The 1,153,433-nt window shown below is 47.6% G+C and overlaps 1 protein-coding gene across 6 annotated transcripts; it reads left to right on the plus strand.

Annotated features, from left to right (window-relative positions):
• The first annotated feature begins 203,116 nt into the window (after positions 1-203,116).
• On the plus strand, positions 203,117-942,741 carry SPDL1 (spindle apparatus coiled-coil protein 1). Of its 6 annotated transcripts, XM_069654303.1 has the most exons (14): positions 429,872-430,037; positions 440,263-440,635; positions 440,743-440,847; positions 445,176-445,355; positions 477,915-478,091; positions 573,865-574,059; positions 661,979-662,128; positions 693,899-693,997; positions 694,951-695,061; positions 695,820-695,960; positions 741,616-741,719; positions 754,472-754,659; positions 841,640-841,988; positions 925,269-926,249. In XM_069654303.1, the coding sequence occupies exons 2-14, from the start codon at positions 440,600-440,602 to the stop codon at positions 925,423-925,425; spliced, it is 1,992 nt and encodes a 663-aa protein (XP_069510404.1). In that variant the 5' UTR covers positions 429,872-430,037; positions 440,263-440,599; the 3' UTR covers positions 925,426-926,249. The 6 variants fall into 6 exon arrangements, with proteins under 6 accessions (XP_069510409.1, XP_069510406.1, XP_069510408.1 ...); XM_069654308.1 differs by lacking the exons at positions 429,872-430,037; positions 440,263-440,635; positions 440,743-440,847 and adding an exon at positions 203,117-203,219; XM_069654305.1 differs by lacking the exons at positions 429,872-430,037; positions 440,263-440,635; positions 440,743-440,847; positions 925,269-926,249 and adding exons at positions 203,131-203,219; positions 939,409-942,741.
• Positions 942,742-1,153,433: the final 210,692 nt, after the last annotated feature.

Raw genomic sequence — 1,153,433 nt, forward strand, 5'->3', positions numbered from 1 at the left:
GGTTATCTAGAAATAGGTCTTACACACCCTAGCAAACACTTCCCATCAGTTTGTGAACCAGTTTAAGCAAGGCAGTGCATCAGTATAAGCAATACTTACATGAAAACTGAGCAAAATGGCATTTCACAAGGTTTAAAAATGGGAAGGAAAGGGTAGTTAAAAGAAATAGGTGCACCACACAGTTCTAGCTGAGCATCAATCTAAAGAAGGCAGATCTAACAAATGTGACCAGAGTCAGTAGGCCTCTGCCAAAGTCAGTTGGTAGAGGGCAAGGGCCCAGAAGCAAAAATGTTCTTGTAGCTGCAGTCAAGTCTCTGGTTAACGAAGTTGAAAAGGTGGATGCAGACGTTGAAAAGACAATGGTAAGAGAGAGGGGCGGCCAACCCAACAGGTAGGTAAAGGATTTAAAACACCTGTAGTGCTACCGCGAAGAAAGGGTGGCCTGGCGGAACAATGTACCTTCAAATGAAGAAGTGGCTCATGCAGTGGCGGTTGTTCCTGGTAGTTCCTGCAGTTCGGGTGATCCAGCAGAGGAAGAGAGGCTCTCATCGTGGAGGAAGGTTCGAGTTACTGCACAACCCAGGGATGAAACAAGCCACGGTGCTGCCCGACGAATAAAAGATGCGCTCCTTAAAATTGCGGTCCGGGTGGACTGGTGCCTGGCTATCCGGCCTCCGAGTACAGGTTATGGGACATTCGACCAAGGCAGGTCCAGGAAGGCGATTGGCAAACTGGTTGGCCCCACCAGTTCAAGGGAAGAAGGCTCTTGCAGGTGAAGATCTTCTCTCGTCATGTGGAGAAAAGTAGTGAGACGCTGCAGCAGGGCTTCACCGGTGGTTCAGTCATTGCAGATGTCTTTGGCTTCTCTCCTCTTCGGCTTCTTAGTTCCAGTGGCGACGTCTTGCTCTTCCAGTTCTCAGGACCCTGCTTTTATGCAAAAAGATCCCCATTCATACAGCCTAGCTGTCACTCACACAGTGGAGTGGTCATCTTGGCGGGAGACCCTCCAGCCTATCAGGATACAGTGCGACATGGGTTGCTGAGACAACCCTGTCCAGGGGTCCTACTCCCCCTCCCTCACAATGGACCCACCCCAGACTCAGTGGCACCGGAAGGAGGGCTTCTCGGCAGAAGCCTGCCAAAAGGACGAACAAAGGATCCCCGACCTGGGTTAGAAGTTTAGAGGAAGACACGAGCCAGAAGTTAGATTAAAGTTCTGGCAATAAAAACCTAACCGAATAAAGTTAATATTAAAATACACCGGCAGTATTTAGAGGCTGTCAGAAAAAAAGTGGTAGCCTCGAACAATGGGAAAATCCCATAGGGAAATATTTGCGGTCGAATATTTATGGTAGTAACCACTGCCACCAGCCAGAAACCTTTGAGAGAGGGACTGTAATGTACCCTCTCGAAAATGAACATCAGGGAAAAACTATTAACCCCTTCCAGTTTCTCCATAGTAAGATGGGTTGTACTGGTTTAGTTCATAGGATTTGACAAGTAAAGTCAATGGGGACTTTACATGCCCTGGGAGACAGTAGTCAGCCCCAGGGTATGGAGTCTATGCCTGGGGGTTGCTACGACACCCCTGTGTCACTGCACTGAGGGTGCTGTGTAACACATGTGAATAAAGATGGTTCCTATGGGGTTGAGAAAGATCCCATAGGCATTAAACACAAAAATAGCCTAGAACACACATAGCAAAAATGCCTAAGAGTGGGAAAAAGAGTCTCACTCTTAGCAGGTAAAAAGAAACAAACCCTTCAAATCCAGCAAAGCTGCTGGGGGACTCTATAGGTAAGGGAAATTAGCCTTAGAATGAGAATTCTCCCTAACAGTGGGTGCAAGATCAAGAACGAGAGAGGGGGAGAATCAGGAAGAATGAGAACTGCCAGGGGGTGTCTGAACATTCCCTGCCTACTAGCTCAGGTATCTCCTCTATGACTGTAGGCAATCCTGAGATCACTGAATCCTGTGCTAACTCAATAGTCACTTCAGTGGGACCTCGGTGCTGTCTCAGAACGGCAGGAGCCTTAGGGGACTTTAGGCCTGAACTCTGAGCTACCGGTGAGACCAGTCTCTTGCACTCTGCAGCTGAGGAAGCCTCACGGACTTCGTCATCAAGCGCTTCCTCCAGTGCTGCTCTTCGGGCTTGCACTCTAAGTACTGCCTCAACTATGTCTGGGAGGTCATTTCCCAAAAAACACCCTATTGGAATGGAGTTCTTGACTAAAACACAGTACAGGGAGGTGCTACCCCTCCAACTAAGCTCTACCATTGCTAAGGGACAGTAAGTCCAACCATCAAACCCTCTTACCAGTTTTTTTGGTCCTGGAATGCACTTCCCTTCTTTCACCCATTGTCGCCTGACAACTGCGATAGTCACAGCAGTATCACGCAAAGTGGGAGACTTTGCTCCATTTATGGACACACTGGCCACAAATATCTGAGTATTGGCAGGAACTGGAGCCCCCCCCGCCAAAGGACGCGGTAACATTCCCACCCAGAATTGTCAGATACTCCCTGGCCTAGCGGGACTTAATCTGCTAAGAGGCCCACATTCACTATGGCCACCTCTTCCAGGAGTCCAACAGCTAAAATTGCTTGCTTAGATCTAACCTTGCAAGAAGTTATCCCTTTCTGTGTGTCATATCCCCACAAAGAAAACAACCTCTGGGTGTTTGGAGTACAGGCTCCTCAGTGCTAAAGGGGTCCTCACTCTTCTTTTCTGTGGGGGCTGACAAACCATGGGACTGAGATTTCCCTTCATGTTTTTGAAGGCCTTTCTTTGAGGAAGCGTCAGAACCTCTGTCCTTTCCCTCTTTGCCTTTGTTATCATTTCCCTTGTCATCTGACTTAGATGAATTAGCCTGTGCATTGTTCTGGACGCACATACTCACATACCTGTCAGCAGCCTTGGCAAGCTCCTTAAGGTCTGTGATATCCTTTCCACTAAATGCTGGTGTAACTCCATCTCACATTTTTCAAGGATACTCTCACATGCAATCAAATTGAACATTTCCTGGAATATGTCAAATTTGTTACCTTTAATCCAGCCATTTAGATATGTTAGGCATTGATGCACAGCCGCCTCAAAGGTGTGTCCTTTCTTGGTGAGCTCTCTAAAGCTCCAGAGATACTGCTCAGGGGGTCTTACAGAACTTGATGAGGATGGTGGCCTTTATTTTCTTATAAATGGGCCTCTCCTCAACTGAATAAGAACATCAGTAGCAGCCATCGGTAGACAGCTCATAAGCTGCACCCCACAACTCTTCTTGCACGTCTTGCATGCGGATGGTGAACTCCGGTCCCTCAAACCAACCAATTATGTCTGACCCCTCCTCATAAGGAGGGATTAAGTCCTTGGAGATGTGGCGCCTAGGCTTCCCTTGGGTGCCACCACTGGAGGTATTCCCTCCCCCATTGGAAGACCAGTGAACCCTTCTCAAGTGATGAACCAAAGATGCTTCAAGATGATTCCCAAGGTGGTTCAAAGAAGTGGTGGGAGACTGCTGTAAATGTAAAATACTTGCCTGTGGAAAGCAAGTGTAGATTCTTATTTAGGTGGCCTAGACCTCTTACTCTCTCACTGGGTCATTATCTGCTGTGTGGATGTTTATGCTGGTAAAGATACTGCAGTGTTTAAGTTATGTCAAAAGAATTCCTCCTCTAAGATACAGTTTCTCTATATGAATATGTCTGCTGTCAACATCTGGCATTGAAGGACACTAAACATTTTGCAGAAGCGACCAAAACTTATATTTTTGGAAAAGTTCACAATGGAGCCAAAATCCATCTTCCTTTGCTGGATTCTCCATGTAAGCTCTGTCCGAGCATGTGGGGGTGCTGTATTACCTCCAGGCAGTCGTGTAGTAATCCTGAGATTCCCATCTATAGTAAAATTCCACTTGAATTTTACTGCTGTGACCACTATAGGTGCCTTTCCACGGCTTACTACGTGTGAGAGAAAATAAAATAGCCGACACAACCCCTTGTCGGGGAAAGAGGCACTGAGACCCGGCTGCAAGAGTTCAAAGGATGGTTTATTTCTCCAGCTAGGAAATAACCAAAAAAACCCTCCAACCCTCATTACATCACACTTATATTTATATTAATTAAAGTAACTCTAACAAAAAATGCTAAATGGACCCGATTGGCCAGGCGGTGTGGTGCTGTAGGTGTGGGTGGCATCTCTTCCTCCTGGTTGGCTGAGTGGCTGACGAGATGACGGACGTCAAACATCTTGTGCTCCACGCAGGTCAGGGTCCGGTCACTGTGGTCACTACCTAAGCTAATATGTTACACACTAAATAACAAATTATTTAAAACATTTTATGCTACTTGTCACATTTCTACATAAGTCACACACAATGATTATTGTCAGTACAATTGGGTCATTCGTGGCTTTAATTGGAGGCCTTGACCTTATTGTGCATGTAGAAGAATCAGGCTGTGTTTCGCATCTTTTCCTAGGTTTCAAAACTCATTAGTACAAATAAAAACATGTATAGTAGTAAAAATGCTTAAGGTTAGTAAGGAGTGTATTGGGTGGGTTTCGCAGCACAGGCGAGGGTCTGGCACTTGAAAGAAATACCTTACAGGGGGTGCAGGGTCAGGATGGCAATAAATTGTTCTAAGGGGGTGGGTGGCTTGCACGTTTATGAGGACGAATCGAGCAGAAAGTGCTTAGCTAATCTTGGTTCACATGCCGGTTTTCAGACGAACAGTGATCTCAGAGGAAGAAAACTGAAGCATATTGGTTGTTGCAATTTTCTCCAGCTTCAGCGTGAGAATGGAAGCGCAAAGCATTCCTTCGCAGGGGGAGTGCAAGGGTGGGGGCCAGCCAGCTGCCTGCACGCCTTGTGTGTGTGTGTCTCTGTCCTTGGCTGCTGCGGTGGAAAGGAGGCTGAGTATTGCTGTACTATCGCAGTGAGGCCTGTTTCCCCAAGATGGAGTCGAAAGGGGGCACAAAAGATGGATGCCCCGTGTCCTGCTCAGTAGTCCCATCTATGCAGCAGTCAACTGTGGTTAACTTTACATAAGGGCAAGGGGCAATCCCACTACCGGAGGCACGTGGTCCAAGCCTTGTACTGAGGAGCGTACGATGCAAGGGGGCCTGAGGACCCCTCGCTCCCATACACCACTCTGAGGAAATGCAAGCAATTACATAACGCAAACTAAATCGCCATATCGTGGGCTTCATTACGAGTTTGGCGGTGCTGGCATAAAGTGGAGGAATTACCACTGGCGGAATGACTGAGTGGTAATTCGGCTGATTTTTTAAAGAAAAGTGGAGGATCTACCTCCATTTTGATGCTGGGGGTAAATTCTAAATTTTTCCTCCAAAAATCTGCAGAATTACCACTCTGTAATTCCGCCATTGTTAATTGCAACAAAAATCCCCAATGGAGTTGTGGGATGTCTTTACCCATGCATCCAATCCCTACCATAAAACTGTGCGTTACTGGCATTGAAAACATCATGATGGCCAGAACTCCCCAGAGAGTGCACAGGGAAAACATGAAGAATAGGCTGCCACCCATTTTTGCCTATGTTGTGAGCACAGGAGGGCACTGCCTAAAACCGCCATTGGGCTACACACACAGTAGCCTGAAACCATTGGGAATGGCAATGCTGATTGCCAAAAGCAACCCAGAACTGTGGGGAATTCATTTTCTTAATGTCAAAAATGGATGCAATACCAGTGCTCACCACTATCAGAAAGCCGGCGTTTTAAAACCACCAGACTTTTGTGTAAAACTGAACAAATTAACCCAAACCAGGCCAAGGAAAGACTTGCTAAGAGGTGGATACAATGTAAAACTATATTCTGAAATGACTTGAAGGAAGTAATTGTTTAATGTATATATAAAAAATAGCTGCATGTAAGTTGGATTTGAATGTAGAAAACTGGGAACTAAAGTGACATTTAGCTGAATTCTGCCTGACAACTACCCCCGACAGGAGAAACCTGCTCAGCCACTCTTCCGAGGCCTAGCTGCATCCTGCTGCCCCTGCCAAAAGGAGATCACATGGCCCTGTTGATTGAAAGGGGAGTGGCACCTGGGGACTGCAGGGAACTGAACAATGGGCCTTATTTGGCTCAGGCAATTGTTAAATTAGGGGGGGTCGTAAAATGGCTTCCTCTTGGGAGAAACTGGGAGGGGCAGTGCCTCTGGGAGCCACCTGAGCTGGAGGCGGGGACAGACAGAAGCTTCCCCCATGTGCTTTGGAACCTAAACCACGCCCATCTGGGCCAGAGCATAATTTTAAAAAGATGGATAATTCATAGTACGGACCTGTCAAAATGATATAATTAATACCATTATTCTTGTGATTTTTCGGTGCACATTTTAAGAGGTGTTGGGACACTGTGGTATGTTCTAGGGAGTAGTAGCAGAAATAAGGTTGTTACTCCAAATGTCTGCATGTTAAAAATCTGACACTTCATCAATTAATGTCCATACTCCTTGCGCACATTTGTTTAATTTTTGGTAAATGTCCGATATTGGTAAACCTACCAAAAAGCGCAAAATGTTGTCATTTCTGAATCCCAGCTCACAGGAACATGGGGCTTGAACAGAGACCTGTCTTAATTCATCTGTAATATGTACATGTAATGTCAACCACTTGTGTATCTGGGAAATATGTATTTGAATCAAATATAGATTTGTGGGCAAATTGACCAGGGGAGGATCCTCGGACCATAAAACCTGCAGCATCACTCTGACTCACATTTCCTTCCCCCCAATCAAGGGAGAGAGGAGGAATTGGCCAATGGTAAGTGAGAGGGGCAGGTTTAGTTATGACTAACGCACACACCTACTTTCTAAAGACATAAAAAGGACCACTGAAAGACAGGCAGGACATTCACTTTCCACTTTCTTGCGGGACGCTTTGCCGGGAGACTCCAGACTTCAAATCCATCAACCTCCAGAGACCAGAGAGACCAGAGATCCAGAGAGACCAGAACTGTGCAGTGTTGTGAGCAGAACCGGTGCTTGACAGACCCAGAGAGCAGAGCTGACCCAAGTAGCCGGGACTTCAGAACCACCCGCCGGAAGTCCCGTCCAACCTGACCAGACCTTGTCGGCTTATTTCAAAAAGATAGTGTGAGTACTCTAGGACTGTGGCAGACTAATCTCTTAGTTTAAAATAATCTAATTAAAACTATTTTAACCTTTTTAGAACTACCTCATAGGAATCGTGTGTGTTATTCTGTCCTTTTTAAAGCTGAAAACTGTCACCTGTCATTTTGAACTTTTAAAATTTCAAATCCGAAAAACTACCTTGACTAAATCAGCCGTATCTCCGGAACCGTTTGTGCTAGGAGCGAAATTTAAATTTAAAAAGCTACGATTCTAGGCTTTCCAGCGAACCTAAAACCGACTTGCTACTCCTTATAGGGCCTCCATAATTACGCTCGACGCACGCCATTAAATTTGCAGCGATTTGACAATTTGCACAATTTCAGCCACGTGTAAAAATCAGCAGCTCCTTGCTTTCCTTTGCTAAAATTCGTTTTAACCTGCTAGTTACTCATAGAACATTGCTAAAGTGAGCCTGAACTAATATAAACTAGATATCACTCACCCTGAACCTCCTACAGGGAATTAAAATCAATTTTAGCATCATTTCACTTCATTGCCACCACATTCAAAGCATTTTGGGCCTGTGTTTTAAAATCATACCTGTTTTTCTCTAAGCTTGCTAGGGGGGAACTGCATTTCGTATTGCATTTTGTTGGGATTCTTGAAGACTGTGTGCTCTCCTTCCATTTCTTACATTGCAAAGGGGGGGGGGGGTGAATTGCCAGAGAAAAAGTGATTATATTATCTTTTGCTAAATCATATCAAGTTATTTCTGTACTGCATTTTATTCATCATTGCATTGTCCTTGAAGACATAAAAGCATTCTCAGCTACTTCATCCTCTCTATATCACTTCTAAGCCATCAAAAAGAGTGTACCACTGTAACATTATCCATTGTTGATCACTATTATCCTCACAAGTGTGCTATCAAATATTAATTTACTATAGAAGTGCGATATATATATATATATATATATATATATTGTTTAATTTTTCAAATAAAACCTTTTAATTTGCGAAACAAACCTACTTCTTGGCTCAGTGGGGTCAGGGGGATTCTAAGAGAGGGGTGTGATATAAGGGTTGTCATCCAGAGTACATGAACTGGACATCAAAATATATCAATAAGGGTTTCCATCAGCATCCCAGACTAGGCATTGACTTAGCTGTAGTGTTGAATTGAATCCGCTTACAGAGTCCTATGGATTCCAGAAAATGGGGATTTACACCAACTATCACAATTTATAATCCCGTGATAAACCCACGGGACCAATTGGCGGTAACAGTAATTCCGTTTGGTGGTATCTCAGTGGATTTACTGCTGAGATACCACCGAATTCGTTATGCGGGCAGTGACTTTTTAAAAAATCAAATATGGTTTAGTCGACCGTTGTAAGGGGAGGTTACAGCACAAGTTGGAAAGGTGCTCCTAACAGGTAATGTGCCAGCGTCTTGCGCCAATGTTCAGCTGGACCTCCTCAGACTTAGAGCACAGGGGGTGGAGCGTGTCTTCTGGTTGAATCCCTATTAAAGAATCTCCATCCCACCCTTGCGTTTCCCAACCGTAGCATCAAGTTATCAACCATATTTTAAGAGCCTGGGTAACATTTTGCCACAACTTGGTTCACACCAGTATGATGGGATAACATTGAATTGCCAGCAATTAATTTCTGAAATATGCATGCAGGTTAAAACCTAAATCTAATAAAAAATATTAATAATAATACGATACCGGTGCTGCACAAAAAAACTGTATGGTGGGCTAGACCTGTTCCATGCCTTAACTTCATCAATATGTTCAGTTTCTTAGGAACAAAAACATCAACTGTCATCCACTTCCGCCTGACTTTTCCAAGTGACCTAAGTGACTCCCACTCCACCTTCCCTGTTTATTCTAGCAGTCTTCTGGTGTCAGGACCTTGCCCTGTGGCTGTTTCTTCTAGTCCAGATTCCCAAGCCACACTCTTGCTGTGGTCTTGATTCATCAAAGGGGATTGCCTTCCATTATGCCGAGGGCAAACGCCCCTGATGAATGAAGTTCTTTCTGTGGTGTACGCTTAGCATCACCTATCGGCTGCATTGTGTACATTGCTGTCTTAATAGCGAACTCCTTAAAGTCGATATAACACGTATGCTTGAGTATGTCACTAATACCGCGGCTGTACGCTGTAAACACGTGTTTCCAGATGTGCTGCTCTGGATGTCTTACTCATTCTTTCCATGTCGCCAATGTGTACACTGATCTTTACACTACTGGTGATGCCTTCAAATAGGAAGTGGAGCTGGGACCACCAATTTCTACTAAACATGGACATCTAGCAAACAGTACAAAGCAGGATCACAAGACACTATCATTAATTCTGTGCCTGCAAGATGCAGGGAGAAAATGAAACCACATACAGGAATGAAACATGCAGGTAGCGAATACAACTACACATGGGTCATTGCCTTTGTACCTCTGATAGGAATATTCTTTTCATCATCGTAGCATGGTTAATGTGCTAAGATTGTACATAACACCCATACACGCTTTGACTTGAAAAGTGTATGTTGGTCAATTGTCGTGCTAAACGTTACAAAGGACAGGGTGGTTGTATTTGTATTGCTGTTTAATCAAAATATTGCATTTCATTATTGTACAAGCTGCTACATTAAACTGGCTAGAAATCAGCTATGCTGGGTAGAGGCTGCATTTTAGCCCCTTATTAAAACATATAATTGATAGATATGCGCATATATACATACACATACATGTATTCATTAATGCACACATTCATTCATGCCTACATACATGTAGTAACGTAAGCAACATTGACGGCAAATCAGCTATGTTGGTGTGTCCATGGGCAGTTTAAGGGCGGGCAAATAACCAAAAAGCATCTACAAGCTTTGTGTCCCTCCTCATTGAGCACATTGAGACTGCCCCTGGGTGGTAGTGGTACGCGGTATAAAACAACATAACACAACTTAACATATGCCATTACTCCCCATCTGTACTCTAATGCATTACTTTCTGAATTCACATGGGAAGAAAGAACCTATTTGGTCAGTCAGGCACAGATAATAGCATTTATGAAGCTCTCAGTATTGCGTTCATGTCTTCGTACGTTTTGTAAAAAATGATCGCTTGGCAGTATGTTTTTCTAGGAAGCTCAGCTACTTCACTGTAATCAAACATCTCGGACAAGATATGTAAATTGGAAGAGTGTTACTCTGCTACCTTCTGTCTTATGAAATACTGTTGTTAACTGATAGGATTTGATAAAACGTTTGCTGGCGAAGCAAGTGTTCAAAAGCATGGCACTGCGTTGTCAGTATCTATGGCAGTTCTTTTTGCACATGACGCCACTATATATATATAAGTGTATATATATATATATATATATATATATATATATATATATATATATATATATATATATATATATATATATATATCCTTACACTTGCTCATGCCCAAGCCATGCTGTGTATGGTTAGGTCCTGTGTGGTAAGCATCACTAAACCAGAGGCCTAGGAAAATAGGCAGCCTCAACACACTAGCATTGTAATTAAAATGATGAGATTCCATGTTAAAAATGTCACACAGGCCACTTGAACTTCATCCATCGCTCTGGTGCTTATTATAGAAGCCAAATCTGTGACCGTCATTGGCGACCGCCAGAGTTTGCGTGCAAGAACCTCCCTGGATTCATAGCATATATCTGAGAAAATGGTTGGGTGTTTGTGCTGTTGGGGCAGATAATGGGCCTCATTACCAGTGCAGGAAAAAAGTGAAAGTAATTATGTTACCTTCATTTTTCCTGCACCACCAAATTACAAGTGTTGGTGGATTTCCCACCAGTCGAATTCCGAGTGGTAATTTCACTGAGTTTTGGAGGAAAATGGGAGGATTTACCTCCAGCATGATGCTGGAAGTGAATCCTCTAGTTCCCTCCCAAGAAACGGTGGAATTACCATTCGTAATTCCACCAGTGGTAATTCCACCAAAAATGCCCAATGAAGTCCTATGGACTCCAGAAAATGGGGATTTACACTGCCTAACACCACTTGTAATCCTGTGGTAAATCTGTGGCACCAAGGGGGTCATTCTGAGTTGGGCAGTAGCCATGGTGCTATTAGCACCATTGCTGCCTCCCATACCGGGTCTTGGTCCGGTCTGGTTCAATGGGGACTTACCGGGTCATTCCGAACCTGGAGGACCCGGTAAATCCCCATTCAACCAACCATTCCCCATTCCCATATGAGCCCCCCTAGGGCTCAATGGGAATGGGGAAGGCGCTAATAACGGGCCCGGCGAATAGTAGGCCCGTTATTAGCGCCCTGGTCCCTTAGCGGGACCCGTAAAGGACGGGTGGCCAGACCACACGTCCTTTACGGTTCCCGCTAAGGGACCTCGGAATTGGGCAGTAGGGGATTACCGGCACCGGTCTCCTTAACGGTGCACGGTATCCCTTACCGCCCATCTCAGAATGACCCCCAAGTGTTGATAACTGTAAATCCATTTGGTGGAATCTCAGAGAATTTACCTCCGAAATACCTCCAAACTCGTAATGAGGCCCTATGTGTCTTTGTAAGAACATGGGGACGGCAGTAATCATAACAAGTTCAAAATAAAAATAAAAGCGTCAGGGAAACACAACATGCTATTTGGAGATGCTGTTCGGCTGCTGTCAGCGACCCGATCGGAAAAACACCTCTGACTACTTGTGCCAGCGGGGGACAGTGAAAATACCCACGCAGTCGTGAATGGCACACAGATTGAGCCTATGGGCCTCATTACACGGATGGCGGTAAGGGTTTACCGGTACCGGTAATTTACCGGTACCGGTAAATCCTTACCGCCTTACTACGAGGTCCCTTTGCGGGTTGGGGAATTTAACGCCTGCTTTTTGCAGGCAGTAAAAACCAACCCGCAAAGGGACCAGGAAGCTAATTACGGTACCGCAATTTGCGGTACCGTAATTAGCGCCTTCCCCATTCCCATAGAGCCCTATGGGGCAAAAATGGGAATGGGGAAGGGCAATGGTGGAAGGGGGAATTACCGCCCCACCAACCTTGGAATAGGGCGGTAATTCCCCTTTCCACCAAGGCGGTGCCAGTCTTTTACCGGCATGAACCATGGCGCTAATAGCGCCATGGTTCACCGCCATCCGTGTAATGAGGCCCTATATCTTTCACATAGAAGAAGGAGTGACGCTCTTAAATAGCAAAGACGGTGCAAAGTGTGCTGCATTACATATAGCAGGGTGGCATTCTACCACTCAAATCCAGATTGATCATGCCTTGTCTGACATAACCGCTGCATTTCCAAGACACTTTCTAGTAACACCTTCTTTGTGGATTGCCCCTCAGGCGGCTGTTTATCCTCAGACGCTCCAACCTTTTTCTCTTAATTTTATGAGCTTCGCCTACGTTACCTTCAGTCTAGTAATCAAATACCGATACACTTGTTATCCCTCCCTTCTCACAGCCTACCAAATGTTGTGGTATCCCACTCGGATATGTTAGCTCATGGATTAAAGCACATGCTGTGAGGAATTCGACCATCCGCACAGTGGGTGTGCTCTCACAAAGTCTTTTTTTTAAAATTTTATTTGAAATTGAATGATGGTAGATCAAACTCTGGAAAATGTGTGGGGATAATCTGCACACATTTTCCTATGCTCACTGCATGACATAAACATAGAGCTGTGTACTCTGGGTGGACACAGTCTACAGACGCAGTCCTCCCTGTCATATTTAGTTGGAAAGTGACACCCAGGAGTACATCAATGCACCTTAAAAGGGGTAGGGCAAAACCTTCTTCCTGCCATGGCCAGGCTAATTAAATAACAAAGGCTCCATGGATCTGCCCTATCCTTTGTTGGCCCTGCTGGTGGCAGCCTGCATAATGATGAGAGTTCATTTAAGCAGCCCACGAGAGGCCTGGTCACAGGGCTAAAAAAAGACAGGAAACCCCAACACCTTTGATATGCACTGTGTCAACCTGAAGCCTGCTCCTGCCCCTCAGTATCAAGGACAGTGAAGTCTTATATCTGGTATATATGTTTACAGCATGCAACCCCCACAGGGGGACCATGTATAGAGGGTAGGAGTATGTGATTTGATAGAGACACAAAGTCTTATCTCGCCACAACTTTAAGGGAGACCTGTTTTTAAGCAGGAACCAAAGAGAGCTTGGTTTACAAGAGATACCCTTTGATCCACAATAGACATAAAGATGGGTGGGACTTAGTAGTACATGTTTTCACCCCTTTACCTTTCCAGTTGCAAAGCCCTCTGCTTATGACCTTTTGCATAACAGAAGATTGTTGGTGGGGACCCAGGATTGGTTTATTAAGTTGGGTTTAGCCTACACCAATCACTGGGGCCCATTTGTCTTTAAAATAGGGTTGAGCCACTCCTTTAGCAGATCATCTGAAGACTTTGGAAGGAGTAACAAGAAGAAACCTTTTGGACCCTGGCTGAAGATACAGTTTGCCTTACATCTTCCACCAGTGAAGGAAGGCCAGGATTTCCAAGAGGGAAGCAAGATCCCTCCCTTAAACCTCTCCCAGGGAACAGAGTGAGATACTTAATCCAGAGGACTTTTCAGCAACTCCAGAACCAGTACCCAGCCAGCACACAGGATGCGCTGCTAGACTCTGCATGCAAGCTTCCTAAGTGGGAAGTGCCAGAGAGTCTCTAAACCAAACCCAGGACAAGACCCATGCCTGTAACACTCTCCTCAGCTTTGGGCTGTCCGCCTTAAAGGACGACACAAGCCCTGTGAAGAAGCTAGGAGGAGTGCATGACAAGCATCAACCAGCATCCACCTTAAGGACATTTTCAAGCCAGTTGAGCCCCTCGAGCTTGCAACTGACTGCATCGCTGACTGTTGTCATGCCGTAGTTGTTCATGCCATCCGAGACGCCTCGACCAGTTCTTCAGACCTGCCAAGCAACAGTGAGACAATGATTCCTGGCCCAGAGCCGCTGTGTAGGCCAGCCTGCAGCCATCCGTCCAGGCTTGCCTGCCAAAATTCCTGCCGCCTGATACCCGCAGCTGTCACCCATCTTAACTCTGTCGCAGAAGCTGTAAAGCGCCTTGAAATGACTCAACGCTGTTGCGCCCCAAGAACTTCTACAAGCACAAGGTACATTGTGGTTCTGTCCCCCTGGTCCTTCTTCAAAGGCCCCTAGTGACATTCTATGACCCATTGCTCCCCTTGTGTTGATACCAGGTATCCTTGAACTATTGAGATAAATTACTTTACCGGATACCCTCCAGTCAGTATCCAGAGTGTATCCCTTTTCCTTCTTGAAACTGTCTGCCCTCTGCATTCCTTTACAGGGTGGGCTGTATTTTGTAGTGTGCTAGAACTGCCTGTTGAATAGTAATGAAGTAGATATGCTTATACAACCTTGATTGGACAGTCCCTTTTATCATTGGGTAATACTTGTTTTTTCCCTGTGTTGCAACTAACCAACAATCCACTACCTTTGCAGAGATAAGCCTGCCGTTCCGTCCACGTTACCAAAATTGGACAAGTAGGTTTATAATTTACTTGTGTTTCCAATCTGTTCGGATCCCTTTTGGTGTACTAGAGGTGTGAGGCTGATTGATGGTTTAGAAGCCAAAGTTCATCCCTGGACCACTGGTGCCCCAGAAGATGATTCGTCACATTGGTGGAAAGCGGTCAGATCTGTTGGAGCCTTGCGCACAGCTTAGTCACTCTGACAATAAAAGTACTGTTGCAGACAACGTTTAGACACTGCTAGGTATTTGTAATAGCCCCTGTTCGCTCCTAGGAGCACCTACAGAAATTGCTGGTAGCCCCTGGACTCACCCTGCACACAACTTAGCCGGAGAGTGGACAAGCATTATAGATGCCTGAGTATTTCTGACCATGCTCTTGCTGTTAACTTAACCCGTTACTATTCCTGCGCATAAATATTCACACGTCGCCTCACTCACAACCAACCACTGTTATCCAGCTGGTTATGACCATACCACCTTGATGACCTTATGATGGTCATTGAAGTCAAATAAGTACAGGCTCACATGAATTAGTACTACTAGATGCTGCTATCGCCCCAGATATCAAGTCAGATGGCATACTGCATTAATACTTAACAAACGCTATATTCTGGACTTACCCATGGAGCTTAACTGTATAACAAACCCCTCAAATGTACGCTAGCCTTCACTGTGATTTTACAATTGTACTGCTTGGCCAACTAGCCTACTTAGCATTGCTGCCTTCACTGTGATATTGCAATTGTACTGCCTGGCGAACTAGCCTACTTAGCACTGCTGACTTCACTATGATTTTACAATTGTACTGCCTGGCGAACTAGCCTACTTAGCACTGCTGCCTTCACTGTGATTTTACAATTGTACTGCCTGGCGAACTAGCCTACTTAGCACTGCTGCCTTCACTGTGATTTTACAATTGTACTGCCTGGCGTACTAGCCTATAATAATAATAATAATTAGGCTTTTATATAGCGCTACAAACCCTCAGGTATCCGAGCGCTGCTTATTATTACCCACGGTGTGTGGTGCTCATTTATCGACCTCGGAAGGATGAAAGGCTGAGTTTGGCCCCGCCGGGATTCGAACCTGCGTTAACAGGCTCTGCACGGGTGTCAAAGCGAGCGCTCTACTCTCTGTGCCACTTGACCGGCTATGTTTGTCATCATCCTCTACCTAACTGTTCCCTGGTCTATACTGTCTTTAACAAGCCCATATATGACCACATAAATGCTGAATAGTATTACTAGATTGTCCACCACCACTCCAGATATTGAATGGCTCCCAGAAAAGTCACCCATTCACAACTACATACCTAACACCCTAAGAACAAACATCCTGTGTGACCTCAAGCTGAGGAATAAAAAAACTATGCTTGAAACTACCAAAAATATTCGAACTGCCTGCTAGTTACCACACTGCCCATCATAGGAATCAACATGTGTGCCTACCTCTACCAAACACAATTGCTCCCTACCAAGCATTGCCACCAATCACAACTACAAAATAGACAAATACTTCAACCCACCAACTAGTCCAGCTGAACGCAATAGCTCTGTCCTACCAACTCAACTAATACCAAGCCCTGCCCTTATAGGAGCCCTAATTAATGCCAGGTCATTAATAGCCCATGCTACAGAAATTGCTGACCTTATACAAATAGGCAACTATGACTTCTTAGCCATTACTTAAACTTGGCTACACCAAGCAGCTGGCCCTGCCTTGATGCTTGTGGTGCCTGCCAACTACACTATCTTTAGAGAAGACAGAACCAACACCCGCAGAGGAGGCATAGCTTTCATAGCTAAAACCAACCTGTCAATAAGAATAGCAACACCCCTGCACTCCAAATCTTGTGAGTCTTTAACAGTCAAGCTTCTCACATCTAACTCCCAAACTATTACCATACACCTTATCTATAGGCCACCAGGCCCCATCGGTTCTTTCGAAGAGGACATATCTATGATCCTCTCGGATAATTTTAAAAACTCATCACAAGCCCTTCTACTAGGAGACCTGAACTTGGGCTTTAACAATCATAAAGATGTACAAGCCACAAGCATAGCCAATGTCATCTCGGAGCTTGGCTTTACCCATAAAGTAACACAGCCCACCCAGGAGAAGGGCCGAACACTCGACTGGCTGGCCGACTATAATTGCAATACTACCATCACCTCCATCAGCCCACAGGCATGGACAGACCACGCCCTTATAGACTTCACTATAGATGGTAAAATTCTCCTGGCCCATAATAACCCATTAGCACCTCCCACGCTAACAAGAAATAAAAAGAATATAACTACAGTCAGATTACTACCGCTAATCCTCCCTACCTTAAACTCACTGCCAGACACACCAGACCCATCCACCCTAGTTAATGAATTTAACACAGTCATGGCCACTGCCCTTGATACTATTGCCCCATTAAAAATGAGAAACAGTAAACCTAGAGCACACCTAAATGCCTAGTTTACCCCATACCTAAAATCCTTAAGGAAAGAAAAACGCATGTGTGAAACCACCTGGAGACTTTCACGTTCGGAGGCGAATAAAGTTATCTTTATTAATACCTCCACAAAATACAAAACTGAAATACGATGGGCCAAAAAAGAAAGCTTTGACAATAGAATATTGCAAGCTAAATCAGGTACAAAGGAGCCTTTCACAATACTAAAGGAACTGGCGAACCCTATCCCAGTGCCTGACAACTGCATCAAAAATAAAATGTGGTGCTCCAACATACAGAAGGCACTTAGTGACAAAATTGCCACCCTCCAAGATAAAATTGACAAGAAAAAACAAAACATACCACCTACTACCGTCCAAATCGACAAACCACAGACTGCTGCCAAACCAGGACAGAGATTCAACTTTACTAAAGTATCTATACTGGAGGTTGAAAAAATAATACTATCGCTCAAACTCTCAAACTGTTGAGACGATAATTGCCCTGCACAACTAATAAAAGACGCGGCAAGAGATTTATCTCCCTTTATTTCTAAACGTATTAATGCCTCATTTACCACAGGTACCATACCGCGCAATCTCAAGGAATCTTGGGTCCTCCCTCTCCTGAAGAAACAATCGCTGGACACAGCTATATCTACAAATTACAGGCCAATCACCATAGTGCCATTTCTACTAAAGATATTAGATAGAGTGTCCTATTTACAGATTCAGACATTCCTGGAGATAAACCAACTCCTAGGCATTCGGCAATCAGGTTTCAGACCACAGCATGGCACTGAAACAGCACTTATGGATCTTAAGGCCCAGGTCGACGAGCTCAGAGACCAGGGAAAAACTACCTTACTACCCCTGGATCTCTCAGCAGCTTTTGACTTGGTGGACCACAAGGTACTCTGCAACCACTTAGAATCAGCAGCGCACTTCTCGCCCCAAGCCATAGCGTGGATCAAATAATTTTTAAGTGATAGAACCATGAGGGTCTTTACCACCTCAGCTGCTGCAGACCCGTTCCCATCATGTCTGGCGTACCCCAGGGATCCTGTGTCTCCCCTACCATGTATAACATCTTTACCAAGCCCCTGTTTGATGATTTGGACCATCCAGGTGTCACCTACACTAACTATGCAGATGACACCCAGATTCTCAACCCTCTTTCTGGGGATTACAAACAGGATTTGGCCTTGGTGAACAGGATATACCTCATCATCCAGGCATGGACGCCGCTTCACGGTCTATGCCTGAATGATGACAAACCAGAACTCATCATTCTGGGGTCTACACCTAACAATAAGAAACTCAGCCATGACTAGACATCCTTTGTCATAGATGGCCATACAATCAAAGTCGCTAAGGAGGTAAAAAAAACTTGGGCCCTCATTCCGAGTTTGGAGGCAGCCATGGCGCTATTAGCGCCATGGCTGCCTCCAAAATCGGTCCGACTCTGGCCTGGTGAAGGGAGTAATTACAGGTCCAGTCCGAGGTCGGCGGAACCGGTAATTCCCCATTCACCAGAGCCATTCCCCATTCCCATTTGAGCCCCCATAGGGCTCAATGGGAACGGGGAAGGTGCAAATAACGGTACTGCAATTTGCGGTACCGTTATTTGCTCCCTGGTCCCTTGGCGGCCTTAACGGGACCCTCAAATGGACCTCGTAATAGGGCGCAAAGGGATTACCGGCCCGGTATCCCTTTGCGCCCACCTTGTAATGAGGGCCTTGGTTTTTACCTCGATTTCAGCCTAACTTTGGTTAAACAAGTGAACGCTATGGCGTCATCCACAGCCTATACTTGTAAGATGATTAGATCAGCGAAACCATACCTTTCCACAAACAGTTGCACCACTCTGGCAAGAGCACTTGTGCTGTCCAAATTGGATTACTGTAACGCCCTCTATCTGGGTTCTAATAAGTACATTACAGAGAAAATTCAAATACTTCAAAATAACACCCTTAGAGCAGCCCTAGGATTGTCCAACAGAGAACACATATCAACGACTAGGAGACAATCTAACTGGCTCTCCACTGTTGATAAAACCGAACTTAAACTGCTTCCCTAACCTTCAAATGCCTACACATCTCAGCACCTAGCTACCTAACAGAGAGGTTCAAAAGAAGAGTCACGTCGAAACCAACCAGAGCAGCCTACACTAACTGCTTATCAGTTCCCCCTTTCAAAATGACTACAATCGGAGGGAATAGTTTCCCTGTCAAAGCGGCCTAACTGTGGAATGCCCTTCCACCCACCTTAAGGACTGACCAATCTTACACCCACTTTAGATTAAACATCATCATCAAGTGGCTTAAAGACACTGATCTGTAATTCTAGCTTTACCTGCTAGCCCTTCTATTTGACTCTGTAACCCAGACCGGACCCCGCTTCTCAGATGTGGACCCTTACCTGTAATTAAATATGTATTACATGTTGTATTGTTGTACTGACCTGTAATTTTGTGACTATGTAACTTTGTAACCATGTAAGCTTAAAGTGTTCTTGTTTCGCGGCCTGATACCTTCGGGTCTGGTGCGTGCTATAAATAAACAAACAAACAAAACAAACATGTATCTTGACATAGCCACTGTGAAAAGCATGACCAAGGATGTCTTGCACGCCCTATGTCAAGATAGGGGACTTCCCCACAGCACAAAGGTTAATAAACCTGAGTTGCTGCTCCAAGCTTGGGTTGTAGCGAGGGCGGTTGGGGAGAAGACCCAAGGCGACGGGCTGGGCCCTGTGTACCGGAATAGAAAAGACCTTCCAGAGGGGGAAGTGGAAGATGACTAGGAAGACCGCATGACTAGTGTTTCTCGCCAACCATCCCCCGGCGGTCAAGCATCGTTTCTCAACACTCTAGAGCAGTGGTCTTCAAACCTTTTTGGCCTGGGTCCCCATGAGCAAAATGTGGCACCCCCCAAAAATGCCAAATGCACAGTATGTACAAATGGCTATGAATTATTGTGTGCAGTCACTGCACCCTACTCCCATCGCAGTTGCTGGGCTCCCCCACCTGCTCCCATCAGAGTTGCTGGGCTCCCTCATACCTCTCCTACCCAGTCCCTGGGCTCTCCTCACCCTGCGCCCACCACTATCCCATGGCTCCCGTCCATCCTGCTCCCACCACAGTCCCTGGGCTCCCTCCACCCCGTCCCCAACACAGTCCGAGGGCCAGTGGCGGCTGGTGAATTTTGTAAGTCGAGGGGCATAAATATTTCCCCCAAAATTGCCATAGCGACCGAGCGCAGCGAGTGATCCCAGACCAATCAAGGTGGGTTCGGGCGTTTTCCCCCATGAATTATTTTAAAATAATCGGTTAAAAGGTTGCATTGTAGAGAAATGGATAAAAAGCCAAACAGTTTGCAATTGGTGCTGGAGGCCCAGGGTGCAGGTGTGACATTTTTTTGCTGGACATCTATGATAGATGTCCAGTAAAAATATACTATTCCTGTCCCCTAGGCACCAGTGGGGTTAACACAATCAACATGTTTATGTGTGTATGCAAGGCACTGGGGTGGCAAGGGGGAAAGAACAGTATTTTTGACTGCACATCTATGCTAGATATCCAGTAAAGAAAATACCATCCCTGTCCTCTGGTCACCACAGCGCCTCAGAAGGAGAGCTGATTTTGGCAGGTGGGTAGGGGGATTGTGTGACAAAGGCATTTAGGCATTTTTAAAATGCCTTTGTTGTACAACCCTCCTTCTCCCCTCTAGCCCCCACTCGCCAAAATCAGCTCAACGAACCAAAACAAACACACACACCCACACATTCAGACAGCAATCACTCTATCATTCATACAAGCACCCATCACCATACACTCACTCATAACACAAGCATACACGCTTCCATACACATATTTAAATAAAAAATAAATGAACATAAATGTACATTCTGCAGGGGCCTGCATGTGGGTGCTGAAACGCCCGACTCCAGGCAGCTCTGTCCATATGTGCGAGGAGGCGCAGGAGCTCCCCCTCGCACATACAGACATACAGTGCCCCAGCCAGCATTTCCAATGAGCTATGCAAGGCTGGCGAAGCAAAACGCCCCCAGCCTTCCATGGCTCAGTGAGCATGTGCGGCTGGGGAACTTAACTGAACTGTCAAAGGGAAACAATGTTTCCCTTTGAAAGTTAAGCCACCCAGGAGCACTCCCTCAGCTGGAAAAAGCAACTGAGGGAGTGCTCAGTGTTTCACTGGGCTGGCTACTTGGCTCCTCCATAATGGCTGAGGGGGCCACTGGGTGGACGTTCCCTCGCCATTATGGATCAGCCAGTGGCAGGTGGGGGGCTGTAGGGTTAGAGATACAGACCTAAGTGCAAGAGTTGCTCAGAGGCAGTGCGGGTGTGCAACTGGGCGGGCAGGGACCTGGGCCCGAAAGCAGAGGGTAGCCAGGTGACCAGTGCAGTATCAGACAGGAAATCAGCAAGGGAGAGGAAGAGGGAAGGCAGAAGCAAAGAGGGAGGTCGTGAGGCGCTTCCACAACTAGAGATGGTTCTCCTCAAGTTTCATAGAGGCAGGGAGGCTTTTCCAGAGGGAGGCCCCAGCCGAACAAAAAAAAAGAGATCTACCACCAACTCCTTGCTTAGAGAAGCGACTGACCCTGAGGGAGTTTGTATTTGTATTTGTATTTATTTTATTTGTATAGCGCAAACCAGGCCTGGAGGCTACCGGGCACATATCTTAGAACAGTGGTTACATAACAGTATGACATTGCAGAGTACCTTTAGGTTGAGCAGTGGAGAACAATCACAATACAAAGAATCAGAGCAGTACATAAGTAAGCAAGATATTTTAACATGACAATTGGTCGTCTGAAGTGACTAGCCAAAGTTTGGCTTTGTGTTTGAATAAGTTCAAGGAGGGCAGGTTTCTGATAGTGAGAGGCAGAGAGTTCGACAATTTGGCTGCCAATACTGGGAAGCTGGCCCCACCAGCAGTTTGGAGTTTGTATCTAGGGATCAGTAGGCTCTGGCTAAGGGCAGATCTTAGAGACCGAGGAGGGGAGTATTGAGTGAACCGTGAGGATAGATAGGTGGGAGCTTGGTTATTCATGCATTTGTAAGTCAGGGCAAGTGTTTTTAACGAAATCCTTTGGGAGCCAGTGAAGGTTCTTTCCAATTTCAGAGATGTGAGCTGATCTCGGGATGTTGAGGGCTGCCTTGATGGCGTTATTTTGTATGATCTGGAGTTTGTCAAGATTACTTTGGTTAGTGCCTTGGTACAGTGCATTACAGTAGTCCAGTTTGGACATGACCAAGGTCCTAGCAAGGGTTATGCAATTCTGAGTAGAGACGAAGGGGCGGCAAGCTGTGATCAACTTGCATGTGTAGGCAGAAGCGACCGCGACTGCATTCGTTTGTCTGTGGAGGGAGAGAGTAGAATCAAGGTAGATTCCGAGGGTTTTAGTGTCTTTGGAGACTTTTATAGAATTTCCATCGATATTGAAGGAGCTGAATATGGGGTTCAGCTTGTTAAGTCTTTGCTGTGTCCCTAGGATGAGGAGCTCTGTCTTGTCGTCATTAAGACAGAGCTCACGTTGTGCCATCCAATTTTGAATAACAAGGTAGATGTCATTTAGAATTTTCGAGTCGACTGTGTAGTCACCTGTGATGGGGATGAGTATCTGGGTGTCATCGGCATAATTGGTGTAGGTGACACCCAGATAGTCAAGCACGTCAAACAGAGGTTTGGTGAAAACATTGTAGAGGGTGGGGGAAAAACAAGATCCTTGGGGGACCCCGCACAGGACAGGTGCAGGGTCGGCCGAAGATGTTGGAGAGAAGACTCTCATATGTCTGTTGTCCAAGAATGATTTAATCCAATTAGTGCCATTATCAGAGAAGTGTGCTGCAGTTTTTAGGTGATGACAAAGGATTTGGTGGTTGACCAAGTCGAAAGCAGCAGATAGGTCTAATAGTAGTAGTAGGGCTAGTTTACCTTTGTCTTTTAGATCCTCCATTTGTGTTTTGAGGTCTAAAAAAAGGGCTGTCTCTGTACCATGCTTAGGTCTGAAGCCGGATTGTCTAGAGCCTAGTAGATTATTGGTTTCCAGATAGTTCTGTATCTGTAAGTATGCTGCCCTGTCTAAGATTTTTAGGAGAAACGGGACCGTGGTGATAGGCCTATAGTTAGTTGGGACCTCAGGATCCAATGTTGTTTTTTTAGAAGAGGGATGACCCAAGCATCCTTCAAATTATTCGGGACCACTCCCGTTTGAAATGAGGAGTTGATGAAGGTTGTTATGAAAGGAGCGAGGTCATGGACCGCTTCCTTGATGATCGGAGCTGGACAAGAGTCCCCTTGGCAATTAGAAGGTTTTAAGTTAGAGATGATTTTTTCGACCTCCAGGGTGGTGAGTGGCATAAAGCTGAACGGCACAGGAGGATCTGGGGTAGTTGTTTTAGGTGGCATGGTTTTACTTGAAGTCGGGGTCTGAAGAGAGTTTTGTTTAGCGTTAATTTTGGATTGCAGAGTGGATATTTTGTTGAGAAGTGCATTTTGTATGTTGTTGCACCAGGTGCTGTCTTTGATACACAAGTCAGGGGCAGGCGAAGGGGATTCTAATTCTTTAAGAATTTTGAATAATTCTTTTGTGTTGGATTTTGCTTGAGTTATGCGTAGGTTATACGTCTCTTTTTTTGCTTGAAGGATGGCTTCCTTATAGTAAAGAGAGGTGATAAAGAGGGAAGCATTATTAGTCGTACTGGGATGACTTTTCCAAAGAGCTTCGGCCTTACGCTTTTCTTTGTGTAAGGCATTAAGCTGCGGGGTGAACCAGGAATTAAGGTGGGAGCGTTGTTTGGCTTTGCAAATTTTTAGCGGGGCTATGGTATCAATGGCTTTGAGCAGAGTGATGTTGAAGGTATCTACTAGGATTGTGGGGTCCTTATGCTGCGTGGCACAGGAGTTCAAGATGGGGAGGATGAGAGGGAGCAATTTCGCCATAGTAATGTCATTTTTATTTCTCGTAGGTATAGCAGGGGCTATAGTAAGTAAAGGCTGAGGGTTGGTGGCTGGCATGAGGAAGGTAATGACCAGGTACAAGCAGTGTTGGAACTGACCGCAGTATTTCAGTTACGTGTTCTGTCCTTGTTGTGGGTGGGATCGTGGATACGCTGCAGGAAACCTAAGTTAGCGAGGGTTGTGGCAGCTTCTGTGGCCCTATGGGCTTTAGGATCGGAGAGGCCAAGGTTGAGGTCACCTAATAGCAGTACCTGGGAATAAGGCTTCGTGTTGGCGGACAATGTAGATGTAACATCATCAATGAATGAGCCAAGTAGACCTGGAGGTCTGTATAAAGGGTGGCGTGTTGCTGTGCTAGTGGGTGAGAGGGATAGTTTCACTGATAAGGATTCAGCAGAGCTAAATTGGGCATTGGCAATAGTTCTCATACTGATCTTATCACTATGTATGAAAGCGACTCCTCCTCCTTTAGACAGGTTGGATTGTCGATCATATCTAATAATGGCGTAGCCCTTAGGTATGGATAGGGCGAGAAGTCTGCCGGACGCATCATGTAGCCAGGTTTCAGTGATGGCTAGGAAGTCGAGGTTTTGAACAGTGATTAGGTCTGCGATGTCAAGGGCATTGATAAGGGCACCCTTGAGTGATGAAATAGGTGTGGTGGATGAGGGGAGGTGAGGTGCCATAGGAGCGATGGGTTGTGAAAGGGAAGTGTGGCTGCGCTGAGTGCTTGGTGGTCGGGGCAATCTAGATCTAAGTCTGGAGTTCCTGGATTGTAATGTGCATGGAAGGTTAGGTATAGGTTTAGTGGCAAAGTGCTTGAGCCACAAAGCTGGGTCATTAAGCTAAGGATTCGAAGGAGGGTCAGTGCAGAGGAGCATGGTAGCGGGATAGGTAAGGTGGAGATCGTGGGTATAAATGTGGTCTGTCTTGGAGATGCTGGCGAGGGGAGTGCCTACAGTAAAGGATAAGAATCCTAAGGTAGCAAAGTGGGTGAGGTAGAGGCTGGCACAGGGCAGCCGCACGTCGTGAACTGGTGGTTCACGTGATAGATATAGTGTGGTGCCGAAGTGAGGAGTTGCCACGGATGTCGCAAGGCTAAATTGCAAGGACACTGTTAGAATAAATGGGATGGATGTTGTATCTAGCTTCGAGGTGTTGCAGTTGAGCTAAATCAACGAGTCTGGACACAATTAAACTCCATACCCTGGAAGTAGCATCTAAGTTCAAAATATCACAATTGGACAAGAATCAACATTGCCAAGAAGGTAATTTAGGCTTAATACAGAAGGGGTAACATCTAAGTTCGAGATATTGCAATTGGCCAAAAATCAGCGCTTTCAAAAGCAAGTTGGGCTCAGTGCAAGGGAGGTAACATCTACATTCGTAATATCACAAATTGACAGAAATCAGCAGTTACAAAGGCAGATTGGGCTCAGTGCATGGGGGGTAACAACTAAATTTGTATTCTCACAATTCGGCAGAAATCAACAGTTTCAAAGGTAGATTGGGCTCCGGATCAAAATGCAAAATGTGCAAGAGAATTCGAAATATTTGAATTCGAAATATTGCAATTTGACAGAAATTAACAGATTCAGAGGCAATTAGACTCCGTGCCAAAGCAGTACAGGCGATACCTAGAATTGAGTCGGAGCGTCGATATAGGCAGAGACAGAGAGCATCTCTATATGCGATGTGTAAATGCAGTCGCACACGCCGGCTAGATACACACGCAATATTACAGCGTGGTTGGTGCTTGTGTGGAGTGGGGACAGTCTGTGGAGCGTCCGATGGGAGTCTGGGGTCAAGACTGTTAGGGTGCTATGCTTACCAAACAAAGCATGTGCGCTAGCCGAGTCAAGCCATATGACGAAAGTGTTGCATGGCGATAAGCATTAATATGGAAGTTCAACTAGGAGTCACAGTACCTTTGGGGAGGCCTTCCAAACGGGTGCACCTTGGTAGTGAGAGGAAGCGTTTCTGGCAGATAGCAGGGGTCGGCAGGGACAGGCTTGGACAGGAAGTGACCTTTCCAATGTGGGCCTTACACAAAAGTGGTCCGACTCGCGCCTCCGGTCTCCCGTTGGTGCATTTGTGTGGCGCAGCAGCCAATCAGAGTAATGGCTGCAGACTGGATATGCAGACTACAGGCTCAGTGGGCTAAGCGGCCATCTTCGAGTGGCTGTAGCCTCGTGGTGCCCAATGGCGAATATTAGTAACAGTTTTAGGCATTGGAGAAAGCGCCGCGTCAGGACGATGCATCCAGAAAGGGGTGCAGGATGTGTGCACGGCCCCGTGCCTGTAATTAGGCGGCACGAAGTACAGAAGCGAATCGTATTGCTTTTTCAGTCGCAGGCTGGTGAAGCCCTATGGCTTACCTCCAGCAGATGCCTGGCCGTGTGAGCAGCATGTCATGGATCTGCAAGCTGGAAGAGCTCCTGCTCGTGCTTTGCAGTGAAGATGAATGAGTTGGGGGTGGAGGAGCAAAGAGCTCGAGTAGGAAGGTATTACGAAGAGAGAGTTGGAGGTATTGAGGACCCAGGCCCCAGAAGGCCTTGTGGACATTGTAGAGGGTCTTGAACTTAAGTCCTACAGCCACTGGGAGCCAAGGCAGAGATTTCAGTGCTGGAGAGATAGATCCCTGGGCTTAAGGCCAAGGACAAGTCTCGCTGTCCTGTTCTGGATGAGTTGCAGAGGGCGGAGAGTAGAAACAGGCTGATTTAGAAACAGGCTGTTGCAGTAGACCAGCCTATAGAGAACCAGAGCTAGAGTCAGTGAGCTTCTCGGGGAAGGAGAGGAAAGGAAGAATACCTCTGAGGAGGTAAAGTTGGTAGTTTGACCTCTTAGAGTTGTCAGAGATGTGAGGAGAAGATGGTGTTGAAGATGACCCCAAGGTACTTAGCCTCACAGGTGGGAGCAGGAAGAGGGCCAAGGGGGCCAGCCATAGAGTGACAGGAAAGGAGGGTGCAGGTGTGCCGATGAGGAGAATCTCCGTTTTACTGGCATTAAGGCAGAGATCGATGGCAGCACACCACTCCTGGATAGCAGGCAGACAGTCAGAGTTGAGAGAAGGAGAAGAGGTGGCAGAGAGGAGCCTGAAAACAAGCTGAGTGTCATCCGCATAGCATTTAAGTTGGAGCAGAGAGCGGCAATGCGGTGGATGAGAGGTGCCAGGTGTTGGTTGAACAGCCAGGGAGAGAGGTTAGACCCTTGGGGAACACCACAGGTAGAGAGTGAGATAGAGGAAAGGAAGGACCCAAGTTGGACCTGTGAGGGTCGATCAGAGAGGAACGAGGTCAGCCAGGCCAGGGGCTTTTTCGGTGATACCCAGGTTATCACAGAGACGATTGAGCAGGATGGCATGGTTGACCATGTCAAAGACAGAAGAGAATTGGAGTAAGTTGAGGACCGTGGGGAGATTAGAATCAAGGTTAGAGAGCAGGTCTTCACAGATGTTCAGGAGAGCAATTTCCATACATCTGGCTGCTCTGAAGCCAGACTGATGGTCATGGAAACAACCAACAGATTCAGTGTGAAGATTAAGCTGAGAGATGGCCAGCTTTTCCAGGAGTTTGCCCAGGAAAGGAGTGATGGAGATCGGGCAATAGTTAACCAGGCAGGAGGGGTCGGCTGAGGGTTTCTTGAGAAGACAGTGCACAAGAGAGTGCTTTAGGGGGGAAGGGAAAGCTCGAGTGGTGAAGGAGTGGTTGCAGAATTCAGCCAGGGCAGGAGCGAGGGTGTCAATGTGGTCCTTGATGGTTTTGGAAAAACAGGGAAGAACCTGTTTTGATGAGACTTTCATAGAGCAGACTTGTCTAGAAACCTCATCAGGGGAGAAAAGTAAGAGAAACAGGGAGGAGATGTGGCCACAGGGGGCCTGGAGGTAGAGGATAGAGTAGAGGGAGGAGGAGGAGGAGGAGAGGACAAGAGGGTGGACAGGATGTCCTGGGTTTTAGAGATGAAATGAGAAGTCAGGGCCGTGCACAGGGCCTTGGAGGGGACAGGAGAGGTAGAGTCTGCAGCAGGATTGGCCAGCTCCTTGCAGATTTCAAAGAGTTCATCTGAGTAGTAAGATGCTGCAGAGACGCGGGCTTGGATGTAGGCTCTCTTCTTATTGTGGACAGAGAGCCGGTATGGCTATTGGAGCAGGTGGCAGGCCAGTTAGTCAGAGGATGCGAAAGAAGCTGGCCATTTCCTCTTAGCCAGTCTGCACTTGTTAAGGGTGACAAGGTCAGAGTAATACCAGGAGTTGCAATTGGCTTTGAGCTGCAAGCGGATCCTCTTGACAGGGGCAAGAACATCAAGAGTATCAGAGATAGAATAGTAGAGCATGGAAAGGGCTGGGCCAGGATGTGAGTCAGCCAGAGGAGGAGGGGGGGGAGTGAAAGTGGCGGCAAAAGCCTCAACTGACACGCTTTATGGGTCGGATGTGTCATGATCACAGCTTCCAAGGAGCCAGGACCAGCCCAACGTCCTTGGAAGCAGGCCCCTAACCCTGATCCTAGGCACCAGCCGGTCCCCACAGGGACCTTTTGGACCTTGTCCTGGCGCCGGTGGCACCAGGCTCATCAGAAGCATCGGTCCCGGCACTGGAAGCGCCGGGCTCATCATTGGTGTGAAGGTGCTTGGGTGGACTTACCTGCGGCAGACCATGCTGCTTACTTGCCAGACTCTTAGAAGTCCTCGGTGAACTGGGACTACTTTCTTACCTGGGTGGGGCAGCTCCACTCCCTGGATACAGCACTGGAACTCTTCTGGAAGCAGGAACTCTTTTCTTACTTAGGCGGGGCCGTGGAAGGAGACGCCTCATCACTCCAAGGCTATTTAAACCACACCCGATTGATGAAACGTGCTTCGCGTTATTCTGCATCTGCAGCAGAACACTCACCGAGTCTGTTCCAGCATTTCTTCTTGGGATCCTGAACCTGCAAGAATTATACTTACCATTCCTGTACCTGAGCAACATCAGCACCTGCAAAAGACCAGAAACAACAGGTTAGCAGAACGAACTTTCACACGCAGTGCTTGCTTACCTGATCCATCGGCATCGGCCGTGTCTAACGCTGCACCTCCGCCGGCAAAGATAAACTATTATACTTACTGGCATGCTGCGCACTCCAGATTCTTCACGCTGCATCTGCACCGGCAAAGATAAACAGTATTATTATACTTACTGGCACGCTGTGCACTCCAGATTCTTCACGCTGCATCTGCACCTGCAAAGATAAACAGCATTATTCTACTTACTGGCACGCAGTGCATTCCGGATTCTTCACGCCGCATCTTCACCTGCAAAGACAACAGCAGTGTCACACTTACCGGCACGTGACGAATTCCGGATTTCTTCATTCTGCATCGTCTCCTGCAAGGACAAAGAAAGAGACAGTAAGAGCGCTGCCATACTTACGCAACTCTAGGCGCTTCAGTGCCACGCATAAAAGACTATAAAGACTAAAGGTGTCCAGAAACTTACCGGTCGTGCAGTCAACGACGGTACCCATCCTCTGAAGTCAAGAGGCCCACGTTTCACCAGTGAAGGAACTGGCAACGGCACCCTGCACTAGACGCAGATGGAGAGCCCAGCATTCACCTATCTAAGGTGAGCACGTTGACCTGGGAGGGGGGTTCAACGGTCAAGCTGGGAGGAGAGAGATAGGGACATTCAGCAACCCAGACCTTTAATCCCCATATTATTTCACCTGCAGAAACCTCACCCTTCGAGTTCGACACACAGTGCGGAGAGGGTCGACCCCAGAAGCCAACCGAATCCTGCACATCACGTTTCGTGTTACAGACACCTTCCTGCCAAGACCAGCGCCTCCGTGGGAATCAGGTGAGCGTTACAGAACGCGAAGCCGACCACTAAACTCCTACCCAGGCGCAATGGAAACTTCAGATACTGATCAACTAGCCCAGTTGCTTGGGGAATTAAGAGCAGAAGTACATGCAGCTCGCCAGGAAACGAGCTCTCTAAGAAGAGAACTGATAATTTCTAAGGAGCGAACAGAGGACCTTGCTAGGCAGTTGTTACAAACGCAGGCAGGACAGACACCTTTGCCCGTTCCAGGAGGAAGTTACCCTTCTGCCTCAGTTTCAAATCCAGTGCAAATCAATCTGCCCGGTAATGTGCCTTTGGCTCCGCCCGAACGCTTTGCTGGTGATCCAAAGAAATTCGCAGTGTTCATCAACCAGTGCCGCCTGCACTTCTTATGTCGACCAGCTGCATTCCCAACTGACCAGGCCAAGGTGGCTTTCGTGCTTTCTTATCTCAGTGGCAGCGCTGCAGATTGGTCGATCCCTTTAGTCACCCAGGATGATCCGGTTTTACACGATTTTCAAGCCTTCCAGGCCAGCATGGAGAAACTGTTCGCAAGACATGCACAAGGGCAGGCCTTGGACAATGAACTTCTCTCATTACGACAGGGTAACCAAGACCTCTTGACTTATATAGCCTCTTTCAATAGACTCATAGTGGAAACACAATGGCCCGAGGACAAGAGAATAATGCTTTTCTACAGAGGTCTGCGTGGAGAGCTCAAGGATGTGCTAGCGCAGGTTGTGAATCCTCCACAAGAATGTTCAGACTATATTGACTTAGTTGTCCAATTAGACCATAGACTACAGAACAGGAAGGCAGATCGCTCCAGATTTGATACCCGAGTGTTTTCCAAACCACAGACCTCGAATAAGGGAGCTGACACTGCGGAACCCATGCAAATAGGGGGCATGAGAGGACCTTTAACCCAAAAAGAGCGGGAAAGAAGAAGGCAGCTGCAGTTATGCCTCTATTGCGGTAATTCAGGACACTTTCTTCGGGACTGTCCCGTGAAACCAGCTAAGAAGATTGTAGGAGCCGCGGATACCTGTACCACAAATTCTGAGCAGGGAAACGACCTCGCCCGACAAGAGTAGAGGTCCTCTTGCCGAGCGTTAAGATCTGTCCCGTGACCTCGCATTTCGTGATACCCATGGTCCTCATTAGTCCTGAACGTCCGGATCGTTTGCACGCAATTGAAGCTTACATTGACAGCGGAGCAATCGGTAACAATGTGGACCGTGAAATGGTGTCAAGGATGAATCTACCCCTTGTCCCTAAGGCAGTAAAAGACGTCATCACTACTGTGGATGGCACGGAGATAGCCTCCGGACCAGTAACGCATGCCACCCAAGAAGTGACGCTGTTGAGTCATAATGGACACCGGGAGAGAATAGTGTTCGATGTAATCAAGGCCCCTCAGTTCCAGATCATTCTGGGAATCCCTTGGTTGGAGAAGCACAATCCTCAGATTGATTGGCGAGCAAAGACGGTTCAGTTTCCAGAGTGTTCTACCACGTGTTATCCTCGACCTGATGTTTCACTGGCAGCGATCTCTTCTGAGGAGATTCTCAAATTACCTCCCGAATACCAGGAGTTCCAAGACGTCTTCCAGAAGGATCAAGCTAATACCCTACCCCCTCATAGGTCTTACGACTGTCAAATAGATCTGATACCGGGAACAACTCCTCCTTGCAGCAGGATCTATGCCCTCACCGAGCCAGAGAACCTTCACCTCAGACAGTACCTGGACCAATACCTAGCTAACGGGTTTATCCGTCCTTCCAAATCTCCAGCTTCATCGGCTTTGTTCTTCGTTCCGAAAAAGGAAGGAGACCTTAGAACTTGCATAGATTACCGCGCCCTGAATCAGATCACTGTTAAAAACAGATACCCGTTACCTTTGATCCCAGAACTCCTGGACCAAGTCAAAGACGCCCGTATATACACAAAGCTGGATCTCAGAGGAGCCTACCACTTGGTAAGGATCAAAGAGGGCGATGAATGGAAAACGGCCTTCCGCACCAAGTACGGGCTATTCGAATATCAAGTGATGCCCTTTGGACTGTGTAATGCTCCTGCTGCTTTCCAATATTTTATGAACGATGTCCTTAGGGAACTCATTGACGTGTGTGTAGTTGTCTACATTGACGACATCCTCGTCTATTCATCATCGGAAGAAGAACATCAGAGACATGTTAAAAAGGTTCTCGAGAGATTGCGTCAACATAGTCTTTTTGCTAAACTTGAGAAATGCGTCTTCAACGCAACAGAAGTCGAGTTCCTGGGATTCATATTGTCACCTAACGGAGTCCATATGGATTCAAAGAAGGTTGATGCAATTATCAAGTGGCCATCACCAACCTCTGTAAAAGGAGTTCAAAGCATGTTAGGATTCGCTAACTTTTACCGCAGATTCATTCCTGAATTTTCCCGGATAGTCCAGCCCATCACCGCTCTGTTGAAAAAGAACAAACGTTTTGAGTGGTCTTCTGAAGCGGAACAAGCTTTTCAAGACTTAAAAGCTAAATTCATTTCTGCACGTGTTTTAAAACATCCTCGCCCAGAACTTCCTTACATCATGGAAACGGATGCTTCTAGTCTTGCTATGGGAGCAGTGTTATCACAAAGAGATTCGGTCACAAACCAACTACATCCGGTTGCCTTTTGGTCCCGCAAGTTTTCGCCTCCTGAGATCAACTATTCAATTACGGACAAGGAACTTTTGGCCATCAGATCGGCCTTTAAAGCCTGGCGGCATTATCTTCTAGGAGCCAGACACACAGTCACCGTAATGACTGACCACCGCAATCTACAATACCTAAAGACAGCCAAAGCTCAGTCTTCCAGACAACTTCGCTGGGCCCTGTTCCTGGCAGAATTTGACTTTATAATTACTTATCGACCAGGTAGTAAGAACGGAAAGGCGGATGCCCTCTCCCGGATGGGAGTAGATGAACAGTTGATCAATCCAGATCCAATACCCATAATCCCAGAACAAAGGATTTTGGGTTTGGTCAGCACTCAATCTTTTGAAGACATCAAGAACACGGTGAAATCGCTCCTAACTCCGACCGATTTGCAGGACTGGCAATTAAAGGGAAAAGAGTTCTCAGTAGATCAAGACCTACCATATTTCCGAGGACGATTGCACTTGCCCTGTGAGAGACTACAAAAACAAGTAATCTCCGGTTATCATGATTCTCTAATGGAGGGGCACCCTGGCATTACCAAAACCATGGAAAAGATTAAAAGAAATTTCTGGTGGCCATCGTGGAAAAGGGATATTAGAGACTTTGTAATCTCCTGTGGTGTGTGTGCCCAGAATAAAAGTCAAAAGCAAAAACCAGCCGGCCTATTACAGCCACTTGACATCCCTCCCTGTCCATGGCATACCCTGTCCATGGATTTTATCACGGACTTACCTCCATGCTTGGGATATACTACCATCTTAGTAGTCGTGGATCTATTCTCGAAAATGGCGCACTTCATACCCTTGAAGGGTCTGCCTTCAGCCTCAGTATTGGCCTGGGAATTCTTGGCGAACATCGTTCGCTTACACGGTTTTCCTTCGGTTTTAGTCTCCGATAGGGGAAGTCAATTCATCTCCCACTTCTGGCGCAGTTGCTGTCGTCTAGCCCAAGTTGATGTAAGACTTTCAACCAGTCACCATCCCCAAACGGACGGACAAACCGAAAGGACAAACCAGACACTAGAACAATATCTACGCTGCATGCTCCAACAAACAGAAAACCCCTGGAAGGACATTCTTTGGATCGCGGAATACGCGTACAACAATTCGACTCATTCTGGAACCGGGAAGACTCCTTTTTTCCTATTATATGGACACCATCCTAGAACCTCCAACCTGGATCCTCCCCAAGAAATGGAAGCACCTGCTGTGGAACACTTGCATTCGGAGATTACCTGTGCTTTTAAGGAAGCCACTGCCCATCTGCAAAGAGCTAAAGCTCAATTCAAAAAGGCAGCCGATCGGCACCGTAAAGAGGCCCCTCACTACGCTGTAGGAGATCAAGTCTGGTTATCCACAAAGCACCTGCCTTTAAAAGGACCCTGCACTTTCATTCCGAGATACCTTGGGCCCTACCTCATATCTGCCATAATCAATCCGGTGGCTGCCAAATTGGAATTACCTACGCATATGAAAATACATCCAGTATTCCATGTCTCCTTATTAAAACCAGTACAACCAGAAACCCGATTGACTGAACTCCCAGAACCCGTTTTGGTAGACGGAGAACTCGAATTTGAAGTAAAGAACATCCTAGACTCCAAGATTTCCAGGTCTAAATTATACTATCTGGTTGATTGGAAAGGATACGGTCCCCAGGAAAGGTCGTGGGAACCCTCAGAACACGTCCACGCACCTCGTCTGGTCAAGAGATTCCATCTGAATCACCCCGACAAGCCAAAGCCCCCGGAGAAGTCACACTTAGGAGGGGCCTTGAGGGGGGATACTGTCATGATCACAGCTTCCAAGGACCCAGGACCAGCCCAACGTCCTTGGAAGCAGGCCCCTAACCCTGATCCTAGGCACCAGCCGGTCCCCACAGGGACCTTTTGGACCTTGTCCTGGCGCCGGTGGCACCAGGCTCATCAGAAGCATCGGTCCCGGCACTGGAAGCGCCGGGCTCATCATTGGTGTGAAGGTGCTTGGGTGGACTTACCTGCGGCAGACCATGCTGCTTACTTGCCAGACTCTTAGAAGTCCTCGGTGAACTGGGACTACTTTCTTACCTGGGTGGGGCAGCTCCACTCCCTGGATACAGCACTGGAACTCTTCTGGAAGCAGGAACTCTTTTCTTACTTAGGCGGGGCCGTGGAAGGAGACGCCTCATCACTCCAAGGCTATTTAAACCACACCCGATTGATGAAACGTGCTTCGCGTTATTCTGCATCTGCAGCAGAACGCTCACCGAGTCTGTTCCAGCATTTCTTCTTGGGATCCTGAACCTGCAAGAATTATACTTACCATTCCTGTACCTGAGCAACATCAGCACCTGCAAAAGACCAGAAACAACAGGTTAGCAGAACGAACTTTCACACGCAGTGCTTGCTTACCTGATCCATCGGCATCGGCCGTGTCTAACGCTGCACCTCCGCCGGCAAAGATAAACTATTATACTTACTGGCACGCTGCGCACTCCAGATTCTTCACGCTGCATCTGCACCGGCAAAGATAAACAGTATTATTATACTTACTGGCACGCTGTGCACTCCAGATTCTTCACGCTGCATCTGCACCTGCAAAGATAAACAGCATTATTCTACTTACTGGCACGCAGTGCATTCCGGATTCTTCACGCCGCATCTTCACCTGCAAAGACAACAGCAGTGTCACACTTACCGGCACGTGGCGAATTCCGGATTTCTTCATTCTGCATCGTCTCCTGCAAGGACAAAGAAAGAGACAGTAAGAGCGCTGCCATACTTACGCAACTCCAGGCGCTTCAGTGCCACGCATAAAAGACTATAAAGACTAAAGGTGTCCAGAAACTTACCGGTCGTGCAGTCAACGACGGTACCCATCCTCTGAAGTCAAGAGGCCCACGTTTCACCAGTGAAGGAACTGGCAACGGCACCCTGCACTAGACGCAGATGGAGAGCCCAGCATTCACCTATCTAAGGTGAGCACGTTGACCTGGGAGGGGGGTTCAACGGTCAAGCTGGGAGGAGAGAGATAGGGACATTCAGCAACCCAGACCTTTAATCCCCATATTATTTCACCTGCAGAAACCTCACCCTTCGAGTTCGACACACAGTGCGGAGAGGGTCGACCCCAGAAGCCAACCGAATCCTGCACATCACGTTTCGTGTTACAGACACCTTCCTGCCAAGACCCGCGCCTCCGTGGGAATCAGGTGAGCGTTACAGGATGACCGAGAAGGTAGGTGGCAGTGCTGGTGTTGGCTTGGCCTGAGGGGTAGAGAGGGAGAGATGGGAGGAAAGGAGAAAATGATCACTCCAGGAGAGAGGGGTCGTGAGGGGAGTTGGAAGGGGGAGGTCTGAGGAGATCAGAACATCCAGAGTGTGCCCTGCAGAGTGAGTCAGGCTAGAGGGGAGAATAGAAAGAGAGTCGCAGAGGTCAGGAAGCATCCAGGTGGATGTTAAAGTCTCCAAGAAGGAGGAGTTGAGTGATCGAGGCCAGGAGGGAGGAGGAGAGGTCAGCTCATTCATAGAGGAAGGAGGTGATCTGATCAGGTGGCCGATAGATAGTAGCCAGGGTAAGAGACTGGCCAGGAGAGAGAGAGAGAGCATGCAGACAAGGCATTTGAAAGAGGAGTAGGCCTGCATAGGATTGACTGAGGCAGGAATCCACTCTGGGAAGATCAAGGCTACACCCCCTCTGGAACGGTTGGATATGGGTGCGGAGAGGATCTCTTAGCCATTAGGGAGGAGAGTGTCAAAGCTTGTGACAGAGCTGGCCATGAACCATGTCTCGGTGAGACCGAGGACATCGAGATCAAGTACTTCCAGGAGTCAGCAGATGCCAGAGGAGTGTTGACAGTTGAGCGAGAGTTGAGAGTGGCAATATGGAGAAAGTTGGCAACCATGAAAGACTCCCGGGGAGGGGTACAAATCAGAGTTACACCCTGCGGATGTGTAGAAGGAGCCCAAGGGGGGGGGGCGAAGAGGAAGGATGAGAGGGCAAGGTGGCCAAGGATGAGGCAGAGGGGGAGGCAAGGAAGCCAAAAAAGGGAGAGAAGGGACAGCAGGAGAAGAAAGGAAATTGATGAGGCATGGGAAACGTCTATCAAAGAGGAGAAGGTTGGCCTGAGGGCCTTGGACCAAGACGGTGCCATTCAGGTAAACATTAATGATGACCATAGAGGAGTGCAAGGGGGCCAGGAGGGCCTCCCACAGGGTACCACCATTAATGGGAGAAGAAGAGAAAGGAGAGAGCACAGAGACCATATGAAGAGTCCATAGGTCTGGCGAGGGGAACGACAAAGAGGATATCGGTGAGGGTCTGTCTGGAGGAAGCACTGGTATAGGTGTCAGCGATAGGGAGGCCTGGGTTGGAGACCAGGATATCCTTTTTGAAGGTCTTCCTACCAGACTTATTGAGGAGAGCAGGATAGTCGATAGAGGAGCAGGTTGAAAAGATAGGAGAAACAGAGAGCACCATAGAGTAGGTAGGGGTAGAGGGGTGGAGGGGAAAGGTGGCGGGGAAGACACTAAGGGAGGCCACAAGGAGGGGTGCAAGCAGACGAGACAGAACGTGACAAGACAATAGTGGATAATTGATTAAGTAGACAAGAGCTCAGATGGAAGAGCAGGCAGAAAACAAGGCAGTCCAGTAACCAAATCAGATTACCAGGGCATCAGGAACAGAGCAGTCATTAAAAAGATAACCTAGAGGGGGGTGGAGCACAGCAGAATACAGAACAATATACAAAAGAACAAAGCACTCGACAAATGTAAACCTAGAAGAAAGAAGAATGCAGCAGAACACAAAGCAATACAATGCAAAACAGGGCAGTCAGTGAGGAAGAGCAGATGGCAGCGTGGGTGCAGGAGGCTAGAGAAGGGGGGCGCGAGGCACACATGACAGGGAGTTGCGAGGGACTACGCGGACTAATGGCACGCAGGCGCGAGTGTGGCCAAGGATGGAGAGGGCACTAGAGCAAACATGATCGTGGGATTGCGAGGGACCACACTAGTAAGGGAGGCGAAGCGCAAGCAATGCTAGGATGGAGGTGGCAAGGGTGTGCATGTAGCAAGCAGGGATAGACGGCTGCAGATGGGAATGCAATCAAGGAATGCGAGGGGCAATGCAGGCAAGGGCAAAGCCTCTGGTCGTTGGCCGATGGGGCTGTCACGGCAGGGGGTGACTTGGTTGGACGAATTAATGGCCTGCCAACCAATGGGAGCGCAGTGGGATGGAGGGAGGGGGGAGTGGACACACATGCTTCAGCGCAAGAATAATACTTTTACAAATGCACAACTTACTGTGCCATGGAGCACCTGTCCTCACCCCAGCACCGGATAAGTTGACGTTGGCGTTGCCTGATGATGGTGGGGATGGCCTGTAGGGACAGAGGGAGTAAACATTGGTTGTTGGTGCATGGTTACCTGCTGTCGGGACAGGGCTTTGGGTCCTGGATCCTCTTGGTCCGAACAGGTCCAAACAGGAATTCTCCTTTTCTTCATCTGCCCTTTACTTCAGACGCCCGAGCGAGAGACGCCCTTGATCTGCTGCTGGGGCTCTGACCGGTGGTCCATTCTTCCTCTGGTTCACCTCGTTTGGGTTCTAAGACGGCTGCTAGTCTTCAAAATGTAAAACAAACAGAATTGGGGGAGTGAGGGAAGGTCTGCCACTAAAGGCCAAAGAGGGAATTAGAGTCAGACCTGACATACGCGTGAGCCCAGCTCTGGCATCAGACGTCTGATGTCAGAACACACCTATGGACATGATGGACGAATGTTAAAGTGAAATCTAACAAGGACAAAGTGATGTCATAAAGAAGATATATGAACCTATACTGAAACAATATGAATATACGTAAGAAGTAATAATGGAAATGAAGCACCAAGACAAACATGTACCAAAAGCTAAAATAATCATGGAAACAAAGAAGATAAAGTAACTTACTGATCAATAACTGTAAATACGCAGCAACGCAAGGTAGAAAGAGAACATATAGAAGCTTTCTATAGTGGAGTATATAACATGGCAAAGACGGCCATACTGAGAAAATGGAAGCCGGCTCACGTTGAACTTAACCAATCTACCTCAGAGCCAGGCCGAGGCTGTAGAATCAGAAAACGCAGAAAAACAGCTCTGTGTGCAGAGCCGACAATGAGTCAAGGTTGCCCCAGAGTTAAGGATGCTATTTTATGGGATAAGAACAGAGCACAAATGGAGTACATGGATAAGCTCTGAATGAGGGATATTCCTTATAGTTGGAAGAAGAAGAAAACATCTGTAAGAGCCAAACTACTGGTCAATTAATAGTAGATACATGTGGTATTAAGGAAAATGTAATAACAACATCTTTTTTAACAAACAGAAAATACTGAAAAAATACTGCATTTTTTATTTTTTTATTTGGGGGTCCCACCCAACCCCGCTGTTTCCCTATTATTATAACCCCACCCCAAACCCCTCCCACCCATTTTAATAAAAAATATGATGTTTTTTCAGTATTTTCTATTCATTAAAAAAAGTTATTTGTTATTTTATATTCGTTAATATCGCTGGATACCATTAAAAGGATACAAAGTTCGTGTGAGATAGAGTGAGCAAGACTCTAGAGGCCAGGAGGAGGCACGGCACTCTGCATAATTAAATCAAATAGCAGTAAATAGAAGGCTGAAATGGACAAATATTTTGTCTTGTGACTCAGAAGTTGAAAACAAAGGCTATTCATTAGAGCCTTACGTTAAGATAGTGGTGTGCACACACTCCCGTAAATGTTCCAGGACAGTGAACAGGCAAAAAGGTCAACTACAAACAGAAGACTTTGGCTTATGTCCTACTGATGAGGGATGATGGACTAATTGGGGAAACGTAGAGTAGTCTGACGGGATTCAAACACCTACGTTTCGCTTCACGTATGTGCTGCTAAGGATCCAAAAGTCCATGGTTGGGATAGTATGCCAACCAATCAGTGGGTTTGGGGGACAACCTAATGTGCAATATAGCATAGTCCAGCCCACTGTTATTTTGTCTGCTATAATCAGTACTATACGTATTTAGAGCTGGTTCAAGTCGTGCCCTTCAGATAAGGGGTAGCCAATGATGTACTAATACTGATATGTCAATAAGTAGATATGTTCCCTTAACCAATCCCTTCCCTCGATAGGTTTTGTATTCTGCCACCTATAATGATGTCATAGATGACGCATAATGAGGTGTATGCCCTCTATCTAATCAAGCTAATGTGAGTGTGCAAGCAACAGTCCAATGTCTCTGAGCTTCCTTCTTTATTAAATGACAATAAAGTAATACTTTGCCATATTCCTTGAGTCTGTCCGATTAGTTGGTCTGAGATCATTATTTGTAATTCCTTCTAGCACAAAAAGACACTTCAAGGTAATAGACCTCTGTGTAATCAAGTTTGTGTGTGAGTGTGCAAGCATCAGTCCGATGTGTGCTAGTTGACCCTGCTTTATTAAATTGAGAGTAAAGTAGAACCTGGCCATACTCTTTGAGTCTGTCTGTTTATTTGGTCGGAGATCTTTATTGGTATTTCCTTTTAGCAAAAGAGACGCTTCAAGGTGCTAGATGGTTCAGGTCTAATCGGCCAAGGCCTAGATCCAGATCTTCTGTCTTTTAGCTGCTCCCACCATTGGCCAGAAGACTGAGGAGCTTCCTGTGGAGAACGGCGCGCAACAAAACACGTGTAAAAAGATACGGTTTGCCAGTCCCCCTTTGAACAAATTCCTGACCGGTCGTCGAATGTGCCCCGTACACGGAAGGTAAACTGGTCGGTTGAGGGAGAGTCAATACCGAGGCACACAAGCTGAGCCACGGACGTAAGTAGAACATTGAAAGTGGCAAAAATAGGGGGGGTGGGAAAGTAACAGGATTTTTTTTTTTTTTTTTTTTTTTTTTTTTTTTTTGTTTTGGCTTAAGCCTTTACAAAAGAGGAAGGCAATACAAAACAGTTTGCGTTAGGTACGAAGAGGACAAAACTTGTGTTAAAGTTTCTTACTGTCCACCAACCCTGCCAAGTTTTTTCTGGTCCTATAAATTACCTGCTTAGGTACCTCTATCCTTTGGATCGTTGTGTTAGATTGTCAAACCACTTTCTATTAGCACCTGGATTGCTGCAAACGTAAGTGCAGCATTTTTCCCTGAGATTATTCTGTCCCAGAGGAAGTCTGTAACTATGTCTTCCTCCCTCCGTACCAGATCTCTGAAGAATCTTAATCGCTGAAGCCAGGTGCCTTCGCAATCCATTAGGATATGTTTTAGCGTTTGTTTGGCAGGGTTTACGCAAATTGAGCATAATTTCATTGCCATGTGCCCTTGGTTACGTCTTGCCAGAACCGCCCCACAGTGGACGAGATTCAGTCTCATTCTGAGGAAGTCTGAACGCAATTTTCTATTTGGAGACTTCAGTAGGTAACATGAGAGTGATCCAAGTTTCTTTTCTCCCTTCAAAAATATATTTTGAGTTGGGTCCTCTCGTACTTTCTCCACTGTTTAAATCCAGTCCCGTTCTTCTAGTCTACATTTAACTTTAAGAGGGTTTAGAGCCAAAGTCTCTTCATTCAGATCCAGTTTTTTTAGCATTTCCAAAGTTTTCCGTTCCAACGAGATGAGAATAGCGGATTTTTTCAATAATGCTTCGTGTTTGAGGTTGCCATACAACGTCGAGTCCTTACTAAGTGTTATTTCCCTAAACAGTGAAATGAGCTTCCAATCAGCCATACAGTTTAGAGATTTTAGGCCTAATTCAAATCTTAGGCTTTTTAAGGTGGCGCAGTTTGGAAGACCCAAAACTCTTTTCCAGAGGCGGCCCTCATAGTTGTCCCAGTTTATGAACCAGAGATCCGGTTTTGCTTCTAGACCGTATAGAACAACTGGAACCACATTGGCGAGGTAGAATTTTACCAGAGGCAAAATAGAGAGCTTGCAGAATTTATAATTTAACTTAATCATCTGTGATGTAAATTGTGTTATTTTAACTGCCACTTCATTTTCTACTTTGTATGTCGCTGGATGTGCATGGATGTTATAACCCAGATATTTTATGGTTTCTACTGTTTTGATCCGTTCTCCTCCCATGGTCCAATTTATGTTTTTTACTTTTGACAATGGATGTTTAAAAATCAAGATGTTTGATTTAGATGGATTAACTGTTAACTTGTTTAATCCTACGTATTCATTCAATTTGTCCAGTAGGTGTTGTAGCCCAATTGGTGTTCTGTCGAGGAGAACTATGTCATCCGCGTATGCCAACCAGCAGATTTTCCTCCCATTTAGTATTGGGCTTATCAAAGCAGATGTTTCTAGAAAGTGGCCCATATCTGCCAGGAACAAGTTGAAAAACAGAGGTGCCCCCAGACACCCTTGTCTTACACCTCTATTAACTTCAACTAGTCTGGACAGGTGACCCATTGCATCGAGCCGTATTCTTAGGTTTGTGTTTTTATGAAGTTCCACCAAAATTGACAGAAGAGATTCTGGTATTCCCCAGTTCCGGAGTTTATCCCACAGTAGGGTTCGTTCCACCTGATCAAAAGCTTTGGACAGATCTATCCAGGCTCCGTACAGCATTTGTTTTTTCCCCCCTCTCTCTTGCTCATTCAAGATGTTTAGAATCAGGCCGTTAATAGATGTTGAGTGGCCTTTGCGAAATCCTGTTTGGAAGCATGATAGAATGTTGAAATCTTCGACCCATTTCGAGACATGAGTTAGTAATAGTCTCATGAAGACTTTGCTTTCAATGTCCAGCAATGCTATCGGTCTATAGTTCGTTGGATTACGACGATCCCCGGATTTAAAAAAAGGAATTATAAGGGCCGTTTTCCAAGATGCAGGAAAGGTTCGTTGCTTTAGTATTTCTTTGAAGAGAGCGGATAATAACTTTGACCACAATAATGGTTCGCTTTTCAGTGCCTGATAGGTCAAACCGTTTAAACCCGAGGCTTTTGATGATGAGGAACTGGCTATAATTTCCTGTATATCTTCTTCACAGAAGTTAAGTTGCCAAGTAATATCTGGTTTGGATCTAAATTCGCGGGTTTCGTTGCTCTTAAATGTCTCTGTCAGGTAGCTCACCCAGCCATCTTCTGACACTAGGTTACATAATGATTGTGCATGATCCCCTTCGAACTGGTTCATTACTTCCCAGAAGTTCTTGCTGTTTTTTTCTCTGAGTGTTTGGAGTATGTGCTCGCCATCTGTTTGCATACGAATTGTGTTATGCGAAATCGACCATGATTTGTAGTTGGCTTTTTGGGTTCTTATTTCAGTTTTCATCTCCTCCACTGAAAGTCCTGCCTTTTTGATGTCTCTTAACGTTTTCCTGTGCTCTCTTTTTCTTCTTTGTGTAGATTCGTCAAAGGAGTGCAGGTGTTTCTGTTTGGCTTCTCCCGCTAAGTATTTGGGTGCTAAAGTTGCCCATAGGAAGTTGGTAAATCGGTGTGGATCGCATTGTGATTTCCATATGTGTTTGGGAATCATTTTAAGTTTTCCATTTAAGTTAGTCCCCCCATCTTTATATTTTACAACTCTAAGTTTTCCTTTCTTCCCCTCTAGCATCTGTAATTCTCGTTCAGCTTCTGTAGTCAGAATGTTTTCGAGTGACAGCTCCAGTCTGCTGTGGTCACTTCCAGACTCCTGTATTATTTTTAATGTATAGGGCAAAGCAAGCAGAGTTTTTGAGACGAAGATATAGTCTAAGGCTGAGGAAGATTTACCTCTTCTCCAGGTTATGTATGGTTCTTTTACACCCTCCTGTAAGCCCACTATCATGTGGAGGTCCCATTGTTCCATAAAATCCTGCCATTGTTTTCCCAGAGTACTTTTTCTCTGGGTTGCTCGATCACAATTTCCTTTTGGGGGATAAAGGCAATTCGTGTTGAAATCTCCAGCTACCACGATCTTACTAGAAACTAGAGTTGTTTTTAGTAGTTCGAATAGAGATGCTAAATTCTCTAAAAAGCAGTCTAGTTTCGATGTTGCTGGGTTCCAGTAAATATTTACAAAGACCCAAGTTGTGGTGGTTTCTTGTGTAGATACTTCAGCTCTGCATGCCTGAATGCCCTGGGGATTATTCCATATTTCCTTTGCATTTTTAAAGACTTGGTTTTTTAATGCTATTAGTAAGCCTCCTGAGGGCCGGCCCAGTGGTTTTTGTGTGGCTGACAGACAATGGACCATATACCCTTCGATGTTTAGCGGATTGACCAACCAAGTTTCTTGTAAAAGAATTGCATCCCCTTGATTGAATAGGTGTGACCTTGCTTTTTTGCCTCTAATGACACTAGAGCCTCTTGTGTTCCAGCTAAAGATATTAACATGGTTCTTTCTAAAGTTGTTGTGTGCCCAGACCCAGCTTCTTCAGAACTTCTGACAGTATATCTGGTAAGAGCATAAGGGTGTTTTCTTTTGTTTTGAAGTCTTTTTCTAAGCTTCCTTGCTTTGTGAGGATTGCCTCATTTTGATATATTGTTTCTTTGTTTGGGCGTGGGGGAATGCAGTGTTTGGCCATGATGTTATTTCTCTTCTTGCAGTATGAGACTTCCAGTCCATAGGATTCCAACTCGATTGAGTTTCGCAAGATGTCATTTTTTGCGGTCTCTGAGGTCATAATGAGTTCAACCAAAAATGGATCGCATGACAATGGGAATTTCACGCTTTCAATGTCATTAGATGTTAAAGAGTGGAGGTCTCCTATTTTTTGTATTAAGTTCAAGATCACTCCCCGGTTCAAGGATTTGTAGTGGCCGTAGTTTGAACGCAGTCTCAGCCAAATCCTTCCATTTACATTTCCCATTGCTGTATTTTCGGATAGTTTGTCGCATATATCGGAGAATGAGTGGGTACCTTCAGCGTTCCCCTCATGGTGCCTCTCAGTATCAAGTTTGACGAATTTCCCTTCTCCGTTTTTGGCTTGGTTAGCATTTATTTCAGGTGTATTTCCCCCCAGCCTGTTTGCTGGAGCAGTTGCATCTGAAGGGGTTATACTTAAGTCCTTGAAAGCCAACGGCTTCTTTGTTAGAAAGATGGGGGCAATTTTCCTATTTTCCTGTTGTTTTGTGGCAGTGACACTCCCACAAGATCTTTTTACTACATACTGCCCTGTTTTTTGTGTGAAAATTGGAGCCCATTTGACTGCTTTGGCTATATTTTCTTTTTGAGGTTGAGCGGCTAGGTTTTTTTTTCTTGGTGTCTCCTCCGGACTTATCTGTTTTTTCAGGTCCTTTCCAATCTCTATGCTTTTCTTTTTTAGATTGTTTTTTTGTCCTGTCAGCTCCTCTGTTTGTAAGCCAATGCTTGCTTTTGTTATTGGAACTGTATCGTCCAATTGTTTGTCTTTGGTTAATTTGGTTTTTTTAGGGATGTCAATTTTGGCTTTCTGGTTTCCCTTTCCTATTTTGAGTTTATTTTTTTTTGTGCCAATAAGAGGGGTTTTAGAGTCGCCCACAATGGTGTCCTGCTCCTCACTAGACATATCGGAATATATTTTTTCCTGGATCTTACCTTTTTCTTTTGCGATTTTGTTTTGCTTCAGCCCTTTGTTACGTTTGCTTTTATTTTTTGACTGTGAGGATTTGGAGCCCTTTCTCTTTGCTGAGCGGTTTCTCCTTTTTCTTCTGCCTCTTGATGTTTGTTCCCCTTGTTCTTGCCATTCCTGAGTTTTTTCTGCCAGTCTGGTTTTTTGGTTACCAGAATTGATTTCTTTTGTGCTTTTTCCAGTATCTGCCTCTTCCTCTAGTACTGTGGCTAGTCTTAAGAATTCTTCCAATATTGAGTCTGATAGTGGGGTATCCTCCAATGAGTAGTGCTGAGTTTTTTCTACAGTTTCTTCTCTTTGAACTGGGGGCAGTTGTCTTTTCAATATTGAGAAAATTTCTTTCAAAAGTGTGTTGTTTTGGTTTTCAATTTGATTTTTTTCTTTCAGCGATTGCTGGATGGAGGAGATGTCGAGTCCTTGTTTTGCAATCTCAATGTTCAGTGCCTGAATTGGGGTGCTCAGTTTTGTGTTCATAGCATTTGCCAGGCCCACTAGAGTAGAGTCACAAAGAGAAATTTCTTTAGTCATTTCTAGCAGTGTCCCATTCTGCGATTGGACCTCTCCTTTTAGCATCTCAAAGACTGAAACCAATGAGCTAAGAACAAAGTTCAGTGCTTTTAATGTGTCTGGATTTGGATTTGTTGTTGCTTCTTCTTCATCTTTTCTTTCTAGGTCCCTTTGTTCCAGCATTTGCTGCGCAACAGTCGATGAAGATTGTATGTTTTGTAGAGTTAGGGTGAATGCATTATCTTCCACAGGTGAGGTACAGATTTCTTCTTCCGGATGTACTGCAACAGTATGTATTTCTGTGCTAGAAGCTGGGGTTTGAGAGTGTCTTGGTTCTTCCCAAAGAATAAGGGATTCTCCTTCGATGTCACTGTGGCTTTTATGTCGCTTATTCCCGAAATGATTTTCTATTTTACTTTGTATTTTTCTTGTTGAGATAGTGTATTCCAACCCTTTTTTCCAGTTGTTCATTATAGCAATATTTGGATTTTTCTCTGTCTGACAGAGAGTAACAGGATTTTCGGGGATTATAAAGAAGAGAAGTAGATAACCTCGGTTCCCGGTTTCAAGGGGACGGAAGGGTACGCACTAAAAAAACTCTAAAAAGGCATTTTAAGGATTCCTGATGCAAGGCCAATAAGAAGAGTTTGTATCAAGCTCCAGGATGGAGCAAAAATGAGATGAGATACATTTACTAAAGATATTAAAGGAAGGCGTACGCAGAAACATTTAAAAAGTGCATGTGTGGGGTTATGAATATGTCCATATAAAGCTTGTGTTGTGTTTAAACTAATAGATATAAAACAATAGTAAAAAATTAAGGTGATTATTAGATTTTTTAATCAAGAGATTGATGTCAATCTGGAGGATAAAAATCAAGGAAACTAATAAAGAGACTCTTAAAATATCAATTATAAAACAATAAGATAATAAAAATTGTTAGAAAGTGCAAATGAAGATACAAAAAGAACATTGTTGCATAGATTTTAAAAGCGGTTAAAAAATTTACATATTTCGTTGATTATTTTGATAAATAAGCAGTGATTGATAGTGCCCACCAAAATTGATCAGTGTGGTATATTTGATAGAACAAAGAAAAGAATAAAAGGTCAGGTAAGTATAGACAGTCAAGATCGACTCATCATCCTGGGAGACACTCTTCTTTTACATTTATGTAGAACATTGTCTAAATGTTTAGGCAATGTTTAGGCATTGCCTAAAGCCCTCGCAGGACAAGGCCGCAGAATTGAGCGGTACAGGTGCGCAGAAGACGCTGACTGATGCTCCGTAGCATTCAACACTACGTACACGCCTCCGAGCCTTTAAGACTGAGGTTCGGACCCTCTGCTGCAAAGCCCTCACAGGACAAGGCTGCAGTGTTGATCGATGCAGGTGCACAGAAGACGCTGCCTGATGTTACGTAGCATGCAGTGATATGTCTACGCCTCTGAGCCTTTAAGAACCGAGGATCGGACACTCTGCGGCAAAGCCCTCGCAGGACAAGGACACAGATGTTTGGTAGCGAAGGGGTTGGGGTGCAGATTGTGAGCGCGGTTGACTTCACCTTCCATCTGCAGCCGCACGGTAAGAAGGGGAGGTTTAGTAACATTGATACACTGCATGCAGCCCCCTGACCATGCACGTCTGTCCCATTCTCCCTCTTGCACGCGTGTCGTCCCCCCTCGCATTGCTCCATGCTTCTCCCATCCGTGCATTACCCTTCTCTCCTTCCCACGCATGCTCCCCATACAACCTAGGCCACGCTCCCCCTGCCTTGTGTGCCACATGCGTTCCCTCGCAACTTAGGCCCAGTCCCCCCTGTCATCACGCCTGCAGCCCCACATAACCTGTCCTGCTCCCCAGGCCTGTGCTTCCCCCTCAGTGCTGCTCTCTCGCAATTATCACTGCTCCACTGGCCTAACGCATCCCAATCTGCGTTGCTCCACATACAACTTGTCCCAGCGCTGCTCCCACACAACTATCCCTGCTCCAATGGCCTAGTGCATCCTTCTCAGCGTTACTCCCCATGCTACCTATACCGTTTCCCTACTCTCCTTCCCCTCGTGGCTTCCCTGAGCCACGTCCAGTGCATTGTTCCTTGCGCGTGCCTCGCATCCTACGCCCTGCGTCCTGTGACCATTATATTGTTTGAGTCCACTGTTTTGCATTACACTACTGTGTTGTCTCTCATTGCATTGCCTGAATTTCTCTTACTTCATGGTTTCCTTTGACTACCAGTGTTATGCTTTGATTTGGTTACTATTTTATTGTCTACGTGCTGCATTGCTTGCATTTCTCTTCTTCCCCTCTAGGGTCCCTTTGACCACCAGCTGTGTATTCTGTACTGTACCTGCATTCCCACACCTTGAGTTCCAATGTATTGTCTATGTGCTGCATTGCTTGCATTTCTCTTCTTCCCCTCTAGGGCCCCTTTTGACCACCAGATGTGTATTCTGTTTGTACTTGCATTCTCATGACTTAAGTTCCACTGTAATGTACTTTACCGTGCGCACTGTTCTCTCTACTCATGCCAGAACCTCACAAGGTCCTAGTGTTCTTGTTCTTTGTTGTTCTTCTTGCTGCCTCTCTTGTGTGACCCTCATGTGTGCCTCTCGCCTGTTTGCTTCTGCTTGGGCTGCCACCTTACTCAGCACCCCCTGCACCCTCTATGGTGCTCTCTGTCTCCCATATCTTCTCTAACTGCTATTCTATCGACTATCCTATCCCTCTCACTAGGTCTGGCAGGAAGAAGCTCAAAAGGGACATCCCATTCCATACCCAGGCTTACCTATCACTGATACCTAAACCAGTGCTTCCTGCAGACAGACGCTCACCAACATCCTCTTTGTCGTTCCCTCTCCAAGCCTGTGGACCTCACATATGGTGTCTGTTCTCTCTCTTTTTTTGTCCTCTCCCATTAATGGTGGCACCCGGTCGGAGGCCCTCCTGGTCCCCTTCCACTCCTCCAAGACCATCATTAATGTCTACTTAAATGGTACCATCTTCGTCCAGGGCCCTCAGGCCAATCTCCTCCTTTTTCATAGACGCTTCCTGCGTCTTATCAACTTCCTTTCTTTGCCTGCTACTCGTATCTACCCCTCTCTGGCTCCTCTGCCACCTCCTTCCTCTGCCACCTCTCTGGCACCCTCTACTGCTTCTCTGGCCGCTCTGCCTTCTCCTCCTTCCGCCACCTCTCTGGCACCCTCTTCTTTCCCTGACCATGCTTCCACCTCCTCCTTCCTCCTCTGCCCATTCTCTGGAACCTCTAACACTTCCACAGGGCGTATCTCATTCCTGTACCCCTCCACAGAAGTCTTTCAAAGGTGACAATCAGTTCCACATTGCTACTCTTAACTCTAGCTCCGCTGTCAAACACTCATCAGACATCTACCATCTCCTGGAAGAGCTTGATTTGGATGAACTCGGCCTTGCCAAGATTTGGTTAATGGCCAGTTCTGTCACGAGTTTTAACACTCTCCTCCCTGATGGCTACAAGATCCTCTCCGAACCCAGAACCTACCGGCCTGGAGTGGGTAGTAACCCTGATCTTCCCAGAGTGGATCCCTGCCTCTGTCATTCCTACACAGGCCTACTCTTCCTTTGAATGCCTGGTCTGCAGGCTCTCTATCTCTCCTGGCCTCTCTCTCACTGCAGTGACCATCTACAGGCCACCTGACCAGGTCACCCTCTTCCTCTCCAAGTGGGCTGACTTCTCCGCCTCCCTCCTGCCTCTACCTCTCAACTTCTACTCCTTGGAGACCTTAACATCCACGTGGATGCTACTAGCCCCTCCACTGGGCTCTTTCGTAACCTCTGCGACTATCACTCTCTATTCTACCCTCTGGCCTGACTCACTCAGCAGGGCTCAACCTGCATGTTCTGATCTCCTCAGACTTCCCCCTCTTCAACCCCCTCACTACTCCTCTCTCTGGGACTGACCACTTTCTTCTTTCCTCTCACCTATTGCTCTCTGCCCCTCAGGCTAAGCCATCCCCAGCACTGCCATCCACCTTCTTGGTCATCCGGCCCATGAAGCTTGTGTCAGTGGAGGCTTTTGCCACTACTTTCTCTCCTCCTCCTATACCTTTGGCTGACTAACTCTGACACAGCCCTTTCCAACCTTCATCTCTCTATCTCTAACACTCTTGATGCCCTTGCTCCTGTCATGAGGATCCGTTTGAGCCTGCATCAAAGTGCAACTTTTGGTATGATTCTGACCTCATCACCCTTAAGCGCAAGTGTAGGGTGGCAGAGAGGAAGTGGAGGACATCAAGCACATCCTCTGACAAATTGGCCTGCCGCCTGCTCCAAAGGCAATACAGACTCTCTGTCCTCTCCAAGAAGAGAGCCTACATCCAAGCCTGCATCTATGCACCCTCTACAAGCTCAGCCGAACCTTTCAAAATCGGCAAGGGACTGGTCAATCCTGCTGCAGTCTCTACCTCTCCTGTTCCGCACCAGGCCCTTTGCACAGCCTTGGAATCTCATTTCACAGCAAACCCTCATGACATCCTGTCCACTCTCTCTTCCTCTACCTCCTCTGCCTCTCCCTCTACCATTGCAGGCCCCTCTCCAGCCGTTTCTCCTCTTCCTTTCTCCTCCTTCCACCGGTTCACTCCCGACGATGTTTCCAGACAAGTCCGATCTATGAAAGTCTTGTCAAAGCAGGTGCTCCCCTGCTCCTCCAGAACCATTAAGGACCACATTGACACCCTTGCTCCAGCCTTGGCTGATATCTGCAATCACTAATTTGCCACTGGAACCTTCCCCTCCCCCTTAAGCACTACCTTGTGCACCCCTGTTTTAAGAAGCCTTCTACTGATCCTTCCTCTCCGGCAAACTATCGCCTGATCTCCATCACTCATTTCCTGGGCAAACTCCTGGAAAAGCTGCCCATCTCCCAGCTTAATCTTCATACTGAATCGGTTGGTTGCCTCCATGACCACCAGTCTGGCTTCAGAGCAGCCAGAAGCATGGAAACTGCTCTCTGACCATCCGTGAAGACCTGCTCTCCAACCTTGACTCTAACCTTCCTTCTGTCCTCATTGTCGTTGATCTAAACACCTGTGTACGAGCACGATCCAAATAAAATATCATATCATATCATATCCTCTGCTTTTGACATGGTCAACCACGCCATCCTGTTTAATCATCTCTGAGACAACCTGGGTATCTCTCATCAGGCCCTTGCCTGGTTGACCTCCTTTCTCACTGATCAACCCTGCCAGGTCCAACTCGGGTCTTTCCTCTCTTCTATCTCTCTCTCTCTACTTGTGGTGTTGCCCGGGGTCTACCCTCTCTCCCAGGCTATTTAACCACTACCTTTGACCTGTGTCCCACCGCATCTCTACCTTCTGCTCTAACTTTCAGGGTTATGCAGATGACACCCAGCTCTCCTTCAGGCTCCCCTCAGCCTCTACTGCTCCTTCTCTCACACCTAACTGTCCGCAATTCACAAATGGTGTGCCACCAATGATCTCTGCCTTAATACCAGTAAGACTGACTTCCTCCTCATTGGGACACCTGCTCCCACCTTCCCGCTCTCACTTTGGCCATCTAACCTGGGCCCTCTACCTGCTCCTTTCAGTGAGGCTAAGAACTTTGGGGTCATCTTCAACTCCACCCTCTCCTTCTCTCCTCACACCTCTGACATCTCTAAGAAGTTACACTAGCAGCTGCACCTGCTCAGAGGTATTTTTCCTTTTCTCACTTTCCCCCAGAAGCTCACTGTCTTCGGAGCCCTGGTCCTCTCTAGGCTGGACTACTGCAACAGCCTCTTTCTAAATCTGCCTGCCCCAACTCTTTGACCTCTACAACATATGCAGAACAGGACTGCACGACTTGTCCTTGGCCTCAAGCCCAGGGATCTCTCCAGCCCTGAAATCTCTCCACTGGCTCCCGCTGGCTGTGAGGATCAAGTTCAAGGCTCTCTGCATCATCCACAAGGCTTTCTGGGCCGGGGACCACACTACATCCAACTCGCTCTTTCTAAGTGTCTTCCTTCTCGAGCCCTCCACTCATCCACCTCCAACTCTTGGAGGGTCAGATGCTTCTCCAAGCAGAGAGTGAGTGGTAGATCTCTCTCTTCAGCTGTGGCCTCCATCGGGAACAGCCTCCCTGGCTCTCTCAAACATGAGCAGGGCCACCTAACATTTCGTAAACAACTCAAGACCTTCCTTTTCACTTCCTCTTTCTCTCTCCCTCCCCCTTGCTGATGTCCATGTTATTCTACGCATACTGGTTACCTGGCCTCCCACTGAATTTATGGGACCAGGCTCCTGCACAACTGGTTGCCCTTGCACTGCCCCGTGCCTCCCATCTACTTAAGGGACTGTGGGCCTCATTACGACCCCGGCGCTAAACCACGGTGCAATTAGCACCATGGTCCATGCCAGGGTCCGCCATGGTGAATGGCGGAATCACCGCCCCATTCCAAGGTTGGCGGGGCGGTAATTCCCCATTCACCATGGGCCCTTACCCATTCCCATTTTTGCCCCATAGGTCTCAATGGGAATGGGGAAGGCACTAAGTACGGTGCCGCAAATTGCGGCACCGTACTTAGGACCAAGGTCCCTTTGCGGCACCCTACTTTAACGCCTGCTAAACGCAGGCGTTAAGGTCGGGTCCCGCAAAGGGAACTCGTAATCAGGCGTTAAGGGTTGAACGGCGCCGACACCTTTTACGGCGCCGTTAAACCCTTAACGCCAGGGTCGTAATGAGGCCCAGTGTCTATAACCCTACAGTCCCCTGACTCCTTGCACTTACGAGCCACCTCCCGGCTGCACTTACCAGATACTTTGCACTCTCCCCTCCTCCTTGCCCCCCTGGCACTTTTCCCCCTCCCCCCGCACTTGCGTTATCTGAATGACACAATTGTCGTGCCTAGAAACACTTGTGTACAGGCGCGTTATAAATGACTTATCATATCATAGCCAAAATAAGCAGCTAAGATAAGGAAGTATGCTTCGGAGTGGGTGTGTGGCAGGACTAATAAAAATGTACCCCGTGGCCTCAGGACGGTTCATTATCAAAAACACTATTATGACATATGACAACATACTTGTATTCCACATATAAGGGAAAGAAGTTACAGAAAAGGTTGGCTATTTTAGAGTTAAGAAAAATGTATCAGAGCAAGAAAGAAGATCCAGCTGAGAAGGAGTGGATGCTCAATCAGCATAAAGGGGAGGATGTAATGCCTTTCGCTCCCCTTTTCCCTCCTGTAAATAAGAGCATAGACACAGTGGAGAAGGGATTTTATCCCTTAAAGGAATTGAAAGCAGCCGGGAGTACATTAATCCAACATATGAGTCCACTGCTTATGGAAGTGAGGACAATGCGGAAGAGAGTAAAAACAGAGAACACAAATATATCTCGACACGCAATTAAATTAAACAGCGTGATGAGAAGAAGGGCAGGCAAGATAGACAAATGGAGATAGGGGAGGAGCAAGGAAACAGGAAGAAATAAAGGATAAAGCTAAGGGAATGACAATAGTATAGAATGGATGGAAGGACACGAATTACTCAAGCTGGATGATAAGGGAATTGGGGTTCGAGAAAGAGAAGAGCAGGATAAGAATGAAAAGGTATAAGAGAGGGCATATGAAGAAGAGAAAGAAAGATAATGCAATGGAAGAACAAAGAAGGTAAGATAAGGAGATAGGAAGAAGAAATGAACAATAGTAGGGGAATAAAAGTTGACGAAATAGAGTATCTTTGTCAAAGAATCATTGTTCCCATAGAAGCACAAGAACAACTTGAGGAAGAAAGAGGGTCACAACAGCCCCATAGGGATCTACAAGGTGTTCCAAGCATACCAGCATGGGCTGATGTGCAAGATACAGAAGGTGTAGAGAAACTACTTGGGGATTTATATAGGCAAATGAGGGAAAAAGAAGGGCATAAACCCAAGAGAAGATAGAAGGATCTCTATCGAGGAAAACTGGAGGAAGGCTTGATGACATCATGACGGATGAGCACAGAACGCTGTCTTTAAGTAGACAAAATGTTGATGTCGCTGAAAAAGATAATAGTTATACAAGCTGGAGCATATTGATGTCAGAGTAAGAAAGGGAAGAAAAAGAGAGCGCAAAGGGAGGGTGTATGCAGATTTTCAAAATAATTGAGTGTAGAAAAAGGGGTACAATGGTCAGATTTAGAGGACCCGAAGAGAAAACACCAAAACCGGCACCATACACTGAGTGAGCTAGATTACGCAGTACAGGGGCTGTATCCCCGCCTTATGTGAGCAGATTTAGGGCACTACCACGACGGAGACAAACAGACGAGACTAGCCCCGCCTGGAAAACAAGAAGTGTAGGCAGATATGATTGCTGACCAAGATTTTCATAATTCCCATTATTAGAGAAAGTGGGAGGATGACCATAATATATACTGTGGCCAAAAATCTATAAAGGCAAGATGTAAATTACTGAGTTTAAATTCTGGTGCGGGAAAATGGATTTATGAGCTTGAGAGAATGACATCAGGAATGACGTTAGTGATAGGTGACATAAAAGGCTTGCTGGCAGCCATTATAGGGGAGAGAGCTGACGACATTTGGAAATTAGCAGGATGTGCGGGTGTGACTGCACAAAACACGACACATGATGGAGCGCAATTTAATAATTGCAGAGCAGATGTATGGTGAGCGCTCAGAGTACAATATCGCGATGCATCAGAATTTGTTGCGATTATGAATAGGAAAATGAGGCAGGATGAAGACCCTGTCGATTATATTCAAGACATTCAAGAGAGATGGTACCTTGAGACGCGTGAACCATGGTATAAAACAGTGGCACTATTTTACTACATTTTGTGTCAGGGACTGCCAGAGCCGGTGCAGTGGCAGATGAAGAAACAGGTGGGAATGTAAGTGAAGCCATGGCCAGAAATACTCATGCACCATTGCCGATTGATGCAGGAGGAGAATAAGAAGAAAGCCAATAGTAGAAAGCAGGAGGAAGCAAAGTTAGTCCAGAAAACATTATCAAAAATAGCCATAGAGGGAGCTATATTGACGAGTAATGAAGGTGAGGTGAACCAGGAGATGCAATCAGTGCAGCAAAACGACATAGTGTATCCCAGAGATCAAAGTGGGTGACATTGTGGGCCAAGGGGAAGAGGAAATGGGCCTAGTGGAGGAGGATGAGGGGATTTCAAAACCCTCAAGGAAGAGGGTGATTTAATGGCAGACAGCCGCAACAATGCTGGAATTGCAGAAGAATAGGACACATTGTTACACCGCACTATAACGCTGGTCTTGGTGGCACTGTGGCAGGGTTAGATACACAGTGGGCCTCATTAGGAGTTTAGAGGTAGCCATGCCGTTTTTAGTGGCATGGCTACCCCAAAAACGGGTGCCGGGTCCGGGTCTCAAAAATAGGGAATTACCGGGCCATTCCGACTTTAGCGGGCCCGGTAATTCCCATTCTCGGGACCCAGTCCCGGTACATCCGCATTCCCATTTGAGCCTCTAAAGGGCTCAATGGGAATGGGGAGGATGCTAACAATGGCCCGTTAATTAATAATGGGCCCGTTGTTAGCATCCTGGACTGCTAGCTGGTCCCGCTCTGCACGTCTGGTCTGGCCAGGCATCCAGAACGGGACCCGCTGCAGACCTCGTAATGTGGTGGCCCGGAATGAACAGTGTCGGTCCCTTACCGGCACCGTTAATTCTGTGGCCGCCACACTCCTAATGAGGCCCAGTGTCTTCTGTTGCCCTTCCCAAGATGGCAGCAAGAATACACTGTTTTCTTTCTCAGCAGCATGCTGCCGAGTTCGAAAGTTATGACTCCGCCCTCGTTGGTTCACGGGATGGTATATCAGTTGCCGGAAGTAATGCCATGTTGCGTCGCTACTCTACAGATAGACGCTCCGTAAGTTTGCCATCCAGGGAACACTGTTCTAAGGATCTATCTTTTCTCTGAGGTATTACTGTTTTCTTTTTCCTTCCTTAGTCAGATCTACGATGCTTCCAAGCCTCCCCACAGTAATCTCCAGTGTGCATGTCATCTCTTTGATGGCAGATTCTTTCCGCGAATGCAGGGACTCTCTTGGCCATAGCTGCCTCATAGTTTGCTTTCTGTGCTTCCAAATCACGGTAAGAACCGAATCATCTCCCACGGGCATACCCTTATCCAAAACAGTCTCCAGCTCTCATACTGTTCTATCTCTTCCAGGAACACAAACCGTTCCACGAGCACAGCGCCATATCACGGTTAAGTGGTTCGGGGAGAGGATAATGGCACTATGTTGTTCACCGTTTCAGGAGTCTCCCGCAAGAATCTCAAGTAGGTTTCCTAAGACACTGTTCTTGAATCCTGAATCTATTGTTCATTCTGACCCTTTCTTTCATCTCACAGAACTACATTTCCGTTCTAAGAACACTTCCAGGAATATACCATCTTGTGATTATTGAAAGGTATAGCCCCATAATTCTCTTAGCACTCTCACAACTTCAGGTTTCTCACCATCTCCTTTTCTTTGACAGACACACAAGGGCTGTGTTACCAGGGAAGTTTCTGTCCTGATAGTCTGAGAATAAGAATCGTCCTGTGACCTACGACCTCAAATAAGAACTGTCCTGAGACCTACGACCTCCAATCCAGTTTTCAGGGTTTGATTCTGAGACCTATAACTGCAAATCCAGTTTGCAGGGTTTTATTCCCCAGAGGGTTTCCCTGGGAATTCTGCCTCAGTTTTGTTCTTGTTTATATGAGACGGAGGGTTGCAGAGATTTCAGGGGGACTTTCCTAGCTTAAGATGACTGACATCTGATTCAGGTTAGTGTACCTCTGCATGTTTTCTTGCTTTCATGACAGATATAGATGCCAAGAAAACAGAGGTAATGGATCAGATGCAGCAGCTAATGGCTGCTATGCAGTCTCTGAACCAGGAAGTATAAGGGCTAAAACAAGAAAACGTGTATCTCTGCCAACAAGTTGCCCGGGTGTCTCTGAATCCAGAAACACCCCCTTCCACAATACCAAGTGGAAAGTACGATGGAAGCCCCCATAAATTGAAAAACAATTTGGACTGCTGTTCGGTACAGTTTACATTCAAACCCCATTTTTTTCCCAACTGACAAAGATAAGGTAGGATTCCTTATTTCTCATCTCACCAGGGCAGCATTAGCAAGGGCCACACCACTGGTGACGACCGGTAATCCCATCCTTGATTCCTATCCTGCCTTTGTCAATAGTTTAAAATCTATCTTCAGTAGACCAGAAATTCCCAGGAAAAGCTGTTAGACCTCCGACAAGGCACTCAAGACCTTTTGACCTATGTCACTAAGTTTAAACAATTGTCAGCAGAAACCGCTTGGCCAGATGACACTTTGCTAACTCTGTTCAGTGAGGCCTTAATGAAGAACTGAAAGACGAGGTATGCCGAGTTCCTAGACCCACAAGTCTTGCAGATATGATCACCTTGACACTCCAGGTCGATTTCCGACTCCAAGAACCATACCAGGAACGCCGAAAGGGAAGATCGCAATGTACCCCGTCCGAAGGATTCGTGTCTCCACCTAAGGCAATTTCACCCAAAGAACCGATGCAATTAGAAATGGCTCGAGGTCCCCTCACGACCGAAGAAAGAGAACGCAGACGTTCCCATGGATTGTGCATGTATTGTGGTAATTCCACACATTTGGTTAGAGAATGCCCCGTGGCTCCTCCTAGATGGAATGAATCCAGAAGAACGGGAAACTCCAGAGTCCCATCGTAAGAGGAACCATGACGGGGACTGGAGAACGGGTTCCTCACAATCGCCTATGTTATCACAAAACACCAGAATCACTGAATCACCCATGGTTGTAATTCTTCTAAAACTTGTAATACAGGAGCAAGAAATCCAGAATATCCCTGCCCTTATGGATTGCGGGGCAGCAGGTAATTTCATTGATGATCAATGGGCTAAGAGCAAAGGCATTGGACGGGTACTCAAAACCATATCCATACCCATACAGTGGGTCGATGGCAGTCCTTTGGTTTCTGGCCCCATAAGGAGCAAACCGTACCACTCATATGTTGCATCTCCTCGCATGAAGAAACTATCTGTTTTGACCGTATCAAGGTTGCTCACTTTCCCATCGTCTTAGGTTTACCCTGGCTCAGGCTCCATAATCCTTACATTAATTGGACAGGAGGCACACTATTCTTGGGTTCTGAACATTGTGTCAATCATTGTCTTTCACATGGTTCCATAGGGGTTCACATTATACCTTCTGGATGCTCTCCTGGACCCTCCACTCTTTTGAACCATCTGAGCGGCATTCCCGAGCAGTATACTCAATTCACCCAGGTATTTACTCATCATCAGTTTTTGTCTCTTCCTCCACATCGATGAGATGACTGTCGTATTGAACTACTTCCAGACTTTCCCGTCCCTTTTGGACACATGTATATTCTTTCTCAAAGGGAAAGGACGGTTCTTAAAGAATACCTTCATACCATTTTACACAACAGACTAATTACTGAATCCACTTCACAAACTTGGACATCTCTATTCTTTATCCCAAAGAAAAATACGGATGAATTAAGACCTTGCATTGACTATAGAGGACTAAATAAGATTACTGTACCAGATATCCCATGCAGTTAATACCTGATATTCTGGAAGCCATCACTGGGGCCACCATCTGAACTAAACTGGACTTAAGGGGAGCCTACCACTTGATTCATGTCTGTTCTAGCGTATAGTTGAAAGTTTGGTTTTCAGCCATCCCTATGACTAAGGTTAAGTGGAAGTATGTGGGCAAGGCAGTGGTCGGGTGCAAGCGTCCACTTTTGTTGGAGATGCGATATTAATTAATTGGAAGGAATGCATGGTATCAAACAGTAAGACCGACACAAGTGATCACAGTTCAAGAGTGCAAGCTACGACCATCAAATAATAATAACGCAGTCCTAGTGGTGTCTTGTCTAAATAAAAGGGCCTATACTAATAAACCTATTGCCAATTCTTACTTCCTAATACAAATAGTGTGGGAATCAACGTTATACAAAAGAAAAGTGTTCAAGAAATGATATGTCAGCATATTCAAGCCATTGGCTTCCGTTGCCCATGTTTTCAGCATGGGACAAGGCGGCACACTCTAGCTTAGCACTGTCTCTGTCTTCTGTAGCATGAGGGTGCAGTTCAAAACTTCAACATCATGGACTTCTGTGTCAAAGGGGGTCATTATGAGTTGGGTGGTAAGGGATACCGGGCACCGGTAAGGAGACCGGTGCTGGTAAACCCTTAACGCCCAATTCCGAGGTCCCTTAACGGGAACCTTAAAGGTCGTGTGGTCTGACCACACATCCTTTACGGGTCTCGCTAAGGGACCAGGGCGCTAATAATGAGCCTGCTATTCACAGGCCCATTATTAGCGCCCTCCCCATTCCCATTGAGCCCTATGGGGGCTCGAATGGGAATGAGAATGGTTGGCTGAATGGGGACTTACCGGGTCCTCCAGGGTCGGAATGACCCGGTAAGTCCGCATTCAACCAGATCGGTACCAGACCCGGTTTGAGAGGCAGCCATGGTGCTAACTGCACCATGGCTACCGCCCAACTCGGAATGACCCCCAAAGACTCTTTGCCATTCAAAGTCTCTTTACCAGAGGGCCTGATTCAATATGACAAACAACAAAGTTATTTCTCCTGCAGGGTTTTACACATACAGATTCTCTGGTGATTTTCTGTTCACCCCGGGTCCCCATCTGCCAGGCTCAGAACCACTTCAACACAGAACCTTCTTGGGTGATTTTCGCTTCACCCCGGATCCCACTTTCAATTAATCGCCCTCTGCTGGGCTCGGACCAACTTTAACAACTTTGCTGCAAATATTCTTACTTATATCAACATCGAAGGGGTTTTGCTTGACCCGTCACAGGACTACTTCAATTCACAGCTCTCTACAACTCTGTCACTTTTCAACTAGATACCTTACAGAGACCTTCGATTGAGCACCCACCTGGTGCTGGACCACTCTGTCAAAGGTAACTTATCTTCGTTTCAAAGGTCAATAACTTATCAGCAGTTCAACTTTACTTGCATCTTTTATCACATGTATTTCAAACAATGTTCGTTCCAGCGCTCACCATATAATGTTGCTGCTTGCAACCTTGGCTTCAACAAAGACTGGTCTTGCATCAGTCTCCCCAACTCACCGGCTGTGTTGATTTCACTGAGGCTGCTTTGTTCTTGGAGTCAATGACAGTACCACGGTGGGTGATTCCCACCACCTTGATTCTTGACGCGGGAGGGCCCCGGGTATCTCCGACACACAGTGCAGGATTCTTCAGTCTGTTTTCCTAGTTTTACACTTTCCAATCTCAAGGGTCCATGAAAGCAACGGGTCCTTGTCAAAAAGTGCAATGGAACTTCCCTGCTTGCAACCCCCTTCTGTTTTGCTGTCTTTCTCCTCTTGTTAAACTGCCATCTTGGAACTGCTGTTTCCTTGTGTGCTTTGCCTTGCTCAGAGTGGGGGCGGTGGGTTGGAGTTCCTAAATATCCTACTTGGTAAGATGGGGTAAAGTTGTTATAAGGAAGGGGATACCTCATCTCACCATCCGGTGTCCCAATCCCACTCCCCAAAGACCTCTCAACCGGGTGATCCTCCTGCACTGGTCCACACCCAGGAACTGAATCCAAAAGCAATGGCCATGTCCTGGCCACCAGGATGACAGATCACCAGGGACTAGTGGGTGAGAGACCTTCTGGTTTCTCACAACACTAGAACAACTCATTCCTGTTTCCGTGAGGGGAAATATCCAATGTTTGCAGGGATTGCAATGAATGCGTTGGGATTCTCTGGGGTGATGAATTTAATTCCTTTAACAGACGAATTATCAATCTCCATAGGAGAACATGACATGTCAATGCCATTACTATATTCTAGGCAAACGCTGGTTAACATATTGGGTCGTGACTTAATGACGAAACTTAACATGACAAAACCTTTTATTAATGTTGGAATAGTGTGTTCCACTCCAGGCATACATTATATGAATGTGAGAGAGTTTATACTAGCCTTTATAGGCCAGAAGGCATTACGAGGAGTTCCCTTAGATACAGAAGTATTTTTGTATGGAGTGACTATTTTATCATCATGCTTACCCAGATTGATGGGTAAACTATTAAGAATACCAGATGGTTTTTTGTTCAGACCAGAAATCCCTATGTATGATGAAGAAGGGCTGAATATCCCCTTGGAGTTATGAGGAAAGTGTGGTTCTTCATGGGACAGATGATGAGGGAGGAGGATGGAGAACAGTGATAACCCTCAGTGAAGGATACAGCTGACAGATTTGAAGAAGAAGAGGCCTCATTATAACCCTGGCTCTCCCGTAATGAAGGGGGCCGGTACGGGACCGGCCCCCTTCATTACGGAAGCGCCGATTACGAGCTTCCCTTTGCGGGACCCTGTAAGGAAGCCTGGTAAAACCAGGCAACCTTTCTGGGTCCCGCGAGGGGAAGAGGGAGGTAATAACGGGCAAGTTGTTATGTGCCCGTTATTACCTCCCTCCCCATTCCCATTGAGCCCTATGGGGGCTCAAATGGGAATGGGAAATGGTTCCTGCAAGGAGGAATTACTGGGTCCTCCTATGTAGGAATGACCCGGTAAATCCTCATTGCAGGAACCCGGTAAAGGAGCCCGGTTTGGAGGCAGCCACGGTGCTAATAGCACCATTGCTGGCTCCAAACTCGTAATGAGGCCCAAGGAGTTGTTTAAGGATGAGTACTCAGATGATGAATTAGTATTTTTTATAATAACTCTCACTTAATGGATTAAAGTAGAGAATAGAGAAATACCGCAGAGAATGGTGTTGGTAAAAAATAATCCATTCTTTTTCAGGAAGATTTAGAAAAAGTGCTAGACATTTTATGAACCACAAGTCCATATGACGTGGGCCTAATAAAAGGAGTAGGAGCAGTTAAAATCAAACTTAAACCAGGAGCCCTTTTGCCATGTGCAAAGCAATACCTAATTTCCAGAGAGGCGGATGAAAGTATATTTCAGACCATTTGTGCTTGAATGAAGCAAGGAATACCATCCGATTCTCCATGTAACACAGCTGTGTACCCAGTGAGAAAATCAACATGGGCGGTCGTGGAGATTTATACATGACCTTCACCCCCTAAACAATATAGTCGAAGCTGAGTTTCCTTTAGTTAAAAATCCTGCGACAATATTGTGCAACATGTCATCTAATGTCATGGCCACTGGACTGGAACCCCAGTCCTCATCCCCTAAAGGGTCCAGCTGGACCCAGTCCTGGCCCGGCCTTTGGCGCCAGGCTCATAAGAAAGTGTGCTTTGCACACCTTTTCCCCTGTACACGTGCTATTTCATTCCATCTCAGTCAGCCACTTGCATCTGCGCAGGGCGTTGCCACAGGAATCCAAGAAGCTGCACGTGCAGAATCATTTGGAAGTGGCAGGGTGGAACCATCTAGCAGATCAAGGGTGCGTGGCCGAGACCAGGCTATTTAAGCCTGCCCCACCCGCAGGCCTAGGCTTTGCGTTATTCTGTCCAAGCAGCGTAGCGCTCACCGCCGCCTGAGAAGCACCTTACCTATGTTCCTGAGCAACCATCTCGACGAAGCTTCCATCCTGTTCTCCAACGACCCATCTCAGAGAAACCACTTACCTGTTGTATAGCAAAACTATCGCGGAGAAGCATCTTACCTGCAGAAACAACAAAACCATCGCGGAGTCATCTTACCTGCAGAGTCATCTTACCTGCAGATTCAGTAAAACCATCACGGAGGCGCACTTACCTGTTTTTTCACCATCAAAACCAGCCGAATCATCGCTGAAGCGCCTCTTACCTGCTCGCCGTGACTCCATCCTTGACCGGCCAGAGCGCACTTACCTGACTCTCTACTCGAGCACCAACTCACCGGTCAGCTTTATCGCGGTCACAGAATTCTTTCACCGCCGTCAGGTCCGCACTCCGCATCTCTTCTCAGGACGCCGCCAGACCATCCCTGCAGGAGAAAAGAAGAAAAAAGGTTAGAAACCTGATTGGGACATTATTTAAGGTCGCGCGCCATCGCATTTCACACTTACCTTAAGATTCCAACTTGTCGTCCTCTTGGGGAACACTTCGAAGTCCTACACCGGTATAACGGCTCTGCTGGGTCACCGTCACCTGTAGGAGAGAAAGAGACATTATAAGGGAATGAACTTAAATCATGTGACATGGAATTAATACTCATATGAACAATAATCAACATGAAAACTCTTACCTTCAAGTGGTTCGGTCACAGCCGGTCTGGACCACCACATCAACAGACCAGTGAAGTAACTGGGTCATCAGGAAGCGCCCCTGCTGATGAGAAGCAGGACGGAGAGCTCACCGTCACTAAATACCAGGTGAGCCTATATGAGTAAACGCTTACTCACCTCATTTTGGCAAGAAAGATCCGAAGAGAGTCACGATACCACCACCCCCTTCTTATTACCTCTCGTGTTCCCGCAGGGACAGTATCAACATCCAGAACAGTGTACTGGGCAGCAGCAGGGGGCAAGAGTTGATCCAGGGGAGCCAAATACAGGGAGGCCTCCAACCGTGCCCCAACGTCCCCACAGAGAAAAGGTGAGCGTAACAGAATGCAAAGCCTCTCTGAATCTCTGCCTGGGCATTATGGAAACCTCAGAAACCAACCAGCTGCCCAATTACTAGGGGAATTGCGGGCTGAAGTCCACGCTTATAGACAAGAGACCAACGCCTTACGAAGAGACTTAATTGTAGCTCGGGAACGAACTGATGATTTGGCAAGGCAAATGTTTCAGGCCCAAGCAGGACAGGTTCCGGTACCTGGGGTATCACAACTTCCTATGTCACCGCCATCACCACCAGTCCAGGTGGTACTTCTGGGAGCAGTGCCACTAGCCCCACCTGAACGTTTCACCGGCGATCCAAACAAATATGCGATATTTATGAATCAATGCCGTCTTCATTTTTTGTGCTGACCTGGGACCTTTCCAAATGATAGCGCACAAGTTGCTTTGTCCTTTCCTATTTAGGAGGAAGCGCAGCAGACTGGTCGATACCATTAGTGAACCAGGATGATCCTCTGCTCCAAAACCTTGGGGATTTCCAACTAGAGATGGAAAAGTTGTTTGCAAGAAACACCCAAGGTCAAGCCTTGGACATCGAGCTGCTCTCCCTCAGACAAGGGAGACAAGACTTGCTTACCTATAGCGCCACCTTCAATCGCCTTGTGGCGCAGACAAATTGGCTGGAAGAAAAGCGAACCACGCTCTTTTCTCAGGTCTTGTGAGGGGAAATAAAAGACATGCTAGCCCAAGTAGTTAATCCTCCAGAAGGATGTGCTGAGTATATAAATCTGACAGTACAACTAGATCACAGACTCCAGAATTGACGAATGGACCGTTCAAGTAACGAAGGGAGGTCCGTCTATATGCAACCTCGGGATAATGCAGCCAAAACCCATGAACCAGTCGAACCTATGCAGATCGGAGGATTACATGCTCCTATCTCCAAGGCGGAGGGAGATAAGAGATGGCAGCAACAACTATGTTTATACTGTGGAAAAGCAGGACACTTCCTTAGGGAGTGCCCCATCAAACCCCTCAAAATGATTGTGGGGGCAACAGATAAAGGGAATGAATAAAAGGAACAAAATCAGGAAAACTCCAGCACCCGGCAAGTGTAGGGGTCCACTTGTCGAGCGAAAAGAAGAAATCTGTACAAACCTCACACCTGGTCATCCCGGTACTTTTGGTCAACCATCAACAACCCACAAAGGTAAATGTCTTGGAGGCATATATTGACAGTGGCGCAGTTGGGAATTATATTGAATAAAACCTGGCCGAACTAATAGGCTTTCCTCTTCAGCAAAAGCTCAAGTCAGAAAACATTACAGCAGTGGACGGGTCTCAACTGTCATCTGGTCCTGTGACGCGACATACTGACAAAGTCATGTTGATATGTCAGGGCGGCCATCGTGAAGACATTACCTTCGACATTATTGGAGCTCCACAGTTCCAGATGATCCTGGGAGGATAGCTCACTGGCAAGGTGCTTGCCTTGGAAGCAAGACAACACAAAGCAACACAGGTTTCGATCCCCAGGTCCGCGCTTAGAAACCTCTGGGTATTTAAGCGCATTATAAATACTCAACTGAGACAAAACTAAGACAACTTAGGTATGCCGTGGCTAGAACACATAACCCAAGGATCAACTGGCGAACGAGAGTGCTGACTTTTCCTCCAGAATGCAGTAACGTCTGCTTCCACCAAGAAGAGAAGATCAAAGAAGTCAACACCAAATTCATTTTGGGACTTTCTGGCTCTCTGCCCTGGGAATATCTGGATTATCAGGACGTGTTCCAGAAAGAACAAGCTAATACCCTTCCTCCTCACAGGCCTTACGACTGCCAAATCGACCTGGTGCCGGGGGCACAAATTCCATGCAGTCGAATTTATGCTCTAACTGAGCAAGAAAGCCAACACCTGAAATGTTACTTCGACCAGTATCTAGCTAATGGTTTTATCCGCCCATATAAGTCCCCTGCCTCTTCAGCTTTATTCTTCTTACCTAAGAAGGAAGGTGATTTAAGAACCTGTATAGACTATAGAGCTCTGAACCAAATCACTGTAAAGAACCGGTATCCCTTACCACTTATCCCGGAATTGCTCGATCAAGTCAAGAATGCCCAAATCTACACTAAATTGGACTTACGAGAGGCCTACCACCTCGTGCATGTAAAAAAGGGGGACGAATTGAAAACGGCATTCCGCACCAAGTACAGGCTTTTCGAGTATCAGGTCATGCCCTTTGGATTCTGCAATGCACCTGCTGCATTTCAGTTCTTCATGAATGATGTACTTCACGAACTGTTGGACGTTTGTGCACTTGTGTGCATTGACGATATCCTCATGTATTCATCATCCAAGGAAGAACACGTCACCCATGTAAGAGCAGTTTTAGACAAGCTACGTCAACACCGGCTGTTTGCCAAATTGGAAAAATGCTCTTTCCACGTCACAGAAGTCGAATTTCTGGGCTTCATGCTTACACCACAAGGTGTTCATATGGATACCCGCAAAGTGGACGCAATTCTACAATGGCCATCACCAACATCCATCAAAGGAGTGCAAAGCGTACTCAGATTTGTTAACATTTACCAATGATTCATTCCCGGATTTTCGCAAATAGTCCATCCAATCACCTCCTTACTGAAAGAGAATAAAAGATTCCTGTGGTCTCCATAGGCAGAAGAGGCCTTCCTGAAACTAAAAAAGGCATTCACTTCGGCACCAGTTCTTCGGCATCCCCGTCCTTACCTGCCATATGTATTTGAAACAGACGCTTCTAGCATTGCCATCGGAGCTGTCTTATCACAGAGAGATCTGGATACTGGACAACTGCATCCCATAGTCTTCTGGTCCCGCAAGTTCTCTGCGCCCGAGTTGAACTACGCAATTACCGATAAGGAACTGCTGGCCATCAAGGGAGCCTTCAAGACTTGGAGACACTATCTTTTAGGAGCCCAACATACGGTCACGGTTATTACTGATCACTGAAATGTACAATATTTAAAGACGGCCAAGGCCCAGTCTTCGCACCAGCTCCGCTGAGTTCTTTTCTTCGCAGAATTTGATTTCGTAATTACCTACAGACCAGGGGTACGCAATGGGAAAGCCGATGCTCTATCCCGCATGGGGGAAGACAAAGAAGCCTTTGCAACAACAGAACCTGTGGCCATTATACCCGAAGTACGAATCCAGAATCAAATCGCTGAAACCTCTTGTTTGGAAGAATTGAAAACTGTTCTTTGATCGCGAATGAATCCAACTGCACAACAGGAATGGCTAGCCCAAGGAAACCAATACTCCATTAAGGATGATTTGCCCTATTTCTGAGATAAGCTACATATCCACGACAAAACCTCGCAAAGACAAATAATAGCAAATTACCACAATTCGCTAGTGGAAGGGCACCCTGGGATCACCAAGACTCGTGCCAAAATCCAAAAGGGTTATTGGTGGCCAACCTGGACAAAGGACGTTGCTCAATAAATTGCCACCTGTGGGGTGTGCGCGCAAAACAAATCTCAAAAGCAAAGCCCTGTGGGGCTATTACGTCCATTGGAAGTGCCGCCGGCGCCATGGCACACACTATCGATGGATTTTATTACCAACCTTCCTTCCTGCAACAGGCTCAATACAATTCTGGTTATTGTAGACTTGTTCTCCAAGATGGCCCATTTTATTCCACTGAAGGGGCTTCCAACTGCTGCCGCACTTGCCACAGTGTTTTTAGAACCAATTGTGAGATTACATGGCTTCCTGCCGGTTTTAATTTCTGATTGCAGCTTCCTGCCGGTTTTAATTTCTGATTGCAGAACGCAATTTGTTTCTGCCCTTTGGAGGAGATGCTGCAAAATAGCCAAGATTGACCTCCGGCTATCCACAAGTCACCATCCTCAAACCGATGGCCAGACTGAAAGGACCAACCAGACCTTAGAGCAATGCCTCTGATGCATGTTGCAACAAACAGAGGAACCTTGGAAAAACCTTCTCTGGTTAAGGGAATTTGCCTACAATAACTCAGTCCACACAAGCATCGGACAGACCCCGTTTTATACAGTCCATGATTGTCACCCTCGAACATTCATTTTTGATTCTCCTGACGATTTGGAAATGCCAGCTGTCAAAACCTTACACGAGACTATCTCACAAACCCTAAAAAAGGCTACAGAATCACTAACCAGGGCTAAAGAACAACAGAAAAAATGTGCGGATGGGCACCGAAAGAAAGCCCCACATTACCAAGTTGGGGATAAAGTTTGGTTGGCATCAAAGAACATCCCTTTGAAAGGACCCTGAGCCTTCCGCCCTAGGTACTTGGGACCCTACCCCATCAAGGCTATTATTAATCCTGCAGCCATGAAGTTAGATTTACCAACCAACATGCGGATTCATCCGGTATTTCATGTCTCCCTCTTGAAACCAATGAAGCCAGATACTCGGATTGAAACACCAATCCGAACCAGCTGTCATAGATGGGGAACCGGAATACGAAGTTAAAGACATTTTGGATTCTAAGGTAGTACGATCCAAGCTGTACTACTTAATTGATTCTAAAGGCTACGGACCGCAAGACTGAACTTGGGAGCCCAGTGAATTCGTCCATGCCCCAAGACTAGTTAAACGGTTTCATCATAATAACCCCACCAAACCAAGGCAAGGGTGAAGGACCATCGTGAGAGGGGCCTTGAGGGGGAGTGCTGTCATGGCCACTGGACTGGAACCCCAGTCCTCATCCCCTAAAGGGTCCAGCTGGACCCAGTCCTGGCACCTTTGGCACCAGGCTCATAAGAAAGTGTGCTCTGCACACCCTTTCCCCTGGGCATGTGCTATTCCATTTCATCTCAGTCAGCCACTCGCATCTGGGCCGGGCGTGGCCACAGGAATCCAAGAAACTGCACGTGCAGAAGCATTTGGGAGTGGCAGGGTGGAACCATCAAGCAGACCAAGGGGGCGTGGCCGAGACCAGGCTATTTAAGCCTGCCCCGCCCACAGGCCTAGGCTTCGCATTATTCTGCCAAAGCAGCTTAACGCTCACTGCTGCACCTTACCTATGTTCCTGAGCAACCATCTCGTCGACGCATCCATCCTGTTCTCCAACGACCCATCTCGGAGAAATCACTTACCTGTTGTATAGGAAGACCATCGCGGAGAAGCATCTTACCTGCAGAAACAGCAAAACCATCGCGGAGAAGCATCTTACCTGCAGAGTCAGTAAAATCATCACTGAGGCGCACTTACCCATTTTTTCACCATCAAAACCAGCGGAATCATTGCTGAAGCACCACTTACTTGCTCGCCGTGACTCCATCCTTGACCAGCCAGAGCACACTTACCTGACTCCCTACTCGAGCACCAACTCACCGGTCAGCTTCATCAAGGTCACAGAATTCTTTCACTGCCGTCAGGTCCACGCTCCGCAACTCTTCTCAGGACGCCACCAGACCATCCCTGCAGGAGAAAAGAAGAAATAAGGTTAGAAACCTGATTGGGACATTATTTAAGGTCACGCGTCATCGCATTTCGCGCTTACCTTAAGATTCCAACTTGTTGTCCCCTTGGGGAACACTTCGAAGTCCTGCACCGGCGTAATGGCTCTGCTGGGTCGCCATCACCTGTAGGAGAGAAAGAGACATTATAAGGGAACAAACTTAAATCATGTGACATGGAATTAATACTCATATGAACAATAGTCAACACGAAAACTCTTACTTTCAAGTGGTTCAGTCACAGCCGGTCTGGGCCACCACATCAACAGACCAGTGAAGTAACTGGGTCATCAGGAAGCGCCCCTGCTGATGAGAAGCAGGACGGAGAGCTCGCCCTCACTAAATACCAGGTGAGCCTATATGGGTAAACACTTACTCACCTCATTTTGGCAGGAATGATCTGAAGAGAGTCACGATACCACCAACCCCTTCTTATTACCTCTCGTGTTCCCGCAGGGGCAGTATCAACATCCAGAACAGTGTACTGGGCGCAGCAGGGGGCGAGAGTCGATCCACGGGAGCCGAATCCAGGGAGGGCTCCAACCGTGCCCCAACGTCCCCGCAGTGACCAGGTGAGGGTAACATCTAAGGCTAAGTATTTCACAGTCGTATATTTAAAGAGCCCGTTCTTTTCAATTCCCCTTCATGAAGACTCACAGGATCTGACTTCCTTTTCGTATAGAAAAATTGGCCGTTTACCCCAGGAGTACAGTGAGTCCCCTTGAATCGCTTATAGAGTCCTTCACGTTGATCTAGGTAATGTTCAGCTAGAAAGTGCAATCGTTCAATATGTGGATGACATTTTGGTGTGTAGTGAGAGTGAAGAAAGATGCAGAGAAGATTCAGTTAGGCTCATGACTATACTCTCAGAAAAAGGATATAAAGTGGGCAAAGAGAAGCAACAATACTGTCAGGAAGAGGTCTTGTATATTGGACAGTTGATTTCTCATGAGGGGAGGAAAGTGATAACTGAGAGAGCATGTAAAGTACATTGACCACACAAAGAGCAACAGGATACGAGGTAATTATATTGAATCCTGCGATTAAAATTGCCAGATGTAAGACAGTGAATCCAGCAATGTTCATAGCTGAACTAGGAGGATGATTATGTACATGATTGCACAACGTACACTGAAAACTATTATGAAATTCCCATAGCTAGAAAAAATGCCCTTGGGAGGGGAGAAGTTGTTTTTATTGATGGTTCTTCAAAAATTGACCAAGCAAATGGTGACGGGCATACTGGACCAGTGGTAGTAAAGCTGAGCAAAGAGGGTGAATTTGAAGAAGTAACAAGCGTGAGATTGCCATTGCAATACTCAGCACAGGCTGCAGAATTAGTGGTGCTTATCACAGTGCTTCAGAGATTCGAAGATCCAGAAGTGACAGTGTACTCTGACTACTCCTATTTGACATCAAGCGTAACGCAGGTTTTTCATATTGGAAAAGGAGGGGCTTTCTCTGAACAGACGGCACTCCAGTGCAACATGCTGCCCTATTGGATTAATGTATTGAAGTACTAGCACTCCCATTGACTCTAGCAGTCGTAAAATGTGCAGTGCATACTAAAAGAGAAGAAGTAATGTCCCCTGGAAACAAAGCCACAGACTTAGAAGCCAAAAAGGCAGCCTATTTCCCAACGATTTCTAATTTTGAAATAGAAAGTGTTAAACAGATGACAGGACAATGGATGTTGGTAAAGGAGGGCTTTAACATGCTGTCTATTGCCAAGTTAATTTAGATAAAAGTTTGAGCAGCACAAGAAGAGAAGGAATTATTGAAAATGCAGGGTTGGTCTTTATCCCCCCACTGAGGCAATTTAGAGACAGGGTAGCACTGGAAAGCTAGTAATGCCTCTAACATTATTGAGGGTAGCGTTGGAACAGCTCCACTACCTTGTGCATGTGACTCGAGAGAGAGTCTAGCTGCTAAAATAGCAGAAGAGTGGTTCTCGTCAAATCTGTTAGTACGTGTAGCACAGTTTATTGTAAATTGCATCGTGTGCCAGACATTTACTACAGAGCACACTTTGCAAACATTGAGGGGAGCAAATCCTAGATCCAATGGCTCATTTCAGCATCTACTATAGATTATGTTGAAACACTTGTGTTCAGGCATGTTATAAATGATTTATCATATCATATATCGTATTCTCCAGACTACAGATATATGCTGATTGTGGTATGTCTTTTTTCTAGATGTATTGAGGCAGGTACATGCACACACCCTACACCACATGCATGGGCAAGTTCCTTGTGTGTGAAGTGTTCCCAAGATGGGGTGTGTGTAAGGTTTCACAGTCTGACAATGGACTGCATTTTGGAAATGAGCTGTTGAAACAAATAGTTCTTCTATTAGGCATTAAGCATACGTTTTCCTCTGCACATCAACCACGGGCAAATGGCAACTGTGAATGATTAAATGGATTACTGAAGGAGAGGATGGCTATATTGCCTACCCCTTGGCTTATATGCCCTAGAAAACCAGCCTGGCTCAGATCACCATCTAACTCCTCATGATTTGGTGACTGGACGCTGCATGAGAACACCCCTTGCTCCTCCAACTAGGTTCAAAACTGATGCCTATAGTGTAGCAAAGCCATTAGGTGACGAGATGCATGATTACCTAACAACAACGACTGCAAGTGTTTCTTTCATGTCTCAACAGGTCAAAAACCAAAGGGAAGATCAAAGAGAAGCAAAAAAGATGATCAACCTATTGAAGCAGATGATTTGTTAAAAACAACCCAGCATGTACCCAGGGGACCAGGTGCTGGTACGAAGGTTTCTACACACTTGGAGCACACCTCGCTTTGAAGGTCCATTTGAGGTGGAAGACGTTACCCTTACAGCTGCCGAGTGAAAAGGAAGAAGAGCTTTGCTGCATTTGCACAACATCAAACCATATAAAGGAGAAACCCAGACCCCTCCTGCAACTACTGACTGGGGGTCATTACAAGTAGGGCGCAAAGGGATACCGGGCACCGGTAAGGACACTGGTGCCGGTAATCCCTTTGCGCCCTACTACGAGTTCCCTTTGCGGGTCCTTCCTTAACGCCTGCTTTCAGCAGTCGTTAAGGACGGGACCCGCAAAGGGACACCAGGGTCAATAACGGTACCGTAATTTACGGTACCGTTATTGCCACCTTCACCCTGCCCATTGAGCCCTATGTGGGCTCAAATGGGAATGGCGAATGGCCCTGGTGAATGGGGAACCACCAGTCCCTCCAACCTTGGAATGGACTGGTAATTACTCCATTCACCAGGCCGGAGTCAGAACGATTTTGAGGCAGCCATGCAGCAAATAGCAGCGTGGTTATCTCCAAAGTCGGAATGAGGCCCACTGTGAAGAAAGAGAATAAGTTCTGTACATGCAAACTCGTTCTATGGCCAAGAGTCAAGACTATCTTTTAACATTTGACAAGGAATGAACAGACTTGCAGTTATACTGGAATGTTTTTATAGGCTAAAGGAACAATGCATTGAATTACCGGAGATGTTACCCATTATAATAAGAATACACACATTCTTGTATGCTGCTTTACGTACATATTACTGTTTTATCCTGCTTTAGCAAGAAGATATGTAAATATGATGACGTTTTTTGGCAATCCTGAAAACAATTATATTATTTTCAGAATAATAATAACAATCATCTTGTAGTTCTTGATATAAAGGTGTGATTCATAGAGACTTACAGAGTTATATAGTAAAAGTCTAAGCAAAAATGGGGAGGTGTCAAAATATAAGAGGCTCATTGCCATCAAGAAAGCCAAAGAGCTTTCGTGGAGTAATAATTGTGATATCATTCTGTGTTATGATTTGTTTTTCATCCTGATCTTTATGGCATTTAGACATGTTATAAGGAACGATACAGACATGGAGGGGAACAATGAAACAGTTACTATTGCCCCTGATGAAAGCACAAACAGTACCCTTTATAATCTTACAATGCATCTATTTCGGTTTAAAGGGGATATTGGGGAATATTATGAAGATATAAACTCATAACTTGATAATTCGGCTCATTTAAAGAATAACCTATGGTATCAGCACATGAAGGAGGTGGGATAGAGAACGTCAGATGAAAGCTTATGTGTGTGTTCCTTAATGCTGTATGCTATGAATGCAGCAAGGACAAATATTGCCAAAGAGATTCCTGCACATGATGCAATATGTCTCAGCCATCTAGCAGCGTGTTCAAACAGAGGACAATTTGAAGGAAAATTGGCAACTTTACGATGGCGATCAAGAGGAACATTTTCATATGAAGATACTTCTGTAAAGACAAAAAGGATGGAAGGGAGGACGAGCAAAAAAATTATGTATCCATCCCAGATTCTAGAAAAAATATAAATTGTCAAAATGAAGAGGGTGGATTGCTCAGACATGACTGAAAGGTCAGCGGAGCCAGGATGCTGGGGAAGACATTAGCTATTGGTATATGGGCATGTTTCCACCAGTAGTTGATGGGAAGATAGGTTATTATCTTGCCCTGCACATTTATTGAAGAAAGAAACAGTAGCCATAGTGCAAATGGTGAATGACATTTGCCTAGAAGTTATTAAAAACAAGGAAGAAGTACCAGTATCTATAATACCATTGAAGAATGCAACAACATGCTTCAAGAATGGAGGCTCTTCTAGTTGGAAAGAACAAAGGATGTGGACAGAAACTTGAGGTCCCAGGGATCAATGGAGAAACTGCTGTCCTGGTGGACCGATATTGGGCCTGTGAATCCAGAGCTTACATGCAGTTGCCTAAAAATTGGGGAGGAAAATGTTCCATTGTATTAATACATGTTCCAGCACTAGTGATCCCTCAAATTGATCTCAATATCAGTAAATTTCCAAAGAAGAATGAACACCAGAGAAGAAAGATATTGCTTATTCTTCATCAGCTGAAAAGGGAGAACTGCTTTTCATCAAAATCAATAAAGGCTTATCAAGAAATTCCAGATGAACACAAACTGTTCAGCAAGTCAGCAATGATAATGACATCCATATTTATGCCTGAACTGCAGACTGCAGTGAACGCCAAGTGGCTACAATTCACCAGAGGGAAGCTCCTGCAGACGATTAATGTAACAATAAAAGGATTCAATGCAATCAGAGAAGAACTGAGAGCCATCAGGTTGATGACTCTCCAGAACAGTATGTCTTGGACTTAATTACAGCAATGCAAGGAGGCATGTTTGCCAATGTTGGGCCTTCTTGTTGTACATTCACACCATCCCATGATGGAGAAAATGGAACCCTGACAGAAGCAATAACTATGCTGACAATCCTGCATACAAAGATGGAAGATGAAGCTGATGAGACAGCAGGAGATGATATTGTCATGGATTCCAACCTGGCTGGTCAATGCTTTCAAAATACTAAGAGCAGTACTTGTGTTGGTATTGCTGGGATTCTGTTGTATCTTGGCACAATGCCAGGAGACAACCAAGAAAGCTATTGGGGTGATGATTACGATTGATGAACCTTTATGTCAGCAAGAGCTACTTGAAGGTGAGGGCCAATAGGCATGAGCTACTGGCGTGAGTGACTGAGCTGGCAATATTCATGAGCATGGGAATTTGTGCCAAGATTTTTTGGGGAGGTTTATTTGCTCTTTATATGGAAAAGGAAAACATGCATTCACCGTTATATTAAAAACTTCATACTTTTTGTATGATTTTGTGGGGGATTGCAAAGGGAAAACAATCCGAGTAGGTCTTCAATCAATGTGTTATTGTGTTTTAAAAACAAAATCACCCATCACAGACAAATTTCCACTTTGTCAAAACAAATATCCACTGCTATGTTAGCTCATCCCTAATTCCTGCAAATTGGAACATTGTGGCACGCTCATATCCGTTTTACAGAATTAAGCCAAGGAAATGTAATTATTGACTACCCTTGAACACTTTGCACGTCAAAATAATGAGGAAGATTGAAATAAATGGAGATGTTGGAACCCGTAGGTTCAGTTTATCACTTTAAAAAGTTAAATGCGTGTGCAAAAAGGCATACATCACAGGGCATTTATAACACTCGGTTGTATAGATATGATTTGAAATGTGCACAAATCATATTGTAGAGGTGGAGTTGAGAACCCCCCCCAAACTCCTCCCCCATGATACCTATATGTTGGGAGCAAGAATGTGAAACACATGCATTCCCAGTAAAAATACCTATTTCAAAGAGAATCCTAGAAGTAAGATTTCCATTGAGAAAGCTGCACATGCACACACAACAATATGACGGGCATTTGAACGAAATCCTGGAGGAAGAGGGAAAAGTAAGCGAGAAAGCAGATTGATGACGTCGTGAAAAGCAGAGTTGATGCACCCAGAAGAGATGCAGAAGACGAGAGAAAATAAAGATTCTATAAGCTCTAAGTTCAAGGTGGTAGAGATGAGCAACATTTCGGGCTCAAGATTAAGATATTCATGCTACATAAATAAGAAGAAGTTATCGAATCATTTTATAAATGTACAGTCGCAGCAACGCAAGTAGACAAAATATTCTTTAAGACTAGCTATGTAGTGAACAGATTGCAGTGATGCGCCAACGTATATACATAAAAAGTGTAAGGACTATGGGTGATTCCACAATATGCTTTAGCAGAGCTGGATTCCGAAAGCAGAAAGACATTTTCAATGTATCGCAGTTAGAAATCGGAAATCTCAAACACGGAGGTGGATCAAAGAAAGGCTTGGTTGGATCAACACCAAGAAGTCAAGGCCACCTTGGCCTGGATGTCCGTACAAACAATTACAGAACATGTGAAAGAACAAAACTCCTGTCTCTAGTGAGGGCGAGAACATTGAAGACGTCAGAGGTTCATCCAATAGTAGTATTTTAAATGCAGTAAGACTCAAACTTGTGGTCTAAAGTCACGTGGTCAGATGAAAATAGACACTATGATGAACTGTATCGAAACCGAGAAGACAGAGTATGCTATACTCCCTCATATTCTTCAGCACCGAGAACAATTCCATGGCTGAGTTCAAAGCCTTAATTGACCAGTAGGCTGCAAGTGTGATGATGGATGCCAGCGATAATTGGTGGGAAGCTATGGTTGTGGCCAGCCGGCTGCCACCTGGATTCCAGCATGCGTGCTGCTTACGTATGTGGAATAGTTCAGAGGGGTACAAGGGTGCCAACCAATTATAGAGGGACACATAATAGAGAACCCTATAGTTTGTGTAACCAATGGAACGTTGTGTATTTGATGACATTCGTAGTGCCCCACCTGATGTTAGAGACCCAATCACTTTCTCTGACCAGTATGGAACGTATACCTAGATGTTCCTTGTAAGCCTATCACCATTCCAAATAGGTTTTTGTAGTTTTTAATGTAGATTGACGTCAATAGTGATGATTTTGTAGTACATAACCTACTTTTTTATGTGTTGAATTGAGTGTGAAGATCGAGCGAACGTGTTGATGTTCGTTGTAACTCCCTGTTTTAGATTACTGACATTAAAACAGTTGCACTTTGCCAACTTCCTGAGTCAGTTTTGATCATTGATGTTTGAGTAATATTCTGCATCCCCACCTGTCTCTAAATATTGCTACCTCGTCTTAAAGGGCTGGGTCGGATGCCCCAGTTCAATATAACAACCTAACAAGACAATATATAAATTGTTACATCAACATGTTATGCAGAAAGAGTATGGTTGTAGTTAGGGGCTTTTGGTTCATAATGGACGGCAACCTGATAATCTTCTGCTTATTATGAAGAAGGCCTTATCCCAGAGAAGAACGGAAAACAACAGACAGGAGCGCTGCCTCTCCTTGCAGGAATCATACCTTCTGCTGCATGCACAATGGGTAATGACTGACTTTTATGTACTGCTGTCTAGGCATATTGGGGGCAGCAGCATCACAAGCACGATATTAAATAACAATGATGACATATTGTGTGCGCGGGCATCAGCAACATATGTTTTACAGTGGCAGTGATGGCACATTTTGTGTGCAAAGGCATCATGAAAGCATGATGTAAAATGTTCCTATTTACTGTTGGTGACCAGGCCTCCATTTTTACCTTGCTTAATTTCTTATCAAAATATATACTTACAAATCACCGCCCACTTTTCTCACCTAATTACTTCATTCATACTCTTGTTTCATAAAAGACATTCTGAAACCAAACTCTCAAATCATGTTCTTTGAGTCATATTTATTTGCATGAATCAGCAGAAACAGGGTGCCTTGCAACATACAAATAGATTACGGCCCCTTTTGAGAACAATCACCAGCACCACCCATTTCCCATTCACTCCTTTTATGGCAACCGTTCTATGTTGATCGCCCTACACATTAGCCTTTGCCACATGGGACACCTTGTATAGACACTGTCAGGAGCCCTTCGGTACCTTTCCCCCCTTATGTGTGTACATACGCAGCTTTCTAGTGACATGTATGCCCATCTTTTTCTCCATCTTTGCCAATGCCTCTTCATTAGTGTCTTCCTTTTGCTTGTGAATGTTCTCCCTTCTTGGGACATGAGGGCCTTAAGGATATCCAACGGCCCTCGTGGATAGACAGTGCTGCTAGCTTGAAAGCCAGTACTGCAAGAGGAGCTTGTTTCATATGGACAGACATTATGGAGGTGCAGGTAGAACAGCAGACAATCCACAGAATTACCACCAAGCTCGATTATCGCTATGACCACTTGGTCCTGCAAATTTACTGCAAGATTACAAGTGGTGGTAGGGCAGCGTCAATCCCCCTTTTCAGAGTCCATAGGACTCAAAGGGGATTTCAGCAGAATATTCTGCTGCAGCAATTCCACCTGTGGTAATTCCACCGATTTCTGGCCATTTTTGGAAGTAAGATGGATGATTTACCAACTTTTTGCTGGATCTAAATTCTCCACCTTACCACCAAAATTGTATTACGGCCATGTGGTAATGTGGCAGCAGTGCTTAATGTGTAAAAAAAGAAGTGCCAGGGCCCAAATATTTTCCAGCCCTCCTGTGACACTGCGGGTGGGCCCCACTGCTGCCACCACCCATAGCTGCTCCTCACAGTGACGACATATTTGGGGTCACACTACAGCTTACACCTACTCATCATGGTGGATGGATGCACTGCCTATCACCACTTCATAATTAAAGTGAGTCTGAGACAATAAGTGGCGGGGCTCAGAAATAAGTGCTGGGGATGTGCCCTGGCAAACACCCCCACAAATTAAGCACTGTGGGGTGGTAACAAAATTATCACCACATTACTGCAGTTTTAACCAACACCACAGCACTTGCAATGAGGCACAATGTGATGAGCAGGAAGGCAGATTGTGTGAGTGAGATGGGGCACATACATAGATGTTGTGATGTGCTTAGACATAGGATTTTATGACAAATAGACTGACCTTGTAAGGAGAATAGGTCACAGTCTGTGTGAATAGTTTGGATTGCAAGGGAGGACTTTAGCCTCCAGCACATTTTATCAGCCGCCATTCACAGGTGCTAAAACCTAAATGTTTGGGTGATGCAACTCCCAGTGGGCCAGATTACATGAGCTGGTTAAATTTGCTGTGGTGCAAAGATGTTTTGGGATTACATTTGCAGAAACCAGCCAGTGCAACCCTTACATTTTCACCCAATGACCATTTCAATGATGACATTTTGCAAAAGCTATCAGTGCTTGTCAGTGATAATGTTGCATTGTCTGGCATTGGTGCTTAGCACTAAATATCTTTGTAAAATTGTAAAGTTGCATTATCAATGACACTTTGCACCAAAAAACGTAAACATTTTACTTTATCAATTCTTAAATTAATATCTTATTGGTATTGCTGCACAAGTGCACATTGGTGCTGACATTCTGCCCATGCAATTTTGTCAATTTATGTTAGCATACGTGTTAAAGCACAAAACATGTAAATTACTAAATACATGTTTACAAGCTGCTGATGTGCTGCGGCCCCTCCTATTACGTGTGACTTCTGCTTGCAGGGAGAGGTGGAGGGAGAGGGCAGGAGACGAGGACCAAGGACCACAGACAGCAAAATAAACACAGTGTCTTCATTTTGGTGTCTGATGTGAGCAAGCCACTGGGAGCTTCAGATGAGCTACCAGTGGCTCGCGATCGACGGGTTGGCGACCCTGGATATAGATGCTGGAACTGGTGAGCCGATGCAAAATTAGGAAAGTACATATGAGAATATAAGGAAAAGTACCCCTGCACATCCAAGAATTAAATTCTACGATCCCAAGGATCAACAAAAATATGTAGGACGTTGGATATTGTGTCCACCATCAGGAGACTGTTGCCACATGACCTGGAGTGTGGATGAACATATAAAGAATGCAGCTCACCCGAGGGGTGACAAAGATATGGGTCCCAAAGAAACAACAGTATGTAGAGATGATAAAGAGGAATGAAGAGAAGAAGGTGGTCGAGGACTCGACCAGAGCGGGGAATGTAGAGGAGCAGGTTGACGTATTATCCATAACTCCTGCCCCCTCCCTGCCATCATACTGGAACAGCACGAGAAGGACCATATATGGAACGCCATGTGTTATGCCTATACCGACTGTATGAGAGACGATAGGAACTCAGACAATCATATCCAATGTATCCTCACACTAAAGGAGTGGAAGGATGTTGTGTGGAGGGATGTCAGCAAGCACCACTGGATATCATGTAGTGCTAAGTAAAATCTGACGTGGGCAGAGTGATGTCATAAAGAAGATATACAAGGACTTGCTGAAACGATATGAAAATACTGAAGAGGTAATGATGTAACTGAAGTGATAAGAGAAACATGTACGAAACGATAAAGTAATCACGTATACAAAGAAGAATGAAGTAACTTGCTGACCAATAAGTGTAAATATGCAGCAATGAAAAGGTAGATGAGACACATAGAAGCTAGCTATATAGAAAAATGTAACGTGGCAAGGACGGCCTTGATAGGAAAATGGATGCAGGTTCATGCACAGATTCAATTCAGCTACCTCAGAAACAGGCATGGGCTGTGGAGACATGAGATTTTGGAGAATTAGCTTTGTGTGCAAAACGAAGTCTAGTCTTTGTTGGCCTGGGATCAAGTATGCTATTTCAAGAAATAGCTGTGAAGCATAAGCCGAGGCAGATGGATAAGCCATGGAAGTGACACATATTTCTCTTAGATTAAAGAAGAAGAAAACATTTGCAAGAGCCAAAGCATTGGACAATTAACAATGAATAAGGCTCCTACAAGCTGGAGTGAGTAAGTCTCTAGAGGCCAAGAGGAGCAATGACACCCAGCATAATTAAATAAAATAGCAATAAATAGGAGGTTGAAATGGACAAATTTGCAGTCTCCTCACACGTGATCCATAAGTCAAAATAAGGGCTATTCATTAAGCTGTGGACGAAGATAGAGATGTCCTTACACTCCCTTGAATGTCCCAGAACAGAGAGCAGGCTACAAGGGCAACTACAAACTGGAAACTCTGGCTCATGGCCGGACTGATGAGAGATGATGGAATAATTGGGAAAGTGGGAAGTAATCTAACATGACTCAAGCACCTGGGTTTTGTTTTACTCACGTGTTGCTAGCCGAGGCGAAAGTCCAAAGTTGGGTGGGGATGCCAACCAATCAGTGGGTCTATGGGGCAACCTGCTACACATTGCTGCATAGACCAATTTGCTGCCATTTTGTCCGCTATAGTCAGTATTATGCGTATTTAGAGGTAGTCTGAGGCGTGTCTCACAGATAAGAGAGAGCCAATTAAGTACTAACCCATATGTATTCGATAAGTAGATATATTCCCCTAACCAATCCCTTCCGTCAATAGGTCTTACATTTTGCCATGCAGGATGATGTCATAGATGTATTGGGGTATAAAATCAAGTTTGTGTCTGAGTGTGCATGCATCAGTCCCATGTCTGCCAGTTGACCCTGCTTTATTAAATTGAGAATAAAGTAGTACTTTGCCATATTCTTTGAGTATGTCTGGTTATTTGTTCTGAAATCTTTATTGGCAATCCCATCTAGCACAAGAGAGGATTCAAGGTGCTAGAACACAATTCCTGTACTTCTGACTCTATTGCTTCTTTGTTGTCAATTAATACAGGCTCTTATTCCCGCCTGTGATCGGAATGTGCAACATATCTCTCGAAGGGTGATCATTTTACACCCTTTTTCTGTGAGGATGGTTGCTAGGTCTGGAAAAGATCTGGGGCTTTGCTACAGTCGGGACTGTCGGGACTGAGGGCTAGCTAGCCTTTTGGTTGTAGCCCCAGAGCTTCTCTCCTGGGCTACAACCAAAAAACCCGGGGCTATAGCTCCCCCCGAGCCACCCAGTGACGCCTCTGGGCCTGTGACCCACTGAAACGTCAATTCACTACACACAATGCACTCCGCGCGCACCGTTATTCACATTAGAGTTACTCTACCCCTCCGCACCCCTCTTACTCCCTCTCCTCACCTCCTCTGGCACTTCACCATCACTGCTCCATGCAAGAGAGAACCCCTGCAATGCCCCCAACTCTGTCCTGCTCTACCCCACCGTCGTCAACATGATCATGTGAGTGTAGGGGAAACCCACTGGACGCTCCTACTCTCACCCCGTTCACCCTTACCCCTTCTGCGGAGTAATGGGTTGCACCCTGCCCATTCGTCCCACACGGCCTTGCTGTATTGCGTTCAGAAAAGATGGCCTCTCAAAAAACAGCCTGCAGCAAACGCCAGCTCTTCCAAATATCTAGTCTCCACGACACAGGTCCACAACATGCAGTTCTCCAGATGTGGTATACCATGACTCCCATGATCCCCCACCATTGGCTGTGCTGGCTATTGCTGAATGGATTTGTACACAACATCTGCAAAGCTCAAGGTTGCAAACCCCTGCTCTACGTGAAGCGATCTGCACAACACACTTAACAATTAAACATTGCTACTATAAATCGCAATTTTTTCAACTCATGTTGCTCTTCTATACATTGTATGTAAAAGACTTTGAAAGTCTAGTTAACAGTAACATTGAGCTATCTTCCAGTGGAATGCCAATACTGCCAATACTGTAACACAGCACAAGAAAACAGGCTTGGCTTTACCACTGAAGGATTGCCCCTAGCTGTTCAATAAGGGAACGTCTTAACATAAATCTTTTCGTTTGAACGATGTGTAACGTCAATTAATATTTCACTTATGGGATCGTCAATTGGTTTTATAGTATTGGGTTCACCTCGTGATGTGTGTGTTTGTGTTTCGTTGTATGTGCAGCATGTGATGTTTCAAACTGAACCAGCATTGCGTGGTTGCCAACAGATCCTCATCACGACTCTGACAAGTTGGGAGACTCGTGCCGCGTCTGCAACTACAGTAGCACGTTAATCTTCGAGTTCAGCGTGTTTTTCTGTGCGTTCCCGATCATTGCTATGCCTATAAGTGCAACAGTTTCAAGGTGAGTGACATCAGTGGAAAAAGACTTCTAGATACAGGAGCACGGATAAGACATGCCAGAAAGAGTGTTCCCGATAGAGACTTTGGCCTTGAGCTTGTGTTTAAATGTTGTGATTTTGCTGAAAGTAATCAATAGCTGGGAGATCTCAGCAGTTAAAGTTTGAGCTACCATTGTTTCCCCTTCTGCATGCACGATTTGTAACTTTAAGTGAACTCTGGGGCATTATTTTGTCAATAAAACATGGTGTGGCTGGCAATAATGAGATAATGGCGAAGTGCATCACAGCAGCCACAATGCAGGCTTATGCCATTGTATTATGTCTGTATGTGAGTAATCTGGCTGCCTCCCTTTGGTGCTGGTATGTTATATAGGGGTCTTTTGTGGACAATGTCAGAAATGTAATAAACCTGCATCTGGGCTCAATGACCCACTGAATGGTAAACTCCATTTAGAATGTTTGTTTGTTTGTTTATTTGGTATAGTGCAAGACCAAACCCATAGGTAGCTGGGCGCAGACATTACAAGGATCCTTGAGAACTTGGTTACAGGAAGTAACAATTATGCAGTACAATTAGGAAGCAAGTACATGTATAAACTGAGTACAAAGATACAGTTAAAGCCAGTTGAACAGAAGCCAGATTGACATAGTTACAATCATCAGTGGTCTCGAGGGCCAGGTGGGATCGTGGCATAGACAGTGGCATTGCTAGATGCTAGCAGCAGATGCCAGAAGCAAGTTTGGATGGACAGAGTGGAACGGGTAACAAGAAGGCAGAGCGAGGGGTCCTAGTAAGGGGAGGTGGTCGAGTTAAATGTCATTGGATCGTATCCAGGTAAGGACCTTCTGCCTGAAGCTAGGGTAAGGTTAGTCCATTCTGAGATCTAGAGGGAGTCTGTTCCAAGTTTGTGCAGCTATGACCGGAAAGCTGGAGCCGCCGGCTGTGCTCTTTTTGTATCTGGGCACAACTAAGGTGTAGGCATTAGTCATTCTTGTGGGACCGTTTGAGATTCTCTTGTTGACTCTGTTGGCCAGGTAGGGGGGAGCTATGTTGTTGAGACATTTGGAGGTGAGAGAGAGGGTTTTGAGGGCAATCCTATCCTTAATTTTTAGCCAGAGGATATTTTTCTAGAGGTGGAGATATGAGCTCTATTAGGAATATTTAGAGCTACTCTAAGAACGTTATTTTGGAGTGTTTGGAGTTTATCAAGGATGTAGTTGTTAGATCCTGCATATAGAGCATTACATTATTCCAATCTGGATATGATGAGTGCGTTGGCTAGTGTGATGCAACTAGTCTCAGTTAGGAATGGTCTACATGCTCGGATCAATTTGCAAGTATATGCAGTGGAAGATGCTAAGGAGTTGGTTTGTTTCTTAAAGGTGAGCACTGAGTCGAGATAGACCCCGAGGGTTTTGACTGCAGGCATCACTTTGATTTTTGTCGATGTTGAATGAGGCATAGTTCAGGTCAAGTTTTTTAATCGGCATCTCTGAGCCAAGGATCAGTAACTCCGTTTTGTCATCATTCGGGCAGAGGCCGTGAGATGCCATCCATGCCTGAATGAGGAGATAAGTTTGTTTACTGAAGCCGTGTCTTCCAAGAAGTTGCCCGAAAGGGGTATGAGGATCTGAGTGTCATCTGCGTAATTGGTGTAGATGACACCCAGTCTGTCCAACTTGTCAAACAAAGGTTTAGTAAAGATGTTGTACATCGTAGGAGATACACATGATGCTTGAGGGACACCGCAGGAAACGTGTGTGGGATCAGCGACTGCTAAGGGGGAGAAGACTCTCATTGTCCGGTTTGCAAGGAAGGATTGTACCCAGGTTATGGCATCACTTGAAAAATGGGCGACGGTGCTGAGATGATTGCATAAGACTGCATGATCTACCAGGTCGAAGGCTGCAGATAGGTCAAGGAGGAGTAGCATAGCTGATTTGCCATTGTCCTTCAACTCGTCAATTTGGGTCTTTAGGTCAATCAAGGCTGTTTCAGTACCATGAAGGGGACGGAAGCCGGATTGACGTGAGCCTTGTAAGTTGTTAGTTTCTAGGTAGTCCTGAATTTGCAAGTAAGCTACTCTGTCAATGATTTTGAGTAGGAATGAGACAGTGGTAATGGGTCTGTAGTTTGTCGGTATTGCGGGGTCAAGTGTTTGTTTTTTAGCAAGGGAAGCACCCAAGATTGTTTTAGTTTATTAGGCACTAGGTTGGACTTAAAGGATGCGTTGATCAGCTTAGAGATAAAGGGAGCTAGGTCTCTAGCTGCATCTTTTATAATTTGGGCAGGGCAATTGTCTCCTTTACAGTTAGAAGGCTTTAGAGAGAGTATAATTGTTTCCGTCTCTAATGTTTTTATTTGTTTGAAGCTAAAGGGGTGAGGGGTGTTGTTCAGCAGGTTTAGAGGAAGCTGTGACTGAAGTGTAGGCTCCGTCGACAAGAGCAGGGAAGCTTTTTTGTTGGCAATTTTAGTTTGGAGCAAGCTAATTTTTCCCGCCAGGGCATTTTGTATATTAGTGCACCAGAGCTTATTTTTAGGAATGTTGTCAGTCGGAGGTATGGGTGATTTCATTTCACAGAGGATGGAGAATAGTTCCTTGGTATTTGATTTAGCCTTAGATATTCTATCATTATAGGTGTTCTTTTTAGTGCTAATAATTTCTTTTGTACCGTTTGGCGAGAGTAGCTAATTTAATTTTGTTCTCCTTGGTGGGCGAATGTCGCCAAATTGATTGCATCTTTCTTTTTTGAATTCTTAGGTCTTTCAGCTGTGATGTGAACCAATTATTCAAATGAGAGAGTTGTTTGCTTTTACAGGTTTTAGTGGGGGCAATCGAGTCAAGTGCCTTAATCATGGTGCTGTTGTAGGCTTCCACAAGTAAGGTCGGGTCTGTAATATTGTCTAGGTTGTCGAGAGTGGGGAGGAGGTGAGGTAAGAGTTGTTCTGCTGTGATGTCTTTTTTACTTCTAGTGGGGAGTGGCGGTGCCAGAAGAATTGGTTTAGGTCGGACAAGGTCAAGTGAGGAAGAGAATGTAATTAAGTGGTGGTCCGTCCATGATTGCGGTATTATGTTGGTGATGCTGAGGTTGCAGTTCCGATCAGCAACCCAGTCTAAGTTTCTACCTTTAGAATGGGTAAGGGTGGCGACTTTTTGTGTCAGGCCGTAATCATTCAATAGGGAAGTGTCTTGTTATCTACAGTGTGTGCGAGATAGAAATGCATGTAATGGATCTCAATAGTGATTATTTGCTTAGTTTATGGTCACAATGAAAAAAAAGATGATTCTACTAGTGGTTGGGTTGGTGAACTAGTCAGAAAAGTGCAAAGCACTGTGCAGCCACAACCCCGTATGCTGACTACATGTCCCAAACATGTTGTTCCTTCATTCACTGGCCTTCATTACGAGATATGCACTAATATGGTGGTAAGTCCACCTCAGCAGAATTACTGTTACTTCTGTGGTGTCTGGTGGAATCACTGCTGAATTACAACTTGGCGGGAGCGCGCACTCGCCATTGGCGTCATCTGCAGAATTACTGGCGAAATGGAGTCCACAACGCTAATTCGGCCCATATTTGGCAGAATTACCATTACCGCCATATACTCAGCACTAATTATGCAGGTGGAATTATTTACCGCTGGCAGAAATAGTGTCATCACCGGAACGGGTTAGCGCAGCGGTGGCCATTTTGAAAAACTCAATCCACCCTGAATCCACCACTTCCTGGAGCCAGTCCAACCCTCCAAGGGTGTGAAAACAGGCTAGACCACGCTGGTGTGGCACTGAAACCCCAAATTTGGCAACTTCCACACCGTTGAGGGGGATGCAAAACTGTTTTGTCTCTGGGCACTGCCAGGGCTGTGTGCAAGGGTAGGTGGGCAACTGTGCACATACCAATACACAGCAGTATGAATAAGCATGTTAACACATGCAACTGTGTGCTGCCACCATGTGTGCTAGAAAGGCCAAATGCCAAAATGGACACCTAGCACAACCGCATGTACAAGCCACATTGGCAGCACAAGCGGCAGAGGGGAGATGTGGATGGGGTGTACACCCTTAGCATACACTACCCCCACCTTTCATTGGCCATTTGCTTTGGCCTGGAATCAGCCATACACATCAGACTCCATGTGTATGATGTCCCACCACCATGAAGCATGTGTAACTAGCAAGCCCACGTACAAGAATGCATGAAGGGTAACAGCATGTCTTTGTCCACCCAACAGGTACACAGGCGACTCAGGAGGAGAAGAATACAGGCCCATCTCCTTCCAATGGCCGGGCCTTCAGGGTATTCTACTGTACCGGGGTGGTGGGCAGAGAGATGTGCTGGGATACATGGAGCAGGTGTGCTTCCAGCACCTGCACAATCAAATTAAAAAATGTTGGCTGGGACATGCCATGCAGCATGCCCACGCTGTGCTGGAAGGTGCCTGTAGCTAAGAAATGCAGGACCGACACAAGCTTCAGCAATGCGGGTAATTATGATGTCGATCCTGCTCTCAAGGTCATCCTAGATCAAAGTGAGCAGCTTAGCTATGGTCTCCCTGTTCATCTGGTACAAGGTTATTTGCTGGTTGTCAGTCAAGCTCCGGAGTGTGGGCCTGATTCAGGGTATGGGTGCTCGCCTTACATGGCGTCTCCTTCTCCTCATCTCTACACCCTGTTCCCTGCACCGTGTGTTGCTCTTCCAGCCTCTGCAGCTCAATGCAGAGCATGAGTAGCTCAATGTCCAAATCCATAACGGCTACAGGCAACATTGTGTTGGAAAGTGTGTGGGAAAGAAGTGTGCCTTATGTACTCCTCCTGAGTGGATTAGGTGCACCCGTGACTTGATTTCCATCACCTGTATGCATTTAACTCCACTTTTTAGTTGTAGGTAACGGCACTGTGTTTTTGGCAATATTACCGCCTATTTTCAGCGGTATTTCAGCAGTATTTCAACTTGGAATATGACGGAAATACTATTTTGTATATCAGTGGTAATTCTGCTGGCGGAATTAGTGCCAGGTCTAATTCGGCTACATCTTGGTGGTAATTTTGCAGGCAGTAATTCCTCTAGCAGAGTTACCACTGACTCATGATTCAAAGGTATGATAAAAGTGGTGGTAATTCTATTACTGCCACTTTTACCTCCAGACTCAAAATGAGCCCCACTATATGGTGTGTGAAGAGTCTCCTCCAATGTTTTTTATAAGGACATTGGAAGTCACAGGGAAGTTTTGTGACCAACTAGACCAGAGGAACAAGGCCTAAGGCAAATGTCACAGAACTCCAAGGATATCCTTTTGCATACAATGGGATATGTTATTACTTATCCCGCATCGCCACACCACCATCTCCTATTGTACATGGTCTCTTTCTTACTATAATGCTAGATATCTTCCAGTTGTCCACACACATAATCAATGTAGATAACATGCAGATAATTTCTGTCGTTCCTCAGCTGTCTACAGCTGTGCACAAAATACACATATTACCATCAACAGTTTCTTATCAATCAAGGGCTGTAAAAGATACAAATAGGTATTTTAAAAAGAGGAGTGATGACAGTACTATACAATAATACAAACATAATTTGCAGGCTTTTGTATGATTTTGCAGGCTGTCATATATAATATGAAACTATTATAACATTGGAATGTTGGCGAGCCATTGCAAAGAATGGGTCAGCACAGGGCCTTAAAGGAATAGTGCCATCAAAAATGTTATTGGCTCAAAAGATGGGCCATCATCAAAAATATATATAAAAAACATTCATTAAGAAAGTTCCTATGGAAACTTTTGAGCAAATGAGGCTCGAAGTCACAGATTTAAAGCACTAGGAGGCATCCATTTTGAGAAATGGATGAGCCTCCTGTGCTTGTGGTAATTTCTGCCCTTGCGGCACTAATGCAGCAAAAGCCAGCCAGCTGTAATAAACAAAAGCTCCCAGCAGGTGGCTTTTGCTTCATTATTGCAGGAGAGCAGAGATTAACATAAGCTGGTAAGTGTCTTAAATGCCCTTTGTTTTTTAAAGCACTGCAAAATAAATGCTGCAGTTTTCTTTCTAACTTAGAAAGAAAACCGCAGCATTTATAATGTTGTATTTATGTTTTCTGTGGCTTCAGTTTTGAGTCTCCTGGGCTCCCCCGACGCGGGTCGGGGAGCCCAGGAGACTCAAAGCTGAAGCCACAGCAAACATAAATAGAATGTTGTTGTGTTTAAATATGCTGCAGTTTTCTTTCTACGTTTCCCGGAGCCAGAGAAAACGAGAAAGAAAACTGCAGCATTTAGAAATACAACAAAGTTGTATTTCTGACTGCGGGTGCTTCAGCTTTGAGTCTCCTGGGCTCCCCCGGGTTAGGGAACACCAGGAGACTCAAAGCTGAAGCCACAGCAAACCTAAATACAACATTGTTGTATTTAAAAATGCTGTGGTTTTCTTTCTACATTTCCCGGAGCCCGAAAAACATAGAAAGAAAACCGCAGCATTTAGAAATACACATTGTATTTCTGACTGCGGCGGCTTTCACTTCTCCTGGACTCCCCCGTGTCGGGGGAGTCTCGGAAACTCAAAGCTGAAGCCACAGCAAACCTAAATGCAACGTTGTTGCATTTAGAAATGCTGCAGTTTTATTTCTACGTTTCCCGGAGCCTGAGAAACGTAGAAAGAAAACTGCAGCATTTAGAAATACAACAACATTGTATTTCTGACTGCGGTGGCTTTCACTTTGAGCCTCCTGGATTCCCCCGACCCGGGGGATCCCAGGACACTCAAAGTGAAAGCCGCTGCAGTCAGAAAGACAATGTTGTATTTGTAAATGCTGCAGTTTTCTTTCTACGTTTCTCAGGCTCCGGGAAAACATTGTATTTCTGACTGCGGTGGTTTTCACTTTGAGCCTCCTGGATTCCCCCGACCCGGGGGATCCCAGGACACTCAAAGTGAAAGCCGCTGCAGTCAGAAAGACAATGTTGTATTTGTAAATGCTGTGGTATTCGTAGAAAAAAAACAGAACATTTAGAAATACAACAACATTGTATTTCTGACTGTGGCAGCTTTCGCTTGGAGTATCCTGGACTCCCCCGACCCGGGGGAGCCCAGGAGACTCAACGCGAAGCCACTGCAGTCAGAAATACAATGTTGTATTTGTGATTGCCGTGGTTTGCCAACCACAGCAATCAGAAATACAAACAAAGTTGCATTTATAATTGCTGCGCCTTTGCTTTTTGCCATTAATTTTATGTTTTCTGTGCTTCCCTGGGCTTAGGAAGCATCGAAAACTTAAAATGAAAGTGAAGGCAGCCTGCCAAGCTCACGTACAGCTCGGCTCTGGCTGCAGTAAGCAAAAGCTCCCAGTATGGGGCTTTTGCTGCTTGTTTAGCGCCGCCAGGGCAGAGCTTAACATGAGCTGAGGAGGCTGCCTGAAATGGCAAAATGGATGCTCCCATGTAAATGCTTTGAGCCTTGTTTGCTCAAAGGTTTACATAGGAACTTTCATTAAAATTATGTTTAATGCATGTTTTTCATTATTGCCCATCTGTTGGGACAATAATATTTTTGAGTGCACTATTCCGTTAACTACTGTTGTAAAGCTTGAAGTTTCCCTCCCAACATTCACCCGCAGTGTCACAAAATGGCAACCTCCAACCAGGGCAATGCTTGCTGTAAGGTTCTGAGCAAACACTCCAACTCTTTCTTTTGTTTCTAACCTGGTTTTTCGAGTTTGCCATATTTTAATGGGATTACAGCCCTAGTGAAAAGGGCTGTAACAGGTGTTATCAGGTGAGGGCCGATACCACCTCTTAAGCAGTAGAGCTGTAAGGACTCATTATTGAGATTTACTGCATCAATTCATAATAGGCTGCTTTTGGAACAGTTTATGTGTTCATTGTCTCATTTAAATCATTTGAACCCCCCTATTAGACTTGGTACAGCACTTTGGAAAAAGCATGAAGGAATTTTTCTAATATCCATATTGAAACAAGCACCAACCCTGCTTAGCATGCATTTGTAAGATTTGACCCCACTGTCATTGGGCAAGTGTCACCTCATTTCTTGCATTGTGTGCACTATCGTCATTGGATCCCACTGCTGCAGAAGTGACCGGGCAGAGCAGGTTTACTGGCACAGTTGTTGCTACTGCAGAAGTGTCCCAGGCACGGTTGCCAGAAATGTATACCCACTTAAAACCTAATTTGGCCCAAAATCCAGCCCTAGTGCTTCAATGTTGCAAATGTGTCAAGCAATGACGTCGAAGAGTAAATTCTGTTGTGTGATTTTACGTGTTGAAAGAACATTTGCAAAACAAAAAGGATTTTTTTTCGACTTGCATTCCTTTGCAATGTGGTACTTACAGCCTTTCATTCAAGATGGGCCGAAGGATTTACAATAAGTCATAAAAAGCCAAAAAGTAACACAAACCCATATTTCTACCAAAGAAGTGAAAAGACATCTTTTCAAGTGTCTTGCAGACTGGTCTTAAATCCCAGCTTCACCATTTAAATAATTATGAGATGCTGGGCAAATTCACTATATAATGTAAACCTTTTGATCATTCTCATGACTTTTAGTTATGGTTCTAAAAGCACATTTCAATATGACAGTGGTGAGGGGGCAGGAACTGGCAAGAAAACGTTTGCTTGCTCCTCTACAATACTTTAAGTGCATGAGTGATTGCAAAAGCCTTCTGAAATATGCTAAATGATTTGTGGAAGAGCAGTTATCATGTGTTATTAACTTAACACCTTCTCTTAAATAAAGTGTTCTTTAGCATTGTGCTTTACACTGTAAGTGATGTGTGGCTTAAATCATTCAGCATACAGTATATACACGCACCTTGCACAACATGCTGGTGTTTTGAATCAGATATGATTAGTGGGAACCCAGTTATCATGTGTTATTGAATTAGCACCTGTCCTCAGTAGAAGAGAAAGCTATATGCTTAATATTTACTTTTATGTGTGTTCAAAGCTGTGATCGAATTAACTGAATTGAAATGTTCGTTTGGTCTTGATTAAGTGACGTTTTACTTTGAGAATTGGCTGAAGAAGTGACTTATATTTTGATAATAAAATGTATTGAAAATACAAAGATAAAAGTCAGATCATTTTCTTGAGTTCATATTTCATTTGATTGATATGCTGAAGTCAGAAAATGCATGCCATCGTATCCAGAATATGTAGTTCACTTTTTAATGCGCCACAAAGTGAAAGGCCTGTCTGAATTAACAGAGCCTTCCAGGGTTGAATGAATGTGCTTAAGGTGGGCTGAATATTATATCCCTTATGAGTACCATGTAACATGATGCTGACTGGTTTCAAGAACTAATGAAAAATAAATATTAGTTGATTGTAAGCATAAGGGATTGTGCTCCCAAAAAGAGATGTCCGTTTGCACCTGGATTCTACAATCTGTGCTTCCTGTCTTTTAGAGAGGGGCTAGTTTTGTTCTGTGACTGAGTTACAGTTGAGGGTACCTCCTGTACCCCCGTAGGAGGCAGCAATCCTCGGCCATGCTTTTAAATAAAACACATGACAGAGCCCTGTGGTCTTCTTACTGTAATCAAGTCAGAGGTGGTCTCAGGAGGAGCGATCAAACAAGCATTACCAAATTATTAATTTAACACCTATAGAATGTATATATAGTCACCACTTTTAACCAATCCCCATACCCCGTAGGTTTTGGTAACTAAGATTACAGTTTAATATCAGTTATGACATATATTGAATACCTGTTGTTTTTCTTAAGCAAGTTGGAAGTGGCGACATTGTAATGCGTGTATGCTGTCCCTGCTTTATTTGTATGATAATAAAGCTGGGTGTTGCCTTACACTTTGTCTATTTTCGTTTTTGCGTCTGTGTTTTTGATCTGGCTCCAGAACCTGTTTGTAATTTGGACTTTCATTGCCACCTTAACATCTGTCTATTATCTCAATGGGTTCAATTAAGACCGCCAGGCTAGACATGAATGTAGACATGAATGTCACTTTGACATCACAGACCTGGACCTACAGGGATGAAAGTTGAATACTACTAAATTGGTGCAGATTTAATAAAATTGTCTGTTCTCATCAGTCACCATTCTATAAACTAGGCAAAACTTATTTTGAGAGATTGCCTTGTCACCAGACTGATAGGGAAACACTTTAGATATTTTTAAGCAGAGTTGCAAAAGTTAAAATGCATCCTATGTCTGCGGTGACTTTGGGTCATAGCAGCTGCCATGAATGTGCATGTCAAATGCACATGCAGCCTTTGAACCTGCCCTCTGCCACTGAAGAGCAGGTGCTGCAGTTGTCAGGAGAGTGGTACAGCAAGGGCACGTGTATGCATTATGCTATTGGCACGGAGCCTTTTATGAAAGAGGAGCCTGTTTAGAAGGCCTCCTTTTCAGAAAAAGGATTACCAGCATAATTGAATAATATAATGAAAATATTAAAACAGGGGTTTCACACCCTCTCTAGATACCATCCCATCACAGTAGAACTCTTTAAAAAGGCTTTAATCTCTAGCACTGGAAGGAGCTTCACAAGCCACTCCCACCTCCTATCCAAACTAGTCGCCTAACCAACGTCGTGTGCATTCTACAATCAGACTACTGGATTTAATTTGTACATTTGTAAATACTACCTCAGGCTCCCAATTTCAACAATGTTTTCATGCTCTACAGACCCTCTCCCTGGTTTATGTTCCTATTCTCACCCCTTCACCATGCATCATTCAATACACACAACAATGCTCTTATGCAAAGATACCTTTAACAAGGACTGCCTCTGTGCTTTGTTATTGCCTACTTTGTAAGTAAATTCTGTTCAAAATGACGTCATGTTCTTGAATAAACACACATGGAAAATCCCCTTGTTCAGTGCTGAAAGAGATGTAAATAAAGGAGATGCGTGTGGGCAAGGACTCACTTCATGTCTCAGTGCCCTGCAAGAGTGCCTGCTTTGATGACAGGCTAGGTAACGATAGCATTTTAGAGCTTGCGCCGGCTGTATATAGGATATTGCACAATGGCATTTCTTCGTAAACAGTATTTCACAGAACCAGCAACAATCACGAAAGGAAACTGCATGTGCAAGCATTCATGCACACATAACAACATACAAAGTAGTATACAAAGACAATAACAAATATAGAAAGCACAAAACTGTTAACACATCAGTGTACCAGGCAGCATGGTGAATCCCTTGGCATCAGGAGCAGCGCAGGCCGCTAGCATGCGAGGGGGGCCAGGGGGGTGTGATGCCTTTGACAGCTGGTGTCTAGACGGATGTCTTGGCCGCTAATTCCTCTTCTAGGAGTCCACCATGTCTGCGGTTCAGGAGGTGAAGTAGGGTAAATAGTGTCCGCAGCATGAACCTCCCAGATCCTAGTGATCACCATAAACACTACTCAGTTTTTCTTGCACAGGAATGAGTGTCCCCAAATTGGTTTCCATTCCTTTTGCAAATGGTTTATCATTATCTTCGCTGAAAAGGTTACATATATTGTGATTGGAAGTCATTTGCAACTCTCCCCTTTCTGAATGCTGTGTCGCCAGGGCAAAGGGTTATGGAATTCATAACTAACTGTTATGGCATCACAGCAGCGGCGTGCATTATTTTCTCTGCCATGTGTTTATTTTATTTTTTCATTTTCAGGTTTTTATGGGCTGTGGATCGCTGGTATTTCTTAGTGTTGTATTTAGTCCCTGCATGCTTTCACTCAACACACCCTACTATGCTGGTCCATGTGGTCAGCTCTGGCGCAGGTGGTCCATATACAGGATACAATTATTGATGACTAGTTTTCAACTCGGGGATACATTCCTCCTCAGGATTCTGAATGACATAATCAACAACTTGAAGACTTGAGCTTTGTTCTCATCTATCAGATGTCACTCAGAACCCCTCATTGAAATATAAGAATACTGCCCTGTAGTTGCTTGCTATCCATCGACACCTCTATATTATGGATAAGAGGTACATTTAAGGATGAATATGTCATGTTTGACTTGACGTACCTGATGATGCGTGTGCTAGAAGTACTGTGGTAGACACCTATGGTTCCCACGCTACACACCGGAAAACTGGGAATGCTTGTGGGTCAAGAGGTGACTGCCAGATAAGGGAGGAAAAAAACAAAGAAGTGAAAAATCCCTTGGTGAAGTCCAACAGTTCAAAGACTAATGCAGTCGGATCCCAGGAAGAAGGACTGGATACTGGTGAAGGCAGCCGGGTCCAATGAAGCGAACAGGAACAAAGGAGAAGGCAGAAGTGTCCAAGTCTCAGGACAAGAAGACTGCAGAAGGCAGCAGGTTCCGAGAAAGGAGGAACAGAAATGTTTTGGAGGCTAGGCACGAGAGAACGGAGGAAGAGAGGGAGAAGAAGCAAGGTGGGATGCAAGGAGAGCAGAGAAGCTTCAGTAACATGTAAGGAAACCTAGGTCTTATGATTATTATTGTTATTCTTATTAATATTTAGTTCTTATTCCGTGCAACATGCATACGAGCCTCCTGGCGCACATAAAACAGAGAAAAAAAGTAAGTAAATTAACAAAGAGAAGGCAAGATTAGAAAAATAGGATCCGCACTGCTCAGCCTAGGTTCAGGTTGAATAGTCGGGTTTTGATTGCTTTTTTTATTTAAAGCGAGCAAGAAAGAAAAAATTTGCAGAGAGAGAGAGCATTCTATCCCTTGGGGGCTTATACATCGAAGCTCATCCCGCCGAATCTCACCAGTTTAAAACGTGGTTGCAATAGTTTGTGATTGTCAATGGAGCGAAGATTTTGAAAAGGGTTAAAATCACCCAAGACAAACACAGGAGATTGAGGTTTAGTAATATCATTAAGGAGGGCAAGTAGATGTTCCTCGAATTGTGGCATATTATTTGGAGGCTTGCATAAAGTAACAATGCTCACTGATATATTATCGTTAACCCTGAAATTAAGAAGCAAGATTTCACAACCCTCAAGATAAACCTTATCAATGGAGTGACAATCCATATGTTCTTTTACAATCAAGGAAACCCCTCCACCTCTATGTCCGGACGGTCTCATCTAAACATCGGAAGTGCCTGAGCGGCCGCATGAGAGGCCACTTTGTGAAGCCGAGTCTCTGAGATGGCAAGAATGTCTAGATTTGTTATAGCGAAATGATGCACAATCTCCAGACCATGTTGTACAAGAGAGTGTGTACTAAGTAGGGCAATATTAAGAAGTGATTCCTGTTGAATATTCTTTAAGATCTGAAAGTCTGATTCTGGAAATAGAGATTCTGTTATGACCATGTCCTCTACAGTCCATGTAGTAATATGATTCGCATGACAACTACTAGACATAGGCGATTTAGAACGAGGTGAGGACGTCGACCCAGGTTTATCCCCATATACTGAGTTGTTACCGGATATCAAATGAGGAAAAGCCTGTGGGTCAGTCCTGCATAGGTGCACATTTTCATCTGGTTCTGGAACTAAGACCATGGCGTTACTAAGGGAGGCGGTTTCAGGAGAGTTTTTAACAGTAACAGACTCACAAAGCCTTTTGTCCTGCTTTATTAGGTTCATCAAGGCCCCTAATAAATAGTCCTAATAGTCCTTTCATGTATTATTATTTATTTTTGAGCCGATGAAAATTCCATGGAAAAGTAACAGGAAACAATCATCTCATGCTTGGTCTGTTGTCCCACAAGGCTCTGGTAATCTGAGGACAAACCTTACAGGGTAGACAGCTGAGAAGGGGATATGGCAAAACGCAAACCGGACACTAACTGGCTTAGACGGGCCAGTGCGAATGCGCTGGGACATAAGTAAGATACAGAAATATTGTTGGGAGATGTAGTCCAGCAACAACCTTCAAACTATATCAGTACACAAATTGCGTCCTATGTATGAAAAACTGGAAGATGCAATTATCAATCAAGAGTCACAAATGCACAGACACGCACATTCCGGAAGCTTAGATAAATTCAATGGCAATCACCGAATGGAACAGCAGCTGTTTTAAAATTACTGCCTGCACAAACCGGCTTGAATGCGCCGACACACAAGTTAAGTACAGATGTAAGGCTGGAAGACATAGTCCAGGAACAACCTTTAAACTATATCACTACACAAATTATGTTCGTGCAGCGATGTAAAAACTAAAAATAAGTGTATGTGAACGGATAATCTCCCTCAATTACAATCTAAACAGAAGTGCTAAAAGAAATGGCTTTCTTGTTCTGAAAAATGATCAGATGCAATTATCAATCCAGAGTCACAAATGCACAGACACGCAAGTGTCTGAAAGCCTAAGTAAATACAATGGTGATGTGTTCTTGACTTGCTTGTGATGACGTCATGCCGTTCCATGCATTCTTGCAAGGGGGCTGCTCTATCTTCGGAAGGTCGTTGGTGATCCGTTGTGGTGGCCACCATGGAATGGGAGGGTCTAGGATGTTGCAGCTATACCATACATGCCAACATGCCGAGGCAGCTTGTCCGCGAAAAATCAGGAGTCTCCCGCCTAAATTGGGAGGGTTGGCATGTATGCTATACGGAGCATCAGTGGTGCGGGTACCAGAGAAACCAGCCTCCCCTGACCGGAGTCATGCGAGTAATACCCTGTATCTTGTATCTTCTGGGATACCTTCTTCATTGGAAGGAAATAAATATTTGCTTGTTCTCTATATTTTGCTGGTTTATTTTTTCATAAAATCCTTCTCGATGTGCATTAGGCTCAGACTGGCCTTTAAGGCAACTGGGTAATACCCAAAGTGAAGGCCCAACATGGCAGTGTTGACCAGTTTTTTGGTCACAGTGGGCCAGTGTTTTGGCCAAAGTGGACCATTCTAATGAGTTTCTTCATCGTGCAGTTTGTAGTTTTGACCACTGCAACTAAACACATTTTTAAAATGCTCTGTTTGCAACACATTTTATCAAAAACTCTCCACTTTAGTACTATGTAAATAGTCTGTTACGAAAAGAGGAAATCGGCATTTGCATCCGTGGACCACTCTTTTCTTAGGGCCTGAGCCAATTGTATGTCCCAGGCTGACTCTGCTGTGCATTTCGTGAATAGGTGAAACCTATGTAACTTTCTGACACCCAGACGACAGTAATTAAGAGGGACAGATGAATGTGTCCCTCGTCACTCCGGTCCCTCCCTCATCTCGATGTTACAGAAATGAAAGGTGTACATAGTTCCTGGCCCCCTCCTCTTCGCCACTGTGAAGCGCTAGTCACTCAGACAACCATATAGACCCTAGTGTAATGAGGTTGTAGAGGAGATAAACTTGCAGACGATGGAGCAATTTGACTGACTGTGACCCTGCAGAGAGCTGATGACGCCATGGTTAAGACCAAGACATGGATGCAGTAGACATGTAGGCACATGAATCCCTGAACGAAGCTATGCAGACACTTAGGTTAAACTACTCCTAGACACAAAAAATATACTTTTGACCAACTTAGATAGAGGACATATGCACTATTGCTATGCCGAAATGCAAGACGCACAAGAACAAGACATGAAGCTTGCTTGACGCTGAACGCAGTTAACGTAAGTAGCCATATAAGAAGATGTAGCCACATTGAAATCAATGGAAGCACCCAGAAGGCTCGAGACTGCATGGAGAGGCCTGACTCGCTGATTTAGCAGAAAAACACAGACCAGTCTGATCATGCAGCCATTGTACATATTTTAGCCAAGGCCATTGCAGATATAGACAAGAACAGACACAAGAAACAGTCTTCTTAGATTAGACCTGCATGTATGAATACTAAAAATCCTCGTAAAATCAAGCCAGTGGTCTCCATACACGTGATCTGAGTCTGGAAGACAAAGTTTATTCATTGGAGCTAGACAGAGACGATTGTTCCAATCCAGCACAGAGTAGACAATAGAAAATAATGCTAGGTTGAAAGCTAAATGTCCTGTCTCAAGCACTAGAGGATCAGTGATGGCAACTTTATTGGTACAGACAGCGCCTTTGGGGCCGTTCTCATCATCTTGAATTGTTGCTCATGGGCTGGTAACCGTCCAAGGTACCAATGCTGAGAAGATCCTCATTGACCAATCCCTGCTTACCTCCCGCAGCAGTTCACACTTTGTTGAACCAACCAGTTATAATGCACTAACCTGACATGCCTTTACTTGCAATGTTTAGGAGGTGGTCGCAGGTGGAGCCACCAGATTATGTGTATCCAATCAAAGCACTAACCCCATATGGAGACTATGGGCCTCATTACGACCCTGGCGCTAAGTGTTTAACGGTGCCGTAAAAGGCTGCGGTGCCGTTAAACACTTAGGGCCTCATTACACGGTATGCAGTAAGGGTTTACCAGTACCGGTAAGGGCACCGGTCAACCCTTAACGCCTTACTACGAAGTCCCTTTGCACACACAACCTCAACGGCTGGTTTTAGCAGCCGTTGAGGAACGGGCCCGCAAAGGAACCTTGGTGCTAATTACGGTACCGCAATTTGCAGTACCGTAATTAGCTCCTTCCCCATTGAGCCCTATGGGGGCAGAAATGGGAATGGGGAAGTGCCTTGGTGAATGGGGAATTACCGCCCCCGCTCACCTTGGAGTAGGGCGTTAATTCTGCCATCCACCAAGGCGGACACGGCAAAATACTGGCGGCAACCATGGCACTAATAGCGCCATGGTTATCGCATACCGTGTAATGAGACCCTTAGCGCCTTACTACGAGGTCCCCTTGTGGGACCAGACCTTAACGGCTGGTCTACACCAGCCGTTAAATTAGGGACCCGCAAAGAGACCTTAGTGCTAAGTACGGTACCGCAATTTGCGGTATCGTACTTAGCACCTTCCCCATTCCCATAGAGCCCTATGGGGCGAAAATGGGAATGGGAAGGGCTATGGTTCAATGGAGAATTACCGCCCCGCCAACCTTGGAATGGGGTGGTAATTCCCCATTGAACCATGGCGGACCCGTTACAACACCGGCACCAACCATGGTACTAAAAGCGCCATGGTTTAGCGCTGGTGTTGTAATGGGGGCCTATGTGTAGTTTGCCTCAATAACCAACCCCAGTCTGTCTTTGGTTTTTGTAAAATAACTTGTCACTTATGACATCACAACCTGTTAAAACGTGTTGATAAGCTTGTCACCAGTTCAGAGAGCATTGGGAATTCTGTGATGTCCATGTCTGTCTCTGTATGTGAGATCTCTTAATAAACAGTGGTTTTTGTCACACTTCTAGAATTTTCTGTCTTTTGGGCAAGGGAATTTCCCCTGAACCAGACCTCTTGCTGTTATATTGGGGGCTTTCCCCACCCCTCCAGTAATAATCATAATAAATGTTGCAGTAACAATGCTAATGTTCTTCCCTTCAACTTGCTAAATCCAGCGGCAGTACTAGAGGAGTTCAACAGTCTACTGGCATACATTTACTACATACACGTGACATCATAATCAATGGCACTATAGGAAATACTAATGCCTAAAGCATGCAGCTTCCTTTTTGAAGAGGGGGACATAACAGGACTGGCAGAAGAGTAGGAGCCAACTCCCTATGAGAATTCATTGAGGATAGTGGATTTCCAAAAAGCAAATAAAATGTTTAAGAAAATGTTCACTTCAAGTCTCAGAATTGAACCTCCTTAATAAGCATTACTAAAGTACACATTTTTGAGCCAATTCTTCTCAACTATTGGAGCTGCCGCTTTGGTGCACTGTGGGCAGCATGCCACCAGTATCAGTTTTGACGTGTGCAGCAAAACTATTGGTATAGAGGGTGTAGATGTTTGGTATTACTGAGGCAGAACATTTCTGTGTGTGACCTTAGGTTGCAGAGTTTTGGCTCATGGGTGGCACTGGGATGCCACCTAGTGAAGCTGCATAATTTTGGCTCATAGGGGACAATTAAGTATAAACATTCATTTTGAACCCTGGAGGCACTTTAATTACAAACCAAGGGCGTCAAGAATATTGTTACAATATGATATGATATGATAGGTTATTTATAACACACTTAATACCCAGAGGTTTCTAAGCGCAGACCCGGGGATCGAACCTGTGTTGCTCCGTGTTGTCTTGCTTCCAAGGCGAGCACTTTGCCGCTGAGCTATCCTCCCACCAATATTGTTATATCTATAAGAAAATGTGGCATGGAACAGACAGCGCATATAGAATCCAACCATGGTGTATCAGGATGTGGGTTTGGGGGTGAATGAGTGCTAAGTACTCTCCTATGACTGTGTTCATTAGAACATGCAGGACACTTTCCAAACCTCTTTGAGTAGGACAGGGAAGAAGGTTGCGCAGATGAATCTGCTTCATTTTGAAAAGCTAAAACTGTTGGGGTTACCATGATTATTTCATATAGATTTCGTCCCAATTAGAGACTTCACATTTTTGTTTTTGGTGCTCCCTTTTTCCATGACACCAGGTCCTTGTGTGGTTGCATCAGATACTGGTTCTTAGCTGTTTCAACTTTCTGGGATTCGCAGTGACTTAATCATAAGGAGCCGTGTGCACTTACTAAAAGCAAAGACTTTCATTTCTATTTGTCGGACTGCATTGAGATGGTAAATTTAAAGATAGCATTAGATAAGCAAGCATGGATTAATGAGTATTGCTGCTTCACAATTGAGTAATATTTCATGCTATTACTGTCAATACATTACCTTTTCGGAAGGGGTTTTATGCTTCACTACAAAACAAACCCTTTGAATTCCATTAACCTGAGAAGCAGATACATGATGGGCCTGCAAACGAACTAGGGCCACACTGCTCCACATTCTGAGAAGTACGAGATGGTCACTGAATTCTGGATTGGGGTCAGTCGTGACATCTACAGAGTTCTATGGGTGGCAGTGACAAGTACATCTGAGGTGATGATAATGGGGGCTGAGGATGCCCTGCTCATGTCATGACCTTGCTGTGTTCGCACTCTGTCTGTCTTCTGCTTCTACACATAGGGAGCCCGCAACCCAGTGGCTCTCTATTCACCTCAGAGCTGCTGTTACCTCTAAAAACCAAGAATCATCCCTGTTTTGGACCTGTTAGCTGTCTTTTAGTAACCTATAAGACCATTCTAGCACAACTTATAATGTACACCTGCTCCTTCTCAGCCAACCTTTCATCCTCTCTTTTCACCCACCCTACCTTTTGGGCTGCACCCTTCCTTCACTATCATCGCTTGCCTATTTCTTCAACCCACCATCATTCACCTTGGCTTCACTACATTGCTTCCTATACTCGCTCTTCTCCTGCCCTTCTTTCATAGCCATCAGCCACAACTCAGTCTAATTTACCTCATTCATCCCCTCCCCATCTCCCTCCTCTCGCCACAGACCCACACCCGGCAAACTCAACTCTCTATTCTCCCAGGATCTCCACCCTCATCATCTATCCTCAACTGGAGCACAGCACCTTCCTCTCTCCCCCACGTTCCATCACTCTTTCACTTGGCCCATGGAATGCACAATCCCTCTGCAACATGTCTTCCTACATCACAGATGACGTCAACTCCCATCACCTTCAACTTTCACTTCTTTCTATCACAGAAAACTCGATCTCTGCTCGTAACTCAGTACAGTAGAGGCTCCCCACACTGACTCTACTACCTTCTCCCACTATCCCAACCTGTTGGAGTGGCATTCCTTATCAATAGAGCCCTCACCACTACCCCTTCCCCTTTTGAATATGTCTCTATTCAATTCCTCCAACCTAGTCCTCTCAATCTTCTGGCTCTCTATCGACCCCCTGCTCTTCTCAACTCATTCTTCCCCGACTTGAACCTTCTCCTTAAGTCATTTCCCACTGACATTCCCATTGTCCTGCTGCTGGACTTTAACCTTTCCAAGACAATCATCAGCCACACACCTTCAACTTATCTATCTCCTTTATGAGCACTCCCTCTACTCCCTGTGTGACCAACCTACCAACTCTTGAACTTGTTTTTCTGTCTACTTTGCTCTCCATTGACCCCAATAGCCTTCTGATCACTGCATTGTTCACCTGTTACTGCCTCTTCCATTAACCATGTTTTTTCTGACTTTCACTATGCACTTATGACTCACTTTGAAAAACTCTATCCTGCATGCAAATTCACACCTCGCCGTCCATGTACTCAGCCCTGCATTACCTCTGAGATTCAGCCCTCACGACAAACATGCATTGTGACCTATGATACTGGTACGAATTACGGACCTCCACCTCACTACTAACCAACAAAAATGTCCTTGCTACCCTCACCTGCGCAATGGACTGTGTAAAAACTGCCTGGTTCACAAACATAATTTCCTCCCATCCCAATCTCCCCTGCAAAATTTCATCTATGCTCCAACCTTTGCAAACACCTTCCAAGTCCATATTCATTGACTGTTCCCTCTATTCTGACTTTGCTCACTACTTTCCTCTATTTTATATTTTATTTAATTTTATTGTTTCACGTGTTAGCCTAGTTCGAGAGCAGTGGAGCACTGTACAGAGTGTGGGTAGCCAGAATTTGTACTGGCATCTTCTAACAGTAGCGTGCTACTGTGGGGTCTGTGCTTTCGTCTGTGCATCCATTGGAATTCTAAAATCTTTTGAATGTGTGACACTGTGTATAGGTGCGTTATAAATGCCATATCATATCACTGTCACAGCACTCCTCTCTCTCCCTCCTGCATATGTTTGAGGTCTATAACCTCTCTCTCTCTCTCTCTCTCTCTCTCTCTCTAAACTGGGCTCATCCCTCACTCCTTCAAATATGCAACTGTCCTAGCCCTTTTGAAGAAAGCCTCTTCTGACCCAAACGACCCAGTGAACTGTCGCCCAGTTTCTCTGCTTCCCCTGTTTTCAAAGGTCCTTGAGCCAGTAGTCTTCAACTGGATCACTAAGTACCTTGAGGATTATGACATTAGAGATACACTTCAATCTGGCTTCCATAGAAAACACTCCACTAAGACTACACCCATGCATGTCTCCAACTTTCTCGGTGATGTTCACCACTCCAAAATCTCTTCTATGCTCATCCCTTTGGACCTCTTTGATGCGTTCAACATAATTCACGACTCCTCATTCCTCCTCACTCCCCATGACCTTGGGTTTGACACATCTGCTCTTGCTTCGATTGCCTCCTGCCTGAAAGTTTGCACCCCTAAAATCTCCAGGAACTCACACATTTCTGACCCCAAAACTTCCCCTGTCAGCGTGCCCAAATGATCAGTCCTTGGGCCTCTTCTCTTCACCCTCTATACACCTGCACTAGGAAGACTTATCTTGTTCTTTAACCTTCACTATCAGCTCTGTTTCTGACAACACTCAAATATGTTTCCCCTTTCCTTCCTTCATCCCAGCCATCTGAAAATGGGTTACCAACTGTTTCACTGCAATTCATCATTGGATGGCTCTCCACCCTGTGGTAAGTTAGACATAGGAGACGGACAAGAAGACATGTTTGAAACAGGTCATTTTTACTAAACGAATGAATGCCTCTCCTATCCCTACTTCTGAGACAATGGTTGCCTAGTCTAAAAAGAAAATAATGAACTGGTGCTTGTCAGGATGCCTTACAATTTCAAAAATCCATCCACTGTCCAAACCTTATTATCTAACCTAGTATCTGTGCCTACCACTAATAGAAAAATGTAACGTAAACTAAGCCTAGAAAAATAGACCCCTTAGCTGGGAAATGGTGACTGGTTTCTGACCTCAGCCACATCGCTTAGTTCTCTTTCAGTCTATAGAGCTGGATGTAAATGTTCAAATATCTTTGTAACTCTTTTCCTGGTGGTGCTTGGTCCAGGCCTCCACCAAAATGTTCTTATCTCTTTCTTTGTTTTTGTATGTCAAACTTTAGATCTGTCCAAAGTATCTGTGTGTTATCTTCCCATCTAGCAAAACCTTCCTTCTGCTTGATTATTTCGGTCTTTAAATGGCAATGTCGTTCACCCTACCTGGGGATAATTTGTATATTGCTGCTTTTTGGGGCCATTCTCCTTTCCTCATTTTGACTGGGGTGGTTGGGTTTGTTACCCCTTTGTGATCTATCACTGTTCTCAGACCAACCTGGGCTACTGGGCCTCTCACCCCTTCTTGGCACTGGTGTAATGGGGACACCCACAGCCCCTGCATTGCGGGGGTCCCCACCAGCACATGTCCTGGGAGAGAGCCCCACTTGGAGAAAAAGACATAAAAAATATGTATTTAATCGAAAATCTATATTTCTTTTTGATTTTACTCTTCATTCATAAAGAAATTATTTCTATAACAGAAAGGCACTCTGCCTCATACACAAGTACTGGCATGAAGTACAGATGCATTGAGGTAATGCCTGACTTAGCTACCTGTAATCTTCATTACTCCTAGTCCGACTCTCCCTCATCCCAGTACTTACCTGTGAGGCAAGGAGCCTCATACATAAGCTCTGGGACAAAGAAGAGGGATGTGGAGGTATTCTGGGCCAAGGAGCTGCTTTTGGAGGTTGGGGTAGGGGTGGAAGGGAGAGGGGATGTGTGTGGGGGGCACGGGATTGTGCAAGAAATCATAATAGTTGTCCATCTCCAGGCTAAGCAGGCATGACATGTGGTATTATTGGCTAGAGAGGCATTTTGGTGCAGCCAGTCTAAACATTCCTCAGTTTGGTATGATTTTTTTTATAACTGGGCATTTCTGATAAAGCAGTCCTGCTAAGTGTGATTACCTGGCTAGACTGGCATTTGGGTGCTGCCACACTAGCCGTTTCTTACTGTGGCCTTGTATATTTTTCTGGCCATCTGTGATAAAATGATATGATATAATTAATGTATAATGTGCTGCGCTAGTGTTTCTAGGCGCAACAAGATAAGGGAGGGAATATAGAGGGAGGACAAGACAAATGATCTTACTAGGCCTTGTGTCATTCAGATCGTTCAGGTGCGAGAACGACAAATGCAAGAGGAAAGGGAGGGGGGAAGTGCAAGGGAGAGGGGAGGGAAAAACAGGACAGCAATGCTCTGAGTAAGTGCAGCCAGGGCAGCATAGCTCTGGGTAGTGCAAGGCGAACAAGAGACTGTAGAGTTACAGTTACAGCCCATAAGTGCATGGTAGGCCCAGAAGCAGTGCAGGGATGACTGATCAAGAACGAGTCTGGACTCAGTGAGACTCTGAGGGTAGCCAAGCAACCAGTTGGTACAGCAGACAGGTAGGTCAGGGAGGCCAGCAGTGGGGGGGGGAGAGAAAGCAGAGGAGAAGAGGAACGTTTTCAGCTCCTTCCGGATCTTCAGGTGGTCCGACTCAAGTTTGAGAGGGGCAGAGGGGCCTTTCCAGAGGGAGGCACCTGCAGAGGAGATAGATCTATCCCCCCCACTCTCTGCATGGAGAAGCGTCTAACCCTTAGAGAGATGCTGGTAGCTGAGTGAAGGGCTTGAGAAGGCAGGTATTTTGGAAGAAAGCATTGGATGTAGTGTGGGCCCGGGTCTAGAAAGCTTTGTGGACAATGCAAAGGGTCTTGAACTTCATCTTTGCAGCAACAGGGAGCCAGTGTAGAGATTTCAGGGCTGGAGAGATACGATCCCTGAGCATAGTTGTTGCTAGTTAAGCAGCTGCTTACTGTAATTGAAAGCTTTTCCAGGCTTTTAGCCAAATCTATGATCCATCACTGTCAGCTTTGCCTGCCAAGAAATTCTAAATATACAATACCAGTCATCTGCCAAAGAAAATTCAACATCAGAATGATTCAGCTATTTTAACATCTGCTTGCAGGCCACCATTTTGTATTCGGCATCCATCTTAAGATTCATCTGAACTTGCTTAGCCTAGAGACTCAGCCACACTACCAAATGACGAACCAATCTACTTTTATGCATATCTCATTTTCTATTCAGTTTACAGATTAAATGTTTGATATTCATGATGTACATGTAATACCTGAGACACTCTCCATCTTCAGAGTCATTCTGACCCCAAAAATATATGTTGCCCTATGTTTATTTTTGTCTTCAAAAAGCTCTATAATTTGGGTTTTTGTAATACTGGAACCATTGATAATCCTGACATATTACCTGAATTCATTATGAGGGGGGTTGGGGGGATAGGGGCCTAAGACCTGCTCTACACTCCCCCCTCTGGTTTGTATTTAAACACCTATTTAATACATGACCACTACACCCAGTGTCCACCCTCCCCCATATTCAGTGTACTTATGCATCCCTGTCCCAATCAACCCCCTCGGTGTGGTGATTTGTCTCAACCTGGGAGGTAAGATATTCCCTCTTGGTTTATATGTGTGTATCCTTAAAGAAAAGCTTTATGTGCTTCTATTTGAATCCTACCTCTATTACTTGATTAAATATAAAATAACTATAAACAACAGGCAATTTCGAGCCACTGAGAGAATTGAGAAAAATCATTCCTTGAAGGATACCACAAGCCCATTTCATAATTAGTCATGGCTTTTACTGCACACTTTTTCCTTCATCCCAACCCACAATATTTCCTTGCTCCCCGCCCTTTCTTCATACATATTTCAATGTTTTCCTTTCATTTTTCTTCCATTGACATGTCTTCCACCCAATTCATATTGGTTTAGCATCCACAGACCGTCTTGTGCATTTTAATTATACTTTTTGGTCTGCTTTTCAGCACATTCTCACAGGCCCTTTAAATGCATAGGCTAGTAGTCCATTGTCTTTTATTTTACAGAGTACTCAGACTCTTAGTTTATCCAAAGTCAGATAGTCAATGTAGGGGGGGCGTTACACTCACTTGATCTCTTTCGGAGGTGTTGGGGCACGATTGCAGCCCTCCTGGGGGTGAGGTCACTCGGGTCCGACTTCGCCCTCTGCGCTTATGTGGTGACTGGTGGTAATTGGTGATGCTGCTCGGAACTGCTCATGCATGGAGAATAGAGGGTGTGAGTATGCCACCTTGAATGTCTGATCCCCTTCCAGATCCCTTCTCCCAAATCGTGGTACCCGTGGGATGCACTGTCCCTAGTAAGCTCACCTGTTGATTAGTTTTGGCGAGCACTCCATCTTGCTGTGTGTGGCAAGGGGAGCTTGTATGATCTGGACCGAGTTCCTTCATTGGTCCCTTTCACGTGGTAGTCCAGTCCTGCTGCGACTAAGCCACAATACTTCAGGTAAGTGTTCCTGTTTGTCTTTGTCTTTCCTCGTCTGTTTTTGTTGTATTGTAAAGTTTGTTGTCTTGTATTGCTGTCTGTTCTGCTTTTTATGCTTGCTCTTTTGCTTTCTTCCCTTGCAGGTGATGTTGCTAGCCCGGCAGAAGCTGTGGCGCTCGAGGCGGCAGCCGGAGGGAACAAGGAATGAAGCTGCAGTGGTACAGTTGCTGGTAAGTTGTTAACTAGGGGTCGCGCGGGGTTCAAATGCGGCGCGCCCCTAGGACGGATGTTCTAACCATGTCTTTCTTCTTCTTCACTGCGTCAAAGTTGTGGATGTGGATGTGGAGCGTGGTGCTGCGGCGTCGGGATCAAGATCACTGGATGTCAGGAGATGAGTCTGCAGATGAAGCGAGGAAGCACCGGTTTCCTGGAGGTGAGTATGCAGGAGAACGCCTGGTTTCAAAGGTAAGTAAACTGGTCCAAGCAGCGGTGAGCGTCACGTTGCACGCAAGTGCACAGTAATGCGAAGCACCGTTCTTAAGGATTGATCAGCTTATATAGCTGAGCTTTTGAAGCCACGCCCACCAGGCTCAGAATGCCTGCCACACCCTACCACACCTGATGAGTCAGCACATGAGGATGTTCTCTGGAATAAAGGCTTTCAGCTACTGGAAAGTTCGTGTAAAATAAAAGCACTCCTGCACTGAAATAAAGTGTTCCTGCTCACATCTCTAAATGAGTCCAGCCAGTAACCCTGTGTTTATGGGTCCCAAAGGGACATACGGGAGTCAAGTGACCCATTGCCCCCATCACTAGATGGTGTGGTTTTTGTGTTCTGAGGCCTGTGGCCATGACAGGGGGGCATTCAACTGCTTCTGGGGAATACAAGGATGGGGGAGTCTCTCAGAATTGTTGGTAAATTGGACACCAAAATCTTCAAGAAGTGCAACTGGAGGCAGGGTATATACCTTAAACAATGTAGGCCAGATACAAGAACGCTGAGGCACTCCGCAGGTGACAAGTTCAGGGGTGGAACTGGCAGTATCCACTGCTACTTGGGCATGTCTGGGACCGAGGAAGGATTCAATCCATTGCAAAGTAGCATGGGAACAATGAAACTGGTCCACTAGTCTGTTGACCAACCGAGAAAGATCAATCAAGTCAAACGCTGCCGAAAAATCGAGTAGCATGAGGAATGCTGGTTTGTCTTTATCCACAAAGCCTGGAATGCTTGACTTGAGATCAAGAAATACAGTTTCAGAGCTTGCTGGAGATTGAGAATAAGACCTTAAGGGGGCAGGTTATGGATCAAGGAAACGGTCTCATCACAGATGTAGAAAAGCCGATAGGCAATGAACCCAGGGAATCCCGACAGAATAAAGTTCTGGATTGGCTAAAGCAAAGGAAGGGCATGGGGCTATTAGAACTTCAGACCTGAAAGTCCTCCAGAGGATTCATCTTGATAGTTGGTGCTAGCTGAACAGTAGGGACTGCATACCTGTAGGGTGTGGGAGTAGTAACTTGCCTTTCTTCCTGAGCATTTGCACAGAAATGTCCACGGGATATTCCAATTTGAAACTTGTAGTCTGAAACAGTGCAGTATTTCACCATAGTATGGAATGCATCAACCTGAACATGTTTAATTGTTTTGTATTTAGTTGCCCATCTTGAGTTATGTTTATTTGCTTAACATTTTCCTTTTCTCTCTTTGCTATATATATAGTTTTAGTGATTGGTCTTACTCTTGCCTTTCTGGCCCCTACCGCGGTTACTTTATTGCTTAATCTTCTGTTCGCAGTTTATATGATTTTTTATCCCTGCACCCATTTCCTTTTTCTGTTATTTAGTTTACTTGCCTTTGGGATTCATGGGTGTAAGTCTTGTCTTGATGTTTGTCCCTGTCACTAGTGCCCGTATACCTAAGGGTTTAAGGCACTTAATAAATATCTAAATAAAGCAATAAAATAAAATAGTGAGTTGGATTTCTGACCATGGCTTAGCCTCCATCCCCACTAACTTCTTCGGCTGTTTTTGTACCTGTTCTGGCAGCCCTTGACATAATATGTGGTAAGATAACCCCACTGTTTCATCCCACTGCTCTTTTGTCTAGAGACGCCAATACTCTTGAATCTCCTGAATATATTGGCGTGTGTCTTCATCTTCTCGCATTTTACATGCCATAAGAAGGCCATATGACCGAAGGAGGGGGGCATTGCCGGTCGGGTAATGCCCCGGGGGGCCAAAGGTAGAAGCCCAAGCAGTTACTGAACGGTGCACCACTCTGTCACTCCGGGTTAACTTGCTCTTGTCCAAACATCGTCCGCGACCTCCCCAAGAATGGCTGAAAGTAGGCTCTTCATGTCGCCCAGTGCTAGTGTCGTCGCTGCTGTCAGTCTTTTAAGTTCGTAAATTAATTTCTCAGCCCCTGTAGTCAATGAAGGTAGCTTGCATCTTAAATGATCCTTATCCATCTGTTGTCATGCTATATACTGTGGTCTTGCGCCACCCTTCTCTAATAATGGAAACTGTGGCAGTCTCATTCCTCTGTCCCGTCTCGCCAAATCTTTAGTGGCTGTAAACGCCCTTGTCATCTTTGGCTGTTTCCGCCCTGCCAGGGCTCTGAGCCTCTGCGCATATGCAATAATTTTGTCTGCACTGTGTGACCTGTCCCTAGGAAGCTCCAGTCGTCCCTCAGATTCTCCTTCTTCTCTTCCCATGTCTTCTCCTCCCCACAATGTGACTCTGTCTGGGCTGGTTTCCCTGGAGCAGCGGCGGTGCTCCCCCCTCATCATCATCACTCTCCCGTTGGTCTTCATCTGATCCCGTGGTCCAATGCTATTCCCTTCGACTTATCTGTAAAACCATTTTCCCCCCTCAACGAGGGTCCTCTTGTACCTCTAGTCATCTGGGGGGCAGCCAAACTGTCTATCCTGATTCCATAAAGTTCCCCTAGTCTTCTTGGTATCCCTTCCCTTTCATCATCATTCAGACGTGTCAAATCCATCTTACTGTCTGCCGCTTTCTTAAAAGGTCTCTCTATACTTTCATCTCTTTCCCGCTCACGCCCACATCCTCCTCTTCCTCTCTGCGTCAGTGCTCTTTAACAAGTCGCTCGACTTCCATCCTTCTTTTCTTCTACTTTATTTGTAATTGTCTCTCCTGCTCTTCTTCAGCCTTCCTCCTCGCTGTTTCCTGTAACTCAGTCTGCTTTTTCTTCTCTCTTTCCTCTTGCTCCCTTTCTTCTGCTTGCTCCCATTCTTTTCTTAACTTATCATACTGCTCCTTCTCTTCTCTTTCTCTTCTCTGTATTTCCTTCATTATTTCTGCCCATTCCTTAGCTTCCTCCTCCGTATCTCTACAATTTGAAGCTTCCTCTCCCATATGCCCCATCTCGCTTGTGGCCTTCCTATCCAGTTTAAGCAATATCTGTCCACCTACCCCTTCATTTGTTGGCACTATCGCCTCATGGCCTTAGCTATGTCCTGTCTTTCCCCAGTCATTTTCCTCCACTTTCACTATTGGTTTGCTGCGCTCCTGGCATCCACCACTGTTATCCTGTGCCTTTGTATTCGCTTGCTTTGCACCACTAAGTGTGCTTTTGCGGCTTCTCTGCAGTTGCAAAGGTAAGATTGGTGTATCCTGCTGCTGCTTTCTATTTCTTTAAGCGGTAAAATCCTTGGCTTTCCGTTGTTGGATCTACATCTGTAGTTTGAGGAGGAGGAGGGGGAGCAAAAGGCAGTTCGCCTTCAATATCACATTGACTCAGCATCCAGTCCCCTTCGTCATCGTGAAACATTTACCATGGTTCTAATATAGTGACCGGTTCTTAATTTCTTCCACTTATAAGCTGCATGTAAATAGATGCAAACATTTGGAAAAGCTCCTGTCTTTGGGCCATGGCTTCACAAGCAGACCCTCGGCATCGCGACTCCACCAAGGGCAAATACTTGCATATTTAGTCTTGATATCGATGGAAGGACTTGCACAAATGTTGAATTGGTGTATCCCTCATTTTGTCATGTTATTTAGTACTTGTCAATACTTACTTGACCTCAAATTTAATCACATTTCTCCTAACCATGAGAATACAAACAATCTTTTCAGTCACTTTTCCGGCCTACCGCCATCAACAAGAGCGTGCTTTGAGCACCAGCCATAGTCTTTTTTCCGCCCTTAATGCCCAAATCACAACTCCACTCACATGCTCCTCAAGCACTGCCTAAATGACATAATACTTTTTATCAATTCAAGCAACAGTTCGACAGATGAAATCCACCATCTTCTGCACACCTCAAGTCCTTTTCAACAACCTCTTGGCTAGAGGAAAAAACACTTGATACCTTATACTTCACTATACATGAATGCTTTAATAACAAAAACACAATGAAAAACATGGCGTAACACACAGCCGTCTTCCTGCCTAACAGGGTATCCTCAAAATCAAATGGTCCCTTTTCTATACCGCCACATATTGGAATACATCTGCAAGAGATAAACTAGGAAACCACCTTTCGTCATATAACTTAGCTTCTTCCGGTAATACCTATACACAGGTAACAATACATAATCATCCATGAACCAAGCTAAACTGCCTAACTCACAGGGATACTTTTTTTTTGTATTTTTTTTCAAATAATTTTCGTCCATGTACCAAGCTGACGCCTGAAATACAGGAAACCTTTTTATAGTATTTGTATCTTTTTCATCTGTAAACCAAGCTAACCGTCTAAGCTAACCGTCTAAGCTGACCGCCTAAACTGACCACCAAAAGAACGGTTAACTTTTACACAAAAAGACAAAACTATAGAATCACAACACTAAAAACGTGTTCCCTTCCCCAGTATGTGCCATAAAGTTGAGTATATACTTACACTCATTTGTTCGCTGAAGCCCCTCGGACAATGACTCTCCCACAATCTGCCATCTGGTCTGCTTTGCGTGGCACAGGGAGCGGGCAGATATTGCCTCCAATGGCGGCTCCTGTCGACATGTTCACATTTTCCACACATTGGTCTTGAGTGTCGGTCCTCACTGGTCACAGCACAGCCCTTCAGGCATGCAGCGGGATGATGCGGGCTTAATGCCAAAAGGCCTTAGTCACTATCCTCTTTCTACCACATGTAAAGGAGTGGCAGCGCTCTCTAGCAGTCACCCCAAATACCAGCAAAAGGATACTTGAGCCCCAACAAAATCCCTACCACTAGAACGGAAGACTCAACCATAGGGCAAAATGTACTGTCTTTATTATCCAACAAAAATGACAGGGATCATACTAGAACAGCATATCGTTTCCAGAGCTCTCATCCTCCAAACATGTGTCACCGTGTTTTCACCATGGGTAATTTCACAAAAACAGGTTATGTCCCCTAAGGGATATGGATTGGTCAGTTTAGAGAAACTACATATGCAATATATAGGGGTTAGTTTGATTATTGGATCACCATATCTGGTGGCTCCTCCTGGGACCACCTCTACATACAACAAATACAAAGTTGCAGGAAAATAGAGAAGCTATTGGTCACTGCAACATAATTTGTCTTAATTTGAAAGGTAACTAAGGATCGGCCAGAACGTGCCTTCCCAGCCTTGGGACCTTGGACAGCTTTCAGACTGGGTGGACCTTTCCAAGGCGATGGGCACGAGAACAGAGGTACTGTGGGATCCATCTTGTTGCCATCTGTGATCACCTAAGCGTGAGAGAGTACATTCAGTTATTAACTTTGCGCAACACTTGTATCTTTCCACCTCAGGTTCAATAGGAACAGCTTCCCTCCATCTACCTTGAATGAATAGACATTGTCCTGCCCTTCCAGACCAGAGACCACGAAATGGAGCTCTTCTGCTTACAATTATGAGGATCTTAAATGGAATTCCTTGCAGGAGCCTTATCGTCTTTGGTAACTGGAATCTTTCCTTCTCCGCTCACCCTAGGCTAGGGTGTGCACCATGTCTGTGCTGGATGCCATGACTGCCTAGATTTAGCTGAATCAGACTGTCCATCCCTCCATGTATTTGAAGTATGTCTCCCATTCCCCATTTACTTCAGTGCACCTATAGCTTACATCCTTGTTCTTATGACATCCCATTTTAGTTTAAATTAAGCATGTGCAAGCAGCGTATATTTATTCTTAGCATCTTGTTGTTTCTGCTTTGGCAAAGGTTATATATATATATATATATATATGTATATATATATATATATATATATATATATATATATGTATATATGACACGTGGACACGAAACAAATGCTTATGACTCATGCAGATAGATAATGGACACACACATATATATATATATATATATATATATATATATATATATGTGTCCATTAAATGCTTATGACTCATGCAGAGAGATAATGGACATATATATATATATATATATATATATATATGTCCATTATCTATCAGCATGAATCATAAGCATTTGTTTCGTGTCCACCTGCAATAATATAATGTATATTCGCGTAGCTTTGTGCATGGATGCCTATATCATTCATGTCTACATGCACCTACGTTGTGATGTCAGTGATGACATCATTAACTTCGAGTTATAGTCAGTAGACCTCTTTGATTGATGACAACTCCACCCCCTCCATATCGTCAGTCGGTATGGTTTGAATGGTTGTCTGAGTGAGTAACGTTTCTCACATCTGCAATACATCGACGATGGTGATGAAGGGCCTAAGAATGATGTGCATCTGTCATTTCTCTGACTTCGGACTGCAAGTCGGGTAGGGCTCACAAGGGCCACACTTGCACCACCGTCTTCAAAGGAGATGGGGCAGTGAAAATAAAACTGAAGAAGAATGCCATTTTACCATGAGTAAAACAATATCCCATGTCCAAGGAAGCTGACGAAGGTAATTATAAAACCATTGCTGCCTTGGTACCCATGGTATATTAATGCCTTTGGAATCGCCATCCAACACAGCAATGCACCCCATAAGAAAGGCACATGGGAGGTCTTGGAGATTTATACAGGATTTACACACTTTGAACAGCATTATTGGAGCTGAATTCCCATTAGTGCCAAATCCAGCTACAATATTACATAATATACCGTCTATAGCCCAACATTTTACAGTAATTGACTTGAAAAATGCTTTCTTTTCTGTTCCCGTGCAAGAGAACTCACATTTTCTTTGCCACTTTTACCTATCAAGGAATCTGATTACAGTACAGCCACCTCCCACAGGGGCACTGTGAGTCCCCCTCCTGTCTTTAATCGAGGGCTGCAAATGGAGTTGGGAAATGCCCAAACTGACAGCACCGCCATACAATATGTGGATGACTTATTAGTTTGCACTGCAATACAAGAAGAGTGCAGGAAAGATTCAGTGATCGTATTGACAGTTTTGGCAGAAAAATGGTACAAGGTGGACAAAGAAAAATTGCAATATTGTCATGAAGAGTTAGTGTACATAGACAAGATAATATCAAAGGTCAGGAGAAAAGTGACACCTGAAAGAGCAGAGGCAATTAGTAACACAGTCAGGCCAAATACTGTGAAGGATATGCAACAGTTTTGGGGACTTTGCAATTACTGCAGGGCATGGGTCTTTGATTACAGCACATATGCAAAGCTGCTTTTAGAAGGACTGAAAGAAGCTCAGAAAGAGAGGAAATATATGGCATGGACAGGTGAGATGATAGAGGCATTTGATGAATTGAAAAGAGCAATCAGAGCAGCTCCCATGTTAGAGATCCCAGATTATAATGAAGACTTTTTCTTGTTCTCCCATTCAAAGAAGAGAACACATATCCGAAATAAGAAGGAAACATAAATGGCTGTCCACCCAAGAAAAAAATCAATCTTAAAACTGCGTACCTCATCCATAAATGCTTAAACAAGAAATCCCCTCGATACCTAACAGAAAAACCTCAATTAGACCTTCAAGAACAGTCAACTCTAACTGTCTTCAAGTGCCACGTTTCAAAATATCTACCATTCAAGGCTCCAGCTTCCCAGTCAGGTCAGCACAACTGTGGAACTCCCTACCTCACACACTAAGATCAGCCCAAACGTTCACAAAATTCAGGCAGAACCTAATCAAATGGCTCAAACAGAAAGACTAGTAATATCTCCTTCCTACACTTCCTCCTCCTTTACAATTTCTGCTTTGCTCGTATGTATCTTTGCACCTTCTAATATATGCTAGACAATAGTCACCTAGTATGCTTGCTATCTACGACTTGATGTCGACACAAGTATCTCTACCACACCTGCTTTGATCCTCAACCTTGAGTTAACTGTTTTAATCTTCCTCAACCTTGTAACCTTGAGGTAACTGTTTTAATTTTCTCCGCAACCTTTGTAACTAAGCTGATACGTATTCTTATCACCTGCACCCTGATACCCTTGGGTCCGGTGTGCACAATGAATAAATAAACAAACAAACAAACAAATGGATTTATGATGTCAGCTGTCCTTACACAGAGAACTTAATTGGGACACAGACCACTGGCATATTATAGCAGGATCTTAGATTCAGTAATGAGAGGACATTATCCAATTGAACATTCATTGTCTGCAGAAGCCATTGCAATTGAAAAGTCAGCTAATGTAACAATGGGCTGGTCAGTTAGATTATATGTGCAACATGCTCTTTTTGCCATTCTCGAGAAGCCCAAAAGCACATCAACTACACAGGGCTATGAGGTCATAACCTCAAATCCATCGATCAAAATTGTTAGGTGCTGCAAAGTGAACCGAGCAAGGTTCATAGCAGAACCATTGGAAGAGGGTGATTATGTACATGATTGCATTACCTACACTTATTTCTATGTTGATGTGCCTCACATAAAGGAAAATGCTTTAGATGGGGTTGTAATTCTCTCTGTTGATGGGTCATCAATGATAGATCAAAGCAGTGGGTTACGACATAGTGGAACAGCAGTAGCGAAGGCAAAAGACAATGGAACGTTTGAAGTTGTGAAAAGTGTGAGATTACCAGCACATTTTTCAGTCCAAGCAGCAGAGTTGGTAGACAGGATTTCAGGGCTTTAGGAGTATGAGGGTGAGGCGGTAACAGTATACTCTGACCCCGCCTAGGTGATAACAACAGTACATTCAGGCATGACATGTTGGAAGAGGAGGGGCTTCCAGCACGCAGACGGCCCACCTGTACAGCATGCACCAATGTTAAAGAGGCTATTGGAAGCCCTTGAATGTCCATTTGTGATCGCCATGATCAATGCAGAGCACATAAACAAGGCGCAGACATGATTTCTCACTGCAACAAAGATGCAGATGCAGAAGCCAAAAGGGCAAAATATTTCCCCAAGATATTAGACATTACAACTGCCCCAAGCATATATACACGTTCCCGTAACATGGTGTGACAGAAGGTTTCAACACACTGCCAATAACGCAGATTGTGGAGTTGCAGGGATGTGTGCCACAAGAAGAGCAGGATTTGTGGAAGAAGAGGAGTGCTCATTATCCCCCTCTGAATTAGTATGTTACCTGGATAGCACAGGGAAACCCGTTATGCCTGTTGAGTTGCTCACAGTAGCACTGAAGCAACTCCATTACCCTGTTTAATGTAAAGGGGGATACCAGGGTTAAACAAGAGGGTAGACCCAGGCTGGTACGTACAAATACCAGATTTAAGGGGCCCTATGTTGAAGTTTGTTTATGATATGTGGGGATCCAAGTGTAACATCATATATGTAAACAAATTGTAACGCTCACCTGGTATCCACAGGGATGTCACTCAGCCTGTTCAGACCTCTTACGACCTCTAACCCTTCCCTGGAGTCTACTCGACTGGGGACTGGGCCTTGTTTTCTTGGAAAGTGTGCTCTCTGTCCTGCTTTCAGCGCAGGGCGCGTTGATTGATGCGGGCTTGTTGCTGCCTAGTTACTTCACTGGCAAGAGTCCGACAAGTAAGTATAATGAGTCTTTTGAACAGTTCTCTAACTTTGTTCCTTTGCTTCCTTAGATGATGGCCAGCGTCCAGGGATGGCGACGTGCTGCTGAGAAGGGTAGCGCTGACGGTGAGTGAGAGCGCGATGCGTGATGCGACCCTTTCGTATTTGTATTGAACTGAGTTATTTTTCTGTGTCTTTTAGGTGCCATGACGTTTTCAGTGTGGATGCCGGTTATGAAGAAGAAATGCAGTTGTAAGCGCATTATGCAGAGCCTCTAGATGTTTCCACGCTAACCTGGAGTTTCTTTTCCCTCTTGCAGATGGATGAGAAGTTCCAGAGACAGAGTTCCCCCAGAGCGGCTGGGATTGAGGTAAGCGTTTGAAGCTCGTACAGTCTTTAAAAATAAGCGAAGATTTGCTGAATGCTTACTAATGACTTTTTTCTGTTTTTTTCCCTTAGGAAGCGCCGTGCCGGGATGGGAATGACACCGCCGAAGATGCCCGCAGAACAGAAGGAGCGATGAATGATGGGCAGAAGCGCCGCAAGGTAAGGCTGTTCCTAACAGTGTTCTTGTTCTTGCAGGAGCTGAGCGCAGAAGAAAGATGCAGGCCTACTTGAGACCGATCCGAACACGGTGAGTGTCACGCGGCAGGTGCAGAAAACACAAAGCATGTTTCTCAGCTTGGGCATGGCTTAAATAGTCTCTGAGTATCCCAGGTGTCTCTGGGCTGATCCACACCCAAAAGACTAGACTGCACATGCAGTTCTGGGAACCAAAATATGTGGGGGCATCCATTTTGTCTCCATCAATGCACTACAAGTCCAATCCCCAATGTTATCCTATGGGAGGGAGTGAGTCTGGTGCCACAAGCGCCAATTCTGACTCCAAGTGGGTCTTTGGAGGGATGGAGAGGCCCTTGAGGGCCATGTAGGTGATCGTGGCCTAGCACCAGATTGACATCTTGGAGGGCTGGGGACATGAGGGGCAGGAATCATGACACAAATATAGATAAATCTAAAAATATTGGTAGAGTCAAAAGAATTCAATTTGTACTCTGTTTCCGAATAAATATCTTGGTCAATGTATTACCACATAAACAAAGGAAAATTGTTGATTAAAAAAACTTAACTGTGTTCAGTGCACCGCAAAGTGACTTGGACTTATTAAAACAAAATATATTTCATTTTTGTTAACATCAAAGTTACTGGACTTATTGTATAAACAATACATTGTAACAGCGGAAAGAATTGTTAAGATTATCATAGGTGTCTTATTTTTTCAATGATCTTTGTACTTTCAGACAACACACTACTGACTGATGTCAGTTTATTAATCAGCCCTTTAAATAGGGCAGTTTGTACAACCTGACATGTTTTGTTTCAACCGATCTATTGCTTTCATTATTGGAACTTCATCAGGGGATTTTTCATGCGCTGTTCAAATGGACGCCAACCTTTCTGGATTGGGTCGAGTACAGATCTTTTACAAGGACAAATTCCAGTTTAATTCTAACTTTACAGGTTTCTATGCTGGAAATATTGAGCCATTTCATAATGTTTTCGATGGTTCCTGTATCATAAACAAACAAACCAGCTCGGATTAAATGTTGTTCTTTAAAATCTTAAGACCTTAAATTAATAAAAAGGTTACTCTGGTCCACCTACCATCATGACTTTTGTGGTTGAGGATAGCGACGGAGAAGATTGATTTCTTTAATGGTCCTTCCCTATGGAAAAATAAATAAATGCACCCCATGGTCATAATATGCCATAATATGGCTATATAGAAACAGACAAAAATGTACTGTTGTCATCCTCCAGTTTTCATCCTAAACACACCAGAGAAAATGTACTGTTCAGGCAATTTTTATGCGTAAATGCAACAGCACTGGCAAGGAAGTATTTGAAAAGCAGGTTACAACCTTCAGCTCAAATTTGATAAAAAGGGGATACCATAAAAAGAACAGTAAGAAAGGCCTTCAAAAGACCTTCAAACAACAATCGTGAAGCCCTGCTTGAATACAGAAGCTTGACTAGTGTCCCAAGTGGTCACAAAGAACACAACATGCATGATAGAATTATCTAAAACCTTAATAACTAGAAGGAAATCCACTCCCAAACACAGTACTCTAACATGTAATCCAGACGTGAATAACACTGGCTATTCATTATAAGCCAAACACAGATAAGACACATGTACACACGCAGACATCAGACAGTACACAATGCCGAGTACAAAGGAAAAGGAAGGCTTCATTGCCTCGGGATGAACAGGTTTATTCTTTAATTGGAATTATGGCAGACTATGGAACTCTCTTCCCCCACTTATGTCTCGATCATATCTTGATGTCTCGTCAAAGTGTCCAAGGTTGGTAAACTAGGTACCAACCAATGGAAAGTTCCCTTGCCACACCGCCTAGTATGGATAATGCCAACCAATTAGCTGTCCCTGTAATGATGTATTAGAAATAGTATCTATAATGGGGTGGGTCCATGTGGAGCCATCAGATAGGCATAGACCAATAAAATAACTAACCCCTACGTATCCTATATGTAGTTTGAAGTATTAATGAACCCAACTTCCCAGTAGGTTTTGTAAACTGATAGTGTAATGTGACATCATCGCTGATGTAATTTTGGTACAAAAAATGCTTGGTATCATTGAAAACGTTGAGAGCTATGAGAATGAGACGCTTGTATGCTGTCCCAGATAGGTGTCCTTGTTTTAATAAAGCTGGGTTTTGACGTGCACCTCAGTCCTCCATCATGGAGTATTATTCTGACTAATTGTGTGATCTTGGGGGAAGCTTAAAAACAAACACTACCAGCATTTAATTTTAATTGGAAGCATAGCAGGCAGCGTTTCATTGTACATTCTGCCTGCCATTCAACCATGGCAGGCAGCGTATACTATGGATTCCTATGGATTCCGTCTGTTAAAGGCTGGCACATAAAGCCGGCGGACTGCATGGGGAGCCCCAGCATTTTTGCGGCAGGCATGAAAACGGTGGGGCAAAACAGTAAAACAGAAGTACTGCACAATGTATTCAGTTTACAATTGAATCTCTGTCAAGGTGAAGGGCAGGAAGGACCATGCTCTTATGACCGAGCCTTCGATGCAGTATTGCACATTTTGTGAGCCTAGTGATGGGCAGAGCATGACTTCTATTTATTGGAAACAGATAAGCGTCTTGTGCCATGGATTTGCAGTTTTAAGAATGGCACAGCCGCTTGTTTTAATGCAGCTCTAAATGCTGGACGAGCTTTTTGCACTGAGGGTAAATCTTTATCCCGTCAATAATCTACTTTGTTGCTAGGTTTAGCACCTCGCGCTCTGAAAATCCACGAGGAAGCTTAGTCAGCACAGGACACTTTTTGACACATTTCATTATAAACGCTTGAAAAATGTCGCTGATCAGGATTGCTGCCAGTTTCGGGTAAAACTGTGCAAACTCATATTCCTCTTATGCGGTGATGTTTCCACTACCTTTTTATATACTCAAACCTTACTGCAGTTATTTTGAAAGAAGCAAAGAAAGGGCAACATTGAGTACCTCTACAAATACAGTAGAATGACTTTTGATACCATCGCGTCTGCAGTTTAACTAAAGAATATTGAATGTACCTTACACAGTAAGTAAAACTCGAGCAAATCTGCAGCTTCACTGCATCTACTCTCGGATTGCATAGGGGATATGGGTGTCTTCGACTGGGGATGCAGAAGCACCAATGCATGGTCTGCACTAACTACAGCACATCCTATAATTAGCACGTTCTGCATTGCCAGAACTATGCACCCAACACACTGCGCACTTGCGGGTACTTCATGAATCAGTATGCCATAAAGAACACAGTGGTCAATCATTACCAGACATACTTCAAATGCATTGTTTACAGAAGAAGACAGAGACATGCGTATGTGAGTGATTAAACCTGCCCTCTGTCTTTTCCCAGTTTCGTTGCTTCTTTATTTTGTATACAATTCTGCTAACCTGCCTGTGCTTCTGTGGAATGGACACATTCTAACTCACTCATACCTAACCTCAGTACTGTGGGCGGCTCTGAACCCCAGGCGGGACTATGCAAGGTATCAAATGTTCACGCAAGGCTTTATTTAATTAAAAGGGCAAACAGAGGCTATCCACATACTCTGTGGCCTAATGCCCTCCAGTGACAAGCATTGTGGAGCAAAGAGGAATGAGGGACGGGACATTTTCCTCTTGAAAGCCCCAATTTTATTTATGTCTGTATCTGTGCAGGTAACGGCAGCACAAGAAACACACATGTGACAGTTCATAGGCCTAAACCTTACATACTGGAGATCAGTGCATTCAATGAACCTCCCCAGATGGCATAGTGTACCAAGCTGAGACAGACAGGCTAAACCACAGTGGTGTGGAAGATTGCACAGAGCAGTGCCAGTGGTTCAGATGAATTAAAAACCTTCCACCCATCACTTTTTTAGTTTCAGATTGTCTCCCTATGTGAGTGAGGGGATGGCCAGACGTTGGTCCCTTGCTCGCTGCGCTGTAGGAGAACCAAGCTGCACCTCACTGGTAAGGCCCAGCAAGGCCGAAACATGTCTGTGGTTGCTTGTGTTTCATGCAGCGGGAACCTGGCCTAGCAGTTTGGGCTGGGCTGCTCCCATGGGTGGAGTGCCTGACTGATTTTCCTATTGCTGGACACCTTTTGCAATGGTGCAGATGGGCTAATAAAACAGTGGTGTGGAAGGTTGCCCAGAGCACTGCCAGTGGTTCAGATTAATTCCTTCCACCCATCATTGTTTTGGTTTTAGTGTAGTGCAAGATAAATTTTCACAAGATGTATTCACGTCTGTAGGAAAGGGGATAATCAGGCTTCAAGGATCAAAAATGCTGCCCAGGATTCAGCTGCACCTATGCGGGGAAGTACTAACCACCTGGAGTCATCAATACACATGAAAAGGGTTTTGTCTGTTGCATGCAGCGCCTAGTGAAAGCACCAACCCAGTCTGCTACCCTTGGAAAGCAGAGTGCACAGAGAACAGACACCTCTGATGACACACCCCAAGAGGGAAATGGCAGTGAAATGCAAGATGGAGTCTTGATGTTTTATAACCTCCCTTTTCTGGACCATGGGACTAGAAGTCAACAACAGGGAATATTGGAGAACGATGAATGGGCAGATAGTGGAGACCAATGAGGCCTGTGCGAACATGGAACGCCCCAGCAAAGGGAGTGCAGTGACAAAGGGGATAGGGAGATGCTGTGGGGACCTCAGAAAGTCAAGAGGATGGCGGTGGCTGAGGAAACACGGAGCAGACATGGCCCGTGGAGTGCTGTTAGCACGAGGCACTCTGTCTGAGACAGGCCTGATCCCAGGTGGAAGACTGTAATAGAGAACCGTGGTTGCTGGTCCTGAGGCCACGAGACAGCGACGAGAAGTCAGCAGAGAATCACATAGACACCATTGCCTGAGGACTAATGGACATTGAAGACATAGCCACAAGAACTGCGATAGGGCCACCAAGAGCTGGAGAGAATGTTATGATATTTGGAGTGGAGAGCAGTGTGCTGTGAGAAATTAGAGAAGCCATTGACATTGGAAGTCCACAGAAAACCTGAACCAGAATGAGAACCTGCACAAGGACAAGAATAAGTGAGACCCGGGTAATGCAAGTTAATGGTTGGAGTTTGCAAAAACGTGTTGGGAAATGCAGTCAAAGGACAAAAGCATCCCGTACAAAGAGGAGAGATGGAAAGTTCAGACACGGGATCCTGGGAATCCTAGTTAAAGTACCGTGTCTAATGACCACGATGGAAGAAGCAAATCTCCGACACTGAATTCCGGGCATTGTTATCAATGTGCCAGAGTGTCTACTGAAGAGCGTGAGAGAAGGAAAGCACAAACACTGTCCAGAAGACATTTTGAAAGAATGAAAGCTCTGACACTGACCTCTGGAAACGGAGTGAAAGTACCAAAGCATCTGTTAGACTTTGCAAGATAAAGAGATAATAACTGACATTGCATTCTGAGAATCCTGTGTAAAGTATTAAAACATCTATAAAACACTGTCAGCAAACGAGTCATGGAATGGCATTCTGAGGAACATAGTTAAGTACCAAACCATTCACAAGACATTGTGCGGAAAAAGAGCCAAGATGATTTGTGAAAGAAAGAGCCTTGATGCTGCAATCTGATGAATGTGGTGGAAGTACCAAAGGGTTGAAAAGGGTTGAAAAGACGTTACGAGAAAAAGACAGGCCTGGCAGTGCATTCTGTAAAATGCACAGAAAGTAGCAATGTAACCAAAAGGCATTATGAGACAATGAGTGGCTTGAGACAAAGAGTGGCTTGACGTTGCATTCTGGCAAAGGTAGTGACTTGACCGAGGTGCTGAAAAGACATTGGGCCTCATTACAGCCTCATTACAACCTGCCAGTCCGGGACCGTGCAAAATCCGTGACGGCGGTAAAAACGTTTCCGTGTCCGCAAGGTTGCGGAAAAACCGTCCGATTACACGCTGTCGGCAGCACCACACGGACTCGGAAACGTTGTTACCGCCGTCACGGAAAACCCCACGGAAATGGAAATAATGAAGCCACAAGTGGCGCAAAACCCGTTTCCGCCTCCGCCACCACGGACACGGAACCGGAAATACCATGATCGCCAAAACAGGAAACAGTGAGGCGGCCATCATATAAAAGCACAATCCATTGCCATCCAGAGCCAGCACAAGCACAATCCTAACTCTGAGAAGCCAAAAGGGACCACCAGCATGTCTGCCAGGATTCCTGCTCAGAGGCAGCGCAAACAGCGCTTCAGCAAGGCGGAGCTAACCGTCTTGGTGGAGCACATTGTGGACAATGCTGAGATGCTGTTCAGCGCAGACCAACGGCGTGCCACACAGCAGCGGAGGAAGGAGGTGTGGGCCGAAACTGCACGCAAGTGCACCGCCGTGGGCATGGCAGTGAGGAGCGTGAAGGACTGCCACAAGCGTTGGGACGACCTGAGGCTGAGGGTACGCAACCTCATTTCCACGCACCGCCAACGCAGCAGTGGGACAGGCGGAGGACCCCCTTCCCCCCTGAGGCTGCAAGCATGGGAGGAGCGTTGCAGCAGCGTCCTTCACCTAGAGGGAATCCATGGGATCGGGCAGGCTGAGGCAGGAGTGAGCCCACCTGCAGATGCCGGTAAGTGCCCAAACATGAATGCCACATGTAAATATGCAGTTGTGAGTACTGGGCCAAAGGACCCATTAACAACCCCCCCCAGGCAGTGCGTGTGTGGGCCAAAGGACCCATTAACAACCCCCCCCCAGGCAGTGCATGTGTGGGCCAAAGGACCCATTAACAACCCCCCCCCCAGGCAGTGCGTGTGTGGGCCAAAGGACCCATTAACAACCCCCCCCAGGCAGTGCATGTGTGGGCCAAAGGACCCATTAACAACCCCCCCCGGCAGTGCATGTGTGGGCCAAAGGACCCATTAACAACCCCCCCCAGGCAGTGCATGTGTGGGCCAAAGGACCCATTAACAACCCCCCCCAGGCAGTGCATGTGTGGGCCAAAGGACCCATCATGATCCGTATGGCAACCAATATCACTGAATGCAGACACCAGCAATCAGATGCATGTGACAAACACTATTCAATGTACAATCTTAATGACGCATGTGATGCACCCATCTGCCACCACAACAACACTAATTGCATGCCCTTTGTGTCCCCACAGCCGTTTCAAGTGACAGTGATACTGCACAACAGGCCAGCCAATCTGCATCGGCAAGTACACTAGCCACCGCCACCACACAGGAGGATGCTGCCGGCAGTTCTGCACCTCTGGCCACATTACCAGCCACTACAGATGTGCGGCACACCACCACCACTGACATCCCCACCGTCTCCACACTGGCTGAGTCTAGACAGGTGCCACGGGAACCTTTCATGGACACCCAACACAACACCGAAGGCAGCAGCACTGCAGAGGGGGCGGCCTGCAGTGATAACAGTGCCCCGCAAGAGCACTCGGAAACGGGGCCACAGGGGGAGATGCCCACATTGGAAGACCTGGGCTCCTCCCATGAGCTGGGGTTCAGCCCCACTTCACTGGGGAGTCCCATGAGGTCGCCCACCCCATCCATGGCCGAACTGAATGCCCGCATGCAGCGGATGGAGGACCAGCAGGCTACCCTCACCCAGCTGGTGGAGAGGCAGCTAGAGGAATCCAGGCTGCAGAGGGAGAGCTACAGCGCCTCAGTGCGTCGCCTGTCGAGGTCCATTGGACGCTTTGCGAGCACCATAGTGACCCTTGCACGCCATGTGTGGGAGGGCAACGACCACACCTCCAGGCTTGTAGAGGCCATGTTGGTTGGCCAACAGGCAAATCTGGCACGGATGCCCTCAATCCCAGGTTCTGGCCCATCAAACACTACCACCCCATCCAGCTCCACTACTGCCAGTCCAAGGAGGCGTTCAAGTAGGCTAACGGGTCCTTCGGGCAAGGTTGCACAGGCACAGAAGCGCACACGGAAGTGATGGCGTGTGTGGGGCAGTGCAGGACACATGTGGACTACAAGGGTGTGAGAGGGGTGGGCACGTTTAGGTGGTGGTCTAGGTAGTTTTGGGGGTTTGGACAATGGGCTCTGGGTGGGGGTGGGCACGTTTGGGTGGTGGGGTAGGTAGTTTTGGGGGTTTGGACAATGGGCTCTGGGTGGGGGTGGGCACGTTTGGGTGGTGGGTGGCCCCGGGTGTACAGCTTCCCTAACCAATGCACCTTCTTCCCTGTTGTTATCACATCAATACATCACCATTACAAATCAAGACATACATGTGTGGACATTGATCATTTATTTTGCAGTGCAACTATTAATTCATTGTCGTCACCATGTTTGTGCATTTCTGTGAATGTGCTGTGACTCAAAAGTAAATGCGAATCAGGGCATCCCGTGCTCTCTGGCCATCATGTGGACCCCCAGGGGGAGGCGGTGCCATCCCATCCCCATCTCCATCCCCATCCCCATCCCCATCCCCATCTCCATCCCCATCTCCATCCCCATCCCCATCTTCCTCATCTGCGTCTGGTGGCATTGGGATGTTCCTGCGCAGGCATATATTGTGCAGCATGGCACATAGGAGCGTGATTTTGCCCGTCTTCACTGGGCTGTACAGCAGTGATCCGCCAGATCTGCTCAGACAGCGGAAACGGGCCTTCAGCAGTCCAAATGTCCTCTCAATCATTCCACGTGTGCGGATATGTGCCCTATTGTATGCCTCTTCAAGCCTGTTCCTTGGTCTCAGTACAGGTGTCATCATCCATGGCGTGAGTGCATATCCCGCATCACCTACATGGGATGTAGATGGGGGAACATGTCAGTGTTTGTGGCATCATGTCCTCATCTGCTGCTGTGCATTCGTGTATCATCATTCATTCATGCATATGTACCATGCAGTGTATGGAGGTATGTCTTGGGCATCACGAGGTATGTCGCTGACTGCATATGGGCCTACACATTAACTTGCATGTTTACTGTGCCCTGCGGGTGACATTTGATTGTGTGCATGTCATGGTGCAGTGCTGTCCACACATGGCAGAGTGACTCCACTGTACGGAAGTAGTAAATACACGTCGTCTCATTTACACGCCTCTCATGCTTTTTGGGGCAGTGTTTCAATTGAGGGTGGGTGTCTGCAGTGGCACAGGGTTCATGGGACAGTGACGGGATTGGCTGTGGCAGCGTGTGCACGGGCACTTTGTGGTGCCCTGTCATGTCTTCCTTCATGATGTTTGGCATCCGCTGTGTATTTGGTAGATGGAAGGGGGGTGATGCATGTGCGGTCACAGCGGCACACTCACAATGCTCATTGGCCTGGACACACACACACCACTCCGACATGGTTGTAGCATCGTCAGCTGTACTCACCCAATAGCCATGTGCTTTGTCCAGCATAGCGTTCCATGTACCGTGGCAACGTGGAATTCCGCAGTACCATTGAGTCATGTGATGAGCCTGGGAAACGTGCGCAGCAGTGTGTAATCAGTTGCATGGCATCACAAACCATCTGGACATTCAAAGAGTGATACTGTTTCCTATTGCGGAACACCGCCTCAATTGCATGTGGTACTGTCAGCTCGACGTGGGTGCAGTCAACTGCGCCTATGCATTTTGGCATGCCTGCTATGGCATGGAAGGCCAACTTGGTGGCAATGACCTCGGGGAGGGTGCGGGGTAGGGCTATGTATTCCGACACATGGCGCAACAGGGCATCCAGTACCTGTACCAGGATTTTTGAGAAACACGGTTGTGATAGGCCGTGCAGCTCACCAACCGTGTGTTGATAGGTGCCAGTGCCAAGGAAATGCAGAACTGAGACAACCTTCAAGAGGGGGGGGGGTGGCGGTGGGGGTGTCAATTAGGCTGCTGATGTTGTCCACAATCATGGCGGTGATGTGCAGGATTGTTGCGCGGTCCAGCCGGTATAGGGTGTGGATCTGTCCTGGGGTGAGGTTCCAGGGTGAGGCCCTGATGCGTGGTATTGGTGGCTGGCGGCGGGGTCGGGCTGGCTGGGCAATGGGGTTTGCCATAGCTGCAGGGTTGGCTGGTTGCCGCCTGCGCCTCCTCCGCCTACGCCTCCTCTTCTGCGCCATTACTGCCACCATGTGCAGTGCTGCCTGTTGGTTGAGTAGGCCCAGTCCCAGTGCTACTAGACCTGCTGCCTGCATGGTTCTGTGTGTGGCCCTTTTGTAGGCTCCCAGTGGCCTGCTAGGTCCAGCTGGGCTGATTTGGTGCACCTGTGCCCTGATTCAGTTCAGCAGGCAGTGTATAACGCCATGTTCGCGGTGGCGGCGGTTCCGCCACCGTGATCACGGTATTTACGCCATTTTTTTGCCGGTATTTCCGTGTCCGCGCTAGTTGTGATGCTCACGGTGTTTCGTGTTGACGGTAACGGAGGGGTTTCCGTGCAGACGGACTTAACGGGAACCCTATTTCCGCGGTGGCGGTTTAGGGTGGTGCTATTACCGGGGCCGCGGGTCATGATTGCGCGGACATGGAAACGGTGCCGGTATGGTTTTACCGGCAGTGTTAATTCCGGACCGGAGTACTTGTAATGAGGCCCATTGTAAGAGAAAGAATCCTGACCCTACATTCACCAAATTGTCCTGAATGTATAAACATGTACCACAAGCATTGTGAGAGAAAGCGAGGGTTCCTGCTGCATTCTGGGAACGTGTCCAACGTGTGTTGTGCGGGATGAGTGGCATGAAGTTGCACTTTGGGAATTGTAATGAAAATACCAGATAATTCAAAGGGCATCGCGAGTGGAAGATAAGCCTGTCATTGCATTCTGGAGAATATAGTTAATTTCCCACAGAATCATTTAAAGGCTTTTAATGATGGGAAATATCTTTCTGGCAGCAATAATAAAAAAATTACATTTTGACGACATAAGAATGTAACTTGTAAGTAGAATCAGCATGGAGGTTTGTGCTCTTTTTTAGCTGGTTCACCACACCGATTTACATTCTCAAGGCATGTAGAGCTTGACGAGTATGCATTGGGGAAGCATTATGGGCCATTAAATGTGTATGTCAGGGTGCTGGAGGAAGCCTTTTCTCTATGGAGGCCATTTTAGAAAACAAGCGCACCCTTCCATGTGCATATTTGCCAGATGGCCACCATTTTGAAATCAAGAGCATGGAGTTTCCTTTTGTTGATAGCTCTTCTCAAAGTCTAAATCCTCAGCCCTTTTAATTTAGGGATGGAAACATTACTATGATCTGCAAGCAGGGGGCATGTAGTCACAGGGCAGTACAATGTGGGTGGATAATAGTTCAGAGTCAGTTAAGTTTGTTCCTAGCCTCGGCATTTGGAAAGGAAGGCTTGTTGGCTGATGGAATCACTAGATCAAAGGAACGCCCACATGGATGAGTCATGCCTCAGACAAAAAAATAAACTTGATACCTAAATTGCTATATCATTTCCTAGCTCTCCTCGTCCAAGTCCCAATTGTCAGTTTACATGTCCTCTAGAGTAAGATACTCTCCTTTATCTGGAAGGGTAGAAGAGCTCAAATCCCGCAGAAGCTCCTGTTGAGGAATCAGGGGTGGGATGCAATGGAAGTCCCAGACATATATATATCATTACTACTTGGCAGCGCGACTATCTCATGTTTTCTCATGGGGTCAATTGCCTCCGGGCCCCAGATGGCTTCAGATGGAGCAACGTGTATCACAGGTCTCTCTTGCTCAGCTTCCCTTTACTAACGCTATGCAGTATCCAATGGTCTTTCCCCGATTGTCATCAATGCGACTCTTGCTATCATGTTGGTATAAAGCGGTAGAGAGATGGGGTATTGCGCAGAGCTTGAGGTCACTATCTCACATTTTTAATAACCTAGACTTTATGCCAGGGATTCGAAATCTAGATTTTGATCAATGGGTGAGGGGTGGACTGAAAGAAATGAGACAATTATAAGTAGGTGGATTCCCACAATAATTTGACGAGTGTACAACTGAGTTTGCCTTGAATGAAAATGAGAGGTTTAGATATTCGCTATTACGTCCTTGGCCCCCAACCCTGAGGTCAAATGGAGGGGGACGAGGGCTTATGTACTCTTGAACTCAAATATTTCTCTGTCCTGGCTAAAGCAAAAGTATCAACTCTTTACGAACTCCTTGATCGTTTTGACCCCCAATTGACCCTCCTTGATCGTTTTGACCCCCAATGGCTGTCTTACAATTACAATGGGAGGAAGATCTGGGCCATCAGATCGGAGATGAATCCTGGCGGGAAAGGAATCGCAGAACATCTTGCTGTTCTTCTGATAAGGCGTGTCAACTAACATTGTGCTATAGATGTTATTTTCCCCCTGATAGGCTTAACTAAATGAATCACGTGTATCCAGCTATATGCTGGAGAGGTTGAAAAGATAATGGAACTTACTTCCATATGTGGTGGACATGTGTGAAAGTACAACTCTTTTGGAAGGAGGTTCTCTCCCACATCACATCTATCGCAGGTGTTAACTTGCCAATGGACCTGACGATAGTACTTATGGGTGATAGGAGTGGCAGGATCTACCCAATCAGGCGTAATGGGGCAATTCTTATTACTTGACTCCTATTTGCAGCGAAGATTACGTTGGTTCGAAATTGGAAAGCATCAGAATCTCAGATAATACAGATGTGGTGGGGCACAATATTGAAGACTCTTGCTTCAGAGAAAATCACTGCATTAGCAATGGGAAAATCCTTGGGCTGCCTTTTGTCAACTATGTTAACAACACACTCCTGATAGTATACAAGCCAAAGCTATACAAATATTTAGCCTTGTTATGAAGGGGATACTGCGGGTGGAAAGTCCAATACCAGGATTGAGGGTTATGCAGTAGCCTTATGGAGGGGAAGTTGGAACACTAGGATTAGGATTGTTGGCTGATGTTGGGGAAGATCACAAGATATGAATCGCAACTATAAACAATGCCTTAATGAACCTGTCATACTGTCTGTCCATCTCATTTTCCAATTAATACAATTATTTAAAAAAACAAAGTAATGTTGATGGTCATTTGCCTTTATAACTGTTTGGTTCTGGACTCTAAGGAGCTTTACATTGTGTCTCCTGACCCTAGAACTTCCTGTTTTACCTGATGTCTTTTTATGACAGTTAGAAAAGCCAACTCCCCAAATTATTAATTTGTATTAACTTGGTTCAGACATTAAAATTCTTGACCCTTTAACTATATATTTGCTTGTTGACTTTTGAACCGGATTCCACCATCTACGCCTTCCATCAGCAAGTCCTGAGCTTGGCCCATGATACACAAGGTGAATGATTGTGAATAACATTGTAATCGGTTGGAATACCTTCCAAGAATCCTTCTGGAACTCCCATTTCAAAGGGGTGGTTTCTTGCAGCTTCTTTGAACAGAATTTAGCAACCATCCATCAATGAATTGAAAAACCTGCACCAGATACTCCAACTACACTAGTTACACATTAGTGCTAGGAAAATGCAGATAGAAGACAAAACATTAGCCATTTTCCAAAAGTGATGCATTGGTTGGAAACCCATACAAGATCTTGCTTGGTTCCATAACTGTGCCCTTCCACCATGCCCCATTACTACTTTCAAAACTAGAGGTTCAATGGTTATTGCCCACTGTAAAGTTTAAGGGTGTACAAAGAGTGTTTTGGGAACAAGCCTTTATCTGCATGATGGGGTCCAATAAAGACGCTCCTGTTTTGTCATTCTGGTCTTGCTATCCTGGGCCATGCAGAAAAGAAGTGGCATACTGTTCAACAAACTGTGTGTATTTGTTGGGGGATACAATAAGAGCTGCTAGAGCTGCCTACCCCTTATATCTGATACAGTATGGTAAATGTGTTCCTTTAATGAAACGTGGCAGGAAAGCTACTAGTCCACACAGATTAAACATGAATGCTTTGTCACCTGGTTGTTAATGAGGGAGTTCAGGGTTATTGAACCTGCGGTTCTAAAGATGTTTTGGACTAGGGCTCCCATGATCCCTAGCGGATAACTATGCTTGCTAGGGCTGATGTGAGTTGTAGTCTAAAACATCTGGCGAGCCAAATATTGCAGATCCATGTAGTAGCTTAAAAGAAAGCGAAGAGTAAGATCCAACACACCAGTTAACTATTTGATGTTTAGGAGTGTCTGCCCTTGGATGGTTGACAGTAAAAGTATTAAGTGCTAGTGAGATGTCTTCTTCACAAGCGAGCAATATGCTGCTGTAATAAACACAGCTAGTAGCATTCTATTTCAGCACCCCCAAACACGGTGGAATTAAAAAGAGGATTAGATGGCAGGGGAGGAATATGTAAGGGGCTATAATGGGGCTACACCCTGTAAAAAATAACATACATTCTGCCATTCATGTATAACGCCTGTTTCATTGCTGTATAACCTATTTCTTATCACTAATGGCATAGGCAGAGTGTGGCATAAGGGAAACAGCTATCATGCCATTTGGGCTGGCCACAACAAACAGGAACATTGGCTCAGGTGTGTGGTGTAGGCCCACCCTGTGAAGAATTGCCATATGTTACGGGTGTAAAAACCATTGCTGTATTACTTACATTAATGATAAAGGTCCACTGGCAATTCTACCTCAGAAAGGGTGGTCTGATAACAAGACCTCCTTTCAACAAACTCCATGCCAAAACATAGTGTACGGCTGTGCCCTGCTGCCTCTTTATCTTGATTTACAGTGCCTGCTCCTCTAGTGGCACTTAGCAGGTTCAGAGGTCACAAGCGCCCTTTTGACTGCTGGGGTGACAGCAAACTCACTTTGACACAGACACTGCATTTAAAGTCTGCACAGCTGTCCCCCAAACTACATAATTATGATGAATGATTATGTTGGTGGCAGTTTAATCTTTAAACATAAGCCATACCTCAGTTTGGGGAATGCTGGCTGATATTTCATACTAAAGCCACATCTGAACTGTAACACACACGTCATCCCTGTGAACCCAGTCCTGCATTGGACAGGCTGTGCATATTCTCCATAGACCTGCTGACTCTGTTGCACCCAGAAGGACCATAGCTAGTGGGGGGGGTTGCCTCTCAAGGATCCTTTGTGAGGTCAGGTAACACCTCTCTCCAGCAAGACCGCCCCTCAGCAGGAGCTGTCCTGAGAAACAGGAGTCAAAGGACACACCCTAAACAAAAGGACTAGCCTCACACCAGGGTGTTGCATAACAAAGGGACTTCGATGCTATGGGTCTGGGAAGGGGGCATGGTTGGCGTAGTGTGAGGAATCGAAGGAATTTGTCACTTCTTCCCAAGGGGGAGCCCCTTCCTGTGAGTCTAGGAAGATTAGCCCAATCCACAAAACCCTCCGTAGGGGTAGAGGTCAGTGGGACCTTACAGTGAGAGACTCTCCCTTACAGACAATGACTCCCATTCCTGTAAATAACTTCCTTCAGTGACAAAAACAATGGCATACATGAGATGTTCTCCAACTCAAAAAAAAAAAAAAAACTCTACGGGAACTCCATTATTTTGATTAATATGATAATGTCCCTTTAAATAGACTTTACCAATTCACTGAGACAAGTACGTCTTATAACGTGAGATCAAGTAATGAGAAGGGAGAGATAAGGGAAAGCAGATGTTGTCACAGGAAGGTCCAGAGTGACGTAATACCTGGAGGAAGCAGGAATCCGAGAGCCTGTGGGTTTCAAACCCATGTAGCAGAACGGTCAGAACGCCAATGCTGCGACGCAGCCTCAGCGAGAGAATTCAGTCGGGCAGTAGCCCAAATGCCAGTGATGGTGCAACCACAGGGAAATGTCTGTGATGGACCGGTGGTCCAAGTAACGTCAGTGAGACCATTGCAGAGTGGGAGCTAGAAGCAGTCTGGTCTCATGTTTCAGGTCCGGAATACTGAGGCGAGCTGAGAAGCCAACAGAGACTGGGAAATCACGAGAAACCCTCTACCCGAGAAGGGAAAACGCCTGCAGTTGATAATCGACAAGAAATGTCCTGAGGTACCCAACTCCAGAATATGCTCTCCATAGAAGGGGAAGGTAACGGGAAGTACGGGGGTCGCGGGTGGCCTCAATGTGGCGATTGTTATTTTGTTGATCCCACTCGACTCAGTATAAAATCAAAAACATAATTTACCTTACAACAAGTCAAGAGAAAGAGTGAGAACCCAAGAGGGGAGATTATTGAGAAAGCCAATATTGTGAGAAAGTAAATAGCGATTTCCGTACCCTGGCAAAAGGGGAAAGACTCTGACGTAAACACAAAGTTTAATAGTGTGAAAACTCAAAACTTACCCTTGGAAAAGGGAAAAGACTCTGAAGTAAACACAAAGTTTGATACTTTGAAAGCTCAAACCATACCCTGGGAAAACGGGAAAGACGTTGAAGTAAATACAAAGTGTGATAGCGTGAAAGCGCAGGCCATGCTCTGGTAACAGGCAAGAGAGTCTAAAGTGAACACAGTGTGTGATAATTTGAGAATCCAAATCCTAGATAAGAAACAGCTACAACTGGGAAAGATACTAATGAAGTGAGGAGGAACAACCCTCCAACCAGGAATATAAACAAGTGTATAGTGAATGATACAGTGAAGGAAGTCAAACCTGCAATAAATCTACAAAAGAGGTCCCAAGCGGGAAAAGAGACTTGTACGCCCGTTGGAAGAATTACAGAGACTGATCAAAGACATAACGAGAAGATATTTGAAGGTCATATATTAAAGGATAGAGTGATACTACCTGACACTAATACTAAGGGGAAGGGAGTCATTCCACAAGTCTAAGTTAATTTAAATAGTGGTAGGGTCAGTTAGGATAGGGTGGCGGATCAGAAGAAGGATGCAGACTCTGTTTTCCCATCTTTTGAAAGTTTTATTAACTTGAAGAATAAATGCCTACCTTTATCTATGAGTTTCTCTACCTAACAAAACCAAATAAGCTGCGTGTCAGTGAGAGTGCAAACCAGAATCTATCCAACGTCCAAACTAACCTATTCTAACCCTACCACTATTATAACAAATAAAAGCACGAGAATGACTCCCTTCTCCTGAAGACTGGTATTTCTGAATGATCAGTTCAGTAAACTATCACCAAACAGTTCATGTGATGGCTTTTATCAGTTTATTTATTTATTTATTTTGAAATGTGTATAGAGCACCTAACCCGTGGGCATCTAGGCACTTTTCATAAGAAGTATGGTTACATTGATTGCTTGAATAGGTATTGGTTATAGAGGTTGTTTGCATAGGTTACATACATTTGTTGCATAAGTTACGTCATACAGAAGTTCCTAGCATGGGTTACAAAAGTTGGTTATGTTACTTACATCATGTAGGTTACATCGTGCAGAGGTTGTTTGCATAAGTTACAGAACTTGGTTATGTTAATTGCATCCTGCATTATACATTAATGCCCAGTACAGATTGGGTATGGTAGAGGTGCAATTAGGTGTTTTGGGAAAAGAGCTAGGTTTGAGACCTTTATGGAAGGACCAGAACGAAGGGACTGGGGGCATGGAATTCCATTGTGTGGCTGGAATTAACGGGAAGCTGCAGCCTCCTGCTTTTTGCCGCCTGAACCGCGGGATGACAAGGTGGCTGGCGTAAGCTGAGCGGGTAGGTCTGGTGAATTGGGCTTTGGAAATTAGTTGGGCCAGGTAGATAGGGGCATTGTTTGAAAGGCATTTGTGAGTTAAGGATAGGATTCTGAATTCGATTCGATCCCAAAACGGCAGTCAATGGATATTGCGTCTCAGTGAGGAGATATGTACTTTTTTAGGGATGTCGAGGGTGGCTATTACTGAGTAGTTCTGAATTATTTGTAGCTTGTTGATGTTTCTGGCGTTGGAGCCTGCAAAGAGGGAGTTGGCGTAGTCAATCATTGACAGAATGAGTGCTCTGCCAAATGTGATGGAGTTGTCGGAAGTTAAGAACGGTCTACTGGCAGTAATCGGTTTGGCAGTGTAAGATGCTGCCAGGGCAATGGCATTGACTTGCCTTGTTAGGGAGAGAGACGAGTTCAGGCAGACTTTTTGTTTTTTTACCTCTTTTGCTACCGTAAACAGGTTGCTGTCAACAGTGAAGAGTTTGTAGGATTGAGGTAGGTTGTTCAGTCTATGTTGATTGCCAATAATGTATAGTTCCATTTTTTCGTCATTAAGATACAGGTCACGTTGCACCATCCAAGCTGGTATGGTGAGATAGATTGTGTTCAGAGATTTGGAGTCTGTGTCCAGTGATCGGTAGAAGTATTCGGGTGTCGTCTGCGTAATTAGTGTATGTGGCTCCCAATTTGTCTAGGAGGATGAATAGTGGATTTGTGAACATTTTGTACAGTGTTGGGGAGACACAGGAGCCTTAGGGAACTCCCCAGGAGACTGGGGCATGAGGGGCTGCCGCAGATGTAGAGAATACTCTCATGGTGCGGTTGGACAGGAAGGATTCAATCCATTTTATATTGTTGGTCAAGAAGTGGCCCACCAGGGCAAGGTGTTGGCAGAGTATATTGTGGTTGACTAAGGCAAAAGCTGCCGAGAGGTCTAGTAGGAGGAGAATGGTCAAGTATCCCTTGTCTTCGATTTGGTCCATTTGAGTTTTGATGTCCAAGAGGACAGTATCTGTGACATAACCTGGACGGAAGCTAGATTGGCGGAGGTCTCGAAGGTTGTGGGTTTCCAGGTATTCATGAATTTGCACGTATGCAACTCTGTCGAGAATTTTCAAGAGGAGGGGTACCTTAGTGATAGATCTGTAATTGGTGGAGACATTTGGGTCCAGTGTAGGTTTTTTTCAGCAGCGGGAGTACCCAAGCTTCTTTCAGGTTTTCTGGGACATTACTAGTAGAAAATGAGTTGTTAATCAAGGTTGCAATGAAGGGGGCAACCTTCTCAGCACATTGTTTGATCAGTGGGGCTGGGAAGATGTCTCCCTGGCATCTAGACGCTTCAGTCCTTTGATGATTTTTATAGTTTTGGCTGGTGTAACAGGGGTGAATTTGAATCTAGAAATTGAGGTTGCTTGCGTGAGGGGTGGGTCTGATGACTGTGCGCCAGAGGAGAGTTTTCCTTTGTTGGCTCGGATTTTAGTTTGGAGTAATGCGATTTTGTCACTAACTCGGACCTCGGTCCTGGGCCCAGCCACTCTCCACTTGCACTGCCTCCCTGGCAACCCCTGCACTGCGGGACTGTCTCTGTATCCCTACAGCCCCCCCTTCCCAGCACTTGTCTGCACTTACCTTGCACTTGCCACCAGCTGGCCCTATTTATTTATTTATCTATTTATTTCTATTCTACTTACCTTGTACTGCACTTCTCCCTTCCCCCTACCCCTGCACTTGCACGGTCTGAATGACACCTGGCCTAGTAGGATCGTTGTCTGTCCTCCCCCTGTTCCCCCTTCCCTGCCTTGTCGCGCCTTGAAACACTTGTGTATAGGCGCGTTACAAATGCCATATCATATCATATCATAACTGCATTTTCGATATTAGTATACCAAGATAGATCCTTGATGCAGTGGTCTGGAGTTGGGGCGGGTGATTCGAGCTCTCGTAGTATGGAGAAGAGCTCTCTTGTGGTGATTGAGTTAGCATTTTCTATTCTGGTATTGTGCCAGTTGCCCTTTGCTTGGATGGTGGCTTTATTGTATTCTTTGGTAAGAGTATTGAAATCTTTTTTTGCAAGGGAGGGTGTTTTTTTCCAGACCCTTTCAGCAGCTCTTTTATTGGTACGCATGTCTTTGAGGCTAGTGGTGTACCAGGAGTATGTGTGCGCTAAGGGTTTGGCTTTACTGTTGCCCAGTGGTGCTACTTTGTCGATGGCATCCTGGAGGGTTTGGTTGTAGAGTGTCACCATGGAAATAGGTTCAGTGGTGGTGTTTAGCTGGGTAGTTATCGGTATTAGCATGGGGAGCATGTTGTCTGGGGTGATATTCTGATGATTTCTAGATAGTGCCGCCGGGTGAGTTGAGGGACAGTGTCAGGCAACGGTTGTGACGCTAATTGAGAATAGTATGACGTTATGGTCTGACCACGGGCATGGGTTGTTGGCTGTTATGTTGGTGAGGCAGTTGAGGTCTGCTAGCTAGTATGCATCCTTTATCATGCGAGGGGTTGTAAATTTGGTGAGTAAAACCTTGTGCTTTTCAATAGTATTAGTGAGAGTGTGGGTGTCAATGGGTCATTGAGACCCAAGTTGAAATCGCCCAGGATGACCATTATTTACTGAGGCTAAGTGTTGGAAGCGAGGAGTGAAGCTATGTCTTCCTCGAATGATGTTGCAGGGCCTGGGGGCCTATAGACAAGGTGGAGGGTGATGGTGGATGTGGCAGAATGGGATATCTTGATTGAAATCAGTTCTCCCAATGGGTAGACTTGGTTGGTGGATTCTCTCAGTTTCAGGTTATTTTTGGCAATGATTGCTACCTCCTTTAGAGATTGTTCTGTCTTTCCTGAGGATGGTGTATCCATCAGGAATGGCCATGGATAGGGAAGGGCCAGTTTCTCTGACTGCAAGAATGTCTAGGTCGTTAATGGAGATGAGGTCTGCAATGTCCATGGCATGTGCTGGAGAGATCTAGCATTGAAAAGGGCTCCCTTAATGCTGGTTGTGGTGTCTGTCTTTGCGTAGTGTATGGTGGAAGCTTTCAGGGAGTTGCGCTTTGGTAAGTTTTTCTTCACGTATGCAGGTATAGCAAGTGGGAATGAGTGACATTTTGTGACATTGCTTAGTTCTGTGTGTGAGTTGGTTGCCTCAGATAGGCTCCCGTGAACGACACAAGTAGGAGGTAAGCTGCTACACATAGCTGAGTGTTGGCTTCTGATCAGTATTGGGGGGTTCGACCTGGAATTGAATAATTAATTTCTCTGTGTGATGGATATTGTAGTGGTTAATATTTTTTTAGGCATAGTAAGGCGGGAGGATAGGTGTTTGTTTCTGTGTTCTAGGGGGTATGGTTTATTAGAATATTGGGTGCGCTTGTGGCATGCAGTAGGGGTGGTAATGGAGGTATATACCATGTGTGTGGAGAGGTGTGGTTTAATTGGCTCATTCTTAAATTCTGGAAGGTTGGGCTTGACCTGCAGTGCGGTGGTCAGATATGTGGTAGTTGGAGTGTATGTAGGCGGGGAAAGGACACCCCTTGGGCAGGAATAGGGAGGGTGGAATGGCATGTGAATTAGGGAGCACCTGCACCATTGGTAGTGAATGTAGGTGTTTGGAATGGAGGATTTGGTGTGGGAGGTGATTGTTAAGGCCGATGATATGGGTGATGGTTGCCATGGTTTGGGTCCCCTGAGGAGGCCGAGATCATATATCGACTAGAGCAAGAATGCAGGAACCACTGGGAGAGGCTCTGAAACCAAAATTATAAAAAAATATGTGGAGAGGTAACACACAGAAGGAGACAAACCAGACCGGTTACTAGCCTGGTTATATAAAAGCGAGACCCCCCGACAAACAATTAGAGCAATGCAAAGGGTAGATGGACAGACACGGGATACCCAGGAAGGAGTGAACAAATGTTTTGTTTTTTTGAACACTATAAGAAACTATTTGCAGATATTGCTGAGGGCGAAGAAATAGACATACAAGGAGCATTAACAGAGATTACTCCCTAAGCTTGGGGCGGCAGTGAGAGAGAACATACAAACCCCAATAACATTGGAAGAGCTAGAACAAGTGATCAAGCCCCAGGGGCAGATGGACTCCCGAGTGAGTTTTATAAAGCTTCTAGGTCTGAATTACTCCCCCTGCTGCTGGCAATGTTGAATGAAGCGTTTAATACGAGCACATTGCCTGTGTCCATACGAGAAGCGATCATCATTCCGCTCCTTAAACCCAACAGGTCAGGCACAGAATGCGGGTCCTATAGACCACTCTCGATGCTCAACCAAGATCGTAAGATACTCACAGCAGTGATGGCGAATAGGTTGAGACCAGTCATAAACAAACGTATACACTCTGACCAAACGGGGTATGTCCCATGCAGATGTATATCTGACAACTTGAGGAGACTCCATCACGTTATAGAACAGACACAGGGAAGTTCCTAGGAGGCGGCAATAATCTCGCTAGATGCAGTGAAAGCTTGGTCCAACTGCTATATGGCAAACCACTAGCTCGTGTCAGTACGGGAACAACCATATCAGAACAGGGGCAGTTGGGCAGAGGAACCAGACAGGGATGTCCGTGGTCCCCGATGCTTTTTATTTTGGCACTTGAACCCCTGGCAGCGTACTTGAGCCAGCAATATGGAGAAGTAGGTATCAGCACTAAGGGTGGGCAGCATTTGATATTAATATACACTAATGACATGTTGCTGTACCTGAAGTACCCCTAGGAGAACCTACATTATATTTTGGAGGTTATGGAATGATACGCAATGCTGTCCAGCATAACAGTGAACCCAAAAAAGTCAAGCATATTCCCCCTGGGTAGATACCTAGGAGTACGACAACATAAGCTGCCGGTACTACAGATAAGATGGGAAACGGAGATGCTCAGATATTTGGGAATAGATGTATACCACAATACTGAAGTTGAATACAAGCAGAATACCGAAAAAGCAGTGTCACAAATTGAAAACAGCATGATATTTTGGGCCAAGCTACACTTAACAATGGTGGGTAGAGTGGCACTGTTAAAGATGGCGGTACTACCCAGGTTATTACACTACTTTGCGAATATACCATATATGATACCCAAACAATTCTTCACTAAGGTACAGAGTATATGAAGGGGTTTTATATGGCATAACTCAAGAAATAGGATAGCGTATGAAGAAGGTGGCATCAGAGCCGAATGCACCCCTTATTTCTTGAATGGATGGACTTGGTTGCCAAAATTGCAAAGGGAGAGAGGAAGTAAATTACTGGGCCTGGGTGGGAAGATGTGGCAAAGATCCTGCCAGTTAATGGAAAACTCGTACCCGTGCTCCCTACAGATACCGCTAGTGGCACTGGAAGGAGTGGATGAGCAAATGAGGAGGACTATCAGGGGGAAATGGGAACCGACAGGCATAGTGACCATGGGGGATGTGTGGCAGGATGGGAAGGTGAAAGAGTTTGATGCCTTGGTGGAAGACACTGGATTACATCAAGGACAATACATCACATATGCTAGGATGGTGAAGATGATAAAAAATACATGGTCCGATGCAGTGTTACCTCAATAGCCTGAGGCTGTCATAGAAACATTTTATGACATATCAGATGGGGGCCATGAGGTCTCTCGGATATATGAGCTGTTGATGTATGAAGTGGGGAAAGAAGTAACCCAGACGAGGCTAAATTGGGAGGAGGCGGTGGGGGAACCGGTGAGTGATGGGTTATGGGTCAGTGTTCAGGGATATCATAAGAAGGTATCAAGGAATGTGTGGTTGCAGCAGGTGCAGCTATACGTCACCCATAGAGCATACATGACCGCCAATAAGATAGCCAAGTTTAAAAATGCTGGAACACAAACATGTCCAAAATGTGGGGAGGTAAACACAGGAATGGCATACATGTTCTAGGCATACCCCGAAATAAGGCAATTCTGGGAGGAGATGGACTGCCTTATGGCAAGAAAGGAGATACATTTAGATGTGAACTACCCGTGGGCATGCATGTTGGGGCAGTTCCCCAGGCCGAGTAAACTTAAGCCTATAAGCAAACTTAAAGACTTGGCATATATACTGGCTAAACGCAGAATAGCAATGAATTGGAAAGCAAGTAGGAGACCGAGAGCAGAGGCTTGGTGGTACGATTCCAGAAATGGGCGAATGCCGAAAACACGGTGTGGGATGAGGCAGCAAATAGAGGTGGGGAGGAAGAAGCGGACACCTTGATTGCCTGGAAACAAATAGTAGCGTCACTGTCTGGATATGACCAAGCAAGCCAGGAGGAAGGTGGCCCTCCAGGTGGGGGAGAAGGAAGAACGCCCTCAGAAATGGAATGAGGAAGATCAAAATGTTTGAAAGGCCTGGGGCGGGTGGGGTGGCTGAGGAAAGGGGGAGAAAATACAACATGGTACTGTACCAGAGAGTTGACATGCAGATTTGTTACTACACTGTATGGTGCACACGTTAGGGAAATTAATAAAAACATAAAAACAAAAAGGTTGCCATGGTTTGGTGGGCCCGGGCAGTAACAGGACAGGCAATTAGAGTCGAGCCTAAGTTGGGGGGAGTGGCTAGGGAGGGCCTCAATTATATGTATAGAGCACGCCTAGGTTTGAGTGGAAGCCACAGGCTTCAAATATAAGTCAAAGCACATCTAGAATTGAAGAGTTAGAAAATGACCTCTAAGACATGAATTAATGTATCTATCGTTGACCAGTGACCAGAGGGCCTCTAGCACATTTGAAGGTGCACCCCTCGATTTGACTGGTAGGCAAAGCGCTTATAACGTGTATCAAAGCACATCTATATTTGAAAAGGGCTTCAAACACATTATAGATAATACACCTCGGTTTGATGGGTTGCCAAGGGCTTCAACACATATGATGAGCACATCAGGAGTTAAGCGGTGGCCGGTGGGCCTCCAGGAAATGTAAAGTGCACAGCAAGATTTGAACAGTAGCCCGAGGGCTTCAAGCACATATGATGAGCACATCAGGAGTTAAGCGGTGGCCGGTGGGCCTCCAGGAAATGTAAAGTGCACAACAAGATTTGAACAGTAGCCCGAGGGCTTCAAGCACATATGATGAGCACATCAGGAGTTAAGCGGTGGCCGGTGGGCCTCCAGGAAATGTAAAGTGCACAGCAAGATTTGAACAGTAGCCCGAGGGCTTCAAGCACATATGATGAGCACATCAGGAGTTAAGCGGTGGCCGGGGGGGCCTCTAACACATGTAAAGAGCACATCAAGATTTGAACAGTAGCCCAAGGGCTTCAAGCACATATAAGTTTATATAGTTCAGTTACAACATTATTCAATTACTGGTTCTTCCTTATTAGATAATTATTCTCTACTTCTTTCTTGGAATTATTTTAATCAGAGTTATTCCTCTCTTTGTGAAAGGTAGTTTTGTCCAACACTTGAAACTTCCTCCTGGGCTTCTCTGGCCCTTGATACATAGCTCATAGTCTCTGGTTTCTCTTTGGCTTTTGCCTTTATTCTCTATTTCCACATTGTGTTCAGGCATTCCTTTTCTATGATATTCCTCTTCTCCGGTTAGACGACCTTGGTCTGTTTGGATCGCAATATGAACATTCCAATCTTGAGGTTTGTTCCTTCTATTATCTTGTATTAGCACCCAGCGTGGGTGTGACCTCGGCCTCCCAGCCAATGAGGAGGGTCAGAACCAGGACTTTACCACATGGTAAAGCCCCCACTCTGAGCCACCTCAGAGCTGGAGGCCGCCATCTACCCCAGCCGGATTATTAGGTAATTCTTCCCCTGCGCCCCCACATCCCCATTCCCCACCCACTTTTTCCACATATTTAGCCGCCCTTCCCCACTTACCTTGCACGGCTGTCCCTCACCAGCACCGGGCACAGTAGTGTTCTCGGCACGTGCCGGACACAAAACTAGCCGACATGGAAAAAGAGACAGGACTACGAGTAGTTCCCTTCTACCCGATCCGTGGCGTCCATCTTTTTTTGTACTTTTTTTAAGTTGAGAAACAACAAACATATTGTTTGCCAACTTTAAAAGAAACATTATTGGGGTACCAACAGCAATGTTACCCTCACAGAGGGGGCCTTACCGGAGCAGGTAATGCCCCAGGCTAGCGTTAAAGCCCTCACTTACCTTTAGCTTCTAACTGCGCTGGGCATTACCGGGCCTGGTAATGCCCCCCTGCTCAGGTAATATTGCTTAAGTTAAGACTTTTTCCTTGACTGGGACGAGTATGAACACTTCCGTAATAATCCTCATTTACTTCATTCAATGACAATGCTTTATCTCGAATGGGATGGGTATAAGCGTTCCAGTTATGATTCTCTACCACTTCACTCAATGTCCATGCTTTATCTTGACTGGAACGTGTAGGAGTGTTCCAGTAATGATTCTCTTTCACTTCACTCAATGTCAATGCTTTATCTCGACTGGGATGGGTATAAGCGCTCCAGTAATGATTCTCTTTCACTTCACCCAATGCAACACTTTATCTTGGCTGGGACGAGTAGGAGCATTCCATTAATTATTCTCTTCTGTCCCCCTCGTGGGTCTCCCGTTTTCCCGTTACCTGCCATGTTCAGGGATAACATCACCAGGTTTTTTCTTCAGCTGGGGCCTTCTCTCCAGTTTGTCAAATTAGCCTCTTGTGATTCCCCTGTTGTTCCTTCGTGTAGCTGTGCAGGCAGATTCCCCGGTTTATCCTCTGCTGCTACGTTCGCATCAAATATGGCAGAGTAGTATTGGTGTAGTTCGGCGGACACAATGGCTTGGTTGTGGTCATGCCACCACTCAACCCTCTCTAAAGATAAGAATGCCTCGCAACAACTTTGGCTTCTCTCTTCCTTTCGGTTTCTCAGCACGGCGCATCTAACACTGCAGATTGCTTCCTCTCACTCACAGGGCACAGCTCGTCCAGTCTCATCATCACATAAGCCGGCAAGCAAGTTTTTAACTCACGAGCTTCTTCTTTCCGCTTTCTCCAGTCTCCTCCCCTTTCTTTTATTACATAGCCGTGGGACTCCCCCGGAAGATCAACATATTCCTTTCTTTGTGTTTGTTCTGTCTTCTATATTCCTCCGCAGATCTTCTTCATCTTAGTTGTAGATGATTGTTCTTGTAAAAGAGAAATCAGAGGTTTTTTTATGGCAATAACACATGTTAGTGTATTCTTCGTACTTTTTTTACTGGAGGTATTTGAAGAGCCATGATTGGAATGTTTCTTAGGGAGTTCATCACAGGAACAAGACTCCTTGTCCCCAAAGGGGAAGTCTCTCCGGGTGAGGTCCCTCTTACCTCGGCCACTAGGCAGGGTGTTGTAGAGGTGGATCACATCCCTAGCCTCACATGAGGGTGCTCGCCTTTGGGAGAAGGGACACATTCTCAGGATTAGTTACATACATTTTCCCTTAGTTTGGTGGCCTCCCCTTCTCCATTGGTCGGAATGCAACTAAGGAAGTGCACATTTACCTGTTCATGTCCCTTTTCGCCGTCCACTCAGAAGAAAATGGTTGTAGGTCCAAGAACCATCTCATGATAGAGGGGTTGATATCTTTCTTATGCTCATCCATGTCAGAGGAAAGTGGTTGGTAACCAGGTGGAATTTTCTTCCAGTTACATAGTACTCTAGATGTGCGGCAGCCAATTTAAACGCCAATGCTTCCAACTCACCAGTAGAGTAGTTCTGTTCGCTTGGGACGAGGTTCCTACTGGTGCATAACACCTGGTGCTCTATTGTGGGCTACATTGTCCCGCTGAACAGAATTCCTCCCATCCATAACAAAGCTGCATTTCAGAAGAAACAGCAAAATGGCTGTGGTGGCTCCTGTGCGCAACATGGCCTCAAAACTGCGTTTTTACAGCAACAAAAATATGGCTGCACCATCTTGCCAAGTACATATTGGGCAGGATGGAACAAGGGGTCAGTGTGTTTTTACATATACAAAGGAAATGGAGTGAAAAAGCAGCGCTGTTTTGCTGCAAGCTCAAAGTTCCATGGAAAAAGGGAATTATTCACATTTAAAAATGGTGCCGCTCTGATGCTCTTTTCCTTTGATTCCTTATCACAACATGTTATTAATAAGACCCTGCTATGCTTATCCACATTCGCATTGCGCTCCAGCATACAAACATGACTTCTGAATGACCAACCCTCTCAAACCAAATCTGAGAAAAATCCACAAAAGTTTTATTTCAGCACCACGGAAAAGCATTTGACTTTTGCTACCAAGCGTCAAAATCACTGTTTGAAAAGAAATCATAGCTTTCTGTGCACATTTCAATTTCATGGAGACCTTTGCCTTGTACAGACTGTTGTGTAAAACAAGCTGGTTACAGCTACAGAACCGTATTGGAAAGGCAGATGCACAAACCGAATTTAAAAAGCAATGCCAGCTTTCACCCAATGTGTCAAAATGGGCTTGTGCAAACTTAAGAAAAAACAATGCACGTTTTAAAAAGTAAAATGTCGAATGAAAGCTTGTCTGTGCCTAGCAATGTGAAGGGGTTGACTGCTGGGAAACACATATGGGCTGTTTATTCAACAGGCTTGTTTTCTTTTTGATTCAGGGCCAAATAAAAGAAAATAAAGGTTTTTAACTGTCTTGGTCGGATTTTGCAAGCTCCCCAAAACAGGTTATTCTAGTTGGCAAAGCTAAGGCTTCCCACAAAGAAAGGGAACAACCATAAACTTTCAGGTTTCTGCTGAGAGGATGACATAGACAAAAGGGCCCCTCCATAGATACTAATACCCCAGTGATCATTATTAGGTTGGACAGAATCTGGTCTAGGCTGAACCCTCTGACAATGGAACTTCCAGGACAAGGACATGTGAAAAGAAAGTCACACTTCCTCGTGATTTCTACAGGAAGCTTCAAAGGAAATCTCTGTGACAACCTGGGCTGAGGGGGTAGCCTTGGAAAGCCATGCCCATACATGGAGAACAATACCGACATTTGTTTCCAAAGACTATTTATAAAAATGTAAAGACTTTTATCTAGGCAGCAAGACTATCTAGAAATGTGAAAATCTTGCAGTTTAAAAGTGGTTTTGTGGTTTATAATTTGAGACATTGTAGAATTCACTGACACCTAGGTGACAGAAATGGCAAAGAATTGGGGATTATAAGGAAAGTTTCCATGATACCATTGTGAATTTGAATACTTACATCCCTTATGATAAATTCTGTATGAAGTTACAGAATTTTAGGCCGAAGCTTTCACACTCAAAATTACCAAAAAGTATTAGAAGGGTGAAACAATTGCTCACAGAGTTCAGGGTTGGAGTGGAATGGTCTGCATAAAATATGTAACCTGTTTATGTAAGTTGCTAAGAGACTTCAACTGTATAAACGTATCATTTGTGGAAAAATCAGATTTTAGCTAAAGTAACTGTGGGAGGTTTTTTAACATTGTAAAACTCACATCATAAATCTGATATTCTGCCTTGAAATCCAACCAGTTGAGAGTGAGCCAGGGACTAGCACTTCGGACCAATCCAGTCGGTTAGAGGTGGGCTTAGTTAAGCATGCCCAGCCATATAATTTTATAATGTCACTATGCATTATAAATAAGAGTCCCTGACAAGACTCCACAGACACTCTTCCTGAAGTTCCTGCGCTGCATTGCTGATCTGCTCCATCCATCTTGCTGATCCCAACTACAAGGCCTAAGCATTGCTGACACTTCCAGCAAGACCTAAATTCTGAAATCCCAAATAACCAAAGGGGAAAGCTATGGTTTTCTATTGGGACGCATCCTGAACCAGCCTGGCTTGCTGCCATTACCTGCATGCTCACTGCAATCCTGCCATTCAGCTGTCCTTTGCCAGGAGAATTACCATCCAGTGACCCGAATTGCCCAGCTGTTTGCTACCCAGTGCCCAGACCTTGCCCAGCTATCTTTTGCCCAGCTGCCTTTTGCCAGGCACGTCAGCCATGTGGTGACCAGACCCTGTTGACTGTCCAAAAATCCCAAAATGCAAAAGTGGACTGTGAGTATATACCCTACCTCATAGAAATACATAGCCTAACTTGTCTTGCCTTGGTCTCTATCCCACTACCTTAGCAATCCTATTTTTACCCTGGTAACTTGTTGAAAATGTTAGAATTATCCTGTCCTTAATTTTTAAGTGCTAGTGCCATCTCTTTTCAATTTTGTCTTGTGGAATCCTAAGCCATTAGTCATACTTCAAGTGATCGGACTGGTTTCCACCAGGGTTGGGCGCTGTGGTGACAGGGTTGAACTTGTGAATCAACCTTGGATCTTACTGTGTCCATCTTTGGTGGTCTAGTTTGAATACTCTAGTTTAAAGTAAAACCGTTCTTGTCACAACTGATTTCCTTTCCTATTTCATGGCTTCATTTTACTCAAATCAACCCTTTTTATATCTTGTTTATCTCATCCAGTTTCATAGCAAGAGACCTATTTTTACCTCTATATCGTACCTGTGATATATATCTATCCCCCAGCTCCGCACCCCAAATCAGAGCATTTCACCTGTTCTTATTAAAAACTGTTTGGGTAATTTAAAGCGGGAATTGAGAAAATTGCAAGTTTTCCCACGTGTCATTTGGCTGCAGCATGCTCTAAACTTTCCAATAATGTTCACATTGTCTGCCCTTTGCTGATCCATTGCCTTGTGATTGCCAGTGATATAACATACATGCTATTGTGATAAAACATATGTATATTGCAATTTAACCACACATTAATTATTTGTAAAATTTGAGTGTTATTTTAGGGCTTTGCTAAGGGTTTAAAGTCCTCTGTGAGGGAAGGTTGGATTTTTGTTCCATCTTCTGCTTCTTATTCCTGATAACCTGTGGCTTCTTTCTATTCACTCAGAATTGATTACTGGTGAGTTGAGGGAACATTGCCAGGGGAAATCCTAACTTGGGTGCTATCTTTCCTAAATCAAAAGGTGTTCCTATTCAACCGTGCTGCATATATGTTCTAGGGGAAGGTTAACCAAGTGCATTGCTTTCATTTCCATTTATCACCCCATTGGAGATTGCTGCCCCATATTAAAAATTGTATGATGTCTTTTGAATTTTAAATGAAATAAATAAATATTGCATTTTACCAGCCAGCCTGGTTCATGGTCCATTGTGACCCGGGGTATTTGAAAAAGGGGGTGTGATACGAGTTGTGTACCATCTCAAATTGAATCTGCATAAAATAAGGAGAAAGGCATCTCAGTCATGCGCTACATACTAGGCCGCGACTAAGGTGGATGTCGCATGATTGAAATCCTTAACACTATGCTATCATGTTCTTGCAATAGCACAATCCCCATGCCTGTTTTGGAAGCATCTGTCTATAACACAAACTCTCGGTTGAAGTCTTGTAACTTTAATACCGGTTCATTACACAAGATACTCTTTTGTCCATTGAAACTCACTTGGTCTTCCTTAATCCATAATAACTTCTGAGGTTGTGCCTTTTTGAGTTTATCTGTGTGGTTGGAGGCTATACTAGAATAGTTGCGTATGAATTGCCAGTAGTAGCTGGTTAACCCTAGGAAAGCACAAAGTTCTCACTTGGTCTTAGGTGCTGCAGTTCGCTGGACTGCTTTAACTTTTTCACTCTGCGGTTCAACTAAACCGTTTCCTACAAAGAAACCCAGGTAATTCACTGCAGACTGTGCTAGGTGAAATTGTCTAGGGTTGGCTGTTAACCCATTTTTTGTTAGAGCCCTGGTAACTTCATATAAATGATAAATATAGTCGGGCAAACTATCGCTATGTATCACAATGTCATCTAAATATGCCCCAAAAAAGTTGGAGAATACTTTCAGGACTCTATCCATAAGGTGCTGGACTGTGGCAGGTGCACCATGAAGTCTGAATGGTAAAACCTTAAATTGAAAAAGTCCTTGAGTCATCGAAAAGGCTGTTCTCCCTCAGTCTGTGGGATTAAGAGGGGACTTCCAGTAGCCTTTGGTAAGAATAACCATGGATACATATTTTGATGCACCCAATTTGTCAATGAGATCACCATCTGTGGCATTGGATAGTTATCAAATAGAGAAATAGAAATTGAGTTTTCTAAAATCAATACAAAATCTCCACAATTGATCGGGTTTTGCCACTAACACAAAGGGAGAGGACCAGGGACTCTCCAATGGCTCAATAATATCGGCTCTCAGCATTTCCTCCTCCTCCATTATCTTTTTCCTAGCTTCTGGGATTCTGCAGGGTCTTAAATTAACAATTTTTCCCACGGGAGCTCTAATGCAATGGAAAAAGTTTAAAACCCTACTGGGTTGATCTTCTACTTATTCTGGGAATTGACTTAACAAATCCCCTGGTGGAAGCCCATCATTCCACCACGTACTCAGTATCCTAGTGCTCTCTAGGATGTGACAAAACAAAATCCAATTCGAAAAGGGCTTGAAATGCTTTGATACATGACCAAACACGGATGCTAAAAATAACCAAATCTTCATGCTAATAGAATTACCACAGCTTGTACTTCCCTTCACATTTAGGGAGATGCACCTGCATCGTAACATTCCCCACCTAATTCATTATCTACCTTACGTGTTTCTTTCATTTTGTCAAAATCGGTCTTTGGTACCCATACCTTACTAACATTACACAGGTTGCCTCCTTGCTCTGCATATTCCTCTGAGGCACCTGTCAAAAAACAGCAACCCCATCCCCTGTGCAGTCAATGTATTTATTATTCCTAATAACTCTCTGGGTCTAGGGGGGATCGGACTGTGTTCCTAGGGGCACCAACGGGTTGCTCTATTCGAACCATGTGATGCTCAATATCGCCATTCCATTTCTCTCTCTTTGTGTACCTGTTTCGAAAGGGGAGTGGCCTCACCTGTTTTAAGTGTAAGTGACATAGCAGGCATTCTCTTGGCCACCACCTTTCTGCAGCAACCCATAATCAACTGGCAGGTGCAAAGAAGGATAAGCAACAGAACATGGACAGGAATCAGCACTTTGAGTATATTAACTATCCACGACAGTCAATCTTGCTCTGTGACCCCCCTTCTTTCTCCATTATAGTGCGCAAAACGTGCAGTGAGTCAATGGCTTGGGTTAAAGTGTCATTGGTCCTCATTACAAGTATGCCGGTCTGGAAATAGCAGTGCTGGTATATCCGTACCGGCACCTTTTTCCGGACCGGCGTAGTCTGAGTCGCGATGCCTGTAACACACCAGCATCACAAGTGACCCACTGCACCTGGCAACACCGTTCCCGGTATCTGCAGAAACACGCAGCACCTGTGCCTCAGATACCGGCATGGCGTAAGTAAGTGCACATTCCGAGGTGCACGGACATGCAGTCACCGTCATGGACATGCCGGTAACAACGTGAAAATGATGCCGAAAACACTGACATCGCGGACCAGGCAGTAAGTGGATTCTGGTGTGTAGAAACATGCAACAGGTACTAAAAATCAGCACAGTTGGACTCAATGGGCTGTGCCACAGCACAAAAGGACCACTCCCACACCCCACACCCCTTCCAACACCAAAATGCTAGCAGTAGCTGTAGCAAAACTGGAGACCATGCCTGCAGAGCAATTAATTGAAAAGGCAGTGGGGCGGAGGATGCAGGGGAGGCGCTTGAGGAGAAGGAGGGCCATTATGCCCCAGCAAATCCCCAATGACCAGCAGGTTTCGGCCCCCAGGCAGGCAACAATCCCTTACCTAAGTGTCATGCGCCTCAGATTCTGTTGGTTCCTATGGCATAGGTGGCGAGAGGTCGGTTATATAGGGAGAGGGACCCCCAAGATGGCGCCCGCTATCTGCTGTAGTGTTGCAGTCTCTCTGGATTCACTGGGTACCTTGTCTCCTCCCACTTCCACAGGATCTGCTCAAGAGGATCATCGGACCGCAGCGTTACGCGTTGCTACTTTTCCTAGCGAACGCTTGTAAATACAATCCTTTCTGTCCTGCTCTCTCATAGTCATTATATGTCTTTTCTGTGTGAATCATTCATATTTGTTCTCCCTTATACGGCTTACACTCCCCTGTGGACGCTTTGCATAACTTCCCGATTCCCAGTGGTGTTCAGCTTTTTCCTGGGTAGGAACGCTTCCTTGTATTGTCATAGTTACAACCCGATCTTGCGATCAGGCGCTTCTAACATTTATGTTTGCACGCTGCTGGAAAGAATTCGAGGACTGAGCCCTTGCTTTCTACAATTGGCAATCTTCTCGACTCCCAGTGGTATTCAGCGTTCTTCCGGGGAGGAACGCTTTGTTGTGTTGCCATAGTAACAGTTAGGTTCCACGATCAGGAGTTTGTAACGCTCTTGGTGTTTCATCTGCAGACGCCTGGCGTACTGCAGGAAGGAGGTCAAAATCTGAATCCCTGGCCCTGTACACGTTCCTGCATATCACGGAGCAGACTCCACAAACTCTTGAGGTCTCCGGTCTAATGCCATAACTGCTACTTCCCTTTGTTGCTTAGCAACACGTTAGTAGGGCCCTTCTTTTTCAGTGGCATACACGTAGAACACATAATTTACAAATCCTGTTACTTTCTCTTTAGACTCACAGCTTCTCAGTCCACTCTTCTGTTCCACTTCGGCTCCTCTGGTTACAAACACAAAATTCAGACAAGGTACACACCCTTTATGGCAGAACCGCATTGCTTGCTTTCCTTTTTGGTAAACTCCTGTGTCCTATCTTCTACAGTACGTAGGATACCGTGAATTAATCTCCAGGACTACAAAGCACCTGAAATGTCTCTGTGCTACGGCGGCCATAAGAACTCCGAAGCCAAGCAGAGAAGAGTCACAGGGTTTTCTTCATCAGAGGGTTTACCTGGAACTCCTATTTCCATGATCCTGTTACGGGAGCAGGGGGACAGGGTAACCAGGGGGATTCTCCTCTCATCACGCTGCTGTCTCTGGTTCAGGTCAGAGCCCTTCATTCTTTATTACAAACTATATTTGGCATGTCTTTGTACATAATGAGCATCACACTAAGAGCCACACCATTCAACCTCAGCCCAGGACAGATCCACACCCTGAACCGGCTAGACAGGGACACCATCACCTCAATAGTAGACCTGATCCATGATGACCTGGTCAGCATCATCAATATCCGCACAACCATCCCCTCCTTGCTGAAGGTAGTGTCTGTGGTACACTTTCTGGCCACAGGCACATACCAGGACACTGTTGGTGAGCTGCATGGAATTTTGCAACCCTGTCTCTCCCGTGTGCTATTCCAGGTGTTTGATGCACTCCTGTGTCATGTACTAGACCACATCAGCATACCCAGGACTGCTGACCAGGTAAAGGCCACCAAAATTGCCTCCCATACACTTGCAGGCATGCTTAACGTCATTGGTGCTGTGGACTGTACACATGTAGATATGGGTCCAGGCATGCTGTGGAGGCAGTGTACCGCAACAGGAATATCTTTCATTCGCTGAACGTGCAGATGGTGCGCAATGCCTGCCACCTTATCACCCATTGCTGCACAAGATATCCCGGGTCAATACACAACTCCATGGTGCTGCACAACTTCACGCTGCCTCAGTACATGGCATGCCATGCTGGACAGCATACCGCGTTGCTGGGGGAGTCTAACTACTAGGCCATGTGCACTGTTGAATTGGGGGGCGGGGGCAGTCAACATAGCATACCTGGCTGCTGGGTGACTCAAACTACTAGGCCATATGCAGTTTTGTATTATGGCCCAGTATGCCAGCCATGACCAGTGGATATGCACGCTGCATGCATGAATCCATTATTACTCCCACAGCAATTAGCTGAAACTATTACAAAACCTTCATGTAAGTGCACAGAGGCCGGATAGGGTGCCAAAAGGGGAAGGCAGATCAAGAACAAGAACAAAGAATATAATTACCGACATCTGTAAAACAAGTACACCTCACACATTGAAGTGGAGATGAGCCCACTCAGTGTTGGGAGTGCATGAAATGTGCAAAAGGGTAGGTGTTACTCAAGGTCCAGCACAGTAGTAGCATGGCAGAGTGCAAGTCCTTGACAGGCGTGCATCCATGCATGAAAAATACCCAGTGCATGCATAAACACATCTATCCTGTACAGCGAAAAAGCTAAAGAACTACATGTACCAGAATGCACCACACCATAGTGACAATGACAGGCACAAACACAGTGAAGTATAACCACAACTCATGTTGCACAGCCCGAAAATACTGAAGCAACCACCCACAAGAACCCTTTTGCTGCACACAAATTGGACAGGTACACTGCCAGTCACAACCACACAATCACACATGTATAGCATAGAAATGCTAAATGTAGCATTGTACATGGCCATATAGCTGGAATTCATTTACAACACATTGATGACATTTCCATCCATTCCATGTGTGTAAGTTCTACAAAAAGGGTTAGAGGTCATGTTGTCTGTGAATGGCCCATCTGAATGCCACTGCACAACACCCCCCACCCCCAACCCACGCATTATGGCTAAGTGCCGTACTGGTACCCGAAAATTGACATATGCTAGCTATTCTCATTTATGCATGTGCATGTTTGACTCCTCAAATGAACACTATACAGCCTGTGCCAACATGAAATGACCACTAAATTGACATGTATACTTTCTGTTGCTCCCGCACAGGTGATGATGGGGATCCCCTGATACCATAGATGATGACCCCCATCAAGCAACACCAAAATATCCACAAGCAGGCATACAACCATGCCCAGGTACGTACACGCTGCACCATTGAACAGACTTTTGGTTTTTTGAAGGCCCGGGTCCGCTGCCTCAGCAGATCGGGGGGAACAATCATGTACAGCCCTGAAAAGGTTGGGAAAATTGTGCTTGCCTGTGCTATGTTGCACAACATGTGCATAATGCGAAATGTCTCACTGCCCCCCGACATGGACATGCACCCACCAGAGGCTGAGGACGACAGTGACCATGAGCTGGCTATTGCACCACACTGCGATGGCACTGGACATCTAGCACACTGGACACTGTACATGAACAAATGCACTCACACTGAAAGATCAATGTCCAGTCATGATTTATTTTTCAACACCAAATACATTGTGATAAAAATAATTATTTACATTAGCGAAAAGCCTTCACTGCCTCTACAATCCCACCCAGCTATCCCTCCCACAACCCCTCCCAAATATCCCCACACCCCCTCCCCAACTATCACCACACCCCCTCCACCTCTGACCCTCCCCACACCCACCCAATCAGTGTCCTATTTCCATCCCCTTTTAGGCTCAGGGTTGCAGCCTTCTGCTGGCAGAGACAGCCGCTCAGAGCGATGCCTTGGGCTGCTCAGAAGGGAACTCCCTATAGTGGAGCTTGTGGAGGGAGCCAGTGGCATGGGCATGTGCCTTTGGTCCACGAGGGCCTGCACCAACAACCCCTCCCTCACAGGCCATGCCAAATGCAAAATGGCACCTGTGGCTCTGCCCTGTGACAGTGCGACCTCCTGTAGCTGGCCTGGAGACCCTCCCACATGAGCTCGGCCTCAAGCAGGTGTTGCTGGACCATTGAGGCTAGGGATTCCTGACGTGCCTCCATTCTTGACAGGCGCCCCTCAATATCCCTGACATTGCGCAGGGTTGGTGGGAGTTGGGGGCTCATTAGGCCCACAGGACTGAAGCCCTCTGCCTCCTCATAACTGTGATCTGTTTCCACACTTCCAACTCCACTATCGTGTCATCTCCAATGTTATCAGCTGGACCCCCTTGTGGACCCCCTTGCAGAAGGGGTACAGGTGCATCCTGGTAGGGTGGTGGCTGAGGTGCAGGTGCCTCCTGGTTTGTGGGTAGCTGGGTGGCAGGTATCTCCGGGTTTGTGGGTGGCTCTGAGGCCAGGAAGAAGGCTAAGCAACAAGGTGCAAAAATAATGGGCAAAAAACCTTGTGGCACGGCCATGTTTGACCAGTAGCCAGAGTCAGTAGCCAAACGCGCTAAAGCTAAAATGAAATTCCCCAAAAAGTGGGGAAAAGTCACTACTGCCACCAGCCCATCTTTTAAGAACATCTAGAGTAACCAAAAAATCCTTTGAGTGTTAGTCTAGGGCAGTGGTCTACCAACTTTTTGACCCCGAGCCCCCCCTAAGAAAAATTTCTCTGGCCCAGGCCCCCCCTATAAACATGGACTCCACAATTGTACTCGGTTGCGAACAGTTATCGCGCGCTGGAGTAGAATGCTGCCCCTAACGAAGGAGTGAATGCCAAACACCACGTTGTTTCAAAATCATTGCTTGCAATGATTCAAATCAGATTAGAGGACAAATATTTGTGAACAAAGCATTCCGATTTTGCTACAATACAGATGACTCAACTAAAAATAGTGTTGTATATTTATTTCACAAAAACGAAAACACCCAATATTGCTGTCCTGTAGTAACATTTGCTATGCAAGTGCTGTAACAATTTGTTTCTCAAGTACAACAATGTACTGTCAATGCTGTCACTTGCAAGTTGGGCAGTGGCATACTGGAGAACTAGTGTGAAGGGTGGGCCTGCCTTTCACCAGCCAGCCTGTCAATGTTGGGTTCAATTTTTCCAATAGCCAACCGCAGGCTTTCTTCCACCTCCAGCTTTGACCGATATTTTGTCTTTAGGGCTGCAAGTGCAGAGAACCCAATTTCGCACAGGTATGAGGTGCTGAAAGGTAACAGTACATTGACTGCACATTTCGATAAAGTTGGAAACTCTGCAGACACATGTTGCCAAAATGCACCCAAAGACAATTTTCTGAATTGGCTCTCTAGTAGGCGGTCACTTTGGAGCTCCATTAGTTCCTCCTGGAGTTGTATTGGGAGATGGGCTCCTACGTCAGCTAGGAAAGGCTGAACCACCCAGTCATTCATGTTGCAATTGTCGTCAGGAAAGTACTTTTCGAGACTGGTTCTGAGAGCATTTAAATGGGTTCCAATTACTTCAGAAACACATGAAAGATCATACTCCATCTCCTCAAGAGCATCTTCTTATAATGGGAACGCATCGGCTATGCCAATATCAACCCTCCTCCTCCAAAGCTCCAGCTTCTTCTTGAATGCCGATATTTTTGCATCCATGGCAAATGATGTGGTTTCTGTGCCTTGCAGGGAGAGGTTTAGAAAATTTAGCTTTTCAAAGATGTCGCCAAGGTAAACAAACAGTATAAGCCAGCGTGGATCACACAGAGGCTCTGCTTTTGTCTGGTCTAACTCCAGGAGAAAGTGTCTCACTTCGTTTCTGAGTTCATAGATGCGATTTAAAACCTTTCCCCTGGATAGCCACCTGACCTCTGCGTGAAACAGCAAAGCATCATGGTCAGCTCCCATTTCTGCACATAAGGTGGCAAACAGAAGGGCTCTTGTGGGGTGCATCTTAATAAAATTTACGATCTTTACAACAGAAGTCAAAACCTGTATCAGTTCATGCCCCATAATGCGCACAGCCAAAGCTTCCCGGTGTATCATGCAGTGTGTCCACACAATATGTGGAGCTACTGCCAATACTTTTGCTTTTAGCCCAGCTCTAGCACCACACATTGAAGGAGCACCATCCGTGCAAATACCAACACACACCTCCCACTTTAGGCAGTTGGAACTTAGGAAGTTGTTTAAAATTTCAAACAGTTCAGGTGCAGTTGCTCTGCCCTTAATTTTCTTACAAAACAAGAAGTCCTCCAACATCTCCTTTCCATGGCAGTACCTCACATAGGCAATCAAGTGAGCTTCTTTTGATATGTCAGTGGCCTCATCCAACTGTAGGGCGAACTGGCTGTCTTTCAAGCGCGATATCAATTCTGTACTGATATCAGAGGACAGATCAGCAATACGGCGGCAAATTGTTGTGTCTGACATAGGGATACTTTTGCATTTCTCTGCTGCACTTTCACCAAGCATTACCCGGTTGACAGCGAGAATGGTTGGGAGAATCACTTTCTCAGCATCTGTAAAAGGCTTCTTGTTTTTGCCAAAAAAGTACGCAATGTGGTAAGATGCTTTCAAAGCATTTGCAGGTACAGATGCCACACTTTTAACAGTCTCCTTTTGCTTTTTCATGCCTTGCAGCTGCCGTACAAAGAAATCCCTGGTCTTTTTTGCTAAATCGGCATGTTTGGTTTCCAAATGCCGCCTTAATTTTGTTGGCTTCAGACTGTCATTTGCTAATGTAGCACCACAAATCACACATTGCGGCTTCACTTCCCCAGCGACTGTGATGCATGTGAACCCAAAGTTCAAATAAGAGTGATCATATTTCCGTGTTTTTGCATTTCTTGTGTCTGTTCCCTCCTCTCCTTCCGCTTTACCTTTCAGATCCCTACCATCTTTGGGCACTAGAAAACGATCCATCGAGAAAAGGAGCCTGAACCTGTCAAACATTGCAAACGGTTTTAAAAAAGTAAAACTGCACCCCCAAAAAAGCGTAAACATGGCAAACACAACATTCAAAGAGTTACACTGAGCCATGTGAAAAGGTTGAGGTTGGTGCGAAACACCCCATGCAAAAAAGGGTCAGAAATATGTGGTGGGGAAAAAAGGACAGGCGATTTTTAAAAAGCAAAAATTCAGGAAAAAACAGTCTGAAAAGTTTGGGAGTGGGGGAGGGAAGCCCCACAAAAAAATGGGTCAGAAACACTAGTTGGATTAAAATACATTGGTACAAACCTCAGAAGAATTACTATTCAGATCATGCAAGCCTAGCTCTAATTTTTTTTTGCAGTCTGGCCCCGGACTAGGTTGCAGGTGCAACCTTGCACAGGGTGGATATAAAACATCAGCATATTTACTCATCCAATGGCACACAGGGAAAATAAATCCTTACCTGCGTGACTGGGGCAAGTGCTTCACTGGGATTTTCTTGCCGGAACACAGGTGGTTTGGTTGATAGACTGACGCTTGGACAATGCTGCTGCAATGAAAACAGAACAGTTAGTCAAGGTTACATGGAGCAATGCTGCTGCAATTAAAACAGAACAGTTAGTCAAGGTTACATGGAGCAATGCTGCTGCAATGAAAACAGAACAGTTACACAAGGATATATGGGTCTTCCTGAGACTTCAAATTAGGATTAGATGAGCAGGAGCTAAACCCAGCTCTTGGGTAAAATGCATCAGAGATAGGTACAGCCCCAGAAATAGATAAGTTTGAAATCCCTGATTCAAATACATGCCCCGCATGGCGCTGCCACCCCTGTCCTCCAGACGCCCTTCCTACCTACTCTCAAATGGCACTGGCACCTACCAGGGAAATACGAAGATCGGACGACGGGCAGGAAAGATCCGTCAAAGTATGGGAAGGCGAGGTCTTCTGGCGCAAGTGCTGCAGGTCTTTTGGGAGGACAGAAGGTGTAAGAGCAGAAGTGGGGAGGCATCACTGTTAAAGACAGGCTTTTAACATGCAAACACAACACCGGCATATCTGAGGAGTGACTAGTAAACACTGTGTATAGCGTAGGCTCGTGCCAGCGACATATTAAAAATTAAATGGCTGTCACATACAACATGTAACCGAGGCAAAGGCAAGGGTAACACAGGCAGAGGAGAGGTTAATACAGGCAGAGGCGAGAGCAGAGCAGTTTCAGTCCCCCACTTGCCTCCATGGGCGTAATTTTAGAGGGGACAGGGGTGTTTGTCCCCCCCACCCCAACTTTCATGGCACACCATTTTATCCCCATTCATTTAGCTGGGGAAACATTTCAGCAGATGTCATGTCCCCCCCAACATTTTCAGCAAAGGTACTCCACTGCTTGCCTCCTCTTCTCCATGGGGCATAGGGTGGGGGAGTGAAGCTGCAAAAAATGAGTTGTCCAAATTGCACACCACTTGTTAAGAAAAAAAGAAAGTATTGCTTAAGGTGGTAAAGACATTTTAGAAGTATAAAGGTGCAGAGGAGAAGACAACAACCCTGGCACAAAAATTGTAAATACAAAAAAGTCACAAGAAATGGTCTCCAAGAATAAAAGATATTCCCGTGCCCTGCACACTAGGACACTAGGATACTTCTTCAGAGTAAATTCTCGAAAGAGGTAAGGATCATTAGAGCAGAGCGGTAATGATCATCACAATATGATAAATTTGAATGAAATATATCATACATTTTGTAAGGATTTTTAGGTAAATAATCAACTTCTTAGCGCTTCAAATGATTTGTAGATGGGCTTCAAGAAGAAACAGAATTTATTCTGCTTTTCCCGCTCAAAGCGTTGCCTTCATCAACAGCATTACTATTCAATTTTTCAGAATCCCAAAACCTGCTCGCCTCCTCTCCCCATGCCCCCTAATGTGGGGGGTTTCAGAGGGGAGAGGGGCGCAGGGGGGACCGGTGCTGCATTAATAACGTGGCTCCCCCCATGGCAGATTGCTGGGCTCCAGAAATCTGCCATGGGGGAGCTGCGTTATTAATACAGTACCGGCAGAGCAGTTTTGGTCCCCCGCTCGCCTCCTCTCCTCCATGCCCCCTAATGTGGGGGGTTGCAGAGGGGCACCTGGGGGACCGGTGCTGCATTAATAACGCAGCTCCCCCCATGGCAGATTGCTGGGCTCCAGCAATCTGCCATGGGGAAGCCGCGTTGTAAAAAACACCGGCAGGGCAGTTTCAGTCCCCTGCTCCCCTCTCCTCCTCCGTGCCCCATGGAGGAGAGGAGGCGAGCGGGGGGCCAAAACTGCTCTGCCGGTGCTGTATTAATAACGCAGCTCCCCCATGGCAGACAGCAATCTGCCATGGGGGAGCTGCGTTATTAATACAGCACCGGCAGAGCAGTTTTGGTCCCTCGCTCGCCTCCTCTCCTCCATGCCCCCTAATGTGGGGGGTTGCAGAGGGAGAGGGGCGCCTGGGGGACCGGTGCTGCATTAATAACGCAGCTCCCCCATCGCAGATTGCTGGGCTCCAGCAATCTGCCATGGGGGAGCCGCGTTGTAAAAAAACACTGGCAGGGCAGTTTCAGTCCCCTGCTTGCCTCTTCTCCTCCATGCCCCATGGAGGAGAGGAGGCGAGCAGGGGACCGAAACTGCTCTGCCAGTGCTGTATTAATAACGCAGCTCCCCCATCGTAGATTGCTGGGCTCCAGCAATCTGCCATGGGGGAGCTGCGTTATTAATACAGCACCGGCAGAGCAGTTTTGGTCCCCCGCTCGCCTCCTCTCCTCCGTGCCCCCTAATGTGGGGCATGCAGGGGGAGAGAGGCGAAGGGGGGACCGGTACTGTATTAATAACGCGGCTCACTTACCTCTCACAGGCGGCGGCGGCAGCAGGAGCAAGGAAAACAGGACACCACAACGCAGCCTGGACGCGCGATCCAAATGCAGGAAAGCCCGCGTCCAGGCTGCGTTTATTTCCTGTTTCCTGGCCACGCCCCCAGCACATCCCACTGGCTGAGCATGTGCATGGGAGCCAGTGGCTCCCCATTGCACATGCTCAGTTCAGTGCAGGAAAAAAGAAAAGCGTTACTCTTCTTCTGCGCCAGGCATCACGCGCCCCCCCCAGGCATGGTGGCGCGCCCCCCAAGGGGGGCGCGCTCCACAGTTTGAAGACCTCTGGTCTAGGGCAAAACAAAAATGCACCCCATTGCACTGCAGTGCAAGCTGCTTTGTGCAATGGTAAAAAGTTACCACAAGTGATACAAAAGTAACCACAAGTAGCAACATAGTAACACAACTAAGGTAAACACTGTTTTCCAGTACTGATAGCCTTAAGGACATATAAGTTTCCCCATAACATGTGAGCAAAGGCCAGTACAGTGAAGCGTAAGGCTTCACTGTACTGCAAAAAGTACAGGTCAGGATCAAAAATAAAAGCAAAAAGTTTGGGGGTTCCATAAAGATGGAAGAAACACACACCCCCTCCCTCCCAGACTAAGGGACATTGGGATCTAATACACCCCTGGATGGGTCCTCCGTTCCAGTCGGGTATCCCTGTTGGACAGCCCATCAACATTGCTACATTTGGGATCTGGCCTATGCTCAATAGTGAAGTTCATGGCCTGCAAACTCATGAACCACCTGAGCCACTTTGGATTCTCTCCCTTAATATCTGACAACCACTTCAAGGTTTGAGGGGGAGCATACACAGTGAAGTGAGTCCCACAGAGGTAGGACCTCAATTTCCTAAGGCACCATACAATGGAAAAACAACTCTTTTCCACCTGGGGCCAACTGAGTTCTCCACTCCTAAACTGGTAGCTGACTAGACATAGGGTGTTCCCTACCTTTGTCATTTAGCTGTGAAGGTTTTCCAACTATCTCAGTGTCATAGGCATCTGTCTGCACTATGAAAGGTCTCTTCCAATCAGGTGCCCTTAAACCAAGGCCCTGACCTTGGGATTATTTCAGGCCAGTGAAGGCATTCTCACACTCAGGAGTCCATAAGATCTCTTTAGGTCCTCTATGAGTAGTGGGGCAGTCAGAGGGACAGCTATATTTCTATAGGATGCCACTTTACTCCTGTATTTCCCAGTGAGGCCCAGGAAAGTCCTCAATTGGGCTAGGGTAGTGGGGGTTGCCCAGTTCTGTACATGAAGTACTTGACTGACAAGAGGTTGCATCTTGTCCCCACATTCTCCAACTTCATGAATGAGGAAGGCCAACAGCTCCTGTTCGGTTTGACACATGGCTGTCTTTCTGAACAAGTTGGCCTAATGAAGGTCCTGACACCCAGTCTCTTGAGTCAGACCCAGTTCCTTCCAAGTGGAGGTTGAATCTGCCATGTTATTCAGACATGTATTGATGAGATCTACTTTCCCATTCAGAACCGGGGCTATGCTCAGTTGACAGGTGTCAGTTGCAGCCACCAATCCAGAAGTCCTGACACTGAAATAGGGCTTTCAAAAGACCGAAACTGATGTCTCCTCCTCGGCACAGACTGACAGGGATATGTTGCCATACCCTGCAGAGAGATCATAACAGCCACTGTACTTTTCAATACAGAGCTGGTCCACTAAGGTGTTACCCTTTAGTGAAGAGTGTTCTTCTGTCTTGGGGAGAGAACACAGAGCTCTAGTGTCCATACAGAATCCAAAACTGGCTTTACCTGTATATCCCTCTAGTTCCTCAGAACTGAACTCTTGACAGCTAGAATGCTCAGACACTCTTTGTTCCAACACAGAGTGGTCGCACACCAACTGTCAGAACTTTGTCTTGGTTCTGAGCCACCACAATACCCAATCTTGGTGGGTTCACTTATTCCCAGAATGCAGTCTGGTATACACCATCCTGTTAAAAAAGGTGCCAGTGACAACAAGAGGGGAGATTGCCTCAGCAAACTCTCCAGTTTACCTTGCTGATGTGGGGTCAGGTGAGGAGAAGCTAGGCCATCCACATTGAAGCCATTAAAAGAGCTGCTTTGACACAGGGCAGGGAGACACACAGATTTCTCTGGCTCCCACTCTATAGCCATAAGCAGGGCTCCAATGTTATCTTTCAAGATAAAATCCACCATCCTATTCACAGGAAACTGTATGGCAACCAGTCCAGGTTCACCAAAGCCTTAGGGATAATTTACCTTGCCAAGCTGTGAAACATGGCAAGGCCCAGACCACTGACAGGTAGTCAGGGATTCGTAGAACAGGTTTGGCAAGAGAAGGTCCCACCTCCTTCTCTGAGGCTCATAGAGAGCTCCAATCAAAATCCTGAGAGATCTGGTAGATCTCCCTCTCAGACAATCCTGTGGATGACAGCTCATTGACACTTGACAGGTCACTTCACCATCTATCCACTGAGTCTGACCACTACTGAGCACAGAAGAGGAGCTACCTATATAGCTGTCAGGTAGTAGGGTGTCAATGACCGAGTTGGCAGTCATTCCCTGTGGGTTGGCATATGGGCATATGGGATTATGATCAGTAAACCCCAATGGCAAGCTATTGCCTGAGGTCTCCAGAGTCAAAGGTCTAATCAAATTAGGCTTTGTTTCTGGTAACAATGGGTTCACTCAAAAGTGAACTCTGGAGTAATTGAATCCTTGTCTCTGTAACGCTCACCTGATTCCCGTAGAGGCGCCGGTCTTGACTGGGTGTATACCGTATCTTCAAAGGTGATGTGTAACACACGGCTGGCTCTTTGGGCTGGACCTCTGTGCACTGTATGTCTGACTCGAAGGGTAAGATGTCTGCAGATAGAAAATATGGGATTAAAGAACTGGGTTATTGAATGTCTCTCTCTTCTTCCCTTTCTCTTCTCCTGTAGAACCCCAAAGGTTAACGCTCTCACCTTAGGTAAGTGAACGCCGTGCTCTCCATCTGCCTCGGGGCAGGGTGCTGTAACCAGTTTCTTCACTGGATAAGTGGAGCAGGCCTCTTGACTTCAGAGGACTGCTGTCCGTCGTTTACTGCACGAACGGTAAGTTTCGAGTAATTCTAATGTCTTTAAAGTCTTTAGTAATGATGTTTCTTGTTTTGCAGGGTTCCGGCGATGGCGGATGACGGGCTGAAGTGAGTTGAAGATGGGGCCCGTGTGATGAATAGAAGCGCCTGGAAGCACGTAAGTAAGCGCTTGTTGCCTGCTTCACGATGCGCTCTAACTGTCTTTTTATTTTGCAGGTACAAGTTCGGAGCGGCTGCAGGGTGCCGGAATACCCACTGGGATAGATGTGGAAAGGAGTAATGGCACGTGAGTATTAAAGTTCCCTAATGTCTTTAAACGCACCTTGTTTTGTCTTTCAGATGCGGGATGCAGCGCCGAAGGCCTCCGGAGCGTGCGAAGAGTTGGTAAGCTTTTGTCTTTCAGATGCCGGAATGCAGTGTAAAGACCTCCGGAGCGCACGAAGAGTAGGTAAGCCTTTGTCTTTCAGATGCCAGAATGCAGCGCGAGGCGTTGGTGACAGTCGATGGACCAGGTAAGTGAAGAGCTGTCACTGAAGACCGTAATGCTAACCTGTTCTTTCTTGTCTTTGTAGGTGTTGCTGAAGACTGGATTCAGGATGGTAAGCCTTTTTCCTTAGGCCCAGGATCAGATGCAGAAGACACGATGAGCGTTCTGCTGCAGAGGATGCAGAATAACGCAAAGCAAGATTCATCCATCGGGTGTGGTTTAAATAGCCTCCTGTAGTGCTTAGGTGTCTCCTTCCACAGCCACGCCTAGGTAAGAAAAGAGTTCCTGCTTTCCAGAAGAGTTCCAGTGTTCTGAATCTAGGGAGTGGCTCCTGCCCCACCCAACAGGAAAAGTAGTTCCAAACAGAAGAGGATCAGAGGCTCAACTGGCAGGCAAGTAAGCAGCATGGTCTGCTGCAGGTAAGTCCACCCAAGCATTATGAGCCCGGCGCTTCCAGCGCTAGGACTCGGCATATTTATGAGCCTGGTGCCCCTGGCGCCAGGACTGGGTCCAAAAGGTCCCAATTGGGACTGGTTGGCACTCGGAACCTGGGTTATGGATCTGCTTCCAAGGGAGTTGGGAAAACCCTGACCTTTTGGAAGCAGAGATCATGGCAGTCTCACTTCTAGCAATCTGGTAACAGAGAGTGAGACCCCTAAATTGGTTTTCCTCTGGGACCCCCATCACGGGCCAGCAGGAATGTGTGTGGGACCACACAGGTTATATCCTGACACTAGGATGCATCACAAAGGGAATGTCACACACCAACTGTAGAAGGAAGGGCCTCACAACCTGAGTAACCTCCAACCTCTCACGGTTTGCTCTGGTGGGCTCTGTGGACTTACATTGCAGTAACCCACCTTCCTAGTGAATCCTTTGCTTCACTGGAGGAGAATCCAATTGGAAGCAGGCCTTTCTCCATAGGCCTAACCATGATGGTTTTCCTTTCTGTTGGGCCATACTTCTTGGTCTCCTAGCACTCTCCTCAACCTGTACACTAGGCAGCTGAGGAGACCCAAAGGACTCAAGGTTTTCTGGGGGTCCCTCTTCCAAACTAGGAGTGTGGACACTTACAACTACCTCAACATGAGTTGTAGGTAAGGCATGAGGAATATCATCCTTTCCTCTGCCTCTGTTTCTGACTCCACTGGCCATGGATTTCCCCTTAGGCCTAGGCTTTCTCTTAGGCTTGGCTAAGACAGCCTGATTTTGTGACATAGTGCTTGAAGGGTCTGGTGAGGGGCTAGCCGGACCTAAGTCTTGAAGACTCATCTCACCCAGCACTCTTCTAGGAACCACACTCCTTACATTGACAGATGCCTTGACAATTTCTCTATTCACAGCTTGAATGACAAGGTGCTACTGGAACATTAAGAGAGGGCCTATCAGCCAACTGAGTATCCCCCCACAGGAACTCTGGCAAGAACCTGTGGGTTTACCATGAAGAAAGCTACATCAGTAGGACTGGGCCCAGTGTTCCTAACAGTAGAGGTAGTTACACCTACTACTGGAACACTATCCTCAACAGAATTAACACTATGCAATAGGGCAGGAATGGGAGTCAATGCTCCAGCACTGCTAGTTTCCAAGGAATCTAGACAAACTTCAGGCTCTTCCTCTGAGGGAATACTGTCTAAAGGGAAGGACACCCCTGCCATCTCGTCTTCCTCATACTGAGTGAAGGCCAGACTGGCAGAGTGGACCCCCAAGGTCTTACCCTTACATCTGTGGTCCCCCTACCTGTGGTCACTTGCTCCACAGGTGTAACATGCCCCACTGGCACTTGACACATAGGGAGGCTTAGTGTAACCACTTACCTGCTCGGGAGGGTTAGTCCCACTACCCTGACCTGATTCTGATGACTTCCCCTTATTAAACATTTTGTGGGCCTTCTGGGACATAGTTTTATCAGTATCCCCACCTTCTTTCTCTTTCTGCTTCTTTCCTTCCTCCTGCTTACCTGAAGCAGGCTTGTCCTTGTGGGACCATCTATGTGAAACCCATAAGTCAGCAGCAATGGTTAGCCTCTTTGGATTTAACTCCTTTGAGTCAGCCAAATTCTGCTTAGGCTCTGGGGAACAAGAGGCAAAAATATGTTCAAGCATGACCACATTGATCATACCCTCAAAGGTGGTTACTTGATAGCCTTCTATCCAGCCACTCAAGTTTTTCATAGAATCTTCAACAAAACTTACATAGATCATACATTCTTTCTTTTAGTATTCTCTAAACGTCCTCAACTATTGGGCAGGAGTCTTTCCAAACTTGAGGATCAGAGATTGCTTCAGTTTTACAAAGTCTAATCTATCAGCCCTTGACATTTCCATAATGGCACCACAGCGAGAATGGGGCAGTATGCGGATCAACCATGCAATCCTGTCAGCATCGCTCACTCCTTGTACCTCACATGCATATTCAAAATTTACAAGCCAGTCAATTATATCATTCTTTTCCTCATACATACTCAGGAGATTTTTAGGAAACCTAGGATGTGAAGAGGACCCAGAACCATCTCCAGATCCTCTGGAAGAACCTTGTGAAGCCTGCATCTTGGCAAGCTCCAGCTGGTGATCCCTATCTTTCTGCTTCTCAACCCTCTTCATTTCCAATTTGGCCATAGCAAACTCAAGTTATTTTTCCTTTGGTGTCTTTTCAAATTGAACAATGCCTCAGCATTAGAGGAGGCCTCAACCAGAAGTGCAAATGATGCACTTCCTCCCTCCTCATCCTTAACACCAGTCACTGGAGTGACAGTAATGACATTACTTGTGCTGGGTCTAGCCCCAGCTCCACTATCAGGACCATTAGTTAAGTTAGGCACATCTTTGTTTCTTTCAAAATCCAGAATTTGTACAATTAACTCAGCTTTTAAGCCAGAGACTTTCAAGCCTCTTTCAACACATAACTTTCTCAATGCTCCACTCTTAAGGCACTCAAAGTGGTGAAAGTGATTGTTTCCATGCTATTCAGTATAGTAGGTGACTTATATCTACAAGGCAATCAAATATTATAGTGTCTTGTGTAAGTATAATATGGACACACCACCAGTGATCTACACTGTGGTACCCGATACAGATCATGTTCACAAAACACCCAGATGTTACGTGGAGAGGATCATCCCACCGGTGTACACCAATTTGGTTGGACTGATTTTCTATACTCTGGCCTGGTGGACAGATGTATAGAAGGCCAACCTATATTGTGACAGGGACAACTCTGGGAAGCTGTAGCCAAACCAGTTTAAGGTTGCAGTGACAGGCGGTCTAGACTAAGTACTTCAGAGGGGTGAGAGTGTAGGTCCACAATGAGGTCACACAATGGGAGTCATTGCACTTAGACAGGATGCACAAAAATACAGTTATTTAATTATGGCCAAAACTCACTATAAGAAATGAATACAAGCAGGTAGACTTATCAACCAATGCCATCAAACTAAAATACATATATACAGTCACAGGTTCAAGTGCACAATACAAATCAAAATACTCCTGCAAAGGAATGAATAGGTAAGTATCATGCACAAAAAGGTCCACATAGATGATCCCTAGCTAAAATGGTCCAAACCTAAGTTGTCTGGAGCCTTGTACCCTATTGTTCAGGATACAGTTGCACATAACTTAGGATTCAGGAAAGAATATAGGTAGGGTCTCTGGGGTCCAGTGATGGATTCTTAGAGTCGGGGTTCAAAGTAGACAAGTGCCCAAAATGACCCCCAACAGTCAGAAGTCTTGCCTAGGCAAGTAGTGGCAAAGCCAATCTTTTTCAGTAGATGATGACTGTGAACACATGTTAGCTAAATATACCAAATCTATGCAAGAGATGATCGACAAATATGCACCTCTTAAAAACAAGCTGGTAAGGGAAAACAGCTGCAAAGCGAAATGGTATAATGAACACACAAACGCCCTCAAACAGCTTAAACGCGCCAAAGAACGTATATGGCATAAGACCCATACTCAGGCGGACCGAGAGAATTGGAAATGTGCCGATCAAACATATCAGAGGCAATCAGAGAGGCTAAGTCGAATTACTATAATACGGAAATCGAGGCAGCCCCAAATTCAACTAAAAAACTTTTCGATATTCTTAAAGACATGGAAAAGCCCAAAATCCTCTCCCCTCCTCATATTCCCTCTAAAGAGGACTGTGAAAGGGTCCAAGAGGGTTTTGCCGCCAAAATAACTAAAGCCAGGAACAACATAATCCTGGCCAGAGATACCACCAGCATAAATCCCCCCGTTGGGGAAAAACCTCTATCCGTAGAAAGGGAAAGTTTCAGTTTTGTAGAGGTCTCAGAGGAAGAACTATGTAGGGTAATGTCAGGCATGAAACCCACCTCCTGCGCTGAAAACATCCTCCCTACTAAGATCATCCTGGACAACAAAGAACTGTTTGCCCCGGTACTGACAAGACTAGTCAATGCCTCCTTCCTAGAAGGTGTAGTCCCTAAGGACTTAAAAAAAGTGACTATCACACCGCTTGTTAAAAAGGCAGGATTGGATCCCAAGGACCCCAACAACCTCTGCCCGATTACCAACTCCAATTTTATCCTAAAAATTCTTGACAAAATTGCCACTAACCAGCTGCAGAAACATGTGGAAACTGCAGACGTGTTACATGACCAACAATCTGGCTTTAGAGCAGCTCACAGCACAGGGTCTGCCATGCTAGACCTACAGACACACATGTTAGAATTGACAGAGAAAGCCAAGACTGGGTTACTCATGTTGCTGGACCTCAGCGCTGCTTTCGATTTAGTAGACCACCAACTGCTACAATCAGCACTGGATAAACTTGTAGGGTGTTCAGCAAAAGCACAGGCCTGGTTGGCCTCTTTCTTGAAGGACAGAATGGCAAGAATACACTGGGGCGAAAATTTCTCCGAAGCAACCCCGATATTGTTTGGAGTTACACAAGGTGCTAGTTTGTCCCCTCTCCTTTTTAACCTTTACATAAGAAGTCTCTGCTCGCTGTTAGAAAACATTGGTGTGATTTTCACCAATGACGCTGATGATATGCAGCTAATTTTTGGATTAACAGGAGACCATGCAGCAGACAGCGCCAAGATCGAGAAAGTATACAATATCATTGACAACTGGATGCAGAGGCATTGGATGTGCCCTAACAACACTAAGACCGAATTAATGATTTTCAGATCAAACCAAGCCAGGTCTAAGCTGGAGCCCCAATATAAGACATTTCTTATCAAAGATGCTGTCATACCAGTGGTACCCAAGGTAAAAACCTTGGGTATGATGGTTGAAGCCTCACTGGGATCAGGAGCACAGGTCAGCTACCTATATAAAAACAACTTGTGCTACCTGCGCGTCCTAAGAGCTATTAGACCATATATCAATGAGACCAATGCAGCCTCTGTAGCTAGAGCGATCTTGTTATCACGCCTGGACTACGGAAATGCCTTGCTACTGGGAGCCTCAAAAAAGGAACTAGCTAAATGCCAAGTCATGCAAAACAATGCAGTTCGCATCATTAAGAAGAAAAAACAAAGGGACCATATATCAGATAGTAGGAGGGAACTACATTGGCTCAGAATTGAGGACAGAGTCAGGTTTAAAGCACTGACGATTGTCCAAAGATGCCTCTTCCGAAAGGCGCCAGCCTACTTTAAAAAGCACTTCTCCTGGTATGCCCCCCGTAGAGGTTTAAGATCAGCAGATACAGGCCTTCTAAATATCCCAGAAGCCAAACAGGTAACGGGAAGGGGCAAATCTTTCCCTTTCAAGGCATCCAAATATTGGAATGAGCTTCCTGCTAATTTAAGACAACAAGAAAACTATTCCACTTTCAGAAAAGCCCTGAAAACCAGACTTTTCCAATAATTAGTGCAGCCTGGTTCTTTCACCCTGCGTAGTCCTACTCCCAGCAAAATACTGTAAGTTACAAACCTCTAGTGGTTTCTCTTTGCTCTTCACCGCGCCCTGATGCCTGCGGGCTTTCGGCGCGTAACAAGCATAAAGTAAAGTAAAGTAAAAAGTAAAGTAAGTAATAGGATTATTATAAGCCCATTGACCTATAATGGGAGTATAGGGGTAGGTTAAAATCTCTGTAACTTACCCCCCTTACTCCGAATCTTCCCAAGTTTTTGTGTAACAAAGGAAGGGTTTCCTGGCTTGCTTTTCTCACCAAAATCTGCAGTCCTCGATTTTCAGGGGTTGCAGGTTCGAGTGATTCTCTGGTTGGGATCGTTTGCTGGTGCAAGGACTCTCGGTGAAGAAACGCAAAAATCAATAATGCAGCACCCCTCTCGGGACTGGACTCATGTCGGAAAAGCAGGTTTTGGACAGTGCACACAGCGCACAGCGATGCAGCAGGACTCAGCGGCCAGCAACAAAGTTAACCCGGTAGCCCAAAAACAAAGCTGGTCAACCACAGGACAATTCCAGGGCACTTATGAAGGCGTTTTTTGTGCTAGGCACAGAGTAGGCTTCGGGAATGGATGGTCCCTCCACTCCTGGGGTCATAGCACATTCGCAGACCTACTGAAGATCACAAGACAGACAGGGCTCCACCGGGACTGCAACAAAAGTTGGTTGCCAGGCCTCCTTTAGTCAGGTTTCAGGTTTCTTTGTGGGTCTTCTCAGCTGGACAGAATACTTCGCTCCTTTAGGTTCTTCCAGGATCTCTGATAAACACATGCAGGGGTCCTCTTCTTATCGTAAAAGCCAGGTAGGAGTCGAAACTCCCACTACCCAATAGCAGAACTAGCCCACACACACACCACACAGTGGTCCAATCAGGGCCACTGGCAGGAACACTCATGCATACCACTCAGACACACAGAAACCAGTATGTGGATTAGGGTCAGATGACCCAGCCCACAACCTGCCTGTCAAACACACAAAGCTCTCCAGTAGCCTGCCAAAATCTGCAGCTTTCCCGGGCACTGGAAGTCCTTATAAGGATCTTCCAGGACTCTGAGGCCAGGAAGAAGGCTAAACAACAGGATGCAAAAACAATGGGCGAAAGACCTTGTGGCACGGCCATGTTTGACCAGTAGCCACAGTCAGTAGCCAAACGCGGTAAAGCTAAAACGAAATTCACCAAAAACTGTCACAAAAGTCACTGCTGCACCCGCCCATCTTTTAAGCACATATAGAGTAACCAAAAAGTCATTTGAATGTTAGTCTAAGGCTAAACAAAAATGCACCCCATTGCACTGCAGCGTAAGCTGCTTTGTGCAATGATAAAAAGTTACCACAAGTGATACAAAAGTAACCACAAGTAGCAACATAGTAACACGACTAAGGGAAACACTGTTTCCCAGTACTGATAGCCTTAAGGACATATCAGATTCGCCATAGCATGTGAGCAAAGGCCAGTACTGTGAAGCTTAAGGCTTCACTGTACTGCAAAGAGTACAGGTCAGGATCAAAAATAAAAGGAAAAGGTTTGGGGATTCCATAAAGATGGAAGGAAAGGTGCAGTAAAGAGAATCTTTCCTAACAATGGTGGGGCCATGTGGAAATGTTTGTGTGGACCAGTGGTCCAAGTAACATCACAAGACCATTTCTTAGTGGGAGCCAGAAGCAATCTGGTCTCACGTTCCAGGACCAGAATACCGAGGTGATACAAAAAGCCAACAGGGAACAGGAAACCGCAAGAAACTCTATCTGGGAAGGGAAAATGACAGCAGTCGATATCCAACAAGATAGGTCCCAAGGTCCCTCACTCCAGAAGATGCTCTCCATTGCAGAGGAAGGTAACGGGGAGTACGGAAGTCACAGCTGGCCTCAAGGAGGGGATTTTTATGTTGTGGATCCAACTCATCTCAATATCAATTCCATTTACCTTACAACAGGTCAAGAGAAAAAGTGAGAACCCAAGATGGGAGATTATTGAGAAAGCCAATATTGTGAGAAAGGAAATAGTGGCTTCACTACCCTGGGAAAGGGGAAACAATTGTGAAGTTAATATACAGTGTGATAGCATGAAAGCTCAAACCATTCCCTGGGAAATGGGGAGAGATTCTAAAGTGAACACAATGTGTGATAATTGGGAAATCTAAATCCTAGCCAAGAAACATCTACAAGTTGTGCCACAGATACAAGAAGGAGATACCCAGCTGAAGTGAACCATCTTCAAGTGAGGAGAAAACAATCCTCCAACCAGGAATATAAAAAAAGTGTATAGTGAAACATACAGAGAATGAAGTGAAACCTGTGATAGGCCTCTCACTTTATCTCAAAAACCCAGGACATCCTGTCCACCCATCCCACTCCTACCCCTCCTCTCCCCGAACCATCTGTGCTTGCTGACCCTCCTTCAGCCAACCCCCCTCGCCCTCCTTCTCATCCTTTCCTCTTTTCTCCCCTGATGAGGTCGCTAGACAAGTCCGATCTATGAAAGCCTTGTCAAAACAGCTTCATCCCTGTTCCTCTAAAACCTTCAAGGACCACATTGACACCCTCGCTCTGGCCCTTGCTGATTTTTGCAACCACTCCTTTGCCTCAGGATACTTCCCCTCCCCTCTGAAGCACTCCCTTGTGCATCCTCTTCTCAAGAAACCCACAGTTGATCCTTCTTGTGTATCGCCCAATTTCCATTACTCCCTTTCTGGGCAAACTCCTGGAAAAGCTTTCCATCTCTCAGCTTAACCTTCATTCCAATTCTGTTGGCTGTCTCCATGACCACCAGTCTGGCTTCAGAGCTGCCAGAAGCATGGAAACTGCTCTCCTGAACATCCATGAAGATCTGCTCCCCAACCTTGGCTCTAACATTCCCCTCTGTCCTCATCCTGCTTGATCTCTCTTCTGCCTTCTACACGGTCAACCATACCATCCTGCTCAACAGTCTCCGTGATAACCTGGTTATCACTGATCAGGCTCTAGCCTGACTGACCTCTTTCCTCTCTGATTGACCCTCCCAGGTCCAACTTCGGTCCTTCCTATCATACATCTTCCTCTTTACCTATGATATTCCCCAGGGGTCCAACCTCTCGCACTGGCTTTTCAACCAATACCTGGCAACTCTCACCCACTGCATTGCCATTTTCTGCTAAAATTTCCAGTGCAATGCTGACGACACTCAACTCATTTTCTGTCTGCCCTCGGTCACCTCCTCTCCCTTTCTCATCTCTGAATGCCTATCTGCCTGCCTATCTGCCATTTAAGATTGTTATGCCGCCAATGATCTTTGTCTGAATGCCAGCAAGATGGCGATCCTCCTCATCGGCACACCTTCACCATCCTTTCCCCTCACTCTCTGGCCGGCCTCCCTTGGCCCTCCTCCTACCCCCACCTGCGAGCCCAAAAACCTCTGGGTCATCTTTGACTCCACACTTTCTCCGCCCACATCTCTGATATCTCTAAAAAGTCAAATTTCGTCAGTGGTCGTATTTTTGCTACAACATTACTTTCAATTGGCCTTCAGAGCCTGTTACGTATTCCCTATTGTTGCTTTTTACATGGGATTTGACAATTTCTGTATTACTGACCTATCGATTTAATTGGATGTGTTAAATCTGACGGACTGTTTATTATTAAAATTTGATACTGGCTTTTTTAACCTTCCTTGGTCCCTCCTAATGTTTTACTTAGAGCGTTTATACCACACACCTCTAGTACCTGCTTCATAACTTTGTCGCACACCTATGCAGCCCATAGCAGTTGCAGGGATATTTAAGAGGTGCGGCAGGCAGGTACGGAGACAGAAAATGTACGATTGCAGACACACATGTCACAGCTCACATTTCAATTAAAAAAATCCCAGCTTTTCTCATAATCCCCACCTTTACCTTTCAGTCAACCTCTCCCATCCACTTAGCGAACTACCCCTTGTCTCCCCACCCTGGTTTTCTCAGAATGACTAAAACATATGTAACACTTTTTACTGTGCAACCTATTCTATTGTAACCCTACGTACTTCTCCCTGTCATTCCACCTTTACCTCACTGCCTGACTAATTATGTTTCAACCTTTCTGTACCTGACATGTATGTGTAGGTGCAGCAGCACCTCAATGCCTCCAGGTTGTATGAGCGCTTTACAAATGAAATAAATAAATAAATTGCCTTTACGTTATATATCGCGTAACTTAATTTATTGTACTTTACTTTACGGATCACGTACCTTCATTTTTTGGGGGTGTCATGTGGGGCCTTGTACTTTACGCATCGTGTACCTAAATCTTTTTGGGGGGTGCCTTGCACTTTACTTCATGCATCACGTACCTCCATGTGTTCTGGGCAGGTGCCTTGCAGGGGCTTGTACTTTATTTTACGCTTTGTATACCTTAACTATTTGGTGGGGTGCTTTGCGGCCCTTGTACTTTACCCATTGAGTACCTTCATATTTTGAGGGGGTATGGGAGCAGGGTTGCCTTGCAGTGGCCTTGCAGGAAGGACCATTTTCTACGTCGACCATCACGTAGCCTATATTTTTTTTGGTTTGCTTTTCGGATTGGCTGCACCATGAGTGGGAAGGCTCCAAGAGGGAGTGGGCTCTGCACCGGGACATGCACCAGGAACAAGACATGACCAGCCTCAGCCTACAGGTGCCCTGCACCCAGGACAAGGACGTGGTCAACCTCAGCCGACAGGTGCCTCTGCATCAGCAAGGTCCACTGGGGCCAAGAGGGGATGGCGTAAAGGGGTACAGAACATGAAGAGGAATGGAAAACCAAGGGCAGTGAAGCCGTAAGGAGAGCCTGAAGAGAGCTCACAGGGCTTATCCAGCAGTCGATCCTCTGCGCCTGGGCTCCAGTTGGATCCTTGCAATTATTAGTGAGGGTCTGGTGAGCACCTACAAGCAATTTGGGGCAAATTGGAGGCTCCGTTCGGCTTCTACACGACAAAGCTTGTGCATGGAGACAGGGCAAGATGGCAGTCGGCTCCACTTTGATGCGCCTCTGGCCGTAGTAAATGGTGCGTAGGGTAGGAGGTGCCCTGCACGTTCGCTTCAGGTCACAGCAGGACGGCTGCGGTAACCACACAGCCGCCTAGCTGACTTTGCAGTGACCCTGCAGAGTTCTTATGTGACGTTGTGGCTGGCTATAAAAGCTCCATGTGGGGACTCCAGAGCGTACTACAAGGACATAGCCGCTGGCATTGCAGTTCGCGGGGGGCAAGACCTGTAGTCACCCAGGCGAGGCTCCATCGGGTTGCTGAAGATTGAAGCCAGATGCTCACCTGACTGGCGCAGAGAGTGCAGAATTACAGACTAGGCGGCTGAGTACCCGACTTGGGTCTACCCTTAAAGTACACGGCTTGCGGTACAGATCCCCATCTGCCCCAACTCTGCCGCATGACTGAAGTTGCTGCGAAGGGAAAGGTGAGTGCTGCATACACCCTGTGCCACTGACCCCGGCAACTTGGGGGCCCTGGGTGCCTTCCACAGGAACAGGAGCTTTCACGGGAGGCAGCACCTGTGGATGCCTTCTTTGTGCGCATGCTAGGCACCTCGCATGGTGGCCTGAAATTGGGTCAGATTAATATAAACAAAAAAGGGAAAAAAAGGAAAAAACTTGTTAGCTAGCTGGGCCATCCACTGCAGCACGTCAGCGTAGCACAGGGACCTGGTTCAGCAGGATATTGGAGTAACCCCTGCAATGTTGTAAACATGCCTGACCAGGGGGACCTGGCCACTGCCTGTCCCTACTGACCCGGTTTGCTGGACAGATTCTAAGGGTGATGCCTGGGGCCTCTCTGAACTGTGCCTGGGAGGTTGGAGGAGACTGCCCTATAGCAGATCATCCGGGGACATTGGGACACGCACTGACTGGGCTATGGCTCTGGGATATCTGCTCTGGGCCAATGTAGGGGGACTGGTGTCCCACCAGAGAGATGAGGCACTAGATCTGAGTCCCCCCAGCCACTAGAAAGACTAAGTCACTGCTGCCGACTTCCTGTAAGAACTCAGGCTCACACACCCAGAGGGGTCAAGCATGCACATCGGTACAACTTGTAGTGGTGCAACGTTGCAGCACCCGCTGTGCTGTCAGTGGGGAAGAAGACACTGAAGCAGATTAAATGGTGGTCATTATGCCTCAGTAGTCCCACACCTGAGGGGTCCTTCAACTTAAATCTTTGGGAGTACCCAGCACTAACAAACATACTGTTATGCTCACCTGGCTCCCACAGGGGGCATCGATCTGAACTGGACAGCTGCGGTCTCCACCAATGTGACGCATAGTGCCGAGATGACGGACTGGACTGGCCCACCTAGCTTCGTTTGCTTGGCCCATAGGAATATTCTTCTGCAAATGGAGAAAGGGAATTAACCACCCGTGGAGTTGAGTGTTAACCCCCCTCCACTCCCGTTGTTCTCCCCACTGATCACCTTTGATGTCCCCTCTTATAGTCTCACCTGATGGTTTGGAAAGATGAGCTCTCCATCCTGCATTGAGCGCAGGGGCGCATAGATAACCAGTTGCTTCACTGGCTCGAAGGAATTGGTGAGTTCCAGAACAATATTGACTCTGAGATTCCCAGCAAGACGCCGTAAGTATGTAGTTAGTAAGAGTTCAAATGTCTGACTTTCACTCTTGTCCGATTCCTTGCAGGTTGCAGCTTGACCCTAGCGAAGAAATCCTCGTGGCAACCAGTAATATTCAAGTAAGGATTTGTATTATCCAACACAGTTCGATAAAATAATGTCAATATGTAACCTGTTGCTTTCTCCCTTATTCAGGCGCTGAGAGAAAATATGAAGGGAATAATGCCTCCGGCGGTAAAATCAGGTAAGTCTTTTGTGGTGAGGAGGTTTCCCCTTGTTTGTCCCTTTGTTTTACCTTGCTGTCCTTTTGTTTCCTCTTAGGGGCCGGGGTTCGGCGAAGATGCAGTGGAAGCTGCGCCGACCCGTGAAGAGGAATAGTACCCCCGGTGGTAAAATCAGGTAAGTCTATGGAGGGTAACTAATATTGCCTCTGTGTATTCCCTTGGCTCACCTTGCTGTTCTTGTCTTCCCCTTAGGTGCCGGAGTGCGGCGGGCACATGCAGAAGGATGCGGTGGAATGTGAAGATGCTGCGAAGGCCGGTGAGTTCAGCGCGGCGCTGCAGCAGGCGAGGCGACGCGCATAAAATAACTTCTTTCTTTCAGCTCGAAGGCGCGATGGATCGGGAATTCAGGTAAGGATCAAAGGTATTGCTCTTGTTTTAACCTTTTCTCCTTCTTTCTCCCTTTTTCTAGGAGCTCCAGACTCGAGGCGGGCGTGGCAGAAGACTGGATGCAGACTTGCAGGCACGGTGAGCGTTACGCTGCTGGATGCAGAATAACGCGAAGCGTGTGCTGCTCTTCGGGCGTGGTTAAAATAGCCTCCAAAGTAGTCCGAGGTAAGTATTCCTCCCCAGCCCTGCCCGAGTAAAAAATAGTCCCTAGGTAAAGTAGTCCCTTCCAAGCCTCTTTTGGCTTGGAGCTCTTGCAGCATGGTCTGCATCAGGTAAGTTTGCAGCATGGTCTGCATCATGTGAGTTTTAATCTATGAGCCTGGCGCCCTAGACACCAGGACTGCACCCAATTAGCCCCTAGCAGGGGTTGTTGGGCTTGCTTGGGATAACTTGATGCCTGCTTCTGGGATTGCTGGACTTGGTCTGGGTCCCCGGGGGTAGGCATCATGACACATACCTCTGGGCGGGGCGTGGGGTTTGCAGCACTTGTTCTATCCCACAGAGACACCCAAGACAAGCTGAATACCTTTGAAAGCAGCCAAACTAAAAGCCTGCCAGACGACTTTGGACACCTAGGCCAACAGCCCACGACAAATACCGGCGGGGGACATGGCGTCAGTGCAAGAGAAAGAGGGGGATGCCAAAGAAATGCATAAACAAGTGATGAAGGCCATTACAGACTTGAAAGCTACAATGGGCACTCATATTGAAGCCGTCAAGATAGATGTTGGTCTGTTGCGCCAAGAGGTCCGTAACCTGGCTGAGCAACTTTAGAAACCCAAGTGAAAGAAAACACTGGGGAGCTCCAAACGGCGTCCACCAATATTCATATTCTGCAGCAGGTCTGCCTACTTGAAAACAGGGCAGAGGACACAGAAGGGAGAGCCTACGGAAACAATGAACGCATTGTCGGCCTGCCGGAGGGAGAAGAAGGCAACGATCCCACAACGTACTTGGAAAATTTGTTTCTACAAGAAATTGGACCCGTGAACCTCACACAAGGCTTTACAATTGAACAATCACACAGGGCCCTGGCTAAACGGCCACCTCTGCGAGCCCCCGCGAGACCTATAATCAATAAGGTTCTGAACTATAAAGACAGAGAAAAAATCCTTTCCTATTCCAGACAAGGCGGTGTGCTACGGAGAGTCTCAGAAGACCTAGCGGTATATCCCGATTACACCAGGTGCAGAAGAATCGTGCACAATTTATAGCAGCCAAGTCAAGATTAAGGTCGGCTAGCCTGAAATATTTGTTGATCTACCCGGCACGCTTAAGATTCTGTACAAGAACCATGCCCTGATCTTTGATCGCCCAGAGGAAGCACACTAATGGATGAACAGAGAGAGAATACTACATGCTACAGGAGAGAGGGATGTTCCGGACGAGCACCAAGGCATCACTGAGCTGGTGGAGAACAATGGATGATGCACCACCTACGTCAGTCACACCTGTATGGTCCCACCCAGTTACGGGAGGTAGTTGTGGACCCCAGAGCACAAGTGTCACTAACTAGACGGTCCATGTAAGCAGCTTGCACCCTTCTTTTTGCTTCAGCCCTACACCTGACAGAGCGATTCTCCCCTTGCTAGGATCTTCACCCCCGTAGAAGCGGACCAGGCCTATAACTGTTTATAACCATGCCCTCTGGGCCTCTTCTTGTCTCTTCCTTTCCCTCTGTTGTTTTTTCTGCTTTTTTGGGGCGCTGTTTTTTGCGCTCACCCACTATGCACTAGCCTCGAGTGTACGTACCAGAGGCAGTTGCAAGAAGCAGATACGCCCGAGCATGAGTAAAGATGCTTGGTGAAGTTTTCTAGTTGGGGAAGGTGGGGAAGTTAGTCAGGGTTATGTTTTGGCTGTACAAAAGTCCGAGAAGAACTTTAGTGTAGCTCTTTTGCTGTAGTTGCCGTCTGGGGTAGACGAAAGACGCTCATGTGGTTTGTGGTGGGGGGGCCTTAACTACTGTACATAAACCCACATGGCCAGCACCGTAAACATACTTATCTGAATGTCAGGGGCTTGAACAACTATCTTAAAAGAAACAGGGTTTACTCCTACCTGAGGAGGAGTAACATTGATGTGGCCTTGCTGCAGGAGACACATGTAACGGCCGAAAGATAAACCTTGTTGTCCAGTAAATGGAGTGGGCAGTTGTTTGGTTCCCCTTATCCTGCATAAGCCTGGGGGTCTTGATCTGGATAGCGCCCACAGTGCCATTTAGGGTCACCCAAGTCAAGTGGGACAACAAGGGTAGAATGGTGCTGGTACAGGGTCTCTTAAAACACATTGACACATGCTTGATAAACATATAAGCGCCTAATCACAATACAGCAGGGTTCTTCCAGGCTCTATACTCAAGGCTTAGCCACTAAAGGAACAGCAACATTGTATTCGGGGCAATTTTAATTGTACTCTGAATCCATCTTTAGACAGGTCTGACACTAGATTCTGCAGGACTACCCCACCTGCTAGGTCTCTGCAGACGCTGCTGACATCATTTGACTTCAAGATATATGGAGGACACTGCACCCTGCATCCAAGCACTACTCACACTTCTCTGTGCCACACGCAGTCCACACCAGGATAGATTACTTCTTTGTAAGTCAGGAGACTACGGACAGTTTTACATTCGCCATGCACCTCTCCGAATGTTGTGGCAGTATATGCCCCTTAGACTCCCGATACCCATGTGGAGACTTAGGAGTGATTCCTTGCGTGACATCTCCTTTTGAGAGCACATTAAGAAAAGCATTGATGAGTATGTTACGCTTAATACGTGCAGTGTCCCCAGTGCAGGAACACTGCGGAAAGCTCTTAAGGTCGTCATCAGCGGTACTGCCATTACAAAATCCAGTAGTGTACAGACGTTGTTAGGCAGGGAACTAGCCTCCCTGGAGGAACAGTTACAGACGTTGGAACAGTCCCATGTGGGCCATGTTTACAGAGATGTAGATGCAGCAGCGTTACGGAAGAGGAGCATGGAATTTTGGGAAAGGTTGGGCAAACATAATTACTCTAAATATGTCGAGAGACAACATAAAGAAGGGGATAAGCCAGGGAGATTGCTAGCCTGGTTATATAAAAAGGAAGAAAACCGCAGCCCCATTCACTCGATACAATTGCAGAATGGTGACCTATGCCATACCCAAGAGGGAATCAATGTGGCCTTTAAAGAGTGTTATCACACCCTTTATCAGAAGGGACCCCAGGTACCACACGCACATATACAAGAAGTGATAGATGAGATAAACCTCCCTTGCTTAAGCCACAACGCGATTGACAGATTGGAAGCACCCATTACACTGGATGAAATACAGAGCATGATTAGATCATTGCCTACAGGAAAAGTCCCAGGTTCGGATGGCCTGCCCAGAGAGTTCTATAAAGAATACACAGAAAAATTGGCCATTCAGCCCCTGAACACTTTCAATGATTCCTATGAAGCAGGAGTCCTCCCTCTTAGCTTGAGGGAATCGATCATAGTTCTCCTTCTGAATCCCCGTAAACCACTGATGGAGTGCAGTTCGTACAGGCCCCTATCCATGCTCAACCAAGACATTAAGATACTGACAGCTGGGGGCGTGGCTTGCAGCCAATGGAATAGGTCACCTGGACAGACTGCTCCCGCCAGATCCTGTAAAGATCTGTCTATGTAGCAAGCGCTACGGAGGAATAGTGTTACAAACTGGAGGAAAACATGTGGGAACACCACAGAAGTGCCTGGCCATGAGAAGAGGAACAGTGAGGCGATCTGAGGATGGGTGTGAGGTGTGCTGGTGCAGTCTGCTAGCAGCGCCTTTGTCAAATATGGTGGCTGCAGCGGGGAAGCGAGAGCGAAGGTGATGCAGCGGCTCTGAAGCTGTGGACACGTTTGCAGAGTTGTGGTGGAGCATACAAGGAGGCGGTTGCTGGGGGAGCAGTCGAGGCTTGTATGCAGTAGCCGACGGCTATCTGGCCGTTGGAGTGTCCGGACCAGTGCAGGAGAGGAACGGAGAGCGGCTGGACCCCTGGGGGTACCGGAGGCTCCATAGAGCAGACCAGGTAAGTGCGGCTGCACCCTTGGGCATCCCAGCCTCCTCGGAAGGAGATCGGGAGTGGGTACACACATAGGCAGGCCTGGGCCACGCATTGGTGAAACGCACACAGAGGACTGTGCCCTGGAACGCAGATAATCACTGTGGGGACCCGGGGCTTTGACTTTAGTTGTGCCCCATGTCCCCACATGAAGTGGGCTGGAGGAGCATCCGGGGGGGAGGAGACCTGGGCCACTGTGTGAAACTTTGCTGCCCTATGAGCATTCCTAAATCCTCAGGTAAAGGGGATGGAATGCGGGCACTGAACGAAGGGACCCAGGCTGCAAGGTAAAATATTGATAACCAAGGCCGAGCCTGGCAGATCTTGTGTACAGAGGACTGCAGGTGTGCCCCACACGACAGGGATCAAGACCACAGGCAGGATAAGAAAGGCTGCCCTGGGGCCACGAACAGGCTAAGACAAAAGCCCAAGTGTGGGGGGTGGCAGAAGGCATGGCTCTGAGGCTGGCTACACATAAGGAACAGAGTTAGAGTCGGTGGTAGTAGGGTGCACCCCTATAATTGCTGCACGCATGTGGAACCCCAGTTAACACTCACTCACAACTTCTGCATGGATACCCAAGCCAGGGCACCTAAATTTAGTGCCGGGGTGGTTAAAGGCCGTGACCAGGCACCAGGAACTCTGCAGGCTCAATGCCTCCCAAGTCAGCAAGCTGAAAACAAGCCAAACTACGCTGGACGGCTTTGCCAAGACCAAGCTACAGTCCTCTGGCAGCGATATGGAACCAGCGCAGGGGAAAGGGAGTGAGACTATGGAGCAGCATAACCAGGTGATGCAGGCAATAGCAGACTTGAATGCCTCTTTGGCCACGCAGATCGCCTTAGTGCAAGTAGATGTCAGCCTGCTGCGCCAGGATGTGCGAAACTTAGCGGAGCGCACTGCCACATTGGAGACTCAATCGAAGGAAAACACAGGAGCGCTCCAAGAGATGCGGGCAGATGGCCACATTGTGCAACAGAAGGTCAGCCTACTGGAAAACAGAGTGGCAGAAGGGCGTACCAGGAGGAATAACATATGCATATAGGTTTGCCATGGGGAGGAGGGTGCTGACCCTACGTCGTACATTGAGAACATGCTACTTCAGGAGATTGGGCCCGGAAACCTCACGCAGGGCTTCACCATCGAGAGGGCACACAGAGCACTGACCAAACGCCCCCTCCGGGAGCACCGACAAGGCCGATCATTGCCAAGATCATGAATTACAAGGATCCAGATAAAATACTGACATACTCCAGACAAGGGGGAGAATTGAAAAGGGCTTTGGCGAACTTGGCGGTCTACCCTGATTACATCTTCCAAGTCCAAACAAAAAAGCGCAATTCACAGCGGCAAAGGCAAAGCTCTTCAAGGCAGGCCTGAAGTATATGTTGATTTATCCGGGAAAGGTTCAAAATCATACATGAAAGCAATACTTGGTTCTTTGACCTCCCAGAGGAAGTGCAAGCATGGATGGACATGGAGAAGATATGCCCTGGAGGTAAAGAAGGAGACAATGCTGCTGATTGACATAAAGGAAGCTCCACGCAACCTGTGCTCAGGAACATCTAGAGCAGCTGGACTGGCTTGAGGCGAGATGTAGTGCTCCAGGTATATGGACGCTGGATGGACATTCTATGGCAGTGGATTTCTTACTGGTAGTGGAATTTTCCCTGGAACACACTTTTGGCACTTGCTGCCTAGGTTTCGTTTCGGTATATGACGGGGCTTCGGTAACGTACAATGTGAGGAGGAAGATTGTACCTCTGGCTGCTGCAGCCACAACCCCTGAGATCTTTCTTTTTCTAGGGGCACTTGTTTCTGTTCCTACCCGCTGTGCACTACCCTCAAGCAGGTAAGCTTGGGGCGAACGCGAGAAGCGGACATGCCTGAGCAATAGGAACATAGCTGGGCATTTGTTTAATGTCTGGGTTGTTGGGACAGTTTTTGCGTGGAGGGGTTTGCCTATATTAAAGCTAATGGAGATTAGTAGAGCTTTATCATTATTTGACACACCTCATACAAAGGAGGACAGGATGTGTGCCCAGCGAGGGGGCGGATAAGCCTGGTAGAGGGGGAGAAAAGTCAATGGCTGAATCTGTGAATGTACTCACGTGGAATGTGAGCGGTTTCAATGCCTATGTGAAGAGAAATAGGGTCTACTCATACCTTAGGAGATGCAACGTGGATATAGCTATGCTGCAAGAAACACATCTAACGGCTGAGAAGCTAACACTGCTAACAAGGAAGTGGGGGTGCAGGGTTTGGGTTCTACTTACTGGGTTTATGCACAGGGCGTTTTGAGATGGATCGCGCCCCAAGTATCCTTTAAGGTCACTCATGTCAAAACAGACAATGAGGGAAGGATGGTGGTAGTACAAGGCCTTCTTGAACAGGTGGACACATGCCTGGTAAATACGTATGCTCCCAAATACGGGGCGGATAAGTTCTTCCAACCCCTATATCCCAGGTTGGGACCGTATAGGAATAGTAACATGATATGTGGGGAACACTTTAATTGTACGCTAAACCCTCACGTGGACAGATCAGATGCAAAATATACCAAACCGGCCCCACCAACTAGGATGCTGCAGACACTTTTATACTCCTTTGCCATGGTGGAGGCTTGGAGAGCTCTACACATGGATCCAAAGCATTACTCATACTATTCAGCACCACATGCAGTGCACACAAGAATAGATTACTTCTTTATAGGATGTGAACTGGCATCCCGCATCACAAATGCGCAGTGCAAAGGCAGAGTTTTGAAGGATCATGCACTGCTTAGTTTGCTGTGGCAATACGTGCCCTCTAGAACCTGGATACCTACGTGGTGGCTCAGGAGTGAGTCACTACAAGCCCCTCCATTCCGAGAGGTGCTGAAGGTGGAGATTAGAGGTACAGCCATAGCAGGATCAAATGGCATCCTCCGCTGAGGAGAACTTGAGGCAATTAGAACAATCCCATGAGCAGATACTGGACAAGAACGTGAAGATCTTTATACAGAGCCAAAAATGTATGGACTGCTGGGAGAGGCTAGGTAAACATAGTTTTGCCAGATATACCGAGAGGCAGCATGTAGAGGGGGATAAATGAGGCCGCCTGCTGGTATGGCTGTATAAGAAGGAGGATAAACAGGGGCCCATAGACTCTATATACACACAAAAAAGAGAGCTGTGCCATACCCAGAAGGGCGTTAATTACACGTTTTTGGACTTTTACCAGGACCTTTATAAGGAGAGATCCCATATATCAAGGGCCCAGATAGAAGACGTGCTAAATGAGATAGCACTTCCAGTGTTGAGCCAGGAGGCGCAGGATAGCTTAGACGCACCCATTTCCCTAGAAGATGTACTTTGCACGATTGGGACCCTGCCGACCGGAAAGAGACCAGCATCAGATGGGCTCCCTGGTGAGTTCTATAAAGAATACACTCAGGAATGGGACCCCCGCTTGCTTAGCACCTTTAATGACTTCTATGAGGTGGGGGTTCGCCCAGGGAGCTTGAGGGAATCCATTCTCATACCACTCCTCGAGCCACATAAGCCCCATGAGGAGTGTAGCTCCTATAGGCCCTTGTCAATGCTCAATCAGGACAGCAAGATACTCACATCAATAATTGCAAATCGAATGAAGAAAGTGATACACAATTTGGTGTTGCCAGATCAAACAGGCTACATACCAGGATGGAACATGTCCTGGAACTTGAGACGATTGCATCACGTGATAGATAGCACGACATCCTGGGATACGCTGTGTGCCATAGCCACGTTAGAGGCAGTTAAGGCGTTTTTTTTCCGTCAGATGGGACTGGCTTTATGCAACTTTGTGCATGTTTGGGTTTGGGCAGACTTATATCAAGTGGGTAAAGCTGTTGTATGCCGGATCGATTGCCAGGGTAAAAACAGGAAACATATTTCGGAGGCATGGCAACTGGAGAAAGGGAAAACACAGGGTTGCCCGTTGTCACAGTTGCTCTGTGTCCTGGCCATGGAGCCTATTGCCCAGTATCGCAGGGTGGAATACATAGAGGCAGGCATTGAAATTGATGGGACTGGGCATCTAATATCTATATATGCGGATGACACGTTGCTGTATATTCAGAATCCAAAGATAATTTAGAATTATTACTGGAAGCAATGGCACTCTTTGCAGAACTGTCAGGGATTACAATTAGCATGGATACATCAGCATTGTTTCCCCTGGCGGGACTGCGTGGGTTAAATGCTGGGGGGTTTCCTGCGCTAGCTCTACGATGGGAAACTACCACGTTCAGGTATCTGGGTGTTAACGTGTATCATGACCCTGCAATGGAACATGCACAGACTACTATGAGGGCCTTGGAGAGAGTTCAGAGTTCTATGAAGTTTTGGGAAGGGCAGCTCTGCTGAAGATGATTGGTGCTGCCCAGGTTGCTTCACTTTTTTGTAAATGTCCCGTTCTACATACCGAAATCCTTTTTTTATTAGATAGTATTTGTAGAGGGTTCGTGTGGCAAAACGGGAGGAATCGAATAGCGGCGTCAATATTGCATAGGCTGCTTGTGGAGGGCGGCCTTAAAGTCCTGCAGTTCGAACTATACTATGTGGCGGCACAGTTGCAGTTTGTCGTAGACTGGCTGACAGACAATCCCACCCCAGATACCTTGATGCTGCAGCCTATAGGGGCGCGTTATTACCTGAAAGAATTGGTGCAGATCAAGAAACGACGGGGAGGCCCATGGCCACACTTAGTGTCACATGCGTTGAAATTGTGGGATAGAGCTCTGGCGGCAATGGGGCTTGCAGACCCAGTCTCAGAGCAAATTCTGCTGGCCTCAGGGGTAGCACCCAACACAAAACAGGAGGAGTCCACGCACTAGATGGGAAACTTGCAGTGTGGCCACAATAGGTGACCTATTGCAATATTTGTCTTTTGTGCCCTTCGCAGAGCTGATAGGATGTACTGGACTGCATAAAGGCCGATAAACGTTATATAACACAATCAAAAGGGAGATAATGTGCAGGTGGCCCACATATAGTGAACTGGTGGGGAAACATGTGGTGGTAGATGTCCTGTATGACATAGCAGAATGAGGGCATACCATATTGCGGCTATACAATCTTTTACTGACTAATGGGCCTTCCTCCCCTCAAGCTATATGGGGTAAATGGGAGGAAGACTTGGGGGCAGAGTTCACAGATACACAATGGGAACAGGTGCTGGGATATCACAAAATAGTGTCGAGGAATGCAAGACTGCAGCTCATACAGCTGTTGGTGACACACAGGGCATATATGACCCCTCAAAAGATCTCGCAGTTCCGGAGAGCTGCGGAACAGGTGTGCCCTCGTAAGGCGGGTGGCGCAGGCTTTTTGTATATGTTTTGGGAGTGCCTATTGGTGGGACTATACTGGCAGGGGCCGGCGAGTAGACTGCATAGAGGGGGTTTGAGTCTGGAGGTGCTTTCCCCGGTGGCATGTTTACTGGGCCGCTTTCCACGCCCCAAGGGCACTAGACATGTGCAGAAGATGAAAGATTTGGCTTGTATCCTAGCTAAACATAGATTAGCCATGGCGTGGAAATCCCCTCAGGGCCCAGCAGTGGAGGATTGGTGGCGGGATCTGAAGCGGTGGGCGACGGCGGAAACAATGGCATGGAAGAGGGCGGTGTGGGGCAGTCAGCGTGAGGCCACAACGGACATCGGGGTATGCGAGACCTTGTTGCATTCATTGTTCGGGGCCGAAGTCACTGATGGAGGGGAGGCGGATCAGACCGGGTAGTGAATCAGGGAGTTTTACATGGTGCACAGCTTACTTTTCTCCAACTTTGGAAGACACCATACAAGTGCTTTAGGCAACGGGATGTGGGGAGGTGGGATGGGTGGGAGGAAGTTGAGGGTAAGATGTAAGCAATGTTATATGTAACTTACGTTGATGTGGTCCTGTTGAATATGGTAAAAAAACAATAAAAATATATTTTTTAAAAAAATAAGATACTGACAGCTACACTAGCGAATCGGCTGAAGAGGGTGATCCGCACAATTATGTATTCTGACTAGACTGGTTATGTGCCAGGCAGAAACATGGCCTGAAATCTGTGGCAGCTGCACCACGTTATAGACAGCACCACGTCCTGGGAGACTCCCTGCGCAATTGCAACGCTTGACGCTGTGAAAGCATTTGATTCAGTGAGATGGGAATGGCTCTATGCAACGTTGCCCTAGTTTGGCTTAGGGCAAATGTCTATAAAATGGGTACGGTTGATTTATACTCAACCAGTAGCTTGAGATAGGACTCGGAAGCACATTGCAGAATCATGGGAGCTGGAAAAAGGTACTAGGCATGGGTGCCCGCTTTCCCCATTGCTCTACACCTTGGCCATGGAACCGATAGTGCAGTACTTTAGATCGGAATTTCTTGCAGCGGGCATTGTCATTGATGATGTAAGCCATCTGATTTCAATGTACACTGATGATACCTCACTATATATTCAAAACCCGAAGGACAACCTGGCGTTGATCATGGAAACCCTAGCACTGTTTGCGGAATTATCATGGATAATGATTAGCATAGACAAGTCCTCCCTGTTCCCAATTGCAGGCTTATCTGAAAAGCGGCAGGACACACTCCCAGTCCTGGTTCTGCAGTGCTCGGTCGACATGTTTAGATACATGGGAGTCAATATATACCGTGGCCCAGAGTCAGAGCATATCAAGATCTCCCTGAACACTCTAGAAAGTATCAAGAACTCTATGAGGTTCTGGAATAAGTTGCCCCTCTCAGTAATGGGTAAAGCAGCTCTGTTGAAAATGGTGGTCTTGCGCAGGCTGCAGCACAGCTTCGGAAATGCCCCATATTATATACCTTAAATCCTTTTTTAAGACGCTTTACTCCATATGCGGGGGATTCCTATGGCAAAACGGTAGGTGTAGGATAGCACTGAACTCCATACGCAGACCTTACGACGACGGCGGAACCAGGGTCCCACACTTTGAGTTATGCTACATAGCATGACAGCAGCAATTCATACTGGATTGGTTAGCGGATGACCCCTCCCCTGACACGCTCCTGCGTACAGAACCACACTTTTATCTAAAGGAATTGCTATGGAATAAGAGGCCTCGGGCCCTTCATTGGTCACACTTGGTATATCTCAGAGTACAAATATGAGACAGGGGAATTAAGCTGTTTGAATTTATGGACCCGATCTAGGCACAGATTCCCTTGATATCGGTGGTATCGTCTTCCACACAAGCATGATTGGGGATACGAGCGAATTGAGAACCCTGTGGTATTGCCACGATATGCGATTTACTGCACAAAACATCCTTTATGCTCGTTAACAAGTTAGTTGAACACACTGGTCTGCATTGTGTCCAATATTTTCTACACTGCACAGCCAAGAGGGAGATCACACACCGGTGGCCCACATTTGGTGAGCTAATGGAAAAACACTCCATTGTAGACATTCTATATGACATCTCAGAGGGAGGACATACCATATCCAGGATATACGATTTGGTTCTAAATGGAGGTACCCCTGCAATTTTGGTGGTAATACGCAAATGGGAGGAAGACCTTGGCACCCCCTTTTCGGATACACACTGGAAGGAAATCCTTGGATATCACAAGAGCATGTCCCGGAAAACCAGATTGCAGTTGATTCAACTGTTCATAACGCATAGGGCATATATGACCCCTTGAGAATTTCACGTTTCCCGTTGCACAACACTGCAATAGTGTCATGATCTCTGCTTCCAAAAGGTCAGGGTTTTCCCAACTCCCTTGGAAGCAGATCCATAACCCAGGTTCCGAGTGCCAACCAGTCCCAATTGGGACCTTTTGGACCCAGTCCTGGCGCCAGTGGCACCAGGCTCATAAATATGCCCAGTCCCAGCGCTGGAAGCGCCGGGCTCATAATGCTTGGGTGGACTTACCTTCAGCAGAACATGCTGCTTACTTGCCTGCCAGTTGAGCCTCTGATCCTCTTCTGTTTGGAACTACTTTTCCTGTTGGGTGGGGCTGGAGCCACTCCCTAGATTCAGAACACTGGAACTCTTCTGGAAGGCAGGAACTCTTTTCTTACCAGGAACTCTTTTCTTACTTAGGCGTGGCTGTGGAAGGAGACGCCTAAGCACTACAGGAGGCTATTTAAACCACACCCGGTGGATGAATCTTGCTTTGCGTTATTCTGCAACCTCTGCAGCAGAACGCTCATCGTGTCTTCTGCATCCGGTCCTGGGCCTAAGGAAAAAGGCTTACCATCCTGAATCCAGTCTTCAGCAGCACCTATAAAGACAAGAAAGAACAGGTTAGCATTCCGGCATCTGAAAGGCAAAGGCTTACCATCCTGAATCCAGTCTTCAGCAACACCTATAAAGACAAGAAAGAACAGGTTAGCATTCCGGCATCTGAAAGGCAAAAGCTTACCTACTCTTCGTGCGCTCCGGAGGTCTTCACTCTGCATTCCGGCATCTGAAAGACAAAAGCTTACCAACTCTTCGCACGCTCCGGAGGCCTTCGGCGCTGCATCCCGCATCTGAAAGACAAAACAAGGTGCGTTTAAATACATTGGGGAACTTTAATACTCACGTGCCATTACTCCTTTCCACATCTAACCCAGTGGGTATTCCGGCACCCTGCAGCCGCTCCGAACTCGTACCTGCAAAATAAAAAGACAGTTAGAGCGCATCGTGAAGCAGGCAACAAGCGCTTACTTACGTGCTTCCAGGCGCTTCTATTCATCACACGGGCTCCATCTTCAACTCACTTCAGCCCGTCATCCGCCATCGCCGGAACCCTGCAAAACAAGAGACATCATTACTAAAGACTTTAAAGACATTTGAATGACTCGAAACTTACCGTTCGTGCAGTAAACGACGGACAGCAGTCCTCTGAAGTCAAGAGACCTGCGCTACCTATCCAGTGAAGAAACTGGTTACAGCACCCTGCCCCGAGGCAGATGGAGAGCTCGGCATTCACTTACCTAAGGTGAGAGCGTTAACCTTTGGGGGTCTACAGGAGAGGAGAAGAGGAAAGAGATAGGGACACCCCAATAACCCCAGTTCATTAACCCCATATTTTCTATCTGCAGACATCTTACTCTACACGTCAGGCATAAGTGCACAGAGGTCCAGCCCAAAGAGCCAACCGGGTGCTACACATCACCTTTGAAGATACGGTAGTCGCCCAGTCAAGACCGGCGCCTCTGCGAGAATCAGGTGAGCGTTACAGAACGCAAAGCCTACCGCAAAACTCTCGCCCAGGCGCTATGGAAACCTCGGATACTGACCCCCTAGCCCGGTTACTTGGGGAACTAAGGGCAGAAGTGCATGCAGCTCGTCAGGAAACGAATGCTCTAAGAAGGGAACTAATTATTTCCAAGGAGAGAACAGACAATCTTGCTAGACAAGTGCTACAGTCACAAGCCGGACAGACCCCGTTACCCGCATCAGGGGCAAATCTTCCTTCAACATCCTCTATGAATCCAGTGCAGATCAACCTACCTGGGAATGTACCTCTGGCTCCGCCCGAACGATTTTCTGGTGACCCAAAGAGGTTTGCAGTATTTATCAATCAGTGCCGGTTGCACTTCTTATGCCGGCCAGCAGCCTTTCCAACTGATCAAGCAAAAGTAGCTTTTGTACTTTCGTACCTTAGTGGCAATGCGGCAGACTGGTCGATCCCTCTAGTTAATCAAGATGATCCGGTTCTCCATGATTTTCAAGCCTTTCAGCTTAGTATGGAAAAACTGTTCGCAAGACATTCACAGGGGCAGGCCTTGGACAATGAGCTTCTTTCGTTGCGACAGGGTAATCAAGACCTTTTGGCTTATATTGCATCTTTCAATAGACTAATAATGGAAACTCAATGGCCTGAGGACAAAAGGATTACGCTGTTTTATAGAGGTCTACGTGGAGAGCTCAAAGACGTTTTAGCCCAAGTAGTGAATCCCCCACAAGACTGTTCGGATTATATAGACTTGGTCGTTCAAATAGATCACAGGCTGCAGAACAGGAAGGCCGATCGTTCCAAGTTTGATGCTCGAGTATTTTCCAAACCGCCAACTCCTTCCAAAGGAGTAGACTCCGGGGAACCCATGCAAATAGGGGGTCTGAAAGGTCCTCTAACACAAAGGGAGCGGGAAAGGAGGAAACAGTTGCAATTATGCCTATATTGCGTTAACTCAAGGCACTTTCTTCGAAACTGTCCGGTGAAACCTGCCAAGAAGGCAGTAGGAGCTGCAGTTACCAATGTTACAAACTCTGAGCAGGGAAACGACCTCGCCCGACAAGAATAGAGGTCCTCTTGCCGAGCGTGAAAACCAGTTCCGTGACCTCGCATTTCGTGATACCTATGGTCCTCATTAGCCCTGATAATCCGGATCGATTACATGCAATTGAAGCTTACGTCGACAGCGGTGCCATCGGCAATTATGTGGATCATGAAATGGTTTTGAGGATGAATCTAACTCTTTGTCCCAAGGCTGTAAAGGACGTCATTACTACGGTGGATGGTACGGAGATAGCCTCCGGGCCAGTAACGCATACCACTCAAGAGGTGACGCTATTAAGTCAAGATGGACACCATGAGAAGATCGTGTTCGATGTGATCAAGGTCCTTCAGTTTCAGATTATTCTAGGAATACCTTGGTTAGAGAAACACAATCCTCTGATCGATTGGCGAGCAAGAACGGTCCAGTTTCCAGAATGTGTCTCTACTTGTCACCCTCCACCTGGTGTTGCACTGGCCGCAATTTCTTCAGAGACTCCCCAGTTACCTCCCGAATACCTAGAATACCAAGATGTTTTCCGGAAGGATCAGGCTACCTCTCTACCTCCTCATAGGGCTTATGACTGCCAGATAGACCTGATACCTGGATCTACTCCTCCTTGTAGTAGAATTTATGCCCTCACCGAGCCTGAGAACCTTCACCTTCGACAATACCTGGATCAATACCTGGCAAATGGGTTTATTCGTCCTTCCAAGTCCCCTGCTTCTTCAGCTTTGTTCTTCGTTCCAAAAAAGGAAGGAGACCTTAGAACTTGTATCGATTATCGCTCCCTGAACCAGATCACCGTTAAGAATAGATATCCGTTACCTTTGATCCCTGAACTCCTGGACCAAGTCAGAAAAGCATGCATATATACAAAGCTGGATCTTAGAGGAGCTTACCACTTGGTACGAGTAAAAGAGGGCGATGAATGGAAGACGGCCTTCCGCACCAAGTATGGGCTATTTGAATATCAGGTCATGCCCTTCGGACTTTGCAATGCCCCGGCCGCCTTTCAATATTTTATGAACGATGTCCTCAGAGAGCTCATAGATGTATGTGTTGTTGTTTACATTGACGACATCCTCGTTTATTCTTCATCGGAATCTGAACATCGGAAACACGTGAAAATGGTCCTCGAAAGATTGCGTCAACATAAACTTTTCGCTAAGTTGGAAAAATGTGTTTTCAACGTGACTGAAGTTGAATTCTTGGGATTCATATTATCACCTGGCGGAGTGCGTATGGATTCAAAGAAGGTCGATGCAGTTCTCAAATGGCCATCACCATCCTCCGTAAAAGGTGTGCAAAGCATGTTAGGCTTCGCTAACTTTTACCGCAGGTTTATCCCCGAATTCTCTCGAATAGTCCAGCCCATCACTGCCTTGTTAAAGAAAAACAAACGTTTTGAATGGTCTACCGAGGCGGAACAAGCTTTCCAGGATTTGAAGACTAAATTTATCTCTGCACCAATCTTAAAACACCCTCGCCCCGAACTCCCCTACATCGTGGAAACTGATGCTTCAAGCCTTGCCATGGGGGCAGTTCTATCACAAAAGGACCCGGTAACCAATCAGTTGCATCCCGTGGCATTTTGGTCCCGCAAATTCTCGCCTCCTGAAATCAATTACACGATTACTGACAAGGAACTTCTGGCTATCAAGTCTGACTTTAAGGCTTGGCGGCATTATCTGCTGGGGGCCCGACACACCGTTACTGTGATTACGGATCACCGAAACCTGCAATATTTGAAGACCGCAAAAGCCCAATCCTCTAGACAACTCCGTTGGGCATTATTCTTTGCCGAGTTTGACTTCATAATTACCTATCGAACTGGTACAAAGAACGGTAAAGCCGATGCCCTTTCTCGGATGGGAGTGGAAGAACACTTGATCAACCCTAAACCTGTACCAATCATTCCCGAACAAAGAATTCTGGGTGTAATCGCCACAGAATCCATAGAGGAAGTTAAGGATAAAGCCAGGCAACTTGTAACTCCAGCAGACATACAGAATTGGCATCTGCAGGGAAAGGACTTTGCAGTAAAGGACAACTTATTGTATTTCCAAGAACGATTATACCTACCCAGCACAGATTTACAGAAAAAAGTAATCTCTTGTTATCACGACTCTTTAATGGAAGGTCATCCCGGTATAGCCAAGACCTCAGAAAAGATCAAGCGCTACTTCTGGTGGCCGTTTTGGAAAAAAGATATCAGAGACTTTATAATGTCCTGTGGAGTATGCGCCCAAAACAAGAGTCAAAAGGAAAGACCAGCAGGCCTCTTACGCCCTATTGACATCCCACCTCGCCCTTGGCATACGCTTTCTATGGACTTCATCACCGATCTACCTCCATGCTCCGGATACAATACGATTCTAGTAATCGTGGACTTATTCTCCAAGATGGCGCATTTCATTCCGCTCAAAGGCTTGCCAACAGCAGCAACTCTGGCCCGAGAATTTCTCGAAAACATCGTCCGACTGCACGGTTTTCCTTCGGTTCTAATTTCGGATCGAGGTAGTCAATTTATTTCTCATTTTTGGCGAAGTTGCTGTCGGTCGGCTCAAATTGATGTGAGACTATTGACCAGTCACCACCCTCAGACCGACGGACAAACCGAGAGGACCAATCAAACTCTGGAACAGTATTTACGCTGCATGCTGCAACAAACTGAAAAAAACTTGGAAAGATATCCTTTGGATAGCCGAGTATGCCTACAATAACTCTGTCCATTCGGGAACTGGGAAAACCCTGTTTTTTCTTTTGTACGGCAGTCACCCTCGAACCTCGGAGTTGGATCCCCTCCAAGATCTTGAAACACCAGCAGTAGACTACCTGCATTCTACAATCACCCAAGCCTTTAAGGAAGCTGTTTCTCACCTTCAAAGGGCTAAAGAACAATACAAGAAAGGAGCAGATCAACATCGGAAGGAAGCCCCTCACTATCAAGTAGGGGATCAAGTCTGGTTATCCACCAAATATCTATCTCTAAAAGGGCCACGCACATTCAACCCAAGATACCTTGGTCCCTATTCCATCACTACCATAGTAAACCCAGTAGCGGTCAAGTTGGACTTGCCCCCGCACATGAAGATACATCCGGTCTTCCACGTCTCTCTATTAAAACCTGTGCAACCTCAAACCCGACTAACCAAATCTCCAAAACCTATCCTAGTGGATGGAGAACTCGAGTTTGAAGTCAAAAGCATTCTGGACTCCAAGATCTCCAAATCTAAACTATTCTACCTAATGGACTGGAAAGGCTACGGCCCCCAAGAGAGATCCTGGGAACCTGCTGAATATGTCCACGCTCCTCGCCTAATCAAAAGATTTCACCGAACATTTCCTGACAAGCCAAAACCCCCGGAGAAGCCCGGTTTGGGAGGGGCCTTGAGGGGGGTACTGTCATGATCTCTGCTTCCAAAAGGTCAGGGTTTTCCCAACTCCCTTGGAAGCAGATCCATAACCCAGGTTCCGAGTGCCAACCAGTCCCAATTGGGACCTTTTGGACCCAGTCCTGGCGCCAGTGGCACCAGGCTCATAAATATGCCCAGCCCCAGCGCTGGAAGCGCCGGGCTCATAATGCTTGGGTGGACTTACCTTCAGCAGACCATGCTGCTTACTTGCCTGCCAGTTGAGCCTCTGATCCTCTTCTGTTTGGAACTACTTTTCCTGTTGGGTGGGGCTGGAGCCACTCCCTAGATTCAGAACACTGGAACTCTTCTGGAAGGCAGGAACTCTTTTCTTACCAGGAACTCTTTTCTTACTTAGGCGTGGCTGTGGAAGGAGACACCTAAGCACTACAGGAGGCTATTTAAACCACACCCGGTGGATGAATCTTGCTTTGCGTTATTCTGCAACCTCTGCAGCAGAACGCTCATCGTGTCTTCTGCATCCGGTCCTGGGCCTAAGGAAAAAGGCTTACCATCCTGAATCCAGTCTTCAGCAACACCTATAAAGACAAGAAAGAACAGGTTAGCAGTCCGGCATCTGAAAGGCAAAGGCTTACCATCCTGAATCCAGTCTTCAGCAACACCTATAAAGACAAGAAAGAACAGGTTAGCATTCCGGCATCTGAAAGGCAAAAGCTTACCTACTCTTCGTGCGCTCCGGAGGTCTTCACTCTGCATTCCGGCATCTGAAAGACAAAAGCTTACCAACTCTTTGCACGCTCCGGAGGCCTTCGGCGCTGCATCCCGCATCTGAAAGACAAAACAAGGTGCGTTTAAATACATTGGGGAACTTTAATACTCACGTGCCATTACTCCTTTCCACATCTAACCCAGTGGGTATTCCGGCACCCTGCAGCCGCTCTGAACTCGTACCTGCAAAATAAAAAGACAGTTAGAGCGCATCGTGAAGCAGGCAACAAGCGCTTACTTACGTGCTTCCAGGCGCTTCTATTCATCACACGGGCTCCATCTTCAACTCACTTCAGCCCGTCATCCGCCATCGCCGGAACCCTGCAAAACAAGAGACATCATTACTAAAGACTTTAAAGACATTTGAATGACTCGAAACTTACCGTTCGTGCAGTAAACGACGGACAGCAGTCCTCTGAAGTCAAGAGGCCTGCGCTACCTATCCAGTGAAGAAACTGGTTACAGCACCCTGCCCCGAGGCAGATGGAGAGCTCGGCATTCACTTACCTAAGGTGAGAGCGTTAACCTTTGGGGGTCTACAGGAGAGGAGAAGAGGAAAGAGATAGGGACACCCCAATAACCCCAGTTCATTAACCCCATATTTTCTATCTGCAGACATCTTACTCTACACGTCAGGCATACAGTGCACAGAGGTCCAGCCCAAAGAGCCAACCGGGTGCTACACATCACCTTTGAAGATACGGTAGTCGCCCAGTCAAGACCGGCGCCTCTGCGAGAATCAGGTGAGCGTTACAAATAGGTGCAATTCTGAGGAGGCGGGTATGCTACATATGTTTGGGTCATGCCCCACGGTGCGTATATATTGGCAAGAGGTAGCAGCCAGGATGAATAGGGGAGGGCTGGCACAAGATGTACTTTCCCCTGGAGCAAGCTTGCTTGGTCGATTCTTGCGTCCCAAATGAGTGAAGCACATACATAAAATGAAAGATTTGGCGTACATCTTAGCCAAACGCAGAATAGCTATGGCATGGAAAGCCCCAAGGGCCCTTATATAGAGGACTGGTGGTGGGATCTGAAGAAGTGGGCGTAGGCTGGGACGGAGGCTTGGAGAGGGGCATCTCACTTTGGCCTCTTTGCCCCATGGAGGAGATTGTAGCATGGGACTCCCTGATACAAAGCTTGTAAGCCCCGGCCGGTACGGAAACAGTTGAAGAGGACATACCCCCATAGACACCACGATCACGGTAGATAATGAGGGCAACCGGAGTTTAATGAGTTGATGTAAACATGGGTTACGGGCTGGTACTGAAGATGAATTGGAGGCGGGGGGGACCATGTTGTTTAAGGAGGGACAGTTGGGAATAGTAGGTTATAGATAGACTATGTTTGACTATTGATGACAAACCCATACAATTGCATAATTAAATGCTTACTGTGTGTATATATTAAAAGCAATAAAACATGTTTTTAAAAAAAACATGAAGAGGCACAGGTGAGGGAGAGGGGGCCATCAAGGAAGAAGCGCTTCCCCCTTCAGGAGCTGCAAATCCTCACAGATTATGCAGAAGAACAACAGGTGCTGCTCTACCATTCGGCTGACAGTACGCATACTCCCACTCAGTGGATGAGAATGTGGCAGGAGGTCATGGACCTCATCAATGTTTGTGATGTGGAAAGGCGCCCACTCGCACAGGTCCGCAAGAGGATGGATTACCTATTGTGACAGACAAAGGATAAGCTAAGTGGCAACCTAGCTTCTGCCCAGGCCACTGGAGGGTGGGTGGGGCTTGCACCATAGGAGGAGGAGCTGACTCCTATGAGATCATCCAAGGTATGTCTGGCAGGAGTCAAAGTGAATATTGAAATCACTGAGGACGAGAAGTTTGGAGGTAGAAGCAAGAAGGAAAGAGTTGAGGTTAGACCAAACAGAGAGGAAGAGGGCAACCGGACCAGGGGTCCTATAGATGGTGGCGAGGGTTAGCAAAAGAGTTGGAGAGACACCTAGCCTGCTGACGAGGCGTTCAAAGGAGGAGTAGGACTGACTGGGAACGAGAGTGGCAGGGATCCAGTCAGGGGAGATCAAGGCCACTCTGCCTCCAGACCGGTTAGGCTTGGGCTTGGAGAGGATCTTGTAACCCTCAGGCAGGAGTGTGTCAAAAGCAGTGATAGAGCTGGCAGTGAAACACTTCTCAATGAGGAGGATAACGCTGAGGTCAAAGTGTTCAAGAAGGAGACAGATATCAGAAGCGTGTTTGACGGCATAACAAGATTTGAGGGTGGACCTGGTTTCCACCTTTGAAGGTTCTTCCGAGGAGTGTAAAGGGACGCGGTATGCCCATTAGAGTTGAAGAAGAGGCAGGGGTGTTGGTCACCGGTGGAGTGGTGAGAGAAGGGAGGAAGTTGGTGATAGACAGAATATGCCTATCAAGAAGGAGAAGGTTGGACTGAGAGCCCTGGTCCATGACAGTGCCATGGTGATAGACATTAATGAGGCACCTGGAGGATGAGAAGCCCACCAAGTGTACTTCCCATCTGGTGCCTCCATTAATGGCAGACGAGGAGAGAAGAGAGAGGGCAGAGACTATATGTGGATTCCATAGGTCCGGGAGGGAGCGACAAAGAGGATGTCAGTGACAGTCTGCCTGGAGGAATCACTGACATAGGTGGTTCCGCTCGCAGCAGATATCTACCCCACAGCCCAGGTCTATTTGAGGGCTCCTCCCAGCACCTCAGGGAATGCTGCCACCACATTTCTGCTCCAGCCAGTCAGGGCAGCTGCTGCCCTTCAAGTAGTCACCCGTCAGGGAACCAGGGGCTCAGTATGGCAAGGTCTCCAATGTACCAGCACCCAACACCCAGCAGTCCAGTGGTGCCACAAAGACAAATAACCCATATCCAGCAGTTCGCTCGAATCAGTATCTGTCATTGTTATGGAACCTTACCTCAAGGAATCACTGCTGCGAGCGCACAGAATGGCAGATCTCACTACCACTGGGGCCACCTGCTGCGGGTCCTCCTTGCTCTCTCCTGGCCCTGAAAAGGAGCTCTGAAGCCCGCACCTACGGACAACCACCTGGCGGCACACCAGCCGTTGCTCTCCATGCTGTCGGTGAAATCACTGCAGCGACTGCAGAACAGAGCCTCCGCTGCGCTCACTGCCCTCTGCCAGCACCCGATAAGCACCTGTACTCTCCAGGGTGAGCAACATACCTCCTACACAGCCACTGGAGTTGGGACGACTCTCCTACTACTGGGGACACAGTGTCCAGGGCAGTAGGGATGCCGACTACTAGCTTTCACACTCCCCACTCAACCTGCAGACCGATGGCAAAGTTCACCAATCTGTGGAAATGCAATGTCCTGACCAGGGGATACAGTTGAGTGAAGGCTCGATGGGAAGTTTCTGTAAAGGGTTTGATGCCCCAAAAACAGGTTATAGCCACACTGTACAAGCCTGTGACTGTGTCGGTAGTTTGTTCACTTGATTTGATGGGTATGGAAACGCACAGTTTGCCTCTCCCAGTCGCACATTCTCAGGGTGCTGTTATGGGCAAGGTGGATGAGACCCATTCCATCATTGAAGGGCATTAGGGATGTGGCTTCACTGTGTGTGCTCCACAGGGGATGCAATTCAGGTGAAGTATGTTTGCACAACCTGATTGTGTGTCTCCTGTCCCTGTGCCCTTTGGCTTGCCAAGGGGATGGGTGGTGACTGTGGCTAAGGGTAATGTCCCTCCTGCAGCTCTACTTTGTGTCACAACATGTGGCAACATTGTGCCAGACACAACATGCCACGATGTACTACTGGCGGGGAATATAGCAATACGCCACCAGAGTGGTCAAGGGAGTGGCAGTGTAATTTAAGCACTCCAAACGTGCACTCCACTATGCCCCTAGTGGCTATGTGTGCTGCATTATACCTAACATCACGTGGGGTGGCAGGATTCCTGAATAGTGTGAGCAGGAATGGTGAGAGCCGGTAGGCATTGTCCCCTGCAAAGGTAGTGATGGTTGTTGTTAGCAATGAGTGTCATTGCTTGATATTCTGCGTGTTATGTGAGTGCTTGCATTTGTGTGATTATTCATACTCACTGATGAGCCAGATGTTACTGATGTCAGGGCCTGGTATAGTGGAGAACGGCAGTAAATGTAGCTATCATACGTGCTTCCAGGGTAATTGTCATTCACATACGTGATGACTCACTTCGCATCGCAGATGACCTGTTTATTGATGGAATGCCAATGCTTCTGGTTGAGGTACATGTGCTCGCCCTCTCAGGGGGCTGTAGTGCTACGTGGGTACAGTCAATGGCTCCCAGTACCTGTGGAAAGTGTGCAATGGTATAAACCTCCTGGGACCCTCTCTGCCTTTCCTGCGGTGGGCGTGCCATGTATATGTGCCTATGCACATGTGATGTTATGCAGCACAATACCAGGTGTAGGCACCGGGATTGAGTGGGCTTCGATATGCCCCCAACAATGTATGAGGTGTGCTGGAATGAGCCCGTAGCCAGAAAATGTATGGCTGTCAGCACGTTCTCCAGGGGTGTGAGTGTATGGCAGCAGTCTAGGGCCTGGTCTAGGATGACATAGGGTGGCAACAAATGTACCTTGCATGCACCTCCTCGTATGGCAGCCCAAACAGCATTGTGTATGGATTCAATATCCGGGACCTCAGTATCCTCATCCTCCTCCTTCATCCTTAAACAATCACTGCCACCACTTGAGCGGGGTTCATCAGGGAGTCCGATTTTGTAATGGTGTGCATTGCGCATACGTGGGCTTTCTTTGCGCTTTGTACATTGCGTCATGATTCACGTGGCGGTAAGGTTGCAAGATTTGCGTTTGCCTTTGGACTCCGGGCAATTGCAATTTGTAATCCGTGAATTGGGTTTGGTTGGTGCTTGACTGGGCATGTTGGTTATTTGCGCGGGCATGTCCCTCAACAGGCCCATGCTATTCCTCATTCTTCCTCATTTTGCACAAATAATGGGGAATATGCGTGTACCGCCCACAAAGCGCTGATGCACAGAGCTGAGTGGAGGGGCCAGCGCAAAGTCCATTCTGTGAATTGCAACTAAAGTTTTGTGCAGCGCAAAGAGCACTTTTTCTGCGTTCTCTTTTTTCTTCACTGTATCACTGTGATGTTAAGCACCCTAGTGCTTTGTGCACACAGAAAGAGCTTCAATACACTGACGAAATGAATAACTATTGGACATACATGCTTGCACATGCATATGTAGTCTATTTTTTATTGCGGGTCATATGTGTCTTGGGCTTTCGTCATACTAAAATCCTGTGTGCTACTGGTCCTCCAAAGCCTCTACTTAATCAGTTGCACTTGTTTAATGATAGCAATAAACTATGCTTCTTTTAGCCTGAAAGTGCTCTGTGTTAATGAACCTGATTTTATTACACTCAGTTGAGGGTAGATGCTTGATGAGGTAAATGTGTAACGTCATCAATTTATGAACCTCCGACGAGCACAAAGTCTCATTGCGGAATCCCTGACGACACGGAAACAATTTTGGCCAAAATTAAGGAATTGACAAATTCAAGAGCACCTGGCCCGGATGGTATATCTAATCTGGAACTGAAGAAAACCCTGGATACCTCAGCACAACCCATGAGTGAAATCTTCAAGAGTTGTAACAAAGCAAGAGAAATAGCAGCCTCATGGAGAAAAGCTACGGTAGTCCCATTCTTCAAAAGGGATGCAAGAGAAGATCTGTGTCAATATCGCCCGATCGCTCTTCTGGACGTGATCAGTAAGGTGTTCGGATCCCTTGCCTTGGACGCCTTCCAGAACTGGTTAAAAGCTGCAGACCTGGCCAACCCATTCCAATCAGGATTTACAAAGAACATGGGGACCACAACAAACATTCTTCTGGTGAGCGCTATAAAAACAAGAACCTTCCAGGATGGCCCCACAGTGTATTTATCACTAATAGACCTTGTACAAGCGTTCAACCAGGTCAACGGAGAAGGTTTGGTGAAGAAACTGGAAAATAACTGTCCAGAAGCAATAATCAGGCCTATTCGAGCACTGTATCAAGAGACCACAATGCGAGTAAGATTGAACAAAGCAGGGGTCCCATCAGACGAGATAAAAACAGCTAGAGGCATTAAGCAGGGGTGCCTGCTGGCCCCCACTTTGTACAATGCTTACATAGCTGATTATGCGGACTCCGAGAAAGAGCTAAGAATTTTTCCACCCACAGTAGGAGGAGGGAAGATCTCCAGAATTCTCTACGCCGATGACATCATCCTCCTTGACTTGACGTCAGTGGTCTTCAAAGACAGATAAACAACTTGGCACAATACCTGGAAACTAACAACTTAGAAATGAATAAGACAAAGACTAAGATCTTGGTTATGGGAAAAAAGAAAAAAAACAAGGAGAAAAGAACAGATGGACTGCTAATGGTACCGCCCTAGAAAAAGTACAGGTCTTCAAATATCTGGGGGTGACTCTAAGCAGCACAGCTCTGGAACAGCCCATGCAAGATGCACTCTTCGCAAAAATAAAAACTTTGACATCCCAAGCAAAGGCCATCGACAATAAATACGGTTGGTACTCCTTGATCTCAGTGATCAACTTTCACAAGTCCAAAGTAAAAGCAAGCATAGCATATGGGTCTGACGCCATGCCACAGCTGCCAGGATCTATCTGGGACACAATTGGGAGCTATTTCTAGAGGAATGTCCTTGGTCTGTCGAAAACCACACCCATGACTCTGATTAGAAGAGAATTGTGCCTCTCATCGTTGGCAGCAATGGTGACACGAAACACATTGATGCTCTATAGAAAAGCCATCACAGCGCCAAAAACGAAGATTATACATATCATTAATATGGAAATGGAAAGCGGAAAGAACATCATCATGTCCAAATGGGCAGCAAAAAACAAGCAAACGCTGGAAGATCTGGACACCTCAGCTGAGGAATTATCCACAAACCCCAACAAACTCATCAAAAGACTAATAGAGATGGACTGGATTATGACCTTGGACCTGGCAGAACAGTATAAAACAACAAGAGATATCCCAACCATCCCAGCGAAGGTCAACACAGTGAGAAGCTATTTGCCAAAATTCCAGGATAAAAAACTGGTCAGATTATTCCTGAGGTTCAGACTAAATCAGATCCTGACAAACGAAGTTAAAGCAAGAAGGAAACAAGCAGACACAAACAACTGCCGTTTTTGTGGAGAGAACGGAAACGAAAGAAACTTCTCAACACCTGCTACTAGCTTGCCCAGGGACTAATCTGCCAGAGTACAACATCTGACCAAAATCTTAGCAAGCAAGGAAACCTATGACCAGAGACCTGGTGGCATGCCTTGGCAAGTGGGCGAACACACATGGGCAACGGGGTAGCTTTATTCTTCCGATCCTTGAATCTCGAACAACATGATGAACATTCAGAAAGATAAAACAAAGATGACTCTTTGCACCAAAAGCTATGCCATAGTAAGACTAATGGTTGATGGATCACACATATTTGTTTTCAAAGGTTTTGTAAAAATTGTAATACAATTAAACAATGTTTTTAAAAAAATTGTAATTTTTAAGTCTTTAAGACTTTTCGGGTGCATTTCTGTATCAACATGCATTCACGCCACCCAAAGGGAACTTTAAAGGTACGTCCCAGTTTCTGAGTGAACCATATGCGAGACTGTGGGGGTTTATTCAAATCCCCAACGCCACCGAAAGGAAACTTTAAAGGTACGTCCCAGTTTCTGAGTGAACCATATGCGAGACTGTGGGCGCTTATTCAAATCCCCAATCATTAGTGAGAGCCTAAACCCCGCCTTCCGCTCGTCAGAGGGTGCTGAACAGTGCCACCATTCATCATTGTTTGGTACTCGGCATTAATGCAATCACTTCGGAGGCCCGAGCTTTCTCGGTTTCCATAGCAAACGGGCCGCGCGACGGAGCCCTTACTTAGAAGCGGTGAGTGATTTGCCCGTGTTACTGCGCGAGATGTATAGTGTTGATTTTTTGTTCAGCATCAGCTGACATATTGTGCAATCTGAGACATGAAGTGCTAGGAGACTCGGTGAGATATTGGGAATGGTGCTGTTGTCGGATGGTGCAGAGGTTCAGCCGCGGCTTCTCAGAGTCCTCTTCTGTACTTACAGCACACGAGATGTGCTCTATGTTAAATGCGCACACAGCATAAGCTGCTTAAAACATACGGGTGCTGAAAGAGGGCGACTGCTCAGCTTAAGAAAAGAGACCAGCCACAACGAAAGGGACGTTTGTTGAGTTACATGCCTTCGTATTTCTGTTGCATTAGAAGACTTCAGGGAGCAGCTTTTTGATTTTAACTTGATGACAAGTTTCTACTTAGGTTTGTTTCTAATGCAATAATTCGCATTACAATAATGTATATTATTTAACGTGCTTCAAGGTGAACTTTTCCTTGGAACACATGTTGAGTCTGTGCATTAGGATGGATCGATAGTTAAACAATTGCATAACTTAAGCACACTACAATTAATGTTAGGAATTACTTTAAAGAATTCAAATACGGTGAACCACAGTTCTCATCCATTGCCAATTACTAAACATATGCTGTAAACATAAATGACTGGTATCTTCTTATAAGGTTATAGCAATTGGTTTCGCCAAGGGGCATCGCGCATGCACAGTAACTGCACATGGGGACGCTTTTTATGAATATTTCTTGTAGCGGCTTATGTTGTCTGTCAATTTAGCGTGTGCGTGCATGTTTACTTTCTCCTTTTCCTTCAGGGGGCGACTGCTATCATGAACTCTAGCGACACTTGAATTGAGTATTTTGTAATTAGCACCCAAAAAAACACATTAGATTAATGCAGACTGAACCGCCTCTTGACGCTGATCATTCATTGGCTATGCCAGAATTGCAGTGGAGTAACTTTTCTGAAAATATTGGGGGGGACATGACATCTGAAGAAAAGGTGCCCCAGCCAAATGAATGGGGACAAAATGGTGTGCCATGAAAGTTGGGGGGGCAAACACCCCTGTCCCCCCTAAAATTACGCCCATGCAGAATTGCGTTTCCTATAGTGAATGAACGTTGGCGTTTCTGGAGTTCCCATAAACTAGCAAAGTCTTCTTGCGGGTAGATGTGAGAGGGAAGAGCACTGCCCTGGATGGAACCCCGGACACTAAAACGTCTCCCAGTCCAGGTTTTGGTTCTAGTCGAGGGGATTGGTTGGAGCAATAAAGATGCAGGTATGGCGTCCAGGATTGGGGTATCTGAAGATTCTTTAGGTGAAGTACAGTTCGGCTCATTGGTGAATGTTTTTATGGACTATACCTAAAGTTTCAAATTTCCATTTTGCTACCAAAAGGGGCCAGTGTTTGTGTATTTGTTGGTGGGGGAGTTGGGGGGGGGTTACAAGGTGTCAGGTAATTGGCCACATTTCTTGAGATTAAGGGTGAGATGTAAATGTTCTGAAATGAAATCATAAACATGGAGACCAGCACAATGAGCACTTGCACGGACAAGTCAGGAGCTCATACATGACCCCACTACTACTGGAAGATCACATGGGGCTCTGGAGGGAGAGGGATGTGGCATGCAGCGCAAGAAGAGATTTGGAGACCCTACTTAGATGCAAACAAAGTGTACGTTTGGAGTACAAGAGGAACTTGGGATTTTCTGAGCAAAAGATCAGGAGGGTTCATGAAGTCAGAGAAATGGGCAAAAAAACGAGGATGTGTCCATGGTGAAAACCTGCTTTGATTTGGTTTAATTGGAGAGGGCTCTCTGGCATACAATGCGGATGGCTTCTAGGAGCACAGAGAATGCAGTGTTTTGTGGAAATCGGCCCACACAGTTTTGTTGCACTGACAGATGATTTCAAAGTTAAGGAAAGGGTGGTAATTAGGTGGAGAAGAATGCAGAGGTATGCCTTAAGAAGTAGGTGGATGGAAAGGGGAAATCCCTGAGGTACTCCCAAGTGGGGACGTAGCAGAAGATGAGAAGGTGCGCATTTCGATCGTTAGAGCTTTCAGGTTAAAATGCAGGAAGCCATTTTAGTGCCCAAGTTGATACATTAGCTCTACAGGTGAGAGAATATGGTGTGAACAATTGTATCCAAAGTGTCAGGCATATCAAGGGGGATGCGCAGAGAGAGGTGGGCTCTTGTTATTTGAGGCAGGCAGTAATGTGGATTCTGTCTCATAGGCAGAATAGAAGCTTACTTGGTTACAATGAAGGCGTGTCTTAACCTTGATATGTTTCTGGTTTTCTGATGTAGCAAGTCTCTGAAAACGTTGCCTGTGCCATGTGTCAGGATGGGAACTAACTAACTGGACTCACAAAGGGTGAAGTTCGATTAGCATGGTTTTACACACATGACAAGGGTTGGATGAATGCCCATGGGACGCAAATGAGGGACAATAAAATGGATGGCCTTATTGGCTATCTTTTGATACTGTGGTCAAAGGGGAGGGAAAGAAACAGAAGAGCAGTGTAGGGCATGTACAATGTATCATATTCTCTGGATGGACTTTGCATGCCCATGGCAGGACTTAGGTGCCTGTGTTCTGGGAGGGTGTCACCTCTTTTCGGCTGAGAATGTTGGGGTTGGATGAACTCCAGCAGGTACTATGGGAATATCAATGAAACATAAGAAGGATATAGCTTTGTCTAATGGACCATGATGGAGGAGTAACAAAAGGAGATGTGTGGGGGGTAATCTAAAGGGGACCCGGGGTCCCAGTCCAAAAGTCCAGTTCCTTTTTCTACACAATCCACACTTCCAGTGTTACAGCCCCATGCTGGCTATCTCCTGACCACTCACAGTCACAGGGAATGCAAGGGCCCCAGCATTCTTCCGCGGCTGTTTCTCATATTGTTCATGGACTCCAGATATGGCTTCTGGACTGTAAGCTTAGCACTGCTTTCCATGCAATATGCAAAAACGTGAGATACCCAAACTGATTATCCACAGGAATGTCACTCCCCCTCAACTCCCCTTCTCCCCACTGGAGTGCTTTCCAGATTGAATGTATTCTTACCCATCAGCCAAGGGACGCCTCTTTGGTCTAGAGCCCACTTCAAGTTCTGTGTGATCCTCATATATTTCTCCAGCTCACCCCAGGATATCCACAATCAGACTAGTGATCCTCTCTTCTCTCCTCCAGGCTCTCCTGACCCGTCCGTATGTGATCAACAGTCCCCAGCAGGCTCTTAGTCAGTCTCCTGATTGCTGAACTGTCCTGCTCAGGCTCCTCACTCCCTTTAGCTCTCATTATACACGCACCAGCCCTCCAATACCTTCCTTATCCCCCATCATCTGCCACTTTTTGCATCCTTATCTACTGTTTTGGCACTTTTAATTGCCCCAGTAAACCTCTTGCCTTGTCAACCCCTGGCAGTTACTGTCATGTGTGGTGGCTTTCATTGTTTGCTGTATTCGCAAATTGTTTGATTGGCTGATTGAAGGCTTAAGGACTGCTGCATCCATTTTGATGTCAAATGGAGCTGCCCTGTAGTCCCTGCCTCTCTGCCGTCTGCCATGGGGCGGACTGGGAACCAAAAGAGGCCCTGGAAATAATTTTCAAAGTGGCCCCATATTATATATTTTCAGCAAGCTCAACCATTTTCTTATGAGAAAATGTGGACATAAAAAATAGATTACCACACAAAATAGGCCGAGGGTGCAGATGCTAACTGGGAAATCTTCAGAGTAACTTATAGGCCAGTCCACGCTTGTGTCTGCTTCTCTTATCTCTGGGGAATGACTCTCTCAGTGTTCCTATCTTCGTTTGGCTTCACCCCCTTCAGGCCAGCCCGCATGGAGTCTGATAATTTCCTGCATGTGTATTTCTATGGAAACACTTCTCATTCTGACTGCTCACAACCTGAGTGCCCCCCTGAATGTCCCCAAACATGGTCAGTCCCCATCACCGTGATACCTTTGCCTAGAAGGCTGGAGAGTGGGGAGAGAGGCTCTGGGAAATGCACCATATACTTGTTGCTGACAAGTGACTGACACATTTACAATGGGAAATTAGCTGGTCATATCTTGTGGGCAGAGACTTCTTTAGGTTTGGCTGGAGCCAGTCAGAAGCTGATAATAAACACATTAAAAAAGAGGCACTGGGCTGGTAAAACGCAGTCACTTCATGCAAGCGGACTATGAGCCCGTTTTGTTTGTGTGTTCAATGTGCGTCCTTCTCTGAAATAGACAGTTTGTTTTTGTTTGTTTGTTTATTTTATATAGCGCTCCGGACCCAGGAGTAAAAGGGCGCTTGCCGTGAACAGGTTACAGCAGTACAATATATACAGGTTAAGCAGTTAACAAAAGAAGGGGTAGTATACAATATACAAACAGTGATATTTAAAGCAAGCGGTTGAACCTATATATGGTCTGTACACAATATACAATTGGTGCAGTGCTTAGTCTGTCTTGGGAATGGTTTTATCCAATAGCCAACTAATAACTAATTTCCTGAACTGTTGGAAGGATTTGGTCGATTTGATGTTCAGCGGTAGTGTGTTCCAAAGTTGAGGGGCAAGGACCGTGAAACTTGAGCCACCGGCTCTTTTAGAGGTATATCTGGGCACATTGAGGCAGAGAGTGTTGGACGATCTAGTAATTCTGGTGCTCTGCTTCAAGGTGAGTTTGTTAGTGAGATAGGGGGGGGGCTAGGTGGTTTAGGGCTTTGTAGCTGAGGCAGAGGGTTTGTAAATCAATTTTTTGTTGAATTGGTAGCCATTTGCAGGAAATTCTTATGTGGGAGATGTGCTCACGCCTCGGGATGTTAAGTGCTGCTCGCAGCGCGTTGTTTTGGAGAACCTTTAGTTTATTTATTATGACTTGGTTCGCTCCTAGGTAGAGGCTATTACAGTAGTCAAGCTTCGATTGTATAAGGGCCCTGGCCAGTGTGAGGCAGCTATTTGTGGATAGGAAGGGTCTGCAGGACCTAATTAGTTTCCCAGTGTAGGCGGTGGCTGAGGCGGCCATGTTGACTTGTTTACAGAGGTTGGTGTTTGCATCGAGGTAAAAACCTAAAGTTTCCACGTTTTTAACAACTGGGATGATGTTACCATCGATGATGAACTTGGAGTAGTCAGGACTAAGTTTAAGTAGGTTATTGGTAGATCCAGATGGTCCAGTTTATCAAAGAGAGGCTTTGTAAATATGTTATAGAGGGTGGGGGAGACACAAGATCCTTGTGGGACACCGCAGGTAATGGGGATGGGGTCTGCGGGAGCCGTAGATGAGAAGACTCTCATGGTCCTGTTGGCTAAGAAGGACTGTATCCACATGACAACAGAAGGGGAGAAGTGGGCAGCAGCTGAGAGGTGGTTGCAAAGTATTTGGTGGTCAACCAAGTCGAAGGCTGCTGAGAGGTCTAGAAGGAGTAGGATAGCTGCTTTATTTTTGTCCTTGATGTCATCAATCTGACTTTTAAGTTCAACAAGGGCAGTTTCTGTACCATGTTGAGGTCGAAAGCCAGATTGACGCAGGACTAGCAATTGATTAGACTCTAGGTAATCTTGAATTTGCACATAGGCGACTCTGTTGAGGATTTTTAGGAGGAAGGGGACTGTGGTGATTGGCCTGTAGTTGGTGGGGATGGCAGGGTCAAGGGATTGTTTTTTTAGAAGAGGGAGAACCCATGACTGTTTGAAGTTGTTAGGTACCGAATTGGATGAGAAGGATAGGTTTATGAGTTTGGAGATGAAGGGGGATAGGTCCCTCGCAGCATCTTTGATGATCTGGGCGGGGCAGCTGTCCCCTTTGCAGTTGGAGGGTTTAAGGGATGCTATAATTTTTTGGACTTTGGGTATAGTGACCATTTTGAACGTGAAGCCGGGTGTAGAATTGGTAGGGGTGGGTGTGTTAGAGGTTGAAACGTTATTGTTGGAGAGTTGAAGTCTTTTGGCCTCAATTTTAGTTTGAAGCCCAGTCATTTTGTTGGCCAGGGCATTTTGGATGCTAATGCACCATGGCTTGTCCTTCACGCAGGTGTCGGTCGGTGGGTTGGGGTTTTCTAGCTCCTTCAAAATGGTGAAGAGCTCTTTGGCGGAAGATTGTGCATTGTTGATTCTAACATTGTAGGCTTCCTTTTTGGTGAATATTATCTCTTTTTTGTAGTGGGAGGAGACGGTCATGAGATTGGTTTTGTTGTCAGCCAAGGGAGTTGTTTTCCATAGGGTTTCCAATTTAGCCTTCTGTTTTCGGAGTATTTTGAGTTCAGGTGTGTGCCAAGAGTTCAGGTGAGCTCTGGGTTTACCTCTGCGTAGCTTTAGTGGGGCACAGCGTTGATGGCCATAGTCATGGCGTCATTGTAGGTGTTAACCAGGAGGTTAAGGTCAGCAGTGGCTGGGATCGTGTTTAGGAGAGGGAGGACCAGTGGTGTCAGGGTCTCCGCCATAATATTGCGCTTGTTTCTAGTCGGGCAGGCTGGTCCGTGGGGGCTCTCCTTGGGGTTGGGGTTGTTGATGTCGAAAGGTATGAGGGAATGGTCAGTCCATGCCGGAGGTTGTGGGGTTTTGCAAGTGATATTGCAGTTATGGGCTTCGACCCAATCAATAGTTCTGCCTTTCTGATGGGTGGGTAGAGTGATGATTTGAGTAAAGTCATACTCAGATAAGGCGTTAGCTAGGGAGGCGGCAGGGGTGTCGTTAGGGTCGTTATACCCTAGATTAAAGTCTCCTAGAATGATGTTTTGGGAGTGGGGCTTAGAGTTCTCGGCAATGAGAGAGGTAATGTCTTCTTTGAAAGTACCTGTAGGGCCTGGGGGTCTGTATATAAGTTGCATAGTGATTGAACTCTTTGGTGTGGTTTGTATTTTAATGGTAAGGTGCTCGCATGATTTTAGTGGGAGGGATGTAATGGATCTAAGGTCGAGTGAGGATTTGTATATGAATGCTACACCTCCTCCGCGAGCATTGGGTCTGTCGGCTCTGAGGATGGAGTATTTGTCAGGAATGGCAAGAGTTAGGTAGGGTCCTGCTGCTTCATGTAACCATGTCTCTGTGGTAGCGAGGAAGTCGAGGTCTGCTGAGAGGATAAAGTCGGCGATTTCGGTGGGGTGAGCAACTAGGGATCTAACATTGAGTAGTGCTCCTTTTAGAGATGCATGTTAGTGGCATTAGCGCTCTTCTTATTGGTGGCGTTAGTCATGGGCATTATGGGCACCTTCCAAGTAGTGGTGTGGAGTCTAAGGCCAAGTCTGCTGTTGCGCGCAGAGAAGGAAGGGTTAGTAGTGGGGTGGTATCCTTGTGGCTTGGGAGGGTTGGTGACAGTGTAGTCTTTTTTAGTAGGGTTGGTGATGTTGGGTATGGTGTTAGCTGGTTGGTCGCTGACAGTTGCAATGTGGTATTGGTGAGTCTATGGGAATGGTGGTAAGGTAGGCAGGAAGGGTGTGTGGCAGGGGATGGGGTGGTGTCTTGGGCAGCCGAGTTTAGCTAATCCGCTATTGTATGGTATGTAGCTGTTGCTGCTACATTGTGTGTTGTTATCCATAACACAAAAAGGGAACATGGTGAGAATGAGCCAAGGGAGCATAGTAAGGAGTGTAGCGTCAGCTCGGCTGCTAGGTTGGGGGCAATTTCAATCAGGCAGCAGCAGGATAGGCATAGGCTAAATTCAAATTTGCTAATAAGTATAAGAATAGGCAATTTCAGTCAGGCAACAGCAGGATAGGCAAAGGCTAAATTCAAATATGCTAATAAGTATAAAAATAGGCAATTTCAATCAGGCAACAGCAGGATAGGCATAGGCTAAATTCAAATTTGCTAATAAGTATACAAATAGGCAATTTCAATCAGGCAACAGCAGGATAGGCATAGGCTAGATTCAAATTTGCTAATAAGTATAAAAATGGGAAATTTCAATCAGACAACAGCAAAGCCAGTTAAGAGCAAGTTGCTAATGTGACACAGGTGTGGGCTGGATACTTATGCTAGTGCAGTACAGGAACCTGACACCGTGGATATTGATAAAGGTTGCACAGGGATAGTGGTTGGTAGGTGGTTGAGTAGATACAGGTTGTGCATTGATACATTATATGGCAGTTCGTGGGCACAATGGTGCAATGTGGACAGTGTTAGTAGGTGCATGTGCACCGGGTCCGTGATGGCCGGGAGCAGTTCAGGTCACTGTAAGATGGAGGGATGGTACTGGGGGGCCAGGGGTCGTGGCCCTAGGCTCGACGGCGTAGACAGGCTTCAGACAGGCCTTCGTGGTGGGCCAGCTCCAAGCCTGCCGGCTCGTGGTTGGCTTAGATGTAGGGGCGAGGGGCCAATCAGATGGCTCGTGGTGCCATGGGGCCGGATGGGCTAATGTTGGCGTAGCGGTCGGCCATCTTGGAAGGTGGAGGAGCCTCGTGGGTGCAGATGGTGGAAAGGTGCACTCCAGGCAGTAGAAGGGCAAGGCCCAAGTCTGGGAAGGCAGAAGGGGAAAACCAAATTAGTTTCCTCCTTATGCAGTTCATCCTCTTTTCCTCTATATCATATCTTTCTTTGAACATATTTTTCAGTTTATCCTTCTCTTCCAATTTTCTATTATAACCCCCTCCTCCTTCTTACTAACTTTCTTTTTACTTAAACTGTGCTGAGTATGAACGCCGTTATAATGATTATCATTCACTTCTCTTTCTCTCACTGTCCCTTCAGTTGACCTGAGCCGAGGCTGCCCTCGGGCTGGTTGACATACAGTAATACGTCATCCGCATATAGAGAGATTCTATCCCCGCATCCGCGTACTCTGTTCTAAGGAAGGCCGCCAATGGCTCCAGTGCTAGGATATATAACATTGGCAACAGTGGGCATCCCTGTTGCTGCCCCTCTGTACCTCCCACACCTCTGATATTTGATTCCGTGTCCTCACCCTCGCGTTAGGCACCATATAAATCAGTTTCACCCACCTCATGTAGGCCTTGCCGACACCCCAAATCGCTCAAAAGCCCTCATGAGCCAGTCCCACCGGACCGAGTCAAAGGCCTTAACTGCAGCCAGGGAGGCCGCTGCACAGCCTATCTCCCAGTGGTTTGTGCCATCTATTACGTGACGTAATGTTCGCAGATTCCATGAGGTACTGCGCCCCAGGACTTATTCAGTCTGGTCCTTGTGAATCAGGCCCCCTGTCACTGTCCTGAATCTGCTTGCCAGTACAGACGCCAATATTTTGCGGTCCTAATTCATCCTAGAGAGCGGTCTGTAGCATCCACAGATTTGCAGGGGCTTCCCTGGTTTCAGTATAGGTACTATTGTGGAGTCCCTGAGGCTACTGGGCAATGTTCCTGCTTCGTATGCATCTGTGTATGCCTCTAATAGTCTAGGCGCTAATGCCTCTGCGTAAGTCTTGCCAAATTCGCCAGGGAAGCCGTCCAGTCCTGGTGTTTTGGCGGTTGGGAGGTCAACCATCACTATCATAATTTCATCCAGTGTCAGTGGTGCATCCAGTGCAGCTGCTTGCTCCCTTTCTAACTGTGGCAGGTCTGTCTGGTGCAAGGCGTCTTCGATGTCAGTATCGTTCATGTCAGTGTCCCTTGAGTATAAGGATTTTATAGAATCTGGCAAATACTTTATTCATTTCCCTCTGCGTTTTAACCACTGTCCCATCCTCCTGTGCTATGGTATTGATCATTTCCCTAGGTTCTTCGCTTCTACATAGCCATGCTAGCAATCTCCCTGTTTGGTGTCCTTCCCTGTGCATATCTGGGTGTACTTCGTGTAATACATTCTTCCTAATCTTTCCCACTCTGCTATGCATTTTTGACGCAGTTCTATCAGTCTTGCCTCGCTCGCATCGATCCCTGCAAATACATTTTGATCCTGTGCTATGTCTCTCTCCATGCTGTCCAGGGTCCTCTGGAGATCTGCCCTGAGGCCGCCCATTTTTCCTATCACTGCACCTCTCATGACCACGTTGAAGGCTTCCCACAATGTCCCTATTTTTGCTCCAGTGCCCAAGTTAGTGTAAAAATATTCTGTTATCGTGTCTTCAAGTTGGTTTTTGAAGACGTCATCACCTAGGGCTTCAGCCCGCATTCTCCAGGTTGGTATCGGGTCCCTATGGGTGTCTGTTTTCCAATATGTTGTCAGTGGAGCGTGGTCCGAGAGGACCATGGCCTTGTATTGAGTTTCCTCAAACTGACCCAGCGTTTCAATGCCTGTGAAAATATAATCTATTCTGGTATGCATTCTATGTGGTGCTGAGTAGTGCGAGTATCCCCGTGTCTCCCCATGTGTCTCTCTCTATACGTGTACTAACTGCAGGTCACTCAAGAGGGCACCTAATATTTTGTCTGGCAGCGCCGGTTTCTTGGTGCTTCTCATCCAGCCTATCTAATCTGGGGTTAAGGATACAATTAAAGTCACTTCCCCACACCCTGGTTGCCTATATGTGTGTGGTCAGTCTGGGGTATAGGGAATTGAAGAATGTAGTTGCATCATGATTTGGGGTGCATGTGTTTATTAAGCATATTTCTCTGTTTTCCAGTAGGCTGTGCATCACAACCATCCTTCCTGCATCGTCTTTTTTTAATTCTAGCACCTGAAAGGGGACTGTGGGGACTGTCCAGACCAGTACTCCTCTTGCGTATGCAGAAGATGTGGAACCATATAGCTCCTTCGATTTCCTAGTCGGAACATACTTTTAATGATTCTCCTTCACTTCTCTTATCACTTCTTTATTAGAACGACAAGTATGAACATGTTTATAATTCTGTTTCACTTCTCTTATCGCTTCTTTGTCATCACTGAGACGAGTAGGAACACGCATGTAATAATCTGCCATCCCTTACCCAGGTCTCCCGCTTTCCCCGTTACCTGACAACCCCGGGGGAATACGTCACTCAGATTTTTCTTCGTTCAGGTCTGGCTCTCGTCTTTGCCTGCCCAACTTCATTTCTTAGTTTGGTTTCTCATCCTTCATCTCTTTGTTTTGGATGGCTTTCCGGTATTCCATATACTGGGATGTCACATTGCTTCGTCCACGTCCTGGTCTCGGTGTTGTTGTAAGGACCTCCGGGCCGTCACAGTTTCTCTGTGGTCACTCCACCACTTGTAGCTGCTCGCGCTTCTTTGCTTAACGGACGCAATGCATCCAGCTCTTAAGCTTTGGCTCCCCAGCTTATTCAAACTTTGCAGGCTTCCTGGAGTTTACCGTCTCCTCCTCTTTGAGTTCTGATGTAGCCGCAGGACTTCCCTAGCTTGTCTCGCTCTCTCTCAGCTTCCTTCAGGTTTTCATTCTCCTTCTTATTTTCCTCGTCCCAATAATATGATGTTTTCCGTGTTAAAGGGATAGGTACAGTTTCTGTTTTTCAATGACATATTCTTGCTCTTTCCTCAAGTAGACATTTGTAGAATATGTCTGAGGGATCCTTAGGGAGTTCCTCACAAGAACGGTAGTCCTTGTCCTCACACAGGGAGTCTCTCCCTATGAGGTCCCCCTTGCCTCTACCCTTAAGGAGGGTGTTGTAGAGCGTGCTCAGCTCCATGGCCTCACAGGGGGCGGGGGGAACTCCTGCTTGAGGAGAAGGGACGAATTCCCTCAATTTGTCACATACCTTTCCAGTGGCTTCCCCTTCTTCATTTGGCCAATCCTTTTTGGATCTTGTTGTTGAAGTAGGGAATACAGTTCTCTATATTTTCTGAGATCTGTCATTTCCCCAATTCCATATTGGGATGTAGGACAGGTTGATGGGCGCTTTCCAAAACTTTAACGAGGAGAAGGGAGCCTTGATGTTTTGAACTTTAGTTGGTTTTAAAATCAGTTGGAAAGTCAGTGCCTATTATGACTTCTTCGGGTAGACCTGGCACTAGTGCAGATCTTAATGATATCTGTTGATTTCTTTCCTCCAAGGCTAAAGATACCTTTGGATAGGCTTCCACATCTCCGTGGACACATGCTATTTTTACAGGCTGACTACCTTGTAGGTCTTCTGGATATAGTAAATCTGCCCGCACTGCAGTTTGTTTACTTCCTGCATCTATGAGCATGTTAGACTTTACTCAATTCGCAAGTATGCTTTCATGAGTCTTAAACTGTTGGAATCTGCAATAATATATTTCTGATTATCAGGCTCCAGCTCCAAGTCTTCCTTTCCATCTTCCCAGGGTTCTGCTGATATTGGTTCGTCCGACTTGTTTGTGGGACAAAATCTAGCTATGTGTCCTGTTTCCCCACAGGGTAAGCATGTTGTAGTGGTGGGGAAGGGAGCTTTTATTTTTCCCATAGCTTCTCAACAGTATAGGGGAACTTTTACTGTTGTTATTGGGAACATTCTGTGATGGGTCGCCTCCTTATTAGTATTTTTTCATGGTGAATTTGTTCAGTTTTTACCCTTTTTCTAGGTTGGGTTTCTTTCTTCCCTTTTCCTGATTTTCCTGGGTGTCTTAAATATTTAGCTGCTTCGCCGTGGGCTTATTTAAATAGCCACATCCCAGGAAGGTTTATGATGTTTCAGGACATCTCATTGTTAGGTAGGAGGAAGGGTGTTAGTACATTTTCGAAGGGCCAACGTTTCAAGCACGTCTGCTAGTGTTTTCCTTCCTAGCATTCGAGTAGTTAATGAAGGATCCACAGGTAAAGAGAAGTTTGAATTGCGTGCACCATATTGGGGACTGGGGTGACGGCGATTTAGCGAATTGGCACAAATATAATGTAGTTAATGTGAATGGGATACATTTTACTTTTCGGGTTATTTGTGTGAGATTAAACATTTTTAGATTTGCATGCGCGCAGCAACATAATGATAACTTTGTTGATATGATATAGATACAATATAAATGCATGGAGTGTCACTCAACCTTAATGAAAAGCAAAGAGTTAAATATGCGCATGCAAGATAGAAGGTTGTGAATGGTGATTGTGATGAGGGGACGCAGTATTCTATAACACACACATTCATGCATTAACATACATAGACAGGAAGCTTTTTGAGGAGATAGTTTGGGGATATTATAGGTAAATGAATCGGTGTGCTGTGTGCCCCCTCATTGTGCTGAGTTTGTGTAAATCACTGGTTCTGTTGCGAGGTAAAACTCTGAATGGCCAGCAAACTGGTTTTATAAGATTGAAGGCTGCGCAGGAGAGATGCGGTCAGTTTTGAGCAAGCCTGTTTTAAGGTCTGCTGTTATTGAAGAAGAGAGATGTAATCTGTGTAAGTACATGGGAGCCTGTTATTGAATGACAGCAGGATTTCAGCCACCTGGTAGGGCTGGGTATAGGGTCAGACAATTAACCTGATGCAAGGATTGCTTCCGGGGAAGGTGCATCAATAGATCATGGATTTTCAATTGAGTTGTCAGAGTGTGGGTTGAGACCAAGTGGGCTGGAATGGTAAGTTGCATAGTTTAGAATGAAACATAGACACCAACAAGTTTGGGAAATAAAACCAGCAACAATAGATCAAAAGGAAGTTTGTTTGTTCCCCTCCTCTTCACATCAATGGAATTTCTATAGAATGTGCATTAAAAGTAGGGTTAAAGGTTTGTAACCAGATGGAAACTGTGATAATTGAAACGGTTTGTATGTTTTGTAAACTGTGTAACTAGGAAAAGGGGCTGTGACCAAATATGAAAGGACCCCAAATAGGTGTGTAGTGTAAATATGAAACATGCAATCATAATTTTAAAGAGGATGGTGCTTAAATGAATGTATCCAATGAGAAGTGTGGGAACTGAAGGGAATATGGTTACATTGTATAGGTTTAACCAATCGTGTGGGGTTGGCTTTGTGACAAAACCTGTGAGAGTGTTTTAATTGTTGCAAATTGTATAAAATGCATGTGCATTGTGTGCTTCAGGGAGACTCTGGCTAGTTTAACCCATTGATGTCATCTAGCCTCTCCCAGCTGTTTTTAAATAAACGTGCTTTATGGACAAACACGCACTTACTCTTGTGGGTGGGGCTAGCAGCTATGCTGCGAGGTCACACGTTCTGTGAGCTCCCGCCATATTCTCTAAAGTTGATTAGCCCTATTTATTTATTTATTTATTTATTCGTTCAGATTTGTAGAGCGCACGTCAGCCCGGGGGCATCGTGGCACTTGTTACAGACTATGGGCCTCATTACAAGTGCTCCGGTCTGGAATTAACGCAGCCGGTATAAGCATACCGACACCATTTCCACGTCCGCCTAATCATGACCTGCGAACCCGGAAATTGGACCACCAGCAACCGCCACCGCGTAGTCAAAGCTCCCGTAAACTCCGCCTGCACGGAAACTCTGTTGCCGCCAATACGAAACACAGCGAGCATCACAACTAGCGTGGACATGGAAACACTGACAATAAAATGGCGGTAAAACCGTGATCACGGTGGCGGTACCGCCGCCACAGCGAACATGACGTTAAACTGTGCCTAGTGTCCTGAATCAGGCCACAGGTGCACCAAATCAGCCCAGCTGGACCCAGCAGGCCACTGGGTGCGTACAAAAGGGCCACACCCAGCCCAACTCAAAACAGAACCATGCAGGCAGCAGCTCTAGTAGCATTGGGACTGGGCCTACTCAACCAACAGGCAGCACTGCACATGATGGCAGTAATGTTGCAGAGGAGGAGGAGGAGGCGGAGGCGTAGGAGGCGCAGGCGGCAACCAACTAACCCTATACCCATGGCAAACCCCATTGTCCAGCCGGCAGCACCCTGCAGGCAGCCTGCAATACCACGCATCAGGGCCTCACCCTGGAACCTCACCCCAGGACAGATCCAAACATTATACCGGCTGGACCGTCCAACAATCCTGTACATCACTGGCCTGATAGAGGACGACATCAGCAGCCACATAGACACCCCCCCGCCTTCCCCCCCTCCTGAAGGTCGTGTCTGTACTGCACTTTCTTGGCACCGGTACCTATCAACACACAGTCGGTGAGCTGCACGGCCTATCACAACCCTGTTTCTCAATAATCCTGGTTCAGGTACTGGATGCCCTGTTGCGCCATGTGTCTGAACAGATTGCCCTACCCTGTACCCTCCCCCAGGTGATTGCCACCAAGTTGGCCTTCCATGCCATAGCAGGCATGCCAAATTGCATAGGTGCAGTCGACTGCACCCACATTGAGCTGACAGTACCACGTGCAATTGAAATGGTGTTCCGCAATAGGAAACAGTACCACTCACTGAATGTACAGATGGTATGTGATGCGACGCAAGTGATTACACATTGCTGCGCACGTTTCCCGGGCTCAACCCATGACTCAATGGTACTGCGGAATTCAACATTGCCACGGTACATGGAACGCTATGCTGGACAAAGCACATGGCTATTGGGTGAGTACAGCTGCCAATGCTCCGGAGCTGTGTAACTGGGGTGTGTGTGTGTGACCAGGGGAATGAGCTACGTGAGTGGGCTGCTGCGACTGCACATGCACCCCCCCGCCCATCGACTGAATAGACAGCAGAACCCAAACTTCACAAAGCAACACATGACAGGTAGCCACAGTGTGGCCGTACACACCCTGCCACCTGACATACACAGCCTGAACTCCCGCTGGCACACACACCTGGAGCCACAGCAAACCCCCCCCATAATATGCAACACAGCACTCACAATGCACATGATGGCTGTACATGAGACATCCTGCACCCACTATATCATCACTGTGGAGTGACCCTGCCATGTGTGCACATCACTGCACAATTCCATACTCACAAGCCACATGCACACCAATGCATTGGTCAATGTCCAGCTGCCAACCCCCACTATGATGGCCATAGAAGATTAACACCCATCAGTGAAAACACTGCATGACACATACGCATGAATGACCAATGACACAAGATTGCACTGCATCTGATGAAGACATGATACTACCAACACTGACATGTCTCCCACATCCACATCCCATGTAGGAGATTCTGGATATGCACTCATGCCATGGCTGATGACGCCTGTACAGAGGCCAAGGAACAGGCATGAGGATGCGTACAACAGGGCACATGTCCGCACACGTGGCATGATTGAGAGGACATTTGGACTACTGAAGGCCCGGTTCCACTGTTTAAGCAGATCTGGCGGATCACTGCTGTACAGCCCAGTGAAGACGGGTAAAATTACGCTCGTTTGTGCCATGCTGCACAATCTGTGCCAGCGCAGGAACATTCCAATGCCCCCAGACGGAGATGATGAAGATGGGGATGGTGACGGAGACGGAGACGGGGATGGGATGGCACAACCACCTCCTGGGGGTCCACTAGATGGACAACGAGCACGGGATGCACTGATTCGCATTTACTTTTGAGAGACAGCACATCCACAGCATTTCAGGGATATGGTGATGCCACTAAATTAATAAAGGGTATTTCCGTGACCAAATTCTAATTGGGCCTACGGGTCGTCCATGTGTTTTCAGGCATGGATCTGTCGTTCGTAGAAAATTTACATATGGACCTTACCCGACTTTTCATCCACTAAACAAATGATAAATCAGGCTGCTGTACACCGACATTAGGTGATAATCCTATCACTTGCCCCATCGCCCTGGCTGACCTGCTTTTGCGGCACTAAATCATATCCCCCGCCCCTGAGCCTGACATCAACAAAGCATTCAAATTCCCCACCTCTCGCCGTGACGTTACTGGGCTGCGTAGCCAAACGCGCCCAGTCGACTTCTACACGACTTCACACAAAACCCGTAAAACAACACAGATCATCTCACAACACAGCGTGCCACAATTTGGAATATGAAACTGTGGTTTAAAAGCAAACAGCAAGATTGTACAATTGGTAAAGTACATTTATTTGACGTCAAATGTTTAGAGAATATTCAGTGATTCGCATTTGTCTTTGCTCTCGATCCGCAAAAGTTCATCTTGAGTCACGTGCTGTTCCTTAGCGGTACACAGGGTGTTGTTTTACGATAATAGAAGCACTATGGTCGCACTGACAATCGCAAGGCTGTTCCAACAACGAGGCACTACACCACCGTAACAGTTGGGATGTTGCTTCTAGCGGCTAGTACCGCGTAAGGGCATATTGGTCCTTGCCGATCGTCCCATAAAATGGTCAGGGTGGTGAAGTTGTTGACATGGAGCTGCACCTGGCAGCTGAAGAACCCGTGGGCCGGGGTCTGGAAATGATGGCATTGGCAGAATGGAAGGATGTACCTGTATCAAAAACATAAATTAGTCTCTCCAGCCGATCTTCATTAAAATTATTCATTTTATTTATTGTGCCTGAAACTATTTGCTAGCGAGGAGAGTGCAACGGAGTATGTTACGTTATTCCCACTAACCCACCCCCTCTCCTCTGCCTTTTTCAGAGCTGCCTGGGCGCCAGGGGAGCACTTCGGCGTTGATAGTGCGCGGTACAAAATGCCACATTGAACGAACAAGTACAACTTAACCGGCCTTTAATGCTACGCTATTGTTAATATATTCCGGTATTAAATCTTCTAAAGGGTTACTTACATTAGATTTGCATTTTCCATTGTCTCGGCGTAATGCAGTCCCTAAATACCACTCCGTCTGTGCCAACGATCTTTCTTTTAGTGAACAAACATGAAAATCGGTCTTGTTTCTGAAATTTCATCCTTATCATCTCTTACGTTATTGCACCCCTCCTTCAAAAGAAGTTTTAGGCACGGTGCCTGTTTGTCAAGGTAAAAAAACAATAGAACCTTATACTGCGAGTCGTGACCCACTCCGGCCCGCGAGCAATAAATCGAAGCAGCTGACCTTCAGTGTGAACGTGCATACATTCTTACTTTGCAACATTCTGTGTGAAGCCATCCCTGAGAACTTGAATTTTACACTCCATCTGTGTATTTTGTCTGCATGCTTTGCAGCCCTAGAGAACCATAAATATAGCGATGATTGTCTATCTAGGTAAAAGTGAGATTTATCGTTTGTTTAGTGGACGAAAGTTCGGGTACAGTCCATAGCAAATTTTACTAAGATCGACCGATTAATGTTTAAAAACACATGGCCGACCCGTAGGGACAATAAAAATGTAGGACCGGAAATACCATTTAATTGTACTGCATATGAAATGAGAGATGTCCACTCATTATGGTACATTTCAAAGGTGTTGTATTTTCGATAAACCAGGTAAGAAAGTGCATTGGGTAGGTAAGCTGTACCCCCGTGCCCACCCACCACCCAAAAGTACACACCCACAACCAGGCCCCAAACAACTAACCCCCTAATGGACCTCCCCCACCACCCAAACGTACCCACACCCCTACACCCATGGTGTCCCCAAATGTCATGTTGACTGGCATCCCCACATGCCACTATTTGCGGGGGCGCTTATGCGGTGCCGTGTCCTTGCTGGCGGCTCCAGTCACCCGACTGGAACACCTCCGTGTCCTGGCAGTGGCAGAGCTGGATGGGGTGTTGCTGGCTGAGGTGACTGTCGGTGTGACTGTGGGCAAGCGCCCTTGAAACGCCTGCTGGGCTACCAACATTGACTGAGCAATGCTGGATTGCACACTGTTCCCTTCCCTGACATGGCGTGCCAGGGTGACAATGGTGGCCGCAAATCGTCCAATCGACCTGGAGAGCCGCCGCACCGACGTAGCATTGCTCTCACGCTGCAGCCTGGCCTCCTCCCGCTGATGCACAGCCTCCGCACGCTGCAGCCTGGCCTCCTCCAACTGACTTTCCACCAGCTGCGTCAGAGTGGCATGTTGTTGCTCAAAGTGCTGCAAGCGTGTACTGAGCTCAGCCATGGAGGGAGTTGGGGAGCGCATGGGGCTGTGCAGTTCTTGGGGGCTGAACTGTAGGCCATGGATGGGTGACACCTCATCCATGTTGTCCCCCTCACCCTTTTGTACTGCTTCGGCCTGCATGGCCAGGGCACTTCCATCACTTGATGCAGCCTCCTCAGCTGTGGCGATGGGCTGCGAATCATCATCCGGGGCTAGGGTTGGTGCCTGCATGGGGATGGTGGCGTATGCTGGTGTGCCTGATGTAGCCGGTGTGGCTGATGTAGCCGGTGTGCCTGATGTAGCCGGTGTGCCTGATGCAGCCGGTGCTTGTGTGCTGGAGCAGCTAGCATCATCCTCCTGGGCAGAAGTGCTGAGTTGGGCGCGTGCAGGTGGCCGCTGCGTTGCCTCCTGGCCGTCGCTGTCACTTGTCTCGACTGTGGGGATACAGAGGGCATGCTGTTAGTTGTGTGATGTTACAAGATGTGTCCATCACATGCATCCAACATGAAAATCCATTACCACTTGCATGTACACACTTGTGACTATTGATGCACTCAGGTGTGTGTGTGTCTGCTTCCAGTCAGGCACGCACTGTGTGCATTTCCAGGGTTCATGCTTTGGGGATGTGTTACTTGTCATCGGCCAGTCAGTGGGTCCATTGGGTCAGTCCTGCCCTGTTGGGGGGGGGCATTGTGAGTGGGTCCATTGGGTCACTCCTGCCCTGTTGGGGGGAGGGGCATTGCGAGTGGGTCCATTGGGTCACTTCCATTCACACGTATGGCTTTGTACTATGTGCACTTACCAGCATGTGCAGGTGGGCTCACTCCTGCCTCTGCCTCTCCTATGCCGTGGATGCCTTCGAGGTGCATGACACTGCTGCAGCGCTCCTCCCACGGTTGCAACTTGAGAGGGGATGCAGGGCCTCCACCAGTGCCAGTGCTGTGTTGGCGGTGTGCAGTCATGAGGTTGCGCACCCGGAGCCTGAGGTCATCCCACCTCTTATGGCAGTCCTTCAGAGAGCGTGTGGTCACACCGACCACTGTGCACTTGCGTGCTGCCTCCGCCCACACCTCCTTGCGCCGTTGCTGAGTAGCGTGCCGCTGATCTGCACTAAAGAGCATTTCCGCATGCTCAACAATGTGGTCCACCAGAACTGTGAGCTCAGCCTCACTAAAGCGCTGCTTTCGCTGTCTGCGTGCTGGTATCCTGGATGCCATTCGATGAGTTGTCGGTCTCAGGGAGGTAATCTGACCTGCGGTGTCTGAGGATGGCAGTGGATTGTGCTTTATATAATGGCCGCCTCTCTATTTCCGTTTTTTTCCTGCGGTCATGCTGTTTCCGCTTCCGGTGTTGGTGTTTACGGTTCCGGTGTTTCCGTGTCGGCTGGGGCAGACACGGGTTTAGCACTGTTTTCTGTGGCATAAAGTCCATGTGTGTGGGTGTTTACATGATGGCGGTGACTCCGTTTCCGCCTCGTTGTGTTGCGCGCGACCCAAATGCCGTGATCGGCCCTTCTTTCCGCAACCTTGCGGTAGCGGAAGTGGAGTAACCGTCGTCACGGAATCACCAGATTCCGGCACGGTCAACTCGTAATGAGGCCCAAGATCTTGGTTACATAGGATACAATGTTTACATACAATACAACATTTACAGTAGAAATGTACAAATTAGGAATGCAGTATATTTACATGGGTTCACGAGAGTTTCCTATTAATTTGCAAGGAATGAGGTTTTCAGTTTCCTGCGAAAAATCGGGAGTGAGTTTTCCGCTTTAATGTCTGCAGGAAGAGCATTCCAGGTCTTGGCTGTAATGTAGGGGAAACTTAGACCTCCGGCTTTGGCTTTTTTGATGCGCGGGATGCAGAGTAGGTTGGAGTATTGCGTCCTAGTGGGACGGGAGGAGGATGGTTTGAGGACGGTTTCTGATAGACAGGCCGGGGCGGAGAGAGAGAGGCATTTGTGTGTGAGGGTGAGGATTTTGAGAGTGAACTGCTCTTTGACCGAGAGCCATTGGGCTGAGTACCTGGCATGGGTGATATGCTCCTTCTTGGGATACTAAGAGCAGCCCTGAGAGCATTGTTCTGCGTGACTTGTAGTCTGTTTAGGTTTTTGGCTGATGTGCCTGCTAGGAGTGCATTGCAGTAGTCCAGTTTTGCTCCAATGGTTGCTCTAGCTATAGAGAGGCAGTTGGGTTTAGAGAGGTAGGGCTTGATGGCGTTTATGAGTTTGGTGGTGTGTGCAGATGAGGAAGTGATTGCGCTGACTTGTCTAGTCATAGATAGTGAAGAGTCAAGGTATACTCCCAGTGTCTTTACAGCTGTGGATATGGGGATAATGGAGTTGTCAATGGAGAAGTTAGCGTATAGTTTGTCAAGTTTGTCTAGGGTGTTCTGTTGACCTAATATCATGATTTCAGTCTTGTCTCCATTGAGGCAGAGGCCATTAACTGCCATCCATGCCTTGATGATGGAGTAGATTGTGTGGAGTGCCTTGGCGTCTTCGTTGTATGATCATGAAAGGGGTAGAAGTACTTGTGTGTCGTCCGCGTAGTTTGTGTATGTGATACCGTATGAGTCGAGTTTTTCAAAGAGGGGCTTGGTGAACAAGTTGTAAAGTGTGGGTGCAGTGCATGATCCTTGAGGGACCCCGCAGTGGATTGTCGTGAGAGTGGCATTGGCGATGTCCGAGAAGACTTTCATGGCTCTTCCCTCTAGTAAGGAGGTGATCCAGAGAGCTGATTCTCTGGAGAAGTTGGCTGAGTGTGTGAGGTGTGAAGTGAGAGTCTTGTGATCAACCAGATCGAAAGCGGCTGAGAGATCTAGAAGGAGCAGAAGAGCAGGCTTGCCTTTGTCCATGATTTGGGTGATCTGACTCTTCAGATCCACCAGGGCTGTTTCTGTGCCATGTCCTTTCCGGAAGCCTGATTGCCTAGTCCCGAGGATGGAGTGGGTTTCCAGAAAGTGTTGGATTTGGCAATCTGCGGCTTTGTCCAGTAATTTCAGGAGGAATGGCACTGTGGTTATAGGTCTGTAGTTGTTGGGTTGTAGGGGGTTGAGAGTAGTTTTTTTTAGGAGAGGCCGGACCCAGGCCTCTTTGAGGTTGGCTGGGATGATGCCTGTTTTAAAGGATGCATTTATGAATGCCGTAAAGAGTGGCGCAAAGCAGTCTGCGCAGTCTTTGACAAGTTTTGGTGGGCAGATATCGCCTTTACACGGGGAGGGTTTGAGATTTTTTAGTAGGTTGATAACTTCTGATTCAGTGACGTCCCTGAAGGAGAAGTCAGGTATGGTGGGCTTGGGCGAGGTGGGTGGGGCGTTGGTAGGCTTAGTTCCTGCCTTTTGGGGAAGTGCTTTGCAGTGGTCTTTGATTTTCTTTTGTAGAAGGTCAATTTTGTGTAGCATGGCAGCTTGAATGCTGGTACACCAAGCTTCATCTTTGATTATTTCGTCCGGTGTATTGGGGGGGAGATGAGCTCATTAAAAATGGCGAAGATCTCTTCAGAGTGTGATTTGGCATTAGAGATTCATGTGTTGAAAGCAGTGGCTTTGGCATCGGTGATAGCTATCTTGTATTGGTGGGAGATTAAATTGAATTTGTTTTTGGTACTGGGGCAGGGGTCAGACTGCCAGTTTTTTAGTGCTGCTCTTTTGTGGGATCACATTGAGGCAGTTCTTCAGTAAACCAAGAGATGGTGTGTAGAGATTTCTTCGCTTTTTTCCATTCGAGTGGTGCTATTTCATTGATAGCTTTGGTGATGATATCTTTGTAGATGTCTACTAGGATATTGGGGTCATTAGCTAATGGGGGTGCTAACTCGGGGGTATTGAGGTATGGGCGCAGGTTATCCTTGGTGAGTTTTTTAGAGCTTCTGACTTGTGCAGCGCTAGCAGGGGTCAGAGCTTTGTGGTTTTTGGTGATGGGAATAGAGAACTCAATGCAGTTGTGGTCAGTCCAAGGCAGTGAGGAGTTTGAGGTGATAGTGGAGAGGCAATTATGGTCAGCAATCCAGTCAAGGATGTGGCCTTTGGCGTGAGTAGGACTTTCTACTTTTTGGGTGAAGCCCAGGTCATTGAGTTCCTTGGTGAGAGTGACTGCAGATTTGTCCTTAATATCGTTGAAACCGAGCTTGAGGTCTCCTAGTAGAAGGGTTTTGGTGGAGCTTTTGATATTATTGCTGAGGGTGTGAATGATGTTTTCGTGGGAATCTGGGGTGTTGCCTGGGGGGCGGTATAGTAGGTGAATGTTAATGGTGCTGTTGGGTGACAGTGTGAGTTTGGCCGATAAGAGATCAGAGTTGTTGGTCAAGGGGTGGCTGATAGGTCGGAGCTGGAGGTTCTCCTTGTAGATGAGGGCTACTTGTAAGAGGATTCAATTCAACACTACAGCTAAGTCAATGCCTAGTCTGGGATACTGAATGGAAACCCTTATTGATATATCTTTATGTCCAGTTCATGAGTTCTGGATGACTACCCCTATATAACACCCCTCTCTTAGAATACCCCTGACCCCACTGAGCCAAGAAGTAGTTCTGTTTGCAAGTTTAAAAGGTTTATTTGAGAAATAAAACAAAATATAGATACCACGCTTTTATAATAAATTAATAATCGATATCGCCCTTATAAATATAATGTTAATCAACAATGGGTAATCTGACACTAGCACACTTCTTTATAATCAATGAGGAGTTAGTATCGGATGGATAAAGTAGCAAAAATACTTTTATGATTTCAAGGGAAAAGCAATGAGGAATAAAATGCAGTATAGAAATACTTGATATGATTTCAGCAAAAGATAAGATAATCACTTTTTCTCTGGCAATTCACCCCCTCCCCTATGCAATGTAAGAAATGGAAGGAGATGGAAGTAACACACACAGTTCTCAGGAATGCAATCAAATACAATACGAAATTCAATTCCCACCCCAGCAAGCTTAGAGAAAACCGGTATGAGTTTTAAAACACAGGCCCAAGTGCTTTGAATGTGGTGGCAATGAAGTGAGAAATATGCTGAAAATGCTTTTAATTCCCTTTAGGAGGTTCAGGGTGAGTGAGAGATACTTGTGATGAGCTCAGGCTCACTTTAGCAATGATTCAGGGACGGTTATTAAGAGGCAAACAAATTTTTAGCAGATGAAAGCAAAAATTTGCTATCTTTTTACAGGTAAAGAAATCAGGCCAAATCGCAAAATCGCGGCAAAATTCGTGAGTGCGTGAATCGTGATTACGGCAAAAGTATAAGGAGTAGCAAGTCGGTTCTAGGTTCATTGGAAAGCTGAGATTCTAAGCTTTCAGAGGAAAGCCCAAACGGTTCCAGAGATATGAACGATTTTGTAAAGGTCGTTTTTCGGATTTAAAGTAAAACTCAAAATGACAGGTGACAGCTTGCAGCTGCAGAATTGACAGGTGACAGTTGTGCAGCTTTAAAAATGACAGATGACACGATTTCGAGGAGGCAGTTCTACTTAGGTTAAAATAGTTTGGATTAGATTATTTTAACTAAGAGATTGGTTCTGCACAGTTCTGCTAGGTACTCACAATATAAAAATTTGAAATAGGCCTCGCCACGGATCTGGTCAGGTTTTGGACTGGACTCCGGTTCTGGTCTCGGCACTTCACAGTGATCTGGGTCAGCTCTGCTCTGCTGGTCTAGCCTCTCTGGATTCTGGATGTAACACTGCTTTCTGGGAACTGCTACAGGTTCTGGAGATTGGTGGATTTGAAGTCTGGATCTCTGGATGTGAAGTCGTAGGTCAGCATGCTCCGCAGCAAATGGAATTGAATGTCTCTACTTGTCTCTTTTTATGTGTTTGGGAAAGTGGGTGTGTGCGTTGGTCATAACTAAACCTGCCCCTCTCATTTGCCATTGGCCCAACTCTCCCCTCTCCCTCGATTGGGGGAAGGAAATGTGAGTCAGAGTGATGAAGTCTGTTTATGGGTCAGAGGATCCTCCCCTGGTCAGTTTGCCCATAAATCTATATTTGATTCAAATACATCCTTCCCAGATATACAATTTGTTGAAATTACATGTGCACATTAAATATTCCTTATGGTCCATGCTTGTCCGCCTCTGATCTTCCTGGGGGCTTGCATTCAAAAATGACAACATTTTGCTCTTTTTAACTGGTTTTGCAATATTGGACATTTACCCAAAATTACACACATGTGCGCAAGGAGTATGGACATTAATTGATGAAGTGTCAGATTTTTAACATGCAGACATTTGGAGTGAGACCCTATTTTCCACTAGCAACCCCCCAGAATACACCACAGGGTCCTAACACCTCTCAAAATGTTCACAGAAAAATCACAAAAATAATGATATTACTTATATAATCTGACAAGTCCGCACTATGAGTTATCTATCTTTTTAAAATTATGCCCTGGTCAAAAAGGGGTGTGGCTTCCCACATCACAGGGTGGAATAACTGGCTTATCCACTTCCCCCAAGCTCAGCTGCTAGCAGAGGCACTGCCCCTCCCAGTTTCCCCTAAGAGGAAGCCACTTTACGGCCCCCCAATATAACATTTGCCTGAGTCCAGGACAGGCCTTTGTTCAACTCCCTGTAGTCCCCAGCTGCTCCACCCCTAATCTAATCAGAGAGGTGACAACTCCTTTTGGCAAGGGGAGTGGCTGAGCAGGTTTCAACTCCTGTCGGGGGTAGTTGTCAGGCAGAATCCAGTTTCATTAAGCCAGGTTTCAGCTAAATGTCACTTTTTGTTCCCAGTTTTCTACATTCAAATCAAACTGACAATTTTTACATATACATTAAATAATTACTTCCTTCAAGTCATTTCAGAATATAGTTTTACATTGTATCCACCTCTTAGCAAGTCTTTCCTTGGTTTCATTTGTTCAGTTTTACACAAAAGTCTGGTGGTTTTAAAACGCCAGCTTTCTGATAGTGGTGAGTACTGGTAATGCAACCATTTTTTGGATTAAGAAAATGAATTCCCCAAAGTTCTGAGTTGCTTTTTTTTTTGCAATCAGCATTGCCATTCCAAATGGTTTCAGGCTACTGTGTGTGTAGCCCAATGGTGGTTTTAGGCAGTGCCCTCCTGTGCTCACAACATAGGCAAAAATGGGTGGCAGCCTATTCTTCATGTTTTCCCTGTGCACTCTCTGAGGAGTTCTGGCCATCATGATGTTTTCCATGCCAGTACTGGACAGTTTTATGGTAGGGCTTGGATGCATGGGTAAAAACATCCCACAAGCCCCCCCTCTTGCGATGACCATTCTGTCCTTTCGCTGATGGAACTCGCAAGATCTGGGATGTTCGCCTCCTCTTCTTCCAATTCCATGGATGGCACAGTTCAGCATCTTTTCCTCCCTCCGGTTGGATCGATCGGTTCTCCTCGCCGGTCCTGATGGGAATATTGGCCGGTACCCCGGGCCCCTTGGGTCTCTGCTCCCGGTCTCCGGATTGTCCTCCTTGGCCAGTCTCCAGGTTTCATCTCTCGTAGGATGATAAAGCAAAGCGGCAATACCTATTCGTAGACATTTCTTCACCACTATTAATGGTGTGGCGAACATATACATTTTATGAATCAGAAGATATGAACATATGCATTTTCTTTTTTAAATTATGAGACAAGAACATATATATATACACGGATCACAGAATTTTATATGCTATATGTGGAATATTTTAGGGTTGGAACTGAATTACTCTGGAGCGGCCCCCTCTGGGATTCCAGTGGATTCCTCCAGTTGTTGCAGAGTGTGCCTGGGATGGCAACACTTTAGCTGATTTATATGTACCCACTTGTCTTCCCCTTCCGCCAAACTGCCTTTGGGGATGCGGATCTTGTATGCAACAGGGGAGACCTTGTCTATAATTTCAAACGGTCCCTTCCATGTAGGCAAGAATTTTCGCTGTTTAGCCTGGTTCCTTTGGAAATTGTATAGATAGACCCGATCACCCACCTTATATTCCTTTCGGGTAGTTTTTAAATCATAGTGGGTCTTCATGCGTTCGGCTGATCTTTCTAGATTCCGCTGAGCATAGGCAAAAGCATGCTGAAGGTGTTTCCTTAAATTCTCCACATACTCATGAGTTGTGGAGGCATTTATCAACGTTTGCTCTTGGGTTCTGTAGAGCAAATGCTGGGGATGCACCATCTTGCGTCCAGCAATCAACTGAAATGGTGACATTTTGGTTGCAGATGAAGGGGTAGATCTGATGGCCATTAGGACCAGAGGTAATCGGATATCCCAACTTGGCCCAGAATCTGCCACAAACTTTTTTAAGATGCTCACAATGGTTCGGTTATATCTCTCCACTGCTCCAGAAGAAGCTGGCCTGTAAGCAATGTGTAGCTTCCTTTTAACCCCCAGTATCTCCCACATCTTTGTCATTACTTCACTGATGAAGTGGCTACCCCTGTCTGACTCAATCCTTTGAGGTAGACCAAAACGGGAAAAGATGTGGTTAATCATCAGGGCAGCTGCTGTTTCTGCCTTGCAGTTTGGGGCTGGGAGACATTCCACCCACTTGGTAAACAAGCATGTAATGGTCAACATGTACTTGTTTCCTCTAGACGAGCGGATAACAGGGCCTACAAAGTCGATTTGCAAATCTGACCATGGCAGTGTCATACCCTCTTTTGGAGAGGTGCACGGTGCGTGAGGGATGATGGCTGAAATTGTGCACACACAAGACACCCCTTCAAGTATTGGTCAAGGTCCTGCCCCATGTGTGGCCAGTATGCAACCTCTCTTAAGATTTCCAGTGTTGTGTGAAACCCCCTATGACCGGTGGTGGCCGCATCATGGGCGTGACTTAACATCAGGCTTCGGAATGAGGTAGGAACCACCCACTGATCGTGGCCAGCTTTGGATTTCCTTACCAGCAAACCATCTTGGATTCTGAACATTTTTGGACATTTCATCAACACTCTTAGGTCCTCTTTCCCAATGTAATCGGTATCCGTCAGGGGAAAGTTCTCAGGGTCCTCAAGGTGTTGGTAAAACTTACCAATAATTGGATCCCCCTTCTGAGCTGTAATTAAATCAGCATCAGGGGTCTCCTTACTCCATTGTGCAGTTGAAAGATCATTGTGAGCATTTGTCTGGGACCTAGTTATAACAGTGACCTGGATTTCCCCCAACAGGGACTATATTTCTATTAGATCCCCTTGGATGGCCCCTGTTTTGGCCAGCTGATCAGCTAAGTCATTTCCAGTTTTGTCTGGTCCCTCTACTTTGGAATGACCCTTGATCTTTTTCCAGTAGATGGTCATCCCATTCGATGTGACCAGATCATCAATGTTTTGGATTAACTTCCCATGTTTCAAGGGTTTGTTATTAGCACATAGCATGCCTCTGGTTTTCCAATTAACCAGGTGCTCCACGAACCCGTTCCGTACATAATCCGAATCGGTGATTATGACCAGTTCGTGGAGTTGATGTTGGACAGCAGTGAGGATGGCCTGATGCACAGCCATCAACTCTGCCACCTGACTACTTCGGGGACCAATTTTGTATCCAGCGGAGGGTTCGGGAAACTCCTTCACCCAGGCATTCCCTACGCCGGCCACCAGTTCTTTCTCCCCGTTGTTGTCAACATGGTACGAGCATCCATCCACATAGACAGTGGGCATTCCCTCACACTTGTCTTCTTCAAAGACTTTGTGTGGGGAATTAAGGTATGCCTCCATGTTGTCCTTGATTTTTAGACTTTCGTCCTCGAGACAGTTTTCTCTGGCACAATCATGCAAGTCAGCCAGACCTTGCGCGAGGGGACTCTTCTTGTTTTGGCCTTATCTGACCTCTACAGGAAAGCCTTGCATTGACAGAATCCAGGAAGTAATTCGGGAATTACTCACATTTCCGGCCCGGATTCTGTCACTTTGGAGATATTGCAGAGGCTGGTGTGGAGTCTCCACTATGATGTGTTCCCCCTGGATAAACGGAGGGTAATTCTTCAATGCCCACACCGTTGCCAGGAGTGCCTTCTCACAATCGTTGAATTTTTCCTCCACAGAGGATAAAGTTTTGCTCGCATAGGAGATTACTTTATTGACCTTGTCATGCTTTTGGTATAATACTGCCGTCAAGCACGTATTAGAGAACCCCGTCTCCAGGAAGAACTCCTTGTTTCTGACAGGGTAAGCTAGGCAAGGCTCTTGTGAGAGGCTTCTTTTGAGTTGCCTTACCACCTCGGATTGTTCTGGACCCCATTCCCACTAGACCCCCCCCAAGAGATGAATCAGGGGTCTAGTGATCTCTGCGTAGCCTTCAATGAACTTTCTGCTGTAATTAGTCAGTCCAAGGAGGCTCCTTAGTTCCCGCAGAGTTGTGGGGTCTTTCAGTTTCTGGAGTGCTTCCACTTTCTTTTCTTGGCGACAGAGACCCTGAGGAGTAATCTCATGCCCCAAGAAATTAACACGGGTTCTACACCACTGTGCTTTCTGAAAGGAAAGTTTTGCTCCGGCGGCCCTCAACTGTGTCAGAACATAATGGATCTCTGCTATGTGTTCTTCCACAGATGAACTTTTGATGAGGACATCATCTACATAAGCCAGGTTACCCCTCGCACCCAGGTCGGGCATGGCCTTATGTAGGAAAATGTTGAATTCATTGCCGGAGTTGAGGTATCCGAAGGGAGTCCGGGTCCATGTGTAATGCTGGCCCCCAAAGGTAAAAGCCAGTTTTTATTGGTCCTCCCTACTGACAGGCACGGTCCAGTATCCATTGGTCAGGTCTATTGCTGTGAATACCTGTGACCCCTGGATCTGGGCCAGCCCTTGGTCAATGTACGGCAGAGGCCATCGGGAAGTATGGACCCGTTTGTTGAGCTCCCTAAGGTCGGCGCAGAGTCTCCACTGGCCGTTTGGCTTCAATATTCCCAGCACCGGATTATTGAAAGTGCTGTGGACTGGACGGATTATTCCCCGGGACTCTAGGTTCTTAATTATTTCAGTAAGGAACTCCATGGATGCGAGAGGCAAGCAATATTGCTTCACAAACACTGGAGTCATTCCAGGGTCCGTGGGAATTGTTGTGGTGTGGATGTCGGTGCGACCACAGTCATATGAGTCTACCGCGAAGAGATCTTGGAAATACAAGAAAACTTGTTTCAACTTTTGCTTCTGTTCCAGAGTCACGCAGGCATCAGCTAGGTTGACCCTCTCTTCCACCATCTGCCTGAAGCCTGGAAAGACTTCTGGTTTGGCTATCTCAGCGGCCTCCTCCAGCTTGGTGGAGAAGTCCCTGGTCAGAGTGCTGATTTGGACTGGAGGCTTCCGGTGGGAAAGGCAGCCCTCATGGACCTGGAAAATCACCTCATCCCTCCTGAAGTCACAAGTTACATCTTCCTTACCATAAGGGCAAGAAGTGTACACCAGGAAGTTCCCCCCATGCCGGGTGAAGATCCTGTCTGGTGTTGTTTTGTCATCACTGTCACTGTCAAAACAGTCCTTGGGGATTGGTCCTAACAGTTCATTTCCTAGATCAATGGAGAAATGTTGGTCATCAACCGCCATTCCAATAATGGTGCCTGCGGCTAGAGTAATACTCTTTAAGTCGCTGTTATCACCTCTATTGGAATGGTGTCATGTTCTATGTTGACTAATGGAGTTGGGTTTACCCCCAACCCTTGCTGTTGGAGGGAAGCATTTAGATGTATATAAGCATCAGGGTTTTGCAATTTTTGTCCTCTTTTAACTTTCACTTCCAGGGAGAATTGTCAGGTCCATTTCTGGGATGGTGACTTCCTCTTTGATCTGAATTTCAACTGCATAAGGTAGCAATTGAGCTGACCTAAATGCTTTTTCTGGATCATGAAAGCCCATGGGATTATCCGCTAATCGGGACCAAGCTTTGAAGTTTATTAGGTCCAAACTAATGGCAAAGTGATTGAGAATGTCACTGCCTAAGTAAAAGGCGGCAGTGACGTCTCGCACGACCCAACAATTATGGACTATGCTCTTGTTGCCAATGGAGATTTTGAGCATACCCCTGCTTGGCAGGAGATGTTTGGAATTAGGTGCTTCCAGGTCCATTTCCCAATTGTCTATCAGTTTGAATGTGGGAATGGCTGGATCTTTTGGGAGATGGCGGAACATGGCTTCGCTGATGAAGCTCTTACCGTTGTTCACACACACTCGAGCGAGAACAGAGTCCTTCCCATCATTTAACTGGACAGGGATGAACAACTGCTCTCCAATTTGCTGAATATCAGCCAGGCTCTGAGCTGATTTCACATCTTTCTGGACTATAGGAGTGGGAGTTTCTGATTGTGGATTAGTAAAGAATTTCAGGGTGTTTCCTTCCAGTGTGGAATACCACCTTAAACTGGAAGGAAGGTTGATTTTCAGAAATAGAGAGGACCCCCCATCACCAGTCTGTTGTCCTACTGCTATTACTGTCACGTCTGGAATTTGATTGTTCTGGAAGTGAAATTCTACTTGGTCAGATTTTTGTTCAACCATGTGGCAGGTGCCATTTAAACTAACATGGTTGACACTCTGTTTTAATTTTATTGGTCGGCTAGTCTGGGCCCAGAGGACCTTGTTTACGCAATCTATTAGGGGTGACAACCTTCTCAGGAGGTCATTCCCTAGTAAACAAGGGGTGCCCTCTGGAGTCACTACTATGACCGGGTGTTTCACCTTGTGTCGCCCAATTTTAATGTCCAAGTCTGCAGTCCCCTCAACGGGAATTTCCATCCCGTCAAAGTTCTGCAGTTGTCCAGGACGAAAGGTGAGAGGAATTCGGTATTTCTCCCCCCTTCCTGCATTTAGTTCCTCAAAGGCCCTTTTTGACAGAAGGGTAGCTTGGGATCCAGTGTTCACCAGTGCCAAAATTGTACCCTGCCCCTGTACTTGTACCGGGGCATAGTATCTTCCCTTCTTCTCCTCAAGGGGGCACAGATAATGCACATTTTTGGACAACTGGTGGGCTAACTTTCTGGTTTTGGACATGGCGAGAGAAGAGATTTGGGCAGACTTCTGTGGAGAGTCTTGGGAATCTGAAAGAAAAAGTTGGCAACTGGAGATCAGAGCCATTGTGGGTTCCCCTGGTTCCGGTTCTGGGCCGCCCCCCCTTTTTGGAGGCAGTCACCAGGATGGGTTTGAACCAGGGGATTTCGGTATTGTCGGTTCTGGGATGAGATGATGGGCGGCGGTAGCTCAGTCTCCACATCTCCCCAGTCTGAATTGACATCTCTTGGGACCCATTTTTCCTTGGGACGAGTTCCCCCATCTCTGAAGGAGAAGATCCTTTTCCCAGGATCTTCTGAGGATCCCTCTCCCTCAAATTGGAAGACCTGTACCTCCTCCACAAAGTGGGTCTGTTTGGGTCCTTTGTTTCTCCTACCTCCTCTCTGCTCCTTGGGTGGCAGACTTTCAGGGGTAGGAGATTTTGTTTCCGGTTCCTGGTTTTCCAGGGGCTGTTTACAAGTTGGGAAGGAAGCTTCCTCCAAGGCTTTACACCCCCTTTCCCCTTGTGCCTCCTCCCTGGGAACCGGTGTGTTACCGGGGTGCTGCCCCCGTCATTGTTCTGGAGCACCAGGTCCAGAGTTTGGGGCATTCTGCGGTGGCATGCTCATCTGAGGGTTCTGTTGAGCCCTCAGTATGTGACCCAGATCCCGTGCCATATTTTGGACCTGGCGCTCTAACTGGGAAACCCGCTCAGGCTGATACGGGGCTCTATTTTCTCCCCTGGGCTGATCCCGGGAAGGGTAGCTATCCCTTCTCTGGTAGTACGCCTGGTTGGGAAGATTTTGGTACCCCTCCACCCTTGGCCTCCCCTCTCCCGGATTAGGTTGTCTGGGCTCAGGGAATTGGGGAAAGAAGGATGGATGATTTTGGGGCTGGAAATTGGGTGGATACCTGGGGAAAAAGTTCTGCCCAGGATTTGGAGAATTTCTGCCCTCCTGTGGGAAGTTGGGAGGGAAGTTCCCTGGGTTAGGTGCTTGGCTGGATCCCCCCCTTGTGCTGGAGGAGTCCACACATAACCCAGGATTGGTCGGTTTCCCTTATAGTGGGGACTTACATGGTCAGGGGAGCGGGGGACCCCATTTGTGGGACTACCTCCTCGACTCCCTGTCTGTGACTGGCCCGAGGGCCTTCTGGGCTGTGAATTATTTGGTGCAGGCAGGTTTTTAGGCCCCCCCATCTCCAAATCTAAAACAGGGGCAACCCTTACCTCTGCCACCTTGGCAGCAGCAGGGGTGCTGTTGGTTTTGGGGTTTTTCGACGCATTATTTTTATTTTCGATGGGCTTCTGCACCTCATAGATCCGGTAGCCTGTTCAATGACCCAGTCTAAAGATCTTTTCTCATGAAAATCTCTCACGAGCTGGTTCATTATGTATTTGGGTAAGGCATGGAAAACGTATTGATAAATTCTCTGCTATCCGTGCGCACCCTTCTGGTGGTCTGCGCAAAAGCACGTTTTAATTATTGCACAAACTCTTGTGGGGCCTGATCCTCCCCACATTGCAAATTATAGGCTGCCTTGCGAGCCTCTTGAGGATTTCTGTGAACAGAAAAATGTTTCAAGATGGCCGCCTTATAGGTGGACCATCTTAAATGATTTTGGTCCTCCAACCCCGCAAAGAAACTGGAGTATTCTGGGGAGAATGTCCATTTGACGTACTGGATGCAGCTACTGCTGTCCTTCAAATGGAAAGTCTCCATCATTTGCTCATAGAGCTCCAGGTGTTCCCAAACGGAATACTTGGCGTTCTTATGATAAGGAGTGATGACACTCCTGATTTCTTTTATTTGTTTCAATGGGTCCTTAAGCAAGGCCCTTTTTGCCTTATTGGCCTTTTTGGTTCGGGTAACCCTGGTCCATTCATCCTCTGACTCAGAAGCACTGCTCCCAGAGGTGCCCGTCTGATCTTCCAGGTTTTCCTGGATTCTGCGAGCCTGGGAATGGCTGGCGCAATGTTGGGACCTGGTCTCCTGTGTCCTGTAATGCTCAGAGGAGTCTTCAGACCCCTCCTTGCTGCCAGGATTTGATGGGTACCCCCCCACTGACCTAACTGGGCCGAGGTTTTCAGGATGCCCTTAATGGGCCTACTCTCCTGGGGTTCCCCACTAAATTGCACTGTGCTTGGGTGGCCATACCCGGATGCCCCCCCATCCATTCCTGGGAGGTACTGGCCTATGAGCCCCATACTTCTAGCTGGATAGTAATCTGCCATCCCCGTGGCCCTGGGCTCAGGTGCGCCAGGGGACATGGGGGTGGCAGAGTCCAGGGGCTGGGAGAGATGAAGGCCTCTGGTACTAGAACTCCTGAGGTTATGCTCAGGAGTTTCTCTTTCCCAGCGAACCTCATCTCTATCCGCCCCTGCTTCCTGTTGCAATGCAATAGCCTGCGCTTTCAGTTCCTCAGTTAAGGCCTTACTAGACTCTATCAGTCTCTCCTGCATGGCTACCTGTTGCTGGAGCCTATTATTGTGCTGGCAGAAAGCCTCATTTTCTCTCTGTGCCTCCTGATTGGTCCTGGAGTACTGGGCCAGTCTCTGCTGCAGGAGGGTTACCTCCTCAGTCCCATCCCTACTGGCCTGCTCCTTTCTTGCCAGAGCCTCCTCCACCCTCCTGGTGTGCTCTAACAAGTTCTGGTGTTCTTTTTGGAGGTCACCCAGTCCCTGGAGGGCTAGGTGATTTTCTTCCATTTTCCTTTTTAAGTGGCAGACTTCCTGGCCTAAGGTATCCCTTTCCTGACTAAGAGCCTGCATCTGTGCCGCCAGGTCGTCCCTTTGCCTTTGGAAGGTACCAGCTTTCTGGCGCTCCTGGTCAAACTCTGCCTGGGTATCCAGGTCTTTCAAAATCAGTTTATTGCTCTCTGCCTTCTCCCTATCTAGGTGGCTTTGCAGGGTGACTACCTGCTCGGCACATGCCCTATTGAAATCTAATTGTTGCTCCAGCTTTTTCTGACTCTGGAGTAGGGAGTCCGAACCTTCTTGGTACTCCTTCTGCAAGGCCAGAAATCTGGTATCCTGGTCCGCCTTTTCCTGTTGCAGCACATCCATATCCTCCTTTATTTTAGTGATGTACTGTCTGCTGTCCTTTTCTGACTCCTGGCTCCTGAGCAGCCTCTGCTCAGAAGAGTCCAGATCAGATTGGGACTTCTCTAACGCTATCTTTTGCCTATTTGCCAGATCTTGGCCTTCAGCACATTTGTCCTGTATGGCTCCCATATATAGATACAAATATGCTGCTATCCTGGCAATCTTATTATGTTCATCTTTGGCTTTAGGGGCCATATATAGTTCACCCAGGGCCACATGTAGGGGACCCTGATCTCCCCATATATCTGACCCTGTTTCAGTGACCTGTTGTGCGATTGCCTGCAACCAGACCGTTTGGTCCTGATGAGTCCACTCACCTCTCACAAATAGCTTATGTAAGAAGTGCTCTCTGGCTATTTTGATGTCTACCAGTGTCGTCATTCTGGAATTTGAGTTCCTTCCTGACTTACAGAAGTTTGTATTTTATTTTTGCAAAACAGACCGTTTCCTTACAGCATTCCTGTGAGGAGTGCTTTACAGCGTAACACAGTGTGGTGATCCGATCGGATGTATGTATCTTGTCAGTTAGCACACTGTATTAATCTGCACAAGTGATAGATCTAATCCGGAATCCCCGGCTATGAGCCCCCAATTTGTAAGAGGATTCAATTCAACACTACAGCTAAGTCAATGCCTAGTCTGGGATACTGAATGGAAACCCTTATTGATATATCTTTATGTCCAGTTCATGAGTTCTGGATGACTACCCCTATATAACACCCCTCTCTTAGAATCCCCCTGACCCCACTGAGCCAAGAAGTAGTTCTGTTTTGCAAGTTTAAAAGGTTTATTGGAGAAATAAAACAAAATATAGATACCACGCTTTTATAATAAATTAATAATCGATATCGCCCTTATAAATATAATGTTAATCAACAATGGGTAATCTGACACTAGCACACTTCTTTATAATCAATGAGGAGTTAGTATAGGATGGATAAAGTAGCAAAAATACTTTTATGATTTCAAGGGAAAAGCAATGAGGAATAAAATGCAGTACAGAAATACTTGATATGATTTTAGCAAAAGATAAGATAATCACTTTTTCTCTGGCAATTCACCCCCTGACCCCTATGCAATGTAAGAAATGGAAGGAGATGGAAGTAACACACACAGTTCTCAGGAATGCAATCAAATACACTACGAAATTCAATTCCCACCCCAGCAAGCTTAGAGAAAACCGGTATGAGTTTTAAAACACAGGCCCAAGTGCTTTGAATGTGGTGGCAATGAAGTGAGAAATATGCTGAAAATGCTTTTAATTCCCTTTAGGAGGTTCAGGGTGAGTGAGAGATACTTGGGATGAGCTCAGGCTCACTTTAGCAATGATTCAGGGATGGTTATTAAGAGGCAAACAAATTTTTAGCAGAGGAAAGCAAAAAGCTGCTATCTTTTTACAGGTAAAAAAATCAGGCCAAATCGCAAATCGCGGCAAAATTTGCGAGTGCGTGAATCGTGATTACGGCAAAAGTATAAGGAGTAGCAAGTCGGTTCTAGGTTCGTTGGAAAGCTGAGATTCTAAGCTTTCAGAGGAAAGCCCAAACGGTTCCAGAAATATGAATGATTTTGTAAAGGTCGTTTTTCGGATTTAAAGTAAAACTCAAAATGACAGGTGACAGCTTGCAGCTGCAGAATTGACAGGTGACAGTTGTGCAGCTTTAAAAATGACAGATGACACGATTTCTAGGAGGCAGTTCTACTTAGGTTAAAATAGTTTGGATTAGATTATTTTAACTAAGAGATTGGTTCTGCACAGTTCTGCTTAGTACTCACAATATAAATTTGAAATAGGCCTCGCCACGGATCTGGTCAGGTTTTGGACTGGACTCCGGTTCTGGTCTCGGCACTTCACAGTGATCTGGGTCAGCTCTGCTCTGCTGGTCTAGCCTCTCTGGATTCTGGATGTAACACTGCTTTCTGGGTACTGCTACAGGTTCTGGAGATTGATGGATTTGAAGTCTGGATCTCTGGATGTGAAGTCGTCGGTCAGCATGCTCCGCAGCAAATGGAATTGAATGTCTCTACTTGTCCCAGCAGTCTCTTTTTATGTGTTTTGGAAAGTGGGTGTGTGCGTTGGTCATAACTAAACCTGCCCTTCTCACTTGTCATTGGCCCAATTCTCCCCTCTCCCATGATTGGAGGAAGGAAATGTGAGTCAGAGTGATGAAGTCTGTTTATGGGTCAGAGGATCCTCCCCTGGTCAGTTTGCCCACAAATCTATATTTGATTCAAATACATCCTTCCCAGATATACAATTTGTTGAAATTATATGTGCACATTATATATTCCTTATGGTCCATGCTTGTCCGCCTCTGATCTTCCTGGGGGCTTGCATTCAAAAATGACAACATTTTGCGCTTTTTAACTGGTTTTGCAATATCGGACATTTACCCAAAATTACACGCATGTGCGCAAGGAGTATGGACATTAATTGATGAAGTGTCAGATTTTTAACATGTAGACATTTGGAGTGAGACCCTATTTTCCACTAGCAACCCCCCAGAATACACCACAAGGTCCTACGCCTCTCAAAATGTTCACAGAAAAATCACAAAAATAATGATATTACTTATATAATTCTGACAAGTCCGCACTATGAGTTATCTATCTTTGAAAATTATGCCCTGGTCAAAAAGGGGTGTGGCTTCCCACATCACAGAGTGGAATAACTGGTTTATCCATTTCCCCCAAGCTCAGCTGCTAGCAAAGGCACTGCCCCTCCCAGTTTCCCCTAAGAGGAAGCCACTTTACGGCCCCCCAATATAACATTTGCCTGAGTCCAGGACAGGCCTTTGTTCAACTCCCTGTAGTCCCCAGCTGCTCCACCCCTAATCTAATCAGAGAGGTGACAACTCCTTTTGGCAAGGGGAGTGGCTGAGCAGGTTTCAACTCCTGTCGGGGGTAGTTGTCAGGCAGAATCCAGTTTCATTAAGCCAGGTTTCAGCTAAATATCACTTTTTGTTCCCAGTTTTCTACATTCAAATCAAACTGACAATTTTTACATATACATTAAATAATTACTTCCTTCAAGGCATTTCAGAATATAGTTTTACATTGTATCCACCTCTTAGCAAGTCTTTCCTTGGTCTGGTTTTGTTTCATTTGTTCAGTTTTACACAAAAGGCTGGTGGTTTTAAAACGCCGGCTTTCTGATAGTGGTGAGTACTGGTAATGCAACCATTTTTGGATTAAGAAAATGAATTCCCCACAGTTCTGAGTTTTTTTTTTTTGCAATCAGCATTGCCATTCCCAATGGTTTCAGGCTACTGTGTGTGTAGCCCAATGGTGGTTTAAGGCAGTGCCCTCCTGTGCTCACAACATAGGCAAAAATGGGTGGCAGCCTATTCTTCATGTTTTCCCTGTGCACTCTCTGGGGAGTTCTGGCCATCATGATGTTTTCCATGCCAGTACTGGACAGTTTTACGGTAGGGCCTGGATGCATGGGTAAAAACATCCCACAAGCTCTGCCTCCTATTCGATCTGGCCTGTCTTGTCTGAGTATGGTGAAGCCAGGTGGTAGCGCAAGTGCAACGGCGGGGCCTGATGCTTCATGTAACCATGTTTCTGTGATGGCTAATAAGTCAATGTTATTGTTAGTTATGAGCTCATGAATATCAGATGCATGAGCTGGGAGTGATCGGACATTGAGGAGGGCACATTTGATGTGAGGTGATTGTGGTTTGTTTGTGGAGGTGCGGTTGGTGGTAGTATCTGATATGTTATGTGAGGTGGTATTGTGGGGTGTGGTTAGTGGGTGGTAGACTGTGGGAGAGCAGGTGTCTCATGCAGCGTTTGGACGTGGTGCGGGAACTCAGTCTATAATTTCTGTATTCTGTGGGAAGGGGTAGTGTGCTAAATTCTGTGGTCTGTGTGCGAGCTCTAAGTCTTTCTAGTCTGTGCATAATTACGACGCAGGGTGTGCGAGGTGACAGGGTTTGTGTGGTATCCGGGGTAGCGAGATGCGTGGGGTAGGGGAGTGGGCTTAGTGGTGTGGGTATGAGGGGATGGAGAGGAATATGGAGTTGGAGAGCAGTGAGAGTTGCGAGGAGAGTGAACAGCGTGGTGGTGGCAATGGTGAGTTTGCAGGACGCTATGGGCATGATTGTATGTTGGGCGGGGCTATGTGTGGAGGAGGACACAGTCAGGTTGGGTGGACCTAGCCTGAGGTGGGCAGGAGTGGACTGCTTCACATGCAACAAATCAGCCCAAAAAGCACTGGAACACAAGCACTAGCATGTGGAGGGCACCTGTGAGGAAGCGTAAGAGACAAGAAGACTGGAGAACCGCAAAATAGAACAGGTCTGCCAGAGAAGTTGAGGAACGAAAAGGGAAAAATGGCAGCCACAAACTGAACGGCGGGCCAGTACACCGCCTCCGAAATAGAAGGAGCACGCCGGAAAGCACAAGCGGCGGAGCAGCTTCGAGTGAACCCCAGCTTTCAATTGACTATAGCAGTGGGTATAGTGCTGCCACTGGGTGTACGCTTTCATAGGAAACCGCAGGGTGTGTGTGCGGCAGCAGTGAGGTGGATGAGCTCGGACGTGGGAGTAACTTGCTGGGAAGTGCCGGAGAGGTGGTAGCCCATGGAGAAACGAGGGAACATCTTGGGAGTGCTTGGCAGAGTGTCTGTTTGAGCGAGCACCTCTTCGTTTGTATTGACTTGGCATCTTTGACAAGGATTTGCAGTCTGTCTACAGTTTCTATTTGGAGAGGAGGAGTAAGAACCTTTAAAAACAATAGCGGAGTGTGGCAGAGGGTTTGGCGGAAGTGGAGCGCAAGAGCCTAGCATGACAACTTGCTGGAAAATCTGAATCAAACTCCTCCAGTGTCATCTCCCCTGGGCGTAGGATGGCAAGGTAAGAGAAATCTCTGGCCGTGTGTGTGACGCCACTCCTCCACTCAGGCGCCTCTTCTTCTTGAACTCTCAAGTTCTTCTTGAGGACCAACATAGCCAAGTACTCTTCTTCCCCTACCATTTCCGATTGTGCAAGTGTCAGCCTGAAGTGTCTTAAGGCACAAGCGATGACCGGTTAATTTGGCTGCTTTGTAACAGTGACTCAATAAATCAAAGATCCTCAGCCTGCTTAGCAAGTAGTACAAACTTCTTGGGCTGAGTGGCAGTGTGAAGGGTCGTGTTATTGTGAACTTGATACATCCAAGGTTCATTTAAAGGTCTTTAGCAAGTTCAACAACCCTCGTGGCCTGAGTACACAGCAGTTAGAAGGGCCGTGTTAAAGTGAATCAAATAGGATTGAGTTTTGTATCCTGTAAATATTTTCAGACCCGGAAATCATTTTGCACCGGAGGGACTGCTGGCTAACTAAGCCTTTGAGCTCTGGCGCATAACTGTTCGCTTATTTATTTATGTTAAACGGGTCATTATTTTGCACCGGAGTGACTGCGGGCTAGGTAGGCCTTTGAGCTCCTTTGACTAATGACCGGTTTTATTAAACAACTGTCATTGCTCAGTGTTGAAGGGTTAGTAAAGCCGTTGAGTGTCTTAGAAAAAAATGGCATGTCTTTTTAGCTAACTAGTCATTGCTGAAGTGTCGGAGTGACTGCAGGCAATTTTAGCCTTTGAGCTCCGACACCCAGCTTGTGAATTATATAGTCAACTTTGAAGTGCCAAGAACCGGAAAGTGGGTGAAGCTTGAACACATGAATTTTAACTCACCAGTGCAAGTATTTCTTGAACTGTAGTTGCGGAACTTTAACGAACTGAAGGAAGATAAAGCTACTCAATGGTGCTAACTTTGGAGGGACTGTTTAAGAAATACATGATTATTTATGTCTAGTGCACTAGACCTTTAACTATAGCTTTGTATTATTGTTTTAGCATTACTGTGTTTTAACTAAACGCTGGATTAGCTGGAATCCCATCACTTGTGTTAAAAAATTTAAGGGGACATTTTAAACAAGGCCTCATTACGAGTCCGGCGGTAACCGTGCCGGAAATTCTGGCAGGTTACCGCAGGACTCATATTACCATTCCGCCTCCATGATTGCCGGAATCACCGGGGCATTACAACCCCGGTGACCCGGTAATTCTGGAGGTGGAATTTTGTTAATCCCCATTCCCATGGAGTCCAATGGGACTCCATGGGAATGGGGAAGTGGAAACACCGGCACCATGCTGTAATGGTGCCGGTGTTTCCACATCCGCCTGCAGGCGGATGGTGTTAAACCCGCCAGGTCAGACCTGGCGGGAGTGACACCTCCTGCCTGCAGAACTCGAGATCAGCTGGTCTGGAAACAACGGTGGTGGCGGGTATACCGCCATCGTCATTTCCAGACCGGCTGACTCGTAATGAGGCCCAATAAGTTGGTTTAGTTTACTCTAGGTGTAGCTTGTTAGCTTACCAAACGAAAAATAAGAGCACAGGTTGTACTTAGTGATTATAGAGGATAGTTATGGCAATTTTACTTACCTCGTGTAGAGGGGGTCACATATTATTTTGCTATCTGCTGAAAATGGTTTAGTTTTAATTGTAAAACCACACCGCTTTTTTCTTGTCTGCCCGTGCTAGGGCAGGGTTGAGGGTGCAAGGTGTGTGTTTTTGAGTGAGTTAGTGGAGTGGGAAAAGCTACACAACGGACATGGCTAATCCCCAGTATATCTCCGAAGCCGAGATGTTACTGGCCATGTCAATGCCCCGCCCCTTGTCCCCGGAAGGGGCCACAAGTTCAAATATTCGAACCCTCCCTGGGTTGAATCATCTGCTCTATTGAGCTATGTGGGAATAATGAACTATAGTGTCCCCCTGGTTACTGGCACCCCCCCTAAGCCACTGAAGGAGAGGGGGAAGGGGGTCACTGATTAAGCTCTTTTTTCTTCCCTTGAAAGAGTTTAAAGGGAAGAGTGGTTATTAATGAAGTCCCAAGGGGGCCACTTGAGGAGAAAATAATATAATCTGAAGAAGTGCCTAGTCAGTCATTTATTACGGAAGAAAATTTCTCGGTGTATGACATATCCTCTCGAGAATTTACCAGAAATAACCAATCAGTGGAGGATAGAGATAAGGGGGTGATCGATTTTGATACATCTTCTTTGTTTCTCCTCCCCCCTTTGAACTTTTAAGGCATCCCTCTCTTTCCAATTCTGCTAAGAAGTTCCGGTGACAGGCACCAACATCCCCCTCCTGGAAATTAATCAAGTTTTTTGCACCTTTGTTTCCTTGTATGAGGGGATAAAAGAAGACATTAGGAAAAATGTCATTGTCCTTCAGTCTGTGGTGGAAAAGATTGAGATTCTGAAGCCGATGCAGAGCCAGGAAGCCAGGCTGTCCAACTTTCACTTAGGATAGCGAGTATGACTGGAAGGGAGGCAAGGTTGGCAAAATTAGTGGAAATGACCACTTAGTAATGGAAATGGATGACAAAGGATCTGAAGGTGCAGGGTGGCAAAGAGGACTTGGATAGTAAAAGTATGGGCCTTTTAGGCAAGGTGGCTATAGATCTACCTAGCAGTATTCCCAACGGTAAGATGGAACCCGGAGGGTAGCCGATGATAGTTTTTTTTACATCCAAAAAAATGAAATCACAGGAGGTCTGAGGAGATCCTGCTACGAAGAAACCCAAGTACTTGTCAGCCCCTAAATTTATTGGGGGCAGGGGCTAAAACCTTTATTTCTACTTTCTTAAATCAACCGCTAGTTAGGGACATATAATTTAAAAATGCCCCTAAAATTAGTCCGGTAAAAATCAGACAACCCTGTGTGGAGATTGCAGTGTCGAAATCGGTATCCCCCACCTGTGGGTACCTGCCGCTCTTAAATGATAGAACTGAACATGGCAAATCTAAGCAAAAGAGATTATTGATTAGTCCAAGAGAGAAAGGGAATAACGCATGTGATTCGGAATGTCATGTGTCGGGGCGAACATCAAGTAGCATCCAGTCTAGGCTTTGCATAGATACGCTTGATCAGTTGGGTGCTACAGGGTGGATTGGTGTTGGTGGGGGGAAATAAGCTAAAGTTATTTCCAAATTGGATGAGGAAAAGCGTATGTGTGTGCCCTCACAAATGCCATCAGTGTTGTCAATCCCACCCCTGCAAAGCAATCTTGAGTAAAACTTCAAAATTCCGGCCAGTGAAGCTCTATCCACTCTTTCCTCTTCTATCTCCTCCACTCTTGATCTACTCAACCCCCTCTCCTCTTTCCGTCCTACCCGTAAACCCTCTCAACCTTGGCTCTCTCCTCAACTTCTCTCCATGCGTCGTCTCCTTCGACGTCTCGAGCGACTCTGGCTCAAATTTCCCTCACTATCCAACCAAACTTCATATTTCTCTTACCATTCTCTTTATGACTCATGCCTTGCCTCTGCCAAACGTTCATACTACTCTAACCTTCTCCACTCCCAAGCCTCTCACCGTTGCCATATTGTCCAAACCCTCTCTCGTCTTCTCTCCCCGCCTACCCCTGACCCCTCAGCCTCTTCCACCCTTTCTCCTGCTGACTTTGCTAACTTCTTCTCCTCTAAGATTCTTTCTCTTTGTCAAAAAATTAGCAGCTCTTCCTACTCCCCCTCTTCCCCTCTCCCTATTGCCCTTCAACCTGCATGTCTGACTTCTCGCCTGTCTCCCCTTCTGATGTGTCCCTCCTCCTGTCCAAAGCCCATCCTTCATCTGCCCCTACTGATCCTCTCCCCTCCCTTCTTATCCCCAAGATCCTCTTCTTATTTCTTACCTAACCTCCTTCTTCAATACCTGCTTTTCCTCAGCCACCTTTCCCACTGCATTTAAGCATGTCACCATCATTCCTATTCTAAAGAAGCCCTCTGCTGATCCCCTTTTTACCTTTAACTTCCGTCCAATCTCTCTTCTCCCATTCCTCTCTAAACTACTTGAACGCCTCACCTATTCCCAGCTCTCAGCCTTTGTCACTATTCTTTCTCTCCTACCCCCTCTCAATCTGGTTTCTGGCCTAAACATTCTCCTGAAACTGCCCTCGCTTATATCCTTGACTCCCTCCATTCTACTCGATACTATAAGCAATCCTCTGTCCTTATTCTCCTTGACCTTTCTGCTGCTTTCGACAAATTGATCACCCACTACTTCTCAACACTCTTTCTTCCTTTTGTTTCAAAGGTTCTGTTCTCAACTGGCTCTCCTCTTACCTCTCCTCCCACTCATTTGCTGTCTCCTGGTGTGGCCGTTCCTAACCTACCCTCCCCTTGGAATATGGTGTACCCCAAGAATCGGTTCTTGGCCCTTTCCTATTCTCCCTCTACACCTCTCTTCTTGCCCCTGTTATATCTTCATTCGGTATTTCTCACCATTTCTATGCTGATGACACCCAACTCTTCCTTTCTTTCTCCTCCTTCTCCTCTGACCTCAACCTTAACTCTCTTCCTGTCTTACTGCCATTAAAAACTGGATGTCATCCGGATTTCTTTCTCTCAATACTGATAAGACTGAAGTCTGATTCTTTCCCTCCGACACTCTTCCCCCTCCTCCACCTTTCATTCACTTCCCCCCACTAATCTTCCTATTTCTGCCCACGCCCACAATCTAGGCATTCACTTTGACTCTTCCCTCTACTTTTCCCACTATATTTCTCTTACCTCTCGCGCCTGTCGCTACCACCTCTTCAATATTCGCAAAGTCCGCTCCTCTCTTACCTTCCATCCAACAAAACTCTTAATTTCCTCCCTTATCTTCTCTTGCCTCTTCTATTGCTCCTCCCTATTCTTTGGACTACCTGCTTCTCATCTTGCCCCTCTCAAATCTATCTACCACTCAGCCGTCCGTACCCTCTGTCTCCTTGCCCCACATGACTCCATTTCTTCTTCACTGTCCTCCCTTGGCTGGCTTTCCTTCCACTCCCAAATTAAATTTCATTTACTCTGCCTAGTCTTTAAGTCTCTCCATGACCTGGCTCCCCCTTATCTCTCCTCTCTCCTCTCTTTCTATAATCCCACCTGCCCCCTCCGCTCAGCCGACCACTTCCTTCTCACCGTACCCCCTTCCCCATGTGCTTCCTCCCATTTCTGCTCCTTTCACCTCCTAGCCCCCCTGCAATGGAACGTCTTACCTCTCTCAATCTGCTCCATTCCTCCATTTTCCTCCTTCCTCTCTTCCCTGAAATCTCTCCTTCTCCATTCCCCGCCATGAAACCTTCCCCACCTCTCATTCTCTTCCCTTCAATCTTCCCTATGATGCTCTCTTCCATCCTCTTCCCCTTATCCTCCCTCATTTCCCTCCCTTCCCCACCTCTCATTCTCTTCCCTTTCCTTGACTCTTCCCTATGATCCTCTCTTCCCTCCCCCTTACCCTTATCCTCCCTCATTTTTACCCTATTCCCCTCCTGTTTTCTCCCTCCTCCTTCCTTCCTCACTCCTTCTCCCACCCCCTACAGATTAATTGCTCTACTTACTGTTTTTATTGGTTCAATTCATGATTGTAAATTGCTTCTACTGTTATATTGTTTATGTATTCTGTTGTTTAATGTAAAGCTCTTTGGATGAAAGTGTTATATAAACTAAATAAATACAAATACAAAATAACAGCATTAGGAAACGGTGCATCATTCCATAACTCTGTGGGCATGAGAAGTAACTGGAACAATAACAAATCAATTAATAGCTTTCAAAATAATTCTAAGAGTCAATCACCACAAAAGCTTCAATTAGAACCCGGCATAGAAGAGGGAAGCTTGAGTGAAAAACTCCTGTGGGATCACAGACCAAAGGGCCCTATAATAGGAAAAAAACTATTAACAGGGCCCTTTAGGAATCTGGGATACTTAAGAAGTACCAGACAGGGTTTAGGTGTAATATGTGCACATTCCTTAATGGAACCATAATGAATTGTCTCCAAACACTTGCTTGGAATGATGCGTGGGTGTGTACGTAGTGTCCCTTGACCTTACAGCCGGTTTTAATGCAGTCGATAAAGGTCTTTTATGGCACAAACTTGCATCATGGGGAATTCCGAGCGGTTTACTGAGAATGATAATGGCTCTGTACTCAGAAACTACATTAAGAGTACACTTGGGCTCTCTCTCTGAAAGTATGTCAGTCAGCAGGTTTGTACAACAAGGGTGTATTTTAGCACCCCTACTCTTTAACATGTACTTGGCAGACACAGAACATTTGTCATCCGCAGGCTTAGAGTCTCCAAAAATATCAGGACTCAGAATTAAATGGCTGGGCTATGCAGATGGTTTCCTTTTAAAACCTTTTATGTGACCGCAATTGGTCTACAGAAACTTGTGGACGTGTTTGTCAAGTATGTAAAGGATTTGTCATTGTGTGTCAACCCTGAAAAGACTAAAATCATTCAGTTGACAAAATTTAGGAAGCGATGCCAATAGTGGTGGTTCATTGGAAAAACAGAAATTCAGAAGGTTAAATTCCTCACATACCTGGGATTCATGGTGAATCCGGGCCCCAATAGTTCTAGTTTAACTGCCTGGTATAAATCTAGAGCTTCTGCTTTCTCAAACCAATTGTCCAGAATGGATGCTAAATTTGGGAAATCCTCCCTTAAACCAGCAGTTCGGTATTACGAGGTAAAAGTAGTTCCAAAACTATTATACAGAGTTAAGGTGTACCAAACAACAATTCTGGAGCTTCTTCCGATTTTAGAAGGGAAAATTTGGAAAAGAGTAATGCTAGCTCCAAAGTGCATCCCATTGCCGTTAATTAGGTATGAGTTGGGGATTGTCTACATTAAGACGGGAGCATATTGGTGGATCCTCTCACTGGTAAGGAAGTTCTTATGTCCACCTTGGAACTCCCTTTTTCTGTATCTGAATAATATCCATCTATATCAGGGAGTAGTACATTTGAAAGAAATCTATGCTTTGTGTAGGAATATCTTGGAGGACATAGGAAGCACAAATGAGGAACTCTGTAACAACCCTATGAAAACTAAACCCTACTAAACTGAGACCAGAGGCTGCTATACTGAACTAAAAAAAACAATACTGCACCAGCGCGCGATGGACAGAGGTATAAGGGTTCATGGTGGGCAGTGGGAATGGAGCTTCAAGCTGAACTGGTCTGTGGGTAGGGGTAGCAGCAGGGTGGGGATCAGTGTAACTGGGCAAGGAGGATCAGCATAGACCATACAGGGTAATCTTACAGCAAGCACACTTTTTGGAGCCTAGAAACTGGAGGCGACCCATGGTCTCGCCTGGCATGCTAAACACAATACTGATACAGCGACCTGCTAGAAGGTGGCGAGGTGCCTGATTAATTCTAGGAGTTCAGGGATAACAAACAGGCCACACCTGATACGTGTTACAGTACAAAGCAGTATTCCTCCCCACAAGATGCTGCAGAACTCTTCCAAATAGGCCCGAACCCAGAATACTACCAGACCACACCTAGGGGGAGAACCTGGGAGTGTAACAGCTGACTGGCTTAGCGGCGTGTGGGAGCCGTGTCAACCACATGCAAGACAGACAACACAAGAACAAAACCAAACAAACCAGGATGGAATACTTTCACGCTTAAAGGCGAGGGAAGACAATGAGGCCCCAAGGGAAGGCAGTTCCTTGCAGATAGACGCCAAAGCAGAAGAGAACCAAATCCTGAAAGCCATTGCAAAGTTACAATCTACCCTGGAGAGGGGAATAGATGAAGATAGAATAGATGTGGGATTTCTGCAGCAGGATGTCTGAGCTTTGGCTGAGAGAGTACAAGCAGTTGCAACACAAGCCGATAAAAATAAATAAAATATTGCGGGGGCCTTATCGGAGGTGCAGGATCTAAAATTAAAGTTGGAAGTGTTGGAGAATAGGGCTGAAGATGCAGACGGAAGAGTGTGGAGAATCATACGGATATTAGGCTTGCCAGTGGGGACAGAGGGTAGAGACCCCACGACATATGTGGAAAACATGCTGCTGCAGGATGTGGGAGCGTGCTCCATGTTGCAGGGATTTACAGTGGAAAGGGCCCACCGGTGCTTGGCTAGAAAACTCCCACCAGGAGCCCCTCCGAGACCACTAATTGTGAAGCTCCTGAATTACAGAGACAGGGAAGCAATGCTTGCATTCTACAGACAAGATGGAACTATATAAAGGGGGTCTGCCAAGATTACGGTATACCCAGACTACACATTGAATGTGCAGAGACAGAGGGCAGCTTTTGGACCTACACAGGAGAGATTGCGACAAGCGAGTTTGAAATATATGCTTATATATCCCTTGAGACTCAAGGTACTGCACAAAGGCGCCTCTCACTTTTTTGACAGCACAGAGGGTCGCAGACATGGATGGATGCAATAGAAGTGGCTCCCCTCCAGAGGAGGCCCAAAGAGTCTCCGTAAGAAGCAGCGTAGCGCCAGATAAACTGGAAGCTCCTGAAACTGGCAGTAGGGCAACGTTTCACAATCAATCAGCAGGAGGAGGAGACAACACCTCACTGGTATTGGGGATACTGGACTAGTGAATGATTCTGCTGGGTTAGCAGCCCACAGGTGGGAGTTGTGCACCCCACTAGTGACACAGGTTTCATTCCATGTTAGAGGTGCCGGGTTAAAGGCACCTTCCCGCTGCATGCGAGACTGGTAGGGTGGGCGGTAAAGTACTGTTTTAGCATGAGAAGCGGCTGCACCTCAACAGCAAAGGAGCTGCTGGGTATTGTTTCTCCCTTCTTTTTCTTTTTCTTTTAGGAGGATGTTCGGGGTTGGAGGTTTGTAATATGCAGGGTTGAATAGCATGCTTACCTATTTTGTGTCCCACCTTGGAGGCCGTTTAGAGGTGGGGGAGGAAGGTGTGGGCAGTCTAAGAGCTGGCTTGGGGTGGGACTCCCACATGTACCCAAAGTGCATGGGGAATGGCGGACCATGAGAGGGTCAGTGGGATGTCCAGATGAAGTAGGAAAATGTGATTGGGATGAGTAATATTAAGGTGGTTTCCTGTAACGTGAGAGCGCTTAACAGCTACATCAAGCGAAACAGGATACATGCATATTTGATCATTAAGGGAGTACAGGTGGCCCTGCTACAGGAGACACATTTTACAACGGCTAACAAGGCCATAATTGCTAAGAAGTGGAGGTCGGGCTAGTGCACGGATCTCCATATTCAGCATATGCCTGGGGTACCCTTGTGTGGGTGGCCCCTTCAGTGCCTGTACACCACTAAAATGCAAGTCTGACAGTGAAGGCAGGCTGACCAGTGTGCATGGTACTTGGAACAAAGGGAGATCTACATAACCAACACATACGCCCAATCATGACCCCTCTGGATACTTCAGGTCATTAGGCCCCTATATAGCTCCATTCAGAGGAGCCCTTTGGCTGTGGGGGAGGAGACTTTAACTGCACCCTGAACCCAGCATTGGACAGGTCGGATGGTAGGAACCAGAAACAGGCACCGCCAGCCAAGGCATTGGGAACATTATTGCAGGAGTTCGGACTGCGTGACACATGGAGGCATCTGCATGGGGAGAGAAGAGGCTATTTCTATTACTCAAACCCACATGGAGTGCACACATGTATAGATTATATGTTCACAGGCACTGAAAATCTGTGCAAATTTGGGGCTGCTGATTACAGAGCAAGGGTTCTTTCAGACCCTGCACCACTTATAGTGACATGCAAAAGAACTGCACAATCACACCCCATCCCAACATGGAAGCTGAGGGCAGAGGCATTGCTTGATTAACAATTTAGGGCCCATATGAGGGAGAGGATAGGGGAATTCTTCAAACATAATGTGGGGAGAGTGGACAGTGCAGGGACCTTGTGGGAATCCTTTAAGGTGGTGATAAGAGGAAAAGCAATCGGGAAGATGGGCAGAATACAAAGGGGGCTGTTGCACAATATATCTTCCACACAGGCACAAATTGAAGTATTGGCAGTGTAGAGGGCCAACCAGAGGAGTGCGAGAAGAAATTAATTGAGCTTAAACAGGCCTGTATTGCAGACTGGGAGCCTCTGGGTAAACACGATTTTAACAAATGCACGGAAAGACTCCACGAAAGTGGGGATAAGCCTTGCAGACTGCTAGACTGGCTATGTTGCGCAGAGGTGGGCATGATCAGTTCAATTAAAGATGAGTGCGGCGAGGAATAGAGAGCCCAAAGTGAGATTAATGCTGTATTCAGTCGGGTTTACCAGCATTTATATGATGCTGGTGGGGAGGGTTGCACTGGGGACCTGGAGGATGTCTGGGCAGAGATAGAACTGACTCATTAAGAGCAGGAGCAAGCAGAGATGCTTGATGCCCCATTCTCTGAAGAAGAGCTGCGGGCAACCTTACTCTCATTGCCCACTGGTAAAACGCCAGGCACATATGGGTTTCAGCGGAATTCTATAGGGAGTTTGTGGGAGATCTTCCACTGCGCCTTCTGCAGATGTTCAAGGGGCACTCAAGGTGGCTAGGCTAGCTTTGGTGAGTCTGGAATAGTGCCTGCACTTAATCCGGGCAAGTGTGGCTCATATAGGCCACTCTCCATGATCAACCAGGACTGCAAAACTATTGCTGAAATGCTGGCGAATAGACTGAAGAGCGTAATCAGTACCTTCGAGAAACACATCCTGGCACCTGCGTAGACTGCACCATGTCATAGATAAAACCAGGGCAATGGAAGGAGAATATACTGTGGTCTCTAGATGCTATTAGGACATTTGATTCTGTAATGTGGGACTGCCTGCACGTGGTGCTACATCGCTTTGGAGTCTGGCTGTGCTTTGCGCAATGGGTGCGCTTGCTGTATGAGAAACCATTGGCCAGGGTGCAAACTGGGAGGCACATCTCTGAGGCACGGGAACTGGGTAGAGGTACCAGAAAGGGGTGCTCACTCTCCCATATGCTGTTCATCCCGGCATTGGAACCCATGGCAGCCTTCCTCAAGAGGGAGATCAAGGAAGTGGACAGACAAACAGAGGGAGATACGCATGTAGTTTCATTGTACACAGATGATATGCTGCTCTATGCACAAAACCCAGAAACTAATTTGCCATACGTAGAGGTTCTAGATAGCTGCGCGGTTGTCGGTAATAACCATAAGTAAAGAGAAGTCAAGGTTGTTCCTACTTGCAGGCTTGGCAGCACTAGGAGAGTGGCATTTACCGGACCTGGGAATGCAGTGGGCTGTGGATACCTTTAGGTAATTGTGGGGAGTTTGACATTTTCCATGATCCTAGGGAGGAGCATGAAGCTAACACGTTGAAAGGGTTCTGCAGGGTTGAAAAATCAATTAAGTTTTGGCAGAAGCTCCCGCTATAAATGATGTGTCGTACAGCGTTGCTCAAAATGGTGGTGCTACTGCGCCTGCTGTATCATTTTGTGAACATTCCCCATTTGATCCCGAGATCCATGTTTTGCAAAATAAATTCTGCAGCAAGTGGATTTATTTGGAGAGGCAAGAGGTGCTGAATCTCCCTGGAGGTTCTGAGAAGAGACTACAGGGATGGGGTTATTAGACTGCTGCATTTTGAGGCGTATTATCTTGCGGACCAGCGGCAGTTTGTTGCATCCTGGCTGGTGGATGAAGCCTCTTTAGACACCGGCCTGCTACATCACAAAACCTCACTCTTTTACCTGACGGAGGTGGTTTGGGTGGAGGGCACTGGCCGGGTGGGTACATCAGGATTGGTGACATTGAGATGGGAATTATGGCAAAGACTATGGAAGATGGTAGGCAAACGAGACCAGTACTCTGCCAATATACTTCTGGTGGCGGTCTGCGAGGAAGGTCAGGAAGGGACCCAGAGCGTTAGGCCCCACTGGGAGCCGACTGGGGTGAACACATTGGGGGGATCTGTGTCGGGATGATGTCTGGCTGAGCTTCCCCGAATTAACAGAGTTATGATATACCAAAAGGTCAGTTCCTAACCTACCACAGGGTGACCAAGATTGCCATGGCCAGATGGTCCTCCCTGAAGATGGGAATCTCGGGGATTGTGCTGCTGGACTCCCAATACGATATATCTGAGGGAGCGTGATATCCATATTGTATGGAGTGTTACTAGAGTTGCTCAGTAAATCAGAGCTTAAGGGGCGGGGCCAATGGGAGGTAGATGCAGGTCGTGACTTCATGGATGGGGAATGGGCTAAGGCACAGTTGTACACAAGGAAAGTATCCAGGAATGCTAGATTTAAATTGATTCTACTACAAGTCACACACAGAGCATACATGACGCTGCAGGCCATTTTGCAATTCCCAGGAGCGGGGGAGCAGGAATGCCCAAGATGCATGAATGAGTCTGCAGACATACTGCACATGTTCTGGACATGCCCGGTGGTCAAGAGAGTCTGGCAAAACATAATGGAAAGGGCCTCTAGAGGGGGGATGGAGATACGCGAATGGCCATCGGAGGCATGCTTACTGGGAATGTTCTCGAGGCACACATGACAATGATGAAAGACCTCATTTGCATCTTGGTCAAGAGCAGGATAGTGCTGGCCGGGAAGTCCATGGAGGGTCCTCACATTGAGGCTTGGCTGGGAGATCTTAGGAGCTGGGCAGAGGCGGAAACAGTGGTGTGGCACAGGGCAGTGTACAGAGGGCAAAGGAAGGTCAGCAACAATGTCATGGAATGGAATATAGCAGTTCAAGAGATGTTTGAACCTTCTGATGACGAGCCACCATGAAGCCCTTGTGCATGGAAAGAGAATGTACTGGGCAAGGGAAGGCACAGGATCTCAGAGGGGCCAGAAGTAACAGGTTGGGCGGAGAGGGATAGGGGTAGCATGCACAATTTTTACCAACCCAGTTTGGGAGTTGGGGCGGTTAAGCCTCGTTCAGTTGAGTGCAAACAAGCCTGGAAGGGATGACTTGGCTTGGAGGGAGGGTGAAAGATACTCGCAGCAAGGGCCTGCAGTTGCACTGTGCACCAGGGCACTGATCACAGCGGGTGCGAACAAAGAACCTTTGGAGTGCACAGTGCATTGGATGGAATCATTAGCTTCCTCTCTTTTCTGCTGTAGCACTCATTTATTTGTTCTTTGTTGTGTTGTTTATTTCTTTTTGTTAAGAAATGCAAATCAGTAAAAAAAAAAAACATACGCACCTACTCTTTAATTGGTGGGCCTACTTTAGGTTATGGTGTCCCTGGGTGGGCCGCAGGCTCTCCACAAAGTTGGGGGTCTCCGGTCCAGCCAGCTTGGCTGCAGTGCTTCTCTGTGGGGCCCAGTCTTTCGTGCACGACAAAGAAGAGGTCTAGAGGCACCATATTGGTTAGAGGTCTGTCTGGCCTCCAGAGGTACTGTACTGTGGCCCAGCTGCACTGGGCAGATTATAGGAGCACCACTTCGAAGCGCTTTGGGGTTCACTTTCATGTGAGTGCATCTTTGCCAGGTAAGGTAAGAGGCAAGAAGAAACAGCATTTTTTTGTTGTTCTTGAATAGGGTAAGATAGGTGTGTTTTGAGTTAGATGAGGTTAAGTAGGTTGGAAAAGTGAGTGTTTGTGGGGGAGTGGATGGATTGTTGTAGGTCATAAGTTCTTTTTACCTAGTTAGTTATTTTAGAGGTGTGGACTCCTGCACCTGCACGTCCATTGTAAGGATAGCTTTGATACCCTTCAGTTTGCTTGTCCGGTTGGCAGGAGCCTTCAGCCTAGGGTGAGGTGGCAACTTATGGTAAGTCCATCTGTAGATACCTTTCTGGACGATATCCTTGGTAACCCCTTACCTTGTATTGATTGTGCGGAAGGAGCCCATGCCCCGCTTTTTCTTGGTTAGTCGAAGTAGTGAAGGGTATCTTCCTGTAATCAGGAAAAGAGAGCACTGATAGAAGTGTTATACTAGTAAACAAGAGAGAGCTACAGCGGTGTTGTAGTGGTAAGCATTGCTCTCCTTTTATGCTCGAGTGAAGGGGAAAACTCAGAAGTAAAGAGGATTTTGGCCAGGGTGTGTTTTGATACTATGCTGTCTTTTGTGTATGCCTGAGGAGTGGATAAGTACCAAGGCAGTTCTGGTTAAAGCGAGTAACGAGAGTGGAGTGCAGGAAATTCCTTTTTTAGAAAAGGGAAAGGGATTTTTGTGCTATGGGTTTGGTTCTTGGGGTTTATATTGTGATTTTTAAAAATGTGTTTGAGTTAGATTGGTTTAAGTATGGAGACTTCATTGAATTATTTATGTCATGTGCATCCCGGATATAAGGTAAAGATTTTAAAATATCATTGAGAATGGTGAGCAAAACAAAAGGCAAAATGCTTCATTCTTGGCCTAACAAACGGTCTTATGATAGGGGTATGTTGGCGAACTTGCATACTTTCCTAGTAACTAAGTATAAAGGTTAAAAATTGGAGAATATATTGAACATCTTCTTGGATTTATGGGGGTTGTATGACAAGGGTGGGAAGACTCATAAAATTATGACCACTGAGGGGATGAGAAAGGAGGGTGTAGGAATTATTTACACACCGCCCCCTTATGGATGCTATCCTTTGTCACCCGCAGAAGGATATACCAAACTGAGTTTGAACATCCATACTATTCAGTTAACCACTCCATTGGTTACAAGACGGACAAGGGTGACACCTCGGTCGGCTCCAATTTTCCAAAGATGGGATGATGCAGTGAGCAGAAGGATGACACCTTCTTTAGTAAACGTTATTGATGGGTCTCGAATGGAAGGTAGAATGAGAAAAGTCTATTAGACGGTTAGACCTGCACTGAATTTGGAGCTGGAGAAAAAAGAGCAAGGGAGAACCATATGGAGCAATGAAGAGCTCAGAAGGGATGAGGTGCCCCTCCATCACAAATAGAAGATAGACTGTGGAAGGCAGAAGAGCGACAAGAGCAACAGAAATGGGAAGAAGCAGTACATTTAGCAGAGAATGAAGTAGCATATTTTACGAGAGAGCAGGAGTGAACAGGAAGAAGGGAATAGGCAAGTGAAGCAGGTTGAGGAGGGGAGATGGAGGCATGGTCAGATCCTCATTAGGTTAGATACATCAGTTATAAAGGGAGTAAATGTAGATCTGGAGGAAGGACATGCCATCACAGGTAAGGAATCAGAACAAGGAGAAAGAGGTGGCAAGCTACAGCAGTGCTGAATGCTCCTCCGTTCCCATAGAACGATTAGGGGATGTGGTAATAGGGACAGCAGAGGAAGAGTATTAATGGGAAACAGATGACTAGCAGGAATGACACCTCCCACTCCCGTAGTAACCAGGGAACACAAACCATGGGGACTTCGGATACACCGTTGAGCTCACATGACGGCAGGGAGAGCCCAGGGACAGTTGGGGAAAGCCCCAGTAAAGGTAGGGGCAACTCAATTCCCACTACTCCAGAAGGGCCAAGAGAAGGCGTATTGTGCCCCATGGTCACACATGGACCGGAATAATTTAATGAAGATGCTTCCTTCACTGACTGCAGGGGCAGGGAAGTAGATATATGCTCTGGGAAAAACAAACTGCAGGTATAATGTTAACGATTGGGGACATGAAAGGCCTTTTCACTGCCTTTTTGGGGGAATGGACAGATGAGCTCTGGACAAAAGCGGGGTATTCGGGGGTTTAATTGCACACAAACAACTATGATGTAGCGGCCTTTAATAATTATAGGGCACGAGTCTGAGGTGTGCTAAGCATGATGTACCTGATATAAACTCAATTTTGATGAAAATGATTATATTAGATGAGGATCCTGCCACCCACATCCAATTAATTCAAGAAATGTGGAGGGCAGAGACAGGAGAAGCATGGGAAAAGAATGTGGCTATCCTTTACCACATGTAAAAAAAGGGACTCCCCAAAGAAGTCTAGCATGATCTGGATAAAGTGGTTGGAATAGAGGACAAGAGCTGGCAGGAGATTCATATTGTGCATTTCTATGGCAGGAGAAGGATTAATGAGAAGATTTCTACTGGGTAGTAGAAGATTCCCACGGGTTGGTGGGTCATTTGGTGGGTGTGGAGGAAGGGGCCCAGGTGCAACGGGCTGATGGGAGCAGGTTATGGAGGAATGTATGGAGTGCAGGGTTGGGCATGTGGGAGGATGGGACACGTGATATGGGACTGTCAAAGCCGGCCACAATATTTCAATGCAGGTCCCCCACAAATGAATCCCCAAACCTTGCCATATGGCCCAACCTCTGTGCCATTGCAGCAGGTCCAGGTTGATCGGAACTCAGAAGCTGGAATGGCACAGACATATGCACACCCCCCATTGGCCCTGCCAGCCCAGGCACTAGTACAGGCTTGGGAGAAAAACCCTCTACCCCCACAAGAGTCACCCACTACACTGGAGCAAGTGTGTTCGGAGGAAATCCTTTTTCACCTCCCGGTGCTCATATGTACCAGGAATAGGAGAGCCCACAGGGATCTCTGATGTGTCCAGTTCTATCGTTTACTACTGATCCGGAAGAGGAACCTCCAATAGGAGTAAAGGTAGGTGAGCAGGCATTTTCATTTATGGTTGATACAGGGGCCATGAATTCATGCATCAAAGAAGGCGAGTTTCCCCTTTCAGGCAAAACCATGTACACAAAGGGATTTTCTGGGCCGCCCTGTCGGTTCCTTACACCAAGGATTTGCGTATCACGTTATTAAGCAAATGTTATCTGTTTCCTTGTTATACTGTAAGTATACCCCAGCAAATCCTTTTGGAAGGGACCTCCAAAGCAAGCGTAATAGGTTGATTACTTTTTCGAAAGATGGCATAGTATGCTCCACTTCAGGATTGTACCCTGTGAGAGAAGCAGTGCTTTCCCCAGCATATTAGAGTGACAGTACGACCAAGGGTGTGCTAGTGCATTCAGAATGGTTTCTGCATGGGGTGATGATAGTATTGAGTTGGGTCCCGGAAATAAAAGATCAAACTTGACGTATACCTCTTGAATTTCTGCGGAGTCACATGAGATAGCACCAGAGATTATTTTTAAATTTTTGTTAAAAGCAGTAGTTGTCAAGAAGGACAGGGTGGTTCTTTCAGGCACCGATGAGGAAGGAGGCGAATGGTGCACAGTGTTGTGTATCGATCCAACCTCATTGTTAGATGTGTCTGATGAGCAATTGTTCGAGAATGTGGAGGACACATCAGAGATGGTCTTTGAGATTGAGGTGACTTTACAGGTAATTATTGAGCAAATGAAGTACCACAAACCATGTTTGTCGTTAGGATAAAATTGTCATATTGGAAGGAGGATTTGGATAAAATGCCGGACCACTTATGGACCAGCAAGCCTCATGAAATGGGGTTGTTGAAAAGTGTAGGAGGAGCACAGATTACATTGAAACCAGGAGCAATATTGCCCCGATTTAGGCAATACCCCATATCTAGGGAGGCAGACAAAGGGATCTTTGAGACCATTATGACGTTATTAAAGCAGGGCATTGTACAACCATCTATATTCCCATGCAATAGGGCCTTAGACCCTGTGAAAAAAGCCAAGGGGTCCAGGATTTACAACCCCTGAACAACATTGTTGAAGCAGAGGTTCCTGCGGTACAGAATCCTGCCATCATTCTCTGTAACATTACTTACTGGGTCAACCTCTTTTACAGTAATTGATTTAAAAAAGTCCTTTTTCTCTGTCCTCTTACACCCCAATTCCCAGTACCTCACTGTGTTTACGTATTGTGGGCAGAGATTTGAGCACACAAGGTTACCCCAGGGGAACTTTGAATCTCAGAGTGTTTCATGGATTTGGGAAACATACAAGCGTCCAGGACCGTAATTCAGTACATGGATGGCATTAGTCTGTAGTGCTTCAGAGGAGCAGAGCCGAGGAGACTTAACCAAGCTCCTCACCCTGCTCGCGGAAAAGGGGTACAAAGTGGACAAAGATAAAATGCAGTATTGCCACACAGAGGTAGTATAGTTTGAACATGTAATATCTTCTGCAGGGAGAAAGGTGATACCTGAGAGAGCCCCGGCGGTCCAGAATATGCCTCAGCCAGTTACGGTAAAACAGATGCAGTAGTTTCTGTGGCTCTGTAACTATTGTATGTCCTAGATTTTTGACTACTCTAGTTATACAAGGCCCCTACTTCAAGCACACAAGGAGAAGGGTTTGATAAAATGGTTAGGAGATAAAATGGTTAGGAGAAAATGAAAACATGTTTCTTTGAAATCAAGATGGCGATCAGTAATGCTCCAGTTTTGGCAACCCTGAATGACCAGAAACCGTTTTTTTGAATTTCACAAACAGATGGAAAGGTAATGACAGTGGTCCTGGCTCAAAAACATCACTAGGCCACAAACACTTGGTTTAATACAGCAGGCTTTTAGATTCAGTTATGCAAGGTCAGTTCCTGTGTGAAGAAGCTCTCGCAGCAGCGGCTTTTGTGATACAATAGTCTTCAAACATTACTATGGGCTGCCTGGTGATGACGTATGTGGAGCATGCAGCTTTTCCTATCTTGGAAAATTCTAGGGCCTCATCACGAGTTGGGCCTTACCCTTTAAATATGTTCGTAATGCTATTACCATTGCATTTAAGGTTTTGGTTCATTTCAAGTTTGCTATAACTGGACACATCCCCCCCCAACTCAGATGTGGAGGTGAATGCACCGGCATAGATGGCATTTTCAGTGCTATTAGTGCTCCCAGCCCCATAGGGTCCATCAAACCCAATGGAGAATTACAGCCATACCGCTACTCATGATCCGGTGTAAATTGCGCAGGACCGAGTAGCGGTAACTCTAATTGTGTTGTTGGTATCCCAGCACAATTAGCGCCAGGATACTGCCAAACTCCTGATGAGGACCCAAGTCAACTTTGACAACACAAAGAGTATCAGGGTATGAAGTTATTTTGTCATATGCTTCCATACATAAGGTAAGGTGTCAACTAGTCATTGCAATGGCATTTCTAGCAGCACCAGTGACAACCAACAACATTGTCCATGACTGTGCAACTTATGAGGAGGAAGAGAGTAATGTTAAGGAGGATGTCTTGAACGGGGGCAAGGTACTCTTTGTTGACGGGTTGTTGACCATTAATCAAGACACTGGTGAGAGTCAAACAGGAGCAGCGGCTGTAGGTGTTGTGGATGGGGAATATCGGGATGGGCTGGAGAAGCAACTGCATTCCCATTACTTAGCACAAGCAGCGGAAGTAGTGGCACTCATCAAAGCGCTAGCGATGAGTAAGGGGAAGGCAGTCACTATCTACTCTGACTTTGTATTTGTCACTTCCCAAGTACATTCTGGGTCATCTAGATGGAAGAGAAGAGGGTTTAAAAGATCTGACAGGACCCCTGACCAGCATGCCTCGCTGCCATCCTGAGTAATCAAAGTGCTAACATTGCCCACAGAGGTGGGAATAGTGAAGTACACAGCGCATATACATGCCTTATACAGAGCAGCAAAGGAAGCAGCCTATTTGCCCTTTTCAGAAACTCTGAAAACGGAAATGGTGTCCCAACAGGTACAAATGCCAGTCCCATATACTGCAGTCCCTTTGGTTCAAATAGTAAAAATGTAGGGAAAGACCTCTCAAGAGGAGGAGTGCTGGGCAAGGAGGGGATGTATGCTCTCACCCACAGATTTGTTGTGGAGACAGGAGCTGATGGGGAAGGAAGTAATACCTGTAGAGCTGCTTCTTGGGGCTCTAGAGCAACTACATTACCAGTCACATCTGTCTCAAAAACAAATAGCAACAGAACTACAGGAGGCATGGTTTATACCAAATATTCACAAACAGGTAAGTAGGTTCATATGGAACTGTATAGTTTGTAAAAAAAACAAAAAAAACTGGTAACATCATGAAAGCAGTGAGAGGGGTAATCCCCCACCCTTCAGGTCAGAGAACTTCATATTGAGATTTTGTCCATTTGATACGAAGGCGTAGCAACTTTAGGTTTTTGAGTGTAATTGTATGTCCATTTTCCTGATGGCCTTTGGTTGGTCCCTGGATGCGCCCTGATACAAAATCAGCAGCAAAATCTTTGGTGAGGTAGGTATTTCCACAGGGGGGGGGAATAAGTGGGGGCCTGAAATCAGATAATGGCACCCATTTTTCGAATGTATTATTTGCCGAGATTGCATCACTTCTGGGGGATCAAGCACAGGTTGTGCTCAGTATATTACACACAAGCCAACTGGATAGTGGAAAGACTTAATGGTTTGGTTAAAATGCAGTTGTCTAAATGATGCAGTGAATTGCAAAATAGTTGGTTGTACTGTCTTCCATTGGCCCTGTTTTACTTAATAAGCAAGCCAGGGAAATATCACCACCTCAGTCCTCATGAGGTGGTGACGGGCCATAGATTGAATACACCACACTTACCCACACGCACAGGTTCAGAGGCACACAAGTGAGGAAAGATTCTTAGAAGAGTTTGAGGAATATCTTAGGCCTTAACAAAGAGCGTCAGGATTGTGTCTTCAAAAGTGACAGCATCACATCAGCAAGCAACGGGAAAAGATGGCAAGGAACAAGAAGATTGGCAGCAACCATTGCTAGACCCCGGGGATCCATCTATGTGCGCTCATTTGGTTGCTGATGAAATGAACGCCATTTCCATGGGCCTTAAACAATCATTGCTACATCAACTGCAGTCAAAGTGGAGGGCAACAAGTATTGAATCCACATCCACGGCATGCGAAGAGACACCGAAGTCCCTTCACTGGCACACATGGGAAGGAGCAGTCCTAAAAACATAAGTGTGCCCTAGGGAATCACAGTTCTTGCCAGTGGAAAGGGGGGTATCGCGCAAAGATCAAGAATTGTTATTCAGACTGTAAAACAAAAGAATGTATTTAAAAATGTGTATGAGAATGTGCAGAGTTATTTATCTCTTGATTTCTGTGGTATATATTTTTAATAGTAGCAATGTAAATGGGTCGGAGTTATTAAGTACTATGGATACGTCAGAAAATAATTAGAAGTACAACAAGACCTTGAAATAGATTTTATAAATCATGATGATGAACACGTAGAAATAGTAAATGATGCACATGGCTCTGCATCAGATAATAAATGGTATCATCATATAAAGAGGATGGGGAGAAACAGAGCCACAGAGTCATGTTATACCCGCTCTCTTATTCTCCATGCTTCTGGTGTCCCTAGATTACTTATTCCCAACAAGTTAGCAATACCTGAGGCACAGTGTTTAGTGCACCCAGTCTTGTGTAGGGTCCGAGGGCAATTTCAGGGGCAATCTTTAGCAGCTTCTATCCTTCCAGTCGAAGAATAATGTTTTATATCAGATGGGGAAAAACAGAAGGATGTCCATTGCATGCAAAGAGTACAGTTGAATCTGGAAAGACTTATCATCGTGAACAATAAATGGGAGCAAGTGGTGAAGAGTTGCAGAGTCAGAGGATTGGTGGGACTCGCCGAAGAACGGGGGGCACAAATAAACCTAGTATGTAGAAGTGCATGGAAAAAGTACATTAACTTTTTACCATGGGTCAGCGAGCCAGAGAAACCTAAACCTGTTAAGATCAAGATACTCACTGTCATGCCTCAAAGGCACAGATGGTCCGTGTGGCGTAGATGGAAGTTTATTGCATTACTAGACTGTCGTTCTTCCAAGATGGCACTGCGTAGTGCGCACAGCATTGCAGGCATTCACAAGGATCCTACAGTCCTGACTCCGCCCCCAGTTTCTGATGGTGTTTATTTGAAGTCACAGACAGAGCAGCTTCACGTTGCTACTCTGTTTCTGGCTATGCTCCTTAAATTCATTGCATTAGTATAGATCTATTTAGATTCCTTGTAAAAAACCTTTCTAACTTTTTGACGTTTCCCCCTGCCGCTTAGGAAACCCTCCCGCAACTCTCTCGCTCTTAGTTCCAGACCAGTCCTCATTGCACAATCTCCAAAGACATTGCAGCTGTCGGTACGTCTCCCTCAAGCATACGGCCTCTTTCATTCTCGTTCCTCTGTTGGAATTGAAATGATATTATGCCTCCTATCGCAGTATTTGAATATGTATTGGCCTACACCAAGTTGTCTAAAATATCATGTAAATAGACTCCGCGGCAAGGTTTTGACCTTAACGAAAAGTTATGTAAATCACCATCTTGGATTTAGCCGCCATTTTAGGTTCTCTTGTAATGTGGAAGTCACCCTGAAACATCAAAATGGAGGCCGACTGACATTCTGAGTGAGATTCTGGCCGTTGTGACCTCCACACACATGAATAATTAATATGCCTGCAGGCCGCTTGTCGGGGTCGCAAACTGAGACCTTGTCCTATCCCTGATCTATGTTTAAATGAACAACTGTATCAGCGGAACTGATCAAAATGCATACATTATAGGATTGACCTGGCAAGGAACCCTAGCCCTGGTCCCGAGAATGGTTAACCCACGAGGGGGTTGGCCAAGGGCTGAATAAAGGATATAAAAGCTCAAGTATTCCAATATACGGTCTCTCTACTAATGCATTGAACCCTCGTTGAAGTTCGTTACGTTACTCTGAGAGCCGAATAGCTATCCGTTTGTCAATTGACTTTGGTAACTGTTGTAGCTTTTAAATAAAGCACTTTGTATGTCCTTCGTAACCTGTGTTTGTGTGTTTCCTTTGGGCTTCCCAGCCTCATATCAATTTTTATGTTTTCACACTCTCCCTCATGAACCCTCGCTTTCCTAAACACACCTGTTCTTTCAGACAGAAATCTTCTGTCTCTTCCTTGCAACCACAGCATCTGGGCTTGATCCCAGTATCCCCGGAAGTTCGCAGACTCCCCTTTCCCTTAGACAGCAGCGGCAACTTTAGCACCCGTACAGGAAAGGGTCTAAGCTCTCCCTCCTTTTGATCTTGATCGCTGACTACCTCTCACAGAACTGGTTACGTTTCAGCCTACCCAAGATCGCAGACCGCCTTCTTCCCCGAACATTGTATTTCCCGTTCTACAGCTCCCAGCATGTGGTCAGCCTTCATCTCCTTTGACACCACACGAAGGGTGATCTATAACTCCTATTTCCTGAAAAGATATTACACACAGTTGCAAACTTACTAATTCTCCTTTTTTGTGATCATAGAGCAGTTAGAAAATACCAGGCCTCTTCCCCACTGCAAGAAGTCCTCCTTCAAATCACTGGCCATATAGCCACAGGGAAGAATAGGGTAATTAGGAGAATTCTTCACTCTACTAGACTGCTGCCTCAGATACAGGTTGGTGCTCTTGATATTTGTGAATATTGTGGTATCATTATTGCTGGTTCTCACATTTACACATTTTGTGTGTGTTTTAAGGGTGATGGCACAGTGCCTGTAGGCACACATCGCATTGCTGATCTGGCTGGAGGTATGGCAACACTTCTGGACTTGTTCTGGTCCTGCAGACCTTTTTCCTACAAGCAGTTACCTCCGCCCTGGTGAGGCGTTTGCAGTCTCACCACCCTGCACGTGCCAGTCCTTGTGGTTTCCCAGAGCCACCTGACACTTGCAAATTCTACATTTGTGCCTGCTTTGTCCCCCATCCCCCTTGCATCCCTTGTGCCATCAGATATGGACAATTTAAGGACTTTACAGACTTTTGGAGAAACAGACTTCCTGAAATGATTGAAAAGATCCCATTCCATTTCATCAGCATCCACTGATGCTCTTATGAACATTCCTGAACAATTTCGACTATTCAACCGGACAGACATTTTTCGCTTCCCTTTTGGCCCCTGGTGCACAATCTTTGGTGAACTCTAAATGGTTGCAAATTGTTTGATACAAGTTATTATTTATGAATTGCTCTGAATCATCATTTAGTGCAAGTAAAGAAGAACTCAGGGCCTTTGCAGCATTGCACAATCGGGTTATCCTCGAGATCCTAACGGCTATGGAGGGTGGGGTCTGCCATAAGATCGGGAGTAAGTGTTGTACATATGTACCTTCCAATGATTTGGACAATGGAATTCTGGCTTGGATGGTGGTCACTCTGCACAACCTGTGAAGAGGAAGGCAAGAATTGCTGATTACTTTTTGGACTCTCTTTTTTCTTGGTTGCCCTCATGGATGAGCATAACTATGAACATTCTCATACATTTTTGTCTTTTTCTTAATTAAACTTTGTTCCTGTCAACTACGTCTATGGTGTTGCTCTGCCCAAATGCCTAGAACCTCTGCTTTGATGATTGTGACCCTGTCTAAGGCTAGGGCCACTGCCATTTCATCTCACATGAGTACTCAAACTGACTCTAAAATAAATGCAGGGGTGGTCTTGGGTCCCCCACCAGGTTGGGGTTAATGTGTAGAATGGATAGATTGCAGAACTAGTGGAAGGGCAAATTGGCATTGTCCAGAGGAGGAGCATGGTCATGGTGGGACCAGTATGAGAGATGGCTATGAGGTTCCATTCCGAGAAGGAGATATCAGTGAATTGAAAATTGTTTTTTAGCTAAAGTATTAACTAAAGGGGGGGAAAGTTGGTGTAGTTAATGAAGGTCCCACGGCTAAAGAAAAGCTTGAATTGCACGCACAATAAGACTTGGGTAACGGCGATGTTGCAAATTGGCACAAATATATTGGAGTTGATGTGAATGGGATACATTTATTTTTAGGTTTATTTGTTTAAGATGATACATCTTTTGATGTGCACATGTGCAACAATATAATGACAACTTTGTATGATATGAGACATATACAATATAAATGCATGGCATGCTACTCGGCCTTAACGAGAAGCAAAGAGTTAAACATACGCATACAAGATACACGGTTGTGAATGGAGATTGTGATGATGGGTCACAGCAGTCTATAACGCACACATGCATGAAAATACATACACAGGAAGCTTTTTAGGATAGTTGGGAGACATGGGGAATATTATGAATAAATGATTGTGTGCCATGTTCCCACCTCATTGTGGGGAGTTTGTGTGAATCACTGAAGCTTGGATCTGCTGTGAGGTGAAACTTTGAATGGCCAGGAAACTGGTTTTACAAGATTGAAGGCAGAGAGGGAGAGCTGTGGCAAGTTTCAACCAAGCCTGTTTTATGGCCTGCTGCTATTGTGAAGAGAGATGCAATCTCTAAGTACATGGGAGGCTGTTTTTGAATGCCGGAGGGATTTCGGCCACCTGGTAGGACTGGGTCTAAGGGCCAGACAATTAACACGATGCAAGGATTGTTAGGGAGAATTCTCATTTCTATGCTAATTCCCTTTAACCTTAGAGACCCCCAGCTCTTTTGCTGGACTTCAGGAATTTTTAATTTTAACTTCTGGAGCAAGTGAGACCTTTTTCTCACTATCTCCTGTGTTTTGACCTGATTTGAATTATGTGTTTTCACTGTTTTTGGAGTCTGACAAACTCCACAGGCATTTACCTTTTGTATGGTGACAAACAACACCTTCAGTGCAGTGTCACAGAGAAATCCTTGAGATTTCTCATAAGGTTTAAAAACCTTATGTTGTGTGAACTGCTGTTCCCAAGAACAGTAAAGGGAAATTCTTACCTTTTCTCTTTTGTAGGCCCAGCACACACCATCTTATGTGGAGTGCTTGGGGTTAACTAGGAGCCCCTTATCCTACATTCTCATGTAACATTTTTATGTTACCCTCACTACTTTAAACAGCTGGTGGCAGTGGTTTAATTTTCCTACCATTGTGCTTTTCTACCACAGGCTGAACCCTCAGCTGGAGTACAGCACCCATGTGTGACCATTTCATCCAAATGGCCCGGTTGTCTTTTTTTGCCATTTTCTGTTTGTGAGGTCTTTCTTGTGTTTCACTCTGCGCGTAGAGCCAGGTTTGAGCCCTTTGTTCGTTTTTGCCTTTGGTGGATTTCAGCCCTGATGTCTCTAGAAATGCCTGAATGCAAGCAGTCCTGATTGGCTGGCTGGCTGGCTGGCTTGCTGGCTGGCTGCCTAGGCTGTGCATGAATGGGAGAAACCTGCTTAAAAGGTGAAGTCTTCTTGGAATGAAGACAGAGTCGACCACTGGGAAGAACAACCCAAAGAAACCATGAACGAAGCCTGCTGCATCCTCCTGGAGCTCAATTGCCCGGTCAAGCCCTGCTGCTGTGCTGAAACTTCTCTTTTAATTCGACAGAGAAGCTCTAGAAGGGATGACTTCTTCCCTTGGGTTAATGGGACCAACTAACCCCAAGACGAACTCCACTGGACCATCTTCCCTGACTGGCTGTACTTCTTTGCTGCTGCAAGAAATGAGTGTCAGGGGTTGAGAAATCTATAGTCGAGTGCAACGTCTGAAATGTGGCCAGAAGCTCCGGAGTCTCCTAAAGACCCTACTGAAGCAGGGCGATCAGAGCTCGAGTCCCCTCACCAGAGTGCAAGACCCAAGGAGTGAAGGAAGCCCAACTGGTATCCCAGATCTGCGACAGTGCTTTATACTAAGCACTTAAACCGCAAAGTGCTGCTGAACCGAAAAGAGCCCATAGCTGCAGACAACCTCCTAAGTTCCGCTGCAGGAGCCCTCCAGACGTCCTCCCTCTTGTCCCCATGACTGAGACTCAGGAACCCAGGGTCTGCATCACTGCAACAGGACAGAAGCCAGCTGGACCACCCTTCTTCTAACCAGAGGTACTGTTTATACTCGGGGTACTTATTTCACTGTCTTTTAGTTGTGCTTTTCTCAGTTGCGAATTGCATTAGCTTACCTTTAAGAGTTGACTCCGACTCTCTTTGCACATGCTTAACAGCTTGTGACCCTACAAGTGATTTCTACAAACTCTAACTTTGTGCAAGACCTGTTATCTAAGAAGCGCCTCAGTTCACTAGACTGTTTCAAATTGACTTTGGCTGGCCTGGCTCCCTGCAGACTCTTCTCGCCCATTGGCTTTGATATTGCTGTCCCTCATAGGCGGTAACTTGTTTTAGATTGTTATGGCTGAGAAAGGCTGGTCTAGATTTTATTGGAAGATTTAGTTGTCCTAACATACACTGAGAACCTGTTTAACCTTTTCCTTCCTTAAACCTTTCCTTTCTGCAACCGCAGAATCTGCCAAGTAAAACATGTGTGATACATAAATGCCATTACTGTCCTTGTTGGAAGCATATCCAAAGATTATCAACTAACTTGTTCTGAATCTGAAAAGTATTTTTAAAGTATATTTACACTGTTACAACAATTGCCTTTTTAACAAATGCTTATTTAAAACCTGATGTTAAATAAATAACTATAATTGAAACCTTGAGTTGAAGTGTTACTTTGTTACTTGCATTGATGAATTTCATTGCTACGGCTCTACAGCTCACATTTACCCCTCTTGAGATAGGCCTGGCTGCTCAGTCACACTAGCAACAGGTGTAGTACAGAACTATAACAAAAGGTGGGTTACCTAATACCAAGCAGATAAGTGGTGTGTAGTCTCACACAGTGTGACTGCACCAATTCTTACCGAACAAGGATTGTTTGCAGGGAAGGTGCAACAATAGATCATGGATTATCAATTGAGTTGTCAGGGTGTGGGCTGGCACCATGTGGGCTGCAATGGTAAGTTGCATAGTTTGAATGAAACATGGACGTCAACAAGTTTGGGCGATAAAGCCAGCAACAATTGATCAAAAAGGAAGTTTGTTCCCCATCTCTTTACATCAACGGAATTTCTATAGAATGGCTGTGTAAGTCACAATTAGGTGTAAAGGTTTCCAACCAGATGGAACCTGCGATAATTGAAACTTTTTGTAAGTTGTGTAAACTGTGTAACTAGGTGATAGGGCTTTGACCAAATATGGAAGGACTACCGAGAGGGGTGTTGTACAAATATGAAACATGGAATTATAAGTTTAAACAGGATGGTGCTTAAATCAATGTATCCAATGAGAAGTGTGGCAATCGATGGGAACATGTTTATATTGTTTAGGTTTAACCAATAATGTGTGGGGGGTTCACTTGTAACTGTCGCAAATTATATAAAATGTGTGTTCTTTGTGTGGTTCAGGGAGACTCATGTTAGTTGGAGTCTTTGATGTCATCTAGCCCCTCCTGGCCGTTTCTTCACTAATCGTGCTTTACAAACAAATGCAGACGCACTCTTTAAGTGGTAGACCTACTTTGGGTTAAGGTGTTCAAAGGCCCACTCCCACACTAGCCACTGTGTGAGTGTATTTTGTACACATCCTGCTAACTCTATTAGAGTTTAGTTATATAAGAGATGATCTCGCAATACTTTAAATCGATAGAAATTTTGGGTCTGACCCACCCGTTCTAATAATACTCTTTCTATTTCTGGAAATGGGGTTGTCCTGTGCAATAGCACCTGGAGCGTTCCAAGTACCGAATGGAATTACCAAATAAACGATCTCAGGCCCAAAAAAAACATACAGACTCAAAGAATATGGCAAGATACTACTTTATGATCAGTTCAACAAAATAGGGAAACCTGGCAAACAAACAGATTGTAGCTCACACACTCTCGATGAATTTCAATTGCACAAAAGGCTTTATACCTCGATGTGCGTCAGCTATGATGTCATCCTACGCGGCAAACTGTAAAGACCTATAGGGTGGCGGGATTGCTTAAGGGAATATATATACCTTGTGGTCATATAAGTATTAGTATCATCATTGGCTGCCCCTTATCTGGTAAGCACACCTTGAACACCTTCTAACTACATAAAACACACATACTAGCATAATACAATCAGCGGATAGGCTTCTGCAACAATGTATGGTTCATCATTACTTAGGCCCTCATGATTGGTTGGCACAGTCTTCCAATCTTGGATATTCGGCTTGTTAGCAGCTTGTAAGCAACGAAACCCAGGAACAGAGGAACATCAGACAACTACCTTTCTTCGCGAATTAGCCTTCCATCTCTCATCAGTTAAGCCCTAAGCCAAGGCTTCTTCTTTGAAGTTGACATTGCTGGCCGTTCTCTTCCTCAGAACTTTAAAAAGGCAGTGAAGGTGCATTGCTATCTTCGTCTGGAGCTTTATGAATATGCCTTGACTCCTGGTCTTACACCACGTGTAAGCAGTCCATGAGTTTGTCCATTTATTTGATGCCATTTGATTCAATTATATCGGGTGATATTACTCCTCTTGGCCTCTGGAGATGTGGTTGCTCCGTCTTGTGCATGCTTTCAGCATCCTTGATTTTTCAATACTTGGCACTCTCAATTATTTATTTATTGTTCGCTTGTTAGGTGGTTATACAGTAAATAAATTCCGTTTCAAAGCACCCACAGAGCAACAGGGAGGGAACATGGGATTGAAGTATATTAAAGAAGCACATAAAATAAATACAGTAGGGGAACCTACTATGCCTTGCGAGTATTCAGAATGTGCATGTGCAGCAAGGAAGAGGGCAGTGGGATAGGTGCTCATGGGTGAGCCACAGATGAAGTGTAAGGTATGTTAAGTGCTACACAGCCAGGAGCAGCTTTGGGTAGAAAATGTGTGAGTCTCTAGGGCGAAGGGTGTGCCGGGGCAGGTGCGGATGGTATACTGGAGCTGGGGAGATTGGGTGTGGGTGGTCAGGGGCCTAGAAGATGCATAAGGGTCCAAGACACCAATCACAGCAACTGTGAGATTAGCAGAGTAGGGAAGGAGGAGGAAAAGAAGAAAGTCTTGAGGTGCTTTTGGAATTTAAGAAGGTCTTGTTCAAGATGCAGAGCGAGGCTGTTCCATAGGAGAGATCCAGCGGAGGAAAGAGAACAACCTCCCGCTCCCTGTTTAGTGAAATGCTTTACACACTAGGAGTTGGGGGGCCAGAGGAACATAGAGGTCACTCTTTTACTTAATCTGAGAGTAATATGTTTTACGTACCTGGATTATCCTCTTCAACAACTTTCGCTCTTTGGAGTTGCTTCTTGCTGTGGCATCCTTGGTCTTAAGCCAAGCAAATAGCCTTTGCTCTTGCACAGAGCTGTATTCCAGCACCCGTCAGCTCTGCAGCCTAGGTCTCTCTCCTCGAGGCTTCTCTCTTACTATCATACGATGCAGATGTCCATTTTCTCAACATCGCTGCTTTACCTACGCTTTACCTGCGTAAAAACAGTAGCAAGCTTCTACGTAGTCTTATCTACCTTGCATTTCTGCGTATGTACATCTGCTGCATTTCTTGTCACTTATCTTCTACGTGTATATGATTTTCTTCATATTCACATATATGTTTACTTTATTGCTTCAGTTACATCTTCCTTCTTCAGACATTCATACATCCAGTTTCGTTCATCTTCTCTCTTTATGATGTCACTTATTTTCTGTCCGACTTTACCAAAGCTCTTTTATGTCCAGTGGTGTCTGCAGACTCATGTCTACAGCATCAGTTTGAGGGTACTTTCAGTACGGTTGTCTGAGCATGGAACGTCTTTCATATGTGGTATTGGGATGATGCCAGGTGTCATGCACAGTGTTCTCTTGCTGTTCTTCCAATATGACCGAAGTAAGGTAGTGGGCTCTACAGATGATGTGTGCATCTGCCTGTCCACATTCCCCCCTCTGGTCAAGTCCTCAACCAACTCCTCAATCTTCACCTTTTCTTCACACTATGGTTTCTTCGGAATCCACATCTTTGCCACACCCTCAGGTCATCTGCATTCTTTATATGTTAATTTGTCCTACTGAACATTTTGTGCCCATCTGGGATGTCATAAGCTTCTATGGATTTTGCCGAAAATACTTCTCTCTGTCGGGTGAGGTTGAGCAGCCTCTTCTCCTTTGTTGTGCACCCACTTTTGGAAATTCGGGGTTGTGGAGATATCTTTGGGTAATCACCAACACAGGAACATGTATTACCAATATGGAACATATTCCTCTACAAGTAGCTTCATAGAAGCTTTGTATTCACAGGCCCAATAGTGGTACATTAGCACGGCAGTTCCTCCATTCACTCCTGGTACATCAATTATTTGCTTGCATTCTTTGTTTTCTCCAACTTTGGTCAGACCACTGTTTCTGAAACACAGTGTCGCATTCTTTATTGGCACTATGGAAACAGACCATGTTTCATTTTCAACGCATGTTAATCATTTCGAATAATTGGCCCATTCCTTAAAGCATTCATCATTCACTATTTGCACTATCTGTACTGGTGCCATCATCAATACATGTGAACTGCACCCTAAGAGTCCTTCTTCCCACCCTGTGCTAGTGGCTGATCGTCCATATATCAATAGCTGTGATCTCTGCCAGCATCCTGACAATCCTGGTGTTTCCCATGTGTCTGCACAATCCCGCCTCTCTTGTTCAACAAATATGTTCTCCAGTTAGATCACTGAATGAGTACAGGAGCATTCCGCTTTTCCTACATGGGGTCTTTTATCATCTTCTGCGTTTTTATACAAGCATTTTCGTATGGCAACATTTCTTTCAACATCCATCGTAGGGTTGCCCATCTTCCTTCAAATTGTCCTCTTGTCATGCATGCTGGTAGATGACTGAGATACTTGCATCATGTGTAGGTATTTCTTTTGCTATACATGTTCTGGCTGTGCTCATGGCACAAGAGAAAACATATATAGCAGCTCTCATCTGACATTGTTCTCCCCATTTCCTTCATGCGCTGATACCACATGTTATTCTTTAAAAGGGCTGAATTATCAAGGCATGTATTTATATTTTCATGATCTACTCCAGGATCCCTCTTAAGTCAGATAATTTGCTTGGAAATATCACCAAAAATATCATATGTGCTTTTGTTAGGGATAGTAATAGATGTCCCATTACTAAACACTCCATCTGTATTATAAAACATCATTTGACGAATTGCTATAATAATACATCTTGCTGCATTAATAGGTCTTCTTGCCCGCAATATGTCTTTCGAAAATTGGAAAATTCCCATTCTCTTTTATCATCGTTCAATTCCGGTTATTCTTTATAAGAATCACACTTTTTTTTTTTTTTTACTTGAACTTTTTATTAACATTTTTAAAATAAGAAATATAGCAAGGACGGCAACTATATATGCAGTCAACAACATATTTTGTCCTTAAGTATTTTAACCTTCCCGCCACCCTCCCTTCAGCCCCAAAAGACTACGGTGGTTCTTGAACATCTAAAGACGTGACATTTGGCGAAAGAATTGCTATAAGTCCACGTCCCACACACGGGCACACCATCCGCAGTACTAGGGTACCATTGAGATTGATCATCTTACTATGTCCTGCTGTCTCTCAATTATAGTTCAACAGTTGTGAGCTCACCCCTTCCCCCGAATTTCCGTGGGAGAGGGAGTCTCATTTCTTGCCCCAGCCCCTGCACAAATGCATGCCCCCCTCACCCAACCTCCAGGCGGCCTTGTTCACTCAGTGCACTTCCCATCTCCACTTTTGTCTAACACCATCCCATGCTGCCCAGAAGGCGCCTGCTTCATCTTTTACCAGGGCCATTAACTTGTCCATTAAGAACATATTCTTCACTTTGGCTGTCCATTCTTCCTTATTAGGAGTCCTAGGGGACTTCCACCTTTGTACCAGGGCAACCCTCCCTGCCCGCAACATCGTCTCCCAGATTCTGGGGTACCTATAGGTATCCGAGTCTCTCGGTGGCAGGCCCAGTAGCATTGTCAATGGGTCTTGGGGGAGAAGTTTCCCTGTCACCTAGGCCATCCACCCCCACAAGTGTTCACAGAAGCTTTCTATCTGTGCACAACACCACCACGTGGGGACTCTCGATCCCACCTGGCTGCATCCCTTCCGGCAATGTGGAGACGCCCCTGGAAACATCTTGGATATTTTATTTTGAGAGGGTCCCTATGCCAACCCTGGAGGATTTTTAGGGGATTCCATGGATGGCTATCTTGAAGACCTTACCCCACACCTCCTCCGTGAGTTCCACTCCGCCAGGTCATTCCAGTATTGTCAGAACCCCCGCCGTTCAAGTAGGTTATTAGTGTTTATGACTCGCAGAGTCAAGCACTTTCTCAAAGGGGGTTAACAGTCTTTTGAGGTGGTCATCCCACTTCTGATCCCATAAGATCCCCTTCAGCCTAAAATACTCAAAAACCGTGATCGAGTCAGGACCCAAGGCTTCCTCCACCTCCTCATATGATAGAAATCCCACCCCCCCCCCCCCGGAATAGGTGCCCAGCCCTCTCCATACCATTATCTGACCATGTCTGTGCCCATAGCGAGACCATTGGGGATGGCCATGTGGATAGGTGCTCTGTTTGTGGACCCTCCTTCCACAGTGACCACAGTACCCCTAGAGTAGGGTGTTCAAGAATCCTGCCTGGGACATCCTCCAGATATGTCCAGTAAGTGTCCTTCCTGTCCTGCATATGTTCCCAGAGGATACGAAGTAGGGCTGCTCTATGCTAGCGTCAGATGTTGGGGAGGCCGCAGCCCCGTTCCTCCCTAGGGAGGGTGAGCACGAATCTTTTGGTTCTCAGGGTTTTATCCTGCACAAATGAAATTGCGCACTGCCATCTGGAGTTCCTTAAAAGTGTGACCAAGTAACTTTAAGGGGGAGGCCGGTGAACAGGTACAGGATTCTCGGTAAGTTATTCATCTTCAATGCCATCATGTGACCGTACCATGACAGAATCAATTTGGACCATCTTTTTAGATCGCTCCTAATGGCAGCTATCAGGGTGTCGAAATTGGCTGTCACCAGCGTAGAGAGATTCCTGGTAATATACACCACCAGATATGTGAGATGATTTTTCAACCTTAACCCCCAGGAATGTGTTTAGCGGGTCTAAGACTGGATTGTGTGCACGGAGGGGTAGCAACAAGGATTTTGATTTATTAATTTTCAACCCAAAAAAGTCCCGAAGGTGTTAATCAGGGAGAAAAGGCAGATGAGTGATGCGTGGGGGTTAAATATATAGGCCAGGATGTCGTTTGCGAAAAGAGAGAGTTTAAATTCCACCAGACCCTGTATTCCTGGGTGGGTCCTCACCACTATCACAAGCGATTCCATAGGGAGGGAGTATATCAGGGGGGGGAGAGGGGAAATCCCTGTCTTGTACCCTGGGAGAGGCTGAACGAGTTTGTGAGTTCCCCGTTCACGTGTACTTTCGCCGTGGGTGCCCTGTATAGGGCAGCCACCCATTTTCTCATGTGCTCCCCGAATCCTATTTTCTATAGGAGGGCCATCATATACCTCTCCACCCTGTCGAAGACCTTTTCTGAGTCGAGAGAGAGGAGACTAGCATTGAGGTCAGGTCCCTGTGTGTAGTGGATCAGGTCTATGGTCTTCCGGATATTGTCTGACCCCTGGTGACCCTTAAAGCCCACTTGGTCGCAGTGGACCAAAGATGGTAAGACCCCCTCCCTTCTTTTTCCCAGTACCATGGCCAACATTTTAACATCGACATTAAATAAAGATATTGGTCGGTAGGAAAGAGCACATGGTCGGGTCTTTTCCCTCCTTTGGTAACACCACTATAATGGCCCCCTTCATTGATTCAGGTAGGGTCGCCCATAGAGGACAGCACTGAAGACTCTGGCAAGGGGTGGGGCGAAGGTGGAGTGGAACAATTTATAGAAATTAACTGAGAACCCATCGTCCCCAGAGTCGTGCCCACCTTCATCGCCTTTATCACTTGGACTATTTCTTCCACCTGCTAAGTCTCTGGCCAGGCCTGGGATGGGTATCTTTTTGAGGAAATCTTCAATTAAGTCCTTATCACTGTCAAATTCAGACTTCTATAAGTTTTCATAATATTGCTTAATGGCTCTGCCTATGCTCGGGGTGTCATAGACCAGCGTTCCTTCCCCGGATTTTGTGGCTTTAACCATTTTACTCTTCTGGGTTTCCCTCAGTTTCCATGTGTTATCTGCCCTATCCCCTTTTTCTTAGCATTTTTGTTTAGCAAATTGAAGGCTCCTTTCGGTTTTGGTTAATAGAAGATCTTTTAGTTGGGTTCTATATTGGTCAAGCACTGTCATTTGCGCAGGGGTGATGGACGTGCCCATTTGTAGCCCTGCGATTTTGTCTGGTTGTCCCGCTCCCTTTTCTTTTGAGCTCCAACTTTTATGAGGGTCCCCCTTATTGTGGCTTTAAATGCGTCCCGCAGCGTGTGTGGGCTAACCTCCCCATCGTCATTGATGTCAAAATATTCTATGTTCTCTAGCACCATTTCGGCAATGAGCGGGTCTTTCAGCAAGGCATCATTGCATTTCCATCTGTCGTTGGCCCCACCCTACCTTCAAGGTGACTCTCACCAAATCGAGATCAGACCAGGGGACTGGGTCTGTCCTTAAGTCTAAAGTGTGGGCGAGCAAAGAACTATCTACCACGATATAGTTAATTTTAGAGAAGGTTTCATGGATTATACAGTAGTACGTATATATGGGGGGGGGGGTCGGCCCTGGTTCAGCTCTAGAGCGTGTCTTTCAGACCAAACTCCCAGTTAATTCTGCAGAAACTCCTAGATGTGGAGTCGTCAGACGACGGAGGAGCGTGGGGGGCCATTCTCTTTCCGTCTCTCGCTGAGTTAATCATGTTAAAATCCTCCCCTATGATCAGGGTTTCCATTCAACAAAAAGTCTTAGTTTATCCTTAACACCTACCCAGAACGTTACTGGACCTTCATTTGGGCTGTATATCAGCCCCAGGGTCAGCTGGGATTCTTGGAGCCGCCCTTTTATAAACAGATAGCACCCTTCTGGGTTTTTGATTGACGCCTCTGTTGTATAGCCTAGTCATCGGCCAATACGATCGCCACCCCCCTTTTTTTGGTTTTGCATGAGACGTGATGCACCACTCCTATCCCTCTACCCCAGACCCCCGGTTCCCTCCCCTTTGCCCAGTGCGTCTCTTGTAAGAAAAGTAGATCCAGTTTGGCTCGTCTGAACTCCCTACTGAGTAAGGACCTCTTTGTGGGTGAGTTCATTCCTCTAACATTGTGGGAGCCTATTTCCAGCACAAGTACTTGGTTAGCCATTAGCTAGCGTATGGCTGCCTCTAAGTGGTGGCCCTAGTACCTTCCCTTGACCAGTATCCCTTTGCCCATTAACTGGGCTTTGTCGTATACTTGAACCCACTGAACCCCTTAATCTCCCTCAATCCCCTTTACCCACCTTTTCTCCCAAGACAGAGCTTAACCCCAACTGCCACACCTCCCCCCAACCAAATCATTTGCATCTTCCCCCATGTAACCCCTCCCCCTAGCGCCCAGCCAATAAGTCGGACCATTCCCCTTGATTGTGTCTCCCTTGATGAGCTTCCCCGTTCCCCCATTCACTCACCCCAAGCGCTGATGATCTGGTTATACACTCATGCACTCCCATTACTTGCTGTTCATCTGGGGAGCCCGATTGTTGAGTGCTCGGCCACTGAGATCACCTTTTCGGCCCCTAAGGGGCCTTCTGTCACCCATCGGGGCGTCCTGGTCCATCTCCTTGGGACGGTGGTGGGGTGTTCAACTTCTTGAACTTTCTGGACGCTGGGATTCGCCTTCTGTCCCTCTAATTGCTTCCCCCGTGGGCAGTCTCTATGCATCAGTAGAGTCTACATGTTCTTGGATTGCGCTTCCGATGTCGTCTTCGGTGACCAACCGTGCTCTTTGGCCCATGTAGTCAAAAGAAATGGGAGAAGGGGTATCCCCATCGGTATCGTACTCCCCTTTCCCGTAACCATTGGGTCAGGGGGTGACACAGGCGTTGTCTATCCAGCGTAAAGGCGGACATGTCTTGAAAGATCAAGATTCTTGCATTGTTGTAAGTAATATTGTGCGCTTTCCTCGCTTCCTCCAGGATTTTTGTTTTCTCTGCATAGTAGTGGAAGCGCACAGAGATGGAGTGGGGTCCCCAGTACGCCCTTCCCCCCCACCCCCCAGCCTTCTGTGTGCCCTGTCTATTGTGGCTTCCGTCGTCGCCTCATTCCCGAACAGGAGGCAGATCACTTCATATATGGCATATATCCCTCTCCGACTCGCCATCCACTTCCGGAATGCGTAAAAAGCAGGTTATTTCTTCTTTCCCTGTTCTTGAATCATCCAACAGCAGGGCTCTTTCCTCGTCTTTCTTTTCCAGGGCTGCCATCCTAGTGTCCATTTGCGTTTCCAGGATGGTGGATGACGATTGATTGTTCTCCAACTGGAGTAACCGGTCTTCTACTTTGTCCACCCTTTGGTCCATTTTCTCCAGTTTTTGCGTTTTGTCTGAGCGCATGTCTCTTATTTCTTGCAACACAGCGGTGAAACTCTTCTCCATGGCCGAGGAGCTCCCAGCCTAATCTAGCATCCTGTCCATCTTTGTGCCCGGCCACAGGGTTTCGTGGAGCCCTGCTGAATCTTTGAACCGAAAACCCTGAAGGGCTTCTTTCCAGCTCATGCAGCTTCGTGTCGGTCGACCTGGTGTTGCAAGTGTGGAGGCGCCCGCCCTGTGGGCCTTCCTCTTAGGTTTTCTACCGAGGTAATTAATAAGTCATCTCAATTTGGTCTCCTCCCCGCGGGTCCAGATCTGCCAGGCGACAACTTCAGTCACTGCGGATACACAACCTAGCCCTGTCCCCCGGGGTGTCCACCCCCCAGTCAGGACTGCCTAACTTTGCTGGGAGCCCCTGTGTGGGAGGAGGGGGTCTCAATTTGGTTTGTCGTGTCCCCGTGTTTTTATCCAATTCCTTTATTTCAGCGGCTAAGGCCCAGGCTTTTAGGGAGTGTGATGCCTCGTCAATCCCTGCCCCTCGGGGAGATCGTGCGAATGGAGGGCTTAACTCTTCTAGGGGGGCTTCTGACCTGAGCGTCCGGGTGTTGTGACCTCCTCTTGCACCCTGGTGTGTAGAGTTGTTGCTTGAGGAGGGCGATCAGATCGAGGGAGGCCTCTCTGGGGGGGCCCCGGCCCCGGGCTAGTCTTCCTGATTTCCTCAGGGCCTTGCTGTGTTCATGTGGGGGGTAAAGATAGGCAGCTCTGCCCCCCCCCGATGGTATGATTCCCCTGACAGTTACCCCGCTTACAGAGTCCGATTGCCAGATCCGTGCTGTAGGATCCACTCCGGGCAGACACACGGCCCGAGCCCAGGGGCTACTACACATGAGGGTCTGCGTCTCTAGAGTTACTCCCCCAAGCTGGATGTCCTGTTCTGGAGGGGGATCCTGAGGGTGTACTTATGACTATGTCTATATTCCCAGGGGAGTGGGCCAGATGTGATCACGGAGGGGGGAGAGAAGCCTCCACCCCTCTCCTTTAGCCTCGCTTGTGGGGTCCAGTCTGGCCATGGGGCCCAAGCCACAGGGGGCCCCAAGGCGAGCACACTACCCAGGTCCGGGCCCAGAGGCCAGCACCCACAAAAGTCTGGGTTCCAGGAGACCTCTCCCACGGCCCAGAACTCAATTGTATTCCTGGCAGGAGGTTGTTACAGTGGCCTTTGTGTTGTCCCTTAGGTGAGGGGTACCACCCCACGGGGCTCCTATCGTGGATATTCGATGTCTTGCCAGGGGGTGTCGTCGGGACTCTCCCGTGGGAGCGTTGGTTGTGCTGGGAGTTCTCCCGTGTCTCCTGACTCCGCCAACAGGGATTTTCTTTTCCCCTTATGCTGGGTCCGCAGCAGGGTGTCCGCATGGGGGAGGGGTGGGTCAGGGTGACGATCTCCGAGTCCTCCTGCTGCTGCTTTAAAGTTACTCACTCGGTGCAGTTATTCGGGGCACTGTGTGGTCTCGCCTGTTGCAGATCCAAGTCCTTTCCATGTGCGGGTGTCCTCCAGTAGAGTGCGGCCCATGCCCTCACCCAAGTTCCTTTCCACGTTCGATGCTCCCCCACCGGTGCAAGGTCTCCCAGTCCTGGTGGCCCGGTCTCCTTCGGGCCCACCTTAGTTTCCGCCGCTCCCCCTCCCTGGAGTCAGCACTATGGTGTCCTGGTGGTGTTTCCCTCCAACAGGGGCTCTCCCCCTCAGGTACAGGATGGGGGGGCACGCCGTCTCCCAACGTGGGTCCAGGGGTGATCTCTGCTAGCTTCTTTCCTTTATCACATCGGGTTGCGGCACTGCCCAGCAGCATTATTGATATTGCAGCCCTGGTTGTATTGTATGATTTGAGAGGGGGGGGTGACCCACCCCTGGCGGGAGACGTGTGATTCGGTACCCGGCCCCTGCTGTGGCCTCTGCCTCCCCCACCTCTCATGGACAGTACGCGCCAGTCCTGGCTTTGCCGCAGGGGTACAGCATCCTTTTTCTAAGCTTTATGCACCTCTGGGTGGGTGGGAGGGGGTCAACTAGGGGGTGCTCATGACCCTCAATGGTCCCTCAAGGTTGGAGCACGGCACTCAAGCTTCCATCACCTGTGCGCCCCCTGGTGGCCGATCCCACACTTTCTTTAACAGAAATATTGCAATGATGATCCTGTAAATAATAGGGACTGTCTTAGGATTTCCCAAAAAAGTGATATGAACGTTTTGTCTCACTATAGCTGGATAAGGTTGTCTCACTAGAGCTGGATAAGATCAAAGTATATAAGTGAAAACCGCATACAAGAATGTGTGTAATGTTATAGGCAACATAAAGTGTTGTGTGCTCTTCTTCCTTTTCTCTTTTCATAACATTGGGCCTCCTTGCGAGTCTGTTGGTCTGGAAATAAGGGTTCCGGCAGCAACATACGGGCACCCTTTCCGGACTGGCAGACTACAACTCTGCTTTGCGGGGCCTACGCGCCCAGCAGGCGCAACGGCACCAGAAAGCAGAGTTTGTTTATTTATTTCTATAGCGTTCCTCACCCAGGAGTATCTGGGCACATTTACAAAAATGTTTCAATACAAGTTACTTAATGATGCATACATAGTACAATGGTTACATTATTTACATAAAAAAGAAAAATATCAGATATTATACAAGGATATATACAGTAGACAGTAAACGTGGATACCAGCAGAGGCAGTCTGAGGATAGTGTTAAATAATCTTTGTCAAATGGCCAATTCCTCATGTTTTTTCAAAAACTAAAAAAAGATTGGTCAGCTCTTAGAGTTGTGAGCAAGGAGTTCCATAGCAAGGCAGCCATAACTAGGAAGCTACTACCCCCAGCTTTTTTCCGTTTGTATCTCGGGACTTTGAGACAAAAGGACTTTGCTGTTCTCATAAGGCGAGTTGATGTATTTTTGACAAATGTTGTCATTAAGTATTTAGGTGCCAAGTTATTTAAGCATTCATAGGTGAGGGAGACCATTTTAAGATGTATTTTGTTCTTAATGGAGAGCCAATTGTTGTTTTGTCTATCCTCAGTTATATGCTGTCTTCTAGGAATGATTAGCACAGTTCTAAGGGCGTTATTATGAAGGATTTGGAGTTTGCTGATGATATATTGGTTGGTACCTAGGTAAACTGCACTACAATAATCAAGTTTCGAGAGAATTAGGGCTCTCGTTATTGAGACTAGCAGAAGCTCCCAGGATCAGTAGTTCAGTCTTCTCTTCATTCAGGCATAGTTCATGAGTGGTCATCCAAGCCTGAATGATGATAGATTTTTTTCACTAAAGGCAAATCATGTCATAGTCACCAGTCAATGGTTTGAGAATCTAGGTGTCATCTGCATAATTAGTATATGTGACACCCGGGTGGTCCACATCATCAAATAAAGGCTTAGTGAAGATTTTGTACATAGTAGGCAATACACAAGAGCCTTGCGGTACTCCACATGTTATAGGTGTCAGGTCTGCCGAGGCCGAAGGTGAAAACATCCTCATGGATCTATTGTTGTGGACGGAATACATCCAGGCTGTTGCCTCTGGTGAAAAGTGAGCTGCGGTAGATAGGTATGGTCCACCAAATCAAAAGCCGCCGACAAGTCTAAAAGGAGGAGTAGGGCTAATTTCCCGTTATGCTTGAGTTTATCAGTTTGGTTCTTCAGATCAATCAAGGTCATTTCTGTGCCATGTTGAGGTCTGAAGCCAGACTGGTGGAGCTTTAGTAGGTTGTCACGGAAGAACCAGCGCCATTAGCAACAGTGCAGGTGCTTACGAGACCCCATTCACTTGAATGGGGACTAACATTTTGCAGCACCTGACTTCCCGATCCGCCGGGACGTGTAATGTCTCGGTGGCAGCAGGAAATCAGTGTGCCAGAAAAGTGTTGAGAGTATGACTGCTGGACTCATAATGAGGCCCATTGTCTGTAAAGTTGGTTTGTTTCCCTTTAAACTTGGGAATAATTGACAGTTCAAATTGTTTTTACTTCATCTGTTCTTGGTTAGCTCTTGGTAGCTGATCTAGTCTGAATTTGCAGAACTTCTTCTCTTACTTCACTGTCAACAGGTGCCAGAGGGGTAAGGGTCTCTCCTTTGTAAGGCTTTACATCATTCAGATGCAGCCAGGCTGGTCTTCCTTAGATTTTCACAGCAGTGGGTGTGACAACCCTCCCCCTTCTACTAGGTACGGTCCTTCAAAGCAGGGCTTATTCCAAGTGCAAATGAAACTACTCGATCCCCTGGATACAAACTAGGTGGCTTTAACAGTTCTACAGGATTGATCGTTTGGCTGTCTTCTTTAATCTTCTTGGACCCTTCCCTCTAATCTGTTGAGAAATAAAAGAAACACTAGCAGTCATATTTGTCAAAAAATCATGCATCTCATCCCGTTTTTGCTACACTATGGGCATCAGTTTCTATTCGAGTGAGAGGTACAAGGTGCACTGTCATGCAGTGTCTAGTCACCAACTCATGAGGAGTCAAGTGGGGATCTGAGCCAAACTGGTTTCTCAAAACAAATAGAGCAAGGGTTAGGCAATGCAGCCATCCCTTCTTCAGAGTCATCTTAATTTTGGCTATCTTCTTAAATGCTCACAAATACCATTTGCTTGTAAGAGATTAGCAGATGAAAACGTATGCTTTATGCCTAATAAAAGAGTAATTTGTTTGAATGTCTCATTTACAAAATGCAGCCCATTATCAGACTGCAGGACTCCACATACACACCATCTAGGAAACACCACACGTACAAGAAACTTGGCAGCACATGTGGCATCAGAGTGCATGCATGGACCTGCCTCAATACATCAGGAAAAATGACAATTCTACTAGCCTATATCTGTAACCATTGCATGTTTGCAACATATCCACATAATCTATATGTAGATGCTGAAAAGGACCGTTAGGGTGGGGTATTGCTGCTCTAACTGTTCGCAAGGTATGACCTGCTTTGAATTTCTGGCAGACAACGCAATTTACAATACACTGAGCAATTTGTTCTAATAAATTTGAAGAAAACCAGTGTTCTGTAATGATGGCAGCAAGATTCTCTCTGGTTGTATGTGCAGTATAGTTTAGCTGATCCAGCACAACTCTCAATAATGCTAGGGGCATAACTGGCTCTCCAGTACTATATTGTCTCCATTATAGCCTCTGTGGGGGGATAAAGAACACCCCCATCTTTTCCATAAATCATGTTCCTCTTGTGGAGCTCAACCCTGCAGCCCAATTAACTGTACAATGGGTACCATATTAAGCCTTCTTTCATCATCATGCAACATTCTGACATTTGCATAACACCTACTTCAAAATTAGAAATATTTTGAAAATATGCTACTCTTTTCGCTTCAATGTCTGCGGCTTTGTTACTGCAAGAAATCATGTCTGCCCTCTTAGTATGGCCTGCGCACTTGACCACAGCAATAGCCAACGCGTGCTTTAGTACTTTGATGACGAAATTTAACAGGAAGATATCTTTAATGACAAAGGGATAGTGCGTTCTACTCCAGCAAGACATTATGTAAAAGTTTGGGCGATCATATTAGCATTTACAGAAAGAAATCTCTAGGCAGAGTACCTCTAGAAGAGGAAGTATTTTTGTATGGAGTGACCATCTCATCATGGTTGCCTAAATTGATCGGCAAGCTATTGAGGATACCCGATACGTTTTTTGTTCAGGAAAGAGATTCCAATGGATGACGAGGAAGGACAAATTATCCCTTTGAAACTAGAAGTAGCAATAGTAAGAGAAGAAAGGGGGATATTTCATGGGACAGACAATGAGAGAAGGGGATTGAGAATGGTGATAGCCCTCAATGAAGGCTACAGGTTGACAGATTTGACGGAGGAGGTGCTATTTAGGGACAACTATATGAATGAGGAGGTAATATTTTTCATAAATCTTATTGGATTAAAGTAGGGAATGTAGAAATACCGCAGATAATGGCACTGGTGGAAAAAGAAACAGCCATTTTGTTTTTAGGTAGACTTGGAACAAGTACAAATCCATATGACATGGATTTACTGAAAGGAGTGGGAGCAGTAAAGAAAGCTCAAACCAGGAGCAATTCTACCAAGTGCAAAACAGTATCCCATGTCTAGAGAAGCAGATGAAAGCATATCCGAAACCATATCCGCTTTAATGAAACAAGGCATTTTGGTATCATCTGATTCTCTGTGTAACAGCTGTGCACCTGTCAAAAAAGCTCTCTCTAGCACAACAATGCAGTTCAGAATCTTAATATCAGGGCCTTCTGTGCCAAAGTCTCTTTGTCATTCAAAGTCTCATACTTCAGAGTGCCTGATGCGATAAACAAACGTTAAAGTTCCTTTTCTTCTCAGGATTTTCACTGATACAACTTCTCGGGTGTTTTACTATTCATACCGCGTCTCACTATCCAATGTCCCACTCACACTCCCCAAAGACCCCTCAACCAGGTGATCCTCCGCACTGGTCCACCCCCAGGAACTGCAATGCTTACACAGAAAACATTAGGAAATGGTCATAAACCATTAGCTTATTATAGTGGGCTCTTGGATCCAGTCATAAAGGGCATTATCTCCTGTGAGCAATGTTTGACAGCAGCTGCCTTTACAATTTAAAAAAAACCTCAAGTATAACCACGGGGTGTTCAGTAACATTATTCGTAGAGCATGCATTATTCGCTATTTTAGAAAACCCAAAAAACACATTTACCACAGAAAGAGCATCAGGGTATGAGGTAATTAGCTCAAACCCTGAAATTAAAATTGCCATGTATAGCAAAATGAATGCAGCAATGTTTAAAGCTGAACCAATGGAAAGATGACGATATGCATGATTGTGCAACATATATTGAGTGTTGTGTTGATATTCCTCAAGTTAGAGAAAATGCTCTAGGGAGAGGGAAAGTGGTCTTCATTGATGGGTCATCGAGAATTGACCAAAAGATTTGGGTGAAACGGACTGACAGTGGTAAATGTGAACCCGAGCAGGTAAATTTGAGATAATGATTAGTAGTAGACTGTCCCCAAATTAATCAGCACAGGCTGCAGAATTAGCCATGCTTATTGATGTGCTGTGAAGCTTTGAGGATGAGGAAGTGACAGTGTACTATGACTCCACTTCTGTGACAAACTGTACATGCAGGCTTGTCACGTTGGAAAAGGAAGAGTTTCCTCCGTGCAGAGGGATTCCAGTGCAACATGCAGGATTATTACAATATATTGAAGCGTTGAGTTTCCCAGCAACCATAGCAATTGTAAAAGGCTCAGCTCATTCTAAAAGATTCAATTTAATCTTTAACATAGTCACAGATTTAGAGGACAAAAAATATAAAGCAGGTAACAGGGAGATGCATGTTGATTAAGGAAGGAATTAATATAACATCCATTGTGCAATTAATTGAAATGCAAGGACAAGGATCGCAGGCAGAAAAAGAGTTATGTAAAAAACAGGGATGTTCTTTATCCCCTATGGAGGCAATCTGGAGACAGGACAGCACTGGTAAGACAGTTATGCCAATAGCATTTTTGAGAGTACCATTGGAACAGCTGCACTCCCCAGCGCATGTGACTGAAGAAAGTTTAGCTGCCACTATTGCAGAACAATGGTTCGTACCGAACCTATAGGACACACTTTGCAAACAGTGAGAGGAGTAATTCCCAGACTAAATGGACCATTCCAGCATCTACACATTGATTATGGAGAGATGCTGCAGACTTGCAATGGTTACGTTAGTTGTAGTATGTCACTTTTCAAGATGGATCGAGGGGGGCGGGGGGTTAATGCATGTACCCTGATGCCACGTGTGCCACCAAGTACCCAGTGCGCAAAGTATTTCCAAGATGGGGGGGTGTACGAAGTTTCGCAATGCAATAGCGGACCGCACTTTGTAAACAAGCTATTTGAAAATATAGTTCTGCTTATTAGGCATTATACACATGTTTGATTGAGCTGATCATCCGCAAGCAAACAGAATTTGTGAGAAATTAAATGTCCCTTTAAAAGAAATGGAAGCAAAACTAAAAGGTCACTTTAAAGAAGGGATGCCTACATTGTCTACCCCTTACGCAATATCAATTGCAGAACCAGCCAGGTTCAGATCATCCGACGCCCGAGTTGGTGACTGGACACCACATGAGAACTCCTCTCACTCCCTCAACAAGGGTAAATACAGATACATGCCCAGAGTGGGTAAATGCCTATAGTGTAGAGAGGGCTTTAGGCAATGAATTGCAGGATTATTTGAAGACTATCATTGAAAGTGTTTCTTTTATGTTCCAATGCCTCAGAACCAACAGGAGGGATCAAGAGAAAATAAAAATGACAATTAGCCCATTGATTTAGAAGAGACACTCAAGCCCTTTAATACCCAGGGGACCAGCTGTTGGTATGTACATTTGTGCATACCTGGAGTACCTCTCATTTTGAAGGTCCTCATGAAGTAGAGGAAGTAAGCCTGACCACAGTAAAGTTAAAAAGGTAGAAGAGCATAGATCTATTTGCATGACATCACACCATACAAAGGAGAAAACTTAACATCTCCTTCAGCCACCCCTACTGAAGCAAGTGAAGAATTTCAGCGTACGCAGACAAGATCCAGGAGAAAATATCAAGACAAGATAAAGGAACAAGAGTCAACACTTTAAGACTAGAGTTTAAGGACTGATGGACTTTCAGTGATCTTGGAACACCTTCCCTAGATTAGGAAAAAGAGACAATGGTACAAAAGCAGTAAAGTCAGAAGAAAAGGAGAATACTTTATTTTCATATGCTACCCATTGTACACTTGTTCTTACTTGCAGTGTTTTCATATATTTTGCAGTCTTACCCAGTTTGATAAGAAGACATACCAATATAGTGACATTTTTGTGAAATCCTAAAAAGAACACTTGTTTTGAGAATTATGTTCATGATTATTTTGCAGTTTCTGCTATCAATTCTTTTTTTTTTTTTAAATGTTTTGGTTTGTCTTTCAAACCTTTCATTTTTTTTTTAATTTTCCATTGTTCACTCTTATTGCCTTCGAGAGATCTTTTCTGATTCCTAACCCATTTGAGCAAGCTCCATGATGTTACTCCAGTATGAAACAACCGCATATATCAATTTTTTTTCTTTTCCAGCTAGAATTGATGCCCATCGGTCTTCTTGCGAGAGCGGTATGTGGTTTTGAATAAACCATCCTACAGCTAAGTTTCTTTTCTCGCTTAGGGCGGGGCATATCATTATTATGTGGTACAAGGTTTCTATTGTCGCTTCATCTCCGCAGAACCTACAGTATTGTTCTTGGGCAGGTATTTTTCTTCTGGCAGCCATGATTTCTCTTGTATGAAGGATGTTCAATCTCATTGGCATGAAAGTATCTCTGATTTTCGCTGACGGGAAGCATTTGAGGTATTGTGGTAGTTTGTTGATTGGTCTTATGTCTCGTATACACGGGACGTCAAAGACGTATGTGGACTTGATCTCATTTGTCTTTATCCAATCGTTTTCTATCAGTCAGTCTCTTTTTTGCCCTCTGAGGTCTTTTCATGAGCTCGTCTCCAGATATGCCTTCAGCTTCGCATTTTGCTTCGATACATTTCTTCCAGATTTCGAGTGGTTGTGCTTTTATCTCGTTTGTTGTTTTTTGGAAGATTTCTAACGGGGGGCATAGTTTTCACTCGAGATCTTTCTGTACAGATCCATTTGTTTCCAGGTGACGAGAGATTGCAATGACTGTAACGTTAGTTCTGCATGTAAACGTGGCATTGGAAATGATGTTGGTAAATTTAAGACTTTCCTCCAGAACAGTCCTTCAATCTGTTGCCAAATGTTGTTTTCTATGTTTAGTAGAGCTTCTGAACCATATGTGAGTATTGCCGTTACTTTTTGTTTATAGAAGTTTATGACCGGTATCAAAGAAAATGTTCCGTATTTTGCATGTAGCACTTTAGCTTGCTGTGCTAATGCCAGAGCTTTTTCTTTGAGAAGCTGTATCGTGCCAGTCTCAACTGCAGATTGATTCAGCCATATTCCAAGGTACTTGACTTTGGTTACTACCTCGATTTTTTCTTTTCCAATACTGAAGTTGTTCGCGGTCCACTTCTTGCATCTTTGCTTCATCAGTGTCATGATTTTGGTTTTCTTTACATTTATTTCGAGTTGATTTTTGACCATGTATGTATGTATGTTTTCTAGCGCTATCTGTAAACCCCGCGTTTTTTTTGCGAGTACGACGATATCATCTGCATACAGAATGCATGTCAGTATTGTGCCATTCAGTTTTGGTGGATTGATCCGGGGTGAATATATGCATTCTTCTAAATCAGCTGTGTAAAGGTGAAAAAGCGTGGCAGCCAAGGGGCATCCCTGTTTCAGTCCTTTGGTTGTTTTTATCAAGTCTGTTAGTGTGCCTTCTTTGGACATTCATATTCTTATGGTGGTGTCCTGGTGCAATAACATGATCGGTTCCAGGATGTTGCTTGGACAATCCCAATCTCTCAGTTTCTTGCAGAGAAGGTCTCTGTTGACTGAGTCGAATGCAAGTTTGAGGTCTATAAAACCTGCATAGATTTGCGTCTTCGATTGTATCGCTTGCTGTTTGAGCAAGTTCAAAATGAAAAGGTTGATGTTCATTCCTATGTTTTTTATGAATCCCGTTTGCCTTCTGGCAAATTTTTTTTCCTTAGGAGCCCAGTTGTTCAAGCTCCTCAGTAGGATTGTTGCGAAAACTTTCCCTAACGGGTCCAGTAAGCGGTAGTTGCTTGGTTCTTCAGTTTTTCCACTTTTATATATAGGGATTATGGTGGCTTGCTGCCACGTTTCTGGTATATTTTTCGTTTTCTCTATAAGGTCAAAGATGCTGTTACATATTAGGCCCCAGGGCTCTGGATTTTGTTTGATGATCATGTTGGTCAGTCCATCAGGCCCTGGTGCTCTTGACGCGTTCAAGCTCTTTATTGCATCAGTAATATCATCTAGATCCCAAACAAGGTGCCATGAGCGAGACTCTTTGCACTTTTTGATCTCCTTCCGCCGTGTCTTTTCACCATACAGGTCCATGAAATATTTTGTCCAACTTGACTCCGGGACATTTGCTATCATGACATCTTGTGTCTGTGGCTTTGCATCCAGCAGTGACCATAATTGTCTTGTGTTCTGGTTTCTTGTGGCATAAAGCATGTTCTCTGCATCATCTTGCAGAATCATTGCTTTGTTGTTTTTCATCCAGTTTCTGTGTTGACGCTTGACCCACTTCACTTTTTTTTACTAAGTCTCGTGAATTCTCTTTCTTTAGTGCATGTCTCAGATCTTTCTTCTTTTGAACTACCTTGTGGTTGTAGGCATGTTGGTGTCTCTTTGTTGATTTTTGAGTTCTTTTCATTTCTTTCCTGTATGGAAGTAGAAGCCACGCATAGCTAAGTTTTTGCTTGTCCTCCAGGTTTGTTTTGGACATTATGCTTGGTAGCTTTCCCACTTTGTGCTGGCTGATCTTTAGTCTGGTCATTCCTTCATTTATCACCATATCAGATAGGGAACAGGTGAGTTTCTTATTAGCCATGGTACTCAGAACTCTTTTCAATATGTAATGGTCGCTGTTGAAGTTTTTAAGGTTGGTAGCAAACTTTGTCTCTTCGTATGGTCCTTTGGACATATAAATATAGTCCATTATTGCAGTTTTGTTGCCGTTTGCCCAGGTTTCAATCATTCGACTTCCTGTAGTGTCCCAGCAGTCTGATCTGAATAGTTGTCTATTAGATGTCTCTTTGTTCCATTTTCTCGCCCGATTTTCTAGTGCAAGATCGTTTAATTCGATACCCTCTTTATTGCATAAATGTATGTTTAGGTCGCCGCAAATTCTACATTCTGAGTCTAGGTATTTTATTTTGGCTTGGTCAATTGTTGTGAAGACATCGTCTATGAAAGTTTCTTCTTTTATTGCTATGAGGTTGCAGTATACGTTTAAAATACACCATATCAGATCTGTCTCGGCGTCCATGTTGGAATTGGTCCTGGCTTGTGTATTCCTTAATTTGAGCATGGTAACTTGAACCCAAGGGGTGATGTTTTCCCACTCAATTATTTCTATGTTTGCTGTGCACTTTATCATAGTCATGAGTCCTGCTGATGGCCGACCCTTTTTCCTTTTTATCGCCGGGTTCATCAGCACACTGTATCCATCACATATAGGTTGTTCTGTCAGCCAGGATTCTTGTATACAGACAATGTCTCCGCCATGTAGCATTTACCATGTTTCTCTAAAAAGATGGCTGTGGCCGCGGGTATTCCAGGCTATCAATTCATAAATCATCAATAAATGTCACATTTGATATATGTGAAACAATCAGAGAAATGGAAATGTTCTAAGAGGTAAGAACTGCAGCTCCACAAGAGAAGATGTGCTATACGTAAAATAATTATTGGAGCTTTTTGTGGTATTTTGATTTTAACTGCTATTCTTATTACTCACACACATAGTCAGTGATGAAAAAGAAAACAAGACATCTCCCATTGTTCATTATCCCCATTGTAAAGTCCAAAAAACCCACTGATTCCTGATATTAAAAGACGTTTTTCCTCGAATAATGAGAGAGGCTGAAGAAGACAATGAAAGCATAAATACATACTTCGATAAATCATCTCATCTAGCTAATAATCTGTGGTACCAGCACATGAAAGAGGTGGGAGAAAGAACCTGAAAGAGTTGTTGTCTGCTCATTAATACCATATGCTATGAATTCTGCAAGAACATTTATTGCACGAAAATGTCTTCCCACAATGTAAAATTAGTCATCTGGCTGCATGTACCACCAGAGGACAATTCAAAGGTAAATTGGCAACTTTGAGATGGCGATCCAGACAGACTTTTAAATATGAAGATACATATGTGAAGACACAAAGAATGGAGACTGGACTAGGATGGACAAACAAAAAACATATGTAATATAGAGAGAAAATACAAACTGTTGAAATGAAAAGAATGAACTGCTCAGACATGACTGAAAGATCATCAGAGCCAGGATGCTGGGAGAGAGCACAGCAGTTTGTGTATGGGCGTGCAGCAACCACTAATCTATGGGAAATGGACTAGTATTATGCCCTGCACACTTACTGAAGAAACAAACCGTCCAAAACGTGAACAATGAATGCCTGGAATCATGGGCCAAGTGTGCAAAACTACTAACCTGGTTTGATAACGAAGCAGGACCAGTGCATATGCTACAAGTAAAGAACACAACAACCTGATTCAAGAATGATGGCCTGGTCTATGTTGGAAGGAATAAAGGTTGTAGAGAAATAATCGAAGTGCCAGGAATGAAGGGAGGAACTGCAGTATTAATGGATCGATATTGGGCCTGCGGATCCAGAGCTTACATGCAGTTGCCCAATGATTGAAGAGGAGTGTGCTCCATTGTAAATGTACACATCCCAGCGTTGGCGATTCCCCAAAGTGACCTCCATATTGAGGAGTTCGCAAAAATTAATGCATACAACAACAGAGATCATTTCATAAATTATTGCTCATCAAAATCAATAAAGGCCTATGAAGCCATTCCTGATTAATACAAACTGATGCCATTATAATGACATCTATAGTTATACTTGGACTTCAAACTGCAGTAAATGCCAAAAGGTTGCAGATCACTTGTTGCAGACAATAAATGCAATGATAAAAGAATTCAATGCAATCAAAGAAGAATTGAGAGCCAGACCCTCCAGAACAGTGTGTTCTAGATTTGATAACAGCAATGGAAGGAGGCATCTGTGCCAAGGTCAGGCCTTCTTCCTGTATGTTTATAACATCTCATGATGGAGAAAATGGAACCCTGACAGAAGCAATAACAATGTCAACAACCCTGTATACAAAAACGGAATACAAAGCTGATGATATGGTAGGAGACAATTGGTTCTCATCTCCGTTTTCATGGCAAATGCTTTCAAATTACTTGGAGCAATACTAGTGTTAGTGTTGTTAGGATTCTGTCTCTTAAGGATCATCTTAGGACAAAGACAAAAAACAGGTAAAAAACCTATTGGAATGAAGATGATTGACATTAACAGTGGCACTGGAGAGAAAATACAGACTGAAGAGGGTACTCATGAAAACATCAAGAAGAGTTCTCTTGCACCTCCAGGAACAAGGTTTTACTATCACCAATATCGGAAGAGATATGTGGGACAATGGATATTCTGTTCACCAGAAGGGGACTGTCGATATATGACCTGGAGTGTGGATGAACACAAAGTATGCAGGTCAGGTCACCGTGGGCATGGGGGGTGATGAAGATATAGGGCCCAAAGAAAAGAAAATATGAGATGATAGAAGATGAAGCTAGAATTGCAGAAAAAGAGGAAAAGAAGGGTGTGGTCGAATATTCGACCCTGGTGGTTGGGGGGGCTGGCAATGTAGATGAGGAGGTGGATGCCTCTTTTTGGTCCCCACCCACTCACCAACATTTATTGGAGTAGCAGATGAAAAACTACAATTAGGAACCCATGCACAAATGAATGCAACATGTTCGTACCGCATTGATTTACGAAAGATAATATGCACTCAGACAGCCATTCAGAAGATACCCTCATGCTGAGACAGTGAAAGAAAGATACCAAGACTGATGCCCACTGCCAAAGTGCCAGAATGTGGCTATGGGAATTATGGATGAATGCTAAGTAAATGTCTGACAACAGAATGATGTCATGAAGAAGACATATAAACCCTGAAACAATATGAAAATACTTAAGCCTGATGATGTAACTAAAGGACGATGAGAAACATGTACCTAAAAATGAAGAAATCATGCACATAAGAAGATGAGGTACCTTGCTGACCAATAACTAAATACGCTTTAACGCAGGGTAGAAAAAGCATATAGAAAGCTTGCTAAAAGAAGTATATTCACAAAATTTAGGACAGCCATTGGAAGAAAATGGACTACGGCCCGTGTTAAAGGATAAACCCAGCTACCTCAAAATGAAGCTGTTTTCGTGTGAAGAATAAGGGAGTACGTTGGCCTGAAGTCAAGGAGGAGATTATATTCAGAGATTGGTGCAAGGCACAAAGGGAGTCGAATGAACAGACGATGTGCGTCAGATATACTTCTGCTAAGATTAGCAGAGACGAGGACATTTGCAGCTGGAAAGTGTTGAACAAATATAAAGGCAAAAGCCTTTGTGAGGTGGAGTGAGCAAGTCTCTAAAGGCTAGAAGCGGTAATGACTCCCTGTGTAAATTAAAAAGCAGGAATTGAGAGGCTGCAATGAACAAAATCGTGGTCTCCCAACATGAGATGAAGAACTCAAAACAAAGACTGTTCATTAGAGCTTGAGTTAAGATAGTGGTGTGTTCACACTCCCTCCAATGTCCTGGAACAGTGAGCAGACTATGAGGTCAACTGCAAATGATTAGACCTTGGCTAAGGATCAGGTCGATGAAATGCAATGGACTAATTGGGAAAACAAAGAATAAGTTGATGCAGCTTGAACACCTAGGTTTCGTTCTGCTCACATGCTGCTAAAGTGCCAAACGTCCAAGGTTGGATAAAGTTGCCAACCAATCAAAAGGCCTGCCACACACTTTCATATACAATGTTGTGGGTGTGAGCTCTGGAGTAAGGGCTCGAGTGACCTGTGGGGTAAATATGCAGGTGGTGGTAACAAGGGCTTTTTTGGCCCGTAGAGCATCTGGCTTACCTCTAGCATTTAGTTGGAGGTAACCCAGGTGCCCCACCAGCATTCCCGTAGTCGGGCATTACAGACCGTCCGACTCGGAAGGAGGCCCATGGTAAGAACCATATCAATCAGCTAACCTCTTTCCTATGCCACACATGGCTCGATACCCAAACCGGCAACAACTAACGCAAACTATCTCCCTCTATTTTCTCCTCTTCTTCCTTGGTGCAGCCTACCAATTTGACATGGCCTTTTATATATTTTCAACAATGTAACTTAAACTCTCAAATGTATATTACCTTACTCATAATGCATGGTTAACATTCTTGTTCACTCACAGCTAAACATGACACTCATGCAATATATTAATTCCTTATGTCATGCAGTTTCTGGTCACTATCACCACATTTCATCTGTGCACCAATATTCTACAACACAACCAAATGCAACAATGTATAACACGGAACAATTCACCTTGGTTTTCCACTACTCTAATGTTCACAAACTATTATGAATACTTTTTGCACATTATGTAAACTCGCCACAGCCTTGAACAAGACCCATGTCAGGTCAAAGACACCTTATTAAGTGTGTAATAAATCACTGTTATACTCTAGAAACAAGTGACAAGACTCATTTTTCTGCTGACAGTCGAGTCACAACCAATATTACCAGCATTCCAGCACCCAGGTGAAAAGGGTTTGCAAGAAAAACCCTTCCTCTGTGGCATTTCCCTAGTCTCAACTTTAATCCAATAGGAAAGGTTTATGAAAAATACTAGTTCACCATCTGAATGCCCATCGCTGAACAGTTCCTCACCTGTTAAGTCTGTTAGTCTATACCCTTCGTCAAGAGCTATTACTGTTCTCCATTGTCTTGAACAACCACCCGTTCCTCTCTTACTACTACTGCTTCTAGTTTTAGGGGAATAGCCTGTGCTTCCATGTCATCCGTGGGTATTTGCGGTCTAGACAAGAATTCATCAGCAATTTACCCATCAATCCAGGAAGCCATGTCAACAAAATGTTTACTCCATACAAATATATTCCTTTGTCAGTAAAATATATCATCATGTTAAGCTTTGTCTTCAAGTCATGTCCTAATATGTTTAATGGTGTCTGTCGAGAATACAATAGTGGCATAGACACGTCAGATTCTCCTATTGAAATTGGTAATTCATCAGTAAAAGGATCTAAACTCATAGCCTCAGAATCCCTGCGCATTCATGGCAATGCCAGACATCGTGTACTTTCCCTCTTGTAGAGATGGGAGGGACTCGTTCAAGAAACAAAAGGTCTTGCCGCCTATTGTTTCCCTAACCCACAGTTCTGCTTGGGGGGGGGTCTGGTGTAACTAATAGTACTGAACACATCAGGTCGCTCTTTAGGCTTTCCTATTGTGGATATTAATTCATCTCTGTACCCGTAAAAGTATTTCCTCCCACCACTGTCACACTCCCTATCCTGTGTGTAGGCCTTTGTGAAGTTCCTGTATTTGTATTCCATTGTGGCACTGTCGCCTGTTGTGTCACAGTGTACTGTTGTGAAAGTACTTGTTTGCAGAGATCACAAGATGAGCAGCATCCGGCAGCATTTCCAATTAGAGCACATTTACAATGCAGCCCATCCCACGTTCCTGACAGGAAGGGAGGTATATTATATATATGTATATATATATAAAAATATAAATAACATGGCCACGGTAGTGGCCATGTAGTTATGGTTAAGTTGCTGTTTCCATAGGAAGAGCACTTTTTGGGTGGCTTATAACTCCGCTCTCCTGGACGAATCCTCACCAAACCTTGCAAAAAATGTGTATGGGCCACTTTGAATTGTTCTGTAAAGTTTGGTGAGAATTCGTCCAGGGGGAGCTGAGTTATTAGCCGGTCAAGTGGCACAGCGAGTACAGCGCTCGCTTTGACATCCGTGCACAGCTTGCTAATGCAGGTTTGAATCCCGGCAGGGCCAAACTCAGCCTTTCATCCTTCCGAGGTCGATAAATGAGCACCACACACCGTGGGTAATAATAAGCAGCGCTCAGATACCTGAGGGTTCGTAGCGCTATATATATGCCAAATTATTATTATTATAGGGGGGGTCCCAAAACGTCTTTTTTTCCCCATAGACTGAATGGGGGAAAAACTTTGCGCACGGCGACAGGTGAAACCGCTGGACGGATTTTGACGAAATCTGTGGCAGGTACAGGGGCTTGGTCCAGACAGCGTGCTTTAGTAAATTTTGTCACCATACATGCAGTACGTTTATTTATAATTCTGAAAAAGTAGGTCTGAAATAATTAGTGATATCTATGCTCGCTCCGCGGTCACACTTCCCTGTTCGATCGACGAACAAGAAACCGATTGTCTAAGGGGCTGCCGGCTTGACCGCATACACGCGACGTCTCTGCCCATTGGCTGCTGCAAGACGTGTTCTGCGTCAGATGGTTTGGATGCGCCCGACATCTTGGATCCAAGGGAAGCGAAGCAACAACCAGCGTACACATGCTTTTTTTTCATTACCCTATTTTGCTGTGTCACAGAGCATTGGGAAAGGTTCACACAGTAAGAAATGGGTGATCTATGCATTTGTTCTTCGGCCGTCATGATGTAATTTCTATGGACACCTTGTACGTACACTAAATGTGGGGGGTAATAACTATAGCACTGTGCACACATGTCTAGGTATGCAACATTGAAATTGACAACATGCCGTGAACGCATTCTTTTTCCCAATGGCTATTATTATGTTTATTAGTATGCCGCCATGGGTGGCACATGCTACGGTGGTAGTGGCCAAGGGCTACACTCTTAACATATGGGTGATTAATGCACTTGTTCTGGGGGTCGGTCGCCATGATGTAATGTGTATGGATATCTTGTACACACAGTACACTTATACCTACTTAATGACGTATGTTCTATGGCCTCCTTGTATGCACAGAAAAGAAGGGGTCCAATAAGGCCAGTATTTGAGCCCGTGCACTGCATGGGGGAGTTGTTACATTTGTAAGGACACATGTGGTGTTAAGGAACATTGAAATTGCCAATATGCTGTGAATACATTACTGTTTCCAATGGCTATTATTATATTCATTAGTACGCTGCAATGGTTGGCACATGCTATGGTGGTTGTGGCCAGGGCCTAGAGTCTTGGATGTATGGCTGTTGGCCGAAGGCCTTACTTCCAAGACTGTAGGCCCTGGCCACAATCACCGCCGCATGTGGCACCCATGCATACACCCCTTGTGTTGCATTTTCATTGGCAAGTTGTGGGGAGTGCGTGCAGTGTTGGGTACATGGCCGGAGGCCATGCACCCAAGAACAAAGAGGTGGTTGTGGGGAGATTCTGCACTCTTGGGTGCAGGGCTGAAGGCCGTGCACCCAATAGTACACTTATACCTACTTTATGACGTATGTCCTGTGGCCTCCTTGTACGAATGCATTATTTTTTCTAATGGTTATCATTATATTCATTAGTACGCCGCCATGGGTGGCACATGCTACGGTGGTTGTGACCAGGGCTTAGAGTCTTGGATGCATGGCCGTCGGCCAAAGGCCGAAGGCCTTACTTACAAGACTGTAGGCCCTGGCCACAACCACCGCCACATGTGCCACCCATGAACACACCCATAGTGTTTCGTTTTGATTGGCAAGTTGTGGGGAGTGCGTGCAGTCTTGGGTGCATGGCCAAAGGCCCAAAGGCCATACAACCAAGAGCAAAGTGGTAAGTACTAGACTTGGAAGACACTGCACACCCATCCCATGTAAGTTCCAGAGACATGCACCTAGGAGGGAAGCCTCTGGGCAGAGGTACTGAAGGATAACACACCTATAGAATAACCCCCACTACCACACATCACTGAGGTGGTTGTGGGGAGACCCTGCAGTCTTGGGTACATGGCTAAAGCCCATGCACGCAAGACTGAAGTCATAAGCAGTGGAGTTACAAGTTAATATGGGTGTGGTGGATTGTGGTCGTTGTGTTGATGCCCTAGTTTCTTCACTTCATGGCTGCAGACGATGGTCCGAAAAGTAAATTTATAAGCAGCTAATTTACAAGGACCATGTTTTACATATGCAGCGATGGTTGTGGATAGGAACTGTACTCCTTGAAACTTGGTTGTAAGGCGTACGTGGTAGGTTACTCACCGCAGATGAATGGCGAGCCTACAGGTACTGCAGCATATTACTACCATAGATTAGACGAGTAGATTCCCATGTGTAGAAAATGCCTGCCAATATACTTACTCATTACTTTGTTCAGAATCCATAAACTTTTTTTAAAATGGTTATCGTAGTTGGCGGAAGTATCACTTTTTCCATTTCTGTGATGAAAGAAAAAGGTGTATTAAAGGATAGTTCCGGGACTTTTTTTTTTATTGTCCCTACGGTTCGGCCATGTGTTTTTAAGCATAAATCGGTAGATCGTAGAAAACTTTCCTATGGACCTTACCCGACATTTCGTCCATTAACCCACTCGAAATCAGCCGCCATTTTGTGATAATCCTATCACTTGCCGCATCGCTCTGGCTGGCCTGCTTCTGCGGCACTAAATCAAATCCCCCGCCCCTGAGCCTGTCATCAGCAGACTCGTACCGCCCATTTCCCAACGCCAAAGCACGTTTCGTGTCAACAATCCCTGCGCCTCAGCTAATGACGCGTCGCCATGGAAATGGCAGGACGCCTCTTTCCTCAATAAGTATAAACACACCATTTCACAACACACAGCAGCAGATTTTCGATTCCATTACTCTCTCTGTGTTACTTTGAGTATTCTGTGACTCGTTTCTGTGCTCTGGTCAGCTACCTTCGCCGCTTCTAGGCCTTGTGAACACCTGTACCATCTCTGTAAATTATTTTACTTTCTTTACCACACAATGGCTACAATAATGCCGTATATGTACGAGCCCGAGTACACCGAGGAGGAACTACTGGAAAGGCAAGCACGCGAAAACGATGGGGATTCGGACGGCAGTTGGGAGGACCAGTCAACGGATGAAGAGCCTGGACCATGTCGCATGGACGGCGTCTCCACCTGGTGCACGTGCAATCGGTGCGAGCTAATGCCAACTGAGGAGGAGAACTGCTGCTGCTGTGAAAATTCTGGGTGCTTGGCCTACATTTCGGAAGGCGAGCCAAGTCCGCAATGCATCACCGAGCTGCCAGAGTTCAGGGAAGCCTGCCTCTCACGGACCGTGTTGAGGATGATGATGGTGCTTATGCACGAACTTCGCGGCACTGTTCGTCCGCGTAATCCGAGTAACGAGTAAGTATACTCTGGTTGTGATGTCAGTGATGCCACTTGGTTCCATATTGTGCATTTTCTAGATAGAATTATTTTCAAAGCAGAATGACATTTTTTACCTGAATCGACATTGATAAGAAAGTTTTGTCATTTTAATACAGTTTGCATCTTTCTTTTTCACAGGTGGTACAGGCTGGTGGCCTATCGTTGCTTCACTTGGTGGCTTCACGGGAGGCTCGGACACCGCGTTCGGAGAGTAATACCTGCCCGTGCGGTACTTGCCATTAGACATTTCCCCAGCGACAGTGGACAATACCGCGGATTTTCCCTGGATGTGCTGCAACCGGAACTTTACAATGTGTAATGTTTATTATTTATGTTCAATTGAAATTAAGATCTAAAATAAAACCCAACATATATTTTAACAATGGTTGTTCAAGCGTTGGCAATAAAAGGCCGTTGGATACAAAACATGGTTATAGGTAAATAATCAATATGGTTGATCATAATAAATCATCCTTTTGGGCACCGGGTACAGAGATGACCCCCTCTGGCCCGTGCCGCCTAGCCACCACAGGCCAGCCTGCTGCTGACTAACTGCCTAGGCATCCAGGGTCTCCAGGGTGAACTGCACCCATATATTCTCCTGGGAGGGTGAGGTATTTATAAACTCACCCCCCTGCCTTCCATGTACTAGATCCTGCAGCCTGCCTCTTACATGCAGTTAGATGGCCTCTCCTTGGTGAGGCCCTGCGGCAAACGAGTCTTGTCTGCACAACCACCGCCCCAATCCACCCCCCCGCCCTATCAAAGGCAGTTCGCACCGGGGTACTTGCACTAGCAAGTGGAGCTGTCAGGGAGCGATAAAGGCCAAGAGGTGCCAAAGACCATGTACACTTCAAAGTGGTCTATAGAGCATGGGTTGTTGTTCCCATGTCTACCTCCAGACCCCGTGTCTCCTGCCAAGCATCCCCCCTCACGCTGGACGCCCCCCTGCAAACCGCATAATGCCACAACATATACACGTCATTCACAAACACACCCCTGTTTCGAATTCTTTATAACCCACTTCATATTTCTAATGAGAACTTTTTTGCGCTTTGCTAGTCAACCCATGAAGGTGCTGGTTATCTGCTCTTCGTCTCTGTGAACTTCTGTGACCACTTCGAGGAAACTTGTCAGTTTGCAACCTGTGAACTGCTCCCTGTTCTACGACAAGAAACTACTCTGATCTCTGCATCTAACTGTTTGTTCGTCAAGGTAAGGCCATGTACCATAATCATTTTGCATCCAATTTCTTTTCGTTCAAGACAGTACATGCAAGGAACTAGTCACATGTTCTGAGTTTAGTCAAATTATTTTTCTATTTTTTTAAAGTCATTCAAATACTTATCCGCATGTGAATAACGTGTATAGTTCCAAGAACCAAAACAAACCTTGCATTGAACCTTTTATGTGTCATTTAATTTTTTAACACATTGGTATTCATAGAGAATTGTTGATCTTTACTTTTCAGAACTTTCCACAATGCCTGCCTGTTCCATTGGCGGTTGCCCTTCGAAGACCCATAATAAATCTGAAGGTACTATAATGCATGTTTTCCCTAAGACAATAGATCAGATAAGAGAATGGGTCCGATATTGCGGATATCCACCGTCTGAGCTTGAAAGTAGAGTCCTAGAAGTCTTTGCGGACAAGAGGGGTGATCGATACCGCATCTGCAGCAGGCACTTTAGCTCAGACATGTACTCCACATCATTGCTAATAAAGAAGAACACACCGCGAGCGAAGCGAAAATTGCTCTCAACCGCTATTCCCACTCTATTCGTCCACATCCCTCCACTGGTGAGTCAAGTTTACGTATTTATCTCTCGGCCTTGCGGTAGTGTGTAGCATTAGCTAACAATAATTTCCCCATTTATGTATCCACTCAATATGAAGGCGGAAGATTCTCCATCCGTGTCGTTATTGCAGTCATCAGCCACTTCAAGCGCCTATCGGGTAATCTTACTTAGCTATTCTGCCACTGACTTGTTTTAGGCATGTAAATCAATAGTTTCAATTTATCGTGTGATTATTTTACCTAATGGTACACCCTTGTACTCATCCTCTAGTCTTTGTTTTCAGTTATAATTATTGTTATCCAAAATAATGCAAGTACTGTCTTTCAGGGAGATGCTGAGGAGTCCAACGCATTGACGACAACCGTTGATGTCACTCAGATGCTTGAGGTACGTTTCCGGACAGTTCCATCGATGGAGATCATCAGATCTTGCATTCTTGTAGCGTGATTGTTACACACAATGTTTCTTTCGTTTTTAGCCATTGATATGTCCTTCTGTCGTCGCCCTCCTATGTGTCTTCTTTTTTCAATATTGTGTTCATTACTAATGAAAGTCCTATGTTTCAGGGAGTCGATGGAGCATTAGTCCAAGAAGAAGGGGGAGCATGCAGTTACGGGTCGGCGCAACAGCTTGCAGAAGTGTGCACCGCAGTTACATCGTCCCTTGATGTTCTTATGCATTTCGAGGTATGGATACTGACAGTTCGATCAAGCGAAATCATATGACGTGATTACATCCGCTATACTTCCTTCTTTATTAACACAAGTACTATGTTTCAGGGAGATGACGGAGCTTCTTCTACAAGAACGTCACCCCTAGTAGTTGATGCAGATCTCTGGGTGGTGACACTTCCAACGATCGAGCAAATCGAATCATGTTTAGATATCCATTATTTATTTCAGACAACTGATCATTTGTGCAGGTCTATTTAGATGAGCCGTTGACGCCTGCACAAAGTTTATGTTCTTTTTAACAAAATAGAAAACCATACTAATGCAATTACTGTGTTTCAGGGAGTCACTGAAGCATCATCTTCAATAATATCATCAATGGAAGTCTATGAGGAGTCCGAAGTATGGATCTTGACAGTTCCATCTAACTAGATCAACAATGCGTGAATAATTGTCGTTTGAATGTTCTACACAAAGCGTTCATTCGTGTTTTGCTATTGAGATGTACGTGGGTATTGGTCCCCAAGTACATTTTGTGTTTTCAATATTATTATACATACTAATGTAAGTTCTATGTTTCAGGGAGTCGATGGAGTGTCAGTGCGTGATGGATGTGCTTATCATGAAAATATAGTCGTTGCAGCGCAAGAGGAAGTGGAGCCATGCACACACGAGTCGGAGCAACAGCGTCCTGATGTTGAAGTTTGAGGCAAGAAAGTTTCAAAGAAAAGAAAGCAAAATAAGGTTAGTGTCCTGTCACTATATTATGTTGTTTTTCACTGTTAATAGTTCAATACTGTAAGTTGTGTTTAAACTGAACATCCCTTTTCCAATCTGTCCTCTAGTTGCGAGTGGGTGTACGAACTAGATCTACACAGACAGTGAAGCGAACGAGAGATGTTGCTTGTCAAACCTTTTGGCAGGGACTTGAGACTGGAGATGCATCGTGCCAATGGGAAGAATATGAAGTGATTGACAACGGAGCTATACCACCACCAGCTATTGATAGTGAATGTCCTCCTGGTAGTTCGGATGCAGTCGGAGATCAATTCACAGAATCCACACCCGCAAAAACTAAGACCGCGAGAAAGTTGAAGAAATTGTTTTATTCACCCATCGCCGGAGAAGGAACAGATGTTGCAATGGAAGAGAATGAAGTGGACGACAATGAAACACCATCAATATCACTGAACATAGCAGAAGACGATATCAGAGATTCTACCTTTCATGTGAGTGACATGTCCTCAACGTTACAGGCCGAACCAGCTGGGATGCAGAGTGACAGTATAAGGAAAGAGACCAAATTCATTGTATTCGATAGTTGTTTGATTGATATTATTATTCGGATGAAATGTGGGCATTCGGTTGGTGGGGAAGTATGTGGGGAGCCATTGATTAATGTGACTCGTGCTATTCGAGGCACTAACCTTAAAATACATGCCACCTGTACAAAATATCATCCTTTCTCATGGTCTGCACAACCCATGCTGGGGCAACTGCCAGCAGGCAATCTACTTTGTGCAGCGGCTGCACTTTTTAGTGGTTCAAGTTTTAAAAAGTTAGAGTCTTTCTTTCAGTTTGTGGGAATCCATTTCATTGCGCAAACTCAGTTCTACAAATACCAAACCGATTATCTATTTCCAGCCATTAGCGAAGCTTGGAGAATGGAAAAAATGTCTATTGATAGTACATTCGCGGGCAAAAGGTTCAGGCTAGCCGGTGATGGACAGTGCGACAGCCCAGGATTTTCAGCCAAGTACTGCACCTACCACTTTCAGGACATGGAAAGTAAGAAAATTGTGAGTTCGGTGGTCGTGCAGGTGTCACAAAGTACATCCTCAGTGGCCATGGAGAAAGTTGGCTTTGTAGCATCATTGCAAGAACTACAATCGCGGGGAATGGTGATCGACCTGATAGCCACGGACAGACACGTTTCAATTGCCAAGACAATGAGGGAAGAGTACAAAAATATAAATCACCAATTTGACGTTTGGCATCTTGCAAAAACAATCAATAAGAAAATGTCGGCTGCAGGTAAAAAAAAAGATATGCAAGGTATTTCACAGTGGTCCAAGTCAATCAGCAACCATCTTTGGTGGAGCTCAAAAACATGTGGAGGGTCGTTGGAAATTCTACTGGAAAAATGGCGGTCAGTAATGCTACACTGTAGCAACGTTCACCGCTGGACCACAAACCAACATTTCCACAATTGTGAACATGGCCATTTGTCCACAGAGGAGGCACGGAAGAAGAAGTTGTTGATTCCTTCATCACCCACTCACAAAGCCATTGAAAAGATTGTATTTGATAAAACTATAACAAGAGATTTGAGGGGACTCACGGAATTCTGCCACACAGGAGATTTGCAGGTGTTCCACAATATGTGCCTAAAGTACAGGCCAAAAAGATTGCATTTTGGCATGGAGGGCATGATAAATCGGACTCTTCTAGCGGTCTTGGCACATAACCATAATGTTGGCCGTGTACAAAGTAGGATGACCGGAACTTTAGGGACGCTTCGCTACAATAAGGCCTTCACTAAAAGAAGTAAACAATGGGTGATCAAACCAGTGTTTCAGGATATGCAATATGAGTTTATTGAGAGACTTATTGTTGATGTCCTAGATAGGCACATACTTGGAGTTGTGAACGAACCTGTGCAGGGGACAACTGCATTGCCACCCAACATTGCCTCTGTTCCATGTCCACCTAAAGCAGAGCTCATTGAGAAATACACATCACGGTTTAAATGATTGTAATTTGATTGTCTGTTCTCTCGAGTCTCCTCATGTTGCAGGCCCATTGAATATGTGTATCTATGTAATGTGTAAATAAAAGTGATTGCTCAGTGTACATGCAATGTGTCTATCCAACCTTGTTCATTTGCGCATTAAATTAAACCAAACAGTAATATAAATCATTTTTCAAAAAATATAGAATGTCTCCGTATTTATGGTTCTCTGGGGCTGCAAATGCACGCAGACAAAATGCAAAGATGGAGTGTAAATTTCAAGTCCTGTGAGATGGCCTTACACTGAATGTAGCTAACTAGGAATGTGTGCTCGTTCAAAGTGAAGGTCAGCTGCTTTGATTTTTTGCTGGGTGCCGGAATGGCCCACGACTCAGTATAAGGTTCTATTGTTATTTGACCTTGACAGGCCGGGACCATCCCGAAAGACTTCTTTTTGGGGGTGTGGTGCAATAACGTAAACGATAATGAATATAATTTCAGAAACAAAAGCCATTTAATGTTCGTTCATTAGAAGAAATAACGTCGGCATAGAAGGAGTGGTATTTCGGGGCTGCCCTACGCACAGACACAATGGAAAATGCAAATATAATGTAAGTAACTCTTTAGATGAGTTTATACCGCAATTTAATTACTATACAGTAGCTTTAAAGACGGGTTAAGTTGTACTTGTTCGTTCTATGTGGCATATTGTTTTGTACCGCGCACTATCTTGAGGAGAACCATCTCCTTTTACGGAAGCACCTCAAAACCTTCCTCTTTGCTTCTGCTTTCTCTCTCCCTCTCCCCTGCTACAACTTGTCCACTGTCTGCGACCTCGGTTCTGGGCCCTTCCACTCTCCACCTGCACTGCCTCCCTGTCAACCCCTGCACTGGGGGACTGTCTCAGTATCCTACAACCCCCCCCTTGACGTATAATACCCAGTTGCACTGTCCTAGCTATGAAATAACTTCCCGACCTAATATATAAAATGAATAATTTTAATAAAGATCTGATGGTGAGACTAATTTCATTTTTTATGTTTTTAAAACAGGTACATCCTTCATTATTGTATGTGTCACGAGTACCAGACACCGGCGGATGGCTTCTACAACCGCCAGTTGCTTCTCCACATGAACAACGTTACCACCCTGACCATTTTATGGGACGATCGCCAAGTACAAGTATGCCCTTACGCGGTACTAACGGCTAGATGCAACATACAGACCGTTGTGGTGGCATAGTGCCTCGTTGTTGGAACAGCCATGCGATTATCAGTGCGACCGAAGAGCTTATTTTATCGTAAACCAACACCCTGTGTACTGCACACGAACATCGCTTGCCTCAAGACGAACTATTTTGGATCGAGAGCAAAGAAAAATGCAAATCGCTGAATATTCTCTAAACATTTGATGTCCAATAAATGTACTTTACCAAATTTACAATCTTGCGGTTTGATTTAAAAGTACAGTTTCATATTCCGAATTGTGGCGCGCTGTGTTGTGAGCTGATCTGTTTTGGGTTCCGGGTTCTGTGTGGAGTCGCGTAGAAGACGCCTGGGCGCGTTTGCCTACGCAGCACAGTCACGTCACGGAGAGAGGTGGGGAATATGAATGTTTTGATAAAGTCTGTTTCAGGGGCGGGGGATTTGATTTAGTGCCGCAAAAGCAGGTGAGCCAGGTCGATGGGGGGAAATGATAGGATTATCACAAAATGGCGGATGATTTCGAGTGCGTTAATGTACGAAAAGTCGGGTAAGGTCCATAGGAAAGTTTTCTACGATCTACCGATTTATGCTTAAAAACACATGGCCGAACCGTAGGGACAATAAAAAAAAAGTCCCGGAACTATCCTTTAATGTTTGCAGTTTTTCCACATTTACCACATTGCATAATAGACTGTTACATTTTTTTTTAGACCCTCATATTTAGTTTACAAACCAGTGTACTGTGCATTGCGCTCAGTTTCTGTGTTTGCTTTTCTAATCCTTGGGTCGGAGGGAAAAATCCTTATCGGATTTAAAAAAACCTTCCCTTTAGAGGGCGCTAGAGGGCCATCCAAGATGGCCGCTTAGGTCAGAGCTCCCTCGCAGCCCCGCATCAATCCTGGCTAATCCTACGGATCCGAGCACCACAGCCCCCCTGTTTCCCGGTACATGAACTCCTGAAGTCCCCGGCGGCGCCACCTCGAAGTCTCGAGCGAAATCGGAGCTCTCGACCCGAGACGCGGCCCGAGAGGCCCGGCTGCCGTGACTAGCGGGGTCGACCACTTGGCCCCGTGCTCCACAGGCTGAGCCTCCCCACTGTAGACTCTGACGCACCCCCCCCGGGCAGCCCACGAGACGGGGGGCCAATATCCTGGCGAGGAGTCGACGGCGGCCGGGGAGAACCGGCGTGGGTCCCTGTTCGCCGTCATCCCCCCGCCGGAAGCCATCGCCGGAGCGGAGGAGTCGGACGTGAGACGGGCTCCTGCAGATCCGGCACCCAGCCGCACAACAAGAACCGCCCACACCCACCGGGCGGAGACCAGGCGGCGTCGGCCGGAGGGGTCGGCCCGGGGCCCTGGCGGGTAGGGAGCGGTGGGGTAACAGCGTTGTCCCCCCCCCTTCTTCCGCCTCTGGGACCGGGTGACCGCCGTACCAGCAGCGGCAGAGCTGACCAAGCGGCACCTCCCAACTCACGGACGACCTGATCCCCTCTATCGCAACCATCACACTGCCCTATACTCCGAGCCTCCGGAACCAAGAGGAGCCGGCAGAAAACCACTGTAAACATCTCTCGTCAAGGGCCAGCGCAGCATCGAAACAGCCAACCCCCCGGCTCACAGCGAACATCCTATATCAGCCTCCAGGAGGGCCGCGCTAGCAGTGCAACCCGGCGGCTGCCTCGACCTCACCACCGGCAGCCAAGATGGGGAAAAGCGACAAATCGCAGAGGAAGCTAAACTTTGAGAGCGGTCTGACCCCCAGAGCCCCCCACCAACCCGAGGAGCAGGCGGCACCGTCGGAATGCCCCCACCAGGAAGGAACGACAGAAAACCCCTTTGAAATTAAAGAAATCCTCCTCGACCTAAAAGCAGGGATCGGCAGCCTGAGTAACAAAATGGACGGCCTCGCGTCCAAAGTCGATCTGATGCAACACCGCATGGACTCCCAAGCCGAACGCCTAACCGAGGTGGAGCAGAGGGTGTCAAATCTCGACGACAGCTCGGAAACCCTTACAAACAGAGTACTACAGCTGGAATCACAAATGAAACTAACAGCCGCCAAGTGCGAGGACCTCGAAGGTCGGTCGAGGAGGAATAACCTCCGGATAGTCGGGGTGAGAGAACATCAAATGCAGGGGAAAATGGAAGACTTCGTGGAAACCTTATGCATTACGTTGTTCGGCCGCGAGGCCCTTTCTCGCTTATTCATAATCGAGAGAGCCCACAGGATTCCTGCAACAAGACCAGCACCAGGGGCCCCTCCGAGACCCATAATAGCGAAGCTGCTAAACTACAGAGACCGTGACTCCCTTCTCCGGCTCGCCAGGGAGAAAGGCGATCTGAGTCATGATGGAGACAAAATCCATTTTTACCCCGATTTCTCCCCGGCAGTCCAAACACAAAGGAGAACATTTACAAGCGTTAAACAGAGGCTCCGCAACAGCCAACTGCCATATTCTATGCTCTACCCAGCACGCTTAAGAGTCCAGCACGAGGGAAAGGTCCACTTTTTCCAAACCCCAGAGGAGGCAAATCTGTTCCTCGACCGCCTGGGGCTCCCGGATCAGAATCAGGCTCGCCCCAGACCACAAAGGGATAGAATCCCCAGGAACCCTCCTTAAACGGGTGGATGCGGTGGAGCATAAGGCCCGACACAGCTGAATTGAGTGGGCCGGATCAAATACAGCGGCACAAGTCGGGGCTGGGACACTTGGGAGGCCCCAGGCACCCCCAGCGCAGCTACCGTTAAGTTATCGTTAGCCTGAGTGGGGTCGGCCTGCCGAGGAGTGATTCCCGCGTACCGGCATGGCGACCCCTAAGGCCGAGTTTGTTCTGGGTGGGGTAAGTTGGAACCTCCCGGTGGGCATGTTCGTGGTTGCCCACCCCTGGGAGAACTACGTTACGGGCCAGTTGGGGATTGCCCGAAGTTCGAGTATTACAAAGTTGATAGAGGAATCCAGCGCCGACAATTCCTGTTCGTCCCGCACGCTGCCTGCCCCCTACCAGACGCCGTCCTCTCCGTTGCACTGTGACCCCCAGCCGCTACACACAGACCCGGTTAGCGGCTCCCGCTCAACCAGAACGCAGCTGCCCGTTGACCTGGTCACGGGACCTGAAATAAATGCAAAGCCGCCCCGTTCAACGTCCTAACATGGAACATCAGAGGGGGTAACATCCCAGCTAAATCTAGGAAAATCCTACACTATCTCAGACGACATGAGGTAGACGTGGCAATGATTCAAGAGACACATTTCACGCCGACGAGTGGCCGCCTGTGGGCCAAAAGCTGGGGCTGTCACAGATACTTCTCGTCTTACTCCACATACTCGAGGGGCGTTGCAATCCTTATACACAGGCGGCTCAACTTCCGGCTACTACACACTGCAAGGGACGAAGAAGGCAGAGCACTTCTGGTGAATGGCATCATCGCCGGTCAGAAAGTGACCTTTGTCAACTCATATGCCCCGAATGTGGATGGCCATAACAACTTCAGCTGGGTGATGACACAGCTCTCCGCGCTCGGCCCCACCACGGTCGTGTGGGGCGGAGACATGAACACAGTTATGGACCCTGCGAGGGACAGATCTTCAGCTAAACATCAACCAACTTCGAAAGCTGCTAATCAAATAATGGAAATCTGCAAGGCATTTGACCTACACGACACATGGCGAATCTCCAATGGCGAAAGGCGTGAATACACCTTTCACTCTACAGTCCATAACACAAGCTCCCGAATCGACTACTTTTTCACCTCAACCAATAGCACTCTGATATGTGGCCAGTGCCTCATCCACCCGAGAACACTCTCAGACCACTCACCAATTTTCCTCAAGCTTCAGCCAACCAGCCCCACCCCGCCGCTACAACGCTGGCGCTTCAAGCAGGGATCACTACAGGACGAGGTTTTTGCCTCAGAATTAAGAGAAGAGATAGACGTGTTTCTACAAGCTAACCTGGGCTCAGTCCCTTCAGCAAGCATGATTTGGGAATCCTTTAAATGTTTTATCAGAGGTGTCTGCCTCGCCAAAGAAAACGGCATTCTCAAACTCATCAGGGGCGAGCTCGCAAGCTGTGAAAAAAAACTAAAACAGCTCGAAACCCAGAACGTGAACAACGATGACCCTGTAGCTGCAGCGACACTGAGGACTGAATTGCAGAAATTCAACGACACGGCGGAGCGCGAGGCGAAATTTCTCCAACGCCCCAACCAAATCCGCCAATATGGCGAGGGCCAGAAACCAGGTGCCTTACTGGCAAATCTAATCAAAGCTGACAACAAACAGTCCCAAATCGAAGAGATCAGAACCAGCCAAGGGGTAGTGGTCCACACTGACGAAGAGATAGCGGAGGAATTCGGCACATTCTACCAAGACCTTTACAGTGCCAAGCTGCCGAAAGACTCGCACCTCCCCCTGGAATACCTGGAAGGCACTGAGCTCTACTGGGTCGAACATCACCTACGGGAACCTCTGAACGAGCTAATCTCACAAGAAGAGATCAAAGAAACCATAAAGGCACTACCGCCCTCCAAAGCTCCAGGCCCGGATGGTCTAACGGGAGAATTCTATAAGGCCTTTGCAGAACCCCTGGCTCCATTGCTGGCAGCAGTGTACGAGGAAGCGCTTGAGCTTGGAACCCTACCTCCAACTTCCCGCCTGGCCAACGTCGTCCTTTTGCACAAATCAGGAAAGCCCCCAGACAATTGTGCATCTTATCGCCCGATTTCCCTGCTCAATTTGGACAATAAAATCCTTGCTAAGATTCTGGCGAATAGACTGTTGCCCCTGATGCCCGCCCTAGTGCTAGCTGACCAAGCTGGTTTCATACCCGGCCGCAATACGACCTTCGGCATCCGGAGAATGTTTGGAATCATAGAGGCACTAGACCCCTCGGACCAGGCAATAGCGGTCCTACTTGATGCAGAAAAAGCATTTGACTCCGTGGAGTGGCCGTTCATGTTCATGGTCCTCACCAGAATGGGGCTGGGAGCCCGCTTTATCAAACTGGTTTCTCTCCTGTACACCAACCCACAGGCCACCATCATAGTGGGCAAAGCAAAATCAGCAGCAATAAACCTACAGCGCGGCACGAGGCAAGGATGCCCCCTGTCGGCGCTAATCTTCGCTCTGGTAATGGAGCCACTAGCTTCCAACCTGCGGGAACGGCGCCAACAAATGGGGCTCACTATCGGCCCACACAAACTCATTGTATCCCTATATGCCGACGACGTTGCACTATTTATAAGAGATCCTGAGGCTAACCTGAACCCGGTCATGAGGGAAGTCATCAAATTCGGGGCCTCCTCCGGACTGAAAATCAATCACTCAAAATCAGTCGTCTTCCCACTGACCAGGGACACGAGGCAATTCGCTGACGACTTCGGACTTGAGTGGAAATCCTCGAGGGTACGATATCTTGGCATCCAACTGTCACTGGACCCACTGGAGGTATTCCGAGACAACTATGAAGAGGTGTTAAGGTCTCTCCAAGACAAGATCGCACGCTGGAAGACACTCCCACTGACACTTTGGGGTAGGACCTCTCTAGTCAAAATGGTAATGCTGCCAAAACTGCTGTATCTCTTCAACAATATCCCGCTGTTACTGCCACAATCCTTCCTGAAAAAGCTGAAAACCCTGGTTCTGGATCTACTGTGGGCTGGGAAGCCGGCCAGAGTGGCATACACGACGCTGACACTCCCCGTGTCTAGCGGTGGTCTGGCACTACCAGACATGGAAAAATACTTCTGGGCAGCCCAGGCTCAGTACCTTAGCCACTGGTACGCAAAGCAAATGATTCGCCCCCATGTACAGGTCGAGAGGGCCTTGGCAACGCCCAACTTCTTGACCGCTGTGGTGTTTGGTCGGCTTCCCGTCCCCAATCGCACAATGAACGTAATGCTCACAACATACAAGGTTTGGAGGTCGCTAGCTAACAAACTGGGGATACAGACAAGATACTCCCCCCTCTTGCCAGTCAAGTATATTCCTGGAATCCCCTTGACATCGGAGAGTGTGTTTCACCAGTGGGTCGACAAACTGCAGATACGATCCCTCGGAGACCTATTCACAGAGGAGGGCTTTCTGACCCCTGAACAGGCCAAACAGAAAGGGGGTAATTCGGCCCTAGACGTGTTCCTCTACTTCCGGACCCGATACACTCTGCAGACCCACCTGCCTGGTTTCCCGAGGCAACCACCGACTTGGCAACTACTACATGATGTCATTCAAGCTCAGGGAGAGGGCAGGCTGGTGTCGCTAATCTACAAAGCGCTGACCACCGGATCACCCAACGTGAATGCAAGAGCGAAAACGAGATGGGAACGGGCACTATCCACAAGTATATCGGAGGCCGACTGGTGTCACATTCTGAAGCAAACTCAAAAAATTTCACTTAACACCCGGCTCAAGCTTATTCATTTTCATTTCCTCCACCAAACCTACTATACGCCGGAAAAAGCTAACAAGCACCATCCCGAAGCCCAGGCAGAGTGCAGGAGATGCGGGACTCTATCAGCGAACTTTATACACCTCGCATGGGAATGCCCGGAGGTAGCCCCATTCTGGAACCGTGTGTTGGACACGACAGCCGCAATTGTCGGTGAAACGATACAACCCCGATGCACAGCAGCGTTGTTGGGGATGACGAGATTGCTGCCCATGCCGTCAAGGAAGCTGACCGGACTCCTACTAACACTAGCTCGCAGAAGAGTCGCCATGGCGTGGGGCCGCGGCCCGCCACCATCGTACACTGCATGGCGGAAAGATGTGCTTTATTGCCAGGACACAGAAACTGATTTCATAAAATGCTTACCACTTCACGCTCGCCCGCCCGACATATGGGGCCCGCTAATATCCTTTCTAATAAGTGAGGCCGACACCACCTCCTCAGTGGACCCGTTGGTCACCGGGAACACACCCTGATACTGTTTTAACTCAGACTCTTGAGATCTTCCACTGGTTCACCAGAGGGACGAAAATATGGGGATGCAGCGGGGGCGGAGGGGGGAGTCGCAGAGGGAGGCGGGGAGGTCGGGGCACTGGTTGAAGGCGTAAAGTTAAAGCCACCCTAATGTGGGTGAGAAGTTGTTTGTTGTGTCGAAAGACCAAAAATAAAGGTTTTAAAAAAAAAAAAAAAAAAACCTTCCTTTCTTATGCAACTAAGCACTTCATTTTTTCCTTTCAGTGTTTTCTTCATTTTTCTGATCAATGTTATGTGTGTTGCCTTCCTGCCCATTTGTAACAACAGTTAGATACCTGTAGGCGTATTCCAACTGTGCATTTGTTCCTACAGATTTGTGATACTCATTCATTTGTGTCGTTGACATATCCTGTTTCCTTTATCTTTCCCCTTAATGTTTTCTTTGTTGCCTTCCTGACGATTTTGAACAACAGTTAGATACGTATAGGCGTATTCTGCCTGTGCATTTGTTTCCAACGATCTGTGATAATCATTTATTTGTGTCATTCTTCCATCCTGTTGGGTAGTTAGATACCTGTGGGCGTATACTAACTGTTTGTAGTCTTTCACATACTTTGTTCACAATTTTGAAGTACACATTATTTCATAGATTTTGGCTTCAACAACATTAAATACGCATTTGTTAGGTTAGCTGGCTACCTCTCTTTAGAGTAATGGTGCTATCATTATATTCAAACCATCCAGAATTCTTTTTAATGTATGCAGTGTAGTGACCTGCATTGGTTGTAGCTCCTGCATGGTAGATTATTCCTACTGTTGTAAAGTTTTTCTTTCCAAGTGACACTTGGCCATGTGTAAATCCAGTTAGTTTGCAGTTGTTTTGGTGCCATCTGCATTGTAACGTAAAGCATAAGTATTATGTAGGCACTATGTGATTGTATCAGCAAGGTAGAGCGATTGTCTGAATTGCAAATACTACATAATCTGCCATGGTTTGCATTTTGTACAAGTTGCTGAAATGGAATGCTCTCACAATTTGGTATGGAAATATACACAAATCGCTCATTTGGGATTTCTTCCTGTATCACTTTGTTACAGAGAGTGCATGTATGTTTCCACATGTACGAAATTTGGAAGATTTCATTTACAGGTATGCTTTTGTTTTCCAATACTAATAGTATGCACATTAGAAATTCTTGTGAGTTCATAGTGAATCTTAGCATTCCAGCAGACTCGTACAATTGTTGCCTTACTCCATGAACACTGTATGTGTTGTCAGGATTGCTTGTTGCATTTCTATGCAGCACTAACATTTGCAAACACAATTGGTCTGTGCTGTGCAGGTAAATATTGTTAACAATTGGTGGCAATTGAAATAGAATAGTCATGGCTACATTTGCATAGCAACTTACCCCACATTCATTTGTAAATTTGAATGGGCCAGCAAGTTCTGTAATTGAGTGCATTTTTTCGGTTTTTCTGTTGCTTCTTTGCCGATGTGCCTGGTTTACATTGCCTAATAGGTTCTTATAGGTTTGCGGCAATTAATGAAACTTTAGCTTCTTTTCTTTTATTTGCGGAATTTCCTGTTGCATTCTGTTGCATTTCTGTTTCATTTACTTCTCTTTTACCATCTTTCACTTTATCTGGAACAGGGTATTGTTTCAGATGAGGGGTGTACAGTGAACGCAATCTATTGTATTCTAGAATGCAAGGAATATCAGCTTTGATGTTACTTGAATCAAAGTTTATTAGCAATAGACCGTCAAGTGTACGTAAGCGTGATAATGCTACGTAGCTCATGCCTTCCTTAAACACTCTGTTTCCTATATCTATCAATGCTTTCCCTAGGTTAAGACCTTGAGATTTATGAATGCTAACTGCATATGCAAGAGTTAGAGAAAATTGCTCTCTATGTACATACATGTCTTTGAAGAGAAGAAATCGAGCCATTGAGCAGCCTATCCTTTTCACTTCTGAAACTTTATCAAAGCGAATATTTACAAACTGAATGCTGCTATCACGTGGGTATGATTGAAAGCCAAGAACTGTGCCCACTGCTCCATTAACTAGCCCTTGCTCTACGTCAAGGTTACGTTTAGGCATTACTCTACAATTTAATGAGAATTTCAATACTTTTTCCAACCCAGCTGTGTTGGAGATCGAATTTTCTAAACTATTTAGTCTTGTTGTGGCTTGCTCACACATGGGTACTGTCAAACCATGTACGTCTAGTTTGTCTGTGGCGCTAATTTCTATTATTGCTTGCATTTCTTTCTTTAACATTGTTTCATTAAATTTGAAACAGCTTGCAAGAGTTGGCATTAAGGCCATACAATGGACATTTTTTGTGCGCTATTTGTTCCATAACATCAGTTGCACATGCATTATCACCTGAAAGTGCATGCATATGCCACTTTTTCAATACATCTTGTGCTTCTTACGATAATACACCAACTCTAATACTTTTTAAGATGTTGGCATAAGTGAGATCTGCAGATTGCCGCATGCTCTCAGTTCATTCCCTGTATTGGAAATGTTGCCAAGGGTTAACATTACCTATGCTACCAACAGTTTTCCGGCAGAGTTTGTGGCCTAGGATTTTAAAAATCGGTTCACCTTTTAATGGTGTCAATTGTAGAAGATCTCCGAAAACGATAATGTGTTCCCCTGCAAAGAGTTCTTCGTTATTACTTTTAAGTACTTCTTGTAATCGGAGATGAATCAAAGCCAACATTAGATTGGAGACCATGCTCACTTCATCTATTAGTAGCATTTTCATTTGTTTCAATACTCTACGTAATTCCATTGCAGCTTCTGCATAAAGTTTGTAGTAGTCTAATTTATTTTGATGCTCTACTGGAAGCAGTAGTAATCGGTCTAAAGTCACACTGCCTATGTTGAAGGCAGCTAAACCTGTGGGGGCTGTTACTACAGCTGACAGTTTGTTGTTTGTCAATTGTTGAAGGAACTTGCTGATAATTTTGATTAAGAATGTTTTCCCTGATCCAGCTTTACCAATGACGTACAGCAGTATAGGTTTGTAATTTTGGCAGGTACATTCTTTATTTTCATGTTGTACGCCATGCACAATTTGTTTTGTTACCTCTTCAAAAATGGTGCGCTGATCGCTGTTAAATTTTGCTTGTTGTACAGTTAAGTCCTCTGTATCTTCTTGATACTGATTCATGGTGTTTTCTACTTCTGCCATAGCAACTTCAGCCTCATTTGCTGTTAGTGGTTGTCCTAATGGTTCTTGTCTTCCTGTTACAGAAGGTCGACTACTGTCGGAAGAGTCTTTATCTTGTTGGGCCTGAATTTCTTCTTCCTGTTGCTGCTCATTGTGTAACATTGTTTTGTACTGCGTAAAGTTAACATCGGTGATAGTGCTTTCATTTGCTTTGAAAGCATCTTCTTAGCACTCATAATTATGAAGTAGGTCTTCCTATTTTCTCCATGGTTTGAAAAGTTGTAACAGAGACATGTAATATAGTTCTTTCTGTTGAGGAGTTTTTAATGACAATTTCACATGATTAATTAAGCTTTGTTTGTTAAGTTTCACTAAGTTCCCTTCACAATCGGTCACTCTATATCTACGTTTGCTTTCATTGGGTTTTACATTATTTTTGTATGCAAAGTTTTGAGCTATGTGGTATAGACACATGCTTTGCAGAGTGGTACTCCTGTTCGGATAGTATGTGTCCAGTAAATAGATTTTTAGAATTTCTTGGCTGTTGGGATCATTTCTGGCAATTGTTTCTATGTCCTCATATGATTTTAACACTATTTTTCTAGATTTTGCAGGACCAAGACTGAATGAGACAATGTTGTCTGATTTTCCATACAAAGCAGTGCCGGTTAAACGATCTGCTGCTTCATAGACCCCACATTCTCTATGAGAGAGCATCTTTATGCCTAGGCTGTACAATTTCTGTGATAACATTTTGTCTGATACTAGGTCATCCCAGAGGTATTGAAGCTCTGTTTTTTCTGCTTTTGTTAAGTAAGCTGTAACATATCGTGCAACAGCAGTTGAATTGACTGTAATGTACTGCACATCTATGTTTGCATTCCATAATAGGGCAATGATTGCATTGTAATCATTGATATATTTTGATTCTTCCCTTCTTTTTATGTAATACGTGTTTTTAGGTGATTTACCTTTAACACTATGTCGAACTGAAGATATGAAGTTGTTTACTTCACCTGTTTCTGTAACTGGTCTAGGGAAACCAAAAGCGGCATTTGGTGTAGTATGTATCTTTGTTTTTGTATTTACGGCGACAATATTTGCCACATTTGCGTCTTTGAAATTGTAAAATCTGCCCATGCAGCTCATTATGTGTCTGTTGTGAAGGGATTTCTCATGTGACATTTTTGGATAAACTGCAAAACAGTGCTATCACTGTTGTGCCCAAATTTTGGTGAACCTTTGATCCATAACAGCATGTGAATATGTGGTGCTCCTCTCGCTTGATATTCTTTTTTCCAAAAGAAGTGTTGCACTTCTCCAAGGGGAGGAAGAGTTTTATTGCAAATAAAGTGTAGCATTGCAATGAAACTATGATGGAAATATCTTGAGACATTAACTGGATCTAGAGAGCAAAGTTCTCCAGGTGTTAATATATCTATGTTGTTTTTGTTGCTGTTTGCTATGCGTAGGAACTCATGTAAATCTTCCCATGCATATTCTGCACAACTTAGCGTAACAAACCAAGTTGGTGGTCCATGGTTTCTGATCATGCAACGCACATCTCCGTGCCATCTAAACCAGTATTCCTTTGTACCACGCATGTTTGCAAACAAATTTGTTATACTTGATTGTAAAACCTCATCTTTTTCTTGTACTTTTTGTATTAACTGCGTAGCTGACATATTTTGAAAGTGCTTTCCAGATTTAAGAATGTGTGCAACTCCATAACATAATGTTGCTAATTCACTTTCATAGAGTAGGTGGAATATGTATTCCACATTTTGTCTAAATTTGGGATCTTGCCAATACATTCGTAAAGAGCGGTATTCTGATGCCCGAATCTGAGTGGGTCTATCATCGTATCTCCCACCTTTGCCAGTAGGAAATAGCAGTGGAAAAGCGCGTGCTTCTATACTTTTTTCCCCCAAATACTCATTGGAGACCCTTTGGTTTGTCGCATTTGGTACGTTTCTAGTGCATCATCTATGCTTTCATTGGAATGCAATGGATGAATTGTGTAATGGTCCAAAAGAGTGGATACTGTAGCTGGATCCAGAAGTTTGAATTGTCCAGTTTCTGATGGCTCTTGAATTATTTCAGTTGTTTGCCTTAAGCTTTCATCAATATTTATTTCCTTGTAGTACTCATTGTTGTCTTATAGATATTGCAATGCTTGTGTAACTTTGTGTAAATCTACTAATTGCTGGCAAATTCTTTTGTCCTTTGTCGGTACTCCAATTACCAAGACTATTAAAGAATGCTCTATTGAACGTTCCACTCCTAGAGTGTGCACATTTTCCGTTAGATCTAATAGCAACTAAACTATTTTGCCACAAATGCCTTTCACTAATTCAGAGGAAGGTAAATTTGCTGTTTTTGGATGAAGGCGTATAATTGCTTGAAATGGGTGAACTGTTTGAATTATTATGCTCTCATACAAATTGAGCTGTTGTAGGATTTTTGGCAATGGAAACAATTCCAAATTATTTGTAATTCCAAGTGAAGGAGTGTGGTTGTTGTCTAATTTTGCAGTACAGTAACTGCAACATATTAGGCGTTCAGTTATTTCATATTTGCTTTCAGTTAAAAGGTACAAAGCTAATTCAAACCATTTAGATTCTTCATTGTTTTCTATTTTGTATGCTATGTCCACATTTTTTGTGTTCCTTTTGTAAAATGTTCTGCGTCAACATACACACACATGGTTTGGTACTTCAGCCGATGATCTTTTAAATTTTAGTATTTGTTTTCTGTATGTGTGTAATAGAACATTGCGATGTGCCGAATTGTCGCTACTATGCTCGAAAACTATTTTCTACGTGGCTCTCACTTCCAAAATACTTTTTCTGAATACGGTCCATTTCTTCTTGTAAGTATTTGGGTGTACCATGCAGAAGAGTGGTATTTAAATTGCCTAATTCTGAAGCTGGACTTTTTGCACAGTATATTTTATACACTAAATTTCTTACTTTGGAATGATGTACTGATATTCTTTTGATATCATTGAAGGTACTTTTGCAAATAGGCCCAGAAATGCAGGGTAATGAATGTCCTTTTAGCCCTGTGCCTTTCTGCACTACACAAATATCCATATTTTGCAGCACTTTCATTTTACTTTTGTCTTTACCTTTTACATATTGATTGAGGAACTGATGTAAAGATTTGAAAGCTTTGTTTGGTATGACACACATTGATGTGCACGGCCATTTGTATACTGGACGGTGTGGTTCTGCTGAATCGAGAGGTAATTCTGAGTTTTCAGAAGATAGTTTTGTAAGCAGTGTTTCTTGTTCCATGATGGTAGTATTGATTTTCTCATACCCTCGTCCACTGCTATGGATGGCAATTGTGTTTGTTTGATTTTGTTTGTATGCTTCTTCATTAAAATATGGCTCTGTGGTTGTTGTGTGACTCCATTCACCACCACAAACATGCAAAAAATTTTTTTTGTTCACATTCCGTTTATTGCTGAGTTTCATTTGTAGTTTGGTGTTTGTTTGGTAGTTTTGTTAGTGCTTTCATCCTTTTTAACACTAATATGAACAACTTCCTTTTGAGAAGGATTGCACTGTCCACGGGTGCTTGCAGAATGAACTTTCTATGGTACGTTTTAAGCGGGGAGGATGATTTTGGTCCTCTTCTTAGTAGATTCTGAAGGACTCTGTGACGAAACATTTTTGCTAAAATATTTTTTTTTACTATGGGTTCTTCTTACACTATCAGGATTATTAGGAACATTGTTAGTTGTACTGGCAGCCATTTTTTTTTTACAACATTTCTGTATTTTATGACACTTTTTGATGGAGGAGATGCAGTTTCGGTAGTTCAGACTTCTTTTATTATGTTACCCAACTGCATTAGGTGGTTTGTACCAAGATTCTCCACTAACTCTACAACAGGTGGATGCTTACATTGACACTTTTATTTTTATTTGCTCTAATTCTGCGTTCCTTTCTATGAAGCTGCTTTTTGGTAGGCATTCTTTGGTGTCTGTTGAGAAAAAAAAGTATACTTTGGACTGTTGTCCAATGTATGTGTGCTGTGTGCATGTGTGCATAAATGTGATGGGGAAGCTCTTTGGCATGGTGTGTCAACGCACAGTGACCTCTAACTATCATTTGGTAAGGCTACTTTACTGTTTGTATACTAGTACAATGTGCTTTAGATGAGAGTACAAAGTGCCCTACTTGAGACGAGACCCATTATTAATAACCAAAATGCCCAAAACATGCTACCGCAACTTATTTTCACAACGTAGCCTTCTAAAGATTTCCTATGTTATTTCAGTACCAAACACACAGGGATTTGTCAGCTATCCCACTTGTTATTCTTTGTTCAATACATGGATATTTGTAGGAAGAATGGTTTACAAATGAATGCTTGCTTTGGTGCCCAAAATAAACAAACAAATAACCCACACAGCCTCTTTAAGGAGTAGTTACAATATGAAGGTTGTACTGTACTTACTTTTTTGTGCAAGATGACCAGGTTTCTTCAGATATGTCGTCTGCAGTGTAGATGCTGTTGATTCTCAGGAGAGTAGTCTTCACTGTGAATTATAAAAACGATATCAATTACTTTGTGTGTTTGCAACGGTCATGATACTGCAGACTTTACTTGTACTTCTTTAGTCAGAGGATTCAACTTTCATATTTGAACCCAGTCCACGTGCACATTTCACTTCAACTTTCATATTTGAACCCAGTCCATGTGCACATTTCACTTCTCTCTGTGCAGTCTTTGCATTCTACTTTCAATATGGTACTTGAAAGTCTTTCAAAATAAGTACATTTTTTAAGGGTTTGCAAATGCCTTGTTCTTTACAAAGTGTAGTATGCATAGGAGAGAGGTTTGTAAGCGATAGTGCAAAGTACTAGATGGGCAAACATGTTGTACTTGTTAATGAAAAGCATGATGTCCAAAAATGGGGAGGCCCTCCGAAGGACATGTCAGCACCACAATCGGGACGCTTACTATTCTCATAAAATCACATTGCAAGTAATATTACTGTAGGCAGTACAGAGTACACAACTCTGATATTTTCACATACAAAATTGAGGTCTGCCCTAAATTATACTTCTCAACTCACACGCTTTTGGTGGGTGTCACCCGCCTTGTAAAGGGCAGACTCACCCGCCAAGCCTCCTGCACGGCCAATCATTCCAATGGGCGTCTTACCCTCCAAAAAGAAAATCTGCTGATTTCACCTGCCTTTAACCCGTTAAGTGCCATGGGTATTTCCCCCCAGTGCCAGGGCCTTTTTTGGTGATTTCGGTATGTGGCCAATCAATGGCTTGTAACTTTTTTTTACATGAGATATCTCGGCCAAATTTGGCTCCTTTTTTTCCCCCACATGTTGGCGGTCGTAACGCCACCCAGGCATCCTAGGTTGCTGTATGGGAGAAAATTAGCAAAAAGGGCAAAAATTTGTTTTTTTTTCAAAAAATGCCAATAAAATGATGCACAAAGAAGCCTGTGTTTTTTTCCTTGTAAGAGCTAGGAACAAATGGTTTGCTGTGCTGAATTCTCCAATTCCCTGGCTTTCAAGAACAGGTTGAGTGGAAACGAAAGAAATTTATTTTGATGTGGTTATCAACTGTTTTGTGAAAGGTAGGCGATTTTGGCCATTTTTGCCAATTGGACATGCATGGACGGAATGGAAGAAAAGGGTAGGAAAGCCGAATTGGAGGACAGAAAGGCATATATTTCTGAAAAATAGACAAAATTCCAAGTTTAGGAAGGGGTGATTTGCGTGGTCAGGCAAACAACTAGGTAGGGTTAAATGCTATAGGTTGGGGGGAAAAGCGGGAAAATGACCGAAAAAAAGGTATGTGTTGGACATGGTTGGCTTGGTACGGCAATGGCTTCTATGAATTTTGAGAAAAGCAATGCTCCGCTACATTCCCCCGACTCTTGCAGTTAGGAAAGCACACATTTTTTGTAGTGTTTTACAAAACAAGCAATACCACAAGCCAAACACTGAGCCATGGTACACAGGAGCTTTATGCTCACGGCCTGAACAGACGCATTTAGTATGTGTAAATCGGGAAAACCAATGTGGTGAGGAACGGCAAGCACACATTTTTTGAAAGAGCACAGGCAGACCTCTTCAAGGGTAGGTGACTTGTGAAGGTTACAAAAGTGTATGATCCCTAAAAGTAGCGACTAAATGTAGGTCACATTTGGGAAATGAAAGAGTTGTGTGACAATGGGCACCAGCAAATGGGTCAAAATGTTATGAAAACCACACAAAAATAACAAATGTTATACCTTCCTGCGTTCCCACAGGTGTCCCGATGAAAACGGTACCTCACATGTGTGGGTGCACCTACCGGGGCACCAAGGAGAAAGCCTAAAACACAGGTAACCCCAAGTCTGTATCGACACCTGAATACGACTCTTTCTCCAGACAAGCACAACATACAGATATGGGCCTAGGGTGTCCAAGCCTCCAAGGAAAACAGGGAACCCCATGTATTTCCGAAAAGAGGACAAAGTCTGAAATGTGCCGAAAAAAAACCCACATTTTTCAAATTGTCGTGAGTTCTGGGTAAAACATTCTGGTCCACTTTGCACAAGTTGGACCTCTGTGCATTCACATGGGTGTCCTCTTTTGGAAATGCATGGGGTTCCCTGTTTTCCTTGGTGGCTTGGACACCCTATGCCCAAATCTGTAGGTTATCTCCCCAAACCCTTTTGTGGTTATCAGTGGGTTAGCCTTTTCCCTTTGCGGCTAGATTGGTGAACCCACACATGTGAGGTACTGTTTTCGTTGGGACACCTGTGGGAACGCAGGAAGGTATGACATCCTTTGTTGGCAGGGTGTTTTGGTGGTTGAGCAGAGTGAAATGTCTGGAAATTGTGTTTTTTACCCCCAAATTTGGAATTTGCTGGGGGTTCTAGGCAGTAGATTCTGGGCCGCTTCGCGCAAGTCAGACCTCAGTGCATTCCAACGGGTGTCCTCTTTTGGGAAATGCATAAGGTTCCCTGTTTTCCTTGCTGGCTTCGACACCCTAGGCCCAAATCTGCAGGTTGCCCACATGAACAAATTGTGCTGTGGCGAAAGGCTTGGGGTTACCAGCTGGTTACCCTTTTCCTTTTGCGCCCCCAGCAGGTGCATCCACACATGTGAGGTACCATTTCCCAAAAGAGGACACCTGTGGGAATCCACACAGGACCAAATTGGAGGGGCGGCCCATCTCATTTCCCCCTCCCCAGGGGCAGGTGGGGGCTGTCCTGCCCTCCTCCCTGGGCTCAGGTGTCCGTTCCTAGGAGCAGATATCTGGTCCCAGGGAGGGCTGCATGACATGGCATCCACTCCATTGTGGCTGGAGGGAGGGGGGGGGGGGTCAACGCCCCATCTCATTAAAAAATTCCCAGACCCTTTGGGGTGCCCCACAGCCCCCCCCCCCCTAAAAAGCATTCCACCATTTTCACTTTTTTCCTTTGGTAACCCAACTCGTCTTGGTGCAGAGAGGCACATTGATGTGCCAATCTGGCCCCGGGGTGCCCAAACCTTACTGCCCCACCCACTTGGGGGCCCTCTCCCGCCTCACCTCTGCGCCAAGGCAACTTTCGTAAACAAAGAAAAAAATGGAATAGGTACACTACACTTTAGGGCGGGCTGAGGGGTACCCTAAACTGCCAGTTAATTTTCTAATGTACTGGGGGTGACCCTCTACCCCCACACAAAATGCAGGGGGGCACCTCATTCAGCTCTCCCTGGGGGCAGATAAGAGGGGGGCATCTCATGCCTCTTCCTAGGAGCAGATATCTGCCCCCAGGGAGGGCTACAAGGGGTGCCCCCATTTCCCCTTGGGGTGAGGGGGAGAGGGCCACCCCCCTTTTATGTCAAATATATCCCTGGTGGCTAGTGCCCCCCCCCAATCCCACCCAAAATACCCTTTTGTTATTATTTTTTTTTGTTTTGTTTTTTTGCCCCCTTCCCTGGGGGCAGATGATCAGCCATCTGACCCCAGGGGGGCCCTAACCTTCAGGCCCCATCCTTTGGTGGGCCTGCACACTATTTCCTGGTGGCCCACCCCCCACCTCCCAATTGGATGGGGGGGCCACCTCATGTACTCCTGCCTGGGGGCATAAATCTGCCCCCAGGGAGGGCTACAAGGGGTGGCCCCCTTTCCACTTGGTGTGGGAGGGGGAGGGCCATCACCATTTCAGGGGGGCAAAAAAATACCCCCATCTGCCCCAGGATTGTACACATGTGCCCCCATGCTTTGGGGGCTGGGGGGCGAGGGCTGCTTACTGTAAGCAGCTCCCACCTCTGCCCCTGCATTCAAAGACATCCCTGTGTCTAGTGGGCATTGCTGCCCGTGCATCGAGAGCCCTGTGCCCAATCTGCAGGCACAATGCTGTCACAAAGGGTGCCATTGGAAAGGGGAGAGTCTTCATTTTCCAATGACACCATTTCCGACAAAATCTGTGGTGGCTAGGGCCCCCAAACCCCCTCCCCCTTCCCATCACTTTTTTTTTGCATTTGCTTTTTTTTTGTTATGCCCCCAGCCCTGGGGGCAGATGGTCACTTGTCTGCCCCCAGGGGTCATTAAACATGTGCCCCCATACCTTGGGGGCTGGCGGGGGGTGAGGGCTGCTTACTGTAAGCACTCCCCTCCCCCCCTACGTCACAAATGTTTCCCTGGCGTCTAGTGGGCATTGCTGCCCACGCATCGATCCGCGGGCAGCAATGCTGTCACACAGGGTGTCGTTGGAAAGGGGGGATCCCCTTTCCAACGACACCCGGTCGCTTGAAATACAGCCAGAGATCGAGGGGGAGAAAGGTAAACACTAAGTAATTTTCACTGCAGCAGCCATTTCGGGCTGCTGCAGTGAAAATAGAAGGTTTCAGTTTCACGCCGACGTGCATTACGCAAGCCGATGTGAAACTGAAGGTAATCCAGCCTCCTGGCAGTGAGGGGGGACCTCCCCCTCACATAGCCCGGGGGTTGGATTACTGTTTTGTGTGATCCCTGTCTTGCAGGGATCACACAAAACAAGGTGCCAAAAAGGACGAGCTATCACGTCCTTGGCACTATGCATGCACTTCCAACAACGCGATATCTCGTCCTTGGCACTTAAGGGGTTATGACAAAAATGGTTGAGAGATATGCAAATAGGCATGCTTGCAACATATGTACAGGTTACGCAGAAGACAGTAAGCAGTTGTGCGATTTGTTAATGACAAATCGGCAATCTTGCACTTTAAAAGGGGGGAGCGTTCTTATGTGTTCCCTATGGAAATTTACCAGCATTATTTTGTCTATTTTAAATCATAAGGCTTCCACATGTACTCTGAATAAAATGTACATACCTGTACTCTATACTATGGACATGCATGGAGCTGTACGTAGATATTCGCAATCTTTGCACAGTAGCTTGTGACGTAGGTGCTTTACAATGGTATGCGATTTCCATTAAGAATCATCGACAATAATTCTGAAGTGCGCAATGTTGATGACGGAGTTAAAATTAGCGATGTTCTATGTGATTGGTGGATGATTGTGCACCCGCTTAGTTGTGTCCAATGAGGGACTCGCTTTGGTACCGCTGTAGAAAGGGTGGAAGGACTGGGTAAGAGTTACGTGCCGGACATAGGCAATGATTTTCCGCTGGTAGGGCCTGTCACATACGGGTTTCTACAGCAAATCCTGCATGGAAAGATGACTGTAGGCATCAGCCAATCAGATGTTCACATTACTCTTTTGTGTCGAAAGACGGTGCACACACTGAAAATGGCAGAGGTGGAGACGGTCAGGGTTTTGCTGCTTGGAGACATTTCTGTGCAAGGCTTACAACACTATGCCAAGAGTAGGCATGTGGCACACCATTTCAATGTGCGAGGAGTGGAGATGGTGTGGAGCGCTGACACTGATGCCAATGTGGCGGCAATTCTGCAAGTTTGCAGACACATGCGTAGAATGACCACTCCTCATGTGGTAATTTTGCACTATGGTGCTTGCAACTTGGGATACCTGACTTCACGTACTTTGTTGGCAGATTTGGCACAGTTGGTTGAAGCACTCATCTTCCCAACATTGAAAGTTATATTTTCTGCTTTGCTTCCCAGAGTACAATGGAACAGCACTTCTGTTTTCTGTCCAGATCAAAGCATCGGGAGGTGCATCATCTATCGCGGCATGCGCACATTCATGCTACAAGTTGGTATGTTTTTTTGTAGCCACGATAACATTGCTCCAAGCAATGCGCATTACTTTAAAGGAGATGCTGTTGCGCTATCCTCTTTGGGAAATCTGATGTTCTTTTGGAATATAAGGCTTGCTTTGGAGAAGGTTCTGTAATGTTTGCAAGAGTAAAGCAAGGACAAAAAATACAACAAAATACATAAAATAGCACATGTCTGACCGATATGTGGCCAAAAATAAAAAACAAAATGGCTCTTTTCAGAGCTTACCTTAAAGGGGAAAAAGGGGAATAGTACTTTAATGTACTGTCGTCACGCTCTGATCCTGTACATGTCCACGAACATGGTGGTAGTTAGCAGCCAGCACATATCACCACCGGGGATTGAAGGGTGGAGCCGCATGTGAATGAGAATGAGTGGAGCTAGGGATTGGTCCATAAAGTTCAGTGGGTGTGTTCTGACCGACGCACATTAGTAAGACCGTCTTCTCCCTCACAGGATACCACACAGCCATGGCTTTCCATGCTCGAAAACAGATTATCTGGATTGTGGGAGACTCATAAATACATTGGTTGAAGGCGCATGCAGACAGCTGCAGTTTATCTACAAATCTTGGATTTCCACATGCGGAGGTGCACTGGCATGGTGTGCGTGGCATGAGATGGCTGGACTTGGTACCTCTTTGTGTTACTTTACAGACAGAGCGTCCTCCAGATATACTAATCATTCATTGTGGAGGAAACAGTTTAGGCCATGTATCTGGAATTTCTTTACAATTTGACATGAAGGAAGGTCTTGCGAAGCTCATGGACATGTTTCCAAATTGTCAAATACTTTTTTCCCGTATTGCCCAAAGACAAATATGGTTGCGTTCTTCTGCATTTGGTCCACAAATGGAGAAAGCGATACGCAATGTGAATAAGGCTGTGTGTGCCTCTTTAAGAGATGTTGGCATGTCCTCTTTCCACAATGAAAACGTTTCGTTTCGTAGCAGTTTACATTTTCCGCAGAGATGGAGTCCACCTCACATATGCTGGCAATCAGATGTTTCTTCCCAATTTACAAAATGCATTGCACCCTCTTTTGCAATCGCACTAAACTATCTGACAATCCATTTTGCCCAATCCACTGTTTTTAACCCACACAACACACCACCAAAAGGCTCTTTTCAGAGCCGCCACTTGCTTGCAATGTACACTTTATTGCGTTTGCTCTGCTTGCACCCTCCCTTTTTCCCCCCCTCTACGACTGTCCGCAAACTTTTGCTGAACTCCGCAGGGGTCTACGGCCTTCACTTCATAGTTCTATTGTTACACTGAGAAAGGCGGCTCTTAAAAGAGCCTTTTCTGTCATTTTTGTTGTTTTTACGTTCATTGATTAGCAACACTCGACAGACTAGGTAAAGGGGTGAAAGGAGGGTAAGGAAGGGACACCAGCCACAGGGATAAGAAAGGGCAACTGAACAGACAAATATTAAGGGTGATCTTTATTTAGGTAAGGAGCTAACCTTCTGGAGCTCAGTGACTGCAGCTCCAAAAGCACTTCGAAAACTCTCCCCTCTGCAGAGTACTGCATCACAATACGTGCACACTACTGTCACCTTTGAAAAATAAGGGTTCACAGCATTGCAAATGGCTTGTGAAGCAGCTGGAGGGAGGCGCTCCGCCACAGGAGTGTCTCTTGTGGTGGGAGGATCGGATTCCGAGGATGCTGTGGAGGAATTCAAACGACTACGCTCTTCACATGGCACCACCTTGCGAATGTCCGCAGTGTGGAACGAAGTGAGGTATCACTTCATGGTTGTCGTACCAAAACTGTACGCTCCAAACCTCCCGCGACTCAACACCACATCGCACTGGTTACACTTCACCAGGTTCACACGTGCTTTTGGTACGTTCCCATAAACGGAAAACAACCGCCACACCCACGACTCCCGCCCAGTGCTCCTAGTGCGAAGTTCCTCCACTTCATTCTCTTCCTCCTCTTCTTCATCAATCTCTACATCCTCACCCATATATCTCTCTGCAGGCCCTTGGTGAGGTGGTGATGGTGGCGGGTTTGGGGGTGGTGAAGAGGCTAATAACCCAACAGCAGCCATTGAAGCCATACTGATTAGTTTCCTTTTGGTCACTACAGCAGTAAAGGCAACGCACCACAATCTGCTATAGCTAGAAGGTCTATGAAGACGCGCTTGGGGATGTGGCCTTTTGTAGGGGTGCAGGGGCGTGCCACGTGACCGTCTTCATCCCTACAAAGCGGTACACACATTTTACACAGCAAATCCTGAGGTGGCCTATTGTTTGGGATGTGTGAAGTTATATTTTTACACTCCACAATACTTTGCCTTGTGTCTACAAGTTCATTTTTATTGCTGCGGAAGCACACAAACCGCGGAAACTAGTCCCCACGCTCAGCGTAGGTGCAGTCACAAGATGACGTCCTCAACACATCCACCCCCGTAATGAAAGTCCCCTGGACAGCAAATGCAAAGAATCAAACATGCGCATGCGCACAGTGTTCGGGTTCTCAAACTACTTCAAAGTGCGACACAAGTGAGACGGACAGTTAGGAACTGGCGCGATGTTCGCAATACTTACGTTTGTACTGCGCATGTGCACGCATGCTATGTTCACTGTATGGACAGTTCCAGTGTCCTTAGTACAACTCCATTTTGTTTGCCTACGAACTTGCCGGCCACCATGCCTGTTCTACAGACGGCACCATTTTGACTGCACCCAATACGGACCGCTATACTGTCCTTCACACACTCCCTTTTTACTCATTTACAACCATTCCAGACATCTTGTGTGTTCTACGACCATGTATTATCTCATTTCCAAGCGGTACGCCAACATAGTATATCCTTTGGACACCCCTTTCTGTTTATGTACGCACATTTTCAAAAGATGGTGCAGTCACACATCACATCTGTCTTACTTCACATTAGACAGCACCCACATTCCATTGCTTGCGGATAGGTTGAACAGGCGCGCTGTTCGCGAACATTTTACATCTTTTTTAAAAAATAATCTACACGCACACTCTTTCTCTACAACTACTGCACAAAAACATTTCAAACACACACACACACACACCATACATATATATGTACATTCAGTAAAAAAATGTCACTAAAGGAATGTTATACTTCACATTGCAACGAAACACCACTGCACATTCCCCCGTTATAGTAAGCTAAGCAACCATAACTCGCACCATCTAAGTGCATAAAGGGGAGGTGGCATTTTTTTTTTGTGAAGTGTACAGGTTTTTGTTAGGGCAACTTAACCATAACGTCCCCTCAACAAAGTTTTTTGGTATTATATATATATTCAATGAAAAAACTTTGTTAAAGGGACGTTATGGTTAAGTTGCGCTACTAAAAACCTATGAAATTCAGTAAAAAAACGTTAAAAGGATGTTTTTGGTTACAAGTAAAATTGAAAAAAATCCTGAAATTCATCAGTTATGGTAAGCTAAGCAACCATAACTCCAGTCACCACCGTGCACTGCTAAGACTAACACCCAGGACATCAAAGATGACATCAAAAATATCAGTGATGACATCACATGTCTAGCCCCTTCTTTTTTGTTCACTGCCATATCTAGGCCAGGTGGTTTTATTTACTGACAGTCAGAAACGTAACATTCAAAAGGTATTACATTTATAGATGTTGCTATTCTCACATGTTCTTACATCTCTTTCCTTTGAATTTAATCGCATCTTATGATGTACATATATAGGGGAAGAAGCAGGCCTGAAACACAGCTATCATTTTTGTGCGTGAATACAATCATGAAGATTATACACAGTTGCTAATGATACTGCCTCTTGTTTACTTACTTTACTCTCCATATATAAACCCCATATTTGTATGCATTGTAGTCTATGTGTTGTGTGTATTAGTAGAAATATGTAGTAAGTAACGCATTATTAGCTACTAAGTACATGATTCACAGTAGGGAAAAGTCTGATACAGAAACATTCACCGTTTTATTATATAGCTTTGGAAAATTACAAATATTGCACCTCTATGGTGTATGCTGCAGCCAATACCTACATTTCTGTATGAGTAGGATCCTGTACTAGAAAGAACACTGCAAAGGAATGTTCTTTAGAACACTACATTGCGTAATGAAGTATGTAGTTTATTACACATCTTTATTACACATCTCCCGATAATCCCTGATATTTTTTTTGCCAACATTACATTCACAAACCCTTGTATGAAAAGTAAATGCACATGTATTTGATATTTGTGATGTCATCTTTGATGTCCTGGGTGTTAGTCTTAGCAGTGCACGGTGGTGGCGCATGTTATGGTTGCTTAGCTTACCATAACTGGCAAATTTGAGGGGTTTTTTCGATTTTACTTACTTACTAACCATAACGTCCCTTTAACAAAGTTTTTTCAGAGAATTTCAAAGGTTGTTATTAGTGCATTTTAGCCAGAACGTCCCTTTAACAACATTTTTTCATTGAATTTCATGGGTTTTTACCAGTTTGTGCTATTTTCCTACAACTTACTAATATCATACTTACCCAATATAGCAATATTTGTGTCCAATTTACAAAGTGTCACATTTCCCACCTTCTAGATTTGTAACACTTGTATACACTTTTTGCAACTATTTCAACTAGTTTTGCATCTGTGGACGTCTACAAACATCTGACTTCATTGCTGACCTTCCGGACAGTGCCACATGACCATGGCACGTGGCATGATGACGTGCCCAAGAACCCGTCCGTATATCACGATAAGATCTGTGCTTCGTGGACAGTTCGGAACTGCATTTTCTACTGATCTAGGAACTTTCAACTTCAAAATTTCCCGTGCACAGCTCCGACACCTATTCCTACTCATTAACCATTAACAATCTAGTATACAGTACATACTTTTAGCAAAACTGCTATTTATCTTACAATGGCATCAGCTGTTGCCATCCCTTGTCCCCAAGAGCCACCACCACTGCTCTAATCAAGGAGCAGGAGAAACACTGCCCCCTACCTTAGAAATAACACACTCAATATTTTCCCCTGTCCACCTATCCCTCCATATTAGTGGTGCCCCTTCCCTCATTTCCTCCCCACATTTCGTACTTAGCTCTTCTGCCAAAAAAAAAAAAAAAATACATCCAAAAACAACAAAAGAAATATTCTTTCAGAACCACCTTTCACAGTTAAAAAATAGAACTAAAAAAAAACCAAAATATCACCTCCATCTACTGTATATTTCTCAGTGCATAGACTCAATAAGATTTTCCAACATTTCCATTTGCATTTTGTGTTATGCTAATGGAAACATTGTGACGTTCATCCTCCGTTCCAGGGCTGGAACGATGGATACCGGCCCAGCAGCCCAGGTTATCAGCTCAAGCGAAGCAAGGGTGTATGAGGTCTCTGGACCATTATCCCCCCCATTCTAGCCCCTGTAATGGGGGATGAAGGCCATTAGCACCCTAGGTTCCCAAAGTGGGAATCCGGGCTGCTGAAGAAAAGGATTTTTCTTTCTACACCGGGATCCTTTTCCAAAATGGCCACCATCGAAAGGGAAGGCAGGGTTCCATACAGGACCCCTCTTCTCTTTCCATGGAAGCCTGTTTCTAAGATGGCTACCATGGAAAGAGAAGGCAGGGTTCCATGCAGGGCCCCTCTTCGATTTTCCATGGAAGCCTGTAGAAGGCTAAAAGAGAACCCTATGACCTTATTACCACAAGCACATTTTTCTTCCCTTTCAAATCTATCCCATTTTCGAATAACTTCACCACAAACCAGTCCCAGGTGGACATGGCCACTTTAACCCCATATGTTGTCCCTCATGGTCATCGCCAGTAGCCAGATTGTCCGGATCATGACCGTATTCCATAACCTGGACAATCTGGCCACCGCCCATGGCCACAGGCTACACCTCAGTCACCAAAGATAGAGCACTATTTTTTGTACCTTCATTATGACACTTGTCAAAAAATAAAATACAGGCACATTTGCAAAACCATGCTTTCAGGTCCTCGCCAATGCTCCTTACACAAGTTTGTCTTATTTTTTCAAAAGTGTCAAATGTATGCACATACAATCGTCATATAACCTAGTCCCCACTTGACAAAATCCATTCAGACTTTACGAAAACATTTATATCTAGATCTATAATCTTTTTGCAAACCTTTGTATATATTTGACAAATGGCACCACATTTATAAGCCTTTACAATATTTTGGGACCCCCCTCTAATTCTGCGCCCTCGACAAAATCCTACCAAACTTAACAAAAACATTTATATCTAGATCTATTATCAGTTTGCCAAATTAAGTGTAGATTCGACAAATGGCACCTTTACATACTTTTGGGACCCCCACCTCTAGTTTTGCCTCCTCTTAACAGAATCCCACCAAACTCATTCAGGATCAGGAGGTCAGGAATAGAATTGCAAAATGTCATGCATTTTCATTAAGTATCGCCAAAGTTATAAGCCATCCAAAAACTGGCCCCAAACATCTGAAGTGTCCCCGAACTTCTCAGGACTGTCCGCGAATATATGAACTGTTCATGGACTTCACGGCAAAAAACACCTTTTTTTTGCTTCTTGCAGCCATATTCCATCCCATCCTCATCACCCCTCACCTCCCCAGAGATTATTTGATAAGTTTGACAAGTTCAATGTTGTGTTTTTTAATCTGTTTTTACCGCGATGTCCGCAGAGACTGGCCGATGTCCGCGAATCCAAGATGGCGGGCATTTCCGAAAATCTGATGCACCTCACGCTTCACCCCAGCCAATCAGCGAACATGTCACATGTCCATGGACATGACACAAGCCGATTAGCCAATCGGTGTCCTGTCCGCGGGGCGAACAGGGAAATGTGTCCGTGCAGCGGACATAGATATCACTCATTTTTTGAGACCTACTTTTTGGTAGTTTTAAAAAAAGAACTACTGACGGATTTCCACCAAATTTACAAAAGCATGCTTTCGGAACCAAGCCGCTGCTTCTGCCGCAAATATAGCGCACATCCGTCCAGCGGTTTGAGCTGTAGGCGTTAGCAATGTTTTTTCTCCCATTCACTCTATGGGGAAAAAAATAAATTTTGGGACCTCCCCCTATACCTTTGCCCCCCTGGACCAAACCTCACCAAACTTTGCAAAATAATTCAGAGTGGGCCATATAATATTTTTGCTAAGTTTGGTGAGGATTCACCCAGGGGGAGCGAAGTTATAAGCCACCCAAAAAGTGCTCTTCCCTTGGGATTAGCAATTTAACCATAGAGCAACTCAACCCTCCACAGAGCCAAGCAACTAGATAAACTGGGCAATGAGAAACCTCTCAATCATATACAAAACAGAAATGTACTTGCTGTAACCACTGAGTGTTTGTTCAAGCTCAATATTCTTGATATATAGCGAAGTGTGAATCTTATGATGCATATGAATATTGGCCCAGCTGTGATAAAGACGTACAGAACGGTCGAAACCCATGTTGGCACAAGGGCAATACAAGGGTATAGATCGAAGCATGGACATATGTATGGATTAATACATGGATATATTGTGTCAGCAAATGAACTGTGTGAAATATGGACATGAGTTTACATGTACCTTGCAAAGGACTTCGTCATGTGTGAGGCCTTAGCCCTTGCAGCGGTAACTATATTACTGCCGCCTTGAAGGGTTGGCCCAGTCACGAGTCGGGCAGTAATTTATTTGTATAGCACACCAGGTCTAGGGGCAACCGGGCACATCACTTAGTTACAACATGATAGGCCATACAGATCAATAATAACAGAGGTTACAGGTATAAAAAGAACAGTGAGACGACAGGGCAAATTATATTTACAAAGGATACGGATATGTACAAAGTTACGCAGTGAACCCAAGGCTAGATGTCTTGGGCAAGTACACTAGAGGGGCAGCCCATAATGGCGGAACCAAAGGCTGAAGTAAGCGGTGTGTCACATAAGGGGGTAGCCGCCTAACTAAATTACACCTTACTCTAACTTATGTATGTGTGAGTATTATGAAGAAAAAGGGTGGTCTATGCAGAAGTAAACCTATGATTCATCCTAGTGATGTAATCTAACATCCCCTGGGGGTTGAAAACAAGACAATGTACTTTGTATTGTATAGGCAAATTCTATTACAAACAACCAGTTATATATGGTGCAGTTTATTTTTGATGCACTCAGTATTCTTTAACAAAACAACAAAAACGGAAATGCAGTGTTCTGATATAAAAACATAATAATTTTTCAAGGTAATATTAGAGCATCAGTCTCAAACAAAAAAGAAAAATTACTTATAACATCATCATTTGCATGGTAAGGTTCTTTTACCAGCAACAACAGGGTAACACTTGTTTTAGTTACAAATACGGTTTGACAGATTATTTAACAGATTGTTTTCCCAATTGGGGAGCTCTGTAGCACCAAATTAAGCAGGACAGAGTGGTGAGTGTTAGTAAGGTTGTATCGGCCGATTGAGGGCTGCTCGAATAGCATTATTTTGGACAATTTGAAATTTATTTAGGTTGCCACGGTTAGTGCCCAGGTAGAGTGCATTACAGTAATCAATCTTGGACAATACAAGAGTCTTGGCCAAGGTAACACAATTGGCTGAAGAGAGAAAAGGGCGGCTAGCTGTGATAAGCTTGCAGGTATATGCAGCTGCGGAAGATACTGAGTTGGTTTGTCTGACCAAGGATAGAGTAGAGTCGATATAGATCCCTAAGGTTTTGGTGTCCTTGGCAGTTAGGATAGTGTTACCATCAATGGTGAAGGAGTTGAACGCAGGGTCAAGTTTAGTAAGTTTTAGTGGTGAGCCAAGGATGAGGAGCTCTGTTTTTTCATCATTTAGACAAAGTCCGTGTTGCGCCATCCAGGCTTTGATGACCTGGTAGAAGGCATTGATGGCGAGTGAGTCTGCTATGTAGTCGCCTGAGATTGGGATTAGTATCTGGGTGTGGTCAGCATAGTTGGTGTAGGTGACACCCAGATAGTCCAAGATATCGAATAGGGGTTTTGTGACCACGTTATACAACGTGGGTGAGACACAAGATCCTTGTGGCACGCCACAGGAGACAGGTGAAGGCAAGGCGGCTGCTAGTGGAGAGAACACGCGCATTGATCTATTGTCTAAGAAGGAGCTAATCCAGGTTGTGGCTTTATCAGAAAAGTGTGCAGCTGATTTAATGTGATGGCATAGTATTTGGTGATTGACAAGATCAAAGGCTGCAGAGAGGTCCAAGAGTAGTAGAAGAGCAAGTTTGCCCTTGTCTTTTAAATCTTCCATCTGTGTTTTAAGATCTATAAGAGCAATTTCAGTGCCGTGACGCGGCCGAAACCCAGATTGCCCGAGTCCCAAAAGTTTGCTAGATTCAAGGTAATCTTGAATTTGTAGGTATGCGGCTCAGTCAAGGATTTTTAGTAAAAACGGGACCGTAGTGATGGGCCTGTAGTTTGTAGGTATGCTCGTGTCCAGTGTTGCTTTTTTCAGGAAAGGGATAACCCATGCATCCTTTAGGTTGTCAGGTTCAATCCCAGAGCTAAAGGATGAATTGATGAGCGAGGTAATGAATGGAGCTTAGTCATGAGCTATTTCTTTGATAATGGGCGCCGGGCAGAGATCACCTTGGCAATTGGACGGTTTAAGGCTGATGATGATCTTTTCCACTTCAGTGATGGAAAGTGGAGAGAAACTGAATGGAGTCAGAGAAGCTGGGATGGAATTGTTTAAAATAGGGAGAGGATTAGGTTGTAGGTTGGATTGTAGGCTAGTTTGTTTATTGTTAATTTCAATTTGGAGAGAAGCAATCTTGCCAAGGAGAGCCTCTTGGATTTTGGTGCACCAAGTACTATCTTTTGTGCACGTATCTGGTGCCATGACAGGAGTTTCAAGTTCTTTTAGGATTCTGAACAATTCTTTGGTGTTGGATTTAGCTTGCTCGATGCGTTTGTTAGAAGTGTCTTTTTTTGCCTGGAATATGGCTTCCTTATAATTAAGGGTAGCAAGGAAGAGGCAGGATTTGTTAGCTGCGGACTGATTGCTTTTCCAGTGCGATTCCGCAATTCGTTTTTCTTTGTGCAGAGTTCTAAGCTGGGGTGTGAACCAGGAACTGAGGTGGGCTCGAGGTTTTGGTTTTCTCTATTTAGATGGGGCGATGATGTGTACAGCTTTTTGCATAGCGTGGTTAAAGGTGTAAACCAAAGCAGTGGGGTCAGAGCATGAGCGAGTCTGATCATTGAGAACTGGAAGGATGGGAGGGAAAAGTCTGTCTCAGGTTATGTCACATTTATTACGTGTGGCGATAGCAGGCGCAACAGTTGGAGTGAGGCTGATAGGTTTGGACAAAATGTTAAAGGTAATTAAGTGGTCAGTCGACGCACAAGGTTGGTTGGAAATGATATTGATAGGGCAGTTGTGAACAGCTAGCCAATCAAGGATTCTACCCTTAGCGTGTGTAGGTTGGTTAATATGCACCGTGAATCCTGCATTTGTGAGCATGTTATCAATAGACATGGCAGCAGTGTCATTGGGGTCAGTAAGGCCAAGGTTAAAGTCCCCTAGTATCGAGATTTGGGAGTTAGTTTTAGTGTTGAGGGTGATAATGTAGGAAAGGTCCTCAGCGAAGGTGGATAGTGGCCCTGGTGGCCGGTAAAGTAGATGGAAAGTGATGGTGTGGTTAGGGGTGACGGCTAGTTTGGCTGTTTGTGCTTCCATAGATGAAATTTGATGGACGGAAGAGAGGTGGAAGTTTAGAGAGTTTTTATGGATGATAGCAATGCCACCACCTTTGGACTGGTTTGAATTGCGATCATGTCTGATAATGTTGTAAGCTGCAGGGATGGCAAGAGAGAGTAGTGGGCCAGAGGCTGCATGAAGCCAAGTTTCGGTGATAGCCATGAAGTCAAGGTCGAGAGTTGGGATGAGGTCAGCCACTTCTAATGCGTGTGCATTGAGGGATCTGAGATTGATTAACGCTCCCTTAATATTGGTGATAGCAGGGAGGTTAGAATGTGATGTGGGTGAGTGTGGCATGGGTGTGTTCGAAGTGGTAGTCTGAGGGTATTTATTGAGACGCACAAGGTGGTGAGAGGCGTGGGTGAGTCATGAGCCAAGTCTGGCATTTCTCATGGTGATGGAGCATGGTTGGTTTGGGGTAGGTCTGGATGCAAAGTGTTGGAGCCATAAGGCTGGGTAATTAAGGTATGGGTTGGTGTGGTGAGCGATGGAAGCCATGGTTATGGTGTTGTGAGGGTAAGGGTATGGTATCGGGTCGGTGGTGTAGCTGGATACAGGCCCACCAGTGTAGAATGTGAGGTAGAGTAAGATGGGCAGTATTAGTGCAAATGAATTGGAGAGGGGAGTCTGATGCGAATGAATGGCTATTAGGCTGTTAGGGGGGATCATGTTGGCATAACACGATCCTAAATACAGAAGCCTGCAAGAAGTGCAGAGGGGTAATTAGGTACAATGGAAGATGACAGACAGTTCAACTGGAGTAGTGCAATAGCGTACGCACACAAGTTGAGCTTCAATGACATTTACTTCAGTAACAGTAAATTTGGGTCCTGAGCAATCAGCGTGGGTCAGCAATCAGCTGTAGGCATACATGCGAGTGATTATCCCCAAGTAAAAATGCAAGTGGGCTGGAGACAAAATATATGCATAACAGTCAAGTGCATTACCCCATATGGCATATAAAACAAAGGAACCTACAGGTTATAGTGGACACGTGGATGCCAGTGAGGGGACTTACAAAGCCTTTGTGATTCGATACGGTATGGAACCAGCGTAACGTGCCGGCGGATGATGATGGGACTAACACCAGGGAGAAGAGTCACAGGTATGATGCCCCATATGGAGTACAGGAAATAGTACGGACAGACAACCAACACTAATGTCTCTGAATTTATGGTACGCAGTGTAAGTGATTTCAATCCAGCACTCCAACTAAATCAATGCCTAGTATGGGATGCCCAATGGAAACCCTTATTTATATATTTCTATGTCAAAAGTTATTTTAATTCTGGATGATGTACCCTTATATAACGCCCCTCTCTTTGAATCCTTCCGGTCTCACTGAACCAAGAAGGTTTGGTTTGAAAATTAAAAGATGTATTTGAAGAATTGAACAATATATCACACTTTTATAAATATGGATAATATCTGAATATCACACTTATGAATATTATGCAATGATCAGCAATGGGTAATATGACAATATCAACAATCTATTTAATCGATTAGGAGTAGGAAGAAGAATGTAGCAGAGAACACTTTGTATGGGTTCAAGAAATTGCAATGATAGAAAAGAATGCAACACAGAAATAAAACTTGATAGGAATTCAGTCAAAGACAAGGTGTTCACTCTTTCCCCCTGTTATTACTCACTCCCCCCAATATGCAATATGAAGAGATGGAATGAGGGCACACAGGTATCAGGAATAACAATCAACAATTTCAGTTTCAATCCCACTTCCCCCCAGCTGAACCAGTAATGATTAGAGAGAACAGTAAGGATTTTAAAACAGGTCAATTGCTTTTAGATGTGGTTTGAATTGAATGGGAAAAATGCTAAAATGGGACTCAGAACTAGTGAGAGTTGCTTTGGATTTTTTCCGGTCAACACTAGCAATGATTGTAGAATGATTAGCAGATGGAATACGAAATGCAGAAGTTGGAAGCAAGAAATAGGTATCTTATATGGGGTGAAATTGAGCCAAGTGCAAATTCGCGACAACTTTTCCGCGTGCGAGAAACGCGATTACGGAAGATCTATAAGGAATTGGAATGTCGTTTTGGGTTCATTTGAAAGCTGAGGAAGTTAGCTTCAAAATGACATTACGGATTAGGACGTATGGTTCAAAAGTTAGAGGTTTTAGTGAAGGTAGATTTTTCTCAAAAGATTCAAGATTTTACAAATGTGATTGCACTTTAAAGATTAGGAACCAAGATGGACTTATACTAAGGGGCTATGAAAGTGCAAGATACCCAACGGGACAGCCACCAGGACAGGGCGCCTTCCGTTCCCATTTTTGTGCACCAGGACACTTGGCTTTCTTCAGAAAAATATCAGCACACAGATGATTATCACTACAATTATCACAGACTATATAATGCGAAGAATTCAGGATGGACAAGATTCTATAATGCAGTTCTGGATAGGTTGAAATGTATTGAATAGGATTACTTTAAACTAAGAGATGACTATGGACAGTTCTAAATACTCACTACTATGGCTTTGGAATGGAATGGGCCCATCAAAGATCTGGTCAAGGGTTTGGCTGGGATTCGCTCGCTACCAGACAGGTCTCAGGTGCTTGGCTCTGCTCTCAGCAAGGCACTCTGGTCTGCACGGCCTCTTGGACTGGATCTGACGGGTTCTGGGTTACAGCACTGCTCTACCGGTTTGGATCTCTGGTTCTAACACAGGTTCTCAGCCAGAAGCAGCAAACAGCTCAGCCAGGCTGTTGAATGGTTTAGGCCCTGTGGAAGTTTAGGGGTTAAAATCAGGTTGCTAGATTTTAAAGGCGGAAAAGGGTTCAGCTTTTTGGGTTAGGCCTCTGCTTCAGGGTTCTGGAGTCTGGATCTTCCTGCAGGGTGCTTCGCCAGTGGATAAGTGATGAGTGAATGTGTGTCCTTCTGGGTCCTCAACAGTCCCTATTTATCCATTTTCCAAAGTGGGTGGGGAGGCTGATTGTCTATGTCCAACCCTCTGATAGGTCAAAGAATTCCCCCTCTCCTGATTTGAGAAAGGAACAATGTGTCATGTTTATAGCTTAGGGAGAAAACCTCCCCTTTGTCTCTGTACAGTACATCTTATTTTTCATAAAAACATATTTACAATATGCACAACTTGTTCATAATACATATTTACATGATAGATTGACTAAGGTATGTTTCTGTCAAAGTCTCATGTTCCTACGAGTTTTGGTTCACAAATGACAGTTTTTTGCGCTTTTTGTTGGTTACATATTTTCGGATCTGTAAAAATATTTTACACATACATGCACATACCATCTGGGCATACTTCTGTACATTTTCATCTTCATAGCATAATTACAATAGCTACAATATTAAAATGTTTGTGGTTCAGTCTCAGAACATCGCACAGATTCCAGATTAGTTTTAAACTGTGTGTCAGGGATGGCACTCCACTAAGAGTGGCACAGGACACCCAGAAAGGGTTTGGGTGGTTGTGGCAAAATAAAGTGGACAGATAAGTACACACACAGCTGAAAGGAAAGAGAACGAAGAGTAGGCAAGAGTAGCAAGGAAAAAGGTACAGAATTAATTCCCTCTTGGGGTGTATGCAGATATAGGAAAAGAGTATTCCACGAACCTTAGGAAAAACTCTAGCCTTCTGCACAGTTTGCTATAACAGAGGCCCACGCTGTTTGCTCATGGCTTGGAACAGCAGCTATGGGTGTCTGTAATGTAGAAACGAGACAAGGGAAGGGGCAGAGGTTGACTGATGGGAACCAACAGACAAGCTCTGTACAAAAGGGTCTACAAACAGTACAAGAGAAGATACTTACAGACAAATCCAGGAAAAGGAGGTTGATAGCAAACTAGCAGAAGGAAATGAAGTGAAAGTCGTGTAACAGGATTGGATAGCAGAGGACAGTAAGGAACAAGGTTGAGAGCTCAGAGGAGCAGGAAAGCAATGAGCAAGCCCACAGGAGTAGGGCTGTAAGGTAGAGAGCCCAGAGGGACAGGGCTTAGGGCAGCAGAGTAAAGCAAGCTGCACTGCAAGGAACCCAGAAGGGCCGGGCAGCAAGGAGTGAACCCTGAGGGGCAGGGCCGCTGACCGTAGAAGGTTGCAGAGGACTGTAGAGGGCTGCTAGGCCGAGAACCCAGCAGAAAAAGGTAGGTAGTATTCAGCGCAGCGTGATAAGCTGCAAAGTAGGAAGCCCAGAGGACAAGGGCTGTAGGCAGCCGGAGTGAGGCAGGCTGCAGAGCAGGGAGCCCAGAGGACAATGGCTGTAGGCAGCCGGAGTGAGGCAGGCTGCAGAGCAGGGAGCCCAGAGGACAATGGCTGAGGCTGGAAAGCAGCAGAGCGTGATCAGCTGCAATGTAGAGAGCCCGGCAAGGCAAGGGCGGAGGCTGGAAGGCAGCAGAGCGTGATCGGCTGCAATGTAGAGAGCCCGGCAGGGCAAGGGCGGAGGCTGGAAGGCAGCAGAGCGTGATCGGCTGCAATGTGGAGAGCCCGGCAGGGCAAGGGCGGAGGCTGGAAGGCAGCAGAGCGTGATCAGCTGCAAGGCAGGAGCCTGGAAGAGCAGGGCTGAGGCAGGGAGCCCAAAAGGCTAGGGTTGTAGGCAGCAGGGTGTAGCAGGCTGCAAGGCAGGATGCCCAGAGGAGCAGGGCTGAGGCAGGGAGCCCAAAAGGCTAGGGCTGTAGGCAGCAGGGTGTAGCAGACTGCAAGGCAGGAGCTCGCCAGGACACTGGAACAATAGCAGGAGAAAGCAGGAAACAGCATACAAAGTTTGTAGCTCGAAGCAAAAAGGTGCCGGAAGGACTCTCAATGCAAGAGACTGAGCTCTCGCAGGCAGCAGCCTTTATACTGCCCAGCCCAGCACAGAGGCAGGCTAATTGGTTGCACCTGGCTCAGCACACCTACAGACAATCGGCCACCTCCCTCTCTGTTCCTGAGCTGGTGGAAGCAGAGCAAATCCCTAGGGCTTCTGGGGATTGTAGTTCTGATGAAGAAAAATAGGAATAGCCAGGAATAGATGGTTATAGCCAAGTGCATTATGGTAAGTGTAGTTTTCTGGGAAAAATAGAAAAGCACCAAAGTCTTGCAAATGGGAAATAAAGTCCAAATAGTGAATAGTGGTTGATCCAAGAGTTTTCTGTAGATAAATGAATAACAATTTGTCCATATTGATCGCCAATGTATGCGCCCATGGCACAGGCATGACAGTATGCCCTCTCCAGGCCCCTCTCCAGGCTCCCTGAAGACTGACCAACAGGAAGAAGGTCTGTCACACCGTGATAGAGTCTTATTCCGAAAAGGCACATCATGAAGCACCAAAAACTGTTTAAGGTTGTAAGGTGGGAGTTTTGAAAGGTGGAGACGGTATCAATGTGCTGAACCTTTGCGGTAGAAATCAGAAAAGACAAAGTCTTTGGAGCACAAAACCCAACAGAGTGTTCATGAATAGAGGAACTGTGAATGTCTGTTGCAGGTTCCATTAAAAAGCTTGCTTTGAAAGGCAACAGTAAGGTGGTGAAAGGTGGAGCCAGAGGTACAGCAGAGTTGGTTGCTTTAGGAAGGTATTCCAAGGCATCAGACACAGCAATGGCAGAGTCAAGATTAGCCGCAGAAACGTCAGGAGTCACAGTTTGTTTGTTTGTTTGTTTGTTTATTATTTATAGCGCGCGCCAGACCCGAAGGTAACCGGGCGCGTTGTTCAAGGATACTTTAAACTTTACAGGTTACGCATGTTTACAAGTAGTGGTTATACATGGTAGAAATTACATAATGCAGGACAGTAAGGAGAATATACATTGTGCATAATATATACATATAACATAATATATACAGGAAATATGCAGTAGGAAGATAGAGAGTATATAATTATGTACATAGTACGTCTGTAGAACAGTGGTTATGTTGGTGTAGGGCAGGACTATCGGTCATTTTCTTTGATCCAATTGATACAGTTAGATCTGAAGAGAGCGTAGGACAGTGGCGGGTTTTCCATGATTTGTAGGAATTTCAGAAGCCACCGCAGCAGAGAGATCATGAATGGCTGTGGATAGTTCCGATGCTGTAGCAACTGGGAGAGTGGGTGCCATAGAAGAACCAGCGGACAGTGACGCACCTGAGACTGATAGAGTAGAGTCTGGTAGTTTTAGTGCTGCAGAGGCGCCAGCAAGAACAACCGGAGCTGTAGTTCCAAAAGAAAAGTTATCTGACTTAGCAACAGGTTCTGTCCTTGCAGGCAGAGAGGAAGGGGGTGCTTCTGCTGCGAAAAGAGTGATGTGAGATGCTGCAACAATAGCAGATTTAGAAGCAGCAGAGATTGGGCTAGCAGATACAGTAACAGGTAGTAAGACAGATGTGGGGTCATGATTGGGTAGGCGTTCTGAAGGCTGATCTTCAAAGTCTGATGTGCTCAGATTGCTTGGTGGGTCTATGGTATTGACTGATGGAAAGGCTGGATTCCAGGCAGGTACCGGGTATTGTTCAGGATTGGAATCATGGTCTAGAGTACCAGAACCTGAGTTACTGTGGTTGGAAAGTGAAAGAGCTGTGTCAGACTTTAGAAGGGATACCATCTGCTTGGTATAAATCTGTATCCTTTTCTGCGTGGCAATTCCAGGCCTTACCTTGTCGATCTCTAAAGACAGTATGTCGGGTGTAGGACATTGTGTCAAAAGGTCTGGAATATTGTGTCCCTTCATAGAATTTTTACTATGTAAATAAACAAAGTCATCATAGAGATCTTCGGTCTTTCTTTTAAGGCGTAGGAGTTTTTCTTGTAGCAGGTATGTATCATTAGCCTGATCTAAAGCTTCAGAATCTGGTGTGGCAGAAAATTCGGTTGTAGCAATGGGAAGACTGACCTTAAGGTTATTGTGGTTGGTAGATACTGGGGAAGTATTAAGACCACCGATGGTCAGTATTGGTCTTTTGTACCCAGGACTAGGTGAACTAACCTCAGGATACATAATGCCGTGTCCTGTCAAATGAGGGTTTCCAGTAGACTGGGGAGCTTGCCAAGCAGATCTTGAACATATCACTCTAGCAACAGTGTACTCTGGTTTAGAGACCCCCACAATGAGTGCAATATCCTTGGCTGTAACAGTGTTAGAAAAATTATCAGACGCAGGAGTGTCTTTCACTGTTTGGGCTAACAAGATCTGTAAGAATTCATTATCTTGCTGTAGCTCTTCAACCGATAAGGACTGCGGATCATAGTCGCAAATGTCATAATAGTTATACATGGAAGAAGGGTCAGCAAGCCAGTGAGTGTAGTACCATGCTTGTAAATCTTTGTTTACTAAGGCGAGACTGTTCTTTAGACTAAGGTTCTTGTTTGCTGTCTTTAGGGAAAGTATAGATTTTTGCAAAGGTTTCTTAACCCGAAAGGAAAGCATCCTTGGTCTGTGTGTGCCTTTCCTGCCTATGGAACAAGACATTTTTAGCTCTTTCATTCTGTCAGGGATGGCACTCTATTAAGAGTGGCACAGGACAGCCGGAAAGGGTTTGGGTGGTTGTGGCAAAATAAAGTGGACAGATAAGTACACACACAGCTGAAAGGAAAGAGAACGAAGAGTAGGCAAGAGTAGCAAGGAAAAAGGTACAGAATTAATTCCCTCTTGGGGTGTATGCAGATATAGGAAAAGAGTATTCCACGAACCTTAGGAAAAACTCTAGCCTTCTGCACAGTTTGCTATAACAGAGGCCCACGCTGTTTGCTCATGGCTTGGAACAGCAGCTATGGGTGTCTGTTATGTAGAAACGAGACAAGGGAAGGGGCAGAGGTTGACTGATGGGAACCAACAGACAAGCTCTGTACAAAAGGGTCTACAAACAGTACAAGAGAAGATACTTAGACAAATCCAGGAAAAGGAGGTTGATAGCAAACTAGCAGAAGGAAATGAAGGGAAAGTCGTGTAACAGGATTGGATAGCAGAGGACAGTAAGGAACAAGGTTGAGAGCTCAGAGGAGCAGGAAAGCAATGAGCAAGCCCACAGGAGCAGGGCTGTAAGGTAGAGAGCCCAGAGGGAAAGGGCTTAGGGCAGCAGAGTAAAGCAAGCTGCACGGCAAGGAACCCAGAAGGGCCGGGCAGCAAGGAGTGAACCCTGAGGGGCAGGGCCGCTGACCGTAGAAGGTTGCAGAGGACTGTAGAGGGCTGCTAGGCCGAGAACACAGCGGAAAAAGGTAGGTAGTAGGCAGCGGAGCGTGATAAGCTGCAAAGTAGGAAGCCCAGAGGACAAGGGCTGTAGACAGCCGGAGTGAGGCAGGCTGCAGAGCAGGGAGCCCAGAGGACAAGGGCTGTAAGCAGCCGGAGTGAGGCAGGCTACAGAGCAGGGAGCCCAGAGGACAAGGGCTGAGGCTGGAAAGCAGCCGAGCGTGATCAGCTGCAATGTAGAGAGCCCGGCAAAAGGCTAGGGTTGTAGGCAGCAGGGTGTAGCAGACTGCAAGGCAGGAGCTCGCCAGGACACTGGAACAAAAAGCAGGAGAAAGCAGGAAACAGCATACAAAGTTTGTAGCTCAAAGCAAAAAGGTGCCGGAAGGACTCTCAATGCAAGAGACTGAGCTCTCGCAGGCAGCAGCCTTTATACTGCCCAGCCCAGCACAGAGGCAGGCTAATTGGTTGCACCTGGCTCAGCACACCTGCAGACAATCGGCCACCTTCCTCTCTGTTCCTGAGCTGATGGAAGCAGAGCAAATCCCTAGGGCTTCTGGGGATTGTAGTTCTGATGAAGAAAAATAGGAATAGCCAGGAATAGATGGTTATAGCCAAGTGCATTATGGTAAGTGTAGTTTTCTGGGAAAAATAGAAAAGCACCAAAGTCTTGCAAATGGGAAATAAAGTCCAAATAGTGAATATCGGTTGATCCAAGAGTTTTCTGTAGATAAATGAATAACAATTTGTCCATATTGATCGCCAATGTATGCGCCCATGGCGCAGGCATGACACTGTGAGCGATCTTTTTATTTTAATAATCTCTAAATTTCATATTTTTGTCAGTTTGGTACAATATTTTTTCCTTAAACATATATTTACACCAGTTTCAAATCCAAATGTTCAGTCTGGCCCGCCTTCAAGGTCTTGGCTGATCCAGAGAGTAACTTGAGCTCCTTCCTGCCAGGGCTGGTTTGTATTGACGCCCCAAATTAGCATTTCTATTCAGTTCAAGGGAGTCCTTTGTCTGCTAGCAGGACAACAGGCCAAAAGTCCCCCTCCCAGTTCCTTTCACACCAGCCTGCCGGTTTCTTAGGAGAGCAGGGGGGAATTTTCTTGTGTTGGGTAGAAGGTGTGGAATGTCTTTGAAACTCAGTGTGGGTAACCTCTTGGAGTTTAGCTGAATCAGGTTATTTTACAGTAAATTGTAACATTGTTCTTTTGTGGAAATTAAAGTTACAAATTTTAAAATAAGCAAACATATCTTCAATTCCAGCCTTTTTCAACATGAAAATCAATGTGTGGCACCCCATATTGCATTTGATGGAAGTCCCTTCTTTGGCATATTTAGTTTTTGAGACACAAGTTTACCTGTCAGATTTAGAGATCGCCAGCATCTGACAGAGGCGAGTAAAGGTATTGCACCCATTTTTGACATATTTCTTTTCAGCAAGCAATCTTCAATGTGGATTTTCTTCTGATAATTGTACTTCTGTGGACATTGCATTTATGTGGATTCTTGAAGTAGAATGATGTTTAACACCCAACAAGGAGGTTGGATCTTTTGGTTGGTTTGTGAGCCATGATCTTTGCAAATTTGACAACCAAGAAAAACAGATTTTCCCACAGCTCTGTGTTTCTTTTGCAATCAGCCTTTCTCTGTGGGCAGCCAAATGATGGGTTTTGGCAGTGGTCTCTTGTGTTACCACTGAGATAGGCAAAAGTGGATGGCGGCCTATTTTTCTGATTTTTACTGCGCACCTTTGGGTGATTTTTAGCAAGCAGCATGCTTTCCGGCAACCATTCTGATGTTTCTGCTGCAAGCAATGCACAGTATTGTTGCAGGGCCTGGACTGGTGCGTTGAAACATCCCACAGCAGCAGTGCGGATAAACACGATCCTGGGGCACATGTGGGTCTCACTGTGTAGACGCTGAGGGTAGCAATGATCCGAACGCGGGCGGTTGTGTAGTCCTGTTTGGGCCAACTTGTAAATGATCTAGCGCAACCTGCAACTCGGCACGCTCGGTCAGCTCCGTCAGCAAGGGAGCCTTCTTGCTCTGCCTTACTTCTCTGGCCGGTTCTCGCCTGCCGGTTGCTTGCGATTGGATAAAAAGGGAGGGGAAGTTTACCTCCAGCTTTTTGCTGGAGGTAAACATTTCCTACTACCGCCGGTTTTTGGCACTATTACCGCCGGCACAATTACTGCTGCTGGTAATAGCACCCCTCCCAACCCCATTGGGTCCAAAGGATGGGAACTTACTGCTCGCTGTACCGTTACTCGTGATCCGGAGTAGCAGGAATGCTATTTACGCCGGTATTATTCTCAACTGCTGTGCATATAATGGCTGTTTAGTTTGAATTTATATGACATGTGTCTACAATCACTGAATGTGTAGACAGGCAGAGCTGCCGCAGACACTAATGTGGCCATAGTTTATTTTATGATTTTACATTAAAATAAAATCTATACAATAGCACTCATAATTATCTGGCCATATTAGACCAGAGGTCTTCAAACTGTGGGGCACGCACCCCTCATTCCCGGGGGCAGGCATAAGACCCCAGCCTGACGTTAAACTTTTTTGTTGAAATGGGCAAGGACAGCTCACAGGGTCGGACTGGAGAATGAAACTGTCTGGAGGGACCAATAAAAAGTGGCCCACAGTTGCAAACAGCAATTCATTACTTTAGGTGACAGACTGAATAGTATCCAAAGGGGCGTTTTTTGTTAAAATGTAAGCAAATTGTGATATTTATTCAGCAACAATGGTCAAAACCACCAGCTGCATAATGAAGTAACTCATCAAACTGGCCGACATTGGCCCAAAAAGTGGCATGCCCACACTAGCATTTTTTGGTTCAGGCATTACCCTGTGGTCCCATAGGCCAGTCCGAGCATGGTGACTCACCCATATTGGGCGAGAGGGCATCGACCCAGTGGCCCCCTCACCCATTATGGAGGAGCCAGCCCAGTGAAACACTGAGCACTCCCTCTGCTGCTTTTTCCAGCAGAGGAGTTCTCCTGGTCTGGCTGAAATGTCAAAGGCAAACACTGTTTCCCCTTTGACAGCTCAGTTCCCTAGCCAAACATGCTTACTGAGCCATGCAAGGCTGGGATTGTTTTGCTTCACAAGCCTTGCATAGCACAGTGGACATGGTGGCTGGGGAACTGCAAGTCTATGTGCGAGGGGGAGCTCCTGCGCCTCCACGCACAGACAAAGCAGCCTGGGGAGGGGCATTTCAGTACTCAGACACCAGCACCTGAACGCATGTCTAGGAAGCTCTTGCTTCCAGATTCCTGTTCAGAATGCAGGCGCTGGAGCGCTGGGGAGGAAGCTTCAGGACCGGGGCAGAAGAACAAGTTACTTACCGCTGGTAACGTTCTTTTAACTGAATTCCTCCCACATATTCCTCATCTTTGATATATCCAATATCCAACTTTAGGTGCTTCAGAAAAGAATGGGCAGAGAGCATTGTGCGTCAATGCAGTCGACTCAATGTACCTCCATCTCAAGGATGATCATCGAAGGTGTATATAGCACTTGCAGCGCCCATTGGCTTCAGTTCTGTTTTCGTGTCATTCTCAAGTAGAACTACCCGCATAAAAGCGGATTTGACCATACTAGACTCTGAAAGAGCGTTAGCTGCAATAACATGGGAACTTCTACTGGGGGTAGGCTGGGAGGGGCAATGAGGAATACATTGAGGAACATCCAGTTGAAAGAACGTTACATGGGGTAATGTTGTAATGTAATCTTGTCTTGTTATGTCACTGGCCTGGGGTGCTTGCTGTCAGAATGTTGATGCATGAATGCAGCTCAGGAGAATGATGTGTGGATCTGTGAGTGAATGTTCCGAGAGAGTTAGTTAGGGGCCTGAGCTGGTGTGTGAAGGATGGCCGGTAGGTCTGCTCTGTAACTATGTCCGGTTTTCTGTCTACTGTAAATACCATAAGAGAAACTGGATTGATGTACATTTGTACCTATGTAAATAAAGCTACCTGGAACAAACCCAATGACTCCACAGCAGGTCTGTGTCTCGAGTCCAAACTTTATTACCACCAAATAACAGGTAAGTAACATGGGCCTTCAAATGGAATGTGTCCTCCCACATATTTCTCATCTTTGATAGACTCCCAAAGCAGTGTTTGTTTTGGAGGAGGGAGTAAGAAATGTGTCATCAATGGTTGCCATGAACGGAATGTGTTCTCAAAGCTTCCATCCTGACTTAAGGTGGAAGCAAAGCAGTAATGCTTAGTAAAAGTGTGAATTGTAGACCAAGAGGCTGCCTGACAAATGTTTTTAATAGAACACCTCTTTGCAAAGCAGAAGCAGCCATGCCTGTAGTGGAATGAGCTCTCAAATCTGCCGGCCAACCTGTAGCATTCGGAATAGCAAAAATAATCCGTCTGGACAAGTCTGTTTTGTTACAGCTTGGACCAGCCTATGACCAGTGTATCCTATGAATAGTTGGTTATCCAGACAAAGCTTTGACAACCTTGATATGTAGAAACTCGGCATCCGTCACTAGTTATCTCTGGCCATGGTTGCCAAAAAGGTTCTCCCTTCAGAATGTATCCTTGCAGGCCCCCACAGAGATCCTGTGCGACCTGCTCGGAACCTGAACTAGGTCCAACATGTTGCCCGAGAACTGAGACCATTGTGTCCCGAGAGCCCACTGAGGGGGATGTCATTCTCAGATGAGCCTCTGGCACCAGGTAAATGCAGGATGCCATGAGGCCGAGCAACCTCAAAAAGTCAAAGGTCGGAAGACGCTGGGCACGCTGGAATTTGGTGACCATCTGCAGGAGCATTCACCTCGGCTGGCAAGGTAATTCCCCAAGGCTGCATCAAGTACAGCCCCAATGAATTGGAGCTTGTGAGATGGAATTGTGTGAGACTTCTTGTAATTGAGGGAGAAGCACAGTCTGTGGAGTGTGTGGCAGGTCACACTGAGATGATACAGGACTTGTTCAGAAGAATGCACCCTGATCAGCCAATCACCCAGGTATTTGTAGATGTGACCCACCCCCCCCGCATTCCTGAGACTCACAGCCACCATACACCATCAGTTTGCTGAAAACCCTCGGGGCAGAGGTCAGCCCGAACGGCAGAACTAAAAACTGATCATGAGAACCACCAACTGCGAACCTCAGATACTTTCTGCACTTGAGATGGAATGGCACATGAAAATAAGCATCCTGAAGGTCCAATGACACCATTCAATCCTGGAGCTGTAGGGCCTGAAGGATCTCAGAAAATGTGACCATCTTTAACTGGTCTTCCCTGAGGAACTTGCTCAAGCATCTCACGTCCTAGATGGATCTCAGTCCTCCGTCCTTCTTGGGTATTAGGAAATATGGAGAATACCATCCATTGTTCCTCTCCGTTACAGGTACTAGTTCTATAGCACCTTTCTACGGGAACTGATCTGGAACCTTTAAAGAATGGCTTCCCAGTGGATGATCCCATGGTCTCTGAATGAATGGCAGGCAGTAACCTTGGGCTATGGTTTGTAATGCCCAAGCATATGAAGTAATACCCTGCAATTTTTTCAGATGCTGAGACAGGCTGCCACCCGTTGGGGTGTCTTGAGTCAAGATCGGAGAGGTTTTGAGGTGGCTGAAGCAGTGGCTGCTGGTAAAGGTGCTGCTGCTTAGGCTGGCTTTGCACCTCTCCCACCACAAAGGAGTCTTCTTTGACCAGCCATTCCTCTTGCTCTTCCAATTGGGTAGTAGTAAAAAGATCTAGACGTTCCACTAGAGTGAAAGGCCTGAGGCTGCCTAATAGCAGCACCTAAAGGCTTGGCTGCAACCTTGGAGGTCTGCGGCTTCAAGGATTTAGTCATCCTTGCTGCCAAAAAGGGGAGACCCGTCAAAAGGCATATTAAGGAGTCTTGATTACACATTCGGTGCAAATCCAGACTTCCTTAACCATGCAAACCTGCATATTATTTTGCTTGCCGCCATGGCTCTGCTGATGCTGTCAGAATCCAAACCCAATTGAAGAGTCTTGCACATGGCCTCTATGCCATCACTTACAATGGACAAGAAACGGTCTCTTTACTCCCCTTGGGGAATGTGTTCAGCCGCCATGGATATACAGTCCCTTAGAGTGTAAGTGAATTTTGCCAGAGCACATGTGGAGTTGGCTGATTTGAGAGCCATGCTCCCAGCAGAAAATACTTTTCTAGACCAGGCGTCTACCAGTTTACCATGCCGATCCAGTGGGATGTCAGATAAGCAGTTTGCTTGGAGGTAGCGGTTGCTGCCTGCACCACCAGACTTTCTGGAGTAGGGTGTTTCGACAAGTAGTTGGGGGTCACTGCTCGACAGTCTGTATTTCTTTGTCGGGTTATTTACTGCCCGACTTGATTCCTTTGCTTCCCAATTAGCAGTTACTCTGTTCTGAACAGCGACATGAAAAGATAGGATAGGATAGGATAGGATAGGATAGGATACCTTCGTGGACCTTTGTCCAGGAAATCTGTGAGGTCATCATGTATGAATGGGAGTGCAGGTCTTCTCCATCCCAGATAATCCACTACCTTGGAATTGTAAGAGGCATCTGCATGCTCATCTGAGCTTTCCAAATTACATTTCTGGTGAAGTGTCCATTCCACTGGCTGTCTGTACATTTTCATGCAGGTCCCTAAACCTGGAGTCTTCGGATATGAAACTATCAGGTACATTTGGTGTGACATACTGCAAACCAAAGGGTGCATCATCAGATAACTCATTGTCCTCATAAATAGAAGTGAGGGACTTAAAGAAATCCTTCCTTGGCAAAGGTTTTCAGTATTTCAGGTAAAGGCATTGGTGGCTGCATAGGTTTCAAGCCAGATGCCCATGAAGCCGATGTCTTCGATGAAGACGTTTGATGTTGATGGTGCCACTGGCGTCGATGACTTTGACTTGTCCTTTGACTTATGGTTCAAAGGATTCCTCGATTACTTTTCATCGTGACAACGCTTCGAGGGGAATCTGGCCTTCATCCCAGGCTTGAGGGCCTGCAGCATTTGACTTAAGCCTTTTCTTTACCCGCTTTAGTAGGCACAGTAAGAGCATGGTCTACTTGCTTCAAGGATTTCTGGCTCTCGAAAATCTTAAGCATTTCCTGCCTGAATGATTCCCATTCAGCCACAGTAGAGGCCTTAGTGGGACAAGATAGATTCCTCTCTGGAGAGGAGTCATACGAGGACGCTGAAGTAGATGATTTGTGATGCCTTTTCTTTGATTTCCTCGATGAGGATTCATGGCAGCCACTCCATGACCTGGGCCTTGTTTTCTTCCATCGAGGAGAGTTACCTCTCTTGCTTCATCAGAAAAAAGTTTCTTTCGATGGGGTAGTTGTTAAGATGGATTTCTGAACTCTGACCTGGTGGGCAGCCTAGTTTCTTACAACAGGGTAACCTTCTGGACAAGCCAGACCAATCAAGGTAGCATTGGCAGCGGTCAAGACTAGGTCTCAGGATGGGTGAGGGCGACTGAAAGACCTCGATGAGCACACAGCGTAAAGGACACTTACAAACCACTCCCAGTCAGGTGTATATATATCAACAATACAAATACATTTATTCAAGGCCTTTGAGTTTCAACACAATAGTTATTAACAGTAACACTTTTAAACCAACACAATCCTACTAAAATACACATATAAAAGGACCAAGTGGCCTAAAGGGTTAATGCACGAAATGGGTCCACAAACTAGAAAAGGGAAGGAAGCAGGTAGCGCAAAGAGTCTTTAGGCAATTCTGCAGTAATCACAATCCTAACTGAAAGGCAGTCCAGTCCCTACGAAGAGGGGAGCCTATTGCTCAAATGTACTTGTAATGCTGGCGCACGCGCTAGTGCAGATGGGCGAAAACTGGGTCTCTTGTAGGGTCTGTAGCAGCTCAGGAAGGTGGGTGAGGTGATGCAAAATAGGTTCCCACTATTCGTGGAGTCTCCCCGTGAGGGCAGAACAGCTTCCAGGAGTTGGGAATAATTTGATAACTCAGGCTATCTGTGGAAAGGAGAGGGGCCCTTAGGGGCCATTCAGATGTAAAAATTGATGGATGCCCTAGGGGCCACCGGTAAGTGTTGCAACTACTCACCAACCCCTGGTGCACTCCAGACCAGACTTCAGCAGTCGAGTCCACTTCGGTTGCAGGTTCAAATGCGGCAATTCTGCAGCTTTTAGTGGTGAAGTTACAGCGTTGATTCCCAAATGGGGCAGTGGCGATTCCTCTGCTCCTGGTGGATGCATCAGGCCAGTTTCACTGTAGCAGGCTTCAGGGCACAGAGGGGGACAGCGGCAAGGAACCTGCAAAGTTAAACACCACGGCTGGGCGACACGGTACCCGCGTGTACTCTGGTTCGGGCACGCTCTCTTTACTCCAGACCTGGGAAAGCCAAGTGTACGAAATTCGGTGTGGGAGTGAACACACAGCTTGCGATGTACCAAGTTTCAAGGGGCTCCTCACAATGGCGGCATCAGAGCAAAGTTCCTGCACAAGCTGGTCAGCCCACTGATTGGCCCAGGGACACTTCCAAAAAGGTTTACTTGCAGGGTTTGATGAAGGTGCAGCGAATAGCTAGCCCCGTTATTCCCATGGGTTGAAGCACCTTCGCACACCTAGTTTGATCAGATGCAGAGTGGACCAAAGGGACAACAGCGGGCTCAGGGTGCCAAACCTTCCAGCGGGTCACCAGCAGTTCTTCGACTCAGCTTCTTAGTTTCAGGATACTTGGATCCTATCCTTCGTTCACCGAGAACTCAAGATCAACATGATATGGGTGTTTGGAGCCTTCTCTTATCCAGAATCTCTCGCGCCAAAATGAAGAGCACACAAAGGGAGATCTGCTCACATACAGGCACACCATACATGGGCCAATTATGGACCAGGGTGGTCCCAGGCATTCACAGCACACTAGACCCCCTGGCACCCAGCATGCGTATTGGAACCAGACAGTCAAACCCAAATCCTGGAAGCACACCCCCAAGGCATGCAGAAGCATGTAAAAGCTTGGCGTTTCGCAGAAGAATGCATGCCCAAATAAGGACTGACATGGGTCGGCTCGACCTGGGGAAGGTGAAGGGGCAAGATGGCCAAAGGACAGGATAAAGAACCTTGTGGCAATGCTGTTTTGGAGCCAGGCCCATGTCAAACGCGGTTTACCTGGGAGGAAAGGGTTAAAAATACATGAAAACTTTAGAAATGACAGGAAGACCCAAGTGCACTATACTGTAAGGTACATTGTGCATTTGAAACATGTTGCAGAAAAGTTGCAACATTGACAAGGACTAAGGGAAACAAAGTCTCCCAATACTGAATGTCTTTAAGAGCAGGTCAGTTTCCCCATAAGAAAGTGAGCAAAAAGCCCAGGGGAGTGTAGCTGAAGTCTGTGCTCCACTGGGAAAGGCAGACTATCGTGTATAACAGCAGCAAAAAGTTTGGGGGTACACAACTGGAGGGGAAATTACACATGAAATGGAAAGCTCTCCTAATAGTAGTCGAAGGGGATTTCTTAGGGAGTCTACCTACCGCAAATTTCCCCTTACGCTCCTTCAGAGCTTTTCCAGTCATCGAGTGACACTTTGAACAGGCCGAGGTCTTGTGCTCCACACCAAGACACCATAAGCATACTCGATGCGGATCCGTCAGCAACATCTTGTTTGTTCTCGGGAGGATAGCTCAGGGGCAACATGCTCACCTTGGAAGCAAGACGACACAGAGCACCACAGGTTTGATCCCCGGGTCTGTGCTTAGAAACCTCTGGGTATTAGGCGTGTTATAAATAACCCATCATATCATATCTTGGCACTTTTTAAACCCGGTCTTTGGGGTTGTCAAAGCCAAAGATGGAAGACATTTTCTGATATTTCTCGAAGAAATTTCTGGAGCGCATCATAGTTCACGTAGTGTAAGGTTACTCAGAAAAACAGAACTGAAGCCAACGGGTGCTGCACGTACTATCTATACCTTCGATGACATCCTTGAGACAGAGACCCTCAAGGGACATAGAACTGACTGTATCAATGCACAGCACCCTCTGCCCAATTGTTTTTCTGAAGCAGCTGAACCTGGATATTGGCGATATCAAAGATGAGGAATACGTGGGAGGACACAATCCATTTGAAGTAAAATAAGTTTATTTAAACGTGTATGGATGTGTGTATACTTGAGTTATGAGAGTGTATGATGATTGCATGAATGATAAAATGCTTGCTGTGTGAATGTGTGTGTTTGTGTAGGTCCATGGAGCCGATTTTGGCAAGTGGTGGGGGATGCTTGTACAACAAAGGCATTTAAAAAATGCCTTTGTTGCACAATCCCTCTACCCACCTGTGAACATCAGCTCTCCTGAGACACTGCAAAGCCCAGGAGACAGGGATGGTATTTTGTTTTTTTAAACATATCATGCCTGCCCCCTATGTCCACCAGCACCAATTGCTAACTGTTTGGCTTTTTACCCAATTCTTCTTTACCCAATGCTCTTAAATGAAACATTTTAACTATTATTTTAACACCAACCCCCGAAGTCCTCTTGATTGGTTCAGCCTCCCTCACTACATTCGGTCCCTATGGCATATCTGTGGGATATATTTATGCCCCTCCACTTAAAATAATTCACCAGCCACCACTGGCACTGGGACTGTGCTGGGAGCAGTGTGGAGGAGCCCAGGGATTGTGCTGGGAGCAGGATGGGGAGAGCCCAGGGACTGGGTAGAAGTAGCATGAAGGAGCCCAGAGATTGTGATGGGAGAAGGTGGGGGCACCCAGGAACCATACTGGGAGTAGGGTGCAGTGACAGCGTGAAATAGCTCATAGCCATTTGGACTTATTGTCCATTTGGCATTTTTGGAGGGGCCCAACCTGCCCACATTTTGTTGGGGGGGGGCCAGGGGGACAGGCCTAAAAAGTTTGAAGACCACAGTATTAGACTCTTCCTTTAAGACAAACACAAACTTGATTGTTGATTATAGTTCATATTGCGCTAGGGGCTCTGTGTATAACGATTAGTACACTACTCTCAATGATTCACATCTCTTACTTCCACTGGCACAGTCTCTGCGAAACAAACACTATGATAATGAATCTTCTTCACCTCTCTTATCACCTCTTTCTTGTAATGGTGATGAGTAGGAACATTCTGGTCATGATCCGCTGTTTCCCTCCTGGATCTCCAGCTTTCCCCATTACCCCAACAACCTGGAAGACTACATTACTGGGATTTCTCTTTGTTCGTTGTCTGGCTCTCACTCTCATCTTTGCCTGCCCAACTTTGTGTCTCTGTTCAGTGTCTTTGTTTAGGATGGCTTTCCAGTATTCCATATACTAGTATGTCATGTTGCTTCCTCCACATCATCTGGGCATTGTTTTAAGGACTGCCAGTCCACCGCAGTTTATTCGTTGTCACGCCGCTACTTGTAGTGGCTCGCCATTATCCACTCTTAAGCTCCCCAGCTGATTCAAACATGGCAGGCTTCCTTAAGTTCACCATCTCCTCCCCTTTCAGTTAGGAAGTGGCCGTGGGCCTTCCCTGGTTTATCTCAGTCTCTCTCAGCATCCTGCAAGTTCTCATTCTCCTTATTCCTCCTCGTCCCAGTTAAATGGTATTTTCCAATAAGTATAGTTTATGTTTTTCAATAACAGATCCTTGATCATTCCTCATATAAACCTTGGTTAGAATAGAGGCGATATGGGAGGGATGTTTAGGGAGTTCCTCACAGGAACAGGAGTCCTTGTCCCCACAGGGGGAGTCTCTCTTGGCGAGGTCCCGCTTGCCTCTACCCTTAGGGAGGGTGTTGCGGAGCGGGCTGCTAGAATGAATCTCTCTCTCTCTCCCTCTCTCCCTCTCTCCCTCTCTCTCCCTCTCTCCCTCTCTGCCTCCCTCCCTCCCTTCCCCCCTCCCCCCTTTGAGTGTAGAGACTTGAGAAGCAGGGAGACTTACTATCTGGAGGCCCTGATGCCGATGAGTGAACTGTAACTTTGTGCTAAAGAAGCCAGAGACTGTGCTATGCTCGAGTGAACCGTCTCTCCTTTTGAATTGCTTTATGGCAGAGAACCCACAGATGTGCTGTGCTCTGGGAGAACTGGGAAAAGAGAAGAGGCACCCATTTCCCGTTCACAAAACAGTACCCAATTGCAAGAGCATATGAACCTTGTTCAAAATCTAGTACATAGTCCTAGGGAAAAAGCCCAAGCACAGCAAAAGTCCACTTATGGTACTTTTTTGTCATAGGACAAACAGTATTGGTCCTCCTACCCACTGGAAAACAAACAGGAAACTGTACTTACAAGGTACCCCTACCGGACAGGAAACACAAGACCTACTGATATCAAGTAAACCTCTGAAAAGAGTGGAAGGAAAATCCTCTAGTCGGTAATGCCACAATACTATCCTGTTTGGTGGCAGAATAAATAGATAATTCGAGTTAATTACCCAAGAATTCTAATCAACAACAAGAAGATTAAAAAGATTTAGTTATATCATTTACCTGTTGTATTCTTGGAGAAACCAGGAACAGGGCAGGGCACCTATCATTATGAACACCTAAATGAAAAGTGGCCGGTCTGAAACCATATAGACTCCAGGATGCCCGTAAACAGATGGTGGTTAGAGGAAGAAAATAAAATGTTAGGCCAAATATTATCAAACCCACTTCAATCCCTTGGTCCTCCCCTATAGTATTAGTCACCAAACCGGACCATTCTTGGAGGTTTTGCATAGATTTCTGCCAAGTTAATGCCATCTCCAAGTACAATGCCTAAACCCATGCCACGCATCGATGACTTTATAAACTCGGAAACGCCGCTTTTCTATCCACCAAGGGTACTGGCAGGTCCCAGCACATGGCCCTGATAAGGAGAAGAGCATCTTTGACGCCCCTGTGGAACTTTTAGTTTAAAGTCCTCCATTTTGGCTTACACAGGCGCCCATCTCTTTCCGATTTATGAACAGATTACAGCCCTACTCTGATTTCTGTGGAGCTTATATTGACGATTTAGTCATTTATAGTAAAAACCTGGGAAGACCATCTTTTCCACCTCTTTACTATTATGAGAGCCCTCAGGGAAGCTGGCTTCACTGACAATTCATCCAAATGTAGGCTAGCCCAATCAGCCATCAAATAACTTGGCTTCTTTTTAGGGAATGGTAGTGTCCAGCCTCAATGCAAGAAAGTGAAGGCCGTCCTAGATACCCCTATGCTTAAAACCAAGAGGGATCTTAGAGCATTCTTAGGGTTAATTGGTTATTACCGTAGGTTTTTCCCCAACTACTCAGACAGGACAGCTAAACTGACAGACAACTTAAAGAATCCCGAACCCCAGAGGGCGGTGTGCGTTATAACAACCTAAGACAAACCCTGTGACAGAACCCAGTCCTAAAGGTAGTAGGATTCTTGAAAGAGTTTGCATTACAGACAGACTCCTCCCTTACAGGGCTAGGAACAGTCTTGTCAAAAATTTGCAACTGACATTTACTAGTCACAAACTCATACTACGTGAAAAAATTACTCTGCGCTGGAATTAGAGGCCGTTGCCATCAAGTGGGCCATTACTCACCTTAGAAACAACCTCCTAGGACGAAGGTTCACACTCGTCATGGATCACTCTCCACTAGTTTGGATCAGCCGACGGAAAGATTCCAACCCAAGAGTCATGTGATGGTTCTTAGACCTGCAACCCTACTGTTTCACTGTGGAGCACTGAAAAGGTAAAAATCAAGGGAATGTAATTTCCTTTTTTGGTTTCCTTGTGAAAACAGATGCTGCTAGTACGCATAGGGGAAGGGTATGTGAGAAACCTGAAGGTGTCTCACCCGCTAGTCCCCGGGGAGCTGTCATCCAAGTAGGCAGGGCATGGCCATCACTTTTGGATCCAGTTCTGGGGGTGGACCAGTGCAGGAGTATCACCAGGCTGGGCGGCAGGGGGTACTTCAGGGAGTTGAGGTGGGTCACCAGACAGCAAGACATGGTACCCCCTTCCCTGTAACACCTTTGCCCCATCCTACCTAGTATGATATGTAGGGTCTCAATCCCTACTCCCCCGTTTGACACAAACACTTTCTCACGGACAACTCACTGAGGGAAAATGGACTAACACCCAAGCAGTATATCTGGCATGTCCCACTACAATCGTCAGGCAAGTACTGATCATGACACACACCTGACTTCCATCACACTTACCCACACAGATAAAATGCGGAGCACGAAAGTACTCGGAGCAAGGCAAAGCACACAAGAAAGCAGCATTTCCAAGATGGCACTTTAATACAAGGCAGAAGACGGCAGGACAGGAGCGGATTGCAAGGAGGGAAATACCCTTGACCTTTTCACCGACAAACAACATCTTTCATGAGCCTTCAAAAGTAGGAAACATAAGACCTACCTAGAATTAAAGCTAAAGAATCCTGCATTGTCTGCCAGAGGTACCCGTGGCTCTCCCGCGTTGATAGACAAGGCGGGGAGAAGCGTTTGCCACCATGCTACTGTCCCTGGCTCTGACAACAGAGCAGCACCAGAGAAGTCTGTTATGCAGAATTATATGCAGGACCCTTTGGGAACACCACACACAATTAGGACAAGTGACAGTACAAATTCACAGTTGGTACAAGCCTGTGCTACACAGTAAAGTGGTAGCGATGGCTAAGCAGCCAGACATCAAGAGTAAGTGAGCAGTATTCATAGTTACACAAAGGACAGCAATTACTATGATTCAAACCAACACGGACTCAAAAATCACACTCTTAATACACTACACCACACCCAATAGATTCTGGACAAGTTAGGCTCAAAATGAAGTGTGAGCAAAATGGCACTCCAGCAATTTAAAAGTGAGGGAAAGACGAAGTTAGATAAGAATTGAGGCGCACCAACAAGTACGTACGCAGGGCAATCTAGAAAAAGGAACTACAGTGAGGAAATCAAATTAAAGGGGCCTGGCCCAAAGTCAATGGACAAAAGTCTTTTCTCAAGATCACACAGTCCAGGGTAGTTCACGGTTAAGTCTTTGCCAAGAGTTCAGGATGAAGTTGGTCAGCAGAAAAGTTAGTTTAAAGAATGGAGAAGGGCAAGCCCTCGGAGTGGCAAAAGGTTTCACACACTTTCACCGCAGCTGGACGAAACAAACAAACATATTTGAACAGTACCTTAAATAGAGAAGAAGGCATAGCTGAGGCGGACATTCCTGGCAGGTCCTGCAGGCTCATGGTTCCTGAAGAGACTGTCGACTGACAAGAAGTAGGAAGACTAGAGGGTCCTGCACTGCCCAGGGAAGAAACCAGCATCAGAGCAAAGCAACAAATAAAAGGTGCGTTCCTTAAAACGCGAGCAGGGTCTGTTCCTCCTGACTATCTGGTTCATTGTAGCTCTGTACAGAAAATTCGACCAGAGAATGGAGGGCTGGCGAGCAGTTTGGTAAACTGGTTGTTCCCACCAGCTCAAGGGGAGAAGATTCCTTGCAGATCTTTCCTGTCAGCGTATGAAGATTCGGACCTGCAGCAGGGCTTCACCGGGAGGTTCAGTCGTGGTAGGGGGGTCCTCTTCTGTCAGCTCCTCTTCGGTTCTCTCGTTCCAGTGGCAACTCTGCCTTTCCAGCCCCAGAGACCTGCTTTTTATGCAGTTTTCCCCCCCATTCACACAGCCTGGTTGTCAAATCACACAGCAGGGTGGCTGTTCCGCTGGGACAGTCACCACAGCCAGATCAGAGTGCGACACGGGTCTACAAGGAGACCCTGTGCAGGGAGACCCAAACCGCTCCCTCACATTCTGTCCCCAACAGACATACAGGTGCCTGCAAAAGGACGGCAAACAAAGGAACCTAACGCGCAGAGTAAAACACGAGTAAGATTTTTACAAAAAGAAATGGCGACTAAACCCAGCCGGAACCATATAAACACATATATGGTCTAGCAGGTTTAAGTTCGAGGCTACCAAGGTAGCCTAAAACAATACCAAGGATATTGAAGATAACCGCGGTAGGAAAAATAGAGTAGTTACCACTGCCACCAGCCAAGTCTTAATGTAAAGGGAGGGAAACAATGCTCCAAGAGAAACAGACAAAAAAGGGTTAAGTATTAACCATTTCCAGCACTCTATTTAAGATAGTTTGTATTGGGTCTGTGAGTTTTAAAAGAGACTAATAAAGTCAATGGCAACTTTACATTTTCTGGGAGACAGTAGTCAGTCCCAGAAAATGGAGTCGGATTTGGGAAGTCAAAAAGACAACCCTGTGTCACTGCACTGAAGGTACTGTGTAACACACAGTAGGATGCCTATGGAGTAGGTGAGGCTCCACAGTCTATGAACACAAGAAAATGTTAAACAAACACAGCAAAACACATGCAAGAGTGGGGAAAAAAGGCTCACACTCTTACCAGGTAGAACAAAAATAAACCTCAGAAATCCAGCAAAGCTGCCAAGGGACTCAGTAGCTAAGGGAAATTAGACATTCTGGAGAATTCTCCCTAAGAAAGTCAGCACAGCCGGTGAGTGGGGGAGACTGATACCAGACGTGTCTGCGTGGAAACCAAGGTTACAAGCTGCAACATTGTATGAAGAAGATTATTAAGACAGCAGATGAGTGAATGAACTTTGAAGCCAAAATACAATACTATAAAAGAGTGATCCGGCATCACATGGGTGCTCATTTGAAATTCTCGGTTAGGTATCCAACCAAAGGGTGCAAACGTTAAAAAAATATTTTAAAAAGAAAATTGTGAAATCCAAGTGGTCCTGCAACGGGTCAAGCCAAACCCTGTGCACAGCGATACTTGATGTAACATTGACATTGGTACGCCCTCGGCTGAGGGAGACTAATGTATAGAAGGGATCCGAGCCTGGCAGAGGGGGGTCCGGCCTGAACTGTGAGTCACCTGAAAAGGAAGAACCTATGAACATTGTGCTATAAAGTGAAAGGTGAAAGACAGACTCGAGCCCGGCAGAGGGAAGCCTGTGTGGAACTTTATGCTAAAAAGGATCTGGGCCCGGTTGAGGGGGGCGGGAGGGGAGAAATCCGGTGTGGATAGTGATTCACCCAATGTGAATACTTGTGAAAATGTAGAAGAGAAAAGAACTTGTTGTCCATTTGGTTTCATCAGACCCATTGAGTGGAGAGACTTTTGAGAAGCAAGGAGACTTATGTTCTGCAGGACCTGATGCTGATAATTAAACTGTAACCCACGTGCTAAAAAAGCCACAGACTGTGTGCTATGCTCGAGTGAACTGCCTTACTCTGTGCTAAGAAAGTGGGGAAGGGGGCCAACAGCCTGAAAACCTGACCTATCATTTTGAACACTCCTTTGTTTTTCATTACAAATTCCAACACTATTTGTATTTAGAGGTAAGGATAGGCGATAGTTATTTTTAGCATAGGCCCCTTTGATTTGACAAGACGCCACTAGGACCGGGTCATTATTTGATGGTCGTAGCGTGCTCCCATCTTTAGATTTAGATGGGCGTTTATCATACCATTTTTTGAAGTTCAATAAACACCCTTGAACTGTGGTCACTTGTGTCTGGCTTACTGTTGATGCCATGCCTTCCTTGCAGGGCTCACCTCCCTAGCCTCTCGGCTTGGGGAGAAGGGACAAATTCCAATGATTTGTCACAGTACCAAGGTGGCAGCGATGAATATTCATCTAGAGGTATTACAAGCCGTAGCACACCTGTTACCTCCAGATGACGAAGTGAAGGCTGGTGGTGCAGTGCGCTTTGTGGCTGCTGCCCTTGTAACCCCATTAATGCCACTGGCACGGGTGGCCCCTGTGCATTTTCCCTTAGCACCTCCTTAATTTTTTGGGGGCGACCATAGAACTTTTATAAAATCCATGCAAATGGCATTTTCTGTGCCGACCAGCTTCATTACTGGATGCTACCTCTAAAATGGCCTGCGTCTTATCTTATTTGGGAGGTTGGGGTGGTGGGGGGGGGGGGACGAGGCTGTTCTGCAGCCGCTTGGGCAAACCCCCTCTTAGAAGAGAATAGCAACCGGTTATCTGACTTCAACACCCTCACAAGCAAAATGGCTAAGGTGCTCCACACAATCCACTGCGGACAGGCTACGGATTTAGAATTGTTGGAACTAACCCAGGGGAGGAAGGACATATTACCTATGTTGCCCGGTTCAAGCAGGTAACTGCAGAAACCTACTGGCCTGAAAGGAAATGGGAAGCTATTTTCTATCATGGCCTTAGGGATGACCTTAAGGTTGCCTCATCTGTCATTCTTGCCTTGCTGGGGGACTATACAGGCCTATTAGATTTAACCTTGCAAGTCGACTCCATTTGGCACTCAAAGTTAGATTTTTATGGGTAATGCAATGCTTCACGGGAAGCCAGTTGAGCCCCCGCCTAGCACTGTTAATATGGTTGCGTCTTGTAAGACCACGAGTCGCACCGCCCCGTTTTGAATCACCTGTAACGCTGTGATGTTCACTTGGAAGTACCAAGCAACAGGCTGTTGCAGTAATCCAGGCACAAGTTCAACAAAGCAGAGAGATGTTCCTGGAAGAAATAAATGGGCGAATGCGGCTAAGTAATGTATTAATATAGCCACAAGAGGCCTGCATATGTATGATGTTGCATGGCTAGCTCAGCATCAAGCGTGACACCAACACTCTTAGCCACTGTAATGGCAGTGTCATTGATGGTCAAACTCTGGTCGGTGTTCAACGCAAGGGAGTTGGCTGCCATCCAAGCCTCGAAAGAGCCATGAATCGCATCAATGGCCGCTGCATCCTGTGTATAAACAACCAAAAGCAGCATAATTGGTATATTGGACACCAAGGCAAACAAGGAGCTTCAGGAAAGGGAGGATGTAGATGTTAAAGAGGGCAAGCGAAATACAGGACGCCTGTGGAAACCCACAAGAGATAACGGCTGGAGCAGATCCTGCATCATCAACTGCAACCATTTCGTTGCAGGGCCCCAAAAAGGAAGTGACACACTGGGCATCAACTCCCGAGCAGCTTACCAAATCCCTTAACCAAGAAAGCAAAAGTGAATGATCAACCAGGTCAAAAGATGCTGAGAGGTCGATCAGCATAAGGAGAGCAGGGTGACCTTTATCCACGCTACTGGATAGGTTAGATTTTAAATCCAGCATGGCAATTTCTGTGCTATGTCTGATTCTAAAGTCAGACTGTTGGGACCAAGGATGTTGCTGCTCTGAAAGAATCTCTGAATAAGCCACACAGTCCAAGAATTTAAGCAGGAAAGGCACGTTAATAATTAGGCAGTAATTCTTTGACAGGAAAGGTTCAAGGTTGTTCTTTTTTTAAGAGGTGGGTAATCCACGTTTCTTTTAGAACCTGGGGAACATGGCCGTCAGCGAAGGAAAGGTTCCCCAGTTTCATCAACCAGGGAGCTAAGATGTCCAGACAGCCTTTAAAGATGCTAGAAGGGCAGTAGTCGCCCCGACAGGAAGTGGGTTTCATGGCAACTATAATCTTAAGCATTTCTGCCTCAGTACAAGGGGTAACAATAAACTCAGTCTCCTTAGGTGTAGTAGGGGACTCAAGGGAAGAGGGGCTGTACCGCCAGTGGGGGGTGTTAGTCCCCCCTGTGATCAAGGATGGATTGCTCATGTTTGGCAATTTTGGATCTGAATTCATCATGAATTCCTTAACAACAGATTAAGTCTTTGTTGAGTGATGGCCCTGTGAGCGTGTTGCCTTAAAATTCCCTCAGGATCCTGAAGAGCTCTCTAGAGTTCTATTTTCCCTGTGCAATTCTGTTGAAGCTAGAGGTCTTTGCCTCAATAATGGCTACCTTAAGATCCCTCGCTGGTTGTTTGCAATGGGAGAGTGATACGAGGGAGGAAGATTTTCACCATTCTCCTTCAGCTGCCCTTTTAATAGGTCTAAAAGCAAGGATGGTATCTTTAAACCATGTATTCTTTTTAGATTCTGGTTTAATAGATCTGTTTTTAAGTGGGGCTGGGGACTCAATAGTTTCATTCAAAGCATTTGTAAGATGTGTTGCTAAGTCTGTTGCTTTGTTGAACTCATCCAGACAGTTCAGTCTCGGTTTGAGAATGGTAGAAAGTTGCAAGGAGTGTCATTTTTTTAGATTTCTTCATTTTTTCAAAAATCTGGGGGCATCATTATTTTGCGAGGAGGGGCCGGAGGACGGTGCAGCGTGCAGAGCAGAGGAATTGAAAGCTAGAATGAATTAACCGGACGAAAGCCGACTTACGCAGCTGTACGTTAAAAACAAGAGAAGATATTCAGAAGTAAACATGGCCGTTTTGCTTTGGAGTAAAATAACAGACGATGACGCAGACATCCATGTTCCAAGCCTGAGATTACGCTAGTATTCAGATTAACCATCTATGAATGAAGAACGAGCCCTAATGCGTACATAAGGCAAAGCCTGGTTTGGGCTCATTACCATGTCACACTAAAGAAGGCAACAGTCATTTTGCAAGTAAAGAACTGCTCCTGATACACCAAGAAGGTGGATGAGTCTTTAATGAGAAGAGACTACCGAGTCTGCTATGAGTTACTATACCCATATATATTGAGTGGGAAGATATTTTGGGCATAGCTGGACTGTGAAATAATATTCAGGCAGCTACCATGAAGAAAGCAAGAGACAGTGAGCCCCTGAAGAAATTCTTGGACTCTTAATTGTAGAAAGAGGAATGAAACATGTTGGGCACTTTATCAGTTCCACTATGATGATTAGCCCTAGATTGTTTTCTTGTATGTCGTCTTTTAATATGTTAAATTAAATGTAATATTATATATACTATTAAATACTAATTCTTTTAGACTATTGGAGTGAAATGAAAAATATGTCTTTCATGTAATGTGTGATGGACTCTTCTGAAACACTAGACTCAGTAGCATTGTTGTTTTTGTAAGGATAGTATCCTTTAGAGGGGCTAAACTGGGTCTCTAAACTACACCCTCATCTCATCTTTTTGAGGGGCTGGAGGATGAACATTAGAGGTCACTAGATGGTGATCAGACCACGGGCAGGGGGATATAGATATATTGTAAATACATTTAGCAATGAGTATCCAGTCAATTGTGTTCCCACCAGCACGAGTCAGTCCATTCATCCACCTGGAGTACCCTATTGTGACACTGGAAATGCATCGGAGGGACAGGGCCTCCATATCCTTGTCGTTTACTGCTTTTTATCCTGTGTTCTGCCGTATTTTCCGCGCAGTTCATGTCGGACTCCTGGTGGTGCAGCTCTTTCCTTTGGTTTTGAACAGACCCGTGGGATACCCTTATGGCACCCATGGGTAGGGGTGCAACCCTGTGCCCCTAGTGTATGTTTTTGGGCACCTGTGGGTGGACCACAGAGCAGGTTACAGGCTGGTGGCACCTCTGTGCTGAATTGACTGGGGCCCTGAGCGTCCTCCATTTTGGGATGCCCAGGCCCCGTCATTGGAATCGGTAGATTCCCGAGGGAGACAAGATGGCCGCCCCATGGCCTCTTGCCTTCCATCGGCTATTACCTTGATCTTCCCGAAGTCCCGGGAAGCCCTGACTCTGTCCCTTCCCCCTGACTGTCTGTTGGGTGGATGTTCCATATATGGTAGTGTAGGGGAAGTGCTGACCAGACTGGCTGGAGCCTTCCCAACAACCGTATGTTGTGGGTACGACCTGGGTGAATGGAGTGTGTGACGAGTACGCATTCTATGTTGTGGGTGTCTAGTATCTGGTGTTTCACCCAAGGACTGAGACAGCCCTGCACGAAACCGGTATGAATGCAGTGTGGAGTGTTGAATGGCTGGGTACTTGTCCCAATACACATAACTTGTTGTGAGTGTCTGGAGAGAAGTGAATGGCCTGAATGCACTGTGGGCATGATTGGCTGCCTGCTTGCATGAGTGCCCTTCACCGTGATCTGATGCTTGAGTATGACCCAGCAGAATGAATGGGAGATCAACAGTATAACTGGGGACCTCTCACTGCTAGGAATCGTGTTCAGAAGTTGAAGTCCACTACGAGGAGTAACTGAAGCTTGACCTTGAAGCCCTGCTGGACAAGAAGAATTGCTGTTGCTCTCCTTCACAATCCGAAAGCTGGTGTGCCTCCACGGACTGACCCAGAGAGGACCTGGTAAGGCGTCCTCTTCCTGAGCTACGAGGGACCATCGTGAACCAGCTGATCTTTGCCAAAGCTCCCTGGTAGATAGACCTTCGACAGGCTGCCGACCCGAGACGGGGACTGCTGCGGAATCCCAAGGAGAAGCACCCGGACGGTTGTCCGCCACTGTCGACAACCGCCGTGCTCCCGTTTGCCTAAGAACTCTCAAATCCAAGGACGCTTTAGTCTGCATCGTCGCCGCTGTATCCTGCTGGAGAAGGCCTGACCGTCGACGTGCCGAGGAGCATCTACCGGTGGGTTTTTCGCCACACAAAGACCACAGAGATGCCGACGACTCAATGCCCTTGCTGGGCCACAGTTCTTCAAACTCTTTGCGGTCCAGAACCATCGACACCGAGGTGCCCCGCACGCCTCTTCCTTGCAGGACGTTTACGCTTCCCCGTCAACAAGCACAGCTAGGAACGAAGCTGCCACTTCATCATCGTAGCTCACCCTGTTCTCCGCCTGACGTTCGACGACTCCTGCCTTAAAGGGAGGGCACTGAAGAAGGGCCGTCGATTCCCCGACGAGGAACGCTACAACGCCAGATACTTTGGTGTTGCAGAACTATTGGGAAGTCTCTTGTGAACACTATATGGACTGGGCCTACAGGTTGCCCAGGTTGGGGGGGGGGGGTGATCAACTGCGTTCCTCTTTTCTCTATTGTTTGTTTACTTTACAAACTGATTTGTGTGCCATTTAACCGTACAGTTGATGCACTTTAAAGAGATCCAATAGTAATTGTGGTACCACGTAGACTTGTATATATTTGCCATTTTTAGATAACCAAGAACAAAGTGCGTTATCGTGATATTATATATAACCTTGACTATCAATTATATAAAGACTGTGTTTTAACCGATACAGTGTGCGGACATTCCTTTGTGGGTGCTTAGGGACTACATTGTACTTAAGAACCAGCCCGCATCACCTTCCTAAGAAGCTAGGCCTCAATTGCTCGACCATAGCTACCAAATAGAGAATCTTGGCTGGGGTCCTCTGTGCCTCTCCTCTACCATAGAGAGAGCAGAAGTACAGACACCCCCCTCCAGTCTTTACACCTATACTATCAAGAGCTGCCAAAATGTAACGGGCCAGTTTGTCAGAAGGGTCATCTGCCCAGAAGTTGAAGTCACTGAGCAAGCTTTAGTGAGCTTATTTAAAAGGCGAATAAATTGCTCCGCAAAAGAGGGCAAGAGTTTGGGAGGTCTATAGATGACAACAATGGTAAGGGAAACAATGATCCATTTTCTATTTAACCACAAGACTTTCACAGTAACCAGGTGATTCATGAGGAGTCAGGTCAACCCTTAATTACATAGAACAACCCCATTGCCTCCGATTCCTTGACAGTCAGTCCGAAGCATGTAGAAGTTGGTGGTTACGGCCAAAGGGGCCTACGAGGGAACAGAGTAATTCAACCATGATTCAGTCACACCTAAAAGTAGAATTCAAAAATAGATCCTAAATTGCAGAACCATGTCGTAAGAGAGACCTGGTATTTAACAAGAAGAAACACAGGAGTGGGCCCTGCAGTTGGGATTTATGACTCATCTCATCCATGGCTGGGGTAGACACAGGTGTCTCGGGACTGATGTCAGACAGGTTAGAGGTAGGGAGGTTCAGAGAAGGTACAGGTGAAGAGATAGGGTGGTGGCTTAATAGCGGCATGTCATGATCACACAGAGACATAGCGCAAGTCATTTAATGGGCAATGGCCTGTTCACTAATCACAACAGTCAGCTAGCGAGTGTTAACCCCATTACATCAAGAATAGATACCATTTACCCACGGTAAATTGGGGGATTTACGTCCTGCTAGACCAAGTGCAATGGATGCTTGGGTATACCAAGCGGGACCTGCAGGAAGCCTATCACTTAGTCCATGTCCGAGCTGGGGGTGAGTAGAAGACAACCTTCTGTACTAGTTACGAGTTGTTTGAAAACTCCCTCAAGCCGTATGGTCTACAGCAGGGATGTCTAACTCCAGGCCTCGAGGGTCAGAACATGAGATTTTAAGGATAGCAGTCATTAATATTAATGAGTAAAATTTGCATACAATGATTCTAAATGTATGCACATTTCTTCTCATGAATATAAATGAAGGATTTGCTGAAAACCTGTCAGGATTGTAACCCCAAAGGCCTGTAGACCTGTAGTTGGACAACCCTGGTCTATGCAATGTGCCTGCTACATTCCAGCACTCCATCAATGATGTTTTTCATGAGGTATATAACACGGCCTGCAGTAGCGGGCGTATAGTTATGGTTAATTTGCTAAACCCATACAAAGACCACTTTTTTGGCGGCTTAGAACTTAGCTCCCCCTGGAGGAATCCTCACCAAAGTTTGCAAAAAAAGCATACGGCCCGCTCTGATTTTTTTTTGTTTTTGCCAAGTTAGATGAGTTTTCATGCAGGGGGCAGTCAAAGTTATAAGGGGGGTCCCAATTTTTTTTTTTCCATAGACAATGGGGAAAAACTTTGCGCACGGCTACAGGCCGAAGGGATTTTCACCATATTTCCGGCAGGAGCAGGGGCTTGGGTCAGAAAGCATGCTTTTGTGTGTTTGGTGGAAATCCGACCAGTACTTTTGTTGCAAAGAACTGAAATGTAGGTCTAAAAAAGAAATGTGCGATATCTGCTCCGCTCCTCTGACCCATTTTCATGTTCGCTGCGCAGACAGAAGGCTAATTGGCTTGCAGTATGCTGTGCTGTCGTTGAACTTTGGATGCGGCCGGCGGTTGGCTGGAGAGAAGCGTGCTGTGTGTCAAAGCTTTTTGGGAAACGCTGCCATGGTGTATCAGAGGACAGTGCAACACCGAAAGGGACTGACAAACATATTGTATGGCATGTGGTTGTGGGAAGAGGGGATGGAAAGGGTGGAGGACAGAGAAGTGCTACATCAGATATGTGCGATTATTAGGTGGACGAAGATGGTGGTGTGCCTGCAGTATCCGTGCGTACTGCGCCAATTCAGCAGTCCCTGCACAGGCCCCAACCATGTGTGTTAAATGAAGGTAGCCTTCGTTACAGCACGACAGCTCGTGCCGCAACCTCTTACCGTGCTGCCTGGTGGTACCTGAATAGCAGACGGGGAGTGCATTGCAAAACATATTACGCCATGTGGTGGTGGGAAGAAGGGATGTAAAGGGTGGGGGAGTGAGATGTGAATCATCTGAGATAAGTCACTAGGTGGACGGGGATGTTGATGTGCCTGCAGTGTCCTTGCGTACAGCGCCACATTGTGGGTCTCTGCACAGCCGCCTCCCATGTGTGCTGCATGCAGGCAGGCACAGCACAATAGCTGGTGCAGAGACCTATTTCCGTGGTGACTGCTGGGAGCTCAATTGCAGAAGGGGAGTTCAGTGCAAATGACATGCACATTATAAGATACGGTGTACTGCAGTGTGTTGCAAGGATGGAGGCCTTGCAATGACAACTATGTGCCTTGGTTGGAAGTAGGTTTCACATTGTTCCCTTCTACCATGTTTAATCCATGGCTGCAGGTAGTGGAGTGAACAGTGGAGACGGATTAAACTGCATATTGCATCGGACTGCGTTGTGTCCATTGCGCAGAGTGGTGACTTCTGTACTGCAGTATGACATGTTGCTTTTCTGTACTGAAGAGAGCGCTGGGAGACGTACTATGTGAATGAAAGTGGGTATGGGTGCTGGTCACTGTGTCATGTTTCCATGAATAGCTGTATTACGGTCTGGAGGTTTGGTAGTAGTGGCTGTGATACGTGTGTGCAGTGTAGCACATGACGGTATGCATGCCTGCACTATGTTGCGGTGGGTGTGGACAAGGCCTAAACTATTGGGTGTATGGCCAAAGGCCGTAGGCCATGCACCCAAGTCTAAGCCTTGCCCGCACCCCCGCAGCAATGCAATTTACACTGCATCTGTCATAGACTCCTCACCTTTACAGAATGGCTGTGGAGCACATTGTACACTTGATAGAGCACCAGAAGGCAGCCAGTAACACCATCGTAGTGGGTAGTGGCGCTAGAGGCTGTGTTAAGTTTGTAGATTCTAGTAAAAGCTTAATCTTTCTATGCATAGCCATAGGAGTGCCAGTTGCTGTGGTATGGGTCTGGATTGTGGTACTTGATAACATGTTGCCATGCATGGCTGCATTACATTGCAATAGGTGTGGCCAAAGCCTACACTATTGGGTGCATGGCCAAGGGTCATAGGCCATGCACCCGAAAGCCAATGCCTTCAACACACCCACTGCAGCAATGCAGTTTTGACTGCATCTCTCAGAGGGTGTAACCTTCGCAGAATGGCTGTGGAACACATTTTACCCTTTATAGAGCACCAGAAGTGAGCTGACATGCATACATTGTTGGTTCCATGGGTGCGGTCATTGTTGGAACATCCTATGGTTTTCGGTGTATAGCTGCAGATTGTGCAATGAAAAGTTTTGCAATGTGCCCACTGGATGCAGTGTTGGAACGCTGTCAGTATACAAGAGGGTAGGGTTGAAGTGAACGTGCTATGTGCTTGGACATTCTGGTTTGTGCAGCTTCCTGGGAGTAGGCCCAATGTTGTGAGGATTGTACGGTTTGGTTGCCAGTGACATAATACATTGTGCATGGAAGTGGGTAAGGGTGGCGGAGGCAGTGGCATGTTTGTGGAATCTGCTAACTGACATGTTTCCATGGAGCTGGGTAAAATTGCCACTGGCTATGTTACGTTTGTGGATTATGGTCACATGTTATTCATTGCTCCATTTTGTTGCGATGGGTGTCGCAAGCAGTAGACACTTCTGTGCATGGAAAAAGGCGTGATGGGTGCCACTATGGACGATTTTGGATGTGGACATTGTGGTTTCTTTTTCCACACCTTTGTACAGAAGGTGCTTTGGAAGCACATGTGACGTGCACTTGGAGTGCTGAACGGTAAATATGGAGTGCTGTATAGAAATGATAGTGTTAACTGGAGACTTCTTGTCTGTGATTGTTGCATGTATGCGTGAATATTTCGCAATCCTCAATGAGGGAGTGTGGGAAGAACAGTGGAGAGGGGAAAAGGAATGCCCCAGCTTTACTGGGGTGAAGTCCTCCCTATAGCTGAGAAAGCGCACACGCCACATCCTGCCATTCACAGCATGGTGGGCATGCCAATGGAACTGTAGCCATTATGGTATCAAGTGGGTGTGATTCACAGGAAGGGCGGTACTACTTTCTTACAATACTCTGTGTAATGAGGTTGGTGGACATGGAGAGACATACAGTGCTGATCATGGGTGACATATGTGTACACGATCTGTACAGGTATGCCGTGCAAAGAGGCGTTGCTGCTCATTTCCAGTTGGTAGTAGTGGACAGTTTCTGGGCCAGTCTCCATGCATGCAGTTTTGGCGGGATGGTTCACCTTTGCAGATATGTGGCCTCCATCGTTACTGGTGAAGTAGTTGTGGTGCATTATGGAGGTCTACATGTCGTATGGACTTTTGCCCCATCACCTGAAGAAGTTGATGACTGCAGTGATGTTGATTTTTCCCACTGCCAAGGTCGTTTTTGCACCCATTCCCCCCGCAAAAGGAGTATGGGACCATGCCGGTGTAATTTGCCCCGAGCCACAGCTCGGAAGGTTTCTTACGACCAGAAACATGTCTGCATGTATGTGCCCTGATGGCATGTTGTCCACACACTATGAGAGCATGAATTTGCAAAACAAACTGCTTTCATGCAAATGGCATTTATTTGACCGCCATTGGGACTACCATTGTCTTGGACACTGTGCACAAAGCATTGCCCTTAATTCGATAAAACATTAAAAGGAGAAGCAAACAAAGGCATACAAAGAGAAAAAACAAAAAAAGCTGGTTTACAAGCACGTAAAAAACAAAACCCGTATAAAGAGCACAAAAACAAAACCTTTTCAGAAGGCCCACTTAAGACCCAACCACCTACCTAGTTTCCCAATCCCCCCTTCCTAGCACGAAAACTCTGCAGACTACACTGTACTTTCAGGAGATTACACGTGCCACATCCTGACATTTTCAGGATGGGAGCCATGGAAATGGGACTGGAGCAAAAGACACTCCTCAATGAGGTTTGTGTTGTGTACGCAAAAAGTGTTGTCAAAGGTCTCTTTGTACAAAGAAGTAACCCGAGAACTATGGTGGAAGTGGGCAAAGTAATGGCCAGGCATCCTGGGTGTATGCAAGAACTGTATGTATTTGAAGTTTGCAACATGAATGCAGTGCTGTTTGGGAGCGATAATTTTTGAAGTGTGCAGTAAGTGGGGTACTGCAGACAAAACCCTATGCAGTGTACAAGGTAAGTGGCTGGCATCCTACTGTTATGAATGCATTCTATGTACGATATGTGCAATTGTATGCTATGGCATGTGTAATGTGCCTATACACATCTTTAGCAAAGCGCAACAAGACAAAGCATGGGGGAAGAGAGGGGAGACACAGACAATGAACCTACTAGGCCAGGTGCAACTTACATCGTCCAAGTGCATGGGTGGGGCAAGGGGAAGGTGCCTGGGTAGAAGATATGACTAAGTAAAAATACCAGCCGAGTGTGATAAAGTGCAAGGATAAGTGCACACATCAGGTGGTGCAGGAACTGTAAGGGATACAGAAAGCAGTCCCCAAGTGCAGGGCTTGCTAGAAAGGCGGTGCAGGGGTTCGCCTGGCGGTGGGAGGTGGCATGGGCCTGACATCACAGAGTCACCAGGCAGTCAGCCAGGGAGAGGAGTAGAAGAAGCAGACGCAAAGAGAAAGGCTTTAGGGTGCTTCTGGAACAGGTGATGGTTCTCCTCAAGTTCCAGGGAGGCTGATGCAGAGGGAGGCCCCAACTGGAAAAAACATCTATCACCAACTGGTTGCTTGTAGAAGTGATTGACTGAGGGAGTTCGAGGCAGATGAGGGAAGAGATATAAAGTGAGAGTTGAATTTATTGAGGTCCCAGTGCCCAGAAGGCCTGGTGCATAATGCAGAGGGTTTTCACCTTATTCCTCGCAGCCACTGGGAGCTATTGCAGACCTTTCAGTGCAGAGGAGATACTATCACAAGTCGCACAGTTTTCTTCTGGATGCGTTCCAGAGGGTGGAGAGTAGAAGCGGGCAGATTTAAAAAGACCTGTTGCAATAGTGCAGGCTAGCCAGAAGCACAGCTGCACAGACAGTGACCTTTTGGAAACTTGCTTTAAATTGGTTAGATACATGCAGTGCTGCTTTTGGTGGCATAACTTCATGATTTATGTAGGAGATGGGTTAGTGGGGAAAACATTTCGTAGCATTGCCGGAAGGAAAGTAGAGCGCTAAAACGTTGCAAGCACATACCACTGAAGTGCCACTTGATGGTAGGGATGGGAAGAAAAAAAAAAGACAGTATGCTGTTAAAGACCGTAATGGACGCTCAGTGGCAGATACTGTGCACAGAGGCACTTAACACAGTGGTAAACATACCGCAGAAAATGTTTTCATACCTCCAGTTTATGGTGCTGGGTGCACATGTGGAGGCATATGGATGCACAAATCTTGCAATCTTTTACTAAATTTTCTACTGCACATGCTTTCGAGTGAAAGGGCACTTGCAGGTGGATTTTGTGATGGTACCTATGAAGTGTTGTGCAGAACTGACCTTGTTAGATGCTAACGTCATTGGATGGCATTGTGTGTGCCCATTTACCCATTCCCAATGACGTAGTGGTGGATAAAAGATAGTGGCAAGGGAAGAAGGTCTGCTCCTGCTTTACTGGAATGCGGCCCTTGTAGAACGGGAAGCACACATGCCACAATGTGTGCTTCTCACCATGCTGGCCAATGCACATGGGATTATCCATTCAGGTAATGTGGGTGTGGTTCACAGGAGGGGGCATTCATACTGTCGTACATTACTCTGTGTAGTCAGGCTGGCTGACTTGGCGAAACACATTGTCTTGACTTTTGGTGATGCCTTTATGATAGATCTGCACAAGTATGCCCTGAAAAGACAGTTTGATGGCAATTTTCGTTTGGAAGGAGTGGACACATTGTGGAACGCCGTGTACAAGAGCAGTTTCGCTGACATGCATGCACTTTGCAAAGACCTGGCCACTTTTGCTACTGCGGATGTCATCGTAATCAACTACAGCAGCATGCATATGGGTTACGTGGCTTGTTTAGGTTTGTTCCGTCGACTAAAGAGGTTGCTAAATCTAGCAAAGAGGCTTTTTCCTACTGTCAATGTGCTTTTCTCATCCATAACACCACAAAGAGTATGGGACAAAGCTCCTCGATGTTGTTCAGAGCCAGAGGCCCGAAAGTGTCTCCTCAACAGAAGCATGTACACTTTGTCCGCTGGTGGGATGCTCTTCTGTAATGACGTCATTAGTTGTGGAAATACAGAGTTTTTCCAAGCAAATGGATTTCGTTGTCACCCATTGTTAATGCTGTTTCGTTTGCCCCGCTACAAGATGCAGTGAAGAGTTAACTGAAACAATGTGAGCACAACAAATCAAAATCAAATAAAAACGTGTGTTCCACTACAAGCATCTAAAATTACAACGGATGTCCCTACCCTGGTTGCAAGTTATTCCCCCACACCCACACGCAGCACGAAAGCCACATACAGGGATTTGGAGGATGGCGGCCATGGAAAGCAGACTTTGGGGATTGTCCAATCAGGTGCGAGTCACTGAAAAGGACGGCAATAGGAAGGACGACTCTTGCTTTACTGGGGCGCAGCCCTCACGGTACTTGGGGGAAGTGCATGTGCAACATTCTGCGCTTCTCACCATGCTGGCCAATGGAAATCGGACTGTGGGGATTGTCCAATCAGGTGCTCAGGGTGTGCGTCACAAGAAAATGCGGCATTTTTTTTTCATTACTCTGTGTAGGGAGGGTGTCAGGCAGAAATGGCGAGACGTACTGTCTTGATAGTCGGTGATGCCTTTGTGGAAGATCTGTTCCAGTATGCTGTCGAAAAAGTCTCATGGCAATTTTGATTTGGAGGGATTGAGGCTTTGTGGCACTGTGCTTGCAGTATGTGGACGAGTGGCCACTTTAGCTAGAGTAAATGGTGTGGTTGTGCACTATGAAGCGTTCCCATGTGTACCGTCAACTGAAGGTGATGAAAGCAGCGAAGCACATTTTTCCCACTGCGAAGATGCTTTTCTCATCTATACTACTGAGAATAGTATGGGACTATTCCAATGATTACTGTCGCCAGCCAGAGGTTGGAAGGGGTCTCATCAACTTGAGTGCTGGTGGGATGTTTTCCTTTGAGAATGAGAACATTGGTTCTCGATATTTCAAAGGAAATGGCATGTCTTTGTCGACCAGTGGCAATGACATTTTGTTTCACAATCTTCATCGTTGGGTGCGGACGCCCAAGTACAGTTCATCAAAAAAAACTGTGCCTACCACCTCCGTCTAATAAAAGCCATCAGACCTTTCATATCCGAGGAAAATTGTGCGACCATAGCAAGAGCCACCATCTTATCGCGCCTTGACTATGGCAACGCTCTAGTCCTGGGTGCCTCCAAGCAATGCCTACAAAGCTACCAAATTGTACAGAACAACGCGGTAAGAATTGTCAAGCTCAAAACTAAAACAGAACATATCAGCAACTCCAGAAGAGAGCTTCATTGGCTGAAAATCGAAGATAGGGTGCATTTCAAAACCTTAACCATCGTTCACAGATGCATCTACGGAAATGCACCAACCTACTTAAAAACTAGGATCAAACCATACGTTCCTAATAGAACACTGAGATCATCCCAACTTGTTAAAATTGCTACGTCACCTCACAAACTCAAAAGTGGCTTAGGTAGAGACTTTCCAACCCTTGCAGCCAACCTTTGGAACAACCTACCAGACCACCTTAGACTGGAAACCAACTACTCGCGTTTTTGCAAACAGGTAAAAACCCATATCTTCAAATAAAGGGCCATCACGGCATATGCCTCAGTTAGCTTAATTCTATGTGACTGTCCCGTCTGCTCTGTCTAATCACTATCTGTTCCGTCCGTTCTCGTGTCCTTGTTTCTGCGCCCCGAGGCTCGCGAGCTACCGGCGCAATATAAATATTAAATAAATAAATAAATACAGGCTGCACTGAAGACCCTATTGTAAGAATGTGAGCAGACGTACAAAACACAAAAATACTTTACATTTTTTTTTAAAAAAAGTGTTTCTATGGACGCACCTTTAAAATAACATTTTTAAAAAAGCTCTTTTCAGCTTTTCAGAGCCGCCACAAAGAAGGCCGTTCACTATCCTGGTTGAAAATTCCCCCCATCCCCCCAACATAGCTAGACAAGTCCGCGGACATCGCGATAGTTGCAGGGTGGCACGTGTTACATACACCCCTTTTGCAGACGATTGCTATAGAAATGGGCCTGTAGAGGCTACGGGATTGGTCAATAAGGTTTCTGGGTGTGGTGTGCACGCACAGACTCTGGTTAACTGTATTTGTCGACAGGAAAGCAGAGTGTGCGGTTATAGCTGTGTGTTTCAAAGCCACAGCGTGCGGGTTTTGGGGGAGTTTGAAATACATTGAAAGTGAACGGAAAACACAGAGCAGCAGCTCATTTAGGATTCTATTATGTGGATGTGTAGTGTCTGTGTGACACTGGTGACTTGCGATCATGCTAACATTATTATTCTTCATTGTGGAGGGAACATTGCACAGCATGTTACATGCATTTCAGAGCCATTTGCGATGAAGAGGGCACTTGCCCTGGTCATGCGTCTGTTTCCGATCTCCTGCATAACTTTCTATCTCATTTCGCAGACACTGTTGTGGCTGCATTATTTTTCCATGTGGTCTGCAAATGGAGAAAGCACGGTACATTGTGAAGAAGTCAGTTTGTGCCTTTCTACGACATGTGCCAATGTTGTACTTCGCACAAGGGAATGACGTTTCACAGCACAGATTTCCCCGCCAATGATGTTCATCTTACTATTCCTGCCATCCCGATTTCTGCACGCTCTATACAAATTGCCTTGTGGCCCTTCTTGAAAGTAGTGGAAGAATGTTTGTAGCAAGTGTTGCACACTTAAACTCTTTAAAACGCTCTGCAACACATAGAAACCCATTTCTACAGTGAACCCCTTTCTCCCAGATTCCACTACAGTGGGTTGCACAGTGCCACTCCTCCTTTTAGTTTGCACACATTGTGTGGAGCGTACAAGGTGCACCGCGTCCTTCTGTTCATTCGCAATTCCATTGTTCAACTCTGAAAGGAGCTTTCTTTATTTCCCATTTTTCCTTTCCCATTTCATTTTTCTTAATTTTGGTCTTCTAACACACACCACAGAAGGAACAGCAGGCAAGGCCCAGTACGGAATGGATAACATAGGGGATATGCAGAGAGGAAACTATTGGTTGGCCCTCACCTACACAGGCACCAGGCATTGACATGCTCCCGGACAGACCCTTCCAAGGACCTTCCCTCTGTAGAGTAGCACATTGCAGTACATGCACAATACAATGCCCTTGGCCGGGTAAGGGTCTGTAGCATGGCATATGGTCTGCAAGGATGTTTTAAAGCTCTGCTGCCCTACAGGAGTGCCTCTGTTGTTGGCCGGAGCAGATGTGGAAAATGCTGACATGAGATTACCCTACTGCATTGTTAGAAGGGCAGTACCCTGCCCACTGGTCCCTTGTGCTTCCATTTCACTTGTCACATGCAGTACAAACACTTCCTGATATGCCATTAGCCGTAGGACTAGCATTCACGGAGATGCATACATTCTGAAATTCAAGAATGCTTACAACGCAAAACACGGCTTTATTACGTGGAGCAGGAGATCATTATTCAGCGCAATCCAGGCGGCTACAACAACCAACATTGTTTGCGCTCTGAAAATGTTGCTGTTCGCTTAGTTGCCATTACATGCAGTAGTATGTGCACGATGAAGCCGCACCAGCTTTGCCATTCCACCCTCCCTCCCAGGCAAGGCGAGTGCCCCCATGCCCCCAACCCCAGAGCCTGGTCATCATAAAATTAAATAGCATGCCTACAAAGCACATAATGAGCGTGGCTCCCCCTCTCCCCTGCCTGCTTCCTGGTTCTCGTGATCCCATCAACCTGATTGCTCCATTAAACCCTCATAATGGACACCACAGGGCAGCCCACTGCAGCTAAGGGCCCCAAGGCAAAGGGCGGCTCCAACAGTGGGAGCTCCAAAACGTTTCAGCAGGTGTCCACAAGGGATGCCAGTGAAGCAAACCGTGAACTGACACCAACAAAACTAAGTGTGGGGTATAGAGCAATTACTCTACTCCAGAAAGCCCCCGCCACTCTACCTTACCTTCCCAGAACGTAACCTGCCACAGACTGCTACACCATGCACACCTAGAGATATTTGGCCACCAATCTAAATCTATTCATGGACTGTAATGTTGTCCCGCATTATATACTAACATACTTGCCAATGTTAACTAGTGCCACTCCCAGAGAGAATGGTGAATATTAGCCAGCCTCACATTTAGGCAGGTGTAACAATGTTAGCATGCGCCACACTTACATGAAACTTTGATTGCTACCAAGTGCCACTCGTAGACGGAATTGTGATCACTAGCCTGCCTCACATATAGATAGAATATTGAAGATTACCAAATGCCACACTTAGATGGAGTTCCTAACTTTAGCCTACGTCACATCCAGATAAGACTGAATGTTAGCATGTGCCATACTTAAATGAAACTGTGACTGTTACCAAGTACCACACTTAGATGTAATTGCAAATGGTAGCATCGCCACACTTAGATGGAATTAGAAATGATAACATGTGCCTCACCTAGATAGAGCTATGGGTCACAGCATATCCCTCACCGAGATAGAATTGTGAACGAGACTTTAGAGAATTGTGAACGATAGCTAGCATGTACCTCATCTAGATAGAATTATGATGGTAGCACATCCCTCACTTAGTTGGAATTGTGAATATTAGCATGTGCCACACTTGGATTGAATTGTGACTAACAGCATGCGCCCCATCGGAATAGAATTATGATGGTAGCACATCCCTCACTTAGATAGAATTGTAAATGATGGCATGTGCCACACAGATGGAATTGCGAATGTTAACACGTCCCACATTACGATTGGTAGCATATCCTTCACTTGGATAGAATTGTAAATGATAACGTGTCCCACAAGTAGATGGAATTGTGAATGATAGCATGCGCCACACTCAGTCGTAAATGGTAGCATGTGCCACGCTTGGATGAAGTCGCCAAAATTGGCCTGAGTCGATTCTAGATAGAATTGCAAACGTTAGCATGTCCCCACACTTGGGAGGAGTCACGAACATTATCCTGAATCGCATCTAGACAGAAATGAAAATGTAAACATTAACATACCACCCTGTATCACTGTGTACCTTGCTTTTCTATTCCCCCTGTCTGTGTCCGTGTGTCGCTGCGTTCCCCGCCATCCTGTTCACATGCCTGGTCTTGGGCCCTTTAAAGATAACCATGTTATCACATCACTATACTTACTCTCTACTATACACCAACGTACAACTAGAATGCAGCTATACCGCTGACTAATTCGGCCTAGCTGTTCACATACAAATCTGACCACCTCATCACCCTAATAAAACACAGCTAGCAGAGCACATTCTGGCCTGGTTGCTCACATATGCGTCCTTCAAGCCTAACTCAGCCAGAGCCCAGTTTGGCTGTCCACCCACCAGGCTGCACACATTCAACTGATATCCTCAGCACCATACTTATCGCTAGAATGCAGCTACCATCAGGCAACATCAGCTGCACACAACTGGTGCACCCACACACCCTACGACTCTATCTCTCTCAACTGACCAGAACTACGGTTCCTGAGAGCATTCAACCTACCAGTGCTTTGAGGTCATACTAAAGATATATAGAGCACTATATAATTGCCAAGTAACATAACATAACTCACTACAAACTGTTACACCTGCAGTTACATGTTCTCTTCAACTGTAAGAGGCCCACAAGCGACCCCTCAACACTTTCCGTCACAGTGCTCAGTGCAGTGATGGTGTGTCAGTTTCCTGCGCCTTGCCCGCCCGCCCCCCTGCTTTCTTATTCTCTCTAGGTAGGTGTTTTTCCTTATTTACCACATTATATCGTTTCATACTGGGATTCTAACTTGGTCCTCCTTTGTTTTCACAGCCGGGGGGAGAGGGGGGTTCCTCTCTGTTGGTATCCATTTTCCTCCCGTCGTTTTTACTTTCCTTGGGGAAACATGTTTAACGTTGGTGTTCCTAGGGTGGCTTAGGGGGTCAGTTAGAGCAATCCTCGCAGACGTCACCCATGGAGGTCTGTATTTACAACACAACGTAATGGCAACATTTGGAGTAACTGTTGTGCGATTTGGCATGTATCAGAGACAAATTAGGGCCAAAAGACTGCCAAGATGTGATAGAGATGTTCAATGTAGCCAATAAAAAGGTGCAATATGTAAGAATGTCACTCTCACGTACTTTATGACATGCCATGAAAAAGGCATGGTCGACTTTCTAGGTGGGAGTATGCAACACTAACTGGTTTCATCCCTCTTTTATTCTGTTTTGCTGTGTTTGTAATAGAACCAGGTGAGGTTATTTACATGCCAATGTGCCTTGGCCAGGTTGACAATCCTTTTGTGACCATTTAAATGCAATGCGTTAAAACTCCAGCCACTTATCGCACCTTTCAGCCTTCTGTAAATAAGTGTGCCTTTATTATATTGATGGATTGACGCTATTACGTAATACAACGCCCGATTGGGCAGGACCCTAGCTCACATCCTTTCTTTATATAACAGAATCGGAGCATGGAACCTCCTCTGAAAGAGGCTTGACGTACATCTCTCTGCATGGGTGTCAGATAGCCGCTGAACCCCGCCACACTTGTTGATAATGGTAGTTGAAAGAAAAATTTGATAACGAGTCACATGCATTGAAAGTAACCGATCTGTGTTTTCCCCAAATGAACTTCTTAAGACAGTACAGATTTTTATTTGGTAAAGTGCCATTCCCGGACTCCAATCTTTGATGTGCAAGAGAAACCACTGTCAGCTATTCAAAAAGACGCAGGTGTGGTCATATGTACCTAGTTACACAGAGTTCAAACCTGCAGACTCCATTTCCCCTGAATTAGAAGAACCTACCTGTTCCTTCTCTGAAACCTTGAGCTAAGGCCACGGTTTGTCGCGGTTCTCTGTAGTGAGGCATATGTGGGTTCACTAGAAGAGATGCACCTTTTTCAGCTTCGTTACAAAACCACAAAGATGGACATTTGCTGCAGATTGTAGGAACTTCTTCCATCTCCTCTTGAAAGGTGCCCATCACACCATTGCGAATGCTAGTCACTCAGATTCATTGGTATCTGACACCAAAAAATGAACCCTAGGGAGAAAAGCCTACCGGTAACATTTTTACAAAACAATTCTCAAAACACTACAGCCAGCAGTTCTCTGGTGAAATGTCAGATGAAAGGACATATGTCACTTTGGTGCTTATTAGGAGTTTGGCAGTAATGATAAAAGCCGACAGTGCATACAAAAACTGTTTTACTGACCGCCCGATTACATGCAGTAAACCTGAAAAACAAAAAGTTGTTGCACAAGTTAGGGAACTGCATGAAAAACATAAGACAGAGGTTCAGACAATCACATGAAAAAAGACAAAAGCACCCGAGACATGCAAGTCCATTGTCTATCAACATGTGTATGCACAGAATCAAACTTTATGGGAATGAGCGGCTGATGTATGACTAGTGAGCAATGGGGCTGCAGAAGCAGTGGAAAAGGAGGCAGGGGTCCATTAGGAGGACACTCTGGGCCTGTGCCAAGGATAATTAGCAATCACCTAATCACCCTTTGGATAGGCAGTGTTTAATATGCATGTGGAAGGGCTCACCATTTGTTTTGGAGACTAGCAGCGTTGTATACTGTCTGGCATCCTGGGACACCAGGAGTTTTCCCGATAGGAATTTGTGACATAGGGTATATTTTTCTGTGAGGAGGGATACAGCAGTCAGCACACAGCCTGCACTTTCCCTTTGGCATGCGTCAAAGTGCTGACAATTGAACCAAGTTGAAGAAAGGAACCAATTCGGATGAATCCATTAGAATGAAGAAATAACATTTTAAAAAAGGGTCTCTGCACCCCAATCTAGCAGACAGAACGCTTCATTTGCAGGCAAGCACTGCCAGTAAGGGGCGCGTCATAGCGTCCTACGCAATCTATGCCTGTATAGTGTAACCCAGGGGTTGAGTGTCTGAAGACCATCCTTTTCATCATACTAAAAAGAGTAGCAACTGGTGAGCATGTAAACAAAGAACCACCACATTGCGTGAGTGAAGTGGGTTTGAGGTGATATATATATATCCAAGGAAATATGTAAGAATAATAGGGCATAATGTTTAATTTAGAGCATAATTTCCCAAACACATTCAGTAAAGAGCTCCAGGGTTTACACTCTTCTGGAGGTAACACACACCTTCCTCAAACAAACAGGTGCAGGATGGACAGCAAACCAAGCTTCCCTCACATGTAGCAGGACGAGCAGTGCAAACTTCTCACATAGTCACAGTTTTCCTCACATAGTCAGCACGTGCGGGGTAATGAACCATCTCTCAAACACATTACAGGACGCGCACACACACGAAAGCCAAGCTTCCCCCACTTAAAACAATTACAACATTGGGCCACAGACGCAAGTTTCTTAAACACACAAACACAGACAAAGTCAACAGTATCTCTCTTTTCTCATGCCACAGCAGTGCAAGTTGCTTCCAATAGACCAGATCAACACGGGCCGCCAGAGTACAGCAGTGTAAGCTTCCCTTACACAGAACAAATCAGCATGGGACTCAGCAGAGCAAGCTTCCCTCAAATTCACCAGTGCAAGGTAACCTTTCCTCAACACAGACTGGGTCAGCAGGTGCATTGGCCTGCAACACTCAGAATAGGTAATGCATTGGACCCAGGATTACAAGCTTCTAAACACACAGAATAGGTACAGGATGGACCTCAGCAGTGCATGCATTGCTTACATGCCACAAGTATATAACAAGGATATCCATTTTAATAAGGGTTGTGCATACTTGCGTGTACTTTTCTTAGTTAGACTTACGCAGCACCATTGCAATATATTTCACAAAGAAAGCTGTAAAACTACACATGGATTGAACTGAAACTGATCTTGGATTACCTTAAATGTATGCAAACTTCTCTCCATAACGGCAGAAAGTAAACATGGCAAAGCCATTTCGGTTCCCATTTGAATTTCATGTACAGCACTCGCAAATTGCCATAAATATTCATGACATTTACAAAAATTATTTGGTGAATCTATTATTGTGGGGTATAATGGAGCCTGCATGAAACTGATAAGCACATTTAACCTTCAAGGCTTCTCACTTCGAACCTTTGCCTACCTGGCTGTGTAGCAGTATGCAGAAGACAGAGCAAGGCCCAGGTGAAGGGCATTCAGCAGCCAATTCCAGCAGGAATCTAGTGGTGTTCTGCGCAATAAATCACCTCGTTAGTCGGAAGAGTTGGATGCTCAGGCAGTGGCAGAGCCAGATTTTGATGACACAGGTGGGGTGGTGTTCGAAGGCGCAAACAGCTCCTCAATGGGTACCGCAATGGCTGAGTCAGAGAGGAGTCAATACCATTTCCTTAATTTTGCGGGTATAACTAGGTACTGTTGGTGAGCGGAAACAACGTTTTTATTACTCACGAAAAAGATCTCTGCAGAAAATGTAACGCACACCGGAATTGTACTGTTAATGAAATACCCACAATCTGTTAACGCCATTTTAAAAAAAACAGTGGCTTTGATATGACCTTTGCCCTTTTACATTACATCTTGCGCAACATCGCAGTCTCAGGTTCTTTATCCCCAAAGGCAATTCATTGGCTGCAAGCTAGCAGAAGCAAGTCTCTTACCCCGGTTATATCCGCTTCACGTCCTGCATACACAAGGCACAAGAACCCACCTACCGGAAGCCAGCAGTTCGGGGAGCGTTCGAGTAGCTGGTGTGATGCGCGTTTACTTACCTCTGCGTAGCACATCCGGCGGCCTACATGCCTGGCCCAGCACGACCCAGCTGGCAGCACCGGCTGGAGACCTTACATGGGCAACAAGCACACAAAAGGAACACGCGCACAGCTGACAACGCGTTCTTATCCTGCTGAATGAAGAATGCAGACCATTTTTGGAAACATGGAGGAGCGCATCTCCTCTACATTTGGAAGGAAAACAGACAACCTTTCTCGCCCACACTCTCTGTGACGCCACAGGAGGCACATCCTGACCCCAGACAACACGCACCTCGCCATAGCGAACTACAGGTGAGGGGGGGGGGGGGTGGCCACCCATTGCGCACAACCACACGAGCGAGCACACCCATACTGGCATAACATGGCCACTGGATCACGCTGAGGCCCAGCACACCAGCAAGAATGGCAGCGTTACTGACGGCCTCTCATCGACCAGGAGGTGCCACAGCAGCGTTAGGTCCTTGTGACCCCCCCCCTACACAGATCCATCATGAGTGGGGGCCACGCTGAATGATCTGGATTAAAAAAATGTGAGATGGCGATGGATTGTAAAGACGTGATAATGCCAAGAAAATGGAGATCACACCTTCTATTCAATGTTGGCGACAATGTACTTCACATCTTCAACTCCTTGGCTGTGGGCAATGGCACAGATGTATATCAACGGGCAAAAAACAACCCAACACACTTTTTGCCACAATTAAACCCAGATTACAAAATGCTGAACTTCTGCACCACAGTGCAAACACTCGATGCATACTACACGAGACTCAAGACGACTTGCAAATTCAATATCAAAAAGGAAAACAGGCACCAAATAATCAACAGGATGAGCTCGGAAAAGATGCGAAGAATAGTGCCGAGTGAAAAAGGAATCACCCCGGCAAGAATACTGACATCGGAGAGAGCAGCGCAAATGGGTACCACCCTACAAAATTTACAACTTCAACAAAGACAGCACAGACTAACCGTCAATCACCTAGGGATGAAGCAGCGAAACGCACACCACAGCATGGTGGCAACCAAGAATCCCACGGCCGACCAAGTGCAAATTGTGTGGAGCAGCGCGACACGCGAAAAGTAAATTTCCCAGTACAAAGGACCATGAGCGGAGCATCCGGTATAAAGAACCACACGCACGCGTCTGCAGATTATCATGCTCACCCCAACACACAAACGTCGAAACCTCTCCCCAGGTAAAACCAGCAAGCAGACACATGTCAAGTGGTAACCGGGGACAACTCGTCAACCGATGAATCGGAGGAAGAGCGCGAAAACGCAGCAACGGCTGTGGAAGCGGGACGAACAAGAAGAGGCAAGATCCAGCTCATCTTGGCACTGGAACAAGTAGGTATCACACCAAAACACAAGACTGACGTGCCTCGTCAACATACCAGGTCAAGAAACAATGTTGACACAGGGGCGTCAGTGAACGTGATGCTGACTATGTTCTGACGGTTATGTCCACAGCCAGAACTCAAACACACAGGGACCCCACTGTTTGCCTACGGCAGCAAGACATCCGTTTCAGAACTATACTGGGCAGAGGCGAAAGGACAATTAAATCATAATCTACGTAGTCAATGCGGGCATTGAATGCCTACTTAACTGGGAATCAGCTGAGGAACTAGGACTCAAAAGATTAATCTCGACATCACTGATTCTACAGACATCACTAACCTGCTTGCCAAACACACAGGCATTCTCCAAGTCATAGGATGCCTTAAGGGCAAGCTGCTAAAGCTACATATCGACCCTACAGTTTAACCCCAAGTGGTACACCACAGGAGAACTCTGTTCCCAATGTGAGACCTAGTGGCAAAAGATCTACATGAACTGAAGATGGCTGCATCATCAACCAGTGACGGCCCAACGCCATGGGTATCCCCGATGGTTGTCACAAAGAAATCCAAACAACCAGGAAAAGTAGCAATCTGTATTGACATGCGCCTACCCAACACAGCCATAAAAAGGGAACGGCACATCACCCCCACACTATATTAAATAATTGCGGACATCACAGGGTCCAAGGTTTTCTCAAAACTAGACCGCAACGCTGGCTACCCATCAGTTGAAGCTGCACCGTGATTCAAGATGCATAACAACCTTTTTGACTCACTTGGGCCTCAGGCGGTACAAGAGGCTACATTTTCCAAAAATTAATCCAAGAGGTAATCCAAGGTATTTCGGGAGTGCTAAGCGACGACATCCTCATTCACGCCAGTGACAGGGAGGAACATAAGCGCCGCCTAGAAATGGTAATCAACAGACTGGAGACCGCAGGCCTCACAATTCACTGCGACAAATGAGAGTTCCTAAATAACATTCTTCTGGTACGTTTTCAATAGTAATGGAGTATCTGCCAACCCCCAAAAGGTGGCAGACATAAAGAGCCTCCCCACCAACCACAACAACAACAGAAGTGCGCAATTTTCTGGGCATGGCCACATATTGTGACAGGGTAATCCCTAACCTCGCAACCATGTCAGAAACACTCCAAGAACTCACCAGATCTAACATCAAATGGGACTGCAGCCCCAAAAGTGAGGAGGCATTTGAACGGGTGAAAACCTCATTGTCATCGGACACAACCATACTACGATCCAACCCTACCAACAGAGCTATATGTGGATGCGAGTCGGCCTCGGGGCTATCCTAATCCAACAATCATGAACAGGCAAGAAAGTCCCATTCCCTACGCCTCCCAAGCTCACACCCATCGAACAACAGTACTCGCATATAGAGAAAGGAGCCATAGCGGTTCTTTGGGGATGTAGACATTCACAACAATTTCTATGGGAAGACATTCAAAACCAACAACCACAAGCTTCCGATTTTCACTGGGTCATCAGCACACCCACCAGCCACCGTGCACAGTGACGTGAGGCGTAATAAAGAACCTGCCATGCCGGAAGCTGGCAGCTCAGGGAGTGTTCGAATAGCTGGTGTCTACCTCCATGTCTCACACGCCGAGGCCTACATGCCCAGCCGAGCACGACCCCGCTGGCAGCCCTCTGCCAGATGTTTGTGTAGCTTCAGCACACCAAACTATTGTAGAATAATGTACCCCACAGATGTTTCTCAATCACTTATAGCAGACTGCGTCATTTGCACTTTCCACCACATCAGTCAGCAGTGTATTGCCCAGAAGAAAGTGATGCATGCTTTTAGGAACTTCCTTTAAAAAATGTACCTTCAGTTTCCAAAACTTAAAGTCTCAGAACAGCCATGCAGCAGATGGAACCGTTATGAATAAAACATACCAAAGTTCTCTAAGAAACTTCTTACTCCAATGTCATTCCAGGCAGCAGCAGCGTCGGGCTTCCAGACGAGCTATGCCAGGAGCAGAAATCTTTACTCTGTGGATTAGACCGGGTTTAGCAGAGCAAAGCTGACCTAGAGTGGCAAAGCACCTTTAAAATCAGGGCTACTGGGTGTTCCCAGCCACCGACCCACTTACAAGTGTAAATTGAGGATTTTAAAAGGATGAAGTATTAAAACGTTGCAGCCTACAAGCACCACCTGGCCCCTAAATACGCTGGGTGGTGATGGGTTGTGGGGACTCCAAAGTCCAAACACAGCGGAAGTGCTCGCAGAGATGAAAAGGATGGCTCACAAGCAACAGCAGGAAGCAGACCCACAATTCAGACTAAGCCAAGAACGAGCAAACGAAGGCTCATGGATCGGTTAACAAGAGAATACTAGTCTGTAATCCAGAATACAGGTGCAAGAGGCTATACAAGCTTGGCGCTCACTGTACTGTTCCGCAGAGTCTCCAATGTGCAAAATATCAGGACATCCCATTGTATAGGGACTTTGCGCAGATTGACTGTGTGGGGGAGGGGGAGCAGACACCCGCGTTTCTCTGTGCCCCTGAAATGCACAGTGCGCCAGCTTATACTTCTACTCCTTCCCTCTGATGAATCAAGCCAAATTATGGTATAGAGGACAGCTCAGGAGCTCACAGGAGAGACTCAGACCTCAGAGTATCAGAAACAGAAACAGAAATACAACCACCACCACCAGAAAAGCAAGGAATCCCGAAACAGGAGGCCCCACAATTGGAAGAGATGCACAACATCCCTGCTACACATCTACCCAGCCTGTCTCCCCTCCCCAAACCCAAAGCCATAATGTGCATGACTGGAGTGGGAAGTGAATTGGCGCTGCTGGCTGGATATAGGTCAGCAGAAAGTCAGGCATATCTCCTGCTGCCTCCACGATCCTCCCAGTCTCATACACCTCCCCAGTCATGCTATTTAAGCCAGTGAGCCTAGAAAAGTGGATGGGAACCAAGGAGGTTGCCAACAAGTGACCATGCACTCCGCCTCCCTCAAAGGAGCAGGAAGGCACTTGTGAGCTCTCATGAAATTGGTACATAATAAGGGTATAGTTGATGAAGGGAAGCAAAAGACAAAGGAAAAAGAGTGGGGCTTTTTTGAAAAACCTTTTCAAATGGACTAGTTTTGTATTCAGGTGTGATGTGTATCCTCTGGCAAGCACACCGTTACTCAATATTTGTCAAGTCACTAAATTGTCATGTGTGTGTCTATCACGTGGTTATGTAGGCCAAACTATTGATGAGGAGGCATGTTGAGGCAAAAAAGCATGTCCATGGTAGACCGGGTAAATATTGAGGTACGGTTACCTTAAATGACGGCTCATTACATTAAAGGAGACTTAAGACTGCAATCTCATGGAATAAATATTGTTGATGTTTTAATAGGGTTTGCTATCAAGCCAAATAAATTTATTTATATAAGTGCTCACACGGCCCAGGGGCATCGAGGCGCTGTTACATGAATATGTCTTAGTTGCAAAATCGAGGTGGGCGATAGGTTACATTAGCCCATATACATGTGGTAGTACATTTTTGTTAAATAGCCAAGTTACAGAATCCTTTCAAGTTCAAGGTGGTTAACTCTCTACAGTGTGGGTTTGAGTGCGTATTAGGCAGCAGATAACAAAGGCAACAGAATACATCATCTTCCAGAATATGCTATTTAGTTAAACACTATGGTTTTGACAGCCTTGCGGAAGGCAAGTGGAGGGTTTAATTTCCGATGGATTGTGGCAGTGAGTTCTATTGCCTGGATGCAATGAAGGGGAAGATTGTGCCACCTCCTCTCACCCTTTTAATTCTGGGGATTGGAAATAAATTGGTGCAAAGGGTTCTAATGGGTCTCGCGGCCAGAGGTAGGAGGATTCTCTCAGCGAGGTAGGCTGGAGCAGTGTGATGGATGCATCTGTGCATGATAGTCAGAGTATTGAACTGAATGCGCTGTCGAACAGGCAGACAGTGAGCATTTTTTCTAGCTGTAGATATATGTTCCTATTTGGCAATGCCCAGTGCAGCGCATAGGCCATTATTATGGATGGTCTGTAGTTTGTCCAGGTTTTTTGAAGAGGTCCCTGTAAAGAGTGAATTACAGTAGTCTAACCATGAGCCTATGACAGCTCAAGCGATTGAAAGGATTTAGTGCTGGATAGCAAGGGCCTGGCAGCATTGATGAGTTTGAGTAGTATGCTGAAGAGGTTGCTATAGCGCTTTCTGGACATGGTGGGGTTATTGTCTAGGTAGACTCTTAGAGTTTTGACTGACTGAGACAAGGATGGTGATGTCAATGGTAAAGGCTTGGTATTTGTCATCAAGGATGACGCATGTGTCTGTGGGGGCTAGCAGAAGTAGTTTTGTCTTGTCCCCATTCAAACCGGCAGACCCGATATAGCAATTTACTAGTTCACATGCCTCATGCAGCCCTGACCTGAGGCACACAGCCTCTCTAGTGTGTTTGGTGGCTATGGCACTCCTGTGCTACACTGCCCCATCAAGTCAGCACACAGATACATGCTTGCTTGTTTTTTTAAGCCCACAATTTGGGCACTCGCCTTTTGTTGCAGGAGTGCTTTCGCGGTTCTTATGTTTCAATTGTTCATGGCTACAGTAGAATGCTTTCTGCCTCACTTCTGTGGACGTGGTTTGGGCTAATATTACTACTTGCTCAACAGTTTACCAGGCATTTCTCCGCTGACACGACCTTCTCTGCTGCATCTACCATCCAGGAGGCAACCCCATCCTATTTACCACTGTAGGGGGCTACTGAGAGCAACACTCCTCAATTTGCAGGTAACAATTTGATCTTCCATTGTAGGCCTCTCCTGTTTAATGCAGTATTCCCTATTTGTGGTGAAATGGCCTTTCAGTTCTTGAATATCTGCAGTCTCTTGTGGGGTCAGATTCCAGCCCATTGACCCTTCTTTCTCATCGTGTATGTGATTGGCTAAACATATGAGGTCAGTTTGGCTTACTACTAATTAGCTTGCTTTCCTCCTTGGGCTCTATGTGGTGTCCTTACAGCCACACTATCCTTCCTGCTGCTTGTGGGCCTTTATGGTACCCATAAGAAATCTTATCTTTGCCTCCTTTTTGGCCTGCTCATGGTGTTCCTAATTTTTGCTCTTTTGCACACTCCACGGGGAAGGCTTCTCTGCATCTGGGCTTTCTAAATAAAACTCTGCTACTGGGGGCGTTTTCTTGACTCCGTTTGACTTCCCCAGCACAAAATCTTAATTTTTACTTTATTGGTCTGTAACAGGTGGCACATGGTGGTTACATAATATATTTTAAATTGTTGGGTTTAGTCTATGAGATGGGGCACTGTCGCATATTTATGCAGCAATGCTCTTCTCTTGCAGTCTTTCGCCTTGTATCTCCTGATGAAGACATTGTGCAATATACATTCTACGTCGAAACCGGTTGAGTTTATTCTCCAGGGATGTGATCTATACAACACCTTTCTTCTCAGATGCACCTTTGTGAGAGATCATTTCTATTGTTGCTTGTTATTCAATTTCTAAACATTAAAATAACCAGACGGGATGTGGGGAATGTGTACCTCACCCCCGATTGTCAATCAATTGTGTCATTGTTTAGCTATTGTTGTTTGGTTGAATGTCAATGATGTATGGTTTGAATGCTGCACTATGAATGGTTTTGATGATGGACTAATTTTAGCCATGTGTTTACCCATGTTGTCGTGTTATGTGATAATGATGTTCTCTAAAGTAATGTGTCATTAAGTGACTATTTTGTAAATTTTTTATATCATGGTAAATAAAATTTGAACATTTTTGTAAGCAACTCAGTTTTGCTCCCTGGACATTTTTTCCGGACTTGCGTTTTACAATAATACTCTGGTCCAGGGTATAGAGTCTTCCTGCTTCTTTCTGCTTTTGTACTCATTCAAACATAGCCAGTTCCCAGCCATCCAGGTGTGGATAGTGGCGTAAATGTCGTTAAGGATGCTGGAGTCATTGTCATAGTTGCCCGAGAGAGGGATGAGGACTTGAGTGTCATCAGCATAATTGGTGTACATGATGCCGAGTGAGTCAAGTAGGTCGGATAGGCAGATAGTAAAGATGTTGTATAGAGTGGGTGATAGGCAAGAGCCTTGCGGTACACCAAAAAGGATGGTATCTGGTGTAGCAACTGCAAGGTCTGAGAAGACACGCATAGCTCTACCTCCGAGGAAGGAGGCGATCCTTGTGATTGCGTTAGTGGAGAAGAAAAGAAGGCAGATGAGAGATGTTGGCATAGCAGATTGTGGTCAACAAGGTCATGTGGTCAACAAGGTCAAAGAGAAGGAGGAGGGCGGGTTTACCAGAGTCCCTGATGTTGTCTATTTGGTTTTTCAGGTCCAACAGGGCCGTCTCAGTGCCGTGACCAGGGCGGAAACTGGATTGCTGAGAGACTAGGATTTTATCGGATTCAAGGAATTCTTGGACTTGCAGGTAGGCTGCTTTGTCCAGAATCTTGAGCAGGAAGGGTACAGTTGTAATGGGTCTGTAGCTGTTGGGATTGGAAGGATCAAGTGAGGGTTTTTCAGAAGGGGACGGACCCAAGCTTCTTTTAGGCTTGGAGGAACCGACTCCCGAGGCAAAAGAGGCGTTGATAAAGGGTGCAAGCAGGTCAGCACATTCCTTTAGGAGGGGCGCCGGGCAGATGTCCCCTTTGTCATACATAACTGATAGAAATGAAATCTTGCAGATGCAGGACAACTAAATGAGGTTGTGGGCAAATGGATATAGTTGTTTGTGATGAGCCCAATTGGTACAATAGAGAGTAGTGGGAGGTAGAATATAGAAATAAAATGTTGATGGGATTCTGGTTGGATTAGCAAATGTTTTGTATATATCTATTATTTTAAGTGGTCCATTGCTTATTGGACTATTTTCTGTCAAGACAGATTTATGTTTTTATGTTGTGTGGTCTTTGTGTCAGGTTTGTGTGTAAAAAAGGGAAATAAAATTTACTCTGATTTGCCTTGAAGTGGAAGTAATTTGAAAATGTACGAAGGGCTCAAAATTAAAATGGCAGATGCAATAACAGCTGATCTAGTAACACATTCAGTAAGCTTCATAGAATGGGATTGTTGAAAATAGCTACTTGGAAGGTTAAGGCTTAAACTACCGCAGGAAAAGGAGGAAAATACTATCCAGACTCTGGAGAGAGAGAGAGAGAAGGCAGATGTAGCATTTCTGCAAGAAACACATCTGATAAACATGAAGGTCCTACTGAACTGCTATTCCTCCAAGTCAAGAGGGATAGGCGTTATACCTTGCAAAAAGCTGGGTATGGTAATAGAAAAGGTGACAAGGATGAGGGTCAAATTATTCTGGTGGATTTGAGATACGAAGACAGATTAATAACACTGGCCTCGGTGTACGGACCCTGCCCTGGTGGGGGGTGCTTTCTTCAAAAACGTAACCACAATTTTGCGTGACATGAGTGGCGATTGCGTTATTCTTGGGGGAGACTTCAATTGTGTGCGAGAAGGGTGGGTGGATCTTCTGTATGCAGATTCAGAGGTCAGGGGTGGAGTAGAGATTTGTCGATGTGTTTAATCAGATTGACATCTGAGGGCTTTGCACACGGGGAAAGAGAATTCTACTCCCCAGTTTGCATCTCTTATACTATAACTGATTCTTTAATATCCGATAGGTTAGTAGAACAGGCGGTAGAGGCTAATATGGCTCAGCGCAGTCTTTCAGATCATTCGATGGTGACACAAACAATATTTTGGATATGATCATCACAATTACTTTAGATGGCGACTCAAAACATTTATTTTAAAGGATGAGAAAGCATTGGAGGCCATTGAAACTTCATTAGCAATTACTTCAGGGAGAACAAGGGGTCAACAGACAGCTTGATTAACTTTTAAGGCTACTATTCATGGTGAATTAACTGGACTTCCCGGGTGAGGTTAGGAGGGCAAAGCTCAGAACTTGGAGATTTGTAAAGGAAACTTGCCCTGGCGAAGACTAGAGGGGATAAATTGAGGATGGGTAGTTAGGGAAACATTAACGAGAGAAGTGGAGAGGCCAGCTGAAAAGGGTTTATACTTTATGAAACAAACAAAGTAACTGGGAGGAAGGGGAAATCAATGGGGACGACTCCTGGCGAGATATGTCCAGAGGATAGATAACGGATTGGGTGAATGGCAATTAAGAAAAGGAAATGTGAGTGTTTGTTTATTCTATTTAAAGACCGACCGTGGGTGAAATACTGTTAACTATGCGCTATTTTCCAAACTGAAATATGGATTCTATCACCAGCTGCGAAAGTCTTGATGACTAGGGACCCCCCCCCCCCCCAACTTCCCCCACTGTGGTTCTGAAAATGTACATATGTCACGAGCGTCACAAGACTATAATTGCGCCAGGTTCGAAAATAAGTCAAGGTATCTTGGTGAATCAATAGAAAATCTAAATATCAGAATCAAGTTGGAAAAGAAACAACAACATGTGTTCGTAAGTGTCAGAATCTTGTTTATTCGGAACAGCCGACAAGTGTTTCGACCTGCTAGGTCGTTCTCAAGGCCTATTTGTGATGAGATCTTGTTAAATCTCAGGGACTTTATACGTCCCGTTTGAATAATGTTTCATTTGATTGGTCTCTATGAGGATGACTGCTACTCAAAAAAGATTCACGGATAGTAGTTATAACATCATATTCTTCGCATGTGTTGTTCAGATGATCCCAATTGAAGGTTCTGATTGAGAGGTTAAATCCAGAGAAAAAAGGTATATCATGGGTTAAATCCACTAGCAAAATGCAATAAAAAAAAAAAAACACAAATTGAAAGAGTGCCGTCCATGCACCCCTGTTTATTATATGCCTCCCTTTATGCAGAAGAGCTTGCCCCACAGGTACCGGAGTTAGCTAACTTATTTGATAAAGTAGATATTCCTTGTTTATGAGAGGAAGGCAAGAATGCCCCAATTAATGTATCGAACATCCTGATGGCAATAAATCAACTTAACCTTGGAAACTGCCCAGGAATGGATGGGTTGCCAGTAGAATTTCATAGATCCTTTGGCTCCAAACCTTTGTGATTTATAGAATCACTTTTTAAACAGATGGGATTCTTTGCTCTTCGATGAGAGAAGAGATTATTACTTTGATACCACGACTAAATGCAGTGATTATCGCCCAATCTCGCATCTGAATGTAGATGTAAAAATATTTACAAAGGTTTTGGCTAATCGACTGGATAAACATATGTACGAGTTAATTGATCAATCCCAGATGGGGTTTATGAGGCCAAGACATGGGTATGAGAACATCAGCACAATAGATAGGAGTTTGCCAGTTTCTGAAACTGGGAATATGTTTCTTAAATGCTGAAAGAGCTTTTGATCATGTAAACTGGTATTTTTTTTTTAAATGACACGTTACTCGAAATGGGGTATGAGCCATTATTCTTGAATGCTGTTGGGCATTGCAGTCTGAAATTACTGCCAAAACGTGGGTTAATGAGGATCTGTACTCATCTTTTCAGCCATTTAGGAGGCACGAGGCAAGGTTGCCCGCCATCTCCCTTTCTTTTGAAACCAGCATTGGAACCACTACTAGCCTACACCTGGCAAGAATAGGACGTCTGTGGTTTGGGTGTAGGGTACAGGGAGGTTAATGTCCTTGCCTACGCAGATGATACGACTATAATTCTGGCGAATCCACAGGAGGAAGGTGCCCTTTTGAAGCATCCGTTTGAAGAGGTGGGATTGCTCTTAAGGCATAAAATTAATTGGGCAAAGGCTGTGGTATTTCCAGTTAAACACGTCATGTAATGTTCTAGCTGATTGGAATGGTCATTCGCAAACCTAAGTGTGAAGTATTTGGGGATTTATCTACTTCGTGACATGAAGAAAATAGTGGTTTACAACATCAGTAAGTTGCTAGAGGTGCTTCAAAGAGATATCCCCAGATGGGAGCGTATGACCTTGACTGTTGGGCAAAGGTGAATGCGATTGCCCAAGGTGCTATAGGTTATACAGTTGCTTCCTCAGATTCTCCAAAAAGGTGTACAAGCATATCGATAGAATATTTCTAGAATTCTTGTGGGTTACAGGGAATAAGGCAAAAATAACACGTTGCATCAGGATTCGTAATGTTCAGCAGGGGGGTGGGGTTTGGTTACCCAATTCTTGAAAAGTACCACAGAGGATTTCTGTTGAAAAAAAGCTGCCGATTATTTTACTGGGCAGTGGGAGGGGGGGAAATCAGAGTCATTGGGCCTCATTACGACCCTGGCGGATTTTTTCCGCCATCGGCGGACTTTTCCGCCATGGCGTAAAGTCCGTTTACGCCATGGCGGATGGTGGACTTACCGCCCCATTCCGAGGTCGGCGGGGCGGTAAGTCCCCATTGACCCATTTACCCTTCCCCATTCCCATTTCGGCCCCATAGGGTATAATGGGAGTGGGGAAGGAGTTAATTACGCCACCGTAAATTACGGTGGCGTAATTAACACCAAGGTCCCATAGCGCCATGGATTTTTACGCCCGCAAAAAGCGGGCGGAAAAATGACCATGGCGCTCTGGGAACTCGGAATTGGCGGTAAGGGGTCGGCGCAGCTAACGCTAGCGTAAACCCCTTACCGCCAGGGTCCTAATGAGGCCCATTGTGGGTATGGATTGAAAGGGAAATACAAAAGCCTGATATAGGTAGTGTGTACTCCTTTGAAAAAAATGACCACATTTCGGCAAAACTGCCAACTATTCTTACTACGAAAACCACGCTAACAGGGTGGATATTGGGGTGTGGACAGTCTATTTATGTGTAAGAAGGCATCTATCTGGCACAACTCGGGGTTGCATTTAGATAATAGAATGCTGGATTGGCGAAGTTGGGTTAATAAAGGAATCCTGAAAATTGGAGACATCTGGCAGGCTGAGAAAATGATACAATTTGTGGGGCTTTTGGAATGGTATGGTCTGGGTAAAAAGGGAGCATGGGAGATGCAGGGCTCTGGAGAAATTACTGGTTGAAAGGCAACAGATGCTGAAGGCGCCAAAGTTGATAAAACCCATGATCTGCTAACCATTTGATACGCTGCCCCGTATGGTTTTGACCTTTCTTAATGGGAGGGGCTTTGGAAGGTAGCTGATCGAGCCAAAATGGATTTGAAAGTATGTTATATTCATCAAAGTTTCTAGGGTCACCTCTACTGAACTCGAGTACGAATGAATGAGATGGGCAAGATGGTTCCACACCTATGTTGGGGATGCCAACGAGGGAGAAGTTAATTACTGCACATGTAGTGGTTGACTTTTGGAAGGATGTACTTTATAGATTAGATGCAATCATTTCCACGAACTTTGTCAGAAGTGATTCTACTGTCAACCAAGGGTATTTGCGAAATTGCATGCGAGTCATCGTGCTGGATTGATAAAGCGCTTCTTATGGCAACTAAGCAAATTCAGAGAGTGTGGAAGACCAGGAAGAAACCACTTGTACAGGACTGGTTGTCAGAAATAAAAATACTTTCAAGTTTTGAAAAACATATGCTTCAAAGACAAATCAAAAGGAAATCTAGAATAACGGGTGCCCTTCAATATATGTATGGAGGAGTGTAGATTAGAGTACTAATGTGTAAATATATATATGTATATGTGTTAGTCTAGTCGAGGGGGGGGATTTGTCTGGGGGGGGTCTGTGTGTGTGTTCTGTGACTCGCCTTTTCCATCTATGTGGTTTGTATGTTATTCCTTGTTACATTTAAGCTAATTGGATTTTGAGTGATTGGTGGAATTCAATAGGTCTAAATTGTGTTGCTTTAAGTTATAGTTCATGACGAGTTAAATGAAATGTGTTCTGCTTTCATTGAAATTATAACAACTCAAAACATGTGTAGTTAATGAAATACTGTGTTTTGTCTTATGCAAAAAAATGTGTTTTTCAATTTGGTGGTGGGGGGTATGGTGTCCCCAATCCCCCCGTTTCCCTAGCCTTACTACTCCACCCCTAAAGCCTCACCTGTTTTAATCCCTCACCCAAACCACCATATATATAGTTTAAAGTTATTCGTTATTTTCCTTTCATAATTTTCACTGTATACCCAAAAACATTTGTGCTCATTGACTCCTTACTCATTCAAGGCCCAAGCCCGATGGAAGCTTCAATTACTCCCAGGCATTTTACATAGGGATGCTAAAATAAAGAATTCAGTTCATCAATATTTAGTATCCCTTTGATTTTGAGGGTTAAAATTTAACAAAACGCCAGATGATATGGGCTTGTATTGGAGAGGTAATCAGTAAGCGCCTGCATATTTTCTTTCTTGGAGTCCTACCATCTAAGTTTATTGGGGATGGCAACTACAACAGCAAATTCAGCACGCCACTTGAGAGTTCGCAGCCACTGCTTTTACTCACTGTGCCTTTCACAGATGGGAAATATCCATTTGCATATCAGTCTTTGTCCTGCCCAGGGGCAGTCCAGCACCGAAATACAATGGCAATTCCAATCTGAACGAGAGTACCACCAGCAACCCCATACACGTGTTTCACCCTTGTTGGGGATCATCAGTGAGGTGAAGCTGATGCCTCTCTAAGCACAGTGAGAGGGAGACCACGTCTGGTTACCCCCAGGAGACCTAGGGTTACCAATCCCAGGTTCCTTAATAAATAGTTTTACAAAGGTAGCGGGCGCCCCTCTCTCGCAAGAACAGACATGATAACCTGTTCAGTGGTTATTAACCACTTGAGAGTTCGCAGCCACTGCTTTTACTCACTGTGCCTTTCACAGATGGGAAATATCCATTTGCATATCAGTCTTTGTCCTGCCCAGGGGCAGTCCAGCACCGAAATACAATGGCAATTCCAATCTGAACGAGAGTACCACCAGCAACCCCATACACGTGTTTCACCCTTGTTGGGGATCATCAGTGAGGTGAAGCTGATGCCTCTCTAAGCACAGTGAGAGGGAGACCACGTCTGGTTACCCCCAGGAGACCTAGGGTTACCAATCCCAGGTTCCTTAATAAATAGCGGGCGCCCCTCTCTCGCAAGAACAGACATGAGAGGGGCGCCCGCTACCTTTGTAAAACTATTTTAAGGAACCTGGGATTGGTAACCCTAGGTCTCCTGGGGGCAACCAGACGTGGTCTCCCTCTCACTGTGCTTAGAGAGGCATCAGCTTCACCTCACTGATGATCCCCAACAAGGGTGAAACACGTGTATGGGGTTGCTGGTGGTACTCTCGTTCAGATTGGAGTTGCCATTGTATTTCGGTGCTGGACTGCCCCTGGGCAGGACAAAGACTGATATGCAAATGGATATTTCCCATCTGTGAAAGGCACAGTGAGTAAAAGCAGTGGCTGCGAACTCTCAAGTGGTTAATAACCACTGAACAGGTTATCATGTCTGTTATTTTGCGAGAGAGGGGCGCCCGCTACCTTTGTAACACTATAAAAGACAGACAAGTGATAACAGTTCAAGGGTGTTAAATGCAGGGCGTGGCCTGGAGCTCCGGATGCTCCTTTGAGAGGCCTCCGTAATGGGCTCGTTGCGGCACCAAACCTAACATGGTTAGGGCGTCGGAACCTCCGTGGCATACAGAGGACCGAAAAGCCGGGCTGGAAGTGCCCGAGAAGCCCTTATCCGGGTCACGGAGTCGGTAGCCCCTCTGCCGCCTTCATTCAAAATGGCGGGCGGGGTTGTGGATCCCGCGACTCGGCGGAGCTGCGTGGGGATGCCCCTCGGGCCTGGGGAGCCCAGACTGTGCTCTGGGTGAGACCCGAAGCGTCCTCGAACACCCCGTATTAAGTGTTGCATGGAGGCCCCCACCTACCATCATACGCGGGGCGCGCCTTCTCTGGGCTTCCTGGACTCAGCGCCCTAAGCTGCGCCGGCAGCCGTGCTCTGCTGCTCGAGGAGCCCTCGGCGGCGGGGCCTGCTGCAAGCTCAACGCAACATTTTCGGGGGTGATTTCTCCTCCTCCCGTGCTCTCCAGGGCGCAGGCAGGAGGGGTAGGCTGGCGGTGACCCTACCAGGCCAATCATCCCCATAGGGGGACAAGACCCCAAAGCAGCCAACACAGACCCAGCGGTGGGTGTGGGGGGTTCTCCACAGCACCAGAAAAGCATTCCCCTGGCGCCATTCCGGCGCTGGACTACATCAGCTCCATTTCAAGTTAAACTCTCGGCTGGCCCAGGGGATCCACTGCCACCAACGGCAATCTAGTAGCTGCGGCCTTCCCGGGCCGCCCCCTGTCTCCATCCCTGGGCGAGATCGAGGAGCGGACTTCAGGCGGGCCCCACCCCACCACTCAGGAACCCAAACCCGCTAACACGACCAAGCCCCGACTGGCCCTGCCTGGATGCCCCCGTTGGGTGCTGGGAGCCATTAGAGGCAACTCTACCTTCGCCTGTCCACGGCTCTTCCTTCCTCGGGCGCCCCAGCCCACTTTGCTCCCCCACACTGCCACAGCACCACTATAGGTGTTTCCAAGCTACAGAACCTCTTACCCCAGCGAACCCCATCGGCAGAACAGAGACTCCTACTTCAACATTCCTCGCACACAAACCATACTCACAAGCACCCCCCCCCACCTACACCCCGAAGGGACCCTGCGACCCCCCTCCCGGACACTGGATCTAGAACAATGGCGAAACAATCAAAAGCGGGCAAGAGCTCAGACATCGCCTCTATGTTCTAAACCATGGACAAGGGGAAAAAGCGCAACCACCTCAAGCTCACCCCGCAAAAAGCTCAAGACAGACTCCCTGGCCACCAAAGAAGACATACAGGCCTTCATGGCCGATATTAAATCCGAATTCAGATCTTGAATGACAGAGCTTACCACCAAGCTAGAACACACTGACCAAAGGGTGAATGAAATCGAACAAAGGCTGGGGGAGATCGACGACCGCTCCCAAGACCAAGCGGCTGCACTGGGGGAAGTCCAAAGCTCTAAGATCCCTACAAGATAAATACGAAATCCTCAAGTTCAAAAACAGGGCTTGCTGAAACAACCAAATTTGTGGGATCCGTCCTCCTTGCTAGACAAAGACCTGGTGGATTATGTGGGGGACTTCTTTCAATCCTTGCTCCCACACTTGGGACAAACCTCTTACACCAAACCCATAGATTGCGCCCACGACAGGAGAGGGGGGGAGGGGGGTGACTCGGACCTCCCTCCGGATGTTATAACAAGGGTACACTTCTTCACTACAAAAGAAGCAATTTCAGCTATCAGCCGCTCCCGTGACGAACTGTCCTTCCAGGGGTCACCTCTCCAGATCTCCCTCTACTCATCCTTCAGAAGAGGTCTCTCCGACCCTTGACGCTCTTTCTGCAGGAGCAATAGATGGCTATTCCCAAATGCCTTACAATTTTCATACAATGGCACACTACGCAGAATTAGCCACCTTGAAGACGCTATCAAAATCATGCGACCACCCCCCCCCCGCCCAACGAGGATACTTCACTAAGATCAGAGGATCCTATAAACCAGGAAGGGGCTGCTCTTCGGAAGCCAAGACGATCCTCATGGTCAAAAGTACTGCGAAGAAATAGAAAATAATAGGGCGTAGACCATGTTCTGCGGAGACTTTCCCTAGACCAGGCCATCTTCTAAACACTGCTGCAGAAAAACCTCACCAACCTTGATCCAGCCACATAAAACTACAACCGTCGCAACGGGCCCTACCCCCGGCCTATGCCCATTTCCAAGGCACATTCCATCCATGAGTCCTTGGAATTTCGTTCCACTCGGATCTAAACAGTTGGCCCTGTTGGCCAGGGGGGAGAGCTACACTCACAAAGTTAGCCCCCCCCCCCCACCAGCTAAAGTTACGTTCCCACCATTGAGGGCATACATTAAAACCCCAAGGGCAGGGTGACCCATGGCTAACATACCCCCAAGATGTCGGTTAACCCACACCCTTCCGACCTCATCCCCCCCCCCCCCCCGAACCTTGCAGCAGGGGAAGATCAAGCGCAGGAACATCAGACCCTGAAATTCCTCACCCTGAATGTCAACGGACTGAAATCACCCGCCAAACGAAGTCAATCTTAAAAAAGCTCCAAGATGAAGACGCAGCAGTAGCCCCGTTACAGGAGACTCCCCTGCTACTGGAAAATTGGGCACGGATCCGATCCAGATCCTTCCCGCTTCAGCTTTTTGCCTCAGGGAGCTCCAGAAAAGACTTGAACCCCCAGATCCTGGACACTAAATCAAGCCCAGAAGGCCGATTTGTGGTAGTCAAATGCCTTATGAGGAGAGAACTATACACTTTCATGTCAATATACCCCCTCAGCGACTCACTGGGCACTGCTTTATCCCCCTTTGTACAAGTCCAAGTGATAATTGGGGGAGACTTTAACAGAGTGCCGGACCCTACTCAGGATAAATCCCACCCCACCACTCCCGGAGATTTTACTCAGGCGCTCAGCCTCCTACGCCTGTTCAGATCACTCAGTAGTAGGCTCGTGGCAGGTGCTCCACCCCTCGGAGAAGGACTATTCTTTCTATTCATATGTCCACCGAACCTTCAAGGACGGACCTCCTCCTGACATCAGCCGAGCTACTAACCTAGACCGAGGAGGTAACCATCGGCTCTTGGATCCTATCAGATCACGCCCCAGTAACCATGGAAACCCAGGCTCACGTACCAAAGCCCAACTCTTCTCCCAGATGGTCACTGTATTATCCAATTCTCAATGATATGCCAGGGACAAGACCGCAAAGGCAATCAAAAACTTCTTCAGAGAAAACCCGGTAGAAGACACCTCCCCCGCAAACACCTGGTACGATCTAAGGCGGCATCAGGGGTGAGCTAAATCACAAGGAGTGGCGTTCCATTGTGTCAGACGCCAGGCCCGCCAAGCCCTGGAAGAGGAACTTAAAGCAGCAAAAGGGACTAAGGCTGGTCCCCCAAGACACAGCGGGCCATCTGCATCACCAAGAAAAAGCTAGAGGCCCACTATGCCAAACATACAGCCCAACTCATGGCCAAAGCCAACAATTTTACTATGTCAAGAACAATAAGGCAAACAAGCTGCTAGTAGCTAAATTATCTAAAGCAAAATGCAACAGCACTATCGTTGGCCTCCGAGATCCGCAGGGGGGGGCCATCCAATATGCGGAAAGAAAAAAAACTACAACTGGCTGTGGACCATCTGACCCAAGTAATGACGGCACCCTCACGGAACCAGAACAAACAAAGAGTACCTACAGGAGGCGGCCCTCCCCCAACTGCACGACTCGACAAGAGAAAGCTTGCGGGCCCGAATCACAGGTGAGGAGGTCGAGGAAGCGATTAAGTCCCTTAAACCAATGGCGCCGATTTTTAAACCCCAGCTGGTTCCCCCCTTGGTGGCACTCTTCAATTCCTTGAGAGACGGGGACAGTGACCCCCTCAATGCACGAATCCACCACAATCCTCCTACCTAAGCCAAGGAAAGACCCAAAAGACCCGGCCTCCTATAAGACGATAGCCCACCTGAATATTGACGTCAATGTATACTCCAAAATCCTGGCCAACCGCCTGCCACACACCCTACCCGATACAATCCATTATGACCAGAAAGGCATTACTCCTTAACAGAGCCGCAGGCGACAATGTGTGTAGAGAGCCCTGAATCTAGTTGACTTGGGCACCCGAAACTCCCAGGGGTTGTATGTTGATGGCTCTTGACGCCATCAAGGCATTTGACAGGGTGGATTGGGCCTTCATGCATCTTACCCTGGAGGCCTTTGGGTTCGGCCCAGCATTCCAAGCAATGGTCCTGGCTAGTTATAAAGCCCCAAAAACTCTCCTCAGAATAAATGGCTCATTCTCCGCCCAGTTCTTCCTGACCTGCGGGACCAGACAAGGCTGCCCCTTATCCTCCATTGCTATTCACACTCATCATGGAAATGTTTGCCCAAAGAATCAGGCGGAACAGCCACATCAAGGGCCCCCAGACCACTCTGTCCCAGCATAAAATTGCCCTATACGCAGATGACGTGTTGCTCACAATCTCAGAACCCCGCTCCTCACTACAGCATGCCCTAGCCGAAATAACTAGCTACGGCGAGGTCACCGGCTTTGCCATTAACTTTAACAAATCGGTGGCCCCTGCAAAATGAACCTCTTACCAAGATTCCTCTACGCCTGCTCGTCCCTCCCGGTGGCAATCCCAACTCCCATCCTCAGCGACCTACAGAGGAAGATGCTCCAATTTATCTGGAGGGGCAAAAAAGCCAGAATCCCCCCAAAAAAAACTACTGGGGGATGCAAGACTCAGGGGCTTGGGGGTCCCCGACCTGCAGGCCTACAGGGCAGCAGCACAACTAGCACACATTTGCGCATGGCAAATAACCTCCGACCACCCTAGATGAGTGGAACTTGAGCAATCACGGCTCCCGCTCCGATTCCTCCCACACATCCCGCCTGCCCTTAGAGAACATGGGGAGGGTCTCCTGTTGGCGACCAAATACACTGACCTCCTGAGACTGGGCGTTGAGACGCAAGTGAATCTGAGCGGACTGATCTCCCCCCCCCCCCCCTTTTTCAATTTTCCACAACCTAACCTGCTTACCTGGGACACATCCGCAAAACTTCCAGAACTGGGTAGCGGTAGAGGCCTCGAAACCTTGGACCAACTATATGAGGGTGCCCTCCCCCCCCGCACGTTTGAACAATGTAAGGAGCGGTTCCAACTTCAGGAGAGAGACAGGTTTACATACTGCTATGCCACTGGTGCTACCATCCACAAACTCTCCAAGCAGCTACTCACCCCCCCACAGATCTCGAACTAACCCTCATGGACCTCCTGACTCAGGGCAGAATATCAACAATATAGACGATTTTTGGGAGACTTTGACCACAAGGACCCGGGCTATGGCCCAGTGGGAAGCAGACTTGGGACACCCGATAGAAGACCAAGCTTGGGTGGACATTTGGACACGGACTCATGCAGCATACACTTGTGTCACCAATAGAGAATGCACGTATAAAATCCTGCTGCGTTGGTACTATGCCCCCACCCCCCTCAGGCTTCACCACATGAACCACTCCTTCAACCCCCTTTGCTGGAGAGGATGTGGCCGACCGGGCTCCTTCTTCCATATGTGGTGGGAATGCCCCAAGGTTCAGCAGTTCTGGAAACTATGCCTAACGGCCATCAAGCAGATCACCCGCATCCCGCTCCCCTTGACCCCAGACCCGTTCTTTTGGGGACCCTGATCCCAGGAATCTACCCACGCTCAGGAAACAAAGCCAAACTATTAACTCAATGCCTCCTGGTAGGGAAAATAGTGACTGCCCGTTCCTGGAAAGCCCCAGACGGCCCCTCCATGATCCAATGGTGGGGGAAATTATGGGACATCTTGATCACAAAGTAAGTAACAGAGGCAAAGGCCGGATCCCTCCACCGCTTTTAGAATATCTGGGACCCCGTACTGGAATACGACCAGAGATTCTCTGCTCTGACTTACAAGGCCACGAATGCCCGGTGAGTCTTGGGAGAAAACACCACCACCTGAAAGGGACAGCATAACCAAGGCGGACACAGAAGCACGAACTTGCAGAAACCATGCCCACAACCAGGGCCATTAAAGGTGGTGGGTGGGGGGGGGCGGCGGAGGGGAATGGGGGTGTGGTGTTACATGTACCATTTATCATAAATTTTGTCACCTTGCCTTGGTTTAAAATAAACACATTGAAAAAATAAAACTGTAAATGCAGGGAGGGAAAACGCCCAAGCTAAACCTAAGATGGGAGTAAGCGTCAACCATCAAATTTTGTACAGCCAATTACAAAAAGCGCCTGGGATAAGGGTTCAATAAACAAAGAAGTGTTCACAAATAAGTGAGGATGTGATGCCAGGGGTCTCCCTTCACCATGTTTTTAGCACAGCACAAGGTGGATTTCCCAAGCACAGCACACAGCCTTCCCAGCACAAGTCGACAGTTCTGCATTAGCTATCAGATTCTTCGATGGTCAAGTCTCTTTAGCAAAAGTCTCTTGCCCTCGAGGCCCTGATATTCTTAAAGCTCAGTTCCACAAATACTTGGGTGATGGCTTCACTGCTGGATCCCATTCTTCGGGACGCCAACCACAAATCCTCTCTCGCCCTCTGCCGTCCTTGTCCCTTAATGATGAACTTCAGTTCCACTAAACAGTTCTTTTCTGAACAAATGGGTAATAACTTTTCACCCCTGGACCTCCCTCGGTCTGGCTCGGACCACAAATGGCAAGCAGGACAGTTCACTTCTTGTCTTATAATGTTTCCTGTTTCACCAATATTAATGTCTTTTCAAACAATCCAGTGTGAGCATCCTTCGATTTGGTTTCCCCCTTACAATCTTTGCAACACGTTCAATTCACCAAGCAGGACGCGTTCCATTAGCTTTCCAATCACCCAAAGAATCGACGGTACAGAGGATTTTACAAGACCGCTGTACAACCCCTTTGACCGCTCCCGCCTTTTCCCATGGCCTTCTGGTTATAGTAGTTTTCTAACATTGGATAATCGCCCAGAGATTCCTGTGTGAGCACCCACGTGGTACCGTATTCCTCTGTTGCTGGTTTTGCCCTTCGTTCCTCAATATCTTTATGCTTCACTGTACAGATTTAGCTGTTGGCCACATTTAACACATTTTGGTTGATCATCAGTGCTTGGCTCGACTCAAATGGCAATGATGAATTGTGCTTTCTTCCACCTTGTAGTCAAGGTTTGTACCACTGAGACAAGCATCTCTCCCCGGCTTGGTAATCAGCAGAGGAGGGTCTTGTATACCATTGTCATCCGTTGCAACACACGCAGGCAATTGTTTACATTGTTTGCAGGCTTAGGTTTCCTCCTGAGGTTTCACGTGCCTTGGTCAGGAAGAGCCAGGTCGATACCCTCCTTGTCATCCCCTCTGTACGCACCGTCTTTTGTCTCCTCTTGAACTGCGTGCTGAAGCTCTCACGTCGTGCTGTCTGCCTTGCTCATCCTGTGCTCCACCTTTTATCTCTGTGGACAAGGGAAAAGGACCGTCAGGTGTGCAATTCTGGTCAATTGCCTGACTTTTATATTGGGACGACATGTCAGGTAAACAGCTCTGGTGTTAGTCTGTTATATTTCATGTTGTGCACAAGTGTTCATGTGGGAAAGAGGGGTGGGTAGTGCCTTGGAATATACCATGTGGTAGGATGGGGAAAACAGGTTTAAAGAAGGGGGAATACTGCGTCTCAGCCAGTGTCCCACTCCCCAAGGACACCCCATCCAGGTGATCCTCCCTCACTGGTCCACCCCAGGAACTGGATGACAGATCCGCGGGGACTAGCTAGGGAGACAGACACATCCAGGTTTCTCACAGTACACAATAACTACTTCTTTAAGTACTCCCCCTCCTTTTTTTCCTGGAGATACCAAACATAACAGCTGATTTATTGTTGTAATATTATCCCCTTATTATTGAGGGTTAACATTTAACAAAACACTGCTTGAACTATCCCTTGTATTGTACATCATAAGCCTACACTGCGGCTCCTTCTGGAAGCCATCCCATTATTTTTTTCAAGGGAATACCAAATATAACAGCCGATATAGCCTTGTAATATTTGGTATCCTGCCCAGCTAACTATCGCCCAGTCTCCATCACTCCTTTCCTGGGCAAACTCCTCGAAAAGCTGCCCATCTCCCAACTCAATCTCTCCACTGAATCTATTGATGGTCTTCATGGAAGCTGCTCTCCTGAACATCCGTGAAGACCTGCTCTCCAACCTTGATTCCAACACCCCCTGTGTCTGCATCTTGCTTGATCTCTTTTCTGCCTTTGACACAGTCAACCATGTCTTCCCTCGGTTCCCCCTCCCTTGCCTTGTCGCGCCTTGAAATACTTGTGTATAGGTGTTACAAATGCCATATTATATCCCCTTGTTTTTGAGGGTTAGCATTTAACAAAACACTGCTTAAACTATCCCTTGTATTATGGAGGGGAGTACATCATAAGTCTACACTGACTCCTTCTGGACATCCCATCCTTTTGTTCTGTGGATACCAAATATTGGTATCCCTTCATTATGAGGTCTATTGTACAATATATCACTTGAACTGACACTGAATTAGAAGGGGAGTAAAGTATGTGTTTTGTATTATATTGTCCTTTTTCGAGTCCTCATCCATTTTTGTTGGATACTAAATACAATAGCGGATATAGTTTTGGAATATTTGGTATGCCTGTGATTTCGAGGGTTAACATTTAACTGCTTGAACTATCCCTTGAATTGGGGAGGGGAGTACATCATTTGTGTGCACCGAGTACAGGCGAGCCGAAGGGGTGCTTGGGGCTCCCAACACAATTAATTTGTCAGGGATCACCCTGATGGACGGGATCACAAAACAAGACCTCAGCTGCTGTGGGCTCCTGGACAAGCAGCTACTCTGCGATCACACCGAGGGTCAGTGGCCTGGAGGCACCAGGTTACACATGCTGGTCTGGGGGCACCCATATCGCACCAAGACCAGCGGGGCCACATGCCTGTGATCACAGGGGGTAGGCCTGCACAATCAGAGACATAGTGCCATTGCATTTAGTCTGCCACTGTTGTACTGTACATGCGTGCGGAGGCTCCTTTTTCCAGTCAGCCATGAGGTTGTCATGACAGCCTTAAAGGGGCAATACGTGTTCTTAAAAGGGAAACACCACAAATGCTCCCACTGGGATGTATGCTCACCACTGAGCAGAGCACTCACAATGAATAGCTCTCAGAAGGACAACAGTCAAACTTAACATAACTCACACTGAGCAGCATCTAGAGGCAGCACGCACGCCGATTAGCACTCACAAGCAGCATTACAATGGGAATCACTCACATTAAGCAACACTGACAGACAATACACCCACTCTCACCACTTAGCTACTCAGTGTGAGTGCTCTGTTGCTATCAGAGAGACAGAACTCACACTGAGCTGCACCCAGAGACAGCACATCCAATTAGAAGCACTAAAACTGAACAGATCTCACTCCGACTGAAGAGCACTACAAAGGGAAGCTTGCACAACACAAAGCAGCAACTGCACTGACATTGGCCGGCATGCATAAAGGGCAAGGGTCAGACAACTTTAAGAGCAGCACTCAGTAAATAGACAGACACCCCAAAGAGGTGGGGGCACAGGGTAGTACTAAGACACAGAGCAGCACAAATCATTCCCTCCGAGTACTCACGGAAAAAAGCAGTAGCCCGTGTGCTATGTTCACACTGAGAAGCACTCAGTCCCTGGATCCTCCTCTCAAACATAACAGGAGCTTTTGCAACCCGATGCTTACTGGAAAGAGAACTCCTCTCTGCCCCCATCTTTTTCCCCCAAATTGTCCACATGCAGATAGTGGAAAGTGGTTTGTGTTTGCCAGTGGGGAAAAAAGGCAAATACAAGACTTATGAAGATTTCACCAGCTCATTTTTGTTAAATATGGGCATGCCGCAGCATTCCACAAGGAAGCACGTTTATAAGGCTTGCCTCGTGTTTTCATGAAGTATTATAAACACACTGCAGTGTGATATGCTTCCAGGGCTCCACTGCATTAATATAAAAGCTTGTATATACACGCATTTAGAGGCTCATTTGGAAACAAGTTGGTGCTCAAAGTAATTTTTACAACGTGAGCCTGCCAATTATTGCATATACAAGGTTTGCACACTGCCTTTAAGACTTCTGTTGTGGGATAAATCCGTATTGATGTGCGCTAGTTACCACTCTATAATTAGTAAAGTTCAATTGCATTTACTAAATAAGGCATAATATATAGACTATAATGGGACCATAATGACTACTCAGGTGGCACAGGGTCACCTCTTCTGAAATCTCTCCCTAATTTTCACAAACCATTTCAACTCACTGGTGATTTGGGATGGTGACCCAAACATTACTTATTTCAATCTTCCTGAATCAACATTGGCCTTATGCCGTTTAAATGACTATCAATACTATTGTTGGCTTTGGAAGGGAATTCTATTGTTAATCCGTTTTAAAAAAGAAATATTTTTATTATTTATGTAACAAACATACAAAACAAAAATTCAACAGAAACACAAACAAAACAATCCAGCAGTGTGTCATTTTCATCAAACATTTGACGCATTAACACAATATTTTCCCTTTCTTTAACCCTCCCACCAACTCGAGCCTACTCTCCCACTCCCTCCACCGTGGTCCCGAGGTTCACTCCTTTCTGTATCGCTAGACGAATCCTGTTCATTCGTCCATTCCTGGGTGGTCCCATACAGTGTAGCTATTAAGTGTCTCCATGCCATCAGAGTTTCCGCTTCCTCCTCCCCCCTCTATTGGTCGCCTCATACCACACTGGTTTCCGCCTCTGCCCATTTCAGGAGGTCTTGCCACCACACCTCTATTCTAGGTCTGTGGCTCGCCTTCCATCCCATGGCAATTCTATGCTTGGCCAGTATATAGGCCAGGTCCTTGATTTTGCTTATATGCCTCAGGTTGTGTGGTCTTGTGAAACGCCCCCCCCCCCCCCACCAAACATGCCCACACTGATGCCACGTCTAACCGGATTCCTTTCTCGGCTAGTCGTTGGGTAATTTCGCCCCAGAATTTCCCAATCTCTGGGCATGCCCAGAACATGTGCACCATCCCAGCATTCACCCCTCCACATTTGGGGCAGATTGTGTTCCTGTGTTTTTAAATCTAGCGACCCTTTGGTGGGTCATATATGCACTGTGGGTTGTGTATAGGTGGATCTGCTGCAACCTTGCATTCCTGGACACTTTTTTTGTGGTATCTTTGGGCCCTCTGCGCAAATAAGCACACCTATGTTTTGGAAAAAAAACTCACAAGATGGATTTATGGTAACCTTTTAGAAATTAAGATTTGTTTGAGCTGCGGGGAAGCAAAACCCAACCTTGGCAACTAGGTTGGATAAATGAGAGAAGAAAAAGTGGTTGTTCCTAGAGATGTAGAAACTCCCGTCCCCTGCACACTATCTAGTATCTGTGGAGCAGATCAGTAATTCAGTGTTATATATAATTTCACATTAACAATTTGATGCATTAAATGCAGTCCATAGTTCAGTTGGTGGGGCAGAAGGAGTAAATACCCAGCTCACAAGATTTCATGTAAAAAAACAATTCGTACATTTATACAGTGTTTTTAGTCCCAATGTGTTTCGAGTATAAACTCTTCTTCAGGGGCAGAATCATATTTCACAAAATTCTAGAAAAAGATAGAAAAAAATGCATCTTAGTATAGCTGCATATGTAGTGTGCATTACAATTTCATTTTGATCATAATTTATTGGATACAAAACAATTAATTAAATGTCAGGTGTATTCAACAAGTATGGTAAAGCTAGTGGGATACAGTCAGCTATTTCAAACTACAGTAAAATAACTTGTAAGAGGATCATAGAAATGGCTTCTAACCAGTCTAGTCTGTAAAAAGAGGGGTCCTAGGAAGGCAGAGAGCAATTTGACAAAATGGAGGAAAGATTGAACAATGTAACTTACCAACTATGGTGGTCACATAGTTGAAATAACGTATCCAATGGAACTTAAAGTGGAAGCACTGGAGTGATCATTCGTCTCAACGCTAAAGAAATGAAACATGTGTAAACCCCAAGTAGTGAGAGGAGTAACGCTAAGGAGAGAGACAAGAAGAAAAGTCTCTACTTACAACAAGTTCAGAAAAAGTCCTGACTGACGGATCCATGCAAGGTAAAGAGGGATCTTTCGAAAGATAACACTCAGAAGGCGGTTCTTCAAATGAGTAAAGTCATCTAAAGGGGAGAAAAGGATAAGCTAAAGCTTAAGGTGAAGAGAACGTACTGGTAAGACTGACAGAATCAGTCATAGCACTTACTTGATACTGTTCAGAGAATCCGTGCAAGCGATAATGGTGCGCCGCGTCCCACCGGAGGAGGATGCGGTACAGCGCCTTCTTAAATACCTGATACTTGAATGACGTATGCACAAAACATGAGCGTAGGGAACTGTCTCTACGCGCATGCGTAACACCAAGACTAACTGATTGGGCCACGTCATGGATCGGACAACACGGAAAAGTCAGCGTGAGAATTCCATGACAACAAAATACCCGTGCATGCGCGGGATGGAGAATAGACTGAATTCAAAGTAAGGAAAATGTAAAGACGTATTTTTAAACAATGGGAGAAGATGCATGTAAATCAGCATAAAAATATGAGTGATATTAGAGATACGTCATGAATCTGACGACACAGAAAGACTGTCATCTGAATTTATGTATACAAAATCACCGCACATGCGCGGAATATAACTAGGAACGTCAAGTGAGCGTGCATACTTAAAAGGATAGTAAAGGAAAGAATAAGTAACCCATATTCGTATTGATGTGAGGAAAGTTTGCATGAGAGGAGATATGGTGGAGTCTAGCCCGTAGAAACTACCAGTCCTCTAGGTGTACATTTGCTTCAGAGAAACAGAGGTTTGTTTGCATAATTAGCACTTATCTAACATTCAAAACACAAATGACACCTTGTTCACATATATATTCCACCATATTTCCAAATCGGATATAACATATCTCCACAAGGTGACCTAATGTTAACAATTTTTGTCAAAACAATAATAACCTCCACCATCTTAGGTGTACTTTGTAAAACAAATGTAAGTGCATATTACACAGGGATTTGGTCATAGCAAAGGGAATGCAATCCTAAACAACATCATCCACCAAATGAGGTGTATTTTGTAAAACATATGCAAGTGAGTTTAACACTGAAATTTCACCATAGCACAGGGTAACGTAATCCTAATGAGTAAAAGGGGAACTTGTGGTAAAATGGAATATTCATCACAGGTAGGGTCCTAGATAGTAGTCCTCATTCATACCAAGGGGAGTGAGCGAGTCTAGGCAATGTATCCAAAAAAGTCTCTGTGAAAGCAGTTTTTGTAAATCTCCTCCTCTGGGAAGTGGGTGTACTACTTCTAGTATCACCATCCTCATTTGAGCCACTGTATGTTGGTGTTCTCTAAAATGTCTGTACACTGGGGATTTGATGTTTTTGGTGCGAATATTAGACTTGTGCTCAGTCCATCGTTCCTTGGCCTTTCTGGTAGACTTCCCTATGTAGTATTTTCCACAGGGACAGCACAGAGCATAAAATAGATTTTTGGAATCACAAGTTGCAAATTGTTTAAGATGGATTTTCTTCCCGGTGTTACCATGTTGAATATGATCTCCTTTTATTACATTAGAGCAATGTTGGCAATTGCAACGAGGGTAAGTACCACTTTTGGGTTTAGACATGAGGTGTTGGTTATTTGGTTTCGGTATTTCTGCTTTGATCAAGTTGTCACACAAGTTTTTTCCTCGCTTGTATGCCAGCATCGGGGGTTCCAGGAAGAGGCGATTCAATTCAATTGTGGGTCCGTTTAGATTATATCCCAGTTTTTGTGTATAATTCGTTTGATCTGAAAGCTCTGACTAGAGTACTTCAGTGAATGAATTAAGGTGGTTCTTTCATTTTTGATCTTTTGCTCCAATAGGTCTTCACGGCTTTGTGCTTCCGTTCTTAGTATGGCTTTGTTGATCAGATCCTCTGGAAAACTCCTATCTTTGAATCTGGACTTCATAGTGGTGTACTCATCCTGTAGTCCGTCTACTTCGGATGTGATCCTTTTGACCCCGAGTAGTTGGCTGTATGGTAGTTTTCCTTTAAATGTTTTGGGTGGAAACTTTGAAAATGAAGGGTGCTGTTCACATCAGTTGGTTTCCTATAGATTTGAGTTTTAAGTCCTGTGCTGGTTATTTCATTAGTGACATCAAGAGAATCACACTTGGTTTGCCAATGTCCATTGTAAACTGAATTCTCTCATTACAATTGTTTAAATATTCCCCAAAATGTTTAAAGTTCTTGCACAGTTCCTCTCCAAATTCCAACAATATCGTCGATATATCTATACCAACTTTTGATTTTATCTTTCCACATTGGTTCATTAAGAACATGAGTGCAATCGAAACAATACATAACTATGTTGGCGTAGGAGGGTGCGACTGATGACCCCATAGAGGTACCTGAGGTTTGCAAAAAGAATTGTCCGTTGAATCTGAAGTAGTTATTAAAGAGGATGTTGTTGATAAGTTCTATTGCCAATACTTTGTGAATATTTATTTCCCCATGTTTTAATAAAAACCATTCTAGTGCTTCAATACCTTGGTTGTGGGGAATTGAGGTGTATATGCTGCTTACATCCATTGTAAAGAGTAGCAGGTTGGGTTCATCCACTTTTAAATTCCTGATGTGTTGTACGAAGTGCGTGGTATCCTTTAGATAAGTTTCGTTTTTTTTTAATCAAAGGTTGGAGTGCGGTGTCAAGATAAACTGCCAGGGGATGAAAAATGCTTTCTGTGCCAGCAACAATCGGTCTAAATGGAGGGTCTGTTTTGTTTTTATGCATTTTTGGAAGGCCGTAAAAGACCGCCGTCACTGTATTTTTGTTAATCAGAAGTGTACTTGTGTTTTCAGAAATCCAGTCCAAATCTTCTGCTTTGGAAATAGTCTTCTTGATAATCTCTTTGATGTTACTGATAGGGTCCTGATCAAGTTTAAAGGTAGGTGTCTTCATTAGATAGTAATTTCAGGCAACCTTCATTGTACATCATGGTGTCCATGATGACTAGGGCACCACCTTTATCAGCTTTTTCGATAGCAATACTGTTGTCCTCTGCTAGCTCCTTAATGATTTTTAGCTGATGTTTCTTGATCGTGAGAATTCTACAGCAATAAACAGGCTAATTTCACTCCAAGACAAACCAAACCACGACCTACGAATAACAATACGGATAGCAGCGAGGTGACCAGTGGAGAGACCGAGGAAATACCATCAACCAGCAGTACCACACTACCACACTACCCATACCTACTGAAGGTCAAAGAACCATCCCACCTACAGTGAACATACCAACACCAGTACCAGAAGGTTTTTTTTTTTTCTTTTTAGGAGGAGAAAAGCCAGAAGAGGGAAAAAGAAAACCCCGCCAGAAGAACAAGCATTGAAAGATCCCATTATAGTTAATATCGCTTCAAAACCACTCACGCAATCTCAATTGAATACTCTCAATTCAGGAATATCCTTCATACCCACTAACAATACGAGTTTGTTTGAAGAAGTGAATCTTTTCAAGCTTGTTCGAAAAATGGAGTTGAAAATCTTCTTTGATAATCTAACTATTGAAACAAGGGAAAAAGACAAATGTCCATACCTTGAAATGAAAAAACAGAAGTAATTTCCATCCCCAAATTAATCACCCTCTAGTTAACTTGTTTAAAACCAAAACCACTAGAGCCTTGAAATGCCTCAAATACAGCACTTGCAGTAAACAAAACATCAACTAAAAAATCATTAAGGACCTAGCAGAGGACAACAGTATTACTATCAAAAAAGCTGATAAAGGTGGTGCCCTAGTCATCATGGACACCACGACATACAATGAAGGTTGCCTGAAATTACTATGTGATGAAGACACCTACCTTAAACTTGATCAGGACCCTATCAGTAACATCAAAGAGATTATCAAGAAGACCCATTTCCAAAGCAGATGATTTGGACTGGATTTCTGAAAACACGAGTAAATTTCTGATTTAAAAAAAAAAAAATCAAGTGAGACTGGTCTTTTACGGCCTTCCAAAAATACATAAAACAAAACAGACCCTCCATTTAGACCGATTGTTGCTGGCACAGAAAGCATTTTTCATCCCCTGGCAGTTTATCTTGCCACCGCACTCCAACCTTCGAACATTTTGGGAATATTTAAAACAATTGTGATGAGAGAATTCAGTTTACAATGGACATTGGCAAACAGAGTGTGAATTTCCTTGATGTCACTATTGAAATAACCAGCACAGGACTTAAAACTCGAATCTATAGGAAACCAACTGATGTGAACAGCACCCTTCATTTTCAAAGTTACCACCCAAAACATTTAAAAGAAAACTTACCATACAGCCAACTACTCAGGGTCAAAAGGATCACATCAGAAGTAGACCGACTACAGGATGTGTACACCACTATGAAGTCCAGATTCAAAGATAGGAGTTTTCCAGAGGATCTGATCAACAATCCATACTAAGAACGGAAGCACAAAGCCGTGAGGATCTATTAGAGCCAAAGATCAAAAATGAAAGAACCACCTTAATTCATTCACTGAAGTACTCTAGTCAGAGCTTTCAGATCAAACGGATTATACACAAAAACTGGGATATAATTGTGATGCTGGAAATGCATCGGAGGGACAGGGCCTCCGTATCTTTTACTGCTTTTTATCATGTGTTCCGTCGTGTTCTCCGCGCAGGCGTTCATGTGGGACTCCTGGCGGTGCAGCTCTCTTTTGGTTTGGTGAACAGACCCGTGGGATATCCTTATGGCACCCATGGGTGTGGGTGCCAACACTGTGCCCCTAGTGTATGTTTTTGGGCACCTGTGGGTGGCCCACAGAGCAGGGTATGGGCTGGTGGCAGCTCCATGCTGAATGAAATTGACAGGTGCGCGGATTATCCTACATTTTGGGACACCCCGGCCCTGCCATTGGGATCAGTTGATTCCTGATGGAAAACAAGATGGCCCCTGTGGCCTCTTGCTTTCTATTACCCATTTCCTTGTTTTCCCAAAGTCCTGGGAAGCCCTGACTCTGTCCCTTCCCCCCGACTGGCTGTTGGGTGGAAATGCCATATATGGTGTTGTGAAGGCCCGGCGAGACATGCTGGAGCCTTCCCGGTGATGTATGTTGTGGGTACCTCCTGTGGGTGGGACCTGGGTGAATAGAGTGTGACGAATATGCATTCTGTGTTGTGGATGTCTAGTCTCTGGTGGTTGACACAATGACTGAGACAGCCCTGCCCGAAACCGGTATGAATGCAGCTTGGAGAGTTGAATGGCTCGGTACTTGTCCAAATACACATAACTTGTTGCGAGTGTCTGGAGAGAAGTGAATGGCCTGAATAACTCGTGTGCCTGATTGGCTGCCTGCATGAATGCCCTTAGTCGTGATTGGATCCTTGAGTGTGACCCAGCGGAATGAATGGGAGATCATCAGTATATCTCTGGACCTCTCACTGCTAGGAATCGTGTTAAGAAGCTGTAGTCCACTACGATGAGTAACTGAAGCTTGACCTTGAAGCCCCGCTGGACGAGAAGAAGTGCTGTCGCTCTCCTTCGCAATCTGAAAGCTGCTGTGTCTCCAAGGACTGACCCAGAGAGGACCTGGTAAGGCGCCCTCTTCCCGAGCCACGAGGGACCATCGTGCACAGCTGATCTTTGCCAACGCTCCCTGGTAGACAGACCTTCGACAGGCTGCCGACCCGATACGGGGACTGCTGCGGAAGTCCAAGGAGAAGCGCCGGACTGTTGTCCGCCACTGTCGACGACCGCCGTCGACCAGAGCCGCCGTGCTCCCGTTTGCTTAAGAACTTCAATTGATCATTGGACGCTCTCATCTGCATCGTCACTCGCTTATCTCCCGCTGGAGAAGGCCCGACCGTCGAAGCGCATGCGCCGGTGGGTTTCCCGCTACCTCAAGACCACAGAGACGGCGTCTACGACGCCCTTGCTGGGCTTTGCGGTCCAGAACTATCGTCACAGAGGTGCCCCGCACGCCTCTTCCTTGCAGGATGCCAACGCTCTGTCGTCCACGAGCACCGCTAGGAACGAAGCTGCCACTTCCCTGCCGTAGTTCAACCTGTTCTCTGTTGGACGTTTGACGACCCGTGACTCCTGCCTTAAAGGGATGGAGCTGAAGGGCCGTCGATTCCCCGACACCGAACGACGAGTTCCTCGACGATCCGTGGCTCCTGCCTTAAAGCGAGTCACTCAAGAAGGATCGATCGACGCATCGTCGGAGAACTCTACTCCACCAGGTACATTGGGGGGGTAAAACCTTAATAGGAGGAAGTAAGACTATCAGACAATATATGGACTGGGCTTGTGCTATATATCTTTGGTTGCCCAGGTGGGGGGGGGGAGGGATCTCCACACAGAACTGTGCCTAGCGGTAGGGGGTCAGCATTCTGCCTATTGTTTCAACCATCTTACGTTGCTGCCTATCTCTATTGCTGGTTTCCTCGTTATTAATCTGTGTGACATTTTAACCATACAGTTGAAGCACTTTAATCAGATTTGATAACATTAGTGGTGCTACCTTGTATCTATTTATCATTATTGACTTCAGAATACAAAGTGCGTTATTGTGATCGTGTACATACCTTTGAATATTATATAAAGACTGTTTTCAGTAATACAGTGTGTGGACATTCCTTTGTGGGGGTTCGGGGACTACACTGTACTTAAGAACCAGCCTGCATTACCTCCTGAGAAGCTAGGCCTTGATTGCTCGACCACGTACCAATAATAGAGAATCTTGGCTGGGGTCCTCTGTGCCTCATCTACCATATAGAGAGCGGAAGTACAGACACCCCCTACCAGTACAATAATCAAAACAGACCCACAATTGAATCGCCTCTTCCCGGAACCCCCGATGCTGGCATACAAGCGAGGAAAAAACTTTTGTGACAAATTGATCAAAGCAGAAAAACGGAAACCAAATAACCAACCCCTCATGTCTAAACCCAAAAGTGGCACTCAGCCTTGTCTCAATTGCCAACATTGCTCTAATGTAATAAAAGGAGATCATATTCGACATGGTAACACCGGGAAAAAAATCCATCTTAAACAATTTGCAACTTGTGATTCCAAAAATGTGATTTATGCTTTGCACTGTCCCTGTGGAAAATAGTATGTAGGGAAGTCTACCAGAAAGGCCAAAGAACGATGGACTGAGCACAAGTCTAATATTCGCACCAAAAACATCAAATCCCCAGTGTACAGACATTTTAGAGACCACCAACGTACAGTGGCTCAAATGAGGATGGTGATACTAGAAGTAGTACACCCACTTCCCAGAGGAGGAGATTTACAAAGACTGCTTTCATAGAGAGAACTTTTTTCAGATACATTGCGTATACTCACTCACTCCCCTTGGTATGAATGAGGACTACTATCTAGGACCCTACATATGATGAATATTCCATTTTACCACACGTTCCCCTTTTACTCATTAGGATTACGTTACCCTGTGCTATGGTGAATTTTCAGTGTTAAACTCACTTGCATATGTTTTACAAAATACACCTCATTTGGTGGATGATGTTGTTTAGGATTGCATTCCCTTTGCTATGACCAAATCCCTGTGTAATATGCACTTGCATTTGTTTTACAAATTACACCTAAGATGGTGGAGGTTATTGTTTTGACAAAAATTGTTAACATTAGGTCACCTTGTGGAGATATAACTGATTTGGAATTGTTTAAAATGTTAACACATATGGTGGAATATATATGTGAAAAAGGTGTCATTTGTGTTTTGAATGTTAGATAAGTGCTAATTATGCAAACAAACCTGTTACTCTAAAGCAAATGTACACCTAGAGGACTGGTAGTTTCTATGGACTAGACTCCACCATATCTCCACTCACGCAAACTTTCCTCACATCCATATGAATATGGGTTACTTATTCTTTCCTTTACTATCTTTTTAAGTATGCGCGCTCACTTGACGTTCCTCGTTATATTCCGCGCATGTGCTGTGATTTTGTATACATAAATTCAGACGACAGTCTTTCTGTGTTGTCAGATTCATGACGTATTATTATCACTCATTTTTATGCATCTTCTCCCATTGTTTAAAAATACGTCTTTACATTTTCCTTACTTTAAATTCAGTCTATTCTCCATCCCGAGCATGCGCGGGTATTTTGTTGTCATGGAATTCTGACGCTGACTTTTCCGTGTCATCAGGCCCAATCAGTTAGTCTCGGTGTTACGCATGCGCGTAGAGACAGTTCCCTATGCGCATGTTTTGTGCATACGTCATTCAAGTATCAGGTATTTAAGAAGGCGCTGTACCGCATCCTCCTCCGGTGGGACGCGGCGCACCATTATCGCTTGCACGGATTCTCTGAACAGTATCAAGTAAGTGCCATGACTGATTCTGTCAGTCTTACCAGTACGTTTTCTTCACCTTAATAAGCTTTATCTTATCCTTTTCTCCCCCTTTAGATGACTTTACTCATTTGAAGTACTGCCTTCTGAGTGTTATCTTTCGAAAGATCCCTCTTTACCTTGCATGGATCCGTCCGTCAGGACTTTTTCTGAACTTGTTGTAATTAGAGACTTTTCTTCTCGTCTCTCTCCTCAGCGTTACTCCTCTCATTACTTGGGGTTTACACATGTTTCATTTCTTTAGCGTTGAGACGAATGATCACTCCAGAGCTTCCACTTTATGTTCCATTGGATACGTCATTTCAACTATGTGACCACCATAGTTGGTAAGTCACATTGTTCAATCTTTCCTCCATTTTGTCAAATTGCTCTCTCTGCCTTCCTAGGACCCCTCTTTACAGACTAGATTGGTTATAAGCCATGTCTATGATCCTCTTACAAGTTATTCTACTGTAGTTTGAAATAGCCGACTGTATCCCACTAGCTTTACCATAAATACACCAGACATTTAATTAATTGTTGTTTTGTATCGAATAAGTTATGATCAAAATGAAATTGTAATGCACACTACATATGCAGCTATACTAAGATGCATTTTTTTCTATCTTTTTCAAGAATTCTGGGAAATATGATTCTGCCCCTGAAGAAGAGTTTATACTTGAAACGCGTCGGGCCTAAAAACACAGTATAAATAAATGTATGAATAGTTTTTTACATGAAATCTTGTGAGCTGGGTATTTACTACTTCTGCCCCACCAACTGAACTATGGACTGCATTTAATGCATCAAATTGTTAATGTGAAATTATATATAAATAACACTGAATTACTGATCTGCTCCACAGATACTAGATAGTGTGCAGGGGACGGGAGTTCCTACATCTCTAGGAACAACCACTTTTTCTCCCATCTTTGAGCCCTCTCCCACATCCCGTTATGCATGGGTGCTCCTACTTTCTTCCCCCAATCCCGCCTCAGTTGCGACACCTCCTTTCCCACCTTGGACATCAGGAGTTCATAGATTCGGGAGACCTCATGTCCTCCCTCCAAGAAATCATACATTGTTTCAAAATTTGCATCTGGCTGGTCTTCCAGTGCCAACTCTGCCCACATTTTTCTCACCTGCCGGACCACCCTGGTGTAGGTAATGTATTGACCAGGCTGTACTCCGGTTCCCTCTACCAGCTCGTCAAATTCTATGGCCTTTCCCTCCTGCCATAGGTCTCCTACTGTTGCAATATCCACTGTTTCCCAGTGTTTCCTGATCATGTTTCTCAGCTGTTCGTCCACTCCCTCCAGCGCCACTAGCGGCACCTGAGGGGAGCTCAGAGTCGGGTTCTCCAAGGCCCAACAGGCCTTACACCATACCCTCCACCCCAGCTCCAACAGCCTCGCTCGCCCGCTCAGTTCTACCTTGGGCAGCCATATAATTTCTTTCAGGAAGAACGGGGCACATTCGGACCGTAGCAAAAATTGGACTCAGCCGTGGGCTCCTCCTTTAACCATCTAGCCACGTGCTGCAATTGGCTAGCCAGGCAGTACATCTCGAAGTTGGGTAATTTGATACCCCCCCGTCGTACGTGTTCTGCAACTTCCATAAGGCTATCCTGTTTCTGGTATTGTGCCATATAAAGCCTCTGCATAAGCTTTGCAGTTTACTGAAGAATCGCTTGGCTATCATGTGGGGGGATATAAACAAAGAAGTGTAATAGCCTGGGCAGTGCCACCATTTTCAACAGTGCTACCCTCCCTACCATGGCCAGGGGGAGCTTCGCCCAGAATCTCATGCTCTTATCCAAGTTTGCTACTGCCCTTTCCGTGTTGTGTAGGCGTTCCGTCTTCCACACTGTGGTATATATCCACCCCCCCCCTCAAGTATCGCAAAGTTACTGGTCTCCCAAGGGATCTGTAACACTGGTAGGCTCTTTCGCAGAGCCCCTCTGTATCTGCCAAGAGGTGGGGGGGGGCAGACTGGATTGCAGGGGATTAACCACAATCCCAGAGAGCGACGTATATCGTTCCATCACTTCAGGATATATTGCAAATTTTCCTCTGGGTATCTTAGATATAGCAGTATATCATCGACATACAACGATATGAGGTGTGGTCCCCCCTTTGTGTGGATTCCCACAGTTTCATATTGCTGTCTCAGATATATCGCTAGGGGTTCCAATGCCCAGGATATACATAATTGGGGACCAGGGACAGCCCTGTCTGGTGCCCCTGCTGAGCGTCCATCTATCTGAGATGATCGCCCCTTTCTTGACTCTGGCTAGTGGGGAGCTGTACAACATTTTAGCCCATCGTAAGTACCCTGGCCCTATTCCATATTCTTTCAAGGCAGCCAGCAACCAAGGCCATCTGACATAGTCAAAGACTTTCACCAGGCTATAGCCACTTCCTGCGGGTCAGCATCTACTTGTTCTATAACATGGTGGAGCCTCCTCAAGTTATCAGCTATGCTTCTGTGTGGTACGTATCCGGTCTGGACTGGATGTATGAGCTTGCCTATGACTTGTCGCAATCTGGTTGCCAGTACTGCCGTAAGAATCTTACTATCCTACTTCAACATGGAGAACGGTCTGTAGGACCCGCAGTCCGTGCTTCGTTTGTTAGGCTTGAGGAGTGGGATAATAGCCTCTCCGAGGGATTCTGGCAATCTCCCCACTTCCAATGCCTCATTTAGCATATCTAGCATTGGAGGGGTGGGGGGGTGGCAAGTACTTCCACGCTATACATTTTATAAAATTCACTAGGCAGTCCATCCGTCCCTGGGGCCTTACTGGTGGGCAAGTGCTTAACCACTGCTTCTAGCTCCTCTAGCGTAATCGGGGCATCCAAATTCTCTCTTTCCTCCGCACTTATTTTGTATAGGCCTATATAGATAGAATTGAAAAAACCCTCTTGGGTATCTAGCGTTTTTATCGCTCTGATAGCCGATCTGGGCATTTCCTTTTTGTACAGCCATGCCAGCAGCCTACCCGGCTTATCTCCACCCGCGTGTTTCTCCGTATAATTCTTATAATTTAGATTACATAATCTCTTCCAAAGTCCCCCACCTTCTTGCTGCAGTTTACTTATGGCTTCAGAGCCTCCCCCTGGGAGTTGTCACCCTTTTTCATGGCCATTTTAATGTTCTCCTCTGCTTTTCTTAAGCCCTGAATTATATCCCCTTGGAGCCCTTTGGTTTTTGATATGGCAGAAACCCCGCACCACCACCGTAAAAGCCTTCCCACAGGGAACCCGCTGTTCATACACTACCAGTGTTTTTCTCAAAATATTCGACAATATCCTCCCTAAGATCCTCTCTGAATACCGTATCTTTCAATGCCTCAACTCTGAGCCGCCATGTGGGGATCCTGGGTCTGGGGGTCAGGTATTGCCATATTACTATCAACGGAGAGTGGTCTGAGAGGACCCTGGCTTTGTATTTTGCCTGCACCATTTCCTCCGTAACCTCCGAAGAGACAAACACAAAACCTGGCTGGGTGTATATGTTTTGTGGGGGCCGCATAATGCGAGTACTGCCTCGTGGGTGGCGTGACCTCCATATATCCTCATGGTGTAGTTCCCTTAACAGGGTCTTCATGGTTCTAGCAGCAGGGGTGGGTTTACTTGGTCTATCATCTGATCTAACCATCTCTGGGTCCAGCGTGCAGTTGAAGTCACCTCCACATATAACTACCCCTCCTAGGAACGGGCTGACTTTAAAGTATGGCACAGAATCCCGTTTGGTGCGTATGTATTAATAATGCTCACCTCCTTATTTTCGTTCAGCCCCCTTATCGCTACCATGCTCCCATCTGTGCCCTCTGGGGACTGTATTAGCTGAAAGGGTACATGTGGCGCAATCCAGGTGGCCACAACCCTGGCATATGTCGAGTAGGTTGCCCCAATCAATGGTGGTTCCCTTCCATTTTCCCTGTATCATTTCCTGCCTGTCCTTTGTGAGGTGGGTTTCCTGAGTAGGGCAATGTCTATTTTCTGTCTCTTCAGGTACTATTGTTAATCCTTGACATCATACGTATTTGGACGTTTCAGGGTTACAAAGCCTTTTAATTTGTTTCAATGAAACCAGATCTAGAATCATGACAACAGGAACCACAATATGATTTAATTGTAATGGCGGCATATTAACGAATACTACACCGTTAATTGGACCTTTTTGGGCATTACGATCTGTATCACGTTTTATTTCTTTCCACACAGTAATGGTGGATTTCATTGTAGATACTCATTTTACCGCATTCTAAATATGGCCACAATGCATTAGCAGATGTGAGCAACATCCCTTTGTGACGTCGCCAGAACCTTTTTGTTTACTAGTGACGTCACACGCAAATCTGCGCGCGACTTACGTATGGGGCACCATTTTCCTTTTCTTTGCGGCGACTCACGTTGACGGATAATCGCACTACCAGGTATTCCTTCGTGGGCACCAGCCAAATTCACTAGGGATTCAACCCGTTATATCTGTGGAGCAGGTAATAACCAGCTAACTTAAGCTGCCCACTCCTAATTGAGCATTCATCTCATAGCATTATGTATCACTTCAAGGGGGGTCATAAGTCCCCCCTGACTGTGCTATACTTATAACTAAAGGCACGTCATATATGAATCCATTCAAATGAACTTCTATTAGCACGCAATTTGTGTAACCGGGGGGGATTGCTTACATGTTACCCAATGACAATCAGGATTATTTGAAACATTTTCTGGAATACCACCTTACTCTTTTCATTCCAGTTCAATATTATTCTCTTTGTAGACATCGCTAATATCGAGGAAGAAACAGTGTATTGAAGCCTTTCACTGATTCGATAAGATTCACTCTTTCAAAGGACCTGTTGAATATTAACGCCAGAATCACTATATACAAGTGAGACCCTTTAATTGTAGAGCGATGTTCTCTAATGCTCGGCATCAACATATTTCTCTCACTCTAGCCAGACGGGCATTGAGGATTCTATTTATTTTTTAACATATTTCACAAAGGTCTATTTAATACTGCTATAAGAAGCTTTCGGATATGATGGTTACTCCAGACCATGTGACAGCACGGTAATACCATCAAGAGATTGGAATTTAATGACGCCAGTGTGGCAAACTTGTCGCGATAGCTCACATATTCCTACATCACTAGTGTTGAATGCACTAATTTTTTGCATGCAATTATTTATCACTGTTACTTTGGGTTTGTGATATCGTTATAACGTTTTCTACTGCCCTAACACTTTAATACGCTCAAGTTTTTGGCTAGCATCCTTTTGTACAAATACTTACCCACTTCAAACACTTTGGCCGAATGGGCTCACTATTTCTTTCAATATTGTGATGCGTGGACTTTGGCATGCTCAACATTAGACCAGGTTCAGATGTTTCACCAATGAGACTTACAACTTTAAACTGAATCATGCACTTGCCATCTAATGATTAGATGTATCGGGATGAGTATTCTAAACAGTGTCCTTTTTCCATTTTCCAAAATCTCACCCCCCCACCCACAAATGACTTGCTACAACCAGACTCCATTCCTCCATCTGACCTGACATGTGACACTACATGTTATGTCTTTTCAGCTTGTAATAAATGGAACATAACATTTACTTATTTTGGATATTCTTTAAAATGTATAATATATTGTGAATTGTGTGCTGTACCAATTTGCTGCTGATTTTCTGTTACAAATTGATTGTGTACAATGTCAACACATGAATGCATCTTTGAAAACGACCAAGGGGGTCAAAATACGTGTCGGCTGTCCACAATCTGAAGAATAAAATAACTATTTACGAATCATCTGAATTGTTGCAGTGATACACTATCAGTGGACTCTCTATAAACCTTGGGGGTGTTAAGAGTGCGAGATACCTTCCCAAAACCAAATTTCTGCTGTTTATAAGACTTGTCTCATGTTTTCATTAAGTCTTTTTTTAGTGGTTGTGTGCCCTCCACCTCCCCTCGGGTCCCCCGTGAGTGTTTAACCCACACCCTCCCTTTGGTCCCCTGTGAGTGTTCATGTGTACACCCACCACCCCTACTCGGGTCCACTGTGAGTTTGTGTGCCCCCACCCCCTCTCTTATCTCTGAGTGTTTGTGTGCTCCCTGGTGCCCACTTTGTACCTCTTTGCCCCCCTCCCCCAGGAGCTGTCTTGATATATTTTGATCAACACCACCGTCTTGTGGCTAATACTGGGATTTTGACTTCTGGGATTTTGACTTCTACTCATTGACTCATGGTGCTTCACCCTCCCTCCTTCATGCTGGACTTACTCTGCATCCCTAACTTGGGCGGCACTTGGAACAATGCTGTGACCTTCCTCATCGTGAATCTTGGTTTGCATTTAATTGTACTCTTGCATCATTATGTGTTATTTCTGAATCCCGACTCCCCCGCCCCCTTGTGATGCTCGTTTTCCCCTCCCCCCTGTTGCCCCGCAGTCTGGTGATCTCTGCCCTCTAATCCCCTTGTCTTCTGTCCCACCCTCTTCCCCCTCCATCACTGTTTCCTTAGCACTTATGCTGTTCATAAATGTCGCCTGACCTCTATAAAATCTTGTTTCGTCCCCCCGCCCAATTTGTCTTATCCCACCTCTCTCCCTCCAACACTATCTGAAATGTCATCAGGCCTAGTACAAAAGTTTACTTGTTTTACTCTCCTCCTCCCTGTACTCCTACCCCCCACCCGTCCCACTCGTTAATTCCGGCACTACCTAAATTGACAACAGGCATAGTAAGGTAGCCACTTGTCTGTCTCATTTTCCTGCCCGCCCCTCCTCCCCTACTCTTCAATGTCAATAGCTCTTACTCTAGCACTAATGTCTCCCGACCTGTTTGATAGCAGCTTGTTTGTCCTCCTCCCCAATTTATTCTCCTACCTCTCCCCCTCTAGCACTATCTGAAATGTCATCAGGCCTAGAACGAATGTCACTTGTTTTTCCTCCTCTCCTTCACTCCAACCCCTCTACCCCTCCCTCCTCTTGTTAAATTCCGGCACTACTTCAAATGTCATCAGGCATAGTGTTACTGTATTCTCCCATGTTCCCTCCCTGCTTTGAAACACATGGTGCTATATAAGACAATCAAGTCTTACACACTGTAGTGTAAAATGCTTCATAAAGCTCCATTGCATTAATATAAAAGCTTCTATATGCTCAAAGTAATTTTTACAATGCTTGCATATACAAGCTTTTATGTATAAAGTAACAGAACCTGTTTTAAATAGTTTACCAGAGCAGGCTCGGTCTGCCATCTACGAAATAGACAGGATCGGTATGAGATACCAAATATTACATAACACCGCCCCTGCATGAGCATGCAGGCATCTAGTCAGTGAGAAAACACGGGGACATGAAGGAACTCTATCCTACGCAGACAGCATAAAAAACGGAAAAGGGCACAGTGGAGCGGTCTCTGGCATAATCTACCTGCAATGTTCAAATCAGAACCCCCTCACCTCATAAAGGCAGTAAAGTTACAGAAATCATGGCAAGGGAACTTCATGCCATAGCGCTCCTGCCTTGACGGCCGCTGCTCTTCTTCCAGAGCCCCGGGCTGCCGCCGCACCCTGGCACCCATCCCCTGCTCTGGTGGCGGCATGTATACACCACACCCGTGCAGGACAGCTCGGCAGCCCCGGAGGTATCCAAGCCCGCATGCGCCTATGTAGCAGTGCAGAAAAAGAAGCAAGCACGTGGCTGTGGTAAAAAGGCCAACAATATGGGGCTTAATTTTCAACTGGGGGAGTTGCCTGCTGTAGAAACGGTCAGAGGCGTATTGGCAGATAAGTGTGAAGAAAGGTAGTGTATATACTGTATAATTTTGCAGAAAGCTCGTGAATACAGCAAAAAGCCACTGCCATTTGGAGGTGGAAAACATGCAAGTACCTGCTGACAGCCGAATTTGCAACAAAAAAAACATATGCTCTGAAATTCCCTCGGCCTGCGCTGCACGGCCATAAATCACTTCTGTTTGCGGGCAAGGAAGCCGGGGATGCGGATACCAGTACTAACAAGCCAAGAAGACACACAAACCCGCTGTTTTTTGTTTTTTTGTTGTCGGGGACTTTCTGTCAGGACAAATACCCGCTGTTGCTGCAACCAAAAATCAAAACAGAAAGAACGAACCGACCTGTAAAGTCGTCCTTCCTCCATAATACTCTTCCTAAGCACGTAGACGCCCTACGTGCAACGTCACGCCGTTTTAAGGGCATTTCAGAAATACTTGAAATGCGTCATGCCGCCTGAAAGGCATTTCAGAAAGTGTCGGCAAACTTTTAGATAAACACAATGCTGCCGGGTCTCGTTGGGACTTGAAATGCGTGTTTCAATTCATAATGAAAGCAGCTTACGCCTCCCATTACCAACCGCTTCTCTCCCCGAGGTCCCCCTGACAGATCAAAACTGTCAGTAAGATAAAGTTCTCTTGCCGCTCCTTTTCATTTTCCAGGCAGCATCAGGTGAGTGCATTGTATATGCGTTTCAGCGTCCGTCAACTTATATCGTTATCACCCCTTTGATATATTAGTAAGAGGAGCCCTTTTGCAACCCCGGGAAATGCTCGTAGAAGTAAGAGGCTGCAGCTGAAGCTGCAATTCGTTGTATTGTATTCATCACATTTTGAAACTAAAAGTGGTAAGTACGTGACTTTCTAAACATCTGGTTTTGAAATTACACAGGGCAGCCTGTTGTTGGTATTGTAGACACAGTAGCTGCTCCGAAGCGCAGACATGCTATTGTCTCCAGTTCCACAGTGCCTACCATGAAAGTTATGATTCCGCAGGGCCAATGGTTGCAGATCCGGGACTGTCACTGTCATGTGCATAACATCTGCAGGCACAGTGTCTGTTCTAGGTCTAATGGCTGTAGACACATAAACAACACCCTGATGAATAGCAGCAGACGCTATCTTCTCTAGTGTTAATGGTAAAGGCCCATCACATCCTCGGGCTGGAGCGTATGAGTGCCGACACAAAACCTGCTCTGTTGCTCCTGCTCATCAGCTACACCTGATCCACTAAGGCAAATAGTTACAGGCCCAGTACCGGTTCTGGGAGACCGATTCCAGCCACATTACCTGCCCTGTAACTAATGACGTTTCATACAGTACCTGCTAAGCCCTTACATATGACAGAATACCTGCCCTGGGGCTTATAACCAGAGACACAATACCTGCTATGCGAGAATGATGGCATGCATAGTACATACTATGGGGCTAACGATTCCAGTCACAGTATCTGCTCTGGAGCTAATGGTATTTAACCAAATACCTGCTCATGAGCAAATCTCGGGTTAATGACTGCAGAAACAGTAAAAACCCCCATGCACCCTTTCCTTCCAGTGAGTCCTTTCCCATTCCTAATTCCCCTCTGAAACCTCGAACCAGACTGTCTGAAATGAACATACAGCAGAAATAAGTGATCTGTAGGGATAAACGATCATGCCACGATTTTCAAAACGTGTTTGGTGCAATTTATGGGATGCTCATTCACTTCACTTGCGCCAAAAAGGTGGTGAACCATGCACAAAGGACGTTTAAATGTGTGCATCATAATTGTGCACATTGAGGTGCTCTTTTCCCACCAAATGCGCAACTGCGCAAGGCAGAGGGTCCAACGGGGGTTCTGGACATTTTCAAGTATGTCTGCATTTTCAAAAGAGGTGCACTTTTTATAGCACAGAGATATTTTTATTTTCCTGTGCCTATTTGGAACAGGTGCAGGGGGCATAACATGTATGGGAAGGTCCCTTCTGATCCTCTCATGCAACGAGTGAGTTAATGCTATGTGTGAATAAGCGAGTGAATGTTGAGTCAAAGAATGTGCGTGTCTTATGGGCCAGGGAGCTGATTTTGGGTGGTGAGTGCAACCCAGTAACAATGCACTTTAAAAAAAAAAATATATATATATATATATATATATATATATATATAATATTATATTGGCATTTTCAACAGTAAGAACACATGTAACCCTCCTCTCCGTCCCTTTCTAGCCCCCACCTTACACCCCCCTCGATCCCAACACATTTATTTATTAAGAATTCTTATACAATCGGGCCTCAGTCAGACCTTCCAGGATTTTGCGGCATGAAATGGCAAATTTTGCGGCACAAACCTTTATTGCAGCATTTTTGCGGGACATTTTGTATTAACTGGAGGGTGTAAGATTGCCAAATTGCAGGAAATAGGCAGAGTGCAAGGCTACAAGAGAGCCAGGGTATCATTATTATGTATCTTTTGTATTTAATAGGAAGAGTCCCAGATGTCTCTGGCTTGGCAGAACAGTGTTTGATTTGGCTACATTTCGGGTTTAATGTTCATGCCTATTTAATAGTATTAACTAAATTGATCATTATCAAATGTAATGCTGAAAATATTCCCCTTCTATGTTCTCCAATCCCCCAAACACACACCCACCTCTCTCACCAACACACATCTCACCAACTCTCCATCACAACTTACATTCCTTAACCTCTCACTCTGTCATACAAATACTCGTGCTATGTCACACTGTCAAGTCACAATTTGCACTGCCCAGCCCCTGCCATACTCCAAATCATACTCCCAACTCACACCTTTACACTCTACAATTCCTCCCGCAATATACAGTCCTTCATTCTTTTGTGCTGCTTCTGCATCTTGCATCCTTTCTCCCATTCTATCGCACTCTTCCCTCATCCTTTTTCCCAATCTGCAGCTCACTGCCTCTTTCTGGCCAACTGCTTGCTCTCTGCTTTCTGGCTCACTGACCACACGCTCCCTCTACTTTCTGTACCTCTGCTCGCTCTCAGATTTCTGGCCCACCGCATGACTTCTTCCTCTGCTCTCTTGTGCAGTGCTTCATCCTCTGACCCACTGCTCTCCCTCTGCTTTCTTGCCTATCACTTCACATCTCATCCATCACTCTCCCTCTCTCTCATAGTGTAACCATTTAAAAAAAAAAAATGTAAATGTAGATTTTGACCCAGTTCCTCAAATAATGGGGCATTTAAAAAAAGAACGGAGGATATGCTATTTTTAAACAACCCATTTTTGGAAATTAGCAGGTCACCTTATTCTCAAAGGTGACCGGCGCATTTCCACAGGCTTGAGCTGTAGCGCAAATTGTGCACTGGCCAGCTGCCTTGAATGGTGTTCTGAGTTGTTTGACCGAAGTGTAATTATTTGCGGCGGAATTGACCATAGTCAATTTCACTGTAAATTGATTTGCACTTCAGCCAAACAACCCAAAATGTACCTTTCACCACAACCCCCCCCTACTTAACTGCTTGGTCGCTGCCGCTTCCCCTGCAACCCTGCGGTGCCAGATCCGTCCCTCTAACGCGGGTCGGATCCGACTCTGCAGGGTCCCTTTTTCGTCATTTTCTTTTTTTTTTTTTTCTGTCCCCGCCTACAATTTTGAGGAAAAAGGTAAAAACACTTCTGCAACCACCCTAGACCAGAAATACTGAACATGGGGAGTGGGTGACACCCCCGCAACACATGTTCAGTATTTATAAAAATCGATCGAATAGTACTGGACGAAATAGGTCAAATGGGCAGTACTTTGAATAGAATCGCTCTCCTGAAAGTGTTCTGCAAGCTCCCAGCGCCTTTCACAGGGACAGGCCCTCCAGGTGCCTGCCGCTGTAAAATGCGACCTAAAAAATGCATTTTTATCCTGTTTGAGGCACAGAAATGCAAGCGACACAGCAGCAGTTCATTCATTAAAAGAAATTCATGACAGGAAAGACCCTGTCATGCAGTGGCAGCCACACATCCCGTGCATGTAGGGTTGCCTACAATTTCTGCACATTTATTTAAAAGTGCATCTTGCTTGGAAATGAGGGATGCGCTTTTAAATTGACAGAAACGCCACTTTATTTGATCAAGGAGGTGAAAAAGGCCATCTGAATGGGCACGCATATAAAATGTGCCCATTCATGTGTCCCTTGTGGATTGGGCTGCACTTTTTTGGGGCGCAAGTGATGAGATGTGTTGGTGCATTTCATTTCTTGTGTAAAGACAAGTTGAGAACCTGTCACCCTGAGTATTATTTTTTTTTAAACAGTAATTTTTGCAGATTACTTAAATAAAATATAAAAAAATAAAACATTTTTTTTTAAAGTTGCTGTTTTTGCGCAAAACAGTCGTTTTTGCGTCATTTTGCGGGATCGCAAAATCGCTATAAACTGGAGGGTCTGCTCAGTGCGCGCAGACAACAGCAAACTGACAGCCGAGCAAATAGGTTATAACAGTGCGAGGAAGAGAAGCCAGTAATGAGAACTCATAAATTAATGGGGGAGATTCCATAATCGGGTGGCGAGCCTAGTCAGACGGAAGGTTAAAGAGAAATATTTTCAGATCCTTCTTGAACCTTGTTGGCATTTCAGTGGCTCTAATGCTGAGAGCTAACCCATCCCAGGCATTAAGACCCTGAGCATTGAAGTTGCGCACACCAGCCTTCACCAGCTTAAATCTAGGTTGAACCAGCCTGAGAAGATGTTGGGATCTGAGAGGGCGGACAGGAACATATAATGGGAGATGCGCCGTAAGGCACTCTGGGGGCACGTTCAACACAAATGTATGTGTTAGGATGAGAATTTTGTGTCCGATTCGGAGTTTCACTGTTAACCAGTGTAAGCTCTGCATAGCCACAGTGGTGTGCGAAAGTCTGGCCAGACCTGTAACGGCCTGCACTGCGCCATTCTGCAAACTATTTGAATTTGAAAGTTCTTATACTCTGCACGGAGTGACTTCAACTTTTGACCGGAGGCAACAATGAGCAACTCTGTTTTACTTGCATTTAGAGCCAGAGAGTTGGCGGCCACCCAAAGATGAATGGCATTGTAGAGGACATTCAGCCTAGCTAGGTCCTCATAATTAGGCGTATCATCTGCATAATTAGTGAGTAATGTGCCAAGGCTGATCAGAAGTTGCAAAAACGGGATCTGGATCATGTAAACATTAAACAATGTAGGGGAAATGCATGACCCCTGTGGGACACCACATATGACTGGGGTCAATTCAGAGGAAGCATCGCCCACGTTCACCTTTGTGTTCCTTGGACCCAAAAAGGAGGAGATCCAGTTGGCAACTTTTGGCGAACAACCCGCAACTGGCTGGAGTCTATCCGCTAATAAAGAATGATCTACAAGATTGAATGTCGAGGATAAGTCCAGCAGCATCAGGACTGATAGATGCCCATGAACAATGTTCCTTAACAAGTTGGCCTTAAGATCAAGCATAGCTGTTTCAGTGCCAAATCCTTTCCTAAAACCGGACTGATGAGGCAGCAGAATTGTATTACCCTCAACAGAGTACTGAAATTGCAGGTGACCCCCCATGTCCAGAAGTTTTAACCATAATGGCACGTTGGTAATGGGCCGGTAATTATCTGGAACAAATGGGTCCGGGGACTCATTTTTTAAAAGGGGAATGACCCAAGCCTCTTTAAGAAAATGTGGAACACTGCCCTCTCTGAAAGATTTATTGATGAACTTGGTAACCCACGGAGAAAGTATGTCTTTGCATTTTATTAACAGACTAGATGGACAGGCATCCCCCTGACAAGAGGTCGGTTTCATGGCTGCAATGGTTTCTGCAATGAATAATTCAGAGCATGTGGTGAAATCAAAAACGGGAGCTTCACGCAGGGAGGGGACGTCTACTTCATGAACTACTTCCATCATCTCCGATGGTAGACACAAGTCCCTTACCTGTTGAATATTAGTTTGATGCAAGATTACCTTTTTGGTAAATGCCTCGTGAATTGACTGGCACCAGTCTTTGTATTTCACTGGTATTGATGAGGGGGGGAGGTTTATTCTTAATCTCACGCAGGATAGAAAACAATTCTTTGGAGCTTGATTTAGCAGTCTGGACCCTATCATTATATACAGCAGACTTTGCTTTAATGTGGCCTCCTTGTATTGTTTAACCATATTCTTATAATTGGCTAACGTTGTGCCAAATGGATCTTTCTGCCAGCAACGTTCTGCAGCACGTTTCTTTTGCCTAAGGACCATAATGTCCTTGTTGAACCAAGATTTCTTTATGGCTTCAGTTTTTATGTGACGGGTCCTTAGAGGCGCTAACTGATTGGTCGCATCAGTGAGAGACTTTGGAATGATCAGACCAAATAGCGGGCAAGATGGACAAGTTGGACACAGAGAGCTGATGAACTAGTAGACAATCCAAAGTATGCCCTGCTCTATGAGTAGATGAGTCAACTAGTTGTTAGAAGCTGATGGAATTGATGGCATCCATTAGCAACCTAGTGGTTATTTTGTTAGAGCATCAAACCAATTGTTAATGTCGCCCATAACCAATACAGAAGATTGAGGCTTTGTGAAATTATTTAAAAGATTTATAAATTGCTCTTCAAATAAGGGCAAAACCCTCGGGGGTCTGTAGAGGACAATTATAGTAAGTGAAGTATTGTCAGTCATCTTAAGTTTGATCACCAAACTTTTGCAGTCCACAAGAGGTTCATGCGGCAATATGTAAAACTAAAAAGATATTTTTTTTAGAAATAAAGCAACTCCGCCACCCCTACCCGCAGATCGATCAGCCCGAAGAAGGGAATAGCACAGCGGATGGCAAGGAGTGCTTCAGAGGACGTGGCCTGATCTAACCAAGACTCGGTCAAGGCGAGAATATCAGGATTAGAAGATCCCAGGAGATTCAAAATCTCAACATCATGCTGGCGCAAAGATCGGGTGATTTTGACTGAGCATTTCAGATGGCAACAATGTGCTGGTTGACAAAGGGGACATTGTGCGTGTGTGGAAAGGATCGGGCTCCTGCTTGGGAAGAGAGACTAAGTTTGGCGATTTAGATATGAGTTGCAACGAGGGAGGCACAACAGTAGGGAGCAGGGGGTCAAGTAATAATGAGGCTGTGGCTTATTATTCTGAAGCCTCCGTAAGCAGTAACTCTTTTCAAAATTAAACCTTGTTTAACAAATGTCTTAACAGCTAAATGTGAAAATTAGATGATATCTATTCAGCGTGTGAGTGTAACAAGCGTTCACATTAGTATTAAACTTGGAGCAGTGTTTTTGTGTTTACGATGTGTAGAAGAGCAGAACAAAAACATTAAATTAAATGCTTATGTGTCTGTGTGAGCTCAGCAAAGTGTGTATATAAAAATAATTTAAATCTATTAGAGCTTGGGCTTCACAAAAATGTTGCAAATGGTTCATGCAGCTGACTTGTATGTACTTCATTGAGCATCAAATACTATTGAAAATGTTCCATATTGATTTGTATGTTATGTGGAAGTAAAACCTGTCGAACCCAATAGAAATTCATTTGCATAGGGGCATGCATCTCTTCAGGTGTTTCCTAAAATGGGTCCCATTCAATAGGTATGATTTCACATAGGGGGCATACTTAATATCTTTCCTTGGCATGCGAGCTGTTGAACACAGGTATATGCATGCAATCATTGTGCAACCGTATCAATACAGAAACACTTCCTGGGCTCTATGTGTAAGCCCTTGCTAGCCTCTAGCAGGTTTGCTAGTAATCTCCTCAGCCTCCGTGACAAGAGCTGGTCTTGCCAGAATCTTGTGGCATGTTTTATTTGGTCAAAGAGGGGACATCCCTCTGAAGAAGCCAATGTTAGGCAAGATTATATGCAGTACCCTGTGGGAGACTGCACCAGCCTTGTCCTCTTGGCAATAGTTAATCCAACCTTTGGTATAAGCATGTACTACACAAGCTGGTAGGCAGTACCCTGTGGGAGACTGCACCAGCCTTGTCCTCTTGGCAATAGTTAACCCAACCTTTGGTATAAGTATGTACTACACAAGCTGGTAGAGTGACTGAGCAGCCAGGCCTATCTCAAGAGGGGTCAGTGTAAGTTGTAGGGTTATTACACAGAGATCAACAGTGAAAAATATCCAAATAAACACACTCAAGGTTTCTTGATTAAACAGTTATTTATTAATTTAACAGTCAGTTAAATAATCCTTCTTTAGAAGGGAGCAAATATATGTAACACAAAAATATACTTCAAAATCCACAAGTTTCTTTAAATCAGTAGATACCCATTTGGAATGGCACACAGACGCTTAATATAACCAGTATTCTAACACTTTTCTAACCCTCCAATGCAAAGTAAATTAACCCTTTCCTGGGGGAAAAGTAAAGCACAAAGTCAGCGGTAAGAAGAGTCTTTCAGGGAGCCAGGACAGCCAATGTTAGTTGAGCAAAAGTCTAGGTGAGCTGAAGCACTTCTTGCAGGTAGGTAAAAAGTCTTGCACAATGTTTAGATGTCTTTGTATGTAATTAAATCACTGTGGGGCTACAAGCCGGGAGGCTTGTGAGGGGCAAAGCTGCAAGCAATTCTGCAAAGGCAACCAAGACAAGTCTCAACTGAGAGCTAGTAAAGCTAGACAACAAGAAGTAAGTCCCCTTAGTTTTACAGTACCTTTGATTAGAAGAAGGTGGTTCCAGCTGCCTTCTCCTGTGTAGGTCTGCAGATCCTGTTGTTCCTGGTCCTCAGTCATGGAGACAAGAGAGAGGATGTCTGGGGACTCCTGCACTACGAATGGAAGATCAGTGGCAGCAATGGGCAAACTTCAGATCAGCAGCACTTTGCGGTTTCAGCTCCTCCCGGCTCTCGCAAACAGCACCACTGTAGTTCTCGGATACCTTTACAGACCTTTCTCGCATCTGGGGTCCAGCACTCTGTTGAGGTGGCTCAGGCTTGGTCAGTTCCGCTTCATGGAAGTCCAGAGGATCTTCCTGGAGCTCGCGTCCAACTTAAAAACAAGACAGTCGATTCTGGTGTTCCTCTCCCTGGCAATCGGTTCATACAGCAGCAATGGAAGTACAGCCAGCTGCAAGAAGATGTCCAGATGAGTTCATTTTGTGGTTGATTGATCCCACCAACCCAAGGGCAGCAGTCGTCCGTTGCAGGGCTTCTCTAGTCGAGGTGAATTTGGAGCTTCAGCAATGCAGCAGGGCTTCACCGGGCAAACCAACGGTCCAGGAGTTGCAGCAAGCGTCTCTTCTAAGTTCTTCGGATTCCTTCATCCAGTGGTTGACTCTGCCTTCCAAGCAAAAAGCCACGCCTTTTATTCCAGGTTTCTCCCATTAATTTACAGCTTAGCTGTCAATCACACAGCAGGGTGGCTGTCCTCAAAGGACAGCCAGCCGGCCAATCACCTTTCGGTGCATTCCTGTAACCAATGGGATTAAGCACAGGGAGTTTCAGGCACCTCCCTCACTTCCTGCTTCTGCCAGACACGCTGGAGCCAGAGGCGGGCTTCACCAGTGAATCCCGCTAAAGATAAAACGAAGAAAGGGACCAAACCTGGTTTTATGGTAAATCTCATGAAAGGACCTATCCAACAAGAAATGTTGAAAAAAGACAGGGGCCATTTTGACAAAATGGGCACCCATGGGTGCTTTACTGCAGTTGCAATTGCAGCCTGCGGTAGAAATGCCCAATGGTAGGAAAAAGTAAACCACTGCTACCAGCCATTAATTGTAGAAAGGGTAACATAAAAAATATAACATTAGAAACTAGCCAATACATGAGAGAGTGGGGAAAAATGTCTCACTCTCTCCAGGTTAGAAATTAAAACTCCTAAACTCCAGCAAAAAGTGCTGGGGGTCTCTAAGGTAGAAGAGAATTAGCACATTTCTGAGAATCCTCCCTAATACTCAGTCTCCCCATACTAAGTGACAGGAGGATTTAATCCACTCCTGGATAAACCCTGACCTGTGTTCTATGGTGAAATCAAACCCCTGGAGGCTGATTGACCATCTTAACAATTTAGGATCCCCCTGCCCCTTCATCTGCATTAACCATCTCAAGGATTGTTGGTCTGTTTGAATTACAAAAGTAGATCCATACAAGTATGGTCTAAACTTCTTCAAAGACCACACAATTGCAAAGCATTCTCTTTCTGTTGTTGCCCACCTTGTTTCATGGTCCTTCAGTTTCCTAATGATGAAGCAGATAGGGTGTTCCCTGCCTTTCTCATCCAGCTGACTTCAGAACCGCGCCTGTTCCTGTATTGGAAGCATCAGTTTGTACAAGATTGGTTGTAGTCGGGAGCTCTCAGGACTGAAGCTTGACAAAGGGCTTTCTTAAGTAGTGCACTCCTCACTCCACCTGACCTTCTTGGGGAATTTGGGTGAGGAGATCACATTCAAGGAAGAAGCTATGGTCCCATAGTTCTCAATGAAGTTCCTATAGTAACCTGTGAGACCTAAAAAGGTGCTCACTTGGGTTTGAGCAGTAGGGGTGGCCCAGTCTTGTACAGCTTGTACTTTGGTAGGCAATGGCCTTATTTCACCTACTCCTACCTAATGTCCAAGGTAGACTACTTTACTCTGACAAAGTTGACATTTGCTTGCCTTTATGGTCAGATGGGCCTGTTCAAGAGCCTGCAATACATATCCTAGGTGGTCAAGATGCTCTTCCCAAGTGGGGCTAAAAACTGCAATGTCATCCAAGTATGCCATGCAGAAGTCCTCCATCCCATTCAGAATATGATTTACCAGCCTTTGGAATGTAGCAGGTGCATTTTTTAGTCCAAAAGCAATAACCTTAAACTGGTACAGGCTTCCAGGGGTGGACACTGCAGTTCTCTCCTTGGCATGGTCTGTCAGAGCTATTTGCCAATAGCCTGATGTTAGGTCAAATGTACTGAGGAACTTGACTGAACCAAATGTATCCACCAGGTCATCTGTCCTAGGTAAATGATGGGCTTCAGTCTCTTCTCTCAGCGCCTGAATAAGGGAGAAAGCAACAGATTACATATGGACATTATTTTATCGAACTGTGTTGGATAATACAAATCCTTACCAGAATATTACCGGTTGCCACGAGGAACTCTTCAGTAGGGTCAAGCTGCAACCTGCAAGGAATCGGACAAGAGTGAAAGTCAGGCATTTTGAACTCTTACGAACTACATACTTACGGCGTCTTGCCGGGAATATCGGAGTCAATATTGTTCTGGAACTCACCAATTCCTTCGAGCCAGTGAAGCAACTGGTTATCTACGCGCCCCTGCGCTCAATGCAGGATGGAGAGCTCATCTTTTCAAACCATCAGGTGAGACTATAAGAGGGGACATCAAAGGGGATCAGTGGGGAGAACAGCGAGGTGGGGGGATTTACGCTCAACTCCACGGGTGGTTAATTCCCTTTCTCCATTTGCAGAAGAATATTCCTATGGGCCGATCCAGTCCGTCATCTCGGCCCTACGCGTCACATTGGTGGAGACCGCAGCTGTCCAGTCCAGATCGACGCCTCTGTGGGTTCCAGGTGAGCGTAACAACTCCTCCTGTTGTTGCAGAGTCAGATCAGAAGAGAGATTAACTCATTCTATTTTTCCATCTAAAGGCTGTCCCCTGAGAAGGTCAGGTAGAGGTTCACTCTCCTCATCCTCTTGATCCGATGCTAAAAGCAAAGCTCCTAGTTCTGGTCTGGATACAAATGCCTTTAGGCAGTCAGTGTTGAAAGACCCTAGGGGCCTCCTTGGGGTTGCCCAGGTTCACTAAGTAATTGACCTCTCCAAGTTTGCCCACAGCCTTGAAGGGTCCAATCCATTTGTCCTGTAATGCCCTCTGCCTTGTAGGTTCCATAACTAGAACTAGCTGGTCTTGAGTAAACTCAACCATGTTGGCCTTCTGGTCATTCCAATGTCTAACCATAGCCTGACCTGCTTTCAAGTTACCAGAAGCTTCTGTCATCATTTGTTTCATTCTCCTTCGGAGACCTAACACATAGTCAGTGACTCTTACTGGCTCGAGGGAAGGCGCACTCTCCAACCCTTCCTTGATTAGGGCAAATGGCCCTCTAGCCGGATGACCAACCCCTTCCTGAGGGACTTCTCTATAAACAAAGAAAAGGCATGGCAGTAGAAGGTCCCACTTTCTTCTAAAGCACCCATCATGCTCTTCATTCTTCTATTAAACCTCTCCACCAACCCATTGGTTAGGGGATGGTAGGCTGTTGAGAACTTGTAGGTCACTCCACAGTTTTTCCACATGGCTTGCATGCAGTAGGATATAAAATTGGCTCCCCTGCCTGAGATAACCTCCTTAGGAAAACCTACCATGGTAACGATACCAAGGATCGCCTTAGCCACTGTCTGAGCAATAACAGTTCTTGTAGGTATGGCTTCAGGATACCTGGTAGCATGGTCTACCACAACCAATATAAATTGGTTGCCTAAAGATGTGGGAGGGTCTAGGGGACCAACAGTGTCAATCCCTACCCAACTACCACCACTGGGAGGGGCACCAAGGGTGCCACGTTCTTGGCTCCACTCTTACCAGAAGTCTGACAAGAGTGACAGCTTCTACAGAATTTATCTACATCAGACCCCATCTTGGGCCAGTAGAAATACAGAGATATCCTCTTCTTGGTGGTCTTAAAGTGTGACCAGCTAGAGGAATCTCATGGGCTAACTGTAGAAACTGGGGTCTCCCCACCTGAGACACTACAAGTCATCTGTAGTCCCCTGGGGTAGACTCAATAGGCTCACTGCAAAAGAGGCCATCCTCCCAGTACAGCTCTTGCTCCCCTAGCACCTGCCTTTCCAGCTGGGAAGCTGCCTGTTGGCAAAGTCCTTCAAGAGTAGTAACCTCTCCTTGACCTCTGCTGAAGTGTGCCCTTGAGGGTCCTACTTCTGCAAGCGAAGTCTGCTGCTCAGGATGGCCGTTAGGATCCAGATCTCCAACATAGGGAAGGGCTTCTTCCAGCTCTGTTTCACCAGTAGATGTATCACAATTCTCTGGTTGTTCCTCACACTCAGCCTTAGCTGGTGGAGGGGTCACAGGTGTGACTTTGGACTGTCCTCTCGGGGATGTCCTTGTCCTTGAACAGGTGTGACACCTTTCTTCTTTCCTGAGAACTTGGGTTTCCCCTGTCTCCTTCCTTGTCCTAGAAGTTGAAGGGTGTCCTTCCTGTGGACTGTAAGTTGTAGGTTCCTCTGTAACTTCCCTTTGAGAGTCACCTAAAGGTGCCTCTCTGGCCAATCTTGTCTGCTCCTGCTTCCTTTTACTGGGAGGCCTGGGGGTGCTTGATACAACTCCAAGAGTCTTTAAGTCATTCCCCAACTGGACTCTCCCAGGCACCTCACTTTGTACACGGACAGGAATCCTCAGTCATATTGTTGCACTGAATGAGAGCTGGTAGCTTCTCTAGTCAAGGCGAATTCGAAGCTTCAGCAATGCAAAAGGGCTTCGCCGGGCAAACCAACGGTCCAGGAGTTGCAGGAAGCATCTCTTCCGAGTTCTTCTTTGGATTCATTTGTCCAGTAGTCTACTCTGCCTTCCAAGCAAAAAGCCTCGCCTTCTATGTAGGTTTCTCCCATTCATTTGCAGCCTAGCTGTCAATCACACAGCAAGGACAGCCAGCCAGCCAATCCCCGCTGGGTGCATTCTTGTAACCAAGGGGATTAAGTTTCGGGCACCTCCCTCCCTCACTTCCTGCCCCTGCCACCCTGGAGCCACAGGCGGGCTTCAACAGTGAATCCCACCAAAGACAAAACGAACAAAGGGACCAAACCTGGTGTGGCGCGCAAAGTAAATCTCAAGAAGGACCTTTCCAACAAGAAATTACAAAAAAAGACTGGGGCCATTTTGACAATTGCAGCCCACAGTAGTACACACAATGGTAGGAACAAGTAAACCACTGCCACCAGCCATTAATTGTAGAAAGGGTAACATGTTGAATGTTACATGAGAAACTAGACAAAGGGGATACTAAGTACCCCTCCAGCACCCTATTGTAAGAAAGTGTGTGCTGGGTCTAGAAAGTTACAAATTGTAAATAAAGTCAATTTCACTTCACTGCTCCTGATAACAGTAGTTTCACCAAGAGAAGGTATGTAAACCTTTGCTGTGTGTCACAATGTAAAGATGATACCTAATGGAGTTTGTCAGACTCCAAAGTCAAAAGAAACAGAGTCCAAATCACAGAAAACGTCTCACTCTTTTCAGGTTAGAAATTAAAAGTCCTAAGGGGTGGGGGGGTCGAGAGGGAGCAAGAGGGAGCGAGAGGGAGCAAGAGGGAGCGAGAGGGAGCGAGAGGGAGCGAGAGGGAGCGAGAGGGAGCGAGAGGGGGAGAGAGGGGGAGAGAGATATATATATATCAAGGTTTCTAAACATATTAAGTACTACATTGTGGTTTCAAAACAGTGATATATTTTACCAATACACTAGTCGCCTAGTATGTTTCTTCTTGTTAACATGTGGCAGACCACCTGCTACTGACGGGCATTTCCATGGTCTAATAATTCTGGTGGAGGGGTGGGGGAATGGGTGTGGTGAGTAGGAAAACCGTACTACAGCCTTAACTGTCTCAAATTTTTTGTAGCAACCTTTTCCTTCCTCCTGTGCACCTGGTGGCTTAAGGCACCAATTTCATACTGTTACCGTTGCATCCAGCTTAGTTATGTGGTTAACCATCATTGTAGCAAAATGGATGCCAAGTGCATGCTGCAAATGATTTCTTTGTGTTGTAGTTTTGACTGCTGCAGTAACTGCAAATAATGAAGTGGTGTGACTAGAGCTGGATGGCATTTAAGAATGAATAGGGATCTCTTGCTCTGGTCATGGCCCAACCTTTTTACACAGAAGCCTTTCAGGCATTAATGGGCCATATTGCAAATATGACTTTGGCAGTACCTAGCATTGTCATTTGTATGCCAGGCTATCCTTTAGATCTCACAACAATGACATTAAACAAGCTTGAATGCATTGTTACATGTAGCAGGTGCAATTATGGCTGCCGTTGGGCTTAAATTTCATTAAAAAAGGACGACGATCTATGACGGCCTTCAGTAAGGACAGAGGCCATATGTAATTAACTTTAACAGACTGCAGTCAGGCTTCAGACACGAGTCACAGGTATTCAATTCACACTGGTTCACATGCACAAGTACTATTGCAGTATACCTGCCAGCTGTTTGCAGGCTCCATGCCATGCTCAGTGGCACCTGTCACTTACCTTCGCAGAATCTTCTCTCTGCTTTGGCAGGCTCACTCTGGTAGTCCTCAGCAGCACAGCATTCTGTCCGCAGCACATCACTACCTGGCATTGAGACAGCAAAAGAGGACAAATGGTTTGAGTACCTTAGCATACCATTACAATGACCATGCCTAATAAATGTCCATACTGAAGCTAAAATGGTTGGCATTGCCACTAATTTCATTTAATAACAGTAGTAATAAATCAGCCACATTCTTCTTTCACATACTGGCTAGTTACTTTAGACCAGGGAGGGGCAGGGGTGAAAGATTTCAAGTTGTAAGCTATATGCTAAGGCTAATAAGTCACTTGCCCCTTCAATTATCCACATACACACAGCACATCATGTATTACTCGCACACAATGACTAGTGGGGGGAGCAAACTTTGAGTACTGTGTTTCTCTACTTGGATCAAGTTAACGGCAAAGGCTCTTTAATTTTAATTTCATCTAGGTGTCTGCTAACATTATTTTGGATACTAAATGTATAGTGAAAGCATATATCTCAGTTAAATGATTGTGTGCATAGAGGGCTACTGGCTTTTAAAGCATATTCGTTTTTCATAATCAAAAGTATGTGCTGATGATCATTTTTTTACATTTACGAATTTCAGTTAATATATTCAGAAAATATGGACGATTCTAATACCATTTTGAAGCTCAGACGTCAGCTCGAAGATGCGGAAAAAGAAATTAAAGAGGCAGCCCGGCATGGACTTGATTTGCTGGAATATCAAACTGAGCTTCAGAACCATTGCGAGTTGCAGCGCACTGAAATGACTACTGCAGTTGAGGTAATTTCTTTATGCTACCGACCAACAAACGGCTTTATTGTGAATCTTTTTTTTGGGCTGGTTTTTAAAAAAGAAACTTTTTTGTTGTTGCACATGTGCCAGGCTTGTTTAGGCTTTGACCCACTGAATGATAATTGCCTGCTGACATGAAGATCCACAACAAAAAAGCTTCCATTACTATCCCAAACACTGTCAACATAGGCACCCCTTCCAATGCTACCTCGAATTCATTACCAATTTTGAAATCCACTCCCTCTCCACCCACCCCTCCCTTCTACTTTCTCAAAGTCTCCACTAAAGAAGTTGAGAAAGTCATCCTCACTCTCAAACCCTCCAATTGCCAGGGCGACCCATGTCCAGCCCAAATTATAAAAGATGCTGCCTGCGAACTCTCACCTTTCATCACTAAACTCATAAACGCCTCCTTCACATCAGGTACCATACCTAGCAACCTGAAACACTCCTGGGTCCTCCCCCTCCTCAAAAAGCAAACTCTGGACCCCTCCATCCCTACCAATTACCGCCCCATAACCACTGTGCCGTTCCTACTGAAAATTCTGGACAAAGTAGCTTACCTACAAATTCAGCACCACCTGGAACTTAACCACCTCCTAGGAGTTCGACTGTCCGGCTTCAGACCACAGCATGGTACTGAGACTGCGCTCCTATCCCTTAAGGCACAAATAGATACCCTAAGAGATAAAGGTACGACTTCACTCCTACTATTCCTTGACCTGTCTGCCACATTTGATCTAGTAGACCATGCAATACTTTGCAATCATCTGGTCACGGCAGCCTGCTTCTCCCATGAAGCAGTCACATGGATCCAGTCCTTCTTAGATAACAGGACAATGCGAGTCTTCTCTCCTCTAGCAGCTGCAGACCCTGCACTCATCTCATGCGGCGTACCCCAAGGATCATGTGTATCTCCCACCCTCTACAATATTTTCACAAAGCCCCTTTTCAATGATCTAGACGGTCTTGGTATCACCTACACTAACTATGCAGATGATACACAGATCCTCATCCCGTTGACGGGAGATTATGACAAGGATTTGGCCTTTGTTAATAAAGTCTACCTCATCATCCAGGCATGGATGGCCTCCCATGGTCTATGCCTGAATGATGACAAAACTGAACCCCTCATTCTAGGCACTTCCTCTAACATCATGAAATTAGGTCCTAACTATGACTCCTTCATAATTGATAATAACATCATCACTGTGGTTAAAGTAGTCAAAACCCTCGGCTTCTACATAGACTCCACGCTTACCCTTGGTAAACAAGTGAATGCCATGGCCTCAGCCACCTCCTACACTTGCAAGTTAATTAGAGCAGCCAAGCCCTTCCTCTCATCTAACAATTGCGTCATACTAGCAAGGGCACTAATCCTATGGAAACTAGATTACTGCAACGCCCTCTACATAGGTAGTAACAAATACATCACCGCCAAAATACAGACACTTCAAAATAATGCCCTGAGAGCCGCCCTAAACTTCCCTAAAAACGCCCATATATCAGACCTCAGGAGATCTACTAACTGGCTCACTAGTAATAACAAAATCCTCCTCAAAACAGCATCCCTTACACACAAATGTCTCAACCACGCAGCCCCGCAATACCTTATATACAGATTCACCAGACAAACAGCCTCTCGCCCCCTAAGAAAAGCTAACTCCAACCTTTTTCTAGTACCCAAATTCAAACTCACTAAATCTGGCGGGAGCAGCTTTGCTGTTAAAGCAGCACAATATTGGAACTCCCATCCCCCTGCCTTAAGGGAAGATCTCCCCTACCGGCAATTCAGATCCAATCTGATTCAATGGCTAAAAGATCACGATGCCTAACCTTACCCTTCCGACATCTAGGATCTCTTGTATACTTTGTATATTTGCTCTTCCTTATTTATATCAGACCTGCATTCTTGTAAACGTATTGTACATATTTCTGTGATTATTTGACAATACATATCTACAGCATTGTAACTGTAGCTGTACCCTTATGTTTATCTGTAACCTGTAACCTAAGCTGAACAACCCTCTTTATGCCTTCGTGCCCGAATACCCCTGGGTCTGGTGCGCAATATAAATAAATAAACAAACAAAATACGTATCCATTTAAATTCCCATCTCGTAGGATGATTAGAGTCCTGGGAAAAAGTATTCAGCAAGTGCTTCTGGAGTGCTATTTCGCTGGAAGATACTGTGAGCTGCTCGGAGCATGACTATTGGATTGACTAAATGTATAAAATATAGCTGTTTGGCTCGGAGCTAGCTGCCCGCCCTCGCGACCCGGAATCAGTAGATAATGAGGCTGGCACGCGCATTTAGCAAGTGGTGCTGGAGTGGCGAGTCCGATGTTTTTTTGAGCTTGCATGTTGGTTATAGCAATTAAAGACTTGCTCATAATGCCAGTGAAAACCAGGTAGGGTACCCAGCGAAGAGAAGTACGGAAGGAATTGGCAAAGCTGTATTCACTGAAGAAATGCTTTTGTAATACTGTTGTTTCAAGCGATGAGGTCTCTCTGATTAAGAATAGTTTTCAGGAGAACCCTAACCTTGCTCCAGACCCAACGGGCAAAATAACATATTATCAACCTGCAATTGATTTTGATTAGTGTTTGAAGCAAGTGATAGTGGTTACAACGTCTCCATCATTATTGTCATCCCACTCTATTGATAATAATCAATCACTGTTACAAATGTTTTATTACACGAGGAGGGATTCATTGGGAGGGCAGGTGCTTCCACCTGGGGACAATAATGCACCGTTTATGCATAGTCCTACATCCCGTGAGGGAAAGGGGAGATTATCGAAGTCACTAATATTAGAAAATAGAATGAGTGGAAGTCAATTAGGTATGGACTCGGATGTTGTGCAAAGAGGTATAGATTTAAGTGATCTTTGGATAAATCAGGGGTGTCTTTATGAGGAAGTGATTATTCTCTCAGTAACCTGTAAAGCGTTAGTGGCACTCTGCTCAAAAATGGCAAGCGAACAAAAGGAGTTATTGTTTATTACCAGTAAAATTGTTGATATTATTTTATTCAACAGTGGTATACATTCAGAGGGGGCACTTATTAAAATTCTTCATAGACCTAGGACCAATAGTGACACGATTATTGTTCAAAGTGAGCCAGACCTTATTACTTTGGAACCTGAGTTAGAAAAACTAACGGGTAGTAGGGGATAAGAAATAACTGGGGAATGAAGTGATTCATTTAATGTAAGGTGTACGTTTTGATTATTTAGTTTTACATTTGTAAAGTGCCTAAACCCGGAGGCACCTGGGCTCTGTTGCGGACCAGTTACATGATACAAAAAGCTTCAACTGAGGAGTGACAATGTACCCCTGAAACACCGGCACAGTAAAAAGTACAGATTGGCACGGTAGTCAGTGGTTGTGTCCGAGTGGGAGCACTAGGCAAATAGCCAGGTTTTCAGGGCCTTGTGGAAGTCCCAGTAGGATTATAATCCCCATTCTCAGAAGAAACGAGAAAAAAAGATTACGTAGGCAAAGGAAGCGCCAGAAATTGAAAGCGTTCACAACAAAGACTAATGTTTCTGGAGGCACTGATAAAGAGGGTGGGGGCACTACTGGCGCGTTAAGTACAAATCACCCTATTCTAGTCCCTTTGAGTCAAATAACAGATATGGTCAAACAGGGTATGAATGCTAGGGGTATAAAGGTTATTAGAACAATTGACCAATGGTTAATTAAAGTGAAACAAGATAGTGTGATGGATAAAAAAGTAGGGGATACATGAGATGCATTAAGAGATCACCCTCAGGATGGTGTGTTAAACAAAATTGAGGGATGTGATCTGTTGGAACCACAATAAACTGCTCGGGCGTTAGGGTTAAAGGGTTAACTGTGAAGTTGACCAAATGTAATGTATTGAAAATGAAAAATTCTGGAATTGGAAGCAACTAGGTTATGCTTGAAGTTATGCATAACATTCCGGAATTTGGTGGTAATTTCTCTCAATGATATGAGACTGGTAGAGCTACCGGACTTCGCCTCCAATCCTAACTGAGCTATTATACATTTTGCCTCCCCATTATTTGTGGAGTATGTGCTATTACATGCAGAAGTGTTGAAAATGAATGGCTTTGAAGTCACTCCTGTACAAACCTTATGGCTGATCTAGAAGCATACTCCACTTGGAAATTTAAAAAAGTAAGTCAATTGAAGATAGTCCAACTGGATATTGGTAAATTAAGTTAATTTCTCAGTTGGAGTCTAGGCTAGAAGTATGTAAACTAGCTTTAGATCAAAAAGCGGAGAGGAAAACCGTGTTTTCAAACTGAAGTAAGGTGAAAGAAGAGCAGCTGGTGAATATGGGCACCATCAAAATGCTCTATTGGAACTCTAAAGGGCACAGAGTATTTCTATATATTAATTTAGATAATGTATAACTATTGAGGTGTTTTCTTTTTAAACATAGTATGTTAGGAATTGTGAGGATGTAATGTTTTATATGTATTCATTGAGCAGCGTTTGATGTGTATAAGGTTTGTAATAAAACTAGACACTCAATATAAACATTTTAAAAAAGTCTCCTTTTAAAATCCTGGGAATCTCTGGGACTAGTGGTACAGGAGCTGCACTAAACATGAATGTCCACTATGTATGCTCCTTGTGGAAAAAAGTGACCACTTTATTAGTGCATGCATGTTTTATAGACAGTGTGGCTGAATCAACAAACGTATAACCGAGAAGTCTGTTTCAAAGGCTTTCTTAACTATCAGGTTTCAGTTGAGAAATTCAGATAAACTCAAATGGGGCATAGGTCTGTTTAGTTTTGGCTATTAGGTGGCTGTGAAAGCGCTACCTTTTTTAATTTTTATTTCCGCTTTATTGGCATTTTCATGAACATAACAGAAACAAGGCTACACAGCCATGTTGCAAATATCCTGAATCACTCAATACCTCCCAATGCTTGCAACTTAATTGTACTACTAGATGTGTTTTACTATAGAAATATATAAATAAAAAATAATAATAATACAAAATCTGGAGGGATCTGGGAATTCTTCCCGAACTCCCGGCACCCACAGATGCCCTAAGGGTGAGGGCCACAATGTCACACCGGACATACCTTTACCCTGTCGCCAGATGCTCCAAATGGTGCCCAGGATTGAGTGCTCACATTCTACGTAGTAACTGTGCCCTGGGAACCCATAGCCACTCTCCCACTGTTGCAGGCCTCGGGTAATGATTGTCAAGTCTCACCAATTGTAGGTCCCTCTGTCCCCTAAGGTGTGGAATCAATACTCTTTGAGTGGCCATGTATATCTGGGAGCCCAACACCCCAGGTTCTTTGGGAAGACTCAATACATTGCTAGAAACTCTAGGTTTCTTCCCTTGCCACAGGAACCGTAGCAGAGTCTCCTTGGTCGCTCTCAAATAGAGGTTGGGGATCTGAATAGGCAGCATCTGGAACAGATACAGGATATTAGGGAGGACTACCATCTCCATGCCCAGTGGAAGGAAGCGCCCCAAATCATTATCCTTGCCTCTATCCAGGGGAAACCGTACCGACTTGCCCCTGTTATTTTAAAGCCTGCTAATTGCCCGTACTCCTCAATCAACTCGATGTCAATGGATTTACCAGATGGAGGAGCAAGTCATCCGCATACAGCCCTACTTTATTCACATTCTCACCAACCCTAATCCCTTCAATTCTACTGTCCTCCCTTAACTGTTGGCTGGTGGTTATAGTGATAGTACAAATAGTCGGAGAGAGCGGGCACCCCTGTCTTGTCCCTCTTTCCAGCTTAAACCAACGCGAGTATCCCCTGTTCACAGCCACACATGCCCTGGGGAAAGAGTAGAGTGCAATGATGCACCCTATGTGTCCCTTGCTTACACCAATCTTAATTAGCACTGCCTCCAAGATGTCCCACTCCACCCTGTCAAAGGCCTTCCCGGCATCTACGGAGAGGAGCATGGGGTCAACCTCCCAGCCCTGTACCTCGTTAATCAATTGCAGCATCTTCCCCATGGTGCAAGTGTCCATCCAGCCTTGCGGCTATTATTCTGGTGTACATTTTGGCATGTATATTTAACAGAGAAATCGGACGGTAAGAGCCACATGCCCGGGGGGGGCTTTGCCCTCCTTCGGTATCACCATGATTAGATCCCATGTAAAAGAGTCTGGTGCTTTCCATGTAGTCAAAATCGGATTAAACAACGTTGTTGGGAAGGGGAGCAGGGCCGTGAGAAAGGACTTGGAGAATTCTGATGTGAAGCCGTCATCCGTGGGGCTTTATCTAGCTTCAACCGCCCAATAGCCATCCTAACTTCGCCCCCAGTGGTTGAAGCTTCCAGGCTTTCCAATTCCATTTTCGTTAGCAGGCGGAGGTTGTAATCTGTAGGTATTTCCCAATTTCCTAAATGCCTGCTGTCCCTTCACTCCTATACAGGCCTTCATAGAACACTGCAAATGCCTCCTGGATGCCTGCGGCTGACCCCTCGGAGGTCCTCCCCCCGCCTCTCCACCTCCTCCACCCACCTCTCAGCTCGCTGACCATGTGACCTAGCTGCCAGTATAGCATCTGCCTTGTCCCCTTTCTCATAAAACTTCTGTTTCAAAAATAGGCTGCAGACTATCTTTCCTTCCATGAGAATTCTCAGTTCTTCCCACACACCCCTCGCCTCTTGGATAAGGTACATCTGTGGTCAACTGCGCCTGCTTCTCCAAGACCCTTATTTTGTCCCTCAGTCCTCTCTCCATGAGGGTGCGCTCCCTCTTTCTGCAAGCCCCTTCTCTAATAATTATCCCTCTCCATCTGGCCTTTGCAGCATCCCACACGATGTCCTTACGCACCTCCTCTGTCATTAAGTTCAAAGAATTCTGTGATACCCTTCTCCAGTTCTTCCCTAAAACATGGGTCCTCCCACAGAGACTCATTGCACCTCCACTTCAAGCCCCTAGGACATAGGCCATTCCAACCAATATCAACCGACACAATGTCCTGGTCGGACCAACTAATAGGATGGATAGCTGACCCCAACGCCAAATCCCATAGGTCCCTGGATATGTACAGGTAATCTGTTCTCGTCAAGGTCCCATATGGGGCAGAATAAAAAGTGAACCCCCTGGTGCAAGGATGGAGGTGGCACCACATATGCCGCATCCCGTATAGCTCCATTATCGTGCCTGATTCTGCAGCTCCCGCTCCTCGGAGTCTCTGGACTGTCGGTCCATGTTGACATTGCTCCAGACATTGAAGTCTCCATTCAGTATGAAGTGTCCCCCACCCTCGATCATTATCTTTTCGAGGGTTCTCTGCAGGAACCTCTGCTGACGCTGATTGGGGGCGTACATCGTGGCAAATGTGAACGTGATTCCTCGGATCAGGCCCAAGATCAAACGCGCCCTTCCCTCAACATCAGACCACACCTTTGTAACCTCCAGTCTGAGCCCCCTACGGACCAAAATCCCAACCCCGGCCTTTCTCGTTATCCGAGAGCCCCAGTATTGTCCCCTCCCAAAAGACCACACGGAATCCTTTGTTCTTTGCCCCACATGTATTTCGTCTCCTGGAGGAATAGGACATCAATCCCAGATCTTCTAAATTCCCCCACAACCAGGGACTGCTTAGACGGGGAGTTCAGCCCCTTCACATTCAGGGTACATACCCTCAGGCTGTCCCCCCTATAGCCCCTTTTGAGTCAGCCATACCCTAATCTTGTTTTCCACCGCATTAAGCACCATAGAGTTGACCCTCCCCCTTGCACCTGACCAGAATGGAAGTGTGCGTATATCATTGTCGGATCAAGAAATTCCAAATCTCCCTTGACTCTCGAGCCTTTCCCCCACCCCCCACTCCTTAGGCGCCAGGCCCCCTCCAGTTATTTTCACTAGAAGAGTGCCGAACCACCAGACAGGCCCCAAACCCAGACCCCAGCTCATGACACCTCAGTCCACAGTGCCCCACTCATGCCCCCAACTTCAACTAGCGTTCAAAACATAAAGCTGCGTACAAACCCTGTAGTCTCCACCAACCCAGTAGTAAAATCCTCGAATCTGGTCTCCCCCAGAATCCAACCCCCCCCACCCCAGTTCCCCCCCCCCCCCCCAAAAGGCCAACTGACCCCTCAAACCCTTCAAACAACTGCGGCCAATATGCTTCCATGGCCTGTAATGTGTTCAGGGCATGCCAGCTGGGGAGTATTCAGCATCTGAAACTTCCTTGATCCGACAACCCCCTTCCTTCTGGGGCCCTTGAAACGCCATTGTCTGTTCCCTCACCTTCGCCTTGTGAGCCTGAGGCCCCCTCGTACCACCCAAGCTGCTCCCCAATTGTTTTGTTTATCTCGTCCTCCATAGCAAGTGTGTACTTCAGGCCCTCCAGTTCAATGGAAATGGAGAACGGAAATCCCCACCTGTACCCCCCACCTGTACCGAAATCCTTTCTCGTTCAGCCATTTCGTCAGGGGGAGACAAATCCTTCTCTTTGTGACGGTCAGGGAAAACAGGTCTTGAAAAATTGTGATCCTGGCGGCACCCATCATTACTGGCCCTTTAGCCTTCACCCTTTCCAAGATTATTAGTTTAATAATTATGAAAACTGGCCAAGACCAACGTCGGACCCCTGCCTGGTTCTGTGAACCCTCTCAATTTTTGTCTCATCAGTAAAGTCCTCATCAAAGAGGAGCTTAGTAATGTTCTATCTGATTTGCCTTCTGCCTTCGGTATCCTAAAGAAGCGTAGTTTATTTCTCCATTCGCAATTATCTAAATTGTCCCATCTTCAAGACCATGTCTTTTTCTCTTCGCTCTATTTCGCCCAACCTTCCGTCCATTTGGGTGTCCAGAGTGTTCAAGGAGAATTGGTTATGCCTGGAGTCTCTCCTCCATCTTACCCATTCTCACATTAATCTTGTCCACCTTGCCTCCAATATCTTCCCTCATGTGCCTGATTTCATCGAGAAGGGATGCCACATCTCCCTTGGTCGCCATCGAGTCTTCTCCCCGGTCTCCATCTTCCGTGATTTGGGGTGACCCATGGGATCCGGTATGCCTGGGTACACATATTCGACCAGCTTTGATCTGGCCTCCATGTAACCTTGGGACGGTTGGGGTCTCTGATGGGATCCCACCCCTTCCTCCTACTTTCCACCAATGGGTAGTTTGTCGGGCCCCACGCTGTCCACGGGATCACCTTCACTGGGAAACCGTCAGCCTATGTATCATCCAAGAGGAATGTTTCTCTCTCTTCCACCTGCCGGGGGTGGGGTGGTTGATGTCTATGTCCCAGGGATGGGGCATGCACACACACCGTATTCAGGGGGCCCACATCCCTTCCACCGACCCACAGTTGCTAATATGAAACCTGGGACACCTCCGCCCCTGATGGGTCAGCACCTTTCACTATCCGGGAGCTCTGTCCAAAGCGCCACTCCAAATCCCTTGTGGTGCTCCGTTGACCAATCACACCACCGTTCCACACTGGTCACTGCAAAAGCGGGACCCTTCTGTGGGTCCCACTTCCAGGGAGGTGGGCACACGCCCCAGGACGGGTGCCCACACCTCCCAAGATATACCTCCTCTTCTCCTATGTCCCGTCCCCTTTCCTCTATACTTGTGGGACATTCCATCCTTTGGGACGGGACTGGAACACTTTTGTAAAAAAGCATCAAAACGTTTTATTTTTCTCATTCTTTTATTTTTACGCGGGATATCGCATGTGGCCGTAACCATGCCCTCCTGAGCTCTGCCCCACGCATCACGCTTCAGTCCTTTTCTCAACGCGGTCGGGGCTGGACGCACTAGCATCACTGGGAATGTTTTCTTTTTATTCCCTTTGTCCTTCCTTCCTGCTCTGGTTCCACGGTAATCTAGTGCTCTGTCTGGAGCGTCTGGGTTTCGTGTCCTGTTCTTTGCTTCGTGTCTAGGGCCAGAACATAGCTGGGACTCGTGCTTCTATTGCGATTCCCTCTCGGTCCGGGCACTCCAACGTCAGCTTCTGTGGTGGAAGGAGATGTTTCAACGCATTCCTCCATCGCATTTTCAGCTCTTCATCGACGAAAAGAAGAAACACCTGGTAAGTTCTTTACTTTTCAGGGTGCCCCGGGCAGGAGACTCCTTCGGGTCTTCCAAGACCGGGAGGGGCTACAGTAGTTCTGTCACCAGGGAGTCCCCTGAGGTGCCCCACAAGGGGCCTAATGGGCGCACCAGAGGTTTCTCTGAGGGTTCCCACAGTGGACCTGCCAAAACCGGACCCTGTTTTGAGGTTCCCTGTTTGGGTGCTAAAGTACAGCCCAGTTCTTCTGTGGCTCTGGATACCGGGGTTCGCCTTAAGGTCTCCATTTCAGGAGCTTTCTTTCCACACTGATACCGGGGTACACCCTGAAGTCTTTGTTTCTGGAGCTTTGCACACTGAGTCATGTCTCGAGGCCCCTCTTGATGGAGCTATACATCCTGGGTTAAAACCTGAGGTTCCTCTTCTTGGGGCTTAATCCAGTACCGACAGAGTCGAGGGATCTTCTTTGAAGGTCCTGTCGGTGGGGTACATTCCTCAACCGTCCCACACTCCGGGTCGAGGTGGGACTGGTTCTGTCGAGAGGGCAAAGAAGACAGTCAAGCACCACAGGCCTTCCAGTACCGGCTCTGCCAAGATTCCTCCAGTGGAGGCTAATTTTGGGACAGTTCGTAAGATGTCTAGTAAATATCCTAGATCTGCCAGCACCGGCTTGGCTGAGGATCCTTGTTTCAAGGCTATAGTGTTACTTAGGAGAAGGTTGCCTCACTTTCTCCTGTGACGCAGTTCTCCTCAGGTGTCGACAAAATGGCGGCCCAACCTCCTTGGTCCACGGTGGCCATTTTGGATACCTCCCTTACACCAACGTTCACAATGTCTGTTGCTGGGAGCATTTCTTTTGGTGCTGAGCAGCCTTTTCCTCGCTATGTGGACAACAAAAACCTGTCTCACCCTTCATTTGATTGGCGTGCTCGGGCACCACCGCCTCATGCTGTCTCGCTCCCTCCTGGTTCCGCGCCACAGATCTATGTGGATCCAGCCGGTGATGGGCCCTCCTGGCAACCATCCTCATTGCGCTCATGGGAGTATGTCCCTCACAAGCGGCCTCTGCCTACTCCAGTGCCTAGACCTTCGTCTGAGGGTGCGTTTTTTGGGAAGTTTCAGACGCTCATGCACTCTGATCCCATGAGGGCGTATTTTAAAGGTCTTTTCAGGGAAATGTACCCTGAACCTCTGGTACCCCCTTCTGTCCCGGTTGTTCCTACGAAGGTCCCGATGGTGCCATCTCCTCCACCTCTTCCTGTCGGACCTCCTACATCACTTCCTCCGCTTTCTCCCATAGAGAAGACACCAGCGGCGCAGGATAACACTTTAAATCCTGAGTCGCTACGCGCAGTGGAACAGTCTTCTGTCCCTGCTTCGCTGCATGGGCCACAAGAGGATCAGGACAGCGATGAACAGCCCCGCTCTGTTGGAGCATTCCATGACTGGGTCCTGGATATGATGGCCCTGCTTGATATTCCAGTAACCGAGGGCCCCTCTCCACAGGAGGGGGTGCTTTCAGGAGCCTTTCCTCTGTCACCTCAGGAGTGCACCGGCCTGTTCCTCCAGAAGGATGTCTTTGCTGAGGGCTGTAAGGTCTAGGATAAATAAACCCCACACCGGGCTGCATCTCAACAAGGCGATTGACGCTCGATACAAACTTCACGCCTCGCAAGAGATGGCCTTATCGGCTTGTCCGCTCCCTTCTTCAACGGTGGTCGTAGCAGCCACCCTCCAGTCCAAGCCGGCCTCTGCATCAACCACGGCAGTGGCCCAAATCCTCTCCAAAGAGGATAAGCTCCTTGACGCCTTTAGTAAAAAGTTTTTTCCAATTCAGCGCTCCAACTTTGTCAGGCTAATACCAAGCTCATCTTGGCAGCAGCGAATCTGAGGCTGTGGAAGGATCTAGCCGATTGCCAGGAATGTATTCCTGCTGATAGGTTAGGCGACTTTAAAGCTGGTCTGTCGCACACCAAAGTGTTGGCACAGGCTTTACTGGAAGCTCCGGCACACCACGTAGATAACTCCTCTCGAGGCCTTATGGTCGGGGTCGACACCTCCCGCCAAGCGTGGCTCCATGCGACGAAGTTCTCAAAGGAACTTTTGTCCCAGTTCAATCTTTCTCTTCCTCAAGAGAAATTCAAGATGATCACGCCTTGCCAAACAAAGTCCTCTCTGCGGAAGGGTGACAGGCTCATTGTAGTGGACCTTCAGGACTTGCACATCCTGATAAGGAGTCCGCATAGGAAATATCTGCGGATCTCCTTGGGCGAGGAACACTTCCAGTTCCGTGTGCTCCTGTTTGGTCTCAGCTCGGCAAGGTGCACCAGGGACTCCTGCGAGGACCCCCACAGTGGGTCTGCCGAAACCGGATCTTCTTCCAAGCTGCCCCGTTTGGGGCAAAGGTTGGGCCCAGTTCTTCTGTGGCTCTGGATACCAGGGTTTGCCCTGAGGCTTCCGCTACTGGAGCTAACTGCACCGAGTCTCGGCTCGAGGCCCCTCTCGAGGTGGCTATACGTACCAGGGTTAAACCTGAGGTTCCCCTTCTTGGGGCTAAATTGTATACCAACAGAATTAGGGGTCCTTCATAGAGGGTCTTGGCTGTAAGGTATATCCCACAGCCTTCCCACGCTCACGGCTGTGGTGGTACCAGTTCTGTTGAGGGGGCGAAGAAGGCAGTCACCCACCACAGGTCTTCAAGTACCAGCTGTGCCGAGGATCCTCCACTAGAGGCTAATTCTGGGGCAGTCCTTAAGGTGTCGAGTAAACACACTAGATCTGCCAGTACCAGCTCTGTTGAGGTTCCTTGTTTCAAGGCTAAGATGACACACGAGGCCCCTGACTTCCCTGAGGAGACTATTGCCTCAATTGCTCCTGTGACACAGTTTGCCTCAGGCGTTGAAAAAATGGCAGCCCAGCCTCCATGGACCACGGCGGCCATTTTGAATAAATCCCTTGCAGCAACAGTGTAGTTCGTTTTCGCACGAACAACTTGGTAGTGATGTTTTACATCAACAAGCAGGGCCTGACCAAGCCTCCCCCTTGTGTATATTGCCATACAAATTTGAGACTGGGCCATCAAGCACAATGTTTGATTCTAGGCTGTACACATCCCGGGTCTCATCAATGTGGCCGCAGATTCACTCAGTCGCCAGTCGGCAGCTGTTGCGAGTGGGAGATGAACAGCAATGTCCTCTCCACCATTTTCCAACAATGGGGCACTCCAGAGGTGGACCTCTTATCAACTTCCTCAACAAGAAAACTTCCTTCATGTGTCCAGGAACTCGTGGGACAACATGAAATATTATGCTTTTCCCAATTGCCTCTGATCTATCGGTCTCTCTGCAAGTTCGGGAGCACATCGAACTGCCCTCTCCTGTTCATGGCTCCTTGGTGGCCAGCCAGATTCTGGTTTTCGGAACGACAGCATCTGCTGGTACTCCCACCCCCTCCCCCCCACCGCCGATCAGATTGCAGCAGATTCCCGACTTGCTTCCCCAGTGCATTCACCAGATGGGGCACCCCTACCCACAATCGTTCAGCTTGGCGGCCTGGTGCATGAGTTCAGATCGTTAACACAGTACGATCTGTCCAAAGACAATATGCGCATTATCCAAGTGGCCAGGAAGCCTTCTATGAGGGCTCCGTACAGGAACAAATGGCTCAGGTTTTGCCATTGGTGTTTAGCTAAACAGCTCGATCACAGGCAAGCTTCGGTCGACACTGTTCTATCTTTAGTGTCTCATATGGCCGCTTCTGTCATCCATGTTTTGTCATGCAGAACTTACTTGCCCGCTATTGCGGCCTACCTGTTCACCGACAGCTGTTAATTCAGTCATCAAAAGACATTTTGCAGGTCTTAATCTCTTTCCGACGGTGCACACCCCTCAACCCAAATGGGATTTGAATGTGGTCCTCACCACGTTATGCCATTTGAATCCATGACCACTATTGATCTTGAGTACCTTTCTTGTAAGGTTGCCTTTCTGACCGCAATAACATCGGGGAGGCGAGTAAGTGAGCTCCAAGCTCTTTCTGTGTAACATCCATTCCTCTCTTTCCAAGGGGATAAGGTTGTGCTTCGCACTCGTCCTTCCTTCCTTCCTAACGTGGTTCATTTGAACCAATCAATCTCATTACCTGTCCTCTTTCCTAACCTGGCATCTGATGCCAAGAGAGTTTTACACAACTTGGATGTCAGGCGAACCCTGAAGTTTTACATCGATAGAACTGTTTAACTACGAAGCTCCTCAAAACTCTTTCTCACAATCGGAGACCTGAAAGGGAAACCAGCTTCCAAAGCAAATATCTCCCGCTGGATTGCCTCATGTTTTTCAGAAGCCTATAGCATTCAAGGCATTCAACCACTGAAGAGCATCCATGCACATCTAGTCCATGGCAAAGTCCATGCTGTTGCCTTCCAAACGTATGTCCCTTGGGAGTCCATTGCCAAGGCAGCTTCGTGGGCCTCTCCATCTGCTTTACCTGAGCTTTAGGGCTGATGCCTATTTTGGCCAGGCTGTTCTTCAGAACTTAGTCCAGTAAAGTTTTTTTTTTTTTTCCATTCACCCGTACTACCTATGGGGTGTGCTTGGGAATCTCGCACAAGTATGGAGGAAAGGGGATGGGATATAGGAGTATAACAAAGTTACTCTCCGTAGTGACTACCTTACTCCTAGTCCATAGTCCCCTTTCCTCCATACGCCCACCCGCCGTCCCCTCTAAGTACGGGTGAATGGAAAAAAAAAACTTTACTGGACTAAGTTCTGAAGAACAGCTTGGCCAAAATGGGCATCAGCCCTAAAGCTCAGGTAAAGCCAAGGGAGAGGCCCACGAAGCTGCCTTGGCAATGGACTCCCAAGGGACATTCCAGAGTGTCCATAGGGAAAGAAGCAGCCAATCCCATCCCAGTCCCTATAGGAGTTCCCCAAGGCTCATGTCTCTCCCCTACATTGTACAACGCATACACCAAACGTCTGTTCTCGGCACTAGACGACATGGGTGTCATATACACAAATTTTGCTGATGACACACAGATCCTCATACCACTCGCAGGCAACTACGACCAGGATACCTGAACTATCGACAAAATGTACATCATCATACAAAATTGAATGGCATTAAATAGCCTCTGTCTGAACGATGAAAAGAAGTCCTCATTGTAGGATCGCCAGCCAAAATAGCAACCCTCCACCTGGAATACTCTACCATCAAGATCGATGGCACCGCTATCCCCATGCTGAAGCATGTCAAAACGCAGGGAGTGTACATTGATGCACGTCTTACTATGACTAAACAGATTAATGCACTTGCCTCCTCCACGGCGTACATCTCCAAACTCGGCTCTCAGCTGACAATTCTTGATCCCAGCAAATTGCCTCACTTTAGCCAGAGCTCTGGTTCTATCGAAACTGAATTATTGCAATATACTATTAGTAGGCACCTCCAACACCAACCTAGCCAACATGCAATTGCTGCAAAACAAAGTCCTAAGAGCAGCCCTAGGCATAAAAAAATCAGACCACATCTCCAAGACTTGAAGGGACGCTCACTGGCTCCCAATCAAAGCCAGAATCATCTTTAAAACATTATGCATCACACATAAATGCCTGAGTAGAAAAGGACCCATCTAGCTCAACAACACCCTTCACCCTAAAGATGATAGGAGAACACTAAGATCGAACGACAAACTCCTTCTGGCTCCTCCCCGCTTCAAATCCACTAGAGCAGGGGGGGAGGCAGCTTCACCGCACTAGCCCCCAAACACTGGAACACCTACCTATTAATATAAAAAAAGAATCCTCTTTCATTACCTACAAGAAACTATTAAAAACCTGGTTATTCAACCAATATTAGCACCCTAGTCAGGCCTCCGTATTGAAGTACCCTGTTAGTCAATATTTGCACACTGTATTTCTGCACCTGCCTTCCAAAAATGTAATGTAACCAATGTAACAATGTATTATTAATCTTTAAGCGGTCTTGTAACCTCGCTGTGACACCTGAGGGTCTGGGCGTGTAACAAATAAATACAATAAAATAAAATAAATAAAATAAGTATCCTCTATTATTTCTTAAATGGTCTCATATCTGGCTATAGAAAAGAACTGAAGGGATATGCGTGGGGCGGAGCTCAGGAGGGCGAAATTACGGCCACGTGCGGTACCCCACCTAAAAATAAAAGCAGGAAAAAAATATTTCTTATGCTTTTTTACAAAAGTACTCTGGTCCCGTCCCGAAGGACGGAATGTCCCACAAGTATGGAGGAAAGGGGACTATGGACTAGGAGTAAGGTAGTCACTACTGTGAGTAACTGTGTTATTATGGGCCCAATTTGATATCCCCTGCACGACCCTGTGGTTCTGCTCCACAGCCCTAACGTCGACGTCCGTACCAAGTTTCTACCTACTAGCCCAGGCCTTTCCACCCCAATGGGTAGGTCCGCCAGTAGGCAACCGCTGATGCTCTGTTGCCGCCCTCAGCTGTCCATCCAAGCCCTTTAGGACGTCTCACCCCACCTTGACACTGCACCCCGGGTGGTGGGCACATGCCCCTTTATTGGGGGTCCACACCTCCAGGGTGCTAATTCCTGGTGCTTGGCCCTTGTTCTCCTTCCTGGGCTGCAGTAATCCTCTGAGCCTGGCCACCCACACCGCAGGTGGCCTCAAATGCCTAATTTCACTCCAGTGTTGCGTGCTCCCAGCCACCGTCAGCAAAAGGAATGTCAGATGGGCCTTGGAGCCCTGTGGCCGAGGTGGGCTGCGTTGTCACCCCCCCACCCGATCTGGGTGCTCTCTCAACGGACCATGTGTGGTCCTGCAGCTGCTCTCTGTGCCGGGCTCAATCACTGCACGGCCCCGGGTTGTCCCTCAATCACCAAGCTGTCCCACTCTTCAGGCCGCCAAGGGCCCCGGCTGCGCATCACTGCCTGTGGGGCTGGGCTGCTTGCCCCGCTCCGGACCTAATCATCACTGTTCCGTTGGGGGGTGGGGGAGGGGCAGAGAGCTGCCGATGGTCCGGTGCGTCTGGGGCAGACCCGATCCACCCTCTCACTGACTCAGGAAGAGGGGCGGGAGCCGTGTGGCCCACCCCCACATCAGGGCCTGTCGAGTCTCTGGTGTCTCTGCGTCCCGCGACTCCTCTCCTCCGTCTCTCCTTCACACCAGCAAGAAGGAGCTGAAACTGCTCTTTGCCAGGTGTGTGTCTCTCCGGGTTTCGGCCCAAGTGGAGCCCATGGGCTCCGATGCCCACCTAGGAGGTCTACACTTCACCTGGGGGTTGAAAGTGGGGGCAGAGTCACTTAAAACAGCGTGGGTGATGGAGCAGCGCTTTTGGGCTACTGTCATCGGCGCGCCCCCCTGGTGGCCTCGCAGGTGCTACCTTTAAAGCAGAAACTATTGTCAATAAAATAAGAGTTTGAAATAGGGGCTTTGAATGTAGGTTGGATGGATTTATGTAGTTTGGCTATGTGTCCCACCCATTTAACGCCCATTTGTAAGTGAAATCTATATGATTTTCCTCATATTCCCACCCATTTTCCGTCCAACCAAACCTCTTAGGCTGAATTTTTATTGTGTGGGGAATTTGTCAGCCATTTTTACTTCCAAAATGGCGGCTGCCATATGTTCATGTTAATAAAAAGTTATTGTTTTTTTAATTAAAATATATGCTAGTATTATCTAATATAGGTTTCTAATATATGTATATTTAATTTAGATTAAAAATAAATGGCTTACTGTTATAGCTACATTTTTCCAAAATGTCTCTGAACATTTCTGTGTACTTGCTTGTCGTTGTGGGTGGCTAGTGTTGTCAGATGCAACCAGTATCTGATTTGCTGTGATGTCAGTAGGACGTGGGATGTGATTGACTGTAGAGTATGTACTTTTTCCCCACAAAGCAGCCATTTTCTTTCATCGTCTCATGGTTAGCTGCAATCTCAAGTGCGAGCACAGGGTAGGCTGCCCTGCGACTCCAGCACCCCTTGGGGTAGTAGGAGGCTATGTGCCTTCAGGTGGTGCTGAAGGCTCTACACCCGCCTGTCTCCAAGCTCCCTTTTATCTCCCCTTTTCCTGCTTTGTACTTGCGGGCTGGAATACATCTACATTAAGCACCCTGGAGCAGCAGCAGCACCATCAGCACCACCACCACCGCCACCACATCATTACATGCAGAATACCTAAGTGCGACGTGCAAGTAACAACCGAGAGAGTAACAGAAGAGTCTCTCATGCCGACACCCATTGAATCCAGCTCAAGGCATTAATTTCATTAGTAACGGGCACATTCTTGTGGAAATTACTTATGTTAATCGAAACACCAATGCTTAAGAGATGCTTTTTAACGGGTCGGTACATAGAACACCAATTATGGCCCCCTTTTCCCAAATCAGGGGGCCTTTCTGCACATAGGCACATCCCACATTCACAAATGGGATGTGCTCGAAAACGCACAGAAAACTGAGACATTGCCATGCACCTGTTATGAGCAGGTGCAGGGGGTGCGCATTGCAGGACAAGGTTATTTCTGAAACTAATGCACTTCTTTTAAAGTGTAACAGCAGCATTGTGAACTGATGATTTTCTATTTGCACTTCTAATCTTACATTAAAGATAGAAATACATTCTTGTTTTTTTTGCACATTTCACAATGACAAGCCCTTAAAGGGCCTGTCAATGTGAAATATACTCCCAGCACCTTACAGCGGTGCTGAGAGCTGGGTATACATTAGCGTTGGGCGCACGCTGCCAACAATGTGTGCAAGGTGGTGCAAGTTGTCCACAGTGTCTTTTGAGCTGGTGCACATCCACCTTGAAATGCGCAGATCAAGTTTAAGGTGACCTTCACATTTCTCAAACTACCACAATTAAAACAATCATGAGCAATGCCAACAGTTTGGGCTTTTGTGTAGGTATGGGCAGTGCACTTGCCAGGCACTGCTCTAGTGTTTTTAACTGGTTATTGATTGCAGCAGGTGCACAATCATGCGAGTACATGGGCCTCTAATAGCATTGATCCACAGAAAATGGGAGGGTTGTCAAGGCCCGCGCTCAAACCTAGTAACATATAGAGTCCAAATAATGGCATCAAATATTGCCAAGAAATCACTCCAAAAGAAGTTCCAATGTCACAAAAGTTCTTTAATATGGTGAACAGCCGACACGTGTTTCGACCACTGGTCGTCCTCAAGGCAGGCAAATGTTCTATTTGATTAAATAACCCATTGTGAAAATAGGGAAAAATTGCTAGTTGTCATGAATTCTGCATATCAGCTTGTTCTTCCAATTATACATTGGTCAACAGAATGCTGTAGCTACCAGAAAAACAATCCTGAAAATTAACGATCTTCTCCTTAAACCAGATTATTTGTGGCTTCCAAAAGCCCAACGCGAAATTCACAGCTGTCAATAGCTTCTGTCACCTTATTCAGTAACGTGTATTGGCGGGATCTATCCCGTGTAGTCTAATCATTTACCATTTACATAACTTTGTGGGAAGCTCTGTGGGAGTGGAATTGCCTGCAGCCAACCATCTCTTTTTCTTTCTCTTATACATACATTTGGAATCCACAACTTATCTTTTCTGAAAATGTGAGAGTGGTTACTAGCACACAGTTGATCTACAATCCCACACTTTATATTTACAGATCTAATAGCATTGCCTGACAAATACCTAATACCTATACACAAGCCAACACTGTTGGCTTTGCCAATGTTTGTTTTATCTGCAGTACAATTGTTGACCGTCCTTGGGATTGGACTAGCTCATATGTCTGCAACCTTTGGCTCTCCAGATTTTTTGGACTACAACTCCCATCATCCCTAACAAGCCTAGACAATAGCCAGATAACATACTTTGCCTTGCGGAGGAAGCAAATACGGATGAGACAGACAGATGAGACAATCACATTTATCTTTGTCAGAGCAATCTCCCAACATACCACAGGACAAGGCAGCCCTTGCATTTATTCCCTCAAACATTTTATCAGTGGGATACTAGAATAAAAGGTTGGCCAGATTAACACAACTTCGGTTTGGGATGTAGGCATAAAATAAATGTTTTAATGCAAGTCAGTTAGGGTTTTACAAAGTTTGGGATCCCCTGGAACCTTGCTCCCGTCCCCTCTTAATCAACTGCATGAAACTATTCAGAGTTCGGTCTATGGGCCTCATCACAAGTTGGGCTGAATCCACCTAAATTCCGCCCAATGCAGTTACCGTTACCGCCACTTGGTCCGGCAGTATTACTGCCGGATTACACGTAGCAGTGTCGGTTTAAGTCCCCATTTTATTTGGCTCCATTGGACTTAATTGGGCTTTTCTGGCGCAATTACTGCAGTGGAAAAGGGGGCGGAAAGTCGGCAGATTTACCTCGAGCACACTGCTGGAGGTGAAGCCACCAACTTTCCACCTAACTCGTAGTTGGGAAGTGCAGTAAGGCGGTGGTTCTGCTATTACCTACGGGTTTTTATTGCACCACGCAATTTGTGATGAGGCCCTATATCTTTTTGGAAGGTTTTGTGCAGATATGTAAAACGGCTCCAATAAGTGCTCTTTCAAATGGGAGTGCAACTGGGCTGTGGAGAAGATCTAGCATAACAAAACAAATTTCTGTGAAATACTTATTGGTCACAACAAAACCTGGGAAATCATGTGGGTTTATGAAGTGACGTCCATTTTAACTCTTGAGTTACACCCTCTGTAAACCTCCCTGTTGCTCTGCCCATAAGCACTTACATAAGATCACAGCAGGGATCAACCATGAGAGAGAATGACATAACGTGTGACAACTACGAGAGAGGGAGTAAAATGGTCGTCACTTTCCACACCTGGGTGAATTTCCTATGCTTTCTTGCGATTCATTGTATCATTTTAACTCTTACCTAGAAGTTGTTTCACTGAAGAAATGTGTGTTTATATTGCCACAGAAGGCTGCAAGAACATCCCAACTCTCTAAGGCGGTTCAAGGGCTTTTAGTAAGAACTTAAATAGGGTCCAATAAAGGGCTGCTCCTCTTCTCTCGGTCTCCCTCGACCCTAACCCAAACTTCCCTAAATCCCAAAGTGGTTACTAGAAATTGGTAAACGCTGCTATCTAAAATCTGGTTGGCTAGTTGTGAGGTCCTAAATCAACCACCTTAACTTCCTTCCAATGTTATTCTGCCTCACGTCTATTCCTACTCCCCCCTCTCTACTCCACTCACTATTCTCCACTCCCCTCCACTACTGTCTCCTTTTACTACTCCCCACTGCACATTCCACTTCACCCCTCATTTTCTAGTCATCCTCCATCACTCTCTCAATCACCTTTCTCACTGAGCCTCGCTTCTCCCCCTATGCTCCTACTTAGTCTCTCACCTTACTCGCCATTCATGCACTCTCACTCAAGTTCCACATTATCTCACCAACTAATTCCTTACCTAGCGCATTCTCTTTGTTTGTCTCTTCCACGTTCTGCTTCTCCATCTTTCCCCTGCAGGCTCTGTCTGCCTTCTCCTCTAATGACCTCACCCGAACAACCCACACTCCTCTGTTGTTTCAGTACCTTTTTATCCTTCTTCCCCTTCCATTGGCCCTTATGCTCTGCTAGTTTCCCGGGCCAATCTCTGCCTTGCTCTCCCCTAGGAGCCGGGTTACAGACATGGGGAAACCATAAAGTATCCTTTAAGCCCAGCCCCTTTTTGGACAAGGGTCCTCCGGTGTCTCGCAATGACATCCCATTGGGTTAATTTCCGGGTTTGGATCCCGTGGCAAATTAGCTTTCTGACCTCTGGTCCACAGCAAGCAATGTTGTTTTTTTTTTTTTTTTGTTTTTTTCTTTTTAAACAATTTTTATTGATTTTGGTTTCTAACACAATACAGTTCACACCATACATGGCACCTCAGTTCAAGTGGTGGCTGAACGTAGATAAATCTGTCCGAATAGGGGCGGGCCTTATCCAGGTGTTTTTTCTTTTTTATTTGTGCCTCGCCTGTTAGTCCTAGGCTTGGCATATGCCCGGCCCCATAGTGTCATTATGGCTTCAACCCAAAAGTCATGGCAGTTGATTAGGCATATTTGCTCCAGCCTTGTTTAAACCTGGCACATTGGCCGGGGGAGGGCAACCCATGTTAGTCCAGTTACATGGTTACGCCACTTTGCCCATTTGCCCCACACTTTCTGGAACTTCTGAGGACAGCCTCTGGAGTTGTATATCTGCCTCACCAGAGCCATACATCTAGTAATTTCAGTAGACCATTGGCCGACATGTGGGCGGACTGGTGAACCCCATAGTGTGGCGATAAGCCTTTTAGCTAGACCTAGTCAAGTTGATGATCATGTTTTTTCATATTTAGTGAACCCCACCTCCCCCCATATACCCAATAATGCCAGCCGAGTGTCACCTGGGATTTGGGAGCTTAGGATTCTAGACAGTTGGTCAAAACATTTTCCCCAGAATACCTGTATCCATGAGCATTCCCACCACGTGTGAAAAAAGGTGCCGCCTTCCATCCCACATCGCAGGCAGTTATCCTGGTCTATAACCCCCTTACGAACCAAAGCTGTTCGAGTGTGGTATACCCGGTGTAAAACCTTGAATTGGATAAGGCCAAGTCTAGCCTCTATACCCATCTCCCTCAGGAACATAAGTGCCTTCACCAAGTCTTCCGGGTCTAGTGGCCTGATATCTGCCATGCAGTTCTCCCTGAGCTAAGATACTTATTGAGATCCAAATGCTGTCGATACCTGATACAGGGTGACCTTTGTGATTTGGGAAGATGTTGGCTTCTATGGGTGAACGTTCGGGAACTTCTTTCAGGGCAGGGAACTGGGTCCAAATGGCATGCAACATTTGTATATATCGGTATTGTTCGGATTTGCGAAGCCCATGTGTTTGCAGGTTTTCAAAAGAAGCCAACTGTCCCCCCTGTACCAAGTCTGCCAGGGTATGTATACTGTGTCTCTCCCATTTTCTAAAATGACCCAGCTTACATACTTAGGGCATGTCTGTATTTCCCCACAGGGGTTGACCCATAGTCAGTTTGTTCTTCCAGCCTATGTGTTGATGTGAGGCAACCCAGGTCTGACTAACATGGTATATCATCTGTGTAAGGTTTCTCCCCACCCCTCCACCCCCCAGGTCCATTCTCATAGAGCACCTGCTTTGGCTCCATCTTCCCCCCTCCAACACCTTTAAATTGCTACATGCGGAAGGCATGAGTTCCCATGTATCCAGTCATTGGCCACAACGAGCTGCGCTGCCAAGTAGTATCTCCGTAGGCAAGGGAGTCCCAATCCGCCCTCCCACACAGACCTCTGTAGCGTCTTAAGGGCAATGCATGGTTGTCCCCCCTCTCCAAAGCAGGCAGCGCAGGGTACTCTCTATCCTGGCAAAGAGTGATGCGGGGATCGGACATGGGGTATTTTGCAGCACATTTAGAAATCACGGGTGCATGAGCATTTTAAAGAGTGCGGCCCTGCCCATTAACGTCAACAGGAGGACTTGCCAGTGCACAGTGTCCGACGCAAACCGGTTTATCACTGGGTTGAGGTTAAGACGGATGTAATCCCCCATGCCGGGGCATGTGTGGATGCCTAAGTATTTAAACCCAGAGATCGAGACAAGATATGGACCGTCTTGGGGAATGGCCCTATAGCCTCCCTGTAGTGGGAAGAGTGTCGATTTAACCCAGTTAAATTTCAACCCGCAAAATCGCTGGTAATCGATCAAAGTCTGTTATTGTCCGGGCAGAGGTCGCAGGGTCACATACAGCAGGAGGTCGTCGGCATAGAGTGAGACTTTGTCTTCCTCTCCCCAAGGCCATTTACCCCCCACCACCCCCATTCTGTAGCGGCTTGCAAATTAATTGCTAGGGGCTTGATGACAAGAGTGAATAATAAGGGGGAAAGGGGACCCCCCTGTCATGTGGCCAATGCCTCGGCTTTCTCTACCTCCCTGGTGTGCCTATCCCTTGCAGCCACTGTCAGTGATATTTCTTCCCCTCTCAACACTGCCTTGTAGCCCTCCCAGAGTGTGACCGGGCTGTCTACCGACCCTTCATTAGTATCAAAATATTCAGTTGTTTTCTGGGCTAGCTTCCATTACGCTGTGGACTCCAAGGTAATACGTGTTGAGACGCCACGTCACTGTGGGTTTTGCCAACCCACTCTTTAGCTCCAGGAGAAGCAGGGAGTGATCTGTTATCCCCCTGGCTGAAAAAGGCGCAGCTAAGAGCCTATGTGAGATGGTCTCGGGGATAAGAAAATAATCGATACGGGACATGGAGCCATATGTGTTGGAGAAAAAGGAGTATTCCGCGGCAGTTCCATGGAGCATACGGCAGGGCATCGACCAGTCCTATTGCCGTAGCGAAGGCGCACAGCTTGGTGATGTGGATCAGGTTTCTGCTGCCTGTGTGTCTGCAATCTAGCCCCAGATCCATGACTTAATTGAAGTTGCCGCCCAGCACCCACGTGTCCACCTGAGTTTGCATCACCAGTGCCTGAATGTCATCATCGAGTGAGGGGTAGAGGCACATAAACCGCCATGATGCCCCAAATAGTCGCAAACCTCTCCCCCACCACCAGGGCAAACCTACCCATGGGGTCTAGTGTCACTTTCTGAACTTGGAAGGGGGTCCTCTTTGGCATGAGTATCAAAAACCCTTGCGCCCCTATAGAGAATCCTGCGTGAAACGCTGTGTCATAGTTTTGTTTTTTTTTTAAGGGGAGGCATTCTGTCCCAACAAGATGTGTTTCAGTCAACAGTGCAATATTTGGGGTATACCTATTTAGAAATTGGAGCACAAACTGCTTCTTGATGCCAGAACCCAGACCGTTAACGTTCCATGTGAGCAAAGATATCGTCCCTTCTTTTGCCATAAACTCCATTGATATACGATACAAGCTTGGAGCAGCTGGCTCCAATAACAGCCCCGTTTCCTAACCACAGCATATTCCCAGCCTCTACTTCTGTTGTGCCACTAGGTACCAAGTAAGCTTTCCGCCAAGCGCCCCTTCTCACCCCTCCAACATTTACAAAACTGAACCCGTTTATGATCTCTGTTGCTTGAAATGGTAGTACCCACATCCCTCCCTGTACTCCCCAATCTCCCCCCAACCTGAACCACCTGTAACCCGAACTGTGTGCTCTCCTGGCACAAAACGACTAGGTAATGTATCTGCGGAAGTGAGTCTGACATTAGTGGTTAGCAGCCGCCAATATCCAGTTCCCACGTTCGACTCCCATCTGATCAAGAAGCATGAGTGACCCATGTTGATTATCAATTTTTGCGTCCCTGTCCCTCCCGGTCTTTACAGGTGTAAGTTTCTCTGCTTCTTGTGATTCGAACAGGATCGGGGATCAGTCATTTCCTGGTTTAGGTCTTGGTCACCCTTCCGATGGTCGTGGTGGAGTGGGTCTATTAAGGATCTGAGTTTCAAGCCACTCTCATGCTTCTTTCGGCGTGTAGAACAAGTGGGTGACTCCCTCATAGTGCACCTTGAGCTGTGCTGGGAAAAACAAAGCATATTTTCGAGACAGAGATGCAACTTCTTTTTCACGGGCCAAATCTCAAGCCAAAATAAATGGACATAATTCTTTCATAACAAATATCTGTAATATTTCAAATGAGGATGATATACTGGATTTGCATCAGTTAAATGAGGAAATCAAATCTCTTTTGCAGCTGCAGGACAGCTCTCATTAAAGGTCCAAAATCGAACCCTCGCACAATACCAAAAAAAAGAAGAGGGTTGATAAGACCAACTCTACTGCTGTTATTGCAACAGTTGTAGAGGATTTGAACAGCTTCAAATCAATCGACTTAATACAGGTTCCTTTACGTCTTCTAAACGAGACTAGTAGCATTAAACAAATGCAGCAGTCTAGCTTCTTTGCTATTTTAGGAAGAAAAATAAAGGTCATGGTTCTCTAACCTCTGAAGCATCGCCAGCAAAAAGTAAAATAAAGATTGCTGATTCAATAGATCACTTGCCCGAGTCTAATGAACCCTCTCTAATTGAAAATAGTTCAGTTGCTCAGGTAAGTTCTAGCCCACACGCGTTGTACCCAAAAATTGCCATTTTAAGTAATGACCAGAATAATTTGGAAACCAACGCTGCAAACGTTCCAGGTCCTTCTGATTTCACTCCCCAGAACTCTAACATTCTTGGGTGGGTGAGTGACTCGAAAATCAATTGTACAACCAGAATAAATCGATCATTCATTCTTCATTATTTTAAAACTTCCCTCCTTAAGAATTTTAAGCTCTGATGATATTGACTGTTTGACTTTGTTGCACAAACACTATAATCGCATGATTGGCCAATTTCACTCTTTCATCAGAATGAAACTAATCTGGGAACATCGGCTGATCTCACACAACTGGGACTCCACCTTGAACTATTCAAATCCAAGGAAGCAGCTCTCCTGTTTATAGAGACTCATGAGAAAGTAATTGAGGCTGTTAAGTGTTAGACGTAAAAATGACAGCTCTAATTTACCGAATGGTGAAATGATCACTCAGTTCTTTTCCTTGGCTAATGCAGTCAAGCACTGGTCTTAGGTCGAACCTCTAATGAAAACATTTTTGTCAATCAAACTGCCAATATTCAACCGTAGCCCCAAAGTCATAAGATTAATATATTGGAACTCATGTGGCTATATGAACTGGTTTAATTCCATTCCATATTGTAACAAATCTACAGTAATTCTGATTCAAGAAACTATGAAGTTACAACCTTTCCACTTGAATGGCTACACGACCCATACCGCATTTGCTAACATGGGCCCTTTGGTTAGACCATTTGGAGGTTTGGCAGTTCTTGTGGATACCACCATGCGAGCCAAAACCATGGTCTCATCTTCTGAAGATCTGTTGGCCATAGAACTGACTATACAGGGAGACGTAGACATCTCCTTTTTGATATGTCTATATTGGAATACAGCAAAGCGGCCCCTAGACAAGATTTTTAGTGATCTAGGTACAATTTTAGAAGAAGCTTTTCTACGTGATCCCCTATGAGGTAATCATAGTTGGCGACTTCAACTCCACATGTACTCATTTACCAAATCATCAGCACCCTAATACACTGATGAACTGTGTTTCTACCTCTACGCTTAGCGGTAAAAGATGGATGCCCTATATCTTGGACTGACATATACAAATTGCAGAGATAGGTAACAATGAAATTACTTCACTTGGCAAAGAGGCTTGCATTCTTCATATGTCGACTATTTTTGTGTATCTCTAATTTAGTCCGATGTTGTGATCCTGTGACAATGAGTAACCCTGGTCTAGGTGATCACATGATAATCACTCTGAATGTGAATCTAGCATTTACTATACATGAAATCGCACCTGTACTAACGCTCCTAGAATGTGAGCGTCCTGTCCTGTCTCTTCATTGGAATACAAAACTATGTTGACAGTTGACACTTATGGTTAGGAAAGCAGCTATGAGAGAACGTGACTCAATCTCCTATAACACAGACATACAGTTAGTGGAGGAACGCAACAATGTTATTATCAAATCTTTGCTTAGCAAATGTTCAACGTCATCCACATACATGTAACACTGTTGTTTAAAAATTTGAAAAGCAAAACAAATAAAGATATAATAGCTCTTAGAGCTTTGGCATTAACAACTTCCCAATTCATAAGCTCCAAAAAACAGATCAATGAGACATAAGAATAAAATCTAACTAATCAAATTCAAGTTACCCAATGCCGACAATCAAAAAACTATTCAACATTTGGGTATGCATAATACCAAATCTATTTGCACAGTTATAAGGAATGTGACGAATTCACCCTCTTTGACAATTAACTCCTCAATTTCGGTTGAGGCTTGGGAAAAACATCATACTCAAAACTACCGAATTACATCTGCCTATGTTGAAGTCCTAAATCAAAATGTTGACATCTCAATAATGGGGGACTGCAAATGGTCACTGGAGGATGTACAGTGGGCAATTTCAAAATTGAATTATTCAAAAGCTGCAGGACCAGATGGGATCCCATCCAAATTCCCGAATCTTGGTTTCTCTCAATAATTATGCCAATCTTTAAAAAGGGCAATCCGTCAAATCCTTCCAACTACAGGCCAATATCCCTGATGGATGCGTCCTCAAAAGTATTTTCTGTTTTGATCCTTAAGGAACTTGAAAGATATATACATGATAACCTTCTTGCGTTTCCATTTAGGTTTCAGGAAAAATATGGCTACGGCTCTTAATGCCGCCATTTTATCCCATATCCTTGAGTCAACTAAGAAATCAGATTGTGGCACGGTGTAAATGGCATCCCTTGATATGACCCCAGCTTTTAGACTGCGTCATTCGTAATCATCTTTGGGCCAAAATGGTAAAGTTCTGCATTCCTCTGCAGATCATTCTTATTATTTTTATGTTACGCCACAACACTTGTTATAGGGTACAAATTAACCAGGAAGGTGCTCTAACCGACAGTATCCCTACTTTCACAGGAGTCGAACAAGGTTGCAGCCTGGCTTAATTCCTTTTCAATCTTTACTTGAGTGATCTCCACGATATCTGGCAACATGAAATATTTTTCCAGTTAGAATAGGGAAACTATGCATTTTGGACTGCAGAATAAATTACAAATCTTTTCAATTTATGTACACAAATATATTCTTCATCTGAATGCTTGTAAATCAAAAATTGTTATCTTCGCTGGTAGGAAAAAAGTCAGCTCTCTAAAATGGTCAATTGAAGGCAAAAGAATTGAATGAACACTAGAATTAAGGTACTTGGGATATAATCTCTGTGATACTTCATCGATAACCATGTAGAAGAACTTTCTTAACCAAAAACTAAGACCATTAATTACGCAGATGAAAATGATCTATAAAAAATACTGTAAATTCTCTGTTATGCCGGCAATCGATTTCTACATTCTAAAGGTCGAATCGGTCCTACTTTATGGTCTTGATATGTTTTCGGTGGATATAGATAAAATCTTGGATCAGCTACAGGGTCGCGTGTGGAACCTTGCCCATTTCTTTTCTTAGACATGAATTGGGGCTTAGTTCTCTATCTTCAAAATACCAACAGAGAATGTTGAATAACTACTCAAAAATTATCAATCCTCCCCGAAATTCCCTTTACGTAGACCTATCCCAGATGCTAAAAATAGTTCAGTATCAAAATACAAACTCTAATGAACAAACTAGATGTTGACAATCAAGATGTTACTACACGTCCAGATTATGATTAAAAAAAAATGTCTATGGTCACGATTGGGCGTGTACCCTTGAGGCTCTCAGTAAATATACTACGTACAAGGAGTATGCTTTCTTTATTAAGAAGATAACACTGAGATCCTCTTTTTACATGGCTTTCCTTGTGAAAGGGCTTGTTCCTTGTACATTAGATTTAAACTAAATCAATTTGACACTGATGACCGAATGAAACATTGGGATTCCAAAGTGATTGTGAGTTCATCTGGCACTTGTCCATTTTGTTTTGAGTCATAATTAACTTGAAACTTTGAAACGTCTTGTTATTGAGTCTCCTCACTTTGAGTCTGCAAGAATGCAAGCTTTTGAAAAATGCGCCATGGGCGAAACCAGCTTTTCAAGAAATGTTCTTTGGCTCCGTTGTATGTGGGGGGAAAGTGTGTCGCTGGTCCTTTTGCTTACACGAAGCCTGAATGTAATCAAAAACAAATTATCACTGAATACCTAGTACTGTGCTCAATGATCTGTTCATTCTATCGATTGCATTATCGATCCATTGTTGTAGTGAAATTTTAGATGTGTTGTAAATACGGGTGCATTTGTTACCTTTACATCCGATTTTTCTGTTTTACAAATGTAGAGGTCATTGTTTTATAAAGTTGATCTGTATAATTTATTTTAAATGTATACTTATAGGCCGCAATGTTTAAAGATCCTATTTTAATTGATACTATTTGCACAATTGCTATTTTGCACAAGTCACTGGTGGTATTGCGATCTTTAAAATTATATTTATACTTATACCATGTGGTTTTAGGTTATCAAATGTTAGAATTGAATAAATGTATGCTATAGCTTATTGATTTTACACAATGTTTGTAAAGGTTTAAAATAAATCATATACAAATAAAAAAAACAAAAAAGGAAAGCATTCGATTCAGTGAAGGGAACCCCCACAAAGACTTCCAGTTTCGAGGCCAACAAAACAATGGGAGAAGGGAAACAAAGTGGGATTTGGATCAGTGTTAACCAGTGGTCAAGCACAGTTGGAGAGAACCTGCACAAACCCCTGTCCACAGACCACTCAGGATAAGTATCCTGAATAACCCATCAGCCCAGGGCCGAGAGGTAACTACTCATGGTGGCAGTTCCTGAAAAAGTGGCTCAGGAATAAAAAACAATTCACAGAGTACACATCTTCTCTTGCAGGTTGTTACAGGATCCCATCACTCAGTGACTTGAACCATGGTCCAACGGCAACCCAAAAGAAGAAGAATTTTCCTTCCCTCGAGTGGGGCCCACCGGCCAGGAGTGAAAACAATAGCGAAGATGGCTCAAGGAAGACAGAGGAGGCCAACCAAGCAAATTTCGATAACTTGATGGATAATGTGGCAGAGCGATCCATCAGAAAATGGTCCAACAACCGAAACATTGGATGGAGGTGTCCCAGCATGGCTGAAATGGACAGCAGAGGTGGGAAAAGGGTGTCTCATAACCATTCTGGACGATGGCCGTTCCGACCTCAAGAAGCTCGACCAAGCCAGTAATTTGGTATTCGTGTGGTAAAATGGCCTAGAAATAGTCACAGCACGGGTATCCCAGCCTTCATGGTGTGGAGGACCAAGAGAGGGCGTGGACTGCCCAGGAAGGATATCCAGCAGTCAAGAGGAAATGGGAATGCAGGCACAGAACCAAGCCAGTATCTCCAGAGCTGGTCCCAAAATTGCAGCAATTGTATGGTAAAATCCTCCACAAGATAAGTAAACCTGCAAAATCGAAGAATGGACATGATCTCCGTAGCTATACATATTCACTCTTGCGTTCACGTAACCAGCCAATCTTGTTGGTCCTACAGATCGCCAATTTTTCAGGTTCACCCACATATGTGTATTGGCCTGTCTAGGGCTAGGGGCCAGTAACAAACAGCTAAATCTATTCCTAAGGGTATACGCCTGGCCTCAGAGTGAGCATGTTTGCACAGCAGTCATTTTAGGCGTTCTTTGCGGTTCCCCTAAACAAACGAAAGTCCAAAAAACAAATTAGCTGAAGGTAAGGCTTAGAAAATACACAAGTACCACAATGTCTACCATACTGGTACATTGGTCTATTAATGTGATAAAGCAGACTACATCCCTGGTGAAGCCAAAAGTAAATAAAAGCTGCCAAAAGCCTACTCCCTAGCATTACTGTAGGGTGATATACATCGGCTTAGGACCAAAATGGGCTGCTTAAGAAGCACTCTTGCACTAGGAACCATATGGCCTACGGGAGAATAGCACATCATAAAGGGTTTCCGTGTATAAGGGGTCTTCAGTAGAAGACACTCTGATCACAAATATAACCTCAAAGAGCCAAGAAAACAACCATGAAAAGTCAACAAGTCTGTAGGCCCCATGGAATGGGACAGCCAATTCACCCCGCACCCCTACCCCCAAAAAAGAATGCATGGCTGGCCTTAGCCAGCCCACCAATCACATCACTGGTGAGCACGTTTTCACACATTTTGGTGACCAGTAAATCAGGCAGTAAAGCACAGTCCACACACACTGCATGTGGATTAGAGAACTCTAGAAGATTTTAAATAGTCCACACCAGTTTAAACCCAAACCGAAATTTCCTTGTGGGCTCAGAATGAGCATAGGTCAGCTAAATGGCCATTTTGCATGTACAAGCCTTAAAGTGTATTAGTGCCCCAGTGGCTACCAGATGGTGGATCCCACTAATAAAGTGGTACAACCCTGGTGAAAGCAAAACTAAATCACAGCACTCTGGTCCTGGCAGCAATATGGGATATTATGGGCAGCGTACCAGAAAAAGCGTTGCAGCAGCATGGGACCATAGTAGACCTCTCCCTGGCCATGCAAGAACATTTTAAAAACCAAGGAAGCCAGCAAAATGTTTGGGGAACCAGGACACAAAATGAAATCCTGCCTTAAAACGTACACATTTCCCATCTATCGTTTATTACACTACTCCTAGTAAGAACCGCAAGTATAGTTAAAACAACATTACAGAGTAAATAACTCTAAGGGTAAGAGTCTAGGAGACAAAGATAAAGAGTGGTAGCTATAGCAAGTTTCTATTACTATTTTATTCTTTTTGCATATTTTTGTCAGACGGTACCTTTTAAGCAACATTTGTACAAAGTCAGAAAATATAAGCAATTTGGAGTGTATTTCTGTAACTCAGTTTGACTAAAACAGAATAAAACTGTGATTTGCATAGTAGTTAGCGTTTTTGATTGTTTTATTGGAATTACAAATCCAAAAATCCCAGTATTGAAAAAAAGAGAGAAAAAAATATGCTTATTGTTTTTTCTGCATTCTTTTGCACTTATTTATTCAGAACCTGGAGCAAGAAAAATATAGCCTGCAGAGAGAGCTTGAACTGAAGAGTCGAATGTTGGAGAGCCTGAGTTCCGAATATGAGCATTTGAAGCAGCAGCAAAAGTCAAACCAGGAAAATCTTAAGGAGCAGCTTGAGAGAAACCACAAGCATGAAATTCGCATTCTTAAAGAACAGGTTTGAACTGCCCTTTGCCAGCTTTATAGTATGTCTACTTGACCATTTCAAAATGTTTGTTTAATCAAGACTTTCTCTTGTCGGTGTTATGGCTATGTGAAATGTATTAGAAGTGCACGTTTCAGTAATTTTAAAGCACATTAACTGGGACAGCTAACAGTGCAGGCGATCGAAACCTAACCCTTAGTTTGTGAATAAGTTGGTCCGCTTTTGTTGGCAAGACTGGCTTTGCCATTTTTAGTGTAAAAGCAAGAAACCCGATAGTAAAGGAATGCCTTAAATTTATGAAAATTAAAGTTCTTGGCCAATAAGTCCAGTGCTGGATGTCATTTTACCAAACCCTTCTGGTGGAAAATTGGTAAGCATTTACTTTATTTTATTATTATAAAATTATGTAATGCTTGTAACACGCCACACACCAATAGGCCTCAAGGCGCACATAAAACATATACAGAAAAGTCAGACTCTGAAAGAAAAAAGTATACAGATCCAGGGAGACCATTACAGGTACAAGGGGCCCAAACATCGAACCATGTGCCTCCAATTTTCTGCAGTTTAAAGGGCTGAAGAGGTTTGTTCTCGTCATTAGAACAAAGCAGTCTCTTACTTGATGCTAGCTTAAGTCGATCAGAGAGATACCGTGGGGCATTGCCATTCTGAGATTTATGAGTTAATGTGAGTATTTTGATAGCAATTCTTTGCTTAACTGGTAACCAATAAAAAGGGCTAGTCTGGCCGTGGTAACGTGATCCTGGCTACCAAGACCACAGATGGCCCTTACTGCCCCGTTTTGGATGGTCTGCAGTTTTTGAAGATTCAGAAGGTACCAGCCAGCAGGCTGTTGCAATAATCCAATTTGGAATTAGTTAGAGCACAAGCCAGAAGGTATCTGTTTTCCTCAGAGAAGTAAGTTCTGATCTGTCTCAATAGTTTAATAACATAGGAACAGGATTACTGCAATTGAGCAGTGTGCCTTTTTCATAGATAGCTGAGAATTCAAATACATTCCTAATGTTTTAAAAAAGGGAGCCAGGATGGTACAATCCAAAACCATGTACTGGTTATAGCAAGGCTCCAGCTTTTTTACCCAAGGGTCCTATCACACAATCATGAGTTCTGTCTTGTTATCATTCGAAGCCAGTGAATTAAAAGCCATCCATGATTGAAGTGACAAGTATACCTGGTTGATGTCCTCTAAATCCCGATAATTACCCCGAAAGCTCATGGAGTATCTGGGTGTCCTCTGCATAATTCGTTTAACTAACACCAAGACTATCCAGGAGATCAAAAAGGGGGGGGCAGGTATAGATATTGTAAAGTGTATAATATTTGCCAAGAAAGGTTTGATGGTATGTTATCAAAGTTTCAAATTCGCACAAAGTCCACATTTTGCTACATTTAATTGGACTTACTGAAAATATTATGCTGAGATGGAATGATTGTAGCTTTCGAAGTCCAGTAAACCACTTAATCAGATGATGGTTGCACAGGTTGTAAGTCGCACAGAAACCCACTGTTAAGAAAGCTTTCTCTTTTTGCAACTTTCCCTCCATATTCTATGGACCCCCAAAATTTTGCTTCTGTTTTTGAACCTGTCACAGGGAAGTGAAGCCTTCAGCTTCACTCCCTTGGCCTTTTGGTCATATTGTTATAGGCAAACTGATCAGTCCTTCAGACTATCAGTACTGGTAAACGGTTTCCCTTTCATTTTTTTACCTTTTACCTTATTTGGTAACTTATGAACAGTGCACAGGCCATTTTACGATGCAGTCGGGATACTTTTGTATCACCCTAGTCTTTTTTACACTTGAAATTTATGGTTACGTTTATATGTGCCTAAAGACAAGCTGGTGGCAGCAATTACATTTTAACCATTTGAATTATTTTTAGTGTCCACATTAGCGTTTACCACGTATGGCTACTAAACCTGGCTAGTGTCCTAAAATGGCTGTGCCTTGAGATCTTCGCTTGTTCTTTGACCATAATGTTGTTTGTCCTTCTTCCTGCCTTCTCGGGTCAGGACAACCCATATAAGTTAATGCACTTGCTCAGGAAAGCTCCCGCTTTCATGGGCTTGTGATACCTTTTCTGTGCTTGGCTCAGGAAGAGGGTGGGACCGTCTGGTCCCATGTCACATTCGCGGTGCCGGAGAGTCTAGGTGTGTGGCATGAGTGAAACCCACAGTGGGCTCTGATTGGACCACTCCTGGCTGTTTGAAGGGTGCAGCTTGTTACCATTGGTGGGCTTGGACTTGATTCTAGCCAGAATTTCTGATCATAATAGGACTCCTGCAGCTACTTCTTCAGATCAGCATTGGAGCGAAGTATCTGGTCTAAAAGAGCAGCTGACTGGAGATACGTGGATGACTCCCGAAGAGGCCCAGCATCCCATCCGGCTTTGGCCCGATGAAACCCTACTGGACTACCCGATCTGTGACGGCCCTGAGCGGTGCTTCAACCCTTGAACTGGTGGGACCAATCAGTCTCAACGCATTCTCGAGGAGCCAACCTTCCTGAGCCTTCACAAGTGTCCCTGGACCACCCGGTGGACAAATCAGCTCTCCAGTGGACTGTCTCTGGTCCGCATTAGTCGACAGAACATCGGTGCTCTTAAGCCTGTTTTATAAGTTTCCTTCCTGCCAAATTTCAGCCTCCCAGCTTCAAGGGACCCTGCAGAGGAAGGTCTTCTGCAACCGCGACTGGAAGGACACCTGCTGGTGCCTGTGTGAAATGCCTGTCGCTGGAGAGTTCTACCTCCAGCAAACTCACCCCTTGGTTGACCCATCTAGTCATCTAGAAAAATCAGAGTCAGGGTATCACAACACATTAGTCTCCCCCTGTTCTCCTTAGAATACACTTTGGTTATTCCATTCCATCGCTTTTTGATCATTGCGTCTAAAAGTACCTGTATTTCAAACATAATTTTACTTGCCAGTACCTTTGTTGAATAGCTTTTGGAACATTTCACCAACACGTTAACTCTTCCCACATCAGACCCTTTTCCTAAGAAGAAGCGTTGAGACTTTTGGGCATAAGGCCCCACTCATAAGGATTGGACTTATAAAGTTTGGGAATATTTCTTGTGACTTTGTTCTATTCTACTGCATTACTACTTACCTTCTTGTTGACCTTATTAAATGCATTCCTAAGAACCTAAAGGCTGTATATATGTTGTATAATTGAGTGTTGTGTAATATCACCTGCTTGTTTTGTTTTCTAGTGTGTTTTTTGGGCCTAGATTATAGTATTTTTGTACTTTACAGTCTAAATTGAATGATTGTATCCTTCACTGTGTTAACTCATTATGGACCCCTGACCCCATTCATTCTCTACCGAGAATAGCGTTGACTCCTATGCTCAACTACCTTGATTAGGTTTTAGCTAATCTCTCAGTTAACCTGTTCACTATAACTGAAATGCAGTCTGTATAGCGCAGCCCCGGAAGCCAGAGCCCACAGCAGGTAAGTGGGGGGAAGGAAGCGGTTGGACGGTGGCAGAGAGTGTTGTGTAGTGGCTGGGAGTTTGGAGGGGAGAGATCTGATGGGGACCAGGAGAGGGCTGAACACAAAAAGTCACACCTGCAGAATGCAGCCTTTTGTGCTGCAATTGCGGGTGCAGCAGTTTTTGTGCACGGCCTTTAGTCATAGAAGCCTATAACTAGGGTGGCCTCCTAAAATCTGTCAACCAGGCCAGAGTCTAGAAATCCATCTCAACACCCACACTGAGGAATTATTCCTCATAGAAAACCAAGACCTTTCACTTAAAACTTAGGTGAAGAAAGCGTATGCATGGAATGCAGACATGAGAGAGCCATGTTATTTACAAAGGCAGAAATCTGGCAACAACATGTGGTATACATTGGAACCAATGCATTATTCTAACTTAGTTTGAAAGAATACCCATGTAACCCTAGAACAATTTTAAATGTAGGATTCATTAGCGCAATTTGTGAGCAGGGTGTGCTGCTTGTTTGGAAGAACTGTTGTTTTGCAACAATGACTGTTGAGATGGATTTCCAAACACAACCCTGGGGTGGATTTTTGAAGGCCAATCTTTTATGGTGAACATGAGACACTTATGTCTAGTCAAACCATTCAAGGTAGGCAGCAGAGCAGAGCAGTGCAGCCTAGATTTAGGAGGGGTTGTGACAGTTGTCTAGGGCTGCAATTAGCCCACACACAACACCAATAATTACAGTTAAATGATTTATTAGGCCTTCTATATACAGAGTAAGCAATGAAATCTCTAGACAAATATTGTCACACACTTAATATATGTGTGTGTGTGCGTGCGTGCGTGCGTGCGCACCCGTCCGTCCGTCTGTCTGTCTCTGTCTGTCTGTCTGTCTGTCTGTCCGTCTGTCTGTCTAGCTCTGAATTTTGGAGGGGGTCAAAGTTATAGGAGAGGTCCCAAAAAATGGTTTTTTTCCATAGACGGAATGGACAAAAACTTTGTGCATGCCTACAGGCCAAACCGCTGAAAAGATTTTCACCAAATTTGATTTGCGGCAGGAGTGGCGGCTTGGTTTTTGTAATTTTGGTGGAAGTCCAACCATTTCTTTTTTTAGAAACAACTAAAATGTACATCTAAAAAAAATAGTGATATCTGGCTCCACTCTGTGGACCTATTTTACCTGTTTGCTCCGATGTCAAAAGTCTCATTGTCCTGGAGTGTGGCGTGATGTCGGCAAACATTGGACGTTCCTGGTGGTTGGCTGGAGGGAAGCGTGATGTACGTCACAATTTTAGGAAACACCACCATGTTGTATCAGAGGATAGTGTGGCACCGAAAGGGGCTGGAAAACATGGTTTGCAGTATCTGGTGGGTGGAAGAGGGGATGGAAACGGTGGGGGGAGTGAAAAGCGGTTCATATGATATATTTGTTTAGGTGGAAGAAGACGGTGGTGTGCGAGCGGTATCTGAGAGTACTGCAGCAATTCGCAGGTAGCTCCTCAAGCGACTAACTTCTGTGGTGACTGTAGGGAGGCTCAGTTGGGATGGGATGTGCATTGCAGATGATATCAAGATATTCACATTGTGTTGGGGGGGTGGGTAGGGGTGCCGGTGGCTGTGTTATGTTTGTGGGTTGTGGTAAGTGGCCACATGTTCCCCAAGCATGACTGCATTGCCTTGCAGTGGTTGTGGCCAAGGACTAGCCTCTTGGGTGCATGGCCGTTGACCTCTGCATTCACCAAAGAGGCTAGGCCTTGGCCACAACCACTGCAACGCAATGCAGTCATGCATGGGGCAAATGTGATACTGGCAAGTTATTATAACCATAATGCACACACTTTTTAAATGTGCATCTCTCCTAGGGTAGTCACCTTTACGGATTAGTTGTGGAGAACATTTTATACTTGCTAGAGCACCAGAGGTGAGCAGAAATGCGTGCCCTTCCATATGCTGTACTACATTGCCCTTGTTGCCCATTACGGAGTGACATGCCACCATTTGCGTTTGCAATGGTTTGCCCCTGATCACACCCTTTCCTTAGCGAGTGCAGTACGATATTGCGACATGAAAGGATTTCCTTAGAATCACACATTTACAATATGGACAATGTACGCAGCTACTCACATATACCTGATTCTCGGGTAGCTCCACATGCAGGCGACTATCTTCTGTGGTGAGTGCAAGCATACTCCATTGGGGATTGGGAGCGGATTGCAAATGATATGAGGATATTTGTATTCGGTGCACTATTCTGTGTTGTGTGCCAAGCCCCTAGTGCATGGCTGTAGGCCTTGGACCGAAGAGTCTGTCCACTGGTTGCAAGTAGGTTGCACACTGTTGACTTGTGTGTGTAGTTTGTGCGCATTGTACACATTGTTGGTTGCATGGGTGTGGTGATAGCATGTCCTATAGTTTTCCGCCCATGCCTGGAGGTGATGGAGTCAATAGTCCTGCAGAGGGTCCACTGGGTGAAGTGTTGCAATACTGTGGGTATAGAAGTGGATAGGGTTCCAGTGGTGGTTCGTGTGTTTGGGTTGTGCCCATTGGCCAGATGACTGAGAACTGTACTGTATTATGATGTATTGGTTGTTAGTACTTAATACAGTCTTGGGTGCAGGGCCAATGCTTTGAAGATTTTGTGCTTTAGTTAGAAGAAGTACAATAGTATGTGAACAGAAGTGGGTAGGGGTGCCGGAGGCTGTGGTATGTTTGCGGGTTCTGGTAACTGGCTAGACGTTCGTATGCATGCGTGTATTACGTTGCAGAGGTTTGGTTGGGGTGCCGGTGGCTGTGTTACATTTGTGGGTCGTGGTAACTGGCCAGATGTTCGCATGCATGGCTGCATTATGATGGGGTGGTTGTGGCCAAGGCCTAGCCACTTGGGTGCATGGGCGGAGGACGTAGGCCTCCACATGCCCCCAACAGGCTAGGCCTTGGCCACACCCACCTCAACATAATGCAGCCATGCATGCCAACACTGTGATACTGGTCTATGGATTCCACAAATATGTTTTGAGTGCATTTTTTTTTTCCTTTGCTCGTTTGAGTAAGTTGTTATAACCATACGTTGCTCCATCGTACTCCCTCTTAAATATGCATCTCTCCTATGGGTGGTTACCATTACAGAATGGTTGTGAAGGACATTTCCGACTAATTCGGCATGTTCAGAGGTCCTCAGAGAATGCCAGCAAATCACCGGACAAAACCATATATGTGGTTAAGTCCTGCAAAATAGAGGACGGGTGGCCATATCACTATTGGCTTTCTTTTGTTTACTTTTTGAGATGCACAAAGAACTCAGTGGGTGTTGCCATTCTGTGCTATTGTTATGTGTGCATTGCTTGCACTAACTTTACCTGTTGACACTCGCCTCCATAGCCGACGCATACATGCCAACATTCTGTGACCAAAAATCTGTAGGAATTTTAAAGTTTAAAAAAAAGTAATTGGCATAATGATGACATCACAGAAAATTATGTCACATGAACTTTGACTTTATGACTTCACAGGAAATTACCTCAAGTGACTGTGCTGTGTACTAAAAAACTTTTGTAAATCACGCCTTAATTATGTGCCAATCTTTTTTTATGTCTTTCTCTCCTCTTCGAATTAAATGTTAGTTTTCAGCACACTGCACTCTGCTATGCCATCTTGCTCTTTCGATGGGAGTGCACTGCACAGTAGCATACACTGCCAGATGATTAACTGTCAGCATGTTCAGTGTCACTCCACGGTGCCGCACTCGCATATGGCTTGCAAAGGGCAAGCCAAATTGCTTGCAAAGGGATTTTATTAGAGATTGCTGCACATTTGTACCTTTTTGTACAAATGATTTTAACGTGTGCCTTCATATATATGCTCAGAACCTCCTCCATTCACACACAGCCAGTGCTCCAGATAAGATTTTGAGGTGAGAGTATTTTACTCCCTAGAGTAAATGTGATTTCAAGAGAGTAAAAGTGACTTTTCTCTTTTGCAAGAGAGTAAAATGTATGTGACATCCAGCTGACGTGTGCAAAAACTGTATGGAAATTATTACCATGCAGCAGCTTTCTGCATTGTGACAGAATGCACCTTACAGTATTTCTCTAAGGTCTGGCCATTTGATCTCTCCTGTATGTATATTTAAATGTTGAAAACACAAAAACCAACCCAATTACATAGTAAAGCAGACAAGAAATGTATTGTGTGGTTTGAGGTTTGATAGCAGAATTGTCTTTTGATATTTAATGAAAGTCCTCATTTCCTGGAACGTTTACTACCTAATCGTATGCCAATGTTATAATACAACAGTGTGGAAAGGTAAGGACTCCATGCTAAGTTCTATACCTAATTCCATGATCAAATTGTTATTCATTTATCACTTTTGGCAAAGCATTGTACATAGAACATGTTTCTCACAATTATCACCAAAGCGAAGCTGGTTCTCCTTTATCACCCTTGAAAGGATGAAAAGCTGAGTTGGCTTTGCTGGGATTCGAACCTGCAAACTTCAGATCATGCACAGATCGCAGCATTGAGTGCTGAACCAACTGAGCTATCTTATTGGCTAACATCCTTCAGAGGTCGGTAAACTAAGTATCGTCTGAGGTATAATATTCACAGTGCCTAGATGATGGACGAAACTATGCCTGAAGCGCTACATAAAGTTAAATACCTATCTTGATTATCACATTGACATGTTTTGCTAAATTTATATTTCAAATTGAGAGTCGGGTTCCCTGGAGAGTCAGGTTTTGGATGTTTTAATTGTAGTCTTGAAGATGGTGTAATGACACTCACCCTTGAGCAAAGACTTTTTTGCCACTGACCATTTATAGTAATGTACCCCATTGACCGCAAGGTTGAATGGATGTAAACTAGACTGTGCATACTCATAATTTCACACACTGTTTTTATAATTGGAGTGTAAATTAAATTATATGTGTAAATATTATCTGCCTACACATGATTATGCACACAGCACAGGTGCGCTGAAAAATAAAATTGTGTGATACTTCATTGCTTTCACTGGAATAAAAAGCATATTTTGTTACAAAAGATGAATTCTCAATTGCAACTTAAGTTTTCCATCTTATTAATTATACAATCATAAAATGCTAGGAAAATAAATATGCACAGTGCTTCGGTTTGCTCATGAGCATCTACACACGACAGAGCAGAAGCTGAAGAGTATGCGGTCTCTTTTTTGAAAGAATGCAAAGAAGAAAATTATGTTTGTGGCTTTTCTCCATGGCTTGCAATTACATCCATGTAGATAAAGTGTTCAGGTTTCTAGCAAGTAACCTGACCTTTGCACTGCCTTCTGCTCTAAACCTTTGTGTAAATGCATGCAGGAACAGCTGTCGTATTTACAAGATTTTCATGCGTAAAAGGCCAGGTACAACCCTTATCTGGAGGTCTGCACACACCCCTCCCGCTTCCCTCCTCGGCTCTCCCGGATCTTGGAAAAGGGTGCGATACAGTGCCAAGGGTTGCCGTTTACAAACATGCAATGAAGATTGGCGATCGATCAGCCATTGGCTGCTAGTTGAAAGGCGGGTCTTTCAGCGCAGTGGTTTATTGATCAGTGTCTGGGTGGTGTGCAAGCGGGGCAGGGGGTGTCCCTAAGAGACACTGAGTCCAGTGATTTCTGTCTTTTTTTTATAGGGGGCTTTATGGAGGAACGTAGGGAGCAATGATTCCTTTTCCTTCTCGATCCAGTAATGAGTGGGATACTGCACAGTTGTGCAGCATGTGGCGCTCCAGGTGTTTTGCACTTCAGCTCCTGGCAACGGCTTATGGGAGTTGTAGTCCAAAGTTGCAGAGCACGGGATAGTGGATTAAACAGTGATATGAACGTCCTTGGAATATGACATATGAAGTTGGTAAGTGTACGATGAGTCCTGTAGATCACAATTCGGAACGTATATTGTGATTTGCTGTAGCCACTCAATCATTATGTGTGATCTTTGGCACATCACTACATCTCTCTGCCAAATTCCCTCAGTTTCTGCAAACTAGGTATACTTTGAAATAACCCATCAAATTTTGTATTTCTACTATAAAGCTCTCTATTGCTTTCAAGTCTGCTGTAAGCGCTATAAAGCACCCCTTTCTTTCCATAGCCTAAAAGATTCTGGCGCACGACTTCCAAAAAAGGGAGTGCCAGTGCAGACCAGCAGAATCGCAGCTCAACGCATACACTCCTTGTTCTCTGTGGCAGATATAATTACAAAAACAAAATCAGTCACGTTTGTACAAAACCAGCTACCCTCCTGAGCATTGCCTGGAGCCTTGAGGATGTGGAGTGCTTGAGTTATCCCTGGTGGGGGTGATGAGGTAAGAGGATGTCAGTGAGACTCTGCCCCTCCAATTCGGCCTTCACGCCCCCCACTGTTTACTGCCGGGAACGCTCTGATTGCTAATGAGTGAGATAAGACCTTCTTCCTGCACTGCTTCAAAAATATGCATTCATTAAGGAGATTGTATTGAATGTGCAGGTATTACCGTCAATTAGACCCAGAAAAGCTTACTGATAAAGTAGTGTTGCCGCTCAGAGGCACTAATTGTCTCAGATGTGTATAGTTTAGTACAACAATGCCCCACAAACTGCCTTCCTATCGACCCCCTGCAATGTTATTCATTTTTACATTAAAGTGCCCCACAAACTGTGCCTTCCCATTGACCTCCCCCCTGCTTACCTCTCTCTCACCCCTCTGCATGAGTTCATCCAAGTCTGTACACACGCTGAGGTGCTAATGTCCCAGTAATTACCTGATGTCCTCTGCACACGAGCGCTCAGAGTTACGTCAGGTCAGCCACAGTTCATCATTTCAATCGAAAGGCCTTCACATCGGCCTACCACCAGCCAAAATCCCACACAGACCATTTCATTCTACAGCTGCTGGCTGTGCCTGTATCTTGCTCCAGTCATCAATGCCTGGGAGCCAAAAAGCAATTTGACAGAGACGCACTAAAAGCGGTAGGATCAAACACCCAAATCCGTAGGCGGTAGGAGTGCTTAAAAAGCATTAGCCTACCGACCGAAATCGGTAGGGTTGGCAAGTATGCATTAGTTGTTCACAGTAGTTGCTCAAGCCGTGCAATCCAGATATTTTCATAACGTGCGTGCCCAGTGTACCCCACCCTGTCATGTGAGGAGCTAGGTCTGGAAACCAGCAACATAAACAGAAGCTAAAGCAGACATGTGCACATAGAGTGTACGGTCGTGGTGTTTAGGTACACAGTAGTTGGTCAGAGAACATTTGAATAATTTACAAACAATACTGTGTACTGTTTCAAGTGGTTTTATTTTTCATACAATGTTCACAAGAAAGTGTAAGCTGCCTGCAACCACGTTTTTTTTTTTCATTTTGCGTATAAATTCCAGCGTAGAATGCCATCTATGCGTTTCTGTACTTCTTTTGTTGTCTGGCAAAGTAGCAAAAGGATTAATTTGTGGTCCGTGGTGGTTCGTGTGGGAGAACACACTTACTTTGTAAGTGTTGTCTCTGTGATGCCTTACATCATAAATGTTTGCAGATTGCTTCGTATTGCCGGAAACTCAAATGGACATACAGGCCATAAGGGTCGTCACAGATAACAATGAGGGAAAACGCACTGCTTATGGTAATATTGCAATGATTGCTACGCCACCCGTCTGTTGGGATGTGGAAGGTGTGACGCGGTGTCATGATCACGGGCAAGGTATCAAGCATTAACTCTCAGAAGAATTGGACTTCAGCTTATCACACTTGGTTCTTACACAAGAAGAAGCCTGCAGAGAAATAATTTCAATGAGCAGTACGGAAGCTTTGAATACCCAAGATGGCCACCACGGGGAGACAGTAAGTTGCTGTGTTGCTCTATTCATTCCGCTCTGTTGTCCTTATAAGCCCCGCTCACCGTGGGTTCTCCGCTTCACGTTGATTCTGCTTAACAGCAGTGCAACGTTTACCATGGTTCAGTTTGAAAATCTGAATTCCCTTCACAGAACCTCTGTCTCTGCCCATTTCCACAGTATTCTGATATTCTTTTCCTTTCTCCCTAGTTTCCCCTTTCTGCCCGTCCCGTTAATTAAAAATTCCCTGTCACCTTCCTGAAGCAGTTTCAGTCAGACGCTCGTACCGTAATACGCTCTTAGCTTCCCCTGGCGTGTTCATGTCTAAACGGCGCTGAGTCTACCTTCAACAAAAGCGCAAGTACTGCAGAACTTAAAACATTGTATGAAATTCCTTACAATTTAGTAATTGTATCCTAGCATGGCAGTCGTGGTGTTTTCTGAAATTTAACGTTGAAGAAGTCAGCGCTCAGATTTTTTAACTTAGTTTTTCTCAGCCTCCTCCGTTAGCAGTGAAGATAAGTTATTAGTTAACTGTGCTTGGACGCTATTGGCACGGTTCAGTTTTAGGGACTACAGACTACCAGTTGTTATCTTCCACTACAACTGTTTTGTTCATTCATTTCGTTTTCAACACTGGAATATTTACGTCAGTCCAGTCGTACTATAAGTTCCATAGAACCTTTGCACTAGTCATTAGCATTCGCGGGTGCGTTCTCAGTCTTCCATGAACCTTTGAAAATTCAAGACTCCATAGTAGCATTACACGTTACATTTCTTCAGAAGCTCCCAACTCTGCTTTAACCAACGTCTGTCAGGAGAAGTAACTCTTACACGTTCCTTTTCTTCAACCCTCAACTCTCTGAATCTACTCTTTCTCCTTGTGGAAGTTCAAGTTAGATACCAGTTTGTTGTGCCCAACCTCAGTACATATCATTCAGCTCGGATCTAGCTCTTCAGAACACGCGTCCCTGCATTCCGCAGGATGGAGAGCTCATTAAAAAACCAACACTGGTAAGCAATACAACTACCTTCAGTTCAAGAAAACCGTAGTTGGAACTCTACTAGTCACATTGAGAATTAGACCGAGGTGGTGATTTGACATATTAACTGAGAGCATTACTGTTATACCTTGCAGGGTCTACCAGTACTGCTTCCACCAGAAAAAATCCACTGAGGAACATCTATAGACTGGGTGCCCCCGCAGAGTTGAGGTAAGCGTTACACACGAGCAGTAAGGTGCAAGTTATCTGAGCAGAAACAGGAATAAGAATACATTTAAGTAGCCGTTATAAGTGGCAGCGTACAGGACAAGGGTCTGCAGGAAAGATGTCGTAAACTGGTCCTAGGTGGCTGGGTCATGGACCTTTGGGTGATCTACTGTGTGTTATTGAGTAGCGTCATATGTTCACCCACTGCCTTGCTATCTATTTCGTAGGTTCCACTCTCCTTCTATGGCTACACACATGCAAATCATCTATCTAATGTTGCCAACACACCCTCCTTTCATGTGTTCGCTTTTCACAAAAGATGTCCGTGGCAGTGAGTGCCGTCATACCCACAGCACATTCTCTCTGTGTGAACAACTTTAGTTCAGTCGAAACTCTTAAGCAAAAATGTATCAAATTAGAAAGACTCTCCAAGAGAGAAATCAACAAATATTGGGATCACGCCTCATTAGCCAATTGGATAATTATCTTGAGAATGACATTATTCCTCGAGGTTTGAGGATCCTAATTTTCCAAATTTTGACAAGGATGAGGATGCTGATTTAGCAGAAAAATGGGAACACAATTTGAGCATGAGCTCAAAGGCAATGTTAGAATTACTTATGACACATGCAATGAGGGAACACAAAAGAGTGATCGAACAAATTAATCTGGTTAAAGAGGAAATCAAAAATATGACCAATGCAGAAGCCACTAAACAAAAGAATTTTGATAAATGAATGAGATTCTCAGAGAATATCAGCATGATATAAAAATGAGGAAATTTAGAAAATTCTTCCGTGATGACAAAGATTATAGATCAGATAGAATCTACACATTTCAAACCAAATATGACAATATGGGCCCAAGATCCAAACCCAGTTCATCACATATCACCCCTGCTAATTCTGGCTTTTCTACTGACTAATGCAAAATTCAGATACAAAAATATTATTTTCGTCAAGATTCCGAATATTCTTAAGACTGTATACTTTGATTTCAAGCGAGATATGCACACTTTTTACAAAGATTGTTGTTTTGTCTAGACGACTATCTGCACAAGGACAATTATTGATACCAAGCGCAAAGTTTGTCTTGTAACATTCATAATAATATATTCACTCCAATTTGAACCTTTGTGGGAAGTTCATAGTTATTGAGACTCTCGCTGCTGGCCTTTTTCTGTAGACTCGATCCGAGTTTTTTTCCTCAAAATATACTAGATTCAAGTGTACGTAGGCGTGACAGTGCTATGTAACTCATGCCTTCTTTAAAGACTGTGCTGCCAATATCAGTTAATGCTTGATCTAAGGTTAGACCTTGCGATTTATGAATAGTCTCTGCATAAGCTAGTGACAGAGAAAACTGTTCTCTGTGTACATACATGTCTTTGAAAAGAAGGAATTGAGCTGTTGTGCATCCTACCTTTTAACTTCTTAAAGTTTGTCAAACTGGATGTTGATAAACAGAATACTGTTGCCCGTGGGTATCACTGGAAGCCAAAAACTGTACCAAGTGCTCCATTAACTAAACCTTGTTCAACATCAAGCTTACGCTTTTATATTACTCTACAATGAATACATAATGTTAACATTTTCTCCAAACCAGCTGTGTTGGAGATAGTTTTCTAAGGTATTTAGTCGTGCTATGGCTTGTTGATACATATGTATTGTCAGACTGTGTACGTCCAGTTTGTCTGTAGAGTGAATTTCCACTAGTGGTTGGATTTCTTTTTTCAGCATTGTTACATTGAATTGTGCACAGCTTGCTAGAGTTGGCATTAAGGACATACAGTTGACATTTGTGTGAGCTAATGCTTCCATGACATCAGTAGCACTCTGTTATGCCCGTACAGCTCATGGATGTATCTTGTGTTTAGGGTAGAATGTGCTTCCTTTGATAGTACACCAATCCGCTTGTTTTTTTTAGATGTTGCCGTAGGTGAGGTCTGCAGACTGACTCATGTTTTGAGTTAGTTCTCTGTATTGAAAATGTTGCCAGAGATTTACATTCCCGATGCTTCCAAGACTTTTACGGCACAGTGTGTGTCCTAAGGTTTTAAAGATATGTTCACCTTTTGCTGCAGTTAATTTAAGGAGCTCTGTGAAAACAATGGGCCTCATTATGACAATGGCGTTAAACAATGCTGTGTATCAATTTTTGCATTTCCATACTTATCTATTTACCACAAAGTAGATTAATGAACTAAAGTACCTTATAATGGTAACTCACACATTGTGGTAAATAGATAAGTATGGAAATGCAAAAAGTGATACACCGCTTTATTATGTTTCCAGGTGAATATTCTGAATAACAACAAAAAAATCTGTTCATAGTAAAAAACCTCTCCTGAGGAGCCATTCAGAATTTAGAGTGGTGAAACATGTGTAGAGAGTGGAAGAATTTATTTTTGAGAGAGGAAAACATTTATTTTTCATTAATAAAGAGTGGAAAAACCTTGTTTGTTAAAAAAAAGTGGAAAATAAACTATCTTTATTCTGAACCAACATCAGTTCTTGTGAATCATTCCATCCAGTCCACACTGGCAACACTATTTGATATTTTATTTTCTTTGTTGGCGCAAAAAGAAAACTACCCCCACTTTAAGAAAAATAGTCTATAGTGTAGCAGCCACACTAGTGGGACAGAATATTTTTGCTTGACAACAAGACCCTATTTGCGCACCTAATGTGGAGTCGCCATGTGCCAGTTTAATTTTGACTGCAAAATATTAGAATATTGTACATCTATATTTGCATTCCATAGCAGGGCAATTATTGCATTGTAATCATTGATGTACTTTGATGCTTCGGTTCTTTTTTATGCCGTATGTGTTCTTGGATTTCCCTTTCACACTGTGTCGAACCGAAGACATGAAGCTGTTTACTTGCCCTGTTGCTGAAACTGGTTTAGGGAAACCAAAGCAGCATTTGGTGTAGTAGTTGCCTTTGGTCTTATAGTTGCGCCGACAATACTTGCCACACATGTATTTTTGAAACTGCAAAATTTGTGTATTTAGGTCACTATGTGTACTTTCTGAAGGGATTTCACTAGTGACATATTTGAAAACAGTTGCATTACTGTCCTCACCACATTTTGGAGAATTTTTAATCCACAAAAGCATGTGGATGTGTGGTGCTCCTCTAGCTTGATTATTCTTTTCTCCATAAGAAGTGTTCCACTTCTCTGAGGGGAGGAAGTGCTTTATTGCAAATGAAGTGCAGCATGGCAACAAAGCGATGATGGAAGTACCTAGAAGAGCAAAGTTCTCATGGTGTTTTCATGTCTACACCTGTTTTGTTTGTTTGCTAGGCGTAGGAAAGTGTGCAAGTCTTCCCATGCATAAACTGCACAACTTAAAGTGACAACCCATGTGGGAGGGCCAAGGTTGCGTAGCATACACTGTACATTTGCGTGCCGTCGGAACCAGTACTCTTTCTTACCGCACATGTTTGCCAAGAGATTTGTAATACTTGACTGTAAAAGTTCGTCCTTGTCTTGCACCTTTTGAAGTAGCTGTATAGCAGACAAGTTTTGAAAATGAAAACCTGTTTTCAATGTTTGCGTGCAACTCTATAACATAGCGTTGCTAGTTCACTTTCAAAGAGGAGGTGAGATATGTATTCCACGTTTTCTTTAAATCTAGGGTCTTCAGAATACATTCATGAAGAGCATTATTCTGATGCTGTTATTTGTGTGCATCTTTCATCGTACCTTCCTCCTTTTCCGGTCGGGAAGAGTAGAGGAAAGGCTTGTGATGCTACACTTTTTTCCGATGTACTGATTGGCGCTCCTTTGGCTTGCTGCATTTGATATGTTTCTGGTGCATTGTCTATCGTGTCTTTAGAGTGCATTCAGTGAATTGTATAGTGATCTAAAATATTGGAGGCTGTATTAGGATCTAGAAGTTCAAATTGGCCAGTTGTTGAGGAGTCCTGAATTATTTCAGTAGTTTCTCTCAGGTTTATGTCTTTGTAGTATTCATTGTTCTCTTTAAGGTATTCCAAGGATTTCCTAACGTTGTTTAAATCAACTAGTTGCTGCCAATTTATTTTGTCTTTTATAGGTACACCATTTACCAGGATAGTCAAAGATTGTTCTATTGGTGTTTGCACTCGTAGAGTGTCTACATTTTCTTTGAGATCTAATGGTAAATAATCTACTTTCCCACAAATGCCTCTTAGTGATTTGGTGGAAGGCAATTTTGCAGTTTTTGGTTGAAGTCGTATTATTGCTTGAAATGGGTGTACTGTTTGGATTATAATGCTCTCATACAAATTAAGCTGCTGGAGTGCGTTTGGCAGTGGCAATACTTCCAAATTATTATTGATAGCCCGTCAAGGCATTTGGTTATTGTCAAGTTTTGCAGTGCAGTATGTGCACAGTGTGGAAGTGTTAGTAATTTCGTATTTGTTTTCAGCTATAAGGTACAGAGCTAATTGAAACCATTGGTATTCCTCATTGTCTTCTATTTTGTGCATAATATCTATAGTTTTGGTGCTCTTTCTATAGAAAGTTCTGCAACAACATACACAACTTGGTTTGGCACTTCAGCAGATGTGCTTTTGAACTTTTGTATTTCTTTTTTGTATGTGTGACATAGAAAGTTGAAATCTGCAAAGTTGTCACTATTGTTGTCTGAAAGTGCTGGAGTTTGTAAGTGCTCTTCAGTTCCAAAATATTTGCTTTGGCTGTGCTTTATTTCTTCGAGCAGTTGTTTGGCTGTGCCGTGTAGGAGAATATCATTTAAATGTTGCAGTGCTAAGGCTGGACTTTTTGCATGGTACAGTTTTTAAATGAGATGTCTTACAGTAGAATGGTGTGTTGCTAACATTTTGATATGGTGGAAGGTGCTTTTGCAAGTAGGTCTAGAAATACAGAATAAGGAATGTCCTCGTATTCCTGTGTATTTGCGCACTGGACAGGACTCCATAGTTTGTAGTATTTTCATTTTTCCTTTGTCGGTGGCTTTCACATAGTGATTGAGGAACTGCTGCAAAGATTTCATAGTGTTGGCGAACGTTGAACATTGATGTGCAAGGCCATTTATAGGTGAAGCGTATTGGTTCAGTGGAATGGAGAGTGGCATCTAAGTTTGATGGGGATATTTGTGGAAGCAGTGTTTCTTTTTCCATTATGGTATTGTGTACCTTTTTATACCCTCATCCACTGCTAAGTATGGCAATTTGGTTTGTTTGCTCTTGTTTGTATGATTCTCCGTTGAAGTATGGCTCTGTGGTAATGGTATGACTCCACACACCCGTACAGATGTTGCCAAAGGTATCTATGCTGATATTACATTTGTTTTGAAGTAGTGGTTGTAGTTTACCAATTAGATTTGTTAGTGGTTTCATTCTGTTTAAAATGAATATCAACAATTTCCGTTTCAGGACCATTGCACTGTCTACAAGAGCTTCCAGGATTACTTTTCAGCAGTAAGTTTAAAGGGTTGAGCGTGATTTCTCCACTCTATTTATAAGGTTCTGAAGGATTCTGTGGTGGAACAATTTTTGTAAAATGAATTTTTTGGAAAGCTGTGTGGTTACATTACTGTTTGTACGTGCTCTGTTAGCAGTAGTGTGTGTTGCACTCTTTTTAGTGCTTTTCATTTCATTGCCACATTTTGACAGAGGATTTACAGTGTCCCTACTGGTAGGCGCTTCCCTTTTCATTAATGACTGTATTAGCTCTTCTCTTTGAACTTTCTGTATAAATTCTGCTACGGGTGGATGGATACTTTCTATGCTTTTAGGTTGCGCTGATCTATTTCTGCGTTCTTTTCTACAGAGTTGCTGTTTGGTAGGCATTCTGTAATAGCTGTTGGAGAAAAAAGGAAAGTGTGGGTGTGCATATTTTGAAATGTATATGTGTGCAATGTGTATGAGTAGTTGAATATGAGGGTAGGCATATAAATGGAAGTGTGTTACTGTGTAATGTGCTCTAACTTTCGGTTGGGGATGCTATATTACTATCTGGGGATTAATATAATGGTGGCGAGATGATAATGTACAGTGAGGAACTGTAGAGGTGTCATGAGTAAGACTGAAGCACATACCGGTGGGTTGACGCAATTCTGTATTTTACAATTCAAGAACACTGCACTCTTTCAGTAACACGTAAAACACTATTTTGGTATTGTACTTACTTTGTTGGTTGGGGAGAGTAGGTTTATTCTAGGTTGTATTTTCAAGTTCACACGCCAGTGGCTTTCAGGACAGAGGTGGGTACTGCACCTGTATAAGAAGATATGTTTGTTAATGGCATAGTGAATGCATTTGGAGAATAAGCTCTTTAAAAGTGTAGGGGGATGTCTTGGCAGGAAAAGTTAGTGTGTGTGTACAAATGGATGGCTTAGTCTATGAATGGGGACTTGGGAACATCAGCATGTTTGTTAAGGGGAAACGTGGGTTATTTGGAAGTGTGTTATATGACGTGCTCGTTGGCAATTCTGTGTATTAGTGTAGCACTATTTACTTTAAAAATGGATTACTTCTCATTGTACATTGTCGAAGGGTGAGAAAAATGTTCGGAAAGATGTACAGATTGCAAACAAAGGAGAATGTTTTTGTGTGTGCAATTACATTTACTTTTCTGCAAATATATGCTTGCTACATGAGTGGAGCAATTGTTTCAGTTTTTTCATTTAGTTATGCACATTTATGAATGGTACTGGTTTTTGTTTAAGTAATGTTGCAATCTATGAAGTGTGCAAGGTAAGTGGCATGCAACCCGTTATGCATGCAATGAATGCACTTGGCTTAGTTTGGTAGGATACATTCATTGACCCTTTTCATAGGAGGTGCGTTAATGGGGGAAAACATCATAAAAATGACTGAAAGACAAGAGAGTAACGGTTTGGATATTACAATGGCTACTATGGGTAAATGCCACCTTTGCCAGCACATACCACTGTAGGTGGTATTTGACGGTATGTGATGGGAGAAATGACAGTATGATTTTTGAGTACGTTATGGAGGTTTAGTGACAGGTACCCTGTTACGAGGCACTTACAACACATTTGCAAATGTACTGTACAAAAAGTATTTATACCTGCAGGTTGTGGTGATGGGTGGAGATGTGGGTGAATCTGGATGCAGAAATCGTAGACAGTTTTACAATACTTTCTAGTGGAGATGTTTTTGAGTCACAGAACACTTGTACTCTGAGTGTTTAACGGTTCGTATGGAGTGCTCAACAGAGATGATGGTGTTAGATGCAGAGGTCTTGGATGTGATTGGTTGGTGACTGTTTAACAGTAGCCAATGAGGGAGTGCTGGAAAAAGAGTAGTGGAAAGGGAAGGACTGCCCCTGCTTCACTGGAGCGTGGCCCTCGCAGTAGTCGGGGAAGCGCACGTGCTACATGCTGTCCTTCTTACTGTGCTTGGCACGGAAATGGACTGCAGATTATCCAATCAGGTGTTGAGGGGTTTGCTTAACGGTAAGGGGAGGTCATACTTTTTTTTAATCGCTGTGTAGCGTGATGATGTCGGAGATGCAGAGACTGAGAGTGCTCAACATTGGTGATTTGTGGGTGACCTGCACACATATGCCCAGGCTAGCGGCTTTGATGACAATATTTGTATGGAAGGAGTGCACGCTTTGTGGCGCGGTGTGCCTCTACTGAGTTTGCAAGCTGTCATTGCAGAGAGCAGAGATGTGGCCACATGGAGTACTGTTGACATACTAGTTCTGCATTTGGCTTTTCGCACTGCATTTGGCTTTTCACACTGCTGCATGTTTGCTTGGCGAACTAAAGGAGGTGCTAAAAGGGTGCATTTGTCCCACTGCAAAAGTGATTTCTTTCATGCATACCACCAAGACTAGTGTTGAACAATCCCAATGTACTTTCTTCGGAGGTAGAGAAGGAAAGGTGTCTTGTAAACAGCGGCATGTCTGCTTTTCTGTACGATGCTGGGATCTTCCTCTGTGCCCATGAGAACCTTAGTGCTTCTAATGTGAGGTGCTTCAGTGGAGGTGATCCCACCCCCCCATTGAAAATGCTCTTGTTTCAGAATCTAAAAGAAATTTTGGAGAGGTTTGTGTAATAATGTAAGGCGGAGAAGAAGAGAACAATCCCCAACAAATACAAAAAAAGTTGTTTGTTTACAAGCAGCTTTACAAAAGAAAACATGTTTCACAACTACCAATAAAGAGGGGATCCTCTACCCTGCTTGAAATGTGTTTCTGCACCCGTGCACCAAGAACAATATGTCTGTGGACACTGTAGCATTTGCAGGTGCACACGTGCCATATGTGGGTCTTTTGAGGGTGGTTGGCATGGACATGGGACTGTGCAGGTGTGGGGATTGGTCAATAAGGTTTCCTGGGTGTGGTGTGTAAGGACAGATTGTACCAGAAGGTGGATTCGTAAATAGGAGTGCACATGGCTATGGTTATGGCTGTGCTGTGCAGGAGGTAGAGTGTATGGCTTTTGGCGACTCCTGGCTACATTGGGTGAAAGTGTACGCAGAACGCTGTGGAGTGGCTGCACACCTTGGGTTCCAGAATGTGCATGTCCACTGGTACATGGGATGAAGTGGCTGCATGTGAGTCCTTTTTGTGCCACTTTGGTTACGCTCAATCAGCCAGACATTATTATTATTCATTGTGGAGGGAACAGTTCAGGACATGTTACCGGCATCTCACTGCAGTTTGCGATGAAGGAGATACTTCGGCAAGTCATGCAAATGTTTCCAAAGTCACGCGTAATTCTTTCTCTCATTGCCCAAAGGCAGATGTGGCAGCGCAATGTGAACAAGGCTGTTTGTGCCTTTTTGCAAGATGGTGGCATGTTCTCCTTCCACAAAGAAAACATTACATTTCGTAGCAGCAATATTTTTTGTACAGATGGAGTCCATCTCACTCATGCAGGCAACAAGCTGTTTCTGTGTAATATCCAGAATGCAGTGCAGCACTTCTTGCAAGTCTAGCAAGCATTTCCCCAGTGGGTGTTCACCACTTCAAACCTTCCAAACACAAACAGCACAAAAAGGCTCTTTTCAGAGCCACCACTTCCTTTTGGGAATGCGTGCAATGTTTGTGATGGAGCCACGCCTTGCATTTTTTACCACGCTGTTGGTGGAGCTTCTAGGCTGCGTGACGGCCTGCATTCATTCATTGGAATTCTATTTTTAAACTGTGAAAGGTGGCTCTGAAAAGAGCCTTTTTTTCCCCCTTTCTGGTTGTTTTGGCCTGCAAGGCTGGTTTAGGGATCCGCTGCCCCACTGGAATGTCCCTAGTGGTGGCAGGAGCAGATGCGCCGGATGCTGTAGAGAAAATTAACCTACTGCCTTGTTCGAAGGGGACAACCCTCCGAACTGCTGCCTTTTGGGTCGATTTGAGGTGCCAGCACATGGAGGTGGTGCCGTAGCTGTACAAACCAGGTTTTCCGCAACACAAGTTTTGGGCACGTCTCCTACGGTGGTAAATAGTTTCCACACCCACGACTCACGCTGCCTGCAGGCAATGGGGAATCGCTCTACTTTATCCTCGTTCTCCTCTTGATCTCTATCCACATTACCACGCCTGTTCCCTTGTCCAGCCCCTTTGGATGGAGGTGGTGGTGGTGGTGGTGGTGGTGGTGAGGGTGTGGGTGCTGCTGAGGTAGAGGCAGTAGCAACAGCCATGGTTGCCATTAGTTGGAAAGATAATATAGCAGAACAGAATTGGTTACAAAGCAATTTCAGCACAAATCAATGTGCACTGCTGCTCTGTTCTGGAAAGCCAAACACAGAATGCAGAGCAGCTCTTGGGTGTGGCCTTGTAGGGCTGCTATGGAGCACTTTCAACTGGAAAGCGGCCCTAAATCTTTAACAAAAATAGTTAGATGTACAAGGGTAGAGTGTAGGACCTCTCTAAGGGTGAACTTTCACAGTAACACTTTATACATTGCAGAAAATAGTACCTTTTTAATGTCCATGGGCCGCATCGTGTCCGGGAAATCCGATTGGGATGGCTGTCCGCAGGGCACATATTGAGCAGAATACTTTGTGCGCATGTGCATAGGTGTCCTATGGACACCATTGGACACCATTGGGATCCCCGGACTAATTAAGTGTGACACAAGTGCCCCAAAATTTTTTAACAAGCTGGGTGTTGTAGGGTGCAGCAGGTGGGATGTTCAGATGCACAGCTACCTGCATGGCGTGGGTGGGCTCCTCAAACTACTAAAGTACATCACACGTTTCTTCGCATATCCTGGACAGGGGTGGTGTTACCAGGACACAGAGGAAGAGATACGCATGCGCGAAGTTGTGTGACGGACAACTAATTACAGGTGGTTCACAAGATGTGGACATGCGGCCCCTAGTGGTGTCGTATGGATGCCTCCATTGTGATTGTGGATAGGCCAGGCAGGTGCGGTGTCCGTAGGACACCTCCATTTTGCTTATTTGCAGTCATCCGCAACAGTACTGTGCCCCGGAGAGTCATAACGGGATTTTAAAAACAAAGGAAAAGCCACATATACACTCAGCAACAATTTACATATCAACCTTTATTTCCACACATTCAAAGATATTATTAGGAAAGGGAAGGGGCACCAGAAATGGATACATATACAGGGGAATTGGGGATTTGTACAAGTTGGTCGTGAGTGGAGGAAGGGATTGAGGTCTCATTGAAACGTCTCTGATGACACACAATTTGCGGGGATGGCGGGCTGGGAAATGGGGAAGGAGTACACGTGCAGGTGGGGTAGTGGTATTTTATTTTCTCCATAATATGTCCTTGTACGTAATCTTTCAAGGCCGCAAAATTGTTCAACAATTCCTCCATTTTGGCATCCAGGCTGTCCAGTTTGGTATTTTACAGTGTTTCCTTCAGTTCCTGTGGCCGTATGCTGTTGTGGAAGAGGTGCCTCTTGTGGTGCATTCCTTTCATTTCCAGTTTGTTCTGTTAAAGTAAAAAAAAAATGTGTTAGGTGTACATGAAGCAATATAGATTAATTGTTTTACTTTTCACATTGCGGTTCCTACCATTGGGGTTACTATCACTAATTTCGTCATGAGGGAAATTCTCTTCCAGACATTCTAGGGTGCTTGCCATTGTCTCAGGAGGATAGCTCGGGGGCAACTTGCTCACCTAGGAAACAAAACGACACAGAGCACCACAGGTTCAATTCCTAGGTCTGCACTTAGAAACCTCTAGGTATTAAGCGCATTATAAATAACCTATCATATAATATCATATTGTTGCTGTGTACAAAACAAAAACATCAAGCTTTTATACTATTGTACACTGCACGACTTGTACAATTATAAGACAAACTTTGCTCTACTTACCACGTTGTAGTGACTTTCTACTCTCAATACTTTGCAGTCCTTACTATGCCACTTCATTCTTCATTCCTATTTAAAGCAGCAGTGCAGTAAGATTGTTCAAGGCAGACGTTACTTCTCTTGTTGGTGCATTCCATTATGCTGCATACCCTTTGCCTTGGCTCTGTTTGTTTCAAAAGAACAGAGTTTGCAGAACTACTCTATTTTGATAATAATAATGATAATATTATACTATTAATAATAATTCCCTTCCAATTCACGTACATGGTGCTGTTTGTATATGTTCCTTGTCTTTGCTGCATGGTACCACCATGTAAGAGAACCCCTGCTTTTCTCAGCAGGTTGGTTGCCACCCGATGTCCACGAACAGACGTGTAGTTGGCGACCGCTGTGCCTATTAACATGGAGCCAGTGAGTTCAGTATTCTGTACAGTACATCTATACAAACTAAGGGTATCCTGGTAAAAAACCTTGAAATTCAGTGAAAAAAACGTTGTTAAAGGGTCGTTGTGGTTAAGGTGCCCTACTAAAAACCTATCAAATTCAGTGAAAAAACATTTTTAAAGGGACGTTATGGTTCAGTTACCCAAATAAAGAGCCATCACCTTCAGTGCAAACGCTTCTTTAAAGGACCATTATAGTTACTTTGCACTAACAACAACCTATCCCTGTTGTGGTTACAAGTAAAACTGAAAAAACACAGAAATTCACCAGTTAGGGTAAGCTAAGCAACCATAACTTGCACCACTGCTGTGCACTGCAAGAACTACCACCCTGACATTCATGACATCAAAGATGACATCAAAAATTTCATTTGGCGTTTGATTCCGTTGTACTACCTGTTTTAGCTAATTGATATTAAAACAGCTCTCTTTATGCCAACTTTCTGAGTCGTTTCGTTTATTGATGTTTGAGTAATCTCTACATCCCCATTGTTCTCAAATGTATTGCTGCCTATCTTAAAGGGCTGGAAGTCCTGCAGTGCACGTGGTTACAGAGGATGGTTAGATTTCCATCGAGATAATTAAGTTTTGGGTTGCCCTGGCAATATTGAACGACCTCTGCCATTCGACTGAAAGGACATAAAGCTCTCTGTGGATAGTGGTTAGAATAGGTTAAGGCTTGCTCAAGCTAGGGTAGACGGGTCCCCTGTTTTCAGTCAGATACCCCTCCCGGCATCTACAGGAAGCTGAATGCAAAGAAGGTTGAGAGGACGCAGAACGAGGCGTTGCAATCCAGAGGGTCAGAAGCCGAATGTACGAATGGGGAGTACAAACTGAGTAAGATTAAAAAAAAAAATTGTGAATGGGCAGTGGGAAGGGAGAGTGATGAGGGATAAAATGAGTAACGGTGGGTTGGAAAGGGATGGTCCACTCGAGACGATGAACGTCGAGTTTAATGGGGATAATTGACTCGAGACGATAAGAGCGTCAAGCAATTTAAAGAAGGTTGACTTGAGACTATAAGTTTCCTGAGTTTTAAAGAATGTCAGCAGGATCTGTTCCCTAGCCCTATTATGGGTGACTTAGAAAACAAACTTGTTTTAAAGAACAGTTTAAAGACAGGAGATCACACTCAACCAGAGTATTATTTTAGAGGCAGGAAGAGGATGAGTCTTGAAATATAGACTGATTATATGTGACCAGTCAAGTATGTTTGTTTTATGTGAGTATGTAAATGGTGAACAATTAACGGAAACATTGATAGATGAGGAGATTAGAACACAAAGTAAAGTCAAATTGTTTATTTATGATGTTGTATAGATGATGCTTAGTGGCAACATAAAGTAAAAGGTGAAAATATGACGTAGAAAGGATTGGAGCATACAATGATTGGTATAAGTTTATATTATGTTATTTTATGGAAAACGCAAAGTGTACAGGTGAGTATTGACTATCAAGAATGACGAGTCAACATGTGGAGCATTCCTCCGTTTATACATTGCTGCAACCATACACTCGAGTTTAAATGGTGTAGTACAGAAGGGGTAAAAGAGACCATGGACAGAATGGTCATGCCGCGGTCGTAAAAGGGATCGAAAGGGGTTTTTGTAGCACATGACTACATAGTTGCATGATGCGTACACAAAAAAAAAAGTTTGCGAATACCGAACTTTGGTTAAAAATGAACGAGGAGGGGAGAGAAGAGCCACCTTCTATGGATAGGATACCTGAGATATGCAAAGAGGGGGATGAAGAGCCTTTTGCTCCACCCGCCACGCCTTACGTAGACGGCAGTAGTAAGAAAGACAAAGGGCTGTGCCCATTGAGAAGGGTTAAGCTAGCAATTAGATATGAATGACCTGGCGCATGCGTCGCCTGCGTACAGCGGCGATGACCGAACAGATAAAGTTCCTGAAGAAAAGATGTCATCTCTAAGATCCCAAAGGACAGGGAGAGACACGATAAGTGATAGAAAAAGTGTATTCTCAGACAATGAGATGAGAAATAAAGAGATGGTAGAAAACTAAGGGTAAAGGCTGAAAGGCGAGCGCCCATATAGGATAAAAGAGGGATGATCAGATCGTGCTCAAACACTTGACGACAAGAACATTTAAGGAAGGGAGACAAAGGGGAGCACATGAATGATCGATTTAAAGAGATGCAATTGTGTGATAAAAGCAGAGGCTCATTTAGTAATGAGCCCAGAGAGCTGTCTTTAAATAGACTGACTCTAAAGAAAAACCAAAGCGACAAGGCGCACAAATTAAAGACCGGATAGGTTAGCCGAAGATATGGAAGCCTTTTTGTCAAGAAGAGGGAGAAAATACAGGGGGTTCCAAATGGAAAGTGTTTGTTGGGGAAAACAACCAAATTAGGGTGGCCTGGACTCAATCTCCTGTGCGTCACACATGTTTGACGTGGATGGATCAATCTAACAAAATGGCAACCCAATGATCAGAGGGAGGACGACAAGCCTGCATGCATATTCGCAGCCGAAATAGAAATAGGTTTGCTCAGGGTCAGACAATGCAACAAGACCGAGGGCCGAGAATGTTACAGGGTTTTGGAGAAAACAAATGACGTCACTATAAAGGTAGCCACGCCAGTCGCTCACGCAGACACAACAGTATAGGCCACTTAATGATTCTTGTTATCGTTGACTTTGGAGATAAAACCTTTTCGTTCTTTTCAGAGAGACACCGATGTAATGTACACACATACACGAGAGGGGACATTTTGATGGTTGGAAATATTATAAATATTTAAGACTTTCTGGTTATTGGAGAATTTATAGTTTTTATCGAAGTGTGATATGTGTTACAAGGTATAGTTAAGATTGACATTTAGTTGCATTATAGATTGAGATTTAGTAACAGAAATGGTTAACATGATGACTTATGTTTAGTATGGTGTTTTTTGTGTATACTAAGAATATATTGGTTGAGCATGAGTGAGTTTATTATGGTATTGTATAGGGCGTTGTGCACCTTATAGGGGGAATTTTGGACTCGGTTATAAGGGGATATGCCCTTTTCGATTTCACACTAGACGCCACCATGAACTTTACCAAACAAGTTAACTCTCTAGCTTCTGCCACCGCATATACATGCAAACTTATCAGAGCGAGCAAACAATTCCTCTCCACAGATAGTTGCATTACACTTGCCAGAGCCTTGATACTGTCCAAATTAGACTATTGTAATGGACTTTACATTGGAGCTAATAAACAGACCATCCACAAAATTCAAGTGCTCCAGAACAATGCCTTGAGAGCAGCACTCAAGATTAATAGAAACGAGCATATATCCTCGACAAGAAGAGAATACAAATGGCTCGCCACCGTAGACAAAATTCATCTCAAAATCGCTTCCCTCACCCACAAATGTATCAACAACAAAGCTCCACCTTACCTCATGGATAGATTACGCAAAAGGACTTCTTCCAGACCTACCAGAATAGCCAACGCAAACTGCCTCCAAGTCCCGCGTTTCAAACTTGCCACTATAGGAGGAAATAGCTTCCCGGTCAAGGCTGCGCAGTTATGGAACTCCCTCCCGCATGATGTCAGAGAACCTCAGCCTTTCGCAAAATTTAGACAAAACCTCACTAGGTGGCTGAGAGCCAACGACAGCTAACTAGTCCACTTGTCACATTGTACATTACTGTATATAACTATATATTACGTGAACAGGAGCATGCTCCTCGCTCCCCTGTCCTGATCTCTCCTTGCTCCCCTGTCCTTGATCTCTCCCCAACGACAGCTAACTAGTCCACTTGTCACATTGTACATTACTGTATATAACTTTATATTACGCGAACAGGAGCATGCTCCTTGCTCCCCTGTCCTTGATCTCTCCTTGTTCATATCTGCTTGCTGTAATATTGCTGATGTCTATGTCTACACTTCCTGCCTTTTCCTGTACTTGCAATTAGCCGAGCATATCTGTAACCAAGCTCAGCGCATCTCTGCACCTTCATCTGATTTCTATGTACCTGTAACCAAGTTGAGCATATCCTTGTCTGTTTGCGCCCTGATACTCCAGGGTATGGCGCGCTATACAAATAATAAACTAAACTAAACTAAACTAAAGATGACAGTTGTTGAGTTTGCCATTAGGAGGGCTGGCAGCATGTAATGAGATGATTTTATGATTAAATGTATTGAACATGTAGGTATTGTTTCTTTTTAGGAAGATTTGAGATTATGTGGGTGTTTTAAGGGCTATTGTTTGAGGGGATAGTGTTAAAACTGGCGATAAAATAGTCCCGACATGGAGAAGAGAATTCTGCCATGGGTGCAGCGGAAAATATTGACAGAAGCTGAGTAGGCTCAGGGGTGTTTGTATTTTGAGAAACATTTAGGATGAATATGTGGGAGTAAAGGAAGAGATATTAGTAGTGGGGGATTTTTTTTGTTATTAACAGTTCTTTGAGAAATGATCGGGAGACGTAGCTGCCGTTGTGGCAAAGCACACGATTAAAGAAGAGATTTTGAAGTATTGACAAGTGTATGACTATCGTCTCACTTTTTGGCACAGTTTGCTGAAGTAGTGGCGCTGATTGTTGCGCTAGAAGGAATCGCGCAGACTAGGAAGTAATGGTGAACAGTGACTCCGCCTATGTGATGTTGACCATGCATGTAGAACTAGCACATTGGAAAATGAGGGGTGACCTCCGAGCTGGCAGCACTCCAGTGCACTATGCAGCTTTAGTGAATAGACTCACAGGAGCGAGCATTATGACTCCTAGTAGCCAGTGTAATAGGATGAAATATGTAGTGCTTGTTGGAAGGAGCAACATTTATTTTATGTTTAGTATTCTAGAGTAAAAATAAAAAAGTGAAGTGAATGGTATCAGAGGGAGTTTTGTTATGATTGTATGGATTAAGATGGAGATGAATGATATAATGGTGATGATAAATGAGTATGTTTAACCCTTTAAGTTCCATGGGTATTTCTCCCCAGTGCCAGGGCCTTTTTTGGTGATTTCGGTATGTGGCCATTCAATGTCTTGTAACTTTTTTGTTACATGAGGTATCTCGGCCAAATTTGGCTCCTTTTTTTCCCAAATGTAGGCGGTCGTAACGCCACCCAGGAATCCTAGGTTGCTGTAGGGGAGTGAGAGAAAATAAGCAAAAAGGGGGGACATTTGTGTTTTTTTTTAAAAATGCCAATAAAATGATATACAAAGAAGCCTGTGTTTTTTTCCTTGTAAGAGCTAGGAACGAATGGTTTGATGTGCTGAATTCCCCAATTTCCTGGCTTTCAAGAACAGGTTGAGTGAAAACGAAAAAAAAATATTTTGATGTGGTTATCAACTGTTTTGTGAGAGGTAGGTAATTTTGACCATTTTTGCCAATTGGATATGCATGGACGGAATGGGAGAAAAGGGTAGGAAAGCCGAATTGGAGGAGAGAAAGGCACATATTTCTGAAAAGTAGACAAAATTCCAAGTTTCGGAAGGGGTGATTTGCGTAAGTCAGGCAAACACTAGGTAGGGGAAAATGCCATAGATTGGGGGAAAAGCAGGAAAATGACCGAAAAAAAAGTTGTGTTGGACATGGTTGGCTTGGTACGGCAATGGCTTCTATGAATTTTGAGAAAAGCAATGCTCCACTACATTCCACCGACTCTTGTAGTTAGGAAAGCACACATTTTTTGTAGTGTTATACAAAACAAGCAATACCACAAGCCGAACACTGAGCCATGGTAGACGGGAGTTTTACGCTCACGGCCTGAACAGACACACTTAGCATGTGTAAATCAGGAAAACCAATGTGGTGAGGAACGGCAAGCACACATTTTTTGAAAGAGCACAGGCAGACCTTTTCAAGGGTAGGTGACTTGTGCAGGTTACAAAAGTGTATGGTGCCTAAAGCAGCGACTAAATGTAGGTCACATTTGGGAAATTAAAGGGTTGTGTGACAAAGGGCACCAGCAAATGGGTCAGAAAGTTATGAAAACCACACAAACACAACAAATGTTATACCTTCCCGCGTTCCCACAGGTGTGCCGATGAAAACGATACCTCAAATGTGTGGGTGCACCTACCTGGGCACCAAGGGGAAAGCCTAAAACACAAGTAACCCCAAGTCTGTTTACACACCTGAATTTCACACTTTCTCCAGTCAAGCGCAACATACATATATGGGCCTCGGGTGTCCAAGCCACCAAGGAAAACGGGGAACCCCATGCATTTCCGAAAAGAGGACACCCGTAGGAATCCGCAGAGGTATGATTTGCGCAAATTGGCCAAGAATTTATTACCCAGACACACCCGCAAAGTCCGAAATGTGGGGGAAAAAACGCATTTTTCACTTTGTCGGGGGTTCTGGGTAAAACATTCTGGTCCGCTTCGTGCAAGTTGGACCTCTGTGGATTCCTACTGGTGCCCTCTTTTCAGAAATGCATGGGGTTCCCAGTTTTCCTTGGTGGCTTGGACACCCTATGCCCAAATCTGTAGGTTATCTCCCCAAACCCTTTTGTGGTTATCAGTGGGTTAGCCATTTCCCTTTGCGGCTAGATTGGTGAACCCACACATGAGGTACCGTTTTCGTTGGGACACCTATTTTTTTTATTTTTGCCCCCCTTCCCTGGGGGCAGATGATCAGCCAACTGCCCCCAGGGTTGTGCACATATGTGCCCCCATGCTTTGGGGGCCAGGGGTGAAGGAGCTGCTTACTTGAAGCAGCCCCCCCCATGTCACTAAAGTTTCCATGGTGGGCCAGTGGGTTGCTGGTCACGGATCGGCGCTTTGCGCCGATCCTTGGCCGGCAATGCCTCATGTTGATGGTGTCCTTGGAAAGGGGAGAACCTCCCCTTTCCAAGGACACCACTTTTTCCTATATCCCTGGTGGGCTAGTGGGCCCCAGGGCCCCAAACCCCTTCCCTCGACTTTTTTATTATTTTTATTTTTCACCCCTGGGGGCAGTGATCGTCTGCCCCCAGGGGTCTCCAGCGCTGTGGCCTCATGCTTTGGGGCCACGGGGGGAAAGGGGCCGCTTACCTAGTAAGCAGCCTCCCCCACCCCCCGCGTCACAAACACATCTGTATTGATCCTGTGACATTACTGCTCACAGATCGCGCGCCCCGCGCCCGATCCGTGAGCAGAAATGCCACATAATGGGTATCGTTGGAAAGGGGAGAATCTCCCCTTCCACAGCATGGGGTCTGGCATGGATTCACATGCTCATGAATATTCCCCGTCGTCAGGCTGGGAATCCTCTGTAAAGAAAAAATCTGTATCAGTTTCGTTTCTGGTCTTTCTTAGTAGTAACCAATCACTGGTCTCTGGGTCATACTGTCCCCAGCCAATGGCTGCCCTCTCCCTAAGCCCCGCCTCTGGCAGCCATCTTCAGATTTTTACAGCACATTCAAGTGTTGGGAGTCCTCGTGCTTTAGCTCTCGAGCTTTGCTGCGTTTTCGTACTTTTTTCTCTTTTTTCGGTTAAACAGAGCCTCAAGCTCCACCGTTTCTCCATCCGATCAACGGGGACCCGTTTTGGATTTTTCTACGCCCCTCAAGGGTGAAGTATTCGTCGAGTTACGCTTCTTGGAGGAGTCCAGAAGTTTCTGAGGCCTACCCGGACATGGCCCAGGAGAAAGGAAGCTCGACGCCCGGAAAGCTGTTCAGGGTTTGTCCTGGATGCCAGCTACAGAAGGTGTTCAAGGAGGACGAGCATTCGAAATGCCTCTACTGCCTTCACGAGGACAAAACGCACGTGGAGAAGGACTGTGCGTTTTGCGGGAACATGTTGGAGCGGACCATGAAGGATCGACATCTTCGCCTCTCCAACTGGCTGCAAGGAAAGAGCCTGTCGGGTGAGAAGAAGAAGTCTGAGCGGTCTTCTAAGTCCTGTGAGGGCGCCCCGGCGACGGGGGCCCAACAGAAGGCAAAGCACCGCAAGTCCGCGGGCACCGGGAGCGCCGAACGGTCGTGCTCCTCGGCTGCCAGGCAGGGCGCATCCTCTCCGGCGCCATCAACCACGAGCCAAAGTTGTGGCTCGGGGAAGAGGAAAGCCGAGAACCCGGCGAAGCTTCTGGAGAGGCCCCGGTCGGGCTCGAAGTATCCAACCGAGGGGGAGCAAGGCGGTGACCCTCCCCCCAAGGTGACAGCCACAGGCCCACAGAAGGTGGTGAAGGCCTTGACTCACCTGGCCAAGGCCTCTATTGAGGAAGTCGTGGCAGCCCTGACACAGCCTGTGGAGGCTACATCAGTGCAAGCGACCTCGGGGCCTAGAGTTTCCCTACCACCGCGGAGGGAAGCCTCTTTCAGGCCCGTCGAGAAGACCCCCGTGAAGACCTTGGTGGAAAAAGAAGGGGGAGGGGGCAGTGGCCATCATGGATATGGACACAGCCTCCGAGGAGGAGCTGGTTGAAGTATTTGAGGGCCTCGACGAGGGCGTTGAGGAGGCCCGGTCCCACGGGAAGGATCCCGACAAAGAGGGCGACGAGGGCGCCGGCGAGGTTCCAAGTCAACCGTCACGCCCATCGCTTCCGGAGCCGCAGGACAACTCGGCGGCCATTTTGTTGGCAATACAATCCTTATGTACGGAGAGAAGGACGAGATTGCCTCTACCGGAGCCAGGCCCAACGGAGGAGCCAGAACCAGGCCCGTCGGGAAGTCCCTCAAGCAAGAGGAGACGGACCCATCCAGCCCCCGCCTTTTTAGCCCTCTCGGCCTGCTCAATCTTTCCCCCGTTCCCTGGGGATGACACGGGAACAGACACGGCCACGACGGGCTCGGAAGACGACGGCGGTGACGACGGGACGGATCTCCCATCGGCTCCGACTCGGGCCTCCCCGCCCGACGAGATTGGGTCCTTCCACGCTATGATTGCCAGGGCATCCAAGCTTTTCCAGCTCTGCCCCGAAGAGAAGGAGGGGTTCCTTTACCAACGGCGCGAGGCCAAGTGGAAGACGGTCCTCGCTGTGCCTCTGCTGGATGACATCTGGGACGAGGGACTCGCCCTTCTCAAGAACCAGTCTACAACGCCTGCTAAGAGGGATTGGTACGAGAAGAAGTACTGGGTCCCCGATGCGGCCCCCCTGTGCCTTAGGGCACAACCGACCCCTGACTCAGTCGTCTCAGCGGCGGGCAAGAAGAAAGTGGGGGGCATCGGCCTCAACGTCAACTTCCCCGCCGGACATTGAAGGAAAGAAGCTGGATGCAATGGAACAACGAGTTATCTCGTCGGCGGCAACAACGATTAAGGCGGCCAACGCCCCGCTATTACAGGGAATTGTGGTACAAGATCGCCCCCCTGTTGGACTTCCTACCGGATGACAAGAGGGCAGAGGCCCTGGAGATCTTGCAGGAAGGGGAGGTGGCGTCGGACCGTGCCATAACAGTGTCAACGGACATTGCCGACACCGGTTTCTGCCAGTTAGGCAACAGCGTTTGCCTTAGACGGCAAGGGTGGTTTAAGGCGACAGATTTCCGCCAGGACAAACAAACCAAGGTGTTGGACATGCCCTTCGACGGGAACAACCTGTTTGGGAAAACAGTGAATCAGTCCCTCCAAGCCATCAAGGCGGACACGGAGACGGCTCGGGCCTTAGGAGTTCTCCAGCAACGACGGCCGCCCTTTCGGAACTCCAGAGGCAAGGTGCCTCCAAGGGATTCGGCGGTGGCTCCTCTACGTACCGCCAGGTGGCCCGCTCCTTGTCGCAAGAAGCCTATAGGGGACGAGGCAAGTCGGGTGGATCCCGCCGTCGTCGCAGGGAGGCCACGGCGGCAACAAGTCCTCCAAGCAAGACTGAACCAACCGTGCCGTCGGGCCCCCACCGAAGCACCACGGTGGGAGGCCGGCTGGCGAAGTTTGTCAGCATGTGGGAGTCCATCTCCACCGACCGTTGGGTGCTGGACGCCCTGGCCCAGGGACATGCCATCGAGTTTCTAAAAAAAAGTGCCCCTGCATTCCTCCCGTGGGTGGGAAGGAAAACCACGTCCCTCAACTACTACTGGAGGTAAGGGCGATGCTCAAGAAAGGTGCCATCAAGCTCGTTCCGAAGAGGCTCCGGGGCTCCGGAGTATACTCAAGATACTTCCTTGTGAAAAAGAAGATAGGAGGATGGCGACCCATCCTGGACCTGCGACGACTGAACAAGCACATCAAGGCACAGAAGTTCCGGATGGTCACCCTCCAGCACGTGCTGGGACAGCTGGAGGAGGGCGATTTCCTGTTGTCATTGGATATGGAGGATGCATACTTCCACATCCCCATTCTAAAAGGACACCGAAAGTTCCTCAGGTTCGTGGTCCAAGGACGGCACTACCAGTTCAAGGCCTTCCCGTTCGGATTGAAGTCGGCACCCAGGGTTTTCACCAAGTGCCTCACACCAGTGGCGGCGCGGCTGCGCTTGCAGGGGATCCACGTTTACCCCTACCTGGACGATTGGCTCATCCATGCAGGGACAAGGGAGCTTGCCGTAGAACACACAGCGAAGACCGTCCAGCTGCTCACGGATGTGGCCTCGGGATGATGTCCTCTTGCATATATCTTGTGTGCCTGTGCAGGCTTTGGATGCGCCCTCTACAGGAGTTCCTCGATGCCCGCTGGATCCAGGCTTCGAGGACAGTATCCCTCTCAACGAGACCTTCCGACGGGCGATCTGGTGGTGGGGCCTTCTATATACAGAGTAAGCAATGAAATCTCTAGACAAATATTGTCACACACTTAATATATGTGTGTGCGTGCGTGCGTGCGCACCCGTCCGTCCGACTGTCTGTCTGTCTGTCTGTCTGTCCGTCTGTCTGTCTAGCTCTGAATTTTGGAGGGGGTCAAAGTTATAGGAGAGGTCCCAAAAAATGGTTTTTTTCCATAGACGGAATGGACAAAAACTTTGTGCATGCCTACAGGCCAAACCGCTGAAAAGATTTTCACCAAATTTGATTTGCGGCAGGAGTGGCGGCTTGGTTTTTGTAATTTTGGTGGAAGTCCAACCATTTCTTTTTTTAGAAACAACTAAAATGTACATCTAAAAAAAATAGTGATATCTGGCTCCACTCTGTGGACCTATTTTACCTGTTTGCTCCGATGTCAAAAGTCTCATTGTCCTGGAGTGTGGCGTGATGTCGGCAAACATTGGACGTTCCTGGTGGTTGGCTGGAGGGAAGCGTGATGTACGTCACAATTTTAGGAAACACCACCATGTTGTATCAGAGGATAGTGTGGCACCGAAAGGGGCTGGAAAACATGGTTTGCAGTATCTGGTGGGTGGAAGAGGGGATGGAAACGGTGGGGGGAGTGAAAAGCGGTTCATATGATATATTTGTTTAGGTGGAAGAAGACGGTGGTGTGCGAGCGGTATCTGAGAGTACTGCAGCAATTCGCAGGTAGCTCCTCAAGCGACTAACTTCTGTGGTGACTGTAGGGAGGCTCAGTTGGGATGGGATGTGCATTGCAGATGATATCAAGATATTCACATTGTGTTGGGGGGGTGGGTAGGGGTGCCGGTGGCTGTGTTATGTTTGTGGGTTGTGGTAAGTGGCCACATGTTCCCCAAGCATGACTGCATTGCCTTGCAGTGGTTGTGGCCAAGGACTAGCCTCTTGGGTGCATGGCCGTTGACCTCTGCATGCACCAAAGAGGCTAGGCCTTGGCCACAACCACTGCAACGCAATGCAGTCATGCATGGGGAACATGTGATACTGGCAAGTTATTATAACCATAATGCACACACTTTTTAAATGTGCATCTCTCCTAGGGTAGTCACCTTTACGGATTAGTTGTGGAGAACATTTTATACTTGCTAGAGCACCAGAGGTGAGCAGAAATGCGTGCCCTTCCATATGCTGTACTACATTGCCCTTGTTGCCCATTACGGAGTGACATGCCACCATTTGCGTTTGCAATGGTTTGCCCCTGATCACACCCTTTCCTTAGCGAGTGCAGTACGATATTGCGACATGAAAGGATTTCCTTAGAATCACACATTTACAATATGGACAATGTACGCAGCTACTCACATATACCTGATTCTCGGGTAGCTCCACATGCAGGCGACTATCTTCTGTGGTGAGTGCAAGCATACTCCATTGGGGATTGGGAGCGGATTGCAAATGATATGAGGATATTTGTATTCGGTGCACTATTCTGTGTTGTGTGCCAAGCCCCTAGTGCATGGCTGTAGGCCTTGGACCGAAGAGTCTGTCCACTGGTTGCAAGTAGGTTGCACACTGTTGACTTGTGTGTGTAGTTTGTGCGCATTGTACACATTGTTGGTTGCATGGGTGTGGTGATAGCATGTCCTATAGTTTTCCGCCCATGCCTGGAGGTGATGGAGTCAATAGTCCTGCAGAGGGTCCACTGGGTGAAGTGTTGCAATACTGTGGGTATAGAAGTGGATAGGGTTCCAGTGGATGGTTCGTGTGTTTGGGTTGTGCCCATTGGCCAGATGACTGAGAACTGTACTGTATTATGATGTATTGGTTGTTAGTACTTAATACAGTCTTGGGTGCAGGGCCAATGCTTTGAAGATTTTGTGCTTTAGTTAGAAGTACAATAGTATGTGAACAGAAGTGGGTAGGGGTGCCGGAGGCTGTGGTATGTTTGCGGGTTCTGGTAACTGGCTAGACGTTCGTATGCATGCGTGTATTACGTTGCGGAGGTTTGGTTGGGGTGCCGGTGGCTGTGTTACATTTGTGGGTCGTGGTAACTGGCCAGATGTTCGCATGCATGGCTGCATTATGATGGGGTGGTTGTGGCCAAGGCCTAGCCACTTGGGTGCATGGGCGGAGGACGTAGGCCTCCACATGCCCCCAACAGGCTAGGCCTTGGCCACACCCACCTCAACATAATGCAGCCATGCATGCCAACACTGTGATACTGGTCTATGGATTCCACAAATATGTTTTGAGTGCATTTTTTTTTTCCTTTGCTCGTTTGAGTAAGTTGTTATAACCATACGTTGCTCCATCGTACTCCCTCTTAAATATGCATCTCTCCTATGGGTGGTTACCATTACAGAATGGTTGTGAAGGACATTTCCGACTTGTTAGACAGGCAGGCAGTCGGTGAAGGCAAATTCGGCATGTTCAGAGGTCCTCAGAGAATGCCAGCAAATCACCGGACAAAACCATATATGTGGTTAAGTCCTGCAAAATAGAGGACGGGTGGCCATATCACTATTGGCTTTCTTTTGTTTACTTTTTGAGATGCACAAAGAACTCAGTGGGTGTTGCCATTCTGTGCTATTGTTATGTGTGCATTGCTTGCACTAACTTTACCTGTTGACACTCGCCTCCATAGCCGACGCATACATGCCAACATTCTGTGACCAAAAATCTGTAGGAATTTTAAAGTTTAAAAAAAAGTAATTGGCATAATGATGACATCACAGAAAATTATGTCACATGAACTTTGACTTTATGACTTCACAGGAAATGACCTCAAGTGACTGTGCTGTGTACTAAAAAACTTTTGTAAATCACGCCTTAATTATGTGCCAATCTTTTTTTATGTCTTTCTCTCCTCTTCGAATTAAATGTTAGTTTTCAGCACACTGCACTCTGCTATGCCATCTTGCTCTTTCAATGGGAGTGCACTGCACAGTAGCATACACTGCCAGATGATTAACTGTCAGCATGTTCAGTGTCACTCCACGGTGCCGCACTCGCATATGGCTTGCAAAGGGCAAGCCAAATTGCTTGCAAAGGGATTTTATTAGAGATTGCTGCACATTTGTACCTTTTTGTACAAATGATTTTAACGTGTGCCTTCATATATATGCTCAGAACCTCCTCCATTCACACACAGCCAGTGCTCCAGATAAGATTTTGAGGTGAGAGTATTTTACTCCCTAGAGTAAATGTGATTTCAAGAGAGTAAAAGTGACTTTTCTCTTTTGCAAGAGAGTAAAATGTATGTGACATCCAGCTGACGTGTGCAAAAACTGTATGGAAATTATTACCATGCAGCAGCTTTCTGCATTGTGACAGAATGCACCTTACAGTATTTCTCTAAGGTCTGACCATTTGATCTCTCCTGTATGTATATTTAAATGTTGAAAACACAAAAACCAACCCAATTACATAGTAAAGCAGACAAGAAATGTATTGTGTGGTTTGAGGTTTGATAGCAGAATTGTCTTTTGATATTTAATGAAAGTCCTCATTTCCTGGAACGTTTACTACCTAATCGTATGCCAATGTTATAATACAACAGTGTGGAAAGGTAAGGACTCCATGCTAAGTTCTATACCTAATTCCATGATCAAATTGTTATTCATTTATCGCTTTTGGCAAAGCGCTGTACATAGAACATGTTTCTCACAATTATCACCAAAGCGAAGCTGGTTCTCCTTTATCACCCTTGAAAGGATGAAAAGCTGAGTTGGCTTTGCTGGGATTCGAACCTGCAAACTTCAGATCATGCACAGATCGCAGCATTGAGTGCTGAACCAACTGAGCTATCTTATTGGCTAACATCCTTCAGAGGTCGGTAAACTAAGTATCGTCTGAGGTATAATATTCACAGTGCCTAGATGATGGACGAAACTATGCCTGAAGCGCTACATAAAGTTAAATACCTATCTTGATTATCACATTGACATGTTTTGCTAAATTTATATTTCAAATTGAGAGTCGGGTTCCCTGGAGAGTCAGGTTTTGGATGTTTTAATTGTAGTCTTGAAGATGGTGTAATGACACTCACCCTTGAGCAAAGACTTTTTTGCCACTGACCATTTATAGTAATGTACCCCATTGACCGCAAGGTTGAATGGATGTAAACTAGACTGTGCATACTCATAATTTCACACACTGTTTTTATAATTGGAGTGTAAATTAAATTATATGTGTAAATATTATCTGCCTACACATGATTATGCACACAGCACAGGTGCGCTGAAAAATAAAATTGTGTGATACTTCATTGCTTTCACTGGAATAAAAAGCATATTTTGTTACAAAAGATGAATTCTCAATTGCAACTTAAGTTTTCCATCTTATTAATTATACAATCATAAAATGCTAGGAAAATAAATATGCACAGTGCTTCGGTTTGCTCATGAGCATCTACACACGACAGAGCAGAAGCTGAAGAGTATGCGGTCTCTTTTTTGAAAGAATGCAAAGAAGAAAATTATGTTTGTGGCTTTTCTCCATGGCTTGCAATTACATCCATGTAGATAAAGTGTTCAGGTTTCTAGCAAGTAACCTGACCTTTGCACTGCCTTCTGCTCTAAACCTTTGTGTAAATGCATGCAGGAACAGCTGTCGTATTTACAAGATTTTCATGCGTAAAAGGCCAGGTACAACCCTTATCTGGAGGTCTGCACACACCCCTCCCGCTTCCCTCCTCGGCTCTCCCGGATCTTGGAAAAGGGTGCGATACAGTGCCAAGGGTTGCCGTTTACAAACATGCAATGAAGATTGGCGATCGATCAGCCATTGGCTGCTAGTTGAAAGGCGGGTCTTTCAGCGCAGTGGTTTATTGATCAGTGTCTGGGTGGTGTGCAAGCGGGGCAGGGGGTTTCCCTAAGAGACACTGAGTCCAGTGATTTCTGTCTTTTTTTTATAGGGGGCTTTATGGAGGAACGTAGGGAGCAATGATTCCTTTTCCTTCTCGATCCAGTAATGAGTGGGATACTGCACAGTTGTGCAGCATGTGGCGCTCCAGGTGTTTTGCACTTCAGCTCCTGGCAACGGCTTATGGGAGTTGTAGTCCAAAGTTGCAGAGCACGGGATAGTGGATTAAACAGTGATATGAACGTCCTTGGAATATGACATATGAAGTTGGTAAGTGTACGATGAGTCCTGTAGATCACAATTCGGAACGTATATTGTGATTTGCTGTAGCCACTCAATCATTATGTGTGATCTTTGGCACATCACTACATCTCTCTGCCAAATTCCCTCAGTTTCTGCAAACTAGGTATACTTTGAAATAACCCATCAAATTTTGTATTTCTACTATAAAGCTCTCTATTGCTTTCAAGTCTGCTGTAAGCGCTATAAAGCACCCCTTTCTTTCCATAGCCTAAAAGATTCTGGCGCACGACTTCCAAAAAAGGGAGTGCCAGTGCAGACCAGCAGAATCGCAGCTCAACGCATACACTCCTTGTTCTCTGTGGCAGATATAATTACAAAAACAAAATCAGTCACGTTTGTACAAAACCAGCTACCCTCCTGAGCATTGCCTGGAGCCTTGAGGATGTTGAGTGCTTGAGTTATCCCTGGTGGGGGTGATGAGGTAAGAGGATGTCAGTGAGACTCTGCCCCTCCAATTCGGCCTTCACGCCCCCCACTGTTTACTGCCGGGAACGCTCTGATTGCTAATGAGTGAGATAAGACCTTCTTCCTGCACTGCTTCAAAAATATGCATTCATTAAGGAGATTGTATTGAATGTGCAGGTATTACCGTCAATTAGACCGAGAAAAGCTTACTGATAAAGTAGTGTTGCCGCTCAGAGGCACTAATTGTCTCAGATGTGTATAGTTTAGTACAACAATGCCCCACAAACTGCCTTCCTATCGACCCCCTGCAATGTTATTCATTTTTACATTAAAGTGCCCCACAAACTGTGCCTTCCCATTGACCTCCCCCCTGCTTACCTCTCTCTCACCCCTCTGCATGAGTTCATCCAAGTCTGTACACACGCTGGGGTGCTAATGTCCCAGTAATTACCTGATGTCCTCTGCACACGAGCGCTCAGAGTTACGTCAGGTCAGCCACAGTTCATCATTTCAATCGAAAGGCCTTCACATCGGCCTACCACCAGCCAAAATCCCACACAGACCATTTCATTCTACAGCTGCTGGCTGTGCCTGTATCTTGCTCCAGTCATCAATGCCTGGGAGCCAAAAAGCAATTTGACAGAGACGCACTAAAAGCGGTAGGACCAAACACCCAAATCCGTAGGCGGTAGGAGTGCTTAAAAAGCATCAGCCTACCGACCGAAATCGGTAGGGTTGGCAAGTATGCATTAGTTGTTCACAGTAGTTGCTCAAGCCGTGCAATCCAGATATTTTCATAACGTGCGTGCCCAGTGTACCCCACCCTGTCATGTGAGGAGCTAGGTCTGGAAACCAGCAACATAAACAGAAGCTAAAGCAGACATGTGCACATAGAGTGTACGGTCGTGGTGTTTAGGTACACAGTAGTTGGTCAGAGAACATTTGAATAATTTACAAACAATACTGTGTACTGTTTCAAGTGGTTTTATTTTTCATACAATGTTCACAAGAAAGTGTAAGCTGCCTGCAACCACGTTTTTTTTTTTTCATTTTGCGTATAAATTCCAGCGTAGAATGCCATCTATGCGTTTCTGTACTTCTTTTGTTGTCTGGCAAAGTAGCAAAAGGATTAATTTGTGGTCCGTGGTGGTTCGTGTGGGAGAACACACTTACTTTGTAAGTGTTGTCTCTGTGATGCCTTACATCATAAAGGTTTGCAGATTGCTTCGTATTGCCGGAAACTCAAATGGACATACAGGCCATAAGGGTCGTCACAGATAACAATGAGGGAAAACGCACTGCTTATGGTAATATTGCAATGATTGCTACGCCACCCGTCTGTTGGGATGTGGAAGGTGTGACGCGGTGTCATGATCACGGGCAAGGTATCAAGCATTAACTCTCAGAAGAATTGGACTTCAGCTTATCGCACTTGGTTCTTACACAAGAAGAAGCCTGCAGAGAAGTAATTTCAATGAGCAGTATGGAAGCTTTGAATACCCAAGATGGCCACCACGGGGAGACAGTAAGTTGCTGTGTTGCTCTATTCATTCCGCTCTGTTGTCCTTATAAGCCCCGCTCACCGTGGGTTCTCCGCTTCACGTTGATTCTGCTTAACAGCAGTGCAACGTTTACCATGGTTCAGTTTGAAAATCTGAATTCCCTTCACAGAACCTCTGTCTCTGCCCATTTCCACAGTATTCTGATATTCTTTTCCTTTCTCCCTAGTTTCCCCTTTCTGCCCGTCCCGTTAATTAAAAATTCCCTGTCACCTTCCTGAAGCAGTTTCAGTCAGACGCTCGTACCGTAATACGCTCTTAGCTTCCCCTGGCGTGTTCATGTCTAAACGGCGCTGAGTCTACCTTCAACAAAAGCGCAAGTACTGCAGAACTTAAAACATTGTATGAAATTCCTTACAATTTAGTAATTGTATCCTAGCATGGCAGTCGTGGTGTTTTCTGAAATTTAACGTTGAAGAAGTCAGCGCTCAGATTTTTTAACTTAGTTTTTCTCAGCCTCCTCCGTTAGCAGTGAAGATAAGTTATTAGTTAACTGTGCTTGGACGCTATTGGCACGGTTCAGTTTTAGGGACTACAGACTACCAGTTGTTATCTTCCACTACAACTGTTTTGTTCATTCATTTCGTTTTCAACACTGGAATATTTACGTCAGTCCAGTCGTACTATAAGTTCCATAGAACCTTTGCACTAGTCATTAGCATTCGCGGGTGCGTTCTCAGTCTTCCATGAACCTTTGAAAATTCAAGACTCCATAGTAGCATTACACGTTACATTTCTTCAGAAGCTCCCAACTCTGCTTTAACCAACGTCTGTCAGGAGAAGTAACTCTTACACGTTCCTTTTCTTCAACCCTCAACTCTCTGAATCTACTCTTTCTCCTTGTGGAAGTTCAAGTTAGATACCAGTTTGTTGTGCCCAACCTCAGTACATATCATTCAGCTCGGATCTAGCTCTTCAGAACACGCGTCCCTGCATTCCGCAGGATGGAGAGCTCATTAAAAAACCAACACTGGTAAGCAATACAACTACCTTCAGTTCAAGAAAACCGTAGTTGGAACTCTACTAGTCACATTGAGAATTAGACCGAGGTGGTGATTTGACATATTAACTGAGAGCATTACTGTTATACCTTGCAGGGTCTACCAGTACTGCTTCCACCAGAAAAAATCCACTGAGGAACATCTACAGACTGGGTGCCCCCGCAGAGTTGAGGTAAGCGTTACACACGGGCAGTAAGGTGCAAGTTATCTGAGCAGAAACAGGAATAAGAATACATTTAAGTAGCCGTTATAAGTGGCAGCGTACAGGACAAGGGTCTGCAGGAAAGATGTCGTAAACTGGTCCTAGGTGGCTGGGTCATGGACCTTTGGGTGATCTACTGTGTGTTATTGAGTAGCGTCATATGTTCACCCACTGCCTTGCTATCTATTTCGTAGGTGCCACTCTCCTTCTATGGCTACACACATGCAAATCATCTATCTAATGTTGCCAACACACCCTCCTTTCATGTGTTCGCTTTTCACAAAAGATGTCCGTGGCAGTGAGTGCCGTCATACCCACAGCACATTCTCTCTGTGTGAACAACTTTAGTTCAGTCGAAACTCTTAAGCAAAAATGTATCAAATTAGAAAGACTCTCCAAGAGAGAAATCAACAAATATTGGGATCACGCCTCATTAGCCAATTGGATAATTATCTTGAGAATGACATTATTCCTCGAGGTTTGAGGATCCTAATTTTCCAAATTTTGACAAGGATGAGGATGCTGATTTAGCAGAAAAATGGGAACACAATTTGAGCATGAGCTCAAAGGCAATGTTAGAATTACTTATGACACATGCAATGAGGGAACACAAAAGAGTGATCGAACAAATTAATCTGGTTAAAGAGGAAATCAAAAATATGACCAATGCAGAAACCACTAAACAAAAGAATTTTGATAAATGAATGAGATTCTCAGAGAATATCAGCATGATATAAAAATGAGGAAATTTAGAAAATTCTTCCGTGATGACAAAGATTATAGATCAGATAGAATCTACACATTTCAAACCAAATATGACAATATGGGCCCAAGATCCAAACCCAGTTCATCACATATCACCCCTGCTAATTCTGGCTTTTCTACTGACTAATGCAAAATTCAGATACAAAAATATTATTTTTGTCAAGATTCCGAATATTCTTAAGACTGTATACTTTGATTTCAAGCGAGATATGCACACTTTTTACAAAGATTGTTGTTTTGTCTAGACGACTATCTGCACAAGGACAATTATTGATACCAAGCGCAAAGTTTGTCTTGTAACATTCATAATAATATATTCACTCCAATTTGAACCTTTGTGGGAAGTTCATAGTTATTGAGACTCTCGCTGCTGGCCCTTTTCCTCCTGTCTAAACTTCTACCTTTTTCTTTGCTTAGACAGCCGCTTGCTGCTCGTTTCAACTTCAGTAGCAGCGTCCAGCACGCCATATCCTTGTCTTGTGGCCATTGTACTGCTTAGCAGCCACAGAATTCCATGTGTCTGCGCCGCAGCGCCATCTAAAGGTACTTCCTCTCCTTTCCATTTGGTACTCTCTTTACATATTTTGGATTGGGGTGGTTGAAACAATGCGGTACTATAACCTCTCCATTGCACATCCCCTCTATCTAATGCACTAGGGCAGTAGGCCCCTTCAAATTTTGATTTCACTTTCCAAAGGAGGATTTGTTGTATTTTATTATATTTTCCAATTTAGCTTTGACCATCATTTTAGAAATCAAGGCCGATGTGAGGCCAGCTCTGGTACACCATGTCGAGTATTACTAGACATGTATTTTTCAAGTTTAAATTATAGGGTCTTGTTTTCTTGTGACAATGACAATTTTTATGTACATATTTCCCGTTTTTACCATTATGTGTCCTTCAAAAAATGTTTTGTTACTTGTTTCAAGTAACCCAAGTTCCCTTAATTTTCCATAGGGGACTCGATTCCTTGGTTCCATGAAGAAGGCTGTGACCCATTAAGGCCGAAACGTCCTGGGACTCCCTTACCCTTGCGGTGCGGTGGGGTCCCCCCTAGATCCAAGTAGAGATTCACTTCAGGGACGTCGATCAATTATAATTCTTGGTCACCCTTTAGCCTGGCTTAGTTAGACCTATCCAAGGACTTTTACCTTCGAGGATAACTTTCTACAACTAGAAAAATGAAATGTAGTAGCAGCAACAGAATGACGTTATACTTCTGTCAGCATGCACATGTATGACTTTGTCCTATCTTTCGCTACATGTCTTTTTTCTTTCTTTTCTATGTTTTACATTTGTTTATATTTTGTATGTGTGACTTTTGGTGAAAAAATGTACACTTGTATATTTTATACTTATAATTTCTTTACAAAAAAAATGTAAAAGAACAAGGACAGCCACTTAATAAAAGCTGTTCTTTTACAGACTAACGGTCTAGCACAAGTGGATTAATATGGTTCTCTTATGTACAGTTATCCTTGGTAAATACACAAATGGTGATACCCAAGGATAACACATTGTCGATAAACCTAGGCTGCAAACAATAAGTGGCAGTCGGCTTAGACCTTTCCAGTCAGGACACCCCCATTTTTTGTACACAATTGTTAATGGCCCATAGTCCTGAGTCTTGGTAGGGCTTTCCCTCCCGTATTTTCGGCCTTTTTCTGTAGACTCGATCCGAGTTTTTTTCCTCAAAATATACTAGATTCAAGTGTACGTAGGCGTGACAGTGCTATGTAACTCATGCCTTCTTTAAAGACTGTGCTGCCAATATCAGTTAATGCTTGATCTAAGGTTAGACCTTGCGATTTATGAATAGTCTCTGCATAAGCTAGTGACAGAGAAAACTGTTCTCTGTGTACATACATGTCTTTGAAAAGAAGGAATTGAGCTGTTGTGCATCCTATCCTTTTAAATTCTTAAAGTTTGTCAAACTGGATGTTGATAAACAGAATACTGTTGCCCGTGGGTATCACTGGAAGCCAAAAACTGTACCAAGTGCTCCATTAACTAAACCTTGTTCAACATCAAGCTTACGCTTTTATATTACTCTACAATGAATACATAATGTTAACATTTTCTCCAAACCAGCTGTGTTGGAGATAGTTTTCTAAGGTATTTAGTCGTGCTATGGCTTGTTGATACATATGTATTGTCAGACTGTGTACGTCCAGTTTGTCTGTAGAGTGAATTTCCACTAGTGGTTGGATTTCTTTTTTCAGCATTGTTACATTGAATTGTGCACAGCTTGCTAGAGTTGGCATTAAGGACATACAGTTGACATTTGTGTGAGCTAATGCTTCCATGACATCAGTAGCACTCTGTTATGCCCGTACAGCTCATGGATGCATCTTGTGTTTAGGGTAGAATGTGCTTCCTTTGATAGTACACCAATCCGCTTGTTTTTTTTAGATGTTGGCGTAGGTGAGGTCTGCAGACTGACTCATGTTTTGAGTTAGTTCTCTGTATTGAAAATGTTGCCAGAGATTTACATTCCCGATGCTTCCAAGACTTTTACGGCACAATGTGTGTCCTAAGGTTTTAAAGATATGTTCACCTTTTGCTGCAGTTAATTTAAGGAGCTCTGTGAAAACAATGGGCCTCATTATGACAATGGCGTTAAACAATGCTGTGTATCAATTTTTGCATTTCCATACTTATCTATTTACCACAAAGTAGATTAATGAACTAAAGTACCTTATAATGGTAACTCACACATTGTGGTAAATAGATAAGTATGGAAATGCAAAAAGTGATACACCGCTTTGTTATTATGTTTCCAGGTGAATATTCTGAATAACAACAAAAAAATCTGTTCATAGTAAAAAACCTCTCCTGAGGAGCCATTCAGAATTTAGAGTGGTGAAACATGTGTAGAGAGTGGAAGAATTTATTTTTGAGAGAGGAAAACATTTATTTTTCATTAATAAAGAGTGGAAAAACCTTGTTTGTTAAAAAAAGTGGAAAATAAACTATCTTTATTCTGAACCAACATCAGTTCTTGTGAATCATTCCATCCAGTCCACACTGGCAACACTATTTGATATTTTATTTTCTTTGTTGGCGCAAAAAGAAAACTACCCCCACTTTAAGAAAAATAGTCTATAGTGTAGCAGCCACACTAGTGGGACAGAATATTTTTGCTTGACAACAAGACCCTATTTGCGCACCTAATGTGGAGTCGCCATGTGCCAGTTTAATTTTGACTGCAAAATATTAGAATATTGTACATCTATATTTGCATTCCATAGCAGGGCAATTATTGCATTGTAATCATTGATGTACTTTGATGCTTCGGTTCTTTTTTATGCCGTATGTGTTCTTGGATTTCCCTTTCACACTGTGTCGAACCGAAGACATGAAGCTGTTTACTTGCCCTGTTGCTGAAACTGGTTTAGGGAAACCAAAGCAGCATTTGGTGTAGTAGTTGCCTTTGGTCTTATAGTTGCGCCGACAATACTTGCCACACATGTATTTTTGAAACTGCAAAATTTGTGTATTTAGGTCACTATGTGTACTTTCTGAAGGGATTTCACTAGTGACATATTTGAAAACAGTTGCATTACTGTCCTCACCACATTTTGGAGAATTTTTAATCCACAAAAGCATGTGGATGTGTGGTGCTCCTCTAGCTTGATTATTCTTTTCTCCATAAGAAGTGTTCCACTTCTCCGAGGGGAGGAAGTGCTTTATTGCAAATGAAGTGCAGCATGGCAACAAAGCGATGATGGAAGTACCTAGAAGAGCAAAGTTCTCATGGTGTTTTCATGTCTACACCTGTTTTGTTTGTTTGCTAGGCGTAGGAAAGTGTGCAAGTCTTCCCATGCATAAACTGCACAACTTAGTGACAACCCATGTGGGAGGGCCAAGGTTGCGTAGCATACACTGTACATTTGCGTGCCGTCGGAACCAGTACTCTTTCTTACCGCACATGTTTGCCAAGAGATTTGTAATACTTGACTGTAAAAGTTCGTCCTTGTCTTGCACCTTTTGAAGTAGCTGTATAGCAGACAAGTTTTGAAAATGAAAACCTGTTTTCAATGTTTGCGTGCAACTCTATAACATAGCGTTGCTAGTTCACTTTCAAAGAGGAGGTGAGATATGTATTCCACGTTTTCTTTAAATCTAGGGTCTTCAGAATACATTCATGAAGAGCATTATTCTGATGCTGTTATTTGTGTGCATCTTTCATCGTACCTTCCTCCTTTTCCGGTCGGGAAGAGTAGAGGAAAGGCTTGTGATGCTACACTTTTTTCCGATGTACTGATTGGCGCTCCTTTGGCTTGCTGCATTTGATATGTTTCTGGTGCATTGTCTATCGTGTCTTTAGAGTGCATTCAGTGAATTGTATAGTGATCTAAAATATTGGAGGCTGTATTAGGATCTAGAAGTTCAAATTGGCCAGTTGTTGAGGAGTCCTGAATTATTTCAGTAGTTTCTCTCAGGTTTATGTCTTTGTAGTATTCATTGTTCTCTTTAAGGTATTCCAAGGATTTCCTAACGTTGTTTAAATCAACTAGTTGCTGCCAATTTATTTTGTCTTTTATAGGTACACCATTTACCAGGATAGTCAAAGATTGTTCTATTGGTGTTTGCACTCGTAGAGTGTCTACATTTTCTTTGAGATCTAATGGTAAATAATCTACTTTCCCACAAATGCCTCTTAGTGATTTGGTGGAAGGCAATTTTGCAGTTTTTGGTTGAAGTCGTATTATTGCTTGAAATGGGTGTACTGTTTGGATTATAATGCTCTCATACAAATTAAGCTGCTGGAGTGCGTTTGGCAGTGGCAATACTTCCAAATTATTATTGATAGCCCGTCAAGGCATTTGGTTATTGTCAAGTTTTGCAGTGCAGTATGTGCACAGTGTGGAAGTGTTAGTAATTTCGTATTTGTTTTCAGCTATAAGGTACAGAGCTAATTGAAACCATTGGTATTCCTCATTGTCTTCTATTTTGTGCATAATATCTATAGTTTTGGTGCTCTTTCTATAGAAAGTTCTGCAACAACATACACAACTTGGTTTGGCACTTCAGCAGATGTGCTTTTGAACTTTTGTATTTCTTTTTTGTATGTGTGACATAGAAAGTTGAAATCTGCAAAGTTGTCACTATTGTTGTCTGAAAGTGCTGGAGTTTGTAAGTGCTCTTCAGTTCCAAAATATTTGCTTTGGCTGTGCTTTATTTCTTCGAGCAGTTGTTTGGCTGTGCCGTGTAGGAGAATATCATTTAAATGTTGCAGTGCTAAGGCTGGACTTTTTGCATGGTACAGTTTTTAAATGAGATGTCTTACAGTAGAATGGTGTGTTGCTAACATTTTGATATGGTGGAAGGTGCTTTTGCAAGTAGGTCTAGAAATACAGAATAAGGAATGTCCTCGTATTCCTGTGTATTTGCGCACTGGACAGGACTCCATAGTTTGTAGTATTTTCATTTTTCCTTTGTCGGTGGCTTTCACATAGTGATTGAGGAACTGCTGCAAAGATTTCATAGTGTTGGCGAACGTTGAACATTGATGTGCAAGGCCATTTATAGGTGAAGCGTATTGGTTCAGTGGAATGGAGAGTGGCATCTAAGTTTGATGGGGATATTTGTGAAAGCAGTGTTTCTTTTTCCATTATGGTATTGTGTACCTTTTTATACCCTCATCCACTGCTAAGTATGGCAATTTGGTTTGTTTGCTCTTGTTTGTATGATTCTCCGTTGAAGTATGGCTCTGTGGTGATGGTATGACTCCACACACCCGTACAGATGTTGCCAAAGGTATCTATGCTGATATTGCATTTGTTTTGAAGTAGTGGTTGTAGTTTACCAATTAGATTTGTTAGTGGTTTCATTCTGTTTAAAATGAATATCAACAATTTCCGTTTCAGGACCATTGCACTGTCTACAAGAGCTTCCAGGATTACTTTTCAGCAGTAAGTTTAAAGGGTTGAGCGTGATTTCTCCATTCTATTTATAAGGTTCTGAAGGATTCTGTGGTGGAACAATTTTTGTAAAATGAATTTTTTGGAAAGCTGTGTGGTTACATTACTGTTTGTACGTGCTCTGTTAGCAGTAGTGTGTGTTGCACTCTTTTTAGTGCTTTTCATTTCATTGCCACATTTTGACAGAGGATTTACAGTGTCCCTACTGGTAGGCGCTTCCCTTTTCATTAATGACTGTATTAGCTCTTCTCTTTGAACTTTCTGTATAAATTCTGCTACGGGTGGATGGATACTTTCTATGCTTTTAGGTTGCGCTGATCTATTTCTGCGTTCTTTTCTACAGAGTTGCTGTTTGGTAGGCATTCTGTAATAGCTGTTGGAGAAAAAAGGAAAGTGTGGGTGTGCATATTTTGAAATGTATATGTGTGCAATGTGTATGAGTAGTTGAATATGAGGGTAGGCATATAAATGGAAGTGTGTTACTGTGTAATGTGCTCTAACTTTCGGTTGGGGATGCTATATTACTATCTGGGGATTAATATAATGGTGGCGAGATGATAATGTACAGTGAGGAACTGTAGAGGTGTCATGAGTAAGACTGAAGCACATACCGGTGGGTTGACGCAATTCTGTATCTTACAATTCAAGAACACTGCACTCTTTCAGTAACACGTAAAACACTATTTTGGTATTGTACTTACTTTGTTGGTTGGGGAGAGTAGGTTTATTCTAGGTTGTATTTTCAAGTTCACACGCCAGTGGCTTTCAGGACAGAGGTGGGTACTGCACCTGTATAAGAAGATATGTTTGTTAATGGCATAGTGAATGCATTTGGAGAATAAGCTCTTTAAAAGTGTAGGGGGATGTCTTGGCAGGAAAAGTTAGTGTGTGTGTACAAATGGATGGCTTAGTCTATGAATGGGGACTTGGGAACATCAGCATGTTTGTTAAGGGGAAACGTGGGTTATTTGGAAGTGTGTTATATGACATGCTCGTTGGCAATTCTGTGTATTAGTGTAGCACTATTTACTTTAAAAATGGATTACTTCTCATTGTACATTGTCGAAGGGTGAGAAAAATGTTCGGAAAGATGTACAGATTGCAAACAAAGGAGAATGTTTTTGTGTGTGCAATTACATTTACTTTTCTGCAAATATATGCTTGCTACATGAGTGGAGCAATTGTTTCAGTTTTTTCATTTAGTTATGCACATTTATGAATGGTACTGGTTTTTGTTTAAGTAATGTTGCAATCTATGAAGTGTGCAAGGTAAGTGGCATGCAACCCGTTATGCATGCAATGAATGCACTTGGCTTAGTTTGGTAGGATACATTCATTGACCCTTTTCATAGGAGGTGCGTTAATGGGGGAAAACATCATAAAAATGACTGAAAGACAAGAGAGTAACGGTTTGGATATTACAATGTCTACTATGGGTAAATGCCACCTTTGCCAGCACATACCACTGTAGGTGGTATTTGACGGTATGTGATGGGAGAAATGACAGTATGATTTTTGAGTACGTTATGGAGGTTTAGTGACAGGTACCCTGTTACGAGGCACTTACAACACATTTGCAAATGTACTGTACAAAAAGTATTTATACCTGCAGGTTGTGGTGATGGGTGGAGATGTGGGTGAATCTGGATGCAGAAATCGTAGACAGTTTTACAATACTTTCTAGTGGAGATGTTTTTGAGTCACAGAACACTTGTACTCTGAGTGTTTAACGGTTCGTATGGAGTGCTCAACATGTTAGATGCAGAGGTCTTGGATGTGATTGGTTGGTGACTGTTTAACAGTAGCCAATGAGGGAGTGCTGGAAAAAGAGTAGTGGAAAGGGAAGGACTGCCCCTGCTTCACTGGAGCGTGGCCCTCGCAGTAGTCGGGGAAGCGCACGTGCTACATGCTGTCCTTCTTACTGTGCTTGGCACGGAAATGGACTGCAGATTATCCAATCAGGTGTTGAGGGGTTTGCTTAACGGTAAGGGGAGGTCATACTTTTTTTTAATCGCTGTGTAGCGTGATGATGTCGGAGATGCAGAGACTGAGAGTGCTCAACATTGGTGATTTGTGGGTGACCTGCACACATATGCCCAGGCTAGCGGCTTTGATGACAATATTTGTATGGAAGGAGTGCACGCTTTGTGGCGCGGTGTGCCTCTACTGAGTTTGCAAGCTGTCATTGCAGAGAGCAGAGATGTGGCCACATGGAGTACTGTTGACATACTAGTTCTGCATTTGGCTTTTCGCACTGCATTTGGCTTTTCACACTGCTGCATGTTTGCTTGGCGAACTAAAGGAGGTGCTAAAAGGGTGCATTTGTCCCACTGCAAAAGTGATTTCTTTCATGCATACCACCAAGACTAGTGTTGAACAATCCCAATGTACTTTCTTCGGAGGTAGAGAAGGAAAGGTGTCTTGTAAACAGCGGAATGTCTGCTTTTCTGTACGATGCTGGGATCTTCCTCTGTGCCCATGAGAACCTTAGTGCTTCTAATGTGAGGTGCTTCAGTGGAGGTGATCCCCCCCCCCCCATTGAAAATGCTCTTGTTTCAGAATCTAAAAGAAATTTTGGAGAGGTTTGTGTAATAATGTAAGGCGGAGAAGAAGAGAACAATCCCCAACAAATACAAAAAAAGTTGTTTGTTTACAAGCAGCTTTACAAAAGAAAACATGTTTCACAACTACCAATAAAGAGGGGATCCTCTACCCTGCTTGAAATGTGTTTCTGCACCCGTGCACCAAGAACAATATGTCTGTGGACACTGCAGCATTTGCAGGTGCACACGTGCCATATGTGGGTCTTTTGAGGGTGGTTGGCATGGACATGGGACTGTGCAGGTGTGGGGATTGGTCAATAAGGTTTCCTGGGTGTGGTGTGTAAGGACAGATTGTACCAGAAGGTGGATTCGTAAATAGGAGTGCACATGGCTATGGTTATGGCTGTGCTGTGCAGGAGGTAGAGGGTATGGCTTTTGGCGACTCCTGGCTACATTGGGTGAAAGTGTACGCAGAACGCTGTGGAGTGGCTGCACACCTTGGGTTCCAGAATGTGCATGTCCACTGGTACATGGGATGAAGTGGCTCCATGTGAGTCCTTTTTGTGCCACTTTGGTTACGCTCAATCAGCCAGACATTATTATTATTCATTGTGGAGGGAACAGTTCAGGACATGTTACCGGCATCTCACTGCAGTTTGCGATGAAGGAGATACTTCGGCAAGTCATGCAAATGTTTCCAAAGTCACGCGTAATTCTTTCTCTCATTGCCCAAAGGCAGATGTGGCAGCGCAATGTGAACAAGGCTGTTTGTGCCTTTTTGCAAGATGGTGGCATGTTCTCCTTCCACAAAGAAAACATTACATTTCGTAGCAGCAATATTTTTTGTACAGATGGAGCCCATCTCACTCATGCAGGCAACAAGCTGTTTCTGTGTAATATCCAGAATGCAGTGCAGCACTTCTTGCAAGTCTAGCAAGCATTTCCCCAGTGGGTGTTCACCACTTCAAACCTTCCAAACACAAACAGCACAAAAAGGCTCTTTTCAGAGCCACCACTTCCTTTTGGGAATGCGTGCAATGTTTGTGATGGAGCCACGCCTTGCATTTTTTACCACGCTGTTGGTGGAGCTTCTAGGCTGCGTGACGGCCTGCATTCATTCATTGGAATTCTATTTTTAAACTGTGAAAGGTGGCTCTGAAAAGAGCCTTTTTTTCCCCCTTTCTGGTTGTTTTGGCCTGCAAGGCTGGTTTAGGGATCCGCTGCCCCACTGGAATGTCCCTAGTGGTGGCAGGAGCAGATGCGCCGGATGCTGTAGAGAAAATTAACCTACTGCCTTGTTCGAAGGGGACAACCCTCCGAACTGCTGCCTTTTGGTTCGATTTGAGGTGCCAGGTTTTCCGCAACACAAGTTTTGGGCACGTCTCCTACGGTGGTAAATAGTTTCCACACCCACGACTCACGCTGCCTGCAGGCAATGGGGAATCGCTCTACTTTATCCTCGTTCTCCTCTTGATCTCTATCCACATTACCACGCCTGTTCCCTTGTCCAGCCCCTTTGGATGGAGGTGGTGGTGGTGGTGGTGAGGGTGTGGGTGCTGCTGAGGTAGAGGCAGTAGCAACAGCCATGGTTGCCATTAGTTGGAAAGATAATATAGCAGAACAGAATTGGTTACAAAGCAATTTCAGCACAAATCAATGTGCACTGCTGCTCTGTTCTGGAAAGCCAAACACAGAATGCAGAGCAGCTCTTGGGTGTGGCCTTGTAGGGCAGCTATGGAGCACTTTCAACTGGAAAGCGGCCCTAAATCTTTAACAAAAATAGTTAGATGTACAAGGGTAGAGTGTAGGACCTCTCTAAGGGTGAACTTTCACAGTAACACTTTATACATTGCAGAAAATAGTACCTTTTTAATGTCCATGGGCCGCATCGTGTCCGGGAAATCCGATTGGGATGGCTGTCCGCAGGGCACATATTGAGCAGAATACTTTGTGCGCATGTGCATAGATGTCCTATGGACACCATTGGACACCATTGGGATCCCCGGACTAATTAAGTGTGACACAAGTGCCCCAAAATTTTTTAACAAGCTGGGTGTTGTAGGGTGCAGCAGGTGGGATGTTCAGATGCACAGCTACCTGCATGGCGTGGGTGGGCTCCTCAAACTACTAAAGTACATCACACGTTTCTTCGCATATCCTGGACAGGGGTGGTGTTACCAGGACACAGAGGAAGAGATACGCATGCGCGAAGTTGTGTGACGGACAACTAATTACAGGTGGTTCACAAGGTGTGGACATGCGGCCCCTAGTGGTGTCGTATGGATGCCTCCATTGTGATTGTGGATAGGCCAGGCAGGTGCGGTGTCCGTAGGACACCTCCATTTTGCTTATTTGCAGTCATCCCCAACAGTACTGTGCCCCGGAGAGTCATAACGGGATTTTAAAAACAAAGGAAAAGCCACATATACACTCAGCAACAATTTACATATCAACCTTTATTTCCACACATTCAAAGATATTATTAGGAAAGGGAAGGGGCACCAGAAATGGATACATATACAGGGGAATTGGGGATTTGTACAAGTTGGTCGTGAGTGGAGGAAGGGATTGAGGTCTCATTGAAACGTCTCTGATGACACACAATTTGCGGGGATGGCGGGCTGGGAAATGGGGAAGGAGTACACGTGCAGGTGGGGTAGTGGTATTTTATTTTCTCCATAATATGTCCTTGTACGTAATCTTTCAAGGCCGCAAAATTGTTCAACAATTCCTCCATTTTGGCATCCAGGCTGTCCAGTTTGGTATTTTACAGTGTTTCCTTCAGTTCCTGTGGCCGTATGCTGTTGTGGAAGAGGTGCCTCTTGTGGTGCATTCCTTTCATTTCCAGTTTGTTCTGTTAAAGTAAAAAAAAATGTGTTAGGTGTACATGAAGCAATATAGATTAATTGTTTTACTTTTCACATTGCGGTTCCTACCATTGGGGTTACTATCCCTTATTTCGTCATGAGGGAAATTCTCTTCCAGCCATTCTAGGGTGCTTGCCATTGTCTCAGGAGGATAGCTCGGGGGCAACTTGCTCACCTAGGAAACAAAACGACACAGAGCACCACAGATTCAATTCCTAGGTCTGCACTTAGAAACCTCTAGGTATTAAGCGCATTATAAATAACCTATCATATAATATCATATTGTTGCTGTGTACAAAACAAAAACATCAAGCTTTTATACTATTGTACACTGCACGACTTGTACAATTATAAGACAAACTTTGCTCTACTTACCACGTTGTAGTGACTTTCTACTCTCAATACTTTGCAGTCCTTACTATGCCACTTCATTCTTCATTCCTATTTAAAGCAGCAGTGCAGTAAGATTGTTCAAGGCAGACGTTACTTCTCTTGTTGGTGCATTCCATTATGCTGCATACCCTTTGCCTTGGCTCTGTTTGTTTCAAAAGAACAGAGTTTGCAGAACTACTCTATTTTGATAATAATAATGATAATATTATACTATTAATAATAATTCCCTTCCAATTCACGTACATGGTGCTGTTTGTATATGTTCCTTGTCTTTGCTGCATGGTACCACCATGTAAGAGAACCCCTGCTTTTCTCAGCAGGTTGGTTGCCACCCGATGTCCACGAACAGACGTGTAGTTGGCGACCGCTGTGCCTATTAACATGGAGCCAGTGAGTTCAGTATTCTGTACAGTACATCTATACAAACTAAGGGTATCCTGGTAAAAAACCTTGAAATTCAGTGAAAAAAACGTTGTTAAAGGGTCGTTGTGGTTAAGGTGCCCTACTAAAAACCTATCAAATTCAGTGAAAAAACATTTTTAAAGGGACGTTATGGTTCAGTTACCCAAATAAAGAGCCATCACCTTCAGTGCAAACGCTTCTTTAAAGGACCATTATAGTTACTTTGCACTAACAACAACCTATCCCTGTTGTGGTTACAAGTAAAACTGAAAAAACACAGAAATTCACCAGTTAGGGTAAGCTAAGCAACCATAACTTGCACCACTGCTGTGCACTGCAAGAACTACCACCCTGACATCCATGACATCAAAGATGACATCAAAAATTTCATTTGGCGTTTGATTCCGTTGTACTACCTGTTTTAGCTAATTGATATTAAAACAGCTCTCTTTATGCCAACTTTCTGAGTCGTTTCGTTTATTGATGTTTGAGTAATCTCTACATCCCCATTGTTCTCAAATGTATTGCTGCCTATCTTAAAGGGCTGGAAGTCCTGCAGTGCACGTGGTTACAGAGGATGGTTAGATTTCCATCGAGATAATTAAGTTTTGGGTTGCCCTGGCAATATTGAACGACCTCTGCCATTCGACTGAAAGGACGTAAAGCTCTCTGTGGATAGTGGTTAGAATAGGTTAAGGCTTGCTCAAGCTAGGGTAGACGGGTCCCCTGTTTTCAGTCAGATACCCCTCCCGGCATCTACAGGAAGCTGAATGCAAAGAAGGTTGAGAGGACGCAGAACGAGGCGTTGCAATCCAGAGGGTCAGAAGCCGAATGTACGAATGGGGAGTACAAACTGAGTAAGATTAAAAAAAAAAATTGTGAATGGGCAGTGGGAAGGGAGAGTGATGAGGGATAAAATGAGTAACGGTGGGTTGGAAAGGGATGGTCCACTCGAGACGATGAACGTCGAGTTTAATGGGGATAATTGACTCGAGACGATAAGAGCGTCAAGCAATTTAAAGAAGGTTGACTTGAGACTATAAGTTTCCTGAGTTTTAAAGAATGTCAGCAGGATCTGTTCCCTAGCCCTATTATGGGTGACTTAGAAAACAAACTTGTTTTAAAGAACAGTTTAAAGACAGGAGATCACACTCAACCAGAGTATTATTTTAGAGGCAGGAAGAGGATGAGTCTTGAAATATAGACTGATTATATGTGACCAGTCAAGTATGTTTGTTTTATGTGAGTATGTAAATGGTGAACAATTAACGGAAACATTGATAGATGAGGAGATTAGAACACAAAGTAAAGTCAAATTGTTTATTTATGATGTTGTATAGATGATGCTTAGTGGCAACATAAAGTAAAAGGTGAAAATATGACGTAGAAAGGATTGGAGCATACAATGATTGGTATAAGTTTATATTATGTTATTTTATGGAAAACGCAAAGTGTACAGGTGAGTATTGACTATCAAGAATGACGAGTCAACATGTGGAGCATTCCTCCGTTTATACATTGCTGCAACCATACACTCGAGTTTAAATGGTATATTACAGAAGGGGTAAAAGAGACCATAGACAGAATGGTCATGCCGCGGTCGTAAAAGGGATCGAAAGGGGTTTTTGTAGCACATGACTACATAGTTGCATGATGCGTACACAAAAAAAAAAGTTTGCGAATACCGAACTTTGGTTAAAAATGAACGAGGAGGGGAGAGAAGAGCCACCTTCTATGGATAGGATACCTGAGATATGCAAAGAGGGGGATGAAGAGCCTTTTGCTCCACCCGCCACGCCTTACGTAGACGGCAGTAGTAAGAAAGACAAAGGGCTGTGCCCATTGAGAAGGGTTAAGCTAGCAATTAGATATGAATGACCTGGCGCATGCGTCGCCTGCGTACAGCAGCGATGACCGAACAGATAAAGTTCCTGAAGAAAAGATGTCATCTCTAAGATCCCAAAGGACAGGGAGAGACACGATAAGTGATAGAAAAAGTGTATTCTCAGACAATGAGATGAGAAATAAAGAGATGGTAGAAAACTAAGGGTAAAGGCTGAAAGGCGAGCGCCCATATAGGATAAAAGAGGGATGATCAGATCGTGCTCAAACACTTGACGACAAGAACATTTAAGGAAGGGAGACAAAGGGGAGCACATGAATGATCGATTTAAAGAGATGTAATTGTGTGATAAAAGCAGAGGCTCATTTAGTAATGAGCCCAGACAGCTGTCTTTAAATAGACTGACTCTAAAGAAAAACCAAAGCGACAAGGCGCACAAATTAAAGACCGGATAGGTTAGCCGAAGATATGGAAGCCTTTTTGTCAAGAAGAGGGAGAAAATACAGGGGGTTCCAAATGGAAAGTGTTTGTTGGGGAAAACAACCAAATTAGGGTGGCCTGGACTCAATCTCCTGTGCGTCACACATGTTTGACGTGGATGGATCAATCTAACAAAATGGCAACCCAATGATCAGAGGGAGGATGACAAGCCTGCATGCATATTCGCAGCCGAAATAGAAATAGGTTTGCTCAGGGTCAGACAATGCAACAAGACCGAGGGCCGAGAATGTTACAGGGTTTTGGAGAAAACAAATGACAAATGATGTCACTATAAAGGTAGCCACGCCAGTCGCTCACGCAGACACAACAGTATAGGCCACTTAATGATTCTTGTTATCGTTGACTTTGGAGATAAAACCTTTTCGTTCTTTTCAGAGAGACACCGATGTAATGTACACACATACACGAGAGGGGACATTTTGATGGTTGGAAATATTATAAATATTTAAGACTTTCTGGTTATTGGAGAATTTATAGTTTTTATCGAAGTGTGATATGTGTTACAAGGTATAGTTAAGATTGACATTTAGTTGCATTATAGATTGAGATTTAGTAACAGAAATGGTTAACATGATGACTTATGTTTAGTATGGTGTTTTTTGTGTATACTAAGAATATATTGGTTGAGCATGAGTGAGTTTATTATGGTATTGTATAGGGCGTTGTGCACCTTATAGGGGGAATTTTGGACTCGGTTATAAGGGGATATGCCCTTTTCGATTAAAGATGACAGTTGTTGAGTTTGCCATTAGGAGGGCTGGCAGCATGTAATGAGATGATTTTATGATTAAATGTATTGAACATGTAGGTATTGTTTCTTTTTAGGAAGATTTGAGATTATGTGGGTGTTTTAAGGGCTATTGTTTGAGGGGATAGTGTTAAAACTGGCGATAAAATAGTCCCGACATGGAGAAGAGAATTCTGCCATGGGTGCAGCGGAAAATATTGACAGAAGCTGAGTAGGCTCAGGGGTGTTTGTATTTTGAGAAACATTTAGGATGAATATGTGGGAGTAAAGGAAGAGATATTAGTAGTGGGGGATTTTTTTTGTTATTAACAGTTCTTTGAGAAATGATCGGGAGACGTAGCTGCCGTTGTGGCAAAGCACATGATTAAAGAAGAGATTTTGAAGTATTGACAAGTGTATGACTATCGTCTCACTTTTTGGCACAGTTTGCTGAAGTAGTGGCGCTGATTGTTGCGCTAGGAGGAATCGCGCAGACTAGGAAGTAATGGTGAACAGTGACTCCGCCTATGTGATGTTGACCATGCATGTAGAACTAGCACATTGGAAAATGAGGGGTGACCTCCGAGCTGGCAGCACTCCAGTGCACTATGCAGCTTTAGTGAATAGACTCACAGGAGCGAGCATTATGACTCCTAGTAGCCAGTGTAATAGGATGAAATATGTAGTGCTTGTTGGAAGGAGCAACATTTATTTTATGTTTAGTATTCTAGAGTAAAAATAAAAAAGTGAAGTGAATGGTATCAGAGGGAGTTTTGTTATGATTGTATGGATTAAGATGGAGATGAATGATATAATGGTGATGATAAATGAGTATGTTTAACCCTTTAAGTTCCATGGGTATTTCTCCCCAGTGCCAGGGCCTTTTTTGGTGATTTCGGTATGTGGCCATTCAATGTCTTGTAACTTTTGTTACATGAGGTATCTCGGCCAAATTTGGCTCCTTTTTTTCCCAAATGTAGGCGGTCGTAACGCCACCCAGGAATCCTAGGTTGCTGTAGGGGAGTGAGAGAAAATAAGCAAAAAGGGGGGACATTTGTGTTTTTTTTTAAAAATGCCAATAAAATGATATACAAAGAAGCCTGTGTTTTTTTCCTTGTAAGAGCTAGGAACGAATGGTTTGATGTGCTGAATTCCCCAATTTCCTGGCTTTCAAGAACAGGTTGAGTGAAAACGAAAAAAAAAATATTTTGATGTGGTTATCAACTGTTTTGTGAGAGGTAGGTAATTTTGACCATTTTTGCCAATTGGATATGCATGGACGGAATGGGAGAAAAGGGTAGGAAAGCCGAATTGGAGGAGAGAAAGGCACATATTTCTGAAAAGTAGACAAAATTCCAAGTTTCGGAAGGGGTGATTTGCGTAAGTCAGGCAAACACTAGGTAGGGGAAAATGCCATAGATTGGGGGAAAAGCAGGAAAATGACCGAAAAAAAAGTTGTGTTGGACATGGTTGGCTTGGTACGGCAATGGCTTCTATGAATTTTGAGAAAAGCAATGCTCCACTACATTCCACCGACTCTTGTAGTTAGGAAAGCACACATTTTTTGTAGTGTTATACAAAACAAGCAATACCACAAGCCGAACACTGAGCCATGGTAGACGGGAGTTTTACGCTCACGGCCTGAACAGACACACTTAGCATGTGTAAATCAGGAAAACCAATGTGGTGAGGAACGGCAAGCACACATTTTTTGAAAGAGCACAGGCAGACCTTTTCAAGGGTAGGTGACTTGTGCAGGTTACAAAAGTGTATGGTGCCTAAAGCAGCGACTAAATGTAGGTCACATTTGGGAAATTAAAGGGTTGTGTGACAAAGGGCACCAGCAAATGGGTCAAAAAGTTATGAAAACCACACAAACACAACAAATGTTATACCTTCCCGCGTTCCCACAGGTGTGCCGATGAAAACGATACCTCAAATGTGTGGGTGCACCTCCCTGGGCACCAAGGGGAAAGCCTAAAACACAAGTAACCCCAAGTCTGTTTACACACCTGAATTTCACACTTTCTCCAGTCAAGCGCAACATACATATATGGGCCTCGGGTGTCCAAGCCACCAAGGAAAACGGGGAACCCCATGCATTTCCGAAAAGAGGACACCCGTAGGAATCCGCAGAGGTATGATTTGCGCAAATTGGCCAAGAATTTATTACCCAGACACACCCGCAAAGTCCGAAATGTGGGGGAAAAAACGCATTTTTCACTTTGTCGGGGGTTCTGGGTAAAACATTCTGGTCCGCTTCGTGCAAGTTGGACCTCTGTGGATTCCTACTGGTGCCCTCTTTTCAGAAATGCATGGGGTTCCCAGTTTTCCTTGGTGGCTTGGACACCCTATGCCCAAATCTGTAGGTTATCTCCCCAAACCCTTTTGTGGTTATCAGTGGGTTAGCCATTTCCCTTTGCGGCTAGATTGGTGAACCCACACATGAGGTACCGTTTTCGTTGGGACACCTATTTTTTTTATTTTTGCCCCCCTTCCCTGGGGGCAGATGATCAGCCAACTGCCCCCAGGGTTGTGCACATATGTGCCCCCATGCTTTGGGGGCCAGGGGTGAAGGAGCTGCTTACTTGAAGCAGCCCCCCCCATGTCACTAAAGTTTCCATGGTGGGCCAGTGGGTTGCTGGTCACGGATCGGCGCTTTGCGCCGATCCTTGGCCGGCAATGCCTCATGTCGATGGTGTCCTTGGAAAGGGGAGAACCTCCCCTTTCCAAGGACACCACTTTTTCCTATATCCCTGGTGGGCTAGTGGGCCCCAGGGCCCCAAACCCCTTCCCTCGACTTTTTTATTATTTTTATTTTTCACCCCTGGGGGCAGTGATCGTCTGCCCCCAGGGGTCTCCAGCGCTGTGGCCTCATGCTTTGGGGCCACGGGGGGAAAGGGGCCGCTTACCTAGTAAGCAGCCTCCCCCACCCCCCGCGTCACAAACACATCTGTATTGATCCTGTGACATTACTGCTCACAGATCGCGCGCCCCGCGCCCGATCCGTGAGCAGAAATGCCACATAATGGGTATCGTTGGAAAGGGGAGAATCTCCCCTTCCACAGCATGGGGTCTGGCATGGATTCACATGCTCATGAATATTCCCCGTCGTCAGGCTGGGAATCCTCTGTAAAGAAAAAATCTGTATCAGTTTCGTTTCTGGTCTTTCTTAGTAGTAACCAATCACTGGTCTCTGGGTCATACTGTCCCCAGCCAATGGCTGCCCTCTCCCTAAGCCCCGCCTCTGGCAGCCATCTTCAGATTTTTACAGCACATTCAAGTGTTGGGAGTCCTCGTGCTTTAGCTCTCGAGCTTTGCTGCGTTTTCGTACTTTTTTCTCTTTTTTCGGTTAAACAGAGCCTCAAGCTCCACCGTTTCTCCATCCGATCAACGGGGACCCGTTTTGGATTTTTCTACGCCCCTCAAGGGTGAAGTATTCGTCGAGTTACGCTTCTTGGAGGAGTCCAGAAGTTTCTGAGGCCTACCCGGACATGGCCCAGGAGAAAGGAAGCTCGACGCCCGGAAAGCTGTTCAGGGTTTGTCCTGGATGCCAGCTACAGAAGGTGTTCAAGGAGGACGAGCATTCGAAATGCCTCTACTGCCTTCACGAGGACAAAACGCACGTGGAGAAGGACTGTGCGTTTTGCGGGAACATGTTGGAGCGGACCATGAAGGATCGACATCTTCGCCTCTCCAACTGGCTGCAAGGAAAGAGCCTGTCGGGTGAGAAGAAGAAGTCTGAGCGGTCTTCTAAGTCCTGTGAGGGCGCCCCGGCGACGGGGGCCCAACAGAAGGCAAAGCACCGCAAGTCCGCGGGCACCGGGAGCGCCGAACGGTCGTGCTCCTCGGCTGCCAGGCAGGGCGCATCCTCTCCGGCGCCATCAACCACGAGCCAACGTTGTGGCTCGGGGAAGAGGAAAGCCGAGAACCCGGCGAAGCTTCTGGAGAGGCCCCGGTCGGGCTCGAAGTATCCAACCGAGGGGGAGCAAGGCGGTGACCCTCCCCCCAAGGTGACAGCCACAGGCCCACAGAAGGTGGTGAAGGCCTTGACTCACCTGGCCAAGGCCTCTATTGTGGAAGTCGTGGCAGCCCTGACACAGCCTGTGGAGGCTACATCAGTGCAAGCGACCTCGGGGCCTAGAGTTTCCCTACCACCGCGGAGGGAAGCCTCTTTCAGGCCCGTCGAGAAGACCCCCGTGAAGACCTTGGTGGAAAAAGAAGGGGGAGGGGGCAGTGGCCATCATGGATATGGACACAGCCTCCGAGGAGGAGCTGGTTGAAGTATTTGAGGGCCTCGACGAGGGCGTTGAGGAGGCCCGGTCCCACGGGAAGGATCCCGACAAAGAGGGCGACGAGGGCGCCGGCGAGGTTCCAAGTCAACCGTCACGCCCATCGCTTCCGGAGCCGCAGGACAACTCGGCGGCCATTTTGTTGGCAATACAATCCTTATGTACGGAGAGAAGGACGAGATTGCCTCTACCGGAGCCAGGCCCAACGGAGGAGCCAGAACCAGGCCCGTCGGGAAGTCCCTCAAGCAAGAGGAGACGGACCCATCCAGCCCCCGCCTTTTTAGCCCTCTCGGCCTGCTCAATCTTTCCCCCGTTCCCTGGGGATGACACGGGAACAGACACGGCCACGACGGGCTCGGAAGACGACGGCGGTGACGACGGGACGGATCCCCCATCGGCTCCGACTCGGGCCTCCCCGCCCGACGAGATTGGGTCCTTCCACGCTATGATTGCCAGGGCATCCAAGCTTTTCCAGCTCTGCCCCGAAGAGAAGGAGGGGTTCCTTTACCAACGGCGCGAGGCCAAGTGGAAGACGGTCCTCGCTGTGCCTCTGCTGGATGACATCTGGGACGAGGGACTCGCCCTTCTCAAGAACCAGTCTACAACGCCTGCTAAGAGGGATTGGTACGAGAAGAAGTACTGGGTCCCCGATGCGGCCCCCCTGTGCCTTAGGGCACAACCGACCCCTGACTCAGTCGTCTCAGCGGCGGGCAAGAAGAAAGTGGGGGGCATCGGCCTCAACGTCAACTTCCCCGCCGGACAGCGAAGGAAAGAAGCTGGATGCAATGGAACAACGAGTTATCTCGTCGGCGGCAACAACGATTAAGGCGGCCAACGCCCCGCTATTACAGGGAATTGTGGTACAAGATCGCCCCCCTGTTGGACTTCCTACTGGATGACAAGAGGGCAGAGGCCCTGGAGATCTTGCAGGAAGGGGAGGTGGCGTCGGACCACGCCATAACAGTGGCAACGGACATTGCCGACACCGGTTTCTGCCAGTTAGGCAACAGCGTTTGCCTTAGACGGCAAGGGTGGTTTAAGGCGACAGATTTCCGCCAGGACAAACAAACCAAGGTGTTGGACATGCCCTTCGACGGGAACAACCTGTTTGGGAAAACAGTGGATCAGTCCCTCCAAGCCATCAAGGCGGACACGGAGACGGCTCGGGCCCTAGGAGTTCTCCAGCAACGACGGCCGCCCTTTCGGAACTCCAGAGGCAAGGTGCCTCCAAGGGATTCGGCGGTGGCTCCTCTACGTACCGCCAGGTGGCCCGCTCCTTGTCGCAAGAAGCCTATAGGGGACGAGGCAAGTCGGGTGGATCCCGCCGTCGTCGCAGGGAGGCCACGGCGGCAACACGTCCTCCAAGCAAGACTGAACCAACCGTGCCGTCGGGCCCCCACCGAAGCACCACGGTGGGAGGCCGGCTGGCGAAGTTTGTCAGCATGTGGGAGTCCATCTCCACCGACCGTTGGGTGCTGGACGCCCTGGCCCAGGGACATGCCATCGAGTTTCTAAAAAAAAAGTGCCCCTGCATTCCTCCCGTGGGTGGGAAGGAAAACCACGTCCCTCAACTACTACTGGAGGTAAGGGCGATGCTCAAGAAAGGTGCCATCAAGCTCGTTCCGAAGAGGCTCCGGGGCTCCGGAGTATACTCAAGATACTTCCTTGTGAAAAAGAAGATAGGAGGATGGCGACCCATCCTGGACCTGCGACGACTGAACAAGCACATCAAGGCACAGAAGTTCCGGATGGTCACCCTCCAGCACGTGCTGGGACAGCTGGAGGAGGGCGATTTCCTGTTGTCATTGGATATGGAGGATGCATACTTCCACATCCCCATTCTAAAAGGACACCGAAAGTTCCTCAGGTTCGTGGTCCAAGGACGGCACTAGCAGTTCAAGGCCTTCCCGTTCGGATTGAAGTCGGCACCCAGGGTTTTCACCAAGTGCCTCACACCAGTGGCGGCGCAGCTGCGCTTGCAGGGGATCCACGTTTACCCCTACCTGGACGATTGGCTCATCCATGCAGGGACAAGGGAGCTTGCCGTAGAACACACAGTGAAGACCGTCCAGCTGCTCACGGATGTGGCCTCGGGATGATGTCCTCTTGCATATATCTCGTGTGCCTGTGCAGGCTTTGGATGCGCCCTCTACAGGAGTTCCTCGATGCCCGCTGGATCCAGGCGACGGGCAGCTTCGAGGACAGTATCCCTCTCAACGAGACCTTCCGACGGGCGATCTGGTGGTGGGGCACCCACGCTCATCTGGCGGCAGGGACAGCCTTTCAGATCCCGGCCCACCAGGTAACGGTGACGACGGATGCCTCCCTGGAGGGGTGGGGAGCGCACACCGGAGAGCTTCACGCAAGAGGCCTCTGGCTCCCGGAGGAGAAGCCGCTCCACAACATCCTGGAGCTCCGTGCAGTGTTCTGGGCCCTCAGGTCCTTTGTCCCGTCCCTCAAGGGCAAGGTGGTGAGGATCTTCACCGACCAAACCACCACGATGTTCTACATTCGGAAGCAGGGCGGAACCAGATCCCCTGCCCTATCCAAGGAAGCCCAGGATCTGTGGCATTGGGCAGTTGCCCAAGGGATGTTTCTGGTGCCGTTTCATCTGGCAGGGATAAAAAACACCTAGCCGACTCACTCAGCAGAGAGCTGCGCTCCTGCCGTGAGTGGGAACTACGCCAGGATCAAGGGGACCGACTCTTCAGCGATGGGGCAAACCCCAGATCGACCTGTTCACAACGGCAATGAACTCCAAATGCCAGAGGTTCGCCAGCAGGTTTCCCCAGCCGAGGAGCATGGCCGATGACTTCTCGTTACCCTGGGACGGCCTGTTCCTATATGCGTTCCCTCCGTAGCCGTTGCTGCTCCGACTCATCTACCAGTTCAAGGGGTCCCGGTGCAAGATGATCCTCGTCGCACCGGCGTGGCCGAGGCAGATCTGGTTCCCGGACCTTCTGGACTTGTCAGCGTCCCCACCGGTCAAGCTGCCGACAGACGCAGATCTTTCCAGAGAAGGAGGCACCATCCTTCATCACCACCCGAGTCGCTGAACTTGCAGGCCTGGCTCCTGCAGCACTAGAGTTTGGAAGGTACGATATCCCGGCTGACTGCAGAGAGGTTCTTGCAAAGGCCAGGGCGTCCTCAACTCTTAAGTGCTACGGACATAAGTGGAAGAGGTTCTCTGTCTGGTGCCGTGCACAGAAGATCAACCCTCTACGGATTACGGCACCTCAAGTGCTACCATACCTACTTTCGCTGGCCAAGGCTGGACTAGCTCACGCCTCCATCTAGATACATCTGGCAGCGATCTCCCGATACACCAGAACTACAGGACCGCAGTCCTTGTGGTCTCATCGGCTGGTGAAGGAATTTATGAAAGGACTGTTTCCGATCGTTCCCGCCGGTGAAGGCTCCAGCCCCGGCGTGGGAGCTCAACGTGGTGCTGACCAGGCTCATGGGGCTGCCATTCGAGCCTTTGCATTCGGCTCTTTTGAAGTTCCTGTCGTGGAAGACAGCATTCCTGGTCGCCATCACCTCCGCACGACGTGTGGGAGAGATTCAGGCCCTATCCTGCAAGCCCCCATACTTGACTTTTCACGATACAAGGGTGGTGCTGAGGACGCACCCCTCCTTCATGCCCAAGGTGCCGTCGGACTTTCATCTTAACGAGCCCTTGGTGTTACCAGTTTTCTTCCCGTCGCCTTCGTCGCCGGCTGATAGGACTTTGCACTCGCTGGATGTAGCTAGGGCGCTTAAGTTCTACGTGGACTGAACAAAGAGTTTTCGGAAGACATCACAGCTGTTGAACTTTGGACCTGGGAACCAGGGGAAGGCTCTCTCGAAGGCTCTCATTTCCAGATGGCACTCCGGCTGCATCATGCACTGTCACCGGTTGGCAAACTGACCAATGCCGGCCGTCCGAGAGCCCATTCGACCAGAGCGATCGCTGCTACTACGGCGTTCTTGTCTGGTGTGCCCCTGCTGGACATCTGCAGGGCTGCTACGTGGAGGTCGACGCACACCTTCACGAGATTCTACTGCGTCGACCGGGATTCCATGGAGGAGTCCAGAGTCGGCCAAGCAGTGCTGCGCGACCTGTTCGCCTGAAGTTGGGCCTGGTGGGGAGTTAAGAGTTGCTTAATGTTGAGTTTATGTAATGCTTAATGTTGAGCCTTTTGCCACCTACCGTGGTTGTGCATGTGTGTACTGCCATGTATTCTTATATTCATGAGCATGTGAATCCATGCCAGACCCATGCTGGAGAACAACAGTTACAGGTAAGTAACTTGTTCCTTTCCAACGATACCCGCCTCGATCTCCGGCTTGAAATACAGCCGGAGATCGACGGGGAGAAAGAAGGGCTCTTACCTTCTTTCTTCACTGCAGCAGTGGAAAATGGCTGATGCAGTGATTTTACTTTCAGTTTCATGCCGACGGGCTTTACGCACGCCGACGTGAAACAGAAGGTAATTCAGCCCCCTGCCAGTGAGGGGGGGGGGCCTCCCCCTCACATAGCCCGGGGGTTGGATTACAGTTTTGTTTGATCCCTGCAAAGCAGGGTACCAAAAAGGTACGAGCTATCTCGTCCTTGGCACTAAAGAGGTTAAAAAAAAGTGTTGTGTTAAAAATATGAAGGTTTAGTTAAAAGAAAGTAAGAAGGAAAAGAGCGCCAAGATAAAAAGGATTGGTAAACGTGGAAAGGGTGTTTTTAAGCCTTTTTTGGAGCATTATGGTAACACGACAGTACTGATACACCAGTGATGCCTGAAGCCTTGTTAAGGATGATGATTGGATAGCTGTACTGCCTTGTGCATCTAAATGGAAAAGAACCACACCGCAATGCGTGTGAGGCAGGGTTTGGTTTGCATAAAGTAGAACACGTTGCATTTTGTATAGTAAAGTGCACCGTATGTTAAAAAGATTCACTGCTGAGCACATGTCGTGCATTGTTAGAATTGTTTTGAAGGGTTACGGAACCTTTTTTAGTATCCATGTTGATAGTGCAAATAGTAATAGATAAACCTCGGCATGTGGTTAATAGAGGTATATCCTTTTCTTAGGGTGGACTAAGGATGGATTGTGTATACACGCCTAGATGCCACCTTTGTTGTGAAATTTGAGGTTCACAAAAGTCTTTATAGATAGGAATTATGTAAAATAATGAAAAGCAAGATAATGATCCTTCTTTTTCATTTTCTTTTTTTAAAACCTTTGAATGGATAAGCTTGTTGTTCAGTATATGACAAGGGTTTCATTGGCATGTCCCAGGCAGACAGACAGAGTGGAAAGAGACTCAACAGCCTGCTTAAGAAGTGAATAGCCCAATAGAAATTGATTGTGAAAGAAAGGATGGGTTGCATTATCCATCACTGGCATTGTAGGGAGGTAACGAATTGGCCAGGTATGTACCACCATGCTATCTCACAAGGAGAGAATGACAGGGAGATGGAGGATGATGTCTTTCGCCCCTCCATCTAGTTTTAGAAGTGATGCCCAAGCAGTAATAGCATTGTTAGGAAAGGGGCTATGTGTGTTCCTTATGTGTATAACTTCAAGTATCCTTGTCATTTCAATTGAGCTTCAAAGACATGGGTGTGGGGCAGCGCAGAACACAGAAGGAGATGCTGCAACAATCGGAATTGAAGGACTTCGTCTTCCCAAATTTTTCACCAGACATTGGGTCATGAATTTTGCAAAACTTCTCTAAGAAAAGGAGCGAGGTTCGCTTCAATTAGCCGTCCACTAGGGAGGGACGTGGCTTCACCTGCAGCCGACATGCAAGAAAAACACACAGGGCTAGCCATTTGTAAAGATGTAAAGACATCAATTGAAAAATCCCCTTCACCCTCAACCCCAGCGAAAGAAACGATCGGAAGCAAGCATCGGGGAAGAACCTAGGCATGCGCAGACTAGATGTATGATGAGGAAGAAGGACGCAGAAGCAGTCAAGTAAAGACAAAGAGTTCATTGGACTGTGACTTGGGAAGTTATAGGATCCTGAGCCACAGGAGCTAGTTGACATTGGACTGAGACATGTCTAAGTCTCGTTCTCGCAGGCGAAGGAGGCCAGATATGGAGTTCTTGTTTCAATAATTGGAAAAGAGAGCAGTATCCTGATTCGTTTCTTACAGACATTGGGCCTCATTCCGAGGCTGGAGCTATCCATGGAGTAAAGAGCACCATGGTAAGCAACCATGGAGCTATTTACTCCATGGAAATCCGGCATGGTGAATGGAGTAATTACCGGTCCATTCCAAGGTTGGAGGGACCGGTAAGTCCCCATTCACCATACCGGTTCCCCATCCCCATTCCTGCCCCCATAGGGCTCAATGGGAATGGGGAAGGAGTAAATTACGGCACCGTAAATTACGGTGCCGTAATTTACTCCAAGGTCCCTTTGCGGGTTGGATTTTTAACGCCTGCTAAAAGCAGGCGTTAAATGCCAACCCGCAAAAGGGAACTCGGAATATGGTGGTAAGTGTTAACGGTCACCGTTGCCATTAACGGTGACCGTTAACCCTTACCTCCAGCCTCGGAATGAGGCCCATTCTCTTTGGAAGTGCCTTTGTTGGTGCCCAATGAAAACATTGTAGGGAACATTTGAGCAAGGGTTCCTGTTCACATTGTGCTCTCATCTTTCGTTAAAGAGGAGAAGAACTTTGGCAATCGAAGAAAAATGCACAGTCTTAAGAATGGTCAAGAATGAGAAATAGCTGCAGCAGTTATTGAACAGATTCTGAGGCTTCCTGAGCAAGTGGGGGGAAACTTAAATGCCCCTGCCACCAGATAAAGCGATTATACTGACTATTCAATTGAATCCCTTTATAATTGAGGAATTTCCATATGTTGTTGGAAGACGGACCAATGTCGGAACATTCCTGAAGGACCCGAGAAACAATGCAGTATTTTTGCAATTCCTGAGAGATATAATAACCGAAGTAAACATGTATTCTGAAATACTAAGGAGTATTGAATGAAGCCTGTCAAGGGAGAAGAGCCAATGGACTGATGATCTAGGAACTATGGTCCATGCTGAAAAAGATCTTCATGTTGTATGATATTAGACAAATTCGAGGTGTTCATTGGGAACTGCTGGGCGTCATTGAGCTAATCCAGCCAGCTTAAGCCGTTTGAGGAACTTTTTTGAGCCGATTGAGCAGATTCCAGGGTCGTGTTGCATGATGTTGCCCCAGTAAACATATGTTTATTTCGTAGTAAGGCAAAAATGGGCCGCATCAGAAGCGACTTTATCATGGAAGATCATGAAACATGTCCACGATGTGTGAAAGGATGTTGTTGCCGCCTTTCCTATATGTGTGTCGTTTACACCTGTGTTTCTTTCATAGTGTTATTGTTGCCGCTTGCAGTACGCACAGCATATTATGTCGAGACGAATGAGGTAAAAACTATGGTGTATTCTACTGTAAAACAGAGAGGATACAAACATGGCAACTACTAGACAGCAGAAACCTAACGTGATTGCTCCCACTCTAAAGGTACCCACTAGAGCACCTGATCCTGTGATAATTGAACTTAAAAAACCCTTTGACGAAAGGTCACGAATGGAAATGCTTGCAGACCTTATATGTCAATCATTTGCTGCTGCTAGACAAAATAGCAGGAAAGGGAGAGGCTTTTTGCACTTTCCCCTCCACAGGTAGCCCATGTAAAGGCACCCAGTCTACTGACACAGGCTCCATTGATTGGTTCAAGAAGGAAGAGTTATACTGATACACTTCATGATCTATTAATAGAGGCCCATATAAAAAGAGCAAGACCAAAAAGAAATGCTAAGCAAGATGATTATGAGCTGAATTACTATTTGGACAGCATAACACATTTGGAGAATAACATTTGGTATCCGCATATGAAGGAAGTGGGAAGAAGAACATTAAAGGAAGAATGCTTTGTATGCGCACTCCTGCCCTATAGCTTGGGGAAGTCCAAGATCTTCATAGCTACTGAAATAGACATTCAGACGGCTTATTGTCTGTCACACATAGTGCTCTGCAGGACAAGAGGCCAGTTCATGGGCCAAGTTGCCTATATCAAATGGGAAAGTGAATGGACAGATGAAGATGATTATGCCCAGGATATGAAGGTAAGAAATAGGGTGCATACTAAGAATCACGTGATCAGATATGAAACACCTGGAGTAAAAGGAGCAGGAATCAGATGGAAAGTAAACAAAAAACTTGAGAGTCCAGGAAAATCTGCAGAGGAAATTCATAGATGGAAACACAGAGGCCAGATGCAGATTTGGGGATTAGTGTTATCACCAGATGGCTGGGAAGAAGGAGTGCTTATTTTCAGAGCCTGGGTAATCATTGGTTATTTGCCAGTTGTTGATATAGTGCAGAATGGATGTAAGCCATTATGGCCAAGACTTGCTAAGCTACTGACTTGGGTCGAAGACAGAGGACCCTTGCAGATAGTGCCACTGGAGAAGTCAAAAATGTGTTTCAGGAATAATTGCACTAGAAGTGTTGGAGAGAATCAGAACTGTGAGCGAATCTTTGATTTGCCAGCAATGAAAATTGGGACAGCAGTGATCATGGAACACTACTGGGCATGCAGAGCCAAGGCTTACATGAACCTACCTGAAGGCTGGTGAGGAATATGCACACTGGTGAATGGTCATGTTCCAGCATTAGTGATGCCAAGAAGTGATCTGAACATTGACAGTTTCCCTAAAGCATGCGTTCGCCTGAGGAAAAAGAGATCTGTGGAGCTGATAAATCTAGTGAAGAGAGAGAACTCTCAGACAAGTCAATATAAGCTTTTCACTATTCCTTACGAGCACAGATTGTTCAGGCAGACTCCGTCAGTATTCACAATGATCGTCATGCCGAGAATACAGGTTGGAGCAAATACCAAATGGCTGCAGATCACCAGATGGGAATTGCTGCATATGATCAATACAACCATAAAGGGATTCAATGCTATCAAGGAAGAATTGAGATCTGCAATGCTGATGGCTCTTCAGAACAGATACGTCTTGGATATCGTTACAGCTATGGATGGAGACATTTGTGCAAAAATTGGAGAATCCTGTTGCACATTAATACCTTCTCATGATGATGAGAGCAGCACTTTGACAGAGGCCATAGGAATGCTGACAAAATTGCACGGCCAGATGATGGATGAAGTAGAAGATATTGCTGATGACAGTTGGTTTGAATCGCTCTTTTCCTGGATTCCACAATGGATGGCATACATGTTCAAGTTTCTTGGAGCACTGATCTTGTTAGTGTTGCTAGGATTTTGTGTGATCAAGATAATAATCTTGCAATGCAGGAAGACCGCAAAGAAAGCCAGAGGGATGAAGATCATGATCGATATTGAATCAGGATGAAAAGTCAAGGACTTGACAGATGAAGAATTAGAGACTTCATAAAGGCCAGTATTCATGCACCTGAGGGAGGGACCAAAATTCCTGTATCCAAAGGACCATAAGATGTATGTAGGAAGATGGATCTACTGCAGTCCAAGTGGACAGTGCATGCTTATGACCTGGAATAAGGATGAGCATGTGAAGTCAGCTGGATGCCTTAGGGGGGGTCATAAGGATATGGGTCATTAAGAAGCATCTCTTCAGACGAAGATGTTTGGAGATGAAGGAAAAAGGAAGAGTGGTTGATGAATCGCCCAGAGGGGAGAGTGTAGAGGAGGAGCTAAGTACCCCCACCGCAACTACTTTTCCCAGAAAGTCTATATGATGGAAACCAGGGTATGTGGCATATGTGGAACAACTAAAACGATAGAGGCCAAAGGAAATCCTGGAGGTTAGGTTCCCATTTAGAAAACCATACTTGCATTCTAGACAGTATGATGGCTGTTTAAACGAAATCCCAGAAGAAGCAGGACGCCTGACCTATGAAGCAGAGCGGTGACATCATGAGAGAGTTGAGCTGACGTAAACAGAGGAGATGCAGAGACGAGAGGATGCAGATATTCTATAAGGTATCAAGAATGTATCAAAGATGAGCAACATCTTGGGCTCAAGATTAAGAGGCTATAGAAATGATGAAGATATTAAGCAAGTTCACACGTGTACAAACGCAAAGTAGCGCAAGCAGACAAAGTTTTCATGAGGCTAGCTTTATAGTGAATAGATTGCGGCAAGCGCCAATGTATGGATACATAGGAATGGAGTAAAGAATGGATGGTCCCTTTATGAACTGTAAGCGTAGATGAGCTAAAGAAGAAAGGCCATCTTTTCCAAATGTGGCGCAGTTAGAAAACAAATGGATTACACGCAAAGTTCAGAAAGGCGAGGTTGAACGAGCCAAGAAGCCAAGGTTGTATCTGGCTGAGAAAGACAGACATTAGTTACGATTTTGTGAAGGAATGAACCTCCTGTTCAGAAGCTTGTAGAGAACAAAGAAGACATCAGAGACTCATTGGGAAATAGTCTTTTTAATACACCGAAAGCTCAATTTCGTGATCTTCAGTCACGTGAGAATAAAATTTGGACTAGCAGGATGATCACACCTATGCATGAGTGCAGAGCATGCCTCGACTTCCCTGTATCTTCCAGAGCAAAAGAACGCTTTCAAGGACAAGTTCAAAGGCTCTAATTGACAACCGACCACTGAGGTGATGATGGATTAAGGATTATGTTCTAATTGGTGGGAAGCAGACTTTTAGGACTAACTCACCAGCACCTGGCAGGCTGGCCTGCGTGCGGCTAGCGTGGGCTGAAGGATGCTGACAGAAGTTTGAACCCAACCAATGATAGAGGATCGCATGATAGAGGGTCCTATAGTTATGTAGCCAATGGGACGTTGTGTATTCAGTGACATTCATAGTGACCTGTTTTGAAGGAAGGGCTTAGTTGCCCCACCTGATGATAGGAAACCTATCACCTTTCTCACGCCCATTAGACAAGTATGGATTGTATACTTAGATATTCCCTTAGACCCTATCACTCTCCCTAGTAGGTTTTTGTAGATTGCGACGTATGTTAGTAATACGCAGGTTGTACGTCACCTATGACAAGATTTTAGTATAAAAGAGTGCTTTTTTATAAAGTTTGTTGAGATCATGCTGTGAGACGTCAGTTGATGTCCGTTGTACTCCCTGTTTTAGGTTCCATGTGATAAAATTGCGGCACAAATTGCAGTGGTAACAAAATATCAAGGCAAAAATGCTGCAGTATTTGCACTGCAATACATGTAAAACATGCGGGGGACACCCCCGCAACCCTCAGGCCCATTATACCATTTAAGGGGAGCAGGGGACACCCCCGCAACCTCCGCTCCCCTTAAATTATATAATGGGGCACACTTACCAGGTCAAACCACAGCATTTTTGCCGCGATTATATTACCTGATACTCTGTTTTAGATAATTGATATTAAAACAGTTATCTTTTTGCCAACTTTCTGAGGAGTTTGGTTTATTGAGTAACCTCTACATCCCCCATTCCATTCCTCTCAAATGTATTGCTGGCCTATCTTAAAGGGCTGGAAGTCCTCCAGTTCAGTAGTATCACATATTGGCTATGTGAGTTGATTTGCATGCTGGAACAATTGCCTGAATTGCAAAAATAGCATAATATGCCATGATATGCATTTCTGAAGAAGCAGTGAAATGGAATGTTTTGACAATTTGGTATGGATACATATACAAATGGTTTATTAGGGATGTGCTTTTGTGAAACATGGTTGCAGAGCGTGCATGTATGTTTCCATGTGTATGGAATCTGTAAGATTTCATTTATTGGGATGTTTTTGGTTTCCAGGACTTGTAGTAAGTACATTATGAATTCTTGAGGATCTTCTTATGTGTTTATGGTGCATTTTACCATTTCTGCACAGTCGTCCAGTTCTTGCCTTTATACCGGAGACACTGTAAGTGCTGTCAGGATTATTTGTGGCATTTCTATGAAGGAAGAGTGTTTGCACACAACTGGTCTGAGAGGTTTAAGTAAATGTTAACAATTGGTGGCAATTGGAAGAGAAGATTGATTGTTACCTTTGCATAGCAATTTACTCCAATTGTGTTGCTGAATTTAAATGGACCAGAGAGTTGTGTGTATGCATCGTTTGATGGGCCTACAGATTTTGGAGAAGAGATATTTGTCTTTTCTGATGGATGTGCAGTTGAGTTTGTAATAGTTTTGTGGTTGTGCTATTTGAAGGAGAAGGAGTTTGTCGTTGTTTCTTTAGCAGTATTGTTGGGAGATCTGTTGTAGATTCTGTTTGCATTACATTGTTTTAAAGGTACAGGGTACATATCTAGATGGGGATATACAGTGCACGTAGCCTGTTGTATTATAGGATGCAAGGAATGTCAACGTTAACTTTCTTTGCATCAAAGTTAAGTAGGAATAGACCATTGATTGTACACAGAAGTGAATGTTCTACATAACTCATACCTTCCTTAAAGACTGTGCTGCCATTATCAATCAATGGATGATCTAGGGTTAGACCTTGTGAATAGTGATAGCATATGCAGGATATAGAGAAAATTGTTCTCTGCATACGTACATGTCTTTGAAAAGTAGGAAACTTGCTATTGTGCGGCCAATTTATTTAACTTCTACAAAATGTGTTTGTTGACACACTGAATGTTGTTATGTGGATATGTTTGGAAGCCAACAACTGTACCAATTTGGTCCATTAACTAAACCTTGTTCTACATCAAGGTTACGTTTTAGAAATGCTCTTTAGGCACAAAGTTAATATTTTCTTCAATCCAGCTATGTTGGGGATAGATTTTTCGAAGGTATTTAGTTGTGCAGTTGCTTGTTGACACATAGGGTGTCATGCCTTGCACTTCTAGTTTGTATGTGGAGCTGATATGCAGCATGGGTTGCATTTCTTTTTTTTAACATTGTCTTTTTGCTTGCAAGGGTTGGCATTAAGGACTTGCCTTTTAGATTTTGTTAAGTTTAATTTTTCCATGACATCAGGAGCAGATGTGTTTCGCCCATATAGCTCATGGATTAGTCTAGTATTTCAGATGGATTTTGCATCTTTTGTAAGCAAACCAGTTCCAATGATTTTTAAAATGTTAGCATTGTTTTTGTAGGAGTAGTTTTGGACTATGTTGTACAAGCACATGTTTTCCAAAGCAGTACTTCTGTTTGGGTACTAGGTGTCAATTACTTTGTTTTTAAAAATCTCCTGGCTATTGGGATCATTTGTGGCTATTGTTTCTATCTATTAATAGGATTTTAGTACTTTTTCAGGATGAAGCTGGACCAAGGTTTAGCCAGACAATGTTTTCAGATTTGCCATATGAGGCTGTAAGGGTCTGCAGCCTCGTAGCACCCACATTCTCTATGGGAGAGCATTTTAATACCGAAGCTGTACAATTTTTGTGATCATGTTTTGTCAGATGATATGACATCCCAGAGGTCTTTTAGCTCTAGTTTCTCAGCTTTGTGAGATAGGCTGTGACATATCTTGCAACTGCAGTGGAATTGTCTGCAATGTATCGTATGTCTATGTTTTCATTCCACAAGAGGGCAATGATTGCATTGTAATCATTGATGTTCTTGGATGCTTCGTCCCTTTTAATGCTGTATGTGTTTTTACGGAATTTGCCTTTTACGCTGTGTCTAACCGAAGACATTAAGCTATTTACTTGTCCTTTTTGCAAACTCGTCTAGGAAAGCCAAAGTGACATTTGGTATAGTATTTACCTTTGTTTTTATATCTACGTCGGTAGTATTTGCCACACTTATGTTTTTGGATCGTAGGTAGGTCACGAACTGTAGCTTCTGAAGGAATGTTGCACGTTATGTGTTTTTCAAAAAACTATAAAACAGTGGCATCACTGTCTTGGCCAAATTTGGTAGTATCTTTTATTCACAAAAGCATGTGGATGTGTGTTCCTCCTCTGGATTGATATTCTTTTCTCCAAAGAAGTGTTGCACTTCTCCGAGAGTAGGGATAGTTTTATTGAAGATGAAGTGCAGCATGGCAATAAAGCGATGAGGAAAGTACCTTGATACTTTGAAAGGGTCATGAGAACAGAGTTCTCCTGATGTTTCTATATCGATTCCATCTTTATTTTGGTTTGCAGTGCATAAGAAGTCATACATGTCATCCCATGCGTACTCTGCACAGCTTAAAGTAACAAACCATGTGGGTGGTTCTAGGTTTCTTAGCATACAACGTACATCTGCATGATGTCAACCAGTATTCTTTTGTACCACGCATGTTTGCCAACAGATTTGTGATACTTGGCTGCGAAACTTCATCTTTGGTCCTCATTACGTTTACGCCATGGTGGTTGGCGGATTTACCGCCCCATTCCAAGGTGAGTGGGGCGGTAAATCCCCATTTCCCATTTTACCCTTCCCCATTCCCATTTTTGCCCCATAGGGCATAATGGGAATGGGGAAAGGCGCTAATTACTCCACCGTAAATTACGGTGCCGTAATTAGCACCAAGGTCCCTTTGCGGCATGGGTTTTAACGCCTGCAAAAAGCAGGCGTTAAAATCACCATCCCGCAAAGGGACCTTGGAATCAGGCGTTAAGGGTCGGCGCCGTTTACGGCGCCGTAAACCCTTTAACGCCTGGGTCCTAATGAGGGCCTTTGTCTTTTATTTTTTTAAGCAGGTTGGTAGCAGACATGTTTAAAAAATTAGATCCTGTTTTTAATGTGTGTCGCTCCATAATGAGTTTCTAGTTCACTTTCAAACAGGAGGTGGAAAATGTATTCTACATTTTCTCTGAATCTGGGGTCTTCAGGATACATTCGTAAAGAGCGATATTCTGATGCACTAATTTGTGTGGATCTTTCGTTATATCTTGCTCCTTTTCTTTAGAAAAGAGTAGAGGAAAAATATGTGCTTCGACACTCGTTTACCATTTGCTCATTGGGGATCCTCTGGCTTGACACATTTGATATGTTTATAATGCATCTTCAATGGGGTCTTTGGACTGTAGTGGGTGAATTTTATACTGTTCTAAAATGTTGGCTGCAGTAACAGGATCTACACGTTCAAATTAGCCAGTTGCTGATGGATCTTGAATTATTTGGGTTGTTTCTTTCAAGTTTTTTTCTGTTGATATTTTTATAGTATTCATTGTTTTCTTTTTTGATATTGTAGGGCATGTCTAACTTTGTTCAAGTCAACTAGTTGTTGCAAAATTCTTTTGTCTTTTGTTGGTACACCATTAACTAGTACAATCAAAGATTGATCTATTGGTCGTTGTACTCCTAGAGTTTCTACATTTGCTTTAAGATTTAATGGCAAACGGATGCTCTTTAGTAACTCGGGTGGAGGTTATTTGGCTGTTTTCAGCGTATTATAGCTTGAAATGGGTGTGCTGTTTGGATTATAATGCTCTCATATAAGTCAAGTTGTTGGAGAGACTTTGGAAGTGGGAATTAGTGACAGCATGTGATGGTATTTGTTTATAGTCAACCTTTGTGTTGCAGAATGTGCAAAGTATTGAGGGGTCTGTTATTTTGTATGTATTTTCTGCTGTTGGATATAAAGCTAATTGGAACCATTGCGATCCTTCATTGTCCTCCATTTTGTAGGCCATATCTACTGTTTTTGTACTCTTTACAAAAAAAAAAATGTTCTCCGACAACAGCACATACTTGGTCTGGTATTTCAGCAGATGTGTTTTGAAACCTTATTTCTTTTTTGTATGTGTTTCTTAGGAGGTTGGTGTGTGTGAGGTTTTCAGTAATTTTTTTGAAGTTACTGAATTGTCTAAGTCAGCTTCAGTACCAAAGTACTTACTTTTGCATGCCCTCTATTTTTGTAGGGCTTTCTTTGGTTGTTCCATGTTGCAGAATATTATTTAAAATGCTGTTGTTCTAGAGCAGGAGTTTTTGCATAGTATAGTCTATGCACAGGATTCCGTATAGCGGAATGTTGTATTGCTAACATTTTGAAGTGGTGGAAGGCGCTTTTACAAGCAGTTCCCGAAATGCAGGCTAATGACTGTCTTCGCAGACCAGTGTGGCTGCGTACTGGACAGGAGTCCATGGTTTGTAAAGTTTTCCTTTTACTTTCTCTTTTAGTTTGATATAGAGATTGAGGAATTGTCATGAACATTTGAAGGATGTTGCCTTCTCCAGTATGAGGTCTGGCATGGATTCACATGCTCATGAATATTCCCCGTCGTCAGGCCGGGAATCCTCGGTATAGAAAAAATCAGTATCAGTTTCGTTTCTGATCTGTCTTTCTCAGTAGTAACCAATCACTGATGTCTGGGTCATACTGCCCCCAGCCAATGACTGCCCTCTCCCTAAGCCCAGCCCCTAGCAGCCATTCTCAGATTTTTACTGCACGTTCAAGTGTTGAGAGTCCTCGTGCTGTAGCGCTTGCGCTTTTGCTGCGTTTTCGCGCTTTTTTCAGGAGATGTTCTCATTTTTTTGGTTAAATAGAGCCTCAAGTTCCACCGTTTCTACATCCGATCAACGGGGATCCATTTCGGAGTTTCTACGCCCCTCAAGGGTGAAGATTTCGTTGAGTTACGCTTTTGGAGGATTCCAGAATTTCCGAGGCCTACCCCAGATATGGCCCAGGAGAAAGGGAGCTCGACGACCGGGAAGCTGTTCAGGACCTGCCCTGGATGCCAGCTTCAGAACGTTTTCAAGGAGGACGAGCATTTGTTATGCCTCTACTGTCTCCATGAGGACAAGATGCACAAAGAAAAGGACTGCGTGTTTTGTGGGAACATGTCGGAGCGGACCATGAAGGATCGCCACCTCCGTCTCGCCAACTGGCTGGAAGGTAAGAGCCCACCAGGCGAGAAGAAGAAGAAGAAGTCCGAGCGGTCTTCTAAGTCCTGTGAGTGTGCCCCGGCGACGGGGGGCCAACAAAAGGCTAAGCACCGCGAGTCTGCGGGCGCCGAACGGTCAGGCTCCTTGGCTGCCAGGCAGGGCGCATCCCCGGCGCCATCAACCACGAGCCACCGCTCTGGCTCAGGTAAGAGGAAGTCCGAGAACCCGGCGAAGCTTCTGGAGAGGCCCCGGTCGATCTCGAAGATTCCGGCAGAGGGGGAGCGAGGTTCGGACCCTCCCCCCAAAGGTGAAGGCCCCAGGCGTACAGAAGGTGACGTTGGCCTTAATTCACCCTGCTAAGACCTCGATTGAGGATGTCGCCGCGGCCCTGGCTCAGCCTGTGGAGGCTACACCAGTGGAGGCACCCTCCGGTACCAGAGTCTCCCTGCCACCGCGGAGGGTGTCGTCTTTCAGGCCCATTGAGAAGACCCCCACGAAGTCCTCGTTGGAAAGGGTGGGGAAGGGGCTGGTGGCCATCGTGGATACGGACACGACCTCTGAAGAGGAGCTCATCCAAGTCGTGGAGGAGGTCTAGCCCATCAGGAGGGATCCCGACGAGGGCGACGACGAGGGCGATGGTGTTGCAGACGAGGCTCCTCAAGAGCCCTCGCTCCCGTCGTTTCCGGCGCCGCAGGACACCTCGGCGGCCATTTTGTCAGCCATCCAGTCATTATGCTCCGAGAGAAGGACTAGGTTGCCCCTTCCCCCGACGTATGTACCTGAGCCAGACCCGACGGGGGAACCGGAGCCAGGACCTTCGGAGAGCCCACCACTTAAGAGGAGGAGGACGCATCCTAGGCCTCCTCTCCCGCCTCTGCGGCCTTCTCTGCTTTCCCCCCGGTCCACTACCCACGGGGATGACACAGGCATGTGCCAGAGGTTCGCCAGCAGGTTTCCCCAACCGAGGAGCATGGGCGATGCTTTCTCGTTCCCCTGGGACGGCCTGTTCCTTTATGCATTCCCGCCGTTGCCGTTGCTACTCCGGCTCATCAACCAGCTCAAGAGGTCCCGGTGCAGGATGATCCTCGTCGCACCGGCGTGGCCGAGGCAGATCTGGTTCCCGGACCTTCTGGACTTGTCAGCGTCCACACCAGTCAAGCTGCCGACGGACGTGGATCTTCTCTCCAGAGTAGGAGGCGTCATTCTTCATCACGAACCAGAGTCGCTGAACTTGCAGGCCTGGCTCCTGCAGCACTAGAGTTTGGAGCATATGACATCCCGGCCGACTGCAGAGAGGTTCTTGCGAAGGCCAGGGCATCCTCAACTCTCAAGTGCTATGGACACAAATGGAAGAGGTTCTCTGTCGTTTGCCGTGCACAGAAGATTAACCCTCTGCGGATTACGGCCCCTCAAGTATTGCCGTACCTATTGTCCTTGGCCAAGGCTGGCCTGTCTCACGCTTCCATCAAGGTACATCTGGCTGCCGTCTCACGTTACACCAGAACTACAGGACAGGCGTCCTTGTGGTCTCATCGACTAGTGAAGGAATTTATGAAAGGACTGTTCCGATCATTCCCGCCGGTGAAGGCCCCTGCCCCGGCGTGGGAGCTCAACGTGGTGCTGACTAGGCTCATGGGGGCCCCATTTGAGCCTATGCATTCAGTGCCGTTGAAGTTTCTGTCGTGGAAGACAGCATTCCTCGTGGCCATCACCTCTGCACGACGAGTGGGAGAGATCCAGGCCCTGTCTTGCAAGCCTCCATACTTGACTTTTCACGACACGAGGGTGGTGCTGAGGACGCATCCCTCCTTCATGCCCAAGGTGCCGTCGAACTTCCACCTCAACGAGCCCTTGGTGTTGCCAGTTTTCTTCCCGTCGCCTTCGTCGCCGGCTGAGAGGACTCTGCACTCGCTGGATGTAGCTAGAGCGCTGAAATTCTACGTGGACCGCACAAAGAGTTTTCGGAAGACATCACAGCTGTTTGTGAACTTTGGACCTGTGAATCAAGGGAAGGCTCTCTCGAAGACTTCCATTTCCAGATGGCTCTTCGGCTGCATCATGCACGGTCACCGGTTGGCAAACCGACCGTTGCCAGGCCGTCCGAGGGCCCATTCGATCAGAGTGATCGCTGCTACTACGGCGTTCCTGTCTGGTGTGCCCCTGCTCGACATCTGCAGGGCTGCTACGTGGAGGTCGACGCACACCTTCACGAGATTCTACTGCGTCGACCGGGATTCCAGGGAGGAGTCCAGAGTCGGCCAGGCAGTGATGCGCAACCTGTTCGCCTAAGGTGAGCCTGATGAGGAGGTAAGAGTTGCTTAATGTTGAGTTGTTGTATTGCTTGATATTGAGCCTTTGCCACCTCCCGTGGTTGTGCATGTGTATACTGCTATGTATTCTTATATTCATGAGCATGTGAATCCATGCCAGACCCCATGCTGGAGAAGGAACAAGTTACTTACCTGTAACTGTTCTCCAGCATGGATCTGGCATGGATTCACATGCGATCCCTCCCGTCTACCCCTCTGCGGCTCTTCACTTGGTCATACTGCCACTTCAGGTGCTACCAAATCTGAGGATGGCTGCCAGGGGCGGGACTTGGGGAGAGGGCAGTCATTGGCTGGTGGCAGTATGACCCAGAGACCAGTGATTGGTTACTACTGAGAAAGACAGATCAGAAATGAAACTGATACTGATTTTTTCTATACCGAGGATTCCCGGCCTGACGACGGGGAATATTCATGAGCATGTGAATCCATGCCAGACCCATGCTGGAGAACAACAGTTATAGGTAAGTAACTTGTTCCTTACGTTACGCACTGGGCTGCATGTTCATTTGTACACTGGCCGGTTTAGTTGGGTTCGTTAGTAGGTTTGCTTTTCTTTCTAGATATTTTTTTGTGGCTGATTTAGTTTTTTTGAGTGAGGTTACTAACTCTTTTGTTTTGTTTTAGAGGTGGATGAGTATATGGCTTAATTTTATTTTATCTGCTCTATTTTTCTTTCTTTTTTATGGAGTTGCTTTTTACTAGGCATTGTGTTGTCTGTTGGAGAAAAAAAAAGTTTGGGTTTGAAAGTTGTGGTATGTATATGGATGTAGTGTGCATGGGTTTGTGGGTGTGATTGTTGAGATGAATAGTGTGTTGTGTGATTGTGTAGTGGGGAGATAGTTCTGCTTGGGAAGATTGTAAGAGTAAGAGTGTGTACAGGTGCAATGGGTTTGGGTTAGTGAGTAAGAACGGTGGTGCGAATTAATAAGTAGGGCCATTGTGATGTTTTGAGGAAAACCGTGGCTGTTATACCGGTGGTGTTGAGATGGGAATAGAAAGAGTGTGCATGTTGCAATATAATGAGGAAGAGTGAATTAATGTTGTTGATTTGAAAATAATACTCTAGGCTGATAGTGACACAACATTGTTACAATAGTAGAGAGATTAATACTGTATTAATGTCCTTACTTTGTAGGATGTGAAGAGTTTTCTTTTTTCGGTAGCTGTGTTTGGGAATTTCCTTTCCTGTGATTGTAAATGTTACTAGGTATGGATGGTAATGGTCAAGTACTTTTAGTAAGAGAGGTTGTTGTTTATGAAGGTAGCAGGAGTTGTTGGAACAAAGTGTTAATAAAGTGTTATGGATGGCATATTTTCTTACAACAATTGGGGTACGAGTAGTGGTGTTTGGGGGATTAGAAAGAACAGGGCAGAAATGGGTTTAAGAAAAAGGTGCATGTGTAGGTTACTTAAGTGCTGCAGATTTTATTGAAAGAAGTGTTGTGGTTGTGGGGCAATGTATTCATAATGTGTTGCAGTGTTTTTTAAGAATAGGGAAAGTGTGGCCTAGTGGTAATGCACTGGCGTATTGTTGTTGTGGCACTGTTTAGTATATTATTTTTTATTTTATTTTTTATTTGTTTATGGTTACACAGTAACCTTTACAAAATATAAAGACAAAAAACAACAAAAGAGCAATAAAAGAATGGCATACGCCCAATTACATATCAATAATTTACAAACAGAAACCATCCAATTTTTAAATATTTTCCAGATTTTCTTGAAATCGTACATTAACGATACATTACATTAAACATCTTCCACTTCCAAGCAGTGAAATCTAAATCACAATCTCCCCCACTGTCACTTAACTTGCATATTCAAGTGCAGTGATCCTAAAACACTGCACCCCAATGATATACCAACATTTCTAATTGCCAGTTATAATGAATCAGCATGAATTCCCAGTCTACAGGTATCCCTCAGGAAGCGCACTACTGCAATCTGCAATTTCAACCTTTTACCATGAAGCATATCTTACCACAGAAGTTCAAAATCAACACAGGCAGTATTAGGGACAAATTGGCTAAAACAGTTGATGCGCTCCAATCTGAGTCTTTCACATTCAATTAAGATGTGCTTCAGGGTTTCCAGAAGGCCTAGTTGTTTACAGAATCTACATACAGATGGATTGTCAATTTTGGCTTCTCTTATGTCGGTAGTTTCAGTAGTTTTCATCACATTGAAACGGAAGCGCACGCAATCCTGTCTCCACATCCTATCCGGAGATCGAAGAAGATAAGATTCACTTGTTGCAAATTTTTTACTAACATGGAATACAAGATGACTATACAATTTGTACCTGGTGACATCTTCCACAGTCTGATTCCAATCTAGATGTTGTAGCAAATTCTTTACTTTCATAGGATTGGACATGAGAAGATCATACGGAATTCCCGCTCTGTCAAGAATTTCATGCACCTCCGTCTCCATGTCCGTAAGTACATGGAAACCGCAGAGCCATTGCATAGGCGGTGACCCATAATTGCATATAAATTGTTACTTTTACAAACTATCAGTTTTCTGTAAAGAGCCATCCGTCGCCACTCCACTACACTTCTAATGGACACGAGCCCAAGCTCATGACGGATAGCTAGCTACAAGTTGAACACATTTTGGCAAACATTTAAAAATTGCTTTTAAAATTTTAGACTCATAATTTATTAATTCCTTTCTACACCATGTCGGTGCAAACTCAAGTCAATAACAACACTGTGATAATAAACTAATTCATGATTCAAAAACCAAGTAATTTTAATGGGACTTTTCCTGTGGAATAATCGTACAATTAGTTTTTTTTTTTTTACTATTGGACAGCAGTGAATTCGCCAAGGTGTATTGATGAAATGCAATAAGCAGTCGCTTAAGACCAAGAGGGGTCTGATCGTACAATGCGACATCAGCATAGGTGGTGGAACACACATTCCTTCTTTTTACTTTAGGAGAGGCAAAGGCCATGGATTCCAGAGAATTACCTGCATCCGAAATATATAAATTAAAGACGGTGTGCTCAGAAATGCACCCCTGCCTAAGTCCATTGCATACTCTGATATGTTTCGATAAAGTACCCTCATAGTTAATGCAAATTTTGATTCTAGTACCTTCATGAAAGTAGGGGAGCCGGCACCCCTAAACGATGCAGTTTTGACCACAAGGTAGTTCTGTCTACTCTTATCGAAAGCATTTGTAAGGTCGATGGAGGCACCATATATTGGTAGATTGCCAGGTTTCCATGCATTTTCTTGCATGATGGCAATCAAAAGGCCCCCCGCATCAGTACCTATGTTGCGCCTAATCCGAATTGGAATGCAGACAGAATGCCCTTTGCCGCAATCCATTCCTGAATCTGTTCAAGAATGATGCCGGCAAAGATCTTAGACTCAGCGTCCAGAAGGGCGATGGGCCTGTAATTTGAAGGGCAGGCCCTTCCGCCCTTCTTGTAGATCGGTATGATGTAAGAGAGATGCCAACTATCGGGGATAGCCTTAATTAACAATATGTCTCTAAATAACATATAAAGGATCTTAGATCAAAGGTCGGCATTACGCTTCAGTACCACATTGGGAATCCCATTCGGACTAGGGGCACGGGAAGAGGAAATGCGCATGATTAGATTTCGAATCTCTTCCCGCCCAAACACAATATTCCACTGGCAGCTTCTAATGCCCTGAGGAACAGACCACACAACTGCGGAAGGAGCAAACAATTGTGCAAAATGTCCTTTCCAAACCTTCGGTCTAACAGATACAGTTTGAGCCGTAATTTGAGAGACCCCGTCTCTATTTATCAGAGCCCAGAACTTCTGCGTATTAAAGTAAGATAAAGATAATAATATTTCTAATAACCGTTGTTCTGATACAATTGGGCGCGCAAGTGTTTGGCTCTATTTTTCCATTTGTTTTTAATGTTTTTAACTAAGACTGGAAAGGAGTAGGGCTTGCTCTTAATTCCTTATTCTTTCCTTTCTTGAGAACTCTCATTGCTTCACAAAACAAATGTTTATGGGCCATAACTGAAGTGCTAAATTTCTTGCCACCACACGTATCCCTCACTGCAGATTCTACATAATGTCTAAAGGAGTCATGTGAATATAAAATCAATTTCCTATTGAACTCGGTGTAGTCAAAATGCTGCAAGAAGTATTCATTTATTCTCTCCACATTCCTTTATGCCAAGTAATACAATTACAAGATTTATTAACATTAAGCTTTAGCGGGAAGTGCTCCCTATTGCACCCAGTCAGATCCAAGGCAAAACTCACCACAAGAGCTTTATGATCGCTTTTCTGAGTGGAGTTTAAAGAAAATGCTTTCACAAGATTGAACACTTACTGGTTACAAACACATAGTCGATCGCAGAATGTAGAATATCATTGGTCCATGTATAGCGATCACAAGAAGAGTCTAGCACCCCAATCCTCAAACAGTGCTCACTGTTAATACGTTTGATAGTCCTCCCTATAAATAGCGGCCTGATCCATACATTTGTTAGCCACGGTTGAATTAGCTTCTGCAGAACAATTGCCCACGTTAGGTCCCATTTCTGAATTGAGATCCCCCACAATAATAATATTTAATTCGGTGCAAAGCTCTTGGTATTCCAAAATGACCAGATTTATAAGTCATATGGTGTCTTTCAAAGCCGAGTTGGGAGACCAATATATGTTACTTATCCAAATATGTAGCGGAGGTTTATATTTCGTAAACTCCAATAGAACCCAATAATCCCTTTTGTAATATTGAAGTTTTTTAACAATTTTCCTTCCAAATAATTTTTAATAGCAATCGGGATCCCATCTGAGGGTCTCCCTTTCATATTCTTTGTAGCAAGCTCTTGAAACAGCATATAACCATCCAGGAAACGTGGAGAAGTGGGCCAAGTTTCTTGGATACACAAGAGAACAAGAAGTCAATAGGGAGCAAATTTCAGTGGCATTTTTTAGGAACCAAGATGCCCTAGAATTCAAAGAAATCGGAATACACTCTTGCAATGCTAGAGTTCTCCCTAAGGCCCTGAATTTTGGAGATGGATTCTCTCAAAGTCAGAGCTAGCCATCTCAAGTCAGCTTCGCTAGAAGAACCTACATGTTTAATGGTCTGATCCCTTAATTCGGTTTAGATTACAACATATTTCCCAGTATATTTCTATGCTCTTCTCCCCATGGTTTAAGGGTTCCTTTATTATAATCCAGCAGATCATAACCAAATGTATTAAACGACTCAGCCTCTGAAAGTATGGGCTCATAAATAGCTCTTGAATAGATTGCAATCCTAACATAGTAATATCTGAAAGGATGAATAAAATCAATCAACTTAATGTCCCCAGATGAAATAAGTGATAAGCGGGAAATTTAATTCAATAAAGACAAAATCCTTCCACAAGTAAGGGAGTGTGAACCTCCGTTGGGCAACATAAAAGTTTAGTGTATTATAGTAGAGGGTGGAAAAGAAGAGTAGTTTATATCTAAGGTGAAGTGTTGTATATCAATACTTTGGTGGTAAACACATATGTGTGAGCAGGCGGACAATGGTCTCAGTGTATAGGGTGTAATGATTGAGGTTGGAAAGTTTGACATGTCTATGGAATGGAAAATGGAAAATCGGCGTTTATAAATGTTTTTTTAGGAACATTTTCATGAAAGTTAAAATGCATATGTGCATTTATAGGAACACTGTTTGCAAGTGTTTCGTAAAATAAACGCAGATGGAAAAGGTTTTAAGCACTGGGTGTGTGCAATTTTAATATGTTGGCAGTACATGCATACTTGCCAACATAATCCATTCTATTCTGTAGGTGGTTAAGTAGTCCTAGTTTTTTGGTTTGCCTTGTGCAACTTGTAGTTCCACTTTACTTATTGTAAAACTACAAGTTCCAGATTGCACAGAAAAAAACCAGGATTCGATAAGCACCTGCCTATTGGAATGGGTTATGTTAGCAAGTATGCATGTACTTCCAACATATTATACTTCCACATACCAAGTGCCACTCAAAAATGTTGTAGAAATGTTTTGCATCTGCTTTTTCTTTCTTTTGGGAAAAAGTTAAACACAATGCTACTATCGATGCATACATGCATTTCTTTTTACTTTCATGGAAATGCTCCTTAAATGCTCAATCGTCTCTCTGACATCCTGGGTATCAACGATCAGGCTCTGGCCTGGCTGACCTCTTTCCTTTCTGATCGACCCTCCGAGGTACAACTTGGGTCCTTCTTATCCTCCATCTCCCTCTCGACCTGCGGTGTTCCCCAAGGGTCTAATCTCTCACCTTGGCTTTTCAACCAATATCTGGCAACTCTCGCCTACTGCATTTCCATTTTCTGCTTGAACGTCCAGTGCTATGCTGATGACACACAACTCATTTTCAGGCTTCGTTCAGCCACCCACTCTCATTCACTCATAATCGTTATTCAAAATTGGTGTGCCACCAACAATCTTTTTCTAATGTGTCTATGCCAACAAGACAGATCCTCCTCACTGGTACTCCTTCACCTTCCTTTCCCCTCTCTCTCTCTGGCCAGCCTCCCTTGGCCCTCCTCCTATCTCCTCCTTCTACCTGCGAGGCTGAGAACTTCGGGGTCATCTTTGACTCCACACTTTCCTTCTCCATGCACATCTCGGAAGTCTCTAAAAAGTCAAACTCTGGCTTTCCTCTCCTTCCCCAGAAGCTCACTGTCTCCCAAGCTCTGGTTCTCTCTAGGTTGGACTACTGTAACAGCCTCTTTCTAAATCTACCTGCCTCCACTCTCCGCCCTTTACAACTAATCCAGAACAGGACTGCGAGACTTGTCCGTGGCCTCAAGCCCTTGGATCGTATCTCTCCAGCTCTGAAATCCCTTCACTGGCTCCCAGTGGACGCAAGGATGAACAATTTAAAACCCTCTGCATTGTCCACAAGGCTTTCTGGGGCCTGGGTCCAAAATGCCTTCAGCTATCCCTCTGTAAATATCTCCCCTCTCGAGCCCTTCGCTCCTCTACTTCTAACTCCCTCAGGGACAGTTTTTTTTCAAAGAAACACGCTGGTGGTAGATCTTTCCTCAGCTGGGGCCTCCCTTTGGAACATCCTCCCAGCCACCTTGAAACTTGAGGAGAACCATCTCTAGTTTGGGAAGCACCTCAAGACCTTCCTCTTTGCTTCCGCCTTTGCCTCTTTTTTCCCCTAGTGATTTGTTTTCTCTCTCGGCACCATGCACCTGGCCACCCTCTGTCATTCGGACCCAGGTACCTGCTCACCCTATCACCCTCCTGCACTGCCTCCGGGCCACCCCTTGCACTGGGTACTGTATCTGTACCCATACAGTCCCCCTCTCACTTTTCTTCTGCACATATCAGCTATACCCTATCTGACTAATCTAGCACTTGCCACTTTGCTGGCTGCACGACCACTGCTTATGACATTTATTTATTTATTTTACTTATTATTTATTCTGTTCTCTCCTCTGTTCCGCACTTTTCACTTCTCCCACTTCCATGCACTGTCCCCCTTTTCCATGCACATTCAGAATGTGTTTGAATCCCTCAGAGACTTTGATTTTGAGAATCACTCAGAGTCTCCGTCACATGACCCACCTATATGGAAAATACACGAGTAGAACCTACCTGCTTCATCTGTAGAACAAAGAGGAGGTTGGAGGGATTTTCCCTAATTGAATAGCAAATCGCTCCTATTATTACCAATTTCATTGGTACAAGACTGTGGAACTAAATACTACATTCTAAGAGGGCTCACCATTGTTTAAAGAAGTGGCAAAAAGAGAGTGATAGGAAAGAAACTTTTATCACCATCTCAACACAAGCAATTTTACCCCTGATGAATGTCCTACATTTGTCTGTGTTTTAAGGACAGCAACTTGTACAAGTTGGGTTTGAAAAATACACTTAGAACATCTTAGAATATGAGTAAATAGTCCAGTGTGAAAGTTTGCACGGAGAAATGTTACAATTATTGAAAATCAACCCACAGTATGCGTTTTTCTTGTGTTTACTGTAAAGTGTATGTTTTATCTGTTTTACATATCACATTTGACATTGAGTTTTATGTAACATGATAATTTTTAAGATTGTTGAAATTTAATAAAAATATGTTTGAATATGAAAACTTTATAAACCATTAGTTTTGATTCTATTTTGGTGGTTTAGACACCTGTTAATATACCTTCTTTTCGAATATTGTATATGAATGTACTGCCAACATATTAAAACATATACACACACCTACTGCGTCTTAAAAATGTTTTACAAATGTTTTGCATCTGCGTTTTCTTTGTTAGAAAAAAGTTACATGCAGACAGTGTTGCTGTAAATGGACATATGCATTTTTTATTTTTCAAATTGCTCCTAAAAAGATTTTTTTTAAATGACAGCATTGTAGGTATTTGCTGCTTGATGTGAGCAGGTTCTGAATGCTGCAATGCATGGATTTTGCTGTAGTGGTTAAAATAGAGAATAGGCTTATTGAGAAGCTTATTACAGGGTAAGTTGCAGGAACTATATATAGTAAAATAGTTTCAGAAAATACTTAAAAAATATAAGCATACCTGTACTATGTATGTTTGTTTGTTTATTTATATTGCACGCCAGACCTGAAGGTATAAGGGCGCAGGAGCAGCATGGTTATTCTCAGCTTGGTTACATTGCTGTACAATAGTTAGTGTGTACATAGGTACGTATTTACAGTGTGTACATGGTTAAAGCAGTTACAACAGATGCAGTGATAAACAGTTTACGGATGTGCATATTTACATAGTATACATGGGTAGGCAGGTAAGTTATCTGTCATTGTCCTTTATCCACTAAACGTAGTTGCGCCTAAAGTGGGGGTAGTTTTGAGGTGTCCTTAAGGAAGGTGGCAGGGAATTCCAGTGTTGGGCTGCTTTCACCTGGAAGCTGTTACCACCTGTTTTGGTTCGTGTGAACCTGGGAACTGAGAGCAAGTTGGCATTGGCGGTTCTGGTGGGACGGTTAGGGGTGTGTCTTTTTATTCTGTCGACTAAGTAACGGGGGGCTGCATTGTTCAGGCATTTATGGGTTACTTAGGCTACTTTGAGTATGATTTTGTCGGTGGTGGTGAGCCAATTATGGGCTCTCCTAATGTTGGAAATGTGTTATCTCTTGTGGATTCTGAGCGCTGCTCTAAGAGCATTGTTTTGCAGAGTCTGGATTTTATCTGGAACATATTTGTTGGCTCCTACGTATAGGGTGTTATAATAGTCCAGTTTTCATAGTACCAGGGCTCTGGCTAGGGTAATGAAGATCTGGGTTGATAGGAAAGGTTTGACTGCTCTTATTAGCTTCCATGTGTAGGCTGTAGAGGAGGCCATGGAGCTAACCGGTTTGTGGAAGGAGAATGAAGAGTCTAGGTAGATTCCTAGGGTTTTCACTTCCTCGGCTACCTTGATAGAGTTGCCATCTATGATGAAGCTGGTGTAGTTGTGATCCAGTTTGTTTAGGTTGGGGGTGGAGCCAAGGATAATGAGTTCAGTCTTGTCATCATTCAGGCATGGACTGTGGGTGGCCATCCATGCCTGGATGATGAGGTACACCCTGTTCACCAAGGCCAAATCCTTGTTGTAATATCCAATCATGTATTGTTATATGCTGAATGTTGAATCTGGAAACAGAAATGTTGGGAGTTTTTCACAGTAGTTTTTGATACAGATGATTGTGCTTAACGGGAGATATGTACTCTGAGTTCAAGTGTACACCTGAAGTGTTGAACTGAGATGACAGGGTTAGGTGTAGATTTTCTGTATGTGATTGGTGGATGTATACGTGATTGGTGGAGGGATGTGTTACTCTTTGATAGCAGCCAATGAGGGAGTGTTGAGAACATGAAAGTGGAAAGGGTAGAAGGGCTGCCCCTGTGTTATTGGGTGCGCAGACACGCAGTAGTTCTTGGACGGCACGTGCCACATCTGGGTCTTTCAGGGATGCCTGGCAAAGAAAGGAGACTGTGGGGATTAGGCAATGAGTTGTTCTGGTTATGGGTTGCAGGAAGAGAGGATAGTAGGTGTTTTTATTGTTGTGTGTAGTGAAGATGGCTATGGCTTTGATGAAGCAGAGTGTGTGGATTTTGGGAGATTCGTCAATTCAGTCATTGAAGTTGTATGCTAAAAATCATGGCATCTTTGGAAGTATTGGATTGGCAGAATATCACAGTATAGCTCACTTTAAATGTCCAGACATTGTAATTGTGCATTGTGGAGGGGACAGTTTGGGGTATGGGACTCCAATGTATTTGCAGCTTGCCCTGAAGGGTTTCTTGAATAGCTTAATGGAACTGTTTCCTGCTGCAGAGATAATTTTGTGTGCAATGAATCGGAGGCAAACATGGAGATGTCCAAAAGATTTCAGTCCAGAAAAAGAAGAATCGAGGCAGCTTGGCAATATAGATGTATCTGCTTTTTTATATGCTGCAGGAATGTCATCTTTTGAGAATGACAACATAAGGTCTGATGGTATGAATTATTTTTGTGAAGATGGAGTTCATTTTACAGATCATGGAAATGCGATTTTTCTTTACATTGTTAGGAATACATTGACAAAGTTCCTGTAAGAAAATTGTAAGGTAAGATGTATAGTACACTGTACTGTACATTAAAGCAAAACAAAAGGGAAAAAGGTGTTTGCTAACAAACCCCCCAAATAAAATGTTCTTTTCAGAGCCACCACTGAAGAATAAATAACTGAAATTGAGTTTAAATTCCCCGCCATCCTTTTGAGTGGCCATGATTTCCACGGACACTGCAGTAGTCAACCGACGGCACGTGCCACATCTAAGTCTTTTGAGGATGCCTGGTATGGAAAGGGACTGCAGAGACCGCGAACAGTCGTGGATGTCCGCGGCCATCAGGGGATCGGCCATCGGGGGATCAGCCAATCAAGTTTCTCGGGCATGTGTACAGGAAGTGAGGGTAGCAGGAATTTTGTTTGCAGGAGTTTTGAGAGCACTGAAAATGGATATGGCCATGTCATTGAGGATGCGGATTGTATGGGGGGGACTCTTGGATACATTGACTGTAGGTCTATGTTGAGCACTGTGGATTGGGTAAAAATCTTGGATTCCGTGAATTTGAAGTGTCATGGTATGGAGTGTGAGGAATGAAGTAGGCAGACGTGCTCCTGTTTTGTGAGAATATTGTGAGAATATTGTTAACTTAAAACCCAGACATCATTGTTCTTTCAGTAATCTAAGTTATTGGAATTTCATTGCAGTTTGCAATGTAGAAGACATTTGGAATGTTTTTGGAAATGTTTCCAAAATACATTTTTCTCGGATTGGTCAGAGACAAATGTGGATGTGCTCGAATTTATTTTGTCTGCAAATAAAAAAAGGAAAGGTGCAATGTGAATAAAGCTGTGTGTGCTTTTTTACAAGATGTTGGCATGATATATTTTCATAATGAGAAAATTAAATTTGATCTTGTCAACATTTGGCAGTGAAATGGAGTGCATCTAACTTATGTGGGCAACCAGATTTTTCTGGAAAATGTTCAAAATGCATTGAAGCAGTTTTTGTGAATACATAATAATTACATTGTGTAGAATCTTTGTTCGTTTAGTATGTAAAACAAAATAATCCCCAAAAATGTTTAAAGTAAAAAAATCTGATAAAGGTTCTTTTAAGAGCCACCATTTTTTAATGAAAAACAATTTAAATGATTTACATGCCCCCACCCTACGCCTGGAGTTTTATTTATGTGCCTGCGGCCTACTGCGCTGTCTGCAGACTATGCAGGCTGCAAAGGGGGCTGACTTTTTTCTCACTTCTGTTTTTTAACTGGGAAAGGTGGCTCCTAAAGGAACCATTTATTTGTGGGTTTTTTTTTTGTTTTTTTATTTTTTGTGGTTTTTTTCTAGGACAGGTAAGTTGTAAGGTGGCCTATTCTCCATAAAATCAACAAATAGAAATTCGTAGCACCTACCTCCTAAAACAAGCTGCTATGGGAGTGTATTGAAGATGAGGAATACGTGAGAGGACATAATCCATTCGAAGAACAAGTTACTTACCTGATGTTCCTACCACATATTCCTCATCACCCTCCCATCCGTCTCTTGCTTGCCAAATGTCTGTTTTACACCTTTTGTTTCTTGCAACGTCAAGTACGTCGCCATCTATGGCAAGGCATGCAGATTAAGGGGAAAAAACTACAACTAAGGCAACACACATGCTTCATATATTAGCATCGACATCCCGGCCAAGGACAATACAGAGGCCGTCGAGTGCTATGACTCGACAATGCTCTACTCTATGAAAACATTCTCCGAAGCAAGCTGCAAGCAGACTTGGATATATCAAAGATGAGGAATACGTGGGAGGAACAACCAGTCGAAAGAACTTTACCACAGGTAAGTAACTTGTTCATCTAAAGTACCAATTTCTTATTTGTAACACAAATCAAATGCCAGACATTCCCAAAAACAAGGAATATATTGTTGGATAGTCGCGTGCAAAACTGTTACCAAAGGCCAACAGACCCTGTCCAAAAACAGTAAAATGATGTTTGACAAAAGGCAAGTTGATGACATGCACACTTTTTGCCAACTCTGTTTCCCATGAAATTTGCAACTACATGGGGGGAAAAGTGCCCACTTTGAGTTATTAACATTTAATATGCAACAGACATTTGTGTATTTTTTGGTATTGCTTGCTTTGCTGCATAGTAATCTAGAACATGCAAGTCTGTCAAAGATTGTTGGAGATTAATGAATTTAATTTCAAGTGTGGCTCTCCAGTGTGGTGAATGTTCATTTTTCTTTTTTTTCTTTTCCTGATGATACTTCACGGGTAGTATAGCTCAGTAGCAACATGCTCATCTTGGAAGCAAGACGACGCAGAGCAACACAGGTTTGAATCCTGGGTCTGCGCTTAGAAACATCTTTGGTATTAAGCGCATCATAAATAACCAATTATAATTATAACATGTATTCCGAAACTCTGTAGGATGCCACTGGAAGTTAGGGTTTAGCTGTCTAGACCTGATGTGTTAGTTGTCTCAGCAGTGCATATATCTTATGGGATGTATGTATTTGAATGGAAACGCATTTAACAATATTCTTTTTTAATTTGTACATTTAAATGTAGGATTCTGGAAGTTTACAGCTTGACAGATGATAAATCACACAACATGTAAATGTATATTAAAAGAATGAACAAAACTGGAGAACAACACTTAAAATTAATTAATCTCCATTCCACTTTTTTTTGTATGATTGTGTAGCTTTCATCCATGGAGAATATTTTCGTTTTTTGGTATTCATATTTTATCCTACAAATGACCTGTTCCCTCCATTCACCTTCTTAAAAACTGACACCTGTGTTGCTTCTAGTGGGAGAAGTTAAACGCTGAACTTGATGAAGCGAGGCTAAGTGAGAAACAATTGAAGCAGAAACTAGATCATCAATGTGAGCTTGTAGCTAACAAATGTGAAGAGTTGCGGCTGGTGTCTGAGCGTGCGCAAGAAACCATGTCATCGGAGATGATTGATCTTCAGAATCAGATATTCGATCTAGAAAATGCAAAGGTAAGTTAACCCTGCTGCATTTGTTGTAACTATTCATGCATGTTACAATGCAATCAGAATACACATGCATTTGCCATAACAGATAGCTTAGTGAGGCAGAGTTTAATTGAATCAACTAACCAACCGGTTAGCCTTTCTTGTCCCTATCTTAAGGAGATTGTTCATTTGCTCCAAACTAGTGTTCATTTGCTGAAAACTAGGATAGAAATGCAACACAGAAAATCTCTCAACTTTCAAAATCAGTATTTAACAATAGACAGATCAACAGAAATTAATTTCAATTAAGTGTTTGAGATCACAGTGATATTTTTATTCTGGGATCTTCGTTGAACTCGTAAACATTGAATATTTTCACCCATGTGCTGAATCCAAGAATCCTTTTAGTGTTAAATAGTTGTTAAGACGGATTTCTGAACTCTGACCTGGTTGGCAGAGGTTCAGAAGGCCAGCCTAGTTTCTTGGAACAAGTTAACCATCTGGACAAGCCAGACATATCAAGGTAGCTTGGCGGCGGTCAAGACTAGGTCTCAGGAGGGGTTAGGGTGACTGAAAGACCTCAATGAGCACACAGAGTAAAGGACACTTACAAATCGCTCCCAGTCAGGTGTAGAGATATCAAAAATACAAATACATTTATTCCAAGGCCTTTGCAATTCAACACACAACAAGAAAATCACAGCAGAACTATTACACCAATACAATCCTATTGATATACATATAGACAAGACCAATGAGGTCTAAAGGATGAATGCACCAAATGGGTCCACAGCCTAAATAGGGAAGGAAGCAGGCAGTGCAAATAGTCTTAAGGCCCTTCTGCATCAAACACAGTCCTAACTAAAAGGCAGTCCAATCCTTAAGATGAGGAGAGCCTAATGCTCAAATGTACTTGCGAAGCTGGCGCACGCGGTAGTTCATATGGGCAAAACTGGGTCTTTTGTAGGGGCTGTAGCAGCTCAGGAAGGTGATGCAGAATAGGTGAGGTGAGGTGATGCAGAATAGGTTCCCACTATTCGTGGAGGGCCTCCACTTGAGGACAGAGCCGATTCCAAGAGTTGGGAATAGTTTGCTAGTTCGCGCTAGCAGTGGAAAGGAGAGGGGCCCTCAGGGGCCACATGTGCGTAAAAATGGATGGAGGCACTAGGGACCACCGTTTAGGGTTGCAATTACTCACCGACGCTCCTGTGCACTCGGGACCATACTTCGGCAGTGGAGTCCACTTCGGTTGCAAGTTCAAGTACAGCAATTTGGTGGCTCTGCAGTTTTCAGCGACAAAGTTACAGTGTTGATTCCCAAACAGGACAGTGGTGATTTCTCCGCTCCTGGTGGATGGATCAGGCCAGTTTCACTGCAGAAGGCTTCAGGGGCAAGAGGGCACAAAAGCTGCGCACCTGTTCGTTACCATGGCTGGGCGACTCTGTAACCGTGTATACTCCGGTTCGGGTGCACTCACTTTACTCCAAACCCGGAAACGCCAATTGTACGAAATTCAGTGTGCGAGTGCCTTGAACACAGAGCTTACGACGTACCAACTTTCAACTCCTGCACAAGCTGGTCAGCCCACTGGTTGGTCCAGGGACGCTTCCGAAAAGGCTTACTTGCAGGTTATGATGAAGGTGTCGAGAATAGTTGGTCTCACTATTCCAATGGGTCGAAGCGTCTTTGCAGACCTTCTAGGACGACCAGATGCAGAGGGGTCCCACGGGACGACAGTGTTCTCAGGGTGCCAAACCTTTCAGCGGGTCACCAGTGGTTCCTCGACTTAGCTTCTTAGTTCCAGGACACTTGCATCCTATCCTTCGTTCAATGAGAACTTATGCCAAAACGAAGAGGACCTAATGGTAGATCTGCTCACATACAGGTATACCATACATGGACCAATCGTGGACCACAGTGGTCCCAGGCATTCATAGCACACCAGACTCTGGCACCCAGACAGTCCATCCCACATCCTGGGGGCGCACACTCAAGGCACGTAGAAGCCCGCGAAAGCTTGACGCTTTGCGGGAAAATGCATGCCCAAATAAGGACTGACCCGGGTTGGCTCGACTCAACCTGGGGAAGGTGAAGGGGCAAGGTGGCCAAACGACACGACAAAGAACCTAGTGGCATGGCCATTTTGGAGCCAGGCCACCTAACCGTGCCAAACGCAGTAATCATGGTTTACCTGGCAAGAAAGGGTTAAAAATATGTAAAAAGATAAGCTGCCACCAGCCCTGTCCAAGGCACATCTGCACTTCTCCTAAAAAATCCTTCGAGCGTAACTAGGGCCTTTAGAAATGACAGGATGACCCAAGTGCACTCTACTGTGAGGTACTCTGTGCACTTGTAACATGTTGCAGAAAACTTGCAACATTGTCAAGGACTAAGGGAAACAAAGTCTACCAGTACTGACTGTCTTTAAGGGCATGTCAGTTTCCCCATAAGTGAGCGAAAAGCCCAGGGGAGTGCAGCAGAAGGCTGTGCTCCTCTGGTAAAGTCAGACTATGGTGTTTTAAACAAAGCAAAAAGTTGGGGGGTACAAACTGGAGGAAAAATTACACATGAAATGGAAATATTTCCTAACGATAGTGAACATAGTCATTATAAGGGCTTTCTGACTTAAAAGCTTTGGTTTGTGGCCAATTTCATCCCCTCAAAAGAAAACAGTGGTTGAAATTGAAATCCATGCAGCAAGAGCTGGAAGTAGCTCCTGGGTGTTATGATTTTCATCTAACTAGGAGTTAACTCATTGTGACGGAGTAGCTATGAAAGTCCACACACATCACTTGAGTGTCTGAAAGATGAGGGAACCTGCTTTTTTGCCATATAGTGGCATTAACTTAAAAATGTGCATTCCTTGAACCCCTATTTGTACTCTGCGTCTCTGTCTTGTATTCCATTGCTGTGTCAGTTAAATCCTCTGTTCCTTGCAATGTTGCTTTACATGTCTTCACTTTTTACATTCTTTTTAAATTGCTTTCCATTTTGTTTTTAAAGTTCTTTTCTGCAAGTAATTCGTTCTTGCTGCTGTCTCTCGTTTAGTTTTTACCTATGTGTGCTGCTAAAATGCATCAAATCTAACTTCCAAATGAGACGCAACTATAACTTTGTATCCAGTACATATGACCATGGCAGTTGAATTCGGTTATTTAGAAGAGGATCCTAGATCACTTCTTACTGCTTGTAAGTGGTTTCAACCCGGACTAGTGGGTTAAAACATCCCACGTGCTCTTTACTGTTTTTTCAGTTCTTTTAGACTGCTTTCTCAAAGAATTTCGGCTTTTGCTCCACTTTGTTTTCTGGATGCTTTTATCGTGGACAGTGTTTTCCTGAAGGTAGAACACTTATTTGCTTTTTGTGCTGAAATGTCTAAAGGGAGAAAAATTGTCACAGAAGGCATCGGCCTGTTGATGGGAATAGGCTACAGCTCTGGAAGAGACGAGACTCCCTTAGAAGTAGAACCTGTTCCAAACAAAAAAATAGAAAGGGTGATTCTAAAACCCTTTGCTGTTCAATGGCTGTACTCAGATCCTTGATTATCCCTTATGACACTGTTGTCATCATCATTACTACAGTTTGATGTCAGGGGCTTTACTGGTGACTAACTAACCGCCAAGTGAAGACTTGGGTGTCTGGGCTTCAGCTGCAAGCCCTTCGGCGATGTGCAGCTTTGGTGTGCCCTTGATATTGATTCCTCACCACCAACAATGAAAAGTCCCAGAAAAAAGATCTGTGCCAATTTTGTGATATTTAATGGCATATATCTCTGGAGAGTCTGAAGAAACCCCCCTTGGGGGGCTTTTAGCCTAAACCCTACTCCAAGCCCTGTGAGATCCCTCATCCGAAAGAATAAAATCACCACCACAGCTAGTAATTCTAGTTCAGATTGGGCAGTTTATTCAGCCACCTCTCCATCTCCACCACATACTTTTTTTCTGACCAAAACATGGCCTTATTATCTTGGATGAGGCAGCTCTATAACAGAGCATCTCCATGTCACAGAGGGTAGACCTCTGTTGCGTGCAGGTTGCTGTGACTAAAACTGAAAGAAGGCTGTTACCTCTTGTGCAGGAAACCGGAAGCAATGATGTAAACCTTTGCAGCATGATCTGATATACACAAGCAATGGTGTGTTCAGGAATATAAGCATCCTGACTCTGACCCCTTATTTGTAAGGAAAGAAATCTCCTCCATATTCCTTGATTGGGATAGCAGCCAGAAAATGACACCCATCTTCGCCATCCTACACTGCTCCCCCAGATCAAAAGACCCACAGCATGGTAAGTCTATTGTCCTGCTGGGCATATTCGATTACTCACTCTGGGACTCCTTAAATAGGATAGTGCAGTTCATTTTGAAAGAGAAGAGGCAAGAAATGTGTGAGGTGGTAAATGGGGGGTGTTTGGTTTGGAACCAAATGTTAAGTGCTGCAAAGGAAGGGCTTAGCAGACCTTGATACAAATGGTTATTGCCTTGTTCTAGGACTGTTAATGTCATTGGTGTCTTTAATGTTGACTCACTGCAAAGCCATTGGTCTTCATTTCACCGCGCAATCCCTCTTCAATTTGTATGCAGATGATCTCCAGAATGAAGACAGAGGCTGACACTTTCACATATGTTGGTTTGGAACCCACGAAACAAAGGGTTTAAGTCCTTTTGTCATTCCTCAAAAAAATACTATTGTTCTCCAGCATGGGTCTTGCATGGATTCACATGCTCATGAATATTCCCCATAGTCAGGCTGGGAATCCTTGGTAAAAAGAAAAACAGTTTCACTTTCACTTACAAACTGTATTTCCCCTCTAAATCAATCACTGTCCTCTGGGTCGTACTGCCCCCATCCAGTGACAGTCCTCTACCTAAGCCCCTCCTCTGGCAGCCATCATCAGATTTCGTAGAAAGTAAAGTAGCAATATGATATGATATGATTGTTTATTTTTATAGCGCCTATACACAATGTGTTTCAAAGCGCTTCAAGGCAAGGGAGGGAACAAGGGAAAATACAACCACATTCTTACAGGCCATGAACAGTAAGGATGTGAAATTAACTATCGTACTCGGTCTGACGACATTTCAGATAGTGCAAGAGCTAAGACATAGATAAGGAAGGGAGGGGGAGAGAGGGAAGGAAATGGAAACAGACAGGCGACTACCGTACTAGGCCTGACGACATTTCTGGTAGAGCCGGAGAAAAACAAAAGGTGAGGGAGGGGGGTGCAGAAAGGAGGGGAGGAACAAAACAAGCGACTATCATACTAGGCATGACGACATTTCAGATAGTGCTGGGGGGGTGGTGGGGAGGAAAAACACAGTAATGGGAGGGTGGAGGAAACAGACGAGGTTGCTATCATATTAGGTCCATGGACAATTCTGATAGAGTAAGTGCATATAAGAAAGCAAGGGGAGGAGATAGGAAAAGGGAGAAGGGAAAGGAGGAGAGAAAAGAGAGTAAGCAAGAGTGGAGAGCGAATGCAATTGCAGAAGTCAGTAATAACACATAATGTTGAAAGCCAGGATACAAGATGAAGATGGGAACAGCATGATTCAGGGCCAATATGAGTACAAGATGCAAAGGAAGTCCAGCATGAGAGTTGAAAAAGAGTGACACACTGTGAATGAATGAAGTCCATAAAAGTCAAATCCAGCATTGGCTTCAAGACGGTGATGGTGAAGGAAGGCTCCAGGTGGGCGGGGCTTGCTAAGTGGTGAAAAAGACCAAGAAGAGCCGCAGAGGAGAGGGGGGAGGGTTTGAATGTGAATCTATGCTGGAGAATTCTCCAGCATGGGGTCTGGCATGGATTCACTTGCTCATGAATAACGAATAAAGAGCAGTACAACATTACACAAGCACTGGAGGTGGCAAGGCTCAACAGAAGCAATTAACTCTTACCTCTGGAACAGACTCACCGCAAGCAAACCGGTTGTGTAGCACCGCTGGGCCAACTCTAAACTCCTCCCTGGAATCCCCATCGATGCAGTAGAACCTCGTGAAGGTGTGTGTGAACCTCCACGTAAGAGCCCAGCAGATGTCCAGCAGGGGCAGACCAGCTAGGAACGCCGTTGTCGCACCGATCGCTCTGTTGTGGACTCCCAGCCTGCCTAAAGTAAGGTATGGCTGCTTGCGGGATAGGTATGGACAATAAGAGGCTGCCCGGGGACAGGGAGGGCTGGAGGGCCTATACATCTATGACTGGGGGGTTGTCCTACCCTCTAGAATTCAAATGCATGCAATACAATTTAAATGCACAATGGTTTGAACCCCTGATATTCTGGTTTTGCTTTACATATTTTTTGAATATTTTTAGTGAACCGCAATTTGTGATAAACATTGTAATGAAAAACAATGGAGGTTAAACATAGTTGTGTCTAAAATACAGTACACACACCTACAAGTTTACACAGTGTGATGAATACACTAGTACATTTGGAAAACAACTTGCAACTTAGTGAAAACCAACATGTAGTTAAGTTCAATAAACACAGAGTGTGAGTGAAATGAAGGAGACATTAGCTGAAGGTCTCATATGCCCGGCTAGAGTCTGACCTCGTAGTTGGTCTACGTCTAGGTGAAATGTTAGAGATATCAGTGCAGCACTTGGTAAAGTCCCAATGTAGTCTGGGTCTGTGTGTTGCTGACGTTTCGGCTGAAGAGATGAAAGCCTTCTTCTAGGGCCAAGAGAATCAGGGCACTCTGTGGGAGAAAAGTAGAAGAATGGATAAATGTATTAAAAAAGCAGCTGAATGCTTAAGTGGGTAAAAAAAGGGTGTATCTAATCATGTGGACAAAACCTATGTAGTTCCAGTTACATCCACCACTCACCACTGGTCGTGCTGGGAGCAGGAGTAGATGCTAGTATGGGGTAAAGGCTGGGCAGTTGGAAGGTCGCCCTATGTATCGTAGGCCGCATGGGCATTGGATCTCATAGATAACATTGGCAGACTTACAGTTCGAGAAGTGCCTGATTTGCCACTCTTTGCCTTCAATAGTGAAGAAATTGAGTTTTTGTGTTTGTCTGCACGCCGTGCATTGCCCGCAAGGATGATGTCTGCGGATTTCTCTCATATTCCACATGGTGGATCGTGCAATATCTTTGCTGGTTTTGGTGTTGGTTAGCCGGTCTTTGAGGTTTTTAGACCTCTTCAGTGCCATCCTGCGTCTGAGTTCCATGGCTAGGTTAAGTTGAACTACTGGCCAGATCTTCCTGATCAGCGACTTGAGTTTAGAAGTTGTCGGGCAGAAGGTAGTGACACAGGCCATGGTCTTGTCTGAAGTCTCAGTGTGTACTTTGGGTGTCATGAGGGCTTCTCTGGGTGTGAAGCGGGCTCTTCTTTGGGTATTTTTGATACGTTTTTGGGGTATCCCCTGGAGGCCAGTTTGAGCTGTAAAGCGTTGAGTGTTTCTGAAAATCTTCCAGCTGGGTGCAGTTGCGGCGTATCCTGAGAAACTGCCCATACGGTAGATTATCTCGTAGGCTTTTAGGGTGGTGACTGCTTTAATGAAGGACCATATTTCTGTCTGTAGTTTTTTTGAAAATTGAGCATTCGAGCTTATTGTTTTTGGGTGTTATGGTGAGGTCAAGAAAATTAATTTTCAGGTTGCTTTTGTTGATGGTAAATTGTATTTCTACCGTGCGTGAGTTAAGCCACTGAAAGAATTGCATGAGGGTATTGTCTTCTCCTTTCCAGAGGAAGATAATATCGTCAATGTACCTGAACCATGAGGTCACTGAGTCGAGGTACGGGTTGGCGGTGTTGAGTCCATGTGCCAGTTTGTATTCGGCCATAAAGATGATGGCCATGCTGGGTGCGAAGACGGCTCCCATGGCCATCCCACATGTTTGTAGATAGAAGGTGTTGTTAAACTCAAATAAGTTGTTGGTGAGTGCTATTTCGAGTAATTCAATAATAAATTGATGGGCACCCTTCTTTGTGTCATGTGCTGCGTAAGGTGGTATCTTATGCACTCCAATGCTTGGTGTTGTGTGATGCAGGTGTAAAGGCTCTTGATATCAAGCGTCACTAGGCGGTCTTCCAGTGGATTGAATGGTTGGTTTTCAAATTTGGAGATTGCGTCCATAGTGTCTCTCAGGTAGGTAGGAGTGCGCTGGCTGAGAGGTTTGAGAAAATAATCGATAAATGTAACGATGGGTTCCAAAATAGAGCCACAGCCTGAGACAGTGGGTCTTCCAGGAGGTAGGTGACTGTTCTTGGGAATTTTGGGGATGGCATATAGTGCAGGAGTTCTTCCTTCTGAAGTATTCAGAAAAGCCTCTTCTTTGTCGGTGATCCAGTTGCGCTCTAGTGCATAACTAGTGGCTTCTTGGATCTTGATTTTTATCTGCGCTGTGGGGTCCTTTTTTAGTTGCCCTCTTCGTTGAGGAGAGTCCTCACCATTTCGTTGTACTGGATGTTGTTTTGTACCACAATGCCTTCACCTTTATCGGCTAGTTTAATCACCAGTAGTTTATTTGCACATAGGGTTTTGAGGGCTTTCCTTTCCCCTGAGGTTAAGTTCTGTCTGTGTTGGTCAAGCGTGGACTGGAGCTTCAGAATCTCTTGCTGAATACATTTTTCAAAAGAAAGGATGGAGACAGGTGTTTCAGAGTCTCTGTGAAGGAAATCAGATTTAGGCCTAAGACCTGTGTCTTCGGGCCCTGTCAGGAGGTCTTTAGCAAGAAAGTAGGTCTTCCTCCTGATGGTTTGAAAGAAATTTGCGAGTTCAAAGTCCAGTTGGATCCAATCAGTATGGTTGGTGGGAACGAATGAGAGAGGCTAATAAGGTTGTTTCATCTTTAGTAAGAGGGGACCCTGAAAGGTTGAAAATAGGGGTCATGGTTAGCGCCTCTGGTTGTTCCTGCGGCGTCTGTTCGGATATCCCCACTGGGGGAAGTTGTAGTAGGGGAACTGAGGTTGGGGTGGGCCCCAGTACCCTCCTCTGGGTCCCCCTTGGCCTAGAAAAGGCATGGTGGGTGGTTGTTAGAATGGTTGAAATTGGCCAAAGTTAGCTTGTCTGCCTGTGGCTTGTGATTGGTCATCCGTAGATGAATCTGAGCTCGTAGTCTCAGAGAAGGCCACCCCCTGAGTCTGTTTCTTGAGGTCCCATCTTGTTTAGCAATTCTTTCTTTGTCTTTGGTATCCTTGTAATCTGCAGCGAGATAGGGGTAGACCTGTTCTATCTTAAAGTTCTTGATATCTTTAGCAGGTTTTTTATGCTTTTTTTCGAGAGTGGAAGCCATGAAGGTGTCCAATTCTTTATCAATCTCTGAGTTTCTCACAAGTGTTAGTTAAGGTGTCGACGTTGAGCAATTTTGTTTCTTCTGTTTTAAGGTCTTTGAGAATGAGAGCATCAACCCTCTGTGCGGTGGTGATGGTCAGAGCCATAAGGTTGTGGCTGCATTTAGTGGCTATCTTAATGAAGCTTTGTAGATATTCTTGGTCGTCGAGAAAGAAGGCTGGTACATTACGTATTGTAAGTCCAAGGGGGATATTGTTGACTCTGAGATATTCTCTGAGAAAATGCCCGTGCACTTCTGTTCTGAAACAGCATTTTTTGAGGTTCAGAAGGTCTTCTCCAGTGGCTGTGGACGCTAGATGCTGTTGAGCCCCTTCCATGTTAAACATGGATGGGCCTTGTATGATGTCGTTGATTTCTGTTTCTGAAAAGCTAAATGTTTGCTCCATGATGGAGGACTAGCTGCTCTAGCAACTCAGCAGAGCAGGGCAGGCAGTGAGGGGAATGGGACTGGAACTGCCGAAGTAAAGGATGTCAGTGCCCAATATAAATTGGGAAGGCACATATAGGTATGCCTATACCAACAAGCTGGATAATTTATATGCCTCTATTATAGCGTGCGCTATATCAGGAAAAGTATGAACAATAAGAGGCTGCCCGGGGACGGGGAGGACTGGAGGGCCTATAAATCTATGACTGGGGGGTTGTCCTACCCTCTAGAAATCAAATGCATGCAATACAATTTAAATGCACAAGTGCAGTCTGGGTCTGTGTGCTGCTGACGTTTTGGCTGAAGAGATGAAAGTCTAGGGCCAAGACTACACTGGGACTTTACCAAGTGCTGCACTGTTATCTCTAACATTTCACCTAGACGTAGACCAACTACGAGGTCAGACTCTAACCGGGCATAGAAGAAGCTAATGTCTCCTTCATTTCACTCACACTCTGTGTTTATTGAACTTAACTACATGTTGGTTTTCACCTAGTTGCAAGTTGTTTTTTTCAAATGTACTAGTGTATTTGTCACGCTGTGTAAACTTGTAGGTGTGTGTACTGCATTTTAGACACAACTATGTTCAACCTCCATTGTTTTTCATTACAACGTTTATCATGAATTGCTGTTCACTAAAAATATTCAAAAAATATGTAAAGCAAAACCAGAATATCTGCTTGCGGGATAGGGCCTGTATTTCACCCACCCTCCTGGTGGAGGTGATGTCCACCAGGAAAGCCATTTTCCAGGAGAGGAACTTGAGAGGGACCTGATGCATAGGCTTGAAGCGGGACCCCATGAGCCTTGTCCGCACCACGTCGAGTTCCCATGCAGGGGCAGGCGCCTTCACTGGCGGGAAAGAAAAAAGAAATCCTTTGAGGAATTCTTTGAGTCAATGAGACCAAAGTGAAGATCTTCCTGGAGACCTGGTGTAGCGGGAGATAGCCGCCAGATGTACCTTGATTGAGGCATGCATCAGTCCGGCCTTGGCAAAGGATAGCAAATCTGGAAGAATCTCCAGGGCCGTGGCCCTCAGAGGGGTAATGTAATGCGGCTGGCACCACATAGCTAAATGCTTCCACTTTTGAACATAGCACTTCAAAGTCGACGATGCCCTGGCCTTGGCGAGGAACTCCCTGCAGTCCGCAGGAAACTGATATCCTCCAAACTCTAGGGCTGTAGAAGCCAAGCCTTCAGGTTAAGCGATCCTGGGTCGTGATGCAGGATTGCGCCTCCTGCTCTGGGTATCAGGTAATAAAATATATATATATATATATATATATATATATATATATATATATATATATATATATATATATATATATATATATATATATATATATATATATACCGTATATAATGTTTCCGGGAAACGGTTGTGGCAACATTATATAGGTGACCATATATATAGGGACGGGGCAGCGGGGGTGTCCCCCGCTCCCCATGAAAAATAAAAAAGGGTTTGGGGGTTGCAGGGGTGGCTCCCGCATGTTCTGTGTAATAATGTCCCCACAAAAAACTGCCATTTTTCAGTGATTTTTTTTTTTGCATGGTGATATTTTTGAGGGGACATTATTACATGGAACCCTTCTCTGGTGACAAGATCTGGGACCACCGGTAGCTTGATCAGAGGTGACGCTGACAGGCTGGGACGGTCCATTTACCAAATCTGCCTCGGTCACTCTGTGGCGATGAGTATCATCCTGCACTGACACTGTCAAGGTGTATTGATGACTCGTAGCAGGAGAGGCAACAGAGGAAACACATACAGAAACATCATTTCGCACAGGAAGGATAATGCGTCCTCCTGGCTTCTCAGTTTGAGTAATCTGCTGGCAAACGTTTGGCATTTGGAGTTCGCCGCCGTCCTAGCCATATTTATGAGCATGTGAATCCATGCTAGACCCATGCTGGAGAACAATAGTTAAAGTTAAGTAACTTGTTCCTACTAATACTGAGAGAATACAACTTTTGTGAAACATCAGCCCCAGCAGTTTTACCAGCACTTTACCATCAGAGTTATCAGTTAGAGGGTGGTAGTGGTGGTACAGCAAATGCCAGAAACAGCAAATGCCAGAAACAGCATGGAGCCCCCCACGCTGCATCACAAAAAATGACATTTCTCATTGTGAATATGTTGTTTGAAGGCATCATCTGAGCCATTTTTCATCTGGGCCAAAATTGAACAAGAGACAATTGGGGTGTCAAACATTCTCTGATCAAGATTGCCCCGTCATTACCACCCGAGAAGCAAAACCAATCTCACTTGCTTGGCTCAAGCAAGAAAAGGAAGTTCTGGGATTTGTGGTGGACGATTTGTGGTGAACAAGTACCAGTCCCATCCCTTCAAACAGAAGAATACCCTAAGGGCATTCTCATAGTATATGGATGGATGTAATCTCCCACATCTGAGGAAGGTTATATATTTTGATCTATCAGTGCATAGATGACTGGCTCGTGAAGGCAGTTCAGTTAGTCCTGTGGGCCAAGGCAAAGAAATCCACAATTAAACTGCAAACGTATGTCCTTCGGATAGAGACTTATCAATGAAACTGAAATGTCAGGCATTGTTTCATATGACAGCCAAGAAAATCTCATACCTGCTGGGATCGATGACCTCATACATTTCAACTGGGCCTGTATGCAGGAGCGTTCTCTGCAGCAGTGCCTCTGCAGGAGTGCCTCGCGAATCAATGGCCACATACATCTAACAAATGGAAGGAACACTGATGTATTACCAGTCTGCCAGAGATGCTCTTCAATGGTGGTGCAAGATGGAGCATTTTCCACAAGGAGTACCCTTTCAAAGACTTCCAACGATTGTGATGGATGCCGCAATGGATTGTTGGGTAGTACACATGTAACTGTTCTTTTGTACTGCCTCCACTCTAGCAGAGAGGCTGTTAAGGTGGATTTCCAAAATTCACCCTATGGGTGGATTTTGGAAGGCCAACCTATTATGGTGAACAGTAAAGACATTTGGGTCTAGCCAACCCAATCAAGGTAAGCTAGCAGAGCGCTAAGGCTTAGACTTGGGAGGGAGATTGAGGGTGCTCTAGGTGTACAAAGAGCCCACAAAGCACAACACCAATAATTCCAGTTAAACGGGTAAGTACTGTTTACATGACCATCAATCTGGATTCCCGGCATCCACAGGCACAGAAACTGATCTCCTGAACACCTGCGAAGAACTGCTCGAAAATCTTGACTCTAATTCTCCTGCTGCTCTCATTCTCCTTGACCCCTCTTCTGTCTTTGACACTGTCAACCATTCTATCCTCCTAAAGAAGCTCGAAGATACACTTGGTATCTCAGACCGGACAATGGATTGGTTGACCTCATTCTTTACTGACTCCCCCTCCCAAGTGCTCCTAGGCTCCTACTCCTCCTCCGTGACTCTCTCTAATTGTGGTGTTCCCCAGGGCTCTATCCTATCGCCTTGGCTCTTCAACATCTACCTAGTACCTTTTGCTCACCTGATCTCTGCCTCCGCTCCTCATTTCCAGTGTTACGCTTATGACACAAAACTCTTCTTCAAGCTCCCCTCTTCCTCCTCTATCATCCCTGACTGCCTGTCTGCTATTCAGTCTTGGTGCACCTCCAATGAGATCCAAGACAGCGGTCACGAGATGATAGGAGCAAGGATCCTCAGTGCTGCACAATATGAAAAATGGAAATGGAGTACGTACGATAAAAATCACTGAATTATTTGCAACTGATGCAAGTCCTTTTTTTAAATAGAGCTAATGTTTTGCAACCTTTTCTTTGCATATCCCTGTTGCACTCAATCAGTTGTAATGATATTGATTTGGTGGAGTTACCACCACTTAATTGCACAAGCAAGTGGGCATTGCTCCATTTGATCTCGCCTCCGATTTTTAATCATGTGTTTATTTTTACACAATTTAAAAAAAAATGGACTTTGAGATCATAGTACCTATTTAGCATGGTGCACTGATCAATCCAATAACACTACAAAGACAAGAATTTAGTAATCTTAAAATCACCAAGGATCCACGTGGAATAACTGTTCTACTGTATGGGAAAACAACTGGAGTGTGGGTTCCTTCTTCACGCAGAGATGAACTGGACATGACCGCCTTTGGCATTGCTGAATAAACAACAATGGCCTCTTACTCTTAATATCATTGCATGGAACGATCTAGGCTTTCGATCCTTTACTCATAATACTCTGAGAATAAGTGTTCTTGGGAACTGTGATCTTACCGTACTTCAGGAAAAAAGTGTTGGGTAGATTTAAATTTGTTATGTGAAATCCCCTTCACCTGTGAGTCCCCCAGCACTTTTTTGCTGGACTGCTGGATTTTTTGTCAGTTCTCCTGAGTGAGTCGGAAACATTTGTATTTCTTTTTATACCTTTTTCTTGGAGCCATGTTTACTTTTCTTTTTGTTTGTATTTGTTTATTTACATAGCGCACAAAACCCAGAGGTATCTAGGCGCTTAAACTTAGGAGATTGGTTACAGTGCTTCAGGTTACAGGATAGGAAGCGTAAGACAAGTGCATTACAACAATGTGGAACGTACAGGGGTAATACGTTATACGCAAAGTGCAAAAGGGGAATACATGGTGATCACATCCATTCAGCCTGACCCCATGTTACAGGGCGGCGGAAGCACCAGATGCGAAAGTCAAATCAATGGGCAAATACATGGTGCTTGCCCCTTGTTCAGGGCAGCAGCACACAGCAGCACTCAGCAGCAGGATGCAAATACATGTGCCTACCCCATGTTGTAGGGCAGCAGCAGTATGCTGGTGCAAATTAATTAATTAATTAGGCGGCACTATTGGCTTGGAAGAATGGGATGGGATGAGGGCAAGAAAGGGGGTGGGGGCCACACACAGCATCACAGTGACCAGGGGAGGGTGTGGAGGGCACACACAGCATCGCAGGTGACCAGGGGGTGGGGGGAAGCATACCTGACGCGGACAGGGAGCAGACAGGGGCCTTAGATGGGGGCCTTTGAGCACACAGCCTGCTCCCGCATCTTGATGATGATGATGATGATGATGATTGGCTGGTGATGGCAAAGCCAGCCAATGGGAGCGGGAGCAGGCTCAGGCCACGGTCACCAGGTAGGGAACAAACAGAGCAGCCGTGCAGGAAAGACATACAATCAGCAGCATCTGCATTGGCAACATGAGGCGACAACGTTAAAGCACAATTCAACGTACATAAAAGAGATCAGATGCAGCGCAGCAAATGCAGAGCCCAAGTAGCCAGTTTGGAGGCAGAGTACCTCAAGGAACTCGGTGGGCCAAAGCACCCCAGAAATGCATAAGAGAGCCTTACTAGGCCGCTGGTGTAGGTTGCTGAGGGCCCGGTGTGCTCGGAACAGGAGCACAAAGCAGCTGATCCTCCCTCCTCACAGAGATCAGCGGTTGAAGAAATGGAAGGAAAGCCACAGCCTTGCTGCAGCCTTTGAGCACAGGGCCGGCTCCCGCGTCCTGGTGATGATTGGCTGGTGATGGCAAAGCCTGCCAAAGGGAGTGGGAGCAGGCTCGGGCCACGGTCACCAGGTAGGGAACAAACAGAGCGGCCATGCTGGAAAGGCATACAATCAGCAGCATCTGCATCGGCTACATGAGGCAACAACATTAAAGCACAATTTAACGTACAAAAAAGAGATCCGATGCAGCGCAGCAAATGCAGGGCCCAAGTACCCAGTTTGGAGACAGAGTGCCTCAAGGAACACAGTGTGCCAAAGCGCCCCCGAGAAATGCATAAGGGGGCCTTACCAGGCCGCTGGTGTAGGTTGCTGAGGGCCAGGTGTGCTCGGAACAGGAACACAAATAAGCTGATCCTCCCTCCTCATGGAGATCAGCTGGTGAAGAAATGGAAGGAAAGCCCCGGCCTCGTTGCAGGCCTTTGCACTGCAAAACTTACGAGTTTTGTGGCATCTGTCCTTAACTTTTGCAGCACACAGCACTCTGTGCCGTGTTACTAGGAGCCCCTTGGCTCCCCTTTAATTTTCATGTTTCCAAGAGCAAAGGGATATGTTGCATCCTTCCTATCTTTTCTATTGTGAGATCAGAACACCACACCTTATGTGGAGTGCTGAGGGGTTACGCTGTATCCCCTGGCTCACTACTCCTGTAACTAGTGACAAGCTAATCTGACCAAGGGCGCTAGAGTTTTGCCAGGAATTGGTGCTTGTACTGACGCTGCTCCTTCCACCACGCTTTCTGCATTGAAAAGCGTGTCTGTAACCCGAGGGACCAAGGGGGCTGGAGTTTTGCAGGGAATTGGTGCATGTGTTGACACTGCCCCTTCCACCACGCTTTGTTCATTGAAAACAGTGTTTGTAACCCATAGGGCTAAAGCCCGCCAGACCAAGGGTGTGGAAGTTTTGCCAGGAATTGGTGCTGGTGCTGACGCTGCCCCTTCCACCAAGCCTTCTGCATTGAAAATGCATGTCTGTAACCTGCAGGACCAAGGGCACAGGAGGTTCGCTCCTGTTGCGAGTTCTGCGAGTGTTGGGAGAGGTTGTTCTTGAGGCAAGTAGCGTGAGCTAAGATTTATGTGTTCGCACTTCTGGATTCCTTGACTTTTATCTGTCCTGGGTCTTTTTCTTGGAAGTGAAAGTGAAGGACTGTGAAGGACCAAGGATACTGTGCTTCCGGAGTGCCCATTGAAAATTGAGGGGGGCTTGTTTTTGCCAAACAGCATTTTGTAGTATTTTGTTTGTGTGCCTACGTGACTCTTAGCTACATATTAGCATATCTGTACATTTGTCTGAAAGGCTTTTCTTTACGCACAAGGGAACTTTTAAGAAGCCCTAGGACATTTTTCGAGGACCGTTCCAGGTCTTATCAGAGAACCGATTGCTGGAACACGCAGGAGCGAGAAGGGGGGAGTCGGACTAGGGCAGCCCCCTGTAGTTATTGGGCATCCCTTGCTCTGCATAGCACAAGTACTACGGCTTAAAAGTTAACTAATTTGCTGCATTGGCAGAATATTTTGGAGGGAGGGCAGCGGAACATTTCCTGGCTGGACTATTTAGTAACTATTTCTAAAGGACTTGCACTAATATTTAAATGTCTTAGGATTTATGGCTGTCAGTTTTAAGCTTTAGGTTCTAAATCTTAAGCTCTGAGCTTGTTATTGGTTTGATTATCAATTTTTTAGATGTTGATTATATTATATTGATTATATTTATATTTTATGTGACACACTTCTTATACTTGTGATTTCCAAACAGGTTATTGTGGTTTATAACTGCAGGAGTGTGGGGGGCTATTTGTGCTATCTGTATAAGGATGTCAAAAAGGAAGGCTTTAAGTTCTCTAACCAATGGTTCCGCAAGGAAGCGCACTTCTTTGTGGAAAGAATAGATGAAGCCAATGCAATGATTGAAGAAATTGCTGGGTTCCTGAGTGAAATTGACACGACAAGTAAGGCCCAGGTAGAGGTCAATGAACTTAATGTAAAGGGGGTTAAAAGAGGGGCCCCAAGGCTTGAGGATTAGTTCTAATTGTTGTATCCTAGGTATGGAGGTTATTGATGCAATCACTCAGGGTTGTAATGATGATGGGGTATCTGAAGTGCAATGGAAAAGGTGGGCCCTAAGAGTAAGCCCAGCTTAAATGAGATGCATACATTGGCTAAGAAAAGTATGGACCCACACAAGGCTAGTTTAGGTGCTCTTGTGGGTGTGGGCAAGATTCTTCCGGGCTACAAGGTCCAAAGCACGCTGAAAGGAACGGAGGGGTCACATTATAATATCCCGGTCGAGATTGCAGTTCCTATTGTTGATTATGAGGGGGGGAGGCAAGAGCGATGATTGGTGAGGAAAAGTAGCGAATGCGCCACATTACTCTATTGGGGGTGTCTGTAAGTAACATGTTTGAGATTGTATCTACCCCGAGCCCTGTTATTGATACTGCATTGATTGCGGTCATTGTTGTGATTTTGGATCCTGTGTCCCATCTTAAGCTCCCTCCAATTCTTATGGGGAGGCAACCATGAGTGGGGGCTAGTTGATGTTGGAGTCCCAGCTATGAGGGGTTGTGAGAGGTGCAGGAGTATATTAGAGTTCCTAGTGCTTATGCAGAAGGGAAATGAAGAGCTCAAAAGCAGGTTGGCAAAATTGGTGGAGGACATGATGACCCAGGTTCCTTATCCACCGGAGGTGGTGGGGACAATGCTAGGGGCTAAGAAGTGTCAGCTGGCGGGGGCAGATGGGAGTGATGGCTCAGGTAGTCCCATTGGTTTCCAAATAAAGATTGTTTGAACACCTGATCCCCTCCACACCCGCATGAACCACCTGTTTAGGGTGATTGGAGTGGTTGGAAAGGGGGAGGTTAGGTCTTTATTCTTTTTTACTGCTACCTGTGTCTAGTAGTGGCTTGGGTGCTCAAAGAATGATTATTTTTCTATTTTTTGAATGTGCCCAGCAATCGGGATTGCAGGTATGAACGTGGGGATAGTTTGACAAATGAGGTTACCTCACTGGTTGTGGTATAGGAGGGGTTGTCTTTTAGTAATTCACAGTGATGTAGTGTTGTAGGGCTACAGGGCAAGGATGCTATTAAGATTGTGATGAAGGATTCCTCTCTTATCCAGGGTGTCCTAGAAATGGAACAGCGGTCAATACCCCCAAATGAGTCGACTATCCTTACAAAAATATCCCCACCTGAATGGTATTGTCTGCCACTCGCAGGGAATTTGTGGTGTATCTGAGGCCCGGGTCAGAAACCTTACGGTATAGCAGGTACTCGGCCACAATGCTTTGCAGGGAAGTGAACCAAGTGTGCCGAGCCAAAGTAGAGAAACCAGGGTCAAGGACCCAACGCAAGAGCGCAATATGAGTCATTTTCCTTGTGGCAGTACTTTGCAGGGACGTGGGCCAAACCAAAGAAGAAGAGCGTACCCAGGGTTGCAGACCTTCACAACACTCAGAGTTGGGTGTTGTGTGAAACCTAATGAGTAGAAGACCTGGGGAAGTGAGTTATTCCCCCTGGTTGTAAGGGATTGTATCATAACTACCAGGAGTCATTCTCCTGGTAACATGGACTTGGAGGAAGGTCCAACAAGACTGAGGAAAGGAAGTCATTCCTCCGGGCTAATTTGGGACTGAGCCTGAATGCCAGGATAAGGGAGTCATTCTCCTGGCCCACCCAGGAGACAGTGGTGCATGTTTGGTGGTGTCTGCTGGTAAATCTGGCGGGATACCACCAAACGTAATTGCAGTTAATGGCGCTTAGTCTGCCGGAATTACCGGCAGATTCCAAGTGCCGGTAGTGCCAGTTACTCCCTATTCCCTGGAGTGGCTTAGAACTCCATGGGGGAGTTGCCGATATTACCAGCATCAGTAATACAAGAATATATTGCTGGTGGGCTGGCTGAATGCCCTCTTACTCTTGTCGAGAGGTAATACCGGCTACCCCATCGGAGTTTGCCGGTGCAGAAATGTGCCAGTAAATGGAATTACGGCACGTTGTTTCCACACCAGCAAACTCGTAATAAGGCCCATTGTGTGGATCTTTGACTATAACCCAAGGGAAGGGAGGCATTCTCCTGGGATCAGTGCTGCTTTATTTATTAGTTTCTAGTGTAAAGGCCAGAAGTAGGGTTTTCTTGACAAAGGACGGTGGACACTTTTAGTTTAACAGACATCCTGACAGTCACCCGAGATCTTTAGTTGATGCAGTAACCCCCTCTTAGAAATGGGGAAACATAGGTTTTGTCTTGCTTTATTTTACTTATAAAAGTCTGTAGCTCCAAATATGCCACCTTTGTGTCATAGTCCTTCTTCTGCACCCTTACATCCTGACAGCTCAGAGCTGGGGCTAAACGCGCCATAAAAATTCCCCATTTCGGGCGCAATTAGCGCTCACTAATTGTGCCAAATTCCCCATTGGGTCCGTGGGACACTAATGGGGAATAGGGACTTGGAGTTACTGCCCAACATTGATCCAACGCTAATAGCGTTTCCAGTTGACGGTAATACCGCCGGGATATTGCCCAACTAGTGATGAGGCCCAATGCCTAGATGGTGGATGAACTATGTATGAAGCGCTACATAAAGTTAAATACCTTTCAGGTTTTGCCGAGTTTCTATTTCAATTACAAATGTAACTTTCATTTGTTCATTTTTTAACAGCGGTTGCACTTCCTGGAGAGTGAGATTTTGATGTTTTAATTGTAGTCTTGAAGACTTGAGGGGCTATAACAACTGTAATTGGTGTACATACAATCACTCAATCTTGAGCAAAGACTCTGCTGCCACTGACCATTTATAGTAAAGTACCCCATTGATTGCAAGGTTGATTGGATGTAAACTGGACTGTGCATACTCCTAATTTTACACACTGTTTTTATAATTAGAGTGTAAATTAAGTTAAAAGTGTAAACCTCATCTTCCTCTGCATGATTATGCACACAGCACAGGAACTCTGAAAAATACAATTGTGCAATACTGGTTTGCTTTCACTGGCCAAGAAGCATAATTTGTCACAAAAGATTAATTCTCCATCCATGAGCCTCTACACACAACACAGCAGAAGCTGAATGGAAATAAACCATTCGTTTTATCACGGTGTGCAGTTTATTTTTTTGAAAGGCTTCAGAGAAATGTTCTTTTTCAGATGCTTTTCTCCATGGCTTGCAATTAATCAATATAAATAAAAATCAAAAGAAGCATTTTGGTTTCTGTCAAGTAACCTGACCTTTGCAATGCTCTCTGCTCTAAACTTGTGCGTAAATGTATGCAGGAAAATTATAAAGCTGTCGCATTTACAAGATTTTAATGCGTAAAAAGGCCTGGTATGACCCTTATCTGGAGGCCTGATGACAAGGTACTTCTTCAGTGGTATTTCATTGCAGTATTTGAGTCATTGTGGTTTTCTGGCACGCAGTACGAATACGTTTGTTGAACCATTTATCATGAAGCATTATAAATTCAGGAGTTTAACCATCAGAACAAGAATGATCAGTACAATGGAGGTTCCTAGGATCGCACAATGTTTGTGACCCAGGACCTAATCGCTAAACATGACTCTGAATTTTCATGAAGGACATTTACTTTTTGGTGGATGTGGGTAGAATATCAGTAATGTTTTGACATCATTTGGAATGTATGTGCAAATTTAAAAATTTAGCACACACCCCCTTTGGATGGTAAGAGGATGTCCAGCTCCATTCTGTTCTGTAGGACCATTGACCAGATGGTCACATGTTCATGGGATGGGAAGGTCAGGGATTTGGCAGTGATAATTGGGACAATCGATCTCTGTTCAGTTTAATCCTCGGGGCAGGAATGTGATAACCCATCCCAGTTACAAAGCCTTCCCACCCAGAGCTCCTCTTTTGTTGTGAGTGGGATGGGAAAGTGCAGGTAGGCTATAACCTATGTAACATCTTACTCCCCAGTTAATGGGTAACCAAGGATATGATTTGTCCCCACAGATGAAATCGATCCCGTGATAGGTGGCATACACATATTGGGTGAAAGAAAATCTGGGGTAAAGGTAAATGTGACATTGTTGATGGCTACACTGGTATTTGTCGAAAGGTAATATTGATGAAATACACAAGGGCGGCTCCCTCTCGTGTCAGCAGGTGTCAGCAGGGGAAGCCAGTGGCCAGCCATCTACCAGCAGCGATTAAGCAGGGTATGAGTGGCCCGGGTTAGTAATAGAGCCTGCACTCTACCCAACAACCCTGCCACATAGCAGACTCTCAGACTTAGGTTTGTTAAAAAAAAAAAAAAACATTGTGAAAGTATTTAAAATTGTATTGTGAAACCTTGGCCTTTTCCCCTTCACTGCTCCCCCTTCTGCTGTTAGCCCAACCCCTTTTAACCACGTTCTCTTCATTCATAGTGCTTTCAATATTTTTTATTAATCCTCGGATATCCAGAGACTTTCGAAACGGTGGCTATTGCCTGCACCTGACCATTCTGATTTCCTGTTTCAAGATATTCTCTTGCCAGCATGTCAGTCTTTCTCCGTTGCTAGAAAGGCTTTCAAAACGTTGCAACTCTTCAATACACAATCACTTTTCTCCAGCCTGGGGTCTGGCATGGATTCACATGCTCATGAATATTCCCTGTCGTCAGGCCGGGAATCCTCGGTATAGAAAAAATCAGTATCAGTATCAGTTTCGTTTCCGATCTGTCTTTCTCAGTAGTAACCAATCACTGGTCTCTGGGTCATACTGCCCCCAGCCATTGACTGTCCTCTCCCTAAGCCCCACCCCTGGCAGCCATCCTCAGATTTGGTAGCACGTGAAGTGGCAGTATGACCAAGTGAAGAGCCGCAGAGGGATAGGCGGGAGGGTTCGCATGTGAATCCATGCCAGACCCATGCTGGAGAACAACAGTTACAGGTAAGTAACTTGTTCCTTCTCCAGCATGGGATCTGGCATGGATTCACATGCTCATGAATATAAGAATACATAGCAGTATACACATGCACAACCACGGGAGGTGGCACAAGGCTCAATATCAAGCAATACAACAACTCAACATTAAGCAACTCTTAACTCCTCACCAGGCTCACCTTAGGCAAACAGGTTGCGCAGCACTGCCTGGCCGACTCTGGATTCCTCCCTGGAATCCCGGTCGACGCAGTAGAATCTCGTGAAGGTGTGCGTCGACCTCCACGTAGCAGCCCTGCAGATGTCGAGCAGGGGCACACCAGACAGGAATGTCGTAGTAGCAGCGAATGCTCTGGTCGAATGGGCTCTCGGATGGCCGGGCAGCGGTCGGTTTGCCAACCGGTGACCGTGCATGATGCAGCCGGAGAGCCATCTGGAAATGGAAGTCGTCAAGCGAGCCTTCCCTTGATTCACAGGTCCAAAGTTCACAAACAGCTGTGATGTCTTCCGGAAACTCTTCGTGCGGTCCACGTAGAACTTCAGCGCTCTAGCTACATCTAGCGAGTGCAGAGTCCTCTCAGCCGACGACGAAGGCGACAGGAAGAAAACTGGCAACACCAAGGGCTCGTTGAGGTGGAAGTCCGACGGCACCTTGGGCATGAAGGAGGGGTGCGTCCTCAGCACCACCCTCGTGTTGTGAAAAGTCAAGTATGGAGGCTTGCAAGACAGGGCCTGGATCTCTCCCACTCGTCGTGGAGAGATGATGGCCACGAGGAATGCTGTCTTCCACGACAGATACTTCAACGGCACTGAATGCATAGGCTCGAATGGGGCCCCCCATGAGCCTAGTTAGTACCACGTTGAGCTCCCACGCCGGGGCAGGGGCCTTCACCGGCGGGAATGATCGGAACAGTCCTTTCATAAATTCCTTCACCAGACGATGAGACCACAAGGACGCCCGTCCTGTAGTTCTGGTGTAACGTGAGACGGCAGCCAGATGTACCTTGATGGAAGCGTGAGATAGGCCAGCCTTGGACAAAGACAGTAGGTACTGCAATACTTGAGGGGCCGTAATCCGCCGAGGGTTAATCTTCTGTGCCCGGCACCAGACAGAGAACCTCTTCCATTTGTGTCCGTAACACTTGAGAGTTGAGGATGCCCTGGCCTTTGCAAGAACCTCTCTGCAGTCGGCCGGGATGTCGTATCCTCCAAACTCTAGTGCTGCAGGAGCCAGGCCTGCAAGTTCAGTGACTCTGGTTCGTGATGAAGAATGGCGCCTCCTTCTCTGGAGAGAAGGTCCGTGTCCGTCGGTAGCTTGACTGGTGTGGACGCTGACAAGTCCAGAAGGTCCGGGAACCAGATCTGCCTCGGCCACGCCGGTGCGACAAGGATCATCCTGCACCGGGACCTCTTGAGCTGGTTGACGAGCCGGAGTAGCAACGGCGGGAATGCGTAAAGGAACAGGCCGTCCCAGGGGAACGAGAAAGCATCGCCCATGCTCCTCGGTTGGGGAAACCTGCTGGAGAACCTCCGGCACTTGGAGTTCTCCGCCGTCGCGAAGAGATCGATCTGGGGTTCGCCCCATCGTCGGAAGAGTCGGTCCACTTGATCCTGGCGCAGTTCCCACTCGTGGCACGAGTCGGCGATGGTGTTTTTTATCCCTGCCAGATGAAAGGGTACCAGAAACATCCCTTGTGCGATGGCCCAATGCCACAGATCCTGGGCTTCCTTGGACAGGGCAGGGGATCTGGTTCCGCCCTGCTTCCGAATGTAAAACATTGTGGTGGTGTTGTCGGTGAAGATCCTCACGACCTTGAGGGACGGAAGGAAGGACCTGAGGGCCCAGAACACTGCGCGGAGCTCCAAGATGTTGATGTGGAGAGTCTTCTCCTCCGAGCACCAAAGGCCTCTCGCGTGGAGGCCCCCGGTGTGCGCTCCCCAACCTTCAAGGGAGGCATCCATCGTCACCGTCACCTGGTGGGCCGGGGCTATGAAACCTGTTCCCGCTGTCAGATGAGCGGGGACACCCCACCATTTTATAGCCTGACGGAACATTTCGTCGAGCGAGATCCTGTCCTCGAAGCTGCCCGTCGTCTGGATCCAGTGGGCGTCGAGGAATTCTCGCAAGGGCCGCATCCGAAGTCTGCAATGGGGCACCAGATAAATGCAGGAGGACATCATTCCGAGGAGGGACTTGATAGACCTCACTCTGGCCACGTCCGTGGCCAGTAGACGTTGCACCTTTCCTAGGATGGTCCTTATCCTATCCTCCGACGGTGAGGCCCGCCGCGCCACTGTGTCGAGCTGTGCTCCCAGAAACAGGGCGACTTGCGACGGGACCAGGTGGGATTTTGGAAAGTTGATGGAGAACCCCAGGTCCGTGAGCAGCTGGACGGACTTCGCAGTGTGTTCCACGGCAAGCTCCCTTGTCCTTGCCCGTATGAGCCAGTGGTCCAGGTAGGGGTAGACGTGCATCCCCTGCAGGCGCAGCCGCGCCGCCACCGGTGCTAGGCACTTGGTGAACACCTTGGGTGCCGATTTTAATCCGAACGGGAGGGCCTTGAAGTGGTAGTGCCGCCCTTTGACCACAAACCTGAGGAACTTTTGGTGACTCTTTAGAATAGGGATGTGGAAGTAAGCATCCTCCAAGTCCAACGACGACAGGAAATCGCCCTCCTCCAGTTGTCCCAGCACGTGCTGGAGGGTGACCATCCGGAACTTCTGTGCTTTGATGTATTTGTTTAGTCGTTGCAGGTCCAGGATGGGACGCCATCCTCCTGTCTTCTTCCTCACGAGGAAGTATCTTGAGTAAACTGAGAAAGACAGATCAGAAACGAAACTGATACTGATTTTTTCTATACCAAGGATTCCCGGCCTGATGACAGGGAATATTCATGAGCATGTGAATCCATGCCAGACCCATGCTGGAGAACAACAGTTACAGGTAAGTAACGTGTTCCTTATACACAAAGTATATAAGTGGGGGGGGGGGGTATTAAGTGCTGACCTGAGGATTTTATTTGATTATATTGGCAATACACTACACAAAATATTGGTGTTTATTGCCAGAAATCTGATTGGCTCACACCTTCCTTCCAAGTGCTAATGCATGGTAAAGTTTGTGTTAGAAATTCACAGTGTAAGTTATAGAGTTTAGACATAATGATGTGCCCGTAGAGTAACCTAATGCACTCATCAGAAGCAATTTTTTTTTTTTAACATATTTGTATTGGCATTTAAGTAAAACGTTAACATTAACATTAGCGGCCGTTTTTGTTACCAACTATTCACTATAACCTGCCATGCCACTATTACCATTAGCAGGAAGGCTTTACCATGCGCCCTAGAGGGTAGACGAACTCCCAAATCGAACAGAGCACACATCCATTCCCTTGGTGTTAGAATCACATTGTCTTAATCTAATCCCGGAATCCCCCAATGGCTGGGCACTCCTACCATATATGTCTCCAATCCCCTCTCCTTCCACATCCCCTCCAACACTCCTCCGAGGTTGCCAGATATATTGTATGCAACTGTTCTGGGGTATAATGCCACTGAACCATTATTCTATACCAAGCTTCTCTGACCTGGATCGATCTCATCAGCTTAGGGATGTTTGCCCACAAATGCTCCCAATGCTCTCTTGGGATATCATTCCCCAGTGTCCTTTCCCATCTGTGCATATATCCCCATGTTTGGCCTGGGTCATCTTTTACCAAAATCGAATATAGCTTCGACACCAGTTGCTTGTTTCCTGTGTGTATAGTAATACATTTTTGAAAAACCGTAGGTTTTCTCCCTGCTGCTACCTTCCCCTCTGAACTGACTATCCAGTGTCGCAGTTAATAGTGTTCCATTGTATCCTTTTCAGACAATCACATATACTGTTTGCATTCCATGAAGGTGCGAATATCTGACCCCTGAATCATATCCCGCAATTATGGACCCCCTACCTTCCACCATTGCTTAAAAGCTGCCTGTATAGTGCCTGGTTGAAATTGAGGGTTCCCCAATAACAGGGTGAATGGAGATGGATGCGTTGATAAGTATCCCTTTCAAGAAGCCGATACCATGTTTTACACACCACTGCTAAGATTCAGGGGTCTATCGCGTCTATGCAGCCAGAGGATCCCATCCCGCACCACCGCTCATTCCATCCTTGCCCAGGGCTTCAAAGGTCACCCGATAACCGTTCCTGCAGTACTCTCAATATTTTATAAAGGTTGGAAGCCCCCCCTTCCCCTGTCTCTGGGAGCCATTAAGGAGCATAATGCTACCCTATGGGTTTTATTTCGTCCTTAAAACCTCAAAACCATTCTATTCAATGTCACAAGAAATAAGCACGGGACTGGTCTCCGGAGAGCCTTAAAATATTAGAATACCCTCTGGAGCGTTACATCTTTATGGTGGCGACCCTACCAAACCTACTAGGTCTACCTTCACTTGTCGAAGCAGTCTCGGATAGTTGCTTTCGTACATCTGCGATATCGCAGTAGCTATGTTAACGCCTAGATATCTAATGCTCCCACTTGCCTCTACAAATGGAGAATATTGAGGCAGAGCTTCCCTCTGTATCAGCAAGACACCCCAAACCAACAATTCTGACTTCCCCATATTCATTTTGAGGCCCACCAGTATCTCCATTTCTGTCAATTCCACCAACATTGCCTGTATTGACACCTCCAGATGTATCAGTGTTATAAGCATATCATGCGCGAAGGCGGCTATCTTGTGTACCTCCCCTCCAAAAGAGATACCCTGTATCACCGACCTCTGTCAGAGTTTGACCAAGAACGGCTCTAAATATAATGCATAAAGTAGCAGCGATAAGGGGCAGCCCTGCCTTGTTCCACATCCTATTTCTATACTACGGGACACTTGTTTATTAATCAACAAACTTATGGTGGGGGTGTTATAGTTTGCTTTTACCATTTGTATAAACTTAGCCCCCATCCCAAAACACTCCATAGCAGTAAATAAGAAAGGCCATTTCACCCGGTCAAACGCTTTTTCAGAGTCTAACGACACCAACACCTACGGGATCTTTTTGGTATTAACCTTTTCTATTAAATGCATAACTCTCTTCGTATTTTCCCAGGTCTGTCTCCTCTTAATGAATCCCATTGGTCTGTGTTGATTAGGTTTGGCAGAGGAGGTGCCAGTCTAGCCGCCAACACTGCTGTGTACACCTTCGCGTCTATATTCATCTACGCAATGGCCCGGTACAACCCACATTTTGTCAAGTCGTTGCCCAGCTTACCGAACACCACTTTCGCCTCTTGCATGGTCTTTATCCCCCTTTTTGCCACAGTTGAATTAAATAGCTCCACCTACCACAGGGCCAGTTTCCAATATATTTTTTATAAAAGGCTGCAGGGAATCTCTCCGGCACGAGCGCTTTATTCGTGGATAGTGCCCTAATGATTGCTTCCACCTCCTTCTCCCTGATGTCCCCTTCCAATCCTTCCCTGTCATTGGGCAATAACCTTAACATCGATATGTCTGAGAAGTATGTTTCTACTACTCGAGGATCTGGGTGCTCGGATGCATATAATGTTTTATAAAATGTAGAGAAAGCCTCTGTGATGGGCCCCGACTCAGTAGCAATCGACCAATCGGGTTGCGCAACTTGACTGTCCTAGCCACCTCTGATGCCTTCAGCTGCTGAGCAAGGAGCTTGTCCGCCTTGTTGGCCCTCATCTAATACAGCTGCTTAGTCACTAACAAGACCCTCTTTGCTCTACGGGTTTGCAGTAAATGCAATCTGTTGCAAATTTCCTTTAGCTTTCGATGCAGTTTTTCGTTCTACGCTTAGATATAGCATATTGTGTATCCCTCAGTTGGGCCTCCAAAACCTTTTCTATTGCCACTCTTTGTTTCTCCCGCTGAGCTTGTTGCGCTAGCAGTTCTCCTCGCATTACTGCCTTAAAAGCATCCCAGATCCCCTCCAGTGAGGCATCTTGATTGTCATTAGTGGGAAAGTACCCATCTTTTTTGTCCCCAATTCTCTCTACCATCACCTCGTCGTTCAACAATTCCCCCAAGAAATGTCCAAGCCCCCAGCCCACTTCGCGGCCCTTTAGCTGTGATCGTCACTAACATTGGGGCATGGTCAGACATTGATATTGACCCCAGCTCTACTTCCTTCACCTCTCCCATCAACCTGGCAGTGACCCACACATAATCTATTCTATTCTTGCTAGGGATTGATAGATATTTGAAAAACAAGTATAACCCCTCACGTCTCCCCTCATAGTCCGCCAAGTATCTCATAGGGTCAAAGTATCAAAGCTTTCTCTCAATGCCTGTGACCGAGGTGCTGAACCCCTCCCTGTACCTGCACTCCTATCTTTAATGGGATCCCATGCCAAATTGAAGTCTCCCGCAAATATGATTTTCTTTATAATTTAATTTGTTTTAGCTGATTAAAATCAACCTTTCAAACTATTCCGTTATCAATAAAATATATAAAAAAGTGAAATGACATTCTTCCATTTGACATCTTAATGAGATCATTAAAACAATTAAAAGACAAAAAAGATAAAAACACTTGAAATGAGCCTGAAAATAAAGCCATAAGAAGTTATTACAAAGAAGAATAACAAGGTAAGATGTCACATCTCACATATTTATAACAAATGAAACACGTTTCCCTCAAGAATTGGAAACGATTTGTATCAATTCTAGATGATGTGAAGGCATAGTATTTACAAGCACGTTTATAAAAACCTTAGATCTCATAAAAGATGCTACATATTTTAAAATGCGTTCATAGACTTTACATTTCAGATCAATTAGTGCTGTGCTTTGGGATTGAGTGACTCTTGCACTGCTGCAAATCAATTCCTTATAAGTTAAGACTTTGCAAAAAGTTAACAGTTGCTATGTTAATCATTACATGATGAGAGCAAAATATATCTTCCCACAAGATGTCAGATGTAAAAATACAGTGTTCAGATAAGAACCGAAAGAAATATTTTTTTCCTTTCATGGAGAAAAGCAGGGCATTCAGAGATCAAATATCTGATGGTTTCGCATTGACTTGTCTTTAGGCAAAACCTGCATACATTTTGAGCTGCATTCATTTGTTTGCGTCCAGCAAGAACATCTTTAGTATTCCAAAGATCTAGGCAAAATCTCATAAAGAGGTTTCTCAGAGGAAGTTGGAAATTTGTATTCTAGCTTTTTGTTAAGAATTGATGCGTCTTGAAAAGCTGCAGTTTAAAGCATTTTTCTCTCGTAATAATCCAGTCCAAGTCCTACAACCAGAGTTTTGTTTTTGCTCTTTCCGGTTACTGAGTAGTGCAGACTCGGAAACTGCTATGAGTTCCATAGCTGCCTGTGTTTTTTTTTCCCCTCCAGATTCGCTTTTTTTTTATGTTGGGAAGAAATCCCATAATTCGACATAATACTCATAAGACAGTGCTTTTTTGAATATGAGAGATATCTCCTGTATGCTGATAGAAGTTTCCACATGTGTATGGCGTTCAGGGCGGCAACTCGCAATTCATGCCTAATAGCACATTGGAATGGAATTATGTAGGTTTAGGACTGTCCTCCAAAACAGACCCTACATCCTTAGCCAGAATGTACTGGGGCTTGGTGTTCTCGTTTCAGCACCGTAGACAAGAATCGGAGTGTCCTTCTGCTTATAGAAGGTTGGTACAGGTCTTAATGTAAATTTGCCATAATTTGCTTGTAAAACCTTGGCTTGCGAGATGAAGTTTTTTCCAAAGGTCTTGTAAATATGGCAGATCAGAAACGTGATTGCTAATGAGCAGTCCAAGATATTTGTACTCATTAACTATCTGAAGCGGCCTCTGGTGTAATGACCATTTAGGCTTACACAAAATGTTCTGTCATTTATCACTGTCAAATAAGATCTTGCATTTAGCTTGATTGATAATCAATAAATTGTTGTCTGCATAAAGGCCCAATTGGGTTATGAGGGCCTGTAAACCCCTGGTTGTCTTAGCAAGAAGCACAAGGTCATCCTCGTAGAACAGCCAGGGGATACACAGCCCTCCCAACTTCGGGGAATCCGAGATGACTTTACAGAATCGGTGCTGCATGTCCGCAATGAAAAAGTTAAACAGAGAGGATGCAAGGATGCATCCTTGCTTAAGTCCTCTATAAGTGGCAATAAAGGTTGATAAAGTGCCATTTACGGATTACCGTATCTGTATGGATATGTTGGAATGGAGTTGACTGATCCAATATATCAGATGTCCAGGGCATGCAGCTCTATGGAGTTTTTCAAGCAGCATTTCTCTAGCTACAGAATCGAATGCGCTTGAAAACCTATAAAAGCCATATCGAAAGGTTGCTTTTTTTGTCGTTCTTGTAGCTTGATAGCATGAAGATTTACTATTGTGCCCAGACCAGATACAAATTTCGTTTGGTTTGGATCAGAATGAAAGTATGTAGTAATGAAAGAAAATCTCTGAGAATAAGCCTGTCAAAAGGTTTACCAGGCGCATACAACAGAGCTATAAGCCTCTAATTCTCAGGGGCCGAACAGTTCCCTTTTTTATAAATCGGGATGATAATGGATTTTCTCCTGCATGGAGGAACTTGACAGGACTGGATGGTATGAATTAATATAGCCAAGAGGATTTTGGCACACATATAAGGATGAGATTTTATCATGAAGTTTGTAAGTCCGTCCTGACCGGGAACTCGAGAGCAACTGAGTTCCATTACGAAGTAAAAAATGTCCTCTATATCTAAGTAGCTGGAAAGAGAACCGGTCCAAGAAGATTTGACCGAATTGCGTGAGGTTGAAGTGCTAGCATATAGAGTTGTGTAATAGATCCAAACTTCTTCTGGCACTGCATTGATTTCAGCTCCTAACTGAGATCTCTGGTGGCATTATTTAAAAGACTCCATATTAGGGCAGAATCTTTTGATGTTATAGCAGCCATCATGTATTCAGCATCTTGTTGATATATGAGCACCTTTCTAGATTTAATCCAATTTTTATACTGGCATTTCAGAGATTTAAGCTTTTTTCTCTTAATGGTAAAGGACAGAGTTGTGTGGCATGTCGGTCTACTCAATATTTAGATTTTCAGGCCGCAAGATCGGAAAAAATACTTGAGGATTAGAATTGGTTGTCTTCAAACCAGCACAGGATGGAATTTTAAAGATCTACAGGATAGGAACATAGGAATGATTACACATGTTCATTTCTGGATATAGCATAGGATACATAAGGAGAAGATTGAGATCTTCCAGTAAACTAGGGGTCCATCTAAATTTGTTGTTGGCATTAGAGATTGTAAGATTACATGCCAGGGAAGTCCTGGGAGCATTATTTTGAATTGTTCCAGTGCCACGTCAAGGAAAGAAGATTATGGTCACTAGAGGTTTGCGGAATGATGTGAAAATAATCAGAAAGAGCAAATAGATTCTTATCAATGTAGATGTCAGGCCTCATTACGAGTTTGGAGGCAGCCATGGTGCTATTAGCGCCATGGCTGCCTCCAAACCCGTATCCGGGTCAGGGTAGTCAGAATGGGGACTTACCGGGTCATTCCAACCTTGGAAGTCCCCATTCTGAATACCATTCCCCATTCAAGCCCCCATAGGGCTCAATGGGAATGGGGAAGGAGCTAATAACGGGCCCGCAAATAGCGGGCCCGTTATTAGCTCCCTGGTCCCTTAGCGGCTCCCGCTAAGGGCGGCTGGTAAAACCAGCCAGCCTTAGCTGGGCCCCCTAACGGACCTCGGAATGCCGTGGTAGGGGGTTAACGGCACCGGCATTCTTACTGGTGCCATTAACCCCCTACCGCTGTACTCGTAATGAGGCTCGTAATCTATCAACGTTGTCTGATTTGCCTCTGGGCCAGGCAGAGGCAGGAGGTACATCACCTGACATACAGCCATTAGTTTTGAGGAGTTGACGCTCCTCCATTAAAGCATTCCAACGGACAGCTTTAACTAAGATGGTGCGGTCAATGGAGGTGTCCATGGCGATGAGGTCTAAAAGATGTTGAAGATCATGAAAATAGACGTTATCGTGGATGCTAGCGTGGTTCCAATATGTGTTGATCAATGCGATGGAGCAGCAGGGGGTTTTAATTTTGACCAACTGCAAAAACATATTGGGAGAGGCTCAAAGAAGGGTAGAAAGAGCTGAAGTAGTTTTCACAGCCACCATTAGTCCGTCATGGGTCGACCTCTCATGGGAAGTTTAGCAGTGATCACGGTGAGAAGATGCTTCTCCCAGACAGGGGGCGAAATCATCGAATAAAAATGGCGACCCCAGGTTTAATCAGAATCCTGGCTATACCTGGGAAGCACTAGTATATAGACATAAACTACGGGTCAGGATAAAAAGCTTCTATTCGATGAAGGACAAGGCAAAGAAAAATCAATTGCTGCACGCTAATACCAACAAAGGCGAAACACCCTTGTCTTACACTTGGAGGTAAACAAATTCAATTCACATCCACATACATATCAATCAAATCAATTTATTTCATCATAAAAATTTCCATATGGATTATAAAAATCTCTAAACATGATAATTTGAAAAAACATATGAATGTAACACAACTCAGTACAATGAATCAAAAATACAACTAAAAATTAATATTAGTGTTCACAATGGACAATTCAACAAACTCAAAAAACACTCACATCACCAACTACTCCAGCCAAATAACAGTCAATCAAATTCACCATACTCAACTCGCTCGCAATCCAGCAAATGTCAAAAAAGACTTAAACCCACATAAAAAAACTCCTATCACAGTATGAAAAAATCAACCCAATCACAAAAAATAACTTGTGATTGGCAAAAATTAATTAAGCATAATATAACCAATAACAAAAGAAATCACACTGTTAAATCTAATGTTCTCTTTGGTTGTGAAACCTAGCCGCAGATGTTAGGCAGAATTATATGCAGTGCCCTTTGGAAACACCACACACAATTAAGACTACAAGTGACGGTACAAATTCACCTTTGGTATAAGCCTGTGCTACACAGTAAAAGTGGTAGCGATGGCTGAGCAGCCACACTTATCTCAAGAGCAAGTGAGCAGTATCAGTAGTTACACAAAGGACAGCAATTACTATGATTCAAACAAACACTGACTCAAGGTTTCTGAGTAAAAGAATAGACATTTATTTACACATCAGTTGTATAACATTTCACTAAAGTAAAGCAGTTTAAAAATCACACTCTTAATACACCAAACCAATCCCAATAGTTTCCAGATTAGTTAAGCTCACAAATGAAGTTGGAGCAAATGGCACTCCAGAAGTTTAAAAGGGAGGGAAAGGCAAAGTTAGGCAGAAATTGACCAGCACCAACAGGTAAGTAAGCAGGGCAATCTAGAAAGAGGAACTACAGTGATGGAATCAAATCAAACAGGCTTAGGGCCAAAGTCAATAGGACAAAAGTCTTTTGCTCAAGATCACACAGCTCAGGGTAGTTCGCGGTTAAGTCTTTGCCAAGAGTCCCGGACGAAGTTGGTTGGTAGAAAAGTTAGTTTAAAGAGTAGAGAAGGACTAGCCCTCGGATTGGAGAAAGATTTCACACACTTTCACCGCGGCTGAACCAAACAAACAACCGGATTTGCACAGTACCTTTAAATGGAGAAGAAGCTGTAGCTGAGGCGGACGTTCCTGGTAGTTCCTGCAGGCTCACGGTTCCTGAAGTGACTGTCGGACTGACACGAAGTAGGAAGACTAGAGGGTCCTGCACTACCCAGGGAAGAAACCAGCAGCAGAGCAAAGCAACAAATAAAAGCTGCGCTCCTTAAAACCCAAGCAGGGTCCGACCTTCCTGGCTATCCGGTCCACTGTAGCTCTGTACAGCAAATTCGACCAGAGGAGGGAATCCTGGCTTGCAGTTTGGGCAAACTGGTTGGTACCACCAGCTCAGGGGAAGAAGATTCCTGGAGGATCTTCTCTGTCCTTGGAGTTTGAGGATTCAGACCTGCAGCAGGTTCAGTCGGTTCAGTCGTGGTAGGGGTCCTCATCCATCAGCTCCTCGACGGTCCTTTCGTTCCAGTGGTGACTCTGCTTTTCCAGACCCAGAGACCTGCTTTTTATGCAGTTTACCCCCATTCACTCAGCCTGGCTGTCAATCGCACAGCAGGGTGGCTGTCCCGCCGGAACAGTCACCACAGTCAATCAGTTCAGAGTGCGACATGTGCAGGGAGTCCTAAACCCCTCCCTCACATCCTGTCCCCCAGACATACAGGCGCCTAGCGAGGGCTTCTGCGTAGAAACCTGCGAAAAGACGGTGAACAAAGGAACCAAACCTGGTTTGGTGCGCAGAGTAAAACACGAGAAACACTTTTACAAAAAGAAATGGCAAATAAACCCAGCCGGAACTGTAATAATACATATATGGTCTATCGGGTTTAAGTTTGAGGCTACCAAGATAGCCTAAAACAATACCAAGGTTATTTAAGATAACAGCGGTAGGAAAAATAGGGTAGTTACCACTGCCACCAGCCAAGTCTTGATGAAAAGGGAGCAAAATAATGCTCGAAGAGAAACAGACAAAAGGGGATAAGTATTAACCCTTTCCAGTACTCCATGTAAATTGGTTTGAACTGGGTCTGTGGTTTTACAGAGGCTAATAAAGTAAATGGCAACTTTATATAGAAAATGGAGTCTGATGTGGGAAGTCGAAAAGACAACCTGTGTCACTGCACTGAAGGTGCTTTGTAACACACAGTAAAAGATGATGCCTGTGGAGTAGGTGAGGCTCCACAGTCTATGAACACAAAAATGTTAAACACACACAGCAAAACGCATGTAAGGGTGGGGAAAAAAAGGCTCACACTCTTACCAGGTGAAAAAATAAATCCTAGAAATCCAGCAAAGCTGCTGAGGGACTCATTAGGTAAGGGAAATTAGCCATTCTGGAGAATTCTCCCTAACAGATAGCTGAAACAAATTAGTCACTCTTCATGACTAAACTCAAAGACCCAACCTGTTTCTTTCCATCTTCAATATTAATTCATTTGGTGGAAATTCTTCAGAGGTAGGTTTGGAGTCTTCAGAGAGGAGTGATACTGGATTGTTGTAATAGACTAATTCTGTAGCCTTGTCCTTACACCTAAATGGAGAAGTAAATGTGCGGTTACTAAATTAATTATCCTAACCGTAGGAGCGCTGAACTAATTCAGTTATGTCCATGTTCAATGCACTATATTCAAGAGTCACAAAGGTATCCCTAATCATGGTATAAGACGTAACGTAAAAATGAAATAGTTAACTGGTGGTCCCTAGTCCATACATGCTTTCGTCATCTATGGTAAAGGAGAACTGAACCATGATGGTAAAGAGCAGGAAAAATAGATGAAACATGTCCAACAATGTCCCCACTTCACATCTTTACCTGCAAAGGATCTGTATACTCATTAGAAAATGTACGGATCAACAAAGGGAATAAACCTCTACCCTCAAAGACCACAATGTGGTATCAATGGCCCAAATACACTTAACAATGAAGCATGAAGAGAAATCCAAAGCACTTACTCCAGGGCGAGAAATTAACCATACTTCTTGGAGCGGGATAATGTAAAAGTTGGAAAGGTGGTTGGCTTTGTTAGTAGTTAGATGTTTATAGCCCCTGGTGTTCCATGAGACGAGAGAACATGAGAGGCTGGAAAGTGGGGCGGGTTGTTAATTCATGTCCCTAGATGGCCTCATGTCAGGGACTGGTCCCAATTTTGAATTCAAATTCGGCACTTCTTGTGAGCATGTAATGGTGAACGGTCTTCAGTCGTAGTTGAGATTAGAGTTTAACAATTTTTCTTGGTTGAAGTTTGAAGTGGGTATATGTATTTTGGAGTGCAGGGGTGTGATGGGAACATCTGTAGAAGGTTGTTTAGTAAGAAGAAATCCAAGTTCAAACAGTTGAGATTTGGCTTGCCAAATCATGTTCATGACCTTGCCAGATCTTATCCAAATCTTGGCTCTGGTCATAGTCATTGATAAATTCTACCTGATCGATATCGCCAGCACACAGGTCTTCAAGTAGTGGTACATCACTGAGAATATTCAGGACACTGGTTCTCTTTAAATCATATGATTGAAATGGATGACTCCTGCACTGTAGAATAAGATGATGCAGGGGATAGATTGTGTTTGTTGTATTAATATTCCGCTCCATCCACTTATGAATGGTATGTGAGGGGATTAGAGACCGAAACTTCGACTTCCCAAAAGGAATATTGATCGGCGGTAAGGATTTTTTAGCTTCGCGATCAATGGGATGGGTGTGGTTCTCCCCAGTTTAGCTGTTGAGCAGTGGGCAAAATGCAGCTGCACCGATTTGGCTATTTGTTCACGTCTCTGATCCAGTGTCAAAAAGGTGCTGTCACCATGGCTACAATTTGTGTTGGCTACTTTATCTTTGGTGGTAGATTTAAATGCAGCATTAAGAGTGGGTTACCTCGTGCTGTCAGATTTTCCAGATTGTTGTTCCTCTGATGTTCAGGGTTTAGAAGGGGGAAAGTTGGTTCTTTGTTGTTTGCTTATTTCAACCAGTGAGTCTAGAGGCTCGTATTTTAAATCCTGTGTATTAGGATTTAGAGAGGTGGATGGTGCAATTTTTGTTGTTGAGAGATTTTGGTATATTTCTTGGCAACCGCAGCACTTGCCAGAGTAAGTCTGTGTTTGGAGAGTTTCAAATTTCGGAGGAAAAAGCGAGAGCCATTATTCTTGATACTTGCTAGTTGGCTCAAGTTTTTAGTTTCTTTTAAATTCAATGATATTTTACAGGCAGTTTTGCATGTTTTTTTCAAACTTGTCATAATTTGTTTTAAAAGAAGCTGAAGCAGGTTTTACTTCAGCAGAGGATTGTGATTCTATGACAATATGAGTGATGGTTTGCGGTTGAGGCGATTGTACTAAGGTGTTTTTAAGTGTCGTCTTGTTTTTTTGTTACAGGGTCTGTCCGAATGAAGAGAGGGGGGGGGGTGTGTGTGTGTGTGTGTGTGTGTGTGTGTGTGTGTGTGTGTGTGTGAGACACACTATCCTTGTGGGGACTTGGGTATGAAAACACACACACGCTGTGGGGACCTAAACCCAAGTCCCCACATGGTAGTGCCTTCCAAATGATTTAAAACAACTTAAAAGTCACCTGTGCCAATTTTTAGAACTTTTAAAAAAATGGCCTTGTGGGGACCTGTGTTTATTTTGGTGTGTTGATTTTTTACTCGGCTCTGCCCCCGCAGGCTGGGTGTGGTATTGCAGTCATCAACACACGGGCAGGAATTTAAACACACATGATAAATCGGATGCCCTACAAGCTTAGGTAGCAGATTCATGGGAACCATTTATACACGAATACAATTATGTTTTAAATGGCCTGAACTCTGCATTTAAATGTAAAATCATGAAATTACGCTTTTTTTTTGTGTATTTTGTATGTTTGCAGAATTGGATATAATTGATATGCAATGTAAGTCTTCCCTCATTGATTGCACAACACACTTCCAGATTCATTTCAAGCATTGGCTACTTTTGTAACAAACGAATCACAATGTGACTTACTTTACTTCCTTATTTTTCTGTGATTTTGTTGAAGTCCCCATAGGGGTGGTGTGTGATGAAATTGAATTCTACACTGTCAAGACAACACATTATGTGGACGGATGTCATCTTGTCTATAGTCTGATATGTGAATTAATTGAATGTTGGCATCACATTTTGTCTGATTATTAAAAATAAATTCACAAGGTTGATGTTTAATTGATACTCATTTGGTTTCATTACAAGTTGATCTCTAAGGGGAAAAAGTGGCAGTAATGGAATTGCCGCCACTTTGATCAATCTGCTGATATAAGGGTTATTGAAAATGGACGCTAATTCCTCTGGTGGAATTAACCCTGAAGAAATTAGCGCTGGAGGAATAAGTAATGAAAACCAGTGATAATTCCCCCGGGGCTAAATCGTCCAGTGGAATTAGCGCTGGAAATAAAAATGCTAATTCCATCCCATCTTCAGGTTAAAATACCGAACGAAACACTGCTAAAAATAGTGGCCAATTTCACCAAAAATACCCAAAAGGTGAAGGAAAATGCATTCAGGTGATGCAAATGAAGCCACAGAAGCACCCAATTGGCCATACACGGGTAAGTGAATATGAATAGTGTGTAATGATGCTGAAGTCCCCATAGAGCTGATATGATGGTACTGAGTCCACCAAAAGGATGGTGTGGGGTCCTGTTGAGGTCCCCACTGGGATGTTGTTTGATGACATAGTGGTCCTCACAGGGATGGTGTGTCATTGTATAGAAGGCCACATAAGAATAGTATGTAATTATGCTCAAGGTCCCATAGAAATGGTATGCAATGATATTGAATCCTCCAACTGAATGGTGTGTGCTGATGGTGAGGTCCCCACAGGGTTGATATGTGATGATGTTTAAGTCCTCACATGGATGGTGTGTGCTGATGTTGAGGTCCCCACAGGGTTGATATGTGATGATATTTGAGTCCTCAAATGGGTGGTGTGTGCTGATGGTGAGGTCCCCACAGGGTTGATATGTGATGATATTTAAGTCCTCACATGGATGGTGTGTGCTGATATTGAGGTCCCCACAGGGTTGATATGTGTTGATATTTAAGTCCTCACATGGATAGTGTGTGCTGATTTTGAGGTACCCACAGGGTTGATATGTGATGATATTGAAGTCCTCACATGGATAGTGTGTGATTATATTGAAGTCTCCTTAAAGAAGATGTATTATGATATTAAACATTTCGTATGTGGGCTCTTTGACATTAAATGCCTTACAGATATATAATGCTTCAAGAAAGTAAAAGAGAGATTTTGTGAAGATGTTGAAATCATTTAAGAAAGTATGTATAGGGCTGAGTGTGTTTTATGTTAACATGAAATCATGTAATGGTAATGTTACATCAAGCCCTGCTTAGTACACGGCCAAATCAGAAATTGAACGAAATCTCACCTGACAATGGGGGTCATTACGAGTTGGGCGGGATTCTGTCTGTAAATCCACTGGACTTACCATTACCACCACTTGGTCTGGCAGATTTACCGGTGGATTACACGTGGTGGTGGCGGAGTGTGTTCCCATTTTGTCAGAGTCCATTGGACTCTATGGGGCATTTTTGGCAGAATTACTGCCTAAGGGAGCAAGGGCTAAACGTCAGTGTGAACAAGTGCACAACAGTGCAGGAAAAGCAGTGCTGGACAAGCATCAAATACAGCAGAAACATCATCTCTGCAGACAGCATTCCTGTAGATCCCGCCATGACGGACGCCCTCCTCACCTGGTCAAGACCTCAGAACTTGAAGGAGTTACAGAGTTTCATTGAATTCTTTAAGTGCTTCTGGAGATTTGTTGTGGGATATGCCAACATCGTGCAACCGCTTGTGGACCTCATCAAAGGATACCTGCATAACCAGAGGAGCCACAGGACTACCATCAACTCTTCAGACCATTTACACCATCCACATGAGCCCTTTGATGATAGGTGGACCGACTAATGCCAGGAGGCATTTAAGGAGCTGAAGCGGATCCTCACTACTTGAGCTCCTCGAATCCTCAAACCAATTCTGGGCTACACGGATCCTCAGTTGCCTTGAATCTTGCACATTGATGCAAGTCTTCCACCTGGTGATTGTGTGTTGATCCACAGCCCGGGAAAGAGTGGACAGAACGAGCTGAGTAACAAGTGGGAGTCTCAACCATTCAACATTCAGCATCAATTAGTAGTGCTGCCTGTCTACTGACTGTGGGTATGAGGACAGCCAAGAAACATCAAGACCTTGCACCGGAACCATCTGCTCCAAGTCCAGGATGAGTTTGAGCTGACACCGGTAGTGAGAGAAGAGGACGTGAACCCGAATCTGAGAGTGTTCTTTCGAGACTAATCCTGATCCCATTGCTCCTGCTAAGTTGGATGTGGCAGGGAACCCCTACCAATTCTCCACTGGAATATAGGGAGCCGGACATGGTACAGGGTTGATCACCGGGTCAGGAAGAAACCCTAGATGAGGCCCCGGCTGATCTTCATCCAGCAACCACAGAGAGCAGGACTGTCATGAAACGAATTTAGGATTCACCAGGGGTCCAATGTGAGTTTCCCATTGCCTGATCCTCAGTTTTCCATTCTTTCTTCTTTAGTGTAGGTGTCTACGAGTTCAGGGGTACTGTGGCAGGTGGACTGTAGATCGAAATCAAGGCTCAATTATTTTTATATTATTATTATTGTTGTTAGGGTATTCGGAGGGGGAGGGTGGGAAAGGGATCTCCAATCAGGGGAGGAAACAGTGAGGAGTAGATCACCCAGTCTCAGGTCGGGTGGGAAGTGGTGGGTGTGTGCAGCAAGTTGCTAGCTAGCTAGATTTATAACTCAGGCCATGGCTATTCTCAAGGTTGAGGATATTTTAATGGGGAGAAGCATGCAACAAATTAGAGTAAAAGACATCCGCACGTGATGCCACAAAGGGATTATTTAAAAAAGGAAAAGGTTTGCAGCATGAGCACAACGCCTTGAAGACAGTTGGTCTGAACCTGCACTGAGGAGGGTTGAGCAGCACTCCTCCCTGCACCTTTGCTAGTTCTTTTTCACCTCTGCGGGCCTGAGCTGAAAGAGTGGTTGGGGAGTGCCAGAACCCACCACTGCCTCCTGGCACTCCTGTTACTGCCGTGGCCTGGCTCCACATGGCTCTGTGAGCGGGTAACGCTCCCAGACATTGCCCCCCCCTCTCGCCCTCCTCTGTCAGGTGTGCCGCTCTCCAGTGGAGAGGGGAGCGCTGTGTAATGATGTAAGGCCTGCCCCCTGCCAAGACAGGCCTCCGAGACTCCCGACAGATGCAGCCTGGGTGGAGCATTGGTTTGGGCCCCTGCCCCCAGACTGCCATAAATGCTGGGCTGCACCTGGCATAAGATGCCCATCCAAAAGAAACTTTGGGGACCCATCACACATGCTGCTGCTGCTATCCTGCCAGAGAACCATCACAACACAGAGGAAGAGAAATACCCAGAGCAGAAAGGACCTTGTGACAGCGCTGGCCTGTTCCGTGGGAATGCACAGAGGTCTGACTTGCGCAAAGCCGCCCAGAATTTATTACCCAGAACCCCAGACAAAGTGAACATTGTGTTTTTTCCCTACCAAATATCACACTTTGTCGGGGATTGTGGCTAATAAAAACTGGGGCAATTTGCGCAAGACAGACCTCTGTGGATTCCCACGGGTGTCCTCTTTTGGGAAATGCATGGGGTTCACTGTTTTCCTTGGTGGCTTGGACACCCGAGGCCCATATCTGTATGGTGTGCCCGTTTGGACAAAGTGTGAAATTCAGCTGTCATAACAGACTTGGTTAGTGCCCTCATTAAAAGAATCACCAAATAGTTCCCTAAAGAAATCTAAATGAGAAAAGGCTTGCTCAAAAATGTCACCTTATAGAACCCGCATGTGGATGGTAGGTGAGGATCACTCTTCTAGCCACACGGGACAAATACCAGATACTCGAAAGAGTCAGTCTGTGGAGACATGGAAAAGAGAGGAGAGAGCAGAACTTAATTGAGACCTCTCTACTCTCCCTATGAATACTAAGCGCATAGACAGGACACACGACCAGAACAATGACTGGGCCAAATTACATACCCTGTTGGTAAATTGCAACAAATTCATCCTCTGCCCAAAAATGGAAACCAGGACAGTAGGATCACGAATGGCAATGTCGCATTTGTAAGAATTTTCATCCATCTGTGTGGAACTTCTTGTACGTTCACAGAAACTCTCGTTCTAAGAACAAAAACAAACCAACACACAAATGCCCCAAAAGGCATAATGAGTCCTGATGGTGATAGACAATGCAAAGTGCTGAGCAATAAACTCCGTATAGGCTGTGGTCTCAGACTACTAAGGACCACGCCTAACTAGCTGCATAATTACCCAGTACTATATGCAGTCTAAATGTCAGTAAACATTTAAGTCCCAGTGGATAAAATTCAGAGAAAAAGAGAACCGTGTCACACAGACTATATAGTATCATTCTGTGTGAATATACCGTGCATGAAGGAAAATATTATATACTGAGGTTTTGTCTGGAGCATTGTTGAAGAAAATCACATACATTTGCCTTTTAAGTCAATAGCAGCAATGTTTGTAGGTACAACAGATTGAGTGCTTTCTTGTTAAATTAGGGATTCCTCTTATGAAATTTGCTGCTATCAGTTGGACAAGATACACGGGGATGCTAGAGGCAATAAACACAAACAGATTATCATATTGAAAAGCCCTGAGCAGCTGAGCAGAGAAAGAAACCAAAGGCACAGTTTCGTAGACTGTTCCTAGAGTATCCTATTCTTCAGAAAAAAAAAATTCCTTCACTGCTAAAACGTCTGATTTAGTTTTTGAACATTGCGGATTTGTTTTTCACCCCAAAGGAGTGTTCTACTGTGCCCTTCCATCTCTATCCCATATCACCCGGCTCCTGTGCTAGCCTCCAAAACCAGTTGACAGGGCTCTGTAAAAAGTGAGGGACTGTAGCAGTGACACACTAATTGGGATATTTGCATACCCACAATACTTTGTAATGCAAAATATATTTAAATCCTCACCATGCTATTATGTGAAGTTTAAGAAAATGCCATGAATCTGTAAGTGCACAATTACTATGAAATGTGTACAAGATTGTTTGCAACATACCACACCTTTAAATTGTTGGGTAGGAATATAAAAATGCTCAGTGAAACTGTTTTTGTATAGCAGCGAGTTAGCATATCATTTTTTAAGGTCTATGCCCAATGAAACTTAGAAAACCTGGAAAGGTGGCAGATTGTATTTTAGTAATCTGAATATCCATTGCCTTAATACTATATACGAATAATGGCAGGCATAGTTCATACCCATTATCCCTTGCAGGCCACGTAAATGATATTGAAAGCTCTCCGTTTATAAAGTAGACATGACATTTGCCTACTCAAAATCCTTAGTGGGCAAATTAATATTTGAATTTTAGAATGCATTAACTTGCAAATGGGGGTCGGGGGCGCTTCAAAGTGCTTGTGTGAAATATGTACAATGAATAGGAATCATGGGATGAGGTTGCACATTCAGGTAGTCTGGTTACTTACACTCAGTATCTGATATTTCAGCTGGCATTGGGGTTACATAGTCTGGGTGATGCTTTTGCAAAGGCACCACGAGTAACACATTCTTGTTCCTAAATGTCATTCATATTAAAAGAAACATACATCCACTTGTTTTATGTACAAGTTTGGTAACCCTCTTGCAGAGCCAAGGTAGGCAGAGTCAAGGTTGTCTGGTAACATCTGAATGAGGCCTGGGGCGGAAGTTCAAGTCATACGGTATAGGTAGAGCCAAGCATAGGAGTCATGGGTAGAGAGGGGAGATAATTTGGTTAATGTGTGCAGACATCTCTTAACTATATCTTGTGTTCATGCAGTAACATTTTCATATTAGTTTTTAACCTATTGTGGATGTATTCTACTTTTAGGGTTTGTGGGTTTTTAAGGTCAAGCTTGCATATTAGTGCAATATAAATAAGCTAGACCAAAATATCAATACTAGTTCATATAATTTAGCTTAATTTAAAAAAAAAAAGAAAATTTTAGTTACCTGCTGTGCCTTGTGCATTATTAAATCTTTTTGAATAGGTGGGATTGTCTGTGTGTGCAGCTGAAATTCTACTGAGCGGCACCCAGAAGGAAGTTGGGCATGCGCACATGCACACAGCTTAGAGGGAACATTGATGCACACCCTAATCAGGGGGAAAACATTCTGTTTATCTCCCAAAAAGAAACTATACTGGAGACTACCCTCATATGAACATTGCAGCGCAAAAGATATTACTTTTGAAATAGCCAATCCCTAGAGTAAATGTCTATATATCTATGAATGAGGATATGAGCAAGAAATATAGAAGAGTAGCGTGAAGAAGTGCACCCATAATATCAAATAGTGAGCTAAGCCCCTGATTGAGTGCCTTGACCTAGCCCTGAGTCCAACAATGGAAACCTTCTTATAAAAAATAGAGTAAACCAATGCTAGACTCTACCAAAAGAGGAACATAGGTTCAAGCAACATAATGAAGCCACTCTTCCTGATGGTTGAGACCCCTACGGTAACTATCAGTCTGGTACATCCACCATTGTTCCCGTTGGGAAAGTCTAGCTGCGGTATTAAGGTGATCTGTGCCCACTACTCGTTCGAGTACCCACCATTTGAACTCATCATAGTTATGTGAATGTTCCATAAAATGGGCCACTAGTGTTGAACTGCTAGCCCTAGTGCAGATTCTAGATTTGTGTTCAGAAATCCTAATTTTAATGAGTCTGGATGTTTTACCTATGTAAGATTTTTCACATGGACAAACAATAACGTAGATCATGTTGGTGAAATTACACGTGGTGTGGTGTTTGAGATACCACACTCTCCCATTGATAGTAACAGTGGAACAAGCAGAAGTGGAATTGCATGAACTGCAAAATCCACATGGGAAATGTCCCATTATTGGTGGAAGGCCCCACTGAGAACGAATGTTGGACTGAACGGAAGCAGGTTTACCTCAATCGGCCTGGCACAGCCAATTTTTAAAATGTTTGCCTTTTTTAAATGTAAACAAGGGTTGCTTTAATTCAGGATTATTAAGCTGAAGGAGATGCCAGTGTCTGTGAATCATTTTCTGGATATCTTTATGATGTGTATTGAAAGTGGTGGCATACACAATACGCTGATTGATGATATCAGTCTATTTATTCTTGGAGAGTAGCACATCACGATGTTGATTTCTGGCTCTCTTTCGTGCCCATTTCAACAGGTAGGAAGGATGACCTATGGCCAAGAGTCTATCAGAAATTATGCCCTCTTGAGTAGAGTAGTCACTAGTTTTGGAGCAATTGTGCCTAGCTCTCAAAAACTGTCCATATGGAATGCTCTCCTTGAGAGCATGGGGATGAAAACAATCGAATCGCAAAATGGTATTACGATCTGTGTCTTTTCGAAATAGGTCTACAATAATATGGTCCACATCAATCTTGATGACTAATTCCAAAAATGGCAGGGAAATATTGCCGTTGTACATGGTAAACTTGAGATTGGGATTCAAAGCATTAATCCAGGTGAGGAAGGAAGTAAAATCACCCTTGGAAGTGTCCCACACAATTACTATATCATCGATATAGCGCTTGTATAAGTGATTGGCTGCAGCGAAAGGATTGGAATTGTGTAAAATGAAAGTACTCTCGAATTGCCACCTATATACGGTAGTAAAATTGGGGCAAAGGCTGCCCCCATTGTTGTACCCTTAACTTGTAGGTAGTAAGAGTTTTTAAAGTGAAAATAATTCCTGGTGAGAGCTATTTCTAGCAGTTGGATCAAAAATTCACTAGGAATATGCTGTACCTCAGGTCGACTCTCCAAGAAATGTTTCATGATGTATAATGACTCTAATTGAGGTATGTTAGAGTAGAGGGCTTCTACATCCAGCGTGATAAGCATCTCGGAATCAGGATTAAAAGGTACATTTTCTAGACGTTTAATGGCATCTGTGGTGTCCGCTAGAAACGTATCCGTGTTGGCTGCCAAGGGTTTCAGGAAATAATCTTAAAAATTGACCCAATGGTTCCAAAATGGAGCTACATAAAGACACTATTGGGCGTCCCGGAGGATGAATGGGATCCTTATGTATTTTTGGTAAGATGTAAAACAACGGGTGCCCTTGGCAGTCAAAAATTAAAATTGTTTTCACTGATCACTTCTGCCTCACGAGCAGATAAACAGATGGCACTTATTTCTTTGCTGATGCCTTCAGTTGGATCACCACTCAATTCTTGATAGAAAATGGGATTATTAATAATCATAATCTCAGAGTCATATTGGACTGCTAGATCTAGAGGGGGCGTGAGACGATTTGGATGAGGTATGGGAAATACCTCCTTTGGAGCCACCATTGCTGGTTAGAGCCCACCCGATGGCTCTCAGTTGTACCACTACACTTCTTGACATGGGACATAGGGCTTGTAATGGCCGCTTTAGAAAGGACCAGCTGGCAAAACCAACTTTTGAAGGGAATAGAAGCACCTCACACATAGACTACATCTTGTTGTGAATGAAATTATGGGGCAGTGCAAAAGATTTTGGATTCTTGAACAAATGGGGGAGTGATCCGAAGTCATTGTTTTGAAGCTGCCTAATCTGGGCGAGTATGAGAGTGATCTCTGCAGTAATCCCAGTTACTCTGTCCACATCTAGGGCCAATATAAACAGCAGATAACAAGGTCCGATCTTGACTTGGTGCAATTAAGAACACACATCTACGATACTATCTTGCCTGACCTGGAATATCTGTCTCTGATGGAATCCGATGATATAGACATCTTTTCTGTCTACGATAAACTGGTCCTGTCCATAAAACACTTTGGGCCTCATCACAAGAACGGCGGTAGCCCTGGAGCTATTAGCTCCATGGCTGCCACCGTTCCGGGCTCCATTACCGGGTTCCTGCAATGGGGATTTACCGGGTTAATCCGAGATAGGAGGACCCGGTAAGTCCTCCAAGCAGGAACCCTTCCCCATTCCCATTCAAGCCCCCATAGGGCTCAATGGGAATGGGGAGGGAGGTAATAACGGCCAGATTACATCGGGCCCGTTGTTGCCTCCCTCTTCCCCTCGCGGGACCTGGAAAGCACGCCTGGTTTTACCAGGCGTGCGATCTGGGTCCCGCGATGGGAAGCTTGTAATCGGTGCTCCCAGAATAAAAGAGGGGCATCTGTGAAACTCCAGCAGATAATAATCCAACTTTACTCTAGCAATACTGCCTCAGTCCGGGGAGAACTCACATACATCGTACATACATACATACGCTTCGCTCGGGCCATTAACTCGGTCTTCAGGGCTCATAACGCCCGGTACGGCCCTCGCTGCAGGTCTAAAAAGCTATATTATTTCAATATTCAAGCTTTTATTATGTGTTACCTAACTTGAGCACTATGAATTTTGAAGCATGTCTTAGGTTTTAATAACGATTTTGTACCTTATTTTTGTATTAGATCTTAATGCATTTTGAGCTCTGAAACTATTGTGCATGTTTTATGTCTATTGCTAATACATTTGTTTATGGCATATGCCTGTATTGTCAGCAAAATGAAATGAAAGGAAAAGGTGACAGCTTATAGTGATGAATGAATTTATCATTTTGAGGGAATTCATTTTTAGAACAATGGGTCTCACTGTAATTTTGTATATATTTTTTCTCAAAATGCTGCCATTCTTGAATATTGTTACCACATGCAGGTCCTATCGAACTCCATTGGGAAAATGTGTTATTACAGCACGTACTAATACCTTCATATGTAGTACCACTTTTGGTAACTCATTTCAGTGGAGGTAATTACAGCTCCACACATGAAGAGAGATTTTAGTAGTTTCAGCAACAAAACATGTAATTTGGTATAAAACCGGAAGAAATTCCAAATAATGGCAATTGCTACGAATACCACCAAACTGCTACATCGACCCACGCTCCATTCACATTTCAGCCCAGCTGTACTTTGGCCTGCAAATAGCCTTTGGCTCGGTAACACACAACCTTAGTTGTGCTATAAAATTGAGAAGTATTAACAAATGCAGTCAAAATGCAAAGGGGCTTTCCTCTTTCTGTATAAATCCTTTGTAGGGCATTAGTCCACAAAATGGATTCAAACTTGTCAGTAAATGGTTAAATACACGTAGGAATAAAGTATGCTTTAAATAAAAGGTGTATACCTGTTTTTACTGTTTGCTAAATAATTGGTTTGGTAGGAAAAATGACCCTAATGAGAGATTAAAAGTGAAACCATTCTTTTAAAGTGTTGCTTAACTTTAACAAATAAAGTGTGATTCGCTTTAGAAGACCATCACAATACTGTAAAATATGTTTCGATTTAAATCAAAATAGAACACTTTTAGAGCAAACTAAATGCAGGAAGGTTTTCCACGGGCATGTTGCATTTCCCTTTCCAAATGCTTGTTCCATGTTCTTTTGGCCCGCCCGCCATTCATGGCCGTGTTTTCAAAGGAGAGGTCACTTTCAGTCGCAATTGTCATTAAGATGCTCCTGGGCTGAGAGGAGTTTAGCACCTCATTACGACAGCCTTGGATTTTGGGGGAGGGGAAACCTTGCAGCAGCCGTGGTCTTACTACAATCATTGATAAACTCGCCAGTGTTCTGAAAAATGCTAATAATGCACTTTGATTGTGCTAGTGTTTTGCTTTGATTTTAAAAAGTGCTGACTTGGATCACTTGTTAATGCTGTCCAAGTGAGTGGATATATTGTGACAATTGTATATTCTTAACTTAATAAAATGCCTCAATTGCAAACATATGTTTAGGACTTGTGTGATGTTTGTTTTAGACTAAAATGCATCTTAATGCTTTAAGGATATGAGAACATATTCTACACCTTTACTGGTCATGGCCCATTTAGATTTTCCCACGTCATAAAAGGTCCTGTTGCATATTTGATTTGTTTTCTATGTCCGATTCAATAGAGTCAGTATTCTGTGTGGCCAGTGTGTGAATCCTGTTAAGAGTTTCATATTTATTTTGTATAACTCAGCCTTTAGAGGGCCATGTTTTCTACTTAAATGGTGGAATGTACACTGGTTCATGTTTGCAACTAATTTTAAATGACTACATTAGAGAACTTGATTACAGAACAGCTGCAACGTGCTGCTAAAAGCAATCATTGGCACTTACTCTTATGTCCAAGAAACCTTTTGGAATGAAAGAACCATAAGATCCTTGACCTGAAGCAGTTATGCATGGCCCAGTCTTCCCATAGTATGCCCACAGACTCTCACTCACTTTATAGTGATTCTACAATGCGTTTTTAGTTCGGGCTATTAGGTGTTGCTTCTGACCCCTTTAATCGGAAACTATTGCATTCGTTTACAGATAGGGAGAAATGGAATATGAGGAGGGACACACAGCTTGCCGGTGATGTCTGGTTATTTGCCCACCCACTGAATGACCATGGTCATGCTAATCCTTATGCCCATTCCCACCCAGTGCCTGCCCCTCTCCACCCAAAACAGCTCCTCATGGGAACGCTTTGACCTCACTTTAATCAAGCCGTACCATCAAACTGTACACTCAAAGTACCTGCCAGTGTTTTTTTAAAGCAGTCTTCTGAAAGTTAATAACTTAATTGTTAAATAAGTAATTCAATTTATAAGCACTATGTGTGTCCTTCACTGAATTCGTGTTGATAACAAGCAGTGGCAAAGCCAAACATTTTGGCTGGTATAAAGGTATTTGCCAGGCACTGCTATTACATACTGTGATGAATTGTGGGATTAATTCACTTCTCCCAAGGGTGGGGCTCTCCCTGTGAGGCTAGAGAGGTAAGTCTGCTATGCAACATTCCCCCTAGCAGTGGCAGTAAGCAGTATGTCATACGGAGAAACACTCACCTTGGGGACAAGGACTCCCTTTCCAATGAGGAACTCCCTTTTCACTGTCCTCGAAATCCCAGTACCGCTCTATCAGTTGACATACAACTAGACTCCTCCAACATATGCTATTGTAATATAACTACAGAAGATAAGTACCTGGCTGGTATTGTGACGAGTAAGAGCAGGGAGGCTGGTGACTCGGTTGGAGCACTGCTTTGCCTGGCTGCTGGTAACGTGCTCGAGGAGGTGCCCGAGGTGCGCAGAGTGGGAGGCCAACTGGAGGAAGTCTGTACTCTGCTTGTAAGTCTGAGGAGGGATATCCAAGAAGGCTTGAGGAGACACCCCAACACAAAAGTGCTTAAACCAAAGCATGCCGAAGACAGACATGGGAAGGTCTGTCTGCCGACTGGAGAAACCGCTGGGAAGAAGAGAGAAATAAATGGTGGCATGAGAGGGCAGAGAGACGCAAACACTCTTTCCGCTAATACCACAAATTGACAGGTGTGTCGCTAATACCACAAATCGACAGGTGTGTCCAACAAAGCAGAGTGTATGGACAGTGAAACAGTCCTGACCGGAGACTAAAGAGAGCCAAATGCTGACAGACGCAGCACCAGTACAATAAAGTTAAAAGGGAGAGCGTGAGACCTCGAGGAGGAATTGGTAGGGTGTGTCAGTGTGCTCTTCCACGTTCCCACCAAACCCCTTCTCAGTTGGTAGGGACACTACACTTGCAAAGCTCTTTCCTAATTCTCCCCTGGTATGCTTCCTAAACTGGGCAGGATACTAACAAAGTATGGTGAGAAAGGCACGATGGGTAAAATTGCTTCAACTGTTTTTACAGCAACCAAGCTCGTGCTCCATATGAGACACTTCTAGTTTAGGAGAGACATAGACGCAAACATGGAATATCCCTGAATAAGCCCTCTTACTGATTTGCCACAGAAGAGGTACACATAATCACTGACTGAGAGCCGCTTGGCCAATGGAGCTGCTAGAGCCTCCTGAGCCAGACAGGGCATAGACACAGAGTCACTGAGAGGAGGCAGGATTTTTTCCTGACTCTAAAATGGCTACACAGCCATTTCAAGCCTCAGCACTGCGCACAAGCCTGATAAATGGGCATTACATATGGTAATGCTTACCAATTCAAAAGGGCTCCAAGAAAGTGTGAATAGGATAGCCAATACCAAACTAAGCTGACGAAACTACAGAACACAAACTACTATAAAAACTGCAACCATACGAACATCATATGTTTCAGGTAGCAGGAGCTGATAGAGTGATGAAGATGTGGGCACAAGGGAAAGAAAATCAGCATGGTAGGAGAAACTGATTGTCACAGAGGGATGATCTGTGGAGTTTCTACTGGCTCGACAAATGTTGATAGGCCAGAAGCGATGGAAACCCAAAGAACTTTGAGGTGTCTTTGAGCTCTATCTAACCATAGGAACCTGAGGTACAGGGTTTTGGCACCCTGCAAACCAGCTTCACATCAGAGCCATGCCACAGGAAACCAAAAATCAAACCGAGATTAAGGGGAATCTGTTCTGTGGCTGGCTGAAACAGTGAAAAGAGCACAAAAACGTTAGTGATCTGGGCACTTTATACCAGAGATTATCCATGAATACGCTAGACACTGCATCCATTAGAGCATCCAAGATGTGAATGGGTATTAAATCCTTCAACCTGATCAAGAGTGAACTGCGCTCTATACCCATGAGACTGACAAAGAGGGAGTTAGGCACAATATCCCTGGAAGCGAGGAGGGAACTGAATCACTAGGAGTGAACGAATTGTGCAATTCAACCCCTCATGAAATGTAATGAGTGACAGAGAATAAACTCCAGCAGACCACAGGACAGAATCCATGCCACTTCTACACAACCAACAAAACAGCTGGGACTGTTAAGATGGATTTCTGAACTCTGTCCTGGAGGGGCAGACGTTCAGAAGGCCAGCCCAGTTTCTTGGAACAGGGTAAACTCTGGACAAGCCAGACAAATCAAGGTAGCGATCGCGGCGGTCAAGACTAGGTCTCAAGAGGGATGAGGGTGACTGAAAGCCCGCAATGAGCACACAAAGCAAGGGCGCTTACAAATGACTCCAAGCAGGTGTTATATTAAAAATATATACACATTTATTACAAGGCCTTTGTAATATTGACCATAGTAAAGAATCACGATAAAACTCAAGTAAACCAACACATCACCATCAAATACAATATATATAAAATTACCGATGGGTCTAAAGAGTTAGAAGCACGAAATATGCAGACAACCTAGATGGGGAGGAAAACAGGCAGAGCAAGTAATCGTTTAGACCCAGTTCGCCTTCAGGGGACACCTAACTAGAAGGAAGTCCGAGCCCTACGAAGAGTGGAGCCTTGTGCTCAAAAGTACCTGCACACGCTGGTGCCGATGGGCCAAGGGGAGTCTCTTCATGGAAGTCAGGCAGTTCAGAGTGGTGAACAAAGGAGAGCAAACAGATCTCCGCTACTCAAGCGCGGCCTCCACTTGCGGGCAGAAGCAGAGCGCGAGTGCGAAAAAGGTGTGCTGTTTAGTACATCGAGGAAAAGCTACGGGCTACTGCAGGAGGGCGATCAGTTCCTAGCGTTGCTACTCACCGGTCCCCGATGCAGGCAGACCCAGGCTTCTCCGCGTCAGTTTCAGTGCTGGTGGGTTCAGATGTGAGCAGGGGACGTCTCGGCGTCGTGTAGATTCCGCGGCAGCAGAAGTTAGAGTTGAGGATGTCCCAAACGCAGTGAACCCGCACAGATTGTTAGCACAGCAGGGCAATGGAGCGGCCGTGTGTATTTCAGCCCAATGTACACTTCTCACTTCAGACCTGGGAATGCCAAGTGTACGAATCATGTGAGAGTGCTCAGGACTCAGAATACAACACAACCTGACGGTGGTAACAGAGCAAGACTCCTGTGTAGGCTGGTCAGTCCACTGGGTGGCCCAGAGACGCTTCCGAAGGCTTACGTGCAGGAGATGATGAAGATGCCGAGAATAGTTGTTCCCACTATTCCAAAGGGTCGAAGTACCAGTACAGGCCTTCTCGTTCGATCAGAGGCAGAATGGTTTCACAGAGCGACAGCAGTGCAGAGGAGCAGTCCTTCAGCGGGTCACCAGCGATTCCTCGGTTCAGCCTCGTAGTTGCAGTATACTTGGCTCTGAGAACTCAGGAGATCGACATGGTAGTGGTGTTTCCAGCCTCCTCTTATCCAGAGTTGCCTTCGCGCCAAAACGGAGAGGACCCAATGGGAGATCTGCTCACAAAACACTCACACCATACGTGGACCTATCACGGACCACGGTGGTCCCAGGCATTCAAGACACACTAGACTCTCTGGCACCCAGGATGTGTATTGGGACCAGACATCCCAGCCCACATCCTGGAGGCACACACAAGGCCTGTAGAAGCCCGCGAAAGCATCTGTGTTTCGCGGGAAAGTACATGCCCAAATAAGGAAGGCCCCGGGTCGGCTCGACCTGGGGAAGGTGAAGGGGGCAAGACGGTCAGCGGGCAGGACAAAGAGCCTCGTGGTCTGGCCATTTTGGGAGCCAGGCCACCATTTTGGGCTAAGCGCGAGAAACGCGCTTAAACAGCCAAAAGGAGCTCAAAACACAAACGATTGCTGCCACCAGTCCCGTCCGTGATTTACTTGCACCGTTCATTAACAATCCAAAGAGAGTGTCTAGGGCCTGTAGAGTGACTAGAGACCCAAGAGAGAAGTAACTTAGCTTACAGTGCCCTCTTGTGTCATGTTGCGCAAAAGCTGCAACATGATAAAAGAACTACGGAAAACAACGTTTCCCGGTACTGACTGTCTTAAGGGCATGTCAGTTTCCCTGTAACAATGGAGCGAAAGCCCAGAGGAGTGCGGCGGACGGCTGCGCTCCTCTGGCAAAGACTAGATCAGGGTGAAAACAACAGCAAAAAGTTTAGGGGTTGCCACATGGAAGGAAAATTACCTACAATTAAGAAATCTTTCCTAACAGGGACACACAGGTGCGAATCACAATGTTGATGGATTATAGCGGCAGGCATGGCCACCCACCTGCACGCATCTGCTATCATACACTATTCTAAGACACAATGCACAACACCTCTGCCATAAGAGTGTAGCTATGTCCCACGACAAAAATTCAGTCAAGCGGACACATGAGTCTCCTACACTCGCATACTCTCCTGACTACCGCACAGCACCCACCCACATACCAGCTCATCGTGGGTAGCTAGCAGGGACTTGGCCACCCCTACCTATCTTTGTATTGGCTAAAATGCATGCATACATTCTAAACTCCACTGATGAATTTCCCCTAACTTGGACGTCAGTCAACCGAGAGCATTCACCTACAGCGCTTTGAGGCCATACCAATGAGAAAATGCACTATACAAGTGACAAATTACATTACATAATCACACACAAAAACAGATTTTTCACCATTCATCAGCCCTATATGTTTCAGAAACCTTAAAATCTTAATTGTAAGCTGAACCGAATTCCCAGAAAGACAAAGGGCCCATTGAGGTCTCTAGATATATGTACTCCCCAAAAAATGGATTCCGTAAATCACAGAAGATTGAGCACTACACTACTGGGTGCTTAAGTGTTTTTTTTTTTCTCACCTAACTTACAATAGTGACACGCTGGAATGGAAAATTCTGTCTTATCTCTAATATTCACAAATTCTCTTGTCAATGTCAGGTTAAACCCAAACCTCATACATTGAGATCTTAGCTTAAAATTCGGGAATTTACGCACATTTTTTGTCACTATGCTCAATTTCTTATGTTCTGCCACCAATTCATGATATAACTTGTATTTAGATAGAACAGAGCAAGTCGCTATCCAGTCCATATCCCACAGCCACTGTTTAACCACAGCCATTGTCTCAATTAATTGGTTTGGTTTGCAATTCAATTCATACAAGATAATGTAGCACTTACGTGCCCAGACCGACAAGTATTCACATCTCTTTCCTAGCAACACAAAGTTTAACTTGTAAATCGGAAATTTCACAGAGGCGTTATTATTTTCCTCTGTAGAAAAAGAGGATTCCCATTAACTTAACTTTTAAGGGACAGCAAACCCAACTTGCGTGGATAACTGCTAGTGGAGGACATTGGGGAAGGCGCAAGACTTTATGCCAAGGGCTGCATCTAAAACGTCAAACACTTTCCAATTAAGTGGAAATTTGGTTTCCATATCATATATCATATATCAGTTTAGGCAAAACCTTTGATTTGCAATACTTAAAAACTGGGAGTAAAGAGAATCTCTGACATTTGTTATTCATTTTCCTTGTTTTGGGAACAATATTGTCTACTTGAGCACGCAGTAAATAAATACACTATTGCTCCGTTATTGTTACCCCTAAATAATTAAAATCACTTGTGACCACTAGATAGGTGTTATCTACTGACTATCTGAATCCCATCTTCCTTTTTCTGTTTGATATCCTCATGACCTGAGTTTTACGTTTGCTCACTTTCAGGCTATTTTCTTCTGTGTGTCTATGGAGCTCAATAAAGAATCTCTGGAGGCCAATCTGCATGTTATATAAAATCAAGATATCATCAACAATATAACCGCTAGCCAGTGTAGGTGTGTATTACCCAACTTGTGGGACACCAAAGTAGCATCTTCTAAGTACTCACCAAGGTCAGAACTATGAATGAATTTTTATTTATACTTACGCTGGTGGCATGCAAATCATGTTGAATCTAGATGTGGTCTCTTCAACATATAGCCCATTGTTCTCTTTCGGTATGAAGGATGTTAGCATATGGATGGCATGACTGGCTGAAATGTAATGCCAACAAAACATAGCCCCTACCTTGTGGATCTCACATTCCCAGTTGGAACCCTTCTACTCGGTTGGATGTTTTAGGTAAAACTCCCGCACTGTTGAGCAAGGTGTGTAACTTGGGCCTCGTTAGTGACAGCCAGGTATCCCTGTTACCTCCAAAGAACGAAAAAAGTAGTGGTCACCTACTTTAGCCAGATTCTTCATTGAAGGGCACGTTTCTACTAATTTTCATTGAGCCATGTAGTCCAGCTCGCTGATATATTTGCAACAAAAGCGCTAGGAGGCCACTACGGTGGTGATAGTGCGCGGTATAAATATCCTTTAACATAACATTATCACAAGTGGATTTTTGTAACTCAGTCAACCTGGGACTAACAAAATACCTTATTCTAAACTTTAAAGGGCTGAAAACAGCTTAGGCAACATTTTTTTCAGAGTTACAAAAAGGACGCAAACTTCATCTGCCTTGTAACACGAGCACTGGCTCCCAGTCACAGAAAGAATAAAGTTCAACCATTATATTTAACAACTGACACTTATCATAGAGGTATTGAGTTTCTGGACAATGCATTCAATAGACAGGACCCGAGCCACTCTATTTGGACCAAAGTCCTCAACATCTTTTTTCCCCCTAAAATCCAACTGGAAATATGGAGTGTTAGGTCTTTTCCCACTCAGGCTGTTAGAGACTCTTCAAAAAAAGAAAGAAAACATCCAGAGCTGTCAACTGACCCGTGAACTGCGGGTTTGACCCACAAAAAGGCAACAAACCCTTGAGGCTGCAAGTGTGTCAGGGAAGGCTGAGAAAAAAGGTCATCACTTTTACAATGGCTTCACTGAGGTCTGCTTCTGCCAGTGATAGAGCTCTGACCTCCTCTGTCCTCCTGATGTTAATAGGTTTCGCAATCCAGAAATGTATGATGTATAGTCTTCCAGCCACACCTCCAAGGAAAACAACAATTTAAGTGTTTTGGACTCACACCCAAATGTTATTAGTTATTGATGGAGCTGGGTTGAAAACACATTTCTGATTTCTCATTTCTGAAAATACATCCTGCACTGATATACAAGTGTTTACAATCGGTTAATTGAAAGTCCAGATAATTCTGAACAGTTTTGCCCAGCATCAGAAGGCACTCCAGCGTAATCCCATCACTTCTGACTACCTATTAAATGGTAATAAACGTAAAGTGTGTCAGCGGAAAAAAACAAGTTATGGAGGAGCCCGTCTATGGAACTAGGAGGGGGGCACCCAAATTCAGAACCACAGATCAAACCATACCAAGAGCAAAGAAATTTAGAAACCATAAATATTTTATTTGTATTTCATTATATGTTTAAAATATACATATTGAATCATGTTTCAAGCTCATTATCTGAATAATACCGTTTAATTAGAAAATTGAAAAACACAGTACTTTTCTAAAAACACGACTGATAATTCAGTCAACGCTAACTTGATGTAGCCAAGCAGTCTGAACGTCATGTCGGTTGAAGGGGATCATCCAGCTGGCGGTCAGAGGCTACGGCCACATTTAACAATATAAGAACCGCCGTAGCTTACTAGACAAAATAATGTTGGTTACTTCTGAAGTTAAGACCAACAGAAAAAAGAAGGGGTGCCGTACGTCAACTACTATACTGTCATGACCTATTGAATACACTGGGTCCGACATGTAAATAGACAGTAGTTTCGATGGTACAAGGCATCTAAGCTGATTCACAATTGATGCCCATCTTCTTCAGGACGGTGCACTCCCATCAGATGTATGCCACAGGATTTTATAATGTGGAAAACTGCATGTGTAAGGCGATAATGCGTTCAGCTGTAAAGATTTGTGCAGGCTGAATCCATAATTTTGCCTAAAACATAAAACAGAAGTAGAAAGACACACACATCAGTCACACGAATTCAAAAATAATTAGTGCAATAAATATTACGCTCAAAGCTTAAATATTTAAGTAATAAACTAAAAATGTGATTTTGGTAGGAATGATCTTGTGAATAACGAACCGGGAAAATGCCTCCCTCCAAAATGATAAGGCAAAAAATCCTCCAAACTTGATAACGGGAGAAATGGGTATAGCAATTAATTCTTAAATTACCATTATCTCAACCTTGAATGCTGGTCACCTTTTCCCGAATGTAAATCCTGAGAAATAAATGTAGGCCAGCAAAACCAGTTCTCTATGAAGTAGAACTGCGGAAAACAAAAAACGACAAATAGGAACATGTTATGATCACAGAGAGGCAGTGATAAATTAGAAACCTCTCGGGAAAATAGAAAAAGACCACCGAGGTGCAGTCCTTCCCAATGTATTCACAGGGCAAAGACATTCTGCTCACCTGAATAAGGATAAACAAGGCGAAAAAGACATTGATCTTGACATTGTGTTGCAGGCGACAGATGACATCAAGGCGTCTGCAAAAAGTTGTCCTATCAGGATGGAATGTTGTTCGGCGTGGTGTAATGAGCACACCAAAAACTAACTAGATAAATAAATAAATAAATAAATAAATAAATAAATAAACAATATGCCGCCAGTGCAAGGTGTTATCATAACACAACATAATTGTTTTAAGATGGTCGGCCTGATAGTAATCGAATTGTGTTCCCAAATCTTTCAAATTATTTGGACACAGAGCAAAATGCTCAGCAGATGTGATTACTGCCGTGCTCATAAAAGTGTCAATAAATATAAAAAAGGGTAAAAGATTCCTGAATGTTTTAAAGCGTTTTGCAGAGCATTTTCAGCATATAACACCCAGGCAACTGACTAGCAGTTTCCCAACCAATAGTAAAAGCCAGATTTATTTGCTTTGTAACAATATCCAAATAATGTCCCGTTTTTCAAAATGCACGTTGCTAGTTAAATGGTAACTCAAAAGTACAATGCAGTGCACATTTTAGCTGAGTGATGCAAACAAGATAACAATGATGTGTTATTTAGAAAGCGTTTTTGCCAAAGTGGTTTACATAAAACATATTTACATACAATCTCACCCAACTGAAGTTGGTACTTATTTATCAACCTTGTAAGGATGAAAGGCTGAGTTGGCCTTGCTGTGATTCATACCTGTGATCTGCCGATCACACACAGATCACAGCAGCAATTGGTCAGCCTGCTGAGCTATCTTACTAGTGCGGAAGTGCTTGTCTTTAAAGCAAGTAACTAATTGCCATCTCTATTGGGGAAATGTACTTACCTACGTTATAAATCACTAGTACAAGCATGTAACTAAAAGGGAACAGTGCCTGTTTTGAATTGAAATGGAATTGTCCTCAATACCGTGGGTCTACAGCACATGTCGTCCTTTTTGTGAGGTGGGCGGAGCTACAGAAATTATGCACATTTTGGGAGTGCGAGCAGTGGGCATGTCAGCAATGCATAAGTGACCCTCAAGCCCACTGTGAAAAGCATCTAAAAACATCTGAAAACTGTTCACAAAGTAACGTGACAGTCCAACCCATTAATCATATTCTAGATGAAGCAGTATACATTTTGGCCTGCATGTTACAGCTTGCATATTGCTAAGGTGCCCTTTGGGGCAAAAGTTACAAATAAAATTAATTAAAAAATAAAACTATTTAAAGGCTTAAATTTGGTCCCACCACCTTGAATGATAGTTCAGACACGAACAATACCCAAGACTCGCAGATGGCCCAATGCCAGGCAGCCATGTGCCAAACACCCCACTAAAATATGGACTTCAAAGAGAAATACCTATGAGGCCAGGTCCCTCAAAATAGTAAGAGTCTGACACTGCTAAGAAGCCACACAAATTGTAAATGTTGCACTTTATAGTAGCCGCCTAAGCACAGAAACAAACTCTTTAAAACAGTCAATGTGAGTTTTCACAAAGACCCTGTTGGCTAACATGACTGGATCAACTATCCGATGTAAATAGTGTCAGTGCAGCAGCAATCATGCAAAATTCGTCAGATCCATCCAATCATTTATTATTTCTATGGGCATTTTTAGGTAGTTCAAACATGGGCTGGATCTAGGCAGGTGCCAAACCGCTGATAAGAGCCCAGCAGAACATGCTCACCTTTAGGGTTTGTCTGAAGACTGCCTCATTTGGACAGGCAGAGTCTCAGATGGGGCACAAGTGCTGAAAAGGCAAAACAAAATTCATCAACAGTTACGTTAGTCACTCGAATTCTACATGAGCCTATCACTGAACTGTTTTCCAAGACAACAGGATGACCATAAGGACTAACATTCAGAACCAACTGAGGCTGTGCTAGTCCTCCGAAGTGGCTATCATATATAAAAAAAAAACAAATACAATATAAAGATTCAACTTCTGCTTTGTAGCATTACCATATGTTTTATTAATATATCAATAAACAGATTATACATCAGTAAATTACTCCATTCAAGTAGCTGCTTCAGGGGAAAAACGAGTCAGCATCCAAGCTGTCACTTTGAAGTAACATAGCTGAGGTGCAGTGTTTTGTAAAAGGAATAAAAATTGAGTCTGCTTATTTTTGCAAATATTTCAAATTCGAAGATACTCTCAAGATATTTATCCTGATCGTTTCTGCCCCTGCTGCATGCACATCATTCCCTTTTAGATGTACGACTCACATTTGAGCAAGTGTTACAGTGCTTATGGAACAATCTTTTTTTTTTTTTTTTTCAATCCATGTCTCACAAAAAAATAACCATCTTTCAATATGTCAGAAACGTCCATTCTCCATTTACATGCAGACCATAACGTGACAACACACAAACCTTCTGTAAATATGTCCACTTTCAAATGTAATTACATGTCTTTTACTGACTCTATATAGGAAATCATAACAGAGTTCTTCTGATTTCACGCATCAAAAAAGTGATCCACCAACAAGAATCCACAATTAACTCATAGGGGCTCATTTTCGTGTTTTCCGAGAATTATGCAGAGGGCACCTGTTACATTTACACTTTTGAGTAAATAGGTTCCCTCTGTGTAATTTTCCACTTTTGCACGGTGGAGTGAATAAGTGAAGTGTACACATTTGGAGTATTTGTACACCACCCTTTTGCACTCCACCCTTCCTGCCATCTGTGCATGGCAGGTGACGTTTACAGTGGATTCCTATAAAACCTGTCTGTTTTTTGCTGGTGTAAAAAGCAAACAAATTCCATATAAATCCACAGAATTTGCGCTACAATGAAAATATATTCTGTCGCAAATCCTAGAGTATTTGCATGGTAGAGGGGAAGGGCGAGGCGGAATTCGGATCTGCGCCTCCTTTCCATCATGCAAATGGCTTAAAATGAGCTGTGAATAATTAAATCTTATGCGTGAAACTCTTATACAAGACTTTTACACATTAGATTTATGGTACGCCTCAAAGAAAATGAGTGCCATAGTCATGTTTGTACAAACATCATTGCTATGGACAGTTATTTTCAAAGCCCGCCTAACAAACGTACAACTGTTTAAATGACAAAAGTACAATGAAGATTTGAAAAAGAAGCCATGACATCATGTAATTGATGAAAAGGAGAACCTTTAATGTTGACCTCTGTAATTGTGTGCACATCTAAGTGAGCACATTTTTCTTGGTTGACATTTTCGAAACATCCAAAGTGCGAGCATTCCTCCCTGCTTAATGCCACTGCGTTTGAGACTATTGTCATGTTGAAAATCTTGTGCCCGCCCTTCACACCGCTTTTACCCTTGAGTTTAGCACCAGCACAACTGGTGTGGAGGAGGGGAAATTTCCGTGCAACAGAGGCCCCATTAACCTGAAATAACTGAAAACTGTCTACAGAAATAAATGCGGCAACGAACACTATATAAACTCTGTATTCAAACCCACGGATGGTGAAAAAGCTCCCGAACAGATCCTGGTCTAAAACCCGGTCACTTTTCTCTTCCCTTCTAGCTCATACTGTGTGAGCCCCAGTCCCTCTCCACACCTCACGGCTTTGCATAACAATAGTAGAGCTGCAGAGTCTGCCCCTCCCAGAGTCACTGTACGCTCGCCTGATAGCGAGCAAGAGAGGCCTCTTTCCTCTGAAGATTTTTATCTTGACCAAAATCTGCATAGCTACCAGTTAGGGTGAACAGGGTTAGAGCACACATTGCTCTGTCTCGGCTGGCTGTCTTATGTCGATACAACGTTATTCATTGTTGTGTGCAGGATTTACAAGAGGGAATTAGAAACGGAAATAAAAAATTTAAGTGGAGAGGAACTGGAGGAGACGAGTAAAACGATAGGGTGGAAAGGGATGGAGAACGAGTGCAAGATAAAGGGCAGTGAGTGTGAGAGACAAGAGTATGAATATAAAACAGAGAACGTGAACGAGAGAACGTGAGAGCAACACAGAGGGGGTTACAAATAGCGAGGCACAGAGTGAAACAGGCATATTTGAAAACAACCAGAGAGGGGCACAAATACAAGAACGTGAGACAAATAGAGATGGACATCAGGGCCACACAGATAGACTGTCACAAAAGGAGAGCGGCAAAAAAGAGAGAGACAGAGAGGAGCCACAACATATAGGCAGAAAAGGAGCAAAAAGACAGTGACATAATTAAAGAAAGAAACAGAGACAAGGACAGATATAGGACGCACTGAACACGGTAAGGTTTAAAAGGAGGCAAATAGAAGGAGGGCGAGCATGAGAGTGTGTGAGAGAAGAGCAGTGGAATGAGAAAGAAAGAAGGGGAACAGAAGGGATTTGTATAGAAGAAACTGAGATATTGAAGCAAGGGAGAAAGAGAAAGAGGAAATTATTGAAAGGGGGGATCCCTTATACAGTCCTTCCATCGATTCGAGCAGGAGCTCATCCACATCGCTGCGCGCCACAGGAGCAACATCTGCGGCCACCGAGATGCCGTGCTGCAGAGGTAAGCTCCAGGCATATTACCAGCTGCCTTAGAGCCCCTCATGCACATTGTGTCGCTTTCACTCCCAAGCCTCCTAAAATCGTTTTCAATGCCCAGCACCCTGCCTGCTTCATCCAGCTAAGCTGCCCACCTATCTGGATGCAATATCCACAAGCTTACCACCCCTGTGCAAACAAGATTTCCTGAAAGCCGGCTGATTTGTGCCTTTAAAGATGGCCGCCGCGCTTTGTGCCTCCCGCGCCTGACCTTGTCTGTTTTGTTTGCCTGACCTCACACGAGCCGCTGCTGCGACCGGATTGGCCCAATCCTCCTACTTTTTCTGGCACCAATCACCGGCAGGCGAGAGCCGGCCAATGAGGTAAGGCCTAGAGACAAGGCCCACCTCTGACTGAGCTGAGCCCCAGTCCTTCCATCGATTCGAGCAGGAGCTCATCCACATCGCTGCGCGCCACAGGAGCAACATCTGCGGCCACCGAGATGCCGTGCTGCAGAGGTAAGCTCCAGGCATATTACCAGCTGCCTTAGAGCCCCTCATGCACATTGTGTCGCTTTCACTCCCAAGCCTCCTAAAATCGTTTTCAATGCCCAGCACCCTGCCTGCTTCATCCAGCTAAGCTGCCCACCTATCTGGATGCAATATCCACAAGCTTACCACCCCTGTGCAAACAAGATTGCCTGAAAGCCGGCTGATTTGTGCCTTTAAAGATGGCCGCCGCGCTTTGTGCCTCCCGCGCCTGACCTTGTCTGTTTTGTTTGCCTGACCTCACACGAGCCGCTGCTGCGACCGGATTGGCCCAATCCTCCTACTTTTTCTGGCACCAATCACCGGCAGGCGAGAGCCGGCCAATGAGGTAAGGCCTAGAGACAAGGCCCACCTCTGACTGAGCTGACCGAGCGCTACCGCTAGGCGATGCCCCTATGCTCAATTTGGTGCAACTTCATCACGCTTCCATTGCCCTTCCTGCCCATCAACCAGCGGTACGTGCCCATTCGCAATGCAAGGTATACCTGCCACCTGCACTACCACTAACCTGCACTATTGACTGTGAATACTTTGTGACTCTGCCCACTTGCGATGCTCCCCTGTTGCGCCGGCCCACAGGCAGCGTGACACGTAAATCAGCCACTTTACTCTCGGCAGTGTCCTAACACTAATGTGTCCCCGCGCAACATACTTTTATAGCCACTAAACTCAATGCTGTGCTTAATCTGCTCTAAGTGCTACTCTGAATCTAGGTGTTATCTTGAACTAAGTGTTACTCTGAACCTAGGTGCTATTCCCAACCCAGGCGCTATTCTGAATACATGCTACTCTGATCCAAGATGTTAATTGGTACACTGGCGCAATTCTAAACCTAATGCTGTGCTAATTGACAAACGCTTACCATGACCACTTTGCTTACCTGTATCTGAGTCAGATGCCAACCTGCAACCTTGCGCTACATGGATTAGGGGTGTATTCTGCTACTCCAAGCAGGCCACACTGTCCACTGCTAGATTTCGACCCTAGACAGGACACACACTGCACCTTACCCCCTCACACAATGTTCCTCCCGGCCCTTTACTCTATACTACTGAGAACCATTCTCCACTTCACCAATTCCGCATGCCTGCACAGCTCACCCCTTAACTTGACCAGCCTAGACACCGCATCACCCACCCTCACAGAGCCCAGCACCACAATCATGCTTACCCTACTCGCTCCCCCATGCCTTTCGGACAGGCTGACCAGATTACGAGCCAGACTTCCCAAAATACACGAGCCTAGAGCCAGGGACTCCACACAATCCATACTCACACACCGAACATCCATTAGCTCCTGCGCTAACCTTACGCTAAAAAAACCCGAACCTAAACCCGTCAACTCCACTACAACCAACAATAGAGCGCTCAGCACAGCTACCACCCCCACCCCTGCCAAAGCCAAAACCCTACCTATAAAAGGTGCCCTCATCAACGCACGCTCCATGATTGCCCATGCCACGGACATCGCTGATCTCATTTTAGCTGAAGATCTAGACTTCCTAGCCATAACAGAGTCCTGGCTTCATGCAGCCGCAGGCCCAGCCCTTTCGCTAGCCATCCCCACTGACTACACCATCATCCGAGCGGACAGAACTGAAGCTAAAGGCGGTGGTCTGGCCATCATTGCCAAGACCCACCTTAACATCAGACTCAACTCCGCCACACACCTCCCATCATGTGAATCACTTACAGCCAAGCTACCCATCGCTAACTCCCAAACAATATCCATTCACTTACTATACAGACCGCCCGGACCCCCGGGATCTTTCGAGGAAGACCTCAATGCCATCCTTACCGACAACCTAAAAAACTCCTCACAATGCCTTCTCTTAGGAGACTTCAATTTAGGCTACAAAGACCCCAAAGACAATCAAGCCACTCTCATCAGTAACACCCTGTCTGAATTAGGCTTCACACAAAAGGTAACCAACCCCACCCATAACAAAGGGAGAACCCTTGATTGGATAGCAGACTATAACTGTGCCGTATCCATCACTAACAACACTCCCCAATCCTGGACCGACCACCACCTCCTCTCCTTCTCACTTGAGGCCTCAAGCCCTACAACCAACATGGCACTAGCCCCAGCCATCCACACGAGAAGCAAAAAAAATATTACAGTAGAAAAACTGATCCCGCTCATTCTTCCTACACTAAGCCAACTCCAAGACTCTAATCCCTATGACCTCGTAGAAGGCTATAACAACACCATGCGCATAGCCTTAGACGCCATTGCACCATTGAAACTTAGAAAATCCAAACCAAAAAAGCACCTCAACCAATGGTTCTCCAGCCATCTTAAAACCCTTAGATTGGAAAAGAGTAAACTGGAACAAGTCTGGAGACAATCTCCGACTGACCACAACAAACTATTGCTTAACAAAATAACGGCCAACTATAAAAAAGAAATCATAGCAGCCAAACAAGAATCCTATAACCAGAGAATCTCCCAATCCAACTCCAGCTCCAGAGAATTATTTACTATCCTGAAAGAATTGGAAACCCCGGTAACAATCCCAGATACTTGCGTTAAAAACAAACAATGGTGCACCAGTGTCCAAAATGCACTAAACAACAAAGTCACTGGCCTTCAAACAAAAATTAAAAATAAGAAAGACTCCCTCACCAATCTTACCAACCCCATCAACGCCCACTCGAGCCCTCCACCCTCACACCACACACCTAACACTGCTCGCTTCAGCTTTTCCAAAGTCTCTTCTCTCGAAGTAGAAAAAATAATTCTTGGCCTTAAACCCTCCAACTGCAAAGGTGACCTCTGCCCCCCACAAATCATTAAAGACGCGGCACGAGACCTCTCGCCATTCATCACCAGACTCATCAATGCCTCTTTTTCCTCAGGATCAGTCCCCAGTAACCTTAAAGAGTCCTGGGTCCTACCTCTCCTCAAAAAACCCTCCCTTGACCCGTCCATCCCAACCAACTACAGACCGATTACCACCGTCCCATTCCTGCTCAAGATACTAGACAAGACAGCATACCAACAAATCCAAAAGTATCTTGAAACAAACCACCTTCTAGGAATAAGACAATCCGGCTTCAGACCCCAACATGGAACTGAAACAGCCCTGATAGATCTGAAAGCCCAAATAGACGTCCTTAGAGATAACGGGAAAACTGCATTACTACTCCTGCTAGACCTCTCTGCGGCGTTTGACCTAGTTGACCATAAAATCCTATGTAATCATTTAGACTCAGCTGCCCACTTCTCACAAGAAGCCATCAGTTGGATTGAGTCATTCCTCAGCAACAGATCCATGCGAGTCTTCTCCTCCTCTGCCGCCGCCGAACCCATCCCCATTACATGTGGAGTCCCACAGGGCTCGTGCGTCTCCCCCACTCTGTACAACGTGTTCACAAAGCCCCTGTTTGATGATCTAGATGGCCTGGGTATCACCTACACTAACTACGCCGATGATACACAAATCCTCATCCCGTTGACGGGAGATTACAACCAGGATTTGGCCTTGGTGAACAGGGTGTATCTCATCATCCAGGCATGGATGGCTTCGCACAGTCTATGCCTGAATGATGACAAAACTGAACTCATCATCCTTGGTTCCACGTCCAACCTAACCAAACTCGACCACAATTATGCCAACTTCATCATAGATGGGAACCTAATCAAGGTTTCGAAAGAAGTAAAAACCCTAGGAATATACCTTGACTCCTCCCTAACCTTCCACAAACAGGTTAGCTCGATGGCATCCTCTACGGCCTACACATGTAAGCTCATAAGAGCAGCCAAACCCTTCCTCTCCACTCACAGCTGCACTACACTAGCCAGAGCACTGGTATTATCCAAACTGGACTATTGTAACGCCCTCTACATAGGAGCCACCAAGCAAATCACCAACAAAATTCAGACACTTCAAAACAACACCCTTAGGGCAGCACTCAATATTCCCAGGAGGGAACACATTTCCAATATCAGGAAATCCCATAACTGGCTCAGCACAACAGACAAAATCCTGCTTAAAGTAGCATCGCTCACCCACAAATGCCTGAATAATGCTGCCCCACGCTATCTGGCAGACAGAATATGCAAACACACCCCCATCAGACCCACCAGAACCTCCAATGCTAATCTGCTCACCGTCCCCAGGTTTAAACGCACCAAAATGGGTGGCAACAGCTTCCAGGTGAAAGCACCTCAACACTGGAACTCCCTACCACCATCGCTCAGAACTCCCCAACCTTACTCACTTTTTAGACGCAACTACATCCATTGGTTAAAGAACACGAACCACTAACACCTCTAACACCACACGGCTGCTCTCCGCGTTGCATGCTTTAAGTGAATCTGTAAATTTGTAATACTAAACTTGTATATATTTGTAATTCTTTAAATACATTTACTGCATTCTCTCCTGCCAAACTGTACACATGTTCCTTCATCGTCACACTGTAATTATGTAATGTAAAGTACAATTATGTAATGTAAAGTATAAGCAACCTGTAACCAAGCTTTGAATCACCTTGCTGCTCATGCGCCCTCATACCCTCGGGTCTGGTGCGCAATACAAATGAATAAACTAAACTAAACTAAACATCTTACAGGCTTTAGGGATTGTGCTCTCCTCTGGGTTTTCGTTTTGTAAACCATTACAATGGTGTATACCAAATCAGTAAACAAACGGGAACATCTCATTACTGAAAGCCCACGGCTGGCTATTGTTGCACTGTTATTATGGGTTTATGCACTAACTGTAAATGCAACCAACAGAAACCAAGCATAACACTATATTTATTTTATTTGGCATTTATGGCAGCACACCAAACCCTCACGCATCATGGCGCTTATTACAGCAAGTGCGAATTGATAATTTTCACAGTGCAGGACTACGCACAAAGGTTGCAAAATACACGTGGTTCTTGAAAAGCATAATCTGGCAAATCCACGCCTACAACGCCCCCACAGGGGGCTACATCAGGTATACAGATATGCAAGAGACAGAATCAAGTAGGTGCGTAGTCTGGCAGAGCCACACCTCATGGTACGGGGCTACATCAGGTATACAAATATTTAAGAGACAAAATCAGGTAGGAGCATGGTCTGGAAAAGCCACGCAGCAGTACGGTGGAGCTACGTCAGGTGTACAATATGGTTGCAAGTCAGTTACAAGTTAGGAAGCGCAGGAGGTAGTGATACACTTACAGCAGTAGGCTATTCAAGCAGTTGAAGTGGTGAGCATTGCTTGACAAAAAAATCTACAGGTAAAGGCACCCCTCCAGTGAGCACAAAGCAGTGCTTTCTGCCATGGAAGGCGGCGGCCATCTTCAGAGGGGGCATCGGTCCCCCGCGCAATGGAATGTGCAGCCTCCATTCTGAATAATGGTAGGTAGAGGCAGCATGGTGCGTGAGAATGCTGGGCACAGACAGGATCTCACCTTACACAGCGACCTTCCTCGGCAGACAACGCCGGCTTCGGATGTTCTACCAGGGTAGGGCTAGTTTGTAACACACTGCTAATCAGGACTATGTACAAGTGCTGCACATACTTCATCAATGTTATTGATTAATCATTTATCATTGGCTAAATATGCTGTAAATGGCAAGTGTGACTTAAGCCTACCCAACATTCTGCCCCTCTTTCAGTGAGAGCAACACACACAGGACAGGGGTAGAAACATTTAATAAGCCAATTAATTGAGTAGAAAGCCAATGCTTCCTCAAATAAATAAAAATTACTGTGCTAATTGAGTCTTAATAATACTCCATATGAGAGGCATCACAGAGGCTGAATGGATTCACAACCAAGACCTTCTCACTCTGCAGTGCAGATGCATTACATAGCCCTCAAGATAGTAGAGTGTAGCGTTACACAGGCCAGGAAAGAGGCCTTGGTCTGATTAGAAAGGAGTGACAAGGGCAGAGAGTCTCGGCAATGATATTTAAGTGTTTATAACAGGACAGAAACCTACCCTGGCCGGACCCTTACATAATCCCTTTGATGTTATGAGAGTACAGATAAAGCTGGGACAAGACCAGAGTGGTACAATGAAACATATTTCTTGTGATATCATTGCTTTTAAGATTGGGGTAAAATAATACCATCTATTGGGCATCACTCAGATGCTGGATTAACATGGTTAAAGGTGCTTTAAAAATTTTGAAACATAGGGACACAAAATGGATTCACTTTCTTTGGGATCAAACCTTCAATGCTCTGATATTATCGTCTACAAGAATATGTTAAGTACCTGGCACAGGACCTGTTTTCATTTCTACTTTGTGAAAGGTGTTTTGTGAATTTGGACTTGAGTATCTGCCAATATATGTGGATAAATGTGAGAAACCAGTCACATTGTTTGATTCTAATATGTAGATATAGAGATTGAATCAGCATGGCAATCAGTACCATCCCAAACCATCTATGGAGATACTTTTGTGACACTTCCTTACCCCATGTGGTGCTAGCTGCACAAGGAAATAAGAGGTAGTGTATTGCATAGGCCACAGTAGGTTATTTTTGTCACTCACAACCCAATTACCAACAAACAGTGTTTGATCTTATTCCAGCACTTTGACTGAGGTTCCTACTCAGCCCTTTAAAATAGGTTAGCAATGCATTAGAGATAGATGGAGGATGTAGAGTTTACTCAAACATCAATAATAGACACAACTCAGGTAGTTGGCAAAAGATACTGTTTTAATCTCAATTATTAAAACAGGGAGTACAACGGACATCAACAGACATCCCTCATGATCTCTCTCAAGACTTCTCAAAGCATTTAGAAAAAACATACATTCTTATAGTAAAAAATCATCATAGGCGACGTTTTGACCTTCGTATTCACTAACGTCATCCTGCGTGGCAAACTACAAAACCTAGTGACAAATGTGATAGGTTCTACAAGGATCATCTGGGTATATGACCCATACTCGTCTAGGGCAGTGGAATTATGTGATAGGTCTCTTAACATCAGGTGGGGCAACCAAGCCCTTCCCCAAAATCTGTCACTACAAACGGTACTAGATACACAACGTCCAATTGGTTATACAACTATAGGACCCTTAATTACGGAGTCCTCTATCATTGGTTACACTTCTGACCTCTGTCAGTGCTCTCTCAACCTACGTTGGTAATATGCATGCTGAACATCCAGGTGCAGATGAGCTAGTCTTAAGCATAGCTTCCCACCAATTAACATTTCCATCCATCATCACCTCAGTGGTCTACTGTCAATTAGGTCTTTTGAACTTGGCCTTGAACATGTTCTTTGCTCCGGGAATTTCAGGAGAGTGAAAGCACACTCTGCCCTCGTGCATAGGTGTGACCATCATGCTCGTCCAACTTCTTCTCCCCACGTGACTAAAGACCACAAAATCGAGCCTTCCAGTGTATTAAAATAGTATTCTTTAATAGACCTCTGACGTCTTCTTGTTTTTGTCCATGCCTTCTGAACAGAAGATTCGTTCTTTCTCACGATTTGTATCCAATGTCAGCTCAACCCAGTCTGATATGGCCTTGGCTTCTTGGCTCATCCAGTTTTGTCTTTCTGGGTTTTCTCCTGCAAATCACTTGTTTTTCTGACTGCGACAAATGAAAGCTTGCTCTTTCTTCTTTTGCTCAGCATTGCCCTGATACGTAATGGGAACATCCATCCTATACTAACTTTACTGTATATATGTTTATATGTGTACATGTTGGTGCATGCCGCAATCTATAAAGCTAGCCTTTTAAGAATATTTCATCTGCTTGTGTTTCTTTGCATGTATACACGTGTGAAAATAGCTCAATCTCTCCCTTATGTCTGCAGCATAAGTTTCTTCATCTTGATCCCAAGATGTCCTCAATCTTGATAGTTTCTTGATGCCTTATAGACTAATGTGCATCCTTTTGGTTTCTACATATCTTCTCCATTCGCCAGCATTACTTTGTTATGACGTCACTGGTGATGGCGACATCACCATTCTTCTTCGTCATTCATTTTCACTGCTTCTTCAGGGATTTCATTCAAACGACCATCATATTGTCTCGTACGCAGGTATGGTTTTCTCAATGGGAAATTTGTCTCCCAGATTCTCCTAGGTATCAGTACTTTTACTGGAACTGCACATGTTTCCCATTCTGGGACCCAACATACAGGTGCTGCGGGTGAGATGGATGAGGTGGGGGTACTTGGCTCCTTCTCTACACTCCCCCCTCTGGGCTATTCATCGACCACTCTTCCATCATTTCCTGAAGAACTGTTTCTTTGGGACCCATATTTTTAAGACTTCTTTCAGGCATCCAGTCGATTTCACATGCTCATCCGTGTTCCAATTCATGAGCATGCACTGTCCATTGGTACTGCAATAGATCCATCTTCCCACATACTTATTATGGTTCTTAGGAAACCGGAATTCTGTTCCCTCAGGTGCATGGATACTAGCCTTCACAAAGTCTCTGATCTCTTCATTTATCAGTTCTTTGGCTTTCCATCCTTCTTCAACATCAATCATAATTTTCATCCCTATGGCTTTCTTTGCTGTCTTTTTGAAATGCGTGATTATTATCTTGATCACACAGCATCCTAGCAACACCACCACAATCAGGGCTCCAAGGAACATGAACATGTCCGCCATCCATTGTGGAACCCAGGAAAACAGTGATCCAAACTAGCTGCCATCAGCAAGGTCTTCTACTTCGTCTGTCATTTGGACATGTAGCTTTGTCAACATCTGTATGGCCTCTGTCAAGGTGTCATTCCTGTCATCATGAGAAGGTATGAATGTGCAACATGATTCTGCAATTTTTGCACAAACACCTCCATTCATAGCTGTGATCATATCCAAGACATATCTGTTCTGGAGAGTCATCAGTCTTACGGCTTTCAGCTCTTCCTTGATGGCATTGAATCCCTTTATGGTTGTGTTAATTGTCTGTAGCAATTCCGATCTGGTTATTTGTAACCATTTCAAATTTGCTCTTACCTGGATTCTTGACATAAAGATCAATGTGAATACGGACGAAGTCTGGCTGAACAATCTATGTTCATACGGAATGGAATCAAAGGCCTCTATGGACTTGGCAGAGAAATAGTTCTCCCTCTTTATTCGTTTTATCAGCTTCACAGATCTCCTCTTCCCCAGGTGAGCATCTGCTTTCAGGAAACTGTCAATGTTCAAATTACTTTTAGGAATCACCAACGCTGGAACATGAACATTCACCAAAGTGCATATTCCTCCCCAGTCTTCAGGCAACTTCATATATGCTCTGGATCCACAGGCCCAGTAGTGATCCATGATCACTGCTGTTCCAATTTTCATTCCTTGTACATCAAAGATTCTCCCACAGGGGCGTGGCCAGCAGCGAGATGGGAAAGACGTGAGTCTCTCCGGCTCCCATGGCCGCATCATACATCCTGAGGAAAACGCCTGATTTCTGGCTAAATTAGGTTCCAGAACACTCCTGTCGGGTGCCGGACACCCTCGTGCACAAGCTGGGAAGAAAGCAGCTCAAACCGTGACCGAATCCCCGAGCTGGAGCTCGAAGAACTTTGTACGAGCGCCAAACCAGCCCGCCTTAAAGATGTCCACCTGCAGACACTGAAGCCGGGAAGCGGAGCTCCACTGAAGCGGTGCCCTGCTCGCCGCCTGTCCACTGGTGTCGGCGGATGAGAAGCGCGGCACCCCTGGGAAGGCTCCGGCGGTGCTCCGATACGTGGGCGGACCTCGGCACACCTGCGCGCCACTGTCGTGGTGAGACACCCTCGGCACCGCAAAGGAGAGCCGTGCACCCTCCCAAGCAGCACTGCGGGAGGGGCGGATGGTGACAGGGAGACTGAACGGGGCCTGCGAGTCGAGGCTCGGAGGACCTGCGGTGAGCGGCTGCGGCGCTGCTTGTTGGAGCCCGCCAACAGCCTGATCTCACAGGAGCCTGGAGGAGAGCGACGCACACGCCGTTCGACGAGCGGGGCCTGCAGACAAAGACACCACCCGGGGGAGGCCTGCGGCGGCTGAGCACCACACGCAAACAGCGGACACGCTATTGGAGATAGGAGAACACGCAAACTTCACCACCCAAATAGGCCCACCCCAGAAGTGAGCGGGCCGGTCCTCGGAGGAGGCTGTGAGGCCGCGGAGCCACCTGGCCGCCATACTACCCACACTGACACTGACCTGGGCGGCGAGGGGGCCCACGGCAGGGGAAGGTCGCACCCATAGCTGGAGGATTGCAGCCCCACGCGCAGTGGCTATGAAGCGGTAGTACACCACCCAAACAAAGGCCACCAGACCCGGACAGAGCCCCCCCATATGGTGTGGGCACCGCTCCAACCGCCAGGACACCAGGAAGAAAAGACCAAGGCCAGGGACTAAGTGCTGCAGGCCAACCGTGAGGCCAACCTTGAGGCAATCAGACGCAAAGTAGAAAGGCTCACTGCTGCCGAATAAGACACGGGGGGTCACGACTGGACCATACTCCGCAGAGGCCTCCAAACGCAATCCCAGAGCCAACAGCCCAAGAGTGGGTGGACAAAACATACCGTTATCCAGCTACCACAAAAAGATCACCACGCAAAGACCACAGACACAAGGTTTAACGCGAACCATGGGAAAAGACAAATCCAGAAAGCCGCCCACTCAAAGCAGAATGGATCAATACACCATTCCCCCACTGCAGGCCCCCGACTTACACGCGCTATCCTCAGAAGATGCAGAATCAGAACATATGATCTCCCTGAAGGACGTAATGACCGCCATTGCAGATTCCCGCACATCAATGAAACAAAAAATGGACGGGATCAGCATGGATGTGTCCCTCCTCAGGCATGACCTTCAAAAACTGACGGCCTGCACCGGGGAGGCCGAACATCGTATATCCAACACTGAGGATAGAATGAATACCATGCAACAACAGCTCCAAAACGTCACATCTAAACTGAAGGTGCTGGAGGACAGAATTGAAGACGGAGAGGGTAGATCCAGACGCAACAACGTGCGCATTCTCGGCATACCTGAGAGAGCCGAAGGTCATTGCATGGAGGTCTTTTTGGAGCAATGGTTGACCGACCTGTATGAGCCGGACGCCTTCTCCAAGTTCTTCTCCATAGAAAGGGCACACAGAGTACCCACAGGCAGACCTCAACCCGGCGCGCCTCCACGCACGATAATCGCAAAGTTTTTGAACTACAGGGACCATGATGCCCTACTACAGTATGCGCGTGCGAAAGGCGCTGTCACATTTAACGGCTCCAAAGTTGCCTTGTTTCCCGACTACACCAGGGAAGTCCAAAAGGCGAGGCAATCCTTCGATCATCTCAAGAAACAACTGCAAACAATGGGAGTGAAGTATGGCCTGCTCTTCCCGGCGCAACTCAAGATATATCATAAAGGGACAACTGTCCAATTTAACGACCCCAAGGAGGCCTGGCGATGGGCTGAACAAAACATAGACTGAGAGTGGTCCACCCCCCGCGACGTCGGACGGAGGAACCGTAGGTCTCCACCAGACCAACAGCAAGAGGCCCGCCGACCACCAGCACAAGACCCGCCGGAGGACAAGGGGGGCTGACCACAGCCCCAATATTAGCCAGACGCCTGAAACCCCGTGGGGTTACCCAGGTAGAGACACAGAACCATTTGTTTACACACGCATACGCAACACCAGGCAACACACACATACCTGATGCGGCCGCGGTACGCCCCAAAACCGCAACACGAGGAGAGCCCCCCCCCTGGGGCTGAATCAAATCCCACGTACATTACACGTAACTGTTCCCCTCCGGGCATACCTCGTGAGGAGGGCTTTCATCCCCTGGGTTGCTAGGAAGGGGGAAGCCAACTGTACTGAAAGTCAAACTAAACGCATATAAGGTGTCCAGTTGACGCTGAGGGGTAAAATCCCCCCCATCCCCCGGGGAGTGAAACAAATCCCACGAGTTGCACACGGGTAGTTTCCCACGGGGACCTCCTCTAGAGGAGCAGCACCCGCCCCCTTGGGCTCCATCTAGGGGAAAGTCACTTTCACCTGAAAGTTAAGTTTAGTACATGTTAAGTGTCCGGTTGACACCATAGAGCTGTTGTTTGTGTGGGTGCACCTACTGGGGGCGCAAAAAGAAAAGGGAAACCCGCTGGTAACCCCAAGCCTTTCGCCACAGCACAATTTGTTCAGGTGGGCAACCTACAGATTTGGGCCTAGGGTGTCCAAGCCAGCAAGGAAAACAGGGAACCCCATGCATTTCCCAAAAGAGGACACCTGTGGGAATCCACAGAGGTCTGCCTTGCGCAAATTGCCCCAGTTTTTATTAGCCACAATCCCCGACAAAGTGTGATATTTGGTGGGGAAAAAACACAATGTTCACTTTGTCTGGGGTTCTGGGTAATAAATCCTGGGCCGCTTTGCGCAAATCATACCTCTGCGGATTCCCACGGGTGTCCTCTTTTTGGAAATGCATGGGGTTCCCTGTTTTCCTTGGTGGCTTGGACACCCGAGGCCTCTATCTGCATGGTGTGCAGAGAAAGTGTGAAATTCAGGTGTCAAAACAGACTTGGGGTTACCTGTGTTTTAGGCTTTCCCCTTGGCGCCCAGGTAGGTGCACCCACACATGTGAGGTACCGTTTTCATCGGGACACCTGTGGGAACGCGGGACTGTAAGCCAGGTGTTGTTGGCAGCGTGTTTTGATGGGTGAGCCGAGTGAAATGTGTGGAAAATGCGTTTTTTTTCCCCCACGTTTCGGACTTTGCAGGGGTGCCTGGGTAATAAATTCTGGGCCGTTGTGCGCAAATCATACCTCTGCCGATTCCCACGGGTATCCTCTTTTCGGAAATGCATGGAGTTCCCTGTTTCTCTTGGTGGCTTGGACACCCGAGACCCATATCTGTATGTTGCGCTTGTCTGGAGAAAGTGTCAAATTCAGGTGTCGAAACAGACTTGGGGTTACCTGTGTTTTAGGCTTTCCCCTTGGTGCCCAGGTAGGTGCACCCACACATGTGAGGTACCGTTTTCATCGGGACACCTGTGGGAATGCAGGACGATAGGCCATGTGTTGTTGGCAGTGTGTTTCGATGGGTGAGCTGAGTGCAATGTGCGGAAAATGTGTTTTTTCCCCCCACATTTCGGACTTTGCAGGGGTGTCTGGGTAATACATTCTGGGCCGATTTGCACAAATCATACCTCTGCGGATTCCCACGCGTGTCCTCTTTTCGGAAATGCATGGGGTTCCCTGTTTTCCTTGGTGGCTTGGACACCCGAGGCCCATATCTGTATGTTGCGCTTGTCTGGAGAAAGTGTCAAATTCAAATATCGAAACAGACTTGGGGTTACCTGTGTTTTAGGCTTTCCCCTTGGCGCCCAGGTAGGTGCACCCACACATGTGAGGTACCGTTTTCATCAGGACACATGTGGGGATGCGGGAAGGTAGGCCATGAGTTGTTGGCGGTGTGTTTCGGTGGGTGGCCAGAGCGAAATGTCTGAGAATTGTCTTCATTTCCAGCCAATTTCAGAGACATTTCCCTGTGTCCACTCACCGAAACAGGTCGCCAACAACAGATATCATACCTTCTTGCATTCCCACAGGTGTCCCAACGAAAAAGGTACCTCACATGTGTGGGTGCACCTACCGGGGGCGCAAAAAGAAAAGGGTAACCCGCTGGTCACCCCAAGCCTTTCGCCACAGCACAATTTGTTCAGGTGGGCAACCTTCAGATTTGGGCCTAGGGTGTCGAAGCCAGCAAGGAAAACAGGGAACCCCATGCATTTACGAAAAGAGGACACGCGTGGGAATCCACAGAGGTCTGTCTTGCGCAAATTACCCCAGTTTTTATTAGCCACAATCCCCGACAAAGTGTGATATTTGGTGGGGAAAAAACACAATGTTCGCTTTGTCTGGGGTTCTGGGTAATAAATCCTGGGCCGCTTCATGCAAATCATACCTCTGCGGATTCCCAGGGGTGTCCTCTTTTTGGAAATGCATGGGGTTCCCTGTTTTCCTTGGTGGCTTGGACACCCGAGGCCCATATCTGTATGCTGTGCGGAGAAAGTGTGAAATTCAGGTGTCAAAACAGACTTGGGGTTACCTGTGTTTTAGGCTTTTCCCTTGGCACCCAGGTAGGTGCACCCACACATGTGAGGTACCGTTTTCATCGGCACACGTGTGGAAATGCGAGAAGGTATAACATTTTTTGTGTTTGTGTGGTTTTCATAACGTTTTGACCGATTTGCTGGTGCCCTTTGTCACACAACCCTTTCATTTCCCAAATGTGACCTACATTTAGTCGCTGCTTTAGGCACCATACACTTTTGTAACCTGCACACGTCACCTACCTTTGAAAAGGTCTTTCCCAATTTACACATGCAAAGTGCGTCTGTTCAGGCCGTGAGCGTAAAACTCCTGTGTACCATGGCTCAGTGTTTGGCTTGTGGTATGCTTGTTTTGTAAAACACTACAAAAAATGTGTGCTTTCCTAACTGCAAGAGTCGGGGGGAATGTAGTAGAGCATTGCTTTTCTCAAAATTCATAGAAGCCATTGCCGTACCAAGCCAACCATGTCCAACACATACCTTTTTTTCGGTCATTTTCCCGCTTTTCCCCCAATCTATGGCATTTTCCCCTACCTAGTGTTTGCCTGACCTACGCAAATCACCCCTTCCTAAACTTGGAATTTTGTCTACTTTTCAGAAATATATGCTCTTCTGTCCTCCAATTCAGCTTTGCTACCCCTTTCTTCCATTCCGTCCATGCATGTCCAACTGACAAAAATGGCCAAAATCGCCTACCTCTCACAAAACAGTTGATAACCACATCAAAATAATGTGTGTTCGTTTCCACTCAACCTGTTCTTGAAAGCCAGGAAATTGAGGAATTCAGCACAGCAAACCATTTGTTCCTAGTTCTTACAAGGAAAAAACCACAGGCTTCTTTGTACATCATTTTATTGGCATTTTTTGAAAAAAACAAAGATATTTGCGTCTTTTGCTTATTTTCTCTCACCCCTCTACAGCAACCTAGGATTCCTGGGTGGCGTTACGACCACCTATATGTGGGAAAATAAGGAGCCAAATTTGGCCGAGATATCTCATGTAACAAAAAAGTTACAAGGCATTGAATGGCCACATACCGAAATCACTAAAAAAGGCCCTGGCACTGGGGGGAAATACCCATGGCACTTAAAGGGTTGAAGGAGTGTCTTTGAAACAAGCCACAGTTCAAATGAACACTTTGTCTTTACTCGACCGCTTCTGTGTCCTTCTTCCTCATTATATACCTAGTCTGCACTTGCTGTGGTTCTTCCCCAATGCTTGCCTCGGATGCTTGCTTCTGATGCTTGCCTCCGATAGTTGCTTCTGATGCAACCAGAGTTGACGCCCGAGATATAGGGAGGTCTAAATCTGAACACTTCACTTTCATCATGCACAACCCTTTTGTTTCATCATTTCTATTCAGAGTCAGTCTGGTTAAAAGACAACTCCTTGGGTTCTATAATGCACAAGGCTTTCCTCATGACGTATAGCCCAATATATTGTGACTCAATCATTGTTCCACCCTTCCCTGTGGGGCTTCCTTCTGTCTTGTATCATGATAGACTTCTATCATTCTTTTGCAACGCTTTTCCGCATCTGCCTTGACTTCCAAATCTATTCTAAATAGACCAACTATCAGCTCATGTATCAAAAAGAGCTTCTTCTAAACCTTCTCTTTCGTCACTGCTGGTTTTTAAAATGCTTCATCACTTGTTTGTCCAGGCAATCAGTGCCATATACTCTCGTGTCCTCAATGCTCTTACCATTGAGTCTGCACAACTTCAACCATCCTTCATTAGCTCTATATGCGTGCTAACCCATCAGTTATTGCTTCTTCCCCTATTGTGTCTCTCCTTGTCCCTTAGGACTGTTAGAGATTCCATCTCTCTTAGTATCCTATTTGTAACACACTAGCTTTAAGGGAGACTTTAAAATCATCATTATGAAACAGCATCACTGTGGGGACTTTAACCTTATTCTCACAGAACATCTTTGGGAGAAGCTGAAATTCAGTGTCATGCCACATAACCTCTATTGGGACTGTAACATCACCAACATCACACAACATCTCTATGGGGACATTATTATCATTATCACACACCATCTCTGTGGGGACTATAACATGTACATCACACACCATCTCTGTGGGGACTATAACATGTACATTACACAGCATCTCTATGAGGACCTGCACATTAGTATCATGACATACAATATATATTGGTACTTCAGCATCACCAACATAGAACACCATCTCTCTGGGACTTTACAATCATGATAATCACACACTGGGCCTCATTCCCAGTACGGCGCTAACCAATGGCGCTATTAACGCCTTGGTTGACGCCGTACCCGGACCGGCAGCGCCTTGGTGGATGGCGGAATTACTGCCCCATTCCAAGGTTGGCGGGGCGGTAATTCCCCATTCACCAAGGCTCTTCCCCATTCCCAAATGAGCCCCCATAGGGCTCAATGGGAATGGGGAAGATGCAAATAACGGTGACCCTTCATTACGGTCACCGTTATTGGCTTGGAGGCCCCTTTGCGCCCTCGACTTTAACACCTGCTCAAAGCAGGCGTTAAGGGCGAGGGCGCAAAGGGAACTCGGAGTATGGCGGTAAGGGATCACCGCCACCGGTCTCGTTACCGGTGGCCGCTATCCCTTACCGCCATACTCGGAATGAGGCCCACTATCTCTCTGGGGACTTTAATGTAATTATTATCACATACAATCTATATGGGGACTTTACCATCAAGATAATCACACACCATCTCTCTGGGGAGTTTAACATCAAGATAATCACACACTAGCCCTCATTACAGGGTTGCCGGTTAAAGCCGCTGGTAGGTGGCGGGTTACCGGCAACCCTGTAACAACATTGCTAACAGCGTCTGCGCTTCAGTGAGAGACAAGCCGGTAGTGGCCTGAAAACCCGGCAGGACAGGCCTGCCAGGAGTTCCATGGCCCCTACCGGCATTCTCATAGTTTGGCGGTATGGAAAGGGTGGCGGTGCGTTGCTACTGGCACCCTTATTTTCTGACCATCAAACTTGTAATGAAGCGCCTTATCTCTCTGGGGACTTTAATATCATTGTTATCACATACCATCACTCTGGGGAGGTTATTATTAACACACACCATCTCTCTAGGAACTTTAACATCAAGATAATCACACACTATCTATCTGGGGACTTTAATATCATTATTATCACATAACTCTAGGGACTTTAAAGTTATTATTAACACACACCACCTCTGTGGGGACTTTAACATAAAGATAATCACACACTGGGCCTCATTACGATTGTGGCGGTACAGTGACAACGGCGCCGGTAGTGCTGCCGGCGCCGTTGTCACTGTACCGCCACATTACGAGTTCTGCTCATGGGTGCCGCTCTGCATGCCTGGTCAGAACAGGCGTGCAGAGCGGCACCCGCAAGCAGAACTGGATGGTTGCAGTGGTACCGTTATGAACAGTACCGCTGCTACTATCCTCCCCATTCCCATTGAGCCCTATGGGGGCTCAAATGGGAATGGGGATGTACCGGCTCCGGCGCAAGGGGAATTACCGGGCCCGCCGAAGTCGGAATGGCCCGGTAATTCCCCTTTCACGGGACCCCGAGCCGGACCCGAGTTTGGGGGTAGCCATGCCAGTAAAAAGGCATGCCTACCTCCAACCTCGTAAGGAGACCCACTATCTCTCTGGGGACTTTGATATCATTATTATCACATACCATCACTCTGGGGACTTTAAAGTTATTATTAATACACACTAGCTCTGTGGGGACACAAACATGCTCGCGACCCCTAGAGTCAAAAGAGCCAGAGCAGGTGGGGCCAGCTTCCCATACCTAGCTGCACTACACTGGAATGCCCTACCACCACCCCTGCGAGCAGAAGTCTCTCACCTAGCATTCGGAAAATCTTTGAAAACCATGCTCTTCAACTGACGATTGACGATATAAATATAGCCCGCACCCCACCTTCACTGGAACGCTTGAAGGTGCCCCAAACATAAAATCGTTTTGAATGATTGTGTAACAAATACTGTGCAACAAATTCTCAATGTACAACAATTTACTGTCTTCTGACATTTAACCTATGTATGTAACCCTGCGTAACTAAGTCTGCCACAAGTAACAGTGCCATAATGCCTTTGGGCTGTATGTGCGCTATACAAATGTAAAAATAAATAAATAAATAAACATCAAGATAATCACACACTATCTCTCTGGGGACTTTAATATCATTATTATCACATACCATCACTCTGGGGACTTTAAAGTTATTATTAACACACACCAGCTCTGTGGGGACTTTAACATCAAGATAATCACACACTATCTCTCTGGGGACTTTAATATCATTATTATCACATACCATCACTCTGGGGACTTTAAAGTTATTATTAAAACACACCAGCTCTGTGGGGACTTTAACATCAAGATAATCACACACTATCTCTCTGGGGACTTTAATATCATTATTATCACATACCATCACTCTGGGGACTTTAAAATTATTAACACACACCAGCTCTGTGGGGACCGTAACATAATCATCACACACCATCATTGTGAGGATCTGGATATTATTATCATGACATACAATCTCTTTTGGTACTTCATCATCACCAACATCAAACAACATATCAATGGGTACTTTATCATTATATTAATCATGCATTATCTCTGTGTGGTTTATAAAACAACATAGGTGTAGGGTCTTTAACATGATTATTCATGCACACCATCTTCGTGAGGACCTGAAACCAGTATCATGGCATACAATCTCTATTGGGACTTCAACATCACCAACATCAAATACCATTTCAATGAGGACTGTAACATCTTCGTCATCAGACCAATCATAGAGCGTAGATGTGTTTCGGTGGACAATATGGTGACTGTGAAACAATGACACCTGTATTCAAATCACGTATTCCTTACCTGACCACAGTGTGTGATCCTGAGCCCTTCACCTAATCATTCTGTGCCCAGTTCTCTTTTCTGACACATTTGGAGTGTTTTATAATATGGTATAATGCCTGATTGAGCATGTTTTTAAGTGAATTACCTATGGAAAATACAACACCATTACCATCCATCTATTGTGTATTCCTCTGGTGCGGGCAGGTACTCATATTTAGAAATAGAACTGTGTATCTTACAAAGGTGTCTATGAAACAACCATTTAGCTATTTGCATAGGGAAAGATTCAATTCTAAATAAGAATAATGAAGTCCTCACAAGGATGGTAACACGCGTTCAAGTCCCCGCAAAGATGGTACCGTACACGCGAGTAAAAATAAGCATTTTTGCAAATATGAAGTTGGATCCTGTATTATGAATTTTTTCTGAACATAGTTCTGCTATTAGCCAATTTCTAAAACATTGGGAAAGGATAGTCCCCACAAGGCAGGTCCCCACACATAGTCCCCACAAGGTAGGTAAAACGTGTATGTGTGTGTGTGTGTGTGTGTTAGTACAAGGAGTGTCAAGTTTTACTGAGGTTAATATCTGAGGTGTAGTGGCTTTGTGTATTTTGTTCGCTTACCTGAATCAGTTTTGAGGGGTCACTGGTGTTTTTATTCACAAGAAGGTGAAGCAGAATGGACTGATGGGTTTTATACAGCTTAGTAAGAGAGAATATGGCAATATTCATGGTTTAAAGGGATGAATCTACTCCCATAGAGATGGCAGGAACAGTGTGGTCACCAATGTGGAGTGGGAAGGGGTCCCTACGTCTCAGAGTGGGATGGGAAAGTGAAAGTGCTGAAGAATCGTGGGTCGTGGTAGAGAACATGACGGCAGATTGTGAGAGTTCTCGCACCATTGGAATAGACAATATTTCAATGACGGAGTGAGCAGCCTCTCCCCGTTTCTCTGTAACGGCTTGCTCAGGGACATTGATAGTGTCATACACGAAAATGACTTCAGAAGAGGGACCGGGTTGAATGTTGGAAGTAGATGAAGTAAGTGGGCGTAAATGTTGCTGTGGTGTGTGTAGGAGCTCCACACTGTAGATGAAATATGAACGCCCATCAGCGGCTCATAAAAAAAAAAAAAAACGGTAAAACAAAACCAGCGTCAACCAGAGATTCAGAGGGTGTGGACAAGTTGCCACTATTTGTGTTACCCAGATCACATTCGGTAGCTGAAGTATTGGGCATAGAAGGCTTATGATTAGGCGCTCTGGTAGAATTACAGGGCGTGTTCTCTACAGAACAATACTTCCTCATATCAGATGAGAAGGAAATTGTTTGCACTCGCGACGCCGCTTTGAGGCTTCGCGTCAGGTTTATAGTGTGCAACGTTAACTAAGGAGTATATTTTTCGTCAGTGATACTATTATCGATCTCAGCACCAGATGGCATGTCAATGACTAGGCGGTAAAGGACAGGTGATTTGACGTGAACGTATCACTGTGAAAAACTAGCCAGCTATTCAAAATGAAAAACAAAACACAGTTTAAGAAAATATCAAGTTACCGTACATCGGCGCACCCGCTTCCAGTATCCAACTAGACAGCACACTTGAGAACACACTTGCTGAAAACGCGCTCGCAAATGAGCACAGCCCCTTGATTTAAAGGATGCTGGGACGGGAGCGTGGCCAGCTGTAGATTACACTGCAAATATAGCAAAAACAAGTATAATTACTCGTTATACAAATAAAAAGGGTAGGATTGACAGTGATTGAATGAATGAAGTCCTTATATTGTTCTTCAACCAGAAGTATATTACACAGGAAGTCGGGCAATCCATGGTTAAATGGCAGGAGAGGCAGCAGGACAAGCAGCAAGACAGCACACTTGAGAACACACTTGCTGAATGTGCAAGTATAATCTCTCCAACTGCAAAGCCCTGCAACGTTTTTGCCATCTCCCGCAATAAACTATCCTGCCCTGTATTAGGTGCATATACCGTTGCCATGGTGACCTTTCTGTGTTCCAGCAGCACTATTACAAAAAGATTATCTCCCTTCCTTATCCGGTTGGATCAGTACTCCCTTGGACCTCAATGTATCTTTAAGCCCTATTAGGACTCCTGAAGTTCTCCCTATTGCTTTAGATTGGTAGGTCCGGGAAAATTGACACCATCTCATAGCTGATTTATCTGCTTTCTTTATGTGTGTTTCTTGGAACATAATAACATCCGCCTTTTCCCTTCTCACCAGGGCTTCCACCTTTTTGCACTTAACAGGGGAATTTAGGCCCCTCACGTTATATGACGAAACTTTGAATGTAAAACGTACTAAAACATCTATCACCATCTAAGTTAGTCCCTAATCCCCTGCTCGTTTCACCCCTCCACCACCTTTGCCCCTTTATCCCTCCCGACTTCCCAAATAAACCTCCCCACAACAAATCATCTCAGGACCAGGCCGAAGATCCTACGATACCCTCTGGGAACATCCCCAAAGCTTTGACCCAAGAAAATACCTGAGGTAACCCCCATTGGGAAGTATCATGAAACCTCCTGCTAATTCCAAGACGGTACTCACCAGCCCTCTGCTTCGGGCTGAACAATCTGTCTCAACCCCTCATTATTCACCCCTCCCTCCGTATTCACTTGCCTTAACCCCTTTCCATCTAGGAGACTCCACCTGCCCTTCTTTGACCCCTCCCTCCTTTCCTCTCCCTGACGGGTCTTTCAGTCTTGCCTCACTACCACCCATCTTCCCCTGCACATTAGACCAGTTTCATTGCCTCTGCCCACGCCAGAATGTGGGCCTCGATCGCCTCTTTCAGTGAGTTTCCTCGTCTTCCAGGTTCAACAGTGATAGGCCCTCTACACATGGTGTGATGCAATGCTGTTCACCCTCCAAGCTCAAGAGCAGTCCAAACGGGAAGGTCCACTTACATGGCATTTGTTTTGCAGTAAGAGCCCACGTCACCTGGCCCATATCTCCTCTTTTGCATTGTTAACATAGCCACGTACTAGAATAGCTATATCTGTGCCCCATTCACTGTCACATTCCTTCGGTTCTTGCTGCCTGCAAAATATTTGCTTTCATGCCATATGAAGTGAGGGCTATCAGTATATCTCTTGGTCTTGCTCCTGGCTTCTTTCTCCTGGGCCCCACTCTACGCACCCATTCAATGCCAACCTCTTCTGGTTGTGTGCCCATAAATAAATTCTGAAGCATTGTTGAATGGTGTTTTTTAGAACTGTGTCCAGTATTGATTCACTCAGACCCTTCACCTGAATATTTGATCGGTGTGAGCGACTCCAGGTCTTCTGCCTGTAGTTAAAGGCTAGATGCTCTTCAGACACATCCGCCCTCTATCCCAATGTCAACTCCCCTTTGCCCTCGGCCAGGGATGTTCTCAATTCATCCTGCAACGATGTAAATTGCTCATGGAAAGTACTAGGCATTTTCCCCTCCACATTGTTAAAGCATTCCTTTAGGTCCTCCTTACTGAGAGCCATCCCTGCCTGCTCTCGTGAGTCCCCTTTCTCCTCTTCAGTGGCCTCTTTCTGGACCCCCAACTGTACCCTCGCCCTGCTGCCTCCAACAACGCTCCAATTGTCCTTTTTGAACCCTGGGGGTGGCCTCCTTTTGGCCTGGTTTCCTTTCCCTTTCGATCCTGGCATCTTGGTGTTACCTCCCCGCCAATGTGTATGCCTCTTCAACCCGTATGAACAGGGGGGGTGTCCTTCCCTCTAATTTTCAATACTTGCAATTATTTAATGCAGAAACATTTGTATCTTTGCATTGATCCAATGGGACAAGACCATCTTTGTCTCATAGGTATGCGGCCTAGAAATACACATAGAAAACTGTAATATTTCTGCAGCTCTTTATTATTAGGTTGTTAAATTTTATTTTAGAGGTTTGTACATGTTCTAGATAAGTAAATCACCTGGCTGTAAGCCAGTTCAAACACGTGTCGGCAGTTGTGTTTCAAATTTCTTCATAAAAACTTTTGCACAGAGCACCTAGGCTTATGACTTTATTGTTCAGCTTGATTTGTACTATTGTTCCTTAGTACAGGCTTTGATTTGATATATTTGTATCTGCTTTAGCGTATGTTTGGACTGTGCAACGAAACAGAGGTGACACCCTTTCTTTTGTTGTCATTTTCAAAATCCAGTAGTTTTGAGGTAACTACTAGTCCCTCAAACGTGCAGCAGCCCGGGGTCTTCTCTGATTACCTTACCAATTGATTGTGAATTGTGTTTTCTTCATAACTACTTTTGTCGTCCCAGCGCCTCCCACACACGGCATACCTCAATCAAGTTCTCCAGTTCAAAACACAAAACATTAATCTAATACCATTGTGAAAACTAACAGTGCATTATGAACACAGTAGTGACCATAGAGCTGCTTGTCACTTTCAGCAGGGATGATCAATACAGAAAATGGACCCCACGGGTCCCTGGAGGAAAGGTTTGTGGTCTTAACCACTGTATGCAACATTAATCAACAAACAAGTACTTTATAAGTCAAACATCATTCCATATTATGTAATAGTGCATTGTGTCAACCGTGTTGGATTGTATATTTGTTTGAGTCTGATTCTCAATTGAGTAGGAGGCCTCCGAGGAGGTTCAACTATACCCGGCAGAAGGATAACCTATGAAATTCTAATTGTGGGCACCGTCCCTGCTTCCCTGGTTCCTGTATTTATATGCAGCCTCCGGACTATGCAATCCAGTCCTGCTATGCTAACTGTCCACTGCAGAGCTTCCTCTCTCTGTTCTTTTTAATGCATCTCCTGCACACTCCTACACACCCCTGTTCCCTTCTTCTGGAAACTGCCACACTTTGGTAGTCAGCACGCTCTTGTGCATATACACTCGCCAAAGATCCCCACTCACTCCTTTAAGCTTTACTCACCGGGGGTGAACTTTCCTCCAGATGCGAGATGTGCCACAAACTCCCTGCGCTTTCTGGGACTGTGTTATCCTTCCCAGAGCCCTGGCCTCTACTATTAACAGCCCTCCAAGAGGGGTGCAAGGGAGCAGCTGCCAGCTTACTCCACGCACACTTTTGCGTTCCTTGTCCCCTTTCCCTTCAGTCTTTGCTGGGGCTTTGGAGGATTCTCCTACAGAGCCTCCCACACAGGTGATTCCTGGCAGCATACAATGTTCTTTGCCAGAAACTACTCCATTCGTTGACACTTCGTGGCTTAATGCCCCCTCTCTCAGCGTGCATGAACAGTTGTCAGGATGCAGTTGCTGGAATGGGTCAGTTTGAGAGAATCCGATATAAATGTACAGGGGTGTGAGAGCCAATCTGCTGCCACAGAAAGCCACACACAGCCCTTTGATAATATGCAGAAATTGTATAACTGTAGAGTCAACAGGGATGTTACAAAGGACTGCAGTGTTTCATTGTCCCTCTGCTGTCGGGTTGCGGGTGGAACATTCTCCTCGTCTACCTGTCAGCCGCTGCTAAGCTCCAACAGGGAACACTCACTCTCCTTTCTCCCCGAGTCCAGTGTATAGCCTCCTATCCCGCTCACCCGCATTGCCCGGGGGAGCCTTTTATTTCACTGCCACTCCTTTCTTCCATGCCTCCAAGGCGCGCCGCCTTACCAGCTCCTCGTGCTCCCACTTCTCTGCTGTTGGGCAGGCCTGCGCCTCGTCGGAGGGAGGAGTAATAGAAGGAGGGACGTTCCCAACTACCACGGTGGGACTCCACCGTAATCCGTGCTTTCTCGGGTCCTTCTGTAGACCTGCCTGCCTCCTTCGAGCGGCTACAAGGCTTGCTTTACTTGGCCCTGGAGCGGAGTGAAGAACCACTGTTACCGTAGATTTCTTCTAATACCATTACCTCTAATGTGAGTTCAATGAATACATTTCCCTGAATAAGGTAGGGGAATGGTATATGTGTAATGCATAATAGGTGGGGTGTGGGGTAAGGGTATACGTTAGGGTAGTGAGGGGTGATTGGGAGCTACAGGCCCCCCCGGCATTAAAAATAAATAAGTAAATAAATAAAAATAGAAGCTGTGGATTTTTGGCGAAATGGATTTGGTGAATTCTCCAGTAGGAGAAATATATTCGAAGAAATCACATACATCCAAGGACAACATGTCCTCACTCACCGATGGCCATCTTTGAATCCAACGCAACGTTTTAAATCTTATTCTTTCTATGCATTCGAGAAGGGCATTTGTATTCGAAAAGTTTGGATTTGGTTCCAGCTGCCAATTTGAAGTCTCATGCTTTGATATTCTGATAAAATATGATGGTTTTATACCATATAAAGTTTTTAAATAAAGTGTTAAAACATTTGTGTGAAGATGAAAACTTTGTATGATCTATTTGTAAACAGGTTGCACTGGAAGAAGAGCTGATAGAACTGCAGGATCAACAGGAACTTCTCGAAAGGAAAAATTGTAACTTAACTCAGCAACTTGAACGCACACAGACTGAAAAAGATGAGCGGGAAAAAGAAGTAGTATTCTATGCCAGAGCATTGGAGGTTTGTACAAAAGTGTTTTCTTTTACCAGAGAACACTTTCTTGAATCACCCTTCTCTCCAACACACTTTTGTACCTTTTGATTGCCCCTTCCCTTCCTCCCTTTCTATCTTTCCCTGTCTCTTTGCCATTCTTGCTGTTGCTATCTTTTTTAAATATTTATTTCCTCTCCCATTTTTCTCCCTTCCTCAGTATACCCATTTACTCCTACGTCCCGTCCCCTTTCCTCCATACTGTATGGGCGTCCCTTGCTAGGGATGGGAAACAACCTTTTTCACCAGAAACATTGTCTTCCCCTTTAAATTTAGATGCGCACGGACCGTGGACCTGGGAGCATGCGCTCCCCTGACTCTGCCCACCGGTGCCACTCCCAGTCCGCTTCTCTGCATCGACCGGAGCGAACCTCTTTCACCTTAAGCTGTGGTTGAGGCCTTATCTTTTACTCGTAATACCACGCTAGGACTTTCCCAGGATCATTTTCTTCTCCCTTTTTTCCATAAAGCTAATTTAATTCAGGGTCTAAGTACTCTGTCCTCCAGCGGCATGCTGTTCCCCGGCGCTTGTCGACTGTGGCGGGATTCAGCAGGTATCCAGCCTGTGAGGTTTGTGAAGTGGGAGAATGGGAGAAAAAGCTCCCCCCAATCTCCTTGCGACCATGGCCTAGAGGATCGCGGCCCAAACACCCACCACGTGATGAATTCGTCTATCTACCAGATGACAAAATACCCTGGTTCAAGAACATAAGGATATGCCCACCAGCCTGCCCTACTCAAGCCGACACCTGCGGCATGGATGAACTCGACTAAGACATCAACAACAAGCACCCACATTGTTAGAGATGCCATAACGACCTAGCAACTGCCAAGAACACATGTGCCACCATGCACACTGGTCACTCACGCACCAACCTACACAAAGAATATATTCAGTGCTATGACGTAGGTGACGGACACAGCCACTGACGCGCATCTTTATTATTTTTCACATAGGTTTTTTAGTAATGCAGAAACGCAAGACGCATAAAGCACTCGCGTATACGCTTGCTGACGTAATATTGCCTATGAAGCCATGGCAAACCGCAACACAGGTGCCGTGCATTACACATCCCCACCCATGAACCAGGCCCAAGTAGGCCGCAAGCAAGAACTGCCATGAACACTGAATGAGCGAGAGTACAAGTGCTGATCACGCAGAACATGCCCAGCGAGAGCTCACAGCCAAGCGGGCAATGTTGCAACTCGTATGCTACCAGCCGGCGCCAAGGTCACACCTGTAAGCAAAGCCAAGCACACAGAAGCAAAATACAACTTTAAATGTGCAGAATTCCGCCCCAGCTATGGTCTCTCCACACGTGACCAAGCCGGCCTGACAAGGTGCCAGACACACAAGGAAGAAGTCGCCTGGGTCCCACGTCTGGGACACGGGTTGCAACAGTGAAATGACTAGATGGACACCTATAGCGATGGGAATGGCCTGCTCTCAGGCCTATGAGCAAACCCGCACATTGTCTGCACAAACACATAGTTACACATTGTTGCTAGTGACAGGTACACCACGAGCTGGGAACAACGATGGTCCCAGACTGGGGGGCTCGCGGGAGGACCAATCAGAACATGGGGGCACTCATCACTGACGCCACTAACATTAGCCAATCATCAGGGGTCTTCGTGTAACAATTTTCAACTATATAATAGAAGGGACAACCCAAGTATACCACCTGACTCATCCTCAACCACTAATATTGTTCTCTATATGTATACTATACTAACCCTACCACTCGAGGAACCAATACGGAATGGCAATAGGTTTTTTGCTAACTTTCCCAGGTGACGCAAGTAGCGCGTCATACTGCGGCAAAAAGGGCCTGCGAGCCCCATGAATTTTGAGAGTCTGGACGGACGCGTACAATCCTAGACCCATCCCTGCCGTTGTTTTAATAAACAGAAGAACCGCCTTGCTTCTTGTGTGTCTCTTATACTCATTTTTGGCGAACACGGGAGGAGTTGGGGCTTCCCAGCCCAGAGGGCCACGGACGGCTCAGCAGACCCCGGGATAACCACCTCGACAAGTTGGAGGCACTGCTGAGATCTGTTTACGATCTGCCCTTTTTTTTCTATTTTCCAAGGCCTCTCGTTGCGAGGAGGCCCGGCCGCGCGGTCCCCCTCTGCCGCTGCCCCCTTTTGAGGACTACAGGACCATCGCGGAACTGCGAGAAGACCGGACAGTGCAATCCGGATATTGGCCCTCGGGAGGTTGAGAAGTATCCCGCCCGCGGTTGGCGAGTGTCCAGACGTGGTCCAGACGAGGGGAGGTGGCGAGCCGCTTGGAGGGGAGCATGCAGCCGAGCGGCCCCGCATCAAGAGAACTTGGTGAGTATGTCACACCCAACAAGCAATGTGAGATTGTGAGGGAGGGGGGGAGGAGTTGTAATAAGGGCCGCGGGAGGTGTTACTAAGGTGTGCGGCGAAGATTTGATCAATTGGTGTTGACGGTGAAGTGAGTGGTAGCAGGAAAGGCGCGAGAGCCGTCCGCTACAACGTCACGGAAAAGGGTGGGTGGAGCAAAAAAGCACCATGTGCGGTTGCTCGTAGACACTGATTGGCCTAGGTCGTGGCCATATGTAAGGTGTGTGTGTGTGTGTGTGTGTGTGTGTGTGTGTGTGTGTGTGTGGCTTTCCTACGAATTGGCGGTTATTGATCAATGCGTAGATGAGGATCCCTATTGATCGAGCAGTGAAACTCGATAGATAGATGACGTTTTCCTGTAGGTGGTAGCTAACTTGTTGCCTAATACGGAAGATAATTGGCTGGTTAAACCCTCCCGTTGAGGGGCGTATCACACGCGAGGCGACGGTGCGTGCGCAGTCCGATTATACTATGTATTGTTGGTTACTTTTTTCCAGGCGTAACAAGAGGACAGCTGTGGGGATAACGGGGACAGTCAAACTTATTGCGAGCTTTTTTGAAGTGTAAAAGATCTTACCGGTAGTTTTTGGAAGAGGTCGGTGACATCACCCGTAGGGCTTTCATAGGATACCTTGACCAAACAGCATTGTTGAAGGGTGGTGGGGAAGTGAATAGAGGGCAGGGGGTGCGCACGGAGGTCATCGGCCACCCCAAATATGGGACAGGTGGAGAGGGGGAAGTGACCGCGCACGGAGAACGCCGGCCACGCCGAGTGAGGTAGGAGGAGGAGGGGAGGAGAAAAGTGGGACGGCTGTATAAGCACGTCACACAGGGCACACAGCCGCAGGGGGCTTCGTGCGCCGTGGCCACTGGGGGCTGTAACGGTATCAAGGAAGAAAAACAAACACAGGAAAAGACAGCATATTTGCAATTGTTATATTTGACTGTTTTCTTTTAGCGGACGATCGCAAGTCCCCAAACTTCGGGGCCAGGTAACGACAACTATACTGAAGGGAGCTATAAATACAGTGTAACCATGTCATACCGGTTAGGATCAGGAGGGTGGGGGAATACCTTCACTACCCCACTCCAGCATATGTGTAAAACAGTATCGCCCCATAGGGAAAAACTGATCAAATACAACATAGAATGGACACAAGGGGCAGACAACAAAATGACGACACCCTGGCCGCCTAACGGCAGTTTCGACCTGTACGTCCAACACTCACTACTGACACACATACATAACACGTACAAGGGGAAGAAGTTGGCGCATCACGTGGAGGTGTTTAACTTATGGAGGATTTTCCAGGGGTCCCGACCAGGACCAACTGGGATGTTCACTGTGGAGGAAACAAAGGAGGGGAAGAAGATTAAGGAGGAAGAGGGAAACGGGGAAAAGGAGGTTGATAGCACACAGTGCGCGGGAAGAGACCGAGAGGGGGACGAAAAGCTTGGCATCGCAAATGAAATAGAAGTAAAGAAGGAAAGGACCGACGACATGCCCCTAGCGAAAGTAGTGAAGAAGGAAGAAGGGGGGTTATATCCTGTGACGGAACTACGAGAAGCAGTAAGGCAACAACTAACGGCAGCTGAGGGATATTCGAACCCCGCGTACAGCCCACCACCATATACAGCTACAGGTAGCTACACAGGTGGGGGGAGGAGGTGACAAGTACGGTAGGCCCAACTTGTACGGAGATGCACGCAAAGGAAGGGAAGAACAGTGAAGAACACATCCCAACCATAGGACACGACGAGTGGGTAGCCGCGCAGGTGCTGTTAAAATTGTGAGGGACAATAACGGGAGAAGAAAAGGAGGTAGTACGGAGAATGAACTAGGACGCGGAGGGTAGCAGTGAAATAAGAGGGGAGGAAGCTAAAAGGAGAGAAGGGGAGCTATCACGAGAAGAGGAGGAGATGTTGGAGGAACAATTGGAAGAATTAAGGAATGAGCAAAATGCACTGATCAAACAGCTCGAGAAAGAGGAACAGGGGAGAAGGAGGGAAAGGAAGGAAAGTAAGGATGCGTTGGAGAGAATGAGGGAACGAACTGAAGAACGGAAGAGGGAAGCTGAGAGGATGAAGGCAATAGCAGAAAGGGTATCTCGAGCAGCACAGCGTGACAGGAAAAGAGGAAGAAAAGAAAGAAAAGGAAATGGAAATATGGAAGAAGAAAATACTCTCCGAGCACCAGGAAATACAAGGAAGGTAAAGTAGTAGAAAGCATATTAGAAAGGGAGAGAGAGAGATGGGAAAGGAGGAGAGAGGAAGAAAGGATATTAGAGAAGGTGAGTAATGAGGTGATGGAGGAATTGAAAAAGAAAAGAGAGGAAATAGGTGGTGAAATAGTGGAGAAGAGGGAAGAGGAAAGCGGGGAGTGGGGTAAGGACATATGTACGTCGGGATGCAGAAGTAGCCACAACATCAGCGCAAAGGGGAGCAATTGGTAAAGGAGAAGAGGAAGGAACAGATTTAATAGACTTAAAAACGGTGACGATTAGGGGGAAAAGGACAGATTGGGGGTTGTCGCTCCTGGATGAATTCTGCAGCGAAGAAGGAGGAATGGGGGGAGAAGGAAGAAGCGGTGGTAGGGAAAGCTTAGACAAATTGTACATCACCCGCACCAACCGGGAATCACCATGGGCATGCAGAAAGAAGGAAGAAGTGGAGGGAAGTGAGGAGAAAGAACGAGAAGTGGCGGGAGGGCAAACACGTGCAGTTACACCCGCATCATTCCGCCCAACATCTCCGCCCACACCCGCTCCTGAACACACCCCCTACGCCGGCAGGCTTAGAGATCTCCCTGGACGTAGGCAGGAAGAACGGACACACACACACCCACATTAAATAAAGAAAATAATAAGAGAAGGGGGAGAAATGAAGGGGAAGCTACAACAAGCAGCGGTAATATGGACATGACAGATGATCTAGTTGACACAGAAGAAGAGGAGGGGTATACAGACTCCACGCCGCGACAACTGGGGGGACAGATGGGACACAATCTAATGCCGCTATTGGAGAGGGTGGGGGTTAGACCACATTACGTCCCTTGGAAGCATGCCGATAAGGAAAATATAAAGTGCAGGCTCCCATCACTAAGTGGAGGAGTGGGAAAATGGATATACGAGATGGAAAAGCACACTGCAGGACAGAAACTAGCAGTAGGAGACGTGAAGGGCCTATTAATATCAATATTAGGGGACGCAGCAGATGACATCTGGAAGAGGGCGTGTTTCCCCCGGGGTTACAATAACGAACACATCACATGACGGGGCGCCATTTGCGAATTGCAGGCATGCATTATGGCAAGCTCTGAGGGTACAATACCCAGACACCTTAGATATAGGAGCAATTACATCACGCAAGATGCGCGAGAACGAAGATCCTGTTGATTATATCCAAGAGATTCAGGAGAAGTGGCGCATGACGCCGGCAATATTTTACCACATACTAATACAAGGGCTTCCGGAGACAGTACAAAAACAATTGAAGAAAATAGTGGGGATGGAAGCCAAGGCCTGGCCGGAAATACAATTAACAATAGTACACCATTGTAGGATGTGGCAAGAAAAGATGAAACAAAAGGAAGAAGATAGAAAAGTGGAAGAGGCTAAATTAGTGCAGAAAAAGCTGACTAAATACACCATGGAAGGAGCACTAATAACTACACCAACAACAGTGATACCAAACCCCACGCAAGTAGTGGCCGCACAGGATACCTCACAACTACAAATAGCACCACTACCACAATCACCACGATTTATAACACAACAGCTGCCACCACCCCCACCATACACGGCTAACATAGGAGGAGGGTATATGGTACCAGGAAATGGATATTATAACAATATCAGGGGAAGGGGAGGAATGATGAGAGGGTGGGGGGCATATGGCCAACCTGCACAACAGCAAGGGGGAGGATTTCGGGGTTTCTACCCCAATGGGCAACCAGGGTACCAAGATAATGCAGGAAGTTTCCCATGGCAGACCAGGGAACCACCTGTATGTTGGGTTTTTGGGATGTTAGGACACATGTCGCGTACGTGTAGAATGAGACCCTCCCCACCAGCATGGGGGGAACAAGGACAACTAGGGCCTATGAGGGAGCAGCAGGGTTACCAACACCCACAGGGACTACAACAGAGCAGCACACAGCAGCAATTAGCAACACAACAACAGTTGCAGACATATTCACTACCGCAACAAGAGGTGGCAATAACACAACAACACCAAGTGCAGCCAGTGGAACAGCTCACTCAAATACAGGACCATAAGTTAACCCCCACCGATACACAGCTACAGCAAACACAGTTGGGAAGGGTGACTATCCTGGGACACAACCCTTACACAGGAAGCGGCCAGTCATATCCACAAAAGGACAGCCCACAGACGTCCTTGGTGTGTCCCATCCTGTCGATAACACCTAATAGTGCGGAGGAACCACGCATTGAGGTAACGATAGGTGACAAAAAATTATCATTTCGTTGTTGACACTGGGGCAACCAGGTCTGGCATAAGGGAGGGTAGATTCAAAATGTCAGGTGAGGCCATGAACACCCAAGGATTTTCTGGGGCTAGAGGGTTGGGTCCCTTTACTGATAACATCTCCTTATCTATTGGAGATTATGACATGTCTGTCCCGCTCCTGTATTCAAGGGAGTCGCCAGTGAACATACTTGGGAGGGACATAATGAGCAGATTAAATATGACAATCTCCTTCACGGAGAATGGCATAATTTGCTCCACACCAGGAATAAACATGCTTACTGCACGACAAATACTGCAAGCGTACTGTGGCCAGACAGTAGCTCGAGCTGAGCCGGTGGATGGGGAACTGTTCCAGTACGGAACAGACATGGCATTTGCCTGGATGCCAGGAATAGAAGGAAAGATCTGGAGGAGGCCAGCAGCATATTTGTTCAGGCCTGAGACGCCAGCCAATGAACCAGAAGGGAAAGTGATTTTGGTGAGCATCGAGAGTATTATAGCAACTGCTGATTATATCGCAGTCAATGCCCAAGACAGGGAAGGGAGAGCATGGAGGGCAGTGATAGCCCTGGCTGAGAGATGCAGGCTCACCCAGGTGTCCGATGAAGAGCTCTTTTCAGAAGACAGGGAAGAAGGTGAGATGGTATTTATGATGTGTGTAGATATATGGCTAAGAGTGACGTATAAGCAAGTGGCACAGAAAATGGCCATGGCACTTGAGGCACCCGCATCTACCCCAGTTCCATTCTACGAGGAAGATATGGCTAAGGTTCCAGCATCACTGTGGACCACCAGTCCCTATGACGTGGGCTGCATAAAGAGTATCTGAGGAGTAAGAATAAAGCTGAAAAAGGGTGCAATACTACCTAGAGTGAAACAATACTATCAAAAGAGGCAGATGAAGGCATATATGAAACCATAACGGCCCTGATAAATAATGGCATATTGGTACCATCAGAATCACCATGTAACACGGCCGTGTACCCAGTGCGCAAAGCTAAAGGAGGGTCTTGGCATTGTATCCAGGACCTCAGACCCTTGAATAACATTGTAGAGGCAGAATACCCCATAGCAGCAAACCCTGCCACAATATTATGTGGAATTCACGCAGAGGCCTCACGGTTCACCGTGATTGACCTCAAAAATGCCTTTTTCTCAATAACCCTGCACCCAGATTCACACGACTTGACAAGCTTCACATACAGGAACACAAAATGGAAACACACCAGGTTACCACAAGGGTACTGCGAGTCACCCTCAATTTTCAACAGAGTAATACAGATGGACTTGGGAAACATTGAATTAGAAATTACGGTGCTGCAATATGTTGACGATATAATAATTTGCAGCACAACCGAGAAAAGGTGCAGGGAGGACTCAATGAAAATGCTGACAGTGTTGGCTGAAAAGGGTTACAAGGTAGACAAAGAAAAGTTACAGTACTGTTAGGAACAGGTATTATACATTGGTCAACTAATATCCCAGCACGGAAGAAAGATTGCACCACAAAGAGCACAAGCTATGTCCAACACGCCACAACCACAAACGGTGAGGGAACTGCAGTAATTCCTGGGATTATGCAACTATTGTAGAGCATGGGTTTTTGACTACAGCTCATACATAGGACCCCTACTTGAGGCATTGAGAGAAGCACACAAAGGGGACAAAACATTGGGATGGACAAGGGAAATAAAGGAGGCATTTGACGAGTTGAAACACGCCATATCTACTGCTCCGGTACTAGCCACCCCAGATTATGAACGACAGTTCTTTATCTTTTCGCATTGCGACTCGGCAGTAATGAAAGCAGTATTGACTCAGAAAACCAGCATGGGACACGAGCCAATAGCGTTATACAGCGGTCACTTGGACCCTGTCATGCTAGGACATTTCCCTTGCGAACAGAGTCTCGCCGCAGCTGCATTTGCGGTGGAGAAATCATCATCGATTACAATGGGGTGCCCCACCACACTATTTGTGGAGCATGCGCTATTTGCAATATTGAATAAGCCTAAGTCCACACTAACCACACAGAGGGCGTCAGGTTATGAGATCATCTTGTCTAGACCCAAATTGTCAATTGTCAGATGCAGTACAGTTAAGCCAGCTAGATTTATAGCGGAAGTTATTGAGGAAGGTGATTATGCTCACGATTGTACACAGACTACCGAAACATACTCATGCACTAGAAAAGTTGAAGAGGATGCACTTAAGGGTGGAGAGATTTTGTACATTGATGGGTCATCGACAATAGACCAAAGTGATGGGATAAGGAGAACTGGGGCAGCAGTTGTAAAAATGACAGAAGATTTGATGTATGTCCGGGTGAAATGCGTGCAGTTACCACAGCATTATTCGGCTCAAGCAGCGGAATTGGTTGCACTGATCTTGGCGTTGAAGGAAAGCGTTGACAAAAGAATTACTATATATTCTGATAGCGCATATGTCACGTCAACTGTCCACTCGGGGCTGATAAAATGGCAGAGAAGAGGGTTTAGGAGAGCTGATGGCACCCCAGTGCAACATGCTCTTTTGTTAGCAGAATTAATTGAAGTAATTAATGATCCCCAGGAGATAGCTTTGGTTAAATGCCCGGCACACACTAATGGAGACAACCATATCTCGAAAGGGAATGAAACAGCAGACGCACATGCCAAGCATGCGGCATACTTTGGTGAAATATGGAACCCCCTCCAGAGTCAGAGAGAGAGAGGGAGGGGGATGGCAAAACAGGTGATGATGATGATGATGATGATGATGAAAGAAGGGCACACCCATCTCCCCGCAACACAGATAATGGAATTACAGGCAGCCGCACCAATGACAGAAAAGGAACTATGGGTAAAAAGAGGATGTACGATGTCCCCAACTGACACACTGTGGCGTCAAAATAACACTGGAAAGGTGGTCATGCCGTTGGCATTGTTGAACACCGCCCTGGCCCAGCTCCATCATCCAGCACATACAGGAAAGAAAGTAATTTTGCAGCACGAATCAGGGAAGATTGGTTCTGCCCCAAGCTAAATTATCATGTAACAAATTTCATCAGCAATTGCCTCACATGCAAACAGTTTACGGCCGGTCACATGCTGCAAGTGATAAAAGGTACTATACCCCGGCCAGAGGGACCCTTCCTACACATTGATATTGACTACGTTGATATGATCAATGTATGTCAAGGACATAGGTATATGATTGTAGTGGTATGCCCATTCTCCAGGTGGATCGAGGCCAGACCCTGCTCACACGCGGATGCGTTCAGAGCAGCTACATTTTTAGTGAGAGAGGTCTTCCCCAGGTGGGGTGTGTGCGAAGTGCTGAGGTCCGATAACGGCCCACACTTTGCTAATGAAATGTTTCAGCACATCACGTCCTTGCTGGGTATTAAGCATAAATTTGCATGTGCATATCACCCGCAGGCCAACGGTCAATGTGAACGCCTGAATGGCCTATTGAAAGAAGAAATAGCAAAAATTCAGCAGACTACCAAGAAGAGCTAGTTGTACTGTCTTTCCCTGGCTCTATTTGAGCTAAGGAATAGGCCAGGGTCTGATCACCACCTCACTCTCCACAAAGTGGTGACAGGACGTCAAATGCGCCTTCCTCTAACGCCTACATCCAGAGCATTCATGGACCATGAAAACACTGCAACTGTTCTTGGTGACAAAATGTATCAATATGTGTCTTCTTTGATTACTAGTGTAGCGTTTGTATCTCAACAGCTCGAGCGCACGCGGGGCGGGTCGAAGAGTTCCCAACAAGAAGACACCAACAAGGAACTGAGAAAGGAAGGACTATGCACTATTGCTAAAGGTGACCATGTGCTACTCCGCAACTTTAATAGAAAGTGGAACGGCCCACGCTTTACTGGTCCTCATTTGGTAGAAGAGGTAGCTACCAGAGCGGTGAAATTGCAGGATAAGCATGCCTGGAATCACCTACACGACGTAAAGATCTACAAACTCCAGATCCGCCCTAGCGTTACCGACAGGGCCATTGGAAGAACAATGACATCAACAGCATCGGCTACAGAGAAGGAGAAAGCGACCACAGCTGATGACAACTACTGAGATAGACATTGGACGCTTGCCCACAGCCCATCCCATGGTCACGAGATCACAAAGTAAACAACTTCTGCCCAAATTGAGCCCCAGCCCCCTCCCCTCTAAGGTCCGTTGTATAACAAACTTGGGTATTGCACACACACACATATAAAACACTTGTATGTTTTCTCTATTTTTTCTCTCGCACATGCAGGTACCGCGTATAATTGTATTGTTTAGGAAATAAGTAACTAACAGTGTGCTCTGCCCAGGAGTAGATGCTGCCCACGGATGATAACACCCCTGAAGCCCTATCACACCAATTTGTATATCATATAAGAAGACCAAAGTACCTAAAAAGACGGAGGGTACGCGTATATTACACCACATTTGTTTTGGCCATAGAACAATCGTTTCCCCATCTTCACGAGCACTTACCGGCTCTAAGAGATAGATCACTAAGATTAGCGTGGGAACTGCTCTTCGCCTGGGCACTGAACGATTACTTGATAGGGAGAGCTTAATAACAATGACTAACAATAATAACAAGCGTATTGAGGATTTTCAGGCGGGCACCTTTAATGTCGCAAGAATAAGCTGCCGGACTGCAGCAAGGTAAGAGCAAAATGCCGGTGAGACTAGCTCTTGTAATAAAAATGATAGGAGTATTGGTCATCACTGGTCTGCTGTCTGCCTCTGTATGGCAGAAAAGTTATGCTATCAATATTATGGCTGCACCTAAAACTAACATGCCCCCTCCCACTGCTGCAACAGGTATGACGTCAGGTGGTACTAGCAACCCTACGGATAAGGGAAGTAGAGTTAAACGCAGCACATATACTGATAACAGAGGTATTGATAATTACATAACAGATTCAGCACACGTCTCAAACAACATGTGGTACCAGCACATGACCCAAATTGGTAAGCAGACAACAGAAGATAGCTGTTATGTGTGCTCATTAATCCCATACGCCATGAGCGCTTCCCGGACATTCATCGCCACGGAAATACAGGAAAAGACGGTGCGATGTATAGTATATCTGGCACTATTTCAAACGAGAGGACGATTTCAAGGGACGGTGGTGAGAATGCAGTGGGAACACATAGACACATACCCATACGAAAACAATTTCCTCAAGTCATATTTGAGTTACCATAAGAGTAGCTTACACGCTGAAGCATTCAGATACATGACGAGTGGCCCTGAAAAGGGAGAAACGAAGAAGATAACACTACAAAACCTACCATGTGATTGGTACGCCACTGAAGTTCCTGGTACACAAGGATGTTGGGAAAGGCCACTGATAACAATAACAGGGAAGGTATACATGAACAATGAATGGGAAATAGGAGTGGTCGGTAGCAACATGATAGCAAGAGATAATATCACCACCATACAGGAACACAACGACAGATGTTGGACGACATGGGGCAAATAAGTACCCATGCTGACATGGATGGAGAAGGATGAAGACCCAATAAGCATACTACCGCTGACCGCGGCCAAGTTATGCTACCAACACAGAGGAGATGTGGAGGTGGGATATAACACCAACTGCGGAAGCATGTTAGAACTACCAGAGGGGGGTGCTGGAACGGCAGTGATAATGGATCACTATTGGGCCTGCGGAGATAAGACATATCACACCTTGCCTCTGTCGTGGAATGGTATTTGCACAATGGTACACATCAACGTACCATCACTAGTGGTGCCCCAAAAACATGTGAACATGGCCAACTTCCCCAAAATGGATGAAGGAAACAAGAGGAAGAGGAGATCCGTACAATCACAGGAGGGAGAGAACAACAACAATAATAACGTCATAACAAGGATAAAGAGACAAGGAGAACCCCTGACAGGAAACTACCTGTGGGGAAAGTCGGAAACAGCACTCACTTCTATTCCACCAGAGCATAGATTATTCAGCAGGGCCGCAATGTTCTTCTCGTCAATAATACACCCAGGACTACAAGCTTAATCAAATGCTAAATGGCTCCAGATCACCCGATGGGAACTAATGATGACGATTAATTCAACAGTAAATGGATTCAATGCCATAAAAGAGGAGCTGTGAGCGGTAAGAATGGTAGCATTACAGAACAGATATGTACTGGATCTTCTCACAGCAATGGAAGGAGGAGAGTGTGCAAAAATTGGACAATCATGCTGCACATTTATCCCTGCTAACGATGCAGATAATGGTACACTTACTGAAGCAGTATCACAACTAGCCCAGATGCACTCCAAAATGATGGAAGAAAGTAAAGGAGTAAAGAAGGCTAATAGCTGGTTTTCATTATTATGGTCATGGATGCCATCATGGCTGTCAGACGGACTGAAGGTAATAGTTGGATGCATAATACTGGCTGCAGCTGTATTGATTGTAATAAGGTTTTGGAAGGCCAGGAAGGCACACACTACAGACGAAATGATCGAAATGGTTAGCATGCACCCCTTGATGCCAACTGATGATGACCAGCACACTGACATGATAATAAAGGAAAGAGAGAAACTGCGCAAACCGATCATCACCAATCACTTAGACCCACCATCCATAAAGCTTGAGAACCCAAGAAACCTGAGGAGCTATATTGGAAGATGGGTATACTGCAAACCGGGAGGGAGCTGTGTTTATATGTACTGGTCATTTGAAGACCATGTCAACCACTATGGACACCTGGGAGGAGTAACTAAAATATGGAGAGTAAGAGGAGATAAAGAAAAGGATGTGTTTGTTGTCGACAAGTCGACCAGAGGGGCGACTGAAGTGGCAGAATGGGAGAAAAAGCTCCCCCCAATCTCCTCGCGACCATGGCCTAGAGGATCGCGGCCCAGACACCCACCACGAGATGAATTCGTCTATCTACCAGATGACAAAATACCCTGGTTCAAGAACATGAGGATATGCCCACCAGCCTGCCCTACTCAAGCCGACACCTGCGGCATGGATGAACTCGACTAAGACCTCAACAACAAGCACCCACATCGTTAGAGATGCCATAACGACCTAGCCAACTGCCAAGAACACATGTGCCACCATGCACACTGGTCACTCACGCACCAACCTACACGAAGAATATATTCAGTGCTATGACGTAGGTGACGGATACACCCACTGACGCGCATCTTTATTATTTTTCACATAGGTTTTTTAGTAATGCAGAAACGCAAGACGCATAAAGCACTCGCGTATACGCTTGCTGACGCTTCTCCCACCCCTCGTTTCGTGTTGAGAATATAAAGAAGACGTAATATTGCCTATGAAGCCATGGCAAACCGCAGCACAGGTGCCGTGCATTACACATCCCCACCCATGAACCAGGCCCAAGTAGGCCGCAAGCAAGAACTGCCATGAACATTGAATGAGCAAGAGTAAAAGTGCTGATCACGCAGAACGAGCCCAGCGAGAGCTCACAGCCAAGGGGGGAATGTTGCAACTCGTATGCTACCAGCCAGCGCCAAGGTCACACCTGTAAGCAAAGCCAGGCACACAAAAGCAAAATACAACTTTAAATGTGCAGAATTCCGCCCGAGCTACGGTCTCTCCACACCTGACCAAGCCGGCCTGACAAGGCGCCAGACCCACGTCTGGGACACAGGTTGCAACAGTGAAATGACTAGATGGACACCTACAGCGATGGGAATGGCCTGCTCTCAGGCCTATGAGCAAACCCGCACATTGTCTGTCTGCACAACCACATAGTTACACATTGTTGCTAGTGACAGGTACACCGCGAGCTGGGAACAACGATGGTCCCAGACTGGGGGGCTCGCGGGAGGACCAATCAGAACATGGGGGCACTCATCACTGACGCCACTAACATTAGCCAATCATCAGGGGTCTTCGTGTAACAATTTTCAACTATATAATAGAAGGGACAACCCAAGTATACCACCTGACTCATCCTCAACCACTAATATTGTTCTTTATATGTATACTATACTAACCCTACCACTCGAGGAACCAATCAGGAGTGGCAATAGGTTTTTTGCTAACTTTCCCAGGTGACGCAAGTAGCGCGTCATACTGCGGCAAAAAGGGCCTACGAGCCCCACGAATTTTGAGAGTCTGGACGGACGGGTACGATCCTAGACCCATCCCTGCCGTTGTTTTAATAAACAGCAGAACCGCCTTGCTTCTTGTGTGTGTCTTATACTCATTTTTGGTGAACACGGGAGGTTGGGGCCTCCCAGCCCGGAGGTCCACGGACGGCTCAGCCGACCCCGGGATAACCACCTCGACAGTTGCTTCCCCACATCAGAGCCACACGCGCTCTACCTCCGGTGCCTTGGCAAGGACCATGGCTGGGACGGCTGCTCAGCGTGAGACACACTCACCCCGCGCTCACTGAAGAACCATTTGGCCAGGTGAAGGGAGCTCTTCTCGAGGTCGCCAACAGAGCACATCAAGGAGTATGTGAGGAGGAAGACCAGTCCTAAGGTAGGTGCCCTGTTCTCCTCTGCACCCCGCAAGGGCAACTCCTTCCCCTGGAAGTGTCCAAGTGGAAGGGGCCTTCCAGGCCCTACTACCAGCAAGAGGACTGAGGCTCTATGAGCTACCGGCCACACGGCTGAGGGGTCTAAGGATCCTCCCGGTCCCGCAGCTGAGGAGCCACAAGGCCCTGTTACGAAGGATATCCCTGTGAGGCTTAGCTCTAACACCGGGCGTAAACGCCAGGGGGTGCCTAAACGCAATTCCAGCACTACCGACGTTATGGCCGAAGGCACTCTGCCTTCCAGACCCTTGCCTAAGGTGCAGGGAAGGTTCGAGCCTTCACAGTCAAGCAAGCAGGTGGAGACTGGTCTCAGTACGACAATTGTCGTGCAGCAAGCATGTGGCGCGGTACCAGACAAAATGGCTGTGCATCCTGGACCTCTCCATTCCAGTGCTCGGGTATCGGAACGCCTGCCAAGGTGGGATTGGTCTTCACCGGTCACTTAGTCCACCGCATATCCAACTGTTTCCACTCAGGGGAGATACACAGACCCCAGCTAGGCGAGGCAAGGGGTGGTTAGAGCTCAACAACAGGTGCAAGTCCAGGGACCCATACCCATGCAAGTAAGCTCCTCACCAGCATGCAAGGACAGATTCTTCAAGAAGTTCCTCACGCTCCAGAGGTCGCCTTAAATGGGGACCATACTTAGTAGGGGTCATCCAAGACCTGCTTCGCCCGGCACCCAGTCAACTGCTTGTAGTGGTTCATACACAGATAGCAGCGCAGGTCCAGGTTCCCGCGATACCCCAGGGACAAATTGTAACAGCGGCTCCACCCCTGTGCAGCCCCAGACGTAGCCTCCGGAGCTGCCCATCGCCATGCCACAACTGCCCGCAGCACCCTTCAGCACTCCACCAGCAGGACACAGCGGGGGACACGGACGATGAGGAAGATCAAGAAACCTCCTTCAGCCTGGGTTTTCCATGAAAGACTGGCTGTGTTCTGGACTACTTGAGGATCCCACTGCCACAGGCTGAGCAACCAAAGACGGGGGTCTTGGCTGAAGTGCTTCGCATCCGGTCAACCTTGAAAACGGGCATCCCATTGCAGAAAGATATTGAGTCATTAGCAAAGACTCGCTTGGTAAAATCGCACTATATGCAGCCTACAAACAAATGCCTGGATGCCAAATCTCAGCAGGCAGAGGGAGACTCCCTTGTGCTGCCGGTGCACCCGCAACCTCACTCTTCAGTTATAGCGGCGACCTCTATGTACGTTAAGCCACAATCCTCCATGGCTAGACCTACTTCGGCCCTCCTAGGTAAGGAAGAAAAACTCCTAGAGGCCTATTGCAAAAAGATATACTCTAATGCTATGCTACATTTGTGGCAGGCTAATATGGACGCTATGGTAGCTGCGGTAAAACATAAGTTGTGGCGAGAATTTGCAGAGTTCCTTCCTGAGCTTCCGCCCCACAGTCAGGCGAGATTCAAGGTGGCCCTGGCAGAGGCTAAAATTGTAGCCCAGGACATCGACAGTGGCACATATAGAAACCGCAGCCACCCACACCCACAGATTGGGACAGCAACTCTTTTGGCAGAGATTTACTCACTCATGGCGAGTCAGGCAGTGGAGGAGGTTCCAGCCTCACAGCAAGGCATGGGCTTCTATTCCTGTGTCTTTGCCATACAGAAAAAGAACCAGGCTGGCCTGAGAGTTGTACTGGACTTGTCAAACTTGAACCTTTCCCTACCCCTCCAAAAGTTCAAAATGGTCACAGTAGCACTAATACCAGAGACACTGTGTGGGGGTGACTGGGTTTGCTCCCTGTATCTGAAAGATGCTTACCTGCACGTCCCTGAATTGGGAGCCCCAACGTTCATTCCTCTGGTTCAGGATCATGGGCTTTCATTTCCAATACAAGGTCCTCCCATTTGGCCTCAGTTTGGCCCCAAGGGCTTTACAAGTTTAATCCTGTAGCCGCCCTGCTCAGGGCAGAAGGGCACCACCTTTATCCATACCTCAATGACTGGCTTGTGTGAGCAGAGTCTCACGAGGGAGTACAGGGCACTGCAGCCAGCATAATGCACATGCTATTCGAATTGGGATTCTCCATCAACCTGAAGAAATCTGTTACTTCTGTGAGAAACCAGAAGGTGTCTCACCACTAGTCCCCAGTGATCTCTCATCCAGGTGGCAAGGACACAGCCATCGCTTTTGGATCCAGTTCCTGGGGGTGGACCAGTGTGGGAGGATCACAAGAGTGAGGGGTCTTCAGGGAGTGGGAGTGGGACACCGGATGGTGAGATGCGGTATCACCTTCACTATAACACCTTTACCCCATCCTACCAGGTAGGATATGTAGGAACTCTACTTTCCGGCCCCATTTCCTACATGAACACATTCACACGGACAGCCCGCTCTGGGAGACACCGAGCAGTATACCTGACTTGTCCCAATACAATGGTCAGGCGAGGTCAGGCAATTACTGACCAACACTCACACCTGACTTCCATTAAGTTTCCCCACACGGATAAAAGGTGGAGCACGAAAGCACATTCTGAGCAAGGCAAAGTACACAAGGAAACTGCAGTTTTCGAGACGGCAGCTGAATGAGGGACGAAAAACAGTGAACTACAAGGGGTTTGCAAGAAGGGATATTCCCTTGACCTTTCTGCAAAGAAACAGTTATGTTCAAGAGACCCCGAGATTGGACAGCTTAAGGCCTGGAGACCAGTCTGAAGAATCCTGCATTGTGTGTCAGAGGTATCCGTGCTCCTCCTACATGACTAATCGAGTCGGGGAGAAGCAGCATTGCCATGGTACCATCCTTGGCTCCAAGAACAAAGTAGCAACAGAGAAATCAACACAGTCAGTGAGTTGGGGTGACCGATACAAGACCGGTCTGTGTTGAAGCCAAGGATGCAAGCTGTAACATTGTGTATCGAACACTGGAACGAACATTGTTAAAACACATGTGATGAAAGATGTGAGTAAAGTTGAACTGCTGATGAAGGTTTGAACTTTTAAAGAATACAATATCGCTGACAGTGGTCCGGCACCGCATGTGTGCTCAATCAAAGGTCTGTGTAAGTTATCTAGTCGAGGGGTGGCAGAAGTGAAAGTGAAGAATTGTAAAGAGAAAGACTTTGTGAATCAAAGTGGTCCTGTGGCGGGTCAAGCAGAATCCTGTGCACAATTGAACATCTTTGATTTTTGATATAGAAAAGGAAAGATTGGATAATGAGATTAAATGGTCTGAGCCTGATTGAGGGAGATCTTACATTGTGTTAAAGTAGGTCTGAGCCCGGCCGAGGAGGACCAAGGGTGATCAGTAAATCACCCGAGAAATTGTGTATGTGAAATCCTCAGAAGAAAGGAACTTTGGTGTGTGTTTGTTGCATCAGTTCCTCTGAAATAAGAGACTTTGATTGGCAAAGAGACTTTGCCACAGAAGGCCCTGATGCTGTGGTTTTGAACTGCATCCCCGTGCCAGAGAAGCCAGAGTGTGTGCTAAGTTTGAGTGTGTCGCCTTGTCCCGTGATGAAAACGTGGGGGTGGGAGCCAACAGCTCAAATATCCAGACATATCATTTCTTGGAACACTTTTCTTTTGCATAACATTGTTTCCCACACTATTTGTATTTAGAAGTAATGATTGGCAATAGGTTTTTTTGAATAGGCCCCTTAATTTCGCAAAGATTATTTGATGGTCGTAGCTTGCTCCCATCATTAGATTCAGGAATAGAATGGCATTTTACCAGCCCATTTGAAAGTTCAATAAACAACCTTGAACTGTGATCACTTGTGTCTGTCTTACTGTTTGATACCATGCCTTCCTTACACTTCCCACGCAGTCCTTAGACTTTTTTGGGACTAATATGGGATACAAGTGTGGAGAGGATCTTGCCCTCTGAAGACAAGATCTCGGCAATCAAGAGGGCCACAGGGCATTTCCTCAGCAGATCAGTAACGTCGGCATAGTGGTACCAACACCTGCTTGGAATAATGGCAGCTTGCCTCCTGGCAGTGCTGCATACAAGGCTCAGAATGACAAGGCTGCAGCTACACTTTTCAGCCTCTTGGAATCAGGAAACGGGTTCGCAAGCGGCTCTAGTCAGCATACCACAGCATCTGCACCAGGATCTCTTGCACTGAAGGACAGAGGCCAACCTGTTAGTGGGTAGGGCCTTCAGCCAGCCACTACCGGAGGTCACCATTATCACAGACTTCTCCCTGGAGGGATAGGGGCTACCCTGGACAACCACAGTGTCCACGGAATCTGGTCAAAGCAGGAACAACTGGTGCACTTCCACTGGCTAGAGATGATGGCCATCTGGCTTGCTTTCAAGGCGTTCCTCCCCATTGCAGGCAGCAAGTCGGTTTGCATTCAGGAAGACTGCTCCACATTAATGTATTACATCAACAAGCAGGATGGCACCATGTCTCCCCCCACATGCAGGCTGTCCATCGACATGTGGGAATGGGCACTATCTAACAACATTTACCTCTCAGTCCACATCCCGGGGGAGTCCAACCTGGAGGCAGACAGACTGAGCGGGCTGAGAGTCGACAACGACGAGTAGCAGTTGAACGAGGATGTCCGGAGGGAAGTCTTCATCGAGTGTGGCCACCCTGGGGTGTATCTATTCGCCACCAAGAGCAACAGGAGATGCCACCAGTTTGCATCCTGGATGGGGCAAACGGGGGCTATCTGGGAGACGAGTTGCAAATTCAGTGGAACGACATAAGTGCATACGCTTGTCCTACCACGTTGATTCACAGGGTCATCTGCAAGGTCAAGGAGCCGTGGAGGCTTTGTCTCATCTTAATAGCGCCACAGTGGCTGGCCAGACCTTGGTTTTTAGAACTCCTCTGGCTGTCTGGTCTAATGCCAGCCCTTCTTCCACTGGGACCAGCTCCCCTACTATCACAGGGAGGCACGGTAGTGCACCCCGCTCCGCAGAGGTTAGCGCTAGCAGCTTGGTTCCTGAACACGTCACCCACAAGACAACGTGGCTTTCATTCAGGGGGCAAGAAGCAGCGCCAGGAGTTAATACAAAAGCAAGTGGACCAGGTTCTGTCACTGGTCCAAAGCAAACAGCGTAGACCCTCTGGCATGCACACTAGACCAGGTGCTGTCTTTTGCCCACATTCAGGGGTGCAGGTAGGCACCTATCATATCTATCTGGGGGACATAGAGGCTTACAGAAACTCAGGAGATAACCTCTTCTCCTCCTCCTCCTCCTCCAATCTGGTGGTCAAAAGGCACTTGACAGGTCTGACAGACTGTATCACCCATTGATGTGCCCACATCCGGTCTGGGACCTTAACATGGTGATGGGCGCACTAGCCCACAAGACTTTCGAGCCCATGGCGTCAGCGGATAGCAGCTGGTTACTATAAAGACTGCTTGTTGGCCTTACCACAGCGCGCAGAATCAGTGAGATACAGGCGCGGGTAGCTTTAGAGCCATATACCACATTCACCAGGACAAGGGGGTGCACCCTTCATTTCTCCCAAAGTTGTGTCATCTTTTCACTTCAATGAGGAGATAGTGCTTCCAACATTCTTTGCAGATCCAAGGGCGAGACACAGAAGGTGTTGCACTGTCTGGTTGCCAGACATGCTCTAAGACTTCACCTGGACAGGACTAAGAGCTTCTGGAAATTCGATGCCCTGTTCATCACTTTTGGCGGGTCAAAACCAGGCTGTCAAGCATCCAAGGCTTCAATAGCTAGGTGGATGGTTGTGATGCTGGAAATGCATCAGAGGGACAGGGCCTCTGAATCCTTGTCCTTTTCTGCCTTTTATCGTGTGTTCTGTTATGTTTTCTGCCCAGGAGTCCATTTGGGACTCCTGGCAGTGCAGCTCTCTCTTTTGGTTTGGTGAACAGACCCATGGGATACCCTTATGGCACCCATGGGTAGGGGTACAACCCTGTGCCCCTAGTGTATGTTTTTTTGGCACCTGTGGGTGGCCCACAGAGCAGGGTATGGGCTGGTGGCAGCTCCATGCTGAATTAGACAGGTGCTCTGGGCGTCCTCCATTTTGGGATACCCAGGCCCTGCCATTGGGATCAGTTGATTCCTGATAGAAAACAAGATGGCCCCTGTGGCCTCTTGCTTTCTATTGCCTGTTGTCTTGTTTTTCCCAAAGTCCTGGGAAGCCCTGACTCTGTCCCTTCCCCCTGACTGGCTGTTGGGTGGAAGTTCCATATATGGTGTTGTTGTGAAGGCCCAGCTAGACTGACTGGAGCCTTCCCTTTGACTGTATGTTGTGGGTACCTCCTGTGGGTGGGACCTGGGTGAATGGAGTGTGTGACCAATATACACTTCTTGTTGTGGTTGTCTGGTTTCTGGCATGTGAGACAAAGACTGAGACAGCCCTGCCCGAAACTGGCCTGAATGCAGTGTGTAGTGTTGAATGGCTGGGTACTTGTCCCAATCCACATTCCTTGTTGTGAGTGTCTGAAAGGGAGGAGTGTGGCCTGAATGCACTGTGTGCCTGATTGGCTGACTGACTGCATGAATGCCCTTCTGTGTGATTGGCTGCTGTGTGTGTGCCAGCAGTGTGGATGAGAGACAGGATAGTATATCTGGGGACCTCTCACCACTGGAAATTGTTCAGAAGCATTCAGAAGCTGAGTCTCCACTCAAGAGTAACTGGATTTGCTGATCCTCGACGTCCAGCTGGAAGAAGAAGACTTGCTGTGGCATTTGCTTCGACGGAACTGAAGGTTGTCGAAATCGTCGAGGACTGACCCGAGAGAGGACCTGGCTAGGCGCCCTCTTCCCGTGCTCCGAGGGACCATCGAGCACCGCTGAATCTTCGCCGAAGCGCCCTGGAAGTCAGACCCTCGAAAGGCTGCCGACCCGAGACGGGACCGCCGAGGAGATCGAAGTGAAGCACCCGGACATCGACGCTGTCGAAGTCCATTGCCGTCGACCAGGGTTCGCAGGTCTGTGTAACCGCTGGAGGCCCGTCGAAGTTGTGTTGCCCCGCCGTGGGAACCACTTGACGCCGTGCCGCCGACGACCGGAGCCGTCCGCTCCTTGCCTAAGAACATTTGCCTTGAAGGACTCCCTCGTCCGCATCGTCGGCCGCTTTGTCCCGCCGGAGAAAGTCGAGGACGACCAACGCGCCGAGGAGAATCCGCCGGTGGGTTTCCCGCCACCTCACGACCCCAAAGACTCGAGCGACTCGACGCCCTTGCTGGGCCACCGTCACCCACAATCTTTGCGGTCCAGAACTAGTGTCGCCGAGGTGCCCCGCACGCCTCTTCCTCGCAGGACGCCGACATCTCGACGCCGACGAGCACCGCTCGGATCGAAGCCTGCCGCCTCATCGACGCCGTTCTACCTTGTTTGTTGTCGGACGTTCGACGCCCCGTGTCTCCCGCTTGAAAGGGAAGGCATTCAAGAAGGGCCGTCGATTCCCCGACACCGAACACCGAGTTCCTCGACGCTTCTCGACGCCTCTCGACGATCCGTGACTCCTGCTTTAAAGGGGGTCATTCAAGAAGGATCTGTCGACGCCTCTTCGAAGAACTCGACTCCACCAGGTACATTGGGGGGGTAAAAACATTATAGGAGAGAAATAGACTATTGAACAATATATGGACTGGGCTGGTGTTATATCTCTTTATTTTACAGGTTGCCCAGGTGGGGGGATCTCCACACAGAACTGTGTCCAGTGGTAGGGGCCAGTATTCTGCCTATTGTTTCAACCCTCTGTTATCTCTCCTCTCTCTATTGCTGGTTTCCTTCTTATTGATCTGTGTGCCATTTTAACAGTATTGTGAATGCACTTTAATGAGGTCTAATATTAGTGGTACCACTTTAGAATTGTAGATATTTACCATTGCTGATTTTCCTGAGCACAAAGTGCGTTATTGTGATAAGTGTACATAACCCTTGAATATTAATTATATAAAGACTGTGTTTTCAGTAATACAGTGTGTGGACATTCCTTTGTGGGGGCTTGGGGATACACTGTACTTACGAACCAGCCTGCATCACCTCCTGAGAAGCTAAGCCTTGATTGCTCGTCCATCGTTACCATATTAGAGAATCTTGGCTGGGGTCCTCTGTGCCTCCCCTCTACCATATAGAGAGCGGAAGTACAGACCCCCCTACCAGTCTTTACAGCTGGTGGCAGCGGTGGGATGCTTATGGTTTTAAGACTCAGTGTATAACCGTGCCACTTACAAAATATCCGCACTTTTGTTAGATTAAGGTTCGGGTGTGTTCCAAATAACTGCATTACAAGCAATGGAGTCCATTGCAAATGGTAAATTGACTCGGATGAGCTTAGAGGCTCTCCAGAGTGCTTGTGAAGCCAGGGAGTTAGACTTTGTGGATAAGTCTAGGGCTGAGCTGATAGCTGCCCTGGTGGATTACCAGACTGATGGTGAAACTCTTGAGGAAGGGGGGGATGCAACCAGTGAGGACTCTGCCCCTGGGGTTGTCGCTGAATCTGTTTCTGGGAATGCCACCATTCCTGCTGCCTCTGTTCCAAACCCCAGCAATTCCATGGAACTTGAGTTATTAAGGATGAAGTTAGCCTTTGAATATCGCAAGTTGGAAATAGAAGCTGAGCTTAAGAAAGAGGAGCTGGCACAGCAAGTGGAACTCAAGAATAGGGATCTTGCGCTCAAAGAAAAGGACACTGAATGTCAGAGAATCCAGTTAGAGAAAGCTCGAGTGGAGACTTCAGCTAGACCAATTGAGAGTGGTAGGTCCCCAGCCACCAAGTTTATGAAAGATTTGGTTGGTGTGTTTGTGGAGGGTTCAGATATCCTCCAATGGATTGAAGCGTTTGAAATGGCTTGTGCAATTCATGATGTAGATAAAAGAGATTGGGCTAAGTGTTTGTTAAGCAGAGTGCCTCAAACTGGATATGACTGTATTCTGAAGCTGAGTGTGGAAGAAAGGGGTCAGTATGAGTGTATGAAGTCTGCTTTGATTGCCAAGTTTGGCAAGACACCTGCCCAATACCTTAAAAGGTTCAGGGAATTTAAGAAAAGAGAGAATGTGTCTTGGGTTGACTGGGTGAGTACTGCGCACATGAACATGATGGGGTGGATTGATGGATACAAGGTGAAAACTTTTGTTGAGTTGTCCCACCTCTTGTTTTTTGAGCATTTTTCTGAAGCCTGTTCACCAGAGCTGCGTCAGTATGTGGCTGACCAGAACATTTTGGACCCCTTTAAGCTGGCTAGGTTGGCTGACAAGTGGGTCTCCCATCGGGTGTCCCCTAAGGACCCCAGTGGGAAGGACAAGGACAAAGAAAAGGGGGCCTCTCAGAAAGCTGAGGAGTCCCAAAAGCAGTCACAGTCGGGTAAACCAAAACCTTCCTCTCCTAAGACCCAAAAATCTAGTGGGGATAAGTCCTCTGTGGGTGGGAATAAGAGTAGTGGTCCACCTGCTGCAAAGCAGGTTCCCAGTGGTTCCAGTACCGTACCCCGCACTCCTGGCACTTGTTGGGACTGTGGGGCTCTGGATCACAAAAGGGGTGACCCCAAGTGTAAAGGTAAGGCACTTGGAGTACAGGCTGTCAGCCTGACCTACCCTTACCCCGTGTCTGAGGTGGAGGCCACTGTCCTCCCCTCCTCTACCGGAATCACCTTTGGTGCTCCGGTAGAGATTTCCTTAGTGTCCCTTGGGGCCTGGGACCAGTACGCAGAAGTACTGGCGACTATCCCACAGAACACCCGTAGGTTTTTGAGAAGTGTCCTCTTGAATGGCCAGCCTTCTACTGGTTTGAGAGACACTGGGGCAAGCATGACAGTGGTGGACAGGACCCTGCTCAAGCCAGAGGACTATGAAGGTGCTCCTCTGCAAACCACCAGATTAGCTGGTGGGCCTCCCAAATTATCACCTGTAGCCTTAGTCACACTCATGATTGGAGACAAGACAGCAAAGCTTCCTGTCCTGGTTCAGGACAATGTCCCTGCTAACATTCTGTTAGGTAATGATCTAGTGGAGTTGGGGTTGATCTCGGATGGTCTTCCCCTGACTGCTGCTGCGGTCACTAGGTCACAGGTGACACCGGGTCTGGCTGTGAGTCAGGTACCCGAGCCAAAGGCGAGGCCTAAGGCAAGAAGAAGGAAGACCAAGAAGGCCACCTCTGTGGAGGGAACACCTTCTCTTCCTGCTGTTCCGACAGCACCCATTGGGATCCATACTCCGGACGGGCTGGGTCCAGTGGAAAACCCAAACTCAACTCCTGTGGGAGAAGAGACAGAAGACTCTCCTGTGGGAGAGGTTCTCAACCCAGAGGAGCACCCCGACCTTCAATGCTTGTTAGCTGAAGGGGGACCCTCCCGGGCAGACTTCTGTAAAGGACAGAGAGAGTGCCACTCTCTCGAGGGTCTGAGGAAACAGGCCCTGTCCCAGGCACAAGGTGAAGTGCCTAGGACATTCAAGGTTTATTGGGAGGGTGAGCTCCTTGTTAGTGAGCCCACTAAGCCTGAACCTGGTGCCCGCAAGAGGTTGGTGGTACCCCAGGTTTACAGGCCCTTCCTACTGCAGTTGGCGCATGAGGTGCCCTTGGCTGGTCATCTTGGGACTAAGAAGACTAAGCAGAGGCTCTCTGCCCATTTCTACTGGCCAAGGATGGGGGTAGAAGTGGAGTCCCACTGCAGGACCTGCCCCACTTGTCAGTTGTCTGGCAAGACTGGAGGCAGGATCATTGCCCCACTGCAGCCATTACCAGTGGTTGGCACACCATTTGAGAGGGTGGGCATCAACATCGTCGGTCCCCTTGACCCTCCCACTTCAGGTGGACATCGGTTCATCCTGGTCTTGGTAGATCATGCCACCCGGTACCCTGAGGCAATACCCCTTCGGACTGTTACTGCCAAGGTGGTTGCCAGGGCTCTCCTGGGCATTTTCACCCGTGTTGGATTCCCCAAGGAGGTTGTCTCTGACAGAGGATCCAACTTCATGTCTAGTTACATGAAAACCATGTGGAAAGAGTGCGGGGTAACCTACAAGTTCTCCACCTCTTACCACCCCCAGACCAATGGTCTGGTTGAGAGATTTAACAAAACTCTCAAGGGCATGCTAGGTGCTTTGGAAGAGCCCCTAAGGAGGAAATGGGATCTCCTCCTGCCATGCCTGCTGTTTGCTTACAGGGAGGTACCTCAAGAGGGTGTTGGTTTCAGCCCCTTTGAGTTACTCTTTGGACATCCCGTGAGGGGGCCCCTCGCCTTGATCCGAGAAGGCCTGGAAGCCACCCCTCCAGGTCCCGCCAAGCAAGTGGGGGACTATGTGTTAGGCCTCAGGCGGAGGATGACACAAATGATGGGTCAGGCAACAGCAAATCTCAAGGCCAGCCAGGAATTGAACAAGTACTGGCATGACCTTAAAGCTTCGCAAGTGGATTGGACTCCGGGACAGGAAATCCTTGTGATGGAGCCTACCAAGCCTAGAGCTTTGGCAGACAAGTGGACTGGACCCTTCAGGATCATCTCCAAGATGGGCGAAGTCAATTATCTGGTTGACATGGGAGCCTCTGGGGTAGCCCCCCAGGTATTCCATGTCAACAGGCTCAAGCCTTTCCACAGACGAGCGGAGGTCTCATGTCTCTTGCTAGCTTCAGGGCAAGAAGAGGATGAGAGTGAGCCCCTTCCTGATTTGCTGCATAGCAACCCTCAGGATGGCTCAGTGGAGGGAGTACAACTCTCTCCCGATTTGACAACGGAGCAGCAGAGGGCCTGCAGGGCTTTGCTCCAGCAGTATGCCTCTCTGTTTTCACTGACACCGGGCCTTACACCGTGGTGTAAGCACGAAATTGACACTGGTGACAGCGTGCCTGTCAAGAGCAGGAGCTATTGTATGTCAGATACCGTCAAAAACCACATCCAGGCTGAGGTCGCCAAGATGTTGGATCTGGGTGTTATTGAACCCTCAACCAGTCCCTGGTCCAGTCCAGTGGTCCTTGTCCCCAAGGCAAGTTCCCAGGCGGGTACCAAGGATTGGAGGTTCTGTGTGGACTACCGAGGAGTCAATGCCGTCACCAAAACTGACGCGCACCCATTGCCCAGGGCTGATGAGCTCGTGGACACCATAGGTGCTGCCAAATTTGTGAGCACCTTTGACCTTACCTCAGGCTATTGGCAAATAGCTCTGACGGACCATGCCAAGGAAAAGACGGCCTTCTCAACACCTGAGGGACTCTACCAGTTTAGGGTCATGCCCTTTGGGTTGAAGAATGCCCCTGCCACCTTCCAGAGATTGGTCAACCATGCGCTCAGTGGGCTGGAAGCCTTTTGTGTGGCTTACTTAGACGACATTGCCGTCTACAGTTCCACCTGGGAAGAGCATTTGACACATCTGGATAGGGTGTTGCAGGCCTTGAAAAGGGCTAACCTCACTATCAAGGCCACCAAGTGCCAGATAGCTCAGGGGAAAGTTACCTATCTTGGTCATGAGGTAGGAGGGGGTCAAATCCAACCTCTCTCCAGTAAAGTACAGGACGTACAGAACTGGGAGACTCCCACTACTCAAACCCAGGTGAGAGCCTTTTTGGGCCTCACTGGGTACTATCGCAATTTCATGGCAGACTATGGAACCATAGCTGCACCCCTGACAGCTCTAACTTCGCCCAAACAACCTAGGAAGGTTAATTGGACTGAAGACTGTCAGAGGGCCTTTGATGGCTTGAAAGAAAGTCTGTGTAGGGCACCTGTGTTGTGTGCGCCTGACTACAGCCGACCCTTTATCGTCCAGACGGATGCCTGCGACACCGGAATTGGAGCTGTCTTGTCCCAGTTAGATGACAAAGGGAGAGAACACCCTATCATATTCATCAGTAGACAACTCAAGGGTAGAGAACTTAGGTGGGCTACTGTTGAAAAGGAGTGTTTTAGCATAGTTTGGAGCCTTAGGCGTTTTAGGCCCTACCTTACGGGGTCTACCTTCAAGGTCCAAACAGATCATAAGCCCCTGAAGTGGCTTATGCAGATGAAGGGTGAGAACCCGAAATTGCTCAGGTGGTCCATTAGCCTGCAAGGGCTAGACTTCACCATAGAGCACAGACCAGGGAAGAGTCACGATAATGCGGATGGCCTTTCCAGAAGGTATGTTGACCGTCTGGATGAGGGTGTCTATCCCGTGGGAGATTAGACACCCTCCACCTCAGTCTGGGGGGGGCGACTGTGATGCTGGAAATGCATCAGAGGGACAGGGCCTCTGAATCCTTGTCCTTTTCTGCCTTTTATCGTGTGTTCTGTTATGTTTTCTGCCCAGGAGTCCATTTGGGACTCCTGGCAGTGCAGCTCTCTCTTTTGGTTTGGTGAACAGACCCATGGGATACCCTTATGGCACCCATGGGTAGGGGTACAACCCTGTGCCCCTAGTGTATGTTTTTTTGGCACCTGTGGGTGGCCCACAGAGCAGGGTATGGGCTGGTGGCAGCTCCATGCTGAATTAGACAGGTGCTCTGGGCGTCCTCCATTTTGGGATACCCAGGCCCTGCCATTGGGATCAGTTGATTCCTGATAGAAAACAAGATGGCCCCTGTGGCCTCTTGCTTTCTATTGCCTGTTGTCTTGTTTTTCCCAAAGTCCTGGGAAGCCCTGACTCTGTCCCTTCCCCCTGACTGGCTGTTGGGTGGAAGTTCCATATATGGTGTTGTTGTGAAGGCCCAGCTAGACTGACTGGAGCCTTCCCTTTGACTGTATGTTGTGGGTACCTCCTGTGGGTGGGACCTGGGTGAATGGAGTGTGTGACCAATATACACTTCTTGTTGTGGTTGTCTGGTTTCTGGCATGTGAGACAAAGACTGAGACAGCCCTGCCCGAAACTGGCCTGAATGCAGTGTGTAGTGTTGAATGGCTGGGTACTTGTCCCAATCCACATTCCTTGTTGTGAGTGTCTGAAAGGGAGGAGTGTGGCCTGAATGCACTGTGTGCCTGATTGGCTGACTGACTGCATGAATGCCCTTCTGTGTGATTGGCTGCTGTGTGTGTGCCAGCAGTGTGGATGAGAGACAGGATAGTATATCTGGGGACCTCTCACCACTGGAAATTGTTCAGAAGCATTCAGAAGCTGAGTCTCCACTCAAGAGTAACTGGATTTGCTGATCCTCGACGTCCAGCTGGAAGAAGAAGACTTGCTGTGGCATTTGCTTCGACGGAACTGAAGGTTGTCGAAATCGTCGAGGACTGACCCGAGAGAGGACCTGGCTAGGCGCCCTCTTCCCGTGCTCCGAGGGACCATCGAGCACCGCTGAATCTTCGCCGAAGCGCCCTGGAAGTCAGACCCTCGAAAGGCTGCCGACCCGAGACGGGACCGCCGAGGAGATCGAAGTGAAGCACCCGGACATCGACGCTGTCGAAGTCCATTGCCGTCGACCAGGGTTCGCAGGTCTGTGTAACCGCTGGAGGCCCGTCGAAGTTGTGTTGCCCCGCCGTGGGAACCACTTGACGCCGTGCCGCCGACGACCGGAGCCGTCCGCTCCTTGCCTAAGAACATTTGCCTTGAAGGACTCCCTCGTCCGCATCGTCGGCCGCTTTGTCCCGCCGGAGAAAGTCGAGGACGACCAACGCGCCGAGGAGAATCCGCCGGTGGGTTTCCCGCCACCTCACGACCCCAAAGACTCGAGCGACTCGACGCCCTTGCTGGGCCACCGTCACCCACAATCTTTGCGGTCCAGAACTAGTGTCGCCGAGGTGCCCCGCACGCCTCTTCCTCGCAGGACGCCGACATCTCGACGCCGACGAGCACCGCTCGGATCGAAGCCTGCCGCCTCATCGACGCCGTTCTACCTTGTTTGTTGTCGGACGTTCGACGCCCCGTGTCTCCCGCTTGAAAGGGAAGGCATTCAAGAAGGGCCGTCGATTCCCCGACACCGAACACCGAGTTCCTCGACGCTTCTCGACGCCTCTCGACGATCCGTGACTCCTGCTTTAAAGGGGGTCATTCAAGAAGGATCTGTCGACGCCTCTTCGAAGAACTCGACTCCACCAGGTACATTGGGGGGGTAAAAACATTATAGGAGAGAAATAGACTATTGAACAATATATGGACTGGGCTGGTGTTATATCTCTTTATTTTACAGGTTGCCCAGGTGGGGGGATCTCCACACAGAACTGTGTCCAGTGGTAGGGGCCAGTATTCTGCCTATTGTTTCAACCCTCTGTTATCTCTCCTCTCTCTATTGCTGGTTTCCTTCTTATTGATCTGTGTGCCATTTTAACAGTATTGTGAATGCACTTTAATGAGGTCTAATATTAGTGGTACCACTTTAGAATTGTAGATATTTACCATTGCTGATTTTCCTGAGCACAAAGTGCGTTATTGTGATAAGTGTACATAACCCTTGAATATTAATTATATAAAGACTGTGTTTTCAGTAATACAGTGTGTGGACATTCCTTTGTGGGGGCTTGGGGATACACTGTACTTAAGAACCAGCCTGCATCACCTCCTGAGAAGCTAAGCCTTGATTGCTCGTCCATCGTTACCATATTAGAGAATCTTGGCTGGGGTCCTCTGTGCCTCCCCTCTACCATATAGAGAGCGGAAGTACAGACCCCCCTACCAGTCTTTACAATGGTGATGGCCATCAAGGAAGCGTATGAGGGGCAGCCCATGTCTTTGCCAGAAAAAATGCATGCCCATGCCATCAGAGCCAAGGCCACGGCTGTGGCCTTCCAAAGACCCGTTCCATGGCACTTGGGCTTCCCCCATCGGCCTTTTGCAAAGACTACTGCTTGGACGCCAGTGCCAGATCTGAGGCAGCATTTGGCCTGGTAGTTTTGGAAAATGTGTTTTATTAGAGGGGCAATTCTCCTCCCAAGAGCAGCATTCAGTTGTAATCACCCATACAGTATGGAGGAAAGGGTACTGGGCGTAGGAGTAGTTATGTTACTCACCGTAGTGACTAATGTACTCCTAGTCCATAGTCCCCTTTCTTCCATACGTCCCACCATCCTTCCCCTTAATAAACCCGTGTGATTAGGCAATTGTAATATAGCCAGATGCGTCAAAGGGGACTGATGAGTGGCGCCGGTGGGCGGAGTCAGGGGGCGCATGCACCCAGGGCCGCGCCCCTGCTGCCTCTAAATTGAAAGGGGAAGACCATTTTTCAAGTAGAAAACGTTCTGTTTCCTGCCCCTAGCGAGAGACGCCCATACAGTATGGAGGAAAGGGGACAATGGACTAGGAGTACGTTAGTCACTACAGTGAGTAACATATCATTTTGACATACTATCACTGATCTCAGCATATATTGTCCATCTATTCACAACCGCTACCATTTGTCCTATTTCCCTTTCTCAAATGCCAGTCCCTTAATTTCCTTACACTTTGATTGCTTTCTGCATGATCTATAATTCAAGTTTTCCATCTGTACCAACAATTACTTTGTTATTCTGAATGTAGAAAGCTCGAGAAGCAAACCAGGACATTCAAATACAACTGGACCAGGCACTTCATCATGCTCAGGACCCTAGCAGCAAAGGAAACTCGCTGTTTTCAGAGGTATTGTAGCTGTCGCATCTTGATGTATTTGTAGGTTATTTGGTAGTTGGTCGCACTCTCTCAAGCGCTGTATGGGATGGCTCTTGATTGAACTGGCACTGGAGGAGGAAATACTCGAGTGACAGCAGCTGTCCATTGCCTACTTTTCTCGCCCCTTCCTTGTTTATTCTTCTCCCTTGCCATTACTGTTGGCCGCAGGAAAGAAATAAGAACTGCCCGGGCCATTGTTAGCCTCCTGATTTCCGAGACTGGAGCCTCTGGAAAATGCTGATAAAGAATAGCCATGTTGATTGAGGGAGACGACATTCCCACGTAGGTCTTCACTTTGAGATGTTGTAGGTCCTATAGTTGCCATTGCCCTCTGTAACTAGCTCATGCTCAGTAACTACCAGGGGTGCCATCTCTTTGCGAAAATTGCCTTTTTAAGTGTATTAGTCTGGCAATATATTTAACAAAATAGTCCCTTTGACGCCAACGTTTCTAGAATGTTTCTTTGTACATATTTCAGTTTTGAGTTTTTAACATGTCTTGTTGGTAATTCTATGACTACGTTTCCTAACGTGTAAATATAATTTTCTTTTTAACATAGTACTTTCTACTTGTTTTTAGTCAATCTGTGCTCTGAACTTTATCTGAGGCACAGGGGAAGATGCAACTCTTTGTCCAGGATCACGTTGTTTTGGTCAAGTAGAGACACTGGGATTTACACTTGCACAACTAAGCAAACACGAGTCCTGAACTCTTGACACATACTAATATATTGAAAATCTCCACCTTTCCAAGTTTTCATGAAATGGGCAAGACACTACATTAGGTTTTGAACATTACCTGGGCCTTCACGCTCAACCCCACAATGCCTCCACTGTTGGTCTTTTTTAACAACGGCAACTTAAATATGTGCAATTCTTTGCATCTAATTCAAAGCAAATATATGAATGGTTTTTAAAACCTAGGTTGAAGATCGCAGGGCAGAAATGGAGCGCATGCTGATCAGTATGAAAGTTCAACATGAGTCACTGCAGAAACAGCATGCATTCACCAGAAACCAGCTGCACAGAATGAAGGTAATGTTCCATTTCAAGGGCTACATTGTATTTCATTTCAAGAATTAGTGGCTGAGAAATGACACCATTTTCCAGGCAACTTGCATATGTAGCCTGAAACGTTGGATTTGAAACTAGGTTTAGTTGGTATGACATTCTGAGTTCCATTTTCTCTAGTGGGTCCAGTAAGTAATGTGTGATTCACCTCAATGTCTTCATTTGCACAATGAGAACGAGTAAATGGCTAACACTGTAGCGTAGACCACAAACAGTGTCCTTGTTGTGAAGAAGCTACTGCCAGATTACAACGTGAATAGCTGTTGCAACAAATATAGACTCACAGTATTCATATTATCATTCTTTAATTTCCACAAGTCAATATTAATTTAGTAACTAGAGGACAAACCAAACAACCAATGCATATTGGATCAGAAGATCCTTTGATGGCAACAGTGGTATTGCCTATGTTGCCTGTTTTGGGTGACTTCTGCATTTTCCAGAAGCCTAAATACAGGCTTACATTTATCACTCTGTATATGACAAAAGATAAAACATTGCATTTATTAAACTAAGGCTTTTATTCTGCTTCCCTCTCTGTATCTGAGATTAGTTTGGGCCTGAAGCCAAATCGCTTAATATCTGCCTGCACATTATTAAACCTGGTTATCGTAATTGGGGGATGCCATGTTTTTTGGTGATGCTACAGTCCGCAACAGCTCTGAACATTTTCAAATTATAGCTACAAATTTGTGATCCAGAAATTGTATGTTTTATTATAGGTGCAGTTTGCTACACTGTTTCAGTTAAAAGGCTCTCAACCAGATGCTGAGCAGCGAGAACGTTTGCAGTCCATGCTAGCACAGAGGAACAGTGAAGTTGAAAAGCTTTTGATGAAAGTACGTCAGTTGGAGAAGTTTCAGGTATGGGCTTGAAACACATTTGGTTATGCTGTTTGTTATTTAGTTGTGTGGCTTATTGTTTTGCTCTCCAAGAGTGCATGGACAATTATTAATCACCAGTACATTTGTAGAGCAAGAAAATAATTTGAACGCAGGTAGGCGAAGTAATAACTCACAACCAGATACGCAGTTAGCAAATAAATGAGCACTTATACAGCTATTTATTCATAGCTTGGAAGCGACAAGTGATAACACAGAAATAAATCACAGAAAAGACAGAGAATTCAAAAGAAAATACATCACCATGGGCATAACTGAATCCCTCATCTCGCCAGAAGCGGCTGGAAGACCACGGTAACAGCCAGGCAGAGAGCACAACAGCCCACAGGAAGGTCGGAACAAGGCGTCCCCCCCCCCTCCGACTGAGGTCTTTGTGGTTTCCCCTGACCTTCCCGATAGCTCCGCATATATGCCCTCCTCAAAGGGGGTGGCAATTTCTCGAACCTTCTGACATTAGCGTTTGCACATTGCTGAGTGACTGTTGATTGCCGGCCAGTCAACCGACAGTAACCCCAAGGAGCAAAGCTTTCCTCTTCTTCTAAAACTCCACGGAAAACAATTCCATAACTCATAGCAAGACATAACAAACCCAGCTTTCCCAGCAGAATGTCCTTGACTGGCTGCATACCAGGTTTAGAAAGCATGTCTTTCAGCAAAGCAAGTAAAGCTTTTCACTGAGGCATGGAATAAATATCCATTTTGGCTCTGAGTGCCCGCAGAATGCACTGCGCACAAGCGCCATGTTTTAGCTCAAGCATAACAATTTCACCCTTGGATATTTATCTTCCATAGCCCAGTGGCAAAGGGGCCGGTCTCTGGAACCGCCGAAACATTAGAACCAAGTTAGGAATACATTGAACACAACAACCACCAAGTATTATAATAGCTAAAATAATGCAAATGCAGGCCAAGGCGTAACACAGTGTACCCCCAATGTCAGAAATCCATGAAAATAACCAATCCCACCAATTCCCAGCGTGACTTTGAGATACTTGGGAAATTAGGTCCCTCAAACCTCTAATATGACTTTCAATGGATCGTGAATGGTCACTTAGATTGAAACAACACATACCTTCCACTGCGTTACAGCCCAAATTATGTTTCAGCAAGAGATAATCAACGGCAGCCCTGTTTTGCAATGTTGCTTTTCTAATAACTTTGCTATCAAGGAGCAACTCTTCTAAAGTATGATTCAGACCCTTTACCACTAAACATGCTAGTTTAATCAAAGATTTGTAATCCCCAGCAGCTAAACCCCAAACTCCCACTAATGAAAGGGCTAACGCTAGAACGTCAGTCTCTGATAATAAATGCACATGTGATTCACAATCTGCGGATAAACCTGCAGATTCAAAAGTTGACCTTTGGCTTCAAGACATGACTGGGTGTAAAGGAAACAACATTAGCCCTAATCGAGTTAAGGCACATGGACCTCCGGAAATGTTAGCTGGAATGTAAGTGTATGAGATATTGCCACATGAGAAGAGCCATCCTCTTGGAAGTTTTACGTGATACATATGACTGGCAGCTAACACTGTATGATTGCAAGACATATAATTATTCACACTGCTACATGTGTGTGGAACTCGAGAACACAACCTTTTTTCGAACGTAGTTGGATTTTTCTGTTTGGTTAAATTCAACTGTTGGCATTTGCCAATTTCATTTACATCGCAGGTCATAAAGTAACACACATGGCCTTGAGTTATATTGTATGTTATAATACGTGTCAAGTTCCTCCCCTTGCGATCTGTTTCTTGACAAAACATGCAGTACTCATAGACTGAAAAGGATTGTCTAATATCGGAATCCTGAACCAAAGAATCATTGTGCGTGACGCCAAAGATGTGTTTTAGAATCGGAACTGGCGTCGGTACCGCTACTAGACATATAGTCAACAAAGCTTCTGCGTGTTGCACGTCAGTAAGGTAAAAGTGCGTAATGTTGAGTACTTGCTGTGCCAAGTACGTCCACATATTCTCAGTTTGTGTAATCATCGGGGAATATTTTCGTCGTCCTAAAGATATCTGTCGTATAGCTGGCATCAATGTTGTTTGCATCTGCAACTGACGTGATTTTCACATTCCACAAATCCATTTCTTCGGTCTGGCTGGCTTTTCGGCATCAGCATAGGGCTGCTTTTGGACATCATTGCTCCTCATCATCGGTTTCCTCTGGATCGCTGGCACAGATGCGACATGTTTCGTGGGAAGCAGCATGCCGTTTGACTCTCCCAAACGGAGTCCATTTAGTCCCACAATTACACCAGCCAGACACAGGATCTACAAGGCAAACCCAGAAAAGAGATATCAGTTTTGAAAATCACTCTCTTAGGTAACATTTGTCTGCGGGCACATACTGCCATTTCTTACTACCGGGCTCCATCACTAAGACTACCTGGTCCTTGCCTGATGCAATAACATCTGCGGGCACTGGTGGGCCACTTGGCCTTTCGACCCACACCTTCGCACCCGGTACCATATTGTCTGAAGAGCCAAAACCACGATCCCCACGGGTAGTTAACACTGTAGGAGGCTCCCCCTTTTTAATCATGGACAACTTAACAGGAATAATAATCAACTGGGCCACCCGATCGCCTTTGTGGATCGGTAGCAATTGGTCCCCACTATTCATCAGGATGACTTTGATCTCGCCTTGGTAATCGGCATCAATGACCCCTCCCAGCACTTGAACTCCCTTCAATGCTAGGCCAGATCTAGGGGCAATCCATCCCATATGCTCTGGAGGAATTTGTACCCCAATCCCTGTTCCAATCACAACAATCCCTCTTGGGTCTAATCTGATTTCCTCATGAGAATGCAAGTCTACCCCTGCTGACTCTGGAGTCGCCCGATAGGGTGCTAAAGAATCCCGGGGTAATTTCCCAATACAATAGAGTTTCTCTGACTGAGTTGGGTTGAATCTGTAAAGCAGGAGTCATTAGCCGCATCAAAGGAGTTTCATGATTATTCACAGGCCTATTGTTTAACACTTGCACTGCCTCAAACACACGATCACGCCAGCCTGTTAAACTGCCATCTCCGGATTTGAGCAGCTGCTCTTTCAACAAACCAATCAATTAATCCTGAAGCTGCAGGGTAATAGGGCACGTGATAGAGCTATTCAGTACTCTTTTCCTTACAGTACTCTTGAATTAATTTGCCTTTGAAGTGTGACCCATTGTCACATTGAATCTGCAAAGGCACCCCAAAATGCAACGTGATCTGATCCAACAACTTAATGGTGTTCAGTTGTGTGGCACGCTTGCACGGTAAGACCATCATGTATCCCGAGTATGTATCCACAATAGTGCATGCATACTGACAACCTCTACTGATTGGCAGGGGTCCGATATAATCAATCTGCCAAATTTGACCTGGTAATTTTCCTCTTCGCAGCGTACCCTGGACAATCTGAGGGATAGGCCTGTGCTGTTGGTGTTGGCACACTGGACATTGCAAAATGATTGTTTTCACTACCTCTAAAGGAATACTGATTCCTCGAGCTTGTGCCCACCTGGTAGTAGCCTTTTCTCCAAGGTGCCCACATTTCTGGTGAGCCCACTTGGCCAAACCCTCCAAATCGTCTTCCTGAGCCTCCGCATCCACAGATGAAATCTTGGTGTGTTCATCTGCAACAGAATTAAACCAACGCTCTAATGAATCTGCGGGACAATGTGCATCCACATGATACACAGTGACTTCACTTGGTGATAACATCTCAGCAATATCTTGCCACAGTTCTTTTCCCCACAACTCTTTTGAATGAATCATCCACCCATTCTTTTGCCAGGTTGGCAGCCACACGCCAATCCATTCGCCACTGACCATGAATCTGTGTCCAAATGACATCGACCAGGGGTCTCTTGTTTCAATGCTTGGTAAACTGCGTAAAGTTCTGCAAACTGACTGCTCTTTCCTTTCCCTTATGTGGTCAAAATCTTTTTTGTCTTGGGATTGTAAGACACCACTTTCCAGTATCGCTCGGTTCCCACATATCGGGCCGAGCCATCTGTAAACCAGGCATGTTCTGTCTGCTCTACGGCCAGATCGCCATAAGGTACTCTCCATTTCACAGGAGATTGGTGTTTTTCAGACACTTCCGGCGGTATGTAATCTGAGGGTGGTATGTTGGCCACTTGCTCATGTAATTTGGCAATCCCACCCTTCCCTGATTTAGCTCTGTATTGAATGTACCATTTCCATTTGATTATGCTGGCTTCTTGAGCGTGTCCTATTCTGTGTGTTTTAGGAGAGCTCAGCACCCATTGCATAATCGAGATTTCAGGCCTCATCAGCACATCATTCCCCACTGTCATTTGCTCAGTATTGACCACGGCCCAATAACATGCCAGCAACTGCTTCTCAAACGGAGTGTATGAGTTACCAGCATCGGGCAATTATTCATCACCAGTACATTTGTAGAGCAAGAAAATAATTTGAACGCAGGTAGGTGAAGCAATAACTCACAACCAGATACGCAGTTAGCAAAATAATGAGCACTTATATGGCTATTTATTCATAGCTTGGAAGCAACAAGTGATAACACAGAAATAAGTCACAGAAAAGACAGAGAATTCAAAAGAAAATACATCACCGTGGGCGTAACTGAATCCCTCATCTTGCCAGAAGCGGCTGGAAGACCCTGGTAGCAGCCAGGCAGAGAGCACAACAGCCCACAGGAAGGTCGGAACAAGGTGAAACCCCCCCTCCGATTGAGGTCTTTGTGGTTTCCCCTGACCTTCCCGATAGCTCTGCATATATGCCCTCCTCAAAGGGGGTGGCAATTTCTCGAACCTTCTGACATTAGCGTTTGCACATTGCTGAGTGACTGTTGATTGCCGGCCAGTCAACCGACAGTAACCCCAAGGAGCAAAGCTTTCCTCTTCTTCTAAAACTCCACGGAAAACAATTCCATAACTCATAGCAAGACATAACAAACCCAGCTTTCCCAGCAGAATGTCCTTGACTGGCTGCATACCAGGTTTAGAAAGCATGTCTTTCAGCAAAGCAAGTAAAGCTTTTCACTGAGGCATGGAATAAATATCCATTTTGGCTCTGAGTGCCCGCAGAATGCACTGCGCACAAGCGCCATGTTTTAGCTCAAGCATAACAATTTCACCCTTGGATATTTATCTTCCATAGCCCAGTGGCAAAGGGGCCGGTCTCTGGAACCGCCGAAACATTAGAACCAAGTTAGGAATACATTGAACACAACAACCACCAAGTATTATAATAGCTAAAATAATGCAAATGCAGGCCAAGGCGTAACACAGTGTACCCCCAATGTCAGAAATCCATGAAAATAACCAATCCCACCAATTCCCAGCGTGACTTTGAGATACTTGGGAAATTAGGTCCCTCAAACCTCTAATATGACTTTCAATGGATCGTGAATGGTCACTTAGATTGAAACAACACATACCTTCCACTGCGTTACAGCCCAAATTATGTTTCAGCAAGAGATAATCAACGGCAGCCCTGTTTTGCAATGTTGCTTTTCTAATAACTTTGCTATCAAGGAGCAACTCTTCTAAAGTATGATTCAGACCCTTTACCACTAAACATGCTAGTTTAATCAAAGATTTGTAATCCCCAGCAGCTAAACCCCAAACTCCCACTAATGAAAGGGCTAACGCTAGAACGTCAGTCTCTGATAATAAATGCACATGTGATTCACAATCTGCGGATAAACCTGCAGATTCAAAAGTTGACCTTTGGCTTCAAGACATGACTGGGTGTAAAGGAAACACCATTAGCCCTAATCGAGTTAAGGCACATGGACCTCCGGAAATGTTAGCTGGAATGTAAGTGTATGAGATATTGCCACATGAGAAGAGCCATCCTCTTGGAAGTTTTACGTGATACATATGACTGGCAGCTAACACTGTATGATTGCAAGACATATAATTATTCACACTGCTACATGTGTGTGGAACTCGAGAACACAACCTTTTTTCGAACGTAGTTGGATTTTTCTGTTTGGTTAAATTCAACTGTTGGCATTTGCCAATTTCATTTACATCGCAGGTCATAAAGTAACACACATGGCCTTGAGTTATATTGTATGTTATAATACGTGTCAAGTTCCTCCCCTTGCGATCTGTTTCTTGACAAAACATGCAGTACTCATAGACTGAAAAGGATTGTCTAATATCGGAATCCTGAACCAAAGAATCATTGTGCGTGACGCCAAAGATGTGTTTTAGAATCGGAACTGGCGTCGGTACCGCTACTAGACATATAGTCAACAAAGCTTCTGCGTGTTGCACGTCAGTAAGGTAAAAGTGCGTAATGTTGAGTACTTGCTGTGCCAAGTACGTCCACATATTCTCAGTTTGTGTAATCATCGGGGAATATTTTCGTCGTCCTAAAGATATCTGTCGTATAGCTGGCATCAATGTTGTTTGCATCTGCAACTGACGTGATTTTCACATTCCACAAATCCATTTCTTCGGTCTGGCTGGCTTTTCGGCATCAGCATAGGGCTGCTATTGGACATCATTGCTCCTCATCATCGGTTTCCTCTGGATCGCTGGCACAGATGCGACATGTTTCGTGGGAAGCAGCATGCCGTTTGACTCTCCCAAACGGAGTCCATTTAGTCCCACAATTACACCAGCCAGACACAGGATCTACAAGGCAAACCCAGAAAAGAGATATCAGTTTTGAAAATCACTCTCTTAGGTAACATTTGTCTGCGGGCACATACTGCCATTTCTTACTACCGGGCTCCATCACTAAGACTACCTGGTCCTTGCCTGATGCAATAACATCTGCGGGCACTGGTGGGCCACTTGGCCTTTCGACCCACACCTTCGCACCCGGTACCATATTGTCTGAAGAGCCAAAACCACGATCCCCACGGGTAGTTAACACTGTAGGAGGCTCCCCCTTTTTAATCATGGACAACTTAACAGGAATAATAATCAACTGGGCCACCCGATCGCCTTTGTGGATCGGTAGCAATTGGTCCCCACTATTCATCAGGATGACTTTGATCTCGCCTTGGTAATCGGCATCAATGACCCCTCCCAGCACTTGAACTCCCTTCAATGCTAGGCCAGATCTAGGGGCAATCCATCCCATATGCTCTGGAGGAATTTGTACCCCAATCCCTGTTCCAATCACAACAATCCCTCTTGGGTCTAATCTGATTTCCTCATGAGAATGCAAGTCTACCCCTGCTGACTCTGGAGTCGCCCGATAGGGTGCTAAAGAATCCCGGGGTAATTTCCCAATACAATAGAGTTTCTCTGACTGAGTTGGGTTGAATCTGTAAAGCAGGAGTCATTAGCCGCATCAAAGGAGTTTCATGATTATTCACAGGCCTATTGTTTAACACTTGCACTGCCTCAAACACACGATCACGCCAGCCTGTTAAACTGCCATCTCCGGATTTGAGCAGCTGCTCTTTCAACAAACCAATCAATTAATCCTGAAGCTGCAGGGTAATAGGGCACGTGATAGAGCTATTCAGTACTCTTTTCCTGACAGTACTCTTGAATTAATTTGCCTTTGAAGTGTGACCCATTGTCACATTGAATCTGCAAAGGCACCCCAAAATGCAACGTGATCTGATCCAACAACTTAATGGTGTTCAGTTGTGTGGCACGCTTGCACGGTAAGACCATCATGTATCCCGAGTATGTATCCACAATAGTGCATGCATACTGACAACCTCTACTGATTGGCAGGGGTCCGATATAATCAATCTGCCAAATTTGACCTGGTAATTTTCCTCTTCGCAGCGTACCCTGGACAATCTGAGGGATAGGCCTGTGCTGTTGGTGTTGGCACACTGGACATTGCAAAATGATTGTTTTCACTACCTCTAAAGGAATACTGATTCCTCGAGCTTGTGCCCACCTGGTAGTAGCCTTTTCTCCAAGGTGCCCACATTTCTGGTGAGCCCACTTGGCCAAACCCTCCAAATCGTCTTCCTGAGCCTCCGCATCCACAGATGAAATCTTGGTGTGTTCATCTGCAACAGAATTAAACCAACGCTCTAATGAATCTGCGGGACAATGTGCATCCACATGATACACAGTGACTTCACTTGGTGATAACATCTCAGCAATATCTTGCCACAGTTCTTTTCCCCACAACTCTTTTGAATGAATCATCCACCCATTCTTTTGCCAGGTTGGCAGCCACACGCCAATCCATTCGCCACTGACCATGAATCTGTGTCCAAATGACATCGACCAGGGGTCTCTTGTTTCAATGCTTGGTAAACTGCGTAAAGTTCTGCAAACTGACTGCTCTTTCCTTTCCCTTATGTGGTCAAAATCTTTTTTGTCTTGGGATTGTAAGACACCACTTTCCAGTATCGCTCGGTTCCCACATATCGGGCCGAGCCATCTGTAAACCAGGCATGTTCTGTCTGCTCTACGGCCAGATCGCCATAAGGTACTCTCCATTTCACAGGAGATTGGTGTTTTTCAGACACTTCCGGCGGTATGTAATCTGAGGGTGGTATGTTGGCCACTTGCTCATGTAATTTGGCAATCCCACCCTTCCCTGATTTAGCTCTGTATTGAATGTACCATTTCCATTTGATTATGCTGGCTTCTTGAGCGTGTCCTATTCTGTGTGTTTTAGGAGAGCTCAGCACCCATTGCATAATCGAGATTTCAGGCCTCATCAGCACATCATTCCCCACTGTCATTTGCTCAGTATTGACCACGGCCCAATAACATGCCAGCAACTGCTTCTCAAACGGAGTGTATGAGTTACCAGCATCGGGCAATTATTCATCACCAGTACATTTGTAGAGCAAGAAAATAATTTGAACGCAGGTAGGTGAAGCAATAACTCACAACCAGATATGCAGTTAGCAAAATAATGAGCACTTATATGGCTATTTATTCATAGCTTGGAAGCAACAAGTGATAACACAGAAATAAGTCACAGAAAAGACAGAGAATTCAAAAGAAAATACATCACCGTGGGCGTAACTGAATCCCTCATCTTGCCAGAAGCGGCTGGAAGACCCTGGTAGCAGCCAGGCAGAGAGCACAACAGCCCACAGGAAGGTCGGAACAAGGTGAAACCCCCCCTCCGATTGAGGTCTTTGTGGTTTCCCCTGACCTTCCCGATAGCTCTGCATATATGCCCTCCTCAAAGGGGGTGGCAATTTCTCGAACCTTCTGACATTAGCGTTTGCACATTGCTGAGTGACTATTGATTGCTGGCCGGTCAACCAAAAGTAACCCCAAGGAGCAAAGCTTCCCTCTTCTTCTAAAACTCCACGGAAAACAATTCCATAACTCATAGCAAGACATAACAAACCCAGCTTTCCCAGCAGAATGTCCTTGACTGGCTGCATACCAGGTTTAGAAAGCATGTCTTTCAGCAAAGCAAGTACAGCTTTTCACTGAGGCATGGAATAAATATCCATTATAGCTCTGAGTGCCCCCAGAATGCACTGCGCACCAGCGCCATGTTTTAGCTCAAGCATAACACTTATGAAGGTAGAATAATTAACTGAATTTCAATGAAAAAGTGACAGACAGCCATGTCTACTTCTTCCATCTTTGCCTTAAAACCTACTCTTGCATAGCCAATCCAGAGTACAATATCCCTCCATGCTCCTAGGGCAGGAGACTTGCACTTATTACACCAAGACCCTCACCCGATATTGGGATTGAAATGTTGACAATGTCTCAGCAGTTATTTGGTTGCATTTATTTTATTTGGAAAAAAAGCATTTGAAAATTCATTATTGCTGTAGAAAAAACACAATTGAAAAGGGCAACTTAGGTTTCTGAGTTCCAGGTGTCAACATTGCTCTGAATTAAGTATTAAGAGATTTGATGTGGGAAGAGCTCTAATTGAATTGATTGACTTAAAACGATGTGAATAGAATTGAAGAAGAAAAGAAAAACCCTGACGCCCGAGTGGGAATCCCTAGTAAACTATAAATACCATATACGCGTTTTGTTATTACAATATTATGCATCTGGATACAATTAAGGCTTCTTTGTAAGCCTCCTGAAGACTTGTTTTTATCCAGCTGCCTCAGCCATGCCTTCTTCAAGCTTTTTTCCTCCTTTGGTGCAAGGACACTGTACTCTGTGTGCCCTCTATTTCGAATGGATTGTGTCCTCCCACGTATTCCTCAACTTAGATATATCCTTACCTTCAGCTTTGCTGCTGAGAAAAATACATTTTTCCACCAGAGGGTGCACTGCTCGAGTCTGCAGCGTTGATGTCCCTCGGTGGTATCCGTGGAGCGTCGACATCAGTATAAATGGCTCTAGCCGCGCCTGTTGGCCTCAGTTCCGTTTTTCCGATAGCTTTCTCAAATATGTTTTCATCATTGACCCCTTCTACGCCTAAAACTGGCTTCAAGAAATGTCAGAAATGCGATAAGAAGATGTCGATAACAGATCCCCATCGAAATTGTCTCTGGTGCCTCGGCCCCAACCATCGGAAAGACTAGTGCGGTTCCCAATAAAGCGTTAAAGGAACGTAGAGGTAAACTAGCAGTGGGGGAGGAATTCTCAAAGTCTTCTTTGAGAGGAAAGAAAGGCTCGGCTGATTCTGGTAAAAGATGTCCTAAATCTAAAAAATCAAGGTCGAGGAGTAGATCTAGGAAGTCGTCTTATTCTTCAAAAAATCAAAGAAGTCGGCCGGCCCCTGACAGCGGGGAGGAGACCCAGGGGGAGCCCGGCATACGGGGTTGCCGGAGGAACCTAGCGGAGAGAGGAAGGACTGCTCCCGATCTTAGTGTGACCCGGCCAAAGTGGTTCCACTGTCAGCAACGCAGCAGAAGAGCAGAGGGAGCTGCCGCGAGCCCACCGAGCCTGCCTGCAGTGCTGCAGCCTGCCATCCATGTGCCGTGCCAACTGCCTGACTGTGTGAGCGAGGATCGGGATCCACAAATTGAAAAAAAAGATTACCAAAGAAACTTACAGAAGAAAGAAAACTTCAAAAAATTCAAAAGGATGCCTACTAAAACTCAGCTGCATAGAAAACAAAGAAAGGATTAAGCAGATAAAAAGAAGGGAAAGGGGGGCGTAGCCTGGAGCGCCAGCGATGCGGCTGCTTCCTTGAGGGCCTCCGTCCGAGACCCGTGGCTTTTAGCATTTAATCAATCCCTGGCGATCAGATCGAATCGACTGATGGAGCTATGGCAAGCTGATATGCTGGGGCACCCGCCGATGTGCAGTAAGGCTCCATTATTCCCCGAGTGAGCACTGAAATGGATCAAATTCTCCCGCGCTCGCAGTCTGGCAGTGACGCTTCCAAGATGGCGGATGAGACCTGGCCCTTCTCCCGCTCACGGACAAAGCCCAACTCGTACTGGACCGAACCCACAGATTGCACCCTAGACGAGGAGTAGACTCAGACGGCCCCCCGGATGTAATCACTAGAGTCCATTTCTACGCCACCAAAGAGCCCATCTCGGTGATAAGCCGCACCAAGGACGAGCTCTCATTCATGGGTACCCCACTTCAGATATTCCATGATCTCTCCTTGATGACCCTACAGAAAAGAGCCAACAAGCCCTTGACCCAGTTCCTCCAAAGCCAGCAGATCCGCTACCGATGGCTGTTCCCTTCCACTCTCCAATTCACATACCAGGGAACCCTGCGCAAAATCAGCCATCTTGAGGACGCAAAGTCCATCTTGCACCCAAACTCCCCGGAGGCCTCGCTCTCCTCCAGTCCACATCTCCCGCCAGAAGAACCGGACCAATCACCCCAAAGACAGCAGCAACAATCCTGGTCTAAAGCACAGAGACGCCGGAAGATGCGATGATCCAGTCATACCCCTCTGTCGTGAACTAGCCAATCCCGAAACCAAAGCGGAACATAACTTTGCCGCGGGCCCCGAGCGGCCCACACCCCACTCCGAGGAGTATGTCACCAACCCACCCTTGGAGGCGAACCAATGGTCCTACCCCAGCCCCGTTGGCTGGGAAAACTGTTTTGGCCTTGTTGGCCAGGGAGTAGGCCGCACAGAAAACCCTGGCCCCCCACACACATCCATGTTCACCCTCCCGTTCAAGTTTACCCTCCCGTTGGAGAGGTCATAAAACACGACCACTAGAGAACCGCATTGTCACCCAGCTCTTGGATGATGTCTGAAACTCATGACTCTCCCCCACAGAACCCACCCCACCCGTCGAGGAAAGTCCACAAAGCCCCTCAACCACACCTGAAAGTGTTCCTGACCCTCAACGTCAGAGGCTTAAACAGGCCGCAGAAGAGGAAATCCATGCTACAGCGTCTATAGAATGAAGAGGCCTTGGTCGTATTCCTTCAAGGAACTCACCTGAATCCAGCAGATTTCACTAGGCTCCGCGACAGACAATTCCTGTTACAATTTCTGGCATCGAACGGCACCAAGAAAGGTGGAGCAGCTTCACTCATCGCTAAGACACTTAGACCACAAATCTTAGACACTCTGCTTTGCCCAGACGGCCGCTTCGTAGCAATTAAATGCCAGAGCTACGGCCAGCTGTACTCCCTCATCTAGATCTACGCCCCGAATGATAAACAGGAAGAGTTCTACTCAGCTTTGGAAGGTGCCCTCCGGCCATTCGTTGAGGGTCAGACAATAATAGGGGGAGACTTCAATGGAGCCCCTGACCCAATCAAAGATAAGTCTCACCCCCCAGCTCGTAAAGACTATAGAGTGGCAACAGCTCTGCTTAAACTATTCCGAACCTTAGATGTGGTCGACACATGGAGAGTCTTACATCCGGAGGTCCGCGACTATTCATTCTATTCTTATGTACACAGAACTTACTCCTGCATCGACCTGCTGCTGGCTTCCCCCCAAGTAATGACTTACACCGATGAGGTAACCATAGATCCCAGAATCTTATCGGATCATGCCCCGGTCATGCTAACATTGGGAGCCCATGACCCGGATCCGCTCCCAAAACGCAAGTGGTCCCTATATGACCCGATCTTGAATGACATGTCACTAAGGGATGTGGTAGCGAAAGCCATCAAAGACTACTTCAAGGAAAATAAGAGCGAGGACACCTCACCGGCCAATACGTGGGACGCAATGAAAGCGGTTGTGAGAGGGGTCCTAATCTCCCAAGGAGCGGCCTACCACAAAAAGAAGCGTCAGTCTCGCCAGATCTTACAGGAGGAAGTAGAGCGAGCGGAAGCTATGTGTAAAGCAAAAAACTGGACGCCCAGAACCCATCAAGCCCTGCAGATAGCTCGGAAGAAGCTAGAAGCACATTACGCTGAAGACACAGCTCAGATTCTCGCCAGAACTAAGCAGAGCTACTACGCCAAAGGAAACAAGGCCAACAAATTCCTGGTGGAAAAGCTGGCGAAGACCAGAAAGAGAAACTCCATCCTGGGCCTCCGTGATTCCCAGGCTAGAGTCCAGTTTGCAGAGGGAGACAAGTAACACATCGCAGTAGCTCACCTCACAGACACAATGACAGCTTCCCCGAGATCGTCCGAAGAGCAGCTCTCTTACCTGCGAGACGCAGCGCTTCCCCTGATCGCCCCTACAGTACGAGACGAGCTAGAGACCCCGATCACGAGCGAAGAGGTCGACAAAGTCATCAAGAGTCTCAAACAAAGGGCCTCCGGGTCCAGATGGATTCTCGACCCGCTTTTACAAAGTCTTTTGCTCGCAGCTGGTGACCCCCCTGACATCGCTCTTTAACTCTTTCGCTACCTCAGGGTCAATTACCCCATCAATGATATGATATGGCATTTGTACCGCACCTATACACAAGTGTTTCAAGGCGCGACGAGGCAGGGAGGGGGAGACAGGGGGGAAGACAGACAACGATCCTACTAGGCCAGGTGTCATTCAGATCGCGCAAGTGCAGGGGTAGGGGGAAAGGAAAAAGTGCAAGGGGAAGGGCAGAGGGGGAAGTGCTGAACAGAGTAAGTAGAATAAAAAATAAATAAATAAATAGGGCCAGCTGGTGGCAAGCGCAAGGTAAGTGCAAACAAGTGCTGGGAGGGGGGGGGGGGCTGTAGGGATGCAGAGACAGTCCCGCAGTGCAGGGGTTGCCAGGGAGGCAGTGCAAGTGGAGAGTGGCTGGGCCAAGGACCGAGGTCGGTGAGAGTGGCCCAGGTGCAGGTTCAGTGCAGTTTCAGTGAAGAATTTAGCAGGGGAGAGGGAGAGAGAAAGCAGAAGCAAAGAGGAAGGTTTTGAGGTGCTTCCGGAACCGAAGATGGTTCTCCTCAAGTTTCGGGAGGCAGGAAGGCTGTTCCAGAGGGAGGCCCCTGCCGCAGAGAGAGATCTACCCCCAGCTCGTTGCTTCGAGAAGCGGCTGACCCTGAGGGAGTTGGAGACAGATGAGCGAAGGGCTCGGGAAGGAAGATATTTAGGAAGAGAGAGTTGAAGGTATTTAGGCCCCAGGCCCCAGAAGGCTTTGTGGACAATGCAGAGGGTTTTGAACTTAATCCTCGCAGCCACAGGGAGCCAGTGTAGAGATTTCAGTCCTGGAGAGATACGGTCCCTGGGCTTGAGGCCAAGGACAAGTCTCGTAGTCCTGTTCTGGATGAGTTGCAGAGGGCGGAGAGTGGAGGCAGGCAGATTAAGATAGAAGCTGTTACAGTAGTCCAGCTTCGAGAGAACCAGGGCTCTGGAGACCGTGAGCTTCTGGGGGAAGGAGAGGAAGGGAAGAATACCTCTGAGGAGGTGCAGCTGGTAGTGTGACTTCTTAGAGACGTCAGATATATGAGGAGAGAAAGAGAGTGTGGAGTCGAAGATGGCCCCGAGGTTTTTTGCCTTGGAAGTAGGAGCAGGAAGCGGGCCAAGAGAGGCTGGCCAGAGCGCTGCAGGGAAGGAGGGAGTGGGTGTGCCGATGAGTAGAATCTCAGTCTTACTGGCATTAAGGCAGAGGTCATTGGCGGCACACCATTACTGGATAGCAGACAGACAGTCGGAGATGAGGGAAGGAGAGGAGGAGGCCGAGTGTAGCCTGAAAATGAGCTGGGTATCGTCCGCATAGCACTGAAAGTTGGGGCAGAGAGTGGTGATGCGGTGGGCAAGGAGTGCCAGATACTGGTTGAACAGTCAGGGAGAGAGATTAGATCCCTGGGGGACACCACAGGTAGAGAAAAAGATGTCGGAGAAGAAGGACCCCAGTTGGACCTGGGAGGGTCGATTGGAAAGGAAAGAGGTTAGCCAAGCCAGAGCCTGACCAGTGATACCCAGGTTATCACGGAGACGGTTGAGCAGGATGGCATGGTGGACAGTGTCAAAGGCAGAAGAGAGATCGAGCAGAATGAGAACACACAGAGTGTTGGAGTCGAGGTTCGAGAGCAGGTCCTCACGGATATTCAGGAGAGCAGTTTCTGTGCTTCTGGCAGCTCTGAAGCCAGATTGATGGTCATGAAGACTACCAACAGATTCAGCATGGAGGTTGAGCTGGGAGATGGCCAGTTTCTCCAGGAGCTTGCCCAGGAAGGGAGTGATGGAGATTGGGCGATAGTTAGCCGGGCAGGCGGGGTTGGAAGAGGGTTTCTTAAGAAGAGGGTGCACAAGGGAGTGCTTAAGGGGGGATGGGAAGACAATGCAGGAATCGATCACGGTTCTCGCCCTGAAGCCGCGAAAAAAGACCCCAGAGACATCACGGCGTATAGACCTATCTCCCTACTAAACCTGGACGCTAACATTTACTCAAAGGTCTTGGCTAACCGATTAGCAAGGGTGCTCCCGGACATTATTGACCCAGACCAGACAGGATTCGTACTGAATAGATCCGCTGCAGACAACGTCCGCAGGGCCCTAAACCTGGTCAAAGTCACTCAGCGAGATGCGCGTAAACTGGCTGTGCTAGCTTTAGATGCGACTAAGGCCTTTGACAACGTGGATTGGTCATTCCTCCGACTCACCCTAGATTCCTTTCACTTTGGACCCACATTCCAGAAACTCGTCTTGGCGAACTACCAATCACCGAAGACCTTGCTCCGCGTTAACAGCTTCCTATCTAACCCGATCCCTTTATTATGTGACACCAGACAAGGATGTCCCTTGCCTCCCCTGCTCTTTGCCCTGGTCATGGAGCCACTGGCCCAACGGGTCCGACTGAACCCCAGAATCAAAGGCCTCCAAGTAGGCCCCACTCAATATAAAATAGCACTATATGCGGATGATGTGTTGTTAACCATATCGGACACCACCCAATCGCTGAGGTCCTCCCTGGCAGAAATTCATCGCTTTGGTAAAGTTTCAGGATTCGCGATAAACTTCGCGAAATCATCGGCTCTGGGGGTGAGACTGGAGCAGGAAGATAAGGATTCTTTCTCCAGCATGGGGTCTGGCATGGATTCACATGCTCATATTCCCCGTCGTCAGGCTGGGAATCCTCGGTGAAGAAAAAACCAGTATCAGTTTCGTTTCTGATCTGTCTTTCGTAGTAGTAACCAATCACTGATCTCTGCGTCATACTGACCACAGCCAATGACTGCCCTCTACCTAAGCCCCGCCTCTGGCAGCCATCTTCAGATTTTTACCGCACGTTCATCTGTTGGGATCCTCGTGCTATTGCTCTCGAGCGTTAGTGCTATTTTTTTCACGTTTTTTCTCAAAAAACTTTGTTTTTTCGGTCAAAAGAGCCTCAAGCTCCACCGACTCTCCATCCGATCAACGGGGACCCGTGTCGGATTCGTCTACGCCCCTCAAGGGTGAAGATTTCGTCGAGCTACGCTTTTGGAGGATTCCAGAAGTTTCTCAGGCCCATCTCGGTCATGGCCCAGGAGAAGGGAAGCTCGACACCCGGAAAGCTGTTCAGGGTCTGCCCTGGATGCCAGCTGCAGAATGTCTTTAAGGAAGACGAACACTCCTTTTGTCTTTACTGCCTACATGAGGACAAGACGCACGTGGAGAAGGACTGTGCGTTTTGCGGCAACATGTCGGAGCGGACCATGAAGGACCGCCATCAACGTCTCGCCACTGGCTGGAAGGGAAGAGCACAGTCCTGGGGGGAGGAAGAGGAAGAAATCCGAGCGGTCTTCTAAGACCTTTGCGGACGCCCCGGTGACGGGGGTCCATCACAAGGCCAAGCACCGCTCTACGGGCGCCAGGCAGGGCGCACCCTCCCCGGCACCATCAACCACGAGCCAATGCTCTGGGTCGGGTAAGAGGAAGACCGAGCACCCAGCGAAGCTCCTGGAGAGGCCCCGGTCGAGCTCGAAGGCGGAGGGGGAGCGAGGCAGTGTCCGCCCCCCTCAAGGAGAAGGCGGTGAGCGCACCTAAGGTGGTGAAAGCCTTAATCCATCCGGCCAAGGCCTCTATCGAGACAGTCGCGGCGGCCCTGGCTCAGCCTGTGGAGGCTACACCAGTGGCGGCGACCTCGGGGCTCAGAGTCTCCCTGCCACCGCGGAGGGAGTCCTCTTTTATGCCCATCGACAGGACCCCCGTGAAACCTCCGACGGAGAAGAAAAAGGGGGGGCAGGAGGTCGTCGTGGATTCGGCCTCAACCTCTGAGGAAGAACTGATCGAGGTGTTAAGCCACGGCGTTGGCGTGGAAGAAGACCAGCCCGTCGGGAGGGATCCTGACGCAGGAGACGACATCGTCGAGGGTACCGACGGGGCCCCTGACCGCCCGTCGGACTCCCCTCTACCAGCGCCGCAAGACAACTCCGCGGCCATTTTGTTGGCTATACAGTCCTTATGCTCAGAGATAAGGACGAGACTGCCGTACCTTTGGAGGAGCCACTCCTGTCGGGGGACCCGGAACCAGGCCCTTCGGGCAGCCCCCCTCCTAAGAAGAGAAGGATTCACCCTCCACCTCCTTTTCAGCCCTCCACCCTGTCCACGACTCGAGGGGATGACTCGGGGACTGACACGGCGGCGAAGGGTACGGACGACGAGGTGTACGACGAGGATCTGCCGTCATCACCTCCCACCCGGGCTTCCCTGCCCGACGAGATTGGATCTTTTCAGTCCATGATCGCCAGGGCATCCGAGCTCTTCCAGCTCTGCCCTGAGGAGAAGAAGGAAGGTTTCCTTTATCAGCGGCGCGAGGCCAAGAGGAAGACGGTCCTCGCGGTGCCTCTGCTTGACGATATTTGGGAGGAGGGCCTTGCCCTCCTCAAGAACCCATCCACGACTCCGGCTAGAAGAGACCGGTACGAGAAGAAGTACCGGGTCCCGACGCGGCCCCCTTGTGCCTCCGGGCACAGCCTACCCCGGACTCCGTCGTCTCCGCGGCGGCCAGGAAGAAAGCGGTGGGGGGGTGCGGCCTCCACGTCGACTTCCCCGCCGGACGGCGAGGGAAAGAAATTGGATACGATGGGGCGCAGGGTCATCTCGTCTGCAGCGACGACGATTAAGGCGGCCAACGCTTTAGCTATCGTAGCCCGCTACGACAGGGAGCTGTGGTACAAACTGGCTCCCCTGCTGGACTTCCTACTGGACGACAAGAGGGCGGATGCCCTAGAGATCTTGCAGGAAGGTGAGGTGGCGTCGGACCACGCCATCACGATTGCGACGGACATCGCCGACACTGGATTTCGCCAGTTGGGCAACGGCGTGTGCCTTAGGCGGCGTGGATGGCTCAAGTCTACGGACTTCCGTCAAGACGTACAGACCAGAGTCCTGGACATGCCGTTCGATGGGAACAACCTGTTTGGGAAAACAGTGGACGATTCCCTTCCAGCCATTAAAGCGGAGACGGCCCGGGCTCTCGGGGTTCTCCAGCAACGTCGGCCGCCCTTTCGGAGCGGCGGAGGCAAGGGCGCCTCCAAAGGTTCCGGCGGCGGATTTTCCACCTACCGTCAAGCGGCCCGTTCGTCGTCTCAGGAAGCTTACAGGGGACGAGGCAAGTCAGGCGGACCCCGCCGTCGTCGCCAAGGAGGTCAAGGCGGCAAAGCCTCGTCTAAGCAGGATTGAACCGGACGTGGGGTCGGGCCCCCACCGAAGCACCCCGGTGGGAGGCCGGCTGGCGAGCTTCGTCAGCGTGTGGGAGTCCATCTCCACCGACCGTTGGGTGCTGGACGCCCTAGTCCAGGGCCACGCGCTCGAATTTCAAAGAAGGTGCCCGCGTGTCCCCCCTGTGGCCAGGAAAGAGCTTCACGTCCCTCAGCTTCTCCGGGAGGTAAGGCGATGCTCAGGAAGGGCGCCATCGAACTCGTTCCAAAGAGGCTTCGGGGCTCCGGAGTTTACTCAAGATACTTCCTCGTGAAGAAGAAGACGGGAGGATGGCGCCCCATCCTAGATCTACGACGGCTGAACAAGTTCATCAAGGCACGGAAGTTCCGGATGGTCACCCTCCAGCACGTCCTGGGGCAGCTAGAGGAGGGCGACTTCCTGTCGTCGTTGGATTTGGAGGATGCCTACTTCCATATTCCCATCCTAAAGGGGCACCGAAAATTTCTCAGGTTCGTGGTCCAAGGGCGTCACTATCAGTTCAGAGCCCCTCCCTTCGGTCTACGGTCGGCTCCCAGGGTATTCACCAAGTGCCTTGCACCAGTGGCGGCGCAGCTGCGCCGAGAGGGGATCCACGTCTACCCCTACCTGGACCACTGGCTCTTCCGAGCCAAGACGAGGGAGCTCGCCGTGAAGCACAGGGCAAGGACCGTCCAACTTCTCACGGACCTGGGATTCTCCGTGAACTATGCGAAGTCCCACCTGGTACCCGCGCAAGACGCACTGTTTCTGGGAGCGAAGCTCAACACAGTGTCCCTTCTGGCCTCCCCGTCGGAGGAAAGGACCAGGGCCATCCTGGGCAAGGTACAGCGGATGCTGGTTGCCGACGCGGCCAAGGTGAGGTCCATCAAGTCCCTCCTCGGAATGATGTCTTCTTGCATCTACCTCATTCCCATGTGCAGGCTCCGGATGCGCCCGTTGCAGGAGTTCCTGGACGCGCGCTGGATCCAAACGACGGGCGACTTTGAGGAGAGGATCACACTCGACGAGAGTTTCTGACGAGCGATCCGGTAGTGGGGCACCAGCGCGCATCTGACGGCGGGCATGGACTTCCAGGCCACAGGCCACCAGGAGACAGTGACCACGGATGCCTCCCTGGAAGGGTGGGGAGCGCACACCGAAAATCTGCACGCGAGAGGCCTTTGGCTCCCGACGGAGAAGTCCCTCCATATCAACGTCCTGGAGCTCCGTGCAGTGTTTTGGGCCCTCAGATCCTTCCTTCCGTCCCTCAAGGGCAAGGTGGTGAGGATCTTCACCGACAACACCACCACCATGTTTTACATCAGGAAACAGGGCGGGACCAGGTCCCCAGCACTGTCCAAGGAGGCGCAGGACCTGTGGCATTGGGTCGTCGCCCAAAGGATGTTTCTGGTGCCGTTTCATCTGGCAGGGATAAAAAACACCATTGCCGACTCACTCAGCAGGGAGCTGCGCTCGTGCCACGAGTGGGAACTACGGCAGGATCTAGTGGATCGCCTCTTCCGACGGTGGGGCACACCGCAGATCGACCTGTTCGCGACGGCGACGAACTCCAAGTGCCAGAGGTTCGCCAGCAGGTTTCCCCAGCCGAGGAGCATGGGCGATGCTTTCTCGTTCCCCTGGGAAGGCCTGTTTCTGTACGTGTTCCCTCCACTGCCACTGCTGATCCGGCTCATCAACCAGCTCAAGAGGTCACGGTGCAGGATGATCCTCGTCGCACCTGCGTGGCCGAGGCAGATATGGTTCCCAGACCTTCTGGACTTGTCAGCGTCCCCGTCAATCAAGCTGCCAGTGGACGCGGATCTGCTCTCCAGGGAAGGAGGCGCCATCCTCCACCACGACCCGAAGTCGCTGAACTTGCAGGCCTGGCTCCTGCAGCGCTAGAGTTTGGAGGATACGATATACCGGCCGACTGCAGAGAGGTTCTTGCAAAGGCCAGGGCGTCCTCGACTCTTAAATGCTACGGACACAAATGGAAGAGGTTCTCTGTCTGGTGCCACGCACAGAAGATTAACCCTCTAAGGATTACGGCTCCCCAAGTACTGCCGTACCTGTTGACGCTGGCCAAGGCTGGACTGGCGCACGCGTCCATCAAGATTCATCTTGCTGCGATCTCCCGATACACCAGAACCACGGGGCGGACGTCCTTGTGGTCTCATCGTCTGGTGAAAGAGTTCATGAAGGGACTGTTCAGATCGTTCCCGCCGGTGAAGGCTCCGGCCCCGGCGTGGGAGCTCAACGTGGTGCTGACCAAGCTCATGGGACCTCCGTTCGAGCCTCTGCACTCGGCCCCGTTGAAGTTCCTGAAGTGGAAAACAGCGTTTCTTGTGGCCATCACCTCCGCACGACGAGTGGGAGAGATCCAGGCCCTATCTTGCAAGCCACCATACTTGACTTTTTATGACACGAGGGTGGTGCTCAGGACGCACCCCTCCTTCATGCCCAAGGTGCCGTCGGAATTCCACCTCAACGAACCCTTGGTGTTGCCTGTTTTTTTCCCGTCGCCTTCGTCGCCGGCTGAGAGGACTTTGCACTCGCTTGATGTGGCTAGAGCGCTGAAGTTCTACGTGGACCGCACAAAGTGTTTTCGGAAGACGTCACAACTCTTTGTGAACTTTGGACCTGTCAATCAGGGGAAGGCTCTCTCGAAGGCTTCCATTTCCAGGTGGCTCTCCGGCTGTATCATGTACTGTCATCGGTTGGCAAACCGACCGCTGCCTGGCCGTCCGAGAGCCCATTCCACCAGAGCGATCGCAGCTACCACGGCGTTCCTATCTGGTGTGCCCCTGCTGGACATATGCAGGGCTGCTACGTGGAGGTCGACGCACACCTTCACGAAATTCTACTGCGTCGATCGGGATTCCAGGGAGGAGTCCAGGGTCGGCCAAGCAGTGCTGCGCAACCTGTTCGCCTGAGGTGAGCCTGGTGAGGAGGTAAGATTGCTTAATGTTGAGTTGGATGTAATGCTTAATGTTGAGCCTTTGCCACCTTCCGTGGTTGTGCATGTGTGTACTGCTATGTATTCTTTATTCATGAGCATGTGAATCCATGCCAGACCCCATGCTGGAGAAGGAACAAGTTACTTACCTGTAACTGTTGTTCTCCAGCATGGGTCTGGCATGGATTCACATGCGAACCCTCCCGCCTACCCCTCTGCGGCTCTTCACTTGGTCATACTGCCACTTCATGTGCTTCCAAATCTGAAGATGGCTGCCAGAGGCGGGGCTTAGGTAGAGGGCAGTCATTGGCTGTGGTTAGTATGACGCAGAGACCAGTGATTGGTTACTACTACGAAAGACAGATCAGAAACGAAACTGATACTGGTTTTTTCTTTATCGAGGATTCCCAGCCTGACGACGGGGAATATGAGCATGTGAATCCATGCCAGACCCATGCTGGAGAACAACAGTTACAGGTAAGTAACTTGTTCCTTCAGAGCCCTCTGTCCGATCCAACTCAGCGAAAAGTCCATCCCCTACCTAGGAGTACAGACCACAGCCCGACCGGCAGATACCTACCAAGTGAATTTTCAGCCACTATTCAAGACCTTGGAGGAAGACCTCACTCGCTGGCTCTCACAGGAGATCTCGCTATTGGGCCGTATAGCGGCATGTAAAATGAACCTCCTCCCACGGCTGCTTTACACTTTTTCGGCCATTCCAGTTTAGATCCCTCGGTCCCCACTATTGCGCCGCCAGAGGAAGGTACTACGCTTCATCTGGAAAGGTAAAAAGTTAAGGATCCCGCTCAGGACGATGCTGAGCAGTCCGAACTTAGGAGGCCTAGGAGTCCCAGACCTCCAGAAATACCAGATTGCGGCCCAGCTGGCTCACACTGAAGGCTGGACGATAAGTTCGAACAGACCTAGATGGGTCGAGATTGAACAATCCCGCTTACCCCTCCCCCTCCGCTTCCCCCTGCCCTCCGAAGAACTTGGCCGACCATCCTCTCTTCCACTAAGCAGACTTTAAAAGCCTGGGAATGGACATGTAAACAGAGGGGAATCCCCACAGGCCTGGGCCCAGCTTCTCCGGTATTTCATAACCCGGCGTTCTCCCCAGGAACCCACCTAGTGCACTTTAAGAATTGGATCCCTAAGCCAGCTTTTTGAGGGGAATCGGCCACTCACCTTTGAACAATGCAAAAACACCTTTGGCCTGGCAGAAACAGACAAGATTCACATATGCGCAACTATGGCATTGGTGTTCCCATCCAGCAACATACGAGGCAGCGACACAAGATCTAGACCCTACAGAGCTGACAATCGCAGATCCCCCACATTGAGGTTGAATCTCAGCAATGTACAAGCTGTTGCAGACAAATCTTCTCGTCGCTAGAGCAACCTACATGAACCAATGGGAAACAGACCTAGGACACCCAATAGAAGACCAGGTCTGGTCAGACATTTGGTCTCGCACGCGTGCCTCCTCCTTCTGCATTACTAATCGTGAGTGTGCCCATAAACTACTTCTAAGATGGTACTACCCGCCGCTTAGACTGCATCATTTCAACCCAGCCGTGGACCCTCGATGCTGGCGTCGATGCGGCCTACAGGGATCGTTCATTCATATGTGGTGGTCTTGCCAAGTGGTTGCAAACTTCTGGGCCCAATGCATCGCCACCATAGCAGACATAACTGAGATAAAGCTGCCCTTGGAGCCAGAATCAATTCTATTAGGAGCCCCGATCCCAGGCATATACCCAAGATCGGGTAGAAGAGCCACCCTCCTTACTCACCTGCTCCTGGCTGCTAAAATCACGGTGGCACGAACCTGGAAATCGCCAGAGGGAGCCCTGATGATCCTATGGTGGCTGAAACTCTGGGACATTTTTGTCGCAGAAAAGATCACGGTGGCAAACAGAGGCCTCCTTCACCGCTTCACGAACATTTGGTCCTCAATAATAGACTATGACCAGAGCTATCCAGCACTAACTTTTAAGCCACGAGCGGTAGCAAAAGCTCTAACGGCTGGGAGCACGTAGATGATACAACGGACAGAAGAACAAGATTTGGACATTAACTGAGGGGGGACGGGAATGAGGTTGGTAGGCGAGGAGATGATCAATGAGCTGTATAGATTGTCATGAAAGAGTATGTTGTAATTTACTTTTCTCTGGTGTGTCCATCAAAAATAAACATGTTTAAAAAAAATCAAAGAAAAGGCGACACCGGTCTCCTTCTTCTTTGACGTCTTCAGAGGAGGTTCACCTGCCATTCCAAACTTGATTCTCTGAAGAAGTGGGAGGCCTTCAGAACCTCAGTGTTAAAAATCTTTGAGAATGCGGCCCAGACCCCCTCAAAGAAGTCTATTGAAAGCCATGCACCTGCTCATGCTAAAAGTGACAGTGGAAGAACTAAAACGAAAACATCCGATGAAAAATCGTCGAGGGGATCCTCCCCGACGCCTCACAAGAAATGCCTACCAGTGCAAAAACCAGAGGCAAAACTCGACAAAATGGTGTTGGATACTCATCCGCCATTAAAATCGACATCGAAGGCTACCTCGAATCTTTTCTCAAAGACGTCTGAGTCCAAGGTGTTGACAAGCCACTTGAAGACTCTTAAATCGAGTACGGTGTCGAAGATTCCTTCGACGTCGTCGATAACTACTTGGACGATATCAAAGGCTCCTTTGACTGTATCGAAGCCTTTATCGTTAACGTTGACGCCATCAATGCCATTGTCGACGTCTTCGTTTATTCCCATTACTAAATCGACTGCTGTGCCGAAGGTAAGGTCTATGCTACCGGAGAAGATTTTCCATTAGGAAAATAGACAGGATTTTTTCAAATCCATGTCCTCCATTTATGAGGAGAAATCCATAGAGGAAGAGGATATTTCACCGGCTGGTGTAAAGTTTGGGACAAGGGAAGTCCCTGAGGAGTTAATTGACCCTCATTCAAATATGGCATACCTGTATGAGTGCTTATAAACAGCAAGTGGGCTGGACATATCTCAAGAGTATGAATTTGAAAAACCTGACCCTGCTGATCATGCAGATTCAGGATAAAGGAAATTAATGAATAGAGTAACAGAATGTGTGGGATGGAACAGAAATTCCCTGGCTTACCAAGAGGATGATATGACAGACATGCTTTCGGGGGGACCTCAACAAGACCCAGTACTTCCTTTTCACATAGCTTTGCAAAGGAAGGTGAATGCTGCATGGGAAAACCCTGATTCAGCTCCTGCAATGAATGTTAGGCAGAAACCTGTGCAGTTCCCTTAGGGACCACTGCAAAAGATTTAAGACTACAGGTGTTAGCAGTAAACCCACTTGGTAGCAGTCTGTACCACCCAGATTTACCTGGTAGCTGTGGCTGAGCAGTCAGACTTCCCTCAAGAAGAGTTAGGCGGTATGTAAAGTATACTCAATAGGCACTCAGATACAATAATACAAGCAAACACTGACCAGAGCTTTGGTATCAAAGTATATAATTATTTATTTATAAACAACCAGTTGAAACACTCCAGGACTCTTATTGTAAAATATTCTAAACACCGTTACTATTATGATATATACACCCCTTTTTCCCTTATTAGAAAATCACAGTAAGACACCACTTATTTCCATATAGAGGTGAGCGCTTAACTAGATTGCACTATACTAAGGTTGTGAAAAAGGGAGGGAAAAAGACAGAATAGGCAGGATTACACCACTCTACGATTCAGGAACACCATTAGCAAGGCAGAGAGCAAAAAGTCACTGGTGAGGCAAAGTCCAAAGGCTGGGCCCACTCTGAGAGAGAGCAGAGCACAAATGCGCCCAAGATCACACAGTTACACTAGGCTTAGAGTCTTGCAGAGGGTTAAGTGAAGAGTTTAGAGAGGCTTAGAAAAGTTTAGCCACAGTGTCCCAGGCTAACCCAGGTTCGAAAGCCGGGGGCTAAATCGACCCCGTACAGTCGGTTGCAAGGGAAGCCAGGCGGGACACGGTACCTTAAGTGGGAAGGATCCTCCAGCGGTGGCAGTTGTTCCTGGTAGTGGTTGCAATTTGCGGCGTCGTCCAGGAGAGGATCTCGACGTGGAGGAAAGATGCAGGTCGTTGCACTACCAGGGCAGAAACCAGCCGCAGAGTTTTCCGGTAAAAGGTGGTACCTTTATCTCGCGGTCGTGGTAAAACGTGGTATCCCGGTTGCCGGGGTGCTTAGCACGGGCCAGGCGGCCACGAAATACGTCGGGAAAGCGAAAAGACGGTGAAAATGGTTATCCCCACCAGTCAAAGGAAGAAGACTCTCCGGCGGGAGATCTCCTCTGTCGTTGGGAAAAGTGGTGAGACGGTCCAGCAGGGCTCCACCGGTCGTGGTGTCGTGGCAGGTCGGCTCAGCTTCTCCCTCGTCGGATTCTTAGGTCCTGTTGCGACTTCTGAAGTTCCAGTCCCCAAAGCCCTGCTTTTATGCAGCAAACCCCCATTCACTCAGCCTAGCTGTCACTCAAACATGCTAAGTGGTGAGCCGGCCGGCTCACCACTTGGGCCAATCAGGACGGAGTGCGACTTCAGTTGCCTAGGCAACTCAGTCCAGGGTGCCTACATTCCCCTCCACCCCTCCTAAGTACCCCAGACATAGTGGCACCACTTTGGAGGGCTTCTGTGGAGAAGCCCGCCAAAAAGTGGAACAAAGGGCTCGACTTGGGTTGGAGTCACAGAAGAGAACACAAACGCCATTTTAGAATCAAGTTTTGGCAAAAAATACCAACCAGAGAATTAATATTAATTAAATAAACCGGCGGTATGTTCGAGGCTACCTTAAATAATTAAATAAAGATAGTAGCCTAAAACAATTGGAAATCCCATAGGAAAATATTCGCGGTTGAATATAAAAAGTAGTATCCACTGCCACCAGCCAAAACTCGATCAGGGGGGACGGAGATGTGCCCCCTCGACTAACAGACCCTGGGGCAATCGAATTGCCCCAGCCAGTACGTCCACAATATGATGGTTTGTACTGGTTCTGTTCAGAATTTAAGACTAGTAAAGTCAATGGTGACTTTACATGCCCTGGGAGACAGAAGTCAGTCCCAGGGTATGGCGTCTATACTGGGGGGTCACTATGACACCCCTGTGTTACTGCACGGAGGGTGCTGTGTAACACACATCACAAAAACACATGAAACCCTATATGGAGTAAAAGACCCCATAGCCCATTAAACACTTCTAGATTCAAAGAAACACACTCAAATCATGTCCAAGAGTGAGGGTAAAAGAGTCTCACTCTTGGCAGGAGAAAAAAATAAACCCCAAAAATCCAGCAAAGCTGCTGGGGGACTCACTAGGTTAGGAAATTCAGCCTAAACAGAGAGTTCTCCCTAACAATGAATAAAATTCACATCTAAAAACAGGCCGTCTTCTTCAGACCCTGAATATTTAAGAAAACATCAATCGCCTGAACGTCTAGTAGTTCAGATGCCCACGTCTACTAGGAATGCAGCATACTCAGCAATTCCCCCGGATAGGGATGATAAAAGAAATGGACTCACGGTCCCGTAAGATTTTTTTTCTTTAGGTAGCATGGCACTGAAATCTACAAATGTAACTTGCACCCTTGTAAGATTTACATACACCCTGTGGGACTGTATGACAGCATATCCCTGATAGTGAGGAACGGGAAGGTTTCCTAGCCATAGTTAAGGACGGAAAGGAGGCTATGGGGGAATGCCTCCAATCAGGTTTGGACACTGCTGACAGTATCAGCAGGTCCAAGGCATCTAGTACGTTGCTACGCAGATTCGCGTGGCTGAGAAAGTCAGGTTTTGCACTAGATGTGCAGGCCGGACTTCTCAATATGCCATTTGACGGCTTGAGGTTGTTTGGCATCAAGGCAGATGAAACTTTGGACAAGCTGCCGACCTCTAAAGCGGTAGCGAAGTCTCTTAGAGCCTCTAAAAGCAGGGCTTTGGGGACTGGAACTTCAGAAGTCGCCACAGGACCTAAAGAATCTGAAGAGGGAGAAGCTGAGCCGGCCTGCAACGACGACACCACCTGTGGAGCCCTGCTGAACCGAACTCACCACTTCCCAACAACAGAGAAGATCTTCTTCCAGGAGAGTCTTCTTCCTTCGAGCTGGTGGGGTTAACCAGTTCGCCTTTTTTCCCCTTCCTGGATATTCTCCTGGTCGAATTGCCCGTGCCAAGCACCCCGGCGGCCGGATAGCCACGCTTCACCACCACCGCGAATAAAAGGGTAGTACATTTTAACCAGGAAACTCTGCGGCCGGTTTCTTCCCTGGCAGTGCAACGACCTCCAGCTTTCCTCCACGTCGAGATCTTCTCTTCCCCTGGACGAAGCACCGACTTGCACCCGCTGCCAGGAACAACTGCCCCCGCTGGAGCTTTCTCGCCCTTTCAGGTACTGTGTCCCGCCTGGTCTCCCTTGCAACAGACTGTTCATGGTGTCCCGTAAATCCTTGACTCTCTACCCTGGGGTGACCCCGGACCCATTAACATTACCTTTCTGAACTGATCTAACTCCTTTTTGAACTATCTGCAAAGACTTTTTTAAAGTGTACTTCAACTGTGTGATCTTGGGCACATTCCGCCTTGCTCTCTCCAAGAGTGGGCCTGGCCTATGAACTTTTTGCTCTACAGTAGACCTTGCCTTTCTTGACTTGCTGTGGTTCTTTAAAAGTGTTGGTATTGTGTGTTTTCCTTTTTCTGCCTTTTCTCTCCCTTTTTAAACTGAATTATTGGAGTGCCATCTAAGGTTACACGCTCCCCTCTGTTTTGCAAATAAGTGGTGTCTTAAATTAGACTTGTCGAATTATTCAATGAGGGAGGTGTATATATTTCTAGTGCCAGTGTATTTTTACAAGTGTGTTTTTAAATAAATAATAATATACTTTTATACCAAAGCTCTGGTCAGTGTTTGCTTGTGCTACTGTCTTTTTGTACCTAATGTGTAGGCTCTACATACTGCCCAACTCTGCTTGAGGGAAGTCTGACTGCTCAGCCACAGCTACCAGGTAAATCTGGGTGGTGCAGGCTGCTACCAATTGGGTTTACTGCTAACACCTGTAGTCTTAGACTTCTTGCAGTGGTCCCTAAGGGAACTGCACAGGTTTCTGGCTAACGGACGCAGTGTGCAAATCCCTTCAGAATGGTTGGGACTCTATGGTGGCTAGCACTGTAATGCGCAGATTTGCCTGGCTAAGAAAGTCTGGTTTTGCTCCGGATGTGCAATCGAGACTTCTTCACATTTCCTTTGACGGCACACATTTATTTGGCAGCAAGGCTGATGGGAGCCTGGAGAAGCTGCAGACCCCCAAAGCGGCAGCCAAATCCCTTGGTGCTGCAATCAGACAGCCACAAACTCGCCCCACTAGAACAGCTTGGAGGGGGTAAGTCCTTTCGCTATTACTCCTCAGTTGGAAGAGGGAGAGGATTGCTGAATCAAGAGGTCAGAGAAGATTTCCCCATGGTGGACGGGGAAGAGATGCTAGGACCGCCCCAGGCAACGGCTGCTTTACCCTCAGCCGCCATATCGGCAGCCTCAAAACCTCTGTGACGCCTTTGTCCACATAACCCCGGTGGGGCAGACTCTCACATTATCTGCAAGAATGGCGGGTTGTTACTTCAGGTGCATGGGCATTGGAAACAGCAGCCCAGGGTTACTGCTTTCCCTTTCTGAAAAGGCCTCCGCATCATCCACCGGGGAACAACTAATTCAAAATTCCAGACCCGATCCTTGTGCAGGAAATTCTGACTATTAAACCAATACCTGTAGCGCAGAGGAACAAGCATTGGTACTCTCCTTACTTTCTAATCCCCAAGAAGAACAGAGGATTGAGACCCATCTTGGATTTAAGAGAGTTGAACAAGTTCCTCAGGAAGACAAGTTCAAGATGGTTACCCTTTCTCAGATCCTTCAGGCCCTCCAGCTTCAGGACTGGATGGTATCATTGGGCCTTCAGGATGCTTACTTTCATGTGCCAATCCATCACAAGCACATAAGGTACCTGAGGTTCACTATTGGCGGTTCTCATTATCAATTTTGAGTTCTGCCATTTGGGCTGACCTCTGCCCCAAGGGTTTTTCACCAAGCTGATGACGGCGATGGCAGCAAGTATTAGGAGAGGGGGGGTTCACGTCTACCCCTACCTGGACGATTGGGTGATCTGGCCCGTTCTCCCAAACTGCTTCTGGAACATCTCTGCATAAACTGCCACTCTATCCACACGCTGGGCTTCTCCCTCAATTACAAGAGGTCTCACATGATACCATCTCAAAAGCTCCAATTCATCGAGGCAGTCCTAGATGCATCCTTGGGAAAAGCTTTGCTACCCGAGGTGAGGGCTCTAGACATTCTGCAGATGGTCACCAAATTCCAGCATCTTCTGGCCTTCGATTTTTGAGGTTGCTCGGCCTCATGGCATCTTGCATTCTTCTGGTGCCAGAGGCTCGCCTGAGAATGAGATCTCTATTCATCATGTCTGTCTTCTCTGCTGTTTCCCCTTCTGATATCTCCTCTCTTCTTTCCAAAGCCCACCCCACGTCGGCCTCCTCTGGCCCTCTCCCCTCCGCTCTCATCCTTAAGATCTATCCTCTCATTATCCCTTCCCTTACCACTTTCTTCAACTCCTGCCTCTCCTCATCTACCTTTCCCTCTGCCTTCAAACACGCAACGATTATTCCTATTCTTAAAAAACTCTCTGCTGATCCACTGATCACTGCTAACTACAGACCTATCTCTCTTCTGGCTTTCCTTTCTAAACTCCTTGAACGCCTTGCCTACTCTCAACTCTCCTCCTTTGTCTCTACTTCCTCTCTCCTTCCCCCTTTCCAATCTGGCTTCCGTCCCAAACATTCCACTGAAACTGCTCTCACCGCTATTCTCAACTCACTCCTCTCCGCTCGTCACGCTAAACAATCCTCTATTCTTATTCTCCTTGATCTCTCTGCTGCTTTTGACACTGTCGATCACCCACTCCTACTCCTCACTCTCTCCTCCTTTGGATTCAAAGGACCTGTTCTAAAATGGCTATCCTCTTATCTTTCTGCCCGTTCCTTTGCTGTTTCATGGGGAGGCCAGACCTCTCCTTCCTTTCCTCTAACTTACGGTGTTCCTCAAGGCTCTGTACTTGGTCCTTTCCTCTTCTCTCTCTACACCTCCCTTATCGCCCCTGTTATCTCCTCCTTTGGCATCTCCCATCATTTCTATGCTGATGATACTCGGCTCTTTCTCTCTTTCTCCTCCTTCACACCTGATCTCCCATCTTAAACTCTCCTCTTGTCTCACAGCCATCAAGAACGGGATGTCCTCCCACTTTCTTTCCCTCAACACGATAAAACCGAAGTCCTTTTCTTCCCCTCTAATACTCTTCCCTCTCCCTCTCCTCCCCCTTTTAACCACTTTCCTCCCTCCGATCTCCCTATCTCCTCCCATGCTCGCAATCTAGGCATTCTATTTGACTCCTCTCTCTCCTTCTCGCAACACATTTCACTCATTTCCCGCAACTGCCGATACCACCTCTACAATATTCGCAAAATCCGCTCCTCTCTCACATTCCATGCTACCAAACTACTAATTTCCTCGCTCATTTTTTCCTGCCTCTTCTACTGCTCCTCTCTATTCTTCGGAATTCCCTCTTCGCAGCTTGCCCCTCTTAAATCCATATACCACTCTGCCATTCGTACCCTTTGTCTTCTTACCTCCCGCGACTCCATCTCCTCTTCGCTCTCTCACCTTGGCTGGCTATCTTTCCACCTACAACTAAAATTCCACTTTCTCTGCCTTGTTTTCAAATCCCTCCATGGTCTTGCTCCTCCTTATCTCTCCTCCCTTCTCTCCTTCTACTCCCCCTCTCGCTCCCTTTGTTCCGCTGACCACTTCCTTCTCACTGTACCTCCTTCCCCCTGTGCTTCCTCCCGGTTCCACTCGTTCCACCTTCTTGCTCCACTGCACTGGAACTCTCTCCCCCTCCCAATCCGCTCTTCCTCTACCTTCACCTCATTTCGCACTTCCCTTAAATCCCTCCTTCTCCATTCCCCACCTTGAAGCCCCCCCTACCCTCTCCATTCCCCCCCTGTTTCTCACCTCTTTTAATTCCTCTCTCCCCTCTCCCATTACATCTATCCTTCTCCTGCCCCCCTCAACACTCCTATCCCCACTCCTCTTCCCCCCTCTCAGTTAATTGCTCCTTGCACTGTTTTGTAGAATGATTCAAGTTGTATTCTTGCTCACAATGTTAATTGTTGATATTTCTCTGTATTTGTAGTGCCATTGTACAGCGCCTTGGTGTAAGGCACTCAATAAATCAAATCAAATCTATAATGGGCTCTCAGGACTCAATGGTCCCAATTCTCAGGCAGGATGTCAGACCTTCTTCAGGTTCTGAGCAGAGTTGCACAGGATCTTCTGTGATGGGCCTGCAAGAAAAACATTCTGAAGGGAGAACATTTCTGGCAACCATGAGCAGAGATAACGGTAGTTACGGGCGTAAAACCAATGATGTGACAATCGGCGGTTGTTGGTCTCCATCAGAGTCCAAACTACACATCAACCTTTTGGAGTTGAGGGCAATTAGACTAGCACTAAAGGCCTTTCTGCCCTCTGTACGGGGAAAGAACGTTCTGATAATGACGGACAGCACATTGGCCATGTACTACCTCAACAGGAGAGTGTAGGGTCACTACCACTGTGCAGAGGGGCAATGCAGCTCTTGTTCTGGGCAATTCAAGAAGGAATCTCCCTATCAGTAGTTCACCTAGCCGGAGTGCAGAACACGGCGGCGGATGCTCTGAGCAAGCGGTGCACAGTCTCCCCCAATTGGGAACTAGCTCAGGAACTCCTTCAAGAGATCTTCTCCCTTTCGGGAACCCCTCAAGTGGATCTGTTCACGACCAGTGTCAACCATAAGTGTGAACTGTTCTGCTCAAGGGAAATTCTCCCAAGAGGAGCTCTAGGAGACACGTTTGTGGTGGACTGGGAAGTTCCACTTCTGTAAGCGTTTCCTCCAGTCCCCGTTATTCTTCAAGTGATCTGGAGGTTGAGAAAGTTTGGGAAATCCATGATCCTAATTGCGCCGGATTGGGCCAGGAGGACGTGGTTCCCACACCTTCTGGACATATCCATCTGCCCTGGATCCAGTGGTGAAGACACTCAACCTACATGCCTGGTTTCTGAGAGGTTGAGATATAAGGATTGGGACCTCCCAGAGAACGTAATGGAGATTTTGCTTTCGGCCAGACGGCCAGCAACGAAATCCTTATACTGCTGCTGTTGGAACAAGTTCTGCAGCTGGTGCAGGCATAAGAATGTGGACCATTCTACATGCAGCACACAATGGTTTTATCTTTCTTGTTACACCTGGCTAATCTGGTGCTCCAGGTTGGCACAATTAAAGGGTATCTAGCAGCGCTATCTATTTTTAATCGCTCCTCTGAAGAAGTAACTTTCTTCAAAGTACCACTATTGATACAATTTCTGAAAGGATTGACAAATGCATTCCCTAAGATGCCGTTTCAAGTCCCGGTTTGGGATATCAACTTGGTTTTATAATTTCTCATGTGTGCTCCTTTCGAGCCTATTCATTCCTGTCCTCTAAAATTGCTAACTCTGAAGACCATCCTTTTGGTTGCTCTTAAATCAACCCGTAGGGTCAGTGAACTTCAAGTCTTGTTTTGCAATCCTCCTTATACAATTTCCTTTAATAGAGTGGTCCTTAAGGTTAAACTCACATTTTTACCAAAAATGGTTTGATTTTCATTTAATTCAAAAAGTCATACTTCTGTCGTTTTATCCTCCACCTCATCCTGGAAAGGAAAAGGAGAGCTTACACAGGCTTGACCCAAGGCGTGCACTTGGCTTCTACGTATCCAAGATGTCTAAGTCAAGACAGGATGATCAACTTTTCATTGGTTACACTGGCCATAGGTTGGGTACGGCAGCACAAAACAAACCTTATCCAGGTGGATCATTTTAATAATTTCTGAATGCTACAGATTAGCTGGAAAATATCCTCTTGAGGGCCTCAGAGCTAATTCATTCAGGAGCATGGCTACTTCCTCTCCCTTACAGAGGGGAGTCCCAAATCAGGATATTTGTGCGGCAGCCACATGGTCCTCAGTCTACACATTCATAAAGCATTATAGTCTGGATTCTACCTCAGGCCGGGAAGGTGGATTTGGGAAGGCAGTGTTACATTCGGTACACACACCAATAAGGAACTCCTAAAATGCAAACACTGCTTTGGCAGTCCGATGAGGAATATGTAGTAGGACGCAATCCATTCGAAGAACAAGTTACTTACCTGTGGTAACGTTCTTTCGATTGGATGTCCCTCCCGCGCATTCCTCATCGGCCATCCCAGCCTATCCGCAGTAGAATTTCCTTGTTATAGCATTTTACGTTCTTTCAGGGTGAGTAACTGTCTGGCGTAAGGTACATCCAAGAGAAACTTGGGAATACGCACAAAAACTGTACTTGAGACAACTGTTGCTGTGCGTGCTATATCCCAGTGATGATGTCGATATCGAGACGGAGGCCTTCGAGGGACATCGAGTCGACATGCATCGACGTGCAGCGCCCCTTTGCTGGAAAAATCGACAGAAGCAGCTAAAGCTGGAAATGGGGATATCAAAAGTTGAAGAATACATGGGAGGAACATCCAACCGAAAGAACGTTGCCATGGGTAAGTAACGTGTTCATCTCTCCCGATTCCTCTCTTGGCTTCTTGGGTTTTTGCTCATGTGGGTTTTAAAGAAAACTGTTGTTAGTGTTTGATGTCCTTTGTAGATGGTGAAGTAGTCTCCTCCCGGACATCAAGACTGCGTTCAGTGGTTTCTCTGTAGTTGGTGGTGGCTTGGATCTGATGGGGCACAGGAACACAGAAGGCTACCCTAGTCTGTCTCTGTGTTTCTTTAGGGCTCACAGTTTCCGTCTCCCAGGCCTTGAGTCCTGGCTTTCTAGTGCCCAACTTTCTGTTCTCCTTTCCACTCCACTATGCGATTATTTCTCCACCCACCTCCTGATCATCTTCTCCTTTACCTCTACCTTTTGCTTCATTTTACTGTCAGTACATCATTCCAAATTCACCAGCTCATGCCACGCCACACTGCCTGCCACAACTGTCTGTGGGCAACTCCGATCTCCTTGTCTCTAAATCTGGTAGGAAGAAGTTTAAAAAGGACATCCTGGTCTCCAACCCAGGCCTCCCTATCGCTGACACCGACACCAGTGCCTCCTCCAAGGATACTCTCACTGACATCCTCTTTGTCGTTCCTTCACCAGACCTATGGACCCTTCATATGGTCTCTGTGCTCTCTCCTTTCTCCTCTTCCCCCATTAATGGTGGCACCCATTGGGACGCCCTCCAGGCCTCCTTCCATTCCTCTAAGGTCATCATTAATGTTTACTCTAATGGGACCGTCTTGGTCCAAGGGCCTCAAGCCAACCTTCACCTCGTCGATAGGCGCTTCCTGCGCCTCATCAACTTCCTTTCTTCTCCTGCTGTCCCCTCTCCCCTTTCCTTGAATACCTTGCCTCCTCTTTCTGCCTCCTCCTTGGCCACCTTCTCCCTCCCTCGCTTCCCACTCTTGGGCTCCCTCTACACCTCCGAAGGGCGTATCTCTGATCTGTACCCCTCCCAGGAAGTCCTTCAAAGGATGGCAATCTTCTCCATAGTGCCACTCTAAACTCTCACTCTGCTGTGAAACACTCCTCTGATATCTGCCGCCTTCTGGAAGAACTTGACCTTGATGTCCTCGGTCTCACCAAGACATGGTTCACGGCCAGCTCTGTCACAGGGTTTGACACTCTCCTCCCCAATAGCTACAAGATCCTCTCCCTGCCCAGGTCCAACCGCTCTGGTGGGGGTGTAGCCCTGATCTACCCCGAGTGGATTCCTGCCTCTGTCACTCCTATGCAGGCCTGCTCCTCTTTTGAATGCCTCATCTGCAGACTCTCTCTCCCCTAGCCATTCCCTTGCTGTGGCTACTCTCGGCCACCGGGCCAGATCTCCTTCTCCTTCCTTTCTGAGTGGGTGGACCTCTCCTCCTCACTCCTGGCCTCAACCACTCAACTCCTCCTTCTCGGAGACTTTAACATCCACCTGGATGCCTCCTGTCCTCCCTCTGGACTCTTTCCGACCTCTGCAACGCTCTCACTCACTATTCTCCCCTCTGACCCAACTCACTCTGCAGGGCACACTCTGGATGTTCTGATCTCCTCGGACCTTCCCCTCTCTTTCCCTCTCTCCACTCCTCTCTCATGGAGTGATCACGGTCTCCTCTCCTCTCCTCTCACCCTCCCTACCCCTCAGGCCAAGCCACCTCCATCACTGCCACCCACCTTCTCGGTCATCCAACCCATGAAGCACGTGTCAGCTGTGGCTTTCGCTGCCACCTTACCACCCCCCCCCCCCACCCCCCTTTGGCTGACTCTCACCCTGGCACAGGCTCTCCACGCTCCACTCTGCTATCTTTGACACTCTTGATATCCTTGCCCCTGTCATGAGAATCCGCCTGAAGGCCAAAATCAAGTGCAACTTCTGGTACGACTCAGACCTCGTCACCCTAAAACGCAAGTGCAGGGTAGCCGAGAGGAATTGGCGTGCTTCAGGTACATCCTCTGACAAACTGGCCTGCCGCCTGCTGCAAATGCAATACCGGCTCTCTGTCCTAACCAAGAAGAGAGCTGGTATCCAAGCCTGCGTCTATGCAGCTGAACTCTGCAAGGAACTGGCCAATCATGCCGCTGTCTCTACCTCTCCTGTCCACTCCCAGGCCCTCTGCACTCTTCTCACTTCATCTCTAAAACTCAGGACATCCTATCCACACTCTCCTCCTATCACCTCCCTCCCCCTACTCCCTTCTCTTCATCTGGCCCTTCTGCAGCCACCTCTCCTCCCTCCTTCTCTGCCTTTCCCCTGTTCTCTGCACACAATGTTTCTAGACAAGTCTGATCTATGAATGTCTCGTCGAAACAGGTTCACCCCTGTTCGTCGAAACAGGTTCACCCCTGTTCGTCCAAAACTATCAAGGACCACATTGAGTCCTTGGCACCTGCCCTGGCTGATTTCTGCAATCACTCCTTCGCCATTGAAGTCTTCCCATCCCCCCTGAAGCACTCCCTTGTGCACCTTCTTCTTAAGAAACCCTCTTTGGATCCCTCTTGCCCGGCTAACTATCGCCCAATCTCCATCACTCCTTCCTGGGCAAGCTTCTGGAGAAACTGGCGATCTCCCAGCTTAATCTTCACACTGAATCTGTTGGTTGTCTTCATGATCATCAATCTTGCTTCAGAGCTGCCAAAAGCACGGAAACTGCTCTCCTGAGCATCCATGAAGACCTGCTCTCCAACCTTGACTCTTAACACCCCCTGCGCCCTAATCCTGCTTGATCTCTCTTCGGCCTTTGACATTGTCAACCATGCCATCCTACTCAACCGTATCCGTGATAACCTGGGTATCACTGGTCAAGCTCTGGTTTGGCTGACTTCTTTCCTCTCTGACCGGCCCTCCCAGGTCCAACTTGGGTCCTTCCTCTCTGCTATCTTTTTGTCTACCTGTGGTGTCCCCCAGGGGTCTAACCTCTTTCCCGGGCTTTTCAACCAATACCTGGCACTCCTTGCCTACCGCATCGCCGCTCTCTGCCCCAACTTACAGTGCTATACGGATGACACCCAGCTCATGTTCAGGCTACCCTCGGCCTCCTCCTCTCCTTCCCTCATCTCTGTCTGTCTGCTATCCAGCAGTGGTGTGCCGCCAATGACCTCTGCCTTAATGCCAGTGAGACTGAGATTCTCCTCATCTGCACACCCATTCCCTCCTTTCCTGTAGCTCTCAGGACGGCCAATCTTGTCCTCTTCCTGCTCCCCACCTGCAAGGCAATAAACCTCAGGGTCATCTTCGACTCCACACTCTCCTTCTCTCCTCACATCTCTGACATCTCTAAGAAGTCACACTACCAGCTGCACCTCCTCAGAGGTATTCTTCCTTTCCTCTCCTTCCCCCAGAAGCTCACTGTGTCCAGAGCTCTGGTTCTCTCTAAGCTGGACTATTGCACCAGCCTCTTTCTAAATCTGCCTGCTTCTACTCTCCGCCCTTTGCAACTTATCCAGAACACGACTGCGAGACTTGTCCTTGGCCTCACGCCCAGGGATCGTATCTCTCCATGACTGAAATCTCTGCACTGGCTCCCAGTGGCTGCAAGGATTAAGTTCAAAACCCTCTGCATCATCCACAAGGCCTTCTGGAGCCTGGGGCCTCAATACCTTCAACTCTCTCTTCCTAAATATCTTCCCTCTCGAGCTCTTTGCTCATCCGCCTCCAACGCCCTCAGGGTCAATCGCTTCTCCAAGCAACGAGTTGGTGGTAGATCTCTTTCGTCGGCTGGTGCCTCCCTTTGGAACAGCCTCCCTGCCTTCCTTAAACTTGAGGAGAATCATCTCTGGTTCTGCAAGCACCTCAAAACCTTTCTCTTTCCTTCTGCATTTTTCCCTCCTCTGTTGACCTCCTGGCTGTAAACAGAACAGCACTGGCTAGCTGGATACCCTCTGATCTCGGGCCCAGGTCCCTCCCCCGCCAGCGATACACTCCTGCACTGCCCGCCTGGTATAACCCGCACTTGGGGACTATTCTGTATCCCTACAGTCCCCCCTACCAGCCCTTGACACCTGATGTGTGCACTTACTCTTGCACTTGCCACCTGATGGCCGTCACTTACTTTTTTATCTATTCCCATGTACTGCACTGTCCCTGCCACCTTCCCACCCACTTGCGCAATCTTTGTTCCCCTCCCTTGCCTCGTCACGCATTGAAACACTTGTGTATCGGCGCGTTATAAATGCCATATCATATCATATACCCACCCCTCTAGCAATTCCTCTTCCTTCCTATTAGTTTCTCAATCATCTGCCTCTCTTAGTAACACCTAAACATGGACTCTGTATCTTTCTGTTAGGAACACTTTTCTTTTTGCTGCTTTCCTCCCACAGGATTCTATGGGACACCCTTTCTTTATGCTTTGTTTAGACTCCTCTCCTGACTATTTGGAGGTCCTTAAAGCCTTCTGCTTTACTTCCCTTATCTTTTTTCTCATTAATATGGGGAAGCTGATTAGTCAATAAGACTATTAGTACTGAGAGACTATGGCCCTCCTCAGGAGTGAGCCTTTCCGTAAATAATGTGCCGGGAACAACGTTCCCGGCACCTTATCCAGACCTGCTCACTCCCGAGTCTGCCGGCAGGGGCTGTGAAATACCGACAGGCCTGACCTGCCGGTAGATCAGGCCTCTACTGGCAGATAAATCACTGAAGCACCGGAACCGTTGCTAACTGTGCTGGTGCTTCAGTGTTCCCATTCCTGTGGAGTCCTTTTGGACTCCACGGGAAGGGAACTTACCATTCCACCGCTGCCCGTAATATTCCAGTATTACCAGGATATCGGGAAGCGGAAACTGTAAGTACTACAAGCAACCTCCTAATGAGGGCTTCATTCCTCTGTGCTTTACTTGAATTGTTACAATTGCACACATCACCTTAAAGTGAAGTGTGATTAGAAAACTTTTTTCTTTAATGGCTTTATGGTTACTTTACAATGTGCCTAGGATGAACTGGTGGCAGCAGATATTTCTCTACCGTTTGTCATACTTTGTACTTGTGCACTTTTGCATTTACTACTAGCGCCCTATTGCTGTGCCACAAACTTTTTGCTTGACATTTGGCCATATTATTCTTTGGTCTTCTTCCTGCCTTCACAGGTCAGGGAATACTCTATCTGGAATGTTCTTTCCTAGGGAAGGATGCTGCATCTGCATGCTAAGGGAGAGTTTCTGTATGAATCCCGGGTGTGGGGTTGGAAGGGTCTGGTCCCATTACACAACCAGGTACCTGAATGTCTGCTGCTGGCCTGATGGGATGGCCAGTAGCTAAATAGCCACTGACTGTTTGAATGGTGCACATCCTTACCATATGTGGGCTTGGGTGAGCTACAAGCCCAAATCTTGGATAAAAAGATGGCTCTTGCAGCCATTCAACAGAACATCGTTGGAACAAGTCCTCTACGAAGAATAGCAGCCAGTTGATGACCAGAGGACGACCCCTGCAGCTCACCAGAACCAACTCCAGTGAAGATCTGATGAAGCCCTGCTCTTCTGCCTTATCTCAAGAAGACTCTTGTCTGTGTTTCGACCCCTGAACCAGTGGGAACAACCAGTCTTGACCGCTACTCAAGGATCTGTGCCTTCTGAGACTTTCAAACTGTGCCTGGGACAACTGGTGGACTAGCCAGATCTTTCCTGGGCTACTTTGCTTCAGCCATCCTTAGAAGTTGGAAGATCTTCCACTTGTACAAGACGCCTGCACCTGCATTTTCAGCTTTTTTGCTTCAACGGAAGCCGCGCATTTCTCGGCTTCCAGCCCTGAGGTTGCTCTCCAGCCTGTCTCTTCTAATGTTCTCTCAACCACATACTCTGCCTCTCCCTTTCCTTTTCTGTGAGTATTCCCAGTCAAAACACTTTCTAGGTCCTTCCTGCCCTCTCTTCTTGACTACTTTCCCCCCTTGCTGTCAGCGACCCTCAAATTCCTGCCTTCTGGACTTTCTTCACCCCAAACCTTTTAACCTTTTCTTCACCAACCTTCTGAGTCATCTGTGTCCCAGTTCGCTAGATTGAATTGCCTTTCCTGACCCCCATCAACCTGTTGGGTTTATTTCTCCCCAGTCCCTTGTTTCTCTCCTCTGGCTTCCATCCCTTCCTTGTCCGAGCCTCCTCTGTCTTTGATCTGGACTTTTACTATTCCCAGCCTCCTCTGTTCCCACTTAGACTTTTTTTCCGCTCCAGTTCCTTGTGCAACTCCTTCTGGTCACCTCTTCAGCCTGTTTCGAATGAGCTCTACCTGCTAACAGCCACAGCAGTCTGTCACAGTCGCTGTATTTGGCCCCAGCTTCCAACCTCTGGTGAGTGGATTCTGGTGTGTTAGCTGGGATGGGTATTGGCTGCTGTAGATACCGGAGTTCACGGCTGTAATTGGTAAGTGGGAACTTCTTCATTAAGGCCTCTTTGTTTATCGAGGGTTCGCAAACAGTGAATCCATTAGGATTCTTTGTTATTCAATGCTCTCTGTGGGTTAGAACTGTTTTTCAAAATATCAATTACCCACCATTGGATGTCCTCGGGGGAATGGGCAAAAGCAACATAGCTTATGTTCAGTCAAGTGACAAAACTGAAGGAAATGATTTTGATAATGGCATTAATTTTGCCATTATGTACATATAAGATGTTAGTTTGAACAGATAGATAAAACCAGAACACCATCTGGAATTACAGACTAGCCCACCAAGAAAGCAGTGATCCTTCACTCTCAAAAATGTTTTGCTCTTTATGTTCAGAGAAAATGAAGTGTATATAGGTAATAGCTACACTGCATCACCGATGGACTGCAACCTGTGGGGACACATTTTGTTGGTTTTTGGCTATTTTTAGGAGGCCTGTTAGTGGGCACTGGGTGGTTTATTTAAATCCATATTTGCGAGGTACTATCTTGGTTTGCCTACATACTTTCAAAAAACATTTTAGCTTCTATTCTGTTGTAGTAAAAGTACTGTTTGAACAGTCTTACAAAATTACTTTGTATGCTCAAACCAGTTATGTTCTCCTTAGTTTCCAAAATATTTTTGATACCTCTGCTGCAGTCTTTCTCCAGATCATGAATTTGTGCTGGAAGAATAAGTTCCTTGCCTTCTGAAAAGTTGACAATGTTACCTCTTCTCGATCCTTTTTGATCCATTTATTGTTTGGTGTATATGGGGCAGATTACTAGTGGGCTCCTTGGAGGCTTTGAACTTTGTACCAATCCTGAAGCGCTAGTATTCATGTGAAATCATGTGCGCCCAAAACTGAATACTTAATTAGTCTTGCCTTTTCTTTTTCACCAAGCCATTGCAGGTGTTGTGTGAGGGCTAGGAATTTCCAGGCCAAGATCTGCTTATCGCTAGAAGCATAGTAACTGGGTTCATTCAATCGACAGGCAGCGCCACCTGATTCTTTGGTCTCGTTTTTAGGGAGAATTCTCTGTTTAGCCTGAATTTCCTAACCTAGTGAGTCCCCCAGCAGCTTTGCTGGAGTTCTGGAGTTTGTTTTTTTCTCCTGCCAAGAGTGCGACTCTTTTCCTCACACTCTTGGACATGATTTGAGGGGTTTCTTTGACTGTTTAAAGTGTTTTATGGCCTATGGGGTCTTTTACTCCATAGGGTCCCATGTGTTTTTACTATGTGTGTTACACAGCACCCTCAGAGCAGTGACACAGGGGTGTCATAGTGACACCCCACCATAGACTCCATACCCTGGGACTGACTACTGTCTCCCAGGGCATGTAAAGTCACCATTGGCTTTACTAGTCCCAAATTATGAACAGAAACCAGTAAAAACCATCATATTGTGGACGTACTGGTCGGGGCACTTCGATTGCCCCGGGGTCTGTTATTCGAGGGGGCACGTCTCCGTCCCCCCTGATCGAGTTTTGGCTGGTGGCAGTGGATACTACTTTTTATATTCGACCGCGAATATATCTCTATGGGATTTTCCCATTGTTCGAGGCTACCAACTTTAATTATTTAATTCCTATAGCCTCGAACATACCACCGGGTAATTTATTTAATATTAATTTACCGGTTGGTATTTTTTGCCAGACCTCGATTCTAAAATGGCGTTTGTGTTCTCTTCTGTGACTCCAACCCAAGTCGAGCCCTTTGTTCCACTTTTTGGCGGGCTTCTCCACAGAAGCCTCCAAAAGTGGTGCCACTCTGTCTGGGTACCAGAGGGCGTGTGGGAGGGGGTTTAGGCACCCTGGACTGAGTTGCCGTGGCAACTCAAGTCGCACTCTTGTGTGATTGGCCCAAGTGGTGATCCGGCCGGCTCACCACTTAGCATGTTTGATTGACAGCTAGGCTGAATGAATGGGGGTTTCTTGCATAAAAGCAGGGCTTTTGGGACTGGAACTTCAGAAGTCGCCACAGGACCTGAGAATCCGAAGAGGTAGAAGCTGAGCCGACCTGCAACGACGACACCACCGGTGGAGCCCTGCTGGACCGTCTCACCACTTCCCGACTACAGAGGAGATCTTCTTGCCGGAGAGTCTGTTCCCCTTGAGCTGGTGGGGACAACCAGTTTGCTTTCCTTTTCCCTACCAGGACGTGGTCGAATTGCCCATGCCAAGCACTCAGGAAACCGGATAGCCACTTACCACTGAACCGCGAAAGAAAGGACCGCTCCTTTGAATCGAGAAACTCCGCGGCTGGTTTCTTCCCTGGCAGCACAACGACCTCCTGCTTTCCTCCCCGACGAGATCGTCTCTTCTGCCGGACGAAGCACCGACTCGCAACCGCTGCCAGGAACAACTGCCCCCGCTGGAGTGTTCTCACCATTTCAAGGTACTGTGTCCGCCTGGCCTCCCTTTCTATAGATTGCTACAAGGTGACAGTAAATCCTTAACCTTCTAGACTGGGCTGGCCTCTTGACCATCTAACTGGTCCCTTTCTTTTGGTCCAACTTCTTTCTGAACCTTTTTGAGACTTTTGTGCACTTTTCAATCGTGTGACCTTGGACACATTCCATTCTGATCCTCTTAAAGTGGATCTGGCTTTCTGAACTCTAACTTCACGGTTTGATTCTGCCTTCCTCTCTTGCTGTGTTCTTTTGAAAGTGTTGGGATCTGTTTCAATTTATGCTCTGCCTTTCTCTCCCTTTTAAACCAAATTATTAGAGTGCCATCTGCGTTAAGCGCTCACCGCTGTCTGAAAATAAGTGGTGCTTTACTTAAGACTTGTCTAGTATTCTTTTAAGGGAGTGTATATACTTTAGTGACTGTGTTTTTGAACTTGCTTGATATTTGTGCCAGTGTGTTTTTATAGATGTGTTTTTAAATAAATAATTATATATCTTTTACACCAAAGCTCTGGTCAGTGTTTGCTTGTTCTACTGTGTTTGCCTGCCCTATTGTGTATGCTCTGTATAATGCCTAACTCTTCTTGAGAGAAGTCTGACTGCTCAGCCACAGCTACCAGGTAAATCTGGGTGGTGCAGACTGCTACCAACTGGGTTTACTGCTAACTCCTGTAGTCCTAAACTTTTTGCAGTGATCCCTAAGGGAACTGCACAGGTTTCTGCCTAACACTCGTTATTCTATGTGATTCACTAACAACCTTACTTGGAGATTAGTGGTTCACATCACCACCTCGAGGCATGCACCAATCAATTTTGTGGGTTCTCTATAGTGATGTTTGATCCAAAGTCACTTGGTGCAGAGTTTTGAATTGTTGAACCCAGCAACTTGATCTTTTTGGCTTGGATTGACAAAGGTGTCACACAACTGTAATCTGCTAGAGATCAACTCCAGTTCTTAACTTTGTGATATTGAGACTCCGAGTGTGCCATCCAGTGGCACTGGAGCTGCTGATTTTATAGCTCCAGCCTCCGTAAACGTGTGACAGGTCGAGGTAGATATCATGTTTCAGGAGTCCAGATACAATGGCTATTCTTTAGACGGCTCTAGATGTGCCTGTACTTGGTTGATGCATTAATGTTTTTCTAAGTGTATCTTATGTTGGAAAATCTAGCACTTCACCAGATTGTGCAAAATCCACTCCTGTGATTAAGCTAATACATTCAAGCTCATGGAAATGTATCATGGAACCAAATTGAGAATGTTTTTTATTTATCAATCACTGTTTGCACCTGCTCCTGCTCTTAGAGCTTCTTCTCCCTCAAATATTGACAGGATGTTTGAGGAATTTGCAATTTTTTAACAGTTTGGGACAGGATAAAAATTAAACTGCAAGTTGCTAGCCAGGCATAAAGTCACAAGCCTTGTGATTTCTGAATAGGCCATTGTTTACTCTGCAAGAGTCAATTCTAACTAAGCAGTGGCTAGTAGCGACTACATTTTGAGGCCATATTTGAGAGCTCTGCTAAGAAATATTTTTCTAAAAAGATGTGGAATTCTGAAGGTGAGTTTCGAGGAGATTGTGTCCTCCGACATATTCCACATCTTTGACAGGTAATTACCGCAGCTGTGCTGCGGTAATTACCTGTCAAAGATGTTGAATACGTCGGAGGAACATCCCATCGAAAGAACGTTACCAGATAAGAAAGTAACTTGTTCTTCTTTGCGAGCTAGCCCTCGATAATTTAGCCGGATAGATTCTTTTGTAGCCTGCTCAGCCCTACATCCTCCAGCAACTAAAGACTACAATATATTCTCAGTCATTTTGTAATATCTTTCCATCACCTATTTTCTTCCATTCCTTTCTACAATAATTATCTTTTGTAAGAATATCCGTAAAACACATCTTTGTGTGTTTATTTTAGTACGATTGAAACACAGTTCTCAATTCCTACTATGTTCAGAATTCGCTTTGTGTGAAAATCAAATGTATGTCTTCACAAAGCTTCTTTTAACTGGGTTATGCTCTCTTTCACGCAACGTGCAAGTTTAAACCATGTGCTTGTCTATGGGACAAAACTTTTCCAGGAAATATTGTGGGTCTTGGGACGTCTCTTCCGACTGAAATGTGTGTGATACCTAACCAGTGACTTCTGCCACCAGTTTTAGTTAAAAAAAAAAAGGTTTGTACTCTAGACTATTTATTTAGGTTTTTGTGAATTCATTTTCTGTTTTCAGTTTCCCTTGATTTGATAAAGAGTGTTTACAAATAAACTTTAATCCTATTCGCTTGGTAAACTAAGTTCTGGCTAGGCATTTCTTCTGTCCGTAAACATGTATATATGCTCTAAAAAACATTTAAATACATTTTGTTTTCTTTTTAACAGAATCAGGAAGCTGAGGATCCCTCCAATAATGAGGCTATTGGAGGAGGCAGCGGTGATGAAACCTACTATGTAGATTTACTTAAATTAAAGCTGGAGAATTCAAGGTAAGTTAAATTGTAATTTTTTATTGCTAGTAGCTTGATACTATTGTTTCATTATTTCTTTTGCATGGCTTGACCTCTTAACCATTGACAGTGATTGGGGAGCAGATGCATATAGTTTGTTATACGGTTAGCCCAGCTCTTGTTAGTCCTGGTCCAAATTCAAAATTAAGGCATTTCCTTTAATCCCATAGAATGTATGCCCCTTTTCCTGCTTCATTGGTTTAGAAAATATCCATCTTTTTCTGGCTCTAGTCAAACCTTGCCTTTTACATAAATTGAAGTTCAAATCTCCAAAGTCAAAATGTTAGTGCTTTAGTTGGTATGTTTTTACCATATTCCACTTACCAGAAGCAAAACTCTTACCTTCTAAGGCCATTTTCTCAAACATGTTCCTTCTCTGGGACTCTCACACTATCTACCATGTGGAACTCTCTGAATGTATGTTAAATTCAGATGTGTACATAGTTTTTCCTTGCATGTTATATGGACGTACAGGTACCCAGGTGAATACCACCAGTGTACCATTGTATAGTAACACTTACCTGGTTAGCAACAGTGTTTCACAGCAATGCACAAATGTTCCATTCATCAGTGTTTTGTTTAAAAAATAAAAGTGCATTTTATTCAAAATTCTTGCAAACCTGTGCATCATGAAAAAGCCCCACAAGCAAGCTTATAACTGTGAGGAATGGCCATCTGTCAAGGGTGTAGAAGCCCTGGCTTTTTTATTTGTATTAATTAATAGAATGATGCGTGTAATTCATCTCACAAAGGGTAATCTGCTAATTTTGCGAGATAGTTAGGCCAAGGTTAAAGAAACTCAAAATGTATTAGTAGTTAATCTAGAGTGATTAGGTACTGAACCTCAGTCCGAAGTAGTTGTAGGCCTTATTAGAAACCTGTCTGTGAGAGAATATTAACCTATTGGTGGTATGTGCACATGTTTCTCCCTTAAGCAGGCTTTATCAAGGCGTTACACAATCCAAACAAAGTTATAAATAGGAGAGCGTGTTGTATAAGTTGTGCATTTATGTTTAGGTCGTCTAGTTTTTTCAATCATTGTCCTAAATACATCCATCAATATGAGCAATGTCAAAATGTGTTGCAATTCAGTACATTTGTGCATATTTATACAGTTATGTCCAATCATAAAAACACGTTACCGTTTAGAGGGGTTTGCCTGAAATGTAACTGCATCTGCAAATATAAGGAAAAAAAAGGCAGGGTCATAGGATTGGAAGAGAGGAGGAAGGAAGGAGAGGGTTAGGGAAAGTTGCTAATCATTTAAAATGCATCTTGTCTGTGTTTCTCATTTAAATTAAGAAGTGTTGTTCATTCAGACATCCTGTCAGTATATTGGTGGATGTTTGGTGTGATGGTCGGAGGGCCCGTGGTGTCGGGAGGGCCCCTCCGGTGTATGCGGCTGTCGCGCAGAGACGCCGCGCAAGAACAGACACGGAGGCGTCTGCTCGTTCCGGCGCTCCGGCTCCAACTGCCGGGCGCCGCCTTTATTATTAACTGCGCATGCGCCGGCCTGCCAGCCGCGCATGCGCCTTTTGTGTAATACGTACACAACATCCCTCCTTTTCCCCCTCAAACGACAAAACATCAAACATGGGGCCAACGTGGCCTAAACATTATATACTTAACGGACTTTTGTTGCTCAGGTCTCCGAGTCCATGATAAAGTCTTGGAATCTTTGTGGAGGGCGGCGCCCCTCTCTGCGGGGGTACCTGGGCGGTCCCATTTCGACACTCTCTGGTTCCGCAGGGTCTCCGGGCGTGTCAACGTCCTCCGGTGGTGCATCTGCTGCTTGCCTCCGACCAGGGTCCGGTTCCTCTCTAGAGGTTGCTGGTCCTATGCGTTTGAAGAAGGACGCGTTTCTGGTCACTGTCCCACGCGCGTTCGCCGCTGTGACCATGGATCCCTTGACGTGGGTGACACCCATCGGGTGTGTCTCATATGTCATTGAGAGTTTCCCTTCTGGCTTCCGGTTTCGGACCAGGACAGTATCTCCTACCGCTATCTCTTTTTCCGGCAGCCTCCGCCTCGTTGTTTCCTTCTCGTTCCTCGCTGCCCTGTCCGCTGCCACTTGTGTGTCATCAATCACCCCCGGACGTCGCTCTCCTGCTTCCGGTATCAGCCCTCTTGGTATGCGCTTGAATAGGGCTTCGGCGGGCGCGATTCCGGTGGACTGATGTGGGGTGGACCTGTACTCACGGAGGAATTCGATCAGATTATGGCGCAGGTCTTCCCCTCCATTGACGGAGATGCGAAAAATTTTGTTAAGTGTCCGCATGAACCGTTCAACCTCTCCATTGGCTCTTGGCCACAGTGGGGTCACTTTGCGGTGTTTGATGCCTCGTTCAGCGCAGTATCTGGCGAAACGCTGTCCTTGGAAAGGAGCGCCGTTGTCGGAGCAGATCTCGAGCGGGAAGCCGTGGGTGGCGAAAATTTTGTCCATGGCCAGGATGGTGTGATCGCTGGCGGTGGATTCCACGAGCTCCACCTCGGGGTACCTTGACCACTGGTCGGTCACCACTACGAAGTGTAGGCCTCTGCCGGTCGAACCGAAGTCTGCGTGGACGGTACCCCACGGCACGTCGCTCCGTGGCATGGCTTGGATGGGCGGGCTCTTTTCTGCCGGACTCGCAGCTTGGCAAGGTATGCATGCCTTCACGAACTCGGTCACTCGGTGCTCTAGGTCGGGGAACCAGACTTTCAGCCTCAGGCGCGCCTTCATCTTGGCCATGCCTTGATGGCTTGTGTGGGCTAGCTGGAGAACTCTTGTGACCAGGGATCTGGGGATCACGATCTGGTCTCCCCGCAGTAGTAGGCCGTCCGTGGACACTGAGAGTTCGTGTCGAGCCTTCCACAGCAGTTGTAGGTCTCTCTGCGTTTCTGGGTGTCTTCTGGCGTTGTTCAGGGGGACTTCTCGCCATTCCCCTGTCGCAACCGCCCTTTTCACTCGCAGGAACGCCTCGTCCGAGTTTGAGTCTTCCGCAATGTTCTCCCTCGACAGGGCCACAGGCAGGGCTGATTCAACGACGAGATGTACAGCGTCTCCTGCATCAGACACCTCGACTGGATTCTGGGCGTCCCTCGTGCCGGGGTGGCGGGACAGGTAGTCTGCGGGGTTGTGGGTGCCTGGGCGGTACACCAGCTTGACGCTGTATTCGATGAGCGATAGCATCCACCTTTCGATCCGGGGAGGCGGCTTTGAAGAGGTGCCTGACAGAATTGGAATCAGGGGCTTGTGGTCGGTGACCACAACGACGGGTTTGCCGAGGATGTATATCCTGAAGTGTTTGCATCCCCACAGGATGGCAAGGGCTTCTCTCTCGATTTGCGAGTAGCGCCTTTCCGTGTCAGTGAGGGCCTTGCTAGCGTAGGCAATGGGTCTCATTGCCCCCAGTTCGTCGGCCTGCATGAGGACTGCCCCTAGACCAACGGGGCTGGCGTCAACGACGATCTCTGATTCTCGGCTGGGGTGGAAGTAGGCCATCGTCTCCTGCTCTGACAGGGCCTCTTTGATGGCGTTGAATGATCTTTGTTCTGCCGCTGTCCATTGCCACGGTACATCATTCCTGGTGAGTGCCCTCAATGGTTCTGACAGGGAGGCCAAGTCTTTGATGAATCTGCCGCAGTAGTTGACCATCCCCAGGAAGCTCCGAATTTCCGCAGGGGAAGTGGGAGGAGGCGCATCTCTAATGTCTTTTACTTTGCCGGGATCAGGTGAAATGCCGTTCGCATGGAAGGTGAAACCGAAGAATTCCAGCCGATCTTTCAGGAATTCGCACTTCTCTTGGTGAAGTGTAAGACCCACTGCCTGGAGTCTCTCAAACGTGCGTTCTAGTCTTTTAAGGTGTTCGCTCTCAGATCTGGCGAAGACCAGAATGTCGTCGGACATGTTAATGACACCCCTCAGGCCAGACAACGCTCCTCTTATTGCGTTCTGGAAGACCTCAGCTGCGGATGAGATCCCGAAGTTGAGTCTCTTGTATTGGTACAGCCCTTCGTGCGTCGTGAACGTGGTGATGTACCTCGACTCGGGGTGCAGTTCCAGTTGATGGTAGCCTGATCTGAGGTCTAGTTTGGAGAAGACTTTGGCGCCTTGGAGTTCGCCGACGATGTCGTCCAGGGTGGGCGTGAGGTGGCGTTCTCTTTTGATGGCCGCATTGGGTAGCCTCATGTCCACGCAGATGCGCACAGCCCCTGGTTGTTTCGGCTTCGGGGCCACTACGATGGGTGAAACCCACGGGGTGGGCCCTTCTACCCGTTCGATGATGTCTCGGTCCATTAGCTGCTGCAATTCCGCCTCTACTTGTGCTCTCAGGTGAAATGGAATTCGGCGGTGTTTGAGGGCTGTCGGCCTTACGGATTTGTCGATGTGCAATCGAATGGGGTCAGCGTTCAGTTTGCCAATGCCCTTGAAGAGGCTCGCGAACTTGTGTAACATGCCTTTTAGATCTGCATGGTATACCCCGAAAGTGAAATGCACGATGTCAAGCGCTTCTGACGCAGCGCAACTCAGTAGTGAGTGGGGGCTGACGTCGGTGACGAAGAATCTTGCCTTGATGGAGTTTTGTCCGTGCGACACTGGGGCGATGAATGCACCTTGGATGGGTAAGGGGGTGTCACCACCGAATGCATATATCCTCGCTGTTGACGTCGCCAGCTCTGGTGGGCCTGGCAGGGCTACGTAGTGTTTGGTGGCTAGCACGCAGACTGAGGCCCCGGTGTCAATGAGGATGGGGGTGGGAATGCCCTTGATGTCGACGGTGCACTTGGGCTGGCGTTTCGTGCTGGGACATCTCGCGATGTTGGAGATGAAGAAGACTTCTTCCTCTTCCTCCTCTTCTTCTTCCGCGAGATCCAGGTCTTGCAGGCCTTGATCAATGGAGGAGATGCCTCTCACTCTGCGGGAACTGCTTCGCCCCGCTCTCTCTGGTCCTCTCGATGTTGTGACAGGGGCAGCTGCACGGCACGTCCTGGCAAAGTGGCCTGGTACGCCGCATCGGGCGCATGTTCTTGACCTGGCCGGGCAGTCACCGCTGTGGGGGAGGTCATACCCACAGTTCGAGCACGATGGCGCGGTGCTTGGGGTGGACGCGGTGTCAGACTTTCTCGGCGTCCATCTTGGCCTGTTCGCAGACGACCGCCCTACTGCAAATGCATCTTCATTGTGTCCTGGTCGCGAGGCAGCGTCCATTTTCGCGCCTCTAGCCTCAGCTAGTTCGTGTGCTCTGCCCAGGTCTAGAATTTGCTGGAGGGTTAGGCCAGGCTCCCTCAACACCTGCCTCCGAAGTTTACCGGAGCTGCACCCTTGTAGCAGTTGGTTGCGGACCATCTCCTCTTCGTCGGCCCATCTGCAAGAGGACGCCAGGTGTCTCAGGCGGGCGCAGAATTTGTCTAGGGGTTCATCGTCTAACTGCTTCTCAGCGCCCATGACGAACCTATCAAAGTCCACATTGGCCATGGGTAAGAAGTGGTCTTTGAGTGCCTGCTTGACGGCGTCGTAATTGACCACGGGGATGGTCAGGGAGTCATAGATCTTGTGGACTTCTGCGCCTGCTGAATAGATCATGGTCGCAATCTTTTCATCATCGTCGTCAACCCCTGCTGCCCTGAAGAACATGTCCAGTCTTTTGACCCACAGCAGCCACTTCGGTCCTAGCTTGGAAGGGGGCCCAGTGGCATCGAACTCCGGCATGGGGGCTAGGGAGCTGCGGGCTCTGCGGGGAACTGGGGCTACGGCGCCCTCATCGTCTGCGCCGTCACCCATTTCTTCCTGCTAGGTACTCACAGGTGGTAGATATGGCCTTGTGGTAGTGGTGGGAGCGAAATCCCCTTCTTTCTTCTTGCTTGCCACAGCCTGGCACCAGCAGGACTGTGGGGGTTCCAAATCTTCTTCTTTCTTCTTTATTACCACAGCCTTGCACCAGCAAGACTGTGGGGGTTCCAAAAATTGTTCGTGATTGTTTTTTTTTTTTTTTCCTGGCGCCGTCGGCGAGTGGCGCACGAGCACCCTGTTGGGCCGCAACCACGGTCGCCGCGCGTGACGGCGAGCGGATCAAAGGAAAACAAAATGGCCGCCGGTGCGTCGTCAGTATAAGACGCGGGCGGACTTAACTGACGTTTCGTGGCCGGGCACGGGAGTGGGCCGTGGCTCGTCCTCGTCGCCAGTGTGATGGTCGGAGGGCCCGTGGTGTCGGGAGGGCCCCTCCGGTGTATGCGGCTGTCGCGCAGAGACGCCGCGCAAGAACAGACACGGAGGCGTCTGCTCGTTCCGGCGCTCCGGCTCCAACTGCCGGGCGCCGCCTTTATTATTAACTGCGCATGCGCCGGCCTGCCAGCCGCGCATGCGCCTTTTGTGTAATACGTACACAACATTTGGGTCGGTTCAATGCAGTTAATTCCAGATACAAGTTAATGAATACAAAAACCTGCCCACAAGGGTTTTAGGGTCTAGCTCCAGTTAAATGCTGCCTGTATGGATTAGTGGTATTAAAAACTAAGTGGCTATTATGCTTTAATGCATGGTGAGTTGTAAGATACTATTAAAAACATTTGGGCAGGTTGGTTACGTTAAATATAGAGAAAGTACTTTAATAAGACATTATGATTGATATTTACCCATGTATTCCATGGCTATAGGATCGATTGTTGAGCACATTTTCAGGAGTATCAATGGTTTCCAACATTTCTGATCTGTATGGTAGGAGAATTTAATTTTAAGGCAAGCTGCATATAGTTGGTGCAGCAGCACATGGCACTAGTTTTAGTTATGCATAATTGTTGGAAGCAGGTTTTCTACAGCAAAAAACGTGTTAATGGACAGTTTTAGCACGACACAGAGTTTTATTAGAAAGGGCATCCTGCCTTTAGGTCCTCATATCCAGTGTAAGACAGATCTTCGACAGTAGGGTTCAATATTCGCGATCTACTAACATGGGTTTGGGTAAGCCTGAGTTAGGCAGGTGGTGCTTTTATCAGGACGAGAGAGTGAGGAACTGCCATATGTCCCATTGAAAAATCAATAAAAGCCCTTTAACTGCCTCTGGGGCTTGGAGTAATGATTGTGCCGTCTGTGACACTCCCTAACCCAGGCATCCCTCAATCCCAGAATTGTCAGAAGAGAGACAGTCTAAGATGTACAAAGCTGTCTACTGTGAGGAATCTGAGCTCAGATTCCTCACAGTAGACAGCTTTCCCTATTTTTCTAGTAGATCATCTACCTGTAAACGCCAGCCAGATACTGTGACGAGGAACAGACAAACCATAGCCATTCATTCCTCTCTTTAGTGACTCTCACACACACAGACACCAGTTATGTACTGGGACGACGAGGAGGAGACAAGCAAGAGCAATGCAGAACTTCCAAGTCGACAATGACCGGTCCTGTCCTTTTCGGACCAATCAAACTGTCGGGAACTTTAAAACCAGCAAGAAAAGTGAGAATGGAGTCCGCTGTGGAAGCAGGTCTACGGACTGCTGGACGAGAGCAGACCTCTCCAGGAAGGCGGCGTGGCAGACAAAGTGCTCGAGGAACCTGGAAAGATGCAGAGTGTATGCAGCGGGAAGCAATGATAAAGGAAGCTGGAGGTCTGTGGTGGAATACTGTAAAGGAACCAGCATGACCAGGCAAAGCTGCCGAGTGAGGCCTGAGCTGCGATAGACGCATCAGTGGTGGAAGCAAAGCAACGGAGAGCCACTGTGGAGACCGAGCGAGGCGCTGCATGAGAGAGAGAGCTTGTGGCAGCCGAAAGTCTTGCTGGAACACCGTAAGCACCGACTGGTGAAGCAGCCTAGGAAGGGGGACACCGGGACAGCAGGCGAGCATGTAAGACTTATAAGGAAGTTAATGAATGCCGAGCTAAATGAAAGCAAGCATTGTGAATACCGATTTAAATGAACTGAATGAAAGCAGGTACATTGAATACTGTATGAATGAAAGTCGTTTTGTGGAATCATACAATATAAAGGAAGTGTGTTGCTTGAGAGAACAAGCATTGGCAAGAGCCATGAGAGTATTTGAAAGTGCAACAAGTGAATGGTCGCAAAACAAGCAATGGTAAAGCATCATGAGGATGTGAAATGAGAATAAACCAAGCACCACTGTAAAGATGACATAGTGGCAATCTGCATATGAAGAAGGAGCAAGTAAGGTGTGTCAGTTGCGTGACCTGTGATGGGTGGTCCGTGTGGTCCAACAACTATGCCTAGACCGAGTACACCCATTTATGGGAAAGCCACTTAAAGCACCACCAATAAGCTTTTGATTGATTCTAAAGGAAATCTTGTGTGTTTTGAAATTAAGGAATGGAACTCTATGAAATTGGTGAAAGGTAACCAAGCCGGAAGAGCTGGGAAGGATCCCAAGGAATTGTTTTGTTAGAACTGTTGAAAGTCTTGAAAGCGTGGGGGAGGGAACCCCTTTTTGCACTGTGAACTATTTGAACCTTGGAGAAGGGAAACCCTTTGAAAACCAAGAGCAGGACAGAGCTCTGAACTTTTATTTGAACATTTATCATTGTGAGGCTTACATCCCTACACAGTGTATACAAAGAGATGTGAGGGCCAGAATAGTTTTGGACACAGACAGACATTTGCTTTGGACTTCCTGACCCAGACTAGCCTTAGTTTTATTTAGGTAGGGGTCTCCCCCCTTAGCATAGGGCAAGTTAGGCCTTTTTCCACCCTTCTTTTGAATAAAAGCGTATAGCCCAAACTTTCATTGCTTTGTCTGTGTCCATTTCATGATGCCTTCACACTATCCAGTGGTTGATGGCATAAGGGCAAACGCCTTCTCTATCTAATATGGCTTCTAGGTGCTTCCAGGCAAATACAATGTTTTATGGCTGGTACCTTTCCAGACAGTCAGGGCTTGCCTGGTCCTTTCCACGGACTGCTATTCATCTCCCTCTCCCTCTTCCTCTGTCCCTTTCCCTGTTCTTTTCCTGCTCTCTTCCCTACTTTTCCTTCATTCCTTCTCTCTCTCTCTCTCTCTCCCCCCCCCCACCTGCCTCCTCCCACCAGCCTCTGGATCTCCTTCTCTTCCACCTCTTCACCCTTTTCCCTCTGCCCACCCCCTGGCTCTGCCTCCCTCCCTAGCTATCCCTCTCTCCCTCTCTGCCTCTTTCTTTCTCTCTGCCTCTCTCCCACTCTGCATCCCCGCCTCTTTGCACTCAATCCCAATTACCAAGTTCCTCTGCCCTGTCCTTCTGCTACAGGTCTCTTGTTCCTGGTTCTCCTTTGACCTCACACCTACATGTGCCCCCTTTTATTTTCCCATTCTCCCTCCACTGGCTTTCTTCCTCGGCTAGTTCCCATAGCCAACCTCTGCCTGTCCTTTTCCCAGGTTAAGTGTTATAGGCAAGACAGCATACAAAAGGGATTCTATGTTCCGCTCCTTTCTCGTACACGGGGTTGCTTGTTTCTAACAATGGCGACCAGCTGCGTTCAGCGTCCCAGTTCGTGTGATGGCTTTCCTGCCAGCTTAAGGAGGGAACCACCCTGCTGCTCCTTCGCAGGTAAGTACAGTGTCTGTGTGTAAGTGTGTGAACATAGCTGGAGTTGTGCTGGTCATGTAGCAACTGGAATCGTACCAAAATGTCGACCACATAATGCCGAAATGACCATTACTGCGCCTTTGCGCTGTATAAGCATCTTGACTCCCGTTACACCGAATAAAGTGAGCGGGGTTGTCCCCCGTTCCCCTTGTTCGATTCAATGGGAGTCAGGAGTAGCGTGGGACAAGAACGTTTTTAAAAAAGGCCCCATGCGCCACCAGCTCTGACCCACATAAGTGAGTGTTACTGACATCGCAGGGATAGAGGGGAGTTGAGGCCACACACAGAAGTGTGCTGCGGAAAAGGTATGTAGGCTCGGGGCAAGCGGGTAGGGGGATGTGGAGAACGAGTGAACTATGACATTTTTGGCAGCGCCACGATCACATAGATCCGAACTGCTTGGTTTGGTCACGTTGTTGCGTGATTTGCTCTGTGTCCTGTATGCTCTTGCCCGCCACTTCAAAGGTCAGGTTACTCGCTGCCTGTTCCGCCACTTGAACTTATGCCTCTTGAAATTCTATGGAACAAACAAAAAGAAACTGTCTACAACTGTGATGTGCAGTGCAGGAATGGGGTGATGGACCGTGGCCTCCCTTGGCCCTCCTCCTGCCCCCACCTGCGAGGCCAAGAACATCGGGGTCATCTTTGACTCCACCCTTTCCTTCTCCGCCCGCATCTCTGAGGTCTCTAAAAAGTCACATTTCCCACTGCACCTCCTCAGAGGTACTCTGCCTTTCCTCTCCTTCCCCCAGAAGCTCATGGTATCCCAAGCTCTGGTTCTCTCTAGCTTGGATTATTGCAACAGCCTCTTTCTAAATCTACCTGCCTCTACTCTCCGCCCTCGGCAACTAATCCAGAACAGGACTGCGAGACTTGTCCTTGGCCTCAAGCCCTGGGATTGTATCTCTCCAGCTCTGAAATCTCTCTTGGCTCCCAGTGGATGCAAGGATTACATTCAAAATCCTCTGCATTGTCCACAAGGCTTTCTGGGGCCTGGGTCCAAAATACCTTCAGCTATCCCTCCGCAAATACCTCCCCTCTTGAGCTCTTTGCTCCTCTACCTCCAACTCCCTCAGGGTCATTCTTTTTTCAAAGAAAAGAGCTGGGGGTAGATCTCTGTCTTGGGCTGGGGCCTCCCTCTGGAACAGCCTCCCTGCCACTCTAAATCTTGAGGAGAACCATCTCGGGTTTCGGAAGCACCTCAAGACCTTCCTCTTTTCTTCTGCCTTTGATCCCCCTCTCCCTTGCTGATCTGTTCTCTCTTGGCACCGTGCACCTGGCCACCCTCTGTCCTCCGGGCCCAGGTGTCTGCTCACCATGCCACCCTCCCGCACTGCCACCAGGCCACTCCTTGCACTGGCGTCTGTATCTGTACCCATACAACCCCCCCTTTTTCTTCCTGCACTTATCAGATCTACCCTGTCTGCTGCCTCAAACCTAGCACTTGCAAATTGCTGGCTGCACTACCACTGTTTGTTGCCTTTATTATTTATTTATTGTTATTTATCTGTTTCTCCTCTGCTTCGCACTTTCCACTTCTCCCCCCTTCCATGCACTTTTCCCCTCCCCCTCTCCAATGTCACTGGGCCGAGTAAGATTGCTGTTTTGTTCTCCCCTGTTCCCTTCTGAAACACTTGTGTACAAGCGCGATAGAAATAAAATATCAATATCAATACTTGCTAGAACTACATGGCTTAGACCTGACCGTGTCACGCTGTATGTACTAAAATGTGCTTCTTTGTTAGACAAGCACGTTAAGATAGATATTGTTATATTATGTCATCTTTTATGTCCTATTTGCAGTGTCATTGTGCTTTGTATGAAGGCCTCAAAACCATTGTTTAAGGTGCATATTACCTTATCTATTGGACTGTTGCCCGCCCAGAGGGTTCTCCTTATAGCCTGTTGTAGCTTATTTTACAACCTCAACTCTAATATAGTGCTGCCATATTGCATTCCGCTGGCTTATATACCATTTGACTACATGTTGTGTCAGTTTATACTATTTGATGTTTCATTATATCGTTTTGCAATAATGTCTAATGTCCAAGTACCTCGAAGCATCAGCCTCTACACCCCCATTTTAACCTAGGATACACCCAATCCTCTACCAAGCGGACAGTCTAACTGCAGTCTGGGTCGATAAGGTTATGCAAAGGCTGTGTTGTGCTGATTAACTTCCACAAGAGCCCGACCGCAGCATAAGAGGAGTCCTGCCGCACACATCACTATAACCATACCCATAAAGTTCCCAGGAGGCCTCAAGGACCTCCAGGAAGCCCACTCTGGAGCTTTTCAAGCAGGGGAGCCATGGCTCAACACCCACCCTCATTCAAAATTGCCTAAATTTGCTTTCAGCATTTCACTTTATAGAACATGGCAGTTCGGGTGCCTAAAGGTGTAATTAGAAATGCTTTGCACTCCTGTTTTAGTTTGTGCAAGCCCACAATGGCACCCTGATTCTGTGGAAGGCTTAAAGGGCTGAACACTGCTTTGCAAAGGACAGTGCCCTGTGTACTTAAATCGACAAGCCTAGGTATTTTGAGAGACTGTGGTCGTGGTGGTGTGGCAGTGTAAAAACTTTGCAAACTAATCGGGGAAACGTGGAAAGTATTGCTAATTTGTTTGACCCAATCTTCTCTGAACCTGAACACTGCATGGCATGGGTAGTATAATGACTTTAAAGTAGTCATCTCGGCTTGTAATTGAACAGTAGCCTAAATTCTAAATACTATTCGTATGCAATGTACTGCTGTTTCATTCTCATGTTTGTTCAAACTACATTCAACACACAGCGCTTTCGAGCCAGAACAATTGCAGTAGACGCTTGCCTAATGTCATGTAACATATAATCATACAGTATTTACTGTTTGCTATCTTTTATAAATACTGTATGCGGAAATATTGCATGCATACATTGTCAATCGTGTGGATTAGAAAACTAGGTGGCCACTGAAATTCTGTCTGTTTTCCCTTTCCGCAAAACTCATAATTAGCCCCTTCGCCCATGACTGTTTAATGGTTTTATTTTTCCCTGAAAGATTGGCTCTTTTATAAGTTATATTTGAACGTTATGAAGCTTAGTTTAATTATTTTCATAAAGGCATTTCCATCCACATGTGAGTAGCCTTTCATGCTTGAATTCTTTTAAAGTTATACCAAGTTCCTTTTCTTCCACAGTAAGGACATTGAAAAGATAAAAGATGAATTGTCATTACAACGAATGAAAGCATTAGCTGAGAGTCAGCAGGTCCTGGAACTAGAACGGAAACTTTTCACCAACGAGAGACAGTACAAGCTGTGCCAGAGTGAAAACATGAAACTGCGTATTAAATTGGATGAGCTAAAAATGAAATATGAACCTGATGGTAAATAGATCTCAACTTTACAATGTTGTTTTCTAAGTAATTTCTTCGAGGTTGAGCATGTTCCTGCCGTTCTGTTAGCATCATTATTATAATTATTTATTGAGCGTAGCTTTGGGAAACAGAGTGCTTTACATGTCATAGGGGAATGTATACGGCAAATGACACACTCTACCCAGTCACGTTCAACATCTTTCATCTGTTTATAATTACCATCTTTCCACACATTGACAGTTGTGTTTAAAAGCATACTTACATCCATCCACCTACGCTCACATCTCTGCACCTACACATCCACCAATGATCCCTTTCGACCCGTGTTTGCATCCATCCATCGATGCATGCTTGCATCCATTCATCCATCCACGGGTGCGTCCCTCCAGACTCTGCATACTCCTAGCCACCCTCACAGACAACATCGATTCAACCACCTGAACTTACCAGCCATTTGTGCACTCATAGTTCCACATGGCATTGCTGTATGTACTTATCCATCTTCCCACCTGCATTAGCAATCTCTTCACATTCACCATCCACCTATACCCTCGCACCTTCTGTCTACAGATGCTTAGACCAATCCACGTGTTAACTATCCCCATAACAGGTACACAAACACACTCCTAAATACGTCTCTCAGATTGCACAAAAGCATCCTGATTAAGGGTTTCTGTTGTTTTTGTGGGGCTTATGGCAGTCGTCCTCGTTCTTGGTTTGCCACAACCCTCCTCCCTAGCCCAGGCGTCCGCAACCCCTGGTTACTGCTAGTGTTTTTTTACCTCAGTATTTTGGATAGTGGCTTGCACTTTATTCTGTGCCGGTTCACTTATGCCCATTAAACACCTCTTCTCCAGCATGGGGTCTGGTATGGATTCACATGCTCATGAATATCCCCTGTCGTCAGGCTGGGAATCCTCAGTAAAGAAAACATTAGTTTGTTTCATTTCTGAACTGTCTTTCCTAACAACCAATCACTGAGCTCTGGGTCATACTGCCCCCAGCCATTGACTGCCCTCTCCCTAAGTCCCTCCTCTGGCAGCCATCTTCAAATTTTTACCGCACGTTCAAGAGTTGGGAGTCCTCGTGTTTAGCTCTGTAGCTTTTACTGCATTTTTTTTTGCTTTTTGGAAGAGTTTTTGTGATTCTTCAGCGCCCCTCAAGAGCACATTTTGTCACGTTTGTTCATGGAGACTTCCAGAAGATTCTTCAGGCCTAAGCCGTGTGGACCATGACGGAGGAAAAGAAGGATTCAACACCCCTGTTCAGGATTTGCTCCGACTGCGGCTTGCGGTATGTCTTTTCAGACACGCATTCCCAGTGTCTTTACTGCCTGTATCCGACGCAAAAGGAGGAATATTGTGCATTTTGCCAGGAGATGGCCCCCTCACACGATGAAGGATCAGCATTGGCGGCTGAACGAGTGGCTACAGGCCAAGGCCCCTGCTCTGGGTGGGTCCTAGCAGCATGCCTCTCCCAGTTCTAAGAAGCCTGAGCGGGCTTCAAAGACCTTTGAGGGCGCACCTCCAGCAGGGGTCCAACAAAAGGCTAAGCACCGTGAGTCCACTGTCACCGGGAGCGCCGTTGCAATGGGCTCATCAGCGGTCAGGGCGCGTTTGACATCACCAGCTTCGGTCACCAGTCAACGCTCAGGGTCCTCGGCCAAGAGGAAGTTGGACCATCCCGGCAAGCTCATGGAGAAACCCCAAGACCGACCTGCTGGAGAAGGCCAAGGGGGATCGGGGTGCAGACCCTCCCCCCTAAGCAGAAGGCCAAGCAGGACAAGAAGGCCTCACAGGAAAAGGCTCCGGTCCTGACCGTGAAGGCCCGGGTACACCCGGCGAAGGCCCAGCCTTCCATCAAGGGGGTGGTGGTGTCTCTTGAGAAGGCCGCCAAGACGGCTCCGCAGGGCGCAACCCCCGAAGGCGAGGGTATCTCTTCCTCCCAGGAGGGAGACTGCGTTCCGGGCTGTGGAGAAGACTCCGGAGAAGATGCCGTCATCTTCCCAAGACCTTCCCCTCTGTAGGCGAAGAAGGGGGGGGGAATGCCCGGTGGCCCTTATGGGTACGCGATCTCCTCTGAGGAGGAGCTTGTCTGCCAGCAAACCATTCAGGAGGAGCCCTACGACGAGTGCACCGACGAAGCCGAGGGCGACGACGGCGAGGATACCGTCAAGGAAGAGCAGCAAGGCGACGAGGGCCTGGGCTCTCAGCCAGGGCCCCAGCTGCCTATTCTGCCTCCACCTCAGCTGCTGCCCCCTAGAGACCTCTTGGTGGACATTCTCTCTGCACTGCATACTCTGGTCTCAGAGATGCAAACAAGGATGCCCATCGCACAAGCTGCCCGTCCCGCGGCGCCGGCGACAACTGATCCCCTGCCAACAGGGGAGCCTCCAGCCAAGAAGAGGAGGGTACACCCTCCACCTCCTTGCCACCCGTCACTCCTGAGGGATGAGACGGATCCTGACACAGCGACGACGGTGGGGTGGGGGACCTCCCAGATCATCCCCGCCGGACGAGAGAGGCTCGTTCCAAGCGATGATTTCCAGAGATTTGGAACTCTTCCGGCTCACTCCAGAGGAGAAGAAGGAGAGATTCTTATATCAGCGCTGCGAGGCAAAGAGAAAGACCATCATCTCGGTCCCTCTCCTGGATAACATTTGGGACGAAGGTTTGTCTCTCATGAAGAACCCTTCTACGGCCCTGGCGAAGAAAGGTTGCTTTAAGAAGTACAGAGTGCCGGAATCTGCGCCCAAGTGCTTGCGGGCCCAACCGTCTCTGGACTCTGTGGTGTCAGCGGCGGCCAAGAAGTCGTACTTGGGTGCTTCTTCCTCGGCAGCATCCACCCCTCCAGACTGCGGAGGCAGGAAATTGGATCCCATGGGATGCCGGGTCATCTTTTCTGTGGCAACAACCATCAAGGCCGCCAACGCCCTCACCATCGTGGCATGCCACGACCGGGAGCTGTGGTTCAAGATCGCTTCCTCCCCGACAACGAGGTTGGAAGCTCTGGAAATTCTGCAGGAAGGCGAAGTGCCGTCAGACCACGCCGTCACGGTGGGCACGGATATTGCCGATGCGGGATTCCGCCAAATGGGCAACAGTGTTTGCCTTCGTCGTCATGGCTGGCTCGGGGCCACCAATTTTCAGAAGGACATTCAGTCGAAGGTGTTGGACATGCCCTTCGATGTGGACAATTTGTTTGGGAAGGCTGTGGCTGAGTCTCTACAAGCCATAAAGGCGGACACAGAGATGGCACGTGCCTTGGGCACTCTTCAGCAACGGAGGCCGTCCTTTCCAAGTTTTGGCGGGGGTTCTGCTTCTTACCGCCAAACCTCCCGTTCTTCGGCCCAGGAAACCAACGGGGGCCACTCCAAGGCCTTCGGAGGAGGACGCCGTCACCAGTGTCCCCAAGGCAGCCCTTTGACATCCAAGCAGGATCTAACTGGCTCTGGCGTCGTTGGGAGGCCAGCTGGCAAACTTCGTCAGCCTGTGGAGGAACATCTCTACCGACCATTGGGTGCTGGACGCTCTCGCCCATGGACACCCCCCTGGAATTTCAATTGAAGTGTCCCCAAATACCACCAGTGGCCCGGCAGGAAAACCACATCCCTCAACTGCTGCTTGAGGTGCAGCCCATGTTAAGGAAAGGTGCGATAGAGCTTGTCCCAAAGAGGCTGCGGGGCTCCGGAGTGTACTCAAGCTACTTCCTCGTGAGAAAGAAGACCGGAGGGTGGGGGCCCATCCTCTATCTGCGTCGACTAAACAAATACATCAAGTCCCAAAAGTTCCGGATGTTCACTCTTCAGCACGTGCTCGGGCAGCTCGAGGAGGGAGACTTTCTGTCGTTGCTGAACTTGGAGGATGCGTACTTACACATCCCCATTCACAAGAGACACCGCAAGTTTCTGCGGTTCGAGAAGCACTACCAATTCAGGGCCCTTCCTGTGATGCTGGGAATGCATTGTAGGGACAGCCCTGTCCTTGTCCGGTAGTCCTTTTTCATTTGTGTTCTGTATTGTTTTCTGCCCAGGAGTCCATGTGGGACTCCTGGCAGTGCAGCTCTTCCTGTTTTTGGTTTGGTGTACAGACCCATGGGAAACCCTTATGGCACCCGTGGGTGGGGGTACAACCCTGTGCCCCTAGTGTATGTTTTTGGGCACCTGTGGGTGGCCCGCAGAGCAGGGTGTGGGCTGGTGGCAGCTCCATGCTGAATTTGACCGGTACTCTGAGTATGCTCCATTTTGGGATACCCAGGCCCTGCCATTGGAATCAGTTGATTCCTGATGGAAAACAAGATGGCCCCTGTGGCCTCTTGCTTTCTATTGCCTGTTACCTTGTTTTCCCAAAGTCCTGGGAAGCCCTGACTCTGTCCCTTCCCCCTGACTGGCTGGTGGGTGGAAGTTCCATATATGGTGTTGTTGTGCAGTCCAGACTGGCTGGAGCCTTCCCAGTGACTGTATGTTGTGGGTATACCCTGTGGGTGGGACCTGGGTGAATGTGGTGTGTGACCAATATGCACTTCTTGTTGTGGCTGTCTAGTTTGACTGAGACAGCCCTGCCCGAAACTGGCCTGAATGCAGTGTGTAGTGTTGAATGGCTGGGTACTTGTCCCAATCCATATTCCTTGTTGCGAGTGTCTGAGAGGGAGGAAGATGGCCCGAATGCACTGTTTGCCTGATTGGCTGACTGACTGCATGAATGCCCTTCTGTATGATTGGCTGCTGAGTGTGACCCAACAGTGTGGATGTGAGACAGGATAGTATATCTGGGGACCTCTCGCCACTGGAAATTGTTCATAAGCTGTGTCTACACTTGAAGAGTAACTGGAACTGCTGATCCTCGACGTCCAGCTGGAAGAAGAAGACTTGCTGTTGCATTTGCTTCGACCTGATCTGAAAACTGCCAAATTCGTCGAAGACTGATCCAAGAGAGGACCTGGTAAGGCGCTCTCTTCCGTGCTCCGAGGGACCATCGAGCACCGCTAACCTTCGCCAAAGCTCCCTGGAAGTCAGACCCTTGAAAGGCTGCCGACCGGAGACTGGACCTCTGAGGAGAACGAAGTGAAGCACCAGGACTTTGCCGCTGTCGAAGTCCATTGCCGTCGACCAGGGTTTGCAGGTTTGTGTAACGTCTGGAGGCCCGTCGAAGTTGTGTTGCCCAGACGTGGTGACCGCTTCACGCCGTGCCGCCGACGACCGGAGCCGCCCGCTCCTTTGCCTAAGAACATTTGAATCGAAGGACTCCCTTGTCCGCACCGTCGACCGCTTTGTCCTGCTGGAGAAAGTCAAGGCCTCCGACGCGCCGAGGAGACTCCGCTGGTGGGTTTTCCGCCACCTGAAGGCCACAAAGACTTCGACGACTCGACGCCCTTGCTGGGCCATAGTTCTTCAGAAACGTTTGCGGTCCTGAACAATCAATCGCCGAGGTGCCCCGCACACCTCATCCTCGCAGGACGTCGCCGACGAGCACCGCCTGGATCAACGTCATGGTCTCGGCACCCTCGAACTTCTCATCGTCGACGCCAAGTTCACCTTCAATGCCTCTCGACGATCTGTGGCTCCTGCTTTAAAGGGAGTCACTCAAGAAGGATCCATCGACGCTTCTTCGAAGAACTCTACTCCACCAGGTACATTGGGGGGGTAAAAGCATTATAGGAAAGAACAAGACTATTGAGCAATATATGGACTGGGCTTGTGCTATATATATTTTACAGGTTGCCCAGGTGGGGGGGGGGGGGGGGAATCTCCACACAGAACTGTGTCTAGGTAGCTGGGCCAGTATTCTGCCAATTGTGTCAACCATCTTGCTTTCCTTCCTATCTCTGTTGCTGGTTTCCTTGTTATTGATCTGTGTGACATTCTAACAGTATAGTTGATGCACTTTAATGAGATCTGATAATATTGGTGGTACCACTTTAAAATTGTATATATTTACCATTGTTGATTTCTGAGTACAAAGTGCGTTATTGTGATAGTGTACATACATTTCAATATTAATTATATAAAGACAATGTTTTCAGTAATGCAGTGTGTGGACATTCCTTTGTGGGGGTTCGGGGACTACACTGTACTTAAGAACCAGCCTGCATCACCTCCTGAGAAGCTAAGCCTTGATTGCTCGTCCATTGCTACCCTATAGAGAATCTTGGCTGGGGTCCTCTGTGCCTCTCCTCTACCATATAGAGAGCAGAAGTACAGACACCCCCCTCCAGTCTTTACACTGGTGGCAGCGGTGGGATGCTTATGGTTTTAAGACTCAGTGTATAACCGTGCCACTTACAAAATATCTGCACTTTATTAAATTAAGGTTTAACTGCATTACAGGCAATGGAGTCTATTGCAAATGGTAAATTGACTAGGATGAGCTTAGAGGCTCTCCAGAGTGCTTGTGAAGCCAGGGAGTTAGACTTTGTGGATAAGTCTAGGACTGAGCTAATGGCTGCCCTGGTGGACTATCAGTCAGACTGATGGTGGAACTCTTGATGTGGGGGGGGGGTGCAACCAATGAGGACTCTGCCCCTGGGGTTTCCGCTGAATCTGTTTCTGGGAATGTCACCATTCCTGCTGCCTCTGTTCCAAACCCCAGCACTGCTCTTCAGGGGGAAGCCCTGAAGATTGAACTTTTAAAATTGGAGCTACAACAGGAACAGTTAGCCTTTCAATACAAAAAGTTGGCAACAGAAGCTTAGTTGAAGAAAGAGGAGTTGGCACAGCAAGTGATACTCAAAAATAGGGACACTGAGCACCAAAGAATCCAGCTAGAGAAAGCTAGAGTGGAGACTTCAGCTAAACCAGTTGAGTGGCAGGTCCCCAGCCACCAAGTTTATGCAAGATTTGGTTGGTGTGTTTGCGGAGGGTTCTGATATCCTCCAATGGATTGAAGCATTTAAAATGGCTTGTGCAATTCATGATGTTGACAAAAGAGATTGGGCTAAGTGTTTGTTAAGCAGAGTGCCTCAGACTGGGTATGACTGCATTCTAAAGCTGAGTGTGGAAGACAGGGGTCAGTATGAGTGTATGAAATCTGCTTTGATTGCCAAGTTTGGCAAGACACCTACCCAATACCTTAAAAGGTTCAGGGATATTAAGAAAAGAGAGAATGTGTCTTGGGTTGACTGGGTGAGTGCTGCGTACATGAACATGATGGGGTGGATTGATGGATACAAAGTGAAAACGTTTGTTGAATTGCCCCACCTGTTGTTTTTTGAGCATTTTTCTGAAACCTGTTCACCAGAGCTGCGTATGTTGCTGACCAGAACATTTTGGATCCCTTGAAGCTGGCTAGGTTGGCTGACAAGTGGGTCTCCCATCGGGTGTCCCCTAACGACTCCAGTGGGAAGGACAAGGACAAAGAAAAGGGGGCCTCTCAGAAAGCTGAGGAGTCCCAAAAGCAGTCACAGTCGGGTAAACCTAAACCCTCCTCTCCTAAGACCCAACAATCTAGTGGGGATAAGTCATCTGTGGGTGGGAATAAGAATAGTGGTCCACCTGCTGCAAAGCAGGCTCCCAGTGGTCCCAGTACCGTAACCCGCACGCCCGGCACTTGTTGGGATTGTGGGGCTCTGGATCACAAGAGGGGTGACTTGAAGTGTAAAGGTAAGGCACTTGGGGTACAGGCTGTCAGCCTGACCTACCCTTACCCCGTGTCTGAGGTGGAGGCCACTGTCCTCCCCTCCTATACAGGGATTACATTTGGTGCCCCTGTAGAGATTTTCTTAGTGTCCCTTGGGGCCTGGGACCAGTACGCAGAAGTACTGGCGACTCTCCCACAGAACACCCGTAGGTTTTTGAGAAGTGTCCTCTTGAATGGCCAGCCTTCTACTGGCTTGAGAGACACTGGGGCAAGCGTGACAGTGGTGGACAGGACCCTGCTCAAGCCAGAGGACTATGTAGGTGCTCCTCTGAGAACCACCAGGTTAGCTGCTGGACCTCCCAAATTATCACCTGTCGCCTTAGTCACACTCATAATTGGAGACAAGACAGCAAAGCTTTCTGTCCTGGTCCAGGACAATGTCCCTGCTAATATTCTGTTCGGTAATGATCTAGTAGAGTTGGGGTTGATCTCGGATGGTCTTCCCACGACTGCTGCTGCAGTCACTAGGTCACAGGTGACACAGGGTCTGGCTGTGAGTCAGGTACCCGAGCCAAAGGCGAGGACTAAGGCAAGACGAAGGAAGAACAAGAAGGCAACCTCTGTGCCAGGGGCCCCTTCTCTTCCTGATTTTCCTACATCACCCATTGCGATCCATGCTCCGGATGGGCTGTATCCAGTGGTAAACCCTGTTTCAACTCCTGGGGGAGAAGAGCCAGAAGACTCTCCTGTGGGAGAGGTTCTCAACCCGGAGGATCATCCCGATCTTCAATGCTTGTTAGCTGAAGGGGGACCCTCCCGGGCAGACTTCTGTAACGGACAGAGAGAGTGCCACTCTCTCGGGGGTCTGAGGAAACAGGCCCTGTCCCAGGCACAAGGAGAAGTGCCTAGGACCTTCCGGATCTATTGGGAGGGTGAGCTCCTTGTTAGTGAGCCCACTAAGCCTGAACCTGGTGCCCTCAAGAGGTTGGTGGTACCCCAGGTTTACAGGCCCTTCCTACGGCAGTTGGCGCATGAGGTGCCCTTAGCCTAGTCATCTTGGTACCAAGAAGACTAAGCAGAGGCTCTCGGCCCATTTCTACTGGCCTCGGATGGGAGTAGAAGTGGAGTCCCACTGCAGGACCTGCCCAATTTATCAGTTGTCTGGCAAGACTGGAGGCAGTGCCATTGCCCCACTGCAGCCATTGCCAGTGGTTGGCACACCATTTGAGAGGGTGGGCATCGACATTGTCGGTCCCCTGGACCCTTCCACTTCAGGTGGACATCGGTTCATCCTGGTCTTGGTAGATCATCCCACCAGGTACCCTGAGACTATACCCCTTCAGACTGTAACTGCCAAGGTGGTTGCCAGGGCTCTCCTGGGCATTTTCACCCGTGTTGGATTCCCTAAGGAGGTTGTCTCTGACAGAGGATCCAACTTCATGTCTAGTTACATGAAAACCATGTGGAAAGAGTGCGGAGTAACCTACAAGTTCTCCACCTCTTACCCTCCCCAGACCAATGGTCTGGTTGAGAGATTTAATAGAACTCTCAAGGGCATGATAGGTGCTTTGGAAGAGCCCCTAAGGAGGAAATGGGATCTCCCCCTGCCATGCCTTGCTGTTTGCTTACAGAGAGGTACCTCAAGAGGGTGTTGGTTTCTGCCCCTTTGAGTTACTCTTTGGCCATCCCATAAGGGGGCCCCTTGCCTTGATCAGAGAAGGTTTGGAAGCCGTCCCTCCGGGTCCCGCCAAGCAAGTGGGGGACTATGTGTTAGGCCTCAGACAGAGGATGACCCAGATGATGGGCCAAGCAACAGCAAATCTCAAGGCCAGACAGGAATTGAACAAGTACTGGCGTGACTTTAAAGCTTCACAAGTGGATTGGACTCCGGGACAGGAAATCCTTGTGATGGAGCCTACCAAGCCTAGAGCTTTGGCAGACAAGTGGACTGGACCCTTCAGGATCATCTCCAAGATGGGCGAAGTCAATTATCTGGTTGACATGGGAATGCCAGGGGTAGCCCCCAAGCTATTCCATGTTAACACGCTCAAACCATTTCCACAGGCGAGCAGACGCCTCATGTCTCTTGCTAGCTTCAGAGCAAGAAGAGCAGCCCCTTCCTGATTTGCTGTATAGCAATCCTCAGGATGGTTCAGTGGATGGATTACATCTCTCTCCAGATTTGAAAACAGAGCAGCAGAGGGCCTGCAGGGCTTTGCTCCAGCAGTACGCCTCTCTGTTTTCGCTGACACCAGGCCTTACACCGTGATGTAAGCACGAGATTGACACTGGTGACAGTGTGCCTTTCAAAAGCAGGAGCTACCGTATGTCAAATATTGTTAAGAACCACATCCAGGCTGAGGTCGCCAAGATGTTGGATCTGGGTGTTATTGAACCCTCAACCAGTCCCTGGTCCAGTCCAGTGGTCCTTGTCCCCTAGGCAAGTTCCCAGGCGGGTACCAAGGATTGGAGGTTCTGTGTGGACTACAAAGGAGTCAATGCCGTCACCAAAACTGACGCGCACCCATTACCCAGGGCTGATGAGCTCGTGACACCATAGGTGCTGCCAAATTTGTGAGCACCTTTGATCTCACCTCAGGCTATTGGCAAATAGCTCTGACGGACCATGCCAAGGAAAAGTCGGCGTTCTCAACACCAGAGGGCCTCTACCAGTTTAGGGTCATGCCTTTTGGGTTGAAGAATGCCCCTGCCACCTTCCAGAGATTGGTCAACCATGCGCTCAGTGGGCTGGAAGCCTTTTGTGTGGCTTACTTAGACGACATTGCCGTCTATAGTTCCACCTGGGAAGAGCATTTGACACATCCGGATAAAGTGTTGCAGGCCTTGAAAAGGGCTAACCTCACTATCAAGGCCACCAAGTGCCAGATAGCTCAGGGGAAAGTCACATATCTTGGTCATGAGGTAGGACGGGGGTCAAATCCAACCTCTCCCTTGTAAGGTACAGGATGTACAAGACTGGGAGACTCCCACTACTCAATCCGAAGTGAGAGCCTTTTTGGGCCTCACTGGGTATTATCGCAATTTCATGGCGGACTATGGAACCATAGCTGCACCCCTGACAGCTCTGACTTCACCCAAACAACCTAGGAAGGTTAATTGGACTGAAGACTGTCAGAGGGCCTTTGATGGCTTGAAAGAAAGTCTGTGTAGGGCACCTGTGTTGTGTGTGCCTGACTACAGCTGACCCTTTATCGTCCCGACGGATGCCTGCGACACCGGAATTGGAGCTGTCTTGTCCAAGTTAGATGACAAAGGGAGGGAACATCCTATCATCATCATCAGTAGACAACTCAAGGGTAGAGAATTTAGGTGGGCTACTGTTGAGATGGAATGTTTCAGTATAGTTTGGAGACTTAGGCGTTTTAGGCCCTACCTTACGGGGTCTACCTTCAAGGTCCAAACAGATCATAAGCCCCTGAAGTGGCTTATGCAGATGAAGGGTGAAAACCGAAACTGCTCAGGTGGTCCATTAGCCTGCAAGGGCTAGACTTCACCATAGAGCACAGACCAGGGAAGAGTCAAGATAATGCAGATGGCCTTTCCAGAAGGTATGTTGACCGTTTGGATGAGGGTGTCTATCTCGTGGGAGATTAGGCACCCTAACCTCAGTCTGGGAGGGGCGACTGTGATGCTGGAAATGCATTGGAGGGACAGGGCCTCCCTGTCCTTGTCCGATAGTCCTTTTTCATTTGTGTTCTGTATTGTTTTCTGCCCAGGAGTCCATGTGGGACTCCTGGCAGTGCAGCTCTTCCTGTTTTTGGTTGGTGTACAGACCCATGGCACCCGTGGGTGGGGGTACAACCCTGTGCCCCTAGTGTATGTTTTTGAGCACCTGTGGGTGGCCCGCAGAGCAGGGTATGGGCGGGTGGCGGCTCCATGCTGAATTTGACCGGTGCTCTGAGTATCCTCCATTTTGGGATACCCAGGCCCTGCCATTGGAATCAGTTGATTCCTGATGGAAAACAAGATGGCCCCTGTGGACTCTTGCTTTCTATTGCCTGTTACCTTGTTTTCCCAAAGTCCTGGGAAGCCCTGACTGTCCCTTCCCCCTAACTGGCTGTTGGGTGGAAGTTCCATATATGGTGTTGTTGTGAAGTCCAGTCCAGACTGGCTGGAGCCTTCCCAGTGACTGTATGTTGTGGGTACACCCTGTGGGTGGGACCTGGGTGAATGGAGTGTGTGGCCAATATGCACTTGTTGTTGCGGCTGTCTGGTTTCTGGTATGAGAGACAAAGACTGAGACAGCCCTGCCTGAAACTGGCCTGAATGCAGTGTGTAGTGTTGAATGGCTGGGTACTTGTCCCAATCCACATTCCTTGTTGCGAGTGTCTGAGAGGGAGGAGGATGGCCTGAATGCACGGTGTGCCAGATTGGCTGACTGACTGCATTAATGCCCTTCTGTGAGATTGGCTGCTGAGTGTGACCCAGCAGTGTGGGTGAGATGACAGGATAGTATATCTGGGGACCTCTCACCACTGGAAATAGTTCAGAAGCTGTGTCTACACTTGAAGAGTAACTGGAACTGCTGATCCTCGATGCCCAGCTGGAAGAAGAAGACTTGCTGTTGCATTTGCTTCGACCTGATCTGAAAGCTGCCAAATTCGTCGAAGACTGATCCGAGAGAGGACCTGGTAAGGCACCCTCTTCCCGTGCTCCGAGGGACCATCTAGCACCGCTAACCTTCGCCGAAGCTCCCTGGAAGTCAGACCGTCGAAAGGCTGCCGACCGGAGACGGGACCGCTGAGGAGAACGAAGTGAAGCACCAGGACTTCGCCACTGTCGAAGTCCATTGCCGTCGACCAGGGTTTGCAGGTTTGTGTAACCTCTGGAGGCCTGTCGAAGTTGTGTTGCCCAGACGCGGTGACCGCTTGGCGCCATGCCGCCGACGACCGGAGCCGCCCGCTCCTTTGCCTAAGAACATTTGAATCGAAGGACTCCCTTGTCAGCGCAGTCGACCGCTTTGTCCTGCCGGAGAAAGTCAAGGCCGCCGACGCACCGAGGAGAATCCGCTGGTGGGTTTCCCACCACCTGAATGGCACAAAGACTTTGACGACTCAACGCCCTTGCTGGGTCACAGTTCTTCAGAAACTCTTTGCGGTCCTGAACAATCAATTGCCGAGGTGCCCCGCACACCTCATCCTCTCAGGACGTTGCCGAGGAGCACCGCCTGGATCAACGTCGTGGTCTCAGCACCTTCGAACTTCTCATCGACGCCGTCAATGCCAAGTTCACCTTGTTCGACGCCTCTCGACGATCTGTGGCTCCACCTTTAAAGGGAGTCACTCAAGAAGGATCCGTCAACGCTTCTTCGAAGAACTCTACTCCACCAGGTACATTGGGGGGGGGGGTAAAAACATTATAGGAGAGAACAAGACTATTGAGCAATATATGGACTGGGCTTGTGCTATATATCTTTATTTTACAGGTTGCCCAGGTGAGGGGATCTCCACACAGAACTGTGTCTAGGTAGCTGGGCCAGTATTCTGCCAATTGTGTCAACCATCTTGCTTTCCTTCCTATCTCTATTGCTGGTTTCCTTGTTATTGATCTGTGTGACATTCTAACAGTATAGTTGATGCACTTTAATGAGATCTGATAATATTGGTGGTACCACTTTAGAATTGTATATCTTTACCATTGTTGATTTCTGAGTACAAAGTGCGTTATTGTGATAGTGTACATACCTTTGAATATTCATTATATAAAGACTGTGTTTTCAGTAATACAGTTTGTGGACATTCCTTTGTGGGGGTTCGGGAATACACTGTACTTAAGAACCAGCCTGCATCACCTCGTGAGAAGCTAGGCCTTGATTGCTCGTCCATTGCTACTCTATAGAGAATCTTGGCTGGGGTCCTCTGTGCCTCTCCTCTACTAAATATAGAGAGCAGAAGTACAGACACCCCTCTCCAGTCTTTACACTTCCCTTCTGATTGAAGTTGGCGACAAGGGCTTTCAGCAAGTGCCTTGCGCTGGTGGTGGCACAGCTGCGACTGCGAGAGATCCATGTCTGACGACTGGCTCATCCGGGCCAGTTCATTGATGGCTGCACTAACATTCTGCCCTTGTGGCCACACTCACACTCATCCTTTATAATATGTTACTCTAAGAGGTAATAGGAGGCCGGAAAAACACATGCAATGTGAAGCTTCACCAATACATCAGTGCGCTGTTACTTTTGCCCTTTTGACCGGGTGTCATAAACCTGTGTGTCTGGTCTGAGGGCACAAGGTGAGCTGCCTTGTCGGTCTGTCCTGTTAGATGTGAGGAATTACTTTATGATATGTTAGTCCAGGGTTGAATAGTGGTGGTGAGCTGGAGTACTACTGGATCAGCGTGGGTGCACCTTTGGCCCTTTGAGGCGGTGGGGGTTAGGACCAGGTTGTAAATAATTCATCTGGCCGACCATGGTGGCCTTGGATATGGGGGAGGTGAATACTTGAAGCGGGTCCAACTGAATGAGGGGAGGTAAGGCCGCGCTGCCCGCGCACCAGCAAGCCCTGGCAGGCCTTGGAGGGAGGAGGGGGAGATGGCCTTGTGGTTATACGCAATTCTCTGTGCCTGGGCTGCACACTATACCATACGAGGGGACGATTAGTAAAGTTAGTAATATTAGGATGATTACACATTTCTAGTGTTTATACATTCATGTGTGACTATGAGAGTCTGGCAGTGTTACATATATCACATAACATTAGTTGAATACATTTTAACAATTACATAAGGCAACAGATGGATAGATAACACATGAGGTAGCATTAGGTTTTGTTGTGTACTTCAGGAGCATAGAAGCAATACGTTCATTTGTGATTGTACATTTACATTCTTGTCATAACATTTAAACGTGTCCCACTGTATGACACACAAGTACTCTCAGTAATGCTTTTTCACCTTCCTTTGTACATTAGCAGCAATTGTTAGCTAGCACTAGGTGGGCTGTGTCAAGCCCTTTCATTGAGTCTTCAAGGCACATGGTGTCTTGCGACGGGCTAGGGTCATTCTTGCTTGATCAGCATTATAAACTTGTATCCCTTTCCCAACACCCGTGTTATAATTTATACACACTCTGTGAATCGTTAGTCTCTGGTATGCGGTTAACACTTTGTTTGGGGAGCATAGGCAGGGGTTCATACATGGAGGGTATTGACACCATATATTTTAAATGTTAGGGGTTAGATTCTGGGTCGAGGCCTGTTCAATTGGGATGGTTTATGTTATTTTCCAGACTTGAACCGCGAGTCAGGTCACTTCGGGGACAGTGATGTACTGCGGAAGGTAAATGATAGTGTTTGTTCTGATATTTGCTTGTGTCTGGTTGCTTGTGAGAACGGACCTCCAGCTGATCTGCCATGGGGTGGAGGCGCCGGGGGAGTGCATGGCTCCCTGCGCGCAGTGAGCGGGGGCCAAGCTGCAGCTTTTGCAAGCAGACTGTTTCATTGGGGTTTTGGTTGCTGCTATCTAAAATGGAGTCTTGAGGCTTTTAAAATGGTGTCCATGGTGTGTTACAGTACAATCCGATTGGCCCTGTGTGTCAATCAGCAGCCACCCTGTTGCCTGTGCACAGGTGCATGGTAGGCCTCTGTCGAGCCACGAGCCTTACACAGGTGGGGCATGTCGGGGAGGGGGTGTCATGGACCTATCCTCCCATAACTTTCCCCGCTTTCGTTACTTAAGTAACGAATAATGTAACTCGTCCAACCTCTGGCGCTCTTTCTCATTTGCAACAACCTCATCCCATGCTGGTGTGCCTTTTATTGGCATCCAGGCTCTACACACCCCCGAAGGCTCTCCCCCCTCCTAGCATATTCGTCTGGTGTTCAGGTCATATATATACATCCCCCATCTCCTTCCAAGTCCACCCATACCTCTGTATACCACTCCCGTTCTTGGGGCTCCTTTATTGTGGTGTGATACAGCCTATCTACTATATCCCCATCGTAGTATAGTGGCACCATTCTATACTTGGGCTCTGGGTCCTCACCTGTGTGTACTTGTGCTTCTTGCATTATCTGTGCTGCTCCTCTAGTGTTGCCTATTGTCACCATCATCATTGCGCCATTCGGCACTGCATGTGCACAACATCGAAGACCCAGCTGGCACACACAAAAAACCAGGAGCAAAAATACCACAATGGGCATCAGCATTTTGACTGTTAGTCCATGCCACAATGGCAGCCAAAAGAAAAGGTTGTTGAAACAGGTGCTGGTGTCTGCTCCAACTTCGTTTTTCATCCGTTCCCCCAGGTTGTGCACTGCTGCGATAACATGTGACAGTGTACCATTATCTGCGTCTTCAGAAAGTATGAATGTGCAAAATGCAATCCCGATTTTTCGGCAAACACCGCCGTCCATCGCCATTAACAGGTCTAGGACATACCTGTTCTGCATGGTCATTAACCGCAGGGCTCTTAGCTCCACCTTGATCATGTTAAACCCCTCTTCAGTGTTGTTGGCCAGCTGGATCAGCTCCCAGCGTGTGATCTGGAGCCATTTTGCATTTGCCCGCGCCTGGATGCTTGGGACAAGGGAGGCGAAGAATGTTTCTGCAAAATTGAACAGCCGGTCTTGTCTAGAATCTGTGTCAATAGTTCTGAAGAGGCTTTGGATATGTAGTTGGATTATCTTCACCGCCTCAATAACGCATCTTTCACAATTCCTGGGGACAGGGCATACAATTATGGTTCTTCTGTTGGCTAGGTGTTTTTTTCACGATGGGCATCAGGCACTCCTTTTCCTCCATTAATATGGCTCTCCGGAATCATCATCAAGGCTGAATGCAACGTTGCCAAGGAACATGTGCCCCTCCAGAATTGTGGGAGGTGCAAGTACGCGTGTTTGCCGCAGACCCAGTAAGTGTCCATAAGTGCTGCTGTTCCTTTCTTCATGTCTGGGTTGCAGTTCTTGTTTACACCCATTGAGTTTTTCCCTTTGCCATGGAAACACAGATGATATGATATTTCTTTCTGCAGTTTGAACGGCTTTTCTATGGCAGTCACTCAGGTCAGTTTTGTGATGTGCTCCTTCCAAACTGGTGTGAAGGCTTTTCCGATCCACTGTAGTTTTTCTGCCGTCAGTCCTTGCAGTGCTTCAGCTTTGCATGATATTACTTCATCTTTCCATTTATTGTCCAAAAACAATGTCCCTTTAATCACGAAAAAAGGTTCTTTCAAACATATCACTCCTTTGGCTCTTGAGTAACAGGTTTTCTCATTTTGCAGCATTTCAAAAGATACTTCATGTGCCTGAAAGGTGTTCTTAATTCTGCACAGAATGAGATGAAGAAGACCTTGGGCATCTGCAAAAGGCAATTCTTTAGGCAGCAGAACTTTAGGTGTACCTGAGGCGTGGGGAATCAGGGAACAGACATAACTCTCATTGGTTGTCTGTTTTGCAGTGGAGCTCATGTCTGCGTACCATTTATTTGACTGATGTGGATGTCTGGGGTCTTCTATTGTGTCTAGACTCAGGCCAGAATATTCATCATATTTCCTCCTCCCCACCTCCCTCTTTCTTCTACTGCTTCTAAGGTAGCTCTTTGCTTCTCGGGCTATATGTGACATTGGCCCCCCTTTTCCCATTCATCATATAAAGCCAGAAACCTCTCTGCCATTTCTTCATTCTCTTCCTTTCTGCCTGCAGGTGGTCTAGTTTCTGCAGTTGGGGTAACTTCTGGTGAGGGCATTGTGGCAGTAGTGTCGTACAACCATGATATGACAGAAGAGTTGCAATCATTTAAACTATAAACATTATATTCCGAGACATTTGAGGGCAGAGCTGGACTTATACTCGGGCTGTTGTTGATATCATTTAAGGGCTGTGCATGGTTATTGACTGTACCATAGCCCCATACAAGCTGGAATCTGTTCCATATTAAGTAGTCCCCTTCCTTAACCATCACAGTTCCATTCCCCATGTTAGTTCCATTTCTTCCCCGAGATGAATGAAAAAAACCAATAAGTGACAAGCCCAAAAATCATGGCAAAAAATAAAATGGCACATACAAACAAGCCAGATTCATACGAATATCTGCGTAAATCAAATGCATTATTCAAATTTCTACTGCCCTAATATTATTTGTTGCGGGTTGCCCGTTTGTTTCCATGGTTACTCCTATATTTTAAAACATAAAAGTGCATTAAGCATACTCAAACAGTTGAAATCATCATTTTACTATACAATAAAAGAGAGATAAAAGGAGGGGAGGGCGGGAGAGAGAGATTTTATAATTGCAATTCAACCTTATTTACATTTTCCTTTTTTTATTCCTTTCGTTTGGCACAGAAACAATTTTCATCAATGTAGTTTCTTGCTATCATTCTTTTACTCTGTACCCATGTTTAATATTGTTTTTTTTGTTTTGCTTTTCTTTTTACTGAGACCTCTGCTGTCGTCTGTACTTCTTCTTCTCGTTCCTCTCTGACACTGTCATATACTTTGCGTACGTCTGTCAAATGTATCCAATATCTCAAGCCCTTCACCTCTACCGCAGTCAGTGTGCAAAATATCACCTCATAAGGGCCATGAAATCTTGGGTCATTCCACCTACGTACGAAACTCCTTACATAGATCATCTCCCCTGGCATTAACTGCCCTTGTGGGTTTTCCTCTACAAATTTTACTGCCTCATTCCCTTCTTCTTGTGTAAAAGGTGGTGCGAGCTGTCTTGATATCATGCAGGCTGCTCTGGTGAGTTTTGTTAGTCATTAAATTCTTCCCCTAATATCGTGGCGCTTTTGTGCGCATCTGAATGTCTGCGGAGTGGGGAGTGTGCATGTGTCTTCCAGTCACGATCTTGTGCAGTGACAAATGGTGGTCCTTGCTAGGCTGATTCCTCAGCTCGAACAAGGCCAGAGGCAGACAGCGCACCCAGTTCTTTTTAAGGGAGAAACACAGTTTTGACAGCCTTCCCTTCAGAAGGCCGTTGATCTTCTCAACCATGCCATTGCTTTGCGGATGATAAATCAAGCACAGTTTATGCTTAATTCCTAACAGAGCTGTTCTTTGAAAAGTTCATTAACAAAATGCGTGCCATTATCCGAGCGAATCACATCGCAAATTCCCCAGCGTGGGAACACTTCTCTTACTAAGAATTTTGCAGCGCATTTGGCATCTGGTCGTGCACACGGCCCTGCTACAACCCACCTGGAGAATGGGCAAACTACCACTATCATGTACCGTGCACCATTGCACCTTTCTCCCATATCTGCATAATCAATATGCAGTTCTCTGAAGGGCCCTACGGGTTTAGGTATTGTTCCTCGCAGTGTCCTTACGGTCATTCCTGAATTGTATATTTGACATGCTGTGCATTTCATTGCCAGCTTTGATATATGTTCCTGGAGCCCTGGCACAAACCCGTTCTCCTGTATCTCTGCTGCAATATGCTGTTTAGCATTGTGGGCTGGGAAGTGTAGTTGTTGGAATGCTATCTCTAAGAGTTTGAGTGGCATAACCACCTTCCCGGTGTTATTCTGACGCCACAAAAGATCTGTTGCTGATTGGCTACATCCCCTCTTTTCCCACAGCCCCTTTTCTTCCTCACTTGCCCCTTCTTGTAATTCTAGTATTTGTGACACGGGCATCATGTTGTAGCCGTCTGGGAGGTTTTCCTCTACATATTGGTGCATTAGGTACTCACCTGTTCGTTCTTTCACTAAATAGGAGGCTTCCTTGGCTGCAGCGTCCGCTGCTGCATTTCCCAAAGAGATAACATCTGTATTGGACGTATGGGCCTGGCTCTTCACTATGGCTACCATAGTGGGCTCTTTGAATGCTTCAGTGAGTTCTTTCAGGAGCTCTGCATGTTGTACTGGTGACCCATCTGCTCTGTGGAACCCTCTCCATCCCCACCTCGCCAACCCACCGTGTACTGCAGTGGTCATATAAACTGAGTCCGTGTAGATCATTACTGACCACCCTTTCGCTGCACGCAATGCTTCAATGAGTGCTATCATTTCTGCTGCTTGGGCTGAGTAATGGGATGGCAGGCGATGCTGTACTATCACTTCGTACTCAACTTCTTCCAATCTCGCAACTGCCACATGTTTTTCCCCCGTGTCTGGGTTTATTGATGCTGACCCATCTATGAAGAAAATTTCTCCTTCGTTTAGGGCGTTTTCACTTACCACCGGGCCTTCCCGCTCCTCTCCCTTGTAAGTAGTACAGTCGTGTTCCTGAATGTCTTCTAATGTGCATGGTTCTGTAATCAATCTTGCTGGATTTACTGTTTTACATCGAACTATGTGGATGTTTGCACTGGACAATATTATTTCAGTTGCTCTTTGTGTTGTCAGTGTGCTTTTTGATCTTTACAATATAGCAAATAGGGAGTGTTCAACAAATAGTGTCACAGAGCAGCCCAACACTATTGTTGCACTTTTCTCAATGGCGAACGCTGCGGCTGCAAGAGATTGCTCGCAAGCTAAATGTCCTTGCATTACTGTGTCTAATATGCCTCTGTAGTAGGCAAGAGACTTGTGCCCCAGGGATGTTTTTTGTGTCAGTACTGCTGTCATGAGGATCCCCTTACAGTGGGAGAACAGGTCAAATTTGCGTTCATAATCTGGGTTCGCGAGCACTGGCGCGCTCGAGATCAGTTCCTTGAGTGAGGTAAATGCGTCACCCAGTTCTGCAGACCATTGTATTTCTGTGTTCTCTTGCTGAGCCTCCTTGAGTGCTTGCAATAATGGTCTTGTGTATGCTGCATAATCTAATATCCATGCTCGGCAGTAGTTACACCTGGCGAGAAATCTTTGCATTTCTTTCACTGTGTTTGGCCGTCTCACTGATGTGATGGCAGCTACTCTGTCTGGTATTATTTTCTTGCCATCTTGTGAGATTAGCTGTCCCAAATACAACACTTCTCGTTGGCAGTACTGGAGTTTTCCTCTCTCGACCTTGTAGCCTTTGTGGGCCAGCAATGTTAAGAGAGCGATAGTCTTTCCTGCATTCCTCCTCATTCTTTGCGCAGATGAGTAGATCATCTACGTATTGAATAATCATGCTCTCTGCTGTCATGGTCCCTAGATCTTCATGGAGGATGCGGTTGAATATGCTGGGGCTCTCGCAGTATCCTTGGGGTAACCTACAATGCTTGTATCTCTTTCCTCCCAGTGTAAATGCTGTTAGATACCTACAGTCTTCTGCCAGTGGGATGGAGAAGAAGGCATTTTTCAAATCCACTACTGTGAAATGTGATTCAATCTTGGGGATGCTGCATAGTATGGATGCTGGATTAGGGACCAAAGGGAACTCCTTTTGAATGATGCCATTAAGGGGGCGTAGGTCTTGGACCATCCTCCATGCCCCCCCTTTCGCTTTTTTGATTGGGTATATGCAAGTGTTACATGGCGAGTTCGAGGGTACTATTATTCCTTGGGCCAGTAATGCACTGATTGTCTCTTTTATCCCTTCTTCTGCTTCTCGGGACAGGGGGTATTGTTTTACTCTTGGCAAAATGGCTCCCAGTTTGAGTTTTATTTTAACTGGTGTGACTCCATGCAATAATCCCACGTCATGGGGACCTGTTGTCCACAAATTACTGGGCACTGATTTCATATCATCATCAAAGAAGGAAGGAGGTGCCCCCACCACTGCCATCAGTTGTATTGGCACCTGACTTTCTTGTATCATGATATCACATGGTATGGCTATCTCCATTATTATCTCACCGTCACTTTCTGAGAAAAGGTCTTCATCTGATAGGTCTTGCAATGCAATGTCGGCATTGATACACAATACTGTGCGCCACTCACAGCCATGTACATCCATTGCAATGACAGCTATTCTTTTAGCTGAGATTTGAACTACATGCAAATCTAGGGACATCACGGTTCCGGGCACAATCTCAGGGCGGCTATTGGTCGGAAGATGAACTCCGCGGATACTCGCCAATCTAGATTTTTCAATTCTGGGACCACCTGTGCCAATGTTTTCAGTCCTTGAATGAATACATCAGGATCTACCAATATGCCGCACACTTCTGGTGCTGTTGCCCGTGCATACACCACCAGCATTACGCGCATGGGACAGATCCCTGGAGTTGAACAAACTATCCCTCTGTCCATAAAGGAATTAGTCATATTGAGTTTACTGAGGAGGTCCCTTCCCAGTAAGTTAATCGAAGACTGTTCGTAGTACAGTAGGGGTGCTCACACGGTCTTAACCCCCACAGTGACATCTAAATCTTCTGTGTAAGGAACTTCGACAACAGCCCCAGAGAACCCATGCGTCTCCAATTTACGATTAGATAGCGGAAACCGTCCTTCACGTAAACATGAATTTCCTGAGTCCACCATAAATATGAACTGCTTGTTCCCTATCTGCGCCCCTATCAATGGTTCCTCTGCTGCATTGTAGGTCTTGGATAGTACAGGACACGCAAGTGCTCCCTGTGGGCTGTCCTATGCTAGATGTCTTATGTTTCCCCCTTGACTAAAGACATTACCCGATACCACTGCCACTCCACCGTATGGTGCAGGCGTGCCGTTAGCTGTTGTGGCGAAAGGGTTACCTTGTGTGTATTACATATGCTCACGGCTTTGTGGATGCTGTTATACGTTGTGAGGAGCTTCTCTTTGTTGCTCTACATACCCTTGCTCATGTTGCCCTTGTGCCCCTCCCATGGGTAATCCATATGGGATTCCCGGGTGAGGATGACCATAGGGTTGATCGTCTTGATATAAATTATTTGGCCTGCTCCTGCATTCTCGTGAGAAATGTCCCCACCTACCGCAATTCCAACAGTTCCCTTGTACCCCCCTTGGACCTTGCCCTCCATATCTTCCATTTCCTCCATACCCTTGACCACCCCCTCTGCGACCTCTGTACCCACCTTGTCCTCGGCAGGGGGCCCACACTTGCCACTGCGGTCCTCCGTACTGCTCCTGTCCATTCCACTGTGGCTGCCCGTTGCCTGACCAATTTGCTGCCATCCTCCCCTGTATCGCTTACCAGTCCCTCCTTCTCCCTCTCTCTGTCTTGGGGGAGTGCTGCTACAGCTGCGGCGACCTTCACCAGTTTCGTTTGTACTAACTTTGCCTCATCTGTCAACCTTTTGTTGAACAATTTCTTTCTCCCTTTCCTTTATTCTTTTGCAGTGGTGCACTATTATGCTTTGTATTTCTGGCCACCATTTTGCCTCAATTCCTGCTATTTTGTCAAGTGCTTTCTGTACTTCTTTTGGGAGTCCTCTCTTTATTATAAAGTAAAATAGGGATGTAGACTGGCCCCAGGGCATACCTGTCTCGGCTCTCCACATCTCCTGCACCCGAAAAATGAAATCCATAGCATCCTCCCCATCACTCATTGTGCACTGCATTACTGACTGTAAGTCTGGTGTGTCTGGAAATGTTTCCCTTGGTGCATCCCATACCCTTGTGCGCACTGTATTAAAAGATTCTCCATCATGGCGATCACAATCCAATGTTACTCCCAGGAAGCCAGCTTTTGCCTACACTCTATCTGCCTGGTCACCCACTGCTGATACCAGCAAGCTTTTAACATCACCTACCGCCAATGGCACTCCTGCGGTATGTTTCTCAAATGCATATATCCACTTACTTGCCCCTCCTGATAGTGGGGACAAGGATTTTAACAAATTGGCTTTGTCCATCTGGGCCCAGGGTATGTAATTTGGCCTCCCACCTCCCCTATGTATCAATGGCAGTTGTAGTTTACTCTTTGTCACTTTGCCAGTACTCACATTCAATCCTTTCTTCCCTAACGTTGCCATTCTTCCCATTCTATTCCTTAACCTTCCCGTCCACTCCTCTTCCATGCCTCTCCCCCAGGGTGTCTCGACTCCCCTACCTGATCTTCCCCCTGTCGCCACACCCAACCTCCCACTTTCCTGTTCCTCATCCTCGATATCACACCACAGTTCTTCCATCCCCCCGGTAGCCATTCCCTCTTCACCTGTTTTTTCTTCCATTTCCTGTGGCCCCAGTTCTATTATTCGAGTTGGTTCTTCCTGAATTCTAAATAGTATTTCCCCTTTCTTCCACCCTTCTTCAGATGACCTGTCGAGTGTCTGTGCCCTATGTGTCTGTTCTGTTCTTTCAACGCTTGTTCCACTCTGTTCACATATATTTCTTATTCTAGATAACTCATTTCTTGCCATTGAGAGCTTAGAGTCTAGGTCCTCTGTTAACTTTTCAATATCTACTGCTTGGGGAGCTTACATGTCCACGCTGTCTGGGGCACTCATATGATGGTGGTGCAGTTGGTCGTGGGGTGGCTGTGGGGACCGTGGTGGGCACATATGTGGGATCACTGTATCCTTCTGCCGGCACTGGTTTGTTTAGGAGGGGGTACAATCGTGTTACCTCTTTCGATCCTTCTTTTCCTGTATCCTCCCTTCCATTTTCATGTGCGGTTAGGGGAGTGTCAGTGGTGGCGGGCAGATTAGGTACTGACTCTTTTTGAGTGGAGGCACTTCTTTGAATAGCCTCCATACATCTAATATTTCTCTTCTATTATGAAACTGTTTTCCTTTGTATTTCATGATTATACATGTGGCTACCATATCCAGGACACTTACCAAATGATCCTCCTTCTGGCCATACCTGGGGTAATCCTTCTCCCTTTAATTCTGTTACTCACTGGTCATGATACTTTTTTATACGTTCCGCATAACCAGGTACATTTTTACAAATGTGGGCCAGGGGTGTTTCTGCCCCCATATTGTACTCTCAGTGCTCACCCTTCTGTACTATTTTGTATCCGTCACTGTGACTTGTGTGCGAGTGTGTGTGTACCCCTTATCTTCGACAGTTCTTAAACATATACATAAAAAAAACTTGCTCACAATATTACTATCTTCAGACCTTACCGGGTCACACTTACAATGACCATACCACAGAGTTATGCAATATCACTATTTCAACATCATCTCTTTACAATTCTTTGAAACACTGTTAACTTAGCATGTGCAACATGTAACAGACATTTAACATACTTTTAACATACAACACATAACATTAACCTCCCCCTTCTTTTCTCTCCCTGCCCTTATCTGCCCGATAAGGCCCCCTTACCCGAGCATATTATTTGTCCCTTAACCTCTAAAGGTTTTTTTTTCTCCTCTCACACTGTGTTCATCCTCAAGGTACCCAGACTGAAGTAGAAGAAGAAAGAAAATAGACGTTTCCAACGTATACACCGTGTCTCCCTATTCTTCAGACACCTTTATTTTATTCTCCACTGTTCACTTATTCCCAGCACTAGTTGAGATAGCACTATGCGGCGCCTCCTTCTACCCCCTTTCAGAGCTAGGTTCCCGTCTTTATTTTCCCTTATTTCACCTTTTTGTCCTAATGGCCATATGCAGAGAAAGTAAAAGTAAATATAGATGGCACTAATAGTTGAAAGTACCCATTAAATGACCTTGTATACTCTGGCTCCCTTCACCTTTTATAATCACTCGCACTTAATACTCACGTGCCCGTCTTAACTCGAGATTCTCCTGACTGGGTCCGTCCAGGCGGCGCTGCCTCACACTCAATGGCCGCCCGCCTCCGGTGAGAGGTACTAATAGGGTTTTTTTGGAGCGGGACCCGCACCCTTTGGCCTACTGTGTGCGCATGTCTACGCGTACTGAGGTGCACCGTGCGTCTCCACTGCCGCCCGGAATTTCTCGTACCAGAGGGGACAATGAAAGAATGAATCACGCCTTCGGGGTCACCACTGAAAGCAAGCGTCCCCAAAAGGCAGCACCCTCCCCGCAATGAGAGGCAATAAAGGACTCTGCAAGCTCCGAGAGCGCTCTGTCAGACAATAGCAAGGACAGTCTTATTTATTACAAAACCACATCACAAGTCCTACACGCTATAGGGGTCTTGGGGATTGGGTGGCATCAACTAACTATAGGTGAGGCAGTGATGAGCCGCTCCAGGATTGGTGAACATTCGCGTGGTGTCAACGTGGGGTGGATGGGTCAGCTGGGCTCATCGGGGTGGAGCGGCCAGGCGCGGTCAGCGTCATTGATTGATGGCTGCACTAACATTCTGCTTTTGTGGCCACACACAAACACTCATCCTTTAGACGATTCCAGTTGTCCTGTAAATCCTAAAATATATTACTCTAAGAAGTAATAGCAGACCGGAAAAACACATGCAATGTGAAGCTTCACCAATACATCAGTGCACTGTTACTTTTGCCCTGTTGACCGTGTGCAATAAACCTATGTGTCTGGTCTGAGGGCACAAGGTGAGCTGTCTTGTCGGTAAGTCCTGTTAGATGTGGTGAGGAATTACTTTATGATATGTTAGTCCAGGGTTGAATAGCTATTCTCCAAGGCCCATTAACTTGGGGTGAGCTGGAGTACTACTGGATCAGCAAGGGTGCACCTTTGGCCCTTTGAGACGGTGGGGTTTAGGACCAGTTGTAAATAATTCATCTGGCCGACCATGGCGGCCTTGGATATGGGGGAGGTGAATACTTGAAGCGGGTCCAACTGAATGAGGGGAGGTGAGGCCGCGCTGCCCGCGCACCAGCAGGCCCTGGCAGGCCCTAGCGGGCCTTGGCGGGAGGAGGGGGAGATGACCTTGTGGTTATACGCAATTCTCAGTGCCTGGGCTGCACACTATACCATACGAGGGGACGGTTAGTAAAGTTAGTAATATTAGGATGATTACACATTTCTAGCGTTTATACATTCACATACTACTTCATGTTTGACTATGAGAGTCTGGCAGTGTTACATATATCACATAACATTAGTTGAATACATTTTAACAATTACATAAGGCAACATATGGATAGATAACACATGAGGTAGCATTAGGTTTGGTTGTGTACTTCAGGAGCATAGAAGCAATATGTTCATTTGTGATTGTACATTTACATTCTTGTCATAACGTTTAAACGTGTCCCACCGTATGACACACAAGTACTCTCAGTAATGCTTTTTCGCCTTCCTTTGTACATTAGCAGCAATCGTTAGTTAGCACTAGGTGGGCTGTGTCAAGCCCTTTCATTGAGTCTTCAAGGCACATGGTGTCTTGCGACGGGCTGGGGTCATTCTTGCTTGATCAGCATTATAAACTTTTATCCCTTTCCCAACACCCGTGTTATAATTTATACACACTATGAATCGTTAGGCTCTGGTACGCGGTTAGCACTTTGTTTGGGGAACATAGGCAGGGGTTCATACACGGAGGGTATTGACACCATATATTTTAAATGTTAGGGGTTAGATGCTGGGTCGGTGCCTGTTCAATTGGGATGGTTTATGTTATTTTCCAGACTTGAACCGCGAGTCAGGTCACCGCAAGTCAGGTCACTTCGGGGACAGTGATGTACTGCGGAAGGTAAATGTTAGTGTTTGTTCTCATATTTGCTTGTCTGGTTGCTCGTGAGAACGGGCCTCCAGCGGATCTGCCATGGGGTGGAGGCGCTGGGGGAGTGCATGGGGAGCGGGAGCCAAGCTGCAGCTTTTGTAAGCAGACTGTTTCATTGGGGCTTTGGTTGCTTCTATCTAAAGTGGAGTCTTGAACCTTTTAAAATGGTGTACGTGGTGTGTTACAGTACAATCCGATTGGCCCTGTGTATCAATCAGCAGCCACGCTGTCGCCTGTGCACAGGTGCATGGTAGGCCTCTGTCGAGCCACGAGCCTTACGCAGGTGGGGCATGTCAGGGAGGGGGTCCCATGGACCTATCCTCCCATACAATTGCTGAACCTGAAGGCCTGGCTCCTGCAGCGTTAGAGTTAGGCGCTACGATCTCCCAGCGGACTGCAAGGAGGTGCTTGCCCAGGCCAGAGCATAGTTTACTCTAAAATGCTACGGACATAAATGGAAGAGGTTTGGTGCTGTGCACAGAAGATCAATCATCTACGAATCACGGCTCCACTGGTACTACCATATTTGCTGTGGTTGGCCAAAGCAGGGCTGGCTCATGCCCCCATCAAAGTTCATCTGGCGGTTATATCCCGATACACCAGCTCTCCGGGACTGTCATCGTTATGGTCACACCGTCTGGTTAAGGAGTTTGTTAAAGGACTGTTCCCACCAGTGAAGGCTCTAGCCCCAGCCTGGGAACTCAATGTGGTGCTGACTAGGCTCATTAGCCCTCCATTCCAACCTATGCAGACAGTTCCACTGAAGTTCTTGTTTTGGAAAATAGCGTTCCTCGTGGCCATCACCTCTGTGCGATGTGTGGGTGAGATTCACGCCCTGTCCTGTAAGCCACCTTATTTGACTTTTCACGACACAACGGTGGTGCTGCGGACGCACCCCTCCCCCTCCCCTTCATGCCCAAGGTGCTGTCGGACTTTCATCTAAACAAGCCCTTGGTGTTGCCTGTGGGTTTTTTCCATGCCTTCGTCGCCGGCAGAAAGGACTTTGCACTCGCTGGATGAGGCTACACAAAGAGTTTCCGGAAGACAACGCTACTTTTTGTGAGCGTTGGCCCTGTGAACCATGGGAAGGCCCTTTCCAAGGCTTCCATTTCCAGGTCGCTCTACGGCTGCATCACCCATTGTCACCGGGTGGCAAACCAACCGTTGCCTGGCTGTCCGAGAGCCCATTTGACCAGAGCGATCGCTGCAACTAAGGCTTTCCTGTCTGGTGTGCCCCTGCTATACATCTGCAGGGCTGCTACGTGGAGGTCGACGCACACCTTCACGAGATTCTATTGCGTCGACAGGGATTCCAGGGAGGAGTCCAGAGTCGACCAGGCAGTGCTGCACAACCTGTTCGCTTGAAGGTGAGCCTGGTGAGGAGGTAAGAGTTGCTTATGTTGAGCCTTGCCACCTCCCGTGGTTGTGCATGTGTGTACTGCTATGTATTCCTTATTCATGAGCATGCAAATCCATGACAGACCCCATGCTGGAGAAGGAACAAGTTACTTACCTGTAACTGTTCTCCAGCATGGGTCTAGCATGGATTCACATGCAAACCCTCCCTCCTGCCCCCCTGCGGATCTTCTCTTGGTCTTACTGCCACTTTACATGCTACCAAATCTGAAGATGGCTGCCAGAGGAGGGGCTTAGGGAGAGGGTAGTCATTGGGTGGGGGCAGTATGACCCAGAGCTCAGTGATTGGTTGTTAGGAGAAAGACAGTTCAGAAATGAAAGTGAAACTGATTTTTTTCTTTACCAATGATTCCCAGCCTGACGACAGGGAATATTCATGAGCATGTGAATCCATGACAGACCCATTCTGGAGAACAACAGTTACAGGTAAGTAAATTCAGTGTCTCACTTTAGTCACTGCTACCTCCTTCCTCCTGCTGGTCTCGTGGTTGTTGTCCCCCTCCAACCTCATCCAAAAAAGGCACGCTGATTGCTCCCTGTTCCATGTTTAAATGTTCCTCCCCTTCTACGGAATGGGCCACCTCTCCCTAACCAATCATGCCGTTCCTTTCCCTTGCAAGGCGTACATGTGCAAGGACAGGTCTTTGAAAATATATATATATATATATATATTTTTTTTTTTATTATTTGGATTTAATCAATTTTGATTTTTACAAAGATTTTTTCTGGTTTTAGAAGAGAGAGAAGTGTCATTTTCTGTACATTTGTAGGTTTCTCAGACGGGTGCTTTATAGAAGAAAGGTCTCTTTTATGTCACTTGCAGTCTTCTCCATAGCGATGTTTATAAGTTTGGTAGCCGCTATTAGCCAACGCGTTTGGGCTCCTGTGATGAGGCGGTTCCACCAGGTGTTTTCGTCAATGATGTAGTAGGATGCTTTATACACAGGACCGAGGAAGGCCTCTCTTTCAAGGTCAATGGCCGGACATACCATTAAAAGATATTTGATAGATTCTGTGGCTTGGAGGTCTCTACAGAGTCTACAGATACGGATCGAATTGCTAGGACTTCCTGCGTCGGTAAAAGATTAAGACGGGCTTTCAGCAAAGTTCTCATGAGGGATTTACTTGGATATTTGGTGCAGTACTCCATCGGTTGCTTCAATTTGTTGAAGACTGGTGGCAGATGGATTAGTAATTTGTTCGAGACTGCACTGTCATTGGTTTTTATCCAATCAAGCCACTCCATTTTGGTTTTTATTCTCATTGGATTCTGGAATAGTTCTTCTTCTGAGCAAGCTATTTCTTGCAATATGCGTCTTTGTTTGTCTGCCCAGTTGTTAAGGAAACTGTTACTCCCTTTAGATATTTCCTCGGAAATCATCCTGCATATTTCCAGGCTATCTTGGCTCTGAATTTTCCTGTAAAGTTGGATCGTACTCTGAGCGACAACTACCTCCATAGAGAGCAGCCCAAGTTCATGCCTTATGGGAGCCACAGCTGTTGATTTCGGTAGGCCTAGTGTTGCGCTTGTGGGATGTTTTTACCCATGCATCCAAGCCCTACCATAAAACTGTTCAGTACTGGCATGGAAAACATCATGATGGCCAGAACTCCCCAGAGAGTGCACAGGGAAAACATGAATAGGCTGCCACCTATTTTTGCCTATGTTGTGAGCACATGAGGGCACTGCCTAAAACCACCATTGGGCTACACACACAGTAGCCTGAAACCATTGGGAATGGCAATGCTGATTGCAAAAAAGCAACTCAGAACTGTGGGGAATTCATTTTCTTAATCCCAAAAATGGTTGCAATACCGGTACTCACCACTATCAGAAAGCCGGCGTTTTAAAACCACCAGACATTTGTGTAAAACTGAACAAATGAAACAAAACCAGGCCAAGGAAAGACTTGCTAAGAGGTGGATACAGTGTAAAACTATATTCTGAAATGACTAAAAGGAAGTAATTATTTAATGTGGTTTATAGTCATAATCTCGAATACAAATAGACTTCCACCTGGACGCCTCAAGGTGAGTGCAGCACAGTCAAGACCCTTCTGGGCCCTGATTTTAGCTCCATCCGGCCCCTGCATAGGCCCCCTGCACCTGCGTGCACCGTCGCTTGTCCCGGCCCTCGCGCTCTCTCTTCCCCTTCCCGACCCTCCTCCCGCCTCCCAGCCCGCCCCCTCCCCTGATAGGCCACTTGCATTCCTGTGTAGGAAGTAGGCCCCTGCAACTCACCTCGAGCGCCACTTTCCACCTGGACGCCTCGAGGTGAGTGCAGCACAGTCAAGACCCTTCTGGGCCCTGATTTTAGCTCCATCCGGCCCCTGCATAGGCCCCCTGCACCTGCGTGCACCGTCGCTTGTCCCGGCCCTCGCGCTCTCTCTTCCCCTTCCCGACCCTCCTCCCGCCTCCCAGCCCGCCCCCTCCCCTGATAGGCCACTTGCATTCCTGTGTAGGAAGTAGGCCCCTGCAACTCACCTCGAGCGCCACTTTCCACCTGGACGCCTCGAGGTGAGTGCAGCACAGTCAAGACCCTTCTGGGCCCTGATTTTAGCTCCATCCGGCCCCTGCATAGGCCCCCTGCACCTGCGTGCACCGTCGCTTGTCCCGGCCCTCGCGCTCTCTCTTCCCCTTCCCGACCCTCCTCCCGCCTCCCAGCCCGCCCCCTCCCCTGATAGGCCACTTGCATTCCTGTGTAGGAAGTAGGCCCCTGCAACTCACCTCGAGCGCCACTTTCCACCTGGACGCCTCGAGGTGAGTGCAGCACAGTCAAGACCCTTCTGGGCCCTGATTTTAGCTCCATCCGGCCCCTGCATAGGCCTCCTGCACCTGCGTGCACCGTTGCTTGTCCCGGCCCTCGCGCTCTCTCTTCCCCTTCCCGACCCGCCTCCCAGCCCGTCCCCTCCCCTGATAGGCCACTTGCATTCCTGTGTAGGAAGTAGGCCCCTGCAACTCACCTCGAGCGCCACTTTCCACCTGGACGCCTCGAGGTGAGTGCAGCACAGTCAAGACCCTTCTGGGCCCTGATTTTAACTCCATCCGGCCCCTGCATAGGCCCCCTGCACCTGCGTGCACCGTTGCTTGTCCCGGCCCTCGCGCTCTCTCTTCCCCTTCCCGACCCTCCTCCCGCCTCCCAGCCCGCCCCCTCCCCTGATAGGCCACTTGCATTCCTGTGTAGGAAGTAGGCCCCTGCAACTCACCTCGAGCGCCACTTTCCACCTGGACGCCTCGAGGTGAGTGCAGCACAGTCAAGACCCTTCTGGGCCCTGATTTTAGCTCCATCCGGCCCCTGCATAGGCCCCCTGCACCTGCGTGCACCGTTGCTTGTCCCGGCCCTCGCGCTCTCTCTTCCCCTTCCCGACCCTCCTCCCGGCAGCCCATCGGCTAAGGACCCAAGGCAAAGGACGGTTCCTCCAGTGACGGCTCCAAGCAGTATCTGCAGGTATCAGCAGGAGAAGCAAGAAGACGACAATAAGTAAGTGTGGCAAGGGCAGGGACTGAGGCAACTACCTCACGCCATACTACCCTACCACTCATACGCCAAAAAAAAAAACAAAAAAAAAAACGCTGTTATCCCTCCCATCTGTAGTTTAACTGCATATAGAAGTGTACCTAAAAAGAGTTTCCCCAGATAGCCCCTCTGTGCACAGTTGAATCTAGAAGTGTGCCCATTAACATGCCCTGTTGGACTTCATAATTGTGCCTATATATCCAGTCTCTGCATAGGGTGGGTTCTGTCTCCTAATTGCATTGTATGATGTTCAGGTTGCACTGATGGGCCTCTCTCCCACTATGCAGATCTCCCAAATTTAGCAGGGGTTCTGTCTCCTAGTTTGCACTGCTTAATGTCTAGATTGCACTGATAGGCCTGTCTCCTAATTGCATTGTTTGATGTTCGGGTTGCGCTGATAGGCCTCTCTCCCACTATACAGGTCTCTCAAATTTAGCAGGAGTTCTGTCTCCTAATTGCACTGCTTGATGTCTACATTGCACTGATAAGCCTGTCTCCTAATTGCATTGTATGATGTTCAGATTACACTGACGGGCCTCTCTCCCACTATACAGGTCTCTCAAATTTAGCAGGAGTTCTGTCTCCTAATTGCACTGCTTGATGTCAACATTGCACTGATAATCCTGTCTCCTAATTGCACTGTATGATGTTCAGGTTGCACTGATGGGCCTCTCTCCCACTATACAGGTCTCTCAAATTTAGCAGGGGTTCTGTCTCCCAATTGCATTGTATGGTTGTTCAGGTTGCACTGATAGGCCTCTCTCCCAATATACAGGTCTTTCAAGTTGAGCAGGGGTTCTGTCTCCCAATTGCATTATATGATGTTCAGGTTGCACTGATAGGCCTCTCTCCCACTATACAGGTCTCTCAAATTTAACAGGAGTTCTGTCTCCTAATGGCACTGCTTGATGTCTACATTGCACTGATAATCCTGTCTCCTAATTGCATTGTATGATGTTCAGGTTGCACTGATGGGCCTCTCTCCCACTATACAGGTCTCTCAAAATTAGCAGGGGTTCCGTCTCCCAATTGCATTATATGATGTTCAGGTTGCACTGATAGGCCTCTCTCCCACTATACAGGTCTCTCAAATTTAACAGGAGTTATGTCTCCTAATTGCACTGCTTGATGTCTACATTGCACTGATAATCCTGTCTCCTAATTGCATTGTATGATGTTCAGGTTGCACTGATAGGCCTCTCTCCCACTATACAGGTCTCTCAAAATTAGCAGGGGTTCCGTCTCCCAATTGCATTGTATGATGTTCGGGTTGCACTGATAGGCCTCTCTCCCGCTATACAGGTCTCTCAAATTTAACAGGAGTTCTGTCTCCTAATTGCACTGCTTGATGTCTACATTGCACTGATAATCCTGTCTCCTAATTGCATTGTATGATGTTCAGGTTGCACTGATAGGCCTCTCTCCCACTATACAGGTCTCTCAAAATTAGCAGGGGTTCCGTCTCCCAATTGCATTATATGATGTTCAGGTTGCACTGATAGGCCTCTCTCCCACTATACAGGTCTCTCAAATTTAGCAGGAGTTCTGTCTCCTAATTGCACTGCTTGATGTCTACATTGCACTGATAAGCCTGTCTCCTAATTGCATTGATAGCAGGGCCGCCGTGCCCAAATTGCATTGTCTGTTCTCCAAACTGCTCTGATAGGCTTCTCTCCCACTATACAGGTGTCTCAAACTTAGCGGGGCCGCCGTGCCCAAATTGCATTTTCTGTTCTCCAAACTGCTCTGATAGGCTTCTCTCCCACTATACAGGTGTCTCAAACTTAGCGGGGCCGCCGTGCCCAAATTGGACTGTCTGCTCTCCAAACTGCATTGATAGCAGGGCCGCAGGGCCCAATTGCATAATTTTTTTTCTCCAAACTGCTTTGACAGGCCTCCCTCCCACTATACAGGTGTCTCTAACCTAGCAGGGCCGCCGTGCCCAAATTGCACTGTCTGCTCTCCAAACTGCATTGATAGCAGGGCCGCCGTGCCCAAATTGCATTGTCTGTTCTCCAGACTGTTTTTGATAGACCTCTCTCCCATTATACAGATGTCTCTAACCTAGCAGGGCCGCCGTGCCCAAATTGCATTGTCCATTCTCCAAACTGCATTGATAGGCCTCCCTCCCTACTATACAGTTGTCTCAAACTTAGCAGGGCCGCTGTGCTCAAATTGCACTGTCTGTTCCCCAAAATGCATTGATAGCAGGGCCGCCCGACCCAAACCCACAGCCCCAAAACATACATAGTTAGCTCACCACAGTGAGCCACGCGAAGGGAGACCGAGACTAAAGAAAGCCACTGTTAAAACCCAACTAGATAACTATACAACCCTTAACTCCACCTTATACCCCGACTGAAACAACAACAAGACTAAAACAACTCGGAATCATACAATGCCGCGCAAACGGCCCACCCAGAGGGAAAGAAGAGAAGAAAGAACAAACACCCCGAAACTTCAACCAAGAACAGCAACAACAGAACACACCCCCACAGACAGGTTCAGAGATCGGACCAACACTGAAAGGAGAGACAAATCCCTCTACCTAACTCCATACCTCGCCGAGACCTGCTCACCAGATCGAACCAACGCAACGCCAAAACCAACTACACTGAACAACCTACCAACATCACGAAGAAAGACGAACCCGACCAGACACAACAAGCACACAACTGAAGCTATAACACCATACATCACCAAAGCAAGAAGAACCCCCAACCCACAACCACGTCCCCTGGAAGACGAACCAGATGAAAACAAAAACCCTAGATTAAACCTAGAAGAACTACTCGAGGACGCCGACAACCTGAAACCTGCTCCTGAGCTAGATCAGAAAATGACCATAACAAAAAAAGGCAAACCAAGCTACACCTCTAAACTCCACTGCAATCTAATAAACGCAAGATCCATGTCAAAACATTCTGCAGAGATCTTCGACCTACTCAACGACAACGGCATCAACATCCTCTTCATCACAGAAACTTGGCTGGGCGACAACTACAAAATCACACTCCAAACCTGCCTTCCAGCAAACTTTAAATGCCTTCAAATTAACAGGAAAAATAAAAAAGGAGGAGGCATCGCAATAGCCTTTAAAGAACAGCTGAAAATAAGAACAGACGAACCTCTCAACATCCCCAACTGCGAGTCCATGGTCATACACCTAACGGCTAGCCCAAAAACCAACATCACATTCATCCTGGTGTACAGACCCCCAACTTATGATGCATCCTTCGTCGACAACTTCATAGAAGCCATAACCAACATAGCAATCAACCACGAACACCTAATCATACTGGGGGACTTCAACATCTGGTTCGAAGACCGTCATGCCAACTCCCAAAACTCACTGATTGAACAACTCGCCACCATGAAACTACGACAACTAGTAAAAGGGGCAACTCATTCGGCAGGACACACCCTGGACGCAATATTCGCAGAGGAAAAACTCATCACCACGGCACCGCCAATACAAATACTGTGGAGCGACCATCTCATCATCCCATTCGTAATCACTCTGCCTACTCAAGTCTACATCCAACCTCGCAAACTCACAGCCACCACAAAAAGAAACTGGAAAGACGTCAAAAAAGGCAACCTATTCGAACAACTGGAGTTAACCAAGCCCTTAACAACAGAACTAGACCTAGCTGACGTAGACGGGAAAGCTGAGATATTACACAAATGGATTGCAGATACAATTGACAAGATGGCCCCAGAAAAACCATTCACACCATCAAAAAAGAGAGCAATGGCAAAATGGTTTACCCCACTACTAAGCACCATGAAAAAAGAAAACAAAAAGATGGAAATGGAATGGAGGAAAGATTACAACCCAGACAACAAAACAATGTTCCAGAAGCAAATTCGCGCATACAAGAAGGAAATTCAAAAGGCAAAGAGAAGGCATTTTGATGACAGAATCACAAATGCCACCAACACACAAAAAGAAATGTTCCGTATCATTAAAGAAATGAGAAACCCACCAGGCTGTGACAACACCCCAACCCCCTCGGAGAAACTATGCAACAATCTTGCAGACCACTTCAAAAAGAAAATCAACGACATCCGACAAACCATCCAACAGAGACCAACTAGCAGCGACATACAACCAAACGAACCCAAATCAGAACCGCAGCACAAACTCAATAACTACCCCGAAATATCAGCAGAGGCATTCGCAATGCTGGTAAAACACAGCAAGAAAGCGGGTTCACCGATGGATCCCTGTCCCCCGGACATCTACAAATCAATCCTCGCACAAGGAACACCAGCAGAATACTTCAGAAACCTTCTAAATCTATCACTGGCAACAGGAACAGTACCAAGGATCTTCAAATCGGCTTTCATCAAACCACTTCTGAAAAACACAAGCGGGGACGTAGACAACCTCTCCAACTACAGACCAATCTCCAACATCCCCTACCCAGCCAAACTCCTCGAAACCTACGTATACAAACTAACCCAAGAATACGCTGAAGAACACCACCTGCTAGACCAAGCTCAAGTCGGCTTCAGACCCACAAGAGGTACAGAAACAGCACTACTATCCATCTGGGATGACCTAAAAACAAACGCAGACTCCGACACAACATCTGCCCTTATCCTGCTCGACCTCTCTGCAGCCTTTGACACAGTTAGCCATGACACCCTAACCAAAAGACTAGCAGACATAGGCATAACAGACACAGCGCTACGCTGGACTAAATCATTCCTAGCAGACAGAACTGAAACCGTCTGGATCAAACCATTCAAATCTACCCCACGAGTCAACGACTGTGGAGTACCACAAGGATCCTCACTATCACCACTGTACTTCAACATCTATCAAACCCCAGTAATCAGAATCTTCAAGAAACACAACATCAAATGCTACAACTACGCAGATGACACTCAAATCATCTACAAGATCGAAGACACCCAAGCCGATCATTCAAACTTAACCGACTGTCTAAAAGAAGTCTTCAACTGGATGAATGCCAACAACCTGAAAATCAACCCAGGTAAAACCGAAATCATGATCATATCCAAAAACCAACAAAAGGAAACCGCCATCCCGTGGCCAACGGAAATGGGATCTGCACCATCACCATCTAAGGTAGTAAAAAATCTGGGAGTCCTGATGGACAACACCCTAACCTTAGAACCGCAAATAAACGCAACAGTCAAGAAATGCTTCTTCCTCCTCCACACGGCAAGAAAAATACTACCTTTCCTCTCCTTCACACACAAAACACTCACCATCGTCGGCCTCATCATGTCAAGCATCGACTATGCAAACAGCCTCTACCTCGGTATACCGGAATACCTACTGAAGAAGCTACAAAGGATCCAAAACACAGCAGCCAGACTACTCCTCAAACTATCCAGAAGAGACCACATCACCCCGGCCCTAAAAACACTACACTGGCTCCCAGTAAAACAGCGCATCATCTTCAAAACAATGTGCATAACGCACAGGGCAATCAGCGGACAAGGAGCAGAATTCCTACAAAAGAAAATAACAATCTACAAGCCAACGAGACTGCTCAGGTCAACCAATGAAATCCGACTGGAACAAAAACCTTACATCAAGAAGAAACTCGGAGGAACCGCTTTCTACCACCTAGCCGCGAAAACCTGGAACAGCATCCCAAAAATAATAAGGAACACCAAAGATCACCTCAAATTCAGAAAATTACTAAAAACCTGGCTCTTCAAAACCAGAGACTAAAACCGAAACAACAATAAGACAAATGACTCAACAAAAAGGACCTTGACACAGGGGTCCACCTGCGAGACCCAGGGAGACGGAGGCAACGACTCCAGCCAACCCTCACCATCCCCCATCACCCGTACAGCCACAACTAGGTACCACGAGCTGTGGAACGGACAAGACACAACTAATCACCACACAAACGGAAGTATGGACACTAGCAGCTGCGCTAGTCATGTGGGGGGGTGAGGAGCATGCAAAGTTATTAAGGGAGCGGGCGGAGGGGACAGCTAAATCCTCAAACGGCCTCGAATGGAGAAAAAAAAAAAAAAACGAGCACGTACCTCCTGAGGCACAGGGTGTACAAGCATCCCGTCGTGTAAGATTACACGAGCCCAACCGGCTCAATCCAGGATAGAGATGCCAACTAACCAATACCACTAACAACTTCCTTCTCTGCATACACCTCTCAAACTCCAAACCAAACACAACCACAAACCTCCAGCACAGCAAACCGCACGAACTTCACTACACTGCAACAACAAAACAAAAACACACATAGACTCGCACATCAGCACACGACGACTACCGGCCGCATACACCCCAGGCCCAGCCGACGGAACCACCGGGCTGAGGCTGCCAACAGCACATCACTGCAATCTTGCACTTTTCCAGCCTCCACCCACTAACCCACTCCTCCCTCCCTCTTTCAGAGCCGCCAGAGCGCCAGGGGACCACTCCGGTGGTGATAGTGCGCGGTACAAATGACCTTTAACATTAACATTAACAATATGTCGAAAGTCATAATGTCGAAAAAATAAAGTCGAAAACAAAAATGTCGAATTTCTTTTTTTTGTTGATTTTTATTCGAAATGGGGGGTTCCCCCCAACCCCCCTTTTTTAATTTTTTTTTTATGTTTTACCCCTTTTTTTTTTACCACCGGAACCATGTAAATTAAAAAAAAAAACAATTCGACATTTTTGTTTTCGACATTATTGTTTCGACGTTATTGTAATTCGACATTTTGTTTTCGAGATAATGACTGGACACCATTTAATGTATATGTAAAAATTGTAAGTTTGATTTAAACTGGGAACAAAACGTGGCATTTAGCTGAAACCTGGCTTAATGAAACTGGATTCTGCCTGACAACTACCCCCGACAGGAGTTGAAACCTGCTCAGCCACTCTTCCCAGGCCTAGCTGCATCCTGCTGCCCCTTGCCAAAAGGAGTTGACACCTCTCTGATTAGATTAGGGGTGGAGCACCTGGGAACTGGAAGGGACAGAACAATGCAACTTCCTTGACTCAGGCAAATGTTATATTGGGGGCGTCGTAAAATAGCTTCCTCTTGGGAGAAACTGGGCGACAGCTGTGCCTCTGTGAACAAGCTGGCTTGGGGGAAGTGGATAAACCAGTTATTCCACCATGTGATGTGGGAAGCCACACCCCTTTTTGACCAGGGCATAAGTCAAAAAGATAGATAACTCATAGTGCGGACTGGTCAAAATTATATAAGTAATATCATTATTTTTGTGATTTTTCTGTGCACGTTTTAAGAGTATATATAATATGTACATGTAATGTCAACCACTTGTGTACCTGGGAAATATGTATTTGAATCAAATATAGATTTGTGGGCAAATTGACCAAGGGATGATCCTCTGACCCATAAACAGACCTCATCATGATGACAAGCCATTTCCTTCCCCCAATCATGGGAGAGGGGAGAATTGGGCCAATGACAAGTAGAGAGGGGCAGGCTTAGCTAGGCCCAAGCACACACCCATTTTCAAAACGCATAAAAAGAGACTGCTGGGACAGGTAGAGAGATTCAATTCCATTTGCTGCGGAGCATGCTTACTGACGACTTCACATCCAGAGATCCAGACTTCAAATCCATCAATCTCCAGAACCTGTAGCAGAAATTAACTCCAGAATTTGTAGCAGTGAGGCCTGAATCCACTGGCTGAATCCTCTTCAGCAGGCCTCAAAACCAACCAAACTATTCAACAGCCGAGTGAGCTGTTTGAATTTTTGCCAAGAATTTTTGCAAGAACCTGTAGCAGTATCCAGAAAGCAGTGCTGTATCCGGAACCCGAGAGAACCACAAACCAGACCGTTGTGAGCAGATCTGGTGCTTGACAGACCCAGAGAGCAGAGTTGACCCAGATCGCTGTGAAGTGCCGAGACGAGAACCGGAGTCCAGCCCAAAACCTGACCAGATCCGTGGCGAGGCCCATTCCTGCCCAAAATATATTGTGAGTATCGCCAGAACTGGGCAGAACCCAATCTCTTAGTTAAAATAATCTAATCCAAACTATTTTAACCTAAGTAGAACTGCCTCCTAGAAATCGTGTCATCTGTCATTTTTAAAGCTGCACAACTGTCACCTGTCAATTCTGCAGCTGCAAGCTGTCGCCTGTCATTTTGAGTTTTACTTTAAATCCGAAAATCTACCTTTATTAAATCGTCCGTATCTCTTGAACCGTTTGGGCTAGGAACGAAATTTAACTTTCATTTTAAAGCTGCGATTCTAGGCTTTCCGGACCTAGAACCGACTTCCTACTCCCTATACTTTTTCCGTAATCGCGAGACACGCACTCGGTAAATTTACCGCGATTTGCGATTTGGCCCGATTTCTTCATCTGTAGAAATCAGCAGCTTTTTGCTTCTCTTTGCTAAAATGTGTTTGCAATCTGCTAATCATTCATAGAGTATTGTTAAAGTGAGCCTGAACTAATATAAAGTAGCCATCACCTACCCTGAACCTCTAGAGGGAATTAAAAGCAATTTTAGCACCTTTTCACTTCCTTGCAAACCACATTAAAGTAATTCGCCTGTGTTTAAAACTCATCCCTGTTTTCTCTAAGCTTGCTGGGGGGGCTGGAACTGTGTATTGCATTATAAAGTGTGATTTGTTGGGATTCTTGAAGACTGTGTGCTTTCCTTCCATTTCTTGTATTGCATAGTGGGGGAGTGAATTGTCAAAAGAAAGTGATCATATTACCTTTTGCTAAAATCATAACAAGTTATTTCTGTACTGCATTTTATTCCACCTTGCATTTCCTTGAAACCAAGCATTTTCAGCTACCTCATCCTCTACACTACTCCTAAGTAACCAAATCAGTGTACCCCTGTAAAATTATCCATTGTTGATCACGGTCGTATTCTGAAGTGTGATATCAGTTATCAATTTATTTATAAAGTGTGATAGATATATATTGTTGAATTGTCCAAATAAACCTTTTAATTTGCAAAACAAACCTACTTCTTGGCTCAGTGGGGACAGGGGGATTCTAAGAGGGGGGTGTTATACAAGGGTTGTCATCCAGAGTACTGAACTGGATATAAAAATACATCAAGAAGGGTTTTCCTCAGCATCCCAGACCAGGCATTGACTTAGCTGTAGTGTTGATTGAATATCGCTTACACTCTCCAGATGAAGCCTTCTAGTTTGGACCATAGGGTCAGTGGGATTGCGGGGTTAGCGTCCATACCATATGTCAATGCTGGAATTGCTTTCGACTTATAGAATTGGATTGCCGGGAGGAGACTGTATTTACCATATTTTCTGTCGACAGCGCGGAGTTGGGCCGTTAGGTTTTTTTGTTTTTGACCACAAAGTTTTCTGCATACTTTAAGATCTTTTCGAACTGTCGATGTCAACTCCAAGATATTTGAATGTGGAGACGATTTCGATTTTCGAGTGGTCAAGGAACCACTTCAGTGGCTCCTTTTTTTTCCGTCTCTGCTTCTGTAGAATCAATATCTTCGTTTTTGAGTTGTTGATCTCCAGAATGTTCTCCTTGGTGTATAGGGCCAGGTTGTCTAGTTGGCGTTGAAGGCCCACTTGGGTATGGTCTAAAATGATGAGGTTGTCTGCATATAGAAGTCTGGCGACAATTGTGTTTCCGATTTTCGGAGGGAAGCATCTGATCAGTTCTTGTGAGGTTTGAAAATCGCCAAGGAAGGAGATGAGAGTGCTGGGGCCAGAGGGCAGCCCTGTTTGACTCCTCAATTAGACGGTATGGATTTGGACAGTAGCCCTTGGTGGTTTAGCCTGACTGATACAGTAGTGCCGGTATGCATGGCGATAATTGGATCGAGGATCTGGCTAGGACAGTTCCAGTTCTTCAATTTGGCCCACAGTTTCGGTCTGTCCACTTTATCGAAGGCCTGGGATAGATCCACGAAAGCGAGGAAGATTCGGGGAGCACCAAGCAGAACTTTTTCTTTTAGGATGTTTAAGATCATTATATTGGCAGCAGTACTGGCGTTTTTCTGGGAACCCGTTTGAAGTGGGTTTCTGGCAGGGGAAGATCTTGCCGAATTTTGGAAGTGAGTCAGAAGAGAGGTAGCAAAGACTTTGCCGATGACATCCAATAAGGCAATAGGACGATAGTTGGAAGGGTCTTCACGAACCTTTTTTGAAGATCGGGACGACAATAGCTTGGTTCCAGGAACTAGGGATTATCTTTCGTTCTTTGCAGTGTTTGAAAATCAAGCTCAAGACCGCTGACCAGGTCTCCGGATGTTCTTTTAGGTCGGTATTTGCTAGACCATCTGGTCCAGGGGCACGTGATAGTTTCACTTTTGAGATGATTGCCCTTATATCTTCTGTGTCGGAGAGGTCGACCCAGTTTGATTTGGTAGGAAATAATGTCTTCTCTGTGGCAGAAGTAGGGCAATCAAACACTTTTGAAAAATGGGTGATCCATCGTTCTTCGGAGACCGCATTTATCGTCTGCGAATTTGGCTGAGCTTTGATGTTGTTGATTAATTTCCAAAATTCTCGGTTTCTTTTTTGCTGGCTTTGGCCTTAATCATGTTTTCAGCATCTGCTTGATAGAGTGCTGATCTGATGTTTCTTAGCCATTGTTTGTAGGATCTCAGCTCGAGAAGATAGGATTCCCATAGCGTTGAAGAGCTCGCGGTCGTTGCCTCTTTTTTAGTTTTCTTAGGTGACGGCACCTGATCACTAGGCTTCGATTGTAGGTGTGGGTATGGTTTCTAGTCTGGTTTTCGAGCCCTTTATGGGGTTTTTTGTATGTCAGGAGCAGTGGGATGTAGCCAGACTTAAATGTTGCGTCGTTTGCTTCGATATCTGAAGTAAGAGTTTTATATTCATCTCCCAAAGTTTTGATATCTTTTGCGGTCATGCGCAGACGAGAAAGCTGAGTGTTAGTCTCGACCGCTACGTTGTAGAATTGCTGATCCCGACGCTTTATACTGCATGTGAGGTTTAGCAGGTTGTGGTCACTAGCCTCGGTTCTGATTACTTCAAAAGAGGATATAATCACGTAGATTTTTTTCTGGAACAAAGATGTAATCGAGATTGGCTGTAGATTGGTCTCGCTCCCATGTAGGAATGGTGATATGATTAGTGGGTTTTGCAGCGTTCAGAAGGTTTTTAGAGTTCATTAGCGATACCCACTGTTTTCCTCTTTCTGCTGCCGGTGTGTGATCTGACGAGTTCAAGCAGTTAGAGTTGAGGTCTCCACAAATAAGAATATTCGTTGTTTTGTGTTTGATCATTATTTCATCGATGATGTTAGCTGCTTTGTCACAGGATTTGTCGGGAGAAGTTTTTTGTGGGTTCCAGTAGGCGTTGATAATAGCCCAGACTTCAGAAGATTTACTGTCGCCCGTTGTTATGAGCACTGCCAGAAAAGCGTAGGTGGCTACTATAGTCTTACTGATGATTGTTTGATCCCGTCCAAATTGCAATCAGGAGGCCGGAAGAGGGTCTACCGAACTGACCTTTTAAAGCTGGCGAGATTTCGATGGAATAGCCATCAAAGGCAGGCTTATTCAGTAACCACGTTTCTTGTAGGCATAGGATATCGTGGACTCCTAGGTTGTAGCTCCCAATTTTGGTTAGGTGCGTGTGACCTCTGGTGTTCCATGATGCTATGGATATGATTGAGTTCTGGAGAGTTTCGTAGTTTGCTTCGGGTAGCCGTGGTGAAGGATAGGCTCCCCGCGTTTGCTGCTATCTCTTGAGGGCAGGGGTGAAGGCGTCTCGCAACCAAGACCATGTATCTTTTGTTGGCTTAGGGTCTGGATGGGTAGTAGACTGGTTTGTGTTCTGTTTTGACCGTACATACTGGTCTTGCGATGCGGGTCTTCGTTCCTTGTGGCGCGCTGATGATGTATAGGTGGACGTGGATGGTTTTCTCAGCTCTTTGCACTTCCTTGAATCACTTTTTTCTTCAAATCTTGCATTAGTGTCCCGATAATGTTTCGAGTCGTTGGTTCTAGGTGGAAAGTTCCCTGAAGTTCTTGGTTCATGGTAGACGGGCTTCTCCCAACGGGGTGGTGTTCTACCCTGTCTTTGCGATCTATACAGATCCTCAGTTTGTGACTTGTATCTGTAGTTTTTTACTGGTGTATTTTTGTGGTTTACTGTCTGGCTCTTGCTGCTGTTTGTATTCTGGATCTCTGTCAGGATAAAGCCTGTGTGATCCACTTTAGCGTAGACTTCTTGGGGGATCTCTCGGAGCGCCAAGTTTTTGATGTGGAGATAGGCTTTTGCTTGCTTGTTTCTGTAGTAATGCTCTATTAGCGTGAAGTCGTCAGACTTTAGAGTGTTAAGTATGTCAATTTGTTTGAGGATCTTAAGGACAGTTCTTCTGTTCAGGATCATGTAGTGTTCTTCAGACGGTTTTTGTTCAATTTTGAATAAACGCACTGAGTCTGTGATCTCGTTTTTAGATCTTGAAGAAGATTCATGTTGATGTTCTTTTTTTGACTTTTTTTCTTTAGTAGGCGAATGTTTAATCGAAGCACTCAATTTAGTAGATTTAAGTTTTTCATAAAGTTGTTCGATACTCAAGTCTTCCGCTTGGTTTGATTTGGGTGTTTTTGTGCTCTCGTTAGAGAGTGAGATTTTATCCGTGGCTTCTTTGGGTGAGTTCGATTGAATTTCCAGTTGGTTTTCAGATGTGTCACCTGTTTCTGTGTCAAGCTCACTGATTTCTGCTGAATCCTCATGTTGTGTTAGATCAATCAATGAGCTTTGACATATGAATTCGTCGGCAGACCGTGGAGATAGGATTGGATGAGTGGTTGAATTGTTATTGTTTTCAAGTACAATCACTTGGTCCGCGGTCTCGATTCTAGCTTCTTTAGAATTTCCCTTTGCAGCCGGTGGTAGGTCTGATTCTTTGGGCCTTGAACTCGAATCTTGTTGAGGACTTCTAGTTAGCTTCAATAGGGGTTGCTTGGTCGTCAGAACTGATGGTTTTTTGGAAGTGGCTTTTGCGGATGCCATTTTTGTAGTCCCCGTTGGTCGGGGGGGCGTTTTGTTTCTTCGGTTGGCAAAGAGCGGCACTGTTTTCATGGGTTGTGATTGGAGTGTGGTCTGGGTTTCTTTATCATCTGAGGTGGTTTTTTCTTGGCTTGTGGTTTGGAGGAGTCGTAGTTTTTCCTCCAATAACGATAGCTTCAGGTCCCAGGATTCTTTATTCTTCCAATTGGTTTGTTCCAGCGCGGTGATAAAACCTTCTACAAATATCAACTTGGTGTGCATCATTGCTGTTACTGTGATGCTGTCCTTTAACGAGTCATTGATGTTTTCGTAGAGTTTTCCAAATGGCGCTAAGGCTATTGTTATCGCTGACATGATGGTAGCTAAATCGTTTTTTTTTTTACGGCGAATCCTTTGAATTTGGCGGAGCTATTTCACTAAATCTCCTATTTCGAGGGGATTGGGTCCTCCGACGTATTCCATATCTGTGACATGTAATCACCATAGCTGTGCTGCTTCGGAAACTTTTCCGGCGTCTGCGTTGATGACGTCGATGCGCCGACGTCGAGGACCGCCTCCGACGTCCGACGTCATCCGATGTGATAAGTAGGACGCACGACGCCCGTAGCCTCAGTTCCGTTTTTTCTACGAACGTGTTGCTTCGTGTTTCTCGGTTCTAAGCCTCGACTCTTTGGAGTTCTGTTCTTTCTGGTTCTTCGAACCTGTTCGTTTGTGAATTTCCTTCGGCGATGTCTTCCACTTCGTCTTCAACCCCGCGTCCGGGCTTTAAGAAGTGCAGGGAGTGTGGGTCCAAGATGTCGGTGACTGACTCGCACGACGCCTGCCTCTGGTGCCTCGGGGAGGCCCACGACACGGATGACTGTATCGACTGCCAGTCGCTCACGTCCAAAGCCTTACGCGAACGTAAGAAGAAGTTGTCGGTAGGTCGGGTGTCCAAGCCCCGGAAGTCGAAGTCGGCGGGGCTTTCGACGGATGATTCAAGGGGTGACTCTCCGCATCATCATCGGAAGTCTCGTCGGTCTTCTTCTAGGAGTGGGTCTCGCCACTCCTCAGCCTCTTCGAGGCATTCTCGGAAGCGCCGTCACCGGTCGCCTTCCAGGTCCTCTTCCGAGGATTCTGCACGGCACGTCGGTTACCCCTCCAGCCGTGCGACGCCGGAGGAATGGGCTTCCTTCGGGAAGAAAATGTTGGCGATTCTTGAGTCGCAGGGTACTCAGCCGTCCGCGCCCCCGAGTGGGGTCGGCCGTGAGAGGTCAAGAGACACCGCTCGCAAGAGTGGTCGGCACGAGTCACGGGAGCGGTCCCGTTCGGACAAGGTGGCTCGTTCTCGCCGTACCCGTTCCAGGTCCCGGTCCTCGACGCGTTCAAGACCGTGTGCTCCTGTGAAGTCTTCGAGGAAGACATCGACGTCTGAGGCGTCGAGGGCGTCGACAGGCTTTCTCAAGGCTCCGGCTTCGAGGAAGTCGTCGAAGCCGTCGACGATCAGGTCGTCGAGGGACACGCTCGGGGCTCCAGCTTCGAGGGCTGTGTCGACGCCGCCGATACTGGAGGCGCTGCATCTGACGTCGACGCCGATCCTCTCGGCGCCGTTGCCGGTTTTCTCGACGTCGGCGCCGATTCGCTAGACGCCATCGACGCCTTTCGTGTCGGAGGTGCCCCGTGTCACGGGTGTACCCCCTAGGAAGGCTCTGGTTAAGAGCAAGCACTCTCGGGGGCCTTTTCGCCTCCTGGAATATATTTCAGAGGCGGATGAGGATTCTGATGACCTGGTTCCTAGTCAGGTGCCAGATGACATTGTCTCAGGCCATAGTCAGTTTGACGATTTGAGGCAGTCACTGCATGATGTCAGTGGACTGGACACCTCTCCGGAGGTGGAATTTTGTAGGCCTGAGCCTGGCTCCCATGCCGATTCCTCGTACCGGCGCCTTATGGCTAGGGTGTCTGAGTATCTGGGATGGTCTGCTCCCCCAGGGGAGTTTGTGCAGGATGATCTGACGGACATCCTTGATGTTGGTCCCCCAACTGACCCGGTACTACTGTTCCATATGGCTTTACAGAGAAGGGTGGCGGCGGCTTGGACTGCTCCGGAGAGTCTCCCGGCAGTGGGCAGATCCTTGTCGCGTAAATTCCGTCCAGCCAGTAGCGACCCCTGCTACTTGACCAGGCACCCCACTCCGGAAAGTTTGGTGGTGCAGGCGGCCACGACCCCGGCAAAGCAGGCGTCGTACCCTACCATCCCTCCTGATAGGGACGACAAACGTTTTGATGGCTGGGCGAATAAAGTGTTTTCTTCTGGTGGTATGGCGCTTCAGGCGGCCAACTCCATTTGTGCCTTGTCACGTTTCACGCACACTCTGTGGAACTGTGTTGCGTTAGCGGCTGAACATATTCCCGAAGGCGATGAACGGGATGGTTTCCTTGCTATGGTCCAGGATGGTAAGGATGCCATGTGTGAGTCCGTTCAGTCGGACTTGGCTGAATGCGTCAGTAGGTCCATGGCGGCGAGCACCGTGATACGCAGGTTTGCGTGGTTGCGGAAGTCGGGGTTTGCTCCTGATGTGCAGTCCCGGCTCCTCAACATGCCCTTTGACGGTGAACACCTTTTTGGCAGCAAGGCTGACGAGAGCCTTGAGAGGTTGCAGACCTCAAAAGCTGCAGCGAAGTCGTTGGGCGCTGCAGTTCGCCAACCTCTGCCTTTTCGTCCTAGGGGACAGCAGTGGAGGGGTGGTTCCTTTCGCTATTACTCGTCCTTCAGTAAAGCGAGAGGAGCTGGCAGTCAAAGAGGCCAACGCAGGGGTACCAGAGGTGGACGACAGGGTACCCGTGGTGCCAAGGCCGCTCGGGCAGTTGCCTCTTTGCCCTCAGGTAACGCCGCAGCCGCTCCTACTCAGTCATGAGGCCAGTTCCCATGGTTCGCCGGTTGGGGGAAGGCTGGCGCAGCATCTTGTAGAGTGGCAAGCCATTACTTCGGATGTGTGGGTTCTGGAGATCATAACCCACGGCTACTGTCTTCCCTTTCGGCACAGGCCTCGAGACAATCCACCGGGGAACCTCTCTTTGAAGTGTCCGGATCCGCTCCTTGCGCAGGAAATTCAAGCCCTGCTGGAGAAGGGCGCTATAGAACTGGTGCCTGTAGCGGAGAGGAACAAGGGATGGTATTCCCCTTTATTTTTTGATTTCCAAGAAAGACGGTGGATTGAGACCCATCATGGACTTGCGCGGTTTGAACAAACTCCTCAGGAAGGACAAGTTCAAGATGGTTACTCTCTCTCAAGTCCTCCAGGCCCTTCAGCTTCAGGACTGGTTGGTGTCACTCGACCTCAAGGATGCTTACTTCCATGTGCCGATCCATCCCAAGCACAAGAAGTACCTGAGGTTCGCGGTTGGCGACTCGCACTTTCAGTTCGGATTGACCTCCGCCCCGAGGGTTTTCACCAAGCTCATGGTGGTGGTGGCAGCGCATCTCAGGCAAGGGGGGATTCACGTCTACCCCTACCTGGACGATTGGTTGATCAGGGGGAGCTCTCCCGAGCAAGTCCTGGATCATCTGTCCGTCACCTGCCGCTCCCTTCACAGGCTGGGCTTCTCCCTCAATTTAAAGAAGTCCCATTTGACGCCAACACAGAGGCTCCAGTACATCGGAGCAGTGCTCGACACTTCCCTGGGGCAGTGTTTTCCTCCCCAGGTGAGGGCTCTTCACATTCAGCAGATGGTGCACAAGTTTCAGCAGGCCCAGACGCTCCCAGCGTTCGAGTTCTTGAGGTTGCTCGGCCTCATGGCATCCTGCATTCTTCTGGTGCCAGAGGCTCGCCTGCGAATGAGATCTTTGCAGTGGGCACTCAAGACGCAATGGTCGCAGTCCTCCGGCAGGATGTCGGACCCGGTTCAGGTGCCGCCCTCGGTCGCCCAGGACCTTCTGTGGTGGGCCGTCGAAGGCAACTTGATGAAGGGGGCTCCATTTTGGCTTCCCTGACCGGAGGTGACAATCGTGACGGATGCATCCCTCACGGGATGGGGAGCTCATGCCAACGGGCTGACAGTCAGCGGTCGTTGGTCTCCGTCGGAGACCAGACTCCATATCAATCTGTTGGAGCTGAGGGCCGTCAGGCTAGCCCTGAAGGCTTTTCTGCCGACTGTGAGAGGAAAGAATGTCCTGATCCTGACGGACAACACAGTGGCCATGCACTACCTCAACAAAAAGGGGGGGGGCAGGGTCACTTCCTCTGTGCAGGGAGGCGATGCAGCTCGGGTTCTGGGCCATCCAGCAGGAAGTTTCGATCTCGGCAGTTCATCTGGCCGGAGACGAAAACGTGACGGCGGACGCTCTGAGCAGGCAGAGCGCGATCTCTCACGAGTGGGAGTTGGCTCAGGAGATTCTCTTGGAGATCTTCGCCCTTTGGGGGACCCCTCAAGTGGATCTCTTCGCCTCCAGTGTCAACCGGAAGTGCGAAAGGTTTTGCTCGCGGGAATTTCCTCCGAAAGGAGCCTTGGGAGACGCGTTCGTGGTGGAGTGGTCATTCCCGCTGCTGTACGCGTTTCCTCCAGTCCCCGTCATCCCGCAAGTGCTGCGGAGGTTACGGAAGTTCGGTTCCCGGATGATCCTCATTGCTCCGGCGTGGGCTCGGAGGACGTGGTACCCGGACCTTCTCGACTTGTCCATCTGCCCTCCACGTCGTCTTCCCTACCGAGACGATCTGCTCTCACGGGGGGGGGGTCAGGTTCTCCATCCAGAGGTCGGATCCCTCAACCTTCACGCTTGGCTTCTGAAAGGTTGAGGTATATGGATTGGGACCTCCCTGAAGACGTGATGGAGGTGTTGCTTTCGGCCCGTAGGCCAGCAACGAAGTCTCTGTACCGTTGCCGTTGGCGTAAGTTCTGCAACTGGTGCAGAGTTCGGAATGTGGATCCTTTTGCATGTGACATCCCCATGGTTCTGTCCTTTTTGCTTTCTCTGGCCCACAGGGGCTTGCAAGTGGGTACCATTAAAGGTTACCTGGCGGCGCTGTCCATCTTTAAGCGCTCGTCTGAAGAGTGTTCTTACTTTAAAATCCCTTTAATTTCCCAGTTTCTGAAAGGGCTCACTAATGTGTTCCCTCCGTCACCTTTCCTGGTGCCCGGTTGGGATTTAAACCTTGTTCTTAGGTTTCTTATGGGTGCTCCGTTTGAGCCTTTACATTCTTGCCCTTTGAGGCTGTTGACTCTGAAAACTGTGTTTTTAGTTGCGGTTACTTCCGCTCGCAGAGTGAGTGAGTTACAGGCACTTTCAGTTAAGCCACCCTTCACTGTTTTTCACAAGGACAGGGTTGTCCTTCGAGTTCGTCCTTCTTTTCTTCCGAAGGTAGTGACGGAATTTCATTTAGCCCAGAAGGTTGTTCTTCCGGCATTCTATCCTCCTCCGCATCCTGGTAAGGAAGAGGAGAGGCTCCGTAGGCTTGATCCTAGGAGAGCTTTAAGCTTTTATGTTTCACGCATGTCCCGGGTCAGAGTGGACGATCAGCTCTTTATTGGTTACGCTGGAAAGCGTTTGGGGCAAGCTGTGACGAAACAGACTTTGTCCCGCTGGATTATTTTGGCCATCTCGGAGTGTTACCGCTTGGCGGGTAAGGACCCACCGGCTGGCTTGCTGGCCCATTCTACCAGGGGTGTGGCTGCATCTACTGCCCTGCAGAGGGGTGTTCCTATTCGCAACATCTGTGATGCAGCCACCTGGGTTTCAGTACATACATTTGTACGGCATTATTCCCTCGATTCCATCAGAGGGCAGGATCTGGCCTTTGGCAAGGCGGTCCTTTGCTCGGCTATTTGATTGGCTATTCTAACATTTTGCTTCTAAATTCTTTCCCTCCTCCTTGTTTTGGTACTGCTTTGGAAGTCTGTCACAGATATGGAATACGTCGGAGGACCCAATCCCCTCGAAGAACAAGTTACTTTCTTACCTGGTAACGTTCTTTCGATGGGATGGTCCGACGACGTATTCCATATCGCTCCCGCCCTGCCTTCCCCGCTGCAGAATTTCTTTCGCGATTGCAGCTTACGTTCAGCAAGGCTTTGTGTCTGACTGGCAGTTGACTTATGTCACACGTTCTGGGGGAAAAAACTACAACTGAGGCTACGGGCGTCGTGCGTCCTACTTATCACATCGGATGACGTCGGAGGAGGTCCTCGACGTCGACGTCATCGACGCAGGACGCAGACGCCGGAAAAGTTTCCGAAGCAGCACAGCTGTGGTGATTACATGTCACAGATATGGAATACGTCGTCGGACCATCCCATCGAAAGAACGTTACCAGGTAAGAAAGTAACTTGTTCTTCTCGGAGGAGAACGTGCTCGAGGTGTTGAGTGCGACGATTGTTGTGGTTGAAATAGACTCTCCTCTGTTTGAATAATTTGATCTTGGTTTTTTGGATTCCCAGTTTGTTGGTCTAGAGGAGATTGTGTAGTCGGTTGAGTCCCAAATGGTTGATTGTGGGTTGGGACTAGAAGAGGGGGCAGTATGATTTCATCGACCAGTTTTTCTTTGGGAGTGCTTTCCATGGTTAGAGGGAGCAATATGTCAATTTGATCTTCATCTTGTGGAGGTGTGAGAGTTTTGGTGTTAACTGCAGCCTCGGCTTTCCCCAAGGTGCTCAAACTAGGTGAAAGCGGACGTACCGGCTGTTGGATGGCGGCCGAGATGCTTACAATGTCTTCTTTTGGGGTGGATACAATTGTCTCATTTTGATCTTTCGTAGGGTGCCTTCCTCTTTTCGATGCATTATTTAATTCAGGTTTACTTTTGTCAGGACTCACAGTGTCTGTTTGTTTTTTTGCGTACCATATTGGTTTTCTTGCTTTGGTGGCTGGTGGGAGATCCTGGATTGCTTCCAAAATTTCCGCATCTGAGAGTTCGTTAGCCTCGTCCAACTTTCTTTTACATTGTGTTTTTTTTTTTTTAAGTCTTTTAACGCTGAAGATAGCAGTGGGCAATGAAGGGTTTTCTTTCCTGTGTCTTTTTTCTTGTATTTTCTTTTTAGGTTTTGTGTTTTTTTGAGTTGAGCATCTTGTTTGTAGTTTTTTGCCAGAACTTGGGGAACTGTTGATTCAGGAACAAATAGTTCAGGTAGTTCGTCAATGTCATCGTGAGATGCTTTCGATATGCAGGTTTTGCTTGTTTTGGACAAAGGAAGGTCTTTGGAGATTGAGCAGATTTCAATGTTTAGTTCCCGGGTATTTGGACGGGACTGCTTATTTGCTAGTGTTCTCCTTAGTTGGGCTTCTTGTGGATTTTGTTATTGTTTGCATTTTTTGTGGTATTGAAGTAGGGTCGCTGTCGTTGCAGATTATTGACGGGATTGCTGGAGTTATTTGCTCTCTTACTATGTGGATTTGGGCAAGAGTTAGTACTGGTGACACCAGCGTATTCTCTGGCTGGCAGAATAGCTCCTGCGGGGGCGCCGCAGCGCCAGCCGTTTGATTTTCTGGCAGGGGCGGGAATTCAGCCGATGCTTGTGGAACTCTGTTTTGAGTGGTCTGGTCGCTGCCGGGAGATAGCAACCCCGTCGTTGGAGCATGATGCTGCGTCCCCACACGCGTGGGTTCACCTCTCTTGGCGGCCGGGTGATCGCCCACTGTTTCCACCTCAGCCCGGTTCTTCACCCAGGCTGCAAGCACAGGGGCGGACGATTGTAACTACCTGCGTTTCAGTTGCGCTGGATAGTGGCCTCGTGGGCTCCGTAGGCTCCATAGTTGTCGAGCAGGAAACGAAGGGCGAACGCTGGGTACCATCGAATGGATTTTCAAAATCAAATTGGGTTGGGAGGGATTTACTTGGCACAGTGTGCATTGGGGAAGCCATAGAAAAGTTTCTTTGTGCTTTAGGGTTTTGTATCGACCGATTCTGTGGCACAGTGTCCAGAGACTTGAAATTACTTCTTAATAAGCGCTGTTCTGTTTTGCGCTCGGATTGAAGTTCCGACGAGCTTGGTGTAATAATTAAGGTTCCGTGCAAGGAAGTTTCACAAGGTCCACCGGGCGCTCGGGGCTTCATTCGAAGGGCCGTGAGCCGCGGGGATGCCGTGGACTGCCGGAGACTGCCTCAACCTCGCCTCAAGCTCCGCTCACTGCTCCACGGTGTACACTGTTATTTAGTGGGTCCTCCCACAGTAGAAAGAGTAAACAGGGTAGAGAGACTGCCGGATAATATTTCTTTCTCGTTTCTCGCTCTGTAATCCAAGCCCAGGTCGGGGATCCTTTGTTCGTCCTTTTGGCAGGCTTCTGCCCAGAAGCCCTCCTTTCGGTGCCACTGAGTCTGGGGTAGACAGGATGTGTGGGAGGGGGAGTAGGCACCCTGGACAGGATTACCTAGGCAACCCAAGTCTCACTCTGCCCTGATAGGTTGGGGAGTTATCCCGACAGGATAGCCACCCCACTGCGTGAGTGACAGCTAGGCTGTATGAATGGGGGGGGTTTCTGCATAAAAGCAGGGATATGAGGACTGGAGGACAAGACGTCGCCACTGGACCTAAGAAATCCCAAGAGGAGAGAAGCCGAAAACATCTGCAACGACTGAACCACCGGTGAAGCCCTGCTGCAGATCCTCACCATTTTTCTCCAACGACAAGAGAAGATCTTCACCTGCAAGAGCCTTCTTCCCTTGAGTTGGTGGGGCCAACCAGTTAGCCAATCGCCTTCCAGGACCTGCCTTGGTCGAATCTCCAGCACTTGGTCGAAACTCCGAAGCCCTTGGAGACCGGATAGCCAGGCACCCGTCCACCACGACCGCGATTTAAAGGAGCGTACCTATTATTCAGTTTTGGCATCACCGCGGCTGGCTTCATCCCTGGGCAGTGCAGTAACTCGAACCTTCCTCCACGACGAGAGCCTCTCTTCCTCTGCTGGATCTCCCGAACTGCAGGAACTGCCAAAAACTGCCGCCACCACAGGAGCCTCATCCACTTTTAAGGTTCATTGTACCGCCAGGCCTCGCGTTTCGTTGGGTACTGCTAAAGGTGTTTTAAATTCTTTACTTACCTTCTGGGCTGGCCGCCCATTTTGTCTAACATTGTCTTTTGACTTTCTGCACCCTCCTTTTTGAACCGTTAAACAAAGACTTAACTGCAGCTACTAGAACAGTTTGATCCTGGGCAATTTGCCTTGTACCATTGACTCTGGCACAGGCCTATTGACTCTGGCTATTTTAGTTACAACTGTCTTCTCTAGATTGCTTTTCACTAAGAAATGTGTTGGTGCACCTAAACTCTTATAACCACCTTTTCTTCCCCTTTATATATTGTTGAAGTGACATTTTGCTCAGTTTTCACCTGTATTGCTTATGCTAAAGTACTACCTTGCCTAACTTGTTCACAATCTCATAGTTTCGCTGGTGTGCATAGGAGTCTAACCCTGTATAACTTGTCCTTTCTCTCCCTCTGAAGAAATTGTTAGAGTGCCATTTCTGCTTGGTTTACACTGTGCCATTTTTCTCAGTTTTCACTCTTGCTCAAACTTGTCTACAATTTAATTAGGGAGTTGTGTATACTTTTATTGACTGTTTTAACTTGCTTTAATAATGGTGATTTGTGTGTCGGAACTAAGAGTGTGTAAAATAAATGTATATTCTTTTTGATATAAAGTTTTGGTCAGTGTTTCCTTGTTCCATAGTATTGTAGTCCTATTGTGTAAACCCTGAATACTGCTCATCTCCCTCTTGAGATAAGTCTGACTGCTCAGCCACAGCTACCAACTAAATCTGTGTGGTACAGACGGATACCAAAGGGGTTTTATTTCATATACCTGTAGTCCTAATCTTTTGCAGTGCTCCCTAAGGGAACTGCATAGGATTCTGCCTAACACTGGTGTACAGCAGTGAGGATAAAGTATTGAGTTTACATTTTAGAGGGCTGCTAGTACCTTGGTGCAACTAACCACAAGGCTTAACAATCACTAAAAAGTTTATTTTAAACAAAAGTCAAATATGAAAAGCTTTAGCCAGGAGACTTTCCCTGTAAATACTGCTGATTATTTAAAGGATCTGTTCAAACAGGAAAGTCTTCTGCCAAAGGCAAGAAATCAGAGTTGATTGAAAGATTGTTGGAGAAACAAAGACTGGAGAGTGGGGCTGTAGTGCCCACTCCTCCAGCAATTGTAGCAAATATTGAGGGTGATAATATTGATGATGTTATTGTTGAAGCAGAAGAGGAGACTGACAATATAGCACTCACTGACCATCTGCCTGCTCAAAGGCCTCAAGCCTTGTCTACTGGACCTTTGTCAGGTCCACATTCAGTCCTGAGTTTATTTCACTTGACAAAATTAGGCTTGAGCTTGAATTCAAAAGACTTAAGGCCCAATCTGAACAGAAACACCAAGAACTAAGGCTCAGAGAAATGGAGCTCAATCATGAGTTAGAGATGAAGAAATTGTCTTTGGAAAACTCTTCTCTCCACGGATCCTCTAGATCTTCCAGTCCAAAGAGACCCCGGATGCCTAAAGAGATTGTGGGTATGTATGAACCTAAGTTGGATGTGTTCGATTGGTTAGCTATGTTTTGAATACAATCATGGGCTCCAGGAAATCACTGGGAATCAATTGCTTCCCTGGTTGTTCTCTAGGCTTCCCCCTGTTGCATCCGATGTGGTAATGGAGTTGGGGGAGGTGGGTAGGATGGACTATGACTGTGTGAATCTAGCTTTGATAGCTAGATTTGGGAAGACCCCTTCCCAGTACCTTAAGAGCTTTAGGACCCTCAAAGCATGATGGTACCCCTTGGGCTACCTGGGTGAGTGAGTGTTTGAAAAGCTTAGAGGGATGGATTAAGGGTTGAAGAGTGAACACTTATGAAGGAATGAAAAATCTTGTCTTGTTGGAGTCCATCTATGATGCCTGCTCTCCTGAGTTCAGACAGCACTTGGCTGATTCAAAGGAAATAGATTCCAAGAAACTAGCTAAGGCTGCTGACTTGTGGGTTGCCAACAGGGCTACTCACAAGGATTATGGGGTCACTCAGAAAAAGGATGAGGGGAAACAGCCTAAGAAAGACAACAGAGAGAATTCAAATAATTCCAATTCCAAAGAGGGCCACAAACAAAACTCTAAGGATAAGCCACAAGGGAAACCAAATCAGGCTAGTGTACCTTCTGGTCCCAGACCAGAAGGAGGTCAGAGCAAGCCACCATTCGTAAAGACATTTGGAAAATGTTATGTTTGTGGTTCAACTGACCATGTGAAAGGGGATCCCAGATGTAAGGGGTAAACCTTCAGGGGTCCACACGGTCTCCTTAGCCTTCGCTACTGAGGAGGAAGTACAAATGGCCAGTGGAAACTTTCAACTACTAACGATAGACCCCATAAGAGTCTCAGCTAGAGTTTCTTTAGTGTCCTTGGGGTTGTGGGAACAACAGAATTTAGATGTATATAATTCTATCCCAAATAATACTAAAGAGTATTATAAGGACCGTGTCCTAGTGAATGGTCAGGAGACCCCTGCCATTGGAGACACTGGAGCCAGCATAACTGTGGTGGATGGATCTTTTTTCAAGGTGGAGGATGTTGCTAAGGCACCCAAACGCCTCACCAAGTTAGCTGGAGGGCCTGTGCAGATGCTTCCCCAGTTACCAGGTCTCATCCAGTGCAATGACATGACTATCAGGATACCTGTTAGTTTGCAATCTGAAGTACCTGAAAGGGTTCTGCCGGGAAATGACATGAAAGATCTTGGAGTAGTGTCAAGTACTCCCAGACCTCCGAGCAAAAGAGTGCAGGAGCTCACCAGACCTGCCAGGGAGATAACCTTTAGGGGCTCTCCTGAGGAGATGATAGAAAAAGAAATCATTCCTACTCCACTGGAGTTACTAACTGCTATTTCTGAGCAGCCAGAAGCAAAGGGGAAACCCAAGACTTCGAAAAAGAAACCAGCAGGAAGCATTCCTGTGCTTCCAACAAGGACAACCCCTAGGTTGTCAAAAGGCACGTCTGTGGCTCCTCCTCCAGCTGAGGGTGTGGTTGAACTAGAGTCGGAGGATTCAGATCTAGTGGAAGGCCAGGAGATTTGGACCATCCTGAGCTGCAGTCTTTACTGGCAGAAGGTGGACCCAATAGGGCAGACTTCAGTAGGGGGCAAAGAGAATGTCCAACTCTGGAAGGTCGTCGCCACCAGGCAGCTTCTCAGCTTGAAGGGCAAGAGCCTGGGAAGTAAAGATTGCATTGGGAAGATGGCCTCTTCTAAAGTGAACCGACTGAGTCAACCCCTGGAGACTGCAAAAGACTTGTAGTGCCCCAAGAGAACAGACTCCAATTCTTGCAACTATCCCATGAGATACCTTTGGCTGGTCATTTGAGTTTCAAGAAGACCAAGGAAAGGCTCTCTCTACTTTTATTGGCCTAAAATGGGGGCTGAGGTAGATAAGTATTGCAAGAGTTGCCACACCTACCAAACTCTTGGTAAGAGTGGCTCCAAGAACGTGGCACCTTTAGTGCCTCTCCCTGTGGTGAGAGTACCATTTGAGAGGGTGGGAATCGACCTTGTCGGTCCTCTTGACCCTCCAACGTTTTTAGGCAACAGGTTAATACTTGTAGTAGACCATGCTACTAGGTTCCCTGAAGCTATGAGGACTGTTACAGCCCAGGCTGTGGCTAGGGCCCTCCTTAGTATTTTTACCAGGGTTGGGTTTCCTAGGGAGGTGATATTCGACAGGGGGTCAAATTTTATGTCCCACTACATGAAGGCCATGTGGAAAACTGTGGAGTTACCTACAAGTTCTCTACCTCATACCACCCTCAGACCCTCAGAACCATGAAGAGCATGATGGGAGCTTTAGAGGACCCCCTTAAAAGGAAGTTGGATCTTCTACTGCCATGCCTTCTCTTTGCATATAGAGAAGTCCCTCAGGAGGGAGTGGGTTACAGTCCCTTTGAACTGCTCTATGGCCATCCAGTCAGAGGTCCATTGGCCCTGATTAAGGAGGGGTTGGAGAGTGCTCCTTCCCCAAGCCATTCAGAGTGACGGACTATGTGATAGGACTCTGGAGGAGAATGTCACACATGATGGCTGAAGCAAATGGTAACTTGAAAGCAGGTCAGGCTCTGGTTAAGCATGACCAGAAGGCCAACATGGTTGAGTTCGCTCAAGACCAGCTAGTTCTTGTTATGGTGCCAACAAAGCAGAGGGCCTTGCAGGACAAGTGGATAGGACCCTTCAAGATTGTTGGAAAGCTTGGAGAGGTGAACTATCTGGTGGACTTAGGCAATCCTAAGGAGGCTCCCAGAGTCTTTCACGCCAACCGTTTGAAGGCTTATATCTCGAGACCAGAACTGGGAGCTTTGCTTTTAGCTTCAGCTCAAGAGGAGGAGGAGAGTGAACCTCTGCCTGACCTTCTCAGAGGTAAACCTTTAGATGAGAAAGTAGGAGTTAATCTCTCTTCTAATCTGACTTCTGAACAACAGGAGTGCAAAGTTTTGTTGAATCAATTTGCCCCCCAGTTCTCACTTTCACCAGGCTTGACCCCTTGGGTCCAGCATGATATCAACACTGGTGACTGTTTACCTGTCAAAAGCAGGGGTTACAGAATGTCAGAGAATGTAAGAACGCACATCAAAGTAGAGGTCAACAAGATGCTTGATCTCAGGGTAATATAGCCCTCTGCTAGTCCATGGTCTAGCCCAGTTGTGTTAGTACCAAAGGCAGGATCCAAGGAATTGAGATTCTGTGTGGACTATAGAGCTCTAAATGCAGTCACTAAGAATGATGTCCATCCGTTGCCAAGAACAGATGAGCTCATGGATAGACTTGGTTCAACCAAGTACCTCCGCACATTTGATCTCACGTCAGGCTATTGGCAAATAGCCCTGACAGACCATGCTAAGGAGAAAACTGCATTCTCCACCCCAGCTGGCTTACCAATTTAAGGTTATGCCTTTTGGATTAAAGAATGCACCTGCTATATTCCAAAGGATGGTTAATCAGGTTCTGAATGGGATGTAGGACTTCTGCATGGCATACTTGGATGACATTGCAGTGTTGAGTCCTACTTGGAAAGAACATGTTGACCACCTAGCATATGTTTTGCAGGCTCTTGAGAAGGCCCAGCTGACCATAAAGGCAAGCAAATGTCAAATTGTTCAGAGTAAAGTGGCCTACCTTGGTCATGAGGTAGGAGGTGGTGAAATAAGGCCATTGCCCAGCAAGATAGAAGCTGTGTAAAATTGGACAACCCCTTCTACTTAAACCCAGGTGAGAGCCTTCTTATGCCTCACTGGATACTACAGGAATCTCATAGAGAACTATGGGACCAAAGCTTCTCCACTGAATGTAATCTCCTCTCCAAAATTTCCAAAAAAGGTCTTATGGAATGAGGAGTGCAATCAGGCCTTTGAAAGCCTGAAAAGAGCCCTTTGTCAAGCTCCAGTTCTAAGAGCTTCTGACTACCACCAACTCTTCATTGTGCAAACAGATTCTTCCAATACAGGTATAGGTGCAGTCCTTAGTCAGCTGGATGAGAAAGGTAGGGAGCACCCCATTTGCTTCATCAGTAGGAAACTGAAGGAACCGGAAACAAGGTGGGCAACTATTGAGAGAGAATGTTTTGCCATTGTGTGGTCTCTGAAGAAGTTTAGACCATACTTGTATGGTTCTACTTTTGTTCTTCAGTTGACCACCAACCATTCAGATGGTTGATGCAAATGAAAGGAAAGAACCCAAAACTGTTAAAGCGCTTGTCGTCGGTACAGATGGCAACGGTTCGGTCCATCAAGCCGCTGCCGGGCATGATGTCCTTCAGTCTCGTTCACCTGTGAAGACTTCACATGAGACTTTCCAGGAGTTTCTGGATGCAAGGTGGATGCAAGTGTCAGGGAATTTTGCAGGCAAGATCTCGCTCAACAAGGGCTTCAGTCGGGTGATTCAGTGGTGGGGCGTACAGCCTCACTTCATCCAGGGAGCTCTGTTTCAGGTTCCTTCTTACCAGGAGTCAGTCACCACGGACACCTCTCTAGAGGGATGGGGAGCTCACACCGGACGTTTGCATGCCAGATGCCTCTTGACAGCCGGAGGAGAGGGATCTATACATCAACGTCCTGGAACTTTGGCCCTTTTTCTGGGCCCTGAAGTCTTTCCTCTCATTGTTGAAAGGTGGTGAGGATCTTCAGACAACACCAACATCATGTTCTACATCAAGAAACCAGGGGGGACCCCGCTCACCGGTGCTTTCCAAGGAAGCCGAGAACCTGTTGCGCTGGACCGTTCGGCAAGACATGTTCCTAGTTCCGTTTCACCTAGCGGCAGTCAAAAACACCATTGCACACTCGCTCAGCAGGGAACCGCGTGCTTGTCACGAGTGGGAACTTTGCCAGGACCAGGTGGATTTTCTGTTCAGCAAATTGGGCCAGCCCCAGATCGACCTCTTTGCGATGGCAGCGAACACCAAGTGTAAAAGGTTTGCCAGCAGGTTCCCTCAACCGAGGAGCATGGGGTGCGCCTTCTCGTTCCCGTGGGAGGGACGGTTCCTGTACACCTTCCTGCCGTTCCCACTCCGCTTACCTGTGATCAACACACTCAGACAGTGCCACTGTATGATGATACTCGTCGCCCCGCGTGTCTCCGGCAAATCTGGTATCCAAACTTAGTACATCTGTCATTGGCGCCGTCCATCCGGCTGCTGCTGTCCCCGGTCCATCTCGCCAGAGAGGGAGGGAGGGGGGGGGGGGGCAATTCTGTATCACAACCCAGAGTCCCTGAACCTGAGGGCCTGGCTCCTGCGGCCCTAGAGGTTGGAGGTTTTGCTTTACCCGCAGAATGTAAGGACATCCTGGCCAGGGCCAGATCCTCTGCAATGTTGAAGTGCTACAGACATAAATGGAAACATTTCTCCGTATGGTGCTTGACTCAGAAGATTACCCCTCTGCGTGTCACGGCTTTGCAACATTTACCATACTTTCCTAGTCCAAAGCGGGACGGGCTCACACCTCATCGAGGTGCATCTCGCCACCATATCCAGGTACACCAGGTCCCCGGGCAGACCTTCTCTGTTGTCTCACAAGCTCAAGGGACTCTTTAGGACTTTCCCGCTGGTGAAGGCCCCTTCCCCAGCTTGGCAGCTCAATGTTGTGCTGACTAAACTCTTGGGAGCGCCCTTCGATTCTATGCATCAGGCCCCACTCAAGTTTCTCTTGTGGAAAACAGCTTTCCTCGTGGCTATCTCCTCGTCCAAGCGGGTCGGGGAGATTCAGGCCCTTTCTTGCAAGAAGCCTTACTTGCCTTTCCACGCTTCAAAGGTGGTAATGCGTACACACCCAAACTTTTTGCCAAAGGTGCCGGCGGAATTACACCTCAGCAAATGTTGGTGTTACTTGTCTTCTTCCCGAATCTGTTCTCACCAGAGGAAAGGGCCTTGCATTCGCTGGACGTTGCTTGTGCCTTGACGTTCTATGCGGAATGTACGATGAAATTTCAGAACACTTCTCAGTTCGTCAACTTTGGACCTGTAAATGAAGGAAAGGCCTTGTTGAAGGCTTCCATCTCCAGGGAGGAGTCCCAAGACGGCCAACCGGTGGTACGCAACGTGTTTGCTTGAGGTGAGTCTGTTCCAGAGGTGAGTGTTTATTGCTTCTGTTGAATCTTGCCACCTCCTGTGGTTGTGTCTGTGTACTGCTGTGTAATCTTTATTCATGAGCATGTGAATCCATGCCAGACCCCATGCTGGAAAAGGTTTAAGTTACTTATCTGTAACTATTGTTCTCCAGCATGGGTCTGTCATGGATTCACATGCAAACCCTTCCACCTTCTCCTCTGTGGCTCTTCTTGTTTAATACTGCCACTTTACATGCTTACCAAATCTGAACATGGCCACCTGGGCGGAACTTAGGGAGAGGACTGTCATTGGATGGGGGCAGTATGACCCAGAGGACAGTAATTGGTTTAGAGGAGAAATACAGTTTTAAAGGGAAAGTAAAGTGGGCTGACTCCCACCCTGACACAGCCCTCTCCATGCTCCACTCTGCTATATCTGATACTCTTGATATCCATGCCCCTGTCATGAGAATCCGCCTCAAGCTCAAAGCCAAATGTAACTCCTGGTATGACTCGGATCTCGTCACCCTAAAACGCAAGTGCAGGGTGGCTGAGAGGAAATGGCGTGCTTCATGTTCATCCTCTTATAAACTGGCCTGCCGCCTGCTCCAAAGGCAATACCGTCTCTCCGTTCTCACCAAAAAGACAGCCCTTATCCAAGCCCGCATCTCTGCGGCATCCAACAACTCGGGTGAACTCTTTATAATCTGCAAGGAGCTTGCCAACCCTGCTGCAGTCTCTACCTCTCCTGTCCCCTCCCAGGCCCTCTGCACTGCACTTGCCTCTCACTTCATCTCTAAAACTCAGGACATCCTGTCCTCACTCTCCTCCTATCACCTCCCTCCCTCTCTTCCCGGCTCTTCCTCTGGCCCTTCTGCAGCCACCCCTTCTTCCTCCTTCTCTGCCTTTCCACTTTTTTCTGCTGACGAGGTTTCCAGACAAGTCCGATCTATGAAAGTCTCGTCTAAACAGGTTCACCCCTGTTCCTCCAAAACTATCAAGGACCACATTGACTCCCTGGCTCCTGCCCTGGCTGACTTTTGCAACCACTCCTTCGCCTCTGGAGTCTTCCCATCCCCCCTCAAGCACTCCCTTGTGCACCCTCTTCTTAAGAAACCCTCTTCCGACCCCTCCTGCCCGGCTAACTATCGCCCAATCTCCATCATTCCCTTCCTGGGCAAGCTCCTGGAGAAACTGGCCATCTCCCAGCTTAACCTCCATGCTGAAACTGTTGGTAGTCTCCATGACCCTCAATCTGGCTTCAGAGCGGCCAGAAGCACGGAAACTGCTCTCCTGAACATCCGTGAGGACCTGCTCTTGAACCTCGACTCCAACACTCCGTGTGTTCTCATTCTGCTCGATCTCTATTCTGCCTTTGACACTGTCAACCATGTCATCCTGCTCAACCGTCTCAGTGATAACCTGGGTATCACTGGTCAGGCTCTGGCGTGGCTGACCTCTTTCCTTTCCAATCGACCCTCCCAGGTCTAACTTGGGTCCTTCCTCTCTGACATCTTTTTCTCCACCTGTGGTGTTCCCCAGGGATCTAATCTCTCTCCCTGGCTGTTCAACCAGTATCTGGCACTCCTTGCCCACCGCATCGCCGCTCTCTGCCCCTACTTTCAGTGCTATGCGGACGACACCCAGCTCATTTTCAGGCTACCCTCGGCCTCCTCCTCTCCTTCCCTCATCTCTGACTGTCTGCCACCCAGGAATGGTGTGCCGCCAATGACCTCTGCCTTAATGCTAGTAAGGCTGAGATTCTACTCATCGGCACACCCACTCCCTCCTTCCCTGTAGCTCTCTGGCCAGCCTCGCTTGGCCCTCCTCCTGCTCCTACCTGCAAGGCAAAAAACCTCGGGGTCATCTTCGACTCCACACTCTCCTTCTCTCCTCATATATCTGATGTCTCTAAGAAGTCACACTACCAGCTGCACCTCCTCAGAGGTATTCTTCCCTTCCTCTCCTTCCCCCAGAAGCTCACTGTCTCCCGAGCCCTGGTTCTCTCGAAGCTGGACTACTGTAGCAGCCTCTATCTTAATCTGCCTGCCTCCACTCTCCGCCCCCTGCAACTCATCCAGAACAGAACTGCGAGACTTGTCCTTGGCCTCAAGCCCAGGGACCGTATCTCTCCAGGACTGAAATCTCTACACTGGCTCCCAGTGGCTGCGAGGATTAAGTTCAAAACCCTCTGCATTGTCCACAAGGCACTTGCCACCAGCTGGCCCTATTTATTTACTTTATTCTACTTACTTGTACTGCACTTCCCCCCCTCCCCTTCCCCTTGCACTTTTCCCTTCCCCCTACCCCTGCACTTGCGCGGTCTGAATGACACCTGGCCTAGTAGGATCGTTGTCTGTCTTCCCCTTGTTCCCCCCTCCCTGCCTCATCGCGCCTTGAAAAACTTGTGTATAGGCGCGCTACAAATGCCATATCATATCATATCAAAGTGAAATTGGTTTTCTTTTACAGAGGATTCCCAGTCTGAAAACAGGGAATATTCATGGGCATGTGAATCCATGCCAGACCCAGGCTGGAGAACAATAGTTACAGGTAAGTAACTTAAACTTTATTCCTGAAACTGAATAAGTATAACAGTGCATTACCAGTAGGGTTTTACTCACCTTGAAAAGCTGCTGCCATTCTAATGGCCTGATTCATGGAATGTTTTCCTCTGGGATTGCACCATTATAAAACACATCCATGAATCAGGCCCTAAATGTGTAACATTAGGTTTTGCTTACCTTGAACTGCTTATTGCCAAACCGCAAAAATTGATAAGTTCCTGCTTACCTTATAATTGTGTTCCACTATTATGAAATGTAACATTGGTATAACTAACTATTCCTGAAAGAGGATAAGTGTAAGGGTGTATTAACAATATGGCTTTACCCACCTTGAATAACATACTGCCATTCTAGAAGTGTATTCCTCAGATCCTCCAGCTTATTGTCATATCTTGTGATCCCGCAAAATGCAGCGAAAATGGCAGTTTTAAAAGAAAAGCACATAAAGTGACCTTTTGGCAAAAAACTAACATTTAAAAAAAAAAAAAAAAAAAAGACACGAGGGCCAGGTTCTCTAAACTTTTTGGGACGCAAGAAATGAAATGCGCAAGGTCATCTCATCACTTGAACCAAAAAAGAGCAGCCCAATCCACAAAGGACATCTGAATGGCCTTTCTCAACCCTTTGCTCATTTGCACAAATCAAGGAGCGTTTCTGTGCATTTAAAAGCACATCCCAAGTTTACAAACGAGATGAGCTTTTAAATGTGCAGAAATTGTAAGCAACCGTATGCGCCTGCTTTGAATAGGGATAAGGGGGGGGGTTTCACTGTATGTCAGGGTCTTTCCTGACCCCTGTCATGCAATTCTTTTTTTAAGTATGATAGCAGAGGTATGATGCGCTGCTGTCTCACTTGCATTTCTGTTCCGCAAACGGGATAGAAATGCATTTTTTTTTGGGTCGCATTTTACAGTGGCAGGTCCCAAAAGGGCCCGTCACAGTGAAATGCACAGTGAGCCTGTAGAACATTGTTGGGAATAGCGCTTCCAAAACAAACGTATTCAAGGCGAATGGCCAGCACACAATTTGGACTGCAGCTCAGCCCCATGGAAATGCACAGGTCACCTTTGAGAATAAGGTGACCTGCTCTTTTATCCAAAATAGGCTATCTAAAAATATCATATCCTCTACTCTATTTTTAGATGCCCCGTTTTTTGAGGATCTGGGCCAAAATCTACATTTTTAAAAATGGTCCCACTATGAGAGGGAAAGGAAAGGGAGGGGAGAGATGGGTGGGATGTGGGGTGATAGGCAAGAAAGGAGAGGGAGAGCAGAGCTACAGAAGTAGAGTGAGCATAGACTCAGGGGGAGCAGTGGGCCAGAAAGCAGAGACGGAGTGGTTGGGTGGAAAGAAGCAGTGAGCTGCAGAATGGGGGAAAGGATGAGGGAAGAGTGCGATAGAATGGGAGAAAGGATTCATGATGCAGGAAAGAATGAAGAACTGTATACTGCGGGGGGAATTGGGGAGTGCAAGTTGGGTGTATGATTTGGAGTGTGGCAGGGACTGGGGAGTGCAAATTGTGACTTGGCAATGTGACAGAGCATGTGACTATGTGTATGACTGAGAATGAGGTTTGAGAATGCAGGTTGTGATAGGGAATTAGTAAGACATGTACGTTGTGTTGGTGAGAGGTGTGTGGGTGTTTGGGAGATTGGAGATCATAGAAGGGGAATATTTTCAGCATTACAACTGATAATGATCAATACAGTTAATATTAAATAGGCATGCACATTAAACCAAACATGTAGCCAAAACAAACACTGTTCTGCCAAGCCAGAGACATCTGGTAATCTTCCTATGAAGTTGATATAAAAGGTACACATAGACACCCTGGCTCTCTTGTAGCCTTGCACACTGCCTCATTCCTACAATGTGTCATTCTTACACCATCCAATCAATAAGAAATGTGCCCCAAAAGTGCCACAATAAAGGTTTGTGCCACAAAATCTGCCATTTAATGCTCCAAAGTTTGCCATTTCATGACGCAATATCCTGGAGGGTCTGATTCCTGAGTTCCTCTCCTAGAAGCTCATACCGCCCCTCTGAAAAGTATACAAAGTTATTTGCTTACCTTAGAATTGTGTTCCACTATTCTGAAAACTGACATTAGTATAGCTACGTATTCATGTCAACAAAATAGTGTAATAGTTTATTACCGATAGGGTTTTACTCACATTTAATAGCTTATTGCCATTATAAATGTGTATCCTGAGTTCTTACTTATCCATGAAATGCATACTGCTCCTCTGAAAAGTAATCCATAAATGATTGTGTACCTTAGAATTGTGTTCCACTATTCTGAAATGTGATCGGAGTGTAAATGTATCATTCCTGAAAGAAGAATAAGTTATATGTTGCAAGGTACTTACTTGTAACAGTGTTGGTATAACTATGGTATTCCTGGAACTAAATATCTAACATTGTTTACTACTAATAGGGTCTGCTTATTGTGAGAAACCTGAGGGTGGTTTCACATATAGACCCCACAGATTCTTTGTTCAGGTGGTCAGGGCACAGCCATTGCCTTTGGAACCAGACCCTGGGGGTGGACCAGTGCGGGAGGATCACCTGGACAGGGGTTGAGGGTCCTTGGGGACTGTTGGAGGAATGCCCTCAGGTGAGACACAGTATCCCCCCCCTTTGTCAGACACGCCCATACTCGATATCCCCTTTGTCTTTGGAGGATATTGTCAGCAAAATCCTGTTGCACTCCAACTCTTCGAAAAGGGAAAGATAAAACACCATGGCAAATCAAACCCTCTTTTGACCCTTAAAAGCAACCTAGTCCCCCCTCTACTACACTCAGAGGACATTCAATACATCCCTCCTTTTCTGATGTGTCTGTACACAAGCTATCTACTGTCACAACAGGAAACTACAACTCCCACAATTCCCTTATTCCACTGAGTTACCCATGTACTACAGCGAGAAAGAATACCTTTAGTAATATGTAGTGTCTCTGCCCCACTCAGACCAAACGGGGCCAAGCACTCAATCACACCCATTCTACCTTTTAAAGGATTTTTTTTTCCATCACAACTTCCCTTCCCCTATTTCAAAAATCCCTAAGAAGAGGAGGCGACTAAGAAGAATAAAGATTACTTAAAACCACGATGAGAGACTGAAGACAGACTGCCCCATGTTAATACTGGACTGTGCCGCTAATAGGCATCGACAGGCAGACCCAGCCCAGAACTCACACCTGCAGCTTGTTAAAGAAAGCGAGGTGTATAAAAGGTGGAGTTCCTGGCAGAACAGGGAGCAGCAGTTGGGAGAACTGAAGGGAGGCTGTGTGGCTGAGTCCAGCAGGGCATTCCTTCTCAATACCAGCCCCTCTTGCTAACTGGGCCAAGGACAAGCGAGACACCAGAGCGCTGACCCAGTGTGGCTGGAGGCTTGCACCCTGGAGAGAGACAACAAACAAGGAGGGTGCTCGCAGCAGACCAGATAAGGCCAGTGCTGATTTCCCTGGGTGGATGTTGATCCCCATGGAGACAAAGGGGCAGGTGGCGAGACCCTGACCTCAGCCCTGAGAGCAGCAAGTCTTTTCATGACAGCATCGCGTGACCGGTGAGTTTCTGAATGAGGGGAAACCCAGCACGTGTGTGGGAACTGGTCATAAATATATGAACTTTTCTTGTGAGCATGAAATCCACTATTTAACCATAAGGAAAGGTGCATTATGGGACATGTAGTGAAAATGCCCCAAAGACATCTGCACCTTGCCTATAACTTGTGAACTGTGGACTGATGCTACAGAGTAACCGAGTGGTCCGGCATAGTGAAGGGTCCAATCGAAAGTCCCTATTTAGATGAACATTTAAGACTGTGAGAAACTGTGAATTGAAGGGGTTGGAAGTTTAGGGGAAGGAAACCCCTACCGGTGTTGTGATTGCGAGGTCCGAGCCTGGCTGAGGGAGACCTACAAGAACTTTTAAATCCCTTGTGAAAGGTCCAAGCCCGACTGAGGAAGACCTGTAAACGAACATTGTGTTTAAATGGGTCTGAGCCCGATCAAGAGAGACCCATTATGAACTGTGAACCTGAGCCTTGAGAACGTTGAGATCCTAAAGAGAAGGAACTTTGTTTTGTGTGTTTCCAGGCATTCTGCGAATGAGAGACTTTGTTTTGGAAAGAGCCTTTGTCGCAGAAGGCCCTGGCTTATGTCCCGAACTGCATCCTCGGATCAAAAAACCCAAAGAGTGTTCCAAAGCCTTAGTGTGCCCCCTTTACCGTGCTGAAAATGAGGGGAAGGAAACCCCACTATTCAGTCATCCTGATGCACACTTTCTTGAACGCAGTTTTCTTTTGCATACACCTTTTTCCCGCACACATTTGTTATAGCATAACGATTGGCAATAATGTTTTTTAACATAGGTCATTTTGATTTGACAAGACGCTAGTAGTACTGCATTATGTATTATTTAGTGGTCAAGCTTGCTCCCATCCTTAGCTATAAGGCTGGATAGGCATCCTACCTCCCCATCTTTGCTAAATAAACACCCTTGAACTGTGCCTCATTTGTGTCTGCCTTCAGTCATGATACCATGTCTTCCTTACATTACCTTGGATGGCCTTGGGTCATTCTTAAAGTCTACTCATGTGGACCTTTCAAAATAATTCTCTTTGCCTGTGTATGTAGAAATTAAACCATTATTTTTACAAGACTTTTTTTCTGAACTTTTTATTATTTGTTTAGAAATGAACATCATGCATAAGCAAAAAAAACAGGAAAGAAGACAATGAGTATCACGATATGCGTTATTCCATTCGCCTCAGCTATTGAGTTGTCATAGTCATTTCAGTATGTCCTTCCCCCGATCTTGTGGTCCACACCTGCTCCCTTCCCGGACCCGCTACCAGGTACACCTCGCTGAGGTTCTGTTTATAACATTCCATTGAGAATCTTGGTTCACATTGTCACTTATCTGTCTCTGGCTAGTCCATGGGCCACTCTTTGTTCTATTATGCCCCCTCTTTGGTGGCTATCCCGACCGTGACCGCCATGCGCATCTTCATGACTCCTCGTCCAACAGAAACCCTTTACCCTGAACTTCCTCCTCCCCTCCTATTCCCCCTAACCCCTATCCCTAACCTCCCCTATCCCCAACTTCCCTTACCCCCCAATCCTGAGTGCCGTGCCTTCCCGCTGCTTCCCGTAGCTCCCCTTCGATTCCCCATACTTTTACGAGTGAGGGAGCCCTCCCCCTTCAGGCAAATTCATCTGCTCTTTCTCTCTCCTCCTGCACTTTCAACCCTGTATGTATTTAGGGTGGCTTTAGATCCTGTGTGGATGCCAACTCATTTAGTAACTGTCCCCAGTCCACTTCTAGTGCAATTTCCCCAATCCGGATCCCTATGTTTGTTTAGGCATTCTACATTGGCCAACCACCATCAACGTACCTCGTGTAGCCATAGCCATAGCCATAGCTGTTCTGACGGACCGGCCTCCTTCTTCTATTGTATCGCAATCCGCCTCTTGGCCAATATTAAAAGAAAGTGTGCGATTTTATTTCGGTTTTTATACCTCGTTGCTCCCAGCAGGAGTCCTCACAAGCACACCTCGTGGGTGCATTCGTAGATACTCCCCAATATGGCATTCACTTTGCTTACCACCTCTCCCCAATAATTCAATACCACTGGGCAACTCCAAACCATGTGCCTGAACCCGGCGTGATCCCTTCTGCACCGCATGCAAATATGCAGCACCGTATGACTGATCGCATGTATTCTTTCCGGCATCAGATACACTCTATGTAGGTAATAGAATTGATTGAGCTGAAATCGTGCATTCCTGGACGTTTTCTTGACCTGCTCCCACATCTGTACCCACTGCTCTTCCGGAATAGGTGCTCCCGAGTCCCTTTCCCACTTGCCATTAACTGCTAGTTCCCCGTCCTTCCTCACTGTCTGCAATGCTCTATATACCCTTAATACTCTACCCCTACCCTCCCCTAATTCCAGTAATGTCTGCATCACTGGATGCTCCTCTGGTTTCTCTGGGATGCCATCCCATAATGCAGCGGTGTGCTTTACCACCATGGCGTATGTGAGAAAGTGACCTTTTGCTACTTGATACGTTTGGCTCTGCATTGTCCATAAGGCTTTCTGGGGCCTGGGTTAAAAATACCTTCAGCTATCCCTCCGCAAATACCTCCCCTCTTGAGCTCTTTGCTCCTCTACCTCCAACTCACTCGGGGTCAGTCGTTTTTCTAAGAAACAAGCTGGGGGTAGATCTCTGTTTTCGGCTGGGGTCTCCCTCTGGAACAGCCTCCCTGCCACTCTAAAAGTTGAGGAGAACCATCTCCGGTTCCGAAAGCACCTCAAGACCTTCCTCTTTTCTTCTGCCTTCGCTCCCCCTCTCCCCTGCTGATCTGTTCTCACTTGGCACCGTGCACCTGGCCACCATCTGTCTTTTGGGCCCAGGTACCTGCTCATCCTGTCACCCTCCCGCACTGCCACCCCTTGCACTGGGGTCTATATCTGTACCCATACAGCCCCCCCTTTTTTCTTCCTGCACTTATCGGACCTACCCTGTCTGCTGCCTTAAACCTAGCACTTGCAAATTGCTGGCTGCATTACCATTGTTTGTTGCCTTTATTATTTATTTATTGTTATTTATCTGTTTCTCCTCTGCTTCACACTTTCCACCTCTCCCCCCTTCCATGCACTTTTCCCCTCCCCCATCTCCCATGCACCTGCGCGTTCTCAATGTCACTGGGCCTAGTAAGATTGCTGTTTTGTTCTCCCCTGTTCCCCTCCCTTGCCTTGTCGCGCTCTGAAACACTTGTGTACGAGCGCGATAGAAATAAAATATCAATCTCAATCTCAAACCATTCCTCAAATGTCAGTAGTTTACCATCCTTGAAGAGATCTGCCAAAGTGGTGCATTGTCTATCTCTCTACACTTTGAGTCCCAGACTTTGCAGTGCCATTCTAATGGTAGCGTCAAACCCAATTGGAAGTCCTCCACTATATAACTGTTTAGCGTGCATTTTCTTCAATAGCATTGCCCACACCGCTTGAACTGTTTTAAAGAACTCTGTGTCCTCCTTAGCCTATATTGGCCCCCACAGAAGCTCTACTCCCTACCTATCTGGCTGTATCCCCCCCAACAGTGTGCCATTGCTTGCAATTGCGCCACCATGAAGTACAGTTTGAAATCGAGCATATTGAGCCCCCCCTCTCTCTTGCGGCGCAACGTTTGCATGGCCACTCTGCTACACCCTGTATCCCACAGTAGTTCCCCCAGCATTTTGTCCAACATCTTGAAAAATATCTTCTTCACTATATATGGGATATATGTAAAGTAATACAAAAGACGCGGAAGGACCACCATTTTGCAGATTCAGATTTCACCATCAGGGATAATGGTAGTGTCTTCCAAAATGTTATCACATCCCCTATTCACGAGAGTGCCCTTCCAGTATTGTGTACGAATGTCTCCTCCACCTCATGGTAGATTTGAATCCCCAGGCATTTGAAAGATTCCCACTCCCAACGAAGCTCCCCGCATGCGATCCCTTCCCCCTCCGGTCCCTTAGCCCGCCAATGGGAATACTAAAGATTTTTCTTTATTCACCTGAACCCCTGACAATTTAAGAAAATGACCCAGCACCTCCAGGATCACAGGTATATTTTCCAGTGGGCTGTCCACATACAGCAGCAAAGTTTTTGTGTCTATTTAATAAAGAAATTGGCCTGTAAGTGGCACACTGTTGCGGGTCCCCCCCTTTTTAAACAAAACCATAATTACTGCCTCTCTAATCGACTCTGATAGCAATCCCTTCAGAAGTGCGTGGTCATAGACTAGTTTCAATTGAGGGGCTAGGATGTCCGCAAATGTCCTATAAAAGTCCACTGGGAAGCCTTCACTGCCCGATGTTCTGTTAGTCTGCATTGACTTAATCGCCCCTAACATTTCTCCCTCCTCTATGGGTAGATCCAGACTTCCCCTATCTTCACTATCCAACCTGGGCATGTGTACCAGATCCAACAAGTCTGAGGCCTCCTGATCCAAGTCCGTCCTTTCCCATAAATATAGGTGTTTATAGTATCTCTGGAAGACCCCATTTATCCTATGTTGCGATGACACCAGGCCTCCCTTTGGGTCCTGTATCTAGCTGATTGCCCCTCCTGGGTTTTCCCGCTTTATCAATCATGCTAAAAGCCACCCCTCCTTGTCTGCTTCCCCTTGAATTCTTGGTGTATATAGCCCCTTGTCAACTGTTCCAGCGAGTTTAGGGCTTCCCTATGTAGACTTAGTTTCTCTGCAAATTCTTCCCCTACCTGCTGGCACCCCTCCTGATCAACCTCCAGTTGCTGTATTTTGCCCTCCAGGCGTAATGCTATTGTCCAGCGATCTCCGGACCCCTACTGCTTGGGACATACAGACCTCCCTCAGTGTCACCTTATATGCCTCCCATTGTACTCCAACATCGTCCACCGATCCGTCATTGATTTCAAAGAAGGACGTGATTGCTTCTCTCAAGGTCTGTGTATTAGCTACATTCCCCCAGTAGCCCCTGCCTCATTCGCCATAGCTTTATACCTGATCGATTATTTGCACCCTCCAACCCGGTAACTAGTGGCGAGTGATCCGATATAGCTCTAGATCTCTTGGGATGTGAAAACGGTGGAACTCTACCTCACCACAAATGGGTAATCCAGTCTGGAGAACAACCCATGCACCCCTGAGTGGAAGGAATACCCCTTCTCTGATCTGTGTGCTTCCCTCCAGAGTTCCACGAGATCCAACCTCTCCACCACCTGCCTCAGTGCCTCTCTCGCAATTGACTTTGTTGGGCACCTTCTCCCCGTGCGGTCTAATTCTGGATCCATTGCACAATTAAAACCCCCCCCATATATATAACCCTGCCCACTGACCTCCTGTCAATTCCATCACAGAGGTAAAATAGGATTTGTCGTCCACATTTGGGCCATAGGAATTCACCACACAGATATCCTGCTCCTCCCACTGACCTACTAAGGCTATTGTCCTGCCCCTGTGTTGCCCACTGTATGATCAACCTGTATAGGGACCCTGGAGGCCACACAAATCAACACTCCTCTTGCCTATGTGGAGTACGAGGACCCAAACACTTTGCCCCCCCCCCATTTGGTTTCCACCCCCTTCAGTTCCTCCCCCTGCAGATAGGTCTCCTGTAGCAGTGCCAATTGTGTCCCCTGCCCCTTCAGGTATTGTCCCACTCTGACCCTCTTTCCTCTACCCCCTAACTCCTTCACATTCCACGTGCCTATTCGAAGGTGGTTCCCACCCTCGCCTACATTGGTATTGTTTCCTCGTGAGTAAGATACGGTCTTGAAGCTGTCTGCGCCCGCCCCTTCCCCTTGATTCTGAGCAGTGCTAAAGTCTAACCTGTCCCCAACCCCCCAACAAACAACTATTCCCCAACTCTCCCACTTCCCGCCCTCGCCCATACTTATATTGTTTCCTCCTGGGTTTGCTACGGTCCTGACACTGTCTCATCTGGCCGCCTTCGCCTTTATTACAGACAGCCCTTGGCCAACTTTTCCTTTGTTCCCCAACAAACCACTCCCCAACATGCCCTCCCTCCTCACCCCTCTCCCCCCAACTCTCTGGAACTCCCTACCCCTACCCACAGTCCCTTCAACCTGCTCCAATCGGGATAAGCCTCCATATCGCATCCCCTGTCCGGTGTGTTGGGTGGGTCCCGATTTTGGGGTTAGCTGGGTTCTTTCCTGCTCTATCCACCTTTGCTGAGAACAGTCACCATTTCCTCACAGTGATCATCCCATCTTCCCCCCCACTCACTCGGGTTGGTAGTCTTATTATCGGGCATCTTCAGTGTTTAATTTCCCCATTCCTTTTGTCGGTTTTCTCCTCATTCCTTCTGTTGTCAGTCTCCCGTTCCCTGCACCGCCGCCTTCGATTCTTCGCCGTCCAGCCAGTCCCACGCATCTTTTGGGGAAGTGAATATGAAGGATCGTCCCCCGTCCATAACTTTCAGTTTTGCCAGACAAATTGTCATGTAGCGTAAGTTCAGCTCACGAAGTCTGCGCTGAGCTGAGTCAAAAGATCTCCTTTGTTTCTAAACCTCCTGTGTAAAATCCAGAAAGATCAGAATTCAGGCATTCTCTGCTTCATTGTATCCAGTTTTACATGCCACTTGCAATATCGTGTCCCTGTCCCTGAAGTTTAATAGTTTGGCTATTATTGCTCTGGGCTAGCCCCCTGGAGGTGGTGGCCTGCCCGGTACCCGGTGTGCTTTCTACTGTGAAAAGCTTTGATAAGCCTTTCGAACGTAGGGTCTAATTTTTCCACATATAGTTCCATGCTAGCTCCTTCCTGGCCCTCCGGAACCCCCACCAATCGTATGTTGTTATGACGGTAAAGACCTTCAGAGTCCTCCGCCCTCATCTCTAGTCCCTGTGTTGCTCCAATTAGTCCTCGTACTTGATTCTTAAGTGTGGTTAGGTCGTCCTCCACCGTGCTTACGTGCTATTCCGTCACTCTTTCACTAACCTTACTTAGGTCAGTTTGCAGCAGAGATACATCTGTCCCAAACTCCTGTACCTTCCCTTCCAGGGATGTTCGAGATTCCTGAATGGCCGCCAACAGTCCCTCCAGCATGACCCCCTCGCCCTTCTGCGCTCCTTAACCTGAGGTATCATTCTCTACTTCCTGGCCCTTAGTCAGCTTCTGCTTGGGGGCAGCATAGTGGTTGATTTCTTTTTTTATTTAATTTTTTTTGGCCTTTTACCATTGTGCTTTGTTGGCCTTTTACCATTGTGCTTTGTTGGCCTTTCAACATTGTGCTACCGTTGTTTGCCTGTTCCAAAATGTGTGGGGTAGGTTGTCAACAATGTTCGCTGCATTCAGGCAAGGATTCAGCGTCCTCCTTTATTCATGCTTTTCCTGTTGCAGTTTGTGTGCAGAGGGCGGCACCCTTCGCCCGTCTCAATATCCGTTGGAGGTCCGCTGGTGGTTTGCTGGTATCTTCCTCTACCTGTTCCGGGTGAGTGTTTTGGTACCCGTAGTTCAGGTTCGCTCCTTCTTAACTCACCTCCTCCAGTCACCTCCTACTGCGTTTGCTTGCTTGTGCCACCCCTAATCTAATCTTGCGTTCTCTGGGCAGTCTTTTCACAGCACCCTTTGTGGCCCATTAGTCTTTCGGGATCACCCTGTAAGGTCCCGGCTTTCTGTCCTCTGTATCAGGCTGCTCCCCACCCGACGGGCGAGGGGGGGGCGACCTACTGCTTCTCGCTTTGGGGGTTCTTATTATCCGGATCGTTGTATTTTAGTGGTGCCTGTTGATGGCCCCTGACTCCTGTCCCTCCTTTCTCTGCCTCAGTGCGGCTGTTCTAATGCACCCACTGTGTCTGTCTCTTCAGCGGGAGGGCTTTTCCTCAGTTGCCTCTCTGCTCCCCTGGCTTCCCCCGGGATGTGGGGGCAGCTACGATGTTGATGTTCCCCGCTGTTCTCCCACAACAGGTTTGTGATCTTCTGCCTTACGGATCCCTGCAGCTGCCCAGTATAACTGCACTCCGGTTTGCTAAAGCCCTAGGTGCCTGCCCCCCACACTGCTCCTCCCCTCAGTGTTGCAGAGTCTTCCCAGCCGTCTCCACCTCCGCCTGAGGGCTACTGCTCCATTCTATTAGCAGTCTGCACGTGTCTGCTGTCTCCGGGTGCCTCTCCTCTCCCGCGGCGCTTCTCTCCCTCTACAACCGCCAGGCAATGGGCGTAGCTCCGGAGCAGTCCTCACCTCTGCTTCTCAAACCATAGCTGGTCCGCTCTGCAGGATGCTCCCGTCGTGTGTTTTTCCCTCAGCTGTTAAAGTATCCACGGCTTCTTTTCCTGATACCCCGCTCGGGTGTTCATACAGTTACAATCACTGAGATGAGTGCCGTGTGCTGCCTGCCAAGTTCACTGGCACCCGCTCCTGCTGGCGACGGCCATCTTGTGGCCTCTCTTTCCGGCGCCTTCCCTCACTGCGTTGGTCCTCGCGCCAGCTCAGATAGGGCGCCTCGTGCCCTCCAACTCGCACATTTAGCTCCTGGGATCTTCCGACTTGTAATTCCACCCAATTCCGCCCACTGGGTTTTTCGTAACAGGATTTATGACTGATGGTCGTGTGGCCTGGAGCAGGAGTTCCGGAGCGTCACCACTGCATCTGTTGCTTGTTGGCCACTCCCCCCATTTTTAAAAATATACTTAGTGTATCAGGGTTTCTTTGGACCATATGTGTGCTACATGTTCTTTGTACTTATCTACAGCCCTCTCTCACTCTTAAGATAAACCTGACTGGTCTGTTCACACTTCCAAATTATGCAGGACAGGTTTATACTAAGTGTTGGAGTTTACTGTATTGCCTAAGTTATAGTTTTATAAAGGCCCTTGTGTGGACTTTCAAAAAGCTGTCCTAGCACAAACCAGGGAGGGTCCAGGACATCATGCATCCTATTTGAACTCTGCAGGGAAAGGTGGTGAATTTAAAACCTGCAGGATCCCAGAAGCCCGAAAAGAAGCAATCCTGTGGGAAATGGACAGCATGTTAGATGCTGATATAATGGTACCTGCGGAAAGTCCTTGGTCCTCGCGAATAGTCCTAGTGGTTAAACCTGGCCAATTGTGGAGATGTTGTATTGATTTTAGAAAGCTAAACTCCATCTCTGTTTGACAGTTATCCTTTGCCTAGGATTGATGATTTGATGCTCAAACTGGGACCAGCGAAATACATCTCCACGATTGACCTCAGAAAGGCAAGTCCCCTTAAATCCCCCAACAAAGAAAAAACAGCTTTCTCCACTTCCCGGGGGCTGTTTCAATTCAGGATTTTACCTTTCGGGTTGCCTGAGGCCCCCGCTAACTTAAATGTTTAATGGACAACTTATTGCGATCCTTTTCACATTTTTGCTGCGCATACCTGCATTATATTTTAATCCATTGTGAGAGTTTGGTGGAACATCTCTTCCATTTTGTATGAAATCATAAGGGCCCTGATAAATGCTGGACTGACCGCCAGCCCCGAGAAATGCCATTTGGCACAGTCAGCTGTTAAGTACCTAGGGTTTTTTCGTAGGAAATGGTTTGGTCCAACCCCAGGTAGAACGAGTGAAAGGCGTAAAAATTACATAAGTCCCTAAAGCAAAAAGGAAGCTTCCGTACCACAGGTTTATCCCCAGCTATTCCACCATTGCTTCCTGCCTCAGGGATGAACTTAAAAGTGCAGAGCCCGAACAATGGAAATGGGGAGGAGTGAGGGGTCGGGGGGGGGGGGGGCAAATCAAGATAGGTTAAAGCATATTCTGTGTAATTAACCCGTCCTCAAGGTTCCAAATTTCAACCAGGAATTTATCCTACAGACAGATGCCACTAAAGTAGGCCTTGTGGCCTTGTTCTCACAGGAGTATGGAAGGGTAGATTAGCAGGAAACCCTTCCCCAGAGAGCAAAAATATGCCACTATTGAATTAGAGGCCCTTGGCATCAAGTGGGCGATAACCTATCTTAACTATTATCTGACAAAACGAAGATTTAGGCTGGTGACTGACGATACCCCCGTGACCTGGTGAAGCCTTACAAAGGACGCCAACTTTTCAGTCGAACACAGGAAAGGAAAGGAACAGGGGAATTCTGCTTTTTCTGAGTCGATTTTCTGTTTGGGGGTAAGGGGAAGGTATTCTCATAAAGGAAAAGGGTATGTGATGATTCACAGGATCTCGCCACTTCTCCCCAGAGGGGGATGCCTTCCCTGTCAGGCTCGCGAGATGAGCCTGTTATGCAATATTCCCCCTAGGGGTGGCAGTAAAAAGGACCTGACAGGTGTAGACTCCCTCTTGGGGTCCGGGACTCCTGTTCCGTGAAGGAATTCCCTAATCTTTATTCCTATAAAACCCTTGGGTCATCTATGTCCCAAGGAAGAAGGAAGAGCAGTCCAGGAGTCGGCAGCAAGTCGACTTACATAAAGGTCTACAAGATCCAGGTGGTGACGTGACCTGAAGATGCGGTCCATGAACAATACAGAGACCGCCGAGCAGAGGACTCTGTGGATCCACCGTGACAGACGGGCAGTTGGATAAAGGAACACTGACCGCGTTCGCCAGCAAGGAGGAAACCCGCAACCCCGGGAAGAACCGGTGACACCAACCCAACAGAAGCTGTGGGAGACCCGGTAGCAGACAGGGACACTGGGAAACCCTTAAAGGAAGTCAATCAAGAGTACTACGGAAATTGTGGAAAACGTAGCTCCCATCAGCTGGCATCTGCTCCGGAAATCTGAAGGCAGAGTTTTGATGGTACTACCAATGTCTATATGTTTTGGTCCTGATGAAGGTGGCATTAGTAAGATTATCTGCCAAAAGGTATGGTCTACGCTTCATGACACTTTCAGCAAGTCTATCTACCTGCATGACTGATCCTGTGCCTTTCCATACGCCCCATACACAGACCCTGGTTTAAGTAGACCCTGTAAAGTAGTGATATTTGGTCTCTGATATTTATAGCAGGGTTGACTCGGGCCACCTAGTTCGTTGCACCAATTTAATAGTGTGCACTTTTTTAGTGTTGCTTCTCATAAGTTGTTTCTCAGGTCACTGTGAGATTTTTTTGGATACCTGTTTTTTGTTAGTTTTCTTTCACGTTGTATTTGGCTCGCTGTGTGTATTCCATATGATTTATACATGCAAGATATCATTAATTTCTATTTTTTTTTCCAGAGTAGCTCTTCATTTGTATAAGAGTAATTGCAAGACATGCCAGTGAGTTCATTTGATGATTCATTTATTGCATAGGGTTACTGCACTGTTACCCCAATGGGACACACCTATAACAAAATAATAATTTAAATCTATAGACACCTACAAATTATTTATGGTGGGAACACCTCTGCTTATTGTTCTTTGTAAGAATATTATTGGAGTCACGTACCTTGTCTCAGTAATTCGAAAACCATTAAAGCAAGTCAAGAAGAGTTTGGGAGTCATCTTACTTGTCTCAGTAGCACCAAAGTGACTAAAGTCAATCAAGAGGGCTACAGAAATGGTGGTAGTCCTCCCAGTAATAGGAAAGAGACACTAACAGAAACCCATTGGGGAAAGGAACAAGCTCCTGACATAGTAAAACATAGAATATTGTGACAGAAGGATCTTTGGACATATAAGAGAGACTGGAAAAGTCCCCACAAGGAACTACAGAGGTTAATTAAGAATATCATAATGAACTATATGAACATACATTATTAGGGGGTGAGTAGACCTGTCCAGGAGAAGCGAGTCATTCTCCTGGACCTCTTCTTTTTGTTACTGAACCTTTTTTCTTTAGTGGTAGGGTCAGCGTAGGTTAGTTTGTGGATGGGGGACGGAATAGTTTGATTTTGACTGCATCACTGACGACGAGCAACATGGTTAGATTTCTGTTAGGTATGGAACTCTCCCTTTGTTATAGTGCCAGGTAGGCCTTTTTTTCTATTACCTTAGTAAAAGTCTTGGTTCAAAATCCCACCCATTTGCCCACCTCCTTCTTCTGAATTACCACAAGAGCAGCAGTAGGTTGTTTCAGTTTTTTCCCGTTTGTATTTTGGGGCGCTGATGTTGTTTCTCTCACTTTGTCGTCTTGGTTGTCTCTCTGTGTCGCTCTTGGACTTTCTAGAATTGAAAAGTAACACTGGCCAAAATCTGAATCAAGAGGTAAGGCTGGAGAATAATTGTTTGCAAACACACATGCTGGTATGACGGTCGAACAGGAATTGGAGCCACCGTCCACCACAGGGGTTAAGACTGGCTCTGGATGGCTCCTTGGTAGGCCTCCCAACCCCGTCCTAGAGTGGTTCATGTTTCCTCTTGACAAGTTCTTGGCATTATCGGACACATCCAGCCTTTCTCCTAAGTCATCCTCTTCTTCCTCCTCTCCCTGTGAACTATCTGACTTTGGCTATCAGAGAAAAAGTCTAAGTTAGACTGGTTTGTACTCTCTCAACCAAGAATGACAATTAGTGTAGCCTGAATTTCTTTCCTGTCAAATAGTACTGGAGACTACACACCACCCATTTGATTTCCAGGACTCCCAACCCTACTATTGTGTAATTGATCTCTCTGGTGTGTAATTTCTGGCTCATATAGATGACTGGTTTTACTTCGAGCTGAGATAAAACTGCCTGAAAACCGATGTTTCAAACATCTGTTGGTAGGATATGTTTGGCATGATGAGAACAGGTCTTTTGCATAGGACATTCTGAGTTGATCGAAAGCGATCTGGGCCCATGTATCCCACTATGAGATAAGGGTGATCCTTCTTTTGTCTGTCCGTCAGGGGACTTAGAGTTTCTGAAAACGGTAGTATAAATAAACAACCATATCCCACCAGCCAGAGGAAAGCAAGCATATCTTTCTTTGTGACTGGTCGTGGTACCAGGCCTATTGCTTCCACATTCACTCTTTGCGGAAGGACCATCCCACTTTCGACTCAAAGTCCAAATAATTTTCTGTGGATTGGGCTAGGTGAAACCTGGCTGGGATTGCTGTTTGGTTGGCCATCCTTAGCTGCATATAGACGGCAGTGAGGTGTTTAAGGTGTTTGACTTAAATTGAACTATATGCCACTATGTCCCAGCAAAGGTTTGGCAGGGGACCTGGACTTGGTTCATTAACCATTGAAATGTGTCTGGGGCTCCATTGAGCCCAAAAGGTAACGCAGTAAATTGTTAGAGACCCTGCAGGTTTGAGAATGCTGTTCTGGTCTGGCCTCTTTATTCACCTACACTTTCAGTATCCTTTGGTGAGATCGAGTGTTGAAATATATTTTTCCGGTCCTAGTCTCTCCACCAGTAAGTCAATCTGGGGCGTTGGGTATGCCTCATGTTGGGAGATTTTGGTCAGCCATCTGAAATCCATACATAATCTCCAGCTTTGGTCTAGTTTGAGAACATGTACTTTTGGGATGGCCATTCACTGTGGGACTTCTCTATCCTGTCCATGACCAGCATCTTCTTCACATCGACGCTCATGGTATGTTTTCGTGCTTCTGGTAACCAGTATGGCTTTGGGTTGATTACTCTTTTTGAGGTTGTGATGATTCTATGGACGATACTTTGCATCAGTCCTGGTTTCAGCGAGAACACGTCTGCATATACCCATTGATACATTGTGCCAAGTCGTGATGCTCTTGCATGCTGCGTCTCACAGAATGTGTGAGAAACCTGAGGGTATTCTCACTTCTACTCCCCTGGGATACTGTGCGCAGGTGGCCAGAGAAAGGACATCACTTTTGTATCCTGACCCTGGGGGTGGAGAAGCGAGGGATGATCACCTGGGTGGAGGGGCCATTGGTATTGGGAGTGAGGTATATTCAGGCATGGTATTCCCCATTTCCATTCCAAGAAGAATCCTCTATTCCAAGGACAGTGATGGGATATTGTTAACCTGCGTCTCATTGGATATGGGATACCATCAGTCCAGACGTACCAGAAAGAGGGCAACTAAGGTTAAAAGTAAGTTGGGTGAGAAATGGTGTCCCCCCTTCCCCAGTAATAACCAACCCAGCCTTTCCCCAACCTTTATGGGCTATGGTAAGCCAGCTCTCCTTATTTCCCCACAATTGTCTTTTGGCAGTACTGGGACGAAGAAAAGGAGTTTAAGAGCAATGAAGATTACATTCTTTCACCACTCTGCTACTGGGACAAGGAAGATGCCTGCAAGGAGCTGTGAGGGTCGGGCATGTCCCTTTAATTATGCAGGCACTCAGGCAGGGCTAATGAAACATGCACACCTGCAGCCTGTCAAGGGGCTGCAGGTGTATAAAAAGAGACCAGCCTAGCCCAGCCAGAGAGAAAGCGATAGGGAAAACCGGGAGACCTGTGTGAGACCTGTGTAAGGAGCAGCAGAATGAGAAGACCAGCAGGAGATGTGGTGAACTGTGGGGAGCGGGGCGCGCTGAGACTGCCTTCAAAACTCTTAACCCTGTGTGCAGAGTTTGCGCAGCCGGAAGCAGTACCGAGCTGGGCCGATCCTGTAATCCTGAAGACTGGTGCGTGTTGATTCTGGGCGCGAGACCCACGCCGGAGAGTCTTCGGGGCAGACTGAAGACCGCTAACCATTGTGGTAGGAGAGGAATCCTTCAGCAACGCTACATGTGCATCCAAGAGCTCAAGAGCCGGCGAGTTTCAGAGACACAGGAATCACCGAGCAGGTTTGCACGGGAGCGTGATACCTTTAAGCAACAGTATAAGTGAACGCATTGTCCGTGCCGTTAAACTGCAAACGTGGGTTGATACAAACTGACAAGCCATTGTTAAAGCGAATTGAAGAAAAATATCTGTGAACAAACTTTCCCATTGTGATTCAATTAAGGCTTTACACAGAAAGTGTTATAAGCATGAAAAGGGAAAAGAAACGTTGCGCAAGCCACAGAAATGGTTTGTTTGCTAAATTAACTAAAGAAATGTTGCAAATCTTACAGTCAAGTACATGGCGGGCTGAAGAAAGCCAAACCGTGTACTTTGTAAGCAAAACAGTAAATACAGTGCTGCAAGGCCAAAAACGGGCAGGGAGGTGTGTAACTTTCTCTGGTAGAGCCAGGAGGCTACCAAGGAGAGGCCAGAGAAGGGTGAATATTGTCCACCAAAGCAAGGAGACCAACAAAGAAAAGGATCCTGGTTGCCTGAACTATGGTGGGTGGACCATGTGGTCTGAGAACTGCGCATAGACCAGTGAACCCTGAACTTTCATAACCCCATTGTTTAAAAGACTGAAAGAAGTATACCTGGCGCCAGGGGCGCCCAGTACGCGGGTGGTCCAGGGCACGGGCACCCGCTGGCAGAATGAAGTCGGGGCTGAGCCCCCCCGGGCCGCAGAGAAGAGACGCAGTATGGATGGCCCTTTGTTCCATCCATACTGTGTCTCTCTCTGGCGGCCCGGGTAAAAAAACAATGTTTAGAATTGAGGGACAGATTCAAAGCAAGAGGCTCTTGCTTTGCATCTGTCCCTCAATTTCTAAAAATCGTTTTGGGTTGGGTATACTTCTACATATGTTCACGGGTGTACAGATGTAGAGGTACAACCAACCCAAAAGATTATGAGAAATTAAGGCACAGATGCAAAGCAAGAGGTTGCGTCTGTGCCTCCATTTCTAAAAATCGTCTTGGGTTGAGTGTATTTTACATCTGTGCACACCTCTTTGGAAGAGGGGTGCACAGATGTAGAGGTACACCCAACCCAAAACAATTTTTATAAATTGAGGGGCAGATGCAGCATCTGTCCCTCAATTTATAAAAATCTTTTGCATCTGTCCCTCAATTTATAAAAATCGTTTTGGATTTGGTGTACCTCTACATATGTGCACCCCTCTTTTATTGCATCCATTGCATCTGCGGAGGCAGGCGGCAGGGAGAGGGCAAATGAGACTATTTGCATGTCTCTGAGTGTGCATGTGGTGAAGGTGAATGCTATGGGTGGGGAAGGGAGGCGTTGAGGGAGGGAACTCCCCTGAATTCTAAGGAAGGAAACAGAATGTGAGGGGGGGTGGGGAGAGTGTGGGGTTAGGTGGGATCACCTTCTTGAGGGGTTTGGCGGGGGGCAGTAGAATGTGATAATTCGGCATTTTGAAGACCACACAAACCGGCTGAAATAAATCGGTCTTTTTTGTATTTGTTCTTCAAAATGCTGAATTATCACATAGAACCCAGAATGGACATTGCCATACTGTTATCCTTGTTCAGTGTAATACCATTCAATGGGACAGTACTTGCAGGGCTGATGTCACTCTAATGGTGCAGACCTATTGGGCTTCTATAGAGACAGTAACAGCACTTCTCAGCAGGGATGTGTAATCTATATGAGCCAGCACTTTCTAGTAGAGCTAGCCATATCTGAAATGGGGCAATGCTGGTACTCCTCAGTTAGCTCGCTATACTCTTGATGGGGTAGTACTGCTGTTTCCCAACAGGGCTTCTATAATTGTTGAATCTTCTCAGCGGTAATGCTATGCTTTTGTTGAGGCAATGCTAGTTCATCTTAGTGGGGCTGCTATACTTTTGATTGGACAACATTAGCACTTCTCAGTTGAGCTGCTACACTCTTACAAGGATTAGCACTTCTCACCCGATTTATTCATTTTTATTGATTAATTATAATGCGCGTAATACCGAGAGGTTTCTAAGCGCGGACCAAGTGATCAAACCTGTGTTGCTCCGTGTCGTCTTGCTTCCAGGGCGAGCACCTTGCCCCTGAGCTATCCTCCCGAGACTCTGCAGATCTGAAGTACATTTAATGATACAGAACCAGAACTATTGAGCACGTTTGATATCATCTTCATCATCATCAGAATAACTCAACATTGTTGTGGTTATACAAGAGCTAAAATATTTAAAGGGATGGAATTACTCGGAATGTAGCAGCACTATTCAATAACCCAAAGTGCTTAAGCATAGTTCATGTGAAAATACTACACTTCTCACCGTTGGCACAGTAGTGCCACTTCTCACAGAGGCTTCTACACCTTTTATGGGGAAGCACTGATCCAGATTACTGGACAGCTTCACTTTTAATCGCACTTCTCAACAGGGCCGCTATACTTCAATAGGAAATGACCAACACTACCCTGCAGGGAATTGCATACTCTTGATGCCATCGAAACAGCACTTCCACCCACCACAGCTGCTTTATTTTTACTGGCACAGTGCGTGTACCTCTCAGCCACTCTGCTTTTCATTTAAACAGACCGAATTGTCATTTCTCAGCAGGACTGCAACACTATACCATTGTGTTCTCTATGTTGAGTACTTCTTCACCACGAATGTGGATTCATGGCACTCTCCCAGTGTCAAAATAGTAGATCTGTCTATATTCAGTTGGCAACAGGCATGTCCCAAGCTGCCTGCTGTCCATAAACTGCCACTCAGGATGTTGGAAACCGCCATGGGGCAAGAGATAGAAGGCTTGTGCCTGTAAAATATCAGAATATAGAATTGTCTTCCCAGATGGGAGACTGACTCCATTAATATACATGGGGTCACTGAGATGACCAAGATTGAAACTGTACATTCAGTTGTGAGATTACCAGCAACAGGTGATACTATGCTCCAAGGGGTGAGGTGCCTACTCAATATATCACACTGTTTAAGTGTGAGACCCATCCTGAATGCTTGCCCACAAAGCCTTAGCCTTAGCCTTGGCCAGAATTTCACACTGAAGAAGTGAGCATGGGATCCGGAGTCTGCAGCCCACACACACACGCAGGGGATTCCCATGCTCCTGCTTACAAGATTTGCACCAAATTAGTGAGATTGTGCTCCAAGGTAGGAGGCACATGCACAGTCTTTGCTCTAAGGTGTGACACACTCACAGGATGGGCTGGCATTTCGTTTTCCCATCCTACGTGTGTTGCTCTGCCTTTTGAGGGGTACTACAACCTTGATGATTATAGAGGGGTGGAGTAGGGGTAGTGATGGCCTTCTGGAATGCAACTGGAAGGCTGAAACCTCCTCTTCTTACTTGACTTTAGTATATGCAGTACAAGCTAGCCAATGTTTCCACTGTTCTGCGCCCCATCCCCTTGCACCAAGTTGGCGACTACGTGCACATGCGGTCATATAACTGCCGGTGATGTCACTTCCTACATTTGGGCACCCCCTGGGAAATTCATAAGTCGGCTCCCTTGCCTGCCGCAGCTGAAGTCTTGGGGAAGGGAGAAGAAGCCTTGAGACCATCTTTTTTTTACTGCGCTGTTTTGAACTTCGGGAATGGAACCCCGTGGATTGTGTAGAACTGCGTTACCCTGAGTGGGAGAGGTAAGTCCAAGAGCTGAAGAAGAAGCTGAGAGCTGGAAACAGCTCAAAACTTAGTTTTAATCACCATTTATTTGATTATTGACATCCCTACACATTTTAGCTTTAGTTGTGAGGGCAAGCATAGGTTTTGGGCACAGACAGACTTTTACGTTGAACCCTTTGACTCGGATGTTCCTTAGTTTCATTCAGGTATGAAAATCCCACCTTAGCATAGGGCAAGTTAGGCCTTCTACCATCCTGACATTTGAGTTAATAAATGACTTTATTTTGAATCTTGAATCTGTTGTCTGTGTCGTACTTCATGATGCCTTCACAAATGGCATTCCCTCGTACCTCCAGAGGTAGCAGACTCCTGCAGGTATTATTGGAGTATAACAGCAAGAGCCGGTGCCCCCTGCTCCCGCTTCAGTATTCTTCCCCTGTACACATTTCTCACTTTTCACTAACTAATCTGGCCTTTTCTCGTCCTCCCAGGACCTGCATGTGCAGGGGTCTTGAAAACGGGGCTATGCCTTGCCAATTTGCGATTTGGGCCCCGTCCTTGTAGTCCATCTCTATATATTTGTGGGAGGATAAGCCCTTTCCCCTCTTCCTCCCTGGTGGCCTAAGGCAACTTCTTTTGTCAAAGCAAGCTAGCTAGTGGACTCGGCTGCGCTAGCGACAAGGTTATCCACGCCGTTCTGATGCGTGGCTGCAACAGTTGTGTATCTCTATCTCGGGTAGTTGTGCTGCTGTGAGCTGGTCTCTGTGGGGCTGTGGCTGTTCATTTCAGTTCTTTCTTGTTTGAATCATGGGGTGCTGATGTTTTCACTCACTTGTACTGGCCAGCATCTGAAGAAAGAAGTAAGCCTGGAGGGTAAGGGTCTGCACACATTCTGGCATGGGGGGTGAAGAGCGAACTGGAATTGTAACCCTCTTTGCTTCCACGTCCACATTGGGGGTAGGGCTGGCTCTGAATGACAACATGGGAGGCCTCCCACCCCTAACAAAGATCGGTTCCCATGCCCTATTGAGAAGGCTGGTTGCTAGCCTTTTACTAATATCCCACTCATCTACCCACTAACAGATTCCCATAAATGCACCCATCTCTCTAGCCACACAAACCCCACCATTATCCCACTAATCCATCCAGCCACACAATGATCCATTCACATATAGTTTGGCTTGTGTGAAAAAAAAAGCCATGCGTATTGCTTGTTTCTTCATGTAAATGGCTTGCCTGTTGGTTTGCTAATTGTTCTGTAATATTTAAATAAATGGAGAATGTAATTTTTTTACAGAAATGACAAAGCTGCGCACTATAAAAAGGAAGCAAGAGATACTTCCAGTCGACAACATTTCTGGTTCTCTACTTGCTGATGGTGTTTCAGTGCTCGATACCCTTTCTGGGAACATGGAGGAGAAAAACGTGCAACCTAAAGATCTTGGTGAAAACATTATTGGAATATCATTTACAGAACACGCTTCACAGGGAGCATCCGGCAACTTACTGAGTCCTAAAAAAGATGAAGTCACTGAAATGCCTTTAAAAGAAAGAAAGCGAGTGAGAATCATGGATGATCAAAATGAATCCCAAGCTTTGCATGAAAGTAACGGATGTGAAAACGCCAAAATACCTACTTCCCCAAGGTCAGTGTCTGCTTCAGCATCTGGTGAAGGAATTCAGCAAAGGCCTACATCCATCTTTTTTCGCTGCATGAGCTATGCTATTCGACTCTTTCTTTTTTTTCTTTCTTTTGCATGTCATGCAATTCCTGAAATCCGCATGCCAACAATTAAATTTCCCATTTCCTTCAAAAGACTTAAATGATTAGTCAAGACGTGTGTAATCGCTGAAATTAACCCTTTCAAGGAACTGCTAGGGTTGCCAATCAAGGTTTTCCTTCTGAAGCTACAAAGTCGCTTTATGTGTAATTATTGCTGTTTTTTTATTTTTTACTTTTCTAAGTGGTACTCCAGAATGGTGTCAGTAGTTTTAAATTGAGTTTGTGACGTGACTCCTGCTTTGGTGTTCTGCATGTAATACCTCTATTTTGAGCTTGTACCTTACACACTAATGACCACAACATTATGCTCAGGTGTATATACCATATTATGAGGCAGCCATTGCAAATAACTTATATTATATCACCAGGTATACTTTTTCTTCATTGTTCATTGCTGGAGCTTTTATTTTAATAAGTCGTACATAAGTAGTATCACAGTAGAGCCAATGCTAGCTAATGATATAATATACTTATCTGCACAATCTGAGAATGAGTGTTCAGGCCAGGGTTTTGAAGGAGAGCATATTAGCATCTTAGCATCCGATACGGTAGCCACCTATGATAGACTTTGTGCTTTAGTGAGCTTTCATACCACACCAATCGCCACCAAAGTTGTCATATGGCACTGAGGCTTGTCAAGAGGGTGGCGTATTGTGTCCACACTCAGGGTAAACAAAATTGTGTTCTGTGTGGGAAAGCGGGAGGTAGGGGTGAAGATGAGGATAAGTGTAGCAGGAGTAGAATAGAAACAAACAGAATAAACAACTGTAAAGGTCCAATGCTCTGGAAGAGGGACTTGATAACTGCAAGGGTCATCTTTTTGGTTCGTGTTGCACGTTCTGTAATTAAAAGAATGAGCAGCTTGTTGATTCATAGCTATACTAAAGTGAGTCGCAATTCCTGAAGATTACCTCCCTCGATTTATTAAATGTCCTAGGGGGTCATTTTTTAAATACACATTTCAACAATTGCAGTGAAGAGGAAATTGCTTACTTGCACTTAGTTGAAAAGGACCTCTCTGTGCAATATTGTTCATTTCCAAAATTGAGTGCAAAAAGAGTAAAACACAGGTACAATCTTCTTTACTCTTCACCCTTCCACTCCTTTTTGGACAAAGTACAACTACCTCCCACAATTAACGAGTACAGGAGGCAATTACACTAGATTCCTATGCTTGCTCTTACCATGTCGTAAAGTCAAGCATATTCCATAAGAATCAATAGGGTTTCCTATAGGTTTTCTGCCAGTAAGAACATAGATGCTGGTCGAATACCATGTGTTATTTGAAAGCTCAGCCGAAATGTATATCCTGTTTGGTGCCCTCATTGCACCTTGAAATATAATGAATCCATGCATTATCATAAAAGCAAGAGATAAACAGCTTACGCCTTGGTTTTCCACGTTAGTTTAACATTCTAGGGGTTTTGGAAACTTCCTCCCTATCATTGTGTGGTCTCATTTGATAGAACAAACCTGTGCACCAGCATGACACGCATTGTCTGGATAAGTAATGCAGATGTAATGCTATCCTGGACCAACCAATATTTTGGTGGTCCCAACTACAAACTGGTTTTGGTTGTCCTTAACAAAACACATTAATTAACCAACAGTAACCATGGGTGGCTGTTACTCTTTTTCATCTATAGACAGACTGCCAAACAGAAATACCTTTGAGATTGTCCCTTGGTGCAAGTAATGCTGAGTAAATGGAACCGACATGGTATTTTGCAAACCGCTCCTTGTGTGGGAAAGGTTCCAAGATGATATCCTTTGTTTTACCCCATGATGCAAATGTTTTCATCTTTAGACACCTCATGGAATAGTGTTGACTGCAACCCTGGCTTGTTGGCTTTATTAAATGGATTGTTGTGTAACTTTGCTCAGAAGAAAGTTATCCTCCAAATTCTCACAGTTTGAGGTTTAATTTGGAGAAAGCATACAGATGCTGGCCAGGCCTCTTAAGCATTAGAGCCCCACTGAGCTATTATTCTTCCTGCCTTGTCAAATGGTAAAAGTCAGAACAGTCTTGCCAATTATGAATGACTCCTACTTACGGAGGTACTTGGTTTGGCGCTTGGTGTCCATTTTATTTAAAGGTTGAAGAGGGATATGGAGATGCACTGGTAACCAGACGCTGACTGACTGCACAGCCTGAGAATTCCAACTCTACAAGGAGTTTACATGTCTTCATTAAGACCCATCTTCCTGCCTTATTTCAATAACTCATTATAGATTGCCAGCTTGCAGCTGGAAGAGTGAGTCCCTTTTCAGAGTTACTTTTTACCTTAGGACATGTACTATGAATCGACTTCTCCGAATATTCCCAGGAAGACTCACCATTAGACACCTCTATCCTACAGTAGTTAAAGCTTTCATCCTCTCATAGTGACAGTTTTTGCAGAATTCCTCATTAGACACATGCACTGTGCAGTCAATGTTCATGGTCTGGGTGCTTCATCCGATGGCCGTTGCTACTACTGCACATTCGTTAGCTGTTACTATACCCCAGCTTCAACCTCACTGGGTTCTTTTCCAGCTAAACATTAAACCATAGCAGTTGGCCCATCGCTTTTGAGCTGAGCATTCTTGAGGCTTATAAGGAACTTATAAGGGCATCCCAATGGTGAAAGTCACTGGGAGATTTGAAACTAGAGCACCTTCTATAGTTTGGATATGAGGGAATGATAGCACTTATAATAAATACCCAAAAGCTGAGAACTATTGGTTCTTGCATAAATACTATTCTGTCATATTTGGGGGTTTATACAAGGGCCATCTGACTAGACACTTCTCTAGAAATGGAATTTGCAAATGTTTTCTGCTACATCCCATACATTTACATCCTCTGTTATTGCAAAATCAGTTGATGCTTTCGACATTTGTGGGCCATCTTTTAAAATGAAGTACACACATTGGCAGTCCAGACCCTCACAGTGCACCACCTTACCTTCAGTGAGGCCCTCTGAGACCATAAGGGCGTGGTGTAAGCAAACCTTCCCCACTCTATTACTAATACACACCGTTTTCTTTCTTACATACTTGTGAAATTGGACACCACAGGAGCACGGTGCAAAGTGACCTTCAATATAATCAAAAAGATGAGGATAACCTCTCTTGTGAATGCTCCCTGGCCCATATGTATATCCTTTTCTAGGAGACAGGGCTGGAGCTTTTCTTTTTCTCCATCAAGTCTATTCCCTGCATTACAGGGTCTAGATGCCAAGTCAGCTGTGACCAGTGTGGTGGGTCGGAAGAAGAATCTGACACATTAAGGGCATTATGGACTCTATTTGATGAAATTAGGAACACAAAGGCATAACTTTCCCAATTGCTGAAGGGATCCCACAACCCTATCTAAAGAAACTAAGGATGGTTGTCTGTCATCAGGATGTCCCAAAGTAAAAATGCCATTGGTCCAAACCCAACTCTACCTGACCCTACCAATAATATAACTAACTTAACTTCAGCCAAGAGAAGTCCTTTCTTCTCCTGGGTTTTTTCGTATTTCTTGATAGTCTCTGTATGGAAATGTCTTTCTCTTGTACTTGAGTTTCTTAGTACATCAGAAAACGCTGGATATCTGCTCCATGAGCTCTTGAAAAGCTATTCTGGACTTGATGCTCTCCTTAGGGATATGCTATTTACAGCTTTATTGAGATAATCTCTCACACTCTTTTTTTCTCTTATGACCTTTGAACAGTCTCTCAATTCATCCATGACTAGTTTGCATGGGGCTTGCTCCGCGTGTAGATTCCCCCACTCCTTGGTTTTTTACGCTGTTAAGGCATCATGAAGTGTTCACAGACCAAGTTCAAGTTTGTTTCACAACGTTTTTTTTTAACTTAAACACTGTGTAGTGTAGTGAACAAGTTAAAATACACTCTCTATGTTAGCATTAGTATTCAGTGACTCAAAAATTATTCCCAGTGTCTTCATTTTTTCCACAGTAGGGATATCTTAGCCTTTCACACAAAAAACTGCATAGTGAGGGTCCAACTTGGACGTTACCTGAGGTGAGCCAAAGACCATCATCTCTGTTATCTTGGCGTTTAGGCACATGCCCTTTTCAATCATCCATTATTGGATTGCAGTATAGACTTTATTCACAGTATCCAGATCTTCGGTGTACTTGCCGCTCAATTCGAAAACAAGATGGGTGTTATCAGCATAGTTGCAAAATGGACACCCGGCCTGGACAACAAGTTAAACAATGAGCGGCAGTACATGTTAAAGAGGCAAGGGGACATACATGCATCCTGAGGGACTCCCCATTTCAAGAGTTCCTCCGAGGACCAGGCGTTAGCCCACACAACCCGTAGTAGGGACCTTTCAAAAAGGACTTGATCCATGCCAAGGCATTACCTGACATGCCACCCGAAACCCTGAACCCATCCAGTATCCGGTCATGGTCAACAAGGTCAAAAGCTGCTAAGTCCAACATCAGCAGCCCGACCTTGCCTTGATCATGACCTGAAGCATCTTTAACTTCATGTCTAACTGCACTCTCCGTCCCATAATTAGTAAGGAAACCCAATTGTCTTTGATGAAATGCTCCAGATTTGTCCAGATATTCTTGGAGCTGTATACTAGCCACTTTGTCCAGGATCCTCAAGAACAATGGGCATTAGTTATAGGTCTGAAGTTGATATTGATATTTTATTTATATCGTGCTCATACACAAGTGTTTCAAAGCGTGACAAGGCAAGGGAGGGGAACAAGGGAGAACAAAAACAATGATCTTACTAGGACCAGAGACATTGAGAATGTGCAAGTGCATGGGAGAGGGAAAGTGCATGGAAGGGGGGGAGAAGTGGAAAGTGCGGGGCAAAGGAAAAACAGATAAATAATAAATAAATAATAAATAGATAATAAAGGCAACAAACAGTGGTAGTGCAGCCAGCAATTGGCAAGTGCTGGGTGTAAGGCAGCAGACAGAGTATGTCTGATAAGTACAGGAAGATAGAAAAAAGGGGTCGGGGCTTTATGGGTACCGATGCAGACCCCAGTGCAAAGGGTGGGCTGGATGCAGTGCGGGTGGGAGGCAGGGTGAGCAGGTACCTGGGCCTGGAAGACTGAAGGTAGGCCAGGTGCACGGTGCCGAAAGAAAACAGATCAGCAGGGGAGTGGAGGGGCGAAGGCAGAAGCAGAGAGGAAGGTCTTGAGGTGCTTCCAGAACCAAAGATGGTTCTCCTCAAGTTTCAGAGTGACAGGGAAGCTGTTCCAGAGGGAGGCTCTAGGCGAATACAGAGATCTACCCCCGGCTCGTTTCTTTGAATAATGACTGACCCTGAGGGAGTTAGAGGTGGAGGAGCGAAGAGCCCGAGAGGGGAGGTATTTGCGGAGGAATAGCTGAATGTATTTTGGACCCAGGCCGCAGAAAGCCTTGTGTACAATGCAGAAGGTTTTGAATTTTGCATCCACTGGGAGCCAATGGAGAGAGTTCAGGGCTTGAAAGATACAATCCCAGGGCTTGAGGCCAAAGACAAGTCTTGAAGTCCTGTTCTGGATTAGTTGTAAAGGGCAGAGAGTAGAGGCAGGTAGATTTAGAAAAAGGCTGTTACAATAGTCCAACCTAGAGAGAACCAGGGCTTGGGAGACAGTGTGCTTCTGGGGGAAGGAGAGAAAACGCAGACTACCTCTGAGGAGGTGAAGTAGGAAGTTTGACTTTTTAGAGACATCAGAGATGTGGGCAGAGAAGGAAGTGTGGAGTCAAAGATGACCCAGAAGTTCTTGGCCTCAGAGGTGGGGGTAGGAGGAGGGAGGGCCAAGGGAGGCTGGCCAGAGAGGTGAAAGATGTGCAGATGAGGAGGATCTCTGTCTTGGTGGCATTCAGGCAAAGACCGTTGGTGGCGGCACTCCAATCTTGAATGGCAGTTAGGCTGTCGGAGATGAGAGGAGGTGGCTGAGGAAAGCCAGAAAATGAGTTCAGTGTTGTCAGCATAGCACTGAAAATTGACGCAGAAAATGGCAATGCAGTGGCCGAGCGTTTCCTGGTATTGGTTGAAAAGCCAGGGCGAGAGGTTAGACCCCTGGGGAACACCAAAGGTAGAAAGGGAGATAGATGATAGGAAGGACCCAATTTGGACCAGGGAGTGTCGATCAGAGAGGAAAGAGGTCAGCCAGGCCATAGTCTGATCAGTGATACCCAGGTTGTCACAGAGACGGTTGAGTGGGATGGTATGGTTGACCATGTCAAAGGCAGAAGAGAGATCGAGTAGGATGAGGACAGAGGGAATGTTAGAGTCAAGGTTGGAGGACAGATCTTCCCAAATGTTCAGGAGAGCAGTTTCCGTGCTTCTGGCAGCTCTGAAGCCAGACTGATGGTCGTGGAGATAGCCACCAGAATCAGAATGAAGGTTAATGTGAGAGATGGCCAGCTTTTCCACGAGTTTGCCCAGAAAGGGAGTAATAGAAATTGGGCAATGGTTAGCCGGACAGGAAGGGTCAGCTGTGGGTTTCTTGAGAAGAGGCTGCAGGGAGGGGAAGGCTCCTGAGGCAAAGGAGAGGTTGCAGAAATCGGCAAGGGCCGTAGCGAGGATATCCATGTGGTCCTTGATGGTTTTAGAGGAACAGGGATGAACCTACTTTGACGAGGCTTTCATAGATCGGGCTTGCCTAGCAACCTCATCGGGGAGCAAAGACGAAAGGGCGAGAAAGAGGGTGAGGGGGTGGCTAAAGGAGTGTCAGCATGCACAGAAGGGGAGATGAGGGGAGGAGAGGGTGGTCAGGATGTCCTGAGTTTTTGAGATAAAGTGAGATGCAAGGGCATTGCAAAGAGCCTGGTAGGCAACAGGAGGGGGGCGGGAGACGGCAGCAGGGCTGGCCAGCTCCTTGCAGATTTTAAAGAGTTTGGCTGAGTTGTTAGCTGCCGCAGAGACACAGGCTTGAATGTGGGCTCTCTTCTTGGTGAGGACAGAGAGTTGGTATTGCCTTTGGAGCAGACAACAGGCCAGTTTGTCAGAGGATGAACAAGAAGCCCTCCATGTCCAAGTTACTGTAATCTTTGGGATCAAGGCCCAGTTTTTTTAGTAGAGGAGTAACATAGACCCTCTTCAAAGCCTCAGACGGGTAAGAACGGAAAGGAACAAATTCTTGTTGTTCAGAATAATTTGCGATGGTAGGTGCTCTCCTGCCCAAGTAGTTGGCCTCATGTTGCTCATGATTTTAGTGAGAGCATCCTTAGTTATGCTCCTAAATTCAAAACCCGAAGAAGGGCGTTGATGGGGGGCATCAGGTGAGATACTAGGATTCCTTTGCTCCCTCCGAGTCAAATAAGCCTGGATTTTCGCTTGGGCTGTCGAACATTTTGCTGCAAAGGCAGCTTGGATGTTTTTACAGTATATATTAGTGGGAGTACATTTTCGTATCATAGCTTGGGGCTTTTCAAGGTCCCTCAGGATCTGAAACAGTTTCTTAGAATTATTTTCTGCTTGGGTAATTTGATTATCTAGAAAAGATTTGTTTGGCGAGTAAGACTTCTGACCTGTATGTTCTCTCAATAATTTTCCATTCCTCCCTTTTTGCTGGAGATTGGTCTTTCATCCAGGCTCTTTCCGCTTTCCTTTTTTTCTTACGTGTAAAGCCTCACTATACAATTTTTGATAATTTTCTTTCTCCCTTATACCTTTAGAGGTAATGGGGGCAACACGGGCTAACATGTCCAAGAAACATCTGTCAAACTCTGACACCAAAAAATTGGGGGTACGTTATGATTTCTCTTGGTCCCGGCAATCTCTTGACTCCCAGCCCTTTGGGTTGTTCTTCTCTGAGCACTTTGGGTCTTTCTCCTCCCACGTCTGTGGGTCTTTCTCTTTCTCTTCTCACCTCTGTGTCATACCTGGAGGAGTAATTGTCACGACTCCTCTGTGCCCACTGGAGCTGAATGGAGTGCGACCCTCCCACCTTGGTTGGCATAGGTTCCTGATTGCCATGCAACAGGTCACCACAAGGTAGCCAATGGGGGAAGAGGTGGAGAGGGTTAGGGAGTTGTTGTGGATAGGTACAGAGTAGATAAGAAAACCAGAAAGAGGGTTCGGGAACGTGAATGGATAGGTAAGGAGGATAATTGAGGGGAAACAATGCTGTAACACCCACAGCTGGATGTGCAAGTGGACATACCCTTTTACTCGTAAATCTGCCCACTTCTGGTATCCTGATACTCCTGCGGAGTTCTCTACTGTGCATCGCATGTAACCTTTTCCCTGACTTATGGCACACTCTTGCCAAACAAACATGAAAGCCACATGCATGACTACGAGTAGCTAACATTTCACATGAGAAGCAACAAACAGTAGTTGTGACATAAATACTGTGTTACAGTCACAATATCGGTAAGCAAATGAATACAGACATGACACTATTAATTCATGACTTTCACCAGAAGTTTGTTTAACCCTCAAACTGCACACTGTCTTATGGCATGCCTTTCCGTGTAATAACGTTGCACCTGTCAAATTCTGGGAGTGAAAGCCAGCCAACACCCTGTTACTCACACAGAGTGGTTGGCGTAACACCCAAATGCACAAGCGGTAGTAAGTGCCCTTATCTGCCCAAATATTCTTAGCAAATAATACCATCAGACATGCACTTATCTGCTGCTCAGGGAGCCGCCAGAAGCCTCCCCGAGCACATTGATGTCGGTGTGTAGATAAAAGGCTTGCACAGCATGCGAGGGCAGCGAGCCAGCAGCAACTACCTGGCGTCTTCCGATGTGAACAAGGGATTGAGGCTTCTGAGATGGAGCCCAGGGCCAGCCAAAGCAACCGGTAGAACAGTGACCACTCCTCCACTACTGAATAATCAGAGCTGGCAGAGGCAGAGCTTATGAGGACATACCGTCGCGACGGCCCACTGCCACTAAGCCTCACTGGAAACATAGTCCTAGCGCAGTCCAGGACCCAAACACAAAACTTATCCTGGGCTTATTAGCCCTTGTTTGGTGGCTCCGGCTGCAGAGGCCCTGTGAGGATCCACTGCTCCCAAATTCCTGACATTATGGGTCTTTCTTTTCCAACCTCTATGGGTCTTTCTTTTCCGAACTCTATGGGTCTCTCCTAGGCCTCTGCATCTATGTGCTCCCAGGTGGTCACTGGGTCGCTCAGCTCCCAACCTTCTGGCCCTTTTGCTTACCACCCCATAGATATTTCTTCACTCAGGCTTCTGTGCCTCCCCTGCAGCCTCCTGCCCTCTTCTTACCCCCGCCTTCTTCTTACCCCCGCCTTCTGGGCCTCTCTTCCAGTCTCTGTTCACCTATGTCAAACTGCCTTTTTATAGGGCCTTGTCCTCTTTCCAGCCCCTCTCTAGTGTAAGGGAACTGAGGTGTGTTTCTTTAGGTAGCTGGGATGGGATGTGGTTGATGAGCTGAGCTGAGCCCCTGTGGATGGCCTACAGCCCTGTTGTTGTTCTTGGGGTTGGCTCGTCTCTCTCCTTAGACGGTTCTCTCTCTGGCACTGGCCCTGCCCTCAGGGCGGACTCTGTCTGTCTAAATAATGTTAGCTGAATGAGTGTGTGTCCTTAGGAAGTGCCTTATGGGTTGCTTGCTTTTGATGTTATATAGAAGTCCTGTCCTCCCCCTGCACTCACCACCTCTCTCCTTTTTATATTGAATTTCTGTTACCAATTGAAGCAGGGGGGTGGGGCAAAGAGTATATAACTCCAAGGGGTCAGCACTGCATGATTTCCCTACGTGGCAAAAACACCACGTCGGTAATGTAGTGAGACCCTGCTTTGGGAGTAGTCAGGGAATGCTTCCCACACTGCCCCGGCCTCTGGTTAACTTGGTGACGCACCATCAACCAGCATGGTCTGCCAGAGAACTTTTTAATAGGTTTTACTTGTGCATCTTCAAGCTGCACCTTGCGGGGAAACTCGAATCAAGCCAGGGATTCTCAGTCAATGAGGATCTCCACTACTAATCTTTTCGTAGACGATATCAGAACCTGATAAGAATAGTGTACTTCTTCCAACAGGTACCATCAATTTGCTTAGCGACAAAGCCCTCTGTTCACTGGTATGCCACATTAGGCTCCCGAGAGATTCATGAGCTTTTGAGTCCTTTAGGGTTGGGCAAGAACAAACATATGCTTAAACATAAAGCTATGCTTTTGATCCTCATGTCATTTCTACCTACAATTCGGAGTGCCTTTATCCAGACTGGCAATAGCACAGTTGTTTTCTACATGGACTCTAGTGTAGTATGAAATTACATGTGGTGACGATTCTTTCGAGACTTGTCATCAAGAAAAAGGTCTACCCAGGTCTACACACCTGGCTGGAACTCCCAACATAAGGTAAAATGAACTATGCAGGCTTACTCAAGTCACTAACAAATGGTAACTTTCTCCAGCATGGGGTCTGGCATGCTCATGAATATTCCCCATCGTCGGGCTGGGAATCCTCTGTAAAAGAAAAGTGTCACTTTCACTTTAAAACTGTATTTCTTGTCTAAACCAAACAATGTCCTCCGGGTCTTAATGTCCCCATCCAATGACAGTCCTCTCCCTATGCTCCACCCCTGGTGGCCATCTTCAGTGTTGGAAGTCCCCATATTTTGTGTTTTTTCGTAAATGTTTTGCAAAATAGTTAGATTTTGACCGAATGTATTTTTTTTTCTTTTTTTGATTCATCGTCTTCAACAAAGGATAGAGACAGGCAGCAAGGCTCCGCTACCGGCTTGCATCTTCGTCGATCGTCGAAGTTTCGAGAAAGCCCAGTCTTGAGACCTACTTCGCGCCTCCTCAGCATGGCTGAAGTGAAGAAGGAAAGCCGCAGCCTCTTCAAACACCTGCATGAAGTGTGGGCTAAGAAACGTCTTTGTAGAAGATTGACACCATAAATGGTTTTCTGATGTTTGTTAATCTGCTTAGAATCGCATGCTGTGCACATAGTCCGACATCCAATGGTCACTGCGGAGTATTGCATTTTGTTTTTCGTAGTCGAAAAGGGGACGTCGACAAGGCGTGTCTGTAACACTATCCCTATAGTGACGTGCAGTGTACCCACAACCCCTCACGCGTCGAGGTCCCTCAGATTGTTTTTTTCCGCCCAGTTATTGGTCGCCTTTATGCAGAGCTCCTCGAGAGACATTGCAAAATCATTTCCTCGACCCTTGGTCGTTTATTATTATTAACTATCACATAGATTCCTCCCTCGACATAGCTGCCAAGCTGTTCTCCGCTGAGCAAGATCTTCGACGGAGGGACGAGCGGAGGAGATCCTTCGGCGCTGCCGAACACGTGGCCTGGCCTCGCCGGCCTAACACAGTAGGGAGAGTGGGGCTATTGGTCATTTCTTTGTTTCACTCTGAGAATGCCTTTCTCTTTCCCCTCCCTCTCTTTCGAGGTCGTAATCACATTTTATGCCCTTAGCTATGGAGAGGACGCCCTTTAGGTTTTGCCCACGTTGCAAGGGCAAGTTTACCTGGAAGGACAAGCATAAACGGTGTAACCGTTGCTTGCCCCTCGATCACAAAGAGGACGGCTGTGCAGCCTGTAAGTTACTTAAACCAAAATCTTTAAAGGACCGCAGGGTCAAAAGGTGGGCAGCCTATGCGATGTCTAGGTCTGAGTCCTCGCCAGCTGCCGCCGCCGCCAAGTGTGATGAGGACAGTGATTACACGGCCACCGCAACAGAGGTTGTAGACCTCTCGAAGGAGCGTTCCCGCTCCTCGTCATCCGGCCCCGACAAGCCCGGCTCACGCCCCGCTTATGGGGATGAACACCCCGGCGACAAGGACGAACACAGAAAAACACATAAGGACATACCCCATGGCACGCATTCGTCGAAGACGAAGGCAGCCATAGCGTCAACGGAGGCGTCGGGTCCACCGGCGTCTTCCGCCGACCGTAAGGGTCACAAGCCCTCCCCGCCACCGCTTCCGAGACCGGCGACTGGGCTTTCTGTAAATAAGGGCGCTAACCCCAAATCCTCAGGCGACGCGCCTCGCAAGAGTGCGAACGTTGCCAGTAAAGACTCCGCACTGCCTAGCGCGACGGCGAGCGATCCCTCGACGGAGAAGCTGATCGCCGAAAGCCTTGCGCGTATAGCTTCTAAAGACGGCCAGAGACGGACGGCGGGTGACACGTCGAAAACCGCTCACAAGGCCAAAGAAACGCCGAGGACGCCAGAGGGTAGGCTGGGACAGCTCCCACCATCGACGGAAGACTCTAGCCAGCGAGAAGGTTTCTCAGAAGGCGAAGGGACTCTATCTTCGACGCTATGGGACAGAACTAAGCAACTACAGGGAGAGGAAACTCCCTTTTCACTCCCAGACCGCTCTGGCCTACCTTACTTGACTGTAGAGAGGTTCCAGTCATGTATGGACAAGCTAGACAGGTTCATGGCCATCCCAGAAAATAGGACACCCAAGAGGCCAAGGGAGGTACTCCAGGAGGGGCCATGGGCTAAATACCCGAAGCTCTTTAACCCCATACAGGAAGACATGAACTCTTACGACCTCACTGAAGAGGACTCTCACTTCCAGGAAGAGGATGAGTTTGTGAATAATGAAGACCATCAAGAGAAAGAAGGTTTTCATGATGACACTAACACAGGTGAGGAGGGCTACGAGGAGGACCCAGGTAAAGGTGGCTCACAGCCCGGGCAGTCGCCATCAGGGTCTACAGACCCCGACATTATAGAAATTTCTTCTCCTCAGACCACACCGGTCGGGAACCCATCTCCAGTAGACGATCAGCCCACCTTCAATGCGCTACTGAGGAAGGCAGCAGCGCATTTTGAAGTTGAAACTGGGGAGGTCACCCCAGATACTGATTTTGTCGAAAGGATTATTAAAGAAAAACCTCCCACTAGTCAAACTATTCCTATCCTCGCCTCGGTTAAGAGACGACTCACCCCATTGCTGTCCACCCCCGTGCTGGTAAGAGGGGTCAATCCAAGAATCGAGAAATTGTTCTCACCCTCTCAGTCAGACCCATTATATATCAGGGGTCACTCAGTCCCAGACTCCTTGGTGGTGACTAACACAAGGAAGAGGGCTGGGGTTCCACTGTCAACCAGCGAGGCACCCCCAGATAAAGAAGGGAAAAAGCTTTATGCCTTGGGCAAAAGAATTTCCGCCTCGGCAGCGTTTTCTATTAGGATTGCCAATAATAATACATTGTTGGCAAGCTATGCTGATGCTCAATGGGGAAAGCTTGAGCAGGACATCGAAGAAGCCCTGAACCTCTAAGAACTCGCTTATTGGCTACAGTTACAGAAGGAGCTCTGGTCAACCAGAGCATCATTAAGAACACTCTTGATGCGGCAGGAACTGCTGGCCGTTCTTTGGTGCAGGGAATTCTGCTGAAGCGTCACGTCTGGCTTCGCAATTCCGGTTTCAAGGCAGAAACGCAGGCGTCACTCATTAATAAGCCAATAGAAGAGTCAAATCTCTTTGTAAGGGCAGTGGACGACGCACTGGAAAATGCGAAGAAAGAATTCGACACCATAAAGACCTTAGACCAAATCTCAAAGTCTCCAAACAGGCGGGGATTTGGGAACAAGCGCTTTTTTCGTGGCCAACAGCAGCAACAGCATTACACTGCGGGCAACTGGCCCTCTAATCAGGGTACCGGTAACCAGTATAACCAAAGAGGACAACGCTGTGGCAAGGGCCGAGGCCGGGGCTCCAGCCCCAGAGGCACCCCGGCAAGTAACACCAAATGACCCGAAGGTTTGGGTCCCCTCCCATGCGTCTCCGATTGGGGGCCGGATAACATCGTTCCTATCAGCATGGGAGGGAATAACATCAGACCGGTGGGTATTGTCAACCGTAGTCCATGGGTACTGTAGGGATTTCAATCGGTCCCCCACCTACAGACCTCCAAGGGGACGACGCCTGTCACCAGAACACCTCGTCATCCTCCTGCAAGAAGTAGAACAGCTGCTACAGAAAGGAGCAATAGAGGTTGTGCCCCTATCTCAGGTAATGGAAGGTATTTATTCAGTGTACTTCCTTGTACCCAAAAAGGACCTAACAATGCGCCTTGTACTAGATCTGCGCCCAGCGAACAAATTTGTAAAACCACATACATTTTGTATGGTAACATTACAGGAGGTAATTCCCCTGCTATCTCAGGGGGACTACATGACAACACTAGACATGAAAGATGCATACTTTCATATTTTGATGTTGCCAGCGCACAGAAAATACCTCAGGTTCATGATAGAGGGCAAACACTACCAGTTCAGAGTGCTACCCTTCGGCATAGCGTCTGCACCAAGGGTATTCACAAAGGTACTGGCAGTGGCGGCGGCCCACCTGAGCAGGTTGTCCATACCGGTGTACCCTTACCTCGACGATTGGCTCATAACAGGGGAGTCCTACGAGACATGCTTCTCAAACACCCAGAAGACAGTAGACCTTTTGTTCCAACTGGGCTTCTCCATCAACGAGAAGAAGTCCAGCTTAGACCCCAGCCAAATCAAACAATTCCTAGGGGCTCTAATTCGAACAAAGGACGGCCTCGTCTTCCCCTCCAACGAGAGGGTCCAAAATACACTGTTTCAGATCCCTCAATATGTGGCCGGTAGAGAGGTGACGGTACGCAAAGCAATGCGCTTGCTAAGAATGATGGCGTCATGTATTTATTTGGTACCTCACGCACGCCTGCGCCCAATGAAAGAGTGGCTCAGCAGCCAGTGGTGTCAGGCCAGCTGACAATGGGACGATCTAGTGGTGGTCTCGCAGGCCTTGGTTCTCTCGCTACTGTGGTGGTCGAAGGAAAACCTGGTAATAGGGAAACCATTCGCCACCCCGCAGTGGAAGCCACTCTAACCACAGACGCATCCCTCTCAGGATGGGGGGCTCACCTATCCCATCAGACTGCTCACAGAGTTTGGACTCCGAGCATAGCTTCCAAGCACATAAACTTATTAGAGCTACTTGCGGTGTTCAAGGCACTAAAAGCCTTCCAGACACACCTACAAGGGAAGACAGTGATGGCCGTCATGGACAGCACCACAGCCATGTACTACCTCAACAAGCAAGGGGGCACTCACTCTCCAGGACTGTCCAAGCTGTCCCAGAACATCTGGAAGTGGGCTCTCAGACACAACATGTTCCTATTGTCACAACATGTACCAGGGGAACTCAATCTGCTAGCAGACAAACTCAGCAGAGACTTCCCTCTGCCCTCAGAGTACGAATGGCGGTTACACGAAGACATAGTCTTCGACGTCTTCACACAATGGGGCTTCCCAGAAATAGACCTGTTTGCAACTCTGGAGAACTCACAATGCCTAGATTACGCCTCCAGATACCCACAGAACCGCTCCAAGGGGAACGGTCTCTGGATACCATGGTCAGGGAAATTTGTTTACGCTTTTCCCCCCCCGACTCCTCTGCTGAACAAGATAGTGCACAAGATGCACCAGGAACCAGTCACCATGATACTGATAGCCCCGATGTGGGCCCGCCAACCATGGTTTGCGCACCTGATGGAGATGTCCTTGTCCCCACCAGTGAAACTGCCCTGCCCGTACAATCTGCTGTCGCAGGACAAGGGCAAGACACTACACCCATGGCCACAGAACATGAACTTAGCAGCCTGGCTCCTGAGGTCATAGAATTTGGCCATTTACAACTCCCTCAGAGATGCATGGACATTCTCAGAGAAGCAAGAAAACCCAACACTCGCCACTGCTATTCTAGCAAGTGGAAGATATTTGTCATCTGGTGTAGAGGTAAGAGCATCAACCCAGTCCACTGCTCTCCCACACAAATTGTCCTTTACCTGACCCATTTACTAGACTCAGGTCTAGAGTTCAATTCTATTAAAGTCCATCTAGCGGCACTTTCTGCATACACCACCTCTCAACTTAAGATGTCGTGGTGGAAAGTCCCAGTTATCAAAGCCTTCATGGAGGGGGTAAAGAGAATACACCCTCCGATAGCAGACCCAGCTCCCGGCTGGTACCTTAATGTGGTACTTACCAGGCTCATGGGCTCACCCATGCACAAGGCAACTCTTAAGGACCTCTCTCTTAAGACTGCTTTCCTAATAGCTATCACCTCCATTGGGAGAGTAAGTGAACTACAGGCTCTTTCTATTCTAGACCCCTTCGTAACAGTTCACAAAGATAAGGTGGTTCTACGCACACACCCAAGGTTTGCACCGAAATTCATATCGAAATTCCATGTCAACCAGTCAATAGAACTACCAACGTTCTTTCAAAACCCTTCCAATTTGGGAGAAAAGAGCCTGCATACACTCGATGTGCGCAGATCTGTCATGTTTTATATGGAGAGAACCAGGCCACTAAGAAAGACTAATCAGTTCTTTGTCTCGGTGGCAGCAGGAAGAGAAGGAGATGCAGTCTCAAAGTCCACTATATCTAGATGGATTGTTCAATGCATCACTCTCTGTTACACTCTTGCTAAGAGAGAACTACCCTTCAAGCCAAGAGCACACTCTACTCCAGGCACTGGGGCATCCATAGCATTCATTGCAAACGTTCCCCTTGAGTCCATTTGCAAAGCGGCAACCTGGAGTTCTGTACACACCTTTACAAAACACTACTCACTCTAGATCTGATTCCCAGGTGGGACAAGCAGTATTAAGACATCTTTACTCTACTGTTCCTTCTCACAACCCACCTCCAACTCCGGGTACTGCTCGCTAGTCTATGCACAGCATGTGATTCTAAGCAGATTAACAAACATCAGAAGACAATGCATTACTTACCGTAAAAGCATTTCTGATGGTTGTATCTGCTTAGATTCACATGCGCCCACCCTTCCTTCCCGCTCGGATGGAAGGAACATAGACATCTTTCTACATCTCTCTCTCTTTTCTGTACTCACTCACGTATAGAAGGCTCCCTCAGGGCAGAAAAAATACAGAGGGACCTCGACGCGTGAGGGGTTGTGGGTACACTGCACGTCACTATAGGGATAGTGTTACAGACACGCCTTGTCGACGTCCCCTTTTCGACTACGAAAAACAAAATGCAATACTCCGCAGTGACCACTGGATGTCAGACTATGTGCACAGCATGTGAATCTAAGCAGATACAACCATCAGAAATGCTTTTATGGTAAGTTATGCATTGTCATACTGCCTGCATCCGGACCACAGTGAGGAGGTTTCGAAGAAAACCAAGACAGACAGATACAGCAGACTGTCAGCGTGGCACAAGTCGAGCAAGACCTCTAACGCAGCCTTGGGCTGGGTCACACCTCATCCAGGACCGGCCGGTCCAAGGAGCGTTCTCCCTCTGGGAGGAGGTTGAGATCCTTTGAAGACACCATGCATGCGGGGTCCAAGAGAAGGCCAAACTCCACGCTGCTGGCTCTGCTGGGTTCGCAGCTGAAGTGGGTGCCGGGCAAGTGGTGTTCGCCATCACCATCATCCTCCATGATGAGCCTGCCGATGACAGGAGCAACTTCAAAGAGGAAGTTGCTAACCCCGTCCAAACTCTGTGTATCCGTGGATAGTCCAACGAGGGAAAAGTCCGGGGAGGACTATTCGAAGCCAGCTAAGGCTTCAACCAAGGCCAAGTCAGAGTCGACGACGGCAGCCACAAGCACTTCGTCATCTAAATCAACAATGTCCACCACGACTCTGAAAGAGAATGGGTCCAGAAAAGAGGTGGCGGGTGTCCTTGCCCCCAAGGCGAGAAACTGCGGAGGCAGTGGTGAAGGAACTGGCGCAAGGGAGAGACCAGGTGGCCGCTCCAGCCCAACAGCATCCTGAGAGGGAAGCAGTACCACCTGTGGAGCCTACCAGTTATGCGGACAGGCAGGATATGGAGGATAGACCGCAGCAGACCTACTCTAGTACTGATGAGGACAAGGATCCTCACGAGGGATGCTGCTCGGGCCACTTAGGTGGAGAACCTGAAGGAGGACCTTGTCCCCAGTGCAGAAGAGACTCATTAGCCCGGATCCGACTCCATTGGCTCTGTTTACTGCTGGACCTAGGGACATGTCTCTGGACATCTTATCCGTCTGCACACACTGGTCACCGAAATCCAACTGAGGTTGCTGCCGTTGGGGCTGGCAACTCCAGAACCGCTGAAGGTAAACTCTCTCCAGTGGTAGAGAAAGTCCAAGGGGGTGCGTAGGTCCTCGGCATCATCAGACCCCCCACTGCCACCTCCACCTCATCAGGACAAGACTCCTACCGGAGCTCCAGATCCACACACGGAGACAGCTACCACGGTTACTGGTAACGACGTGGATGACGATTTCATCGTGGCGGACAGGGAGACTCTGCAGGCGGACAAGCCCCATAGGGTCTCCCCTCCGGACGAAGTTGAATAGTTTCATTCGGTCATCTGGAGGGCCTCGGAACTGTTTGTTAGTCCCTGAGAAGATGGAGTGATTTCTGTACCTAAGTTGTGAGTTGTAGAGGAAGACCATCATGTCTGCTCCCACCCTGGATGACATCTGGAAAGAGGGCCTAGCCCTTATGAAGAGCCCCGACGAAACAGGACATATTGGAAAAGAAGTACAGGGTACCCGACTCAGCCCCCAGGTGCCTTAGATCTCAGCCCTTGCCGGATTTGGTGAACTTGGCCAAAGCTAGGAAACGCTCTGCAAACCTGTCCTCGGCAGCCATAGTACCTTCGGACCAGGAGGGGAAGAAGCTAGATGCGATGGGCAAGAGGATAATTTACATGGCCGCATCTACCATCAAGGCAACAAACGCCCTAGCCATTTTGTCCTGTTATAACTGGGAACTCTGGTACAAGTTGGGCCCTATCCTGGACTTCCTACCCGAAGATAAGGTTGAGGCACTGGAACTCTTTCAGAAAGGTAAAGTGGCCTCGGATCACGCCATCACAGTGGCAGTAGACCTCGCAGACACAGGCTTTCGCCAGATGGGGAACTGGGTGTCCCTGTGTCAAGGTTGGTTCAGACAAAGGTGCTAGATATGCCGTTCGACTGGGAAAACCTATTTGGAAAGGCAGTCGACGAGTCTCTGCAGGCGATAAAGACTGACACGGAGATGGCACGTTTCCTGGGAAATTTGCACCAGTGATGATATTCTTTCGCTGCTCCAGATGAAAGCTAGGAAGATTCTCAAAGGGTTATAGTACCCCTTACAGGCAGCCCTCGCTCTCTTCCACTCAAGTGTACAGGGGGTGCTCTCAAGGCAGCGGAGATCAGCGGCGTTCCCATCCACAAAGCAGAACACCTCCCCCCAAGCAGGCCTGAACCAGCCATGGCTCTGCGCCCCCACTTACGCACCCCAGAGGGAGGCCGTCCGACGAAGTACGTCGGCACGTGAGAAAACATAACCATGGACTGATCGGTGCTAGACACTCTCGGGCAGGGGCACATCTTGGAGTTCCAACGCACATGTCTGCATATCCCTCCAAATCAGCAGCAAGAGCAGCACAGGCCCCAGCTCCTGCAGGAGGTGCGGTCCATGCAATGTAAAGGAGCAATACAGCCCGTCCCCCAGCGACACCGGGGCTCCTGAGTATATTCCAGATACTTTCTAGCTTGAAGGAAGACTGGGGGTTGGAGGCCGATTCTGGATCTACGTCGTCTCAACAAGTACTTCTCAAAGGTTCCAGAGGGTCACGTGGCAGCATGTGCTCGGCCTGCTGGAGCAGGGAGATTTTCTGCCGTCGTTGGACCTGGAGGATGCCTAATTCCACATCCCCATTCACAAAAAGCACTGCAAGTTCCTGTGATTCCTAGTTCAGGGTCAGCACTGCCAGTTCCAGGCTCTGCCTTTTGGCCTGAAGTCGGCCCCAAGGGTGTTTACGAAGTGTCTGGCCCCGGTGGCGACACATCTTCGTCTGCAGGGTATCCAGTATACCCTTACTTGCATGCCCATTTGCGGTTCCCGTCAAGCGAACACGTTGCGAGGACCGTACGTCTGCTGACGGAGCTGGGGTTCTCCATAAACTATCCAAAGTCTTGCTTGAAGCCATCTCGGGACGCTCTATTCCTATGTGCACGGCTCAACACAGTGACATGCTTGGCATCTTCTACAGAGGAGAGGGTGAAAACCATACAATGCAAAGTGCAGCGCTTGTGGTCGGCCCGGGCAGAGACTGTGCAATCCATAAAGTCGCTTCTGGCATGTTGTATTCCTGCATAAAACTTGTTCGCCTCTGCAGACTGCGCATGAGACCTCTCCAGGAGTTCCTGTTCGGGAGGTGGATGCAAGTATTGGGGAACTTTCCAGACACAATCTCTCTCAATGAAGAGTTCTGTTGGGCGACAGTGGTGCAGTGTTTGGCAGCATCTCGTCCAGAGAGCGCTGTTTCAAGTTCCTCCTTACCAGGAGACGGTCACCACGGATGCCTCTCTAGAGGGATGGGTAGCGCACACCGGACAGTTGCGCGCCACAGGCCTCTGGCAAATGTAGGAAAAGGACCTACACATCAACGTCCTCGAAGCTGTATTCTGGGCCCTCAAGTCTTTTTGCCGTTGTTGCAAGACAGACTAACACCATAACCACGTTCTACATCCAGAAACTGGGGGGACCCGTTCTCCGGCACTCTCCAAAGAGGCCCAGGACTTGTGGCAGTGGGCCATTCGTCAAGGCATGTTCCTCGGTTCGTTCGCCCTGGCGGGATTCTAGAACACCATCGCAGACTCGCTCAGCAGGGAACTACATTCTTGCCACAAGTGGGAGCTTTGCAAGGACCAGGAGGATCTGCTGTTCAACTAAGGGAGTCGACCCCAGATCGATCACTTCGCGATGGCAGTGAAAAACAAGTGCCGGGCTGTCCGAGAGTCCATTTCACCAGAGCCATTGCAGCTACGACATAATTTATCTCTGGTGTGCCCCTGCTCGACATCTGTAGAGCTGCTACATGGAGGTCTGCGCACACCTTCACAAGGTTCTATGTTGACCGGGATTCCAGGGAGGAGTCCCGAGTAGGCAAAGCATTGCTAGAAAACCTGTTTGTTTGGGGTGAGTCTGTTCCAGGGTTAGTGTTTATTATTTCTGTTGATCCTTGCCACCTCCTGTGGTTGTGTGTATGTGCTGCTGTGTAATCATTGTTCATGAGCATGTGAATCCATGCCAGACCCCAGGCTGTAGAATGTTTAAGTTATTTACCTTGTAACTATTGTTATCCAGCATGGGTCTGGCATGGATTCACATGCAAACCCTTCCACCTTCCCCCTCTGTGGCTCCCTTGGTTCCTACTGCCCCTTTACGTGCTTACCAAATCAAAAGCTGGCCAACAGGGGTGGAGTTTAGGGAGAGGACTGTCATTGGATGGGGGCAGTAGTACCCAGAGGACAGTGATTGGTTGTGAGGCTAACTACAGTTTTAAAGTGAAACTTTTTTCTTTTGCCGAGGATTCCCTGCCTGACGTCGGGTAATATTCATGAGCATGTGAATCCAGGCCAGATCCATGCTGGACAACAATAGTTACAGGTAAGTAACTTAAACCTTCCTTGGCAGTCCTGCATCTCAGCTTTCACCAATGAGGTGGACCTGTTTGCTATTCTGGACAAAATATGTCTTCCCAGTATGCCTCTATGAGGAGAGCAGTGGAAGGCTCCCTTGGCGATACCTTTCTCCTTCAATAGATGGATCAGTTCCTTTATCCCTTCCTCTCCTCTACCGCTTCCCAAACGATTTTAATAGCACCCCCCTTTTGGCCCAACTGGCTGTGGTACTTGGATCTCATGCATCTTTCTCACAAACATCCAATATTTCTTCTTCTGTCTAGAGACCTTCTATAACGGATGCAGGGTCTCATTCTTCAGCCATCCCCTCAGCCGATGTCCTTAGTCGCCTAGTCCGTGAAGACCCCACAGCCACTTGGCTTTCCCTACACAACTTGGGCATCATCAAAGCGGTCAAAATATTTCCCACTAGAAGTATGTACATGACTGAATAGAGCCGCTCTCTCGTTCAATTTTGATTAAATAATCAACTAAACCCTCTGGAATAGCCCTCTACGCTGTTATTTTCTTTATCCCGTAATTTTAGGTTTTGTTAAGTTGATTTATCCTGCTCACTGCTGCCATTTCCATGGCCTCCAGGTGGTGTTGTGGCTCTGAAAGGTAAAGTGGGGTGGGATGGTTAAGGAGGAAGAGGGGGCTAAGACAGGTGTGTGTTCAATTGTTGATGCATGTAGAATCAGGAGTAACTGGAGTCTGTCCATGTGTGTTTTCTGGATGTGCTTTGTTTCCAAAATTGGATGTTTGTTTCCGGGTGGGTAGCGACCATAGATTGTGTTGGAGGCTATTTTGGTTTGGGAGTTCGTATGAGAGTGATGTGTGGCTTGGGGATGTTAGCAGGGTTGTACGGTAGTCATCTGTCTGGTGGGTGAAGGTGGCAGAGAAAAGGAAGTGGTTAGTAGGTTTTTGTGTGGACTCTGGTTATTGTTCAGCTACGCTATTATTATTTTTTTGTAGGCCTTTCACCTTTGCATAGGCGTGCAGATTCCTGATGTTGTTTGGGCATTAGATGGGGTTGCAGTGGCCTCCCCGTAAGGTAAATGGTTGTGTAATACTTGTTGATTCTTTTTTTATCCCAGAGTGTTGAATAATGTTGTTGTTTCTGGAAGGTTAGGTGGTCTTCAGTTGTCCAGATAACCTTTGGAATCAAGTTCCGTAGATTCGCTATAAGAATGGAGAAGGCTGTTCCTCAGTGTTTAGTTTTCTCTTTGTGCCTTGTTTCTATTTGGAGGTCAATTCTAGATTTTAATGTACTTCTGAGTATTTATCTGGGGATTTCTACTGACTGATAGCCAATGTAGACTTCTCAGGGCTGGAGTGATGCGTTCTCTTGTGGTTTTTGTGGTCTCTTGTCATTAATCTTAGGAGTATTCTTGCCGCTATGTTTTGGATGCGTTGTCTTTTTTACGTGAGGTTTTTGGGAATTGCTAGGTAGATACTATTTGCGTACTCTATTCTTGATAATACCAAGAAAACTATCAACGGTTTGTTATGATAGGTTCAGGTAAGGCAGGATCCCACTTATTAGTCAAAGAAGATGTAACATTTCTTTTGCTATTGCATTGACTTATGGTTACATGGTGAGACCGCTGTCCATGTGTATTCCCAGGTTTTTAATCACTGTTGAGGATTCAGGTTGGGTCTCCATACTCTGATAGGGTCAGGTGAGATATGCCTGCGTTATTTGCCACTCAGTTGTTTATATCAGAGAGGCATTATTGAGGGCATTGGCAGGGCCATTGTTAATAGTCATCTTGAATGCCAGCAGGATGTTATCTGTATAGTGTAGGATGTCAGGCCATGAGTTTGTATGAGCTTCACTAGGACGACCATGTAAATATTGAAGAGCAGTAGGAAAGAGGGTTGATCCTTGTGGCACGCCACAGGTGATGTTTGTGTTTGATGTGAACTGTGGTAGGTAGGTTTTTTCGGTTCTGTGGTGAGGAAAGAGTTCAGCCATTGTAGTGCAGAGTTTTGAATACTGGATTCTTCCAGTCTCTTAATTAGTGTTGTGTGTTTGATAGTATCAAAGGCACTGATATGTACAGCAGTACGAGAGCAGTCTGCATTCATCTTTAGGTCATCCCAAATGGAGGGGAGTGCTGTTTCAATTCCTCTCATAGGTATGAAACCAACCTGGAATTGGTCAGTGACGCATGGTTGAGAATTTCTTTTTACATGTGGTTCTCCCAAGATTTTTGCCAGGTAGTGTAGGTTTCATATGGGTCTGTAGTTGGCAGGGGACATCGTTTTTTCTTCTCATCTTTTAAATGCAGTTTTATATAGGCTGATTAGTATGATTTTGGTACTCATCTAGTGTTTAGAGATAGGTTAATTAGGAGTCTAATGTAGAGGGCTGGTGTTTTATGGGTGAGTATCGGTTTGTAGATATCCCGTGGGCATGGGTCGCTGGGGGGTCGTCCTTGTTTGTTTCCTTTAGTATGTTGCTGAAATGTTCCTCACTTATTGGTTGAATGTTGCGCTGGTTATTGGGGTTCTGGTTTCTGGGAGGGTATTATTTGTGGTCCTACTGGATGTTTCTTTGGCCTGTTGGATTGAGTGTATGTTTTCTCTCAAGTGGTCCATTATGCTGTTCCATAGTAGTTGCGGGGGCACAGTGTTATTGCTGAATGAGGTTGGGTTCTTTAATTCCATAATGATTCTGTATATTTCTTTTTGTGAGTTTGTTGCCGATTGAATACGTGCTGTATAGTTTGCTTTCTTCGCTTTCAGATCTTCCAATTTGTATGGCAGAATTTGTTGCTGATAGTTAATTTATCCAATTTGTTATAGTTTTTCCTCCATGTCTTTTCTAGTCTACTCTTTGTTTTCTTGAGTCCTCTCAGTTCCTCTTTTAACCATCTCACTGCAACTTTTTTCACTGTGTGTTTGAAAGATTTTAAGGGTGCCAATTGGTTTAACGTCTCTGTGATCCAGGTGTGAATGTTCTCTTCAGCTGTGTCTGGATCACTTCGTTTAGTATGGAGGTATCTGGTTTAGTGGTTTCTAATAGTTGTGCTAGTGTTTCTAAATATTTTTACTCCAGTTTCTTTTGTAGTCGCCGGGAGCTTTGTTTGCGGGTTATCATGCGATTGGGATTTTGACCGTGAATGGGATCATATGATGGTTGCTCAGTAAGATGTTTAGTACCGGAGTGGTGGCAGTGGACAGTCCATCCCTGCAGAAGATTGCATTGAGGGTGTGTCCAGCTCTGTCAGTGGGTCTTTTCACCATTTGAGATGGAGAGTTTCCAGAAGGGTGCTGAGGGAGTTAGTTATGGTTTCGTTTTCTCTTTCAAACCCTGAACAATGATGATGTCATTGTTTACAGGTAGGTTGGCTATGGCATCAATTCGTTTTGTGTACAAACTTAGGTTTATAGTTGGGCGGGGCGGTAGATAAGGACAAGTAAGTTCGCTTGTTCTTTGAGTTTGAGGTTGACTAAGAGTGATCTACAGTCTTCTATATTTGTGTGTGCCATAGCGGTCCCTCCTCCTCTTCGGCCTTCGCTGTTGAATTGTATTTGTTTGTAGTTGTCGGGTATGACATTGTGAGTGAATTACTTTATAATTATCTGCCATTTTTCTGTCAGAAAGAGGGGTCAGTACTGCCTTCACTGAAGAAGTCGTCGATTTCCGTGTTGTGCTTTACCTTTGATTGCACGTTAAGCTGACTGCAGTGTAGTGTGTGTGATTTGGGTGACCAGTGTTTGGGTGCTTTTTCTGGTGTTCAGGTGTGGGTGCAGTGTGTCGGTTGTTTGTCTATCAGTTGGCTTGGGGCTGGCTATTTCTGGCTGTGTGACCAGGTAATCTGTCCCTTCATCGAGGAGTTCCAGAAGGCTCGGTGATGTGTCTCTCTGTTGTGTATTGTTGTAGTTGGGAGTTTGACTCTCTGTGTAGCAGGTTTTTCAGTGTCCCGGTATGAAAGGAGTATTGATGACAGTAGATTCCTCTTTTGCTCCTGTTCTTATGTTTTTTTGGTGGGGATTTTCTGCATTGTAGGATTTTGTGTGATTTGGGCTCTGTGGTTTGTTCTGAGTGCTACAATGGAGCTTCTTCTGACATCACCTGGGTCCTTTCTTGTGGATTGTTTAATTTCTGATCTGGCTGGTTTGTAGGTGGAGCGATAGCGGTTGATGTGTGATGTTTTTGGTCTCATCTTTGTCCAGAATTTTTGTTTGTTTAATGGGGGTTGGTGGTGATTTGGAGATGTTGTGTACTCTGATTGGTAGCTCCTGCCGTTTGGTGGTATATTCTCCCTTTCGTGCTCTGTTCTCCATTCGTGTTTGTTTGCCCTTGTATTGGGCCAGTGCTCTGTTTATGAGTGTCTTGTGATTGTCATAGGTCTGAGGTTAACCATGCATCAATTATCTGAGCGATAGGCTCCCAGTACTGAATGATTTGCTGTGGTTGACAGTTCCTATCAACTGTTATCAGGATAGCTGTGTAAAGTGTGGGGTTTACAGCACAAAACCCGGTAATGACTGGGCATCATTGTGGCAAATAATTCACTTTGGTGGTATGTATACAGTGGCAGCGACCCTCATTGTCAATGCCTCAAAATGCGACTGTTCCGAGGGTGGTTATCTTGCATCAAAATGTCTTGCGGTGGAGAAGTCTCAAAATTCATGGTGGCGAGTGCATCACTGTGGTGGTAGGTACTCTATGGCGGTGATCCATGTTGTCAAGACTCCACAAACCTAACAGTTCTCCCAGGGGCGCACGCCTCCATGTGTTTGTTGGCTCACAGTCACTAAGCCTTGTCAAGGCATAAAATAAGCGTTGTCACATAGCAATTTGCTATGCAATTCTGAAGGTTTGCTAATCAAAGTGACACTTGTGTAGCAAAGTTAGCTATTTATGTTTCCCTCTTCAATGAAAGCACAGCTTTCACTGCATTCCTCTTGCCTACGGTGCTCTCTTCAGCCTCTCTTCTCGGTTCACTTCCAGTGCTAATTGGGAGAAAGTGCAGCATTAATCATCCCCTCCGGTGTTACATGCCAACGGCATGTGTGGGAGTGAATTCCTTTTTCAAATAATTACAAACCAGAAGTAATCTGGATGATACTTGTACTAAGCTTTCTATATCCTGTCTGACAAAAACCAGTATGTGTCCACTTTTATATATTTTTTAAAAAAAGTCATGCAATTTCGTTCCTAAAATTACAGTATTCATATTGTAAAACACTGCCTCATCCTCATACTTTACACTAACGTTTAGGTTAGTGTATCTAAATTTCATAGTGTCAACTATATTTTCTTTTGTTGGGGAAGATGCATCATATTGAGGAGTGAACACTTTTGAAAATATGCATGGTCAAATGCTTTTGATGGTAAACCTAGTTCATACATCTTGCAACTGTTGCTCAACACTTTTGCAAACCCATACTCCTTGACATCCTAAATTATCACCCTTTTGCTTTATACCAGGTACCCTGAAAGTGAGATGATCACAAACTACAATATTCCACTTAGTTTGCCCAGTTCTCTGCCTGCTACGTAATACACTATGCTCACATTTCCTCTTACACACATTTCCTCTTACATAAGGAACACACAAAGCGAACTAGATGCTTACGCAAAGTAGTGATCAATACTTCCATCCAGTCTGTACATCTACAGATCTACTGCAATACCAAACACTGGAGTTGGCCTCCGGAGCTTGCTTTGATTGATTGTATTCTAGATTACCACCTGCAGGAGACAGCTGCCCAAACTGCTTTCAGAACCATATATATTTTTGTTTCCATTCAGCTAACCTTTTACATTTTACAAACACTAATCTATTGCTCCCAAAGTCTTTTCGCCCACTCGCATTGTCGAGTAGATTTTATGAAGGGCGAGTAGCATTTACAAGAGATGTTTGAAACCTTCAGTTAACATTTACTTTGTTTGCAGTAAATGTCAAAGATTTCCCTGTGCATGGCTGGCCTCTGAGTGGTAGCAGTGTGCCAAACAAAGTGGGTTTGTAGTGACATGCAACGTTTTATGGAACTCGCATTTTATATTAGTTGTCCTCCGTTACTATGGGTCAAATACATTTCTCTTAGGTTCAATGGGTAAACTAAGTTACCCGACCTGCAGGTCTAGCTGAAGTTTAAAGAATTTGCTAGGCCTGACTCTTCTCACTAATGTCTTATTTCAGCGGTACGCAAAACTGTTGTAGTGTTGCTCATTTCATTTCTTGGGTACATAAAACTTCTGCTGATATTAATAATACTGGTACACAATGACTAATCAAATGAGTCAATTTGCTAAGCAAATTCATTTTAATTGGCAAACTCTGCTAATTAATTTTTTTAAACTAATTTATGCCTTACCTTGTAATAGGGGATTTTCCAAAAATCACAGTGGCTATGTTCTAAGCAGCTACAATCAAAGCGGTAAGAATTGAAGGTGGTACGATTGCAAGTTGTCAAAAAATTAAGTGTCCCATTTCAGGCTTCAAAGAGAACATAAATGTCTTGGTTGCAAAGTTCCAGGCTGCAAAGTGGTAAAACCTCACAGCGGCAGGCACAGGGGCAGAATTCTAAGTGGCAAAGTTCAAAGCTGCAAAAATATCTTTGGCCAAAATTGAAAACGGCAGAAATTCAGTGGTGGGGAAATGCGAAGTGGCAACATATCACAGTGGCAAACTTCACAGTGTCAAAAATGGCAAAACTCAAAGTTGGCAGAATGCAAAGTGAAAAAATTTAAATCGGCAATACTGCTAGTAATAAAATACACAGTTGCAATATCTCATAGAAGCAACATTCAAAGTGGCCAAACTTCACAGTGGTAAAATTCAGTGTCCGAACCCCACAGTGGCAAACCCAGAACAGCAAAATTCAAAGTGTCAAAATCTTGCAATGCAAGTCGCAAATCCTTAGTGGCAGAATTCAAGGCAGCGAAAATTCAGACGTTGCAGAATTCAAGGCAGCCAAAGTCAGAGGTGTTAAAGGTCCAGGCAGCAAAATTCAGAGGTGGCCAAATGCAAGGCAGCAAAATTCATTGGAAAAATTCAAAAGCGGGAAAGTTCAGAGTAGTAAAATAATTCATAGTGGTAAAACCTCACAGTGGCAGAATTAAGGCATCCAGTTAGAATACTGCAGAAACCTACCTTCTGAGAATGTATCGGCCTACAAGTTCAGCATGTCTTTCTTTTATCTAATCCAGTGATCCCAAGAAACTGTTCCTGCTAGTACTGCCTCCAATCTCATGTCTGATTTCAATGTCTTCCACTTTCCATTTGACTTTGGAACCATTCAAGACCTGGACATAAAATATGCTTCCATGAAAATGTTTTTTTGGTGGGTATAATCTCATCCCGTAGTGCCATTGAACTCTTAAGGCTTTTTGTTGCAGAAACACCTTAATTTTTCACAAGAACAAGTTGGTTCTTCCACAATATGTCAGTTCCATTTCAAAAAGGTGATCTGCCTTTTTCTTTTTTCGGACCCACATTCGAATATATTCCTTCATCCAAGAGATTCCTCATCTGTGATACTCTATCACCAGGGCAGCTGATCATCAGAAAGTTCTCCAGCATGGGGTCTGGCATGGATTCACATGCTCATGAATATTCCCCGTCGTCAGGCTGGGAATCCTCGGTAAAGAAAAAACCAGTATCAGTTTCGTTTCTGATCTGTCTTTCGTAGTAGTAACCAATCACTGATCTCTGCGTCATACTGACCACAGCCAATGACTGCCCTCTACCTAAACCCCGCCTCTGGCAGCCATCTTCAAATTTTTACCGCACGTTCAAGTGTTGGGATCCTCGTGCTATTGCTCTCGAGCGTTAGTGCTATTTTTTCACGTTTTTTTCTCAAAACTTCGATTTTTTCGGTCAAAAAGAGCCTCAAGCTCCACCGATTCTTCATCCGATCAACGGGGACCAGTGTCGGATTCGTCTATGCCCCTCAAGGGTGAAGATTTCGTCGAGCTACGCTTTTGGAGGACTCCAGAAGTTTCTCAGGCCCATCTCGGACATGGCCCAGGAGAAGGGAAGCTCGACGCCCGGAAAGCTGTTCAGGGTCTGCCCTGGATGCCAGCTTCAGAATGTCTTTAAGGAGGACGAACACTCCTTTTGTCTTTACTGCCTACATGAGGACAAAACGCACATGGAGAAGGACTGTGCGTTTTGCGGCAATATGTCGGAGCGGACCATGAAGGACCGCCATCAGCGTCTCGCTAACTGGCTGGTAGGGAAGAGCCTGTCAGGCGAGAAGAGGAGGAAGAAATCCGAGCGGTCTTCTAAGACCTTTGAGGACGCCCCGGCGACGGGGGTCCAACACAAGGCCAAGCACCGCGAGTCCGCTGGCACCGGGAGCGCCGAACGGTCGGGCTCTACGGGCGCCAGGCAGGGCGCATCCTCCCCGGCACCATCAACCACGAGCCAACGCTCTGGTTCGGGTAAGAGGAAGGCCGAGCACCCGGCGAAGCTCCTGGAGAGGCCCCGGTCGAGCTCGAAGGCCCCATCGGAGGGAGAGCGAGGCAGTGTCCCCCCCCCCCCAAGGAGAAGGCGGTGAGCGCACCAAAGGTGGTGAAAGCCTTAATCCATCCGGCCAAGGCCTCTATCGAGACAGTCGCGGCGGCCCTGGCTCAGCCTGTGGAGGCTACACCAGTGGTGGCGACCTCGGGGCTCAGAGTCTCCCTGCCACCGCGGAGGGAGTCCTCTTTTATGCCCATCGACAGGACCCCCGTGAAACCTCCGACAGAGAAGAAAAAGGGGGGGCAGGAGGTCGTCGTGGATTCGGCCTCAACCTCTGAGGAAGAGCTGATCGAGGTCTTAAGCCACGGCGTTGGCGTGGAAGAAGACCAGCCCGTCGGGAGGGATCCCGACGTAGGAGACGACGATATCGTAGAGGGTTCCGACGGGGCCCCTGACCGCCCGTCGGACTCCCCTCAACCAGCGCCGCAAGACAACTCGGCAGCCATTTTGTTGGCTATACAGTCCTTGTGCTCGGAGATAAGGACGAGACTGCCGTTACCACCAGCGGAGGAACCGCTCCCGACGGGGGACCCGGAGCCAGGCCCTTTTGGGAGCCCTCCCCCTAAGAGAAGAAGGATTCACCCTCCACCTCCCTTTCAGCCATCGCGCCCTGTTCAGCCCTCCTCCCCGTCCACGACTCATGGGGATGATACGGGGAATGACACGGCCGCGATGGGTACGGACGACGAGGTTTACGACGAGGATCTGCCGTCGTCACCTCCCACCCGGGCTTCCCCGCCCGACGAGATTGGATCGTTTCACTCCATGATCGCCAGGGCATCCGAGCTCTTCCAGCTCTGCCCGAAGGAGAAGAAGGAAGGTTTCCTTTATCAACGGCGCGAGACCAAGAGGAAGACGGTCCTCTCCGTGCCTCTACTGGACGATATTTGGGATGAGGGCCTCGCCCTCCTCAAGAACCCATCCACGACGCCGGCTAGAAGGGATCGGTACGAGAAGAAGTACCGGGTCCCGGACGCGGCCCCCTTGTGCCTCCGGGCACAGCCGACCCCGGACTCCGTCGTCTCCGCGGCGGCCAGGAAGAAAGCGGGGGGGAGTCCGGCCTCCACATCGACTTCCCCGCCGGACGGTGAGGGAAAGAAATTGGATACGATGGGACGCAGGGTCATCTCGTCTGCAGCGACGACGATTAAGGCGGCCAACGCCTTGGCTATCGTAGCCCGCTACGACAGGGAGCTGTGGTACAAACTGGCCCCCCTGCTGGACTTCCTACCGGACGACAAGAGGGCGGATGCCCTAGAGATCTTGCAGGAAGGTGAGGTGGCGTCGGACCACGCCATTACGATTGCGACGGACATCGTCGACACTGGATTTCGCCAGTTGGGCAACGGCGTGTGCCTTAGGCGGCGTGGATGGCTCAAGGCTACTGACTTCAGTCAAGACGTGCAGACCAGAGTCTTGGACATGCATTTCGATGGAAACAACCTGTTTGGGAAAACAGTGGACGATTCCCTTCAAGCCATCAAAGCAGACACGGAGACGGCCCGGGCTCTTGGGGTTCTCCAGCAACGGCGGCCGCCCTTTGGGAGCAGCGGAGGCAAGGGTGCCTCCAAAGGTTCCGGCGGCGGATTTTCCACCTACCGTCAAGCGGCCCGTTCGTCGTCGCAGGAAGCTTACAGGGGACGAGGCAAGTCAGGCGGACCCCGCCGTCGTCGCCAAGGAGGTCAAGGCGGCAAAGCCTCGTCGAAGCAGGACTGAACCGGCCATGGGGTCGGGCCCCCACCGAAGCACCCCGGTGGGAGGCCGGCTGGCGAGCTTCGTCAGCGTGTGGGAGTCCATCTCCACCGACCGTTGGGTGCTGGACGCCCTAGCCCAGGGTCACGCGCTCGAGTTTCAAAGAAGGTGCCTGCGCGTCCCCCCTGTGGCCAGGAAAGAACTTCACGTCCCTCAACTTCTCCTGGAGGTAAAGGCGATGCTCAGAAAGGGCGCCACCAAGCTCGTCCCAAAGAGGCTTTGGGGCTCCGGAGTTTACTCAAGATACTTCCTCGTGAAGAAGAAGACGGGAGGATGGCGTCCCATCCTGGACCTACGACGACTGAACAAATTCATCAAGGCACAGAAGTACCGGATGGTCACCCTCCAACACGTCCTGGGTCAGCTGGAGGAGGGCGATTTTCTGTCGTCGTTGGATTTGGAGGATGCCTACTTCCATATTCCCATCCTAAAGGGACACCGAAAGTTTCTCAGGTTCGTGGTCCAAGGGCATCACTATCAGTTCAGAGCCCTTCCCTTCGGACTAAGGTCGGCACCCAGGGTGTTCACCAAGTGCCTCGCACCGGTGGCGGCGCAGCTGCGCCGAGAGGGGATCCACGTCTACCCCTACCTGGACGACTGGCTCATCCGAGCGAAGACGAAGGAGCTTGCCGTGGAGCACACGGCAAGGACCGTCCAACTTCTCACGGACCTGGGATTCTCCATAAACTACGCCAAGTCCCACCTGGTGCCCGCGCAAGACGCACTGTTTCTGGGAGCGAAGCTCGACAAAGTGTCGCTCCTGGCCTATCCGTCGGAGGAAAGGACGAGGGCCATTCTGGGCAAGGTGCAGCGGATGCTGGTTGCGGACGCGGCCAGAGTGAGGTCCATCAAGTCCATCCTCGGAATGATGTCTTCTTGCATTTACCTCATCCCCCTGTGCAGGCTCCGAATGCGCCCGTTGCAGGAGTTCCTGGACGCGCGCTGGATCCAGACTACGGGTAGCTTCGAGGAGAGGATCACACTCGACGAGAGTTTCCGACGAGCGATCCGGTGGTGGGGCACCCGCGGGCATGGACTTCCAGACCCCCGGCCACCAGGAGACAGTGACCACGGATGCCTCCCTGGGAGGGTGGGGAGCGCACACCGAAAATCTGCACGCGAGAGGCCTTTGGCTCCTGACGGAGAAGTCCCTCCATATCAACGTCCTGGAGCTCCGTGCAGTGTTTTGGGCCCTCAGGTCCTTCCTTCCGTCCCTGAAGGGCAAGGTGGTGAGGATCTTCACCGACAACACCACCACCATGTTCTACATCAGGAAACAGGGCGGAACCAGGTCCCCAGCCCTGTCCAGGGAGGCGCAGGATCTGTGGCATTGGGCCGTCGCCCAAGGGATGTTTCTGGTTCTGGCAGGGATAAAAAATACCATCGCCGACTCATTCAGCAGGGTGCTGCGCTCGTGCCACGAGTGGGAACTACGGCAGGATCTAGTGGACCGCCTTTTCCGACGGTGGGGCACACCCCAGATCGATCTGTTCGCGACGGCAACGAACTCCAAGTGCCGGAGGTTCGCCAGCAGGTTTCCCCAGCCGAGGAGCATGGGCGATGCTTTCTCGTTCCCCTGAGAGGGCCTGTTTCTATACGCGTTCCCTCCATTTCCATTGCTGATCCGGCTCATCAACCAGCTCAAGAGGTCACGGTGCAGGATGATCCTCGTCGCACCTGCGTGGCCGAGGCAGATATGGTTCCCGGACCTTCTGGACTTGTCAGCGTCCCCGTCAATCAAGCTGCCAGGGGACGCGGATCTTCTCTCCAGGGAAGGAGGCGCCATCCTCCATCACGACCCGAAGTCGCTGAACTTGCAGGCCTGGCTCCTGCAGCGTTAGAGTTTGGAGGATACGACATACCGGCCGACTGCAGAGAGGTTCTTGCAAAGGCCAGGGCGTCCTCAACTCTTAAATGCTACGGACACAAATGGAAGAGGTTCTCTGTCTGGTGCCACGCACAGAAGATTAACCCTCTACGGATTACGGCTCCCCAAGTACTGCCGTACCTACTGATGCTGGCCAAAGCTGGACTGGCGCACGCGTCCATCAAGATTCATCTTGCTGCGATCTCCCGATACACCAGAACCACGGGGCGGACGTCCTTGTGGTCTCATCGTCTGGTGAAAGCGTTCATGAAGGGACTGTTCAGATCGTTCCCGCCGGTGAAGGCTCCGGCCCCGGCGTGGGAGCTCAACGTGGTGCTGACCAAGCTCATGGGACCTCCGTTCAAGCCTCTGCACTCAGCTCCGTTGAAGTTCTTGTCGTGGAAAACAGCGTTTCTTGTGGCCATCACCTCCGCACGACGGGTGGGAGTGATCCAGGCCCTTTCCTGCAAGGCCCCGTACTTGACTTTTCACGACACGAGGGTAGTGCTCAGGACGCACCCCTCCTTCATGCCCAAGGTGCCGTCGGACTTCCAACTCAACGAACCCTTGGTGTTGCCTGTTTTCTTCCCGTCGCCTTCGTCGCCGGCTGAAAGGACTTTGCACTCGCTGGATGTGGCTAGAGCGCTGAAGTTCTACGTGGACCGCACGAAGTGTTTTCGGAAGACGTCACAACTCTTTGTGAACTTTGGACCTGTCAATCAGGGAAAGGCTCTCTCGAAGGCTTCCATTTCCAGATGGCTCTCCGGCTGTATCATGTACTGTCATCTGTTGGCAAACCGACCGCTGCCTGGCCGTCCGAGAGCCCATTCCACCAGAGCGATCGCAGCTACCACGGCGTTCCTATCTGGTGTGCCCTTGCTGGACATCTGCAGGGCTGCTACGTGGAGGTCGACGCACACCTTCACGAAATTCTACTGCGTCGATCGGGATTCCAGGGAGGAGTCCAGGGTCGGCCAGGCAGTGCTGCGCAACCTGTTCGCCTAAGGTGAGCCTGGTGAGGAGGTAAGATTTGCTTAATGTTGAGTTTGATGTAATGCTTAATGTTGAGCCTTTGCCACCTCCCGTGGTTGTGCATGTGTGTACTGCTATGTATTCTTTATTCATGAGCATGTGAATCCATGCCAGACCCCATGCTGGAGAAGGAACAAGTTACTTACCTGTAACTGTTGTTCTCCAGCATGGGTCTGGCATGGATTCACATGCGAACCCTCCCGCCTACCCCTCTGCGGCTCTTCACTTGGTCATACTGCCACTTCACGTGCTACCAAATCTGAAGATGGCTGCCAGAGGCGGGGTTTAGGTAGAGGGCAGTCATTGGCTGTGGTCAGTATGACGCAGAGATCAGTGATTGGTTACTACTACGAAAGACAGATCAGAAACGAAACTGATACTGGTTTTTTCTTTACCGAGGATTCCCAGCCTGACGACGGGGAATATTCATGAGCATGTGAATCCATGCCAGACCCATGCTGGAGAACAACAGTTACAGGTAAGTAACTTGTTCCTTTTCTGCCACCAGGGGGTGCAGCGTGCCTCCATGTTGACTCTGCTCGATGCATCCACGCTGTACGGGACACCGGGGCCAGAATTTAGAGGTGCCACGTCCAATTGCTTCACTCCCTTTTCTGTTTGCTTCAGGAATACCACGGTTTGCTCAATTTGCTACTGTGTCATGACAAACCCCACAAAGGCCTCTGGCTATAAAACTTGCGTGGACTGTGGACGACAGATGTCTGTCTCCAACCCCCACATGATATGTTTATACTATCTGAGGGAAGAAAACCAACCCAAGGATTGGATAAATACTGTCAATGATGGCCCCAAGAATACACTACTCGCATAGACAGTTCACTGGTTTTTATTTTCAGAAAAGGGGCTCAGTAAGGGCTGTCGCTCTCCATCTCATCTATAGAAGGAGGTTCCCTCTGTAACCCAGGCATCCCTCAACCCTTTCTATCCTATCTATAAAAAATAAAGAATCATTCTTCCAAAAGAACATGAGCAATTTGTTTGCTAAACTAAATCACTGCCTGGAAACTATTGTATTTTTTATTTTATTTTATTGGTGGGGAATGTTTAGAAGGTTTGTCCCTTCTAGACACTCAGGCTCCTCTTAGTCCTCTCATTCAGTGTTCTGATGTTTCTCTCCCTCTATCTCTGTTGCTCTTCCTTTCCTCCTCCTTTCTACTGAACCCACCGTCCCTTCTCGCTCTCCCAGACACTTCCTCCTCTATCCCACCAATGTTCCTCTTGCTACTCTCTACCTCCACACTCCGAACCTAATCCCTGCTACTCTTTCTCTCACACCTCTCCACAACACTACTACTCTCCATTCTCCATTACTACTAGTCTCTCCTCTCCATACTCCTACTACTGTTCCCTCACCACACTGTTTCTGTCCCCTCTCTCCACTACTACATCTCACTACACCAACACCTTCTCTCACAGTCTCTCCTGTCGCTTCGCCACACACCGTTTTATTCACGATCTTCTCCAGCATAGAGTCTTGCTCAAATTCACATGCTCATTATTATTCACTGTCGTCATGCTGGAAATCCTTGTGAAAAAGAAAGCAGTTTTGCTTTAGACTGAAAACTGCTTGTCTCCTCTATAGCCAATCGGTGTCCTTTAGGTCATACCGCCCCCAGTCAAAGACACTCGTCCTCCCAAGTACCACCCCTGGTGGCCATTTTTAGAGTTTATCGCACAATTCTATTGTCGGGAATCCTCGTGCTTCACTCCTCGAAATTCATGGATTTTTTTGCTGTTTTTTGACACTTTTTTGGAAGTTTTCCTAAATCTCTTCATCCTCCATCATGCAGCAATTACTGGCAGCGGGATCCGTTGTCGAAGAAGATAATCTTTTTATCGTTGGATCTTATCCAGCAGGCCCAGGCTTGGGCCTACATCTGCACCTCGACCATGTCGGATGTGGTGAATCCTGTGGCCTGAAGAACATTTTTTGTCAAAGTGCCTTTATTGTCTTCACCAGGATCACGACGCGGACGGCTGTGACAACTACCATGGGTTCTTGTCGAAGACCAAGAACGGTCGCCACAGAAAGTTAGTGGCTTGGCTCGATCAGGAGTAGGCCTCTGGCGCGGCCTCCAGGCCAGTCGGGCGAGTCATGTCTCATTTAGGACTGGCAGGTGCCATGAGCGTACTCCCACTGGGAATAAGATGTCGAGGTCCTTTGTGGATGCTGCTTCTGAGGAGATCCAAAAGAAGGCGAAAATCCACGCTCCATCTGTTGCCTCAATGGTTGCTGCAGCTGCTCCACCAAGTTCGGGAAAGGGTCTGTCTCCATCTCCGTCGACAGTTAGCCTGCCAGTTGGTGCGTTCCCTCTGGGAGGAAGTCCTTGACCTCGTCTAAGCACAAGTCATCGAAGAGCAAGTCTTCTGGCGACCTGTCGGCAGCCTCGCCATCTTTGTCGCCTTTAGCAACGCGGGATCCGTTAATGACAACCCCATCTACCTTGACCACCACTACCTCAACGTCCTCTTCGTCAACAGCACAGACCACTGCACTGTCGACGATTGTGTCAACCATCAATATAATCGGGAAATATTACATTGTCGATGAAAAGTTCAGCAGCGACTGTCATCTCAACCTTCACGACTTTGACCACTCCAAGAGTCTCTTTGCCTCCGAGGCCTCCATCAGCAGTTCCGACCGTGACCTCTTCTTCGGCGGTGCCTATTATGCAAATTCCATTTGTGGTCTCCTTCCCACACGATTCGTGTAGATTGAGGGACTTGCTTCCACCAAGGATTTCCTTCTGATGCCCGCCAAGGGGTCCCTTTGAGTTTCTGTGGGATCTCTGAACAAGTCTCGGCATGTATACACCAGTTCTGAGGACGATCTTCAAGAAGAGTTTTATTCAGACCATGAAGAAGCCCAGGGACCTATGTCTCAGGAAGGATCATCGTTTCATGAGCCATTCCAGATTGTTTTCCCCCCACAGAGGGTTTCAGTCTGGCTCCTGCACCTTTTACACCTCAGGCAACAAGAGATATGTACTGGACATCGTGACCACCCTGCATACTTTGGTGGGGAAATTCAGCAGTGACTTCCGGCTGCTCCTGTACCTGGATCTGCCAAGAGTCCTCCCAGGCCAGCCAGGAGTCTGCCCAGGCCACCTAGGTGTCAGCCATCGTCGCCCCGTGGAGCTCCTGTCACCCTGTTGCCCCCGGTGGAATAGTAGCCAGTGCGAACAGACACTGACACTGATACCACCACAACTCGCACTGATGAGTTTGGGGATTATGTTCCTGAAGACGGGGGAACCGCCAGATGTTGACGAAATTGGCTCCTTCCACTCCATCTCAAAGGCGACCAGGCTCTTCAGTCTGGTGCAGGAGGAGCAACACGGCTTCCTTTTTCAGTGCAGCGAGTTGTCAAGGAAGAACATCGGGTTAGTCCCATTGTTGGACGGCGTTTGGGAAAACGGATTGGCTATCATGAAAGCTCTGAATACCACGCCATCGAAGCATGAGAAGCTGGAGAAATACTAGGTCTGGATTTGGCACCCCGGTGTCTCAGGTCTCAGCCTTCTCCGGACTCAGTGGTGTCGGCCGCTGCCAGGAAGTGATCTTCCAACCCCTCATCATTGTCCTTGGTGTCTCCGGACCAGGAAGACAAGAAGCTGGATGCAGCTGGCAAGCGCATCATTTACACCGCAGCCTCCACCATCAAGGCTGTCAACGCCCTCACAATCTTTTCTCGATACGACATGGAGCTTTGGTACAAGCTCAGGCCCATCCTGCTGGACTTCCTCCTGGATGACAAGAAGGCTGAAGCCTTGACCCTATTCCAGGAAGGAGAGGTGGCGTTGGATGCTGGATATTGCAGACTCGGGGGGGGGGGGGGGATGGGGGGGTGGAGGGTCGGGGGGGGGGGAAATGGGGAATGGTGTGGCCTTCCGGTGCCAGGGTTGGCTGAAGGCCACACATTTTCAGGCTGACTCTCCAAACCATCAAGACGGGCACAGCAAAGGCACGCTCTCTGGGGATCGTGCAGCAAAGCAGGTCCTCCTTTCGTTCCCCAAAGGGAAGAGTCTCCAGGTCCTTCAATGAATACACTACCTGCTATTGTCAGCCCTCCCGCTGCACCTCCCAGGAAGCCTACAGGAACCACTCCCAGGCCACAGCTGTGAAGGCAAATGTTGTTGTCCACCATCCAGGACACAGATGCCCAAGGAGCCCAATGGACCCGCACCCCCTCTTTCGTACCTCAGTGGGAGGCCAGTTATCGAACTTTGTTGAGGAGTGGAGAAAGTTCACCACAGCCAAATGGGTGCTGGACGTTCTTCATTAAGGGCGCGCTTTAGAATTTCAAAACAGTGCCCCTGCATTCCTCCGGTAGCGCTTCAAGAACTACACATAGCCAAATTGCTTCAGGAGTTTCAGGCCATGTTGCAGAAAAGGGCAATGGAGCTAGTCCCTCAGCGCCACCTGGGCTCCGGATTGTACTCCCGACTTTTTCCTTACCAGAAATTATCAGGAGTGTGGCGACCGATCCTAGTCTTACAATGCATAAACAAATGTGTAAAGTCTAAAAATTCATGATGGTCATGTTGCAGCATGTGTTCGACCAGTTGGAGGAACGCAGTGTTCTGGCAACTCTCGACCTGGAGGACGCATACTTCCACATCCCCATTCATTGGAAACACCTGATGTTCCTGCGATTTGTCGTCCAGGGATGGCACTGCCAATTCGGCAGGAAGTCACTTCAAGGATATTCACAAAATGCTTGGCCCAGTAGCGGTGTACCTACGCTGCAAGGGCATACACGTCTATCCTCATCTGGATGACTGGCTCATTCGATCCCACTATCACGTGCTGGCGACCCAGCACACAGCAGAGACCATACCTCTTCTGACTTCTATCAGATTCTCAATCATTTTTTCCGAAGACCTGCGTGGTTCCATCACATAACGCTCTGTTCCTGGGCGGCTGCCTGAAAACGTTGCATGCCTAGCGACACCCTCGGAGGAGAGGGTGAAAGCCATCCTAGGTTAGGTAGGCTCAGCGGGTGTCTACTGCGTCCATCGCGACAGTCTGGCCCATCAGATCCCTGTTGGGAAAGATGTCCTCCTGCATCCATCTGGTCCCCTTTTGCAGGATCCAGATGCGGCCCCTCCAGGAATACCTAGATGCCAGCTTCCGGTCCTTCTCTCCAGAGAAAACGGAACAATACTGCATCACGACCCTGCGTCACTGAGCCTCACGACCTGGCTCATACAGCCCTAGAGTTCAGGCACTATTTCATGCCGCTGGAGCACAAGAAGATCCTGGCCAAGGCCAGAGCTCCCTCTACGTTGTGGTGTTACAGGCCCAAATGAAAGCGCTTCACAGTGTGGTGAGGGCGCAGAAGATTGCACCTTTACGGGTGATGGCTCTGCAGCTCCTCGAGTATCTGCTCTCGACTGGCTAAAGCTGGGCTGGCTCATGCCTCAGTCAGGGTTCAGCTGGCTACCATATCCCGGTACACACTGGTGCCAAGCAAGCTCCCCCTTTGGTCAGACAGGCTCTTCAAGGATTTCCTCAAAGGCCTCTTTATCACTTATCTGCCACTGAAGGCTCTTGACCCCAGCTTTGGAGCTGAACATGGTCTTGACTAAGCTCTTAGGGCCTCCATTTGAACCAATGCATCATGCCCCTCTAAGTTTCTTTCGTGGACGACTGCTTTCCTGGTGGCAACCCCCTCGGCCAGGCGGGTCAGGGAGATCCAGCGCCTCTCCTGTAAGCAGTTGTACTTGGCTTTCCATGCTACAAATGTGATGCTGCAGACTCATTGCACCTTCGTGCCAAAGGTTCATTCGTACTTTCATTTCAATGAGCCTTTGGTCCTGCCAGTTATCTTTCTGATCGCTTCTACTCCTTCCGAAAGAGTGTTGCATTCACTGGACTTTGTTTGTGCCTTGGAGTTCTTTGTGGCACGTATGAAAAATTTTCTGAAACTTCTCCACTTTTCGTCAATTTTGCATCTCTGGGACACGGGAAAGCCCTGTCTAAGGTTTCCATATCCAGGTTGCTCTCCAGCTGTATCATGCACTGTCATCGTCTGGCCAGCAGACCTCTTCCAGGCCCACTCCACCAGAACCATCGAACCACGCCAGAGTTTCTCTCGGGTGTTTCCCTGATCGACATCTGCAGTGCTGTTGCGTGGAGGTCAAGCCTCACCTTCACGAGATTTTACTGCGTTGACAGGGAGGAGTTCCGGGTCGGCCAAGCAGTGCTCCATAACCTATTTGTTTGAGGTGCGTCTGTTCCAGGGGTACCTGTATTGCTCCTGTGTTTGTGTATAGGTACTGCTGTGTAATCGTACTTGTGAGCATGTGAATACATGCAAGAGAAGGTACAAGTTACTTACCTGTAACTTATTCTCCAGCATGAGTCTTGTTTCACATGCGACCCCTCCCTGCTTACCTCTCTCTGGCTCTTCTTGGTTCATACTGCCACTTTACATGAGCTACCAAATCTGAAGATGACCACCAGGGGTGGAGCTTAGGGGGACGAGCATCATTGGCTGGGGGTAGTATGGCCCAAAGCACACCGATTGGCTATAGAGCAGACAAGCAGTTTTCAGTCTAAAGCAAAATTGCTTTCTTTTTACAGAGGATTCACTGCCTGACGACGGAATTGATCATGAGTATGTGAATCTATGCAAGACCCATTGCTGGAGAACAAGAGTTACAGGTAAGTAACTTGTACCTACTCTCTTCACTATTCTCTCACACACCTTGCACGCACACTCAAACTCAAATACCACTCTCTCCCACCAAGCAATACCTCATCTTGCACAAACCTTCAGTAATTCTCCACGCGCCAGGACATGCCCCCGTGTCCCAGCCCCGAAGACCAAGCCAAGAGCAAGGCCTCAGTCTTCCTGCGCTTGCTGGGTCGTATGGTTTCCTACATTCTTGTAGTGCTGGAGGCTTGGTTCTGCATGAGGCATCTTCAGTGGCTTCTTTGTTGTCGGTGGTCTTAGTTTCATGGGAACATGTCTGACCTTTTGCAGTTCTCAAGCAAGGTTTCTCAAGGCCTTGTGTGTGTCCTTCAAAGGCTGAGGTTTTCACCTGCTAGCTCTGATGGCGAGCAGTCTGTGGTCACCCTCCGAGGAAATCTTCCATTTGTGAAGAATTCCACAAGTGGACCTCTGCCTCCAGTGTCAACAGGAAGTGGAGTTGTTCCATGGAATTTCCTCAGCCGGGAGCTCTGGGGAGCGCACTGATGGTTGAGTGGGATTTCATCGTTTCTATATGTTCCTGCCAATCCCTGCTATACAGTTAGTTCTCTAGAGGCTGGCCATTCCGGGTCCTTGTTGAGTTTGATGGCTCCAAATGGTATGCAGTGATGCTATCGAATAGATAACAAAGAATGCAATTTTAGACGAACCCAGAACATTGAGGAAAAAGAAAATAACTAATTTTAGAAGACTCATTTAATGTGGTTGGGAATGGGAATAGTCCTTTTCGGGGTTTGTGGGTTTTGTTATTTTTTTATAGATGTTTTGTGTTCGTTAAAAATTGATTCTTTGTTTTCTCATTCGATAAAATCACATGTAACCCTCGAAACCTGGCCCAGAGGATGTAGTTCCCGGAACTACTCGACATGTCCATCTGCCCTCCCTGGCTCCTCCCGTCGAGAGTGGATCTGCTCTCTCACTTGAAAGTGTAAGGATTCTCCACTTGAACGTCAGCAACATGAACCTTCTGGCTTGGCTGCTGAGAGGCTGAACTACAAGGAGTGAGATTTGTCAGACGACATCCTGGATATGCTTCTTTCAGCTCGGAGGGTAGCCTTTCAGTCCATTTATTCTTGCAGGTGCTGTTAATACTTAGTCTCAGTGTTTGGACCAAGATCTGGATCCTTTCCTACCTCGTCTTTTGGATTTTCTGCTTTCGTTGTCCCAGACACACCTACAAATTGGCATTGTAATTATATTCACTGATAAGCAGTTTTTGCTGGCATTTTGCAACCAGTTTCCCCCATGCCAATTTGTTTTACCTGCATGGCACTTGAATTTAGTGTTGGGTTTCTTGATGGGTGCTCTGCTTAGGCCCCTGTATTATTGTACTTTATGATTTACCACCCTAGAGTAATACTGATGATCCTGACCTTGTTGGCAGCTTTGATGCCCTGGACCACATTATTTTACTGAAACGACTAAAGGATATAGGGCCTCATTACAAGTACGGTTGTGTGGTAAAAATGTGTCTTAACAGAGTGGTAATTCTGTTACCGCCGCATTACGGCACCTCCATACTACAGGTTCAGCAGTGATGGGGAGGAAAATCCACTACTTTAACACCAAGAATTGGCAGAATTACCGGCAGCGGTACTGCTGTAATTGCAATGGAGTCCTATGTATTCCAATAAATGGGGGACTAAAACCGCCTACCACCACTTGAAATCTGGTGATAAATCCACCGTACCAAGTGGCTGTAACAGTAATTCTGTTTGGCGGTATTCCAGTGGATTTACTAGCAGAATACCACTAAACTTGTAACAAGGTCCATAGTGTCTTTCTGATGCCACTGTTGAGTGGTTTGAGTTCTTTCTCAAGAGTGAAGGTGTAGGATTGTATATCTGCCTCTGAGATCTTGACTTGCGGTGTGTCGCAAGGGTCATTATATATTTTTTTCTATATATGTAAAGCCCTTACATGATCTCTTAGCCAATCTCAATGTGATGTTTCAAAACTACGCAGTTGATACTCGGATCATATACAAACGGAAGGGTCATTTTGAAGATGATGCAGAATTTATCCAGCCTGTTTTTCAAATAGTGTCACAATGGATGTCATCAAAATGGTTGGGCCTTAATGGGGCTAAAACTGAAATAGTCTTGATTCCATCATGTCACACACTCTGGAAAGAGTTACCCGCCTCTGTGGATCTTTCTCCATCAAACTGATTTAAATAATGAACCAAGCTAAATCACTCTCGGTCCTATTAGACTCCCCACTGTCCATGGCACCACAAACCAGCAGTCTGACCAGCTACACTCATTACCACCTTATGACTCTTAGACAGCTATGACCCCTACTATCGGAGCACAGTTTCTGTAATGTGGTTCTGACTGGATTACTGTAATTGTCTTTATGCTGGCTCTACTAAATACATCATCTCCTGTAGATTTTTCAAAACATGTCCGCTCGCATCATCATTAATAGTAATGGGGAAGACCACATGACTCCAGATTTGAAAAGACTTCATTGGCTTCCTGTAATGTGTAACCATAATTAACTCCTTGTGCAGTTCCACCCCATCATACATGACTTTGCAGTTCACCTGGTATTATCCTAGCCATTCTCTCAGATCCGCGTCACTTTACCTTCTGTCCCTCCCAAGATTTAGCAGTTCAAGAACATTTGGTAAATCTTGGACGGTCATTGGTATGAAGTTGTGGAACAGTTTCCCACTTGTTATTAGGAAAACATCCAACCTTCTGCAGTTTAGGAAGAAGCTGAAAAACCTTTTTGTTCAACTTATGCTGGTAGGATGATTAGTTATCTGTTCCCTCCTCGTGTTTTTCGTCCTGAGAGGCTACTGTTTTGAGTGCTGCGAAAGCACTCATCTGTGGTAGCGCCCACTCCTTCTGAAAATGTGATTGAAGACTTCACTTATGATTACACCAGGAAAATCCCTTTTACTGCATAAGAGACTGCAGCTGTAGGATTGTATCAATACCCCATCCTGATGAAGACTGTACTTCTAGGATTGTACTGCAAAGTGCCCTTATGCTGATGAAGAGACTGCATCTGTTGGATCATGCATGGAGACCCGCGCTGCTGCAGAATACACCTGAGCTGAATGTTTGCACCAAGAGCTTACTCTACTGCTTCAGCTGTTGGATTGTACCATATGACGCCCCTCCCCTATGTTCTCCATAGGACTATGACTGTAAGCTGTACAGTACTTGTCATCGATAGTTATAATATTGGCCCAAACATGGTGCAACCTCTCCATGATACCGAGACCCTGCCTCTTGGCCTGCAGCCACCCGAATATGTATTTCTTTTTTCCTCTTCACCGTTGGGCATAAAGGCAAACTGACGGCACGTCCCTACTCTTTCCACTGTGTGGCACTAGACACAAACTGCACTGCCAAAGTGAGGGTTCAGCCATACCCTGTATGTCACATTATACACTGTCATGCAGAGTAGTATGACAGCCACATGCCCAGCATTGGAGAATAAAAGGACAGAGGCTTCGGAGGCAAAGGTTCGCAGCATAGGGTTTTTGGGGAATTAGAAACTTAGGAACCATTATCTCAGTTGCTCACTACAGGGATCCTTACAGGCTTGAGAGGTGTCCCTCACAAGAAGCGTCAGGTGAGCGGCCAAACTGGGCATGTTCCACTTCCCCCTCCCCTCACCCACATGCCAAAGAGCCTACTGTTGGCATGCACACGAGGCGAAGTTTGGCATAGAATATGGTCCTTTGGGTTGAGCCAGAAGCCTGAAAGAAAGTCAAACTATTGCCACTAATGGGGCACCTGATTGTCGCTTGTTATTTTAATATCTCGGCACATTGAGTCATGCAACGCAATGAGGAGCAGACCCTCTCATTTGGAAGGCAGGGGGAAATGGGAGGTAGTGGCCTGTGTTTACAGGTGTTCTCAGGCAAGGTAAACACCTACGTGATCAGTACAGGAGAGAAGAATAAAAGGGAGCTGGCCAGACGGATCAGAGAACGTAAATAAAAAAACATGCATTCCCTTCCAGAGGCAGAGTTGCGGCCAAGGAAAAAGGAAAAAGCAGAAAAGGGGACAATGAGACAAGTGAAGAGCAGAACAAGGAGGGAGACTAATAGAAAAGAGGAAAAGGCAAGAGTATGTAGAGGAGAGGATGTGGAGGAGAGAGTAGCAAATGGAGAGAAGGAACAGAGAAGGATACTAAGAAAGAAGTAGTGGAATGTGAGAATGAGACCAGAGAGGAGGAGGGGAGGATAAAAGGTAGAGAGAAGAAGGTGAAAAGAAGGACAACAGAAGCAAGGAAGGAGATGGTCCTTCCTTGTTCCTTGAGGTGACAGAGTGCATTTTGCGTAATGTCAAGGAGGAAGCAAGTGCATCAAGAGGAAGAATACAAAAGGGAGGGGAGCAAAGAGAAAGGGGCAGTACAGGGAAGGCAGGTGAGACAAATCAGAGCAGGAAGAGAGGTCAAAACGTGTGGAAGGTGAAAAATAGAGGAGAAATGGTGAAATGGAAATAGAGTGAAAATCTGAAAGAAAAGAGAAATTCCAACTCCAGGAAAGAGAAGCAGGTGCAAAGGTAGGTGGAAAGTGCTGCCACTGTAAGACTGGCATAACAAACCTAGGAGATGAAACGAAACACCTGCAGAGAAAATATGTTGTCAAAGGAGAGTCAAAGGGGCAAACTCAGAGGGAGAAAGAGGCACGAGAGTGGGAGGAAGTAAGATGCAAATCCCAGATGTGGAAGAGTGACAACCAGAAGAAGACGTTGTGGAACACTTGAGAGAAATAAGCATGAGAGAAGGGCTGTTAAGGGACGCCCAGATAACGGGCTAGCAATAAGGGTAAAACAAAAGGCCAGGAGAAGCAGAAAGTGGGGGAAAATTCCCAGAATTAAATAATGCTCAGGAGCATAGCGCCAAAAGTCTAGCCTGAGAATTTTGAAGGATCATTCAGCTGTGAGGCCAGCAGAAGGAGAATCCCAAAATGAAATTTCAACGCATTGTTTCCTTGTGTCCGGGGAAATGAGCATTCTTGGGCGCCCAAGAGTAACCAGGCAATTGGAGACCATAGGGTTGTTACGTCCAGGAGGGCAACCCCTGTTGAGGGCCCACAAGAGTCCAGTAGTAGTGGTGGAGAAATATGCAAGTACCCTATGCTATAATGACCCAAGGCGCCAAGGGTGGTACTTGGTAAAATTTGTACATCAAGATGTACCATTGAATGACGAAACACGTAATTTTATAATGGCTCCAATGCATGATAGAGCCAGAGGAGACAATGAAACCCAAATGTTGGAAAGGACTGTTAGGATAAAGTGGGCGTTTGCCATGACCTTAGAAAGAGGTGGAATGTGCGCTCCGGCCTAAAGATGGGGAAGCCCAAAGAAAAACCTCCATCACTGACTCATTCCATCTCCAAATTGATCAGATTATTTAGAACTTCGTTGGTTGACTGTTTCAGTCAAGAAAAGTCCTAGAAGGCTGTCCTACAACCCCAACTTTATAAAACGAGAAAATAAGAGAACTGAAAAAGGTGTGAAGTTCTATGAGTGCTAGAAAAGAAACAGTAAGCTATTAATGCCATTGCCCACATTGTCGATGTGTGCAGATTGACATACCGTCCATGGCTTAGGCTTGTATACGCTTCTACATGCTTCACAAGCACGGAATAGGTTGTTTTATATTTTGAAAACTCGATTTCAAAGCCGAACACCCTTGGAGTTGGGTTGGGTGTTAACCTATCCTTCATTGTGTTTTTTTTAAGGTGAACTTTCATTACCTAAAATAGCCTACAGTTAAAACATATCTGTTGCACAAAGTATCATTTTCCATCTTAAAGGGTTTCTCTAATATGACATTTTAAATAACTGTGCTGCAGGAGTCTGCAACTTGCGGCTCTCCAGATGTTTTGAACTAGGAAAACCATGATCCCTCATCATTGACCATGCTGGCAGAAACATCTGGAGAACTGAAGTTTGCAGAAAGCTGCTGTACTGTGTTTTATAGGTACCAACAATAAAACAACAATACTTAGTTATAATGTGTGCTTTGAAGAGCAACTTGATTGAGCATTTCATTTATATACGCCCCATAAGGCATGTAGCAGATAAATGAAAGCACATACCTGAGAACATACTTGGCATGTCTGCAAAGAAGAAACAAAAATTTAAATGCATATTAGAAATGTCTCGTACTTACTCTTTTTGAGACATTTAATGACCTATAAAATAACAATTCTTAATATGGGCCATGTTGTTTTTGTGGGTCATGTACAAGAATGGCAGTTCTGGGAGGTGTTGGAACCCAGGGAGTGACATCATGTCTCCCGATTACTTCTCCAAATGAACCTGCAAATGCAGAGAGATCTTCATGGCCTTTAATGATGCTTTAGAGGCTACTAACCAACTATTACCCCATTGATATTCAAAGGCAATCAACAATATTGTATTTATGTTTTACACCTAGTTCAAGAGCATCAGAATACTATAGACTTCACAGAACAGGGTGTCAGTTTACAGTGGGCCCAGAGCTGTGGTAGAACAGGGGAAATGAGTTATCAAAGTTATGCTTAGGAATTCCCTTAAATGCAGGGTTTACAGTTCTTTCCTGAACTGAAGGAGTGTTGGCGCGGCTCTGGTTGCCACTGGGATAATCGTGTTGCCAGGTATCGCAGGAGGACTCCTCTTTTCTGGTCTTTCCCAGTGGGCTAGTTTAGTTTCCAGCATAGCAATGGTCTGGATCCTAAAGGAGCGTTCCTGCCCGAGTTGTTACGTTTTCCACAAGATATCTGCGCAGTTGTTGCCTTGTAGGTGGTACAAGCAATTTCATATCCATCATGTTTATTTCCGATATTCATATAAAACAATCCATAAAAACAACAGAAAATACAAAAATACATTCCAGTTATGACGCAGTAAAATACAACATATAACCTGACAGAAATAGCAGCTAGAAAGAATCTCAAATCCCATATCATTAATGGTTGTACATAAACTAATTTCAGAGAGCTATACTTTGAAATTATTTCCGAAGATAAAGTGCTGATTTCAAATATGTGAGTAAAGACCAGCCCACACGTGGTGAGTCCACCCACAGCATGTTTATTAGGGCAGACCCATATTGTACAAAGGCCAATTCCTGCAATAAGGGTTGTATGAGCAATCCTCTGGCCCTCACTTAAGCAGGACAGAAGAATACCAGGTGGGCCAAGTCCTCGTAAGGCGCCTCCCACACAGGGCAAGACCAGTCAGCACCCCCTCACCCTCCCAGACCATGCTACCACCAGTGCCCGTAAGGGGATACAGTTAGACTGTGCCCTAGATATGAGTACGTGATCCACAGGGAACTCCGCCCATAGCAAATAGCGCTGGACACTCAGGGACATGATTGTCATTATACCCCGGTTCTTTGGTTTCAATATTTCCATACTTCCTGCAGCCAGTACTGCAACCAGTGCAGTACTGGCTACAGGGAAACCACATCTCCAATCGGTGTGCAGCCCAATTCCACATGTACTCTATTTGGTGTCGAAGCTGCCAGCTCCAAACGTTTCTTAAAGAATTGGTTCTCAGGTATCTGAAAAGCGCTGACATTAGAGTAGGCCCATTATTCGATCCCAAATCTGGCAACCAAGGCTGCTTTTCCCTTGTACAACTGAAACAGGGGAGCAATTGGTCTATCTCTAAACCTGGACAAGGCCCTAGAGACCCCATCCAAAGCACGCTTAAACTGCTGTGCCTGTTTGGTTACACAAGCAGTGGCGCAGATATTGAATCTGATCCCCATGTAGTCGAGAAAGTCGACCATGGGGATCATACTGTTCTTACAGTGCATAGCCATGAATTTTGTTAACGTCTCCCTTTCCCACAAACCATCACCAGTGACTTTGCTGCATTCACCACTAGATCCAACCCCTCTATGAAGTCGGCGTAGTCAGAAATGAGGGCCTGCAGAGATCTCTGGGTACGCGCCATCAAAACAGAATAGTCTGCGTACACAAGGACCGACCTCCCATTTTTGTTACATCGGGAAAAGATTTTAGGAGATGATTATAAATACCATTTATGTATAGACAAACAAGTAGAGGTGCCAGGACTCATCCCTGGCATCCCCCAATTCAACAGGGAAAAAAACTGTGCAATGCCCATTAGCGCCACTCCTGACACATGCCTGCTTGGAGTCATGCAACCTGGCTAGAATATTTACCAGGGCTAGAGGGCAGTTCATGGACCTGAGCATATCCCACAACTTTGCACGATTAACCTTATGAAATGCCATGCTCAGATTCATGAACGCCAGATAGGCTCCTCCTTCATATAGTGCAGTCACCAAATAAAGGTTGAGCACCTGCTCAGCCGTACCCAGCCCCTGCCAAAATCCCAGCTGGACCGTGTAGAGGACTCCACTACTCAAAACCCAGTCCTCTAGACAAGCCTGTATGGCACGGCCAAATATCTTAGAATCTAGACGTGATATAGGTCTATATGAGGCAAGGGAAGCCCAAGGTCCCTTCTTGTATATTGGCTGGATAATAGCCCTGGATCACAAGGATGGTATAACACCACCCGCGCATATTGCGTGGAACCCTTGTGTCAATACTGGGGCCCACAGTTCCGGACCATAACAAATAAGTCAGCCGGGACATTATCTGAACCCGGGGCAACCTATGGCCTTCTTAATTTCATCCCCTGAGAAAACAATGCTCGTCTTGGTGCCCTCCCCTTCACAACACCCCAGACTGCTCCCAATCATTTGCCCACCATGTTCAGCCCCCTCACATCACTGTAAAGAGAGGAAAAGTGCTCCATCCAAGCCATATCCAGTACATTACTGATCGGGGTGTCCATTTTAAATTTGTAGAAGGGACCCAGCTGGGCAATCTCCCAGGCAATTTGGTGTCAAGCAATTTTAAAAAGGATCCTGAAAGGCATGGGGTACCAGTGAAGGTAATAGAAAATGCAGGTGATGTGGTTCAATTTTCTTAGAACCAATAATGAGGCAGGCTGTGGTGTGATGGACTTCTTTGAGGGGAGCCAGGTATATCGCAGGATACTCGGCAAAGGTGGCCTGAACTCCATCACTGTGTACAATCACAAGAACCTGTTCCACAATTCAGAAGTTTTGGGGAGGAAGAAGGGCTTGATCTTTTAGAGCAGCATGATATGGTACCACATGATCTTGGCTATCTTGGTGATGTGCTTCTGAGATGTGAGAAAATTAGATGTTCTTGTCCACGATGTACCCAAGGGATTTGGCAGACAGGACATGTTTTGGGTGGAAGGTGAATAGCCCTTGTGCATCTTGTTCAGCCACCTGGGGTGGCTTCCTGTTTAGAGTGGTGGCCAAGGAGCACAAATTCATTTTTTGCTTTGTTGAGTTTTAGATATGTGCTTGTCATCCACACATGACAGGTGGCGTGGCATTTCCAGAGGTAATGTCATGGGAGCAGTTAAAGGTACAGCTAGGTGTCATCCGTGCACTAGTGTGGAAAGCTGTCTGGTTTGTCAAGAAGTGATTCCAGCTTTTCCATGATTAGATAAGATCACAACCATCTTTGGTCATCCAATGGTATTATATCATGTTTATTTGGGAGAGCGATCAGCCGATGACAGTATTTCAAAATAGTAAGGGGAGACCATACACAAGAAAAATGTATGTTTAATTTAAAAATAAAATTCAGAACACATTCATCTGTCGCATTACGCACACAAACCATCCCCACGCCTGCTATTGGTTGTTCCCTCAAACAAGCTTGCCAGCACCGAGCATCCAAACCATCCTGCAAACCTCATGTAAGTCTCATCACCACCCCTCAATCCCCCGCACTCGCCTGTGTATTTTGATGCTTATTAATGCTCACTCAGCCAACTCAAAAGCAGCTGACATTCTGATCTCATCACCCCTCGTAAACCAGACCCCATCTTCAACACTGAAATCTTGCTCTCCCATCCTTCTGCGGTGTCTTCAACTTTCTTGCACCACCCAGATACAGCACCCAACACGCGGACCAGTCGGGGACGATCGTGGGATGGCAGTCATCCATAAGATTGAATGGCCCTGCACAGCACACAGCCAAAAAACATTCTAATATATGGAGCTCCTTACGTGTGAAGTCCTACTATCACATAAGGAGCACGCCTCATATACTGACCACCATATAGGTGCGACAGTCATGGATAGAAATTACTGTGCAGCTCTAGTCTATTCCAACATCTTCCTCGGGGACTTCAACCCCCCCCCCCCGATCCCAGGTAACCAAAAACTCCAGAGATACTCTCTTATTGGTAACAGAATCCTTGCACATAGCACAACATGTGCAAACCCCAACTTACATCAAGGGAAATATCCTTTAGTTTGTTCTCTTCTCCATGAAATGCTTTGAATCCATCCCACCCAAATGGACGTGCCACAAATGCACTATTGGAGCACATGTTGCCAAAAAATGTGCAAACCGGCCTCCACTTCGGTAAGGCCTTACACGCATCAGGGTCTCCTAGTGTCACACTCTTGCTTCAGTAGGCGCCTACTTTTTCTGTCCTCCCATTAACACTCTGTTCTTTCTTTTCCTTCTCTCCCTCCTTCCCTTCTCTTCCTTCCTCCTCTCCTCTGTACCTTCTCTCTCCCTTCCCCTTGTCTCTCGTCCTCTCTTGCTTCTCACCTTTAGTCTCCTCTTTATCTCTGAGTAATGAAGAAGCTCCCAGCCATCCAGCTCTGTCTGACGATGCTTCTAATTGACTCCCACAGAACCCTCTCACATCATGGTGACATCCATTTGTTTTGTGTTCCTTCAGCTTCTCTCTCACCCTACCATACCACATATATAATTTTTCTTTTTTTTTTTTTTTACATTTGTATAGCGCACATACAGCCCAAGGGCATTGCAGCGATGTTACTTGTGGCAAACCTGGTTACAAAGGAGTTACATACATGCAAATAGGGTAGGTGTCAGGGCAAATGAGTACAATCATTCAAATACATACATTATGCCAATACATACAATATGATAATTCTGGGCATGTGGCAGATATCAGATATTGGTCAGTCATTGGATGGGTTATAATTGAAGAGCATCGTTTTCACAGCTTTGCGGAATGCTAGGTGGGAGACTTCTCCTCGCAGGAGTGGTGGTAGGGAGTTCCATTGCAGGGCTAATAGGTATGGAAAGCTAGCACCTCCTGCTCGGGCTCTCTTGACTCTGGGAATTACGAGCATGTTTGCATAGGGTGTTTTAGTCGGTGTGGAGAAGATTGAAGGGTGAATTCTCTCGGAGAGGAAGGGTGGAGCAGTGTGGTGGATACACTTATGAGTAAGGGCAAGGGCTTTAAAGAGGACTCTCTCTCTTACTTGGAGCCAGTGCACCTGTTTCCTGGCTGCTGTGATGTGTTCTTTTTTTAGGGATTCCAGTGGCTGCTCTCAGGGTGTTGTTTTGTATTGTTTGCAGTTTGGCCATGTTTTTAGTGGACGTGCCCAAAAACAGTGCATTGCAGTAGTCTAGTCTTGAGCCTATGATAGCTCTGCCAATAGTGATGCAGTTGTCCTTGGAGAGGAAGGGTCTGGCTGCTGTCATGAGTTTGGCATGGCAGGCCGCTGATGAGGCGATGGCATTGACTTGCCTTCTCATCGTTACGTTTGAGTCAAGATAGACACCCAGTGTTTTTACTGAGTCAGCTACTGGTATTTTGATGCTGTCGATCATAGTGTGACTGAATTGTGAGTCAAGGTTCTTTAGTGTTTAGTGATAGCACACCTCCCTTCGTCTCTCCTCAAACCACTTACACATAACTCAGTCTTTTTACCTTTGCCCCTTTCCCCATATTGCACACCTGCCCTCCTTCGATCCATATTGCTCCCTTCATTAATTTCTCTAACTGTTTAGGACCAGAATAAAGTAGGTCCCCCCTCCTACTCACAACAACTTTTTGAATGCTTACCAATCCCCAGCAGACACTTCCCACACCTTTCCTTACCTCCTCCTATTAGCGGCACTTAATCCCCTTTCCTTTCTTACATCCATTCTCTCCTTTAGCTCCTCCATTCCTACCTCAGATGTCTTTCTTCTCTCCAACCAAGCAGTCATGCTATTTGCCTTCCTAACTCTCATCCACTCAGACTTACTCCAGCCACTGCATTCTGTCATTCTCAAAGCACAAACCCTCTCCCTCGCAGCATTTTTTTGAACTACTCCCAACTGCTATCCTCACTGCATCCATAATTCACCCTTACCACCGCTCCATTTTCTTCAGGTTGATGTAATGCGTTTCTTTTGTGCTTCACACAAATCTTTCCCAGATAATCCTACACTCTTCCAACTCCCATTTTCTGTTTGGATACCTTTCCTCCCAAAAATCTCCAGGAACTCAGACACCACCTCAACCCCTGCTTCTCTCACCATCTTGAACTTCATCCATTTGGAAAACAGATTCACCAAAACAATGTCAAAATGATTGTGACCCCGCTAATATCAACAGTCCTAGGAAATCCATCGCTCGTTCATGCCACACTCTTTCCAGTATATCTTGCTTCATCAAAGGCTGGGCATGCGCCCTCACTCCCTTGCCAGCTCTTTTACACTCTGCGCAACTATTCGATCTCTTCTTAATCTATCAAATCCCAGCCACCAATAATCTTCTTTCAGCAACGCCTTCGTCCTCGACACCCCAATATGACCAGGGTGAGCTATATCCACCAATGTCCTTCTCCAACTCTTTGGAACGGCAATTCTACTCCACCTATATATTATTCCTCTCTCCACACTTAACTCATCTCTCTCTTCCCAGTGCCCTGACATCACCTTTCAGTTTCCATTGCTGTGTTTTTTCCACTCTGCGTCATATAAACCTGGTTCATCCATTCCACATCATTTCCTTTCTCTTTACCACCCAACCGTGACAAACGATCAGCAAGTATATTATTTTGCCCTGGAATGACTTCCGTTTTAAACACATGGTTCTGCCTTCTTGCAACCCAAATAGCCACTCTTCTTGACACCTTGCCCAAACCTTTTGATTCAAATGTCTCCTTCAATGGCACCTACCTTGCTTGCAGCTACAGTGATTATAGACCACTTTCCAGTGTCAAATTGACCCGAAACCCTTGCCAGATCAATTTCCAATTTTATTTTGTGAAATTCTTCCTCACATTTTTCACTTCAGTTGAACTCTTCAACAATCTGTGCATCGCACAACATTCTTTATAAACTTTTGATAAAATTCTATTATGCCCAAAAAGAAACTTAATTGCCCTTCATTCTTAGTTATTCAGTCTTGTTTATAGCCACTACCATTTCTTTCTTAGGTCTTTGTCTGAAATTTCATGATACAAATAATCCACTGAGTTTGTCTTAAATATACATTTGTGAATGTCATACTTTTTTTCCCCCCAAAATAACCAACACATTCTGTAATATCAATTCATGTTCTTCGCCAGTCTCGCCACGAATAAATATATCATCCTGGAAACAGTGGACCCCTTTCATTCCATTGAACAATTTGTATATCGCCCACTGAACTACAGAAGAAACCGAAACTAGACTAAATGGCACCCTACAGAATTGAAAAACTACTTTGTGTGAAATAAATGCTGTCAACCTCCTATAACAAGGTTCTAATTCAATTTGGCGATAAGCAGACGCTAAATCTAATGGGGGAAAAACCTTCCCTTTACCCAACAAGGTTAACATTTCTGACATATTGGGCACCAGATGTCTTTCCACCACCACTCACTTGTTAAGTTGTCTCAAGTAAACACACACGCGCATTTCACCAGTAGAATTCCTAACGACCAAAGGAGACAACCAATCCGCAGCGCCTGCTGTTCGATAATACCCATTCTACATAGTCTTCTCTCCAATTCCTACAAGCACTTGCATTCATTCCTCATTCCTTCTCTCAAGACCTGGGGAACCGGCCGTAGCTTAGCCAACACCGGTACACTTCCTACCTTCAGAACAATTTGATGCATCATGCCATTCAATTCTCAATATCTTTATCAAAAACCTTTCTATGATCTTCACACAACACACCTTTGGGATCTTGCTCCACATTCACCACTTGCTCATTGGTGTTACATTCTAAATGAATATATAACATCTTTGTCTCCCTGGCAGTGATGCTCCTTTTTTTTAGTTAAATATATTTTTCCTGTTGCACATCTTCCCTTGAACTCTATCAACACTCCTGTAATCCATTCTGCATTGTCTGTAGTGTTGCACGCATTAATCACAACTACCGATCCGTTCCATTCACAGCGTGTCATTTATCAGACGACCTTCAGCCTGATGTGCCGTACTGTTGCTCACAAACCTCCGGGGCGCAGTTCTCTCTGCCTACGAACGTCTAATGGTGTGCCTTCATGTTGCCATGCAACCACTGTGGAACAGCACATAATGCAGTGTAAACAAAAGTGCACCGCAGACCACACGGCACCTCTGTGATAAGAGGGGATGAATTAGTCAGACAGCTATACAGGCATTCCAGATGCAATGATTTCTCATTTCCTCCCTTTCTCAATCAGCACCTACTTGACACTTCAGTGACATAGACAGCTGGATGCACAGCAGGGACCCATATGAAGGTTTGACCCGTCTCCAATGATGTAAGGACTGGTCCCAAAAACGATCCAGTTATTTCAATGTAGGCTTTATTCATTGCACAGAAAGTAGTAACGATGAAGGCCCCAGCCATCCAGTCCTTCCTGACAATGCTTCTCACTGACTCTGACAGAACTCTGTTACATCACAGTGACAACCCTGTGTTCCACCAGCTTCTCTCTCATCCTGCCATACCACCGACATTGCAATCTCCTGGAAACTTTGCAATACTCTTCCTTCCCTCTCACTTTCTTCCATCTCTGCACTGTAGTCACACGTTTCCCTTTATCCTCTTTTCCATCTTTCTCTTTTCCTTCACACTCCTCTCTTCCCTTTCAACCTTCTTCTACTCTATTCTTTCCACGCCCTCACCTTTGCATGCCCTCTCAACCTCCCCCTCTCTGCTCTCTCTATACTCTCTGTGCCAGCCCCTTCTCCTATCCACCCACCCCTCTCAATTACCTTCTTGTTACACAGCCATGCTTTGTCCTGCACCTGTACATGACTTGCCGGCCCCTTCAACAGAGTTGTACCTATGGTGTATATCGATTTAATTCTGCTCATCTGGTTGAGTGGTGTGATTGGAGCCTGTGATTGGGCATGGCCTGAGCCAAGTAGGTGCACCTTTTTTAGAGTCAAAAACCCACAACACTATGGATGGGTTGGGAATCCTGATGATCTACCATATGCCTCATCCGGGTGGCGATCACCGGTCAACCTATCACCTTGTCTCCTACATGCGACTTTGTCACACTATACACTCATCCATCACAGATCCATCAACGTATTCATACTCTCACCTGTTTCACTACACCACATTTGCACATGCAACCCTCCAACCACTTCCTGGTTGCATGCATGTACACACATACACACCAATAAGAAACCATGTTCACTTATAATCACAAAACCTGACAAGTCTACTTTTAAAAAGTGTTCTCCAGCCGATTCCCTTCTTGTGTCCACAGCCAAAAGGTTTCCTTCTAGATAAAGGGGTGCTACTTTTCTGGATAGGTAAAGTAGGAAACTGAATATATTTTTTTTTATGTTGTCTTTGCTACCACATTGTTTCATTCATGTGATTTCAAATACCAGTAGTTTCTAATATTAAATGTAATGGGACTCAGTGCATTGATTTTTCTAGTTTGAAGAGCTGAGCTGCTGCCAGGATGTCAACCTCTGACCTGTAGTGCAAACATTGCTCTCAGTAGTTGGCTTGTAACACACTGAGCTACCTCAATACACGGAAGGAAAATGTGCACTATCTAGAGTGGTCATTTTACATGCTGCAAATCCCAAGACCATTCTCAGTCATTTTGATCCCAATCAATAGAAATGGGTGCAGAACATACTGCCTTGCTATGACTTGACAATGATAGGATATGTCATTTATAATGCACCTGTTTACAAGTGTTTCTAGGTGCGACAAGACAAGGAAGGGGAGACAAAGGGAGGACAAACTATCTTACTAGGTCTTTTGTCATTTACATTGTGAAAGTACAGGCGGAAGGGGGAGGAGAAGTGGAAGGGGGATCGAGCGGGCAGGGGAGTTCAAGGGCAAACCTCAGATAAGTGCCGCTGAGGATGCCGCCTCTGAATAAGTGCAAGGAGGCAGGGGACTGTAGGGTTGCAGGTAGAGTCCCAAACTGCGCAGTAGCCCGGGGGCAGTGCAAGGGGCTAATGGTCATGTAGGAGCCTGCGACCCATTGAGGTTCAGAGGGTGGCCAGGTAACCAGTTAGCGCAGCAGACAAGAACATCAGCAAAGGAGAGAGAGAAAGCAGAAGTGAAATGGAAGGTATTGAGTTGGTTCCGAAACCTGAGGTGGTCCTGCTGAAGTTTGAGAAAGGTAGGAAGGCTGTTCCAGAAGGAGGCACCAGCCGAGGAGAGAGATCTGCCTCCCACTCTCTGCCTGGAGAAGCGTCTGACCCTCAGAGATTTGGAGGTGGATGAGCTAAGGGCTCGAGAAGGAAGAGAGAGTTGGTTGTAGTGTGGTCCCCGGCCCCAGAAAGTCTTGTGGACAATACAGAGGGTCTTGAACATGATCCTTGCAGCCACAGGGAGCCAGCGGGGAGATTTCAGTGCTGGAGAGATACGATCCCTGGGCTTGAGTCCAAGGACAAGTCTCGCAGTCCTGTTCAGGATTAGTTGCAGAGAGCGAAGAGTAGAGGCAGGTAGATTTATAAATAGGCTGTTGCAGTAGTCCAGCCTAGAGAGAACCAGAGCTCTGGAGACACTGAGCTTCTGGTGGAAAATGAGAAAAGGTAGACAACCTCTGATAAGGTGCAGCTGGTAGTGGGACTTCTTCGAGAGGTCCGAGATGCGAGTAGAGAAGGAGAGAGTGGAATCGAATATGACTCAAAGGTATTTTGCCTCGAAGGAAGACGCAGGGAGAGGGCACAAGGAGGGAGGCCAGAGGGAAAGCGGGAGCAGGGCTCCCAATGAGAAGTATCTCAGTTTTAGTGGCATTCAGCAAGAGATCGTTGGAGGCTCACCATTTCTGAATCGCGGATAGAAAGTCAGAAATTAGCGAGAGAGGCGAGGGGGCTGAGGGGAGCCTGAAGGAGAGCCTAGTTTCATCTGCATAACACTGAAAATTAGGAGAGAAGGTAGGGATGAGGTGGGCCAGAGGTGCCAAGTACACGTTGAAAAGCCAGGATGAAAGGTTAGAACCACGTGGAGAGAGAGGTGGTGGAGAGAAAGCACCCAAGTTGGACCTGGGAGGGTCAGTCTAGGAGGAAGGAGGTCAACCAGGCTAGGCCCTGATCCATGATGACCAGGTTGTCATGTAGAGGATTGATCAGGATGGCATGATTGACTGTGTCGAAAGCAGAGGAAAGATCAAGGAGGATGAGGACAGAGGGAAGGCTAGAGTCGAGATTAGGGAGCAGGTCTTCAGACTGATGGTCATGGAGACAACCAACAGATTCAGTGCGGAGAGTAAGCTGGGAGATGGGCAGCTTTTCCAGGAGTTTGCCTAGGAAAGGAGTGATAGAGATTGGGTGGTAGTTTGCCAGAGAGGAAGGATCGACAGAACGCTTCTTAAGGAGGGGATGCACAACGGAGTGCTTTGAGGGGGGTAGGGGAAAGTTTGAGTGGCAAAAGAGTGATTGTAGAAATCGGTCAGGGCTGGAGCAAGGGTTTTAATGTGGTCCTTGATGGTTTTGGAGGAACAGGGGAGCACCTGCTTGGACAAAACATTCATAGATCGGACTTGTCTAGAAACATCGTCAGGAGTGAACACAGGGAAGATGAGAGAGGAGGAGCAGTGGGATAGGAGGCCGGAGAAGGGCCAAGAGGGGTAGAGGGTGGAAAAGAGGAGAGAGTGAACAGGATATCTGGAGTTTTAGTAGTGAAATGCGAGGCTAGTGCTGTGCAGAAGCCCTGGGAGGTAACTGAAGAGGTTGAGACTGCAGCAGGATTGGCCAGCTCCCTGCAGATTTTGAAGAGTTTGGCCATGTTCGAGGCCGCAGAGACGCTGGCTTGGATTTGGGCTCTTTTCTTGGACAGGACAAGAGTCTATATTGCCTTTGGAGCAGACGGCAGGCCAGTTTGTCAGAGGATGCGCCTGATGTCCTCCACTTCCTTTCAACCACCCTACACTTGCGTTCTAGGGTGGTGAGGTTGGAATCATACCAAGAGTTGCACTTGGAGGTAGGCTTCAATCGGATCCTTATGACAGGGGCAAGGACATCAAGAGTGTTGGAGATAGAGAGATGCAGGTTAGAGAGGGCTGTGCCAGAGTACGAGTGAGTCAGTCGTAGGAGGAGGAGAAAAGGTAGCGGCCAAAGCCTCCAGTGACACACGCTTCATGGGCCGGATGACCGAGATGGTGGGTGGCATTACTGGGGTCAGCTTCACCTGGGGGACAGATAGCGTCGGGTGGGAGGAGAGCACAAAGTGGTCAGCCCAATAGAGAGGAGTGGTGAGAGGGTTAGAGACGGGGGATGTCTGTTGAGATGAGAACATACAGAGTGTTTCGGGCCGGAGGTTGAAATAGAGAGAGCGAGTCGCAGAGATTGCGAAAGAGCCGCAGGAGTGGTTAAAAGCATCCAGAAGGATATTGCTTCTAACTCCTCCTCTGGGCTCTTTCGCAATCTCTAAATGGATGCATGGAACATACATGTTTAAAGCAGGCCCTTACTAATGCTATATTTGAAGCCTCTTTAGACCTAGCAGACATTGCAGTAGTTTAACAAGGTATGGTGATTGAGTGATTTCTCGTCCATGCTTTGTTTGATTTCTGCATAAATCGTAGGAGAATATTGTGAATTTACCTTTGAGAGGAACAACACTTTATTTCATATCTCCCACAGACAATTCAGTAGTTTGTGTTGCAAACTGTTAGATTAGTAATTTTGTGCAACCCCAGTGTATTTGAGTTTGAAATAGGTGTTCCATTTCTGCTTCGTTTCAAGAAAATCGCCAGGTTGCCCAAATAAATTATACTCCTGTGGGATACCTGGTTCATTTATTCTGACACGTTGCACTCATTCCTTCTAAACTGTTAGTTCATGACCTGCACCACATGCAGACCTGAACAAATTTAGTCTAAAAGAGCATTCTTACATAGCTGTAGGATTTCTTCAACAAAAACTGGAACCTCCACATCCCTCCATGCTCCACCTGCTACAAACAGGTGCATCAACAAATACATACATTTTCTTTTCTTTATTTCACCTATCGGCAGGCCATGGAAACCACTCGTGTTAATCTTGTTTTATCTGTTCGCATTTTATTTTTGACTGATGGAGTTTGCTTTAAGGACGCCATCATGAGCAAAACTATTTTATAGAATATTGTATAGCAAGAAGGCACTCTTGATGTCATTTGGGGTGGAATGCAGTGCTTTAATCATGTCCATTCATCCTCATTAATATTAATCATTTGTCACATTATTTCTTTTTTAATCTGGTCATTTCCAAAAAGGCTCCATTATATCCATCCATTGTTGTATTGGCTAACCATAGTGTCTCTTGTTGCACAGAATTCCAGCTGTTTTCATTTGGTTAACAATGGTTTGTTAGGTTACAAGACTGATGTCTTGAGTTGTCGTTAGAATTACCATGTAATGTAAGGATCGAAACCAGGCACATTACTAAAATGTTTTGCCTATCTTTCTTTATATATGATATGATATGGCATTTATAACGCGCCTATACCCAAGTGTTTATTATATTGTGTATAGTAGGTGGTAAAGATGGGCCTGTGTTTTTACATGCTCTGTGGGATGTTGTTTAATAATAAACAAAAGGTTTTACTGTGCACTTTTTCAAACGTTTGTAATGATCACAAAGGTTCAGTTCCACAATCACAAAATGTGAAAACCCACATTACTCTTACGTCCCGTCCCCTTTCCTCCATACTGTATGGGTGTCCCTCGCTAGGGATGGGAGACAACCTTTTTCACCCCAGAAAATCTTCTTCCCCTTTAAATTTAGAGGCATGCAGGGGTGTGGCCCTGGGATCATGCACTCTCCTGACTCTGCCCACTGGCACCACTCCCCAGTCCTCTTTTCTGTGTCGACGGGAACGGACCGCTTTACCAGCGCTCCGGGGATTGGCTTCGGCCTTGTAATTCCACGCGCTCTTCCCCGAATACTGTCTTTTGTCTTCTAATCCTTAATCAGGTACTCAGTCCTCTGGCACCAAGCTCCTCCCCGGCGCATGTCGACGTCCTTGGCTTCAGCAGGTGTCCTGCCTGCGAGGGGCTCTCCCCACGGCCGACCCCCATGCTCTGTGCCTCCGCTGCCTTTGCTCCGACCACGGCAGGGAAGATTTCACCATGTGCAACACGCTTAAACTGCGCACTTTGAAGAACAGGTTAGCTCGGTTGATAAAGCTCTTCAAGCAGTCGCATCCAGAGGACTTGAAGAACTTCGTCAGACACAAGTCAAGGCCCAAGTTAGGGCTGCTTTTTTCCATCGCACCCCGCAAGGTCGACTCCTTTCTTAGGAAACGTAGGAGTGACCACTCAGGTTCTCGCACCAGCACGGATACCGAGGCTCATCCAGCTACCGGCTGACAAGCCAAGGGGTTACTAGATCCTTCCAGAGACAGTGCTGAGAGACCACAAGGTCCTTCTACTGGGTGTCAATGCTAGGGCCTACGCCCTACTACCGGACAAATGTCTGCCGACGCAGCCGAGGGCACCACGCCTAGTAGGCCCCGACTTGAGGTGAGTGGCATGCAGCTTGACAAAATAGCTGCTGCGCAAGACAAGATGGCCGCTCCTCAGACACCATCCCCGTCCGGGGAGCAGGTAGGAGATCGAGTGTCCAGGTGGGACTGGTCTTCACCAGATACGTGGCCTACAGCTTATCTTTCAGCATCGCATGACAGATATACCCGCAACCAGCAAGGCGGAGTACGCACAGGCCCCAGCAGCCGCCCGCTACTCCATCAATACCACCTGCCACCCCACCAGCCTTTGAGGACAGGTTTTTTGAGAAGTTCCACGCCCTTACGGGGTCCCCTCAAATGAGCTCCATCCTTCGGGATTTTATATGGAACATGCTGCCTCCAGTCCCTCCGCCAGCACTTATAGTCATTCCTCCTATGGCTCCGGTGCCTCAGGCCCCTGTGCAGCCCCAGCTGCCGACCCAGGGCCTTCGATTACAGCTCACCTGCCTCCTACAGTTCAGGCGGTTCTATGCCAGCTGCCACAGCAGCCTCCGGCTCCAATCTCCACACCTCAGCCTTTGGCTTCCAGCCCTCCTCCCCCAACGCCAGACTGTCACGATCCCTGCCCTAAGCCTGGATAGCCAGGCCAGGTGGGCTACTTCTACCCGCATCAGGCCCTCAAGGGCCTTGACATTTGCCCCCGGACTCCCTTGGAGTCAGTTCTAGCGCCTTTGGCGCCAGGCTCATATGCCAGAGCAGTAATCAGGGCCCATAAGGGCATTGCACAACAACGATGATGCCTCCACATGGCTCAGTTCCTAAACTAAACCATGCGGTCTAGCATTTTGGGTGTGGCAGGCCCAGTGATACCTGGGATGCATGCAGGCTATATAAACCACACCCGAACTCCAGTACACGCTTCGCGTTAGTTTGCAACCCTGCAACGTGATGCTCACCGTGTTCAGCTTAAGCCACGAACCTCGGAAGAACAGAATCTGCAAAAGAAACGGAAACGGTTGCAGCTTACCTGAATTTCATCATTAGTGGTCCTCAGTTCTTCTGACGGTATCCTGGAACCAGCGCTCCTTCGGATCGACGGACCTGCAGAAAGGGAAAGACGAGCATCGGACATTTGCACAATTAACGAATTCCGCCAAAAGGCTTACCTTGCCACTCGCACTTCATTCAGCAACACCTCTGAATTCTACACTCCGGCGGAGCACCGCGACCTGAGAAGACAAATGATAACAGGTTAGCAAAGGCAAGACACCTTAGCGCTGCGTAAAGCGCCTACTCGCCGCTTCCAGGCGCTCCAAAAACACTAATACTTACCAGCGAATCCCGAATTCACTCTTCGCCACGAATTGGACTTCCACGTACCTAAGGAAGAGAAAAAGACATTGTTAATTCCAGAAAGGCATGCTAGGACATCAAAACACCATAGCAATAAGACCTACCTGAAAGACTCATGTTGGGCCGGCATCAGTGAAGTAACTCAACCGCCATTGCCTGCAAAGCACTACGTGCCCCTGCCGAGACAGCAGGACGGAGAACCCGCCAACATCAAGAAAAAGGATTCTTCCGCTGGTCACTACTGGGCATGGCAGAGAGGGATACCTGGACCCCGATTGCTGGGTGGCGCCCCTGTGGAAGCAGGTGAACATAACACAGACCAGCCGACACCGATGAGGAGGAGGACTCTAACACACCATCTTCATCCAAGGCCTTCCATGAATGACTTGCAGGTTTGGCAGAATACTTGGGGCTTCCACAGCTCGAGGTCGAACAACCCGAGACCGGGGTCCTGGCTGAGGTCCTCACTCTCGGCTCTGCGGCTAGAACGGGGATCCCGATGCAGAAGAACATTTTCGCTTTGGCCAAAAAGGGATGGTTGAAATCCCATTCAGCACAGCCCACCAACAGGTGCCTCAACCCCAAGTACAGGCAATTGGAGGGGGATACTCTTGTTGTCGGCACACCCTCATCCACACTCTTTAGTGATTACCGTGGCCTCTATCTACTCCTAGCCGCAATCTTCCTTGGCCACCTCATCCTCGGCTCTTCTAGGCAAGGAGGAGATGAACTTGGAGGTGTATGGAAAGACAATCTATTCCAACGCCTCGATGCACCTTCATCAGTCTAACGCTGAATGACATGCTCGCAGTCCATAACTGGAGGCTGTGGCGGGAAATAGCCGACTTTCTTCCAGAGCCTCCGGTGCACAGTCAGGCACGCTTCAAGGCAGGGTTTGCAAAAGCAAAGATGGTGGCTCAGGGCATCATGGATTCCACAGTGGCCCATATTGACACCTCAGGCCGTGCCATCTGCATAGCCACGGACATGAGAAGGACTGCCTGACTCCAGTCTACCAAGTTCATCCCAGACGTACAGGAACGCATACTGGACCTTCCATTCGAGGGTAGCGACTTTTTCCATTTCACCACGGATGAGGAATTGGATAAGAAGAAGAACAGTTCCCAGACTGCAAAATCTTTATACATCCTCATAAAGTCTATGCCCAAGACCTACAGTGAAATGCACCAGTGTTCCGACCAGGGGCGCGCTTTTGGCAGGTTCCTGGGATTCCAAGAACGACAGTCCAGGCAGCCGCCGTAAACAGCACAAGGCGGGGAATAAGGGCTTCTTTCAGTCCCCCTCCTCCGCCCCAGCCTCAGAGGGAAAGAAGGCATGAAACTCCCCTCCGGGTCTACGTGTCTCCGGTGGGGGGGCAGGCTTATCCTTCACGTACAGCAGTGGCGCGCAAGGTTTGCAAACCCCTGGATCCTTTCAGTATTGTGCTCGGGTTACTTTATGCCTGTTCCACCCTCCTCTCTTCCACTCCCACAGATTAGGATGACAACCGTATTAGCGGAATTACGCTCGCTTGTACAGAGTCAGGCAGTGGAAGAAGTCCCAGCCTCCCAGCGAAGCATGGGCTTCTACTCCAAAATGTTCGCCATAAAGAAGAAGAACCAGGCTGGCCTGAGTTGTGTTGGACCTTTCCACCCTGAACCTTTCCCTTCTGCTTTAAAAGTTTAGGGTGGTTACCCCAGCGCTTATTGCAGAGACACTGTGCAAGGGAGACTGGGTGTGCTCCCTGGATCTGAAGGATACATGCCTGCACGTCCCGATTTGGCAGCCCCATCGATCCTTCCTCAGGTTTCGGATCATGGGCTTTCATTTCCAATACAGGGGTCTGCCCTTTGGCCTCAATTCAGTCCCCAGGGTCATAACCAGGCTTATGAATGCAGTGGCAGCCCTCCTCAGGGCCCAGGGCCACCAGGTTTATCCATACTTAGACGACTGACTGGTCAGGGCAAGATCACTGCAGGCGGTACAACACACCTCCTCCGCTCTCATGAATACGGTACACACATTGGGATTGTCTATCAATCTCAAGAAGTCACAGCTGGAGCCAACGCAGAGCCTAGCTTTCCTGGGTCTCATCTGGGATAGGAGAGCCGAGAGAGTGTTTCCATTTTCTCAGCAGGGAGGTGACCTCAGCCTGGTGGTACCAGCACCTTCTAGGTACCATGGCAGCATTTCTGCTGGCAGTGCCTTACACAAGGCTCAAAATTAGGAGGTTGCAGTTGCACTTTGCAGCCTCATGGAATCAGGAGCAGGGTTCCCAGGCGGAACTAGTCAGCATTCCTCCGGTTCTCCACCAGGACCTGGTCTGGTGGAGCATGGACTGCAACCTGAGGATAGGCAGGCCCTTACGGCAACCAGCACCGCAAGTCACCATCACCCCGGACTCGTCCTTGGAGGGCTGGAGAGCCACCCTGAACAACCACAGCATTCAGAGTCTGATCGTTTCAGTAACAGGAGGCCCATTCCATTTGGCTAGAGCTGAAAGCCATCTGGTCGGCTCTCAAGTCCTTCCTACCGCTCATCAGTGGCAAGATGATCCACATTCAGACAGACAACTCCACCAGCATGTACTATATCAACAAGCAGGGTGGCACCAGGTCCCCTCTATGCACCCTGGCGATCAGCAATCTGGAATGGGCTCTGGCGAACGACATTCACTTGACAACGATCCACATTCCGGGGGAGTTGTACCTAGTGGCGAACAGGCTCAGCAGGCTGGGGGACGACAATTATGAATGGCATCTGAACGATCATGTCCTTCAGGGGATCTTCAGCAGATAGGGCCATCCTCAGGTGGACCTCTTTGAAACCTGGTACAACAGGAAGTGCTTTCAGTTCACCTCCTGGCAAGGACGGGGTCTAGGCTCTCTGGGAGTTGCATTACAGATACAGTGGAACAGCACGAGTGCCTATGCCTTCCCTCCCACTCCACTGGTACATAGGGTGATCTGCAAGATAAGGGAGTCCCGACACCTCAGTATCATTCTGATAGTTCTGTGGTGGCCGGTGAGGCAATGGTTTTCGGTGTTGCTCAGCCTGTCAGACCAGCCTCCGGTGCACCTTCCATAGGGTCCATTTCATTAACTGTCAGAGAAGGGTGGCACGGTTGTCGACCCCACCCCTCAGAAGTTAGCCCTTGCTGCATGGTTCCTGGACAGATTACATTGAAGCATCTGTGCCTCTCGCAGGCTAACCTTGACATTATCCAGGGGGCTAGGAGCGATGCTACTAGGAGCCAGTACAAAAACAAGTGGACTAGGTTCTGCCACTGGGCTGAGGCTAAGGAGGTCGATCCTCTTACTTGCACACCTCTCACACTTGGGGGTGCAAATAGACACTTTCCGCACATATCTGGCGGCCATCAGAGCCTGCCAGAACTTGGAAGAGGACGTTTTCTGAACTGCCAATCCGGTGGTTAAAAGACATCTGACGGGCCTCACCAGGCTCTACCCGCCCATCAAGAAGCCACACCTCATGTGGGACTTCTGCCTTGGCAATTCAAGCACTGGTGGCATCAGAGCCATACACTACCTTTCATAGGGACAAGGTGGTCCTTGGAACACATCCCGCCTTCTTGTCTAAAGTAGACTCTACGTTCCATCTAAATGAGGAGATGGTACTCCCAACTTTCTTCGCGAACCCCAAGGACGCTGCTCAGAGGGTTCTGCACTATCTAGATGTTAGGCGAGCGCTAACATTCTATCTGGACAAGACCAACAGCTTCTGCATGTCTGAGGCTCTATTTATCACCTTCGGTGGGTCAAGGCCAGGATATCAGGCTTTCGAGGCCTCCATAGCGAGGTGGATGGTTTCCGCCATTAAGGAGGCCTATGAGGGGCAGCAAAAACCACTTCCGGCAAACATGCATGCCCACGCGGTCAGAGCCAAGACCACGGCAGTTGCGTTCCAGAGACACGTCCAGTGGCAGATCATCAGCAGGGCGGCCATGTGGGCCACTCCTTTTTGCAAGCAGTACTGTTTGGATGCCACCTCCAGGTCTAACGCTGCATTCGGGCAGGCTGTATTAAGGAACTTGTTTTCTTAAGGACTGTCACCTCTCCACCCTGGGGCTACACTCGGTTGTAATCACCCATACAGTATGGAGGAAAGGGGACGGGGCGCAAGAATAATTAGAAGTTACTCACTGTAGTGACTAACATACTCTTAGTCCATGGTCCCCTTTCCTCCATACGTCCCACTATCCTCTCCCTAATAAAACTGGTGTCATTAGGCAATGGTAATATGTTTGACGCGCCAATGCTCCCAGGGCTGCACCTCCGCGTGCCTCTATATTTAAAGGGGGAAGAAGATTTTTTCTGGTGAAGAAGGTTCTGTCTGCCGTCCCTAGTGAGGCACACCCATACAGTATGGAGGAAAGGGGACTATGGACAAAGAGTATGTTAGTCACTACGGTGAGTAACCTATAATTTCTTCACTTAAAAACATGTCCACACACATCTAAGAGTACTCTGACGGTTTGACAGCAGCACAGGGGCAATTGGAAAACAATATTCTCCAGCATGGGGTTTGCCATGGATTCACATGCTCATGAATATTCCCTGTCAGGCCGGGAATCCTTGGTAAAAGAAAAAACACGTATAAACTGTATTTCTCCTCTAAACCAATCACTGCACTCTGGGTCATACTGCACCCACCCAATGATTGCTCTTGCCCTACGCCCCTCCTCTTGCAGCCATCTTTAGATTTTTACTGCACGTTCAAGTGTTGGGAGTCCTTGTGTTTTGCTCTGTGAGCTGTTCTACGTTTTTCACGCTTTTTCAATAAAAAGTCCTATTTTTGTCAAACGGAGCATGTGTGCTCTTTCTCTCCATCGACCATCAAGTGGGGATCCGTTTGTCAATGAATGTCAGCACCAGGGCAAGAATCGTCGAAGTTTCATCAGAAATTCCAGAAGTCCATCGGGCCCCCTCCACACTCGGGACCCTGTTGGAAAAGAAGAAAGAGGGAAGCTCCCTCTTTAAGCTCTGCTCCAGCTGCAGACTGTGGAACGTGTTTGTAGAGGACAAACGCCTTCAGTGCCTCTACTGTCCCCATCCGGATCACAGATAAGCGCATTGTGAAATCTGCTGCTGATTATCCAAGCAAACCATTGTCACAGTGGACTGGCGGCGTGGCACAGTGCCAAGGCCTCTACCCATGCGGCATGCAGGGGCATGCCTCATCCAGAACCGGCCGGTCTAAAGAGCGGGCTTTTAAGTCCTTTGGGGGGCCCAAGACCAGGCCAACCACTGCAAGTCTGTTTTCGTCGGGGTTGCCATGCAACGGGTCCCGCAACAGGCAGGGCGCATTCAGCTTCGCCATCTGCCTCCATCTCCCGCCATCGCTCCAGCTCCTCCTTGAAGAGGAAATCGAAGCTGCGGGAAAAGCCAGAGAAGACAAAGGCACAGGAAAAGGCGACCAACATGCCCCAGAAGGCCCAGGCGGTGCAGGTGAAGTTGTCTTCAACGATAGAAGGCGAAAGTGGCTGACCCAGTCAAGGTAGCCCAGGCATTGCCCAGATTATCCCTACCCCCCGAGGCGGGAGGCCTTGGCCGGTGGAGAAGACGCCGGAAAAGAGGATGCCATCCCTAAGCCTGAAACCGAGCCGTTGGGATGCAAAAAAGGGGTTGGGGGGCCACAGGACACACCGTACTCCAGGGCACAGATATTTCTTCCTCGGACTAGGAGGACCAGGTGTCCATACACACGATCCAGGAGGATGTGTGGGGACGACACCGGCGGAAACGCTGAGGGGGACAACTACGGCAGAAATGGAGACGGCGACAATGCCGACAGCGACAATGGCGCGGAGCCCAGTAGGCCTACCGCTCCGACCCCTCTGAGAGATGTATTGCTGGACATCCTTTCGACCCTGCACACCGTGGTGTTGGAAATTCAGAAAAGGATGCCGACGCCACCGGCCCCAGCGGCCCCGCGAAAGAGGAAGCCGCACCCTATGCCGCTGCATCAACCTCCACACAAGCGCCACGTGTCTTCCCACATACCCCCCATCAAACCCCCCCCGAAGGACACAGGGACGGACAGGGCCACAGCGACTATGGACGAAGATGACGACATCGCCATGGCGGGTGGTTCGCTGCCGCCAAGGGCTTCTCACCTGGACAAGGTGGGGTTGTTCCATGCCATGGTCACCAGAGCTTCCAAACTCTTCCAACTGACGCCAGAAGAGACCAAGAAGAAAGGTTTCCTCTACCAACAGTGTGAGATCAAGCGGAAGACCATCATGGGGGTGCCTCTCCTGGATGACGTTTGGGAGGAGGGCCTAGCTTTAATGAGGAATCTGGCCACGTGCCCCAGGCCAAGAGGGATAGGCTGGAGAAAGTACTGGGTGCTGGAGTCCGCACCCAAGTGCCTACGATCGCAACCTTCCCCTGCTTAAGAAGTCATCTTAGCCCTCTTCTTCATCCTCCGTCCCTCCGGATAGCGAGGTGAAGAAGTTGGATGCCATGTGAAGAAAGGTGATCTACTCAGCGGCATCAACGGTCAAGGCAGCCAACGCACTTGCAATCCTGGCCAGGTACGACAGGAAACTGTGGTATAGGATCGCCCCGATTCTGGAGTTCCCGTCCGACGAGAAGCGAGTTGAGGCGATCTCCAAGAAGGGGAGGTGGCATCAGATCATGCCATCGGAGTGGCCGACACGGGGATCTGGCAGATGGGGAACAGTGTCTGCTTCAGTCGTCCTGGCCGGCTGAAAGCCACCAACTTCCACCAGGAGGTCCAGACGAGGGTGCTGGACATGACCTTTGTAGGGGACAACCTCTTTCAGAAGGCCGTCGATGAGTCCTTGCAAGCCATTAAGACTGACACAGAGACTGCCTGTTCCCTGGGCACTCTCCAGCAACACCGATCTTCCTTTTGCGCCTCCCGCTGGAAGTCTGGCAGATCGTCGAAAGGTGTCGGTGGAGGGTCAGCTTCGTACCGTCAACCCTCCCGCTGCACGACCCAGGAGGCCTACAGACCCTGTTCCAAGGCTTTTGGTGGAGGTGGCTAACGTAGTTGTCTCCCCCTAGGCGACATGCAGGCCTGAAGCAAGACTGATCCCGCCGGGACGTCGGGCACCCACTCTTGGAGGCCGGCTGGCGGGCTTCGTCAGCGAGTGGAAAAGATCTCCACTGACCGATGGGTGCTGGATGTATGCTCTTGCGCACTGACACACTTTAGAGTTCCAGCAAAAGGGTCCGCTGATGCCTACAGTGGCCTGGCAGGAGCAGCACATCCCTCTTCTCCTGCAGGAAGAATGGGCAACGATAAGAAAAGGGAGCTGGTTCTAAAACGACTCTGGAGATCCGGAGTCTATTCCAGATACTTCTTGGTAAAGGAGACTGGGGGCTGGAGGCCCATTCTCGACCTGCAACATCTCAACAAATACCTCAATCCCAAAAATTCAGGATGGTCACACTGAAGCACGTGCTCAGCCAACTGGAGGAAGGAGACTTCTTGACGTTGCTGGATCTGGAGGACGCATACTTCCATGTCCCCATTCACGAGAAGCATTGGATGTTCCTGCGCTTCGTGGTACAGGGCAGACACTACCAATTCAAGGCCCTCCCTTATACTGTCTACACAGGAACAAAATCCTTGCACTTTATTCCTGCTAGATTTCTACAATCAATACCAAATCAGATTACTTTTGCATTAGTCTGCACAATCTTATTCCTCTGTTCACCTCCATGACTGTCAGGGTTCAAGGCCAACAGTAGTACCTTAACTATGCATGAACAACCTGTCACACGCCCTACTGAAGTTTTACTTGACTGAATAGCCTGTTAAACAATGCACTTGTCATGAATGAAAAACAGAAAGCTATATCATGGCAACCAGCCCCCATTTATGTTAGAGATATTTTTGTGTCAACCATTGATGCAGGGAATTTTTCCCTCCCCAATCAAGAGCGCCACACCAATATTCCTTTTAGGTTCAATCTGGTCCTGTCTGTGTAGTACCATATCGGTCCCTCAACACTGTGCCATAGATAATGTGAGACGCAGGCCGGTGAATGGAAAGAATATATATTTCTTAAAGAATAGGAACATTAATATTTGTACAAAATCTCAAATCACGCTGAATGTTTTTCTTTCCCAATAATTCTTTTTTCCCCCCACAAATTGAAAGCGCTGTTGATTCAGGATAACACAGATCACAACTCTTTAGCCCCACAACTTGTACAGTCAGAACACTTTGCTTGGGGTTCACTTTTAATAGGATATAGTACCTTAAAACATATCAAGATCATACACTTCACACTCTACTTTATATGAAGTTTCATTCAAAGAATATACAACACTTTTCTATTGGCAAAAACAATTTCATACATGCAGCGCTCTGTCTTTTTAATCTCCCTGCGCACTTGGAAATGCCAACAGTTTTGTTTAACTTCATCACGTTAGGAAAATGTTGACTGGCGCTGCGCTCTTAGCAATGCTAGCAGTCTTATAGCACAAAAAACTGTTCAGAACAAACACTTTTTATTTATATTTGAAACCCTTTTTTTCACCACTATACAAGGCAAAATCACCCTTCTCTTAAGTGCCACTTTTGCACTTTCAGTAAAAGGTATGCTTTTAAATCAGTGACTCCACTCTGTTTAACTTTTGGAAGACACTGTTCTGTCCCAGAACACACGCATCCAGGTATTTGTTTATTTTTATTATTCTGCTATTAGTTTCTCATACTCAGCCTTACACAAAGAGTAAAAGTAAACATAATAATACATAAAAACAATGATAAATAATTGCAAAATAAGAAAAAAGAACCAAATATAATTAAAACACACACTTTGATTATCTGTTAAGCTTACAAATTAATCAAACATGGTTCTTAAAACAGAAAAAGGCCTCCGAGCTGCTTCACACTCCATCCCTTTAGCAACATTGCACAAACGTAATGAGATAATACAATAATAACCCTTAACCTAGGGTATTCACCACCTAATATGAATCAGACCTGCGTAATGGAGTAACTTTATCACAGAGATCGTAACTGCGATTTCTCCCCCCCCCCCCCCTGTGGCACATGCTTAAAGCAATCCCCTGAGTCTAAATAGGCTGTATTATGGATAAACGGCCTGAATGCCAAAACCTTACAATACACCAGGATGTGCGCTCTCATCTGAATAAGTGCATCGTTCTTATAAAGGTCACAACCTTTAGGGCATTCCATATCTAAGACCTAAGAGCACGGATTTCTCTGGTCAGCAGCAGATGTAGCCTATACCTTAAGAATTGGAGGCTTCAATATCCGTCGGAATCTTTTCAAGTATCGAGGAATGGTCACCAATGATTTGTCATAAATTGATAAGCTCTTATACAACTTAAATGTTCTCATCATTGTAATGGTCGCCATCCAACCTTGCCTGTATAGGATTATTCTGACCCAGTCGGGATTACCCACTAGGTCACTAGGAGTTACTTCAAATCTATGTAGCAACCTTTCTGCAGTGTTCTTTAAATTTAGCAGTGATCGCACCGAAGGTTGCTTCCATGCATTGCCTAGATTTTCAAACAGGGAGCCATCTGTAGGGTCTAATAGCTTCCTCTACAGTGACTGAACGGCCAATCCTGCTGACATCCCAGTGAAGTTAATCCTAGTTCGAATCGGAGTGCTGCCATTGGTAAACAATCTGGCAGAACTAGGTATTCAGTTTATCATTTGAAACCCCTCTGCTTTAAGGGAGGGGAATGGGAAGCAGTAGGGAATTTTGTTTTTAATGCCCCCCTGCCATTAGGGAATTTTGGGGTTGGCAAAAAAAAATGGTACCCAATTACTTTACAAACTATATTTTTATCCACAATGGAAGCAATGTTGTGAGTTTGAATTTCAACAAACTCACCCCATGTTAATTGGCTATGTGGGAATTAATTAAATGATTGATTAATAAGAGTACCAACGATCTACTTTGTGCGACCCCCCCCCCCAATGAATAATGAGAAGACCATTCAATCAAACAGATCCACACCAGGCTTGGTGTGGTTGGACAAGTTTACTTACATAAATATCTCCTACAGAAAGATTGCTTTTTGTTGGTTATGTTGGTGCTCTTGCTGGCAGGGATGCAACCAAACAGACCCTATCAAGGTGGATAATTCTCTAAATTTCAGACCTGGCTGGAAAGGATTTGCCTCAGGGTCTCGGCGCTCATTCTACCAGAGGAGTGGCTTCCACCTTTGCCCTGCAGAGGGGAATCCCTGCTTTGGACATTTGCCAGGCAGCAACTTTGGCATACCTGCACACATTGCTAGACATTACTACTAGGACACATAAGGACCCTGGTCACCAGTCACAGCGAACGTGAGATTAGCAGAGGAGGGAACGAGGGAGGGGGTGAAAAGGAAAGTCTTGATGAGCTTCAGGAATTTGAGGAGGTGTGGCTCAAGGCGAAGTGGAAGGGGGAGGCTGCTCCATAAAAGGGAGCCAGCTGAGGAAAGCGATCGGCCACTGTCCCTCTGTTTAGCAAACCGCTTGACACACATAGAGTTGGTACCAGAGGAATGTAGAGGTCTAGAGGGAGAGTATTTAGTAAGGGCAAGGTGCAGATAGCATGGTCCCTAGCCCCAGACAACCTTATGGATGATGCAGAGGGATTTGAACTTGAACCTTGCAGCAATTGGGAGCCAGTGAAGAGATTCTAGGCTGCCCTATTCTGGATTAGCTGAAGTGGTCATAGAGAGGAAGAGGGTAAATTCAAGAGAAGGCTATGTGATCTAGCCTAGAGAGAACCAAAGCTCTGGCAACATTGAGCATCTGGGGGAAGTGAGAAAAGGGAGAATTACTTTCAGAAGGAAGAGTTGACAGTTGGATTTCTTGGTAATGTCCTGACTATGAGGGAGGAAGGAAAGGGAGGAAACAAAGATGACTCCAAGGTTTCTGGCTTCAGATGAGGGGGAAAAAGATGGAACACGAGTCCCAATTGTAAAGATCTCAGTCTTGCTGGCATTGAGGCAGAGATTGTTGGAAGTGCAACAGGAATGGATGACAAATAGGCAGCCGGGATGATGGAAGATGCAAGAGGGTCTGCGGGATAACACATGTATTCTTTACAGAAATGAGGATAGGAGCAAAGAACGCTGCTGCCTGAATGGTCTCTTCTGTCCCTGCACTGTTACTTGCTCCTGCAAACTGGAGCCAGACAGGAGCTTATATAATCTTAACTTGCTGTTGTGGCATCTCTGTATATGGGCATGGCTTTTATCCCAACTCGTCCTGCTTCCATACAAAGAAAGTGCTATAGTCTTCCTTTCTTCATGGTCCGCGCTTTCTGTTAAGGATATGCTACTTTACATATTACTACCGTACATAGAAACACACTGCTGCCCTGCAGACTTTTACAAACCTTGAGGCCTAGCCCCGGGAGAAACTAAACATTTCTCTAACTGATTTTCATTCATACTCCACTCATCTTACTCTTATTTTGATCTGGTCTTATATTCTCCATTTCAATATGGTTTTCATAATTCTGTATGTTGTACATGAGTATGCAACATATCATTTTCTCCAGCATGGGGTCTGGCATGGATTCACATGCTCATGAATAGTCCCCGTCGTCAGGCTGGGAGTCCTCGGTAAAGAAATCATCAGTATCAGTTTTGTTTCTGATCTGTCTTCCTTAGTAGTAACCAATCACTGATCTCTGGGTCATACTGCCACTAGCCAATGACTGCCCTCTCCCTAAGCCCCGCCTCTGGCAGCCATCTTCAGATTTTTACTGCACACTCAAGTGTTGGGAGTCTTCGTGTTTAGCTCTTGAGCTTTTTTGCTGCGTTTTCGCACTTTTTTTCTTATTTTCCGGTCAAATAGAGCCTCAAGCTCCACCGTTGCTACATCCGATCAACAGGGACCCGTTTCGGATTTTTCTACGCCCCTCAAGGGTGAAGTTTTCATCGAGTTACGCTTCTTGGAGGAGTCCAGAAGTTTCGGTGGCCTACCCCAGACATGGCCCAGGAGAAAGGAAGCTCGACGCCCGGAAAGCTGTTCAGTGTTTGCCCTGGATGGCAACTGCAGAATGTGTTCAATGAGGACGAGCATTCGAAGTGCCTCTACTGACTTAATAAGGACAAAACGCATGTGGGGAAAGACTGTCGGAACGGACCATCAAGGATCGACATCTTCGTCTCTCCAACTGGCTGGAAGGAAAGAGCCCGTCAGGTGAGAAGAAGAAGAAGAAGAAGTCTGAGCGGTCTTCTAAGTCCTGTGAGGGCACCCCGGCGACGGGGGCCCAACAGAAGGCAAAGCACCGGGAGCGCCGAACGGTCGGGATCCTCGGCTGCCAGGCACGGCGCCTCTTCTCCAGCACCATCAACCACGAGCCAATGCTCTGGCTCAGGGAAGAGGAAAGCCGAGAACCTGGCAAAGCTTCTGGAGAGGCCCCAGTCGGTCTCGAAGGATCCAGCCGAGGGGGACCGAGGCGGTGACCCTCCCCCCAAGGTGAAGACCACAGGCCCGCAGAAGGCGGTGAAGGCCTTGATTCACCCGGGTAAGGCCTCTATCGAGGATGTCGCAGCGGCCCTGGCGCAGCCTGGGGAGGCTACACCAGTGGAGGCAACCTCGGGGCCCGGAGTTTCTCTGCCACTGCAGAGAGAAGCCCCTTTCAGGCCCATCGAGAAGACCCCCGTGAAGACCCCGGCGGAAAAAGAGGGGGTGAGCCGGTGGCCATTGTGGACACTGACAAAGCCTCCGAGGAGGAACTGGTTGAAGTCTTTGGAGGGCCTCGACGAGGGCGTCGAAGAGGCCCGGTCCAACGGGAGGGATCCCGACGAAGGGGACGACGAGAGCGACGGCGATACCGGCGAGGTTCCTAGTCAACTGTCACGTCCGTCGCTTCCGGAGCCGCAGGACAACTCGGTGGCCATTTTGTTGGCAATACAATCCTTATGTTAGGAGATAAGGACAAGATTGCCCCTACCACCGACGGAGGAGCCGGAACCAGGCCCGACAGAGGAGCCAGAGCCAGGCCCGTCGGGAAGTCCCCCATCCAGCCCCGCCTTTTCAGCTCTCGCTGCCTGCTCAACCTTTGCCCACGTCCCCCGTACCTGGGAATGACACGGGAACGGCCACGACGGGTACGGATGACGACGGCGGTGACAATGGGACGGAGCTACCATCGCCTCCAGCCTGGGCCTCCCCACCCGACGAGATTGGGTCTTTCCACGCTATGATCGCCAGGGCATCTGAGCTTTTTCAGCTCTGCCCCGAAGAGCAGAAAGAAGGTTTCCTTTACCAACGGCGCGAGGCCAAGAGGAAGACAGTCCTCGCCGTGCCTCTGTTGGATGACATCTGGGACGAGGGTCTCACCCTTCTCAAGAACCTGTCTACGACAACGCCTGCCAAGAGGGATCGGTACAAGAAGAAGTACCGGGTCCCCGACGCAGCCCCTTTGTGCCTTAGGGTGCAACGGCGGCGAGAAGAAAGCGGGGGGGCATCGGCCTCAACGTCAACTTCCCCGCCGGACGGCGAAGGAAAGAAGCTGGATGCAATGGGACGACGAGTTATCTCATCGGCGGCAATAACGATTAAGGCAGCCAACGCCCTTGCGATCGTGGCCCGCTACGACGTAGTTACGGTACAAGATCGCCCCCCTTTTGGACTTCCTATCACACGACAAGAGGGCTGAGGCCGGGGGATCTTGCAGGAAGGTGAGGTGGCGTCGGACCATGCCATAACGGTGGCAACGGACATCGGGTTCCGCCAGCTAGGCAACGGCGTTTGCCTCAGACGACGAGGGTGGCTCAAGGCGACGGATTTCCGCCAGGACGTACAAGCCAAGGTTTTGGACATGCCGTTCGACGGGAAGAACCTGTTTGGGAAAACAGTGGATGAGTCCCTCCAAGCCATCAAGGCAGACATGGAGACAGCTAAGGCCCTAGGAGTTCTCCAGCAACGAAGTCCGTCCTTTCGGAGATCCGTAGGCAAGCAGGACGATGCTAGCCGGGTGGATCCCGCCGTCGTCGCCAGGGAGGCCAAAGGCGCAAGGCGTCCTCCAAGCAAGATTTAACCGACTGTGGCATCGGGCCCCCACCGAAGCACCCCGGTGGGAGGCTGGCTGGCGAAGTTCGTCAGCGTGTGGGAGTCCATCTCCACCGACCGTTGGGTGCTGGACACCCTGGCCCAGGGGCATGCCCTCGAATTTCTAAAAAAGTGCCCCCGCATTCCTCCCGTGGCCAGGAAGAAAAACCACGTCCCTCAACTACTGTTGGAGGTAAGGGCGATGCTCAAGAAAGGTGCCATCGAGCTTGTCCCAAAGAGGCTCCGGAGTATACTCAAGGTACTTCCTCGTGAAAAAGAAGACCGGAGGGTGGCGACCCATCCTGGAGCTGCGACGACTGAACAAGTACATCAAGGCACAGAAGTTCCGGATGGTCACCCTCCAGCACGTGCTGGGACAGCTGGAGGAGGGTGATTTCCTGTCGTCGTTGGATTTGGATGATGCATACTTTCACATTCCCATTCTAAAAGGACACCGGACGTTCCTCAGGTTTGTGGTTCAAGGGCGGCACTACCAGTCCAAGGCCCTCCCATTCGAATTGAAGTTAGCACCCAGGGTTTTCACCAAGTGCCTCTGCTCCAGTGGCAGCGCGGCTGCGCCTGCGCCTGCAGGGGATCCACGTCTACCCCTACCTGGACGATTGGCTAATCCGCGCAAGGACAAGGGAGCTCGCCATAGAACACACAGCGAAGACCGTCCAGCTGCTCATGGACCTAGGGTTCTCCATCAACTTCCCCAAGTCCCACCTGGTCCCCTCTCAAGTAGCACTGTTTCTGGGAGCCAAACTTGACTAAGTGGCGCGTCTGGCCTCGCCGTCGGAGGAAAGGACAAAGGCCATCCTAGGAAAGGTGCAGCGTCTACTGGCCACGGACGTGGACAGGGTGAGGTCCGTCAAGTCCCTCCTCGGGATGATGTCCTCTTGCATTTATCTCGTGCTCCTGTGCAGGCTGCGGATGCGCCCTCTACAGGAGTTCCTCGACGCCCTCTGGATTCAAGCGACAGGCAGCTTCAAGGACAGGATCCCTCTCAACGAGACCTTCCAAAGAGCGATCCGGTGGTGGGGCACCCGCGCTCATCTAGCGGCAGAGACAGACTTTCAGATACCGGCCCACCAGGCGACGGTGACGACGGATGCCTCCCTGGAGGGGTGGGGAGCGCACACCGGAGATCTTCATGCGAGAGGCCTTTGGCTCCCGGTGGAGAAGCCGCTCCACATCAACATCCTGGAGCTCCGGGCAGTGTTCTGGGCCCTCAGGTTCTTTCTCCCGTCCCTCAAGGGCAAGGTGGTGAGGATCTTCACTGACAACACCACCACGATGTTCTACATCCGGAAGCAGGGCGGAACCAGATCCCCAGCCCTATCCAAGGAAGCCCAGGATCTGTGGCATTGGGCCGTTGCCCAGGGGATGTTTCTGGTGCCGTTTCATCTGGCCGGGATAAAAAAAACCATCGCCGACTCACTCAGCAGAAAGCTGCGCTCGTGCCACGAGTGGGAACTACGCCAGGATCAAGTGGACCGACTCTTTCAGCGATGGGGCAAACCCCAGATCAACCTGTTCACGACGGCGACGAACTCCAAGTGCCAGAGGTTCGCCAGCAGGTTTCCCCAAACGAGGAGCATGGGCGATGCTTTCTCGTTCCCCTGGGACGGCCTGTTCCTATTTGTGTTTCCGCCGTTGCTGCTCCGACTCATCAACCAGCTCAAGAGTTCCCGGTACAGGATGATCCTCATCGCACCGGCGTGGCCGGGACAGATCTGGTTCCCAGACCTTCTGGACTTGTTGGCGTCCCTACCGGTCAAGCTGCCGACGGACGCAGATCTTCTTTCCAGAGAAGGAGACGCCATCCTTCATCACGACCCGGAGTAGCTGAACTTGCAGGCCTGGCTCCTGCAGCACTAGAGTTTGGAGGGTATGATATCCCGGCTGACTGCAGAGAGGTTCTTGCAAAGGCCAGGGCGTTCTCAACTCTCAAGTGCTACGGACATAAGTGGAAGAGGTTCTCTGTCTGGTGCCGTGCACAGAAGATTAACCCTCTGCGGATTACAGCCCCTCAATTACTGCCGTACCTACTGTCGCTGGCCAGGGCTGGACTAGCTCATGCTTCCATCAAGATACATCTGGCTGCGATCTCCCGATACACCAGAACTACGGGACGGGCGTCCTTGTGGTCTCTTCGCCTGGTGAAGGAATTTATGAAGGACTGTTCCGGGCGTTCCCGTCGGTGAAGGCTCCTGCCCCGGCGTGGGAACTGAACGTGGTGCTGTCTAGGCTCATGGGGGCGCCATTCGATCCTCTGCATTCGGCCCTGTTGAGGTTCCTGTCGTGGAAGACAGCTTTTCTTGTGGCCATCACCTCTGCACGATGAGTGGGAGAGATCCAGGCCCTATCCTGTAAGCCTCTATACTTGACTTTTCACGACACGAGGGTGGTGCTGAGGACGCACCACTCCTTTATGCCCAAGGTACCGTCGGACTTTCACCTCAACGAGCCCTTGGTGTTACCAGTTTTCTTCCAGTCGCCTTCGTCGCCGGCCGAGAGGACTTTGCATTCGCTGGATGTGGCTAGAGTGCTAAAGTTCTACGTGGACTGCACGAAGAGTTTTTCGGAAGACGTCACAGCTGTTTGTGAACTTTGGACCTGTGAACCAAGGGAAGGCTCTCTCGAAGGCTTCCATTTCGAGATGGCTCTCCAGCTGCATCATGCACTGTCACCGGTTGGCAAACCGACCGTTGCCCGGCCGTCCGAGAGCCCATTCGACCAGAGCGATACGCTGCTACCACAGCGTTCTTGTCTGGTGTTCCCCTGCTGGACATCTGCAGGGCTGCTATGTGGAGGTCCAGGGAGGAGTCCAGAGTCGGCCAAGCAGTGCTGCGCAACCTGTTCGCCTGAAGGTGGGCCTGGTGAGGAGGTAAGAGTTGCTTAATGTTGAGTTTATGTAATGCTTAATGTTGAGCCTTATGCCACCTCCCGTTGTTGTACATGTGTGTACTGCTTTGTATTCTTATATTCATGAGCATGTGAATCCATACCAGACCCCATGCTGGAGAAGGAACAAGTCACTTACCTGTAACTGTTGTTCTCCAGCATGGGTCTGGCATGGATTCACATGCAAACCCTCCCTCCTACCCCTCTGCGGCTCTTCACTTGGTCATACTGCCACTTCACGTGCTACTAAATCTGAAGATGGCTGCCACAGGCGGGGCTTAGGGAGAGGGCAGTCATTGGCTGGGGGCAGTATGACCCAGAGACCAGTGATTAGTTACTACTAAGGAAGACAGATCAGAAACGAAACTGATACTGATTTTTTCTTTACCGAGGATTCCCATCCTGACGACGGGGAATATTCATGAGCATGTGAATCCATACCAGACCCATGCTGGAGAACAACAGTTACAGGTAAGTAACTTGTTCCTTAGCATGCATGGGCTTTTGACAGAAAGCAGACAACTGGTGAGCCACTTTTTGTGCTCTGCCAGAGCTAGCCTCAGTGACGCAACACTGCATGAGCTGTGTGATCCATTTTTAGCGCAGGCCACATTCCTTTTGGCAGAGTGCCTGCTTTGAGATTTTTAAAACTAAATAGGATTTAACATTTGCAAATGTATTCAGCTAATAGTTATCTGCACCATATATTTAAATAACTGCCTTCTTTTATTGCCTGCCCATGTCTGTGTATACGATTTTATATTTGCATGAAAAAGCTTCCTCAATGCCCCCCCCCCCCTCGCCCCTGGTCTCTTGTTGTGCCTAGAAGCAGTCAACAGAAGTCTTGCCCAATTCTAAAGTGCTTGGGAATGAAGAAAGGCGCAAACTCCTTCCCAACAATTAGTAATTTGATCAAGATCACACAATTTAGGTGAGTTGGGAAGCTGACACCTTATCCACTAAATGACCTATGGGGACTGGGTATGGCATGAGTCAGGGTCTTACCAACACCAATCTGCTATCGGGTAAGGAGGCCTATTCATTTTTTTGATAGTATTTTCCCCTGAAACATTGACTGTTTGCAGGGGCTCTGTCCATTTTTAAAGAAAAGGGAACAGATGTGTTGAGCAAAGAAGTTTGCCAAGTATCATACTATTTGGCTTAGTGGGGAAGCCAGGGGATAAAGATTTCTGAAAGAAAACCATATTTTGGGTAATACTTCAATTACACCAAGGTGGGATACTGGCTGTATGTTAAAAACGGATGTCGGGCATACTAAGTGATCTTTATGGTAATGGAACGTGAGACCTACAGTTGCTTTTAGAGTTCTGTAGCAGGTGCCTATGACTGTGCTGATTTAAATGTATTGCAACCTGTATTCTTTCAACTAAAATTGATGGATGGAAATCTTTGAACTGATCATAACCACTACGAATTCCACTGGGCAGCTATCCATTTGCAAATCCTTCATGACCCTGCCCACAGAAGAGATTGTTTACTCCAAAATGCCAGTCCACTGTTCCTTCTGCAAGGGTTCAACATTAAGGCGGGTCTGGGGTGATGGAATTGAAAGTTGGGTGATAGCTACTTGCCAGTTTTAAATTCAAGGCCACAGAACGCTAATCGTGAGATTATTAAACACACACAATATATTTGTCAGCCTGTTGGCAGATGAGAAGATGTGTTTCCTCTTCTGGCTTACTTGGGTAAAATATAGTGATTCATGAAAAAATAAAAGCATATGCAAAATATTGAGCTTCATCCTAGGCTGTATCAAGCTATTGTCTAGGCAAACGTTCAGCAAGAGTTCCAGAGCACACCCATATTCATCTGTTTGAAGTATTACGTAGAACAGCATTGTGGCAATTGAGTCAGCATATGGCATATGATGGTCGTAGCTGCAGAGGTGGAGTTGCACCTTACCATATGATGATCTTGTTGGGGCATTTGGGAATGCACTTGATCTTTGATGGGCAAAATCATTTAGCTGTGATCTTGCTTGTTTCTTCATTTACGTATTCTGCTGTCTTCCTGAATTTTATTCTGAATGCAAGTATGAGCGAAATCACTGCTTTGAATGACATGTATTTTTTTTTTTGATGAATTTATCAAAATATGTATCGGCAGTATCGCCTGCCTTTCTCTGTTGGTAAAGTGGCTGTTTCATTCTGCTTCCGCATTGTATCAGACAAACTGTTCTGTCCGGTTCACTATAAGGGCGGATTCTAGTGCGTGTGTAGAGGGTAAGGGTTACACCTGGATTTTAGCAACAAGCATCCAGTAGAATTAGCCAAATATTTTCAATGGTGACTAATGCGCTTCCTATTTATTAAATGCCAACATCAACGTGTTTGGATCAAATAATGTTTCACTCCTTTTTTTAGTTAAATGTTTGTGCAAAGTTTCAAAGCGCAAAATGCTAGCTAGGCAAATGTAGCTATCCCCCAATGGCTAATGGCACACCGTGTTTCTGACCGCCGACGGCGAGTGGTTTGAATCTCATTTGTTTGTACTTTATAGTGACTTTAAATCTGATCAGTTAATTTATTATCTATTTCATATACTCCTCTCACTGAAGTCCAGACCTAAGTTTAGCCCAATGTTAGCTATGTTTGGAATGTAACCAGTGTTCAGTTCTTTCCCAGCCAGCGAATGAATTAAGGACACGATCTGAGAAAACATTTTGTTGTTTGCATGAACATATTAACCAATATGTATATGGATATATTTTTGCGTTTTCTGAAATGGCTGCAAAGCACACGATTAACTGCAGTGTAGGCCTTCTTTCAAATGCTTTTAATTTGCTCGTGGCTGAGCATGTACTTGACTTGATTACGATGCTTCTGAGTGGCTGCATTTAAAGTCACAGTGTTTCTCAGGCTTGCCCTTTTGACTGTCTCAGTGTTACATTTCATGTTAGAATTACTGCTTTACCTGTAGGTCTACCACTGTTGGCGATTCCAGAAAACAATCAAAGAAATATGACGAGGACCGTATAACTGCCAAAAGGCAGGAGAAGAAACTACGCCAGAACGCATGCCCCATAATACACGTATCCTCTAAACCAACAGACGCAGCGCAGTGCCCTCAACAGTAACTGTAAATGGGATACAAAAATGCCCTGGGTGCAGCATTTAAGGCTTTAGTAATCACATGTGCCTATCTCACTTCCAGCTCTCGTTTTACAACGACAATTAAGTGCTGGTCCTGTTCTGTTGCTTAATGGGGCACGTGGCCTGTCTGTGTACTTGTCTGACATCCGCCTAACTCCAGTGAAACATGTGTAAGGGTCAAAACAAAGGTGCGTTCAAATGTGCACAAAGTGCCAAGGCTTAAACCGTTCTTGATGATTTGTTCTCGGATGATTTAGATCAGTATTATGTTAAATGATCAACATTGGTTTAGATTTAAAAAAAATCTCCTGCTGCACTATTCAATTACTTTCACTATGTATTTGGCCGCCCTGTTATGCGTATCCACTTTAAACCGCGTTCACCAGCGGCCTCTCTGGATAATTCATAATAAACTCCACAAGCTTGGGTGCTAATTTCCAGACCAGGGGTTGGTCGTACATTTACCTATTTTTGGACCGTAACCACAGTTTCCGTGTAATTCGAGTGTTTCATTAAAGATTTGTACTTCCGTTTTAATAGTTGTACAAACCTTTGCGTGGAAGAATGTTTATATTTTGTGGAAAATGTTGAAAGAGTATGACCAATGCCTGTCAAGGGTTTGTTTCAAATGTTTCTAATTACATGCAATGAGTTGTGTATATAGATGAATTTTCTGTTTATATCTGGTAATTTAATGGGACTTCACAAAGAATCTTAGCTTTACTGTTTAAAATGTCTGGGTAGGTAATAAATGGCTGTGCCTTTCGATCCTTTGTCATGTGAATAAATGGTATGTTTTTGCATTGCATCTCGGGTAAATGTCCTTATTTGGTAACTCACTGTATGTACAACCATGTCTAGAAATCAATGGCTTGTGGTCATCATTTGAATAGTGGCAAGTCTCTGGTTCTTACAATGTCTAAGTATGCAGCATAATTAATGGTTCAGACTTATAAATGGTTGTGAACCCGTACATTTCCTGATTATTTTCAGGGGTTCACTAGGTAAAGTCGTTTCATCGCTGAGCATCTTTCGTATAAAGGTGGAGGCCTGCATTTACGTTGCTAAACTCCCATCACCATTAATAAGCATCAGGCAAAATGGGGTTAATTTACAAAAACAATGTGAACAAGACTGCTCAAAAGGCTTTCCGTTTTGTCTCCCCTTATTTGTACCAACCTATGGTCTAACCTTTATAACTCAGTATTTTTGTTCAGAAATTGTAGCATTGTTTTGGCTTTTTCTCGTAATTTTTTAATAAAAATGTGAGCATACATGTTTCATTTGCCACATCACTTTACATACACTAACACCATGTCAGTTCTCTTATGCCCACCACTTGGTCAGAATTGCTCTGTGATGCATGTTTGAGTAGATCATGGTGAATATGCAGCTGCTACTGACCGTGTGATCCATTCTGCACTCCTGGAGAAGAGCTTACCTGGTCTGCTGCTGTGGCTGTGCGGGTGGGCCCTCACTCTCCTGACTGCCTCCAGTGTTACCATCTCGCTGCAGGTCCCGTATTCGCCCCTCCCACCTGCCTTCTTCCGTCATTCACATGCGTTATCAATTGAATCAATGCCTCCTCTATTTAACATCTCTCTTGTGTGCGTTGACTCTCAAAGGACACCCATATGTAAGGGCACTGATCTTTCCTGTCTTTTACCTCATCTTCACTAATTGTATTACTTTTACGATGCTGTCCCCTAACTCACTTCAAGCTATCTAGCTCTCTCTTTGGTTGCTGCCTGCCTATCCTCATCATTGAGGCTTTTTGCATCCCTTGGAAAATTTACATACATTCTTCTACTGACCCCCCCTACTATTGGCCTACTCAATGCTTGAGCTATCTGTAATAAGACACACACAAATCAGACCTGTCTAGCACTTTCTCTCTATAACTGAAACATGGATTCTTATTCTGACACTGTTACATTGCTGTCTCTTACCAGCTCTCTACCTTCTCTCACCCCGGCCATTGGCAGAGGCGATGGGATTGGCATTTTATTCCATTCCTCATACACTGTTGCTTATACATCTCTTTGTAGCTTTCTCTTCTTTTGAATATCACTATCCTTTTCTAAACCCCACTATCTCACCTTCTTAATTATATATGTTTTTATTTTAAAATCCCTGAGGAACCGGACAGGAGGACCTGTATCTGGGCGCAGGTATCAATCAAGGGGAACCAAACTACTCGACCATTAACTGAATCAGCGAAAGAGATGGGTTTTAAGGTTTTTTTTTCTCTGAATTTCAGTAGTGTGTCAGCCTGGCATAGCTCCAATGAAAGTGTGTTCCAGAATGTGGTTCCAGTTACAGCAAACTGTCTGTCGCCCCTAGAGAATTACCAAGAGGTTACTGTGTGCTGACCTTAACCACCTTGCAGACTGATAGCATTTCGGAAGCAAGGTTAGATAGGGCGTGGCCAGGGCAAGCTTGCATTTAAAGACCCAGTACAAGATTTTAAGTAGCCTTTGCTTGACCGGGAGCAAGTGAATTTCCTGCTAATAAGGTTTAATAGAAGTAGCATTAGGAAACCTAAAAGCTAAGGTGAACCACCACCTTTTGAATCTTTTGCAGTTGATAATTCAGCAAAACCGCAAGTAATGCATTACCATAATCCACGCAATAATTGAGGACTACCGGTAATGAGCTGCCAATCTTCCTTTGCGATAAAGGGCAGGGCTTGTTTCAGTAGCTGAAGGTTAAAAAAAGGCTGCTCTGGAGACTGTTAATCTGAGATGAAAATGACAAGTCACGATCCCACGTTTACTCACCCTTGAGGTGTAGGAGGTGGGAAGCCAAACAAAGTTGAAGAGGTCTGCAAGTACAGTGAGGTCCTGCTGTATGGTCCACCTGGTCCTCCGATCCTAACCCTTCTCTCCTTCCATCTCTCCTCCCCTTTTTCCTTCTTGGTTATTTCAATCTCCACCTTTCTTCTACCCCCATGCAGCCTCTCCTTCCCTTCCGCTAGTTGGCTTTTTCAGTCTTACCCAACTGTACTCACACCCTTCTCATACCTCAGGATCCTCTCTGAATGTAATGTTTTCTTTTTTTATTTCCTCTGTCTCTGCTACACCCTTTGCTAGGTCAGACCATCTTTTTATCATTTACTACTTCTCGTTCCACTCTCTCTCTGACCCTGTCATATTGGTGGCTTCTTTGACCCGCTGCAACCTTTGCTCCTTTCGATACCTATACTTTTATTACTTCTCCCTTATTTTCTCTTGTGCCACTTAGACGATTCTTCTCTTCTTCTAACAAATGGTGCGCTATTATTTAATTCTAGTCTTGTGACACTAATTGATTCTCTTTACCCTGCTCGCCACTTTGTCCCACTCTCAAACCTCCCCAGCCCACGCTTACCCCTGACCACCTCTCTATCTGTTCTTCGCTATGTCATGCTGAACGGCAATGGAAGAAACCTTGCTCTACTCCCTTCTCTACACTCTTGTTATGACTATTCTCTGACAGTAGCAAAAAAGGCCTTGTTCTCTGATCTTATCCTATCTTACTCTCCCCATCCTCACTGCCCGTTTTGGCGTCTTAACCAAATCTTGTCCCCTCCTGCACTTCATCCTTCTCTGGCTTCCCCTCTGGCAGCCAATTTATTTACTAACAAAGATATGGTGCTCTGTTCATCTTTATCTTCAAATATTACCTTTTCCTCCTCTTTTAAGCTAGCTGCCTCCTCTCTGTCCTCCTTTTCCCCTCTTTCTGGCTGTGATACAACTAGATTTCTCTCCTGAGCCCATCCTACTGTTTCCCCCTTTGACCCTCCTCCCTCTGTCCTTATCCCTAAAATCTACAAATGCCTACTTCGCTCCACTTCCCTCATGAACTCATCACTCTCTACAACTGCTTTTTCTTCAGGGTTCAAAACGGTTGTGATTATACCTATTCTCAAAACCCCCTGCTAGATCCTTCACTGCTTGCCAATTTATTTCCCATCTCTCTTCTCCCTTTTCTTTTCAGAAATTCTCAAACAAGTTGCATACTTCCACGTTTCTTCATAGCTTGACACAAATTCCTTTCTCCCTCCATTTCAATCTGGTTTCTGCATCTCCATTCTACAGAACATGCACTTCTTAGTGTCGCTACGTCACTCCTTTTGGCATGCCACGCTAAAATATCCTCTTTTCTTATTCTGCTTGATCTGTCTACTGCTTTTGACATTATCCTCCTCTTCTTTCTACCCTTCATTTGAATTTATCTCCAACACTGTACTGCAATGGTTTCATTCTGACCCTGATAATCATTCTGTTTCTATTTCATGGACTAGTAAACATTCTTCTGCCTTCCCTTTACTATATGGGGACCCTCTCTGTTCGGTCTTGGGTCCCCCTCTCTCCTCTTTTCACACACCCTCTGTCTCCTCTATAGTTTCTTTGTTTCATCTCTTCTCACATTCCTATTGTCAGGATGGTAATATCCACATCCAACGCAGGAGCTGCTGAGTCCCACAATCCCACTAAGATGTCTAGCTCACAACTAAACTGAACAGCTGAGTACTAGACACCCCTGGGGGGAAGGGGGAAAAGTGGATAAAATAACAAATCAGACACTGGATCTTCTATCTTCATCCGGTCTCTGCATGAATGAAAATTGTTAAGCATTAAATAATATTACAAAACTAAACAACTATTATTTTATGAATATCAACAATCCTACCTGAATACCCTCTGCAAAGAGCCCAGAGGATGATAATTATTTAATTTCTATATATTTTTTTTAGTTTTGAAATAACTCCAATTCTTTTACGCTAAAAGCAAACTTTGGTGGTCATGTTTCATAACTGTGCTGCTGAAAACCAATGAACTGAATGTCATTACAAGTGACTAAACTGATGGAGGTTCCTTGTGGAAATAAATGAACTTGAAGAAAAGAAAATGTGTTTCCAAACAATGTCAATAAAACTGTGAACACAAACTCCAGAATGTCTCAAGAAGATGAGTCTTTTGAATGAAGCACACTTGAAAAAATAGTTGGAAACACAGAAATAATCTTTTGTTTTCCTTAAAATGATACTATTTCCTTAATCAGTTCATTCCATTTCATTTTCCTCTCTTTATGGAAATAGTTCAACAACCAAAGGAAATACCATTTAATATTGAGTGCAGTTTTAAAGTAAAGTTATTCCTCAAAAAACGCCTTTGCATGTAATGAGATGCATTTGGAAGATTCCTCATGTAATATGGTACACAAGTCTTATATATTTTCCTCTTTGTTAAAAATACCTTTGCTCAAAAATAAATATCCTTCTTTGTGCTGCTTTTTTAAAAAAAAAACAAGGTTGCCTGTGCAGTCATTAACTTTAATAGCCTTTAAATATCATGTTTTCATGACTTAATCTCTGATGAATGAGTTTGCCATGTAAAAACACTGGCTTCACAACACGACGTCTTTTAATGAATTAAACATGCAGGCTTACCTTGTTTTCTTTAAACAAGAATGAGTTCACCTTTTTTCGTCATCCAGAATGCGACAGTAATGTCTCTGCTTTTCTTCTCAGCTGAAGCCAGGAACAATCAATCACCGCGGGGACTTCCTTTTTGCTTTAGAAGACCTCACAGCGTTTTCTTCCACAGGGAAAATTAATTTCTTTAGAGTAGATGTAACTTGAATGAGTTGTTTCTTTTTCTTTTAGTCTTGAAGATATTTTCTTATGAGTTTTCCAAGGCCCAAAACATAGGAGATAAACAGAAACATGACCAGCTCAGGAAACTAAACTAATGAAAGGCAGTTTAGAATGTTGGGAGTCACACCATTGTCAACCTGCCACCCAATCAGAACTCCTGCCTCTGCCCTCCATCTTGGCTTGGGGTATCTGCAGTACTCTGAATATGGAAGTTAAGGCCCAACCATTTTAACAGTGAAAGGACTATATTTAGTTTTTAAAACTAACAATGAAATAAACAAAGAACATAAGGATAATAATTCTTTAATTACCACCTATTTACTATGGAACCTGACAGTACCCACTCTCCAAGCCCTCCCTCCCGGACCAGGCTTGACAGGATACTTCCTATGAAATTTGGCGACAAAAATTGGAGCATGGACATCACTAGCAAATTCCCAAGAGCGTTCCTCAGGCCCAAAACCTTTCCATTCTATTAAATACTGAAGTTTTCCACGACTTCTTCTAGAGTCCAAAATTGCTCTGACCTCAAATTCTTCAGATTGATTCTCCACTAAAACTGGACTAGGAGGAACTCCTAATCTAGTTCCATCAACAAATGGTTTTAACTGACTAATGTGAAATGTTGGATGTACTTTTAAATTTTCGGGAAGTTTCAATCTAACTGCAACTGGATTTATCACAGTCTCAATCTCAAAAGGACCTATAAATCTTGGACTAAATTTAGTTCGACCCTTGATTTTCAAATTCTTGGTAGACAACCAGACTTTATTCCCAACACAAAATTCTGGCCCAGGCTTGCGTTTAACATCAGCAAATCTCTTATAACTAGCCTTACTCAATTGAAGTGCCTTCACTGCTCGTACCAAATTTTCCTTCATAGACTGTAATCTAATCTCAACTGCTGGACTACCAATGTCTTTCTCTATCTGTTCTCTAAGGAAACGAGGATGGAAACCACGACTACAGAAAAAAGGTGACATAGAAGTAGAATCCTTCATAGAATTATTATATGCAAATTCTGCTATCCAAATTAGATCTACCCAACTGTCTCCTGCTTGCAAGTAACATCTTAAGTACTTTTCCAACTCTTGATTAACACGTTCCACTTGACCATTAGTCTCGGGATGATATCCAGACGTTAATTTAACTTCCACACCAAGACTTCTACAAAAGGCCCTCCAAAATTTTGAAATAAACTGAGAACCTCTATCGGAAATCACCTGACTAGGTAAACCATGCAGCCGAACAATGCCTTGAGAAAAATGCTGTGCCAAACTTTCTGCAGTAACTTCCCCTTTAATTGGAATAAAATGACTTTCCTTAGTAAGTAAATCAACAACAACCAAAATTGTAGAACAACCTTGATCCTTAGGGAGATCAACTATAAAATCCATAGAAATAGTATGCCACGGATGCGGCGGAATTGGAAGAGGTTCTAATAAACCCATTGGTTTACCCACATGTGACTTGGCTCTAATACAAGTCTTAACAAAGTTTAAAATGTCACTTCTCATTGTATCCCACCAAAATTCCCTCCTGACCAACTCTAAAGTTTTTCTAAACCCTGGATGACCTGAGAGTTTTGATTCATGACAATCAATCAAAATTTTTTCACGGAGCTTCTCTGAAGGAAGATATAATCTAGTGTCGAAATATGGTAAACCATTTTTAATTTTTCTCACTGGGTCCTGTCTCACCCATTCATCCATTTGTTCAGAAGTCATACAGTCTTGAATTTCTTTAGAAAAACTTCCTTCATCAAAAACTCCCGCCACAATAAAATGTTCAGAGGAAATCACAGGTTGTTGATCAATCTCCTTCAATTGTTCACTACCAGGAAACTGACGAGACAAAGCATCTGCCTTTCCATTTTGACTTCCAGGTTTAAATGTAATTACAAAATCATAATCTGAAAAGAATGACCATCTTAATTGTCTGGGTGTTAAAGTTTTAGCTGATTTTAAAAATAAAAGATTTCGGTGATCAGTCAAAACTGTCAGTGTGTCTAGCTCCATTTAAATAATGGCGCCATTCCTCAAAGGCTGCCTTGATCGCTAAAAGCTCACGATCCATGATGGTATAATTGATTTCAGCTGAAGAAAACTTTTTGGAAAAATAAGCAACTGGATGCAATTGTCCAGTGTTTTCATGCCTTTGAGATAAAACCGCTCCCATAGCCAGATTGGAGGCATCTGCCTCAACAAAAAAAGGCTTAGAAGGATCAGGATGTAAAAGCACAGGTCCTGTAATGAAACGATCTTTCAAAACCTGAAAAGCCTCTTCAGCTTCTTCACTCCAAATGAATTTTACTCCTTTCTTAAGAAGTTTAGTAATAGGAGTAATGATTTGAGAGAATCCTTCGATAAATCTCCTATAAAAATTGGCAAAACCCAAAAAACTCTGCACCTCCTTAACCTTAGTCGGAGATGGCCAGTCTTTGACAGCCTTAATCTTCTTTAAATCCATCTCCAACCCACCAGGAGTAATCACAAAACCAAGGAATTCAACTGAAGAAGTATGAAATTGGCTTTTTTCCAATTTTGCAAATAAATGGTTTTCTCTCAATTTTTGTAGGACCAATTTTACATGACTTTGATGTTGTTTCGAATCTTGTGAATAAATCAAAATATCATCGATGTATACTACAACAAAAATGGCCAGAAACTCACGTAGAACTTCATTAATAAAAAACTGAAATGAAGCTGGGGCATTACATAATCCGAAAGGCATCACTAAATATTCAAATAATCCATACTTAGTCTTGAAAGCTGTCTTCCATTCATCTCCCTCTTTTACTCTAACAAGATGATAAGCACCTCTCAAATCCAATTTAAAAAATATTTCAGCTCCTTGTATCTTATCTAACATAACTGAAATTAAAGGAAGTGGATATCTGTTTTTGATGGTTACCTTATTTAGAGCTCTATAATCAATACAAGTCCTCAATGTTCCCTCTTTTTTAGGCACAAAAAATAAAGGAGATGCCACCGGGGACTTGGAAAGTCTAATGAAACCCTTTGCTAAATTTTCAGTTAAATACTCCTTAAGGTAATCGTTTTCCTTTTCAGTAAGTGCATAAACCCTGCTACAAGGTAAAGTGGCTCCTGGTTCAAGTTCTATCTTACAATCAAATGGTCTATGAGGAGGAAGACCACCTGCCACTACCTCATCAAAGACATCACTGAATTCTTTGTAGCAATCGGGTAACTCTCCCATAACAGCTCCAATAGTATGAGAGTGAAAAAGAGCTCCAACCTCTCCTAAGAACCTTGCACCCTTAACATCATCAATCTGAGTATCTTCAAGGGATTGACCTTCAAAACAATGTTCCTTACAAAAATTGGAATTTAATTCAATCACCCTTCTGCCCCAATCAATCAAAGGATTATGATGTGTAAGCCAGGGCATGCCTAAAATAATCTTCAATTGTGGAGCATCGATAATCTCAAAAATCAACTCCTCTCCATGGTTCCCTGCCTTAATCATTAGTAAGGGAGAAGTTTCATGTGTGATTGGTCCTGAAGTTAATTCTGATCCATCCACTGAACTAACCTGCTCAGATAAAACCTTCTTCACTAAGGGAATACCTAAACTCTTTGCTACTCCCCAATCCATAAAATTCCCAGTTGCTCCTGAATCCATAATCACAGGACCACTACCCACCAATTACTTTTCAAAAATCAAGGATACATTAATTGTTATGTGAGGAACTGCCGCCTGAAGAGTATTGGCTACTTGATGATTCTTGCCATCAGGATTTTGTACTTTCTTTGGAGTGTAAGGGCAGTTCCCAAGAAAATGTCCACTCCTTCCGCAATAAAGACAGAGATTATTATTTCTTCGCCTATCTCTTTCCTCCTTAGAAAGAGGTCCTCTAATTCTTCCCGAACTTTCTGAATTTTTTTACCTAAAATCTCTATTTACAAACTCCTGCCTAGGTCTATCAAATCTAGGATTAGATTTATTCTCTTGTTTATTGTCTCCCCTCCTACGCTCCAATCCTCTTTCATAGAGGCGAAAATCTAACTGTACAACTAAATCCATCAAGGCGTCACAAGAAGTTGGTCTATTTACCACCCCAGACAAGGCGTCTTTCAATTCATCCCTTAAACCTCTGTAAAAAAGGGATGCTCTCTTCTCTTCTGGCCAGTTACTTTCAACAACTAGAGTCTTAAATTGGGTAATATAACTGACTAACTCTCGATTCCCCTGTTTTAACTCAAGCAGCTCACCATCAACTTGTAAGGATTCCAGACGTTTATCAAATAACTTACTGAACTCCTCCTTAAATAACTTAAAATCATACAAAGCTAAATCTTTTTGTTTAACCAACACTCCTGCCCAACTAGCAGCCTCCCCTGAAAGATAAGATATCATAAATGTTATCTTTGACATATCAGAAGAAAACACTTCCGGCCTACTTAAAAAATGTAATTCACATTGAGTGAAAAATGTTTGAAATCTTTTAGCCTCACCAGAAAAACGTTCAGGTGGTGCCAGAGGCACCGGTAAAATTAAAGACTTTAAACCTCCAATTGCTCCTAAACCAGAATCTCCTCTCTGTCTAGAACCTTCCCTTTCCAGAACTGAAGGTTCCAAAATCTGTTCTTCTCTCCTACCTACCAACCTTTCTTCTGACATTTCCTGAATATGTGTAACCTTAATATTTAACTCCTCAATCTTTTTATTTAAAAGGACATTCTCATTTATAGAAACCCTTAATTCGTCCCTCAACTCCTTAATCATATCCCCCAAGGCTTCCATAATTATTCTGGGAAGTGGTCTCAGCAGCTCAGGCGAAGTTAACTACTTGGGCCTTTCATTCTGTCAGGATGGTAATATCCACATCCAACGCAGGAGATGCTGAGTCCCACGATCCCACTAAGATGTCTATCTCACAACTAAACTGAACAGCTGAGTACTAGACACCCCTGGGGGGAAGGGGGAAAAGTGGATAAAATAACAAATCAGACACTGGATCTTCTATCTTCATCCGGTCTCTGCATGAATGAAAATTGTTAAGCATTAAATAATATTACAAAACTAAACAACTATTATTTTATGAATATCAACAATCCTACCTGAATACCCTCTGCAAAGAGCCCAGAGGATGATAATTATTTCTATATATTTTTTTTTAGTTTTGAAATAACTCCAACTCTTTTACGCTAAAAGCAAACTTTGGTGGTCATGTTTCATAACTGTGCTGCTGAAAACCAATGAACTGAATGTCATTACAAGTGACTAAACTGATGGAGGTTCCTTGTGGAAATAAATGAACTTGAAGAAAAGAAAATGTGTTTCCAAACAATGTCAATAAAACTGTGAACACAAACTCCAGAATGTCTCAAGAAAATGAGTCTTTTGAATGAAGCAGACTTGAAAAAATAGTTGAAAACACAGAAATAATCTTTTGTTTTCCTTAAAATGATACTATTTCCTTAATCAGTTCATTCCATTTCATTTTCCTCTCTTTATGGAAATAGTTCAACAACCAAAGGAAATACCATTTAATATTGAGTGCAGTTTTAAAGTAAAGTTATACCTCAAAAAACGCCTTTGCATTTAATGAGATGCATTTGGAAGATTCCTCATATAATATGGTACACAAGTCTTATATATTTTCCTCTTTGTTAAAAATACCTTTGCTCAAAAATAAATATCCTTCTTTGTTCTGCTTTTTAAAAAAAAAACAAGGTTGCCTGTGCAGTCATTAACTTTAATAGCCTTTAAATATCATGTTTTCATGACTTAATCTCTGATGAATGAGTTTGCCATGTAAAAACACTGGCTTCACAACACGACGTCTTTTAATGAATTAAACATGCAGGCTTACCTTGTTTTCTTTAAACAAGAATGAGTTCACCTTTTTTCGTCATCCAGAATGCAACAGTAATGTCTCTGCTTTTCTTCTCAGCTGAAGCCAGGAACAATCAATCACCAAGGGGACTTCCTTTTTGCTTTAGAAGACCTCACAGCGTTTTCTTCCACAGGGAAAATTAATTTCTTTAGAGTAGATGTAACTTGAATGAGTTGTTTCTTTTTCTTTTAGTCTTGAAGATATTTTCTTATGAGTTTTCCAAGACCCAAAACATAGGAGATAAACAGAAACATGACCAGCTCAGGAAACTAAACTAATGAAAGGCAGTTTAGAATGTTGGGAGTCACACCATTGTCAACCTGCCACCCAATCAGAACTCCTGCCTCTGCCCTCCATCTTGGCTTGGGGTATCTGCAGTACTCTGAATATGGAAGTTAAGGCCCAACCATTTTAACAGTGAAAGGACTATATTTAGTTTTTAAAACTAACAATGAAATAAACAAAGAACATCAGGATAATAATTCTTTAATTACCACCTATTTACTATGGAACCTGACACCTATGCTGACAAGTCCCGAATCTTAGTTTTATTCTCTTCCTTCTCAGATTCCCTGCATGCAACCATTTCCTCTTGCTTTTTGGATGTACAAACCTGGATGCATACCCATTTCTTACATCTAAATACCTTGAAAACCAAGATTCCGTTCTTCCCATCCGACCTTGGGGTTCGCCTTGGATGTCTAGGCAAAACTACAGCAACAACTTGTTTGGAGCTAAAGCAGATAAGTCCCTCCAAAGTTCCAGTCCTCAAGGGCAACGTACAAGTTTCTGGGTCTGGCTGTTCAGCAACAGTCGGGTATAGAATTTCAACCCTTTCCCTACTATGTCCACAGTGCAGAAGACAAGGTTCCCTCAGGCCAACACCTGCTGAAACATGGGCCAAGGTGCTCTGAGAGGAGAGTGGTCTGCTCCAGCTGTGCCCTCAGCGTATTAGTAGTCAGATACTAAATGTTAGTGATACCTCTGATGATGATACTGTTAGGTCTGTAATACCAAGCACAGGTGGTATTGATCACACTTGTATTAGTATGAGGTGACATACCAATGTTATCGATACTCTCACCGTTATTGATACCTATGTTAATGATAACTGTCAGGTATGCAATACTGAGCATAGGTGCCCATTCTAAAAGTTGCACTGATGCTAGGTGGACAACTGCTTGTGGTTTTCTCAAGGTTTGACAGTGTATTGTTAACAAAATTTGCAAAGAAAACCTAACTAAACCTACTCTATCAAGGAGTTCCCTACCTAGTCTAGGTTCTACGGGAAATTATCTTAGCATACACAAAACTGACCCTCGCACTAAACAACAAAGTAAATCATAAACAACATAAATAGATGATTACCAAATAACCAGTGACTTGAATAACCTTCACCTTTTCTGGGTAGATCGCTCTCCCCTGGAATGTCCAAAGTCAATCTCTCCAAGTATTTAACAAAGAAAAGTAAAGTTGTTGAAAGTTCCAAACAAAACAAAGGTTCACCCAAACAAAATTCCACTGGTAACTGGTAACAGTTTTTTTTCCATTTCCAATTCCAGCAAAGAAAATGGCACCAATGGTAATCCTGGATAACTTCCTTCCATGGTGGACTTGGCACAGTTTGAAAGACAAAAATACTACTTCTGCTTCAACAACTGTCCATATGTTTGTAACTTCTGCTGTGTCTTTAATATAATTTGTCAGGATGTTTCTTCTTAGGGTGTTGCTTTCCCCTTGACAACCCCCTTCTGCTACTGTCGCTGGGAAGGCAGACTCGTTTGCCCCATCATGTTCTACTGCTTCAACAATCTTCAATGCAATGTTCTCTGACAATATTATAGACCACCACAGTTTTGTTCTGCTTCACTTGGTACTTTTAATATATGCTACGCAACTTAAAGACGAGACTCTTTGGCCTTCACATGTAGGCAAGGTGCTCTTTCCTCTTTTAGCAGAAAAGAGCAGCCTCTTTGCCTCGGTCTGTCTTACCGCTACCAATGTAATCTAATTTTAGAATGCTTCTCTCTCTCTCTCTCAGCTCCATCAGTCTCAGCATTACAGATAGTTGAATTGTACAAGCACTCAGCTCCCTTCCCCAGCTTTATGCACCTCGTCTTATTCTAGCAGCTAACCAAAGCTGTGTTGCCACTCTTCCAGTTTTAGATAACCTTGTCACCCTTGTATCAAAGGACACTGGAAATATAACAACTTCAAAATATGTGGTTAGATTTGAATAGTGTTTGTTTCACTGTAGAAAGGATTCATCTACTGGTTTGGCTAATGCTTTCTCTTCTCTTCAACAACTTCTACAACTAAAATATGCTTGTTCTAAATGTTACAAGATTCAGGTTTCACAAGAGCAACAGATTTAGGTATATATGACCACTCTTTGATAATGATTTTCAGCTTTAAGGAAATGTAATCTGGGATATATTGACCCACTCAGCTGTGCTATTCTAGATCACTTTGCTGCAGTGGTGCAAGAAACAGCAAAATGGCCGCGCTGACTCCTGTGCTCGCCACGATCTCTAAACTACGTTTTTGCAACAACCAGAAAATGGCTGCACCACCCTGCCCCACACATTTCAGGTGGGGTGGAACAGAGTACTCACTGCAGGAATGTGCCAGTGTGCTCTGCAACATTTAACATGGAGTGAAGTGAAGGAGGCAGCATTACTTTGCTGAAAACCCAAAATGCCTCTTTAAAATGACACCTTTTTCAACCTTTAGAAGTGCTGCTTGGCGCTAAACTCATCCAGTCCTTATGAACCACTATGATTAAAAAGGCCCTGGATTGCACAGGATCATCCATTGTGTCTAGAGGAACCGGACCACTTTTGAATGACGGCTCCGGTCAAAAGTATCTTTGGAAAATCAACCATGGGCTTTGTTTTCATTTTACAGGGGAAACGCGTCTATTTTGCAAAAGGATCTAAAAAATCAGCTGTTCAGATAAAGACTCTAAATAGATGCCTGTTTAAATGTATCCATGCTGCGAAACAACTCCGGCACTCAAATTAACTATAGCTGCATAACGTGTGTATTTGCTGGTGAGGAAAACCAAATTTAAAGAAATAGTAAAATGTGCTTTTTCTGACTGCAGAGAGAAAATCGCCTATTTAAAATTAAATTGTTGAGTGAAGGACTGCTTACTTGGCTCTGTAAAAGGATTTGTTGCTGGTAAAAGTACACCTATAAACTGTTTTGATTCCACAGGTTTTGTTTAAGTCAAGATTTAAAATGAGAGAATGAAACTAAAACTCATAGGCTAAGTTGGCAAGCTATAAAAAAAATCTTGCTCTGCCAGTTGCTAGCCTTGGGAAAGGTTGACACCTCATAAACATCTGGCACAGGAAAGCACTAATTGCCAGCTGGAAAGACTTTGAATGCACCAGGACAAAGAAACCTCACAAGCTCATCAGACATTCGTCTATGCTCCAGGCTGGGACAATAGCAGACTGAGACTCTCACCTGTCAAGTGTGAGGGGCAATAACACTTTCAATCAAGAGAGAGGCCCCTCATCCTGCTTCAAAGAAACTGACAATTGACAGCAGTTGGGGGAGGGGGGGAGAAAAAAAACGGATCAAGTGACAATGGACTTCCTTTTGGCTTTAAAGGCTATTGTGTAACTGAACTTTAAAGATGTTTAACTTTGCAGCAAGAATTAGGAAACATGAAAAGTTTGTACTTCTAAATCTAATGTTATGCTCTTTCTTTGAAAACTTGGTAGAACTCATCACTGCATAAGGAACAGAAGTTATAAAAAATGACAGATTGCAGGAAAAGTATTGATGTTGCGAACATAATATTTTGTACATACACCCCTGGGGGTAAATGCGCATCTGTGTACGAAGTTGGGCAATTTTAGGCCAAATCTTTCATGTTTAAATTTACCAAAATGTGTCAGCAAGGGGAAACCAGGTCCCACAGACTTGGGGTTTGGATTGAAATATGACACACAAAATATATAACCTGTGTATCTGATTTTCTCAGAGGTTGCAACTGCATAAATATGCGTTTGTGGCAAAATTTGATTTTGGTTCCAGTAGCTAGGGGAGGTTTCTAAACACTGTAAAAATCACCCCATAAACATGAATTCCTTTTTCTGTGATCCAATCATCTGTGGGCAAGGCAGAAACTATGCTCTTGCCCAATCCTGTTATTAGAGGCGGGAGTAGTAAGCCTGCCCCTGCCATATACTGTAGTGATGTCATCTGGCATGATCAATAAAGGACCCTGACGGCACACAGGGTACACACTGATTCCTGACTTTCTTCCTGAATTCCTGTGTGGTGTCCGGTTCCTGATTTCTTCATCCTGTCTGATCCTGATTCCAGATTTTCATTACTAAGCTAAGGCCTATGCATTGCTGACCCCACTTTCAGCTAGGCCTCAAATTCAAAAAAATCCCCAAAACCCAAGGGAAGCATCCTGATCCAGCCTGGCTCGCTGCTACTATTTGCATTCCTGTTTCAAACCTGACATCCTACAAAATCTTTAGTATACAGTGACCAGAGGTGCCAGTCTAGTGCAGTCCGGTGACCAGAACAGCCCAGCTGATCCTATCCCGCCAGATTTGCCCAGCTGTCCTGTGTCAGACCAGATCCGTGGGGAGACCAGAACCCTTGACGGTCCAAAATCCTAAATTAAAGTGGACTGTAAGTATTAATAGGAATCATAGAAAACCATAGCATACCTTGCCTTGCCCTATCCCAATCTCTAAACCATCCTATCCTTACCTTAATAATTTGTAACATTGTCAGAATCCTTATTGCGATCCAGTCCTTGATTTATCTTGCTAAGCACCATTTCTTTAGTCATTTTAATCTTGTGTAAATCCTAAACTATCAATCCTAATTCGAGTGATCCGACTAGTTCCGCCAGGGCGGGTGCTGGGGATCTGGGGTGGAAGTCATGAATCAACTCTAGAGCTTACTGTGTCCCTCTTTGGTATTCTAGCCAGAGTGCTCTATATAGAGTAAAACTTAGAGTAAAACTATTCTTGTCCAAACTGAATTTATTTTCTGTTTTCATTACCCGATTTTTCTAAAAACGCCTCTTATTCTACATTGCATATCTCCCTCAGTTTAATAGCTAGAGACTGCATTTCAATTCTTGATTATGCCCAAGACCTGTAGCTACACCCCAACCCAAAAAGCGCACTCAAAATCAATTTCACCCGTTTTTATTGAGAACCGTTTGGTTAATTTTCGGCGGGAATCAACATTTTTGCAAAGTTTTACACGTGTTATTTTTATTCTAAATTATTTTCAACCTTCCATTCAAATTCAAATTGTTTACTTTTGCTCAAACTATTGCTTATGATTGCTAGTAACTTTCCAGTGTTGCTCCCGTAAAGATTTGTACTATTTAAGGATTTTTTGCACACATTAATTGTTTTAGTCAGCCATTTCCGAGTGTCACTTTAAAAATTGCAAAGGTTCAAATCTTTTTTTCTCTCTTGTTTGGGGAGGGAAGGTTGGATTCGTATTTTGTTTATTGTTCCTCATTCCTGATTACCTGCTGCTTCCTTTTATCTCTTTAGAAATGATTATTTGTGGGTTGAGGAATGTTGCAGGGGGAAATCCTAACTTGAGTGCTATCTTTCCAAAAATTCTAAGTGTTGCTATTTCTCTGGTGTTTTCTATGTTGTGTTGCTAAAGAGTGAATTTAACGGCATTACATACCTTCTTATTTGTTATTGTCGCCACATTGGTGATTGCTGCCCCATGTATTAAAAAGTATATGTTTGATTTGAATTTTAAATAAATAAATATGACCTTTACCAACCAGCCGGATTCCTGGTCCATCGTGACCCGGGGTATTTGAAAAGGGGTGTGGTATGAGTGGTGTATCTCTTAAATATTGAACCTACATATATAACAAAATAAGCATTTCGTTTGTGCGCTGCATACTAGGCTGAGACCAGGGCGTATCGCCTGATTGAAATCCTTAACAGTAAGGACTGCATTTCCTTTCATTCATACAGAGCGATACTTCGACTCGGTTGGGAATCACAAACATCCATATGCAACCTTTTTTTGATATAATTGTTCTTGTAACAATTTGTGAAAGTCAGCTTCTACCTTCTGAATGTTTGCGATCTGCCTTCTCCCTCTTAATTGGAGGCACACGACCACTTCGGTAATGTTAATTCAACAAAGGAAAACAGAAAGCTTTTCATATATGCAGGCACTTTGACTTGCTTTACGAGTGTACTTGATACATTTTCTTTGTTAAGACTTCTCAAGGTGACAAGCAACTTTTACTTGGACACCCCACCCCTTACCCCGGATTTTAACAAAAGACAAAATGTGTTGCTATGTGGCCTGCTAACGAAGCCATAAACCATGTTCACCCACCGGGAAGGGAAACAAAACATGTATGAGGGGCAAATGGACCTGAGAGCCGAAGGTGAAGGCAGGTAACATTACAGAAGTTTTCCGCATCAGGGAAATTACTTTTCCAGAGGACCTTTGCGAAATGGTACCTGCCGACAAAGCTGTAAACCATGTTCACCGGGAAGGGAAAGAAAAAAATGTTTCTCAACTGGTCCTGCTGCGAGGAAAAAACATGAGGTCCAAAACCATGTTTCAAGGCCCAAGAATGCATGATTTCCAAGATATTTGCACCGCAATGCACTGCACCACGCATGGGTAAGGCGGAACATTGACCTACAGAATTATTCATTTTCAACAGTTAATGAGAGAGTTAGGTCCGTCTACAAAACCTGTTCGGAGAACAGATACGTTTGCTAGTATAACAAAGCATTGAATTCTGGTAAACTTCCTTTTTAGTCTCACTAGAAGTAGTGTCCTAAGGTTCACAGGCAGAAAAAACATGTCTGGCGTCACTAGTGGCATTTGCAGGTATAGTTCTCTCCTGATGCTGAGATTCCCAAGCTACATCATACATTAATCTGCATAGTCTATCTCCTCGATGTATTTCATGAGTAGCGGTTGAAAAATTGAGGACCATAAGTTTCATTTCTTTCCCACTAGAAAGACAAGGATAGATCTTAAATCTGGGTCCTTTTTCTGGTATGATGACACTTGTGCGATATGAATGACACAAGGCCTAATAAGTTTGTTATTTTGTCCTCCCTTTGTTTCCCCCTCTTTGTCTTGTCGTGCCTAGAAACACTTGTGTACAGGCGCGTTATAAATGCCACATCATATCATATATACAAAGATAAATATCTCTAGCAATAAAGACACTGTCAATTGGTCCTTTCCAGGTATAATATCATGCTCAGTGAAATACTGATGCATATTCCCTTAAACATATTGTCTTCTTGATAATATAGCTTGGCCTGAGTCTTTGAAAAATGTTTTCCTACATTCATCTTAAATGGCCACTGATTACAGGGGACTTCTCTAATCCTTCCGGCTCCTTGGAAATGCATTCAACATTCTTTTCCTCCCTAATAAGGGAGGGTTCTGAACCAGGGTTTGAATCAGAAGTACAAGTGGCACGAGTAGGAGGACTAGGCCCAGACCAACTTTTCTCTGAATCGGCCTCAGTTTGATCTGAATCTACTAAATACATTCTGGATCTCCAGTTTGTATCAGCTGATTCACATCCCACTACTGATACCATATGGGATGAAACAGTAATGTGAGGCAGACAACTGCTCGTGGTTTTCTCAAGGTTTGACATTTTTTTAACAAAATGTGCAAAGAAAACCTCACTAAACCTACTCCATCAAGGAGTCTAGATTATAAGGGACATTCTCCTAACATACACAATACTGGCCCTCACACTAAACAACAAAATAAAGTAAATCATAAACAAAATAAATAAATGAAAGTTCCCTTTCTAATTCCAGCAAAGAAAACAGCACTTATGGTTATCTTGGATGACTTCCTTCCAGGACAGACTTGAGACAGTTTGAAAGACAAAAATACTACTTCTGGTTCAACAACTGCACATATGTTTGGAACTTCTGCAGCGTCTTTAATATGATATATCATATCTGGAAAAGATTGCAATACACAATAGTGTTGGAAGCGGCTGCGTGTGAACGTTGCAGCACGGCTTGACGGGTCCATCATGTTTTGCTAGGTCCTTTCCTCTGACCTTTACTTCGGTGTCCCTGAAGTCGGAACCCTACTAGAGTGCGGGGGACGGTGGGCGCTGTTTGGACATCTGGGCTCTCAACAATCTCACAGCTAACCAACAGCAGTGTTGGTGTTGTGGAATGGGGGTTGTCCCCGCTGTGTGCCCACCATACCTGCTGTATATGGGGGGAGTGCTGCAAGTGTGTTTCGCGTTTGCTACGAGAGTGTTGTTCTGTGTTCGCTGGAGAGCCGGATGACCCACTGTGAACGCATCTAGACACGCATGCGCAGCCTCAACTTTCCAGACCACCGGCAGCCTCAGAGCAGCTTGCGATTTTCACCAGAGCCTTATTTGTATCAAAACAAAGCCACTTTCGCTTTGGAGCACCTTTTGAAAGCCCCACTTTTTGGGTAAGGGGGAAATGCTTTTTGTCACAAACCCTGACGCCGTTATAACTACACCTAGAGACAAAAAAAGAGTCCTGGAGGAGGCTGGGCCCAGTGAGCCAAGCACCACGACTTCGGCACATGGCATGCAGCTCGACAAGATGGCTGACGTGCCAAACAAGATGGCTGCTCTTCCGATACCTCCCCAAGCAACGGTGCAGGTGAGTGAATGAGTTACAAGGTGGGACTCGGGTCAACCAGGTATGTGGCCTGCAGCTTATCCATCAGCAGGCAGGGCAGGTTCCTGCTGCAACCAACTAAACAGAATATGCACCGGCCCCAGCAGGCATCTGCAATCCCGTCAATATCACCTGCCACCCCACCGGCCTGCAAGGCCATGTTCTTTGAAAAGTTCCTCACACTCATGAGATCTCCTCAGATGGGGGCCATCCTAAGGGATGCTATCGAGGACATGCTCCCTCCGGCCTGCCGCCAGCGCCCATAGTCCTTCCTCCTATGGCTCCAGTACCACAGGCCCCGTTGCAGTCTCTGGTGCCCACGTTGGCTCCTTCGATTCCGGCTCCCCTGCCACCCACAGTTCAGGCGGTTCCGTACCAGCCTCCGCTGCAGCCTCCGGCTCCAGTCTCCACACCTCAGCCCTCGGCACCCAGCGCTCCTCCTCCCACGCCGGACCAGCTGGACGCACAGGTGGACACAGACGAGGAAGAAGACCCTGACACACCATCGTCAGCCAAGGCCTTCCACGAAGGACTTGCAGGGCTCGCAGAGTACCTGGGCCTTCCACAGCCTGAAGTCGAACAACCAGAGGTAGGGGTACTCGCCGAGGTCCTCACTCTACGCCCCTTGGCTAGAACAGGGATACCGATGCAAAAGGACATTTTCGCCATGGCTAAAAAGGGGTGGCTCAAACCCCACTTGGTTCAGACGATCAATCGACACCTGGACACCAAGGGGATACACTCTTGTTGTTAGCCCACCCTCAACCACACTCCTCTGTGATTTCTGCAGCGTCACTCTACTCAAAGCCTGTCGTCTTCGGCCACCTCGTCCTCTGCACTGCTAGGCAAGGAGGAGAAGATCTTGTAGGCGTAGGGGAAGAAGCTTTATTCCAACGCTTCACTGCATCTTCGTCAGGCCAACACGGATGCCATGCTGGCAGCCGTTATCCAGAGGCTTTGGCCGGAAATAGCCAACTTCCCTCCAGAACTTCAGGTACAGAGCCAGTCACATTTCAAGGTGGCACTGGCAGAGGCTAAAATGGTGGCGCAGGACATCATGGAATCCACAGTTGCCCACATTGACACCTCTGGCTGGGCCATATGCATCGCCACGGACATGAGAAGGACGGCCTGGCTTTGAGCTACAAAATTTTATCCGGACGTCCGGTAACACATATTGGACGTTCCATTCGCCGGTGGTGACCTCTTCCACTACACCACCGACGAGGAGCTACATAAAAAGAAAAACAGTTTGCAAACTTCAAAGTCTTCATCCTTATGAAGGCCACGCCCAAGGCGTACACCCAGTCGCATCAACGCTCCGACAGGGAGCGGATGTTCGGAGGGTTCAGCGGCTTCCAAGAGCAGAGGTCCAGGCAGCCCCACCTGAGAGTTGTGTTATACCTTTCCACCCTCAACCTCTCCCTCCCTCTTCAAAAATGCAAGATGGTTACGCCAGCACTCAGTGCAGAGACATTGTGCAGGGGAGACTGGATGTGCTTCCTGGATCTGAAGGACGCCTATCTACATGTCCCTATTTGGCAGCCGCATCATTCCTTCCTGTGGTTCAGTATCATGGGCTGCCATTTCCAATACAAGGTGCTATCCTTCGACCTCAACTCGGCTCCCAGGGTGTTTACCAGACTCATGAATGCAGTGGCAGCCCTCCTCAGGGCCCAGGGCCACCATCTCTACCCGTACCTGGATGACTCGCTCGTCAGGACCCAACTCCAGAGGCGGTACACCACACTTCGTCCGCCCTTATGAACACACTCCACGACTTGGGATTTTCGCTCAACCGCAAGACGTCTCTGCTGCACACTACGCAGAGACTGGCTTTCCTGGGCCTCATATGGGGCACAAGCTCCGAGAGAGTTTTCCCCTCAGAGCAAAAGATCACGGCCATCAAGAGGGCTACTACTCACTTCCTCACCTGACAAGTGACTTCGGCCTGGTGGTACCAGCATCTGTTAGGTCTCATGGCAGCGGTCCTTCTGGCCGTACCCCACACGAGACTCGGGATGAGGAGGTTACAGCTGCACTTCGCAGCATCTTGGAATCCGGAGTGGGGCTCCCAAGCTGAGCTGGCCATTGTTCCTCCTTCTCTCAACTCGGACCACACATGTTGGTCCAGGGACTGCAACCTATGGACGGGCAAGCCCTTTCCGGCAGCTGGCTCTGCAGGTCACTATTACGATGGACTCCTCACTCGAAGACTGGGGGGCCACTCTGGGCAGCCACAGTGTCCATGGGGTCTAGACCTGGCTGGAGCAGGAGTCCCATATCAACTGGCTGGAGCTGAAGGCCATCTGGCTAGCGCTCAAAGCTTTCCTACCGCTCGTTGGGGGCAAGATCGTCCTCATCCAGACCGACAACTCCACCAGCATATACTATATCAACAAGCAGGGTGGGACCAGGACACCTCCACTATGCAGCCTAGCGATCAGCATGTGGGAATGAGCCCTGGAGAACAACATCTACCTGACAGCCATCCACCTTCTGAGGGAGTCCAACCTGGAAGAGGACAGGCTCAACAGACTAGGGGTGGACAATTAAGAGTGGCAACTGAATGACCAGGTGCTGCTGGAGCTCTTCAGAAGATGGGGGCATCCTCAGGTGGATCTTTTTGCCTTCTGTGACCAGAAGTGCCATCAGTTTGTGTCCTGGCTAGCACCCTGGATGACTTATTCCAGATACAGTGGAACGACATGACAGCATTTGCCTTCCCGCCCACCCCCCGGTCCACAGAATGATTTGCAAGATAAAGGAGTCTTGCCCCATCAGCATCATTCTGATAGCTCTGTGATGGCCAGAGAGACCATGGTTCTCGGAGCTTCTCAGTCAGGCCACCCATTCACCTTCCGTTGGGTCCAGCTCATCTGCCGGTGCAACAGGGGGGGCAGGGTCATCCACCCTGCACCACAGACATTAGCCCTAGCAGCATGGTTCCTGAGCAGGTCACGCTGGAGTACCTTACACTATCACAGGTTAACCTAGAGATCATTCAGATGCCAGGAGCAAGGCTAACTGGAGCCAGTACAAGAGTAAATGGACTAGGTTCTGTGATTGAGTGGACTCTAAGGAGATCAACCCCCTTACCTGCACATTGGACGATGTGCTCTCCTTCTCTGCGCACCTCGCTCACTCAAGCGGGAATGTGGACGCTTGCTGCACGTATTTGGCAGCCATAGGAGCCTTCAGAAATTCGAAGGAGGAGGTCTTCTCCTCCAACCCGATAGTCAAGAGACATTTGATGGGCCTGGTCAGACTCTGTGTGGGTCCTCAATGTAGTGTTGGGCACCTTGGCGCACAAGCCTTTAGAGCCAATGGCGTCCGCGGACATCAGGCTTGTCACCCTTAAGACCGCTCTGTTAGTGGGTCTCACCTCTGCTCGCAGAGTAAGCGAGATATAGGCTCTGGTGGCCTCAGATCCCTATACTACCTTTCACAAGGATGAGGTGGTCCTGCGGACACACCCCTTGTTCCTACCAAAGGTACCCTCCACTTTCCATATAAAATAGGAAATAGTCTTACCTACGATTTTTGCCGACCCCAGGGATGAGCCTCAGAGGATTTTGCACTGTCTGGATGTCAGACGTGCTCTGAAATTCTATCTAGATAGGACCAAGGGCTTCCGCAAGTGGGACTCACTGTTTGTCACCTTCGGGGGGGACAAGGCACAGGTATCAAGCATCCAAAGCATCTATTACACGATGGATGATTTCGGCCATCAAGGAGGCCTACGAGGGGCAGCACAAGCAGCTTCAACTAACATGCACGCCCATGCGATCAGGGCCAAGGCCACATCCATTGCATTCCAACAGCAGGTTCTGTGGCAGGTCATCAGCAGGGCGGCCACCTGGGCCACCCCTTCGGCCTTCTGCAAGAGTTACTGTTTAGACACCGGCTCTAAGTCAGATGCGGCTTTCGGAAAGGCGGTTCTAAGGAATCTGTTTTCTTAAGGAGGGTCTCCTCTCCACCCTTGGGCTACATTCAGTTGTAATCAGCCGTTCAGTATGGAGGAAAGAGGGTGGGACATAAGAGTAATTATAAGTTACTCACCGTAGTGACTCAGGTACTCTTAGTCCTGAGTCCCCTTTCCTCCATACATCCCACCATCCTCCCCCTAATAATACTGGCGTCATTAGGCATTGTTAAATATTGCCGACGTGTCGATGGGAACTGAGGTGTGGCGCCGGCGGGCGGAATCAAGGTAGTGCATGCTCCCAAGTCCACACCCCCGCGCACCTCTAAATTTAAAGGTGAAGAAGGTTTTTTCTGGTGAAAAGGGTTGTCTCCCGTCCCTAGGAAGGGACGCCAATGCAGTATGGAGGAAAGAGTATGTTGGTCACCACAGGGAGTAACTTATGATTTCCTCATCACGCATGGCTTCATGTAATGTGCATTATTTTCTATGATGTATGTATGTTGCAATTCACTGTCAGTTTATGTGTCATGCATCAATGAGAATTGGAGGTAGGCAGGTTACAGGCAGTATTTATTTGCATTTATATAGCGCGCACACAGCCCGGGGGCATCGATGCGCTGTTAAAGATAATGGCTTAGTTACAATACATAGACAGGTGGCTAGCTTACATTAGTTCAAATATAACATGGCTTGGTTGAATTACTTGGGTAGGAGACTAGGTTACATTAGCCCATACCTAAGTTTTGATCTGAAGGTATGGGCTTCATGTCATAGTGCAGCCAGGGTTAAATGTTAAGCTGCAAATCATGCTTCATTGTCAATAGGATACAGTTTTTTGGCGCACGACCAACATGGTTCAATGTCAATAGGAAACATTAGTTTGACATACATATAGTGGTTGCTTGGTAAGGGCCTTAGAGGCAGTGTGTGTGACGTTTTAGGCAAACAGTCTGGTTTTGATTGCTTTGCAGAATGCGAGATGAGAAGGTTCGACTCTGAGGGCACATTGCAGTGAGTTCCCATGTCTGGTGCCAAGAAAGGGGAAGGTCACGTCACCACCTCTGGCCCGTTTAACTCTGGGAATAGGCAATAGGTTGGCATATGGTGTTCTTGTGGGTGTGGTGGTGTGAGGGATGATGACTATGAGATAGGTAGGGGGTGTTCTCTGTGATAGATGCATTTGTGTCTGAGGACATGTGTTTTGATAAGGATGCACTGGCGGACAGGAAGTGGTTAGAGGCAGCAATTGCGCTGGCTTGTCTAGACGTAGTTAGGTTGGCATCTAAGTAGGCTCCCAATGTTTTGACTGATTGGGAGACGGGGATGGTAGTGTTGTCAATGATGAAGGATAAATACTGGTCATCAGGTTTGATCTTCGAGTCAGTGGGGGCTAACAATAGTAGTTCAGTTTTATCCCCGTTCAAGCGGAGCCATTTTTCAGCCATTCAGCAAAATTGGTGTACATGATGCTGAGCGAGTCAAGTATGTTGAATAGAGAAATGGTGAAAATATTATATAGCTTGAGGCATAGGCATGAGCCCTGCTGGACTCCAAATAGGATGGTGTCTGGGGATGCTGCTGCTTGGTCTGAGAAGACACGCATAACTCTTGCTTGAAGGAAGGAGGCGATCCATGTGATTGCATTAGATGAGAAGAAAACTGAGGCAGAGAGGTGTTGACAGAGTAGTTTATGATCCACCAGGTCAAATGCTGCTGAGAGGTCTAGGAGGAGGAGTAGGGCAGGTTTGCCTGTGTCTCTGATATCGTCAATTCGGGTTTTAAGGTCCAGTAGAGCTATCTTGGTTCCGTTACCGGGACGGAATCCGGATTGTCTGGTATTAGGCAGAAACCTGTGCAGTTCCCTCTGGGACCACTGCAAAAAGTTTAATACTACAGGAGTTAGCAGTAAACCCAATTGGTAGCAGTCTGTACCACCCAGATTTACCTGGTAGCTGTGGCTGAGCAGTCAGACTTCTCTCAAGACGAGTTAGGCAGTATTTAGAGTATACAAGATAGGGCAATTTACACAGTAGAACAAGCAGACACTGATCAGAGCTTGGGTGTAAAGATATATAATTATTTATTTAAAAACACATCTATGAAAAACACACTGGCACTAATACGGCAAACAACTTCAATCACAATTACTAGGAGTATATATCAATCCCCTAACAATATTTCGACAAGTCTAGGTTCAACGCCACCACTTATTTGCAGACAGAGGTGAGTGCTTTCACCTAGATGGCACTCTAATATTCGTTAGAAAGAGAGAGAAAAAGGCAGGGTTTGAAACCAACTCAGTACCACACTTTTACGAAGCAAATGCAAGGCAAGCAAGGCAGGGTCTACTGTAGATCACAAAGTTCAGAGGCCAGGCCCACTCGGAGAGAGGCAAGGCGGTATGTCCCAAAAGTATCACAGTGGAAATGCACTTCGAGTCTTTGTAGCAAAATGTCACAGAAAGGTTGGACCAGTTTTAGAACAAAAAGTTAAGAAGGTCTGGAGGCGACCCAGTGGAAAGGTAAGGATTTAATACACCTCACGCTAACCGTTTCAAAGGAAGCCAGGAGGACACAGTACCTTGCAAGTGAAGAGACAGCTCCGGCAGGTGCAGTTGTTCCTGGTGGTGGATCCAAGTCGGGGCTTTGCCAGAAGATGAGAGGATCTCGTTGTCGAGGAAAAGTTGAAGATCGTTGCACCACCCGGGAAGAGACCAACCGCGGAGTGCTCTGTCACAAGCACCACCTTTTGGTCGCGGTACAGTGGTTAGTGGCTATCCGGTTGCCGGGGTGCGCAGCACGGGCAATTCGACCACTAGACGTCCTGGAAGCGAAGAAAAAGCAAGGGACTGGTTGTTCCCACCAGTCAGGGGAAGAAGACTCTCCAGCAGCGAGATCTCCTCTGTCGTTGGGAAGTGGTGAGTCGGTTCAGCAGGGCTCCACCGGAGGTGTCGTCGTTGCAGGTCGGCTCAGCTTTACCCTCGTCGGATTCTGAGGTCCTGTGGCGACTTCTGAAGTTCCAGTCCCAAATGCCCTGCTTTTATGCAGAAAACCCCCATTCATTCAGCCTAGCTGTCAATCAAACATGCTAAGTGGTGAGTGGGGCGGCTCACCACTTGGGCCAATCACACAAGAGTGCGACCTGAGTTGGCAAGGCAACTCAGTCCAGGGTGCTTAAACCCCCTCCCACAACCCCTGTGGTACCCAGACAGAGTGGCACCACTTCTGGAGGCTTCTGTGTAGAAGCCCGCCAAAAAGTGGAACAAAGGGCTCGACCTTTGGTTTGGAGTTACAGCGGCGAACACATACGCCATTTTAAAAACCGAGTTCTGGCAGAAAATACCAACCAATGGATTTATTTAACACAAATAAACCAGCGGTATGTTAGAGACTAATGTGAAAATGTATTAGCCTCGAACAATGGGAAGAATCCCATAGGAATATATTCGCGGTTGAATATAAAAAGTAGTATCCACTGCCACCAGCCAAAACTCGACGAGGGGGGACGGGACAGTGTCCCCTCGAACAACAGACCCAGGGGTAATCGAATTACCCCTACCAGTACGTCCAGAATAGGGTGGTTTGTACTAGTTCTGTTAGTAAATTTTAGGTCTAGTAAAGCCAATGGTGACTTTACATGCCCCGGGAGACAGTAGTCAGTCCCAGGGTATATGGTGGGGATCACCTAGGACACCCCAGTGTTAGGGCACGGAGGGTGCTGTGTAGCACACATAGCAAAACACATGAGACCCTATGGAGTAAAAGACCCCATAGCCCATAGAACACATTAACATTCAAAGACATACCACAAATCATGTCCAAGAGTGGGAGGAAAAGAGTCTCACTCTTGGCAGGATGAAAAAAACAAACTCCAGAAATCCAGCAAAGCTGCTGGGGAACTCACTAGGTTAGGAAATTCAGCCTAAACAGAGAATTCTCCCTAACATCTGGCGTCTAAGATATTGTTTGACTCTAGGAGTTGCTGGACTTGCAGGTAGGCTGCCTTGTCCAGAATTATAAGTAGGAAGGGCACAGTGGTTATGGGCCTGTAGTTATTGGGATTGGCTGGGTCAAGTGACAGATTTTTTAGTAGGGGGCGAACCCAAGCTTCTTTTAGGCTGGGAGAAACCGATCCTGATGCAAAGGAGGCGTTGATGAACGCTGTGATGAAGGGTAAGAGCAGGCCTGCACACTCCTTAATAAGGGAGGCTAGGTATATATCCCCTTTGCACATTGTGGGGTACATTGACCTACTCAGCGGAATTCCCATCCATGATCAAGCTGCATGTCAGCAGTCAACAGCAAAATGGCTGCGCTGGCTCCTTGAAGCACCATTGCATCAAAACTGCGTTTTGCAGCTACAAAAGGATGGCTGCCCCATTTTGCCAAACACCTATTGGGTGAGTTGGAACAGGGAGCACACTGAGAAAGGCGTCAGTGTGTGTTTGTGTGCAACAAAAGAAGTGAATGGAAAAGCAGTGCTGCTCTGCTGCTTGCTTCCCATTGAAAAGGGAATATTTGACATGAAAAAGGATGCTGCCCTGATGCTATTTTCATCTGTTCATCATCACACTACTTTTATCAGTGAGACCTGCCATGCCCACCCATATCCAGAATGTCCTCTAGCAGAGGAGAGCCGTATCCCTGAAAGATTGGCCATGTCAGGCCAAATCTGAGAAATCAAAAGAAGCTTACTTTCAGCCGCACAGGAAAAAGTTTGCCTTTTGATTTACAAAATGTCAAAAATCAATGCTGCAAAAGAGACCCTGGCTTTCTGGGCCTATGTCAATTTCAGTGGTTCTATGTTTTAAACAAATTGCTATATAAATGAAACTGACTATGACTGCAGAACAATGTGGGGAATTCAGATGGAACATTTAAAAAGGAACATGCCACCAGGCCTCAAACCGTGTTTAAACGTACTTTTGCAATAAGAAAAATACCTGTTTTTAAAAAGTATATGTTGGATAAGGTCCTGCTCTTGTCTAACAATGTATTTTTTGCTGGGAAACACATTTGGGATGTTTTATTCAACAGGCTTGCTTCTGATTCAAAATAAAATCAAGAAATAATGGTTTTGGCTGGACTGGGAAATCAGCCCAAACAGGTTTGCTGCTTGGGGGGTGGGGGGAGGGTTCTGACAACAGGACTTCCCTACCCCCCAAGAGAAGCCACAGCAGATTCTAGGACATATGCATGCTAATTGCCATTTTTGAAAACTTTGAATGGACCAAAAGCACTAAACATCACATGATTATCAGACTTCTGTTTGTGAGCAGGCCTATTACAATAGAGATTCTGGGACACATACGTGCGAAATAGGAAATCGCACATCCCTGCAAATTCTACTGAGAGCTTCAAAGCCAACTCAAGAGCAGCCTGGAAAGACATGACCCATATGGTCAAAGGCAACCTCATCTGTTTCAAAAGACTATTTTTATTAATAATAGTTTAAGACTTTTATCTCTGCAGGACTTCGCAGAAATATAAAAGTGGTACAGTTTAAATGTGATTTTCTTGGATTTTAAACAAAACGTGGTAGCCTTCACTGGCACATTGTGGACAGAAATGGCAGAGAATGGGATATTCTAAGGAAAGTGTATATGATGCCACGTTGAAATTCAATACTAAAATGCATTATGATAATAGGTGAACAGGTATTAAGTTATAGAATGTTAGGTCAAATATTTCTCACTGAAAATGACGAAAAATTATTAGATGGACGAAACAAAGTCTTACAAACTTGAGAATTGGACTCTGCATGAAATATGTAATCTGCCTATGTAATTTGTTAAGTCCCACAACTGTACAAATGTGTAATTTATGTTAAGAATGATTTTTGGCAAAATGGACTGTGGGAAGGCTTTGCACCTTATAAAACACAACCCCCTAAACTGAGTCCCCTCCTTGAGGAGGCGACTAACACAGGCAGACCTATCCGGTTGTTGGGGGTAGGTCCAGCTCAGTTCTGCCCAACAATAAACTAATGATGTCACCCACTTTTATAGAAAGGGTGGGAGCTCACAGGGGCATTTTCCCCTGAATTTCCTGCGTATCCTGACATTCCACACTTGCAAGATTCCAGACTCTACTACAAGGCCAAAGCATACCTGTCACTACACACTTACAATGAGGGAGGAGAGGAATCGACACTCTTCCCCCGAACCACAGAAGCCGAATAAATGAAGGACAAAACACATGGCCCGTAAGGCAAGCTTGATGCAATACACAAACGCGTAACTTCATGTCCTTGAAGTTTAAACAGGCGAGATTAAGCCCGCATAAGCACTCCGTGAAGTCCTCTCATCATATTAACAAACCAACTGTTAGCAGCCAATTCAGACCTTCCGTGATTGCTAAGCACAAATCCAATGCGAGTGAAAGCAAGTACATAATGTGCCCCCACCCCGCAATGGCTTCAGCACTTATCTGATCTCCGAGAGCCCCTCGGGACACCTTGGAGTTTTTGTAGCACGCTGTGAGTCGCAGCCGGTCTGCCTTCTCTGCACTGTGCGAGTGAACGCTGGCGGCTTCAATGGTCCATAGTGCGAAGCTTCGTTGCAGCAATCAAAGGGACAGAGCTTCGCCGTCCCTGGCTCTGCAGCGCTCCGTCGACCTGCTCCTCACACCAACCGCACCCAGATCATTAATAAGCAACACCTGATTTACACGCCGTTGCCCTTTTTGCTGCTCACAATCACTGCAGGTGGCAACGCGCATGTGACATACACCTGTGCCCTTGATCTGAACTACAAGCCCCCGTGACTTGCTGGGAATTGTAGTCTTACCTCCATACTTGCCTTAGGAGGTTTAAGAAACAAAACGTGTTACTCCCGTGTGCTTCCAGCCCTTATTCCTCACATTACCTCCCCTCCAAGGCCTCTTCCCAGGTCCAATTTTTTGTGGATGTCTCTTATGAAAGAGTTTCAGTAATTGAGGCGCATGCACTGCTTCTGCCGGTTCCCATGAACAATCTTCCAATCCATAACCTTTCCACGGAATCAGGTACCATAACCTTTCTTTTATTTTCTTAGCATCCAAAATGCGTTTCACCTCATACTCCAAATGTCCTTCCTTCATCATAGGAGGAGGTCGCTTTCTTTATTTCCAGAGCTGCAGTTGTAAGCAGAGATACATGAAATACCAGATGTACCAGCAAAGTCTTTGGCCAATCTCAATTTCACTGCAGTATCAGATACACACTTAATGATGTCATATGGACCAATAAATCTCAGCATAAATTTCCTAGATCCAACCAAGGCTAAATTCCGAGTTGAAAGCCACACTCGGTCCCCAATCTTGTACCGTGGACTCTCCTGCCTATGCTTATCAGCTTGTTCCTTATAGGCTTTCTTGGCTCTTTCCAAATGTGTGCATGCTCTCTGCCTGAATGCTAGAAGCAACTGTTTTCGGTCTTGTAACACTGGCATGGTTTCCACCTCTGGTAGTTGCTCCGGGATCATGTTTTGTTCCTGCCCATACAAACATTCATTAGGTGCCATTCCCAGTGAGCTGTGGAAGGTATTATAAGTAAATTCCGCCAACAACAGGGCCTGCACCCAGGAGTCCTTACCATCTCCCAGATAACCTCTCAAATATTGTTCCAAAGTCTGATTAACTCTCTGTCTGACCATCGGTTTGGGGATGGTAACTGGTGGACAGAGCACAGTTGATTCCCAGCATCTTACAGAAAGCATGCCAAAACCTGGATGTAAACTGTGATCCTCTATCCGAAACAATACTCTTTGGTAGCCCATGCAACCTAACAAAATGTTGTAAGAATAGCTCCGCTAACTTGCCTGTCCCGGGAATACCAACACATGGAACAAAATTAGCCTGTTTGGACAAGAAATCCACCACTACCCAAATGGTATCAAACTGGTTATCTGGTGGCAAATCAGTTATACAATCCATGGAAATGTGAGTCCATACTTTTTCTGGTGTAGGCAATGGCTGTAAGTAACCTCTCTTTTTAACATGATAAGCCTTGTTCTGTACACAATTTTCACACTGTAACAGATATTTTACCACATCCTGTCTTAATGTAGGCCACCAAAAATACTTCTCCAACATTTTTTGCATCTTTATCTGACCTGCATGCCCTGCCAACGGGGATCCATGGCACCAAAACAGCACCTTTTCTTGCAATCTTTTAGTGGGCAAATACAAATGACCTTGGTGGTAGGTTAACCCCTCTCGCACAGTACGTGCCGGATGACTGTCCTTCCACTGTTGCAATTGTCTAGAGGAGACAGCTTTCTTTATTTGGTCAATTAATTGTTTAGTGACTGCCCCAATGACTTTCTCCGGAGAAATAATGGTCTTCACTTCCCCTACTGTCTGGTCTATGTTTTGTTGCCGGGATAATGCATCTGCCTTCCCATTTCTACTCCCTGGTCTGAATGTCACCACAAAATCAAATTCATTAAAGTACTGGGACCATCGGAGCTGTCTTTGACTCAATGTGTGCGCGGTTTTGAAATACTGTAAGTTCTTATGATCAGTCACCACCACCACGTGATGTCTCGCTCCCAGTAAATAATGTCTCCATTCTAAGAATGCTCAGTGACTGAATAATTCTGCTCACAACCAGTTAACTTCCTTGAAAAGAAGGCTACAGGATGCCATACTCCTTCCTCATCCTTCTGTGATAATATAGCTCCTATGGCGATGTTACTTGCATCGGTCTCTACCTGAAACGGTTTCTCCGTGTTTGGATGTCTCAACACCGGAGCCATAGTGAAGGCCACTTTCAATTCTTTAAACGCCCTCTCTGCCTCCGGACTCCACACAAAACCCACTGCCTTCTTCAGTAATTGTGTAATGGGTGTTACTGTTTTAGAAAAATTATTAATAAAGCGTCTATAGAAATTGGCAAATCCCAAAAAGGATTGGATGTCTTTGATACATTGTGGAGACGGCCAATCTTTGACTGCCTGCACCTTCTTTGGGTCCATGACCACACCAGATGGAGTCAAAATATACCCTAAAAACTCCACTTGTTTCACATGAAACGCAAATTTCTCCAATTTTACACATAATTGGTATTCTTGTAAATGGTGCAACACTGCCTGAACATGTTGTACATGTTGTTCCGGCGAATCTGAGTAGATCAAGATATCGTCAATATAAACAATAACAAAAATATCAATAAAGTCTCGCAATACTTCTTGCATAAAAAACTGAAACGCTGCAGGGGCATTACACAAACCAAACGGCATCACAAGGTACTCCAACAAACCAAATTTAGTTCGGAAAGCCATTTTCCACTCATCCCCCTCTTTCACTCTTATTAAATGATAAGCTCCTCTTAAATCAAACTTAGTGTAAATCTGTGCAGACCTCACTTGATCCAACAACACTGAAATTAATGGCAAAGGAAACCTATTTTTTACCGCAACTCTATTTAGTGCCCGATAATCAATGCAGGTTCTTAAGGTGCCTTCCTTTTTAGAGACAAAAAATAAAGGCGAGGAGACCCGAGAAGTAGAATGCCGAATGAATCCCTTGGCCAGCATATCATCTAGATATTCCCTTAGATATTTATTTTCGGTCTCTGTGAGAGCATATATTCTGCTACATGGTAATTTTGCCCCTTCCTCCAGTTCAATTACACAATCATAGGGACGATGTGGAGGTAATCTTTCTGCTCCTCCTTTATCAAACACTTTTGCAAATCCTCTATATTGGTGTCATGATACCTACACCCGGGCATCCGGATCAAGCCCATCAGCCCCGGGAGCAGGCATCCAGATATTTAATAAAACCCCAGAAGCCCCGGCTGGGGGCTCTCTGGGTTCAGTCCTGGCGCCTAAGGCGCCAGGCTCATAGACTTTACTTACCTCATGCAGACCATGCTGCAAATGAATCCAAGCCAACGTGAGGCCTGGATGGGACTATTTTACTACAGAGACTATTTTCTACTTGGGTGTGGTTCTAGTGACTTCTTACCTGGAACTACTTTGGAGGATATTTAAACCACGCCCGAACAGCAGCACATGCTTCGCGTTATTCTGCATCCAGCAGCGCAACGCTCACCATGCCTGCAGTCAGCATCCAGTCTTCAGCCACGCCCGTCTCAAATCCAGAGCTCCTACCAATAGAAGAAAGAAGAAGGAAAGGTTAGAAAACAGATATTATTTTAATCCTTACCTGAATTCCGGATCCATCACGTCTTCGAACTTGAAAAGGACATCATTCTACACGCGTCGCATCGCCAGCTGCAGTGCCGCGCCATACTCACCAGTCCTCACAGCATTTTTCGATCCGGCGCAGCCTCCATCATTTTCTCTGCCGAATTCCACCATCTAGGGGACAAAAGAAACATAAGGTGAGCCCAGAGAGCCAACAAATACAACCTCTCCACAATAGACTTACCTGATTAACAACCGGAGGCATTATTCTGTAACAAACCGCAACTTCTTACGCCGCACCTGTAAGGAGAGAGAAACCAGCAATTTAAACACACGCATCTTTTGCCGGACAGTGTTGGGTAATACAGACTCTTACCTGAACACCTTCAGCTGCCACAAGACAATCTTCCCTTGGACCCAGCTGCAACACAAGAAAGGAATGTACAAGAGTGAAGATCGGACATATTGAACTCTTTTCAACTTTATCCTTACGGGTTCTCGCCTGGAACCTCGGAGTCAATATTCATCCGGAACTCTTCCAACGCCTTCAAACCACTGAAGTAACTGGTATCTACGCGCCCCTGCATTTCACGCAGGATGGAGAGCTCATCATTTACAAACATAAGGAGAATACTTGTACGGGTCAAGCAGACAAGATTAGGCAGTCCAGTCCAGTCTGTCATCTCTGCACTACGCTTCACGTTGGAGGAGGTTGCACCTGTCCGGGTCCGAATGACGCCCCTGTGGGAGCCAGGTGAGCGTAACAATTGGGCTGGGATGCCTACCTCTACCGCTCCCACCATTTGTTCCAGGGATTCTCTCTCTACCAACCAAGATGCAGCTCCTACTTCTGGTAACCTATGCTCCTGACAGTGCTGCCCCTCAAACCACACCATCTGTTTAGCCCAATCAATTCGAGGATTATGTTTTCTTAACCATGGCATGCCCAAAAATAACCCAAACTGAGGTGCTGCAATTAAATCAAATGTAATCTCTTCTCTATGGCCTGATGCGCACACCATCTCCAGTTTCTTTGTTTGTTGCCAAATGGGTCCTGATATCAAAGGCGAACCATCCACTGACTGTACTCCCTCCACCCTTTCCTTCTCCTGAATTGACAATCCCAATTGTACCGCTAATGCAATGTCCACAAAATTGCCCGTTGCACCTGAATCCACCATGGCCCAGACCTCCTGTTTAGACACCGCAAAACACAGCGTCACCAATATATAGAAGTGAGAAGTCTTATTACCAATTGTGTTAGCTACCCATCTAGGGAACCTTATTTCACTGGGGCCTGTCACCGGTGTTCCCGCTACGGCCGGTCCGTCTCTTTTCCCGCTTCCTTCTTGCTTTTTTCACTTCCCGGCCATTTTTGTGGAGTGTTGGGACAGGTACGTATGAAATGTCCTGCCTGCCCACAGTACAAACACAAATTGTTAGCTTTACACTGCTCCTTTTCTGCTACCGATAGAGATCCTCTAATACTACCAATCTGCATGGGTTCCACTTCATTTCCCCTGCCTCCCTTAATCCTATCCAATCTCACAAAGGGTGCCACTTCCGTTTTTTTCTTGTCTCCCTTTCTCTCATTCATTCTGTGATCCAATCTAAAGGCCAAATCTATCAAAGCTGTACATGTCCCTGGTTGTGGTTCTACCTGAGCAATGGCATCTTTTAATTCTTCCTTCAAACCCTGATAAAATAGCACTGTCTGTTTTGCTACTGGCCACTCCGTCTCAATCACTAACCGATTAAACTGAGTCACATAAGTCACTAGATCTCGACTACCTTGTTTCAAGTTCAACAATTCTTTATCCTGGGCCAAGCATACCTCCCGCCGGTCAAATAATCTACCAAACTCTGCCAGGAACCCATCCCAATACCATAACAAAGGGTCATCCTTTTGAACTAATTGCTTGGCCCAAGCCGCCGCATCCCCCGTTAAATAGGAGATCACAAATGCAGTTCTAGCCTGTATTGTTTCAAATGCTGTAGGTTTACATAGAAAATGCAATCTGCATTGAGTCAAGAACATCATATATTTTCGAGGATCCCCTGAAAAACGCTCAGGGGCTGCCAAAGGTACACTGCTAGGAGGTTGCACAATTACTGTAGCACTCTGATTAGGAACTCCTTCCCTGGGCCTTGCTGTAGATCCACTTGGCCCTTCCAAAGGGGTTTGCTGTGCCACTAAACCTTGAACCTGTGCTTTTAAAGCATCAGACTCTTGACGGGCATGTGTCAATTCTACTTGGATATCTTGTAAGGCCTTTAGCACATCGGCCAAAGGCGGAGGAGTCGACTCCATTTGGCTTGGGTGGTTGTAAGTATCCCAATATGGGGGTGCCTTATTATGTCACTACACACTTACAATGAGGGAGGAGAGGCATCGACACTCACCCACGAACCACAGAAGCCGAATGAATTCGACCCTCCCACCGTGGTTGGCACAGGTGCCTGAAGTAGTACACAGGACACCACGTGGCAGCCAGTGGGGGGAAGAGGAGTTAGGGAGAGGTTGTGGATAGGGTGGGGGAAGTTAGGAAAACCGGAAAAAGGGTCAGGGCAACCTAAGTTGGATAGGTAGGGGGAAGCACTGGGAAAAAACCCTTCCTATCTGTTTAACCTGTTTCTTAATATCTGAACATACTATAGCATAACCCAAGACACACCTTAATACGTATGTACTTGACTTAATGGAAAACATAGAGAAGCAAACATTTACATGTAGTAGCAAGTGTGATGAACAAAGGACAAGGGAAATTTCCCCATAAATGAAGGACAAAACACATGGCCCGTAAGGCAAGCTTGATGCAATACACAAACACGTAACTTCATATCCTTGAAGTTTAAACAGGCGAGATTAGGCCTGCATAAGCACTCCGTGAAGTCCTCTCATCATATTAACAAACCAACTGTTAGCAGCCAATTCAGACCTTCCGTTATTGCTAAGCACAAATCCAATGCGAGTGAAAGCAAGTACATAATGAGCCCCCACCCTGCAATGGCTTCAGCACTTATCTGATCTCCGAGGGCCCCTCGGGACACCTCAGAGTTTTTGTAGCACGCCGTGAGTCGCAGCCGGTCCGCCTGCTTTGCACTGTGCGAGCGAACGCTGGCGGCTTCAATGGGCCATAGTGCGAAGCTTCGTTGCAGCAATCAAAGGGACAGAGCTTCGCCGTCCCTGGCTCCGCAGCGCTCCGTCGACCTGCTCCTCACACCAACCGCACCCAGATCATTAATAAGCCACACCTGATTTACACGCCGCTGCCCTTTATGCTGCTCACAATCACTGCAGCTGGCAAAGCGCATGTGACATACACCTGTGGCCGTGATCTGAACTACAAGCCCCCGTGACTTGCTGGGAATTGTAGTCTTACCTCCATACTTGCCTTAGGAGGTTTAAGAAACAAAACGTGTTACTCCCGTGCGCTTCCAGCCCTTATTCCTCACAATACCTGATCCTATTCCAGCAAGGCCAAAGTATAGCTGATCCTATTCCAGCAAGGCCATTGATCCAGAAATTCCACTAAAATCCCAACAACAAAGGGGAAAAGCTGCGGTACCCATTTGGGGAGCATCCTGTGGCCAGACCAGCTTTTTGCCCACTCCTTGCATGCCCGCTGTGCCCTTGCCACCATCCAGCGACCAGACTTGCCCAGCTGCTTGCTTTTAAGAGTGTCCACCGCTATCCTGTGACCAGAGCTTTGGAGTGCAGAACCGGTTGACTGTCCAAATCCAAACTCAAGTGTGGATTGTGAGTATTTCCCCATCCCGTAGCAACATATAGCTTATCCCATCTTGATACTTTGTCTTTGCCCTATTTTCTAAGTAATCCTATCCATACCCTGATAACCTGTCTAAACTGTTCTAATTCTCTTTGCACCCTGTCCTTGTTTTTCTAGTGTTAGCGCCATTCTTTCGTTCACCCCATCTTGTAACTCCTTAGCAATATTTTGATTAAATGAATTAATTTTCCCTAAAGAAAAGGGGCACACTGTGTGAAGGGTTACAACTGCAGTGTGACTTTTATATTCATGGGTGGTGTTCCTCTTTTCTAGCCATTAAATCTCTTGTAAGTAAAACTTTTCCTTTCTTTCCAAACCGATTTTCATTTTTAACTGCTTTATTTTCATAAAATCAAACCTCATTCCACCTTGAGAATCTCATTCAATCCTTCAGCGATAGTGACTATTTCACCTCTATATGACCCATGAGATGTGCATCTATCACCCAGCCTAAAAACTTCATTCCAATTCAGAGTATTTCACCTGTTTTTTCTTAAAAACCTTTTTTGACATTTAAAACTGCAAACTATAAGAAATGCTATTTTTCCGTGTGTGATTTGACTGTACTGTGTTTTCAATTTCAGCCTGCTGTGTGAACTGTATGCCTTTTGTGACACCTAAGCTTATAGTTGCTATTGATATGACATCCCTGAGACTGTGATAAAACATATGTGCATTATTATTTAATTACACATATAATTAATTAGTTGCTAAAATCCGAGTGTCATTTTTAGGCCGTTGCAAAGGGTCAGATTTTGATTCTGTTTCCTGCCTCATATACCTGACTACCTGCTGCTTCTTTCTATCCACTCAGAATTAGATTAATTGTGGGTTGAGGGAACATTGCAGGGGGAAATCTTAACTCTGGTGCTATCTATCCTAATAGAAAAAGTGTTCCTATTCAGTTGTGCTTTGGATATGTTCCTGTAGATGGTTACCGAAGTGTTCTTCAGTAATTATCATTGTAATTATCACCCCGTGGTGATTGCTGCCCCATAGACAAATTGTGTGATTTTCTTTGAAATTAAAATAAATAAATATTGTTTTACCACCCACAGGCCTGGTTCATGGTCCATTGTGACCCGGGGTATTTGTAAAAGGGGGCGTGAGACAGGTTGGGTATCGGCTCAATTCAAATTCGTTGAAATTAAAGAAAAAGTATTCTAATCGCGCACTACATCTGATGTTGAGGGCAAAGGTCCTGGTCCGGTGTGTGACGCCCAATTGGAATCCTTCACAAATTGGGGTCTCATTCGGGATTGGATTTGGTTATTCACCTGTGACAGCTTAACACAGCAGGCTAACCTTCAAGGTAGTGAGACTTTGTGTGGAACACCGTGTTACGCTGTAGAAGCGCCTCCCCAAAACAACAATACTAGGTACCAGGACTGTGTATAAAATTAAAGCTAAATCAACCCCAAAAATAGACAAAAAGCAACAGAATACAGATTACCCTTGCATAAATAAATTAATAAAGAAAGAACACTTTCCAAAATGGCCACAGTAGAGATCACTATAGCTAGGGTGCACCTTCTGCACAAATTAGTTGTCAGGGTGTAATGGCCAGAACAAGATGAAAAAGACGCAACATGTCACTGCCATAGCCATAAACATGGACATGTGGTGGGACGGTGGCCTATTACATCAAGGTATACATGACTATGAAAATTAAAGAGGAGCAGATTAAAATTGTCAGAATCACAGCCTATATGTATCTCTATATCGGAGGGATGTGGGAAAAGCATGAGGAAAATACAACTCTTGTGCAAAATCAATCTGAATTCTTAACTAAAATACAGACTGAACTAAAATTAGCGGCACAAAAATTGCAAAGGAGCCAAGATTCTGAGGCAGAATATGGAAATTACATACAAAAATTAAAAGAGGACTTGGCCCTCCAACAGCAGAATAATGTAGACCAAGTGGCCCAATTAAACGTCCTAAGAATGGGTGTCAAGAAAAGGTTGACTCTTTGGAAGAGGGTCAACTGAAATTAAAACAAAAAATAACATATAACAGCCTGTTCAGAGCAGATAACCACTTTATTAAAACAGGTTGACAAATTGGAAGAGGAGAGTACGGAATTAATGGAGAGCTTCACCTCCAGACAAACTTAGATCAAGAATGCCAAAAACGAAATGCCATCCAGCAACAAAGGGATGACCTGGCTGAACAGAGGGGCACCCTAAATCAGGAGAAAGATGCCCTATGTCAGGAAGTAAGCAATTTAAAAACAGATTAACAGGAAAGTGAGTTGGGCCTCCAGAAACTTGATGAACGCAAAACAGAATATGGAAAGTTATTGGAGCACACGAGAAGGGTAGAAGGTGCTTTGGAAGAGAACACCCAAACTAAAAATGCACAGACTCAGGAGGTGAGTCTCCTGCAACAAAAATTGGTGGTGTTCCCAAACTATACAGGCAGCACAAAGAGATAATGAGGCCCTCTGTGAGGAGAAAGCCGGGCTCCACAAGCAAGTGGCAGCTTAAAAGCGGGTCATAGAGGCTAGTAAAGCCCTGATAGCTGAGCAAAAGGCTCAGATCTTTGCCTATTATCAAGAGATAGGGGCTGAGAAGCAAAAACTAGCAAGGTTGAAGAAAGAGTATCCTAGATATAATCCAAACTGGAGGGACCCCGAAAAGGTAGAGAGGAACAGGGCAACCCCTGATCATTGTATGATGACCTCTCTACTAAGGGACTGAAACCCATTGAATCCTTTGTGCACTGCTGACTTCATGGCTACCGGTTCACATGAGCCAGAAACCATGAGGCCATCAGAATTAAATAGGCTTAGCATGATGGAGCTGACAGGTCAGTGCCCTCCAGAAATTGATAGAAGGGCATCCCTGGATAGATACAAAAATATAATGACTGATGTCTCTGACCCGGAAACCTCCTATGAGGAGAAAGTCAGGGAATTCAATCTGCAGAATCACTACCTCCGAAGTGACCAGTTGGTTCAATTTGCACTAGAACAGTGGAAAAGAGGCCCCCCCAAAAGAGCATCCTGAAGACCTCCACCCAGTCAGTGCAGTGGGGGGGATACCCTGCCAACCATGGAAGCACGGAGGAGTCAGAAGACTACTCTCCTGTGCGCCACAGGGGAGAAGAAACTAGGTCCCACCATTCTGCGAGCCCCTCCCAAGCTCACAGAATCAGGGAGCGCCTAGAAGATCATGAGGGGACCTCAAACAGCCATGCCTCTGAGTCTTGGGGTGAATGGACTCAGGTGACATGGCAAAAGAAGGCAGATAAACCAAAATGAGTTCTGGTGAAAGACCCCATTAGGCAGATCAAGGCCATCAGAAATGTCATGATACTGTACAATAAAAACGCAAAATATTCTGTCTTGGAGCATTCGGAACCCTATGAACAAATGATGGACACATTTCACATAAAAAGATAGCCAGAACTGCATAGATTAAGACCAAAAACATTAAAGATGGTCCACCTACAAGGCGGCCATCTTGAAGCACTTTTCCACCCATAGAAACCCCCAAGAGGCTTGCAAAGCAGCCTACAATCTACAATGTGGGGAAGACTGTTACGCTCACCTGGTATCCACAGGGGCGCCACACGCTACAGGATGGAGGTCTAAGCGCTATCCCGGACACCTCTCTGCTTGGTTATGTGCCAGATGTTGGGTAGCACCTATAACAGGAGAATGGAGGGTTAAGATACTGGTTCTGTGATGGGTGGACTCCCACCTCTCTCTGGTCCAAATCCCCTCCCTTGGAGTTATTGCTCACGTTAGGTTTTTGTGCATTGAACTCTCCGTCCTGCGTCTCTCTGCAGGGGCATGTGGTTGGTACGGGTGTTCTGTGGACCTAGTTGCTTCACTGGTCCATCTGCCTTTATGTCTGGTCCAGACCAGCTGTGACTGACTCTGCTTGCTGTCTTCCAGGTGAGTTATAATTTCTTTTCTGTCTTTATACTGTCTTTCTTTCCCTCCGTTTTCTCCGTCTTTTCTGCGTCTTGCTCCACTACGCTGTTCCCTAACAATGTCTCTTTGTTTTCACAGGGATGGTTGCGATCTCAGAGTTGCGGCGCCGATGGCGAAGACCATGGTGAGATATTGTTGCGCTGTTTATTGGTGTTAATTGCTAACCTATGTTCTCTTCTCTTTGTACAGGTCGAAACGCTGCTTGCCCAGGTAAGTACTTTGTTAATGCTGACCTTGTTCCTTCTCCCTTGCAGGTTGCAGTGAAACCCGGAGATGGGCAAGGTAAGAGAAGCGCAGGGTGCTGCAAGGACTCACTGCTTGCCCAGGTAAGAATTGTTATTAATGCTGTCCTTGTATTTTTTTACCTTTGCAGGTTGCAGCGAACTCTGGAGATGGGCGAGGTAAGCGAAGCGCAGGATCGATTTACAGGTAAGTGTTCTTGCTCGCTAATGCTGTTCTTGTTCTTCCAGGTTATTAATGGAATCCGGATCTAGGGCTTCAGGATCGGGCTGCCGGTGAAGCAGATGAGCAGGAGCTGGACACGGTGAGCGTTATGCTGCAGCAGTGCAGAATAACGTGAAGCGTGTTCTGCTGTTTGGGTGTGGTTTAAATAGCCCAGGTAAAGTAGTTCCAGGCCAAGTAGTTCCAGGCCCAGCCAGACCCAAAACACTAGACCGCATGGCTTGGTTCTAAAGAACGGAGCTGTGTAATAGGCCTCCATGTTGGATTAAGGTCCAAAACTGGTATTGCTTTATTCCTGATAATGAGCCTGGCACCAAAGTTGCCAGGACTGACTTCATGTATGTTTGTGATGGAGTTTTAAGGCCCTTGGGGCCAGTGTGAAGGGCGTTAGTCCCACTGTTGCTAGGGGGCTGTTATACCTGAGGGAGTCAGGGGCATGGATTGTGACAAAGACCAGGCCCCACAAGAGTTTGTGCAGGAATTAAAACGCGCCTTTGCACAAACCACTAGAAGGGTGCGCACGGATAGCAGAGAATTTGTCACTACCTACTTTCATGTGCTCCCAAAATATATCATGACCCAGCCGTTGAGGGATTTCCATGATAAAAGATATGTGGACTGGCTAATAGAGCAGGCTACCTGGACATATGAAGTCCAAAAACCTGCAGAAAATAAAAATCTGGTTACAAACTCCAAGCCAGCCAACACCCCTGCTGCTGCTAAGATGGCAGAGATGAAGGTTGCCCCCATTTTGATCCTAGAAATGGGGGAGCCTAAAAATGCACCAATCCCAAACCAGCAAAACCAGAGACCAAGAAGGCCTTCTGGCCAATCACAAACAGGTGCTGATCAGGGAGGTAATCCCACCAATGGGACCCCTAAACCTCCTGATTATGTAAGTCCCAGATACAAGGGCAACCAACCTATCATGGGGTATGTATGCACTCCCCAAACACAAGTGGGTGGGGGCCCGCCAGGTAAGTACTCCCACAGGAAGCTTCCCTCCTTACTTCCCTCAGGAGGGCAGTAATACCCCCAAATCCCAGGTTGTTTCTTTCCCCAGTATCCTCCAAAGCCCCAACCTGCAGGGCAACCCTCCTTTCTTTCCCCTGTTTCAGGAGCCCAGACAACCCAATCCGGGAGAGGCGAGGCCAAGGGTGGAGGGTTACCAAAATCCACAATTCCTAGCATATTCCGGGAGAAGGGACAGTTACCCTTCCCGAGAACCCCCATAATATGAACAGAGACCCCCTGTACCAGCCGGAACGGGTGTTCCAACTGGCGTGCCAGGTCCAGAGCCTCACATAGGATCTGGGTCGCATGTTAAGGGCTAAACAGAACCCTCAAATGAAGATGGCGGCTCAGGACCCCACAGAGCAAGAGTCTGGCACCCCAAAATAATGACAGGTAGAGAACCCTGACAACTCACCGGTTCCAGAGGAGGAGGCACGGGGCAAGGGGGGGTGTAAAGCCCTAGAGGAAGCTTCCTTTCTCACACGTGAAAAGCCCCTGGACACAAAGGAACAAAAATGTCTTGCCCCTGAAAATCTGCGACCCAGGGAACAGAGTGTGGGTAGGAGAAACAAAGATAGTAAAAAGGCCCATTTTGTGGAGGAAGTTAGTGACCTCCAGTTTGAAAAGGAAGAATCCTTGGAGGATTCTGGGAAAAAATCTTCTCCTTCAGGGACGGGGGAACTCCTCCCAAAGAAAAATGGGTCCCAAAAGATCTAAAGGAAGACTGGATGGGTGTGGGGACTGATTCAGAGTCATCCATCCCTGAAACCCCAGAATTGTCATCCTGAGAAGAAAAAAGTAATGAAAGGATCCTCCCCACAAATTGGTTGTACTGACTGCCACCGGGTAAGCGGGGGCAGCACAGAGCTAAGGGAAACAGAGGATTCCAAATTCTCCACTATTTCAGGATGCCACATTTTTATTACAGATTCCCAGACTCCGGCACAGAAATTATCCAAAACTCCACCGTGTCCGAGTCCAAAATAAAGAAATTGACCACCCAGCTTGCCCAAAATGCACATTACCTTTGTCCGCTTGAGGAGAAAGTGCTGAGATTTTATGCCCCAGTTCAAGTGCAAGGGTAATGCCCAATTTCAGCAATGGTGGGCACTAGATCCCAAGCCACTCTTCTGTCAAAAAGGGTCTTTGAGCAGATGAATTCAGGAAGGGGGGAGAGATACCAGATCCCTCTCACCCCTTTTCCTGGACAACTCAAGAACTTCGACGGGAATTAAATTCCTGTCGAGGTGCCTGCGGATTTGGAAATAAAAATTGGGTGACACAAAGTGAAACACCCGGTCATGGTCGTGACCCCAGAGGGAACACCCGGTCTACTAAGAAATGACATCCTGCACAGGTTGTCCCCCGTAATAGACTGTGTGAACAAGGTCCTCTGGACTCAGACTAACATGCCAATAAAATTAAAACAGAGTGTCAACCATGTTAGTTTAAATGGTGCATGCCACATAGTTGAACAAAAATCTGATCATATTGAGTTTCATTTCCAGAATAATCAAATACCTGACGTGACAGTAATTGTTGTAGGACAACAAACTGGTGATGGGAACTTCTCTCCATTCCTGAAAATAAAACTTCCTTCCAGTTTTAAGTGGCATTCCACACTGGAAGGAAATACTTTGAAATGTTATACTGATCCCCAATCTGAAAATCCCACTTCTATTATTAAAAGTGATGAGAAACCAGCTAAAAGTTTAGATGACATTTTGAAAATTAGAGCACATTTGTTCATCCCTATTCAGTTAAATGAGGGGAAGGAGTCTGTTCTTGCCCGAGTGTGCATGAACAATGGAAAGAGCTTCATCAGCGAAGCCATGTTCAGAAAGCCCCCAAAAGATCCAGCCATTCCCACATTTAAATTGATCGATAAGTGGAACGTGGGCCTGGAAACTCCTAATTCCAAACATCTCCTGCCTAACAGGTGTATGCTCAAAATTTCTATAGGTAACAAAAGCATAGAACATAATTGTTTGGTCGTGCAAGATATCCATGCTGCATTTTATTTAGACAGTGACATTGTCAATCAGTTTGCCATTAATTTGGACCTGATAAATTACAAAGCCTGGTCCCGACTATTGGGCAATCCCATGGACTTTGATGATCCAGAAAAAGCATTTAGGTCAGCCCAATTGCTGCCCTATCCAGTTGAAGTTCAAATTGGAGAGGAAGTCATCATCCCATGACGGACCTGACAATTCCCACTTGAATTAAAAATTAAGAGGAGAGAAACTGCAAAATACTGATGAATATGTACACCTCAATGCCCATCTCCAACAGCAGGGTTTGGGTTAAACCCAACACTTTTAGTCAGTGTAGAAGACAACACCATTCCAATATTGATGGATAACAGCAACCCTAGGAGTATCACTCTGGGTGCAGGCACCATTATTGGAATGGCGGTTGATGACTGACATTTTTCCATGGATCTAGGAAATGAACTGTTTTGACAATAACAGTGACAATGACTTACCACCAGATAGAATCTTCACCGGGCGGGGGGAATTTCCTGGTGTACTCTTCCTGCCCTTACAGAGAGGAAGGGCTAACCTGTGACATCAGGCAGGATGAGGTGATATTCCAGGTCCACAATGACTGCCTCTCCTACCTGAATCCTCTGTCCAGGTCAGTACTCTAACCAGAGACCTCTCCACCTAGCTGGAGGAGGCCTCTGAGATAGCAAAACCGGAAGTCTTTCCAGGCTTCAGGCAAATGGTTGAAGAGCGGGTCAACCTAGCTGATGCCTGTGAGACTCCAGAGCAAAAGTTGAAACAGGTGTTCTTAGATTTTCGAGATTTCTTTACTGTGGACATGCATGACTGTGGTCACACTGAAATCCATACTACAACAATTCCCACGGACCCTGGAATGACTCCTGTGTTTGTGAAGCAATATCGCTTGCCTCTCGCATCCATGGAGTCCCTGACGGAAATCATCAAAAAACTTGAGTCTCGTGGGATAATTCGTCCTGTCCACAGCACCTTTAATAATCCGGTGCTGGGGATTTTAAAACCAAAGGGCCAATGGAGACTCTATGCAGACCTTAGGGAGATAAATAAACGGGTCCACATGTCCCGATGGCCTCTCCCATACATTGACCAGGGACTGGCCCAGATCCAGGGGTCAAAGGTATACACTGCCATTGACCTGACAAATGGGTACTGGGCCGTGCCCGTCAGTAGGAGGACCAATACAAGCTGGCCTTTCCCTTTGTGGGCCAGCAATACCCGTGGACCCGGACTCCCTTTGGATACATCAACTCTGGCAACAAATTCAACATCTTCCTACATAAGGCCATGCCCGACTTGGGTGAAAGGGGTAACCTGCCTATGTGGATGATGTCCTGATAAAAAGGTCAACTGTGGAGGAACAGATAGCGGAAATCCTTTATGTTCTGACCCAGTTGAGGGTTGCCAGAGCAAAACTGTTTTTCCAAAAGGCACAGTAGTGCAGGACCCGTGTCAACTTCTTGGGGCATGAGAACTCCTGAGGGTCTCTGCCTCCAGAAACAGAAAGTGGAAGTACTCCTAAAACTAAACGACCCCACAACGCTGCGTGAGCTAAGAAGCTTCCTTGGACTGACTAATTACAGTAGGAAGTTCATTGGGGATTACGCAGCAGTCACAAGATCCCTGATCCATCTGTTGAAGGGGGTGGGGAGGTCAAGTGGGAGTGGGGTCCAGAACAAGCCGAGGCAGTAAAAAAACTCAATAGAAGCCTCTCACAAGCGCCTTGTCTAGCTTACCCTGTCAAAATCAAGGAGTTCTTTTTGGAGACAGGGTTCTCGAATACATACTTCAGGGGTGTACGGGAAGTTTCACACGCGATTTTGCTGTCAGAGCGGGGAACGTGTATTTCGGGGGTGCACGGGGAGTCCTACACGTGAATTGGCAGTGTGGGTCCGCCCAGGTGTCCCCTCTACGCCCTCCATGACACCTGCAGGCAGCCCACACCACAGGGGACTATCCTGCACCCCTGGTCATGTCCCGCAGGCAGCCCATCCACCATGGGCATGCCCCCCAGCCAAGGCACATGTCACCTTGCAATATGATCAACAAGTCGTGTCCCCCTGCACCCCCACCAGTCAGGGGCACCTGCCAGCAGGCCCCCACTCTTGTCCCCTTGCACCCCCAGCAGTCAGGGGCACCTGCCAGCAGGCCCCCACTCATGTCCCACTGCACCCCCACCCCCGAGCAGTGCAGGGCACCTGTCAGCAGGCCCCCACTCATGTCTCCCAGCACCCCCACTCCCCAGCAGTCAGGGGCACCTGCCAGCAGGCCCCCACTCATGTCCCCTAGCACCCCCACCCCCCAGCAGTCAGGGGCACCTGCCAGCAGGCCCACACTCATGTCCCACTCATGTCCCCCTGCACCCCCACCCCCCAGCAGTGAAGGGCACCTGCCAGCAGGCCCCCACTCATATCCCCGAACACCCCCACCCCCAGCAGTCAGGGGCACCTGCCAGAAGGCCCCCACTCATGTCCCCCAGCACCCCCACACCCCAGCAGTCAGGGGCACCTGCCAGCAGGCCCCCACTCATGTCCCACTCATGTCCCCTAGTACCCCCACCCCCCAGCAGTCAGGGGCACCTGCCAGCAGGCCCCCACTCATGTCCCACTCATGTCTCCCTGCACCCCCAGCAGTCAGGGGAACCTGCCAGCAGGCCCCCACTCATGTCCGCCTTCACCCCCACCCCCCAGCAGTCAGGGGCACCTGCCAGCAGGCCCCCACTCATGTCCCCCTTCACCCCCACCCCCCAGCAGTGCAGGGCACCTGCCAGCAGGCCCCACTCATGTCCCCCAGCACCCTCACCCCCCAGCAGTCAGGGGCACCTGCCAGCAGGCCCCCACTCATGTCCCCAAGCACCCCCACCCCCCAGCAGTCAGGGGCACCTGCCCGCAGGCCCCCACTCATGTCCCCCAGCACCCCCACCCCCAGCAGTCAGGGGCACCTGCCAGCACGCCCCCTCTCATGTCCCCTTGCACCCCCACCAGCCAGCAGTCAGGGGCCCCTGCCAGCAGGCCCCCACTCATGTCCCATTCATGTCCCCCTGCACCCCCACCCCCCCAGCAGTGCAGGGCACCTGCCAGCAGGCCCCCACTCATGTCCCCTTGCACCCCACACCCCAGCAGTCAGGGGCACCTGCCAGCAGGCCCCCACTCATGTCCCCTTGCACACCCACCCCCCAGAAGTCAGGGGCACCTGCCAGCAGGCCCCCACTCATGTCCCCCTGCACCCCCATCCCCCAGCAGTGCAGGGCACCTGCCAGCAGGACCCCACTCATGTCCCCCAGCACCCCCACCCCCAGCAGTCAGGGGCACCTGCCAGCAGGCCCCCACTCATGTCCCCTTGCACCCCCACCCCCCAGCAGTCAGGGGCACCTACCAGCAGGACCCCACTCATGTCCCCTTGCACCCCCACCCGCCAGCAGTCAGGGGCACCTGCCAGCAGGCCCCCACTCATGTCCCACTCAAGTCAACCTTCACCCCCACCCCCCAGCAGTCAGGGCCACCTGCCAGCAGGCCCCCACTCATGTCCCCCTGCACCCCCACCCCCCAGCAGTCAGGGGCACCTGCCAGCAGGCCCCCACTGATGTTCCACTCATGTCCCCCTGCACCCCCACCCCCCAGCAGTGCAGGGCACCTGCCAGCAGGCCCCACTGTTAGGCAGAAACCTGTGCAGTTCCCTCTGGGACCACTGCAAAAGATTTAGGACTACAGGTGTTTGGCGGTGAACCCACCTGGTAGCAGTCTGCACCACACAGATTCACTTGGTAGCTGTGGCTGAGCAGTCAGACTTCCCTCAAGAAGAGTTGAGCAGTATGTGGAGTATACAAAATAGGGCAATTCTTCCCAGCAAGACAAGCAAACACGCAACGAGGCTTAGTGTAAAGATATTAAGGTATTTATTTATAACGAAACATCTATGAAAAACACTATGGCACTTTCACGGCAAACAAATCAAACACAATTACTCTACGGGGAAGAAACGATCAATCCCCCTAGCAATATTTCGACAAGTCTAGGTTCTACCGGCACCACTTTTTTACAGACAGAGGTGTATACCTCAACCTAGATGGCACTCTAATATTGGTTAGGACGGGAGAGAAAAAGATAGACAGGTTACGAAATCAACACAGTTCAATACTTCACGGGCAAAATGTACGGTAAGAAGGCAAGAACCACAATAGATCACAGAGTTCAGTGGCCAGGCCCACTCGGAGAGAGGCAAGGCGATATGTCCCAAAAAGTCTCTAGTGGAGATGCATTCAAGTCTTTGTAGCAAATTGTTATCGGCAGATTGAACCAGTTCAGAACAATAAATGAAAAAAGCTTGGAGGCAACCCAACGTAAAGGAGAGGATTAAGACACCTCACTCGAACTGATCGAAAGGGAAGCCAGGCGGACACGGTACCTTGTTGTGGAGGGCAGCTCCGGTGGGGGCAGTTGTTTCTGGTGGTGGATGCACGTCGGGTCTTTGCCAAGAGTAGAGAGGTTCTCGTCGTCGAAGAAAACTGAAGTCCGGTGCACCATCAGGGAAGAGACCAGCCGCGGAGTGCTCGTCACAAGGTACCACCTTTTGGTCGCGGTACAGGGGTAGTGGCTATCCGGTTGCCGGGGTGCGTTACACGGGCAATTCGACCACTGCGTCCTGAGGCGAATAAAAAGCAAAGGGGACTGGTTGTTCCCACCAGTCAGGGGAAGAGACTCTCCGGCAGGGAGATCTCCTCTGTCGTCGGGAAGTGGTGAGTCGGTTCAGCAGGGCTCCACCGGAGGTGTCGTCGTGCAGGTCGGCTCAGCGTTACCCTCGTCGGATTCTTAGGTCCTGTGGCGACTTCTGAAGATCCAGTCCCAAAAGCCCTGCTTTTATGCAGAAAACCCCCATTCATTCAGCCTAGCTGTCAATCAACGCATGCTAAGTGGTGAGCAGGAAGGCTCACCACTTGGGCCAATCACTCCAGAGTGCGACCGGAGTTGGCAAGGCAACTCGGTCCAGGGTGCCTAAACCCCCTCCCACACCCCTGCGGTAACCCAGACAGAATGGCACCACTTTGGAGGGTCTCTTTACAGAGCCCGCCAAAAGTGGAACAAAGGGCTCGACCTTTGGTTTAGGAGTCACAGAGACGAACACAGACGCCATTTTACAAACCGAGTTCTGGCAGAAAATACCCTCCGATAAACTTATTTAAGATAAGTAGATCGGTGGTAGGTTAGAGATTAACGAGAAAAAGTATCAGTCTCCAACAATGGGACGAATCCCATAGGGTTATTTTCGGGGTCGAACATAACAAGTAGTTTCCACTGCCACCAGCCAAAACTCGACGAGGGAGGACAGGACAGTGCCCCCTCGAGTAACAGATCCAGGAGTAATCGAATTACCCCTACTAGTACGCCCACAATAAGATGGTTTGTACTAGTCCTTTTCGTAAATTTAGGTCTAGTAAAGCCAATGGTGACTTTACATGCCCGGGGAGACAGTAGTCAGTCCCCGGGTATGGAGTCTATGCTGGAGGTCCGCTAGGACGCCCCAGTGCTACGGCACGGAGGGTGCGTTGTAACACACATAGTAAAACATATGAGACCCTATGGAGTAAAAGACCCCATTGCCCATAGAACACATTGACATTTAAAGGAATTACACACATTCATGTCCAAGAGTGGGAGAAAGAGTCTCACTCTTGATAGGATGGAAAAAAACAAACACCAGAAATCCAGCAAAGCTGCTGGGGGACTCACTAGGTTAGGAAATTCAGCCTAAACAGAGAATTCTCCCTAACACCCTCACCCCCCAGCAGTCAGGGGCACCTGCCAGCAGGCCCCCACTAATGTCCCCCAGCACCCCCACCCCACAGCAGTCAGGGGCACCTGCCAGCAGGCCCCCACTCATGTCCCCTTGCACCCCCACTCCCCAGCAGTCTGGGGCCCCTGCCAGCAGGCCCCCACTCATGTCCCACTCATGTCTCCCAGCACCCCCACCCCCCAGCAGTGCAGGGCACCTGCCAGCAGGCCTCCAATCAAGTCCCCTTGCACCCCCACCCCCAGCAGTCATGGGCACCTGCCAGCAGACCCCCACTCATGTCCCCTTGCACCCCCACCCCCCAGCAGTCAGGGGCATGTGCCAGCAGGCCCCCCACTCATGTCCCCCTGCACTCCCACCCCCCAGCAGCCAGGGGCACCTGCCAGCAGGCCCCCACTCATGTCCCCCTGCACCCCCATCCCCCAGCAATCAGGGGCACCTGCCAGCAGGCCCCCACTCATGTCCCACACATGTCCCCCTGCACCCCCACCCCCCAGCAGTGCAGGGCACCTGCCAGCAGGCCCCCACTCATGTCCCCCACCCCCAGCAGTCAGGGGCACCTGCCAGCAGGCTCCCACTCATGGCTGCCAGCACCCCCAGCAGTCAGGGGCACCTGCCAGCAGGCCCCCACTCATGTACCCCAGCACCCCCACCCCCCAGCAGTCAGGGGCACCTGCCAACAGGCCCCCACTCATGTCCCCTAGCACCCCCACCCCCCAGCAGTCAGGGGCACCTGCCAGCAGGCCTCCACTCATGTCCCCCAGCACCCCCACCTCCCAGCAGTCAGGGGCACCTGCCAGCAGGCCCCCACTCATGTCCCCCTGCACCCCTACCCCCAGCAGTCAGGGGCACCTGCCAGCAGGCCCCCACTCATGTCCCCTTGCACCCCCACCCCCCAGCAGTCAGGGGCCCCTGCCAGCAGGCCCCCACTCATGTCCCCCTGCACCCCCACCTCCCAGCAGGGCAGGGCACCTGCCAGCAGGCCCCCACTCATGTCCCCTTGAACCCCCACCCCCCAGCAGTCAGGGGCACCTGCCAGCAGGCCCCCACTCATGTTCCACTCATGTCCCCTTGCACCCCTACCCCCAGCAGGGCAGGGCACCTGCCAGCAGGCCCCCACTCATGTCCCCTTGCACCCCTACCCCCAGCAGTCAGGGGCACCTGCCAGCAGGCCCCCACTCATGTCCCCTTGCACACCCACCCCCCAGCAGTCAGGGGCCCCTGCCAGCAGGCCCCCACTCGTGTCCCACTCATGGCCCCGGCACCCCCAACCCCCAGCAGGGCAGGGCACCTGACAGCAGGCCCCCACTCATGTCCCCTTGCACCTCCACCCCCCAGCAGTCGGGGCACCTGCCAGCAGGCCCCCACTCATGTCCCCTTGCACCCCCACCCCCCAGCAGTCTGGGGCACCTGCCAGCAGGCCCCCACTCATGTCCCACTCGTGTCCCCCTGCACCCCCAACCCCCAGCAGTCAGGGGAACCTGCCAGCAGGCTCCCACACATGTCCCCTTGCACCCCCACCCCCCAGCAGTCAGGGGCACCTGCCAGCCGGCCCCCACTCATGTTCCACTCATGTCCCCCTGCATCCCCACCCCCCAGCAGTGCAGGGCACCTGCCAGCAGGCCCCCACTCATGTCCCCTTGCATCCCCACCCCCAGCAGTCAGGGGCACCTGCCAGCAGGCCCTCACTCATGTCCCCTTGCACCCCGACCCCCCAGCAGTCAGGGGCACCTGCCAGCAGGCCCCCACTCATGTCCCCCTGCACCCCCACCCCCCAGCAGTCAGGGGCACCTGCCAGCAGGCCCCCACTCATGTCTCCCAGCACCCCCACCCCCCAGCAGTCAGGGGCACCTGCCAGCAGGCCCCCACTCATGTCCCCTTGCACACCCACCCCCCAGCAGTCAGGGGCACCTGCCAACAGGCCCCCACTCATGTCCCACTCATGTCTCCCTGCACCCCCACCCCCCAGTAGTGCAGGGCACCTGCCAGCAGGCTCCCACTCATGTCCCCTTGCACACCCACCCCCCAGCAGTCAGGGGCCCCTGCCATCAGGCCCCCACTCATGTCCCCCTGCACCCCCACCCCCCAGCAGTGCAGGGCACCTGCCAGCAGGCCCCCACTCATGTCCCCTTGCACCCCCACCCCCAGCAGTCAGGGGCACCTGCCAGCAGGCCCCCACTCATGTCCCACTCATGTCCTCCTGCACCCCCACCCCCCAGCAGTCAGGGGCACCTGCCAGCACACCCCCACACATGTCCCCCTGCACCCCCACTCCCCAGCAGTCAATGGCACCTGCCAGCAGGCCCCCACTCATATCCCACCCATGTCCCACAGCACCCCCACCCTCCAGCAGTCAGGGGCACCTGCCATCAGGCCCCCACTCATGTCCCCCAGCAGTCCGGGACACCTGCCAGCAGGCCCCCACTCATGTCCCCTTGCACCCCACCCCCCAGCATTCAGGGACACCTGCCAGCAGGCCCCCACTCATGTCCCCTTGCACCCCCACCCCCCAGCAGTCAGTGGCCCCTGCCAGCAGGCCCCCACTCATGTCCCCCAGCACCCCCCCAGCAGTGCAGGACACCTGCCAGCAGGCCCCCACTCATGTCCCCTTGCATCCCCACCCCCCAGCAGTATGGGGTCCCTGCCAGCAGGCCCCCAATCATGTCCCCCTCATGTCCCCCTGCACCCCCAGCAGTGCAGGGCACCTGCCAGCAGGCCCCCACCCATGTCCCCTTGCACCCCCACCCCCCAGCAGTCAGGCGCACATGCCAGCAGGCCCCCACTCATGTCCCCTTGCACCCCCACCCCCTAGCAGTCAGCGGCACCTGCCAGCAGGCCCCCACTCATGTCCTACTCATGTCCCCCAGCACCCCCACCCCCCAGCAGTCAGGGGCACCTGCCAGCAGGCCCCCACTCATGTCCCCCAGCACCCCAACCCCCCAGCAGTCAGGGGCACCTGCCAGCAGGCCCCCACACATGTCCCACACATGTCCCCTAGCACCCCCACCCCCCAGCAGTCAGGGGCACCTGTCAGCAGGCCCCCACTCATGTCCCCCAGCACCCCCACCCCCCAGCAGTCAGGGGCACCTGCCAGCAGGCCCCCACTCATGTCCTCTTGCACCCCCACCCCCCAGCAGTCAGGGGCCCCTGCCAGCAGGCCCCCACTCATGTCCCACTCATGTCCCCCTGCACCCCCACCCCCGAGCACTGCAGGGCACCTGCCAGCAGGCCCCACTCATGTCCCCTTGCACCCCCACCCCCCAACAGTCAGGGGCACCTGCCAGCAGGCCCCCACTCATGTCCCCCCTGCACCCCACCCCCCAGCAGTCAGGGGCACCTGCCAGCAGGCCCCCACTCATGTCCCACTCATGTCCCCCTGCACCCTCACCCCCCAGCAGTCAGGGGCACCTGCCAGAAGGCCCCTACTCATGTCCCACTCATGTCCCCCTGCACCACCACCCCCCAGCAGTGTAGGGCACCTGCCAGCAGGCCCCCACTCATGTCCCCCAACGCCCCCACCCCCCAGCAGTCAGGGGCACCTGCCAGCAGGCCCCGACTCATGTCCCCTTGCACCCCCATCCCCCAGCAGTCAGGGGCCCCTGCCAGCAGGCCCCCACTCGAGTCCCCCAGCACCCCCACCCCCCAGCAGTGCAGGGCACCTGCCAGCAGACCCCCACACATGTCCCCTTGCACCCCCACCCCCAGCAGTCAGGGGCACCTGCCAGCAGGCCCCCACTCATGTCCCCTTGTACCCCCACCCCCCAGAAGTCAGGGGCACCTGCCAGCAGGCCCCCACTCATGTCCCCTTGCACCCCCACCCCCCAGCAGTCAGGGGTCCCTGCCAGCAGGCCCCCACTCATGTCCCACTCATGTCCCCCTGCACCCCCACGCCCCAGCAGTGCAGGGCACCTGCCAGCAGGCCCCCACTCATGTCCCCTTGCACCCCCAGCAGCCAAGCGCACATGCCAACAGGCCCCCACTCATGTCCCCTTGCACCCCCAACCCCCCAGCAGTCAGGGGCACCTGCCAGCAGGCCCCACTCATTTCCCACTCATGTACCCCTGCACCCCCAACCCCACCAGTCAGGGGCACCTGCCAGCAGGCCCCCACTCATGTCCCCCTGCACCCCCACCCCCTAGCAGTCAGGGGCACCTGCCAGCAGGCCCCCACTCATGTCCCCCTGCACCCCATCCCCCAGCAGTGCAGGGCACCTGCCAGCAGCCCCCCACTCATGTCCCCCAGCACCCCCACTCCCCAGCAGTCAGGGGCACCTGCCAGCAGGCCCCCACTCATGTCCCCCAGCACCCCCACCCCCCAGCAGTCAGGGGCACCTGCCAGCAGGCCCCCACTCATGTCCCCTTGCATCCCACCCCCCAGCAGTCAGGGGCACCTGCCAGCAGGCCCCCATGTTAGGGAGAATTCTCTGTTTAGGCTGAATTTCCTAACCTAGTGAGTCCCCCAGCAGCTTTGCTGGATTTCTGGAGTTTGTTTTTTTCCATCCTGCCAAGAGTGAGACTCTTTTTCTCCCACTCTTGGACATGAATGTGTGTAATTCCTTTGAATGTCCATGTGTTCTTTGGGCTATGGGGTCTTTTACTCCATAGGGTCTCATATGTTTTACTATGTCTGTTAAAACACACCCTCCGTGCCGTAGCACTGGGTCGTCCTAGCGGACCTCCATCATAGACTCCATACCCGGTGCTTACTGTCTCCCCGGGCATGTAAAGTCACCATTGGCTTTACTAGACCTAAATTTACTGACAGAACTAGTACAAACAATCCTATTGTGGACGTACTAGTAGGGGTAATTCGATTACTCCTGGGTCTGTTATTCAAGGGGGCACTGTCCCGTCCCCCCTCGTCGAGTTTTGGCTGGTGGCAGTGGAAACTACTTGTTATATTCGACCCCGAATATAACCCTATGGGATTCTTCCCATTGTTGGAGATTGATACTTTTTCTCGTTAATCTCTAACATACCACCGGTTTACTTATCTTAAATAAGTCTATCGGATGGTATTTTCTGCCAGAACTCGGTTTGTAAAACGGCGTCTGTGTTCGTCTCTGTGACTCCTAAACCAAAGGTTGAGCCCTTTGTTCCACTTTTGGCGGGCTTCTGTACAGAGACCCTCCAAAGTGGTGCCATTCTGTCTGGGTTACCCCAGGGGAGTGGGAGGGGGTTTAGGCACCCTGGACCGAGTTGCCTTGCCAACTCCGGTCGCACTCTAGTGTGATTGGCCCAAGTGGTGAGCCACCCCGCTCACCACTTAGCGTGTTTTGATTGACAGCTAGGCTGAATGAATGGGGGGTTTCTGCATAAAAGCAGGACTTTTGGGACTGGATCTTCAGAAGTCGCCACAGGACCTAAGAATCCGGTGAGGGTAAAGCTGAGCCGACCTGCAATGACGACACCTCCGGTGGAGCCCTGCGGAACCGACTCACCACTTCCCGATGACAGAGGAGATCTCCCTGCCGGAGAGTCTCTTCCCCTGACTGGTGGGAACAACCAGTCTCCTTTGCTTTTTCTTCGCTCAAGGACGCAGAGGTCGAATTGCCCGTGCAGAGCACCTCGGCAACCGGATAGCCACTACCCCTGTACCGCGACCAAAAGGTGGTGCCTTGTGACAGAGCACTCCGCGGCTGGTCTCTTCCCTGGTGGTTCACCGGACTTCACTTTTCTTCGACGACGAGATCATCTCTACTCTTGGCAAAGACCCGACGTGCATCCACCACCAGGAACAACTGCCCCCGCCGCAGCTGTCTCTCCACAAACAAGGTACCGTGTCCGCCTGGCTTCCCTTTCTGCCGGATAGAGTGAGGTGTCTTAATCCTCGCCTTTCCATTGGGTCGCCTCCAAGCTTTCTTTAACTTGTTGTTCTGAACTGGTCCAATCTTTCCATAACAATTTGCGATAAAGACTCGAAGCGCATTTCCACTGAGACACTTTTTGGGACATATTGCCTTGCCTCTCTCCGAGTGGGCCTGGCCTCTGAACTTTGTGATCTACAGTAGACCCTGCCTTACTTGCCTTGCATTTGTCCGTAAAGTATTGGTACCGAGTTGACTTCATTACCTGCCTTATTTTTCTCTCCCGTCCTAACGAATACTAGAGTGCCATCTAGGTTAAAGCATACACCTCTGTCTGCAAATAAGTGATGCCGTTGAACCTAGACTTGTTGAACTATTGTTAGGGGGATTGATATTTTCTTCGTATAGTAATTGTGATTGAAGTTGTTTGCCGTATTAGTGCCAGAGTGTTTTCTGTAGATGTGTTGTTATAAATAAATACCTTTATATCTTTACACCGAAGCCTTGTTCCGTGTTTGCTTGTTCTACTGTGTAGATTGCCCTATATTGTATACTCCACATACTGCCTAACGCTTCTTGAGGGAAGTCTGACTGCTCAGCCACAGCTACCAAGTGAATCTGTGTGGTACAGACTGCTACCAAGTGGGTTTACTGCCAAACACCTGTAGTCCTAAATCTTTTGCAGTGGTCCCAGAGGGAACTGCACAGGTTTCTGCCTAACACCCCACTCATGTCCCCTTGCACCCCTACCCCCCAGCAGTCAGGGGCACCTGCCAGCAGGCCCTGTCAGGTACTGTCAGGTTGGAGTGACATATTCTTTACATACAGTATCATATACTTGTTTACATTGGGTCAGGGGAGACACATATTTAGTATAGAAAGGTTTTAGGAAGTTATTATGGGTTATATTTTTAAACAGCCAATTTTGCCCTTAACCTTCATTGCAGTCTATGGAAATTGCCCCAAGCCAAGATGGAGGTTCTCAGTCTAAATTCTGATTGGCTGGAGATTGTTTATAGGGATGACAATGAACATTCTAAACTGCCTTTCATCGTCCTTGCCCAGCTGAGAGGTCGTGTGCCTTGTAGCTCCTGCTTAACTTTGTCAAGGATGACAAGTTTCTAGCAGTTGAGCGGAAAATCTGAAAGTATAACAGGAGTCGTGTTTGGAGTTTGGTGGAGTTTTCAAGTCTCATTCACAAGATAAGTGACTTTCCAGTTTTGTTGAACTTTGTAAAAAAGTTATATTTATTTAAGGGATTGAAATTGCAAATCTGTATCTAAAAAGATTGAAGCGCGTACGTTTGTTTTCATCGCTATGTGTCAATTCAAACTAGCGCTTGAGTTTTTCCCGTTACTTTGAGCCCGCGCGTGTGTCTCTGCGCGTGAGAGTGAAGCGCGAGCGTGAACTTTGGACTCGCTTTTACTGTTCGTTTACACAAGGGTTTTTTATGTGTGATAAAATAAGCGCGTGTTTTTTCTCGCGATTTGGTTTTTTGCGCGTGTGCGTATTTTTTCGTGAGTTGGACTTTAGCGCGTGTAATTTTTATCGCGTCTTGGACTTTAGCGCGAGTGCGTTTTACCCGCGAACTGGATTGTCAGCGCGTGTGCGTATTTCCCGCGACTTGGATAAAAGCGCATCTAATTTTTTATCGCATCTTGGACTTTAGCACGACTGCGTTTTACCCGTGAATTGGATTGTCAGCGCATGTGCGTATTTCCTGCGACTTGGAGAAAAGCGTGTGTGTTTTTTCCCGCGATTTGGATTGTCAGCACATGTGCGTATTTCCCGCGACTTGGAGAAAAGCGCGTGTGATTTTTTTTTTCCCGCGGTTTTGGATTTTATCGCGTGTGCTGGCTTTCCACATGAAGATTCCATCGCAAGTTAAATTTGTTCCTGAGAAAAAGACACTCTACAAAGAAAATATTAAAAACAAATACAAGAACTTAAAAGAACTTCCTTAAACTTATGTAAAGTCCTTGTTCAATAATCTTAGGGTTGAGCAGACTAACTACAAAGTTAAATTACATTCATGGACCTACTGAGAAGGCTTTATGTTCTATAAGATTCTGGTCCACAAGTAAGGAAGTCTTGTCTGCTTATCACTTCTCTGGGCATTCTGAAGAGAAGTACCAGGTATGGTTTTTAAACTATTTTGGTAAAGGATTTAGAGTTTAAGGTTAGTATAGTAACCCATGAGTAATGAGGTGTATTGCATGTTTATGTTTTAACTAAAGGTGAAGAACCAGCGAGTTGATAGCTTCCAGCCTGGTGTTTGTTTCTTTGTCCCTTCCCCCTTTCCCCTGAAAGTGAGGTAAACTGAGCAGTTATATATATGTCAGCTCAGAGTGCCACATTTTGGGTGGATTGTCGGGGGTTCAGCAGCTTCTGCAGACACCAGGTTCTCAGCATGACAGTATGAAAGGCCAATAATAAAAAAAAGTGTCTGCCCAAGCTGTTATGAACCCCGACGAGACAACCCTGGAGGCATTGGGAGTAATGGTTAGGGAAATGAGAGAAGAGTTACGGGTTGCTCATCAGGAGTATTCAAGTCTTTGTCAAAGAATGGATGAGTTAAATTTAAAGGTAACCCAAATACAAGAAAGAGAAGTTGAAGTTTCGGAAGGTGCAGGAAACCCACCTGAGTTGGTGAGAGTAGGAGAAGAACAAGAACCTAGGCTTCCAGACTCAGTGTGAATTGCATTTTTTAAGTCGTCCAGAGTTGTTTTCCACAGATGCTTCAAAGATAACATTCATCTTATCATATTTATCTGGAGAAGCTTCTGCGTGGGGAAGTCTTTTGGTGAGTCAAAAGAATTTGGCTTTGAATAATTATTCCCTTTTCCAGACCGAATTTAAGAAAATGTTTGATAAGAGACAGTTATCTTTAGAGGTTGATGGAGAATTACTGGAACTGCGCCAGGGAGGAAAGGAGTTGATTTCTTATATCACTCAATTTAGAACTTTAATTTTAGAAAGTAAATGGCCAGAGGAGAAGAGGGCTTCCTTATTTTATAGGGGCTTAAAGGATGAGTTAAAAGATGCTCTGGCTGGAGTTTTGGAGCGACCAAATACTTTAGATGCCTTTATTGATTTGGTGGTTCAGTTGGATTTTCGTTTAACAGAAAGACGTTTAGAGCGTAGACGTACTCAGGGAGAGATTAGGTTTCCGGGAAGAATGGAGAGGCCTAAAGTTGAGGTGGTGAACAGAGAAGTGAAGTCAAAGATAATTGACCAGCAGAGCCGGGTGAGAGGTCCGTTGTCCAAGGAAGAGAAGGCAAGAAGAAGGGAGAATAATTTGTGCTTTTACTGTGGTAGGAGTGGTCATTTTCTTGAAACCTGTCCTTTTACCCCCAAGAAGATCTCCAAATCTTCAGGCAGAGTACAACAAGTGGCTAACACAATACAAACAGCGGTTCCTCACATAACTGTGAACGTATCCTTGATGTTCGAAAAGGTATTTTTAGGTTCTGGGCCAATTATTATTGATTCAGGAGCTACGGGTAATTTTATGGATAGAGGATTGGCAAAAACTCTAGGTGTTCCTATAGTTGCTAAGAAAGAAATGGAGCAGGTCAGAGCAGTTGATGGGACATCTCTTTCTTCAGGTCCAATCACTCATAATACAGAGTTACTTGAGATGGAGATGACTGGAGGTTATAAAGAAAATATCTCTTTTGAGTTAATTGACGCGCCAATCTTGAAAATTATTTTGGGTATGCCCTGGCTTACACTTCATAAACCCAGAATTGATTGGAGTGCAAGAATTGTATCCTTAGAATCAACCTTTTGTCAGGAACATTGTCTTTCAGGAAAATCTTTTGAAGAGAAAGAAAAAGTTGTGAATTCCGTTTCATTCTCGCTTGCAGAAAGAGGGGCAATAGGTGTTGACATTGGAGCAGTTGTGGGTGAACTTCCAACTTGTTATCAGGATTTTTGGGATGTTTTTGATGAAAAGGAAGCTGGAGAGTTGCCTCCTCATAGACCTTTTGACTGCAAGATAGAGTTGGAGCCTGGAGCTATTTTACCAAGCAGTAGGGTTTATGCCTTGACTGAAAAAGAGAATGATTATTTGAAAGAATATTTAAAGGAAAATTTGGCTAAGGGATTTATTCGGCACTCTCAATCGCCAGCAGCCTCACCATTGTTCTTTGTGCCTAAAGCTGATGGTTCTCTCAGAACTTGTATATATTACAGGGCGGTAAATAGAATGACAGTGAAAAATCGGTATCCTCTCCCTCTCATTTCAGAAATGTAAAAATGAAATCCAAGGTGCAACCATATTTTCTAAGTTGGATTTACGTGGAGCTTATCATCTTGTAAGGGTCCAAGAGGGGGATGAGTGGAAGACGGCATTTAAAACCAGATTTGGCCTGTACGAGTACCAAGTGATGCCTTTCGGTCTTTGCAATGCCCCAGCAGCTTTTCAATTTTTTATCGATGAGGTTCTTCGGGAATTCCTTGATGTTTTTGTTATCGTCTATATTGACGCCATTTTGATTTTTTCCCAGAATTTGGAGAAACACAAAATTCACGTTCGACAGGTCTTAAGGAAATTGAGAGAGAATAATCTTTACGCTAAACTGGAGAAGAGTCAGTTCCATACGGATTCGGTAGAATTTTTAAGATTTGTGATCACTCCTTGTGGCCTGGAAATGAATCCAAAAAAGGTGGAAGCGGTTCGTGATTGGCCTACTCCAACTAAGGTGAAGGAGATCCAGAGCTTTTTGGGATTTGCCCATTTTTACCGAAGATTCATTGAAGGCTTCTCCAGTTTAGTAGCTCCAATTGCTCGACTTTTAAGAAAAGGAGTTCCATTTGTTTGGGAAGCTAAGGCTGATGAGGCTTTTCAAATTTTGAAGGAGAAATTCATTACCTCTCCTATCTTGATTCACCCTGATACTTCCAAACCATTTTTTGTAGAGGCTGATGCTTCCAATGTGGCAATGGGAGCAGTGTTGTCTCAGAGGCATAATGTTACAGGATAATTGCATCCAGTGGCCTACTTTTCTAAGAGATTTTCACCTGCGGAGGAAAATTACACCATTTCAGACCGAGAGCTTCTTGCTATCAAAGCAGCATTTGAAGAATGGTGACATTTTTTAAAAGGAGCACGTCACACTGTGACTGTATTAACTGACCACCGAAATTTACTTTTTTTGAAGACAGCAAAAACTCTGACACCTCGACAACTTAGGTGGTCATTATTTTTTGCGGATTATGACTTTATAGTTACTTTTAAGCCAGGTAATCGAAATAAAAAGGCAGATGCTCTGTCACGGCAGTTTCCAGAAAGTGAGGTTAAGTCGGTCTGTGAGCCTCTTCCATTGATCGCTCCAGAACGTTTTGTTCTTGCTGGGGTTGAAAAGGAGAACGAAATCTTCAAGAAAGTACGGGAATCCATTTCTGAGACACAACTTGAAGATTGGGTTCGTTTGGATCCAGCTCGCAAAATTAATGATGGTTTACCTTATTTAGATGACAGACTCTATTTACCATCAATTGAACTTAGAGAAAAAATGTTGAAGGAGTGTCACGAATCAGTCTTGGCAGGACATCCAGGGTATCGGAAGACTCTTGAGTTGATCAGAAGAAATTTTTGGTGGGAACAAATTCGACAAGATACCCTTAATTTTGTTAAGACCTGTGAAATTTGTGCTAGATCTAAGAATCTCATCGGAAAGCCTTCTGGGTTATTGGAGCCGTTACCAGTTCCACCGCGGCCTTGGTACCCAGTGTCTTTAGATTTCATCACGGATCTTCCACAAGATAAAGGGTGTACATCGGTATTGGTTGTAGTTGATTTACTCACTAAAGAAGCACATTTCATTCCAATGAAGGGAGAGGTTACCCCTGATAGTTTAGCTCACAGTTTCTTGCAAGAAGTGGTAAGATTACACGGAATTCCCAGTCAGGTCATCTCAGATAGAGGTTCTCAATTTATTTATACGTTTTGGAGAGCTTTTTGTAAGAGATTGGGAGTGGAGGTATGTTTATCATCAGGTTACCATCCAGAAACCAATGGGCACGTAGAAAGGATAAATCAGGAGTTGGAAAAATATTTGAGGTGTTATCTGCAGACAGGTGAAGAGTGGGTAGATTTGTTGTGGGTTGCAGAATTTGCATATAACAACTGTAGTAAGGATGCCACCTCTATGTCTCCGTTTTATTTGGGACGAGGTTTTCATCCTCGTTTTCTTAGTATTGAGATTAATAATGATTCAGGAAACCCAGAAGTCGACAGGAGACTAGAAGTTATGAAAAGAAATTTGGAAAAGCCAAAAGGGGTGTTGGTGGAGAGTAAACAAAAATACAAAGGGTTTGATGACCGTAAAAGAAAGATTAGTCCTCAATATAGTGAGGGAGATTTGGTGTGGTTATCAACCAAGTTTTTGAAAATTAAAGGAAGAAATAAGTTTTGTCCTTGTTTCGTAAGACCGTTTGTTGTTGAAAAGGTGATTAATCCAGTGGCTGTTCGTCTTAAATTACCCAGTCATATGAAAACTCATCCAACTTTCCATGTTAGTTTATTAAAACCTGTGGTTAAAGGAACTAGATTAACACCTACTCCTTCGGCAGTTTTGATTGAGGAAGATGCTTCCGAAGAATTTCTGGTTAAGAGAATTCTGGACTCTAGAAGAGTAAGAGGAAAGCTACAGTATCTCATTGATTGGGAGGGCTTTGGTCCTGAAGAGCGCACTTGGGAGAAAGCAAGTGATGTGCATGCTCCTCGTTTGGTTGAAAGATTCCATAAAAAATTTCCATTGAAGAGTGGCCCAGGGATTGGGCGTTAGGAGGGGGGTACTGTCAGGTACTGTCAGGTTGGAGTGACATATTCTTTACATACAGTATCATATACTCATTTACATTGGGTCAGGGGAGACACATAGTTAGTATAGAAAGGTTTTAGGAATGGGTTATATTTTTAAACAGCCAATTTTGCCCTTAACCTTCATTGCAGTCTATGGAAATTGCCCCAAGCCAAGATGGAGGTTCTCAGTCTAAATTCTGATTGGCTGGAGATTGTTTATAGGGAGGACAATGAACATTCTAAACTGCCTTTCATCGTCCTTGCCCAGCTGAGAGGTCGTGTGCCTTATAGCTCCTGCTTAACTTTGTCAAGGGTGACAAGTTTCTAGCAGTTGAGCGGAAAATCTGAAAGTATAACAGGAGTCGTGTTTGGAGTTTGATGGAGACACAGGACAGGAGTCAGAAACTTCCAATTTTCTGAGAAAAGAAGTTTTCAAGTCTCATTCACAAGATAAGTGACTTTCCAGTTTTGCTGAACTTTGTAAAAAGGTTATATTTATTTAAGGGATTGAAATCGCAAATCTGTATCTAAAAAGATTGAAGCGTGTACGTTTGTTTTCATCGCTACGTGTCAATTCAAACTAGCGCGTGAGTTTTTTCCCCTTACTGTGAGCCTGCGCGTGTGTCTCTGCGCGTGAGAGTGAAGCGCGAGCGTGAACTTTGGACTCGCGTTTACTGTTCGTTTACACGAGGGTTTTTTCATGCGTGATAAAATAAGCACGTGTGTTTTTTCTCGCGATTTGGTTTTTTGCGCGTGTGCGTATTTATTCGTGAGTTGGACTTTAGCTCGTGTAATTTTTATCGCGTCTTGGACTTTAGCGCGAGTGCGTTTTACCCGCGAATTGGATTGTCAGCGCGTGTGCGTATTTCACGCGACTTGGAGAAAAGCGCGTCTAATTTTTATCGCGTCTTGGACTTTAGCGCAAGTGCGTTTTACCCGCGAATTGGATTGTCAGCGCGTGTGCGTATTTCCCGCGACTTGGAGAAAAGCGCGTGTGTTTTTTCCCGCGATTTGGATTGTCAGCACGTGTGCGAATTTCCCGAGACTTGGAGAAAAGCGCGTGTGATTTTTTTTTTCCCCGCGGTTTTGGATTTTAGCACGTGTGCTGGCTTTCCACGTGAAGATTCCATCGCAAGTTAAATTCGTTCCTGAGAAAAAGACACTCTACAAAGAAAATATTAAAAACAAATACAAGAACTTAAAAGAACTTCCTTAAACTTATTTAAAGACCTTGTTCAAGAATCTTAGTGTTGAGCAGACTAACTACAAAGTTAAATGACATTCATGGACCTACTGAGAAGGCTGAATGATCTATAAGATTCTGGTCCACAAGTAAGGAAGTCTTGTCTGCTTATCACTTCTCTGGGCATTCTGAAGAGAAGTACCAGGTATGGTTTTTAAACTATTTTGGTAAAGGATTTAGAGTTTAAGGTTAGTATAGTAACCCATGAGTAATGAGGTGTATTGCATGTTTATGTTTTAACTACAGGTGAAGAACCAGCGAGTTGATAGCTTCCAGCCTGGTGTTTGTTTCTTTGTCCCTTCCCCCTTTCCCCTGAAAGTGAGGTAAACTGAGCAGTTATATATATGTCAGCTCAGAGTGCCACATTTTGGGTGGATTGTCGGGGGTTCAGCAGCTTCTGCAGGCACCAGGTTCTCAGCATGACAGGCCCCCACTCATGTACCCTTGCACCCCCACCCCTCAGCAGTAAGGGGCACCTGCCAGCAGGCCCCAAATCATGTCTTCTTGTACCCCCACCCCCCAGCAGTCAGGGGTCCCTGCCAGCAGGCCCCCACTCATGTCCCCTTGCACCCCTACCCCCAGGCAGTCAGGGGCACCTGCCAGCAGGCCCCCACTCATGTCCCACTGATGTCCCCCTGCACCCCCCCCAGCAGTTAGGGGCACCTGCCAGCAGGCTCCCACTCATGTCCCCCTGCACCCCCAGCAGTCAGGGGCACCTGCCAGCAGGCCCCCACTCATGTCCCCCAGCACCCCCACCCTCTAGCAGTCAGGGGCACCTGCCAGCAGGCCCCCACTCATGTCCCCCAGCACCCCCACCCGCAAGCAGTCAGGGGCACCTGCCAGCAGGCCCCCACTCATGTCCCCTTGCACCCCCACCCCCAGCAGTCAGGGGCACCTGCCAGCAGGCCCCCACTCATGATGTCCCCTTGCACCCCACCCCCAGCGGTCAGGGGCACCTGCCAGCAGACCCCACTCATGTCCCCTTGCACCCCCACCCCCCCCAGCAGGCAGGGGCCCCTGCCAGCAGGCCTCCACTCATGTCCCACTCATGTCCCCCAGCACTCCCACCCCCCAGCAGTGCAGGGAACCTGCCAGCAGGCCCCCACTCATGTCCCCTTGCACCCCCACCCCCAGCAGTCAGGGGCACCTGCCAGCAGGCCCCCACTCGTGTCTCCTTGCACCCCCACCCCTCAGCAGTCAGGGGCACCTGCCAGCAGGCCCCCACTCATGTCCCCTTGCACCCCCATCCCCCAGCAGTCAGGGGCACCTGCCAGCAGGCCCCCACTCATGTCCCACTCATGCCCCCCTTGCACCCCCACCCCCCAGCAGTGGAGGGCACCTGCCAGCAGGCCCCCACTCATGTCCCACTCATGTTCCCCTGCACCCCCACCCCCCAGCAGTCAGGGGCACCTGCCAGCAGGCCCTCACTCATGTCCCCTTGCACCCCCACCCCCCGGCAGTCAGGTCCTGCCAGCAGGCCCCCACTCATGTCCCACTCATGTCCCCCTGCACCCCCACCCCCCAGCAGTCAGGGGCACCTGCCAGCAGGCCCCCACTCATGTCCCACTCATGTCCCCCAGCACCCCCACTCCCCCGCAGTTAAGCGCACCTGCCAGCAGGCCCCCACTCATGTCCCCTTGCACCCCCACCCCCCAGCAGTCAGGGGCACCTGCCAGCAGGCCCCCACTCATGTCCCCTTGGACCCCCAACCCCCAGCAGTCAGGGACACCTGCCAGCAGGCCCCCACTCATATCCCCCTGCACCCACACCCCCCAGCAGTGCAGGGCACCTGCCAGCAGGCCCCCACTCATGTCCCCCAGCACCCCCACCCTCCAGCAGTCAGGTGCACCTGCCAGCAGGCCCCCACTCATGTCCCCCAGCACCCCCACCCCCCAGCAGTCAGGGGCACCTGCCAGCAGGCCCCCACTCATGTCCCCTTGCACCCCCACCCCCCAGCAGGCAGGGGTCCCTGCCAGCAGGCCCCCACTCAAGTCACACTCGTGTCCCCCAGGACCCCCACCCCCAGCAGTGCAGGGCACCTGCCAGCAGGCCCCCACTCATGTCCCCTTGCACCCCACCCCCAGCAGTCAGGGGCACCTGCCAGCAGGCCCCCACTCATGTCACCTTGCACCCCCACCCCCCAGCAGTCAGGGGCACCTGCCAGCAGGCCCCCACTCATGTCCCCTTGCACCCCCAACCCCCAGCAGTCAGGGGCCCCTGTCAGCAGGCCCCCACTCATGTCCCACTCATGTCCCCCTGCACCCCCACCCCCCAGCAGTGCAGGGCACCTGCCAGCAGGCCCCCACTCATGTCCCCTTGCACCCCACCCCCAGCAGTCAGAGGCACCTGCCAGCCGGCCCCCACACATGTCCCACTCATGGCCCCCTGCACCCCCACCCCCCAGCAGTCAGGGGCACCTGCCAGCAGGCCCCCACTCATGTCCCCCTGCACCCCCACCCCCCAGCAGTCAGGGGCACCTGCCAGCAGGCCCCCACTCATGTCCCCAGCACCCCCACCCCCCAGCAGTCAGGGGCACCTGCCAGCAGGCCCCCACTCATGTCCCACTGCACCCCCACCCCCCAGCAGTGCGGGGAACCTGCCAGCAGGCCCCCACTCATGACCCCAGCACCCCCACCCCCCAGCAGTCAGGGGCACCTGCCAGCAGGCCCCACTCATGTCCCACTCATGTCCCCCTGCACACCCACCCCCCCAGCAGTAAGGGGCACCTGCCAGCAGGCCCCCACTCATGTCCCCCTGCACCCCCACTCCCTGGCAGTCAGGGGCACCTGCCAGCATGCCCCCACTCATGTCCCCTTGCACCCCCACCCCCCAGCAGTCAGGGGCCCCTGTCAGCAGGCCCCCACTCATGTCCCACTCATATCCCCCTGCACCCCCACCCCCCAGCAGTGCAGGGCACACGCCAGCAGGCCCCCACTCATGTCCCCTTGCACCACCACCCCCAGCAGTCAGGGGCACCTGCCAGCAGGCCCCTACTCATGTCCCCTTGCACCCCCACCCCCCAGCAGTCAGGGGCCCCTGCCAGCAGGCCCCCACTCATGTCCCCCTGCACCCCCACCCCCCAGCAGTGCAGGGCACCTGCCAGCAGGCCCCCACTCATGTCCCCTTGCACCCCCACCCCCCAGCAGTCAGGGGCACCTGCCAGCAGGCCCCCACTCATGTCCCCTTGCACCCCCACACCCCAGCAGTCAGGAGCACCTGCCAGCAGGCCCCCACTCATGTCCCACACATGTCCCCTCTGCACCCCCACACCCCAGCAGTGGAGGGCACCTGCCAGCAGGCCCCCACTCATGTCCCCTTGCACCCCCACCCCCCAGCAGTCAGGGGCGCCTGCCAGCAGGCCCCCACTCATGTCCCCCTCATGTCCCCCAGCACCCCCACCCCCCGCAGTGCAGTGCACCTGCCAGCAGGCCCCCACTCATGTCCCCTTGCACCCCCAGCACTCAGGGGCACCTGCCAGCAGGCCCCTACTCATGTCCTCTTGCACCCCCACCCCCAGCAGTCAGGGGCACCTGCCAGCAGGCCACCACTCATGTCCCCTTGCACCCCCACTCCCCCAGCAGTCAGGGGTCCCTGCCAGCAGGCCCTCACTCATGTCCCACTCATGTCCCCCTGCACCCCCAGCAGTGCAGGGCACCTGCCAGCAGGCCCCCACTCATGTCCCCTTGCACCCCCACCCCCAGAAGTCAGGGGCGCCTGCCAGCAGGCCCCCACTCATGTCCCATGCACCCCCAGCAGTGCAGGGCACCTGCCAGCAGGCCCCCACTCATGTCCCCCAGAACCCCCACCCTCCAGCAGTCAGGGGCACCTGCCAGCAGGCCCCCACTCATGTCCCCCAGCACCCCCACTCCCCAGCAGTCAGGGGCACCTGCCAGCAGGCCCCGACTCATGTCCCCTTGCACCCCCACTCTCCCCAGCAGTCAGGGGCACCTGCCAGCAGGCCCCCACTCATGTCCCCTTGCACCCCCACCCCCCAGCAGGCAGGGGTCCCTGCCAGCAGACCCCCACTCATGTCACACTCAGGACACCCATTCCCAGCAGTGCAGGGCACCTGCCAGCAGGCCCCCACTCATGTCCCACTCATGGCCCCCTGCACCCCCACCCCCCAGCAGTCAGGGGCACCTGCCAACAGGCCCCCACTCATGTCCCCCTGCACCCACACCCCCCAGCAGTCAGGGGCACCTGCCACCAGGCCCCCACTCATGTCCCCCAGCACCCCCACCCCCCAAAAGTCAGGGGCCCCTGCCAGCAGGCCCCCACTCATGTCCCACTGCACCCCCCAGCAGTGCAGGGCACCTGCCAGCAGGCCCCCACTCATGTCCCCCAGCACCCCCACCCCCCAGCAGTCAGGGGCACCTGCCAGCAGGCCCCCACTCATGTCCCACTCATGTCCCCCTGCACCCCCACCGCCAGCAGTCAGGGGCACCTGCCACCAGGGCCCCACACATGTCCCCCTGCACCCCCACCCCCCAGCAGTCAGGGGCACCTGCCAGCAGGCCCCCACTCATGTCCCCCTGTACCCCCACTCCCTGGCAGTCAGGGGCACCTGCCAGCAGGCCCCACTCATGTCCCCTTGCACCCCCACCCCCCAGCAGTCAGGGGCCCCTGTCAGCAGGCCCCCACTCATGTCCCACTCATATCCCCCTGCACCCCCACCCCCCAGCAGTGCAGGGCATCCGCCAGCAGACCCCAACTCATCTCCCCCAGCACCCCCACCCCCCAGCAGTCGGGGGTACCTGCCAGCAGGCCCCCACTCATGTCCCCTTGCACCCCCAACCCCCAGCAGTCAGGGGCACCTGCCAGCAGGCCCCCACTCATGTCCCCCTGCACCCCCATTCCCTGGCAGTCAGGGGCACCTGCCAGCAGGCCCCCACTCATGTCCCCTTGCACCCCCACCCCCAGCAGTCAGGGGCCCCTGTCAGCAGGCCCCCACTCATGTCCCACTCATATCCCCCTGCACCCCCACCCCCCAGCAGTCAGAGGCACCTGCCAGCAGGCCCCACTCATGTCCCACTATGTCCCCCTGCACCCCACCCCCCCCAGCAGTCAGGGGCACCTGCCAGCAGGCCCCCACTCATGTCTCCCTGCACCCCCACCCCCCTGCAGTGCAGGGCACCTGCCAGCAGGCCCCCACTCATGTCCCCCAGCACCCCTACCCCCCAGCAATCAGGGGCACCTGCCAGCAGGCCCCCACTCATGTCCCCTTGCACCCCCAGCCCCCAGCAGTCAGGGGCCCCTGCCAGCAGGCCCCCACTCATGTCCCCATGCACCCCTACCCCCCAGCAGTGCAGGGCACCTGCCAGCAGGCTCCCACTCATGTCCCCTTGCACCCCTACCCCCCAGCAGTCAGGGGCACCTGCCCGCAGGCCCCCACTCATATCCCCTTGCACCCCCACCCCCCAGCAGTCAGGGGCACCTGCCAGCAGGCCCCCACTCATGTCCCACTCATGTCCCCCTGCACCCCCACCACCCAGCAGTCTGGGGCACCTGCCAGCAGGCCCCCAATCATGTCCCACTCATGTCCCCCTGCACCCCCACCCCCCAGCAGTGTAGGGCACCTGCCAGCAGGCCCCCACTCATGTCCCCCAGCACCCCCACCCCCCAGCAGTCAGGGGCACCTGCCATCAGGCCCCCACTCATGTCCCCCAGCACCCCCAACCCCCATCAGTCAGGGTCACCTGCCAGCAGGCCCCCAATCATGTCCCCTTGCACCCCCAGCATTCAGGGGCACCTGCCAGCAGGCCCCCACTCATGTCCCCTTGCACCCCCACCCCCATCAGTCAGGAGCCCCTGCCAGCAGGCCCCCACTCATGTCCCACTCATGTCCCCCTGCACCCCCACCCCCAGCAGTACAGGGCACCTGCGAGCAGGCCCCCACTCATGTCCTCTTGCACCCCCACTCCCCAGCAGTCAGGGGTCCCTGCCAGCAGGCCCCCACTCATGTCCCCCTGTACCCCCACCCCCAAGCAGTGCAGGGCACCTGCCAGCAGGCTCCCACTCATGTCCCCTTGCACCCCCACCCCCCAGCAGTCAGTGGCACCTGCCAGCAGGCCCCCATTCATGTCCTACTCATGTCCCCCTGCACCCCCACCCCCCAGCAGTGCAGGGCACCTGCCAGCAGGCCCCCACTCATGTCCCACGCACCCCCACCCCCCAGCAGTCAAGGGCACCTGCCAGCATGCCCCCACTCATGTCCCCTTGCACCCCCACCCCCCAGCAGTCAGGGGCCCCTGTCAGCAGGCCCCCACTCATGTCCCACTCATATCCCCCTGCACCCCCACCCCCCAGCAGTGCAGGGCACACGCCAGCAGGCCCCCACTCATGTCCCCTTGCACCACCACCCCCAGCAGTCAGGGGCACCTGCCAGCAGGCCCCCACTCATGTCCCCTTGCACCCCCACCCCCCAGCAGTCAGGGGCCCCTGCCAGCAGGCCCCCACTCATGTCCCCCTGCACCCCCACCCCCCAGCAGTCAGGAGCACCTGCCAGCAGGCCCCCACTCATGTCCCACACATGTCCCCTCTGCACCCCCACCCCCCAGCAGTGGAGGGCACCTGCCAGCAGGCCCCTACTCATGTCCCCTTGCACCCCCACCCCCCAGCAGTCAGGGGCGCCTGCCAGCAGGCCCGCACTCATGTCCCCCTCATGTCCCCCAGCACCCCCACCCCCCGCAGCGCAGGGCACCTGCCAGCAGGCCCCCACTCATGTCCCCTTGCACCCCCACCCCCCAGCACTCAGGGGCACCTGCCAGCAGGCCCCTACTCATGTCCTCTTGCACCCCCACCCCCAGCAATCAGGGGCACCTGCCAGCAGGCCACCACTCATGTCCCCTTGCACCCCCACTCCCCCAGCAGTCAGGGGTCCCTGCCAGCAGGCCCTCACTCATGTCCCCTTGCACCCCCACCCCCAGCAGTCAGGGGCGCCTGCCAGCAGGCCCCCACTCATGTCCCCTTGGACCCCCAACCCCCAGCAGTCAGGGGCACCTGCCAGCAGGCCCCCACTCATGTCCCATGCACCCCCAGCAGTGCAGGGCACCTGCCAGCAGGCCCCCACTCATGTCCCCCAGAACCCCCACCCTCCAGCAGTCAGGGGCACCTGCCAGCAGGCCCCCACTCATGTCCCCCAGCACCCGCACCCCCCAGCAGTCAGGGGCACCTGCCAGCAGGCCCCCACTCATGTCCCCTTGCACCCCCACCCTCCCCAGCAGTCAGGGGCACCTGCCAGCAGGCCCCCACTCATGTCCCCTTGCACCCCCACCCCCCAGCAGGCAGGGGTCCCTGCCAGCAGACCCCCACTCATGTCACACTTGTGTCCCCCAGGACCCCCATTCTCAGCAGTGCAGGGCACCTGCCAGCAGGCCCCCACTCATGTCCCCTTGCACCCCATCCCCAGCAGTCAGAGGCACCTGTCAGCAGGCCCCCACTCATGTCCCACTCATGGCCACCTGCACCCCCACCCCCCAGCAGTCAGGGGCACCTGCCAGCAGGCCCCCACTCATGTCCCCCTGCACCCCCACCCCCCAGCAGTCAGGGGCACCTGCCACCAGGCCCCCACTCATGTCCCCCAGCACCCCCATCCCCCAAAAGTCAGGGGCCCCTGCCAGCAGGCCCCCACTCATGTCCCACTCATGTCCCACTGCACCCCCCAGCAGTGCAGGGCACCTGCCAGCAGGCCCCCACTCATGTCCCCAGCACCCCCACCCCCCAGCAGTCAGGGGCACCTGCCAGCAGGCCCCCACTCATGTCCCACTCATGTCCCCCTACACCCCCACCCCCAGCAGTCAGGGGCACCTGCCAGCAGGGCCCCACACATGTCCCCCTGCACCCCCACCCCCCAGCAGTCAGGGGCACCTGCCAGCAGGCCCCCACTCATGTCCCCCTGCACCCCCACTCCCTGGCAGTCAGGGGCACCTGCCAGCAGGCCCCACTCATGTCCCCTTGCACCCCCACCCCCCAGCAGTCAGGGGCCCCTGTCAGCAGGCCCCCACTCATGTCCCACTCATATCCCCCTGCACCCCCACCCCCCAGCAGTGCAGGGCATCCGCCAGCAGACCCCAACTCATCTCCCCCAGCACCCCCACCCCCCAGCAGTCGGGGGCACCTGCCAGCAGGCCCCCACTCATGTCCCCTTGCACCCCCAACCCCCAGCAGTCAGGGGCACCTGCCATCAGGCCCCCACTCATGTCCCCCTGCACCCCCACTCCCTGGCAGTCAGGGGCACCTGCCAGCAGGCCCCCACTCATGTCCCCTTGCACCCCTACCCCCAGCAGTCAGGGGCCCCTTTCAGCAGGCCCCCACTCATGTCCCACTCATATCCCCCTGCACCCCCACCCCCCAGCAGTCAGGGGCACCTGCCAGCAGGCCCCACTCATGCCCCACTCATGTCTCCCTGCACCCCCACCCCCCAGCAGTGCAGGGCACCTGCCAGCAGGCCCCCACTCATGTCCCCCAGCACCCCTACCCCCAGCAATCAGGGGCACCTGCCAGCAGGCCCCCACTCATGTCCCCTTGCACCCCCACCCCCCAGCAGTCAGGGGTCCCTGCCAGCAGGCCCCCACTCATGTCCCCTTGCACCCCCACCCCCCAGCAGTCAGTGGCACCTGCCAGCAGGCCCCCATTCATGTCCTACTCATGTCCCCCTGCACCCCCACCCCCCAGCAGTGCAGGGCACCTGCCAGCAGGCCCCCACTCATGTCCCACGCACCCCCACCCCCCAGCAGTCAAGGGCACCTGCCAGCATGCCCCCACTCATGTCCCCTTGCACCCCCACCCCCCAGCAGTCAGGGGCCCCTGTCAGCAGGCCCCCACTCATGTCCCACTCATATCCCCCTGCACCCCCACCCCCCAGCAGTGCAGGGCACACGCCAGCAGGCCCCCACTCATGTCCCCTTGCACCACCACCCCCAGCAGTCAGGGGCACCTGCCAGCAGGCCCCCACTCATGTCCCCTTGCAACCCCACCCCCCAGCAGTCAGGGGCCCCTGCCAGCAGGCCCCCACTCATGTCCCCCTGCACCCCCACCCCCCAGCAGTCAGGAGCACCTGCCAGCAGGCCCCCACTCATGTCCCACACATGTCCCCTCTGCACCCCCACCCCCCAGCAGTGGAGGGCACCTGCCAGCAGGCCCCCACTCATGTCCCCTTGCACCCCCACCCCCCAGCAGTCAGGGGCGCCTGCCAGCAGGCCCGCACTCATGTCCCCCTCATGTCCCCCAGCACCCCCACCCCCCGCAGTGCAGGGCACCTGCCAGCAGGCCCCCACTCATGTCCCCTTGCACCCCCACCCCCCAGCACTCAGGGGCACCTGCCAGCAGGCCCCTACTCATGTCCTCTTGCACCCCCACCCCCAGCAATCAGGGGCACCTGCCAGCAGGCCACCACTCATGTCCCCTTGCACCCCCACTCCCCCAGCAGTCAGGGGTCCCTGCCAGCAGGCCCTCACTCATGTCCCCTTGCACCCCCACCCCCAGCAGTCAGGGGCGCCTGCCAGCAGGCCCCCACTCATGTCCCCTTGGACCCCCAACCCCCAGCAGTCAGGGGCACCTGCCAGCAGGCCCCCACTCATGTCCCATGCACCCCCAGCAGTGCAGGGCACCTGCCAGCAGGCCCCCACTCATGTCCCCCAGAACCCCCACCCTCCAGCAGTCAGGGGCACCTGCCAGCAGGCCCCCACTCATGTCCCCCAGCACCCGCACCCCCCAGCAGTCAGGGGCACCTGCCAGCAGGCCCCCACTCATGTCCCCTTGCACCCCCACCCTCCCCAGCAGTCAGGGGCACCTGCCAGCAGGCCCCCACTCATGTCCCCTTGCACCCCCACCCCCCAGCAGGCAGGGGTCCCTGCCAGCAGACCCCCACTCATGTCACACTTGTGTCCCCCAGGACCCCCATTCTCAGCAGTGCAGGGCACCTGCCAGCAGGCCCCCACTCATGTCCCCTTGCACCCCACCCCCAGCAGTCAGAGGCACCTGTCAGCAGGCCCCCACTCATGTCCCACTCATGGCCACCTGCACCCCCACCCCCCAGCAGTCAGGGGCACCTGCCAGCAGGCCCCCACTCATGTCCCCCTGCACCCCCACCCACCAGCAGTCAGGGGCACCTGCCAGCAGGCCCCCACTCATGTCCCCCTGCACCCCCACCCCCCAGCAGTCAGGGGCACCTGCCAGCAGGCCCCCACTCATGTCCCCCTGCACCCCCACCCCCCAGCAGTCAGGGGCCCCTGCCAGCAGGCCCCCACTCATGTCCCACTCATGTCCCACTGCACCCCCCAGCAGTGCAGGGCACCTGCCAGCAGGCCCCCACTCATGTCCCCAGCACCCCCACCCCCCAGCAGTCAGGGGCACCTGCCAGCAGGCCCCCACTCATGTCCCACTCATGTCCCCCTACACCCCCACCCCCAGCAGTCAGGGGCACCTGCCAGCAGGGCCCCACACATGTCCCCCTGCACCCCCACCCCCCAGCAGTCAGGGGCACCTGCCAGCAGGCCCCCACTCATGTCCCCCTGCACCCCCACTCCCTGGCAGTCAGGGGCACCTGCCAGCAGGCCCCACTCATGTCCCCTTGCACCCCCACCCCCCAGCAGTCAGGGGCCCCTGTCAGCAGGCCCCCACTCATGTCCCACTCATATCCCCCTGCACCCCCACCCCCCAGCAGTGCAGGGCATCCGCCAGCAGACCCCAACTCATCTCCCCCAGCACCCCCACCCCCCAGCAGTCGGGGGCACCTGCCAGCAGGCCCCCACTCATGTCCCCTTGCACCCCCAACCCCCAGCAGTCAGGGGCACCTGCCATCAGGCCCCCACTCATGTCCCCCTGCACCCCCACTCCCTGGCAGTCAGGGGCACCTGCCAGCAGGCCCCCACTCATGTCCCCTTGCACCCCCACCCCCAGCAGTCAGGGGCCCCTTTCAGCAGGCCCCCACTCATGTCCCACTCATATCCCCCTGCACCCCCACCCCCCAGCAGTCAGGGGCACCTGCCAGCAGGCCCCACTCATGCCCCACTCATGTCTCCCTGCACCCCCACCCCCCAGCAGTGCAGGGCACCTGCCAGCAGGCCCCCACTCATGTCCCCCAGCACCCCTACCCCCAGCAATCAGGGGCACCTGCCAGCAGGCCCCCACTCATGTCCCCTTGCACCCCCACCCCCCAGCAGTCAGGGGCCCCTGCCAGCAGGCCCCCACTCATGTCCCCCTGCACCCCTACCCCCCAGCAGTGCAGGGCACCTGCCAGCAGGCTCCCACTCATGTCCCCTTGCACCCCCACCCCCCAGCAGTCAGGGGCACCTGCCCGCAGGCCCCCACTCATGTCCCACTCATGTCCCCCTGCACCCCCACCACCCAGCAGTCTGGGGCACCTGCCAGCAGGCCCCCACTCATGTCCCACTCATGTCCCCCTGCACCCCCACCCCCCAGCAGTGCAGGGCACCTGCCAGCAGGCCCCCACTCATGTCCCCCAGCACCCCCACCCCCCAGCAGTCAGGGGCACCTGCCATCAGGCCCCCACTCATGTCCCCCAGCACCCCCAGCAGTCAGGGTCACCTGCCAGCAGGCCCCCACTCATGTCCCCTTGCACCCCCACCCCCATCAGTCAGGAGCCCCTGCCAGCAGGCCCCCACTCATGTCCCCTTGCACCCCCACCCCATCAGTCAGGGGTCCCTGCCAGCAGGCCCCCACTCATGTCCCACTCATATCCCCCTGCACCCCCACCCCCAGCAGTACAGGGCACCTGCCAGCAGGCCCCCACTCATGTCCTCTTGCACCCCCACGCCCCAGCAGTCAGGGGTCCCTGCCAGCAGGCCCCCACTCATGTCCCCCTGTACCCCCACCCCCAAGCAGTGCAGGGCACCTGCCAGCAGGCCCCCACTCATGTCCCCTTGCACCCCCACCCCCCAGCAGTCAGGGGCGCCTGCCAGCAGGCCCCCATTCATGTCCTACTCATGTCCCCCTGCACCCCCACCCCCAGCAGTGCAGGGCACCTGCCAGCAGGCCCCCACTCATGTCCCACGCACCCCCACCCACCAGCAGTCAAGGGCATCTGCCAGCAGGCCCCCACTCATGTCCCCCAGCACCGCCACCCCCAGCAGTCAGGGGCACCTGCCAGCAGGCCCCCACTCATGTCCCACTCATGTCCCCTAGCACCCCCACCCCCCAGCAGTCAGGGGCACCTGCCAGCAGGCCCCCACTCATGTCCCCCAGCACCCCCACCCCCCCAGCAGTCAGGGGCACCTGCCAGTAGGCCCCCACTCATGTCCCATTCATGTCCCCCTGCACCCCCACCCCCCAGCAGTCAGGGGCACCTGCCAGCAGGCCCCCACTCGTGTCCCCTTGTACCCCCACCCCCAACATTCAGGGGCCCCTGCCAGCAGGTCCCCACTCATGTCCCACTCATGTCCCCCTGCACCCCCACCCCCGAGCAGTGCAGGGCACCTGCCAGCAGGACCCACTCATGTCCCCTTGCACCCCCACCCCCCAGCAGTTAGGGGCACCTTTCAGCAGGCCCCCACTCATGTCCCCTTGCACCCCCACCCCCCAGCAGTCAGGGGCACCTGCCAGCAGACCCCCACTCATGTCCCACTCATGTCCCCCTGTACCCTCACCCCCCAGCAGTCAGGGGCACCTGCCAGCAGGCCCCCACTCATGTCCCCCAGCACCCCCACCCCCCAGCAGTCAGGGGCACCTGCCATCAGGCCCCCACTCATGTCCCCCAGCACCCCCAACCCCCAGCAGTCAGGGTCACCTGCCAGCAGGCCCCCAATCATGTCCCCTTGCACCCCCAGCATTCAGGGGCACCTGCCAGCAGGCCCCCACTCATGTCCCCTTGCACCCCCACCCCCATCAGTCAGGAGCCCCTGCCAGCAGGCCCCCACTCATGTCCCACTCATGTCCCCCTGCACCCCCACCCCCAGCAGTACAGGGCACCTGCGAGCAGGCCCCCACTCATGTCCTCTTGCACCCCCACTCCCCAGCAGTCAGGGGTCCCTGCCAGCAGGCCCCCACTCATGTCCCCCTGTACCCCCACCCCCAAGCAGTGCAGGGCACCTGCCAGCAGGCTCCCACTCATGTCCCCTTGCACCCCCACCCCCCAGCAGTCAGTGGCACCTGCCAGCAGGCCCCCATTCATGTCCTACTCATGTCCCCCTGCACCCCCACCCCCCAGCAGTGCAGGGCACCTGCCAGCAGGCCCCCACTCATGTCCCACGCACCCCCACCCCCCAGCAGTCAAGGGCACCTGCCAGCATGCCCCCACTCATGTCCCCTTGCACCCCCACCCCCCAGCAGTCAGGGGCCCCTGTCAGCAGGCCCCCACTCATGTCCCACTCATATCCCCCTGCACCCCCACCCCCCAGCAGTGCAGGGCACACGCCAGCAGGCCCCCACTCATGTCCCCTTGCACCACCACCCCCAGCAGTCAGGGGCACCTGCCAGCAGGCCCCCACTCATGTCCCCTTGCACCCCCACCCCCCAGCAGTCAGGGGCCCCTGCCAGCAGGCCCCCACTCATGTCCCCCTGCACCCCCACCCCCCAGCAGTCAGGAGCACCTGCCAGCAGGCCCCCACTCATGTCCCACACATGTCCCCTCTGCACCCCCACCCCCCAGCAGTGGAGGGCACCTGCCAGCAGGCCCCTACTCATGTCCCCTTGCACCCCCACCCCCCAGCAGTCAGGGGCGCCTGCCAGCAGGCCCGCACTCATGTCCCCCTCATGTCCCCCAGCACCCCCACCCCCCGCAGCGCAGGGCACCTGCCAGCAGGCCCCCACTCATGTCCCCTTGCACCCCCACCCCCCAGCACTCAGGGGCACCTGCCAGCAGGCCCCTACTCATGTCCTCTTGCACCCCCACCCCCAGCAATCAGGGGCACCTGCCAGCAGGCCACCACTCATGTCCCCTTGCACCCCCACTCCCCCAGCAGTCAGGGGTCCCTGCCAGCAGGCCCTCACTCATGTCCCCTTGCACCCCCACCCCCAGCAGTCAGGGGCGCCTGCCAGCAGGCCCCCACTCATGTCCCCTTGGACCCCCAACCCCCAGCAGTCAGGGGCACCTGCCAGCAGGCCCCCACTCATGTCCCATGCACCCCCAGCAGTGCAGGGCACCTGCCAGCAGGCCCCCACTCATGTCCCCCAGAACCCCCCCCTCCAGCAGTCAGGGGCACCTGCCAGCAGGCCCCCACTCATGTCCCCCAGCACCCGCACCCCCCAGCAGTCAGGGGCACCTGCCAGCAGGCCCCCACTCATGTCCCCTTGCACCCCCACCCTCCCCAGCAGTCAGGGGCACCTGCCAGCAGGCCCCCACTCATGTCCCCTTGCACCCCCACCCCCCAGCAGGCAGGGGTCCCTGCCAGCAGACCCCCACTCATGTCACACTTGTGTCCCCCAGGACCCCCATTCTCAGCAGTGCAGGGCACCTGCCAGCAGGCCCCCACTCATGTCCCCTTGCACCCCATCCCCAGCAGTCAGAGGCACCTGTCAGCAGGCCCCCACTCATGTCCCACTCATGGCCACCTGCACCCCCACCCCCCAGCAGTCAGGGGCACCTGCCAGCAGGCCCCCACTCATGTCCCCCTGCACCCCCACCCCCCAGCAGTCAGGGGCACCTGCCACCAGGCCCCCACTCATGTCCCCCAGCACCCCCATCCCCCAAAAGTCAGGGGCCCCTGCCAGCAGGCCCCCACTCATGTCCCACTCATGTCCCACTGCACCCCCCAGCAGTGCAGGGCACCTGCCAGCAGGCCCCCACTCATGTCCCCAGCACCCCCACCCCCCAGCAGTCAGGGGCACCTGCCAGCAGGCCCCCACTCATGTCCCACTCATGTCCCCCTACACCCCCACCCCCAGCAGTCAGGGGCACCTGCCAGCAGGGCCCCACACATGTCCCCCTGCACCCCCACCCCCCAGCAGTCAGGGGCACCTGCCAGCAGGCCCCCACTCATGTCCCCCTGCACCCCCACTCCCTGGCAGTCAGGGGCACCTGCCAGCAGGCCCCACTCATGTCCCCTTGCACCCCCACCCCCCAGCAGTCAGGGGCCCCTGTCAGCAGGCCCCCACTCATGTCCCACTCATATCCCCCTGCACCCCCACCCCCCAGCAGTGCAGGGCATCCGCCAGCAGACCCCAACTCATCTCCCCCAGCACCCCCACCCCCCAGCAGTCGGGGGCACCTACCAGCAGGCCCCCACTCATGTCCCCTTGCACCCCCAACCCCCAGCAGTCAGGGGCACCTGCCATCAGGCCCCCACTCATGTCCCCCTGCACCCCCACTCCCTGGCAGTCAGGGGCACCTGCCAGCAGGCCCCCACTCATGTCCCCTTGCACCCCCACCCCCCAGCAGTCAGGGGCGCCTGCCAGCAGGCCCGCACTCATGTCCCCCTCATGTCCCCCAGCACCCCCACCCCCCGCAGCGCAGGGCACCTGCCAGCAGGCCCCCACTCATGTCCCCTTGCACCCCCACCCCCCAGCACTCAGGGGCACCTGCCAGCAGGCCCCTACTCATGTCCTCTTGCACCCCCACCCCCAGCAATCAGGGGCACCTGCCAGCAGGCCACCACTCATGTCCCCTTGCACCCCCACTCCCCCAGCAGTCAGGGGTCCCTGCCAGCAGGCCCTCACTCATGTCCCCTTGCACCCCCACCCCCAGCAGTCAGGGGCGCCTGCCAGCAGGCCCCCACTCATGTCCCCTTGGACCCCCAACCCCCAGCAGTCAGGGGCACCTGCCAGCAGGCCCCCACTCATGTCCCATGCACCCCCAGCAGTGCAGGGCACCTGCCAGCAGGCCCCCACTCATGTCCCCCAGAACCCCCACCCTCCAGCAGTCAGGGGCACCTGCCAGCAGGCCCCCACTCATGTCCCCCAGCACCCGCACCCCCCAGCAGTCAGGGGCACCTGCCAGCAGGCCCCCACTCATGTCCCCTTGCACCCCCACCCTCCCCAGCAGTCAGGGGCACCTGCCAGCAGGCCCCCACTCATGTCCCCTTGCACCCCCACCCCCCAGCAGTCAGAGGCACCTGTCAGCAGGCCCCCACTCATGTCCCACTCATGGCCACCTGCACCCCCACCCCCCAGCAGTCAGGGGCACCTGCCAGCAGGCCCCCACTCATGTCCCCCTGCACCCCCACCCCCCAGCAGTCAGGGGCACCTGCCACCAGGCCCCCACTCATGTCCCCCAGCACCCCCATCCCCCAAAAGTCAGGGGCCCCTGCCAGCAGGCCCCCACTCATGTCCCACTCATGTCCCACTGCACCCCCCAGCAGTGCAGGGCACCTGCCAGCAGGCCCCCACTCATGTCCCCAGCACCCCCACCCCCCAGCAGTCAGGGGCACCTGCCAGCAGGCCCCCACTCATGTCCCACTCATGTCCCCCTACACCCCCACCCCCAGCAGTCAGGGGCACCTGCCAGCAGGGCCCCACACATGTCCCCCTGCACCCCCACCCCCCAGCAGTCAGGGGCACCTGCCAGCAGGCCCCCACTCATGTCCCCCTGCACCCCCACTCCCTGCCAGTCAGGGGCACCTGCCAGCAGGCCCCACTCATGTCCCCTTGCACCCCCACCCCCCAGCAGTCAGGGGCCCCTGTCAGCAGGCCCCCACTCATGTCCCACTCATATCCCCCTGCACCCCCACCCCCCAGCAGTGCAGGGCATCCGCCAGCAGACCCCAACTCATCTCCCCCAGCACCCCCACCCCCCAGCAGTCGGGGGCACCTACCAGCAGGCCCCCACTCATGTCCCCTTGCACCCCCAACCCCCAGCAGTCAGGGGCACCTGCCATCAGGCCCCCACTCATGTCCCCCTGCACCCCCACTCCCTGGCAGTCAGGGGCACCTGCCAGCAGGCCCCCACTCATGTCCCCTTGCACCCCCACCCCCCAGCAGTCAGGGGCGCCTGCCAGCAGGCCCGCACTCATGTCCCCCTCATGTCCCCCAGCACCCCCACCCCCCGCAGCGCAGGGCACCTGCCAGCAGGCCCCCACTCATGTCCCCTTGCACCCCCACCCCCCAGCACTCAGGGGCACCTGCCAGCAGGCCCCTACTCATGTCCTCTTGCACCCCCACCCCCAGCAATCAGGGGCACCTGACAGCAGGCCACCACTCATGTCCCCTTGCACCCCCACTCCCCCAGCAGTCAGGGGTCCCTGCCAGCAGGCCCTCACTCATGTCCCCTTGCACCCCCACCCCCAGCAGTCAGGGGCGCCTGCCAGCAGGCCCCCACTCATGTCCCCTTGGACCCCCAACCCCCAGCAGTCAGGGGCACCTGCCAGCAGGCCCCCACTCATGTCCCATGCACCCCCAGCAGTGCAGGGCACCTGCCAGCAGGCCCCCACTCATGTCCCCCAGAACCCCCACCCTCCAGCAGTCAGGGGCACCTGCCAGCAGGCCCCCACTCATGTCCCCCAGCACCCGCACCCCCCAGCAGTCAGGGGCACCTGCCAGCAGGCCCCCACTCATGTCCCCTTGCACCCCCACCCTCCCCAGCAGTCAGGGGCACCTGCCAGCAGGCCCCCACTCATGTCCCCTTGCACCCCCACCCCCCAGCAGGCAGGGGTCCCTGCCAGCAGACCCCCACTCATGTCACACTTGTGTCCCCCAGGACCCCCATTCTCAGCAGTGCAGGGCACCTGCCAGCAGGCCCCCACTCATGTCCCCTTGCACCCCATCCCCAGCAGTCAGAGGCACCTGTCAGCAGGCCCCCACTCATGTCCCACTCATGGCCACCTGCACCCCCACCCCCCAGCAGTCAGGGGCACCTGCCAGCAGGCCCCCACTCATGTCCCCCTGCACCCCCACCCCCCAGCAGTCAGGGGCACCTGCCACCAGGCCCCCACTCATGTCCCCCAGCACCCCCATCCCCCAAAAGTCAGGGGCCCCTGCCAGCAGGCCCCCACTCATGTCCCACTCATGTCCCACTGCACCCCCCAGCAGTGCAGGGCACCTGCCAGCAGGCCCCCACTCATGTCCCCAGCACCCCCACCCCCCAGCAGTCAGGGGCACCTGCCAGCAGGCCCCCACTCATGTCCCACTCATGTCCCCCTACACCCCCACCCCCAGCAGTCAGGGGCACCTGCCAGCAGGGCCCCACACATGTCCCCCTGCACCCCCACCCCCCAGCAGTCAGGGGCACCTGCCAGCAGGCCCCCACTCATGTCCCCCTGCACCCCCACTCCCTGGCAGTCAGGGGCACCTGCCAGCAGGCCCCACTCATGTCCCCTTGCACCCCCACCCCCCAGCAGTCAGGGGCCCCTGTCAGCAGGCCCCCACTCATGTCCCACTCATATCCCCCTGCACCCCCACCCCCCAGCAGTGCAGGGCATCCGCCAGCAGACCCCAACTCATCTCCCCCAGCACCCCCACCCCCCAGCAGTCGGGGGCACCTACCAGCAGGCCCCCACTCATGTCCCCTTGCACCCCCAACCCCCAGCAGTCAGGGGCACCTGCCATCAGGCCCCCACTCATGTCCCCCTGCACCCCCACTCCCTGGCAGTCAGGGGCACCTGCCAGCAGGCCCCCACTCATGTCCCCTTGCACCCCTACCCCCAGCAGTCAGGGGCCCCTTTCAGCAGGCCCCCACTCATGTCCCACTCATATCCCCCTGCACCCCCACCCCCCAGCAGTCAGGGGCACCTGCCAGCAGGCCCCACTCATGCCCCACTCATGTCTCCCTGCACCCCCACCCCCCAGCAGTGCAGGGCACCTGCCAGCAGGCCCCCACTCATGTCCCCCAGCACCCCTACCCCCAGCAATCAGGGGCACCTGCCAGCAGGCCCCCACTCATGTCCCCTTGCACCCCCACCCCCCAGCAGTCAGGGGTCCCTGCCAGCAGGCCCCCACTCATGTCCCCTTGCACCCCCACCCCCCAGCAGTCAGTGGCACCTGCCAGCAGGCCCCCATTCATGTCCTACTCATGTCCCCCTGCACCCCCACCCCCCAGCAGTGCAGGGCACCTGCCAGCAGGCCCCCACTCATGTCCCACGCACCCCCACCCCCCAGCAGTCAAGGGCACCTGCCAGCATGCCCCCACTCATGTCCCCTTGCACCCCCACCCCCCAGCAGTCAGGGGCCCCTGTCAGCAGGCCCCCACTCATGTCCCACTCATATCCCCCTGCACCCCCACCCCCCAGCAGTGCAGGGCACACGCCAGCAGGCCCCCACTCATGTCCCCTTGCACCACCACCCCCAGCAGTCAGGGGCACCTGCCAGCAGGCCCCCACTCATGTCCCCTTGCAACCCCACCCCCCAGCAGTCAGGGGCCCCTGCCAGCAGGCCCCCACTCATGTCCCCCTGCACCCCCACCCCCCAGCAGTCAGGAGCACCTGCCAGCAGGCCCCCACTCATGTCCCACACATGTCCCCTCTGCACCCCCACCCCCCAGCAGTGGAGGGCACCTGCCAGCAGGCCCCCACTCATGTCCCCTTGCACCCCCACCCCCCAGCAGTCAGGGGCGCCTGCCAGCAGGCCCGCACTCATGTCCCCCTCATGTCCCCCAGCACCCCCACCCCCCGCAGTGCAGGGCACCTGCCAGCAGGCCCCCACTCATGTCCCCTTGCACCCCCACCCCCCAGCACTCAGGGGCACCTGCCAGCAGGCCCCTACTCATGTCCTCTTGCACCCCCACCCCCAGCAATCAGGGGCACCTGCCAGCAGGCCACCACTCATGTCCCCTTGCACCCCCACTCCCCCAGCAGTCAGGGGTCCCTGCCAGCAGGCCCTCACTCATGTCCCCTTGCACCCCCACCCCCAGCAGTCAGGGGCGCCTGCCAGCAGGCCCCCACTCATGTCCCCTTGGACCCCCAACCCCCAGCAGTCAGGGGCACCTGCCAGCAGGCCCCCACTCATGTCCCATGCACCCCCAGCAGTGCAGGGCACCTGCCAGCAGGCCCCCACTCATGTCCCCCAGAACCCCCACCCTCCAGCAGTCAGGGGCACCTGCCAGCAGGCCCCCACTCATGTCCCCCAGCACCCGCACCCCCCAGCAGTCAGGGGCACCTGCCAGCAGGCCCCCACTCATGTCCCCTTGCACCCCCACCCTCCCCAGCAGTCAGGGGCACCTGCCAGCAGGCCCCCACTCATGTCCCCTTGCACCCCCACCCCCCAGCAGGCAGGGGTCCCTGCCAGCAGACCCCCACTCATGTCACACTTGTGTCCCCCAGGACCCCCATTCTCAGCAGTGCAGGGCACCTGCCAGCAGGCCCCCACTCATGTCCCCTTGCACCCCACCCCCAGCAGTCAGAGGCACCTGTCAGCAGGCCCCCACTCATGTCCCACTCATGGCCACCTGCACCCCCACCCCCCAGCAGTCAGGGGCACCTGCCAGCAGGCCCCCACTCATGTCCCCCTGCACCCCCACCCCCCAGCAGTCAGGGGCACCTGCCAGCAGGCCCCCACTCATGTCCCCCTGCACCCCCACCCCCCAGCAGTCAGGGGCACCTGCCAGCAGGCCCCCACTCATGTCCCACTGCACCCCCCAGCAGTGCAGGGCACCTGCCAGCAGGCCCCCACTCATGTCCCCAGCACCCCCACCCCCCAGCAGTCAGGGGCACCTGCCAGCAGGCCCCCACTCATGTCCCACTCATGTCCCCCTACACCCCCACCCCCAGCAGTCAGGGGCACCTGCCAGCAGGGCCCCACACATGTCCCCCTGCACCCCCACCCCCCAGCAGTCAGGGGCACCTGCCAGCAGGCCCCCACTCATGTCCCCCTGCACCCCCACTCCCTGGCAGTCAGGGGCACCTGCCAGCAGGCCCCACTCATGTCCCCTTGCACCCCCACCCCCCAGCAGTCAGGGGCCCCTGTCAGCAGGCCCCCACTCATGTCCCACTCATATCCCCCTGCACCCCCACCCCCCAGCAGTGCAGGGCATCCGCCAGCAGACCCCAACTCATCTCCCCCAGCACCCCCACCCCCCAGCAGTCGGGGGCACCTGCCAGCAGGCCCCCACTCATGTCCCCTTGCACCCCCAACCCCCAGCAGTCAGGGGCACCTGCCATCAGGCCCCCACTCATGTCCCCCTGCACCCCCACTCCCTGGCAGTCAGGGGCACCTGCCAGCAGGCCCCCACTCATGTCCCCTTGCACCCCCACCCCCAGCAGTCAGGGGCCCCTTTCAGCAGGCCCCCACTCATGTCCCACTCATATCCCCCTGCAACCCCACCCCCCAGCAGTCAGGGGCACCTGCCAGCAGGCCCCACTCATGCCCCACTCATGTCTCCCTGCACCCCCACCCCCCAGCAGTGCAGGGCACCTGCCAGCAGGCCCCCACTCATGTCCCCCAGCACCCCTACCCCCAGCAATCAGGGGCACCTGCCAGCAGGCCCCCACTCATGTCCCCTTGCACCCCCACCCCCCAGCAGTCAGGGGCCCCTGCCAGCAGGCCCCCACTCATGTCCCCCTGCACCCCTACCCCCCAGCAGTGCAGGGCACCTGCCAGCAGGCTCCCACTCATGTCCCCTTGCACCCCCACCCCCCAGCAGTCAGGGGCACCTGCCCGCAGGCCCCCACTCATGTCCCACTCATGTCCCCCTGCACCCCCACCACCCAGCAGTCTGGGGCACCTGCCAGCAGGCCCCCACTCATGTCCCACTCATGTCCCCCTGCACCCCCACCCCCCAGCAGTGCAGGGCACCTGCCAGCAGGCCCCCACTCATGTCCCCCAGCACCCCCACCCCCCAGCAGTCAGGGGCACCTGCCATCAGGCCCCCACTCATGTCCCCCAGCACCCCCAGCAGTCAGGGTCACCTGCCAGCAGGCCCCCACTCATGTCCCCTTGCACCCCCACCCCCATCAGTCAGGAGCCCCTGCCAGCAGGCCCCCACTCATGTCCCCTTGCACCCCCACCCCATCAGTCAGGGGTCCCTGCCAGCAGGCCCCCACTCATGTCCCACTCATATCCCCCTGCACCCCCACCCCCAGCAGTACAGGGCACCTGCCAGCAGGCCCCCACTCATGTCCTCTTGCACCCCCACGCCCCAGCAGTCAGGGGTCCCTGCCAGCAGGCCCCCACTCATGTCCCCCTGTACCCCCACCCCCAAGCAGTGCAGGGCACCTGCCAGCAGGCCCCCACTCATGTCCCCTTGCACCCCCACCCCCCAGCAGTCAGGGGCGCCTGCCAGCAGGCCCCCATTCATGTCCTACTCATGTCCCCCTGCACCCCCACCCCCAGCAGTGCAGGGCACCTGCCAGCAGGCCCCCACTCATGTCCCACGCACCCCCACCCACCAGCAGTCAAGGGCATCTGCCAGCAGGCCCCCACTCATGTCCCCCAGCACCGCCACCCCCAGCAGTCAGGGGCACCTGCCAGCAGGCCCCCACTCATGTCCCACTCATGTCCCCTAGCACCCCCACCCCCCAGCAGTCAGGGGCACCTGCCAGCAGGCCCCCACTCATGTCCCCCAGCACCCCCACCCCCCCAGCAGTCAGGGGCACCTGCCAGTAGGCCCCCACTCATGTCCCATTCATGTCCCCCTGCACCCCCACCCCCCAGCAGTCAGGGGCACCTGCCAGCAGGCCCCCACTCGTGTCCCCTTGTACCCCCACCCCCAACATTCAGGGGCCCCTGCCAGCAGGTCCCCACTCATGTCCCACTCATGTCCCCCTGCACCCCCACCCCCGAGCAGTGCAGGGCACCTGCCAGCAGGACCCACTCATGTCCCCTTGCACCCCCACCCCCCAGCAGTTAGGGGCACCTTTCAGCAGGCCCCCACTCATGTCCCCTTGCACCCCCACCCCCCAGCAGTCAGGGGCACCTGCCAGCAGACCCCCACTCATGTCCCACTCATGTCCCCCTGTACCCTCACCCCCCAGCAGTCAGGGGCACCTGCCAGCAGGCCCCCACTCATGTCCCACTCATGTCACCCTGCATCACCAGCATCACCACCCCCCAGCAGTGCAGGGCACCTGCCAGCAGGCCCCCACTCATGTCCCCCAGCACCCCCACCCCCCAGGAGTCAGGGGCACCTGCCAGCAGGCCCCCACTCATGTCTCCCAGCACCCCCACCCCCAGCAGTCAGGGGCACCTGCCAGAAGGCCCCCACTCATGTCCCCTTGCACCCCACCACCCAGTAGTCAGGGGCACCTGCCAGCAGGCCCCCAATCATGTCCCCTTGCACCCCCACCCCCCAGCAGTCAGGGGCCCCTGCCAGCAGGGCCCCACTCATTTCCCCAGCATCCCCACCCCCCAGCAGTGCAGGGCACCTGCCAGCAGGCCCCCACTCATGTCCCCTTGCACACCCACCCCCCAACAGTCAGGGGCACCTGCCAGCAGGCCCCCACTCATGTCCCCTTGTACCCCCACCCCCCAGCAGTCAGGGGCACCTGCCAGCAGGCCCCCACTCATGTCCCCTGGTACCCCCACCCCTCAGCAGTCAGGGGTCCCTGCCAGCAGGCCCCCACACATGTCCCACTCATGTCCCCCTGCTCCCCCACCCCCCAGCAGTGCAGGGCACCTGCCAGCAGGCCCCCACGCATGTCCCATTGCACCCCCGCCCCCCAGCAGCCAGGTGCACATGCCAGGAGGCCCCCACTCATGTCCCCTTGCACCCCCACCCCCCAGCAGTCAGGGGCACCTGCCAGCAGGCCCCCACTCATGTCCCACTCATGTCCCACTCATGTCCCCCGGTACCCCCTCCCTCCACCAGTCAGGGGCACCTGCCCGCAGGCCCCCACTCATGTCCCACTCATGTCCCCCTGCACCCCCTCCCTCCACCAGTCAGGGACACCTGCCCGCAGGCCCCCACTCATGTCCCACTCATGTCCCCCTGCACCCCCACCACCCAGCAGTGCAGGGCACCTGCCAGCAGGCCCCCACTCATGTCCCCCAGCACCCCCACCCCCCAGCAGTCAGGGGCACCTGCCATCAGGCCCCCACTCATGTCCCCCAGCACCCCCAGCAGTCAGGGTCACCTGCCAGCAGGCCCCCACTCATGTCCCCTTGCACCCTCACCCCCCAGCATTCAGTGGCACCTGCCAGCAGGCCCCCACTCATGTCCCCTTGCACCCCCACCCCCATCAGTCAGGAGCCCCTGCCAGCAGGCCCCCACTCATGTCCCCTTGCACCCCCACCCCATCAGTCAGGGGTCCCTGCCAGCAGGCCCCCACTCATGTCCCACTCATATCCCCCTGCACCCCCACCCCCAGCAGTACAGGGCACCTGCCAGCAGGCCCCCACTCATGTCCTCTTGCACCCCCACGCCCCAGCAGTCAGGGGTCCCTGCCAGCAGGCCCCCACTCATGTCCCCCTGTACCCCCACCCCCAAGCAGTGCAGGGCACCTGCCAGCAGGCCCCCACTCATGTCCCTTTGCACCCCCACCCCCCAGCAGTCAGGGGCGCCTGCCAGCAGGCCCCCATTCATGTCCTACTCATGTCCCCCTGCACCCCCACCCCCAGCAGTGCAGGGCACCTGCCAGCAGGCCCCCACTCATGTCCCACGCACCCCCACCCACCAGCAGTCAAGGGCACCTGCCAGCAGGCCCCCACTCATGTCCCCCAGCACCGCCACCCCCAGCAGTCAGGGGCACCTGCCAGCAGGCCCCCACTCATGTCCCACTCATGTCCCCTAGCACCCCCACCCCCCAGCAGTCAGGGGCACCTGCCAGCAGGCCCCCACTCATGTCCCCCAGCACCCCCACCCCCCCAGCAGTCAGGGGCACCTGCCAGTAGGCCCCCACTCATGTCCCATTCATGTCCCCCTGCACCCCCACCCCCCAGCAGTCAGGGGCACCTGCCAGCAGGCCCCCACTCGTGTCCCCTTGTACCCCCACCCCCAACATTCAGGGGCCCCTGCCAGCAGGTCCCCACTCATGTCCCACTCATGTCCCCCTGCACCCCCACCCCCGAGCAGTGCAGGGCACCTGCCAGCAGGACCCACTCATGTCCCCTTGCACCCCCACCCCCCAGCAGTTAGGTGCACCTTCCAGCAGGCCCCCACTCATGTCCCCTTGCACCCCCACCCCCCAGCAGTCAGGGGCACCTGCCAGCAGACCCCCACTCATGTCCCACTCATGTCCCCCTGTACCCTCACCCCCCAGCAGTCAGGGGCACCTGCCAGCAGGCCCCCACTCATGTCCCACTCATGTCACCCTGCATCACCACCCCCCAGCAGTGCAGGGCACCTGCCAGCAGGCCCCCACTCATGTCCCCCAGCACCCCCACCCCCCAGCAGTCAGGGGCACCTGTCAGCAGGCCCCCACTCATGTCTCCCAGCACCCCCACCCCCAGCAGTCAGGGGCACCTGCCAGAAGGCCCCCACTCATGTCCCCTTGCACCCCACCACCCAGTAGTCAGGGGCACCTGCCAGCAGGCCCCCAATCATGTCCCCTTGCACCCCCACCCCCCAGCAGTCAGGGGCCCCTGCCAGCAGGGCCCCACTCATGTCCCCCAGCATCCCCACCCCCCAGCAGTGCAGGGCACCTGCCAGCAGGCCCCCACTCATGTCCCCTTGCACACCCACCCCCCAACAGTCAGGGGCACCTGCCAGCAGGCCCCCACTCATGTCCCCTTGTACCCCCACCCCCCAGCAGTCAGGGGCACCTGCCAGCAGACCCCCACTCATGTCCCCTGGTACCCCCACCCCTCAGCAGTCAGGGGTCCCTGCCAGCAGGCCCCCACTCATGTCCCACTCATGTCCCCCTGCACCCCCACCCCCCAGCAGTGCAGGGCACCTGCCAGCAGGCCCCCACGCATGTCACCTTGCACCCCCACCCCCCAGCAGCCAGGTGCACATGCCAGGAGGCCCCCACTCATGTCCCCTTGCACCCCCACCCCCCAGCAGTCAGGGGCACCTGCCAGCAGGCCCCCACTCATGTCCCACTCATGTCCCACTCATGTCCCCCGGTACCCCCTCCCTCCACCAGTCAGGGGCACCTGCCAGCAGGCCCCCACTGATATCCCACTCATGTCCCCTTGCACCCCCACCCCCAGCAGTCAGGGGCACCTGCCAGCAGGCCCCCACTCATGTCCCACTCATGTCCCCCTGCACCCCCACCCCCCCCCAGTGGGGGCCTGCTGGCATGTGCCCCTGACTGCTGGGGGGTGGGGGTGCAGAGGGACATGAGTGGGACATGAGTGGGGGCCTGCCAGCAGGCCCCCACTCATGTCCCCCAGCACCCCCACCCCAAGCAGGCAGTCAGGGGCACCTGCCAGCAGGCCCCCACTCATGTCCCCCAGCACCCCCACCCCCCATCAGTCTGGGGCACTTGCCAGCAGGCCCCCACTCATGTGCCCTTGCACCTCCACCCCCAAGCAGTCAGGGGCACCTGCCAGCAGGCCCCCACTCATGTCCCCCTGCACCCCGACCCCCCAGCAGTCAGGGGCACCTGTCAGAAGGCCCCCACTCATGTCCCCCTGCACCCCCACCCCCCAGCAATCAGGGGCACCTGCCAGCAGGCCCCCACTCATGTCCCACTCATGTCCTCCTGCACCCCCACCCCCCAGCAGTGCAGGGCACCTGCCAGCAGGCCCCCACTCATGTCCCCCAGCACCCCCACCCTCCAGCCGTCAGGGGCACCTGCCAGCAGGCCCCCACTCATGTCCCCCAGCACCCCCACACCCCAGCAGTCAGGGGCACCTGCCAGCAGGCCCCCACTCATGTCCCCCTGCACCCCCACCCCCGAGCAGTGCAGGGCACCTGCCAGCAGGCCCCCACTCATGTCCCCCTGCACCCCGACCCCCCAGCAGTCAGGGGCACCTGTCAGCAGGCCCCCACTCATGTCCCCCTGCACCCCCACCCCCCAGCAATCAGGGGCACCTGCCAGCAGGCCCCCACTCATGTCCCCCTGCACCCCCACCCCCAGCAGTGCAGGGCACCTGCCAGCAGGCCCCCACTCATGTCCCCCAGCACCCCCACCCTCCAGCCGTCAGGGGCACCTGCCAGCAGGCCCCCACTCATGTCCCCCAGCACCCCCACACCCCAGCAGTCAGGGGCACCTGCCAGCAGGCCCCCACTCATGTCCCCCTGCACCCCCACCCCCGAGCAGTGCAGGGCACCTGCCAGCAGGACCCACTCATGTCCCCTTGCACCCCCACCCCCCAGCAGTTAGGGGCACCTTCCAGCAGGCCCCCACTCATGTCCCCTTGCACCCCCACCCCCCAGCAGTCAGGGGCACCTGCCAGCAGACCCCCACTCATGTCCCACTCATGTCCCCCTGTACCCTCACCCCCCAGCAGTCAGGGGCACCTGCCAGCAGGCCCCCACTCATGTCCCACTCATGTCACCCTGCATCACCACCCCCCAGCAGTGCAGGGCACCTGCCAGCAGGCCCCCACTCATGTCCCCCAGCACCCCCACCCCCCAGCAGTCAGGGGCACCTGCCAGCAGGCCCCCACTCATGTCTCCCAGCACCCCCACCCCCAGCAGTCAGGGGCACCTGCCAGAAGGCCCCCACTCATGTCCCCTTGCACCCCACCACCCAGTAGTCAGGGGCACCTGCCAGCAGGCCCCCAATCATGTCCCCTTGCACCCCCACCCCCCAGCAGTCAGGGGCCCCTGCCAGCAGGGCCCCACTCATGTCCCCCAGCATCCCCACCCCCCAGCAGTGCAGGGCACCTGCCAGCAGGCCCCCACTCATGTCCCCTTGCACACCCACCCCCCAACAGTCAGGGGCACCTGCCAGCAGGCCCCCACTCATGTCCCCTTGTACCCCCACCCCCCAGCAGTCAGGGGCACCTGCCAGCAGGCCCCCACTCATGTCCCCTGGTACCCCCACCCCTCAGCAGTCAGGGGTCCCTGCCAGCAGGCCCCCACTCATGTCCCACTCATGTCCCCCTGCACCCCCACCCCCCAGCAGTGCAGGGCACCTGCCAGCAGGCCCCCACGCATGTCCCCTTGCACCCCCACCCCCCAGCAGCCAGGTGCACATGCCAGGAGGCCCCCACTCATGTCCCCTTGCACCCCCACAGCAGTCAGGGGCACCTGCCAGCAGGCCCCCACTCATGTCCCACTCATGTCCCACTCATGTCCCCCGGTACCCCCTCCCTCCACCAGTCAGGGGCACCTGCCAGCAGGCCCCCACTGATATCCCACTCATGTCCCCTTGCACCCCCACCCCCAGCAGTCAGGGGCACCTGCCAGCAGGCCCCCACTCATGTCCCACTCATGTCCCCCTGCACCCCCACCCCCCCAGTGGGGGCCTGCTGGCATGTGCCCCTGACTGCTGGGGGGTGGGGGTGCAGAGGGACATGAGTGGGACATGAGTGGGGGCCTGCCAGCAGGCCCCCACTCATGTCCCCCAGCACCCCCACCCCCAGCAGGCAGTCAGGGGCACCTGCCAGCAGGCCCCCACTCATGTCCCCCAACACCCCCACCCCCCATCAGTCTGGGCACTTGCCAGCAGGCCCCCACTCATGTGCCCTTGCACCCCCACCCCCAAGCAGTCAGGGTCACCTGCCAGCAGGCCCCCACTCATGTCCCCCTGCACCCCGACCCCCAGCAGTCAGGGGCACCTGTCAGCAGGCGCCCACTCATGTCCCCCTGCACCCCCACCCCCCAGCAATCAGGGGCACCTGCCAGCAGGCCCCCACTCATGTCCCACTCATGTCCCCCTGCACCCCACCCCCCAGCAGTGCAGGGCACCTGCCAGCAGGCCCCCACTCATGTCCCCCAGCACCCCCACCCTCCAGCCGTCAGGGGCACCTGCCAGCAGGCCCCCACTCATGTCCCCCAGCACCCCCACACCCCAGCAGTCAGGGGCACCTGCCAGCAGGCCCCCACTCATGTCCCCTTGCACCCCCACCCCCAGCAGTCAGGGGCACCTGCCAGCAGGCCCCCACTCATGTCCCCTTGCACCCCCACCCCCCAGCAGGCAGGGGCCCCTGCCAGCAGGCCCCCACTCATGTCCCACTAATGTCCCCCAGCACTCCCACCCCTCAGCAGTGCAGGGCACCTGCCAGCAGGCCCCCACTCATGTCCCCTTGCACCCCCACACCCCAGCAGTCAGGGGCACCTGCCAGCAGGCCCCCACTCATGTCCCCCTGCACCCCCATCCCCAGGAGTGCAGGGCACCTGCCAGCAGGCCCCCACTCATGTCCCCCAGAACCCCCACCCCCAGCAGTCAGGGGCACCTGCCAGCAGGCCCCCATTCATGTCCCACTCATGTCCCCCTGCACACCCACCCCCCAGCAGTGCAGGGCGCCTGCCAGCAGGCCCCCACTCATGTCCCCTTGCACCCCCCACCCCCCAGCAGTGCAGGGCACCTGCCAGCAGGCCCCCACTCATGTCCCCTGCACCCCCACCCCCCAGCAGTGCAGTGTACCTGCCAGCAGGCCCCCACTAATGTCCCCCAGCACCCCCACCCCCCAGCAGTCGGGGGCACCTGCCAGCAGGCCCCCACTCATGTCCCCCTGCACCCCCACCCCCAGGAGCGCAGTGCACCTGCCAGCAGGCCCCACTCATGTCCCCCATCACCCCCACCCCCAGCAGTCAGGGGCACCTGCCAGCAGGCCCCCACTCGTGTCCCCTTGTACCCCCACCCCCAACATTCAGGGGCCCTGCCAGCAGGTCCCCACTCATGTCCCACTCATGTCCCCCTGCACCCCCTCCCCCGAGCAGTGCAGGGCACCTGCCAGCAGGACCCACTCATGTCCCCTTGCACCCCCACCCCCCAGCAGTTAGGGGCACCTTCCAGCAGGCCCCCACTCATGTCCCCTTGCACCCCCACCCCCCAGCAGTCAGGGGCACCTGCCAGCAGACCCCCACTCATGTCCCACTCATGTCCCCCTGTACCCTCACCCCCCAGCAGTCAGGGGCACCTGCCAGCAGGCCCACACTCATGTCCCACTCATGTCACCCTGCATCACCACCCCCCAGCAGTGCAGGGCACCTGCCAGCAGGCCCCCACTCATGTCCCCCAGCACCCCCACCCCCCAGCAGTCAGGGGCACCTGCCAGCAGGCCCCCACTCATGTCTCCCAGCACCCCCACCCCAGCAGTCAGGGGCACCTGCCAGAAGGCCCCCACTCATGTCCCCTTGCACCCCACCACCCCAGTAGTCAGGGGCACCTGCCAGCAGGCCCCCAATCATGTCCCCTTGCACCCCCACCCCCCAGCAGTCAGGGGCCCCTGCCAGCAGGGCCCCACTCATGTCCCCCAGCATCCCCACCCCCCAGCAGTGCAGGGCACCTGCCAGCAGGCCCCCACTCATGTCCCCTTGCACACCCACCCCCCAACAGTCAGGGGCACCTGCCAGCAGGCCCCCACTCATGTCCCCTTGTACCCCCACCCCCAGCAGTCAGGGGCACCTGCCAGCAGGCCCCCACTCATGTCCCACTCATGTCCCCCTGCACCCCCACCCCCCAGCAGTGCAGGGCACCTGCCAGCAGGCCCCCACGCATGTCCCCTTGCACCCCCACCCCCCAGAAGCCAGGTGCACATGCCAGGAGGCCCCCACTCATGTCCCCTTGCACCCCCACCCCCCAGCAGTCAGGGGCACCTGCCAGCAGGCCCCCACTCGTGTCCCCTTGTACCCCCACCCCCAACATTCAGGGGCCCCTGCCAGCAGGTCCCCACTCATGTCCCACTCATGTCCCCCTGCACCCCCACCCCCCAGCAGTACAGGGCACCTGCCAGCAGGCCCCCACTCATGTCTCCTGCACCCCCACCCCCCAGCAGTGCAGTGTACCTGCCAGCAGGCCCCCACTAATGTCCCCCAGCACCCCCACCCCCCAGCAGTCGGGGGCACCTGCCAGCAGGCCCCCACTCATGTCCCCCTGCACCCCCACCCCCAGGAGCGCAGTGCACCTGCCAGCAGGCCCCCACTCATGTCCCCCATCACCCCCACCCCCCAGCAGTCAGGGGCACCTGCCAACAAGCCCCCACTCATGTCCCCTTGCACCCCCACCCCCCAGCAGTCAGGGGCACCTGCCAGCAGACCCCCACTCATGTCCCACTCATGTCCCCCTGCACCCCCACCCCCCAGCAGTCAGGGGCACCTGCCAGCAGGCCCCCACTCATGTCCCCTTGTACCCCCACCCCCCAGCAGTCAGGGGCCCCTGCCAGCAGGCCCCCACTCATCTCCCACTCATGGCCCCCTGCACCCCCACCCCCCAGCAGTGCAGGGCACCTGCCAGCAGGCCCCCACTCATGTCCCCCAGCACCCCCACCCCCAGCAGTCCGGGGCACCTGCCAGCAGGCCCCCACTCATGTCCCACTCATGTCCCCCTGCACCCCCACCCCCCAGCAGTCAGAGGCCCCTGCCAGCAGGCCCCCACTCTTGCCCCACTCATGTCCCACTCATGTCCCCCTGCACCCCCACCCCCCAGCAGTGCAGGGCACCTGCCAGCAGGCCCCCACTCGTGTCCCCCAGCACCCCCATGCCCCAGCAGTCAGGGGCACCTGCCAGCAGGCCCCCACTCATGTCCCCTTGCACCCCTACCCCCCAGCAGTCAGGGGCACCTGCCAGCAGCCCCCCACTCATGTCCCCTTGCACCCCCACCCCCCAGCAGTCAGGGGCCCCTGCCAGCAGGCCCCAATCATGCCCCCCAGCACCCCCACCCCCCAGCAGTGCAGGGCACCTGCCAGCAGGCCCCCACTCATGTCCCCTTGCACCCCCACTCCCCAGCAGTCAGGGGCACCTGCCAGCAGGCCCCCATTCATGTCCCACTCATGTCCCCCTGCACACCCACCCCCCAGCAGTGCAGGGCGCCTGCCAGCAGGCCCCCACTCATGTCCCCTTGCACCCCCACCCCCCAGCAGTGCAGGGCACCTGCCAGCAGGCCCCCACTCATGTCCCCTGCACCCCCACCCCCCAGCAGTGCAGTGTACCTGCCAGCAGGCCCCCACTAATGTCCCCCAGCACCCCCACCCCCCAGCAGTCGGGGGCACCTGCCAGCAGGCCCCCACTCATGTCCCCCTGCACCCCCACCCCCAGGAGCGCAGTGCACCTGCCAGCAGGCCCCCACTCATGTCCCCCATCACCCCCACCCCCCAGCAGTCAGGGGCACCTGCCAGCAGGCCCCCACTCGTGTCCCCTTGTACCCCCACCCCCAACATTCAGGGGCCCCTGCCAGCAGGTCCCCACTCATGTCCCACTCATGTCCCCCTGCACCCCCACCCCCGAGCAGTGCAGGGCACCTGCCAGCAGGACCCACTCATGTCCCCTTGCACCCCCACCCCCCAGCAGTTAGGGGCACCTTCCAGCAGGCCCCCACTCATGTCCCCTTGCACCCCCACCCCCCAGCAGTCAGGGGCACCTGCCAGCAGACCCCCACTCATGTCCCACTCATGTCCCCCTGTACCCTCACCCCCCAGCAGTCAGGGGCACCTGCCAGCAGGCCCCCACTCATGTCCCACTCATGTCACCCTGCATCACCACCCCCCAGCAGTGCAGGGCACCTGCCAGCAGGCCCCCACTCATGTCTCCCAGCACCCCCACCCCCAGCAGTCAGGGGCACCTGCCAGAAGGCCCCCACTCATGTCCCCTTGCACCCCACCACCCAGTAGTCAGGGGCACCTGCCAGCAGGCCCCCAATCATGTCCCCTTGCACCCCCACCCCCCAGCAGTCAGGGGCCCCTGCCAGCAGGGCCCCACTCATGTCCCCCAGCATCCCCAGCCCCCAGCAGTGCAGGGCACCTGCCAGCAGGCCCCCACTCATGTCCCCTTGCACACCCACCCCCCAAAAGTCAGGGGCACCTGCCAGCAGGCCCCCACTCATGTCCCCTTGTACCCCCACCCCCCAGCAGTCAGGGGCACCTGCCAGCAGGCCCCCACTCATGTCCCCTGGTACCCCCACCCCTCAGCAGTCAGGGGTCCCTGCCAGCAGGCCCCCACTCATGTCCCACTCATGTCCCCCTGCACCCCCACCCCCCAGCAGTGCAGGGCACCTGCCAGCAGGCCCCCACGCATGTCCCCTTGCACCCCCACCCCCCAGCAGCCAGGTGCACATGCCAGGAGGCCCCCACTCATGTCCCCTTGCACCCCCACCCCCCAGCAGTCAGGGGCACCTGCCAGCAGGCCCCCACTCATGTCCCACTCATGTCCCACTCATGTCCCCCGGTACCCCCTCCCTCCACCAGTCAGGGGCACCTGCCAGCAGGCCCCCACTGATATCCCACTCATGTCCCCTTGCACCCCCACCCCCAGCAGTCAGGGGCACCTGCCAGCAGGCCCCCACTCATGTCCCACTCATGTCCCCCCCCAGTGGGGGCCTGCTGGCATGTGCCCCTGACTGCTGGGGGTGGGGGTGCAGAGGGACATGAGTGGGGGCCTGCCAGCAGGCCCCCACTCATGTCCCCCAGCACCCCCACCCCCAGCAGGCAGTCAGGGGCACCTGCCAGCAGGCCCCCACTCATGTCCCCCAGCACCCCCACCCCCCATCAGTCTGGGGCACTTGCCAGCAGGCCCCCACTCATGTGCCCTTGCACCCCCACCCCCAAGCAGTCAGGGGCACCTGCCAGCAGGCCCCCACTCATGTCCCCCTGCACCCCGACCCCCCAGCAGTCAGGGGCACCTGTCAGCAGGCCCCCACTCATGTCCCCCTGCACCCCCACCCCCAGGAGCGCAGTGCACCTGCCAGCAGGCCCCCACTCATGTCCCCCATCACCCCCACCCCCCAGCAGTCAGGGGCACCTGCCAGCAGGCCCCCACTCGTGTCCCCTTGTACCCCCACCCCCAACATTCAGGGGCCCCTGCCAGCAGGTCCCCACTCATGTCCCACTCATGTCCCCCTGCACCCCCACCCCCGAGCAGTGCAGGGCACCTGCCAGCAGGACCCACTCATGTCCCCTTGCACCCCCACCCCCCAGCAGTTAGGGGCACCTTCCAGCAGGCCCCCACTCATGTCCCCTTGCACCCCCACCCCCCAGCAGTCAGGGGCACCTGCCAGCAGACCCCCACTCATGTCCCACTCATGTCCCCCTGTACCCTCACCCCCCAGCAGTCAGGGGCACCTGCCAGCAGGCCCCCACTCATGTCCCACTCATGTCACCCTGCATCACCACCCCCCAGCAGTGCAGGGCACCTGCCAGCAGGCCCCCACTCATGTCTCCCAGCACCCCCCACCCCCAGCAGTCAGGGGCACCTGCCAGAAGGCCCCCACTCATGTCCCCTTGCACCCCACCACCCAGTAGTCAGGGGCACCTGCCAGCAGGCCCCCAATCATGTCCCCTTGCACCCCCACCCCCCAGCAGTCAGGGGCCCCTGCCAGCAGGGCCCCACTCATGTCCCCCAGCATCCCCAGCCCCCAGCAGTGCAGGGCACCTGCCAGCAGGCCCCCACTCATGTCCCCTTGCACACCCACCCCCCAAAAGTCAGGGGCACCTGCCAGCAGGCCCCCACTCATGTCCCCTTGTACCCCCACCCCCCAGCAGTCAGGGGCACCTGCCAGCAGGCCCCCACTCATGTCCCCTGGTACCCCCACCCCTCAGCAGTCAGGGGTCCCTGCCAGCAGGCCCCCACTCATGTCCCACTCATGTCCCCCTGCACCCCCACCCCCCAGCAGTGCAGGGCACCTGCCAGCAGGCCCCCACGCATGTCCCCTTGCACCCCCACCCCCCAGCAGCCAGGTGCACATGCCAGGAGGCCCCCACTCATGTCCCCTTGCACCCCCACCCCCCAGCAGTCAGGGGCACCTGCCAGCAGGCCCCCACTCATGTCCCACTCATGTCCCACTCATGTCCCCCGGTACCCCCTCCCTCCACCAGTCAGGGGCACCTGCCAGCAGGCCCCCACTGATATCCCACTCATGTCCCCTTGCACCCCCACCCCCAGCAGTCAGGGGCACCTGCCAGCAGGCCCCCACTCATGTCCCACTCATGTCCCCCCCCAGTGGGGGCCTGCTGGCATGTGCCCCTGACTGCTGGGGGTGGGGGTGCTGAGGGACATGAGTGGGGGCCTGCCAGCAGGCCCCCACTCATGTCCCCCAGCACCCCCACCCCCAGCAGGCAGTCAGGGGCACCTGCCAGCAGGCCCCCACTCATGTCCCCCAGCACCCCCACCCCCCATCAGTCTGGGGCACTTGCCAGCAGGCCCCCACTCATGTGCCCTTGCACCCCCACCCCCAAGCAGTCAGGGGCACCTGCCAGCAGGCCCCCACTCATGTCCCCCTGCACCCCGACCCCCCAGCAGTCAGGGGCACCTGTCAGCAGGCCCCCACTCATGTCCCCCTGCACCCCCACCCCCCAGCAATCAGGGGCACCTGCCAGCAGGCCCCCACTCATGTCCCCCAGCACCCCCACCCTCCAGCCGTCAGGGGCACCTGCCAGCAGGCCCCCACTCATGTCCCCCAGCACCCCCACACCCCAGCAGTCAGGGGCACCTGCCAGCAGGCCCCCACTCATGTCCCCTTGCACCCCCACCCCCAGCAGTCAGGGGCACCTGCCAGCAGGCCCCCACTCATGTCCCCTTGCACCCCCACCCCCCAGCAGGCAGGGGCCCCTGCCAGCAGGCCCCCACTCATGTCCCACTAATGTCCCCCAGCACTCCCACCCCTCAGCAGTGCAGGGCACCTGCCAGCAGGCCCCCACTCATGTCCCCTTGCACCCCCACACCCCAGCAGTCAGGGGCACCTGCCAGCAGGCCCCCACTCATGTCCCCCTGCACCCCCATCCCCAGGAGTGCAGGGCACCTGCCAGCAGGCCCCCACTCATGTCCCCCAGAACCCCCACCCCCCAGCAGTCAGGGGCACCTGCCAGCAGGCCCCCCTTCATGTCCCCCTGCACACCCACCCCCCAGCAGTGCAGGGCGCCTGCCAGCAGGCCCCCACTCATGTCCCCTTGCACCCCCACCCCCCAGCAGTGCAGGGCACCTGCCAGCAGGCCCCCACTCATGTCCCCTGCACCCCCACCCCCCAGCAGTGCAGTGTACCTGCCAGCAGGCCCCCACTAATGTCCCCCAGCACCCCCACCCCCCAGCAGTCGGGGGCCCCTGCCAGCAGGCCCCCACTCATGTCCCCCTGCACCCCCACCCCCAGGAGCGCAGTGCACCTGCCAGCAGGCCCCCACTCATGTCCCCCATCACCCCCACCCCCCAGCAGTCAGGGGCACCTGCCAGCAGGCCCCCACTCGTGTCCCCTTGTACCCCCACCCCCAACATTCAGGGGCCCCTGCCAGCAGGCCCCCACTCATGTCCCACTCATGTCCCCCTGCACCCCCACCCCCCAGCAGTGCAGGGCACCTGCCAGCAGGCCCCCACTCATGTCTCCTGCACCCCCACCCCCCAGCAGTGCAGTGTACCTGCCAGCAGGCCCCCACTAATGTCCCCCAGCACCCCCACCCCCCAGCAGTCGGGGGCACCTGCCAGCAGGCCCCCACTCATGTCCCCCTGCACCCCCACCCACAGGAGCGCAGTGCACCTGCCAGCAGGCCCCCACTCATGTCCCCCATCACCCCCACCCCCCAGCAGTCAGGGGCACCTGCCAACAAGCCCCCACTCATGTCCCCTTGCACCCCCACCCCCCAGCAGTCAGGGGCACCTGCCAGCAGACCCCCACTCATGTCCCACTCATGTCCCCCTGCACCCCCTCCCCCCAGCAGTCAGGGGCACCTGCCAGCAGGCCCCCACTCATGTCCCCTTGTACCCCCACCCCCCAGCAGTCAGGGGCCCCTGCCAGCAGGCCCCCACTCATCTCCCACTCATGGCCCCCTGCACCCCCACCCCCCAGCAGTGCAGGGCACCTGCCAGCAGGCCCCCACTCATGTCCCCCAGCACCCCCACCCCCAGCAGTCCGGGGCACCTGCCAGCAGGCCCCCACTCATGTCCCACTCATGTCCCCCTGCACCCCCACCCCCAGCAGTCAGAGGCCCCTGCCAGCAGGCCCCCACTCTTGTCCCACTCATGTCCCACTCATGTCCCCCTGCACCCCCACCCCCCAGCAGTGCAGGGCACCTGCCAGCAGGCCCCCACTCGTGTCCCCCAGCACCCCCATGCCCCAGCAGTCAGGGGCACCTGCCAGCAGGCCCCCACTCATGTCCCCTTGCACCCCCACCCCCCAGCAGTCAGGGGCACCTGCCAGCAGCCCCCCACTCATGTCCCCTTGCACCCCCACCCCCCAGCAGTCAGGGGCCCCTGCCAGCAGGCCCCAATCATGTCCCCCAGCACCCCCACCCCCCAGCAGTGCAGGGCACCTGCCAGCAGGCCCCCACTCATGTCCCCTTGCACCCCCACCCCCAGCAGTCAGGGGCACCTGCCAGCAGGCCCCTACCCATTTCCCCTTGCACCCCCACCCCCAGCAGTCAGGGGTACCTGCCAGCAGGCCCCCACTCATGTCCCCTTGCACCCCCACCCCCCAGCAGTCAGGGGTCCCTGCCAGCAGGCCCCCACTCATGTCCCACTCATGTCCCCCTGCACCCCCACCCCCCAGCAGTGCAGGGCACCTGTCAGCAGGCCCCCACTCATGTCCCCTGCACCCCCACCCCCCAGCAGTGCAGGGCACCTGCCAGCAGGCCCCCACTCATGTCCCCTTGGACCCCCACCCCCCAGCAGTCAGGGGCACCTGCCAGCAGGCCCCCACTCATGTCCCCCTGCACCCCCACCCCCCAGCAGTCAGGGGCACCTGCCTGCAGGCCCCCACTCATGTCCCCCTGCACCCCCACCCCCCAGCAGTACAGGGCACCTGCCAGCAGGCCCCCACTCATGTCCCCCAGCACCCCCACCCTCCAGCAGTCAGGGGCACCTGCCAGCAGGCCCCCACTCATGTCCCCCAGCACCCCCACACCCCCGGCAGTCAGGGGCCCCTGCCAGCAGGCCCCCACTCATGTCCCACTCATATCCCCCGCACCCCCACCTCCCCAGCAGTGCAGGGCACCTGCCAGCAGGCCCCAACTCATGTCCCCCAGCACCCCCACCCCCCAGCAGTCAGGGGCACCTGCCAGCAGGCCCCCACTCATGTCCCCCAACACCCCCACCTCCCAGCAGTCAGGGGTACCTGCCAGCAGGCCCCCACTCATGTCCCCTTGCACCCCCACCCCCCAGCATTTAGGGGCACCTGCCAGCAGGCCCCCACTCATGTCCCCTTGCACCCACACCCCCCAGCAGTCAGGGGTCCCTGCCAGCAGGCCCCCACTCATGTCCCACTCATGTCCCCCTGCACCCCCACCCCCCAGCAGTCAGGGGCCCCTGCCAGCAGGCCCCCACTCATGTCCCCTTGCACCCCCACCCCCCAGCAGTGCAGCTCACGTGCCAGCAGGCCCCCACTCATGTCCCCCAGCACCCCCACCCCCCAGAAGTCAGGGGCCCCTGCCAGCAGGCCCCCACTCATGTCCCCCATCACCCCCACCCCCCAGCAGTCAGGGGCACCTGCCAGCAGGCCCCCACTCATGTCCCCCAGCACCCCCACCCCCCAGCAGTCAGGGGCACCTGCCAGCAGGCCCCCACTCATGTCCCCCATCACCCCCACCCCCCAGCAGTCAGGGGCACCTGCCAGCAGGCCCCCACTCATGTCCCCTTGCATCCCCACCCCCCAGGAGTCAGGGGCACCTGCCAGCAGGCACCCACTCATGTCCCACTCATGTCCCCCTGCACCCCCACCCCCCAGCAGTCAGGGGCACCTGCCAGCAGGCCCCCACTCATGTCCCCTTGCACCCCCACCCCCCAGCAGTCAGGGGCCCCTGCCAGCAGGCCCCCACTCATGTCCCACTCATGGCCCCCTGCACCCCCACCCCCCAGCAGTGCAGGGCACCTGCCAGCAGGCCCCCACTCATGTCCCCCAGCACCCCCACCCCCAGCAGTCAGGGGCACCTGCCAGCAGGCCCCCACTCATGTCCCCCTGCACCCCCACCCCCCAGCAGTCAGGGGCCCCTGCCAGCAGGCCCCCACTCTTGTCCCACTCATGGCCCCTGCACCCCCACCCCCCAGCTGTGCAGGGCACCTGCCAGCAGGCCCCCTCTCATGTCCACCAGCACCCCCACCCCCAGCAGTCAGGGGCACCTGCCAGCAGGCCCCCACTCATGTCCCCTTGCACCCCCACCCCCCAGCAGTCAGGGGTACCTGCCAGCAGCCCCCCTCATGTCCCCTTGCACCCCCACCCCCCAGCAGTCAGGGGCCCCTGCCAGCAGGCCCCCATTCATGTCCCCCAGCACCCCCACCCCCCAGCAGTGCAGGGCACCTGCCAGCAGGCCCCCACTCATGTCCCATTGCACCCCCACCCCCCAGCAGTCAGGGGGCACCTGCCAGCAGGCCCCCACTCATGTCCCCTTGTACCCCCACCCCCCAGCAGTCAGGGGCCCCTGCCTGCAGGCCCCCACTCATGTCCCCCTGCACCCCCACCCCCCAGCAGTGCAGGGCACTGGCCAGCAGGCCCCCACTCATGTCCCCTTGCACCCCCACCCCCCAGCAGTCAGGGGCACCTGCCTGCAGGCCCCCACTCATGTCCCACTCATGTCCCCCTGCACCCCCACCCCCCAGCAGTCAGGGGCACCTGCCAGCAGGCCCCCACTCATGTCCCCTTGCACCCCCACACCCAGCAGTCAGGGGCCCCTGCCAGCAGGCCCCCACTCATGTCCCACTTATGTTCCCCTGCACCCCCACCCCCTTGGCAGTGCAGGGCACCTGCCAGCAGGCCCCCACTCATGTCCCCTTGCACCCCCACCCCCCAGCAGTCAGGGGCACCTGCCAGCAGGCCCCCACTCATGTCCCCTTGCACCCCCACCCCCAGCTGTCGTCCCTGCCTGCAGGCCCCCACTCATGTCCCACTCATGTCCCCCTGCACCCCCACCCCCCAGCAGTCAGGGGCACCTGCCAGCAGGCCCCCACTCATGCCTCCATGCACCCCTACCTCCCAGCAGTCAGGGGCACCTGCCAGCAGGCCCCCACTCATGTCCCCTTGTACCCCCACCCCCCAGCAGTGCAGGGCACCGGCCAGCAGGCCCCCACTCATGGCCCCTTGCACCCCCACCCCCCAGCAGTGCAGGGCACCTGCCAGCAGGCCCCCACTCATCTCCCCCAGCACCCCCACCCCCAGCAGTCAGGGGCACCTGCCAGCAGGCCCCCACTCATGTCCCCCTGCACCCCCACCCCCCAGCAGTGAGGGGCCCCTGCCAGCAGGCCCCCACTCTTGTCCCACTCATGGCCCCTGCACCCCCACCCCCCAGCTGTGCAGGGCACCTGCCAGCAGGCCCCCTCTCATGTCCACCAGCACCCCCACCCCCAGCAGTCAGGGGCACCTGCCAGCAGGCCCCACTCATGTCCCCTTGCACCCCCACCCCCACCCCCCAGCAGTCAGGGGTACCTGCCAGCAGCCCCCCTCATGTCCCCTTGCACCCCCACCCCCCAGCAGTCAGGGGCCCCTGCCAGCAGGCCCCCATTCATGTCCCCCAGCAGTGCAGGGCACCTGCCAGCAGGCCCCCACTCATGTCCCATTGCACCCCCACCCCCCAGCAGTCAGGGGGCACCTGCCAGCAGGCCCCCACTCATGTCCCCTTGTACCCCCACCCCCCAGCAGTCAGGGGCCCCTGCCTGCAGGCCCCCACTCATGTCCCCCTGCACCCCCACCCCCCAGCAGTGCAGGGCACCGGCCAGCAGGCCCCCACTCATGTCCCCTTGCACCCCCACCCCCCAGCAGTCAGGGGCACCTGCCAGCAGGCCCCCACTCATGTCCCCTTGCACCCCCACCCCCCAGCAGTCAGGGGCACCTGCCTGCAGGCCCCCACTCATGTCCCACTCATGTCCCCCTGCACCCCCACCCCCCAGCAGTCAGGGGCACCTGCCAGCAGGCCCCCACTCATGTCCCCTTGCACCCCCACACCCAGCAGTCAGGGGCCCCTGCCAGCAGGCCCCCACTCATGTCCCACTTATGTTCCCCTGCACCCCCACCCCCTTGGCAGTGCAGGGCACCTGCCAGCAGGCCCCCACTCATGTCCCCTTGCACCCCCACCCCCCAGCAGTCAGGGGCACCTGCCAGCAGGCCCCCACTCATGTCCCCTTGCACCCCCACCCCCAGCAGTCAGGGGTCCCTGCCTGCAGGCCACCACTCATGTCCCACTCATGTCCCCCTGCTCCCCCACCCCCCAGCAGTCAGGGGCACCTGCCAGCAGGCCCCCACTCATGCCTCCATGCACCCCTACCTCCCAGCAGTCAGGGGCACCTGCCAGCAGGCCCCCACTCATGTCCCCTTGCACCCCCACCCCCCAGCAGTCAGGGGCACCTGCCAGCAGGCCCCCACTCATGTCCCCTTGCACCCCCACCCCCCAGCAGTCAGGGGCACCTGCCAGCAGGCCCCCACTCATATCCCACTCATGTCCCCCTGCGCCCCCACCCCCAGCAGTCAGGGGCGCCTGCCAGCAGGCCCCCACTCATGTCCCCCTGCACCCCCACCCCCCAGCAGTCAGGGGCACCTGCCAGCAGGCCCCCACTCATGTCCCCTAGCACCCCCACCCCCCAGCAGTGCAGGGCACCTGCCAACAGGCCCCCACTCATGTCCCTCCGCACCCCCACCCCCTAGCAGTCAGGGGCACCTGCCAGCAGGCCCCCACTGATGTCCCCCAGCACCCCCACCCCCCAGCAGTCAGGGGCACCTGCCAGCAGGCCACCACTCATGTCCCCCAGCACCCCCACCCCCCAGCAGTCGGGGGTACCTGACAGCAGGCCCCCACTCATGTCCCCCAGCACCCCCAGCAGTCAGGGGCACCTGCCAGCAGGCCCCCACTCATGTCCCACTGCACCCCCACCCCCCAGCAGTCAGGGGCACCTGCCAGCAGGCCCCCACTCATGTCCCCCAGCACCCCCACCCCCCAGCAGTGAAATGGCGATTCCATGACACAAACCAAAAATCAACTATGTACATCAACATATGTCCGCCACACGAAGGCAGGCGGTAGCGTCCCTGCGCATTAAAAAAAATGTGCGCTATCAAAAAGCACGTATATACAGCTCTGATGAATTTCCCATACTGTGGCCTTCCAGGACAAATGACATGCAAAGGGGTACGCGACTAACACAGACACCCGCTGTGTCAACAATAGCGTGTATTTTGTGGGTGCGCGGTAAGTTTCACACGCAGTTGTGCCTGGGAGAGCGGGGTACGTGTACTTCAGGGGCTCGCAGGAAGTTGGGCTCACGGGAAGTTGGGCTTCCGTGAAGTTTTACACGTGACTGGGCTTGTTCGAGCGGGATACGTGTAAATCTGGGGTGGGAGTGGAAGTACAGGAGGCAAATGCGCGGAACGCCCACACGCACGCGCCAAAAAAGACACGCTAATCCAGAAACACGTACGCCAGCAGGAAGCAGGCGCACGTGGACCCGCGCAGCATAAAGGTGCGCGCAAACAACAAGCAAGCTCAGACGCCAGGATGAACATACCGTTCCTAGCAGCAGTGGTCGTGGGATACCGCAGGAGGAGGAGGATAGTCAGGCCCAGAATTTTCACACCCAGAACCAGCCTTTTTGGCATGCCTGATGACCAGGTGTATGGGAGGCACAGGTTTCCCCCTCACATAATACTCGACCTGTTCAGTGAGTGGGAGGATGACCTCACATCACCCACCCTCTGCTCCCAAGCACTCAGTCCCCTGGAGAAGGTCTTCAATGTACTGCACTTTTTGGCCTCCGGATCATTTCAGCGGACAAGTGCCATAGTGGGGGGGGTGTCACAGGCCACACAGTCACTCTGCCTATACCAGGTCTTGGCCATCATGACTGCACGCCCATCAGTGCGCAGGCACATATACCTGCCCAGAACACCTGCAGAAAGGCAGGCTGTCGTCCAGGATTTCTATGGGGTGGCACAATTCCCCAAAGTCCTAGGTGCCATTGATTGCACCAATGTGGCCCTACGTCCCCCCAGGGTATCAGAGCACATCTATAGAAATCGCAAGCACTGGCATTCCATCAACGTGCAGGTAGTATGTGATGCCCAGGGAATCATCACCTCAGTATATGGCAACTATCCAAGGTCCACCCACGACAGTTTCATTTACAGAATGTCAACCCTAAACCGGGACCTAGAAGCTGGGCGGCATGGCGATACATGGCTGCTTGGTGAGTATAAATGCCACAGCACATGCATGCATGCCAGATACTGAGTAATGTCATAACCCCACTAATGATACCCATCACCACCTCCTCAGGGGACAGTGCCTACCCTCCGAGCACCCACATGATGACGCCAATTCGGAACCCCACCACGCCACCTTAGGTAAGATACAACACAGCCCATATTGCAACCCGGGGCATAGTGGAGCACACATTCGGAGTGCTCAACTCACGCTTTCGCTCCCTTGACCATTCTCGTTGCCAGCTGTTATACGCTCCCCCAGTAGTGTGCAGGATCATAGTGGCAGCATGTGTCCGGCACAATGTTGCAATACGCCGGGGCCTGCCGGTGGACATGGTGGTGCCCCCACATCCCCAACCACATGCACGCCCGCTGCGCATGGGAGGGGAAAGGGCACGTGGTGAGGCAGCCCGAACACAGCTGGTGGCTAATTACTTCACTTAGAATCACACCCCTGTGGAGTGCACACAGCCCTGCCACATACCAGCTGACAATCAGTGATGATGACATGAGGAACAGTCAACTGTCACAACTATACCATCCTGAGAATGGTCACCTGTGTAAGGCGGAAACCTGTGCAGTACCTTCTGGGACCACTGCAAAAGACCCGGAAGGGCCTTGGAGGTGTGGCTGTTGGGCTGACTACGCTGTCCTGCTCCCCGCTGCCCTGCTGGAATTGTTGCCTTCGGTGCTGTCGCCGTCGGCAAGAGGAAGCATTCGCTTCAAGTTTCGCGCGTAACACGCACATCATTGGACTTCATTGGACTTACTCAGAGGCCACGCCCCTCTGAACCCGCCTCTCTGCCCGCCCACAAGCCACTTCCTTATTAGCACTCGGACCCGCGCATCCGGAAGTGCCTGCGAAGTGTGGCTGTTGGGCTGACTACGCTGTCCTGCTCCCCGCTGCCCTGCTGGAATTGTTGCCTTCGGTGCTGTCGCCGTCGGCAAGAGGAAACATTTGCTTCAAGTTTCGCATGTAACGCGCACATCATTGGACTTCATTGGACTTACTCAGAGGGTATTTATGGGTGAACTCTCTGTCTTATTATTGAAGTCACAGCGGGTTACTGTGCTCCGTGCAACTTACTGACGATACTCTTTTCTCTTCTCCCCTCTATCCACGCCCCCCTGAACCCGCCTCTCTGCCCGCCCACAAGCCACTTCCTTATTAGCACTCGGACCCGCGCATCCGGCGCGCGCATCCGGAAGCGCCTGCGAAGTGTGGCTGTTGGGCTGTTAGGCGGTAAGGTGGCTTGGTGGCAGGGAGATTTATTAAGCCCTTGCATTACAGTGTGGTAAATCTTGTTTAAAGAGTGACTTAGTGAGCTACTCTAGTCTGTTTGCACTGTCTTTTGCCTTATAAGTTTCCTATTGCATCCAGATTTGCCTCGATCATGGCAGAGGGGCTCCTAGTGTAAAAAAAAAAGAAACCCTATTAAACTCCAAAAAAATAGAGGTGGACTCTATTGAAGCTAAACCATCTTCTGAAAAGCCCCTAACTTGGTCTGTTCAAGAGAAGAACATAGAATCTAAACCCCCTCTCGATTCCATTCATAGCAGCTCTTTGCTCTCTGAAAACATAATAGTGGCCTTAAGACCAGAGAGCAACGTCGAGAATAAAGTTATCCTCGCACCTGCTTTTTTTGAGTATAACAAAAAACAGGAATTGAAAAATTCACAGGGACCCAAGGAACCAGCCTCTCTGTCCATTAAACGGACAGCAAAGGACACTCATAGTGATGATTTGCAGAAATCTAATGAAGATGTCCCTGCCGTTACAGCCCTTGAGGGTTCTGAAGAACAAATTTTGTTAAAAAAACGGTCGGTGCATATTGATTGCGAGACCCCTCCAACCAATCTGGCAGGAAAAATTATAGCTTCTAAAACTGCATCAGTATTTTTGTCGGTCAAAGAAGTTAATAAAATCTCCTCAAGGGATTGGGAAAATGTTGACTCTAACTTAGATCAGAGTCTAGACAGGGAGGAAATAAAAAAAATAATGGGAATTGAGCAATTTGATCCCCGTACTGCTGATTTCTCTATACTTGCCCCGGCAATTGAGACAGAACTGGGTAAACGGATTCGTCTATCTCATGAACCCTCAACCCTAGTGAATAAAAGCAAGTACAGGATCAAAAATGTGTTTTTATTTAATAATCCCCAACCATATACATATTCTGTACCTTCATACTTTAGTGCACAGAAGGAAGCACGTACTCTAGGGGGGGGCAACACTCAGAGAACTAACAATGCAGGAGGACCCTCTTCGCTGACAAATAGTTCCCCCATACTGGAAAAACCATTGATCTATACTTGCCCACTTCCTTCTAGTCTTGAAGGAAATAGAGCACCTAGTTTTGATCCTAATGAGTCCATCCATTGTGCAACTCATCCACAGCCAAACTGCCCTACCACTGAACAAGAAAAATGGAATGTCGAAATGCAACACTCTTTCAAATCTTTTCCGGTCATGACCCGAATTCTTAATTTACTTGACAAAGGTCATGAGCAGACTCATGAGGAAATAAAAATTCTACAGATGCAAATGTCTGACCTCATGAGTACGCTCAGCAAAATGGAGGGCATGTTATTTGCCTGTCATATGTTCTCCTCCATCATAAACAAAAAAGACCTGACATCTCATGTTCAAAACATAGGTACTCAAACTAAATTGTTCTCCGAGGTTGTGTCAGAAGGACCCTTTCTCAAACCAGAAATCAGGAAGGCTGCAAACCCAGAAGCAGCGAACTTGGAAAATTCCAATGAGTCCAACCTCGCTGTTCTGACTATTCTTGTAAGGGAAATGGCAGTTAATCTTTCCACACTCTCCAATTCAGTCAACAAAGAATCTCTGTCGACTCCTTGTGTAGAGGAAAAGGTTCCTCTAGATAGTCCTCTAACTGATCTTATTGATTTAACAGGAGCTGACCTTATTCCTCAGGAAATAAAAGAAATATTTGATATTGAAGAGTTGCCTACTAAAGCTCCTTCTATTGCCCTTACCAAAAAACAAAGAAGGGCCTTGGCTCACGCTCAAAAGAGAAATCTTTTAATTAAACTTCAAAAAGGAAAACAGGAAAAAAAAACAAAGAATCAATTACGTGACAAAAATGATAGTCACAATTCACATATGAAAGATAATTGTAACCTCTCAGGGGGAGATAACATTATTGATCTGAATCAGTTGAGCGAGGAATCCAAGGCCTTGTTGAATCTTTCGGAGTCTAATTCGACTGCTTCAACCCTCAAAGTACCTCTTAACCCTTTACCAAATAACAAAAGAATTAACGAAAAAGAGGATCCGTTAACAGAATTATCTTGTCACGGATCTAAAAAAATCACGATCTAAGGTAAAGAAGGTGACAGACATAGAGGAGGGGGGAACAATTGATCTTGATATGGTATCCAACGCAATTGTTAAGGCTCCACACCGAGTTCAATCTGCCCTCTCCAATTACTATCCAATGTTGAAAATTTAAAAAACTGCGAAAGTAATTTTGGGTAAAGCCAATGGACAAAGGGAAAACAAACCATCCATTTGTCCTAATAATCCAATTGAAACTCAACCTAAAAACCTGGAGGGAGCGTGCTCAAGCAAGCCTGAAGATAAAACCTCAAATCAAGATGATGAAATCAGCGATCAACTAACTATTTGTGAAACAACGAACTCAGAGCGAAAAAAAACTAGCCCTAATTTACCAACTTTGAGTCCACAACGCTCACAAACCAATGAGTGCCCTAAATTGACCAATCCCAAATCCACAATGGATAATCAGGAATCACTAAGCAACCATAATTACAATGATCTAAAATCTGCTATAATTATGGGTTGGGAAAGCGATGAAGCTCGCTTCGGTAAGGCTCGCTTGAACCGCACCTTCATGATGTCTGTCATTCAGGACATTCCCGCTTTGCGAATTGTTAGATCTAACGACATAGACTGGGTGAAATTGGCTGCTATCAATAACAACAGAATGATTTGTAAATGTATGTCTCCTTTCATCATGAAGATGCTATGGGATCACTCTGATGACTTAGCATCTATTGGCTTAACTGTATCATTTTTTTCATCATTTGAGGATGCAAAAAGCTACCTAGAAACTACTCCTCTGCTAGCTGAAAGCATTACAGATAGTGCGAACTAGGGTACCTCTGCAAGTATTGACGCCAACACAATGAAACTATGTCATTCATGTCTGCTCTAAAAGAGATGTCATGGAGGGATCCTATTAACGCTTTGCAACCAAACCAACAAAAGGCGATGAAAGACTCTTAGCCTATTCCGACTCCACATTATCTCGTGGAACTCTTGTGGTATCAATAACTTTAAAAAATGGTATCGCCTAAATCAGTTTAATCGACCTGACTTTATCTTTATTCAAGAAACCATGAATCAATCCTCCTTTTTGACAGAGGGATACTCTGCATTTATTCAGGTTGCAAGGCGAGGTACCGAGGGTCGCCCTTCAGGCGGCTTGGCCATACTTGTCAACTCTGCCTTTCAGTGCTCCACTGAGAGGATTAGTAACTCTGACTCCATACTCGCTATCATTATAAAAGATGATTTGGATCCCTCCATGATACTCCTGTTGGTCTATATTTATTGGAACAAATTGTCCACTCCTATTGAGACCATCATTGAAGAAATGAACGATGTACTAGAAAAGGGCCTGATTTTACATCCTTCGGCAAGAATTATCGTAGGTGGTGACTTCAATTGTTATTGCTATGAAACGGGTTTTCACAATAATGCAATTAGGGATATGCACTCATTAACTTCCAAAATGTTTGGGACTATATGGAATTCCTTCTTCCTCGAATGGGATACCCCCAAACCCCTTACTTTGCTTTGGACGACTTCACATATACATGGACTAGAGCAAATTGTAAATCCTTTATTGATTACTTTTTCATTTCCTCGAGTTTATACTCGACTATTGATGTTCTCAAAATCATAAATCCATTCTTAGGAGATCACATGATTATCTCTATGCAGATGAATATCCCTTTGGCTCGATTCAATGATAATTCTTTTCTATCCTTGGTAGAATCTGACCGGCATCGCCTTACAGTGAGATGGAATCCTAAAGTGTGTGCAACTTTTATTCAGAATTTGGAATGTGATTCTAATATTCTCTTGTCTCCATTACCATCTAGCTCTTCGCTTGTCCTCTTGGACAATCTTAACTCCACTAGAATCCAACTCCATCTGGATGCTATGCTCCAATCAAGGAATAAGCATGAAAAAGCTAAACATGTTCATGCGCACGAATTTAATAATCAAGTTGCTTCTTTAAAAACACAAAAAATCAAAAAATTCGCCAAATCAATAGAACACTTTTCTCCTATCTGACTCGTGAAAAATTGATCAAAGCAGTGCGACAAAGATATTGTAACAAACTTAAATGGTTAAAAAGAAATCTTTTAAACGCAGATAATCAAAAATTATTCTACCACCTACTCAAGCACGATTCTAGGAAAATCTGGAATACTCTTCGTTCTATTACTTTTGAACCTACAACTATTACTGATTCTGTGATCTCTGCTGAAAATTGGGTATCTTATGTAAAACTCAAATATACTATGCCCGAGCGCTTCCACTCACTAAAGGGTAGTGAGCCACGTTTGGACCTAGATTTTCTATCACTTTGGTCCATAGAAGACATCATTGATGCCATTAGCAGATTAAAGCCCTCTAAAGCGCCTGGCCCCGATGGCATTCCATCATGTGTGTACAAATCGAATCCAGAGTTTTGGGCCCACATTCTTAAAATCAAATTTGATTTGATTTTACAAACGGGCAAAACTCCCTTATCGTGGTCTTCTGCGCTAGTTATCCCGATTTATAAAAAGGGTTCTCCGGATAGTCCCTCTAATTATCGCCCCATTGCTCTTACAGATTCTTCATCCAAAATATTTTCCATTCTTCTTCTTCACCAATTACAGACTCATATGAACGATAAAGATATGCTGTCTATTTATCAGGTAGGATTTAGAAAAATCATTGGTTGTCAGTTAAATGCTACCATCCTCTCCCATCTTCAAGCCCATTCTTCAGTCTCTCATTCAGGGCCAATTTATATGGCTAGCTTACATCTGACCGCAGCCTTTGATTGCGTTATTCGTGAAATCTTGTGGAAAAAAAATGATCCATCTTGGCATTCCAACTAAATTGGTTGCCTTGATTGCCCTACTCCATAAAAACACAAATTACCGTATTAAACTCACTAAGGAAGGAACTCTGACTGATCCCATTCCGACTGAAACCGGGGTGAAACAGGGCTGCAACATGGCAGCGGTGCTGTTCAATTTGTACTTGTTAGGTTTGGATGTTAATTGGATTGCTGGGGAATGTTATTCAGTGAAGTTTGGCTCACTAATGTTGGACTGGCTAGGATTTGCTGATGATTTGTTATTTTTTGACAGAACCCCTTTTGGTCTTCAACGTAAGCTGGATTTATTTTCTGAATTCGCTTTTAATCATAATCTTACTCCCAATCCTACGAAAACTTTTATTTTGATTTATTCTAATAGAAAATTAGATTGTCATCACTACTCAGGGTATATGAATGACATTAAAATCGAATACTCTCCGATGCTTCGCTACTTGGGATATCCGCTGACTGATCAATATTCAATTACTATGTGGAAAAGCTACCTCAATCAAAAGATCAGGGGTTTGACATCTCAAATGAAAATTATCCATCAGAAATACTGTATGTTCTCTCTACTACCCTAAATTCAATTTTATTTGCAAAAGGTGGAACCCATTATCCTATATTCCCTGGACATCTGTACCTATGATTTAGATGCTTTTTTAAACATCCTACAGGGGAAATTATGGAAAACGGTTCTGGGGTTAGCACTTTCGATTCCCAATGTTATGATTTGCCACAAATTAAACCTACTACAACTGTCAGTAAAACACACATGGCGAAGTATTACAAATCTAATCAAGATTTATAATCCACCGAAAAACACGCTCTATGTCAAATTGAAACAATTATTGAGTGAATCACACATTAAATCGCTCAACACCTACTCGCTTAAACTAACCAAAATTCTATTGCTCATTAATGAAACTCCATCATCTCTGAGCATGTGGTTACCAAGCCAAAAATTTAAATTTCAAAGATTCTTCTGGTGTATAATGTTGGATGAAATGGGCAAATATACCTCCTTTAAAGAATACAATGGAGTTCGGGGCAGATGGGGATTTCGACTAAAATATCTCTTACAGTTCCCTTCTGCTTGCTCAAGGAAAATCTACATGCGATTTCATCTCAACCAATTTCACACACGTGAACGATCTAAACACTGGACTGGTTATCCAAACAGTATCATCGACACTAGTTGCCGCTTCTGTAAAAATTGCACAGTGCCAGAAACCTTGAAACATCTAGTGATTAACTGCCCATTCTTTGCAGGCCTTCGAATACAACTCTTCGAGCACTTTTACTCGAACTCTGTGACCGCGAAAGAACTCTTAGGGAAGCGTTGTATGGAAGGTTTCAGTCAGAATCTCACACTCCGTCTGACTAATTTGCTGGCAATTATAGAGACTAAGTTGGCAGAAGATCTGTTGGCCGAGTAAAATTGAGCAAATCCCTGCATTTAGACCTTGTGTTTGGGCGGGAATGAGTATTCAATGTAATATATATCAATTGCTATACTATGAGTTCATGATATGTATACTATGTACCGAATTCTAAACTTGTACTGCGAATGTCATATGGATGACGTCCTTTGATATCTTTTGACTGTGTTTTATGTTTTTGTCTAATTCAAATGTACTTAATTCATACATGTTTTAGTGACTAAATGGAAATTTGGTATTCTCATCATTTGCCAACTCAATACGATGCTCTAATGTTTCCTTTACTACTTATATTTCTTTAGGGAATGTATTTTTCTTTCTAAATGTTATTGTAAATATTATTTCTTAATTACTGTTTATTGCAAATCTTTTAACGTTTAATTGTACTGTTTTGTAAAGGTTTTTACTTTAACAAACCAAATACAAAAAAAAAAAAACTGCAAAAGATTTAGGACTACAGGTGTTTGGCAGTAAAGCCACTTGGTAGCAGTCTGTACCACACAGATTCACTTGGTAGCTGTGGCTGAGCAGTCAGACTTCCCTCAAGAAGAGTTAGGCAGTATGTGGAGTATACAAAATAGGGCAATTTACACAGTAGAACAAGCAAACACGGAACAGAGCTTCGGTGTAAAGATATATAGTTATTTATTTATAAAAACACATCTATGAAAAACACACTGGCACTAATACGGCAAACAACTTCAATTACAATTACTATAAGTAAATCAATCCCCCTAACAATAGTTCGATAAGTATAGGTTCAACGGCACCACTTATTTGCAGACAGAGGTGAATGCTTTCACCTAGATGGCACTCTAGTATTCGTTAGGATGGGAGAGAAAAGGCAGGTTATGAAATTAACTCGGTACCAACACTTTTACAAACAAATGCAAGGCAAGTAAGGCAGGGTCTACTGTAGATCGCAAAGTTCAGAGGCCAGGCCCACTCGGAGAGAGGCAAGGCGATATGTCCCAAAAAGTATCACAGTGGAAATGCACTTCGAGTCTTTGGCGCAAATTGTCACAGAAAGATTGGACCAGTTCAGAACAGAAAGTTAAGGCTTGGAGGCGACCCAATGGAGAGGCGAGGATTAAGACACCTCACGCTAACCGACACAAGGGGAGCCAGGCGGACACAGTACCTTGTATGTGGAGAGACAGCTCCGGCGGGGGCAGTTGTTACTGGTGGTGGATGCAAGTCGGGGCTTTGCCAAGAGAAGAAATGCTCTCGTCGTCGAAGGAAAGTTGAAGATCGTTGCACCACCAGGGAAGAGACCAGCCGCGGAGTGCTCCGTCACAAGGCACCACCTTTTGGTCGCGGTACGGGTTAGTGGCTATCCGGTTGCCTGGCTGCTCAGCACGGGCAATTCGACCACTACGCCCTGGAAGCGAAGAAAAAGCAAAGGGGACTGGTTGTTCCCACCAGTCAGGGGAAGAGACTCTCCAGCCGGGAGATCTCCTCTGTCGTTGGGAAGTGGTGAGTCGGTTCATCAGGGCTCCACCGGAGGTGTCGTCGTTGCAGGTCGGCTCAACTTTACCCTCATCAGATTCTTAGGTCCTGTGGCGACTTCTGAAGATCCAGTCCCAAAAGTCCTGCTTATATGCCGAAAACCCCCATTCATTCAGCCTAGCTGTCAATCAAAACACGCTAAGTGGTGAGCGGGGTGGCTCACCACTTGGGCCAATCACACCAGAGTGCGACTTCAGTTGGCAAGGCAACTCAGTCCAGGGTGCCTTAACCCCCTCCCACACTCCCTGTGGTACCCAGACAGAATGGCACCACTTTGGAGGGCCTCTGTGCAGAAGCCCGCCAAAAGTGGAACAAAGGGCTCAACCTTTGGTTTAGGAGTCACAGAGACGAACACAGACGCCATTTTAAAAACCGAGTTCTGGCAGAAAATACCAACCGATAGATTTATTTAAGATAAATAAACCGGTGGTATGTTAGAGATTAACGAGAAAAAGTATTAACCTCCAACAATGGGAAGAATCCCATAGAGTTATATTCGGGAACGAATATAACAAGTAGTTTCCACTGCCACCAGCCAAAACTCGACGAGGGGGGACGGGAGAGTGCCCCCTCGAATAACAGACCCAGGGGTAGTCGAATTACCCCTACTAGTACGTCCACAATAGGATGCTTTGTACTAGTTCTGTTAGTAAATTTAGGTCTAGTAAAGCCAATGGTGACTTTACATCCCTGGGAGACAGTAGTCAGTCCCAGGGAATGGAGTCTATGGTGGTGATCCTCTAGGACGCCCCAGTATTACGGCACGGAGGGTGCGGTGTAACACACATAGAAAAACATATGAGACCCTATGGAGTAAAAGACCCCATAGCCCATAGAACACTTTGACATTCAAAGGAATTAACCACATTCATGTCCAAGAGTGGGAGAAAGAGTCTCACTCTTGGCAGGATGGAAAAAAACAAACTCCAGAAATCCAGCAAAGCTGCTGGGTGACTCACTAGGTTAGGAAATTCAGCCTAAACTGAGAATTCTTCCTAACACTCACCCCCCCCCCCAGACTAAGGGACAGGAGGATTTAATCCACTCCTGGATGAATCTCATACCTCTAGTCGATGACATACATCCTAGAGAGACCATCAGCATTTTGGTGGTGACACCCTGACCTGTGCTCAATGGTGAAATCAAACCCTTGCAGGCAGATCGACCATCTCAGTAGTTTCGGGTTTTCCCTTTCATTTGCATTAACCATCTCAAGGGTTGGTGGTCAGTCTGAATGACAAAAGTAGAACCATACAAGTATGACCTAAACTTCTTCAGAGCCCACACGATAGCAAAGCATTCTCTTTCGATTGTTGCCCACCTTGTTTCAGGATCCTTCAGCTTGCGGCTGATGAAGCAAACGGGGTGCTCCCTACCTTTCCCATCCAGTTGACTGAGTACGGCACCTATTCCTACATTTGAAGCATCTGTCTGCACAATGAAAGTTTGGTGGTAATCAGGAGCTCTGAGTACTGGGGCTTGGCAAAGAGCCTTTTTCAGGTTTTCAAAAGCCTGATTGCACTCCTCGTTCCATCTAACCTTTTTAGGAAATTTGGGAGAGGAGATGACATTCAGAGGAGAAGCTATGGTCCCATAGTTCTCAATGAAATTCCTGTAATACCCAGTGAGGCCTAGGAAGGCTCTCACTTGGGTCTGAGTAGTAGGTGTTGTCCAATTTTGCACAGCTTCAATCTTACTGAGCAAAGGCCTTATTTCTCCACCTCCTACCTCATGTCCAAGATAGACTACCTTACTCTGTCCAATTTGGCATTTAGTCGCCTTTATGGTCAGATTGGCTCGTCAAAGAGCCTGCAAAACATCTCTCAGGTGGGTTACATGTTCTTCCCAGGAATTGCTGAACACTGCTATGTCATCCAAGTATGCCATGCAGAAGTCCTCCATCCCATTCAGAACCTGGTTTACCATCCGTTGAAATGTAGCAGGTGCATTTTTCAATCCGAAAGGCATTACCTTAATCTGGTATAAGCCAACGGGGGTAGAAAATGCAGTTTTCTCCTTGGCATGGTCTGTCAGGGCTATTTGCCAATAGCCTGACGTCAAGTCAAATGTGCTGAGGAACTTGGCTGCGGCAAGTTTATCCACCAACTCATCTGTTCTTGGCAAAGGGTGGGCATCAGTCTTGGTGACTGCATTAAGAGCTCTATAATCCACGCAGAATCTAAGTTCTTTAGAGCCGGCCTTTGGTACTAACACAACTGGGCTAGACCATGGACTAGTAGAGGGCTCTATTACCCCGAGATCAAGCATCTTGCTGACCTCACCTTTGATGTGGGTTCGTACGTTTTCTGACATTCGGTATCCTCTGCTTTTGACTGGCAGACAGTCACCAGTGAGTATGTCATGCTGGCTCCAAGGGGTCAAGCCTGGTGAAAGTGAGAACAGAGAGGCAAACTGATTCAACATAGATTTGCACTCTTCTTGTTGCTCAGGTGTCAGATTTGAAGAGAGATTTACTCCTTCAATTTTTTCATCTAAAGGTAAGCCTCTGAGGAGATCCGGAAGAGCTTCACTCTCTTCTTCTTCCTCTGATGATGCTAGAAGCAACGCTCCTACATCAGGTCTTGAGACATACGCTTTGGGTCGGTTGGTGTGGAAGACTGTCGGAGCCTCCTTGGGATTGCCCAAGTCCACCAGATAGTTGACCTCTCCGAGTTTACCCACAACTCTGACGGGTCCCATCCATTTGTCTTGCAAGGCCCTCTGCCTTGTTGGGATCATAACGAGAACGAGCTGTTCTTGAGCGAACTCAACCATGTTAGCCTTTTGATCATGCCAGTGCTTGACCAATGCTTGTCCAGCTTTCAAGTTATCGCTTGCTTCTGTCATCATGTGCGACATTCTCCTCCGGAGACCTATCACGTAGTCAGTCACTCTGACTGGCTTGGGGGAAGGAGCACTCTCCAACCCCTCCTTAATCATGGCCAATGGACCTCTGACGGGATGACCATAGAGAAGCTCAAAGGGAGAATAATCTACTCCCTCCTGAGGGACTTCTCTATAAGCAAAGAGAAGGCATGTCAGTAGAAGGTCCCACTTACGCTTAAGGGGTTCCTCTAAAGCACCTATCATGCTCTTCATGGTTCGGTTGAACCGTTCTACCAACCCATTGGTTTGTGGGTGGTAAGCGTTGAGAACTTGTAAGCAACTCCACAGGTTTTCCACATGGCTTTCATGTGGTGGGACATAAAGTTCGACCCCCTGTCAGAGGTTACTTCCTTAGGAAACCCGACCCTGGTAAAAATACCAAGGAGGGCCTTAGCCACAGCCGGAGCTGTAACAGTCCTCACAGGAATTGCCTCAGGATACCTAGTAGCATGGTCTACTACAACAAGTATAAACCTGTTGCCTGAGGAGGTTGGAGGATCAAGGGGACCAACAATGTCAATCCCTACTCTCTCAAATGGGACTCCCACAACTGGGAGAGGCACTAAAGGTGCCACATTATTGGAGCCAACCTTACCAGAGGTCTGGCAGGTGTGGCAGATTCTGCAGTGTTTTTCTACTTCGGCCCCCATCTTCGGCCAATAAAAGTAGAGAGAGAGCCTTTCCTTAGTCTTCTTGAAACTCAAGTGACCAGCCAAAGGAATCTCGTGGGCTAACTGCAAGAACTGTGGTCTGTTCTCTTGGGGTACTACAAGTCGTTTGTAGTCTCCAGGTGCAGACTCGGTCGGTTCACTGTAGAAGAGGCCATCTTCCCAGTGCAACCTGTATTTCCCAGGCTCTTGCCCTTCAGCCTGAGCTTCTACCTGGTGGCGAAGACCTTCCAGAGTTGGACATTCTCTCTGTCCCTTACTGAAGTCTGCCCTGCTGGGTCCACCTTCTGCCAGTAAAGACTGCAGCTCAGGATGGTTAACAGGATCCAGATCTCCAATGAGTTCCTGGCCTTCCATTAGCTCTTCTTCAGAGTCTAATTCTACCACACAGGGTTGTACCTCCCTCTCAGCTTCAGCTGGAGGGGGAGTTACAGGTGTAACTTTTGACAACCGCGGGGAAGTCCCTGTTGGCTGCACTGAAATGCTGGCTGCTGGTTTCGGTACAGAAGTCCTAGGTTTCCCTTTCGCTTCTGATTTCTTGGAGACAGCAGCTGACAATTCCAGTGGAGCAGGAGTGATATCCTTCTTCATCATCTCCTGGAGAGTACCTCGCATGGTTCTCTCCCTTGCAGGTTTGGTTAGCTCCTGTAACCGTTTACTAGGAGGTCTGGGGGTATGCGACACAACTCCGAGAGTTTTCAAATCGTTACCCATCAGAACGCGTCCTGGTACCTCACTCTGTATGCTGACAGGTATCTTCACAATCATGTCGTTACACTGGATGAGAACTGGTAATTGGGGAAGCATCTGCACAGGCCCTCCAGCTAACTTGGTGAGGCGTTTGGGTGCCTTAGCAAAATCCTCAGCCTGAAAAAAAGATTTATCCACCACAGTTATGCTGACCCCAGTGTCCCTAATGGCAGGAGTCTCCTGACCATTCACCTGGAGACTGTCCTTATAATACTCTTTAGTATTATCGGGGATGGAGTTATAGACATCTAAATTCTGTTGTTCCCACAAACCCAGAGACACTAAAGAAACACTGGCTGAGACTCCAATGGGTTCATCAGCCAGCAGTAGAAAGTTTCCACTTGCCATTTGGACTTCTTCCTCTGGAGCGAAGGCTAAGGAGACAAGCTTGACCCCTGAAGGCTTACCCTTAGATCTGGGATCTCCTTTCACGTGGTCAGTCGAGCCACAAACAAAGCATTTACAGAATGCTTTCTGGAATGGTGGCTTGTTCTGGCCTCCTTCCGGTTTGGCACCAGAAGGCACACTATTCTGCTGCGGTTTTCCTTGTGGCTTACCCTTCTGGTTTTGTTTGGGGCCCTCTTTGGAATTTGAGTTATTCAAATTCTCTTTTGAGTCTTTCTTAAGCTGTTTTCCCTCATCCTTTTTCTGAGTTGCCCCAGAATCCTTATGAGTAGCCCTGTTGTCAACCCACAAGTCAGCAGCCTTAGCTAGCTTCCTGGAATCCAATTCCTTCGAATCAGCCAAGTGCTGTCTGAGCTCAGGAGATCAGGCATCATAAATAGACTCCAACATAAAAAGATTCTTCATACCCTCATAAGTGTTCAATTTGTAACCCTTAATCCATCCCTCTAAGTTTTTCAACCCTTCACTCACCCAGGTAGCCCAAGGGGTACCATCATGCTTTTTGAGGGTTCTAAACCTCTTAAGATACTGGGAAGGGGTCTTCCCGAATCTAGCTATCAAAGCTAGTTTCACACTTTCGTAATCCTTCTTATCCACCTCCCTCAACTCCATTACCACATCAGTCGCAACAGGGGGAAGCCTAGAGAACAACCAGGGAAGTAACTCATTCCCTGTGATGTCCTGGAGCCCATGATTATATTCAAACAGTTTTAACCAATCCAACACATCCAATCTCGGTTCATACATACCCACTAATTCCTTAGGTATCCGGGGTCTTTTGGGACTGGAACTTCTAGAGGAACCAGAGGAGAGAGAAGCATTTTCCACAGATAACTTTTTCATCTCTAACTCATGATTAAGTTCTATTTCTCTGAGCCTTAACTCAGCTTGCTTCTGCTCAGCCTGACATTCATCCGTCTGAACTCTAGCTCTTGGTTTCTTTCAGATTGAGCTAAAAAATGCTTGTATTCTAATTCGAGCTTAATTTTTTCAAGTTCAAAATAAGCAGGGTTACATGTGGGTCCTGGTATGGGCCCCGTAGGTACAGTAGGTAAGGCAGACAGAGGCTCAGAGTGGCTAACTTCATTAGGTTCACTTTCCTCTTCTGACTCATTATCAAGACTTTGATTCAGATCAATACCATTACTGTTTTCTACATTCGCTGGAGAAGTTGGTTCCTCTGAACCAGTACCCAGACTTTGGTTTTCCATCAATCTCGCTATCAGTTCTACTTTCTTGCCTCTTACAGAAAGATTCTCTTGTCTACAGAGGGCTCGTAAACTCTCAGTATTTTCACCTGACAAGGATTCTTGACTGTAAACTTCCATAGTAGACATGTTTTTGAAAGTTGCTTTTTAGTGCTAAGCTTTGTGGTTAGTTATCCTAAAGTGTTGAAAAGCACTCTAAACTGTATACTCGATACAGATCCCATCGCTGTACACCAGTGTTAGACGGAAACCTGTGCAGTTCCCTCTGGGACCACTGCAAAAGATTTAGGACTACAGGTGTTTGGCGGTGAACCCACTTGGTAGCAGTCTGCACCACACAGATTCACTTGGTAGCTGTGGCCGAGCAGTCAGACTTCCCTCAAGAAGAGTTCAGCAGTATGTGGAGTATACAAAATAGGGCAATTCTTCACAGCAAGACAAGCAAACACGCAACAAGGCTTTAGTGTAAAGATATTAAGGTATTTATTTATAACGAAACATCTATCAAAAACACTATGGCACTTTCACGGCAAACAAATCAAACACAATTACTCTACAAAGAAGAAACGATCAATCCCCCTAGCAATATTTCGACAAGTCTAGGTTCTACCGGCACCACTTATTTACAGACAGAGGTGTATACCCCAACCTAGATGGCACTCTAATATTAGTTAGGACGGGAGAGAAAAAGATAGGCAGGTTACGAAATCAACACAGTTCAATACTTCACGGGTAAAATGCAAGGCAGGAAGGCAAGAACCACAATAGATCGTAAAGTTCAGAGGCCAGGCCCACTCGGAGAGAGGCAAGGCGATATGTCCCAAAAAGTCTCTAGTGGAGATGCATTCAAGTCTTTGTAGCAAATTGTTATCGGCAGATTGAACCAGTTCAGAACAATAAATGAGAAAAGCTTGGAGGCGACCCAACGGAAAGGAGAGGATTAAGACACCTCACTCGAACCGATCGAAACGGAAGCCAGGCGGACACGGTACCTTGTTGTGGAGGGCAGCTCCGGCAGGGGCAGTTGTTCCTGGTGGTGGATGCACGTCAGGTCTTTGCCAAGAGTAGAGATGATCTCGTCATCGAAGAAAAGTGAAGTCCGGTACACCACCAGGGAAGAGACCAGCCGCGGAGTGCTCCGTCACAAGGCACCACCTTTTGGTCGCGGTACAGGGGTGGTGGCTATCCGGTTGCCGAGGTGCGCTGCACGGGTAATTTGACCACTGCGTCCTGAGGCGAATAAAAAGCAAAGGGGACTGGTTGTTCCCACCAGTCAGGGGAAGAGACTCTCCGGCAGGGCGATCTGCTCTGTCGTTGGGAAGTGGTGAGTCGGCTCAGCAGGGCTCCACCGGAGGTGTCGTCGTTGCAGGTCGGCTCAGCGTTACCCTCATCGGATTCTTAGGTCCTGTGGCGACTTCTGAAGATCCAGTCCCAAAAGCCCTGCTTTTATGCAGAAAACCCCCATTCATTCAGCCTAGCTGTCAATCAACACATGCTAAGTGGTGAGCGGGGAGGCTCACCACTTGGGCCAATCACTCCAGAGTGTGACCGGAGTTGGCAAGGCAACTCGGTCCAGGGTGCCTAAACCCCCTCCCACACCCCTATGGTAACCCAGACAGAATGGCACCACTTTGGAGGGTCTCTGTACAGAGCTCGCCAAAAGTGGAACAAAGGGCTCGACCTTTGGTTTAGGAGTTACAGAGACAAACACAGACGTCATTTTACAAACTGAGTTCTGGCAGAAAATACCATCCGATAAACTTATTTAAGATAAGTAGATTGGTGGTACGTTAGAGATTAACGAGAAGAAGTATCAATCTCCAACAATGGGACGAATCCCATAGGGTTATGTTCGGGGTCGAACATAACCAGTAGTTTCCACTGCCACCAGCCAAAACTCGACGAGGGGGGACGGGACAGTGCCCCCTCGAGTAACAGATCCAGGAGTAATCGAATTACCTCTACTAGTACGTCCACAATAAGATGGTTTGTACTAGTTCTGTTAGTAAATTTAGGTCTAGTAAAGCCAATGGTGACTTTACATGCCCGGGAGACAGTAGTCAGTATGCAGTCTATGGCGGAGGTCCGCTAGGACACCCCCGTGTTACGGCACGTAGGGTGCGGTGTTACACACATAGAAAAACATATGAGACCCTATGGAGTAAAAGACCCCATAGCCCAAAGAACACATTGACATTCAAAGGAATTACACGCATACATGTCCAAGAGCGGGAGAAAAGAGCCCCACTCTTGGCAGGATGGAAAAAAACAAACTCCAGAAATCCAGCAAAGCTGCTGGGGGACTCACTAGGTTAGGAAATTCAGCCTAAACAGAGAATTCTCCCTAACAGTCATTAAAGCAAGGCTTCCTTGATGTGCCGGAGTGTGTAGCCGTGCCTGGGGTCTCAGCCTGTCATGCCAGAGCACCCTTCTTCCTCTTTTTAGAAGGTGAAGCGGAGCCAGAGTGGCTATCGCCGCTCTGGTCAGTAGGGGCAGAATCACCGGTGGACTCGGTTGTTGGAGTGTGCGAATGCACATTGACCATAGGACTTGGTGCAGGCATTGTCTGAAGTGTGATGTTGGCAGGGGGAACATCAGTATGATAGACCAGGACCAACACTGTCCTGGCTGGGAGAGTCAGAGCTGGGGCGGATGGAGCTGCAGCTGCCCCTGCAGCCTCACCACTCTGCATACTTGGGGCAGCAGATGACATAGCTGCCCCAGATCCACGTGCCTTGGTGACAACTTGCACCGCCACACGTGGCCTAGACTTGCTGACCTGGAAGTCAGCCAGGGAGTCATCCTGTGCCAGGTCAGGTGCCACAATGGGCTGGTCCAACAGGGGCTGAGCAGGGATGGTCTCAGCCGCGTTTCCCTCAACCATGGGGGGGGAGCATGGGTGTCCCTGATTGGTCCTCCACACATGGGGGTCTAGGGGCACCCTGCAAATCCTGGCCACGTCCCCTACTGCGCCCACCACGTCCACCTTTTGAAGGTCGGCCACCTTTGCCTCCTTTACCGCTTGGTCGCCTCCCAACCATGGCACTGACATTGTTGTGCGTATGGGAGGAGCAGTAAAGTATTGTCCTGGGCAATTGGGGGTCAAAGGGGTAGGGTACTAGATGGAATTCGTACCCTAGTGCTCTAACAAGGCTGTCTGTGACCCCTGGGGGAAGATGACGGGTCACGCAACGCACAGGCAGCCCAAAAACAAAAATAAACATGCACGCAACCCCTCGTAGACCACGTGTGTGTAAAAATGAACCCGCACTACACTGTGGCACCCAGAAACACAAAAATAAGCGTACGGTACGCGTAATACACGCAGCCTACAATGACCTCTGAAGGGGAGTGCGACACACGGGGCAAGCACAGTTGCTAAGTACGTGCGGAACTCACCGTCTGCCTGGAATAAGAACGTGAAAAATACACACGTGTGCACGTTGGCAACACCCCCGCCAAAAGAAGAATTGTACGCTGTCTGAGGAGACAGGACAAAAGGAGAAGTGAACACTTTTTGAGGAAACAGGCCCAAAAAAAGTAGAAAAATGAAAGCTGTCGGAGGTAACAGGGAGTATGAACTTGAAACGCTGTGAAGTAATCGCGTGTGAACCCACAAGAAGTACTGAATTCACCCACTCGCTCTCCACGAAAAGCACGTACAAGAACATGGCGTTCTACACGTACCTTTTAAACCGGCTCACACATACACGTCACTCATGCGTGTACGCGTCCTTTCCTCCAATTACACGCGCTGACACTCGGACGTGCAGCCTTTTCACGTGTGCTCTGTCATCACGTGTTATGAGGGAAACACCTGCGTGTGTCATGTCACAGACACGCTTACGCACTAAGGGCCTTTGGTCCAATGAAATCGCGTACGTGCGCTGACACGCTTACGCGCTAAGCGCCTTTCCTCGAATTACACGCTGACGTGCAAGATTTTCCGTATCAAGCTGGCCACGCGTTCACACACGGAAGACCACGCTCCTGCCCAGAAGGCTGAATTACTGCCCCCCAGAGCCCCGAGCACGCTCCCACCTGCCATCTGCTGCTGCCTGATTGCCTGCTGCCCACGTGCCCTGCCATTTGCTGCCTGCACGTCAGCCCAGGGTGCTGTTGCTGTGACCACCCCTGCTGGAACCGAAGACTCCTGACTGCTATTCCATCGCTCCACAGCCCAGCCCCAGGACCCAGTTGCCCACCCACACCTGCCTCTGGGGTTGCCATGTCGGGCACTACAGCATCTGGCACCACTGGCAACCACCAGCCAGAGAGGCAGAGGGCCACCAGCTTCACTGCCACCAAAGTGGGTGTCCTGGTGGAGCAAGTCCTGGGGCAGTATGATGCCCTCTTCGGAAGGTCGGCCGCCGACAAGGAAGGACGGACTCGGATCTGGACGGACATCGTGACTGCCATCAACGCGGAGGGGGTGGCAGTCCGCGACTTCCAACATGTCAAGAAGCGCTGGGAGGACTTCAGGTCCAGGACCCTCAACAAGGCCCGGCGCCTCTTGAAGGCAGCGGATGCTAAGGGGCGCCGGGGCCACCTGTCGGAACATCAGATGAGGGTCCTGGAATGCATATGCCCAGCGTTCCACGTCCAGGTCCTTGAGAGGCAGACCCGTCTGGAGTCGAGCGGTAAGTGTACATGCATAGTGATTGGAAGCTGTGCGTGTGGTGGTGTGCCAGTAGTGTGCAGGTTGTAAATGTGGTTTTTTAGGGCCATGTATGGATGTGTATGTACAGGGCTGTGAGGCTGACACATGCAAGTCCTTTCATGTGTGAGACACATGGATGGTGTATGTGTGGGTAAGCATGCAGGCCAAATGCTGATGTGTGAGCACACATGTTTGGATTACTGTGTATGTAAGTTGGCATGGTTGTGGTGTCACACATGGATGTTGGTTCCAGCTGCATGTATCTGCACCGTGTATATGTGCATTTGACATGGGTGCAACAGTGATGCAACATGGATGCATGTGAGACTGATATGTAGAAGACTGATTGCCAGATGTGACATGGATGCCAATCTCATCACTGCGACAGTTGGCAGAGGTGTACACATGCATGTAATCGTGGTGGCGTGTGTGCATGTCTAGTGCACTCCCTGTGTTTCATGTGATGTCTGGCTCACCTTTGGCTGCTCATGCTGTTGTATGTGTATGGATGGTGCTGGCTGTTGCAATATGGCTGTGGAATAGCTCATGTGTGTGAGTTGCAATGACATGTGTGTTGGGGATTGTGATGCCATGTCTGAAGTTTGACAATGCCACTCATGTACAACTGTCATGTGTGTATGAATTCATTGTACAGTGCCCTGATGCCTGTCTCCTATCTCTCCCGGTCTGCAGCGTCAACTGATGAAGAGGGCGAAGAAGGTGCTGTGGATCACAGCGGCAGGGATCGCACCGTCAGCCGGAGAAGCAAGGCCCGGTTCCCCTCACAGGTTGTCATCTCGTCGTGGAGTGAGGAGTCTGGTGCCGCGTCCCAGGTCGCAGCTGCCGAGGGGAGGTCCAAGAGGCGGAGGTTGGAGTTGGACTCCTCGGCAGCCGAAGGGGCAGCTGAGACCCCACAGGGCCCGACGGAGGAAGATGGCACGGAGTCATCCAGGTTGGTGGGGGGTTTGGTGGAGGAGGAGGCCGTGCAAGGGACAGAGACGGGGTCTGGAGGTGGGGATTCCACTGGTGCTAGTGGTGCAGTGCAGGGGCAGGGACAGGAGGCAGCACAGGCCGCCGCGGAGGTGCCTGTGTGTAATCCTGTCCCCGATCCTGTGACTGCATCATCTTGCGCCAGCAGGGATACCTACGTCCAGACCCGTTCTCAGGGGGGGATTGGCTTACACCAACTGGCCTTCCTCTCCCTGCGGATGTGGCTATCCGGCACCGGGTTGAGCCTGTTCTGGGTGGGGTGGCGTTGTGTCAACGTGCCATGCAAGCTGACCTGCAGTCTTTTCATGAGGAGACTGCAGGTCTTCTCTCATGGCTCGTTGACCACGTTGACCCACTGGGACAGCTCACCAGGGCCGGATTACTCAGTTTTCTGGACCTTGTTCCGACCCCCTCCTCAACTGAACTCCCTATGCACCAGTCGTCCTCCGTGCCATCTTCCCACCCATGTGTCACCTGGGTGCCCTGTGGAGCTGCCTCTGATCCTGTGCCAGGCTGGTGGAGGACACATCCCTGCCACAGTCGGGAGTCGGACGTCCAGCAGGGGTGGCCACCTCAACAACTGCACCCCAGCTGGAGGAGGATGTGCAGGCAGCAGGAGCCAGGGCACAGGCAGCAGCACAGCAGCAGCAACAACAAGGTGGGAGCCATGATGGCTCGGGGCCTTCATCATCGGAGGGGCAGGCATCGGCCGGAGGGCAGGAGGACCCTGGACAGGAAGTGTCTTCCGTGTGGCAGCGGTTGGGCCATGCGATAGATGTGGAGCAGCAGCGGGCGGAAGAGGCACGGCTCACGATGGTTAGGGCGGAGAACTCCATGCGTAGGGCCCTGAGGCGGGCCGAGTGCCTCGAGGCCATTCGCAGGGACCTGGAGTTCCAGATGTCATCGTCCCTGCGAACCCTCGGGGCCATGGAAGAGGACCGCCTCCGGGACATCGAGCAGGAGTTCGATGATGCCCTGGCCCGGAACATCAACATGTGAGCCGTTGGACTTGCCCGCTGCCCTTGTAAATAGTTAGATAGTGTTAGGTTTCCTTTGGTTTTTTCTTTATTTTGGTTGCGTTTGGACAATGCACCAAGTTTCTGTATATAGTTTTTCATTAGGTAGTATTTTTGATAGATTTCATTTCTTCAGTTGGGATTATGGACCCTGGATTGTTCATCTGTATATAGTTCACTATTGGATTCATCTATTTTGTTTTGCATTTCCCCATGGAGCAATGGTTTTCACTTTTGTTTTTCCCTTGGATTTGCTTTGTTGGACTGTGATTTTGGACAGCTTTCCTTTGGATTATGAGTTCTTGTTTTTCATTATTTTACGGATATGCAGCTTTTCTTTTTTTATTCCCATTGTTGTTTGTTTGATTTTAAATCCATTCATGTTGCTTTTAATACATTTTTTTCTTCATACTTTGAAATGTGGTATTATCTCATTGGTTTCATGCATGTCATGAAATGGGTTTTCACATTTACTTGCAACCATTGTGTGTGTGTGACGGACATGTGTTCATTTACATACTTGCCATTGGGGTTGTATCATGTAATTGCCTTTTCTATGTGGGTGGATGCAATACTTGGTTGGGTCTTTGGTCTGGGGAGGCTGGCCATAAGAGCCATGATTGAGGATAGTCATGGCCTGGGGGCAAGGGGACATGAGTTGGGGCCTGCTGGCAGGTGCCATGCACTGCTGGGGGTGGGGGTGCAAGGGGACATGAGTGGGACATGAGTGGGGGCCTGCTGGCAGGTGCCCTGCACTGCTGGGGGTTGGGGGTGCAAGGGGACATGAGTGGGACATGAGTGGGGGCCTGCTGGCAGGGGCCCCTGACTGCTGTGGGGCGGGGGTGCAAGGGGACATGAGTGGGGGCCTGCTGGCAGGTGTCCTGCACTGCTGGGGGTGGGGGTGCAAGGGGACATGAGTGGGACATGAGTGGGGGCCTGCTGGCAGGTGCCCCGCACTGCTGGGGGGTGGGTGTGCAAGGGGACATGAGTGGGGGCCTGCTGGCAGGTGCCCCGCACTGCTGGGGTGTGGGTGTGCAAGGGGACATGAGTGGGGGCCTGCTGGCAAGTGCCCTGAACTGCTGGGGGGCGGGGGTGCAAGGGGACATGAGTGGGGGCCTGCTGGCAGGTGCCCTGCACTGCTGGGGGGTGGGGGTGCAAGGGGACATGAGTGGGACATGAGTGGGGGCCTGCTGGCAGGGGCCCCTGACTGCTGGGGGGCGGGGGTGCAAGGGGACATGAGTGGGGGCCTGCTGGCAGGTGCCCTGCAGTGCTTGGGGGGTGGGGGTGGAGGGGGACATGAGTTGGTGATCAGTGGTGCAAGCGGACAGGTGGCTTGGCTGGGGTGCATGGCCATGGTGCATGGGCTGCCTGCGGGACATGACCAGGGGTGCAGGGTAGTCCCCTGTGGTGTGGTCTGCCTGCAGGGGCCATGGAGGGTGTAGAGGGAACACCTGAGAGGACCCACACTGCCAATTCACGTGCAGGACTCCCCGCACACCCCCAAAATTCACGTACCCCGCTCTGACAGCTAAATTGCGTGTGGAACTTCCCGCGAACCCCTGAAATACACGTAAACCACTCGCACAGGGCCTATCGCGTGTTTAACTTCACGCGAACCCCAGGAATATTGGCCCTGTGCGAGCGAGCGTGGTACGTGTTGTTCTGGGGTACAGCGTGAAGTTTTACACGTGAAAAGGCCCTGTTGAGTGGAGTACGTGTATTCCTGGGGTTCGCATGCAGTTTCACCCGCGATTTCAGCAGGGTACGTGTATTCCTGGGATTCGCGTGCAGTTTCACCCGCGATTTCAGCAGGGTACGTGTATTCCTGGGGTTCGCGTGAAGTTTCACCCGCGATTTCAGCAGGGTATGTGTATTACGGGGTTCGCGTGAAGTTTCACACGCGAAAGGGCCCTGGTCGAGGTAGTACATAAATTTCAGGGGTGCGCGGCATGTTTTACACGCGAAAGGGCAACGCCCGTGCACAATACGTCACAGATGCGCTTACACCCTAAGGGCCTTTGGTCCAATGATATCGCGTACGTGTGCTGACGCGCTTACGCGCTAAGGGCCTTTCCTCGAATTACACGCTGACGTGCAAGATTTTCACGTCCCAAATCACTCCGTATCAAGCTGGCCACGCGTACACACACGGAAGACCACGCTCCTGCCCAGAAGGCCATTTTCCTGCCCTCCATAGCCCCGAGCACGCTCCCACCAGCCATCTGCTGCTGCCTGTCTGCCTGCTGCCCACGTGCCCTGCTATTTGGTGCCTGCACGTCAGCCATCTGCAGGGGTCCAGTTGCTGTGTCCACCCCTGCTGGAACAGAAGACTCCCGACTGGGATTCCATCACTCCACAGCCCAGCCCCAGGACCCAGTTGCCCACCCACTCCTGCCTCTGGAGTTGCCATGTCGGGCACATCTCCAGCTGGCACCACTGGCAACCCCCAGCCAGAGAGGCAGAAGGCACCAGCTTCACTGCCACCGAAGTTGGTGTCCTGGTGGAGCATGTCCTGGGGCATTATGATGCCCTCTTCAGAACATCACGTGCCAACAAGGAAGGATGGGAGAGGATCTGGGACGACGTCGTGGTTGCCATCAACGCGGAGGAGGTGGCAACCCGCGACATCAAGCACGTCAAGAAGCGCTGGGAAGACTTCAGGTCCAGGACCCTCCACAAGGCCCGGCGCCTCGCCGGGCACGCATGAGTAACATCCAGATGAGGGTCCTGGAATGCGTAGGCCCAGCGCTCCATGCCCAGATCCTTCGGAGGCAGACCCGTCTGGAGTTGAGCGGTAAGTGGCCAAGCATTGCTGTGTGAGACAGGGCATGTTGCAGTGTGCTGGTAGTCTGATGCTTGCCTGTATGTGTGACATAGGCCATGTATGGATGTGTGTGTGCAGGGACATCATGGTCATGCATGTGAGACCAGTTATGTGTGAACCACATGGTTGGTGCATGTGTTTTAATGCAGCATGGGGAGCTCTATGTGGAATGCACACATGAAAGCATGGCTGTCTCTGTTCCTGGACATGGAGGTGGGGTGAGGAATGGGTGCTGATGTCATGTACATGTATGGTGCACATGTGTGTGTGTGCCTGAGAAGTGTGTGTGTGACTTTGAAACGCCATGGATGCATGTGACTTTGAAGGCAACATTTTGGTTTACAGGGGCCCTTCTACATGGATGTTGATTGCAGGTGCCAGGACTGTTTCTGCATGTGTGTTGTGTGCATTCACCCATGTGTTGTGGAATGACAGGATGGAAGTGACATTTGACAGTGCCACTCATGTGTTATTGCTTCCTGTCTAGGGTATTTTGTACTGTACCCTGATGCTTGTGTTCTATGTCTCCATCTACGCAGCGTCAAGTAAAGAAGAGGGCGGAGACGGCGCTGTGGAACCAAGTGGCGGGGATGCCTCCACTGGGCGGCGACAGAAGGCTCAGCCACCCTCCCAGGAATTACCATCATCCGGGAGCGAGGGGGCTGGTGCTGCATCTGCCACAACGGCTGTGGCGGAAGGGCCGGGTGAGCCCCCACAGGGGCTTCCAATGGCGGAAGACGGTGTGGAGACATCCAGGTTGGTGGTCTCCACAGAGGAGGAGGAGCCTGCTACTGAGCCGCACATGGGGCCTGGTGGGGATAGTACCACTGGTGCAAGTGGTGCAGTCCAGGGCCAGGGTCAGGAGGCAGCACAGGTCACCGCGGAGGGGCCTGTGCATGTCGCTGTCCTTGACCCTGTGACTGCACCATCATGCACCAGCAGGGAGGCCCCGTCCCAGGCCCGTCCGCAGGTAGGGGACAGTGCCATATCACCTGCCTCTCCACTACCTGCGGGCGAGGGGTCCCGCGACTGTATGGGATCCGTCCTGGGGGGTGTCGCGTTGCGCATGCGTGTCATTCGTGATGACGTGCGTTCTTCCTGGGCGTAGAACACACGCAATCCCGAAGAGCAGCATCGTGACGTGGCACTGCTGGGAGAGGCCCTGGTCGGTGGGTTCCTACATGTGACGCGCACTCTGGCGGACCTCTCCTCCTCTGTGGAGGCTATGCGCCGGCCATTCTCCACATCGTCTTCCGGCCCAGATTCCACCAGGGCCCCCTGTGGACCTGGCCTGACCAACACAGCCAGCTTGGTGGATATCCCATCCCTGCCACAGTCGGGAGTTGGCGGTCCAGCGGGGGTGGACACCACAACTGGAGACCAGCAGATAGAGGATGTGCAGGCACCATCGTACAGGGCACATGGACAGCAGCAGCAGCAGCAGCAGCAGGAGCAGGCTGTAGGTGGGAGCAATGATGGCTCGGGGACATCAACATCGGAGGGGCAGGCATCGGCCGGAGGGCATGAGGACCCTGGACGGGAAGTGTCTTCCGTGTGGCAGCAGTTGGGCCATGCGATAGATGCGGAGCGGCAGCGGGCGGAAGAGGCACGGCTCACAATGGTCAGGGCGGAGAACTCCATGCGTAGGGCCCTGAGGCGGGCCAAGTGCCTCAAGGCCATTCACAGGGACCTGGAGTTCCAGATGTCATTGTCCCTGCGAACCCTCGGGGCCATGGAAGAGGACCGCCTCCAGGACATCGAGCAGGAGTTCGATGATGCCCTGGCCCGGAACATCAACATGTGAGCCGTTGGACTTGCCCGCTGCCCTTGTGAATAGTTAGTTAGTTAGTATTAGGTTTCCTTTGGTTTTTTCTTTATTTTGGACCGCTTGGACAATGGACCACATTTTTGTACATAGTTTTTTTATTAGGTAGTAGTTTTTGGTAGGTTTCATTTCTTAAGTTTGTTAGGGAGAATTCTCTGTTTAGGCTGAATTTCCTAACCTAGTGAGTCCCCCAGCAGCTTTGCTGGATTTCTGGAGTTTGTTTTTTTTTCATCCTGCCAAGAGTGAGACTCTTTTCCTCCCACTCTTGGACATGATTGTGGTATTTCTTTGAATGTTAATGTGTTCTATGGGCTATGGGGTCTTTTACTCCCTAGGGTCTCATGTGTTTTACTATGTGTGTTACACCGCACCCTCCGTGCCGTAACACTGGGGTGTCCTAGGTGACCCCCATCATAGACTCCATACCCTGGGACTGACTACTGTCTCCCAGGGCATGTAAAGTCACCATTGACTTTACTAGACCTAGATTTACTAACAGAACCAGTACAAACCATCCTATTGTGGACGTACTGGTAGGGGTAATTCAATTACCCCTGGGTCTGTTGTTCGAGGGGGCACTTTCCCATCCCCCCTCGTCGAGTTTTGGCTGGTGGCAGTGGATACTACTTTTTATATTCGACCGCGAATATATCCCTATGGGATTTTCCCATTGTTCGAGGCTAATACTTTTTCTATGTAGCCTCGGTCATACCTCTGGTTTATTAAATTAAAATGAATTCACCGGTTGGTATTTTCTGCCAGAACTCGGTTTTTAAAATGGCGTATGTGTTCGCCTCTGTAGCTCCAAACCAAAGGTTGAGCCCTTTGTTCCACTTTTGGCGGGCTTCTGCACAGAAGCCCTCCAGAGTTGGACCATTCTGTCTGGGTACCACAGGGGGTGCGGGAGGGGGTTTAGGCACCCTGGACTGAGTTGCCTTGCCAACTCAAGTCAGACTCTGGTGTGATTGGCCCAAGTGGTGAGCCGCCCCGCTCACCACTTAGCATGTTTGATTGACAGCTAGGCTGAATGAATGGGGGTTTTCTGCATAAAAGCAGGGCTTTGGGGACTGGAACTTCAGAAGTCGCCACAGGACCTAAGAATCCGACGAGGGTAAAGCTGAGCCGACCTGCAACGACGACACCTCGGGTGGAGCCCTGCTGAACCGACTCGCCACTTCCCAACGACAGAGGAGATCTCGCTGCTGGAGAGTCTTCTTCCCTTGACTGGTGGGAACAACCAGTCCCTTGCTTTTTCTTCGCTTCCAGGACGTCTAGTGGTCGAATTGCCCGTGCTGAGCACCCCGGCAACCGGATAGCCACTAACCACTGTACCGCGACCAAAAGGTGGTGCCTTGTGACTGAGCACTCCGTGGCTGGCCTCTTCCCTGGTGGTGCAACAATCTTCAACTTTCCTCTACGACGAGATCATCTCTTCTTCTGGCAAAGCCCCGATTTGCATCCACCACCAGGAACAACTGCCCCCGCCGGAGCTGTCTCTTCACTTTCAAGGTACTGTGTCTGCCTGGCTTCCCTTGAACTGGTTAGCGTGAGGTGTCTTAAATCCTTACCTTTCCACTGGGTCGCCTCCAGACCTTCTTAACTTTCGTTCTAAAACTGGTCCAACCTTTCTGTGACATTTTGCTACAAAGACTTGAAGTGCATTTCCACTATGGTATTTTTGGGACATACCGCCTTGCCTCTCTCTGAGTGGGCCTGGCCTCTGAACTTTGTGATCTACAGTAGACCCTGCCTTGCTTGCCTTGCATTTGCTTCGTAAAAGTGTTGGTACTGAGTTGGTTTCATACCCTGCCTTTTCTCTCCCTTCCTAACGAATACTAGAGTGCCATCTAGATTAAACACTCACCTCTGTCTGCAAATAAGTGGTGTCTTGGAACCTAGACTTGTCGAAATATTGTTATGGGATTGATATATACTTATAGTAACTGTGATTGAAGTTGTTTGCCATATTAGTACCAGTGTGTTTTTCATAGATGTGTTTTTAAATAAATAATTATATATCTTTACACCCAAGCTCTGATCCGTGTCTGCTTGTTCTACTGTGTAAATTGCCCTATCTTGTATACTCTATATACTGCCTAACTCGTCTTGAGAAAAGTCTGACTGCTCAGCCACAGCTACCAGGTAAATCTGGGTGGTGCAGACTGCTACCAATTGGGTTTACCGCTAACTCCTGTAGTTTTAAACTTTTTGCAGTGGTCCCAGATGGAACTGCACAGGTTTCTGCCTAACAAAGTTGGGCTCATGGACCCTGGATTCTTCAATTGTACATAGTTTTACATTTGATTCATCTTTTTTAATATTTTTTTTGTGTTCACCATGGAGCAATGGTTTTTACTTTTTATTTTCCCTTGGATTTGATTTTTTGAACTGTGACTTTGGACAACATTTCTTTTTGGATTTCTTTTGCTTATGTTTTCTTGATTTTCATAATTTATCGGACATGGACCATTTCATTTGTTATTCCCATTGTTGTGTGTTTAATTTGATTTACGTTCATGTTATCTTTAATATATATTTTTTTATACTTCCATTTGTGGTATCATCTCATTGGTTTCATGCATGTCATGATATGGGTTTTGACATTCACTTGCACCCATTGTGTGTGTGTGACGGACATGTGTTCATTTACATACTTGCCATTGGGGTTGTATCATGTAATTGACATTTCTATGTGGGTGGATGCAATATTTGGGTGGGTCTTTGGCATGCGGAGGCTGGCCATAAGGGCCAGGGATCTAGATTGTGATGACGTGTTGGCTGGGGGACATGTGTCGGGGCCTGCTGGCAGGTGCCTCACACTGCTGGGTGGTGGGGGTGCAGGGGACATGTGTGGGGGCCTGTTGGCAGGTGCCCCTCAGTGCTGGGGGGTGGGGGTGCAAGGGGACATGAGTGGGGGCCTGCTGGCAGGTGCCCTGCACTGCTGGGGGTGGGGGTGCAGGGGACATGTGTGGGGGCCTGTTGGCAGGTGCCCCTCAGTGCTGGGGGGGTGGGGGTGCAAGGGGACATGAGTGGGACATGAGTGGGGGCCTGCTGGCAGGTGCCCTGCACTGCTAGGGGGTGGGGGTGCAAGGGGACATGAGTGGGGGCCTGCTGGCAGGTGCCCCTCAGTGCTGGGGGGTGGGGGTGCAAGGTGACATGAGTGGGACATGAGTGGGGGCCTGTTGGCAGGCGCCCTGCACTGCTTGGGGGCTGGGGGTGCAATGGGACATGAGTGGGGGCCTGCTGGCAGGTGCCCCACACTGCTGGGGGGTGGGTGTGCAATGGGACATGAGTGGGGGCCTGCTGGCAGGTGCCCCACACTGCTGTGGTGTGGGGATGCAAGGGGGTAATGCGTTGGTGATCACTAGTGCAAGGTGACATGTGGCTTGGCTGGGGGGGCATGCCCATGGTGGATGGGCTGCCTGCGGGACATGACCAGGGGTGAAGGGTAGTCCCCTGTGGTGTGGTCTGCCTGCAGGGGCCGTGGAGGGTGTAGAGGGAACACCTGGGAGGACACACACTGCCAATTCACGTGTAGGACTCCCCTGCACCGCCAAAATACACGTTCCCCACTCGCACAGGGCCTATCGTGTGTGAAACTTGCCCGTACCCCTGTAATACACGTACCCTGCTGAAATCGCATGTTAAACTTGCCCGCACCCCTGAAATACACGTACCCTGCTGAAAACGCGTGTTGAACTTCCGCGCACCCCTTTAATACACGTACCCTGCTGTAATCACGTGTTAAACTTCCCCGCACCCCAGAAATACACATACCCTGCTGAAATCGCGTGTGGAACTTCCCCGCACCCCAGAAATACACGTACCCTGCTGAAATCGCGTGTGGAACTTCCCGCGCATCCCAGTAATATACATTCCCCGCTCGGCGTTTGCTGTTTGCCAGCCCTGTATACTGGTCCAGGGTTGGTGCAGCCCTTTGTGCTGAATTGGGAATTTTGATGGCTTTTCCTTGTGCGAGGGCGTTCTTGGGGGCGTAACTGGTGCTGCTGCAGGGTTGCTTCGCCACTCTGTGCCACAGCTGGTTTTGGACGCTAAAATCCATGAATACGCTGTGCGCGGATATCGATTTTAGCGCACTCGGCTGGCGCAGACATTCGCATGCGCACACTGTGCGCCAGCCGCGTGCGCCACTTTTGTGCGAAATTCTATGAATTACCCTGTCAATTTCCTTCCAGAAGAACAACACATGCTTTCTCCCCTCACAATAAATCAAACGAGCACTCTTGTAGTACATTGTGAGACCTATGGACTTAAGTGTTAAGAAAGGCCTCCTTATGCATTTACATGGTTACTGGCAGCCTGCACAGAAGATGCTTCCTGTTCATTAGGTGCCCTTTCATCTGACAACAATGCAGGCTGTGCTGCAAGTATTTGTCAACGCCCCTTTCTTCAGGGGCTAGTGAATAGTGTTAAATGGTCTTTATTCTGCCCATTGTTGGCTCTTTGTCTAATTCAAGGAGAAATGTCTGCCTTTGTGGCTCGAGAAGGGGTGCTACATCATCGCACACCAGGAGACTTTTGATGCCTGATGATGCATTTCTAACGCACTGGGAGGCAAGATAAATAGCAGATGGGTGCTACACGATTCCCATGAGCTAACAAGTATACACACCCGCACTGCACGCAATTTATTATCAGTTCCCATGCAGTAGAAAAGATAAGAACACTTTCCTGTGCTCGGCCCATTTCACTGCAAGACTTGCGCCTTTTCAAATTCCTGGTAGAGATTTTCCGCACTGGTTTTGGGAAAGGCTGGTGACACGTGGGCACTTGCACATCTCACATATTAAAAACAAACATTTGTCAGTAAAACATCCACCTTTAAGCACTCGTGTCTGATTGTGCTTGGTTCACACGTCCAGTCAGTGTCATAAATGAATATGTACAGGTTAAAACTGTTCAATGATAATCTTAATAGACAGTTTCTGTCTGTACCCACCTGCCCCTTCCCCTCTGCTGACCTATTTTTAGACTGTTCCCAAGCCGTGGACGGGTGGGTCCAGCAGCTCTGATACTTACCTGGCAGGGGAGCATCTGTGATCAGAAAGGCATATCTCCTGGCAGGGGAGACACCATGATCACTGAGTGGTCTCGTTCTCCCAAGAGGGAGCAGTGCCTCCTCCTGCCATGGAGTGAACAATGAACCTTATGGCGGGGCCATAAACAATGCAAGGTATCACGGGTGAAAGACCCCGGGCCTCTGCTGAGCTTTTAAAGCCCGCTTGAAACCCTGCGTGGGCTGCGAGCGAGGCGTGGGCGAAAGTGAAAGCCCGGGCAAAAAGCTATGGCGAAACCTGACCTTTCTTCAAACCTTGATTCCAACTTCCCCAGTTACAAAAAATGCAACTGGGGAAGTTGGAATCAGACGTGCGGAGGGAGAAAAAAACAGCAGCTCTGACAGAAATGCTTTATGCAGGGGGAAGGGATGCTGCGGGTGGCACAGCCCTGCTCCCATGTGTGAAATTCTGAATGAAGTCATCCCCCTCCCAGCACAGCAGCCAGGAAAGCACGCATACATTGCGCTTCATGAACAGGCAGTACTGGTGCTGCAATGGGCTTCAAGCCTCTCTGCCCAGGCACGCATCTCCTGGGCTGCTTACTTTGTGCACAACTTCGGCTTTGAGTAAGGATTCAAGTTCCTATGAAGCCGAAATCCGAATAGATGCATTTCAGCCGAATTTCAGCCGAATACTGACTCAAAGCTGAAGTTGGGTACATCCCTAGTCCTGATGGCCATCAGATCTACACCTTCTTCTGCTACCAAGATGTCTCCATTTGACGTGATGACTGGATGAAGGATGGTGCTATCTCAGCATCTGCTCTACAGAACACAAAAGCAGACACTGATAAACAACTCCACAACACATGAGTATGTTGAGAATCTAAGAAAACACCTTCAACATGCTTTTGCATATGCTCAGCGGAATCTGGAAAAATCTGCAGCTGGGATGAAAACTCAATATGACTTAAAAACAACCAAAAAAGAATGCCAAGTAGGAGACGGGGTCTACTTGTACAATATCCAAAGGAACCAGACCAAGGAGCAGAAATGTTTACGGAGCTGGGGCAGTCCTTTTGAAATTGTATTTAAAATTTCACCTGTCTCCTATAGAATCCGCATCCCCAAAGGAGAGCTGACAGAAGAGAAATGGGTCCACATTAATCAGCTAAAGAGTGGTCACCCTACGCACACTTTGCAGCTTATTGAGGAGCCAAGAGGAAGTCAAATAGAGGAGACATCTGGAGAATGAGAACCAGAAAAAGAAGAACCAGAAGGGAACAGGTAGGTTTAGAGGTATAATTATTTAACAGAGAGTATTTTTCTTCATTGTCAGGACGAAAGGGATTCTCAAAAATTCTAGTCAGATCAGTAGTTATCTATGTCTTGTGAGTGATCATTTGTCTTTATCATCAAAGTACTATCATTATTGCAATGCATGTGTGTCCCACTGCTGTCAACCTTCTTGGAAGGCAGTCAGTGGAAAAATGTAGTAACTGGTTCTTATTTATTCAATAGATACTTCCTGGTTCCGCCCATCCGTAGAACAAGGAGGACCTCCCCGGGGACCTGGAAAGGAAAGATCAAGAAGATCAAGGAAATATCTGGGGGTGTCACTCCACACCACAAAAAAAGACCTAAGGGGAAGCTGTGAGTTTCGCTCCACACTACGAGATACAGCGGGAGGATCGTGTCGTACCGCTACCTGATGGCCGGACTCCACCTGATGCATCCCACTTTGCCCTACTGATGAACCCCACTTTGTCCTACTCTCCCGTGGCAAAAGTTCCAGAAGAGTTGGGGGGAGGGGTTTGGGGGATACATTGACCTACTCAGCAGAATTCCCATCCATAATCAAGCTGCACTTCAGCAGTCAAATGGCTGTGCAGGCTCCTTGGTGCACCATTGCATAAAAACTGCATTTTGCAGCTACAAAAGGATGGCTGCACCATCTTGCCAAACACGTATTGGGTGAGTTGGAACACGGGGCACACCGCGAAAGGTGCCAGTGTGTGTTCTTGTGTACATCAAAAGAAGTGAATTGAAAAGCAGCGCTGCTCTGCTGCTTGCTTTCCATTGAAAAGGGAATATTGTACATGAAAAAGTATGCTGCCCTGATGCTATTTTCATCATCACACTACTTTTATCAGTGAGACCCTGCCATGCCCACCCATATCCAGATTGTGCTCCAGCAGAAGAGAGCCGTATCCCTGAAAGATTGGCCATGTCAGGCCAAATCTGAGAAAAGAAGCTTACTTTCAGCTTCACAGGAAAACGCTTGACTTTTGAGTTACAAAATGTCAAAAATCAATGCTGCAAAAGAGACCCTGGCTCTCTGGGCCTATGTCAATTTCAGTGGATCTGTGTTTTAAACAAATTGCTGTATAAAAGAAACTGACTATGACTGCAGAAGAATGTGGGAAATTGAAATGGAACCTTTTGAAGTGAACATGCCAGCAGGCCTCACACCATGTTAAAATGTACTTTTGCAAATTAGAAAAATACTTGTTTTAAAAGTGTATGTTGGATAAGGCCCTGCCCTTGTCTAACAATGTAAAGGGGTTTTGCTGGGAAACATATATGGGTTGTTTTATTCAACAGGCTTGCTTTTGATTCAAAACAAAATAAAATAAAATCAAGAAATAATGGCTTTGGCTGGACTGGGAAATCAGCCCAAACAGGTTTTCTGCTTGGACGGGTTGCTGACAACAGGATTTCCCTACCAGCAAGAGAAGCCACAGCAGATTCTAGGAAACATGCGTGCTAATTTCCACTTTTTGAAAACTTTGAATGGACCAAAAGCACTAAACATCACATGATCATCAGACTTCTGTCTGGGCTTAGGCCTATTACAATAGAGATTCTGGGACACATATGTGCGAAATAGGATATCACACGTCCCTGCAATTTCTACTGGGAGCTTCAAAGCCAACTCAAGAGCAGCCTGGAAAGACCTAACCATATTTGGAGGACAAAGGCAGCCCCATCTGTTTCAAAAGACTATTTTATTAATAAACTTTTAAGACTTTTATCTCTGCAACAGGACTTCGCAAAAATGTAAAAGTGGTACAGTTTAAATGTGTTTTTCATGGCTTTTAAACAAAACGTGGTAGCCTTCACAGGCACATTGTGGACAGAAATGGCAGAGAATGGGATATTCTGAGGAAAGTGTATATGATGCCATGTTGAAATTCAATACTAACATGCATTATGATAATAGTTAAACAGGTATAAAGTTATAGACTGTTGGGTTGAATATTTCTCACTGAAAACGACGAACAAATATTAGACGGACGAAACAAAGTCTTACAAACTTGAGAATTGGACTGCATGCTCTGCGTGAAATATGTAATCTGCCTATGTAATTTGTTAAAGTCCCACAACTATACAAATGTGTAATTTATGTTAAGAATGATTTTTGGCAAAAAGGACTGTGGGAAGGCTTTCCACCTCACAAAACGCAACCCCCTGAACTGAGTTCCCTCTTTGAGGAGGTGACTAACACAGGCAGACCTATCCGGTTGTTGGGGGTAGGTCTAGCTCAGTTCTGGCCAACCATAAACCGGTGATGTCACCCACTTTTATATAATGGGTGGGAGCTCACAGGCACACTTTCCCCCTGAATTTCCAGCGCCTGCATATCCTGACATTCCAGAACCACCCTTTCAAGATTCCAGACTCTACTGCAAGGCCAAAGCATAGCTGATCCTATTCCAGCAAGGCCAAAGCATAGCTGATCCTATCCCAGCAAGGCCATTGATCCAGAAATTCCACTAAAATCCCAACAACAAATGGGGAAAAGCTTTGGTACCGTTTTGGGGAGCATCCTGTGGCCAGACCAGCTTTTTGCCCACTGCCTGCATGCCCGCTGTGCCCATGCCACCATCCAGCGACCAGACTTGCCCAGCTGCTTGCTGTTAGGAGTGTCCACCGCTATCCTGTGACCAGAACTTTAAAATCCAGAACCTTTTGACTGTCCAAATCCAAATTCAAGTGTGGATTGTGAGTATTTCCCCATCCCATAGCAACACGTAGCCTATCCCATCTTGATACCTTGTCTTTGCTCTATTTTCTAAGTAATCCTATCCATACCTTGATAACTTGTCTAAACTGTTCTAATTCTCTGTGCACCCTGTCCTTGTTTTTCTAGTGGTAGCACCATTCTTTTGTTCACCCCATCTTGTAACTCCTTAGCAATATTTTGATTAAGTTAATTAATCTCCCGAAAGAAAAGGGGTACACTGTGTTGAAGGGTTACAACTGCAGTGTGACTTTTATATTCATGGGTGGTGTTCCTCTTTTCTAGCCATTAAATCTTGTGTAAGTAAAACCTTTCCTTTCTTTCCAAACCGATTTTCGTTTTTAACTGCTTTGTTTTCATAAAATCGAACCTCATTCCACCTTAAAAATCTCATTCAATCCTTCAGCTATCGTCACTCTTTCACATCTATATAATCTCTGAGATGTGCATCTATCACCCAGCCTAAAAACTGCATTCCAATTCACAGTATTTCACCCGTTTTTCTTAAAAAACTTTTTTGACATTGAAAACTGCAAACTAGAACAAATTCAACTTTTTCATGTGTGATTTGACTGTACTGTGTTTTCAATTTCAACATGCTTTGTGAGCTGTATGCCTTTTGTGATACCTTAACTTATAGTTGCTAGTGATATGACATCCCTGACACTGTGATAAAACATACGTACCTCATTATTTAATTACATATATAATTAATTATTTGTTAAAAACTGAGTGTCATTTTAGGCCATTGCAAAGGGTTTGTGCCTCTTGTTTTGTGAAGGAAAGTCAGGTTTTGTTTGTTTGCTGCCTCATATCCCTGACTATCTGCTGCTTCTTTCTATCTGCTTATTTTTAAATTACTAAATTAATTGTGGGTTGCGGGTACATTGCAGGGGGAAATCTTAACTCTGGTGCTATCTAATTGAAAAAGTGCTCCTATTCAATTGTGCTTTGGGTATGTTCTTGTAGAATGTTACCCAAGTGTACTTCAGTAGTTTTCATTGTAATTATCACTCCATGGTGATTGCTGCCCAATATTAAAAATGGTGTGATTTTCTTTGAAAATAAATAATTAAAATAAATTAAAATAAATAAATATTTTGTTACTACCCACCGGCCTGGTTCATGGTCCATTGTGACCCGGGGTGTTTGTAAAAGGGGGTGTGAGACAGGTCGGGTAAAGGCTCAATTCGAATTCATTGAAATTAAAGAAAAAACGTTCTAATTGTGCGTTACATCTAAGGCTGAGGGCGAAGGTCCTGGTCCGGTGTGTGACGCCCGATTGGAATCCTTCACAACATGGAGGGTTTGATGTTCCTCATTATTGTGGCTACTTCAGTCTCATTGACCTCTCTGAACGAAAAGAGTGCTGTGTTGGAGTCCTCACGGATGGGGGTGGTTGGGCAGGAATGGGGTGTGTGTGGATGGAGTTGATTAGCTCAGATTTTGTCCTGAAGAGTGTCAAGCTTGTGAGGCATAGCTGCTTGGATGTCAGCGCACCAGGCTTCATTTTCTGAATGGTTTGGGGGTGGGTGAAGGGGGGGACAGGAGTTTCTAGCTCCCTAAAGATGGTAAATATTTCATTAGGGTTGGATTTGGCATTTGCGATTCTTGTATTGAATGAGTTGGCCTTGGAGAGAATTATCACTTTTTTGTCTTCATTGGACAGTTTGTTGAATTCAAGTTTGTCTGAGGCCATTTGGTTGGTTTGCCATTTTGATCGGGCTGCATGTTTATTTGTGCCCAGGGCCGAGAGTTACGGCATGAACCATGTGCTGGAGGTCTTGGTCTGCTTGGCTTTGCGGACAGTTAAGGGAGCAATGGCATCGATTGCCTCAGAGTGAATGATGGTGTGGGAGAGGGCGAGCATGTTAGGGCCTCTGGAGAATGGGACCGATAGGGCTGAGGCCCTGAGATAACGGGCTAGCCTTTCTTTAGTGAGGAGGCGTGCGCTTCTGGTGTAGGATGTGGGGAGAGGCATGGAGCTTGATTTTTGGAGATTCGGTGTGCAGAGAATGAAGAGGATGAGGTGGTAGTCTGTCCATCGGAGGGGAGAGTTGGCTGTGGAAACCGGCGGGCAGTTGTGGTGAGATAGCCAATCGATGGTGCAGCCATTGCTATGGGTTTAGTTAGTTATGGAGTGTGAGAAACCTAGTCTTTCCAGCACCTTGGCTAGGGCTTTAGCTGGGGCATCTTGAGGATCATAAAGTCCTAAGTTAAGATCGCCTGCTAGAATGACCCTGGATCAGGCGTTGAGGTTGTCTGATAGGAGGTGTGTGATGGAGGGGTGGAAGTCAGCTAGAGGGCCAGGGGGCGGTAGACAATGTGCAATGTGATAGTGAAGTTGTGTGAGGTTGTGATTTTGAGGGATAGGAGATTGCAGTTACTTAATATGGATTGGTCATTCTTTCTAATGGCGAGGGTTCTTTAGCTATGAGGGCTACCACGCCTCCTTTTGAAAGAGGGCGGTCTTGTTGGAAGATGGTGCAAATCAAGGGGAGTGCAAGGGCAGGGCCAGATGCTTCATGCAGCCCGGTTTCAGTGACAGCACAGAGGTCAAGGTCGTTGGTATTGATCATGTCATGTCATGTATGTCTGTACGTGGGCTGGGAAGGAGCGGGTGTTAATGAGGGCACAATTGAGGGAAAGGAGATTGTGCTGAGGAGGTGAAGGGTTTGGGTGTATCTCGATATTGACTGGACTGAGGCATAATGGCAAGACATTATGCGTGGTGGGCGAGGTGATGTTCATGTCTGGAAGTATCATTGTGTGCGGGCATAGCAAAGTCGATGAGCGGCAAGGAGGGGGAAGCAGTGAAGCAGTAGGAGCAGTGTCAGTGCAGTGGGTGAGAGACAAGGCGTGCTTGGTGGCGGCTAGGGTGAGAGAAGCATTACCTAGGTCATTGTCAAGGTGTGCAGCAAAAGTTTTGGAGGCATCATGAATGGAGGTCATGTTGGTGGGGAAATGTGGGCTTTCGGTGTGTGTTCCCTGCATGTAGGTAGAGGGTCCAGTGTACTTCTTAGGAGTAGGAAAATCTGAATGGACGCACAGTCTGGGGACCTGTGGCATGAGTGGGACCTTGGTGGCCTGTTTGGGTGTTTGAAGGACCACAGCCATGTAGTCCATAGCTCTGGAGCAGAGCCTGTGGTTACGGCAGGAAGTGTTCATGGGTCATGTGGTGTAGGGCGGTGTGAGTGTTCATGCGCGGAGGTGCACAGCACAGTGCGAGGGGTGGCACTGCGTGCAATCAGCTTTGGACAAAACATAGCGATGTAAGTGACAAGCTAGAGGAGGTAACCTGTACTAATGTTTTGCCACTGGAGGTTAGGGGGGCTGGCTGGGCTGTGTTCCCAAGATGATGTCAGGGAGAAGGCTACTAAATGTGCTGGTGTTGGTGGGTAAGTAGGACAGTATCTTAGGGTCTGCCTAGTAGGTGGAGTGCAGCCTAGACGGGAGTGGCTGAGGCAGGCAGGTTTAGTGCAATAAATTCAATATTCATAGTAAATGCATACAATTCAAAAACAGCGAGAGATACAGGCTGGCAGAGGCAGCAATTAGGTGTTGACACGAGATATAGTAGCTAAAACGGACAATAGTGGGCAGCCTGAATAAAGGACAACAGCCTGTGATGTATAGTAGAGGACAACAGAAAATGATTGACATTAATCGATGGAGTGCACTGTGATCAGAATGCAGCACCTAGCTTGATATGGCTTGTGCTGCTAGATGATAACGGGTCACAATATATACAGTGAGGAGCCTGCGTAATGCACTGGGCAATACGCACTACTAGAGTGGCTACGGGAGCAGGTTGGCAGGCTCATGGCCAATTGGGGGGTGCCTCGAACTGACGCTGTGCAAGTTATGAGGGACTGTTGTGGTAAGGCATGCAAGATAGAGTTCCACTGTGAGCAGTAACCATGAGGTAGGATAGGGGCGAACAAGACAAACCGAGAAGTTACGAGTCATAGGGTTTATTTTTTTAAACAATTTTTATTATTTTTTAAAACAAACACACCAAACATTGTAACTTTTTAGGACATACATAATCAATATCAAAACATCACATTATACAGTGTTATTTTCCGTCCTCCCCCCCCCCCCCACAAACTCAGGCCGTCTCAACCGCGTCATCTGCATGAGCATTTTCAGGAATCTCTGTGTTTGTTGACTCATCTGAGTCTTCTGTTTCATTATTGACCTGGTGGGGGTTTGACATTGAGGTCACCAGCTGCCTCCAGGCTATCAGGGGGCCCACTTCCTCCTCTCCCCCCCTGGTGACAACATCAAACCATACCGCAGTTTCTGCTTCCACCCATCTCAAGACGTCCACCCACCATATTTCCACTCTGGGCCTATGGGCCGCTTTCCAACACATTGCGATTCTGCACTTAGCCAAAATATAGGCCAGATCCTTCATCTTACTGATATGCTTTGAATGACGTGGCCTGGGAAAATTCCCAAGCATGCAAGCCCAAGCAGACCCTACGTCAAGCACCACTCCCCCACCAGCCATTTTCGTCTTTATTTCTTCCCAGAATCTGTGCACCTCAGGGCAAGCCCAGAACATGTGCAGTAGCCCTTCCTCCTCCTCCCCACACCTGGGGCATTTTTGTATAGCCGAGCCTCCAAACCTGGTTATTCTTCTGGGGGTCAGATAAGCTCTTTGGGTGACATACAACTGGATTTGCTGGAGTCTCGCATTCCGGGACACCTTTTTATGGTACCTTTGGGCTCTATCCCACTGTCCCTCTGTCATGGGTTCTCCCACCTCCTCCTCCCTGTCATGCCTCAATTGGAGCAGCTCCTTCCCCGCCTTCACCCTCAGGAGTTCATATATCCTAGATATTTCATGCCCACCCTCCGAGACATCATACATCATTTCTAGGGCGGCATCAGGTTCTTCCACCAGCACTGTCTCAGGCCACCTCTCTCTCACCCATTTCATGAGCCTGGTATAAGTAATGAATTGGCCTCTATGCACCCCTGACTCCTTCTGCAGCCTCTGGAATCCCAATGCCTCCCTTCCTGCCATATGTCTCCGAGGGTGGCCAAGCGCACCGGTTCCCAGTATCTGCGGACCGCTTCAAACAATTGAGAGTCGTCCCCGCATAGCACCGCCAGCGGGACCCGCTGAGAAAGCGGATCTGGGTCACCCACCGTTCTCCATGCCCTACGCCAGACTTCCCAGCCCAGCTTCAATAGTCTCCCCCTCCTCGCTATTTTAGTTTTATGCAGCCATACTGTCTCCCTCAAAAATTATGGAGCTGATTCACCTTGCAAAAGCCTAGCTTCTGCCGAGTCTTCCGCAGACAACCACCTAGCCACATACAACAACTGTCCCGCCAGGTTGTACAGCTCAAAATTCGGCAGATTTATGCCCCCCTTAACACATGTGTTCTGTAGTTTCCACAGGGCCACCCAATGCCTGGTGTTGCCCCATATGAAGCCCCTGCACATGCCATAAAGTCTCTCAAAAAAGCGTCTGGGGATCAAGTACGGGACATTCACAAAAAAGTGCAAGAGTCTGGACAAAACCACCATTTTGAGCAGAGCTGCTCTCCCCATCATGGCTAGGGGTAATCTAGACCAGAACACCATGCTATTCTTAACTCCCGCTATCGCTTTCTCTGTATTATGTTTGTGCTCTGTCTCTATCCTGTGGTAAACGTTTACGCCCAGATACCTGAATGTCACGGTCTGCAAGATGGGCAGCCTCTCCAATGGGGTACTCTTATACCTTTCCAAGGGGAAGAAACTAGACTTCCCGGGGTTCACAGATATGCCCGAGAGGGTGGCATAACGATCCATCACCTCCAACACATATTGCAGGTTCTCCTCCGGGTAGCGCAAGTAGAGGAGCATATCATCTGCATACAGTGATATCAGGTGTGTGCCCCCAGTCGTACGGATCCCCACCTCCCCGTATTGTTGCCGCAGACATATTGCCAGCGGCTCTAATGCCAGGATGTATAACATGGGTGACCAGGGGCATCCCTGTCTGGTCCCCCTGCTGAGTTGCCATTTATTTGAAATTGTGGTTCCGGTTTTAACTCTTGCCATCGGGGTGCTATATAACATCTGGACCCATCTAATATATCCTGGTCCCATACCGTATCCTTTCAGGGCCGCTTTCAACCACCGCCACCGCACTGAATCAAAAGCTTTAACCGCGTCCAGTAACACGATAGCCAGCTCCCCCGAATCTCCCTCGGTTTGGTCAATGATATGGTGCAGCCTCCTGTGGTTGTCTGTGATATTTCTACAGGGGACATAACCCGTTTGGTCTGGGTGTATCAACTTGCCAATTACCCTCTTTAGCCTATTGGCCAGCACTGCCGTGAGCATTTTGCTATCCAGATTGAGCATAGACAAGGGCCTATAGGATCCGCATTCCATGTCTGGCTTGCCTGGTTTCAGGAGCGGGATGATCACCGCCTCGCGGAGGGACGCTGGCAGTTCCTTCATTAAACATTGCCAGCAGCGGCTGGAGTAGCTCCTGCTTATACCTTTTATAAAACTCGCTGGGTAACCCATCCGACCCGGGCGCTTTACATGTAGGCAGGTGTTGGATCACCGCCTCCAGTTCGTCCGAGGTGATGTGGCGTCTAGGCCTGCGTGTTCTAAATCATCTAAGGTGGGCAGCCCTATATCCTCAATCGTTTCCAGTATTTCTTGACTCATATCCTCTCCTGTGTCCTCATATAATCGTCTGTAATACTTGAGGAACTCCTCATTTACCCTCTCCTGGGTATCACGGATTTGACCTTCTGCTTCTCTGACCTCTCTGATCACTGAGCGGGGGCTCTAATTTTTGTATAACCAAGCCAATAATCTACCCGGCTTATTCCCCCCCTGCATGTAGCCTCTCTGTGTATTTCTTATAGTTTAGTTTGCATAATCTGTCCCAGAGTTCACTACAAGCTAACTGTACATCCTTTATTTTAACGCTGTTCTCTCGGGTGGTCCCCTCACTTTGTATCAGGCCCTCTAGCTCTCTTTCTGTCTCATGCAGTTCCCGTTCAATACCCCCTTGGAGCCCTTTGGATTTTGATATAGCTACCCCCCGCACCACCACCTTAAATGCCTCCCATACTGTTCCCACAGAGCGTACACTGCCCATGTTGATTTCAAAGTATTCCTCGATGGCCTCCCTCAAATCCTCTCGAAATCCTGCATCCTGTAGAGCCTCAGTTCTGAGCCTCCACGTCAGGATCCGCGCTCTGGGGGGTTGATGTCGCCACTCTATGACCAAAGGCGAGTGGTCGGATAGTAACAGGGTCTTGTATTCCGCCCCCACCATTTCTCCCACTATCTCGGCAGAAGCAAACACATAATCCAGCCTTGTATGCAGGTCATGTGGCGCTGCATAATGCAAGTATTGCCTGTCCATTGGGTGTATCCTTCTCCACACATCCACTAGGCCGAGGTCTATCAACAGTGTCCTCAGCGCTTTAGCTGCTGGCGCCGGCTTTTCTGATTTGTCATCTGACCTGTCTATCCTGGGGTTCAGAGTGCAATTGAGGTCCCCTCTCCACACCATCGTGCCACCCACCAGGGGGCTAATTTTACTATATAGAGACCTAATATATGTCGCTGTATCATGGTTAGGGGCATACACATTTATGATATTCACTTCTCTGTTCTCCAGGAGTCCTGCCACCACCACCATTCTGCCTTCTGGGTCTATTGTCGAACTGAGCAGCTGAAATGGCACATGCAGTGCCACCCATGTAATCACCCCTCTTGCATATGCCGAGTATGAGGCCCCTATGACATTACCCCTCCATTTTCTCCTGATCACCTCCAACTTCTCCTTGGTGAGGTGGGATTCCTGTAGCAGAGCTATGTCAATCCTCATCCTCTTTAGGTACATCATTACCTTATTAAGTTTTAGATAACTATTGAGGCCCTGCACATTCCAGGTCACAATTCTGAGATTACCCGATGCCATTGATTTGTTCGACATTTCCATGTAGCTTGTATACAAACTAAAACTCCCCAAAACTATGTACACCACAACCTTCCCCTCCACAACCCCACCCACCCCCAACAACACCCTCCCCAACCGTTGCCCAGCTCCATCCCTGGATCTCAGGCACCCCCACATCTAGCCCTGCCTAGCAAGCCTATACTCAGGGCTCAGCGGGGTAAAGTCACCCTAATGGCTATTTAACTACCAATTCTTGGGGGTAGGTTGCTTCCATCCCTTTGCTCCTATTACCCATACTATCACGCATGATGTTAATGCTATTCAGCTCCAGCATGCAGTTAATTCTCTATATTCAAGTCCAGCGGGAGCACAAGGTCCAAAGGCTACAAAAATAACACTCAAATCTCCCATGTTCTCATAACAAGTCCACCTTCCCACTTATCCCCTTAATGTCCATGACACCGACTCCTCACTTGTCACGCTCGAGACGATCTCGGTCAGCCTCCTGTTCCGGGCAGCCCTGCAGGTCCAGCCACGACGACACCGCCTCCTGCGGAGGGTTGAAAAAAAGCGCCTTGCTCTTGTGTAGCACCTTTAGCTTTGCCGGGTACAGAAGCATATATTTGATGCCCGCTGTACCCAGCCTCCTCTTGTACGGCTACGTAACTATACCTTTGCCTCTGCACCAGCATCGTGTAATCCGGGTACGCCGTGACATTGGTGGATGCTCTCTCAATTGTCCCGCCCTTTCGAAAATACTCTAGGATCTTCTCCCTGTCTTTGTAGTTCAGGATCCTTGTGATTATCGGCCTTGGTGGAGCTCCAGGTCGTGGTTTCTTCATCAAGGCCCGATGTGCACGCTCAACAGTAAACCCCTGTGAGAGTTTATCTGCTCCTATCTCCTGGAGGATCATGTTCTCCACATAGTCCTTGGGGTCATGGCCTTCCTCCCCCTTGGGCAGGCCGACATCTCGTATGTTGTTCCTCCTCGCCCTTTGCTCTACTTCTTCCACTCGATTTTCAAGGTTGGCAACATGCTGTTTTAGCACGTTGACCTCCTTTGCATTGCTCGTGCTGACATCGTGTTAACTTTCGCTGCGCTTTCCAGGCCGCTTGTCCTCTCCGTCAACGCTCGGACATCTTGACGCAGCAGGGTAACTTCGATTCCCACAGCTTCAATTTTGTTCTCCAGGGCTGTCCGTAAGTCCGCCATTGCTGTGCCCCATTTGGTACACAAATCCGTTATGGCCGCTAGGACCTGACGGTTATCTTCTTCTGCGGAACCATCTGCGGAGGCCGCGCCCGTGCTTTGCGCTGCTGTCGTAGGGGTCCGCTGCGTTTTCGCAAAGACCTCCATTGTGGATTGTTTGGATTTGGCTCTCAGTCCTTTCACAGACATCTCGCAATTCCCTTTCGTATCTGGTTCCCACACTGCAATGCCGTTGTGTCGTGCTCAGGTCTTCTAGACGCTAGGCCGCTAGTTACGGCAGGTTGCGTTGTGTTACGGCGTGCAGCAATATATTCCAATGGACTGTCTTCTCCCACATATTCCTACTGCGCACAATTATCCATGCGCCATCAGCGTGTTCCGAGGCGTCACACAGAACACAACATTGCTTCTCACCTCCCTTGCATTGGCCTGCCAAGTCACATGTAGGTTTTGCCAGATTGGGGTATATCCTGGTAATAGTGTGTCACACACTCACATGTCTCAGCCACCAGTTTATACACATTGCTCTCAATTTTCCTCATCAGGAGGTAAATTGCCTCCAATCCCTAGCAGCCAGCATGATCTCTCATATCGAACTGTGTTGTGTTACCTTCCTGGGTGCAGGACCTTCCTGGGTCGTGATGCCCAAATGTAACGTGGGAGGGGGCCTACCAGCTCCCCGCACAGCACACAGCACTATGCTCCGACACTGTGCGTGTTTGTAAAATGCTCCGTTTCATTTCGGAGCGTGATCTGTCAAGGACCCCGCTGTGGTGCACTCCGCGTGTAGTGCCCGCTTCAGGGATTCTTTATGCAGCGACAGCCCATTGATGTGCTGAGCCAGTCGCTGCGGTACGCCTCGGGCCCCGCGCACAGCGGGCACTGCCCTTTTGTTCCGGATCACAGGATCGGGCACACGCACCCGGTAAGCCCCTCCAATGCAGCGCTGTCCAAGGCTGAGGAGGCACGGCTGCAAATGTCTTTTCCTTGATCTGTGGCTGCCGCCCGATACAGTATCTGCATCAGGGAGCCGGCAGTTTCATTATGCAGCTGCGTCCTGCAGAATCCCTTTGTTCACTGGGGTTGCCACCATTTTGGTATTTTCGTTTGCGGCCGCTCTCCAGGATACAATGTATCCGTCTGGCTGTTCTCCCGTCTCCTGTGAGCCGCTCACACGCTCATGCCCTTCCATGCTCCTTCCCACACGCTTAAGTGCGTTCTGCTGCCCGAAATCAAGTAAAATTACATGCGTTGTTGGACGGATCAGGATGCCGGATCACAGAGCACACGGGGCCCACAGCCTATTCCATGGCTGTCCAAGCCATGCCCGAGTCATAGGGTTATGATCAAGTCATGTATAGTAGAGATGAACTATGTGCAACAGAGCTCATTGGCTTACCGAAGGTTCGCAAAGTGCTAGTAGGTATTGTTCCAGCATCACACGTTGGACAGAGACTATGGCTGACGGCTGCTCCCGGCTCCGACAGGCTCTGGACAGGGGCCAGAGTGTGGGCCTTTGGTGGGGGGCTTGTGTTCGACTGCCGGCTCCCTGATTGGGCAGCTTAAAGCAAGTGCTGCCCAATCCAGTGCTTCGACCAGCTGTACAAGAGATAACACTCCGGTGTTAACATGGCAGTGGCCATTTTGGAAGGTGTCTCTTCCTCGTGGAGCAATGGACGAGATATAAGCTTCTGCTGCTGTAGATGTGTAGAAGCTTCTTGGGGAATCCTGAACAAAGCATGGTGGAGCCGCGACTAAAGCGAAATTCAGCTTTATATTTAAAATAAATGAGTGGCTGATTTACAGATGCCCACATTTGTGATCGCAATTGCCCAGGAGGGCTTACCTTGCTCTGCAGATATTGTGGGCACACTAGCTCCAGCCACGTATTCTGCAATGCCAGTAGAGCAGCTCCTTCCTAGGTTGTCTGCCTCAATGTGTAGTAGTAGTAGTGGCAGCGGGCAATAAGGTGCTGGTACTGCTAGCTAGGGAGAGGAGTTAACTTGCGCTCAATCAAGAGAGTGCAGGTGGTGAGCTCATGTAAGCAAGTATAAGGGTTTCTCCTACCTTCCCTGTACATATCCATTCACGCATCCCTAACCCTCTTTCTGGTTACCCTAAATTCCCACACCTTTCAAAACCTCTCCCTAACCCTGTTCACACCCCCCCCCCCATTCGAGACCTGTTTTGTCAATATCAGGGACCCGTTTGCAACCAAGGTGGGAGGTTGTGATCCCTTCGGCTTCTGTGGTTAGGGAGGGGTTGTGGTTACCCCTCCAGGTGTGACATAACCATCAGCCCCCATACGGGAATATTGACCACCTAAGCCAATGGAGTCTCCCTCCCCATCACTAGCAGTTCTGCTAAAGGTTATGCAGGGCATACATGCAGATTTAGCCCAGTCAAGGCAAGAAACAATGGTTTTAAAGGCCTAGATTAATAGTTTAATTGTCCAGAATACACCATAACAAAGGGTGGCACCATCATCATCTGCGGAAAGACCTGCCACAGTGGTAGTAAATCAACCACTGAATGTTCAGCTGGCAGCACCAGAACGATTCTCGGGGATGCCAGGAAGTATTTAGCCTTTTTGACTCAGTGTCAGCTTCACTTTCTATGTAAGCCAGTTGCCTTTGACACCACACGAGCTAGAACAGCATTTGTCATTTCATATTTATCTGGGGATGCAGTAGCATGGCCAATTCCGTTAGTCCAGAAGAACAAGCCCTTACTGTATAACTAGGATCGTTTACTACGGAATTTAGGCAGTTATTTGAGCGGAAAACATGTTTCATTGGCTCAGGATAAGGAACTGCTTGCATTACACCATGGAAAGTCAGGATTTGGTACTGTATGTAACACAATTTAAAAGACTTCTTATAGAAACTGATTGGCCAGCAGCAAAGCAAATGGTGCTATTTTATCAGGGACTTGGGGAGGAGTTAAAGGATGCAATAGCACAGGTAGAACCCCGACCCAGCACTTGTACTGCCATGATTGACTTAGCCCTGTGGTTGGACCACAGGATCAGTGAGCGAAAAGGGGAAAGGAAGAAGGTGGAGTTCCCATTTGTCTGATTAAATTGGAGTCAGGAGAGCAGTGCTAAGACAGGTGAGAGTAACCCATGCAGATAGGAAGCATTTGCGAGGCGCTCTCAGCTGAAGAGAAGGATAAGTGTTGCAAAGATAATCTCTGTTTGTGTGGTAAATGGGTTCACTTTATTTGGAATTGCCCCAACATGCCCCAGCAGAGAGGAGGGCTTAAATTGAAATCAGAATCTGTAGATGGTCAGATTCGTTAGTAGAGAGAACTACACTGACAAGTCCTACACATGATGGGTTCCCCAATTGGATTGCCAACACTTTTCATAATAAGACACCTCATTTGTATACATTAGTGACCTTGCTGTTTTCCACCTTTAAGATAACAATATCAGCCATGATTGATTCAGGTGCTAAAGGACATTTTGTGGATGTAATGTTAGCAGAAACATTAAAATTCCCTACACAGGTTAAGGAGGTCATAGAATTTGTTCGGTCAGTGGATGGGTCCATGTTGATCTCGGACCCATCACTACCCAAACTCGACCTCTGAACATGCTCTGCTTATCAGGGTATGAGGAAGAGATAACCTTTGATTTAATTGTGGCACCACAATTTGGAGTCATACTGGGAATGCCCTGGTTTGTTACCCATAATCCTTCCCTTAATTGGGTTGAGCGCACATTGACTTTTGATGCCCCAGGTTGTGTTCAACATGTGCGGGAGGGGGCAGCACCGGCCACATTTATGTGGAAGGGGCAATTGTACCAGCGAGTATTGCGGCATTCAAAACCTCCTGGAGATCTATTCTGAGTATGCAGATGTTTTTGACAAGCGGCAGGCTGAGTCATTACCTCCACATAGGCCTTATGATTGTTTCATTGATCTAGAGTAGGCTTGTCCAACCTTTTTCAATGTGGGGCAAAAGCATTAACTTTTTGTCACCAGTGGGCCGGCGAGCCAAAAGTCAACAACCGGATCCAAAGTAGTATATTAAAAAGCAATATTGTGTGACCTTTGGCACAATAATATGATATGATATGATAGGTTATTTATAACGCGCTTAATACCCAGAGGTTACTAAGCACGGACCCGGGCATCGAACCTCTGGTGCTCCGTGTCATCTTGCTTCCAAGGTGAGCACGTTGCCCCTGAGCTATCCTCCCGAGACAATCACAGGCAGTGATAGCCATGCAGTCCCAAAGATTGCTTTTGGTGTCATGGGCAGTGATCGAAGGTTAGTTGCTTGTGATTTCTTTCAGTGTGTATGGGTTCATATTTTCCGGAAATAGTGGGGGCAACTGAGCGTAGTGAGGGAGCTATAAGGATCTAGGGAGGGTTTTGGGGGGAGAATTTTTTTTCAAAGATGGGGTTGAAATGGTGCAATTTACAGCAGAAAAAGTGATCAAAAAGCCATAAGTTTACACTCAGTTCTAAAGGGGCACATGATAGCCATGCTGTCCCAGAGATAGCTTTTGGTGTCAGGGGCAGTGATCAAAGGTCAGTTGCTTGTGATTTCTTTCAGTGTGTATGTGTTAATATTTTTCAGAAATAGTGGGGGCGACTCCACACTCTCCTTCTCTCCCTACATCTCCGACTTCTCTAAGAAGTCACACTACCAGCTGGACCTCCTCAGAGGTATTCTTCCTTTCCTCTCCTTCCCTCAGAAGCTCACTGTCTCCAGAGCTCTGGTTCTCTATAGGCTAGACTATTGCAACAGCCTCTTTCTAAATCTGCCTGCTTCTACTCTCCGCCCTCTGCAACTTATCCAGAACAGGACTGCAAGACTTGTCCTTGGCCTCAAGCCTAGGGATCGTATCTCTCCAGGATTGAAATCTCTGCACTGGCTTCCAGTGGCTGCGAGGATTAAGTTCAAAACCGTCTGCAAAGTCCACAAGGCCTTCTGGGGCCTTGGGTCTCAATACCTTCAACTCTCTCTTCCCAAATATCTTCCTTCTCGAGCTCTTCGCTCATCCACCTCCAACTCTCTCAGGGTCAGTTGATTCTCCATGCAACAAGTTGGTAGTAGATCGCTTTCTTCGGCTGGGGCCTCCCTCTGGAACAGCCTCCTGCCTCCCTTAAACTTAAGGAGAACCATCTCCAGTTCCGGAAGCACCTCAAAACTTTCCTCTTTGATTCTGCTTTTTCTCCGCCTCTCCTCTGCTCACCTTCTGGCTGTAACCTGTACTGCACTGGCTACCTGGACACCATCTGATCGCGGGCCCAGATCCCTCCCCTGCCAAGCTGCACACACCTGCACTGCCCACCTGGCAACCCCTGCACTTGGGGACTGTTTCTGTATCCCTACAGTCCCCCTTGCAGCTCTTGACAGCTGATGTCTGCACTTACCCATCTTACCCATGCACTTGCCACATGCTGGCACTTATTGTTATTATTTATTCCCTTGTACTGCACTGTCCCTGCCCACCTCCCACGCACTTGTGCGATTTGAATGACACCTGGCCTAGTAGGATCGTTGTCTGTCATCCCTTGTTCCCCTCCGTTGCCTCATCGCGCCTTGAAACACATGTGTATAGTGGCGTTATAATGCCATATCATATCATATCATAAATGCCATATCATCACATAATGCCGTATCATAACAGCAGTCATGATGTTCAGCGTGAGTGAGACATGGCAATTTCTTATGTTTAATATCCCGCGACAAAAATGCTACCTTGTCTCTTGAATAAAGTGGTATTATAAAAAAATACATTACCTTCGCAGTGACATTCAGAACTGTAGCTTGTTTTGAAAAAAAAAAAGATGAAAAAACAACCCGTAGCATATATTTAGTTGCATGTTTGGAAGAACAGAAACTGCAAAGAAAGCATGTCCTGTCGCTTTACATTTTTGATATGCGAATCAAACTAATGAAGGCCTGTCTGTTTTATAATAAGAGAACTAAAAGAAGTGGAAGTACCAGCGTAGCCGATCTTTGACATGTCTCTGCTTTTAAGGGGATGTCAATGATTTTTGTAACCAGTCTTCTGAAAGGTAGTGAGTGAAGTGCAGCTGTAAACTGCTCCATGTTTGACAAAAATATCTTAATCAAGTCTGCCTTCAGCCACTTGATTTATAAGGAATGTGTGCTCTTGCATCTGTTGCTTGCACTTAATTCCTAGCAACACCACCAGTTTGGTTTGGGGTAAGCAAAAGCACTGCTATAGTATGCCCAGATACTACCACAATTTGCCAGAGGGTACCATTTTACCGCCAGGCACTCATTATGGCAGTGTCTGGAAAATTCATATTTGCATGCCAATGCAAAAGCCAAACTGTTAGCTTTGACAATGCTTGTTTAGAGAAGATATACAATCAAGACATGTCTACCCCATTATGATGGATAAAACGTGCTCACAAGAAAATAAAAGGGAGAGGGGAAGAAGCGGCCTTGCTTGTCTGACATTTCTGTTGGAACCCAGTGCATGCAGTTTTAAAAACTACAAGTGGAAACTCTGCCAAAGAGTTCACAACTGTAACTCGCATAGGGGGGCTGGGCAAGAGGTAGGATAATCAAGAGCCATTTTTAAAGGCGTGTTTGCTCAGTTTCTTGCTATTTCTTTTGTCCCTGGCAGGATCATTTTCCACAATGGAAGGCAATGCAGTGGTTCACTGGTCCCCACTCTAACAAGAGCATTACTCAGCCTGTGCAGGTCGCTTTGCAGTCCTGGCCTGATTTGACCAGTTAACCATGCTAGAGTTTTGTTCCTGGACGCCTCCCAAGGATCATATCTTTTCACTTTGGAGAGTGGAGACAATGGCGATTATAAACTAAGCGATTACCGGCTTGGCTGGACAATAAGGGCCTTTGCACATAGGGCTTAGGTCTTGACTTAATGGCCACCCAGGACAAGAAGTTCACAAAACCTCCAAGCTTCAATACCTGAAACCTTGGAATGGGAGGCAGGGTTCTGGGACATAGTTGCCAGACATCTTGAGCAGGACGAGTTTTCGGTTGCTCACTTAGAATAATGTATAATATACATTCCGACAAACATTGCATAAATAAATAAAGTAATCGGGTCATGGCTGAGGACTGGAACACCACGACCCAGTTTATTTATTCATGCAATGATTGTCGGATACCTGTTTCTGACAAACATTGCATAAATAAATAAATTAACCAGGTCGTGGCGCTTCAGTCCTCAGCCACGACCCAGTTAAATTAACCGCGTCATTGCTGAAGACTATCACTTCCTCTGGTGACCTCATGCATGGGGTCATCAGAGGAAGTTACAGTTCACACACATGCACTTTTTTTCTGTTTTCTTTCTTTACTCTTCAGCCTCGCGGGCCACATAAAGCTGCATTGTGGCCCACGGGCCGTAGGTTGGACAACCTTGATCTAGAGGATAATGCAAAGTTGCCATGTAGTTGAATCTATGCTCTGACATAGCAAGATAATCAACACCTTTGAAAATATCTAGATGACATGTTGACTTGTGGTTTCATTCAGGTGTCTACGTCACCAATGTCATCTCCTTTGTTTTTTGTGCCAAAAAAAAGGTACTTTGAGAACATGCATTGATTACAGGGCCTTGAACAAAGTGACCATCGAAAACATATTCCCTCTGCCATTGATATCAGTTTTGTTAGATCATGTGAAGTCAGCAGCCATATATACAACACTGGACCTCAGGGGGGGCCTATCATCGGATCAAGGTTAAGGCCGGAGATGAATCGAAGACAGCATTTCAGACAATGTTTGGTCTGTTTGAATATTTTGGCGATGTTGTTTGGGTTGTGTAATGCCCCTGTGGCATTTCAGCATTTCATGCAGGACATTTTGAGTGACTACATAGACATTTTATTAATCGTCTATATAGATGATATTTTTATCTACTCGAAAAACCAGACGCAGCATGTCCAGCATGTTTGGGTGGTCTTACAATGCTTAAGGGAACATTGGTTGTACGCTACATTAGAGAAATGTGTGTTCCATGCTACTAGGGTGGAGTTTTGGGGATTTATTCTTACACCCCGAGGTATTGAAATGCACACGAAGAAAGTACAAGCAGTTACTAAGTGACCGTCTCCGCAGAGTGTGAAAGAACAGTCCTTCTTGGGCTTATGATTTATTGCCAACTTTTCTCAGATTGTTACACCAGTCACTCGGTTGCTCCATAAGGCAAGTCAATTTAGATGGGACACAGAAGCAGAGTAAGCTTTTCAGCAGCTAAAAAGGGCATTCACTAGAGCAGCTATTTTACAGCATCCAAACAGAGAAAGACCCTTTCAAGTTGAAACGTATTCAACAAATGTAGCTTTGGGGGCAGTCTTGTCACAAAGGAATCAGGAGGGCCTCTTGCACCCAGTTAATTTCTTTTCATGCAAGTTAACAAGTTGTGAGCACAACTACTCGATCACGGACAAAGAACTACTGCTATTAGAGCAGCGTTCCAGGAGTGGAGGCATTACCTAATGGGGGTGCGACACCAGATAATAGTGTTGGCTGATCACAAGACTCTGCAGTACCTTAAGTTAGCTAAAATCCTGAGTTTGAGGGTTGTACTGGGTGCAGGATTTTGGAGAGTTGGATTTTGTCATCACTTACAGGCCAGGGACCAAGAATGGGAAGGTGGATGCACTGAGCTGCTGAGTCAGTGGTACACGAGTCACAGCCCTTTATCAGGGCTGAGACAATTGTGGGAGCGGTTACCTATTTGCAATGGGTTACCCCATCATGTAGGCAGAATATATCTTCCTACAACCCAGTTGAGAGACAAAGTTCTGTTTTGGTGCCACAAGTCCCCTTTAGCGGGGCATGCAGAGGAACGCAAGACACAGCACATGTTGAGTAAATATTTTTGGTGGCTGAATAGGAGTACACAGACACATGAATACATTCAGCAGTGTGACATTTGAATGAGGAATAAGGCAGATGATGGGAAGGACGGGGGTTGCTGCAACCATTACCTACTCCGGAAGAACCAGGGTTCCACATCTCCATGGATTTTGTTACAGAGTTACCGAAAGACAACCAGTACGACACCATACTAGTGGTGGTAGATTATTTCTGAAGCAAGCACATTTCATTCCTTATGTTGGTATCCCTTTGGATAGCAGAGTTTACATAGAATAACACAGAACACAGAACATGCTTCCTTGGGTATGTGGCCTATTATGTGTTTATATGGACATGAGCAAAATATGCTCCCTGAACATCTCCCTAACTAACTTACCAGCGCTCAAGGAGCGCAAACAGTTGCTCACCGGCATTAGGCAAAAGGCACGTCAAAATTTGGAACAGGCTAAGGCGACTTACAAGAGGTATGCTGACAAACAAAGACAGAACTCCCCTAAATACTTGGCACGAGATAACTATGGTTGTCTACCCAGAATATACATATGCTGGAGGCCCGGAAACGTATGCCTCGATTTATAGGGCCATATGTGATCCTTAAGAGAATATCTGACACAGCAGTAAAATTGAAGTTGCCTGATATGTTGAAAATACATCCTGTATTTCATGTGTCTTTAAACCTCCAACCCCTGGTATTCGGCCCAAGAAGCCACCTATTTTGCTGAAGGATGGGCAGGAAGAATACGAAGTGTGAAGTATATTGGATTCAAGAAGACGTCACTGCCGTTTGTAGTACTTGGTTGACTGGGTTGGTTATGGATTGGAGGACCACTCCTGGGAGCCCGCTACTGGGGTACACACACCAAGGTTGATCAGGCTGTTTCACAGGAGAAACCCAAAGTAAACCAGGACCAGGGAGGGCACTAGTAGAGGAGATATTGTGGGAATTTGGACTTCAGGTGCTGGAGAACAGGGAGAACTACAACTCCCATGTGCCCCAGCAGCAAGGTGCCTGGGCACATGCTGCCAGGTCCTTGAAAGGAACCGCACCTGCCTGTGCTCCCTGCTGATTGTTTTGTACGTTGGAGGCACAGGCAGGATGTGGTAGCGGTTGTAGGAGCAGCTGGTGTGCAGGAGTGGACCCTAGGCATGGCAGACTTTCTTTATAATTTGCCCCAGCCGATGAGGTCATTGCCGGCAAAGGAAGAACCTTGAGACCCGCTTGAGGCCTTACAGAAACTCGCTCTGGGATGCTGTGTCGGCTCCCTGAGCCAAAGTGCAGCGCTGCGAGTGTCATTTGTTAAGTGTGTGTGTCCACATACTTCATGCTGTGAAGGAAAGGCTTATTTAAATGCTGGTCAGTGCTGCTCGCAAAAAATCTTGTTTTTTTTCTTAATCTTGGATAGCTCTGTGAAGTAACAGAGCATCTCTGGACTTAAACCTCACCCTGGGAGGTAACAGGGTAGTGGTTTTGGTACTGAACTATGGTTTAAGAAGCAATCCTTGAGTAAATGAATCCTTATGACGTGGGAGAGTTGGAGTGCAGAGGCCCAACCAGGGCATGTTAACGTGAAGCATTATGTCCTCATCACGCATGGCTCAATGTAATGCGTTTTGTTTTCTAGGATGTATGTATGTTGCAATTCACGGTGAGCTTATGTGTTATGCGTCAAAGAGCATTGGAGGTACGTAGGTGACAGGCCGTAGGAGTGGCAGTGAGCAATAAGGTGCCGGTACTGCTAGCGAGGGAGAGGAGTTCACTTGCACTCGGTCATGAGAGTGCAGGTGGTGAGTTCATGTATGCAAGTATAAGGTTTTCTCCTAACTTCTCTGTACCTATCCATTCATGCATCCCTAACATTCTTTCCGGTTACCCTAAATTCCCCCTACCTATCCACAACCTCTCCCTAACCCTTTCCCCCCCATTGGCTGTCTCATGGTGACCTGTTTGTCAATATCAGGGACCCGGGCACAACCAAGGTAGGAGGTTCGTACTCCCTTTGGCTTCTGTGTTTAGGGAGGGGTTGCAGATACCCCTCCAGGTGTGACACCCTCTTGATTGGAGACATGCAACCACTTTGGTACATTTAGTTAGTTCAACAAAGGAAAACAGAAAGCTTTTCATATACATGAGCATGTTGATTTGCTTTACAAGTGCGCCTGATACATTTATTTTGTTGTTAAGACTTCTCATGGTGACTATCATAATGTACTCGCTCCTACTTCTACGCAAGTTTTGATTAAGCTGATTACAGTTACCGGCAAGGAATTTTCTGTGTATTGGAGTACGGGGCTTCACTCATCGGCTTCGAAGACACTGTGGTTGAGGGCGGCTTCCACTTGCCAAATTTTCTTCCTGCTACTACTACTTCAGGCACTCTTGGGAGACGCAACCATCTGCAGCCTGGGTGTCTCTGGTCAGGTCTTGACCACAGAGAATCTCCTTCTCTCCTCTGTCCTTCAGCTTGCTTCTCCCCACTGGCCTCTGCTTTGCAGCACATTCTCAGCTCTGCAGTCACAGCTGCTAGGTGCACCTAGGAAGACTTTAAACTTCAGCACATCTCTCTCAGTGCAGCCAGGGCCAGATAGGTTTTGTGAACACAGGACCTGCAGGTGAAATCTGCTCTTCTCTCGTCCCTGCGTCCTTTAAGTGGTCACACTTCCATATGAAAGTATCGGGAGAATAGATCAGGGGCAACATGCTCAGCTTGGAAGCAAAACAACACAGCGCAACACAGGTTCGAACCCGGGTCCGCACTTAGAAACCTCTGGGTATTAATCATATCATATAATGAATTGCCAGCCTCGTGCTCTTCTCCTAGTACTGCCAGCCTCCCAGCTCCTTCCTTCTGCATTCTTTTATGTCTCTCAGGTTGGGCAATTGACTTCAAGTGTAGGCCCTTAATGTTAATTGCCTGACCCTGTCAAAGGCTGTTAGGCCTACCAGCCTGTCATTTAATTCTTCATACCTCCTCAGGCCTCTTCTTTGTCATAGTTCCTTTTTGGGGATTTTGGGACACATAGTTCATTTTAAGGAAATTTGGTTTTTCCATTCCTTTTACTTTTTTAAGGGTGGTTTTAATTCCCTTGGTTTTTTTTAGAAGAGGGATTATAGGGTTTAGTTTTATTAGAGACAAAAGGTGCAGAGAAGGCAACACTTTCACTATTCCTTGTAGTGTACCTTTGATATTGAGTACTTTCAGGAATACATATGACCTGTTCTTATGCTATAATATGTTGCGGGGTTACAACCTTAATGTTTACCCTTTCTGTCTTGCTAGGAGGTTGAGATTTATTAAAGTGGCAATAAGTGAAAGCCTCCTATGACATGCTGGTAAGAGTATCCCTCTCAGAGTAGAAATATCATCTCACCCTACGGAATTTCCCGACTACCATGGGCCTCGTCTCCACCCAGGTGATCCTTCCGCAGTACACCACCTTCAGGATTGGGATCAATAAGAATCTGCCCTCTCCTGGCCACCTGGGAGGAGACTTTAGGCCGGGTTTTGGGGAGGGATTTGCAGGATTCCCCCACAATGTTCTCTTGTTCAGCGCTATAGAACTGGATCATTATATAGGTTTAGAAGGGGTTGATATATTGGCTGTCACTTAAACCTGGCTGCACGATGCTGCTTCACAAGCTGCCTCCTTCACTACACCAGAGGGATGCAAGATCCTGAGGGTGGGACCGTACATCTTCTAAAGGAGGCAGACTTATCTACAGGAACACATTGAATATGCATGGTGTTACCACTTCTGTATTAGATTATTGTGAGCATGCTGTAATCAAATTGAGTCTAGACTAAAATACTTCTGTCTGATTTCTTATTTTGTATAGGCCACTGCAAAACATTTCTCATTTTCCAGAACAGTTTTTAGTTTTACTTTCTGATATACTTAAACCTGCATCTCACATGCTTATCCTTGGCAACTTTAATTTATGGACCTCCAATGACCTTGACTTAAATGCCACCTTGTTAATGCTTTCTCTCGGGGCAATGGGTTTCACACAACATGTGAATTCATCTACACACAAAGAGGGCAATATTCTGGATAGGGTCTTCATGCATACTATCTCAATCTCTTCACCTCTGGTCACTCCATGTCCTTGGTCAAACCATCATTTTGTGTCTTTTTATTTACGGCTTCCTTCCAAGCCTAAACAAGTAGACCAGAATTTGAAAGAAGATGAGGATTCTTTAAACAATGTCAACACAGAGACCTTTGTTGCTATTATTAAACCTATTATAGATAATTTCGGTGTCCAGTGATAAAGTCAACTGGGAAATAGCTGCCAGAGGGTGGCATTTCCCAAAAAATGCACCCTCAGTAAATTAAAACACTTTCCCCAAAGATTCTAGGATTGGAGTTTATAATAATGTCCTAGAATATTTGGGGAAAGTATTTTAGGGGTCAGGAAAAATAGGTTGCATACCTGGCGACTCTTTCCTGGTGACAATATCATATGGAACCATAATTCCATTCCAATCTCTGCCACAAAAGAGCTGATTTATCAATGTCAGTATTGTACAACTGTGGCTGTTAATATGCTGGCACCCGACAAGATCAATAAAAAGTGGGGTATAAAAGAACACCTGGTCACAGAGGGCGTGTTAATGACCTGTGAATCACCTTGTGCAGCAACCAGAATTCTGAAAACAAATCTAGTTATAAAGCTGCAACCGTCTGATATAAACAAGCTATTTTACTAGCAAAGCAGTCTGATTACAATTTTAGAAAGGAAATCGCTAAATCTAAATCCAAATGTATTGATGGGTAAAATTGTAAGCCATCAACAGACCATTAAAAAGAGACAACAACATCTTGCTTCTACTACTTCCTCTGTTGAATTGGGTCTGAACCCTCCTAATAAGGATTCGACCAGTTTCTCCTTCAGGCAAGTTTCTGAAGATGAGGGTTTTGATATTGTTAAGAAAATTAAGCCAACGTCATGTAAATATCACCAAGGAATCCTTAGACTCCACTGATCACAGAAATTGGGAATTCCTCCTTTCTAGCCTCTTGCATACCGATGGCCCTAAAAAATGCTTGGATTGTGTCTTTTAAAAAAAAAAAAGACTCCTTGGATCCTGTTGTTGCAAGCAATTATTGGCCAATCACGAATATTCATTTTTGTTAAAAATTCTGGATCAAATAGCTTATATTAAACTTTAGGAGTTACTTGAAGCTAACAACGTACTTGGTCAGGGGCAATCGGACCTTTGTGCCATGCATGGCACAGAGACAGTGCTTTTAGATCGTAAAACCAATATTTCTGAAATGATTGAGAATGGACATACTGCCTTTCTTTTGTTATTGGACCGCTCAACGTCCTTTAACTTGGTGGATCATTCTATTCTTGGCAGTAGGCTTGCCAGGGTAGACAATCTGTCTACTAAAGCATCACCCTGGCTGGAGTCTTTCCTCAGTAATCGCACTGCTAGGGTCTTTGTGGATGACTCCAAGGCCACTCCAATCCTGTTGCTTAGTGGTGTGCTTCAGGGCTCTTGTCTTTCTCCTACGTTATATAACATCTACATCTGCCCTTTGTTCAATCTTTTGGATCAACTGGGTGTCAATTATGTCATATGACACTCTGGTCTGCCTCAAACACATGAGTGATTATGTTAGTTACTCTGAGGCTATCAAACTAGATATATGTAACTCTACAGTCTTGGATGGCTTCTAATTTGCTTGCCCTTAATGATGACAAGACAGAGCTGTCCAGCTTGGACGTCCGGGACTGACCTGACCTGCGGAGCCTGTGCGGTGGTGAGTAATGGCACAAAGTACAGGCCTGCGGGTACAGCTTTTTTTGTGCGGCCCTACTAGTCGGCAATTGCTGGCTGGGGTGGACGCTCTTTGCTGAGACTGCTTGTTACTGTTGAAGCACATTCAAGGGATATTGGTGTTGTGCCTAACTCCCTTGTTCCCACGTTATTGGTATATAGGTCCAAAAGTGGTGACAAGTGGAGTGGACTGGGACTGAGGCTTGTGTTATCAGCGTCCCTGTAACTCTAGCAATGCTGGTTATTGGCAGTCCCTTAGGGACTAGACCCCGTCAGCAGGTAAAGAGGTGGATCTTGGATGCAGGCTCCACGGAGAAAAATCTGCGGGCCTCCCAGGTGGTGAGAAACCCGGAACTCCTGCTAACAGGTGCAGAAATGGAAGCTTTTGGTCCGGCACCTCTGTTAGAGAAGGAAGGGGCTTTGACTGGGGAGGTAACTGATATGGACATCATTTCTGTAATAAACCAAACAGAAGCCAGGGTGAACGAGACCTATTCACCCAAACACAGAAACAGGAGGTTGAATGTAATGTATCAGACCACAGCTTGCCCCAACATATGTTGATAGAGGGTAACCATAAAGGAGAACCTGTCCTGCTTTATCCGCAAATCCTCATTGAAAATTCTACTACTGAGAGGATTCAAAGCTGTGCCATGGAACCAAGCTCGAGGTTCTCCTCACAGTTAAAAAAGCAGGATGTTAGTGAAAGGAGACAGAGAGAACTGATGCCAAGCAAGTAGGTCTTTTTGGATCAGTAAATACATGAGCAAGAGCAATTATGGCAACCCGAGACTAGCGAGAACATGGACCTGGCAACTCACTTACCTAATGAACTTGCGGAGCTAACTTTAAAAATTGTGCAGCAAAAACGTCTTAGCCTGTCGAGGGTCAATGACAGACTGCGAATCCTTGGCCAATCTTTACAACAGGCTGACAGAGCTGTACAATGGATGGCAGCTGATCAGCCACACTCATCCATATATGTGCCAGCTGGACAGAGACAATGGGAGAGGAAATTGGCCAGTTAACAAACAGAGGATGGGTCAGTGGGGGCACTGACGGAAGAAGAAGAAACTTTTAGGCAAAAGACCATAAAAAAAGTCCCTTAGAGCAGGGGAAGACACGAGGAAAGTACAGCCCAGGTCGCCTGTGGCGAGTAGTGGTAACGAACAGTTATTTGAGGCGAACAACACTACCACTTCAACCTACACATCGTCATCCACTAATTACCATTTAGAGGATGTGGAGAAGTGAAATTGGTGTAGAGATGGCCTTTTGAGAATGGAGGATAAAGCCCTCCTCCAACAGCTCATGATGGCGTCACTAACAACGTCCCTTCTACCCTTTACGAAGCTATATGAGGCAATAAACACCAGCCTGCAGGACCAATCCACCCAAATTATCGGAATGGTGAATAAGATGATAGGGTTGGAAGTCTTGTTGAATAAGGTGGACTCAAGACTTGATAAAGAAGCAGAAACTTCCGCAAACTGGCAAAACTGCCTGTGCGACCTGGCCAGGAGAGAGATTGTGGATAAAACAGTGAGGATGGAGGCTCTGTTGCTTGACTTTAATTGGACACAGACTAATTTTAAGCCCAGTCAAAGTGTGGCAAGTTCAACAATGGACGAATCAGTGTTAGTAGTTGAAAAATCAATCCCTACGGTGAAGATAATTTCTGTGCTGAACATACAGAAGCCAGCGGAAGTGGGTGCGGAAAATAATATTTTTTCGATGTTTAAGGTCCAGAAGCTGACAGAAAGTAATAAAGCCTCTTTGAGTGGTCCTAAGGGGCAGGAGCCTCCCAAAAACATGGAGCTGCTCAAGAAAAGCCTTCAAGTTGAAAATAAATCTAAGAACATGACAGGGTTGCCAAAGAGGAAATCAAATGACTCCATAGCTTTCCTGAGACATCTACGTTCGCTTACCTTGATGGATAGTTCACAGGTATCTAAAAAGGCACAAAACAGAATGAACATTGCCGGAAGTTAACTTAAGTGATGCAAAGGCGAATAGAGTGGAGGATGAGAAAAAGAGGGGCCTGGAGATGACTCACAAGATTGATCTCAGTGACCTGATTGAAGAAATGGAAAGCGCAGAAGAGGATGAGTTGTGGAAGGAGGTGAGCTTCTCGGAATGGTTGAAAATAGAGAGTCCAATTGCTCTGACTCCTAAACCCCAAAATAAGATGGAATTAAGACCCCATGACCAACTGAAACAAGGGGAGCCACAAGGAGCCGCGATGGCCTTTAAAACATTGGAAGAAAAACGAAAGGGAAGCTAGCAAGTGGTGAAAGCTAGGGACCAGGTGGTTATATCCCCTGCATGAAAAATGAGTGTTGTATGACATAATACATGTACAACTTTGGTGAAAAAGGAATTGACAAAATGTTTTTGATATTGTTGTATTGATAAAAGTGATCATATGTTTTAACAATTGGTGAAAAGAATGAAATAAAATTATATGTTTTGTAAAATAAGTATTTCAATGATGTACTGATTTATCTGTTCAATAGCATTACAGGTAAACACGATTACCAGAAGGGCTTCACTAAAGGGACAAAAGAGAGAGGTAGTCAGTCTGTTTTCTTTTCTCTATGTTTGAATAATCTCCAATAGTACAGACTTGACCCCTCGATAATGAAAAAATACGTAAATAAGGATCCTGTACCAGGGAGCCCAAAAATATATATTGAAAGGATTGTGGAAGGCTCAAATATGCCAGTCCTAAATAGAAGAAATGTGTTAAGACTACTGAATTGTATACTCCCAGCCCATCAAATGTCCTCTTGGGACATCAAAATCATGGAATTTGTGTTGGAGAAAAGTACAGACTGGGTCACTTTACATCTGAACTCAAAGTCCAAGAAAGATTTGGTGTTGTTGTTGAAAGAAATGTTTCTTCGCTTGGGCTATGAAATAAGTGACTTCCATACGAGAATGAAACAAAATTGGAGAGAGGCAACAATCCCTAGGGAAATGCCTAAGTGAAGGCCAACTGCTCAAAGTCAAAAGAATGGGATAAGTGTAGCCAAGGATAATATGAATATGCCTGTTGAACAAACCCCTTTCTATACGAAAAAGGATCAGATTCCATTGAAATATACAATTGCCAACCAGAAGGATTAGAACTTGATAGTGGAGGCAAGGCTCGACAAATCAAAAAGAGAAGCAAGTAGATGGGACTGGCTAGCGGGGGCATTGAACAGTCCATAGGCAGCCTAGATTCTCCGCCTTGGGAGGCCGGAGTCTCTCAGATTTGCCTCCTGGAACACTACAGGTTTTGGAATTTTGCATTCGCAAAATGTTCCTGATTTGGAGAAGTTCAATATCTTATGTTTCCAGGAGACTTGGTTAAGGACTGTGCCACAATGTGAAGTTCATGCTGCTTTTCTGAATCCAGCCCCTATGGGGCTAACAGGGCATCCATATGCTGGCCTCCTGGTTAAAATAGAATCGGGTTGGAGTTTAATGAAGGAGGTTTGTCCAATGTCCAGGTCCTATCTCTGGTTCGATTGAAGGATGAAAAAAAAAACTCAGCTGGTCCCTATTAATATATATTAGAGAGTCAATATGTCAAAGAGCATTAAATTAGTAGAGTCAGTAATGGAAGCCATGGATAAAGCGAAGATAGTGGTATGTGGAGATTTAAATATCAAGCTGGTAGGGAGGAGACAATTGATGAGAAAGAATATTAGAAACATCATAAGGGATGGGCAAAATGTAAACAGGAAAGGATACTAATAGTAAGGCATAAATACAGAAATTGGTGTAAAGGCTCGAAAATAATCAGAGCTCAGAATGATGCGGAGACGATGCTCAAGTCAGTTTGTATGAAAAACTCGAGAAACACTTGGTAATTAATCAATAATGGGGGTACCTTTCGCCAGGCCAATTCTCTTACCATGGTGTCAGAAAAGGCGTGGGTATCACACTAAACCCCTCTATTTGCAAAATCTGGTTGGAGTGCGGCTGAGGGTCAACACTTGTACCATGGAACTTTGTTTTTGATGAACACGATGCAGAGATGATAATAGGTAAGCTAAGCACATCTCAAGCTGCTGGGCCAGATGGCTTGTCGAATCAATAATTGAAGAAATAAAAGAAAGAGTGGGGGAGATTTCTGGTAATCATGTTCTCCCAGATCATGATAAACATGGACATTCCACCTTCCTGGAGACAGGCTAACATCGTCCCAATTTTTTAAAAGCGGACAGGGCAGACCCAAAAAATTACTGTCGCATTGCTCTCCTTGATTCAGTGGGAAAACTCTTTGCGTCTGTTCTATTGAGAGATTTGAAATCTTGGGCAGAGAAGAATGGGATCCTGAACCAGAGACAAACAGGATTTATCAAGGGGGTGGGCACCACTCTTAATCTTTTTATCATCAATATTCTGAAAGAGAAGTCCCCGGAAGCATGTACATGCCTCTACCTAGCTTTCATGAACCTTCGAACAGGCGTTTGATGGAGTAATCAGGGTGAGACTATGGGTGAAGCTTGCTTGGCACTGTCCATTGGATTTGTTGGAGGCCATTGAAATGCTCTATACAAACACCTCAGTGACAATTAGGCTGACGGGGAAGGGACATCTGACACAAAAGATACCCACATATAGAGGTTTAAAGCAGGGGTGTGCCCTTGCACCCCTGCTTTTTTGCCTCTATATTGCAGACTTGTCTGATTCACAAGCAGAAGTGGCAGTCTTTCCTCCAAAAATAAATCGGATAGAAGTGCCATGGATCCTCTTTGCAAACAATTTAGGGGCCGATTCATAGAATTCAGCGCACAAGTGGCGCACGCGGCTGGCGCACAGCGTGCGCGTGCGAATCCCTGCGCCAGCCGCGTGCGCTAAAATCCATTTCCGCGCACAGCGTATTCATGGATTCCAGCCACCAAAACCAGCCGTGGCGCACAGTTGCGCAGCGACCCTGCAGCAGCGCCAGTTACGCCTCCAAGAACGCCTCTCGCGCAGGGAAAAGCCATCAAAATCCCCAACCCAGCGCAAAGGGCAGCAGCAAACGCAGAGCTGGGAGCGTGTATTCCAGGGGTGTGCGGGTGTTTCCATACGCGGCTGGGCTGGGTACGTGTATTTCAGGGGTGCGCGAGAAAGTCTACACGCGATTGGCCTGGGTACGTGGATTTCAGGGGTGCGCGAGAAAGACTACACGCGATTGGCCTGGGTACGTGGATTTCAGGGGTGCGCGAGAAAGTCTACACACGATTGGCCTGGGTACGTGGATTTCAGGGGTGCGCGAGAAAGACTACACGCGATTGGCCTGGGTACGTGGATTTCAGGGGTGCGCGAGAAAGTCTACACGCGATTGGCCTGGGTACGTGGATTTCAGGGGTGCGCGAGAAAGTCTACACGCGATAGGCCTGGGTACGTGGATTTCAGGGGTGCGCGAGAAAAACTACACGCGATTGGCCTGGGTACGTGGATTTCAGGGGTGCGCGAGAAAGTCTACACACGATTGGCCTGGGTACGTGGATTTCAGGGGTGCGCGAGAAAGACTACACGCGATTGGCCTGGGTACGTGGATTTCAGGGGTGCGCGAGAAAGTCTACACGCGATTGGCCTGGGTACGTGGATTTCAGGGGTGCGCGAGAAAGTCTACACGCGATAGGCCTGGGTACGTGGATTTCAGGGGTGCGCGAGAAAAACTACACGCGATTGGCCTGGGTACGTGGATTTCAGGGGTGCGCGAGAAAGTCTACACGCGATTGGCCTGGGTACGTGGATTTCAGGGGTGCGCGAGAAAGTCTACACGCGATTGGCCTGGGTACGTGGATTTCAGGGGTGCGCGAGAAAAACTACACGCGATTGGCCTGGGTACGTGGATTTCAGGGGTGCGCGAGAAAGTCTACACACGATTGGCCTGGGTACGTGGATTTCAGGGGTGCGCGAGAAAGACTACACGCGATTGGCCTGGGTACGTGGATTTCAGGGGTGCGCGAGAAAGTCTACACGCGATTGGCCTGGGTACGTGGATTTCAGGGGTGCGCGAGAAAGTCTACACGCGATTGGCCTGGGTACGTGGATTTCAGGGGTGCGCGAGAAAGTCTACACGCGATTGGCCTGGGTACGTGGATTTCAGGGGTGCGCGAGAAAGTCTACACGCGATTGGCCTGGGTACGTGGATTTCAGGGGTGCGCGGGTGGTGGGTGTGCGGGAAGTTCAAGACGTGAATTGGCAGTGTGGGTCCTCCCAGGTCTCCCCTCTACCCCCTCCACGACCTCTGCAGGCATCCCACACCACAGGGGACTACCCTGCACCCCATGTCATGTCCCACAGGCAGCCCATCCACCATGGCCATGCCCCCCACCCAAGCCAGATGTCCCCTTGCACCCCCACCCCCCAGCACTGTGGGGCACCTGCCAGCAGGCCCCCACCCATGTCTCCCAGCACCCCCACCCCCCAGCCACCAGGGGCACCCTCCACCAGGCCCCCACCCATGTCTCCCAGCACCCCCACCCACCAGCCACCAGGGGCAGCCTCCACCAGGCCCCCACCCATGTCTCCCAGCACCCCCACCCCCCAGCAGTGCAGGGGCAGCCTCCACCAGGCCCCCACCCATGTCTCCCAGTACCCCCACCCCCCAGCCACCAGGGGCAGCCTCCACCAGGCCCCCACCCATGTCTCCCAGCACCCCCACCCCCCAGCCACCAGGGGCAGCCTCCACCAGGCCCCCACCCATGTCCGACTCATGTCTCCCAGCACCCCCACCCCCCCAGCCACCAGGGGCAGCCTCCACCAGGCCCCCACCCATGTCTCCCAGCACCCCCACCCCCCAGCCACCAGGGGCACCCTCCACCAGGCCCCCACCCATGTCTCCCAGCACCCCCACCCCCCAGCCACCAGGGGCACCCTCCACCAGGCCCCCACCCATGTCTCCCAGCACCCCCACCCACCAGCCACCAGGGGCAGCCTCCACCAGGCCCCCACCCATGTCTCCCAGCACCCCCACCCCCCAGCAGTGCAGGGGCAGCCTCCACCAGGCCCCCACCCATGTCTCCCAGCACCCCCACCCCCCAGCCACCAGGGGCAGCCTCCACCAGGCCCCCACCCATGTCTCCCAGCACCCCCACCCCCCAGCCACCAGGGGCACCCTCCACCAGGCCCCCACCCATGTCTCCCAGCACCCCCACCCCCCCAGCCACCAGGGGCAGCCTCCACCAGGCCCCCACCCATGTCTCCCACCACCCCCACCCTCCCAGCCACCAGGGGCAGCCTCCACCAGGCCCCCACCCATGTCTCCCAGCACCCCCACCCCCCAGCCACCAGGGGCACCCTCCACCAGGCCCCCACCCATGTCTCCCAGCACCCCCACCCCCCAGCCACCAGGGGCAGCCTCCACCAGGCCCCCACCCATGTCCGACTCATGTCTCCCAGCACCCCCACCCCCCCAGCCACCAGGGGCAGCCTCCACCAGGCCCCCACCCATGTCTCCCAGCACCCCCACCCCCCAGCCACCAAGGGCACCCTCCACCAGGCCCCCACCCATGTCTCCCAGCACCCCCACCCCCCAGCCACCAGGGGCAGCCTCCACCAGGCCCCCACCCATGTCCGACTCATGTCTCCCAGCACCCCCACCCCCCCAGCCACCAGGGGCACCCTCCACCAGGCCCCCACCCATGTCCGACTCATGTCTCCCAGCACCCCCACCCCCCCAGCCACCAGGGGCAGCCTCCACCAGGCCCCCACCCATGTCTCCCAGCACCCCCACCCCCCAGCCACCAGGGGCAGCCTCCACCAGGCCCCCACCCATGTCCGACTCATGTCTCCCAGCACCCCCACCCCCCCAGCCACCAGGGGCAGCCTCCACCAGGCCCCCACCCATGTCTCCCAGCACCCCCACCCCCCAGCCACCAGGGGCAGCCTCCACCAGGCCCCCACCCATGTCTCCCAGCACCCCCACCCCCCAGCCACCAGGGGCAGCCTCCACCAGGCCCCCACCCATGTCCGACTCATGTCTCCCAGCACCCCCACCCCCCCAGCCACCAGGAGCAGCCTCCACCAGGCCCCCACCCATGTCTCCCAGCACCCCCACCCCCCAGCCACCAGGGGTACCCTCCACCAGGCCCCCACCCATGTCTCCCAGCACCCCCACCCCCCAGCCACCAGGGGCAGCCTCCACCAGGCCCCCACCCATGTCCGACTCATGTCTCCCAGCACCCCCACCCCCCCAGCCACCAGGGGCAGCCTCCACCAGGCCCCCACCCATGTCTCCCAGCACCCCCACCCCCCAGCCACCAGGGGCAGCCTCCACCAGGCCCCCACCCATGTCTCCCAGCACCCCCACCCCCCAGCCACCAGGGGCAGCCGCCACCAGGCCCCCACCCATGTCCGACTCATGTCTCCCAGCACCCCCACCCCCCCAGCCACCAGGGGCAGCCTCCACCAGGCCCCCACCCATGTTTCCCAGCACCCCCACCCCCCAGCCACCAGGGGCACCCTCCACCAGGCCCCCACCCATGTCTCCCAGCACCCCCACCCCCCCAGCCACCAGGGGCAGCCTCCACCAGGCCCCCACCCATGTCTCCCAGCACCCCCACCCCCCAGCCACCAGGGGCAGCCTCCACCAGGCCCCCACCCATGTCTCCCACCACCCCCACCCCCCAGCCACCAGGGGCACCCTCCACCAGGCCCCCACCCATGTCTCCCAGCACCCCCACCCCCCAGCCACCAGGGGCAGCCTCCACCAGTCCCCCACCCATGTCCGACTCATGTCTCCCAGCACCCCCACCCCCCCAGCCACCAGGGGCACCCTCCACCAGGCCCCCACCCATGTCCGACTCATGTCTCCCAGCACCCCCACCCCCCCAGCCACCAGGGGCAGCCTCCACCAGGCCCCCACCCATGTCTCCCAGCACCCCCACCCCCCAGCCACCAGGGGCAGCCTCCACCAGGCCCCCACCCATGTCCGACTCATGTCTCCCAGCACCCCCACCCCCCCAGCCACCAGGGGCAGCCTCCACCAGGCCCCCACCCATGTCTCCCACCACCCCCACCCCCCAGCCACCAGGGGCACCCTCCACCAGGCCCCCACCCATGTCTCCCAGCACCCCCACCCCCCAGCCACCAGGGGCAGCCTCCACCAGGCCCCCACCCATGTCTCCCAGCACCCCCACCCCCCAGCCACCAGGGGCAGCCTCCACCAGGCCCCCACCCATGTCTCCCAGCACCCCCACCCCCCAGCCACCAGGGGCAGCCTCCACCAGGCCCCCACCCATGTCTCCCAGCACCCCCACCCCCCAGCCACCAGGGGCAGCCTCCACCAGGCCCCCACCCATGTCCGACTCATGTCTCCCAGCACCCCACCCCCCCAGCCACCAGGGGCAGCCTCCACCAGGCCCCCACCCATGTCTCCCAGCACCCCCACCCCCCAGCCACCAGGGGCAGCCTCCACCAGGCCCCCACCCATGTCTCCCAGCACCCCCACCCCCCAGCCACCAGGGGCAGCCTCCACCAGGCCCCCACCCATGTCCGACTCATGTCTCCCAGCACCCCCACCCCCCCAGCCACCAGGGGCACCCTCCACCAGGCACCCACCCATGTCTCCCAGCACCCCCACCCCCCAGCCACCAGGGGCAGCCTCCACCAGGCCCCCACCCATGTCTCCCAGCACCCCCACCCCCCAGCCACCAGGGGCAGCCTCCACCAGGCCCCCACCCATGTCTCCCACCACCCCCACCCCCCAGCCACCAGGGGCACCCTCCACCAGGCCCCCACCCATGTCTCCCAGCACCCCCACCCCCCAGCCACCAGGGGCACCCTCCACCAGGCCCCCACCCATGTCCAGGAACAGAGACTTCCATGCTGTCATGTGTGCAATCTGCACAGGGCTCCCCATGTCACATTCAAACACATGCAACAACCATGCGGTTCACACATTACAGGTCGCACATGCATTACCATGATGTCCCTGCACACATACATGCGTACATGGCCTATGTCACACATGCAGGCAAGTATCAGACAACCAGCACACTGCAACATGCCCTGTCTCACACAGCAATGCTTGGCCACTTACCGCTCAACTCCAGACGGGTCTCCCTCTCAAGGACCTGGCTGTGGAGCGCTGGGTGTGCGCGTTCCAGGACCCTCAACTGGATGGAACTCATGCGGCCCCGGCCCCCCTCCACAAGGCGCCGGGCCTTCATGAGGGTCCTGGACCTCAAGTCCTCCCAGCGCTTCTTGACCTTCTGGATGGTGCGGGTTGCCACCCCCTCCGCGTCCTCTCCCGTCCTTCCCTGTTGGCGCGGGACGATCCGAAGAGGGCATCATACTGCCCCAGGACATGCTCCACCAGGACACCAACTTCGGTGGCAGTGAAGCTGGTGCCCCTCTGCCCCTCTGGCCGGGGGTTGCCACTGGTGTCAGATGTGGATGTGCTCGACATGGCAACCCCAGGGGCAGGAGTGGGTGACCAACTGGGTCCTGGGGCTGGGCTGTGGAGCGATGTCATTTGACTCGGGACTCTTCTGTACCAGCAGGGGTGGACACAGCAACTGGACCCCTGCAGATGGCTGATGTGCAGGCACCAAATGGCAGGGCACGGTGGCAGCAGGCAGGCAGGCAGGCAGGCAGGCAGCAGCAGATGGCATGTGGGAGGCTGCTTGGGGCACTGGGGGCCAGTGAATTGGCCTTCTGTGCAGGAGCGTGGTCTTCCGTGTGTTTTCGCGTGGCCAGCTTCATACGGAGTGATTAGGCACGTGAAAAATCTGCACGCTGCGTGTAATGCGCGTAAGCGCGCGTGAAAAACTGCACGTCCGCGTGTAATAGGAGGAAAGGGCCCATGCATAAGCGTGCGCGCGTGAAAAACTGCACGTCCGCGTGTAATGCGCGTAATCAAACGTGAAAAAGTGCACGTCCGCATGTGACGTGACGCGCGCGTGCGTTTCCCTCAGCACGGGTTAAAGGTGAGCGGGCCCAGCAGTTCGCTGTACGTGCCTTTCGTGGAGACCGACGTGTGTTGCTGCTTCCAGTTGTTTCGCGCGCCATCTACTTCACAGCTCTCAAGGACGTATCTCTTCTTTTGGCGGGGGTATTGGCTACGCGTGTTTTTCTGCATCGCGCTAGTCAGACGGTGAGTCGCAAACGCTCCTTTTCCCACTGCGGGTGCCCCTGTGTATCGCACCCATTTTCGATGTCATCGTAGCCTGCGTGTCCCACGCGTACGCGTTATGCGTGTTACTGGGTGCCACCGCGTACTGCGGGAGGTTTAATCCACGCACGTAGGCTGCAGGGTTGCGTGCACGGTTTTACTGCAGTTTTGGGGTGCCTGAGCGTTGCGTGACCCGTCAACACATCACCGGGGTCACATACAGCCTTGCAGGTGCAGGGGGGCTGTTAACATCTTGCTTCCCACCCCCTTCACCCCAATTGCCCAGGTCAATTGTGCTGTACACCTCCCATTGGCACCACTCCATCTGTGCCAGCACTATTACATCTGTGCCATGGTAGGGAGGCTACCAAAGGTGAGGGGCGCCTCAGCTGGGCGTCCTCCTCGTGGCGGGCGTGGTCGGGGACGTGGCCGTGGTGACCAGGGAGTAGGGGGACTCCAGGGTGTCCAGGGCAGCCACAGAGGGGGAAGAGGCAGGGGTGCGCCACTTGAGCACAATGTTGTGCCATGTGTTGGTGCAGCCATGCCACCACCCCCTGTGGTTCAGGGGGATGCAGCTCCTGCATCTGGCACTGGCACCCGTATGACCCGGCAGTCCGTTTCATCGACTGCCACGGGCCCAAGGGTAGCGGTAGCTGCAGGTGCAGCTGTGGACACCGCCACCCAGGCTCAGGGTCTGCCAGCGCAGGCTGCGTTGGCACTTGAAGAGCCCTTGGTAGATCTCCAACAGGCCAGGGGGGAAACCATTGGGGCAGGCCGGGCTGCTCAGACCAAGACACGTGTCCCTGGGGCAGTCATGTCATCTGCTGCCCCGAACAGCCGGGTGTTGGCAAGTGCAGGGGCAGATGCACCCAACAGCACCCCGGTTGTGAGTCTGCCAACCAGGACCGTTGCGGTCAATGACCCTGCCACAGCTGATGTTGCTGCGCAGGGTCCATTAGTGGGCACCCAGCTGCCACTGACACAAGTCAGGCCTTTGGTCATCCCTCCACCTGCCACTCCCTCGGCTCAATCCACCCAACCCACTGGCCATACTGGTCGGGGCGGCATTAGCCAGCCAGGGTCTGTGCCACAGTCCAAGAGGAGGAAGGTTGCATCTGCAGCACAGGCTGGGACCCCACACACAGCCACGACCTCCTGCACGTCGAGGAAGAAGCCTTTCTGTAAGCAGGAACTGGACTTCCTCGTGGACTACGTGCGGGGACACAGCCGTGACATGCTAGTGGGTGCCAATAGTCAGACTACGGCTGCCCAACGTGACACCCACTGGAAGCATGTGGCGGAACATGTCAGTTCATTCGGCCATGAGGTGCGCACGGCGCAGGAGTGCAAAAAGCGCTGGAATGACATCAAGCGCAGCACTAAGGCCAAGCGTGCCTCAAATTACAACTTGACTCTGGTGACTGGCGGTGGGCCTGCACCAGAGGAGGAAGAACTCACTCCGCATGAGGCTCTCGTTGCGGAGTTCATACCACCAGAATTGGTCGAAGGTGTGGGAGAGATGCTGGACTTTGATGCCCAGTCCAGTGAGTGTTGATGCGTAGTTGTTGAGGACGTGTGTGTTTCACTTGTGGGATGTGTTGTGCATGATTGCTGCTACATGTGACGTGTACATGGTTCTGATGTGTAAGTAATGCAATCCCACCGTCATGCATGTCTCCTCTGCCTGCATGCGGGACTCCATGTGGCCATGCTCCCTTGCCCCTCCTCCGCCACTCTGCACCCCAGTTCCACCTTTGCACTGGTCTGCTACATTCTTGCCAATGTGTAGTTTCATGTTCATGTGTCCTGTGTAGATGCTAACTTCCAGCTTAGAAAGTGCCAGACGTATGCCGTGTGGTACAACCTTAGTACTCGATGCAGGGCATCCCACTTGTACTGTGCATGGGTCAGATGTCCCGCAGGGACATGAGTGCCCATTCATGCTCCATGTGCATTGCACACATGCCCCTATGTGTCCTTGACTGGATGATCACTGTAATATGAGTCCTTGGTTACATACATTGCCTGCCATATTATCGGCCTCCCCATGTCAACTGTGGCTCAGTCCTGCGTTGCACACATTTTTAGGCTCTGACAATCTGTGTGGCTCACAGGCCTCAGCCTGTTCAATGGCCAATGACTCTGTCCAACTCTTGTTGTGTCTTCTTCACACGTGGCCGGCCTCCGGATCTTCCATCATGTGTCCTGCCCACTGTCCCAGCATCATTTGCAGTGTTGTAATTTCAATCACATTAAGCTGTTGATGCCAGTCAACACTGCTTGTCAATACACAGGTGTATGGTCAGCCTTTTGATACCATGCTAGGCATCCCTGCTTTGGTACTGGGGTGGAGCGGTGCTTGCCTTCTAGACATGGTACACATTGAATACACAATGCACGTGATGTCTGATTTTGACATTGCACTGCCTTCACATTTCCTGGCACACACCATGGAGTGCTTGTACATGTAGGTAGTGAGTGGCGTACACATTTTCTGCACTGCATAGACCCACTTCCATGCAAACTGCCACCTTTCGACAGGTCTGATCACAGAAGCTATTCTAAGTAGACCCAGCATGCATGCAAGGTCATATGTTGTGTGTCACATGTCTGCCGGATGCCTTTGCTGTCGGTGTGTGTGTGTGTGTGTTGTGTGCTTCTGACATGTGTACTGACCTTTTCCTCTCTATTTTTCAGGTGATGACGCAATGGATGCAGAGGATGGTGTTGTCATGCCAGACACAGGGTTGGTAAGACCACATCAACCCGGCACTAGTGGGGGTCGTGGGGTGGTAGGCCACGAAAACCCCCAAATGCTGCAGTCCATCCTGTCTCTGGCTGCCTATGAGTCCAGCCTTGATGACGACTCTGACGTCCATGTTGAGTTGGATGAGCATCAAGTCCATGTGTCAGGGGTGAGTGATTCTGATGTGGACACTCCTCTGTCTGCGACCCCTGCACTGAGGGATCAGACAGTCTTGGTTCCTCCGCCCGTGGTGGATCGGGACGCAGGGTCACCCTCCACACCAGTCACTGATGTGCCTGGGACATCACGTCGACGGGGGCATGTAGTCGTGCAGCCGCAGGCGGTGCCAACACAGCGAGGACCCCCGGTCCTTGGGTCCCGCAGGGGTCAAGCCCGGCAACGCGGTCGCCGCGCGCAACCGCTGTATACTGAGTGGGAGCAAGACATGACTGCCAATTCAGAACGGCAGGGGGCAGCAATGGAGAACATCGCTGACAGCATGGAGCGTGTGGCCCGATCTGTGCTCCCCCCTGCTAGGCAGGTGCTTCTCCAGCAGCAGGCGGCACGGTCCACGGCCCGCTCACTCAGGCTGGGCATGGCGGCCTCAGACAGGGCACGCCAGGCTGAAATGTCGTCTCTGCGTCAAGCAATTGCTGCTCACGCAGAGGCGCACATGGATGCCCTGAGGGAGGAGTATGCCTCCCTCAGATCCACTCTGGGTGTCCTTATGATGTCCCAGAGGCAGCGGGCAGAGGAGAGGTTTGCACAGCTTGAGCGCACCATCTCGGCTGAGCTACAGGCTTGCCGGGAGGTGCAGCGGTTGTCCAGCCAGGCCTTGCAGGAGGAACTCCGTGTTACACGTGCTACCTTGCAAGAGGAAGCACGTGTATCACGTGAGGTCCTGCATGCAGACCTATGTAACATCGCCACACAGAACCAGGCTCACCTGTCCGGCAGACTTGCTGCCGACGAGGGGCAAGCTGCGGCTAGGCGTGGCCAGGCTACTGTGCCACGTCCTCCTTACCAGGATGAGCCAGACTCGGACGACCATCTATCTCCCACATAGGTCGTGCTGTGAAGGCGTTGAGCCCATGGAGGTATTTTTTTTGGCTCAGCATCATCGCATGTGGATGTTGAGCAGCACCCTGTACCTCCCCCCTCCTGGGTGCCTCCCCTCCCCCCCGGGTCGTAAGTGGCCATTTTTGATTTTTCTTTTAGTTTAGTTAGTTAAGTTTCTGTTTGATAGTTAGTTTAAATAGGTAATGTAGGTTTTCCATAGTTAGTGTAATTAGTTAATAGTTGAGTTAGTTTAAAATTTGTAGTCTATTGTGCTTACATGTGACAGTGCGGTGCCTTGTGGTTTTTGAAGGCATCCACTGTCTGTTCCAGCTGGGCCCTTCATGGTTGTCTTGTGTATGTGTTTGCTGCTTGGGTTCCTTGACTCACATATGCCACTCCTGCCTCCCTTATCCATGGGCTCGCAAGGATGGTTCGGTGTAACAGAATTTTACACAAGGGCTTTGGACTGTCATATCTGTGGCATGTCTGGTGCTTTTTGACTTGTGTTGACACCCCTAGTGGGGATGATTTAGGTGTAATTGTCCACTGTTCAGCTTTTGCTAGATGGGGCGTGTCATGATTAATGTGGACATTGATTGCTATGCATTGTGTATTATGTTTCATATCTTTCCTGTACACGTGCTTGTTGCAAATCATGCTGTAGATAGTGTTCCACACTTTGGAGGTGAAAGACGGACTGATGGTGTGATTTGTGATGTGACTCTCTGACATGGTCAAGTAATGAGATGCCTGATGAGACACACACAGATCACTTTGATGCATTAATCATGTGTTTCATGCACTTTCTGCAGGGGGATGAGGCACCAGAGCACCTTTGCCAGCAGACATGGCCCATTGGACGACGTAATTCCTGACCCGTTTGTTGGTGCCCACATGCACATGTGTGCACAAGCAGAGCCACAGTGATTGCAGACCCACATCCTAGAACTGCTGACATGTTCCAAGGAACTCCAGGCAAGGTGAGCATCACAGGGGGGCCACGAGACAGCAAAGCTTGCACCAGGCGAGTTGCACGTGCAGGCTTAGTCACAGCACTGAGGGTGAGCTTAGACAAATATTGGTGTTGAAGCACACAATGCAGCTCAGATGTGTTTGTGGACTGATGGCTGTTGATAGTAGGGTTGTCTGGGACACATGCGGGTGCAGTGGCACATAGCCTGCGGTACACCAAGGTTCATTGAGGCACTTGTATCAACCATGTAGCCTTCCAAGACATGGAAAGGGGCAGCTCACAGGGACATACAGCAAGGGACATACTCGGGTGCAGTGCATGTCTATTCCACGTACTTCATGATAAATGCACTGGCAACTTTGTTTTGGTCATGGTGGTACGCAACTTGCTCTGTAGACATGGCTTGCCATATGGGTCTGTCTGCTTACCCAGGGAACCTTGCATGTTGTGTGAATTGTGACACATTGGTGTTCCATTTGCCAAGCACCCACCAGCGGCTGACTTACTGCATTGACTGTGAATGACCCGTCACAGGGGTGATGTTATATATGGGTACGAAGCATGGAGCACAGATTGTCTGTTTGTAGAGTTGTAAGTTGTTATGGGGCATGTTTTGTGTTGTGTTTTTGTGTAATTGGCACGTACAGGTTGCTGACTGTGTCTCTCTTTGCAGCATTGCAGTGCTCCTGTAACCGGACCTGAGAGTGCACAGGCAGGAGGCCAGCACTCAAAACCAGAGCTAAGTGTCTTGTTGTATTTTCTTACAAACTGCCCTGCATAGGCTTGCTGGGGAGTGTACTGATGCATGGATGTATGTGTGGTCCTATTCGGTATGTTTTTTACCCTAATCACCCGTGATCCTATGCAATTTTGAAACCTGTACCCTCTACCCGGTGTTCCTGCTTCCCATGCCTATCCAAGCAATGTTCCCTGACCCTCTTTCCCCACTGGGGTTGCGGATGCCTGTGTAAGCCCCGAACTTGCAGGCGCCAAAACCCTAGAGGGGGTGGTTGGTTCGTACCACTCCTGAGCCTGGACTTCAGAAGGCCATGACAATGATGCCCAAGTTTGTTTGGATTGTGCATGTGTTCATGCAGGTTGTACATTTTCGTGCATTCCCTGGTTTCATGTTTCATTCCTACTCCCCTCACCTGCCACGCATTCCAGTCATCCAGTGTGTCTACACCTGTCCCGACTGCATATCCCTGAACCTCATTCCCCACCAGAATCTCAGGGGCCTGTGTGAGTTTGACCTTGCAGGCCCCCGGGACATGGTGTGGGTGGTTGTTTCATGAGACTCCGGCGCCTGTACAGGGGACCCGTGACAGTACACATCCATTCATGGTGCATCATCCTATGTCATGTACCACACATGTCTCACATCCTGTCGTGACATTGTTTTGCTGTGCTACCTTGGTTGTTGCATCATTGTGGTAGTACTTGGCCTTTGAGACGTACTGCTACGTCAAGTCATCTACTGGAGGGTGTTTGGGTTCCTTTTCATGCCTTGGATTATGTGATTTAGGAAATGAGTGTGGATTCTGAGGGTTCAGGCATCTCTTTACACACATGGTGGGAGATGGACACGAAGGGTAAAGGTGATCCTGTGGCCAGGTGGGAATGAGGGTTGGAGGCTCCATGACCCAGGTGCAGTTGTTCAGTGGGCATGGTCATTTGCGAGGGGGGGGGGGTTGTTGTTGATAGTTGCGTTGCCCTGCAGTGTGATGGGAACTCTGACATTGTAATGTTGTTGTCCTATGTACATGTTGTGTTCTGCTGATCAATGCCTGTTCATGTGTTGTGTTTTCCTTTCAGGTGTGAGGGGATAGTAGTGGTTTGACATGCTGGGGTGTGCACATGGTGGATGTTCACGTGTGATGTGTAGGGAACACTGATGGTTACTTGAGTGCACATGCATATGTGGAGTGCATGTCCTTGCAGAACCACACACTTGCACTCGGATGCACTCCATGTACTCCCCCCCCTTGCATATCCACGTGTACACTGTTTGCCTTCTGGTGCCCACTGTGTCCCGGCAGCACATGTTCTGTGACCGGTTATGGTTCCAGTACATGCCTAATTTGATGTTTGATGTAGTCTGTCACTTAGATGTGATGCTCAGGGTGTGCATCACACGCAATGGCTGTTCACTGTGCTGTGCGCTGAGCAGTGTGATGCAGGAGTAGGACACTGCACACATGAGCTGCAGTGTTGATTTTACAATGCATAATGTGCATATTGACAGGCATTCATTGTGATGTTACGTCTACGACTGTTGTAATGCATTTGGAATCGACGTATTTTGGGTGGGACTTTTTGTTGGTCTGTCATTTCATCGGATTCCGGGTCAGGCATCATTGTCCGATGCCACTGTACATTTAGGACATGGCAATGTGTACCTTATCGTTACTGGGTCGGTGTATGGGTATTGCTTGCCATGTCATGTTGATGTTTGGGAGGGTTTGACTGACATGACAGTGATGGCCATGGCCTGTTTTGCAGGTGTGTGTGATGCACACCTTGCATGTCCAGGTCATCCGCTTCTCAGAGCAACTAGCTGGGGGTAGGTTTCTCTCCGCAGCAGGGCCCTCCCCCTCGAACAGACTTCCTGCCTGACTTGAACTTGAGGGGAACCATCTCCAGTTCTGGAAGCACCTCAAGACCTTCCTCTTTGCTTCTGCTTACTCTCTGCCTCTCCCTTGCAGAATTCTTCACTGGAACTGCACAGGAGCTGCAACTGGGACACTCTCACCAACCTCGGTCCCTGGGCCAGCCACTGTCCACTTGCACTGCCACCCTGGCAACCCCTGCACTGCGGGACTGTCTCTCTATCCCTACAGCCCTCCCTTCACAGCACTTGTCTGCACTTACCTTTGCAGTTGCCACCAGGCGACATATGTATTATTTTTTTGGCCTACTTCCCCTGTACTGGACTCCCCCCACCCTTCCCCTTGCACTTTTCCCTTCCCCCTACCCCTGCACTTGCACAATCTCAATGACACCTGGCCTAGTAGTACCGTTCTCTGTGTTCCCTTGTTCCCCCCCCACTGCCTCATTGTGCCTTTGAATACTTGTGTATGGCTCATGTCATGTCACATGTCATATGTGTGCATTTTGGTTGCACAGGATAGCTTGTGTTTAAGTAGCTAGGGATGCAGACGATGTGGCACTTCCATGGCAACTATCTCAGGGTGGTAGGGTTGTAACAGTTGACTGTCACTTTGTCATCATCGATTGTCACCTGGTATGTGCCAGGCCTGTGTGCACTCCGCAGGGGTGGGAGTTTAGGTGAAAAATGTGGCCACAAGCTGGGTCCGGGCTACCTCGCCACGTGCCCTGTCCCCTCCCATGGGCAGCGCCTGTGCCTGTGGTTGGGGATGTGGGGGCACCACCATGTCCACCGGGACACCCTGCCGTGTTGCAACATTGTGCAGGTCACATGCTGCCACAATAATCCTGCACACAACTGGTGGTGCATAGAGTAGTTGCCCACCAGAGCGGTCAAGGGAGCGGAAACGTGACTTGAGCACTCCGAATGTGCGCTCCACTATGGCCCTGGTTGCAATATGGGCAGCGTTGTATCTTACCTGGGGTGGTGTGGTGGGGTTCCGGATTGGCGTCATCATGTGGTTGCTCAGAGGGTAGGCACTGTCCCCTGGGGAGGTGATAATTGTTGAGATTATTAGGGTTGGTATATTTGTCTGTGTGTGACTTGCATGCATGTGCAAGGGCATTTGTACTCACCTAGGAGCCATGTGTCGCCATGCTGCCCAGCTTCCAGGGCCCGGCTCAGGGCGGACATTCTGTATATGAAACTGTCATGGGTGGAGCCAGGGTAGTTTGCATAGACAGAGGTGATGATTCCCTTTGCATCGCATACCACCTGTACATTGATGGAATGCCAGTGCTTGCGGTTTCGGTAGATGTGCTCAGTGGCCCTAGGTGGACGTAGGGCCACATGGGTGCAATCTATGGCACCGAGCACTTTGGGGAAGTGTGCCACCCTGACAAAATCCAGGACAACGGCCTGCCTTTCTGCGGGTGTTCTGGGCATGTATATGTGCCTGCGGACTGAGGGGCGCGCTGTCATGATTGCCAGTACCTGGTGTAGGCAGCGTGACTGCGTGGCCTGTGAAACCCCCCCCACTATGGCAGTGGTCCGCTGAAACGACCCAGTGGCCAAAAAATGCAAGACATTGAGCAGCTTCTCCAAGGGGCTCAATGCTTGGGAGCAAAGGGTGGGGGATGTGAGGTCATCTTCCCACTCCCTGACCAGGTCTAGGATGATATGGGGTGGAAACCTATACCTGCCGTAGACCTGGTCGTCAGGCATCCCAAAAAGGCTTGTCCGTGGTGCAAAAATGCGTGCCCTGGCTATTCTCCTCCTCCTGCGGTGTCCCACAATCAGTGCAGCAACAAATGGGGCATTCATCGTCGCTGTATATACGCGTTTGTTGTTTGCGCGCACTTTTATGCTGTGCGCGGGCGCGGGACGCCTCCGTGTGGGCGGACTCGTTGGTTTCCCGTATTCGGGTGTCATCGCGTGTGATCGGAGGGGCCTGGCCTGGGTACGTGTGTTTCGGGGTGCGCGGGTAGTTCCACACGCCATTGGCCTGGGTACGTGTGTTTCGGGGTGCGCGGGTAGTTCCACACGCGATTGGCCTGGGTACGTGTGTTTCGGGGTGCGCGGGTAGTTCCACACGCCATTGGCCTGGGTACGTGTGTTTCGGGGTGCGCGGGTAGTTCCACACGCGATTGGCCTGGGTACGTGTGTTTCGGGGTGCGTGGGTAGTTCCACACGCCATTGGCCTGGGTACGTGTGTTTCGGGGTGCGCGGGTACTTCCACACGCCATTGGCCTGGGTACGTGTGTTCCGGGGTCCCGTGAACTTTCACACGCGATTGGTTGGAATCCACGTGTGTACTGTCATCACGTGCAATGAGGGATACTCCCTCGCACGTCACGTCACAGACGCGCTCACGCGCTGAGGGCCTTTGGTCCAATGAAAATGCGTATGCGTGCAGACGCGCTTACGCGCTAAGGGCCTTTCCTCGAATTACACGCTGACGTGCAGAATTTTCACGTGCCAAATCACTCCGTATCAAGCTGGCCACGCGTAAGCACACGGAAGACCACGCTCCTGCCCAGAAGGCCGAACTACTGCCCCCCAGAGCCCCGAGCACGCTCCCACCTGCCATCTGCTGCTGCCTGACTGCCTGCTGCCCACGTGCCCTGCCATTTGCTGCCTGCACATCAGCCAGGGGTGCTGTTGGTGTGACCACCCCTGCTGGAACCAAAGACTCCCGACTGGGATTCCATCGCTCCACAGCCCAGCCCCAGGACCCAGTGGCCCACCCACTCCTGCCTCTGGGGTTGTCATGTCGGGGCAAACTCCATCTGTGACCACTGACAACCCCCGGCCAGAGAGGCAGAGGGGCACCAGCTTCAGTGCCACCGAAGTTGGTGTCCTGGTGGAGCAAGTCCTGGGGCAGTATGATGCCCTCTTCGGAAGTTCCCGCGCCGACAAGGAAGGACGGACTCGGATCTGGACTGACATCGTGACTGCCATCAACGCGGAGGGGGTGGCAGTCCGCGACTTCCAACATGTCAAGAAGCGCTGGGAGGACTTCAGGTCCAGGACCCTGAACAAGGCCCGGCGCCTCTTGAAGGCAGCGGATGCCAAGGGGCGCCGGGGCCACTTGTCGGAAGAACAGATGAGGGTCCTGGAACGCATATCCCCAGCGCTCCACGTCCAGGTCCTTGAGAGGCAGACCCGTCTGGAGTCGAGCGGTGAGTGTACATGCATCCTGATTGTGAGCAGTGCGTGTGGTGATTGTTCAGTAGTGTGCAGGTTGCACATCTGTCTGTATGGGGTCGAGTATGGGTGCAGGTGTACAGGGCCGTGGGGCTGACACATGCGAGGGCTGTAATGTGTGAGACATGGATGGTGCCTGTGTGTGTGGGCTTGCATGCCATATGCAGTTGTGTGGGCACACAAGTTTGTATGAATGTGTATGTGAGTAGACATGTCCGTGATGTCACGCATGTATGTTGTTTTCAGCTGCATGTATCAGCGCTGTGTACATGTGCATGTGTGTGTATTTGACAAGGGTGCAACAGTGATGCAACATGGATGCATGTGACAGCTTTGAGTGGAAGCCTGATGGGCAGATGTGACATGGATGCCCGTCTGAACACTGCGACACTTGGCAGATGTGTACACATGCATGCAAGTGTGGTGGTGTGTGTACATGTGTGGTGCACTTCATGTGTTGCATGTGATGTCTGGCTCACCTTTGTCTGCTCATGCTGTTGTATGTGTATGGATGGTGTTGGCAGTTGCGAAATGGCTGTGGTATGGCTCGTGTGTGCGAGTTGTAATGACATGTGTGTTGGTGATCGTGATGACATGTCTGAGGTTTGCCAATGCCACTCATGTGCAACTGTCATGTGTGTATGTGTCCATTGTACAGTGCCCTGATGCGTGTGTTTTGTTTCTCCCTGTCTGCAGCGTCAACTGATGAAGAGGGCGGAGAAGGTGCTGTGGAGCACAGCGGCGGGGATCCCACCGCCAGCCGGAGACGCAAGGCCCGGCTCCCCTCCCATGTTGTCATCTCGTCGGGGAGTGAGGAGTCCGGTGCCGCGTCCCAGGCCGCAGCTGCCGGGGGGAGGTCCAAGAGGCGGAGGTTGCAGTTGGACTCCTCGGCAGCAGAAGGGGCAGCTGGGACCCCACAGGGCCCAACGGGGGAAGATGGCACAGAGTCATCCAGGTTGGTGGGGGGTTTGGTGGAGGAGTAGGCCGTGCAAGCACCGGAGACGGGGTCTGGGGGTGGAGATCCCACTGGTGCTAGTGGTGCAGTGCAGGACCAGGGACAGGAGGCAGCACAGGCCGCCGCGGAGGTGCCTGTGTGCAATCCTGTCCCTGATCCTGTCCCTGCATCATCTTGCACCAGCAGGGATGCCTATGTCCAGACCAGTTTTCAGGCAGGGGATGAGCTGACGTCAACTGGCCTTCCTCTGCCTGCGGACGTGGCTATCCAGGCCCGGGTTGAGCCTGTCCTGGCTGGTGTGGCGTTGCGTCAACGGGCCATGCGAGGTGACCTGCAGTCTTTTCATGAAGAGACTGCACGTCATCTCGAATGGCTCGTTGACCACGTCAGCCTGCTGGGACAGGTCACCCAGGCCGGATTCCTCCGTCTGATGGGGCTTGCCACGACCCCCTCCTCAGCTGGACCCCCTACGCGCCAGTCGTACTCTGTGCCATCTTCCCACCCATCAGTCACCTGGGTGCCCTGTGGAGCTGCCTCTGACGGTGCGGCCAGGCTGGTGGAGGAGGCATCCCTGCCACAGTCGGGAGTCGGACGTCCAGCAGGGGTGGCCACGTCAACGACTGCACCCCAGCCGGCGGAGGATGTGCAGGCAGCAGGAGGCAGTGCAGGGGCAGAGGCACAGCAGCAGCAGCACCATGGTGGGAGCCATGAAGGCTCGGGGCCTTCGACATCGGAGGGGCAGGCATCGGCCGGAGGGCAGGAGGACCCAGGACTAAAAGTGTCTTCCGTGTGGCAGCGGTTGGGCCACGCCATAGATGCGGAGCGGCAGCGGGCGGAAGAGGCATGGCTCTCTATGGTCAGGGCGGAGAACTCCATGCAGAGGGCCCTGAGGCGGGTCGAGTGCCTCGAGGCAATCCGCAGGGCTTTGGAGGTGGACACGTCGACGGCCCTGCGGTCCCTCGGGGCCATGGAGGAGGACCGCCTCCGGGACATTGAGGAGGAGTTCGATGATGCCCTGGCCCGGCACATCCAGAAGTGAGCCGTGGAACTAGCCCGCTGCCCTTGTACATAGTTATGTAGATAGTGTTAAGTTTCATTTTTGTTTTTATTTCATTTGGACCTTTTGGACATTGGCCACATTTTTGTATATAGTTTTTTTTATTAGTTAGTGTAGTTAGTTAGGTTTCCTTTATTTTGTTGGGATAATGGACCCTGGCTTCTTGCATTGTACATAGTTGTGGACTTGTACATACTTTCTTTTTTAACATTCTCCATGGATCAATGGCTTATTATTTTTATTTCACATTGGATTTTGTTTGGTGGACATTGACTTTATACTACATTACTTTGGATTTCTATATTCTTTATTTTTTTAAGTTTTGAACGGACATGCTTCTTTTCATTTTTTTCCATTCACATTTCTGTTTCTTCATTTTTGTTTCTATTCATCTTTCCTTTAATACATTATTTTTTTGTTGAACTTCAATGTGAGTTGGACATGGGTGGGGGCCTGCTGGCAGGTGCCCCACAGTGCTGGGGGGTGGGAGACATGAGTTGGGCATGGGTGGGGGCCTGCTGGCAGGTGCCCCACAGTGCTGGGGGGTGGGAGACATGAGTTGGACATGGGTGGGGGCCTGCTGGCAGGTGCCCCACAGTGCTGGGGGGTGGGGGTGCTGGGGAACATGAGTTGGACATGGGTGGGGGCCTGGTGGAGGGTGCCCCTGGTGGCTGGTGGGTGGGGGTGGTGGGAGACATGAGTCGGACATGGGTGGGGGCCTGGTGGAGGCTGCCCCTGGTGGCTGGTGGGTGGGGGTGGTGGGAGACATGGGTGGGGGCCTGGTGGAGGCTGCCCCTGCACTGCTGGGGGGTGGGGGTGCTGGGAGACATGGGTGGGGGCCTGCTGGAGGCTGCCCCTGCACTGCTGGCGTGTGGGGGTGGTGGGAGACATGAGTCGGACATGGGTGGGGGCCTGGTGGAGGCTGCCCCTGGTGGCTGGTGGGTGGGGGTGGTGGGAGACATGGGTGGGGGCCTGGTGGAGGCTGCCCCTGGTGGCTGGGGGGTGGGGGTGCTGGGAGACATGGGTGGGGGCCTGGTGGAGGCTGCCCCTGGTGGCTGGGGGGTGGGGGTGGTGGGAGACATGGGTGGGGGCCTGGTGGAGGCTGCCCCTGGTGGCTGGGGGGTGGGGGTGGTGGGAGACATGAGTCGGACATGGGTGGGGGCCTGCTGGAGGCTGCCCCTGGTGGCTGGTGGGTGGGGGTGGTGGGAGACATGGGTGGGGGCCTGGTGGAGGCTGCCCCTGGTGGCTGGGGGGTGGGGGTGCTGGGAGACATGGGTGGGGGCCTGGTGGAGGCTGCCCCTGGTGGCTGGGGGGTGGGGGTGCTGGGAGACATGGGTGGGGGCCTGGTGGAGGCTGCCCCTGGTGGCTGGGGGTGGGGGTGCTGGGAGACATGGGTGGGGGCCTGCTGGAGGCTGCCCCTGGTGGCTGGGGGGTGGGGGTGCTGGGAGACATGGGTGGGGGCCTGGTGGAGGCTGCCCCTGGTGGCTGGTGGGTGGGGGTGGTGGGAGACATGGGTGGGGGCCTGGTGGAGGCTGCCCCTGCACTGCTGGGGGGTGGGGGTGCTGGGAGACATGGGTGGGGGCCTGCTGGAGGCTGCCCCTGCACTGCTGGCGTGTGGGGGTGGTGGGAGACATGAGTCGGACATGGGTGGGGGCCTGGTGGAGGCTGCCCCTGGTGGCTGGTGGGTGGGGGTGGTGGGAGACATGGGTGGGGGCCTGGTGGAGGCTGCCCCTGGTGGCTGGGGGGTGGGGGTGCTGGGAGACATGGGTGGGGGCCTGGTGGAGGCTGCCCCTGGTGGCTGGGGGGTGGGGGTGGTGGGAGACATGGGTGGGGGCCTGGTGGAGGCTGCCCCTGGTGGCTGGGGGGTGGGGGTGGTGGGAGACATGAGTCGGACATGGGTGGGGGCCTGCTGGAGGCTGCCCCTGGTGGCTGGTGGGTGGGGGTGGTGGGAGACATGGGTGGGGGCCTGGTGGAGGCTGCCCCTGGTGGCTGGGGGGTGGGGGTGCTGGGAGACATGGGTGGGGGCCTGGTGGAGGCTGCCCCTGGTGGCTGGGGGGTGGGGGTGCTGGGAGACATGGGTGGGGGCCTGGTGGAGGCTGCCCCTGGTGGCTGGGGGGTGGGGGTGCTGGGAGACATGGGTGGGGGCCTGCTGGAGGCTGCCCCTGCACTGCTGGGGGGTGGGGGTGGTGGGAGACATGGGTGGGGGCCTGGTGGAGGGTGCCCCTGGTGGCTGGGGGGTGGGGGTGCTGGGAGACATGGGTGGGGGCCTGCTGGAGGCTGCCCCTGGTGGCTGGGGGGTGGGGGTGGTGGGAGACATGGGTGGGGGCCTGGTGGAGGCTGCCCCTGGTGGCTGGGGGGTGGGGGTGGTGGGAGACATGAGTCGGACATGGGTGGGGGCCTGGTGGAGGCTGCCCCTGGTGGCTGGTGGGTGGGGGTGGTGGGAGACATGGGTGGGGGCCTGGTCGAGGCTGCCCCTGGTGGCTGGGGGGTGGGGGTGGTGGGAGACATGGGTGGGGGCCTGGTGGAGGGTGCCCCTGGTGGCTGGGGGTGCAGGGGGACATGCGTTGGTGGGCAGTAGTGCTAGTTGATATGTGGGTTTGGCTGGTGGGCATGGGCATGGTGGATGGGGTGCCTGCAGGACATGTGCTGGGTAGGCCCCTGTGGTGTGAGCCACCTGCAGGGGCCGTGGAGGGTGTAGAGGGTACACCTGGGAGGACCCACACGTGCAATTCACGTGTGCTGCTCCCCGCGCACCCCTGTAATACACATACCCCGCTCAATCGCGTGTGGAACTTCCCGCGCACCCCCGGAATACACGTACCCCACTCAATCGCGTGTGGAACTTCCCGCGCACCCCTGAAATCCACGTACCCGGCCATATTCCGTGTGTGGAACTTCCCGTGCACCCCTGAAATCCACGTACCGGCCAAATCGCGTGTGGAACTTCCCGCGCACCCCTGAAATCCACGTACCCGTGTGGAACTTCCTGCGCACCCCCAGAATACACGTACCTCGCTCAATCGCGTGTGGAACTTCCCGCGTACCCCTGAAATCCACGTACCCGGCCAAATCGCGTGTGGAACTTCCCGCGCACCCCTGAAATCCACGTACCCGGCCGAATTGCATGTGTGACTTCCCGCGCACCCCCGGAATACACGTACCTCGCTCAATCGCATATTTGACTTCCCGCGCACCCCCGAAATACACGTACCCTGCTCAATCCCGTGTGTAACTTCCCGCGCACCCCCGGAATACACGTACCTCACTCAATCGCGTGTGGAACTTCCCGCGCACCCCTGAAATCCACGTACCCGGCCAAATCGCGTGTGGAACTTCCTGCGCACCCCTGAAATCCACGTACCCGGCCGAATCGCGTGTGGAACTTCCCGCGCACCCCCGGAATACACGTACCTCGCTCAATCGCATATTTGACTTCCCGCGCACCCCCGAAATACACGTACCCCGCTCAATCCCGTGTGTAACTTCCAGCGCACCCCCGGAATACACGTACCTCGCTCAATCGCGTGTGGAACTTCCCGCGCACCCCTGAAATCCACGTACCCGGCCAAATCGCGTGTGGATCTTCCCGCGCACCCCTGAAATCCACGTACCCGGCCGAATCGCGTGTGGAACTTCCCGCGCACCCCCGGAATACACATACCTCGCTCAATCGCATATTTGACTTCCCGCGCACCCCCGAAATACACGTACCCCGCTCAATCCCGTGTGTAACTTCCCGCGCACCCCCGGAATACACGTACCTCGCTCAATCGCGTGTGGAACTTCCCGCGCACCCCTGAAATCCACGTACCCAGGCCCATCGCGTGTAGATTTTCTCGCGCACCCCTGTAATACACGTACCCAGGCCAATCGTGTGTAGATTTTCTCGCGCACCCCTGAAATCCACGTACCCAGCCCAATCGCGTGTAGATTTTCTCGCGCACCCCTGTAATACACGTACCCAGGCCAATCGCGTGTAGAATTTCTCGCGCACCCCTGAAATCCACGTACCCGCTCAATCGCGTATTTAACTTCCCGCGCGCCACTTTTTTGATGCGCTGGGACTCTACCGCCTGCCTTCGTGTGGCGGCCGTGTTTCAGCTTGTGCGTGTCTTTGGCTGTGCGTGGCTTTGCCCTATTCGATTCCATGAATACGTGTGGTTCGAGTGCGTGTGGGCGTTCCGTCTGCTTCCCTGCAATACATCCCCAGTTACGCCCTTATTTTCGCGTGTTGTTCCCCATTCCGCGCGTTACGCCCCATGTCCCGCCCACTTTCTGGTGTGTGCACTGCGGTTGTGCGCTTTCACTGTGCGCGTTGCGCACGCCTTTCACGATGTTGCAGTGACGTGTGCGCCATTCACGGGTTTGGCGCACATCCCGAGGAAGACACGCGCAGGGACTTCCATGAATCACACGCGTGCGCGTGCGCCTCTTTTTTTCCGCTTGCGCCTGCTTGCGCGTAGATTTTCGGCGCACGTTTGTTCCATGAATCGGCCCCTTAGTCTTCTTAGATCCGATGCCTATGGGTCTGCAAAGGAGAATTGAGTCATTTGACACATATCTGAGTGAAAATGACTTGAAAATGAATGTTGCCAAGTCCAAAATCTTAACCATGAAGTCGGCCAGTAAAAAGAAAAAAGTGAGGTTCACGTGGAGAGTTGAAGTTGGTCCACTAGAACTAGTGGAATCAATTACCTACTTGGGAGTGGTGATTAGCAGGAGCCGATGTGGATTAAACCAACATACATATTTGAGATCCAGGCTAATCACCCTAACCAATCACGGGATGGCACTCCACAGAAGATTTGGTCATTTTTTTATGATTCCAATCATCTCCTTCTATAAACAAAATGTCGCCCAAATCTTGACATATGGATCCGAGGCGATTTTGCATCTATCGTGGGAACTATGGGAGAAATTAGAAGGATACATCTGGAAGAAGGTGTTGAGATTGCTGAATGTGCTACCAATAAGGGCGATTAGACATGAATTGAAATTGCAGTCATTGGAATCCATGGTAATAATAATAATTTAGTATTTATATAGCGCTACAAACCCTCAGGTATCTGGGCGCTGCTTATTATTACCCAAAGTGTGTCGTGCTCATTTATCGACCTCAGAAGGGTGAAAGGCTGAGGTTGGTCCTGCCGGGATTCGATCCTGGTTCCGCAGGCTCTGCACAGATGTCAAAGCGAGTGGTTTACTTGCTCTGCTATTGGACCAGCTGGTGGAAAACCATAGCACTTTATAGGAAATGTGTTTATGAGACATCTACTACACCATTTGCCATTTTTGATCCGATTAAAGAGGGGTAGGATAGACATTTAGTCGCATGGAGACTGAAAGTGGAGAGAATTTTGATGCTGAGGGGGATTGTAATGAAGGATTTGGCTGAAAATCCATGTAAAGTAAAACAAGAAGTTGCTAAACTTGGTCTGGGTGGACACTGTAGTTCAATGCAGTCAAAATGTACTTAGGCAGCCCCTAAATGCGGAAAAAAAGGTATGAACTGTCTCCCGAAATATTTGCAGAGGTTTACCTGCCCCATACATTGGGATCTTCTATTAAGATGCTGGTTAAATATTCTTGGAACAAGGGAGGTCCAATGGGCCAGGAAAATGCCTGGAGTGGAAAATGCCCAATGCTGATTTTGCAAAGACCCAGACTAGGTAGAATACCTATTCCATTTGGTCACTGCCTGTGAGTCGTTAAACCAAATAAGGTGTAGATTTCTGGGTGGCCATAGGAGAATCGGAGAAACCTTGAACCATGAAGAGTGGTGGGAATGGGTTCTATTGGCGGAACAAACAAGTTTAGTTATATCAGTAATGAAGTTGGTGGAATCTGTGCTGGTTTGTGGGATAGAAAGGGGGACATTGGAGGCAAATAATGAGGACAAATAATCAATTGAGAAATGAAAACAGACTTTTCATATCCCCAAGCCTAGCAATGCCTAGGTGGTGAGATCTCTCCTACCTCCTGTTTTTCTAATTCAGGGGTGCCCGTTCTCCTTTTTTTTGGCCTTCCTCTTTACTTCATTTTTTTCATCCATCAAGATGGCAAGCTTTCATTGTTCTTTAGAGAAATGTGTTAGGAGAAATGCAATGTAATGTTGAAGGTTTTACTCATTGTTTTTAGAGTAATGTGCTAGGAGAAATGCAATGTAATGTTAAAGGTTTTATTTTGTTTGACTTTTAAACCAATAAAACATTTAAAACATTAAAATAAAAATAAAAGGAAGGTCAGAGGTGGTTCTGCTCAAGTTTGAGAGAGGCAGGGAGGCTGTTCCAGAGGGAGGCCCCTGCTGAGGAAAGAGATCTACCCCCACTCTCTGCTTGGAGAAGCGATTGACCTCCAGAGAGTTGGAGGTGGACGAGCGGAGAGCTGGAGAAGGATGATGTTTAGCAAGATAAAGTTGGAGGTAGTGCGGTGCCAGGCCCCAGAAAAAATTGTGGACAATGCAAAGGGCCTTGAACTTCCAGTACAAGCACATTGGAAAATGTTGGCTGGGACATGTCATGCAGCGTGCCTACAATGTGCTGGAAGGGTCCAATTGCAGAGTAATCCAATACCGACACAAGCTTTAGCAACGGGTGTAAGGCTGTGCTGATGTTGAACCTGCTCTCTATGTCATCCTGGATAAGGGTGAGCAGCTCAGCTATGGTCTCCCTGTTGTGCCGGTACAGGATGATTAGCTGGTTGTCAGTCAAGGTCCAGGTTGAAGGCTTGACCCAGGGTATGGGCGCTCGCCTTACATGTCTCCTCCTCCTCATTGTGCCCTGTACCCTCTACTACTCTTCTATTGTGCCTAGAAACACTTGTGTATAGGTGTGTTATAAATGCCATATCATATCACCCTCTGTAGCTCAATGCAGAGCAGGAGCAGATAAATGTTCATGTTCACAACAGCTAGTTGCAGCATGGTGTTGGGGAGTGTATTTGGGGAAAGTGTGGGCCTTATGTACCCTTCTATGTGCATTGGGTTGTCACCGGGGTTGGTGATATCTTCGTCCGAAAGTGTAGTTTCTGAAATCTCCCCCTCCCCCGACTCCTCACCTTCTTCTTCCTTCCAAGAACCCTTCTTTTCTTTTCTTCGAGCTGACACCTTTTTTTATGAAGATAGGGACGACCCCGGAAAGAAGCCACCGTGCCCCCCCCAAGAGGGGATACCAGGGGGCCCCACCCCCAGGATCGACCGAGAGGGGAAAAAGCCCTTAGGCACAAAAAACCCCTGTATTATAGTTGGGTGTCTTGTAGGCGTGGAACCAGGAATACTTGAAAGGTAAGAGCTGGTGAAAAGTGTCTGGAGGCAACACGGGGAGTGAATACTCAGAACTCAGGCAGTCCAGTAAGCGGTCCGAGGATCTGGTACACAGGCAAGGAGTGGAAGTAACTAATATAGCAAGCAAAGGCAGTCCAGGGGAACAGGCCGGAGTCTGGTACACGGGAGGTCACAGCAAGCAATACTGAAGGTAGGCGAGGGAAGAGCGGAAAGAGTTGAACAGACAAGAGGAGAAAAAGCGGTAAGTGAAGATGGGAAGGAGGGAGGGTAAGCAAGTTGGAAGGAGGGCAAGGGAGACGGGTGAATGAAAGCAAAACCAAGGGAGTGAGAGAAAGGCAGATAGGACTAGCGGAAGGAGAAAGGAAGAACAGAGGGAGCCGGACAGGGTACGAGGACCCGACCAGCAGACAAGTGAGAGACTCGGAAGAAAGCCACAGGCAGCAAGCAACTCAACTAACGGACGAAACCGGAAGCGTTGCGACGCATCCGTGACCCGGAAGCGGCCGGTTAAAACACCGGGCCGCGGAGCGCCCAACCAATCAGAATCAGAGGAAGGGAAACCAGGAAACAGGGGGCGTGGCTGAAGCGAACGGAGCTAAGTTCCGCGTCGCCAGCGGCTCCATAGATGCCAGGAACTCGGCGGTATGACATGGGTGCACCTGTGGCTTAATTTCCATCGCCTGCATGCCTCCACTTTTAGGTGGAGGTAATTGCACTGTGCTTTTGGCCGTATTACCGGACACTTTTGGCAGTATTTTTGTATCCCTGTTATAGCTTCACTAGCTGAATTGCCGCCGGGACTAATTCTGCCCTGTGTTGGTGGTAATTTTGCTGGCTCTAATACCACCAGGTTACTTTTCTACACTGGCGACTAGGATGGGAACTTACTTTTCTACACAAACATATATTTAAATAGAAAGACTTACGTGCTTTCTTCCATAATGTTAGGATTGACATGAGACCTAGTTCAAAAAAATCTAACCAAGGGCGCCATAATTTTCCTTCAATATCTCTAATCAAATGTATTTCCTTTTCAAGAAAAGGTTTGAGATCATAGAGTACAGCCGGTGCAATGCTGTACCTAAAGCTTTTTAATAATCCTTCCAAGGAGTAGCGCCCATTAAAGCTAATAAAAGCTTTAATTAATCTGAATGTACTAAGAATTTTTGAATCAATTTCATCTAAATAGTCGAATACCAATTAATATGCCAAAATATCGACATTAATTAACCACTTTTATAATTAGGTCATGCAACTTCCAGACAAATTGGTTGTTGCTACTTCTATATGGATCAATAATCATATTTTTTATAGCATTGATCTTTAAATTGTTAACCTTAGAGAACTCCAACAAAAAGTCCCAATTTTACGCTGCAACCCAAACTCTGTCCTGTCGACAATAACAGTGTCATCAGCGTAGGTAAGCCATGATGAAAGGAAAGTTGTTAACCTGTTTCAAACTATAAAGTAGATCTGCCACATAGAAATTATAAAGCAGGGAATCAAAATGCACCCCTGCTTTAATCCTACATTGGTCTCAATCTGCAATGTCAACTTGCCCCCTTGATTAAGCCTAATACAAACCGATGTGTCATGGTATAATTGCTTAATTAGCCCACGTATATTCGGATTGAGCACCCATTTGTACAATTTAGCCTACAATTTACTTTGGCATACAGAGTCGAAAGCACCTGCATAGACTATGAAACAAATATACCACTTTAAATCTTTAGCCATCAATGTTGATCTAATAACAAAGGTTAGAATCCACACATTATATAAAGTACTAAAACCTTTTCTGAAACCTGTCTGTTGTTTTTTTAAGTAAATTGTTTGCAGTTAAACATTCTTGCATAAAACTACATGAGACGAAGATCTTAAAGAATGCATCACAGTGCCAAAAATCTGTAATTATTGGGGTCATCCATGGGGCCTTCTTATAAACAGGAATGGCTAATCCCCCTCACTAACGTGAGAAGGGGGTTTAGATTCTATTAAAGACAAGGAGGCGAGTATTATGCAGTACAATCTTTGCTCCTGAACCACAGCAGCAAATAAAAAACTTTTATAACAAAATGTTTCAACCGTGAACTTATAACATGGTTCCAAAACAGTGTAAGGGGAAAACCCAGTCCAACAAGGAGGGCAGGTCATGCCCTGGAGATGACCAATGGGCTGAGAGCCACCCCCATAAAGGTCCTTTACTCTAATACCAACTCCTCTTTCTGCAGCTGTCTTTCATCAGATGCCCACTGTAACAATCCAACTGCGTAGCGCGGAGAAAAAGGATCCAACGAAAACTAGCAGAATCTCAGCCTCTCCGCAACCTGAAACTGCAGTGAAGCTCTTCTGAACAGGACCTCTCACCAGAAAGCTGAAAGAATAACAAACAAATAAGGGTGGGCGGGAGGGATAATAGTCGCCTCCTTGTCTTTAATAGAGTCTAAACCCCCTTCTCACGTTAGAGAGGGGGAATAGCCATTCTATGTCAAGACAGGAGGCTTCATATTATGCAAGTTTAAAGCCCTTGCATTACATCAATTGCAACATGAGCAATACGCTTATGATAACACATTTTGAAAGTTGATTCTCTTGACCAATCAGCTGCTTTCAATATTTGTTCTAAACTACCCCCAAGGAAAGTGGCTTTAGAGGCCATAGCGCCCCTAACCAAACGGGGACCAAAGGAGGACGTGTCAACTCCCGCCTCCCGCATGACCCACTTAATCCATCTGACCAAAGTGGAAGGGGATACCGGCTTATTCGGTTTCCTATAGGAAATCAGCAGCTGAGAGGTATTTGGATGTTTAAGACCCTCCATCTTCAACTCAAAACATTTAAACACTTAATAACACACAATTTTCAATCTTCTGGAAAAGCAGGATAAGATATTGAGGAAATCAAACATTTAGTTCTTTTGGAAATAAAGAAAGTGACCCCTTGAGGGGTGAACATCTTATTGTCCACATCCAACGCTCTGATATCAGACACCCTCTTAATAGACACCATACGTAACAACATTGCCAGTTTTGAAAATAGTTGCTGCAAAGACAAGTTTTCATTATGAGGCCAGGCTCGGAAAAGATCCAACACCATGTTAACATCCCAGAGAACAGAATAACTCATTTTCGTTGGGACCTTAATGCGAAGGGATTTTAGGGCCCTTCGAACCAAAAAAAGGTCTACCCACAGGGTCCCCTTTAACCACAAGGTGCCCCTCTTAAATAGCAGATCTGAACCCATTTATAGTCCTGTAAGCTTTACCTTATTTAAATAACTCTACAAGAAAATTAACCACCTCTACTGGAGGGAAAGAAACAGGATCAATACGTCTAGCTACACACCAGCCAACCCAGCGGTTCCACGCTGAAGAGTATCCTGATTTAGTAGAGGCCGCCCAAGAGTCTTTGATGACTGAAACAGAGTCTTGCGAAAGTCCCTGGAAGCACCAGGAAGAGCTAAAATCTTCCAGGTCATGAGGGAGAGGTGCCCCTGAAGGACCATCTCATGAGGGGGACCCGCCGGATCGGACAGCAGTCGGGGATGGCGAGGAAGAAGACGATGAACGTCCACTGCCAACTCCAGAAGGGCTGGGAGCCACACCTGGGAAGGCCAAAATGGGGCAACCAACACCAGAGTTGCCACCTGCCTGGGCACTAGAACCAGTACCCTGGCTATCATGGCAAAAGAAGGGAAGGCATATGACAGAGGGCCCAACCAATCCTGAAGGAATGCGTCATAGCTAGAGAACAAGGATCCGGTCTCCAGCTGTAGAAGTGTCATGATTCCTGCCCCTCATGTCCCCAGCCCTCCAAGATGTCAGGCTGGAGCCAGGCCACAATCACCAACATGGCCCTCAAGGGCCTCTCCATCGCTCCAAAGACCCACCTGGAGTCAGACTTGGCGCTTGTGGCACCAGACTCACTCACTCCATAGGATAACATTGGGGATTGGACTTGTAGTGCATTGATGGGGACAAGATGGATTCCCCTCACATATTTCTGTTCCCAGAACTGCATGTGCGGTCTAGTCTTTTGGGTGTGGTTCAGCCCAGAGACACCTGGGATATCCAGAGACTATATAAGCCACACCCAGGCTGAGAAACATGCTTTGCGTTTTCTGCACCTGCAGCATGACACTCACCGTGTTCGGATCGGTCTCCTGTAGGCCTGCATCTTCTGCGCTCAGCTCCTGCAAGAACACGGTTAGGAACAGCCTTACCTTGCAGCGCTGCTGCCCATCATTCATCGCTCCTTCCGTTCTGTGGGCATCTTCGGCGGTGTCATTCCCATGCCGGCACGCCGCTTCCTGATGAAAAGGGAAAAGAACAGAAAAAAGGCATTAGTAAGCATTCTGCAAATCTTCGCTTATTTTTATATACTGTACGAGCTTCAAACGCTTACCTGAATCCCAGCCGCTCTGAGGGAACTCTGTCTCTGGAACTTCTCATCCATCTGCAAGAGGGAAAAGACAGTCCAGGTTAGCGTGGAAACATCTAGAGGCGCCGCATACAGTGCTTACCCACCGCATTTGTTCTTCATAACCGGCATCCACGCTGAAAATGTCGTGGCACCTAAAAGACACAGAAAAATAACTCAGTTCAATGCAAATACGAAAGGGGTGCATCGCGCATCTCGCTCTCCCTCACCTTCAGCGCTACTCATCTCAGCAGTACGCCGCCATCCCCAGACGCCGGCCATCATCTAAGGAAGGAAAGGAACGAAGTTAGAGAACTGTTCAAAAGACTCATTATACTTACCTGTCGGACTCTTGCCAGTGAAGTAACTGGGCAGCAACGAGCCGGCATCAATCAATGCGCCTCTGCGCTGAAAGCAGGACGGAGAGCACACTATCCAAGAAAACAAGGCCCAGTCTCCAGTCGAATAGCCTCCAGGGAAGGGTTCGAGGTCGTAAGAGGTCAGAACAGGCTGAGTGACATCCCCGTGGATACCAGGTGAGCGTTACAAGAAGCTGGGAACCTGGCAGTTTAGCCTTGAGGCAAACTGATCCACTGCAACGGGTCCCCAAAGAGACAAAATCCTTGTGAAGAGTGCCCTGTCTAACATCCAGTCGCTTCTGTCCTGGAGTTCCGATCGGCAACCGCGTTGCTGACCCCAGGAAGATATTCCGCTTTCAAGACAATGTCCCGATCCAACACTAAAATGCCAAAATTCCTTTGCTAGATCTGCTAGGGCCTTGGACCTGGTGCCCCCGCCAGGTGATTGATGTATCTCACTGCCGACACATTGTCCATGCGGAGGAGGACACAACAACTCCCTTGGTCCTTGAGAAGGCTCTTGACAGCGAAAGAGCCCGTTAACAACTCCAGACAGTTGATATGCAGTTCTTTTTCTGAATCGGACCACTTCCCCTCCCGTGGAGACCTGTCCTAACCTGGCTCCCCAGGCCGCTCTGCTGGCATCGGACTCCAGAATGACATCCAGAGAGGGACCGAAAATTGTTCTGCCATTCCAGGCATCCGTGAGTCTGAGCCACCAAAGGAGTTCTAACCTGGCCTCAGGGGACAGCACCACCAACTGCGAATAAGACATACTCTTGTGTAGGTGTTTGGCTTTGAGGCGTTGCAATGCTCTGTAATGTAGGGGGGTTGGAAAGATAGCCTGAATGGATGCTGACAACATCCCCACTACCCTGGCCAAGTGCCTGAGGGAGACCTTCCCCTTCCTGAGGAGAAGACAAATTTCTTTCTTTATCATGGAGAGCCTGCAGTCCGGGAGGAGGAGGATGATGCAGAGCTTTGAATCTATATTGAAGCCCAGAAATTGGATACATTGTGTAGGCTTTAATATGGACTTCTTCACATTTATGACAAACCCTAATCTCTGGAGAAGGTACACTGTAACCTCCAGATGAGTGTGAGGAGTCTGAGAGTTTTGAGCTAAAATGAGCATATCATCCAGGTAAATTATTATCCGAATCCCTTTGTATCTGAGGTGAGCCATCACTGGTTTCATTAACTTGGTGAAACACCAGGGAGCTGACAACAGGCCAAACGGAAGTGAGGCAAACTGTGATCCCCCACTGGAACTGAAGAAACTCTTGGTGGGGAGGGAAGACAGGGACCACTAGGTACGCGTCCTTGAGGTCTAACTTGACCATCCAGTCCACTGGAAGAAGGGTATCCCTGAGCAGATGGATCCCCTCCATTTTGAAGGGATGGTATACTACAAATGAGCTGAGCACCCTTAGGTTTATGACCGGACGGAAACCCTCCTCGGGCTTCGGAACCAGAAAAATCATGCTCAGAAATTAAGAGGCTGTGTAAGTGGCTGGGACTACCACTCCCTTCCTTGGAAATGAGGTCCCTGACCTCCACATCTATCAGATTCTGTTTGACCTCATCGAGCACCAAGGGAAGGGGAAAGGAAAACTGACAAGGTGGGGATAAAAGTCTATTTGAAACACCTTTACTATCTGCAACACCCAAGGGTCCGAGGTGAGGGCCTCCCACTGAGAAACCTGGCCAACCTGTCCCCTACATTTCTGAGTGAAGAAACCTTTAACACATGAGGCATTACCTGATGCTCCTCTTGATCTACTGGTACCCCTGCCAGCACGTCCTCTCCAATTGGAATATCTTTGACGGTAAAACTGGGCAGTCGCTCCCCGAGCAGAGGAGGAATTGTGCACACCTCTTGATGTGTATTGGCGGGGACGGGTAGAGCCCTGGCAAAAATGACAAGAGGAGCAGGCTCTACCTTTTCCAGCCTTGTCGAAAACCTTAGGGGCAAAGACTTTCTTAATGTTAGCTTGAGCTTTGTCCAAAGCAGTGTAAGTGTGCACATAGGCTGAGAACTCCTTCAGAAACCTATCCCCAAACAGATTGCCCTGGGCCGAAGGACCCCCTTCTCGCTCTGACATCTCAACCAGCTTTGGATCCAGCCTCATGAGTAGGGATTTGCGCCTCTCTCTAGAGATGGAGACATTAGCATTGCCGAGCAGGCAAACAGTTCTCTGAATCCACCCTCTCAAAATGTGAACATCCACAGGAATGTTAGAGGTTGCTGCCTCCTCTACCAACTCAAAAATGTGTGTCACCGGACCCAACATATCCAATAAATTCTCTTGGCAGCTGCACCAGGCTTTATTCACCCCTTTCTTGGTGTCTTTCCCTTTTTGGGATAGAAAGGCGGCCATGGATTGATCAATTTCGGGTGTGAGAGCCACCTTATCCAAAACCACAGGCCTAGGTCATTCCATTTGCAACTTATTTCTGTCCCCTTTAGGCAAGGGACGCCTGACCCAATAGTTTAAGAAGGAGGAAACCTCCTCTGAGGGATGCTATTTGGCAGATCTGGGGTGCTGGATAAGGGCAGGTTCAAAAAATGGAACCCCATTCACATCAAGGACTGGTCTTTTCTCTGGAGGGGCAGGGGCTACCTTCCTTTTGCACCTTTTTGGGGCAAATCAGAATCCTCTGAGCTACCTGAAGATGAAATAGGAATTGCAAAAGCGGGAAGCTGAGAGCTTGTTGACCAAAGGGGAACAGAGTGGAATTGTTGGGAGTCTTCCAACTTACACTTCGCGCCCCTCCCCAGGGAAGAAACTTGAGACAGGACATTGGATTGACTGAGTTGTCTTTGAACATGCTTGGTCTTACTGGTGCATTTTCTAGGGATCTGAGAATTAATGGAGGGGCCCGCCTCTTGAGAAGGATGAAAATCAGCTATTCAATTAATAAGCCTGTCAAAAGCAGAGGCAATGGTACAATTGAGGACTGACAAGGCCATGTCCAATGACACCTGTATTGCCTGAGCCACCAAAGGCTGGCTGTGATGGGAATGATCTCCTATACTCTCCCCCACCCTATCACTTTTCTTAGAAGGCCGCACCTAAGTGCTGGCATCTGCAGAAGAGGGACATTCTGCACCTCTAGGGTCCATGACAGCACAAACTTCCAATGTCAAAGAATTATATATATTTAAATGTATACATTGAAATACCAGTGGTCTATTAAATCACTAAAAAATCAAAATAATTTCTCACAATAGTTTAGCACAATGCACTTGTAGCACCTCTTTGGAGGAAAAACAGCTGAGCAGGCGCCCCTCCATGCTGCTGACCCTAGCAGGGTGTTAATAACAGCAGCACACGAGAAGAAAAAACCTTGTATAAATGTCAGGCAGTGCCTGAAACCTAGCAGGTATAAGCATGCGAGAAGCATGAAAACTCTAGTAAAAGGAAAAAAGAATTCTTGTATATAATTAAATTACTTGTGTTTACACAGCAAATTCCAGAGATGCGCGGCTGCCCTCAAGAAAAGCTTCTGACAGGGCTGTGTGCGTGAGGAATGCGAGAAATATGGGAAAGCAACCTAGGCCCGCTGGGCCTGAAGCAAGAGCTTCTGAAAAAGGCTGTGTGCGTAGGCTCAGACTGTGGAAGCCCTCCGACTCCTAGAGGGAACATATGAACAAACAAGGACTGCCCACTTGCTCCGGCCTGAAGCAAAAGCTTGCAAAGGCATGCACGCATTGGGCCTGCACCATATAAAACTCTGTCAGCAGGTGGAGTGAACCGAACGCTAACTAATACCTAAGCGACGGTCACACGCTGCAAAACAGAATAAGAAATGCAAATAAAGTACATAATTCAACACGCGTACATGAAAAGGAAACAGCACTTTCCAAAGCAGTAAAAGCGACCTGATCACTTTAAAAGAAATACTGTAACCCAATACACTTTATACAAAGTATCAAAGCAGCTACTGACTAAAAGCAAGGAACAACTAGGAGGAGTGACTTAGCTGTGGCGTCAGCAGCAAGGAAAGAGGAGTTGGTGTTAGAGTAATGGACCTTTATGGGGGTGGCTCTCAGTCCATTGTTCATCTCCAGGGCATGCCCGGCCCTCCATGTTGGAATGGGGTTTTCCCCTTACACTGTTTTGGAACCGTGTTATGAGTTTATGGTTGAAACTTTGTGTTATAAAAGTGTTTTTTTTGGTGCTGTGGTTCAGGAGTAAAGATTGCAATGCATAATATGAAGCCTCCTGTCTTGACATAGAATTCGCACAGCTTTTTCAAGCCATATGATAGACGACCAGTTCTAAAAATGTCCCTACATATCACCCAAAGTAGATTAGCCCATAAAATTGGGTACCCCTTAATCACAACATTAGCTACACTTTCAGGACCTGCAGCCCTTGATGAGCGGGGTTTAAAAATAATACTGATGATATCCTGGATATCTAACCAAAGCACAACGGGGACCGCACCTTTACTCAAACCAATCTTAAAATCAACGACCTCATCAATGCTAGACATGTCTTCCTCTACATAGTAAAGGACAGTTACATGATCTTTCCATCTTTCCTCTGGAACTTGATTAATCTCTCTAGCATCCCCCAGAGGGCATATGTTTACGAGCAAAGTGCCAGAATTTGTGGATATCCTTAGAGTGCAGGGCAGTAAAAGCGAACTGCCACTGTGCACTACTAAATGACAATCTGTGAAGTTTCAGCCAATTTTATTATTCTATTTAAGGTAGCTCCTTGACACAAATAATATCTAATTTCTTCTTTTCCTTATCCCTGTTACTAAAATCTTTCCTTTTGATGCAATCACTGCATCATAGATATTAAATGATTTCTTTTTACAAACCACTTCACCACGTCTTCACCACGTCTTCACCACACTATTAGTTGATTATCAGGGTAATTCATGGAATTAATGTGCGCTGAAAATGGGAGTGCAAATGTGAAAATCGCAGCGCACGCATGCTAAAGCGGCGCACGCAGCTGTTTGTCAATTCATGGAATGCACTGCACGTGTTTTTTCTGGGATGTGCGCCAAATCCGCGGGTGGAACACATGGGCACACACGTCACTAAACGCCATGCGCGACGTGCACAGCGAAAGCTGAACACGGGGCGGAACACGCGGAATGGGGAACACCGCATGAAAATGTGGGCGTTACGGGGGAAGTACCGCAGCTAAATCCACGCAACACCCACACGCTTGCTAACAACACGTATTCATGGAATCGAACAGGGGAAACCCATGCGCCACAAAATACGCGCTAATCCGGAAACACGTATGCCAGCAGGAAGCAGGCATAAGCGGCCCAGCGCAGCATAAAAGTGCGCACAAAGAACAAACAAGCTCATACGCTACGATGAATACACTGTTCCTTGCAGCAGTGGTCGTGGGACACCGCAGGAGGAGGAGGATAGCCAGGCCCCGCATTTCTTTACCCAGGACCAGCCTTTTTGGGATGCCTGATGACCAGGTCTATGGGAGATACAGGTTTCCACCACCAATAATCCTAGAACTAGTTGATGAGTGGGAGGATGACCTCACATCACCCACCCTGTGCTCCCAAGCAATGAGTCCCTTGGAAAAGGTGCTCAATGTACTGCATGTTTTGGCTACTGGGTCATTTCAGCTGACAAGTGCCATAGTTGGGGGTGTCTCACAGGCCACACAGTCACGCTGCCTACACCAGGTGTTGGCGATCATGACTGCACACCCCTCAGTCCGCAGGCACATATACATGCCCAGAACACCTGCAGAAAGGCAGGCCGTGGTCCAGCACTTTTACGGGGTGGCACACTTACCCAAAGTGCTAGGTGCCATTGATTGCCCCCATATAGCTCTATGCCCTCCTAGGGCTCCAGAGCACATCTATCGAAACCGCCAGCACTGGCATTCCATCAACGTGCAGGTTGTATGTGATGCCAAGGGAATCATCACCTCAGTATATGCCAACTATCCGGGGTCCAGCCATGATAGTTTTATATTCAGAATGTCACCCCTAAACCAGGACCTGGAAGCTGGGAAGCATGGCGACACATGGCTCATTGGTGAGTACAAATGCCTCTGCACATGCATGCATGTCAGACATTGAGAAACGGGAAAACCCAACTAATGACAACCATTATCACCTCCCCAGGGACAGTGCCTACCCTCTGAGCACCTACATGATGATGCCAATTCGGAACACCACCACACCACCCGAGGTAAGATACAACACAGCCCATACTGCAACCCGGGGCATAGTGGAGCGCACATTTGGAGTGCTCACGTCACGTTTTTGCTCCCTTGACTGCTCTGGTGGCCAGCTGCTATATGCGCCCCCAGTAGTGTGCAGGATCATAGTGGCAACTTGTGTCCTGCACAACGTTGCAACCCGGCAGGGTGTGCCGGTGGACATGGTGGTGCCCCCACATCCCCAACCACATGCACGGCTGCTGTGCATGGGAGGGGAAAGGGCACGTGGTGAGGCAGCCCGTACCCAGCTTGTGGCAAATTTCTTCTCCTAAAATCCCACCCCTTCGGAGTGCACACAGGCCTGGCACATACCAGCTGACAATTGATAATGATGACGACAAAAGGGACAGTCAACTGTCACAACCATACCACCCTGACATTGTTTTCCTGGAAGTGCAAAATTGTGTGCATCCCTAGCTACTTAAACAGACCCAATGCTGTGTCAGTAAAAGGCACACATTCATGCAGCATGAAGGACTACCCCCTTGCAAAATAGTTCACCCAAATAGTGGCATGTCACCCAACCCCTCCCTAACCCCATATCAGCTACCCAACACACCATGGCATGGCATGCTATGTGAAAGCAACCAAATGAATGCACAACACATGACACAAGTGTCACAAAGTGCACTGTCCCAAATGGAAACAGGCCAGAGACAATTTCCTCTCACTAATGAAAAAGAAACAGCACACATGAACCAATACTTAGCAGCAAGACAAAACATTAGTACAGGACCCAACAGTGGGAACGTATGACAGTAAAAAATGAAAGTAGTGCAAGTGTCACAACCTGACAAAGGCAGCACATTGACCCCTTCCAACTCCAGTGTGTTGCTGGTAGGCAAATGTGGCAGTGTACTGCATACAACATGAACTTCATCTGCAATGGAGACCGGCTCGTTAAGACATGAAGAAGCTACATGCATATATGCAAAATGTCCTTTATGGAGTACAATATACAAATCAACCATGCAGTGGAGAAATCATCACCAATCCCGACTAGGGATGTATACACAGTTTGAACTACAGACTGCCCACACAATTTATGGGGGCCCAATGCCTATGTGTAAGTTACTGTCACTTGGCCACACCATTGCGAGCCCATGGAAAGCGGAAGCAGGAGTGGCATGTGTGTCAGGAACCCAAGTTTCAAACCCAAACACAGGACAAGCCTGCATGTGCCCAGCTGGAACACACAGTGGATGCCTACAGGAGCCACACAAAGCAACACACTGTAACATGAATTTACAATCTGAAAGAAAATAGTTATCAACAAAAAAGGAAATGCAAATTAAAAAAAAACAAATGAGACATAAGGAAAAAATAAAATGAGAAGTAAACAAAATAAATGAAATAAAAAATCACAAATCAAAATCGTAAATAAAAGAAAAAACAAAAAATAAAAATAAAATGAAAAACTCAAATGAAACATGAAATGAAAATGAAAATAATAAACTTAAAAAATAAGAAGAAAAATGAAAATCAAAAAATTAAATTCAAATTCGGAATGAAATATGAAAAACCAAAAAGAAAAAGTAAAAAGAAAAAAAAATGGTGTCAAAAAGAAAATGAAAAAAAAATCAAAAATGGCCATGTGTCGACCAGGAGGGGGGCACCCAGGAGGGATGAGGTACAGGGTGCACCCCAACACCCACATGCGTGGATGTTGACAAAGAAAATCCTTCCATGGGCTCATGGCCTTCACGGCTACCCTATAGTGGCAGAACTGCTGTCGCTGTCATCACCCTCTGATGGTACATTGGAAGGTGTGCGTGGTATGGGAGGCAGACCACACAAAGCCCTGGCATACTCCTCCATAGCAGCAAGCATGCAGGTCTGAAAGGTTTGGTTCTGCAGGATGATGGTACAGAGATCCCCATGCAGCACCTCACGGGTAGCACGGATTTCTGCCTGCAAGGCCTCGCATGATGCACGGATCTCCTCACGGGTTGCCTGGAGCTCAGCTGAGAGTGTGCGTGTTAGCTGCTCCAGCTGCTGTTCTGTACTCTGGGACACCTCAAGTGCACCCAGAGTATCTCTGAGGGACCTGTGTTCTAACCTCAGGGCATCCCTGTGGGCCTGTGACTCTGCAGATATGGCTGTGCAGCCCGTCGGTCCCTGTTGGACACCAACATGTCCTCCCTGTATGAGTGGCACATGGACTCTGTTGCCTGCTGCTGGAGCTCCACCTGCCTTTCAGGGGGGAGAATGGAAGTGGAGAATGGAAGTGGCCACCCTATCAACGGCCTGAGCCATCATCTCACACAATGCCCCCTGTTGTGCTGCAATAGTATACATGGAGTTCTCCCACATAGTATTGCCTGATGGCGCACGGCCGCCACGTTGGCAGGCACCCCACCTGTTTGGGGCAAGGTGATGTGCACCTTGCTGTGCTGGCACTGCCTGAGGCTGCAGGACTGCATTCCTCCTTTGATCTGCTGGCCCAGGAACAGGAGCAAATATAGTGGAGTGTGACCCTGCATCCGTAACCACCACAGGCGGACATTCCAACACTGAATGCCCCATAGAGTGGTCTACCCCCAGTGCAGGTGGGTTGGACAGAACAGCATCCCTGCCAGAAACAGCCACCTGTGACGGGACATTTGTCTCTATGTCAGATTCAGCACCTGAGGTATAGAGGTCTTCGGAGGTGTACCCAGAGACACCCGTGGACATGATGGTCTGTAGGACTAATGGATTTTTACCCACCACCACCCCACGTCCTACACTGGTGCCTGGTTGGGGCTGTGAGTAGTCCTGGATCTGCACCATCTCCTCCTCAACAGCATCTAGTGCCTCATCACCTGCACAAACATAAAACAAAAATAATGAAGACAGGCATGAACAGCATAGCCGACACACGTAGGCATCACAATCTACACATTGAATACATAAATGACACATGTCAAACATGACACTAACTCTGGCATGCATGCACTGGCAATGAAGTGGAAGAGGACCCTAAAAGCAAATACTGAGGAATCCAAGATGGAAAAGAAAAACATGTGCTGCATGCTGCATAGCACCTGCATCACACATTAGCCTGTGAGTGGCATGGACAATCCACATACATGACACATGCCAGCACACAGATGGCATGTAGCATAGCCATGGCAGATTTGACAGGGACACCCATATGGTAGTAAATCAGTACGGTCCCCCATCCATGTGAGATGGACATCATGAAATAGAACATGCATAAGTGTGTGACAAAACACGCATGTGTGACACGCTGCAACAAAGCTAGTGTTTACTAATACAGTGATGGCAGGCACATGGATACATAAATGGTTGGTCACTTGGACATGACAGAAGTCAATTGTCATATTGAACATTCAAACAGGGCCCCGAAGTGATTGTGTGCAGAGCATGTTTAGGTGCACAAAAGTCAATCAGCCTGAAGGATGAGTTCCATAATAAGTAAAGAAATGTGGGGCATTGTGGGGTGAAATCTATGTCTGAAGTATGGTGAATTTTGTGCAGAACGACACGAAAATTTGTGTTTATCATGCAAATGATTCCATCAATCAGGCAGAATGAACAGGAAAACAGTATCAACAATGTTGTGGCATTATGGCAGTTGAAGGGTAAGTGGAGTAATCAGGTGCAAAGTGTAAACAGCGGTCAGAAGGGATACTGTGAAACCCAAACCAAAGGGCGGGGGATGGTTTGGAGGTACCACATGGGTGACCTATAGCAGTCATCACTACACAGCCTCACCTGGCACTCAATCAGAACACATCACCCAAGCAACATACATATGGTATGCACACACATGCATGGCCACTCACCGGACATTGCCTCAAGATCTGGTAGGTCTCCCACGCCTTGGATCTGATCCTCTGTGATGAAGCCTTCAGTGATTGACTCATGTTCTGTGAGTACTTCCTGCTCTGGTGGAGACCCACTGCTTTTCACCAGAGTAGAGGCATGAATGGAAGCCAGCTTGTTTTTTGCTCTGAGTGTGAGGTCATTCCACCGCTTTGAGCAATCATCAGCTGTGCGGCTCACGAATCCAAGGGAACTAATCTGGTCCGCGATGCCCTGCCAGTGTGCCCTACGTTGAGCAGTCGTAGTCTTGTACCCTGCAGTCACCAGCATTTCGCGGCCATGGGCCTACATGTAGCCCACAAGTGCGTCTAGTCCCACATCATTGAAACTCTGCTTCCTTGACGTGCCAGAAGGGTGAGCTGTGTCTGGGTTACCAGCCTGTTCTGTAAGAGCACGCTTCTTCCTCTTGAGAGGTGGTGCGGACCCTGAGTGGCTTACGCCGGTCTGGTTGGTAGGGGCTGAAGCGCAGGTGGACTGGGCACTGGAAGTAGGCAAAGGCACGATGATAAAAGGTCTCACTGCAGGCATTGGCTGCTGTTGCCAGGACCAACCTTGGTGTTATGGCCTGGGACCAACACTGTCCCGGCTGGGTGACTCAGAGCTGGGGTGGATTGAGCTGCAGCTGCCCCAGCAGCTTCCTCACCCTGGCTACTTGGGGCAGCAGATGACATTGCTGCCCCAGGTCCACGTGGCCTGGTTACAGCAACTTTCACCGCCACACGTGGCTTTGACTTTGTGACACGGAAGTCGGCCTGTGAGTCATCCCGTGCCAGTTCGGGGAACAATATGGGCCGGGATAACAAGGCCTGATCTGGGATGGTGTCAGCTGCATCTCCCCCACCCATTGGGGGGCATAGGTGTCCCTGATTGGTCCTCCACACACTGGTCTCTTGGCCCAACCTGCACATCCTGGCCACGTACCCTACCGCGGACACCTCTTGGAGGTCGGCCACCTTTGCCTCCCTTACCACTTGGTTGCCTCCCAACCATGGCACTGATGTTATTGTGTGAATGGGAGGTGCAGTAAACAATTGTCCTGGGCAATTGGGGTGAAGGGGGCAGGGTACTAGATGGAATACGCACCCCTGTGCTCTAGCAAGGCTGTCTGTGACCCCTGGGGGAAGATGACGGGTCACGCAATGCTCAGGCACCCCGAAAACAAAATTTAACATGCACGTGACCCCTGGTAGCCCACGTGCGTGGAATAAAGGACCTGCACTACGCTGTGGCACCCAGAAACACAAAAATAAGCGTATGCATGGTACATGCAGGCTACAATGACCTCTGAATGGGTACGCGACACACGGGGCAACCAGAGTTGAAAAAAACATGCACGACTCACCATCTGCCTGGAAAAAGAAAGTGAAAAAATGCGCATGGGCGTGTTGGCAAGACCCCCACCAAAAGAAGAATTGAACGCTTTCTCAGTAAACAAGAAGTACGAACTGCAACCGTTGTGAAGAAATCGCGTGTGCACCGACAAGAAGTACAAGAATCACCCGCTCGCTCTCCACAAAAAGTACGTACAAGAAAAAGGCGTCCTACTCGTACATTTTAACCCTGCCCACACGTGCCATGTCACTTACGCGCTTACGCGCAAAGGCCCTTTCCGCCAATTACACGCAGTGACACCCAGACGTGCAGTTTCTGCACGTGCGGATGCACCCGTGCTGCGGGAAATGCCTGCGCATATCATTTAACATATGCGCTTAAGCGCTAAGGGCCTTTCCTCGAATTACATGCTGATGTGCTGCTTTTTCACATGCCAAATCACTCCGTATCAAGCTGGCCACGCAACAACACATGGAAGACCACGCTCCTGCCCAGAAAGCCATTTTCCTGCCCCCCAGAGCCCCGAGCAGACACCCACCTGCCATCTGCTGCTGCCTGCCTGCCTGCTGGCCACGTGCCTTGCTATTTGGTGCCTGCACGTCAGCCATCTGGAGGGGTCCAGTTGCTCTGACCACCCCTGCTGGAACAGAAGACTCTGACTGAAGTTCCATTGCTCCACAGCCCAGCACCAGGACCCAGTTGCCCACCCACACCTGACTCGGGGGTTGGCATGTCGGGGGAAACACCTGGTGGAGCAAGTCCTGGTGCATTATGAAGCCCTCTTCGGAAGACCACGCGCCGACAATGAAGGACGGAAGAGGATCTGGAAGGACATCATGCTGCCATCAACGTGGAGGGGGTGGCAGCCCGCGACATAGCACACGTCCGGAAGCGCTGGGAGGACTTCAGGTCCAGGACCCTCAGCAAGGCCTGGCGCCTCTTGGAGGCAGCGGATGCAGAGGGGTGCCGGGTCCGCCTTACAGACAACCAGATGGGTGGATACGCCCAGCGCTCCACCTCCAGGTCCTTGAGAGGCAGACCCGTCTGGAGTCGAGCGGTAAGTGTCCATGTGTACTGATTGGATGCATTGCATGTTGAGGTGTGCCAGGATGTGCAGCTCGGACATATGTCTGGAAAGACCCATGTATGGATGTGTATGTGCAGGGACATGAGCCTGCCGCATGTGAGTCCAGTCATGTGTGAGGCACATCAATGGTGTTTGTGTTAAAATGCATGATGCACGAATGCATGTGGGGATGCACACATGTTAGCATTTCTGTGTATGTACTGTGGCATGGTTGTGGTGTGACACATAGATGCTGCTTCCACCTTCATGCACGTGCACGGCATACATGTGCGTGTGTGCGTTTGGCATTTGTGCAAATGTGATACGCCATGGGTGCATGTGACACAGACATGTGGGAGCCCGATTGGCAGATGTGACATAGTTGCCGATGATTACACTGTGACAGGTGGTGGAGATGTACAGATGCATGTATGTCTGGTGTCCTGTGTGCATGTGTTCGACACTCCCCTTATTGCATGTGACATCAGGCTAACCTACGGATGTTCATGCTGTTGTATGTGTATGGATGCTGCTTCCTGCTGCAACATTCCTGTTAATTTGCGCATGTGTGTGGGTTCAAATGATATGTGTGTTGGGGAGTGTGATGCCATCTGTGAAGTTTGACACTGCCACTCATGTGCAACTGTCATGTGTGTATCAGACCATTCTACAGTGCCCTGATGCCTGTGTTCTGTCTCTCCCTGTCTGCAGCGTCAACTGATGAAGAGGGCGGAGACAGTGCTGTGGAGCACAGCGGCAGGGATCCCACCACCAGCCGGAGACGCAAGGCCCAGCTCCCCTCCCAGCTTGTCATCTCTTCGGGGAGTGAGGAGTCTGGTGCCACATCCGCGGCTGCAGCTGCTGAGGTAAGGTCCAAGAGGTGGAGGTCAGAGGTGGACTCCTCGGCAGCAGAAGGGGCAGCTGAGCCCCCACAGGGGGCTATGGAGGTAGATGGCACAGAGTCATCCAGGTTGGTGGGGGGTTCAGTTGAGGAGGAGGCCACGGAAGGCCCACGCACGGGGCCTGGAGGGGGGGAGTCCACTGGTGCTAGTGGTGTAGTCCATGGGCAGGGGCAGGAGGCAGCACAGGCCGTTGCAGAGGTGCTGGTGTGTAATCCTGTCCCCGATCCTGTGACTGCATCATCCTGTACCAGCAGGGATGCCTTCGTCCAGACCCGTTCTCAGGGAGGGGATGCGCGAACAACAGCTGGCTTTCCTCTCCTTGTGGACGTGGCAATCTGTGACCGGGTTGAGCTTGTCCTAGCTAGGGTGGTGTTGCGTCAACGTGGTATTCGGGATGACGTGCAGACTTCTCGTGAGGAGAATGCACGCCATTTTGAATACCTCATTGACCGCGTCGACCTACTAGGATGGGTCACCAGCACTGGGTTCCTCCGTGTGCTGGATCTTCCACCGACCCCCTCCTCAACTGCACCCCCTATGCACCAGTCGCCCTCTGTGCCATCTACCTGCCCAAGAATCACCTGGGCACCCTGTGGAGCTGCCCCTGAGCTGGTGGAGGACACATCCCTGCCACAGTCGGGAGTCAGAGGTCCAGCAGGGGTGGCCACCCCAACAACTGGACCCCAGCAGGAGGAGGACGTGCATGCATCGACCAGCAGGGCACATGCACGGCAGCAGCAGGCTCAAGGTGGGAGCAATGATGGCTCGGGCCATCAACATCACAGGGGCAGGAATCGGCCAGAGGGCAGGTGGACCCTGGACTGGGAGTGTCTTCCGTGTGGCATCGGTTGGGCCAGCAGATAAATGCGGAGCGGCAGGGGGCGGAGGAGGCACGGCTCACTATGGTCGGGGCGGAGAACTCCATGCGCAGGGTGTTGAGGCGGGCTGAGTGCCTCGAGGCAACTCACAGGGAGTTGGAGGAGGCCATGGCTGCATCCCTGCAAGACCTCAAGGCCAGGGGAGAGGCCCGCCTCTGGGACGTTGAAGAGAGAGTTCGATGATGCCCTGGCCCGGAACATCAAAGAGTGAGCTGTAGGACTTGCCCGCCGTCTTTGTACATAGTTCTTTAGGGTTAGGTTTCCTTTGTTTAGTATTTTTTTTGGAGTTCATGGACATTGCTCCACTTTATGTATATATTTTCTTTTATAGGTTTTTTGGTAGGTGTCCTTTTCTTTTGGGATCATGGACCCTTTGGAGTTGCATTGTAAATAGTTCAAGACGTCTACATACTTTCGTTATTGGAACTTACCATGGATCAATGGTTTTTGTTTATTTTTTAATGTACTTTATATGGACAATGACAATGGACCACTTTTCTAGTTTCCTGTTGTGGATTTTTGTTCTACATTGGAATTCTTTAATTTCATTTTTTTACTTTCATTATTTCTTTATTTGCACATTTGATTTTTCATTTTGTTATTTCATTCAGTTTTTCAATACATTTCATATTCCTTCATTATTGGTGTGGTGTATTCTCATTGGTTTTGGGCATGTCTCTATGACCATTGCCTCAGTCATGTGTTGCCACTGTGTGGCTCTGTTGTACACTCATATATGGCCATGCTGGTTCTTTTGAGACTCTCATGGCATGGCTAATTTGGGAGTGGGTGCAGTGGATGGTTGCATCCTTGTACTAGGGGGCAGGAGGGATTTGGATTGACATTAGGGCCATGGGCCTGTTTTGTTATGACATGTTGTTTGGTGGGACATGAGTCGGGGCCTGCTGGCAGGTGCCCATCACTGGTGGGTGGGGGACATGAGTCGGGACCTGCTAGCAGGTGCCCATCACTACGGGCGACATGAGTCGGGGCCTGCTGGCAGATGCCCATCACTGGTGGGTGGGTGGGGGACATGAGTCGGGGCCTGCTGGCAGGTGCCCATCACTGGTGGGTTGGTCGGTGGGTTGGTGGGGTTCATGAGTCGGGGCCTGCTGGCAGGTGCCCATCACTTGGGAGTCATGAGTTGTGGCCTGCTGGCAGGTGCCTGTCACTGTTGGGTGGGACATGAGTCAGGGCCTGCTGGCAGGTGCCCATCACTGGTGGGTGGGGGACATGAGTTGGGGCCTGCTGGCAGGTGCCCGTCACTGGTGGGTGGGTGGGAGTCATGAGTCAGGGCCTGCTGGCAGGTGCCCATCACTGGTGGGTGGGGGACATGAGTTGGGGCCTGCTGGCAGGTGCCCATCACTGGTGGGTGGGGGACATGAGTCGAGGCCTGCTGGAAGGTGCCCCTCACTGGTGGGTGGGTGGGGGACATGTTGGGGCTCACAAGTGCATGGTGCCATGTGGGCTGCCTGCAGGGCATGGTCAGGGGTGTAGGGTAGTCCACTGTAGTGTGGGCTGCCTGCGGGGCATAGATTGGGGTGTGGGCTGGCCCCCTGTGGTGTGGGCTGCCAGCAGGGCATGGGGGGCACACCTGGGAGGGCACACACTGCCATATCGCGTGTAAAACTCCCCTCGCACCCCCGAAATGCACATAGCCCGCTCGCGCCAGGCCTATTCCATGTAAAACTCCCCGTGCACCCCCGGAATACACGTATCCCGCTCGCGCCAGGCCTATCGCTTGTATAATTCCCTGCGCACCCCCGGAATATACGTACCTCGCTCGCGCCGCCCTATCGCCTGTAATACTCCCCTCGCACTCCCGGAATAGACGTACACCGCTCGCGCCAGGCCTATCATGTGTAAAACTCGCCGCGCACCCCCGGAATACATGTACCCCGCTTGTGCCAGACCTATTGCGTGTAAAACTCCCCGCGCATCCCCGGAATACACGTACCCAGCTCACACCAGGCCTATCGCGTGTAAAACTCCCCACGCACCCCCGGAATACACGTACCCCGCTCGCGCCAGGCCTATCACGTGTAAAACTCCCTGTGCATCCCTGGAATACACGTACCCCACTTGCGAGAGGCTTATCGCGTGTAAAACTCCCCACGCACCCCCTGAATACACTTACCCCACTCGCGCGTAAGCGAAATCGCATGTGAGACTCCCTGCGCACCCCAAAATACACATACCCCGCTTGCGCCAGACCCATCGCGTATAAAACTCCCCGCGCACCCCGGGAATACACGTATCCCACTCGCACCAGGCCTATCGTATGTAAAACTGCCCGCGCACCCCAGAATACACTGTAAGAGGATTCAATTCAACACTACAGCTAAGTCAATGCCTAGTCTGGGATACTGAATGGAAACCCTTATTGATATATCTTTATGTCCAGTTCATGCGTTCTGGATGACTACCCCTATATAACACCCCTCTCTTGGAATCCCCCTGACCCCACTGAGCCAAGAAGTAGTTCTGTTTTGCAAGTTTAAAGGTTTATTTGATAATTTAAACAATATATATATATATCACGCTTTATAATAAATTAATAATTGAATATCACACTGAATCTGAGCAGTAATCAATAATGGATAGTCTGGCACTAGCACACTTGTGAATAGGAACAGAAGAATAAGGTGGTAGAGAATGCTTTATATAAGTTCAGATGGAGGTAATGTTGAATGAAAATGCAATACAGAAAATACTCAATATGATTTCAACAAAACAATGTAATCACTTTTCTCTGGCAATCCACTCCCCCCCTTTATGCAATGCAAGGAAATGGAAGGAAAGCACACAGTTCTCAGAAATGCAATCAAATGTAATTCAGTTCACCCCAGCAAGCTTAGACTACAGAAGTTTGAAACACAGGCCCAAAATGCTTTTATATGTGCTGGCAATGAAGTGAAAAATATGCTAAAATGCTTTTAATTCCCTCTAGAGGTTCAGGGTGAGTGAAATATACTTGGGATGAGTTCAGGCTCACTTTAGCAAGGATCTAGGAGTAACTAGCAGGTTAAACAAATTTTTGGCAAATGAAAGCAAGAAAACTGCTGTTTTCACACGTGGAGAAATTTGCAAATCGCGGCAAAATTCGCGAGTGCGTTTTTCGCGATTGCGGCAATAGTTTATGGAACAGGAATGCGGTTCTAGGTTCGTTGAAAAGCCAAGATTCTAAGCTTTCAGTGGAAAGTTATACCAGGTTCCTAGCACAAACGGTTACGGAGTTATGAACGATTTTGTGAAGGTTTTTTTTCGGATTTGAAATTTTAAAGTTCAAAGTGACAAGTGACAGCTAGCAACTAGAAATGACAGGTGACAGCTTTACAAAATGACAGGTGACAGTTAGGAGGCAGTTCTACTTAGATTAAAATAGCTTGGATTAGATTATTTTAACTAAGAGATTGGTTCTGCACAGTTCTGCTAGGTACTCACACTATATTCATGAATTAGAATGGGCCTCGTCACGGATCTGGTCAGGTTTTAGACTGGACTCTGGTCTGGTCTCGGCACTTCACAGTGATCTGGGTCAGCTCTTTGGTTCTGCTAACAGTGGTCTGGGTCAGCTCTGCTCTCTCTGGGTACAGCACTGCTTCTGGATCTTTCTGCACAGCTTTCTCTGGAGATTGATGGATTTGAAGTCTGGATCTCTGGATGTGGTATGGTCCGGCAGAGCGCGATGCAGCAAATGGAATTGAATGTCCCTATCTGTCCTGACTGTCTGCTTTTATGTGTTTTGAAAATGGGTGTGTGTGCAGAATCACTAGCCAGCCCCTCTCTCAACTGCAGATTGGTCAAGCTTTCCTTTCTCTCTTGATTGGGGAAAAGAAGTGGAGTGTCAGAGCGATGTCATTTAATGGCTTGCAGATAGGACACTCCCCTGTCAAATTACACACAATCTATATTTGATCAAAAAGACATATTTCATAGCTACACAGTGGTTTGAAATTACATGCACCCATCATGCATATCACATGAGATATACCCTGTTCAAATCTGCTCTTCCTGAGAGCTTGCATTGAGAAATGGCAACATATTTCACTTTTTGGTCAAGTTACCGATATCAGATTCTTACTCAAATTTACCCAAATGTGTGCAAGGCATGCAGGCATTAATTGATGAAGTATCAGACTTTTCACATGCATACATTTTAAGTAATACCCTCTTAACTGCTAGTTTGCCCCCAGAACATCACACAAATTGGAGTTTGGGCTTGAATTGAAGGTACATTTTTTAAATTAAGGCTCTCAAAGTTATGCATTTCTGTCATTTGATTACAAAGAGTTATCAGTGTTTCTGTAAAATATATATTTTGCTTTCAATTCAGTTCTCAGAGTGTTGGAGTCCGCCTCCAAGACTTGGGTGGGTCAGTCACATGTGTCTTCTAGCAGGCAGGCCTTTGTTGACAGGAAACAGTCAAAATCAACATATCCTATTCAATTGCAAGAGCCTATTGTGTGGTCTCCAGGAGGCTCCCAGCCAGTCTGCCTTATATCAATCAAGAGGTCATGTGAGATTCTAACTCCTGGTGTGAATCTCTGGAGGTGAGAGGGTTTCCCAGGCTTCAGGCCTCTGGGAACAGCAGGTGGCTAATTTTTAATTAAAATGCAGCCTTTGAAGTCAGCTGAGTCAAATCCCTTTGTCAGCAACTGCACTCAGTTCTCCTGTCAGAGTTTAGACCGCTAGCGCCGCCTTGAGGATTTTGTTGGTACTGCATGCAATTTTGGGATCTTTCTTGGATTAATGCATTCTAAACAGGAATGGTTCTTACATGGTAGTAAATAATCCTTGCTTAACATTGTTTTGATGGGGCTCCTTACAGTAAAATGGTTATGTGGAACCCCACAAAAGGGTTGAATCTTTAAAGTGGTCCAATGAGCCACGATTTCAGCAACTTTTTGACATCAGTAACAGTGGATTTTGTTAACAAAGATCTTTCTTTACACTGGTGGGTGGCAAGTTAGGTAACCATTTTGGGTGTGCGCACAAACTGCGTGGTTCTCCTGGATTCTGGCGCACTTGTGGGCTTTTTGGCCATCTTGGATTTTCTAAGCCCACAGCACCAAATGTTGCAGCATGATAGCTCAAACGTGGGTCAGGACACCCAACAGATCCCCCCACGTGACTGCCCTTTGAATTTGAGTCGATGGGGAGTCGGGTGCACAAGGGTTTTGACCCACGCACTGGTCTGTCCGCAAAATCTTCTTCGAATTCTGCAAATGGCACAGTTCAGCATCTTTTCCTCCATCCGGTACTGATCGATCGGTTCTCCTCGCCGGTCCTGATGGCATTATTGGGCGGTACACTGGGCCCCTTGCGTCTCTGCTCCCGGTCTCCGGATCGTTCTCCTTGGCCCGTCTCCAGGTTTTCTTTCTCCTAGGACGACAAAGGAAGAGCGGCAATACCTATTCATAGACATTCTTCCCCCAACCTTGATATAGTGGGGTGGAATATAAATTTATAGTCAAAACATATGGACATGCACATTTCTTTTTGCATTCAAAAACCAAAACACCCACATTGAGAAACTCAGAATTTGATAGGCGATATGTAGGATATTTTAAGTTTAGAACTGAATTAATCTGAGACAGTACCCTCTAGGATTCCAGAGGATTCCTCCAGTTGTTGCAGAGTGTGCCTGGGATGGCAACACTTCAACTGGTTTATGTGGACCCACTTGTCTTCCCCCTCTGCCAAACCGCCTTTGGGGATGCGGATCTTGTAGGCCACAGGGGAGATTTTGTCTATAATCTCAAAGGGTCCCTTCCATGTAGGCAAACATTTTCGCTGTTTGGCCTGGTTCCTTTGTAAATTGTATAGATAGGCCCGGTCCCCCACCTGATATTCCTTCCTGGAAGTCTTCAGGTCATAGTGGGTCTTCATGCTGATCTTTCTAGATTCCGCTGAGCATAAGCAAAAGCATGTTGAAGGTGTTTCCTTAAATTCTCCACATACTCATGAGTTGTGGAGGCATTTATTAGGGTCTGCTCTTGGGTCCTGTAGAGCAAATGCTGAGGAAGCACCATCTTGCGCCCAGTCATCAACTCAAATGGTGACATTTTGGTTGCAGATGAAGGGGTAGATCTGATGGCCATTAGGACCAGAGGTAATCGGATATCCCAACTTGGCCCAGAATCTGCCACAAACTTCTTTAATATGCTCACAATGGTTCGGTTATATCTCTCTACTGCCCCAGAAGAAGCTGGCCGGTAAGCAATATGCAACTTCCTTTTGACCCCCAGTATCTCCCACATCTTTGTCATCACTTCACTGGTGAAGTGGCTACCTCTGTCTGACTCAATCCTTTGAGGTAGACCGAAACGGGAAAAGATGTGGTTAATCATCAGGGCAGCTGCAGTTTCTGCCTTGCAATTTGGGGCTGGGAGACATTCCACCCGCTTGGTAAACAAGCATGTCACAGTCAACATGTACTTATTCCCCCTAGCGGAGCGGATCACGGGGGCCTACAAAGTCGATTTGTAAATCTGACCATGGCAGTGTCATCCCCCGCTTTTGGAGAGGCGCGCGGTGTGTGAGGGACGTCGGCTGAAATTGCGCACACACAAGACACCCCTTCAAGTATTGGCTGAGGTCCTGGCCCATGTGTGGCCAGTATGCAACCTCTCTTAAGATTTCCAGCGTTGTGTGAAACCACCTATGACCGGCGGTGGCCGCATCATGGGCGTGACTTAACATCAGGCTTCGGAATGAGGTAGGAACCTCCCACTGATCGTGGCCAGCTTTGGATTTCCTTACCAGCAAACCGTCTTGGATTCGGAACATTTTTGGACATTTCATCAACACTCTTAGGTCCTCTTTCCCAATGTAATCGGTATCCGTCAGGGGAAAGTTCTCAGGGTCCTCAATGTGCTGGTAAAACTTACCAATAATTGGATCCCACTTCTGAGCGGTAATCAAATCAGCATCAGGGGTCTCCTTACTCCATTGTGCAATTGAAAGGTCGTTGTGAGCATTTGTCTGGGACCTAGTGATAGCAGTGACCTGGATTTCCCCCAACAGGGACTCAATCTCAATTAGATCCCCTTGGATGGCCCTGGTTTTGGCCAGCTGATCAGCTAAGTCGTTTCCAGTTTTGTCTGGTCCCTCTACTTTGGAATGACCCTTGATCTTTTTCCAATAGATGGTCATCTCATTCGAGGTGACCAGATCATCAATGTTTTGGATCAACTTCCCATGTTTCAAGGGTTTGTTATTAGCACATAACATGCCTCTGGTTTTCCAATTAACCAGGTGCTCCACGAACCCGTTTCGGACATATTCTGAGTCTGTGATTATGACCAGTTCGTGGAGTTGATGCTGGACAGCAGTGAGGATGGCCTGATGCACAGCCATCAATTCTGCCACCTGACTACTTCGGGGACCAATTTTGTATCCAGCGGAGGGTTCTGGGAACTCCTTCACCCATGCATTCCCTACGCCGGCCACCAGTTCTTTCACCCTGTCGTTGTCAACATGGTAAGAGCATCCATCCACATATACAGTGGGCATTCCCTCACACTTGTCCTCTTCAAAGACTTTGTGTGGGGAATTAAGGTATGCCTCCGTGTTGTCCTTGATTTTTAGACTTTCGTCCTCGAGACAGTTTTCTCTAGCACAATCATGCAGGTCAGCCAGACCTTGCGCGAGGGGACTCTTCTTGTTTTGGCCATATCTGACCTCCACAGGAAAGCCTTGCATTGACAGAATCCAGGAAGTAATTCGGGAATTACTCACATTTCCGGCCCGGATTCTGTCACTTTGGAGATATTGCAGAGGTTGGTGTGGAGTCTCCACTATGATGTGTTCCCCCTGGATAAACGGGCGGTAATTCTTCAATGCCCACACCGTCGCCAGGAGTGCCTTCTCACAATCGTTGAATTTTTCCTCCACAGAGGATAAAGTTTTGCTCGCATAGGAGATTACTTTATTGACCGTGTCATGCTTTTGGTATAATACTGCCGTCAAGCACGTATTAGAGAACCCCGTCTCCAGGAAGAACTCCTTGTTTCTGACAGGGTAAGCTAGGCAAGGCGCTTGTGAGAGGCTTCTTTTGAGTTGTCTTACTGCCTCGGATTGTTCTGGACCCCATTCCCACTTGACCCCCCCCTTCAAGAGATGAATCAGGGGTCTGGTGATCTCTGCGTAGCCCTCAAGGAACTTTCTGCTGTAATTAGTCAGTCCAAGGAGGCTCCTTAGTTCCCGCAGAGTTGTGGGGTCTTTCAGTTTCTGAAGTGCTTCCACTTTCTTTTCCTGGGGACAGAGACCTTGAGGAGTAATCTCATGCCCCAAGAAATTAACACGGGTTCTACACCACTGTGCTTTCTGAAAGGAAAGTTTTGCTCCGGCGGCCCTCAACTGCGTCAGAACATAACGGATCTCCGCTATGTGTTCCTCCACAGATTAACTTTTGATGAGGACATCATCTACATAAGCCAGGTTACCCCTCCCACCCAGGTCAGGCATGGCCTTATGTAGGAAAATGTTGAATTCATTGCCGGAGTTGAGGTATCCGAAGGGAGTCCGGGTCCATGTGTATTGCTGGCCCCCAAAGGTAAAAGCCAGCTTGTATTGGTCCTCCCTACTGACAGGCACAGTCCAGTATCCATTGGTCAGGTCTATTGCAGTGAATACCTGTGACCCCTGGATCTGGGCCAGCCCTTGGTCAATGTAGGGAAGAGGCCATCGGGAAGTATGGACCCGTTTGTTGAGCTCCCTAAGGTCGGCGCAGAGTCTCCACTGGCCGTTTGGCTTCAATATTCCCAGCACCGGATTATTGAAAGTGCTGTGGACTGGGCGGATTATTCCCCGGGACTCCAGGTTCTTAATTATTTCAGTAAGGGACTCCATTGATGCGAGAGGCAAGCGATATTGCTTCACAAACACAGGAGTCATGCCAGGGTCCGTGGGGATTGTTGTTGTGTGGATGTCAGTGCGACCACAGTCATATGAGTCTACCGCAAAGAGATCTTGGAAATCCAAGAAAACTTGTTTCAACTTTTGCTTTTGTTCTAGAGTCACACAGGCATCAGCTAGGTTGACTCTCTCTTCCACCATCTGCCTGAAGCCTGGAAAGACTTCTGGTTTGGCTATTTCAGCGGCCTCCTCCAGCTGGGTGGAGAAGTCCCTGGTCAGAGTGTTGATTTGGACTGGAGGCTTCAGGTGGGACAGGCAGCCCTCATGGACCTGGAAAATTACCTCATCCCTCCTGAAGTCACAAGTCACATCTTCCTTACCATAAGGGCAAGAAGTGTACACCAGGAAGTTCCCCCCATGCTGGGTAAAAATCCTGTCTGGTGTTGTATTGTCATCACTGTCACTGTCAAAACAGTCCTTGGGGATTGGTCCTAACAGTTCATTTCCTAAATCGATGGAAAAATGTCGGTCATCAACCGCCATTCCAATAATGGTGCCTGCGGCTAGAGTAATACTCTTTAAGTCGCTGTTATCCACCTCTATTAGAATGGTGTCATGTTCTATGTTGACTAATGGAGTTGGGTTTACCCCCAACCCTTGCTGTTGGAGAGAAGCATTTAGATGTATGTAAGCATCAGGGTTTTTCAAATGTTGTCCTCTTTTAGCTTTCACTTCCAGGGAGAATTGTCGGGTCCTTTCTGGGATGGTGACTTCCTCTTTGATCTGAATTTCAACTGCATAAGGTAGCAATTGAGCTGACCTAAATGCTTTTTCTGGATCATCAAAGCCCATGGGATTATCCGCTAATCGGGACCAAGCTTTGAAGTTTATTAGGTCCAAACTAATGACAAAGCGATTGAGAATGTCACTGCCTAAGTAAAAAGCGGCAGTGACGTCTCGCACGACCCAACAATTGTGGACTATGCTCTTGTTGCCAATGGAGATTTTGAGCATACACCTGCTTGGCAGGAGATGTTTGGAATTGGGTGCTTCCAGGTCCATTTCCCATTTGTCTATCAGTTTGAATGTGGGAATGGCTGGATCTTTTGGGAGTTGGCGGAACATGGCTTCGCTGATGAAGCTCTTACCGTTGTTCACACACACTCGAGCGAGAACAGAGTCCTTCCCATCATTTAACTGAACAGGGATGAACAACTGCTCTCTAATTTGCTGAATATCAGCCAGGCTCTGAGCTGATTTCACATCTTTCTGGACTATAGGAGTGGGAGTTTCTGATTGTGGATTAGTAAAGAATTTCAGAGTGTTTCCTTCCAGCGTGGAATACCACTTTAAACTGGAAGCGAGGTTGATTTTCTGAAATAGAGAGGACCCCCCATCACCAGTCTGTTGTCCTACTGCTATTACCGTCACGTCTGGAATTTGGCTATTCTGGAAGTGAAATTCTACTTGGTCAGATTTTTGTTCAACCATGTGGCAGGTGCCGTTTAAACTAACATGGTTGACATTCTGTTTTAATTTTATTGGTCGGCTAGTCTGGGTGCAGAGGTCCTTGTTTACGCAATCTATTAGGGGTGACAACCTTCTCAGGAGGTCATTCCCTAGTAAACAAGGGGTGCCCTCTGGAGTCACAACTATGACCGGGTGTTTCAACTTGTGTCGCCCAATTTTAATGTCCAAGTCTGCAGTCCCCTCAACGGGAATTTCCTTCCCGTCAATGTTCTGCAGTTGTCCAGGAAGAGAGGTGAGAGGAATTTGGTAATTCTCTCCCCTTCCTGCATTCAGTTCGTCAAAGGCCCTTCTGGACAGAAGGGTAGCTTGAGATCCAGTGTCCACCAGTGCCAAAATTGTACCCTGCCCCTGTACTAGTACCGGGGCATAGTACCTTCCCTCCTTCTCCTCAAGGG

This window comes from Ambystoma mexicanum, chromosome 3q (genome assembly GCF_040938575.1).
Source record: "Ambystoma mexicanum isolate Mex_15411 chromosome 3q, UKY_AmexF1_1, whole genome shotgun sequence".
Classification (NCBI taxonomy): domain Eukaryota; kingdom Metazoa; phylum Chordata; class Amphibia; order Caudata; family Ambystomatidae; genus Ambystoma; species Ambystoma mexicanum.

Coding starts and splice junctions, on each gene's coding strand:
- SPDL1 (XM_069654303.1), top strand. CDS start 440,600: ATGCAGGATGGAGAGCTCATCTTTTCAAACCATCAG. Junction 693,998..694,950: donor GAAACTCGCTGTTTTCAGAG/GTATTGTAGCTG, acceptor TTTAAAACCTAG/GTTGAAGATCGCAGGGCAGA. Junction 741,720..754,471: donor TTAAAGCTGGAGAATTCAAG/GTAAGTTAAATT, acceptor TTTCTTCCACAG/TAAGGACATTGAAAAGATAA.